The following is a 1,152,586-nucleotide window of genomic DNA, read 5'->3' on the forward strand; positions in this document are numbered from 1 at the left end:
GCAGGTAGGTAGAGATACCAGTATATGTTTTATTTGACACTAAGATTCAGTATGTACACTTTGTTTGTTCACCTTACCTTTTCTGGTTGAAAAATACAGTAAAAAAAATGTGAATCACATAGCAGATAGGTAGAGTTACCAGTATATGTTTTATTTGACACTAAGATTCAGTATGTACACTTTGTTTGTTCACCTTACTTTTTCTGGTTGAAAAATACAGTAAATAAGTTTTAAATGTTCTCTGTTGTTATGGTTTGTCCGTTACCTACATTGATATATTTGAATGTCGAAAATGAATGTTCAACACCACATGAGGTTACTGGACAAAATTTTATTATACAGTAGAACCTCTATTATCCATGGTAATGAAGGGGGTGAACTGAATGGTTAATCGAAAAAATCGGATAATCCGTACCATGAATGATTTTCATCAATTAAGTGTATCATACAGTTTCGTACGTAATTTAAAGTTCCTGTTGTGCTGCAACCACTGGTGTCTTCATAATAGACACTCTACTGTGCAATATTATGCTCGTAATAACAAACACAATGAAGTACAGGAATAAGTAGCACTTTATCATCATTTTCTATTAAATTGCGCATAGTTGTAACGCCAATCTCGTATTCTGTTGTGACATGCACCACAGTTTATCTTTTCCAAAGTCACTCAATTAGTCTATTTGCACATTTTTTCGATAATTAGCAAACAGTGCTGCTCATCGGAGTGACTACTACCGCAGAGGAATCGGAGATTACGAATAAAGCTCTCCACCGGTGATCTCCGGTACTACTGTAGGTGGAACAGGGGACATACGGAGGGATGCGGGGGTTCGGAGCGAAGCGACAGTTAGCTCAAGGACGACCGGCGCATACGGACTGACTGTAGTTGTGAGTGGAATAAAATGGCACCAAATCGGATATCAGTCACTTGGAAATTCTTTAATTTAGTTGAAGGTAATAATAAAGTCGGACACTGTAAACCTTGTGGGCGAATTTACTCTAAGGGTGGTGGAACTTCGAATTTGTTAGACCATTTGAAGCGATCGCACAATCGCGAACTTGATGAAAACAATTACACAAAACATTTGATACGATTTCTTTTTCAATTGTTTTAGTGCTGTTGTTCCCAAAGGCTCACAGTCTATGAAAAAGTCTTGAAATTTCTCTAAAACGTAACTTTCGAGGCAATAAAAAACATGAAATATTTACAAGACGACTTGAGTTATATTTTACTGTTTAGACAACTTGAGTTATATTTTACTGTTTGCATTAAAATATTTCTGAATGAAACTAAAGAAACATCTGGTAATAATATAATTACAATTATCCTTAAGTTGATATCCACTTATATTTTTATTACAGAGCAAGAGTGGCACGTTTTAGAAGAGGCAGTTCAAATACTGACACCCTTTAACACAATAATCACAATCCTGTCCGGTGAAGAATCTGAATAAATTATGTTGGAGAGTAAACTTTATCCCATTGATAGCCCACGTTTCTTTTGTTTCATTCTGAAGCTCCCTTAATATATTTTACGTTAACTAAACCGATTAGAATAATAATTGACAAATCCTGTTTGCGATTAAACGAGAGTTTCTAGAAGAATTAAAGTATAAATGTTTACATTAGCTACTGAAAAGCTTTACTTTTGCGTTAGTTTTGCAGTTAGATTGAATGTTATTAATTTGATCAATGACATAAAACTAATACGGCTTTCCACATATACTATGAATTTCAAAACTAGAAAAAAAAATCTGTCAGCTAACGTAGCACTTTAAGCAACACAAAAAAAAAAAGACCCGAAGAAAGAAGGAGAGATTAACATAAAAGAGAGATTAAACAACAAATTAGAACTTATTTTAAAAGATACGCAGACGTCAGCGGACTCGAATCACTACCTGATCCGATTAAAGGAATGCTCAGCGGAAAGTGTATGTCTGCGCCACAGCACATATACAACCTGCGTGGCGTCAAGCGGAGGTAAGCGGAGGTCTCCGATTGAAAGCGCGCAAACAACCGCTCTGGAGAAAACCTAATCATAAGCAGCACTATTAGCGAAACAAGTTTTCTTTTGATGCTCGTGGGAGACATTTGCATACAAGTAGTTAATACAATGTCCATCACTGTGAAGTAATGGTTAGCACGGCTGACAGTGAAACGAGCGGGTCCAGGTTCAAATCCTGGTTGGGACAAGTTACCTGGTTCAGGTTTTTTCGGGGTTTTCCCTCAACCCAATAAGAGCAAATGTTGGGTAACTTTCGGCGTTGAGCCCTGGACTCGTTTTGCTGGCATTATCATCTTCATCTCATTCAAATGCTATATAACCATAGCAATTGAAAAATCGTCGTAAAATAACCAATTAAAAAGTAATGCAGTACGGTGTCACTCAAACAGGAGAATACTGAATGGTGCACAGGTTTACAGTTGTGTGGAAGTTCTTGGGGACAGTTCTCTGAAAGCAGATTGCGACTATTTTACAAGTTGAAGTAACTCGTTATGTTGCTGACAATGGTAGAAGCATTCCTACTACATACTGTGTAATGCCAGTGGTAAATAATAATAATGATTTATTTAACCTGGCAGAGTCAAGGCCATACGGCCTTCTCTAACACTCAACCAGTAGTAAAACTGTGCTACAAAAAACACTACAAATTTACAAAGTACACTACAATTTTACACACAAAACTGAATAAGATAATAATAATAAAATGTAAACAACAAGTAAGTAGAAATCAGACATAATATATAACATACAGAAAGAAAGAAAAAAGCATAATAAAATGTGAAGAGCAGGTCAAAATAAATGAGACATACAAAGTATAAAGTATAAAAAAATAAGACAATTAATAATAATAATAATAATAATAATAATAATGATAAAAAATAAGAATAGTAGTAATAATAAAATAGTGCAGAACAAAGCATACAATGAGTACAATATTTTTAAGTACACACAGTAAGGAAAATTATGATTATACAGGGTGTATCAAAAATACGTGTACAAACTTCAGGCATGGGTTCCTTACACCAAAAGAAGGAAAAAAGTTCATATGAACATATGTCCCATAATCCTTTGTTTCCCCGTTATTCATTTATTACTAAAAGTTTGCGTTCAACGGCCTTCGAGGTCCAACCTCAAAACTTCATTTCTTTATGCACTCATTCATAGAAGGCTGTGACTTGTTGTATCAGAAATGGACTGCAGATGGCGAAGTGTTGCCATGGAGACTTGTTTACATGTATCATTTGTCATTAGTCTGCCTTCAACGTTGCAATTGTGAACGTGGAGTGAGTTAACGTGTTTCGTTCAACCATGGCAGGACGATATTCATTTCGTGAGCAGGCTGACATCATTTTTATGTATGGTCGCGCGAATGGTAATGGACGCGAGGCTGTACGGCTGTATCAGATGGCGTTTCCAGACCGAAGACAACCGAATCATCAAACCTTTGTTGCTGTGTATCGTCGCGTTGCTGAGACAGGAACCGTTGCACTACAGACTGGTGATCGAGGAAGATCAAGAGTTGTTCGTACGCCGAACCTCGAAGAAGACATTTTACACTGTACCGAAGACGATCCAGGTATCAGTACAAGACAATTGGCTGTGGCAACTGGTACATCACACAGTACAGCATGGAGGGTACTTCACGAGCAGCTCTTGTATCCGTATCATATGCAACGTGTGCAGGGCCTTTCGCCTGCCGATTATCCACCACGGGAGAACTTTTGCCGATGGTTTCTAGCACAAATAGCCAATCCATTGTTTGTCTCATCAGTTTTGTTTACAGACGAGGCAACGTTTGGGAGAGATGGAATTACCAGTTTCCACAATGAACACGTATGGGCAGATCGTAATCCTCGTGCTGTATTTCAGGCTAGACATCAGCAACAATTTAGGATTAATGTGTGGACTGGAATTGTAGGTGACTGTCTGGTAGGTCCATACGTTCTACCAGCACGTCTTACAGGTGCTATCTACAGGGACTTTATCCAAAACACTCTTCCAGAATTACTATACGAAGATGTGCCTCTGAACATAAGACAAAACATGTGGTTCATGCATGATGGGGCTCCAGCACATTTTAGTCGCCTTGTTCGAGATACACTGACTGGTGTCTACCATGACAGATGGATAGGCAGAGGAGGACCAGTTCAATGGCCAGCACGTTCTCCCGACCTCAGTCCTTTGGATTTTTATCTTTGGGGGCACCTTAAACAATTGGTTTATGGAGCAGACATCCCGGATCAAGAAACTCTTCATCGACGTGTCACGGAAGCCTGCGAAACCATTCAACATCATCCTGGAGTATTTGAAAGGGTGCGACAGTCCATGATTCGACGAGTGCATGCATGTCTAGAAGCAAGAGGAGGACATTTCGAGCATTGGTTATGAGTTTTGTGTGTTGGCATATTATGAGTGTACCAATGTGTTGAACAGTTCCTAACGGGGAAACAAAGGATTATGGGACATATGTTCATATGAACTTTTTTCCTTCTTTTGGTGTAAGGAACCCATGCCTGAAGTTTGTACACGTATTTTTGATACACCCTGTATATAGCCCAACTTATCACATTATAGATATACCATTATCGGAAAATATGAAAACAAAAATATAAAATAAGTTAAATATCACTAGAACATAAAAATATGTGAATACGTGGAAACATCCAATACAACACTTATCATAATAGTAAGTTAGTTTTGGGAACTTGTCATAAGATAATTTTCTAACTTGGATTTGAAAGATTTCAATGTTCGGCAGCCCTTGACTTCAGGTGGCAGAGAGTTCCAGTGACGAGAGGTAGCAACAGTGAAAGATGAGGAATGCATAGATGATGTGTGAAATGGAATTTCTAGCATGTTATTGCGTTGTGATCGAGTATTAATATTATGATAGCGAGAGAGAGTATGAAAACGAGCGAATAAATAATAGGGGGATGAAGTGTGCATAATTCGATATAAGAGATAAAAGGATTGTAATAAGTAGGGGGCGGATGTTGATGAAAAGTCATCATCTTATTTTTCACATTAGGATGATGCCTATTATATAGAAATCCTTTGTATGTTAATATCAACTAAAAAAGTAATCTCTTATATTGCATTTTTTGATGTTTTTGAACTAATAGGTCACTTTTATATTTTTTCGGCATTTCTTGGTCATTTTTAATACTTTGAAGAACTTTTAGTTCATTTAGAATGCATTTTACTTCCTTCTTTACCGATAGATATGTTAACTCATTTTCTAACCAACTAGGTCAGTAGTAATTACCTACTCAATAAGTGAATAACAGTAAAGTTTGAGTTTTATAATTTGGAACAGACTCTAAAGTCCGTCCCTCATCCCACTGAAGACTTCACTTCACACAACGGAAGTAATATAAAATGCTTGACAGCAGCTTAGTTTAAGTGAGGACTTTCACCATTACTGTTCTTTTGTTGGTACGAGGGTGTCTTTAGAATTTATGTTTGGAAGGGGGGGAAAATTTCACCATGTCCTGGACAGGACGTTATGTCCTCAACATGGTTCGGAAGGGATGTCTACTGTAATAGACAATATTTTTAACACAAAGATTACAAGAATGCACACTGCGCCCACAATTTGTCATTCGCACTCCTTCATCTGGAAGATTGGTAACAAAAGTGAAGCGCGGAAGGAGGAGGAGACTGAGAATGAAAGCACTGACATGGATCACCCCTGATTGAAACATATTGCAAACCCTCATTAAAATCTATAGTTTTCCCTTCAAACCTTCATTTTGTTGCATGTTCTTTTCCTTTATCTTAGCCAAATTCCAGGAAGTTGCCTCTTCTTTCCCAGATTTGCAGGACACAGTCATTGAAACAAGGTGACTAATTTTTAAGAAGTTGCGATGCGAGTACTGTGAATAATATTTAAATGTCATTTTCTTTTAATTTCATGTCATTTTTCCATTAGTTTAAGGGCATTTTAATTATCATTTTAAGTAGAATTTTAGGTAATTAACATCAGCCCCTAGTAATAAGACTAGCAAGAAAAAAATACGTAGAGTACTAGTACTAATGTAATATACAGAACTTCGTATTTTTTCTGCAGCAAAAAAAAAAAGTGGGAGGAAGACAGATAATCCGCCGATCGGTTAATAGAGTGACGGATAATCGGGGTCCTACTGTACAGAGTGTGAGTGTGTAATATTCAGGTTCAGTCAAGCCATACTTTATTGGCACAAGACCTTTGTTACTTTGAGCACAATCCTGTAACGAGGTTTTCTTGATAGCAGCATGTCTAGTTTTATCTTGACAGCCTCACCAATGGGCCTTTGTGCGGGGCAAAGTGTTCTGTTTGGGCGGCCATGTCAGTGAGTACTCGCTGTAGCAATTTGCTTGCTCTAGCCAATCCTTGCTCACATGTACAAGGGCCGCTTTCCCTCCCATGTCTGGAAGAGGGGCAGCAAGGGTGAGTATACATGTAGCTACTTATTATTGGAGAAAAATTCGTTCCGGCATCGGGAATCGAACCCAGGGCCTCTCAGCTTTGTGCACTGAGCGCTCTTTCCAGCTGAGCTGTGCCGAGAGTTTGGCCAGCACTGTGAATCGGGTCTCGGCATAGCTCAGATGGAAAGAAAGCTCAGCGCACAAAGCTGGTTCTGGGTTCGATTGCCCACTCCCATCACTGCTGTCATTGTTACTGGTGTTGGCATTGCCTACATTAATTTGATTATGAACTCTTCCATAAGTTTCTATATTATTGCGTCTTTCTCCCAGTAGCTTTTTTTAATTGGTTATTTTGCAACGCTTTATCGACTTCGATGGTTATGTAGTGTCTGAGTGAGATGAAGGTGATAATGCCAACAAAATGAGTCCAGGGTCCAGAATCTAAAGCTACGTAGCATTTGCTCTTAATGGGTTGAGGCCCTGATCACATGTAACAGATTGATCAGCCCAATGGTCTTTCAAGACAACCAATTTATCAATTTCGCTATACTGCCATCTAGTGACAGCAAAAGAAGTCACATTATAGCCTTTATGGAAATGCATGTAGCAACTGTATTTCCATCTAGCAGTCATTACACATCACAGCCATAACAAAATTACAAAACACTTCCACATATGCAGAACACATCACAAATGCTAACCACACATACAAAGACATCAACACAGACATGGAAATTCTACACATACAACCAAAAAGCCAGAAACTAAACACACTAGAACAATACGAAATATACAAACACACAAAAACACATCCAAATGAAATTCTCAACACACAACTCAATTTCAGAACACACACACTCTTTGACTCCACATTACACCACACAAACACATCCCCACAGGAAACAAAACAAGGCGCCAAGACCAGCAACAGCTAGTTCTGATGATGGCCGATAGCAGGCCGAAACATGTTAACAAGGTAATATAAAATTTATTACATGAAAGACATATAATACGTTTTCCAAAGTGATATAGTGTTAAAAGTTGTGTAGTCAAGATGTATAATAAATTGTCTTTTCGACCGTGGAGGCTCTGGTGTTTCTCATTTTATGTTGCCATTTCATAACATTGGAATGTGTATGTGATCAGGGGTTGAGGGAAAACTACAGAAAAAATCTGAAACAGGTAACTTGTCCCAAACAAGATTTGAACCTGGGCCCACTCTTTTCACAGTCAGGCATACTAACCGTTACTCCACAGTGGTGGAACTCCCAGTAGTTATTTTCAACTTAATCGCATGTCCAATCTTCTTTAGTTACAACCTTGAGTCCTTCTTGCACAAGTTCTTAAAGTCTTATCAATCAGTGACATATCACCTGTTCTTGACATTAATCCAGGCTAATTCAATGGGGCTTAGGTCACATTTTTAAGGCAGTAATTGTGGCCATGGTTTGTAAATATATCGACCTGATACACTGTATAACCCAGCACAAGGTTGTAGTATTTTTTTTTTTTTTATTGGTGGCACTTTATATGCCTGTTCCAATAAGTTCCAGGTCTCTTAGGGACCCTTGCCTTTCGCAGTCGTATGGAGGAATATGATTATGTTACATTGACGTTAAGGTTGTAGTATTAATCCCTTCAGAGTGCTGGGTCAGTGAACAGACGTGAGATGGCAGTTCAGACAGGGCTACTAAAGGGTAACTTAAGTATAAGGCCTGCCTGGATGGTGCTAACCGGCAGCAGGGCTAACATCTGTGATGGTGGCAGATGAACCAATTTTCCAACGGCAGTGCCTACAGTCCAATGAGTTGACTACTGCGATAGGACAGGAAGAGTTCTTTAGCCATGGTGAAGGCAACTTCCTAGGAGCCGGGATCTCCGAAATAAGTCCCCTGGCCCTCCAGGTTGGGGGTTGAATCGTGGGGCTGACAACCTCACATTCATAAAACAAATTATGTTGAGAAGCCTACACATAAGCCTCAGAAAGGAACGACTCTGGCAACGGTGGACGCCAGGGTATTTCTGAAAACTGGAACTTGGAGAAGGGTGGCATGTGACAGAGAAGAATGGAGGAAGATGCTGGAGAAGGCTAGAGCCCGACCTTGGGCTGTTACGCCATTGTAGTTGTAGTTGTAGTAGTAGTAGTAGTAGTACATTATATCCTTAGGACAGATTAGTTCTGTTAACTAAAAAAGAGTGAACTTCATCATATTTTCTCCACATGGCACTCCATGTTGTCATAAGTACAGACCGATTATTTAATCCTGACAGCTCAGCGATGCAAAAGAGGGGAAGTAATAGGAGGAGTGTCGAGATTTCTGGAGTAGAGATAAGGGCGAGCAGTCGGTAAAAGAATGCAGTACAGCTTAATTGCACTGGAAACATACTGCACACATGACATCCGATTGCTTCGAAGGCAAGAGAGTGAATAACCCAAACACCCCTTTGGCATAACTAAATGGACTCGCCTGACCAAGGTGCACATCGCCTGCGACTGTCAGGACTAAATAATTGTACTGTAGTCCAGCACTTGCGAAAAGTTAAATTGGTGTCTACCCATATTTGGTCAAGGTAGAAAATCGGTTTACTCTCTTCCCTAAGCTTTATTATTTTCTGTAGGTATCTCCATCTCCAATTTACAATGTTCTCTATTTCAATTAAACATTTCCTTCTTGATGCACACTTCTTCCACCTGAAAATCATTTCCTTCAGTATTCGTCTTGATGTTGTCGTCTTTTGAAATCATTTCTGTCTTATAACATGGGCAAAAGTTTCTTGCAACTTGGTACACTTTCTTGATCAAATAAAAATCCTCAATTATATCTTTTATCACTCTGTGGTCAGAGTCATCTACATTTGCCATTTCATAGTCTGAACAGTTCTTTTTTTTTTTCTGTTTCCAGATGTCGACAACATACTTTCTTCTGTGTAGTCTTTCATTTAATTTCTTTGGACCGTATTCATAGACATTCTTAGCCCGGGCTACTGGTGGATGATTAGCGAACTAACGCTTTTTGCATTCATAAACCAGTGTTAGCAATATGATATGATATAAATCCTGTACAAATAACCAGTCGATAGCCACGGCTAGTTTAGCATGCTCGTAGCGCGTGCTAGTGAAATGTCTATGAATAGCACCCTTATATGCTGTATTGTTCTTGTACATTCCAGTTTTCTGCCCTTGCTGTAGGTTTCGTAAGAGGAATGTTAAGATACTATTGTTCTTTTTCTTCACCACAGCATTTTATTACATTTGCAGTGTTTCCTTCTCCACTATGAATTATCAGTTTATTTTTATTTTTATTTTAGTTGGTTATTTAACGACGCTGTATCAACTACTAGGTTATTTAGCGTCGATGAGATTGGTGATAGCGAGATGATATTTGGCGAGATGAGGCCGAGGATTCGCCAGAGATTACCTTGTATTCACATTATGGTTGGGGAAAACCTCGGAAAAAACCCAACCAGGTAATCAGCCCAAGTGGGGATCGAACCCGCGCCCGAACGCAACTTCAGACCAGCAGGCAAGCGCCTTAACCAACTGAGCCACGCCGGTGGCTGTCAGTCCTTGTTTTGATAGTGTTTGGGTAAATAGAGATGTCATAAAAATGAGTTTTGAGATAAATGAAAAACTTCGGACCCTTGTTGCTAATAATTTTCTACATAAAACACATCGAATGCTAGTATTCTTTTATTTTTTGCACACCTGCTTGTAGAATTTAACTTTTGTGTTTACCTGGGGAACAAAACTCCATTTGCACAAAAAATTACTTAACCCCCTTTACCCATTTTCTCTTATCGACATCAGTCAACTCTGGATGTAGTGAACTTGGGTGTAGTGATTCGGCTATAGTGAAGCAAAATCGTACAAAGATATGGGAGGGAGGGTTGATAACTGTAATCCTTCTTGTACTTACTCTTTGGTCATCACTAGGGGGCGGATGTTGATGAAAAGTCATCTTCTTATTATCCACATTAGGACAATGCCTATTAATATAGAAATCCTTTCTATGTTAATAGCAACGTAAAAAATTATTTTCTTATATTGCATTTTTTGCATTTTTAGACGTTTTTGAACTAATAGGTCATTTTTATATTTTTTCGGTATTTTTTGGTTATTTTTAATACTTTGAAGAACTTTTAGATCATTTGGAATGCATTTTACTTTCTTCTTTACCGATAGGTCTGTTAAATCTTTTTCTAAGCAATTAGGTCATTAGTAATTACCTACTGAATAAGTAAATAACAGTGAAGTTTGTGTTTTATAATTAGAAACAAACTGTAAAGACCATCCCTCATTACACTTGAAGGCTTCACCTCACCCAACAGAAATAATATAAAATGCTTAACAACAACTTAGTTTAAGTGAGGGCTTTGACTGCTACTGTTCTTTTGTCGGTACGAGGGTGTCTTGAGAATTTTTGTTTGGAAGGGGAGAAACTTTCACCATGTCCTGGACAGGATGTTGTGTCCCCATGGAAGGAAAGGGACAGTATTTTTAACACAAAGATTGCAAGACTGCAAGCTGCACCCACAATTTGTTTTGTCATTCACACTCCCCCATCTGGAAAATCTGGTAACAAAAGTGAAGAACGGAAGTAGGAGGAGACAGAGAATGAAGGCATCATATGGACCACCACCGATTGAAACACATTGTAAACCCTCATTAAAATCTATAGTTTTCCCTTAAAGCCTTCATTTTGTTGCATGCCCTTTTCCTTTATTTTAGCCAAATTCCAGAAAGTTGCCTCCTCTCTCCGACATTTGCAGGGCAGTCATTGAAAAAGGTAACTAGTTTTTAAGAAGTTATGGTGTGAATACTTTGAATAATATTAAAATGCCATTTTCTTTAAATTTTATGTTATTTTTCCATTAGTTTAAGGGCATTTTAATGATCATTTTAAGTAGATTTTTAGGTCATCAACATCCGCCCCCTAGTCATCACTCTACTCCCTTTTACAAAAGAAAACAGTTTTATCTTCCTATTCTTCTAATTAACCTCTTTTAAAGGAGTCAGAACTGATCCTTCCTTTGTACACTGTTCTCTTTAATATGTTTGAAGTATGTAAAAGTCACTTTTCACGTGACCAATAATTTTGTGTCACCGAAGAGGATAAACTTGGAGTTCTCTTTGCATATTGTGATACTTTTATGGAAAAACAAACTGTTTGCATAAGTGGAAACATTTGGATACAGCACTGCAACGTGTGAATCAACATTTTCGATGCCCACATCAATTATAGTCGCAATGCTGTTATTTCCGGCATGACTCCTCCTCTTTGCTTATGTCTTAAGAAGTCAAGGCTCTATAAAGTCTAAGTAGGTAGTATCGTTCGCCATTTTTTGTTCTTTCGTTGCCGAGCTACCAGACGAGGGATCTATTTGCCACACCGTTAAACATTATCATGTCGTAGCTCCTATGATAACAAATCAAACACACTGTAATTCAGCAAATAATTGAGCAGCAAATAACGTCCTCGTGTGCTTTCTGCGAACGCCAACGATAGAGCCAAAATGGCGGGCGATTATACTGGGTGTTCAGTTCAAAGTGTGTCATGGCTTGCTGTATGCCGTCATGTGGCTAGCCGATGAGCCTAGAGAATTCAATCTTCCTACACTTCCGCAGAGGTGTATAACCTATGAGGCAGAGAAGTTGCCTAGCAAGTACGGCGTTCATTCTGAAGAGTACGTACCGATATGTACGGTAACGCCGGTACTGGCAGGAATGTGAACTGTTTGGAAATACGTACTGTCGGGATATGGGAAGAGGGTTAAGACGATTACTTACGTATAGTATTTGTTGACATTAACTTCGACGGTCAACATGGACACGGAGCATTTGATTTATGTTGTGGAATGTTACCGTACGCAACCGATGATAACAAATACCCTGCGTACGACTTGCCGGCGCAAAACACAGTTCGAAAGAGGTTATGGTAGCACACAGACCGTACAGACCGCCATCTGTTGCTACGACGTTCAAGTTATACCGTACACGTTCTCAAGTTCAGATTGAAGAACGCCTTACATAATAGGCAACTTCTCTGACATATAAGCTGAAACTCGCTTCAAATCAGTGACCCAACAACAGTGACGTCATGACACACTTTGAAATGAACACCCAGTATATTAAGTATTTAGCCAGCCTTAGGAAATGCTTTACATCTTCATCAGCGAATCACAAGACGCACACGTTTAAATGTAGCCGACCTGCAACGTGATTGGCTGCCGGAAATTAGAGTGACGGGACTATAATAGTGCCAGTGTGCAGAGACTTTCCATGTCACACTAATGAGTGGTTATCAGCACAGTGCACCCTCGGACTAGCATCCCCTATCTGTGAGCATGCTATTCCCTCTAGTGCATCTGTGGAGGGGGTTTTGTTTGTGGCAGAAGTTATGTCAGCAATAATAGTTTAATGATACACACAATGTTCACATATGCATTAAAATAAACATATTTTATATAATTAATAAATACTTAGCATGTTCGTTTATAATGTCAGTAATGTAAAAATATTCTGAAATTATTGAGGGGTCCAGTGGAAGAAGTGGACAAGCCACAAATCCTGATATGTAGAATATCTCATTATTTCACTGGGATTTTTACCTTTCATCTGAGCCCAAGACTAAATAATATGAATGATCAGAACTGGAGATAGATATATCTGAGGAATTGGTACAAACGACTTTTTAAAAATTTCGTAATTTAAAATCTTCCGAAATTAGATTACTAGAAAAAATGTACATGGATCAAATTTATTTTAGAGTTAAAAGTGCCTGAAAATTTGAAAGAAAAAAAATTGGAGATATCAATATGAAATCTTGATAGGTTTGAAGTGAAATGGCTCTTGTGCTAGAGCAGGAAAATGAAACAAGGCAACTTCAGTCCAAATAATAATAATGACGGTAATACCAATAATAAATATAAATACTGTTATGATATTCTTTTAATTTTTCTGAATTTCAAAGCATGTCATACTAGTGTTTAATCAGCATAAATGTTATTTATGTAATAGAACTATTTTTTTTAATTTCCAAACTCACGAGTAACTCGAAAACTTTAAGCAATGGAAATATTTCGAAAACAAATTTGAAATCACCACAATGATTTCTATGAGAATCCACTGTTCTAACAGAAAAAGTTTAGTCATGTTGCGTACGGAAGTCCGTCAGACGAAACTACTCCTTTGCTTAACTAGCCGTAACATGGAAACTAGTAAATATTTTGAATAGCAACTATTTTTAAAACTAATTTTCATTCTTTCTAAACATTTCTCTCGCCTTGATTCCCCATCTAAAGTAAAAATAAAAAAGTTTGCCACTTACTGACTTTTGAGGATGTCAATGTCTATTTTGAACAGGTCACTTCGAAGTTAGTATTTTTTCTCACTTTTAAAAAAAATTTGATTTCGAAATTTTTTCTACGCTTTTCTTAGACATTTATCTGTGAATCTTAAAAATTACAGCGCGATTGATTATCGTAGAAAGTACGACATGATAATGTTTAACGGTGCAGCAAATAGCATCCTGGTCTACAACCATTGATCGCCCGCACCGCTAAGGCTGCTTTCTTCCTCTCCCTTGCACCACTGTACATTTTCCGATACACTGCTTATCCGATACCCATTTCAGCGAGTGTTGACGACCACTGCACTAACGGATAGTAGACCTGTTTCTAGCATTTGAAAGACACGACACAAACTTTGAACGTGAAGAGAATTTGAAAGGCATTTGGTGATGAAAAGATAGGACGTTAACAGTTGTACAGAAGTGTGCGGAATATAGTGTTGCAAACATTTTCTTTTTAGGTAGGTACTTTGCATTTTACACCGTAAATAATAATTATGGCTTATGTAAAGTATAAAATAAGAATACAGATCAATAATAATAATCATAATAATAATAATAATAATAATAATAATAATAATAATAATCATAATAATAATAATAATACGCTTTTTTTATAATATAGGTAATAGTTTTGGTCTTACATGTGAGAGCATTGAAATGTTTGCCCCTCCTGCAAAATAGCTTCCACTTCCCCCCAGAGATTCGACTTGGCTACGGGCCTGCTACAGAGAAACATAATTGGCAGCGTTAATATCATTGATCAATAAAATTCCTCAATTAAACGTAACATATAAATTTAACAGTTCATTCTTTATAATGTATGTGGTATATTTAAAAACTGACATGCTATTCATATGGTCATTTAACATATTATCAAGATTGCAGAGTAAAGATAACAAATCTGAGAAAAAAATTTAAACATTCCATCACACTGTTTAGTGCGCGTCAATTTTTTTGTGACCAATTCATTGTGTTTCTGGATTTAAATTTTATATGCAGAGTCAGTTTGTGCAGCAATGTTAACAGTCCTAAATATTTTAAATTTACAACCTTATTCCACATCAAGCGCACTTTCTTCGTACATTTTTTTTAATTCGTTCACTTAAATAAGGGGTGTCCAAAGCAATAGGTAGCGCCGAATTACAGCTGAATGCAGCCCGCAACACTTCAGTTTATGTTTGAGGTTTGGGGATGGAGAGGTAGCTGATACAAATCACAGAGTGTGGCAGTAGTGGATTTCTTTATTTAGCTGTTACCAATAGCTATTTATTTTTTCAATTATCTACACAATTAATATAATATATTTACACAATCATTCCATGAAATATTTCTCTATAGTTACTTTGTAAAATATAACATAATCAGTATTTTTTTAAAATGAATGTAATGCATATTACTCACTTCAGTGAGCCAACGTATAATTTTTTAATAAAAAGCAATTAATTAGGGATCCCATTCGTCCCGTTTTACTCGGGACAATCCCGGTTTTTTTTTACAGAAAGTCCCGCCGTCCCAAAAACATTTTTCGGGACAGGAAAATGTCCCGCTTTTTCTCTATCTCAAAAAAGGCTTTATTTGTGAGTATCCTACCGAATGGATATATTGAAACTGTTGTAGCAAGTTTTAAACTCGACGAAGATGAATTATTTGGTGAGTTTCTATATGTGCAAAAATACTGAGACAATAAATCTGAAGATTGAAATACCAGAAATCAAACTGTAACTGAAAAGTAGTGTGAAATGTTTGCGCTTACACGCTTACATGAGTATTATGAATATTCCGATGTTAGTTTGTTCAGCATTACCAGATTCAAATGCAGCCATAGAGCGCATTGCTTCACTCAATAATGCAATGTGGACAGACGAAACTATTGAAACTGTAAGAGCATTAATAATGGTAAAAACCAATTTTAGTACAGTTAACGTGTGTTGAATTTTTCAATGTAATGTTGAAAGAGCCCAAAATTCTTGAACAAATACACAGTTCGTGTAAATATAATATTCACTGCGAATCTACTTCAGCAGAACGTTCAACATAATATCTGTATGTAAAAAAAAAAGCGCGTAAAAATTACAATGTTGTGATGAAAATAAAATACAAGTAGTTCAGTAGTAGGTACTTCAGTTTAATACTTTTAATTAGTTGATAATGTTGACCTTTTTTTTTTTTTTTTTTTTTTTCATTTTTTGTGTGTCCCCCCTATTTTTTTTTTTTACAAAATGTCCCATGTTTTAGTTAGGTATTTTTCAAATGCCCCGGTTTTCAAATAAAATAAAATGGGAACCCTACAATTTTATTAATGTACTAATGAACTGTTCTTAGCTAATTACAGTATGTCGTTCCTATATCAATTCAATCAATTCACCATAAAGAACTTGATTTACATATGTGTGCAATAATAAGAAATAATTGTGTTAGTGATGGCAGACAGTGAGTGAGTGCACAAAAAGACGCTCCTGACTTGGTGATTTAGAAATCCTTTCGAAGGATGTAAAAGTGAAGACGTTGAATCGATTTTTCAACGTGTGGCGAAAGAGTCGTTACTCGCCGTGTCGCAAGATACAATCACGCAACTCTATACGAGTAAAATATGACTATGTTGCGACTGTAGCGCTCAAGCGGCTACCAAGTTAAACGTTTGCAGAGTACACTGACATTCAAAGATATCTGACCCTACTAATCCATAGTAATTGATAATTTGTTGGTGTAAGTGTGGATTCTTTAGTTGTTACTTCTATGACTAGATGGCGAAGATAATAGTCAATATTACCAATCGTACATAAATATACTCGCATTATAAAATTCAATTTTTCACCCCACTCTACTGATTGTAAAACAACACCAGGTTTAGCTGGAAACCACTAATATGAGAATTATGAGAATAATTTATGCTTAATCTACATAATCATTTTTTCTGACACTTTTTCACCGCCTGAATAATGGTGCCACCTATTGAGAACTAGCGGAACTCTTTCGAAATTATCCCATGGTTGGAAAGTTCGCTTACACGATCATAAACTCGTAAGTCAGATATCTTTGAACGTAATAAAAAAATGTGTACGTACTTAAGAAGGAAAAAAAAGTCATGAATTAAAAAAACACAGCGTTAAGATTGTAATATCCTAGACAGACGATCTGGGAGATCTCCAAATAAACACAACTGCAACAATTGCTCAATATTTCGCACTGCAGCGCTGCAAACGTAGTCACACGTGCGACAGCGGCAAGTGACGATTTTTGAGTGATTTGTGATACGGTACCACAGTCTAATACTTAGTCACGCAACTCATACGTATAAAATATGCCAACATTTGACAGCTGGCGCGACAGTAGCCCTCTAGCGGCAGGCAAGTTAACAGTGTGCACACGACATATGACAACACATCAAAAAACGGGTTTTGCGTAATTTATTTTATATTTTTATGCTATACAGTAAGTGTATATGTTCTTATTAATTTTACTTTAGAATCCCAGAAGAATTTCACACGCAGTCAATCTACAAGTTTCAGAAGCTGGGAATAAACGTAATTCTTTCTGCTCCTTACAACTGAATCTTGGCCCTGATCACTTATCATGCTTTGAAATAATATAATTGTTCGTACGTGGACGGTTAATTCAATTCATTCCTAAATATATTTATGAATCATTGGAACTCTATATTTACTGTGAGAAGAGTCAAAATTAGTAGCTTCAAAATTGTAGGCCATATCTCGTAGGGTACATCGCATGGTGAACTTCTCTCCCTATTTCCTGAGAAATTAACTATTTTCCATACCACAAATTGGGGTAAACTCGGCCGCTGAGGTAAACTTGAAAATAAAAAAGGGGAGGATTTAAACCTTAATATGACATTGATTTATGAAGTTCATTATTTTTCCATTTCTTAAGAACCGGTATTTCCTTTATTATTTTGAGTCACAAATAGTGCTGATATTATGGTGTAAATTTTTATGGCAAGTTTACCGCATTTTACATTACATTTCCAGTTTTCACACATAAGCTTAATTTTAACTTATCCTACCTATATAATACGTAATTTACATGCACTTACTGTTAATATGACGTAGGTGAGAACAAATAAATGAACACATAATTTTGTTGAAAAAATTGTAACTTCAATATTAACTCCGAAAATGTAGGCCTAATTTTATTTTCAGAGCAGAAGTGGTGTAAGTCAAAAATGGGTAATGAGGGTTAAAGTAAACATTCTGTAAAATACAGCGCAAAGTAGCAGTTAATATTGAATTTATTTAAACTATTAGTAGTCAGTGAATAGCACGAAGGATATATTAATTGCTACTTTGCGCTGTATTTTACAGAATTTTTACTTTAACCCTCATTACCTAATTTTGACTTACACCACTTCTGCTCTGAACGGCTCAAATAATCACTGGGAATGTAAAATCAACACCAATAACAGTTAACAGTCATGCAAATTATTACAGACAAGATTGCTTTTTATATTAAATTTAAAAAGGCTCTTTTATTTCTGGAGAACTTAATACGTCTGCCACATGAATCTACACCAACACATCAGAAATTTTATCGACACATTCCGGATTTATTCAAGAAGTGAATATTTCGCAAAAGGATTACAATACTCCATGAATTCTTAAAAAATTAACACCATGATCCCTACTTGAATGCAATATAACGTTCAACTTCTGAAAAATATAAAGAAATATACACGAATACAAAAATTATGGAATTACTTGCATTAAAAACTCTAGATACATTATCCGAAATCGGAATGGTTACACATTTACACATATGATCTCTGCAAAAAAATAATATACTGTAACAGGTATCTACTTTGACATACAAAGAGGTAACTGATAACTAGTAAATGTTTTATAGAACACATTACGTAGGCTACCTACAACGTGGATTATTGGTTATGACTGATTTATGATTTTCTCTTGGTCTTTAGGGAATTTGAAGAACGACAAATTCGGAGATTTAAACTTGTTGTTACTGCAATTTTCGTCATTGCGCACATTGCCTTTGTTCCGACGCATGATTAAAACGTTTATAACATCTCGCATCCCTTTAAAGCACGTGCTGGCTGAACGAGATTGTATCAACCCTATTACCAGTGCCTTGCCTGCCGCTTGGGCGCTAGTGTCGCGAATGTTGGCAAAAAAAGTGTTGAAGTTGCGCGACTGTAAGTATTAGACTTTGACGGTACTTTTGAGAGACGTCATAGATGAATATATATTCATTCATGGAGACGTGTTGATTTAAATTTAGTGACATGTTGTAAGTGTTGGTGGCACTGCTGATTGGCACTTTCGTGTAAACATGTCGCAAATAATTTGTTCGGAAAGTGATGTATTTTACATACCACATTTACGCATGAAAGAACTTATTACTGGTTATATAGAGCAGGTGATTTGAAATATAAATGTTTATTAATATTATAAACAATGTTCTAAGATTGTGACATTTCCCTGGATAAATTTCAGAACACGGTTACCTTACGTTCATTTCTCTCTTCCTCCAAAATTCCAACCTTGTACACACAAAATTATTGGCACCGAGAAGTGCCTTTTCATAAGCATGATGACAAATACAAATCTGTCCATTTTAGTATTTTAAAATAATTGTCAGTGAGGTAACCGTGTACTGAAATATGAATCGGCTAAACTAGCGTTGACGTAGTTCTTTTCGTACTCTGCTTATACACCTTGCATATACGAATCTGTGACCGGTTATGTTTGGTTTGTTTAGGCTTTTGTTATGCCTTGCATATACGATCAACTGCATCTCCACAAAAAATTCTTTATAAATTCAACGATTTTCACTTCCGAAATAATCGAAAAGTACCTCAGCGCTAGTTTCACTTCAAGAAAATGATTTTTTTTTACCTGTTGTACTGCTATACCATAATCCTGCAAAATGTGCTTTATACCACTTAACGTGCTAACAATTATTCTGCCTAAACCAACATTCCTATGCACTTAAGTTTATCGATTATTTCTCAAAGTCAAATTTGCGTTGTAATGTCGCCTGCAGTAACAATATTAATTCCGATTATAATTTCAGTCACATAGTAACCCCTTGTCCTATTTCGTAGTAGTTATAATTAGTTACTGGTTTAACATCCTTTTGTTTCAGTATCAATCCTGGAGGTTAGTGTAAACCTGTAGCCCGTCATGGCGGTCTCTTTTTGATTTTTTCTTTCAAAAATTTTCACATGCGAAAATTACTGGAAAATGGCTGAAAACAGTTTAAATTTGTAAAACCTCTTGAAATATTACAAACTTCAAACTTAAAAAAATGCCTAAAAATTGATACTGTAATTTCTAAGAAAAAATGATACTAAACTTCCACAAACACAGCACAATTGAAGGGCTCCGAGAGATATAGTCATAAGCCACACTGATATAGTTTTGAGAAATGAGTAAAATAAAGTTTGATGAAAATCTGTAAATCACATTATCAAAGTACAAGATTTCTTGTATGTTATATCATACTTCCATATGTTATGAAACATATTCATGAATATTTAGCACAACATTTTTTATTCCCAACACAGTTTCATAGTGATTGTATTTAAGGAAGTAACTAAATGTGTCTTATGACTATTATATCTCACTGAGAAAGAAATACCTGATATTATATACCATTCATTTATTATGAAAAATAATATTTGAGTAAACTTAATTGATTTTCTTACATAGTGTTATAGAAACACTGAAAACTTTGTTCATCATTGTGTATTATGGGAGTTCTTACACTTCTTAACCATGCATATTATTGCCTTTAAGTGACTGGAAGCATTCTTGATTGGCTGCTAAAATGTATGCCATTAGAAACGGTACATCATATAATTTCTTTTGGTTGATGAAGAGTGGAGTTCTATATTTTACTGGAAGTTGAAATGGATCTGGTGCTACAGATCTTCCTTTCTTCTTAAGTCGTATATAAGCAATATTTAGAGGGAAAATGTGGATTAACAATGCTTTACACTTTACTCATAAGGAGTTTTGGAATTCAATTGGAATTGTGTGGTTTCATGTAAATGAATATCATTACTATTCTTGAACTTAGTGGTTTTGGATACCAATGACTTAAGATCATCCAAACTCTTGAATTCCTCCCTTTCCATTTTTGTTACAATAAAGCTGTTATTTCGACTTGCTGACTTCACATCGATCCATTCATGTGGTGTGTAGACTACTGAATGCCTGTTTCTTGCATATTTTTCTATGTGGCCAAAATCATGATTGTATGGAAGTCAAGTGTGACCCACCATGGGATAGGAATGCTGGACTATTTCAAATCTCTTGGTAGTCACGAGAGATCCCTCCAAAGCAATTAGAGCCCAATTCTTTGCCTTTGGCTCTATTTTCATCTTGGACATTAAATAAGTGTTTTTGGCATGTCCTAGAAAAAGTTAAAAATATTTTCTTGATCTCCAAGTAGCTTAGTATAGCATTTATTGGAACAAGTGAAAGGAGGTCCTAAAGAAGCTGCTTGAACTATCTTGTTTGTTTTACTAAACACATACTGTCGACCAACATTACATCTTAGTTTGGCCATCATTGGTGATGTTTTACTTTTTATACTAACATCAAGCTATAATTTTAAGAAAAATAAAAGTTGTAAGATTTCAATGAAACATAGTCACAAGCCACATACACAAATTTGCAGCTCCTGTTTTCATTTTAAGTTAAGAGCTTTTAAAAGAACTTACAATTGTTATGAAAAGTTACATTAATAAACTACACTTACTTACAAATGGCTTTTAAGGAACCCGCAGGTTCATTGCTGCCCTCACATAAGCCCGCCATCGGTCCCTATCCTGTGCAAGATTAATCCAGTCTCTATCATCATATCCCACCTCCCTCAAAGTCATTTTAATATTATTCTCCCATATAGTCATTAAATAAAATATAAAATGTTCATGCATAATAATAATAATAATAATAATAATAATAATAATAATGATAATGATAATGATAATAATAATAATAATACATTTATTTATTTATTTATTTATTTAATTATTTATTTATCTATTTATCTATTTATTAATATTTATGTGCTGGACAACAGACATTGGCCAATAAAAGTCCAGCACAGTGATACAATTAATACATTAAAATGAACGACTATGGTACAAATTAAATAATTGAGATAACAACAAAATGAAGAACATAGATTGCAATGATTAATTTACAAGAATTAATACTATAACATTTTAGGGAAAGGAATCGATTCTTACAAAAGTATTACCAATTTGTGTATAAGGATTATGCAAATAATATTAGCAAAGACATTGCCATATTCTAATACTTCTATACATTGAATGGATCGAAATTGCCTACATGTAAGTTAGCATTTTTAATACATCTGGAGACCAGCGAGGAAGATTTAGAATTTCTAATATAGAAGAGTTTGTGATGTCTCATGTCCTTCATAGGAATACAAAGGTTGACACTGTTTAAGAAAGATTGACAATGTCACCTTTAAGGACATTACTTAAGAATAAATAATCGAAATCATGATGTCTAGCATACAAGCTTCGACATTTAAAGTGCTCGCATTTTTTATCATAGTTATACCCAGAGTTATTAGGCAGAAATCTGTACGAACATAATGAAATAAATTTCCTTTGAATATTTTCTAGTTTTGCGGAATCAGAACTAGTAATAGAGTTCAAAACTACAAATGCATATTCGAGTTCCGATCTCACTAATGTATAGTATAGTATTAAGAGAGAGTCAGGTGTTGAAAAAGAATAAGTAATTGACTGAATTATTCCTAACATTCTTATTGCGTGGTTATAAATATGACCAATGTGGTTGTATAAATATAATTTAATGTCAATTAATACACCGAGGTCTCTAATACAATCTTTTCTGTTAATTAATACATAGTTTAGATGATAGTTATATTTTAGTGTAGAGGTTTTTCTTCAAAATGCTATTACGTAAGTTTTGGATTCATTAATCATCATCCTGTTATCAACTGACCAATAGGTAATTGAATTAATGTCATCCTGAAGAAATTGACAGTCAGCAACACTGTTGATTTTTCGAAAAATTTTTAAATCTTCAGCGAATAATAGATAGTCAGAACTTATTCTTTTGCAAATGTCGTCAATGAAGATTAAAAATAGAAGAGGTCCTAAAGTTGAGCCCTGAGGCACACCACAAATAATATTAAATGGATCAGAGAGAGTATTCAAAATTCATACACTTGATTGTCTATCGTGTAAATAATTTTCAAACCATCTTACGTAGCTTACCGATAGTCCTATATTATCTAATTTAGACAATAAAATAGAATGTTCAACTACAACAAACGCCTTCCTGAAATAAAAATATATTGCATCTGTTTGGCCCTGGGATTCAACAACTGGTACAATCTGATTCAAATAAGAGACTAAGTTAGTTGTAGTAGATTTGGATTTAGTAAATCCGTGTTGTGCAGAATTTAATTTGTTTTTATAATAATAATAATAATAATAATAACAATAATAATAATAATAATAATAATAATAATAATAATAATATGTAGAGCATGTAAAATTCTGGGAGAAACAGTCACAAGCCACACAGCTGATACATCAGTAATAAATAATGTATTAATACTTACTACAGTGTCATCTGAGCTATAAATGTTGGTAGATGAATGTCAAGATTCATCACTGTCGGTATCAAATGGGTCTGACTCTTCATTTTCACAATTATTGTTGTCAGAACTGTTTTGAATATAGCAAGAATTTTCACTTCGTCTTGAAGTGAATGCCGTTTTTATATGGTTTATGACTAGGGTACGGATTTTTAGGTCGTTAAAATGTAATTTTAGGTGCCTAAAGTAGGCTTATAAGTGTAGGAAATTGTTTCTAAAGAATTGAAAATAGGCTCTAAAAAAATAATATTTTGTTCAAAAACATGTTCCAAATCATCAGGAAATCACTTCTAGAATTTAATAATTTTAAATGCTTATACATCGTTACCACCACTACTACAAAAAGTACAAGAACAACAAGTATCTAACTAGTTATACATAAACTAAAGAATTAAATGTGAAAAATAAGTTTTAGACAAATTCAGTACACAAGCAAGTCAAGTATAATCAATTTTTACCAAGCCTTGTCTGTTAATGTCCATAATTAGCTTATATAAATTACTAATACTTTTTCTAAATTTTCAACCAAAAGGCAACACAAATTTGTATACTGAAAATGAACGCTCCATATTCACTGAATAACAGGATCATATTTCAATTTTGACATTAGTTGGACAGGAATGTTACATTGTAAATCCGTGTTCTTCCCTGCTAGGATATCTGAAGCAATATGCAGGTCTTTTAGTCTTACATTTCTCTGTAGAACTTGTTCCATTTTATCCCGTGCTTTATTTCCAACAGAACGAGGAACACATTTGGAATTTAAAATACAAATTTCTGAAATAAGAATTAGTGTTTTAACCTATTAGAGATAAAACATACATAATAGGTCAAAATAGGCATTTTAAGTGCTATTAAAATACCAAACTTAGGCATAGTTTTATATGAAACGTATACTTGCAAGTTTTTATGAACTTATCTTTTAAGGATTAAAATAGATTTTTACCTAAAATTCGAAGTCTACTTATGACTATGTATCATTTCAACTTCTCACAAGATGGCAAAATAAATAACTGTCACCTGTATTTTTCTGCACTCTACTGTAGAAACAAGCCACCGTCAAGGCTCAGTCAGTTAAGGTGCTTGTCTGTCGGTCTGAAGTTGTGCTCGGGCAGGGTTTCGATCCCTGTTTGGGCTGATTACCTGGTTGGGATTTTTCCGAGGTTTTCCCCAACTATAAGGTGAATGCCTGGTAATCTATGGTGAATCCTAGGTCTCGTCTCGCCAAATTTCATCTAGCTAGCACCAATCTCACCGATGCTAAATAACCTCGTAGTTGATACAGCGTCGTTAAATAACAAACTAAAAAAAAGACTGTAGAAACAAGAAATTTCTTCAGCTGTATTTAAAGAGGGAGGTTTAAATAATAAATTGAAATAGGAATCTTAAAAATGATAAAATTGTGTCATATGACTATATCTCCTGGAGCCCTTCTATTACACTTATATCTGTGTGCCAATGTACCAAAAAGCGTAGTATATACAAGGCATATTAAAAGCTGAATAAACAAAACTTAACCTTCACTGATCCTCGACCTTACAAAATCTCGCCTTCTGTCTACTGTATCTACCTATCTATCTAAAAACGTACATGATAGGCATATCAAAAGCCTGAACAAACCAAACCTAACCTATCACTGAACCTCGAGCTTACAAAAATTCACTTTCTATCTACTGTATCTACCTATCAAAAACCGCATCTGAAATATATACCAAAAGTCTGAACAAACCAAACCTAACCTGTCCCTGATCCTCGACCTTATAAAAAGTCGTTGCCTACTGTATCTATTCATCTACCAAAAAAAAAGTAGGCTACATGCAAGGCATACCAAAAGCCTGAACAAACCAAACCTAACCTATCACTGAACCTCGAGCTTACAAAAATTCACTTTCTATCTACTGTATCTACCTATCAAAAACCACATCTGAAATATATACCAAAAGTCTGAACAAACCAAACCTAACCTGTCACTGATCCTCGGCCTTATAAAAAGTCGTTGCCTACTGTGTCTATTCATCTTACTTACTTACAAATGGCTTTTAAGGAACCCGAAGGTTCATTGCCGCCCTCACATAAGCCCGCCAGCGGTCCCTATCCTGTGCAAGATTAATCCAGTCTCTATCATCATACCCCACCTCCCTCAAATCCATTTTAATATTATCCTCCCATCTACGTCTCGGCCTCCCTAAAGGTCTTTTTCCCTCCGGTCTCCCAACTAACACTCTATATGCATTTCTGGATTCGCCCATACGTGCTACATGCCCTGCCCATCTCAAACGTCTGGATTTAATGTTCCTAATTATGTCAGGTGAAGAATACAATGCGTGCAGTTCTGTGTTGTGTAACTTTCTCCATTCTCCTGTAACTTCATCCCGCTTAGCCCCAAATATTTTCCTTAGCACCTTATTCTCAAACACCCTGAACCTATGTTCCTCTCTCAGAGTGAGAGTCCAAGTTTCACAACCATACAGAAGAACCGGTAATATAACTGTTTTATAAATTCTAACTTTCAGATTTTTGGACAGCAGACTGGATGATAAGAGCTTCTCAACCGAATAATAACACGCATTTCCCATATTTATTCTGCGTTTAATTTCCTCCCGAGTATCATTTATATTTGTTACTGTTGCTCCAAGATATTTGAATTTTTCCACCTCTTCGAAGGATAAATCTCCAATTTTTATATTTCCATTTCGTACAATATTCTGGTCACGAGACATAATCATATACTTTGTCTTTTCGGGATTTACTTCCAAACCGATCACTCTACTTGCTTCAAGTAAAATTTCCGTGTTTTCCCTAATCGTTTGTGTATTTTCTCCTAACATATTCACGTCATCCGCATGTGTCTATTCATCTACCAAAAAAAAAAAGGTAGGCTACATGCAAGGCATACCAAAAGCCTAAACAAACCAAACCTAATGTCTCACTGATCCTCGACATTATGACTCGCTTATTCCAAAGTTTCACAATTTGCACTTATCAGACAATAAGCCGTGTCTTAACAGAAAAATATCGCAGTTTTTCAATATTAAAAAATGGCCCCTTTGTAAATCCCAAAACCATCCACTTTTTATTAAAATACTACATATTCATAAACCTGAAATTGAAACTGATGCCCATTGACCAATTGGACATCGAAAAATAGACTGAAAAGAAGCAGAACCATGCATAGACAACTGTTGCATAAACCATGGAAGATACTGTAACCACAGTCTAGTATATACAGTCACGAAGCTTGAGTTGTTGAGTTTGCTAGGAACAATAGACTGTGCAGGTACTATTTCGCATTGTCTGTAATGAGGTGATAGTAGCGATCCTAGTGGTTAGCAACTATCTATGGATGCATATTTATTACATATTGAGCTTCATGACTGTATATACTAGACTGTGCTGTAACTCTTATGCCTTCTGTGTTTTACCACGTAAAAGGTAAACACAAACAATACTTTTTATTGCTTGGCCGCCATTTCTTAACAAAATAAATGCTCTTAAACCGACATTAACTTCGAAAATGTGATTTTTATGTTTTATTGGTGTTGTCATGACAGGTAAAGTAATTACCGAGGTGAGGTAAGATTAGATGATGAGTTAGCGAATTATCCACGAAAATTATCTATACTATGTATGTTATAGAAGAGTCTAACTCTCAGATACAATGATTTCAACCAGTGGCGGCTCCTGCATATTTCTTAAGAGGAGGAAAGAAGTTAACAGCGCAAAATGACACCTTGAGAAAAACATGCTACAAATTAGCCTACATGCATACATGTAAGACCAGTTAGTGTTAGGGTTGGCCTTCCCTTTTGTATAGCAATAATCTGTTTTTGTAAACTGAGTTTCCTAAATTGTCCAAAATATAATATGTTTTCACTTCCATTCATTGTTGAATAATTGCACAAATTAACAATTACAAGGAAATTCACAACCTCGCAGCATTTTTCACGCACACTAGGCCTACAGCATCACTCGTGTTGGAAGAGACCAGCTACTAACACGTAACCGAAACCGTTTTACGGAAATGGGAATGAGATATAATCTGTTAGGAAAGCGAGAACATTGCACTCACCCACGTGGTCTGTGTTGCCACATGTACATTTTACAAGTTCAGTATCACATGCTTTTTAAGAATGTCAGTTCTTGTAAAGTCATACTACCGTTATTCAAAGCTACCGGTGGCTGATCAATTTTTTTATGTTAAAAATAATGTAGTTTGCAGTACTTTCAATTTCAAATATATTTGTAAAGAACTGACAACTTGGCTGTTGTCCTGTCTAATAGACAATGAATGGAAGTGAATTTCAGAGGCCAAAAAGATCTGCGATACCGGTACTAACTTAGAACTACTTCCTCTTTGTTTTATATAAATCCAACTTCAACTTTCAGATATCCTCGAAAGTTTTAAACCATGAATAGTAGCTTATATAAAGTGCAATGAATAATATATTTTGATTTATAATTTAAAAAAAAGTTTATATGATGTCTTTCATAGCTTTGCGTTAAAACTGTTTTTATTGTGTCTCCTCCTAGATGTGTTATAGTCTGGTTGAATGCAGCATCGTTAGATGACAGCGGTAGCAAGCTTGCTGCAAGACCAGTCGGTTTTTTTCCCGCCCATGCGCTGATTCAGAGGAGCATCTCCTCCCTCTTCGTTCATTTACTTGCTTTAAAACTCTGCTTCTTTCTCTGGCCGCTAGCGTGCTGTTGTCTGTGTGTGTTAACTGCAGTAAAGGAGGAATGGATTTACTTTCCTCCACACAATCAATCTCGCATCCTTCTCACAGTTTTCTAGCAGCACATGAGTACGCGTCGTTTAAAACTCGATCAACCGAGGTTTTCTTATAGCTGTGAACTTAAAAGTTATCGAATCTTCATCGAATTTCAAGGCATATATTTCATTTGATATTTACTTTCAAAAGAAGAAAAATGTGAGGAGGACGTTCCTCCCTTCCCTCCCCCGAGGAACCGCCACTGATTTAAACATTTATGAATTAATTTAGTAAAATAAAAACAAAAAAAAACTAATTCAGATTTTATTACTACAGTTAATAAAAGCTTAAATATATATTATGAAATATTTTTTTAGGCAAAGAAAACTGATTTCACAAACTTCGCAGCTGTAGAAGCTCTTCTCTGCACCCTTCGTAGTACATTTACAGAAGTAAAATATCATGAAGATATTGAAGAGACTGTCATAATTGGAAGACTCCAAACAAGACTGGAATCCCTATGCATAGATAAGCCAGAATTTTGTAATTGTCATTCAAACAGTCCAGTTGGCCAGGTGAGTGGAAACATGTTTTATTTTAATTTACGGTATCAATGGAAAATCGGTGTACTGTAGAGTACAATACAGAACCAATTTTTTGCATTGATATTATTTCGTTCAATGTTTATTACTTTTAATACTGTATGGCATCGAGAATCAGTGTCAGAACTATTTTATTTTCTGATATGTTTGTTTCTGAATAATTTTGTAATGTTAGCAGTTGTATGTATTATATGAAACTTTTTTTTAATATTCATAGTTTTAGTATTTACACAGAGAGTTCTGTAAAAAAACCAATAAGCTTTGTCAGCATATTTGGATGGTAATTCTAAGCAAGAATTCATAATAAACCAGGATTGATTCAGCTTCATTTAGTCAATTACACTGCAGGAAAAGTGTACTAGCAGACATTGCCAGTTTTTCACAATTTAAAAGTAAAGCGAACAAAATGCTCGTATAGCAACAAATGATAGTTCAAATGGAGGTAAAAATGTATTTGTTTTATGGGTTTTTATATCTATACATGCATTAAGAAGATTGATTGATTGATAACTTCAATAATACGACTGGTAGTAGAATTTAGAGTAAATTACTTTTTTTTCTTATATATCTCTCGGTCAGAATTCAACTCACTTTGATGGAGAACTTGAGGCAATAAATTCTACATTAAAGCAACTTTTCTATCGCATTAAACTCTTTAATAAAGCTATTATATTAATTTAGCGATTCTAAATCAGCTATGCAAGCCATTAATGCAAACACTTCTACAAGAAAAAGAATTGCTGAAATTCACCAAAGTATCAAACACTTTAATTCCCTTCACAAAACGTAATCATAAACATTTATTGCATTCACTGATGATATACATCACTTCTACAAGAAAAAGAATTGCTGAAATTCACCAAAGTATCAAACACTTTAATTCCCTTCACAAAACGTAATCATAAACATTTATTGCATTCACTGATGATATACATGATATGGGGCATGTCATATTTTCAAAACTAATAATTAAGTACTTAATACACATGAAAATAATAACTATCATCAAATGCAACACAAATACGAATATACAAAACTTGAAACTTCATTGTAGAAAACTACAGGTCAGGTTGATTTCGACTATAAGGCCCATTTGAAGGCAGGACCTGAAACAAAGGAATTCCAAGAATTCATCAACAATAGTTTTGCATTGGATTCCTTCATACTGTAGAATTGTTGGTAATGAGATAGAGAATTCCTTTGCAAAAAAGGGCACAATAATCCAACAAATTATAAATTTATGTTTATCATTTCAGTCCTCAAAACTAATAATTAAGAAAATCCAAAAATAGATACATGAAAAATTATTTAAACAATAAAAATTTAATTCCAGAATGTCCACGAATGAAAGCTGTTGCACTTTTCCGATTATATACGGAACAGGGTTGTTTGGCTGCCCTTCTTTACAGGGTGTTTCAGAAATAGAGGGCATAATTTCAGATATGTATTCCCCATAAGTAGACAATATAAAAAGTTCATTATAACATGTGTCCGGAAGTGCTTGGTTTCCAAGTTATGGCCTTCAAAACAGTGATATTCACCAGAACGTTTTTCTTCCTGCAGGTAGTTGCCTTTACAGCAGATATTCAAAATTTTCACCTCCTGCTTGAATACAGGCCTCACATTGATGTCTCATGGCCCGCGAACATGATCCCAAATTCTAGGAGTATTTCATATTTCCTCACAACCTGCCACAATTCGATTCCGAAGGGATTTCATGTCAGGCACCGAAGACGAATACACCAATGATTTTAAATTGCCCCACAAGTAGAAATCGATAGGGTTGAAATCAGGTGAGCGTGGAGGCCAAAAGCAATTGAGCCACCTCTATCCATCGATAAGAGTACCTCTTCTGGTACAAATGACGAGCCAGTGCAGCATTGCCATCCACCTTACCGTACATGAAGTGCACTTCTGCCAGCTCCTGATTTGAGTACATGTCGCACAGTACGTCAAACACAACACTCGAAGTACCCTTCACCTCGGAATTAACTGTCAGAGTGTCCTCTGTTAATATCGTATGTCATGGCACCTATCTGCGGGAAGAAAAACATTCCAGTGAATATCACTGTTTTGAAGGCCGTAACTCGGAAATCAAGCATTTCCGGACACATGTTGTAATGAACTTTTTGTACTGTCTACATATGGGGAATACATACCTGAAATTATGCCCTCTATTTTTGAAACACTCTGTATAAAATAAACATTTTTCCTACTCCTAATTATTGTTTACTTTGTAAAGAAGATAATACTATAATGGGTATGACATACCTTAAGAAGTTTAAAAATTTAACAGCTATGTCATTACGATACTGAGAAGCAAGAAGGTAAATGGAAGAATTCCAATATGCCGAGCATTAGCAACCAACCAACCAGCGTATGTTCTAAGAAAAATCGGTCCCTTAGAGGGATGGACTCTTAATAAGAGTGGTCTTTCAGGGAGGTTTCATGGTGTTGCGCACATATATTGCTGATTTTTCTTGTATTTAAGGTATCAATTGAATAAACATAGACTGAAGGTTTTTCCTTCTCCAATCATTTCTAGATGATCACATTGATTGATGATGGGTATTCTATGAAGAGTAAGTCATCTGAGGACTGTTTAGAGTTTGGACTACGTTTACAGAAGGCAGTAACTGAATTTCCAGAAACCTTCTATCCACATATGAGAGAAGAAGAAAAAATATTCCAGGTAAGAAATTGTACTACAGGCAGAAGAAATAGGCAGGTTTTTGGTTTTTTACGGAAGTGACTCAACCCACACTTCCTCCTTCAGTTTATGACCTGAAAAAAGAGATCTTTCTGTCACTGCATTTGAATGTTATGTTATTGACAACTCTTGTCTGTGACACTACTGTACTACAGCTGTTCGCAAGTATATCTTATTATAAATAGTGTTTTGAAATACTAATTATTCAAGACGTAATCAGTATCATGTCTCAGTCGAGTCCTGTTATCAAAAGTCATACTAAAGGCGTTATTTATAAATTTTACTTTTTCTTGAAAGAACTTAAAAACTGTGAGAACATTAAAAGTGTTCTATCATCAATGCAGATAGCCACTGCCAAGGCCTGTGGCATTGCTCTCCGATTGCTCCAGAGAATTTGTGTAGAAGGGAGAACAGCAGCAAAAAACAATGATGGGATAAATTATTACTTACTTACTTACTGGCTTTTAAGGAACCCAGAGGTTCATTGCCGCCCTCACATAAGCCCGCCATTGATCCCTATCCTGAGCAAGATTAATCCAGTCTCTACCATCATACCCCATCTCCCTCAAATCCATTTTAATATTATCTTCCCATCTATGTCTCGGCCTCCCCTAAGGTCTTTTTCCTGCCGGCCTCCCAACTAACACACATTATGCATTTCTGGATTTGCCCATACGTGCTACATGAACTGCCCATCTCAAACGTCTGGATTTAATGTTCCTAATTATGTCAGGTAAAGAATATAATGCGTGCAGCTCTGCATTGTGTAACTTTCTCCATTCTCCTGTAACTTCATCCCTCTTAGCCCCAAATATTTTCCTAAGAACCTTATTCTCAAACACCCTTAATCTCTGTTCGTCTCTCAAAGTGAGAGTCCAAGTTTCACAACCATACAGAACAACCGGTAATATAACTGTTTTATAAATTCTAACTTTCAGATTTTTTGACAGCAGACTAGATGACAAAAGCTTCTCAACTGAATAATAACGGGCATTTCCCATATTTATTCTGCGTTTAATTTCCTCCCGAATGTCATTTATATTTGTTACTGTTGCACTAAGATATTTGAATTTTTCCACCTCTTCGAAGGATAAATCTCCAATTTTTATAGTTCCATTTCGTACAATATTCTGGTCACGAGACATAATCATATACTTTGTCTTTTCGGGATTTACTTCCAACCCTATTGCTTTACTTGCTTCAAGTAGAATTTCCGTGTTTTCCCTAATTGTTTGTGGATTTTCTGCTAACATATTCACGTCATGGGGATAAATTATTAGGATCATAAAATGAAATATTACTTAACAACTTGTCAACAATACATTAACTTGTGTAGATATAACTGTGACTGGCGAATTTTTTCTAGTGACATTTTTTTTTTTTCGTTGAATATAGGCTATTTCGACACGAACTTGTAATCATATTTATAAGCTTAAAGTATTCTTCGTCTTTTGTGGCAGCTCACAAATGGTGAGGAGATTTCTAAAATAAAATATTCAGTTATTGATGGATTGCAATAATACAGACACATAAACAAATTTAATCTGAACGAAACTCACAGCACAAAATCAGAATAGTGTTCAGTGCCAATTTATAAAACTATTATTTTTTTGTGAGTCATACTTACCATATTATTTGTTTTGGTAAGTTAAGCCATTCGTTGAGTGTGCTTCTATTAAGTATTTTTTTATTATGAAACTCGTTCAGTGTGTACATTTCCTACACACAATAAAAATACATCAATTTCTTGCAGTTTAATTTTTAATTTTCTCATGATTCATAAAGTGCGTAAGTGTACAAACATTATTTAGTGTTTACTATTTCAATACAATATTCTGAAAATACATAAAGACAAAGTATTTGTCTAATTCTAAATATATTCCACTTATATTAGGTTTACATTACATTATATTACATTTGTGAAAGACTCAACTTGTGAATATAATCTTCAGCAAATCAGGTATTTGTAATTACTACAAATCACGTTATTATTTTATTTATTTATTTATTTATTTTTAAGTTCTTCTATAGTGCAAAACATGCGAATGGAGGGGAAAGTTGTTTGGGACAGGACCATACATCAAGCACGTTCTGTCTAAGTTCTTGATATTCTTCCTAAATAAGGTATGTTGTTATACCGTAATTAAAATAAAAAATAGGTGGAATAACATTAAAAAAGAAGAGATTTGGGTGACATATGAAAAATAATTCAATAGTTTTCCAAATGTAAATAGGAGAAGTGTACAGCAATTAAATGGTAACTTCAAAAGGAAATCTAAGAAGACTTTTGCGTAGGATAACGTGGACAGCTTCAGAACCTGATGCCACAATTATATACATAGCATTCTCAGCAGTTGTTCTTAGGCCTAACTTAAGGACGGGAAACCACCTCTTCCATAAATTGCATATTAGGTACTTTTACACTGTATTCCATGCAGATTTGTGTACCCTGTAACAATTTTGCCCTAATTCTGTGACAGGATTCAAGAGAGGTGTCATTAAATTGGATTTGAAGAGGTATCCATTGTCTCCTAAAAGTAATCCTTTTTGCACTCTTCCCATTTCAAAAGGCATCCTCCTCTTACATCTTTAGAATGTTGTGCTATTGTGTACTGACAGATACTGTCATTTGTTCAATTGAGTTGTGATTCTGTATTTACTGACAGAATAACCATGTATTGTTATATGTTGAAAAATATAGGTTGTTAGAGAGATATAATATATACTTACAACGTGTTATATTACAATTTCACTTCATATATTTATACCCATCATCTGACATCTTGGCTTCTAAACAATATAGAGATAAATAGGCAATCCTGCGCCAACTGCTTGACTTTTACAGAAATATCAGAGCGAAAGTGGCTGTCCTGCCAATTTACCTAAAGAGAATGACAACAGACAAACTATGACGATAGCAAGTAAATTTTTTCCTTCTACTGAAAACTACCTATTGTTTTTCCAAAACAATTTTTTTTCCTGTTAAAACCTTATGAGTCCATAATTATTCCATAAATGTTTCTTGTTATTTGAAGGTGTTGCAATATGAAAAAAAAATTGTAAATTTTCGCAATTAAATTTTACGTACAGAAATTGACTGCATAAACCACGAACTCAAATTAGCAAACTATATATATCTGATTCAGAAGATGGTCATTCTACAGTTTCATTTCAAAAGATCAAATATCTAGCTCAAAAACTGTAGAACGTACAGAACATTTCGAATTTTCAATCCTAAGTCTGTAACTTCCAATAGTCACTACTCTGCGACCAATCCGCAAAAATCCATTCAAATTGTAAGACTATCCATAGATATGCTTGTAGCACAATTCAACACGTTTTTATGAGAATCCCTGACATAGGGTGACAGTCTCAGAATTTTCTGGATGAATTGACATGGAATGACCCGAAGATATTTTTGGCAGACATGATTTTCTCCTCATATCCGAATCTTTGGTGTTTTGGGACCATTACATGGGGCTTCTACTTTATTTAGTTATGATGAATGTGAAAATTTGGTAACAAATTCTACACAGCTTTAAAATATCATTTGTACGAAGTAAATTACTATCATTTATGATGCAAGATGAGTGGAATGGAGAAAAATTGTCTCCGCCACGGGGATTTGAACCCGGGTTTTCTGCTCTATGTGCTGATGCTCTATCCACTAAGCTACACTGGATTCCCTCCCGATGTTGGATTGAATTCTCTCAGTTTAAGTTCCACCTCGTGGAACCCTACCCTCGTGTACTGCATCATAGATGTATGACAGTGGGACAGTGTCCACACATGTGCAGAGTTGCACTCGTTATGAGTGACTAAGTGGCCAGGATCCAATGGAATAAGCACTGTCTTAAATCAGTAAGTGATTATTTTTCGCATATCATATATTATTATGATGTACCGAAGTACATATGATATTTCCGTGCAGATATTCTGTGTCATAATATGATGAAAGATGAGTGGAACAGAGAAAATTTCTCTCTGGTACCGGGATTTGAACCCGGGTTTTCAGCTCTATGTGCTGATGCTCTATCCACTGAGCCACACCGGATTCCCATCCCGATGTCAGATCGAATCCTCTCAGTTTGTTCCACTTCTTGGGTTCCCTCTAGTGGCCTACCCTCATGCACTGCGACATCGGGATGGGTATCTGGTGTGGCTTAGTGGATAGAGCGTCAGCACGTAGAGCTGAAAACCCGGGTTCAAATTCCGGTGCTGGAGAGAATTTTTCTCCGTTCCACTCTTCTTTCATGATATGATGACGCAGAATATCTGCACGGAAATATATGTACTTCGGTACATCATAATAATATACTGTCATTTATGTTCACTGTCTTTGCTTCCTGTTTGTGACAGCTGTTCGAATTTCTGAAATTTTTGTCATTGTCTGTCTTCAGCAATTCAAGTCAAGGGGAGAATTTAGATTTTAAAATTATATTTTCATTGCATTGATATCTCATGCAATTTCGTGTTCTCAGCCGTTACTGGATAAATACTTCAATAGAGGTGAGCTCCAAGTGATTCGGAAGCTGGTTGCCGTGGAACACTATGCTGTCACCAGTAATCTTCTGTATGAGAGCATGATGCAGGACAGCATTCTGGACCTGCCTGATTTGGTCATGACCAAGATATTCTCATTCCTAACTCCTCCAGACCTGGGTCGTTGTGCACAGGTGTGTCAGCAGTGGAACAATCTGGTATACCAGCCTGCACTGTGGAAAAGAATTTGTCCCGTTCAGTGGGCACATGGTAAGTTCCTCATAGACTGCATCTTGGAGATCTTTATCATGTGAAGGCCGTAGTAACTGGTGATGTATCTTTCAGGTCAGTGGTCTTATGATGAAAACTGGTGTCCAGAACTGCACAAACTCCCAAAGCATATGATCGACATTGAGAAATTCCACAATTTTGGATTGGGTTTAATAGTGATAAAACAGTCAGAATGCGAAGTCGAGCCCAAGAAACACGCGGAACTATTTAAGAGATTGGCATCTGAATACAGAGTGATATCTGGGTGAGCACTGCTGCATATCTTATGATTTACTTACAAATAGGCTGACCAGATTTTTTATGGTCCAGCAGGGGACATCGGCAATTTCAAGAGAAACCACAAATGCTTCTCTAGTCACTCTCTGTTGAAATTTTGCAGAAAATACATGTAACAGTAGATACAATGATAGAAATTGCACACTAAATTTGTAGACTATCTTTAACTTTTTTAATTAAATGAATAAACACACGAAATTCCTATACATAATTATAGCCACTAAGAATTCAATTTCAGTACTGACGCATGCATGGAATTCTTTCACATAATATTGTAGGCCTACACAGTGAACTCTAACACACACACACATTTTACAAATACTTGTCTGAAGAATGTATCTTTTTAAGGATCTGTTCATTTCCATACAGTTCACACTAAGTTCTTCACATGATAAATGAAAGTTTGTTTTCACTTGTAACAAAGCTTAACTGTTTCAACTTTCATTCTTGACTTTGCATCAGTCCAAATTGAGTTCATTATGGAGAAAAGTCTTTCAACTAATGAAATACTGACTGGAAGACACATGATTAATGACACTATTTTGAGAAGATTTTCAAATGGAATGGAATTTTTTGTTTCAATGTTGAAAAAATCATACCATTTTTCACCTGTTAGTTTGTCACAAAATTCCTCATTCTAACGCTTACGCCCAAAGCGAATACTAAGATGACCAAAGACAAAGATGCTATGTTCTTCTCAAAGAGTGCAGAATATCTCATATTGTGTTCGCTGGTTCTTCTGTCTCATGTGCATCACAGCAGTTCCATCACGATACTTGAATATTTACGTGTAAAATATTATTGAAACAAAATCAAAGTTCCTGGGGACAAAATTAATTTCCGGGGACAGTAACGGGGACATTTGCTCTCTGGGGACAGCAACTCAAAACCAGGGACTGTCCCTGGAGATCAGGGACGTCTGGTCAGCCTACTTACAAATGGGTTTTAAGGAACCCGGAGGCTCATTGCCGCCCTCATATAAGCCCACCTTTGGTTCCTATCCTGAGCAAGATTAATCCACTCCCTACCATCATATTTCACCATAATAATAATAATAATAATAATAATAATATTAATAATAATAAATTATTATTATTAAATCTCTCGATGTATATCATATCTAGATTCTTACTATTTTTTCCTTTTTTTATAATAGAGTAAAACCTCATTTATATGCTTCCATTTATAATGCTATCCCATTCATTATGCTCTTTTTATACAGTCCTTGGACATTTCATATATAATCCTGCATAATTTTACTCTTTTGTAATGCTTCCAAATTCCGCTTGTAGCACTTTTTTGGATCGGAAATGAGTAAAAAAAATTCCGAAACTTGTGTTTTAAAAGCATGATGATGAAATATGTTGCTTTGACTGTACTGAGAGTCATTGCACCATGAGTGCAAGAAAGAAATTTCACACTCTACCTGAAAAATTCCTCCAGTCATCACTGTCGGAAGTTCATTTTCTGGTACTTTTCTTTGTATGAAAGGATTTTAACAATCACAGGTCTCCCTGACAATATGTTCCTGTCCTTTCTGTAAAATTTAGTCAACCTTTGAATTCTGTGAATTGTGAACTAAGTTTGATAGTGCAAAATGGCAAAGTGAAAATCTCTGTCTGAAAGTGAAAAATTACATTAGTGTTGCTCTTAGTGGTGTATCAAGTGAAGTCTGTAGTTTCTTGAACTGTATAAAAATGTTATCATTCACAATAGCAGTACAAACATACGGCAAACAATCAATTTTTTTTCTCGTATGAAATGAGCTCTTATTTGCATTTTGCACTGCAACTAATGCACAATATTATGTGTTTCCTATTAAGTGCTGTCTAAATTGTTTTCCCCATTTCATAAATCATTTCCTGTCGATAGCGCTGTCCCTTTTATAACATTTAAGGCCACAGTCCCTTGACAAGCATATTAACGGGATTATACTGTAAATGTTTGCTCATTGTCTCTGCTGAAGTAGATGTGAGGAGCATCATTTCAAATCGTATTATATCCACTGGTGGACAACATTGATTTTGATACATTTTCATATAGTTTCGGATGCGATCTTTGAAGCTGTGAAATCTGATTGTATCAAATCGTATTCGCTAACAGTGTAAATAACTACTTAAAAGTAGCGGTTGTTTCAAATCGTATTCAATCCTTTATAGTGTCTGTTTCATATCGTATTACGTCCAATATTCATGTTACAGAATTGGTATAAATAAAATTAATTTCTTTCTTTTGTTGTTTATACTGACAATCTGGTGCACTTTTCTCGACAGTGCTACATATTCAATACAGACAATACAGCCTTTATCTGATCCGTTATACAAAGAGAATGACAGTTTACCTGCCGTGAATTATAGACTTCATTGAGTGATAGTTTTGGAAGAGCCTGTATCTGTTGCATATCGAAACAGAGAGTAGTTGAATTAATGGGCTTCTCCCTCGTAAGATGAAAGAGTAATGGAACAGAGAAAAATTCCCTCTGGCGCCGGGATTTGAACCCGGGTTTTCAGCTCTACGTGCTGTTGCTTTATCCACTAAGCCACACCGGATACAACCCCGACGTCGGATAGAATCGTCTCAGATTAAGCTCCAACTCTTGGGTTCCCTCTAGTGGCCGCCCTCTGCACTACGTCATAGATGTCTATGAACGTAGGACCGAAGTCCACACATGTGCTGAGGTGCACTCGTTATGAGTGACTAGTTGGCCAGGATCCGACGGAATAAGCGCCGTCGTAAGTTCATGATAGTTCGACAACTTTTGGTTGCTTAGAAGAAGAAGTAGGATACCAAAAAATGTGAAAAAGTTTCAAACACCATGAATCCATCCGGATAGATGTTACGAACACCCTGTATACTTACATCTAAATTTCTTTAATATATAGATTTCTTTTTCGTATTAACAAAATAATGTTTTATTTAATAATAACAATTATAATTGTTTTTATGCATTAATAAAAAAAAACATTAAAACATTATGACAGCAGGAAGAAGTTATGAACACTCTATATATCAAAATGTTTAATGTTGATATTGTAATTTTATAGTAACAGATAATGTTTTTCTTTAATAATAACAATAATGATTGGTTATTTTATGTATTTACTTCATTAAGGGTTTTTGATTATGTACAACTGTGCAATTATTGTCTCGAAACGTATTATGTCCAACACATTTTCCTTGCATTTGAAGAATATGATTGAAAAGTGATTTCATTTTTTCATGTTCCTAAAAGTAAGCTTGAAACATAAGTTCACATTTTTCACTTTGTTAAAAGTTACCCAGATTAGGAGTAATCAGTTTTTCGTTCTTTCTGTAAAATTTTGTTTTTTGGACATAATATGATTTGAAACGATGCTCCTCATGTGAAAACCTTCTCTGCAGGCACTCATAGTTTCATTTGCAGCTGTGGCTGCTGTGTACAGAGTTCCATGGTTAGAATTTGCTTGGTATGCAGATAAGTGTTAAGAAATTATTTTATTTTTTAACACCTTTACAGACTTGTGAGATATGCCCTGTGCCGTGTGGGAGGAGGAGTGAAGGAGCTTAACCTTGGTGCATCGTGCGTCTTAAATGATGAATTGCTGAACGTGCTATTGCTCCAGTGCCCCAACGTGACAACTCTTGATGTCAGTCATACTGCTCTGTCGTCTGCTGCATTTCATGGGTAGGCAGAGAATTTTTAGAGAGATACAGACTTCAGTTTGTCCTAATAAAATTTGTGTATTCATTAAATTCAGAAAAAAAGAAACAAATATCTGTGTGATACGGTATGTTGTTTTCTGGTTGTAGCCATGACTACTTCGAAGGTCTACACACTGAAACTTGTATCAGATCGATAATTCTCTCACTACAGTGGGTGATCAAATTATTAGGGACACTTGGTAAAAGTAGGAATTTCGTCTTCAAATTCACATAAAACGCAAGTGATTTGGATTTTCTTAACTGGAAAAGCTTTATTACTCTAAATAGTGTTTTATAAACAATATTATTACATATTTAATTGTGTAATAATGAATATGGAATGAATTAAACAAGAAAACTAATAATTTGTCACACATCCCTTTGCAGCAATTACAGTTTTAACTCTCTTTGGCATACTAGAAATGCATTGAAGACAATTGTTTTTAATTTCTTGGCTGTGATGCCACATATTGATCACTTTTTCTATTAAAGATTGTTCATTTGTAATAATTTCTGAATGAATTTGCCTCTTCATTAGCTCCCAAATATTTTCAATTGGATTAAGATCCAGAGAGTTACCAGGCCAATCCAGAACCCTAATTGTGTTATCAGACAGGAATTTTGTCACCTTATTTGCCTTGTGACAGGGCGCAGAGGTGTGCATGAACACAAAATAACCATCTGGAAACCATTCATGGACTTGTGAAAGAAGCCGTTCCTTCAGAACCTTTATGTAATGATATTGTCTCATCATTCTTTGAACAAAATACAGGCGACCAGTTCCATGATCACTAATCACAGACCACACCATGACGCTTAGAGGATGTTTAACAGTTTTCTACATACAAAGACGCCAATGAGAGATGCTGGAATCAATATATCTTCTGTGACAACCCATCGGAGGATCAAAGAGTTAGGGTTTTCACGTCGCACTCCAACCAAGAAACCATTCCTGAAACCATACATGGTGAAGAAGCATCTCTCTTGGGCAAAGCAGCATCAATTTTGGACTGTGGATGATTGGAAAAAAGTGAGTTGTCATTCACATGATTTCTTTGTTAGTCACAATTTTACTTTGTGCAAATGTGTTTTATGTAGGCCTACTGTTTATTTCTTTTTTCAGGTGTGTTTTTCAGATGAATCTACCCTACAGATACTTGCTGACAAATCTGTGTTCGTTAGAAGGCGTAAAGGTGAAAAGTACAATAATGACTGTATTATGAAGACAGTTAAACATCCTCTAAGCCTCATGGTGTGGTCTGTGATTAGTGGTCATGGTTGTCTGTATTTTGTTCAAGGAATGATGAGACAATATCAATACATAAAGATTCTGAAGGAACGGCTTCTTCAACAAGTCCGTGAATGGTTTCCTGATGGTGATTTTGTGTTGATGCACGACTCTGCGCCCTGTCACAAGGCAAATAAGGTGACAAAATTCCTGTCTGACAACAAAATTAAGGTTCTGGATTGGCCTGGTAACTCTCTGGATCTTAATCCGATTGAAAATATTTGGGAGCTAATGAAGAGGCAAATTCATTCAGAAATTATTACAAATAAACAACCTTTAGTAGAAAAACTGATCAATGCGTGGTATCATGGACAAGAAATTAAAAACAATTGTATCCAATGCATTTCTAGTATGCCAAATAGAGTTAATGCTGTAATTGCTGCAAAGGGATGTGTGACAAAATATTAGCTTTCTTGTTTATTTCATTCCATATTCATTATTGCACAATTAAATATGTAATAATATTGTTTATAAAACACTATTTAGAGTAATAAAGCTTTTCCAGTTGAGAAAATCCAAATTACATGTGTTTTATGTGAATTTGAAGATGAAATTCCTACTTTTACCAAGTGTCCCTAATAATTTGATCACCCACTGTATGGCTACATGTGTCCCCACCTATTTGTTACTTTGCAGTTGCGATATAAATTTAATTTCAGTTTTTTTTTGTGTTATTACTTACATTTAATATTTTACCATCTTCATTGTTGGAGTGTTATTAATTTCAGGATCTTAGTGAAATAAATAAATATGATCAGATATTTTGTATTCGACAGATAATGGAGAAAAAATGGGAGTATAAGGGTACAGTGCATCAGTTATTCATTGATTTCAAAAAGGCATATGATGCTGTTAAGAGAAGGGTTTTATATGATATTCTTATTGACTTTGGTATTCCCAAGAAACTAGTTCAATTAATTAAAATCTGTCTCAGTGAAATGTACAGCAGAGTCCGTATAGGTCAGTTTCTGTCAGATGCGTTTCCAGTTCATTGTGGGCTAAAGCAAGGAGATGCATTATCACCTTTAATTTTTAACTTTGCTCTAGAGTATCCCATTAGGAAAGTCCAGGATAACAGAGAGGGTTTGGAATTGAATGGGTTACATCAGCTCCTTGTCTATGTGGATGACGTGAATATGTTAGGAGAAAGTGCACAAACGATTAGGGAAAATACGGGAATTTTACTTGAAAGAGATAAGTTTGGAAGTAAATCCCGAAAAGACAAAGTATATGATTGTCTCGTGACGAGAATATTGTACGAAATGGAAATATAAAAATTGGAAATTTATCCTTTGAAGAGGTGGAAAAATTCAAATACCTGGAAGCAACAGTAACAAATATAAATGATACTCGGGAGGAAATTAAACACAGAATAAATATGGGAAATGCGTGTTACTATTCGGTTGAGAAGCTTTTATCATCCAGTCTGCTGTCAAAAAATCTGAAAGTTAGGATTTATAAAACAGTTATATTATCGGTTGTTCTTTATGGTTGTGAAACTTGGACTCTCACTTTGAGAGAGGAACATAGGTTAAGGGTGTATGAGAATAAGGTGCTTAGGAAAATATTTGTGGCTAAGAGGGATGAAGTTACAGGAGAATGGAGAAAGTTACACGACACAGAACTGCACGCATTGTATTCTTCACCTGACATAATTAGGAACATTAAATTTAGACTTTTGAGATGGGCAGGGCATGTAGCACGTATGGGCAAATCCAGAAATGCATATAGAGTGTTTGTTGGGAGGCCGGAGGGAAAAAGACCTTTGGGGAGGCCGAGACATAGATGGGAAGATAATATTAAAATGGATCTGAGGGAGTTGGGATATGTTGATAGAGGCTGGATTAATCTTGCTCGGGATAGGGACCAATGGCGGGCTTATGTGAGGGCGGCAATGAACCTCCGGGTTTCTTAAAAGCCAGTAAGTAAGTAAGTAAGTAAGTAAGTAAGTAAGTCTTGTCTCTTGTCACAGTCTAAATGAAATATATATATAGAAGAGATTTACAATATAGTCTACTAGTACAACACAAAGTTTTAGTATCAAATTTCATGAAGCGTTATTGAATGTCATGAATTCACCTGCAGAATAGAAGGTGTGAGAAATTAGGTACTTCTTTAATTTGGTCCTCAATAATCTTATGTTTTGAATTTCAATTTTTATATCGATAGGAAGGCTATTAAACATTTTTACTGCCATATAACGCTCTCCTTTTTGATAGCACGATAGACTTGCCGTTGGAGTATGAAAATAATTTTTTGACGTGTATTTATGCTATGAACTGTTGAATTAGTTACAAAATTTTCACGATTACATACCAGGAAGATTATTAATGAAAAAATATACTGACAAGCCATGGACATTATTTGTAGTTTTTTTTTAAATAGTCCTACACGATTCCCTAGATTTGGCATCTACTATTATTCTAATTACTCTTTTTTGTAATAGGAATATACTATTACTATCTGTGGAATTTCCCCAGGATATTATTCCAAAACTCATTACCGAGTGGAAGTATGCAAAGTATATTGTTTTTAAGGTATTGATATTTACTATCTTTTGCAAAGATCTAATAGCAAAACATGCTGAATTTAGTTTTGGGGTAATTTATTTCATATGATTTTTCCAATTTAACACATTATCGATTTTTAAGCCAAGAAATTTGGTGGTTGTTTTTTCTAATAGGGATCTATTGTTAATTATTGCACTTGAAATTTGCGAGATTGAATTTGGACAGGATTTAAATTGAATTATGTTAGTTTTGTTACAATTTAATACTTGTATTGTATTATAATCATATGTATAGGGTTTCTTAAAGTCCTTTCAACATAAATCGATGCGTCTATGATAAGAGAACACATTTCAATAAAAAATTAATTATGAAAAAAAAAAAAATATGACTTCTGCCCTTGAAGAGTTCGCGGGAAAAACGATGAATGTCACAGTTTTGTTAAGGTTGATGTCATTATCTAATTCAATGGATCACTATGAAATTTAATGTTGTTCTTATGAAAAATGGTAAAAAGGAGAATTATCACCACGAATACAGTAATCCTTTCCTTTATTTTCTATAGAAACAGCACTACATCTTGCAGTTATAGACTCAATTAGATCATTAACTAATCCTTAACAGAAATGTGACATTCATCATTTTTCCTGCGAACTCTTCATATAGTGGTAATATGGTGCTGAAAGACATATAAGCAGTGACATTCCTTCCTTCTCCATATGAATTCATATGAGCAGTTATTTAATGTATTCCCAAAGCAGTGATGCAAATTTCAATGCATTCACTCTCGTATCTCAAATTGTAAAATAATCTAAAAATGACGTATTTTGACTTAATGTCTTACAGGTCCGACTGATTCATTTCTGTTGATTTCTGTCGTGTGTGGCATGTCTGTAATTATACTCCAATTGTCTGATGTTTGTTCTAGTATTCAAGAAAATGGCAGTTGCCGGCTGTTAACAAGTATAAGCTTTGCCGGCTGTGAGAAACTAGAAGATTCGGCCATCATGTCATTACTAAATTGTTGGAGAGATGAGAAACTGTGGAGTGATGAACTGATCGACTTCGATATGCAGCAAATTCCTTCTTCTGTGATGGTGACATCAACATCCATGTCAGAGCAAGACCTCCTTGACACAATCGCGTGCATCACAGAGCATGAGACAGTTCCGGAGCAAGAGCAGGAGCCACTGTGTGTGCTGTACATAAAGTGCAAGAGGAAGCCGGCCGTGCAGGGCTTGCGTGCCCTTGACTTGTCAGGCTGCTGCAAGCTAACCAATCGGAGCATCAAACAGTTGGCAAAGCTCAGTGTAGCCACACAGCATCTGAGTTTCCTGGACCTGAGTGGTTGCTTCCATCTCACTGCCCGTGTGCTCAATGACCTTGTGCAGTGCTGCCCCGCCCTTTGTCCAGAGCATCTGTCCTACTGTGACAATATTGTCGACGGACCCTACAGCAGAGAAGCTAATGGCTGCAATAACCTGCAGTGCACAGAGAGGATATGCTGCGTACCATATGAATAAAAACTGCCTTATCATTGGTTCATACTTCTGTCTCCAGATTCTATCTTTGTTCAACCTGTGTACATAGGCAAGACGTTCTTTTCTAACCATTGAATAATTTGCAGATTTAGCCATCTCCATTTACGAGTGAATATTCTGAAATGGGCAAATATGAATAACAAAACTGGAAAAAATATATTATATTAAATTTTTTCTCACATTGGTTACATTTGCTCCTATTATTGAAGATTCTGGTATCAGTCAGTGGCGTAGCGTCATTGTAAGCTAAAAAGCTAAGCTTCCCCAATTAACAATAATTTCATAATAAACCTGCAGTTTATGAACAAAATTATTTATTAATTTTAATAGAGTTTATATTTAATGCATTAAATATTGTGATGCGGCAGCTCAGGATTATTTGTGATGCAGCAATAAACAAGAAGCCTGCACACACCAGCTTCCAAGCAGACTGGTTTCTTTCACTCATTCTTCTGTGTAACCCACCCCGCAGATTTTTCTATCCCTTTCTAACTGAACTACCCTGGTCGCAAGGCTCTCAAGAAGCTAGCTTTTACATTGAAAATAAGTAGTTTCCGAGTTATCCCTTTCGTAAGTTGTGTTCAGTTGAAGTGTTAGTGTGCATTGTGGCTGATATAATAAATGAGTGAAATAACAGTTCCTGACACCAATTTACTTGAATGTTTAGGACAATTCTATTATCAAGACTGACTTACGAACAAAAGTGCGATTTAAAAAACAAATGACCGTGTCTATTTGTTAGAGATATGAAATCATATTTTACTACATACCATTTTAGGTCATGCCTTATTGGTGTTACTTACGAGGTTCCAACCAATCTTCGGACTGCTGACTTGACATTGACTACTATTTATTTTAAGACTATATTTTTGTAATACGTTTTCTCATATGTACAAGAAAAACAACTTGAGTTAGCTTCCCCTGCTCAAAATTTCATGCTACGCCACTGGTATCAGTTGAGCTTAAAAAAAAAATTTATGTGAGATTTTCTAGTTAAAAAAAAAACAAGGGATTGTTATCTTTCCCTTACAGCCCATTGTGTAAGGTATCTTCTAAACTTCTGTACTTCAGATTTCACTTGTCTTCGAACATTTCTTTTTTCACGATCAGTCATATCTGCTATTTTCTTTCTTTTTTTTTATATTCTTTGCCATAGTCCCTTTTTTTCTGCAACCCCTCTTCAGTCATATTTGCCCTCTGCCTACGTATCTTCTCCCTTTCATATTTCCTACTTTCATCATCAGACTTTTTTTCTTTCCTATAAACAATCACATGAAATAATATTCGAAGTTACTTTATCCACCAGTATTTAATAATTGTATGTTAAATGAAACCTTGGTCCTACAATAAAGGGACCAACATTACAGGTACTTTTGTTACAAATTAGTATAATTTCCGCAATAGTTCTGACAAAATAAATCGTTAAAAATATCATGGAGGTTAGATTTTTTAGTCGACAAACATTGTAATGTTTTGCATATACTACGAACGTTTAATATATACAAACTATATTTAATGCCACCTGGGACCGGTGTTACCAATAGAAAACATAACATTCAGTCATCAGTGATGATTTTTGTATTTTTCAATAAAATAAATTACGACAATGGACGAAAAGTTTTTTAACTGGCGCCATGTTGACCTCTCATCACTACGAACCGTTAAAATTTACCACATGAAGCAATATTGTCTTTTGTGTAGCTCTTTTATTTCGAGGGACCGGCATTACGAAATTTTGGGGACAAACTTTACGTCAAAGTTGTGTCCTTTCAGAATTAAACAAAGAACAATTCCTGTCTTTCATAAGTATTTTAACTATTTATTTTTATAATCTTGGCTGAGGAAATAAAATCAAATCGAAACATTCCGAGAAAAACTTAGTAAAACAGAGTAAAATGTAGTTGGGGACATAGGGACCGTAGTTACATTTTGACGTTTGGACGTTATTTTTTAATTATAAATTTTAAAATTAATCCTTTTTTTGTTTCCAACTAAAACATGTGAGAGTTAGTTAATTAAACGCAAAAGTAATCAGTTAACATTTCAAGAAACTCATTAAATCAGCCAGGACATACATTTACCCATTTCAGAATATTCACCCTTACATCAAAAGCCCCTCAAACGTTTTCCCTAGGACTGCATTTATATTTTAATTTTGATTTATTGTATTTTTGTCATTTAAATTGACATTACTCTAAAATATATATTTTGTTGCACAAAAAGTATTAATGTTTCTTGGTGTTGAAGTATGAAGACGATTAATGTTGTCAGGAAGGTTCGAGTATGATAACGTTCATCATTCTTATCACTAAACACTTTATATAAGGAAATGTGTATTAAATTTCATGTTGGTGAAGGTCGTGCAGTTTAAGCATTAGCTTTGATGCACTGGATTCCTAGTCAGTTGTGATTGTTTATCTTAAAACTCGAAATCATGTACATTTTACACCCGTACAAAATGTAGAGAGAAATCACAATAATGTAGAAATACAATTCTTAATGTTGTTGATATTATAATTGTATAAAGTATATTGATAAATTATTTTTTTGACATACCATTTGTTTTTGTCTTGGTGGATATCTGTCTGTGTGTGGATTATTTGTGCTTAATGTTGACTGGATTTTATATGTACGCTGTTTTTTAAACTTAAATTATTTGACTATGGCCCAGATTTATGTGCTTTATAAGCTAAAATTGACAACTACCGTATTTTCCAGAATACCCCATGCACTTTCTTTTTTTTTTTTTTTTCGAAATATACATGAAAAAAATACGGGTGCATTGCTTATTCGAAATGAAGTTGGCAACATTGCCCGATTTTTCTTCTGAGCAACTCCTAAGGTGGTAGCGCAACCCATTATCTTCCCTTGCTGGTATTTCAATTGTTAACATTGTTAAATGACATTCGGATTAGCAGAATCCAGTTCAAATGTGATAAGTGTATAATTTGTGCGTATTATATTTTCAATTCCGAAAACGAGTACTACTAAAGGTATGAGATTTCAATCCTTTACTTACACTGAAAAACTTACAATTTCCAATGATGCAGAGGAACATGAAAATTGTGACACATACTATTAATGTTGCAGTATATTATGTAAACGACTGATTAAACAAGACAACTGACATGTGCACAGTGTGTGCACATAGGATGGCTTTGAATTGAGTCCTGTTTCAGGATAAAATGTATTATTTATTATTGTTATTGGTAACTGAACTTTATTTGTGTTTAATTGTTTTTAATTTGTCGCGAATACGTATGTTGAAAATTTTATTTTTGTAATTTGTGTTTGTTTTAAAATGTTATTTTCTAATTTGTGTTTTATTTATTTATTTTGCCTTTCAGATGTGGGGTGCACAGCTTATTCGACTTTCTTCTGATAGGGGTAGGGGATAATTGGTCGTCAGGTCGTCTTGTCCCAGTATGGATGTTTGAGTCTTCCGATCTTACAAGGAGAGGACACGCTCTGTATATCACCGAATGGAATAAGATTGCGTGAGATGAAAGTACAAGACGTACTGTTGAAAGCATACCTGTAATAGGTGGCCAATGACTCCTCGTTTTGGAAATATTGGCTATTGTTTGTGACATACAGTAGCGTGCAAATTAATCCGAACACAACATATTTTTACATTTTCTGTCATTGTTGGCCTCACAGCTGCTCATACTGCTTTAATTGACATCTGTAGTACGTGTAATTCCATTGTTGAAGGTCTGTCGTTATAATTTTTTTTATAATATGTGACATTTTGCCTGTCGTTTTGTACTTATAAGCATTTCAGTTGTGTTGAAGACTTAATACTGCAATCCTGTGTACATTCTGTCGTCTTCACAAATGGATACAACTCCACGAAAACGGTCTAAAATTATAACATTAGCAGAGCATTCTTCTATGACACAGAGGCAAATTGCTGCAGAATGTCACATCGGTTTGGCTACTGTTAATTCGATCATAAAACGATACAGGGAGACTGGATCCATCACACCCCAGAAAAAAGGAAACTGTGGCCGGAAAAGGAAGACTTCACCTGCAGATGATCGTTTAATTGTCAGGAAAAGTAAATTAAAGCCTAGGCTAACTGCTGTCGACTTAACCCGCGAGTTAATGGCTACTACTGGGGCAAATATTCACGTCACAACAGTGTGGCATAGGCTTTTGGAAGCTGGACGAAGGGCTCGTAAGCCTATTAAGAAGCAACTACTAAACCCTGTTATGTGCAAAAAACGCTTAATGTGGGCAAAATTACATCAACACTGGACAGTGAATGACTGGAAGAATGTACTTTTTTCTGATGAGTCTCATTTCGAGGTCCACGGCCACCGTGTTTCTTACATACGGAAAGGATCCGAAAAAGTAACAGCAGCTCATCTCCAACAAGAACCCAAATACCCCCCTAAAGTAATGTTTTGCGGTTGTTTTACACATGAAGGGCCTGGAGCATTAATACCTATCAAGGGAATGATGAATTCTGACAAATATATTCACTTATTGGAAACCAGAATCGTACCCCAGCTGCAAAAATCATTTCCGGATGGCAGAGGTGTGTTCCAACAAGACCTGGCACCATGCCATACGTCTCGAAAAACTACAGAATTCTTCAACAAGAAGAATATTCAGGTACTCCCCTGGCCAGGCAACTCACCCGACATCAACCCCATTGAGAACTTGTGGTCAATTTGCAAAAGAAGAATGCAAAAAATGGATTGTTCTACAAAGGAGAAGATGATTTCTGCCCTCATTGGTGTATGGTTTCGCGATGAAGAAATGAATATTTGTGGGAAATTAGTGGAATCCATGCCAAATCGTCTCAGAGCTGTTATTAGGAACAAGGGAGGCCACATAGATTACTGAGGTATGTCTTAGATCCTTTTTTTTTTTTATCCCGTTTGAGTGTTTTTGGACAAGTAATTACGTTGTTCGGATTAATTTGCACGCTACTGTACTTGCGTTAGGTGCTCAATAGGGAAGCATGAGACAGTGTAACAGCGTAGCCCATATGGTTGGATGCTGAGTTGTTATCCAGGCAACGTAAGTTCGAATCTTAACTGGTCCTATTTTTTTTCTTTTAATAATGATTTATATTGTGATCACAGTAATCTATTTACATATATCATATTTCTCAATGTATTGAACGCTTCATCATGTTTTAAACAAATTATAATTAACTAACATTGTATTGTACAATTAAACAATGAAATATTGCTCATGTAGGCAGGTAAGATGTGTCACTGGTGTCTGTTCTGTTTCTGTAGCAGCTATTCCACTTCATTGTGTCCCGATTCATTATGATAAATGTCATAAAAACACACAAAACATTCATATTTCCTGCACCATGCACAGCAAATGAAAGAAGGTTGTCCACAGTCACACACATTTTTCCGCACTTCTGCTGCGAAACAGATATCATTCACATTCACAAACACTTCTCATTTGTTTATTAATTTTGATGCATACCACGCATACTTCAACATGGCTTTGGATATAGGAGCTGACAACTGAAAATGAATAAAAACAATTAAAAAAATTATTATTAATAATAATAATAATAATAATAATAATAATAATAATAATAATAATAATAATAATAATAATATCAAGCTTTAAAAAATGAGAAGACATTAGGATTCGAACACAAGTTGCCTGGATGACAACTCAGCATCCAACCATATGAGCTACGCCGTTTTACACAGTCTAATGTTTTCCTATTAGACACCTAATGGAAGTATGTCACAAACAATAGCCAATATTTTCAAAACGAGGGGTCATTGGCCACCCATACCAGGTATGACTTTAAACAGTACGTCTTGTACTTTCATGTCACAAAATCTTATTTAATTCTGTGATATACAGAGTGTGTCCTCTCCTTGTTAGTGAAGCTTGTGTTGGCATTCAACTTGGTGTATCACAATGCTGAGATTTTATAATTTAGAATGTCTGGACATGATTTTAATTTACGGAAGGACACAATGCAACTCGCGTGCTGCTCAACACTTGTGTGCAGAAAGGTTTTTAGTAAGATAGTACAGAGTGCAGAAATATTCATCGCTGTCTGCTAGCTTGTCCATGACATGAGCAGCATAATTCCAAGATTTCACAATCAGGGTAAAATATTTTTCCAGACATTGAGTGGACTCTCTGCTTTCTTTTTTAAATCCTGTGAAAGGACATAATTATGCATTGCATGAATTTGTGCAAAGAAAATTACCCACTGTAGCACCAGCCAGATGGAATTTTACATCAAGAATTTGTCACACTGTAAAAGAATACAGATCTGAACATTGTGAGTTACATTCTGGTAACTGTGATAGTGAGGCATTCATAAAATCACGTGATTTCCTAGCTTTCCTTCAAGAGTTTGAAACTATACAGTAGAGCGACGGTTGTCAGCTCACTTTGAGGTCTGTGGATATAGAGGGAAAAATTGGATCGGTGTCTGGTAGAGTTCCCGGGTAGCTCAGTTGGTGGAGCATTGGTATGTTTAACCAAAGGTCCCGGGTTCGATGCCCGGCCCCAGAACAATTTTTCCCTCGAAATTATTCAAATCAACTTTACAGGGAGTTATACCTGAAAGCTTGATTTGCATAATACACGTCACTGTTCATGAACAGAAAACCACAATTTAAGTCACACGGAGTTAGTGTGCACTCAGTGTTGGTTGCTTGACTGTTGTCAGCCCAGTTTGAGGTCTGTGGATATAGAGAGAAAAATTGGATCGGTGTCTGGTAGAGTTCCCGGGTAGCTCAGTTGGTGGAGCGTTGGTATGTTTAACCAAAGGTCCCGGGTTCGATGTCCAACCCCGGAACAATTTTTCCCTCGAAATTATTCAAATCAACTTCACAGGGAGTTATACCTGAAAGCTTGATTCGCATTATACATGTCACTGTTTATTAACAGAAAACTACAATTTAAGTCACACAGACTTAGTGTGCACTCAATGTTGGTTGCTTGACGGTTGTCAGCCCACTTTAAGGTCTGTGGATATAGAGGGAAAAATTGGATCGGTGTCTGGTAGAGTTCCCGGGTAGCTCAGTTGGTGGAGCGTTGGTATGTTTAACCAAAGGTCCCGGGTTCGATGTCCAACCCTGGAACAATTTTTCCCTCGAAATTATTCAAATCAACTTCACAGGGAGTTATACCTGAAAGCTTGATTCGCATTATACATGTCACTGTTTATTAACAGAAAACTACAATTTAAGTCACACAGACTTAGTGTGCACTCAATGTTGGTTGCTTGACGGTTGTCAGCCCACTTTAAGGTCTGTGGATATAGAGGGAAAAATTGGATCGGTGTCTGGTAGAGTTCCCAGGTAGCTCAGTTGGTGGAGCATTGGTATGTTTAACCAAAGGTCCTGGGTTTGATGCTCGGCCCCGGAACAATTTTTCCCTCAAAATTATTCAAATCAACTTTACAGGGAGTTATACCTGAAAGCTTGATTCGCATTATACACGTCACTGTTCATTAACAGAAAACCACAATTTAAGTTACACAGAGTTAGTGTGCACTTAATGTTGGTTGCTTGATGGTTGTCAGCCCAGTTTGAGGTCTGTGGATATAGAGGGAAAAATTGGATCGGTGTCTGGTAGAGTTCCCGGGTAGCTCAGTTGGTGGAGCATTGGTACATTTAACCAAAGGTTCCGGGTTCGATGCCAGCCCCGGAACAATTTTTCCCTCGAAATTATTCAAATTATTATACAGTAGAGCATCAATTATTCGAATACTGATCAATCGAAACATTGGTTAACCGAAAGTGTTCCAGTCACCAAATTTTACTTTAATGGCCATTTTGAACTTGTCAAACTAGGCTAGTCAGTTCTCTGTGTTATTTGTAAGACGTGATACAAAATACATATGTACAGTTTTGTGTTTAATATCTGTGTTTCTTTGTTTCATACTGCTCCTGTGACACCAGTACAATTTGTTTTCGTAAATGATCGGTTATCCGAAAAATCAGTTATCCAAACACCCCCTGTCCCCAATTGTTTCGGATAATCGATGCTCTACTGTATTTCTATTGGAAGTATTTTCGATGTTGCTACTTACACAGATATATTATACAGTCTTTTACAAATAAAACATTTTTATATTTTTTACGGTAGCAGGAAAATAATTCTGAGGTGTTCAGGTAAAGGGGGATGTCATTTTTTGTGTAGATGGAATTTTGTTCTCCAGATGAATACACAAGTTAAATTATACAAGTGAGTGTGCAAAAATAAAAGAATACTAGCAGATGATGTGTTTTATTTGTCAGAAAGTTATTTGCAATAAGGGCCCGAAGTTTTATTCTCATTTGTCTCTAAACTCATTTTTACGACTTATTTCCCTTTACCCAAACAACACAGAATTGACATCAAAGATAAGCTTTAATATGACAGAGAACGTTCTACAGCACAAGACATTACTGGAGAAAATTTGAAATATGATATAATCACAGTCTAGTATATACAGTCGCGAAGCTCAATACGTAGTAAATATGCAAACATTAAATAGTTGCTCACCACTAGGATCGCTAATATCGCCTCATTACAGGCAATGCAAAATAGTACCGTCACAGTCTATTGTTTCTAGCACCCTCAAAACTCAAGCTTCGTGACTGTATATAGTAGACTGTGGTATAATATTACTTACTGTGTCACCAAGTGAATAACAGCTTTGTGACGATAATAGTACATTTCATGTATGGCACATCACATTAAACCCATAATTCGTTTCAAGAACACTTTTCATTTTTTGCTTTAATGACTATTGGGACTTCTGTGGATTGGTATAATTATTTTTCCACATCTCACAGCGTCAGTCATTTCCATGTTTCTAGACTGCAGCAGAGTGATTGCTGCAAGCATTTGTTTGAAGGGATATTGAAACATACCAACATCATACATAGGTCGAGGAAGCAAAAAATTATGTCTATTTTAAGTCATATTTTGAGGTAGAATGTTTCTCTTAATTGCTATATTTCCCATGCAAAGAAAAGTATACCATATAAATATTCCGTAGCACAGCGTCCCTGAAATAATATTCCTTATTTACATTAGTATACACATTACATAACTTCCACGTAATATGTAGACCTATCTCCATTTACTGATAAGCTTGTATGATTGCCAGTAGATCTTGACGTTCTGCAGACAAAACGTCCGATTTATCGTCCACACACATCGTTTTGACTTATAAATAGTGATGAGAAATGTATGAAAATGCATATTTGTACGGAGTTTCATACTTTAATGCAACTTAGTAATTAGATGTTTAATGTTGAATTAAGCTAATTGACACATGGTTTTTCGTGCACATATGTTCATATTGTGGACGTTTGTGTATATTTTGACTTTAAGAGCATACCCCTTACACATTTTTAATATTCATAGAAAAAACTAATTTCTACTTTAGTTGGATTTGGTAATTCATGTAATTATTTATGTTATCTGACGGCACTTTTTCTCGATGAAATTTATTGAAAACTGCACGATTTGATTTGGGAAATACATATAACTACTGAAATTGATCGGAATGTGTAACTTTCATTTTATCTAGTTCTTACCATTATTTGGTAGACTACAGTGTACACTACTGGTATGTGGTATAGTTGACAGAGGGTGACTGAAGTTGCTATGTTGTTTTGAGGTTCCTTGTATAGAGGGCTTTGTAATGTATTAATGGCTTTTTATGCCATTTTACTTTGTGCAAATGAAAAAAAAACCGTATTTTCTGCTCAATTTCAGTAGTTTGCACGCACTCTGCAAATCAAATCACAGAATTCTGAATAATTTTTTCCAGAACACGCATCGTCAGCTAAAGTAAAGGAATATTGATCTGAGGAAGATGAGAGAAATTAACAAAGTGATTCAAGTATAAAATAGTAATGTCGACGTTAATCATATCGTGTTACCAGATTATATGTTTTGTCCCCTCACTTCATGTGATGTAGAAAAACTTTCTCAAGCACAAGTTTTTTCTTATGGACAGGGAAAATAAGTTGAATCCTGAAAACTGGAAACTAATATTCTGTCACAAAGTTTCATAGTCACAAAAGAAGATGAATTGCCCATATTAAATTGGTTTTAATTAAATTAGCAATAGATACTTAGTTAACGACGCTGTATCCATTATGAGGTTATGTAGCGTCAATGGAATTGGTGATAGATGATATTTGGCGAGATGAGGCCAAAGATTCGCCATAGATTACCTGACATTTGTCTTACGATTGGAGAAAACCTCGGAAAAAACCCAACCAGGTAATCAACCCAAGCGGGAATCGAACCTGTGCCTGAGTGCAACTCCGGCGGCAGGCAAGCACCTTAACTGTTAGAGCTATGCCAGTGGCTTTAGCAATAGGTAATAAAGCAATAACTGACAAATTAAAGTGATTGTTTTTTTCTACTCAGTAATGTGAATATTTTCCATTAGGCCTATATGGCTAGTATTTTGTTCTTCGTGTGTGCTACAATATGTTAAGTTTGCCGGCTTTTCAGCTTTTGCTGCATATGCAAGTGCATATTTGGACATTTTAAATGTATATCTGTATGCATATTTTAGGGTCTTCAGTGCATATAGTTCTCAATACTACTTGTAAGAATTGCCTGAGCAAATAAAAATATCAGGTAAGACATTAAATCTAGACAGGCTTAAGTTTCCAATATTGCTATAGATAAGTCATTGGCTTTGGTGCAGTGAAGTTCCAGCTACTTGTCTGGGGATAGAAACTTGTTCACAAGAAATGCTCACCAAGTGATAATGGATTTTCACAACAATTTTTCCCCCATACATTCCATTTGAAGTAAATCTCCCAATAAATCTCTACATCCGGAAATGACCTAATTTTCGAGATATGATTTTTTCAAATACTTCAATCCAGAGGTGTAACAGCTAATGCAAACAGTACTATGTGCTAGACATATCATGCAATAAATCTCATCTAGCTACATACCGTAAGTCAAAATCTCTTAAATAATTTAAGTTATGAAAATGACATCAGATATATAATATTCGTGAAATTCACTATAGAATAGTCCATGAAGAAATGATAAGGAAATGTAAGCATACCTAAAATTACTCACTGTACTAATCACAATAGTGGAAATGGTTGTAAAATTGCTCTAAATGCATTGGAATTTTGCACCACGAACATTTCAGAAAAGTAAGTTTCTCACAGTCACCTTTAGAGCAGTTCTGTACATCGACGTGAAAACAGAATTCTACAGGAGTGACGAATTTACCAGATTTGTTGCCAAGGTACCCGGCTTTATGCCAGCCATATTTGAACATATTCATATACCTAGGAGATAAAAAAAACTGATTATGCGTTAAAGACTGTAATTTTATCACATTATCTCTCTGATGCAATATAATATTCGTGCCAAGTAACAAAACGCTATCAGAGAACTTCCAAATGAAATTTTTCCAAGGCCTAAAGTCAAGAGGTTGAACAAACTGAGTTGTGTGCTTTGGAATTGTTAACATTTCCACAGTTTTACCTTCTGGAGTTATTCTTTCTATAGACCAGTGGTGGGCAAAATGAACGCAACCCACAAGACAGGATTTAAATGGCAACTACATACTATGGGAGAGGTTGCACTCTATAGTGCAGTGACGGATTTACAGACAGTTGCGCCACTACACTCCTACCTACCTTATGTAATTAGAATAGTCCATTCACGTGATATTTAATTAATCATTTTTCAAAGCAAATTCTTCGAAATTGGGATTTATCTGTGCATGCTATTTTCAGTTGCGCAAGGAGATGAGCATCGCTTAAGCGGGATCTGTGGCTGGACTTTATAAATTTCATTTTAGAAAACAGCTGTTCGCATTGGTAGGTTGATGAATACATGCCGTCATTTTCCATAACTATGGTCCTGGAACACAACTATGGTCCACAATACAACCATTCAAAGATCATTGTAGAAGTAACATAGACCGCTCATAGATAGCTGTAGTGACTTGAATTCAAACTACAGTACAGCAAGAATATAGATAAACGAGGTACTACGTTATGGAGTACAAAATTTGAATAGTTGTATCGTGGACAATAGTTATGTTCCAGGACGATATTTACGGGAAATGACGGTACCCGTACTCATTATTTTTGAAGCAAACTGTCTAAGCAGTGGATATGTAGTACTGGACATCTTTTAAAAAATTTTAGCCCCCAGTAGACCTTCACAGTCTGCTTTCAAGAAGCCATCATTCTGCAAATTCAGTACCTCTAACTGCAATTCTGGGATAACATTTTCAATTTAAACATGAAAAGGAGTGGCAAAAATATTGAAATCTTTCTCCATTCTTTGAAAATCACTGAATCTGTGTTCTTTGAACTCGTATAACAGGTGATCTATTTTAAGAATGTACATATTTAAGTTCGCGTCCTGAATATCTGTAATGAATCCTAAACTTGAGAAATGAAAGTACCGCCTTTCTTGTAAGTGTGATATCCTCTCGATTTATATGATTCTGCAAAAGACATACCGGTATCACTAATGAAGCTCTGAAGTTCAGCAGTCCAGTATAATCCGCCACATACACGCACAGTATTTTCATGGAATGGGGGAAGGGGAAGATAGGGGGTAAGTTTGATGCTTCGCTGAGATCTGACGTCACTGCGGCAATGCTGCAGAAATGCCCACCATTGCTATAGACTCTCTGCCTCAGTAACTAGTTCACGAGTCTACAAAAAGAATGCAATGATCACTGAAAGCTGGAAAGTATACTTCTTGAAACTACGAGTACTTGAAGAAGTGAGTTTTCATAAGCTGAATTTGAGGGCAATGCATCAACATTTGGGGCCTTAAACATTTTCTTCTTCACGATGACAGTGGAGATATGAAACCTATGAGTATCAAGCGATTATTTTGAAAATCATAGCTTGAAGGCTAGACCTTCTCCAGATGTAGAAATTTATTGGGAGATCTCTTATTTCAAATGGAATATATGGGGGAAAAATAGTTGTGAAAATTTATTATCACTTGGTGAGCCTTCCTTGTCAGTCATGGTTGAAGCAGGAAGACACACCTGACAGCATTGGATTGACGAATACCTTCTCGTCATCTTAGGGACTGCAATCAACATGACACATATGCCACACAATGTGCCAAAGCCACCCAGACCTATCCATCCTAGGACTTTTGTCAATTGTCGGTTTTGGAGTCATAATAACAATCTTGGTTGTATAACCGTTACTCTCTTCGACCTTATGTGTAGTGTACACTCTGGAGGATTAGCACAGTAATATCACAGTCTAGTATATTAAGTATATACAGTCACGAAGCTTGAGTTGATGAGGGTATTAGGAATAATAGACTGTGCAGGTACTGTTTCACATTGTATGTGATGAGGCGATAGTAGCGATCCTAGTGGTTAGCAACTATCTATGGATGCATATTTACTACGTATTGAGCTTCGTGACTGTGTATACTAGACTGTGGTAATATCACACAAATTATGATTACTCGTCTCCAAACAATACGACATACCTCATTCTTTGCATCACATATAACAACTGCCCAGTGTCATCCTTAATTTATTCATGCACTGTGCATCACTTCATTTGTTGTATTACACACATCTTACATCAACACTAGTATTAAGTTTTGCAATAAGTCAGAAGTTATACAAAAATATTAAATATATATTACCTATCCAAGACGAGTGAGGATCCGGCAGTTCTGTGAACTAAACTGTGTATCTGCTGTGGCTGTCAGTACATTCGTGTTCCCTCTCAGTCGGCCTATACACTGGGGCATATTGAAAAAAAATCCGAAATTCAAAACGTAAGGATGTAGAAAAGTTGTCTTGTAATCTCTACTATAACCAGTAAAAAAACTAGGTCTCTGATTACATTTTTTATTGAGCCACAGATCTAAAAATTATTGTGTAGGCTACCTAAAGTAAAATTTTTATTAATTTATTTTCATAATTCTTCGATGCATGGCGAATAGAGCTCAAGTCACCTTCTTTTCTACAAATTTTAGTGCCTGAAAAGCTATTAAAAAGGAAAACTTAAGTTTTCATGTGGTATTACAGACATGTGTTGGGTGGAATGTAAGTCATAATACAGTAAAATGATCATTTTCCCTTGTCTTATTTTATAACATTTTGTCGGTATTAACAGATTATGTCGACATATGCCCATAGTATCATCACCATATGATGTACTGGAGAAATATTATGTTGACCAATTTAAGATTTTTATGCGTCTGTACCTAAACTAACAGGTACCAACACTGTATTAATAAGGAAGTTTGTAAGATTTATATTTCCACTTGTTACATTCTAGAATATGAAAGAATAGCATTAACGAGTTACTGAAAGTGTTGTTAAGATGTTCTATAGTAGAAAGAAAATGGTTCTTCTTGTACAAAAGCAATAGGGTTAGGTAAATGTTTTTAATAAGAGTATTTTCTGTAAGTATTATTTTTAATATAAAATAGGCAAATTGACTCGCTCTTACAGATTAGAATCAAATTAAAATGATGCTTTTAGTGATTGATATTATTATTTACTACATACAATTGATGTCGGTCTCGGTATCGTACTTGGTATAGCACTGGCCTTCTATGCTCGAGGTTGCAGGTTCGATCCCGGCCTAGGTCAATGGCATTTAAGTGTGTTTAAATGCGACAGGCTCATGTCAGTAGATTTACTGGAATGTGAAAACTCCTATGGGACAAAATTCCTGCACACCGGCGACGCTGATATAACCTCTGCTGTTGCGGCATTAAATAAACCATAATTTAAATTTTTACAACTGATTCCATATGTATGGGTTATTATTTGTCTAATGCAATAACATTTTCTTCAATTTCTCTTCGTTCTGAGTGTGAAAGAAACTATTGTGACTATATAAAAACATTAGAACATCATTGCAGTGGATTATGTTCAAAGTGTAATTACTGTGTAATATTGATAATGATAGTTATACTCTTTTTGTGTTATGAGTATAAATGCATCGGTGCATGCTATATATTGTGTTTAATGAAATATATTATGTATAACAAGTAACTAGAATTATGTGTAACTAAGTACATCACTAATAATTATTAACTTTTTAAAGGTATTTATATGTGGAGGGAAGATGAAACATTCTCCTAGAATATTCTGTAATACTCAAGAGAAATAAACAACATGTTTTAAACATTTCGGTGCAAAATGGACTCAATGTTTTGTTAGTGTAGGTTGCATATACCGTTATTGCTCTAAAAGGTTATATTTGGTTCGATTAGCTCGGTATATAGGCTTACCTACAACTCAGAGTTCAAATACCTCCCTCCCCAGGACGACATGTGTAGACATATTGCCAACATAATATCTCAGAGTTCACTTCCACATTATTTCATAGGACAAAAGTTTTGCGAGCCAGTGTACAAAGCAACTGCACTGGAATTTGTCCATTCCTTTTCGTGTAATAAGTATTTGTTTTATTTTAGGTTTAAGCTGGACACACTGTATTTTGGTGTCCTACAATTTTCGTGAAATTTCTAATACTTGAAACATTGAAATATGAAATGAAATACCGGTACCCATTTTTGAAAATGTGTGGAATTGCTTAAAAAACGTATAATTGTTGTGTGTAGATAGTAATTCAGATGAAAACTCACTGCAGGGCAACAAAATGTATCACTAAGCTCATTAGGGACAACACGGGAATTCTAGTTGAAGCAAGTGAAGACATAGATTTGGAAGTAAATCCCGAAAAGGCAAAGTATATGATTATGTCTCATGACCAGAATGTTATACGAAATGGAAATCTAGAAATGCATATAAAGTGTTAGGTTGGAGGCCGGAGGGAAAAAGATCTTTGGGGAGACCGAGACATAGATATGAGGATAATATTAAAATGGATTTGAGGGAGGTGGGATATGATGGTAGAGACTGGGTTAATCTTGCTCAGGATAGGGACTGATGGCGGGATTTTGTGAGGGTGGCAATGAACCTACAGGTTCCTTAAAAGCCATAAGTAAGTAAGCTCGAAGACATTTTAAATGCATTCAAGGAATTAGATTCTTTTGCAGTCACACCACACCACACCACACCACAAAAAAACACACACACGCACGCACGCACGCACACACACACCACAAACAAACCCCACACACAAGCACTAAACACACACACCACAAAGCACACGCATACCACAAACACAATACACATATACCACACACACAACACACAAATTTTGAAAATTAAAAAATTCGAAATTCTCAAAATTCAAAATTCAAATTTGAAAATTTCAAGGAATGAATTTTTAAAATTCAAAATTTTAGAAATTCAGAATTCAAAAACTCAAAATTAAAAAAATTCAAATTAAAAAAAAATAAAAATTTTTAAAATTCAAAATTTATAAAATTCAACATTTCGAAATTAAAAGATTCGAAATTTGTAAAATTCAACATTTCAAAATTTTTAAAATTCGAAAATTCAAAATTTCCAAATTCAAAAATTCAAAATTTTCAAAAATTTAAAATTATTAAATTAAAAAATTCGAAATTTCAAAATTCAAAATTTCAAATTTCAATTTTTACATTTTTACATATTGAATTTTAATTCAAATTTATGAAAATTCCAATTCTAAATTACAAAAAATAAATTAACATTTTTTAAAATACAAATTTTACAGCTAAAAGATTTTAAAAATTCAAGAACGCAAAATTTAAAAAAATTACAAATTCAAAATTTCAAAACTGTAATAATAACTATAATAATTCGAAAGTTCAAAATTCCTAAATTTAAAAAAATTTAAAAAACTTTAAAATTGAAAAATAAAAAAAAATAAAAATTCGTTTAGAATCTAAATTATAAAAATTTTAAATTAAAAAATTCAAAATATTAAAAATTCAAAATTTTCAAAATTTAAAATTGTTTCGAAAATTTCAATTATAAAAATTCAAAGTTTCAAAATTCCAAGTGTTGAAAATTTTCAGAATTCAAAATTTCATAACATTCTAAATTCAAAATTTTTGGAAAATAAAAATTTCATAATTTAAAAAATCGAAAATTTCAGTATCAAAATCTCAAAATTTTAAAATTTCATAATTTTCTTAGTTCAAAACTCTAAAATTTACAAATTCAAAATTTCAAATTTTTAAAAATTCAAAATTTCAAAATTCAAGACTTTGAAAATTCAGAAATTCAAAATTTTGAAAATTCAACAATTAAAAAATTGAAAATGCAGTATTTTAAAAATTCAAAACTGTAAAAATTCAATATTTTAAAAATTTCAAAACTTCATAACATTCTAAATTCTAAATTATTATTTTATTACATTTCCATTTTGATATATTCTTCCTTGCGTTTTTCCATATTAACCATTTGTACTAAATGAGTTGCTTTCACTATATTCCAATGTATTTTACTTTCCTTTTTGTTCTATTATGGTATTATTATTATTATTATTATTATTATTATTATTATTATTATTATTATTATTATTAAATTCAAAATTTTGGAAAATTAAAAATTTCATAATTATAAAAATCGAAAATATCAGTACTCTAAAAATTTAAAAATTTCAAATTTCAATTTTTTTTAAATTCATAACTTTCTTAGTTCAAAATTGTAAAATATGCAAAATTCAAAATTTGAAAATTTAAAAAAATAAAAAAAATAAATTAATTAAAAATTTCAAAATTCAAAATCTTCAAAACTCAGAAATCCAAATTTTAAAAATTCAATAATTCAAAAATTGAAAATGCATTATTCAAAAATTCAAAACTAAAAATTCAATATTTTAAACATTCAGAAATTCGAAATTCTAAACATTCAGAAATTTAAAAATAAAAAATTGAGAAATTTCAAAATTCCAAAATTCCAAAATTCAAAATTTTAAATATTGAGGAATTTAAAAATTTCCATATTCGAAATTAAAATTTTCAAAATTGAATTTCTGAAATCAAAATTTTAATATTTCAAAATTTCAAAATTTGAAAGTTAAAAATTGTTTAAATTCAACATTTTTAAATTCAAATTTACAATAATTGAGTTTTTAAAAATTTTCAGTCAAAAATTAAAAATATTATTAAATTGAAAATTTCAAAATTTGGAAAATTAAAAATTTGGCATTTAAAAACTCGAAATTTTCTAAATTGAAAAATTCAAAATTTTAAGAATTTTGAAATGTTAATATTGAAATATTGGGCCTTCAAATTTTCAAAATTTTCAAATTCAAAAGTTCAAAATTTTTAAAATTTTATATTCAAAATTACAAAAATTAAAATATTCTAATTTAAAAAATGCTAATATTTTAAAATTTCATAATTTTGAAATTCAAGAATTGGAAAATTAAAAAATTTAAGAAATATTAAAATTGTTAAAACTCAAATTTTTTAAAGTTGAAAAAGCAAATTTTTAAAAATTCCAAATTTGAAAATTAGTGAATTTCGAAATTTCAGAAATTCAAAACTTAAAAATTTTACAATTTCAAATATTTCAAACTTCAAAAATTGGAAATTTGTAAAATTCAGAAATTTTAAAATTCAAAATTTCAAAATTCTAAAATAAAAAATTATTATATTCAAAAGTTCAAAATTTTTAATATTCAAAATTGAAAGATCTATAAAATTCAGAAATTAAAAATTATTGAAATTCACAATTTTGATTAGAATTCTTAATACTGAAAATTTGCATTTTATGTAACAATATTGCTCCATTTTTTATTGTAAGCCTACGTCTAAAAAATATACAATAATAGTTTTCTGCACAAAATCACACGAACTCTTTTCTAAAGGATAATTTTAATTTCTTTCGTTTCCGTAAAACAGTAGTATTTTAAAAGAAATTTCTGTTTGTGTGATTTTCTAAACCGGGTAAGAGACTCCTAGTTTCTAAAAGTCGTTGAGAGACTGCTACAAAAGTTCGCCGATTAAGTAACCTTCTTTGAGGAAAACGTTGACGCTACATCCTTCTTGCCTCACTTGAATTATGACGACTTTCTCCATAAATTAATAACATATGATATTCCTAAACTGTAAATGACATGGTATGTTGTTTATCGAATACCCTGTGCTTAACTGTCATCCGCTCTGCAGTAGACCTATGAACAGGGAGCTTGAACCCAGTTGACTCGTATTTACATCTGTGCAGAATACTGCCTGCTGAACACGTTGCCACGTCTGTCAAGCCAGAATATTAACTAATTTAAGCGTGCATTTTTATTTAATTTCACGAAAACATACTAGAACACACAAAAATTTATTTAAACTAATATTAACTATTTGCTAGACATATCTACTGATGTAATTGTTTTTGTAATTTTACTAACGATGTAGTCTAAGCAGTATAACGTAAATAAAACAAGAGAAGAAATATTTTTTTCTTGGAAAACTATCAAGTTTCGAGCCTATGTTGTGTGGACATTTTTTGATCCTGTAGACAGCCCCCGACGATTGCGAAAAGGACAGCACTTATATCCCTTACACACTGTATACTGTAGGTTCGGATAAAATATACTGTAACTAAATACATCTGCTCTAATGTGTACTGCATCTATTGTCAGTGAATTAATATTCCCGAGTGAGTGATGCGTGTAGCATTGGATACTAAGAATTCAATACGATAATTGTGCACTGCATGCAGCATGGGATAAAATTTATGGAATACATCTCCCCTAGTGTGCATTGCATATAGTGACGATTGGAAATGGAATTAATCTCTCGGATAGCATACTGAATAAACAAAAGAAATGATAATTTATATTAGAGTAGATTCTGCTCTTATATTAGAAGGAGAAGTAATTGAAGCTACAAATGAATTTACATATCTGGGAAGTATAATTTCTGTGAATGGTGGTTCAGATGAAGATGTAAATGCAAGAATAAAGAAAGCAAGACATGCCTTTATTCAATTGAAATCGATTTGAAGGTCGAAGCAAATCTCCTTAAAACTTAAATTAAGATTATTTAACTCAAATGTAAAGTCGATTTTACTATACGGGTGCGAAACTTGGAAGGCAACGTAACAAATTGGAAAGAAATTGCAAGTCTTTATAAATCGTTGCTTTGGTGACCAGAGATTATGCTGTAACTAATAAGGAACTCTGGAGAAGAGCAGATCAGCACGAAGTCAGCAAAGAAATCAAATTCAGAAAATGGAAGTGGATTGGGCATGTACTAAGGAGAGAAAATGATAACATCACTAAAATGGCTCTGGATTGGAACCCCAAGGACTGAACAGACGAAGAGGAAGACCTCAAATAACATGGAGCAACACAATTAGAGATGAGGCTAAACAGGCAGGGAAAAGCTGGAAAGAAATTAAAGCGTTGGCGAACAATAGAGTACGATGGCGCGCTTTCATCAAGGCCCTATGCTTCCCCCCGCGGAATCACGTAAGTAAAAACGCTTAGTGGATTCTACGTATCCGTTTATATTAATGTGCCCTCAGTCACCTGACGAGGTACAGGGACATTAATATTCCCTGTCCGTTTCTTTACATTGTTCGTTTCTCGTGTTTTAAGAATTGTATTATGAAATGTAATAATATTAATAGCATTGTATTGCAAGTCTTCTCTATTTACTTTAGTTCAGCAGCAATATGTTTAAAACGAAGGGGCGTAAGAATACTGATTCTTCGACAACGATAAGTAGCGAATACAGTATTATTATCATATCGTTAAATTGAAACAAAATTCTTCTGCTTGCTTGCGATTATCAACTGTGTGCAATCACTAACTAAGAATTTTTAATTTTGGATAGACACACAGAGAAACAAAGATACACAAACACAGATATAGTGTGTATAAACTACAGAGAAAGGAAAGTAGGGAAACGAAGATGTACGTAGCATAATGTAGATAGATATGTAGACAGGTACGTGGTGGATGAATGGTGTATGGTTGGATGAAAGAATGCATGGGCTCGAGAGAATGAATGACGTAGGTCTATGTTTGGACAAATGGATGAAAGGATGTTTGGATGGGCGGATGGATGGATGGATGGATATCGTGTACATCATGCCAGAAGTGCGCATCAACAATTTTGCGTTTAATGAAACCTATTTTTTTGTTTGAAAACAATCATTTGAAAATTACAATGGACATTATAAAGACCCGAAGAAAGAATTGTGTTATGTAGACAAAGATGGAATATCATGTGCATATTTATATGGCTCTAATGTAAACTTGCAGTTTTGTTGATACGTCCTTCTAGTATGATACCCTCAGTCTGTAATTTGTTGGATGGATGGGATGGAAATACTGACAGGTGATTTAATACATGGATGGATAGACGGGCAGAAGAGCAGACAGACAGACAAACAAACAGGTAGGTAGGCAGACAGAGAGATGGGCTGGTAGTTTATGTATGTAGTTAGGTAGAATGACAGACAGATGTGCAGATACAAATAGAAAGCTAGATAGATAGGTGGATGGCTAGATGGCTGAATAGATAGATGGATTGATGGATAGGAAGGCAGGAAGACAGACCGATAGTGTTAGCAGACAGACGGACGAACGGATGGATTAATATATGGTTAATGGATAAACGTACAGACGAATGGTTAATGAGATAGAGGCAGGTAGATGTATGTGATTAGGTAGGTAGCTGGATCAATCAATCAATCAATCAATCAATCAATCAATCAATCAATCAATCAATCAATCAATCACTCAATCAATCAATCGGTGGGTTGTTGGTTGGATGGATGTGTGAGTGGGTATATGGGTAGGTAGACAGATGGTTAAATTGGTAGATAGATTGATAGATACGTGAACAAATGGGTAGGTGGGTGGTTTGATGAATAGGTATATTGTTGGGTGGGAAGTTAGTTGGGTAGGTACAGTAGCTGGATTTGTTGATATGGGATTGAAATGTGGATGAACAGATGGACACTTAAGGCCATATTAATAGACATTCTCAGCGCGGGCTTCTGGTGGATGATCAGTGAACTAACGTTTTTCGTATTCATAAACCAGTGTTAGCGATATGATATGATATGAATCCTGCACAAGTAATCAGGCGATAGCCGGGGCTAGTTTAGCATGCTCGTAGCGCGGGCTAGCGAAATGTCTATGCATAGCACCCTTTGGGAGTTAATATGTAGGCTGTTAAACGAATAGATGACGGACAGATGAATTGTTTAACGGACGGATGGACGGACAGGTATGTAGTTCAGTAGTTTCGTGGGGTAAGTAAGTGTTTCGGTAGATAAATAGTTATTTAGATACTCAGTTAGCAGTAAAGTTAAGTAAATGGATACGAATCCATGGAAGGATATAAATATGGATTGATAAGTAGACAGTTGTATAGACAGGGAATGAGCTGTTATTAGACTGCCCACTGATTATATATTAATAATAATAATAATAATAATAATAATAATAATAATAATAATAATAATAAACAGTGGCCCTACTGTCCTTTAAGGGCCCAGACCGACTAAGCGACTATTGGGCATCAGTTCCACATGCCGAAGCAGAGGTGGATGATCATCCAACCAGAATGGAGGTAACGTGTGGTTAGGACTCTGATTTCGCCCCCCCCCCCAGCTGTTATAGCTGGCTTTAGTAACCGGAATTCGCTACCTATCATAGCATCCCAAGTGTTCACGATGCTGGGTGAGCACCGGTCCAATACACAGACCGAAATTTCATGAGAAAATTTCTTCCCCCACGAGGACTCGAACCAGCGCACATTCCGTAACGTGAGTCCTAGGCAGGATGCTTTAAACCACGACGCCACGGCGCGGGACTCATTGATCGATTGGCTGATTAATCGAATTATTTTAATTTAATTGTTAATTTACTGTTTCCAAAATATTTATAAAATAATATTTACATGTTTATAGTCCTAAATATTGAATGTTGACAAAATGAAAATGATTGATGTATTCATAATTTGTTTTTTTTTTATCAAACAAGTTTCAAATATATAATGTGATAAGACTAAAGAATATAAGAGAAGAGAAAGCAGAATAGATGGGAAAGGATATAAAGTCGAAAGGAGAGGGAAAAGGAATGTGCAGGATTTTACGAAATGGAGCTACAAAAAATGTAGAGATACAAGACTCAAGATTGGTAGCATTGTAGTGTGCAAGGCATTTAAAAGTTCCACTACACGAAGGAAGGGGAAGACTCTATAATACTATAATTTTCGGAAACTTACGAAATTATACAAACGCTTATGTTATGTATTACTGCTTCATATGTCATATTAATAACTGGTACTATTTCATTTGTCATTTTGTTGAATTTTATTTAGTTACGAAGAGGTCTAATTCGATTATCGATATTTGGTTCGAGGGTTCGCAAAATTATACATTGATTAACATTAAAATTCAGTTAACTGAAATAACAGTTAAATGAATTACAACTGGAAATGATTTAATTTACCAATAAATAATACAAAATCTATACCCGTAGGTCTATACAACAAAATTAGTTGTTAGTCTAATTATTAAAACCGTTGTTAATGCATCGAGTCACATCGATACATGAAGGGAGGGGGTAATATTTCTGACTGGGACTCCATCTACTAGGAGAGATTTAGGGTTCGAGCACTTGTGTCTTGAAGCAGGCATTCATTGCTGCTAGTGCTATCGCCCAGAGAAGACTATCTGCTTTGTCGACTTTGTTCGTAAGACAACTTTCGTTCGAAATGTTAACATTAAAATCTTTCTAAAATTAACATATTAAATATTTCGAAAATACTTAAGACTGAGTATCATTTCAAATATTTTAGTTTTGGAATGTTTCATTAGAAAAATACTAAGTAAAGAGTTTATTATGTATAAAAATGATAAATTTTGTTAAATACTTCCGTGTTTTATATCTCGTTAAGTTTTGTATATGTAATTTGTCTTCTAGATTACATTATCGACTCATCCTCAGTACAAAGACTTGACTTCATGCAATCTAGATCGTTATGCCATTTGACAACACACTAGAGACTTGACATTTTAGACTACATTATAGAAGCAACATGAAATTTGTACTTCAGAAACTTTCTCTGTATTGCGAGTAAGTAGTAAATTTATTGCGACTTTGAGCAACTATTTTAATGCTGGGTGTATTGTGTATGATCAATCATTTGCTAGAGTAATAGCTAGTCTCATTATGTATAGGCAGTATGTAATTACTGGAATTTAATATGTCCGAATATCTGCTTGCATCCTTTACAAAACTTGATTCCAATTGAATTGTTCTTGGCAATCCGACTATTCTCGGGGTTTCAAGGAATCAAATTTAAGCTTCAAAATTACTCATAAATATTGTGTATTCAATATTTGCGAAGGATTGTGCGTTAATACTAAATGTTTGTAGTTCTGTATAACCGTTCGTGGCATAGAATTGTGGATCTGTGGTAAACTCTCGGAAAAGAAAACATGAAGCGGTAGTTTTCCTCATACACTAAATTCCTCGGTTTTTCTGAATTTTCGTAAATATATACGAAAATTACGCTATTCATGAACGATTTAGAAATATAGTAAGACGGGAAGTATAATTTTTTGAGTAGATTATTTTACGACGCTTTATCAACAGCTTAGGTTATTTAGCGTCTGAGATGATGATAATGCCGGTGAAATGAGTCCGGGGTCCAACACCGAAAGTTACCCAGCATTTGCTCATATTGGGTTGAGGGAAAACCCCGGAAAAAACCTCAACCAAGTAATTTGCCCCGACCAGGAATCGAACCCGGGCCACCTGGTTTCACGGCCAGACTTGCTAACCGTTACTCCACAGGTGTGGACGGAGGGAAGCATAATGGCTAGTTCTTGGACAAACGTAATATGCTAAGCTACATGTTTTGAAAAGTAGATTTCGTATTGTAAATCAGGTTTTTTATTTTCTGACTTTTCCCCAGATTTCCTTGCTAAGTTCTGTGTAATTTCCGGATCAAGTTATCTACTTGATAGATGAATACTGTGACATTAATATTAAAATTGATAGCTATAAACTTTGTTAAACTTCCTCTCTCGAATTTTATAATCTGTTGGGTTATGTCCTCGAAAACGTGAAACGCACTACTTTTCGAAACAGGCTGTTAAAGTAAAATCAGTCGTCCGTTCTGGGACGGTTATGCTGGATTTGGGATAATGCAAACATACAGAATAACGTGGGAAAATACTGCTTTATTATTGCATTAGGCAAAGTTGTTGGGCTTCCTAGATTATACAGTAGAATAGTATATGCAGTTAAGATTTCCTCACCTGCTAGAACTACTCTAGAGTAGTTCTGCTGCTTTGCTTTGAATTTTAATAAACCTGTTTTAATCTCTGAACAATTTGACCAATTCTAAGGCATTGCCAACTTTTTCTCACACTGGTTTGCAACTCTCAAGTGAATTTATGGTGTCCCTAACATGCTAATTTTACGCACGCGCGTCTTGTATCTTCTTGCATTGCCGGCAATAATTGCTTTCTAACATTACTAACATATGCCGTACAATTCAGTTGAGAGAATGCAAATTTATTTCTTGTCACGCGAAAGAATTTATTAGCGCAAGTTATCAAAGAGCGCTTTAAATGTAACAAATGCTTCAAAATTGATTGTACAAATGGTAGCATTTGGAAGTTGTGTGGGGAAATCTCGCATACACAGGGTATTGAGGCTATATCAAATCTTTCACTAGAAATTTAGGAAAACGTCCGTTCAGGATGTAATGCATTAAATTTAACTTATGTGGAACAGGTTTCATTCTTACTCTTTTAACAAATGTTCTAAGACTGTTCCCTATAGATGTCTTTTCCTCAAATGTAAACATCCAGCTGTTCGTTCCGTACAAAACGTTCCTGTGTAAGGGAATCTCTCTAAATGTAATTCTAAAACTGTCGTAATTTTTAATTATGAAAGTCGAGCAATCCATGTTAATCTGATTTTATTGTTATGGCTAAATCTCTCCAGTTTCATGGAGGAGTAGGGTTTTCGATACCAGAGAAGTCGGCCATTTAGTGTTTTTCCAAGATTCTGTTGATTCTATGGCAAATTCGCGCAAAAAGTCTTAAGAATAATTGTACAATAACTTTTGCCTTAAGTCTGCCTTCAGTTTTCTGTATCTGAATTTATTTAGTGTTTATAAATATTAACTTTCCAGTATTCTTTCGCGTCACTCATTTGTTGTAGGCCGTAATATTGACTGAAATACAAACAGCAAAGTTCTGATTAAATAAAATTGAAAACGTGTAAGGTATAGAATTTGATAATGAAGCCTTGGAGATACTTCATTCTCAGATATGACTGAAATTTCACTTAAAATGCAGCGAAACTGATTATTGCAATTAATACTGAAAGTGCGTATGAAAAATTTCTGCACAAACTTATTGCTCATAATTTTTCAACAGACTTGACGAATTGCAACAGAATGAATAGACTTCATAACGTTGTGTAAACTAGTTTCACGTTTCTGCCTCTATTCACTGGTATTTAGTACGGGTTTAGTTGAATAATTTAGGATTACTAGCGATTCGATATTGTCAGGTCCTCTACGCTTTTTTCTATGAAAAATGAACTTTTTTTTATACTTTATTGGGTTATTGCGACGCTGTATCAACATCTAGGTTATTTAGCGTCTGAATGATATGAAGGTGATAATGCCGGTGAAATGAGTCCGGAGTCCAGCACCGAAAGTTACCCAGCATTTGCTCATATTGGGTTGAGGGAAAACCCCGGAAAAACCTCAACCAGGTAACTTGCCCCGACCGGGATTCGAACCCGGGCCACCTGGTGAAAAATGGGTGAATGTTACTTATGTCCCGCCCACTATAGGAGACAGGCCAGTTTTACACTAATCCTAAACACCTTGACGGGATAATAAAAACCTAAACTAACCTAACCTAACCGCGTCGGTGTCTATTCCAAAATCGGCGGAAGTCGCTCAACGCTCGTTTAACCAATATTCGTTGAGTGGGCGGTGGATACTCTACATTGACCGAAAAATGAATTTTCGTAATAAACGGAATTAATAATTTTGCCATTTCATAAATTAGCACAAGTAGGTCGAATTATATAGTTCTACAGAAGTTCATGTGAGCAACTGAATGATCTTCAATCACGGTTTTAGGTTTGAATTAGCCTCGAACGATAATAAGACTGCACATTTACATTTTGTCTGCAAATGGAGATATTACCACGGAATTTTTCATGGTTTGGTACTCTATAATCGAGTCTCGGAAGCCCTGAAATTTTAGGACGATTCGTTAAAGCCGGAAAAAGGCAGTTTTATTGCAGAACCTTTCTTTGACAAATATGCTTGAAATATTTCTACCTCGAACTTCGTGCAAGTTGTAGAATTTGGAATTTTGTATTGGTTGTCCTATATAAAAGTAAGATTTTATTACAAGAAAATCCAGATTTTAACAGCATAGTGTAACTTATTTTTGTAATTTTAAGAAAACCTTCGGTACGGTATGCTGATGGTTACATAGTAGTAAAATTTACCGTTAAGTTTTCATGAGCTTTCATTTCATTTTACACTTAAATCAGAGGCTACTCGTGAAAATTCTGACTGCAATATTTTCGAAAAGACGTGACTACCTCGTAACGACCAGACCACTTTACTACTTCCAGACGAACACTGGAAATTAAAATTGGTACTCGACATGTTGAGTTGTAACTCTTATTTTCATGGAGGGTCTCGTATGGAATATCTCGCAAGACTGGAGAAATGCTCGATTTTAAGTTATTAATACAATAAGTAACCTTTAATTACTGGATAATTTAAAATGTCAAATTTTACTTAGCACGAAAATCCCGATGATGTAGGCCTTGTTGTATGGTACATGTACGAAACACTGTAGGAATTGTTAAATTCGTCAAAAAAAGTCTCTAATCTTGTATTTTAATATTCAAGAGAAAAATCTCTAATTTTAATAGTTGAATTAGAATCTTTACACTTGCAAAGTGTGTGTTTTTGGTATATGGCGGGATCTAAATAAGTTTCCTTTCGTTGCATTATATATTACGCGATTATATTAATTACTCTAGAAGTCTGTTGCCATAGTAAATAAATCCTCGTAATGCAGGTATTGCACTAAGCAGCAATGGAACTTAATATTCACATGAATATTTTCTTAAGAATTGAGCTGATAAAAATTTCCCCATCAACTACTCAAACTACTAATGCCTCTGAGAGCTGACATGGATTCGCCACATCTTAACTGTTAACGGTGAGCAACGTTATTTGAAATGTTTGATATTGTAATTCCTTCAATATAAATATTATATAGCAAAGAAATGTGATGAAACTACCTGTTGTCTAAATGTGGCTTTAAATTTCAGGATGGAGGCAGAATCTCGCCCGTTAACTAAGGTCTGAAGACGACCCAATCGTCAAAGAGGTCCCCCCCACTAATGGAGTCTTCTGTAAACGGTGAGTAGCGTAATTAAATTTTTCAATACTCGTAGTGAATATTTAAGATATTTGGAAAAATATTGCGTGAAAGAAATGAGCAGTTATTGATCAATATGTACACACTGGCAATTGGAATTGTCCTATTAGCTCAAAATATTTTTCAAAAAATATTTTTTAATTTATTGTAAAATCCGTGCTCTGTTTCTTATACAAATATCAGAAATTAACGTCCGCATTGATTAAAATGATTGAGAACGTGGTTTCCTTTCCCAAATGTCATAATTTATAAACTGTTTCAGTATTCATTAACCTATAAACCACACAATTTTCCTAAGAAAATTTCCACAACATGTTAGTAGCCAATTGAATCTCTCGAGAATCCAGAAGGAATGACTGCGACGTTAAGAAATTGAAATGAGGTTAGGTGCCCGGAAACGAACTTCATAATAAAATATTGCCTTAACAGAAATTGATGCGCACCTCACATCAGATACTAATGAAGTGTGCTCAGTTTAGTCCTATCTGCCTAAACGACTCTGTGAGACCGTAAAAAGTACAAGAATTGTACCAATCGGCTATTAATTGTTACATTTACGCGATTCAATTTTTTGTTTCATGGAAGAATTCAACTATACTGGGAAGAGTATATACAAGAGGTCTGTAAATGACGTGAGGATGGAGTCGCCACATCTCAACTGTAGTGAGTAGTGTCATTTTCATTTTATTTCATCTGATATAGTAATCTAGATATAATAATCTATAGCATAGCGCAGACTCACTTGAGTAGCGCTGCTTCGATATGACTATATGTCCTTGGGATTAAATTGAAAGTGGAGGTAGCAGTAGGTGCGGTAACTAAACTGATGGACTAATACATTAAACATTATTGGAAAGTTATTGTATATTCTTTATCTACAAAATCAAAATTAGCTTAATCAGAAATAGTAGAGATGTTTGAGTAGCAAATTTATTGTAAATTATTAAATATTCAAAATAATGTAAAAGTAAATATGTATCATTGAGTTCCAAATTAACTTGAGGCATAGTAACTCAGATACAAAAATAAAGCTTTTTACGTCCACAAATTGAATTGTAATGAAACAAAAGCTGCTGTAATTAGTTTTGTTTCAGTACTTCCAAGTAACGTTGAAATGAAATGTCTAGTTATGTTTGCACATTGCCAAGTATAAGTGGTCACGATGTCTGTGGAAGATAAAATTGAAGAGATAGTGCCAATATTTTTTGTAAACTTATGAAAGGATGGGGTCTTTCTAGAAAGCCTATAAATATAATTTTGACCATATAATAATTTTCCTAGGACTGTGTAGGAATTCGAAAATTTTACAACTTCAAAATTATTGATTCCAAAACTAACCTAGGAAAATTATCTTGGTTAATAAATTTAATTTAGAATCCCAGACTTTGAGAAGTCATTCATATCCTTTCACTAGTTTGTGGGGGAAAAGTTGGCATATATTTTTTCAATTTTATTCCAAAATTTTCAGAAATATTTGCTTGACTTTTTTTGTACGTTCATTAGAACATTAAAATAGAGGATATGTTCATAGTTTCCGTTAAAACATCTGAATCCATTCCAAATGGGTAGTTTTAAAGTATTGATGGCATACATTTTGATTTTTCGTTCGTGATAACAGCTGCTCAGAGATAAGTTTCCAAACATGGCTTTCACAAAAGTGGCGAAAGATCGAACTATGCTTTACGGTGACGCAGAAGGCTGGAGGGGAAACTTATATTGCAGGCTGCATATCGACTAATGTGGATTTTAATTTCAGGGTACAGCGTCTCAACCTCGTCCGTTACCTAAGCTTGGAAGACCACCAAAATTCTCGAAGTCCCTCCCCCCTCCAACTAAGGGATGGAGTTGTCGGCAAACGGTGAGTAACACAATTTAATTTTCTTGTATGTCCTATTAACTCAGATACGAAAATCTACATCAAAGAAAGCTCATAACATTACTCGAGGTCTAAATGTGACTTTCAATTTCAGGATGGAGGCCCCTCAACCCTGATGTCGCCAGCAAACAGTGAGTTACCTCTAAGTGCGGCGGTTGGAGTTAGTGTTTGAGGGATTTACCGCGGCACCGTATCGGGGTATACACGCCATAGTACGGTTTCAAGTGTGAGCATCGAATCCGACCCTAGATTCGATGAGCGATTACTGTAACCACCGGTAGTACGACGTTGGTGCGGTGCCGGTAAATATCAGGATTCTAGGATTAAGAGTCACGGTGGAACCCTGTGATGTTCATTTTTTTATAGCTTGTAAGCTTTTAGTTCTAAGTTCCTCCGCCCCCTCCACGTTAGGCTCCCTTCTTCGTTGTCTTGGTGTCTGAAGTTTCTAGATTTGCATCCATTAGCCCTTTGCTGGCATAATATGGATTGTCCTTAGCCCATTGCTGGCACAATATGGACGTTCAATTAGGAGTGTTTAGCTTGTAAGATGCTTTTTTTTTTCATCACGGGGAGAAACCGTGGCGCTCTGCCGCATGCACGCCTAGTAACTTTTTTTTTCGTTAGTCTGGTTAGGCGACAGCCCTCACACTTCTAAATTCACTTTCGGCGGGTTGCCGTAGGACCTCAGTGATGGGGTAGGAAGAGCTCTGCCACTCAGGGCTCTAGGGAAGAGGTGTTCGCGTAAAAAAATAGCTAGCAGATAGAATGAGAATCAATTTACTGAAATTCATTTTCAGACCACATTGAAGTGGTCAGGTTTTTAGAGAATGAACACTGTATTATGGTTCCAGGTACATAGTGATCAATCTTCAAAGTTGAGTTGCAATACATGATTTTGATTACATTCTTCTATATGTAAAGAAATTAAAAAATAACATCGTGCTTAAAGAATGACTAGGAAAAACGAAAAATTGTGATGAAAATTTATGAAGGATTAAAACTTAAAAATACTGAATCTACATATATATAAATTCATTTTATTGCTTCGAATAAGGTTTTTATTGGAATGTTTTGAGACGTGCTTCTGTTTCCTCATAAACGATATTGAAACATCAGAGCAAATGTAATGGTAAAGATAATGCTCTAAGTAACAGGTTGATGCAGTGAATGTTGAGTATTATATTAAACATTAATATTTAAAGCGAAGTATTTACCTACACTTGAATTAAGAGATAAAGGGCAGTAATGCACTTGCATTGCGTAAAACTTTCATAGGCCTAAGCATATGTGTATCGTTTATGAGGATATATTTTTTCGCAGATACAATATTACATTCAAAAACGCTGAATTGAAGATTTCCAGCTTGATTTCCTCATATACCTTACTTTTATTAAGTCTAGTAAAGAAAATGGTTACAGACTTACTCTCTGTATCTAAAGTAATGAAGTGTAGACTAAATACACTATAAAATGCAGCTTACATTTTTCTCTGTATCTAACATTTTGAAACTATCAATTGAAAATTTTTGGGACAGATTAAGGAATCTTAGGAATGTGACTAAATGATATTCTAGTGAACGTGTAAAAAATTTTAAGCATTTTTTTTAATACTGTGGAAGAAAAAAATTGAAAACGGAGATGTTAATGCCAATTTTTTTCATAAACATCTGAAAGAACAGGAATCTTCTGAGCCTAAAAATATCATTTAATTTTAATGATTATAAATTCCTAGGGGAGTGTAGGAATTCGAAAATTTTACTACTTCAAAATTAGTGATTCCAAGGCTAACCTAGGAAAATTATCTTGGCTAATAAATTTAAATTGTGTTTTTAGGCTTAAAATCATTCAAATTATTTCACTAGGTTGTGGGGAAAACTTGGCACGTATTTTTCTTCTCAATTTTTTTCCATATTTTTAGAAATATTTGCCTGAAATTTTGTGCGTTCATTAGAACATTAAAATTATAGATATGTTCATGGGTTTCCTTAAAACAACTTATTCATTTCAGAAGGATAGTTTTAAGTATTGATGGCATACAGGGCAAAATGTGGGATAATGTATTTTTAATAGACTTGAGCTACCTGGTTACCTTGAACTTGACATATCTAATAACTTCAAATGTGGTATTGTGAGAATAAATGGTAACTTGAACAATATTAAAGGGTAATAAGATTTGCTTCATAATACACGAAGTAATTGAGCTCTGTAACGTCTATGAGGAAAATCGGCGATTTCACCGCATACAGCAGGCATGTCAAGCGCGAGCATTTCTAGCCTTTAAACGAGGCGAAAGTAACGTAGAATCCTTTTTATGGGAAGATTGATGAGAAATTACATGTCTAAAACTTCAGCATTTTAGAGCTAGGTACCTGAAATTCGGCATAAATTTAAAACGTGTGCTCTTTAGCTCAATTTTTCAGAATTTGATTACTATTTTTAATTTTCAAAATTTCTAATTTTCGTAGCAAGTATAATCACGTAGGCCTATTTCTCTAAAATCTCTTGCAAAATCCATGAAGATGTAACTTTCAATGTGACTTATTCATGTGTAAATTGACGCTTTTCTGCACCCAGATGTTTTAAATGGGGGTTATTTTATTTAGAAAGTGTTGGAAATGAGATCGAAAAAATCATACGTATTTTTTGAATTAAGGTAATCCTCAATTCAAATATCTGGCTTAGGCAAAACGTTATTTTAGGCATGTGCAAGGCATATGAAAATTTTGTTCATTGATTTTGTTGATTTTTTGAAAAAGTAGGCAATTATTTTAATTTATGAAAATTAAAAATTTTGAAATAAAAAGGCCGCTATCAAATTCTGAAAAAAAAAAATGCTGGGAAAGCGTGTTTAAATTGGTATTCCAAATGAAAACTTCCTAGTTCCAAAAATGTAGAAGTTGCAGGGAGTAAGACCTAAGTTCTCATCCGTCTGATTTTGGAGTATGCATGCATGAGATTCTGTAAATAGTTTTCAAGACTTGTCAGAGGGTACTATATGGCCGCGCTTGACATTCCTGGCACAGACTTCACTGAAGATTTCAACGTACACATTTACATCACTGAAGATTTCAACGTACACATCTACATCACCGGAGATTTCAACGTATGCAGCGACGTCACTGAAGATTTCAACGCATCCAGCATCATCGAGTACTTCACCGCTTGCAGCGATTTGATATACGTGAATTTTCGAAGAATATTTCAAACTTTTTCCTCGTATACCTTACTGATTGTTAGTGAAGATAATAGTAAAAAATATAATCACAAATTGATATGCATGTATTGAAACATGGCATATCTAATAATTGTAAATGTCTAAATGAGGAAGTAACTGATAATTTAAACTGAATATTTACTTAAAAGGGCAGTAAAACTTTATATACTATTACACAAAATAATTGGCCCTTTGTAGATGAATATAAGTAACGTCTATGAGGAAAGAAGTTATTTCACCGATCTGAAACTGCGTCTCTTGAAACTCAACAGAAGACGGATTTAAAATTGGAGACTTCGTTAGGATTGAATTTCCTCATATACCTTACTGGAGAATATTGACATAAGTTGCTAACTGAATATACATTTGCACACGACATATATGTAAGAAATATATACACAATTGTCTTAATTTAAAGTCCTGAATATAGGAGTGCAGTAACATAATCTCTAAGCTTGATTGAAATTATCTGTCCTAGTACAGATTATGTAACGTCTATGAGGAAATTCGCTTCTCGTGTTTTCAGTCCGTTGCTGAAATGTAAATTGCGTGAAAGTAAATTCGTATCACATTTTTGGTGAAGTTTCTTGTAATGAAAGAAGCTCTTAGAAGATGAAACCAGAAAATGAAGGTTAGTTTTGTTTCTATAGGCCTATGTTGAGAACCGAACGGTGTTAAATCCATGCTTGTCGACTTATTTTTCTTTCTCTTCCAGGTCCCCGCCCACTGTCCCGTGCCTCATCGTGGCGGGCGGGTGTAACGAGGAAGGATGCAAAAGCTCATCTGTGCTAACCGAAATGGAAGAGATAGCAGTTGCATCCTTCCTTGGCTAAACGGGACAAACTTTCAATTTCAGTGATTGTTTTATGGAAATGCTTGAGTACTGCAGGGAAACCAATGGTGTGTTGGAAACTTTATTTTTCATTGGAAAAGGTTAGGGGGTAGTAGACCGTTCATATTTAACGCTACGCGTACTTGTCTTCGTCTATCGTAAGTACATCGAAGATCAGAGGATTCCAGATGGACCAATTTTCAACGCATCACCACATACACGATGTTGCTTTCAGATTTATTAAGATTTAACGTAGCAATCCAGTGAAAATCTGATTTTTGCCTTAATAGGTTGCGACCTTTTGCTAAACGGGAGAACATTGTGATATTGGTATATTTCTTTACTGACGTTCTCTACATTGAGTAGAGAAATCTAAGCGTTGACTGTTTTAAAACTACTGTAGGTAGTAGACTTCATATGAATAAATTTTATTTGAAGTATTGCAACTTGTTTCAGGTGTTGGTGTTCGCATACAACTGGTCTAGACAAGACGGCATTTCGAAAAGCGGTCAGTTGCTATATGCGCCGTAGCATTTCTGGTATGTGACGTCACAAACTTGTACACTAGAACCAATCGAATCGGTCTATAGCAAGTAGTTCCTGAGTTCGTTTGTTCACGTGAGTGTTTCAATACATTGAATAAGTAAAATTAACATTTACTGTGTGTGCAAGTTAAATGGAATAAGAGACTGTAAAAAGACAAATATTGCACAGGCAGGCGCGGAAAATAGTGTTAAAGGTGTATAATTATTTTAAAAACTTTGAAGAGCAGAACGCTGCCGGCCATCTTGATGCTGGCTACAACGTTGCCAACGCGCAAGAAACGACTGCAGAAGCATGTTGTGTAGGATTGAGAACGTGGAAAGAATATTGTTAGTGAAGGAAAGAGGGTTTGTTTGGTGTCATGCTTACAGTAATCAACAGCTAAGGTCATTATTGCCTTTTGATAATTTAAATTATCTCCTGTGCTATTTGTATTACACGTGCGCGTGAAGTACGATGTGGCAATGTTGTACGTTGCCTTGCTGTCTCTCTCGACGCAAACGCTAGCAGACTACCGCCTTCCGAATTGCCGTCGACTAGTAGTTTCATATGTTGCGTTAAATAACTGGACGCAATTGACCTGTCTCGTAAGATAGGATCTGTACGCTACTAACGTTATAGTTTCTTAAGACAGAATCTACATCGGCAATATTTTTTCAATTACACTTCCTCCAAAATATAGATCTACTTTAGTGTGCTTGCGGACGAATTTCATGAAATAAAAATTTGATAGAAAATTGTATTACAATATTGTAATGTAGAAATGACGAGAAAATACAAATGCATAAATGTATTACTCGCTTACTGTTGACTGCCGATGGATTGTGGGCTATGATATTGTGCGCCATATAGGCTATGGGATGGATTTAGAACGCTTGATTCTACTTCAGTAAGGAGGGAGTTGTAAGGAATTGAGAAATATATTAAACTGATGCTTTGGTATTGAAAAACTGCAACATTTTCGATTTAAGGTCTTAAAACAGCCCGCTCAATAATTCTTGCTTTGTTCCAGATTTTCCGGTCACTGCTGTACACACGCCACTGATGGAGCTCTGGCGGAACCTGTTAGTAGTAGCCTACACCAGATGTTTTATCTTTCACCGGTATAAAATGTAGAAACTGTGAACCAACGATTATTGTACTTCTCAAGGTTCAATAAAAATATATATTCTTAATCTTATTATTGTATCAGTAGGCCTATATTAAAACCTGTATTTCAAGAGACCAAACTTCATATTTAAAGCAGAGCCGCTGAAGTCAAAATTCACTGAAAAAACGACTTTAAAACTTGAGATAATATCCATCAACATTGTATTATATTCTAGTATGTTGCGCTTTATCTAGATTTATTCGCCTTTCCGTGGATAGCCACTTCTTCGCGTTGGTCTAATAGCCAACAGACTTGGAACCTCTTACACAGAGGCTGCAACTCATTATTAGTAACTAAATTTCGTCCGTTATATTCTAATAATCTTAAACATGGAGTGCAGAATTTCCACAGGCTTAAATGTAAAAACAAATTTTATAGTGGTGAAATAAAGTTTGAGGAAATGAATTTTCTTCCATGTCGAAGCTGGAGAGGGACAAATTCCGAGTCTTTGGAGTCGCATGCTTTCGGGGATTTGGTACAGTTCAACCTGAACGACATTGTTACTAATATTTTAGGTTCGATTCCCCGAAGTAGCCTATGCTATAATATGAACTGGTGAAATTTAATAAAGAAGTCGTTTAAGAAAGGGCTCAGTGGCACCAATTCCAATTTTTCAGGACAAAGAAAAACCGATTATAAAAAAATGGCAATATTTAATACAAAGTTACACTTATCCTATAATAAATGGTTCTAGCATTAGCATGTATGAAAAACAGTTTTTTTCAAATAAGTTATATTGATTCAAAATTGTGGAATTGAAACCTTTCAAAAGAAAATTCCTATTTTGAGAATAACATGATGAAAAATGAATTCTATTTTGACTAATATTTTCATTTCACTGAAATCATTCTGATATAATCACAAACACAAACATTAACACATTGTGTTAAAATTCTGCAATGTTTGGGAAAAGTGGCATGTCGGTTTTCACAAACATTTTTATTAATTTATTGACAACTTGCAGAACATCTGCTCTCTTGGGAAAAGACATAAGATTTTCTTCCTTTATAATAATTCATACAGAAGAAAATCAAATCATTAGATTTACTGGCATGTAAAAGAACTCCTGCGTGACAAAATTCCGGCACATCCGGCGACGCTGATATAACTTCTGCAGTTGCGAGCGTCGTTAAATAAAACATCATTAGTAGTTGATACCAATTTTACAATAAATCTCCCTTTTGGAGCATTTGCAATGATTTCTACATATTCCACTTTTATAGTTTTGCTTATTACATATACCTTTCTTTTCTTCTCACTACAAATAACTGCATTCCCTCCAAGAGACGCCATGTTTATTTAAAACAGCTGCAACTGGTAAGGAACTGTTACCAGATTACTATTATGTTTGTCATTAGGTGTCGAGGCAAATTCACTTTATGAAGGCCTCAATTCCAAGAGTTGAGCCACTTCTAAAATGAATGCTATATTCAGTTATAGAGCCAATGTTATTGAATGGAAATGATCTCTCTTAATGCAGAATCATGTATCTACCCATTATGCACCAATATATGTGAAGAAACCATTTTCTTAAAAACATGCCATTGAGCCCTTAAATGACTGACTCAAAATTAACATGTGGTGGAGCATATTTTATTTAAAAATAGCACTGATGTCAATTTAATAGGCTGAAACGAAGCATTGAAATTAATGTAACTTGAGATTACTTACAAATGGCTTTTAAGGAACCGGAAGTTCATTGCCGCCCTCGCCATCGGTCCCTATCCTGAGCAACATTAATTCAGTCTCTACCATCATTTCCCATTTTCCTCACATACATTTTTATATTATCTTCCCATCTACGTCTCTTCCTGCGGACTTCCAACTAACATACTGTAAGCATTTCTGAATTCGCCCATGCGTGGTACATGTCCTGCCCATCTCAAACGTCTGGATTTAATAATTCCAATTAGGTCAGGTGAAGAATACAGTGCGTGGAATTCTGCGTAGTGTAAATTTCTGAATTCTCTTGTAACTTCATCCCTCTTATGCTACGTTTACACGGCGACAGTTTAGAGCTAGAGAAGGTCTAAAGCAGTGGTCGTCAGCACTCGCTGAAATGTGCAACGGGTACGCGTGCCGTCCCATGTGCACCGTCGTGCAGCAGGAAGAGGTAGAGATCATACCCGCTAGCAGCTACGCAGTGCATGGTGCACTGCGTTTTCCGCGGGTAAGGGATGCTAGCCCCAGCGTGTTCTGTGCTGACGACCCCTGGTCTAAAGTATCAGGAGAGCTATCTAACAGGATGTTTACACGGTGACAGAATATAGCTTCTCTAAACCCATTACAGAGCTCTCATGAGAATTACATAATTCTAAACTCTATTACTCTCCGGACTGTTTACATAGTGTAGACAGTTTAGAGTGAAAGAGTGTCGAGAGAGAGAGAGCATTTAGAGAAGAACAGTAAGATCGGGCGGACTCCCTACTTATACGATATTTCCCGCTCCATTAAATATAGGCCTATATCATGTCGTAGCTCAGGCATGTCAGAAATCAGACACTGAAAGTGCAGTGTATGTGCGCGGAACGACGGTCTGTGCAGATTGCGTCATTCACGTGTTGCTCTTTCCAGTTCTTAGCGGCAGGGATGTACAAGAATCTATTCTGCACTTCCAGTGTTCAATTAAATTAACATTTGGACATTATAAACATACTTAAGGAAAAAACACAATTATTGTCAGTGTCTATATTTGACAATAAGTGTAACACAAGAAACAATAGACTTACTCAGTCACAATTCACAAAGCAGTCGTTTGTAAATAATCATTTGTTTACATGATTTGTATACAGTATTTGAAGAAAATATAAATATTGCAGTAATTTTGAAGCAACAAAAAGGAACACAGTATTTCATTTTACGTAGTAGGTACTGGTTATTTCAAAGTAATACTCTTTCATTGTTCCTCAAGCATTATTGGGACCATTGGTGCACAAATGTTAAAGAAAATGTTTTACTCCCAATTACATGTAATAGGACATTGTGAGGCTTTTACACTGGAATCATTTCCTTGCTGTATATTAATATACATTCACATTATTATTAATACATTGGATAAATTAAGCTTGAATTTAAATTTGTATATAGTTAATTTGGAAAACGGTGAGAACAAATATCAGCAAGTTGGGAGCGTTACTGAATTGAGTTAAAAGAGTACTTCACAAGCTATGAAACGAGGACATTTTGTTTATGTTAGGTTTAAAGATTTATTAACGTAAGTAGTAACGTGAGATGGAAAATTCGCCACTATGTATTATTTTTCTAGAAAAATTTTCCGCCTTACAAATAGTTGCTTTCTTCCTTCCCTTACAACCTCAAGACTCTCACATGTATTCCTCACTATATTCTCATCACTTATCAGCTTATCAAATAAAAGTTGTAAGTCGTCTAACCATTGATGGCTGTGTTAGTACAGACTCCAAAACATCATTGTCATGTTTGTCTTGCCGTGAGAGTACTGATTAAGAAATAAGAGCTGGCGAATATCATATTTTGAGAACTTTACTAATCTGATTTAAATTCTCACATCACTATTAGGTCCACATGATGTGATGAACGCCTTTCATTTTAAAATAATTACTTTTGGCTGAGGAAAACATAACAGTTACGTTATATGATTCGTGATTTCTCTTCTTCGTTATATCTGTGGACTCCTCAATTTATTTTCCATAACGCATTCACAATCACAGCTCAATGAGCACACCCGTACTGATCTGTGTTACTGAAACCAAAGCTGTTCTGCTATTGTAGGTAATGTACAGCCCTGTCGCGTTCCCCTCCAAGCCGATTCACTCCCTCCAGGTAGGGGAATAGGAACTGCACATCGCATAGAGACAAGTGCACAATGTGCAGGGTTTTGACATGCCTGGTATACAGGAAAAACTGTTGGTCACATAACGTTTCCTAGCAACACGTTTGTATCCTAAACATATTACTTTATTGTTCTTAATGCAAGAAAGTTTGAATAACACGTACTTACATACACAATGTTCCGCCAAATGGTAGGTCTATTCTAAATTTTCGGAATTCACATTTTGAAAATTTTTGAATTTAAAAATTCAGAATTTACAAAATTCAAATTTCAAAATTTTCAAAATTCAAAATTTTTGAAATTTAAAAACTAAAATTTTTAAGATTTCAAAAAATCAAAATTAAAGAAATGCAAATTTTAAAATTTATAAGTTTTAAAGTCATAGTTTAAAAAATTCAAAATTTCAAAATACAAGTTTTTAAATTCGAAATATGTAAAATTCAAAATTAAAAAAATGCAATATTTAAAAAATTTCAGAATTAAAAATTTAAAAGTTTAAGGAATTTAAATTTGAAACATTTTTGAAATGAAAATTTAAAAAATTCAAAATTCTAAAACTTCAAAACTTCAACAGTTTTCGAATTTAACATTTTTAAAAGTAAGAACTGTAAAAAATTTGAAATTCAAAATAATCATAATTTTAATTATTAAAAAATTATAAAATTCAAAAATTGTACTTTCCGAAATAGTTTCCCTCTATTATGCACTTTAAATTATTTGTATTTTCAGCTCTAATTTCACTTTATTTTCCGCTGTTTTTCGCTCTAGTGTCTGCTCCAACTTCACTCTATTTTCCGCTCTAGTTGCTCTCCATTTCCGCTCTATTTTCGCTCTAATTTGTCTATTTTCCTCTATTTTTCGCTCTAGTTTCTGCTCCAACTTCACTCTATTTTCCGCTGTAGTCGCTCTCCATTTTCTGCTCTATTTTCGCTCTACTTTCTGCTCTATTTGCCGCCATAGTTTCGCTCTATTTTCCGCTCTAGTTTTGCTTTATTATCTGCTCTAGTTTCTCTCCATGCTCTAATTTTCCTCAAATTTACGCTCTAGGTTCTATATTCCCCCCCCCCCAATTCCCCTTTACGTTTCGCTTAGTTTTCCCTCAGTTTTCCGCTCAAACATCTATCAACTTTCTACTCTATTTTAGCTCTACTTACAGCACTAATTTCCCTCCATTTTCCGCTCTAATTTCCCTCTGTCTAAAGCTCAAATTTTCCCCTAGCTTCTCTCTATTTTCCGATCTAATTTCTCTCAATTATCCGCTGTGTTTTATCTGAAGTTTTCGCACATATTTCCCTCCTTATTTCTTCTATTTTCTAAACTAATTTCCCTCAAATTCGTGCTCTAGTTTCTCTCTATTTTCCAATTTAATTTCCGTCCATTTTCCACACTAATATCCCTTTATTTTACGTTCTAGTATCGCTATATTTTTCACGCCAGTATCTCTCCAATATCCGTTCTAGTTTCGCTATTTTGACAGATATAGTTTACCGCTAATTTCCCTCTATTATTCGCTCTAATTTCCCTCCATTTTCTGTTCTAATTTCCCTCTGCTTTCTGTTCTACTTTATTTTCAGCACACGTGTCCCCATATATTTCGTTCTAATTTCATAAAAATTTTAAAAAGTAAAAACTTCAAAAGTTTTAAAATTAAAAATTAAATATTTTGAAATACAAGAATTGAAAATTTTTGAAATTCCAAATTTCGAAAGTCTAAATATTCAAAATTTCGAAATTGTAAGTATTCAACATTTCGAAATTATAAACATTGGAAATTTTAAAGAATTAAACATTCAAAATATCAAATAATCAAAAATTCATAATTACAAGGTTGGTATTTTCAAACTTAAAAAAATTGAAGGTTACCAAAATTCAAAAATTGAAAATTAGGGAACTCAAGATTTTAAAAATAAAACTAAAATTTAAAAATTAAAAAAATTCACACTAAAAAAAGTTTTCAAAATTTTCAAAAATAAAAAAATTCAACATTTTTAAAAATCAAAATTTAAAAGTTCAAAATTTTCAACTCAAAATTGTCAAAATCCAAAAATTCAATTACCGGTATTCAAAATGTTAAAAATTCAAAATTTTCAAAAATATCAAAATATTAAAAACTGAAAATTATAAAAATTCAAAATTTTAAAAATTAAAAAATTTCGAAATGTAACAAATTCTAATATTACAAAAATTGAAAATTCATACTTCAATTCAAAATTTTTTAAATTAAAATATTCAAAATTCTTAAAATTCAAGATTTTCAATTAAATTCTTCAAAATTAAAAAATTGAAAAATTTTCAAAATTTTACATTTGTTAAATTAGAAATTTAAAAGTTCAAAAATTCAAAATAAGTTAAATTAAAAAATTTCAATATTCAACATTTAAAAAATTCGAAATTTCAAAATTTTAAAGACAAAATTTCAAAATTTTGAAAACTCAAATATTCAAACAGTAAAAATTCTAAACTTCAAAATTCACGTTTTCTCTAACCAAAAAAATCTAAATTAAAATAATTGCATATTTTGAAAATTTACTTTCAAGTGTGATGAATTAAAAAACTCGATATTTTAAAAATTAAGTAATCAAAATTCTAAAAAATGTAATATTTGAAAACTGAAAATTTCTGAAATTTAAAAATTCAAAATTCAAAATTTTGATAAACAAAAGTTCAAATTTGAAAATTTTGATAATTATGATTTTTCAAAAGTATCAAAATTTCTAAATCTCAAATTTAAATAATTAAACAATTCGTATTTTCACAATTTATAAAATTAAAAAATTTCATAATATTTGAAATTCAAAATAATTATAATTTTTTAGACTTCAAGAATTTCAGAATTCAAAAATTGTATTGTCAGTTATAGTTTCCCCTCTATTATGCGCTGTAAATTTTATTTTCCTCCCAATATTTCACCCTGTTTTCCGCTCTATTTGCCCTTTTTATTTCCCTCTATTTTCCTCTCTAGTTTCGCTCGACTTTCAGCTCTAGTTTCGCTCTACAATCTGTCCTAATTTTCCTCACATTTACGCTCTAGTTTCCCTCTATTTCCCGGTCTAATTCTCTTCTACTTTCTGCCAATTTTCCCTCAAATTTCCGCTCCATTTTAGCTCTATTTTCAGTAATAATTTCCCAATATTTTCCACTTTAATATCCCTCTAATTTTCGGTCCATTTTCCCTGAATTTTCAGCATAATGTTCAATGTTTTTTCCGCCCTACTTTCGCTCTATTTTCCGATCTAATTTCTTTCAATTTTCCGCTGTATTTTCTCTGACGTTTGCGCACATATTTACCTCTTCTATATTCCGCTCTAAACTCAGTTTATTTTCCGAACTAATTTTCCTGTAGTTTCTCTGTACTTTTTATGTAATTACCCTCCATTTTCCGCACTAATATTCCTCTAGTTTACGTTCTGGTATACCTATAATTTCCGCACAAGTATCTCTCAAATATCTACTCTAGTTTCGCTATTTTGTCAGTTACAGTTTCCCTCTAATTTCCATCTATTATCCGTTCTAATTTCTCTCTATTTTCATCTCTACTTTCCGTTCAAGTTTCCTCTTATTTGAATTCTAATTTCCATAAAAATTTTAATAAGCAAAAAATTTCATAATTATTAAAACTAAAAAAAAAAAAATAATATTTCTGAAATACAAAAATTAAAAATTTTTAAAATTCAAAACTTTGAAATTATAAATATTGAATATTTCGAAAATCTAAATATTCGGAATTGTAAAGATTAAAAAGTCAAAGCAAAATTCATTATTCGAATATTCGAAATTTAAAAATTAAAAGAATTGAAGATTTTCAAAATTCAAAATTTCATAAATTAAAGAATCCAAATTTAAAAAATCCAAGAATTCCAAAATTAAAAATTGCAAAAATACAAATCTCAAATTTTAAAAAATTTGAATTTTCAAAATTTTCAAAAATAAAAAATTCAAAATTTTTAAAATTCTGAATTTAGAAAGTTCAATATTTTCAATTCAAAATTTTCTAAATTCAAAAATTGAAATATTGAACATTTTCAAAATTCAAAACGTTGGGGGAATAGAGGTTAAAGACTTGGTATTTTTTCTCGAAAATCAGCTTGTGTTCGGGATTCCCGTCTTGATGCTTCCGTATTCGAAGTGAGTCAAGGGGGAAAACAACACCGCATTCCGTTCCTGGGTATCGCCATTATTTCTGCAGAATAGAGACAAACATTTTATGTAGGTTTATTAAAAAAAATAAGGCAGGAAAAAAGTGCAACGGATTTGATCGATATTGTTGGTGTTTATTAGAAACATGCGGGAATGCTACAGTAAAAAGGGCGGGTCTCTGAGCCCCTACGTTCCCCTTGTGTAGAGAAAAGTTTGTTTTATAAAGTCAAAATTACATTTTTTTTTTAATTTTCCGGTGTCTAGCGTCCATATGCCTGAGGGTAGAGGATTGCTCTTTACACTACAGATGGAGTTCGAGGAGTTGTATTCGCCCCTCTACTCAGCTTTCTTCTCACTACAAATACGGCGGAGTTATGGGGTTGAAAATGTTGGTATTTTTTTCTTGAAAATCAGCTTGTGTTCGGAATTCTCTTTTTGATGCTATTGTATTCGAAGTGAGTCAAGGGGGAATAGAACACCGCATCCCGTTCCTCGATATCGCCATTATTGCCGGAGAATAGAGAAAAACAGTTTAGGTAGGCAAAAAAATAAGTCTGGAGAAAGGTGCAACGGATTTGATCGATATTGTTTGTGTTTATTAGCAAACATGCGAGGACGCTACAGTAAAAAGGGCGGGTCTCTGAGGCCCTTCGTTGTGCTGGTGTAGAGAAAAGTCTGTTATTTACCCTGCATATTATCATCTATTTTCTCCTGTGTTTTCCCTATAATGTTTCCTCTGTTTTCCCTCTATGTTATCTTCCATTTCCCTCTATTTTCTTTTCCATTCTCTCCACTATTTTCCCTCCATTTTCTCCTGTATTTTTCCTCTATTTTGTCCCCCATTTTTCTTTGTTTTCTGTTACATTTCACCCACTATTTTGACCTTTATTTTGATCTCTTTACCCCTACTTTCCCCTTTATTTCCTTCTCTATTTTCTTTTTTATTATCCCTCTATTTTCCTTCATATTGTCCCTGTATTTTCTGCTTTCTTTTTCCTTTATTTTCTCCTCCATTTTTCTCCCACTTTCCGTATATTTTGTCCTCTATTTTCCCTATTCTTTCCTCTATTTTGCCTTAATTTACTCCTTCATTTTCCATATAAATTCTTCACCATTTTCTCCATTCTTTTCCCTCAATTTGCCTTCAAATATTTAGTCTTTACATCTATTTTTCCTTATTTTCCCCTTTAGTTTCCAGTTTTAAAAATTAAAAAATTTCAAAATTAAAAATGTCGAAATTCAAAAATTAAAAAATCTTCAAACTTTTCAAAAATCTAACTTTTTAAAATTTCAAAGCTGTCATTTAAAAAACACCAAATTATTAAAACTCAAATTATTAAAAATAAGATTTAAAAATTTCATAAATTCGCAATTTCAAAGATTTTTAAATTCAAAATTTAAAAAATTCGAAATTTTCAAAATTCAAAAATTCAAAATTCGAAGTTTCAAAATCATTGAAATTCAAAATTTAAAAATATTCTTAATTTTCAGAACACGAATTTTTCAAATCTTCTGAAATTGAAATATTAAAAAATTCAAAACATTAAAATTTCATAAGTTAACAATTATAAAACATTTCAAAATTATAATAGTTCTACATTTCAGAATTCTAAAAGGTCATGATTAAAAAAAAATCAAAATTTAAGAGACATAAATTTAAAATATTTAAAATTAAAAATATTTATAATAAAAAAATTGAAAATTTTTAAACTTTTGTACGGCCATTCGTACGCTAGTACTTTCATACGTTCATTCGTATTTTTGTACTTTCATTCTTAAGTACGTACATTCATTCGTACATTCGTACGATCATTAATATATTCATACGTTCAATCCTACATTTGTACGTTTAATAGTACGTTCGTACTGACATTCACACGCTTGTACGTTTATGCATTCATTCGTATGTTCGTACATTCATTCGCACTTTCGTTTTTTAATTAGTAGGCCTAAATTCGTACATAGATTCTTACGTTCTTAAGATCGTCTGAATGCTCGAAAATTACTACTTTGATTCGTCCTTTTGTACGGCCAATCGTACGCTACTACGTACGATCTTTCGTTGGTACATTCATTCGCACTTTACTGCGGTCATTTTTACGCTCGTCCGTTTTTTTACGGCCAATCGAACACTCGTACATTCATACGTACATGCTTATATTCGTACCGACATTCGTTCCTACGTCCATTCCTAGAAATGTACGTTCCCTCGTACGATTGAATGTACATTCGATACGTTCGAATGGTCATTCTTACGCAAGTAAGTTCGTACGTTCGTTCGTTTCTTAGTTCGATCATTCGTACGATCCTACGTTCATTCTTACGTTCGTAAGTTCATTCGTACATTCTTACGTTCAATCGTACGTTCGTACGGTAATTCGTACATTCCTACAGTCATTCACACGTTCCGTTCGTACGTTGTAAGGTCTTGCGTTTTCGTACATTCGTTCGTTCATTCGTTCGTACGTTCATTTCTATATTGGTACGGTCATTCGTAAGTTCGTATGTTCATTCAAATGTTTGTACGTTCACCTATAAATTTGTACCTTTATTCGTATGTTCGTAATGTCATTCGCACTGTCTTATATTCGTACGATCAATCGAACGTTCTTACTTTCATTCGTACCATCGTACGTTCACTTGTACGATAATACGTACATTCATATTTTCTTATCATAATTACTACTCTCCCTGGTTCGTTCGTACTTTTATACGTTTCTACGTTCGTACGGACTTTCGTGCACTCGTACGTTCGCACTGTCATTCGAATGTTCGTATGATCATTAGTAAATTCATTCGTTCATTCTTACGTTCTTACGTTCACTACTACGTTCCTACGATCGTTCTTAAGCTCGTACGTTCATACGACCAGTCCTATGTTCATACGATCATTCGTACATTCATACGTTCTTTAGTACACTACATTAATTAGTACAATCGTGCTGTCATTTGTACGCTCGCACTTTCGTACGGTCATTCGAACGCTCGTATGGTCTTACGTTCTATCATATGTTCGTGCTATCATTCGAACCTTCTTACGTTATTTCGTACGTTCATATTTTCATCGCACGTTCATACGCTCGATTGAACATTCATTCGTATGTTCATACGGTCATTCGTACGTTCATTTGTAAATTCATACTTCCCTCGTACATTCATTCGTATGTTCGAACCGTAATTCGTAGCTCGTACGTTCGTAAGGACATTGGTACGCTCGTACGTTTGCATGTTTATTCGTACGATCATGTGGTCAAGCGTATAATCGTACTTTCAGTCCTACATTCATACGTTCGTTTGTATGTTCGTAAGGTCATTCGTACGATTGTACCTTCGCACGGTCGATCGAACACAAGTACTTTCGTACGTACATATGTTTATTGGTACGGTAATTTGTATATACGTATGTAAACACGTAAATTTGTACGTTCATTCAAAAGTTCGTTTGATCATTCATTCGCTCGTACATCGATATGGAATTTTATATACTCGTGCGTTGATTCTTACTTTCGTACGTTTATTCGTACGTTCGTACTTTCACTCGTAACTTCGTACTTTCATTCGTATGTTCGTATATTCATTCGTAGGCTTATACATTCTTCACTACGTTCGTACTGTGGTTCATGTACCCGTACTTTCGTATGTTCATTCATATGTTAGTAAGATCACTTTTACTCTCTCACGATCCTTAGAATTTTCATACGTTCGGTCGGACGCACGGTGTTTCTTACGCTCCTACTTTCGTATTTACATTGATATTTCCGTGAGTTGATTCGTACGTTGGTACATTAATTCCTAATTTCGTACGATATAATATAAACTCGTACGTGCGTACGGTCATTAGTACATTTATTCCTACGTCCTATGTTCAGTCGTAAATTTGTATGTTCCTACGTTCGGTCTTACGTCTGTACAACCATTCCTACTTATGCACGGACATTTGTACGCACGTTTTTTTACGAGCATTTTTACCCTCTTACGATCCTACGGTCTTTTGTATTTTCTTTTGGTCATTGGTAATTTCGTACGTACATTTGTACTTTAATTCGTGCGTTCGTAGATTCACTTTGTTCCGTACAATTGTATCTTCGTAAATTCATTGGAAAGTCTATCGTAAATATGTAAGTTTATTCGTAAGTTGGTACATTTACTAGTACGTTCGTACTGTCATTCAAGCGCTTTTACGTTATTACGTTCAATCCCATTTTCTTGCGGTCATATGAACGTTCGTATGTTAATTGGTACGTTCGTTAGTACACTCGAATATCGGTAGGGTCAATCGAATACTGGTACTTTCGTATATTAATTTGTATATACGTACGGTCGTTGGTATATTCGTAGGTTCATTTGAACGTTCGTACGTACACTCGTAATTTTGGACATCCATTCGTACGTTCTTACGGTCATTCGTACTCAAGAAGTTTAGTATATTTTTTGGTATATTCGTAGATTCATTCGCACGTTCGTACGTTCACTCGTGCGTTCGTATGTTCATTCGTGCATTTATACGGTCTATCGTGCAATCACACGCTCATTCGTATCTTCTTACTGTTATTCGTAGATTAGAACGTACGTTCAAACTTTCGTGCATTCGTACCTTCGTATGTTCGTACATTCATATGTACGTTCGTACGTTCATTCGTATGTTCATACGCTCGTACGTACATTGGTAATTTCATTCGTTTCCGCTCAAATTCGTACGTTCAAACATCGCATCGCATCGCATCACATCACTTCACTTCACTTCACTTCACTTCACTTCACTTCACTTCACTTCACTTCACTTCACTTCACATCACACATCACGTCAAGTCACGTCGCATCACGTCACATCACATTACACATCACATCACATTACATAACATAACATCACATCAGATCACATCAGATCACATCACACATCGCTTCACATATCGGATCACACATCACAACACACATCACGTCACACGTCACACGTCACAAGTCACACGACACACGTCACACTTCACACTTCACAATTCACAATTCACACTTCACACTTTACACTTTACACTTTACACTTTACGCTACACGCTTCACACATTACACTTTACACTGAACAATGCACACTTCACACTTACCACCTTACACGTTACACTTCGCAATTCGCACTGCACACTTCATACTTCACACTATACACTTTACACTTTACACTTCGCACTTTGAACTTCTCACTGCACACTTCACAATTCACGATTCACACTTCACACTTCAAACTATACAATTCACACTAAACACATTACACTTTACAATTCACATTTCACGCTTCACACTTTACAATTTACACTTTACTCTTTACACTTCACAATTCACACTTTACACTTTACAACTTCACACTTCACACTGCACACATCACACTTCAAACTTTACAATCTACACTTTTCACTTTACACTGCAAACTTTACTCTTTACACTTAACACTTCACAATTTACACGTTACAATTTACACTTCACACTTTACACTTTACCGTTTACAATTTACAATTTAAACTTTACACTTCACACATCACACTTTACACTTTACATTTCACACTTGACAATTTACACAGTACAATTTACACTTTACACTTTACACTGCACGTTTCACGCCTCACGCTTCTTGCTTAACGCTTCACTCTTCACGCTTCAAACTATACACTATACACTTTACTCTTTACTATTAACACTTCACACATCCCGCTTCCAACTGCACGCATCACGCATCACGCTTCACACTTCACACTTTACACTTAACACTTCACACTTTACACTTTAGACATTACACTTTAAACTTCACACTTTACACTCTATAATTTAAAATTTACTATTTACACTTTACTTTACACTTCACACTTTACACTTTACACTGCACACTGCACACTTCACACTTACCACTTTTCACTTTTCATTTTACACTTTAAACTTTACACTTTACACTTCGCACTACACACTTCACACTTTACACTTTACATTTTACACTTTGCACTTTACAGTTTGCACTTTGCACTAGGCACTTCACACTTCACACTTAACACTTTACAATTTACACTTCGCACTTCGTACTTCGCAATGCACACTTCACACTTCACACTTTACACTATACACATTACATTTTGAAATTTAATCTACACTTCACACTTCACAATTAGCACTGCACACTACAAACTTCACACATTACACTTTACACTGCATACAGCACACATTACACTTTACACTTCACACTTCGCACTACACAATTCACACATTGCACTTTGCACTTTGGACTTCGCAATTTGCACTTCACACTTTACAATTTACATTTTACACTTCGCACTTCGCAATGCACACTTCACACATCACACTTTACACTATACACATTACACTTTGCATTTTACTTCACACTTCACACTTCACACTGCACACTGCACACTTCACAATTTACACTTTACACTACACTGCACAATGCATACTTCACACTTTACACTTTAAACTTTACACTTTACACTTCACACTTTACACTTTAAACTTCACCCTTTACAATTTACACTTTACACTTCACACTTTACACTTCACACTTCGCACATTACAGATTACACCCACAATTCACACTTTACACTTCACACTTCACACTTTAACTTGATACTGTACACTGCACAAATTATACTTTACACTTTTCACCTCACACTGCACGCTTCACGCTTCACGCATCATGTTTAATGCTTCACGCTTCACGCTTCATACTATACACTATACACTTTACTCCTTACTACTTACACTTCACGCTTCACGCTGTACACTGCACAACGTCACGCTTCACACTTCACACTTCTCACAGCTCACTTCACACATCATACTTCACACTTCATACTTCACACTTTACGCTGCACGCTGCACAGTGCACATTGCACACTTTACAATTTACACTTTACACTTCACACTTTACACTTCACACGTTACACCCACACTTCACATTTCACAATTTACACTTTACACTACACACTTGACACTTTACACTGTACAATTTACACTTTACAATTTTAACTTTACACTTTACAATTTACACTGCATTCTTCACGCTTCACGCTTAAAGCTTCACGATTCACACCATACACTATACACATTAATCTTTACTATTTACGCATCACACTTCGCGCTTCCCACTGCATACTTCATGCTTCACGATTCGAGCTTCAAGCTTCACGCTTCACGCTTTACACTTTACACTTCACACTTCACACTTTAACTTCCACACTTCACACTTTTCACTTGGTACTTCATATTTCACACTTTACACTTCACACTTAACAATTTACACTTTGCACTTTGCACTTCACACTTTACACTTTACACTTCGCTCTTCACACTGCACACTTTACACATTACACCCAAATGTCACACATCACACATAACATTTCACACTTGACACTTCACACTTCATACAGCAAAACTTTGACTTTGCACTTTGCACTTTACACTTCATATTGCACACTTCCCACTTCACACTTCACACTTTACACTTCCATTTCACATTTTACAATTTGCACTTTACACTTCACAATTTACACTTTACAATTTGAACTTCACACTTCACACTTTACACTTCGCACATCACACTTCACACTGTACACATTACACCACACTTCACATTTCACACTTTACACTTCACAATTCACACTTGGCACTTTACACTTTACACTTCACACTTTACACTTCACGCTTCACACTTCACTCTATACACTTCACACTTCGTCACTCCTGATTCCCTCTCAGAAATTTTTTTTTTCAACTTCATCTTTTCTTCAAAATTATTCTTCTTTTAAGTATCTTCGTTTTCAAAATTTTTTCGCCTTTTTAATTTTTTAAATTGTTTTTTCTATTTTTTTCATTTTTTTTTCAAAATATTTATTTCCAAAATTTTTTCAAGTTTTTGTCTGAAATTTTGTTTTCAATTTTTTTTGATTCTCTTTGAAATTTTTTTTGAATATTTCATTAAACATTTTTTTCAACAAATTAAATTTTTTTTTTCAAAATTTTTTTTTCAAGATATTTTTTTCCAATTTTTTTTCAATTTTTTTTCCGAAATTTTGTTTTCAAATTTTTTTTAATTCTTTTCGAATTTTTTTTTAAATTTTTCATTAAAAATTTTTTTCAACAAATTAAATTTTTTTTAAAGTTTCTTTCAATAATTTTTTTTTTAAATGTTGTTTTCACAACTAATTTTTTCCCAGGTTCTTGCAATTTTTTTAAATAAAATTATTTTTTTAATTCCTCTCTCATTTTTTTCCAATTTATTTTAAACTTTTAAAAAATTCTTTTCAATTTTTGTTTCATTTTTTTTAAATTAATTAATTTCAAAATTTCATTGCAATTTTTTCAAATTTTTTTGAAATTATTTTTTCCCAGATTTTTCAATTTTTTTCAATTTTTTCTAAAATTTCTTTAAAGAGTTTTTTTTCAATTCTTTTGTCAAATTTTTTTTAAATCAATTTTTTTTTTAATTCTAATAATTATTTTTCAACTATATTTCATATTATTTTTTCCAGTTTTTTCTTTCCTTTTCAAATTTTGTTTTCAAATTCTTTTCAAATATGTTTCTCACATTTATTTTCGAAAAATTTTATTTATTTTCATTTTTTACTTTTTATTGTATTTTTTCCAGTTTTTTTTTCAATTTTTTTAAAAAATTATTTTCAATTTTATTTCAAAAATATTTTCCCAAATTTTTTTCGAATTTATTAAAATTTTTCAAGTTTTTTTTTGCTTGCAGTGGGAAGTGGGAACTGTGAAGTGTAAACAGTAAAGAGTAAAATGTATAGTGTATAGTGTGAAGCGTGAACCGTTAAGCGTTAAGAGTGAAGCGTTAAGCGTTAAGCGTGAAGCGTGAAGCGTGGATCGTGCAGTGTGAAGTGTAGAGTGTAAAGTGTTGGTATAATGTGAAAAGTGTGAAGTGTAATGTGTGAAGTGTGAAGTGTAATGTGCGAAGTGTAGGTATAATGTGTCCAATGTAAAGTGTGAAGTGTGACGTAGGAAGTATAAATGGTAAAGGGTAAAGTATAAGGTGTAAGTTGTAAGGTGTGAGGTGTAAGGTGTGAAGTGTGAAGTTTAAATTGTGAAGTGTGGGTATTATGTGCAAACTGTGAAGTGTGAAGTTTGAAGTGTAAAGTGTAAAGTGTGAATTGTGAAGTTTGAAGTGTAAAGTGTAAATTGTAGAGGGTGAAGTGTAAAGTGTGAAGTGTAAAGTTTAAGGTGTAAAGTGTGAAGCGTAGAGTGTAAAGTGCAAAGTGCAAAGTGTGCATATTGAGGTGTGAAGTGTGGGTGTAATGTGTAAAGTGTGAAGTGTGAAGCGCGAATTGTAAAGTGTAAAGTGTGAAGTGTGAAGTGTGGGTGTAATGTGTAAAGTGTGAAGCGCGAAGTGTAAAGTGTAAGGTGTGAAGTGCGAAGTGTAAAGTGTGGGTGTAATGTGTAAAGGGTGAAGTGTGAAGTGCGAAGTGTAAAGTGTAAGATGTGAAGTGTTAAGTGCAATGTTTAAAGTGTAAATTGTGGAGTGTGAAGTGTAAAGTATAAAGTGTAAAGTGTGAAGTGTGAAATATGAAGTGGCAAATACAAAGTGTGAAATGTGAAGCGTAAAGCGTGAAGCGTGTAACGTGAAGCGTGAAGCGCGAAGCGTGTAATGTAAAATGTATAGTGTAAATTGTATATTGCACAGTGTAAAGTGTTAAGTGTGAAGTGTGAAATGTAAAGTGTAAAGTGGGAAGTGTGAAGTGTAAAGAGTAAATTGTAACGTGTAAAGTGTGAAGTGTGGGTATAATGTGTAAAGTGTGAATTGTGAACTGTAAAGTGTAATGAGTGAATTGTAAAAGGTGAAGTGTAAAGTGTAAAGTGTGTAGTGTAAAGTGTGTAGTGTAAAGTTTAACGTGTAAAGTGTAAAGTATAAAGTGTAAAGTGTAAAGTGTAACGTGTGCAGTGTGCAGTAAAATGTGTAAAGTGGAAATGTGGAAATGTTATGTTTTATTTAACGACGCTCGCAACTGCAGAGGTTATATCAGCGTCGCCGGATGTGTCGGAATTTTGTCCCGCAGGAGTTCTTTTACATGCCAGTAAATCTACTGACATGAGCGTGTCGCATTTAAGCACACTTAAATGCCATCGACCTGGCCCGGGATCGAACCCGCAACCTTGGGCATAGAAGGCCAGATGTGTAAAGTGTAAAGTGTAAATTGTGAAGTGTGAAGAGTGCAGTGTGCAGTGTGAAGTTTGAAGATTAAAGTAGAGTGTAAAGTATAATGCGTATATTGTAAAGTGTGAATTGTGAAGCGTTAAGTGTAAAGTGTAGCGAAGTGCAATTTGCAAAGTGCAAAGTGCGAAATGCGAAGTGTAAAGTGTAAAGTGTAAAGTGTAAAGTGTAAAGTGTAAAGTGTAAAGGTTAAAGTGAAAAGTGTAAAGTTTATAGTGTAAGGTGTAACGTGTAAAGTGCAAAGTATAAAGTGTAACGTGTGCAGTGTGCAGTGAAAAGTGTAAAGTGTAAAGTGTGAAGAGTACAGTATGCAGTGTGAAGTGTGAAGTTTAAATTAGAGTGTAAGGTATAATGCGTATATTGTAAAGTGTGAAGTGTGAATAGTGAAGTGTAAAGTGAAGCGAAGTGCAAATTGCAAAGTGCAAAGTGCGAACTGCGAAGTGCAAAGTGCAAAGTGCGAAGTGCAATCTGCAATGTGCAATGTGCAAAGTGTGGAGAGTGAAGTGTGCAGTGCAAATTGCGAAGTGTAAAGTGTAAAGTGTAATGAGTAAAGTGGTACTTGTAAAGTGTGAATGTGAAGTGTGCAGTGTTCAGTGCAAAGTATAAAGTGTGAAATGTAAAGTTAATTGTAAAGAGTAAAGTTTAAAGTGTATAGTGTGAAGTGTGCAGTGTAAAGTGTGGATAGTAAAGCGTAAAGAGTAGAGTGTGGAGTGTGCAGTGTAATATGTAAAGTGCAAATTGTGAATTTTGAAGTTTGAAGTGAGAAGCGTCAAGCGTGAAATGTGCATTGGGAAGCGGGAAGTGTAAATAGTAAAGAGTAAAGTGTTTGTTGTATAGCGTGAGGCGTGAAGCGTGAATCGTTAAGCGTGAAGCGTGAAACATTCAGTGTGTATTGTAAAGTGTAAAGTGTAAAATGTGAAGTGTGGGTATAATGTGTAAAGTATGAAGTGTGAAGTGCGAATTTTGAAGTGTAAAGTTTGAATTGTGAAGTGTGAAGTGTAAAGTGTAAAGTAAATATTATAAAGGGTGAAGTGTAAAGTGTAAAGTGGAAAGTGTAACGTGTAAAGTGTGAAGGGTAAAGTGTAAAATGTAAAGTGTAAAGAGTAAAGTGTAAAGTGTGCACTGTAAAGTGTAAAGTTTGAAGTGTGAAGCGTGCAGTGTGCAGTGTGAATTGTGAAGTGTAAAGTGTAATTCGTATAGTGCGGAGTGCGGAGTGCTGCGGAGTGCGGAGTGCGGAGAGCGGAGTGCGGAGTGCTGCGGAGTGCGGAGTGCTGCGGAGTGCGGAGTGAGGAGTGCCGAGTGCAGAGTGCAGAGTGCAGAGTGCAGAGTGCAGAGTGTGCAGAGTGTGCAGAGAGTGCAGAGTGTGCAGAGAGTGCAGAGTGCAGAGTGCAGAGTGCAGAGTGCAGAGTGCAGCAGAGTGCAGAGTGCAGCAGAGTGCAGAGTGCAGCAGAGTGCAGAGTGCAGAGTGCAGAGAAGTTCGATGTGCGACCTGCAAAGTGCAAAGTGCAAATTGCAAATTGCAAAGTGCAAATTGCAAATTGCAAATTGCAAAGTGTATAGTTTGAAGTGTGAAGTGTGCAGTGCGAATTGCGAAGTGTAAAGTTTAAAGTGTAAACTGAAAGTGGTAAGTGTAAAGGTGAAGTGTGAAGTGTGCGTGTAAAGTGTGAATTGTAAAGTTACGTGTAAAGAGTAAAGTTAAAAGTGCATAGTGTGAAGTGTGAAGGGTTAATTGTGCAGTGTAAAGCGTAAAGATTAAAGTGTGGAGTGTGGATCGTGCAGTGTACAGTGTGCAGTGTAAAGTGTAAAGTGCAAATTGTGATGTGTGAAGGGTGAAGTGTGATGGGTGAAGTGTGAAGGGTGAAGCGTGAAGTGTAAATAGTAAAGAGTAAAGTGTATTGTGTATAGTGTGAAGCGTGAAGATTGAAGAGTGAAATGTTAAGCGTGAAGCGTGATTTGTGTAGTGTAAAGTGTAAATTGTAAAGTGTAGTTTACAGTGTGAAGTGTGAAGTGTAAAGAGTAAGGTTTGAAGTGTGAAGTGTGGGTGTAATGTGTAAAATGTAAAGTGTAAATTGTAAATTGTGAAGTTTGAAGTATATGGTGTAAAGTGTAAATTGTAAAGTGTGAAGATTAAAGTGTAAAGTGTCAAATGTGTAGCGAATCTGTAAAATATAAATTGTGAAGTGTCAAATGTATAGTGTAAAATGTAAGTGTAAATTGTTTAGTGTGCCGTATGAAGTGTGAAGTGTAAAGTAAAGTGTAAAGCGTAAAGTGTAATGGTTATATTGTAAAATGTAAAGTGTGAAGTGTGAAATGTAAAGTGTAAAGTGTGCATTGCGAAGTGAGAAGTGTAAAGAGTAAAATGTTTAGTGTAAAGTGTTAAGTGTGTAGTGCGAAGTGTGAAGTGTTAAGTGTAAAGTATAATGTGTAAAGTGTAAAGTGTAATGCGTTTAGTGTAAAGGTGTTAAGTGTGAAGTGTGATGTGTAAAGTGTAAAGTATAAATTGTAAAGTGTAAAGTGTAGCGAAGTGCAAAGTGTAAAGTGAGAACTGCGAGGTGCAAAGTGCAAAGTGCAAATTGCAAAGTGCAAAGTGTATAGTGCGAAGTGTGAAGTGTGCAGTGCGAATTGCGAAGTGTAAAGTGTAAAGTGCAAAGTGAAAAGTGGTAAGTGGTAAGTGTAAAGTGTAAAGTGTGAAGTGTGAATTGTGAAGTGTACAGTGTAAAGTGTAAAGTGTGAAGTGTAAAGTTAAGTGTAAAGATAAAGTTTAATGTGTATAATGTGAAGTGTGCAGTGTAAGGTGTGCAGTGTAAAGCGTAAAGGGTATAGTGTGGAGTGTGGAGTGTGCGGTGTAAAGTGCAAATTGCAAAGTGTGAAGTGTGAAGCGTAAAGTGTGCAGTGGGAAGCGGAAAGCGTGAAGTGTATATAGTAAAGATAAAAGTGTATAGTGTATAGTGTGAAGCGTGAAGTGTGAAGTGTAAATTGTAAAGTGTAAAGTGTAAATTGTACAGTGTGAAGTGTGTAGTGTAAAGTGTAAAGTGTGAAGCGTGAAGTGTGAAGTGTAAAGTGTAAAGTGTTAAGTGTAATGTGTAAAGTGTAAATTGTGAAGTTTAAAGTGTTAGGTGTGAAGAGTAATGTGTAAATTTTGCAGTGTGCAGTGTGAAGTGTAAACTAAAATGTAAAATGTAAAGTGTAATATGTATAGTGTAGAATGTAAAGTATGAAGTGTGAGATGTGCATTGCGAAGTGCGAAGTGTAAAGTGTAAAGTGTTTAGTGTGAACTGTGAACTGTGAAGTGTGAAGTGCGTAGTTCAAAGTGAAAAGTTCAAAGTGCAAAATTTAAATTGTAAAGTGAATAGTGTAAAGTTTGGAGTGTGTAGTGCGAAGTGTGAAGTGTATAGTGTAAAGTGTAAAATGTGAAGTGGTAAGTGTGAATTGTGCAGTGTAAAGTGTAGTGTGAAGTGTAAAGAAAAGTGTAAAGAGTAAAATATAACGTGTAGAGTGTGAAGTGTAAAATGTAAATTGTAAAGTGTGAATTGTAAAGCGTAAAGCGTAAAGTGTTAAGTGTGAAGTATAAAGTGTGGGGTGTGAAGTATGAAGTGTGAAATGTGAAGAATGGAGTGTGAAGTGGGAAGCGTGAAGCGTGCAGTGGGAAGCGGGAGGTGTGAAGTGTAAATAGTAAAGAGTAAAGTATATAGTGTATTCTGTGAAGCATGAAGCTTGATGTGTGAAGCGTGCAGTTTGAAGTGTAAAGTGTAAATTGTAAATTGTACAGTGTAAATTGTCAAGTGTGAAGTGTGAGGTGTGAGTATAATGTGTAAAGTGTGAAGTGTAAAGTGTAAAGTGTAAATTGTAAATTGTGAAGTGTAAAGTGTAAAGTGTAACGTGTAAAGTGTGAAGTGTAAAGTGTAATGTGTAAAATGTATAAGTGTGCAGTGTGCAGTGTAAAGTGGAAAAATTAAAGTGTATAATTTTAATTGTGAAATGTGCAGTGTGCAGTGTGATATGTGAAGTATGATCTGTAAAGTAAAGTGTATAGTGTTATGCGTAAAGTGTAAAGTGTAAATTGTAAAGTGTTGCGAAGTCGAAAATGCAAAATTGCAAAGTGCAAAGAGCAAAGTGCAATTGCAAAGTGTAAAGTGCAAAGTGGAAAATATATAGTGTGAAGAGTGAAGTGTGCAGTGCGATTTGCGAAGTGCAAATTGTAAAGTGTAAAGTGTAAAGTGTAATGTGTAATGTGTAAAGAGTAAAGTGTAAATTCTAAAGTATAAAGTGTAGAGTGTAAATTGAAAAGTGGTAAGTGTAAAGTGTGAAGTGTGGTTTGTACAGTGTAAAGTGTAATGTGTGATGTTTAAAGTTAAGTGTAAACAATAAATTTTAAAGTGAGAAGTGTGAAGTGTGAGTGTGAAGTGTGAAGCGTGAAAAGTGAATTGTGTAAAGGGAAGCGGTAAGTGTGAAGTGTAAATAGTAAAGATTTAAACTGTATAGTGTATAGTGTGAAGCGTGAAGCCTGAAGCGTGCAGTATGAAGTGTAAAGTGTAAGGTGTAAATTGTACAGTGTAAAGTGTGAAGTGTCAAGTGTAAAGTGTGAAGTGTTAAGTGTAAATTTTAAAGTGTGAAGTGTGGGTTTAATGTGTAAAGTGTGAATTGTAAAGTGTAAAGTGTAAATTGTGAAATGTGAAGTGTAAAGTGTAATGTGTCAATTGTAAAGGGTGAAGTGTAAAGTGGAAAGTGTAAAGTGTGCAGTTTGAAGTGTGAAGTGTGAGGTGTGAGTTGTGAATTGTGAAGTGAGGGTGTAATGTGAGAAGTGTGAAGTGCGAAGTGTAAAGTGTAAAGTTAAAGTGTGAATTGTGAAGTGTGAGGTGTGAGGTGTGATGTGTGAAGTGTGTGTGTAATGTGTAAAATGTGAAGTGTAAAGTGTGAAGTGTGAAATATGAAGTGCAGAGTGCTAAGTGCAAGGTGTGAAGTGTGAATCGTAAAGCGTAAAGCGTGAAGCGTGCAGCGTGATGCGTGGAGCGCGAAGCGTGTAGTGTAAAGTGTATAGTGTAAAGTGTAAATTGTACAGTGTAAAATGTGAAGTGCAAAGTGTAAAGTGTAAAGTTTCAAGTGTCAAGTGGGAAGTGTGAAGTGTGGGTATAATGTGTAATGTGTGAAGTGTGAAGTTTGAAGTGTAAAGTTGCAAAGTGTGAATTGTGAAGTGTGAAGTATAAAGTGTAAAGTGTGAAGTGTAATGTGTAAAGTGTAAAGTGTAAAGGATGAAGTGTAAATTTAATTGTAAAATGTAAAGTTTAAAGTGTGAAGTGTGAAGTGTGAGTGTGAAGCTTGAAGCGTGAAACATGAAGAGTGAATTGTGAAGTGGGAAGTGGGAAGTATGAAGTGTAATTAGTAAAGATTAAACTGTATAGTGTATAGTGTGAAGTGTGAAGAGTTAAGCGTGAAGCGTGAAGCGTGAAGCGTGCAGTTTGAAGTGTAAATTGTAAAGTGTAAAGTGTCAAGTGTAAAGTTCAAAGTCTGAGGTGTGTGTTTAATATGCAATGTGTGAAATGTAAAGTGTAAAGTGTGAAGTGTAAAGTGTAAGGTGTAAATTGTAAAGGTTGAAGTGTAAAATGTAATGTGTAAAGAGTAAATTTGAAGCGTGAGGCATGAATTGTGAAGTGCGAAGCGGGAAGTGTGAAGGGTAAATAGTAAATATTAAACTGTATAGTGTATAGTGTGAAGCGTGAAGCGTGCATTGTTAAGTGTAAATTGTAATGTGTAAAGTTTAAAGTGTAAAGTGTCAAGTGTCAAGTGTCAAGTGTGAAGTGTGGGGGTATATTGTGTGAAGTGTGAAGTTTGAATTGTAAATTGTGAAGTGTGAAGTGTAACGTGTATTATGTAAATTTTAAAGGGTGAAGTGTAAAGTGTGAAGTGTGCAGTTTGAATTAGGAATTGTGAAGTGTGAGGTGTGAACTGTGAATTGTGGGTGTAATGAGTAAAGTGTGAAATGTGGATTGCGAAGTGTGAAGTGTGAAGTGTAAAGTGGGAAGTGTGAAGTGTAAAGTGTGAAGTGTGAAATATGAAGTGCGAAGTGTGAAGTGTGCAGCGAAAAGTGTAAATTTAAGTGTAAAGAATAAAGTTTAATGTGTGAAGTTTGAAGTGTGAGAGAGATGCGTGAAGCGTGAAACGTGAAGAGTGAATTCTGTAGTGGGAAGCAGGAAGTGTGAAGTGTATATAGTAAAGATTAAACTGTATAGTGTATAGTGTGAAGCGTGAAGCGAGCAGTGTGACGTGTAAATTGTAAAGTGTAATGTGTAAATTGTACAGCGTAAAGTGTGAAGTGTGAAGTGTAAAGTGTGAACTATAATGTTTAAAGTGTGAAGTGTCGGTTTAATGTGTAAAGTGTGAAGTGTAAATTGTAATGTGTGAAGTGTGAAGTGTAAATTGTAATGTGTAAATTGTGAAGGGTGAAGGGTGAAGTGTAAAGTGGAAAGTGGAAATTGTAAAGTGTAAAGTGTGAAGCGTGAAGCGTGAATTGTGTAGTGGGAAGCGGGAAGTGTGAAGCGTAAAGTGTAAACTTTTAAGTGTAAATTGTATATTTTACAGTGTGAAGTGTCAAGTGTGATGTGTGAAGTGCAAAGTGTGAAGTGTGATTTGTGAAGTGTAATGTGTAAATTGTGAAGTGTGAGAGTAATGTGTGAAGTGTGAAGTGTAAAATGTAAAGTGTAAAGTGTAAATTGTGAAGTGTAAAATGTAAAGTGCGGAGTGTAAAGTGTGCAGTGTGCAGTGTGCATTATAAAGTGTGAAGTGTGAAGTATGCAGTGTGCAGCGTGAAGTGTAAGATAAAGTGTAATGTGTATAGTGTGAAGTGTAAAGTGTAATGTGTAAAGTGTGAAGTGTAACATGTAAAGTGTAAAGTGTGAAGTGTGAATTGTAAAGTGTGAAGTGTGCAGTGTGCAGTGTAAAGTTTAAAGTGTGAAGTGTGAAGTGTGCAGTAAGCAGTGCGAAATGCGAAATGTAAAATGTAAAGTGTAAAGTGTGAATTGTAAAGTGCAAATTGTAATGTGTGAAGTGTGAAGTGTGCAGTGTGAAGTGTAAATTCTAAAGTGAAAATTGGTAAGTGTAAATTGTAAAGTTTGAAATGTGCAGTGTGCAGTGTAATGTGTAAAGTGTGAAGTGTTAACTCAAGTGTAAACAGTAAAGTTTTAAGTGTACAGTTTGAAGTGTAAATTGCAAAGTGTGAAGTTCGTAGTGCGAAGTGTTATGTGTAAAGTGTGAATTGTGAAGTGTGGAGTGTGAAGTGAAGATTGTAGAGTGTAGTGTAGAGTGTGCAGTGTGGAGTGTGAAGAGTGAAGTGTGTATTGTAATGTGTAACGTGTAAAATGTAATGTTTAATGTGTGAAATGTAAAGTATAAATTGTGTAGTGTGCAGTGTGCAGTGCTCAGTGTAAAGTGTGACGTGTGATGTATGCAGTGTGCAGTGTAAATTGTGAAGTGTGAAGTGTGGAGTGTGCAGTGTGCAGTGTAATATGTGATGTGTGAATTGTAAAGTGTAAATTGTAAAGTGTGAAGTGTAGAGAGTGAAGTGTGAAATCTGCAGTGTAAAGTGTGACGTGGGAAATGCGAATTGAGCTGTCTGAAGTGTGAAGAGTGTAATGTAAAGTGTAACGTGTAAAGTGTAAAGTGTAAGTGTAAATTGTGAAGTGTGAAGTGGACAGTGTAAACTGTACTGTAATAAGTGTAAAGTGTGCAGTGTGCAGTGTAAAGTGTAAAGTGTAGAGTGTGAATGTAAAGTCTGAAGAGTAAAGTTTAAAGTGTATAGTGTAAAATGTGAAGTGTGGAGTGTGTGTATAATGTGTAAAGTGTGAAGTGTGAAGTTTGAAATGTAAAGTTGTAAAGTGTAAAGTGTAAAGTGTGAAGTGTAAATTTAAGTGTAAAGAGTAAAGTTTAGAGTGTGAAGTGTGAGTGTGAAGCGTGAAACGTGAAGAGTGAATTGTGTAGTGGGAAGCGGGAAGTGCGAAGTGTGAATATTAAAGATTAAACTGTATTGTGTATAATGTGAAGCGTGAAGCGTGAAGTGTAATGTGTAAAGTGTAAAGTGTAAAGTGTAATGTGTATAGTGTAAAGTGTGAAGTGTAAATTTAAGTGTAAAGAGTAAAGTTTAAATTGTGAAGTGCGACGTGTGAGTGTGACGCGTGAAACGTGAAGAGTGAATTGTGTAGTGGGAACCGGGAAGTGTGAAGTGTAAATAGTAAAGATTAAACTGTATAGTGTGATGCGTGAAGCGTTAAGCGTGAAGCGTGCAGTGTGAAGTGTAAATTGTAAAGTGTAAAGTGTAAATTGTACAGCGTAAAGTGTGAAGAGTAAAGTGTGAAGTGTAATGTTTAATGTGTGAAGTGTGGGTTTAATGTGTAAAGTGTGAAGTGTAAAGTGTGAAGTGTAAAGTGTAAAGTGTGAAGTGTAAAGTGTGAAGTGTGAAATGTAAAGTGTAATGTGTGAATTGTAAAGGGTGAAGTGTAAAGTGGAAAGTGTAAATTGTAAAGTGTAAAGCTTCACGCGTGAATTGTGCAGTGGGAAGCGGGAAGTGTGAAGTGAAAATAGTAAAGAGTAAAGTGTATAGTGTATAGTGTGAAGCGTGAAGCGTTAAGCATGCAGCGTGATGCGTGCTGTGTGAAGTGTAAAGTGTAAAGTGTAAAGTGTTAGGTGTAAAGTGTAAAATTTAGTGTGAAGTGTCAAGTGTGATGTGAGAAGTGTAATGTGTGAAGTGTGAATTTCGAAGTGTGAAGTGTAATGTGTAAATTGTGAAGTGTGGGTGTAATGTGTAAAGTGTGAAGTGTGAAGTGTAAAGTGTGAAGTGAAAAGTGTAAATTGTAAAGGGTGAAGTGTAAAGTGTAAATTGTGAAGTGTATCTTGTGAAGTGTAAAGTTTAAAGTGTGAAGTGTGTGTTTAATGTGTAATGTGTGAAGTGTAAAGTGTGAAGATAGAAGTGTGAAATGTAAAGTGTAATGTGTAAATTTTAAAGGGCGAAGTGTAAAGTGTATAGTGTAAAGTGTAATGTGTAAAATGTAATGTGTAATGTGTAATGTGTAAAGTGTAAAGTGTAAATTGTTAAGTGTCCAGTGTGACGTGTGAAGTGTGAGTATAATGTGTAAAGTGTGAAGTGTGAAGTTTGAAGTGTAAAGTTGTAAAGTGTGATTTGTGAAGTGTAAAGTGTAAAGTGTAAGATGTAAAGTGTAGTGTGTAAAACTTAAAGTGTAAATTGTCAAGTTTAAAGTATGAAGTGTAGGTATAATGTGTAATGTGTGAAGTGTGAAGTTTGAAGTGTAAAGTTGTAAAGTGTGAAGTGTAAATTGTAAATTGTAAAGTGTAAAGTGTATAGTGTGAAGTGTGAAGTGCTCAGTGCGAAGTGAGATTTGTGATGTGTGATGTGATTTGATTGTTCCTACAGATGTTATTTAGCAATGGGTCGCGACCACATCTCTGTATTCGTGCTCCCCATCTCTTTCTAATTACAATAACACATACAAACTTTTATTGACATGTGCAGTCATCTTATTTTACCTTTGCTACCCCTATTAGTGATTATAGTACATTCCCTCAATTTGCTCTGTAACCTCTCACCTTAAAATGTTCCCTTCTATCAATGACACCTCACAACTTTTAATGTTTACTTCTATTGTACGACTTCATATCGTCTAAAATTTCCCTAATTTTAAATTAAATTTTACTAACACAGCTTAATCATAATCATTCACTTTCATCTTTAATTTACAATCATTTCTACCTCTCCTCACTTCTTTTATCACTCTGATCTCCTATTTCTCTATTTATCACTGAATCACATGATTATTTGTTCACTTTCACCCCGATAAATTTTCCGTTAGGACTATTTTTGTAAGTCAACTCAACGTTTACTAATAATGACCAAGAAAATCGAGGAAATCCGTTGCACTTTTTTCCAGCCTTATTGTTTTATGCACACCAAAAATTTTTTCGTGTATTTCCGGAAATAATGGCGACATCGAGGAACGGGATGCGGTGTTGTATTCACCCTTGACTTACTTCGGACAAGGTAGTATCAAAATGGGAATCCCGAACAGAAAATAATTTTCGAAAAAAAAAAAATATACCAATGTCTATTCCGCCAACATTCTCGTAGCCAAAACTCCGCCGCATGTGTAGTGAGTAGAAATCTGAGTAGTGCTTCGAATACAGCTCCTCGAACTCTATCTATAGTGTAAAAGTCAACTCTCTGCCCCCAGGTATATGGACGCTGGAAGGGGGGCAAATATTAAACATATGGTAATTTTGATTTTTCAAAACAGTCTTTTCTCTACACAAGGAGAACGAAGGGGCTCAGAGACCCGCCGTTTTTCCTGTAGCATTCTCGCATGTTTCCAAATAATCACCAACAATATCGATCAAATCCGTTGTTATTTTTTCCAGCCTGATTTTTTTGCTTACCTAAAATGTTTGTCTCTGTTGTGCGACCGTCAACTTAAGTCGGATGACTTGTTCAACGGATGACTACTGCGTTGGATTCCCACTCGCACTTATCAGGATTTCTAACACCACCATTATACTTATGATGGAAAAGAAACGATTTTACTGAAAGAGCTGGGGCTCTCAGGATAATATAGGAATCCTACATGGTTGCTGAACTTAGGTTCTAGACTGAATTAGTTGTGACTGAAACTATACATGATTTATTTAATATAAACAAAATATTATATACTGTACATAACGAATTACTTACATGGTATCTCTCTTGTTGGAGCTGACACCATTACGACTTGGTCCTCGATCCCTCCCCAATTGTGACACTATCCGTCTGTATCACTGTCTGCCGCCAATCTTCTCACCACCAAATTGTATATTCTCTTATCGGCTCCACGGCCAGGGTACCACTCTGGCTATTCAACAGGTGAGATGGGCTTTAAACCCCTTTCGAATATTCTTGCTTGAAGATGTCATCTCAATCAAACATCTGTTACAATCAATTCGATTTAGTGCAATACAGTGATAAGTTGCTTTAATGAGACTACGCGTAAGAAAAGAGTTCGAACAATGTGTGTTTTAATTTAGCCAATTAAAATGCATGCTTTATTCCACTGAACCAATGCGATTAGTCCAGCAGTGATTCGTGGCGTAAGAATACTTGCCGTAGGCACGCAGGACAAAACTCTGTAACGCCGGCTAAACATTTATCTACTTCACAATCTGGGATTGCATTGTGCGTCTTAAGACCATGTATTCCGCTGCCACTGTTCCTGGACTTTTTCAAATTTAACACCCCACATGCTACAGGGCGTACTTACTTAAACTCTGGGGCATAAAAATGCCCCTTCTTTCAAAAAGACGATGCCCTAATGGGATGTGCTTTTTCATTGAACTTGTTGTCTGGCCTAGTGATCATGGATTAGATTCTGGAATACATTCACACCCAAAAGCAACAGAGAGAGTTTACAGAGAGTTAATCTCGTGTCAGGGACTCTTTCTGCTCAGGCAGACTTACGGGGTATTTATTCCCTCGCCATTGGCCTTCAAATGCACACCATTTATACTATGAATTTGGTGGTCGCTGAATTAGAAGGCAGAGCGGAATCATTAATAATGCTTTTTTTAACTTGGTTTATGCATTCTAATTAGTTTTGGATTTTCTGTGTTAAATTTTGAGATATTCTATAATATTGTATTGGTTCTGTTCGCTGTATGGAGTCAGCTATTTTGGGTACTTTCTTTTCCTTCGTTACAATAAAATTTCACAATATAAGGTATTATTAAAATAACACAATATTTTTCTCTCTCTCATTCATCCCCTTTTCTTTCTGGGGCCCCGATATACATTCTATTCTCGTATGAACGTAACAAAATGCGATTGAATGTACGAACGTAAAAGCGTACGAATGTACTAGTGAATGTACCAACGTACGAATAAACTTACCTATTTACGATAGATTTTCCTATGAATGTACGAAATTATGATTGTACTGAAGAAAGTGCGAAGGTAGGAATGAATGTACGAACGTATGTATTAATTCACGAACGTACGAATGAAAGTACGAAGAAACATACGAATGAACGTACGAAAGTACGAATGACTGAAAGAAAATACGTAAGACCGTAGGATCATAAGAGCGTAGGAGCGTAAAATGTCCGTACGAAAGTACGAATGATTCTACAAACGTAGGACCGAACGTAAGAGCATACAAATTTACGACTGAACTTACGGACGTAGGAATAAATGTTCTAATGACGTATGTACGTACGAGTTTATGTAAGACCGTAAGAACTTAGAAATTAATGTACCAACGTACGAATCAACTCACGAAAATACGACTGTAAATACGAAAGTACTAGCTTACGAAACACCGTGTGACCGTACGAACGTACGAAAATACGAAGGTTCGTGCAAATGTACGAGTGGCAGTACGAACATATGAACATACGAACGTACGAGTGTACGAAACATAGTACGAACGTAGGAATGAAAGTATAGGCGTACGAATGAATGTACAATATACAAATGAAAGCACGATCTTTCGAGTGAACGTTCGAACATCCGAATGAATGTACGAACGTACGAATCATCGTACGAATTAACGACATATCGTACGAATGTATGAGCGTACGATTGACCAATCGAACATGTGAATTATAGTGCAAATTTACGAGTGAACATACAAATGTACAAATTACCGTATGAATAAACGTATGTACAGTTTCCCTGGAAAAGGATGAGACGATTGAATATTCTTAAGTCTCAGATGTAAGACAGTGCGCATGATCGGAGACCAGAGCACTGATACACAAGATAACGAATATTGAGTTACTTAAATTCAGGCTGTTTGGTGTGTTACTAGCATCGTTCCGAAATTCACTTCAAAAACTGCAAAAAATATGATAATATTACGTAAATAAAACATAAATATATACATAAATCGTGTAGTTAAATCGACAATGGACCTTCATGACTAGATCGACACCCGCATAGAAAGGAAAGCTTTCATGTCGTTTCAATAGCTCAGACGCTAAGACTTCTGCGTGTTGTGTAGAAGAGTGCGAGTTCGATTCTTAGTCTACACAACGATTTTTTTTTTGTCTAAATAACGTTGAAATAGCTAAGTAACGTTGAAATAGAGTTTTACAAAGTCCTGAGATTAAGTGTTAATGATCGCAAACGATACAAAATTACAAGTTATAATATTATAAACGTTAATCTAATAAATGCATTTATACACACACATATACAATGTAAATGCATATGTATATTAAAAACTAACAATTAAAATTAAATTAGAAAATATATATAATAATAGACAAACTTTTACAAAGGTTTAGAATCCTTAGGCTATGTCATTTGTTGAGTAATTATTACAATATTTTATTAATAGCTTTCCCATATGTGTAAGAAATGCACTCGCACAAAAGATTTTTTGTTAAAAGTATTGCTTTGGATTATTTCATTCTCACACCTTGAGTTAATTTTAACTATTTTATCTACGTGTTTGCAATAGTGTTTAATTTAATGTGCATTCAATTTTATTCATGTTATGATTGAATGAAAAAGCACTGTTGCAGTTATTGATTAATTACATATATTAATACTAATTATTAAATGCATCTGTTAAGTAACCAATTGCAGTATCTTTCGCAAAATCTTGAATGTTTCAGTTGTGAATAATATTTCTGTACTATATACTATAATACTTTAAACGAATTTGCAATAGATTTGGGATCCTCTACTTTATAATCACTGGTTTCAATGAAAAAATATTTTCTTTCTTAGGATATCTACAAGTTTAAAATCAATAATATTTCGAATGGGTTTAATTGCATTATCTAAATTTTGTACTTTTCTATTGAAATATATTCTATTTCCCTCTTTCATAATTTTTTATAAATTACACTGTACTTCTTGCAGTATTTAAGAACATGAGGATCATTACATTGCCACTCATTACATATAGATTCTTCTTTTTAATACATGAGATTTTGAAGTCCTGCGTTATCTACATGTTTCTACTTTTGAATTTTTTCACAACATTGAGTGGAGAACATCCACTGAAGTGATTATGAAATTAAGTGAAAAATTCAATGCATTTACTTTTAATATCAGTAGTACCAATATCATATATGTTTTTCCAAGATTCATTTTGTAGACATAAATGCAAATAATCACTAGATACAGCATTTATGATCCTTTCTTAGTTTTTAAATTCATATTTTGAAATTGTTCAGTGACATTGGAAACACTTAGGATTCGTTTATCATGTTCAGACAAGCCATTGATTATAGGTTCTGTCGAATAGGAATTCAGTCTAATTCTGTGTACAAAACATTTATCAATGGCTGTGCTATTTCAGCTTAGATTTAATTTGATTAGTTTCGCAACAATTGGACTTCCTATTATATCCTGTTATTTAGATATTTAATTTAGGGTTGATTTATTAACTCTTACTATGCCAGATGCCTCTTATTTCAATAATTCTATATCACGTTAAATAGTCATTGTCTACACTAAAGTATTATCGTCATCCCTCATTTCTCATCGTAATGGCGAACCGACGTGACATGAGACAGCGAGTTATAGCTCTAGTTGGGGCTGGATATGGGGCTAGATCTGCTGGCCGTTTGGTCGGTATTCCTGGAAGTACAGCCGCGAGGTGGGTTCATCGTTACCAAAATTTAGGGGAGGTCGAAAATCGCCCTATTCCTGGGCGTCCGCGGATTTCTTCATTGGAAGAGGATGCTCTCTTATTCGAGACAGTTCGACAGGACCCCTTTCTGACTGCTAACGAAATAAGAGCAACATCTAACTTTCCCGGCTCTTCACAGACTGTGATCAGCAGGTTGAGGAACCGCGGTATTGGGAGCTGGAGGGCTGCGCAAATGGAAATATTGGGGGAAGCACAAGCTGTCGACCGTCTTGCCTTCGCTACCAATCGAGTGGATTTCGATTGGAGAAATGTAATTTTCTCCGACGAAACAACCATCTCGAGTGATTACGAAGGTCCTGTCCGTGTCTATCGTGAGGATGGTCTCCGACATGACCAGCGCTATGTGCACCGACGTGAAAGATCGGGGCTCTTTAGCATATCGTGTTGGGGGTGGATGTCTTACGATGGACCTGGCGTTATAGAACGCATCGATGGCCGGTTTAATGCGGGAACTTACGAGCACATTCTGGAAAATATATTCCTTCCCTCCGCCCGAGAACGTTTTCCCGAAGGAACATTGCTGTTCCAGCAGGATAACCATCTCGTGCACTATGCTGCAAGCATTCAAAGATGGTTTCAAAGGAGATTCGAGATCGAAATCATTAATTGGCCTCCGAAGTCACCTGATTTGAATGTCATCGAAAATTTATGAGCGGAATTGAAAAAGAGAAGGATAGCCACCTATGCCCACCGACGCCCTCGAAATCGAGACGAATTGTGGGATCTAGTTGTTGACACCTGGGAAGATCTCGCCGGGGATCTGAACTTTTTCCACAATCTCGTGACATCCATGCCGTATCGACTTAGAGCTGTAATAGAAGCTGATGACATGTGGACAAGATTTTAAGTCAGCAGGTCTCTTTTTGTTTCTTATGATTTTTGTTTCAGGAAGAATACTTATAACTTCCAATTAAGATTTATTTTTTTTTACGAGGTTGAGCCCACTTGTAAGACCCAGAAATTGGGCATACATTATTCCATATTTTTCGACAAATTAGACAGTCGAGGAACTCTGAACAAATTAATTACACCTCCATAAAAAAATTACCCGGGATCGAACACGAGACGTTTCGGTTATACAGTGGAACCGACATGCTACTATATGAGCTACTGAGACAAGACAGTGACAGCAGCAGTCCAGAATGTAGATCCCTTAGCAGGAATTTGCCATTCGGTACAGTGAAGCAATGATATTTTGTGACTCGAGCTATGTTGTGAAATCCTGGCCTTAAATGGCAGTCTTCTTCGTGATCCTTATTCTGGTCCTTGTCCTTGTTGTGGTCCTTGTAACAATTCTTGTACTATTTGTCATGTTATGTATCGTTACGTCGATATCGAGTGAACAGCGCTGTAGAACTTTAACTTCCGACGACCAAGAATCGTCTCATTCTTTTTAAGGGTAACTGTACGTAAGAACGCACGTGTGTTTGATCGACCGTTGGAGGGTACAATCGTTCGAATGACCGTACGGACGTACAAATTTACGTATGAATGAAGGATTGAACGTACGAATATACGCAGGAGAGCAAGAACTTACGATTTAGCATACGAACGTACGAGCGTGCGAATGTCCTTACGAACGTGCGAGTGTACGAATGCCGGTTCGAACATACGAATGTATGTACGTTGGAAGTATGAAGTTACAAATGTACGTACTAACGTACGAATGACAGTACGAACATACGAATGAATGTAGGAATATACGATCTTATTAACATACGAATGAACGCAAGCAAGAACGTAATAAGTTTCGAATGACTGTACGAACATACAACAGATCGTACGACCATACGAGCGTACGATTGACCGCACGATCAATGTTCGCATGAGTATGAAAATAGAATTGATCGTACGAACGTACGAGATGAAGAAGAAACGTACGAATATACTAATGAACGTAAGAACGTACGAATGAAGGTAAGAACGTTCGATTGATCCTACTAATATAAGAGCGTACGAATGACCGTACGAACATACGAATAAAAGTAGAAATTCATGAGTGAACGTACAAACGTTAAAATTAACGTACCAACTTATGAATGAACACAGGAATATAGAAATGGACGTACGAACGAACGAATGAGCGTACGAAGGCAGGAATGAACGTACGAACGTAGGAAAGGCCGCACGATCCTACAACGTATTAACGAACTGTTTGAATGACTGTAGGAACGTACGAATTACTTTACGAAGTACGAGTTAAAGTAAAAAGCTAGGAATGAACGTACGATCATACGAATGAACATAGTAACGTACGCTTGATCGTTCGAATGATCGTACTCTCATGCGAACGAACGTACGAACTTATTTGAGTAGGAATGACCTTACGAACTTACGAATGAACGTAAAACTTACGAGAATCATACGAACGTACGATGAACGTACGAATAACTGTAGGATCGTGCCAGCATGTGAACGTACGAGTGAACATACGATCGTAAGAATGAACATACGATCGTACGAATGCAAGAAATTTCGAACGTACGTTTGAATCCACGAATAAAAGTAGGAATATACGAATGGGCGTAAGATCGTAAGACAGACCGTACGAATGCACGAATGAAGATACGAACGCACTAGTGAACGCACGAACGCACGAATGAATCTATGAATATACGAAAGAACGTACGCAAGTTCAGTGGTACGAATGACAGTACTAACGTACGAATGAATGTGCGAAATTACGAGTGTTCGTCCGAATGTAGAAATCATCCGAAGAACGTACCAACGACCGTACGAATATACGAATTAATGCACGAACGTACGATATTCGAATTTCTCTACGAATATACGAGCTTGCCAATGAACGTACGAATGAACATACGAACGTTCGTATGACCGCAAAAAATCGATTGAACATATGAACGTAAAAGCGTACGAATGTCTGTACGAACGTACTAGTGAATGTACCAACGCACAAATAAACTTACGTATTAACGACAGATTTTCCAATGAATGTACTTAGGTACAATTGTATGGAAGAAAGTTCGAAGATAGGAATGAATGTACGAACGTAAGAGTGAAAGTACGAAGGTAACGTACGAATGAACGTACGAAAGTACAAATGACCAAAAGAAAATATGACAAACCGTAGTATCGTAAGAGCGTACGAATGCTCATACGAACATGGAAGCGTACGAAATTCCGAACGAAATTACGAAAGAATGTACGAACGTATGACCAAACATGAACGTAGAAATTTAAGACAACATACGGACGTAGGAATAAATGAGCAAATAACCGTACTTGCGTACGATTTTCTGTAAGACAGTACGCATTTGGAATTAATGTACCAACTACGAATCAACTCACGAAAATACGAATGTAAATACGAAAGTAGGAGCGTAGGAAACAGCGTGAGACCGTTCGAAATTACGAAATTACGAAGGATCGTGCAATTGTACGAGTGACATTACGAACATATGAATGAACATACGAACGTACAACTGTACGAAACACAGTACGAACAAAGGAATGAATGTATAGTCGTACGAATGAAAATACGGACATAAGAATGAATGCACGATCTTACGAGTGAACGTACGAACATACGAACGAACGTACGAACGGAGGAATCAACGTACGAATAAACGAAATATCTTACGAATGTTCGAGCTTACGTTTGAAGGACCGAACATGCGAATGAACGTACAAATTTACGAGTGAACATAGGACTGTACAAATTACGGTTGAATAAACGTATGTACGTACGAACGTACGTGTGTTTGATCTACCGTTGGAAGGTACAATCGTACGAATGACCTTACGGACGTACAAATATACGTATGAAGGTAGGATTGAACGTGCGAATATCCGCAGGACCGCATGAACCTACGAATCAGCATGAAAATGCATGAACATACGGAAGTCCTTACGGACGTACGAGTGTACGAATGCCGGTTCGAACGTAAGAATGAAAATACGTGGGAAGTATTAAGTTACAAATGAACATACGAACGTACGAATGACAGTAAAAAGATACGAAGGAATGAAGAAAAATAAGAGCTTATTAACGTACGAATGAACATACGAACGTACGCCCGAACGTACGAACGTACGATAGAATGTAAGAAGGTTCGCATGACAGTGCGAACATACGACCAAACGTACGACCATACGAGCGTTCGAATGATCGTACGAAAGCACGAGCGTACGAAGGACCGCACGGTCGTACTAATGAATGTACTACTGTACTAAAGAACGTATGGCTGTTCGAATAATTGTATGAACACAGGATTGATCGTACGAACGTACGAGCTGAAGAAAAACCGTACGAAAAAACTAGTGAACGTAAGAACGTACGAATGAAAGTAGGAACGTTCGATTAACCGTACGAATATAAGAGCGTACGAATTACCTTACGTATATACGAATAAAGTTACAAATGTACGAGTGAACGTACGAACGCTTGAATGAATGTACCAACTTATGAATGAACAAACGAATATAGGAAAGGACGCAGGAATGAACGAATGAGCGTACGAAGATAGGAACGAACGTACGAATGTACGAAAGACGGCATGGGTCTACAACATATGAATGGACAGTTTCAATGACTGAAGGAAAGTACGAATTACCTTATGAATGTACGAGTGAACGTAGGAAGGTACGAATGAACGTACGATCATAGCGATTGTACATAGTAACGTACGAATGATAGTTCGAATGATCGTACCATCATGCGAACGAACGAACTTATTTGCGTAGGAATGATCTTACAAACTTACGTGTGAACGTAAAAACTTACGAGTGAAGCGTACAAACGTACGATGAACGTACGAATAACAGTAGAATGGTACCAGCAATGAACGTACAATGAACGTACGAACGTACGTACGATTTTACGAACATACGATCGTACGAATGAACAAACAATCATACAAATGTACAAAATTTCGAACGTACGTTCGAATCTACGAATAAAGGTACGAATATACGAATGAGCGTACGATCGTACGACAGACAGTACGACAGACCGTACGAATGTAGATACGAACTCCCTAGGGAACGCACGAATGAATCTACGAGTATAAGAAAGAACGTACGCAGAGTTCAGTAGTACGTATGACCGTACTAACGTACGAATGAATGTATGAAATTACGAGTGTACGTACGAATATAGATATCAACCGAAGAACGTACCAACGACCGTACGAATATGCGAATTAATGTACGAACGTACGAGTATTAGAATGACTGCGAATATACGAGCATGCCCATGAACGTACGAATGAACATACGAACGTTCGTATGACCGCAAAAAATAATATTGAATGAACGAACGGAAAAGCGTACGAATGACCGTAGAAACGTACTAGTGAATGTACTAACGTATGAATAAACTTACGTATTTACGATAGATTTTCCAATAAGTGTACGAAGGTACAATTGTAGGGAAGAATGTGGGAAGATAAGAATGAATGTAAGAACGTACGAATTAATTTACTAACGTACGTATGAAAGTATGGAGGAACGTACGAATGAACGTACGAAAACACGAATGACCGAAAGAAAATACGAAAGACCGTAGGATCGTAAGAGTCAGAATGCTCGTACGAACGTAGGAGCGTACGATTGTTCGTACGAAAGTGCGAATGAATCTACGAACGTATGACCAAACATGAGCGTACGAATTTAAGACTGAACATACAGACGTAGGAATAAATGTCCTAACAACCGTACGAACGTACGAGTTTCTGTAAGACCGTACGCACTTAGGAATTAATGTACCAACGTACGAATCAATTCATGAAATTACGACTGTAAATACGAAGATAGGAACGTACGAAACACCGTGCGACCGTTTGAAATTACGAAGATACGAAGAATCGTGCAAATCTACGAGTGACAATACTAATACATGAATGAACATACGAACGTACGTGTGTAGGAAACACAGTACGAACGAAGGAATGAATGTATAGGCGTACGAATGAATGTACGAACACACGAATGAAAGCACGATTTTACGAGTGAACGTACGAACATACGAATGAAGGTACGGACGTAAGAGTCAACGCACGAATAAACGAAATATTGTACGAATGCTAATGCGTACCATTGACCGATCGAACATGTGAATGAACGTACAAATTTACGAGTGAACATAAGAATGAACAAATTACGGTACAAATAAACGTATGTACGTACGAACGTAAGTGTGTTTGATCGACCGTTTGAAGGTACAATCGTGCGAATGAAAGTACGGACGTACAAATGTACGTATGTATGTAGGATTGAACTTACGGTTATACGCAGGAACGCATGAACGTACGAATCAGCATGCGAACGCACGAGAATACGAATGTCCTTACGAACGTACAAGCGCACGAATGGCAGTTCGAACGTAAGAATGAATGTACGTGGGAAGTATGAAGTTACAAACGAACATTGGGAAGTACGAATGACAGTACGAAGATACGAAGACATGAAGAAAAATACGAGCTTATTATAGTACGAATGAACGTACGAACGTAGATACAATGTAAGAAGGTTCGCATGACCGTACGAACATACGACAAAACGTACGACCACGAGCATTCGAATGATCGTACGAAAGGGGAAGCGTACGAATAACCGCACGATCGCACTAATGAATGTGCTACTGTGCTAAAGAACGTATGACTGTTCGAATGACTGTTTGAACATGGGATTGATCTTACGAACGTACGAGCTGAAGAAAACCGTACGAACATACTAGTCAACGTAAGAACGTTCGAATGAAGGTAAGAACGTTCAATTGAACGTACGAATATAAGAGCGTACGAATGACCGTACGAACATACAAATTAAGGTAAAAATTTATGAGTGATCGTGCGAATATTTGAATGAATGTACAAAATTATGAATGAACGAACGAATATGGGAAAGGACGTAAGATCGAAATAATGAACGGTTGAAGGTAGTAATTAACGTGCGAATGTACCAAAGACAGCATGAGCTATTTTTATAATTTGCAAATTATAAATTTTTAATTTTTTAAATTTATGAATATAGAATTTCGAAAAATTTGAAAATTTGAGTATTGAAAATTTTGAATGTTTTAAAATTTGGTTTTAAAATTTTGAATTTTGACTTATGATTTTGTGAATTTATGAAATTTTGAATTTGAATTTTTAATAATATGAGTTTTAATAATGTGGTATTTTTTAAATGTCTAAGTTTAAAAAATTTTGAAAATTTGAATTTTGAAAATTTTGGGTATTTGAATTTACATAATTTTGAAGATTTTGAATTTTTGAATTATGAAATTTTTGAACTTTGAAAATTTTGAATTTTTGAATTCTGAAAACTGGAAACTAAAGGGGAAAGTAGAGAAAAAAATACAGGTAAAGAGGAGATATGTGAGGAAAGATAGAGGAAAAAAGAATGGAGAAAATCAACAAGAATATGAATGAAATTGGAGTAAATGCTGGCAAAATAGTGGAAAGAATACCGAAAATAGAGGGAAAGTGGAGGAGACAATAAAGGGTAAATAAAGGAGAAATTATATACTGGAAATATGAAAGAAAATAGTGGGATGATGAAAAAGAAAATAGAGAAAAAATACAAAGGAAAGTAGGGGAAAATAAATCAAAATAAAGGGGAAAATAGAGGGTGAAATATAGGAGAAAATAAAGAAGAAATTGGGGACAAAATAGAGGAAAATTACGGGGGAAAAGAGAGAAAATTATGGAGAGGAAGTAAGAGAAAATAAAGGTAAATAGAAGTGAACATAGAGGGAAAATACGGTACGTATGTGTGAATAAAAGTATGAACGTATAAATGTAAGAAAGAACCTACGACGGTGCGATTGAACGTCCTATACGAGTGAGCGGCGGAATTACCGTATGAACATACGAATGATGGTACGAGCGTACCAAGGACCGTTTGAACGTACGAATGAATGTACGAGGGAACGAATGAAATTACGAATGTACGTACTGCCGCACGTACGAACGTACGAGTGAATGTAGGATGGTACGATCGTATGAACCTACGCATGAACGTACGAACTTACATAGGAATGTACGATCATATGAATGAACATACGATCGTACGAATGCAAGACAGTTCGAACGTATGTTCGAATTTACGATTAAAAGTACGAATATACGAATGAACTTACGATCGTACAACAGACCGTACGAATGCACGAATGAACACACTAACGCACGAGTGAACGCACAAATGTAGAATGAATCTACGAATATAGGGAAGAAAGTACGAAAGATCATGGGTACGAATGACCGTACGAACGTACAAACGAACGTACAAAATTACGGGTGTATGTACGATTGTAGAAATTGACCTACGTGCATACCAACGGCCGTACGATTATACAAATTAATGCACTAACTTACGAGTATACGAAGGACCCTACGATTATACGAGCCTGCTAATGAATCTACGAATGAACATACGAACGTTCGTACGACCATAACAAAGTGCGATTGAATGAACGAACGTAAAAGCGTACGAATGAGAATACGAACGTACTAGTGATTATACTAACTTGCGAATAAGCTTAAGTATTCACGATACATTTTCCAATGAATGTACGTAGGTACGATTGTACGATAGAAGGTGCGACGATAGGAATGAATGTACGAACGTACGAATTAATTTAGCAACGTACGAATGAAAGTACGAAGGAACGTATGAATGAACGTACGAAAGTACAAAAGACTGAAAGAAAATATGAAAGACCGTAAGATAGTAAGAACGTACGAATGCTCGTACGAACGTAGTACCGTACGAATGTCCGTACGAAAGTATGAATGATTGTACGTACGTAAGACCGAACGTAGGAGCGTACAAATTTACATCTGAACATACGGACATAGGAATAAATGTTCTAATAACAGTACGAACGTACGAGTTTATATAAGACCGTACGAACTTGGGAATTAATGTACCAACGTACGAATCAAACTGTAATACGACTGTAAATACGAAAGTAGGAGTTTACGAAACACAGTACGACCGAACGTACGTAGGAAAATACGAAGAATCGTGCAATTGTACGAGTGAGAGTTCAAACGTGCCAATGAATATACGAATGTACGAGTGTACGACACACAATACGAATGTAGGAATGAATGTATAGGCGTACGAATGAATGTACGAACATATCAATGATCATACGATCGTACGAATGAACAACCGATCGGACGAATGTACGAAATTTAAAGCAGTAATTAGGAGAGGGAGAGACCGATTTAATAGCGAAGTGATACCTCCATATTTTTGTGACATGTAATCGCGGGGATGTTCTGGCGACTTGGTTAGAATTAGCTTCCCACGCAGATGGTTCACACCCTCTCGTCACCTGTCAGCATTGGACAGATTTATGGCCACCTTGAGCGGGGTTTCATATATAGACACTCAGTGAAGCGTAAAAGCTAAAGTTGGACTGGACCCGTGGGAAAGATCCTGCCAAGCTTGGGTTTTCCAAAGAACGGGGTTCTCGAAAGATCTTCTAGCTAATTTGATGTCATGGGAAATCCAAAGTCTAAATTTAGAGATGACGTATTTCGCGCCCAATAAGAAGAGATCTTGGTCCAGCATATGAGGTCACTTTGGACCAATAGGGAATAGATTTTAGGCCGGTTATGTGACGTAGTTGTTAACCAATAGGATAGTTAGTTTTAGCGTAGGATAGGTTTTTATAAATAAGGGTGACGGGGAGCGGAGATGATCACAACTTCTTATCGTGTCGGCGGCCCTACATATAGGGCACAATAACTACTTCGTTTTGTGTCGACAGGACCACGACTTCTTTTCGTGTCGACGGCACGACACACTGAGTTTTTTTGGTGTCGGCGGCCCAACTTAATAGTCTTTCTTCCGGCGAAGACTCGATAGATAGAACGTTGTCATCGGTGAGACTACTCGTCAACGTTTAGGAGCTTCGATCATAGTGTACTGGGCAGAGTATTGAATTTATAGTATCGGATAGAGCTTATTCAGAGCTGCCATAGAGTCGATACAGAAGTGCGACCAACGATTGAATTATAAGTCAGCCGGAAATACATACTCTAGGGTTTACCAAGTGAATACGATAATAAACTTATAGTTTTGGAGTTTACACTGCCTTTTATATAAGTAGCCGGCTTGGTCTTATTCCCGACATCATCCTACACCACAACCGTACCTCGGCTACCCTGAGTGAATCTCACGCAACACCGAAACCACCCACCCTCAAATTTCGAACGCAGTTCGAATCTACATATAAAAGTACGAATATACGAATGAGCGTACGATCAAACGACAGACTATACGACAGACCGTACGAATGCACGAATGAAGATACGAACGCCCTAGGGAACGCACGAACGCATGAATGGATCTAGGAATATATGAAAGAACGAACACAAAGTTCAGTAGTACGAATGACCGTACTAATGTACAAATGAATGTACGAAATTACGATTGCACGTACGAATATAGAAATCAACCGAAGAACGTACCAACGACCTTATGAATATACGAATTAATGTACGAACATACGAGTATTCGAATGACTACGAATATACGAGCATGCCAATGAACGTACGAATGAACATACGAACATTCGTATGACAGCAAAAATGCGATTGAATGTACGAACGTAAAAGCATACGAGTGACTGTAAAACGTACTAGTGAATCTACTGGCGTACGAATAATCTTACATATTTACGACAGATTTTCCAATGAGTGTACGAAGGTACAATTGTACGGAAGAATGTGCGAAGATAAGAATGAATGTAAGAACGTACGAATTAATTTACAAACGTACGAATGAAAGTATGAAGGAACGTACGAATGAACGTACGAAAACATGAATGACCGAAAGAAAGTATGAAAGACCGTATGACTGTAAAAGAGTCAGAATGCTCGTACGAACGTAGGAGCGTACGAATGTACGAACGTATGGCCAAACATGACCGTACAAATTTAAGACTGAACATACGTACGTAGGAATAAATGTCCTAACAAAAGAACGAACGCACGAGTTTATTTAAAACCGTACGTACTTAGGAATTAATGTAGCAACGTACGAATTAACTCACTAAATTCGAGTGAAAATACGAAGATAGGAACGTACGAAACACCGTGTGACCGTTTGAAATTACGAAAATACGAGGAATAGTGCAAATGTACGAGTGACAGTACGAATATATGAATGAACATAAGAACGTACGAGTGTACGAAACACAGTACGAAGGAATGAATGTATAGGCGTATGAATGAATGTAAGAACATACGAATGAAAGCACGATCTTACGAGTGAACGTGCGAAGATACGAATGAAGGTACGAACGTAAAAATCAACGTACGAATGAACGAAATATTGTAGGAATGCTAGAGCGTACGATTGACCGATCGGTCATGTGAATGAAGGTGCAAATTTGCGAGTGAACATACGAATGAACAAATTACGGTACAAATAAACGTATGTACGTAAGAACGTATGTGTGTTTGATCGACCGTTTGAAGGTACAATCGTACGAATGACCGTGCGGACGTACAAATGAACGTACGAATCAGCATGCGAACGTACGAGAATACGAATGTCCTTACGGACGTACAAGCGTACGAATGCCGGTCCGAACGTAAGAATGAATGTACGTGGGAAGTATGAAGTTACAAATGAACATTGGAACGTACGAATGACAGTATTAGGATACGAAGGAATGGAGAAAAATACGAGATTACTAAGATATGAATGAACATAAGAACGTACGCCAGAAGGTACGAATGTACGATAGAATATAAAAAGTTTCGCATGACCGTACAAACATACGACAGAACGTACGTCCATACGAGCGTTCGAATATTCGTACGAAAACACGAGCGTACGAATTACCGGACGATAGTACAAATGAATGAACTACTGTACTAAAGAACGTATGAATGTTCGAATGATTGTATTAACACAGGAGTGATCGTACGAACGTACGAGCTGAAGAAAACCGTACGAACATACTAGTCAACGTAAGAACGTACGAATGAAGGTAAGAACGTTGGATTGACCGTACGAATGTAAGAGCGTACGAATGACCGTACGAACATACGAATAAAGGTAAGAATTTATGAGTGATCGTAAGAAAGTTAGACTGAATGTACAAACTTATGAATGACCGTGCGAATATAGGAAATGACGTAAGAACGAACTGATGAGCATACGTATGTAGGATTGAGCGTACAAATTTACGAATGACAGCACGAGCTGTTTTTATAATTTTCAAATTATGAATGTACAATATTTAGAAAATTTTGAATGTAGAATTTTGAAAAATTTTTAAATTTAATTTTTGAAAATTAAGAATGTTTTTAAATTTGGACTTAAAAATTTTTAAATTAGATTTTGAATTCTTTAATTTAAAAAATCTCGAATTTTTTAAATTTTTAATTTTTCAAACTTTGAATTTGTGAATTTATGAAATTTTTGAAGTTGAATTTTTTATAATTAGAATTTTAATAATTTGGTATTTTTAAATGTCTAAATTTTGGAAAATTTGAACATTTGAATTTTGAAAATTTGGGATACTTGAATTTACATAATTTTGAAGATTTTGAATTTTTGAATTTTAAAATATTTGAACTTTGAAAATTTTGAATTTTTGAATTCTGAAAACTTGAAACTAAAGGGGAAAATAGAGGAAAAAATAGAGGTAAAGAGGAGATATGTGAGGAAAAATAAGTGGGTAAAGAATGGAGAAAATCAACAAGAATCTGGATGCAAATAGAGTAAATGCTGGCAAAATAGTGGAAAGTATACGGAAAATAGAGAGAAATAGGAGGAGAAAATAAAGGAGAAAATATAGTGAAAATATGAAAGAAAATAGTGGGATAATGAAACAGAAAATAGAGAAGAAAATACGAGGGAAAGTAGGGGAAAATAAATCAAAATAAAGGGGAAAATAGAGGGTGAAATATAGGAGAAAATAAAGAAGAAATGGGGGACGAAATAGAGGCAAAATACAGGAAAAATAGAGGGAAAGTTATGGAGAGAAAGTAAGAGAAAATAAAGGTAATAGAAGACAACATAGAGGGAAAATACGGTACGTACCTATGAATAAAAGTATGAACGTACGAATTTAAGAATGACCGTACGACGGTGCGAATGAACGTACTATATTAAATGAGCGTCCGAAGGACTATATGAACATACGAATGATGGTACGAGTGCGTCAAGGACCGTTTGAACGTACGAATGAATGTACGAGGGAACGAATGAAATTACGAATGTACGTACTGCCGTACGTACGAACTTATGAGTGAATGTAGGATCGTACGATCGTATGAACGTACGAATGAACGTAAGAACTTACATACGAATGTACGAAAATGTGAATGAACATTCGATCGTACGAATGCAAGACAGTTCGAACGTATGTTCGAATTTACGAATAAAAGTACGAATATACGAATGAGCTTGCGATCGTACAACAGACCGTACGAGTGCACGAATGAACACACTAACGCACGAGTGAACGCACAAACGTACGAATGGAAGAACGTACGAAAAATCATGGGTACGAATGACCGTACGAACGTACAAATAAACGTACAAAATTACGAGTGTACGTACGATTGTAGAAATTGACCTACGTGCATACCAACGACCGTACGATTATACAAATTAATGCACGAACTTACGAGTATACGAAAGAACCTACGATTATACGAGCGTGTTAATTAATCTACGAATGAACATACGAACGTTCGTACGACCATAATAAAGTACGATTGAATGAACGAACGTAAAAGCGTACGAATGAGTGTACGAACGTACTAGAGAATGTACTAACATACGAATAAGCTTAAGTATTCACGATAGATTTTCCAATGAATGTACGAAGGTACGATTGTACGATAGAAAGTGCGAAGTTATGTATGAATGTACGAACATACGAATTAATTTACGAACGTGCGATTGAAAGTACGAAGGAACGTATGAATGAACTTACGAAAGTACAAAAGACTGAAAGAAAATATGAAAGACCGTAAGATAGTAAGAACGTACGAATGCTCGTACGAACGTAGTAGCGTACGAATGTCCGTACGAAAGTACGAATGATTGTACGTACGTAAGACCGAACGTATAAGCGTACAAATTTACATCTGAACATACGGACGTAGGAATAAATGTTCTAATGACAGTAAGAATGTACGAGTTTATATAAGACCGTACGAACTTAGGAATTTATGCACCAACGTACGAATCAAACTGTAATACGACTGTAAATACGAAAGTAGGAGTTTACGAAACACAGTACGACCGAACGAACGTAGGAAAATACGAAGAATCGTGCAATTGTACGAGTGAGAGTTCAAACGTACCAATGAATATACGAATGTACGAGTGTACGACACACAATACGAATGTAGGAATGAATGTATAGGCGTACGAATGAATGTACGAACATATAAATGAAAGCACGATCTTACGAGTGAACGTACGAACTTACGAATGATTGTACGAAATTACGAGTGTACGTACGAACGTAGAAATCAACTGAAGAACGTACCAACGAACGTACGAATATACGAATTAATGTACGCACGAACGAGTATTTGAATGACTACGAATATAGGAGCATGCCAATGAACGTACTAATGAACATACGAACGTTCGTATGACCGCAAAAAAAGCGATTGAATGTACGAACGTAAAAGCGTACGAATAACCGTGGGAAAGTACTAGTTGAATGTACTAACGTACGAATAAACTTACGTATTTACGATAGATTTTCCAATGAGTGTACGAAGGTACAATTGTACGGAAAAAAGTGCGAAGATAAGAATGAATGTAAGAACGTACGAATTAATTTACAAACGTACGAATGAAAGTACGAAGGAACGTTCGAATAAACGTACGAAAACACGAATGACCGAAAGAAAGTACGAAAAACTGTAGGGTCATAAGAGAGTCAAAATGCTTGTACGTACGTAGGAGCGTACAAATGTCCGTACGAAAGTACGAATGAATGTACGAACGTATGACCAAACATGAGCGTACAAATTTAAGACTGAAAATACGGACGTAGGAATAAATATCCTAACAGCAGTACGAACGTACGCGTTTATGTAAGACCGTAGGAACTTAGGAATTAATGCACCAACGTACGAATCAACTCACGAAAATACGAATGAAAATACGAAGATAGGAACGTACGAAACACCGTGCGACCGTTTGAAATTACGAAGATACGAAGAATCGTGTAAATGTAGGAGTGAGAGTACGAATGTATGAATGAACATACGAACGTACGAGTGTACGAAACACAGTACGAAAGAAGGAATGAATGTATAGACGTACGAATGAATGTACGCACATACGAATGAAAGCACGATCTTACGAGTGAACGTACGAATATACGAATGAATGTAAGAACGTAAAAGTAAATGTAGGAAGAAACGAAATATTGTACAAATGCTAGAGCGTACCATTGGCCGATCGAACATATGAATGAACGTACAAATTTACGAGTGAACATACGAATGAACAAATTACGGTACAAATAAACGTATGTACGTACGAACGTACGTGTGTATGATTCACCGTTTGAAGGTACAATCGTACGAATGACCGTACGGACGTACAAAGGTATGTATGTATTTAGAATTAAACGTAGGCATATACGCAGGAACGCATGAACGTACGAATCAACATGACAACTTACGAGAATACGAATGTCGTTACGAATTTACAAGCGTACGAATGCCGGTTCGAACGTAAGAATGAATGTACGTGGGAAGTATGAAGTTACAAATTAACATTGGAACGTACGAATGACAGTAAGGAGATACGAAGGAATGAAGAAAAATACGAGCTTATTAACGTACGAATGAAGGTACGAACGTACGACCGAACGCACGAACGTAGATGGAATGTAAAAAGGTTCGCATGACCGTACGAACATGCGACAGAACGTATGAACATACGAGCGTTCGAATAATCGTACGAAAGCACGACCGTACGAATGACAGCACTATCGCACTAATGAATGTACTACTATACTGAAGAACGTATGAATGTTCGAATGACTGTATGAACACAGGATTGATCGTACGAACGTACGAGCTGAAGAAAAACCGTACGAAAATACTAGTGAACGTAAGAACGTACGAATGAATGTAAGATCGTACGAATGACCGTACGAACATACGCATAAATGTAAAAATTTACTAGTGGTCGTACGAACGTTTGAATGAATGTAGAAACCTATGAATGATCGTACGAGTATAGGAAAGGACGTAAGAACGAACGAATGAGCGTACGAATGTAGGAATGAACGTACGAACGTACGAAAGACAGCACGAGCTGTTTTTATAATTTTAAAATTATGCATTTACAATATTTTGGAAATTTTGAATGTAGAATTTTGAAACATTTGAAAATTTGATTTTTGAAAATTAAGAATGTTTTTAAATTTGGATTTAAAAATTTTGAATTTGATTTTTAATTCTTTAATTTTGAAAATTTCGAATTTTTTAAATTTGGAATTTTTCAAATTTTGTGTTTGTGAATTTATGAAATTTTGAAGTCGAATTTTTTATAATTTGAATTTTAATAATTTGGTATTTTTAATTGTCTAAATTTTGAAAATTTTGAATATTTGGATTTTGAAAATTTTTGATACTTGAATTTACATAATTTTGAAGATTTTGAATTTTTGAATTTTGAAATATTTGAACTTTGAAAATGTTGAATTTTTGAATTCTGAAAACTGGAAACTAAAGGGGAAAATGGAGGAAAAAATAGAGGTAAAGAGGATATATTTGAGGAAAAATAGAAGAAAAAAGAGTAGAGAAAATCAACAAGAATCTGGATGAAAATGGAGTAAATGCTGGCAATATAGTGGAAAGTATACGGAAAATAGAGAGAAATAGGAGAAAATAAAGGAGAAAATATAGTGAAAATATGAACGAAAATAGTGGGATAATGAAACAGAAAATAGAGAAAAAAATACAAAGGAAAGTAGGGGAAAATAAATCAAAATAAAGGGGAAAATAAAGGGTGAAATATAGGAGAAAATAAAGAAGAAATGGGGAACAAAAAAGATGCAAAAACAGGAGAAAATAGAGGGAAAATTATGGAGAGAAAGAAAGAGAAATTAAAGGTAAATAGAAGACAACATAGAGGGAAAATTGAGGTGAAAATAGTGGAAATATTATCGGGAAAATACAGCAGAAAATAGAGGATTATATGGAGGGTAAATGACAGACTGTTCTCTACACCAACAGAACGAAGGGGCTCAGAGTCCCGGCTTTATTACTGTAGCAATTTCCAGCCTTACAATTTTGCTTACCTAAAATGTTTGTCTCTGTTGTGCGACCGTCTACTTAAGTCGGATGACTTGTTGAACGAGTGACAACTGCGTTGGATTCCCACTCACACTTATTTATAATGGAAAGGAAACGGTTTTGGTGTCCACACCTGTGGAGTAACGGTTAGCGAGTCTGGCCGCGAAACCAGGTGGCCCGGGTTCGATTCCCGGTTGGGGCAAGTTACCTGGTTGAGGTTTTTTCCGGGGTTTTCCCTCAACCCAATATGAGCAAATGCTGGGTAACTATCGGTGCTGGACCCCGGACTCATTTCACCGGCATTATCACCTTCATCTCATTCAGACGCTAAATAACCTAAGCTGTTGATAAAGCGTCGTAAAATAACCTACTAAAATAAAATAAAAGAAACGGTTTTGCTGAAAGAGCTGGGGCTCTCAGGATAATATAGGAAACCTACATGGTTACTGAAATTAGGTTCTAGACTGAACTAGTTGTGAATGAAACTATACTTGATTTATTAAATATAAACATTATACATACATGAGTTACTTACATGATATCTCTCTTGTGCGAGCTGACGCCATTACGACTTGGTCCTCGATCCCTGCCCAACCGTGTCACTATCCGTTTGTATCACTGTCTGCCGCCAATCTTCTCACCATCACTTTCTATATTCTCTTATCGGCTCCCCGGCCGGGGTACCACTCACGCTATCCAACAGGTGAGATGGGCTATAAATCCTTTTTGATTATTCGTGCTTGAAATTGTCGTCTCAGTCAAACATCTGTTACAATTAATTCGATCCAGTGCAATACAGTGATAAGTCGCTTTAATGAGACTATGTGTAAGAAAAGAGTTCGAACAATGCGTGATTTAATTTAGCCAATTAAAATGCATGCTTTATTCCATTGGACCAATGCGATTAGTCCAGCAGTGATTCGTGGCGTAATAATACTTTTACCTTAGGCAGTGATTTACCGAACGCGAGACAAAAAACTATAACGCTGGCTAAGCATCTATCTACTTCACAAGCTGGGATTGCATTGCGCGTCTTAAGACCGTGTATTCGCTGACACTGTTCCTGGACTTTTTCAAATTTAACACCTCACAGGAAATCATTCTACAGGGCGTACTTAAGCCCTGGGGCATAACAATGCCCTTTTCTGTTCAAATAGATAATGCGCTAATGGCACGTGCTTTATCATTGAACTTGTTGTCTAGCCTAGTGATCATGGATTAGATTCTGGAATACATTGACAAACAAGCAACAGAGAGTTAATCTCGTGTCAGAGACTCTTTCTGCTCAGGCAGGCTTACGGGATATTTATTCCCTCGCCATTGACCTTCAAATGCATACCATGCATACTATGAATTTGGTGGTCGCTGAATTAGAAGGCAGAGCGGAATCATTAATAATGTTTTTTTAACTTAGTTTATGTATTATAATTGGTTTTGGATTTTCTGTGTTAAATTTTGAGATATTCTATAATTTTATATTGGTTCGGTTCGATTCGTTCATGGCGTCAGCTATGACACTTATCAGCTCTAGGTACAATAATAGATTTTGGCTACTTTCTTTCCCTTCGTTACAATAAAATTTCACAATATAGGGTATTATTAAAATAACACATTATTTTTCTCTCTCTCACTCATCCCTTTTCTTTCCGGGGCCGCGATATACATTCTTTTCTCCACACGCATACATCACAAACACAGTTTTTAATGTAATTTACTTCATTCTTAAGCTAAATGTTTATCATAACAGAATTCAAGTCTTAACTCTGTGTTCTGTGTTGGACGCCTTTTCGTACGTACAGAATTCTCCTTATGCTGACAAATGCGGTCGAGTTCCATGCTGAGCGCTGATAGCGTTCCATCTCGCCAGTGACGTCACCTGTCCTTTGTGGCTATCGTTGCTTACGCTGTGTTTCATGTTAAACCACCGGCAGTACGTCTTACATTCTGGAAGCCTAGAACACATACATTCAGTAAGTTCGAGTAGCACAATGATAATCGTTTACGCACTCACGAAAGGGTTTTAGTTATGACATGTCCAGTTTCAACTTTCACATCCTTTGTATTTTTTTTCCCCGAAAATCAGCATGTGTTCGGGGTTTTCCATTTTGATGCTACCATATCCGAAGTGAGTCAAGGGGGAATAGTCCCGTCCCTCTATATCGCTATTATTTCTGGAGAATAGAGACAATAATTTCAGATAGGCAAAAAAATAAGGTTGGAAAAAAAAGCAAAGGATTTGATCGATATTTTTGGTGATTTTTAGGAAACGTGCGAGGATGCTACAGGAAAAAGGGCGGATCTCTGAGCCCCTTCGTTCCCCTTGTGTAGAGAAAAGACTGTATTGAAAAGTCAAAATTACTATTTTTCGAAAATTTGCCCGCCTCTAGCGTCCATATCCCTGCGGGAAAGGAGTTGTCCTTTGGACTACAGGTAGAGTTCGAGGTGCTGTATTCGCCGCACTATTCAGCTTTCTTCTCACGACATATACGTAGGAGTTATGGCGCCGAAGATGTTGGCGGGATAGAGGTTAAAAATTTTAACACAGGGATATAATAGCATTTAATATTGTGTTGAAGGTTAATCTGCCTAATGTACATGTGTAAATAGTCAAATTCAAAAGCAACTGAAGTGATGATTTAAAATTCTATTCCGCCAACATTTTCGGCGCCATAACTCCGCCGGATTTGTGGTGAGAAGAAAGCTGAGTAGTGCGGCGAATACAGCTCCTCGAACTGTATCTGTAGTGCAAAGGGCAGCTCTCTGCCCCTAGGAATATGGGCGCTAGAGGCCGGCAAATTTTCGAAAAATGGAAATTTTATTTTTCAAAACAGTCATATCTCTACACAAGGGGAAAAAAGGGGCTGAGAGACCAGCTCTTTATCCTGTAGCATCACCGCATGTTTCCTAATAATCACCAACATTATCGATCAAATCCGTTGCAATTTTTTCCAATCTCTTATTTTGCATAAGTAAAGTATTTGTCCCTATTCTCCGGAAATAATGGCGATATCGAGGAACGGGATGCGGTGTTGTATTCCCACTTGACTCACTTCGGATAAGGTAGCATCAAGATGGGAATCCCGAACACAAGATGATTGTTGAGAAAACAATAGCAACTTCTATTCCGCCTACAATTTCGGAGCCATAACTCCGCCGTATGTGTGGAGAGAAGAAGGCTTAATCATTTGGCGAATACAGCTCCTCGAACTCTATCTGTAGTGCAAAGGGTAATTCTCTGTCCCCAGACATATGGAGGCTAGAGGTCTGCAAATTTTCGAAAAACGATAATTTTGAATTTTTCAAAACAGACTTTTCTCTATACAAGGGGAACGAAGGGGAACATAGACCCTCCCTTTTTCCTGTAGCATTCGCGCATGTTTCCTAATCACCAACAATATCGATCAAGTCCGTTGTACATTTTCCTATCATTTTTTGCGTACCTAAAATGTTTGTCTTTATTCTCCGGAAATAATGGCGATATCGTGGAACGGGATGCGGTGTTGTATCCCCCTTGACTCTCTTAGGATACGGTAGGGTCAAAATGGGAATCCCGAATACAAGCTGATTTTCGAGAAAAAAAATACAAAGGCCAAAATTTTCGGCGCCATAACTCCGCCGTATATGTGGTGAGAAGAAAGCTGAATAGTGCGGTGAATACAGCTCCTCAAACTCTATCTGTAGTGCAAAGCGTAACTCTTTGCCCCCAGGCATATGGACGCTAGATGCCGGCAATTTTTAAAAAAAATGGTAATTTTGACTTTTCAAAACATTCTTTTCTCTACGCAAGGGGAACGGGGGCATAGAGACGCGCTCTTTTTGCTGTAGCATCCCCACATGTTTACTAATAATCACGATTAATATCGATCAAATCCGTTGCATATTTTTCCAGCCTTATTTCTTTTTACTTAGGCCTACCTGTAATTTTTGTCTCTATTCTCCGGATATAAAGACGATGTCGAGGAACGGGATGCAGTGTTGACGGATACGGATACGGTAGTATCAAATTGGGAATCCCGAACACAAGCTGTTTTTTCGAGAAGAAAAATACCAAGGCTTTAAAGCTGTATTCCGCCAAAATTTTTGCCCTCGTAACTCCGCCGTATGTATAGTGAGAACAAAGTGGAATAGTTAATTTCTGACTCTGAATACAAATCTGTATTTTATACTTTTTAAAGTCGAATGTATTTATTTATTTATTTATTCTGGTGTAATTAAGGTCATCAGGCCTTCTCTTCCACAACCAGGAATACAAATACAATAATATAAAAAACAGACAAAAAACACTATATACAAAATAAAGCTACACAAAAATAAAGAGGGAGGGAGGGAGAGAGAGAGAGAGAGAGAGAGAGAGAGAGAGAGAGAGAGAGAGAGAGAGAACACTGTATGTATATCTTTACGTTAATATGATTCCTGTGTTTTGAGTGTCAAAATTCGCTCTCTATTAATAAGGTACTACTTTCGTTTAGAGATGAAGTTGATAATCTCATTGATTTTTGAGTAAGTAATGTAACTGTTACCTGGAACAGAAATCTGTGGGACAAACAGTCAACACGGAACCGTTCCGTTGTTTGCGAGACCGCTCGTGGACACGGACATTTTCCGTTTTCATATCGATCGCTGTCTGTACTTTCCTGAAGTCGTTCACCTCTGTCCGACGCAGGTCGATATTTGAAATTAACATATGCAATTGTCGATTCAATTCTACACGGGCACAAGAATATGACAATACCCTGAATGTTGGTATCTTTGTTTGGTTGTCCTTGAACTGGTTTTTCTTAGCATGTTATTTTAGCACACAACCTCGAGACCTTGAATGCGTCAACATGGGCTGGGTGAGAACCGTTCCTTTGGGGGGGGGGGCGCAAAGCAAAACTATAGAATTCCCATATAACGGGGTTATGGGGGACATCATTTACCTCCTCCCGCGTTATAGCTTGACCGTGGTACAGTATATCTGAATATGATCATTTAATAAAGGAATTTTCGAGGGGCATGTTTCTTTCCGTGTTACATCCATATCCGCTATATTTCGAACCGAGTTGTAGCCTATAGAACTTGAACTGTAGGGCTACTAAAATTTATAATAGGGCATAACGTAAAATAATCTGCCTCCTTTTCTCTCTCCTACAGAAACACATGCATACATCAATAAAACTACGTAACAGTACTAACAGAAACTTTTTTATATGAAGCTTACCTTCCTGAAGATATTATATGAAATGTAAATTCTAATTATTTTATTTAATCTCGTCTTTAAGATTACACATTATACCGGGATCACTTTCCTTTTCTCTGCATTGTTGTGCAGTATGTTATTCAGACATCTCCAAGTGGCGGCCTGAACACCTGCAGATTCTAACACATGGGTACAGGCTGATACGAAAGAAAAATTACAGTACTTCCATTCCTCAAATGAGGTATAGAAATTTTTATACATTCAGAAATTTAAAATAAATATTATAGTCTAGACCAGCCGTGGCGAGAACGTGACTCGCGAGACATTGTGGCTCGCAGTGATAGCTGTGCATTTCGCTTGCTTCTAAAAATGTTATGTTTTACTTAACGACGCTCGCAACTGCAGAGGTTATATCAGCGTCGCCGGATGTGCCGGAATTTTGTCCCGCAGGAGTTGTTTTACATGCCAGTAAATCTACTGACATGAGCCTGTCGCATTTAAGCACACTTAAATGCCATCGACCTGGCCCGGGATCGAACCCGCAACCTCGGGCATAGAAGGCCAGCGCTATACCAACTCGCCAACCAGGTCCACGCTTGCTTCTAACCTCCGCCAACCCCCACCCTCTCACTCAGTGGAGTCAAACTCCGTTCCATTTGCATTTGTCTCTGACCTGCGTGTGGCATATGTCTCTCTCGAAAGCATGTACGAAAGTTCCAAGTAGGATGGGAGGACGCATTTTTTTGCTGTCAATATGATGAGAATATTAAATGTATGATTTGTTCACAAGTATTACGAGGAAAACGGTTGTATAACATAAAACGGCATTATACTACATGTTATTGATAAAACATTAAAAGGTTAAGTGTTATCATCATCATCATCATCATCATCATCATCATCATCTCTGTACGTCGACCCTTTTTCAGCAGATGTGCGAATAATGCGGTTATATCTTCAATTTGAACTCACTGATTTACTATGTGATGTTAAATGAAAGCTAGATGTAAGGACTAGACAAATGTTGAACTTTCAAATCTTTTCCAAAAAATTAATATCCGAAGCTTCCTTCTTTCGCTTGCACTGTTGAAGCCATGTTCGCTACAACTTACGTTTGTGAAAAATTATTTTCAGAATTTAAAATAGTAAAAACCAAATTTAGATCACGAAAGACAAACAAATACCTTCGTGATCAACTACGACTGGCAGTAGGCCTAAGTGACATAATTTCTGATTTTGAAAATTTGTCGCAGAGACATTCTGAAGACAGTTGATTTTAGGTTGTGATATTGCTCATTTATTGTTCATTTCTTTCTTCGTTACACGTACTAAACATTAGTTTGTAGCCTTGTACTGTATAAAATTATATTTAAGTGCTTGACGCAAGGAAAATGAAAATCCGTTAATAAGTCAGACAGTTGCTTTACTTCCCCTTCTTGTGTCCGCCTCCCTCCATAGGTGCTATGCACGTTGCAGGTTACACAGTGGCTCGGCGCACGATTACATTTTCGCCAACGCTGGTCTAGACACGTGATCTGAAGTCATTAATTCATCAATTTAAGCACAGAAACTTAATCATAAACAAAAGCAAAAAAGAAGTCAGACAAGTTTGGAGGAGCAGTGCCCACCATAACTACGCCTATATGCGTCAAGACGTCATTTTCATTGTCCAGCACGTAAATCTATACTGCACGCCGCACAGTTTCGTTTGTTACAAAGAGAGAGCATAGAAAATATCATAGACACGCCTTTCACATGTGGTTTATAGAATTATCTGTGGGGCTGGTGCTGTCAGAGATACAGATAAAGAAATCCAGTGACGAATTCAAGCGGTGGTCCGAGAGGAATCTGCCCCGAATTTCAGGTTGTCCCCCCCTCCCGGAGATTTCAGATTTCTTTAACTAAACATATAATTTATACACTACATTTCAATTTGGTAAGACTTTCCAGTAACTGAAAAAGACTGTTACGCAGACTTTCATGTAGGCTATTGTTTAGTTGAAGGTTAGAGGTCTGCAGGCCGATTTTGATTCGTTGACATTTAACCCGTCTGATTTTTCGGTCTTTAATAGAGTAGTTTTCAGTGTTACTTGTTTTAGAAAATGTAATAATTTTATTTTCAGTTCCTGTCAGATGCGTTTCCAATTCACTGTGGGCTAAAGCAAGGAGATGCACTATCATCTTTACTTTTTAACTTCGCTCTAGAGTATGCCATTAGGAAAGTCCAGGATAACAGAGAGGGTTTGGAATTGAACGGGTTACATCAGCTGCTTGTCTATGCGGATGACGTGAATATGTTAGGAGAAAATCCACAAATTATTAGGGAAAACACGGGAATTTTACTGGAAGCAAGTAAAGAGATAGGTTTGGAAGTAAATCCCGAAAAGACAAAGTATATGATTATGTCTCGTGACGAGAATATTGTACGAAAAGGAAATATAAAAATTGGAAATTTATCTTTTGAAGAGGTGGAGAAGTTCAAATATCTTGGAGCAACGGTAACAAATATAAATGATACTCAGGAGGAAATTAAACACAGAATAAATATGGGAAATGCCTGTCATTATTCGGTTGAGAAGCTTTTATCATCTAGTCTGCTGCCAAAAAATCTGAAAGTTAGAATTTATAAAACAGTTATATTACCGGTTGTTCTTTATGGTTGTGAAACTTGGACTCTCACTTTGAGAGCGGAACATAGGTTAAGGGTGTTTGAGAATAAGGTGCTTAGGAAAATATTTGGGGCTAAGAGGGATGAAGTTACAGGAGAATTGAGAAAGTTACAGAACACAGAACTGCACGCATTGTATTCTTCACCTGGCATAATTAGGAACATTAAATCCAGACGTTTGAGATGGGCAGGGCATGTAGCACGTATGGGCAAATCCAGAAATGCATATAGAGTGTTAGTTGGGAGGCCGGAGGGAAAAAGACCTTTGGGGAGGCCGAGACGTAGATGGGAAGATAATATTAAAATGGATTTGAAGGAGGTGGGATATGATGATAGAGACTGGATTAATCTTGCTCAGGATAGGGACCAATGGCGGGCTTATGTGAGGGCGGCAATAAACCTCCGGGTTCCTTAAAAGCCAGTAGGTAAGTGAGTAAGTAAGTAAGTAAATAAGTAATTAATTAAGTAAGTAGCTAAGTAAGTAAGTAAGTAATAATTTTATTTACTAAACATAAATATTTCAGTGTACGATAGCAAAACAAGAGAAATTCTTTACATTTCTTAACAGGAAAAGACGTATTAATAAAACAATGAAAAGTGAATTTGTTGCATTTAATGAACAACGTTTTTACTTGGCTTTAAGTGAAAGTGAAATCTGTGAACTGGTAATCCTATTATGTTACCTTTAACTGGTGCTATTAGGAGTGAGTCAATGAACAAAACGGTTGGACGTGAAATTAAACATAAAATAACGATGGGAAACCAAATATGGTTGGTTGTATTTCAATTGTACTTGTGGTGCTGCATTTTGTAAACTTGATGAAATGCATTAAAAATGATATAAGAAACAGATTATTCTACAATGTAAACTATCATCTCAACTTTTAAACTTATAGAGGAAGTGTTACAAATATGGAATACCATTTTGTTTTTTAGATCTGGAATATAAAGTTTTGAATACTGAACGTAAAGTATCGTTCTCTTTATTGGTGAATGTCCCTGTGAATGTTACGACGAACTTAGAAGTTCTTAAGATGCTATAAATTTATTGAAAAAAAAAATTACTCAAAATCTAAGATATTTCCTTCATAAAAATGGAGGTAAAATATGAAATACTATTAACAAGTTACAAGATTTACAAAAATTGCAAAATCAAAATGGTCTCTATTAAGAAAAGCACAGAACAAGCATTCAGCACCTTCATTACAAGTTGTTCTCCCAAACGTAATAATGAATCCAGATGAATCGTCTCTCACGTCTTTTCTCGAAATTGTGTTATGGTTTCTTGTATTGCCTTTTAATTCCACTGTTTTCTAAGTTTGTTGGAAAGTAAGGTTTACCCTCCTCCTACAGGTAACAAAATAGAAAACCAGAGTATAAAGATGGAATACTAATAATACTAGTATTTCGTATTTGTGAGACACTGATGTAAGTCATAACTTCAAAACATACAATAATTTAAAAACGACATCAATCAAACATAAGTTGCTATAAACAAAGTTATTTCTCTTTAAGAATAATATGTATCACTAATATTTCTAACAATGAGGAATAACAATATATATTCAAGAAAAGAACAGAACTTACCACCAAAATTTTCACCTTCCTTGAAAACGGAATAATGATAAACATTTCAATAGTTCAGCTTCTAACTGCACACTTAATACATTACCGCGGAAGAGAGCATCAGTGCGTAATATCTGAAGCGGTGAGATCAACAACCATTCAAGTCCACTTCTGATCACTCATTTTTTTTTGCAAATTTGAAATTAAATTTTGGGTATTTCCACAAATGTTACGACTTTAAAAGTTGGTATACTACTTTGTTTTGATCTCTAAAACAACCAGAAATATTACGTACAAAAAAAAAAATAAGTAAGAAATATAAAAAGTTTTTTGCATTTTTCTCGAAACTTGTGTAAATGGACTTGAATGGTTATTGATCTCACCGCTTCTATTTGGAAGGCTTCTGCTAAAATACATATCTTAGGTCATACACCACACTATCTCACATTTGTAATACTTCCTCTACCCGCAGTTTGCATTAAATAAAAATTTTAACTTTGTACTTCAAAATATAATAAAATAATATGGACATTAGTAACAGATATTTTATCAATTTTGAAAGATATGTCCATGATTTTAGTCGCCTTTTTGTTCTGCTTTATACAGAAAAAATACGCCAAATTTCAATCCTATAGACTTAATGGTTTATGACTTATCAGAAATACGTACTTGGAAAAGAATGACTTACGGAAAATTGAATTTAAAGTAAAATTTGAAATTCTCATTAACTAGAAATTTATTAATACATTCCAACAATATAATAATGATTAATCTATATAGAATACATATAATATATAGGTACATTGATTAATAATATAAATATTATATAACATAGGCCTATAGGTATAAATGATATTCAGAAAATGTAAACGAAATTTTAACACCATAAACAAAAAATCGATTCTTTTTATTCACATGCATATACTCTTAAATCACCGAATAAAAAATGTCGCGAGTATAGCAATGTCGCCTAAGATGTATGTTAAACGCAAAATTTTAAAACTTGTAGGTTTCTTCTACAAAATTTTATTACAATAACTTTCCAAATATTCAATTCACGGTACTACTCAATGTCATAATATTGCTGTATGGTTTAATGCTGTTGTAATTACGTAACTTAATGTTCTGCTCACGAGACATAAACATATACTCTTTTTTTTTAATTTACTTCCAAACTTATATCATTACTTGCTTCATGTAAAATTACCGTGTTTTCTCTAATAGTTTGTGAATTTTCTCCTAACATATTCACATCATTCACACAAAACAAGTAGCTGATGTAACCCATTCAATTCCAAACCCTCTCTATTTTCCTGGACCTTCCTAATGGCATTTTCTAGAGCAAAATTAAAAAGTAATGGTGATACTTAGCGCAGTGAATTGGAAAAGAGTCAGAGAGAATCTGGCCTGTAGGTTTCACTGAGACACATTTAATTTAACTACCTTCTTGGAAATATCATGTTCAATAAGAATATCATATAAAACTTCTTTCTTATCAGAGTCATCTGCCTTTTTAAAATCTATGAATAACTGATGTACAGTGCCCTTATACTTCCATTTTTTTTACAATATCTGTCGAATACAAAACAATCTGATCAATAATCGATATATTACGTCTGAAACCACATTGATAATCCTCAATAATTTCAGCTATAATGGGGTTAATCTTCTCAAAACAATATTAGATACAATTTTGTATGATGTCAATAAAAGTGATAGTCCTAGAAAATCACGACAGTTAGTCCTTCTTCCTCTTCGTAATGATAGGTACAATTATGGTCGCCTTCCATTGTTCTGGTACAAGCTTATAAATGTCACTAGATAATGTGTTTGGACCTTCTTGTATTAATTCTGCTGGAATTTGATCGATACCTGAAGACTTGTACTTTTTCAGCTTTTCTATCGGAATTCCGACTTCAGAAAGTGTGGGTTGATGAAATGCTTTCATGGTCATGATATCCTGTTTTATCAACGTTTTTCAACAGTAATCTCACTAGGGGTTTTGATTTATCTAGAGAAAATCAAGACTCGAGTGGGATTTAATTGACTATTACACGATTAGAAGAAAGTACTATATAAAAAGTACTCCAATACAATAAAATATTAATTGACTTACGAAAACAAAAGGTTCGTTCCAACAGCAGTCAGGAACCGTCCGTAACCATCGTGAGCATGCGCAGTACAGAAAAAGCGTTCCAACACAATCCGAACCAGTCCTGAACCGGAAACATGTACTGCAGTCGGGCGTTCCAACAAGCTTTTGACACGGGTTCGGAACGGTCAGAAATAGTCCGCGGATTGAGGCATGTACGTAAGACGCGCATGCGCATAAGCTCACCAACGTCTCCTGAATACTGAAGAAAGACATGATCGACTGTTCACATCAGTGAGGTTAAAGATGAAAAGTGACAATACAGACGAATAATAAAACTAGAGATTTAATTTAAATTTTCGCCAAAAAGAAAGGGAATGGAAACTATTTGGGTATTGAAATAGTTAATTACAATTTCAACATGCAGCTTTGTTTAAGAGTATAATAAATAACGTAAATACATTAATAATAAAAAAGAACTATTTTTAGATGAGAGTCCCCCAGTACATGACATTGAATTAACGGAATTCTTGCCTTCCATATTTTTTGTCATCTTTTTATAGAAAATGATCGAAATTCTGCAATTAGAATTAGCTGCAAAACGATAATAATAAGCATCCCGTTCTTAGCAAAGATGATCACAGTTATAGCATCTCTGGATTTAGTACATAACGATCCGCGAAAGCGTTCCAACAGCGTCCAGTCCAATTTCAATCCCATAGCAGATGCTCAACTAGCGCATGCGCAGAAGATGGTACAGGAACCGTACATGAACTGATCCATGAACCGCTTGTTGGAACGAACCTAAATTGTCTTCAAATGTATTATTGTACCATCTCAACATTACGCTAGATGGCAGTAGTGTGTTATGATTAGCTGTTTCCTTCTCAGTTGTGCCAACTATGGAATCTTCATTGAACTCTGTGGACGGTTACTAGTCAAGAAGGCTTTGTTGATTCAGTTTCATTTTTATTAAAAAATTTGCATTCAACTTCAATCATCCGGATCCCAGTAATCAACGTCACTTGACAGATGATTTTCAATAAATCTTAGTATTAAACAATCTCTGATATGTGACTATCCATAATATCATATAGCAGAAGCTATAACAAACATAACCTAAATAATATAAACGAGTGTTAGAAAAGTTTTAATTAGGGATGATGAAATAAACAAGAAACGTTTTAATTAACGATGATGAAATAAAAAATGAACATGAATAATTTTAAAAGAAACAATTATTGAAAATACAATTTTCAGTATAGTGGTTGGTAGTTCAGTTGATGTTATATTGGACATGTGCGTGAAAGAAGTGAACTCGTTGATGTACAGTATATCCCTCAACTTATTCAGAATTTCTGAATGGTGCTCTTCATTTATTTGTAAATAGGGTTTCAGGGAAGATGCACAGCTATGACCAGTGATCTTCATTAATTCTTGTTCTTGAATGCCAATGCGAGTCATATTTGAAAGTGCTGTGCATCGACTGGAGTGGTTTGTAATTTTCTGTTTTTTTTTTTTTTTGACGTCCAGACCAGTGCAGTTTGAAATGTTGGCAAACAAAGAAACAAATGCTAGGGTAGTGATAAAAATAAACAAATGCTAGGGACGCGATAAAATTAAACAAATGCTAGGGACACGATAAAATTGTGCGATAAGCAGCCATGATGGTTGAAAGACGTCCTTTCGTACCGTTTTATTGGTCAAAAGTAGTGTGACGTAGTAAAAGTGTAATAGTCACTATAAATTTCCATTTCTTGTCCTCCGTTACTTTTGATTATTTCAAAGTCTATGTTTATAAAATCCTAACACGTTAAAATACACACACTTATGTAAAACTCTAAAAGAGCATTTGTTTATAAAATATTAACACACTAATTTAAACTGCAGAGAGAAAAAAATTGCATTTCATGTTTACGCATTAGCATAATAAGTGACGCTTGGTGTGAATGAAAAACTCAACCTACAAGTTTTTCGAAATGTTTGAAACATGTGCCGTGAGAAAGAAGATAGGATAGCATGTAAAGACCGAATATGCTGGCTCTACATTCGCCTGGATTATCTGAGTTTTCTGTTTTAATGTTACGAGTTCCGTAACCTTGAGGTAACTGTTTTAAAGAGGTAGTGATCTTCACTGTTATAATTTGCCTTATATATGAAGTTTTTTTTAAAGAACCAAAGTCCAAAAAATGCAAATTTGAGATATTAAGCATGTGATGACTTTATTGTAGCGGCCATGTACTAAGTTATTTGTTAGTGAAAAAAAAATACCATAATTCTATGTTATAGGAGTGGAAATTTTCAGTGATTTTTATAAAACCATAGTCCAAAGACTATTTTTTTGTGAAAACAGCCATTGTCCAGGACATTTACAAATATCTTACTCATATCATCTTCAAACATAAATATCCATACAATTTTAAACTGCAGTAGATTGACAGTACTGCTTCTTATGTATGCAGCAAAGCCACCGCAGAGAAAAACACTTAGCACGTGAATTGTATTATTTATGGAGCCGTCTTTAGGTGCAAAAGTAACCCCATGGAAGAAACGTAAGCAACGAAAGAAGAAGAAACAGGGTATAATAAAGAAAAAGGGGAATAAAGGAGAGGCACAATTCAGCCACAACAGAGTATTTTTTCTTAAGACAACCATTGTCCACAGTTACCTACATTTACACATCTGTTTCTATGAGGAAATTTAAATTATAAATGTAGCCTACTTCAGTTTTCCCAAGTTTATACAACATTTTAAGAAACGGCATGATAAATTTCATACCTGAAGTGTCAACGAGACCCATGCCAGATAGTATTTGTTTCTCCTGAAAATTTATGTTTTTGGACTATGGTTGTTTAAAAAAAAAATAAAATAAAAAATAAAAATAAAAAAGGAATCTTCATATACCGTAGAAGAGGGTAAAGTCGATCAAAATTTTGCAATTTTTTTAATGATATTGAGGTTATGCAATGGAGCGAAGTTCCTCAGAAAATAGCATTTTGTCGTCATATCCTTCACTTATTAAGGCATGTTACAAGAATTGAATTACAATCTATGAAAACTGTGTTTTTTTTTTAATTTGACTTGTGATCGAAGATACATGCTTAAATAGGGTAAAGTCAATCACCATTGAATTTTTAGTTTAAGATCGATTTTAAAATATTGCGGAGTAAAGTCGATCACTGTTTATGTTTTTAAAAAACAAATTAAGTGTATTACATATATTTTATTTGTTATAAGGGGTGTAAAAAACAATAATAATTTTCAATATATGCCTGTAGCATTATATAGTGTATCTTTTGTTACTGTAATCATAGTATTCGATAGAATTAGGCCTATAGGTCTCCACTGTACAATCGTGACTATGATTGCCAACTTATAAGACATAAAAACACAATTTAATACTTCACATTCCGACAAACAAAGATTTAAGAATTCTAAATTTACATTGAAATATCACCTTTCAATTATAATCTAAAATGCAATTTAACATTGCTTAGGTTTATATTAGATGTCATTTGAAATCTTCCCCTCCTCATGTCACTTTAGAAACTACGTTGTTCCCATAATCAGGTACAGAGGGGTGTACAAAATATGTTCCTTTGGCAGTGCTTCTCTTATGCAAGAAATTAACCATAATTTCGTCTTCCTCTTTCCCCACTATCTCATCAATGTAACCTATACTATGACACTTTTCTGTTTATAAGCAATATTTGGAGGTATTTCGGTGAACAATTTATTCTTCCTGCTGCTCGTATCTGTTTCCAGTAGTTCGATGGCATGATCGACTTAACCCTACAAAGGTACAAGTTTTCTTAAAATAATAAGTTTCAATACTAACATTTACGAACTGCAAAACTATTATTTCGGAATACAATCTCAACGAAAATTATTTGCGTATAGGCCTACTTCCTGTCTCCTTTCACTGCTGACTATAATTTAGAGTTTGTAAGACTTTGTTTTCATTTAAGAGAAAAAGTTGAAAATAACAATTTTCACTTCAACGATAATTACACAGTGTTCCCATTGTTGGCATTCGCAGGCATTTTGTTGTCCCTCTCGCTTACATTTGCAATGTAAGGCAATGAAGTCAGCATAACAAAATTTTAACAAGTAACTGAGAAAATATATAATTTTCAATAAAAATCGCAAATGATCAATTTTACACCCACTGATTGACTTTACCCACTTCTACGGTATATCCCGTATCCCGCACCTGACCTTGACGATTATGGAACATATTAAAATGTAGCCTATCTAAAGTCACAAGACAAGTCATGTGGAGATAAAATGAATATTTATTATGTGTCAAAGCGAACAAAAATACGTACAATTCAAAATCGATTTTAAAAAGTTGTTAATTAGAAAGGAGAATAATTGCGTACAATTCATAATTAATTTCTATGTAATTAAATTAATTTTGCCGGAACCTGTGCATAATAAAATTACGTACAAATCAGAACTACTTATACCAAAGGTTCTACTACATTTATAAATTTTAACATTACATTGTGACAGACGACAGATTATTAATCACTATGCTGGGAAAATTAAACTAAACCCAGCAGAGATAACATTTCATACTTCATGAGCTGTACAAAATATTTACCAATCTACTGCACATTTCACACTACAACCGAGCTTTTCATGAACCATTAGGTGGCAGGATACACGATCACCCCGCAGACACCGGTTAACTGAGCTGCAGATGTACCTTACAAACGAAGACGAGAAGACAATTATTTGAAACGGAGTTTAAGGATATCGTAAAACGAGAATTACTTTATACACTGGAAAACAAAATGAGCCATACAAAAGTGATGAGGGAAGACCTTCAAGAAGTGTGATGCATATTTTAGTAACGCCAATAGACAGTTAACAACACGTTAATAATTTAACACACGTCTTGTGTGGCGTGCGACACAACTCAGTCGTTACGTGTCAGGAACCTTATTTGACGAAATGTCAGGTCAGTGCCAATGTACAGTATACAAGGTGAGTTAAAAGCCGCTTTCCCCAAACACTTCCTTACATTTAATTACATTCAATTTACATTTTGCTACACATTCCTTTACAGATTTTGTTCAAAATACAGGCCCTGTTTCTCGATAAACAATTCACGACGTTTAGACACTGATTTACAGATGGCGGAAAGTAATTCACGATTTTATATAGGCCCTTTTCTGTCTGACGCTATCGGCCTCCCCAAAGGTCTTTATCCCTCACGTCTTTCAAATAACAGTCTATATGCGTTCCACTTTAGTTTGGATGAAGGCGTTCTACTGTACTACAATGTACTCATAACAATGACATAATTACGCGTGAACTTTCCCCACTCTAAAACACTGAAAATCCACCCAGTAAACAGTCCTATTTCGATTAAATTTCATGTGAAGATTTCTGTCTTTGATAATTTTGAAATAACTCCATTTATTTACACCGCCAAGCTGAAGATACTGGTCAGAATACTAGGCAAGCGACAACTAAATATGTGTAGATTTATTGTGGATACAAGAGTTATTTTTAAGGCGTCTTCGAATGGTAACTGACAGTGATTACTTCCTGAAGTGGAGTATTAAAAGTCACGCGAGGCAGATGATGCGATATCACTTCACCCCACGCCTGCATGAAGCATTTTTGGCATAGAATACTTCTTTCCTCGCACCGAATATGAGCACGCGTTCCGAGTTCCGTGGTCAATAAAAATTTACAGAATTTCAAATCCTTTACTGTAACAACACTAAGAGCCATAGGAGAATGCTATTGATATTAGTAGTTATGTCACATGAACCGATATAAAGCTCTACGATGCCACCTCCACTCACTATGGGCATGAGAGCACCGAAGTTGCGCATAGAATTAGCCGTGACACGAGGTCTCTCTCAGTATTATCACAGTCTAGTATATACAGTCACGAAGCTCAATACGTGTGGAATGTGCATCCATAGATAGTTGCTAATCACTAGGATCGCTACTATCGCCTCATAACAGACAATGCAAAATAATACCGGCACACTCTATTGTTCCTAGTACCCTCACAACTCAAGCTTCGTGACTGTATATTATCTCGGCATCGGGAGCAACTACAGACCTGTGCAACCAGTAGTTTGATTTGTAGTCGTCAACAGTTATGGAATATTAAAGTGATAATATGTAGACACATACGATGCAGTTTGAGTGAACCATAGTGAAAATTTGTTGTGGAATGTCACTTCATATGAAGACAACATTATTGCAAGTCATTCATTAATTACTTCTCCTTTAATAGAGTCCACTTACAAACCGAAACAAAAATTGAGACAGTGAGATCAAAGACCCACTAAATCCAATTTTTGACAAAATTGAGTAATGGGCTGGATGGTGCTTGTTAGTTTGTCCCGAATGTGTGGAAGGCAAGAATACACTAATTTCGACATTCATCTGCATTCTGGGTGCTGTTTTAAAACTCGTGAAAGTCAAAACTCCACTTACTCCATGGAATAAGAGAGTTTTTGCATTCCAAATTCAATTTTTCGGTAGGTGGCAACACTATCGCTCAACCAGCTGAGTAAAGTGATACGGTATTCAGAATCTCACAAAAATCTATGAAATCCATGTAAGTAAGACTATGAAAGGAGTCGGTTTAACTTCCAGAAACCCAATACAGTTGCATCATTCCCCAGTCAACTAAAGTACAATTCAGCATTGCCACTGAAAGAAGAAAGCAAAAGGATTTGCAAAATTTAATGCAGTTTATTTCTGAGGAAAGTAGGATATATTACCAAACTCTGTTTGCGGACAGGAATAATTAGAGACGAGAATTCCATGCAAATGCATGTTTCTATAGGAACACAGGACATAGCTCAAACTTAGTACTTATCCATTTAATTATCTCCGGTTCCAAATGTGTGTACTTTTTCCGTGCATATTTGTATGTTTTGGCCTTTTTGGGGATAACATCATTCATAATGCATATTTAAGCAATTTGTAGTTCAATCATGCATATAATATACATTATATTCTGTTTAAATACATGTTTTTTTGAGTCGACACCTCAGTTTGTCGATTTTCATGTCCCTTATTTTATCTTCAGGAATCAGGATTGAAGAAGGAAAAGAAAAAAATACTAAATATCAGAAAAAGGTTTATTCAAGTTTGCACCCATAACTTCTTACGATGTAGAAATATCATTCTTTTTCTACAAAAACATATTGACTGACAAGCACAGAAACCTCACTGAAACCAATTTAGAAATGTTGTTAGTTGTAAACTGTGCAAAAAAACTGAAGTGAAATAAGAAATTTGTGACAAAAATGAAAGTGAATATTTTAATGTATTTTTCGCTTGATCGTGCATGTGTCATAGTTTGATAGTGTATGAATGCATGCACATTTTGGGATTTTAAAGTGCATGAAATTCTCGTCTCTAGTAGTAATCTAGGTGGAAGAACATGGAAGTGATAGAAAAAAAAAAGAATCTGTAACATGAATCAGATTGTGTTACCATTTTAATATTGTTTGTGGTTTTATTTCTTTACTTTGATGTGCTTTATAGTAATTTGTGATTTTCTGTCTGATATATTTGAAATTAATAAAAAAAATTAGGAATGTTAATCTTAATAATAAATTTCCATTTTTTCGTATATTTAAATGTTTCATAAAGGAATTATGATACACCTATCTTTTTTTCTTCACATGGCTCATATTTATTCACTTTTCTTAATTTATACACTGTGGAAATCAGAAAACCATTAACTCCAGCAGTGTTTATTTCAAATTGTAGCGTAAGATAATGTAAAAATTTAGGGTTTGAAGTATTTAATTGATAAAGAATGTAATTTTTGCACAATATTAATAGGTAAATGAATAATATTTAAAGTTAGTAAGACATGATAAGTTTATTCTCTCTCCTGTAAAATTTGGTTTATTGGAATTAGGGAGTTTTTTATTTCCCTGTATCAATTATATATTCAAACGATCACAACTGTAATTCCATTCTCGAAAGTGAGTGACGTATTTTACGTGTTGATGTAGCTATTCCTGATAGAGCGTAGAATTTGTATTGTATTTGGGAGGGGTACTACGACCCAGCACCACTGCCTAGAAGATCTATTACGTATACCATCGAGCTAAGCGCATTCTAAATACAAACTGGCTGACTACACAAAGGTTCGTTGCATATTCAAGTTTCGAGCAGGCAATCCCACTCGTTCTTAGGCCAGCTCCCTCCGTGAGTCGCCAGGCGGCGTTCGGGAAATGCTATGTATGTATGGGTATTGATAACGAAATGATATTGACACCTAACATAGGGAAATGGAAGAACCTTAAGAAAAACCCAATTGCAATCTCTTCTACCACATGTGTCACTATGCATATTTTTTACGAAAAATCACAGGCATGGCTGGGACTGGAAAAATTATGTTCATTTTTTTTAAATATTTGATTTTAAGTAATAATCTATACTAATAATAAATCTGTAGCCGAAATTTTTCTGGTAATTTTCGATTTTCCAAAAATAATTGGTCCTGACATATATAATTAACCGCCCTGAAACCGAAACACGTCACTGGCACAACACACTTCTTCACTGATACAACACTTCAAATAACAATAATATCAATTACACCCTTCAAATAGTGTGTATAATATACTACCGTCTATTAGTAAAGTTCATAAGCCTATTTTTAAATACATTTTTGGTTATTGGTAAAGCCTTTAGTAAGTCTGCAGGTAAAGCATTCCAGTCCCTGATAGTGCGATTGAGAAAACAAAACTTTCCAGTGTCCGTCCTCTGTCTTCTTTCCCTCAATTTATATGAGTGGTCGTTCCTTGAAGAGTAATTTGGCGGCTGCAACCTATTTTTTATTTCTCTCCAGGCAGGCTCACCTCTGTATGTTTTGAACATTGCGCATAATCGAATTCGCATTCTCCTGTCCGTGAGTGTGTCGCATTTTAATGGTGAATTTTTCCGACAACACTTGAGAGCCCGTTTTTTAATCTTTTCCAGTGTCTTAATATGTTCTAATCTATCTATCTATCTATCTATCTATCTATCTATCTATCTATCTATCTATCTATCTATCTATCTATCTATCTATCTATCTATCTATCTATCTATCTATCTATCTATCTATCTATCTATCTATCTATCTATCCATCTATCCATCCATCCATCCATCCATCCATCCATCCATCCATCCATCCATCCATCCATCCATCCATCCATCCATCCATCCATCCATCCATCCATCCATCCATCTATCTATCTATCTATCTATCTATCTATCTATCTATCTATCTATCTATCTATCTATCTATCTATCTATCTATCTATCTATCTATCTATCTATCTATCTATCTATCTATCTATCTATCTATCTATCTATCTCTATGATTTCTTTAGCCTGTCTTTAACTTTTAGAGCCTATTTCGTCCTTTCATTTAGCTTATTTTGAGCACCTAAAATCTAATTTTTAGGGTAAAAAATCCGAAGTGTAGTAATAACCCAAATATGGTGATTCCTATTTTCTTATCAGCCACATGGTGAGGAATAGGATATGTATTTAAATAGAACTTCCAGCTCTGACATCAGTATGAATTTTTCATGCTCCGTACCCATCACTCTGGCTGTCACACGGTCAATATGAGTGTCGTTTGAGTCCAGCTTTACAATTTGAAATTGTTTTGCATGGCAGCCATCTGTTACAAGTTACGTATTCAGATAATTATAGCCATATAAGAACTGCATAAGCGAGGGAGAGAAAGAGAGAGACAAACAGACAGACAGACAGGCAGAGCGCTCTCAAATTACGTCCTTACATTCAGGTAATGTGCCTAAGTCTAAATCTGATCCCAACAGTTTAACGTTTAACACGAAATTATATATTTGTTTTTATTTTAATTTTCCGTATCCTAGGCTGACAACAATGATCACGTCAATAAGTCTTGTACGCAGGCGCGGCCCGTGTTTGGCCTCGCGCAGTAACTAGGGTGGCCGCGGGCGTGGAACAACGTGCAGTCCTCTACCAGAGTGCGTGAACAGAGAAGATGGTGAGTGTTGATGCAGTGGTCGTGGGGCAGTCTTTCCTCTGTGCTTCGCCGCTACAGTTTTCGTAAAAAAAAAGTGTTCGACTCGCGACTTGTTTGGAGAGTTCATTACACAATTACTATAAAATATAATCTCACATCTATTACAAGTTCGAGTGGTTTTCGTTCTTATGAAGAAAAACCTAATTAATTCTTCCTTAAACGCAATTTAGTATTTTCTTGCTTCACATAACTGTGACAGTGACACTGATCCAGTGTATATTGTTCAGTTATAGTTTTTTTTAATTCTGAGGAAATCGCTTTATTGTCTGGCATACTAAAAAAAAAGACCAAATGTCTCTGTTAATTTTGATCCCGTCCTCCAGTGTCGCAAGGACATCCAACTTGCAAGTAGCGCACAAATGTTTCATTCTGTTGTTTTGAGTGAAGCACCCCATTTACACATGTACTAGAGAAAAAATATTCATTTCGCCATAACTTTTATACTTTGATATCGACGGAATTCACACCTTTGTGAGGACGAGACGGAAAGGAACGCTGAGATGAAGGTCAGTACTTAAGATTTTTTTATTCCAGATCTCAGTTGATGGAACGTTATGTAATGATCATGTTGAAGTGTCAACAAAGCGGTTGACTTCCAAGATATTTATCCTCGTTTAATCAGCCATATATAAGTATAATATTTACGAGTAGAAACAAAGGGCCGTATTCATAGACATTTTTAGCGTGGGGTTTCGGTGGATTATCAGCGTTTTTCGTATTCATAAACCAGTGTTAGCGATAGGATATGATTTGAATTCTGTACTAGTAACCAGTGGATAGCCGGGGCTAGCTTAGTACGCTCGTAGCACATGCTGCGAAATGTCTATGAATACGGCCCTCACGCACCGCCACGTTATTTAGGATAGAGTGAACTATAACGACGGAGTTACGCACTAAGAGACCAAGCGCCAAAAACCTGTTTCGAGATATTGACCATTGAAATAAACCGGTTTTTTATTAAACATTTCATGCAAGAAGTATTATAGCATTCATATTATTACAAGAAATAGCACAAATAATACCAAAAAAGGCTAACCGATTTTTAATAGGAGATCAGGGGTTGAATTAATATTTCAAAGCAAAATAAATAAATGCATTTTATGCAATAAACGAATTTTTGCTTATAAATAGCAGCAAAATTTAGATATCGCATTCTTGTTTTTTTTCCGAGTTAAATTAGCCTGCCATCAATAGATTTGTGCATATATCTAATTTTTTTTCAAATTGTCGGTTGGTCTATTATTGCGTAACTCCGCCCAATTAATTGTTGCACAAACACACGTTTTTGTAGGCACTTAAAAGTTAAGAATAGGCAGGCAAAAAAGCACTAAAACTTATAGGCCCCAATAACATTAAAATAGTTATATTCAGTAGAGCCTCTGTTATCCGTGGTAATGAAGGGATGGAGTGAACGGTTAATCGAAATAATAGGATAATCCGTGCCATAAAAGTTTTTCATAAATCAAGTGCATAATACAGTTTCGTAATTTTCTCGGTGATCTTTTGTTGAAACACGCTAGGTGGTGGATCAGAAGTTCACTAATTTAAGTCTGGCCAAGGAAACTCCTTATGTGGAAAGATAGGATAGGAATACTGTAGTAGAGGTCTCATGTTGTAGATTTACATACTTTATACTTGTTTATTTTGTTAAATCGCGCACAGTCGTAATTCAAAACTCGTATTCCGAGACGAGATGAATCACAGTTTCTCTTTTCCCAAATACTTGCACTTATTTTTCGTAGCACATGTTTTATTTTGATACCTGTGGAAGATATTTTGCAAAGAAGTTAGACATTACGGCCTCTCGAAGTGTAGACCATACCGTGTAAGGCTAAACGTTTATAAAAACACTGTGTAGAAAAAAATTCGTACTAATACAATGTACAGTTCTTCATAAGTTTTCTGCAGCAAAAAAAAAAAATAAATAAAATAAATAAATAAATAAAGACAGTCGGATAATCCATCAATCGGTTAATAGGGTGACGGATAATCGGGATTCTACTGTACATTATATTACATTATCACTTCCTTTGTTGTGCTGCATTTTTGACAAAAGCAGCTGTTTTTATGGTGTTTTAAATGTCACATCTTTCCACATATTACCTGTAAAAAATTTAAGACCAATCTATCGGTTCAAATACCGCTATAATTCTAAATAAAAAAAAAACAATAATTATTAAACCGATTTCCTTAAATACAACCACGTATGAAATAAAATGATTAAACTTCCTTGTTATATTTTACTTAACTGAATTTTTAAGCCATAAAGATATTAAAATCCTGGGTCTGGAATAAGCTCGTAAAATGTATAGTTCAATGTTTCTAACTTAATATTATATGAAAAATGAGAAAAAAATTCAGACTTGAATAAATTTTAAAATGCTGAGGAGAACAAATCTGCATTTATAAAATCCGCTATCTTCACATGATTTATGCATGCATGAACCGGTGGATTCGCTATTTTAAAATTCATAAACACGAATATGAAAACCGAAACATGTACAACTCTAGTCGTCTCTTTTTTGAAGTACTGACAAAAAATTATCCTTCAGTCCGTCATGAAACTTTCGTCTACACCAACCCATCCCTTCATTAAGGGGAGGCAGAGGTGAAATTTTCGAACAAAACTGAAGAAAGAATGAAAATTTGGTTTTTTCCAATTTTGTTATCTTTATTTTGATATTCCGATGTTAGTTTTTGATTTTGTGCCCTTAAAAGTATGAAATTAAAACCAATATAACTGTATTACTATATTATTCCCATAATAAACTAATACTTATCATTATTTATATACCTTCTCTGAACATATAAATAAAAAGAAATATTGAAAATTTCTTACAATATGGTGCATGGAGCATTTTATATCAAACGATATAAAGTTTTATAAAATTATTAATATTTACAGAACTATTGTACTTAGAAAGTTGGAACTTGGTATGTCCATTACTAATAACATACTTAGTATCCATGATCAGTTTCAAACAAATCGGATAAATTTTGTGGATTTTAAATATTCACTCTGCCTCCCCATAAAACACTTCTTGAAAGTTTTACTTTTGGCTTTATAAAGGTTATTAGTTTATTATACCGCATTGTCTGTGATGAGGCGATAGTAGCGATCCTAGTGGTTAGCAACTATCTATAGATGCATATTTACTACGTATTGAGCTTCGTGACTGCATATACTAGACTGTGCTATTATCCCTAAATAGGCATTTATATGTAGTATAGGACTTGTATAGGGGCTTTTAAATAATCTAATATGAATGTTGGATTACTTTTTAATACTTATGTACATAACAATAAAATAGACAAAACTGACGATGTTCGAGCGCTAATCATCATTTCCTCGCGGAACGGAAATTGACAATGTGAACGATCTCCGAGAAAACCATGGGAAACAATGCGATAGCGGTGAGCCAATTCATATTTTCTAGCAATTTTAAAGTTTAAAATTTTATTTTCTCGGTAAATACAAGTAAAACTCTGTGTCGCGAGGTCCCCGTTGAACACTAGTTGCGGTTGCGGATACTAGTGACGAGTCTTCACTTGCTTAATGTAACAATACAATGAAGTGAAATACTTAAAAATATCATGATGATAACAGATGCTCCTTGCAAAATTTCAAAGACTTGCGTCCCTTTGGACTCTTGCTTTGGTAGCCATTTTTAAAGGTGTGCGCGCTTTGAATCCCCTGATATCTGTGCTGCTTAACTCCGTTTTTAATGGGTTTTTAATTCTTACATTTACGCACATGTTCAATACCTACCCTTTCTACATATTTTAACCAATTGAAAGAATTTATTTCCACACATCTCTCAAACTATATGCCTATTGTATGAACGCTGGCATGAACATCTTAGAAGGTTTCAAAAGCATTAAAAAGTTGTAGTTGTGGGATTTTTTTTCGCACTTGAGCTACAGTAATGTAAATAATATTTTTAACAAAATAAATGCGTGCACTTAAAATTTCCATTGCATTTATTATTGACAGTATGCTGAACATAATAGTAAAATTTCAGTTAAAATATTTATTTATTTACTTATTTATTTATTTGTTCATTTCTTTACTCATTTATTTATTTATTAAGTTACATATTTATTTATTTATTTATTTATACTGGCAGAGTTAAGGCCATAGGGCCTTCTCTTACACTCTACTAGGTCACAAAGTATACAAGCAATAAAATTTAACAAAACGTTAAAGAACAGAATACTAACATATTAAAAAAATAATAGTATAACAAAATCGATACTAAATAGTATGAAAATAGTACCATAATGAAAAGAGAAAGTAAAATATAGATCTAGAGATTGGAATATAATAAAAGCAACTCAGTAAGAATGCAACATGGGAATGTAATAGAATAAAGAGAAAGAAAATATGAAATAAGGGTGTGATAATAAATTCATCTGCTGATCAAGAGAACAAAAAAAAAAAAAAAAAAAGGAAAATGAAATAAATAAATATATATATTTTTTTTACAAAAGAGCTTATAATTGAAAGGAATCTGAAATGAAAAAGTGAAATTTTAGTTTATTTTTGTACCTAGATAATGTCCGACAGTCTCTGACATGTTGTGGTAGAGAGTTCCAGAGATGTGCTGCAGAAACGGTGTGACATGATTAGTAGGAGGATGTTCTGTGTTTAGGAATGGAGAGTATGATAGGGTGTCGTGAGCGAAAATATATTTCGTGATATAAGGACAAATGTTGAAAAGAGAAGCTAAGTAGATAGAGTTGAGTTCTGAGGAATATTGAAGAGTAACGTGAGAGAGTGAATAGTTCTTCACTCTTTGAGAGCAGATGAAAAAAAAAATTTAAGAAACACGTTAAAATATAGGGGAGAGTCGGGTAGTATCGGACAGTGCGTTTCTTTCATCTACCACCATATGGTAGTACCTGAATGACATGGTTACGTTTCTCTATGCGACATCACAGAAACGTAACCATGTCAATCAGTTACTATCATTGTGTGGTAGATGAAAGGAACTCACTGTCCGATATTACCCGATGTCCGATACTACCCGACTCTTCCCTATAACATATTTACCAATTGGGCTGAAAATTCGTGTGTACAATAAGAATTTATTTATGTCGAATAATATGCCAACTAAAATGAAAACCCGTAGGTCAAATATTTTAAAATATTCAAATTTTAATTTTGGTGTACCCTTAACATGTCAACAAATGTTAACAAATTGTTCACATATATTGAAATATTAAATTATTATATAAATAGTAAACGTAGTGTGAGGGATAGGGACTTAGATCTAGATTTAAATAAGTTTTGAGCTATAAATACTGTCAGACGAATAAAGTACGAAATAGACGAAGTGATAAGAGAAAAGAAAGGGCATGGAAGGATATAGTGTAGAACAATGGAAAGTAAGTGCATGAGTCATTTAAAATATGTAAAGTGTAAGAATATAATGTAAAAATAATAAATCAATTCGTGAAGTGATGTAAATAGTAAAGTGAGCGAGGAGCATGAATTAACCATGTTACATGTCAGTAAGGACTAAGAATTAGGAAAGTAAGGAATATAGTATCAGGTGGGATAGAGAATACGAAAATATATATATGTATATATAATTTATATATATAATGTATAATTTATGTCATATGAGAATAACAAGTGAGAGATAGAAACGTTACTGAAAAGTACGTGTAGTGAAAATAGACTAAATAAATAGTAAACGAAATGGAAGGGATAGGAAAATTAGTTTTAGATTGGTTTTAGAACGATATATAGTATCAGATGAATAAAGTGCATAATAGATGAAGTGATAAGTAACAGAATGGACACGGAAGGACACAGCATTGAATAAAGAGATATAGTACGTACATGAGTCATCCACTAATTTTAAAATTGATGTAAATAGTGTAAGAATGGGAATTCTGGCCCGAATACAGGAATGTGAAGGGCCAGCACGATCAAACGGTTGAGTGATATTAAATGATATATCATATCATATCATATCATATCATATCATATCATATCATATCATATCATATCATATCATATCATATCATACCATATCATATCATATCATATCATATATCATACCATACCATACCATATCATATCATATCATATCATATCATATCATATCATATCATATCATATCATATCATATCATATCATATCATATCATATCATATCATATCATATCATATCATATCATATAATAACATATCATATCATATCACATCATATCATATCATATATCATATCCTATCCTATCACATCGTTTCATATATCATATCATGTCATGTCATATATCATATTAAATTATTATATTGGCCACATAACTATTACTATTATTATTATTATTATTATTATTATTATTATTATTATTATTATTAAAATGAATTCCTTATATTATGGGTTTCTATCACCACAGTATGGCGCGTCCTCAGGTTGCGAATAGAGGAGATGGCCTCCAGATATGAAGGGTAGCTGTGAATATATTGAATAAGCAGTCGCGGACAGTGGTCCTCCAATTTGGGGATTGCGCGAAGGACTAACAAGCCATCACCCTAAAGAAACAGCTTGTTACGAAACCTCAAAATAAGTCTCGAAATGGGACTGATTCTCTGGCACGACCACACCAAAGAAATCAGGTTATGAGATTTGGTACTTGGAATGTTACAAGTCTATATAGAATAGGAGGGGTAACATTAGTAGCAAAAGATGCATTATAGAGTGTTAGTTGGGGGGGACGGAGGGAATAAGACCTTTGGGGAGGCCGAGACGTAGATGGGAGGATAATATTAAAATGGATTTCAGGGAGGTGGGATATGATTGTAGAGACTTGATTAATCTTGCTCAGGATAGGGAGCGATGGCGGGCTTATGTGAGGGGGACAATGAATCTCCGGGTTCCTTAAAAGCATAAGTAAGTAAGTAAAAATGAATTTTGACTAATTGCATTTACTACAATTGTTCGCGATGAAGTAACTATTCAATATCAATAGAAAGATGTTGTTAGGTTTTATATTGCTGAAATAAATTTAAATGTAAAAGTACCCTTATTACAGACATGGAGGTGAAAGGGTAGATTAGATTATGGCTCCCAACTTGCTAGAAACTGGTATCAACAGGAGTAGGAAAGTCAGTGCTATCCGCTTTTATTTCCAAGGAAATACCCCTGGTGCTAATTTCTTTTAGAGACTAAGTATATTCATGAGGCACTAAGTTGCAATTTAAATATTTTCCCCCTTGCTTGACGACCTGACTGTTAGTTTAACCTCATTACTTCCAATACTTCCTCGAATACACACATGTTACAGATATCATGATAGTCATTTTGTAACTCTTAGGTTTGCACAACTTCAATTGCTAATAACGAAAGGCAAGTTACTGAACAACAAAATCACACAAGTTTTAATCAGATGCCATATTATGTGTAGCCTTTGAGGATGTAAAGAACCTAATAAAAATGCAAATAGTGCATTTGCCCAGTTGTACTCAACATGGAAATCTTATATTATATCTAGATCTACAAAAATTAAAACCTTTAACAGTAACGTGATATCAGTCTTATTATATGGCTGTGAGACATGGAAAACAAGTAAAATTATACAAAATAAGCTGCAAACATTTGCTAATAGAGGTTTACGAAGAATTTTAACAATTAGATGCCCAGATATAATCACAAACTCAAAACTATGGAAGATAACAAATCAGAAAGAAATCATGATAGAAATCAAAAGACGAAAGTGGAATTGGATAGGGCACACAATCAGGAAAGAAGATGGAGCAATAGAAAGAATGGCTTTGGATTGGAACCCCCAGGGTAGTACATAGAACAAGAGGAAGGCCAAAAAATACATGGAAGAGAACAGTTTTGGAGGAAATTGCTAGGGAGGGGAAAACATGGAGTAAAGTGAAGAAGTTGGCTACAAATAGGGTCCGATGGAGGCACTTTGTGAATGCCCTATGCTCCTCACGAGGAGATACAGGAGTTTGATTGATTGATATTATGTGTATATTTTATAGCCTAAGTGTAGCAAAAGCAATGAAAAATAGTAAATAATGATGACAATGAATTTAATGAATTTTAGGCTGGTTTTAGTAAGAATACTGTAATACAATTTTTTTAACCCATGAACTATTATTTAATAAAGTTAATGCTTTGGGTTTAAGGATGGTAGAATTGTAGTGCCAGCCATATTTGATTTCTTCTACCCACACTGTCGTGACGCTACACGCCGTGCCACGTCAATTTGAGACCTCTGCCTGCATCCCAGATCAAATATTTTATGCCATCGTGGATGTACAGTGAACCCGGAGGAAATGGAATTTAATATGGTGTTCATATTTGATTTCTAGTACCTCACCATATATTGTTTTTAGTACGTATAAACCCCAGCTAGAAGGACCAGATGAATGGAGAAAATCCATGATCCTATCGGGAGTCAATCCCGCGACCATCCGGTTTACAGCATAAATCCTTAATCGCGACACTAGTTAAGATTCGGACTAAAAAAAACTTACAGGAAATGCCTAACATAATGGCACCTGTTACCAAAGGCAATGGCAGTGTTTCCTGGAATGTTTTCAACTGCAACATTTATTCAGCATCGAAGTTCAACGAAGTTTAAGCAATGCCTGTCATATTTTGCCAGGAAGCAATAAAATTCATTACAAGTATCAATTTGATAAGATAAAAATATACTTTTTCTTTGTAATTATAGCTATGGTCCACCGGCGTAGCTAGGGTGGTAGCGAATTTGTCTACTGATACGGAGTTGCGTCCGGGCGTGGCTTCGATTCCCGCTTGGGCTGATTACCTGGTTGTTTTACCGAAGTTATCCCCAACCGTAAGGCGAATGTCAGGTAACCTATGGCGAATGCTCGGCTTTATCTCGCCAAATACCATCTCGCTATCACCAATTCCATCGACGATAAATAACCCAGTAGTTGATACAGCGTCGTTAAATAACCAAGTAAAAACAATGACGATAGTAACTAAAACTGAGTTCTTCATGTTTCCTGCCAGTTGGGGAAAATAAAAGAAATCGAAGTTAATTTTCTAGAAATTATTGGAGGCCTACTATCGTGAAATTTATATCGTACGCGAGCAGTGGTTATTACACCGTCAATAGGATGACGGGATAATGGACAGGTGAGGAAGCAATCATGGCAAGTCTGGGTAGTTTAAAGCGAAATACGCAGCCTGCTGAAATCCGGTTTTTTGTCATGGACATCGCATATCCGCAACAGTTTTGCAAGGTGCAGATATGCCTACATACGTAATACAGGGAAACGGTTAAAATTGACACTCGGCCTACAACTAAAAATGATGTTGATAATAATAATAATAATAATAATAATAATAATAATAATAATAATAATAATAATAGTGCAACTGCGACGACATTGCGCATTACATAGACAATTATTTATGTACTATGGTTCTCGTACACGCACATACATACATAATAAATATATATATATATATATATATATATAGGGGAGAGTCGGGTAGTATCGGACATCGGGTAATATCGGACAGTGCGTTTCTTTCATCTACCACCATATGGTAGTACCTGAATGACATGGTTACGTTTCTCTATGCGACATCACAGAAACGTAATCATGTCAATCAGGTACTATCATCGTGTGGTAGATGAAAGAAACTCACTGTCCGATATTACCCGATCTCCGATACTACCCGACTCTCCCCTATATAAACTAAATGAATTCGGTTCTTCGAACGAGAGCAAAAATACATATTTAAATAATAATAATAATAATAATAATAATAATAATAATAATAATAATTTTCACAACTTTATTAAGTAAATTTTCTTGGACTGCTTTTATGTTTGTAAGAAATTAATTCGAGTTTTGTGGGAGAAAGCATAAGAAATATCACTTCCGTAATACTGTAAGTCATGTTGGAAACTATTTAAAATTCATGTTTCATCATGTGCGATGTAAAATAACTAATTCCCTTTAATAGTAACAATCCAGTACAAAAATATTAAATTGTATCTTCCGAACACACAATAAAATCATTCTATTGAAATTTAAACTATTTTCGGGGCATTCTTTAACAATTTTATGAAGATCAGAAGGAAATCATTACCTGCCATACAACTCCTATTCACTACCTTAAAGAGCAAGATAAATGTGAAGCCAGTTGCTGCGATGTTGGGAGAAGTGTCTTTACATAAGTAAATAACTTCTGTTAGTTGCTTCAGCCAATTACAGATTTACAAAATTTTCTTGAGAGGATGAGATATCTGAAGTCCTTACCAATGCAAGTTTTGTGACAAGTGTTGCTTCTCCGCCAGAGGATATGGAAGATGGAATAACTTTAAACATAAAATTGAAAGTTGGTCTGTAAATAAGAAAGACCTTATGGAGTTATAATCAATTTAAATGTATTTGTTTATTTATATGATCAATATAATTATGTCTATGTTTTGAAAGTATTCATTTTTCAGTTAAAATAATTATCAATGTTAAATAAAGTACACCATTTATAATTAATGCAGTATTTTCATGTAGTATCGGACATCGGGTAATATCGGACAGTGCGTTTCTTTCATCTACCACCATATGGTAGTACCTGAATGACATGGTTACGTTTCTCTATGCGACATCACAGAAACGTAACCATGTCAATCAGGTACTATCATCGTGTGGTAGGTGAAAGAAACTCACTGTCCGATATTACCTGATGTCGGATACTACCCGACTCTCCCCTAATATATATATATATATATATATATATATATATATATATATATATATATATATATATAATCACACAGTGGGCCAAAAAAAGGCACAAAATTAGAAATACTCTATTTTCGGAAATACATAACATTAATTTATAATGAATACACTGTTGGAAAGAGTAGACTTTGAAGATGAGCAGGACTTTTTATTATGTTTTTTGAGGCTCAATTAAAATCTTATGAAGGTCAATACACAATGATGCGAAAAATGTGGTTTATGAAGACGACGTCCACACCTGTGGAGTAACGGTCAGCGCGTCTGGCTGCGAAACCAGGTAGGCAAGTCGGGGCAAGTTACCTGGCTGAGATTTTTTCCGGGGTTTTCCCTCAACCCAATATGAGCAAATGCTGGGTAAATTTCGGTGCTGGACCCCGGACTCATTTCACCGGCATTATCACCTTCATCTCATTCAGACGCTAAATAACCAAAGAGGTTGATAAAGCGTCGTAAAATAACCTACTAAAAATGAAGACAACTTAGTACTTCAAAATGCAGAAACTAAATGTTGGTAAAATTCATAATAATTAAAGATTTTTAAAATAATCAAAATTAAAAATGATGCTCTATGTGACCGCCATTTGCCCGCACAACCATTTCTATGCGTCTTCTTCATTGTCCAATAGCACTGGATATCTAAGTTTGATCAAGTCGGTCCCAACTTTCAAGACGGCCTTGTCTTAAAAATGTTTAATATTACGAATTTTGTTTTGTAGTAAATTGATTTTTGTAGTTGACTCCATACAAAACAGTCCATAGGATTAAGATCTCGTTTGAAACTCCAGCGGAAACCATAAGAGAATCTGACAAATGCGATCTTTCACGCAATAATCTCTCAGGAGGGATATCATGCCCGTATCTTGCTAATAAATCGTTGTACACTTGAAACAGACCAATTTCGCTGAACGTGGTTGCTTACAATTTGACGGGCAGATAAATCATCATATTGGTGCAAATGTTTAATGAAAATCTTCTTCGTTCGTTAAGCGACCCATTATTCATAAAATGAGAACTTAACACGGAAGAAAACAAATGATGATAGCACAATAAACGGCTTGACCTGCTGAACTCGTAGGACCATAATGCTTAGTTCGGCATAAACGATCGATTTTGCACTGCTTAAAAAATAAAAAAATAATGTTTAGTAAATGGTGAAACATTAAATATTACAGTACTTTTCCGGTCTACAAGGACTGTGAAATTTGCCTGTGAAATAAATTTTCAAGTGAAATCATTAGCTACTGGAATAGAACCATTTAAATTTTGTGCCTTTGTTTGGCCCACTGTGTATGTAATAATAATAATAATAATAATAATAATAATAATAATAATAATAATAATAATAATAATGATAATAATAATAATAATAACAATAATAATAATGTTTTATTTTCGCTGGCAGAGTTAAGGCCATAAGGCCTTCTCCTCCACTCAACCAGCCTTAATCAATACAATACATATTTAAATTACGAATATTTACACTACACTTAAAAGGTTCTCCAGCAATATTCTTCAGTTAAGTTTTAACGACTAGTAGACTACATATTCATTTAAATTTAGATAAACCTATAAGGTAAAGTAAAAACTTAATTTATGAGCTAATTTAATTCAATCAATTATAATTAAATTGAGATTTGAGATAGCTAGTAAAATGATGAAAATTAATTTAATATAACCTTACTAGAACTATGTTACAGGGAGGAAATATATATATAAATCTAAAATATATTTCTATCATGAGAATATTAATGTAACTGCCATTAGAGGTTTTGTAAATCTCTTTAGAGATATTAATGATAATAAGAATGGACAGATGTTAGTTTCATTATATGTAATAAATATTAATCAGAAATTCATTTGTTAAGTAAGAATTTATGTAATTTTGACCTAAATGAATTTATTGTCCAACAACCCCTTACATCACTCGGCAGCGAGTTCCAATTTGTAGCAACTGAAACTGTATAAGATGAAGAATATAAAGATGTCCTGGGGTAGGGTATAATGAGTCACACATTGTCATCTTTTCACTTTTTGAGTTAATTGTACTAACTTACGTATTTTATGCCGCTCTATCCACTGGTAATATCCGTTAAGTCCTACAAGGTCATCTTACTAGGTAAATTTAATTATTTTCATATTCACTAAGTATGAAGATAGGACATTTTAGCAGACATAGTGACTTAGTTTTCTATGACATAATGATTACTATCATCGCCATCCTTGATAACGCCAAAAAGAAGTAAAAAAGATCCAGTGTGAAGCTTTTCTGAACTATTGTTCTAATGCTGATGTTAATAAAAAGGTTGTCGGTGTTTTGTGGTGTTGTTTATTCAAGTGTGTAACTGCAAAGAAGAAAATGAAAAGAACAGGAAAACCTTCTATGTCATTAAAAAATCTGCCAATGCCATTATATGTTTTTATAGAAAACATGCGTAGAGTAATTTGTTGAAATGTAGAACATATTTACTCTAATTAGTACTCGAAATCATACAGTAAACCAGGAAAGCTTACTTCCTAACCTGTTAGGTTTTGTTTGAATTGCACTAGTGTAAAATTATGAAGTTCAATCATTGATTCAAATGAAAAGCATGCATAATTGAAGTATTCTCTGGAACAAGAACGTAACCACAAAAGCCTGAATTTGAGGTTCAGAGCATCAAACATTTTAGATCTGGTAATACAGCATTGCGCAGAGCGACATTCAAATGTTTCCAGAGGGAGCTACTGTATGCTTATTGGAGGAAAATAATGTTTTGTCAGGATAGAGATGCGTTATTTAGGATTCACTATATGCTGAAAACGGAAAAATGACCTAACGTACGTACGTTAAGTTGTTATTTCAGGGAACGCCTAAATCATTACGTTCACGTGCTGATGTCTTAGCAGCACAATGCACATATGTATATATATAATTATAAATAAATAAGTAAATTACTTTATAATACTACTACCTAGTGCTTCAACTGAGCTATAAGATCTCATCGTATGTGCTGTAAATGCTGTATGTAATGATCAATAAATAGGTGAAAGACATTAAGTAGAGTTACATTACTTGCTAGAATTACTTACGGCAGGTAAAATAAATTAAGTCATGTTTGTCAGATTAAGTACATTAAGTCAGTGATATCTGTTTATAAAATCGTTTTATTTTACTAAGTTAGTTTATAAAATAGTTTTATTATACTAAGTTAGTTTATAAAATATTTTTTCAGTACCACAGATCTATTACATGCTCAAATAAAGCAACTTCTTTCTTATGAAGATCAAAATCCCAAACCTTAGAACAGATTTTGGGGATTCAGTTTTGTCAAAAAATTCAAACGCCGTTTTCTCAAAAGTAACAATTTTGATATAACATATTTTGCTTGTAAACCGACGACTTCATAAAGTCGTTTAGGGACATCTCAACACGCTAAGGAAAAGTATTAAATTTGGGACCGATTTATGCAAATTATTTTCTAATTTTTTCCTTCGATATAAACGGATATATTTTCCATACATTTCACATATATGTTGACAATGTGATAATTTTATATCACTATATTTAAAAAAATACGAATTGAAGAGGCGGATTTCAAAATGTCCTAAGTCCTTTCTTTAAGATTTTAACTAGCTTTCTTTATTCAAGTTTTAATTTATCCTTTTGAAGCCTATATATAACTGTGTAAGTTTAACAGACTCTCCTAAGTCTTGACTTAGTGTCTGCATATATCTTTTCAAACGGATCTAAGGGTGTCAAATTTATTTTATCAGTCTTTGTTAGTTTTCTCATAACTTGCCACTTGGCATTAGGCCAGTTTGGAATCCACCTCTTGAATTGAGGTCGAACTGTCGACTTCTCCCATTATAGGGGAGATTTCGTCATAGTATGATAAACATAGGAAACACTTTAAAACCCAACATTTACAACAAAAATTTTATTCCTGAAATATAAATATTTATAGTGATGGGAGGCCGAGACGTAGATGGGAGGATAATATTAAAATGGATTTGAGGGAGGTGAGGTGTGATGATAGAGACTGGATTAATCTTGCACAGGATAGGGACCGATGGCGGGCTTATGTGAGGGCGGCAATGAACCTTCGGGTTCCTTAAAAGCCATTTGTAAGTAAGTAAGTAAGCAAACTGTTACTCGCGTTGGACACACGTGAAATTTCATCGGTGCAATTTTTCACACATCGCACGTGAAACCATTCTTTTTTGGCATTCTTCAACACACTGAACACAAAATTCTCTATTATTGTCATCGTAGTAACACCCACTACAGGCTGAAAAATTATTTGTTTTTTTTTTTTTTTGGATTGTCTAAATTATTTGATGAACTAAGTCCCTCCTCTACACGCCTAGCAACTGATGACTTCCTTCTGCGAAAATCCTAACTTCTTTTTCCTGTTTAGTTTCTTTAGGTATTTACTATAGTTTTCAGACGTTATTATGACTGGTTTGCAGTTTTCTTACTCTTTTACCACCAGATGTAAGTGTTAGCAGCGGAACTGGCGACAGTTCTTCAAAGGAAGTGTCAGTAAGTGAGGAATTAGACAAGTCTAAATGTCCTTGTGCAGATGGTGTCTGTGGTGTTCTTGAGGGAGTGGTAATTTCTTTAACGCGAATTTCACATCAATTTTCAGCTAGAACCAGATCGTACTGAAACATATTATCCTACAGTACGTCAGGATGTTAATTCTTTTACGACATTAATATTGTTAATCCATATAGCCTTTAGTGCCTCTGATTTAGGTTCTGATGGATATGTAGGTTGAAGGTGCCTAATTCCGTGATACTCCTAATGCCGTGATAAACTTTCAATTGACTGCCATGGAGTTGTGGTCTCTGACTTCTAAGTTTTTACCAGGAGATATCTTCTTTTCAATTCTATTGACTACCCGCCTTTTGAATAGAAGCAGTCGACTGCAGAAGCTTTTGTTCAGTGAAAGGTGGTTGACCAGTAAGTTTTTCTTTCTCTTGTGACCGCTCCTGAAGAAACATTTTATATTTGAGGCAAGAATTAATATAGCATTATAAAAGTGATATATTACTGTAGATTATAGTCAGCTGAATCAATGCGTATGATTATTTAAACATTGTAAGACAATAACAATGCTACAGGAGCTTTCCCATTTTCGGATTCATTTTCATATTTCTCCTTCCTGGCTCACTCGACCAGTGATGCCAACGCTAAATTGTTAAAATTAATGTCTATGAAAGAAAATAGTTCGTGGAAATAATAATAGAAATAAGTTATAGAAAACATAATTTATAATTATAATAACATAATAGGGCGTATATTTAACTTAATTACTGCTGTTGTTAGGAATATAAATAATGAGAAATAATTGTGTTATAATTCAATTTATTCAAATTTAATTTTGTATTGAATTTAACTTTCAGTTTTTGTTATTTATAATATATTAATATGCAATATGTATTCATGTAGTTACACAAGTATTTTCTATGAAATTTGTCACTTACGTCCTTTTTCTATGTTGTAATTTCTTGCTTAATCCACATTAAAACAATATACCATGACTTTTAAGTGTTTTTACAAATACACGTTTGTTTTCGGAGCAGTTAATGAGGATTGTTTTAGTATCACGGAATTAGGAAATCACATCACGGAATTTGGATCCCTGTCACGGATTTAGGAGCCACTGTATAACAATGAAAGATTCATATATGTATTATATATCAAACTTGTGAAACTGTTGACAGTGAATGTTGTAAAAACTGTATCTAAAGGTCGAAATAACGTCATTAGGTGTTATATGAAAATGTTTAGTACAATTTTGGCATAAATATAGAATTTATTAAATATGTCACGGAATTAGGCAACCTTACCCTACATCTATTATCAGGCAGTAAATCTCACTTGACGATGTGTCAGAGGAAGAACAATTGTTTGTATGCATCTGAAGTCTGATTTCTCTTTTATACCTAAAAATATCCAACACAGTAAAACTATGCACCTGTCGACAGGTGGTCGCATCTGCACGTAGTTCTACGTAAAGATACGCATCACATTAAAGCTATACACTCATCAATATTTTGTACTGATCGTCTTTTTGTACCTGGAGTAAAGGGTTTGGTGAATTTGCCATCTTTTGAACCTTTAAGATAAAGCCATATTTGATTTTTGGTCATGCTACTAAATTATAGACTGTTAATTCTATGTTTGGAGTAGGAGCAGGCAGCACGGTGACAATGTGAAAATATGGTAGGCAATCTCAAGCGACTTTATACTTGTTTTTTTGAAAGATGGGACATGACAGGAGCGTTGCGATTGGAAAAACAACTGAATGTCACATAGCGTGATAAGCCTGTTGCTACGGTAACAACGGTTGAGTTGCCAAACTTACAGTTTCCATATGGCGAGTGCTTAATAGCTCGCTCGGCTACATTTATTGTGCACACAATGTTAGCATTGGCACGTTTCGTCTTTGATTCTCTGTCGATTTTTGTATTGTTTTCTTACCTTCGCGTCAAGTGTCAATGTTTTAACGTCAGCCATTTTAACGACAATTGATAGCTACCATCAGCTGGCAGCATGTTCGTCCATATTGACAACATGGCACTGTAGTTCCAAGCTCGGCTGCTTAACTGTCATGTCCCATCTTAAAAAAAAAAAACAAGTATAGGTTACTGTTGTGCTACCTCAAAATTCCGAGAAACGACAGAAAAATTTCTTCTGCCTGGGATAGTCTTTTATGCAGTGGCATCTCGTGGCCTAGAATTTGTCCGGGACTATTTGATTACAGTTTGTCATGCGTGGTACTAAAACTAAAAAGTCATTTCATTATTGCTCATAAAACTTCATTACCTTTACTTGTATTACACTATTTTACCGCGACACGAACGCGACCGCGACAGAAATTAATGAGCCCCAACAGTCGTCCCTCTCCCGGCGCCTTCACTTGCAACATCTGTGTTATAGGATCTAGCATCTCCGTGCACTGAGCACTACGCCGAACCTGGAACTACGGCATACTCCCCTCATAAGTTCTGTACTGGGGATCTAGCATCTCCGGGCTAGAATTTACCTGTCGCTTCTACAACAGAAGACTGTAGCATCTCCTCCGCGTAGATGAAGTACAAACTTTGACTATAAAAAGAACGAGAATTCCTCTATATTTGAGAGTTGTTCGTAAATATCTGAAATAATATATTACGCAAATTTTCATGCGGGGCTGAGCCCCGAAAGGACGAGACGCCCCTGCATTTAGGTGTCATAGATCTACGACAAGCGATCAACAGCTTTAATTTCCTCTCTGAGTAACCCATGTAGATGTCACCGCCCCCTCAGAACATTGCCGTCTGCCATATTTGAACCCGCGAACTTGGCGCCTGTTATTTCATTGTACCGGACTTAGTACGGGTGGAGGTGCGGATGTTTGGGAGGCTGGGCACGGAAGATCGGAAGTGATGTGCGACACTGGAGGGCGGGAAGTTGCACTTCCTGCACTTGCACACATGACGCATTGTTCGACAGCCTTCGAATTGCGGGTGCGCAGCCATGCGCGTATAGCGGGGTTCGCTGAACTGATCACGTAAATCGAAATTTTAGAATTGTAATGGAGGCCCTCTACAGTTTCAAACCATGGGCTCGCATGACCTACATAAAATCTCAGTTTATACATTGTCCGACTTGGATAAACATAGCGTGACACCCTATGCACCAGCACTCTGTAGCGTTGTTTGTTTTCTTCTATCTTGCGGAGTCGATGTTGATCTTGATGCTAAACTGACCTACGTAACGCTTACAACAATACATTATTTATATTCAACATCCTAAATATATCGTAAGAGTAACTGTACGACGCGAGACCCTCTACTTCACCCTTGTAGGCGGTCCTCATAGGCGAAAAGAGAACCGTTTTTTAGGGGGGGGGACAAGCAAAACCATAGAATCCCGATATAACGAGATTATGGGAGACATCATTTATCTCACCCCTCCATTATAGCTTGACCTTGGCACAGTATATCGGAATATGATCATTAATAAAGTATTGTAAAATGAAGTAAAATTGTTACAAAATATACAGACAATTTTACTTTGTTTTTCCTCTTGTACAGAGGAGGGACACAAACCCTTACACTGCAGCCTGAGGTTTATTTTGCTTACCACTCCTATTCTGTGAATGATTGGGTAGCCAAACTGCCGCGCTCTTGTACAAGTACAGCACGCCTCACCGTGAACTTAACCCGAGCTATTCTATGGATGATATGTGAATTAATGATGAAGAAATGAGTCCGAGGTCCAACACCGAAAATTACCGAGCAATTATACTTCAATTGCTTGAGGAAAAACCCCTATCAAGTAATTTGTCCAACCAGGATTTGAATCTGGGGCCGCTCGTTTCATGGCCAGAAGTGCTAACCATTACTTCACAGCGGTGAACCAATTTTACATTTACTTTGCCTGTTTATCTAAAAAAGCAACGTATCATATGGAATGTAAATTTTATTATTATTCATATTTCTCCAAGTGGCAGCTTGAACACCTGCAGAGTTCTAACACATCAGTACAGGCTGTTACAGAAAGAAAAACACCTTACAATGCCTCCATTCATCAAATGAGGTATATATTAAAAAATTTAAAATACATATTACAGTCCAAACACAAGGTCTGAAGACATTAATTCGTCAATTTAAGCACAGAAACTTAATCATAAACAAAAGCAAGAAAAATCTTTTGAATTCAATACTTTCTAACGTTAATAGAAAAAAAAAAGGAGTTTGGCCAAGTCTGGGGGGGGGCAGTGCCCCATTCCGCCCTATAACTGCGCCTATGGCGATCCTCAACTTACTGGGATTCATTTTGTAATTATTGTAATGGTTTATTGAACTTTAAATTAATATAAACGAGTAATAATTGAGGTGCGCCTATTCGCTATATTGTAAAATTGTCTCATAACAAGTAAATAGGATCGTTTCAAACTGTCCATGAAGTATATGACTAAACTCGTAAACCTCTTGAGGAGAAGCGTTGATATCGACAACCCTCAAAGAAAACACCTATAAAAAGTGTCATCAAATTCTTGCATTGGTGGCGAAATGTTGGTCTAAACTCTGTCTCTCGCGCTGGCAGTTTTTAATGTGGGAATAGTAGTTTTCATTTACATGGTTATTTAGTGAAGTGGGTGTCGAAGTAAGGAACTTACGCCCGAGTGTAGCTCAGGATCATTACGTAAACGCACCTACGGCTGAGCTACGCCAGTGGATGGGAATAGTTTTTATCAATGTTGATTGCAGTATGTCTTTCACCGCTTCACGTTACATACACAAATGTTAATTAAATATATTGGTTTAAATGTCATATTGAGAGTTCATATAAGTTCGTGAATTATAATATCAAATAGTTTGTTTTATTTTCAGTCTATCACTTATCAAGCTATGGCAGCAGAAGTAGATTCTGTTACATGAATTACAATATATTAATATGCATAATATGCATCACGAATATTTTCGACTTTTTTATGTAAGTCATCTTCAGGTGATATAATTTACTAACAAATAATTACAATTGAACGTAGGTGAAAAGATATAAAGATAAAAACATATATTAAACACAAATAAAAATATTTTTTTTAACCTTGCTTGCTCATTTTAAAGAGGCTAAATGGCGTCAAACATAGTATTGAATTAAAACATTCAGATAAAAAACTTTCCAGTAAATATGATTGAAATTAGAAACAGTATATTTAAATGGCAAACAATGTGCCGAAGTTGAAGAATTAAAATGGTTTAAAATTATTTTAAACTGAAGGCTGAGGTTTGTTCATTTGTAATACAATGTTCAACATGTTGAAATTCTGTAGGAAGTAGATGTAAAAAAGTCTAAAATATTCGTGATGCATATTAATATATTGTAATTGATGTAACAATCTACTTCTCCTACCACAACTTGATAAGTGATAGACTGAAAATAAAACAAACTATTTCATATTAATATATTGAGTTAAACAGTTAACTTAGCAAGATCATTTTGAGATTCGGGATGATAAACGCATAAGTAAAAGATAAGTAAATCTATTAGATTAGAAACAATCTGTGTTATGGAGTGGTATTTTTGATTGATGGATTCGACTGTATCGGTGGTGCGGTTTTACTTCCGAACAATCTGTGCTATCGAGTGGCATTGTCGCTTTATGGAATCTATTGTTAGCGAGGCAGTTCTGGTCCCGAACAATCTGTGTTATCGAATGGCGTTGTCGATTGATGAAATCGATTATATTGTCGAGGAAGTTCTACTACCGATCAATCTGTTACCACATTGTTATCGATTGATAAAGTTTGAATGTGTTGTGTTGTCGAGACTGTCCTGCTCCCGAATAATCTTTGCTATCGAGTGGCAATTTTCATTGATGGAATCGACTGCGTTGGCGAAAGAGTCTGTCCTTCTCCCGAACGATCTGTGGACCTATTATCAAGTGACATTATTGATTTATGTAGTTGATTGTGTTGTCGAGGCAGTTCTTCTACTGAACAATATGTGTAATCGTTTGACAATTCCAACTGATGGAGTCGATTGAATTGCTGAAACAGTTCTGATCCCAAAGAATCTGTGTAATCGAGTGGCATTGTCGATTATTGAAGTCGATTATATTAACGAAACAGTTCTGCTCCTGAACAATCTGTGTCGAGTGGCACTGTCGATTGATGTTATCGATTGTGTTTGTGAGACAGTTGTGGTCTCGAGCAATGTGTTATCGAGTAGCATTGTCGATTGATGGAATCAATTATGTTGAAGACGGTTCTTCTCCCAAACGATCTCGCATTGTAGATTGATGGAATTGTGTTGATGAGACATTTCTGCGTTATGAAGTAGAAAAGTAATTAAACTGCGCAATGTCTGTGATTGTCTGATGTTTTATTCCTCAAAGAGGGACAAAGATCTCGTCAGAAAAGACGATGGTGTGTTGAAAAATGATGATCCTCGTAGGGAGATTATAATATCTACTGTGAGAAATAAGAGAACAATCAACATCAGGAGTTTTATGTATATGAGATGGAAGCCCTTGCAATCGGAGGTAGTTTTGAATTTGATCATTTCATTTACAGTGAGAAATAGCATTCATTCCTATTTACTACCATCGATAAGTCAGGCAATCACGCTTCGGTCACTAACATCTGAGGTCTTCTCTTCTCTTGCTTCGAACTACAGAATCGAAAGTCCAACGTGCTGGCAAGTGATTAATGAACTACTCACTCCATTTGGAATAAACTTCACGAAAATGCACCGCGCAAGACGATTGTAAAACCGCACAGGACTTCTGGAAGTTATGGAATGTGAAAAAATATATTACAACCATAGATAACAAGCAAGTTCTAATTCAAGTTTTTTAATAAACCTGACTAAAATTTTTAACTATAAGAAGAATTTCAATATTCTTCTGAAGGCATTTTGTTTTGAGAAGTTTTCTTCCATATGTGCAGACATTGGTATAGCGTATATGAATTTGGATGTAATCGTGGAATATTAAAACGGTCAGATTTCGTTCAGGACCGAAGGATGATTTCCTGTCAGTATCACATCCAGTTACATTTCGGACGTGTTCTCTTGATCTGAGGTTGCGCTTGAGCGTGAGTTCGATTCCCACTTGGGCTGATTACCTGATTGGTTTTATTCCGACATTTTCCACAACAGCAAGGATAATATCAAGTAGTCCATGGCGATTTCTCGGCCTCAGCTCGTGAAATTACCATTTCCTATCACCAATTCCGCCGAAGCTAAGTAACATCGAAGTTGGTACAGCGTCATTACATAACCGATTTAGTAAAAAAAGTAAATTACACTTTCCATATAGTGCGCATTGTCATTTTCTTGGAGATGAATCGTATTCCTTAAGGAAGGACTTAATGCAATCATTTCCGAGAACATCGCTAACAAATGAAGAGTCCACTGCAAGAATGATAGATGTCACTTTCTTGTCGAAAATGAACCAAGACAGTCAATGTATAGCTTAAGACATATAGAATGTACATAGCGAGTTATATGGCATTAACACTGATAGTCATTGTCCAGTAATGATCGGAAAATCACAGTTAAGCTTTGAGCGCTAAGCATTTCAAACTTTCAATTGGTTCACCTGCAAAATGTATTCCAAATGACGTCCATCATTCTTGTAGTGGACTCTTCAAATATCAATGACTGAATGAATAAATGAATGAATGAGTCAGTCAGTCAGTCAGTGTCAGTCAGTCAGTCAGTCAGTCAGTCAGTCAGTCAGTCAGTCAGTCAGTCAGTCAGTCAGTCAAAATAGTAGTGAATAGTGAAGTCAGTTTGAATATGTAATGTCAGCGTAATTATATCGTGCCTCCATATTGATTATAGACTCAATACACTCATTAGAACCAGATACCCATGCTGAAGTCGTTATCCCTGTGAACTAGCAGTTTCGCGAAGACAATGCCGGAAGAAGAGAGATTTCAAGGAAGGACGTGAAAGCCAATAATTTAGATAATATACTAATAAAAGTAGAAGGAAATCGGAGGGAAGGGATTAGGTCCTTGGTCCATTCCTGTTAGGTCTCATCCCGAAATTATTTGTCTTAGCGCTCGAAAGAAACCACGAAGAAACCAAGGGCAGGACGAGTTCTCTTGCTGACGAAAAACCAATTTGCTTACTGTGTGACTCTAATGAATCATAGGGGTAAAACCCTCAAATTGGCCCTTATTAGGCACTTCCCACTTCATTAACATAAAATTTAACAAATTTATAATTATCAGCGACGATGAAAATTAATATGATGAGAAATGTTGATGTAAGTACCACGTTTTGTAACTTGATTTCTTGCTAAACAATAATAATTCATGGAGATAATGCAAAGTTTGAAAATGCAGATAAATTTCTGGTATAATATTACGTCTTCACGTTTTTTTTAATTTTAGACAATTACCTAATGAACAAAACATACTACCCACCATCATATATTGCGTTTCACAAATAGCTTATTTTGGAGGGAAATGTTTATCTGTGTCGAGAGGGACTAAATGAAAATACTGCATTAATTATAAATGGTGTACTTTATTTAACATTGATAATTATTTTAACTGAAAAATGAATACTTTCAAAACATAGACATAATTATATTGATCATATAAATAAACAAATACATTTAAATTGATTATAACTCCATAAGGTCTTTCTTATTTACAGACGCAACTTTCAATTTTATGTTTAAAGTTATTCCATCTTCCATGTCCTCTGGCGGGGAAGCAACACTTGTCACAAAACTTGCATTGGTAAGGACTTCAGATATCTCATCATCTCAAGAAAATTTGTAAATTTGTAATTGGCTAAAGCAACTAACAGAAGTTGTTTACTTATGTAAAGACACTTCTCCCAACATCGCAGCAACTGGCTTCGCATTTATCTTGCTCTTTAAGGTACTGAATAGGAGTTGTATGGCAGGTAATGATTTCCTTCTGATCTTCATAAAATTGTTGAAAGAATGCCCCGAAAATAGTTTAAATTTCAATAGAATGATTTTATTGTGTGTTCGGAAGATAAAATTTAATATTTTTGTACTGGATTGTTACTATTAAAGGGAATTAATTATTTTACATCGCAAATGATGAAACATGAATTTTAAATAGTTTCCAACATGACTTACAGTATTACGGAATTGATATTTCTTATGCTTTCTCCCACAAAACTCGAATTAATTTCTTACAAACATAAAAGCAGTCCAAGAAAATTTACTTAATAAAGTTGTGAAAATTATTATTATTATTATTATTATTATTATTATTATTATTATTATTATTATTATTTAAATATGTATTTTTGCTCTCGTTCGAAGAACCGAATTCATTTAGTTTATATAGGGTAGAGTCGGGTAGTATCGGACATCGGGTAATATCGGACAGTGAGTTTCTTTCATCTACCACACGATGATAGTACCTGATTGACATGATTACGTTTCTGTGATGTCGCATAGAGAAACGTAACCATGTCATTCAGGTACTACCATATGGTGGTAGATGAAAGAAACGCACTGTCCGATACTACCCGATGTCCGATACTACCCGACTCTCCCCTAACATTCTATTACTATATTTTCTTTCTTAATCTGATGTAACACTCCCTTATTTTTTATAAAGTTCTTAGTGTAATGTAGCATTTCCTCGCTTTTCTTCTGTTCTTATTGTTAGTGTAGGTAATGTAGCAATTTATTAATTTCCTAACGTTCTTAATGTAGTGTAACAAGTCATGACATTTCTCCTATTCTTAAGGTAATGTGAAACTTTTTAATTTTCTTTCATTCCTAGTACAATGTAGCACTCCTCTCTTTTCTTTTATTTGTAATCTAATGTGACATTTATCCCTAGTCTACTATTCTTAATGTAATAGTATATTACGATACATGGTTGGGAAGTGCTTTTTACAAAATCGAGGTAAAGTTTGGAAAACGAGCAGAACACGATCATGTTTTCAAAAATTGCAAATAAAATATATTTTACATTGAAAATTTAGAGCAATATTAATTCAAAGTAATGGTAACTAAGTAACAATAAGTGCACTGTAATGCATGTATTTCAGTATAGTTTTATGTTATGAAGAATGGTTTCCCTAGCAACAAATTTCTGTGTGGGAATTCTAACTTTCAAGAAATAATACCAATAGCTATAAATACAACAAAAACACGATAGTGCAAAAAATAACATTTCTTGCTTTCATTCTATTCTTAATGTAATGTAAGCACTTGATTACTTTTTATTCGAAGTAACACTTGAATAATTTCTTTACTGTTCTTAATGTAATAATACTATACAGTAGTTCATTGCTTTTGTACTATTCTTAATGTAATAACTACCACACTTCATAATTTTTCTTCTATTCGTAATGTAATATAACACTTATTTACTATTCTAATAATCTTAGTGTCGACTAATGTAACACTTCAAAAAATTTCTATCAATATAAATGTAATATTACACTCCATTAGTTTTCTACTATAATAATACAATTCTCGTATGACATTCCATTCAATTTATACTAATTGTAATATAATACAACATTCATTACTTCCCTAACAAACTTAATGAAATGTAACACTTCATTAATTTTGTACAGTTCCGGGAAAAAATGGGCCGCCTAATTTTAGTAAGTTCCAGATACAAAGCACTGCGCAGTAAACAAGAGCGCCTAAATGTACGCTACTTGTTGAAAGTCTTGCGAAGCTTGATGCCTACATTTAGGAGGACTGCTATCAAGATTCGGCCCACATTTTATTTCCATATCTGTACTAAGGACCTGCAAAATGATTTTGACAATGCATTTCAATAAAATTATGAGGATCCTGAAGAAAATGGGTTTGAATTTGAAAGAGAGAAGGCTATTCTGTAACTTTTATTTGAAACAGCGAATCAAAGTCAGGATAAGAGAAGAAATGTGAAAAGGAAGTGGAAAACGGACAGGAGTACGACAAGGATGCCCTTTATCACTCTATTCAACATCTACTTAGAGAATTTTATGAAGAACTGTTTCCAGAACATGGGAGAGATTCAAGTGGAAGAAGAAGAATAAAGTGCATAAGATTTTCTGGTGATATGGCGTTGTTAGCAGAAGAGGAGACGATACTAAGGGACATGCTAAATGACATTTTACGCAATATGGGATGAAAATAAGTGGAAACAAAGCGAAGATCATGGTTATCGGAAGAAACCTAAAGAAGTTAAACTTCCAAATTCGAATGGAGGCAGTGGAATGAGTGGGCAGCTTAAAATATTTGGGATGTATATATAAGTAGTAATGTGAGCTGCTGCCAAGAAGCCAAAAGTAGGATAACAATAAAATTGCAAAGGAAGCTTTTAATATAAAAAGAAGCATCTTCTGCGAACCTCTAGAAAAACAACTTAGGAAAAGACGAGTGAAGTGCTTTGTGTGGAATATGACATTGTATCGGGGGCAAACATGGCCATTTCGACGAAGTGAAAAGAAACGACTTGAAGCATTTGAAATGTGGACATGGAGGAGAATGGAGCGTGTGAAATCGACAGACAGAATAAGAAATGAAGCTGTGCTAGAAAGAACGGGTGAAGAAAAAATAATGCTGAAACTGATCAGGAAGAGAAAAAAGAATTGGTTGGGTCACTGTCTGAGAAGAAACTGCCTACTGAAGAATGCATTGGAAGGAAAGGTGAACGGAAGAAAAATTCGGGACAGAAGAAGATATCAGATGCTAGACAACATTAAGATACATGGATCATATACGGAGACTAAGAGGAAGGCGGAAAATGGGAAAGAATGGAGAATGTTGAGTTTACAGTGAAAGACCTGCCCTTGGACAGAACACAATGAATGAAGAATGAATGAAATTTAACATAACACTTCATTATTTTTTTACTATTCTTTACAAAATACTAATTACTAATATTAATAAAATAAATATATCACTTTACTATTTTTTCTACTAAACTTAATGCAGCATGACACTTCATCACTTTCGGGCTGCTCTTGATGTAATATGACACTTCATTAAATTTGTACTTGAATAATATTAAATCAATATAACACTTCATTACTATTTTTGCTGGTTTAAATGTAATGTAATACTACTTTATTTTTCTAACATTTTAATGTAATATAGCAATTAATTTTCTTCTAATATTAATGCACTATTACAATTCCTTACTTTCCTACTAATATTAATGTAATTTAACTCTGGATTACTTTACTGATAATCTTAATGCACTTTGACACTTCATTACTTTTCTACCATTTCTAATGTAGTATAGTCACACTTCATTACTTTCCTACTAATATTAATGAAATGTAACAGTTCTGTGCTTTCACTTCACTGCTTTGGTACTATTCTTAGTGCAATATAACACTTAATTACTTTTCTACCATTTCTAATGTAGTATAGAGTCAAACTTCATTACTTTACTACTAATATTAATGAAATGTAACAGTTCTCTGCTTTCACTTCACTGTTTTTGCAGTAACCTTAATGTAATATAACACTTCATTACTTTTTAGACAATCTTAACTTAGTGGTACATTGTATGCTTTATTTGCTTACTATTTTATTAAATTGATTATTTTAAAGACGGTGTGTTAAATGCGTGGGAGAAATTGGTGATAGCGAGATTGAATTTGGGTACATGAGTCCGAGGATTCCCCATGGAATTACCTAACATTTGTCCTACAGTTGGAGAATTCCTCGGAATTAAACCCAAGCTGGAAATTAAAACGAGCATGACTTGTGCCCACGCCTGAGCTCAGTTTTGGACAACATTTCCTGTTAACTACTGTCTGGGAAATGAGACGGTGTCTTAGTTCTCAATCTTATATGGGACTCCCTTAATTTCTTTTAATTTTCTTTTGCAGCACTTCTTGCTTTGTTACAATTCGTAATGGATTATTGCACTTCTAAGCTATCCTACTGTTAACCTATTTTTGGCACATTTTCCTTTCATATTAATGTAGCACTTCAATACTTCCTCGCTCTTCTTCTATTCATAAAATATTGCGAGAGCTTTCTTTTTTTATACTATTTCAAATATAATATAACAATTAGTAGTTTTTAAATATTATTATTAATTAACTGTAACACTTCTTTACTAAATAATTAATTATAATGGCAGTGCAATGGCTTTAAGCCACATATTTAAAATAATTAGTTAAACTTTTTAATGTAGTTCAAACTTCCTTGATATTATAATACCCATTATGTAGGTACTTCATTGTTTTTGCTGTTCTTAATGTGATGTAACATCGCTATCTCTTTCCATTTTTCTTGAGGTAAAGCAAACCCTATTTTGTTCTTTTACTACTATAATGCATTGTAAGATTCGCATTTATGCTATTCCTGATTAAATGTAAAACTTCCCATTTCCTACTGTGTTTTATATAGGGTAAAATCTAAATATCGTCTTCGCAGACCAGAGCGTAATAGACTACGTCAAAACATACATAAATAAGATAGGAACCAATAATCTATCTTACAATTTTTCCCAATTGTCTAATGGGGCAAGTATTATTTCCGTGGGTAACGCTTCTGTCTGGGAGCAACAGTAACAAACATAAATGATACTCGAAAGGAAATTAAACACAGAATAAATATGGGAAAAGCCTGTTATTATTCGGTTGAGAAGGTTTTATCATCCAGTCTGTTGTCAAAAAATCTGAAAGTTAGAATTTATAAAACAATTATATTACCGGTTCTTCTTTATGGTTGTAAAACTTGGACGCTCACTTTGAGAGAGGAACATAGTTTAAGGGTGTCTGAGAATGAGGTGCTTAGGAAAATATTTGGAGCTAAGAGGGTTGAAGTTACAGGAGAATGGAGAAAGTTACACAACACAGAACCGCACGCATTGTATTCTTCACCTGACGTAATTAGGAACATTAAATCCAGACGTTTGAGATGGGCAGTGCATGTAGCACGTATGGGCAAATCCAGAAATTCATACAGAGTGTTAGTTATGAGGCCGGGGGAAAGAAGACCTTTGGGGAGGCCGAGACGTAGATGGGAAGATAATATTAAAATGGATTTGAGGGAGGTGAGATATGATGATAGAGATTGGATTAATCTTGCTCAGGATAGGGACGGATGGCGTTCTTATGCGAGGGCGGCAATGAACCTCCGGGTTCCTTAAAAGCCAGTAGATAAGTAAGTAACGCTTCTGTAGCACGTTTGGGCGAATCCAGAAATGTATATAGAGTGTTAGTTGGGAGGCCGAACGGAAAAAGACCTTTGGGGAGTCCAAGACGTAGATGGGAGGATAATATAAAATGGATTTGAGAGAGGTGGGATATGATGGTAGAGATTGGATTAATCTTGCTCAGAATAGAGACCGATGTCGGGCTTATATGAGGGTGGCAATGAACCTGCAGGTTCCTTAAAAGCCACAAGTAAGTACGTAACTCTTCTGTATGCACTGTTTTAAGCTCAGGCTGTAACTCCCACATATCCTCATCGAACATCTCGCACTTGCAAATTGCACTTTCGTCACTCCAAGCACCGCGTACACAGGTTTGCTAGGATTTAGTTCAACGCCGACAACGGGTGGGTCGCGCAGCACGCTTTGAAAACCGTGCTTGGCATACGCAATGTAACTATCACGTGCTTACCTTACTTCACAATACGAAACAGATATGTATTGTAATATCAATTTGTACTAGGACACTGCACAGAGAACTCACTGTACAGTACTTGAAGACAAACCTGCTACAGTTATTTTCTTCTCAGTTGTTGCGCTGAAGTCAAGAAACCCAACCATTTCAGGGACAGATACAAGTCGCATACATCACATCGTTATTGTATTCTTGACATTTAACTCCAATTACTACTTGCTATCCAATTTGACTTCTAGGCAGTGCTGTCATGGTAATTTTTTTCTTGGCCATACGCCCCATCCCTTATTTTCTCCCTTGAAATATATTTTACTCTCCTCTCTCTAACACTCCGATTGTCATTTAATGATTTTTTAATATTAAAGAAGTAAAGAAATTGTTTTTTCTTTACATTTTAATTGTACAGCAAGCTTGATTTAAAGAATACACCATGTAGCCCCACTTTAGATGCATACTTGTCTCGATGAATCTTGGAGTGTGTATTTGCAGCACTTTTTCTTTTTCAACCATTACTTTATATAATTCTGGATTCCTGTGCTGCAGAGGTGGACAATTTTTGTTTATGAATATCAAACAAAATACATTAGGAACAGCAAGAGATGATCTACTGTAAGGTCTGTACATGTCTCCCCGTAGAAAACTTAGGCACTCATATGCTGTTTGGCTCCATACAGACAAAATTTTCTTTTCCCCATACGATTAAGTAAACAAATTGTAGATTCCCATATGATGTATGGTCCATTGTGGCCTCCATGATAGCACTGCTTCTAAGTATTGTCTCTAATATCTCCATAACTGATCATCATAACATCACGGTTCCTATCTCGAATTTCATCGACATAGTATCCTCTATAAGGCCCATTCTTCAAAGATGGCATTTAGTATTCACTCTGTGCAATTATTACTTCATTTATTTTGTAATATTTGTATTGTAATGTAGCATTTTCTTGTTTCCATACTATTTTGATTGTAATGTAGGCCTAACAGAATTTTTATTTTATACGAGGTATTCTTAATGTAATGTAAAACTTCCTTGCTTTTATACTATTGTTAATGTAAAGCAGCACTACTTTTTTCTCTACTTTTCATTGCATATTGTAGCATGTGGTCCTTTTCTACAATTCGTACCCTGTAATATACTGCAACATTTCTTTGTTTCTCTATTGTTCATAATATATTATATTACTAGCTTGTTCTTGTATTGTTATTAATGTAGCTAAATTAAAACGTAATTACTTTTCTAGCATTCCGAATGTATTGTGTCATTTAACTGCTCTTCATTTTTCTTTCATAATAATGTACAACTTTCGTGGTTTTCTCTACTAGCCATAATGTACTGTATTACAGCACTTAGTTGTTTGCGTAGCAAATCGTTGCATTCTTAATATTCTGAACAGTATACCACAATACATTCAGAATATAAAGAAAGCAATGATTTACTACATTATGAAAGGCATTACAGACGAACAAGTGCCGTAATATATTATGGGTAGTAGAGAAAAAAACGGCTTATTACAATATAGAAGTGGAAAAAGAAGGAATTAATACGTGGCTAAGGTTTTGCGACAGAAAAGTCTTAACTTTTTCCTGAAAACTCATTTTAGCCATCAACTATAACGGCTTTGTGAGGCACCTGCTCTACTGCTTCATAGATTTTCTATTGCTCTCTTTTCTGTGGCGTACCGATCTCTCAAAACGCTTCGTTCTGGACTGGCAAATGGAAATTGCAACATAATGCTCTATATTCTCTTTAGACAGTACAGTCCCTATAATATAGCAGAAATTATTAGATTCAAGATAAAACCTCACGAAGATAACTTCAATGCATGCACAACACGCAAAACATTTTACAGGCGATTCAAAATGGTTAATATGTGTAATATTTACCGTCATATTTTAAGCTAGCTGCTATTGGATGTGAATCTTATTGTTTTGTTTCTTGTACCATATACAGTAGACGTAAAGCTATTTTCCTAATAAATAAATATCAAAGGAAGCCACTGTGTCCGTAGTGTTTGTCTTCTTCAACGCAATTCTATACTCTCGACCTCCGTCACCGCATTACACCTGTCTTGTGATTGGCTTCGTTTTTACGTGAATATAAATGTTTAGAGCTTTTAATTTTGCGGCAGTTTGTAGCATGTGAATATGTTGTGAATGGTTGCATTGCAATAGCATGGCTTCTAGCTTTCGTGTCAACGGTAAATCTACGTTAGAGATCGCATTTTGAATGGAGACTTATTGTAGTTGTAGTTGGCTGGAACCGGGGACAGGCAATTGCTGCCAGCGGCCAGTTTTATACGTCAGTTGCGTCCCTATATTTTTGGATCAAGCAGCAGTTGCGTCCTTTCCCATTTTACAAACTTAGGATTGGGTGTAACTTCACCAATTTAAACGTTACAGGTAAGTTAAAAATGTTGTTTGTGACATCTTGACCGTACAATATTGGTAGTGTCATTTTTCACCATAAAATGTATTAAAATTCATGAGTTGCATTTTCACCGTAAAATTACAATCGTATTGGTTGAAACCTAAATGATAGATTACGGATGAAATCTAATCTTGTTATATCATCTTGCTGCATATCAATCATGTTTTTTTTACGAATGAAAGCTTCTTTCTCCCTCCTTGGCTGTTTAAATGGCAGAGCTCTATCAGTACGTAGTTTTAAGTATGTTTCGCTTTGTATTTCTTTTAAAACTAGTATAAAATGGTTAATGTTTTGGGTGAGCAGTATAAAATAAAAGACTATTAAGTTTTGAATGAAATTACTCGCAGATATTAGTCATCATTTTTTTGCTGCAGATTCTGCCTATAATGTTGATTAACACTTGGTCTGATTTGTTATGGTTGTGTTCTTGATTACTTTCAATGATTTAATTTTTAACATTTAACTTTATGAAACATTTAAAAGATTTCATGCAGCATGCCCAACGTGAAATATTGTTATGTGGATCGTTGTGATGTCTAAATTTGAATCCATCGATCACAAATAAAGGTGCATAACTCTTAAGCCTTGGTTTTTCTGAACCGACGCATGCGAGTTGCGAGGTGTGAGGCCCACCTCTCACAAATCCGGACTATATGAGAGATAGTGAGTGGCTTCTATAGCTGCGAGGTACGCAGACCTCGCACCTCGCAGTTATAGAAACCACTCACTATTTTTCGTGTAGTCCGGATTTGTGGGAAGCGGGCCTTACACCTCGCAACTCGCATGCGTCGGTTCAGAAAAACCAAAGCTTTACGTGTTTTCAATTTAACCTTTACATTGTAGTAGGCCTAGAACGCGTTCTGTACAGTGCTTGGTTTTGTCTTGTCGTAGAACGCGTTCTATATAGTGCTTGGTTTTGTCTTATCTTGTCGCAGAACGCGTCCTTGGACTATATTAGTTTTAAGAAGGTAACATAACATCCTAAACCGGTAGGTAGTTGTGGACGCAACTGAAGTATGTATTTCAAAATCCCCGGACGCAACTGACGTACATATTTTTAAAACTCCGGACGCAACTGACGTAATAATTTTTCGTCAACATATTTACGAGGACGAGAATTTGAGGAAGAAGCGAGAAAGCTTGGTTTGGAAATAAATGAAAGAAAAACCAAGTATATGAAAACATCCAGAAGAGAGATACAAATGCAGGACAATGTGGTCTTTCATCACCATAATTTTGAAAATTGTACAGGTTTTAAATATTTAGGTACAATGATTACAAACAATAATGATATATCCTCAGAAATAAAGACAAGAATAATGACCGGTAATAGGTGCCTGTTTGGGCTTGGAAAACTATTTAAACTCAGTTCATTATCCAGATCTGCAAAGAAAATAATTTATAAAATTATTCTAAGACCAGTGGTTCCATATGCTAGCGAAGCTTGGGTTTTAACAATAAATAACGAAAATATGCTAGCAGTTTGGGAAAGAAAAGTTCTGAGAAAGATATATGGTCCCCATTTTGAAAATGATCAGTTTAGAAATAGAACAAATAAAGAACTAATGGAACTGTATGGAGAACCGAGTATAGTTTCCTTCATTAAGAAAGGCAGACTTAGATGGTTGGGACATCTTGAACGTATGCCAGAGGGCCGATTACCTAAACGGGCATTATATGGACACCCAGAAGGATTAAGGAAGAGAGGAAGACCAAGGCTGAAGTGGCTTCAGGATGTGGAGGATGATCTGCGGAGAGTTGGATGCAAGAGATGGAGACAACGGGCTCAAGATAGAGATGAATGGTTTCTACTGATTAAGGAAGCCAAGGCCCTTCATGGGCTGTAGTGTTAATAATGAATGAATGAATTTACGAGGACGCAACTGACACTTCCCCGCTGGGACACTGAAAAATGTGTTTGCCGTGTTCACAAATTCTTCGAACGTGGTGAATGGAGGATGAAACCATGTTATTAAAATGGCAACCCGCCTCTGTAGCTCAATTGGCAGAGCGCTTTTTTTACGACGACCACGTACCCCTAGTTCAAATTTCGGTGACGGCAAAGTTATTTGTGGTGAGCAAAGCCAAATTTGTGAGGTATTTTCTGAGGGCTCACCGTTTATCCCACGACATATCACAGTTCAGTACGGGAAGGAATTAATATGTGGCTAAGATTCTGCGACAAAAAAGTCTTGATTTTTTCCTGAAAACCCAAAACCATATCCGTCTCAAAAAATAGAGCACTACTTCTATTTGCATGACGCTGAATCGTTCGTCCGCCGTAGTGAATGTTCCTCACGGTTAGTCCAAGGATAAGCAGATGGCACTCACGGCGAATTCTAGTCCATTCTAAGATCTGCATAAGATGTTTCGGATCCCGCAGGATCGCACTTTCCTGATGGGAATGTGAAAACTCATGCAAATCTATGGGGTTTGGTATATTATCACCAAAGATACAGTATGCGGACTAATAACTAGAAAGGAACGCGTGTGCAGGGGGTGTTGAGGCTGGCTTAGCAGGGCAACACGGTCAATATGCAATCCATTTCATCACGGGTGCACAAAATGTTTAAGCTTAAGTGCTTAGAGATGCCCAATAAGCACCTGTACCTGTGTGAGTGAGAGCAGTTCCTGTCACCTAACCTAACCTACAATACAAATATTTTTTATTGTTAACCTCACGCGTTTTAGCATGAAGACATCTCCGCCTCTGTCCACATTAGGCGATTATGAAGAATCAGTACTGCCAATACAAAAGTCAAAATGTCGCTACGCCCCTGACGAAATTTCTCTACGGTCCGCTACACAAGTAAAAATGATGTGCAAAACAACCAAATCTTTTTTTTTCATTGTGAGATCTGCTGTCTTTTTTTTTTTTACTGGAAGTGGATCCTGAAAGTATACGTTACGATATTTTAACTCCATTCGTGACGTCGTCGTCGCTATTGTTGACTGTGTTTATTTATAGTAGGCCTCCTTGTTACGCAATAAATTGTATTAAAATTGGGCGGAATTGTTTAAATGGCTTCAGGTAAAAGTATAAAAGTATTGCAACGCAGTAACTGAAGAACGAAGCTTTTTTTCATCGGACGAAGTTAATTTAATCATGTTTATTTCTTTCAAACTGGTACAGACTCAAACAAATTTTGAGCTACTTGAATTTTCCAAGTTCCAGTTATAACATACTGTTTATGCTCGATGCTTACTGAGCATGCTTAGTATGTTATAATTGGTATTTGAAATATTCAGGTGATCCAAATTTTGTTTCAGGTTCTGTACATACTTCCACTAAATTATTGATACGATCATCAGTAATTGGGTAAGACAAGCAGCTATTGTTTTTGGTTGGTAAATCAAACTTCACTCTTAGGTCACTAAGGTTTCGGGATTTTAAGCAATTTCTCTTTCTTGTTATTTTTTATAACCCATCATAAAAATCTCTTTCTATTTCTGCGTTTGTATGAGACAATGCTAGCAACAGTTAGCTAACATTGTCAGGTCTGAAAAAAAAAACGTACTCACGTTTTTAACCCTTTTCCTACAGAAAATATAAAAAAGGGTTGAAATGTAAAAGTAGATACGTTTTCGCCGTGCCTTCTCACCAGGATCAAATTCAGCTCGGAATTCCGGTATAGTTGGCAGCACCGTGAAAAATTCTATTCTGTGATTGGGACATCCATTGGGTTGGATTCTGTTCACTTCTTACGAGAAGATGGCAAGTGTATGAAAATAGGCATGTTTATCCTACAAGTCATATATCTTTGAAAACTAGGACGTGAATATATTAGGAGCAAATCCACAAACGATTAGGGAAAACACAGGAATTTTACTTGAAGCAAGTAAAGAGATAGGTTTGGAAGTAAATCCCGAAAAGACAAAGTATATGATTATGTCTCGTGACGAGAATATTGTACGAAATGGAAATGTAAAAATTGGAAATTTATCTTTTGAAGAGGTGGAAAAATTCAAATACCTGGGAGTAGCAGTAACAAATATAAATGATACTCGGGAGGAAATTAAACACAGAATAAATATAGGAAATGCTTGTTATTATCCGGTTGAGAAGTTTTTATTATCCAGTCTGCTGTCAAAAAATCTGAAAGTTAGAATTTATAAAACAGTTATATTACCGGTTGTTCTTTATGGTTGTGAAACTTGCACTCTCACTTTGAGAGAGGAACATAGGTTAAGGGTGTTTGAGAATGAGGTGCTTAGGAAAATATTTGGGTCTAAGAGGGATGAAGTTACAGGAGAATGGAGAGTTACACAACACAGAACTGCACGCATTGTATTCTTCACCTGACATTATTAGGAACATTAAATCCAGACGTTTGAGATGGGCAGGGCATGTAGCACGTATGGGCGAATCCAGAAATGCATATAGAGTGTTATTTGGGAGGCCGGAGGGGAAAAAGACCTTTGGGGAGGCCGAGGCGTAGATGGGAAGATAATATAAAATGGATTTGAAGGAGGTGGGATATGATTATAGAGACTGGATTAATCTTGCACAGGACAGAGACCAATGGCAGGCTTATGTGAGGGCGGCAATGAACCTCCGGGTTCCTTAAAAGCCAGTAAGTAAGTAAGAATAAATGAGCTTCCAGACGAGGTAAAATATTATTTACCAAAATTTTGAAGAAATCTGATATTTGTAGAGACGATGTATACCTTAACTAAAAGTAGTATTTACATAAATATTGCATTTCAATTTGATATGTCTTTTCAGTAACTAAAATAAATTGTGTTATGTAGAATTTTAGGTAGCTGTTTCCTTGAAGCTGGTGTTTTATTTATTGTAAGTGGTTTTAGGAAAGGCTAGTTGGTGAGACAATTAGCATACCTGATTCAGCCTGCCGAACTAGATTGGTTGAAATTTAAACTATCTACATTTTCAGTCGTAATTATTACATTAAGCAGTTAGGTGTACTGTGTGTTTATTGGGGTAGTTTTCAGTGTTACTTTTGTTTAGCAAATGTAATAATCTTGTTTACTAAAATAGTTAAAGCATATCGAGTAAATATAAATATTTCAGTGTATGATGACAAAACAACAGACAAGGTTTACCCTTCTTAAATAGAAAAGGCGTAAGTATTGAGGAGTCAATGGAAAGTGCATCCGTTGCATTTAATGAAGAAAATTCTGAACCGCCTTTAAGTGAAAATGTTATCTGTGAACACTAATTCCACCTGTGTTACTTTCATGTAGTACTGTTAGTGGTGAGTCAATGAATAAAACGGTTGGACTTAAAATCAGACATAAAAAAGGTGGAAAATTAAATATGACTGGAAATTTAATGTACATGTATGTATTCATATCCATGTGTTATTTGTTAGGTGTTTTTAAGACGGTATGTTACGCCGAAAATGTTCAACACCTTGAAATAATGTTGAAAATATTCAAATATTTTGTAAAATACAGGGTGAGTCCGGAGAAAAGGTACATGATTTGAGGGGTGATAATATTGGTGATTGTGAATAAAAAAGTTTATATGAACATATGTCCTGTACTTAACGGTTTCAGAGAAAACTAATCGAAACAATGAGGAACAGGAAAAGTGCAGGTGATAGTAAATTAAAACATTTTTACCATATGTTCTGTTCATTTGTGTACTTTATTTACAGAACATGTTCAAAGAGTCCATCGTCAACTTCAATGCTGATCTGAGCACATTCGGACATTCCTTTATTTGAGCACAAGCATGTAAAATGTGAGCGAGAAGTTCCTCCTTTGTTTCCACTTTGCGCTTGTAGACTTCGCTCTTAAGCCAACCCGACACACGGTAATCCAATGGAGTAAGGTCAGTGACCTCGGTGGCCAAGAAATTACTACATCGCGACCGATCCAACGCCCTGGATACGTTTCACTGAGATACTGCGTCACTGGCCGTTCGAAATGTGCAGGAGCTCCATCGTGCTGAGAGTACATACGAGTGTTCTGGTAACACGTTCTGAAGGAAATGAAGATACTGTACTCTGTTAAGACGATTATCTAAAATAACTGGTCCGATGAGTTGGTCATGAAAGACACCGCATCACAATTTTCCCGTTCCTCATGGTTTCGATTAGTTTTCTCCGAAACCGTTAAGAACAGGACATATGTTCATAAAAACTTTTTTGTTCAGAATCACCAATACTATCACACCTCAAACCATGTACCTTTCCTCCAAACTCACTATGTATAACACTATAATATTATTGAGAAAATTGGCGGGCTTCTCCATTTTAATTAGTATAAATATGTTTGGTTATATTTCGTCTGTGCTTTGGGGTAGTGCATTTTGTAAACTTTGTGAAATATATTTTAAAATAATCTCGAAGCTCTTCAAAAACACCAAATAGTGTATCTGTATCATTGTTCTTTAAAAACTTTAGAAAAGCTACTGTAAGACGCATTTGTCTAATTTAATCGGTGAGCAATTACTGTCCAAATTTTAGGTTATGGAAAAAAAAAAAAACTTATCCAGGCGCTATGCAGCAATTTTACACAGAACGATAATTACCTATTCATATTCACTATGTTTTATGTAACAATATTAATAGTTTTAAGTGAATGCCTATATTAACATTTCATAGTATTTAAAAAAAATACAAACGAATGAAAGCTCTATTTATTTAATTGGCCCGATTTCTCTATGTTCCTTTTTACAAAGATTGCCTCTATTGTTCGTAGGTAAGATCTGAATTATTGTTTCTTTTTCTGTCGATCCCACCTCCGCCCGGTATAGCATAAATTTCCCCGGGGTAAATTGTTTGAATTCAACACTGCCTGTCACAGTCCTCGGCCTCCTGTTACATAGCTTTCGGGCTATGTGTCCATGTCGTGCAGGATAAGTAATAATAGAGACCAATCTTTCTAACATCTAGAACAAATTGAAGGATCACGCCATTGCGTTGATTCAGATATTTTGTATTATTACCACGTCTGCTTTGCACAATAAATTGGTATAGATGAGGAGGCAAGACCTGGCATTTGAGCTGTGCCAGAAGGGAAAGACTGAGCTATCAGAAAGTTTGTTTCATGATGGTTAGTATTATACGAATTTACAGACATGGAAGTTCATCTCAGTCTAAAACCTACCTTCTCCCTCCTTATCCATTAGTCATATGGCCACGACACATGATAAGGTCACAGGACAGGTTTTGCCTCCTGTTCTGTATCGCTCTTCATTCATGCCACTAACATGGCGGCATGTAAAATCTTGACTGCTGGACAATAGATAATCGACAGACCTTGGTGCGAGAGGTTCGCCCACATCGAGATAAAGGTTTTAAATAGAAGAGAAGCAAAGGTTGAAGGACCTTTCAGCTTTCCTCTGGGGGTGGGAGTCCGCAACACGACGAACACGCGACGGTCATTTACATCGCCCAATGTAAGGAGAGAAGAATGGGCTCCATATTACACGAGACAAGCAGATTGTACTCCATGACACGCGAACAAAGTACCGCCAACAGGTGCGGCGGAAAAATAGCACGAATATACAGAACACATCTAGATCTCATGCACCTAGTTTTATTAATTTTTTTCGTGATTTCCACGTGGCTTGACGAGTGTGGCATTGAAATTGCTACGTTAACGTAAAGGACACAACACTGGTCTTCAATTTATGACATTTTTTGGTAATATGAAACTTGGACTGTTGCAGGAGGTGCTGCCCAGGACCGTGTTCCTGCTGCTGTTGTGGCAGGCTCCCTCACGTAAGTAATCTTATAATGTGAAGGAAGAAAGGAAAGGATGGATGAAGTGGTGAATAAATGAAGCGAGTAAATGAATGAATTCAGGAATTAAAAGTGTAAGGTAAAGTGAACAAGTAATATACTGAAGCAAGGGAGAAAAATTGAGTATAATTTGTGCAGATTTCACTGCGCCACAATGACGTCAGTACTTGGGACTATCTGTACTGCAGATCAACCGAATACTCACCAGTTGGTCAGTGCACCCGTGAAGTGCGTGACTTTAAAACATAATATTAGGTGATGTACCTTTATTCACATTTGCAATATCGACCCGGTAGCCCCAACTAGCGGCAATGGCCAGTGCCCCCTTTGAGGGACATCTGTAGGCAGTATTCGAAGAAAACTCGCAGCACATTGAGGCAAAGTAGCCTCTTATGTTATTAATTTTACTTTCACATTAAGGGAAACCGGACGTTAAAAAATACCGTTAGTGCACATTTTCGTTTTGGATTTTTACTACATTATATTCTCTGATATTTCCTCTTTCCAACGGGACATGAAATATAGTAGTAGGTTTATTTTGCCTGGCAGAGTTAAGGCCATGAGGCCTTCTCTTCCACTCAACCAGGTTTCAATAATATACATGAAATACAAAATTAGATTACAAAACAACACAAAAGAAAATACCTTAGAAATTACTTAAAATATAGTAGAAAATTACAATGGTCAAGATCAGTTACATAATATAAAATTACAAATAGTCAAGATCGGTTACATAATATATAAAATAAAGTAGAAAATTACACATAATCAAAATCAGTTACAAAACATAAGGGGGAAAAAAATACACACACACTTTATAAGATCTAAAATGCCCGAGATAAATTCGACGATTAATTCACTTGATGTATATTATACAGTTAATATACTAACAGGAGAATACATGTGGGTTACAAGACATAAAATGTTGATTAGCAAAGTCGTACTAAATGGCATACAAACACAAATGATTAAGTAATATATCAAGATAAAAAAAAAAAGAAAAGAGAAAAAAAAGAAGAAGAGAGAGGAGAAAAAAGTAACAATTTGGTCATTTAAGACTATTTAGAAACTTCCGCAAGAGTCTAGTTCATTAGAAACATTTCTTAGTAGAGTGTACTTAAAAGATTTTAGACTCCGACTGCTCCTGATTTCCTGTGACAAGGAATTCCAGGAACGAGCTGTGTGTGTTGTGAAGGAAGCAGAGTAGAGAGATGTTTGTTGGAATGGAATTGATAGAACAAGGTTATGCTGTGAACGTGTATCACGGTTGTGGTGGGATGCTAAAAGTGTAAAGCGAGAAACTAGGTAAATAGGTGTGGAATTATTTAAAATCTGATACAGCAGAGTGAATGAACTGAACGTCTCTCCCGTAAACGAAGCCAAGATAATTGAAAGAAGTACTCGGAGACATGATCATAGCGACGGCTGTTAAAAATGAAACGGACACAAGCATTATGAACACGCTGAAGCCTCAATGACAATTCAGCACTAAGATCACTATACAAAACGTCGCAATAATCAAAGTAAGGCATCACCAGGGTCTGTATCAAGATCTGTAGTATACAGGGTGAGTCAGGAGGAAAGGTAGGGTAAAGTTGACTAATTCCGTGATACTCCTAATCCCGTGATACTTTTTTTAAATTGAATGTCTGTCAAAGCTTTGCCGTTCGACAATAGCGTCAGATATCTTTCTCGAAATAGTGCATCTTTCGCCTACTTTCGAGGCACCGGTGAACTTCCTAGCAACATACGCAATCCCGTGAAATTCAGTAAAGAAAACCTATCACGAAATTAGGGGTATCACGGAATTAGGTAACTTTAACCTACATGGTTTGAAGGGTGATAATATCGGTGATTCTGAACAAAAAAGTTTATATGAACATATGTCGTGTTCTCAACGTTTTCGGAGAAAACTAATGGAAACAAAGAACATTAAGGGCCGATTGTATAAATCATTTAATCTTAGATGAGAGGTTAAAATGGTCCTCGTTCTAGATGAACTTGGAATTTTGTGTTGTATAAAGTCTAATCTGAGATTAATTTGTCTTAAACTAAAGTCAACTTTGACTGAAGAAATTTCTCCGATTAAGTTAGATGATCCAAGTTCAGTTATTTCTTTTCTGTTTGAAGTATACGAGTGGCAGATTGTGCAAAAAGAATAACCATTATTATTAATATATATGGTAGATACATTTATGTATATATTTTTTTTCGATTTCTTGCCTTAATATACAAACATTATTATATTTTATAAGGCTTTATCGTGTTCAGCAGCATCAAATAACATAACCTATAATTATATTATGTTTATAACAACCATTAATTATTCATGGACATGGTAGGTACATTCATAAATTTTCAATTAACCGTATTACTAAACGAAAATTGTCGTTTTATAAAGCTTCAATATGTTTAGCAGTATCAAACACCATAACATAACAATTTGGAGAACGGTCAATCTTCTTCTTATTGTCCGCCATTATTTACAACACACAAAACAAACCAGTGTCTCCAACAGAGTGTGCGGAAAGTCGCCAAAAAGTAGTTGGAAAGTCGCTAGATGTCTTATTATCAACAAAGAAAGATTAAATTTTGTCACTATGAGGTGCTAAAAAGGTCGCTAAATCCCTATTTAAGCAATGTAAAGTTAAAAAAGAAATTGTCGTCGAAAAAGAGTTAAAGTCGCTAAATTGGCTACATTGAACAAACCTGTACAACATGGCCCGCGCATCACATACTTCACCTGTTATGCGATGTTGCCAAGTCCTTTTCACGTGAACTTAGATTGCATTTGAACCTAGGTAATTTGATCGCAGAAAAGTTTTATACAATAGAAGAAGTGTCTGAACTCGGTTCACTTTCCGATCTTCGATCAAAATTGATCTTTAGTCAGGGAGTTTTATACAATTGGACCTAAAAGTGCAGGTATAGTAAATTAAAACATTGTTACCTTATGTTCTGTTTAATTGTGTACTTTTCTTTACAGAACATGTTCAAAAAGTGTTACATCTCATTTGACGATATTCATATTCATACGGCTTTCAGGTAGTGGTTTCCCTCACATTTCTGCATACGATCCACCACTAACCTTGATTACATTCAATCACATATCCTAATATCTTTGACGATATGTCAGAGGAAGAACAAGTGTTTGTATGCATCTGAAGTCTGACTAGTGTAATATGTAGCTAGTCGGCGATGTATGCAATGGAGGGAGAAAGGAACTGACCACCCTACCCCATTATCTCCTGGCTTAGTTGTCTCATAAGTGGTGCCTTCTTGGTATCACTTTTGAGGTTCAGCCCTGTCTTCGGACGGTTGAATAAACAACAACTTAACGACGCTGTATCAACTACTAGGTTATTTAGTGTCGATACGATTGGTGATAGAGAAATGGTATTTGGCGAGTTGAGGTCGAGCATTCATCATGGATTACCTGAAATTCGCCTTACGGTTGGAGAAAACCTCGGAAAAACCTAACAAGGTGATCAACCCAAGAGGGGATCGAACCTGCGCCCGAGCGCAACTTCGGATCGGTAGGCAAGCGCCTTAACCGACCGAATTACGCAGGTGGCTGCTATTATTATTATTATTATTATTATTATTATTATTATTATTATTATTATTATTATTATTACTACTATAAAAGCTGACATCGTGTTTTCCTTATTGTTCGTAAAAAAGGCGTAGTTATGAAAAAGGACTACAATTTCACATGAAGTACTTTCACATTTTTTAACTTTATTTTTCTTTCGGAAGCTACGGCGACCCATCCCGAAAGGCACGGCGATCAATAGGTTAAGAAGTTAGGTACAGCTTACAGCAGTAAAATTTTGGAAATATTCAACATTTTTTTCCTCCAGTACTGTGTCTTGTAAAATAATGACAATTAGTATGTGCAAAACGCTGTTATTCTGCTATATGAAAAAAGAATTACTATTTAAAAAATTATTTACATTTTTGTTTTCAAAATTCACTTCACTGTGCAGTGATAATGCGTTTCCCACATAACTAAAAAACTATCCAACATTCTGTGTTGAACTTTTTTGTATGTTTTTATGCATGTCATATCTACAATATGATGCAACATCACTACTCTATCTTTGATAGATTGTCTGATAAAAATAGATTCATTTAAAAAAACCGTCAAATATCAGTATTTTCTATTTCACAAAATGAAAAAGAATATATCTATTAAGGACTGTAGTTGAAAGAGCATGATACTGTAAACATGAGTTTTAGCAATCAAATAAAAGAGAGAGAACATGAAAAAGTTAACAAATGTTTGAGTTATGAGGGAAATGCTTCATCACTGCACAGTAGACTGTCAACATTTTGAATTTTGAAAAAAAAAAAAAAAATTATTGTAAATCGTAAAAATATTTTTTTCATATAGTAGAAAGGCAGTGTTTTATACATAGACCTACCAATTTTCATTATTGTACAAGATACAGTAATGGAGGAAAAAAAAATGTTGAATATTTCCAAAAATGTTACTGCTGTAAGCTATACCTAACCCCTTAAGAGCCCCTGTATTAGAGGTTAAGAGAACCCCAGGGATATAGTGCGGTCGGAGAGATCAGATCAATGGGAAGAGTCCTTGACCCCATCGAGAATCGAACCCACTAACTTCAGACTTGCAGCGCAACGCTCTAACTGCGACACTGGCGAGAGTCTTGAGTAATCATTCTCTGAAGTTTAAATAGAATAATGCAGGTAATAATTACCGAATTTTACGACAGTAGAATACAATTCTGGAGAGATTCGTAACTGAGAAATATCACAGAATAAAACAAACAGTTTCACACTATAGTATAATCAGGCACAGTCTAGTATATACAGACACGAAGCTTGAGTTGTGAGGGTACTAGGAACAATAGACTGTGCCGGTACTATTTCGCATTGTCTGTAATGAGGCGATAATAGTGATCCTAGTGGTTAGCAACTATCTATGGATGCAAATTTACTACGTTTTGAGCTTCGTGACTGTATATACTAGACTGTAGTATAATTCTACAACACTGATCGGCAATACAAGCGTCCTGCGATGAAATTCCTCAAAAGATTCGTGCTATTTATTAATTTTTTAACACAATCGGCATCTAATACTATGAGCGAACGGAGAAAGGCAAATAAGCTTTAATTTTATTTCACAGTGACGGGAAGGCCTATACATCTGTTTTTATTCATCAAATATATCCGCGCTAGTATAAATTAATATCAAACACGGATATAATTTTTAAGGAAGGAGATATTGAAATTTGACATTCTTTCCTAATTGAGGCATAATTTCATTTTTTTATGTAGATTTTTTTTTCAAAAAAACTTAAATTGAAGATCAAGTTTTGAAAAAAAATTCAGGCTCGATTTAAAAAAATGCTAGGATACAGTAATCCACTAAGATGGATAAAATTAGGAGGAGCAATTGCCTTAGTAATACCTATCGCAATCCTATTCTTCAATGTAACTTTATATAATTCAAATTGTCGATATTTACAATTTTTATTCAATTAGTCAAATTATACACTTGAGACATTTTAAAATATAAAAACAAAATTTCTTTGACATTTTACTCCTAAAGCATGGTTTTTAAAATGTGTGGAACATAATTTTGAAATTGGATTTAATATTTTTAAGAGAAAGAATTACATTTCAGGAATTAATTTTGGAGGTAATTTTACATAAATATAGAGGCGTATTTTTCAAATGCAACAAAATAAATTTCTAGTCCAGAGAAAATTTTCCCGATGGCTTAAAGAATGTGTGTACCAAATATCATGTACAAAGCGTTAACAATTCCGAAGATAAATAACATTTTCTATTTAGTAATTAAAGTTACCTGAAATTGAAATCTAAATTTAATATCATTTAAAAGGCCTGTTAAGCAGAGCTTTCAAAATGGCACCGAAGCAGGTGGGAAGGACATAAATACGCATTACATTTTAAGTAATATATCTTTTACATATGAAAGAGTATTCTAAAGGGTAAACAAATTTAAAAAAGCACTTACAGAATTTGCTATCAAAGCAGTGTCATTTAAAAATCCTGTGCGCCAGAGCTTCAAAAATGGCGTTACGGCAGCTGACAAGACCATAAATACGCATTAAATTTTATAATATAATGTTTTTTTCTCATGTCAAAGTTTATTTTTAAGGGTTTCGCTTTTCCTTTTTTTTTTAATTTACTGGTATTTCATCATATTTGACTACCTTCGACCCTTAAGTCACCAAATTATACTGTATATTGACTGTAGAATTTCTATGAACACAATATAAAATTATTACTCTATCAACTGCACTGTTACAAAACATTTTAGGGGAGACTCCTCTGAAATCATGAAAATTTTCCAAAACCTTTTTTGGATATTTCACTTCTTTAGAATGCATACTTTCATACTCAAAATATATTTAGTTCAATTTCGATTACAAATATGATGATTTTTTAAAATTAAGGTTGTAAGGAAGTCTGGCATTTAAAGAGCTGTCAAAATTATTTTTTCATCAAAGAAGTTTTTTTTTTTACAAATTTCTGATTAAAAATCTAATATTTTTTTTTGTTCTAAAGTTGGTTCCCTGAAATTACTAGATGAATGTAGCGGAGGAGAATTTTAATAGGTTTGTGTTACATAAATATTCATTTCACTTTGGAATGCATTTTTCCGTAAGTTTATTTTTCTTGATTCAATACCAACTTTTTTATGCCAAATATTAATCAATCTGGATTAAATTTTTACTCCAAGTATTTATGAGATAGTTGCATGTTTCTATGCATCTATTTTGTAAGAAATGCTGCTAGTTAATTTTATTAATTTTTAAATGAATTATAGGAAAAATAACATTTTCAACATTTCAAGAAAAAAATATGAAAGTGAATAAATGAGATATTTAATAAAATAAACCCATAGAAATATTTCTCTATGGCTTCTGAATGTAACCGAAAAGAGGTGGCTTAAAAATTTAGATCATCTACTAAGATGCAGTCGCTCTTGATGCCTCGTTTTGATTACTGTGACACTCTCTACACTGACCTTAACATGAGACTGACAGACAGACTACAGCGTGTTCATAATGCATGCGTTCGATTTATTTGCAACGTCCGTAGATCTGACCGTATCACACTTTCAATAAATATGCTGTCCTGGGCCCGTCTCAAAGAGCGAAGAACTATTCACTCTCTCACTTTACTCTTCAATATTCTTCAAACCTCTAAACCCTAGCTACCTAGCTTCTCGTTTTCAACATTTGTCCTCATATCACGAAATAGATACTCGCTCACAACACCATATCACACTCTCCATTCCTAAACACAGAACATCCTTGTACTCTTCATCTTTCACCATCTCTGCAGCTCATCTCTGGAACTCTCTACCACAACATGTCAGAGACTGTCGGACATTGTCTAGTTTCAAAAATAAATTAAAATTGCACTTTTTGAATTAGATTCCTTTCAGTTATAAGCCCTTTCCTCTGCCATAGCTTTGTAAAAATATAGGCTAGATATTTCTTTTTCCTTCCTTTCCCCTTTTTGTTCTCCTTATCAGCCGATGAATTTATTATCATAGACTTTTTATCGTGAATTTTATTTAATTTTCGTATTTCTTTTCTTTTTTATTATTATTTTATTACATTCCATTTTGATATATTCTTCCTTACGTTTTTCCATATTAACCATTTGTACTAAATGAGTTGCTTTCACTATATTCCAATGTATTTTACTTTTTTTTCTATTATGGTATTATTTTCATGTTGTTTAGTGTCGATTTTATTATGCTATTATTATTATTATTATTATTATTATTATTATTATTATTATTATTATTATTATTATTATTATTACTTTTTTGTAATATGTTAGTATTCTGTTCTTTAACTTTTTGTTAAATTTTAACTGCTTGTATACTTTGTGACCTGGTAGAGTGTAAGAGAAGGCCCTATGGCCTTAACTCTGCCAGTATAAATAAAGAATTATTATTATTATTATTATTATTATTATTATTATTATTATTATTATTATTAAGAACTTGGGTTTGAAAGTTTTTCTAAAAAGAATAGAAAAAAATAAAAACCAAAAAGATTTTGGGAGGTCAAAATTTGAATTCTGTTAGTCCTTTACATAGTAAACATGCTCTGAAAATTTTGTTGAAAAAATGATTAGGAAAAAAGTTGTCATTTATAATGGAGTGTACCGTAACACCGTATTTTTCAATTGTTGTATTAACACTTGCCGATCATATTTTCCGTATTCATTGGCGTAACTTGCTAAATAATTACGCTGTAAATTGAAAGTTTTAACGCGCTTGAATACCTTACAATAAATTAATCTATGCAACTGCCCCCATTCTTCATAAATAAGAATTAATTTCCACAAGCTGTCACAAATGATGTTATTTAAAGTCTCTCACTGGTAGGGCATATATTTATTTATCTTCAAGAATATACAGGAAATTGCCACGTATAAATTATATCAGGACTTAATCATTTCTCCCGAACTACTACTATAAAAGACGCCAATGAACTTTTTCTAGCTTACCTTCACGCGATTGTTGCGCTCCTCTTCAAGTGCTCATCTATGCTGACCTTGCTCCGACGTCAAAAGTGCACAACCCGTCGACCGTTGTGCTACATGGATGAAAACTGAATCCACAACGCCCACACAAAGCCACATGTTTGGAATGGTAATTCATTCATGGTGTCTGTGTTCTCCTGCAGTAAATATTGAAGAATGAACTGTTAGTGATCTTTCTTGCTTTTAAAGAGGACGGTTTTAAGATGTGTGCTTGTTTGTTATTTAAAATCAATTAAAAAAGGAACGACCCTCACATAGATATCAATTAAGAGTACATTAATTTTCAAAAGTCACTGAATATTAAAGTAACACCTAACCTTGTACACTGACAAAATCCCTGCGTTCCCTGTACTACGTGTTTGCCCAGCAAAAAATGACAAAATCAGGTTGGATCTATCGGGATTTGAACCCGGGCCATCTGACTTATAAACCATCGCGGTGGCATTACACTATCGTGGAAGTTATATGTAACTGTTGTACCGATATTCTTGCTAGTGATACAGGTAAATTTCACCGTTTTATTTTGGTTATCAGTAGAACCCGGAAGTTTAGGCATTTATAACATTTAAAATAGGCAGGCAAAAAAAGGCAATAAAACGCAGAAAAAGGCACAATAATTTTTTAAAAAGGCATTAGAAATTTTAGAGAGGCATAATATATTTTGGTAATAAATTTAAATTATATCAACATAACTCACATATTTATTTCGTAGGTGACACATGTTGACTTATAAATGACTTTTTTTTCGTGATTAACTGCGTTTTCACAAACCTTACATAACAAAACTGTTCCATCGGTTGAAGACACATGGACACCAAATTCACTAACGTAAGCATGAAGTTTACTTTTCAATGGTTTACTGAAGTTAGGCATTCTAGCTAACCGATCTTGTAACTTCTGTCACCCGACAGTAACTGACTGTTCCTCACTCAAATTTCTTTCTCCTACAATAATAAACACGTGTAATACAAAATTGTAACAGTAAGATTTGAAAATATGAAAGCAAACAATTGGAAATACTACGTGATAACTTTTATGAGAACGAGCTTAATATTTAAAATTATAAAGCTGATTATTGGTACCGCGAAGATATGACAATATTATTTTTGCAACTGTGGATTGTCGGTCAATATTCATATTACACCAATAGTATTACTGCACGATTATTAGCAGATTAAGCACCAAAATAAATTATTTTTGTTTACTATTGTTAGTAAAGTTAGTCATTCTTTCAAATATTTAAATTTCATACACATTAAAATTAATTAGAAAATTGCAAATGAACAAGAAATATTGCTTTAAAATGACAAAAAAGGCATTATTAGTAAGAAACACCTTAAAAAGGCAAAATAGACAAAATAAAAATTGGCCTTATCACTTTGATTTACTCCAAATCACATTTATATCTATACAAATAATAATTTACTTCTATCAGTGTTGATCCCTGATTGAAAGAGATATAGGTCTAATATTTTGTAGTCGGTTATTAATTATGCTTTACTGAATTTCCGAGATATTTAGCTTGAATGTAATTTGTGATATCGATACAGTAGTTGGTGAGATGAAGGTCCGGATCCGCAGCGGAAATACCTGACATTCACATTAAAGTATGAGAAAACGACTAAAAAACCAAACCAGGTAATCAGCCCAAGTAGGAATCGAACTCACACCCGAGCGTAATGGGAAAACGCGCTACCGTCTGAGGTACAATGTTGCTACAACTTTCTTGAAGTGTTATTTTAAAACGCATGAAAAATCCAAACGAGGTAAGTCTAACTGTTCTAATAGATTTGTAACTCCTCACTCCCTAAATCTTTTAGTAAGGCAGTTTTCGCGCATCACATATAAAATACAAAAATTCGAACTCTAATTATTGTTACTTGGTTTGTACGAATGTCTTGTTCCATGACTTACATGCTCGTGTATGATCGTATCAGTAGAAAAGAGTTTTGAAAAAATGTGAACAGGAACAATATCTTAAGTTCTTATTACCAAATTACAGTAATTTACTAGTGTACGTTCCGCTCGAAAGGAAAGTGCGAGCAGTGGGATCGAAGACGTACAGTCAAAGCAGCAAGTCCAATAGGCAAACAATGCGTCTGATTTCATTCCCAGTTTGTATACCACAGTGTCTTACATATCAGGAACCATTACTGCATAACGTTATTAGAGCTAAGGAAGATAAGACCTAAGCCAAACACTGGTATGCGCAGTAGACCATGATGACATCATCTTCTTGTAGTGGCTGACGGAAGAGAGGAAGTCTCTACCTCCCGGCGCGTGTTTTGTTATGCCTTGAGCCAACATTAAGGTAAGCGTTCACTACATCGTATCGCCCTCCCCGTACGAATCGCACGCAAAGGATATTTTAAGTGCAGTGCGTTCACTGAAACGGCTCCATCTCATCGACTCATCGGATTCCCCTATCAGCTGTTTGAAACATGACGTCGTACGATATTGATATTGCTGAAAACAGAGGAGTTGAGGTTAGGTCTATTAATTATGACTGTTAGCGAATAAGAATTTTTAATTGCTTCATGCGTCTTAATTGAAGAGGAAGAAACGAAAGAAATATTGGTTACATAATATATATGTAAGAAATGACTTCATTACTGTAATAGGAACGCCTCAAATTATATAATTCTTCGCAATTTTCTACGAGCGAAATAAGTTTTCCGTCTGCCATTTTGGCGCGACACTGAACATGACACAACATAATAGTAACAGTTGAGCAATTGAAATTGACTTATTAAAGGAGGCCATGATCGCACGCATCGGAAAAGTTGCTCATCCGAGAAACGTGGACGGATTTGCCGAGAGGCGATGCGTGCGATACGATGTAGTGAACGCGGTTACATAAGAATTACAGCAAAGATTGTCCTTTTCCGATCCGTGCGATTCGTCCGATGAGTGCGATACGATGTAGTGAACGCTTACCTTTAATGTGCGTAGTAGACCATGATGACATCATCTCCTCGGTAGCGGCGGGCGCAATGGAGGAAGTGCCTTCCACTCTGCACATGTTTAGTAAAACCTGAGCCAAATACTGGTATTCACAGCAAGCCAGAGCCAAACACTGGTATGCGCAATAGAGACTATGATGATATCTTTTTATAGCCGTCGGTAGAGGGGAGAAGTGTCTTCCACTTTGCGGGTATTTGGCTCAGGTTTTATTTTCCCAGTTATACGAACATGAAAACTGAACAGATGTCTATGCCGCACAAGGTCCAGAAATGTCTTAGAGAAATTATCGTGAAGATTCGTGGTTCTCGGTTATAAAATTGAGGAATGCTGGAAGTGGATAATATTACCTGCAAATTGCTAGGGGTTTGGGTGTTGTATGTTCATTTTATTTATCTCTCTATCCATCCACCTATCCACCCACCCACCCACCCACACATCTGAAAAATATCTACCGATATCAACGATTCTAAATACATATGTTGTCTATCATTACCAGAAATAAGTAATATAGGAAACTTCTGCTATCGATTTAAATTATAAATTTCGCTCTTAAAAACATATTTTCAGACTTTTTAAAGTATTTTAAATTGTTTAACTACGAGTCACAAACGGGTGTTAATCTTGTTGGAAAGCTGATAAATTGAATCCCTTGAACAGATGTTCATGTGAGGGAAGTCCATTCCAAGTCAGTCAAGAAAATATATGTAAATATATACCATGTTATGGATAATGGAATTAACTTATATTTACAAAATTATTATTATTATTATTATTATTATTATTATTATTATTATTATTATTATTATTATTATTTCAATTATAATTTTTAACTTTCCACGCTATGAAATCTCCACTGCTGAATTGACAATAAAATACCATCTTATTATGTCTGCACAGATCTTTTAATTATAAATGTTTAACGTCTTCAATTCTTTTACTAATTTAACAAACTATCGAAGATTTGATTCTCCCAGTATGTTGTGCACTTGTGCTACTTCTTCCAACACTCTCTTAATTTTCTTTCATTTTGCAGAATTTACCACATATCCCATTCGTTTGAGCATTTTAATTTTTGCAACTATATTGGATCTCCTACAGTAACTGACTTCATTTGTTGATCTTCTCCATTTTAAACTGAGTAACATACTGCACCAACTATTTTCCTCAACATTTTACATTCAAACATTTTCAGTTCCTATTCATCTGTTTTAATGATTTTCCAGGTTTCATAAGCATAACTCGGTATAGGAGCACAGCAATTTATGTGTATGCAATTATCTGATCAGTTTCTTAAAATATTTAATAAATCGTAATATCGACTTGCATTCTGAATTTTAATGCCAATTATACCTATACATCATTAACTGAATTTACTTTTGCCGTGAGTGACAAAATTAGCCTAATTTTTGTAAATAATTTCTGAATATTTCATTAAAAATCTTGCATTGAAATTTATCACATTCGAGAGCTTATATAAGATACTCGACGCTTATATTCTAAGATGGAAGAACAGTTGGAAGAAAAGCAGTTTGGTTTCAGGAAGGGAAAAGGTACGAGAGGTACAATTGGACTGCTACGAACAATCGGCGAAAGAACCTGGAGAAGAATAAAGAAATGTATGTAGTATTTGTGGACATAGAAATGGCTTTTGACAGAGTGGATAGGAATAAACTGATGGTAATTCTAAAGAAAATAATTGTGGATTGAAAAGAAAGAAGGCTGGTCAGTAATCTTTATATGAAACGAGTCAAAGTCAGGATAGGAGAGGAAATAGAAGAAGGAAATGAAATTGGGTGAGAAGTACGTCAAGGATGTCCTTTATCAAATACCCTGTTCAACATCTTCTTGGAGGATTCAGTGAAGAACTGATTTCTGAACATGGGAGGAGTGATAGTAGGAGGAAGAAGAATAAATTGCATAAGATTTGCTGATATGGCGTTGCTAGCAGAAGAGGAGATGATACAAGGGAACATATCATACTCGTGGGTTTTAGTTCGAACGTAGATTTAAGATACAAATTAGATTTCTTTTAAATGTTATTTTAAGTGATCGTGCTTCATTTAATTTAGGATATTCCCTATTATTATTATTATTATTATTATTATTATTATTATTATTATTATTATTATTATTAATATAAATTATTGTTAGTATTAATTATTTGTATTAATTATTGGTATTATTATTAACTTTATTTTTAATTAATAAGTTTATTATTGTCATTATTGAGTGTAATTAGTTACCACTGCCACCGGGTATATACCCATTGCAGTGTGAATACATACATACATACATACATACATACATACATACATGATAATGGAGCTAAATGACAGCTGTGAGAAATATGAGATGAAGATAGATGCAAATAAGATCACGGTCATAGGAACAAAAATAAAGAAGGTAAACTTGCGAATTCTAAATGAAGCAATTTAGACCAAGTGGACAGCTTCAAATACTTGGGAGTGAGTCTGTGGTGTGCATTCAAAACTACGGTTTACTAATACTACCGGGAAAAATAAAAATGTTAGTTATTCTTTTCCGAACAAGGAAAAATTCCCAAGACAAGTGTATACAGGAAATGGATTCTGTGTGCAAAACGAAAAAAAAAAATTCATTCCCACATCACGTTCGGTAACCTGCGGCATACATTTCCGAAATGAAGATTTTAGTCAGTCAGACATGATGAAAAAAAGGCTTCTGCCCGATTGTAAATTTAAATATTCAGAAGTGAATGATGATGCTATTCCGTGAAAGTTTCTAGCTCCTGACCCAAAAAAAAAAAAATCACCGAAAAAATAGATTCTTTTCTCATAAGAAAACTGTTTCAGAACTATTGTTTATGTTTCTAAGTACAAAATAAATGTGCTATTAATAAAGCGTTTTTTTGTTTTATTTTGTAAACCATGACAAAGTATATGATTATGTCTCGTGACCAGAATATTGTACAAAATGGAAATACAAAAATTAGAAATTTATCCTTCGAAGAGGTGGAAAAATTCAAATACTTGGGAGCAACAGTAACAAATATAAATGATACTCGGGAGGAAATTAAAAACAGAATAAATATGGGAAATGCCTGTTATTATTATTATTCGGTTGAGAAGCTTTTATCATCCAGTCTGCTGTCAAAAAATCTGAAAGATAGAATTTATAAAACAATTATATTACCGGTTGTTCTATATGGTTGTGAAACTTGGACTCGCATATTGAGAGATGAACATAGGTTAAGGGTGTTTGAGAATAAGGTGCTTAGGAAAATATTTGGGGCTAAGAGGGATGAAGTTACAGGAGAATGGAGAAAGTTACACAACACAGAACTGCACGCATTGTATTCCTCACCTGACATGATTAGGAACATTAAATCGAGACGTTTGAGATGGATAGGGCATGTAGCGCTTATGGGCGAATCCAGAAATTCATATAGAGTGTTAGTTGGGAGGTCGAAGGGAAAAAGACCTTTAGGGAGGCCGAGACGTAGATGGGAAGATAATATTAAAATGGGTTTGAGGGAGGTGGGATATGATGGTAGAGACTGGATTAATCTTGCTCAGGATAGAGACCAATGGCGGGCTTATATGAGGGCGGCAATGAACCTCAGGGTTCCTTAAAAGCCAGTAAGTAAGTAAGCAAGCAAGCAAGTAAGTAAGTAATTAAGTAAGTAAGTAATTAAGTAAGTTAACCGAAGATGTTCATAAAGCGTCGTAATATAACCTACTAAAAAGTAAGTAAGTAAGTAAATCCAGACGTTTGAGATGGCCAGGGCAAGTAACACGTATGGGCGAATCCAGAAATTCATATAGAGTGTTAGTTGGGAGGTCGAAGGGAAAAAGACCTTTGGGGAGGCCGAGACGTAGATGGGAAGATAATATTAAAATGGATTTGAGGGAGGTGGGATATGATGGTAGAGACTGGATTAATCTTGCTTAGGATAGGTACCAATTGCGGGCTTATGTGAGGGCGGCAGTGAACCTCCGGGTTCCTTAAAAGCCAGTAGGGGAGAGTCGGGTAGTATCGGACATCGGGTAATATCGGACAGTGCGTTTCTTTCATCTACTACCATTGGTAGTACCTGAATGACATGGTTACGTTTCTCTATGCGACATCACAGAAACCATGTCAATCAGATACTATCATCGTGTGGTAGATGAAAGAAACTCACTGCTCGATATTACCCGATGTCCGATACTACCCGACTCTCCCCTAAGTAAGTAAGTTTTTTAAACCATGTCGCGACCCCCTCTGCTCTTCACACGGCCCCGCAAGGGGTCGCGACCCACACTTTCGGAGCCAATGCTTTAGAGGGAATACGTCATGATAGTCGATAGCACAATTACCTCACTATACGATGAAATGTGGGTTATCAGATTGTTATCAAATATCACTCAATTTCTTGTATGTTGCCACTCCATGCAAAACGCATACTTGCTACTTGCACTCAGTATGTTCGCAATGGTTTGTCCGTTTCTAAAATAGCCAGCTAGTTTCTTGAGATAACATCTCAAGACTGCTGCGCCTGCCGGTCGTCGCCCGGCAACCAGCCACGCACGCGAGCCCCGGACTATCGAACGAGGGCTCTGACACAGTTCGCGACCGACGCACAAGGCAATGGGAACGGAAACTTGAAGCTTTTTACATATCTGTGGTACCGTGCCGAGAAGTTGCTTAATGACACGCAGTTTTTCTTCTACTTCAATACTCGCGACTCAATTCTATAAATAAAGGTAGCTTTCTTGAAATTTTACGCACAATTTAGTATAAATTGATAATAGTGCATTCACTTTTAAACTCTTTGAAGCTCATTAATTGAACATAACCTAACTGAAAATCGAAATTACTTCGAGTTTTAAGGGGGTACTCCACTGAAAATGGCAACTTTTTTCCTAAGAATTTCTTCAATCAAATTTTGAGAGCATGTTTACTATTTAAAGGACTAATAAAATTCAAATGTTGAATTTACAAATGTTTTTGGCTTTTAATTTTTTTATTTTAAGTGTTTAATAGAAGATATTAGCTTCCTTTTTTTTTGGTTACATTCATAAGACAAAGAAACATTTCTATGCATTCATTTTATTAAGTATCTCATTTATTCACTTTCAATTTTTTTTTAACTTTTGAAAATGTTTTTTCTATAATTCATGAAGAAAAATAAACTAACATAATTTGTTACAAAGTTAATGCATAGAAACATCTAGCTACCTCGTAAGTACTTGCAATAAAAATGTCATCCAAATTGTTTACTATTTACAGGACTAACAAAATTCAAATTTTGAACTTCCAAATGTTTTTGGCTTTTAATTTTTTATTTTAAGTGTTTGGTAGAAGATATTAGCTTCCTTTTTTTGGTTACATTCATAAGACATAGAGAAACATTTCTATGCATTCATTTTATTAAGTATCTGATTTATTCACATTCAACTTTTTTTTGAAGTTTTGAAAATGTTATTTTTTCTATAATTCATGAAGAAAAATAAACTAACATCATTTCTTACAAAATAAATGCATAGAAACATCTAGCTACCTCATAAATACTTGCAGTAGAAATGTCATCCAGATTGTTTACTATTTAAAGGACTAACAAAATTCAAATTTTGAACTTCCAAATGTTTTTGGCTTTTAATTTTTTATTTTAAGTGTTTGGTAGAAGATATTAGCTTCCTTTTTCTGGTTACATTCATAAGACACAGAGAAACATTTCTATGCATTCATTTTACTAAATATCTCATTTAGTCACTTTCAATTTGTTTTTGAAGTTTTGAAAGTGCTATTTTCTCATGAAGAAATATAAACTAACATCATTTCTTACAAAATAAATGCATAGAAACATCTAGCTACCTCATAAATACCTGCAGTAAAAATTTCATCCAGATTGATAAATATTTGGCATAAATAGTTGGTGTTGAATCAAGAAAAATAAACTTACGGGAAAATGAATTTCAAAGAAAAATGAATATTCATGTAACACATGCCTATTAAAATTCTTCTCCGGTACATTAATCTAGTAACTTCAGACAGACATCTTTAGAACAAACAGTTACTAGATTTGTAATCAGAAATTTGTAAAAAAGATTGTTTTTATGAAAAAATAGTTTTGACAGCTCTTTAGATGCCACGCCCCATTACAGCCTTAACTTATAAAAATGTTTAAATATATTTGTAATCAGAATTGAACTTAATCCATTTCGAGTACGAAAATATAGGGGAGAGTCGGGTAGTATCGGACATCGGGTAATATCGGACAGTGAGTTTCTTTCATCTACCACACGATGACAGTACTTGATTGACATGGTTACATTTTTGTGATGTCGCATAGAGAAACGTAACCATGTCATTCAAGTACTACCATATGGTGGTAGATGAAAGAAACGCACTGTCCGATACTACCCGATGTCTGATACTACCCGACTCTCCCCTATATTCTAAAGAAGTGAAGTTGCCAGTAACATTTTTTTTTTCTCGAAAATGTTCATGATTTTCGGTGGAGTTTCCCCAAAATGAAATAAAAAAGGAAGATGAAAGGAGAAAGAAATATAAAAATTTGATCATTGTAAGCTCAGTAACTTCAATTAAATTGTTTCAAGTAGTTGTTACGTCACAAAAATAGTCTATGGTATATAGAGTGGAAGGGATACAAGCGCGTTAATTTCAAATGGTAATAGTAATAGATAACAATAATAGTACATTATGCAACGAGTCTATAATGGCAGTAATTAAGACGCGAATATGTTTGTTTATGAAACGACTTTTCATACGACTTTTTATGCTCGACCATATTTCTAACTTGAAATTATTCATAAGTATTCATGTTATGGTTATCTAAGTGAGGAGCGGAACTGACCTAAATTGTGAGATGTGCGCAGACGCGAAAGTATTGATTTTTTCCGTGGAACGAATGTCATTGACCTTGATATAATCTAGAGACTAACATGAACATTAACCTTGATATAACCTGGAAATTGATTTAGAATTGAAAAAACGAGATGACAAATTGAATTTATTTGAATATTATTTACAATTAACGCTAATTATTATAGTAACAGAACATAACCTTCTGCGACAGTATTGGATTTCCAGCCCCCGTGACGTTTCGCTAGTTGTCTTTCGATTGCATATACGAGAATAATCGATACTTGCGCTTTTATAATGCTACAATGGTGATTTCTGATTGGCTGAACAACTGAACTATAATGAATAGGTGTACTTTAATGAGGTGCATTAAAGGGCTACTACCAGGTGTATAATTACTACATTTCGGCATGGTCGAGCATAAAACTAATAAAACTTTCAAATAAACTTTTCTCTATTTAAAAGGATTGCTGAAATAAATTGTTTTAAAGGTTGGATTTGCAAATCTTTCAACGCCTACGTGCGCACTGTGGTTTGTTTACAACATTGAGGGGACAAGTACGTAGCCTATAACCACAGTCTAGTATAAACAGTCACGAAGCTTGAGTTGTGAGGGTGCTAGGAACAATTGACTGTGCCGGTACTATTCGCATTGTCTGTAATGAGGCGATATTAGCGATCCAAGTGGTTAACAACTATCTATGTACGCATATTTACTACGTATTGAGCTTCGTGACTGTATATACTAGACTGTGCTATAACCGCGTATCTGTACATCAGCTCGTGACATTTCACCGACGCATATCATTACGCCGTCTGAAGCAGTTCTCGTTTAAAAGACGGAATATTTTATATCCGTAAATATGAATGTAGATAACATAAGTTCCCCAATGACGCACGTTGTTACAAAGGTTAATTTATGGGTTGCGATATATTCTAATAGCATACAAACAAAACACTCCCTGTTTCTAAGACTCGCGTTTTCACAGCAATAAAAACGTTTCTACATTAGATATTATCTGTGAATTTCGAATTGGCGGATCGAGGTAACGTACAAACCACGCACGAGTCACTGAACTGAAAACTATGAACTGAAGCACTGGTAATTTTGGCTGTCCCAGCTGACTTTATTTGAGGAGATGGTCCAGGATTGCGGTAAGCACGCGTGGCAAATGCAGTCCAATGCTTGACCTTGAGCCGCCAGTTCGAAATGCACAGATAATACTGTAGCTATCTCGTAGGAAATTGGTCCTGACGCCCGGAGTCTTACAGGTTCACGGGAATTCTATCGTCATTGTCCATAAATGAAAAGCGAGCCCACATATGTGTCTAAACTGTGGAATCATCCTTGATTAATTCACGTGTTCTTCGAAAAGACTGACAATACTGACTTTGTTATTATTAGTCAGTTAATCACTTATCTTAAAATGAAATTACAATAAAATAGTATGATTCGTGAAAAAATTAAAAAGGAATATTTTGTTCGCCTTGCAATTATCTGATTTATATTCGTATGCTGATGATACTGTTTTACTTTTTAGTGGAAAAACTTGGACTGATGCTTATTATAATGTAAATTGCGGCTTAAAATTAATAAAATAGTTCGATTTAAATTCACTTGTAATTAATAAAGATAAAACAATAGCAATCCCGTTTTCTTTAAATAATAAAGGTAATAAAACAATTTCATCTATATTGCAAATTAAAATGCATAATTCTGATTGTTCCGATATAAATTGCAATTGTTCAGTTATTAATGAAGTTAATGAGGTTAAATACTTAGGTATAATTATTGATAATCATTCAAAATGGAATAATCATATTCATTATATTTGTAATAAATTACGTGAAATATTATGCTACTTTGTTATTCTGAGAAATATTTTGTCAGTTTACTGTTTACGTGTAATTTATTTAGCATTATTTCAATCTATATTTATCCGTTAATTTTACTACAGAAAAAAGTATTAAAAATTTGTTTAAAGAAGCAGAAAGATTACCCAACTGAATTGTTGTTTAAACATTTCAAAGTTTTCAACATTAAACAAATCTATTATTTTATTTTATTAAAATATTTTCATAGAAATTTTAATTACTTTGAAAGGTATATACATAAATATAGAACCAAAAATATGAATTCTCTGCGTTTGTCTGAACCAATGCAGCTTTTTATCATAGCATGAGTCAAGGTCCCAGATTATTAAACAAATTTTATTCCAATAATATTTCAATCACAAAACCTCTCCAAATTAATAAAAAAAATTCTATTGGATTTACAGTTTGGGTTTAAACATATTAAACATTATTTAATCCGTATTCACTCTCAATTTTAATTTTATATTTATATGTATTGGAATCCCCTCCTGAGCACGAGTCTTACTCATTCAGGAGAGGAGTAGTTTATCTTTCATTGTATTTATTAATTTGTATTCATTTCAAACTTACTAGCAATAATAAATAAATAAATAAGTAAATATAGGCAAATTTATGTTTTGTGAAAACGTATCGGTAGCCAAAATCTTGCCCATAAATAAGGCGAACTTATTAGACACAAATTATTTTCTCTAGGCCAATTCCTTCCTCGAAGACCAAAGTAGGACATTTTTGTTACCCATGCTCTGCTCTTAAAATTAATGTACTCATACTCCTTTTCCTCTTTGTAATTAAAATTTCTTCCATATAATTGAAGACTGGACATTTAAAAGGCTGTAATTGCCAAAGAGACAAACCGTAAAAATCAGAGCTTTCTTGTGTAACTAGTAGGCCCTAATCTAATGTCATACATTTTGCACATTTATGGGAAAAGGTAGGCTCTAAATAAATTACAATGGGACTTATCATTTTTTTTCAGTGAATTGAACAATGGATATAGACTCTTTGTTTAGAAAAAAAAACTAATTTTCAAAGATATTAGCACTTACAGCCTTTTTTTATGCCCAATCTTCAATTGTGTTACTTTGCCCTATTGATTTGAGATCAATTTGAACTATGTAGCCCTCGGAAGACTAATGGTAAAAAGAATCGGCATTATCTAAAAATGCAACCCCCTCTTACTGCTAGAAGACAAAGAGGAAATGAAAATACAAGAGCAAAAAACAGAAATACAAGGAAAACTAGAAAAAGAACAAGAGGAATACAAGGAGAACAAGAGGAAGACAAAGAGGAAATGGGAATACAAGAGCAAAAAACAGAAATACAAGGAAAACTATAAAAAAGAACAAGAGGAATACAAGGAGAACAAGAGGAAGACAAAGAGGAAATGGGAATACAAGAGCAAGAAACAGAAATACAAGGAAAATTAGAAAAAAGAACAAGAGGAAGACAAAGAGGAAATGGGAATACAAGAGCAAAAAACAGAAATACAAGGAAAACTAGAAAAAAGAACAAGAGGAAGACAAAGAGGAAATGGGAATACAAGAGCAAAAAACAGAAATACAAGGAAAACTAGAAAAAAGAACAAGAGGAATACAAGGCGAACAAGGGGAAACAAAGAGAAAATTAGAATACAAGAGCAAAAAACAGAAATGCAAGGAAAACTAGAAAAAAGAACAAGAGGAATACAAAGAGAACAAGGAGAAGACAAAAAGGAAATGAGAATACAAGAGCAAAAAACAGAAATACAAGGAAAACTAGAAAAAAGAACAAGAGGAATACAAGGCGAACAAGGGGAAACAAAGAGAAAATTAGAATACAAGAGTAAAAAACAGAAATGCAAGGAAAACTAGAAAAAAGAACAAGAGGAATACAAGGAGAATAAGGGGAAACAAAGAGAAAATTAGAATACAAGAGTAAAAAACAGAAATGCAAGGAAAACTAGAAAAAAGAACAAGAGGAGTACAAGGAGAACAAGGGGAAACAAAGAGAAAATAAGAATACAAGAGCAAAAAACAGAAATGCAAGGAAACTAGAAAAAACAAGAGGAATACAAGGAGAACAAGAGGAAGACAAAGAGGAAATGGGAATACAAGAGCAAAAACAGAAATACAAGGAAAACTAGAAAAAAGAACAAGAGGAATACAAGGGGAACAAGAGGAAGACAAAGAGGAAATGGGAATACAAGAGCAAAAAACAGAAATACAAGGAAAACTAGAAAAAAGAACAAGAGGAAGACAAAGAGGAAATTGGAATACAAGAGCAAAAAACAGAAATACAAGGAAAACTAGAAAAAAGAACAAGAGGAAGACAAAGAGGAAATGGGAATACAAGAGCAAAAAACAGAAATACAAGGAAAACTAGAAAAAAGAACAAGAGGAATACAAGGCGAACAAGGGGAAACAAAGAGAAAATTAGAATACAAGAGTAAAAAGCAGATATGTAAGGAAAACTAGAAAAAGAACAAGAGGAATACAAGGAGAACAAGGGGAAGACAAAGAGGAAATGAGAATACAAGAACAAAAAACAGTAATACAAGGAAAACTAGAAAAAAGAACAAGAGGAGTACAAGGAGAACAAGGGGAAACAAAGAGAAAATGAGAATACAAGAACAACAAACAGAAATACAATGAAAACTAGGAACAAGAGGAATACAAGGACAAGGGGAAGATATGGAAAATCAGAGGAATAAAAGGAGAACAAGGGGAATATGAGGAGAACAAGGTTAGTACAATGAGAAGAAGAAAAATACACGGAAAACAAGGGAAGGCAAGGAGAGTAAAAATTGAAAAGGAGAACATGGGGAAAGACGAGGAGAACAAGAGAAAGACAAATAGATCAAGAGGAATAAAATAAGAACGAAGGGAAGAAAAGGAGCATAAGTAAAATAAGGAAAACAAGGGAAAGGGATAGGAATAATGGGAAGAGTATAAGAACGAATGCTATGAGAATAAGACCACTGCATGGGGAAAGACAGGGAAAACAAGGAAAGAAAAGAAGGAAAAAGAGAAGACAAGGAGAATAAGGGGAATACAAGGATAAGGCGAAGATAAGAACTAGAGGAAGACAAGGAGAACAAGAAGATTACAAGGAGAACAAGTGGAAGTTAAAGAGAAATATAAGAATGAAAAGATAAGGAGAAAAATGGGAAGAAAAGGGTAACCGATAAGAAGGCAAGTACAAGAAGAGGACGACAAAGAAAATAGTAAGTAAGATGGATTTATTGAGTAATATTATACATACAGATGTTATATTATCATAATTATCTCATGAATCCAATGCACGGGTCCTCTGACCGTACGTGCTTTGTACCTAAAACAAGTCCTACTTTGTAGGTTCACCCCCTCACCCATAGTTAGATCCAACTACTCTCCAAACGAACACACAGATTAAAATAAAAATGACAGAAACAAAACACAATATATAATATATAATTAATTGATGAACTAGTGGACTTACTCGTGTTAAATATGAAATATTTGTCCGGCTTACAGCTGTTTCAGTGCTTCACGCACCATCATCAGAGCCTACTAGATAGCGGCGTCATCTCGGACTTCTCTGCCTGTTAGGAGGGTGTGTTTTATTGTTGGAAGGTGTTGAAGTGTGGAGTCGAATAGTGTGTGTGTACTGAAATTGATGTGTGTGTTGAGGATTTGATCGGTGTGTGTTTTAGTGTGTTTGTATATTTCGTATTGTTCTAGTGTGTTGAGTTTTTGGTTCTTGGGTTGTGTGTGTAGGATTTCCATGTCCGTATTTATGTTATTGTATGTATGGTTAGTATTGGTTATGTGATCGGCGTATGTAGATGTATTGTGTTCTCTGGTTATAGCTTTAATGTGTTCTTTGTAGTGTGTTTGGAATGATCTGCCTGTCTGTCCTATGTAGAACTTGTCGCAATATTACATTTGAGTTTGTATACACCTGTGTGGTCGTATTTATTTGTTTGTGTTTTTTGTGTGTTGAGAGGTCTTTGTAGTGTGTTTTCTGTTCTGTATGTTATGTTGTATTTCTGTTTTCTGAATGAAGATGCGATCTTATGTGTGCTTTTGTTTTCATATGTTAGTGTGATGTATTTCTTGTGTTCTTGTGTTTGTGTTGTGTTTTGTGTATTTTTGTGTTTGTTAAGTTTTTATTTTGTCTTCCTTATGATATTGTCTATTATATTTGGATTGTATCCGTTTTCTTGTGCTATGTATTTGATTGTGTTCACTTCTTCATTGTAGTGTTGTTGGTTCATGGGTATGTTGAGTAATCTGTGTACCATTGTCCTGAATGCAGCATGTTTGTGTTGTATGGGGTGGTTAGATGTGTTGTGTATGTGTGTGGTGTTGGTGGTGGTGGTTGGTTTTCTGTATATTTTGAAGGTGTGTTTGTTGTCGAATTTTGTTATGGTGATGTCTAGGAAATTTATGGAGTTGTTTTCAAGTTCTAGTGTTTACTGAAGTTTTGGGTGTAATTTGTTTATGTATTGGTGTAGTTTGTGTATTTGTCTTTTGTTTCCTTTGTATAGTATGAGTATATCGTCTACATATCTGTGCCAGTATATTATGTTGTCTGCATACTTGTTGTGTTCATTGTTGAGTATGTATGTTTGTTCTATGTTGTGTAAAAATATCTCTGCTAGTATGCTGGATATGGGTGATCCCATTGTCAATCTTTCTGTTTGGGTGTAGTATTTGTTGTTGTGTGTGAAATAGTTTTGCTTTGTTATGATGTCTGTGATTTCGATGATTTCTGCGATGTATTCTTGTGGTGTGTTGTTATCTGTGAGCATTTGTTTTAGTATCTGTAATGTGTCTTGTATTGGTATAACCTAAACAGGCATAAGAGTGTATAATTGAGTATCCCTTCGTCAGTTCGCATCACAAACTTCAACAGCTGTAGTTCTAATCTGTCTCGCCTTCAAGAGGAACAATCCAATCTTTTGTTCCCATTCTCTATTCCCCATGAGGTCAAGACATGCAAGCGAACTCCTATTCTGACTTAGCATCGAGGGTGGTAGATATATTTTTCGGATATGTTCCAATTCGACACACTGTAATAAAATATGTGTCGAGGAGTCCTTTTCTCCGCAATGTAAACAAAGGCGCTCTCCTTAAAATAAGAGGAATACAAGTAGAACAAAGGGAAAAGGAGAATTATGGATATACAAGGAGCCAAGAGAAACAGTGGGAATATAAGGAGAAAAGGAAAATAAACAAGGAACAAGGAGAATGAAAGAAAGCATGGTGAATGCACAGAGAACTAAGGCAATACACAGAATGCAAGGGGAATAAGTGGAATATGTGGAGAAAAAGGGGAAGACGGGATAAGAAGAGGGACATAAAGAGAACAAGGAAAATATATTGAGAACAAGGGGAATAGAAAGAAAGGAAAAAGACAAGGAGAAGGGGAATACATGAAGAAGAATTTGAGTATTTCGAGAACAGGGGGAAGACAAGAAAAACAATGGAAACACAAGGAGAACAAGGGAAAAAGGAGAATAATGGATATACAAGGACCCAAGAGAAACAGTGGGAATATAAGGAGAAAAGGGAAATAAAGAAGGAACAAGGAGAATGAAAGAAAGCAGGGTGAATGCACAGAGGACAAAGGCAATACACAGAATGCAAGGAGAATAATTGGAATATGTGGAGAAAAAGGAGAAGACAGGGATAAGAAGAGGGATATAAAGAGAACAAGGAAAATATATTGAGAACAAGGGGAATTGAAAGAAAGGAAAACGATAAGAAGAAAGGGAGTACATGAAGAAGAATTTGAGTATTTCGAGAACAGGGGGAAGTCAAGAAAAACAATGGAAACACAAGAAGGAAGTAGTAAAACAAGGATGACAAGGGAAATACAAAGAGAACTAGGGGAGGGCTAGGAAAGCAAGGGGAAGACAAGGTGTGGGCCGAGAAAGAGAATAGAAGGAGAATAAGCAGAATACAAGAAGAACACAGTTTTACCACAGTCTAGTATATACAGTCACGAAGCTTGAGTTGTGAGGGTGCTAGGAACAATAGGTAGTACTTCGCATTGTCTGTAATGAAGCGATATTAGCGATCTTAATGGTTAGCAACTATGTATGGATGCTATTTACTACGTATTGAGCTTCGTGACTGTATATAGTAAACTGTGGTTTTACGTAAAGATAAGGAGCATAGTAAAGCTATGAACCTGTCGGTCTCTCTTTTACTTGGAGTTACAATTTTCATTGTTGACAATCTAATCTCCAAATGCATAAAGAACTCTGTATGAACTGGAACGGAGAATGTCATTCCATAACAGGCAGGTAATTTATCTAGCGCGTGAGATTGTCATGCAAATGACCCTGGGTTAAATCCTCTTCACCGATCAACACGATATTCGTGGTGAACGATGCCAAGGTTTGGATAGTTTTTGTCCCCTTCACTACCACTTCCGGTTTGAAAATAAAGCGTTTATTGTGTTACCTGGTGCTGTCTCGTCCGCCTGCCGTAACACGGATTTTGTTTGCTAAAGGCAGGTGGATGGCAGTGGTGACAATTCTAGACGACTTGGAGGTCTTGTAGTATCGAAGAAAATCTGATGTGGGTCTTGGCGGGTGATGACACTTCAAGTACGGAAGAACAGCGCCTAGGAATGACACTGGAGGCTCGAGAAGATTTCACAATGATGCGAAAGAATCAGCTGATGAACTAAGTGCATATTACTGGCCCGAAACTCATTCCACAGAGGTGTACAATAAACCTACTTTGTCTGCACTACGTCCGCCTTGTGACGTCATAAGTCTGGTTAGCTATGTAGGTATGGTCTATGCAAGGAATCAGTAGAGTAGAAAGACGAAACAAAACCTCTGCGCAAATGGTATATGGGAGGGTTAGGACCAATGGTCGCCCCTTGTCAAGTATACCATATATTGAAATCTATTCCATAACACATATCTTGAAGTCGTAATTACTAACTAGATAAAATGAAAGTTATTATTGCTTTCCGCTCAAAATTAGTAGTTTCTACGTATTCCTCAAGTCAAATCAAGAAGTTTGGGTCAATATAGAGTATCCACCAGCCACTGAACGAATATTGCACACTTTTATCGCTGCCAATGTGGCGCTATAAACCAATTTTCAATACTTTTATCACAACCACAACACATTTGTATTCTTATTGTACTATATATAGAATTATTACTACATTAACTTACTTACTAGCTTTTAAGGAACCCGGAGGTTCATTGCCGCCCTCACTTATGCCCGCCATTGATCCCTATCCTGAGCAAGATTAATCCAGTCTCTACCATCATATCCCACCGCCCTCAAATACATTTTAATATTATCTTCCCATCTACGTCTCGGCCTCCCAAAGGTCTTTTTCCCGCCGGGCTCCCAACTAACACTCTATATGCATTTCTGGATTCGCCCATACGTGCTACATGCCCTGCCCATCTCAAACGTCTGATTACTACATTAACACATTTAATATATCACAAAATCTATACTGGACGGGCTAAATGTAATTATTATGAAAGTCGCCATATTTCCTTTCTCGAATTACGATCCACTTTCACTAGATGGCTACCGACACGAGAAGCAGCGCCAGCAATACATGCAAACGAAATTATACCATATGTGAGGAATGTTACTACAGATGTGTAGTATTATGTGACAGGTTAGGTTAGATTAGCTGTGTATTGTGTGACAAGTTAGGTTAGGTTTGATGAGGTGTGTAGTATTATAAGAGAGGTTAGGTTAGGTTAGATTAGGTATGTAGTATTATGAGAGGGGTTAGATTACGTTTGATTAGGTGTGTAGTATTATGAGAGGTTAGGTTAGGTTAGGTTAGATTAGGTGTATAGAGAGATTATGTTAGGTTAAATTAGGTATGTGGTATTATGAGAGAGGTTAGGTTAGGTTTGATTAGGTGTGCAGAATTATGAAATAGATTAGGTTAGGTTTGATTAGGAGTGTAATATTATTACTATGTTGACGACACTGAAACCCACTGTTACATTACAACCTTAGTTTTTCTGAACCGATGCATGCGTCGGTTCAGAAAAACCAAGGCTTAAAAAATATGACCGAATTCTTCATTCACTCGCGACGATTTTCGTATATAAGTAAGGTACGTATTTAGGGCGGGTTGGGTGGGCTTACAGTTCTCCCAGTGATCACATCAATTTCTACTAATCAATATTATAAATCCAGGGCATTTTCAACGTATTTTATTAAGTTCCTATAGTGGCCGGGACATAAGTAATATTTACCCTTATCTCAACTAGGATATGAACCCGGGGCCGCAGTTTCGCAGTCCAACATGCAGACCGCCGCTCCACGCGGTAGACCTATTAGGTTATATCAACCGGACAAATCTGCGATAGATGAGCATTGCGTCAATCATGAACACAGGGTTTTTTTTAACTAACATCCTAATTAGAAAGTTGGGCAATTGGAAAGGTATAAATAGAGAATCCACTGACATCAATTTATGTCACCAAGCACTAAACAGAAACTGCCTATCGTGCTGAGCAAGACATGGAAACCGATGTTACATGTTCTTAAAACACAGAATAAAAACAAATATATTCTAAACAATTACTTACCATTACGTGTAGTAACGCAATTTCACATTTCAGAAATCCTTATCTCAACCCTTATTGTTTTAGTGTCAATCTCCCTTCACCACCGTGTTTGTATTATCCGCCATATTGGTTTTACGACATCTCATTGCATCATGGGTACCACTACATGTTTCATAAAATTATTTATTTATTTATTTTTTCTTTAGATTCATTCATAAACATTTTCTCTTTGTTAATAATATTATTAATTACTTTTATAAATTCCGACCAAAAATTATTTACAATTTACGATCAAATAATTATTTAAAAATTGAGGATGATCTACAATATACACTATACCGCCTACACCAAATAAGTAGGAATTATAATAATAAAATATCAGAAAATAAAGCTAAGAGCATGGTTTTCAAAGGTAAATTCCCAGTAAGTTGCAAAATAGTATTAAATTAACAATTGAAGGGTTCAGAACCATAGTGGGCCAAGCGCCATTTAAAAAAACCCGTAGAAAACACGGGTTAAAATGAAGTTATTACTATAAGTCAATGGAAACATATAGAAAGTAATATAAAGTATACACATTAAAACTAAATGATATGTCAATCTTCATTAAACCACAGTCTACTATATACAATCGCGAAGCTCAATATGTAGTAAAAATGCAAACATGGGTAGTTGCCCACCACTAGGATCGCTACTATCGCCTCATCATCGCAGCTCTCTCACCTAGCAGCCGACAAAATATGTTACACTTTCGTTGTCGTGTTCTTTTGGAAAAATTAACACCTTCCTTCCATTATTGAATTATTAAATGCATAAAGTTAATTTATTATTTTAATGAAGTGTATTAAATTCCACCATAAACTCGAAGATACCTGCAAGAAATAAGTTAATATAATTTTTTTGTTCGTGCAAAACGAACTAAAAATTTACTATAATAACTTCACTCATTCAAGATTATAGCGATAATTAACTATGAAATCAATAAATATTAATTTGCATTTCTCTTTACAACAATAATAATGGAAATATGAATTAATGGAGTAACTTACGTGTACCGGTACTTGTAGTGTAAGCTTACGTAGTTAAAGTGGGATGAGGTTAAGCAATAATGATCACACCAGAATTGGAAATAAAACGTGATCAATAAATTTTATTGTAACAGACTTTTTCTACGTCTCTAGTAAAGCAACAAATAAAAATAACAACAAAATTAACAGCTATAATTAAAAACATATCCTTTGAAGAAAAAAGTAGGCCTAAGCAATAATAATCCCACAAGAATTGAAAATAAAACGTGATCAATAGATTTCATTAAAACAAACTTAATTTTTCTACGTCTTTAGTAAAATAACACATAAAAATAATAACAAAATTAATAGCTACAATTAAAAATATATCCTCTGAAAAAAAAAAGTAGACCTAACCTTTATTTCTCTGGAAATTTAGCAGCCTAAGTGACAGAACTTTAACCGGTATCTAATGTCCTTTCGGTTAGACTGAAACATTTCATTGTGAAATTTAAGGATATAATGTATTCTAACAGTCACAAAGAACTTCAAAATTAAGAGTTTTGTTTCTGCACAGCATTCTTGTGGAAACCCGGGAACCTCTCTGAATCTTTCGGAAATCGGAAAAAGGATAACTCTGGCCGCTTTCTCTTACTGTTGCTACAATTTATAGCACTACAAACGTCTCCTCCTTGTCCCATATTATTATTCCAATTATTATATTTTAGCCATTAACATTTTCATTATAACCAATAACGAACTTTTCACAAGCATCAATGTGAAATACGCAAGGAGCTAGCACTCGATAGAAATACGACAGAGTCCAAAGTCGACCATGGACAGTCTATTGTTTCTAGTTGCTAACCGCTTGGAGCACTTTATCACGAGATTTGCAAAAAAACACCTCAAGCTTCGCGACTGTATATAGTAGACTGTGATTAAACTATGGTATTCACTTAACTTTAACCCTTGCTTTTTCCGTTTTTAATAAATGGCGCTTGGCCCATTATGGCTCTGAACCCTTCAATTTAGCAAGTGTCACACTTCCTGTTTTTAGGGTGCGATGTCAGTTATGAATACGAAAATGACATCACTAACAAAATAAATAGATTCCAAATGACATGTGGTACACTGACGTGCAAAGGTATTGAACCTAAGATTTTATGATCGTGTAAGCGAAATTTCTAACAACGGGATAAGTAAGAACCGAAGATATGAAAAATTGACAAACTTTGAAACAGTTCCGCTAGTTCTCAATAGGTGGCACCATTATTGGGAAACGTTAAAACGTGTAAGGGAAAATGATTACGTAGATTAAGCATAAATTATTCTTCTAATAGACAATATGAGCGGTTTCCAGCCAAACTCAGTACTGTTTAGAATCAATAGAGTGGAATGAAAATTGAATTCTATAACACGGGTATATTTATCTACGATTGGCAACAGTGACTATTATCGCTAATATGTTTTCGCGGGATATCAGCCGAGTTAAGATTTTGGAATGCTCCAAGCTTTCGACTGCTATCTCTGCAGCCATCTTCAGGGAAGTGGAAGTGAAGATGGCTGCAGAGATAGCAGTCGAAAGCTTGGAGCATTCCAAAATCTTAACTCGGCTGATATCCCGCGAAAACATATTAGCGAACCAACGCCGAGAAAGCCTCAAATCATACAGTGACTATTATCTTCGCCATCTATTCATAGAAGTAATAACTAAAGAATCCACACTTACACTAACAAATTATCTATCACTATCGATTAGTAGTGTCAGATATCTTTGAATGTCAGTGTACAATACATAGGGCACTGAGTAATAAAATAAGGAAAGACACAAATATGAAATTTTATGAAGTGATGGCAGTGCCAATGTTGTTATATGGGAGTGAATCTTGGAGATTATCAAATGCTAATCAAACAAGCATACAGTCTGCGGAAATTCGATTTTTAAGAAGAGTAAAAGGATGCACCCTTAGAGATCAAATAAAGAATGAAGACATTAGAACAGAATTGGATGTATACTGCATGAATGAAAGAATACAGGAAGAAAAAAATAAGTTGAAAAGAAAAGACATTTAAAGAATGGCAGGAAACTGGAGAGTTAAACAAGTGATAAATTATACACCAAAGAGAAAGAGGGATATTGGAAAACCGAGGCAAGATGACTTCAGCGAAGACAGAACAGTCTTTAAGCTTACACCATGAAGTGAAGAAGAAAATTATTTACAGTTTCTTTTTACATTTAGTTGTATTGTATTATGGTCATGATATTCGGGAGTTTAATTTCGCTCCAGCAATTACCGGTACTGTATTTGTCGTGTATAAGCATTAGCGAAAAAATGTCCGTTACTATGGATAGAATGCATGTTCCTCCCCCATTAGCGTCGACCGGGCCATATTCCATTAGAATCATTCCTTGGCCAATTAGCTAGTCTTCTAAATTGTGACAACTCATCCTACTTCAGTTTTTCCGTAGTTTATCTAAGTTACTGACAAAAATGTAGGGATAAACCTATAAATGTGCCGCGAAGCTTTATATTCCCTCATAAATCTCGGCATTTTCCAAATTAATGCCTCAACAAATAATTGGAGCCGTGCATTTTACGTATTGCCTTGGGTATTTCCGGGCGAGCTTATTCGATTGTCACTCACCCATTGCAAGGGTTCCTATCTAGCGTGTACAGCGACGCCCCCACTCACAGTGAATATGCTCTGCTGCCGTTCGTCATGCTGCTGCTCGCGTTTACGACATTCCTCCCCCTTAGGGTACGTACACGTTGGAGCGACGATAAACGATAAAAGAAGCAGCGATGCTATATCAGAGAGAATTGAAGCATGCATTTTCATTGAGGTGTGCATATTGGAGTAAGGATAAAAGCGAAGATACACGATAAAAACGACGAAAAAGAAAAGTTCCATTTTCTTCGCTCTTGTCGTGCATATGATCTCTGATTAAGATAATACTGATGTGTACAATTACCGGTGGTTATCAATATACCCGAATATTAATCGATTTATTATTATTTCGGCATATTAAATTAATTATTGTAGATATTGGCAAATTGATCAGTTGTGTATTTATTCGTCATGTTATCTGGTCACACGAACCAATTACAACATAACGAATTTATACTATCTTTAGGATGAGAAACGGGTTTAATTTTGTACGTATTTAACTTATATTAACCTTGAACTTAGCAGCTGATATTTTGTATATATCTTCTTTCATTAAGTGAATGCATAGAATATCTTCTACTGATAAAATCAAAATGTTCGCTTCCCGCGTCCTCATTGTTCCGATATGAACACTTGATTCTTTGATAATACCAAAGCGTCGCTAGATCGTTTCTTTTATCGTTTATCGTTGCTCCAACGTGTACGTACCCTTATGTGGTAGGTATTAGCACAGTCTACTATATACAGTCACGAAGCTTGAGTTTTGAGGATGTTAGAAACAATAGACTGTGCCGGTACTATTTCGCATTGTCTGTAATGAGGCGATATTAGCGATCCTAGTGGTGAGTAACTATCTAATGTTTGCATATTTACTACGTATTGAGCTTCGTGACTGTATATACTAGACTGTGGTATTAGGTTACGTCTATTTTCGGCTTTTCCCCTTTGAAATTCTTTTAAGTTACGGAATAGTGATAATCAGAGTCACAGGCTTAGAACTCATATAAATACTAATACACGGTCCAAATTGTCTTGCAAGGATGCTCGATCGCGTACATTTTAATTGTTTTTCCTTCTATTTCCTCTTCTTTCTATGTTCTTACCTTCGGTCGCTCAGTTCTAGTATCCAGACATAACGAGCCCAACTCATTAGGCGACCTCTTTGTTCATACATATCTGTTCTGATCATGGAACCTTTATGTATTTCCGAAACGTTGAAAATGTTAAGTTCGAGGACACGGTGGAATAATCAGAAGAATATCTCTGATCATGCAAAGTAATGTTTTGCCGACATATATTATTCTTCAACATAATCTCCGTCAACTAGTATGGTCTCGCGTCAACGAGAAATAAGTGCATGTATACATTTTTGGTACCAGTTTTTGTACTGCTCACGAAGCCACGATCTCATGGAGGTCTTGAATATGCTGCGGAATAAACGAAATTTTGTGATGTCTTCTTGGGTTCTCAAGCTCGTGTTAGGGCGTGAATTGTTTTGCTTAAACTTAATCAGAATCTCAGCACAATATTTGAGAGGTCTAACTCGTAGATAACGGCTCTTTTGGAGTTTCAAAGTCTTAATATATGCTTCTGAGATTATAGTTGTCCCTTTTGGCGTCGCATAGATACAAATCACGCCTTCGCAGTCTCAAAATACAAAACTATGAGTTTCTCTGCGGAAAATTTGTTTTGATGTTTCCTTTCGAGGAGCCTGGTGATCATGTCTCAAGTTCAAATTGATGGAGAAAGTTTTATCAGCTGTAAAAATACGGGATGAGAGACCTCCTTATCACATTCAAAACTCTGTAACAGCTCAGCAGAAGTGTTTGTTGTTTGAACTTTTGTTGAACTACGAGGCTTCGGAAAACCCAACTTGCACACACTTTCGAATATCTAAGACAGAAAATTTTCACAAGTTCTTTTCTCATTGAAAGATTTAGCTCCAGTTGACGGCTTAAGTTATGTCGATGCTTCTATATGGCATTTTCAACACGCTGCAATATGTCTGATATCACAGCTGTGAAGGTATAAGAAGAGAGTGTCGAATCATCGAGGTTGATTTGTCCTGCCTCTCAAGTTTTCATTTTTCCTGCCTTCGGCTAATGGTGATTGTGTCTATTGCAGAGATACCATAGCCTTTATAGAGACGTTTGTGAATGTGTCCAATCGTTCCATTTTCAGCAATAATTAATATTATATCAAGGTGCGTTGTTTGTGACGAACAGCACTGAACAGACGTCAATTTCAGACACCACTATAGCAAAGCTATTTGATAGAATGAGATGTAATAGCGTTTATAAAACACAGAATGCCTTAAATTTGCTACGTCTAAAATTTCTTATTCTTAACATTGTTGCGAGATGGTAAAAATGCCGTGCATGACTCGTGCCAATACTCATATATCATTGCAAAATCGGCATGTTTCTCGATATTTTTTGAAGTTGTTTTTCCACAGTGCAATATTAAAAACTTAGTTTCGACATAAATTTTCAGTACTCACTACAGCATTTTCTTAAAAGGTTTGAGGTACGTGTCAAATTTGAAGATATCAATTAAATTTCAATGCTGTTTCCTGAAGTCTACTCATCAACGAAATGTTATAGTCTGTGTATTTTCTTACTTCGTAGAATATTTCTTTTTGTTGCCACGAACTTGAAGGTTTTGTCAGATTGTAAGTTTTCCACAATGGACCACAATTTACAGAAATTATTGAATATTTGAAAATTATTAGATTAAGCGAAACATTCAATCAATAATTATACAAGAACTGGCAGAAAAGGGAGGTAGGCAATTGGAGTCATAATCTTAATCAAATTAGTTACTTTAATTTATCTTTTTCATCCACCAGCGATAGGACTAACTAGTTTTTGTGAACAAAGAAAAACGCACGGTGTTATTTATTATAAATAAATTGTGGAATTACTTAATATATAAGGTAGGTTCGCTCGAAAGTAAAGACTATGCATTCTTACATATTACCGTTTAACATTTGAAAATTTGGACAAATTGAATTTAGAATCGGTGTGCCCATTTTATCGTTGACTACTACGTTTGTTGACCCCATTACTTAAGTTCGCCTGCTTGAATACTTCGAATCTAATTTTATGACGACACCAACAGATGGGATACTTAGAACACTTTTCTCACACTTTCGTTCACCTGAAGATGAAGGTAGATCCAAACTCTGTTTCAGTATACAACGGAAAAAGTTCAGAAGTCCAAGGTACAATACAAAATATCTCTTGCCAGTTATATAGTTTCAGTAACTTTCTGAACCAGCAATGACAACGAATTTCGACCCGTACTATACAGTACTTAGCACATCGATTAAGTACCTTTCTTTCGTGACAAAAAGACACGAATGCATAATTATTCAACATTATTTCACCTATATTTTTTAATGTTCATGCAGAAGTCTGCTAAAAGCAATTTTCTAACGCTAGGATTTATCTGTTATTAAATGGAAATTCACATTAAATTATACTGTGTTACTTGTCCTAAAAATCTTCAATTGAAAACATGAATTGACCTAGATCTTAAGTCAATTGAAGTAAATGAACTTTTCAGAAGAGTAAAAAAAAACATATTTACATGATTAAAGAACACAGGCTTAGAGTCCTATTTGGGATATCACTTTTTACAGGATGGTACCCTATGCAAAACATATTTCAGGTGAGAAGTCAAATTCTGTAAATTTGACTTGGGACATTTGTCAATTCAGGTCTTCAATTCTACACAATCCCCGTGCAAAATTTATTGATCTGCCTATCTCGAATATGTTACAGAATTGCAATACAATTTCAAAACGACTTCATTGACTATACTTTGTTTGTCGGAAAAATTTCAAATAGGTTCTTGAACGAAATTACTCAGAATCTTAACTTCAAATTAGAACCAAAAGTACAGCATTCTTTGTGGAAAGAGTATTGCAGAGTACTTTTTTTTTTTCAAATACTGAAATATGTTCCCTCATTACACTGTTTAGAAGTCACTACATAGCTAGGTGACTTCTGATTGCACATGCTTTCGTTTCCAGAGACGGCGAACTCGCAGACAGATGTAACGCGGTGTTCAAGTCAAGACTACGACATATGTGTGAAGATGGCAGATCCATTACTGAAGGATCCACGCCTCATATTTCCAGACAACAGAGCTGATATAGATCTCGTATGCAGGTAAAATACTTAAACACAGTTCCTTTAGAAATTCTGTACAAAAGAGACTTCACATGGACAGCGAGATACATTAACGGGCGGACAGATGCAAAAACGGGCAGATGGACAGACAAAGACGGAGAGATTGAAATGTAGGCTGGTAAATAGAGACGAGCATACAGATTGATATGTAGGTAGGTAAGTACAATTTTTCTTTTTCATTTCGTTTATTGTATTCAGTAACGTATTATTATATTAATTTTTCATTGGCATTGTAGCTTTGAGATGTGGAACAAGTCAAATGTTATACAAAAATATACAATATATAGCAAGCAAATTAATTAAATTTGAAATGAGTAGAAGGTATGATTATGCAGAAATTATGTTAATTCTATTCTGAATTTTTTTTCTTAGCCTTCGCTTTAAGAAAATTAGACAGTGCATTATAAGAGTACTGAATTCTTTATAGCATCTACGACTAGCAGGAGGTAGATAGAGATGTAATTTATGTCTCACATTACAATTATGAACTCTCACTTGTGTCTTACATTAAAATTATGATTATTTTCAGGCGATGGAGTCAGTTCGTCGATTGTGTCAAGAGATACACGGATCGTTGCTTCACAGAGTCCCGTAGACAGGAGTTCAACAAGGCCGTCGAGAGCCCTGTGGATTCTGTTCATCAAATGTGCACCGTCACACAGTACCAGACAGGCGAGTATAGCAAAACAGTACAATACAACTCTTAAATTTTCATGTAGTTCCATTTTATAAGAAAGGAGAGAAAACTAACACTATCTAAAATACTATGTCCAGGGTTTGAAAGTTACGCGTGAGAAATTAATTTCTGCATGACTTGTAAAATACTCACAAATTACGTAATTTATGTCATAAACGTAGTAAATTCAAAACTTGCTGTAATAAATTAAATAAATGTAGTCATAAATTGCTATTCGAATTCCCAGACTACCAGCATTCATTACTTGTGGTAATTCATTCGAGCTCTTCATTTTAAGTCTTCATTTCTTCTATTCTTTGAAACGATAAGCCGACACCACACAGTGTTTCCGCTGTTACTTAGTTACTCGCCGCGCCGACAAAGAACCCAAAGTTTACTATCGTCTGTCCCAGGAATCTGTGGAGTAGAAAGACGAAACAAGACCTCTGCGCAAGTGGTATGTGGAAGCGCTAGGGCCAATGACTACTCTGGGGCGAGGAATTGCTTGAACGAAGCGAGCAATCGCTTACAGGAGGGGATAATTTTTATCTCAACTCTACTCTACCTTCTACCACGAGCATTTTACCCCTTAGCGGACTCGAGCTGATGCTGCCCGCAATACACCCCGGCACAGATAGACTCCGTCCCCATATGCGCGAAGTTACTCCACAGATTTCTGGGACGGACTATAGTCATCGAAGGCTGCCGAGAGTTTTCATCATGTACATTTTGTCATTGTGATTCCCACGGTTCCCATCGGATTCTTTTTTCTTTAAATATTTTTCCGAACTCTTTATATCATCGTGATAATAGATAATGTTTTTGTGTGTAATGTCGAATTCGTTTATTTTCCTTCATCCGATGCTGACCGAAGAAGTCGTCCTGTTCACAGAGGTCAATATTAAAAGTTGAAACAAAATTTTTTATTCTTTTGAGAACTCCCTTTGGACACTTTCCCATAGGCGGCACTTCGACATTTATAGATTGTTTGTGATCAGATTAATCTCATACTCCAGGAATTTTAAAAGCGTGGAATGGCATAATCAACTTCATCTCATAACATAGTTTCGAAGAGTTCAAATAAAGTTTATAATCAGTGACTTTGAAGTCAGTGAGATCCTGTATTAAAAATAAAAACTGAAGACATTTCTATGGCAAGTACGAGTATGACGAATTTGGTTTTATTCCTATAAAAATTGAAAATAAACACTTCGCAAAATGCACATTTTATGGTTCGATAATCATAAAATCAGTGTCTTTAAGGACATAGGGGAATATATAATTTATTAATTCACTTTCACGAAAATAATTTATTACTTCGCGTAGAAAATCGTGTAAAGTTTCTCTTCGCGACAAATTTTAGTGTACTTTACGTAAAATGTTATCACATAATTTTTACAGCTAACCTCCGTCCAAATCTTTGCATGATTAACCTAATGAATATAACATTGGAAGCTAATGTCGTTTCTCAAATTGCAGAATACCTGAAACACGCGTCGTGCATAAAGTCCACGCTGACGAGAGAGGAGCACTGCGGCAGACACTACCAACACCTCGTGGACCAGGTGCACGGCGAAGCCAGTCGTGTCGGTCTCTGCTGGTATGACATCGTTTTCATGACTCATTTCGATGCCATAGTACTTACACGTTAACGTAGAACTACGTGTATCTCTTTCAAGTATAGGTTGTAACTTCGGAACTGGCTGTCTTATAAAAATGCAACACCCTGTAGCCGCTAGCTACTTACATTCCCTTTGCATTTCTTATATTCCAATTATTCTCCTTGTATTGGCATATTTATTCTAAATAAGTGATAGTATTTCATGGTCGATTTAAGCTTCTTAAATTATAGAATATTTTTCTTTGGTAGACGTAAGTCTGAATAATGGAAGTCTTTTTTTAATCGATACTGTATTAAGAGAAGCTTGAAGGCTAAAATGATCATTTTTCGCTTTTAATTTAATTAAATTTGCCGTTTTTCTGAATCAGAATACATGATCTTTTAAAGGTTTTAAATTACGCTCTTTAAATTGCATGGTTTGCGGCATGTTAGGCTACATAGAAAAAAATAACAACATTTATGTTTATCAATATGATTTTCAAAACGACGATTTGCAAACTTCAATGTACCCTTTCTCAGAAATTATAGGTAAGTCCAATTTGATTCAAATCTTGCACAAATTCTTATTATACCGTTTTACAACAAGTAAGGAACAATCATTCTGGTATGTCTTAAGACTCATTCATATGCCTGTTACATATTCTGAAAACGTACAATTTTTTGAATGGAAAAGTTGAACTATAAATAATTCTGTCTTTACAATTGTAATGAAGATATGAGAGTCATTGTTCCTCGAATTGTAACCAATGACTCCTTAACATGTATGAAAAATATCCACACTTCTGTCTACATTAGTTTTTGAGAAAAGGTACATTGAAAACCAATGTCTCGGTAAACGAAAACAAAGAAAAATTACTTTCAATATTTCGATGATTTCTCCTAGCCATTAATCAGGTTAAAAGTGAGGAAAGTGCAGCAGTGAAAGAAAAATTAAAAAGAATGTGTATCAGAAAAATTGAGAATTTTCTGTTATATGTAAAATTAGAGATGAACTTCAAGGATCAAGTAGAGCGCTAAATTTGGCTGCACTTGAAATAAGCAAACGTGATATTCTATTTTTAAAGATTGCTCCTATCACGTCTTATGACGTGGAAAGAACTTTTTCGGAATTGAAACCATGTCTCTCTGAAAATCGACGAAAATTTGGTTTAGAAATATGGAAAATGTTCATTCTGGTATATTGTAATAGGGTTCCACAATCATGTTTATCGTCAGGCAGCGTTATGCAGTAGAATTTAACCCCTTACTGCATAGACAGTTTTGCACAAACTGGTTTAATATTCAAATAACTTAAGTAGTTCTCTCTTTCTGAAATGATGTCACACATGGTCAAATCCAGTTATTGACAGTGTGCCATACCTGTCCCAGTATGCAGAAAGGGATTAGGCTATAATAGGCCTACATAGGCGTATATTTTTTAGTATAAGTACAGGGACATCATTTTATTTTTACTAACATTTTTAATATTAACCTGGCTATACCTTTAGAGAACGGGAAAACCCGTTCGCTACCCCCTTCCACAACTGGAGTTCGATGATACTGGCGTAAAACACAAATACATCACTTTACTAGGTATAGGAGGGAAGAAAAGTAGTTCATCCATTTACGTAAACTAGGAAATATCGCGATTTTGAGTTCGATAATTTTCATTAGGATTTTTATTTAATCAAAATGCAGTACTGTATTAAGAATGAGTGTTTTTACTCACGAACTGAGCTATCCATGCGAACGTGTTCATTATGTGGTGTATATTATTCTGTCTACAGCACATTAGCGTACAATATAGAGAATAATTAAGTTCAATTGAAAAATAATCATAAAATGGATATTTAAACACATTTTTGAAGATGGTAGCCATTCATTTCGATAGCCTACAGGCTTCAGTTCTTTTGTGCATATTATCGCACTATAGACTATTGCATCTAATTCCAATTACCAGTTTCGTCCTTCGTACTAGTAACTCATGTTGAAATAATTCTGTACCTACTCTATAAAAGAGTACCTTATGTAATGTAAATTCAATCTTCACTTCTGCCCGACCCGCATAGATAAAATTACTCGGACATGCTATCTACTGTCCGTCCAAGTGGTTATGTCGCAGGATCGTAGAAAGGAGGGAAATCACGTGACAGTTAATTACTTAACGAGGCCCTTTTATTTAAGTTATTTTAAACAGTTGTATAATATTACGTAAACGTCCAATTCCTAACAGAAATTAATGTTTTCAGAAAAGAGCTAAGACAGCCCTGCTTTTACAGAGGGCCGTGCAGAAGCAGGTGGGGGAAATCGGGATGTGACGTAGGCAAACGGACAGTACCTGTACGAAAATATGATTCAATATTAAAAGTTCGTTCGTCACTGGAAAACGCGAACATATTTCTGGAACGTACTATACTCAGTAACTCAGTGCTGTTTACTATAAGCGGCCTTGATTCTGTCTGGAAAACAGTTGAAACTTCATTAGTAGAAGGGGTGGGAGTGAAGTACATTAAAAAACTGAGGTACAATAAAAATTGAAGTAAAAATAAAATGATGTCCCTGTATATGTAGCCTATGTGTTTATTATAATGTAGAATTCACTGTGTGGATGACTTTAATGTATATACGTTTGTAAATATTTTAATATGTAGAATGAATTATGTAGTATATAGGCGTATATTTATTTTATTAATAAATCTATACAGAGTGGAAGAGAACATATTAATGGATTCACAGAGGTAATAGATCAAGTCAATTCGATCAAATTTCGTCAAATAAGTTTTTTGATACGTCTAATAGTTTTGAGAGTAGAAATGTAATATATTGTAACGCTGAAAAGAGTAATAGTGTTCCTAAAGATCATTGCTCCGCAATAGGGGTGGGAGTAACTCCAATCATCCACTCCGCAAAACTTGCGAGAGGAGAATGTAAACAAAAACGTCTCATCAGATACGTCTCGATCAAATTACTGTACATACGTACCACTTAACACAATATTTAACGTTGCTGTAAACTTAATTTCTTTTCTAAATTAATTTATTTTTAAGTACTTCAAAGATAATAACTTAAATGGAGATTGAGTTACAGAATGTGTATTCGTAATAATGTTATTTTTAGTTTACATAAAATATAAAGGAATTTTTAATGGAAATAGTTTTGTTTTATAAGGATGTGCATTCTTTACTATTTTGTAATTACTTAAAAGGTAAAGAAATGTACAGATATTGCGATAAAATGGTTAGAAAGAATAAAGCTTAAGTACTTTCTCAAGGTTTATATTTACGAGCATGAGCACTTCCTGTGATTATATACTCGTAACCACTAGAACATACTCATTTTCGTAAGAATAAAGACATTCTACCTAAAGCGAATATATACTCACCTCTACAGTCTTCTTGATCGTTTAAAAGTTAGTATATACTCGTGTTACACCACATTGCACCGTGATGCTCAGTTTTTTTTATAGACTTTCACACGCTATCGGCATGCTGTAGTGGTTTGTGTTTTGCTTTTTGTCAATTTTGATAATGAATAAATAAATAAATAAATGGATAAATAAATGGATAAATAAATAAATAGAATAAGTTAATTAAATAAATACATAATAAATAAACAAAATAAATAAATTGAATAAATAAAATAAATAAATTAATTAAATAATTAATAAATATATCAAGTAAATAAATGAATTAATTAAATAAATAAATGTATTAAATAAATAAATAATTAAATGAATGAATTAAATTAATTAATTAAGTAAATTAAATAAACTACTTAATTAATTAAATAAATATACTAAATGACTAAATAATTAAATAAATAAATAAATTAAATAAATAGATAAATAAATTAAATATATTAATTTAATTAATTAAATAAATTAAATAAATAAGTAAGTAAATAAATAAACATGAAAGAGAGAGTGAATCAGATAAGTGACGTTAATAAAACAGGAAACAAGAAAATAGTACTGGGAAATCGTCATTACGGATGTTGGATAGAGATTACAATCCATTTCTAGAATTCCAGTTATGCTAATTGTATTTTTTATTATGAAGCAGTTATATATATAATTTAAAGTTACAAGTAATTGCATTTTGGAATTCAAATTTTTCAAAATAAACTGTAATTGTTACTTATATTTAACAATACATTCTAACCTTATAATTTGATAGTCATTCATATTCTTATAGGTTATGTTTTTTATGAAGAACAAATACGTGTTTAACCAATTTCACATTCACTTTTGTGAAGCGTTAAAGTCTTCTGAAGTTCACGTCTTTTTCTATATTTTTCCATGAGGCACTACATCGTTCATAAGTTATGCCATTTTTAAAAATTTAACTTTAAACTAAACACAAATCAACAAATACTCAGAATTTAGCCTGCTACAAGTCATACTCAGAATAACATGAGAACGAACTTATAAATATAAGAATATACTAGCTTTTATTCTTATCAAGCACTTTCTTCCCGATAAATTAAAATTAATCCTTGTACAAACACTCGTGATGCCACACTTTGACTACTGCGATGTTATATTAAGTAACCTCAATGCAAATTTGAGCAGCAGGCTACAACGTGTGCATAATGCGTGTGACCGTTATATTTGCAATATTCGTAAGTATGATCATGTTTCCTCGTCTTTCCAAACTCTGTCTTGGCTAAGGCTAAGCGATCGACGAGCCCTGCATTCTCTTGTTCTCTTATTTCAAATTCTGCGCACCGCTACCCCAATCTATTTGGCTTCTCGTTTTCAAAATTTATCCGCATATCATCAGCTAAGTACAAGATCTCATCATAACAATTTACTCATTATACCCTACCACAAGACATCTTTATATTCTTCATCTTATACAGTTTCAGTTGCTAGAAATTGGAACTCGCTTCCGAGTGATGTAAGGGGTTGTTGGACAATAACTTCATTTACAGTAGGTCAAAATTACATAAATTCTTACTTAACAGATTAATTGCTGATTAATATGTGTTACTTATAATGAAACTAACATCTGTCCATTCTTATTATCATTATTAATTTCTCTAAATAGATTTACAAAACCTCTAATGGCAATTACATTAATATTCTCATTATATATATATATATATATATATATATATATTCTCCCTGTAACATAGTTCTAGTAAGCTTATATTAAATTAATTTTCATCACTTTACTAGCTATCCCAAATATTAAATTAATTATAACTGATTGAATTAAATTAGCTCATAAATTAAGTTAATACTTGACCTTATAGGTTTATCTAAATTTAAATAAATATGTAGTCTACTAGTCGTTAAAATTGAAGAATATTGCTGGAGAACCTTTTAAGTGTAGTTTGTAATTTAAATATGTATTGTATTGATTAAGGCTGGTTGAGTGGAAGAGAAGGCCTTATGGCCTTAACTCTGCCAGCGAAAATAAAGCAATATTATTATTATTATTATTATTATTATTATTATTATTATTATTATTATTGTATTCTGTACAAGATGGACGCTTGAGTATATTCTACTATGCTTCCATGTTATGAGTTTGTAATAAAAATGAGTAGGTACTCAAATGTTTTTATTCTTACTAACAAGAGTATTTACTAAAAAAGTCCAGTATATACTATATTCTCATGATTATTCTTACCAGTTTAGATTTTCTCCTTTAAGATTTTTAATTTCCACATATATCGGGCCTGTCACGTTTAATGTAACAGCTTCTGGTTTATCTTGCAGCTCCCACCTGCGCTTCCGTGAGTGCGTGCTGGAGGAGACGAGACGACAATGCGACGGCGGCGCTGGAGCGGGTTCTGCCGCGCGTTTCTCCAGGCAGATGTTGGATAAGGCCCTCAGCTTCCTGCGCGACCAGTGCTACAACTACATGTAAGTCGCTCTCATGGAAAAAGAATCCAGTCAAGTTGAAGCCTCCACCCTCTCACTAATTCTATTTCTTCTTTCTTGCTACATGCCACAGTGGACTTTGCCGACCGCGCATTTGGTAAGCTGACCTTTTGTCACTTTGCCTTCCTTGTACCCACATTTCACGAGGTTTCGCCTACTTTTCATCTCTAGAGTGGTTTGGGATTCTATTGTCTCAGACAGAATGCCCCCTCTGGAGACAGACATTATCGGTGAAACTTTGAATACTTTATTTTGAGCACCGGCAATTATACAGAAAGAGGCAGCGAAAAGTCACCACACAATGCAGGGGACGTGTTTGTTGAGCGCACGTTATTACGTAGTGTTGCATTACTACACTTCTTATTGAACATTATTCGTGTTATTTGTGACTCCACTCGTCAACTAAATATTCCGTACGCTTTCCGCTGTCCGCGCACTCCATCCCCACCACTCGGGAATTTTAGGCCTACCGTAATGAAACTGAACGTCGCCCGCGCTGCAAGAGCTTACCGGTGAGTCGAGCAATAGATTGCCGGCAATCTGTTCCCCGACATCCCCTGCATAGTGCGGTAACTTTTCGCTGCCTCTCTCTGTATAAGCCATGTGTTGATTCTACTAATCTTTTGTTTCAAGAGAGACGACCCGTTCTTATAACGGACAGTTACTTCTACAACGAGAACCCCTTCCTCGTTAATTAACGTGAGGTTGGGTTTGAGCGTTGTAACTACAAAAGAACACACCAAAGAGCATAGAATAATTAGAAAAATATTGCTGTAGTTTGTACTCTTTGAACAAAATATAGTGTGGTAATCGATCAGAGCCAGTTGTACTATCGACACTTAACACGGCACACTAGAGCGCTCTACCGGATGCAATAGAGAACCTCAGATATTCTATTACCTTTCGTAATGAAGTAATGACGAAACTATGACGTAGCTACACTGTTATACACGACGTATGTAGTGATTATTAGTAAGGAATTTACACACGACTTATAAACGAGCTACTCATTGTATACGTATAAGACAGTTAATCGTCTGTATATGGGGTTTTTATTAGCAAGACCGTTATAATATTAAAGTCTGTGTGATGTATCTTGTCTCACTGTGAAAAAAGAGATAAATGAGATATGTCTTACTTCGTCTGTATTGTTATGGCGATGGGGGAGTGGAGCGATGCCGTCCATCCATCCAGTGGCGGAAGGGACTAGTTGATACATTCTGTAGCACAAAATAAAATAACAAAATATCTCTCTTCGTACTGTGTAGTTCCGTCACTGAGCTTGTCTTTCAAGAAACTGAGTTCCGGTAGGCTGTACAATAACAAGGTTTTGAAAGGAATCCTGAAAATGTACACCCGTCCTATAATCTCCTCTTATTTGAAGGGACTTGGTTTTGTTGCTACTGAGACAAGATAAACCTTACCAGGTATAATTCGCAATTTTAGTCCTACTTTTAAGGTCCCAGTGCCTTTTTGCCTACCTATTTTTAATGTTCGAATTGCCTACATGTCCGAATTCTGCTTATGTCTTTTTCTTAAAATTGAATCGTCTTCGTAGTGATCATACGCTCAATGCCTTGCAATCAGATCACTGAGGATAACTTCTCCGCTCAGAAGTGTCTGGCAAGCTACGTAAGCGTGTACATTACTTTGTATTCCACTTCCTATATTTGTTATGACAGCACTCCTGATTAAGCGATTTCAATTTGATGCACACGCAAATGACATACAACAAAGTGAAGACCGTAAAACGTTCTGGGCTTTCGTTCTGTCGGCAGTCCCACCTCCGGAGAATGTCCTGGCCTGTCGGTGCTGCGGGTTGACGAGAGCACAGGCGCGTCAGATCAGACAGATGCGACCGATCAGCTTCACCGGCCCAGCAACCAGCAGCCCTGGACGCCGCAAGGAGTAGGCAAGTGTGTTAAGGGGTTAGGTACAGCTTACAGCAGTAACATTTTTGAAAATATTCAATATTTTTTCCTCCATTACTGTATCTTGTACAATAATGAAAATTGGTATGTGTAAAACACATATGCTATATGAAAAAAAATATTTACGATTAAAAAAATATTATATATATATATATATTTTTTTTTTCAAAATTCAAAATCGTGGCAGTTCACTGTGCAGTGATGAAGCTTTTCCCTCATAACTCATAAACTTGTTAACTTTTTCATGTTTTCTCTCTTTTATTTTATTGCTGAAACTCATGTTTACAATATCATGCTCTTTCAACTACATTCCTTAATAAATAATATTTTTGTTTTATTTTATGTTAGAAGAAAATACAGATATTTGACCATTTTTTAAAATGAATTTGTTTTTTATAAGACAATCTATCAAAGGTAGAGAAGTGATTTTGCATCGTATTGTAGGCATGACATGCATAAATACCACAAAAATTTCATCACAGAATGTTCTATAGTTTTTGAGCTATGAGTGTAACGCTTCACCACTGCACAGTGAACTGTCACCATTTTGAATTTTGAGAAAAAAGTATATAAATAATTTTTTTTTATAAATCGTAAAAATACTTTTTTCACATAGCAGAAGGACAGTGTTTTACACATATTAATTTTCATTATTGTACAAGATACAGTAATGGAGGAAAAATATTGACTATTTCCAAAATTTTATTCCTGTAAGCTGTACCTAACCCTTAAGAGAGAGATTTTAGATAAAATGGGTGAAATGTCTATTCTATATATTTGTTGAGCTAACTACATAATATTTTGTATACAACAATATCTTGTTATGTATTAGTATTTACGCCCCTCCCCCAAGTTTCATTAGTATCAGTTTAATAGTTCTTGAATTATTATTTTTCGTTTTTTTTTTCTTTTTCAAAATGTATCTATTCCCACAAAATATAAGTTACAGGCCTACAAAAATTTGTGCAGCATCTTTGACATTAATATAATTTAACAGCAGAACCATAATATAAATACTGAATAAATCAGTGCTTTGAAAAATATAGCCTGTATAAAAATTTTACTTTTTCATGTCCCGATATTATATTTTACTTTTAATTTTGAACATGAAAATTACACGGGAAAAACGATGAATGTCACAATTGAATCGTTGCAGAAACTCCACAAGTCACATTTTTCTAAAATTCAGTTTTTCATATGGTTGTAATATTCATACATAGGTCTTTCAAGTGGTGCAGAAATCTCACAAGTCCTGTGCTCGGTGTACATTTTACTGCGGCAATAAGTTACAGTGAATTGTAGGATCACAAGTCTAAGATATGTGGTATTTTTTAGAAACCAAAAAATGTCTGAGTTTACTTTCCTTTGTTTATTTTTATTAATTTAAAGAAAACTGAGGAATTAAATAATAAATTATATAATTTTCCATTTTCTTGTGTTTGTGTTCATTTTCAACTTCTTTGCTTAAACATACATTTAAAATAGTTTAGAAAATAAAATGTTGCCCTCCGTTTTCTTCACCTACAAGTTGTTTTGAAGAAATACCGTAAATGTTATCAGTCACGAATTGCAGAAACCCCACTTGTCCAGGAATTCAGATGTTTTTTTCCAGTAAATACTAAAAAAAAAATATTTTCAAGTTCATGTGTGTTAAACACTACAATTTATCTTAAGATTTAATTAAAAATAGTCATTTCAGAATATCAAACGCTTTTGAAGATAGTCAGTTTTTTGTGTCTACTGAAAAATTTACTCAAATGGACATGTGGATCTTCTGCAATTCAGGATTCAATTCTGTTAAGAGTGATGCCATCTTCTACTTCAATAGGTTGCTAAAAAATTTTGTATTGTTCTTATCAAAACTGGTGAAAAGAGAATAAAATTATTGCCACGGATACAGTTATACTTTCGTCCATATTTAATCAGGACAGCAAAAAATGTTTACAGCAATATACTGAATTATATCATTATCACACCTTTAAGAGAAATGTGAAATTCACCGTTTTTCTATGTACCCTTCAAATGTTTACTTTAACCAAAAATGGCTTTGTAGTTTTGTTAACAACACTTTTCAGAACATGCAGTAAAATTTTTATCTTCCTAGCATGTAACTTGTAGGAAACTATAGTATACGAAATTGAGTAAATGTAGTAAAAATAAAAGCGTGGAAAAATTATTTTAAAATATGGGTTTTCCGTCACGAAATCCTATTTGTAATTGTAAAATATAAATAAAGTATTACTTTGAGGACGATTATGTTTACTATTACACTTTTACTGCGTCATATTACTTTTGACCAATAAAACGGTACGGAACGAAGTGTTTCAATCAATCATGGCTGCTTATCCTACAATTTTTATAACGTCCCTAGCATTTGTTTCCTTGTTTGCCAAGATTGTACTTTCAATAATTGTACCTTTTAAAATGATTTATGTTTATTTCATTATACTCAATTAAAACTTTTCTATCATTTATCTTGTTTATATTATTTAGCTTATGTTCTAGCTTCTGCTCTATGAGATTATGGATAGTCATGTATCAGAGATTGTTTAATATACAGTATATTGCAATTGTTTTAATAAAAACGAAAGTGAATCAACAAAGCCTTCTTGACTAGTAATCATCCATACAATTCAAGGAAGATTGTATAGTTGGCACAATTGGTAACAAGTGAACAGCTCATCATAACACAATACTCCCATCTAGCGGAATATTGGTAATGATGAAGTGGTACAGTAATACATTTTCAAGATAGTTAAGTATTTTGGTAAGTCAACACTTTATTGTATTAGAGTACTTTATTTCTCATAATCTTTATACATAAGGTTATTCAAATGTAAGTTCGCATTTTGAAATGGTAATAAGTTTGTCAAATTTTTATATTCCACAAAAATAAGAACACCAATTTGTTCGTAAAGAAATGGGATTTTATTAAAAGACGAAAAATTAAATATGACCACCATCGTGTTGTTCAATAAGAAACAGTCTTTCTTCTATGCTATAAACGACATTAGTAAACACATTCCTAGGGATGTTTTCAATGACATCCGATATTGAGTGTTTCAGTTTCTCACGTTTATTCTATTAAGAAATACTTTTTTTTTCTAGATAACCCCATAACCAGTAGTCAGTTGGATTTATGTCTGGTGATCTAGAAGGCAAACTGTTCGGAAAATGCCTACTAATTACAGATCACCAAATGTGTTGCGCAATAATATTTTTACAAAGCCTATCTTGTTCTTTGAGTTCAAAACGCATTTTCATTTTCTAGGGATAGAAACGAAGCTGTCTTCTCAGAATTCGCCACAGTATTGAATAACTCATGTCCAGAAGCTTTGCAACTTTATTAACACTACAAACATTATAGTGAGAATTTTCACTAACTTCCATGGACTTCTCGTAAAACTAGACCTGCACTCACCTCGTTTTCTACTAATTTTGGTTTACCTGATCGCTTTCTATCGGAAACTGAACCAGTGTCCTCAAATTTGTTCATCAACTTACGAAATGATTTTACAGAACAGGGTCCAGTTCTCAATTCATGTACCGTTCGATATCTTCTCAATGCATATTGTCTCTTGCAGACGTCTCCAAAAGCGTAGGCTACTCGCGAGTAAGCCCCTGAACGGAACCGAAGCCAGTACGTAATGAGCGCCTTACCCATCTCCACGTGTACTGTACTCAATGTTTATGCGCAAACAAAGAGCAGTGGTGGGCTGCCATTATCATTGTGTTGGTCGGAGTGTTCCACCGTTTTACAATGTCTTCTAATTATGGACGTAGTACATTCAAGGATGGATAGAAAGAGAAATTTTTTTGTGTTAGTGGGAAGAATGTGAAATGCTTAATTTGTTCGAAAATTCTTAACATGCGACGACACTACTCGATTCTTCACAAAGAATATCATACAATTACAGGCATGTTGGACATGTGAAAATAATTTATTTTGGGGCTATCTGTATAACTATTGGTTATACATAATAATCAGTATATCACAATACGTTTACACTCAGTTCCGCTTGACAAATATATAGTTTTTAGTTTAATTTTAGCTGAAATGCGTAGTGCAACAAATATTTTAATAAATATAAAACAAGAAAATGCAAACACAAATCACACACGTGTCCTCAGTCTTAAACAGGAAAGCTTCTTGATAGCTATGTTCTAGCTTGGAATATTGGAAAATCAATAAAGCCCTTTACAGAAGCATCATTTGTAAAATCGTGCATATAGGACGTTACTAAAATAATGTGTCCAGAACAAAGTCAAAGTTTAAGAAAATTAAATTGTTTCCAATTACAGTTCAGAGAAGGAATTTCAAGATTGTAAATGTAATTGAATCTGAAGACGAAACCACAATTAACCAGTTTGTAGCTTACTCACTTGCATTGGACGAAAGCACAGATAGAAATGACAAAGCTCACCTAGCCATTTTCATCCGAGGAGTTAATGAACATTTTACTGTGTCTGAATATCTTCTAGATGTAATTACAAAATACAACTGGAGAAGATCTTTTCCAGGCAATGAAAGGCACCATAGAACAGAAGAGGTTGAATTTTCAATGGCTTGTGTCAATAGCAACAGACGGGGCTCCAGCTTAATAGTATGTCAAAATAATATACAAACGTATGATATTTGTTATTCTTTTGATGTTATTATTTGTAAACATAATCAGACCGTTGCCGCGATCCTCCACTGGTCGCTCCCATCTGTTGAGGTACGAGTTTCTTCCACTTCTCTAGCCTTACAGCACACTGTGTTCGGCGGGCAGCATCGAGAGCACGAATGACGATACGCTTTTTGTAGACCTCTGGTCTATTTCATTCGTAATAGCACTGAAGAAGGCCAATTCGAACTCGTAAAGGTAAAACCATTGTAAGAATTATTTAAATTATTCTCCTACAATTGCCGTCTGTATTCTGAACAACAATTATTGTTTATACAAGCGTGACACAGTTACCATAACAACGAAACACACTTCTATAAAGAACCCCAAACCTTCTAAACAGTAATGGTACCTATATGAAACCAAACTGCAGATATGTACAAAAGAGTCGACCTGGTTGGCGAGTTGGTATAGCACTGGCCTTCTATGCCCAAGGTTGCGGGTTCGATCCCGGGCCAGGTCGATGGCATTTAAGTGTGCTTAAATGCGCCAGGCTCATGTCAGTAGATTTACTGGCATGTAAAAGAACTCCTGCGGGACAAAATTCCGGCACATCCGGCGACGCTGATATAATCTCTGCAGTTGCGAGCGTCGTTAAATAAAACATAATATATATGTACAAAAGATACAGCTGTTTCGAAATGGGAACTTTCTTTTGAATAACCTTATACTTTCTTCTAATCGATTAATAATCAATTAAATCCCACTCGAGTTTTGATTTCCTCTAGATAAATCAAAACCTCTGGTGAGATTAATGTAGACAAAACTTGCCCAACATATAAATAAAAGTTGACTTTTTGGAGAAGAAAATGGAAATGGGGGTTTTTCTCGAAAAACGCCCAAAATGTCACCCCTTCCTTAAAGTAGCAAACTAAGGACAGAACATTCATACAGGTTTTGATGTTTGCAGGCCCGGAGAGGAGAGTAACGAGTACTCCTGAAATTGACAGTTCCACCCACTGGGTTCCAAGCAGGGCTTCTTCCAGGGACAACTGGACTCCAAGGGGAGGTAAATGACAACACATAATGAAACAGAATTGGAAAAGTATCCGTTGGCTTTGGAATTACAGTACGCTCCAATAGATCATCAATGCGATACGTTTTGAAACGATCGACGAACAATTCTATGAGCATATGAAGGGGTCTGGTTCAAAATCTGCTTAATGCAGTTTTTGATGAAATTGAATTACATACCAAATCACGTATTTTGTGATATACCGTAGAAGAGGTAAAGTCTATCAAAATTTTGCAATTTTTAATGATATTGAAGCTATGCAATGGAGCGAAGTTTCTCAGAAAATAGTATTTTGTCGTCATATCCTCCACTTATGAAATCACATTACAAGAAGTGAATTACAATTTACCAAAGTCGGTTTTTTTATTTTACTTGTGATCGAAGTTGCCTGTTTAAATAGGGTAAAGTCGATCACCATTGAATTTTTAGTTTAAGATCGATTTTAAAATATTGCGAAGTAAAGTCGATCACTGTTTATGTTTTTAAAAACAAATTTAGTGTATTACATGTATTTTATTTGTTATAAGGGGTGTAGAAAACAATAATAATCTATTATATAAGTCTATAGGATTATATAGTGTATATTTTGTTACTGTGATCATACAATTCGATACAAGTAGGCCTATAGGTCTCCACTGTACAAACGTGACTATGATCGCCAATATATTAATAGAGCATAAAAAATTAATACTTCACATATCAACCAGATTAAATAAATAAATATCAACAAACAAAGATTTAAGAATTCAAAATTTACATTGAAATACTACACTTCAATTATAATCTAAAATGCTATTCAACATTGCTTAGGTTTATGTCAGATGTTATTTGAAATCTTCCCCTCCTCATGTCACTTTAGAAACTACGTTGTTCCCATCGTCAGGTACAGAGGAGTACACAAAATACGTTCCTTTGGCAGTGCTTCTCTTACACAAGAAATTCACCATAAATTCGTCTTCCTCTTTCCCCACTATCCCATCAATATAAGCTATACTATGACACTTTTCTGTTTATAAGTGTTAGTTGGAGGTATTTCGGTGAGAAAATTTATTCTTCCTCCTGGTCCTATCTGCTTCGAGTAGGTCGATGGCATGATCGACTTAACCCTACAAAGGTACAAGTTTTTTGAAAATAATAAGTTTCAATACTAACATTTACGAACTGCAAAACTATTATTTCAGGATACAATCTCAACCCAAAGTACTTACGTATACTTCTTGTCTCCTTTCACTGCTGACGATAATTTAGAGTTTGTAAGACTTTGTTTTCGTTTAAGAGAAAAAGTTGCAAATAACCATTTTCACTTCAACGGTAATTACACAGTGTTCCCATTGTTGGCATTCGCAGGCTGTTTGTTGTCCCTCTCGCTTACATTTCCAATGACAGGCAATGAAGTCAGCATAACACAATTTTTACAAGTAACTGAGATAATATATAATTTTCAATAAAAATCGCAAATGATCGATTATGCACCCACTGACCGACTTTACCCATTTCTACGTTATTCTATTAAATTTAGTAACTATGGGCATCAAATTTTACCTCATTCTCATATAAAAAAGCGTATAAAAGTAAGGATCCGCTGCAAAACCTGCTTAATGCATGTAGGTAGTAGTGATACTCCGTATTACAATCTACCCAATACTACGACAAAATAATAAAAATGCATCTTTTAAGGTCGTTAGAGACGCACGTGTTTTCGCTTAGCAATGTAACAGCGTTAGCAGACTTCAGCAAGTCTACCACAGCGTTATTAATCGATAAAAAGAATGTTTTGCTCTAACTGAAGCAAACATGGTATGCAGGTACTTGTTTCAACATTGAATTATATTTATTTATGTATTTATGTATTTATTTATTTATTTATGTATTTATGAAACAGTTTACGCGTACTAATTTCAATATTGAGTTTATTTATTTAATTATTTTCGTATCTATTTATTCATCTATATACAAAGTAAAAGAAAGAAAAATTTAAGAAACTCATTACTGCATATTTCGACGTTACAACAACAATAGCTGCTACCGGTAAAAATGAACTGTGGCGGTTCTTTAGGATAAATACATTTTTAACTCTCTTCACATTCGTGTTAGAGATTTTATTTTTTTTCAAGCAAGTTTGATAATAAATTTTGGGATTATAAAGGCACTAACATAAGTCCCATGCAATTTTTGAAGTCTTTTAAACGCTTACCGATCAGAATGACCGATACAGCACTTTTAGTGTTAAAAATAATTTTGTTTTATGAAAAAGTGTATAACAACCACATTATGTCTTTCAGTAAAATATACTATTGTAAAATTTTATTTTTATAGATGCTCTTAAAAAGTCCCCTGCAAATAATGTACAATTAAAACGTCATTAACTGCTAAACTAATTGAAGGAATCAATACCATTGGTAATTCGTTCTTTAATTTCATCTTCTATCGAGTTACCTATATGACAGTGCTGCAATCTCTCGTGGAATTTGTGTAATTGGCTATAGCCGACGACGTTGTCTCGCTCGAAATAAAAAGTTACGGGGAATCTGTACAAAAAAATGAAACTTTGGTTTTTATTGTTTTTCGGTAGTTTAATATGTGTAAAATGATAATATGATTTTATTTGTTCTAATTGTCAGCTTTTTGCCTTATATTCAGCAAAAATATTGTAGTAATTCTTCGTACAAAAAATGTTATCAATTAATATTTTGCCAAACTCTCAGTAGAATTTTAAATTTATTTAGCCGATTCTATACATAAAAGTACGTTACATATGTTCTATTTTTCCTACATTTGTATCTTTTATTACTTCTGAGAAAAGTGCTCCCAAAATCGAAGAATTGAACTTTGCATGAGATGAAAACTGTACTCCCTTATTTTTGTGACATTGATGCACTTTTCTCAGAAAGTATTGTACCCAGAAGGATGAAATTAATATACAATATCAATGTGATGGCATTTTACACAGTAGGTTAAAAAAATTAAAGATAATTTCTATCTTCAGCAAAAATGAACAATAATTTGTAGTAATTCTTAACGCAAAAAAATTTATCAATGATTTTTTTTTGGCAACCGCTAAGTGGAATTCTAAATTTATTTAACTGGTTGTATACCGTACGTAACATTTTTTATACATTTGTATCTTTTATAACTTCTGAGAAAAGTGCACCCAAATTTGAGGAATTTAACATGGTAAGATATGGAAATACAGTCTCTTCTTAATGGCTAGTGGAGTCATTAAGTAAAACTCCGTTAAAAGCCACTTAAGAGAAGTTTTACAATTTAATGGCATACTAACTTTAAATATTACACAATTATGTGAATGCAAAATAACATGCATTTCTTCTTTTCTTGTAATGAAGCATTTTGTACTCACACAGTTCTGTAAAAAATGGCATTCATCATATTTTAAACTCATTTACTACGTTATCATTGGAATCTTTAGTGTTGTTGGCTACGTCATTAGATTTTTAAAATAGAAAATTAATGAAGTGATTTTAAATTTCACAACATTCTTCGCGGGGATATGCTGAAAAGTTCGTATTATTAGAAATTCATTGCAATTGAGACATGCTGCGGAGCTTTCATAGCAAAAGTACTGTAGAGTAGTTTTATATTGAGCAAGTCATGAAAACTGATTTTACGTACTCTTTAAAAACATTGACGGGACCCGAGTATAAATGCACGTTTATATTTTGAGACACGTACCTAACTCAGACAGCACCATTATAACGATTTAATTATACAGTAAATTGCTCTCGCGACAATGAGGTAAAAGTGTCATTTAGTCAATCCTTAAGGCCAAATAATGGAGTGGGAAAGGCAATGGCAAGGGTTATCAGCTTTTCATTAACTCTCCGCCTTCATTAAACTTGGGTAAAGTCCCTCAGGCCAAGAAAATAAACCTCGTACGGAATTAAAGCCACCATTCTAAGTGAATATAATGAAGCGCATATAATAAATGCAATTAACTGTAAGATATTCGTCGTTTCAGGCTGCGTAAAACGTTCGTCTACAGAATTTTTCTAATAGAAATTGTATGGTGCTCTGCTTGTAATGAGATAGCGCGCCATATCTAAAGAGATTTGGGATTCAACAAATAGAGAAGCAGCGCAACATTGAGAAATTACGAGTGTCTACTTCACGTAGCATTCTATTGGAATCGATATTTCGGTTTGACTTTTCAAGTAAAAGAACTATGAATATAAGAACAACCATTAGTCTAATACTACCGATGATGATGATGATGATTATGATGATGATGATGATGATAATAATAATAATAATAATAATAATAATAATAATAATAATAAAGGCATCAATTTCCTTTATACTCTTCCTAGTTCTCCTAAATATACAGGGTGATTCATGAAGATTATGCCATACTCTAGAACACTAATAAATATAGTTATTAAAGAAATTAGTAATATCCAGACATGTTTCGGAGATGCTTCTCCATCTTCAGTGACTATTTACCACGACGGCTGGTTCAGGTGATCGAACCGCGTTGTTGCTTGGCTTAAGGGAGACTGACTTTTTACGTTTCTTATCAAATCTATGAACACTGTATAATTGGCCTAACATGTGTGGTTTATCTTTGAATACAAATATCATATTTCTTAAATTGAGTGACTTACAACCTTATTAATGTTAAACATCCTGGCACACCAATCTATTATGCTACATCATAGATACTGGGAAGCAAGAGCATAATTCTGTTAACTGAGTTTTATTGTGTTTCTGATTTTATTTATGAGCAATAACAAATCTGTGAAATTCTACTGCATTTTAATAAATGACTAAATAACTAAATTCTATAAAAATTGTTACTAATAATTGTGTAGGACTAAATATTTAATTCTCTCCACAATACAAATACAGGGACATCACTTTATTTTACCAACATTTTTAACATTCACCTGGCTATACTCGGAAAACACTGTTGCCCCCTTCCATTACAGAAGTTTGATGTTACTAGTGCAATATGTAAACAAATCATTTTACTAGGTATAGGAGGAGAGAAAAGTAGTTTATCCATTTATGTTGTAGGGAAATACGATATTACGATTTTCAGTTTGATCATCACTTTTACGGAATTTATCAAAATACAGTAGAGTAGTAACATTTTTTTTTCAAAAGTCTCAACTTTTCAGGCGGCTATGTTCGTTATGTAATGTCTACTTTATTTAGCATATTAATTATTGATGTTATCATACAATATAGAGAGTGAATTTAAATTGAGGGGGTCATAAGTAAAGGGCTGTAAGTGCACTTAAGTTACTTTTGAGAAAATGGGGTTTAAATATTTAAGCTTTCGTAAAATCGGCGAAATTTTTTATTTAAATTTTAATGTGTGATGCGATTAAAATGTCCCTTTGCCACTAAAATTTTAGATACTTTAGCTTACACTGGATACACTTAACTCATGTTATTACAAATGTCACTAGCATTCCTTTGCTTCTAGCCACCTCAATTCAAAAAAAAGCTAATCTGAATTTTTAAACAAGTTGCTGAAAATGGTTGCCGTTCATTACAATGCAGGCTTCAATTCAGTACGCATATTATTAAAAACATTTTGAAGCATATTCTCTGAAATTGAATTTATCGTTTCTTGAATATAATTTTTTAGTACGATATTATTAATATAAGTTCTTTCTTCAATAGAAACCGCAATCGTATTTATGAAACACACTATACACTGCAGTGTTTACTTCACTGCTTGAAGACTTCGAATGCAACAGCTGCCGTAAGTTTGTGTGTCTGACGGGAGCAAGGACATTAGTGAAGGGGTGAGAGTGAAGTACATTCAGAAATGCAGGTACAATAAAAATGCAAGTAAAAATAAAATGATGTCCCTGTACATGCCAACATTGGTGACAATTACACTCACTGACTGCAAAGTATCAACATTTCCATTTCTAGTCATACTTCGAGTCACTCTTCTAGTAGCACAGTCCAACACCAAAGACCTGACATTTCCATTTGTGACATATATAACATTCTTTTCTTGTTCATATTCACTGCCTTCTAAGTTCCGAATATTGTCATCTTTCATTCTCCTACGTACAACATTCTCTTCCCCCATCAGCCTGAATGCGAAAAACAAAATACATCCACAGGTTTGGTTAGGTTAGGTTAGGTTAGGTTAGGTTGAGTGACTTACGACCTTCTTAATGTTAAACATAAACGTGGAAATTATGAAGGTTTAAGCATTTAAATTATTTAAGAGAATGGTACTGAGTGTATTATAAATTCGTTTAAGAACATTCACATTATTATTCATCTGAAAAATCTGTATTAAGGCCGGTTTTCAAATACTCCAACTTCTGAAGCAATACATGAAAACACCCAGTGTGAACTACGCGTGTCACATTCTCTAACTTCTTTTGTTCGCCACGAATCTCCTCCGATACTAGGTAGCTACGTTGTACCAACTATTGCGTGTTCATTCTCACGCTGTACAGAGTATCTTTAAACCATCCCAAAAACAATAGTCTAATGTCATCGCAGCACTGGGACTGAACCAGTATCCCTCAGTGACTGAAACTTACGAACGAAAATACCACGTGACGGCTTTCTACGATCTGGAAATCTCCTTTGGTATTTGTGCACAGCTTTTCTAGCATTTCCGTCACAAAAACATATACATTATTCATATCTGTGTTCGATATTGGAAAACTGAAATGACAATTTTTGCTACCACATACTCACTGAATGAGAGACAATGACTGACTACTACGGTGATCTTGCTTTGTGTTACCGGTGTTGCGTCGCTGCTGTCAGTTGTACTGTAAACACATAGCTCCAGACGTCCAGAGAGAGATAAAGAGATCAGTTCACAAAGATGCGTGTTATGGAAGAAAAACTATGATTTTATCGAAAAGTACTCAAAGTCGGACACATGTACAGTATATATCAACTTTTTTCTTCACAATGATGTTAGAAATCAGATGTTATAGAGTAGGGCGCAATCGTGAATCACCCTGTACACGTCCCTAGAATGTAAGATAGTGAAGATACACTCCATATATATGGAGGAAAAGAAACATGAATGTAAAATTGTCGTTGTTTAAGCCTATTAAATATAAGTTACAAAATCTATTTCTCTATTTTCAAATTTAGACTTAATATTCATACATAAAAGTCGAAATAATTTTGAATTGTATTCTCATAGTTATGAAACAAAAGATATGAATTCTTTAAGATTGTTTGAACCAAAATGCGACACTGCTACAGTATTTAATCAAAGTAGTAATTTAAGCTAACAGAGAGGGTTTGGAATTGAACGGGTTACAACAGCTGCTTGTCTATGCGGATTACATGGATATATTAGGAGAAAACCCACAAACGATTAGGGAAAACACGGGAATTTTACTTGAAGCAAGTAAAGAGATAGTTTGGAAGTAAATATCGAAAAGACAAAGTATATGATTATGTCTCGTGACGAGAATATTGTACGAAATGGAAATATAAAAATTGGAAATTTATCTTTTGAAGAGCTGGAAAAATTCAAATATCTGGGAGCAACAGTAACAAATATAAATGATACTCTGGAGAAAATTAAATACAGAATAAATATGGGAAATGCCTGTTATTATTACACGGTTGAGAAGATTTTATCATCCAGTCTGCTGTCAAAAAATCTGAAAGTTAGAATTGATAAAACAGTTATATTACCGGTTGTTCTTTATGGTTGTGAAACTTGGACTCTCACTTTGAGAGAGGAACATAGGTTAAGGGTGTTTGAGAATAAGGTGGTTAGGAAAATATTTGGGTCTAAGAGGGATGAAGTTACAGGAGAATGGAGAAAGTTACACAACACAGAACTGCACGCATTGTATTCTTCACCTGACATAATTAGGAACATTAAATCCAGACGTTTGAGATGGGCAGGACATGTAGCACGTATGGGCGAATCCAGAAATGCATATAGAGTGTTAGTTGGGAGGCCGGAGGGAAAAAGACCTTTGGGGAGGCCGAGACGTAGATGGGAAGATAATATTAAAATGGATTTGAGGGAGGTGGGATATGATGGTAGAGACTGGATTAATCTTGCTCAGGATAAGGACCAATGGCGGGCTTATGTGAGGGCGGCAATGAACCTCGGGGTTCCTTAACCCTGCTGTTCTGTTCGGGTCTATATGACCCGATGTGAATATTGTTTCCTTAATATTTTCTTGAAATAGTAAGGTATGCTTATGAGATTCAGTGACTTTGTCTAATAATGCAATATACGTTTGTGATTCAAAGATAATTTAAATTTTTCAAATAGATTTGTTGTAATTTGTAATTGTTACTTATGTAATGTTCGGGTCAATATGACCCAACATAAGATTTTATTACTTTCTAATGTGGTATTAATACTTTTCTAGAAATTATATCATACTTTTATTATAATTTGTAGAAATTCAATTATTGCCAACAATCAGATACATTCATTTACAACAATGGACTGGTTTCCTGTTATTTTTCTGAATGAATTCCTTCTAAGCTGTGACATTTTACCTGAATAAATATTTCAATGTCGTTTCTGAGTTTGAGTTCAGACATCATGACGGAAAAACAATTGAGTAATACTCAGTTAGTATCAATTGTGAATTCCTCCGATAGTGAAGAGTTTTAGAATTTGAAGATAATGTAAGTTGTGAATCTGAAAGTGAATGTGATGACGATTCTGACAGTCAATATTGTTCAGTCAATTCTTTCAAAAATCAAGCTATAGAATGGCAGTTGAATCCACCTCCACAACAGGGCAAACTTTCTTCCTCGAACATCATCAAGACTACACCGGGAGTTGCTAGAATAACTGATATAAAAAGTTGGTTTGAAGCAATACTCTCTACAAGAATTGAAAATGAAATAATATAGATGGCAAACATAGAAGGACGGCGAGTGTACGGTTAGCAATGGACAAATATCGACAATATTGTTTCCCAGGCTTATGTAGGACTCTTGCTTCTTCTAGTGTTATTCGATCTCATGGGGAGTCAACAAAAAGTTTATGGTATCAGAAAACGGACAGAAATATTTTTCGGGCAACTATGTCACTTGAAAGCTTTTGCAAAATATCACGTGTCTTGCGATTTGATAAGAATTCTATTAGAGAATAACGAAGACGCACTGATAAACTTGCTGCTATTCGTTGCATTTGGGAGAAATGGGTGGAGATCCTTCCTAAATTATTCAATCCTGGCAAAAGTATGACTGTCAAACAGTTACTAGAATTGTGAAGTTGCTGTCCCTTCAAGGTGTATATTCCCAGCAAACCATCGAAATATGGAATAAAAATATGACAGCAAAATTTCATATGCATGGGTAGCACAAGTTTATACAGAGAAAGAATATGGAGTACTAGAAAAAATCAGGGTATGAGGGTAGTTTGTGATCTTACCAGTGACCTAAGGGGTCAAAATGTAACTTGTGACAACTTTTTCTCTTCTTACAATTTGGAACAAATACTTGTGAAAAAATTGACGATGTTGGAGAAAATACGGAAAAATAAGTCAGAACTTCCACAGCAAATGAACAACAAGGAACTACATAGCTCTTCATTCTACTTCACACATGATATTACTGTGGTCAATTGTATTCCAAAGAAAAAAATGTTGTGCTAATGAGTATACTGCATCATGACAATGAAGTCAGCAACAGGAACGACAAGAAGCCTAAAATGATTTTAGATTATAACGCATCCAATGGCGCTGTAGATACATTTGATCAAGTAATATATACATATTATTTTGCAAACAAAAAACAAACAAATGGCCAGTGATACTTTTCTACAACATTCTTGATGTATCTGCTTACATGCGTATGTCTTGTGAACTTCGATAGACCCAAATTGGAATGCAAACAAATTGACTAGAAGGAGATTATTCTTAGAGGAACTTGAAAAATCACTGACAAAGGAACATATTTACTCAAGAAAGTACTTTTCGACATTAAAAAACCTGAAAATGTGACAGTATCGGTATCAGAGTCTACAACAGGAAAAACTGTGAAACGTGCACGCTGTAAGTTCTATCCATCAGGCAATGACAATAAAACGAAGCTACAGAAAACATATTTGTAAAGGTCATGTCACATACTTATGTCCAAATTGTATGCAATGAGAGAGAATTGTATTATAAATGTATATTATACAATCATGTGATGTCACATGAAAGAATTGTGTTATAAATGTATATCGTGTACTAGTTCCTAATGTTACGCAAAACATAAGACAGAATTTAATCATTGTAACATAGCACGAGCATTTAGTTCAATCTATAATTTTTCATGGCCTAGTGTTGTATTATAAGATAAACAGTTGAGTCAAATGTTTCTTCAATTTGTTGTTATTAATTTTAATAAGAATGTACAAAAATAAAATAACGAATAATATAGCAAAATAAAATAACAAAACTGAATAGTAAAAAAGCAAAATAATGTAAGATTATAATAAAATAATTAATAACATTAATGTTAACAATAACAATAATGATAAACTATGTTATTGTAGTCATACAAATGTTCACAAACATGATTTTGTAATTTTATATGCAATTTTAATAGGTCGGGTCATATTGACCCGAACAGTACATTCGTATAGTAAAATCTAACAGAACAGCAGGGTTAAAAGCCAGTAAGTAAATAGTAAGTAAGTAATTTAGGCCTAAGAATATATAACAAATTTATATTTAAATATCCTAACCTTGTAAATTCTAATATTTCTAGTATCAAATTAAAAAGTTATGTATGGATATTATAAATAATGAAAAATTTTAAATTTAAATATATATATATATTCTTATTGTGTAGTAGACATAAGACAAATTGTATTGTATACTTAATTTAAATTCAGGAATCCGACCCTGAGCACAAGTTCTACTCTTTCAGGGGTGAGCTAAATTTTTATCGGTTTATATTTTATTTCGTGTTACAATTATTAGCAAAATAAATACATAAATGTAACCCGACACAAAAAAGTCTAAAGTACTTAGATCGAGTAACCAAGCAAGCTATGGTACTGGACCACCACGCCCAAGCCAACTATTACGAAAAACAGTCAAGATATTTACGTACATTAACTCTAAAATGTGCTGCACTCTTTGGATAGTAGACTGAGTTGAGGTACGGTACAAGCGCACACGTTTTACAGGAAGTAATTTTGTTATCGGATTCTTACCCTGACAATTTCGAACCCTGTTGTTAAAAGAAAATAACGGTTTCCGAAATGCTGTTTACTACTTAAAAATCACTTTAATTATGTCTATCAGTCAACATAGTTTGCGGTTGAATTTAGATTCACTTTGTATTAGGGATGTTACTGTCTTATGCTGGGTTGCAAGAAAGCATTTATAGGTTCGTTAAACACTATTGGTCCTATAATTGTTCATTTAGCGTCAGTAAGCGTTGCAAGAACGACCTTTAAAGTTATTGATTCGTTAAAGCACTCTGTAAACTATGGGTCGAAAATCGGAGCTATAAATTGTTAACGAATCGTTAGCCGCCATATTGTACGTATATTTCTTGTTTTTGTATCTGACAGTATTAAGTAATTTCGTGGATATTTTAGCATCAGAAGTAAGTAAGTGAAATGTAATATACATATCACAGTGAACTCGAGATTCATGTGATTAGGAAAAGTTTTGTGAATAAAACAATTTTATTACTATTATAGAATCGTTTGACGTAGAGGTTATGTTTGATATGGTACAACATGTACCAAGACCAAGAATACTGAGAGACAGATCGAATCCTCTAGAAGAATAAGATAATATTGATTTTAAGGTTAGATTTAGATTATCGAAAGACACATTAATGGCTCTCCTGCATGAAATAAGGCATTTTATTGGAAAACAAATAGCAAGCAGTAAATTGCCTTGCGCTATTATGCAATAGGAGCGTTTCAGAATGTGAAGTGGATCATATTCATGTTTATAAATCTACAGTTTGTAGGATAATAAGATGTGTGACTGCATTGCAAGAATGAGAGAACAATACATTACTATGCCTCAAGGAAATTCTGTACAAACAGTAAAACAGGATTTCTTCTCAATTTGCAATTTTTCCAACACTATTGGTGCATAGACTGTAGCCATATGAAAATTCAAAGCTCTAGTGGACACTTGAATGAGATGTACCGAAACAGGAAGGGTTACTTCTCTATCAATCTGTACCAAGAATCGTTGCATGTTGGCCTTGGTCAGTAATTGATGCCTGTCTTGTGCAAAGTTCGAAAACAATGACTATCCAAAAACACAATATTACAGATGCCTCAAACTAGGAAGCTGCCTGGAGAGGGGAAGTAGTAGAGCTAACGGAGGGGGCCCACCTAGGCTCCTATACCTAGGTATAATCATATTATCTGAAAAGTTGACCTCTTGACAATGTATTCAAGATGTACCCTCCCTATGCAGCCTTTTCAACTGTTATTAGAACTGAGCTGTACCGTTCTAGTCCACAGTGCACAGCAGTAGGCGGACAGTGGTAGGGGAGAAGTGCTCTATGCGCCTGCGCGAACGAGGCAGCTTGCTAGTTTGAGGCATCTGTACCATAGCGACATGCACGTATAATAAGCGAATTATTTGCGCCGGCTACGATGGCTCTGTCGTTTTGAATCCTTTCCGTTTGAAGATGGAATAGCTAACAGATCGTTAAATATCACATTTGCAACGACCTATACTTTAAAGACTGGAATAGTTTAAAGGTCCGTTACTTAACGAGAGAATAGGAATTTATGGAACAGGTTTCTTGCAACTCAGCATTAGTGTGTTATAGGGTGTTTGGTATTAAATTTGAGAGTTTTGTCCGGGAATGTGGCAGGGATTAATCCTCGTGACTGATGGCATTATAGCAATTCTGTGATTGCAGACACGAGTAGCAACACGCCTGTATACGACAGCAGTAGCAGCAGTAGCAGCAGCAGCAGTAGTAGCAGCAGCAGCAGCAGCAGCAGTAGTAGTAGCAGCCACGCCACATCGGACACGCCGTCCAGCAGGTCCCCCAGCTACGGACGAGGAGTCACGTGGACACCTTCCACGAGTGACACGTGGCATGTCACGTCAGAGCCCTGGTATCCGGCCATCAGTAACTATGGGGGCAACGCCGTCGACGAACCTAACCAACAAGGCCTTTCCAGCAACAACCCGGCGGCCCGTGTGGACGTCTTGAGCGACGCGGTGCTGGTCGCCGTCGTCGTGGCGGCGCGCTTTGCCGCTTAGCCGATTGCGCGGGATTTCATACCGGCAATTTTTTTATTTTCAAAAACATTTTTTCACTTAGCTGAAGCTATAGGAAATTCATTTTTGTAGAAATGGATTTGTTTTATATTATTAAGATGATGATGTCAGTTTCACAAAGGCGTGCCACTGCAACTGCTTTACCCTTCGAAGCCGTGTTTAAGGGAGCGGGCTGATGAGCCATCGCCCTAATTAACACATCCTGTATATGACAGGTAGAAACTCCAAATGAAATTTATTTATTTATTTCTTTTTGAGTGAATGAAAAATATATTCGTCAACTTATAATCAATCATTTATATTACAGCAATTAAGGGTAGATGTCAATGAAAGTGTAATATAATGCTAAAAATTTCGTAACTGACTAACTTTGTGCCATAGAGTTATGGAAATTGGATGTGACGCATATATGTTAAACATAGGGTAAACTAGGATCTGTTGGACAGTCGGGCATGTTGGACACTCTGTACTTTAACGTGTTACCTCGCCACTTGTGGGCACCACATTCTGCTAGAAATCAATGGCGGAAGTATCCCCACTCGTGGCTACTTCCGTCATTGACTTCTAGCAGAATGTGGTGCCCACAAGTGGCGAGGTAACACGTTAAAGTACAGAGTGTCCAACATGCCCGACTGTCCAACAGACCCTAGTTTACCCTATATGACAATTTTCATAAAAATTGAACGAAGTATTTTTGGCAAGAATAGCTTACAGGAATTCAGTAATTTTCTTCTTGTCAATATACTAAAAAAGATAAAATAAAAATGTGTACATTCTTATTTGACATTATACTCATGTAATCGCTTGTAATTTTTTTCTATGACGCTTGATATATGATAATTTTAAAATAATTTTCCAAAATTCATTTTTATTTGTAAAAATATTGTTCTAACAGAAAAATATACAAGTTATGACGATTTTCCTGACACTGAAATAAAATATATACATCTCAAAGTTCAATAAGTGTGTAAAAGTCAATAAAAGTCACCACTAAGGTTCTCAGTTATGGGTATATTCTTTTAAACATGTAAATTACGGAAAATGAAGCTTAAACTTTAGTATTACAAAGCAAAGTGGCGTGTCATGGCATTCAATAATTATTTTTGAGCGCATCCTGATGGAATTTCAAAGTAAAATTTTGGCAGCCTGATCTTTAAATATCGGAGAATATAAATAAATAAACAAACTAAAAAAATAGTTTTCGACTATTTCCTTTTGACACCTCTCCTTAAGAAAAATTAGAATCTTAACTCTGAAGTTGCTTCTGGTAGAATAGGACTGCCGTGCTTTGGTTTACATTGTATTCAGTAGATATTTGATATCAACTGGTACGCTTGTCATTTCCTCACTTTCTTTTTGGAGCCGCGTCTTTAAAATGTACAAATATCCAATTCGAAGGGCAACTGCAGACATGGTTAGTTTTTGAAACACATCAATCGTAAATAAACCGCATTTTTGAAGCTAATAGTGTAAATAATATTCTTATGTTGAAGCACGTGTTTTATGAGTCTCATTCTATTCTGACATATCAGATTGTAAGAAACAAGAAATAAGGCAAATGACTTTTCATTGTTACTCTTGTATATTCTTATAGTAAATATATGGAAAATAAAGCTAAAAATATAGTAATAACAGAACATTTTCCTGAATACCCCGAGCAATAAACCAAGACCAAGATTGTAGAAGTGGAAATGATCTAAGGTGGGTGCTCCTGTTATGGCCATGTTCCTGATATGGCCACCCCCCCCCTATTGTGAGTTAGTTACCAAAAAATCCGCTAAATTGTAGCAGCATCCAGTGAAAGGGCATCCTGGTATGTCACTTGATCGTTTTCCATCCAGTCAGGTTGAGTTGCCTGTTTTGCGGTTTTCATGTGACCTCTTCTTATTTTTCTCTGGTAAGTCTCCTTTGTTTTATGCATGTTTTTCAAAGACTTGTTTCATGAAAACCATCGTACTCCATTCAGTTTTTAATGTTTTATTGATTGGTGTAGTAGTTGATGGCGTATCTTTTACGAGTTGTTCATAATAAAACGATTTTCGTGAAAGCTTACCTGCTCCTGATATGGCCATATCAAATGCACCATGGCCATATCAAGTTCATTTCACTTTTATTTTTTCACCTGACAAATTTACATGCCTTATAGCTGGGATGACGCAAAAATTTTGTATTTTAAGAAAAACAACTTAAATTTTTATGGAAAAACCTGTTTTGACTACACTTTTGAATTATAAAAAATATTATTAAGTGTCATTTTTATTCATTTTACACCAAAATTATTTAATTTTAGCACAACTGCGCTATCAAACTGAAAAAAATCACGATTTGTAGAACATGGAACAAGGGTGGCCATATCATGTGCACATGTTCCTGATATGACCACTAGGTAGACTTTTGGAATTTGGGACTTTTTGAAAAATTAAAGCTATTTTTATGGGGAAAGGAAATTGTTTTAAGAAAGTCCATTGGACTGAGAACGAGTAAGAAAAATGTGGTTTACATTTTTTTTCAAAATGGCGGCTAGAAAAATTCTCAAACCTTAGCATGGCCATAACAGGGACACCTACCTTATAAAGAACTCAAAGTGTGCTTATATAAATATTTGACAAAAAAACGTGATAGGCAGAATACAGTGCTTTACGATTTAAAATCTGACAAGCACTCATGAAGAAAAATGTTTGCTAATTTGTTAAATTAGCTACGAAAAGTCCGTGTATCTGCCACCAAAATTGATACAATCACAATAAAGTAAGTCTGTCCAGCCTTGGTTTTTCTGAACCGACGCATTCGAGGTGAGGCACCTCGAAGCCCGCCTAGCACATCACTATTTCTCGTGTAGTCCGGATTTGTAGGTCGGTTCAGAAAAGTCAAGACTCTAACACAGTGATGTCAAAGCAAGCGCATTTTTCTGACCTTGACGTCGTGCGCGGGCATCAAGCGCTAGATATGGAATGAGGAAGGGTTATGTATATGAATAAGCAGCCTGTTGGATTTAAAAAACAGTGGTGCTCAAACTTCAGACGGAACGTGAAATTTTATGTCGTTATTTTTATATGGCTTCTTTCTGTTCGATATTACGTATATTGTCTGAAAAAAGTACTAACACCAATTTCTTAATATTGCATTGTGTTTTAAACGTTAATAACATAATAAAGAGTTAAGAAGGAATATTCACATACATTCCATAGCAGTACAACTGTACTGTACTAAGTGAATGAAACACATCATTCATAAAGAAAGTTATATCCCAAAAAAAGAGATTGAGTATGACATGATAAGCTGGAATTTGTATTGATGATATCTTTAGCCTTACAAAAGTAATCAATAAACTAATCAAAACAATGTTATAGCACAAAGCAAAGTTACCTACGTATATGTTTTAACTGTAACTGATATTACATAACAAAACTCTTATCGCAGTACGCTTTTAAGGTGATATTGGTGCGCAACTTCCTATCATCAGAATACTAAATTATTTTCTCGAAATCTTCTGAAGCTATAGAGCTGACGTTTTTACAACACATGGGCACATATCTTTTGTTTATGATGTAACAGTTGTTGCTTTGTTTTATTCATTTCCTTACAAACATTTTCCATGCGAATATTTTCAAAATTTTCAATACACTATCTTCACGTATTTACGATACTTGTATTCGATTTACGAAAACATCGCTTCAGTACCTGTAAGGCTACTAAATAAACATATCAGAAAATTTCACTTTTCTATTAAAAGTAGTGGAAAAAATATTTCTTTTGGGTAAAAAACAAACTTGTGAAAAATGAGCATTAAAATTAAAAGTTACATTCCTATAATGGACTTATACTTCTCAGACAAATCTAAAAATTAATATGGATACAGTTTTAATAAGTTCTCTTCCCTTTATCTATTGATTCAGTGCTGGCCATCCCTGTACATAGCTCGACCAAGCGGTATATACCACCTCATTCGCCAGTCTCTTTCCTTTCCGCTGTAAAGCGCTCAGGCTCTCCTGAACTCTAGAACGCGCATTTGCGCCTATGGGCATCAATTGACATGACTGCCTAACAACTAAATAGATAGTGTGCGTGCTAATGTAGCTGCAGTATTTACACCACTTATACGGTCTTACTAATAAAAACTCTATATACAGACGTTTAACTGTCTTATAATTATACAATGAGTAGCTCATTTATAAGTCGTGTGTAAATTCCTTACTAGTAATCACTACATACGTAGTGTATAACAGTATGACTGTTACACATCTACGTCATAGTTTCGTCATTACTTCGTTACGAAAGGTAATAGAATATCTGAGGTTCTCTACTGCATCCGGTAGAGCGCTCTAGTGTGGCGTGTTAAATATCGATAGTACAACTGGCTTTAATCAATTACCACACTACATTTTGGTCAAAAAGTACAAGCTACAGCAATATTATTCCAATAATTCTATGATCTTTGGTTTGTTCTTCTGTGGTTACAAGGTAACCATCATCATAAAATGACAGTCGATATGAACAGCTGTTAGAGGGGCGGCTATATTTTTCGCTATATACAACGCTTAAACAAGGGGTTTCGTGTATATAACTACTGCAAAGCAATTCCTATTGTATAGTTACAGCCTGTTTATACGTCCATAGCTTATTCACGGTTTATTAGTAACGTTTTCTGTCTCAACTCTGCATAAATTTCATATAAAAACTATAGACGGTTTATTAGTAAGACTGGTATAGTTTAAAAGACTAACTTTAAATTGCCAAGTTATTAGTAAGCATTTTTTTTCTATTTAGCATACTTGCAGTTATAGCCGATTGCTTACTATCTACATTTTTTGAGAACAAAGATCCACAATACTGTATTTATCTTTACTTTTTATGCCACGAAGGTGACTTACATTTATTCATAGCTTGCAAGCACTTCTAAATCATTTAAGTTTCTTTATGTAGCAGGTTGTGAACCTGCCTATATTTTATTTTCTTTAACTATGGACCACAGCAGCTGCATCACGAATAAGAACAGAAGAGATTAAATTATACATAAAAATAATAGGTCACTCTTGGTTGGATCACAAAATTAATACAGAGATCGTAGAAGAATTTTAAAAAAGTGCCAGTACTAGAGACAATCAAAAATTATAAAAAAAAATGCTTCACTGCGTTCACAGAATGACACACGAAACAGACTACCAAAAATTTTGAAAAGTTATGTAGGCCTACCAAAAGCAAGAAGACAGGGAAGACCTAAAAAAAAGTGCTATTTGAAAAAAGTAAGGTCGAAACCGGTCAACAAGTGACCTTACTTCATGACAGCTACTACCGAGTACAAATAATAAGATAGCACTACATACATACATACATAGTCGGCCTCGGTAACGCAGTTGGTATAGCGCTGGCCTTCTGTGGTCGAGGTTGCGGGTACGATCCCGGCCCAGGTCGATGGCATTTAAGTGTGCTTAAATGCGACAGGCTCATGTCAGTATATTTACTGGCATATAAATTCCGGGATAAAATTCCGGCACACCGGGGACGCTGATATAACCTCGCCAGTTACGAGCATCGTTAAATAAACCATAATTTAATTTTTATACATACATAGCCTACACACATACATAGCCTACACACATACATAACCTACATTACATACATACATACATACATATATATATACACACACGTATACGACGACGAAACCTGCAAAACTGTATGGTTTGAAGTAATGACTCCCAAGGCTTATGGTAAATTAATTTATGCTTCAGAAACAAAGTAAAATAAGCAAATTAAACCATACTTTGACTCGCTTATTAATTTACCTAACTTATAGCCTATTACATTGCACATAAATGCTAAAAATTTAGTATTTGTCCACAAATTTGGTCACTTTCAGAACATTTTACTTTTATCTCAATTTTTTTTAATCCTTGGGAACTGATGTTAAAATCAGTAGTGATCTGAACCTAAAATTTCGTTGGTAGTATTGCGCATCTGTTTCTAGAGACCGTAAAGAAGCATATGCGGAAAAATTGACCCAATCCCCCTACAAGACGCCCTGATGATTTGTGGAAGCTCGTCCAGGATGCCTGGGATGCCGTGGTTGAGAACAGTCGGTATTTGAAAACACTAGTCGATTCTATGCCCACTCGACTGCAAGATGTGATCGAGATGGGAGGAAGATGGACTAAATATTGAATCGTGGCTTTTTGTTCTTTTTTTGAGCTTTTAATTGTTTTAATTTTTTAAGGCAGACGTCACGAAAGATATTTTTGTTGAGAATATAATCTTTCTTTCCATTTGCAGCTATAATGTCATAATAAATAATGACAAAGTCATGGCATAATACAGTCATGAACCTGATGTTAATTACTAAAACAGTCATAAAAGAAACAGGAGCAATTATATTTTCTCTCTCTCCTAAAAAAAACATAAAAAGCATTAGGTTGTGTTCGAACGGACGACTTTACGAACACTTGCCCGAAACGGTACCATTACGCTACAGATCAACACGCAAATACTTTCATTCTGACTGTAGATATCAGGCCACGTGGTCTAACAACATGTAACATTGCCTGTCTCCGAATTGTAGCTTAGAAACCTGAAGGGAACTTTGTGTCGAGAGAGCGGCCCCCCCTTTTTTTTTGACAACTGTAGGCTACATCTCGATCTACTAAACATGATGTATAGTCAAATTTTGTCTTTTCCTCTATTTTTGTTTTTAATTTCTAAAATATAATATTTTTAGGATTGATAGTAGTCTAATATTTACTGTTCGCGTAAATGTGAACGTCATTTCGAATGACCTTCCGTCCAACACACGCTAATACCACCATAAAGAGAAATAACAAGGATGTCACCACAGTTGCAGTGTACGGGGCGGACCGAGATAAATAATGACGATCTACTAACATTTCCAGAAACGTTAGACTCACATAACTTCTTTTTCTATGGAAACCACAAAAGTTACAGAAAAATTTTATTAGATTTTTGTGTTCAGTAATTTATGTCCTGTAACCATTATTTTTTTACGGTTTATAACGTTTACATCCTGTACTTTGGAAATGAAGTTACTTCGTAAAATTGCAGGAAAAACTTTGATTGGTAGAAAAAGGAGCAACACCATTAGAAAAACATGTAATGTGAACAAGATCAATGAATAGTGTATAGAAGGAAGCTGGAATGGAAAGAAATGAGACAGTTACAGTACATCACAACGGACAATGTACCAACAGGTCGAAGGAAACAAGGTCGACACAGAAGATGGCAAGACAACCTGAGCTGAATGGCAGAGAATCGAAGAAGAACAGGCTTCGTATCTATAACGGAAGAATAAAAAAGAGGAATAAAAATTTAATTTAATCGTGTTAAATTACGCTTACGAAAAGTTTTTAAAAATTTTCTGGAAGTTGTTGCATTTCAAGAAAACATTACGGTTTATAAATTTGGTTCGTTGAATAGAGGAAAATATTAGTTAATAATATTGTTCTTCACTGAATTACTTTCGGTGTCTACTCTTTAAATTTGTGTCTCTCTGTATGTCCAACGATTGATATCTAACGCTTTGAACATAAAAAATGTATTATATCAGAAAGTATTAAATATATGAAATTTATTGGTCAACAAAATTGAATCCGAAATTTGTGTCCATATTGTACTGTTGTCACAATCTGAAGAATTTTCGTACATTTTGTTTTCCCAGAATAATTTGCATAAATTACTTGAACGTTCTAAATTCCATTCATTCCTTCTATAACGTTATTTATAACATTCAGACAACGTAAAATAAATTGCAGTATACAATCGAAACGCAATCCGAAATGAAGTTATAATCTGTTACCTCAATATGTTGTACGGAACTATTAAGGAAAGCCATTACTCCGAAGCTTCGTCACATAGTGGACATTTTAAATAAAATGAAACACAGAATTCATCATTAATCGTTGGGCGTAAGGGAAATGTTAACAGTTTTCACATAATAACTCTGTCCATCATTGACGTGATGGAAAGTCACAATTGAAGGGTTCAGAGCCATAGTGGGCCAAGCGCCATTTATTAAAAACGGAGAAATGAAGTGTTTAAGTTAAGTGAATACCATAGTTTAATGACGATTGATCTATCATTTAGTTTGAATGTGTATACTTTATATTATTTGCTATATGTTTCCATTGAATTATGGTAATAACTTCATTTTAACCCTTGTTTTCTACGGTTTTAGTAAATGGCGCTTGGCCCACTAGGGTTCTGAACCCTTCAATTACTCTCTTCCTCTTAGTATACAGAGTGGATGGTAACCTCTGCACCAAAATGAAACTGGTGATAGATCATAAGGGGAGATTTTAAAAACCTAAATATGTCTTTTCTCTAACATTCATCGTTTTAGAGGAAATCGTTATGTTTCTACGAAGCATTTGGCAACATCACGACTGCTACAAAAATCTAAGCAAGCGCGGCCTGCACTCCTTACCTTCCCCTCCCCCTCTTCTCTACTTAGTCTGTAACACGCTATATGCGCTGCGTTGCAAGATTTATTTCAACGATTTTTGCTATTATCCAATTTAAATTCATGGCTAAACGGTTTAATTTGCAAAAAATGGTTCAAGGCATTAAGTGTTCAGATTATTTTCACCTATCTGCTTGTACATCAATCAGCCATTTCTCTCTGGCTATTACCGCAATAGAGCACTGCAAACATTGGGCAGGAACTATTTTTTTCCTGCTTAGCGGTGCATCATCGAAGTGTAATAAAAGTTTTGTTATATTTAACATGTAGAATCACCTCTTAAATTATGGTGCAGAGGTTACTATCCATTCTGTATATAATTCACTAATGTGCAATTGTTTACAGAACACTGTAAAAATTCTGGTAGGCAACAATAACAATCCGCACAGTTCTTGCCCGCTCACTAAGAAATTAAGGAAAAAATGGGTATGCGTACAACGAATAAATTTATTGTGGTTGATTTTAAAGAATTCTAAACCAGAAATTTCTAGTGATATGCTTATACTGTACTCTGCATAGCACTGCACATTTAGACATCTGGAGCTTCTTAAGAATGTGCAATATTTCCACAAATAAGTCCGTGTCCAGAAAGTTGTACACAAATACATACATAGCCATCATCTTTGGAATCAGATAATACAAGGAAATATTTGAAGAAAGCTGTGTTATCCAGTACCAAATTTTTACAACAATAGAGGGAAATAATGATTCATATCGCACTTCCAGTAAAATACTGTCGTATGTCGAAAATCACATATTACATTCGTACATTTTTTCCAACACTGTTTTACTGGTTGGAAACATGAAATTCTAATAATAAAATAGTAAATTATCAAAGCTTTTGATACCTATTTATTAACATATTTTTACAGCAGTATTTTACTAGGAAATACCATACCTTTACAAATTACAATTTTAGAGTTACAACACTATTTTACTGGGAGTGCGATATTAGGTTATATCTTGACAAAGGGAAGGTAAAATGCAAACACCTTTTGTTGAAAAGTCATCTAATTTTATTAAATTTTCAATGATTGACATCAGAGTTTTCTCTTTAGTTTCCAAATGATTCCTTAAGACCACAAGGAGAGCATTCTCCATGGTTGCCAACAGAACCAACACAGAAAACTGGCATTTGTTTCAAAACAGAATTCTTTCAGGTACACGGCACTCTGTGATATGAGACATGGTTCACACAAACCACAAAATATTGAATGCTGAATTAAATTTGGATGAATAACACACACACTGCAGTGCACTTTAGTAACAGTCTGAAGCAAGGTGAATCGAATGCAAAGAGAAGATGTCACTGCACAATCTATTCTAGCAATATGTTCCAACGTATAGAACATCGGTACACTCTCTAATATCTAGTTTCTACAATACGTATATCCCGATTCAATTCGTGCTTTGAAAACGACAGTAGCTTCATTTACAAGGGTATCTTTGACGGAGAATGAAACAGACAGAAAATACACGCAACTGACGATAGTTTCAATTCACAGGAACATTTAAGAGAATCACTCTGAATGGAAATTCAGAAGCAAACTTAGTACCTTTGATTAATTAATTAATAATTTGCATATTTTTGTAAGTTAAACACAGACTTGCTCCATGAAGTCTTTGCTTCAAACTGCAACAGCCGCGCTCTGTGCTTTTAATTTGAATAGTTATGACAGACACTACGGAACCTTCGAAATTTCTCACACTCTATTCCCAAAGACTGTGTTGGAAGTAAACCAAATTCTGTGTGCATTCTGTTGGCTTCCTCTACAGTTGCTCCATATTTGCAGCACCTGAAAAGTTTTCTATACCAAATTTGTACTCAATCTATAATCTAATAATTGTATTCACCATCAAAATCAGCATCAGCTGCTGGTGAATGACTTAACCTTTTTGTTTTACTTTCATGTTATGCAACAAATACATTACTCCATTTTCTTCATTCGTTTAGAATTTCACATCAAGTGCAACTCCTATTATTATGAACAATAGTAACAACTGACAATAAATTAAATTGTCCAGTAAGGAGACCAATAAAAAGAACATAAATTCTCCAACAATGAACAAAACATTCCAAGTGATAATCTCTCAGTTCTCTTATGTAACAACAAGAATTATTTAGAGAATCTCAATCATGTTCTTGTAACACTCGAAAAATTCAACACGCAACACAACACAACACACCCCCTTGTAGTGGTGGTGGTGGTGGTGGTGGCTGTGGTAGTGGAAGTGGTGGCGGCGGCGGCGGCGGAGGTGGTGGTGGTGGTTGTGGTGGAGGTGGTGGAAGTGGTGGTGGAGGTGGTGGTGATGGTGGTGAAAATATGAGCAAAATTGTCCTCCCTTTTGCAAAGCGATGCTACCTGCAGTCTTAAACCGATGCCCATACTTCAACTTTTCGTGTTGCTAATATCAATATTGTTTTACTCTACTTAGAGAACGGAAACAACTCGTGCACAGCTCAGTTTATTAGACGCCATGGGTCATGATTATATTCGACTGCAGGTCACATTTTAAGGGAAATTCCATTAATTGGGGCTGGGCTTGAATGGCGATTCAGTCTGATGAACACAAGGACACGTGAACAATCTGCTGCAGTTCATTTGCAACAGAGGAGAAGGCAATCAGGTGTGGATTAAACAGTCCATGTTTCAAATTAAGTCATCAAGATGAAATACTTTCGCTGTTGTTAAATATAATTTGAGAAGAGGTTACATATCATTGCCAGCAATTGGTTCAGTAAATGCCTTGCCTGATATTGTCGATGATGTGTCGCGTTAAATTTAAAAACTTATATTATCTGAAGATAATGGAGCTTCCTAAGATATGTGCAAGTTGCTTTTCTGTACATCGATTATTATTATTACTTCTAATTCATATCACTGGTTCTTTATTGTGCGTCTATGTTTGTTGTGGCGAATCACTGGACTACGTGATGAAACATTTTCTATTGTCCAGCTTCACCAGTCTTGCACGAGTTATATTCAAATATAGCAAAGGGTTGGTTAAACATATTTTCAGGAGAGTTTAGCTCATAATCATCTTTCCCATATGATAAAAAATTTGTTAACGTTTACTTAGAACCCAATTCAGTTAATATGAAATGTAAATGTTACTGTACGTTATATATATATACACACACACAGTAGAATCCCTCTTATCCGGCACCAAAGGGACCAGGCTAGTTCCAGATACGTGATTTTGCCGGATAATTGAATAAATACCGATATATACAAAAAAAGTTCATATTTCATAATGCCAAATGTTGAAACTGCAGCCATGTGAAGCTTATTTCTCTATTACTTGCTAATAACTGAATAAACATAAAAATTGTGTGAATTTTCCTTATTAAAACACATCACACAACACAAATAATACACTAATCCCAGGTTCGAATAATCACTGAAAACACTGGTCAAGAACGATTTTGTTAAATGTACAGTTTCCACTGTTTCTCATGTAATTTCATCTGCTGATTCCAAAAATGAAGTCAGAATTTTTCTACCACCCACCATGTTTTTATAATTTTAGAAAAAAAAAGATTTATTTGTATTGCTATATACCGTCTTTAACATGCTAATGGAAAGAAGATATATAAAATATTTCATTGTATTACATTAAGAATTGACGTATAACTTTAGATCATTGTTGCCGGTGAAGTCAAAATTCATAAAAATAAATTTTATTCCTCATAACACTGCGAGAGTTGGTATTAATTCTCAGTTGAGTTGGAACTTACATTCATGCAACAAGTTTCATAACCTGTTTTCTTTGTTCCAATTTTAAGTGTGGTAAAAGTATCTTATAAAGTGAAACATACCTCGAAATACTGTATAAATATCACATAAACAATTTTTGTTACATTTGTGTATAGTTAACTTTGAATTTCATTACACTAGTTAAAAGAACTTACGAGTGTTCTTTTGATTGTAAAATAGATGAGAACATGAACTGGGCCGCTGAAATCTGTTGTGTTCCATGTGATTCTATTAACTGGTAGGCTAAAAGGATCCCGTTATATGGCTTTTCCAGTTCCAATGATATGCCGGGAACCTACGGATCATTTAACAGACTCTTACTTTCTAGGAACCACAAATCAGAAGATTACAGAGAACTTGTCAGGGAGCTGATTGAGAACTATAACGTGATGGCGTGTCATATCCCTCAAAATAACTTCTTGAATTCTCATCTATTTTTTCTTTCCTAAAAATCTTCGGGTAGTGAGCGACGAACATGGGAAGCGTTTTCATCAGAATTTTTCTGAAATGGAAAGGTGCTACCAGGAAAAATGGAGCCCAAATATTCTGTCAGACTACTGCTGGACACTAAAAAGAGATGTTTCTCAAGCGAAATATAGCCTAAAATCTATTTCTCACACATTTTTGGTAAAAATACGATTTTAGGTAAAATGTTACTGGAAAGGTTTGAATTACATTTCATACATTTACTCAAACACCCTGGGTGATAGGAATATTTTGAAAACATTTGAAATCAGCACGAAAAATGCTATAAGAATCATCCATTCTTTATCATTTAACAAAAAAATGTGTTTAATTTTGTTGATCAGTGAAATTAAAGCTCGTGTGAATTTCTTAATGTGGCAACACTGGCGGACCGAACATAACTAAATGAACATAAAAACTGTGGATTTTTTTTATTAAAACACATCACACAACACAAATAATTCACTAAAAATTCTAAGTTAGAATATTCACTAAAAACGAAACTTCGTGCTAACCTCCTAATGTGGCAATACTGACGTACGGAACATAATTAAATAAACTTAAAAACTGTATGGATTTTCTTTATTAAAACACATCACACAACACAAATAATACACTAATTTTTGGTTCAAATATTCACTGAAAATGAAAGTTCGTGCGACTTTCCTAATTTGCAAAACTGACGTCTCAGGTTGTGGGAATATGACAGATTCAATATTTTTTTTTGGCCCAGCTAAAAGTGCCGTTATTTTGGTATTGCCGCTGATTTGGGTGCTGCTTACAAGGGATTTTACTGTACATAATTTTCACGGGTTCTGCTGTAATAACTCACGATTAATCACTAATATGATGAATTCTTGAGATTCTATATATAGTGAATAATATATCATACATGATGTATTTTCATAAAATAGGATTATTTTCTCAATAATTGGTTTCAAACTTGCTGTAATATGACGATATGACAACTGAATAAATAGGCCTACATCATATCTTCAATTTGAGTAGAGAGACCAGAGAAAATCAAGAAAGTCTCCGTTAGAACAGTCCAAACCAGTTGCTGGCAACAAAGTAACAAACATTTCATGCCTGCCAAGTTGTAAATATAGGTAATGTTAAATATGATTATTACGGAATACGAGAAATTTATTACAGGTAATTTATTTAATATCTAGTATATCCGCTATTTTGGAGAAGTTGCAAAAGTCACTGCACCGAACTAATATAGAAATTAGTCGATGTGACGAAAGACATATTTATACATTCTGGTATCCGGGAGGTTCATTGGGTACATATACTGCCTGAGGGTTTTGACATTTTGCAAGAAAGTGGGACACTTACTCTAAAATACGAGATGCTTGGACCGACGTCGAATTTCATTGAGCTCAGTTAAATGCCGGTCTACTGGTTGTAATCCAGTGCAGGTAAAGTAGCTCTCATCATTATTGCAAATTTTGGTTGGCAGGCATGACGACGAGTCAGTGATCACCATCGCAGATGAACTGCATAACTGGGGAGATCCCAACGGATGGATCTCTGTCCAGAATTATGTATTTCTTTTACGCATTATTGACATTCACTAGAACACCACTGAAGTTGAGTTCAGCACTGACACTGCTGGTGCTGTCTACTCGAATGTTTCAAAGATGATTTTACACTTTCGAACACCAAGGAGTAATATAAAATGTAGCAAATAAAACTGTTACACGAAGCTGACTTTTAAACAGCTCTCTGTAAAAGTAACGAAATCAGATGTGACAGTGTTAGAAACATACTGTGCGGTTCCAAACAATTTTGAAGAATATAAAACAACAACTAGACACTATTACGTAAACCGGCTGAAAGAATTATGGAATGCGATTCGAGATTTCAAGTCCACCATAAAAACTGTAATGTTTACAACAAAGCAGTGATGTCACAACCAACAATGAGAGCGAGGATCGGTGGCACTGCCTGGACATTACATCGAGTGCAGTATGATGCTAATTTTGTAACGACTGCGTCGGAGACCAAAGGCTGTTTCGATTCGCTGGCAAATGACACGGCAATAATATTCTACTGCAGTTTTTTCACTTCGAAATTGTGACAGATGGAAAACCAAACCATCTTATGTCCAACCTCCATTTATAAATATAAGGAATGTCACTTGTTTCCCACATACGGCATCAGGGTAGTAAAACAAGGAGCATATTCACTCATTAGATCAGTGCTATGTGTAACGACACTAATCATTAGAAACAAATAATAAATCTCTTTAATTTATTAATGTAATAACTCTATAACTTCGAACCACTTAATGAAGGAAGGGGACTAAATACTGCTTTGACAAGATCATAGTTACTCTTGCCAACGAACTCTTTGCCAAAACAAGGTTTCTGAAATTGGAAAACATGTTCACTTTATACAAAATTGGAAGCTATTCGACTCGTAACACTGTGTGTGTACGAGAAGATTTGCTCCTGATGATTTGTTGCACAATACAGTCGAAAATTAATCAAAAGTTTCCAGAAGTTACCGTGTTCTCAAAAAGAGAGCTGTCAACACATTTATGCTATAATATGGCACAGTCTCAATCTGAGCTCAATCAGAAACAAGTGGCGAAAAATGTCTCGGGCATGACGCATTTATGTGTCTATTCTTTGTTTATTCCTACAATTCTACACGTGAACAATCCTACTCATTACTTCTCACTTCAGGATAACAGAGTACAATCCCAATTAAAAGCAAAACAATTTTTGACTTGCAGCAGTTACAGATTCCTATTTCAAGAGCGTTCATGGAGGAGTAGTCCACTTATTCCGAGGAGCTCACAAAGATTTTCCTGCTTATCAACGTAAGAATAAACGGTCTGACATTCGTCGACTTTCCTATATTGAAACGCTTCTCATATATTTCTTAGAAATTTCAAAAACCCACAAAAATAAACAACAACCTGGAAAGTGGTTTATCTTTTCGCACCATAAAACTCACTACTGTTACTTCTTGCCCACATTGTTGTTCCGAATGTAGACTTAGACTATTAAATTTTAAATCTTAATTTATACCTACTTCCCATGAACTTTCTGTTACTCTACTGGAATTAGCCATAAAAATATGCACACGCCAACATACACGATCAGGAAATTATGAATAAGAAGTTGTTAATTTTCAAGTGCATCACTGCTCTAAGCAATTCTCTGACATGATGCGCCCAATTATCCGTTACGAAGATTTTCGGCCTCCGAAAGGTTCGAGCACAGGGGAAACGAAAAGTCTATTCTATTCCATTTCAAAAAGAGACGAATGGAGGTGGTGTCACTTACCTGCAGAGACGAAGTGAACGTCTGGACATAAGACAGACAAGGAAACACTAAGGAAACGTGCGCGCTATTCCTACAAGTATTCCACGATGTCGCACTTGATGGAGATGTTGGGGCAGGACGCGATGGAGGCGCCGTAGCCAGAGCGACTTTTGTGTCGCTCACTCAGAAGCTTCTGGAAGATGGGCAGGATGGCCAGGTCCAGCAGCTCGCCCTCCGACACCGCCGAGCACATGGCCGGCGCGTGGGGCGCGGTGGCGGGGTGGCGCGCGACGCTGCGCTGGGTCGACGCCACGTTCGGCGTGCTCTGAACGTGCGCGTGCAGCACGGACTTCTGCTGCTTCAGCTGCGGGATGTGGTGCGGCTGGTAACCGACCGGTGGTGGCGGCTGCACCGGCGGCCGGTGATGGTGGTGGTGATGGTGCGACAGGGCGGACCGCTCCCTGCTCTTCTCGGACACCGAACGCTGGATTATCGTCATGTCAGGCCCTGCACAGTCACAGGAGAGCACATTACCACACGCCTCTTGCACTCATTCTACCTCACTTCGATTATTGCGACGTTTTGTTCAGTGATCTCAGGATTGATTCCACTCAGAAACTACAGCGTGTTCATAACGCGTGGATCCGCTTCATTTGTAATGTTAGATACTATGATCATATCTCACCCTCTTTCGAGAAGTTATCATGGCTTAGGTTACATGAGAGGAGAAATCTGCACTCACTTTCTCTCTTATATAGATTTATGCACACTTCATCCCCCTATTATTTATTCGCTCGTTTTCATACTCTCTCTCGCTATCATAATATTAATACTCGATCACAACGCGATAACACGCTAGAAATTCCACTTCACACATCATCTCTGTATTCCTCATCTTTCACTGTTGCTACCTCTCGTCACTGGAACTCTCTGCCGCCTGAAGTCAAGGGCTGCCGAACATTGAAATCTTTCAAATCCAAGTTAGAAATTATCTTATGACGAGTTGCCAAACTAACTTACTATTATGACAAGTGTTGTATTGTATGTTTCCACGTATTCACATTTTTTTATGTTCTAGTGATATTTAACTTATATTATATTTTTGTTTTCATATTTTCCGATAATGGTATATCTATAACGTGATAAGTTGAGCTATATATAATCATAATTTTCCTTACTGTGTGTACTTAAAAATATTGTATTCATTGTATGCTTCGTACTGTACTATTTTATTACTACCGTTAGTATTATTATTATTATTATTATTATTATTATTATTACTATTCTCATTTATTATTATTATTATTATTATTATTATTATTATTATATTATTATTATCAATAATTGTCTTACTTTTTTATACTTTGTATGCCTCAATTATTTTGACCTGCTGATCACATTTTATTATGCTTTTTTCTTTCTTTCTGTATGTTATATCTTATGTTTGATTTCTACTTACATGTTGTTACATATTATTATTATTATCTTATTCAGTTTTGTGTGTAAAATTGTAGTGTACTTTGTAAATTTGTAGTGTTTTTTGTAACGCAGTTTTACTCCTGGTTGAGTGTTAGAGAAGGCCATATGACCTTAACTCTGTCAGGTTAAATAAATTATTATTATTATTATTATTATTATTATTATTATTATTATTATTAAACCAGGCATGTCAATTGATGCCCACAGGAGCAATCGCGAGCTTTAGAACCCAGGAGAGCCTGAGCGCTTTACAGCGGGAAGGAAAGAGACAGACGAAAGAGGTGGTATATGCCGCTTGGTCGAGCTATATTCAGGGATGGCCACCACTGATTCAATAGATAAAGGAAAGAGAACTTATTAAAATTGTATCCATGTTAATTTTTATATTTGCCTGAGAAGTGTAAGTGCATTATAAGAATGTAAGTTTTAATTTTAATGCTCATTTTTCACAAGTTTGATTCTTTTTATTCAAAAGAAATATTTTCTCAACTTTCGGTATAGAAAAGTGAAATTTTCAGATATAGGCCTATTTATTTAGTAGCCTTACAGAATATTTTCGTAAATCTAATATACCGTATATACGTATTACTGAAGATAGTGTACTGAAAATTTTGAAAATATTCGCATGAAAATTGTTTGTAAGGAAATGAATTAACAAAGCAACTACTCTTACATCATAAGCAAAAGATACGTGCCCATGTGTTGTAAAAATGTCAGCTCTATAGCTTCAGCAGATTTCGAGAAAATAATTTAATATTTTGATGATAGGAAGTTGCTCACAAATATCACCTTAAAAGCATAATGCGATAAGCGTTTTGTTATGTAATATTAGTTACACTTAAAACAGATACAGCAACTAGGTAACTTTGCTTTGTACTGTAATATTGTTTTGATTAGTTTATTGATTACTTTTGTAAGGCTAAAGATACCATCAATATAAATTTCAACTTATCTTGTCATACTCAATCTCATTCTTTGGAATATTACTTTATTTATGAATGATGTGTTTCATCCACTTAATACAGTATAATATTATACTACTATGGAATTTAAGTGAATAATCCTTCTTAACTCTATGGTATGTTATTAAGATTTAAAACACAAGTGCAATATTAAGAAATCACTGTTAGTACTTTTGTTTTACAGACAATATAGATAATATTAAACAGAAAGAAGCCATATAAAAATTGCGACATACAATTTCACGTTCCGTTTGAAGTTTGTGCACCACTGTTTTCTTAATCCAACAGATTGTTTATTCATATACACAACCCTTCCTCTTTCCTTACTTAGCGCTTGCTGCCCGCGCACGACGTCAAGGTCAGAAAAATGCGCTTGCTTTGACATCACTGCATTAAACTAATGTTATTTACAGGGGAATAAATTGTACAGTATCAGTTCAAAGCACCACTACTCTCTCTTCACGTGATGCACACTATTGTTTTATTATTGCGTTGTTAGTTGAAATGGGGATGAGAGCAATTTTTGTTAGTGTTCCATGTAGTGGTCTAGTTGTATCATACCGTTTTTTCACACTCTATTTGAATCATGGGCTGCAAAAACGTTCTAAGTCATTTTTTTGTGTAGGTTTTGACTTAGGAACTGAAATGTATAATAAGTTAAATAAAAGTTGTAATTAACTATTAGACTAATAAGTGTATAAGATTTTCTGAAGATATGTCGTTGTTAACAGAAGACGACATGATACTTAAGCTATGGTTTGTTTACGGCGATCATCGCCGGCAATTATAAACGCTGGCGATGATCGTCAGGAAGTGGTTTATTTATCAGCCTACATCGCTGTAAATTCTCATTTGTTTTGCAGTCATATCTCGATGCAATATTTCTACATGGCCTTCCTTAAAATATCGATTACTGAACATGTATGCGGCGATGTGCGTCCTGAATTTGCTTCAGAAGCAACCTCCAGCGATCTGCGTCGCGTCCAACGATTTATGTTGGCGATCATCGCTGTAAAGAAACCGTGCGTATTCATATTAACTGCTAGAAACTCCAGGCGACAATTGCCAGCTATGTGCGTCCGGCGATGATCGCCGTAAAGAAATCGCAGCTTGAGATACATACTGCTCGACTTAAATGACAGCTGTTTGCAATATGGGATGAAGATAAATGCAAACAAGACAAGACCATGGTTATGGCAAGAAAAAATAAAGAAGATAAACTTGGAAATTTGAAATGATGCAGTAGAACAAGTGCAGGGCTTGAAATATTCGAGAAGTAGTATAAGTAGTAATATGAGCTGGTGCCAGGAGGTCAAAAGGAGAATAGTAATGTCAGAGAAAGTTTGTAACAGAAAAATGAGTATCTTTTGTGGATCTCTGGAAAATGAACTAAGAAATAGACTAATGAAATAACAACATTACAACATTAGACAACATTAAGATATATGGTCAGTTTGCGGAGACTAAGAGGAAGGCGGAAATGTGAAAGCTATAGGCAATTCAGTAAAGTAATGTTATTTCTCGTCTGTCCCCCCTTAAGATTATGCATGGTATGCTTGCGAAAAGAGTGGGGATTGGGTGAAAATACGCTTAAGAGGCCAGATATCTTTCTGCATAGGGAGTAACTCAGCTCGCACACTTGCCTTGATCGCAGGGAGAAGTCTTCACCATAGCAGCCACGTTCGGTGACGAGGCGTTGCCCCCAGATGTCAGGAGGTCAGTGCCTCCTCCATTGAGCAAATAGGGGGGCGGCGATCCCTTACCCCCGCCACCGGCATTGAGCACGTCGCTGGAAACAGACATCTCGCCCGTACCCCTCGTCTGCAGACGCAGTCTTTCCACCGCGGATTGGTGGCTTCTCGTCGCAGCCATGTGTCCGGCGCTGTACGGCATCACTGGCACGCTCGTCCTTCTCGAACCCAGGACCTGCATGCCGGCCGCCGAGCTGTTCCCGCTAGACACGCTCTTGACGCTTGAGCGTCGCCGGAGAGCCGACAGCGGCGGTCTGACTTGCTGCTTCGGGTGAAACTGCTTCGGCGGCGGCAGAATCGTGTCCTCCACTGTCACGGGTGCAGGAGCTGGCATGGGTGCAGACGCGGGAGTGTTGGTCACGTCGCCGAAGCTCACCACCTTCGCGAGGGCGGGCGGTGGCGTGGGCAGACGCGGCCGATCCAGCGACTTCTCCTCATCGACGTGGCCGTCTTCCTCCTCCTCTTCCGGGCCCTCGGGCACAAAGTGCACATTACTCTCACCGCCCGACACAGTGAGCTTGGAGGCTGTGCTGCTCTCGATGAGAGGTTCCGAGTCCTCTGCCTCTTCGCGGCCCAGCAGCGATGTCCTCATCTGCAAAGTTTAAAGAAGGTGATGGATGGTGTCACTAAAACAGAGCAGAAACTGAATAATTCACACCTAAATTCTCTTGAATAGTTTCCAGGCATTGTGTACTTGTTTCTGTTCGTATGTAAATCATGAGGTGGATTCCATATTATTGTAGGCTGACCAGATTTTTTATGGTCTAGTAGGGGACATTGGCAATTTCAAGAAATACCACTATCCATTGAAATGTTACAGAAAATACATGTAACAGTAGATACAATGATAGAATTTTGTACACTAAATTTGTAGATTATCTCAACTTTTGAATTAAATGCATACACGCATGTAACTCCTAGACTGACGTATGCATGGAAATCTTTCACATAATATTGTACACACTGAACTCTAACATACACAATTTACAAGTACTTCTCTGAAGAATGTATCTTTTTAAGGATCTATTCATTCCCATACAGTTTCGCACTAGGTTCTTCACATGAGAAATGAAAATTTGTTTTCACTTGTAACAAAGCTTTAACTGTTTCAACTTTCATTCTCGACTTTTCATCATTCCAGATTGAGTTCATTGTGAAGGGGAGTCTTTCAATTGATGCATTACTGACTGAAAGACACATGATTAATGACACTACTTTGAAAAAAAAAAATGCAAATGAAATGAATTTTTTTAAATAAAATATGTAGATAAAACATGACACCACTTTTAACCATTTTGTTTGTCTCAAAATTCCTCATTTTTAACTACTTAAAAATGGACGCTGCGGCAGTTCTAACCAACGAGTTAGAAGAGAGATTAATGAAATGCTTCTGGGTAACGCTAATGCTAAGCTGTCCAAAGACAAAGATGCTAAATTCTTCTCAAAGAGTGCAGAATATCTCATACTGTGTTCGCTGGTTCTTCTGTCTCATATTGAGCCGTTCAGAAATGTGCATGGATCGCAGCAATTTCATCACGATACTTAAATATTCACGTGTAAATTGTTACTGAAACAAAATCAAAGCTTCTGGGGGCAAAATTAATTATGAAGAACAAAAAACAGTGATAACTCCTCTCGGGTTCTCAGCCAGGTGAGTTGGAGATTTGCTTCCAAGCTTTCGACGGCTAGCTCTGCCATCTTCTTCAGGGAATGAAGTGATGTGGGACCAAGTCCTAAGAGCTAGCCGTCGAAAGCTTGGAAGCAAATCTCCAACTCACCTGGCTGAGAACCCGAGAGGAGTTATTCTACATCAAACGCCGGGAAAGCCTCAAGTCATACAAAAACAGGGATATTTTCTACCCGGGGACAGCAACTCAAAACCCGGGACTGTCCCCAGAAATCGGGGACGTCTAGTCATCCTATATTGTTGGCTCTTTCACATAGCAAACCAAAAAGTGCAGGACTAGCTCATTTGACCACCACATCAAAACAGACTTAAACAGAAAATGGACAAAGTTATGTGACTATTACCTGTTACAACATCCGAATTTTTGGACGAATATGTGCGTCACGGTTTTGTACATGTCTAGAACGAATCTTCGCTTATTTTGATATCTGTGAAAGATCGTTTCTGACCTGGAAACGATTTGTGTTCGGCAAACATTCGTTATATTCGGCAAATACTGAATATTTGCAACAAACGACCCATTAACACTATTCTGTATTCGTCAAATAGTGAATATTCGTATCTCGGGATTTAGCAAACACTACATGTGTAGCTCCTGTTTCAGATAAAACATTGTAGGGAGCTGACGAGTTGGCTAAAGGGATCTGAAGAGGAGGGAGAGGAGCCGTTACTAACCGGTCTATTCCTTCCGCACGGTGATATCGAACTGTATTAGTAATTCACAAAACCTTCCTTGTGTTCAGGTAATTTTAAGCCTAATATTGTGTTTTAACTTCATCTAAGTGTTTATAAGTATTGTGTTTTAAACCACGTTGTTTATCATCGAATTTTGTATTAGTATTCACAAAACTTCATTCCTTGTAGTCGTGTTGTAAAATTATTCGTTGAGGTTAATAATTGTAGGCTTAATATTGTTTCAATAGGCCTATAGTAAAAGTGTTATGAATATTGTGTTTCAATAGTTAAAATTAAATTAAGTGTATTTCAGCTTTTATATACGAAACGGTGAATCCAAATATGAAGAAAGTAAAAAAAAAAAAAAAAAATCATATGGTGATACGTGCGTGAGATGGGGAAACGCGGCAAGGGGAACTTGTTAATATTATGAAACAATTTTATGTATATTTCATTATAGCTGTAGGCCTACGTTATTGTATATAATTTATTTCTCTACGTTATTCATTTTAGATAAATTATCCTAAAATATCACTTTCTTAAGTAATCTACCATAAGAAAATTAATTTAAAATATGCAGATCGTTTGAAAATAATATAATAATGATTCTCGCGCTGATAAAAATAAGTTACTTCAAAATTCTGAAGTTAAAAAATTTATTTCACTAAACCTACAGTGCATTAAATTAAGTGTGATTCATTTTTCACATATTATGAAACGATGGATTTAAAGAGGAAAAAAAAAAAGGAAACAAAAAAACAGCACATAGTGAAAACAGGGAAATAATTAGAAAGATGATACTTGCGTGAATTGGGCAAGCGCGACAAGAGAAAATTGCTCATGTTATAAAACAATCGATATGTAGATCTACATCTGTTATCAGGCAGCACATCTCACTTGACAATATGTGTAAGAGAAGGAATAATTGTTTGTATACTTCTGAAATCTTAATTAGGAATATTAAGTCCAGACGCTTGAGATGGGCATGGCATGTAGCACGTATGGATAAATCCAGAATTGCAAAGAGAGTGTTAGTTGGGAAACCGGAAAGAAAAATACCTTTTGGGGTGGCCGAGACGTAGATGGGAGGATAATATTAAAATGGATTTGAGGGAGGTGAAATTTGATGCTAGGGACTGGATTTAAGTTGCTCACGATAGGGACCGATGGTGGGCTTATATGAGGGCGACACTGAACCTCCGGGTTCTATAAAAGCCAATTGAAAGTAATTAAATACATCTGAAGTCTGACTAGTGTAATATATTACTAGTCAGTGATGTATAAAATGGAGGGGGGAAAGGAACCCTACCTTATTATCTCCCGGCTTATTTTCCTCTTGAGCGATGCCTTATTTTTGTCACTTATGAGGTTCTAATCTTCTTCGGACAGTTGACTAAACAACAAGTGACCCGACCAATATTTAAAGGATGAGTAGTACTCACAAGTGATAGTAACGTTTGGCTACTAGTGTTGCGTCACACATTCATACCACTAGTCATCTCCTCAGCTCTCTGATGTATCTCTTTTCTTCCAATGCGAATCGAAAATAAAAGATACACAAAATTTCTTGAAATCCACACGAAAATAAAGAGGGCCTTTTTAATCGAGCCCTTATTAAAACTGCTTGTGTCAGGTTGCAAAAAATCACTTTCAATCAGTTGAGATTTTTCGTATTACATTAGTTTCAATATACGTAAATGCAGACGAATTACATGTTCCAATGCTTTCTTCGCGGAATATGATTAAATAGACATGGTTCTTCATTGTTTTACAAATTAATTTCGATGTGATGTTATCTTAATAAGAGGAATTCAGAGTTACGATGAGTGAAAGTTAGATCAAGAATCATGCAGAAGTCACAAAGTTTGGGATCTGAATCTCCAAATCCCAAAGATTGAGACAACTGGCCTGGATAATTCAATCATTAATTTTATTGAACTCCTTAGTTTCAACTTGATTCGTTCGTTCCTTCGTTCTTTCGTTCGTTCGTTCGTTCGTTCGTTCATAAACTTGTATGAGCTCTGTAGTTATGTGGAAATGATGGAACAAACAGTATCACACACTTTTCTTTTTATGTAGTTACACCTCGTTTAAAACAAGTCTGTCGGGGGCTAAGAGTGAACATTTGAAGGTGTCGCCATAATGAATAGGCAGGACACATTTTGTCAGATCGGAGAGCTTCAGTTCAAAGAATTGTAAGGAAGTTGTAACAACGAACAAGCATCATTGGAGAAAATGAGACATGATAGAATCTATAAACGTACATATTGCAGAAGTAAGGTTACCATAGTTACGAGAGTATCAGAGGACATATATGTACCTCAGTGGTCACCAATCGCAAAAATAGAATGTAGCTAATATTTCTGTCTGCCAGTCGTCGCTTTATATTACTTTACAATCATAATTACCGTAAGTTATGTCATTAATTTCAGAGGATTAATTTTCTACATATTTCAAACAGCAAAGCTAAATACAATTTTTCTCGTTTTTTCTTACGTTTTTGAAAAAAAAACTTTTAAATGAAATATTTAGTCGTGTATTTTAGGAAAATTATTGCTCAATTTTCAAATTTCCTCAGTCAATTTAAGAGAACAGTGAATTATTATAATGCTTGATTGAACAAAGTTTAGTTTTGTCTTAAATTTACAGAAATTTGAACCGAATAATTGTTCCACAGAACAATTTTAAATGGTAAGGAACTGTGACAAGGGCGTAAAAGGTTACTACTTGGTGTTAACACTTGGTGTAGGCCTACTGTACTACAGCTCACTAGTACGTTAGAACATTGGAGGAGAAAACAAGAAATGAGGGGTCTAAAGCATGGCAATGACCTCCCACTCTCCTATTCAAAACTAGTCCGGTGAAGGGGTTATTTATCGGAACATAACATACGACAGTGAATCCGAACACTGAGTACACTGTTGCACGATGGTACATTTCAGGTGTTTAACCCTCCTACTACCAGGTTTCTTTTTTACACTCAGAACCGTTGGGGTCATATAGACCCCAATTAATTTACACGAGATATATCGGTAGTAATGAAATTGTTTTAATGAACTGGCATAAAAACATATATGTTTACCTTGAAAACAGAACAGCTATGTATATAAACATTTTTACATTTTACACTTTGCCATCCTTCCGCCTTCATCTTATACGTCCTTACATTTGAAACAAAACAAATCGGAATGCTGTTTACAGACGAAAGATGAACATTTTATGCACTTTTCTGGAGGCTTTCTGTCCACAGAACGTTCACATAAGTGGCATCGTCCACGTTTTGCCCCACTTTGCACTTGTGCTGAAATACGAGCAGGAGGATCTTTGGTGCGCCTACTTCTGTTCTTCTGTACTAAAGATGTTCCCAGCTCAAGAAGAAATTCTCTTCTTCTGTAGTTGGTTTTTTTCTTTCAGTCAGGATTTAACTCCAGCCAAATTATGAACGCATTGAGCGCACTATTATCCAAAATATTATAAAAAATAACCATGGGCCACCTCCTTGTCATACGTTTTGTAGTGCATGTCCTGACTAATTTGTCCATTGTGTCTACACCTGACTTCGTTGCGTTATAGTCTAGTACCATAATAGGTTTTTCTTTTTCATCTTCAGTTATTTCCTCTTTGAAATGCATAGTGCTCAGCAGAGTCACTACCTTACCCTTTTTTGGGCAATAGGAAACTATCTTAGCGGATTCCTGGAATCCGAAGAACCTTGAAGCTGCTTTCCTTCCCTTTGCTATAACAAATTCTGCGGGTAGTTCACGGTGATTCTTTCTTATTGTTCCTAACAGAGTCATCTGTTTTCTTTCTATAGTCCCGTCGCTCTAATTTCCGGCAGCCAATCGCGTTGCAGGTCGGCCACATTTAAACGTGTGCGTCTTGTGATTCGCTGATTCATTTCTTAAGGCTCGTTAAATACTTAATATAATCGCCCGCCATTTTAGCTCTTTAGTTGGCGTTCGCAGAAAGCACACGAAGACGTTATTTGCCGCTCAATTATTTGCTGAATTACATTGAGTTTGATTTATTATCATAGGAGTTACGACACGATAATGTTTAACGGTGTTGCAAATAGATTCCTCGTATGGTAGCTCGGCAACGTAAGAACAAAAATGGCGAATGATACTACCTACCTAGACTTTATAGAGCCTTCACTTTCTAAGACGTAAGCAAAGAGGCGGAGTCACGCCGGAAATAACAGCGTCGGGACTATAATTCCTTTGCCAGGTACAAACTTGTGAAGAAATTATCTGTTGTGATGTTTCTACCACTCAGGGATAAATTTTGAGTTAAGTCCAATACTACTCTTTTTCCCTGATTCGATTATCTAGGCTGGTGTTCGCCTCTTCCTGTGTACACTTGCAGGTTTGTGACATAGTAATTAATGCTGTCACAAGCAGCCCATACTTTGATGCCATATTTTCCGGGTTTTGAGGGGCATATACTGCCGAAAAGGACACCTGCCCTTGAAAGTTACCAGTTGTTCATCAACTGTAATATTCTCATGTGGTTCATACGCATCATGTAATGTGCTTATCCACTGCTCAAATACGTCCCTTATAGGAGCCAATTTATCAGGGCTACGATTCTGTTGCCGCTGTTGAGCGTCATCGAACCGAAGACAGCGTGATATTTCGGTAAACCGGTTCCTAGCCATAGAGCTATTGAAAATAGGTCGGCCATGCTCTGTGTTTCATAAATTCACTATGCCCTCATTGTGGCATTTGTACACTCGTGCGAGTATAAGCAGACCAAGAAAGCACTCAAATTCTTCTCTATCAAGATCTATCCATTTGTTACCGTAAGTAATGTTACCTTCTTTGTTGGTCCACTTCAAAATATTCTGCAAAATGCTGGGCTTCATAAATAATTCAAAAGCTGACTGCACAGTGTTTACATTCCTCAGACTATGCCGCGTTGGACCTGGAGCAGTCTTCATTACGTTTCGTGCTGGCTGCCTCCCTTAATGCAATCTAACAGGACTTTTATTCCATACTTCGTTTCCATTTCTGGACCTCAAAACAACAGTATTACTATTCCAGATTTTTACTTAGTGATTATCTATTATTATAAAAAGTAAAGTAAATCCGTGGCGCTACAGCCCATGAAGGGCCAAGACCGACTAGCCGGCTGCTAGCTTCACGTTCACATGCTGAAGCAGAGGTGGACGATCATCCAACCAGAATGGAGGTATCGTATGGTTAGCACGATGATCCCTCCAGCCGTTAGAGCTGGTTTGCGAAACCGGATTTTCGGTACATATCGTAGCTCCCAAAGTGCATCAAGATGCTGGTTGGGCACTGGTCCCATACACTGGACGAAATTTCATGAGAAAATTTCTTTCCCCATGAGGATTGGAACCAGCGCGCATTCCGTAACGCGAGTCCTAGGCAGAATGCCTTAGACCACGACGCTACGGCGCGGAACAGCTATTATTATTGCTGCTGTTTTTTGTTGTAATAAATAATTGGTTGGTGAAATATACTTAATTGAAAACATTCAAATTTGAGATTTTAGAAATTTCAGAAACAGTAGTTTCTAAATCTCCATCATCATCGTCATCATCATCAGAATTTTCAGCCGATTGACAGTCTTCTGTTATAATAGCATCAATCTCTCCATTGTCATCAGATTTTTTTCATTATATTCGTGGTTCCTCATTATATTCCTGTTCCTCATTATCTTCTTCATTCACAATTACGCCTATTTCTGAACCAGTCAAATATCTTGCACTCATCATGTAATTTTACATCACACTGCGGCAAACACTAATAAAAACTTAGGCAACAACCTGAACAATGGGTAAGAAATAATATTTCATTGTTGCACGTATTCCGTATAACAGATGTTCAAAGTAACGGTCAGCATTTTTACTTTCATAATGTTACATTCAAAGAAAAAAATCCAACGTTTAATGGGGTTATATAGATCCCAATGGCACTCAGTGAAGAAACAATGAATATTTTTTAATGTGTTGAAAATATAAAAATGAATGAAACATCATTTGATACAGTTGACACAAAGGGATAAAGTCATAAATTTTGAAAATTATAGTTTTAAAAATGGAGGAGATTTTTCTTTCAAAAGAGCTACTGGGGTCATATTGACCCCATTGGTACTAGGAGGGTTAAAATTGCACGTTTTTGTGAGAAACTACCCAAAACACAGCAAAATGGTGTTTGACTTTTTCGTTGACGTTTATTAAAGGAAATATCCACCGAAATTATTGACATGACTATCAGTTCATCCGGTGTACTCGATTGTAGTTGTATTGCGGCAGCCCCATGAACTCAAGTCCGTGATACTGGAAAAGAGGGATCACTATGTAGAAATAGGACAGTCAGTGGATTTCCACAAAATGGACAAGTTAATATTTTCCTTCATTTTTTGTTCTGGAATGCTTCGGTGCTGCAGCCAAGTTTCGACGTCTTCCTCGAACAATTAGGTGGAGGTTTGTCGTCTCATGTAATGGCATAAGGGACATTTTTCATCGCAATTACGCAGTAAGGCAGCACATTGTTTCAAAGTGTCTTAACACAATATTTGCTGAAGTTAACATCATTTATTTACATGGATTTGTGTTTAGATTTATGGATAAGCCCAGTTTCTTACATGAAAATGTCTCCCCCATCTGCATGAACAACTAAGTATCTTTGGTCAAAGATATGTTTGTTTCCATTCTGTTTTCTTCTTCGCTCAACAAACACTTGTCTAATTTGAGTCGTTTGACGATCAACTTTTAATAAGGATGAATTATAGTTTATTTTGTCGTCGATCTTGAGATTGATTTTCATATCCCTCAAATGGCAAGCTCATCTAACTGCAAAATCTTGCCATTTCATTAGGAATGCCTAATTACCATTGATTCTTATATATTTTAAAACTCAAACCTTCAATCTTTCACACATTTACAACGAAATTCATTCCTACCGTGGAACTCAAAAATCTCTTTTGCCTTTTTAAAAATAATTTGAGATTGGACATTTTCCTCCTGAACGCATGCAGGTAATTGTGTCACACAACTCATATATTTCATCTCCAAAATCCTCATCTGGGCAGTGAAATACGTGTTCCCTATTTTGTTCAAAAAGCTTAATAATGTAATATATTTTCCAATTTAATTGAATATTATTTTATTAAAGTGTCCAGGGAATAGGTAAATGAATCATTTGCTGCGCAGATATTCTTCGATAACTGTGCGATTACTAGTACTGCAGATGCTAATATTAAAGTCTCGTATTGTGAAGGTGTATGCTTTTCAGCGGTTCATATCTAAACTTTATTTTAATTCAGAGTACTTTGAGATGTCATTTATAATTATTCATTAATTCATAGTTTTCTATCCAAAAAGAAGGTTTTTTACTGCACAAAACCCAGCATTCTCGAATCTTCCCTATTTTTCGCCTTCCCTCCGCAAACTGTCCATATATCTTAATGTTGTCTATCCTTCGTTATCTTCTTCTGCCCCGAACTTTAATCCCGTTCTCCATTCCTTCCAGTGCATTCTTCAGTAGGCAGTTTCTTTTTGGTCAGTGACCCAGCCAATTCATTTTTCTCTTTCTGATCAGTTTCAGCATTATTCTTTCTTCACCCACTCTTCCTAGTACAGTTTCATTTCCTGTTCTGTCTATCCATTTCATATACACCATTCTTTCCATATCCACATTTGAAATGTCTCTAGGCGTTTCTCTTCACTTCTTAATAATGTCCATTTTCTGCCTCTCATAGTTATTTATTTCATTAGTCTATTTCTTAGTTCCTTTTCCAGAGATCTACAGAAGATACTCATTTTTCTATTAGAAACTTTCTCTGCCATTACTATACTCCTTTTGACTTCCTGGCAGCAGCTCATATTACTACTTATAGTACATCTCGAATATTTGAAGCTCTCCACTTGTTCTACTGCATCATTTCCAATTTCCACGTTTATCTTCTTTACTTTTCTTGCGATAACCATGGTCTTGGTCTTGTTTGCATTTATCTTCATCACATATTGCACACAACTGTCATTTAACTCGAGCGGTATATCTCTTAGTATCATATCTTCTTCTGCTAACAACGCCATGTCTTCAGAATATCTTATGCACTTATTAGTCTAATAGCTAATTAAAACTTTTAGTTCACTTCTAGAGATAAGGCTACTGTTTAGGTTGTCAAGGACGAGGAAAGAAATATCAGTTTAGATACTAGTTATATTGCAATAGATAAACTACTGACAATAATGACTAGACGGGAGAAATTAATTTAGAAATACTGTAGAGTGAATTATCATATCTGGGGTTCAAGGAAAATTTGTTGATGTGATGGACGGATGATTCGTAAGGCGGTTTAGACATATTACCCTACTATATGTTTAAAAATATGTTTACGTTCCTGTACTTCAGACTTATTTACATGGCAAGTGAACTTGGTCAAAAACGAGTTGGTAATTATCCTATTCACAGACTTGTTTTCAACGAGCTGTAGGCTACAATTCAGCGATCCCCTTAAAACATGAATCGACGAGTCAGTGACTTGAAGTTAAATGCTGGAAGAAAACTAGAGCCGTAGCCATGCTGATCAAAATCCTGCTTTACCGCAGACGCAGTCGGTAAGCGGTCCTGATTCTCAAGCGAAGACGACGACTTCTTGCGAAGACATGACGCAGCGGGAGCGCCCGTCAATCCACCAGGTTGTGGAGGTTCTCGTGTACCCATCACCGCTATGGAAGGCGGTTTAGTTGAGAACGAGGTCTTTTTCCTGCAATTATAAAGACAATTGTTATGAAGTTATTTAAAGTAAATTAGTACTATTTAATATGAAAAGAATTTAAAAAAAAAAAGTACTTTTCTTCATGTTAAGATGTACATCTTGATTACACAACTTTTAACACTATATCACTTTGGAAAACGTATTATATGTCTTTCACGTGTTAAATTTTATGTTACCTTGTTAACATGCTTCGGCCTGCTATTGGCCATCATCAGAACTGGTTGTTGCTGGTCTTGGCGCCTTTTGTTTTGTTTCCTGTGGGGGTGTGTTTGTGTAGTGTATTTATTGTAGGTTATTTTACGACGCTTTATCAACATCTTACAGTAGGTTATTTAGCGTCTGAATGAGATGAAGGTGATAATGCCGGTGAAATAAGTCAAGGATCCAACACCGAAAGTTACCCAGCATTTGCTCATATTGGGTTGAGGGAAAGCCCCGGAAAAAACCTCAACCAGGTAACTTGCCCCGACTGGGAATCGAACCCGGGCCACCTGGTTTCGCGGCTAGACGCGCTAACCGTTACTCCACAGATGTGGACTATGTAGTGTAATGTGGAGTCAAAGAGTGTGTTCTGAAATTGAGTTGCGTGTTGAGAATTTCGTTTGGATGTGTTTTTGTGTGTTTATATATTTCGTTTTGTTCTAGTGTGTTTAGTTTCTGGCTTTTTGGTTGGATGTGTAGAATTTCCATGTCTGTGTTGATGTTTCTGTATGTGTGGTTGGCATTTGTGATGTGTTCTGCATATGTTGAAGTATTTTGTAATTTTGTTATGGCTGTGATGTTTTCTTTGTAACGTGTTTCAAATGATCTGCCTGTCTGTCCTATGTAGAAGTTGTTGGAGGTGTTACGTTTGAGTTTGTATACGCCTGTGTGGCTGTATTTGTTTGTTTGTATTGTATGTGTGTTCAGATGTACGTAAGTGGCAAAATTACAACGATTCTAGTTGAGAAAATATCGCTCGCATGACGAATATCTAACGAAAAACCACATTGACTTAATGTCAATCAATTCTTTCCCGTTCCCTTTGTGCTTTGAATTATCATTACAAACAAAACAATAGAACAGTATTATACAAGTAACCGAATGCCAGAAATTTCATGGTATATTAATAACATTTCAATGTGCTTAATAGCATTGCAATGTGCTTTCCGACGACTTATTCAAAATTAGCGAGTTTTTTAAAAAGTAATTTAATTTAAATAATGATTTTGGAATTTTTAATTATTGTACAAAATCTTCTGAAACTGCTCAATTTTTAAACTGAACATTGGACCATTATATCTGCGGTACAATAGAGTAATTAAAAGAAGTTGTTATATTCAGTGCAATTATACTTACGGAACACATACTGTATGCTTCCTAAATGCTAGCAACCGAAAGCTCATGATGGAGGCTTCGCAGACTCGTTCTGACTGCCAGAGAAGAGTTGCTTCTTTTCAAGAAGACATATTATATTAACAGTAAAATGGAAGAATCTAGAAGTGACGTTACACATATCTATGCTGAAGTCAGCGCCCAATGCAAAAGTAGCATTACATTCGTAGCTGTATATTTGAACTGACGAAAATTATAACAATACAGACTCCAAATATCACGGACTTTAAAATTTAAATTTATGTACTATTTAGTTGGAAATTATCACCTTAGAGAGTACTGCTCTTTATATATAGGTCAAGGATGACAATTTCAAGATGTTTTGTATTAGGAAATTACTTATTACTATAATTAAATGTCATTATGGGTCAATCAAATGGAATGGAACTTTCTTAATATGTACTCCAAGACAGCAATTAAGCATATACAGTTTCCGTCTAAAGACAAATAATGATCTTCGGACGAAGTAAATACATTTGAGTATATTTTTCTGGTTCGCTTTGAAAGACAAGTTATATTCAAGGTAGCATGTAATGCATGTACCTACAATACAGTGCGACTAAAAGCTCGCACTTTTCTTTTTCCGATTGAAGCAACCTTACAAAATCGGTTGAATAGTGACACTCCTCGAACATCTTTACATATTAAACTGTAATCAAGTCTCCTTAATTAAAATTAGTTAACAAAAACCGAATGTGCACTTTCACTTTCAACGGAAATCGGGAGTTTCTTACTAAAAGCAATAATTTGTTGAAAAACGGTTATTTTGTCGAAATTTGTCTTTCAAAGAAGAAAGTATACGACAAATTATATTCACAAGTTCAGAGACATTGATGATTTGCTTAAGAAAGGGATTTCTGGACAAACTGTTGAGGAAAGCTTCAGTGAGTACAAAAGAATATTGATTACTGTTATATGTGAATTTGAAGCCATTATAAATAAACACATGCTGACTTGTAGATGTTCGTAACCCAGAGGATTTAAGGTCTATCACACGAGTCATACCTCTGCAAGGAGTCCACAACTTGGTGTGCATTGATGATAATTCTTTGAAAAGGAAGGCAACCTACTGTCTTCAGCTAAGGGTTGCTTTGAGTGAACGATTTCTTAACTGTATCTTGAAAGATATGATTAATTCCTTTGAAACATTCCTGCTTTAAAAGAAGATAAGGGAAATTAACATCAGCGGAAATGTTGAAGCAAGAGGGTAATAGTGTAACAGTCTCGCAAGGTTCTTCTAGACTTGCTAGAGATTATGTTTTACAATATACCACAAGACGTTGCAATTTTTAAAAGACAAAGCTACAAGGTGAGAGAGTGTCAGACGTTGGTTTTATTACAATGATATATTCAGATAATATATCTGTTGTTTCTCCATTTTTACCAATTATTTCACGAGGAATTTGGTATTATTGCAATGAGTGAAATCGCTGTGTTAAAAGAAACAGTGAATTGCGTTCAAATCTTAAATTAAAAATTTTCCGCAAAATGTGAAAATTTTCTCGAGAGTAATTGTATTTCGTAAGCAGTTACATATTAAAATGTTGCAAAATCCTTCATAAAGTGGTAAGAACTGGTAGAGTGATAAAGAAGAAGAAATATTGTGATAAGAGAATCATAACAAAAATTAAAAAAAAGGTTGAAGATATGCGTCTCAGTTTAGAACTAAGCGCAAATATATCAAGCCTTCGTCTAGTTCAGTAAATCAGAATTTCACAAAAATCTTTGGTTTAATGGTACTTTACAATTTAAAATTTTATCCATGTAAAGTTTTCGTTCACAATTTAAAATTTCCTTATTATTATGCAAAGGAGTATATATTTTTTGTAACTGGATACTTCAGTCTGAAAAACATCACATGTGATAAATACACTTTTGGAGTGGGGGATATGCTAGTATTTTATTTTTGAGTGTATTATTTTGTATTACATATTTTTAAATTTGGTGTATTTCTTTCTTATTTGAGCAATGTGCCCCATTTTCTACCTCATAAAATAAATCATCACTATCACACTGAGGATTCAATTGGGACCCCCAGCGTCGTTTAATATCATTCATGCTGAACAATATAACTGACTCACAAAAAGTCTGTAAACAGAGGGTTTAAAAAATAGTGTCGCAGTTTTTACAGAAGGTAGCCTTGGTCGAAAGTAGAAAAAAAGTTCCTATAAATACTGTATGTGTCCGGAAACAAATATCTGTTGAGATATGGGCCATGCTGTATTGTGGCCTACAATACCCATATGTCTATTACGTAGATACTACAGAAGGTGTTCTATGTGGTTACCACGCATTGTTACACATGCTTCAGCTCTTCTTCTCAATGAATCACGAATTCTTGCAACCACACCTGGTTGTTGTCGGACTTGCTGACATGCATTGGATACACCCTTCTGTAATGTTTGTACGTTGTCGATGGGTGTGACAGACACCGATGTCTTTAAATGTCCATATAGCCAGAAATCCAAAGGATTTAGGTCAGGTGATCGAGGAGGCCACGCTACTGGACCTTCTCGACCAATCCATCGCCCATTAAATCTCCGGATTAGGTACTGTCGCACGAGACGCAGAAAATGAGGTGGTGCTCCGTCGTGCATAAACAGAAAGACAACCTATAACACTGAATACTATACGTAAATGACATGTCATACAAGTTGAGAGGATCCGAAGGCATTTCTTTCCCCTTCTACTTGCCCTGAGTCAGTCAGCGACAGAGATGGGAGCTGTTACCTCTTATACCTGCACCCCAAGCTGTACACACGAGAAAACAAAATATTAAATAAAATACATAAGTAAATATAAAATACAGCCATACAAATGTTTTACAATTACATGTGTGGGTATATTTTAGTGTCACTCTTACAATATTTTCAACTAATAATTAATTAAATTAAGGAATGTTAGTTTGTTTTATGAAGTCGAGGGGAACGATACAGTGCAGATTATCCCATTCTGTATGCCGTAGAGTAGTAACTAGCGGTGGAGAAAACATTATTTTCTGCTGTCAGTAACTTTTTAATGTGTCAGTTGATTTGAACGGTAACAAAAATGAAATACAAACGCTTAGTATAGGCTTCCGAAATATAGATTACTGGTACAAATTTTAAATAATGAAATTTATCACTGTGTTGAAAGTCAATTAGTTGAACGTTTGTGAAATGGTCAATAGCATCTTCCCCTTCGCTGATGGTAGAGTGTGAGTAGAGGGGAAATACTTATCAACCAAACTGAAATGGGGATTAGGCTACTTACTAACACAAGTAAAATGATAGACTCCGTAATATCCTGGACATTTGTTTACTACTACATTCTCTGTTTACTTTTGTTGAGGCCACAATACAAAATGGCCCATATCTTAACAGATATTTGTTTCCGGACACATGTCTATAGGAACTTTTTTTCTAGTTTCGACCTATGCTACTTCCTGTAAAATATGTGACACTTTTTAAACACCCTGTATAAAACACTGACTGATTATAATCTTTTCGCTGTAAGAAAAATCCTAATATAAACAATAGCACGTGACTGAAGTGAGGTTTCGTTGGTCACTGTTTGGCGCCGTAGATGCTCAGTACATGTTCCCGCTTACTGTTGTACATTTTGTTTCATGATAAACATTTCCCGTTACTCGTCGAGTAGGCTTAACCTCACTACTATGCATTCGTTTGCTTAGGAAACATTTACTTTATAATTACTGTAATTAAAACTCACTTAACTTATTATATACATTCCAGACTATTTGTTTTTCTCCGCTTTTGAGAGGGTTTCCACTCTTATGTTTAATAACCACACACCGAGGATGCAGAAACCATACTACAGTACCACGAGCTCAAGTAACACCAGCTTGTTACAAGAACAGACTACCTCGGTATTACTGTTGGTATTCATGCGCGTTTATAGTACATAACAAAATATAAAAGTAGCTTTTTTTACATAGCGTTTTACATATGAGTGAACTTATATATTTCATTGTATTTAACAACTATAATTCAATTTGTTATTTTCAAATAATACAAGATTATGGTTTCCAAAATACGAACTATATCTTCCTGCGTCATGTGAGTGTTTCGACTGGGAGCAAATCACGGGTATGACAGCAACGTGCTTGTGTTTACATTAGGATTTTTCTTACAGCGAAAACAGTATACGTATTTTATTTTCCGTTTTAAATGTTGCAATCGATGTTTGTCGATTACTGACTAGCCATACAAGAAAGGCAACAGCGCTGGAGATAAGGCAAGGCAATCTTTACAAAAAAAAATGTAAACGAATAAACGCACGCTGTGCGGATGTACACGAATGCCCACCTCTCCATTATATTGAAACAATACAGAAGTCTTACCTCTGCTGCGAGGGCGTCTCTACGGTGAGGTTGACGTACTCGCCGTCCTGCGATGAGTTAAGGGAACAGAGCGAGCTGATCTCGGTTGTCTCTGTACCAGAAGGAGCTGAGAATTAGCAACAACAAACCGGGACTCAGTCCCATGCAGCAGCCACAGAAGCGCGACTCAAATTATCCGAATCCAAGACGACACTGAATGTGGACATCTTAAATTCCATTCTTACACAATATGAATTATTATTGTACATAGACTACTTCAAAATATGCTGAGAATTCACTCTTTAAAACAGAATTTACAAGCTATTGCAACTGTAGGTTTTACAACTCTTAATATCTGAGAATGTGTTGAAAGTAGTAGCGAAATGAGACAGTGTGCAATAATAGTTGAAATTAGGGAACTGGCTGTGAGTAGAAGGAAATAAATAAGCGTAAGTTGGCAGTACGGCTATTTGAACGAAGGTGCAACAATATCAATAAGTATTGACAAGTCAGGATTATGGAACCGAACGTCTTTTTGTCCTTGATAACAGTCATATAATATAAATGATTGTTTTTCGTTGTTTTCCATACACAGTTTTCTCGCCTCGAAGGGAAAGACAATTATTGTCGATCGTTAGTTCAGATACTAAAACCCTAAATTGAATGTGAAACAATTCAATAACCCCCTTAAAAATGAAAGAAGACTAAGGAGTAGAAAACCAACCAGCGGGTCGTCCATGAACTGCAATATAACTGGAAAAGAAATAAAATTGAAATTAAATGCAAACATGTAGGCATAAGCATGCTGAGAAATTCTAAAAATAATGGCTTTTAAACATGCAGTTCCGTTCCCGTTGGATGAGTTCCACTGAATTTATTATTTAATATTGCTATCTCATTCTTCTATTCTTTTCGTAGCTTTTTTTTTGCTAGTCTCTGTTGCAGTTTTATCTTTCGAGGTTCTCCACACTCCTTTTGCCAACATTATTCAATTTCTGGTCACGGCACTATTTCTACAGGCATGTATGTTAGAAAGATCTACATTCATGTAGACTCGTATATTTTATTATTTTTTCCCTATCCCCTCCTAATTCATTTTTTGTTCGCTTGTTTTTATCGATGAGGCAATTTAGTTAAATTTTGAAATTTGATTTAGTATACTAGATTAACATTTTTAACATTCGACGAGAGTTATTTAACTTTCTTATGGCGCAGAAATTATTTAGTGTACAAATATCAAGTGCATATGATCCACGAAATAAGGAAATATGATTTTAAGGAGCTTTTAAAAATATAAACATAACAAAATAACAAGCAACAAGAATTTTTTATAACTTTCTAACTAATAAATTTTAATAATAATGACAGAGAAGACAGGGATTCAAAGCTTAATATTTGAAGTGAGGAATTTACGAGATGAAGTCTGCTGAGTGACGTGGCAGACACACTCACCTGTATTAGCGGGGCAGAAACTCAGGATCCTGTCGGGACGGATGTCTTCAAAGATCCACTGGCGCTTGGCACTTTGGTTTCTCGACTCCCAATCTCAAAACACGAGAGGTTTAAAAGTCGTAAAACTTTACGGCATTTATGAATTGTTTCCAAAATTTGTTTAAGATAGACTTCAATTTTTCTATGGCAGACATCTAATATACTGTACATATACCAATAGATGAATATGTTCAATAAAGAAAATCTAATTAGAATCAAGATGTTTCTGACATTTTCAGCATCAAATATAAATTGCCAACTTCACATATACCAAATCCCGTTCCGAGTTCCTTTCTATTACAAGATATACAGATTTTTTTTTTAATTCAAGAAGTAGCTTAAATTGCTGACATCTTTTTAAATTTTCATTTATCTTGAAAATCCGAAAATCATATTTCTAAAAAAAGGGAATGAGATTTTTAAAAGAACCTAAGCATTAAATTGCCATAGTAACAAATAGAGTATTTTCTTGGATATAACGCAATTCAATCCGAATGTAACATTGTACAAAGTCGCCCGGAGGCCTTTCAAATGTTCTTGCATTCGTAATTGAACAAATTTCTTCAAATTTTGTTACAAGCTTCTGAAAAGTTACCCAATTTACTAGACCAGCTCTCAAACCATTGTGGATAATCAACTGGATCTTCACTTCAACAGAATTAAATGAATGCTAAACAAAAGAGTCGTTATTTTAAACAAATAAGTTCGTTAGTATGACAACTGCTTATCTTTGAAGAAAAAGTACTTATTCTGTAAAGAGAGAGTATCTGGATTTGAAAAACTGAATTGAAAATATTATGACATACGATATAGCTAGAAATTTGCACAATATTAACAATTATGGAGATTATACTGTAATTCCTGAAAACAAGTACACAATTCATTTATGACGCCTAAACTTTGACAAATAATAACAGTAACAACTACACTGTTCGATTTTTGTGCAAGAAAAATACGTCACGCAGTCTCTGATACATAGCCATCTAGTGCTATGCAAAACTGCAAAGTTTCCAGAAAGAACAGATCGCATTATCTAGCCAGTAATTCGGAGCATATCGTATACATAAATAAGCCGTAAGGCGACAGTCGTTGAAAACAGAATATAATATTAATATTTTTTAAAAGTTATTGTTCAGTTATTGTTACAAAATTCAGTGCCATTTTGGATTCTGGTAAAAAGAGTGCAAAAAGATAAATAAAATGTGAAAAGAAAGTAAAAGGGCGGACTCTGAGTGACAAACACATTGCAGAGAATGAAATGTCAAAGAACACATAGCCTACTTTGCTACTCATTTATTACTACACTACGTCGACAATGTGATGTCACTCAAATATTAGCGGCAGCTCTAACTACAGCAACGTAAATGGAAAGTTTACCTTCCCTCTTGAGCAAGGCATCATGGCGTGGCACTGCAAGTCGATCCATACCAATATCTGACTCGAGAATATCTCTACCTTCATCCCCTAACCTTCGTACCAACATCTGCAAAAAGATAATTAACACAAGCTTTTATATTCCGGAGTTAGTGAACTGAAATCAAGTGTTGAAGGCAGACTAGACCAGCTTTGTAGAATGTGTAGCACGTTATTCAAAACTATAGTTTGCAAATTAATATGAGCAGTATTGTTTCTAGGGACTTTCCATTTCTTCTAGATGGCAACAATTTCAAACCACTGATTTTTTCTTTCTAGTCATTCCAGCTTGTGATACGTTTCGAGGTTAGTTCTTTTCTTTTTGTGTGCTGGATATTTTATCTTACTGTCAGTGAGTTTGAATCATTTTAGTTCCTTTAGTTTGTTCCAGTACACATGACAATTACTAATATATTTGTCTCTGTACAACTATAAATATCACTGCGCCATTACAGAGTTTTTCATTTATCCTTCTATCAAGGTTGCGTCACTGCCAGCTTCCATAGGGCCAGAATGTTGACCTGAATTTCAATATGATGAGAATTTGGAAGGTAAATGTTGAGAATAGTGGAGCGAAGTAAGTGCCAACAACCACAGAAGACACAGAGTAGATAAAAGCAGCTTGGAGGTGAATCCGCGCTTGCGGACAGTCGCCATCGTGATGCTATCAGAATATTAGCTCCCGCTTAGCACGTGGACAGTTAATTGTTGTGTTACATCATCATTTTTTCATTGACAACTCAACGAATTTCAAGATGCTTACGTGTGCTGCGCATGGCTGCACAAACAAATTTTTAAAGAAAATTCCTGCAATAACTTTTAGAAAATTTCAATTTAAAACTTAGGAATTATATACTTGTAACTTATTCTTCAGATTTTATTTTAGTTATATCTGGGGTTCGATTCCGAGTGATGACGGGATTTTTTCTCGTTGCCAAACTTTCAGAACGGCCCTGAGGTTCACTCAGCCTCCTATAAAATTGAGTACCGGGTCTTTACCGGGGGTAAAAGGCGGTCAGAGCGTGGTGCCGACCACACCACCTCATTCTAGTGTCGAGCATGGGGCTCTATCTCCATGCCCCCCCAAGTGCCTTCATGGCAAGTGACGGGGGTGCCTTTTTACAGAGTGTATCAAAATATGTGGAAACTCTGAGGAATTGATAGAGGCTCTGAAAACTAGGAAAAAAGTTCATATAAACATAATTTTTTTCAGTTACAGTCATTGTTAGTGGTGCACACAATATCTGTGATGAAAAATAATAATGTCACTCACAAATTAGTAGCTATGCTGTGAGTTTGTTTCAGTGATTGTTTCAATATGATGAATCAATGCATATTACGTTCATATGAAGAATTGTGTTGGAATTCCCCTGGAAATATTTTTCAGATCGCTGAACCCCTCAGTAGACACACTGTTATTTCTATCCTTTTCTTTTTTTTCTTGTGACAGCAAAAACAAGACCAACAGAAAAGTTTATTTTGCACCATATTACCACTTAACCATTTATGTTTCCCATACCAGGATGCAATGGAAACTCCCGTTTTAAGATTATCTGCCAGAAAAATTGTATGTGATGGCGTAGGTATCTCGGTACCGGTATCTCTTTATTTAAAACTTCCTTTGTTTCAATATTACTTCTTCTAGAAAGAGAACAGTAACAATGGATTGAGGGGTTAGGTACAACTTACAGCAGTAACATTTTTGGAAATATTCAACATTTTTTTCCTCCATTACTGAATCTTGTACAACAATGAAAATTGGTATGTGGAAAACACTGTCCTGCAATATGAAAAAAATTACGATTAAAAGAATATTTACACTGCATATATTTTTTTCAAACTTCAAAATGGTGACAGTTCACTGTGCAGTGATGAAGCGTTTCCTTCATAATATGCACAAAATAACTGAAGCCTGTATCGAAATGAACGTCCACCATTTCCAACAATTTGTTTAAAATATCCAGATTTTGATTATTCTTCAATTTGAATGCACTCTCCTTATTGAATGCTAATGTGCTGTTTACAGTGTACTATCCATTGCAAATGAATACGTCCACCTGGATAGCTCAGTTAGCGAGTAAAAACACTTATCTATTATTAATACTTGATTAAATAAAATCCTAACGAAAATGATCAAACTCAAGAACATAATTGTTTCTAGTTTACGTAAATGGATGCACTACTTTTCTTCTCTCCTATACCTAGTAAATGATTTGTTTGTATTTTATGCTAGTATCATCAAACTTAGGTCTTGCAAGGAGCTATAGGCATCCAACAAGGAAAACTCGGTGCGCAGAAACCAGCGGGCGTGACTATCTCTCACAGATGACGTATGCTCCCGTTTCCAGCGTTCTCTCAAGCCTACTGCAGGGGAGTAAGAGGGGTATAGCATGCGCGCCGCGAGGAGTCCGAGCTGGGTTTTGTTTGTAGGATACCTATAACAAACAGTCTTTCTGGTTCTCAACCTTCAATCCAAAGGTATAGCCAGGTTAATATTAGAAATGTTAGTAGAAACAAAATTATGTTCCGGTACTTCTACAGCGTTATAATCTTCATTCAAATAACTGGTGTAATATATTATATAAAACCACAAAATTTGAGTTCAGTTAAGCCTCACTTGCCTCAGACTATCAGCAGCCACTGGTACGAACTCAGAATGAATGTGGGAAACACTGAGACTTGAAGTCATCAAAAGAAGTGAATGTTTTCTTTGAGTGAGAGCATAGGTATATCGTGAATAATTTCTCATCCCCATCCATGGCCGAGATTTACCTGCAACTCCGTCTCCCTTTCCAGCAACTGCTTGCGATATTTTTGATTGAAGGCCTTCGCGTCTTTCAGCTTTTCTTCCAATTCGGACGCCACAGAGTCCCGCCTCGTTTTGGACATGGGTCGCAATGTGGCTCGAATCATCCGCTTGTCGATCGACCCTTGAGGATTTCTCTTCAGTTCTATGAGCTGAAACAATCAATATCATTTCTATGTTAATATAATCTTTATTTACAAAATATTAAACTTGAATTCTGGGCTCAGTTTATTAAGATCGGGGCAGATTTTCGGATAGGTTTAATAAGCAGGGTCTGTACAGAAAGTACGCCAACTTTGATTATATTTTCGCGTCATTATTTAAAGAGAATTTATAACAATCACAGAAATTTCACATTTCAATTCAAATAATGCTCCAATTATATTTCCAGTCTTTTTTTTTCTGTGGGTTCGTATGATAAAATGTATTCACAGCAATTTAAGCTGTAATTAACTAAATTTTTTTCTGAGTAGGTAATTAATAACTTCACTCAAATCTGCTTAGTTTTGGAGCTGTGTTAATTTTTAAGGCCAGAAGTATGCTACTCTCCATACAGCCGCCTAATATGGGTAAGAGAAGAATCTTCCTGGTTGGAAGTAGCAGTAATCTAGTCTACTGAAATAAAGAAGTTTTTGCATAAAAAATAAAAAAAGTAAATATCTCCTATTTATTTGAAAGAAGCACTGTGAAGGCAGGAACATTTTTCGATAATTATCAGTTTCTCTCTTATGAAATAATTGTATTATAAAATATTAACATGAACAAATCTTATATTTTGGAGCACTTTCAATGTCATATGCGTAATCGGGTTGTTAAGATCGGGACGGAATTTCTGATAGACTTAATAAGCCACGTCAATACAAAGGTACGCCAACTTTGCTTTTATTTTCGTGACATTATTTAGGGAGAATTTACAATAATCACTGAAATTTTGGTGTTCAGAATTCAATTCAAATTATGTTTCGATTACATTCCCAGCCTTTGCTTTGTGTGTTTGTATGATAGGATTTACTCACAACAATTTAACTACTAACTAACCAAAATTACTCTGAGTGAGTATCCAAGAACCTCTCTGAATTTAATTAATTTAATGGGGCTATGTTCACTTTTAAGGCCAGAAATATGCTACTCTTCATGCTGCCGGCTAATATGGTGATAGAGGAATATTCCTCATTGGATGTAGTAATCATGTAGTCAATTGCATAAAAGTGTATTTACATAACAAATAGGAAAGGAAATGTCACATTTTTGTTTGAAAGAAGCATTTTGAAGGCAGGAACCTGGTTCAATACCTATCAGCTTCTTTCTTAAGAAATATATTATAAAACAACAAAATAAAGAAATCTTCTTTTGGAAAATGTTCTACGCCATATGCGTAATCAATATATATATATATATATATATATATATATATATATATATATATATATATATGTTATGTTATTTTACGACGCTGTGTCAACATCTTAAATTATTTAGCGTCTGAATGAGTTGAAAGTGTTAATACCGGTGAAATGAGTCCAGGGTCCAACACCGATAATTACCCATCATTTGCTCATATTTGGTTGAGGGAAAACCCCAGAAAAAATCTCAAAATCTCAACTTGGTAATTTTCCCCGACCAGGATTCGAACCCGGGCCACCTGGTTTCGCGGCCAGACGCGCTAACGTTACCCCGCAGGTGTGGACTTACATAAAACTTGCTTTACCCATGTAATTTAAACATTGCTCAAACAAAATTTCATAACTTAGAAATAGTAACTGAAATATTAGGAAAATGAAGGATGATACTTCACGGTGTTCATGAAGTTCCAGTACCGTTACAATTAATCATTGCTCAGAAACCACATGACAGACCAATATGGTTTTTTGCAACATGTTCTATAACTCTCAAAGTTTTGTTTTAAATGTTTTTGCAGATTTTAATTAAACGACAATGACGACACCAGTGGAGAAGGCCCAATTTGTGTGGTGGTATGGAGAGTGTAAATCACCAATAATCGTTCAGGCTTGATTCTGCGAACACTTTAGGCTATGGACCATTGAAATTTCTAACTTCTAAACTTTTACACTAATTAATCTAAACCTTTTACCACATAATTCTTACAATGTGGAAATGCAATACACAAATTTTCACTTTGCTATTCCAATTAGTTTACTTATAATTAATTTTTGTTGTTTTCTTTTTAATACCGAATTATAATTTTTTTACTTGGTTATTTAACGACGCTGTATCAACTACGAGGTTATTTAGCGTCGATGGGATTAGTGATCGCGAGATGATATTTGGCGAGATGAGGCTGAGGATTCGCCATAGATTACTTGACATTTGCCTTACGGTTGGGGAAAACCTCGGAAAACCCCAACCAGGTAAATCAGCCCAAGCGGGAATCGGACCCGCGCCCGAATGCAACTCCGGATCGGTAGGCAAGCGCCTTAGGCGACAGAGCTACGCCGGTGGCTTGAATTATAATTGTCCCAATTTTCAAAGTTTACATAATTTTTATTTGAATTTATATTTAACTTATTTCTGACAGATGTATGTACAATATGTCACATGCTTTTCATACTTTTCCAATTATTTTTTGAGAAAAGAAATATTTACCCCTTTAGTTATTAATTTTTTCAATTTTTTAAGACATCATATCCTGAACACATGGCGATTTGAATATTTTTAATAGCAGAAGAAAGCACATGTGTCAGTTTACTTCTAATGCTTTTGTGGACTTCTGTGCAAAATTTCACTGAGATTGGGGAAAAACAGCATTCATTAGAGCATTTTGAATGTTATAACATGTTTAAAATTGGAAAATCGAGGAAACGAGTATCAAAGTACAGCATGCATAAGATATATAGGGATAACCTTCCTTCCTATACAGGTCTACCACACACATTTTTCTACTACTTCAACAGCGCGAAATATGAACTGATTAGTTAGAATAAGGAACAAAGTCTGTCAGAATGACAGCTGAGTCAGTTGAAAGGGCTGCAGCTTCACGCAGGCCCTAGTTCCTTTAAATTTAAGCAGAGCGTTGTAGGGGGAAGGTTGATAATATTGTGATATGAGTAATACTGTGATAGTTATTTTTGAGAATTTATTACAATTTTACTGAACGAGAGGATGATCGGTTTTTATGTCACCGTATTAAGGGAATATTCATGTACAAGTTGCTCCACAAAACCGGTACTTGTCTCGCTCAGTAAAATTGTAATAAATTCTCAAAAAGAACTATCACAATATTACTCGTATCACAATGTTACCAACCTTCACCCTATATCAGGCCTGCAGAACTCGCAAGTAGGGGAACTATGACGTCAGCCTCATCCACTTCTATTGGGGATGATCAACTTCCGCAGCGAGAATGAATGTTGATGCAGCCGAGCGTAACAAGAACGCCGTGACCGCACAGGTAGAAAAGGTGGGTGGGGTAAGAAAGGGGAGGAAAGAAGTCGCTCTGAGGAGCTACAGTTCTGCAGGTCTGCTCTATATGTACAACACAACATCTATGTCAAAACCTTGCCGTGCCTATGAAACCGTGGCTACTTTATTTTTAAACTGAACTTTGGGTTCCTTTTGAATTTGACCCACACTTAACGTGTCAGAGAACCTTACATTGAGAAGTTCCTCGGCGTACAACTTTTAGAGTTGGATTTATAGTGCACTAAGTTGGTGGTAGAGATGATGATGATGATGATGATGATGAAGATGATGATGGTGGTGGTGGTTGGATTATGGAAGAGGGACGCAATTCTCCACCAGGAGGAAGGGGCGATTGTAAATTTCCCTAATCAGGAAATGATGAATTCCTCTAAATGGTAAATTCCCCTAATGTCAGAAAAGGTCTAAAGTTGGGCATATGTAAACTCCCCTAACTGCCCAGAACCATTTAGCGGTACCCAGAGGACACCACGAGGAGGCGGTTCTGACTGTCCTCCAAAAATTATTACAGTTTTCATTTTGTTATTTATATTTAAGTAAGCCTACTTCGTCTTTGTAAAATATCATTACTTATTCTTTAAAAAATTAAAATAGCAAACCGTCTTCAGAAAATCTGGCCGTGATATTTGACCATTGTTATATTTATCTATCAATGATTCCAGCAGGTTTTGTCGCTTTTTGTGTTGGCGTTTCGATATTTGTAGGTTATCAACTGATGTAAATCTCATTTTGAAAATGTTTTATTACATCAAAAAAACAAATATATTTGGGTGACTGTGATTGAAATTTCCATTAAAATGGGCACGGAACGACTCACACGCATTTCTTCTTTTGGTTAGGCAGTTCATTGGGAAGGAATGATGCTTCATTTACGTCCATGTAGGTATTCACAAGGTAATCGGAATATTGTTTAAGTCTATCATCTTCGGGTTTTGATTCATACAAGTCGAAGGCAAATGAAGTCCCAACGTCCTCTGTTTTTAGATACATTAGCCAAAAACTGTCCCGTAACCATTCTCCAATTCTCAAGTCACATCTTCATTATACTGAATCCAAACCAAACCTCTGAATGGCACGCCACCAAGCTTGTAAAAGATGAAACCTACAACTATACAGCTTTCTCGTAAGCCACTGAATTTTACAGGCATTTCGTTTCTCTTTTTCGAAGTCAGTGACAATAGTCTCTGGTCTGAGGTCAGAATGAAATGTAGTGCATTGTCTCATTATTTCTTCCAAATAGTTCTTGTGACTTAGTTCAGATTTATCTTTCAACAAACGAAACACAAGAGTAATATAATGTCCATTAAAGTTGTCTACTCATGAATTGTAATTAATTGCACAAAAACATTCGACAATAATTAAACATCCCATCCATATAGACCAGCGGTGACCAAAACTCGAGCTGCAGTGATCACATGCGACAGACAGCCTATGAAGTAAGGGGACGGAGGAAAGGTACTTGGCATGAAAATTACAACCAGTGGTGGTTCCTAGACTAACATCTTGATCAATCCCGCGGATAAAAATCTCAAGCTTTGCTGTATTAGTAATGTCACTGCTGTCATCAAGAGCAAGTAAATAACATACGATTTTTCTTGCTTCTTTTTTAACCTACCTCTTGCATATAATCATGAATTTTCTAAATTCTTCTCTCGATACTTGGTCGAGAAATTCGTAGTTTTTCAAAATTAAAAACCTCTTATGGACAAGTTATTTAAGCTATTTTATTCTTTTGAGAAATTCTGTTCTACTAAAAGGCTTTAGAGCATGAGATATTTCAAACCCCATTAGGTAGCTGACTTCCTTATATTTATTTATCTCATCTTTCTCTTCCTGGCTATGATTTAAGACATGTCAATTCCTGGCGTTTAACAGTTCGTTGCCACATAATATTGAATCCGTTTTTCTACAATATTATTATTAAATGAATAACTAATAAATAGTTACCCTCATCTAAAGATTCAAAAGATTAAAATTGAGATAAAACGCAATAATTTTATCCTTCTGGGGAGAAGATCTAAAAATATCAATATTCATGCACGTACAGAAGAATTATAGAAACGTATACTTAGTGGTCTGTAATAATAATCATAATAATGATAATAATAATAATAATAATAACAATAATAATAATAATAATTATAATAATAATACATTATTCAGCGTGGCAATTAATGTTTCCATATACTCCTAATTGAACTGTTGAGCAAAGTAAACATATTACATTTTGTCCGCCAGAACAACAACAAAAAAAAAAAACTCCTCATTCTTTACGAAATCACCTCTTACTTCTTGTAGACACAGAGTATGTAGAGCGACATGATACCACCACGGCTTGCCTTCAGTACGTGAATGAAAAGCACAGCAATGTACTGGAAACTCCTCGTATTCGTTTGAATGTCTGTGATTACACGATGTAATCACGACACCAACTTTGGTCACCGCTGATATAGACAATTCGGGCTTTGCACAAAGCAGTTAAATTGGAACACGAAAATATTATTAGATTGTCATGTACATTATTTGTTAACAGAAAATTCTCTATCCGGTTAGTTAAAATTTCCATTCCTTCAAGTATATTGTGAACACCTTTCGCTTCTGACGGTAATGAAGATATAATTTTCCGCCGCTCTTCTCTTTGTGTATTTGAGGCTGGTAACTTCCAATGCAGAAGTCGACTCATCTTGTAGGCTGCCATGTAGAATCTTGCAGAACTTCTTATGAGGATTATCAGTTACTTTTCGTTTCGCCGTTGCACTTGTTGACGCTGCAAGTTTTGAGCGCTGTATGGTTCGTGATTATGATCTTCATTGCATGAAACTAAATTTTTTCAGGTCATAAAACTTAAAAAAAAAAATGCAGGACATTTTTTTCTAGTGCACCGCCACTTTTCTTCACCAGTCACCAGACATCGTTCGAAATAAAATTTGTAATTTTTAAAAATGAAAATGAACGATCGCGCTCACTGACAGTCAATCGTATTTCTGATATGGTGCAAGCCTACTTGAGTGTTGCAAACAAACTAATTAGTGAACTGAAGTTTATCGAAGGCAGACGGGTATACTACGACAGACGTGGCGAAAACGCGATCGTGCGCCGAGCCACTGTGTAACCTGCAACGTGCAGAGCACCTATGGAGGGAGGCGGACACCCGAAGGGGAAGTGAAGCAACTGCCTGACTTATTAAAGGATTTTCGTTTTTCTTACGTCAAGCACTTAAATATAATTTTATACAGTATAAGGCTACAAACTAATGTTTAGTACGTGTAACGGAGAAAGAAATGAATAATAAAACATAGGACACATTATCACAACCTAAAATTAATTGTCTTCAGAATGTTTCTGCGACAGTTTCAAAATCAGGAATTATGTCACTTACTGCCGGTCGTAGTTGATCACGAAGACGAAGGTACAGTATTTGTCTGTCAGTCATGATCTAAATTTGGTTTTTACTATTTTCATTGTTGAAAATAATTTTTCACAAACGTAAGTTGTAGTGAACATGGCTTCAAAAGAGGAAACGAAAGAACGAAGCTTCGGATATTTATTTTTTGGCAAAGATTTGAAAGATTCAACATTTGTCAAGTCCTTACATCTAGCTTTCATTTAACATCACATTGTAAATCTGTGAGTTTCAATTGAAGATCTAACAGTATTATTCGTACATCTGCTGAAAAAGGATCGACGTACAGAGATGATGATGATGATGATGATGATGATGATGATGATAATAATAATAATAATAATAATAATAATAATAATAATAATGATAATACTTAACCTTTTAATGTTTCATCAGTAACATGTAGTAACTTATAATGCCGTTTTATGTAATACAACCGTTTTCCTCGTAATACTTGTGAACAAATCATACATTAAATATTCTCATCATATTTCCAGAAAAAAATGCGTCCTCCCATTCTACTTGAAACTTTCGTTTTTGTAAAGGTACATGATTTCGAGAGAGACATTGCGACGATAAGCCACTCGCAGGTCAGAGACAAATAGAAATGGAGCGGAGTTTGACTCCAGTGAGTGAGAAGGTTGGGGTTGTGGGAGGTAGGAAGCAAGGGAAATGCACAGCTATCATTGCGAGCCACAATGTGCTCGTGAGTCTCATTTTCGCCACGGCTGCACTACAATATATTATAAAACATAGTAGGATTTAGGGGGCGTTCGAAGTAGCCTATACATAATGTCAACAAAGTCACATCATCGCCATTCTTTCCGGTCTACAGTTTGCTCACTGTTAGATGTCGCACTCTTATTGACCCAATACCCTTATTCGAATTAGAGGAATTTACCACTATCAGATATGAAGGTTTGAAGGTACGTAGTGGAATTTACTATGTCTTGGGGAATTTACATGTGCTCCTAGGAAGGAACCCTGTCCTTATTGCCATATATTTCCACTGTAAATTCCAATTTCACCGGAAGACATTCAAATTATTTATTTTGTAATTAAAACAACAACCGATTTCTGACATTTGAGTTCATCCAAGTATATCCACTGCAACATCCCTTCTCCTTTCTTTGTGGCTTACGCTCCTTCTTCCCTTCAACATATGAGCCGCTCAGAGCAAAAGTGGTGTAAGTCAAAATTGGGTGATGAGGTTTAAAGTAAAAATTCTGTAAAATACAGCGCAAGGTAGCAATTAATATGTCCTTCATGCTATCCACTGACTCCTAATAGTTGAAATAAATTGAATATTAATAGCTACTTTGGGCTGTATTTTACAGAATGTTTACTTTAACCCTCATTACCCATTTTTGACTTACACCACTTCTGCTCTGAACGGCTCATATAATGCGTAGATATGTTCGCAAGGGAGGGATTTTATGGTTTAATTTGGGGCCAAAAATCGACAGACACTAAAATGTAAAAGGGCACTTCTACTTAAATGCAAAGTAAATTAAAAAAAAAAATCCCCAATTATTTTACTTAGAACATGAAAAACATTTCTTTTTGTGTCCGCTTCAATAGATAGCATTGAATAGGCCCGCCGAGAGCAGGAGAGAATCTCTCCCCTCGCCGACGGGCCTTCTCCGACCTTGGGCACGAATACGAGGCAGAGAGTGCCGGTGGTGCAGAAGATGATGAACACCGAGATGATGATGAAAGATGCATCCTGCTTGTCCGACAGCACGAAGCTGATGGCGGCCCCCATCACGCACATGATGACCACGTTGTAGACGCTCATGCCGACGTACTTGGAGTCGTTGAGGGCGGGGATGCTCACGTGGCGCGTCTCCCATGCCAGGAACGCGCCGAAGATCTGTAAACATTGAACACTCGTGTTATACACAGCTGTTTGCTACCCAAATGAGTTCTCACGGCACTGTTCAAACTTTGAACAATGCTCACGAATCGAACATAGAGCAATTTTTTCAGAAAATTACTAGTAGACGTCCACGACAGGAAATCGACCATCTTGGATTTGAAGCATTGGGAGACAAAACTCCTGTGTGAGGGGTTTTTTTACAATACTTTGGGTTTTCCTGAAATTGTTACTCTGTAGCAGCATTGTCATTTTTAAATAGCCTCCATAGTTCCAAAAGTAGAATAGGCTTGATTCAAAATAAGAAATACAAGGCATTCGTTGAAAATTCACTCCGTTAGCTATTTTCATTCGGTTTCACTTGTGCCATTTTTGCAATAAAACACACGAATCACGACATAGTGGGCGAAGTCCAGAGTGCTGCAGAACAGCGCTTACAACCGGTTTATATTCAACCGGTTGCAGATCAACCGGCGAGGTAGGACATTCGTTCAAATATCCGGTCTGAAGCGGTTGCGTCTGGCTAGACGGAACCACAAATATAGAGGACAGAATACCAAGCGCATTTCACCATACTGGAACTCTGATAACATTTTGTAACTATACAAATGGAGTAACAATTGAAGGAAATTTGCTTGTCCTAATTAAAAAAATGAGTTAGCTTGAAATTCTTAGGGAAATATTTGGGGCTAAGAGGGGTGAAGTTACAGGAGAATGGAGAAAGTTACACAACGCAGATGCACGCATTGTATTCTTCAGCTGACACAATTAGGAACATTAAATCCAGACGTTTGAGATGGGCAGGGCATGTAGCATGAACGGGTGAATACAGAAATGCATATAGAATGTTAGTTGGGAGGCCGGAGCGAAAAAGACCTTTGAGGAGGGCGAGACGTAGATGGGAGGGTAATATTAAAATGGATTTGAGGAAAGTGAAATATGATGATAGAGACTGGATTAATCTTGCACAGCATAGGGACCGATGGCAGGCTTATGTGAGGGCAGCAATGAACCCGCGGGTTTCTTGAAAGCCATTTGTAAGTTAGCTTGAAATAGGGTTATAATTGATTGGACAGTTTGGTACACTTATTTTCATAACTAATTTATAAATAAACTAATGGACACCGGTAACAACAAAGGAAATAAGCGTAATGCATAGATGAAATCTGACGTGTAAACAAATACAATAATGAAATAAATTACAATTACTTACAAAAGAGAAGAGCAAATATGTACACACTTACTATTGTAACGTTCATACTTTAAACTCAAAATTTATAGGCTACCTGTGAAAGAGCTCTTGTTAATATAGCCTATGTCTTTTAATTATTCTAAGTGGATGTATTATTATTTCTCTAACAAATCTTTTTTAGGGAGAAACAAGTTAATAACAAAAATAAAAGCACGCTCATGTCTAATGATTGTAGTTTCATGATGCGTGCTTCAATCAAAGAGGAGAGAGGAGGAAATGTCATTTGAAAGGTACACGATGATAATCGCGTCCTTGCAACGTTTCTTGGAAATCCTGGATGGCTCAATATTATCTATGTTTCATGATGCAGAGCCGTTCAACCGAGTGAGACTCGGACATTTGTTAAACCGCACATTGGACTACCCCGCGAGACGGAAGAGCTTCGCATACTGTCTATAGCGCCAGGTGTTCAGTAGAAATCTCTCTTTTCTATCTTCCGTAACTGGTTATGCAGGACTCTAGGGCAAACAGTAAGCCGGTATGGCATAGTTGAGCCCCGCGGTGAATTGGGAGGCCTAGGGATGGCATAGTTGCGCCCAGGAGAAATCAGGTAGCAGAATGGACATGGCACAATTGCGCCCCGAAGAAATCAGGTAGCAGAATGGACATGGCATAGTTGCGCCCCGATGGGCATAGTACACACGAAAGTGATTGTCATAAAATAAATAAATTAGGCATACTTAAAAATATTATAGTGGTAGCTGCACTGAAATCAGATAGCATATGATCAATTTTGCTGTTAAAAAAAACACTTTTTTTTTTCGATCACACACAATAAATGAACTACTTTTTCTGTTTGTACACCGATATCTTAACCCAACGGTAAAAGTTTTCGCAAATCGAAAGTTAGAACCATTGTGAATTATTAACTCTTTACCCTTTTCGCTAAACTTAACATTCATTTTAAATTAACCTCACTATACGCCACAGACGGTGTGAAAATCACTAATAAAATGTTAAGATTGCTAAGGCCCCATATCCCAACGGCTCACTCATATGAATATGTCAGCTAATAAAGTACTGCCAACTTCATGGTGTTCATTTTAACGGTAGGCTATCGATAATCACTTCATAAACAGTAGAAAAACAGTTAATAAAGTGCTGCAAACTTCATGGTGTTCATTTTAACGGTATCGATAATGAATATTAAATCGAATAAGAAATCAACAAGGATGGTTGATTACGAGTCTCCAATTCCCGTAATGTCTTTTTCTCTACCTATTTCATCGGGGCGCAACTATGCCATGCTCCTTTTCTCTACCTGAAGGGAACGGGGAGCAACTATGCCCACAAAACAGGGACCCTTTTTTATCTGCTGCATCTTACCTGATCGTGGGGCGCAACCATGCCCTGCCCCAATAAGCATTGGACCCACGCTCTCGAAGCATTTGAACAGTGCACATTTTTTGGCATCCAGTTCAAGGGAGTCGTGTTCTTCATGTCTTATGATGTTTAGACTCTTTATTGTTCTAGACCAAGCCTGTGGGATTTATGCGTTAGTTTGAGCGATTTTCAGATAACGGTCTCTTTCTACTCCCGAAATTATGTTCATCGTGGACATAAGGATCGATCATTGGCGTGCAATGTGTAAGCTACATTTAAATTTGTTATAAATAGAAAATTAAATATACACTGTATGATCAAAAGAATCTGGACACCCACCTCAAAATGAAGTACAAGTTTGGGCAGCCCTTCATTGGAAACACTCGCAGTCAGTACGGTTTTGGCCCAACCTTAGGCTTCATGACAGCCTTCACTCTCGCGGGCATACTCTCAATCAGGCAGCGAAACGAGAAGAGATATCGATGTGTGTATCGATATTATTATCGATTATTATTATTAATTATTATAATTATTTTATTATTATTATTATTATTATTATTATTATTATTATTATTATTATTATTAAGTAACAATTAAACTTTGCTCCCCTTTCCCTGCTCTGTATTTCTCCGCTGGCCACCACTCTTGTTCTTTTTTTGCGAGCCCTTTTTTAAATTATTGACAACACATGTATGCTTGTGACTTGCAAAATATTTTAAACTTTTGTATTTTTAACACTAGTAAATAAAGATAATTGAATGAAACTTTGTCACAATATGAATCAATTTAAGGTAAACCTAATGCACATAGTAGGCAATAATTTTTTCCTCAGATTTATTTATGAGAAAATGTTTTTCAGGGGCAAAATTCTGATTTTTTGTTTGCATTCAATTTCGCACATTTTTCCCCAGGAACTATTTCGCATACTTTAATTAAACTTTTACAGAACATTTTTAAGGTTAAATTCTAAGATTTATACCCAAATTATAACTGAATTCATTTTAGTTTTTTTTTTATTTTAAAATTATTACTATTATTACAAATATTTATTTCCGAAAAATAAATTTTTAAGTCATCTAATATATGTCTATTTGATCATATTTCATGTAGAAACTGTCGGAAATATTGTTTACCAAAGAACAAATATTTGACAGTCACAGATCAAACATTATTTGAGGAAAGCGTACCTAAGTGAGTGCAAAAAATAAAAAAAATAGAACGCAGCCTCTGGAAAAAAAAAATAGAATATGAAAGAAACATTTCTTTTCCACAAACACATGTTAAAAATTACTGTGCACTATGATTTATGCATTAAATGAGTTTTAAATTGGTTCATATTTTCGTAAAGTTTAGTTAAGTTTTTTAGTAGTATTAACTCCTTCAGGCCTGATGTATATTATAGTGTACAATGTTTCTTTTTTTCTTTTTTGAAATGTCTTCGATACTTTTAAATATTTTGAAAAATTCAATGTGATAGAAATGGAGAATATTATTTTTGAAACATTTCTATACCTGAATTAAAACTAAAATTTAACATTTTGGGGCCCCAGGAGTCAAAATTGTCTCCAAATTTTGATTTTCTGTGAAGACCTGTTTTTGGGAATTTTGCATCCCCAGTATGATTATGTGACCAGTTTTTTTTTTTCCAATTTTGTTTGACATAAATTCAGGTCTGAAGGCGTTAAAATATAAATGTTTAAATTATTTTATAATTTATAAACACTCGAAGCAGCTATCAAACTACCTTAAGCGATTACTGAACTCTTTAGGAAAGACCACGTGTTGCGACTAGAGTTCTGGATACGAAGGTAGAGCTTACCGCAAGTAGAAAGTAATTACTATCCATCTTCAAATTAAGGGTTTACCTATGACTCACCTGCACTCGACATTGCCGTGTCAGTGATTTTGCACTTTTGTGTAACTATTGATTTCTTCTCTTCCCCTCTTTTCGTGTCATACGCACCATGAGCAATCCTTTGTAGGCGTATATCGAACCGACGAAAATCGTCATCCGCTCGCTCTGGCAGTACTCGTTCTCCGGAACAATCAGGATATCGTCGCTCGATGGATGGGGCTGAAACACAAATTCACCAATTGTGGAGGTTGCGAAAAAAAAACCCATCATTTCCATCAAAAACAAAAAATGTGTTTTTTTTTTTTACGGTTTCGGTATATTTAGAAAGGTATTTTTCTGAATGTCTTACTGCCTTTATTCTAACTCAATCATTTCCATGAGAAACAGTAGGGGAGAGTTGTGTAGAATCGGACATCGGGTAATATCGGACAGTGAGTTTCTTTCATCTACCACAAGATGATAGTACCTGAATGACATGGTTACGTTTCTGTGATGTCGCATACAGAAACGTAACCATGTCATTCAGGTACTACCATGTGGTGGTAGATGAAAGAAACGCAGTCCGATATTACCCGATGTCCGATACTACCCAACTCTCTCCTGTGGTAAAATGAGTATTTTCAATCAAAACCGGATAATCTATATCACACTAATGTCAATATTTTCATTGCCATTTTTGTATCAAAGAGGGACATTTGCAACATTCTCTATGTGTTACAGTTAGCAATTCGTTCAAAATTGGTCATTTCCACTTCTATGTGCAAGAGTGATATTCTCTTCAAAATATATGACTGGTTCTCAGTCAATAAATTAGTATTAAATTGTAACAAAACTAACATAATTCAATTTAAATCCTGTCCAAATTCAACCTCGCAAATTTCTAGCGCAATAATTAACAATAGATCCCTATTAGAAACAACAACAACAACAACCAAATTTCGTGGCTTAAAAATCGATAATGTGTTAAATTGGAAAAATCATATTAAAGAAATTACCCCCAAACTAAATTCAGCTTGTTTTGCTATTAGATCTATGCAAAAGATAGTAAATATCAATACCTTAACAACAATATACTTTGCATACTTCCACTCGGTAATGAGTTTTGGAATAATATTCTGGGGAAATTCCACAGATAGTAACAATATATTTCTATTACAAAAAAGAGTAATTAGAATAATAGAAGGTGCCAAATCTAGGGAATCGTGTAGGACTATTTAAAAAAAACTACAAATAATGCCCATGGCTTGTCAGTATATCTATTCATTAATAATCTTCCTCGTATGTAATCGTGAAAACTTTGTAACTAGTTCAAAAAATGACTTTCATACTCAATCGGCAAGTCTATCATGCTATCAAAAAGGAGTGTGTTATATGGCAGTAAATTTTTTTAATAGCCTCCCTATCGATATAAAAAATCAAACTCAAAACATAAGATTATTTAGGGTCAAATTAAAGAAATACCTAATTTCTCACGCCTTCTATTCTGTAGGTGAATTCATGACATTCAATAACGCTTCATGAAATTGATACTAAAATTTTGTGTTGTACTAGTAGACTATATTGTAAATCTCTTCTGTATATATTTCATCTAGACTGTGACTATAAATTAAGACTTTATAATAGTATTAAGTTTTTTGACTTGTTCCATATTCTAGCCGTGAAGCAATGTATGAGTACCATGGAATGTTAATAAATACAATACAATCTTATTGCTAATTGAAATTATTGTAAAAGTGTTATATATTCATTTTTCCATGATACAGTACAATGAAAGTGAAGGATATCTAGGGAGATGTGTATGTTTTACTGTTATAAATGTCAAATAGCTTTTTTCGAACAAAAGTGAATATTTTCTTCATATTTTCAAACAAAGCCAGACATTTCCAAAATATTATTTTTTTTTTTCAGGAAGTAGACAAAACTGTATCGAGCCTTCACTTTAGTCCAACAACTGAGCCGTTCAGATCAAAAGTGGTGTAAGTCGAAATTGGGTAATGAGGTCTAAAGTAAAAATCCTGTAAAATATAGCGCAAAGCAGCAATTAATATGTCCTTATTGCTATCCACTGACTACTAATAGTTTAAATAAAGTGAATATTAATTGCTACTTTGCGCTGTATTTTACAGAATGTTTACTTCAACCCTCATTACCATTTTTGACTTACACCACTTCTGCTCTGAACGGCTCAACTGATACTTCTGTGCTACTAATTCGATTTACAATTGTACTGTTTTACTACCGATATTACTGTCACACTGATATAAATGTTTTCCCAATACACCTGAAAATTATTACTGATATTCATAGTATTATTACTGCTATTCAATAGGAGAAGTAATAACAATTAGCCACTGGTGTAGCTCAGGCTGCAGGCGCATTTGCCTGTTGTTTAGAAACTACGATCTTGTCTGGTTTCGATACTCGCTTGGACTGATTACCTAGTACAGATTTTCCGAGGTTTTACCCAACTTTAAGGCAAATATCAGGTAATCACATGGTGAATCCTCGCCCCCATTTCGCAAAATATCACCCCGTTACTACCAATTTGATAGAGGCTAAATAACCGACAAAAATGGTCCCTAGATATTAGCTGTACAGAAGTAATAAAATAATAGTGAAAGTTGCTAACAAAACCGGCCATTTCATGTGTTCTGCATTTTACGTCCGGTGTTCTAATGATGTCAATAATAATGATTTTATTCACTTTCTATGCAAGACATTACTGAGGCATACTTAAATGCTGCAAACTGCTCGAGAGTAAAATATATTTCACTGGGTTTAATGGAGCGTTTTCCGTTTAATATATCTCTAATTATGCACATTTATTCGTATCCAGGATTTTTTGATAGCATGTAACTTATTTTATTCTTAAGCTTCCCCCCCCCCCCTACACTACCAGGGACGGAATTTAGGCTGCATATCGTTTCTTCAAATTCTTGGAACGCCAAATTTAAAGATACGCTTACCCTATCCAAGGGCGTTATAACTTTAGCACACTCTGTGCCTTGAGATTCACTAGGCGTGCCGCGAAACTTCCAATACTTTTCTGGTAAAAATAATTATAATAACTTCGCTCAAAAAGAGTTTTCAAAAGTAGAATATTGTGCGTTTACTTAAAAGAATCCAAACTATGTATTTTTATGCAGCATAAAATCAGATTTAATTAGCTTTAACGCAAAAATTTGCTAATAATATGAATAACATAAAATATTATGCATTTTTTTTAAAAATATGCAAATATATGTAACATAAAACTTGGTTTGATAAGCTTAAATGTCAATGATTCGTGAAGATAACACTACCCAACATGAAATTTACTTCTGTGAAGACAATACATGTTTTCAGTCCATTTTCACGCGTAGATTCTGAAAACAATGCTTAAAATGTCACATCACGTCACAATTTTTGGATATTTTAGATATCCTATATCGAAAACGAGTTCGCATTCTACCTGGTAATACGCGTGTCGTATGTTGGCAACTCCTGTTCTACACGATTACTTACATATTTACAAAATGTTAAGATGAAAATGTATTATTTGTTCTACCATCTAACAACTATAGGACTCTCAGTAGTATTGCTAAAGCAGCAGTGTATGTAGCAGCAATGTGAAGTCCTACACCATCTGAAGTTTAAATTAGAAGGCTGAATTCGAGAATAACAAAACTGTGAAAAATGAAACGAAGCGATTTGACAAGAAAATGAATGCTATGTGAAGTAGGAAAACAACGGTGAAGAAATTAAGGTTTGAAAGAATTGATATCTTGAACTGCTTGAATGCAAATGTAGAAGGCAAGTTGAACAGAGTTACGGCGAGAGATGGGACGAGGCTGATAATATAAAAGCGAAGAAAATGAAAGAGTTATTGTTTCCCAAGTTACGCAACTACTCTTCCGTTACAAAAATAATTCTCTCAACAACTTCTCAAAGATAAACTTTTTGAATACTTGTCCAACTCAGACGAGAAGCAGTCCGGTTCAGCTTACAAAGAACAATTTAAAGGTGTGGCTTTTGATATTCGATACATCTAACAGTTGCGCCACGTTGATTGTGAACTGAAAAGACTACATTTTACAGTACAATGTAATTGTTTCTAAACTTAACTCTCAACATCGCTGTCAAGTTCTTGAAGTATCATATCTGATTACTAGACAGTGGATGCGGGATGACTTATCGTTGAATGTAGGTGCACATTTACTATATGTTACATTTTTTTTTCATTCAGACCATTGGCTCAACAGACGACGTCAACATGCTACTGTATCCCCGTACAGTCAGAAGGAAAAGAAAAATGAAGTACTGTAGCACATACCTCGTCATCATTGATGCAATTACCAGCGTTGCAGTCAACGATGATATATTCTCGTAAGTTGTCGAAGCTGAAGCAGCTTCGCCTATCGCTTAAACAGTTTTTGTATCGAGAGAATTTCTGAAGAAAACTTCTAAAATGGGGATCACTCAATTTCTTTAGAAGAATATTTGCAATGAGCATCATGTTGCACATGTCTTTGCAAAACATTTCCTTTAGACCCGCACAACTAAATGATGATGATGATGATGGTGTAGATGGTTTCTCAGATTTCATTTCAACGCATTTCCTGTGCGATGTACTGTTGCAATGTTTCTCTATAGCCTGAGTTGTTCTGGTTTTTATTTAAATTTTACATACATTACAAAAGATACTGTCTTCGTTAATACATAAAATGTCACTCCCATACTTCTTAATTATTGCATTTCGTATCTCTGAGCGAATTTAATGTTTTGCCTTCGACATTATGAATGGATCAGCACAGCACTATTCTACGCATACTAAATACTTGAGCAGGATAACACAACTGCACACATTGCGTTGCAATATTACTATAAACGGACCGGGGTACCTTCGTTCTGTACGTTGCTGTACTCGCCAGGTACACAAAAGACGGACGACGCGGCACGTGCCATATACTGTGATACGAAACAACTTCACTTTTCCTTAAGTCATCCCGCGTACACTGTCTACTGATTACAGATGCGAGCGCATAATTTATATATTGTCAGTTGACTTTTTGACAGAACTATTTGAACAAATCAAATGAATAGTCCAATACGAGATGGACAATCATCGTTTAATATTGTGAAAATACATTAATTTAATTCCACGTTTAATTTCTTTTGAGTAGGTTGTTTGTCTGTCAGAGATAAATGTATGACGAATTTCTTAATTATTTCTACAGAGACATTATGACGTGAGGCGAGAAAACGGAGGATGACTCGTGGCCCACTGCTAGCGTGGTTTCCGGTGGGCGCGTAAAGGCTGGTTCACAATAAACCGGAACGTAAACGACAACGAGAACGAGAACGGAAATAATGTTAAAATAAATGAACTATTGTGAATGCTCACATTTAAATACGTTTATTTTAACATTATTTCCGTTCTCGTCGTTTCTGTTCCCGGTTTATTGTGAACCAGCCTTAATCATTTCTCCGTCACTTCTACAATACATAAAAGTACTAACAATAAATATGAACAAGACTCTGAAGTACCACATCACTGATAGCCTCGATTTCTTCTCGTATATAGTCTCTTAGTTCATCTACAGAATGCGGATTTTTCCTATAAACCCTACCTTCAATGTTCCCCATAAATAAATATCACAGGGTGTGGATCTGGGGTTCGTGGAGCCCACAAATTATTACGTCTTGTTTTCGCACACGACCTTCTAACTTTCATGTACGTATTACACATATACACACGTTAATGCAATGAGAATTTGTTGGTAGGCACTACCTAAAAACACAATAATCACTAAACTTTATAGGATAAAGGTTCGTAATATTGTAATACTAATAATATGATAGTTCTTTTTTAGAATTTTTTACAATTCTACTGAGCGAAGGGAAGATCGGTTTTTTTGCGTCAACATAAGGGAATGCTCGTGGACAAGTTTCTGCACAAAACCGGTCCTTATCTCGCTCAGTAAAATTGTAAAAAAAATTCTCAAAAAGAACTATCATAATATTATTAGTATCACAATATTACCAACGTTTACCCTGCACTAGCTTTGTACACTTGAAGAATCAAGAATTTTGTAACACGACTTGTGACAACGGCGAACGTCATATGGCGACTGAGGATCTATTACCGCTCCTCTAACAGCCCGCGCATCGCAGACCGTGCAGAGAGCGATCCGCCAGTAAAGCCTTGGTTTTTCTGAACCTACACATGCGAGATGCGAGGCGCACAAATCCGGACTAGTGGAGAGACAGTGAGTAGTTTCTATAACTGCTAGATGCGAGGTATGCGCACGTATGTACATACATAAATAATAATAATAATAATAATAATAATAATAATAATAATAATAATAATAATAATAATAATAATTCTTTATTTATACTGGCAGAGTTAAGGCCATAGCGCCTTCTCTTACACTTTACCAGGTCACAAAGTATACAAGCAGTCAAAATTTAACGAAAAGTTAAAGAACAGAATACTAATATATAATAATAATAATAATAATAATAATAATAATAATAATAATAATAATAATAATAATATCATAATAAAATCGACAATAAACAACATGAAAATAATACCATAATAGAAAAAAAAGAAAGTAATATACTTTGGAATATAGTAAAAGCAACTCGTTCAGTATAAATGGTTAATATGGAAAACGTAAAGAAGAATATAACAAAATGGAATGTAATAAAATAATGAAAAAAAAGAAAAGAAATACGAAAATTAAATAAAATTCACTATAAAAAGGCTGTGATAATAAATTTATCGGCTGATAAAGAGAACAAAAAGGGGAAAGGAAGGAAAATAAATATATAGCCTATATTTTTACAAAACTATCGCAGAGAAAAGGGGATACATATATAGATACATTCATTCATACATACATCATGAAATTTCGGCCTGTGTATGGGACCGGTGCCCACCCAGTATCGTGGTGTACTTGGGAAGCTATGATAGGTAGCGAAAATCCGGTTTCGCAAACCAGCTATAATAATAACCACACGATAGCTCCATTCTGATTGGATGATCGTCCACCTCTGCTTCGGCATGGGGACTTGAGGCCAGTAACCGGCTTGTCGGTCTTGGCCCTTCATGGGCTGTAGCGCCATGGATTTACTTTATTAAACAGAGGCATTAATCCTAAATCTTATATTTTTGACAGCGAGGTTCAATTATATTATTTTATTCATAATGTAGAAGTTCACCTGTTTCCAGTATGCTAGTACGTTTCTACACTCGACATAAAGACAACTGCAAATAAGAATTCCCTTGAATTCAACTGAAGTGTGAAGAAATAAGCTGAAAGAGAATCTGATAACGTACGTCGATCCTTGAATTGGGAAAGATGGCTCAAGCTAAAACTAAATTGTTGTCATACACAATCCATGACACTTACATAGGGCTCCATTTGTTTGGTCTCCCTGTAGAATGGATCCGTGACCTGCCACGTAGTCATGATGGCGAGGTCTATGACGAGCAGGACGCCCACCACCATGAACAGCTGATAATCCTTGATCACCTGCGAACAGCACATTAACCGAGTTTATAGAAGAATGTAAGGCAAGTAAGAAAATTAATATTTGAGCAGAATAATAATAATAAAGTGAGAAAATACCTAGCTCCAAGTTACTTGTTTCATGTGAATGCTTAATTGCTTTATTTGTCTAGCGAGATAATGGGTACGAGTTATGTACTTTTGAAAACTAGAAGAAATGAACTTCCAGATGAGGCGAAAACATTATTTACCAAAATTTTGAAGAAATCTGACATTTCTAGATATAAGTTTAAATAATTAACACAGTACATAATTAAATGTTTTATAGTCCCATCGCTCTAATTTCCGGCAGCCAATCGCGTTGCAGGTCGGCTACATTTAAACGTGTGCGTCTTGTGATTCGCTGAGGAAGACGTTATTCCAGTGGCGGCCGGTGAGGCATTCTGGTGGTGCCAAAAGAATTGTTGCACGCAAATCACCGAAGTGAAAGATAATAATCATAGCTCAAGTTTGCATTATGTTATAAAACACATTAATTAAACCAGCTATTTTACCAGGTGTGCAGTTAATAATGCACCTAGTAATAGTTACAATAACATTTCCGAAACTAATAACGAAATTTACAGATACAGATAATGCGAAACTTTCTCAGTATTGTTAAGAAAAATACAAATAACTTTCATAACTAGTAAAATTACTGGCAAAAACACACGAGATGAACAATGATATAGATAATGAATGAACACGTTTACGCTTTATTTAAACAGGCCGATGAATCCAAGGCAGCAGCCTGAATAACACATGTTCATGTCCTGCGCAGATCTCGTGTATTGTTAATAAAAGCATTAACACTAGTAACAGTAGAGCGATATTTATTTGCCGCGAAATAAAACAAGTGTTACACAAAATTAACAAATAGTGTTACATAATATGGAAAAAAAATCTTTCTAAAAAGAACCATGACTAACTATCTCTGCATTCAGTATAGTTAAATAGATAACCATTTACACATTCAAATCCAAGTTGTGTGCATTAGTTTTGAATGGTAACTTTACATTAAGATTTGGCGCGGAACTTTGCGTGTTCGTGAAAGTCTGCGCTTTAACGTCTCCAACAACCCTGCCATCTAGCGAAATTTCTGCATTACTGCGTTCTAGCGGGCGAATTGTTAACTACCGAGTCAAATTGAATTCGGCTCGGTGTCTGCCATAAGAAACACATATAAACTAGAATCAGTAGCCTTTTGTACAGTGTTATATGGACGCAGACAGTGCCACACCGAACTGGCTCCAACGTTCGGAGAAACGCTGCAAGAGTGCGTACCGATCTGTGCGGGCGCTCGTTCTGATGAAATACGAATAAAATATGTAGAAATAAACAATTACAACGCCTTTTTAGGGTATTTTTTGTTTCTTTCATTGGTGGTGCCACGGCACACTGGCACTGCCCCAAAAGCCGCCCCTGCGTTATTAATCTCTTAAGGCTAGATAAATACTTAATATAATCGCCCGCCATTTTGGCTCTTTCGTTGGCGTTCGCAGAAAGCACACGAAGACGTTATTTGCCGCTCAATTATTTGCTGGATTACAGTGCGTTTGATATATTATCATAGGACAGATATGCTCATTCTCTGACTCCCGATTACGTTCTGTAATCACGACCTTCGAATGTAGAGCGAGCTGTTCCCCGTTCGAAGCTCGACGGATGGCTGCAGAAGGCAGTTCAAGTACTTAGTAAACGCACGAACAGTGCGGGACAATGACACATTGACTGTGTCATTCTGTAAGCAAACGATCATTCCGTACAGTGTGGGAGGAAGTCTATTTTTGTTGTACGTTCGGTGAAAATGGAAAGTGATTACTATATTGAAAGGTACTGTCAGAATACATTGAGCAACATAAAACTACATTATAGGCTCTGCTACCCAGAACATGCGGAAGTGACAGAGAAGCTGTTTTCTGTAATATAGCCTATTTTCATGTACCAACGTTATTATTTTTATTATTATTATTATTATTATTATTATTATTATTATTATTATTATTATTATTCAGAACTAAATGCAGAGAATATGACTTGACAAGCATAGAATTATTTTAAAAATGAACAAAACTAAATATTACAAGATGAGCTTATTCGTTGCCACTATGTTAGCTACCTTCGCCTCGACATATGTGTGCGAACAATTATTTTCGAGAATGGAGGTTACTAAATCCAAACATAGGTCCCGATTAACAGATGGTATCTTTAGCGCATTGCAGTAAATTCGTTGGAAATAGATTCCCGATTACTTGCAGAAAAGAATGCAGATGTTGAATAGACCGCAAAGTAGACTATATGGTGGAATATGAAAATGATATTATCCACGATATTATTATATCATAACTATATTAAATATAATAAATAATGTAATAACTGAATATTGCAGTGTATATTCTTTCCTTTTTCAAATTCAGTTTATTATCCGTATTTGAAAGAGTGTAAGAACTATGCTACGGGCGGTGCTGCAATGTAGTTGCAGAGCCCAGTCCGTACACAGTGTGTGTGTTATGCAGTGCAGCATCATCCGTGTAATCGGGGCTTTTACAATTTTGAGCATACCTGTCATAGGAGCTACGACATGATAATCTTTAACGGTGTGGCAAATAGATTCCTCGTATGGTAGCTCGGCAACGAAAGAACAAAAATGGCGAACGATACTACCTACCTAGACTTTATAGAGCCTTCACTTCCTAAGACGTAAGCAAAGAGGAGGAGTCACGCCGGGAATAACAGCGTGGCAAGTATAGTGTAATACGTTCTAACTTTTCTTTATTTTGATACATTAATTTTAATTATAGTCACCTTCTTGTTGAGCTTCACGTCCGTGAAGATGGAGTGCACACGCCAAGTCTTGGAAAACATGGAGCCGAAAGCGAGCGAAAACCCCGCCATGAGCAGCCAGGCGCGAGCTGTGCAGATGTAGGGGAAGGCCTCCACGCTCGTCAGCGTCGAGTCCAGCCCCAGGAAGATGACGCTGCTGTAGGTAAGCATGCAGCCGATAATGATCAGGTTGTTCAGGTATGGACTCGACATCTTGATGTACCTTCGCGCAAAAATACAATAAGTAATTTTATGTAGTGCAACCGACGGCGCAGTTAATCGGGATTAATACTGGTGATAGACTACAGTCGCTAATCGCGATTACCGAAAATGTGGTGACACACTAGTGCCCACGTGCATCAACGTCGGTTAGTGTAACCACAGGTTAAAATTGTCACCTAACCTCTGGTTAAGCATTTTTACAGTGGATCGACCTCGGTTACGACTTAAATAGGAGGTTAACCACAGTAATCTCTAACCGGCCATATTCGATCGGTTAAAAGAGATAACCAGTGATTAGTAGAGCAAGTAAAGCAAAATGGCGGCCAGAGCCACAGATGTTTATTTCGAAGACGATTATTATTGTACAGTACTTGAATTACTTGGATAGAGCGTGAGCGTGAAGGTTCTTTAGTGGAAAGAGAGAATTCTTACGAGGAATTAGGTGACAGAAAATTTCAGGAGGGATTTCGTTTATCAAAATCTACAAATGGATCACTTGAAATAACACAAAAAGTCATATTTCTCCTATGGGTCGGCTCCTTATATTACGATTCTATGTAACAGTTATTTTCTGTATTTTAAGAGGGAATACTCGAATGTCTCTTTCTCTATGTCACTGGCTGAACAAAGAGAGGTTATTTATGGATCTTAGGATAATGAACAGTTCCCTCGTGTAAATAAGGTCCTTGATCGTATACACATTCCTATTAATCTTCTGCATCCTTTTCCTTTATAGATATTCCATCTTTTTATATAATATATTTAAATTCTAGTAATTAAGTCTAGCGACACTTCAACCACACATTGGGATATAATCATTTTTGCATTCAATTTTCTATTTTGTACGCTTTTAACCTAACAGTAAAGAAATGCAACTCACAAATATAACAGCGCCCAAAGGCAAACAAATGCAAAGCGAAAATGTAGGACACGTTCATTTCGATGTAGAATGGAGTGAGCGCAGTCATTTTTAGACGTTGACTATTATCTTTACAGCGATATAGATGCTTTCCTTTAGTCATTTTGTAGAAACAGTACACCAGCATAGACTTTACTCTGGTTAAATGAGGTGTCAGCTAGCCATGTTTAAGTAATCTGTGATTATGAATGGTGCACACAAATTACATTTTAACCACTGTTACTGTTTAACCGTCGTTTCATAATCTACGATTACTGCGTTTTTAACCGATGTTGATACACTTCGCCATAGGTCGCGCTTGGTCCCACAGTCTACTATATACAGTCACGAAGCTTGAGCTTTGAGGGTGCTAGAAACAATAGACTGTGACGATACTATTTTGCATTGCCTGTAATGAGGCGATATTAGCGATCCTAGTGGTGAGCAACTATCTAATGTTTGCATATTGACTACGTATTGAGCTTCGCGACTGTATATACTAGACTGTGCTTGGTCCCGTCTGCTAAATTACCATAGAGGAAACAATTTTCTCTATGTAGATACGTATCGTATATCACAGTCTAGTATATACAGTCACGAAGCTTGAGTTTGGAGGGTACTAGGAACAATAGACTGTGCCGGTAGTATTTCGCATTGTCTGTAATGAGGCGATAGTAGCGATCCTAGTGGTCAGCAACTATGTATGCATGCATATTTACTACGTATTGAGCTTCGTGACTGTATATACTAGACTGTACGTATATGTTTGTTTCCCTCCTGGACAACATCTAAAGTTCATACTTCCTTTTGATGTTTTTCCATAGTTCTTTTTTTTTTCCTTTTTTGTTGTTTCTTGCAGTTTGATATGGAAATTTATTTGTTAAAATTGTTATATGCTTTACAATGTAAACTGATACAATTTATATAATTACTATTTATATTATTTTGAAAAAGAGATTTTATAACCTATAAAATTTATATCACCATGCCAAAAATTTATATTATTTTGTAATAAAACATTATTTTTAAAATCAACCCTAACCTCAACGATAGCATCGTAATGGAGACTGAAATTAAAAATCTGATAAATAAACGACTTCCAGTTTGTAATCCATTATTTATTGAAATGAAACATCTTTCAGCAGCCTTCTATTGCTCTCTATATATATGAAATATGAATAATTCGTTTGTCATTTGTTAATATATTTCTTTTTACTTTTCTCACAACTGTATTAAATTTCTCCACTACGTCTAACAGTAGCCAAATTCATTTTCTAGCCATTCATTTTCGCTTCTATTTCATATAATACAATGGAAGGGATTCCTTCCGAAGGGGTAACAATATTCCACAGCAGAAGCTATCACGATTTCCTAAATAATATAAATCAAGCTGATTCGAAACCAAATATTACTTAGATGTTACTTTCGTTCACTGGACCGTGCCTCAGCGCGATTATGTCGTTCTGGGAACAGGATTTAACGCCTGATCGCGATCAGGACGGTGACACACTACAAACCCGATCGCGATTAGGTCGATAATCGCAATTAGTGACTGTAGTCTGTCACAGTATAACGCAAGACATGTCTCACCTCTGGTTGCGATAAGTGATGTTTATTGCCAGAAACGAGATGGCCATCACTATGCCCACAGAAGCCGTGGCCGCCAGCAAGGAGTAAATCGTTATGTTGACGTGGGAGTGCTCGAAGATCTGCAGCGTGCGGTCCTTGGGAGGGGCACGACCGTGCCAGCGAATGGCGTGCCCCCTCGTCAGGTCTAACTGCTCCGTTACGCCGTTGAATTCTCCTATCTTCATTTCCGAACCGTCTGAAAACAACATGTCAGACATAAACCACCGTGAGATGGAAGACCGACGGGGTACATAGGTGAAAACTTCTTTGTTACTGTCAAAGGCGTTGTAGTTATACATGGTGTTAAAAAAAGTATCCAATATTTTAGGAGGTGCTAGTATGCATCAATACAAGAAAATATGGGTCCTATAACGCATATTTTCTGAGATCTGAACACTTGTTCATAGGAGGTGCTCAATGTCACGTCCATTCATAGCAATGCATTCCTCTACCCTTCGGCGTAAGGAATCACACACTCTTTGAAATTTGTTTTAATACGTTAATAAGAAAATCCTGATAAAGATCCCCAGTTAATCTCCGTGGTAGCACGTATGGCCCTATTAATCTATCACCAAGAACACCTGCTCATAAGTTGATTGAGAATATCGGTGCTGATGCCTTGTTTCTTCAACTGCATGGAGATTTTCATCAGCATACACATGCTGATTACCAAAACTCACATCATCATCTCTGCTGAACCCCGCTCATATCCGCAATCAGACATTTGTTTTCAGTATTCCTTGCGACGTAACATTATTCCATGCGAAGGGTGTCACCTACGGTATGGTTATGTGGTAGTCTGCTGTATTGTAGGGCAGAAAAATGCATTGCCGTGAATGGACGTCACATTGAGCACCTCCTATGAACAAGTGTTCAGATCTCAGAAAGTATAACCAGGTATTGAGACATTTATTGCATACCTATAAATAAACTACAACCTATGAAACTGTAACACCTCAACGTGATTGCATTTCATATACAAGTTACAGACAGTGGCGAGTGCTGACTAAGATAGCGAATTTGCAATACAGCCAGAAGAACGAAATGTATATGACATTTATTTTAAAACAAGTAACAATTCGTTCAAGACAAAAATATATAGGCCTATCCACAGTAAACTCTCGATTATCAGCGGGCGGATTAACCGCGGTTTTTCGTATCCGCTACTAATTTTTGGCCTCGACTGTACATCACAAGTGTCTCAGTAGTACCACAGTCTAATATCATACAGTCACGAATCTTGAGGTGATTTTTTGCATTTCTCGCGATACAGCGCTGCAAGCGGTTAGCAACTGAGAGTACTAGGAACAAGAGACTGTAATGTTTACAGACGACATCTGAATAAAATCATTATAGCAAAGTCACTGTAGAGCAGAAAATGATATGACTGCCGCACAAAAAATAATAGTTTCCAAAAATGCACTTTCAAGGAGGAAAACATAACTCTTCAGGCTGGTATGGTACTAATAATATTAAAGCTTCTATTCAGAGAGGGTAAATTTCTTTCTCCGGTTATAAAATGAACACACGAATGCAGGAATTTGGAAAAGAAATCAGAAGGGGTAAATTTCTCGGCTTCCGCCCTCGAATTGAATACTGCTTGTATGGGCACTAGTTGTAGGATGAATGCCATCACCCGCAGATGCACCAACACTTACACTGTTGTCCGTAGTATTAGAAAGTTTCTCATTATTAGTTCTACTAACACGTTTACTTCCACTTTGTTCTATACTTTAAAAAAAGGAACGGATATATCGCGAACTCATTTTAAGTGAAGTGAAACGAATGAACTCTCTCTAGAAAACATTCCAGGCTACTCCCAATTTTTTCTTACCCATACAGTGCTATAAAAGATAAATCGCGTAGTGAATGCCTATATTTAGATACATAACGTCCATTTGTATATTAATTTGCAAATAAACCTATTGTAACTCGTCAGAATTATGCTTTCTTCATACCTAAAGCAAGAGACAGACAGTAGCCTATATCACTTTGACCTGGAGTGAGATTGGCCCATATTACATCCCGAATCTCCACCAATGCACCTCAGTATTTATAGGAGTGGCGTACACTAACATACCCATGTCATCCCATAAGAAAAACTCCAGGCTGGCGAGGTCAGGAGATCTTGACAGCCAAACAACAAGTCCGCTACGGTCTATCCATCGGTCTGAAAAGACATTGTCTAGGAACGCATCAATATTATGACGTGAAATATGCTCTGTGACCATGACCCTGCAACCACATGCATTGCTTTACCACCAGGAGAACCTTCTCCAGTAAATGGAAAGCATTTCGTGGAGAAGGTGCAAGTAGGTTTCGCCGTTGATTTGGACTGAAAGTAAAGTGAAACCCGTACCAATTGAACAAACAACACTCTAGATTATAACGTTGTCTAGAGGGATAACAGTGCAACACAGATCCAAGTTATCACGACCTATGATACTACAGTCGAACAAGGCATTATGTGAAACAATTATAAACAGTAGTCTGGAAAAAGTATAAGTAGGCATACATTTGCAACAAAATTTTAACTCTTCGTTCCCCAAATCTGTTCTAAATATTTTAAAAATATTTTGAAAAAAAAAAGGTAATATTGTCTACGTATTTTATAACGCATCAAAGTACCAAATTTTAATTAGTTCTTGTTTCAAAATAGGCTTTGGACTATCGTTAGGAATGTTAACTTTTGTCACAGGATAACTACTTACTCTGAAACTGCTTCAGCAGAATGCTGGCCTTCCTCTCGTTGTCGTAGAACCTCACTGGTCCCTGCAAACAGAAACCAATCTTCTGTCGAGCACACTTCTCAGATGCACTCGATCATCAGAGGACCTGCATACCATTTGGACTCGACCGTGACTGACGGTGCAATTCTTCGAGAATCTGTTTTATACAAGATAATTAAATGGTCTGAAACCCTGGGGTCTTAGTATGCCGAGCTTATCACTTCAATTATTTCAATAATGAATACCTTTCATATACAACTTTTAGTTTACTTCATCTTCCGACTTCTTGAACACGTTAAATAGCTTAAAAGTGAAATGATATTTGAAGACATAGCTGAGAAAGAACATTTCTTCGGTAAAATGAGGCAGTTTTTTCTGGATATCGAGGTATAGTGGGTTTTAATTTTCTGTTGAATATTTCTTATACGAATCGCAAATTCTTTAAACTCGCGATTACATAGCAAGATGCATAATATTGAAGAAAAAAGTATAGCGATGTCTGTAGGCACACTACCTAATTTGGAATTAGTTTTCAGACTAGTTTACTGAATTGATTTCCTCTTAATATGTTAAACATTTATTACATTTAAATGTATAAAATATGTAATTATATTTTTCAAACATGGTAGTTGTAAGTAATTACATTTGCATTGCTGAAGTAATCAGATTAAATGGTTGCATAGATAAATTTCAATAATAGTCTTTCACAAGGTATCTAATATATTATTATTATTAGTATTATTATTATTATTATTATTATTATTATTACTAATTAATTTATATTAATTGTAGAATTGACTGTGTGGAAAAGAAAGTCTACAGGTCTTAACTCTGCCAGGTAAAATAAAATTTATTACTGTTATTAAAAAACTAAATTATGGTTTATTTAACGACGCTCGAAACTGCAGAGATTATATCAGCTTCGCCGGAATTTTGCCCGACAGTAAATGTACTGACATGAGCATGTCGCATTTAAACACACTTAAATGCCATCGACCTGGACCTGGATCGAACCCGCAACCTCGAGCATACAAGGCCAGCGCTATAGCAACTACGCTACCGAGGCCGACTTATTATTATTATTATTATTATTATTATTATTATTATTATTATTATTATTATGAGATACCACAAACTTTTCTATATTGGAAATTGTAAGTCTTTCTCTCCGGTCTCCGGAGGCATTAAGAATGCTAACTTGCATGTAGGCGATTTCAATCCATTCAATGTATAGAAGTATTAGAACATTATAATGTCATTTGCTTTTGTATTATTTGCACAATTTTTCTACACAAACCGTTATTACTTACTGTAAGATTTAATTTCTTTGTACAAAATTTAATACGATTCATTGTTTTAAATTAACCATTGTAATTCATGTTCTTCATTTTATTGCAATTGTCACAATTACATATTTAATTTTTACCATTGTTATTCATTTCATTGTATTAATTGTATCACTGTGCTGGTCATTTATTGCTGAATGGCTGTTGTCCAGCACATAAATATCAATAAATAAATAAATTATCCATTCAATTTATAGAACATTAGCTCATGGCAATATAAATTGCTTTTATATTATTTGCAAAAAATTTCTACACAAACCAGTAATATTTTCTGTAATATTTAACACTTTTCTGAAATTTAATTGTATTGTTTCTTGTAATTTAAACATTGCAAGACATGTTCTCCACTTGTTATTGTCACACTTATATACTGTAGTTAATTTGTATCACTGTTGTTCATTTTATTATTATATTAATTTATTGTATCACTGTGCTGGACTTTTATTGGCCAATGGCTGTTGTACAGCACATAAATATCAATAAACAAATAAATAAGTAAATAAATATATTATTATTATTATTATTATTATTATTATTATTATTATTTACAAAAAATGGAGTCGTTCGATCCAACAAACCAAGCATGTGATTACCACGTTCTCATACAATTGAAAGGAGATAGATGTAGAGACAGGCAAAATATGAAATTTCATATTCTAATCCAGTGATTCCCAAAATTTTTGTATGTGCGACCTGCTGTTGGATGAGACTTCTATATGCGACCCCCCCCTCTACAGAACTGTTAGGGTACTTAAACTCATTTGAAAAATATAAATCCCTGTAAAATCGAAAACAACGATATTTTACTGAAAATTAGAGGAAATCCCTCAAAGAACGATCAAAAACAGAAAAATATAGTGCAAGAATGACGTGAAATGTTACATAAGATCATTTTTTGTAGCCTACTTTGTTGATATATTCGAAAACTCTAACACTATTCACCCTGTAGAGCTAGCTATAGGCTATCGATTACGGAAATGAAAACATTCGTGAATAATACAGAAGGTCGTGGAATAGCACATAGTCTGCTCCTATAATGCTGTAAGTTTGTCATTATTAATGTTTTAAAATGAAAGTGTATGTATTAGCAGTGGTACGAATCCTATATTTTCTCGAATCCAAATCCTAAAAGTTTCTCGAATCCGTCTAATCTTCCGAAACTCGAATCTCTCGAATAATTGATGTAAGTTCCAGAAGATGCCTCTAGATGGCATACAGAAACAGTGTGGCATTCAGGATCGCCACAAGGTGATATTGGTAATCCGGATACCATCGAAAATGTAACCTCCGTTTTTTTGTGTCGTTATCAAGCAACGAGAGGAAAACCCGTTTATAATTATTACCCGGTATTCACTTTAGAACTTGATGTCGGCAAAGTTCAGAAAAAGTACTCATGCTTTCGGGTAGTTGGACATTCGGGAAATTTGATTTGGGGTAATTTATCCGGAAAATGGATTCGAGAAATTGTCCGTTCGGCAACACAACCATTTTGGGTACTGAATTCGGAAAAGAGTATTTGCGAAAATGATCGAGAATGGTTAATATTAAAGGTGAGCAAGCTATTTTGCGGAAAGAGGCGCACCTGAGACGGAAATTGCATTTTAATAAATCTATAAGAGGAAGAAGAACCTTCCAGCTCTAATAACGTAATAAGTAGAGCTGGGATTTACATGTAATGACAGTTATGAATGATACTGAGTGTAGTTGACTGATGTGGTGTCGGTTAAGAGGGTTTTTAAGCCTAGTTCACAAGACTACGAAATGCAACAAAAGAGAACTTAGTCACAAGGACTGGACAATGCATCTTGTAAACAGCGCGCTGTCTTGTAAGTAATGGTTAAGAGGATTAAAGACTCTTGACGGTACCGAATGGAAGTACTGAATGACAGGAATGACATCTAAAAGGAGTGGGGGGCGCATGGCTTGTATGTTTATAAACTATACCGACTAAAATATTATCTTAGCCGCCACGGTGGTCTAATGGCTAGAGCGCTGGACTGTGGACCCGGGTTCGATGCCCTGCGTACCCAAGATTTATAACTTGTGTTGGGTAAGCTCGTGGTCCATGTAACACAGAGGTTTTCTCCGGGAGCTCTGGTTCGCTTGTGGTATCTCAACAAAATCATCATCATCATCATTATTAATCATCATCAACGCGGGTGTAGCGTGGACTAGCAGCCTTTGACGCACCATGGGCAACGATTCTGTCGGTAAATTGGTCTACACTACTGGCTTTATATGGGTGAATGACCAGCAGTCAATTACCTTCCATTAGTAAAAAAAATAGTTTTTCCTACATATATATCCCAGCTCAGTAATAAGCAGGTGAAGAAAACAATTGAAGGGCTCCCTGCAAATTTGGGTGGCTCCATTTTCTGGTCAAATTAACGTTTTGCTTGCTTCATGCGTTAAATAACATGTCCGATCGTTTAGTGCAAGAACGGAGTGATTCCAAGCATTTGGTAATAAATTACAGTGGAAATGAAGCTGAGCTGCCAATTGTTTCGTTGCAAAAAGGAGGTAGCCTACATATATATACGGTCTTACTAATACAACTCTATATACAGACGTTTAACTGTCTTATACTTATGCACTGAGTAGCTCGTTTATACGTCGTGTGTAAATTCCTTACTAATCAGTACATATAACCTATATAATAGTATAACTGTTACACAGCTACGTCATAGTTTCGTCATTACTTAATTACGAAACGATGAAAGAGTAATGGAACGGAGAAAAACTCTCTCCGGCACCGGGATTTGAACCCGGGTTTTCAGCTCTACGTGCTGATGCTTTATCCACTAAGCCACACCGATACCCATCCCGGTGTCGGACAGAATCGTCTCAGTTTAAGTTCCAACTCTTGGGTTGGCCGCCCTCTGCACTACATCATAGATGTCTATGAACGTAGGACCTGAGTCCACACATGTGCTGAAGTGCACTCGTTATGAGTGACTAGTTAGCCGGGATCCGACGGAATAAGCGCAGTCTTCAACCACGAAGTGATTTGCGCATATCATAAATATTATTTTAATGTACCGAAGTACATATGATATTTCCATGCAGATATTCTGCGTCATCATACCTTGTATGACGTAGTGCAGAGGGCGGCCACTAGAGGGAACCCAAGAGTTGGAACTTAAACTGAGACGATTCTGTCCGACACCGGGATGGGTATCCGGTGTGGCTTAGTGGATAAAGCATCAGCACGTAGAGCTGAAAACCCGGGTTCAAATCCCGGTGCCGGAGTTCTTCTCCGTTCCATTACTCTTTCATCGTATGATGACGCAGAATATCTGCATGGAAATATCATATGTACTTCGGTACATTAAAATAATATATTAATTACGAAAGGTAATAGAATAACTGAGGTTCTCTATTGAATCCGGTAGAGCGCTCTAGTGTGCCGTGTTAAGTATCGATAGTACAACTGGCTCTGATCGATTACTACACTATATTTTGGTCAAAGAGTACAAGCTACAGCAATATTATTCTAATTATTCTATGCTCTTTGGTTTGTTCTTCTGTGGTTACAAGGCAACCATCATTATAAAATGACAGTCGATATGACAGGGAGGCTGGCGTTACTCCCAGGCTTTGGTAGCCACGACTCAACTCCATGAGACTCTTTGGATAGTGCAACCGCTTTAAAATGACCTTGTCTTAACTGGGCTAAACAAAATCCCTCCCTAACAATATCTACTTTGTTGATCGATGGAACTATCATAGAGCCAATTGGCTAGTATAGATCCATCGATTCATAGAGTCATTCAACCTAAGAGCCAACTGGCTAGTCTCTGATATTGAGACAACTCATCCTGCCTAAGGTTTTTCCGTGGTTTTCCTAAGGCGCTAAGACAAATGTCGGGATGAGCCCTAAAAGAAATGGGCCACGGACCTGCACTCATATCCCCATGAATCTCCCTAATTAACTCTAAATTAATTAACAATTACAGCTCTGCCCCTCTTCGTAATTGAGCCATCATATAGCCAAATGGCTGGTCTCGAAATTGAGACGTTTCAACAAGGCTCATGACAATCACCTCCTATATAATAGCCAAATTGGCTAGTCTCTTATATGAGACAACTCATCCTGCCAAAGGTATTCCGTGGTTTTCCTCAGGCGTAAGACAAATGTCGGGATGAGCCCTGTAAGAAATGGGCCACGGACCTATATGTCCTTCCCCATATATATTCTCCTTTATTATCAGAACCTATAAATTGTCTATTAAATATACGAGGTCACTCAATTAGTCGCAATTTGACAGGACAGGGACCTCTCAAATTGCAGATTTAGATTTCACGGCGCTTCTTCCGACGGCCTTCACATGCTTTTTTCATCGAACAACAGATGACAGCGTCTTGCCATCCTAACGGCAAACACCAGCCAGCTCTTCCTCTTCCCGTTCCGTGATCACTTGATCAAATCTCAGTCCCCCTCGCGTATGTGGTACCTAAGAGGTTACGTCCAATTTCGACTTCCCCTTCAAAATTTTCTAGAGTTCCTTCAGTGGAGCAGCGTAACCCGGAGTGAGACTAGTGGCCAACAGGCTTGGAGCTCACATATTTAGTTTTGTACAGCCCCCAACCGCTTGCAGGGACGTGTTTTGCGTACCTTTTAAATTTGTCCTCCCAGTTCTCTTTCGATTTTTCGAACAGCTGTTAGAGGAGCGGCCATTTTTCCTCTATATACAACGCTTAAACAAGGGGTTTCGTGTATATAACTACTGCAAAGCAATTCCCATTGCATAGTTACAGGCTGTTTATACATCCATCGCTTATGCATGGTTTATTAGTAACGTTTTCTGTCCCAACTCTGCATAAGTCTCGTATAAAAACTATACACGGTTTATTAGTAAGACCGATACAGTATATATAGAGTGAACCGTAAGTAATATCCTTAATTTCAGTGTGTTATTCTTTGAGATACTACAAACAAAAAAATTAAGAAAATTTTGCTCGGTTTTGCTTTCATTTCGAGCAAAAATTATTTTATATGAAACAATTGTGTGTTTAAGGAAAGCCATTGACTTAATTCCCAACATGTTCATTCAGTTTAAGAGAGGAGTACAGTAAAGCCTCGATTATCCGTCTGTCTTTCTCGCTCGCAGAAAAAAATATGACGTACTGTACATTATATTACTACGAATTTTTTCTACAGAGTGTTTTTATAGACCTTTACCCTTACGCATTATGGCCTACTCTTCGAGTGGACGTACTGTTTATCTTCTAGGCAGAATGTCTTCTACAAATGTCAAAAGAAAACATGTACTACAGAAAAAAATGCAAGTAATTGAGTGGTTTGGGAAAAGAGAAAATGTGGTTCATCTCACATCACAATACGAGATATGAATTACAACTCTAAGCGATTTAGGCTAATGAAAATTAAAATATAAACTGTATAAAATTTGTAAATCTACAACATGAGACCTCTACTATTCCTAGCTTTCCACAGACAGTCGTCATAAGTTTTCTTGGCCATTAAAAACTCCCGTCGTTGAAAACCAGACATAAGTACAATAAATAATATTTTAATAACTGACTTATCGAAAAATCAAACATGAATTGTAAAAAAAAAAAAAACATACTTAAATTAGTGAACTTCTGATCCACTACCTAGCGTATTAAAAGAAACGACCATGGAGGAAATTACGAAAATATTTTGTACTAAGTTTAAGAAAACTGTTTATGTTACGGATTATCCGATTTTTCGATTAACCGTTCACTCCACCCCCTTCATTACCACGGATAATAGAGGTTCTACTGTATATTACGATAATAATTGGTTGGTTTTGTTCTTTAAATGCGCAGAAATTTGATCCGAACAAATGTAACTTTTCGTCCTGCAAAATTTTCGAGCGATGTGCCCACGGATCTGATGATCGACTGCGGGCGGACACAACACAGACTACACGTGGTGTGCAGTGTGACCCCCTACCGTCACTCCCTCGAAGCTGGTGTTGCGGAGAGCCTCCAGGAACAGGTCCTCCCACAGCGGGTCCCGGTACCGGAAGTCCACGACTGTCTGGTTTTTTCGAAAGTGGCGGATGCGATGCGCCACGTGCTGGATGGCCAGCGCCACTGCCCAGATGCCGTCGTACGTGTAGCCGTGGAAGCGCGAATACTCGGAGCCACGCCTCGAGTCGTACTCCAGGCGGTACTCCTCCGCGGTCTGCAACAAGCGACCACCAAGTCATTCACAGACACACCTCCCTTTCGGCCTCTTTCTCTCTTTCCCAAATTCGTATCATCCTTTTATACCTGCAACCCTATTGCCTTCCTTCCTACTTCCATAGTAATGATCACATACTGTCGGTGACACAGATCATCTGCCCTGAACCTTGGAGAAGTTAGGGGTGATTGTTTTGACAGGTCACAGTATAAGAAGAATCTTGTCGGCACCTTTGATGGTGTTGGTACTAAATTCAAGCTCAGTAAGGTCTAATTCTCAATGAATCCAACTATGTCGCTAGTATCAAACCACTATCAAAATATTAGTAAAATATTTATTTATTTATTTTATGCTCGACCATGCCGAAATGTAGTAATTATACACCTGGTAGCAGTCCTTTAATGCATGTCATTAAAGTACACCTACTCATTAAAGTACAGGTGTTCAGCCAATGACAACTCAGCTTACAGGTGTTCAGCCAATGACAAGTCAGCTTTGTACCGTAATAAAACCGCAAGTATCGATTATTCTCGGATATGCAATCGAAAGAGAATTAGCGAAAAGTCACGGAGGCTGGAAATCCAATACTGTCGCAGAAGGTTATGTTCTGTTACTATAATAATTAGCGTTAATTGTAAATAATATTCAAATAAATTAAATTTGTCATCTCGTTTTTCAATGTCGAATTCAATAATCAAGGTTATATCAAGTTTAACGGGATTACATCAAGGTCAATGACATTATTGTTCCTCGGAAAAAATCAATACTTTCGCGTCTGCGCACATCTCACAATTCACGACCTAGAACAAGGTCAGATACAAATAAAATGTATACATCTGAATAATTTCAAGTTAGAAATATGGTCGAGCATAAAAAGTCGTATGAAACTCGCCTATAATGGTAATTAAGAAGCTCGTATGCAAATTATGAAACTCGCTTGCGCTCGTTTCATAAACATCCATACTCGCTTCTTAATTACATACTATCATTATAGGCTCGTTGCATAATGTACTATTATTGGTCAGTAATACGAATAATCTTGTATGTATATTACCTATCATTAATATTATGTCGTTAGGAAGTCAAAATACTTATATCCATTGTTGACGTTCATGTTCGCACTTCACCGCAACGGACGCCATGATGTAGGCCTATTATGTTGTACTTGGATCAATTTTACCAACATAAGCCTCAAACAGTGACTTGAACGTTAACGTTAATTAGTGAATATTTTCATGATGATTGCATACGGAAGTAATTATTATTATGGTTATATTGCCATTCCTTTGCCTCATGTCTTTAAAATTGTTAAAAGATGAGTAATGAATGTTTTCAGTTAATATTAAATTATGCCAGCCTGTCGTAGATGGAGATCCATCTGGTGGAAGTTCCAGATAATACACCCGTTTCCTGACATGCGCACTCAGAATTTGTTCCCACGAAATGGCTTAGGTGTCTTTACTGTATGTTCTCTATACTGTGGACAGGGGTGAGGCTAACCTTGGAGCAAGCGGCTTTAATACCCTTTCTATTTTCAAAAAAAAAAAAAAAAAAAAAAAAACATTTCTCTCCATTTATACGTGGAAGATGGAGGTGAACGTTTGCTTTCTCTAGTTAATATAATTGCTGATGTAAATATATATTTAAAGCTAAGACGTAGCAATACAGCTTTCGTTTGTAGTGTTTGTGTGTATATATAGAGGTATCTCTAAGCGTATCTGTATTATAGCAACGAAATTTATTAACTTAAACTTTAGTGTACTAATCATACCGCCTCGTAAGAAAATAATTCATTCCCAAGTACGTGAAATAATAGCAAAAGTAATAGAAAAGTGTGATAATGAAGCCAAGAATAAGAGTCTTATACATTTAGTTACTTAGGCCACTAAACGTTCAGAAAATTACACTGGTTTGTCTGAATTTACGGTAAAACAAATTATAAAAGAAAATTTGAAAAAAAAAAAATAAAACACCGGGATCGCCCCAAAGAGGACTGTGAGGGTTATTTTCAACATACATTAAAAGTGGAAAGCCAATATAGATTTCGACATAATACAGTGCCTGCAGTAGTGGATAATCAGATTATTTCTTTGGATAACGGAGACGATAGTGATAGTGATGATAGCAGCAGTGATGATGATTATGATGATGATAATGATGATGAAAGTGATTCAGAATTAGCCACTCCATTGTAATGCGGCGCAGAATTGTTCAGTCAATATTTTTATAATACATGCTACATTGTATTTCTATTTTCAAACTTTCTCTCTCTTTCCATCCGCTCCATCCATTACTAGTGCAAAACTAGCCCCAACTCCGCATTCCTTCCAGGGCAGATGAGCTGTGTCATCGACAGTGAGAGTAGTTCCTAAAAGTCGAATATGGCCGTCTCTTCATTGTTGCCAACTAATACCAGATATCACCAAAGAGGGTAAAATCACAATGCTACGTAATGAAATAACAATAATAATAATAATAATAATAATAATAATAATAATAATAATAATAATAATAATATAGTGTTAACAATCACAATGTCTTGCTTATTTACCACATCTCATCTTTATGTTGCGAGACGTTTCCCAAATGGTTCAATAACCTATTTATGAAATAGTGTATTTTCCTCCTGGACTTCTGGCATATTATGTCGATAATTAGAATTAGTATGACCTAATATTACAATTTATTTTGTCTTGCAACATGAAATTTATTGCTTTGCCTGAAGAGTTTACGATTCATGAGACCTACTCTAATTATTTACTTGTTTTACTGTAAACCGAAATCACTGCTGCCAACATAACAGTTAGTAAATAACTGCGAGTTGTATTTGTCAGTACCCGAAATTTGAAACGAAGTTGGTAAAAGAAAATTCAAACTGAGAGATAGAAAAGCACTATAGTCCACTAGCATATTTAGTAATAGTGGAAAAATGGTTAGGTTTCACTCTTAGGGTATTAAGTAAGCTGATCTGAACTATATTTACATACTATAAATAGTGTACGCCTTGGAAATAGGTTTCGCTTAGTACGGGTCGTTCATGGGCAAGATACAGCCAGCTAAAGCTTTGGTTTCTCTGAACTGTCGCATGTGAGATGCGAGGTACGAGGCCCGCCTCGCACAAATCCGGACTACAGAAGAGATAGTGAGTGGTTTCTATAACTGCGAGATGCTAGGTCTGCGCGCCTTGCATTTATGGAAACCACTCAATCTCTCTCGTGTAGTCCGGATTTGTGCGAGGCCTGCGTACCTCGCAGTTATAGAAACCACTAAATACATCTTCTGTAGTCCGGATTTGTGCGAGACGGGCCTCACATCTCGCATCTCGCATGCGTCGGTTTAGAAACACCAACGCCCGGTTTCTTCAACCTTTGTTAAATTATAACAGTGTGTTATTCCATTTTAACTGTAAACTTAACAGTTGAAGCATTTCTTCAACTACTGTTAGTACAAACCTATGTTAATTTAACTGCCCAATTTCATGCAGTTAAATCATTAACTCTCTGTTAGCATAGAAGTATCCAATATGGCTGGTGCGTTAGATGCTGAACTTATATATCTGGATTATTTAGAAAATGATATCCATGAATACACAAACAGAGGGAATGATTTCTTTGATTTGACAGACCAGAAGTACATATAAAGGTATAGGCTGTTTTCTGCCAAGCCTCACTTTTCGGTTTCAACTTAGATCCCTTTGTTTGTTTATTCTTATTAATTGGTTTATACTGCGAAAGAATTTCCAGCAGAAGGTTTCTTTCGAATGAAGAGAAATTAGTCCCACGATTTCTTTTTGTTCCAGTGTTTTCCACTTCATAACAGCAATACCAATACGCCGCTCCACGCTATTGTGATACAGACGAGGAAAGAAGCAGAAATCAAACCTGAGAGAATAGAGAGACTTCTATCCTCTCTGAATCAAACAACGGAAAAAGCGAGAATCGCAATTGTCAGAGTTCAGAAAACAGAAGTGAGCCTATACTTGGTTATAGGTTATGGTTAAACTCTAGAATCTCTGGTCCTAACAGAGAGTTAACAAACAGAATGTTAAAATGTGAAATGTAAAGTTGAAGAAACACAATATTTTAACAGCAATTCATACTTTTAACTTACATTTAATTAACGCTATGTTAGGTGCATTTTAACAAAGGTTGAAGAAACCGGGGCCAAGGTTTTAATGTGTACTGTATTGCCACGAACTAAACTTAACTGCACTAATGAATGCCAGCTTTATAGACCTACCATTGCCCAAAACTTGGCAGTCCTCTAGTCTATCTTATCTGTCCATAGTAAGCGACACAAAATCTTATTAAGCTCGATGCAGTGGAAATCTGCACGTGTACCTCTGCAGTCGCGTTCGGTCTACAATAGTAAAAGTTCGACTGCATTTGCCAGAGCGAAACTTGTGCTTTACAAACTATTGCTTTACAAGTACTTTATAGTGTGCATGTCTAATTAACACGGTTTATAACTGTATTACTAGTTATAAAATAAATATCGGTAACATGTTGAAACTAAAATATATTAATTAGTAAAACTAGGTTTACTAGCTTGTAAAGTACGAACTTTTACGTATATTTCTATTCATTTTATACATTACATTGAGGATCTCTATCTGTAACTTTTTATTTTGAAAAGGTTAGCGTTACATCAATTTACATTTAAAAACAATCTAGATATGAACTGCAACATCACTGTAACGAACACGCTTAATGAGAATATGGAACAAAACATCTGCACATTGTTATCTCTTTTTCCATCTGGCAAGTGAGAAGTGTGGCAATATATGCGTTTGTGAGCTCGTGTCCGTATTGGGTTGAATTCATAGAATTTCTATCGTCAAAGGCAATATCTATTTAACTAAAAAAATTTACAGACACATTTCCAAAGCTTGAGTACAGCGTATTGAGATACACTCTCCAGAATGGTGACAATGAATATCGCCTACATTCCTACAAACCATATTTCACATTAACTCGCCATCAGGGATCAATTATTTTGCAGATATTTTTGCCGGCCGAAAAATCAAGATCAATATGAGGGCAGGGAACTGCATTTTACATTGTATAGTTATACAAAATACGTCGCTGTTTCAAATATATGTTTGTCTTACACAAGGTCTGGCAGAGGAAAGAGCAATTTTAAGGAGCATATATCTCTCACAGCACACTTGAAGGGCGATAAACTTCGCGTACATTCTATTGCCAAAACAGTACCATTTAGTCATCAGTAGGGCCGTGACATCGGTATATTTGTATTAGTCTGAGATGAACATACGACGCCCCGACAGAATGTAGTCAAGTACAGGCACCGGAAGCGAATTTGACACACGTCTAAGCAAGCACGTTCCGTGTTTTGTATACGATTATTGCGTATTATAAAATCAAGACAATACAATTATTGTATAATAAGGGCTAATATCGTAAAGGTCTAAAATGCTGGTGAGGTTGTGAAATCATACTTAAATTGTCACAAATGTGGTAAAACATATGTCTGAAAAGATATTTTTTTTATACTTAGGGTTTTGCATTACAGTTTCAGAAAGCCGAAAAAGTTATGGCGTATAATTTTGCTTCCTCTATATTGAACTGTTACATTAATTTATTTATCACATCAATTTCGTACCTTACTTTTCTTTCATGTTGTATGCGGGAAAACTGCGTTCAACATCAGCTGAAACTAAGGGCGCATATGAAAAATATTTCATATTATCAATTTCATTTCTACATCACACAGTAAAACAAGAAAAAACACGTGGTTTCAATTCATTATGCAAAATTGCAAAAGTTTTTATCAGATGACAGTGCGATTGTTGTAAACTTGATGTAGAAATGAAATGGATGATGTGAAATATTTTACATATGCGCCCTTGGTTTCAGCCGATGTAGAACTCAGATTTTTCCGCATATAAGGTTATACTATCCGACACTCGGAGGTCATTTTCATTTCAAACTTTGAAAATGAATGTTGTTGTTCATTGCAGCAGCAACCGAAACTAAGCGAACAACATGCAAGAAAAGTAAGGTACAGAATAGATGTGATAAATAAATTAGTATAACAGTTAAATGTAGGGAAAGCAAAATTGTACGCCATATACGTTTTCGGCATTCTAAAACTGCAATGCTTAACTCTAAATAAAAAGAGAAACATCCTTTCAGACTTATGTTTTACCACAGTTGTGACAATTTAAGTATGATTTTTCAACCTCACCAGCATTTTAGACCTTTCCGATATTAATCCTTATTGTACAATAATTGTATTGGCTTGATTTTATAACACGCAGTAATCGCATACAAAACACGGAACGTGCTTACTTAGGCGTGTGTCAAATTCGCTTCCTCTGCCTGTACTTGAAACGCCGACTACATTCTGACCGGCGTCTTATGTTCAACTGAGACTAATACAAATAGGCCTATACCGATGTCACGGCCCTAGTCATCATGGAAAATGGTGCAGTGCACAATGTGCTTTTGCAAATAAAAGCTTAAAAAAAAACAAGGAAGATTTCATATTTCACAACACATTTTATCACCACAACGGACCTAAATTATTTATTTACACAAAATCTTAGTCCAGTCACTATTTGGATTACTTTTGTATATTATGCAAGTAATTTTATTTACACAAAATCTTAGTCCAGTCATTATTTGGATTACTTTTCTATATTATGCAAGTAATTTTATTTACACAAAATCTTAGTCCAGTCACTACTTGGAATACCTTTCTTTATTACGCAAGTAATTTTATTTACTCAAAATCTTAGTCCAGTCACTATTTGGATTACCTTTCTATATTATACAAGTAATTTTATTTAGGCTACACAAAATCTTAGTCCAGTCACTATTTGGATTACATTTCTACATTATGCAAGTAATTTTATTTACACAAAATTTTAGTCCAGTCACTATTTGGATTACCTTTCTATATTATACAAGTAATTTTATTTAGGCTACACAAAATCTTAGTCCAGCCACTATTTGGATTACTTTTCTACATTATGCAAGTAATTTTATTTACACAAAATTTTAGTCCAGTCACTATTTGGATTACCTTTCTATATTACGCAAGTAATTTTATTTACACAAAATCTTAGTCCAGTCACTACTTGGATTACCTTTCTTTATTACGCAAGTAATTTTATTTACACAAAATCTTAGTCCAGTGACTATTTGGATTACCTTTCTATATTATGCAAGTAATTTTATTTTCACAAAATCTTAGTCCAGTCACTACTTGGATTACCTTTCTTTATTACGCAAGTAATTTTATTTACACAAAATCTTAGCCCAGTCACTACTTGGATTACCTTTCTATATTACGCAAGTAATTTTATTTACACAAAATCTTAGTCCAGTCACTAATTGGATTACCTTTCTTTATTACGCAAGTAATTTTATTCACACAAAATCTTAGTCCAGTCACTACTTGGATTACCTTTCTATATTACGCAAGTAATTTTATTTACACAAAATCTTAGTCCAGTCACTACTTGGATTACCTTTCTTTATTACGCAAGTAATTTTATTTACACAAAATCTTAGTCCAGTCACTACTTGGATTACCTTTCTTTATTACGGAAGTAATTTTATTTACACAAAATCTTAGTCCAGTCACTACTTGGATTACCTTTTTTTATTACGCAAGTAATTTTATTTACACAAAATCTTAGTCCAGTCACTACTTGGATTACCTTTCTTTATTTCGCAAGTAATTTTATTTACACAAAATCTTAGTCCAGTCACTACTTGGATTACCTTTCTATATTACGCAAGTAATTTTATTTACACAAAATCTTAGGCTAGTCACTACTCGGATTACCTTTCTTTATTACGCAAGTAATTTTATTTACACAAAATCTTAGTCCAGTCACTATTTGGATTACCTTTCTATATTATGCAAGTAGTAATTTTAGAGTGGATTTATGAAAACGGGAATATTTTCCTTGGGCAGAACTACTCCACCTGAAAATTCCTATGCTGTATCTTGCGTCCATGTGTCTAAAGAGTACCTTACACATATGTAGGTGGCAGAAAAATTTGTTGCGGAGGAATCAAATCTCCAAACTATCCGCTCTCTTCGCAGGCGGGAAAGTTCTGCGCAACATGCATAGATCTTTGACGAACCTGAGATAATTTCAAATAGACGAACTATTGACAACTCTTCAGGGCATTCAAAGGAACGAAAAAGACAAAATAAGAGAAGACACCTTTCCTTGATGGGAGGAACAACCAAACATACTGTATACCAAGTAGACTATGTATTGACAAACATGGAACAAGAGTGGATTCAGTGTCTTCAACGTTCAAAGTGGTTTCACTTAGAATGAATGAGCAAACATGATTGTGTGTCTGATTTCCTGTTTTTTTTGCCTGAAGGGAGAAGAACGGCTGAAGCGGAATCTTTTTTAGGAGGTTTATCAATTACTTTAGTTAATATTCAACGGCATATCCGAATATCACACCTTTATCCATATTACTAACTTCCTGCACTATTGTGGGATTATCCAAGTTGTTCCTTTTCAACTCTAATGAATGGACGACTCATAGTACTGTACCGTATTTTTACTTTAATAAATCTCTTCATTTGATCTACTAAACTAAGATTATATATATATTTATATCCCTTACTACAGTGTAATTAACTAAGTTTCCCCTATATACAGTTCATACATTTTATCTTTGCACACTAGCGGAAGTAGAGAAAACGGCAGTGCACACCGAAGCTGTCCACACGTGTCCCGCTGAGCGCTCGGTTATGAGTCTAGAACACGCAAGATAAACCGTAGAAAGGGTCAGTCAGTTTTTACAATTTGAATTGTGTACTGGACTAGAGTCGATAGTAAGTACAGGGACATCATTTTATTTTTACTAACATTTTTAATATTAACTTGCCTATACCTCTGGATCAACGCCGTTTGCTACCCCCTTCCACGACTGGAGTTCGATGATATTGGCGTAATATACAAACAATTCACTTTACTAGGTATAGGAGGGAAGAAAAGTAGTTCATCCATTTACGTAAACTAGGAAATATTGCGCTTTTGAGTTTGATCATTTTCATTTGGTTTTTGTTTAATCAAAATACAGTACAGTATTAACAATGAGTGTTTTTACTCACGAAGTGAGCTATCCATGTGGACGTATTCATTATGCAGTGTATATTATACTGTCTACAGCACATTAGAGTACAATATAGAGAATGAAGTTAAATTAAAAGTAATCATAATATGGATATTTAAACACATTTTTTGTAAATGGTGGCCGTTCATTTCGATACAGGCTTCAGTTCTAATGTGCATATTATCTCACTATAGACTATTGTACCTAATCCCAATTACCAGTTTCGTCCTTCGTACTAGTAACTCATGTTGAAATAATTCTGTACCTACTCTATAAAAGAGTACCTTACGTACTGTAAATTCAATCTTCACTTCTGCCCGATCCGAAAAGATAAAATTACTCAGACATACTATCTACTGTCCATCCAAGTAGTTATGTCGTAGGGTCGTACAAAGGGAGGAAATCACGTGACAGTTAATTACTTAACGAGGCCCTTTTACTTAAGTTATTTTAAACAGTTGTATAATATTACGTAGACGTCCAATTCCTAACAGAAATTGTTTTCAGAAAAGAGCTAAGACAGCCCAGCCACTAGCTGGCGAATAAAAGCTGGTGGGGGAAACCAGGATACGACGTAGGCAAGTGGACGACAGTACCTGTGCGAAAATGATTCAATATTGAAAGCTCTTTCGTCACTGGAAAACGCGAACATATTTTTTGGAACGTACTGTTTACTATGGCCGCAAGGCTACTATGACTGTATATGCGGTCTTGGATCTGTGTGTAGGACGGTTGAACTTCAATAGTAGAAGGGGTGGGAGTGAAGTACATTCAAAAAGTCAGGTATAATAAAAATTGAAGTAAAAATAAAATAATGTCCCTGCAGTAGAGATGAACAAACCTAACTGTCGCTCTCGCTCGCTGTGTTCGTTGCACTTGTCTTTCGAGTCTCGTAACTCATGTGCGCTTCGAGTCCCGCTCAGCATTCTCGAAATAGCATTTGGTCGACTTGAAAAGATTTCTAACTTTGAATAACATACATAATTTAAGTATATAACATTAGAGATGTTTGTTACAAAAAGACAAAAGGAAACAGTATCACAGTTATCAAAATGTTCTGGTTCTACTATCAGATATTATCTGTGGTTACATAAATATAACAAAATTCTGAAATAAATTTGAATTTCTAAGAAACGTAAAACATAGCGTTAAATAAAGCGTTTTTTTTTACTTGAGATTATATACTTGATCTCAAACATACGAAAAAGATTTCCTAGTTTTTAATAAGGGCCTAGTAATTAAATAAAGATTTGGGTACGAATTACTACACTGAACGGTAGAGATGATATTTCAAATAGGTTACTTGATTGTTTATAATAACATTACAGTATCCCTAAGTAAAACTAAAGTGATGGCTTTCAAGGGAAAAGAGAGCAACCGAACAAAAATTGTAATTTAAGATAGTATTGTGGAACAAGTTACAGAATTTAAATACTTAGGATGCAATATATCATACCAAAAAGAGTCTGATCAAATTTAACAAAATGGAAGTATTTAATCAACTTAATGACACTATAAAAAAGTGTTTGAAAAATAAAGCAAGAAAAGACGCAATTTTAAAGTTTTATAAAGTAATGCCAGTGCCAAAACTATTGTATGGGAGCGAAACTTGGATAATGACAGAGAAAAATAAAAGCAAACTTGAAGCAAATGATATAAGATTTCTAAGAGCAGTTGCTGGCTATAAGAAAATAGACCATAAAAGAAGTGAAGATATAAGAAAGGAATTATATATATATAATCTGAACGATAAAACTAAAGAGTATAAAACCAAGTGGATAAACCATATAAATCATGTACAAAGAATGAACATAGACAGACTACCATTTCATTTTAAGAATTACAAACCGGTAGGGAAAAGAAATATAGGAATATCCAAAAAACGGTGGCATGAACAAGATATGTAGATTGCTACAGACAATAATGTCTAACGCGTGAAGGAAGAAGAAGAAAAAGATTGCTTATACATACAGAGTGTTGCAAAACTCCATACTCAAACTTCCAGGAATGGTAGAGAAGCCCAAAACAGAGATTTTTTGTTATATAACCATAAGTCGGAAAGCAATTGATACGTCAGTCGTACCTTCGAACACAGACATTGCTGACAGACATTGAGAGTGTGGTAAGCATTTAAAATTGTTTTGGTGACATTTTGTTTACAGGTATTGTTCAAACGTGCGGCCTCCTGCTTCAATAAATGATGTACAACGACGTGATAATGTGTCTCTCATACGTTGAAATATTCCATGTTGATGTTGTAAGTCAGCCGTGGCAAAAATGTGACTCGCGAGCACATTGTGGCTCGCAATGATAGCTATGCATTTCTCTTGATTCCTATCTCCCCAACCCCCCCTTTCACTCACTGGAGTCAAATTCGGTTCCATTTGTATTTGTCTCTGACCTGCGAGTGGAGTATCGTCGCAAAGTCTCTCTCGAAAACATGTACCTCTACAGAGGTGTGAAAATTATTAGAATAATCTTAATTTTAAAGGTTTTTAATAGTTCCTTCACAAATATTCATTGAATTGATGGATATTGGTATATAATATTACTATACTGATGTAGGATATATTTACTACTAACAATGCCGGAGAGCATTGTTCATTGAAGGTTCAAATGAACGTATACATCTGTTTTGTGCATATAATTTTTTATGTTTCCAATTCCGCCAACATAATATAATAATTTCTGAATTCCCATAACAATTGTAAAATAAGAAAAATACCAATGTGCAACAATGCTTTCCGGCATTGTTAGTAGTAAATATATCCTACATCAGTATAGTAATATATACCAATATTCATCAATTCAATTAATATTTGTGAAGGAACTATTAAAAAACCTTTAAAATTAAGATTATTCTAATAATTTTCACACCTCTGTACAAAAACGAAAGTTTCAAGTAGGATGGGAGGACGCATTTTTGTGCTGCCAATATGATGAGAATATTAAATGTATGATTTGTTCACACGTATTACGAGGAAAACGGTTATAGCCTATAACATAAAACGGCATTATACTACATGTCACTCATGAAACATAAGGTTAAGTATTATTATTATTATTATTATTATTATTATTATTATTATTATTATTATTTTTGTACTGTACGTCGTTCCTTTTTCAGCAGATGTAAGATCGGTTAGAGGTTAGATCTTCAATTTAAACTCACAGATTTACAATGTGATGTTAAATGAAAGCTAGATGTAAGGACTTGACAAATGTTGAACTTTTCAAATCTTTACCAAAAAATAAACATCCGAAGCTTCGTTCTTTCGCTTAAAGCCATGTTCGCTACAACTTACGTTTGTGAAAAATTATTTTCAACAATGAAAATAATAAAAACCAAATTTAGATCACGACTGACAGACAAATACCTTCGTGATCAACTACGACTGACAGTAAGTGACATAATTCCTAATTTTGAAATTCTGTCGCAGACACATTCTGAAGACAGTTAATTTTAGGTTGTGATAATGTGTCCTATGTTTTATTGTTCATTTCTTTCTTCGTTACACGTACTAAACATTAGTTTTTACCTTATACTGTATAAAATTATATTTAAGTGCTTGACGTAAGGAAAATGAAAATCCGTTAATAAGTCAGACAGTTGCTTCACTTCCCCTTCGGGTGTCTGCCCCCCTCCATAGGTGCTATGCACGTTGCAGGTTACACAGTGGCTCGGCGCACGATTATATTTTCGCCACGGCTGTTGTAAGTGATCGGCAGCTACAAGAATCCGAGCAACGAGGTCCTTCTCTGACACAATTGGCGTTTCATACACTAAACACTTTAAATGTTTCCACACAAAAAATCGAGTGGGGTAAGGTCAGGAGAACGAGCAGGCCATGCAATGGGCCCACCCCGGCCAATCCAATGTTCACCGAATGTGCCACGTAAAAGTTGTGTGCAGTCTGCTCATTATGACATGTGTGATGCGCAGTGATGCGTCCGAAGGTGACAACTGACGTAACTCTTGTCTGCGTTCGAAGGTGACGACTGACATAACTATTGGTTTCCGACCTATGGTTATTTAACGAAAATTTTTTGTTATGAGCTCCTCTACCATCCCTACAAGTTTGAGTATGGCGTTCTGCAACACTCTGTATATAACAGTTGCCAAAACAGATAAAAGTTCAGTCTGGTATAACCAACTGTGAAGATTCAAGGATTCTTCTGGTTTAATCATGTGAATCTTACTTGTAATTTAATACTAATATATATTCCAATGTGTTTATTTCTATTTTTATTGTGTACATTTTTATTGAATTATCGGCTTCTGATTTTGTGAGATTCGTATTTGATTCTAACAATATTATTAGGTATTCCACTGTGTTTATTTTTATTTTATGAGGTAAATTTTTATGTAATTACCTCTTTTGATCTCATTATGTACCTAAATCGTATAGAATGTTATTACTTAAATCCGATTCAGTTGTATGTTCAACTATGTAAATAAGTTTTAATTCTGGCTGTGTGTATGAGAAGGCCATACGGGCTTAACTCAGTCAGGTTCAATAAAGCCATTAATATTAATATTATTATTATTATTATTATTATTATTATTATTATTATTATTATTATTATTATTATTATTATCCAGTCTGCTGTCAAAAAATCTGAAAGTTAGAATTTATAAAACAGTTACATTACCAGTTGTTCTTTATGGTTGTGAAACTTTGACTCTCACTTTGAGAGAGGAACATAGGTTAAGGGTGTTTGAGAATAAGGTGCTTAGGAAAACATTTGGGGCTAAGAGGGATGAAGTTACAGGAGAATGGAGAAAGTTACACAACACAGAACTGCACGCATTGTATTCTTCACCTGACATTATTAGGAACATTAAATCCAGACGTTTGAGATGGGCAGGGCATGTAGCACGTATGGACGAATCCAGAAATGCATATAGATTGTTAGTTGGGAGGCCGGAGGGGAAAAGACCTTTGGGGAGGCCGAGACGTAGATGGGAAGATAATAAAATGGATTTGAGGGAGGTGGGATATGATGATAGAGAATGGATTAATCTTGCTCAGGATAGCACCAATGGCGGGCTTATGTGAGGGCGGCAATGAACCTTCGGGTTCCTGAAAAGCCAGTAAGTAAGTAAGTATTATTATTATTATTATTATTATTATTATTATTATTATTATTATTATTCAAATGAAAGACACGAACAATGAAGAAAAAAGTAGGCGAAAAAGAGGAAATTAAAATAGAAAGGAAGCAATAAATGAAGTATTGTAGAAACGAGATGAAGTCAAGACTTACAATCCCAGAAACGGTGATTTCTCCGTTCGTGGATAGGGGCAGCAGATCCGTGAGGATGCAACCTTCCAGGGCTGACGCCAACTCGGTCAACGAGCACGGTACAATTCCTTCCTCGTTCATCCACCATTCCTCGGTATATGTACCCATTATGATCCACTGGTACTTCCGCCCAAACATGCCAGCCCTGCAAACACCACAAAATTAGTGAACAAGATAACCTGTTACAATCAATTCAACAATTTATGCGTACTGCTGCTGTGGCATTCATTCTTATACTGGGTGAACAGTATAGAGCAGAACAGGTTTCACGGCCGGCTGACTGCGCGCGAAGGTGGGGAACTCAAGGCCGCGCGAGGCTGTAAAACCTGTTCTGCTCTATACTGTTCACCCAGTATATTCCACTTCATATTAAACCGCATTTCAATATTAATTGAATACCAATTGGCTGAAATCCATATTTTCTGTTTTTCATTATTTCAAATATCAGTAATGCAGTGTGTAAATTTTATTCTCAGTTCATTACTTCAAGAAGCATTTTTTTAAAACAAGAATACTTTTGAAATAATTTTCTTCCTGAGCCCCACTAGCTGAAACGTTTCGAAAGCAGAGGTCATAAAAATTGTTCTGAAGTCTAACAAGGCAAGATTTATTTAATCTAATGACAAAATAATTTTTAACTGACTGTCAGATCTGAGCAGTTACTACGCTAATCAAATCATCAAAATTTTTGTTCACCTTCATGGATCGTTCTGTATTTTCGTTGGAAAGTCTGCTGGAAGAACAGAAACGTTTCACTTTTAGCAATATGAACATTTACGGTCTTTACAATATTACAGGGACATGTTTCAATAAATAGTAATTATTATGAAATTAATAAGAAATGCGAGCCCTTCACCAGATACTTTTAAATAAATTCTTCATTATTGATTGTTCTCAAGTTCTTCACTTTCATTTTGTATGATCCCATTACGTGAGTTGAAACAACACTTTCAATTAACAAGCATTAATTTGAATTGTGTTATTACATCAGGAAAGGACTGAGGAAGATAAAAAGGAATTCGCCGGGTCACTGGCTGAGAAGAAATTTCCTATTGAAGGAATGGTGAAGGGGAAAAAATTTCGTTGCAGAGGAAGATATCAGGTGGTCGACAACATTAAGATATAGTCCAGGTCAGCTTACTTTATACCCTAAGGGTGAAACCTAACCCTTTTCCCCCCATTACTACATACGCTAGTGGATTGTGGTGATTTTCTAGTTTGCAGATTGAATTTTCTTTTGTCAACTTCGTTTCGAATTTCGACACTGACGAATATTACAAATGGTAGTGATTTTGTAACTGGTATGTTGGCAGCTAAAACAAATGTCGACAATAGAAGTAGATTCATTTTTCGGGCTGAGAGGCCGTGGTCTATTGGTTGGTTTTATACCACGGCCTCTCAGCCCGAAAAATGAATCTACTTCTATAGACTCCGGCCGTGAAAGCCTACACTGCAAAATGTCGACAATATTTGTCAGTACTGGAGTTCCATGAAATTAAAATTGTACTACATTTCTGAGCCGGTTACTGGAAGCTAGTGAAATTTGAACATACTATTAATTAATTAATATCAGTATTAATATTAATTCATAATAGTTATTTTATGTCTTGTGTTGTGGTTATAAGTCAAGACTATAGTCAGGTAAGTTTTCGGAGTTAGTACTAATAATTTCATGTGGTCAAACAAAATACATTTTTAGGTTAGATCTCTTGAGTCAATTGTCTAGTCAAACCGAAGAGTTTGTAATGCTTACTAGAGACACATACCCATGAGTGGCAGGCAAGAAAAATGTCACAAATTGAATCGGCTAGAATCCGCCATTAAAGGGAGTGTTTGCGGCGCGAAATTCGAAAACAGTACCACAATACATTGATGTAGCCTGGTGATAAACACTGTTTTAAACATCTTTTACAAAGGATGAGTCGTGATGAAATAAACATGAATGCAGAGGAGCGCTATATTTATTAAAGTATTATAATGATTCATCTTTGGCGATATTCTAAAAAATAAATTAAATCACCCATATACACTCGGGATAAGTATGTGAAATATTGAATAATGGCAATGTCAACATTAATTTTCAGTATTACTAGTATTGTTTTAAAGGACACAATAATGGATATTTACTGTAATATTTAAAATGATCTATATTTCAGTCCTTTCATGCAAAGAAATAGGAAGGTATATGATGCTTTGAAAATATTTAGTGGTGAAATATGAGATCATAAAAATTCTGGAAACTGATTTAAAATATAATGAGAATAAATTTTATCATAAAACAATCTATTCATTGTGTAGTTAATGACCACCAGGTTTGAGGTCAGTACAGACTTTTTAATACAATTAGTAGCTGTAATAGTAGGCCTAGTAGTAGTGGTAATAGTAGGCCTAGTAGTAGTGGTAATAATAGACCTAATAGTAGTGGTAATAATAGACCTAGTAGTAGTGGTAATAATAGGCCTAGTAGTAGTGGTAATAATAGGCCTAGTATTAATGGTAATAGGCCTAGTAGTAATGGTAATAGGAGGCCTAGTTTTGGTAATATTATTAGGCGTAGTAGTAGTGGTAATAGTAGGCCTAGTAGTATTGGTAATAATAGGCCTAGTAGTATTGGTAATAATAGGCCTAGTAATAGTGGTAATAATAGGCCTAGTAATAGTGGTAATAATAGACCTAGTAGTAGTGGTAATAATAGGCCTAGTAACTTAGTAGTGGTAATAGTAGGCGTAGTAGTAGTGGTAATAGGAGTAGTAGTAGTAGTAGTAGTAGTAGTGGTAATAGTAGGTGTAGTAGTGGTAGTAGTAGGTCTAGTTTTTGTGGTAATAGTAGGCCTAGTATTAGTGGTAATAATAGGCCTAGTAGTAGTGGTAATAGTAGGCCTTGTTTTGGTGGAATTAGTAGGCCTAGTAATAATGAGACCTAGTTAGTAGTAGTGGTAATAATAGACCTAGTAGTAGTGGTAATAATAGGCCTAAGTAGACCATCAGCTATATTTTCACTAATTTCTTTGCATATAATACAACCAAAAACTAGAAGTACACACTTTACAAAACGGAAATTACATGATTAATTCATTTATTGTGAAACAAAACAGTTTTAGACAGATATAGTCTGAAGATTTTCTTATGCACTCTGCTATTATAATCCACTGTAATGTGATGGCACCTAACCCTTACATACATTGTTGAAACCAACCTTATAAACCTGATTAATGTGTTTCTGGAAAAACTTTATCCAAGAAATATTCCGACAATCTGTAAACACATCAAAGGAGGAGCTGCATTTGGAACATTCTTTCAAATGTTAAGATATGTATGTTTTCCTGAGCATCCTACAATAGTAGCTATGTTCGAACAGTTATTTGCAACGCAGTATTTCACCATTTTCTTATTATTTCCCTTCAAGTGTACTTATATGTATTCGTATTCCTCAATAAACATGAACTGCTCGCACTCCCGGCGAAGCATCAACTCCCTTTAATGGCGGCCGAACAGCGGTTCAATTTTGTACGCGAAACTAGCGCCGTTGGTGTCTCTAGTTATATATTACAAACTCTTTGAGTCAAACCAATGAATTTCGTATTGCCAGACAAAATACTTGACATGTTGATTCCTTTCTCCTAAGAAAACATGTTACAAATTATTGAATTATTTAGAATAACCTTCCAAAATAAAGTACGGTAAGTCATTTAGTATGTATAATCGTGTGATATCTGGTAACAGTTGGCAACACTAACAAGACACCAATATTTGCTGTTTAGGAACTGTTCTTATGTGACCCTCCCTATTCGTGGTTCTTATGTGGAGACTAAGAGGAAGGCAGAAAATGGAAAAGATTGGAGAATGCTGGGTTTGCAGTGAATGATTTCCTATTGAGCAGAAAAATTTGAATGAATGAATGAATGAATGAATGAATGAATTGTTTTCGTGAAATATCCGTAGCCTGTAACTTGTACCTACAAGCTTATTTTCCTGTAAACGTAAGGTGAACTTTCGTGAAACAGGTTCCACGAGAGACTTCCTCGTTCCACAAAATCTGCGAGTTATCTAGACCCGACATCACTGCCATCTACCAACCTTTGGTTATACTACGAGGAGACTAGTGTCGCTGTAGGCGGATCATTCAAAACCACAGGAAATTGCCGTATTTTCAACTTCAGATGATGAGTGGAAATTATGGAGATTGTTGGTGGCATGATGAGAGGAATACGGGAAACCGTGATAGAAAGCCTCATAAGTTTAGCTTAGTCCAACACGAATATCACGTTCGCCGGAGCAGGCCTGGTCGCACTACAGTCTCACACGTTAGCCAGAAGACAAAACTTAAGTGGGGAGGTACATCATTAGCTTGAAAAAAATTAGTGAAATTAATTTTATTTATATCTCGGGTACTATAAAAGCTAACTTAACAAAATCTTTCATGCTCAATATACATACATTACACTTTATAAAACACTATTCAGAATATTAAAATGGCTAATAATTACCTGTAAAATAATATCTAATTTGCATAATTTTTTACAACCGTAAAGCATTTACATAATAGCATATACAATTAATTAAATATCTGCATGATTATTTTACTAGAATGTTTAAAGACCTACGTCAACAACATAGTGTAGGATTTTTTTTTTACCTATTCCTTCAAAATTTTTTTTTTCTTTATCGTTACCTTCAATATTGAATTTCCAAATAATTTTTATTAAGAAAAATATATTTCCTGAAGTAATACATAAAAGATCCTAGACTATGTTTTTGATGTAGGTCTTCAGAATATTTCTGTAAAAGAATTATTTACTTACTTACTTACTTACTTACTGGCTTTTAAGGAACCCGGAGGTTAATTGCCGCCCTCACATAAGCCTGCCATTGGTCCCTATCCTGAGCAAGATTAATCCATTCTCTATCATCATATCCCACCTCCCTCAAATCCATTTTAATATTATCTTCCCATCTACGTCCCGGCCTCCCTAAAGGTCTTTTTCCCTCTGGCCTCCCAACTAACACTCTATATGCATTTCAGGATTCGCCCATACGTGCTACATGCCCTGCCCATCTCAAACGTCTGGATTTAATGTTCCTAATTACATGTCAGGTGAAGAAAACAATGCGTGCAGTTCTGTGTTGTGTAACTTTCTCCATTCTCCTGTAGCTTCATCCCTCTTAGCCCCAAATATTTTCCTAAGCACCTTATCCTCAAACACCCTTAACCTATGTTCCTCTCTCAAAGTGAGAGTCCAAGTTTCACAACCATAAAGAACAACCGGTAATATAACTGTTTTATAAATTCTAACTTTCACATTTTTTAACAGCAGACTGGATGATAAAAGCTTATCAACCGAATAATAACAGGCATTTCCCATATTTATTCTGTGTTTAATTTCCTCCCGAGTATCATTTATATTTGTTACTGTTGCTCCAAGATATTTGAACTTCTCCACCTCTTCAAAAGATAAATTTCCAATTTTTATATTTCCATTTCGTACAATATTCTCGTCACGAGACATGATCATATACTTTGCCTTTTCGGGATATTTAATTAATTGTAGATTTTATTATGTAAATGCTTTAAGGTTGTAAAATATGCAAATTTGATATTTTTACAGGTAATTATTAGCGATTTTAATATTCTGAACTCTGTTTTATAAAGTGTAATGTATGTATATTGAGAATGAAAAGTTTTGTCCATTTAGCGTTTATAGTAGCTGATATATATATATATATATATATATATGTATATATATATATATATATATATATATATGAATTTCACTAAATTTTTGCAGGCCATTGGTGTACATCCCACCTCAACACAACATTTTCTCTAGACAAGCTTCACTGCAGAATTAAGACAGACAATTAGCGTGGTGAAATAATGGAGATAGGCCTATGTATTCGGGACCCAGTACTTTGTGGATTACACTACTAACTGTTGAGTGAGAGTGTAAACAGTATGACATCTAAAATAATTTTTATCGTTTAGTTTGTCCATGAAAGAAAACCAAAATTTTCCTCTGAAATGCAGATGGGATATGTTAAACCGGTCATTTAAATTTATTCGCAATTTTTACAGCTTATTATTCACCTTTTCATTTTAATATTAATTTCTACTTTCCACCTGGCTACAAAGTTCGCATTACCTGATGACCGAGATTTCCATTTACGAGACATTATTTAAAATATAAGAAACAGAAAATAAAATTATTTAGAGCGAACTAGTCCCTATTAAATACAGAGTTGTTATCAGTTTGGTTTACCTATGTACCTGCCTTCCTCGGAGAACACTGCAGTTGCTGCCTCTAGAATTATGGTCCGTCCCAGGATTCTGTGGAGTAAATTCACGCATATGATGGCGGAGTCTTTCTGTGCCGGAGTGTATTGCAGGCAGCATCAGATCGAGTCCGCTAAGGGGTAAGATGCTAGTGGTAGAAGGTAGAGTAGAGTTCGGATAGAAATTATCCCCTCCTACAAGCGATTGCTCCCTTCGTTCAATCAATGCCTCCCCCCAGAGCAGTCATTGGCCCTGTCCCTCCCACATACCGCTTGCGCAGATTTTCTACTCCACAGATTCCTGGGACGGCCCATAGTACTGTAACAGCGCAATTAACCTTCAACACACCTACCTTATAATAAATGCTAAAAATGTCAACCACTTTTCACACACAAGTGAAATATCGCGTATATATCGCAATCCTAGTAAAATAGTGTCGTAACTCGAAAATTGTTACTTGTAAGGATATGCTATTTCCTAGTTAAATACTGCTGTAAAAATAATTCAAATACATACCAAAACCTTGGATAATTTACTATTTCATTATTAGAATTTCATACCCCCAGCCAGTGAAACATAGTTGGAAATTACAGTAAAACCCTGATTATCCGTCATCGTATTAACCGATTGGTGGATTATCCGACTGTCTTTCTCTCTCGCTCTTTTAGTTTTGCAGAAAGAATATGAGTACTGTACATTACATTAGTACGATTTTTTTTTCTATACAAAGTGCTTTTACAAACCTTTACCTTTGTGCAGTATGATCTACTCTTCGAGTGCTCAAACTGTCTAACTTCTTTGCAAAATGTCTTCCACGGGTGTCAAAAGAAAATGTGTTTGATAGGAAAAAAGTTCAAATAATTGAGTGGTTTGGGAAATGAGAAACTGTCTCATCACAATACGAGACAGGAATTACACCTGTGTGCGTTTAATGAAAAACAAAAAATATAAAGTGCATCAAATTTGTAAATCTACAACATGAGACCTCTACTATTCCTATTTTTTCACTGACAGCTGTCATAAGGAGTTTCCTTGGCCATTAAAATCCCATAGTTACTACAACTTAAATTAGTGAACTTATGATCCACTACCTAGCGTGTTAAAAGAAAAGACCACGGGGGGAAGTGACGAAACTGTATTATGCACTTAGTTATGAACACCTTTCATAGTACGGATTATCCGATTTTTTCGATTAACCATTCACTCTTCCCCCTTCATTACCGCGGATAATAGAGGTTCTACTGTAATTACGAAAGTACAGACGTGGACAAATTATTAGACTAAAACGTTTTTCTTGGAAACATAACATAATTCTAGGGCTTGGTGCAAGAGGGAGGTAACTCTTAAAAAAAAAAGAAAAAAAAACATTTCCTTTGTCTATATATAGGGAAAACATAATGGTACGTTTGGTATACGAACGAGGTATGTCCGCTGGAAATTGAGCGTATCACAAGAGATTGAAACTTACACTTAATCGTCTCTCCTGAGAAATATAGTAAAATGGAGTTACCCCCTTCTTGCACCAGACCTTTCAATTCGTCATATCAACTATCAGTATAACTCACAGAGTCTCTATTGTTGTAAATACGATTGTTTACATCTTCTGGTATATTTTTCTAATGGTTAAGTATATTTTGTCTGGCTGTGTTGGTACTACTGGTGTTTTAATTATATACTGCAGAAGATATTAAATAGTCTGTTCTCCCATGGCCTGCAAGAAGACCGGACATGAACGAAATTGAAAATCTGTGATCTATACTGAAGAATAAAGTAAACAAAAAAAGGCTTACAAGAAAACATGGACTCATTCAAGCACTGTCTGATATCTGGCTAAATGATGCTGGTATTCAAAGAAAGTGTCAAACTTTGGTTTCCAGCATCCCTGACAAAATCAACGCGTCAATAAAGAATATGGGAATGTTCACAAATATTAGTAACCTCCAGACTCAATTTTCTGTTCATTATTTCTGTGCAACATACATTTTTGTTCATTATTTCTGTCGATAAATACAGCTTTGTTGCACACATAATTAATTTAGTCTAATAATTTGTCCACGTCTGCAATATGTGATTTTCAACGTACGACAGTATTTTACTGGGATGCGATATGTTCTCGTTCACTCATCCCGTTTTTCGTCCGGAATTCTTGTAATTTCTAGCTTAGTGTTTTCTTTCAGTTCCAGAAGTCTATGTATAACAAACTGATAGGACTACACAATGCGACTAAATGTAAAATATGGATCCTATTATTCTTCTAGCGTCTATGTATAACAAACTGATAGGACTACATAATGCGACTAAATGTAAAATATGGATCCTATTATTCTTCTAGCACTAATGACACATCAGACATTAATTTTGTTATCGTAGTGTGTAATATGATGCAGTATTAAACCTACGGATTTTTCTGAATAGCAGTATCTGTTATTGTGGTGGTTCACAAAAGTCGTTTAGATGAAACCACGACTATTTTTAGAAAAAGAACACAATATTTGGGTCAATTGCGCCACCTTCCATGGATTCTAAAAACCAATTGCAATAATTCACTCATAAACGTAGATTATCCTCTTTCAGAACATTCGCTGGAGTATAATGATAATGTTTAAGATGTTATAAATGTGCGGATGATAGAGACAGGCAAGTCTGTTGAAGTAACTTTTTATTTAACGAGTTTTGTGGCGAACGTCAGAGAATAATGTCGACGTTATCCAATCCAGCTTCTGTTAAAAGTGGTATGTTTGTAGGTTGATTTTGTTTAACATCGATCCCGTGTCGTGAAATTTATTCACTAACTTTTGTATTGCCTGTCTCGCCGGCGGTCGAATATTCGGAAATTTGGCAATAAACTCCATACAGATCCAGCTAGTCGATTCACACTTAATATGTCTTGTACACAAACAGTTTCTCTTCTATAATCAAGTAGCATGCTATTTTATGTGGTATCTCTTACGGAACTGCACTCAGCAATTGGAAAATTTCACAAGCATGCATGCGTCAAAACGTGAAGGGAAACGGGACGTAGAGTGGGTGGCAGACGATAGATTTGTGCCGGCCGGTACAGATGCCACAGTTCGGTAAACCAAAACAATAACAAGTCTATAGTACACGTTGATTAGAGGTGGGGAAAGTTGAAATTTTAAAATCGACTACCACATTTTCACCTATTGCGACTAGCAATGTAAAGGTATAGTACTCGTAAATTTGTGCATATTCTTATCCCATAAGATTCGCACTAGGATTTCTTTCATCTAAGGCCCACCTGTGCGCTTCGCAGAAGACTCTTCGTGCCCACGACTCGTTGAAGTTGCCCAGGATGATTCTCACGTCCTTCTCCTTCAGTTTGTTCATGGCTGACGCCACCTCGTTAGCAAAGCTTTGGGTCTCCTCCACTTGGAACCCCATCGTGTCCAGATCAGCCACAAGACGGTTGTGCGCCTGCACAGAGGGAGAGAAGTCACCGCCAATTACAATCATGGATTGCAATCATATCAAAATGGAAGAATTAAAATAAAAAATTGTATCACAAAAATGGCACATACATCTCGTCAAGCTGCATTTGATCAGGTTGCTTAAATGCAAACGAGCTACAAAATCTGGTTCAGAATGACGTTGTCTACTGTTTCAAGAGAGATCATGTTGAGACCTTACCTCAAACTACGCATATTCTTAGATCTCCAGAGCAGATATAAATGTACAAAATTTGAATACCTGCGTGAAAGAACGCCAGGTCCATTACTCAGCATGACTGAACTTCAGTTCAAGAAGTTTCGACTACGCTGTAAGGCTAATTTATTATCACTTTGTAAGTTTTCATATACAGTATCTCATACACGAAATAAAATACTCTTCTTTTCAACCTTCTAGCACAATTTTTGTGAAAGTTTTAGGATTTTTTGTAATATATAATCTTATATAAATGAAGTGTGGAAGATGACATTTTAAAGTTTTTATACACGAGGCATTTAAAGCGCAGCTATTTAAAAATGACTGATTTATGGACGGTTCCAGACGGCGTAAATACCTAAACTTTGGGAATACATTCTTTTAAGCATAAATATTTTTTTCTAAGAAAACTGAAAAATGTGATTTTTGGTTAGAAATGTTGAATTTTCACCTGTTTCCCCTCTTAAAATCACGCATACTATCACCTCTCAATGTATGGCGCTTTTCTCCCAAATCAGACTGTATTAAACATAGAGAATGGTGTAGAAGAAAATTACAAGAAAAATTATTTGCACAGGATCTCTTGACAGCTTAGAGTCAAAGAGACAGATCGAGATATGAAACCTCTGTTACAAAATGTGCAATAAAATTGAGGGATGTTTAGCAAAAAACGTCAGTTGTCCAAAATTATATTTTTGTGGGAATCTTGAAAAAATTTCACAGCATCAACAATTATTGGCATTTCACGTTGGTAATTTGTATGGACAAACTACTTAGTTATTGGATTATCTGCAATATGTTGTTTACACGTAACGCATAATATTTGGATAATTGTAGCAAAAATCCTTTGGACAAATGACATTTTTACTTGAAAAGTTCCACATTCACAAGGCAGAATGCAAAATGCAACAAAATACACTAGAGCCTGCAGCTACTACTCTGGTGCGATGGTGCTACAAACACTGTATATATCAATGAAACCTGAACAACTGACATTCTTACAATAAATATTGTGGACTACTGACGTTTTAACAGAAACGGAATTTTTAGAAGCCATTCGACAATGTACTATTGACGTTTTCAAAGAACTGAATATATGTGTTCATGCATATCCCAGAGGAGCATCAGATGGCAGCTCTAATTAAAATTATCAGATTTTGGACAACTGACATTTTTGCTAAACACCCCTCTATTATGGTTCACGCCGACAAAGTATTTTCCATTTTCATGATTAATGTGATTGGTCCGAATTCTCCTGCGTGGCAGAAAATTCTAAGATGTGATAAATACAGGATGAGTTTTAAGTCTACCGACAAACTTCGGAGGGGGGGGATTTCTGACTGAAAATGGAGCACAAAAGTTCATATCATCTTGTGTCCGGAAATGCATAGTTTCCACGGTAGATGGCACTGACGACACTCTCTCATAACTTGCACTGTGCGTTTTGTGTGTTGCAGATAATGTGATTTAAGCAACGTAGGAGCACAATGGTTCGGTATTCATTCCAGGAACAAGCCGAGATGGTGGAAACGGTCAAGAGGCAGCATGGATGTACAGAGCCACGTACCCTGGCTTGCTGTATATTTGTGCCTTTCTGAAGGAACAAGCATATTCTTTCCCTATCACATTGGATTAAATTTTCGTAACTCAGAGACTGAATGAATATATGAGTTAAGCAAGCAGTAGGCCCTAATAACCTGAAATAGAAGAGTTAAAATAAAATTGGGACAACAAATATGAGGTTAATAAAATTGTTCTAGTTGCGGTGTATATACTTCAGGACCTAAAAAGGTTCAGGTGTGACATGAATATGCAGAGCTTAATAGAATAGCAAAGCAAACAGAACGGTCGGCATATATTAAATAAATGGAAAAGACATACTGCAGAAAATAATGCTACTGTACCTTACAAATTAGAGACCTGCAAAACTGCGTACACAACCGGTTTAGATTCGACCGGTCGGAGCTCAACCGGCTACGATGAACATCGGGCCGAACAACTCGGTTGTCCAGCGGTTACGCCTGATGTATTGTAGAGTAGACAGAACATCAGCCGGATTTACATGAAACTGACGTTTTTCGAGTACACAACCGGAGTAACAAGGAAATTTACGTTGTCTTATTGAAAAAAAAGTGTTTGCAAGTATTCTTACAGTTCATTCGACATTATAACACATATATTTTCTTTATTATTCTGAACTTGCAGTAACTTTATAAGTATCGTTTATATTTTAAACTTTTAGAGTTTTACTAATGAAAGTTGCTTATAGATATGTTAAACAATGTTATAGTTTTTCACAGAACAAGACGTGCACAAGCCATGTATATTTTTCTTACCAATAAACGCTATATAGCTGGCGTTTTTCTATACCAGTGTTAAACAGTATACGTCATAACTTCATCATTTGATTACGTCGTAACTCTTTCTCGTCACATATTGAATGAATCAATTCGATTTGTATAACCCAATGATCGATATTACATAAGTTCGTGTAAGATCGCGAATTATTTAGAACACAAATCTCACACAGAAAGAAATGGTAAGGAGGAAGAAAATACGATCTCCAAATAACACCAGGTACATTTCATCATACAATAACTCTTTAACATTTTCTCAGTAGACTATACAAAGAGAGTAATAATATTGAAGGATATTTATTTTGTTTAATTACAAAAATATGTTTGCTTCAAAAAGGAATACAAATAATTTGACACTTTAATACATTTATTTTTGTATTTCGAACTTGCAGTAATTTGACTAGTAACAAATAAATGAACGATGGACACAGTGATATCGAAGGAAATAGACCTTAATGTATAATGTGAAATATCATAATGTAAACATATTCAAAAATATAATTACAATTCATTATAAAACAAAATAGGAAATAAGTACATAAGTCCATTATGACGTTTGTACTTTAAACTAAAAAAATGTATTGGTCTACCTCTAAAACAATAGTTGCATGCTTTTTAATTATTCTAATCAGCTGCAATATTATTTATTAAGAAATCAATTTAAAAAGATAAACAGTAATGTTATTTTCAACAATACGATTACTGTGGCTCCCAATGGTTGTTGTTCTGTACAAAATAAGTACAATTTACACATTTCTAAACTACGAATAACAAAGGAATAGCAAGGTTTAGAAACAAATCATTCTGTTTAGAAAATATCTACTTCAGAGAAAACAAGTGTCATTCAAAGAACTATTTTATTACACACGTGCTAATATAAACTATTTGATGTTCGCAATTATTATTAGGGACTATTGTCATAGACTACATGTTCAGAGTTGACTTCTTGTGTTTATGTATTAATAAATCTGTTTTACTAGTCTAAAGTTACGCTCGGTGGAAACATTTATTCATGGAATGGCCAATATTCGTTTCACAAGTGTTGCTAGAGAGGCTAGAGTTTTTTGGTGATCTTTCCATCAATTTAGTATTTAGAAAATGAAATGAGCATAATGCATAATGTGAGATATAATAAGTAAATAAATCCAAAATAGAATTAGAATTAATCACAAAACATAAAATTAAATAATTATTAACTCTAAATGCATTCCTCCAAAACAGTAGCTATTCATATACAGGGTACAAGTGAAATAACTCTGCAGATTGTACGGGGCGATAAGGTTCACTTAAATGAATGGAAAACCTGTATTACGTTTATGACTCTAGTCATAGTAAATATACTAAAAGCATTGGTTGTAGTAGGTTTCAGAAGATATAAAGTCATTTTTGTTTTAGTTTTACTATTGATCGAGTTTACTGCTTTTTAAGTGTATCATTATTGTAATATTATAATTCAGTTTTCTAGTGTAATAAAAAATTACAACCTTGGTAATTTGTGGATACCGAAAGTTTTTTCCTGCAATTTACGCTTTACAACGTCTGTAGTTCACGCTGCATGCTGTTTGTTTCTCTTGATGATCCGCAGCTATAATATCTGGATGGTTCACCGTGATCATTTTATACGCCAGAGCCGTCCACCCACAGAGAGATCGAATCAACTCGAATACTCCTTAAACCGAATACTGAGGCAGTACGCAAGCAGATGTACTTCGCATACTGCCTATAAAGCCAGGCGTTCAGTAGCGCTATGTAAGCTCCTTCGGTTTTCAACCGGTTTTGCAGGACTCTATTACAAATCCAAAAAACATTGCGACAGGAAAATCATACTCAACCACAGTTGGAACAACACAGCAAAGATACATATATGAAATGAAGATGACGATCAAGAAAAAATAACGAAAATAAGGAGGCAGTGATAATTGATCTAGCTCACTAAATATTAAACTTGATTTCAAGATTTTCTACCAGAAAAGATAACACAAAGTTCGTCAAAATAACCACTGAGAAAATCAGTCTAGCAGCCAGTCTGTCAAGTATTGACAGATTAGTAATTAAGTCACCGAGCCATCATTCAATCAGCAAATTAATCACATCATCGGTTAGTCAGGGAGCCATTCAGCCTTAAAGCCAGCCTGTGAAATAGTACACTGATCGATCAGACACAGAACAAGACAGATAGTCAAATACCCAGTTAGCAAGAAAATTGCCAATCTGTTTGTCTAGTCAGTAAATGAGCCAGCCAACCAACCAGACTCTTTATAGGTTTTGTTACGCAGGAGGGATCGAAGACTAGCACTGTAGTCTTTATTGGGTTTATTGTTCCTTTCGTCTCCCATCGTAGAATTTATGTGGAAGGCCTAATGGTTGCTCTCTTGTAGGTACTGTGACTCATTGTCAAGTATGTGGTGCCAATTATCGTTTCATCTTCCACTATTCACGATTCCGATAGAGTCCCATTACTACAGTTCAGTGCTCTCCAGTCCTCCCAAAGTATACTACGGCCTCTGCACGTCAGGCACAATTACAATTACAATCATAGAAAAATTCGTTAGAAGACCTCCAACTCAATGGATACGATCGAGAGACAATTAAAATTGTAAGTGAATATTATTTGCCACATATGGCAACAATATTATTAGTAGTATTTTTCATATTATTCTCCAAAGGTAGAGCTAGCAATAATTTGTTAACTTAAATTAAATATTTAACCACAATTTGCATTTCACTTGGTTTAACATGTGCATGTGATTATAATGGTTGAACATTAAACTGAAAACCATTGACAACACATTCTCCCCGATAGCCGATCTCTTCTCATTAACGGCCTGTGTCTTTAATATGCCAACATAACAGGATTTCTAACATCTAATCACTGGCCAGCTGAACAGAAATATCTAATAAGGCTACTTTGTCTTCGACAAAAATTCTATAGAAAAAGATGATTTTATACTTCAATGATAACAATACTAATAAGTAATAATATCAATGTCTTAAAACTGTAAAATTCTACATATAATGTGTATTCATAACATCTGATTAAAATTCCTATATTGGCAATACTTATAATCATTTACTGAATATTCTAATCGAAACACTGCTAGTAATACTTCGGCCAAAATACGGCATCATAAGAGTTAAACACAATAAGAGTCGCAATACCACTAAGTGATAAGTTAGTCAATGGAACACGTCTGCAAATGAACTACTCACCTGGTAGCTTACTCAGTGGAAGCGTCAGTCAGAGAAAGTCAACTTGTAGATCAGTCAGTGGACGAGTAAGTCAGTGAACTAATAATTTCAGAGGTTAGTAGATGGAAGAAACAGGCAGTGAAGAGCTAGCCACGAGACAGGTTATTCGGTGAAGGAGGCAATCAATGAACTGATTACCTGATAGTATTCTGTAGTTAGTGAATTAGCCAGCAAGTAAACTAATTACTTAATGGATCAGCCAGTTAACAATCCAGGCAGTGTAATTATCACCTAACATGTTATTCGGTCGACGAGACAGCCAGTGAATTAGCTGTTAGGCTATATGCTGGATTTTCCAGCCACAAAACAGGTCGTATGATGCCACATTCAGTGGATCACCCAGTGAACTAGTAGCATAGGTAAGTCAGTGGACGTGCCAGTCAGTGAACCAGTCTTCTGATCGGTTACTCACTTGACAAACCAGTCAGGCAAACGATTAGCAGGTACAAAGTGAGTCAGTTAGTGAGTGAAGTGGGTGTTGAGCGACTGTACGAGTAAGTAGTGAGGCAGACAGCTAAATTTGCACAATCAATGTTGTAGGTGTTGTGTTATATTACCTCCAATGTTTATTAATGAGTGGCTTCATTGAAACGCTCCACCTGCCGCGCTGAATCAAGAAGCAACTTGCTCTAATGCAATCAACTGGCTGAGTGCTAAAGCGATGCTAGTGTATATACCAGACATTTCAATCTGCATTATTATTTTGTTACGCTGATGTCTGTCCTCAGTGAGCTAGTTGGTGTCAGATCACATATGCAGACTGCATTTCAACATTGCGACCCAGAAATGAGATACACATATGACGAAATACGAAATGAACGCTGTAGTTCATGTTCCTTTGAGGTCTGGAAGAAACTGAAGGAAATAAAATCAGCACTGTAGAGTATCACCATGTGAGAAGTGGAGGACGTAATGCTGTAGTTTGCATGCTAATGAGGACTGAATGCCATTAATGCAGTATCTGACAAAAAGTGAGAGCATTTATTTATTTATTTTCCTACTTTCTGTACTGAACAATAAGCTATTTCTTGCGCACTATATGTAAGATTAAACATGGGGGTATGCAAAATATAGTGCGGGCAGAAATTAGCTCCTTAAGGAAATCGATAATAATTTTTCTTACATATCAATGTATTGTCATGAAGCTTAAAGAAAGTTTTCTTTACAATGGTAAGAAGTCACCCATAATGACTCATCGCATGGCATTGCAGGAAAGATCTCAGTTGACCGTTACAAAAACCTGGCGTTCCGTCGTACGGGTGCAGAAATGGTGAGGAAAATGCACTTCTTTCACTCTACAGTGGATCCCAAGGCCGTAAACAATTGCCATTATAAACTCATGAACACAGGTTCTGTGGTGGATACTGGCAGAAGTGCTCGTCCTTCGATATACAGATCAGAAAAAATGTGCAACTGGTAGGGGTATGTTCACCAGAAGCCTCAACATATTCCATCCGATGGTCACAGCCTTCCGTCGATAGTTATTGACAGCAATGTGCATTCTACGGACAAAACTTAAATGACCTTTTCAAACATATCGAATAGTGTATCGGATAAGACCGCTTTCACTAGCCGCCTGTCATGTTGAATTTTTGGGCTTCTGGTGCACATATTCCTTACTAATTGTACATTTTCATCTGATCTGCATATCGAAGGAGGATCACTTCTGCTAGTAACCACCACAGAACCTGTGTCCATGAGTTTGTAATGGCAATTCTTGACGATATTGGGAACCGCTGTAGTGGTAAGGCCGTGCACATAGCGCCTAAATACCTGTACCTGTGCGACGGAACGCCAAACTTTGTAACGGGCCAACTGAGATCTTCTTTCCTTAATTATCATGTGATGCATCATTATGGGTCACTATTACTGTAACGAAAACATCCAGTAAATTTCATGACAATACATTAATATATACAGAATTTATTAGCTATTTCCAACAGGGAGTTATTTTCCGCCCATCCTATGTCTCCTTCAATGCACTTTGTGGAGAATCATTGCAAATCACATATGAAGTATTATTTTAAATAAAATAAAACGCAAATTCGAAATCAGGTCATACAGCCTAAAGGATGACAGTGGAAAACTGTTCTACAGTAGCTCAGTTAGTTGACTCACCAGCGAGTAGCGGGGTTCGTTCTGGTAGATGGTGCCGACGCGCGTCCAGTTGAACTCCTGCAACAGCTTGAGGCGGGGCGCGTTGAAGGCGTTCTCACTGGGCACCACGCGGAAGAAATTGGGGAAGTGTTGCTTCGTGAACATGGGGTGCGTGTCCGCGTACGACAGCTGTAACAGAATTTCAAACTATAACTATTAGCTATTTTGTATTGAGTGGACCTAAGTCATAATTTGGGTGATAAAACAACCAAGATTTTTGGTAGTAATAAAGAGAAGTAGAAATCTCCGGAGGGAAAGTATTATCTCCCCTATTATTTAAGATTGCATAGTAGAATAATTTTGGAAACTTGTACGGTCATATTTCCGCCACTCGTGCTGGATAAAGCGATCTTTCAGTTTCAGGACCCTCAGAACCGACAGACATCACTCAAGAGTTACGAACAAAATTTTTCATTGGTTTAGGACTTGTTGTTCTGAAGGTATTACAGTTTTACAGCGTTCTGTTGATCACCAATATCTAGTTTCTAGTACTGTTATACTTTTATTTATATACATTATTCGTTCAGGGCTTAATGAATGACAATAGAACAGAAATTCCTACATTCCTGTACACAAATAATTCAGGAATTCTATCTCCTTTTGACAATATGTATTAGATTTGAGAACTTCATATCAATTCCTCCCACAGTCGTAGCTGACAACTATATTACTAGTAGTCTGTGACAGAGAAGAGCGCTGCCACATTCTTGAAGGAAATAACTCCTGGTTAATTATTAGTCATTCTCAGGCTCAAAGATATATTATGGCTTCATATTATTCAAGAAGCTAAGCAAGATGAGAGATTTAAAATGAAATATTTAGCATACAATTATTATATGCAATTACGTCAAAGCTGAGAAAGATTCAAATCCCCACTTTCGGGAGCTCCATTAACCAAACAGCAAGGACTGAAATCCAAGTTTGAATCCAAGAAGTCCGATTCCAGTATCATAAAGTGAAAATTTGATGTCACTGTGGTGTCCCCACGGATTTGATAATTGATTGCACACGTAGCAAATTTGTCATCCACTAGAAAACTTATAGACTCGGTTCAATTGGTCTAGATATACATAAGTTACACATTGTAGTACAAAACTTACTTCGGCATAGGACGTGGTCGTAGTATAAGGATATAGTTACAAAAAGGACTCGAGAAGCAGATTATATGAAACGCACTTTCGTAGAGAGCTACTGAAAGATAGGACTCCCATATTTCTGTAAATGAAAATAGTGACTATTATAAAAATTGAAATTGAAATTCAAAATATTGAACTAAGCTTCAGAGATGATCACAGGTACAACACGATTAACATCGCAGACTAAATCTGTTATGAAACAGAGTATTTCCGTCTTGGAGAGTTCTATTTAATGTGATAGTCTTTAACCGATTTATTAGAACATTAATACTAACACTGACGTAGAACACACAACTATTACGTTCAGGGAAATAAGAACTAACAACGAGGAAGACAGCTACAAGAATAAGCACTACAAGTTATTGAGAATTTCGAAAAGTATTGTATAAAAATGAAATTGAAAGTGTATAGCTCTTATTTCTCTTGTACTAAGAGACGGAATTGGGTATGATTTTACATCAACACGTAACGTGACGCAGTAAACTGTGTCCCCCAAAATATTACTCACGAGTGTGATGGAAGTTGGCTTAGATACATACGATTATACCTACTCGGTCAAGATTGGCTTATTCTTGAAAGACTCGAGCTCTCTGACAGGTCCCGCTTCCTCTTGCTCAGTCTATAACTCTATAGTATGTATATACCTACCTCATATTGTATGCATGCAGTGTGCCTTGTTCAAGCAGCGTCTGCTATGACGTCATTTCTTCTACCCAAATCCACCTCAACTAACCTTCGTAGTGAAGCAAAGCCTTCGAGAATAAATTAACTGAACAGAAACGAAAGAGATCATGAGAATATTAAAGAACTATTTGCTTCTATCGCCACTTAAATTTAATCAATATTTGATGGGTCATGCGTAACCTTCATTTGTAGAAGTGAATATAGGAGGCATAACATGGTGGAAGTATTATAATTGTGCCTACTGAAGGGGGCAATATAACAAATTAAAAGAAATTTAAAAGCTTCTTATGTGTTTTGCAATTAAGTACAGTACATGGTTAATCAGAAAATTAGGATGAAATTCTGCGTAGTTTGGCAAGAGTGCATCGCCAGCTTCCCTACAAATATACATAGAGAAACTCGGTCTCATTAGCAGCATTCCGTCCTCTTGTCACTGCAGTATAGTTGCCAGTATTCCTACTGACAGGAAATAACGATCCGTCCTAATCTTTTATTTAATTTGCAAGAAAAGATTTCATTTTATTTAAAAACTGTAAAAGGATCAATAATTTCTTATCAGTTTCTCTAATAAGACTAAAATTCGAAATCGTACAAATATCACTCATCAAGTAAAACAGTGTTAACATTTAGGGGGAAAATTATTTTTTTCTGAGATATTTATTCATTTGGGAATATTATGGCATTAGAAGTTTTATTGTACCCTATCCAAAGAATAAGCTGCAGAAATCTGAATAATTTCAAGGGAAAATTTTTCCGGACCCCTGTATCAAACCCGCGACTTTTGGCTGTAGAAATCTGTACAGTTATGTTACTTTCATCCTATGTACTCCTCTCTTTTTTGTTGCTTAGAAGAAAATGTTATTTAAAATAGTTTTGTACTTAAATATTTACTTGCTTTATAACCTTAGTTCAAAGAGTCAAATATCGGTATTTTAAATATATTAAATGTCAAAATATGTCAAATATCTGTATTTTAATTGTACCTGTATTTAAATTTTCACGAGATAACTATATACTAATTTTCCATGCACTTACGTGAAAAGCATTAAACAAAATACTAAAGAAGGGAACATACTTGGTTTCACAGTAGATTTAGTTCCCAGAAACATGAACTGAACTCTTTACTGGTTTCAAACTAATTCTTTATCATTAGTGGATTGGTAACGCAGATCTTTATCACGTTTCTTTCACCACTTTAGGAAGTTATTAAAATATAAGAATTTATTTCATGTGCTACAGAGAATCTTTACTCTTCCAGTCCTTGAAATAGCCTGTTTCAATGGTGAAAACATTGCCTTTGAAATACGACAAAAACCAAATGATACAAGAAAAGCATTTTATAATAAAGGTAAAGTGAAAACTCGCACCTAATACTGGATTAGAGCACGACAATTATACTCGATCATATTCGACCTTAGAGAGATCTGCTTGTAGCATATCTAGCTGGACTGGACTCGGCTTTGAAGGTCTTTTAGAAGCCACAACGAAGCAAACCTGTGATGTAGATGGGAAGGCGACTTTCTGTTCGAATGAATGCAAACACGCAATGAATGAAATGAATGAAGGCAGAAGACAAAGAAAATGTGGAATTACTACTACTGCTGCTAATATCACCACTACCTCTGCTGCTGCTGTAGCTGCCACTGCTACTACTACGCTTTCTTGGATCTGTTAAGCATGTCTAAGCGAAACAAAATATCAGAAATCGAAAAAAGAACTATTCCAATTCAGGATAACAGATTCTAATAGAGAAGAATAGGACTTGGAGTAACTAGACCTAATATAGGTGGTGACTATAACTCTTCAAATAAACGTTGTAATCACCAGAACTATATTGCACTTCGATACATTGCCACTTATTTGTGTCCTGCGCATCTTCAACCAGATTAAAATGATAATGACAATGAGGATACAAAAGTGGAAAAAAGAAGTAAAGGTCGATTTACTTTATACGCCACGTCCACGTCAAGTCAACTTGATTTAACGCACCGGCAAACTAATATCCAATGGATTTTAAATACGCATGTTCACGCTGAACAACATCGCGTCCCAGCAACGTTGCGGCCCGTCATGCTTCGAGAAGAATACTTTGATGTGTCGAAGACTATAGACACACGGTTTGTTCTAATAGTGTGAACTGCGAAGCGGCGCATATTTCAACGGCATAGATACCATAGGGAAAATGTTTTAACCATTATGACAAAACCTGGCAAAAATATTTCAACAAATTCAAGAGATATGCAACAGAATGCCCCAAGCTTAAAGAAATGGACAGGCTTCGACTTCTTCCGGAGTTGGTTTTGTAGCTTCTTTATCAGCAGTGCCAGCCCAGACTATGCCTGATCGTACGAGGTGGCTCATACGTTAAGCATGGGATTCGCATTCAGAAGGTTCGCGTTTCAAATCCCCCGACCGGCCAACCTCACTGTGGTTTTCCACAGTTACTTAGGCAAATTCCGGGTTGGAAATTTCATTGCCACGGTCTATTTCCCTTCCTCTTCCCTACAAAGAAAGAATTTAAATTCCATTCATCTTCAACATCTCATTCCATAGGCATTCAGGTCCTAACGCATGTCTTCGTCTGCTTGTAGGAGGGGCGTCCTCTCCGAAACCGTTTCTGGGTTCTGAGCCTCTCGCAATATCTCTGCCAGGATTCATTCCTTAAGAGCATTTCCGAGGGCGCTTCGATACTTTAGAAGGACTGTCGGAATGGACCCTGTGCTGCTTGGTCACCTTGGCGGTATGAACCCAAGTTGGGGATGAGCGGGTGAGGGGTCTCATGCGACCGGTGGGCTGGTACACCTCATTCTCATTCGTCCCATAATTCGGGGTGTACAACTGGCTATTGTCGAGCCGATGTGCTGAAGAGTCGTCCCTAACTCGCCGCCGCCGCCGCCACCACCACCACCACCACCACCACCACCACCACCATCACCACCACTATCAGATGTCTGAACACCATCAGGTAGTAGCATATACCGTACTTGTCGGACGACCTCAACTGCGTCATATGGTTTAACATGCAAAGACCATCACAGGTGTCAGAAATGTCATCGGTTCGAAGCTACTATGAGAATTCCAGGTTAAGAAAAATGTATTGGACATATGGGGGCTATTCCATCAAATAACCACTCACTATTTATAAATATTTAAAGTATTGGAACTTAATTAGCTACTTTTATTTCATTAAATACAATTTAACTGAGAATAAGTGCAATTTCATGTGCTAAATATTGTTACATCTCCAAAATTATCACTATTTAATTTGTGAATAACAGGGTCACAACTAAATCGGTGGAATGATCTTCCCTTTCTTGAAAAACAAATCTGCTGAGGAATTTAAAATACAAGTAGGGCTGGTACAGTTGCTGCTAAGATTTCACTGTTAAAACATGTACTATATAGTTTGAACTTATGTAATGAAGTACTTGGTCTCACTTCATTTCACCCCTTTGGTCTGATTACCTGGTTGGTTTTTTGCGAGGTTTTCCCCAACCGTAAGGCAAATGCCAGGTAATCTTTTGGCGAACCCTCGGGCCTTATCTCATCTCACTACATCTCGCCAAAATATTGTAAAAAATTGTAGAAATTTGTAAAATTGTAAAATATTGTAAAACGTGTAAAAATTTGTAAAAATTGTAATTGTAATCCTGTACAATTTTTACTTGTTCCACATCTTAATGCTTCATTGCTAATTTAAGATCTATGGAACATAATAACTGAAATGAAACAGAAATATCTATATAATGTATACATATAATATGTTAATTTATAATATAAAATGTACTTTTCTGCGGGAAGCATTATGGCATTAATGATTTTTTTTCTATTTGAGCTGACTCGACGTTATTGTGCGACAAACTTACCAGAACTCTGTTAGAAAGACAGTGGTGTCAGAGCTACTATATTTCATTCTTTTTTTAACCCGCATTTTGCGGCAACAGTGTACTAGGCAAGGCCCATAAAACCAATGCTTTTTTCTTAACCTTGAATTCTTTTATGTGAACAATTTTCTCCTGTAGATTTTCTTGTGAGAGTTACTTCTACACAAGGACTGAGGAAAGAAAATTGAAATGAAACTATTAGTTTTAACTGTCAGCATTGCTCTTCTATTTCGGTGCTTTTCTACAATTAAGAAAAACTTATCTTCAACAAACCATTAGCTTTTCTTTGGCTGGAATTGCCTCCATAAGTATCGTGTTTTCTTTTTCTATGAGCATTTTTATTTTTTGAAATAAAACATAAAGTTTATATACTGACAAACTAAAATATGTATTTATTGGAGCTACTGTCAATATCTTCCAACTGTCTGTATTTTGCATGATATTCATACATATTCTTCCTCTTTCCAAGCAATTGTTTCATGTATAGTCTTTTCGGTTTCCTTTTTTTTCGGACTTTTCTTCATCCGGCAAGATTTTGCTTGCTAAATTTCGGCATCGTTTGAGAGCAAACTTTGTTACCCTTTTGATGGAGCCAGCAAACTGACGTTCACTTTCCCTTAAATTTGAATTACGTTGCCATTGAACGCGACAGTGCCAGTCAATGACAACGTTGACGTGACACATAATGTGGATCGATCTTGAAATAGAGGAGAAAACAAATGCGCGTCCTTGGCTAGCGGATTTCGGGCTGCGGGTAAGAAACTATATGAGCTCTAAGCCGGTAGGCCACTTACCTCACTTCGTGTATCACCGTTCTACTGAAGGAACATAGAACAATTTTAATGGGGAAAAACCGAAAGATGAAACTCTCAGATTTGAAGGTTTTGCAGAGTGGTAGGTTGACCAAAGATGTTAAAGGTGACGTAACCTTAGAATTAAACGATGCCTACCTATATTTGTGCAATTAAATGTCTCTCGCCCCTATAACAATATTTATTGTTTTTTAAATTTCATTAACTTTTCTGGAACATACTTGCGATTAGGCATATTGTTAAAAATATGGACAAACGTATATTAACAAATATATATTCTAGGTTCACGAGTCAATAAGAAATTGTTTTTTCTTCCTTTACTATGTCTACTCCAATATGGAACTATATTTTCGGTATTAAAGTTTAGTCTACAAAAAAATTATTCTTTAAATTTTGCATACCAAATCCCTAAAATAAACCAGAAATGGGGTAAAAACTTACTCATATTGGAAACAGAATCCTTTCTATAATAGGTCCGCTTTATCTGTATTCCCGGTACCTATACGGAGATTGTAAGAATCAATATAATTATTTCCATAACATAATTGAGTGGCTCAGTACCAGAGTTGTCTAAACCACAATTACGCTGAAAAAAGTTATTGAAGTCTGAACTTAGACGTCTTTTCTTAAATTATATATTCTCAATTGGAAATTATTTCTCCTTACTATTTATTTATCTACCTACTTATTTATTTATTTATTTATTTATTTATCATAATTTATATATATACATTTACATAATAATATAGAACAGAACATATAATACAGAATAATATATCAGACTACATAATATAATTACAATAGAAATATAAATAAAATAATACAATCGATATAAAAAAGTATACAATAATATTAACAAAATTTGGTGACCGAATGAGCAGCGCTCGTGTTCGGTCGCAGTTCAGATATATTATTAATATATGAGAAATATCGAAAATAAAATAAAATATGAACTAAAATTAAAATTACAGCTACAATGAAATTATTTAATATAATTATATTATTAATATAAGAAAAATATAGAAAATAAAAAGAAATAAAATAGGAACTAAAATTAAAATTACAGCAACAATGAAATTATACAGAGTGTTCCCGGGCTAGTGTTACAAACTTTCAGGGATGATGGGGAAGGGCACATGTATCAATTTGAGATAAGGAACCCTGGTCCGGAAATGACTGAGTCGAAAGTTACAAGTAAGAATAGTCGTGTGGGGATGAAATAATTTTATTCCTCTGTACACCTTATTTACGTGTATTTATCTGTACATCTTACAATACTGTATTCATCTGACGTTGTTTACGTTGTCTACTTACAGTATTCCATTCAGCGCGCTGTCTGAGGGGTGGGGACAGGAAACTACACTAAAGCAATGCAGATAGCGTATGTGTAACGGACATGGTCGGTCCTGATATGCACGTCTGTAGACAGCAGTGTATGTGTACAAGTTGCAGTGTCCAGTTGATCAGTCCTAGTGAAATGGAGGAGTACACGAGAGCGGAATATGCAGACCTGATTTTCAAATACGGATGAGCCAATGGGAACAGTAGACAAGCTCACAGATTGTATCGGGACAAGTACCCACGTAAGAGACATCCGGCCCATACCATCTTTTCCACAGCTGTTCTACAGGTGAAGAGAAGGAGCGCACATGGTGCGAAATTACAAGTCCATTTCCACACAACTATTTTTGCTTATAAATTTCGACTCAGTCATTTCCGACCAGGGTTCCTTATCTCAAATTGATACATATGCCCTTCGTCATCATCCCTGAAAGTTTGTAACACCAGCCCGGATACACGTATAATATAATATGAACATAGAGAAGAAAAATATATTACGTGAATAAAGTAGGACAATATATGAAAAATATGTATTCCGAAATTATAGAATACAAATATAATATAATATAAGCTGATTAATTGATACACATGGGCTATAAATGTATTTAATAAAATTGAAGACATTAACATATTTCTAATTTTCTTGTTATATGTTAGACTATATGTTAGTGGGCTACTATAATCTAATATTTATCTAGTGCAACTACTTTAGCACACGTATAAATGATAATTTACAGTCATTCTTTGCAGAAATAAGAGGCTTAAAATTTGTGGGTTAGGCAACTCTGTCACTGAACCACTCAATTGATGAACCATGTAGTTTTTCGACCAATAATTATTTACATGCATTTCCAATTAAGGCGAGATATTTCATAACATGTAATGGCGCATTTAAATTTTCACTACAGTTTTCCTAATATAATGCAATTTTGCACATTGATTATTCAATATCCTAACTAAGAAAAAGAATATTAATTTATAATAATTCTTCTTGTTTTCCGAGACCTGTACCTTTCGCTGTAGAGGTTTGGCGGAGAGCTCGCCTTTCTTTCTGTCAACAGCTTTCGCCCAGGTTTCCCTCCATTCAATCCTTCGTTAAGTCAGCGCTTCTTTCAAATTGCCCCCACTTGATGCGGGAACGGTCTCGCTGTCGTTTCCCCTTCACTGAGCACTTAACACGTCAAACGTAGGTACAGATGTTCTGGCAATCTCGCCTTATGGCCAAACCAACGGAGTTACATCTCCTCCACCCTTGTGAATAGAGCTTTCATATCCAAGGTCACCTGATGGTCTGATTGAGTATTCTATCACGCCGTGGTTTGTTTTCTATTCATCTCCGCTTCTTGGAGTCTACTACTGTGTTGTGTTTTGAGTGTCCATGACTGAAGTAGGCCTATATATCAAGGTGGGTATGTACACCGTGCGGTAGACTCCCAACTTTGTCTTCTTGCTAATTTATTTTTTCCCGGTAAAACCCACTTTTTATAGCTTGGCTCTACCGTCCAGCTGTTCCCACTCTGTAGTTTATTTCATGGCTGTGTTTTCCATCGTGGCTATTGACTGCACCAAGGCACTTAAAGTGTGTGGCCTGTTCAAGCTGTTGTCATCTCAATCAGATGTTATGACTAAAGCCTGGATGTTTAGGCATTTATTTTGGTTAAATAGTCCGGTATAATAATAATAATAATAATAATAATAATAATAATAATAATAATAATAATGTTAATAATGTTTTATTTTCGCTGGCAGAATTAAGGCCATAAGGCCTTCTCTTCCACTCAACCAGCCTTAATCAATACAATACATATTTAAATTACGAATATTTACACTACACTTAAAAGGTTCTCCAGCAATATTCTTCAGTTAAGTTTTAACGACTAGTAGACTACATATTTATTTAAATTTAGATAAACCTATAAGGTAAAGTAGTAACTTAATTTATGAGCTAATTTAATTCAATCAATTATAATTAATTTGAGATTTGAGATAGCTAGTAAAATGATGAAAATTAATTTAATATAAGCTTACTAGAACTATGTTACAGGGAGAAAAAAAAATATATATATATACATCCAAAATATATTTCTATAATGAGAATATTAATGTAATTGCCATTAGAGGTTTTGTAAATCTATTTAGAGAAATTAATGATAGGCCTAATAATAAGAATGGACAGATGTTGGTTTCATTATATGTAATAAATATTAATCAGCAATTAATTTGTTAAGTAAGAATTTATGTAATTTGGGCCTAAATGAAATTATTGCCCAACAACCCCTTACATCACTCGGTAGCGAGTTCCAATTTATAGCAACTGAAACTGTATAAGATGAAGAATTTAAAGATGTCTTGTGGTAGGGTATAATGAGTAAATTGTTATGATGAGATCTTGTACTTAGCTGATGATATGCGGATAAATTTTGAAAACGAGAAGCCAAATAGATTGGGGTAGCTGTGCGCAGAATTTGAAATAAGAGAACAAGAGAATGCAGGGCTCGTCGATCGCTTAGCCTTAGCCAAGACAGAGTTTGGAAAGACGGGGAAATATGATCATACTTACGAATATTACAAATATAACGGATGCACGCATTACGCACACGTTGTAGCCTGCTGCTCAAATTTGCATTTAGGTTACTTAATATAATATCGCAGTAGTCGATGTGTGGCATCACGAGTGTTTGTACAAGGATTAATTTTAATTTATCAGGAAGAAAGTGCTTCAGTCGCTTTAATGAGTGAATAATAGAAAATATTTTTTTTGGAAGTGTGATTCACTTGTTCCTTCCATTCCAGGTGACAATCCATATAAATGCCAAGGTTCTTCACAGTCGAGCTGTATGGAATAGTATATAGGCACTAAAATAGTAAAAATTGGCATTTATTATTCATGGAAAGAGACAGAAAATAGACAAATACTTAACAAACTATCTCATACGGTAACTCACTTTCCTTGGTTACATGTCACAACAAGATGCTTTTTAAGTTGTCAACTGTCATAGTGAGCCGCCTGTCAGAAAGAACGGTTTTCATGGTGGAAAAAGATCTTTCTGCTTCTACTGAAGTGATTGGAGCAAACTTAAAACAACTTATTTCAGAAGGACTGTCTCTACTTTCTTTCAGAGATCGGGAAAGACCGACTGTGTATTGTCTGAAAAAGAGAGATGTGAGAAAGGATTAGAGACTTCAAAGTACGCGTGAATTGTGCGTGCAAGCGACAACAGTAAGGGGACCTGGAGACTTGCTTTTAATACTTCCCTCATCCCCTTTCTTTCGCTAGTAAACCCCGAACTGACCTGAGCACTGGGGATTATACTGCTCAAACATCTTTGTTAAGTGACATAAAAGATGGAGTCGATAGAGGAGAAAAGCTTACGACTTCTTGGAAACATATGTATTGCTGAAGAATAAGATTCTCAGAAAATATTTGTGTGAGGTGAATATATATTTTTTAATTTGTACAACCGTTCTTTTTTATTTTTTATATAATTTACGTGCGGTTTTAAAAATATAGAAACTGTACAACAACGACGTAAAGAGACTAAAAAAGACATTTAATCTTAAAATAGGCAACGGGAGCTAAAATAGGCAAAAAAAAGCAAAATAAAAATTGGGCCTATCGTCCCCAAATGTGTGGAAACGTCTTTATCTCTAATATGTCTTTCATACATACACTGAGTTTATAAAAGGTATTTTGTCTAATATCCGGGCTCTACTTATGACTAACCGGACTTCTTGCGATAACCATGATTTTCGTCTCCTCATTTATGATCATGCACTCATCTCCTCTTACCACAAATTAAATGTTGTGATGTAGATTTTTTATGTAATCGCCCCAGATTTGCGGAAGCCAGTTATGATATTTTCCAGTATCCAAGGATAATCGTTTTGTGAATCTCCTACAATATTTCATCACCGTCCATGGGGATAATAAACAGGAAGGAAGACAAAATGTTTCCTTGTCTTACACATTTATTTTTAATTGTATGAAATATAAATTAATTCTTTCAAATTTGTGTTTATTATTTTTTACTTACTAAACACATAGGTCTATTTTTCTGTCCTAGAGTATGAAATATATATTCTTAATTTTTTTTGTAAATTACTACTTATACAGAGTGTTTAAAAAGTATCCAATATTTTAGGAGATACTAGTAAGTATCAAAACAAGAAAATAATGTCCAATAAACATGAGTCCTACAACACATACTTACTAAGATCTGAACACTTGTTCATAGGAGGTGCTCAATGTGACGTCCATTCATGGCAATACAGTCCTTTGCCCCTTGGCGTAAGAAATCACGCACTCTTTGAAATTTGTTTTGATATATTAATAAGAAATGTCATAATAACCATCCCAATCTCTGTGGTAGCACGTATTATCCTATTAATCTATCACCAAGGACGTCTGCCCATAAGTTGATTGGGAATCAGTGCTAATGCCTTGTTTCTTCAACTGCATGGGGATTTTCATCAGCCCACACATGCTGATTACGAAAATTCACAACACTATCTCTGCTGAACCCCGCTCATATCCGCAACCAGACTTTTGTTTTCAGTATTCCTTGCGACGTATCAGTATTCCATGCCAAGGGTGTCAACTACGGTATGGTTATCTCCTAGTCTGTTGTATTGTAGGGCAGAGAAATGCATTGCCATGAATGGACGTCACAATGAGGACCTGGATTCTTTTTCAAACACCCTGTATATATTGGAAACTAACGAAGGATGATTAAAATTAACCTAAATCTTGTATTTGTATGGGCATTGAAATTTCTATTTATAGACAAAATATTTAAATTTATCGTATTTTCATAAAATTTTATTAGCAACTTCAAACTGTTGTGGCTCCGAAACCCTCTCACCCAATGATCAAAATCATGGTTTATTTTGATGCTGAAAAGTTAAACTTTATATTGACATGTAAACAGTTTCTCTTACTTTTTATGGAAATGGAGAAATTTATATTTTTCTTCATTAAGACGCCTTTGCCCACGAAAAAATATTTTAAAAATATATGGTTAGATTCCGCATTGAAAGTACAAATAAACACATATTTTTTACTGGTGCACCGTTGATAAGAAAGTATTGAAAATATCAAATAAAGAAAATAAATAGTATGCGCGTGAGCTAACCAGCTGACTGTGAGGAGGAATCTAGCCGAGGGAAGCAAGGCCAGGAGACAAACACGTGATGTTTCGTCTAGTAGCGCATAGCTGGGCTAGTTTTATCACAGGTTTTCATAAACACAGGAGTAAAATGACGCCCAACACTCGCTTATCTTCATCTCTCGGCCAGTGCGAGCAGTACTGCGCCGTTCAAGTCCAGGCGTATGAAAATAATTTATTTATTACCCTCGAAACTTATTGCCGTGACACTAAGCAAACAATGCCGAATCCCTCCAGAGTTCTGAACGCTGAAAGAGGCTTTTCTTTCTAAAATACGCTAAATTTATCGCTCAACAATACGAAAACCGTTTGACTTTCGATAGTATATTTTTGCAAATGCACTCTCCTCACCACCTTGTACTGTATAACTAGGAAAAAATTAGGGTATAAAAAGTGCGAGGTTTTTTACTGATCGATTTCATATCAAATAGCCCATATTATATATATATAAAATAGAAAACCTATTTTACGTTTTGTCATTAAATGCAGAGTTAATTAGAAAATTAAGTTGGAATTGTCAGGAGCCTGGCAACATCGCCGCTAACATCCCTTCTCTCTTCTCGTAATGCAGGTGTAAGAGATCAACAAACTCAGGTGTCTCCCTAGTTAAACTAATCCCACCTCCCTCTTTGGCAATGTTGCAATCTGGTTGCATCGTTCAGTGGCTTGAAATTTGTGGTTTTTTAAATGAAACTGACACGAAAACTCCATGTTATTGAAATACGCCGGAGGAATAAATAATTCTTTATTATATTTCCTATCGATATGGACAAAAATCATGATCCAATCGCAATATCTACCGAATAAGAAAAAAAAGAACTTTTTTGAGAAAATTATGAATATTTCCTTTACTACGACATAACACTTCTTTGTTACATGCAACATGAGCTATTTACTCTCAGAATCTTTAGGGTTATTTCACTTCCACTCTATATATACAGGATGGAAAGTAACAACTGCACCAAAATGAAACTGGTAATAGATCATGAGTAGAGATTTGAAAAATTTAAACGAGTTTTTGGGCAAATCGTAAGACAGCGAACGCTAAGCTCCGTCCACGACCCCTTTCCACTTTTCCCCTACAAGCTCACCACACACTCTATTGGGAAAGAGTGAAAATAGGGTTTAGGGTGGGGTGACATCTAGTGGAGGAAAGTGGAACAAAAAGAGTGAATGAGGCATCTACGAAGCAAAAAAGGAACTTCGTCCTGTTTCCCTCTCGAACTTCTCCTTTTCTCTTCCTTGCTTCATGTCTCTCTCTCTCTCTCTCTTTTTTTTCTTATGACTTTGCGGAGGGTAGTATTCGATCTGTTGATCTTCCTAACGAAACGCACGCACGCTTTTTGGTCACGCTTTAGACCTCTCGGCTATCGAGACGAGTTGGTGGTAGAAGGGAAAATGAATCTATTTATGTTCAAGGGAACTGCCATAACGTATTGCAGAAATGCAATGTGTGTCGGTGGATATGTTTTAGTACGTATGTGGTTGTTGTCTAATGCACATTAATTTTGTTGTATTGTTTTGTTTTGTGTTGTAAAATATGAAATACGTGCGAGGCGGTAGGCAGTGATCCACCGAAGCGGGGCAGATAGTAGAGAGAGACAGTGGAGAGAGCAGGCGAGCGAGGTGCCGAGCGGCGAGGGTGGGGATAACTTCCCCTACTGTCGTTCGCTGTTATATGATTTATCCGAGTTTTTTTCTAACATTCACCGTTTCACAGGAAATAGTTGTGTTTGTATAAAACATTTGGCAAATTCACGGATACTGCAATAACTCTAGCAAGTATGGCCTGCACTGTGTTAGACCCGAGTTAGTAGTTCAAGACGATGTAGATCGGTAGCGGAAGTAAACAGAAGCAACTCTTAGCATTTGTTTCTTAGGTCACGTACACGTTGGAGCAACGATAAGCGATAAAAGGAACGACCTAGCGACGCTTTGGTATTATCAAAGAATCAAGTGTTCATATCGGAGCAACGAGGACGCGGGAAGCGACATTTTGATTTATCAGTAGAAATTCTATACATCCACCTAATGAAAGAAGATATATACAAAATATCAGCTGCTAGGTTCAAGGTTAATATAAGTTATATACGTACAAAATTGAACCCATTTCTCATCCCAAAGCTAGTATAAATTCATTGTAATGTGGTTGGTTCTTGTGATCACATAACGTATCTCGAATAAATACACAACTGATCAATGTGTCAATATCCAAGATAATTAATTTAATATTTCGAAAAAATAATTAATCGTTTAATACTAGGGTATATTGATAACCACCGGTGAGTATACAGATTAATATTATTTTAATCAGAGATCATGTGAACGACAAGAGCGAAGAAAATGGAATTTTTCTTTTTCGTTGCTTTTATCGTGTATCTTCGCTTTTATCATTACTCCAGTATGCACACCTCAATGACAATGCATGCTTCAATTCTCTCTGATATAGGATCGCTGCTTCTTTTATCGTTTATCGTTGCTCCAACGTGTACGTACCCTAAGGTAGAAAATGAATGATGTAATGCTCTTGTGGCTAAGGGTAAGTACACGTTGGAGCAACGATAAACGATAAAAGAAGCAGCGATGCTATATCAGAGAGAATTGAAGCATGCATTGTCATTGAGGTGTGCATATTGGAGTAACAATAAAAGCTAAGATACACGATAAAAGCGACGAAAAAGAAAAGTTCCATTTTCTTCGCTCTTGTCGTTTATATGATCTCTGATTAAGATAATATTAATCTGTATAATAAGCGGTGGTTATCAATATATCCGAATATTAATCGATTTATTATTATTATTTCGGCATATTAAATTAATTTTTGTAGATATTGGCAAATTGATCAGTTGTGTATTTATTGGTCATATGTTATGTGATCACAAGAACCAATCACAACACAACGAATTTATACTATCTTTGGAATGAGAAACGGGTTTAATTTTATACGTATTTAAGTTATATTAACCTTGAACTTAGCAGCTGATATTTCCTATATATCTTCTGTCATTAAGTGCATGCATAGAATATCTTCTACTTATAAATCAAAATGTTCGCTTCCCGCGTCCTCATTGCTCCGATATGAACACTTGATTCTTTGATAATACCAAAGTGTCGCTAGATCGTTCCTTTTATCGTTTATCGTTGCTCCAACGTGTACTTACCCTTATTCTTCTCAATTTTAAACGGGAATACGCATCTTCTGATATCAGAAATAAATTGTAATAATTTTTACTGACATGATTTGTCTTACATTAAATAAACACTCCTGAAAATAAATAATTAAAGAATACGGTATTATTTACAAGTAATTTTAGAATGAAAACTCTTAAATCAACGTAAATGTTAACAAAACAAGGGAAGATCAGATTACGTAATTTCCCCATCCTGTACCTTACCCTCCCCTCTGATGTAGGCCTACTCACGTGACCTGCGCTACGTTGCAAGATTTATTTTAACGATTTTCGAAATTATTCAATTTAAATTCATGACTAAACAGTTCAATTTGCAAAAAATAACTCTTGACACGAACTATTTAGGTTATGCGAATCTGGCTTCCAGCTTCCTGTGAAGCTGATTTGATCAATATTAAAGGGAAAAAAGTGTTACGGGACCGGGTATCGAACCTGGGACTTTCGACTAAGCGAGCAAGCCAACGCTCTACTACTGAGCTATCCAGGAACGATATACAGTCACAGTTCAATTCTTCCCTTTATGTCCACATACCTGAAGTGGGTTGACAACTGTCAAAGACCCAACATAGAGTGCATACTATATTGTATGACTTTGAATTGTGGTTTCATGTTAGAACGGAAATGCGCGTTTATTGTGCGTTCAGATTATTTTTACCTACCTGCCATTTCGCTTGGGCCGTTACCGCAATATAGCGGTGCTAACATTGGACAAAGACATTTTTTCCCCTGCTTAACGGTGCTTTGTCGAAGGAAAAGTATAATAAAAGTTCAGTTATATTTAATGTAGAAAGACACCGGCGTAGCTTAGTCGACTAAAGTGCTTAGCTGCCAATCTGGAGTTGCGCTCAGGTGCGGTTTAGACTCTCGCTTAGGTTGATTACCTAGATGGGATTTTTCCGAGGTTTTCCCCAACCGTAAGGCAAATGTCAGGTAATCTATGGCGAATTCTCGGCTTTATCTCGCCAAATACCATCTCGGTATCACCAATTACATCGACGCTAAATAATCTTGCAGTTGATACAACGTTGTTAAATAACGAAGTAAAAAAACATGTAGAATCACCTCTTAAATTTTGGTGCATCAGTCCCCTTCCAATTGTATATATGGCCCTCTCACTATCACTTTACGCAAACATATAATATCTTGAAAATGTGTTTACAAGCTGCTAAATAAATAATCCATTCCAATATTAAAGGGATTTTTTGTGTGTATTTATGCATGTCATATCTATAATATGATGCAAGATCACTTCTCTACCTTTGATAGATTGTCTAATAAAAAACAAATTCATTTTAAAAATTGTCAAATATCAGTATTTTCTTATAAAACAAAATTAAAAAAAAATATATTTTATTTATTAAGGAATGTTCTTGAAAGAGCATGATATTGTAAACGTGAGTTTCAGCAATAAAACAAAAGAGACAGAACATGAAAAAGTTAACAATTTTTTTTAGTTATGTGCAGACAGTGTATGCGGGATGACTTACGGAAAAGTGAAGTTGTTTCGTATCGGAGTATATGGTACGTGCCGCGTCGTCCGTCTTTTGTGTACCTGGCGTGTATAGCAGCGTACAGAACGAAGGAACCCCGGTCCGCTAATAGTAACATTGCAACGCAATGTGTGCAGTTGTGTTATCCTGCTCAAGTATTTAGTACGAGTTGAATATGTTGTGCTGATCCATTCATAATGTCGAAGTCAAAACGTTAAATTCGCTCAGAGATACGAAATGCAATTAAGAAGTATGAGAGTGACATTTTATGTATTAACGAAGACAATATCATGTATAATGTATGTAAAATTGAAATAAAAACCAGAACTCAGGCTATAGAGAAACATTGCAACAGTACATAGCACAGGAAATACGTTGAAATGAAATCTAAGGAACCATCATCATCATCATAATCATCATCATCATTTAGTTGTGCGGGTCTAAACGACACGTGCAACATGATGCTCAATGCAAATATTCCTCTAAAGAAATTGAGTTTTAGAGTTTTTCTTCAGACATTCTCTCGATACAAAAACTGTTTAAGCGATAGGCGAAGACGATTCAGCTTCGACAACTTACGAGAATATATCGTCGTTTACTGCAACGCTGGTAATTGCATCAATGATGACGAGGACTGAACTTGCAAGGTATGTACTACAGGACGTTATTTTTCTTTTCATTCTGACTGTACGGAGATAGAGTAGCATGTTGACGTCGTCTGTTTACGTTTAAAACCTGTTGAGCCAATGGTCTGAATGAAAACAATGTAACATATAGTAAGTGTGCACTTACATTCAACGATAAGTCATCCCGCATCCACTGTCTAGTTATGAGGAAAACGCTTCATCGCTGCACAGTGAACCGCGACCATTTTTAATTTTGTAAAAAAAATATAAATATATTTTTAATCGTAAAATTATGTTTATGCTCGACCATGTCGAAATGTAGTAATTATATACTTGGTAGCAGCCCTTTAATGGACCTCATTAAAGTACACCTATTCATTTAAGTTCAGGTGTTCCACCAATCAGAAAATACCATTGTAGCAATATGAAAGCGCAAGTATCGATTATTCTCGGATATGCAATCGAAAGACAACTAGTTCTGTTACTATAATAATTAGTGTTAATTGTAAATAATATTCAAATAAATTGAATTTGTCATCTCGTTTTTCAATATCTATTTCAATTTCAAGGTTATATCAAGATTAATGTTTATTTTACTCTCTAGATTATATCAAGGTCAATGTCGACATTTGTTTCTCGGAAAAAAATCAATACTTTCGCGTCTGCGCACATCTCACAATTTACGAGGTATAATAATAATAATAATAATAATAATAATAATAATAATAATAATAATAATAATAATAATGTTTTATTTTCGCTGGCAGATTTAAGGCCATAAGGCCTTCTCTTCCACTCAACCATCCTTAATCAATACAATACATATTTAAATTACAAATATTTACACTACACTTAAAAAGTTCTCCAGGTGTATTCTTCAGTTAAGTTTTAAAGTTTTAAAGACTAGTAGACTACATATTTATTTAAATTTAGATAAACCTATAAGGTAAGGTAGTAACTTAATTTATGAGCTAATTTAATTCAATCAATTATAATTAATTTAAGATTTGAGTTAGCTAGTAAAATGATGAAAATTAATTTAATATAAGCTTACTAGGACTATGTTACAGGGAGAAAAAAATATATGTATATAAATCTAAAATATATTTCTATAATGAGAATATTAATGTAATTGCCATCAGAGGTTTTGTAAATCTATTTAGAGAAATTAATTATAATAATAAGAATGGGCAGATGTTAGTTTCATTATAGGTAACAAATATTAATCAGCAATTAATCTGTTAAGTAAGAATTTATGTAATTTTGACCTAAATGAAGTTATTGTCCAACAACCCCTTACATCACTCGGAAGCGAGTTCCAATTTCTAGCAACTGAAACTGTATAAAATGAAGAATATAAAGATGTCTTGTGGTAGGGTATAATGAGTAAATTGTTATGATGAGATCTTGTACTTAGCTGATGATATGCAGATAAATTTTGAAATCGAGAAGCCAAATAGATTGGGGTATTGCACAAGGTCAGTTCCACTCCTCAGTCAGATAAGAATAACATGAATACTTATGAATAATTTCAAGTTAGAAATATGGTCGAGCATAAAAAGCCTTATGAAACTTGACTATGATGGTAATTAAGAGGCTCGTATGAAAATGATGAAACTCGCTTGCGCTCGTTTCATAAACATACTCGCTTCTTAATTACTACCATTATAGACTCGTTGCATAATGTACTATTTTCATATAGAAGAAGGACAGTGCCTTAGACATACCAATTTTCATTATTGTACAGGATACAGTAATGGAGGAAAAACAAAGTTTAATATTTCCAAAAGTTTTACTGCTGTAAGCTGTACCTAACCCCTTAAGTACGGTTCTCTGCAAATAATCTCTCGAAAATATATTTGTAAAATACCAAAAGACACATTCCGTTAGTTTAAACATAGGAGACTAGTCGTTTACTAGATCGCTGCGACAATTCCTATATCAGAAAGAACAAGTGAGAAAAGATCTCTATTTCGCATACAGAAAGACTCGCGACATTGTAACATTACAAGATGACATCTGGCGGTCAATATCGCAACAACGGCACAATTTACTTCATTGGATGTCTAATAAGATGAAGAAGCAGAAATGCAATTTCCTGCGACTTGGCAAGATTTAATTCCGTTGGCAAGCGTGTGGAGGGAAATCAAAGGCCACGAAGGCTGCTCCCTCGCGGCCTGGAGCTCGGCGATCTCCTGTCCAAGCCCGATTTTCATTTTCGTCGAGTTTCCTGCAAGTCGTAGTTCATTACACTGATAAGGAACGGGGGGAGAGCCCCGGCTCCATGTACGACTTTCATTTCCTATCGTCGTGCGTCGTCTTCTTTTCTAAATGAGTATTCTTGGTCACGTGCCGGATTCATAAGCTTTAAATCTTTCCTGAAGTCACTTCCGTAATGGAAAAGAATCTGTTCGCATATAAAATTCTACGAAAAACATGCCACACGATACGGAGAAGCATCAAATTTCCTTATAAGCATGTGTATATACTAAGAAGCAGCAAATGCAATATTCTTTTGTGCGAGATCGTGCGCATTTGCTTGGTTTCCGCACAAAACCAATCCGCGGAAAGTCTAAAATTCCACATTCATTTTTCCCAACCTAACACACATAACAATTACCCTCTTCTTACCGCTTAAGTGAAATATTGATTTTACTGCTTTAGGCTTTTAACATATTATTTTTAGAGACGTTCAATATAGTAATAATTATAAATTGGAAACTTACCACTGCAATTTCACCTTAATTGCACTGTTAATTATTGTTTCATTAAGGAAGCCGTGAAAAAGTCAACAAGATTCCAGACTCATCATAGACTGGGGGGAAAAAAAGACAGACGCATATCACGGCCTGCTGGAGTATAGTAAACACAGAAAATATTTTAGAGCAACAATGTTGAAGTTAGATATATTTGTTTTGCAAATTTGCCGTCATTGAACAGAAACCAAGATGGCGATTTCATTGCAACGAATTATAAATTCCTCTTTCAGGTAAGTAATAAAAGATCTTCGCACAAAATAATGTACGATACACGAGCGGTATGTTTTCTTTCAATTCTCGGAAATTAAAAAAGCTCAACTACGTTTCGCTTTTTCAAACTTTTCCTCGAACATGAAAATTTCAACATACCGCTCCTGTAACGCATATTACTATTAATTCCATTCTCAGTTTTCAGACAGATCAATGTTATATCCAACTATTTCCATACGACACATAACTTCACGCTCGGACCTAAGCGATGTTGATGTTCCTTTACTTCTACTTAAAAAGAGGTAAGGTTATACAGAGTGATTCACGAGGATTTACCGCCACTTACTAAGCTTATTTCCGAAGACATTCTGAGCAAAAAGTGTCAATAAACATGTGTCCTAATTATTTCAATATTTTCAGAGTTACACTAATTTGAAGTTATTAGTGAAATACCTTTTTTCTTTAGTTTTAAGAGTAAACAAATATTACAAATAGAGAATGAACTATTCAGAAGTATATTTTATTTAATTTACTAGTGGTCAGAAGCTAAAAATGTATCGTTAAATATTTTGTACATATTTTATTACTGTGTGTCGAATTGGAGAAAATATCTACCACCCTCGATGCTAAGTCAGAGTAGGAGTTCGCTTGCATGTCTTGACCTCATGGGGAATAGAGAATGGGAACAAAAGACTGGATTGTTCCTCTTGAAGGCGAGAAAGATTAGAGCTGCAGCTGTCGAAGTTTGCGACGCGAACTGAGGAAGGGATATTATTATCCACCCAACTTACACTTTTAGGTCTTTTAGGTTAGGATAAATTATATGTGTTTTATTGTGCCATTTCCATTTTAATATGTGTGTTCTTTTAGAGAGTAGTTGGATGTAATCATATGTGTGGGAGGAACCTACAAAGGAAGACTTGTTTCGGGTACAAAGCACGTACGGTCAGAAGACCCGTGCATTGGATTTTAGACAAAATTATGATAATATAAAATTTGTATGTGTAATATTACTCGATAAATCTATCTATCCATCCGTCCATCCATCCATCCATCCATCCATCCATCCATCCATCCATCCATCCATCCATCCATCCATCTATCTACTTTGTACAGATTTTATTTTTAAATTTTTAAACTAAAAATACATTATTCTTACGCACTTATTATAAAAACTGTTGAAAATCACACAACTTTAGAAACTTGATTCTTTACAATTTAATAACGCATCCTAATGTACAGTCTTGAAGAATTTACATGAGTGGCGTGATTTGTAACAATTATTGTGATAAATGCGTAAGAAAAATGCAATTTTATACTTAGAAATCGAAAAAGAATTCTGTACGAAGCGACTATGGAATTAATAACACATTCTTAGTTTCAGAACACTAGCCAATTAAAGAAATTATACTTCTGAATAGTTCATCCATTTTCTGCAATATTCTTTTACTCTTAAAACTAAAGAATAAAGGTATTTTACAAACAACTTAAAATAAATATAACTCTGAAAATATTGATTTCGACATATGTTTATATACCTTTTTTGCTCAGAATGTCTTCCGAAATAAGCTCCGTAGGTGACGGTAAATCCTTGTGATTCACTCTGTATAAACAGGTGCACTGACTTTCAAAGATATCAGACCCTACTAATCGACAGTGATCGATAATTTGTTGGTGTAAGTGTGAATTTTTTGTTATTACTTCTATGAATAGATGGCGAAGATAGTAGTCACTGTTCTCAACCGTAGATAAATATACCTGTGTTAAAGAATTCATTTTTTATCCCACTCTGCTGACTGTAAAACAACATTGAGTTTGGCTGGAAACCACTGATATTGCCTATTAGAAGGATATTTATGCTTAATCTACATAATCATTTTCCCTGACAATTTTTAACGGCTCGCAATAATGGTGCCACCTATTGAGAACTAGCGGAACTCTTTTTCAAAATTTGTCAATTTTTCATATCTTTGGTTCTGATTTATCCCGTGGTTGGAAAGTTCGCTTACACGATCATAAAATCCTAGGTCGGATAACTTTGAAGATCAGTGTACACTGACGTTCAAAGATATCTAACCCTATTAATCCATAGTGATCGACAATTTGTTGGTGTAAATGTGGCTTCTTTAGTTACTATTTCTATGAACAGATGGCGAAAACAATAGTCACTGTTGCCAACCGCAGATAAAAAATATACACGTGTTAAAGAATTAAATTTTTCATCCCACTCTACTGGGTGTTAAACAACACTGGGTTTAGCTAGAAAACGCTGACATTGTCAATTATGAGAATAATTTACGCTTTATCAACAGTAATCTCACTAGACGTTTTGATTTATCTAGAGAAAATCAAAACTCGAGTGGGATTTAATTGACTATTACACGATTAGAAGAAAATATATAAAGATTAGAAGTAACGAAGTACTCCAATACAATAAAATATTAATTGACTTACGAAAATACAACTGTCTTCAAATGTATTATTGTACCATTTCAACATTACAAATATTACGCTAGATGCATGCTAGATGGCAGTAGTGTCTTTATACAGACACTGTAATGATTACTATTCAATAAATCTTAATACTAACAATCTCTGATATGTGACTATCCATAATATCATATAACAGAAGTTCTATTTATCCTCTCAGAGCAGAAGCTATAACATAACCTAACTAATATAAACAAGTGTTAGAAAAGTTTTAATTAACGACGATGACATAAAAAAATAAACAAGAATAATTTTAGAAGGAATAATTATTGAATGTACAATTTTCAAATTTGAATGTGGTTGGTGGTTCAATTGATGTTATATTGGACGTGTGCGTAATAGAAGTGGAACTCGTTGATTTAGGCCTACATGGTGTATTCACCTTATTCAGAATTTCCGAATCAATAATTTTAAAAGGAATAATTATTGAATGTACAATTTTCAAATTTGAATGTGGTTGGTGGTTCAACTGATGTTATATTGGACGTGTGCATAATAGAAGTGGAACTCGTTGATTTAGGCCTACATGGTGTATTCAACTTATTCAGGATTTCCAAATGGTGCTCTTCATTTATTTGTAAATCGGATTTCAGAAGATGCATAGGTATGATCAGTGATTTTTATTAATTCTTGTTCTTGAATGCCAATGCGAGTCATATTTGAAACTGCTGTGCATAGACTGGAGTGGTGTGTAATTTTATATATATTTTTGACGTCTAGACCAGCGCAGTTTCAAATGTTGGCAAACAAAGAAACACATGCTAGGGACGCGATAAAATTAAACAAATGCTAGGGACGCGATAAAATTAAACAAATGCTAGGGACGCGATAAAATTGTGCGATAAGCAGCCATGATTGGTTGAAATACGTCCTTTCGTACCGTTTTATTGGTCAAAAGTAGTATGACGTAGTAAGAGTGTAATAGTCTAAATAATCATTTTCCCCTGACTTTTTAACCGTCCCAGTAATGGTGCCACCTATTGAGAACTAGCGGTACTCTTTCAAAGTTTGTCAATGTTTTGTATCTTTGGTTCTGACTTATCCCGTGGTTGGAAAGTTCCCTTACACCAGTCATGTCATTTGATGCCCATAGGGGCAAGCGCGCACTTTAGAGCTCAAAAGAGCCTGAGCGCTTTACAGCGGAAAGGAAAGAGACAAACGAAAGAGGTAGTATATGCCGCTTGGTCGAGCTATATTCAGGTATGCTCAGCACTGACTCAATAGATAAAGGGAAGAGAATTTATTAAATCTCTATCCATTTCAATTTTTAGATTTACCTGAGAAGTTTAAGTGCCTTATAAGAATGTAAGTTTTAAGTTTAATGCTCAGTTTTCACAAGTTTGATTTTTTTATTTAAAAGAAATATTTTCTCAACTTTATTTATAAAAAAGTGAAATTTTCAGATATAGACCTATTTAATAGCCTTAAAGAATGTTTTCGTAAATCTAATATACCGTAAATACGTATTACTGAAGATAGTGTATTGAAAATTATGAAAATATTCGCATGGAAATTGTTTGTAAGGAAATTAATTAACAAAGCAACTACTGTTGCATCATAAGCAAGAGATATGTGCCCATGTGGTGTAAAACTGTCAGCTCTATAGCTTCAGCAGATTTCGAGAAAATAATTTAATATTCTGATGATAGGAAGTTGCTCACCAATATCACAATAAAAGCATAATGCGATAAGAGTTTTGTTATGGGGTAATAGTTATACTTAAAACATATACAGCACCTAGGCAACTTTGCTTTATACTGTAATATTGTTTTGATTAATTTATTGATTACTTTTATAAGGCTAAAGATACCACCAATATCAATTCCACTTATAATTTCATACTCGATCTCTTTTTTTGGGATATCACTTTCTTTATGAATGATGTGTTTCATCCATTTAGCACAGTATAGTTTTACTACTATGCAATTTATGTGAATATTCCTTCTTAATTCTTTATTATGTTATTGAAATTTAAAACACAACTGCAATATTAAGAAAAGGGTATTAGAATTTTTGTTTTACAGACAATGTGGATAATATCAAACAGAAAGAAGCCATACAAAAATAACGACATAAAATTTCACGTTCCGTTTGAAGTTTGAGCACCACTGTTTTCTTAATCCAACAGGCTGCTTATTCATATACACAACCCTTCCTTTTTCCATACTTAGCGCTTGATGCCCGCGCACGACGTCAAGGTCAGAAAAATGCGCTTGCTTTGACATCACCGCCTTACACTATCATAAAATCGTAGGTCAGATATCTTTGAACGCCAGTATACAATAGCTCGAAAAGCAGACAGGCACTTAGATGGATTACTATCAATGCAGATGCATATATATATATATATATATATATATATATATATATATATATATATTGCTCTGTAGTTAAAATATGGATAGAGAAGTATGGGAACAGGTAGTTGTACGTGCATAAAGAATTGTTAGGTAGCTAATTAAATAGGAAAAGGGCAATATGTAATTGGTACGTAGGTAGATAAATTGTTTCTAGGGAGCTAAGTAGACAAATAATTGACAGGTTGTGTAACGTATGGTTACGCCAAAATTCTGTTTCCTTTTCCGGTCCTTTTACCTTACTCTAATTTCGTTAAATTTATTTCATTTTATTTATTTTTTTATTTATTGCCCTTTCCTTGCTTGTTTCTTTCATTTTATTCCGAGAGGGCGCTTCTGGTGCAATACTAAATAACGGCTTTGATCTGGCGTGTGTCTGGTTACCCTTTCGTCTTTGTGTTAAATGACTGACACGTTTAGTGTTGTGTTATTTTTCCACTAGGTCTTGCTTGTATACATATATGTATTGCGGGATCGAGATTAAATGCATTAGTTGGGTTTAATAGCGTTTGGTAATAATCTGTGCGAATGGCCGGTTTGAATATTAACGGCCTTTTTTGTTTTCTTCTTACGGATTTTCTGTGCGTTCCTGAGTTAAGTCTCGGCCGTGAATGGAGCATCAACACAATTGAGGACTTCGATCGGATTCTTCATGAAGCCCAGATCTAACACCCTGTGATTTTTATTTATGGGGGACACTAAAAAGTAGGGTTTAAAGGAAAATTTCTCAAACTATACATGAACTAAAACACTATAGACGAGAAGAAATTGAGGATATCAATGATGTGGAACTTCAGAGTGTTGTTCATTTGTTTATCAGAAGATGTCACTTGTGTGTGGCGGCAAATGGGTGGGGGGCATTTTCTGCAATGACTGTGAGCATGGTAAATCCAAATTATTGAACATTTATTGTTAGTACTGTTATGTATTGTAGAAGTGCCGGAGAAATGAATACACGCTCGCCGGAAACAAGCTAGCAGTGGGCCACGAGTCACCCGCCGTTTTCTCGCCTCACGTCATAATAATTTCTCTGTATCTACTTATGAGTTCTTATTTCGCTGCATTGGTATGAAAATTAAAGTTCAGTAAAAGGTAAGCTATTCTCAGAGCTGTTCACAGTTTCATGATTGTTGACTCTCCAAGGAACAAGTAATAATAATAATAATAATAATAATAATAATAATAATAATAATAATAATAATAATATCAAATTTAAAAATGGACAATATTACAACATAACGTATGCGGTTTGTACAAATTATAAAAGTAATATTTATTTGTGTGTTTTATTGGCAAGAGAAACGTGCAGATATTTTGTTTTATTTAATAAAAGAAAGGAGAAAAATACTGTAATTCTGTAAAATTTATCATCTTTAGTTTCTGTCAATATTTTAATTTGAGATGTTATAGAAAACAAGCATCTTTCAAAATTCCATTCCTTGACTTCAGTAATTCTATCTAGTTAGTAGTGTTCGAGATTTTAAAATTACAATGGTGGCTACGCCAGACTCGATGAATGGGTAGGTAGAAAGTTAGAGACATATAGACATAAATATACTGCGTCTTCAGTTCAAAGTGTGTCACGGCTCGCCGTATGCCGTCATGAGGCTAGCCGATGAGCCTAGAGAATTGAATCTTCCTACACTTCCGCAAAGGCGTATTATCTATGAGCCAGAGAAGTTGCCTAGCAAGTACGGCGTTCATTCTGAAGAGTACGTACGGATACGTACGGTAACGCCGGTAGTGGCAGGAATGTGAACTGTTTGGAAACACGTACTGAGGTGAGTTTTTTCTTCTTACTGTCGGGATGTGGCGAGAGGGTTAAGACGATTATTTACGTATTTGGTGACCTTAACTTCGACGGTCAACATGGACACGGAGCATTTGAGTTATGTTGTGGAATGTTGCCGTACGCAACCAATGATAACAAATACCCTGCGCACGACTTGCCCGCGCAAAAGACAGTTCGAAAGAGGTTATGGTAGCACACAGACCGTACAGGCCGCCATCTGTTGCTACGACGTTCAAGTTAAACCGTACACGTTCTCAAGTTCAGATTGAACGCCTTGATTAATAGGCAACTTCTCTGACTAAAAGCTGAAACTCGCTTGAAATCGCTGACTGACAAGAGTGACGTCATGAAACGTTTTGAAATGAACACCCAGTATAAGGGCCTATTGTAGATTAGACTAGATTTGATTACGTTTGAATGGGCACATAAATAAATTAAATGCAAGTAAGGGAAATAGCTTGCAAGTTAGCGTGGAATATTGGATTAGAAAATAAATTACACAAGTAAATAAAGGTTAAAGAAGAAAGAAAGAAAGTAAGAGAAGATAGAGAAAGGAGGTGGACTGACCTGCGTAAGGTGCCAGCGTCGGGACGCTTTAGCGATGGGATCGGTGACCTGCGTGCAGGCCGCCCCGAACAGCATCACCTTGTGAGGTCCGATGTGCATCATGTCGAAGAATGCCTTCACGCCCACGGCGGCGTTGCACTGCAACAACAAAACATCCCTGTCATGGACATAGCTCGATACACACGCCTTTAGTTCTTTGTCATACGTACTACAAATGATGTTCTTTTTTTTTATTTTGGACTGTCAGTCGGAAGCAGTGACAGCTTTTAACCTTCGGACCAAATGGGAGATAAAAGAACATATTTTAAAAATTGTATTAGGAGATAAAAACTAACCTAAAACTTTTGGTTTTGGGTGCCTGACTTCTTTGTTAAAAGTCTGTCCACATAGCACTAAACTTTACTTTGTAAATGTCTACTTCATTTTTAACCACAACATTGTTCGATAATCTCTTTGAAACAAGATTTTCACTCATAACATAACTGGTTAAAACAAAACTACACATGTTGATCACTTGATTTATATATTAATTAAAACTAAATGTCACTTTGTTACCTAATAGTAAGACTCGACTTCACTCATATTAACTTATAAGATAAGAAAAGAAAAGAAAAGAAAAGAAAAGAAAAGAAAAGAAGGGAAAAAAAGGAAAAGAAAAGAAAACTAAGGTTAAATATATACGGTCTTACTAATAAACCGTGTACAATTTTTATACAAGACTTGTGCAGAGTTGAGACAGAAAACGTTACCGTATAGTGGGGATATTTCGGACGCATGGGGTAACATCGGACGGTAATTCAATTTATCATATTTTATGTTGGTAACACCAGTTCACCAATGGGTCTTTAAAAATGTGCAGAAACATACGAACATACTAAAAAGCGCGGAAAAGATGCTAAGAACTGGTGTTACCAACATAAAATATGATAAATTGAATTACCGTCTGATGTTACCCCTGCGTCCGAAATATCCCCACTTTACGGTACTAATAAACCATGTATAAGCGATGGATATATAAACAGTCTGTAACTATACAATGGGAATTGCTTTGCAACAGTTATATACACGAAACCGTTTGTTTAAGCGTTGTGTATAGAGAAAAAATGGCCGTCTCTCTATCAGCTGTACATATCGACTGTCATTTTATGATGACGGTTGCCTTGTAACCACAGAAGAACAAAGGAAAGAGCACAGAATAATTAGAATAATATTGCTGTAGCTTGTACTCTTTGACCAAAATATAGTGTGGTAATCGAACAGAGCCAGTTGTACTATCGATACTTAACACAAATATACTAAAATAATACATTAATTTTTTAATTAATCTTTAAGTTTCATTGGTCCAGCAACCGAAAATTCGATTCGTTCATGGGAAATTATAATACTATATAATTTCTATCAAATGTTATTACGTATAATAATAATAATAATAATAATAATAATAATAATAATAATAATAATAATAAACTTACCCACACTCTATCAACTAGGAGGATATTTAGCGTCCATGGGATTGGTGATAGCGAGATGAGGCCGAGGATTCGTCAGAGATCACCTGACATTTTTCTTATGATTGGAGAAAAGTTCGAAAAAACCCAACCAGGTAATTAGCCCAAGCGGGAGTCGAACCCGCGCCTGAACGCAACTCCCTGTCGGCAGCCAAGCGTCTTAGCCGACTGAACTACGCCGGTAGCTCTAATATTAATAATAATAATAATAATAATAATAATAATGGTTTTATTTAACATGGCAGAATTATGACATTCTTTCTTTACAATAATTGGTTTTATACATAAAATTAAGTGACAGATGAAACAGTACGAATAATTTGCCTGTAAAAACTAATAAGAACTAATTTTCATCTCTCTGAATTCGTGTGGCATAAGAAGGAATTTTACGCAATGTTAATATGAGTATAATATTTGTCGATCCGTTTTGTATAAAGTTGGCTTTAAAATATTTTATTAAATATTTGCAGACATTACTAAGCATGTCAGTGAAATTATAGTCGGAAAAATGCTATAACTTGCATTAAACTGCTTACACAAACATTCATCTTCGAAATTCACATTGAAGCTTTTTTCCTTCCTCTGCTTTCTTAAATGTCTACCATTTTGTTTTATTTTACGTAAAGATTACTTTGCACACACTGTTAGAACTTGATTTTGGTGGTCCACATGAAACTCATGCGATTCGCAATGCATTAGATTCCAATTGTACAGATTATGGAACGAGATATCAATATTCTAGTGCTCATTTTGAAACCTTTATGATGATGAAGAAAGTTGAAATTGACACTTAACCTACTATAAAGACGCCATAGTGGCCGAAATCTCCTTCACCCCTTTCTTTCTTCCACCCTTTACCGATATCGCCTGCATATTGCAGCAGTTCGAAGGGAGTTATCGACATTCCGTTGAAGTTCTCGAATCCGTGAAAAAGTGAAGACTGAAGGTTTATAGTAAAAACTTTGGCATCTGGTTGCAGGGATGAGATTTATCACATTTTCTACAAGTATTGGAGTTATAACAAATAAAAGCAATACAGTACACGTGCGGAGCTATGGAATACTCCATGAATGCTTGAAAGAAGGAGGAAATGGGAGGAGAAACGATTAAAATCTACGCAAATGTGCGTTCTTGCAGGGGAACTAGGGGCTGACATCAAAATCTATGTGAACTCCAAGCCTGTTGGACACTTTTTTCACTCCGACTTTCACCGTTTCGTTTGAAGGAAAACAAGAAAATTTTGAAGGAGTCAAGATGAAAATGACGCAACCTAATAGCTACTACATCAGGGGGAGAAATCTCGCAAGTAACGCTCCATGCACACTCGGATTAGAAATGAACAACGACCGAGAAAGCAAGACTAACAGCGCCCGCAAAGCCGAAAACCCGCAAGACAATGTTCTATATGTCGCGTCGTTGACGTAAAGACTGCTTGTGAGTCTTTCGAGACGACAAGATTGATCACTCCCGAAGTCCCGAACGTCAAGCAGCCTCGATTGAACGCCACAGTTGTTTATACCTGACTGACCTTTTATCTATTTTGGAAACTGTTATATAAATATGTACAAACAGTCAAGTAGCCTATTTGAAACATCATCTCTATATTTCAGTGTAAAATAATCCGTTCTCCAGCCTTTATTTAATTACTAGGCCCTTATTAAAAGACTAGGAATGTTCTTTTCATATGTTTGAGATCAAGTGTGCAATCTCAAGTAAAAAGATATTAACGTTATGTTTTATGTCTCTTATAAATGCAAATTTATTTGATTTTTTTCTATTTATATAACCATAAGTAATATCATATAAGAGAACCAGAACAGTTTGATAACTAAGATACTGTTCTGCTTTGTCTTTTTGTCTCATTTAAACATTTATAATGTTATTTCAATGATGTATGTCATTCAAAGTTACGAAATATTTCCACGCCGACCAAATGCTATTTCGAGAATGATGAGTGAGACTAGAAGCGCACGAGAATGACGAGACGAGACTCGAAAGATAAATGCAACTAACACCGCGAGCGAGAGCGGCAGTTAGTTTTGTTCATCTCTAACTCGGATCCATGTTATACGGATGCGATTCCCGCATGGAAATTCTTGAAACGTGCTTCTTATTCTTCCAAACTTGTTATATGACTTTCTATACATCTTTAAAAAATAAGGGTCACAATAAAAATGTTAAACAAGAGAGAGGTGATGAAACGCAGCTCTGTTCTAAACTATTTATCGGTTGTTCTAAAATTTATTGATGCCATCATTAGATGTTGGTGACTAAAAGTTCATGGGAATTTACATAGTAATAATAGACTACCATAGATACCCTCTTGTATGCAGATACCTAGTTCTTCTCAGTAAAACAGAAGATGAATTACAATACTCGAGTCATTATCTTAATACTATTGCAGAAAATTTTAACATAGAAATCTCAAAAACTAAAACAAAAGTCATGGCCTTTCAAGGAAAGTTACACATCCGAAGCTAAATTTGTGTTAACAATTGAGGCGTTGATACTGAAAAGGATTTAAGTGACAAAAAATCGAAAAATTCGTTTTTGCATCGAAATGAATCTATGAGAAAAGGCCAATAGCGTATAAAAAGAGTGAAGTGCATAGTTTCTTTTGAAAATAAAATGATTGCAGACTGAATAGCATGGTTTTAGCAGTTTTTTAAAATGACTCTCTATCTATCTTTTTTTTTTTGCTTCTCCTGTAAAATTTAGTTTTTTTTCATTTAACTCCTTTTCATTGTCAACGCCTCAATTAAATAAATACTGGAACAAGTTAACTCATTTAAATATTTAGGTTATACCTTAACATATCTCGGAGAATGCAATTTAATACTGAAAACTCTAAATTATAACAGATCCCTCAGAACAAGGTTTCAGAACAACGAAGCTAAAACATCACACAAGATTGAAGGCTTATAAAGCTTTGGCAAGACCCGCTCTCCGTTATGGTAGTAAGCATGAACCGTAAGAATCCAAGACCAAAGACGAATAACATCTGCTGAAATGAGATTTTTTAGAACAACCGCTGCTGGATACAGCCTTTCACATCACAAAAGAAATGAAGCAATAGTAAATGAAATCAAAACAGTTCCTACAGCTGAATATCTCTATGACTACAGGCAAAAGTAGTTACAATAGGTAAATAGAATGCAATGTTACAGGATACCAAAACATATGTTCCGGTACATCTCCAGAGGAAGAAAATCTACTGGTCGACAATTCCGAAGATGGCGGGAGACAGCAACAGACCACTAGGTCTATTAATTGACAGGCAGTTGATGATGATACATATGGATTTTTAATGTTCATATTCTGTTTTTGTTATAACTGCCATACCATCTGCAAATAAAATGAAACTTACAATGCTACTCTAAAGTCAAATTTTACAATTTCTTTATGCAAGTCTCTTACGACCTTGCCAAAACAAAAGTTAAAAAGACATCCTTGTCGTACCCCTGTTGTTACCTGTATCCATTACTTACTCGATTCCATACTTAAACTTCTAAGTTGATAATTTCCACTCTTCTGTTATGATTTCGTAATTTCTCATAGACAATATAGGCCCTAATAGTCTAAATGTTTAAAGGTAGACAGGCTACCTACGACTGGTATTTATATTATTGCTAACGGATGCCTACTTATGACTTATCATTTAGATGTTGAACTGCTATATTATATTTCTCGGAGAGAGGTCGGAGTTGGTACATAGAACGCAGTAAACCAATATCCAAATCCACAAGGAATACTACACCTTCCGCAAATAGCAGTATATCCAGTTTGAGGTTTCTATTAATGTAAGTGCTCCCATGGCACCTTTGTGTTCATTCTCTTGTTAAAATATTTATTTCAATTATAAATAAGAAGTGAAATAGAGAACATTCCACCTTCTTGATTTATTGATTTCCAATCATAATTCGTTTTAAAATCGAAATAACAATTTTAAATGAAGAGTCCACTGCAAGAACGATGGATGTAACTTTCTTGTCGAAAATGAAGCAAGACTGTCAATGCATAGCTTAAGCCATATAGAATGTACATACAGAGTTATATGGCATTAACACTGATAGTCATTGTCCAGTAATGATCGGAAAATCACAGTTAAGCTTTGAGCGCTAAGCATTTCAAACTTTCAATTGCTTCTCCTGCAAAATGTATTCCAAATGACATCCATCATTCTTGCAGTGAACTCTTCAAATGCATCTACTGATACGTAGAAAATGTTATTTTAGTTCATATAGCCCTTAAAAAAATTGTATAAATGTTTATTGAAGTGAAAAATGAAGAATTAGAATCCTAGCGAAGAAGTGTTTAGAAGCCACATCACCTTCGGTCTCAACTTCAACTTGGGCTAAAATAGCGTCTATCAATACTCATCTAGACAAACATCTCAACCGTTAAAACAGAATTACATGAACTTCATAAATTATTACGTTCTTTTAACATCCAAAACTTTCTACTAGAACTCAAGGGGGTTTGTAAGCAAATATCGTTATTAGTATGTTCAATACAGGAAGTCATGGCGACAATTCAGCCTTTCAATAAGCCAACGCAACATGGTCAATAAAACTACTCTACTCTGTCGATCATTAATTATATATTGAAATGTCAATTAGGCTGAAGTTTCAATTGTGAAAATTCTAGGTGAATCCAAACATTTTCTTTTCAGAAGATCATAATTCACCAGCCCATTAATCAAATCATTTCTGTTGTGTTTATAATATTTTTATTGTGATGATTTTCTATTATTGGAGGCTGGCCTCCTCATGTTTGTTCTGTAAACCCGACAAGGCAAACACCTCTTTTTGGTGTGATACTTGGAAAAAAATGCATAACTTAAGTTATGCGTCATATCACGTGATTGGTTGGTCAGTTGGTTGGTTGGTTGGTTGGTTGGTTGGTTGGTTGGAAGCCACTAAAATATGGATCTGGTGAGAAATGTTAAAAATCGGCTAGAGAAATAAAGTGTCAAGTACTGAAGTTCTAAAGAGGGTAAATGGAAAGGGATGATAAATGAAGATACAGTTTGTCATGAATCAGACGTAACATATATTATTTAATACATTGGGGAAGGAATATTTAGCAAAAAGAAAGAGGAAAACATGCTTAGTAGAATAAAGTTCACCAACTCTGAGGAATTTAAAAGAACAACAGAGGAAACAAACTTGGTTGAAGGGACAAGGCAAAGTCTTTAGAATTGATTAATTAATCATGAAATTTCGCGAAAAATCAAGAGAGACGTCAACAATGCTTGCATGTGCTGGTAGGTTGAGAATATTTTCCCTTTATTGCATTGCGAAAGTTTTAAAAACCTACGTAATAATGTGTAAGTTTTTTTATAACAAATGAATGAGGTCCACGAGGAATGGAAAAATTTGTATATTTTTTTCCAAATCCACTGCATAACTGAATGAAATGTCATGTGCTGTTAACAGGCAGCACAAAATACAGTGTGACCGGGCTAAAGTCATACAATGAGAGCGTATAATACGACAACTGTACATTATGATTTAGTAACGTAAACCGCAAACGACAGAAAATCTCTCGGAGATTTGTTCTGTTACAATTGCAAGGTCAGTGTTGCGTCACCTGCCTACCAAGTTCAGAAACGGAATGAGGACAGATTATGCGTCAGTTGTTTTCTTGTCAATCTAGATGTGGATGCTGCAGCGTAAAGTGCAGTGCACGCTATGGTTTGCACGTGTTCAGCCGCGTGCGCGAAAGGAATGAAGTACGGATCTTCCCACAAGCAAATCCATTTACTAGTAGGATAGACTCTACGAGCGACTGGAATCTTGATTTCAAAAACAGAGAAGCATTCTAGAAGTAGGCCTACAGGACCAGACTGTGGATCAGGTGCGTCAGTAATTCGCTAGAAGATCATGTAAATCAATTAGGCTAGTAGGGAATTGCAAGTTTCTTGTTCATAAGTTCACATTCTTGACAAGCGTCTCAGTTTGCGTGTTTACAAACTCAAATTCTTCATTATTTTAAATCAGACCAATGCCACAAAAGAGCTTATTTCGGTGATGAGATGATTCACTATATCAATGAATATCAAGACACAATCTATTTTAACAAAAAAATGTATAAAAAGTTCGGCGATCAGTGAAACAAAAAGGTTCGAAAGAAACAAAATGATTTATGAAGGTGTCAAGAATGGCTTCTGAAAGCCATGAAAGCAGTTTCAGGCAAGTTATTTCGAAAGTAGGATCTGATGATTTGTATGCACAGGGTCCGGCAAAAATATCTTTTTTTTTTAACGAGACAATACAGTTATTGTTTAATGTAAGTTGGTTTTCATTCTTTTATCGAAAATCGGCATTATTGCCATTCAGTGATGCAAAAGAACAAAATTAGTTTTTGAAAATAACAACCCCCAAATGACTTTCATTTTTTTCCTTGTGCACTTCTGGAGTCTTACCCTGAAATTCAGCACTGCCCTGTCTACCATGTCTTGTGGCATCGCGTATCTTGGCCTTCCTGTTGACTTACGTTTTGATGCTGAAGAGGTCGTTCTGAAATTATTTACCCACAATAAAATTGTATTACGGTTGGAAACTCGCCCATGTCGACATTGAAATGTTGTCGGAACCTATGCTGCGTAAGAACTACTGAATCATTTGTTTTGAAAAACATTCTCCATGGCAAGCGCCCGATGTGGTGCGTTCCACGCATCCATTGCAACTGAAATGGCATCAATAATGGCGTTCACTCCCTGTCCTCCCACCGCTGCGCGACTGATTTAGCCACAGTTACTGACAACCTAAAAACTTCAGATCTTTTTGCCGGACCCTGTATAATAAACCATAGCATTTGTGGTACACACTTTAAAACAGAAGAATTCAGGAATCCAAAACTAAGATCACAAACGTACGTAAGCTTGAGAATCTAATTATGACAGATTTACTACTTGAATGTTATGAGTACTAAGTCATGCAGCAGCAACGCTGCCATCTAGCGGAGGACCAGTTCGAATTTTCTTTCTATTTTGTGACTGAGATGAGTGATCGGTATTATTATTAAAGGTATTTGACCATATTTACTTCTCGTACTTTACTAAGAGCGAGTTCAGAAATTGAGCCGCATACATCTTAAGAATATTTATAGAGAGAACGCAATAATGAAAAACTAAGACTTCTAGTGCATTCAACGCACCTCGAAGAAACATATTAGGTCGCAGCTTCTAAATTTTGACTTGGAAATTCTATGAAATTACACCTTATATACCTGTGCAAGTCTGACGAAAAATTCGAAATATTTTTATGCTATCGTAATATGCATTCAAATGTGTTCACTTGTGTTTTAACAATAGTCTATGTAAAAGGCAGTTGAAATTCATGGCTTATTATTAGCCTTATATGCAAAGCGTGGCGTGTTTCCCCTGGAATCTATCACCCTCTACAGGTGGGAGATTATTGTTCGTCCTATTGAAATACACAAATAGAATTTAATTAAATTTGATTTCTCAGCAACGTGTTTAATTGAAACCTCTTTCCCAGTAACACGTTTGATGTCACAGCTTACACAATAGCATACAATGCGGTTATAGCCCATTGTAATGAAGGAATGTAAACTCTACTATGTCTGCATGTTCTGTGTATAATATAGGCCAATCCAGTTCATAATTTAGTCTCATATTCACGATCTACAATTAAGGGGGTCAGCGCAACAGTGGTCCAAGCCACTTTTTATGTAGAAAAAGCAAGTTAAATATATACAGGGACATCATTTTATTTTCACTTCAATTTTTATTGTACCTGAGTTTTTTAATGTACTTCATTCCCACCCCTTCTACTAAGGAAGTTCCAACTCCACACAGAACCAAGACCGCAGATAGTAAGCAGTACTGAGTTACTGAGTATAGTACGTTCCAGAAATATGTTCGCGTTTTCCAGTGACGAAAGAGCTTTCAATATTGAATCATATTTTCGCACAGGTACAGTCCGTTTGCCTACGTCGCATCCCGATTTCCTCCACCTGCTTCTGCTCGCCCCTCTGTAATAGCTGGGCTGTCTTAGCTCTTTTCTGAAACCATTAATTTCTCTTAGGAATTGGAAGTTTACGTAATATTATACAGCTGTTTAATTTAACTTAAATAAAAGGGCCTCGTTAAGTAATTAACTGTCACGTGATTTCCTCCCTTTCTACAATCCTGCGGCATAACCACTTGGACGGACAGTAGATAGCATGTCTGAGTAATTTTATATTTTCGGGTCGGGCAGAAGTGAAGATTGAATTTACAGTACGTAGAGTAGGTACAGAATTATTTCAACATGAGTTACTAGTACGAAGGACGAAACTGGCAATTGGAATTAGATGCAATAGTCCATAGTGCGATAATATGCACAAAAGAACTGAAGCCTGTATCGAAATGAACGGCCACCATTTTCAAAATTGTGTTTAAATATTCATATTATGATTATTTTTCAATTTAACTTCTTTCTCTATATTGTACGCTAATGTGCTGTAGACAGTATAATATACACTGCATAATGATTACGTTCGCATGGATAACTCACTTCGTGAGTAAAAACACTTATTCTTAATACAGTACTGTACTTTGATTAAAGAAAAACCTAATGAAAATTATCAAACTCAAAATCACGATATTTCCTAGTTTACGTAAATGGATGAACTACTTTTCTTCCTTCCTATACCTAGTAGAGTGATTTGTGTTTTACGCCAGTATCATCGAACTCCAGTCTTGGAGGGGGGAGCAAGCGGTGTTTCCGGTTCTCTAAAGGTATAGACAGGTTAATATTAAAAATGTTAGTAAAAATAAAATGATGTCCCTGTATATATATATATATATATATATATATATATATATATATATATATATATATAAGTGATATTTTTAGGGGAAAAGTTACATGCTTCCTAACAAGCTATATAACGGTGGATTGGTCTATTCTACTTCGTAGGAAGATATTCACATCAAAATCAACTGAAGGAAGATTTGTCTTAATCCATCTCATTGTTTAAAATGGTCATTTTCCTGACTTTTTTTTTATAGATTGTGAAAGTTAATGCGAAAGCTAACTCCGCACGGAGTTTCTGGATCCATATATCGTACGCACATTAGTGAATCACTCATGAAGAAGCTGCAGTTCGTATTTTATTGCAGAGTTGAAATGTTTTAAACGTAAGCTACACACTAATTATAGAGCTGGTACAGAGTCATTATTAGTTTGTTATAATATTCTTGTAAATTGGCATGTGCTGATAAATTTTAATTGCTTTAGCTATCATATTCCGTGAAACCTTTCCGTCTACCGCAGCAAAAAATTGAAATTCAACACACACTTTAAAACCTTTCTCACGAAAGGAAAAGTTAATTTAATTTTGACGTAGAACTACGTCTTTATACTCGGTGTGGTAGGTCGCGAACCGCTCGATAACGACGTCAAAGAAAAAGTGTTACATTAGAATCGCTTATAACTTTTGAATAAATATACATAGCGAAATAAAAATTATAACATCGTGTAGGCAAAGGAAATCCGTAACCGTAAACATTGCACGAAACTGCTCGGATTCTCAAAGCCGGTGACGTGGGTAGGCAAAGCATGTTTCGAAAACTACGTTACGGCGGCAATTTTCTGCGAAAAATTCCGTCAGACCTGAAATAATCTAAACGTCTGAAGTGTTAATCGATGAAGCGTGACGGACTAAATAAATGCGAAAAAATTTACTTGGAATAAATTGGGCCCTCAACTTTAAAATAGTAGTAGTGAGAAATTGTGAAATTTCAAAATACCTAAAAATTGCAACGTTGAGAGAATGCAAAAACGGAGACGAGCATAACAGGAGGAAAGGTCATCCCAAAACGAATCAAACAAGCCGAAGATCAATGCTGCCAACTGCAAAAGACACGAGCTCCGTGGATTTTAAGGCTATAGAAAGACCAGAGTTACCACCATGTTCTCCACGTCGCTCAAACAGTATAGTCCGGATCAGCTTACTTAATACCATAAGGGTGAAAACTAATAATTTTCCTATTACTACATATGCTAGTGGATTATAGTGATTTTCTAGATATCAGGTTGAATTTTCTTTTACCGATTTTATTTCGAATTTCGAGTACTGACAAATACGACAACTGGAGTTATTTTCTAATTATTATGTTGGCGGCAATAATTTTGGTTTGCAGTAAAGGAAACTGAAGAAATATAAGTATAACTAACCTTATGAAATTTGAATGTAATTAATAATTAATTAATAATACCGGTATGAATAATAATATCAGTACTTCATTCAGTTTTGCTGCGTTGTGATTTCAATTCAACACTACCCTTGGTATATTGAGAGAAGTGTAATTAATTAAGATATAATTTATAAATGTATTTGGTATGAAACATGCATGTGGTTAATGGACAGATTTTCATTAAAATGCCAAAGAGAGGAAATAGTATGGTAGCGACTCAGTACTATGCATTTTAACTTAAAATACATAATTAGAACTTTTAAATAGGTTATACATTTGAAAGTGTTATTCTGTTTTCGGAATTCGTACTAATCATTCCACGTGATCAAACAAAAATACATTTTTAGGTTAGGTCTCGTGATTCGTAAAATGTTTAGTCAAAGCAATGAATTTCACGTTGTCAGAAGAAAAAAAAAACATTTTGATAGTAGATCGTACGAGTCTGCTAATTACTAAAATAATGTGCAAGAGGTCCGGGAGGAAAATACACTCTCACAAATTAATGAACTATTTACAAAACACTTCCCAACATAAAAATGAGATGTAAATAAATAACCATGCAATACATTGTTGTTAATAATAATAATAATAATAATAATAATAATAATAATAATAATTCATTATTATTACGTACAGAGTTTTTCAAAATAACGCATAATTTCAATGATAACAATTAGAAAATTTCAAACAAAATCTCGGAGGTAATTTTATGAAAACAAAACGAATTTTTTATCAGTAAAATTGAGGAGCTTGCTGGAAAAACGAACTCGGTTCACTCGTGCTGTTCTTCCTTCGAACATTTATAACGATTTTACACTGTATGGAGCTCAGATGTCAACTGCACATTACTTGCTACAAACATCAGTCATATTCCTCGTGCTTTTTAAGTTATCAAGTAATGTATATTGCAAATTATAAAGAAATACTTAGTTAAAATCCACCGAATTAATATTGTTATTAATTAATTATTCACTTATGGGCGAATCCAGAAATGCATATAGAGTGTTAGTTGGGAGGCCGAAGGGAAAAAGACCTTTAGGGAGGCCGAGACGTAGATGGGAAGATAACATTAAAATGAATTTGAGGGAGGTGGGATATGATGATAGAGAATAGATTAATCTTGATCAGGATAGGGACCAGTGGCGGGCTTATGTGAGGGCGGCAATGAACCTCAGGGTTCCTTAAAAGCCAGTAAGTAAGTAAGTAATTAAGTAATCATTAAAATCACCGAATATTGAATTATTATTATTATTATTACTATTATTATTATTATTACTATTATTATTATTATTATTATTATTATTATTATTATTATTATTATTATTTGAGCATGACATTGTGACTTTACTCTCTTTGGTGATATCTGATATTTGTTGGCAAAACTGGAGAGACAGCCAAAGTAGCCTTTTAGGAACTACTCTTACGCGATCCTCACCATAAATCCGGGTACTGTACAATAATTGACGGGACGAGATGGTCACTAAGTCCCAGTGGTGCTTCGAGACTTCACAGAGACCACTTACATCAGTATTCGGCATTTTATACCTTTAGCCGTTCTAAGTGATCGTCATAAACATGCCTAGCTCACTCACCTCGTATGCTAGACGTCAACCCAACCTATCGGCACGGGTGAACTAGAGAGTGGGGGTTGAAAAGTCGCGATCTACAAGTACAGATACGGTCCGTCCCAGGATTCTGTAGAGCAGGCATGTCAACTGATGCCCATATGGGCAAGCGCGCGCTTTAGACCTTAGGAGAGCCTGAGCGCTTTATAGCGGAAAGGAAAGAGACAGACGAGAGAGGTAGTATATACCGCTTGGTCGAGCTATATGCAGGGATGGCCAGCACTGATTCAATGAATAAAGGGACGAGAACTTATTAAAACTGTATTCATGTTAATTTTTAGATTTGTCTGAGAAGTATAAGTGCATTAAAGAATTTAAGTTTCAATTTTAATACTCATTTTTCACGAGTTTCATTTTTATTCAAAAGCAGTATTTTCTCAACTTTTTACAGAAAGGTGAAATTTTCAGATAAGTATTTTTATTTAGTAGCCTTACAGGTACTGAAACAATGTTTTCGTAAATCTAATATATCGTAAATATTTATTACTGAAGATACGCAATGAAAATTTGGAAAATATTCCCTTGGAAAATGTTTGTAAGAAAATTAATTAATAAAGGAACTACTGTTACATCATAAAGAAAGATATGTTCCCATGTGTTGTGAAAACGTCATATCTATAGATTCAGCAGATTTCGAGAAAACAATTTAATATTCTGATGATAGGAAGTTGCGCACCAATATCACCTTAAAAACATAATGCGATGAGGTTTTTGTTATGTAATATTAGTTACAGTTGAAACACATTATCTAGGTAACTTTGCTTTGTACTATAATATTGTTTTGATTAGTTTAATGATTACTTTTATAGGGCTAAAAATACCATCAATATCAATTGCAACTTACTATGTCGTACTTAATCTCTTTCTTGGGATATCACTTTCTTTATAAATGATGTTTCATTCACTTAATATAGTATAGTTTTACTACTATGAAATTTATGTGAATATTCCTTCTTAACTCTTTATTATGTTATTAACTGCAATATTAAGGAACTGGTGTTAGTACTTTGTTTTACGGACAATATAGATAATGTCAAACAGCAAATAGCCATATAAAATAACGACATAAAATGTCACGTTTTGTTTGAAGTTTGTACACCACTGTTTTCTTAATCCAACAGGCTACTTATTTATATACACAATCCTTCCTCCTTCCATACCTAGCGCTTGATGCCCGCGCACGGCCTCAAAGTCAGAAAAATGCGCTTGCTTTGACATCACTGCTGTAGAGTGACTTGGCGCATATAGGGGCGGAGTCCATCTGTGCCAGAGTGTATTGCGGGCAGCATCAGCTCGAGGCCGCTAGGGAGTAATATCGTCGTGCAAAATATACAATTTTTCAGTAGGAGGAAAAAACACATTTATTTATCCTATTGCAGCCGTACATAGGGGATTGTGAATTCTTACATTTTCGAAAGAAATAAATACAATTACATATAGGAGATTTAATTATTTGCTGTATCACTATTTAAGTTATTTAATAGAGCAAAACTCTGAAAATCGATAAATATGTCACATGGGAGTTATTGCAGGAACAACGACGATATGCTCGTGGTAGAAAGTTCAGATAGAAATATCCCTTTCCTGCAAGCGATTGGTAGCTCCGTTCAACTAATGCCTCCTCCCAGAGCGGTCATTGGTCCTAGTCCTCCCACATACCACTTGCGCAGAGGTCTTATTTCGTCTTTATACTCTACCGATTCTTGGGGCGGATCATAGTTCATTTTACGAGGAATGCTGAGCCTAGCGGCAGCGCGCCGCACATTCATTGCGTGACAATAGCGTAACTGGCCGCGTGCTGTGTGACGTTACAGCCGTTAGATTTCAAATACGAAATATTGCGTTCTTGCCAATTACTTCAGATAATGCTGAAAATGGCCTTTGCAGTGAGACACGTCCTACATCTTTTAAATTATGTGACATATCCTGCAGTTCAGCTTGAGTAATTTTTGTTACTTCCTGACGTATTGTGTCCTTTAGTTGTTCTAAAGTAGGGTAGACCAGGGTAATTGTAAACACTTTTCACTGATCTCAAATATATTTCAACATTACACAACCCCCTGTAACGGTAAGCATGGCAAAGAAACAAGTGTTATTTTTTAGATCTTTCTTTTCCCTGAAATGGGTTTAAAATAATAAGGTTGACATTTCTTCATCTTTTAATTGCTAGTTTACTTTACCCCACCTGTTTACATTTACCCCTTTGAGAGGGAGTTATTGTAAACACCAATTTTCGCACGGGCTATCACACACTGAACATTTTTTGTTCTGTTTCAGAAGAAAGAGCTGTACTCCTTCCAACTCCAATTTTGGTCACTGGTACATTTCGTCCCTTTAACCTATGATATACGACGTTATAGGAACTCAGTACCTCTCCTGAGCTTCACGATAATTGTAATTATTTTTTCTTCACATCTGTGACAACCCTCTCTAAATCCTCTACAGTGTAGTTGGGTGGGAGTTTTTTCTAATATAATTTCTTGGCATTTTGATTACTGAAAAGTACGAAATATAACCATAGTAAAACTTGTTTACAATTACCCCCAAGCAATTAAAATATGGGTCAAATATAAACACGTCATAATTTAATGAACTGAGGTTACGGGAGATCTCAAAACCATTGTAATAAATGATAACTACTATACATTACTCATAAAAACAACATATTCTAAAAAAAATAGCACTGTACGTTTACTTACAATGCCAAAAATGAAGGTGAAGCACAATTCTTTCTCAACTTTTTTTTGTAGACTCTTACAAAACATTTGTTCACAACTAAGCAGTTACTCATATTTGGCGCCAAACTGCTTTGTAGGTTAGCCAACATGTTAATTTAAATATTACTCCGAATTAAAATTTTTATACTGACAGTTTTGTATTTCTCACAGCACTTGTTTACAATTACCCCTTGTTTAAAATTACCCTCATCTACCCTATGAGGATTATTTTTATACACTTTACGTTTTAAATTTCTCCAAAGATAAAAATCACAGTGTCTGAGATCAGGGGATGTATGGGGCCACAAACCTCTACTTATTTTCCGGTCTTCGAAAAGTTCTTTTGAACGTTCGGCAGTATGTGGGGTAGCACTGTCCTATTGAAAATGATCCTATTGTTTTTCGTCTGTAGGCTGGCTGAAAAGTGGAGGTAGTATTGTATTCACATACACGTCTGTATTTGCTGTTGTGTTATAAAATATTGACCCGATTAATTTGTTCGCGCTACCCGCACACCAAACCCCTACTTTATCACTGTGCAACAGGACTAGCTGCACAATATGCGGATTTTCATCACTCCAGTATCATATGACCATTGAGATAAAACCATGCCTCATCAGTCATAAATACTGTATTAGCTGTGGATCAAGGTGTCCATTGTAAACATTTCCACAAAAAAACAATTGCAGAACCGTATGAGGCAAAATCTGCTTGCTTTATCTCTTGCACAAACCTTACTTTATATGGTCGGAATTTAATTAACTTACAGTAGTTGCTTTGTGAGCTGACACGTAGGATATGTTTTTTTTTTAATTAGGCAACGCAGAGATTTCTTCGGATTTAATTCTATTCGCACTTTAATATCTTGAAGTTTTTCTGCACTTAAAACATGTCGTTTACGCTCCCTAGGCTTCTCACAAACTGAATCTGTTGTACGCCACTTTTTCATTAACTTCGAAACGCAAGACTGTATAGGAATTATTGTTGAATTGGGAAATTTGAGCGTAAATCTACGAAAGCATTTGTTATAATTATTTTTTCTTTACACAATACTCCTCCAGATAAATTCGTTCTTCTACAGATGTGGACAAATTATTAGACTAAAACTTTTTCTTGGAAACAAAATGTAATTCGTCATATCAACTATCAATATAGCTCACAGAGACTCTATTGTTGTAAATATGATTGTTTACATCTTCTGGTATATTTTTCTAATGGTTAAGTATACTTTTTTCTGACTATGTTGGTACTAACTGATGTTTTAATTATATACTGCAGAAGATATTTTCCCATGGCCTGCAAGAAGGCCGGACATGAACAAAATTGAAAATATGTGATCTATACTGAGGAAGAAAGTGATCAAAAAGAGGCTTTATAACAAAACATGGACTCATTTAAGCACTATCTGATATCTGGCTAAATGATGCTGATATTAAAAAAAAAAGTGTCAAACTTTGGTTTCCAGCATCCTTGACAAAATCAACGTGTTAATAAAGAATAAGAGAATGTTCAGAAAATTTTAGTAACCTCAAGACTCAATTTTCTGTTCATTATATCTGCGCAAAATACATTTTAATCATTATTTCTACCGATAAATACAGCTTCGTTGCACATATAATTAATTTAGTCTAATAATTTGTCCACATCTAGTACAATCCGTCATCTTCTCACAAAATACGTGTAGGCCTACATCACCAGCGAACTCCAAACTCAACTGAAGATACGTTGGAACCCGGGACTTTGCAAAGGACGCGTCACAGCCAGAACAATGACGATAGACATTATATGGTGTATAACTCCAGTTTGCAGCATATTTTGTAAACTATGTACCCGTCTTTACTCCGTAACCATATTCCATATTCTGTAAATAATTAATGTCCACCGCTGTGGAGTAACGGTTAGCATATCTGACTGTGAAACGACTGTGCCAAAATTCAAATCCTGTTTGGGACAAGTTACCTGGTTGAGTTTTTCCCCCCGAGGTTTTCCCTCAACCAAACAAAGCATAATTGCTGGGCAACTTTCAGCGTTGGACCTCGGACTCAATTCAACATCATTAATTCAAATGCCAGTGTCATCATTACCATAGTTCGGATTAATTTCACGGTACAGCGTGCTGTATTCGTACAAGAGCAAGGCTACAGCAGAAGTGGTAAGCACAATAAGCCTAAGGCTGCATTAGAAGACTTCCGGTTCCTTATTTGTAAAAAAATCCTTAATTTATTAATTCAACAAATGAAACAAATTAAAAACTGCCCTCGCTAACAAACGTACTTCAACGTCAGTGACCGGCAGGATCAGTGATCTGCGACTTCATTCCTCAGAGCATTCGCGCTCTCTTTTAAGAACATCGACATCCAGAGCTCTGAATGGCGAAGAGTAGCCAATAAGCTTCAACTGAATTATACAGTAACGTCATGGATAAATATATAATAGGATGCAAAACTTACTGAGTTTCCCGTAATACATACTAGAGGCGCTAATGTAGAAACTGATCTTGCTGCCATCTGTTGGACAGTGGAGAACTTATTACATCTAGGTGCGCATCAAGTAGCGAAAACACGAATTACTCTATGCATTTAGCAGCGCATCTGGTGACGAAAATGTTAAACTATGCAGGAAATCTTCCTTCCTTCACACCCTCACCGATATTCTCAACTAACCCAATTTAAAATAAAACGTTTATATTTTTATTTTTCACATCATCTTCCACTGAAAATTCTTACCGGAGCCAACAGGAAGATAAAAGAGACTATCTATTTTGCACTACCCAATTAAAATATAACCAAACAGAGACAAAAAATAAAGCAAAAAGTTACATAATTGGGATTGTATTCTTTGGGTATTTAGTGTACAGCGCAATGGAAAAGTCTGCAAAAACTACTTAGATAGTTCAATATATTACATTACTATTACTTTACAATACATTCTACAACACTATTTTTACAAGGTCCATAAGCATCACTGCTTAACATACACTGCTTATACACACACTTTGTGTCCACTCATTAGCAAGTTTCTGGCTGCCATCTTGTCTTATCGAACATCGTCTGTTCGTCTCGAATGAATGGATGATTAGAGAACTCTGGGTAATCTACCCAACACGTAGTTCTAATGTTCACCACCCACGACGTCGGGCGCTGGTCATCTTATTTGAACCCCTTTCCGTCAGATGGTGCTGACCGCAGTTTCGCATCCTATTATTCATTCATCCATGGTAACGTCCTTTACATCTGATTTCGTGCATGTCATACGTACATACATTTCAGATAGTACTGATAGCATGGTAAATTAAAAGAGATAGTTTAATTCTTCAAAATTATTACATATTAACAGTGGAATTCCTATGGACACAAAATGGAATTACTGTAGGAACTGCAATGCAAAGAAACACTTAACAGTTTTTCTTTCAATTGTTGTATTCCAATTGCCGATTATCTCGCTCACATTAATTGTCATATTCATCGCGATAACATTCTGAATAATGATGCAAAAATTAAACTTCTTTACATGCTGGAGTACCTTAAAATAAATTAAACAATTTGCCATTGCCCCCATACTGCAAAAATATAAATAAATCTTCCCACACTGTTAACAATGTTTATATGTTAATGGTCTGTCACTAATACTTTCTACCTCAAATGGTTTACATTCACTTCATATTAGACAAATTACCACGTATAAATAGAATCAGAACTTCAACAATTTTCCAGTACTACCTATTATACAACTCTGTATAAGAACGTAAAGAGCACTTCATCACAAATATTGAATTTTACAGGAGAGCTAAATGAAAGCGTTTTTTTACCTCGACACCATACGGCACATAGTACCCTTTCCAACAGGCTAAATCGCTTATTATTACGACGCGTAGAAGTTAATGCTTTGCATTACTGAAAAGAGCGCGAAAAATGAAATAAAAGTATGCTAACACCTCAATTTCGTAAAAAAAAAAAATTGACATATTGCCGTTTACCTCTGGTGTACAGAAATTTAGATCTACTGACTCGCCGCTGCGCGATTTCTGTACTCCTCTTCAGGTGCTCATCTGGCCTGACCTTACTCAGACATCACAAATGCACAACCTGCCGACCACTGTTCTACGTTCATAAACTCTCCGTCTCACTTCATTGGTGCGCGACTGCTTTTTAGACTCTATTGTAGAGCCAGCAGAAATGTAATATTTTTAGTGTCATTAAGAAATTTCTAATCAATTACTGTGTGAGATGTTTCTGATCAAGATGGACAGCTATAACATAATGTGACAAGCAATCTGATATGATCACGTAACTAATGTGCTTTGAAGTTTAGCTCTGCTATTCAAACAATTACAAATGAATAGATTGTAACTCGATCATAATTAAAGTAACAGTATTGAACTTCATCTTGTATAATGAACAAAATCGCTTCTTTAGAAACTTTTGCATAACCTTGATTAATTATAGAATTATGACAACATTAAAGTGTGTGCTGTTGTTGAGTGCAGAAATTCTTTACCATGTTTTCGCGTAGACTACATCGATTTCACTACAAATTATGTTCCAATAATAATAATAATAATAATAATAATAATAATAATAATAATAATAATAATAATAATAATAATAATAGTAATAATCATCATCATCATCATCATCATCATCATTGCGGAGCCTCCAAGGAGATCGGCCACAGATTGGTTCGTTCCGTTCTCATGTTTGAGATCGACAAGTCTCATGAGTGGTCTTCTTCCAGGTTTTCTTTTGCACCCCAAGGTGTAGTTTTTTAATAATCTAGAAAATCTGTTGCGGGGCATCATAATAACATGTATTCAATTTGACTTATAATTCAAAATTTGTTCTAAGAGTTGATGTCATTGTCAATTGTTCCAAAATTTATATTTTTGCTATGTAGTCGATCCATTTATGACCTGCTGTTTTTAAATATTTCATTTCATTTGAATTCATTTGGAATTCCAATTTCACACGAATAAACCTCACAACTTTACTACTTGCAGATAAGCAGGTTGAAATATATAATTCAGAATATAACTTGCAGGAACCAATATGTGCATTTACAAAAATAATACAAGAAGACATTTTAGCAATATCTATACAGAGAACAAAAACAATTGCAATTACAGATGTTATTGGAAACTTAATTGAATTAGTGATAACTTCTCTGAAACCATACCTAGCAGTGATTGAAATATCCAATTCAGAATACAACTTACAGAAAACAACATGTGCACTTACAGAAATAATACAAGAAAACAATTTAGCAATATCTATAAAGAAAACAAAAACAGTTGCAATTGCAGATGTTATTGAAAACTTAATTCAATTAGTGATAATTTCAATGAAACCATACCTGCCAGTGATTAAAACTTTCCTCTTCCAACTTGCCACAGGGCTTCTCAGTAATGAACATTAATGCCAATAAAACATTCTCTGAACTGATTATTTTATACTAGAACGCAAATAGAATCAAAACTAAGCGAGGCGCGTTCTTAGAATTTCTCTCTCGACACAACATAGCTGTAGCGTGTTACTGAGACTCATCTTATTCATCTAGAGAAGTTTACATTTCCTGGTTACAATACTTATAAAACTGATCATATTGCTCCCGAAGCCTCTGGTGGTGTGGCATTTATAATTAGGAAAGATATACAGCATCACTCAATAATTCTGGCAGAACTGAACTGTTTTGAAGCCTGTGCTATTAAGATAACTTCACAATTTTTCACAGTTTTCTATAATTTCAACATATAAACCAGCAAAAGTACGTCTGAGTTCTCAAGATGTTGCTAATCTTCTTTATAACACTACACCAACAATACTTTTAGGATATTTAAATAGTGGGCATCAAATATGGGGATGTCGTATAACCACTTCTAACGGAAGACGTTTACTAACTATCGCAGAGGAAAACTCTATTAATATCGATGCACCATTTGAACCCACATTCTATCGTCCTAACATATTACCTGATATGTTAGACATAGCTTTGCACAAATATATTCAGAACACTTCAAACATGCGTGTTTTACATGAATTGGACTCCGATCATTGTCCTGTTCTGATTTCATTTGACGACAACCCTATGATTCGCCCTCCTTCCAATCGACTTATCGAATGTACTATAAACTGGAACTACTTTCAACTAAAAACTAGATGATGTTTTGCAGTCCACTAATAACTTGAAAACAATCACCGATCCTGATGCAGCAGTTCGTATTTCCACTGATGCTATTACTTCATCTATTGGAGCAGCAACGGTTTCGTCAAGACGAATACATAGAAAATCTTATCACGGAATTCTCTCCTCAAAAATAAAACGGCTTATGAAGAAAAAACATCAAAGCAGTCGATTGTGACATAAAAAAATAGAGAACCATGGATCATCACCGTCTAAATCAAATAACCGTAGAAAAAAAATGTTGGACGAATAACGATTCATATCTTATCGTCATCTATCCACTTTATCTCCAGAAGATTCCTCCCTTTGGAAACAGTTTTGAAAAAGCCATGTATAATCCCACCTTTACAACACGACGATTGTATATATGCAAGTGACAATGAAAAGTGTGAAATTTTCGCAGACAACTTTCAAGCCTCTTTCATATCGAATCCAATCAAGAATAAAGAATTCAACGAAGAAATATAATTTTTTCGGAATAAATTATCCTTCAGCACCACTGTCCGTAAACTTCACCTCGCCAAATAAGAACCTCTCAATAATAATTCAGAAACTTCCAACAAAGAAATGTCCTGGATACGATGTCGTCCCAAACTTTGTATTGAAGTATCTGACGCGTAAAGCTCTAGCAAACTTAGCTTCATTATCGAATGCTATACTTCGTCTGGAATATTTCCCTGATACTTGGAAACATACAGTTATTATTGTAATTCATATACCTGGAAAACCTGCTTCAAATCCAACAAGTTACTGTCTCATAAGTCTTTTGTCAACAATATCCAAAGTCTATGAAATGGTTTTGCTGAAACGTTTGGATAAGTTTCTACTTCAAGCTTCCATTCTACTTCAATATCAGTTTGGTTTCGTCGAAATCATTCTACCAATCATCAAATGCTTCGTATCACTGAACAAGTTGCACAGGGCTTTGAAAAGAAAGAACACACAGCAGTCGCATTTCTTGACTTCACTTAAGCATTTGATCGAGTTTGGCATAAAGGTCTTCGGTGAAAATTACACAAGTCCGGCGTTCCAGACTACCTATGCAACATAATGACTAGTTTCTTGTCAAATCGCACATTCTCAGTCATAGTGGATTGTACTCACTCCTCTGTTAGACTCATTATTCCTGGCGATCCTCAATGCCCTAGGTATGATACTATTCAATATATATACTTCGGACATTCCTGCAACACCAAATGCAGAACTTGCTATGTATGGAAACGATACAACTATTTATGCAACCCAGCGCAATATTAACATAGCCTCAAATCATCTTCAGGAAGCCTTAAACATCATTTGCTCTTGACTTGAAAATTAGCGCATCGCATTGAACTACAATAAATGCTAAACAATTATATTTACTTTGTGTCGTCCTGCTAATCCTCCATGCATAAATCTTTCAACCAACGTGATACCGTGGAAACCAAAGAATGAAGCTGTAGAATACCTTCGAGTGCACTTAGATCGCCGTCTATCATAGGAACATCATATCAACAACAAACTTAAATTGGCTTACTAAAGACTCGCTAAATTACATCCGCTCCTCAACAAGAAATCATCTCTAAAGCTACAAAGTTGCATGCTACTTGATACATCTATGTTACGACCTCTACCGCTTTACGCCTGTCCTGTCTGGGGAGGAGTTGCAATAAGTGAAATTAAACACACCCAGTCATTTCAAAATACGGTCCTACGAATTTCACTCAATTCTCCTTGGTTTGTCCATATCAGCCAACTACACAGAGGAACTGCTATTGACACAATCAAACAGTTTATTCATTCACAAGCTATGAAGTTCTATAACAACCTAGAAAATGTCCCAGGCGCCGTCCACTACTCTCTCGGAAGAAAGTCCATATTTCCCACCAGAATCAAGAACCGACTTCCAATGGACCTCATATTATAATCAAAATTTACCACACCAACCACCAATCACACCAACCTATATATAATTATTTATTAACATTTTTTTTGTTCATGAGGAGCCTAATATAGGATGCCCTCAATTCTGTGTCATGTATTGTATTTATATTTTATTTAGAAATGATCTGTAATGCGCTGATCGATCAATAAATTAATTTAAAAAATTTCAATTAAAAGTCAGTTACTGATAAGAAGCAAAAATTGTTATAAATAACCAAATTATCAACAGGTAAAACATGAATAATTTCAAGGGAAAAATTGTTCCGGGATCGATACCCGGCCCCGGAACAATTTTTCCCTTGAAATTATTCAAATCTGCTTTACAGGGAGCTTCACCTGAAAGACTAGATTTGCAACAGGTAAAACAGTTTAAATATTTAGATAATATCGTTTCATATGAAACTCAATTTGATATTAATAATAAATGAAACAATTTCATAAAGGTTACTGGTGTCATTAACAATATGTTTAAATGAAAAAAAAACTATAGCTAAAAGCCAGATGATTTTGTATAACATATTGACTCTTCCGATTTTACAATATGGTTGTGAGAACTGGACATTCAACACAAAAGACATATCAAGAAAAACTGCTGCGGAAAAGAAATTATTAACGATAATAATAATAATAATAATAATAATAATAATAATAATGATAATAGTAGGCCTACAAATTTGCATAATCGTTTCGATTTTTATACATTCATTCTGATAACGCTAAATATACACAATTACTCTCATTCTAATTCCTATCTACTATCTAGCATTATTTGAAATATATTAATATTCTATATTATATTAGTTTAAATTTGCTACACAATTCATATTTCAGAGTTTAATTCACAATTCAACGTATTTTCACAGTCTAATATATAGTCACGAAGCTTGAGTTGTGAGGGTACTAGGAACAATAGACTATGAAGGTACTATTTCCCATTGTCTGTGATGAGGCGATAGTAGCGATCCTAATGGTTAGCAACTATCTATGGTTACATATTTACTACGTATTGAGCTTCGTGACTGTATATACTAGACTGTAGTATTTTACTGTTTAAATCATACGTAGAGTCCTGCTTTTGGCTACCTAAAACCTCCGAGCAACGCGCAACAGTGTAGTTATACAGGGACATCATTTTATTTCTACTTCAATTTTTATTGTACCTGAGTTTTTGAATGTACTTCACTCCCACCCCTTCTACTAAGGAAGTTCCAACTCCACACAGAACCAAGACCGCAGATAGTAAGCAGTACTGAGTTACTGAGTATAGTACGTTCCAGAAATATGTTCGCGTTTTCCAGTGATGAAAGAGCTTTCAATATTGAATCATATTTTCGCACAGGTACTGTCCGTTTGCCTACGTCGCATCCCGATTTCCCCCACCTGCTTCTGCTCGCCCCTCTGTAATAGCTGGGCTGCCTTAGCTCTTTTCTGAAAACATTAATTTCTCTTAGGAATTGGAAGTTTACGTAATACTATACAGCTGTTTAATTCAACTTAAATAAAAGGGCCTCGTTAAGTAATTAACTGTCACGTGATTTCCTCCCTTTCTACAATCCTGCGGCATAACCACTTGGACGGACAGTAGATAGCATGTCTGAGTAATTTTATATTTTCGGGTCGGGCAGAAGTGAAGATTGAATTTACAGTACGTAGAGTAGGTACAGAATTATTTCAACATGAGTTACTAGTACGAAGGACGAAAGTGGCAATTGGAATTGGATGCAATAGTCTATAGTGCGATAATATGCACAAAAGAACTGAAGCCTGTATCGAAATGAACGGCCACCATTTTCAAAATTGTGTTTAAATATTCATATTGTGATTATTTTTCAATTTAACTTCTTTCTCTATATTGTACGCTAATGTGCTGTAGACAGTATAATATACACTGCATAATGAATATGTTCGCATGGATAACTCACTTCGTGAGTAAAAACACTTATTCTTAATGCAGTACTGTACTTTGATTAAAGAAAAACCTAATGAAAATTATCAAACTCAAAATCGCGATATTTCCTAGTTTACGTAAATGGATGAACTACTTTTCTTCCTTCCTATACCTAGTAGAGTGATTTGTGTTTTACGCCAGTATCATCGAACTCCAGTCTTGGAGGGGGGAGCAAGCGGTGTTTCCGGTTCTCTAAAGGTATAGACAGGTTAATATTAAAAATGTTAGTAAAAATAAAATGATGTCCCTGTATATGGAATATAGCGCAGCGTACACACTACAAGCCTGATGTTCAGTGAACCGTGTAAAAAAATAAAACAAAGCTAAACGTTTGGAAATGAGCGGTCCAATAGAAGAATTTGATAGCGTGCACTTTGTTAGGAAAAAGAAAACGTATTTTATTAGAAAGGAGAAATTTTTCTTTTGAAACATTTAAAATGTTTACAGTCATTAGTTCTTATATGTAGAGGCTCGTAAAGCAAATAGTCAGTGTAAATAATTGTTACTGTGATTTATTGTGTTATTGTGATTTCAAACATTTATTTCCTTATATATATATGTATATATATTTATTTATTTACAGATAAGTACATACATAGGCTGTGTCCAGTTACAACGTTCAGGTGTGAAGCAAGAGGCCTATTCACATGGGTGGGCAACTCGTGCTCTCGAAGTGTCAACACAACCTCAGTGCAGGTAGAACGGACTCTGTACTAGCTGTACTGTCTGTGTGCGGTTCTTTGAAGGCACAAGTTCGATCGCGTCTGCAGTAAGTGGCGGCACGTTGTAAGTGAAAAACAATATAATTTCCAGATCATTTTCCTGTAGTTACGTGTAAAAAAGACAATTTTTTAATTAAGAAGAGAGGTAAAGCTTTTATTCTATTACGTTTTCTTACGCATGACATTTTATGTTACAAATATACAGTGAAGGTTTTAGTGAAGAAATACTGTCTGCATCTGCTTTAGAACAGCTAAAGGTAAACATGGGATATCAACAAGGTGTCGACCTGGTTGGCGAGTTGGTATAGCGCTGGCCTTCTATGCCCAAGGTTGCGGGTTCGATCCCGGGCCAGGTCGATGGCATTTAAGTGTGCTTAAATGCGACAGGCTCATGTCAGTAGATTTACTGGCATGTAAAAGAACTCCTGCGGGACAAAATTCCGGCACATCCGGCGACGCTGATATAACCTCTGCAGTTGCGAGCGTCGTTAAATAAAACATAACATTTTTTTTTCAACAAGGTGAGACTGATATCAAATATCATTAGCAAGTTGTGCGTGCGAGTTACATATACTTCATTTAGGTCAAAATTACATAAATTCTTACTTAACAGATGAATTGCCGATTAATATTTGTTACTTATAATGAAACTAACATCTGTCCATTCTTATTATTATTATCTTTAATTTCTCTAAATAGATTTACAAAACCTCTAATGGCAATTACATTAATATTCTCATTATAGAAACAGAAATATATATATATATATATATATATATATATATATATATATATTCTCCCTGTAACATAGTCCTAGTAAGCTTATATTAAATTAATTTTCATCATTTTACTAGCTATCTCAAATATTAAATTAATTATAATTCATTGAATTAAATTAGCTCATAAATTAAGTTACTACTTTACCTTATAGATTTATCTAAATTTAAATAAATGTGTAGTGAAGATTATTGCTGGAGAACCTTTTAAGTGTAATGAAAATATTTGTAATTTAAATTTATGTATTGTATTGATTAAGGCTGGTTGAGTGGAAGAGAAGGCCTTATGGCCTTAACTCTGCCAGCGAAAATAAACATTATTATTATTATTATTATTATTATTATTATTATTATTATTATTATTATTATTATAATCGACTAGCTAAGAACATTTATGGATAAATTTGAAATGTGGCAGTATCATGTAGAACATAGACAACTTCACTTTCTTTGATTATAAACTATCTTGAAGAGTGATAAGAAAAACTTCTTATCAAATATAAGACCCTACTTCAAGACCTACAGCAGAATTCACTGGTAAGTTTGGAGAAACATGACAATTGACAAGGAATCGAAATTTTTCTGAAATCTTATTGCCTTACGTCGATAGAAAATCCTTAAAATTTATAGTATGAATTAATAAATCTACAGAACAGCACGACACTCAGATTCCAGCAAAATCAGGAATCGAACTGTTCGTAATGTTGCCTAAGTCAGAATTTCCAAATATATTCTTTGCCTCCATATATACTGTATGTGCTTGAGACAGAGTTTAATACAAGAAAGAAGTATAAAAGCTCTCAAAGTAAAGAAAGAGCTCAGAAGTAAACTTATTTCATCTGCCGTGACATGTAAAAAATACTTCCTTGAATTTGTTATTGTCTGCGAATACAGACTATTACCTTTCTGAGAACAGAGGAATACTCTATAGTGTATAAAGACTTGTAAATTATAGGTTCTACGTTTCATATAAGACTTATAATAAAAAATATTAACAAATAGTGTAATAATAATTAAGTGTTGCAGCTATATTTGTTGTATCTTGAAAAGGTTGTATTCGTTTGTTTTTCCAGTACTAAACTAATTTACAAAGCTAGAAAATAATATGATTTTGTTATGTGTTCAGGTATAGTCTGTCTAAAATTACTATAATTATTGTACCATCCGTCATTCTGAAATTCAAATCATGGAATAGATATCACGATCACCTGCATGAGCCGCCAGAGCGCACCGTGGCTTTTGCAGCGAAACTACAAACAACTTGTAACTGCTGCGGCTAGCTCCGTCTGTCTTTCTCTCTTTCAAGGTTTTTTTAGCACTTTGGGAGCACGAGTTGCCCATCCATGCCTATTCATAATAAAATGTCTGTAATCTGAAATTATGGACGGTATTACGTGGAGACAAATACAACCTACAAACATTTCTAAATGAACGAAAGTAGAAACATCAGGGCTGAAATGTATTTTTTTAAATAATTGATTAAATGGCGATCTTACTCGTGTTAATTATGTAAGCATGTGTGGCTTACATAATTAACACTAGTAAGATCGCCATTTAATCAATTATTTATATTTAAGTGTTAAAAGTAGTGTACGAAAGATTCAACATGGAGTATTTTTTTTATATATTTCTATATTAGTTCATTTTTAATTGTGAATATCAAATTTCAATCATTTCAATAAATTATCATATTATTTATTTCTAAACTCATTTTCACGTTGATAAAATATAGCTATTTATTTTAAAAGGTACAATTTAAATATTCAAAACTCTGTAAATAGGAGAAAAATAATGGACATTTGTTTTTTCGTTTTGGGTGAAAAATATATTGTGAATAAAAAAGTAGGCCTATCTAGAATCTGGATACATTTTACTTAATGTAACAATAATCTTCTCTTGCCTATAAGATGGCTTAAAACAAATATTTTGTTTGTTATTAAATCCACGCGACATTATATTTAATACATGAGTAGTATTCCCATTGTTCTGTCCCTATAGAGACCTATACGAATAAACAGATGTAAATATACGAAATGGAGCGGGCAGACGAGTCAGAGCTCTCCGTTCCAAGCTACGTAGTATGATCCATGTGCAGCTAACTTGTACTCAAAGTAACCAAACTCATGGCTTAAATCATAAGTAATTCGTACCCACGTATTTTTTTATCGAGCTCAATTTTTTGTGTATATAAATACACACTTTTTGTTGTTTGGGTGGAACATTATTATTATTATTATTATTATTATTATTATTATTATTATTATTATTTAGGGGAGACTGTTGTACCTTTAGCATAGTGCACTTTTGAACATTTTTTGTTTTTTAATATTTTTTCTGCTGCCTACAGGACACAAACTGAAGTAGATCCATCGTACTACGTATTCCTCTTCAGCCTTCACATCCGTATACCATATCTTTGATGGTGATGTGCCTCTTTTACAAAATTATCAGTCGCCCAGAACCAACCACCACTGCCATCAATCAATTTTTGGATAAATCGCGAGGAAGAACATTTTGTGACAGACAGCCTATTCCGCATCACGCAAACACTATAGACGCCCTATTTTTCGAGATAGAGATAATAATGAAAGAGGGTTTGTGGCAGTGTTGGTGAAATGGGGAGGAAATTTTGCGAAAATCTCGCAAAAATCCTCACAAAATTGGTTTTTACCACCATAAATATAACACTGCCATCGCCGAGATTTCAACTCAGGTGCGCTCTTTTTACACTGAATCTTGTAGGTTATCATATCATAACCCAAAATATTTCTGACAATTTCATAGAATAGTCCTTGTACATCTATTATCAGGCAATACATCACACTTGACGATACGTGTCACAGGAAGAACAATTGTTTGTATGCATCACTTGTGACGTTCAGACCTGTCTTCGGACAGTTGACTAAACAACAAACAGTCCTCAAATATATTGCAAGCCCACTAAGTTTTCTTGATTGATATAAATTTTGCATAAATAAGAAACACAGATTTATAGTCGAACTTGGGATACTCTTTTAGCAGAATGTTATCCTATCCAAAACACGTCAGGTAAAAAATCAAATCATGTTTTTTTCTTTTTTTTTTTTTGGCTTGGAATGTTTGTCAATTCAGATGTTCAATTTCACTTGATCACACTTTCGTAACATTCGAGAAAAAAATACAGACCATATTTCACAAATGTTCGTCACGTCAAATTGCATTAAACATGTTTAACATAAGAAGATGTGTCCATATAACGAATTTCACAAAATACTGACTATGTCATACCAATGTGTAAAAGAAGTCGCTGTGTTTACGATGAGAGGCAGTCTCAACGAGGCACTTGAGATTTGCGCAAGCGGTACTTACTTTCTAAACACACCTCGTATAAAACATTAAATTACTGTTCACAGCTTTTTTACTTCGCCTTCAACACTAGCGTTATGCTGTCCCTGTGTCCCAAGTATGAGGATTTTAATGTTACGTAAATCCTAACTAGTTGTACTGTACATCGGGCTCTGCAGATACATGCTTCTCTCTTCACAGTGCCAGGACCTTCTGTCCTATCCTTGTGAAAAGAATGGAAATGGTAACAATAGACTTCATAATATAGTATTGGCTTACCTTTCTGTAATACAGTATATCTGCTATATTACACTAAGAACTTTAATTGTGAAATTCAATGCTACGTACTGTCACAGGAAATGCTGTTTCTGTTGTTACACAACAGCACCAGGAATGCTATTCCAACGCACACTATATCGACTAATGTGATTATTATTAGGACCTAAGAATATTTTCCAATCTTCATTCCATGGAAGAAGACTCCGCATATAAACAAATGCACATGTATGAATGCCTTCCTATTGCCGCAGGATAAAAAACATATTTATGGCGCCAGGAATGTGACATTAATTAGGTCCCTGTCTATAAGCACGCCTATTGTCTATTTTTCGAAGTGTTAATGCGAACTTGCTGTTTCAATAAATATCAGAAGGAAATACAATATATGAAAATGTGGGAAAAATAATTAAGGCTGTCATAACAAAAATGTGATTTGTGGGTGGGATCGATAGCAGACCGTTGCAACGAGGAGTGATAACATAACAGGGAGGTTGGGTAATAGTGCGTCACCACTCAAAACACTTAGGCCCGGTTTCTTCAACCTTTGTTAAAATGCACCTAACATAGCGTTAATTAACTGTAAGTTAAAAATATGAATTGCTGTTAAAAATATTGCGTTTCTTCAACTTTACATTTCACATTTGAACATTCTGTTTGTTAACTCTCTGTTAGGACCAGAGATACTAGAGTTTAACCATAACCTATAATAAAGTATAGACTCACTTCTGTTTTCTGAACTCTGACAATTGCGATTCTCGCTTGTTTCCGTTGTTCGATTCAGAGAGGATAGAAGTCTTTCTGTTCTCTCAGGTTTGATTTCTGCTTCTTTCCTCGTCTGTATCACAATAGCGTGGAGCGGCGTATTGATATTGCTGTTGTGAAATAGAAAACACTGGAACAAAAAGAAATCGTGGGACTAATTTCTCTTCGTTCGAAAGAAACCTTCTGCTGGAAATTATTTAGCAGTATAAACCAATTAATTAGAATAAACAAACAAATGGATCTAAGTTGAAAGCGAAAAGTGAGGCTTGGCAGAAAATAGCCTATACCTTTGTATGAACTTCTGGTCTATCAAATCACAGAAATCATCCCCTTTGTTTATGTATTCATGGATGTCATTTTCTAAATAATCCAGATATATAAGTTCAGCATCTAACTCACCAGCCATATTGGATACTTCTATGCTAACAGAGAGTTAAATGATTTAACTGCATGAAATTGGGCAGTTACATTAACATGGGTTTTAACAGCCTGTTAGTACTAACAGTAGTTGAAGAAATGCTTCAGCTGTTAAGTTTACAGTTAAAATGGAATAGCACACTGTTATAATTTAACAAAGGTTGAAGAAACCGAGCCTTACCCGAATAAAGAGATAAAAATGGCGATCAGTCAATCAGTTTCAGTGCTGTATTATAATACTATGTCGGTGCTGTGTTGTGTTAAATTGCGTGTTGTACACGTCCTGAGACGTATGTTGGCTGGTTGGCATTACGAGTGCTGAACACGGGAGGGGTCCGTACTCTTCGACACGCTTTTTCCCTTTGTGCGCCCTATTATATATGCGATGACTAAGTCCGACAGGTGGTCTGAGTGATATTCGTGAATCCGATGCTGACAGATGGCCCATCCTACCTCAGACTGATAGAGCCAGGTCCCGTCTGCATTCAAGTATCCTGATAAGTAGGCTTCGAGATTTGGGACCCGATACAATAAGTTTACTGTGCATGTACTATAGGTTGTTGACTCGCTGCAGGTAGTGAAAGGTAGAGATTGTTGAGGTAACAACGTTGCTGTTTAGGGTAGAGTAAGGTAGTATGGGGAAACACACACATATGTACATTCTGAAAGTAAATATACATTACACAATGACAATGTCAAAAGAACGTGAAAAATATTTATTCTCCGTCTTTTATAAGCATTTGTGTTTAATTATACACAGTGTTAATGGTGGATATAAACATGTAGCAATTTTAATTTCTCCATTTATCCTTTTGGCCGTCTTTAGGAAGTGCAGTTACAGTCCCGAATTGCAATGTACTACAAGATACATTCTCAGTGCCTCAAACGTAAATCTTTTCCGATTATCTGCCAAACAAAGTTTGTACTATGAAAAGCTGCGCTCTACGTCTCATGACGTGATAGGAGCAAAACGAAAAATACCTATCATTGCAGTCTCTAAGAGACAGTCCTTTACTCTTGGGTGACTCTATGTACACTAATTTTCTGTTTATGTTGCACAATGTTTCATATCCGTTATTTTACATAAAATTTATTCCTACTTCTGTTTTACACGTTCATTAACCGGTGTACTTGGTGTCTCATTAATTCTCTGTGTCATTTCCTCAACTAATTTGAGGGCTTCCGACTATGACTTTTCTAACCGTGTAATAGTTTCAGACACAGTTTGAAAATGGGTATGTATGGAATCCAAATTATTCGTCAGAACCTTCAAATCCAGAGCTTTCATTATTATGATTGCAGAACAGTCGTCACTCAATGTGTTGATTATCTGCATAATTGTACGGGAGTATTTGGCATAATAAATAGCTGCATTAAGCCATGTTCCCCATCTAGTAACAATGGGCTCTGGAGGTAGAGGAAGAGTGTGTGCTAGTTTCCTGAATTTCGCAAACCGCTTTGCGTATTTGTTAGCATTCATTCATTCTACAGTACCCTCATCCACTGTACGTTTCACCACTATACTCAGTATGCCGTTATGCGGATTTCCCATTGAACTGCTCTATTGGGTCCGAGTCTCGAAGCCTGCTGATAAGCCACAGAGGCCCGGACCTTCAAGCCCTTCCTACATTAGCAACGGAAAACCGTACTATCCCCAAGACTTCGTCCCAGGCTATTTTTACATAGATGATAGATGATATGAGGAGCAGGTGGAGAATTTGTTGATGCAATGATTGAGGGAAACGGGAGTAGCCTTGGAAAACCCACTGCAAGATCTGCTTTGTTTACCACAAATTCCATCACGACCTGGTCGGGGATTGAATACGAGCCGCCTGGAAAGAAGACCATCCCCTAAACAATCGCCATTAGGTCAAATGGCAAACCGTAAGAAACAGTCTCTTATCTGACGTGGAAGTTTCATAATGTAAGTACCCGTACATTCTTGTAAAAGTCTCGCATGCATTCAATGCTTTATGTTAGGATGTTAGCTTAAAATAATTGACTATTATGTCACGTCATCCGTCATTGCGCAACACGTATCAATGCATGCCTCATTTTTCGGTGTAAACATAAAACCAATCAGCCGTTTGTGCACGGAAGGATTTTGGAGTATGTTTGTTGACTTGCGAAGTCGTTCCCTTCAGAAATGCAGCCTGTTTCCGACATCTTAATCCCCAGGGAAAGCTCATTGTAATTAAAGGATAAGTTACTAGGCTCATACCCGAGTTGAAAGTCACTTCTCATTCGGCACCACGAGAAGAGCAATTCTTATGGATGCCTTGGGTAGTGTATCAAATGAAGAAATATAACTACATTTAGCGGAACAGTTTGTGTCGCAGTCGCACTTCCCTACGGGTAAGTATTACGGGCAGACATTACCTTCTATACGATATTACCGACATTTGGAATTGTAGGCAACGTACATACTGTATGTGTTGACACGAAGCGGTATTTCCAAAACCAAAGTTTCGGTCACAGGCTGAAGCGGTACATAAACAGCATAGTGCAGATTACAGTGAGAGGAAGCTTAGAGATGCAACCTATTCCCACAAAGAATATTGCGTTATGAAGTATGTCACACACTCCGAAAAATGTCCAAAATTGATGAGAAGAAAACATACAGAAACTACGAGTCAAAGAAATAAACAATTTGCGTAGGCGAAGAATGATATATCAACGGTAAAAGGAAAAATAAGGAACCTCTTCATGTCCACCAGTATTGAATAGAGCTACAGGGTTGTTTCCGATCTCTGCTAACGACTTGAATGACGTCATGTGCGTCAGGAACCACACCGACTGCTGAATTGCGGCGAGAGGTGACAGACCAGTAGTGAGTGATTTCATAATCAGAGTGCACGGTGTATCACAGTAGCAATGCCCAAGAAAATCAAGCCTTTTTGGAAGGGGTACATTAAAACTCTTTCCGATGCCAAGTAGTCTACATTACGTGAAAATCACAGGCGCCTGCAAAAACTTGGTTTCGTTATTTACAAGAAAAGCATCTTGTGTGTACCTAATAAGACTGGCAAAGCTCGGATGGGATTAATTCCAGAGTGGAAAAGGCGAGCAAATCCAAACCCCGTCAAAAGTCGCTGCACTCCAAAAGATGACACAAATTAATTCCATTCGAGCTTTACCAATCTTATCAAGTACACAGAAGATGCATTTCTTGGAAATAACGAAACCTCGTTTATTGCAGGCTTCTTTTATTTTCACTTAACTGTACTTGGCATCGGAAAGGGTTATTATGTACCTGTCCTAAAAGGCTCTATTTTCTTGGTAATTTCTGCTGTGAGTCGCCGTGCACTCTGACTATGAGATCACTCACTACTAGTCTGTCTCTCGCGCCACAGTTCAGCTGTCGTATGACTCCTGACGCACATGAGGTCATTCAAATTCGTTACGAGAGATCGGAAACAACCCTGTATTCAATAAGTTTATGCATTCACTATTCTCATTGAGAAGTAGGAGTTTCCATGTTTGATGAATGGGGAATGCAATGGGTTCCTTTGTTTTTTACTTTTCAGCTATTAACCCTCCAGTGGTCGCGTGGATCACAATAGTGATCCAGTACTTTATTTATGATTAGTGATCCGAGATGGCAGTACTTATTTTGTGTCATCTGGGTACATTTCGTTCGTATATCTATCTACCCTTTCAGCTATTTGCTGTAATTGAAAAAGTGTTAAGCTAGCGTTTACTTGGCGCGTAATTAAGTGGGTGGATTCCTGAATGGTACAGATGTTCTCATTCCCTGAATTTACGATTCTACAGCATTTATTATATTATGTAATTGGACAAAAAATTGTTTTCTTTTAATTTTGAAAAAAAAGAATATAATTAGACTGTTAATATGTAATCATTAATAATTAACCATAAATGTTATAAAATAACATTATATGTTAAAAAATAACGTGCAATATGGAACACAAGCACTAACGTTGCCTTTGAGCGCGCAACAATGTGAGGTTTAATTATACCAGAAACTTGTTTCTTTCATTCTACCTTGTTTTGCTTTTTCCTTCTATAGTCAGCCGCTATTGCATGCTGATCATTCAACTTCAGCCCTATTGTTCTCACTGCTTTTTTCACAAAATCCGCCTCTTGAGTCAGAATATTAATGTTTATCTATATAGAACGCAAAACCATTTCTCCTCTCCTATATACATCAATACTGTAATTATTTCTATGATTGTTGTTAGTTTCAAGTACTTAATTTCATTAAAAATTCCATCCCACCAACAGGGAACTTGCATAATACCTTTGGTGGCTTTGTAGACTCCTGAGTGAAAGAGGTAGTATTCCTTTCTCACTGCCTCTGAAAACAAATTCTGTGCCAAGTGCAGACCAGAGATCGTGTACAATTACGAAGCGCTCTTTAAAGAGGCCCAAAGCAATATAGTCACCCCTTTCTGACCCTTGGAAAAGCTCTATCGCTGCGATGTATTGCTGCTACATCAAGAAAACCACACAATAATCTACCACAAATCCCTTCAAAATGGTACAGTCATTGGAGTTTTCGATATAGAGTGGAGAGCAACGAGTGGTTATTCCGGCAGGTGGATCATAATGTTACCGCTCGCTTCTATTTCTCAGCTTTTCTTGAAAGGTGTGCTTGTGATCAGTTCGTAGAAATATCACAATGGTAGATACAGACAGAAAGAATTTGAAAGTATATTTTCCTTTCGGTTTACGGCGACAGGCTGATGACGATAGCTTCATATGTAGGGCAAATCAATCATATTCTCTGTTAGATACTTTCAAAACTACAACTTAAATTCATTACTGAAGAAAGAGGGACGTGAATGATGAAATGCTATTGGTCACTGAAAATCAAAATAGAAGTTCTCTTCACAGAGCTAAGACAGCATTACACCACAGAGAATACAATAAAAGTATTCATCGGCTCTAGAAATGTCAGATTTCTTCAAACTTTTGTAAGTAATGTTTTCTCTTCATCTGAAAGCTCATTTCTTATAGTTTTCAAAAATATATAACTTGTACCCATTATCTCAATAATTTCATAATTAGTTGGGCATTTATAATGTAAGTGCACTATACTTTCTACACCATACGCCATCTTAAGAGTGTCTGTTTTATCCTATTTCACATTTTCTAACATTTATTATCATTACGACGGACAAAAAGAAGACTTCCAGTTGGGCAAAAGACTTAATGGAGGTACCAAATTGAAGTTTAAACATGTGGCTCTGTTGTAAACCGAATTATTATTTTCAATTTATTATAATTATTTTATTCCATAAATATACAAGTATATGTATATATATGTATATATATTATTTTCTAAAGTGCTTATATATTGTGGCATATCTTTTGAATCGTTCAAGATAAATAATTTTGGTGTGCAACATTCTCCATATGTAGGAAATTATTCTCGCGAAAGAAGGTTTACTATGGGCCAATTTCTAATGGAGTTATATCGGTCCAAAATGTAATTAATTTGTTTCCAAAAATAAATTGTTTTGGCACCCATATTTGAATTATATAAATTGCTTAGTTTAAACCCAAGGGTGATGTTACCAAAGTCTGAAAGACATGAAGGAAAAAATGTGGATTTTTGTCCTAAGAGTCGATGGATATCTTAATATCTGTCTGCTTTCATCAAACGCGTTCTCGATATATCGATAGGTAAGTTCAAGAACGCAACGCGTCCCAGGAATTGCAGTCGCTTTGTTCAGATATTAACAAACGAAGAGCGACAGTATTGAACATCATACATTATCATGTTCCAAAGGCACTCTTCGATCAATAGTACAAGGAGAGTAATTGATAAAGGTGTTTCAGCTGAGTCGTGCTTCTTGGAATAGCAGATGCCATTCTAGATTTCGGATTCGGGGTTCGCGGGCTCAAATCAGACCAAGGACAATAAAATCCTCAGAATGGCTTTATTCGGGAGATAGTTAAAACTGGGAAGCCCGTGTATTACATTTACGCTAAGTAAAAGAAATCCTGTCCCTGACAGATTTCCAGACAAAATTTGCCAACCACTTCTCGCGCAAGTTTAATTTCAATGCTGAATAAACTCTACAGCAAACAAGTGTCATTAACCAAACAACTATAGGCAAGTACTACCAACACTACCACCGTCGCTACTACTGCTGTTGCTACAAACAACTACCACTGCCATTACAGCAAGCAAATACTATTACAAGGAACAACTACTACTGATGTTACCAGAATAAACTACTACTATTGCTACTACTGATATAAGCAACTATTATTCATGCAAGGAACTTCTGCTGCTGCTGCTACTGCTAATACTACTAAGTATTACTACTACAACAAGGTACTACTACTACTACTACTACTACTACTACTACAAGATACAACAACAACAACTACTACTACTACTACAATAAGCTGTTGCTACTGCTACTACTAGGTATTACTACAACAAAGTACAACTACTACAACTGCTGCTGCTGCTACTACTACTACTAATAAATATTACTACAACAAAACACAACTACTACAACTGTTGCTACTACTACTAAGTATTCCAACAACAAAGTACAACTACTACTGCTGCTGCTGCTGCTGCTGCTGTTGCTACTGCTACTACTACTACTACTACTACAAGTACAAAAATACTACAACTGCAAATAGAAGACTACAACGACATCTACAGCAACTACAAGTACAACTACAGTTCTACAAGGACAACCATAACTACAAGAAACACAACTACATCTCAAGTGCTAGAAGTAAGATAACTACTGCAACTAAAATAACTACAACTAAACAATTACAACTACTAGATTTACAATTACATCTGTTACAACTGCAACCACTACCTCTACCACTACTAAATTATAAAAGCCATCGTATTATAAAATTAACTAGGCTTAGCACTACATTCTCTCCAGAGGAATTATCGTTAAACGTAAAAACTACACTGCAGGTATCTCCTCCCCGCAGAATATTCTTGATCTTCGAAGTTATTTCTCTCCGGGAGTTCTTGACATTGTGCGAATCTCAAAGAGATTGTTCTACTTCCGTTGTCAATGATTAAGCAGAAAGGCTAAGTATGAAAATTGGTCTGTGTAAATTAAAGAGAGGAAGATCGTGAGAATGTCCATTTCTTCACGCGGAGCGCTGAAGCAATTGTAAAGAAAGAGCACTGATTAAACACGAAACAGTGCCTCAAATTCGCATAGAGGAACGTACAAGGGCTTCGAGTTATATTTTTCTCGTGGCTCGTAAAATATGATGATAAAAAATAATCTACGTAAGCATTGGTATTGAATAAATCAATTCAAGATGCTGTTGCAGCTACGCAGACATCGACTCTTGGAATAATATGTGGCAGGAAAATGGAAACTCAACCAAACGTATGTGGATATAAACATTCAAACGATAGAGTCGGATGAAAGAAGTGGCTTAGTATCAGGTCACATTATATTCCTGAAATTTTGATATAGAGACGTAGCCCGAAGACTTAAGGTTGAGAGGAATCCGATTTATCGAATTCTATATCGGAATAACAATCTCCTTTCCTATCCTCCTGAGCCCTGAGGCATTTGTTTTATTTTTAAAGTTCAATATAATTCTAAACTTAAAAAAAAAGTCATTGACATGAGGAAAATGCTGAAAAAATTCTGCAGGTTACAGTTAGGGCACAAATGTAGGTTTATTATACTATACTTCGGGGTCTCTGCACATACATATTATATCATAATCCTATATAAAGTATAGTATACTACACTCTACTCTTAGGACTCAGGAAGTTATAGAGAAAGCGTTGCTCATAAACTGCATTCCCTCAGCGGGAATGTAAATAATAAAATGAAGTTAACGAAAAAAAAATGAAAATATATTTCACGTTTACTCAAACTGATTTAATAGTTTCATTATCATGATATTATAATAAAGATACTTATAGTCTATACGCAGAACTATGACAGTTAAGGCTGGTCCACAATAAACCGGGAACGGGAACGACAAAGAGAACATGAATAGAAATATTGTTGAAATAAATGTATTTAAATGTGAGCATTCGCAAATAACGAGAAGCTTGCCGAAGCCCGGGAACGGGAACCTGAAAATTAATTGTGAATGCTCACATTTAAATACATTTATTTTGACAATATTTCTGTTCCGTTCTCGTTGTCGCTTCCGTTTCGCGGTTTATTGTGGTCCAGTCTTTACTCTAAATTGATAAACCTGTTATTATTTCCGTCCAGCACATACAATCTTGGAGTGAACATACCTTGATTTTCCGTGCGTATGCTCGAACATCCAACACGTCTCAGAGACAGTGGATTTGTGTTCCTCTTTCGAAACAATACTCATTCCTCTTTCAGCAATGTTGACACAATAGTCATGAATGCATAACCGTTAAACACGCATGAAACTATTCACTTTACAATTGCTTGTGTATACCTCGTCCCAAAATACCCTTGGCAGATAGTGAAATTTTGGGATTTTTATATAATTTTTCTCCATCAATTCTCCTACCGGAATATTTTAACGCATTTCTCTAGTTACGTCGAATTATGCCCAAAACTACTTCATACGATTACGTCTCCCAGTCATACATCTTGTGAAGTAATGTAATCAAGTTATTAAGAAGATCGGATGTGATGGGTTAGTGAATAACGACATTTAATGAATACGAGTATATAAAGGTAGATAAAACTTCAAACATTATGATGCGGACAGCGCAAATAAACATATCCAGTTCACCTTTCAGACCGATGACCATTACAATCACTTCGCATTATGATCTATGACTCCATAAACCTTAACACACACATGTACCACATCCAACATAAGAAAACTTCACTTTAGGGCTGTAAGTGCCTCTGTGTGTAATTTGTATACAGGGACATCATTTTATTTTTACTTCAATTTTTATTGTACCTGAGTTTTTGAATGTACTTCACTCCCACCCCTCCTACTAATGAAGTTTCAACTGTTCTCCAGACAGAATCAAGGCCGCATATAGTAAACAGCACTGAGTTATTGAGTATAGTACGTTCCAGAAATATGTTCGCGTTTTCCAGTGACGAAAGAACTTTCAATATTGAATCATATTTTCGCACAGGTACAGTCCGTTTGCCTACGTCGCATCCCGATTTCCCCCACCTGCTTCTGCACGCCCCTCTGTAAAAGCAGGGATGTCTTAGCTCTTTTCTGAAAACATTAATTTCTGTTAGGAATTGGACGTTTACGTAATATTATACAACTGTTTAAAATAACTTAAATAAAAGGGCCTCCTTAAGTAATTAACTGTCACGTGAGTTCCCCCTTTCTACGATCCTGCAGCATAACCACTTGGACGGACAGTAGATAGCATGTCTGAGTAATTTTATCTGTGCCGGTCGGTTCAGAAGTGAAGATGGAATTTACAGTACATAAGGTACTCTTTTATAGAGTAGGTACAGAATTATTTCAACATGAGTTACTAGTACGAAGGACGAAACTGGCAATTGGAATTAGATGCAATAGTCTATAGTGCGATATTATGCACAAAAGAACTGAAGCCTGTATCGAAATGAACGGCCACTATTTTCAAAAATGTGTTTAAATATCCATATTATGATTATTTTTCAATTTAACTTCATTCTCTATATTGTACGCTAATGTGCTGTAGACAGTATAATATACACTGCATAATTAATACGTTCGCATGTATAGCTCAGTTCGTGAGTAAAAACACTTATTCTTAATACAGTACTGTATTTTGATTAAACAAAAACCTAATGAAAATTATCGAACTCAAAATCGCGATATTTCCTAGTTTACGTAAATGGATGAACTACTTTTCTTCCCTCCTATACCTAGTAAAGTGATTTGTTTGTGTTTTACGCCGGTATCATCGAACTCCAGTCGTGGAAGGAGGTAGCGAACGGTGTTTCCGGTTCTTTAAAGGTATAGCCAGGTTAATATTAAAAATGTTAGTAAAAATAAAATGAGTCCCTGTACTAAGAACCCGTAGAGAGAGTACACTTGGTGAAAATGAAACTGGCTGGCGTCTGAGACTAAGTTCGAATCGGGTATTTCCGTTAGCGCTCGGGACAGTCGGGCTTTTTCAAAAGATTGCGTATATTCTTATACAGGGACATCATTTTATTTTTACTTCAATTTTTATTGTACTCGAGTTTTTTAATGTACTTCACTCCTACCCATTCTACTAATGTAGTTCAACCGTCCTGCACACAGATCCAAGAACGCATATTCAGTTATAGTAGTCTTACGGTCATAGTAAACAATACGTTCCAAAAATATGTTCGCGTTTTCCAGTGACGAAAGAGCTTTCAATATTGAATCATTTTCGCACAGGTACTGTCGTCCATTTGCCTACATCGTATCCCGGTTTCCCCCACCTGCTTTTATTCGCCAGCTAGTGGCTGGGTTGTCGTCTTAGCTTTTTTGTGAGAACATTAATTTCTGTTAGGAATTGGACGTCTACGTAATATTATACAACTGTTTAAAACAACTTAAATAAAAGTAATTAACTGTCACGAGATTTCCTCCCTTTCTACGACCCTACGACATAACCACTTGGACGGACAGTAGATAGTATGTCTGAGTAATTTTATCTTTTCGGATCGGGCAGAAGTAAAAATCGAATTTACAGCACGTAAGGTACTCTTTTATAGAGCAGGTACAGAATTATTTCAACATGAGTTACTAGTTACGAAGGACGAAACTAGTAATTGGGATTAGGTACAAGTGTCTATAGTGTGATGATATGCACATTAGAACTGAAGCCTGTATCGAAATGAACGGCCACCATTTTCAAAAATATGTTTAAATATCCATATTATGATTATTTTTCAATTTAACTTTATTCTCTATATTGTACGCTATTGTGCTGTAGACAGTATAATATACACTGCATAATGAATACGTCCACATGGACAGCTTAGTTCATGAGTAAAATCACTCATTGTTAATACTATACTGTATTTTGATTAAACAAAAACCTAATGAAAATTATCAAACTCAAAATCGCGATATTTCCTAGTTTACGTAAATGGATGAACTACTTTTCTTCCCTCCTATACCTAGTAAAGTGATTTGTTTGTATATTACGTCAGTATCATCGAACTCCAGTCGTGGAAGGGGGTAGCAAACGGCGTTGATACAAAGGTATAGCCAGGTTAATATTAGAAATGTTAGCAAAAATAAAATGATGTCCCTGTAGTAGTTATAATGGGGAACACAACTATTAACCACTAAAATCTTCCGAGAAAATAATTCATATACGAGATTTAAAACAGAGTGTTTAAACATTGAATATTATAATACAAACACTATATACTGCATAACAGGTTCTCAAATGGAGTATGACCATTTCTCGTTACAATGCCATTCTGACTGCAGTAAAACTCTTAGAGTAGTTTGTAGAGCGATAGCTAAGAGTTCGTGAGGTTATAAATTCAAATCGTCGTGCAGTTACTGAACATTTTTGTTGGCTTTTAAATGCATCAGTGAAAATATAACAGGTTTTCGTCATTTCATTTATCCTTAGAATACTTTTCGCTTTATTATTTTCTTTTCGTGTTAATGAAAACTTTTGACGCTAGATGGAAGTAACACTAAAGACGACAATTGAAGGGCTCAGAGGCAAAGGCGACCAACCCACAATTTTGTATTGTTCAGTATTAAGCCTTTTTTCAAAACTATACATCGTTTTTATAGATTCATGATATTTTTGTATTTATTCAATGTAGACCAATTAAAATAAATTGTGAAACCAATCATTTTTGTCAGGATCCTCTTAATATCAACTTTTATTTACTCATTTTGTAATTGTTGGTTAGTCGCCTTTGGCTCTGAGCCCTTCAATTAGGGGCTTTCATATTAAAATGCAGTGTTAATTATTTTATTAATCCCTGCTGCTTAGCACTTTATTGCCCAAGGAACATTCAGTAAATATGTTGACGGTTAAATAATTGGTAATAATTAATTTGCAAGTTGAGCTACAGGGAATATGATTTTATACTAATCTAAATCCGTGATCAACAGGGCCTAAACGTAGTAATTGTAAACAAGAAGAAAAACCACAATTCTTATGACAAAATGTATCCTGATTTCCTTGAATTAAAACTACAAATTTTCACCAATTTTGTAATTATCTGTAAGTAACATGAATTAACATATGGGAAATGCTTGTTATTATTCGGTTGAGAAGCTTTTATCATCCAGTCTGCTGTCAAAAAATGTGAAAGTTAGAATTTATAAAACAGTTATATTACCGGTTGTTCTTTATGGTTGTGAAACTTGGACTCTCACTTTGAGAGAGGAACATAGGTTAAGGGTGTTTGAGAATAAGGTGCTTAGGAAAATATTTGGGGCTAAGAGGGATGAAGTTACAAGAGAATGGAGAAAGTTACACAACACAGAACTGCACGCATTGTATTCTTCATCTGACATAATTAGGAACATTAAATCCAGACGTTTGAGATGGGCAGGGCATGTATACCTTATTTTATTTCAAGGAGTACAGTTCGGTGTTCAAAGGAGCCACCGAACTGCACTCCTTGAAATAAAATAAGGTATAGCACGTATGGGCGAATCCAGAAATGCATATATACAGTAGAGTGTTGGTTGGGAGGCCGGAGGGAAAAAGACCTTTGGGGAGGCTGAGACGTAGATGGGAAGATAATATTAAAATGGATTTGAGGGAGGTGGGGTATGATGATAAAGAATGGATTAATCTTGCTCATGATAGGGACCAATGGCGGGGTTATGTGAGGGCGGCAATGAACCTCTGGGTTCCTTAAAAGCCAGTAAGTAAGTAATATGAATTAACATAAGCAAAATTATTTGATTATATTACACTAAAAGGAGTTGTAAAAAATAAAAGAAAGGAGAAAACAAAAAATTCACTACGGAGATTCGAAGCATGCTGCGAAGGTAGGCCAAATCTGCGCCTTGTATTATGGAGTTAACTAAAGCGTCGCACGGAAGTTTACGGTAGTGAACTGCGCGTTCACCCGAAGGGACTTAGAAGATTTTTGCTGCTCAAGAGACCGGCCACTTTCATTTTGACCAAGTGTACAGTGGTATTATACTGTAAACTCAAAAACCAAGAACTTTTATAGCTTATAAAAGGATTAATATTGATAATAAATTAATAATAAAAATAACGATAAGAATAATAATAACCCACCTGGGCGAAATAATTGTCATTATTGGATATGTAGGCTATGTCACTAATAAGATTATCTGGGGAAAAAAAGTTCGTAAATGTTTGGGACAATGCAGTTCTATTATTCCGCGTATTTCAGATGGCGTAAATACAGCCGCCAATCCAGTTAAAACAAATGTAAGCTTTGTCCCAAATCCCAAATTGTTTAAGAATTAGAAACTGTGCAGAGGAAAGAGAACTGCTACACATTTATAAATAAAAACTCATTCTAATGCACAGTTCACAGAATAACTACATTTGGCACTACAGACGGCAACTGACACATTTCGAAACCCCGATAATATTCATAACCAAATGCTTCTAAATATATCGTAACCAGCTGGCAAGTCCTTCCTGGTAAAATTATGTAACAGAATCTGAACTGCTTCTTGTTCGGCGAAAATAGAAATCAATATCCCATTCTGAAAGTGAACAAAGTGATTCCAGGTTTCCGTGGAATTTATTCAGATTACACCTCCACACCAAAATAACCTCAAGTAATTTGTGTGAGGTACGTGCTATTATTGTTACTAATGGTTTCGTAAGGACGTATTATATTAATATTGCCAGACGGACAGAAATTTTTGATTAAACGCAATGCTAGCTCCAGGTTTAGATAATGTCCTAACTGTCTCGATATATACCTCCAACAGAAAATTCTTCGTAAAATTATATAATAGAAACTGGAATGCTTCTTATTCGGTGAAAATACAAATAAATATCTTCTTCTGAAAGTGAACAAAGTGATTCCAGGTTTTCGTGACAATTATTCACTTTACACTCTCTCCACACCAAAGCAATCTTGAGCAGTAACTTATATGGCAGGTACGTGTTATTGGAGTGAATGGTTTTCTGAAAACATACCAAAAAGGATCAAATTTTCCAAAAATCAGTACATGTCTTGCGTATGCCACACGAATTTCATACTGATTGATTTAAGGGGTTAGGTACAGCTTACAACTTACTCAACATTTTTTCTCCATTTCTCTATCGCGTGCAATAATGAAAATTAGTATGTATAAAGCACCGTCCTTCTGATATCATGCAAGATCACTTCTCTACCTTTGATAGATTGTCTGATAAAGTATAAATTCATTTTAAAAAAGGTCAAATATCAATTGGCTATTTTCTTCTAACACAAAATACAAAATATATTATTTATTAAGGAATGTAGTTGAAATAGCATGATATTTTAAACATAAGTTTCAGCAATAAAATAAAAGAGAGAGAACATGAAAAAGTTGAAAAGTTTATGAGTTATGAGGGAAACGCTTCATCGCTGCAAAGAGAACTGCCACCATTTTGAATTTTGAAAAAATAAAATAAAAATAATTTTTTAAATTGTAAAAATATATATATTTTTTTCATATAGCAGGACAGTGTTTTACACATACCAATTTTCATTATTGTACAAGATACAGTAATGGAGGAAAAAAATGTTGAATATTTCCAAACGTTTTACTGCTGTAAGCTGTACCTAACCCCTAACTCTTTAGTTATATTGATAAGTCCTTTGAAATCATGTTTTCGTTAATCGAACATTTGTTTTCATGTAGCTTACCTTTTCTCAAAAAACTATTATCTCGAGAAGTGTGAATATTTCTTCACACATGTTCGGAGCCATGTGTTAAAATCTGAGGAATAGAAAATCTCATATACCTATTAATTAATTACCATCATATTGAAATGTTTTTAATATTAAAACTTTCAATCGAAAGGAATTACGCTTTCAAAATTTTTAGCGTGCAACATGAATGAGTCTTAAGACATCGATATGATTGATCGTCCCCTGGTGTAAAGCAATAAAATAAATGTGTGTAAAAATCTGAATCAAATTCGACCTGTAGTTTCAGAGAAAAGGAACATTGAAAATTTCAAAACTTTGTTTTTTGAGAAAAAAGCGATAAGGAGATATTTTATTATTGTTGCTATGTAGTCTAACAGGCTTCAAAATAGGTCATTCAAAGGGCGTAAATAATAACTTTAATATTTTATAGATATTCTGATTTAGAAGAACGGCAAATTTAATTATATTAAAAGTGAAAATGTCATTATTGTTCGTTTCAGCCTTTAACCTTCTTTTAAACATAAAAATTAGTAACAGAGCTTCACGAAGAAGAGTTATGGCCGGTTTTTCCAAGTATTGTTAGAAAATTTAACGACTGTTAAACTCTAAACAGTTTGTTAATTGTATGTTTTCAACACCAGTTTGGTTGAACAGATTGTTAACAGTTTGTTAATTTTAAATGTAGGATTTCGGGCAGTTAACTCGTTTAACAGTTAGTTAAATATGGCCGATGTCTCCACAGCTGTTCGAACAGAAGTTGCGAAATTAATATTTTGTGTCTCTCTGTAGGGAATGTTTAGCATATGACTGGCAATATAACATTTAAAAAATACTTTGGACTGTTTAAATACATCAGTGTTATTTTATTTCTTTCGTATTTCGTATCCATAACAGCAATGAGGAAATATAACCTTACTTTGTAATTATTATTCAGCACGTCACCTACAACTTTCATTTGTCAACTGTTTGTTTATGGAGCGTGGCCTACTATAACAGGTTGTCATTTTATGCAAGTTTCATGACTCACTCTATAATATAGAATTTAAAGATTAATTTTAGCCAATAAAAATTGTCTTACATGTGTAGAATCATTACCAACTGCTGTTGAGTAGTTAAAATAGTGCTAACAGACGTTATAGTTAAGTGTTGGTTATCTCAAACAAAATTATGAACAAATGGAAAATACATTAACAAAGCGTTAAAAATAAACAGACTGTTAATTTAACATTCGTTAAGCAAAATTAAACATTACTTGGACAAACTGGCCATTAGACTATCATCTAGAATGGATTGTTTACATAATGTAATGCAAAAAATTCTAAATAAAATTCCAACGAATATACAGTTTAGCAAAATGCTCTTTTGAATCTGCTGCGTGTTTTGGTAGATATCAAAGAATAAATGGCTTTTATGTTCTTGGCTCAAATTTAATAAACGGTCTGCCAACGGCAAAGAGGACTACCGCATGAATCACATCAAATTACAATGTCACGACAATTTATTTGCGTGTTTACCTCTCTTAATTTATCGTCCTCAAAAGTATGGACCCTTTCATAAAATACAACTGAGCACATGTTGTTATTCATAAAAATTATTAAATAGAAATAAGTGACAGTTTATGGATTGATAATGAAGTACTCTGTTGTATTTTCTTAACAAAAAGGACTATAATCACCTTCATAATAAATTCCCTTACATATATTCAATTTTTTTTCAAGTTCCAATTGCAGAAATATCTAATGTAATAATTGCATTAATGACGTCAGTCAAAGGCGCAAGCAGGTCACAAGACGTCTATAAGTTCTGACTTGTGATATGTACAATAGAAGTGCATGTTCTTAGGTATGTTTGTATGTCGATGAGTTTATTGTGATCCCATTCAGTCACAGAGGAGGTGCATCAAGAGATAAATTCCCCCATCATTATCTACACTGCAGTTGTTTATTTCGGAATTTGGAAATGATTATTTTGTGTAAGGAATGGTAGTACATTCTTAGAATGTATATATTTTTTTGTCATTGTAATAGTAGTTATTTCAATAAATAGGTGTAACTTATTGTTTGTATTCATATATAAAACTTCTATTGTATATTTATTATCAGATTATTAATTTTGAAATTCGATTGTAATCAATGCGAGGTAAACATATTTGTTCAAATCGTTTCGATTGTGCAAAACATTAAAATTAAGTTACAGTGTTGTCATGATATGCTCCATTATATTTTATATTCACCGTAGGCCTATTGTATCGCCACTTATGCAGTGAGCGCCAGACATTTGAACTTCCTACGCACACTGACATTCAAAGGTATCCGACCTACGATTTTATGATCGTGTAAGCGAACTTTCCAGCCATGGGATAAGTCAGAACCAAAGATATGAAAAACTAACAAACTTTGAAAGAATTCCGCTAGTTCTCAATAGGTGGCACCATTATTGGGAGCCGTTTAAAAAATATCAAGGAAAATGATTATGTAGATTAAGCATAAATTATTCTTCTAATACACAATATCAGCGGTTTCCACCCAAACTCAGTGTTGTTTTACAATCAGTAGAGTGGGATGAAAAATTGAATTCTATAACACGGGTATATTTATCTACGATTGGCAATAGTGACTATTATCTTCGCCATCTATTCACAGAAGTAATAACTAAAGAATCCACACTTACAGCAACAAATTATCGATTAGTAGAGTCAGATATCTTTTAACGTCAGTGTGCAAGGCTATATTCCTCGATAAATTCGGCGTGACGAAAATGCGAAGCCTGTTTATCATATATGCCAATAAAGGTTTCAAGTATCAGTTATGTAATTGTAGCATAATTATCGTAATTGGTTATATGTTTAAATTTCGCATAATGCATTAATTTGCAGCACATGATCTACAACTTCAAGTAACAAATTATTGCCATCGGGTGTAAACATTTTTATTTCATGTTGGTGTTTACAGTGTTAAAGCGTGAGTTCCATTGCTTATTCCTTATTTCAAAGTGCATTTTCTGCTTCGTCTAAAGAGCAGAAAGCAAATTATTTCGACGTCAGATTCCGACCTTCTTGAAGAATTTTAAGCTAGCTAAATGTTCTCATTTCTCCAGTTGCTTGGGAGCTTCCTTATTATTCGACACAAATAGAAGAGATTTCATCCTGACAGCCTCGTACTAGGAAAATGTGAGCACTTTCTATGACAAGTTTCGGCTATAAGCAAAGTATTTTTCTTTATACCACTTTGCGGAGAAGACACTTTCAGTACAAAGAGAATGGAGACTATGTATTAAATATTTCATTCCCAGAAATGAAATTTCAGATTTTGGGATGCATTTGTTATTTTACTTCGTAAAGCCCCAGAGTGACAATTTTCAACGTTACACTCTATGCATAATTAATAATACTGGTCAATGAATTTGAAATTAAGAGAGTCCCAAATTGTTTTTCAATACACGAATTAGCGAAATGTGGGATGATGGATGAGGAAAAAAGGAACGACATCAATATCGTGTTATCATCGTGCAATTCAAGTTTATTGGCTGTTAATGGCAACTGACACGAACAAAATACAATTAAATACACTTGGATAACCACCCACCCAACCGCACACTCACACAGTCACTCAAATACCTTAATTTCATTAGCTGTCTCTTCAACATATCGATGTCATATGTTCCGTATACTTGCTTTAGAGATATTTTGATAAAATGAGATTCTGCAGACGCATAAGATTAAAAGCCGAGACTAGAGTGTATTGATAGTCAATTTTTTCAGAAAGAACTTATTTCATCAAAACCAATTTTGGGTTTAGCACCGTGTCATAACAGCATACACCTCCAATGTTTCGAAGCTCGATATCATTGTAATTAGTCAGATACGTCAAGGAAAGGAGGGGTCCATCTGTCAAATTTGTTACCAGGCGCTGCACAAGTCACGAATAATAATAATAATTCTTGATAACATATCCAAAATATAGATTCTACGTTTACCCTTACCTCTCTGTGAAAAAGCCGATGACAGCTTCAAAACAATATCATCGCATTTGTAATAAGATAAAAATCCCAAACCACTGAGCAATTTTGACTGTATTTCCTAAAGCACGTTTTAATTTGATACTCGTCTTTCAAATTTCACTTTATTAAATATTTATTTATAAATGGCAAGAAAATTAATGAAGAATGCCAAAGAACGAATCAAATATAAAGTGTCATAAATTACGAAAGTTACAAAAATTATGTGACAAGTGCCAAGTTAAACCTCCGATTATAGCAGGATATCTCCCGTTGCCAAAATTTCCAGAACGACCCTGGAGTCCATTTAGCAACCTACTTTCAAATTAAGCACTGGGTCTTTTCCAAGGGTAGAATGCGGTCGAAGCTTGGTGTGGTTTGTAATATTAAACGCTACGGATTGAGAGTGATAACCCCAAAATCATAATATAAGCATCATGAAGGCAATATCTGAATTAAAATACGAATTCTTAATAAGTGTGCCACCATCACAGCCTGTTCAACAAACCAGGTCGTGTCACGACGTTCCTCAGAATTCCTCACCAAACTTCCCTGTTTCTGGGGACACTGCGCATCAATTTATAATTTTTAAATAATATGTAGGTATAGATACGTAAAATGTTAAATGACCCCGACTAAAGAAATGAAAGTATGATCACAAAAGAACACAAATGGCACTGTAAAGGAATAAACATCTCTCACTCTAATTCGTCGAAATGCGCGAACTTGCGAAAGTGCACACTGAAGCATAAAAATTCAGTTCAGAAATGAAAAGGTGGATTCCAAAGTGTCCTAAGGTAGCTTCAGAATTATTGTTTCACTTTCAATCAAAGGGACATAAAGATATATTCTATAATGCTACAAATCATTCATTACATGCAGTGTGAAATATCAAATTTATTCCAAACTGTCTTCAGTCGGCATGCATGCGCTACACATAGTATGGACTATACAAAACTAATTGCCACTTTCACTGTTGGTTAGGACGTACATGATAGCCTAAAATATGAATTAAATTAATAATGAAGAATACAGTGATGCTGTTTTACATTCTCGAATAGGACGTAAGAGAATAAGAAATGAGTTTGACTGGTGTACAAATCGCCGTTGAGTATGCGTGAAATAGTTCAGTTTCAGGTGCGAAAGGGAGACCTATCATAACCTGTTCTCATAAATAAACAGATAGTTGTAATGCCAGTAAATTGACAAATGATGACGTGACATATTTTAAAAATAAATCTACAGTTAAAAAAACAGTGTCTGAAAAGACTTAGTTATTGCTGTCTGCGTCAAAACATTCTTACCGACCACCCAAGTTTGACGAAGAGAATTAATGCTTTTTGTAGGTATTTCATGAATCAAACTCATAGTATACCAGAAAGAAGAGGTGTTAGCAGGCAAACAACAAGGGATGTGCACGTCTCAAACTAGATCACTGCGTTTATTTCGAAACTTAAATGTGGGGATAAACATTATGGCAGGCAAAAATAGTGAAAGAAGCTACATATTTTCCCTCTCCGAGTTCAGTGTTAAGAAACTATGGCTTATGCGGAAATGTGAAAGAGGTGATTCAGGACATAAAATTTAATCGTTCTAAAAATATTTTAAATTGTTTTATTCACGTTTCAATTTATGCTTTGAAAGCCCATATATAGGCCTACCAGTGTAAGTTTATTTGCCAGGTTATCCTAAGTCTTGGCTTACAAGGAAACAATTTGACTTCGAACAAATATATCAGTACGAAATTTTAGTTATAGGATCATTACATATCTCCGAATGTGCTGTGAGTGTCATTTTTCTTATAAACTCCGCAAACGTTCACTAGATACTATCGCAGAAGACACTGTAGAACAAAAAAGCAAGCAGATATCTTGACTATAAAATATGCAAGTGAGGACATTCAATACAATGCTCAAAGCAATACGAATGACTACACAACGCACAGTGAACAAAAGCAAGTTGGTCACATGCCATAATTGCACATTCTGTAATATCAGTGCTGAACGCCGATGACACTTTTGAAGTTATCCACAGGTTCACCAATGTCGTAGCTAACGTTCAGCTATGTGTAAGGAAGCATGTGTCTTTATACTGACGCAGATAATTGATTGTAAATGACAGAATGCAATTTCATGATAAAGAATCTTCATGCAATTTTGGCTGCATGTTATTGGAATGTAGTTTAAAATAAAGTCTGTTATTCTCTTGGCATGTATTTTATATTGCTTGAAGTAATGCACGTGCAGAAGTTGTGTATATTTCATAGTTTTAGATGGGATAATTTTTAAATCTACATATTTTCTTCCAAAAGTTTCCAGTAGTATTTGTTCATCCGGGTCTGGTTCCATTGCCCGACACAACTTTGCTTGACAACTTGTTTACTAGACACTAATTGCTAGACATCACAATTGCTCGACAACAGAATTTCCCGACAACACCTTAAACCAAACAATAATGAACTTCAGGTGCGTCGTGTAATGTAACTACATTCATTATTAAAATAAATATGACTACTACTATTATTACACTACACATTATCAAAACTTGAAAACCGAAATGTTAAAACAAATTTACAACTAAAAATCCACAGAAAGAATGTAAAAGTACAGTTGAATGCTGTGAGGCATTCCTCGCAAGAAATCCAATATAGTTCTATTGCTTCTGTCACTGTAGATGTTAAGAATCCTCTTTTCCGATCGACACAACTTATTGCTTTTTCGGTGGCGTAGCAGGCATTCCGCAGGTCATGTTTTCGGTTCTCCTTTTCACCTGAATTTGATCTTTTCTAATTTCATTTACCATTGTGTATACGCCAACATGCGATTTAACAACCAGGGATTCGAGTCTCAGCTTATGTTTACCATCAGCGAGAATAGTGGATGCTTATCCATTGCAGTTGAAACTTTTCCTTTTTTTTTTTTTTGCAACAATAATAATATACATCACCGCGATTTTTATTTTTCGTCAACAAGTATTCGTCTACAACAAGCTTGGGATGTCCTCGGTTAGATGGATCTAAATAGCAGAATGCAACAGTAGAAGATATCTTGACTATTTGGAGTACAACAAATTCAACAAAAAACGCCCAATAAAGTTGTGCTGGAGAGAGTGGGTGAAGAATGAATGATGCTGAAACTGATCAGAAATAGAAAAAGGAATTGGTTGAGTCACTAGCTGAAAAGAAACTGCCTACAGAAGGATGCACTGGAAGGAATGGTGAACTGGAGAAGAGTTCGGGGCAGAAGAAGATATCAGATGATTGACGACATTAAGATATGTGGATAATATGCGGAGACTAAGAGGAAAGCAGAAAATAGGAAAGATTGGAGAATGCTGGGTTTGCAGTGAAAGACCTGTCCATGGGCAGAACATTTATGTATGTATAAACATCCAGCAGGCGAAATCAAAAACACAGCAGCACACTACATAAAACTGTATACGGCGAGTGAATGAGTGTCGGGCAAAACCGCCGTACGGCTTTCGTACTATCGGATAATCGATGTCGATCTGTCAAAACATCGATTGAATAAGTGTCAGGCAATCGAGTCATCCCCGTTCATCCTTATGTCCAGATCAGGAGTCACAAAGTACGAGTGACTTTGTCGACAAATGTGGATTCAAAACTGACAGAGAAACGTCTTCTGATGTTCTTTCGTCATTTTCCCGCTCACACTTGATATATCGGGTCCAAACTTTCCGTTTGGATCTTGGAAGCATATATAGAGTTTGTCTGCCAATTATTCATCCATTGATATAGCAACATCGATCATGTAGCTGTATGTTGCGCTGTTAATTGATTGCAACGTCGAGTCAGTGTTTCTCTCCCATTTCATGGATTATGTTCTTTCGGACTCTGATAATAGTTCCATGCAGAACCCATTTGGATGATCTCTGTCGTGATATGCTCAGTGACGTCAGCAACAAATGTTTGAACTCTTTGAATCATCTTTTCTTCTTCGTCCTTATCCTTTCGTGCTTGGGGCATAGATATACGGCGTGATGTTATCCTACACTCCCGTTTGAAATTAGTATTAAATCCCAGTGACGCTGTAAACTTTGGACACCCAATATTCCTGGTTACGTCCAACGTTCAATGTTGTAAATGCCAGTAATTAACGGAAGAACCGCATTCTCGCGCTTCATCGAACTTGGCCATTGTGCACTGCTTGATGATATTGAACTGCAGTGTATGATTTCCTTTGAAACCTGTATCGCCTTCTCTTTTCTTTGCCATACAGTCCAATACGCTTTCAATATTGCTTTTAGACTTCAGTTTGATGTATATTTTCAGAAGCTTTTAACATAAAGAAACATCTGACGTAATAATCATCGTATATGTTATCTAGTGTGTTGTCATCAAGCACTGTGATAACACTTTCGACTTTGAACTTCTTGTCAGGAGAAGGTTGGAATTCATTTTCACAGCTTCAATCGCCTCTTCTCGAACTTGCCGTGGCACTAACGTTTGCAGTGAGGTGTTCGTCATTATCATCACTAACGTCATAATTATGTGTTAGTGTTACGACAGTATCCGTTTCTAACCTGTGATCATACTTTGCACGACAAGAGAAACCAGAAAAAATGCGAGTGATTAATCTTTTACAACAATACCATCTTCACGAAGAAGAGTTCGTCGTAACTTCATCTCAACCAATCGCAATACATTAGCAGGGTTAATTACCAATCACTACACAAAGAACATCACACAATTCAACTTCACAAGCACACTGCATCTGGAATCCATCTCCTCAAATTCTGAATATACATGTTCCAAATTTTCATATTGCATCCAGAGTTCCGGAACGTTGCTGCAGTTCAACTGTCCACGATTCTGGAAATATGACCGAGAACGATTTATTTTAAAGGATGATCAAATCGTTGGCATGGCGTTCTCTCGAAAGGAAGTAAAACCGCAAATTCTCGCCCACGCTGAGTAACATCTGTAGTTTAAAACGTAGTTAAACAAAATTGTATTTCCATTTACGTTTACAGAATTTCTGATAATTTTATTTCAACATTTCTTACTTGTTCAATAAAACAAAATACAACAGTTTTGTTATGGGCACAATACTTCACAGAATAATTCGAGTGTTTTGCGCTGAATAAAGCATGAACCAAGCATTAGATTGTCGTATCATAAATTAGCGCAAGAGTTTCGCATTTTTATCTGTCATTGTGACGTGAACATATTAGAAGCGTTTTATTCAAATGTTTTATATTATTCCAGAGGCGAATTCAATGCAGGATAACGTCGCAGCAATAGAAAAGGTGAATATTCTTATGATTTACAGTGAGGATCCTTGCTTTTCTACAACTTCCTAGTTTTCGTTGGAATGATTATTAGGCAGGACTTCTACGAGGACCATCTGGAGCGTCTCAACTTATTCCAGAGGAATTGATTGACTGCGTAATAAAATCTGCAGCAATATTTTCTCCATCTACAAAGCTGTGATCTTACTCTTCGAGATCATTCGTAAATGTCATCGATGATGATTTTAACTTTTACTCGACTATTTCGAAATTTGCGCATTTCGAAACATAATGATTCGACCAATGCTTTCGGAAAAAATCAACAATTACTTGATCATTAATATATTTATAGAATGAAACGAAGGAAAATTAATGTTGAAATGATAATTATAAAATCTAGGCATACTGCATGTTTTATGTTTCGTTGAGAGTAATATACAGATTTCAAATACAAATAGGTGGCAAATCACTTTCCCACATAATGCTCTTTTTACTGTTCCTTTTTCCTGTTATCCTAGGTACATCTCTACAATTCCTCCATCGCGATGGGAAACTAAGGTTCTTTAAATTGCATGTGTAAGTATTTGTATTCCATCTGGTATTGGGATTTGTAAAACACAGGACAATAAATATATTGAAATGGAGCTTCTATTACAGTCTTTGACTGCCATAATTTCTATTATTCTCCGCTCGCTATTTAATACCATTAAATTCCATTATCTCGTACAATCTCGAGCGTTCAGTCACGCGCCCAAGTGTTTCGTAATGTTGTTAGTCACGCAGCTAGACGTGGACTTCGGGGATCCACAATCTTCACAATTGATTACTGAAGAGTTAAGTCGTAGCTATCAGTGAAGTTCGTTAACTGTTTACCGATAAAGTGATGTCTTTATTTTACGTAAAATGGCTCCAGAAGAAAGTTCTACGAGTGTGAAAAAGTTTTAAATCAGTTATTTAACGACGCTATATCAATTACTAGGTTATTTAGCGGTACTGGTGATAGCGAGATGATTTATTATGGTGAGATGAGGTCGAAGATTCTCCAGGAATCATGTGGCATTCAACTTATAGTTTGGGAAAACCTCAGAAAAACGCTACCTGACAATCAGCTCAAGCGGAAATCGAACCCACACCTGAGCACAGCTCCGGATCAGCAGGCAGTGTGTGCACTCGCGAACAAGAAAGAGCAACGTTGCCTTTGAAAGCAAGCCGTGTGCAATAAATTATTATAATCTAATCATTGAAGCTATAATGACTTTTGCGATAAGAGACGAAGAAGTCCATGTGTTATTGCTCGCACCCATGTAGCCAAAACATTTTGAGCAGGCAACTTGAGTTTCGTCCTTGTCGCAGCAACACGCGGGAGAAGGAATATACGAGGTCGGACAATAAAGTATAGAGACTGGTTTAAGAGAACACTTTTACTTAAATTTTTAACCAACTACATTGTGATAATCTTCAAAGTAGTCCCCTTGAGACTGCACACACTTACATATTCCAACATTGCTGCCACTCATCTTTTGAGACACTGTTTAATGCCGGTTTAATGCCTCGGTTATGATCTTTTGGACGTCTTCTGTTGTTTGAAAGTGGCCTCCTTTCACAACTGATTTCCCTTTTGGAAATAAGAAGTCGCATGGAGCAAGGCTGGGTGAATATGGAGACTGCGGCACTGTTGAAACAGATCAGCAATCACATTTTTTCGTTCATCTCGCTGTTGCCCGGAGGCATTTTCTGGAACGATTTTTGCACAAATTTTTCTCATCCTCAGACCTTCACTTACAGCAGAATGGGGCGAACAGTTTTCCTATTCATGTTCAATTCTTGAACTATCATTTTGGCTGTTAATCGCCTAACAGTTCGTACAACTGCACGTATCCTGGAAATATTATCATCTATCCGTGAAGATGTTGGTGTTTATCTTCAATGTTGCTTCTGCTCTCGGCAAATATTTTATTCCATCGGAAATCTCTTGACATCACTTCATTTCGAAAAGCCTGCTGAAGCTTTATATACGTTGTCTTTCCATTTTCACAGAGTTTCACACAAGCGCGATATTATGCTATTTCATTGCATTGACAAGGAGCAAACACATAACTCCACTAATCAATCGTTACTCCACACTTACGGCTTGCAGAGTGGTGCCAGTAGGTATTCGGGTGAAGAGAGGACCAAGTTCAAACATATTTCTGGTAGGAGGCTGCAAGGTTGCCTCATCAAGTGTAACAAAATCAGTCTCATTTTATTGTCCGACTTCGTAAATATGTATAGACAATATCCTGACCTATACTGATTAGCGCGGCTAGTAACAAACGAGTAACAACCACGCTGTGAGGGTGTAAACTTGAGTACCAAAGATCTACTGATGTTAGCAGTTTGAGTGGGACTATCTGCACTTGCATACTGCACACCATGTTGCACTTGTGCAGCGAACAGTCTTCTTGCACAAAGAGCACGAGTTAGTCATCACTGTAATAAAGGGATGTTAAGTTAAATACTTACGGGTTTCATTTGTTTGGATGATTATTTGTAAAAATTAAGCTACATAAAAATGAAAGTCTGATTATTTTTAAAAGTAGTTCCCCAGCTTAAGCATACACTTCTGCCAGAATTAAAGACATGTTCTACTAGGTGTATCCAATAACAAGAGAAGATATGAAACAAAGAATTAGAGAAGCCTTTATGTCTCTCAGCTGTCCTGAAGGTCTCCGTGCAATCACGGATGTTAGGAGGAGATCAGAACATTGTTTAGCACAGGGTGGCGGACATTTTGAACACTTACTATGAAGGGAGTACGTACATAAACAACATACATTTCTCAGAAAATACCATTTTTGTTGCTTTGTGAGTAAATAACAAAAGTTAGAAAAAAAGTTTCAGTAAAAGTTGTTTCTTTTTAAAAGTAGTTTCCAATGGCACCTTCAGTGAACCATGTTCTCATTTGAAATGTAGAAGTTGGGCACAGGTACCCCTACTTCCGGTTTGTTACGGGAAATGGTACTGCCACCAATCGATTCTTTACATAGGTTTCGGTTATCAAAATTTTTTATGAACAACCAGTATCATAGTTTTCGAGAAAAAAGGCTGATACGGGTGGTCTGAAACACCTGGTATATTTCTTTGTTTGTGCAGTAATTTACACTCCTATTTCATTATCAGGACTTTCGTTGTAAATATTTTATAACCTAAGTATCCTACAGCTGCCCGAACAGGTGATAATAGGACGGGAATTACCCCGGGAGAAAAGAAGAATATAACAATACTTCCCAGACAAGTTCAGCATTTAATTTGTGTACGTTCCTTAACTAAAGACAGTCATTTTCATAACTAGGCCTTGCATTGTTCGAACCGCTTTATTGATCGGCCACAATTGCTGTTGTGTGACATCTGGTGGGAAACAATTGACAACAGGCGCAGACACTTTGAAGTTTGTACTAAAAATACTTCTTGCACTAGTGTTAAAAGTACTTTTTGCACGCTGAGCTATTATAATGTCATTTTAAGACGCTTGCCTACAATTAAAAAACCAAATTTTAGAAAAATTTTCTTTGCTTCGTGCTTTGCTTTTTGCTTTTGCCTTTTGCCTTGCTTTCATTTGTTTTGGTTTGTTTTGTTTTAATCAATTTTATCTGGCAGAGTTAAGGCCATCTCTTCCACTCAATCAGGTCTACAATTAATACAAAAAGTAGGCTTCCACAAATTTTAATAGTAATAATAATAATAATAATAATAATAATAATAATAATAATAATAATAAATACTTACTGTTAGTCAAAGACTACTACTGAAACTTAAATATGTTACTAGTTAATCTTAGTTTATTACTTAGAACTATCATTTATAAAATAAAATTATTTTGATATTTAAATTTCATCACTTTTTAACAAAATGAGAGAAAATCAATTCATTATTTTCTCCTGCTATTTGCTGACAAAGGAAAGTGAGGAGTAATGGAAATATAAACGTTTACATAGTAGCCTAGCATAGGTAATAATAATAATAATAATAATAATAATAATATATTATTATTATTATTTCATTATTATTATGGTTAATCGTTATTTCAATCCAAGTAAAAAATGAAGTCCAAATTTGAACAATCCTCGTATTATTATTGGGACTTTAAAGAAGGTATAAAATTGGGGAGCCTAAGAGGAATACGGAAAATACGTGAAAATGCTAGGTTTGTAGTGAAGGTCCTACACTTGGGCAGAAAACTATGAATGAATGCATAACTACAATTATCAGTACTATCACCAATAAAAATAAATATGATAATTTGGAAAAATTATCAGTAGGCGTACGTGCAATTGTTAAAGTAATGAAGGTTCATGAATAAATCACACTGAAAATGGAGATTTACGTTAAAACACGAGATTAATGTTTACTGAATTTAAGAGCTCTTATTAAGCTTTTCTCTATGAACTACGAAGTCACCTTGCGTAGGTGTACTTGATCAAAGTGAGATGATGGTTTGCGAGTTAGTCTGAGAATTCGCAGTGAGATCACCTAACATTCGTCTTACAGCTGTTAAAAATCCAACAAGTAAATTAGAAGATCTCTCTTAAAGCCCTATAAGAAATATAACGTTATTTCTTGTAAAACATAATTTTATTCACATTTATAACATAAAAAGGAAAATATTTACACAGTGTAGTTCAGGTGGAATAGCAAAAACTTCAGATGGTGGCATGGACAAATTTTGGTAACAAAAAGTTCATATTTGTAGGTATCCAATTTTCAATGGGTGGACATACAGATTTTTGAACGCTACGCATAAGAAATTGGTAAAATTGGCAAGAAGAAAAGACGAATAACTTAATGATTACATTTATTGTTTATTTACATACTATCAATACATTTCACAAGTTCAACACACTTTTCCGCTCTTTTGACAACAGTAGTGAGTGTTGCTCTCCTGAGTTCGTCTTGTTCTTTTATGTGGACAGAACTATTCATAATGCGTGCAACCAGTTCGTCCCTTGTTTTATTTGCTTTTGTAGACTTCCCCGTCATCCCACAGAAAAAAATTCGACAAGAATAAGATATGGAGACCTTGATGGTCAATTCACCTGATCACCGTGGCCGATCCTTCGGTCGGGAAGTGTGAGATATAAATGATGTGTCGCTTGATGGTTAAAATTTACGGGGCTGGAAGAACATGCCTAGGCCTATCCCTGTAGACAAGGTAACTATGAACTGTTGTTCCTTTATGAACAGGCTGACTTCAGTGTCAGAAGAAAGACACGTATCATTCCTTCGTAGCTGGCTGAGAGTATGTAGTTATTTTTCATTCCTTCATACTATTAATATATAAGATTGGTATGCGTAGTATTCAAAAAGTTATATCTTCATACCCTTTGAAAAATGGATCTATGTTTATATTAACTTCTTATTCAGAATGGCCTTACTACCACGCCTTAAAATATTTACTACTATTCTGAATCACCCTGTACAGTACGAGGCTGTTTTACTTTCGGAATGAAATGTAACTGCAATATGAGTTTAAATGATTCGGTTATCGTCGTTTCGCAGTTTTATGGAATGATTTAACAACAGTAATCGAATCTCTAGTGTATCATTAAATAATAAAGTAAACTCGAAAGCCACCGCACGTACAGAGTAGCCAGATGACTGCAAAACTGGACTACAACGTGAAACGCAACGCAGAGAAAAATGTCTTTGTGATTATTTTAGAAAAAATCTACAAATTCTGTTACTTTTGCTTGTTGCATCTTTTGAACTAACGAAACAGCCTGAAGCTTCGATAGATATAAAAGTTGTTGTATCACAGATACCTACATTGAGATTTTTCTTTCAATAATATGAATTCTTCAATGTGAGTAGTTTACATTCCTGTGGGATAGATTGCAAGGAGAGAAAAAGTGGATATAAAATTGCGATTTGTAAATGTTGAACGTTTGATTGTTTGTAAAAAATGAAAACTTTTCAAATGAAAATAAACTAAATAAGAATCATAAGTAAAAAAAAAACCTTTAACAAAGTGTTATAAGCATTATTTTTTCAAGTATTCTAATACATCGAAACTTTATATTTTAACTAACAGTAGTGAAACTTGGACTCTCACTTTGAGAGAGGAACATAGGTTAAGGGTGTTTGAGAATAAGGTGCTTAGGAAAATATTTGGGGCTAAGAGGGATGAAGTTACAGGAGAATGGAGCAAGTTACACAACGCAGAACTGCACGCATTGTATTCTTCACCTGACATAATTGGGAACACTAAATCCCGACGTTTGAGATGGGCAGGGCATGTAGCACGTATGAGCGAATCCAGAAATGCATATAGAGTGTTAGTTGGCAGGCCGGAGGGAAAAAGACCTTTGGGGAGGCCGAGACGTAGATGGGAAGATAATATTAAAATGGATTTGAGGGAGGTGGGATATGTTGATAGAGACTGGATTAATCTTGCACAGGATAGAGACCGATGGCGGGCTTATGTGAGGGCGGCAATGAACCTCCGGGTTCCTGAAAAGCCAGTAAGTAAGTAACTAATTCTCCATTCCTAAACACAGAACATCCTTCTACTCTTCATCTTTCACCGTCTCTGCAGCTCATCTCTGGAACTCTCTACCACAACATATCAGACACGGTTGGACATTATCTAGTTTGCAAAATAAACTAAAACTGCACTTTTTCAATTCAGATTCTTTCAACTAAAAGCCCTCTCCTGTGCGATAGTTTTGTAATATATATATATATATATATATATATATATATATATATATATATTTCTTTTCCTTCCTTTCCCCTCTTTTGTTCTCTTGATCACCAGATGAATTCATTATCATACCCTTTTTATTGTGGATTTTATTCAATTTTCGTATTATTTCTTCTTTTTTATTATTATTTTATTACATCCCATATGTTATATTCTTCCTTACGTATTCCCTATAAACTATTTGCACTAACTGAGTTCCTTTTATTATATTCCAATCTTTAGATCTGTATTTTACTTTCTTTTTTCTATTATGGCATTATTTGCATGTTGTTTAGTGTCGATTTTGTTATGCTATTATCCTTTTTTGTAATATGTTAGTATTCAGTTCTTAAATTTTTTTGTTTAATTTTCACTGCTTGTATACTTTGTGACCTGGTAGAACGTAAGAGAAGACCCTATGCACTTAACTCTGCCAGTATAAATAAATATATTTATTATTATTATTATTATTATTATTATTATTATTATTATTATTATTATTAACATGTAGTATACTAATATTTCTATGCAAGAAGTGCAAGGAGGTTGCGAAACAAAGATTTTATCTATTTCTAACGCTTTAAATACCGAGTGTGTCCCGTTGTTTCTCTCGTTCGAATTATTTAAGCTGCATGTATACTATCAACTTTTCAACAAATTCAAAGCTTCACAAGACTTTTCAAGACTTCCTAATACTTTCAATGTTTTGTTCTCAAATCACTTATAGTAGCTTAATAGTACATTATGCAACGAGCCTATAATGGTAGTAATTAAGACGCGAGTATGTCTGTTTATGAAACGAGCGGAAGCGAGTTTCATAATTTTTATACGGGCGTCTTAATTACCATTATAAGCAAGTTTCATACGACTTTTTATGCTCAACTATATTTCTAACTTGAAATTATTCATAAGTATTCATGTTATGGTTATCTAAGTGAGGAGCGGAACTGACCTTCTAAATTGTGAGATGTGCGCAGACGCGAAAGTATTGATTTTTTTCCGAGGAACGAATGTCATTGTCCTTGATATAATCTAGAGAATAACATGAACATTAATCTTGATATAACCTGGAAATTGATTTAGAATTGAAAAACGAGATGACAAATTGAATTTATTTGAATATTATTTACAATGAACGCTAATTATTATAGTAACAGAACATAACCTTCTGCAACAGTATTGGATTTTCAGCCTCCGTGACGTTTCGCTAGTTGTCTTTCGATTGCATATTCGAGAATAATCGATACTTGCGGTTTTTAATGCTACAATGGTGATTTTTCATTAGCTGAAGAACTGAACTATAATGAATAGGTGTACTTTAATGAGGTGCATTAAAGGGCTACTACCAGGTGTATAATTACTACATTTCGGCATAGTCGAGCATAAAAGTCTTTTATTGACTTGAATTTAAATAAAAACATACTCTAACGAATACTATGACGCCAAGAGCCACAAAACGTGGCGTTCAGGCCGAGAGAAATTGTGAGTTAATTAAAACCCATACCTGTACGCCATGGATTCTGCGAAATACCATTATAGAATGAAGAAATATAATGATTATCAGAAAATTTCAAGACAGGTAGTCTATCTCGATTTTTAGTAATAATATATGTATTTTTCAATAAAGAACATTTTAAAGTAAAAAATTTGTGGGGAACCAATAAAAAAGGATGTGAATTGAGAGAAAGGAAGCTATTCAGTAATATTTTTATCAAGCGAGTCAAAGTCAAAGATCCTGCAACATTTCTATGGGAAGAAATGTCACAGGAAAATCGAAAATAGAGAGGAGTACGACAAGGATGCCCTTTATCACTCACTCTGTTCAAAATCTACTTGGAATAAGAACTATTTTCAGAACATAGGAGGGATGACAATAAGAGAAAGAAGAAAAAATGCAGATTTCCTGATGATATAACCTTGCTAGCAGAAGAGGAGATAATACTAAGGAATATGCTTACATACTTAAAAATGGCTTATAAACAACCCGAAGGTTCATTGTTGCCCCCAAATAAGCCTGCCATCGCTCCCTATCCTCAGCAAGATTAACCCAGTCCTCTAGCATCATATCCCACCTTCCTTAAATCCATTTTAATATTATCCTTCCATGTCCGTCTCGGCCCCCCCAAAAGTTCTTTTTCCTCAAGTCTCCCAACTAACACTCTATATGCATTTCTAGATTCACTTTACATGCCCCTGCAAGGAATGTGTTACTGCGAGTAAAGACAGGTGTGAATAGCATGGTATGAAGATAAATCCAAACAAAGCGAAGATCATGATTATCGAAAGAAAAATGAAGAAGGTAAACGTGCAAATACGAAATGCGACAGTAGAGCAAGTGTAGAGCGTCAGATATTTTAGGTTTACTATCACACAGTAGTAACATAAGCTCCTCCCAGGAAGTCAAAAAGAGAATAGCAATGACAGTGAAAGCTTTTAATAGAAGAAAAGTATCTTCCAAGGAAATCTGAAAAAAGAACTAAGGAAGAGACTAGTGAAATGCTTTGAGTGGAGTGTGGAATTATATGGGCCAGAAACATGGACATTACGACGAAGTGAAGCGAAAAGACTAGAAGCATTTGAAATGTGGTTATGGATAAGAATGGAGCGTGTGAAATGGACAAACAGGATAAAAAATTAGGCTGTGTTAGAAAGAGTGAATGAAGAAAGAACAGTGCTCAAACTGACAGAGAGAGAAAAAGAATTTGGCTGGGTCACTGGCTAAAAGAAACTGCCTATTGAAGACTGCACTAGAAGGAATAGAGAACGGAAGAAACTTTTGGGCAGAAGTAGATATCAGATGAGAGACAGCATTAATATATGATTCGTATGTGGGGACCATGAAGAAGGAGGAAAGTAGGAAAGATTGGAGAATGCTGGGTTTACAGTTAAAGACCTACCCTTGAGCAGAACACTGTGAATGAATGAATGAATTAATTAAATGTACCTAGGAGAATGCTAATCGTAAATATTTTGTTTTAAACCGATATGCAAACGTAATATTTTAAAATTTAATGTACCGTACAGTTAAATAACGGAAATATTGTTTGCATAATATAGTTAATCTCTAAAGGATTTACATATTTATATTTTAATATTTGTTAAGTAGGACTACATATTTTACAATGAACTTGAAGCTCATATTTTAAAAAACTTGTCGAGTATTTGGCAATATGGAACAGTCCTTGACTATTATTTTTCAATATTGATAAATCTATGAAAATCTTTTTCATGTTTTATTGTAGAGTGGATCGGGGGAAGATGCCTGACTTTTTCTTTGATTGAAAATTTAAGATACTGTTCATTTAGTTTTGAATTTCATATTGAAATATCAAAGTCTGGAGGGTATTTTGAAACAATATTTTTGGTACAAAACAGAAAACATTAATTACCTTGTTTATAGATACAGGTTTTCTTCTTGCCTGCACTGTAGGCATCTTTCCCCGATAGTCGGGTAAGATGGCAAATGCAATTAACACATTTACTGATATATGTATTTTACGTGAACTTGGTTTGATACATGTATATAACAAAATTGACTTAATCTAAAGCTCGTGAACATTTTTCCACTCGTTTATCTCTACTTAGCAATACAGTCATTGCACATATTTTATTGCCGTGTGCAAGACTCGTGAAATCACTTCTTGCACAAAATTCAATCCAGTACATTTTTTGTCATCAGTCTTTTTAGGCGGCGTTTAAGGGTACGGTAAGGAATCCCGTATGCTTGCGATGCTCTAAAACAGTTCATACCCTCTGCTATAACATGTTCCATCGCAAGTTGAAGACTGTCCTCAATCCACTGACTTCTATCAGAGACTCTTACTTAATGTTTACACATTCCATGCAATAAAATAAAAAATAAAACTCTTACAACAAGTTGTCATCTTACCCCGAAAAAAAGTGATCATCTTCCCCAATATCGGGGTAAGATGCTAGGTGCTGTGACGCAACTTAAGATGGCGGAACAAGGTCGTTGGTTGTTAACAATACAAACTTTAGAACCTTTACTACATATCCATTACAAAAGTTTGACAGTTATTACGAATTCAAGGATGTATTAAAATTTTAAGATACCTTTGCAATTATTTTATAGCAGAAAAATGAGTTGTTTTCTTGCTTTTCTTCTCCTCACAATAAGAACACGTGGAAAAATGAGTTAGCTTCCACTCTACAGACATTCAACTGTCTCAGTGATCATTAAGACATGCGCGTGGCATTCTCTCTTGGAAGAATGTGAAATTACAAAGGAATAAGCATCTTCCCCTATAGTCATCTCCCCCCGATTCACTTTAATGCTTTTAATTGGTAGAAAACTTTGATCTGTAAATCATCTTTAGCAAGCAACATCGCAAATTGTTCACGTAACATTTGTGCAATATTAGTTTTGATATACAATTTCATTAATTTTCTTACGTAACAGAGCAGAGTACATTTCATGCTGTAACCAAACAAACTTTACTCGAAGTCTTTTCTTTGCACATTCACAGTCATTTGAACTCGGAGTGTTAGTCACTTTCGCACAATTAGTATTGCGACCCGTCTTCTGGTACACCTCAGTTAACAGTTAGTTACGTAAATGCCCTCATATTGATTGCACTGATAACTTGCAAGAGTACCCAATAAATTAAATGTAGATTTATTACCGCCTACGAATAACAGTTCAGATAGCTTAAAGTTTAGTGTGTCTCATCGTCCATATATTTCTCTGGTAATATTCTGTTAGATATTTTTTCTTTATATCTTAGTTACTTTTGTTTTCAGAAATTTCCAGTAGTGGCTGATAGGTGCAAGGCTTTTTAACTGAAGAACCTTGCGATAATGGACACGTATACATCCATCTGAATAGTGATATGATTAAAAAAAAAAACAAGCCTATTATGTTTTTGTATTTGGCGTAATTATCGAGATATTACTGAACTGAAGTCTAGGTGCAACATTCGTTACAGCCTAGATCATATATGTAACATAACTCATCGCTATGTTAAAATCGGCAGCACTTTGAAGAGAACAACAGCCAGGACCGCCACGAGATGGCAGTACAGTCGCTAATGCAATTCAAATGGGAATTATGACATGACTCCTTATATAACAACTAGATGGCAGAGTAGTAAACCTGACAAAGGTTGTTAACCTAAAAGCCTATAAGGCCGACCTATCTGGGTATATATGATCTAGGGTTACAGAAACTGCAATCGGATTCAGCTGTGGCAGTCATATTTTTTAGACATTTAGAGTGCTATTTATAAACATTTCAGTAGCCCACGCTACGAGCTGCTAAACTAAATCCGGCTATCGACTGGTTACTTGTACAGGATTCATATATCATATCATATCATATCATATCATATCATATCATATCATATCATATCATATCATATCATATCATATCATATCATATCATATCATATCATATCATATATCATATCATATCGCTAACACTGGTTTATGAATACGAAAAACGTTAGTTCGCTGGATATCCACCGGCAGCCCGCACTAAGAATGTCTATGAATACGACCCTTAGAATCTACTCTATACTAATCCTTGTTAATGATTTGGACTTTTCGGAGCCCGAAAAATTCCTGGGACTGGTGGGGCCTAGACCACCCAAAAGAACAAAATATTCGTCTGACAACACAGAACCAAAAATTGACGAATACGAAGATGAAGATGATAATTTGAAATTGTGTTTACAAACGCAATTATTTTGATCAGGGGAGTTAACACATACTTACTTACTTACTTACTTACAAATGGCTTTTAAGAAACCCGAAGGTTCATTGCCGCCCTCAAATAAGCCCGCCAGCGGTCCCTATCCTGTGCAAGATTAATCCAGTCTCTATCATCATACCCCACCTCCCTCAAATCCATTTTAATATTATCCTCCCATCTACGTCTCGGCCTCCCTAAAGGTCTTTTTCCCTCCGGTCTCCCAACTAACACTCTATATGCATTTCTGGATTCGCCCATACGTGCTACATGCCCTGCCCATCTCAAACGTCTGGATTTAATGTTCCTAATTATGTCAGGTGAAGAATACAATGCGTGCAGTTCTGTGTTGTGTAACTTTCTCCATTCTCCTGTAACTTCATCCCGCTTAGCCCCAAATATTTTCCTTAGCACCTTATTCTCAAACACCCTGAACCTATGTTCCTCTCTCAGAGTGAGAGTCCAAGTTTCACAACCATACAGAAGAACCGGTAATATAACTGTTTTATAAATTCTAACTTTCAGATTTTTGGACAGCAGACTGGATGATAAGAGCTTCTCAACCGAATAATAACACGCATTTCCCATATTTATTCTGCGTTTAATTTCCTCCCGAGTGTCATTTATATTTGTTACTGTTGCTCCAAGATATTTGAATTTTTCCACCTCTTCGAAGGATAAATCTCCAATTTTTATATTTCCATTTCGTACAATATTCTGGTCACGAGACATAATCATATACTTTGTCTTTTCGGGATTTACTTCCAAACCGATCGCTCTACTTGCTTCAAGTAAAATTTCCGTGTTTTCGCTAATCGTTTGTGTATTTTCTCCTAACATATTCACGTCATCCGCATAGACAAGAAGCTGATGTAACCCGTTCAATTCCAAACCCTGCCTGTTATCCTGAACTTTCCTAATGGCATATTCTAGAGCGAAGTTAAAAAGTAAAGGTGATAGTGCATCTCCCTGCTTTAGCCCGCAGAGAATTGGAAAAGCATCAGATAGAAACTGACCTATACGGACTCTGCTGTATGTTTCACTGAGACACATTTTAATTAATCGAACTAGTTTCTTGGGAATACCAAATTCAATAAGAATATCATATAATACTTCCCTCTTAACCGAGTCATAAGCCTTTTTGAAATCTATGAATAACTGATGTACTGTACCCTTATGGAGTTAACACATATGATACAATAATATTATAACGGAAGTTCGTCAGTTTGCCGCAATTGGCGTTGGAGTATTGCTAGCAGTGTTCCTATGGGAATGATGAAAAACTGGTTGTCAGTGCTGTTAATCTGAAAATTTTAAACAAATTTTGAATACCCATAACTTAGAACATTTGCCAGTTTTATAACATTGATATTAATATTATTAAAGTATAAAATCATCTATTTAATAGCCGATTTAGAATTTTAATTTGGAGAAAAAGTAACCATATTAATCACTGTTGTTTAGCATGTCAGTGAATAGATGTTGGCAATCCTTTTATATTTTAATATATTAAATACACAGGCCTTTGATGTGAATAGATCGGGTAGCAAGGAGAATGTGTTGTCAATAGTTTTTAGTGTAATCTTCAACCATTACATTCATAGGCGCATGTTAAACTGAAAATCATATTGTGCTATGCATATTGTGATTAAACATTTCATTTATCTAATAATAATAATAATAATAATAATAATAATAATAATAATAATAATAGTAATAATAATAATAATAATAATAGTAACAATAGTAATAATAATAATAATAATAATAATAATAATAATAATAATAATAGCCCACACCTGTGGAGTAACGGTCAGCGCGTCTGGCCGCGAAACCAGGTGGCCCGGGTTCGATTCCCGGTCGGGGCAAGTTACCTGGTTGAGGTTTTTTCCGGGGTTTTCCCTCAACCCAATATGAGCAAATGCTGGGTAACGTTCGGTGTTGGACCCCGGATTCATTTCACCGGCATTATCACCTTCATCTCATTCAGACGCTAAATAACCGTAGATGTTGATAAAGCGTCGTAAAATAACCTAATAATAATAATAATAATAATAATAATAATAATAATAATAATAACAGATATGTGCAATACCTATCGGGCTGCATAATATTATGTATAGGGTAAAGGTTGGTAATATTGTGATACTAGTAATATTATGATAGTTATATTTGAGAATGTATTACAATTTTACTGAGCGAGAGAAGGACCGGTTTTGTACAGAAACTTCTTCACGAACATTCCCTTAATAAGTTGAAGCAAAAAACCGATATTCCTCTTGCTCAGTAAAATTGTAATAAATTATCAAAAAGAACTATCGTAATATTATTAGTATGGCAATATTACCAATTTTTACCTTCTCGTAGTTTTAATTTTGCCACCACTGGCAATAACATTCACTTATAATTTCAATAGTTTGTCGATCGCGTACATTGGGTTGGAAATCTTGTAATGTATTTGTCTACGATTGTTATTACACTTTAGGAAACAGTAATGCAGTGATGCAATAGATCGTTAATTCTTCAAAGAAGTGCTAAAAGTCAGTTTACTACAGAGCGAAGCACAGTTACCAGTAACTGTAAAGTTCACGATAACTTTTGATACTTCGAGAAAACATATTACCAGAGTCTAGTATATACAGTCACGAAGCTGAATACGTAGTAAATATGCGTCCATAGATAGTTGCTAACCACTAGGATCGCTACTATCGCCTTATTACAGACAATCCGAAATAGAACCTGCACAGTCTATTGTTCCTAGTACCCTCGTGACTGTACATACTAGACTGTGATATTACTTCCCGAGCTCAGTACGTTCAAAAGAATGATAGGAAACTAATCTTTAGAGTCAATTTTAAGAACATATTCATTCTGTGTTACATTTTCTCTCAAAATGTGTAGGCTAAATAAAGCCAGTGAAGCGGTTAAATTTCGTACGAATCTTTCCCGACAAATCACCTTCTAAATACTAAATAATACTAAATCCGTACCGAACAGTTTAGCAGAAAATTGCTGCAAACTGGCGGACATCAAAAACAAATCATGTTCCCAAGTGTGTCACGTTTAGATAAACACGCCAAATTGCATACCGCGATCTTCTGTGTCTTGTGCCACTCTCGCTCTTCGGCGCCCGGCGTAGATAAACAGTTGCAGCACAGCATCCGTCCGGCTCACGTCGAGCTGTGAGCTTTTGTTTCACTCTGTATCAGAATGGCGTCTCTCCCACTTATTGCTCTGCGAGTTCACTCTGGAAAATGGAATTATGAATAAGGATTGCAGGGAACTTGACTGTGCGTAACGTGACGCTGATAACGGCTGGCAAAAGGCGCATCCAGATCAGCTCTTCACTACCAGAAGACAATGAAACAGATAAGCAGATCGGGGTTCATCGAAAGGCATGATCAGAGTTTCAATTGCCATAGATTAGTGGGCGTCTCTTGAAATCCAGTCACGCTATAATGATTTCATATGTCCCTACAACTAATGTAAAAGAGATCCTGTAGATCAGTGATCTTAATATTTTCATCCATCTCCCACTTAATTTGAAATAAACTTTTCGCGACCAAAATCAGTAAAAGAACAATTGCAGCAGAATTATTTGACACACTGAGGGGCGAAACGCTGCACAGAAGTCCGAAAAAGGAACTCCTAAGATTTTTATACAAAATAATAGTCTGTTTTTCATACAATAAACATGGACAGGACTCAACCCAAGATAGTTGAAAACTACGACTCTTTTACACAAGCTTTTAATTTTCAACGAGTCGGTCACTCTACGTCAGGCATGTCAATTAATGCCCATAGGAGCAAGCGCGCGCTTTAGAGCTCAGGAGAGCCTGAGCGCTTTACAGCGGAAAGGAAAGAGAGATGAAAGAGGTAGTATATGCCGCTTGATCGAGCTATATTCAGGATGGCCAGCACTGATTCAATAGATAATGGGAAGAGAACTTATTAAAACTGTATTCATGTTATTAATTTTTAGATTTGCCTGAGAAGTATAAGTGCATTTATAAGAATGTAAGTTTTAATTTTAATGCTCATTTTTCACAAGTTTGATTTTTTTTAATCAAAAGAAATATTTTCTCAACTTTTCGTATATAAAAGTGAAATTTTCAGGTACAGGCCTATTTATTTAGTAGCCTTACGGAATGTTTTCGTGAATCTAATATATCGTATATACGTATTACTGAAGATAGTGTATTGAAGATTTTGAAAATATTTGCATGGAAATTGTTTGTAAGGAAATGAATTAACAAAGCAACTACTGTTACGTCATAAGCAAAAGATACGTGTCCATGTGTTGTAAAAATGTCAGCTCTATAACTTCAGCAGATTTCGAGAAAATAATTTAATATTCTGATGATAGGAAGTTGCTCACAAATATCACCTTAAAAGCATAATGCAATAAGAGTTTTGTTATGTAATATTAGTTACACTTAAAACAGATACAGTACCTAGGTAACTTTGCTTTGTACTGTAATATTGTTTTGATTAGTTTATTGATTACTTTTATAGGACTAAAGATACCATCAATATAAATTCCAACTTATCATGTCATACTCAATCTCTTTCTGTGGAATATCACTTTCTTTATGAATGATGTGATTAATATAGTATAATTATACTACTATGGAATTTAAGTGAATATTCCTCCTTAACTCTCTATTACGTTATTAACATTTAAAACACAAGTGCAATATTAAGAAATCAGTGTTAGTACTTTTGTTTTACAGACAATATAGATAATATTAAACAGAAAGAAGCCATATAAAATTAACGACATAAAATTTCACGTTCCGTTTGAAGTTTGTGTACCACTGTTTTCTTAATCCAACAGGTTGCTTATTCATATACACAACCCTTCCTCTTTCCATACTTAGCGCTTGCTGTCCGCGCACGACGTCAAGGTTAGAAAAATGCGCTTGCTTTGATATCACAGATCTACGTTGATCTGGCAGCGATGAACATGAGCTAGGCATATTAGATTCACTCCAACCCAATTTATCATTCTTTTCCCGTTTATTGTAGTTTTATTTTGGACGGTTTTGTTTATTAAGGATTATCCATTATCAATAGCTATATCGCAATCACTAATCACTACGGAACGAAGTTGGAACACCAAAGCATTGCCCAGAAACAGCTACAGGTTTGGTGACGTTAGCTGTTTACTTTACCGATGTATTACTCGACCGAAACCAGTGAAGTCCTACAGCTCGGAGCGCCACTTGTACTGCTTCTGCGTTCGTAATGCGCGATAGTTCACATTACGCCCGCGGCGTACTTTTACTTTAAGCCTCATTACCCAATTTAGACTTACACTACTGCTCTGAACGGCTCATATAGTTCTGCACATTGACAGGTAGTGCCGTAAATAAGAATCTGGCTCCTTAAGACTGTGTGCGTATCACTTCTGGAGGGAGTTACGCACGTACAACTGTTTTCTTGTTTATCAAAGTCACCGCTGGAGTAGGGTAAAGCATCTGGTTTGTGTGCAGGAGGATTTATCTGTACGAAGCTCACCGGAATTCCAATGTCAACCCATAAAATACAATGTTGCCTACATTCCGAAAAAGTAGGGGCAAGAGTTACACACGGTATAATCACCAATAAACTCAGAAACAATAAATCAACACCAACTTCTTCAGTATCAACTACACCTAATAAGTTTACTTTCAACGAATATCACTTTCATAGTAATTAACTAAATATTTAAATTAAATTTCTCATGTTTTAATAACACTGTGGTTTTTAAACGAACATTTTCATTATGCCGTTGTTTCTGGTATTGATTCTTAGTTAGATTAGTAAAACTGCTGAATTAATGGCTCAAGTAGCGTTTTATATGATATCCTTATTAAATTTGGTATTCCCAAGAAACTAGTTCGATTAATTAAAATGTGTCTCAGTGAAACGTACAACAGAGTCCGTATAGATCCGTTTCTTTCAGATGTGTTTCCATTTCACTGTGGGCTAAAGCAAGGAGATGCACTATCACCTTTACTTTATAACTTTGCTCTAGAGTATGCCATTAGGAAAGTCCAGGATAACAGAGGGGGTTTGGAATTGAACGGGTTACATCAGCTGCTTCTCTATGCGGATGACGTGAATATGTCAGGAGAAAATCCACAAACTATTAGGGAATACACGGGAATTTTACTGGAAGCAAGTAAAGAGATAGGTGTAGAAGTAAATCCCGAAAAGACAAAGTATATGATTATGTCTCGTGACGAGAATATTATACGAAATGCAAATATAAAAATTGGAAATTTATCTTTTGAAGAGGCGGAGAAGTTCAAATACTTGGAGCAACAGTAACAAATATAAATGATACTCGGGAGGAAATTAAACACAGAATAAATATGGGAAATGTGTGTTATTATTCGGTTGAGAAGCTTTTATCATCCAGTCTGCTGTCAAAAATTCTGAAAGTTAGAATTTATAAAACAGTTATACTACCAGTTGTTCTTTATGGTTGTGAAACTTCGACTCTCACTTTGAGAGAGGAACATAGGTTAAGGGTGTTTGAGAATAAGATGCTTAGGAAAATATTTGGGGCTAAGAGGGATGAAGATACAGGAGAATAGAGAAAGTTACACGACACAGAACTGCACGCATTGTATTCTTCACCTGAAATAATTAGGAACATTAAATCCAGAAGTTTGAGATGGGCAGGGCATGTAGCACGTATGGGCGAATCCAGAAATGCATATAGAGCGTTAGTTGGGAGGCCGGAGGGAAAAAGACCTTTAGGGAGGCTGAGACGTAAATGGGAGATAATATTAAAATGGATTTGAGGGAGGTGGGATATGATGATAGGGAATGGATTATTCTTGCTCAAGATAGGGGCCAATGGCGGGCTTATGTGAGGGCGGCAATGAACCTCCGGGTTCCTTAAAAGCCATTAAGTAAGTAAGTAAGTAAGAAAGTAAGTAAGTAATTAAGTAAGTAACACTCATAAAAAAGTATTTTCATACTTTATTACAAACGCGAATGAAATATCATACGATGTATAGTGCTACACCAGCAGTCATCAGAACACTGCACTCTCGGGCTAGCTTCTCTTACCCGCACGTCTCTTAGCACCAGCATGTATTCGTGGCTGCAGGCGGGTACGCTTCCTCCTGCACGTGGGTGCATGTCGCCATGCACTGCTTACCCTTAACCCATTTCAGCGAGTGCTGACGACCACTGTGCTACACGATATTAGCTTCTTGTGAACTATTTATTATTTATTATTGTGCTACCGAAATAGTCTGTGAAATATCCCATGAGATTTTCACTTCTTTTTGATAAATCGAAAAATTATAACATCTTGTGGTAACACCCATTATAATCCCACCTCGATAGACCTGACATAAAACCACGTTTGTCATCGTCCACTCGAAGTCAAATTTTTGATTTTATATTCATTTCACATTGTTAAGAATCTTCAGACAAGTAAGTTGTTGTTTAGTCAACTGTCCGAAGACAGATATGAACCTCACACGTGATACCAACAAGGCACCACTTGTGAGGCAACTACATAGGCGATAATGGGGTAGGGCAGCCATTTACTTTCCCCCTTCATTGCATAGATCGCCGATTAGCTACATATTACACTAAACAGACTTCCGATTCAATTTATTTTCGCATTTTATCGTTGATTAAAAACTACAGTAATATACTTAACATACTTTTAAACATCAAATTACTTACTTTGACAACAATTATTCGCATATATTCATGTCATAATTAATTATTGGCTTATTACGCCTAATATACATAATGTGATAAGCTAAGACCATTGTTGAATTGTTGTGAAGCTGTTCGTTTCTTGCTCTGCATGTTAAATTAATTTTGTCTTTAATGAAGGAAATATTTTGATTTTTTATTTTACATTAATTATACTAACTTTCGTAAATTTGCAGTGTCAGATTTCCGTCATAGTTTGATAAGATGATCCATATGCTCTTTATGGCTCGCAGGGAGAAAGAGCTTTCAGTTGCAGTCACTGATTTCTCATGAATATCTTTCCACAGATTCAAGTTTTCATAGGAATAGTTAAAATTTCAAATTTATTTATTTATTTACTTACATATTTACTTATTTATTTATTATTTACTTATATATTTATTTACTTATTTATTTATTTATTTATTTATTTATTTATTTATTTATTTATTTATTTATTTATTTATCTATTCATTTATTTATTCATTTATTTATTTATTCACTTATTTAATTATCTTTTCATTTATTTATTTATTCACTTATTTATTTATTTACTTATTTATTGATTCATTTACTAATTTATTTATTTACTTATTTATTTACTTATTTATTCATTTATTCACTTATTAATTAATTAATTAATTAATTAATTAATTTATTTATTTACTTATTCATGTACTGATTTATTTATTTATTTATTTATTTATTTATTTATTTATTTATTTAATACACAAGGTTTACACTACATTAGGCATTGCAGAAGCTCGATGCATACAAACAATTGTTCTTCCTCTGACACATATCAAGTGAGATGTAGTGTCTGATAATAGATATACAGCCTTAGACATAAAAAATAACCGATCTACTGTAGCTTGAACTTTTTCTAATTCCACTTCGGCCAGCGCCTGGTTCACACGACTAGCAAAAAGATTTTCATTTTGCACCTAATTTACTCCTTGAATATATCTTCGTTATAGATTATTCATAACACTTGACCTCTAAACAGACAGAAAAACAAACAAACAAACAAAACAAAGGAAAAGCAGAGTGGAGTCGTGCGTAAGAAATTCCTTCACGTGTAAACCTAAGCTTTTACGGAATTAACCGAAGTCTTCCGAAGGGAACTTACCGTATAATAGCCGGAATTTTATTTTGTCTAAGACTGTACATATCAGCTAGAATCTCAATCAGAGGCAACAAGCAAGTTGTCGAGATTATAAAGACATTTCATAAAATGAACTCAGTTCACAATTATTGCATATTATTTATGAAATATAAATTTAATTATGTTTTTTTCGAGAGATATTCCAAGCAAACTTTCTTTTAATCGGATGAAACTTGGATCGATTGCTCTTTCAGTTCAGTGACATGATTTAGACTTTCCACATTCACTCACGATATGCGTATGACTTGATTGATTTTTGGGGCAGTTCAAAGCACTCTTCCGCTACGTACATTTGCAGTTTCACCCAATGTAACTGAAGTATATTCCTCCAATAATTCACATAGACTTACATTCGTAAAAGCACTAAATAGTTTAATTTTTCATATCTGGGACCAAAAACAGAACTATTCTTAAAAGACACAATTCCCTTAGCGTGATAAAATTGAGAAGTGATCTTAATTTCTAACTTAAGAAATTTGCTATGGAGAGGTTTTACAGTTCAACATTTGAAACTCCTCAGAGCGCAGTTCCAAAATTAGATGGAGAATCTTCCTCTTGAAAGGCAGAGAATTTCGGAGTGCCAAGCTTCACACAAAAAAGTATTTTTTCGAACAAAATAATTAACAATTGAGAATTCAAAGCACTGAATTTCATAAAGTATATAATATTACTACTTGTGCAAGAACATCGCTAATTTTAACGGTATTTATGATATTTAAGAGCGGTGAAACCGAACGTAAGGTAATTGAAGGGTTCAGAGCCATAGTGAGCCAAGCGCCATTTATTAAAAACGGAGAAAGCAAGAGTTAAAGTTAAGTGAATACCATAGTTTAATGAAGATTGACATATCATTTAGTTTGAATGTGTATACTTGATATTACTTGCTATATGTTTCCATTGAATTATGGCAATAACTTCATTTTAACCATTGTTTTCTACGGTTTCAGTAAATGGCGCTTGGCCCACTATGGTTCTGAACACTTCAATTTTCTTATTTTCTGACAGCCAAAATTTGTATTGTTTATTCCTAGTTTTTCTTTTCTAATTCACTGCAGCCTAATGCAAGGAGATGCACTTTCACCTTTACTTTTTAACTTAGATTTAGAATATGCCATAAGGAAAATACAGGAAAACAGAGAGGGTTTGGAACCGAACGAGGTAGATGACATGAATATGTTAGGAGAAAATCCACAAATTATTAGAGAAAAACTGGAATTTTACTTGAAGCAAGTAATGAGATAGGTTTGGACGTAAATCCCGAAATAACAAAGTATATGATTATGCGTCGTGTCCAGAACATAGTATGAAATGCATAAATATAAAAATTGTAAATTCATGCTTTGAAAAGGTGGAAAAATTCAAATATCTTAGAGCAAGTCGACCTGGTTGGCGAGTTGGTATAGCGCTGGCCTTCTATGCCCAAGGTTGCGGGTTCGATCCCGGGCCAGGTCGATGGCATTTAAGTGTGCTTAAATGCGACAGACTTATGTCAGTAGATTTACTGGCATGTAAAAGAACTCCTGCGGGATAAAATTCCGGCACATCCGGCGACGCTGATATAACCTCTGCAGTTTCGAGCGTCGTTAAATAAAACATAACATTTCTTAGAGCAACAGTAAAAAATACAAATTACACTCAAGTGGAAATTAAACGCAGAATAAATATGGGATATGTCTGTTATTATTCGGTTGAGAAGTTTTGTCATTCAGTCCGGACTCTTGCTTTGAGAGAGGAACAGAGGTTAAGGATCTTCGAAAATAAGGTGCTCAGGAAAATATTTGGGGCTAAGAGGAATGTAATTACAGGAGAATGGAGAACTGTATGCATTGTATTTTTCATCTAACGTAATAACGAACACTAAATCCAGACGTTTGGAATGGGCAGGGCATGCAGCACATATAGGTGAATTCAGAAATGCGTATGGAGTGTTAGTTGGAAGACCAGAAGGAAAAAGACCATTGGAGAGGCCGAGACGTAGATGGGAGGATAATATTAAAACGGATTTGAAAGAGGTGGGATATGACGCTAGGGACTGAATTAATCTTGCTCGGGATAGGGACTGATGGCGGGCTTATACGAGGGCTGCAATGAACTTCCGGGTTCTTTAAAACCCATTTGAAAGTAAGTACTCATAGCTTGTTTAGGTAAAGTTAAAGTTAATGCATGCTCCGGTATTTTACGAATGATTTTATACGATTACAAATGTGTTGTTATTAATTCAAGTACGGTAAATGTAATGTTCTTACAAATGGACGAGTTCGTTATTGGAACGAAGACAAACTTATTAACTGTCGACTCGCTGACACCATTGATTTGGACTTCAATTTCAGAACTTAAAACACCATGACGTGTTATTACACGTACGAAAACGATCGTATTGAAACTTGTGGAACTAGTATCGGTACTGAAATTCGTTCAAATTAAATGCTGAGAACAGTCTTCAAGTAATTACCAGCGAACCTGTAGAGTAGTTAAGCATCAGATGCAGAAGACATTAAATTACGCAGAAGTTACATGCGGCGGCGTTAGGGTGTTCTTAAGTTCTGAAATTAAAGTCGAAATCAATTATATCAACGGTTCGGCAATAGCATTCACGAAAATACAGTGCGCCAGGAAAGTCTCTCCGCACTAGAGACGGCGGAATGTATACGCTAGCAACTGCAGTTACGTTGGCAGTAACTGGAACTTACGCTAGGAACAATACGTAAACTGTGTACTCACCACAGTCATAAAATTTGTTGGAAGTGTTTTCCTCGTTCTTGAAGGCACAGTTCGACTCTTTTACGCTAATTTGCAAACACTTTCACTGATTTTTCTTGCGTAATTGACTGCACATATAGTCGCGACGCTGTTATTCCCGGCGTGACTCCTCCTCTTTGCTTACGTCTTAGGAAGTGAAGGCTCCATAAAGTCTAGGTAGGTATTATCGTTCGCCATTTGTGTTCTTTCGTTGCCGAGCTACCATACGAGGAATCTATTTGCCACACCGTTAAACATTATCATGTCGTAGCTCCTATGATAATAAATCAAACGCACTGTAATTGAGCAAATAATTGAACGGCAAATAACGTCCTTTCTGCGAACGCAACGAAAGAGCCAAAATGGCGGGCGATTATATTAAGTATTTATCGAGCCTTAGAAAATGCATGACGTCTTCCTCAGCGAATCACAAGACGCACACGTTTAAATGTAGCCGACCTGCAACGTGATTGGCTGCCGGAAATTAGAGCGACGGGACTATAATTAATTATACTCGGCTTAAGTTCATTCATTGTTTTAGGATTATTACCATACACTGCAGATTTTGCTGCACCCCAATGGGTAATCTTTTCGTAATCACTGTCTTTTAATTCAAAAAAACTGTAGTTTTACTGGGGTGCAAATGAAGTTCGTTTCTTACAGCCTTATGTGCTGTCCACTTAGATATTACGGCCTCTTATGCTAATTTGCGAGTTGATTTTGTAGGACTCCGCAGCATTATATCCGAGATTTCATCATTCATTCGTTCATTCATTCATTCATTCATTCATTCATTCATTATATTCCATAGATCTTACATGAACAATGAAGCTTTAAGATGTGGAACAAGTCACAAATTTACAATATTACAATTACAATTTTTACAAATATTTACAATACTTTACAATTTTTAGTTTTACAATTTAGTAATTTTCTACAATGAGGTCCGAGGATTCGCCAAAAGATTACCCGGCATTTGCCTTTTGTAAGCCTGCCATTTCTTGGTGCATCAAGAACGACTCAGTTCCACGGAATTTATTGATCTAATCACGTACAGCTCGATTCAACGTTATTGGCCCTTGTTTTGGGTTGTTTGGCTAGTAAGTGAGCTGTGTTGCGTCATAAGAAAGAAATTTAATCGCAAACGTGCATAGGAGGGGAAGAGGGAAGAGGAAGAATGAAAATAATATCTATGCTCGTAGCTGAGGGACACTTATGTCAAGAAAATATAAGCCATCATGACATTGTTTGGACAACAGACGTAGTGGCTATAACGGGAAGTGTGGAAGAATATTGTGTTTTAAGGCGGAGTGTACCGCGACATAAGAAGGAAGTGTTATGTGTTATGACTGCGCAGCCTGACCTGTGTGACCCAGCTCGCCAGCAATGATGAGTAACTCGCTCTTGTATTGTACTGTATTGTACTTATTAACATTCCATGGTATACATACATTGCTTCACAGCTAGAATATGGAACAAGTCAAAAAACTTAATACTATTATAAAATCTTAATTTATAGTCATTGTCTAGATGAAATATAAACAGAAGAGATTTACAATATAGTCTACTAGTACAACACAAAGTTTTAGTATCAATTTCATGAAGCGTTATTGAATGTCATGAATTCACCTACAGAATAGAAGGTGTGAGAAATTAGGTACTTCTTTAATTTGGCCCTAAATAATCTTATGTTTTGAGTTTCATTTTTTATATCGATAGGGAGGCTATTAAAAATTTTTACTGCCATATAACGCACTCCTTTTTGATAGCACGATAGATTTGCCGATTGAGTATGAAAGTCATTTTTTGACGTGTATTTATGCTATGAACTGTTAGTTACAAAGTTTTCACGATTACATAAGAGGAAGATTATTAATGAAAAGATATAGTGACAAGCCATGGGCATTATTTGCAGTTTCTTAGTCTATCTACTTACTTTTTGCAGGGGCCAAAATCCCTGAATCAAACTGTACAGTATCATGATTTGAAATTAGGAAAACATGCGAAATTTCTGTTTCACATTTTCCGCGAAAAACTTATTCCACCAAAAGCGCTCTTTCTTCAATAGAAAGTGTCACAAGTAGTCTTTAGCCACCACTCACTCAAAATTAGACTGCAGTACATCCCGTCTGCTTTGAACTGACACCGTTAGCTAAACAACTCCCACTCAAGGATATGGCAATGACCTGGCCCGGCTGATACTACCAACATAATTGCAGTTGCAAGTGCATACGCTCCGCTGTCTCCAGTGCGGAGAGACTTTTCTGGCGCACTGCATATCTAATATAAACAAGAGACGCCAGTAATTTACTACTCTTGTCGACGGGTCCAGGTTTCTGATCGAATTTGAGATGAAAGCTATAACATGCTGATTTTCCTCCTTTGTTTTATATTGGTTTGCTATAAGCGGCTTTTCTGTAAGCCAGCTATATTTCTTCGAACTGGCGATGACCTTTGCAAGAAAGCGAAAGGATCGCCATGTTATCAAAAGTCTTGGAGGTGAGTTTTCTGTAAGGAAAGTTTTATTTGATAGAACTTGCGGTGATATCTGTAAGAAAATAAAAGGCATGTCGAGTTACCAAGTTGTCAATTTTTGTAATTGCTTAACGAGTGGCAGATACCTTAGTTAATAAGTGTGTTCTGTCTAGCCTCGCAATTTTTAAAGTAGATTATGTAACTTATTTGCCACTTTTATTGTATATGTATGCCTATTATTTACGTTCACATACTTCTGGGGACCTATGGGTTGAAACCCACTTCCGTAGACAATCCTGAGAATGTAATCTATAAGTTAATTGGACGGTGATTAGCAATAGTGGCCCAAGCGCCAAAAAACCTGTTTCGAGATATTGGCCATTGAAATAAATCTGTTTTTTTATAAAACATTTTATGCAAGAAGTATTATAACATTCATACTATTACAAAAATAGCAAAACAATATCAAAGAAGGCTAACCGATTTTTAATAAGAGACCAGCAATTGAATTAATATTTCAAAACAAACTAAATAAATGAATTTTATGCAATAAACGAATTTTTGCTTATAAATAGCAGCAAAATTCAGATATAGATTCTTGATTTTTTCCGAGTTAAATTATCCTGCCATCTCTCTTTTTCTTTCTTTTTTTTTTTAAATTGTCGGTTGGTCTATTATTGCGTAACTCCGTCCAATTAAAGTTCGATATACCGCGACGCGACAATATTTATAGGCCTCCACCGCTGCTCCGATACAGGTGAAGAGGCGAAACCTAGCATGTGAGCTGTGCGAGAAGGGAAAGAATGAGCTATCAGAAAAAGAGTTTCTTTCAGGATGGTTATTATTATACGAATCTACTGACACGGAAGTTCATCTCAGACTAAAACTTATCTTCCCCCTCCATACCCATTGGTTATATAGCCACGACACATGATAAAGTCACAGGACAGGTCTTGCCCCTCTACTGTACTCGGTTACAGAAAACACACTGCTTCGAAAATTTAAAGAAAAAAAAATGTTTTATATGGAATTTATAAAATATAAGCAGTTAAAATTGAGTGAGAATATACTGATAATGTCTGTCTTGGCTTCCAATACTTTTCTCCATTATTTTTCTCTAGTTGGTTATTTAACGACGTTCTATCAACTACTAGGTCATTGTTAAGGAGTCCGATTACTATGGTTTCCTCTAAAGTTAAATATTTAGACATAATTTTCGACAATCACATAAAACAGAACCAACATATTAATTACCTTTGTAATACATTATGTAAAATAATATATTATTTTGTTTTATTGAGGAATTACTTGTCAATAGATATATTACGCACAATATACTTAACTTTATTTCCATCGGTAATTATGTATGGAATTATAGGATGGGTTCGCTTATTTAAAACCAATTTTAATCCACTTTATTTATTACAGAAGAAAATAATTAAAATATGTATTCATAAGTTATTGATTTTCCATCTACAAAGTTGTTTTCAGACTTTAATGTTCTTAAAGTAAGACAAATTTATTATATTGTATTAATAAAATTCATACATAAAAATCGAAATAATTTTGAATTGCTTTCTTATGGTTATGGAACAAAAGGTATGAATTCTTTAAGATTGTTTGAACCAAAAAGGCAACAGTGTTAGTATTTAATCATAGTAGTAATTTAGGCCCAAGAATATATAAATAACAAATTTATACTTAAATATCCTAATCTTGTCAATTCTAATATTTCTGGTATTAAATGTAAAAACGTTATGTCTGGATTTTATAAATAATTAAAAATTGTAAATTTAAATTTATATATTCTTATTGTATAGTAGACATAAAAAATTGTATTATATACTTCTTAATTTAAATTCAGGAATCCGCCCCTGAGCACGAATTCTATTCTTTCAGGGGTGTGCTAAAATTTTATCTGTATATATTATATTACAATTATTACAAAAATAAATACATTTACATTTACATTTAGCGTCGATGGGATTGCTGGTAGTGAGATGGTATTTGCCGAGATGAGGCCGAGGATTCCCCATAGATTACCTGACATTCGACTTACGGTTGGGAAAAATCTCGGAAAATTTTCTATGTTCCTCGTTTAGATATGGAATAGAGGGTAACACGAAAATTATTTTCTATTAATTCTAGGGTATTTGGATACAATTTTAATCTTTTGCCTTTTAATGTTTAATAGGTACAAAAATCTCACTTAATTTTATTGAGATATGAAACAAGCCATATTTCCATATACCTCAAGCTTTGTTTGCATGGAAAGGTTAGCTGTGTGATGTTGCAAATTATGCATATCTATTAAAATTTGAGAGTATTTATTAAATTATATTTTAACGAATTATCACCTCATACAACACATCGTGTATCTAGAAATTTCGTCATCAAGTAATGGATTCTTTTGACATTTCGAACGTTGGCACTACGGACTCCATACGGCCCGGCTCTTTTGGAGTTCGCATTGCGGATAGATCCTCCATAACGAAAATGGAGTGATACAGACTGTTCTCCATGTGTTTTGTATTGTGAATAGTAGCATAGCTGAGTCTTGTTTGGGGGGAGTTACGCCTCTGATATTTACTGCATGTCCTCTACAAAAGTTACCACACGTAAAAATATTATCGTATTAATATTTTTGAAATTATACTCAGTCTTCTTCAAAGTAAATATTGACAACAATCTCTTTAAGCAATCATCAGCACACTTGCACAGTAGTTCTGTATCAAATGCAGAAGACATTAAAACGCGCAAAACTTACAAGTCACGGTTAGTTGATGTACTTTTTGACAGCTAAGCAACATATTGCTCAAAGAGGCAAAAATAAAAGATGAATTAAAACCATTCTACAGCTGCTGGAATCATTGTTTGAATATTACAGAAATTTTCAGTTAAATTCAGCATTTAAAGTTCGTAAAATTTTGGGAAGCCGAATTTTTTAACCGCGAAATACAAAATACCTCAAAAGGAAATGTTAAAATCTATATGGCTAAAATGAAGAAAGCATCTTGTCCCTATATTGATAGACGAGAAAAGAAATGCCGGTAGTGTTAAGCAAATGAGTTTTTGTGTCAACCACGTTCGCAATAATACTCGTAAGTATATAGTCTACTTTTTAAATAGAACATTGTAGTGCACAGGAATAATACTAATGATGGTCTCAGCCTCTGCAATGATGAATCATTAATGTAATTCAACGTTTAAGCAAGAAAGTTCATACATTAAACTTTGTTATGCGCAGTCTAAATTTGTAACTCTACACTTCCAGCTAAAGATTTGTAAAGGGACTTCATTTTATTTTTACAAATATTTCTAATAGTAACCTGGCTATACCTTTGAATTAACGGTTGAGGATCGAAAACACTGTTTGTTACCCCTTACACGATCAGGAGTTTGATGACACTAACGTAAAATAAAAACATATCACTTTACTAGGTATAGGAGGGAAGAAAAGTAGTACATCTATTTACATAAACTAGTAAATATTACGATTTTGATTTTTATAATTTTCGTTCGGTTCCTATTTACTCTAAATATAATACAGTATTAATAGTAAGCGTGTTTTTATTCATTAACTGAAATATCCAGTCGGACGTATTCATTACGAAATGTATAGTATACTGTGTACATCACATTAACATACAAAATGGAGAGTGCATTTAAATTGAAAAATAATCAAAATCTGGATATTTAAACAAACTGTTGAAAATGGTGACTGTTCATTTCGATACAGACTTCACTTCTTTGTGCGTATTATCGAAGACGTTTTTAAGCATATCTTCGGAAATAGAATGCATTGTTTCTTGAATGTACTGTAATTATTTAATTCTTCTGTTGTTGTAGGATGTTTAGCAAACATAACTGTTTTACAATAACCCGAAAAGAAATAATGCAAAGCACTCAAATCAGGCGATATGGGCAGCCATAACCCTCCTCATGTTGAAATAGTTCTCTATCTACTCTATAACAGAGTACCTTACGTACTGTAAATTCATTCTTCACTTCTGCCCGATCCGCACAGATAAATTTATTCAGATACGCTCTCTATTGTCCGTCCAAGTGGTTATGTCACAGGGTCGTAGAAAGGGGGAAAATCACGTGAGAGTTACTTAACGAGACCTTTTTATTTTAATTATTTTAAATACTTTTTGTGTAATATTACGTAGTCACTAGCCTAACAGAGAGGCCAGTAGAAATGGGTGAGGGAAACCGGTATGCGACGTAACCAAACGACGTAACAGTACCTGTGCGAAAATATCCATGATTCAATAATGAATGCTCTTTCTTCACTGGAAAATGCGACCATATTTCTGGAACGAACTGTACTCACTCACTCAGTACTGTTTAGACCTACTATGACCGAACGTGTCTGATTGCATATGCGGCCTTGGTTCTGTGTGAGGACGGGAGGAAGTTTACTAGTAGAGGGGGATGGGAGGGAAGTACATTCAAAAACTCAGGTACAATAAAAATTTAAGTAAAAATAAAATGATGTCCCTATATTAGTGAAAGGAACGCATGCAATTTTTTTTATCAACTGTAGCCCACAGGTACCTAGATGTAGATACAATTTAAACATAAAATAAACGTAGTTGAATGGCGTTAGCTATCCTTTACAGTTAAGGTCTCTAACATATTTAGCATAACTTATTAATAAAACTTCACAACCACGGTAGGGCCTAATGAAGTAAATCCATTCAAAGATGAGGCTAATTAGGGTACCTTTGTTGAATAAGAGACCATCAACTTATTTTAATTTCTAACATTTAAGTAGGTACTAGAGAAGAACAAAACTAACTGCCGCTCTCGCTCGCTGTGTTCGTTGCATTTGTCTTTCGAGTCTCGGCTCGTCATTCTCGTGTGCTTCGAGTCTCACTCGTCATTCTCAAAATAGAATTTGGCCGGCGTTGGAAGATTTCGTAACTTTGAATAACATACATCATTGAATTATAAATAACATTATAAATGTTTAAATGAGACAAAAAGACAGAACAGAACAGTATCTTAGTTATCAAAATTTTCTGGTTCTATTATATAATATTACCTATCTATGGTTATATAAATAAAAAAGAACAATTCTCAAATAAATTTGCATTTCTAAGGAACATAAAACATAACGTTAATATCATTTTACTTTAGCCTGCACTCTTGATCTCAAACATATAAAAAAAATCCTAGCCTTTTAATAAGGACTTAGTAATTAAATAAAGATTGGGGAACGGATTATTATACACTGAAAGGTAGAGATGATGTTTCAAATAGCCTACTTGATTGTTTATACATATATAACAGTTGCCAATGTAGATAAAATTCAGTCACGTATAAACAACTGTGGCGATTCAAGGCTGCTTGACGTTCGGGACTTCGGGAGTGATCAATCTCGGCTTCTCGAAACACTCACATGCAGTCTTTACGTCAACGACACGACGTATAGAACATTGTCGTGCGGGTTTTCGGCTTTGTGGGCGCTGTTAGTATTGCTTTCTCGATCGTTGTTCATCTCTAGTAGGTACCTAATTAGGAATATCGTCCTTTTCCATTTCTGTAACACTCTACGCACACCTTACTCCTTAGTGGAAGTTTTCCGATATTATCCGCAATATATCTTTGTTCCTTAGCGTAGAGGACCGATACAGCCAGCAACATATTATTGGAAATGATATGAAATTTGAATATCTCCTACAGAGTGTCTCAGGATGAAGGTAAAATACTTAAGAATAATATAGTTTGGGTTATTCTACATCGATTTAACATGATACATCTTTGTCTGAAATGTAACGTTTGGGAAGTTATTGATGAGCGAATTTTTAAATGGGGAGAGGCACTATACATGTGTTTCTACATTTTATAACTTTGTGATAGATAGGCCTACATTATTGAAAATGCTGCATCTTGTATTGCTCCAATAAGTTTATTTCATAATTAAGTAGAAACTCAGTAAGAAAATAAGTTAATTACACAAGACAAATTACTAACGTTGTCCTTCTTAAAGATTTCATCAATTGTAAATTCATATCAAATACCGATACCGGTTCTCTTTCTGACCTCAATGAAACACTTGATAGCTTGCCAGTTTCAGATAACATCCGGTAAACAAGAGGAAACAAACAGCTAGATGGAACCCTTCGATTGGGAATATGTCTTCTCTGTTTCTCAACAGCAGCCAATGTACTTTCATCATAAAATCTAAAAACGAAACGCATATATGTATATTCACTATATGAATACACTAATTAAATGTCAAATGAACGTGTATTCAGTTGTGTGTGTTGCGCTGGCGTTGCAGTGTTCAGTGCTGCCGTGTGCAAAAGATCTTGGTGTAACACTTCAAATATAGTATACGGAACCGTAAGATGTTCCAGTATTTCTCTCTTTAATTTCCCGCAACCGTTAGACTTCTGACATAAGTATATTATCACGTTAAATGGATGTGAGTTAACAAAAACTACATTATCCTGAATTATTTTACATTCCTCCTGAGACATTCTGTATGTGTTACTAGTGGTTTGAGCAGCAAATGCTGCGTTTAGTTTCTTGCTCTGTTTGCGATACTTATTAATAAAAGTTCAAGTTCTTTACTTTTTTGGCTATGCTAAGATGATTATCATCAACCAGTGTCCTAAAGATATTTGAAATTACACCAATACCAACGTTGCATGAAATTATAGGGAATCTACGAACCCCTTGTCGTCCTTTATTGAAGTTTAGGTAGTCATTCATGGGCTTTAGCAGGCTTGCAGAGCTGGGGGACAATTGTGGCGTTACGTCACTCAACAGAATACATCACCCATCCTTTCTTCCACCCCCGCGTCACTGACTTGATAGGGAAGGGGATTTGTTTTCAGTGTTTGTCTTATGTGATTGCGTACGGGCCACAGATACGTCATTCAATGCCAGTGGACTGTGGATGGGGAACCAACACTTTCCCCATGTTTTCAATCCCTCTCTCGCCAGATCTGTATCCCTGGGATAGATAAATACTTTGAATCTTCTTACAAGACCACGTAATATTTTATGATCCCAAATATGTAAAAGCGACTTCGCAATAGTTTCGAAGAGAAAATAATTTTAAATCTGTATATAAATATGCTAAAGAACCTATGGACAGTTTTAATTTCAAATTGTGATCATTGAAATAACTCGCCATGTTTTGAAATTAATCTTGACAACTCAGGCTTTCATAACATTAAGAATGAAGAATGTTGTTAGATCATAAAGCTAATAAATCCTCTGACTGAGGTTCTGGCTGATTTGTATATTGTCAGACAGTACATTTCGCTTGACGATATATCAGAGGAAGAATAATATTGTTGTTTATACATCTTAGTCTGATTAGTGTAATATGTTACTAGTCAGTGTTGTAAGCAATGAAGGAGGAGCTGGGATCAACAGGACCAAAATATAAGTGGTGAGTTGACGTGTTCTGCATTGGTAATTCACATTTCTGACATATTTTATATTTGAATCAGCTAAATTTTTTTTTTTTTTTAACAAGTTGACCTCGAAATTTCTGAAGCTGAAATGCATTTGTAAAATAAAGTGTTAGATAAATTGTGTAGGGAAATGGGAAGACAGAACATTACTTGACATCCACAGCTCGTTATTTCTGGCCATTGTTCCTGAAGTCAGTACGATACTTAAAATATCCCGTATCGCAGCATTCTGTCAAAAGAATATCCCACATATTAAATTAATTAAAATATCTTCCCCTTTGATGAGAGAAGCTTCCGTTTAAAAGTCAAAGTGAGAACGTATATATATCTGACAACTTTCCTTCTGAAGAGTGGATCTCAACCATCGCCTTTGACATAATTTTTAAATCGTTTGTTAAACGTTTTACGTTGAGAATTTCATTTTGAGAATATGTTGCTTTCATTCACAAGTGAAGATTTCCTTCTTTTTTAATTCCCAAAACAGAAAACACTGATGTCACCCCAGAAAGCGAGTGCCTATTTCGAGCTTTGTTTAAGTGTTTTTAATTATTATTGTAAAGCAAGGTGTGCATAAATATTACGATAGAGTTTCATAAAAGTGTGTTGTGGAGAATAGTATATGAAACGTACCAATATCCCCAGTCCAGTCTTGTAGTGTTGAGTGCAACAAGTGTGCTTCTACTATAGGTGAATTGCTCAGTGAATACGTGCGGGAAATGACTGTACTAGCGTGCGGGCTGAAAAGCCAAGAGAAAAGATGGGCGTGGCTTCTTATTACAGATCTTTGATAAGAAAGTAGTGTACCTTCTAAAATGTTGTACGCTAATCAAATAAAAATTAAAATACATATATACAGAAAAGAAATATAAAAGCTGAAAGGAGTACACTTTCTAAACTGTAACCACTGTTATCTAACATTTTCACAATTAAATTTACGTCTTGATGAAGTTCACTGTTACGTGTAGCTATCAACTGAATATATGGATCGGGCAGAGAATATTGTGCATTTTACCGGAGTACAAATTTTAATTATTTGCCGAGTAGCATTCAGTATGGACCAGAATTCCCAAAAGTTCTTTCTTTATTTTGTCGGATATCCTAAAATATTTTCCATAATTTAGGCAGGTAAACATCTTCTACTCGTTAAACATTTGAATCCTTAATAATTCGATAGAAATATTAATTCTTAAAAACATTAAATTATGGTTTATTTAACGACGCTCGCAACTGCCGAGGTTATATCATCGTCGCCGGTGTGCCGGAATTTTGTCCCGCAGGAGTTCTTTCACATGCCACTAAATCTAGGGACATGAGCCTGTCGCATTTAAGCACACTTAAATGCTACCGACCCGAGCCGGGATCGAGCCCGCAACCTCGGTCACAGAAGGCCAGCGCTATACCGATTGTGCCACCCAGGGCGACAATATTAATTCTTAGTTGTGACTTTTAGATATACTCGAAACACAAATAATTAAAAAAAACTTAAATAAAAGATTTTGCATGTAAACCATAGACCAGTTTTTCGGACTTATCATTCATTTGTTAACGGGATCACTGATATTGCCTTCCAGCTGTCAGTTTTGTTAAGTCTGGTTACATGTAAATACTCTTAAGTAGCAAATCTAGCTTAAATTTAAGTTTACTATGTTTGTTCTTCAATAACGACTAGAACAGAAAATGTGCACTCACATAAGGTGATACAAATGACATTAATTTTTGTATTGCAATTGGAAAAATATGGAGATATATGGGTCGTGCATGGGTCCAAAATTGTGGCAGACTCAGTGCAGTAAACAATAATTTTAATGTCTAATGAGAAGAGATTTCTAACAGCACTTCTATTCCTTTGATTGCCAAACCATTATGTCACAAAGAAAAGGTTTATAATCCAAAATAATGTTTACTTCAATGCAGAAAAGAAAATAGTCCATTAATTTTAAAGTCATTGAATTAAGATGCTCTACATTTCCACGACAGGGATGCAAAACTGTGCTACAATTGTGGCACACGACAAGCCGAAACACGCGACTATCCCTTCCTTTTACCCCACACGTCATTTTATATTAGGAGGAGAGAAGATACGTATTCAGTATGCTTGCGGAACATCACAGATAAGTAATTCAAGGCCGGGGGATTGTGGACGGGGAACAAACTCTTACACCATGCTTCCATCCCTCTCTTCTCCAGTTCTGCATCCCTGTCCTACGATATTGGAGGGGATATCAACATTTATTGATAGAAAGCCACTGAGAGTGGGAAATGAATCAAATTCTCTATTGTCATCTCGGCGAGACTGAAAGTTTAATTTCTTTATATTTGCTTCAATTCAAACCAGAATGGCGAGCACTGTTAAAGTTGAACACTGAAGACAAAAATGTAAAGAGATAAAAATGTCAGATATGTAGACAAGATATGTAATTTAAGAGAAGTACTTCAGGCGATCACATTTCTGTTAAACTCTTCTCTCAGGAGTCTGAGAAGAAACAACAAATATTTCAACAAGCTGAGAAAAATCAGAGAACATAATAAAGTTAAGCTTGAGGCGACGCGCTGCTGAGGTTTATAATCTCTGCAATTTTCATTATGTATTCTTGAAATGTTACGTCACATTTACTGCTCAAATATATGTGTACAAATTTCCTCTAATTTGCATGTTGAAAAACATGCCCAGAAATAAATTTATTATTTTCATCTAAAGATAATTTATATTTTTAGTAAACATTTATCTGGTCCTCACATTAATTTAAGTTTACAAACAATGAATATGAATAATGTAACTCATATTTTTCAATTTTCTGAATCACCAGTTTATTGAAATGTTGAAATTATTGTTATGTTTAATTAATTTGCCTACCGTCTCCCCTACATTACCAGAAATTAAAATATTCATTCTACGCTTCATGTCATTATATAAAAATTTGTGGTCTGTGCCTATCCCTCTCCAGCGCTGACCATGACTCTACTCACGCGCACGTAAACAAACTCGTACCTATTTATAGTAAATTAACAACAAACCTGTTTCATCGGGCAACAAATTTCGCTCTCTGATTATCAGGCCAGTACATGTCACTTAACGATATGCGTCAGAGGAAGAACAATTGTTCGTACGCATCTGAAGTCTGATTAGTGTAATATGTAGTTAATCGGCGATGTATGCAATGGAGGGGAATGGTACTGGCCACACTACCCCATTACCTCCTGGCCTAGTTGTCTCATAGGTGGTGTCTTGTTGATATCACTTGTGTCTCCGTACAGTTCACTAAACAACTATATATTTTCCACTTCATTGCCCTATATAAAAACGGCTCTCTTAAAAATCATATGTGTAAATGAATGCAGAATTTCAAGAACAGACCTATAATGAATACTATTATAATTGTAGACATTGACGAGATACCTTATTTTTAGTAAGTTAAAATGAAAAGCTCTGATTTGCTGTACAAATTTCATTTTAAGGTTTATAGTATGCATTCTGAATAGAGTAGTAACTTATGTGGAATAAAATAGAATATGGAACTCAGAATAAAGACATTGAGATGAAATCTTCACTAGCGGTATAGTATTCCTCAAGAAACAATAGGTTTTTGCCACCAAAATTTAAAAATGAAGAAAATGACCAAAATTGACCGAACAGTATCGCGCCCCCCTAACTAATATACCGTTTGAAGACAGTTTGGTTCCGCGGACAGCAGGTTTGCAACCGCCGAGTAGGGACTGTCACAGTCACGTGATTATAAGCACAGTCTAGTACAGGGACATCATTTTATTTTTACTAACATTTTTAATATTAACCTGGCTATACCTTTGGATCAACGCCGTTTGCTACCTCTTTCCACGACTGGAGTTCGATGATACTGGCGTAATATACAGTTAAATCACTTTACTAGGTATAGGAGGGAAGAAAAGTAGTTCATCAATTTACGTAAACTAGGAAATATCGCGATTTTGAGTTTGGTCATTTTCATGACGTTGTTTTTTAATCAAAATACAGTACTGTATTAAAAATAAGTGTTTTTACTCACGAACTGAGCTTTCCATTCGGACGTATTCATTATGCAGTGTATATTATACTGTCTACTGCACATTAGCGTACAATATAGAGAATGAAGTTAAATTGAAAAATAATCATAATGTGGATATTTAAACACATTTTTGAAAATGGTGGCCGTTCATTTCGATACAGGCTTCAGTTCTAATGTGCATATTATCGCACTATAGACAATTGTACCTAATCCCAATTACCAGTTTCGTACTTCGTACTAGTAACTCATGTTGAAATAATTCTGTACCTACTATATAAAAGAGTACCTTACGTACTGTAAATTCAATCTTCACTTCTACCCGATCCGAAAAGATAAAATTACTCTGACATACTATCTACTGTCCGTGCAAGTGGTTATGTCGTAGGGTCGTAGAAAGGAGGGAAATCACGTGACAATTAATTACTTAACGAGGCCCTTTTATTTAAGTTATTTGAAACAGTTGTATAATATTACTTAGACGTCCAATTCCTAACAGAAATTAATGTTCTCAGAAAAGAGTTAAGACAGCCCAGGCACTAGCTGGCGAATAAAAGCTGGTGGGGGAAATCGGGATACGACGTAGGCAAATGGACGACAGTATCTGTGCGAAAATGATTCGATATCGAAAGCTCTTTCGTCACTGGAAAACGCGAACATTTTTTTTGGAACGTACTGTTTACTATGACAGTAAAGCTACTATGTCTGTATATGCGGTCTTAGATCTGTATGGAGGAGGGTTGAATTTAATTAGTAGAAGGGGTGGGAGTGAAGTACATACAAAAACTCAGGTACAATAAAAATTGAAGTAAAAATAAAATGATGTCCCTGTATATACAGCCACGAAGCTTGAGTTTACGAGGATACTAGGAACAATAGACTGTGCAGGTACTATTTCGCATTGTCTGTAATGAGGCTATAGTAGTAATCCTAGTGGTTAGAAACTATCTATGGATGCATATTCCCTACGTATTGAGCTTCGTGACTGTATGTACTAGACTGTGTTATAAGTGTGTGTGACTGAATATGAGTACCGGTACGTCGAACATGTGCAATTTTCTTAATCTAGGTGGACAAAATTAAAGACTTTTCTCCTATTCAACAGATTGTCATGAAACTTTTTACGGAACTTTAAGGTAACGCATTTGATTTCAGTACAAACTCTGATTACGTTTATGTAAGGGGAACTACCCCTTTATAGAGGGTGAATTTAGGCAAAATTAATAACAACTTTCCTATCTAACATATTTTCATTAGAAAACTTTATGCAGAGATTGTATAGTAACAGTCGACCTGCTTGGCGAGTTGGTATAGCGCTGGCCTTCTTCGCCCAAGGTTGGGGGTTCGATCCCAGGCCAGGTCGATGGCATTTAAGTGTGCTTAAATGCGACAGACTCATGTCAGTAGATTTACTGGCATGTAAAAGAACTCCTGCGGGACAAAATTCCGGCACATCCGGCGACGCTGATATAACCTCTGCAGTTGCGAGCGTCGTTAAATAAAACATAACATTTTTTTGTATAATAACTTCATTTAAAAACATTCAAAATCAGCATCTTCCAATAATAAATTAATTAAAACAAGCACTTCAACTGATTTTAAATACTGATAAGTATTCTAATAATTATATATATATATATATATATATATATTCATTTTTTATATTTTTCATTTTTATATTTCTCTCTTACAAGACATTTTTGAAAAAAAAATGTATAATTTATTATGTTATTATTCTTTCAAAATTCAATAAATCAAAGAGAACTAAAATATAATCTATGTATATACCGTCGAGCGGGGTGACTTTGTGCCATGAGGGTGACTTTGTGCCATTCGCGCATTTCATAAAAAGACGTAAGGAAGTAGTCTTTAAAACCGTCACAAGGTTTTAAAGACTACTAAACGTAAGGAAGTAGACTTTAAAACCTTGTCACGGTCTTAAAGAATACTTCCATACGTTTTTCGCGAATGGCACAAAATCACCCTTATGGCACAAAGTCACCCCTCGCGACGGTAATATATTACTCCATTATATTATTGCATAATGTTTTGTATTTATTTTACAATTGTGTTACATTTTCATTTTATTTTATTATTGTTTGAAGAGCCCATCGCCCCTTGAACTTTCTATTTAACCAACTCTTCTGTGTTTTACCTGATATAATTTCATCGTATTTCTTATATTATTATTTCTTGAATCATTATTTTGATATTCATCACTTTACTTTTGCTTACATATATTTGATTACTTAAGTTAAACAATTAAATAATTATTTTAGTGTAGGCTTAAACTTGTAATATTACTTTTTAATTATCTAATGTAAACTCCACTCCCGGCCACAAGCTTTTGCTTCATCGGGAGTGCCAACCAAAAGTGTACCATTATTATCATTCAAATAAATTATTATTATTGTTATTATTATTAAAATATTATACTGTAAATTTATTTCAACTCAACAATGTAGTTTTATTATCTCAACAATAATTCCTTTCTACAATTCACCTTAAACGCTCTCGTCAACAATAGGATTTTCACTCAACACAGTATTCGTTATAGCACTCCACTGACGACAATGACAATTTACTTGGACTATTACGAACAACAATGAACTGTTAATTTTAACTAATGTTCACAAAGCACTATTTACAAATCAGAACTGTCAGTTCTCAGTTCACAGTTCTTCTAGCTCAGTCACTCGAGTTCACAGTATCTCGAACCACAGACCTTCAGAGACAGTCCATTGTACTCGAACTCAGGTCCCTCCAACTGCGGTCCACTGCACTCGAATTCAGGCCTTCGGATGCTGACACAGTTGCGGACGCACACTCAAGTCGAACTCCGGTACACAAGACTGGCTGGCTTGCTCTGTTCACTGGCTTACTCACTGAATGGCTGAATAAACTGAAAACTGCTCCAGTTCGCTCGCGTTTCTTCTTTTATAGCTAAACTATCGTTGCGAGAAAGTACGAGTTCTGGATAGTTCGCGATATTTCGACGCGTGTGTCCATTCTCGAATCATCTCGCACGCTGCTGCTCCCCTCCTTCACCGCGCGTAGCCATGCCCCAGGAGGCAGATGCGCGCGCAACCCGCCCAAAATACGGCCGACTTTGCACTTCCTTCTGCTGGTCGTGAGTTCGAATCTCACGTCGCTGTCACAATACTTAGAGGTAGCGTACTTGATCTGGGTACAAACTTTGATTGTGTTTGTGTATGGGAAACTACCCTTTATAGGGAGTGAATTTAAATAAAATTAACTTCTTTCCTATCCTACACACTTTTAAGAAACTTTGTGTAAAATTTAAAGGCAGCATATTCTATTGGAACACAAACTCTAATTACGTTTATATAAGAAAAAAATTTCCCCTTTTATAGGGGTGCATATAGACAAAATTAGTAAATGTCAATAGAATTGAATTTATTACAAATATGCTATAAAATATGTTCCTTATACTTGAAAATTTACTTTCAAAAAATAATTTTTATTTCATGGAATATGTTGTCAACTGTTCAAGTGCATCTACATTTATGTCATATGCACACGATAAAGATTGCAGAATCACACAGAATCGCTGAATGAGTTCTTCATTTATTCTTCTTATGTCAGGGCTTTAAAAAATCTTCCTGTCATGTTACCGTTATTTGTCGTCTCATATCTTGGTTTCATTCTATTAACCAGAAGACTAATTTCACTTTGGAATTTTGCTATAATAATTATTTTCCTGAATTCGCAATTCGACTTGCCAGTTTCAGCTCTGATCTGCCATTTTTAATCTCTAATCCGTAGGCAATATGTAGAAGACATTCGAAACAACGAATCCAGACGTGTGGAGAGGCCGAAGCCATAAGTTCTGGGTTAGCAACGTTTGTGTCCGTCGATGGGTCCTTATTCAAATATTTGGGAAGTGCACAACGAATATACGATTTCTGAGTCATATTATTATCCGCTAGAACAGTGATGTCAAAGCAAGCGCATTTTTCTGACCTTGACGTCGTGCGCGGGCGTCAAGCGCTAGGTATGGAAGGAGGAAGGATTATGTATATGAAGAAGTAGCCTGTTGGATTAAGAAAACAGTGGTGCACAAACTTCAAACGGAACGTGAAATTTTATGTCGTTATTTTTATATGGCCTCTTTCTGTTTGATATTATCTATTATCTATAAAACAACAGTACTAACAGCAATTTCTTAATATTGCTGTTTGTTTTAAACGTTAATAACATAATGAAGGGACAAGAAGCAATATTCACGTAAATTTCATAGTAGTGCAACTATACTGTACTAAGTGAATGAAACACATCATTCATAAAAAGAGTGATATCCCAAAAAAGAGAGAGAGAGAGAGAGAGACTGAGTATGACATGATAAGTTGGAATTGATATTGATGGTATCTTTAGCCTTATAAAAGTAATCAATAAACTAATCAAAACAATATTATAGTATTAAGCAAAGTTAGCTAGGTATATGTTTTAGAGTAACTAATATTCCATAACAAATCTCTTATCGCATTATGCTTTTAAGATGATAATGGTGCTCAAATTTCTATCATCAGAATATTACTCGTTAATTATTTTCTCGAAATCTTCTGAAGCTATGTGTTGACGTTTTTACAACACATAAGCACGTATCTTTTAATTATGATATAATAATAGTTGTTTTGTTAATTCATTTCCTTACAAACAATTTCTATGCTAATCTTTTCAAAATTTTCAATACACTATCTTCAGTAATACGTATTTACGATATATTAGATTTACGAAAACATTGTTTCAGTACCTGTAAGACTATTAAATAAACATATCTGAAAATTTCACTTTCCTGTAAAAAAAAAAAGCTGAGAAAATATTCCTTTTGAACAAAGGAGCAAACTTGTCAAAAATGAGCATTATAATTAAAACTTACATTCCTATAATGCACTTATACTTGTCAGACAAATCTAAAAATTAACATGAATACAGTTTTAATAAGTTCTCTTCCCTTTATCCACTGAATCAGTGCTGGCCATCCCTGTATGTAGCTCGACCAAGCGGCATATACTACCTCTTTCGTCTGTCTCTTTCCTTTTCGCTGTAAAGCGCTCAGGCTCTCTTGAGCTCTAAAGCGCGCGCTTGCGCCTATGGGCATCTTTTGACATGACTGCGCTAGAATATTACGAACTTTAACATCAACAATGGCCGTAAGTAGATGGTGGATCTTTGTGCTTTGTCCCTGAAGTTGAGTATGCATAGACTGTATTGCTACTGTTTGTATGGACTGTGTTGCTACTACTCGCGTCGGCAAGCGTCTAATCTGTTTCGTTTTCTAACCGCACACAGATCAGCCCTCTAGTCATAAGTGACTGTTGATGAACTTCTATTTGTTTGTCCCCAACAAGCACTTGGTAGGTTCCAGAACATTGATTTGCTGTTGAACTTCATCTGTCTCTTCTCTGGTTAATTGTGGCGTTTCTTTCTGGAAAAGGACTTTAATGGATCTGCAGAATCTCTAAGAGGATGCCCGAGGATTTTGCCACACGAAGCGGGTTTACAGTCTCAATGGTATGGATTTGAAGAGAAACTAATGAAATTATGAATAAATTTTCATCAAAACATTCCTGTCTGCTCAAATCTTTGCGTGTATTTTATACGCTCCAAACTGCCGTCGCTCCCCATTTCCAAATTACAATTGATTCAAGATTATGTTCCACCACAACTTGACTTAAAACGTCACATTGTACACTGACATTATGCTGAAAAGTATGATCCAGTAGGTTCTCGTAAAGTTGACTTTGCAGTAAAAGAAATTTCCTCCGAACAAAGGCCTCATAGTAAACTTTGAACTCTCCTTCTTTTCAATATTTAATCAGTCACCATTATATTTTTTAAATCTTTTCTAACTTCTATACCACTTTAATCAGTGGGACAGAATGTTCGATGAAAAATCACCCATTGCTGCCTCAATTTTATTTTCAACATCACTGGGAATATCTTTCATTCCTAATGGAGCTATAATATTATTTGAAAGTTAGTTATTCTCTAATTCAGCACTTCTCCAGTACCAATCTTTAAAGTAGCCTGCCACGCCATTGTAAATAATTAATATCAGTTAGGTTCGCAGATATATGCAACCTAGCAAACAATATATCATGCAAGTAATTATGTTGAAATATTAATATATAAAACTGTTTTGACATCAAACAATAGTTGGTATTTTATAACTCAAGTTAAAATCAGAGTTATTAGAAGAAAATATGTAAATGTACTTCATACGAAATAAAAGCCGTAATCGGGGCTCTAATCTATTAAGTTAGCTAAATTACACATTATGATTGAAGCACCTACCTGGATTTACAAATTCCATGTGAAAGAAGAAAAGAAAACAATTAACTAGTATTTAAGATACTCTTCAACAGAGCGCTCTCTGTTGCGACTGAGTGTGGATTCAACACTGTGCAGATAGCAATGTTCACGATACTCCAAAACAAATAAATATCTGGGAGAAATATCGCGCAGAGTCTTCACGAGGTGCCTCGTACATTCAGGAAAATATATTCATAAAATATAGGCTACAAGGTGTAGGGTGTATAAGTGCCGTCCTTTTCACAGTCGTCGGAGACGGTCTACAGGATCAAAAAATGTCCACACAACATAGGCTCGAAACTTGATAGTTTTCCAAGAAAAAATATGTCTTCTCTTATTTTATTCGCGTTATACTGCTTATATCGGTAGTAAAATTACGAAAATTATTATTACATCAGTAGGTATATCTAGAAAAGAGTTAATATTAGTTTAAACACATTATTTGTGTGTTCTATTACGTTTTCGTGAAATTAAATAAAATTGCATGCTTAAATTTGTTAATATTCTGGCGTGAGAGACGTGGCAACGCGTTGAGCAGGCAGTACTCTGCACAGACGTACGTACAAGTCAGCTGAGTTCAAGCTCCCTACCCATAGGTCTACTGCCGAGCGGATGACAGTTCGGTACCAGGTATTCGATAAACGACTTACAATGTAATTAACAGTTTAGGAATATATGTTATTAATTTATGGAGAAAGTCGTCGTAGTTCAAGTGAGACAAGAAGATGTACCGTCATTGTTTTCCGCAATGAAGGTTACCTAATCGGCGAACTTTTGTAGCGGTTTCTCAACGATTGTTAGAAACTAGGAGCCTCTTACCTCCTTTCAAAAATCACTCAAACATAACTTTCTTTAAAAATGCTACTGCTTTATGCAAGAAGGAGAGATTAAAATGTTGCATTTAAAAAGATAGTTGTGTGATTTTGTGCAGTAAACCATTAGGCCTATTGTTTATTTTTTAGAAGTACAATAAAATAATGGACCAATATTGCCAATATTGTTAAATAAAATGGAAATTTACCATAAAGTTCTATTAATCAGATTGAAAGTTTGTATTTGCTGTTCGTTTTATGGAAACAACTGTCCGTCCCTGCATTAGAACAGAGCGTCTGTTTTGTACCAGTATGTCTGTATCCGCTTGAGCTGTACTGTGTACTTGTAAACTCCCTCCTCCCCATCCAGCAACGTTGCCAAAAGCCTAATATTGTAAACTTCAATAATAATTAGTTAAATATTGCAATTAGAAAAAATTGTGAGGACTTTTTTCTTCCTCATGATATGAACTTCATCAGTTAAAATAATGACACTTATACCCCTTACACCCTGTATAGTGAAAACCAGAAGTCGAGAAATGAATTTTGTCCAGCTAGATTAAGAAAACTGCACACTGTACGTCGCTTGGAAAATGATAGAAACAGTGACAAGGAAGTATAAGATATTCTTCCTGGAAGAAGAGTGATATTGTAACAGTCTATAGTGGCAGAAATAAGAATGAAAACACTGGTAGCTGTCAGTAGAAAATCTGCACAAAGTACAAGTTGTCAATAAATTATCAAAAAAGGTTTGTGGAAACTGACTTATGTCACTTTTCCCAAGCACTGTAGATATAACCTCGCCACCAATCTTTTGAATTCAGTTTTAATGCAAGGAAAAAAAAATACCATAAATACATCAGTAATGTTTTGTATTGCACAGGATGTGTGACTTAAGCCGTTAATTTTTGTTCATGAAACCCTAATAGCAGGAATCAGGAGCGGGTTTAACATCCAGTGACACTGTCACGTCAATGTTACAAATTCTATTTCTTTTTATAAAATCATGTTAAACACATGTACTCAATTAGTTGTCTTATTTATTTTCTTTTGACTGTCCAACGTTTCTTCTATACATATTTATTGTTGGACCTATCTATCAGTCACCCTTGAGGGTAGGGACCACTTGGGTGAGTCAATAGTACTACACGGAATTAAATGGTGCGCATGCCCTAAGGCTCCCCATGCTACAGATTCCCCTGCAGGTCACCTCGGAACTCCCATACAGCCTACAAAATCCCTTTACCTTTCCACGTATGAATCATCGCGGTCCCTCAACTTCATGTCCCACGAGCTACCATGAACCTCAGGAGACTGCCCATTATACATAGCACTACCACCAGCAACTAATGACAACACACGACAGGATCCAAATTGCGTGGAGCCCACAGTCAACTCTACATCGGAGGAAGACTGAAATATGGGAAAGAAACGGAGATTATGATGAAAGAGGGGAATTGTAATTATGATGGCGAAATGAGTCAGAGGTCGAACACCGAAAGATACCCAGCAATTTTTTGAAGGAAATTCTCGGAAAGAACCTCAACCTGGTAACTTCTCTCGACCAGGATTTGAACCCAGGCGCGCTCGTTCCCACTATCAGACATGCTAACCGTTACTCCACAGCGGTGGACCTTATCGTTGAATAGTATCTTAAACAGTCATTTGTTCTTCTCGTAGTTACGATAACATCATACATCATATTTTAATACCTAAGTTATTTTACTTACTTTCAGGATTTTCCACTTATTAGCGGTTGCCTTGTAATTCACTTCTCCATTCTGATCTATCCTTCCACAAATTTGCATGTACTCCTCTGGATTCCATAACTTTCTTAATATTTCCTCTCCATGTAAATCTTGGACGTCCTTTTTTCTATGTCAAAGTGGAGACCAGTTTATTAACTTCTTGGCCCAACTCTTCTGTGACGTAAGTTATCCCCAGTTCCTCAAATTAATTAATTTGTTTTGTTTGGTTCGGAATAAGGAACGGACAAAATAAGAAAGTACTTTCGGAGAAAAGGACGGATGGATGGATGGATGGATGGATAGATGGATGGATGAGTGGGTGGTTGGGTGGGTGGGTGGACGGATGAGTGAATGAATGAATGAATGGAGGAACGAATGAATGAATGGAGGAACGAATGAATGAACGGAGGAATGAATGAATTAATTAATTAATGGAGGAACGAACGAACGAACGAATGAATGAATTAATGGAGGAACGAATGAATGAATGAATGGAGAAACGAATGAATGAATGACAATGAATGAATGGAGGAACGAATAAATGAGTGGAGAAACGAATGAATGAGTGAATAAATAAATAAATGAATGAACGGATGAATGAAGAGAGGAACGGATGAATGAACGAATGAATGGAGGAACGAATGAATGAATGGAGGAACGTATAAATGAATGCATGGAGGAACGAATGCATGAATGAATGAATGAATGAATGGAGGAAAGAATGAATGAATGAATGAATGAACGAATGAAGAAATGAACGAATGAAGGAATGAAGGAATGAACGAATGAAGAAATGAACGAATGAACAGACAACGCATGGTTTTAAATTCTATTAATTTATTTCAAGATATTTTGAATATGTCACTCCAAGCGACACGTCACAAACTGAGTAGACCATGAAAAAATTTGTATTCAAACTGTAACAGACTGTGTAAGACAAACGACATCGATTTCAACCCGCATGGAGTTGAACCATGTCGACGTATTTTGCTTGCTGGAATATATTTTATTCAATTAATCTGTCGTTACCATTCACTTTCTCTCTATGGAGTTTCAGAGATTCGAACCGTGAATGACTACCGATGTCAGGATTCGAGCTATTGTAGGCTACTGCTGTGGAACATTCTGGCTCATATGATGTTTCATTCGATGTGTATTTCCGTTTGAAATTAGTATTATCTAGAATCTTGTAGAATCAGCTAGAATAGAAGTTCGAAATCAAAAAGTACGAAAGGAAGAAACGGAACCGAACCCATGGCTGTAGCTAAGAGCCGTGGACTACCCTGAGAGATCTCCTTATAGGAAATGACAGTTTATTTACTCAAACGTATCTTATGCATCATTATGCTATCCATCTATGTTTGCTAATTATAAATCAACATATCAATATCTATGCCTGTTTATTATTATTATTATTATTATTATTATTATTATTATTATTATTATTATTATTATTATTATTATTATTATTATTATTATCTGTTTTCAATCGTTACTAAAACTAAAATATAATCGCTCTGAGTTAGAAAATTTTTAGACGAAATATATTTTGTCCATTCCTAGTCGTGTTGTACGTAATGCCTAAAATAACAATTAAAATCTTTATTCAGACATCGTATGTTACGTTTTAGTCTTCCACCAGTGCGATCTGTGTCCGATCCCAACCTCGTCCTAAAGGAATTTGTGGTAGACAGACAGGCGTCGTAAAGTACTACTTTCCATTCCTCCAACATTTTTCACCTTTCCCAGATTTCATCTTTCAGCTCGAGTGAAATCTCGAGGTCAGTAAAGATTTCCGATGTTGATATATAGAACTCGGATTTCATTACCCTGTTCACTCGTCTTAACTGTGCAGGAAACACTTAAACTTGAAAGAATTCTAAAAAGCAGAATCTGTTAGGGAAGACTGGAGAATAATGGGTTTGCAGGGAAAGACCTGCCCTTGGGCAGAGAACTATGAATGAATGAATGAATGAATGAATGAATAAATAAATAAATAAATAATAACAATAATAGTAAAATTAAGGCACTGAATCCTCTTCCAAAGAAACAGGTCTACAATTAAAATAAATATCTGTTATAATGATGATGATGATGATGATAACATTGTTAATAATAGCAGTGATAATAATAATAATAATAATAATAATAATAATAATAATAATATCTTAATAACGGACACGTGATAAAAGCCTTATTGAAATTTAACGACGCTCGCAACTGCAGAGGTTATATCAGCGTCGCCGGATGTGCCGGAATTTTGTCCCGCAGGAGTTCTTTGATATGCCAGTAAATCTACTGGCATCAGCCTGTCGCATTTAAGCACACTTAAATGTCATCGACCTGGCCCGGGATCGAACCCGCAAACTTGGGCATAGAAGGCCAGCGCTATACCAACTCGCCAACCAGGTCGACTTTATTAGCTAATGTATTACATTAGAAATATAAAAATACTTATAAATTTATCATTTACAAAGTAAACTTATTGTTACATTGAAATATAATCATTATTTAATATAATAAGAGAAAATTAATTCAGTATTCTAGTCTGAAAGCAAAGCTCAAATTATTTTACGCTCGACCATGCGAAATGTAGTAATTATACACCTGGTAGCAGCCCTTTAATGGACCTCATTAAAGTACACCTATTCATTAAAGTTCAGGTATTCCACCAATGAGAAAACACCATTGTAGCAATATGAAAGCACAAGTATCGATTATTCTCGGATATGCAATCGAAAGACAACTAGCGAAATGTCACGGAGGCTGGAAATCCAATACTGTCGCAGAAGGTTATGTTCTGTTACTATAATAATTAGCGTTAATTGTAAATAATATTCAAATAAATTCAATTTGTCATCTCCTTTTTCAATGTCTAAATCAATTTCAAGGTTATATCAAGATTAATGTTTATTTTACTCTCTAGATTATATCAAGGTCAATGACATTTATTTCTCGGAAAAAATCAATACTTTCGCGTCTGCGTATATCACACAATTTACGAGATATTGCACAAGGTCAGTTCCGCTCCCCAGTCAGATAAGAATAACATGAATACTTATGAATAATTTCAAGTTAGAAATATGGTCGAACATAAAAAGTCGTATGAAACTTGCCTATAATGGTAATTAAGACACTCATATGAAAATTATGAAACTCGCTTGCACTCGTTTCATAAACATACTCGCGTCTTAATTGCTACCTTTATAGGCTCGTTGCATAATGCACTAAAATGTTGCTTATCGGTTTTATGTTGATGTTCAAATGTAATTTACTATGCCCGTTTGATTGTATTGCGGATTTTAATTTTGAAAAAGACAGCATCCGACAAGTTCTAATTTGGCAGGAAGAAGATTCCAAATTCGAGACGTGTGAATTGTGAAAGATTAAAAGTAAAGAAATGTTCTGTGCTTAGGTGTAAAGAGAATAGTTTCTTATTGAGACTGGGTGTCAAAAGTTCTGAAGAGATGAGTGATTCTGAAACCGACATGACAGGTAACCTGGACAAGAAGTGTGCATGATTTGATACAGCAGAAAGAGCGCGTGTAGTTTTCTGCGGTTACCAGAAATAAGGTCCATGATTAAAATGTCCATGCTCCATAATGTCCATCAAAATATGTCCATATCCAAAATGATCGTACTAAAATGTCCTGAGTCATAATGTCCATGGTTCTGCAATGTCATGGTTGCTAAAATGTCCATCAAAATGTGAACAGAATATCCACGAGAAGCCTATAGCATAGTTGTGTTTATGAGATTAATCGTTGAACAATAAATTTCGTATTAATTTTTCATGGTAACTGTGGTAATTGTAAATTATAAGTGAAATTGAAAGTGGTCCTAAAGTGACAACTCCCCAAAAGGATAAACCCCTTTTTGATTTTAAAGAATTTCTATACCAGCATCATGACTATAATAAGAACAGAACTAAAATGTATTGTCTTTCTAAAGAACAGCGAATTTGTAACTTTGTAAAGTGTGGACACAAATATTACAAGCAATAGGAGGCCATACGAAAGCAAAAGAGCCAGTAAATAAAACATATGAAGAGTCCACTGCAAGAATGATGGATGTCACTTTCTTGTCGAAAATGAACCAAGACTGTCAATGCATAGCTTAAGACATATAGAATGTACATAGAGTTATATGGCATTAACACTGATAGTAATTGTCCAGTAATGATTGGAAAATCACAGTTAAGCTTTGAGCGCTAAGCATTTCAAACTTTCACTTGCTTCTCCTGAAAAATGTATTCCAAATGACATCCATCATTTTTGCAGTGAACTCTTCATACGTGACTGATCAGCGACAAATTCTCCGGATTGTCAGTACCAAACCTACAAGTACAATGATGAAATTCTCATATATCTGAGAGGGATTTGATATTTCCTGAAAAGTGGGGTTCCTGCTGTTCAAGTACCAGAGGAACAATAACGTAATGTACATAATAAATTTTAAGAAATAAAATTGTTTTTCTGCACATTTTGTCGTTTGGACATTTAGCTCATGGACATTTTAACGTCATGGCTATTTTAATTTTGTGGACATTTTGTCACATGGACATTTTAACATATGGACAATTTATGGTGGAAGCGTTTTCTGCGGTTTTGAAGTCAGAGCCACGACAGCTGTTCGAAGTATGAACCAATACAAAGAACGACGACGATAAGGTTTCTTTAGTTGGATAGTTTACGACACCTTATCAACTGCTCTGGTTATCTACCGTCTGAGTGAGATGGTAATAATGTTAGCGAGATAAGTTCAAGATCCAACGTAGAAAAGTACACAGCATTTGCTCTTAATAGGTTGAGAGAAAACCCCGGAAAAACCTCAACCAGGTAGCTTGCCCAAACCATGAATTCAATCCGGGCCCGCTCCTTCCACGGTCAGGCAGGCTAACCGTTACTCCACAGCGGTCGACACCACGATAAGGACTACGACAAGAACCCCAATAAGGATCACGATATGGACCACGACAAGCATCACGATAAGAACCGTTGAATGAACCACGATAAGCATCACGACAAATGTCACGATAAGGATCGCGACAAGGACCACGGTAAAGACAACGGTAAGAATCATGACAAGGATCACGACTAGGATCAACACAAGGATCACGAAATGGGCCATGGCACTTGTGGTCCACGTCGTGTACCTTGTATTTGTCATGGTCCTACATTTATAATTTCAAAATAATATTGCATTCCCTCTATGGAAAGTGATATTTTAGTAACGTTGTGCCTCCGATACGTTCATAAAAGATAAAAGAGCATCTATGTAATCACAGACCTATACCGGAAATGGACAACTCGCGATCTTTGAATGACAAATTTCTATCTGCCATTTCTATTATTTGAAGAAACTACGTTTGAATATTCAAACCACCATAATTCTTTTCCAGTTTTAACGAAAACCATAAAAAATTTTCTGAATTACCTGAGAGACTACATAGACACAAACGTATGATATCAGAACATCAATATCATTTCGATTATACCGTAACCTGAAAGTTTGAAAATGCAGTTGGAACCTTGTCTGTTCACGATAACGCAAAATCAAAAGTTGACATGGTTCTATGTGCTCTTAGAGTCTTGTCTTGTTACACTTAACACTATTAATACATGATAATGACTTGTTTTCCATTCTATGCAATGAAAGTATGCAGACATTATTTGCAACTTTGACATATTATTACATTTTTACGTTGAATATGTCAATTTTTCACAGGAATAAAATAATTAAAGGGAGAAAACGGGTTGAGAAAATGTCAGAAATTTCAGTTTCTTACACTTATTACAAAAGGCACACAGCATAGAATTCGCATACCCTCCTTAGTCCTGAGAGTATAGTATACTATACATGATTATGATATATGGTGTATGTGCAGAGACCCGAAGTATAGTATAATATACCTGCATTTGTGCCCTAACTGTAACCTGCAGATTTTTTCCAGCATTTTCCTCATATCAGTGACTTTTTTTAAGTGAAGAATCGTATTGAACTTTAAAAATAAAACAACAAATGTCTCAGGACTCAGGAGGTTATAAGATTTCGGAGAGTCAAGGCATCACAACCGAAGCACACAAAATAGAATTTGAAGAGCATTACTTGAATAAAATTGTATCTTGAGCTGAAAGAGCTAGCAAGAGACAAAATAACCAATACCCTTATGAAGTTTTTATTTACAGAATGTGATTGCCTGTCCTAGGGCAGACATAATTTTATTCTTTTATAGGAAAAGAAAACTGAACGCACATAATTTGATATCTATTTTGTCAACAATCAGACAAGTTTACTGTGCTCTCTGAACTGAGGTACATTCAGGAAGCGCAGTAAATGATATCACCAGTGCATTCAGGGCAATAGTAGATCAAGTAATAGAAGAGAACAAGTCTAAATGAACATGAGTTTGTTACCGTCGTAACGATCACTTTTTTGGTTTGTGAAGTCTCTAAATTGTATTCCGTAATAAGTATACTCCTAGATACATGCTCTGATTAGCTGTTGTGGAACTTTTAGATTTACACAAATCACAGTACAAATAAGAAATTTTTGCTATATTTAAATGTGAACACGTATGTAATTTAACAGCTATTTTGTCAACGACTTCAACGTATAATATATATTTAACCAGATACAGAAAAGGCCATCAGGCCTTCTCTTCCCCTCTACCAGGGGATTACAACTACAATATTGATAATGCAATTACAATTAATATTAAACTTACGATTACAATTACAATTACAATTAATATCAAATTTAAAATTACAATAAAAATCAAAGTACTAAAAGATTGCCTGATTAATAAAAGCTAGACAATTTATTATAGAAGTTAAGAACAAAGAAAGATTTTTTTACTAAAGTACAAATTAAACCTAGGATAATAAAATTATATACAGTAGTGATGGAATTACATGATATTGAAATATTTTGTGCTAGAATGAGATAACTATTTACAAGAGCCATGTCTGAACGAGTCTCAATTACTGACCAAGTGCCTAGTCGTATAGTAGTGGTAGTACATATAATAAAACCTGGAAGATATAAAATCATCAGACCTTCTCTTCCCCTCTACCAGTGAATTACAACTACAATATTAAGAATACAATTACAATTACAATTACAATTAATATTAAATTCACAAATACAAAGCAAGTTTGCGTTTGAATTCAATTTCATTTCTACAGTCCCTGATGCTAGCAGGTAGCGAATTCCAGAGTCTTGACAGGGCTATTGTGAAATAGGATGAGTATGAGGAGCTGCGATGAGATGGTATTGTTAGTATTGTTTCATGGCGAGAGCGTGTGTTCAGATTGTGGTGGGAAGAAAGGTAAGTGAAGCGAGACGACAGGTACGAAGGCATAGAAGAGTTCAATATTTCGAAGAGAAGGAGAAGTGAATGTAAATTTCTTTTCTTATCTACTTTAAGCCGACGTATTGCTTCCAGGGATGGGGTAGTTAATTTTTATTTGTAGAGGAACGACAGCTTAAAGAATAATAAGAACTAAAATGTGAATGTCTTTCAGAAGCAGAAAGTTTTGTGCTGCACTTGAATTTGGAAGTGTTCAAGCAGTCCTTAGTGTTATTTTCTTATCTGGTACATATTTTCCTCGTTTCCAGACATAAGCACGCCTTGCTTGGTGCCTTTCGTTCCGAACACTACATTGTAGTTTAATAATTCGATCTGAATTGTATTCAAATCTCATTTCTACCACAGTACAATATCTCTTCACAATGAATATTAACGTTTGGAATGTTGTTAGCTGCAATAGTGGTTGTGCAGATGTGATTGAATTAAAAAAGAGTAAACTATGTCTCTATTAGTCCTCTGGCTATGTACAGCCAGCGACTGTCGTCCTCTCACATGCAGCAAGGAAGTACCATGAAAGGGTGTATCTGCTTGGCGGGAATAGACATGAAGCAATACATTATTGATGATGATATATTACTAATTAAGTTGATATGTATTTAATTAAGATCATATGTAATTTAGTTGATATGTAAATAAATTAAGGTGATATGTAATTAATTAAGATGATATGTAATTAAGTTGGTATGTAATTAATTAAGGTGATATGTAATTACTTAAATTGGTAATAGTTGGGTGAAATAGAAGTACTTATAAGTTAGATTTACTTTTGCTTATCGTAGGCGTTATTATAGAATAGTTTTTTATTTATTGTCCTAGGTTTATTGCATCTACTATTTATAGAGTTACGTTTATTTTATTTTATTTCATTTACGTTTATTGTATTTTATTTCATGTAATTGTAATTATTGTATATTATATATCACTACCACCGGGTGTATACCCAATTGTAGTGTTAATAAATACATACATACAAGGTTCTATCTGCTCCACATTTGTAGGTAGAACCGTATCTTGTTAACGTGTGAATATAAGGTTTGCAGACAGTACTTTGTCAGTTTCGTAGTTCTCATATTTTCTCACGCATGACATTGTGATAAGCGCCCACTTACCTTAGGGACATAATTGGTATGCTTGTAATTAATGTTTAGAGTGACATTATTAATACTGTAAATCTAAAATGTCTTCCATCCTCATAATTCGTGCAGACTTGGCCTAAAATTTATAGTTTGAGTCGTGTATGTACTGAGGTTAACAGCTAAAGGATGATCTGTCAAAGTCCAAAGGCAGACCATCGCACTGGTCACGGCGTGGGTACGCCATCGAGTAAACGCGAATCACTCGGACTTCAAAGTTCACCGTGGCGTCACTGGCGCGAGCCCATAAAACGGAGCGGCGATTGTTGGAGAAGCATAATTATTATTATAATAGTTCTGCAGCCAGCAGACGTGCTGGGGAGGGCGACGAGTGGCCCATGTGGCAAAGAGTAATCATCATCATCTTCATTTGATCACTTGTACTACGCCTTGTTTTTCAAGATTGATTAATAAACATAAGTATTGGCAGCCCTTGGTTGTTTAAAGGACTTAGGTCTTTTACTAACCCACCTACAACGCACTTCAATAGAAGTTATTCCAACAAACTTCATCACAATATTAAGATGCTTATTTTTTAATAGAACTCGTCAAATATAACACTGCAGTGTAAATACGTGACTTTCACGAATTTTGTAAGATAGAACCTTGTCATTCTAAGGTAGAGAAATGGTAACATTTTGCAGTGGTGTGTACTTTGAAGTAAAGTTGCAACAAGAGTGTGATTTGCGTAAAAATGCGTACGCGCGACCAGACATCTTCTCCTGAATGGCTATTTAATATAGGTGGAATTGGTGATATCCAGATGGTATTTGCCTTAGAGTTGGGGAAATCCAGCTAGGTATAATGACTCCCATCGGTAATTTAGCGCAGATAAGCAAACACGCTTACCGTCTCTGACATTCCAACCAGAACGTAAGTTATTTTTGAGCGCATTTTTAAACAACTGCATCGCATCGTTTAAATGCCAGTATGAGGCAACGCCCCCTCCATTACGATGTACTATAAGCGTTGGCTAAGACAAACATCCTCCAGCTCTTGTTGAAAATGTAGATACCGAAGGAGGCATATTTGACCGACATCATGCCCATCAACCAGAGACTGATATTAAATCCCTTGTTGGAGAGATGTTTTTGGAAGAAAGGTAAACTGAAATTAGAATTTCCACCCGAACTGGCGTAAGTGTCCCAAGGAATGATTTGGCTCCAAAAGCCGTATTGTTATTGCTGCCAATCAAGCAGTTCGTAATTTTAATATAGGCATGGCAAAGTATTTGTTGAAACACAAAGAGAAACTTGAGTGTCAACTCATCAGGACACAAAACAAAATAACTGGGAATATCTAGGGACTGCAATATAATAAAAAGATGAAAATGCGAGTTGCAGTCTCCTATGAGAAGGTTCGTAATTCAATAAAACTGGGTAGAATTAGGCTGAATGAAGGTGCTAGGGTTAGAGAAGGCATATCCTTCAAGACCGAGAAGTTTAACAGCTGCAGATTCATATACAGGACAATTTTATCTTCAATTCCTTCTGAAACTTTCGATTCCATTTACTCATTTTCAATATTTTTACGTTTTTACTTCTCCATAATCTATCTACTTCTGCAAAAATAGTTCATATCCTCTGAAATGTGTGTGCATGTACGTAGATTATACACAGAAAATAATAATTGGCATTTGTTTTACAGTTAGTACAGGAATTGATATTTAAAAAATATATCAACATAATTCGATGGCTGAGAACCAGACTGTTCTAAGTTCAACTTTTTATAAGAAAGAAATCCGTGTTTCATTGTGTTCCAGTTCTTGTCTGCATATATGAATCGAACAAAATTATAAATATTCCTCTCCATAAGGTTGCTATGAAACTATTCCAAATTGTTTCATGAAGTTTTGAATGTCAGGAGTTTAAAATAGCTCTCCTGAAATAAAACAATAGTAAAATGGACTTGGAACAGTATGGTTCTGGGCCATCGATTATATAATATAAAGACTTAAAATATGTTATATAATTCATATTTCGGAAATTTATACGGATAAAATTGTCTCATTTTGTTGTAATATGATGACGTAAAGACTTCAGTTGCTTAGCAATGGCAATGAGATAAGCTGCATTATTCTCACGTCAGTTGCATTGCAATGAAAATGAGTTACGTTACACTATTCTGACGTCAGTTCCATAGCAATGGCAACGAGATACGTCGCACTATTCTGACGTCAGTTGCATAGCAATTGCAATGAGATACGTTGCACTATTCTGACGTCAGTTGCATAGCAATGGCAATGAGATACGTTGCATTATTCTCACGTCAGTTGCATAGCAATGGAAATGAATTACGTTGCACTATTCTGACGTCAGTTCCATAGCAATAGCAATGAGATACGTCGTACTGTTCTGACGTCAGTTGTATAGCAGTGACAATGAGATACGTCGTACTATTCTGACTTCAGTTGCATAGCAATGGCAATGAGATATTTCGTACCATTCTGACGTCAGTTGCATAGCAATGGCAATGAGATACGTCACACTATTCTGACGTCAGTTTCATAGCAATGGCAATGAGATGCGTTGCACTATTCTCACGTCAGTTGCACAGCAATGGCAATGAGATCCATTGCACTATTCTCACGTCAGTTGCATAGCAATGGCAATGAGATACGTCTCACTATTCTGGCGTCAGTTGCTTAGCAACGAATAATTCAGAGACTTAATAAGCGTATTTCTATTGTAAATATTTGCACAGATATGTGGTATATATTCTATAATAAATAAAGTAATACAACACACAAATTGAATTAAATTTATTTTACTCCCAATCATACTTTTTACTACGTTATTTAACGACACTGTATCAACTACTAGGTCATTTAGCGTCGATGGAATTGGTGGTAGCGAGATGGTATTTGGCAAGATGAGGCCGAGAATTCTCCATAGATTACCTGACATTCGCCTTACGGTTCGAGAAAACCTCGGAGGAAGAACAACCAGTTAATCACCCCAAGTGGAGATCGAACCTGCGCCCGAGAGTAACTTCAGATCGGTAGGCAAGCGACTTAGCTACGCCAGAGGCTTCCAATCATATTCATAATCCTTATAAATAAGAGATAATTCGTTAAAAATCTTAATATTGTGATAACATCCAACCGAGAGCACAATAGTTTCTCGAAATTACAGGGTCCAATAAATACACTGTTATTTTTTTATTTTTTATTTTTTTGGTTTTGTTTAAAGTCTACAGACTCTTTACGAAAACATTTTAATTATGTAAAACGTGTTGTACATATGAATGTTATTACTTACTTACTTACTTACTTACTGGCTTTTAAGGAACCCGCAGGTTCATTGCCGCCCTCACATAAGCCCGCCATTGCTCCTATCCTGAGCAAGATTCTCTATCATCATATCCCAGCTCCCTCAAATCCATTTTAATATTATCTTCCCATCTACGTCTCGGCCTCCCTAAAGGTCTTTTTCCCTCCGGCCTCCCAACTAACACTCTATATGTATTTCTCGATTCGCCCATACGTGCTACATGCCCTGCCCATCTCAAACGTTTGGATTTAATGTTCCTAATTATGTCAGGTGAAGGATACAATGCGTGCAGTTCTCTGTTGTGTAACTTTCTCATTTCTCCAGTAACTTCATCTCTCTTAGCCCCAAATACTTTCCTAAGCACCTTATTCTCAAGCACCCTTAACCTGTATTCCTCTCTCAAAGTGAAAGTCCAAGTTTCACAACCGTTAACTGTAAAATATTTACATATCTTTAGCATAAATATTAAATAATTAAGAAAATATTTAAACCAGCAATCTGAAAATTTGTATCCTTACATATGTTTGCTCCCAGAGACTGTTTATAAAAATTAATCCATTTATAATATAGTTTCAAAATTTGAAAATGCTTTTCATTATTCCCTTAACGTTTTGTCACGCCAATCGAGTTTTCGATTTATTTCCTTTGCTTACAGGAAAGGTGCTCGCATAATTAATGTTAAGGTAAGTTCCAAGAACCCTTGCAAGGACGTGAACTCGTGTACGTTCTAGATTCTAGCTGCTTCCTTTTCCTTTAATTGATTTATTGATTCATTGAGTCTACAGTGAGTAGACTGCAGCGCTGTAATTTTCAGGCTCCATCGACGAACTTCGTCTATCGTCACAGATATTTCTAACCTTCTGAGAATTCGTGCAATTGAATACCCACACTGTGCTATTACCATATAACAACATTACAAACGAAGGCGCTGTTTGAGTTCTCTTCTGTGACCAGGTGTCTGGCGCATTCCGTGCATTAATTTGTCTTTACTTACAGACCGTGGCTCCAGCTTTTGTCGGAATACCATTAATATTGCCTCGCAGGGACGTGTGCAACAGTTTCCACAGGTTCATTATGAGTCCTTAGAACTCAAAGAAGAAGAAGAAAAATATAAACAAGTGACATCTGGAACTATCTGACTTTCTCTTACAAGGGAATTCATTTGAGCTTTTTTCTTGGAGAGGCAAGAGTTTAGGGAAGACCTTACAGAGCAGTGGTTTTCAACCGCCGCACAGTGGTCTAAAATCCATATTTAGGAGGACAAATGCAGAAAAATGACATGTAAAAAAATGAAATTAAACCCTTAAATTATTTTTCCTATATAACTGAGTAATACTCAATTGATTATCTTAATCAGCGGAGGTGGCTGCATAGCGAGATAAGAGGCCGGTAACATGCCACATTTCGCCACCCAGCATTCTTACTCAGCAAGCGCCGCGAGTCTGCCGTTTTCTTTGTGCTGAAACTCTGTTGTAAGTGGTCGATTCCATTCATATTTGGTACCAACGTGTCAAGTAGTTCTTTAGGTATATAACACTGTTTGTTTTTGTTACATTGAATGTTATTATAGTATGTAAAATTAGCATGAATGGACACGGGACAAAATTAAATATAACCATTGAGTGCAGACTTTGTTAAGGTAGAGAAAAAAAAACCCTTTGGTTCGTCCAAAAATGTTTTTTTTTTTCACTTCCTCCACTATTTACCTCTATTTTAAATCTAGTCTTAAGTTGCGCAGATTTGCGGAAGTAATAATTTATGAGCACTATTCTTTCGAGGTGCAGTAGTGGCATTTTTCTCGGTTGCAGTTATTTCAATATCTGTGAACCGAATCTGCTTCCGCAGTATAATTCAGGGAATTCAAGATGACAGCTTGTTAATTATGTACCAAATAAGCTTCCCGAGTGTCCAAAAGGTGTCTAAAATGTTACATTCCCCCCCATAAGATTTTGTCTAAATGCATCCCCCTGTAAGGGGCACTTCTGCTTATACCAACGTAAACAGAGTTTGTACACAAAACAAATGTACTAAGTGCAACTACTGTATAAAATTTCATAAAAATCTGTTAGGACAAAAGTTACAAATTTTGTCTAATTGCGCCCCCCCCTATAAGGGGTAGTTACACTTAGACCAACGTAATGAGAGTTTGTATACAAAACATACATGCTACCTGTAACTACTTTGTAAAATTTCATACAAATCTGTTAAATAGGAGAAACGTTACTAATTTTTCTAGTTGTGCTCCCTATAAGGGGTAGTTCTCCCTATACCAACGTAATCAGAGTTTGTATACAAAACATATATGTTCCTTGTAACTGTTTTGTAAAATTTCATACAAATCTATCAAATAGGAGAAAAGTTACTAATTTTGTTTAATTGCGTCCCCCTATAAGGGGTAGTTCCCCTTATACCAACGTAACGAGAACTTGTATACAAAACATACATGCTACCTATAACTACTTTGTAAAATTTCATACAACTCTGTTAAATAGGAGAAAAGTTACTAATTTTGTCTAATTGCGCCCCCTATAAGGGGTAGTTCCCCTTATACGAACGTAATCAGAGCTTGTATACAAAACATATATGCTTCTTGTAACTGCTTTGTAAAATTTAAAAAAAAATCTGTTAAATAGGAGAAAAGTTACTAATTTTGTCTAATTTCGCCCCCCTATAAGGGGTAGTTCCCCTTATATCAACGTAACGAGAGCTTGTATACAAAACGTATATGCTACCTGTAACTGCTGTGTAAAAGTTCATAAAAATCTGTTAAATAGGGGAAATACTAATTTTGTCTAATTGCGCCCCCTATAAGGGGTAGTTCCCCTTATACCAACGTAATCAAAGCTTGTATACAGAACATATATGCTACTTGTAACTGTTTTGTAAAATTTCATAAAAATCTGTCAGATAGGAGAAAAGTTTCTAATTTTGTCTAAATGCGCCCCCCTATAAGGGGTAGTTCCCCTTATACCAACGTAACGAGAGCTTGCATACAAAACATATATGCTACCTGTAACTACTGTGTAAAATTTCATAAAAATCTGTTCGGTAGCTGAAAAGTTATTAATATGTCCCGCTAAATTTGCATTCTAGACCACTGTGCGCCGTTCCGAGAAATTATTTTGGTGGTCAGCGGCGAAAATTCGTAGACTTCAGTTTTAGTATTAGTTCCTTCCGTAATAATACAAAAAGTAGAGTTTCTACTGTGTTTAATACCATTTTACAACAAACAAATAAGAACAAATTGTAAACAAGCATGCTGCCATTTCTCTGAACAAATAAAAAACCGTCCGTTGACTTGATGCATTCATGAAGAAAATAGCTATTTGGAAACAACATCTGCAGGAAAATAACTTGGAAATGTTTCCCCTTCTCCAAGAATTTCTAACTGAGTCTGACATAAATTAAGGTAGTATATTTAATGCCATAAATCAGCATCTCAGCAACTTGATTGAAAGTTTCAATCACTATCCTAAGGGTCATGAAGATCCTCGGCAAGAAAATGTTTGAATAATTGATCCTTTCATGGAAGACGTGGACTGCCAGACTCATTCTTCAGGAGAAAACGCTTCCACATACACAGAACACATCACAAACGCCAACCACACCTACAACAACATAGACACAGACATGTAAATTCTGCATCTACAACCGAAAAAACAGAAACTAAACACAGTAGAACAATAGGAAATATACAGGCACACAAAACACACCCGCATAAAATCCGCAACACACAACTCAATTTCAGAACACACACACTATTTGATTCCACATTACACTACACTAACGCAACCCACAGAAAACTGAATGAGAAGGCGCGAAGGCCACCCAGTTCTGATGATAGTGCCTCGGCCGAAACTAGTCAACAAGTTAACCCTGTTACTTAAGAGGACACTCAACTTAAAAATAGCAGAATAAGTGTCATAGAAATGAAAAATTAAATTTCTACACTAATTTACGTGACAGAACTAAATCAATAAGCAGAATTCTTCCCCTATTCATTGAGTAGTCACAGTCAAACGCACAAAGTTAGAAATAAAAAATGATAATTAAAAGTGATATATCAATTAATGATTGATTAAAAATTGAAATATTTTTTTTATTTTGAAAAGTATTGGATCTAATGAGCTGAGATTTTGCATGTTACTTTCCATGTGTATACTAAACGTTTTCTCCAAATTTGAAAAAGATTAGTCAAATAGGAAAAAGTTCCAAAATATAGTTGAGTGTCCCCTTAACACGTGAAAGCATATACAGAGTGTTTCCGTGCCAGTGTTACAAATTATTTTTGCTTATAACTTTCGACTCAGTCATTTCCGGACCAGGGTTCTTTATCTCAAATTGATACATGTGCCCTTCCTTATCTCTGAAAGAAATAAAATTTAGCTGAACTTTCACCTGATGTAACTCTTATCTCCAGATTAAAAAAACAAGTCACTCAATTAGTTTTGGTTATAAGCATGTGAAGCATATCCAGATCTCAGCAGAAAAGCATTGAAATTACTAGTGACCTTTTCAACAACATATTTATGTGAAACAACTTTCTCTGCTGTCTGCGCAATTAAGACAAAATACAGGAACCGAATGGAGGTTGATTGTTGATGCCGCCCTCCGTCTTGCAGTATCCACTTTAGATCCAAGAATCGGCAAGATTTTGGCAAATAAACAGCAGCAAAAGTCTCAATGAACCCATAAGAATAACTTTCCAGAGAAACAGGATAAATGATTGTGTGAGTGTAAAATTTCACACTTAAAATTAGAATCCTGACGTGACTGTTTAATTTATCATTTTAAATATCTTTCTATTTGACGCAGGATCGAATCCCCCTCCTCTAGTGCGCTCCTTGTATAATAATAATAATAATAATAATAATAATAATAATAATAAATAATAATAATAATAATAATAATAATAATTTATTTATTTAATCTGGCAGAGCTAAGGCCAGTAGGCCTTCTCTTCCGCTCAGCCAGACTCTAATTCTAATTAAATGCATTTGCTTACATAGTTATTACATTAATATCTAGATCATAAACCAACATGAAAGTAAATAATGAAAATTGGATAACTAATGTTAGTGTGACAATAATAAACATTGGTAAGAAATAGTTATAATAATAATAATAATAATAATAATAATAATAATAATAATAATAGTAATAATAGTAATAATAATAGTAATAATAATGAGATAATTTAGATATTTATCTGTGATATATATAACAATTAAACATTGAGAAACCTGAAACAGCTATTATTGTTAACAAGAATTGTTAGAAAAATATCTAGTTAGCCTATTCTTAAATTGGTTTGATGTCTGACAGTCCCTGACATTACTCGGTAGGGAATTCCAAAGTCGAGGAACAGCCACAGTGAAAGAAGATGAATATGAGGATGTTCGGTGGGAGGGAATGGATAATATTGAAGAGTGTTGTGATCGTGTGTCTAGGTTATGATGGGTGGATAATGGCAGTTGACTTAATATATGTCAGCATATATGTCGAACTTGGACTCAGGCCACAAAGGAAAAAAAACACTAAGGAGGGGATTCGATCCGGTGTTATGGATTGAGCTTCGGCGTAGCTCAGTGGTCAGAGCACTTGGTACATATAACCAAGGACCCGGATTCGATCGCCGGCGCCGGGGCGAGTTTTTTTCCTCCAATAATCATTGTTACCATAACAGATATATTCTGTAGGACCAAAAATTAATCTTTACGCAAATTATACTAATTACTCGACATATCGTTGTATGTAAAAATTACATTACGTGCCACAAGGAAATGCTGCCAACTTTAAATCGTGTAATTGATTTCGCTGGACCTTGTGTAAACAAAGTATGTCCAATATTCCATGAGAAGTCAGTGTTGATTGATTGATTATTTATTCTATACATGGCCATATACATGGATGTACACGTCAATTACATAATAAATAAAAAACACAATAAAATTAAAAACACTACAAGTTAAAATACATTTAAAATAAATAATATAATCAAGTAGTATTGCATATATCACAACTTGTGATTTAAGAATTCTTTTACTGAATGAAAAGTTGGATCAGTTGAAATCTGTTTAACTTTCACTTTAAATTTTGCATAAGGTAAAGATTGTATCTCCAATGGTAATTTATTAAAAAACACAATGCCAGTATATGTAGGCGATTTTTCATATTTCACAAGTTTATGATTTTTTATTGAGAACAGATGTGCATTTCGTGTATTTTAATTATAATAATCTAAACTCTTATTGTATTTATTCTCATTCTGTTTCAAGAAAATTAGGCATTTGTAAATATAAATGGATGGAAATGTTAAAAAATGTTGTTTTATTTAACGACGCTCGCAACTGCAGAGGTTATATCAGCGTCGCCGGATGTGCCGGAATTTTGTCTCGCAGGAGTTCTTTTACATGCCAGTAAATCTACTGACATGAGCCTGTCGCATTTAAGCACACTTAAATGCCATCGACCTGGCCCGGGATCGAACCCGCAACCTTGGGCATAGAAGGCCAGCGCTATACCAACTTGCCAACGAGGTCGACTGGAAATGTTAAAATTTTGTATTGTTTAAAATAAGGTTTGCAGGAGTCAAAACTCTTTAATTTAAAAATGGATCGTATAATTCTTTTTTGTGCAATAAATATCCTATTAACAATATCAATCAATCAAACAATCAATCAGTGTTCTCAGAGAGACGGACAGAAAGACAAGACTTAAAAATAACATGACGAAATCACTTTTCTGACATCTTGCATTATAACGCGTGTTTATATGAAAATTTGGACGTTCAATATGAGAAAGTAAATCAAGGATGTAATTCTTAAAAGTTTCAAGGTAAGATGCAATACAATCTTTGTTTTTCGTGACGCTAAAAGCTCTAGAGATGGGAGGAGATACGAACCACAGGCCGGCAAGATAAGGCACAAGTTTGCTTAAAATCGCAAAGTCTGTTGACAGCTGTACCATTTCACAAGTTATTTCACCCTCAAGGATATCGATCACTTACTGATTCCCGAGTATATTCACGAGGTATGTGTGTAGAAGCCGAATATGAATGTGAGTATGTAGGTATGCAATGCAGTGCTCTTGACGATGAAATCATAGGCAATATTGCATGCCAGGCTTTGTGTACACGGCCACACATGTGTTCCATTTTTCCTCCACAGTCACACAAGATGCAGCCTGTGAAGGTGTCGGGTAAGGCAATAAATCTAGACCAAACGCTAATTTTCTAGGTGAACGGCAGTCGGTTTTAGATCTTCGTGGAGCGACTTCCACATTTTGCTTTCAGTCGCCTCTTGGATCCTCTTATCTCTATCTATCATGTTCTTGTTATTTACTTCTATCTTTCAAGGAACTGTTAAGACATGACTTTATTTCTGGTTCGACAAATGCAGGTTCCCTTCGCAAGGAAGTCTGCAGAAAATGTACCGACTGAAAGGAAATATTCAGAGTGAACCGTAGGTAATGTCATTACCTTCAGGGGGTTATTCTTTGAGATATTTCAAACAAAAAGGTTTAATACAATTTTGCTCGGTTTTGCTTCCTTTCTGAGATAAAATTTGTTTTATATGAAACATTTCATGGGAAAGCCATTGATTTAATTCCCAATATGCACAACCAATTTAAGAGAACAGGGTAGTATGATATTAAATTGTTCAAAAAATTTTAGTTTTGTCCCTTATATGCGCAGAAATTTGATCCAAACAAATGTAACATTTTAAAATTCCTTTCGTGAACGAAAAATTACATTTGTTCAGATCAAATTTCTGCACATTTAAACGATAAAACTAAAATTATTTCAATCACTTATCATAATACACTGCCCTCTTAAATTGACTGAGCATATTGGAAATTAATTCAGTAACTTTCCGAAAATGAGCTATGAAATATTTCATATAAAATAATTTTTTCTCGGAAAGGAAGCAAAGAGGAGCAAAACTGTGTTTAATTTACTGGAACGGTAAATGTTTAATGTAAAAAAACATACTTCTTGCTCTGCAGTTTTTTAAATTAAAGAGCTTAATACTTTTTATAACACTGCACTTCTCCATACAACCAGTCAATCTTCGTGCAAACATATCATACAAATTTTCCTGAGCACTCGAGGCAAATAGGCACTCCACATCGAAAGCATGGATATATTTTGTTTTTTCTATCTTCAAACGTGGAAACCACGTTGCCTAGAAAGTACTGTTTTTACTCATTGCTTACATGTAGACATGACAGTTATACCACACAACAATCCGAAAAATTAAAATAAATAACGAAAACATGTATATGAAATACACGCACGCAACTACTATAGTACGTCTGTGAGACCGCTTCAAATAAACTGAAATGAATATCACTTGAGAAAAAATTGAGTTATCTCGCGTAACCTTCTCGTGATGAAGATCTCGTTCGAACTGACAGGTAGACAAAGAAACGGAGGAATTGGTTTGAAGATAAGATAAAGAGAAAAGGGGGAAAACAGGGAGCGGTCTAGCAGGCGATCCATAGTACTTAAGGGTTAATGTATCTTTAAAGAACAGACAACGTAGAATTTCAACACAATCTATTAATTTATTTCAAGATTTTTTCAATATGACACTCGTAGCGACAGTTCTTTCAAATTGAATGCAGGTGTAAAACAAGGAAACGTATTATCTACAGTTTTATTTAACTGTCACTTGATGAGACAATGAAAATGGTTGATTCGAAAGGTACTATATTTGATTAATGTGCACAGGTATGCGTTTATACTGATAACATAACGATTGTGAGTAAAAGTGTAAGGGAATTGAAATTATTATATATATATATATATATATATATATATATATATATATATATATATATATATATATATATATATATGTAGACTACTGGACTATACCCGAGAACGAGCATATGCTCATTTCGGGTATCTATTCATATGTATTCAATTCAAATGTAAATTGTAAATAAATTTGAATTTGGATTTGAAAAAAAAAGAAACGGAAATGTATGTCAAGAAAACCGGCCTAATAGAGTGAAAGATAACCAAAATAATGTTCAAAGAGAGATTTCACGCAAGAAGAAAAGGCCGTCCTAGAACAAGATGGTTGGGATGTATGGAGATAGATCTTGTTGCAATGAGGATTAGGAAATGAAAACAGAGGTGGAGACACACCGGGCTGTAGAACCAGGGAAGAGGTGAAAGTACCATGAGAATATCACAATCTGAGTAGACCAAGAAAATCGTTAGATTCTTACTATCACAAACCATTCACTCATTAAAAAGATTGTACCACTATCCAACTAAATTAAAGCAGACGCTTGTACATACTCTTATTATGCCATATTTCGATTATTGTGACGCTTTATTCAGTGATCTCAGGGTGGATTTATCCCAGAAACTGCAACGCGTTCATAATGCGTGTGTTCGTTTAATTTGTAACGTCCGCTACTATGATCACATTTCGCCTTCATTCGATAAATTATTGTGGCTCGGGTTAAATGAGAGAAGAAAGTTACATTCCCTTTCTCTCTTATACCGAATTTTGCACACCTCTGTTCCCTCTTATTTTTCCGATTCCACTATCTCTCGCTATCATAACTTAAATACTCGGTCACAATGTGATAACACGCTAGAAATACCACTCCACACATCATCTCTTTATTCTTCATCTTTCACTGTTGCTACTTTTCGTCACTGGAATTCTCTGCCGCCTGAAGTCAAGGGCTGCCGAACTTTAATTTCTTTTAAATGTAAATTAGAAAAATAACTTATGATGAGTTGCCAGATCCAACGCGTTGCAAATATTTAATGCAATGTATTCCACTGTATTTATTTTTATTTCTTGTTTCTTATTTTTATTGTATAATCATGTAAATCGTGTTTATTTATCATTTATGTATCCCTCTGTGTTGCTTTTTAATTTTTATTATTAGTCTTAATTGTTTATTGTGTACATTTTATTCCATTGTCGGTTTCTGCTTTAATTATGTGAATCCTACTTACTTGTAATCTAATACTAATATGTATTCCAATGTGTTTACTTTTATTTTTACTGTGTAGATTTTTTTATTGAACTATCGGCTTCTGTTTTTGTGTGATTCGTATTTGACTCTAAGAACAATAACAAGTATTGCATTTTGTTTATTTTTATTTTATGATGTACATTTTTATGTAACTACCTCTTTTGATCTCATTATGTACCTAAATCGTATCAGTATGTAATTACTCAAATCCGATCCAGTTGTATGTTCAACTATGTAAGCAAGTTTTAATCCTGGTTGAGTGTAAGAGAAGGCCTTACGGCCTTAAATCTGACAGGTTAAATAAATCCATTATTATTATTATTATTATTATTATTATTATTGTCTAAAATATATGAGGTCGACTACAACCCGCATTTCAGCGTATTCTGCTTGTTGAAACATCTTATATTTAATTCTTCTGTCAACATCTTTCATCTTTGAATCACGAGTTTCAAGAGATTCGAACCGTGAATGATTACCAACGGCAGGGTTCGAGCTTTTATAGCTAATGCTATGGAACAATCTAGTTCAATATTTCAATCGATTACGTATTGAAATTATATTACCGGTAACTAGAATCTTGTTGAATCACCTGAAATAGCGCTTAGAAATTAAAAAGTAGCCTACGAAAGGAAAAACCGGGAATCGAACCCCTTCAAATCCACCACTCTAGCTAAGAACCATGGACTATTTCGAGAGATCTGTGCATTATAAATGACTGTTTCTTTACTCTACTGCATCTTATGAATGAATAAATAATTTGTAAGTAATATAACTGCAGATTTAAATAACTTATTCCTTGGATAGAGTATAATAAAATAATTGTAATAACATATTAGTACTTTTCTGAAAAAAAAATTCCTCTAAATATTAACAATGTTGTACTTGATTCTGAACTTTCTTCCTTATCATTATAGAAATTGAAAACGAATGAATTATTGCTTTGGAATTTTTAAATAAAATGGACGGTTTCTTCTCATATCAAATAAAAAGATTACCACGTATCGTTATTTCCTAGGATTAGGAAGTCTAGCAACCCTACTGCAGTGACAAAGGGACAGAATGCTGATATGTACAGGGACATCATTTTATTTTTACTGACATTTTTAATATTAACTTGGCTATACCTCTGGATCAACGCCGTTTGCTACCCCTTCCACGACTGAAGTTCGTTGATACTGGCGTAATATACAAACAAATCACTTTACTAGGTATAGGAGGGAAGAAATATAGTTAATCCATTTACGTAATCTAGGAAATATCGCGCTTTTGAGTTTGATAATTTTCATTAAGTTTTTGTTTAATCAGTACTGTATTAACAATGAGTGTTTTTACTCACGAACTGAGCTGTCCATGTGGACGTATTCATTATGCAGTATATATTATACTGTCTACACCACATTAGCGTACACTATAGAGAATGAAGTTAAATTGAAAAATAACCATAATATGGATATTTAAACACATTTTTTAAAATGGTGGCCGTTCATTTCGACACAGGCTTCAGTCCTAATGTGCATATTATCGCACTATAGATTATTGTACCTAATCCCAATTACCAGTTTCGTCCTTCTTGCTAGTAACTCATGTTGAAATAATTCTGTACCTACTCTACAAAAGAGTACCTTACGTACTGTAAATTCAATCTTCACTTCTGCCCGATCCGAAAAGATAAAATTATTCAGACATACTATCTACTGTCCTCCCGAGTGGTTATGTCGTAGGGTCGTAGAAAGGAGGGAAATCACGTAACAGTTAATTACTTAACGAGGCCCTTTTATTTAAGTTATTTTAAACAGTTGTGTAATATTACGTAGACGTCTAGTTACTAACAGAAATTAATGTTCTCAGAAAAGAGCTAAGACAGCCTAACCACTAGCTGGCGAATAAAAGCTGGTGGGGGAAACCGGGATACGACATAGGCAAATGGACGACAGTACCTGTGCGAAAATGATTCAATATTTAAAGCTCTTTCGTCACTGGAAAACGCGAACATATTCTTGGAACGTACTGTTTACTATAACTGTAAGCTTATATGCGGTCTTGGATCTGTGTGCAAGACGGTTGAACTTCATTAGTAGAAGGGGTGGGAGTGAAGTACATTCAAAAACTCAGATACAATAAAAATTGAAGTACAAATAAAATGATGTCCCTGTATATGTACAGTATCCTTCTCGAAAAGTGGACGCCTGAATGATGGTTGATCATCACAACTTTTAGAAAATTCATACGATTTTCATTATTAAGCGTTGCCAATTTCCAAGTTCGTAGTTTCGTTTACGATTTCACGTCAGGGAACCTATTCCTCAATAAGTGGACAGTTTTCAAATTAGGTAACTTTAAAGTTTAGAAGGGAGTTATAATTACTGATATAGTGATCCTTTCAAGCCACATTGGCTTTCCGCAGTGTGTAGGACGATCATATGTTTGGAATGGATCGATGGTGAGAAGTGAATCGCATGATAAATCAAAGTAGCCTATCCCAGTATGTCTGATGTACAGTCGTTCTTCTCACGTGAGTAAACCCGTCAGACTCAAAAATGCATGCCCCACTCGTGTGTGGCATTAAAAGACTGTTCATTTGCATGACGTGACACGGGAAGCTATTACACAATTTTTGTAAAAATGTTTGGTTCCATCGGTTATTCTATTATTATGTTAGTTATAATTAATTAATAGTAATATTAAACTGTCGGTAATGCTTCTGTAAACTCAAACCGCAAGCAATTACGTGCTCTTTTTAAAATTATACCCATTCATTTACTTATCAAGAGTAAAAGTTTGTAGTCGTAGTAGTAGTAGAAGTAGTAGTAGTAGTAGTAGTAGTAGTAGTAGTAGTAGTAGATGTAGTAGTAGTAGTAGTAGTAGTAGTAGTAGTAGTAGTAGTAAACGTAGTAGTAATAGCAGTAGGAGCAGAAAGAGTAGTAGTAGTTGTAGTAGTAATAGTAGAAGTAGACGTAATAGTAGTTAGCAGTAGTAGTAATAGCATTAATAGTAGTAGTAGCAGTAGCAGTAGAAATAGTAGTAGTAGCAGTAGTAGTAGTAGATTTAGTAGTTGTAGTAGTAATAGTAGTAGTAGTAGTCAGTAGTAGTTGTAGCAGTAGTAGACGTAGTAGTAGTAGTAGTAGTAGTAGTAGTAGATGTAGTAGTAGTAATAGTAGTAGATGTAGTAGTAATATTAGAAGTAGACGTTGTAGTAGTTAGCAGTAGTAGTAGATGTAGTAGTAATAGTAGATGTAGAAGTAGTAGTAGTTAGTAGTAATAGCAGTCAGTTGTAGTAGTAGTTGATGTAGTAGTAATAGTAGAAGTAGAAGTAGTAGTAATTAGTAGTAGTAGTCAGTTGTAGTAGTAGATGTAGTAGCAATAGTAGAAGTAGAAGTAGTAGTAATTAGTAGTAGTAGTCAGTTGTAGTAGTAGTAGTCAGTTGTATTAGTAGTAGTAGATGTAGTAGTAATAGTAGAAGTAGTAGTAGTTAGTAGTAGTAGTAGTAGCAGATGTAGTAGTAATAGTAGAAATAGTAGTAGTAGTATTAATAATAGTAGTAGTTATATTAGCAGAAATTGTAGTAATGATGTATCAGTATAAAATATGCAGGGATATTACCCATAAAAGATGACCCGGCATTTTAAAATGCAAATATTTTTCTATATATTTCACTTATATGATTGATGTCATAAAATTGAGAGTTTTTTTTGCATAACGTGTACCTTTAGCAACATATTGAACAATTAATGCTAGTAGAAAAAGTGGTGCGTACTGTCGTACAGTATGTGTTTTCTATGAAAACTTCTTATAAATATGGCAATAATGTCGTGTGTAAAGTGAATTTTAAGGTAACTTGAAGATATGCCCGAAAAAAGGGTTAACCCACACTTTTTTACATTTGAGAGAAATAGAGTTTTATGACTGAAGCTGAAGAAAATATTACAAATTATATTCATTGTTTTTGTGAACATGAGTTACAAGGACACAGTATAAATTCATATATTTTGTCAAATATTTTTTTTGTCCAAAATAAAACAAATTCAATAATAATATAAGAAGAAAATGTTTTATACCTCTTTGAACATTCACAAAACTATTTCCTGCATAAAAAAAACATATTTCTATCCACTACTAAGTCAAAAATAATAATCAATATCTTTCATTTAGCCAGTTTTCTGAAATACACTTCAGTTTTCAATAACGTCCACTAATTTCCACATTTTCGCCTATATTCCCTTCTTCTACTGCCGCCATTGCATCTGTTTATATCCTCGGTACAGTATACCAACATAAACACTGTTCAAGCACTACAATAAATGTGTTTATTAATCATTATATTCTTAAAATCCGTAGATTATAAGACTATTATCCTGGTAACATTTTACTCTTTGAAACTGAAATTATAAAACTTTATAACAGTTACTTATTTATATATTTTTCTTATTTTACAACATTTCACTCTGTGTTATCTTGCTTATTCACTAGTTCCGATATTTTCCACTGCAGTGCAGGTGCATTGCAGCAATTGGTTAGCCCGTTTTTTGAGATTATAGGAAAAGCAAATCTTAAACACAAGAATTTTTGCTCACTATATTTAACCTAATATGATCGCTGGAGGATATTCCAACATTAAAAAAAAGTAGATCACATAACCTACAACAGACTGCAACACTTAAGTCGACAATGTCAATTTTGAAGGTTAACCCGTTTTCCGGGATTGTATTCAATTTCAGAACAGGGTTCTGTCTTAAAACAAAATGGTTAATAAAAATTAGGGAACCTTGGTTGATGATTAGCAGTGAATACTGCTAAATATAATATTTTGTATAAGAACATCTTTTTTTGGCATTAAAATCAAACCTTTATTGAAACAATGTTATTTCCTTCGTTTGTGTACATCAACACTAGATTGGGAATTATTTTTCTATTCGCGTCTTCTTTTCCTATAAAGTCTCGTATGTTTTGCGCCACTGCTTCCTTTAGATATGTTCATCTGTGTGTGCTTATGGTTTAAAGGTTATTCAGTCATGCTGTAGGCAAAGCTGTTGCGTATGGCAAACAATCATTTTCCTAATTTCTATACGCTCAGAGATGGATGGAAACGGATTGTATTTTTTAATGTTTTAAATGTTTTTGAGTTATTGTTTGAACAATGTATAATTGAAGACCTAACTTTCCAAAGGTGCTAAGTGCCATTTTTTTTTTTCAAATTTAATATTATCCAATTAAAGGGATGTACATCCATATGTGCATATCAGACTAAACAAGATCCGTCGTAATTAAACTGTAAGTGGTTTTTTCTTGCCCCGAAAAACGGTGTTGGCGATATCTTAACATGTGTTTGACAGTGTGTTTATCATCAGTATCTCAGAAACTCTTGTGTTTTACACTTAGCCCCTTTAGAAAGTTAGTCTTCAATAATATTTTTGGAATAAAGTAATTATCTTTCTGGACTGACCAGTCTTTCTTCTTTTATTTGCATATAAAATTTCCCTATAAATATACCGTAAGTATTACGTAATAAGCACCCAAAGGCGGAGTTGCGTCTTTGCTACACGAAAATCTGTTCGTTTCACCGTAGTGACCCTCTAGCAATAAAGTTATTCAACGTTAAAAGGTGCAGTTGGCAGACCGAAGTTCATTACAACAACTGAGAACATATCACATATACAGTAAGCGCTAACTTGTAGCCCTGGGATATTTATGAAATGTCTGTGGTAGCAATTCGGTTTAAAACAATTATCCACTTTGTAATTCTGTTGGAAATTTGTAAACATTTCCATACGTTTAATTCAAGCAAGCTCTATAAGGTGCCATTACGATTTGAGAAATATTTGGTTCCTCATGCTATCAAGCAAGGACTGGCAGAATTTTTGAAATAATTTTATTCCTATGTACACATTATTTATGTGTATTTATGTGTACATCTTACACATACTGTATTCATCTGACGTTGTTTACATTGTCTACTTACAGTATTCCATTCAGTGCGCTGTCTGAGGGGTAGAGACAGGAAACTACACTAAAGCAATGCAGATAGCGTAATGTGTAACGGACATAGTCGGTCCTGATATGCACGTCTGTAGACAGCAGTGTATGTGTACAAGTTGCAGTGTCCAGTTGATCAGTCCTAGTGAAATGGAGGAGTACACGAGAGCGGAATATGCAGACATGATTTTCGAATACGGATGAGCCAATACAAACAGTAGACAAGCTCACAGATTGTATCGGGCTAAGTACCCACGTAGGAGACATCCGACCAGTGCTCTCATCGGAGTGACTACTACCGCGGAGGAATCGGAGATTACGAATAAAGCTCTCCACCGGTGATCTCCGGTACTACCGTAGGTGGAACAGGGGACATACGGCGGGATGCGGTGGTTCGGAGCGAAGCGACAGTTAGCTCAAAGACGACCGGCGCGTACGGACTGACGGTAGTTCAGTGGAATAAAATGGCACCAAATCGGATATCCGTCGCATGGAAATTCTTTGTAAACATTGTGGGCGAATTTACTCCAAGGGTGGTGGAACTTCGAATATGTTAGACCATTTGAAGCGATCGCACAATTGCGAACTTGATGAAAACAATTACGCAAAACATTTGATACGATTTCTTTTTAAATTGTTTTAGTGCTATTGTTTCCAAAGGCTCACAGTCTAGGAAAAAGTGTTGAAATTTCGTTAAAACGTAACTTTCGAGGCAATAAAAACATATGAAATATTTACAAGACGACTTGAGTTATATTTTGGTGTTTAGACAACTTGAGTTATATTTTACTGTTTGGATTAAAATATTTCTGAATGAAACTAAAGAAACATGTGGTAATAATATAATTACAATTATCCTTAAGTTGATATCCACTTATATTTTTATTACAGAGCAAGAGTGGCGCGTTTTAGAAGAGGCAGTTCAAATGCTGACACCTTTTAACACAATAATCACAATCCTGTCCGGTGAAGAATCTGAATAAATTATGTTGGACAGTAAACTTTATCCCATTGATAGCCCACGTTTCTTTTGTTCCATTCTGACGCTCCCTTAATATATTTTACATTAAACTAAACCGATTAGAATAATAATTGACAAACCCTGTTTGCGATTGAATGAGAGTTTCTAGGAGAATTAAAGTATAACTGTTTACATTAGCTACTGAAAAGTTTTACTTCAGCGACAGTTTTGCAGTTAGATTGAATGTTATTAATTTGATCAATGACATAAAACTAATACGTCTTTCCACATATACTATGAATTTCAAAACTAGAAAAAAAAATCTGTCAGCTAACGTAGCACTTCAAGCAAAACAAGATAAAAAAAGAGCCGAATAAAGAGAGAGAGATTAACATAAAAGAGAGAATAAACAACAACAAATTACAACTTATTTTAAAAGATACGCGGACGTCAGCGGACTCGAATCACTACCTGATCCGATTAAAGGAATGCTCAGCGGAAAGTGTATGTCTGCGCCACAGCACATATACAACCTGCGCGACATCAATCGGAGGTAATCCGGAGGTCTCCGATTGAAAGCGCGCAAACAACCGCTCCGGAGGAAACCTAATCATAAGCAGCACTACATCCGACCCATACCATCGATCTACGACTGTTAAGGGAAGGAAGGCACTTGTTGGAAAATTACAATTCCATTTCCACACAACTATTTTTGCTTATAACTTTCGACTCAGTCATTTCCGGACCAGGGTTCCTGATCTCAAATTGATACATGTGCCCTTCCTCATCACCCCTGAAAGTTTGTACCACTAGCCCGGAAACAATCTGTATGTATATATACTTTATATTCCGTGTTATAGCGTTAAAAGTTATGTAATCAATATGTATAAATTAAAATTTTTCATATTAATTTAACAAGTGTGCATACTTTAGTATCACGGACGATCAACCTAAAATTATCACGTGTGATAGGGGAAAGCAAATTATTATTTCTATTCTTGTTTCACTAATATTTGCTCTTCTAGCAGGCAAATCTCAGGTCTTGTATACCACTGTTTCTTACGAAAGTTAAACGCAACACGTAGAAAGAGAATCTAACCTATATCATTTATCCGCAGAGGGTTGTGTGTGTTTTCGAAATATCCATTGTGAGCAGTGCTTCTACGGTCCTTTCCTCAACTAAAATAGCATTCTATTTTCTTTTTTTTCATCTTGGACAGTCTACAGACAAATCCAGGCAGAGAGACTTCAACAAGCGTATAATGATCCAGATGACGGGGATGTTACAAACTTTACTCATATGAGTATTCTTGAATTCATTCCCACACAAGAGGTACAGGACACGTTTGACGACCTCAGAGAACAAGCACATGATAAAATGTTACTTCTTCCGGGTTATTTTGATATGTATTACATAAACGGACAAGCATCACGAGGAAGAAGGCGCGCCAAACCGGCGCGTTATGCACTACACCTATGAAATCAATATGATGCTACTTTAACTAATGCACATAGAAGGAATAATGTCAGCGAAGGATGGGACAACAGCTTCCAGCTAGCAATCGGGAAACACCATCCAAACTTCTATCTAGCTCTAGCACTAGCAAGAATAGGGATATCCTGAACTACCACCAACAGATATCGCGCGTGTACTTTGAGGGGTGCCTTTGCGTGTGCGTTTTCCAGTATATAAACATTAAGGGTGCTATTCATAGACATTTCGCTAATCATCGCTACGCGTGTGTTAAATTAGCCCCGGCTATCGACTGGTTACTTGTACGGGATTCATATCATATCATATCATATCATATCATATCATATCATATCATATCATATCATATCATATCATATCATATCATATCATATCGTATCGTATATCATATCATATCATATCATATCATATCATACCATACCATACCATACCATATCATATATCATATATCATATCACATCATATCATATATCATATCATATCATACCATACCATATCATATATCATACCATACCATATCATATACCATACCATACCATATCATATATCATATCATATCATATATCATATCGCTAACACTGGTTTATGAATACGAAAAACGTTAGTTCGCTGATCATCCACCGGAAGCCCGCGCTAAGAATGTCTATGAATACGGCCCTAAGGATTCACGTAGTGTATTAGTACAGTAAATACTCTTAAAAACAACTAAAAATGAAAAATTGTTGTTGTGTTCCTACATGTAAAAACCAGGGAAAGTTTTTCCTTTCAATTAGGTCCCAAAACATTCTGAATATATGGTTTCAACCATAAAAATATAACTAATTGAATTACGCTTCAATATTAAACAAAAGAACTACTTCAAGTAAGGATTTGCTGGCTACAGTTAAATTTTTGAAGAGGGCAAAGAAAATTTGTAATAAAAATATATGGAACTTCGACAGCAAGCAATGTTAGCTTACAAGCAAACGTTCTGATGGGGGCAGGTAAAAAGTTAAATTTTTTCTCCCACCATGTTAATAATGTCAAAAGAAGTGGTTATACAAATTTTGGCCACTCGACCGCGATTACGAGGCCGTCCAGAAAGTGATCTTCCCTGTGACCTTTGAAGAAAAAAGCACAATTGCATGGAAATATTTATTGAAACAGATACAGCAATTGTTGCGCAATTTGTCAACATATCCCCCACTGGAACTGAGACATTTGTCATACCATGGGATCAATTTTTGTGTCGTAGAATTCAGCCGCCTCAGATCGGAACCATCGTTTGACTGCCTCTGCACCTCTGTTAATCCCGTGATATGGGAAATGTCTCAATTCCGGTGGAAAATATGTTGAAAAAATAGCTGAACAATTGCTGTGTCTGTTCCAATAAATTTGTCTAATCAAATTTTGTTTTTTTCTGTTAACGGCCCCTGGCGAACTTATTTTTTACGGCCCTCGTAATTGCGGTCGAGTGGCCAAAATTTGTATAAGCACTTCTTTTGACATTATTAGCATGGTGAAAGAAAAAAAATAACTTTTTTTATCTGCCGCCATCAGAACGTTTGCTTGTTAGATTATATTCAGTACTTGTAAAAGTCTTCGAAGTTTACACCTGCATTTTACAATGGGACGTTACTAGGCCTACAGTATACTCTCGAATAACTGGGATGAATATTATTATCCAGGACGATCCGTAGTGAAAAAGTATATAGCCCTACGAATAATATAGTCTATGTATAAAATAAGAAATTAAGGGAACCTTGACTCCAAAAATACATTTCTTGAATAATGCCTTTAATGTAGACTATTATCATGTTTTAATTTCAAATTTTCAAACTTATTCTACATATTCAAAACTGCATGTTCTTAACCTACAAAACCCACGAATAATCGTGATACTATTTCGATCATATTTTATCTTCCTATTAAAAATTGCATTTGATCTCTCTGCAACTAGAGAAGAATTACGAGGAATTCAAGCCCCGTAGTCCCTTCCATATTTTATAACACATTGTTGGCTGCATATCCTATTTTCCGCGTACGGTACTTATACTGATGATTAAAGAGGCAATATTTACCTTCGATAAAGTTCCTATTTTTTTTATTCGTGCACCTCCTTCTCAAAGTTCACGTTTAGGTTCATAAACATTCAATTAATTTTCTCATATCTACAGTATATTCTGCATATTGCAGATTTCTCCATCCATCTCTTAAGGGGAATCGTTCAGTATTACACAAATTTACGCTATTATTTATTGTAAAATAAATTAAATTAAATTATGAGGTAAGAAAATACTGAATTATATTAAATTATACTAGACTATACAGAATAATACAAATATAATTTTGACACGGACAGAAAACCAACAAACGGGAGAACGTAATGAACTGTATCATATGACGTAATTATAGCCCTAGAACATGTGCCGCATGGAATGTCCCTGACATCTAACGGTAAAACTTCGCATAATATATCCCTATTCAGCGTGAGGAAACGGATACCGAGGTTATTGTGGAAGAGCTACGTCAGGGAAGAAAGGTTGGGGTGCAACCTAAGAAAAAATGGCTCTCGGTAGCGACCAAAATCAGGGGAATCGTCCAGGAAGTCCAAACATATGAGGAAGCAAATGACAGGTTGACATACTTAGTACGTCGCATCAACTATAGTTTTTCTCTACAGTATTAAAATTAATTAGAAAAAGTAATTAAAACATTGAACACAGTATAATTATGTAATAGGTGTATGTAATCATTGTTTCGTTTGTGTACTTTATTTTCCGACCATTCCTCTGAATAAACTGAACGTGGTGTCTCTCTCATTTAGATTAAAATTTCATTTACGGGATTTGGGACTATTAACATTCGAGGAAATAGCGTTCGGGGGAAGGGATTTAGGTTTATGGATTCCAGAAATTACATTTTCGAGAAAACGGTCATGTGTGCAACAAGTATTCATTTAATTTCTAGAATCTGGCATTAGAGACGGTAATTCACAGAGACAAAAAATAAGAAACCTACAAACCTATAAACATTTATAAATGAGCAAAAGTTGAAATAACGTTAAGTCATTCGTTATTCATCATCTTTTGCAGTATCCACCTCGCGACAATGAAATTCCTTTTCACAAAATATTAGGGGCTGCAAGACAATAACCATTTTTAAAAATAGCTTGAAGAATAACCTTATTAGCAATTCGTGTAAAGGGGGTTAAGTTTATTTGGCTAAACTGGAATAAGTACAGATTTGAACTATCCACAATTACTTTTCTCTTTTGTTAAAGGGGTTAAGTCATTCTTCCATCTATGATGTAGTTACAGTGCTCCGTATTTTGCGACAAAAGGGTTTTGTTCAGTACCAAAGGGGAGAAGTTTACATACCTTGCAATTTGACTTAACCCCCTTTACACGAGCACCAGCGAATTATACTGACTTAAACGGTCATTGAGTACATGGTAACTTTTTCTTTAGACATTAATACTGATAGCGCCGTATTTCAAATTATCTCATAATAATGTCTATTATCTAACATTATTTGTAATATATTAACATTCTAGTCGCCCTCGGTAGCGCAGTCGGTATAGTGCTGGCCTTCTATGCTCAAGGTTGTGGGTTCGATCTCGGCCGAGGTCGATGACATTTAAGTGTGTTTAAATGTGACAGGCTCAAGTCAGTAGATTTACAGGCATGTAAAAGAACTCCTGCGGAAAAAATTCCGGCATACCGGCAAAGCTGATATAACCTCTGCAGTTGCGAGCGTCGTTAAATAAACCATAATTTAATTTAATTTAACATTCTATGTATTTTAGTTTAATTCTGCTCACAGCTTGTATTTCATTGTTTAGTTAATAGTTCATAGTATTTTACAGTTTAATTCATGAGTAACTCTTGTATACACGTAAATTTTATCTAAATCAAATTGTTGTATTCTTTGTAGCTTTTAAGTTCATACATACGAGTATGTACGTATACTTTTTGCTGGTTGAGTGGAAGAGAAGACCTTACGACCTTAACACTGCCAGCTAAAATAAATTATTATTATGATTATGATTATGATTATTATTATTATTATTATTATTATTATTATTATTATTATTATTATTATTATTATTACTATTACTACTACTACAGAGGTTGAGAACTCCTACTGTACACTAATCTACATAATTATCTTCTATCGGAAATAAAATCATCAAATTCTCTAACCCTGAAAGCTTGTTCTATCCTTGTTAGCAAAATTCCTAATATTTAAACAAGCGTAGGTTGTTGTTGACTGTAGTGCAAATTGAAACGTACCTTTGTGATTTGTTTAAGAGGAAAATAATTTTATCGAGGCCAGGACCATCATATACGTAATGTATTTATACTAAATTAAGAAAATTTAACCTACAGACTTTGATGGAATTTACTAATCCTTCGAAAGGTTTTATAAAGAGAAACTCTTGTTTTATTAATTATAAATAAAGCTAAGCGTCATCATGATTACACAAATTGTATCACTGTAGTAAATTTTGCGCCTTCTGAAACAATTCAGTTTATTGTGATGCATCGAAGTACGTATGATATTTCCGTGCAAGAATTGAAGCGGTGAGATCAATAACCATTCAAGTCCACTTCTGGACATTCATTTTTTGCAAATTTGAAATTAAATTTTTTATATTTCCACAAGTGTCACGAATTTAAAAGTTGGTATACTACTTTGTCTTGATCGCTAAAACAATCAGACATTTTATGTGCAAAAATTAATAATTAGGTAAGAAATAAAAGAAGTTTTTTTTTTTGCATTTTTCTCGAAACTTGTGTAAACGGACTTGAATGGTTATTGACCTCACCGCTTCAATTCTGTATTACCATATGATGAAGGATGGGTGGAGCGGAGAAAAATTCTCTCCGGCACCGGGAATCGAACCCAGGTTTTCGATTCCATGTCACTTGGTATACAAAAATTGGCATATGGACATTTGACATACTCAATTTTAGCATACTTTATTTTTACCTACTATTCTTTCACCTACTCATGTTTAAACTATCTAAATTTTTTGTACGGAATTTAGCATACTCAATTTATATATTATTTTAATGTACCGAAGTACATATGATATTTCCATGCAGATATTCTGCGTCATCATACGATGAAAGAGTAATGGAACAGAGAAAAATTCTCTCCGGCACCGGGATTTGAACCCGGGTTTTCAGCTCTACGTGCTGATGCTTTATCCACTAAGCCACACCGGATACCCATCCCGGTGTCGGACAGAATCGTCTCAGTTAAAGTTCCAACTCTTGAGTTCCCTCTAGTGGCCGCCCTCTGCACTACGTCATAGATGTCTATGAACGTAGGACTGAAATCCACATATGTGCTGTGGTGCACTCGTTATGAGTGATTAGTTGGCCGGGATCCGACGGAATAAGCGCCGTCTTAAATCACGAAGTGATTTACGCATATCATATATATTATTTTAATGTACCGAAGTACATATGAGTGCACCTCAGCACATATGTGGATTTCAGTCCTACGTTCACAGACATCTATGACGTAGTGCAGAGGGCGGCCACTAGAGGGAACCCAAGAGTTGGAACTTAAACTGAGACGATTCTGTCCGACACCGGGGTGGGTATCTGGTGTGGCTTAGTGGATAAAGCATCAGCACATAGAGCTGAAAACCCGGGTTCAAATCCCGGTGCCGGGGAGAATTTTTCTCTGTTCCATTACTCTTTCATCGTATACTCAATTTAGCCTACTGCAGTTTTTATAAGAAAATACTTTCAGTAGTATATTATTAATTTTAAGAGAAACTTCCATATGGTACAGGGGCTCGAACCAGGGTCTCCTGATTGGTACTCATATCCATTGGTATTGTGGAAGAATTTCCATAGGATATTAATAATAACATTCTTCACTTTCAGTTTTGCAAGGAAGCCATCGTTAACTTAATTTAGTAAATTTTCCAGTATATTAGTTGTTTTCTACTAATCTTCATTAAAATGGTGTGTGAATTGATACGTACTTCTAGATCCGGTTTCCAGTTGTCTTATGCGGGAATTTATATTATAAACAAAGAACCAACAATAATAACGGACGCACATTGGATGCAGGGAGGAGGATAAAGGATTCACAAAGAAAGCATTACATCAGAGTAAATAGGCGGCTAAACAATATTTCACTGAATTACCAACAGTACAAGCAAAATAACAGAATTGTGGATTGTTTAAGTGCTTGTGGTCATAACTTTAATCTATAGTAATACACTACTACTGTGCCTGTATTAAATAATTCTACGTCTGTTTGTTAAGGTATACCAAATTTATTAAATTCATTCTATTTCTATGTGTTAAGGTATACTAAATTTATTGTATACCAAATTTTTGTGAATGAAAACGTAGTATGCCAAATAAACGTATTCCAAATACATGTCTCACAATTTTGAGTATGTCAAATGTCCGTATGCTAATTTTCGTATGGCGAATGACTTGAAATGCAGGTTATCATATCTACGTGCTGACGCTTTATCCACTAAGCCACTCCGGATTCCAGTTCCGATGGCGGATTGAATCCTCTCAGCTTAAGTTCCACCTCTTAGTTTTCCTTTAGTGGTCAACCCTCATGCACTATGTCTCAGATATGTGACAATGGTACAATGTCCAACACACTATGTGCAGAGTTGCACTCATTACGAGTGACTAAGTGGCCGGGGTCCGACGGAATGAGCGCCGTCTTGAATCACTAAGTGATTATTTACGCTTGTCATATTATTGTGATGTACCGAAGTGCGTATGATATTTCCGTGCAGGAATTCTGCATTACTTTATTACAGTGATGTCAATGAGAGCGCAAGCGTGCCTCATGGTCCGTATGCGCTGTTCAGAGCACGTACGGCACGCAGGTACAAGTCACTGATGAACTCAAGGGTTGTACATTACACATTGAGGAAGAAGTCGTTCAGTAAGTTTTAGGCTGACTGGACTCCTGACTTTTTATGAGTGAAAGAGACGAAAATGTTCATTGTCTGATATATTAAAGCATTTAGTTACGAAGAGGAGCAATGTGAAACACCTGAAATTATTAATTGATGTACATAATGATGTATTGAAACTTTGTTGTTTTATTCACATTAAATATTAATAAATATATGTTTATATGTACTGTAGAGGTTCTTCCTCGCTGCATTACATTTAAGTTTACAGAAAAAAGTATAAAATGTATGGATGCTAATAGCGTAGATTCGTTATGATGTGAAGATATGTCGTCTATAGATTTTCAGTTTGACAATGGTCCTTACCATTGTGATGTCCTTTGGTTAAGCCGAGGAAAAGTTTTCTCCAGGTTCTTTGAATTGCGTGAACAGAGTCAAGTTGGAAGCTCGCTTTGCCTGGTAATATATCCAGGAAACGAATATTTCCGGCGGAAATTATTTCTATACCCTATTTGGCAGTAAGCACGTATGTGAGAAATTTTCCTCACTTATGAATCTCACAAAACGAAGACTATAATACCAAGATTATCAGAAGATAATAAGCGTGCTGTGCTACGTCATGCTACAGGAAACATAATTTTACCGGACATAAGAAGGTTGGTGTCGGGAAAAACAAGAAGAAACACTTCTGTATTAGAAGAGAAGTCAGGAATTTAAATTTGTTTCTAGAAATGTGCTGTTCATATAATAAGAACATTATTAAATGTGTAACAGTTACATAGCATTTAATTAGGTAGGCCTCATTTTCTAAAACCTCTAAGATAAAAAATATACTACGTTTACTATTTGTTGCAATCCTATTATTTCATTTTTCCTTATGCACAATGTCCTGTAGTTTCTTTCACTTTTGTGTTGGTAAGTTTAAAACAGGAAAACAGTGTTTTATATTAGTTGAATTATTAGATAATTATATAAGTTAAGGATAAGCTATGTTTATTATTTATTGTAGCCTATCAGTTTATAATTCTTTGCATTTATGAGAGAGGTACACTCTACAAAACATGTTCTGATTTGTTGTCTTGTATGAATGTAACACGTAATCTATTATTTAAAAACAGTTTAATTCATCTTGAAGTGACAGGCCAATAGAGTTCACTTTGCTCACCCCTTCTTGATCTCTGTTGCTGCCTGCAGAATAGATTCATTGCAACCAGTGAGCGCTTGATCGCACGCAGAACCGTCCACGTGCTCTTGACCTTGACATCGCTGCCATATTATGAAGGATGGGTGGAGTGGAGAAAATTTCTCTCCGGCACCGGGACTCGAACCCGAGTTTTCAGGTCTACTGCTGACGCTTTATCCACTAAGCCACACCGGATTCCAGTTCCGATGACGGATTTAATTTTTTTCAGTTTAATTTAGTTTGTTATATGACTGGTTGCATTCATGTCTAATTTAGAAAAGACATTACGTATTACATTGTACATTTGGTCTCCATTACCTCGCTCGACAAGCACACACAAGGTGCTACACCAGATGGAACAACAGTTGTAACTGGGAGATTTATAGATCATGTTACCGCAGGAACATTGCCACCTAATAATATGGCTATGCAAATGTATCTGATATTCCACATTTTCATTTGATACCAGTTACTTCTTAGAGGTTGAATGAAGTTTCTCTAGATAAAAGCACTAGAGTGCTGCAGAATAGGGCTTACAACCGGTTCATATTCGACCAGTCAGAGAACATCCGACAAGACAGAGCGTCCGACCGAATTTCAACAGGTTATTCCTGATGTTATGCAGGCTAGACAGAACATCAGGCGCACTGCAACATACAAGAACACTGACATTATCTGAGTACATAAACGGAGTAACAATTGATGAAAATTTACTATGTGGATTTTTAAGATATAATATATTAGCTTGATATGGGCCTACAATTGATTGGATACTTTAATACACTTATCTTCATAACTAATATACAAATGAACAAATGGACACCGGTAACAAGAAAGGAAATAAATGTAATGCATAGTATGAAAGCTGGCGTGTAAAGAAATACAAGAACAGAATAAATTACAATTACTTACTAAATAGAATAGCAAATAAGTAAGCTTACATACATTCTATTGTAACGTTTACACTTTAAACTCAAAATGCATACCTCTAAAACAGTATTTGTTAATATATTATGCCTCTTAATTCCTCTAAGCAGATGCATTATTATTTCATTAATAAATCAATTTTAAGAATATAAAATGTTATAAACAAAAAGAAAAGCACTCTCAAGCTCTAATGCCTGTACTTTCACGATGATGTTGTTGCTCTTGACGATACCCAACTGTGATACCTATATGAATGAATCAATCATTGAATCAATGAATGAATGAAACACTGAATCATTGAATGAATGAAACAATCTATGAATCAGTCAATGAATCAATCAATAAATCCATGGATGACTGAGTGTAGTAAGAGGGAAAGAATTATCAATTAAATGGTAGGCCTACATGATGATAATCGCGTCCTTGCAAGAGCTCTTGGAACTCGTGCATGGCTCAATGTAGTCTGCCTTTGTCGTACACCTACAAAGAGTGAGAAACAACTCGAATATTCGTTAAACCGATACTCCGAGAGACGGAAGAGCTCTGCATACTGATTACATCGCCAGGCGTTCAATAGTAATATAAATTTCTATTTTTCGTAACCTGTTTTGCATGACTCTAATAAGCACTGTCCAACCGAAAGCATTCGAAAGATTGTACGTAGTAAAGTAGACTTAATATATTGCAATGCCTTACAACATGGTAGCTAAGTGTAAATTTACTTTTTATGCAACTTAAAACACAATACAAAAGTTTCGTTTTTGATTTAAATTTAATTTTAAGTTTTGGATTTGTTGTATAATTTCCTTGGAATTTTTTCCTTAAAATAATACCCTCTTGTATAGGCTACATCATAAATTATTTGGTATGGCAATCTCCTACTGTAAGCATTGTTTACAGTCATATATAATTTACTGTGTCAACCGACTGTACCTGAATAATGTGATACACAAGCGACACGAAAGTATCTAGATTCATCGTTCAAAGGTTTGGATGTACAGGGTGATTCGCGAGGATTTACCGTCACTTACGAAGCTTATTTCCGAAGACATTCTGAGCAGAAAATGTCATTAAACATGTGTCCTAATCTCAATATTTTCAGAATTACACTAATTTGAAGTTGTTTGTAAAATGCTATTATTGAGTTTCAAGGGTAAAAGAATATTACAGATAAAGAATGAACTATTCAGAAGTATCATTTCATTAATTATCTAATATTCTGAAGCTAGATGTATGTTGTGAATTGCATAGTTGATTCGTACAGTTTTTTTTTTCGATTTTTAACTACGAAATTACATTTTCTTATGCATTTATCATAACAATTGTTAGAAATGACGCCACGCTTGTAAATTCTTTAAGATTATACATTAGGATGCATTATTAAACTATTTAGAATCAAGTTCCTAAAGTCGTATGATTTGTAACAACTTTTGTGATAAGTGCGTAAGAATGATGTAATGATTAGTCTCGTGAATCGTAAACTGTTTAATCAAAGCAATGAATCTCAAGTTGTGAGACAAAACTCACTTTTAATATTAGATCATATTAATGTACTAACTACCGACATAATATGCGAGAAGTCCAGCAGGTTGAAAATTGAAAAACAATTGTTTTAGTTAAAAATTGGAGAAAACAAAATCTGTACAAAACAATTAACAACACATTTTTAGCTTCAGAACACTAGCCAATTAAAGGAATGACACTTCTCAATAGTTCATTCTCTGTTAGTGATATTTTCTTACCCTTAAAATTAAAGAAAAATGGTATTTTGCTAACAACTTCAAATTAGTGTAACTCTGAAAGTATTGAGAGTAGGACAAATGTTTATATGACATTTTTGCTCAGACTGTCTTCGGAAATAAACTCCTTAGTGCTGCTCATGATTAGGTTTTCTCCGGAGCGGTTGTTTGCGCGCTTTCAATCGGAGACCTCCGGATTACCTCCGATTGATGTCGCTCAGGTTGTATATGTGCTGTGGCCAGACATACACTTTCCGCTATCAACTTAAGGATAATTGTAATTATATTATTACCACATGTTTCTTTAGTTTCATTCAGAAATATTTTAATCCAAACAGTAAAATAATTATAACTCAAGTTGTCTAAACGCCAAAATATAACTCAAGTCGTCTTGTAAATATTTCATATGTTTTTATTGCCTCGAAAGTTACGTTTTAGCGAAATTTCAAGACTTTTTCCTAGACTGTGAACCTTTGGAAACAATAGCACTAAAACAATTTAAAAAGAAATCGTATCAAATGTTTTGCGTAATTGTTTTCATCAAGTTCGCGATTGTGCGATCGCTTCAAATGGTCTAACAAATTCAAAGTTCCACCACCCTTAGAGTAAATTCGCCAACAAAGTTTACAGTGTGCAACTTTATTATTACCTTCAACAAAATTAAAGAATTTCCATGCGACGGATATCCGATTTGGTGCCATTTTATTCCACTAACAGCTACCGTCAGTCCGTACGCGCCGGTCGTCCTTGAGCTAATTGTCGCTTCGCTCCGAACCACCGTGTCCCTCCGTATCTCCCCTGTTCCACCTACGGTAGTACCGGAGATCACCGGTGGAGAGCTTTATTCGTAATCTCCGATTCCTCCGCGGTAGTAGTCACTCTGATGAGCAGCACTAAAGCTCCTTAAGTATCGGTAAATCCTCGTGAATCACCCTGTATAATCACTGCTTACCTAACTTGTGTTAAATGTGACCAAATTCCGGGCTTTATTCATGTACAACATTTTGTGATAAACTGACGAGCAGATACTGAATATGAACAAAATCTGAGCAGAAGTTTAGAAGAAACTGCTGTACGCAAACAGAAAAAAGACGGCATCCAAAATCCAGTTTTTCGGTGTAAGGGATGTTTGAAACAAGCATTTATTGAAAAAAATTTTGGAGACGAATTTTTCCAGCATCACGGTCCTCTATTGAATATCTCACGTATCGCGAAAGTAATGAGAGAATTTTTACTGTCAGATGCGAGCGTTGGACGTTCAGCCAGAGTCCACGAACTTTGAACTTTGTGAGCATCCCGGCATTGTCGCACTAATGACTCAAAATGCATTAAGTCATGCGAATACGCAGTTATAGAAACGGGTGGAGCCGCGATGTGACGTCACGTTCCCTCGGGCGTTTTCGTGCAGGTTGCATAAGCTACAGTCGACAATGCGGCGCTTACAGAAACACTTGTAAAGGCTATGACCACAGCGCCTTGTGGTTGAAACGCGTACTAACGAAAGAAAGAGAAGGAAGAAAACAACAGAAACACAATGAGACTGGAAAGGAAATAAAGAAACTGTCACCGCGAAAGAGAAGGACAGAACTGCCGACCTAGCCTCGAGATAAGCGTGTTCGTTTTTAATGAGTGTCAACCAATTGTCTCTATTGCCGATATCTAAGTTCTCTTGTAACCAATAAAATAAAAACGAGAGAGAGAGCGTGATTGACAGAAACTGTTAATTATATGTTTTATGTTTTCGCAACAATTCAGTTGTTTTGTCATGGTGGCAACAACATTTCTCTTAACTGTAGCATCCCCGCACGTTCACTAATAATCACCTCTAAAATCCAGCAAATCCGTCGCACTTTTTTCTAGACTTATTTTTTTCGGTACCTAAAATATTTCAGTATCTAATCCCGGAAATAATGGCCATACCGAGGAACGGGATGCGGTCCTGTATTCTCCCTTGACTTACTTCTTACACGATAGCATCGAAATGGGAATCCCGAACACAAGTTGATTTTCGAGAAAATTTTCCGCCGACATTCTTGCCGCCATAACTCCGCAGTACGTGTAGTGAGAACAAAGCTGATAAGTGCGACGAATAGAGCTCCTCGAACTCTATCTTTAGTGTAAAGGACAACTCTCTGTCCCCGTGCGTTTGAACGGTAGAGGCTCGCAAAATTAAAAAAAATGGTCATTCTTACCTTCCAAAACAGAATTTTCTCTACACAAGGAGAACCAAGCGGCTCAGAGACCCGCCCTTTTAATAGTTCATTAGAATATAAAAGTAAAATATTTAGGCTGTGAAATCGAAATCCATAGCACTACAACCCATGAAGAGCCAAGACCGACCAGCCGGTTGCTGGCCTCATGTCCACATTCCGAAGCAGAGGTGGACGATCATCCAACCAGTATGGAGGTATCGTTTGGTGAGAATGATGATCCCCCCAGCAGTTATAGCTGGTTTACGAAACCGGATTTTCGCTAGTTATCGTAGCTCCCCAAATTCATCACGATGCTGGGTGGGCACCGGTCCCATACACTGGCCGAAATTTCGTGAGAAAATTTCTTCCCCCATGAGGACTCGAACCACCGTGCATTCCGTAACGTAAGACGACCTTTTCACGGGCCATACTGAGGCCTATTTTGCACCCCGAATTTATGGGATGAATGAGGGTGAGGGTTACCAGCCCACCGGCTGCATGTGACTCCTCACCCACACACCCAATGAGAGCCTCCTACACTCCCAGCTCCAATTTCATACCACCAAGGCGACCAAGCAGCACAGTATCCATTCCAACGACTCTTCCAAAGTGTCCAAGCGTTCTTGGAAGTGATGTTAAGGAATGAATCCTGGCAGAGATATTGCGGAGGGTTGGGAACCCAGGAACAGTTGCGGAGAGGACACGCCCTCCTGTAAGCGGACGAAGACCTGTGTCTTGACCTGAATATGTGTACTGAATGAGGTGAAGTAGATGAATGATATCTAAATTCTTTTTCTACAGTGGAGGGGAAGGGAAATGGACCGTGGCAATGAACACTGTGTGTATACAATGCCTACCCACTTCACTTGCGTGATTCGGGTTCCGCATATTGCGGATAGATGGCAGAACTGTGACCCATTTTCTAGTTGTACACCACTTCGGCAGGTCACACTGTACATGATGTGTATCTGTGGAGAGTTATGTCGTGTACTAGGATGAGTGTATGTGTAAGTGTTCGTGTAAGTGTAGTGTCTGGAATGAGTGATGATGATGAACGTGAGGAAGGGAGAAGGGGAAACCCGGTGCCGGCACGTAGCCAACTCCTGTCGAATAGCACCAAGGGGGCCGCCAGGATTAACGTCCCCATCCGACGGACGAATCACTATCAACAGTGATATATGCCTTCTCTTCATATGCACTGCGTAGAGATTTGAGATTTAACCCAGGAATATTGGTGCACAATCTAGTGATTAGAATCGACCTGGTTGGCGAGTTGGTACAGCGCTGGCCTTCTATGCCCAAGATTGCGGGTTCGATCCCGGGCCAAGTCGGTGGCATTTAAGTGTGCTTAAATGCGACAGGCTCATGTCAGTAGATTTACTGGCATGTAAAAGAACTCCTGTGGAACAAAATTCCGGCACATCCGGCGACGCTGATATGACCTCTGCAGTTGCGAGCGTCGTTACATAAAACATAACATTTGACATTCTAGTGATTAGAAGTTGTGCACCGCCATCTCTCCTAGTCCCGAGGTAGAAATTTTACATGAAAATTTCTGACGCCGCCGGGAATCGAACCCGGGCCGGCTACTCTGGAGGCAGACACACTACCACAGAGCTAATTCGGCGGGTGGCAATGAAAATTCCAACACGACATTTATTTATTTATTTATTTATTTATTTATTATTTTGCTAATAATTGTAACATAAAATATAATATATACAGAAACACTTTAGCTCGCCCCTGAAAGAGTAGAACTCGTGCTCAGGGGCGGATTCCTGAATTTAAATTAATAATTATACAATACAATTTGTCTTATGTTTGCTTTTTTTTTTGTTTTAGTAGGTTAATTTACGACGCTTTATCAACATCTAAGGTTATTTAGCGTCTGAATGTGATGAAGGTGATAATGCCGGTGAAATGAGTCCGGGATCCGACACCGAAAGTTACCCAGAATTTGCTCATATTAGGTTGAGGGAAACCCCGGGAAAAACCTCAACCAGGTAACTCGTCCCGACCGGGAATCGAACCCGGGCCACCTGGTTTCGCGGCTAGACGTGCTAACCGTTACTCCACAGGTGTGGACTAATTTGTCTTATGTCTATTGTGCAATTATAGTATATAAATTTAAATGTACAATTTTTCAATTTTTATAAAATCCATACATAACTTTTTAAATTTAATACTAGAACTATTAGAATTGACAAGATTAGGATATTTAAATATAAATTCGTTATATATTCTTGGACCTAAATTACTACTATGATTAAATACTGTAACAGTGTTGCACTTTGGTTCAAACAATCTTAAAGAATTCATACCTTTTTTATGTATGAATTTCATTAATACAATGTAATAAATTTGTCTTACGTTAAGTACATTAAAGCTAAGTAACTGGAAAATCACGGAAAAACCACAGTCAGGTTGGTCGGTCCGGGAATCGAACCACATACCTCTCGAGTGCGAGTCCCTCCCGGAACGCATGAGACAATTCGCTCGGTTTTATACATATGGTAGAAAATAATCAATGACAACCCTTTTAAGGGAAGAATCCTTAGCATATTAGGAATGTTAAAGTCTTCTACCGATTTGTTTCTTTGTGCTTAAATTCCCCAGAAATTAAAATTTTACATGATTATTTTACCCATGCTATCCAGTTTAAGAATTGATTTACTTTCAACCAATCACGCTCATCTATCACTGTGACATTTTTAAAATAATCCTGTCGCGCCTGATTCGCAATTTTCTGCATATCGTCGAACCTGATTGGCAATAACTGTTCCTGGTTATTACGGGCAATATTTACAAGGCAGTGGCAACTCATTTCCACTGAAACCCTATGTACAAATTAACGACGAATATCATAACATCATTACCAGGGCTCGGTCCAGGGCAGCGAAACGAATGATGTTACGAACGCACGGACGACTGTGTATGAGCTAGAGAGAGCTGTTACTCCATGCCTCAACATGTAAACATTCAGTCACAGTAGGACTCAAAATAAATTTTCACGTCTACAGATATAATATATAGAGTGCATTTCTGGTACAGAAAAGAACTGCCTAACACTACTTGTTGCACACCCAGTAAAATACATTCGTATGTCAAAAATCACATGTCTATTATTTTAGTAGATATTTTCCAACACTGTTTTACTGGTTACAGCAGTGATCGCCAAAAGCTGTGTCGCCACACATGTACCTGTCTCCACTCAGGCGTAACCATGACATCATATCCCCACCCTCTGTTTACAGCCATCACTTCGATATAAGTAAAGACATTTGAGCGAGATCGTGCGTATTTGCTTGGTTTCGGCACAAAACCAATCTGCGGAAAGTCTAAAATTCCACATTCAGTATTCCCAACCTAACACACATAACAATTTCCCTCTTCTTACCGCTTAAGTGACATATTGATTTTACTGCTTTAGGCTTTCAACATATTATTTTTAGAGACGTTCAATATAGTAATAATTATAAATTGGAAACTTACCACTGCAATTTCACCTAAATTGCACTGTTAATTATTCTTTTTAAATATTTGCAAAAATTAAGTAAACTCTACAACTCCACTAGAGTTACTGCATTCGTGATGCAAGTAACATTAAGGAAGCCGTGAAAAAATCAACAAGATTCCAGACTCATCATAGACGGGGGGAAAAAAAAGACAGACGTATATCACGGCGTGCTGGAGTATAGTAAACACAGAAAATATTTTAAAGCAACAATGTTCAAGATAGATATTTTTGTTTTGCAAATTTGCCGTCATTGAACAGAAACCAAGATGGAGATTTCATTGAAACTAATTAGAAATTCCTCTTTCAGGTATGTAATAAACGATCTTCACACAAAATAATGTACGATACACGAGCGGTATGTTTTCTTTCAATTCTCGTAAATTAAAAAAACTCAACTACGTTTCGCTTTTTCTAAATTTTCCTCGAACATGAAAACTTCAACATACCGCTCTTGTAACGCATATTACTATTATCAGCAGCGGACGTACGCATGTAATGTTACAAGTGTGTAGGATAATATGTTTCGATGTCTTTTCGAAAACAGATAGTAAGTAAAAACTTAATTTTAAGGAGCATGGAAGGAAAAGTACTTATTTTGTGCAGATGGCAAAAATATGAGATACTTAATTTGTTGTAAAATTTTAAATGAAGTATAAAAGAACAATGTACGTTGTCATTATTTCTCTTGTTATGAAGACTACCACGCCCTTACCTGTAACTTGAATAATAAACGAACAATAAAAAGTAACGGCTTCTATGTCTTAATCGGGGTAAAATACTTCGACGTTTTTTTTGGACGTATGTAGTGTAATTTGTATATTTCATTAATAAATAAACAATAAAAGTATTGGCTTCTATGTTTCAATCGGTGTAAAATACTTCCACGTTTTTTATACGTATGAGTGTAATTTGAATATTTCATTAATAAATAAACAATAAAACATATCGGCTTCTATGTCTTAATCGGAGTAAAATACTTCAACGTTTTTTTAAGTATGTAGTGTAATTTACATCTTCATGACCAGCCTGGTACGTTTTTCTAATTTCAAATTACTGCTGATGTAAAGTACACGCTCTTTCTATGTTAAATAAGAAAATATTTTATTTTATTTTGTTATTTTACGACGTTGTATCAACATCTAGGTTATTTAGCGTCTGAATGATATGAAGGTGATAATGCCGGTGAAATAAGTCCGGGGTCCAGCACCGAAAGTTACCCAGCATTTGCTCGTATTGGGTTGAGGGAAAACCCCGGAAAAAAACCTCAACCAGGTAACTTGCCCCGACCGGGATTCGAACCCGGGCTACCTGGTTTCGCAGCCAGACGCGCTGACCGTTACTCCACAGGTGTGGACAATAAGAAAATAAATTTATGTTATTTCATTAATAGTACAAAAATAATTAATAGGAGGATAAAAAATTAACATGGAAAAAAGTGTGTATAGTTAATAAGTAGAAGAATATTATATTGCTTTCGTTTTTTGGTCATAGTCCGTCTCTGCACTGTTATTCACTGCATTACCTGAGGAGATACCACTCCACCCCTCTCCTTGCGATAGTGGTGTGCGGGTTGCATTCTAAGTCACAATTTCGTGGTGTTTGGCAACCACCGGGTTACAGGAATGAGATTCTAATAATAAAACAGTTAATTATCAAACGTCTTGGTACCTACTTATTAAAATATTTTACAGTACAGCAGTATTTTATTACGAAAGCTAGTTCGATTAATTAAAATGTGTCTCAGTGAAACTTACAGCAGAGACCATATAGGCCAAATAATATCCTATGCTTTTCCAATTCGTTGCGGCCTAAAGCAAGGAGATGCACTATCACCTTTACTTTTTAACTTCGCTCTAGAATATGCCATTAGGAAAGTTCAGGATAACAGAAAGGTTTTGGAATTGAACGGGTTACATCAGCTTCTTGTCTATGCGGATGACGTAATATGTTAGGAGAAAATTCACAAACGATTAGTGAAAACACGGGAATTTTACTTGAAGCAAGTAAAGAGATAAGTTTGGAAGTAAATCGCGAAAAGACAAAGAATATGATTATGTCTCGTGATGAGAATATTGTACGAAATGTGAAAATAAAAATTGGAGATTTATCCTTCAAAGAGGTGGAAAAATTCAAATATCTTGGAGCAAAAGTAAAAAAATATAAATGACACTCGGGAGGAAATTAAACGCAGAATAAATATGGGAAATACCTGTTATTATTCGGTTGAGAAGTTTTTGTCATCCAGTCTACTGCCAAAAAAGCTGAAAGTTAGAATTTATAAAACAGTTATATTACCGGTTGCTCTGTATGGTTGTGAAACATGGACTCTCAATTTGAGAGATGAACAGAGATTAAGGATGTTTGAGAATTAGGTTCTTAGGAAAATATTTTGGGCTAAGAGGGATGAAGTTACAGGGGAATGGAGAAAGTTACACAACACAGAATTGCACGCATTGTATTCTTCACCTGACACAATTAGGAAAATTAAATCCTGACGTTTGAGATGGGCAGGGCATGTAGCACGTATAGGCGAATCCAGAAATGCATATAGACTGTTAGTTGGGAGGCCGGAGGGAAAAAGACCTTTGGGAAGTCCCAGACGTAAATGGGAGGATAAGATTAAAATGGATTTGAGGGAGGTGGGATGTGATGATAGAGACTGGATTAATTTTGCACAGGATAGAGACCGATGGCGGGCTTATGCGAGGGCGGCAATGAACCTGCGGGTTCCTTAAAAGTAAGTGTGTAAGTATTTTATTAGGAAAGAGCATATCTTTACAAATCAAAATTTTCTAGTTACGGCACTATTTTACTGGGAGTGTGATGTCTCAATTTACATTATATTTTACATGTTTAACAATATAAAATAATAATTTTCTCTGTGTGAGAAGAAAAGGTACAGTACGTAAAGTACATTACACCGAATTGCAAGGCACATTCACAATGTATTAAAAAAAGTATCTGTATCATTTATTTTATAAAGGCACAAGTCTCATTTTTTCAATTTTACAGGAGACACAAAAACTATTTAAATTAAAGAAACAATTTTTTTTTTCAATTCTTTGTATTGCATCTTGGGAAGGATACTAAAATACACTTTACACAAGAGTTTAATACTTTTTCTTACCGAAAGGGCGATTCTATGGATTTTTTTGTCTTGGACATTTGCCCTTTCTTAAATAAACACAGGAACAATGAGATTTCAAAAAAGTGGACATATTACAAATCACTGCTTTAATGAACAATAAGTGTACAAAATAGTGAAAATTGCCGATAACAACTTGGCCGAAATAAAATTTCCCAAAGATATATTTCGTAAAGGGCATTTTTCCCGATCTATTAAGCTCCCAACTACAAAGTGAGTGAGATTTAGAAAGACAATTTGCGGTCTATTGATTTGAATTATGTTAATATGTCAACATTCACCATGAATTCTTGGTATCTGGATACGATGTTGCAAATACTTCAGTATTCTGGACATCATTGTCTGGAGCATGCTGATAGTGTAACTGTTGTAGTCCTTTTAGTAAGATAATATTTTCGCCATTCGCTTTTGTTTTGGCTCTAGCACGACACTCAGTCTTCCTTCTACAGTTCTAATGTGTTTTTTCATTCTTTTCCTATTTTTCATAATAAAGATGCTCATTGATATGAAGTAACCGTCCTCTGCTGGGAGTATTAGTTATGTCACTGAGAAGAAACTACTATAAATTTCGCTTCTCTCCGCACTTTTGAAATTATGAACAAGATGAAACTCACAAGTGACATTACTTACGAAAGTTTTGATCTCATAATCTTTTAAAACACACTTTATAAACGTCTTTACATTAGAGTTCTCAGTTCTAACACACATTTTGTGTCACGTTTATTATTAAAGAGTATTTCAATACTTTAATTAATTATAAATTATTTTAATTAATGGATCTCCGGCAACACTCTTACCAAAATGTAGGTAGCGTGCTTCACACTAAGGTCTGAGATCAGTACAACGTAGTTCATAGAGCGTTTTGCACAGTGAAGCTTGCAGCAGGTAATGTTTGCAACATTCCTCCTCACTGCTCGAAGATGGGTTGCAGGTGTTACTTTATTTACGGCAATGTTGGAATATTTTTATAAAGTCAATTTCCTACTAAATAAAAATAAATCACCCTGTACACACAAATACACAGACACATATGACCGTAAGATTTAAAACAAGGAAAAACTCAATTCAAACAGTTCTATATAGAACGATGGTATTGCCTTACCTGATGTACGGTGTCAGCGAAGCTTAGCTTACTAGAATAACAGACTAAATGCGATTGAGTGCAGCAGAAATGAAGTTTTTGAGATAATGTAGCAGCGTGTACAATTTTATATCAGGCAAATTTTGAAATAAGAGAATGATTAAATATGAAGCAGCTGTAAGCACAATTAAAAAAAAAAAGGAAAGCTAAATTTGTTTCTAAATGTTCAAAGAATACCACAAGAAAATATCCACGAACTGATAATAAATAAATAGCACCTGGACGCGACAGCCCATAAAGGACCAAGACAGACCAGTCTGGTCCCATGTCCACACGCCTCAGAAGAGGTGAAAGATAATTCAACCAGTACAGTGATATCGTGTGGTTAGCAAGATGACCCACCTAATCGTAATAGCTGGTTTATAGAACTGGGTATAGCGTAGCTCAGGCGGTAGTGCGTTTGCCTGCTGAGCCGAAGCTGCGCTCGGCGCTCGGGCGTGGGTTCTATTCCCGCTTAGGCTGATTACGTAGTTGGTTTTTTCCCCGAGGTTTTCCCCAACCGAAAGGCGAATTTCAGGTAATCTATGGCGAATCACCGGCCTCATCTCGCCAAAAACATTCTCGCTATCACCAATTCCATCGACGCTAAATAACTCAACAGTGATACAGTTTTATTAAATAGCCAAGTAAAGAAAAGGAACAGAGTGTTCGCTACCAACCGTAGCTCCCCATATTCATATTTTGTGTGTTCGAGATAAATATAGGACGAAGTGAAAAAAAGCTTTCATTGTCTCTACCTCATACAGATGTTTACTCCATGAGCAGAATAAAAATTATAGTGAAAATGGGACTACCATCTCTGTTAGCTCGTCTACTGTGGACTTAGTTATCAGGTTATTAACAAGTACGAATATGAAAGAACAGGAACATTAGGATATTAGTCGAGATCTGAACGTCAGAAAACAAATCCGGAGCGACGAAGAATAATCAGCTTATCACAAAAAGCAACCTTTCAAATGTGCAAACCATTGGCTTTAGACCTCGTTTCAACATCAAATATAACGCTGTGTTCACGTTATAACGAAAGTTTTCCTGGGTGTAATGGTTTGGAAATGTCTACCACTTTATGAAATGGGAAATGTAGACTTTATTGAAGGTGCCATGGATAAAGAGACGTTTACAAACATTTCGCGGTGTGCAGAAACTGCGCTGAGATGGGGTCTTCCTCTTTAAGCATCACGGAATCGATTTCAGAAAGAATACAAGATTGAGTTCGCAGTATTTAGAGTGATCTCAGACGGAAGCTTGATTAAAACTGTTAACCTGCAGAAGTACAATGTACTCAGTTTGACCTTTGACTAAATTTTGAGTTAGTAGCTGCATTCTTGTAATCACTTCACATGCCTACAACTATTACAACACGTTTTGTGTGTTTGGTTGACATTTTCCAAACACTCCGTATATGTTGTCAGCTTCAGTAGAAGAGTTACTTAACGTAAAATAATTCGTGTGAAATATCCTCGGAAAAATCATATGAAATCCACGCACAAATCAAAGCAAGAAATGACGTGATATATATTATAAATGTTGTAGACCTTCATTCTCAACCTAACTACATTAATGACGCTATAACTAAAGTTAATGATGACTTGAATTCAATATCCATATAGTCGAAAACGCACGGACTTAATTTAAATGCAAGTAAATCGCAGGCTACCTTATTAGAACATCAAAAATCGAAGTGTGACAAACAAAATTTAGCACCGATAAATTGTAAATAATACTACTATTCCATACAGCTCGACTGTGAAGAACCTTGGCATTTATATGGATTGTCACCTGGAATGGAATGAACAAGTGAATCACACTTTTAAAAGAATATTTTCTACTATTCACTCATTAAAGCGACTGAAGCACTTTGTTCCTGACAAATTAAAATTATTGCTTGTACAAACACTTGTCATGCCACACTTCGACTACTGCGATATTATATTAAGTAACCTAAATGCAAATTTGAGCAGTAGACTACAACGTATGCATAATGCGTGTGTCCGTTATATTTTCAATATTCACAGGCAGTCAAAATATTCATAGAACTCATTACTCTAGCTCAGAGACATTAACTACCTTGAGAGATCCATCTATTAGAAATGAATGTTTCTTTCCTCAAATGCATCATATGAATGAATATATTAATGAGTCCATTCGTCTATGCTTATGTATTACTTTAGATATTTTCAATTATTATTAAAACTAAAATACAAGCGCTGGAATTAGATAATTTCTACAACAAAAAGTGTTCACCCCTAGTCATGCTATGGGTGATGCCTAAAAGCATTTATGAACGCTTTGAATAAAACACCCTGAATAGGTCTTGTATGCAGAAAAATTTCAAGCTCAAATTATTTAAATGACTAAAAAAAAACTACATTATTTCATATGAAATTTAGTTACATTAACGGAAAAAAAATGTTATATAACTAAATGTCCTTTCAATTGCCTAAAAAAAGCACTTGTAAATTTATGGACAAGCAAATATTTCAATTTCCTATTAATAATAATTTATATATATTCACACACGTTCTTATGCATACCGTTTGTTTCATTATGCTTGTAGATGTCTTGGCATTCTGCACATAATCTTTCAGTCGTTTCTGAGAACATTTCAATTCACTCGAGAAGAACACACTTTCAGAATTTTGTTTATTCATAGGGCGGTGTTTCTGTACTTGTGTATCTACATAAATCCACAGGTACTCAATAAGATTTCAATCTGAGCTCTGTGACGAAGGAGTAATCCATCCCTGGGCGTTTGAAATAACCGCATCCGGGCTTCCAAGACCGAACGTTTTGGGTCATTGTCTTCTTGGAAATGGAAGATCTCTTCTATCCCTAGTGACCGTAAACAGCATTATGTTGATATATTCTCTTTGTCCGTGGTATTTTCAATAAAGCCTTGATTTCCCACTTCAGAAGGTACCATCTATCCCAAACCATTACACTGTCAAGTTTCTTCACAGTTCTTATACTCATCGTTTTGCGAAGTCTAAAGCCAAATATATTGCACTCCTGAAAGTTTCCTTTCCGGATTAACTGATTATTCTTCGTCGCCCCACAATTGTAAATGGGTTCAGAAGTCAGTCTTATTCCCTCCTGTTCCTATTTAACTTGATGAGTGGTGAGAACAGTAGGTGAATTAACAGAGATTCGCCCCACTTCAGCGATAGCTTTTGCCAACCTTATGAAGTACAACTGTACCGCCTTCAATGACAGTTCTTTTCTCTTCGTCCCGTGTCCTTCATGGTCGCACACTACTACATCATACAGACAGCTAATCAGCACACAACCTTTTGTGAAAGTACAGATATGGAATTAAAATTTGGAGCGAGTCTTTATGGGAGTCCACCTGTATATAGGCAGCAATTTCACACGACTGTCCACAAGTAGCATACACACAGGGGTTCTTGTTTACTGAACATGTGTTGTGCGTTGTAATGAAACTTGTACAACAAGGGAGCTCCAAATTTTATTTCCGTATCTGCACATAAACACGAACTCTTGTTAGTAGAGCCCATTGTCGGGCACTTTTCCCAAAGAAATTGTTTCCAATAACAACTTGGCCAAAATGAAATTTTCCAAAAGACATATTTCGTAAACGGCATTTTTCCCAATCTACTGTATTAATCTTCCAACTACAAAGTGGATGTGACTTAGAAAGACAAAAATTGCAGTCTACTGATTTGAATCATGCTAATATATCATCATCGCCCTTGAATTCTTGGTATCTGGATATGATGTTGCAAATACTTCAGTATTCTGGATATCATTGTCTGGAGCATGTGGATGGTGTAACTTTTGTGGTCCTTTTAGTACGATATTATTTTCGCCGTTCGCTTTTGTTTTGGCTCTAACACAACACTCGGTCTTCCTTCTACACTTCATTCTTTTCCTATTTTTGATAATGAAGACGCTAACTGACATGATGTAACCGTCCTCTGCTGGGAGTATTAGTTAATTCTGCTCTTATGTCACTGAGAAGAAACTACTACAAATTTGAAATTATGTCAATGAGAAGAAACTACAGCAAATTTGCCGGGAACAGAAAACAGACACAAGTGTTACTACGGAAAGCTACATACACTGCAAACAGTATCATATTCGAGGAAAATAAAGAGTATCCCAAATTGATGTACACACTCTTTGAAATACTATTTCAAGCAAAGAAATGAGATAGAAATACGATTTTTGCGGTTTATGATTCAGAAGGCAGTGGGAAGCATGGAAACATGTTCATCTGTATGTAAACAAGCATAGCGGTGCAATTATCGTTCGATGAACGTAAGTGGATTCTGAAATGTTACTGGAAAGTGGAGAATGTTGTTGAAGTTCAACGACGTTAAAGGATTGCATTTCGAACACAACCACCAACAAGATTAACTAGCACAAGAATCCGAGACAAGTTTGAATTCGACGGAACAGTGCAAGATGTGTTGAAAGGACGGTGCGGAAAAAAGAGAAGTTTCACCGATAACAAGAGTGTTGCAGTCATGCAGGCTTTTACATAATCCCGAAAGAAGTCAATGAGGCAATGTTCTCGTGAGATTTGTATCAGCAAATCCATTGTTTATCACATTTTGCGAGCTCAAAAATGGAAACCTTACATTCAGAGACTTGTCCACGCACTAAATGAGGAGTCCCAGATGTGGATAGAACGAAGAGAAAGTGTTGCGGAGTTCCCGCCTCGATCTCTGGATTTCACCCCTCCAGACTTTTACCTATGGGGAGTTCTAATGGATACAGTGTACGCCACAAAACCACAAACATTGGAGCAACTGAGAGTTCAGTTTGAACATGCGTGTAATGATATTCCATTAGCAACAATCCAGTTGGTATATCGCTCTGTTGTACGTCGTTGTTGGAAGTGTACTGTGACGGAAGGGGGCCATTTTGAACATGTGCGAGCTTAATGAATACAAAACCGCAAAAAATCGTATTTCTGTCTCAGCTCATTGCTGAGAAATAGTGTTTCAAAATGTGTATACTTCTATTTGGGACACTCTTATAATATTGGAAATTAGGTTTTGGAAGCGGAGGGAGAAAGAAAAACAGAATGGGAAAGCATGAATTGGAAGTTGTGCATCTTATGGAGTATACCGGCACAATTTAAGAAAAATAGGAGTGGGAATATTGGATTGGGAAAGTGTCCTACAAAGAGACTGTATCTCTGTTGTGCTATTTATTCTTATGAAGTGATATTCACTTTTGTGTCATTTGTTTGTCTCTTCTAAACAAATCTTTCAATCCATACGCCTCAGAAATCCTCTTGTGAGAAAGATACCTATAATAATAAAGTTGGTGTAGGAATACCATATTTAATTAAGCCTACTCGCGCAATATTTTCCCTTTTCTAAAAATTCGGAGATGAAAAAAGGAGGAGGGGAAAATTACGCGAGGACTACAAAATATCGAGAATAAACTGGTTACAGATATCAAACAATTTATGTACATATAAAATCAATAATAAATAACAACAAAATAATTTATTCAAACAATGCGAGTAATTATGAATAATTTTGTGACCTTTCTTTGTAGCGCTTCATGTCAGTTCTAATGCAGGTGCAGATCTTCACTGATCTCAGATCATGGTATTAAATTTCGCGCGTAAAATATTTGTATCAAACTGAATTTGTTAATTACGAAAATAAAATAGGCGTACATGTATTTTTCACACTACATTCAACAGACAACAAATCTAGACCATCTTCCATGTGTCAGAGGATAGAATTTTTTAATTATAGGAGGTATGAATAATGACCTTGAGTTTTCCCATTCTAATTTCTTCGATATTTGGAATTTTCACGAAATATGCTCTTGATGACGAAAGGAGTTCCCAATTTTGTATAATGTAAGAGGGAAAATTATGCAAGGAAAATAGCATTATGAAAAACATGTCGTAAAATATTGAGGGTGGGAACTAAGCGAGTACAGCTCCTGCATTTTGTCAAGACAATCCCCCACTCTTCCTACAGAGCTGCGTACGAGATCGGATGTGTCTACTTACGAATTATAGGGGAATGGGTTACTCTTTGCCTTGAACTCGGTAGACACACGCCCGACCTTTCCTTCTATTCCTACCCCCTCTACAGAAACGTTGTTCCCTTACTGCACATCGCGAGTGTCTTGACAAAATGCATGAGCTGTATGTACGGTACTTTGTTGAGCCACTGAATATGGGTGGTTTTCTGATTTGAATTTCGCAACAAAACACAATTCTCAATTTGTTGAAGTGAAAATTCAGCTACGTAAATTACGTAAACAATGGTTTTGCCAGTTACTGCATAAAATACAAACTGAACAAATAAGGTGATCACAATGTTGCTCGTAGAGAGAGGATGTCTATATCCCTTTCAGAGTATTTATTCGTACGCGAGATTGTTAGCCACTATAGACTAAACCTCAAGACAAGTGGTACAAATTGTTATAGTCCATATAATAGTCTACATATGAATTGAATTTTTTTAAAAGGGCGTAAGTCATGATTTTTGACATTTTCATTTTTATCGTAGTTTCGAAAGTACATTGATAAACCCATCGTTTTTGCTTGAAAGGGCGCCAATAACATTGTTCATTGGCTTGTTAAAGGCAAGTTATAATCACAATTTGTTTTAAGTTGTCAGTAGTCAATGACATGCATCATTTTAAAACTATTCAATTGGCAGTGGCGACTTAATGCGAACAGCTGAAAACAGCAGAAACATTAAAAAAAAAGACTGCTGTTGCTGAAAAAAAGAAGAAACAAACAAAGAAATGAGATAATCAATTTTGAAATATACACCCTATTCCACTTTGAGTATACACATGACAGAGTTGGCTACATCAAAGTATCTAGTAGTATCAATGAATTAGTAAGCCACACATTCTTCATGGCACTTCTCCTAGAATCTGTTCCTTCACCAACAAGCCCAGTCTACCAGCAGGAAAGGTGCCAATAAAACAGAAAGAAGTGCAAACTTGAAAAAAGAAATACAACTACATTTCAAGTGTACGGCATTTTATGAAGAACTTTTCAGCTGGCCTACAAACAGTACTGCAACGTACGATAACTGGAAAACAGTAATTACATCCGAAGTGAAAAGACTGATTTCTCTTCATCATTCATGATATTTTCATAATATATTTTTTAATTTATAATTATTATACATTCTGTTTGTTGATTGTGTATGATTTCCAGTACAGTAATTCAAAAAAAGCACGAAAATATCTGTATCGTATTTGATTTTACTTGTTATAAAATTGATCTTTTTAAGAGCGGTTTTTTTTTTCATATTTTAAATCTGAATTAAATTTTAAGTATCTGCATAATGCGTATAATTACTTTAAAACCAACAACTGAAACCTAGACTATCAGTCCACATGTCCGGAATTATATATTTCCAAATAGTTTCCCTTTAACATAGTTTTATTTCAATTTTCCACAAATTTACTTTCCCTGACTTATGCCTTTAAAAAACTGATTCATATTTGTATGAAATATTATTTTGCATGCATGCCTTTAAAGCAGTCTGCATATTATTTGATTTGTATTTGTGATAATAAATTTTAATCCTATCTCTTTCCTTATTTTTACCAGTTGTTTAACGATGTTTTATTAACTACGCACTAATATAGCGTCGCGTCGGTGGCATTTGTTATAGGAAGATACAGTATTATTCTGGTAGATTAGATCAGGGATCTACTATAGGATAAATTTATATCCGCCTTAGAGTTTGGAGTAACTTGAAAGAAACGAAACCAAGCAATTAGCCCAAATGAGATTCTAACTGAAGTCCGAATGCCGTATTCAATCCATGAATCTAAATCGCTAACGTTGAACTGTACCGGTGGGTGGCTCGATTTCTTTGTTTCAGTTGAATTTAAGGAAATGCACGTTCAGGCTGCCTGAGCCCTGATCACATACGAAGATATCAGATTGACAATTTCTATGTTATAAAATTACAACATATGAGCCGTTCAGAGCAAAAGTCGTGTAAGTCAAAATTGGGTAATGAGGTTTAAAGTAAAAATTCTGTAAAGTACAGCGCAAAGTAGCAAGTAATATGCCCTTCTTGCTATCCACTGACTACTAACAGTTTAAATAAATTAAATATTATTTGTCACTTTGCGCTGTATTTTACAGAATATTTACTTTAACCCTCATTACCCATTTTTGACTTACACTACTTCTGCTCTGAACAGAAAACAGAAAAACTACTAGGATCTCCAATGAATTTTTGAGTAACGACCGCTAGATGGAAGTATAGCTGCAAGCCATTACTCCATGCAATTCCATCAGGGTTGTAACGTGACTTTTTCAGTCGCTAGAAGCATAGTGAAATTAATAAAAGTTGTTGTCTTGAAAGTGCATTAGGCTATTAATCTGTTATGTATGATCAGTGGTATAAGACAAAAGACGCTGGGTGACTTTCTGTGTTGGACCCCGGACTCATTTTACGGGCATTATCACCTTCATCTCATTAAGACGCTAAATAACCTAAGATGTTGATACAGCGTCGTAAAATAACCTACTTAAAAAAGACAAAAGTATGTGAGTATAATACAGTGAGATCCAACAAGTGGTAGAGTTTTCAACCGCGAACGCAAGATCACGGATGTTGTGGAAGCATGTGGCTGGGAATCCCGTAAGGAGTCCAGTTTGGTGGGGTGCGGATGTCGTTGGTCGCGTATTGTGTTCTTTGTGACAATTTGTGAGTGAGTTTCAGTTTCTGGCAAATAAAGAAAGCGAAATGGCTTTCACTATAGCACAGAGAATTTTAACTTTGGAAAACTGAGTGAGAAATAAAGTTTACAAGAAATTGAAGAGACGTTCTAGACGAGAGTACCCGGAAACACTATTAATTTACAATCCTACCCTTATAAATTTCTTCCTAAGTGGAGATCTACGAGATCTGTGCGTAAGGAGTGTTCCAAACAAATAAAGCTCATGGAAGAAAGCGTTAATAACATTCGAATACGATTTGAATCGAGTACCAAAGAATCTTTAAAACGTTTATGCCAAGAAACCGGGTTATTTTACGGTTCTGTTTAAAGGGCTACAAATAGACTATAGTAACGTTTCGTCCTAATTAGAGTTCCCATGAATCCATTGGATGCTCCAAAAAAAGTTGAATTTTGTAACCAGATCCGTAAGCCAACAATGTTTCTCGCAAGAGATGAGGCCTACTTTCATTTGAGTGGTTATGTGAACGCACAAAATTCGCATACTATATTGAGTGATGAAAATCCACATACCATCCATCAGGTTACATTAAAAAATGTCAAGGAGAGAGTTTGGTGTGTTGTGAGTGCATGACGCACAATTGCGTATACATTTAAATTTGGTAGCCTATGTAAGTTAGTGTCATGTTTAATTTATTATTATTATTATTATTATTATTATTATTATTATTATTATTTATTTATTTATTTATGTACTATTTATTAATTAAATTTTTAAGTTATTTATTTATTTAATAGATTATGCTATATATTACGTGGGACGAGGAATGACAAAAACCGAGGGACGGCTGACGGCAAACCACACTTTTCGTTCAATCTTCCAGGATATCCGGTAAAGTTCTGAAATAATGTCGCGTTCCAGAGTTATTTGGGAACTAATGCTGGCGTTTGTGTCGTTAAAGAGAAATATGACAGAGGAGCTTCGAAATCCCTACTCAATACCTTGTCATTTAGTCAATTTAGCAGGCCATGTGGTCACATCACCAGTGGTTTCTCAATTTATCAACTGTTACATTTTCATGGAGGTGATTATGAATTATTCAATTATTTTCAATTTATGTGAGGAAATACCCGAACGCCACCCGTGCGACCCTCGTCATTTTTAAATCAATTTTCGAAACTGCAGTTGTGGTTGGACACTGAGGGAGCAGCGACGTAATTTATGCAACGAAACAGAGAGCAATCACACGTTTTGAATATGTAAATATCACGCCACGGTTGGGAAGTTCTTCAGTTACTCGTCTGTATTCTTTTTGCCAGAGGGGTATACAGCACAGAAATATACTATTGTTTATTAGCAAAATACCTTCACACATACTAAAAGCAGTAGGCCTACTAAATATAAATATTTTTGTAATTAATTCATACCATATGCTCGGCTAAAGGGTTGCATATTTTCTTTGAATGTATAACAAGCCAGATATATGTGTTTTCTCCAATGTAAATAACGACATGAATGTACCATAGAGCATTTCACGTTAAGAAAAAAGCATTGAGCATATGGGGCTGTTCCATCAAATGATCAGTTGCCATAGAAACACCTACCTATCACATAACTTCTAAAATGTACTTGGCAAAACCCATAAAACCAATGCTTGTTTCTCAACGTGATATGCTCTATATTTGCAAATTTGCCCTTTATCTCTCCGAATGTTAAATAATTAGAAAACTAAACATTAAAATGTGGCAAAAATGTTGGAATATTCAAATACTGAAGGTGTTGCCTTCATTATCATAGTTCAGGAGTATTTTTCTATAGCTACGTCCAAATCAGGCTACAATCGTCGGAAAAGCAATATTGTCAATAATGCTGGTAAAATGTATCCGAGAAACTGGATACAAGTCACCTACATCGCTCATGTATCTGAAGGCATTACTTCAAACGATGTTGCTGAACCGATGCTTCCAATATTCATGTTTCCCATTTCAAAGGGAAACATCGTTCAACCTGAACGCTCATAGCAACGAAAGACTTGATGGTTTTGTTTTTATTTCAGCCAAGCTTAATAATATACGTATACAATGTTATGAATTATATTATTGCATTTATTGTTGCATATGAGTACATATATTCGACATTGTACTGTCAAAACACATAAAGCATTTTATATAGATTGTTTTGATATTTTTGAGTAAATATTTAAGACTTGCATGCGAATCTTCTGAAGCTGTGTATTGAAGAGTAACTGCTAACCGTATTGTGGGTGTAATTGGTTTACGACAGTTCATGTAATATCTAGTAACTTTCGGAGCTACCGTTTGAAGAATCTTCGAATATGATTCTGTGATTCTCTTCAAATATGATTCTGTGATTCTAACTACATTGCTAAAAGAACTCCCTTCGTTCAGCATTAATTCTCACATCAGGCTGTTGCAAACATTTATTTTTCCACAACCGCCATTTTCTCTTTCTTTCTACAAAAGCAGCGCAAACACCTGCGGCTGTCGGAAAATCCATTTCTATCAGACTGCTGGGTTTGAATGCGGAATATCGTTGGCAACATGTTTGCAAACACAAGTTATTGTATCTCACATACATATTGGAAATTATTTTGAAGTATGTCTCCAATTATTTCTGCCCGGTTGGACTACTTTTTCACGTGCCAATGTATACGTACACGTTCCACAACACGCAATGGCATCCAAACTTCCAGATGTACTAAACACGTACGACACTATTCAGTGACGTGGGAATGTGTATGAAGCATGTTCCACAGTATCCAGAGGTTTGCGAACATTCACGAGTACAAAAACGTTCAACACTAGATAGTGCCGTGCGAACTTGCACGTGTGCCGAACACGTTCCACACTACCCACTGACTTGCGAACATTAACGTGTACCAAACACATTTCATACTAATTAGTTGCGTGGGAAGTTTTGTATGTACGAAACATATTCCACCCTACTCAGGGGCATGCGAAATTCAGGTGTACCAAATAAACCTGCATTTTACACTATTCTGGAGTGCGCACATAGCCTATAACATGTACAAAACACACACAAAACTACTCAGCCACATGCGCAAGAACATGTGTACAAAACTTGTACCAAACTACTCAGTCATGTGCGCACGCACACGTGTATAAAATATGTACTTTCATGCTCTGAACTGGCCGGAAAATTAAACAGATAACTTGCACTTCAAGCCTACTATTTGAGACAACACGCCCGCGGTTATGCTCATAAGTAAACACGGAAGACCCAGTGGCGGACAGTAGGAAAGGAATTAGTCTTTCCGTTTTACCTCTTCTATACGACCATAAAATTTAAACCATGCACAAAGAAGAAATTAATCAAATTTCATTTTCGTATGTAGACATACTGCATACGACTACTATTAATGAAATCATGTTGTTATAATTGTGTTAAGTTAACAATGAAAATTTAACGATCACTAAAGATCAAAAATGAAATAACAAAATAGAGAGATTTTACTCCCGAAACTTCATTTTAATTTGATACTAAACAATAATTTAACTTCTCAACCCCCAACACACATAGGCTATTATTTAATAATTAATCCTGTCACTATTGCAGTCTGTCACGGCTTTAAAGCGACGTGGCACTGAATTAAATATTCGAAAAGTTCAGAATGACGCTGAAGTTCTTCGCAAACATGGAATATTGTTAAGAAGTCGTAATTTTTGCTTTGCAATTTTTTTTCCTTTGGTTTTCAACCCATCTTTGCCCTGTTCTTGCCATGCGTTAATCAATCAAAATACGGCTTCAATCTTGCAGGGTATACGCAAATCTATTTCTTTTATTTATTTTTGGGTTATTTTACGACGCTGTGTCAACATCTAGGTTATTTAGCGTTTGAATGAAATGAAGGTAATAATGCCGGTGAAATGAGTCCGGGGTCCAGCACCTAAAGTTACCCAGCATTTGCTCGTATTGGGTTGAGGGAAAACTCCGGAAAAAATCTCAACCAGGTAACTTGCCCCCACCGGGATTCGAACCCGGGCCACCTGGTTTCGCGGCCAGACGCGGTGACCATTACTCCAGAGGTGTGGACAATCTATTTCTTCGCGAGGAATATAAACCTCTCATATACTTATAATAGGTCCTCTATTAATCAATGAGATATTTGGAGCCAGTTTTACAATTAGGTCTAATATACTTCATCTCGTTAAAAATTTTACTCCAAATATGTATCCGCAACTGTACTGATTACTCCACGTCTCAATTTGTTTAATTTGTTTTTTTTTTGTATGGCTTTAATTAAATTTATTCTTCATTGTTCTATACACACTTTTAACACTTATATATCACTGATTAATTTATCAACTGTTTTTACTTTGTTAATTTTTAGGAAATGACCTGGCTGACTAGTTTCGAAGTGTTGTTCTTCATTGTCCAAAGCCTAGTCATTCAGGTAATTTCCTAAAAATTAACACAGTAAAGAAGTTGATAAGTTAATCACTGTTAAATTTGTCCTCCAGAAGAGGTAACGCGCAAAGACTATCTCCTTTCTTACTGTCCGCCACTGGGTCTGCAATGTTTACTTATCACTTTATCAGCTTAAAAACGGTCGTGTTCTGTCTCAAACAGCAAGTAGGCCCGGAGCGCAAGTGATCTGTTTACATTTTTCGGCCATTTCTAAGTATAGGGATACAAACTGCTCAGTCGCATTTGCAGGAGCGCGTACACGTGTACCAGTCATGAACGTAAAAACCGTGTACCAAACGGCTCAGCAACTTGCACACAAACACGTGTAGAAAACAAGTACCAAACTGGTTAGCCACGTGCGCAAGTACACATGTGCAACACGTACTAAATTTCTCAGTCGTTTTTGTACATACACGTGTACAAAATATATACTAATCTACTCAGTCACATGCGCACGTTCACGTGTACAAAACGCGTATAAAACGTGTCAGTCGCGTTCGCACATACATGTGTACAAAATATATTCCACTTTACTCAGACGCCCGTGTACTTAACCTGGGTTCTTTTTTAGTTGCAATTACCAGACAGCGGATTTTCCGTCCCGATGCTAAACGTTAGGTGTACGTCAGTTGTAGGGAAGTAATTGAACTGCGCTCTCTCCGTACGCCAAGTGACGTGGCGTCTTGTACTTGTGCAGGGACCGAAAATCCGCCGTCTGTAATTGGACTACTCTAACCCTTATCCAGTCTCTGAATGTAATTCTTCTCATATTTGGAATTATGTGTCACGTTACAAAGTATTATTATTATTATTATTATTATTATTATTATTATTATTATTATTAAAGAATATCAGCTTTTAAACAATATCAGCCTTCGTATTCCTACAAAAGGTTTAAGATTTCAAAAAAATTTTTATAACCGAAATTCAAAATCACTTTCTCCAGTCTGTAGATGCATAAAATATGCCAATTTGCATGGGCACAATTTAGATCCTTTTAAAGCTTAGTTTCGTTCTGATTATTAGTTTTTACTGTTTGTACTCAATTTTATTTATGTATGTTTTTGTTATTTAAGATATAATTTATTTTTGTTTTGCACCTTTGTATCTTCTGTTTGTGCATTGTGCTGAACTATAATTGGCCTCTGGCTGTTGTTCAGCACACAAATATTAATAATAAATAAATAAATAAATAAATAAATAAATAAATAAATAAATAAATAAATAAATAAATAATTAATTATTATTACAGTAGAACCCCGATTTTCCGTCACCCTATTAACCGATTGTTGGATTATCCGACTGTCTTTCTTTCTCGCTCTTTTTTTTCTGCAGAAAAAAATATGAAGTATTCTACATTATATTAAGAAAAATTTTTCTACAGTTTTTTTTTTATACAAACCTTTACCCTTACACAGTATGATCTAGTCTTCGAGTGGCCTTACCGTCTAACTTCTATGCAAAATGTCTTCCACAGGTGTTAAAAGAAAACGAGTTGTGCTACGAAAAAGTAATAGTGGTTTGTGAAAAAAAAAACTGTGGTTCACGTCGCATCAGAACATGAGATAGGAATTACAATTGTGCGCGATTTAATGAAAAACAAATACAGGGACATCATTTTATTTTTACTAACATTTTTAATATTAACTTGGCTATACATCTGGATCAACGCCGTTTGCTACCCACTTCCACGACTGGAGTTCGATGATACTGGCGTAGAACACAAACAAATCACTTTATTAGGTATAGGAGGGAAGAAAAGTAGTTAATGCATTTACGTAAACTAGGAAATATTGCGATTTTGAGTCTGATAATTTTCATTAGGTTTTTGTTTAATCAAAGTACAGTACAGTATTAACAATGAGTGTTTTACTCACGAACTGAGCTGTCCATGTGGACGTATTCATTAAGCAGTGTATATTATACTGTCTACAGAACACGTTTTTAAAATGGTGGCCGTTCATTTCGATACAGGCTTCAGTTCTTTTGTGCATATTATTGCACTATAGACTATTGTACCTAATCCCAATTACCAGTTTCGTCCTTCGTACTAGTAACTCATGTTGAAATAATTCTATACCTACTCTATAAAAGAGTATCTTACGTACTGTAAATTCAATCTTCACTTCTGCCCGATCCGAAAAGATAAAATTACTCAGACATACTATCTACTGTCCGTCCGAGTGGTTATGTCGTAGGGTCGTAGAAAGGGAGGAAATCACGTGACAATTACTTAACGAGGCCCTTTTATTTAAGTTATTTTAAACAGTTGTATAATATTACGTAGACGTCCAATTCCTGACAGAAATTAATGTTCTCAGAAAAGAGCTAAGACAGCCCAGCCACTAGCTGGCGAATAAAAGCTGGTGGGGGAAACCGGGATACGACGTGCAGGCAAATGGACGACAATACCTGTGCGAAAATGATTCAATATTGAAAGCTCTTTCGTCACTGGAAAACGCGAACATATTTTTGGAACGTATTGTTTACTATGACCGTAAGGCTACTATGACTGTATATGCGGTCTTGGATCTGTGTGCAGGACGGTTGAACTTCATTAGTAGAAGGGGTGGGAGTGAAGTACATTAAAAAACTCAGGTATAATAAAAATTGAAGTAAAAATAAAATGATGTCTCTGTATAAAGTGTATAAAGTATGTAATTCTACTACATGAGACCTACACTATTCTCTATCTTTCCACAGACAGCCGTCATAAGGAATTTCCTTGGCCATTAAAAACGGGTCGTTGAAAACCAGACTTAAATCAGTGAACTTCTGATCCACTACCTAGCGTATTAAAACAAAAGACCTCGGAGAAAATTACGAAACTGTATTATGTACTTAATTTATGAAAATCTTTTATGGTACGGTTTATCCGATTTTTTCGATTAACCGTTCACTCCACCCCCTTCATTACCACGGATAATAGAGTTTCTACTGTATTACTATTATTATTATTATTATTATTATTATTATTATTATTATTACTATTACTATTATACAGCGGAAAAGAAGTAATTCGGATGTGAAGTTAACTACAACGCGACTAGTTTGTCTCGTCAGAGGGTTGTTGTTTACGTAAGCACAGTAGGCTTACTAGAGGCGCGTGAGTTATAGGCCGGGGGAAATGTAAATTAACACACGGTATAATCACTGAATTTTGGTTGTACGTTGATATAATTATTGTAATGGCATATTTTGTGAACTTTTCTATAAATCCTTTAAAGTCAGGATTGTTCAATGTTTTGAAGTCCACACCTGTGAAGTAACGGTCAGCGCGTCTGGCCGCGAAACCAGGTGGCACGGGTTCGAATCCCGGTCGGGGTAAGTTACCTGGTTGAGGTTTTTTCCTGGGTTTTTCCTCCACCCAATACGAGCAAATGCTGGGTAACTTTCGGTGCTGGACCCCGGACTCATTTCACCGGCATTATCACCTTCATATCATTCAGACGCTCAATAACCTAGATGTTGATACAGCGTCGTAAAATAACCCAATAATATAAAAAAATGTTTTGAATGGAATATTGCAACTTATCATCATTCGACACAAATCCTGGCAAAAGTCATATTTTATACTTGAGAAGAAATTTGAACTTGAACCCTTATTTTCTTCTAACATAGAGCAACATTTTTCATGTGTTTGTGTATTACAGTGATGTTCTATCGTTTTTTTTTGTTATCTTTTTTAATACACACATACATAACCCACATTCAATTGTTTCACCAGTATCACTACTAAAAATGTCTACACCACATTCTTGTATTAAAGAATACACCCTATGTTTTTAACATCTGTCTTCGGCATTATGATCACTTCACCGAACACAAATGAAGAATATGTTTACGTATCTCAATATTCTCTGTTCACGTACGGACGAGGACTGACTGAGAACGCAGAGTGGCAATTGTTTTCGATGTTCGCGTGGTGCTCTCTGCGGACGGTACCGTGCGTTCACACCTCATGCCATAGTCTATGCGTACAATACTTGTAAACCGAAAACATGACATTTATTTGACTTTTTTCCGCTGTCTAATAATAATAATAATAATAATAATAATAATAATAATAATAATAATAATGATAATAATAAATGCCTTACTCTATGCCGATGATCAAGTCATAATTTCCAATTCAGAGGATAATTTACAAAGAGGATTGTATACATTAAATGAAATATTAAAAGATTTTGGGATGGAAATTTCAGCACAAAAATCAAAAGTAATGGCATTTTTAGGACAAGACCCAGTGAGAAGTAAGACAATACACAATAACCAATGCCTCGAACAAGTGCAAAATTTCAATTATCTGGGTTGTGAAATATCTTATCAAAATGAAAAAGATGTGAACAAGAAAATTACAAAATTTACACAAATTCTAGGAATAATAAACAATACATTAAAAGCTAAATTAGTACAAAAATCTACAAGAATAAAAATATATAATACACTAGCATTACCCACTCTTCTATACGGAAGCGAGATTTGGACATTAAAGAAAAAAGACATGAACAGAATAAAAGCAACGGAAATGAAATTTTTCAGGAGAACAGCAGGATATACTCTTTTAGACCGAAAAAGGAATGAAGAAATTTTAGAACAATTAGAAGTAGAGTCAGTAGAAGAAAAAATCACCAGATACAAATTAAATTGGCTAGATCATGTAAGAAGAATGGAAAATTCAAGAATCCCAAAAATTATGATGCAATATAAACCTAGAGGACATCGTCGACCAGGAAGACCGTTAAGAAGACTGCTAGATGGGGCCGAATCAGGTCTACAGAGGCCTAATTCGTGAAGGATGATGATGATGATGATAATAATAATAATAATAATAATAATAATAATGATAATAATAAATCATTATTATTATTATTATTATTATTATTATTATTATTATTATTATTATACTACAGAGAACTTCTTGTTACTCTTCAGTACTTTTCTATGGATACTGAGAGAAAACTGAGTCCGGATAAGAAGCCAATGACATACGTAGTGGTTGTTCTTTTACGCTCCAAGATTCTCTATTTTGTGATAGACCTGTTGATGTAGTAATTACACTGAACAACAAGAATTTTGCTCCTACTTAAAAGAATGTCACCCTTATAATTTTGTGTGCACTGAATCCGAAAATGCATCTCTTTTCTTCGTATCACGTAAGGTTTTTAAAATATACTATGATTTCACTTTTCGATAAGCGGTCTCCCAGGAAACATCTGGTGCAGATTGGAGGTTGTAAACAAAACAAAACAAAACAAAACAGAAGCTAATGTATTTTATGACTTTATGACCTATTTCCGTTTTCTTATAATTATTGGTATGTTCGTTGTACTTCTAATCAATAAATAGATAATCGTCCCTTCTATTCAGTAACTTGAATAACAGTTCAAAGTAAGGTCTGCGCAATGAACAAACAAGGATGTGGTTTTCAGTATTTAAAAGAAAAGTTTACCTGTTTCAGCGAGGGCAAATTAAAAGGGCATTTTCATAGGTCCACAAATCCGCAAAGGTATGGCCGGCTCTTTGTTTGAGGAAAAACTTTCCGTTACAGAAAAAGTGGCATGGCGCGCTTTCAAAAACATTTGCTCATATTTCCTAGGAAATTCTAGGGCAGACAACTACATTGAACTTGTGGAAACCATGTTAAGTGCATATGAGAAAATGGGGTGTACTATGTCTTTCAAAATACACTTTTTACATTCTCATTTGGATTTCTTTTCTCCTAACCTTAGAGTGGTAAGCGACGAGCATGGGGAAAGATTTCATCAAGAAATATCTGAAATGGGAAGGCGGTATAAAGGAAGATCATCATCCAGCATGCTTTCAGAATATTGTTGGTTCCTTGTAAAAGAGTCTCAGATCTAATTATAAACGGAAGTCATCCAGAAAATCCTTCTAAATGATAAGTTCAAATTCCGAATATTTTCTCATTATACACATGAAATATTTTTATTGTTATTGTGGTTTTTGTGTTTTAAACTATGTAACATCATTTTTGTATCCAGTACACATTTTCCAAGTATTATGAGGCATTTTGAATCCTTAGTCTGTTGTAATGTTATCAGTAGCAGTGAAAAATGAAAAAAGTGATTTTTTTCATTAAAAAAACTCAATTCACTTTCCCCGGAAAATCGTACGTGATGGAGAAATTTCGATTTTAAATTCAGATTTAGGGTACACAAATTAGCAATATTCACCTATTTTTATTTCGGAGCAAGACAAAACTTAAGGGGAGAGGATGGTATTTTTTGGTGAAAAATGAGCAAATTTTCAAAAAAAAAAAAAAATCTTTAAAATACTCTGTGATATGTGTGGAATGCATAGCATAACATTTTGTGGGTATTTGTGCCCTTATCGCATGTTGGGTCGCCATTTTTAAACTTCTGTGTTATGGATTTTTAATTCATTCGCCCACTTTTATTGTTGTTTCCGGTAAATTAAATTAAAAAAAAAATCTTCAAAATCCTCTTTATATGTTTGGAATGCATTGAATAACATTTTTTGGGTATTTGTACCCTTATCGGCTGTTGAGACGTCATTTTTAAACTTCCTGCGCTATGGATTTTTAAATCACACTCCCACTTATATCGGTTTCCAGTAACTTCATTTTTTTTGCTACATTGCCAGACAAAAATGGATATAATTTCTGAACTATTAAAGATACGTGCATGAAATTTAGAACACACATTTTTTAGACTGTTAGGAAACGTTCCTCTGTAACAGAATTTTGTTTATTGATTTCATTTAAAAAATACGTCCGTTTGTTTGCAAGAGAGGAAATCAGAAAATTGTTCTTAAATTTTAATTATTTTACAAACATAGGGACTAATATCAAAATTCTGTTACAGACAGTTTGTATAACATACTTTTGCAAATACATTCTAAGAAAAGTTTGAATCTATCTTTAAAAATGGTTTAGATATATCGGTTTGAGTACAATCCTCCATTGGGTTTTTTTTTTCAAATTTGGGCCCCCAAATAATTTTTTTTTTCAAAATATTTATATTTGGTTGAATTCCTACAGCTATGAGCTCTCTGCATACAAAAAAATTAATATTTTACACCAAACAGGAAAAAAGTTAAAAAAATACCATCCTCTCCCCTTAAAATTTTGTTGTTCAGTGTTATTTACTGTCGCCTACAACATTGCTACTACATTCCAACGTATCTGTGCCGTTCGTGTTTCTTACATAATTTTTCATTGCTTTGAGGGCAGTTGTCTCGAATTCATGTCGCTTCTCGGTCATGAAATAACGACCCGGCGCTCGCTGCTCGCCTTCATATTCTTTGGTACTGATGGGAACAACAAATTAGATCTGCTATGTACTAGTCGGCTCGACCCCAGATTTGCAGCGAACACCCGGATACCGACCGAGGATGCGTCGTTGAACATTACTCCCAGGCAGGCGCTATCGATCTTTGTGTTGCGACACAGCGCCTCTACCGGTCAAAACAAAGCTGTGCCACAAACTTAATAACGGGCGGCGCAAAACTTAAAATAATAAAAAAAATAAAACTTGTGCAACATAGTCTGAAAACAGATGCCGAGTTCTGGCAAACTGTCCAAGGAAGATTAAAATCTTCCCAAGCTTCTAAGGGAATAAAACAATTTTTAGACTGCCACTCTCGTCGTTTGAAGTTGAGAGAGAAGCTGCAAAGCTGCCGAGCCTCTTGACGTCATTAGAGAACTTGCGCCGGTTGCTCGTCTATTGTGAGAACTTCCGAGAAATGAAATGTTCTATTGTGTTGAGACTGTGCAGGAATATGGGCCTATTGAACTTTGATGGAACTCTGATCTGTCAATGGTTTAGCGAATGAAAGGATTCGCAGACACGTGGCGGCTAAGAAGTGTCAAAAGTTTTAGAGACCGAAAGACTGCGGACAACGCTTTACTTATCACTAGAGACTTCTTTCGTGATCTTGCGGCATAATGATGACCGTTACATCCGAAGTTCTTCGGTTCAAATCCGGAATAGAACAGAGGATTTTGAAGCATGTTGAAACTTTAACATAACTTCCTCCCGGAAGGAAGTAAAGCCGTGTCCCGTGTCGTAGATTTACAGCAAGTAAAAGAACTTTGTCCCTTATAAACAGCACCAGACAAAATTAGTCTGCCATTTCCCAAGCAAGTTGAATTCAGAACTTTGCAGAGAAAAGAGTCGTTAAATTAAAAACTACCAACGCTTACACGAGGGCGACACCCACACGTAGTAAAGCAGGTATGCTCAAAATTGTAAAAGCCCCGATTACACGGATGATGCTGCACTGCATAACACACACACGCAGTGTACGGACTGGGCTCCGCAACTACATTGCAGCACCGCCCGTAGCATAGTTCTTACACTCTTTCAAATACGGATAATAAACTGAATTTGAAAAAGGAAAGAGTATACACTGCAATATTCAGTTATTACATTATTTATTATATTTAATATAGTTATGATATAATAATATCGTGGATAATATCATTTTCATATTCCACCATATAGTCTACTTTGCGGTCTATTCAACATCTGCATTCTTTTCTGCAAGTAATCGGGAATCTATTTCCAACGAATTTACTGCAATGCGCTAAAGATGCTCATCTGTTAATCGGGACCTATGTTTGGATTTAGCAACCTTCATTCTCGAAAATAATTGTTCGCACACATATGTCGAGGCGAAGGTAGCTAACATAGTGGCAACGAATAAGCTCATCTTGTAATATTTAGTTTTGTTCATTTTTTAAATAATTCTATGCTTGTCAAGTCATATTCTCTGCATTTAGTTCTGAATAATAGTAATAAAAATAATAATAACGTTGGTACATGAAAATAGGCTATATTACAGAAAACAGCTTCTCTGTCACTTCCGCATGTTCTGGGTAGCAGAGCCTATAATGTAGTTTTATGTTGCTCAATAGTATTCTGACAGTACCTTTCAATATAGTAATCACTTTCCATTTTCACCGAACGTACAACAAAAATAGGCTTCCTCCCACACTGTACGGAATGATCGTTTGCTTGCAGAAGGTTTTGACTGTGTCATTGTCCCGCACTGTTCGTGCGTTTACTAAGTACTTGAACTGCCTTCTGCAGCCGTCCGTCGAGCTTCGAACGGGGAACAGCTCGCTCTACATTCGAAGGTCGTGATTACAGAACGTAATCGGGAGTCAGAGAATGAGCATACCTGACGTAAAGATAGGGTTTAAGCTGTAAAATAAATAATTGTCGCAAAAATGCACAAATGAAAAATTATATTTGTGCAAAATGCGAAAAGATTGAGCAATATTCTAAATAATTGTACAAAGAAGATAAAATTTAAAATGTTTGCAGAAACAAAAGGTTATGTAATTTGTTTCTTGAAGTTTTATTACTTTAAATCCATCTTACCAAACTCTAGATATGCTTATGTAAGTAAATCATTAGACTAGGTATGTTTAGAATCAATTACTGCCAAATTTACATTACATTATAATACGTTATTTTATGGGCACTCTAAACACTGAGGGTATTATGCATAGACATTTCGCTAGCCCGCGCTACAATCGTGCTAAACTAGCCCCGGCTATCGACTGGTTACTTGTACGGGATTCATATCATATTATATCGTTAACACTGGTTTATGAATACGAAAAACGTTAGTTCGCTGATCATCCACCGAAAGCCCGCGCTAAGAATGTCTATGGATATGGCCCTGAAATTCTTTACGAGTAGGCCCTTCAAGATTTATTGTTAGCAGAGTGCTAACTCTTTTTCCTGAAAGACAGCTTCTAATTGAGGACCGTTTTTGCAAAACTTACTAACTGCAAAATTTGCAAAATTGAGATTTTGATGGATTCGTTAACATAAGGCTGGCCTCTACATGATGTTCAAAGCGTCTTAGTAAAATTGGGTTATTTCTAGACATCGGATTTTTAGGCACTAAAAATTGCAGTTTTAGGCGCCTAAAATAAGCTCAAAATTTGTAAAATTAGGCTCTATTTTAATGAAAAAAGGCATTTTAGGCACATCAAGGTATCATACTTATTTCTTTCACTGAAATTTTTAGTTATACACTAAAATACGCACAAAAAAGTATGTTTAAACATTAAAAAAGAATACTATATTATATTTATAAACAGAGCTGCACAAATTTAATATATTGAAACTAATGAAATAATGATTATTGATATCAAGATTACTCATTTTAAGTTATTGAAATTCAGTTCCATGCTCAGACTTTATTATAATTATCTGCACAGTACACCACCAGAATTTTTTTCTAAATTCTCCACAGTTAACCTTTGCCTTTTGTCACTGAGAATCATTTTGAAAGCAGGCGCAAAAATACAAAGTTCCACTTATTGTTGCATTTCCTGGTAGTGTTAACACTAGGAGGGCCATTCTTTTAAATATTTTGTAATGGTTTACCCTACTAATTCGCAGTTTTACGACTTTTCATAAATATTTCAAAAACACTCTTTCTCCAAAAATTGTGATTTTATGACACTCTGAAGGGCAGTACAGCTAATCGGTTTCAGACCGAAAACAGTCATTTTTATAGTATAGTATATCTCTGAATCGGTAGCAGCACATGTTCTGATTGTTGCCTGCTTCAAAACTAAGGTTGGTTCTTTGTCGGCATTTATGCCTCCAAACATGTTAAATTCGGTGAAATCTATTGCGAGTGTCGTGAGATTCAAAACATTTTGTTTCCTTTATCAATGGTTTCATGGCCGGTGTGAAGCGAACTTTCCACTTTTTAAATGCCTTAAATTTCGCAGTGAATGCATGTATAAATTATAAAAAGTAAGAGTAAAATGCGAAACTTTACAGTGAGTTAGGCATTTTTAGGCGAATATTAACAAATTAGGCTCTAATAACCGTTTTAGGGCATTTTAGGGCACTATAAAACTCTTTGAATACCTTTCCATTTCCATGAAACACAAATATTAATAATTATTTTTACTTTTCTCCTAAAGAAACAAAATAGGCATTTGCCCTAGAATCCGATGTCTGGTTATTTCTCTTCATTGTAGTATGTCAAAGTGTGATCGTTTTTTCAAAACTTGCTTTCTCCTATAAGTGAGACATGCAGCAAAACTTGCTTACTATAGTGTTTTGTCTCTCCTGTAAAATTTAGTTTTTTCAGTTAGCAAGTTTTGCAAAAACGGTACTCAATTACAGTTTTTACAAGATTCATGCAACTAAATCGTAGCTCACAATTTACCGTATGCGATGGAATTGTACAAACAATTATAAGAAATTATTCACTTAAATTGTTAACTTACATGAATTGTGTCAACTCTTTGAATTCCACTCCTGAACATCTATTTGCTCAATATCTTCGTGAATATTGTCAATGTCATTAGCATTTCACTTAAATTCAGATTCTCCAGAACGGATTAGTTCATACACATCTATGATTTCATACTATGGAAGATAACAAATCAGAAAGAAATCACAATAGAAATCTACGGTGCTATGCATAGACATTTCGCTAGCCCGCGCTACGAGCGTGCTAAACTAGCCCCGGCTATCGACTGATTATTTGTACAGGATTCATGTCATATCATGTCGCTAACACTGGTTTATGAATACGAAAAACATTAGTTCGCTGATCATCCACCGGAAGCCCGCGCTAAGAATGTCTATGGCGAAAGTGGAATTGGATAGGGCACAGGAGCAATAGAAAAATGGCTTTGGATTGGAACCCCCAGGGTAGTAGAACAAGAGGAAGGCCAAAAAAAAAAAGGAAGAGAACAGTTTTCGAGGAAATTGCTAGGGAGGGGGAAACATGGAGCGAAGTGAAGAAGTTGGCTACAAATAGTGTCTGATGGAGGCACTTTGTGAATGTGAATCTCCTCATGAGGAGATACAGGAGTTTGATTGATTGATTATGATTTCATATTGTCCATTACCATCTTCGTTTCTGAAGTTCAATGTGGTTTCGCATTTTTGCACATTTACATTGAAAGTTTATTGCATTTTTAGAAGTCGAGTAGCAAAATGCGACAAATGCGACTGTGGCTTAAACCCTGCGTAAAGATATAGCACAATAAAACTATGCACCTGTCGACAGGGAATCGCACCCACACGTGGTTCTAAGCAAAAGTATGTAGCATAATTAAGCTATGCACCTATTCACAACTTATCCCACCCAAACGTAGTTCTACGTAAAGCTATGCATCTGCCGACAAGTCATTTCAGCCACACGTAAGTCCATGTAAAAATATGCAGCATAATAAAGCTGTGAACCTGTCGATATTTTTTTCACGTAAAGAAGAAGAGTCGATATTCTAAATGTTATGATTTCCTTTTTCATTACCAACAAAGAAAGAAGTCCAATCTACAGCTTTCCTGAACAATTCACAATTGTTTTCTCTCTCTTGTTAGATCAGTTACTCCTTTCCTGTGAATATTCATGACTGAGCTCCTAGCCGGCGGGGACGCGCTACGCTGGTTCCTGCTCCAAGGATCAGGGGTGTCCCTAACGCTGTCGGAGGACTCTTGAGTTGTGTCTTTGTAAGGGAGAAATTTTTTAGTTGGTTATTAACGACGCTGTAGCAAGTACTAGGTTATTTAGCGTAGATGGAACTGGTGTTAGCGAAATGGTACAGTAGCGTGCAAATTAATCCGAACACGACATATTTTTACATTTTCTGTCATTGTTGGCCTCACAGCTGCTCATACCGCTTTAATTGACATCTGTAGTACGTGTAATTCCATTGTTGAAGGTCTGTCATTATTTTTTTATAATATGTGACATTTTGCCTGTCGTTTTGTACTTATAAGCATTTCAGTTGTGTTGAAGACTTAATACTGCAATCCTGTGTACATTCTGTCGTCTTCACAAATGGATACAACTCCAGGAAAACGGTCTAAAATTATAACATTAGCAGAACATTCTTCTATGACACAGAGGCAAATTGCTGCAGAATGTCACATCGGTTTGGCTACTGTTAATTCGATCATAAAACGATACAGGGAGACTGGATCCATCACACCCCAGAAAAAAGGAAACTGTGGCCGGAAAAGGAAGACTTCACCTGCAGATGATCGTTTAATTGTCAGGAAAAGTAAATTAAATCCTAGACTAACTGCTGTCGACTTAACCCGCAAGTTAATGGCTACCACTGGGGCGAATATTCACGTCACAACAGTGCGGCGTAGGCTTTTGGAAGCTGGACGAAGGGCTCGTAAGCCTATTAAGAAGCAACTACTAACCCCTGTTATGTGCAAAAAACGCTTCATGTGGGCAAAATTACATCAACACTGGACAGTGAATGACTGGAAGAATGTACTTTTTTCCGATGAGTCTCATTTCGAGGTCCACGGCCACCGTGTTTCTTACGTACGGAAAGGATCCGAAAAAGTAACAGCAGCTCATCTCCAACAAGCACCCAAATACCCCCGTAAAGTAATGTTTTGGGGTTGTTTTACACACGAAGGGCCTGGAGCATTAATACCTATCAAGGGAATGGTGAATTCTGACAAATATATTCACTTATAGGAAACCAGAATCGTACCCCAGCTGCAAAAATAATTTCCGGATGGCAGAGGTGTGTCCCAACAAGACCTGGCACCATGCCATACGTTTCGAAAAACTACAGAATTCTTCAACAAGAAGAATATTCGGGTACTCCCCTGGCCAGGCAACTCACCCGACATCAACCCCATTGAGAACTTGTGGTCAATTTGCAAAAGAAGAATGGAAAAAATGGATTGTTCTACAAAGGAGAAGATGACTTCTGCCCTAATTGGTGTATGGTTTCGCGATGAAGAAATGAAGAATATTTGTGGGAATTAGTGGAATCCATGCCAAATCGTCTCAGAGCTGTTATTAGGAACAAGGGATGCCACATAGATTACTGAGGTATGTCTTAAATCCTTTTTTTTTATCCCGTTTGAGTGTTTTAGCATAAGTAATTACGTTGTTCGGATTAATTTGCACGCTACTGTATTTGGCGAGGTGAGGTCTAGGATCCTTTTCCGGTTAGGGAAAACCTTGGAAAAAACCCAACCAGGTAATCAGCCCAAGTGGGAAACGAACCCGTGTCCGAGTACAACTTCGGATCGGCAGGCAAGTGACTTCGCCGACTGAGGCCATGGAATATTTGTGTTGATGTGGCGTTTGCTGTAGTCTTAGAGTATTTGCACAGACTATAATAAAACTTAGAAAGAGAGCAGGACATGCTGAGAAAGTGCCAACGGAAAATGGAGAGGAAGATGCTGAACATTACACTCAGACATAGACTACGTAACGAAGACATAAGAAGACAAACACACCTCAAAGACGCAGCAGAGACGGCCGACAAGCTGAAGAAGAAATGGGCAGGACACGTGATGCGACTCAACGCGAACCGGTGGACACACATACTTACGACATGGGACCCAAGGATTGGCAAACGGAACGCTGAAAGGCAGAAGACAAGATGGGCAGACGAACTTAGAGCAAGATTCGGCCATCTATGATCAAGAACAGCGAAAGACCGACAACAATGGAAACTAATCACAAAGTGACGTGCAACCTAAACAGTGACTAGTGAACAGTGGACCCTTCAGATATGACATTACAAAAGTGACCATCATTCCCGGAGTGACTAACCGGGAACTGTTTGACAAGCCACCCTGCATAGTCAGGAGGCCTTTGCCCTTCATGGGATTTCGTGGCTAATTCTAATACTAAAACTTAAAAATACTTCGCAGTCTTTGTCCTAGATTTAATAAAACATGGGTTAAACACAATTACTATTGGCTAATGTAAATCACGCATTATTTTTAAGAATATGAAACGATTAATGTTTCAACTAAATTAAATTGAATTAAATTGTTTTATTTAATGACGCCCGCAACTGCTGAGATTATATTAGCGTCGCCGGTGTGGCGGAATCTTGTCTCACGGGAGTTCATTTACACACCAGTAAATCAACTGACATAAGCATGTCGCATTTAAGCACACTTAAGTGCCATCGACCTGGACCGGAATTGAACCCGCAACTTCGGGCACAGAAGGCCAGCACTCTACCGATTGCGCCACCCAGATCGAATTAATTTTTCAACAATTCGTACAGAATTCTTCTTCAGTGTATATGTTTCAAAGAGGAAAATGCGTTGCACTGTATATAAGCTTATATATACGGTTGAAAATAATTCCTTCTTAATACAGTTCAGAGAACTCCAAAACGGAGATTGATTTTGCAAAGTGCCAGTAGAATTGTGTCCCCGGCTTCGTGCAAACTGTTAACCAGGAAAACTCAAGCATTGTGTCCTAATCTGGGTTCAGAGGTAATAAATAACTACTCGGGAAAACCCAACATGCTTCCAATCAAAAGGCTATCCCGTGCCTCGGTAACAATACCGGTAACTTATGTATGACTCATTTTGCATTAATTTCAACTTTTGTATCATGTAACTGCTACTATTATTCATTGTTGTAAATAGTATTGTTGCTATAAATAAAACAGTTTTACGGGACTCAATAAATTTGTATTCTTCGAAAGTCAAATGTAAAAAGCACACAAGAAGCATATTTATATAGTATATAAGTGTACACGGCGTACGATACATTACAAAAATAAAATAAGTTTAATAATTATGAATCGACGTTTATATTCTAAGATGGAAGAACATTTTGAAGAAGAGCAATTTGGCTTCAGGAAAGGAAAAGTTACAAGGGATGCAACTGGACTACTACGAACAATCGGCGAAAGAGATCTAGAGAAGGATGAAGTGTATATAGTATTTGTGGACTAAGAAAAGACGTTTGACAGAGTGGATTGGAACAAACTGATAGACATCCTGAAGAAAATAAGTGTGGATTGGAAAGACAGGAGGCTGTCCAGTAACCTTTATATGAAACAACGAGTCAAAATCAGGATAGGAGAAGAAATGTCAGAAGGAAGTGAAATAGGGAGAGGAGTGCGACAAGGATGCCCTTTATCATCTACCCTGTTCAATATCTACTTGGAGAATTTGGTGAAGAACTGTTTTCAGAACATGAAAGGGGTAAAAGTAGGAGGAAGAAGAATAAAGTGCATAAGATTTGCTGATGATATGGTGTTGTTAGCAGAAGAGGAGAAGATACTGAAGGATAAGCTACTGGATCTAATGACAGCTGTGAGCAGCACGGGATGAAGATAAATGCAATCAAGACGAAGACCATGGTTGTCGGAAGAAAAATAAAGAAGGTAAACTTACGAATTCTAAATGAGGCAGTAGACCAAGTGGACAGCTTCAAATACTTGGGATGTACTATAAGCAGCAACATGAACTGCAGCCAGGAAGTCAAAAGGAGAATAGGATTGGCAAAGGAAGCTTTTAATAGAAAAAGGAGCATCTTCTGCGGATCTCTGGAAAAAGAACTAAGGAAGAGACTAGTGAAGTGCTTTGTGTGGATTGTGGCATTGTATGGGGCAGAAACATGGGCATTACGACGAAGTGAAGAGAAGCGAATAGAAGCATTTGAAATGTGGATATGGAGAAAAATGGAGCGTGTGAAATGGACAGACAGAATAAGAAACGAAGCTGTGTTGGAAAGAGTGGGTGAAGAAAGAATGATACTGAAACTAATCAGAAAGAGAAAAAGGAATTGGTCAGGAGAAACTGCCTACTGAAGAATGCACTGGAAGGAATGGCGAACGGGAGAAGAGTTCGGCGCAGAAGAAGATATCAAATGATATACGACGTTTAGATAAGTGGATCATATGCGACACTAAGAGAGAAGCAGAAAATAGGAAAGATTGGAGAATGCTGGGTTTGCAGTGAAAGACTTTCCCTTGGGCAGAACACTTATGTATGTAAAGGTCAGCTTACTTCATACCATACCTAGCCATTTTTCCCCATTACTACATATGCTAGTGAATTGTGGTGATTTTCTAGTATGCAGGTTGAATTTTCTTTTGCCAACTTCGTTTCGAATTTCGATACTAACAAATACTACAAATGGTAGTGTTTTTGTTATTAGTATGTTGGCAGCTGAGACAAATATCGACAATATTTGTCGGCACCGGAGTTCCATGAAATTGAAATTGTACTAGATTTCTGAGCCTGTTACTGGAAGCTAGTGAAATTTGAACGTACTAATAATAAAATAATATCAGTATTAATAGTAATACATAATAGTTATTTTATGTATTGCGTTGTGGTTGTAATTCAAGACTATAGTCAGGTAAGTTTTCGGAGTTAGTACTAATAATTTCATGTGGTCAAACAAAATACATTATTAGGTTAGGTTTCACGAGTCAATTGTTTAGTAAAACTAATGAATTTCGTAATGCCAGACAAAATACTTGACATATTGATCCCTTTCTCGTATAGTTTGCCTACGAAAACATGGTACAAATTATTGAATTATTTAGAATAACCTTCCAACATGAAGTACGGTAAGTAAATAAGTCATTTAGTACGAAGGATCGTGTGATATCTGGTAACAGTTGGCAACACTGACAAGACGTCAATATTTGCTGTTTGGGAACTGTTCTTATGTGACCCTCACTATAGATAATAGTTTCCAAAAATAATTTGTTCACTTCAATTTTAAAAACAAAATCATTCAGTAATCTTAAGTGAGTATAATTATTAAGTTAAGAAAAGAATTGTATAGTGTTGGGCCGAAATTAGTGCTATGCCTCAGACCAGATTCAGTATTACACTTAGGGCCAGTATTATAAACGCCGTTTAAACCTTACGTTCAGTTTAAACTGAAGTTTTACGTTCTGTTTCGTATTATAAACCTTAACTACCAGTTAATCTTGAGTTAACTTGAGTTTAATTTGATCGGCAGTAATAGAGTGCACCACTTTGAAATATAAATGAATATAAGTTTTAAAACAGATTGAGGCTTTCGAAGCAGACAGTTCTAACCTTCAAAATTGTTATAGTTCAAAATTAGGCTTTAAAGTCCTAACCTTGTTGCGAAAAATTGAAATTCGGTTACAACATGCAACAGAAAAACGAGAAAGTGCAAAAATGTGTTTTAGGGATTGAATTTAAAGATTGTTTGAAAATATAAATGATTTTTTTTATATTTATAAACATTCTGTTGAATCTCTGCATCAATTACTAGTTGCGCTGCGCTATTTTTCCTCTGGTAGTTCTAAGCATACTGAAAACGATGGAAAATTTCGGAGGTGTCCATAAATCTACTACTATAAACCAATTGAGCATTGTACTGTGTGTGTGGCAAACAGTCTCCTGGTAAGATTTGTTATAGGGCCTGATTTATAAACACACTAATAATATTACATAATTGAGGGCTTTGCCGGAAGAAGGGCGGATAGACCTATACGCCCTTCTTCGGGAAAACGGTTTAAAATGTAGTGAATAATTATAGTAGCGAAATTTTGTTTTGATTGTACTGTACATACCTGCAGGACAGGGCTGCGTGCGTGTATAACATTTTATTCAGGTGCTTTTTAAAATCTTAGATTGCATGTATCTCAATTCGCCATATTGACGTATACGCCCTTCTTCCGGCAAACCCCTAAATTTTACTAGACTCATAAAAATAATTGTATTGTTTGACTGAAATGTTTCGTAAACAATATAGACAACACACTAATATTATTACTTCATTACTCAGTTGATTCTGTATGGAGTTACGTCGCGGATGGTCATGCAAGGTTTACTTTGGTTGCATTGTGTTTAGGAGTATAACGTTGGTAGCCTGCGTTGAGAAGCTATTTGAGGTTAAGTCTGACAAGCATACTGAAGTACGCGATATTGGTCCGCTATAGGTTTTTTTTATGATACTCTCTCTGATATCGAAGAACGAAGATGTTTCTTAATGAAGATTCTCCACGAGCGTCGGTTATTTTAAATCAATAATGTAATTACGATCGTCTTCTTTTCTTTCCTAGCAGTAATGCCAATCGTATTCCACTACGGTTTAACTTAACCGAGACTCTGTAATACGGTACGTTGTGTTAAACTCGCGGTTAGGTTTAACTTAACCCAGATAAGCCCAAACATTTTTTTGATAAAAATACAGTATCACATTAGTTACTCTCAAAAATCGGTTAAATGATGTTGAAATAAACTGAAACAAGGAACGTGTATTTTCTAAAGCTAACAAATACTACCAACATTATCGCACAACTTATAAAATGTCCCTAACACCAACAATGACATAATATCCGAAGGCACTGTAACTGTCTTTAAAAAAGGACGGTGGGAAAATCTGGGTTAAGTTTAACATAATCTTTGGATTAACCGTATTTATCAAACCTGGCCTTAGAGAAATACCGCCTATACAGATTAGAAGTTTCCCATGCTACGCGCTGTGCTGTGTGCAGTCTGTACACACGACCGTACGGCAACGCATTTTACGTAACTACAACAATAAATTATTCTTTCATCAGAAACTGAGCACCACACACTTATTTTTTCGTCATTAAGGCAGCATGTTAGAGGTTAGGTTTCTCGTAGCTCCAGTATCGGTAATTTTTCGTGTTTAACATAATCGTGTAAGTGGAAACAAGTTTCATGAGAAAACGGAATGAGATTGAGATCAATAACTCCGTCATGCACGTTATTAATAATCCATTCACAGAATGTAATCGTACGTTGAGAATCACCAGGTTTAAGTTCTTGTACTACAGTAAATTTGTACCGTTTTAACTTACGTGACTTCGTGACCGTCCTAACAGAACCATAGAATTTCTCGTTTTCTTAGCAAGACGCCGAAGAAATTTTCTAGGGGAATTTTGTAGACGATGGCCGATGTCATCAAGAACTTCTTCACTGAGCAATGCGAGTCTTGGTCTTCGGTTCTGATATAGAATATTCATCATTTCCCGAAATTAGTTAACTAATTGTGAACTTTCTTTCCAAAACTCACTATGTCCAAAATTTGAAGTTTTCAACTAAGAGTGGATTCATATGTTTGAGGTTAGGTAATGGAAACACACACATGAACTAAATATAGATGGGCGGAAACTGATACCTCAGATTTGCAGATGACATAACTCTGATAGCAAGATCAGCAAAAATGCTAGAGGAAATGATCATTGAAGTGGACAAAGTAAGCAGCGCAGTAGGACTCACAATGAATCCCACAAAAACAAAAGTTATGACCAATGGAACACAAGACCCTATTCAAATTCAACAATCGCCACTTGAGTATGTGCAGCAGTACGTGTACCTCGGGCAAAGCATCTCCCTAAACAAGAACACAGAGAATGAAATCAAACGCAGAGTAGGACTGGCATGGAACAAATTTTGGTCGCTCAAATTCCTACTCATGGACAAACGGCAAAAAACAGGTACGCAAGCTGAAATCTTAGACAAATGTGTCATGCCGACATTACTATATGGCTGTCAAACGTGGTCCTTGACAGAAAAAAAAGAAAAAACAGCTACAGGTTTGTCAAAGGAGAATGGAAAGGAAGATCCTAAATGTTTCACTAAGAGACAGACTCAGAAACTAGGAAATAAGGACAAAAATTCGCGATGTGGGAGAAAGGGCAGAAAACCTAAAATGGAAATGGGGTGGCCACGTAGCACGTATAGATCACCAGAAATGGACGAATCGCATCACAATGTGGGACCCGAGAGAAGGACGACGGCACGTGGGACGATAAAAAACCAGATGGGCGGACTACTTCAGAACCAGAGCGGGAAGTCAATGGTCGAGAGTGGCACGAGACAGACAAGTATGGAGGCAGCTGGCACCAAATATGAATCAACAAGCACCAGATAGGACAGAAAGTCAACGAGTGAGTGTAATTCGTGTGAAGTGATATGAGGAAGTGTGGGAGACGAGTATGGTAGAAATGATCGACGAGGGAAGTCAGGAACAGTGAAACGAAGAAATATCAGTAATATGACCAAGCTCCCAAGGACTCGCTCACCTTAGGAGTCTACTTATGATCAATTCCCTGTGACAACAGGAGGCCCTTGCCCTTACGGGATATGTACGGGCTAAATTTATTATTATTATTATTATTATTATTATTATTATTATTCACTTGTGACATTATTTTATGCAAAATAATACTAAATCCCTGTGAATTCCCAATGAAAAGAATGCAATTGTTTCCATAATTAATTAAATCCAGAGCAAAACTGAGCCACTTTCTTTCCATGAAAAATTATATCCACAGGACAGCAAAATAAATTCTCTAAAGCCTTGGTTTTTCTGAACCGACGCATGCGACGAGCGAAATGCGAGGCCCGCCTCGCACAAATCCGGACTACACGAGAGATAGTGAGTGGTTTCTATAGCTGTGAGATGCGAGGTCTGCCTACCTCGCAGTTATAGAAACCACTCAATATCTCTCGTGTAGTCCGGATTTGTGTGAGGCGGGCCTCGCATTTCGCTCGTCGCATGCGTCGGTTGAGATAAACCAATGCTTTAGAGGAGCAAAATTACATGCAATATAATGTAACTATAAATTCCTATTTGACTTTTACTTGTAGCGATGACAGTAGAAATTTGCGTTTCCTCTAAAAACAGCTTTTTGGAGATAGTGAGTTTTGGAAAGCAAGCCCATAGTTATGAATGGCAGCACGACTTGTAACGCGATAATCAGGCAAATTTTCTTGGAATAATCTTCTGATATCACCAGTCGATTCCGTACACATAAACGAATCATAAATAAACACTCGTAGAATAGAATACTTTGGCCTATTATTAGCCATACCTTTCTTAGCAAACTACTGTACACGCGCGGTTTCAACAGCCGTTTAGCTCAGACTAATGACGCCTCTCCGCGATCCTTACCGCAGCCTTGGCCGGCATCACAGCCTGGGCTGACTGACCGCAAGCGGGCGGGAAAGTCATAAACTGTTCACCCAGTAGGACATCTTGCAGAATAAGCATAATAATTGGACAAATAGGCACTACTTAGTGTTGTTTTCGTGATAATATGTTAATAACATACAATCACATTTTTTATGTTTAAAATGTTGAATTCTTTATGAATTAGATTTGTAAGATAATCTAATGTTTATTTGAACAAATTTGTATTATTCTTTATGAAGTTGATTCAGGTAATTTCTCTTTAAGAATGTTTTAATTACTTAAAGCAAATACCCGCTTTATATTCCTAACACAGAAAATAGTTCCTTCATAAAATTGGTATGGGTAATAGAAATAATGATTTCGTTTAATGAGACTCGAAACTCGTAGACAGAAAATGGCTGACAATTTATTCTGGAACTCCCTATCAGAGACAGAATGCTTTTACGTCCCCTGAATCTACGATAAGAGCTTCTCAGTTTTACTCCCGTCTCGGAGGATGCTAAGGATTTTATTTCTCTTCAAAGATCATCGCACTCCATCGGGTTTCAACTCGTGACCCTCAGATTCAACAGCTAGAATGATAACCCGAGGATAATTAGTCCGTAGCGTGGGTCAGAAAAACCCCAGGTAGCCTGTATGTCATTTTAGAGCAGGTGGGTTGCGAGGGTTTAACGACGTTTATAGTCTAATTACTTTCGTACACGCAAACTTTATCGAGCTGGATGCTGCCCTGTGCTGTGCCTGGAGCCTTCCGAGCAGAGAAATAAAATCTAGTAGCCATGCACTGCGACAACAAATATTTTAAAGCGACTCATATAATAAGAAGTACATAAAACTTTTGAAATCTGGTGAACACTCAATGAAGTCTGGAATATATATGTCTCATTTAACAATAATTTCTATATGTCTCTAATACTCAAGAGGTTTTTTTTTTTTTACGTTAGCACGATGAAGTAATTTAGAATGAACTTCTCCTTGTTCAAAAACGGAATAAATTATGCATATTCAGTTCATATGCAACGTAAGAATATTGGTAAGTTTTCTATCAACTGAACATTCGCCATCGATATTAGAATTTAAGGGGGAAGGCGGGTGAAATTTTAGTTATTTCAGTAAAAAAATCGAGTTTTCGTTTTCTTGTTAAAAAGGATCAGCAGTTTTTTATTTATGTGTTGAAGTTTTAATCCTCCGCGGCGCTCGAAAGCATAAAAATTACGCACCCTTGAACTTCAATTTCATGATGATTTTACAAGCTGTTTTCTCACACTTTTTTTCAGCATATTTCGTCACGTTTGAAGTGTAAAGACTCTTATAATTTTGGTGCTAGGAACATGAAACTTTCACTGCATGTTCTATAGAGTATGGACGACAAATTAGAGTATCAAATTTTTATGGTCAATTATTTTTAATTAATAAATAAATATATATAACAATAGATATTATAAAATTTAAAAAAAAAAGTTTTGAAAACATATTTTTTCTCTATTATAAAGACATATTTCTAAAATATGGATACTTTGTGCTTTTCTGGGTACATCGAAAGTAATTTAATGTATACTTAAAATTTGTACGAGGAGATAGATTTTGAAAATATGCCCCATTTTATTTTTACAAAACGGGCATAACTCAGAAAATATGTGGGTGACATGCATGGACATTTGTAGCATGTACACAGGGTTGTTTGCGATCTCTGATAACGAATTTGAATGACATCATACGCGTCAGAAGACACACGACAGCTTAAATATGGCGCGAGGTGACAGACTGGTAATGAGTGATCTCATAGAGTGCACTGTGACTCACAGCAGAAATTCCCAAGAAAATCTAGCCTTTTTGGGAGTGGTACATAACAACCCTTTCCGATGCCAAATACAGTTAAGTGAAAATGAAAGAAGCCTGCAATAAACGAGGTTTCGTTATTTCCAAGAAAGGCATCTTCTGTGCACTTAATAAGACTGGTAAAGCTCGAATGGAATTAATTTGTATCATCTCCTGAGGTGCGGCGACTTGTGACGGGGGGGTGGATTTGCTTGCTTTTTCCACTCCGGAATTAATCCCATCCGAGCTTTGCCAGTCTTATTAGGTACACACAAGATGCCTTTCTTGGAAATAACGAAACCACGTTTTTCACGTAACTGTACTTGGCATCAGAAAGGGTTGTTATGTACCCCTATCAAAAGGGCTCGATTTTCTTGGGCATTGCTACTGTGTTTCACCGTGTACTCTGATTATGAAATCGCTCACTACTGGTCTGTCATCTCACGCCGCAATATACTGTCGGTGTGATTCCTGGCGCACATGACGTCATTCAAATTCGTTATCAGAGATCGGAAACAACCCTGTATGTAACATATGTGGAATATATGTGCCAAAAATGAACCAACTATCTCAAAAATTACAGAAGTTGAAAATTTCACCCATATCCTCCTTTAAGTTGGAAAAGTGTACTTAGTTGTCCATTCATCTTAATCGCCGAGATAGAATAGAATAGAATAGAATAGAATAGAATAGAATAGAATAGAATAGAATAGAATAGAATAGAATAGAATGTTTTATTTTCGCTGGCAGAGTTAAGGCCATGAATTCTTCTCTTCCACTCAACAAGCCTTAACAATACATTTTTAAATTAGGAATATTTACACTACACTTAAAAGATTCTCCAGCAATATTCTTCAGTTAAGTTTAACGACTAGTACATGTTTATTTAAATTTAGGTAAACCTATAAAATAAACTAATAACTTAATTTATGAGCTAATTTAATTCAATCAATTATAATTAAGTTGAGATAGCTAGTAAAATGATGGAAATTAATTTAATATAAGTTTACTAGAGCTATGTCATAGAAAGAAAAAATATAAATCTAAAATATATTTATATAATGAGTATATTAATGTAATTAAATTTTGCCTTAAGAGGTTTTCTATTCTATTTAGAGAAGAGATGGTGAAAACGATCAGTGTCAAAATTACAAAAGTCACTCCCATCATCGAGATAATGACGAAATTAACCCTAAATGTTTTTATATCTATAGGATGATTAAGTAAAAGCGTTCACAAATTGCACAGGGAGTAGGGGACGCTCTTCTGAATATTTTGAGGTAGGAAACTTAGGATCTGCGAGGTCAGATTAAGTAGATATGGGCTTAAAATATCTATCGCCATCTCTTACTGTTTCTATATTATTTAAATTTATAATTATTTAAATTTTGAAATTACTTTCTTATTATTTAGAAACATCGAACCTTTTATACCTCAGTTGTTCAAAATGACGATCACCAACATCAATGACATCAGCGTACGAGATTCTGCCGCAGCCTTTAAAATATCACTGACGTGTTTTCAATCACATCACAGGCGACTACAATCCTGGTAACTAATTCCATGTCCGTGTTCAAATAGATCTTCCAAATAAGTGATTTCAGTTAGGCTTACATCCATAGGAAATAATCGAGTGGATTCGAGACGAGAGATCTCACAGAGTTTAGAATAGGGCTTCCCCTTCCAATCCAATGACCAGAAAATTTACCATCCAGATAGTTGTGGACATTCACACTGAAGTGAGGCGTACACCGTTGTGCTGCAGTCACATCCGTATACGAACAGCAAACAACTGAGGCAAAACTCTGCACGAGCCGCCAAGTACATTGAGTACATGTGACCTTTCAGACGGGCAGGTAGGAAATGTGATCCAATGAGATGATCTTGTAGTCTGCAATTGCCACCCAAACTGACTGGCCTTAATCAGGCTTGTAGAACCCAAGTTGTCCATCTCAAAATGATCAGTAGATCACATTCTATTTCTTGTTTAATTTTTGCACGATTTTAATTAAACAACCGTTGTAATTTAAAGTCCATATGAATAGTGAATTTGAAAAACGACTTAAGTCCCTAGAAGTAGTTTTGAGAAAATTAAAGAAAATTGTTTTTGGCCTCGGTGAACCATATATTGTTATAATATAATTTTTTTATATATAAGAGAAATAGATTTAGTATAAAAATTCATACTTTTGTACTCTTCTTCAGGTCGTAAAACATTTAATTTTCTTCAGGAGTTAAGTTGTTCTCCAAATTAACTTCAATCCTGCATCATAATTGAAGAGTCCACTGCAAGAATGATGGATGTCACTTTCTTGTCGAAAACGAACCAAGACTGTCAATGCATAGCTTAAGACATATAGAATGTACATAGAGAGTTATATGGCTTTAACAGTTAAGCTTTGAGCGCTAAGCATTTCAAACTTTCAATTGCTTCTCCTGCAAAATGTATTCCAAATGACATCCATCATTCTTGCAGTGGACTCTTCAATTATTAGGTTTCTGACACATAAACATGTTTAACTAAACGTATTTATACGAAAATCATAAAATAACCTTATTGAAATTGTTGAACAACATTATTTTGAACAATTTGTTAATCACAAGTGCACAGACCTCTGATGGAGAAAATTATGATGTTGAAGAAATGTTTCTGAGCACTTATTGTCATTAAGAATTTGATTCGTGTGTTGTTCTTATTTTGTCCCTGACAACTGTCGCAAAACAAACACAGTTCTTTAATATACTGGATGGGGCTCAGTTATTGAAGTAGTGTGCAGGAGAAAATTACATACCTCATTAAGACTTTTTTTGGCCTGTCCCTCATGGTAGAACAAAAGGACGTTTCACTAGTTTTAATGTTGTGCACAGAGAAAGCTGGAATGGTAAGCTGGCGATAGTAGTACATATCCTGAACTGGTGTTTAGGCAAGAATACATTTTTCATGTAGTCACTTTTTACTTCAGTTACAAGTTTAGCACGATTACTGAGCATATTTATTTTCATTTTCATGCTCTGTTCTTCAAACGTAATAAATTTTCTTAACTAAAGAATTACCAATGATAACAGAAAGAAAACATTTTGTCAGCTGGTTGTATGATTAACATTATATATTATGTAAGTTTCTTGAGTACTTGACAGGCAAAGCAACTTAAGCCCAGCACTAAAGCCGTTTTACCCCTTAACCAAATATTCTGCTGCTAAGAAAAATAATGCAAGTCATGAATTAAAGTCATTCTGCTATTAAACGATGCCCCTTGCACACAGTAACATAATCATGCTCTCAACTCAGAACCCCCAAATTGTGGACTTAAGTCGTTTTGCAGATTCACCATTAATATGTATTCCAGGTCGTGTAAAATAGGCGAACGAAACAAATGTACAGTGACATCATTTTACTTTTACTTAAATTTTTTATTGTACCCGAGTTTTTAACGTACTTCACTCTCTTTCTACTAGTGAAATTCCTTCTATCCGTCCACCTCACAGAACCACATAAAGTCGTCTTACGATTATACACTAAACAGTACTGAGTGAGTGAATATAGTACGTTCGAGAAATATAGTCGTATTTCCAGTGAAGAAAGAGTATTCATTATTGAATTATATTTTTTCGCACAGATACTATGTCCGTTTGGTTACATCGCTTCCCGGTTTCCCTCACCCGTTTCTGCTAGCCCCTCTGTAAATGCTAGTGGCTGGACTGTCTTAGCTCCTTCCTGAAAATATTTGCTGTTAGGAATTAGACTTCTACGTAATATTATACAACTGTTTAAAATAATTTAAACAAAAGGGCCTTGTTAAGGAACTGTCACGTGATTACCCCCTTTCTACAACCCTGCGACATAACCACTTGGACGGACAGTAGATAGCATATCTGAGTAAATTAATCTGTACAGATCGGGCAGAAGTGAAAACTGAATTTACAGTACGTAAGGTAGTCTGTTATAAAGAAGGTACAACGTTATTTACAGAGGCGCAGGATTATGCCACCCCTCCACCCCAATGTCCCCTAATTTGCGTGCTTTGCATTATTTCTTTTGGAATTACTGTAAGACAGTTGTGTTAAACAACTTACAAGAATAGAATAATTAAATAATTACATTCAATAAACAATACATTCAATTTTTTTAAAATATTCTTAAAAACGCTTTCGATAATATACACGAAAGAACTAAAGCCTGTATCGAAATGAACCGTCACTATTTTTAAGAATTTGTTTAAATATCCTAATTTTGATTATTTTAAAATTTAAATATACTCTCCATTTTGGATGCTAATGTGTTGAAGACAATGTACTATAGAGTGCATAATGAATATATCCAAATATATCCACCTGGATAGTTTAGTTAGCGAGGAAAAATATTTATTTTTAATACTGTACTGTATTATGATTATATAAAAACCTGATGAGAATTATCAAACTCAAAATCGTAATATTTCCTAGTTTACGTAAATGGTTGCACTACTTTTCTTCCCTCCTATACCTAGTGAAGAGATTTGTTTTTATTTTAATCTAGTGTCATCAAACTCCGGTCGTGGAAGGGGGTAACAAACAGTGTTTTCGGTTCTCAACCGTTAATCCAAAGGTATAGCCAGGTTAATATTATAAATGTTAGTAAAACCAAAATGATGACCCGGTATAATCATTTGACTTTCAGTTTTAGACAGGCTAAGTCAAAAGAAAAGAACTCGTGAAACTAAATTAGTTTTTTTTTCATTAGGTACGAAGGAGGGAACTGTAGGCTAGGACTACAATCTGTAATGGGATTATTGTGCCTAACTGTTTCTATAGGCTACTGCGAATGACTTTTAAAGTCCGAACATTCGCGCGTTTTAGATATCTTCACTTAACTCTGGTGTCATCTATCGACTCAGCCTACATCTTTTAATCTTCCGAAGCAGCTCCCTGAGACCAGGGATACAAAACTGGCGAGAGAGGGGTGGAAAGCATGAGGAAAACGTTGATTACCCGTCCACAGTCCACCGGCGTTGTGTAAGCAATCACAGAAGACAGACACTGAATACAAATCTCCTCTCCTACCAAGTCATTGACGGGGGGGAAGGAAAGGGTGAGTGACGTATTCCGATGAGTGACGTAACGCTACAATTTGTGCCCAGTTCTGCAAGCCTGCCTTAGAGTACCCTTCCAAACCCATCTCCGGAAAGCGTACGGCTCCTTAGACTAATGCCATCTGTACGCGAATCTCAATACTACATCACTCCGTTCACACCTGTGTAGTAACGGTTAGCGCGCCTGGCCGCGAAACCAGGTGGCCTGGGGTCGATTCCCGGTCGGGACAAGTTACCTGGTTGAGGTTTTTTCCAGGGTTGTCCCTCAATCCAATATGAGCAAATGCTGGGTAACTTTTGGTGCTGGACTCCGGACTTATTTCACTGGCATTATCACCTTCATCTCATTCAGACACTAAATAACCTAAGTTGTTGTTAAAGCGTCGTAAAATAACCTAGTGAAAAAATGCATCACTCCTCACTATTTCAGTTGAATACAATTGAAATAATAGTAAATATTGAAATGGAGAGTAACAATGAAGTGATGGAGGTAAACGAAAGAACCCGGGGGAAAAACAAAGGAACCTTATCTCGGTCCACCAAAAATACGACTTCGCCGTCACCGGTTTTCGAACCCAAGTCTGCAGGCATTGCAAGCCAGTGCTCTGCTACATGGGCTACCAAGGCGATATTAATACGTCACATAGGAGACTTTCTTGTGATTATTGAAGATCATGGGGAAATCCATCTATTGCTCTCCTGTATTTGAAAATGCATTACACTTGTTACACTTGTTAACAATTTCTGACAATCATACTAATTACATGTGATGAGATGCAGCGTACTTCAATTTATTCAACAGTTGTGATGCATATATTCGACAGGTGACAGACATTTTCAGCAGTACTTGTAATCGCAAGTGTAGAGTTTAATTAAATCAATGTGCTCTGTGACCGGGAGCGCTCCATGACCCATTTCCTATAGGATAGCTGACCTTTCGCTTCGTGGCGTTACTGGTTATTTGTATTCTACCACAGAGATCGGAACATCACACACATAAATGTATATTTTCATGTAGAAATATGTCTTTCTCCTGATCAGGTATGAGAGTCTTTACTTAGGAATTTACTAACATATAAAAATGAAACCCCATCTCTTGTATTTCTTATCTCCCATCTTAATTCTTTTTCTTTTCTCCTAGATCTACCTTCAATCCCATTGTTTCGTTCGTCATTCCCTTGTTCTCCTTGTGTCGCCATATTCTCTCTGTTTTTCTCTTCTTCTCCTTGTGATCCCATTGTTCTCCTTGTACTCGCATTGTTCTTGTGTTCACCTTGTTATCCTTGTCTTCCCCTTGTTATGCATGTATTCTGTTTGTTATCCTTTTATATTCCTCGTTATCTTTATATTGCCTTTGTTATCTTTTGTGGTCTCCTTATGCACTTTTATTGTCATGTATTCCACTTGTCTTCCTCTTATTCCCCTCCAATTCTCCTTGTTTTCCTTCTTTTCATTTTCCTTCTTGTTTGACGCTTGATCTCTTTGTCTTCTCCTTATTCTCCTACTCGCCTTGTTCTCTTTGTTTTCTCTTCTTCGTCTTTTGTTTTCCGTTTGTTGTCTTTGTTCTCCCCTTCTTTCTCTCGTGTTACCCTTTTTCTCATGTACTATCTCTATGGTTTTGTATTTCCATTATTCTCCTTATTTCATCCTTTTCATCCTTTCCTTCTCCTTGCTTTTCCCTTGTTCTCCTTGTCTTCGCTTTGTTCTTTTATTCACCTTAATCTCATTTTAGCCCTTTTTTCATTTTTCGTACCACCCACAAGCAGTTATACATAAAGATATGCGGATCAGTAAGGCCATACTCCTGCCTGAAATGACAACACCCACCTTTTTTTAATCGAACTTGTAGGTCTACGTTCTTTTTTTTCGAACCACTGTAATTTTCACGGTCTAAATAGTCTTATATAAGCTAGGGGTTCCCAACAATTATTTTTCGCAGCTCCATGGAGTGTGAGGAGAAATTTTGGAATTGAAAAATAAATGTTATGCCATCCCGAAAATATCTTTACAATACTTATTTATTTGCAACGAAGTCTTTGATATGGTACATTTTATTTTGAGACAAATTTTACCAATGAAACGTGATCACCTGCAACGATGCTCAGTTCACTATTTCAACCATAAGGCCACTCTGTGCAACCAACCAAGCGCAGGCTTCACATTACTTTAAATATACGAGTTTTCAGAAACGATAATAAAAATATTTTATCGGACATCCAGCATAGATACATACGTTGGGATATTTTACACATAACTTTGTTTTCTTTTCTAATGACACTCAAGTTGCTGCTTGTTTTTTTTTTTTAGAATTTTCTATTACTTGTTAACATCAACCTATCTACAACACTGGATGTCCGACACTATATACAGGGTGTTTAAAAAATACGGGGCATCATTTCAGGTATGTATCTCCCACATGTAGACAATCAAAATAATACATTACAACATGTGTCCGGGAATGCTTCATTTCCGAGTTATGGCCTTCACAACATTGAAATTCACCGGAACGTTTTTCTTTCCGCAGGTCGTTGTCATTACAGAAGATGTTCAAAATGTCCACCTCCTGCTTGAATACAGACCTCACATCGATGTCTCATTGACCTGCGAACACTATCCCAAACTCCAGGAGTATTGCGTATGTCCTCAGAACATGCCACAATTCGATTCCGAAGGGATTCCAAATCAGGCACCGGAGACGAATAAACCAATGATTTTAAATGGCCCCACAAGTAGAAATCGAGAGGGTTCAGATCAGGTGAGCGTGGAGGCCAAGCAATTGGCCCACCTCTACCTATCCATCGATCAGGAAACCTTCAATCCAAGTACCGGCGAGCCGTACGACTGAAGTGTGCAGGAGCGCCATCATGCAAGAAGTGAATGTGTTGACGATTGATCAGTGGAGTGTCTTCTAAAACATGAGGTATGGTGTTTTCCAGGAAGTTTGTGTACGCCTGCCCCGTAAGTCTGTTTACAAGTACATGGGGTCCAACTAATCGATCACCAATGATACATGTTGAGGGAGAACCGCACCTGGTGGTGAGATGCACGTGGGTTGGTTTTCATACGCCCATACATGCTGATTGTGGAAATTTGTTATGCCATCTCGTGTGAACTGTGCTTCATCTGTAAACAATACTAAGGCAGGAAAGTTCGGATTTACACCACACTGCTGCAAGAACCACTGACAGAACCTAACTCGTGCAGGGTAATCTGCTGGTGACAGGGCCTGTACACGTTGCAAATGATAAGGATACAATTGATACTCTTTCAACAGTCTCCAGACAGTCGTATGAGGAACATTGACTTGCAACGCTACCCTTCGTGTGCTGATAGAAGGAGTCATGTTCACAGCCTCCAGAATCTCCTCCTGTACTTCTGGAGTTGTAGATCTTGGTCGTCCCCTTCCCCCAAAACCAGGAGAGTTAAATTTTCCATACTCGCACAGACGGTAATGGAGACGTACAAATGTCTTCCGATCTGGACATTGTCGCTGTGGGTACCTCTCCTGGTACAAACGACGAGCCAGCGCAGCATTGCCGTCCGCCTTACCGTACATGAAGTGTATCTCTGCCAGCTCTTGATTTGAATACATGTCGCACAGTGTAACGCCTACACAACACTGAATGTAACCTTCGCCTCGGAATGAACTGTCAGAGTGCCCTCTTAATGTCTCCTTTGACGGCAACGACCTGCGGAAAGAAAAACGTTCGGGTGAATTTCAATGTTGTGAAGGCCATAACTCAGAAATAAAGTATTTCCGGACACATGTTGTAATGAACTATTTTGATTGTCTACATGTGGGAAATACATACCTGAAATTATGCCCCGTATTTTTAAACACTCTGTAGAAGTTATCAGTGCTTTGTTTCTGGTGGAACGCGCTGGAACGGCGTTCCGGCACCTTTTTGCTGTATTTTTCATTGTGGAACCGAAATACATGTAAATAACGATGTTTTAATATAATTTTTCTTTGAATTCCGCTTAGATCTTGAAAGACTTAGTTGAACGAAAAGCAGGTCAAAAGCAACAAAATTCCCATGCAGTGAACAGTAATCATCTTCCCCTCCGCTAAAAATATTCTACACAGTGTTTCACCAACTTTTATTCAGAAGAAAAGTACTGGTTATTGTTGTTATTATTATTATCATTATTATTATCATTACTATTATTATTATTATTATTATTATTATTATTAAAAATCAAATAAGTGTGTCGCGATATCGTGGGCGTTCAGCAAAGTGTGTCGTCAGTCAAAAAATGTTGGGAACCACTAATATAAGGCATTATTAATTAAATAAAAACTGTTACTTGCAACATTTTGTACCTGCTAAACTTCAGTCGCCAATGTAACAAAAAACAGACTCAAATGTGTTTATTTTATGAAAGGAATTCTAATGTTTCATATTAATATACCAAAGAGATTCATAGATTTAAAAAGTAAGGAAAACGTCACAGGTTCTCCAAAATATTTTTGCTTACGGTAAAGAATACATCATAAAATATTTTCTTCGAAGCTATGGCAGTTTTCGATCATGGTTTTCTGCTCTGCCACTGTACACATCAAAGGCATTCTCATTTTCTTCATCCATATAAAAATGACTTGTGATAACATTTTATGTTTTGTCCATGCCACACACCTAAGTCTGTATTTTCGTCTACGCCTTTTCACGTCATTTGAGATAATTATGTCATTATTCTACCTGGAATTTAAAGTAATTGTTTATTTTGTTCTTTAAGCATTAATTTCCTTAAGCATCGTTAATAGTATTATACAGTGTGTACGAAAAATGCTGTCCAATAACAGTACTCTATAATAGAGTGCATTACACTGAGTAATTTAAGTATAGCAAGCAACATTCCACGATCCATACTTTCGAAGATATCGCAAAAAATCTGTCGTTCAAATGAGATACATTGCCAGAACTATTGAAATAAATGAAAGAGGTTTAATAGTAATTTTTATTTGTATGATACATACGGTAATACAGAATTAACAACGATCTCTACATCAAAAGATGCTCAAAATGCCCATATCCATCTCAAGGTGTCTCCTGTCTCGAAGCACAACACCCTGAGTTATCCTGCGCACCTCATCTCTTCTGATGGTAGTAACGGCCGCATACAGGCGAGCGATGGGATGTTCCTCGTCCTTCAGGATCACCTTGTAAACGAGCTCTTTGAGGTGACCTCCAAGGAAGTAGTCCAGTACAATCATGTATGGCGACCTCGGAGGCCAAAATACAAGCCCTCCACGACCTATCCATCATATTGGATATTGCTTATTCAACGTCTGGTTGGACTCATTATAGTAGTAGGGAGAAGCACGATCATACTGAAACCACATGTTACATCGTATCGCATAAGGGATGTCTTCCAGGAGGACAAGCAGATTTTTCCTCAGAAACAGGGCATAGCTTCTACCATTCAGATACATTGCATTTATTACCCCATTTGACCTGGGGTGAAAATTGCGAGTAGAGTGTTGGTTCCTATCCTTATTTTAATTGTCTTGATCTCCTTTACCACGGCCTCCGATTATTGGACGGAATTTTTCGTACACCCTGTATATCAATAATAAACATAAAACTTTCAGGATTCAAATACGCTGTGTTGTCTTCTATATTGGCTGTGATTAAGTGGAGTTGAAAAAATATAGGGATGCCTTGAGAGAAGTCATGAAGGAGTCGCCTACCCTTATACCAGGGCTGGGCACATTACGTGATTCTGAGAAATGAGCGCTGTGTGCTTTAAAGAGCAAGTCTTGCGAGCGCTGTGACGTATGCATACTGTACATCATTCAGTGTCGGTGCAGTGGTGACTCTGCATTATAATGGCGAACTTTGAAGACGGAGCTTCCGCTCATACACTAAACCGTGCCGCTATTCCCAATGCGTTTAATGTATCATGGGAGGAGGAGTTCTTTTTGGTAGAGTGCAGTGGATTAGCAAAGTGTTTAATTTGGCATAAAACACTCCAACTGATTAAGAGGTTCAATATCCAACAACGACATTATTCTTTACAACATGCTACTGAATATAACAAATATGTTGGTAATGAACGCCATAAATTAATACAACTTAAAGAAAATGTTTCTCAGGTACATTATATTAGAGTATCTATTTGATATTGATTCTTGATATTTGGCAGCTTGAACAAATGCCTAATGATTGGAATGTAGCCATTATATGTCCTATACACAAAAAAGGCAGTAAATTGGAATGTAATAACTATGGAGGAATCTCACTTTTAAATGTCACCTATAAAATTTTTACCAATATTTTATCTAAATATATTGAACCATACGCTGAATCAGCTCTTGGCGATTACCAATGTGGCTTTCGTAAAGGAAGATCCACGACTGATCAGGTTTTTTCCTTACGTATGATTTTAGAGAAATTTTATGAATTTAACTTACCGTTACACCAGTTGTATATTGATTTTAAACAAGCATTTGATACAATAAATAGGAATTATATATTTGATGCAATGGCAGAATTTGGAATCCCTAGAAAGTTAATTGCCTTAACCAAGATGACCTTAATGAATACACAAAATAAAGTTAAAATACAGAATAAATGATCAGAAAAGTTTATAACTCATAATGGAATTAGACAGGGTGACTCCTTATCAACACTCTTATTTAATATTGGTCTAGAGCGAGTTATTAGAAAGATTGCCATTAATCCAGGGGGAACCATATTTAATAGAATGTTTCAATACTTTGCTTTTGCTGATGATGTAGCTGTATTTGCACGGAATGTGTCATCCTTAGATGATGTCCTCAAACAGATACATAATGAGACAAATGCTTCAAATTTAAATATTAACAGAACAAAGACAAAGTATATGAATAACATAACCACGAGAGACAATACTGTAAAAACTGTTGTCTTAAATGAGGTTACTTTTGAGAAAGTGTCAAGGTTCCGATATCTCGGCTCGATAGTCACCGAGGATAACAACATATTAACTGAGATCAAGGATAAAATAGCCATTGGCAATCGAAGCCTCAGAGCATTAGATAAAATTATAAGAACCAGATATATCTCCAAAAAATGAAGGTGAGGATTTATAAAACAATTATTAAACCTACAGTGACTTTTGGAAGCGAAACCTGGACTCTACCTGAACGAGCAATAACCATCTTAAATACGTGGGAAAGGAAAATTTTAAGAAAAATTTATGGCCCTATTTATAATAAGGGAGAGTGGAGAATTAGGACCAATTCTGAACTACAAAAACTATATAAAGATTCAAGTATTGTCACTGATATAAAAATTAGACGGCTGGAGTGGCTGGGCCACATTATCAGAATGGACAATAATAAATTCCTAAAAGATTACTAGATGCCACGCTAAGTGGTAAAAGAAGAGCAGGAAGACCTAAACTACGATGGTTGGATTATGTTCAGGATGATCTAGTTAAAGCAGGAATTAAGAGATGGAGACGGAGAGCCCTAGAGAGGGAAGATTGGGCGGCAATTCTTAAGGAGGTCAAGGCTAAACTAAAAGGGCTGTATGACCACAGATGATGATGATGATCTATTTGATATTTACATTGCATTATAGGTTATTATACATTTAGTAATATATAATTTTAAATTATGCAGGTATTATGATATATCATAGTATAGTATATTACAGTTCATGATATATCATATATCATATTGTATATCATGAACTGTAATATACTATACTATGATATATCATAATATTTGTATAATTTAAAATTATATATTACTAAATGCATTATAATAACTTATAATGCAATATAAATATCGAATAAATACCCTAATTTAAGGCACCTGAGAAACATTTTCTTTAAGTTGTATTAATTTATGATCATATCATATCATATATCATATCTTATCACATCATATTATAGATCATATATTATATTATATTATATTATATTATATTATATTATATTATATTATATTATATTATATTATATTATATTATATTATATTATATTATATTATATTATATTATATTATATATTAACAGAATGACAATAATGCACTTAGTGAATCCCCTATGAGAATTAGCTACAAAATTTGCCACGAAATCGCAAAGGAATTGAAAACATTCTACGAAAGTAAATTCATCAAGCGATGTTTAATTATATTGGCAGATGAACTTTGTCCACAGCAAGTAGGGGAAATGGAAGCTAGAACCGTGGTGAGGAGATTGCAGTATGTGCGTATGGGTTACGTAAATAAGCCTAATGATTTGTGTGTGTGCATAGAGCGAAGTTTATTTCATTAAATTAATAAGAGTGTTATAAATTCTGTAATGTACAATGGATTGATGTAATATCCTTATAAACTATTATGTACTGCCAGACTGAATGACTAGAACAACCGTGGCTCGTGTTATATTAATGCAGGGAAGGTAGCTGTAATGCGAGTCCGCCACTGCGTGAGCGTTCTGCTCTGGCTTGGAATTGAAGTGCCTTGTGGAACGAGAGCAGCTCTGGCAGACTAAATGGAGCCGCTCTCATGCCCGGCCCTGCCTTATACGGTAGTGGCTTCTAGAATTCCCAGGGATTACTTTTGACGGAAAAATCATTTTCTGTCAGCATTTCAAGAAGCAGTTTGACAGTGAACAATTTGGGAATGATTATTGTTGTGTATTTAGAACCAAATTATGAAGGAAATTGTAGTAATGTTTATTGCTTAATATTTTTCTACGCAAATGCCAAGCAAACAAGGAAACAATCGGTAGCAGCATTCAACACAGCAACAGGCCACGACCTTCTAGCAGAGCATCTTTATCGACTGTTCATTTTTAGTGACCTTGTGCGAAGAATCTGGGCACTAAATTAAATAAAATTTAAAATAACATGAAAAATAGAACATTTTGAAGAACTCTTATACATTTAAAGGGCATATTTTATTATTATACGAGTTTTTTATGCTCTCAAACATATATTTATAGCGTCATAAAATGGCAGGTCTAGTCATAATCAAAAACAATAACCAGAGACTAATATCGGAAGAAAAAAGCTTTATTTCAGAAGCTTTTGTGCCTTGAGCTGAGATCGTACGATATTTAAAAGAAATAAGAACTTCGAGATAGGTTGGTGGATATGTATGGACTATATATGCGACCCGATGTATTGATCCCTTTCATCAGAAGAGTTCAAGTTTGCCTTCTAACGCTAGTGACAATGGAACACTTCTTTGCAACAAAAGATATCTCTAAAATTGATTTATTGTCTTTTAAATCACTAGTCCTATACCTTTGTGTCTTGTTTTGAGAACACAGGATATTAAATGATTTCTACGATCGAATATGGCGCGATTATATTAATGATGGGTGGCTTACTAAAAATTGTTTTGATAAACAAGCAACTTTTTTGGGACTGATGCTCGAAAAGGGATGATTCTATGTTTGAACAATATGAACATTATTTATTCATACGAATTTACTCTTGCGCCTACACACTGCGCCCACACTTGTAGATCATGAAGCAACTTGAAGGGTAGTGGGAGGCCGTGTCTCAAATTCTGTCCAGTACTCTCGTTAGAACCTTATGAATGGTGTCAAAGTCATCGCAATATTAGAATTTCAATAGCAGTTTGAGTTTTCTGACCAAATGATATCACTCGGTTCTAAGCAAGTCACAGACTTTCTTCCCGGCCAAAAACTCCCTAACAACGACAGCCCTGTGGTTTGGTATGTTGTCATGCAAAAGGAATCAACTGCAATCTTTTCAATACTAAGAACTTATGCAATGACTTCTCTGAAGCAAGCGTTTCAAAATGCCGTGTTAGTAGGCAGCGGTTACTGATTGGCGACTGGATACAGACGTATTGTGCACAATGTCGTTGCTATCATAGAAAATTATTAGCATTGTTTTAATTTCTTACTTTTCTTGGAGAACTTTCTTCGTTTGAGCAGAATTCTCTAAATTAAACTTCTCATTTTATCGCTTTTTTCGTGGGTTATTTTACGACACTGTATTAACATCTCAGGTTATTTAGCGTCTGAATGAAATTAAGGTGGTAATGTCGATGAAATGAGTTCGAGGTCCAGGATCGATAGTTACCCAGCATTTGCTCATATTGGGTTGAGGGAAAACTCTCGTAAAAACCTCAACCAGGTAACTTTCCCCAAACCGGGCCACCTGGTTTCGCGGTCAGACGTGGAAACCGTTACTCCACAGGTGTGGACTTCTCATTTTACCTCAAAGATTTTGCTGTACATTCCAACTCGGATATGTTGACTCTGTTGGTGAACATGGATGAAAACGCGCAAAGACCTTAATTTTCTTCAAATGCTGGTTGTTTTCCGAACGGTGCTGTGAAATAATTCGGAGGGTTGTATTTAACTAGTTGTTTGAACACATTTTCTATCAACTCTGGCGTTCGCATTGTTTTCACTGGGCCACAATATACACCATCTTCAACGATTCTCTTCCGTGACTGCAAAGGTTATGCCACTCAAAAGCACTCGTGAGAAACAGGTAATTATTTTTAAATAATTACTTCTACATTCGAAATTCTCTCACTGCACTTCCCAGCCGAATACAAAAGTAATATTTGTCCTTTATTTCATTCTTGTGCTCGGTTTATAATACGTTGTCAAATGGCGACAATGTACATGATGGGTTTTAATGCAGCACTCTGGGAATAATCCTACTATGGATTGACATCCACTTTCGATATATGGCAGGATCAGGTTATGACTCATAACACAAGTTTCGTTCTGTAACATTTGCACTAATATAATTAGAAATGTCTTATTCAGATTTTCACTTCATCCTATTAAATTAAGTTTGCATTTCTGAACATTTACGATGCATTTCATGATTATAGAAATACACAAGAAGTAACAACGTTTCTGATAAATTAGAATATTAAGTATCAGTACTCTACTTACTATCTCTCTTTCCTCCATAGAACTTTCGAATTTCACCTGTATATACTATACTGCGACTGACTTGAGAGTGCTGATCCTAGTGAGAGGAGTTTGGCGAAAATATTGTTACTCTGAAACCGTAAGTTCTCATTCTCCATTCGTGTTCTCTTCTCCTTTCCGTGAACGAAAATATCAGTTACGAAATCAATTCATTGTTGTAGGCATGAACTTTGCAGGCGGTAATTTCACCATCTACAAAAATGAATGAATTTTTTGACTTGAGAGATAAAAATCATTGTGAGGGGCCACTTTCGCTGCTTCATTAACTACAAAACAAAAATAATTCATATATATCGGTAACTTGTGTCACATAAGTTTACATGTATTCTATATCGACTCAGAAATATTTCGGTTACAAACAGACTTTTAATACAAATAGAAATGCTTATTGCTTACTATCTACAGCTACTTGTCTGTTTAATGATTAAATTAGGTTGTCATTCCTCCAATGAAAGAGAAGATACGTGTTAAAAGTAAGATTTGAAATAAATAGGAAATGATTTTGTGAAATTGGTAAAATATGGTATGTGTCTCCAATAACCGTCATGAAATCGAAAAATGGGGCGGGTGGAGTTGCATCGGAAGCAAAGAGGCCAGGATGACCAATTAAGTTACACCGCAATAAAAATGACAATTTTATTGTTTAAAGATGACATCAAAACAATGTTAAATTAATCGCTTTTATGCACCTTTATCTCAAAAAGTATCATAAAATTTTACTTCTAATGTATTTTTATTTTAGAAGTGCTGAGCTCTTGTTTGGGAAGTGTATTTTACAGAATTAATATATTTGGATCTTTTGCAACCGACTACTTTTGTAGGAAAAATGTCGCATTAATATTCATGCACAAAAAATTTTGTAACCCAATGACCTGAAACAAGAGCTCAGCAATAAATGAAATATTGTAAATGGGGTGTAAAAAATGTATGGTTCTAGTGGTCTTACTATAGCTTCTGAGAAAAGATACATATGGGAATTTTTTGCTTCCGAGGAAATTAGCGACAAAGGAAACATTAGAAAAACTTGTATTAAAAACACATAACACTAAATTTCTCTTTAAAATGCACAACATAGTCAGCCATTAAAGTAATAAGCAGGATCGCCAAATTATAAAACAAACATTCAGCCAAATTATAAACTTTTGTATAAAATATTTTCGGAGAGATACTGATATTTGTATGCAGTGATTCTGGGTAAGAAAAATGTAGTCTAACATAAACAACGTACTACGTAATTAAAACACTTGAAATTGGAATTTTTCAATAAATTATACACCAAGAGACGCAGAAAAGCCAAATTAAGTACTCGGCACAAAAAAAAAACAATTTTGAGATTTTTTTACAACTTTTGACTTCTAATCTCAACTTAAGGACGAAGTTTGTGTAGGCACACGCGCTGTGGTAAAAAGATTGAAGTTTTCCGGCAATTACGAAACTAAAAAAAAAAACCAATTCTCATAACAAGCAGGAGATATTGGCCATAGCAGGTGTGTGGCGGAGAACCTAATATGTCTCATATCAAATCAACATCAAATGAGAAGAACATTAAATTGTTTGTGATTTTCTTGAATACAGAATTTTTTGGGTATATTAGTTTTTCACAAATTATGTTACTGATTCAATTCCATCCCACTTCTAAAAGACAGAATTCACGAAGTCGTGCTGCACATTCATTGTGAGTTATTACCAAACAAATTCCAAATTTTTATGTAAAGATACAGTGGCTGGTTGTTGCTGAAAAACAAATCTCAAGATAATTAATGAGAATGAACTTTGAATTACAGATTTCATTTCACAAATATATTTTCAGTGTATGTAGACCGTGTGCAGGACGCCAGTAAGTTTCCAAAGAACTTTATCGTAGGTATTATGCAGGAATACGTCAAGTGTTCCACATCAAAATACTCATTAGATGTAATTAGGGTTAAGTGCTAGAGCGAGTGGATTGACTAGCCTGCAAATTCACCAGAATTGAGTTCTAACGAGCATATACAAGGAGCAGATTACAAGAAGCGAGCTTCAAGTCCCCAGACCAGGGAATCGAAATGTTTTTGGTGTGTGTGCAGGAAGAATATAACTTCGTAAGCCAGAAATAAATTATATATACAGAGTGTTAAAAAAGTATTCAATATTTTAGGAGGTGCTAGTATGCATCAAAACAAGAAAATAATGTCTAATAAACATGGATCCTACAACACATATTTTCTGAGATCTGAACACTTGTTCATAGGAGGTGTTCCATGTGATGTCCATTTATGGGAATGCATTTCTGTCCCCTTCAATACAGCAGACTACCAGATAATCTTACCGCAGTTGACACCCTTGGCATGGAATAATGATACGTCGTAAGGAATACTGAAAGCAAAGGTCTGGTTGCGGATATGAGCGAGGTTCAGCAGAGATGATGTGAATTTTCGTAATCAGCTTGTGTCGGCTGATGAAAACCACCATGCAGTTGAAGAAACAAGGCATCAGCACCGATTCTCAATCAACGTATGAGCAGGCGTTCTTGCTGATAGATTAATAGGGTCATACGTGCTACCACAGTGACTTTCAGGACTTTCTTATTAACGTATTGTCTGCCTTGCTGGAGAATGTGCCATGTTAGGATAGACTAAAGATATGGTTCATGCACGATGGCGCACATGTTCGTGAACATCTGACGCTGATATTTCAGGTCCACTGGATTGGTCGGGGAAGCCCCACACCTTGGCCTGCTCGTTCCCCAAATCTAAATCCCCTAGACTTTTGGTTATGGGGACACATGAAGGGACCAGCTCAATTTCAAAGAGTGCGTGAGTCTTTACGCCGAAGGGCAGAGGAATGCATTGCCATCAATGGACATCACATTGAGAATCTCCTATGAAATGTTCAGATCTCAGAAAGTATGTGTTGTAGGACCCATGATTATTGGACACTATTTTCTTGTTTTAATGCATACTAGCACCTCCTAAAATATTGGATCCTTTTAACCACTCTGTATATACAGTGAAACCTGTTCAAGACGGAAGTGACATGTTCCTAATTTTTTTTCCGTTGTGGACAGGTTTCCGTGTTATTCAGGTGTGAAGTTAAACTGGAATATTTTATCATTTGTATAACTTAAAAACAAAATGGCATGCCGCAAATTGTAAGAATTACAAAATATTCCGTTTAACACTACTGATATTAAATCAGCTTCCTGCCGCTTATTTAATTGGTGAATGATCTTGATGAAAATCTCATTTCCTGTATAAATTGTATCGTAACTCACTCATTAACACTATAAAGTTTATTAATTACACTAAATTTAATATCTAACACTATAATACTGTACTGTATATCACAGCACATTATTTAATTACGAGCCTACAAGCCTTGAATTCTGGATTATCTAATTTCTTTGCCAGTTCAAGGGTTTTCTTTGCAGAATAGGTCCAGAAATTTGCACGATCTTTGAAAGGGCAAGAACAATCCACTTCCACAACAGTTCATTCATTTCTATGTAACCAGTTGTTTTCTGTTTCCTTTCATGTCACCATTATTGACCGCAAGCCACTCACTCACTCACTCACTCATCATACGGCCTTTATTTTTGAAAGTGTTAAGTTACATCTGAGTTTTCCATTCATAAATTTCAACATTATTTACCATACTTTCGTTTCTCATTTTCCTCCATAACTTTTACTTGATCAATTAATGATAGTGCAGCATTTTTACGCAACTTTTTTTTATCACGAAATCACTATTTGCGTTCTACCCAGCTATGACAATATACAGGAGTGAAGAATTGAACATCGTTGAAGGGACTCGTCTGCCTAGTCAATAGGGTAATAGAATTTATGACCACCAGGCCAACACACTCTCGCACCCTCAAAAATTTTACAAAGAAAACTTGTTTTTATCTTACTGACCTACATATTTCGTACATTCCTTGAAAGCACATAATGTTTCAAAATATAGTTTACATTAAAGTAGTGTGTCCAAAATATTATTTCCGTTTTGAACAGTAGGAGACAGTTTCCGTTTCCGCGTTGGACAGTTTCCGTTTTATTCAGGAAAAATTACACATAATACATATGAATTTCGAAGGGACCAATAAATTGTTCCGAAATAGACAGGATTCCGGATTATTCAGGTTCCGATTTGAACAGGTTTCACTGTATAATGTATATACTTAAACTCATCCAAAGTTTTGTAAGACGTATAGAGCAATTTTTGAACGAAATGGAAAACACACTGAACGACCATTCAACCAAAGTGCAATTCAAGTAGAATATAAATGAAATGTTTGAATAAAAATTCAACTGTACCAGACATTTTTCCTACGTTCCACATTACTTTATAGCAAATAATTATTTCAATTTCATTACGATTATTATTTGTGAATACCGTATATAAAACAATTGATTATTACTAATAACGTTTTTGGATCTTAAAACAAAGCAAAATATAATCGGTGCTCAAAGTAGTAGAACTGAGCAACAATTGTTTGTTATCTATCGTATACTTTTTATGACTCTCCTGTGTATAGAGTGACAACTGTGATGAAGGAATCAAAATTAGACCTCTCATGAAATTGTAAGTACTATGTGCCAGGAAATTGTACGACAGGGATGATTATGAAAAATTACAATCATCACAGCTTCGACAGTTCATCCCTTAAATCGATCAGATTTTTTATACAAATTGTAAGCTCGTTGGGAACACATGGTTCCTGCTTTAATTTAGAATTACAATGTGAAGAGCGATAGATGTAATTTGCTGCTATGATCAAAAGGAATTTTGAGTACATTTTACAACCCCTAGCAATCCGAGTAGTTCAGTGATCTGTGATAATCACTGGTTAACAGCCATTTTGCATCTGGTGTGTAGGTTACTATTATAATATCCACTCTTCATTATCACGTTTCTTACTCAAATGACTGTGTTAACTCACAGCACTAATATTAATACTTACAAATGGCTTTTAAAGAACCCGGAATTTCATTGCAACCCTCACATAAGCCCGCCGTAGCTCCCTATCATGAGCGAAATTAATCCAGTCCCTAGCATCATATCCCACCTCCCTCAAATCCATTAACATATTATCCTTCCATCTATGTCTCGGCCTCCTCAATGATTTTTTCCCCTCAGGTCTTCCGACTAACTCTCTATATGCATTTATGGATTCCCCATGTGTGTTATATGCCCTGCCCATCTCACTCGTCTGGATTTAATGTTACTAATAATTATGTTAGCTGAAGAATACAATGCGTGGAATTCTACGTTGTGTAAATTTCTCCATTCTCCTGTAACCTCATCCCTCTTAGCCCAAAAAAAAATCCTTAACCTCTGTTAATCTCTCAAAGTGAGAGTCCAAGTTTAACAACCATAGAGAACAACCGGGAATATAACTATTTTATAAATTCTAGTTTTTTTTAAGCAGACTGGATGACAAAACCTTCTTAACCAAATAATAACATGCACTTTCCATATTTATTCTTTGTTTAATTTCCTCTCGAGTATTATTTATATTTGTTACTATTTCTCCAAGATATTTGAGTTTTTCTACCTTTTCCAAGTATAACTTTCCAATTTGTATATTTCCATTTCGTACTATGTTCTGGTAACAATTTATTACTGCAGATGTTCAGTTTTGAGAAAAAATGTCTGGGAGAAATGAATTGGATGGACATATTCAGCTTTGGTGCAAAAATCAATATTCACAATGCTGTTTCAATTGGATATATTCACTTTCTTTGTCAAATAAATTTACATATATTTAAATGTCAGATAGATCTACAGCAGCGGTGACCAAAACTCGAACGGCAGTGATTACACGCGAGAGGCACTCTAAGAAGTAAGGAGACGGGGGAGAGGTATATGGCATGAAAACTACAACCAGTGGTGGTTCGTGCACTAACATTGAGTTCTTCATCAACCCCGCGAATAAAAATCGCAAGCTTTGCTGTATCAGTAATGGCATTACTGTCATCAATAACCAATTAAAAATATATACAAATTCTCTTGCTTTTTTTAAATATTCCTCAATGAACACAATCAGAAATTTCCTGAATTATCTTATGGATATTTAGTCCAGAAATGCGCAATTTTTCAGAATTAATTAACAACTTTCATTGGACAAATTATTTGAGCCACCTTGATCATTACGCTTTTATAAAACTCTCCTTCGTTGGAAGGCTTAAAAGAACGAGCTATTTCGTTCGCCACTAAATAGCTGGCTTCCTTACATTTATGTCATCTTTCTCTTCATGACGATGATTTAAGGCTGATTTCAGTTCTTGGAGTTTAATAGCTCGTTTCATTACTACACTAGCACGTAATATTCAATCAGTTTCTCTATATTATTATTGTTATTATTATTATTATTATTATTATTATTATTATTATTATTATTATTAAATCAATAACTAGTAAATAACTGATAACAGTCATCAAAAGATTAAAAAAGAAATTAAACTGGAGATATGGCGTAGTAATTATTTTATCATTCAAAGGAAGCTGTAGGCCTTTATATTGAGGCACGTATATAAGAATTTTGGTAACACTTGCTGATAAATAATAATAATAATAATAATAATAATAATAATAATAATAATAAAAATATGCCATTACGAAAGTTCAGGATAATAGACAGGGTTTGGAGTTCAATGGGTTACATCAGCTTCTTGTCTATGCGGATGACGTGAATATGCTAGGAGAAAATCCACAAACGATTAGGGAAAACGCGGAAATTCTAGTTGAAGCAAGTAAAGCAATAGGGTTGGATGTAAATCCCGAAAAGACTAAGTATATGATTATGTCTCGTGACCAGAATATTGTACGAAATGGAACTATAAAAATTGGAGATTTATCTTTCGAAGAGGTGGAAAAATTCAAATACCTTGGAGCAACAGAACAAATATAAATGACACTCGGGAGGAAATTAAACGCAGAATAAATATGGGAAATGCGTGTTGTTATTCGGTTGAGAAGCTTTTGTCATCTACTTTGCTGTCAAAAAATCTGAAAGTTAGAATTTATAAAACAGTTATATTACCGGTTTTTCTGTATGGTTGTGAAATTTGGACTCTCACTTTGAGAGAGGAACAGAGATTAAGGGTGTTTCAGAATAAGGTTCTTAGGAAAATATTTGAGTCTAAGAGGGATCAAGAGGGTTGAAGTTACAGGAGAATGGATAAAGTTACACAACGCAGAGCTGCAAGCATTGTATTCTTCACCTGACATAATTAGGAACATAAAATCCAGACGTTTGAGATGGGCAGGACATGTAGCACGTATGGGCGAACCCAGAAATGCATATAGAGTGTTAGTTGGGAGGCCGGAGGGAAAAAGACCTTTGGGGAGGCCGAGACGTAGGTGGGAAGATAATATTAAAATGGATTTGAGGGAGGTGGGATATGATGGTAGAGACTGGATTAATCTTGCTCAGGATAGGGACCAATGGCGGGCTTATGTGAGGGTGGCAATGAACCTCCGTGTTCCTTGAAAGCCAGTAAGTAAGTAAATAATAATAATAATAATAATAATAATAATAATAATAATAATAATAATAATAATAATAATACCTGTTATATGCCTGTGTATTCAGCGTAATGCCCTGTAATGTCGCTTCTATATACTAAGTTACTATTAATTGAACCGTTGAGCATAGCAACATATTACATTTTCTCCGACAGTACAGCGAATAAATTCCTCTTCCCATTCTGTACGAAACCTTCTGTTTCTGGTCGTACAGACAGAGGGTTTGTAGAGCGAATGGTACCGACACTGCTTATCTGCAGTACGTGAGCGAGACAGAGAGCAATGCACAGCAGCCATGGCGAAAATGTGATCGTGCGCCGAGCCACTGTGTAATCTGCAACGTGCATAGCACCTATGGTGGGAGGGGAACACCCGAATGGGAAGTGAAGCAACTGTCTGACTTGTTAACGGATTTTCATTTTCCTTAAGTCAAGCACTTAAATATAATTTTATACAGTATAAGGTTACAAACTAATGTTTAATTCGTGTAACGAAGAAAGAAATGAGTAAGAAAACATAGGACACATCACAACCTAAAACTAACTTTCTTCAGAATGTCTCTGCGACAGAGTTTCATAATCAGGAATTATGCCACTTACTGCCGGTTATAGTTGATCACGGAGGTATTTGTCTGTCAGTCGTGAAGTAAATTTGGTTTTTACTATTTTCATTGTTGAAAATAATTTTTCACAAATGTAAGTTGTAGCGAACATGGCTTCAACAGAGAAAGCGAAAGAACGAAGCTTCGGATATTTATTTTTTGGCAAGGATTTGAAAAGTTCAACATTTCTCAAGTCCTTACATCTAGCTTTCATTCAAGATCACAGTGTAAATCTGTGAGTTTAAATTGAAGCTCTAACCGCATTATGATGATGATGATGATGATGATGATGATGTTGATAATGTTAATGTTTCATGAGTGATATGCCGTTTTATGTTATACAACCGTTTTCCTCGCAATACTTGTGAACAAATCATACATTTAATATTCTTATCATATTGGCAGCAAAAAAAAAAAAAAATGCGTGCTCCCACCCTACTTGAATCTTTCGTTTTGTAGAGGTACATGGTTTCGAGAGAGAATAAATTTGGCTGGTGTATTATTAAAGTTGGGAGGATATGACTTATTGCGTGTATTTGTAATTTTAATTAATTTCTCTGTATTTAATTATATTTGGATTTCCATTGCGACGATACGCCACTCGCAGGTCGGAGACAAATACAAATGGAACAGTTTTTGATTCCAGTGAGTGAGAGGGTGGAGATTGGGGGATGTAGGAAGCAAGAGAAATGATTAGCTTTCATTGCGAGCCACAATGTGATCGCGAGTCACATTTTCGCCACGGCCGATGTACAGGTATGTCTTTCATTACACGATGTAATCACGATACCAAGTTTGGTCACTAATGATCTACAGTAATAGATTTATAACACAATTTCCTAATTTTTGGACATGTTCAGTTTTGAAAAAATGCTACGACGGAAAAAACGACGTTATTGAATATCAGCATGAATTCAGTGAGTGTAGAATAATGCACTGGAGAAGATTCAACTCTTACCATGTGAAAATACATCAGAAGCTAATTGAGCCGGGTCATGGACTGTGATTAGAGTTTACTAGGTGGACTCTACGACAGGCAGAATCTTCATTTCTTGGCGGCTAGTATGCCCGATTCCACAACGTCAATCACCGCAACATGCATTACTGCATCGACGTGAACTCTCACTGGATGCGGAAGTCTGCATTCCAGGTCCAGTGGGATTCCAACGTGTGAGCTGCTATAATCTCTGAGCGCATGTTAGGACCGGTCTTTTATGACCACATACTCACTGGAGATCGATACGTCCACTTTCTGCAGCACGTGCTGCCGCTACTGAATGACGTACCGTTGCAGACGAGATTCACCATGTGGCATCAGCACGACCAAGTGTCATCTCTCTCAAATCGTCACGTGGGAAAGCACTTCAATGCCACTCCCCTGTACGGTGGATCAGACGGTATGAACTAATAGACTAACCATTACGGTCCTCAGAGTTAACCCTATTATGTCGTTAACCCTATTATGTCTATTTTTCTTGAGGACTAAGTGAAAATTTGTATACCATGAGCGAGAGATGAATTTCCAGCAGCTCAGGAATTATGCATACAGTACAAAGACGTTCCATTTAGGTCTGTCTTGCTGTGACCCTCAGAATTTCTTGTAACTGAGACATTGAAAACTGTCGACTCGTTACGGCACACCAGAACAAAGATGAGCTGCACGAATTACCGCTTGTACATTCTGAGCGACAGGTTCTTGAGAAACGTCAGTCAGGTCTCTGTTAGCTCGCTTTGTTCATTTCACACGATATGTTGGAGAACTTCTCGGACGTCATACACAATTTCATAATTAGGGCTATTCATGTGGCGTTCTTTAAAGTGAAGTCAGGTTCAGCTGAATGCTTCTATCATTTGTAAATTTGCGTCAATTTTAACACCCTTACCGTAAGTCGTAAGAAATCAGCGTTGAACTTGCATTAAGCTTAAAGTCGTAGGCCCAGTTACACCAAGCTTCTTTGAAATAACGTTAACATCATGTTAACTAACGTGTTGCTAAAAATTAAACATTCTGTTATTGTAATAGTGTTTCACAACCATTTGAGGTACTCTGGTTAGGTAATATGATGTTAAGAGTAAAGTAACAGGAATCAAAGAAGCAGTGATTGAATAAAAGTTTACTGAATGTGCCTTTAGCTGGTGTAGTCATTTGTTTTAGCGGGAAATTGTATTTTTTACATTATGGAAGTATTGGAGACTAACATAATTACAACGGAAATCGAGAAAAGAAACGTGTAAGGAAGAGTAATTTTACCTCATATGAGAAATATAGATCTAGCAAGTATATGAATGTAATTGAACTCAAACGTAGTGATGGAACTTTCATTAGGAAAAAGGAACAAGCATGGGTTTCTTTAACCCAAGATTTTTAATCGCCATTTGGATGTGAAAACGCAAACTATGAAACAAATCAATGTTATGAAAATATTAAAAGAAATGCTAAAACGGTTCATGCACAAGATACAGTGGAACATTTGAAAACTGACGGTGGTACTTCCACTCTCAAAGTTCATATTTGTGCGAAGATTCTTTCAATTATCCAGGATCAAATAGAACCAATAGAAAATGGAAATAATATTGTGATGCTGAATACTACAATGGTAAGCGTTAACATTATTTTCATATCTTATACATTTAACATATCTTCACACGTCATTACTTATGATTACATGTTAACTGTTAGGAATCAGTGAAGTAAAGAAATATCGTTTTGAAAATCTGCAATTATATCTGAGTATTAATAATCACATAAATGCTTACGTTAATACACACATAGGCTTACCTTCTCTTTACTGCGGATGCAGTGCTAATATTAATATCACCCATTTTAGTATTTATGAACATATCTATTCTGAATAATTAAAAATGCTGAAGCAGTGATTGCAGCTAATTGTTTTCACTGAAAATATATCTCGATATAATAATGTGGCGTGTAACATGTTCTCTGGCAGCTATGATTCACGTTGTAACAGGATATTAAGGATTTAACTGCGGGAGTATGCTATGTTAATTTAACAGTGAGTTTAACATGATGTTAGCAGTAACAACAGTTGATGAAACATTTCTTCCGTCATGTTTACTGTTAAACTGCCTTAACGACATGTTAAATATTTAACAAATGTTGGTGAAACTGGGCCGTAGTCTGCTTCAATCGGACCAGTTAAGTTCGCCAGCTGTGAGTATTGCAGTCTTACACACAAAGTGTAAACTAGATTGTTTTCAGTTGTTCCCTACAACACGGAGAAAATATAGGCCGAAAAGATGGAAAAAACTGGCTATTTTGATATACTCACGTCACCGAAGAGGGAGAAGACAACTTCACAGACAAGTAGCCCATTAGGCCGGGTTACACTAGTAGGGGCCATATTCATAGACATTCTTAGCGCGGGCTTCCGGTGGATGAATAGCGAACTACCGTGTTTCGTATTTATAAACCAGTGTTAGCGATATGTATGTATGTATGTATGTATGTATGTATGTATGTATGTATGTATGTATGTATGTATGTATGTATGTATGTATGTATGTTGTATGTATTTATTTATTTATTTATTCACACTGCAATTGGGTATATACCCGGTGGCAGTGGTAACTAATTACACTCAATAATAACAATTAATAATAAACACAACTAATAAAAACAATAATTAATAATAATAATAATAATAATAATAATAATAATAATAATAATAATAATAATAGTAATAATAATAATAAAATAATAATATTAATAATAATAAGGACCATCCTAAATTAAATGAATCATGGTCACTTAAAATAATATTTAAAGTAAATCTAATTTGTATCTTAACCCTAAGTTCGAACTAAGACCCACGAGTGCGACAGATTCATACTTGCACAAGTACCTTTCGGCACTAGACTTATTTCGCTGTCAACTCACTCACTGCACTGATTCTACCTGATTTTACTAACACTTCTAACCATTTCACTGTTCAAATACTTTGCACAGCCACTTCACGGACACCAACACACTTCACTTACACAATAGACTTCACTGACGCTACACACTTCACTGACACAACACACTTCCTCACTGATAGAACACTTCAAATAACAAGATATCAATTACACCCTTTAAATAGTGTGTATAATATACTACCGTCTATTAGTTAAATCCTTAAGCCTATTTTTAAACACATTTTTGGTTATTGGTAAAGCCTTTAATAAGTCTGCAGGTAAAGCATTCCAGTCCCTGATAGTACGATTGAGAAAAGAAAACTTTCCAGTGTCAGTCCTCTGTCTTCTTTCCCTCAATTTATATGAGTGGTCGTTCCTTGAAGAGTAATTTGACGGCTGCAACCTATTTATGATATGATATGAATCCTGTACAAGTAATCAGTCGTTAGCCGGGGCTAGTTTATTACGCTCGTAGCGCGGGCTAGCGAAATGTCTATGCATAGCACCCTAGATGTCGAACTCCGATCCTTACTGCGAGTTCCATGTAGACGTCGATGTAGGGTTTTTATTTATCTGCATACCGTGATAGCTCGCAATGTTCATCACACCGACTGACTTACAAGCTATATTAGGCAGAACTCGAGTTTCTAGCCTTTTCGTGAAATTGGAAGCGTTCATGTCGTTATTATAGTCGCCCATTTTTTGCTTTGATCAGAACATTAGCAAAGTACTTCTTTACAAAGCCATTTTCTCCTTCTGCATGAGCTCTAATCAGTCTTGGTTCTTTACCAATACATGTTGTAAACCCTGCTTTGTCATCAGATTGCCAACATGAACCAACAGTGTGGCGATCATTTACAAATGTCCCGTCTAAATGTGTAATGTCTCTCTTCTGTTGACGGTATTTTCGAATTGCTCGGAGATAATTAGCACGCCAGGAAACAATCTCCGATTTCTTTTTCAATAAGAAGTTTATCTTGATTCACATTTCTTCCATTTGAAGGAAAGTTAGAAAATGAATTTCCTCAGGTACTCCCTGCAGCATTTTAAACTTCCACTATTCTGTAAATCAGCATTCAGTGTCGCCAGAGTTTCCTTTAGTAGTAGTAGTAGGTTTACTTTGCCTGGCAGAGTTAAGGTCATGAGGCCTTCTCTTCCACTCAACCAGGTTTCAATAATATACATGAATGTACAAAATTAGATTACAAAACAACGCAAAAGAAAATACCTTAGAAATTACATATTATATAGTAGAAAATTACAATAGACAAGATCAGTTACATAATATAAAATTACAAATAGTCAAGATCGGTTACATAATATATAAATAAAGTAGAAAATTACACATAATCAAAATCAGTTACATAACATAAGGGGAATATACACACTCACACACACACAATTTATAAGACCTAAAATGCTCGAGATAAATTCGACGATTAATTCACTTCAGATATACTACACAGTTAATATACTAATAGGAGAATACATGTGGGTTACAAGACATAAAATGTTGATTAGCAAAGTCGTACTAAATGGCATGCAAATACAAATGATTAAGTCATATATCAAGATAATAAAAAAGAGATAAAAAAGAAGTGAGAGAGGAGAAAAAAATAACAACTTGGTCATTTAAGACTATTTAGAAACTTCCGCAAGAGTCTAGTTCTGTTCATTAAACACATTTCTAAGTAGAATGTACTTAAAAGATTTTAGACTCCGACTGTTCCTGATCCCCTGTGACAAGGAATTCCAGGAACGAGCTGTGTGTATTGTGAAGGAAGCAGAGTAGAGAGATGTTTGATGGAATGGAATTGATAGAACAAGGTTATGCTGTGAACGTGTATCACGGTTGTGATGGGATGCTAAATGTGTGAAGCGAGGAACTAGGTAATTAGGTGTGGAATTATTTAAAATCTGATACAGCAAACAGAGTGAATGAACTGAACGTCTCTCCCGTAAACGAAGCCAAGATAATTGAAAGAAATACTCGGAGACATGATCATAGCGACGGCTGTTAAAATTGTTTACAGTGTAATACTAGTGTCTAACAACCCCCTCAGCAAAGTAATCGATCTCCACTCTCTTCAGACTCTTTTTAGGCTTCCCCTTCGGTGTTAAAAACTTGACCTGACTAGTAGTTCCTTTAATATTCTCTTCACTACCCTGATACAAACCATCGGAGCTTTACTTGTCAATTGAATAATATATTTCAAATTGAAACCTTTTATTCTTGCAAATATTTCCCAACATTACAAATGGTCTGGCAGCAAAACTAGGCTTACGATTTAGTCTCACATCTTAATTGAGATTTAATTACAAATAAGGAAGTATTAAGTTCTATTTAAAAAGAAATAACAAATTTTCGGAACTTTGGCTTCAAAAGGTCTTAAAAAGAAAATTTTAAACAAATAGAATGAAATTAATTACTACAAAAAATATTAATATTTTTTTTTAGTAGGTTTAATTTATGGCTTTTTATCAACACCTTAAGTTATTTAGCGTCTGAATGAGATGGTGATAATGCCGGTGAAATGAGTCCGGGGTCCAGAACCGAAAGTTACCCAGCATTTGCTCATTTTGGGTTGAGGGAAAACCCCGGAAAAACCTCAACCAAGTAACTTGCCCCGACCGGGAATCGAACCCGGGCCACATGGTTTCGTGCCAGACGCGCTAACCGTTACTCCACAGTTGTGGACGAATATTAATATCAAGACACCCAAAGGAAATAGGCAATTGAAAATAATAAAAAGGTACGAAGATAGATAAAGGGGTAGATTAATAGGAAATTAAAAACTCAGCTTAAACTTAGAATCACAAAACACAGTACTGTCACAGTCTAGTATATACATTCGCGAAGCTCAATACGTAGTAAATATGCTAACATTAGATAGTTGGTCACCACTAGGATCGCTAATATCGCCTCATTACAGGCAATGCAAAATAGTACCGTCACAGTCTATTGTTTCTAGCACCCTCAAAACTCAGGCTTCGTGACTGTATATAGTAGACTGTGGTACTGTGTAAAACGTACTTAATACGAGACGATCTTTCACGGAGCGGCTGTGGAACACAACTGACCCCATGACTATATTCTGCGCAGAATTGATAAATGGTTTGTGATGCAGGTTTTTTCTATCTTGTATACCTCTAGTACGGTAAGTGTTTAAAACGTAGAAGTACTGTACCCAATACGTTAACAAATATGAGTAAATTTTCACTGTAATTCATAACCAGAGCTAGGATGTTGGTACTAAAACTGTTAAGTTGTGTAAACTTTAACTACAGGGTGTTTTCGGGCTGGTGTTACAAACTTTCAGGGATGATGGGGAAGGGCACATGTATCAATTTGAGATAGGAACCCTGGTCCGGAAATTACCGAGTCGAAAGTTATAAGCAAAAATATTTGTGTGGAAATGAAATAATTTTATTCGTCTGTACACCTTATTTATGTGTATTTATCTGTACATCTTACACATACTGTATTCATCTGACGTTTCCATTGTCTACTTACAGTATTCCTTCAGTGCGCTCTCTGAGGGGTGGGGACAGGAAACTACACTAAAGCAATGCAGATGGCGTAATGTGTAACGGACATGGTTGGTCCTGATATGCACGTCTATAGACAGCAGTGTATGTGTACAAGTTGCAGTGTCCAATCGATCAGTCCTAGTGAAATGGAGGAGTACACGAGAGCGGAATATGCAGACATGATTTTCGAATACGGATGAGCCAATGGGAACAGTAGACAAGCTCACAGATTGTATCCGGCCTAGTACCCACGTAGGAGACATCCGGCCCATACCATCTTTCCACGACTGTTCCAAAAGTTAAGGGAAGGAGGGCGCGTGGTGCTAAATTACAATTTCATTTCCACACAACTATTTTTGCTTATAACTTTCGAATCAGTCATTTCCGGACCAGGGTTTCTTATCTCAAATTGATACATATGCCCTTCCCCATCATCCCTGAAAGTTAGTAACCCCAGCCTGGAAACATCCTGTATATCTCTACCGAATGAAAAATAATAGCACATCTCTCAATGTCAGTCAACCAGGACAACAAACATGTACAGCCGGATGATAACCAAACATGTGTTCCAATCGTCCACAGTCTTAGAACAAGAAAATAATAAACGAATAATATAAAAAAACATTAATTTGTAATTATAAACTTCGTAACTCCAAATCTAAAATAATTTACCCATACATATAAAAACAACATAAAATATACAATTTTGATTCTAGCCTCATTATAACAAATAATAATGATTATTTCCTTTTTATCAAAAAATAAGTACTCCTTTTAGGTTCAGAAAAAAAAACTTATTTGTACTCAGAAAATATTCGTTCTACGTCACAAGACTTTAATGGAGCAAATCTCAAATATTCAAATTCAAATTTATTCATAATTTACATTTCAATAGATACTCGAAATGAGCATTTGCTCGTGCTCGGGTACAGTCCAGTAGAGTCTACATAAATTTTACAGACATCAATAATAATGTTGATAATAGAAATAATAATAATAATAATTTTTGTAGGTTATTTTACGACGCTTTTATCAACATCTCAGGTTATTTAGCGTCTGAATGAGATGAAGGTGATAATGATGGTGAAATGAGTCCGAGGTCCAGCACCGAAAGTTACCCAGCATTTGCTCATATTGGGTTGAGGGAAAACCCCAGAAAAAACCTCAACCAGGTAACTTGCCCCGACCGGGAATCGAACCCGGGCCACCTGGTTTCGCGTCCAAGACGCGCTGACCGTTAGTCCACAGATGTGGACAATAATAATAATAATAATGATAATAATAATAATAATAATACTAATAATAATAATAATAATAATAATTGAATAAGCGTGACGGAGATAATAAAAAAGAGTAATATAAATTAATTAATAATAATAATAAAACAAAAATATTAACAATAATAAAATAATAACTAAGACTGATAAAATGAAATATAAAACCACTTAGCGAGAGTTAACACAACTTACATAAGCATATAATAAATAGAAAAGAAATAATGATCTCGAAATCAAAAAAAAAAAGTTAGTTGCATCGCAGACGACAGCAACCACCGCATTTATATTGTGTTATGCGATATTAGTAGGAGGGGGGAGCCGAAGGTCTACATCCTCAGGTGAACAACTACTTTGAGAGTCTGATAGTGTATCTCGATATGTCATATAATATTAAACCGATGTCTGTTTTCAACAAAATTTTTCATTTTATTATGACAGCTAGGAAGTTCGTATCCTAATTCAGATGAGTTTACTTTTTTTGGAATCATGCATAATATTAATATTACGTAAATAATACAATAATGACAGAATAGCTCACTTTGTTCAGAACCTAAAATATTAATATAAATTAACAATATTCTTCAAACTTTTCTTCACAACTCCACAGAATGCCACCATGCGTTGTTTATGTGAATATTCTGTGTATCGTCTGTAGCGAGTGGGAACAGGGCGAGGCGTGGATGACATCTATACTCCTCGCTGACTCAACTGAAATCTACTATTTTCGTACGAACTTCCTACTTATGTTCATAACTACGTTAATTCAGGAATCAATCATGAAAGCTTAGATTTTTTTTCTCAATAAATAACTTGAGAGCTTTCCATTATCCCAGCATTCTTATCACAATGGTTCGACCACAAGATACTCCGAACACACTTTTAGATTTTACGTGTCTTTTTAAGGAATTATGCATGTCTTGGAGAAGGTCTTCTCTAGCTCTTAGAGCCGGTTGTACGTTCGTCTCTTGAAAAATATTCAATTTTTAAGAATCACGTGGAACATTTCTGGAAGCGACTGGGAACAGACTTGTTTAATGCGTCCAACAAGGGAGAATAAAATTTCATTTTTATCCGTGAAAGAATTCATATTCTCTTTGTGCTTTTCCGGAGTCGAAATATTGTTTAGCTTTTTGAATTTACTTTCAACATTCCTACAAATCCGACGGAAACATCTGGCAGCTATGCAGGCCGTCAAGATATGAGCCTAGCTGACAAAATAATCCCTCACATTTATTCAATCTAATGCAAATGAATGCAGAAGACACTTGGTTTGTCTTCTATTCAGACGTAATTTGCAATATTTGAATCAGAATGTCGCAGTAGCGAGACGCGAAAAAAAGTCACTGAAAATATTTATCTAATATGTTAGCGAGGATATATTTGTTTTTTTTTTTATTGGCTTATTTTACGACGCTGTATCAACATCTAGGTTATTTAGCGTCTGAATGAAATGAAGGTGATAATGCCGATGAACTGAGTCCGGGGTCCAGCACCGAAAGTTACCCAGCATTTGCTCGTATTGGGTTGAGGGAAAACCCCGTATAAAACCTCAACCAGGCAACTTGCCCCGACCGGGATTCGAACCATGCGTCCTGGTTTCGCAACCAGACGCGCTGACCGTTACTGCAAAGGTGTGGACGATATATTTGTTCTCAAATGTTTTATTGGTGCTGTGATTTAACAAATCTAGAGCAATATCTTCGCTGGCAAGGACCTGAACTTCGTTGCTCTCATTGGTAAACATTGCATCACGTCGAATTTAAATTTATAAAACAGAACGGTATCATGGAGTTAAATACAAGATATCTCGTTATATGAACAAATCAGGTACTTAACCATGTTACGAATTACATTATTGTTTACGGATTATTTGTATTACCTGAAACTAATGTTTGTAAGATATACATAAATGTAATCTATGCGGACTGAAATGAAAATGTGGACAGTACTTCCATACTCTGAATCCCACAAAAAGGCATTCTTCATAAACTCTAAAAGACATTTGGCTTCATTTGTATATTGCACGGAATATGCAGATTCATTTAATCAGTTAGGGAAAATTTCACATGAAACAACTTATTGTATGTACAGTGGACTCTACTAAGTTCGACAAAACAGAATTGAAAGTTCAGCCCAATAAGGGTAGTGGGTGTGGCAGGTGAAATGAATACAAATTCTTATTGGTTAGCCATGAACGAATACAGTACTGTAGGCTACCTTCATTTTCTGCCCGCCCCGAGACTTGTGTGTGCACTTCTAGTATCACGGTGGGTTTCGACAGTTCCGTTTCACAAACGGCACAATTCTCAAATAGAAAAAAGAGATCATTAATTTAAAATCAGTGAGTAAACATGGATGTCCTATCATTAAAATATTCTGTTTTCCTTTAACAAGAGTATCACTACAAGACACAGAACCAATTCCCATTCAAATGGCAAACCCATTTCTTAGTGCCCGTATAGGGGCGTGTCTATTTCTCCTACGTAAGTAGTCAAACTATAGGATGGTCGAACTTGATTTCTGTCGAACGTAAGAGCTTCCACTGTATGCTATAATGTAATAATTTCTGATTTCCGAAATTAGCCTACATTACAGCGGCATTTAAAATTTCTACGTCTACATGGCAATTCTAATGAAAAAAGCAAATTTACGTATTTAGTAGGCCTATAAAGAAACTATTTAAGTTATAATAGAGACGTGTAAAACTTCAATGGGTAGCAAAACTCTCAAAGTTGTATCTGCATCACAAACATTCAATGTGGGAATTACGTCCTCGCAATATTACGTCCAAACGATAGCTGAGTTCTTGCCATACACTGATTAGTATGTCCACATCTATGGTTTCGATGCAGCAGAAAAACAGTCATAACTCTGTTAGATATTGTGGCTGTGGCACATAAACAGCGTCTTTCATTTACCCCCACAGGAAGAAATCACAGGGAGAAAGTTAGGTGATCTGAGTGGTCAATTACGAAATGAGAAACAATTGTAAGCAACAAGACCAATCCAGTTGTGAGGCACATGTTCTTTCAGGTAACTCTGGTGTTAATTGTGTTATTTGAAGGGTGAACCATTATTTTAGAACAGGTATTCTTTGGAGTCCTTTAATTGCGAGACGAAGAACTACTGCAGTATGTCAAGATAGTTTATCTCAAATTTGGTGTCTTCAGCGAAGAAAAATGGGTCATAGATTTTGTGCATTCTGACTGCAAAGCACGAAAAAAAAACTTCTGTGATCGAACGTAAGGACGCAGCGCATGTGCATCAAGTAGAAATGTAGAATTTGAGAGTTTTCTATCCATTGATGTCCACCTCGTTCTTCTATCGCAAAGAGTTTATTCATACTAAATAAGCAAATTTGTTTCATTCATCTAGAACTTCCTTGTATAATGATAATTTTAGTTGCTTATTTTACGCTTTATCAACATCTTAGGTAATTTAGCGTCTGAATGAGATGAAGGTGATAATGTCGGTGAAAAGAGTCCGGGGTCCAACACCGAAAGTTACGCGTGTTTGCTCATATTGGGTTGAGGGAAAACCCCGGAAAAAATCTCAACCAGGTAACTTGCCCCGATCGGGAATCGAACCCGGTGCACCTGGTTTCGCGGCCAGACGCGCTAACCGTTACTCCACAGGTGTGGACCTAATGATAATTAAATTAGAGTTCAAATCGGTAGTTAACTCGCTGGTAATAAATATGCATAAGCTTACTAGACGAGCTAAGCAATGAACAGTGAAACTTCCTGCTTTTCTTCTTGTAACCGGCCTATTTTGATGTACTTCCTTTTTGAGACGAACCAAAAAGTAGGACTATGCTGCTCGCGGAATATCTCCAGCGATAGCGACCGTTGGATTGGTAGTGGTTGATATATTCTGAGCATGAGTTGCATTGATATCTACATTCTAGCTACAACACATCAGTTGTGTGAAATGAAGTAACTGATCAATGTTTGTAGTTTGTCGTATGGAACTCCCGTTCTTACTTAATTCCAACATCTAAAGATGTCACCCAGCGTTCAAGATATATTGTGACATATGTAAAATGCACTTTTTACATGGTTCATTTCTCTGTAACGTAGGGCTCAGAGGTAAACAACTTATCTCATTTCACTTATCTTTCCGTCTTAGGTAAGAAAAATTCGTTTGAGCAGATTTAGAATAAACCACCAATTTTGTACATGCAATTCCAAATATATACCCATTCATATTCACCGAGCATTTTTATTTGACTTCCATCATTTTCGGATAAATTTTCTCCTATATTGAACGTCAACATTATCAACAGCGTTCAAATTAATTAGGGGATCACATTGAAAATGTCTGTTCATTTATAATCTTTATGAAATATTTAGCAATAATAATAACACTCTGAGATATATAACGGAATTAATACATTTTATGTTGATTGTAGTACTGTACATTATGAACATATACTCTGGATATTATTTTTAAGATCTCTCCTGAAATTAATTACTTTACTAGGTTTTAAACTCTTTCACATGTTGTTTCTTTTTTATATCGACACTGAACTTGGTACAAAAATAACAAATTCCCACGATGTCACAGCATTCTGCTCTACTAATTCGTCAAAGAAGACAATATATTACAAGATTTCCGTATTTACAAAAGTTTTCAATAACAGTTTCATTATCTCGTTTTCGTGAAATATATTTCCTACTTCAAAGAAGGAAAACATTACAAAAACGCCGTCTGTTTTAAAGTTTTAGTGATAACAATAATGCTACTGTTTCAGTGATGCGGATTACGGTGTAGTCATTTTCCTTTCATTTTAATCCTCTCTTGGCACAGTAACATCATCTGCCGGCCCAGCCACAGCGAAAGCTGTGTATTCGTGATGACTGAAAATCAATGGAAATGTCAAATATTGTATTTTTGTTGTGCTTTAAACATCTGTAACATAGCCTGTTCTCTCTATAATTCATGCAATTAGATATTTCTGTCAGTCGTTAATTTTAAAACAAATGTTCAGTATATAGAAATGGGAAGAATTGGTTACTTCCTTCACATCAATGATAGACAATATTGTTAGGTTACGAAGTTCTTAATTAACTTTTATGCTCGACCATGCCGAAATGTAGTAATTATACACCTGGTAGCAGCCCTTTAATGGACCTTATTAAAGTACAGCTATTCATTAAAGTTCAGGTGTTCCACCAATCAGAAAATACCATTGTAGCAATATGAAAGCGCAAGTATCGATTATTCTCGGAAATGCAATCGAAAGACAACTAGCGCGAGATTAGACATAGTTACTATAATAATTAGCGTTAATTGTAAATAATATTCAAATAAATTCAATTTTTCATCTCGTTTTTCAATGTCTAATTCAATTTCAAGGTTATATCAAGATTAATGTTTATTTTACTCTCTAGATTATATCAAGGTCAATGTCCACATTTGTTTCTCGAAAAAAATCAATACTTTCGCGTCTGCTCACATCTCACAATTTACGAGGTATTGCACAAGGTCAGTTCCGCTCCTCAGTCAGATAAGAATAACATGAATACTTATTAATAATTTCAAGTTAGAAATATGGTCGAGCATAAAAAGTCGTATGAAACTTGACTATAATGGTAATCAAGACGCTCGTATGAAAATTATGAAACTCGCTTGCGCTCGTTTCATAAACATGCTCGCGTCTTAATTACTACCATTATAGGCTCGTTGCATAATGTACTATTTCTGTACATGTATTAATGATATAGGCCTATTTTTATTTTTTTCGTAAAAATAATAATATGCAAATTATGGCAGCACTGTGAACCAATGCCTTCCTTTCACAACTTTTGAGGATATCTCTGCTTTTTGCTACTCTTTCATTTTAAAAACCAGTACAGAATCAAGCAGGAAGATGATATCAAACAAAGTACAACTTTCTTCCGAATGTCGTCGTGTTCTAAGATGATGTCACTGGGTTTATTGTGAATTCTATAAATAACAATGTTACATGAGAGAACATATATATATATATATATATATATATATATATATATATATATATATGTGCTGACGTAACTCATGCCAAGTTATTAACCCGAGAAAATAGAATCTACTAAAAGTCTTTCAGATTTGGCAAACTTTGAAAATTCGAGGGTTTAATTTACATTTCTCTATTTGTTTATACAATTGGTTTAAATTTAATTTTTATTATAAATAACACATTCATATTTCCTAAAATGTTTCACACAAAACACATACGAATTTAAAATAGCTGAAACTATAGGTGGGTAATTCAAATTAAACTGTTTTCATTTTACTCAAGCTAAAGCAGCTCTTTCACTAATGTACTTCACAAATTATCATCATTGCAATGACTCGCAAACCATGCCTTTTATAGAGAAATGACTACCATATACCTTGCAAATTGAATTAGTCTATTACTTTCTAAATCCTGTATAAATTGACGTAACTTGTAATTGCTGCCTCTTAATGCACAAGGAAATAATTCAACATTAATTGTATGATATTTTAAAGAAAATTATGCAAGAAAGCACATGTTATAGGACTTGTATAGGCTAAGTCTTTCATTTCACCTGTTCTTACATCAGAAGGTTTTTTTTTTATTTAACTCTACGGACATATCCAACTGAATTTAAAAACTAAGGGTGTTATTCATAGAAATTTCGCAGCACGCTCTACGAGCGTACTAAGCTAGCCCCGGCTATCCACTGGTTACTAGTACAGAATTCAAATCGTATCCTATCGCTAACACTGGTTTATGAATACGAAAAACGCTGATCATCCACCGGAAGCCCGCGTTAAAATTTTGTCTATGAATACGGCCCTAAAACTATAGACGTCAATGATATTAAAATTCGTGTCCGAAATGGTTTTAATCCGAATTGAGAATCGTTTTCATTCTCGTAAGAAATATGAAAGCTAGATTTTCAAAATAGGCTATATACGTTATTGTAGGTATGTTAACAGAAAGCCATAATTTCAAGTCACAAAGAGTTTGTGTGCACTCGATGTGGGTTTCTGGCGTCTTGTCAGCCCACTCGAGTTATGTGGATATAAAGGGAAAAATTGAGACGGTGTCGGGTGAAGTTCCTTGGTAGCTCAGCCGGTAGAGCGTTTGTGCGTTCAGCCACAGTTCCCGGGATCGATAGCCGGCCCCGGAACAATTTTTCTTTCGAAATCATTCAAATCTGCTTCACAGGGAGCTTACCTCAAAGCTAGATTTGTATAATATGTTTACCGTCAAGGAAAGTAATAAGAATCACGAACAGTACGATTATTTCTGTAGTGTTCGGGAAAAGTGGCACAAGTCAAAAATGTTAATTTTACAGGAGAAGGAAAAAAAACTCTCTTCACACTGGTTTATGTCGATTTGATTTTCTTCTGTACGAATTATTGTAATGGGAGAAATACTTATGTCTCTTTTCCCAAGCGAGCAGATGTTCCGTAAGTTGTCAATCAATTAATGAAACATGTTTGTGGAAACTGACTTATGCCACTTTTCCCAAAAATTGCAGATTTAGTCCTGACAGTCGCCGAAAATGTGCGCCTGGATCAGGCGATTCCATTAAGTTACGCCAAGGGATGTTCAGGTTAGTATTTCGCCTGGAGTCAGAGCGATCGGATGTCAAGCATGCGGTATAGCCTTGTTTTTCCAGTACAGTTAAGCTGTACTGCATTCCGTTACCGACAGCTCGCCCTTATATCTACTCCGGAACTCTCCCCACTACTCCAACTACTTCCCCTCTTTCGCGTCGCTGAGCTGTCAGGACTAAATAATCGGTCTGTATTTGTGCGTCGATACGTACAATTTTTGCAACGTCACAATGTACACTTCTTCGCCTACCCAGATTTTCAATTTGCCCCTAGAACTGATTTTAAAAAATTTCCGACGCGCTTTCTCAATTCTAAATTGGTGTTCAATACACAGTGGATTTAACAAGGCTCCAAAAATAAGAATCAGATCCAGGAATGTGGACACCAATTTATTTGGTAACTTGCTTTCCGAAAACTAAATGTACACCCTAGTAACTAGACTACAATACAGGAGAGACGGATTTTCATTATGGATAAACCACACCTAACCAGTTATATCAAGTAGCACTTAATAAAAAAAATCGTTTGGATTCTCTTTCGGGAAGTGTAGATGGATTCCTTTATCAATCTTCCAGGTAAAACAGACCAATTATATTTATACCAGAGTGCTGCATTGGAGTTAAATCGCTCGCTTGAACTCGGTCGAGTGTCGCACTCTCGAGTGAGATACGATCGGTCTTGATACGCTCGTAATAAATAGAAGCACAGTACAAGGTCATCTCACCGACATGGCTTATCTTGTATGGAAGGCGACAGATAAGATACACATATGGTTTGCTCACACGGTAAAAATAAGGCTTTATTTTCTGCGTTTATGACAAACGTTTAATGGAAAAGTCAATGGAACGTACCAAAACAGTAACATGAAGTTATATATAAAATAGTATGAAAAATTTCGATATATAGTTATTATTGCTAATTAATAATTATTCAATATTTGATTTACCACATATATAATATGATAGGTCCATACACAGTGTTCCGCCTATATACTGCGACAATGTAGAAACGTTTTACAAAATATTGTTGATATAGTAGTAGATTAATAACAATATTAGTACAGAGATAACGTCACAGAAAATATAATAAAACGAATAATCATGCTGCACAACTGTTACAGACGCAAAAATTGATACACCATTAGATATTATTACTATTATTATTATTATTATTATTATTATTATACAGAGATAACGTCACAGAAAATATAATAAAACGAATGATCATGCTGCACAACTGTTACAAACTCAAAGATTGATACACCATTAAAGATTATTATTATTATTATTATTATTATTATTATTATTATTAGAAAACTTGATACGGTTCTTGCATTATCGTGATTGTGTTCTCCGTTTATAATAATTACATTTACATCCAATAACATCTATCAGACATGGCAAAATCAAAATCACTCCTGTGGAGGGGAGGAAATTACCTACAACATTTATATTACATTTTAAAGCAAGTTTTGTAGTTGTACTATGGAGAGGTTAGTTAAACACTGTAAAGTTTTGAAATGATAAACATCTATGATGTTACTACACAGTTCATCACTGCAACAAGAACGAATGTCTAACGCTCGGCTTATACCGTTCGAGGATTTATCGCTCGTGACAATTTTACCCATCATGCATGTGCGCTACCTATCGGATTATGCTATGAACTACTTGGCGCTCGAGCGAAAACGTCCGATGCAGACCTCTGATTTATACATATAGTTAACACTGAATTGTCTTGATTAAACAATATTGTGGGTATTTTCTTAGTGCTATGAAGTGTGCAGTGAAAATTGAATACAATATTCCTAGTGAATACCACTTCATTTCTAATTAATGTAGTGAGCAAGAAAAGCTGATAAAGAACATATCCCTTTACAAACAAAGCAAATGGAAATGAGAAGTTTTATCGGTTTTATTGATAAACAGGCAGCTCACCCTGAACGCTTGAATTAAATATAAGCATAATTATGTATTTACTTTTTTCAGAACCAAACCATTTGAAGAGCAAAGGAGAAAAACTTGGTAAGTCCTAAATTATCGAGTTTCTGTTTTATATGCCATGTAATAGCTCAGATAGAGTAGATTTGTGTAGTTTATCTGTACAGAATAACAACCTCGAGTCCGAATGTAGGAAAAACAAGGAAAATTATGTCAAGTAGATAGACTTACTCAAATCGCTGTTTTCAACCAAATATTACACTCTCCTTGTCGCACCTGAAGCTCGCTATTACGTTTCAAATAGAATCGGAGAACTGCTATGCGGACACTCGCTTAGTAGCAAATGCAATTTTACTGTTTCTAGAGAGCGAAATTAATTGCTTAATAAATTAAAGGTAATTCAGAGTAGAATTTCATTACTGGGTCTTAGTAATACTGTTTTCATATATTATAGAGCGGAAAAAATTCGTATATCATAAAGAAGTATACTTTAAATTCTTCGGTGAGGTTCGGAAAATCCCAAAACTTATATTCTAAACAGCGCTTAATTTTTAATTCCAGCAGGGTAATAAAATTAAACGTGTGTGAAATGTTTCATATTACGTGGAGATACACTTCTGGCAATGATTCAGAAATTTCATAATACTAATAATAATAATAATAATAATAATAATAATAATAATAATAATAATTCTTTATTTATGCTGGCAGAGTTAAGGCCATAGGGCCTTCTCTTACACTCTACCAGGTCACAAAGTATACAGGCAGTTAAAATTTAACAAAAAGTTACAGAAGAGAATACTAACATATTACAAAAAAAAAATAATAATATCATAGACTTGTTCTCAAACGAAGAGTGCAGGACAAACACTTGGTAAGTCACGTTTCACTGTTTTTACAGGAGAACAAGTAAAGAGTTTCAAGATCCATTACATTGTATTCTCTTTGGGTTATCATTCTTCAGATTTCTTTCCATCTACGTCTCGGCCTCCCCAAAGGTCCCATTCCCTCCAACCTTCCAACTAACATTCTATATCCATTTCTGGATTCCCCATACGTGCTGCATACTCTGCCAATCTCAAACGTCTGGATTTAATATTCATAATTATGTCAGGTGAGAAATATAATGTCTGCAGTTTTACGTTGTGCAGCTTTCTCCGGTCTCCTGTAACTTCACCCCTCTTTGCCCCAAATATTTTCGTAAGAACCTTATTCTCAAACACCCTTAATCTCTGTTCCTCTCTCAAAGTGAGAGTCCAAGTTTCAGAACCATACAGAACAAGGGGTAATATAACTGTTTTATACATTCTAACTTTCAAGTTTTTGAGAGCAGACTGAATGACAAATGGTTCTCAACCGAATAATAACAGGCATTTCGCATATTTATTCTGCGTCCAAATTCCTCCCGAGTATAATTTATATTTGTTACTGTTGCTCCAAGATATTTTTTGAACTTTTCCATTGTACTTATGTACAGTAGTGGCAAAAAAAACCGGACCGACCCTTGTAGCTGATTTCAGAGCCTTGTTCACTCCAGAGCACCATAGACTGGTAACTAAGACTTTCGTGGTTCGAATCCTCCCTGGGAAGGAAACTTTTTTTGTTCCTTACACAAATTTATTCCCAATACTTTTCGTTTGCTGGTAAAATTCATGTTCTGGGAATAATAAGTTAATTAAGTAGTAAAATATCGCTGCAATCGAAAAGTAGCTTCACAGCTAGAATATGGTAATACTATAGGTTCTTCGAGATTGGATTAAGTGACGTCAGCGCTATTCAGTCTTCTATAGCACTATTTTTTTTAAGTGAAGACAAGATTCATTCTGGAGGTTATGCTTTTTTTCCTTTTTCACCACAGCCAATAAACTTAGTTTCAGTCATTTTGACACAGATTCGAATAATCCTTGACAATTTAATTCGTTCTTTATCTCACCTTATAGCTCTACGTCGGATCCTACACTTGGACAGGTGTCATCAAGACTTTCTAATGCGTGACACTATTTCATATCATGTACACTATTTCTTGAAGTATTTGCGCATATTAGTGTTGTTACTTATTTCCAAGAGGGCAAAAATATGAGTTTAATATTTGCAGCAGTAAATCGTTTTTGTATTCATCTTATTTATTTAATATAAATCTATCTCCCGATATGACGAGTATGTGACACACAGGGTGGAAGGTAAGGTAGTACATTAATTGACAGGAGCCATAGATCTCATTATTTACAGTAAGTTTAGTCAAATAAAACAAATTATAAGACTTACGGATAGTGAGATAATTACAAGTGTTTCGAAAACGCTGACGGCAATTGCAAGATGTCTCAACACTGTATAAGTAGTACCCCACACCCCATGCGGTCAGCTATTTGAAGGGGGTGGGGGTTTCACCGTGTACCTTGCAAAAATGGCCTATGTAAACTCTGGATAGGGACGTAAGTGTTATTTGTTTAGTTCGTGTAATTTAATGTCAGAAAATGTAAATTAATAACCCGAATGAACAAAATAGCTCGTGTCTGGGCGCAGTTCAACGATGAATATAGAATTATCAACTTACAATGCAATACACTAACAATTCAATACTAAGTATGGCGTAATAATTGTAATGTAAGCAAGAAATAAGTACAGTAATAGCAAGAAATAACGTGAAAATCAGGGAATTATGTCCAAATTAGTGAAAACACTTGGGATTGAAGTGTCAGTTACAATCAATGAAGAAAGAAAACTGTTGTAACTTTGTGAACAAGATGTAATTAACATTACAGTTTCGTTTTTTATGAATCACTAATTCTGGGCGTTAATAATGAAATAAAGAGTAATAAATTCTGTAAACTACATTCCACTCACATCTTACAGGTACTGTTCAAGCCATCAGCGTGCGTGCAGCTTTCACATCTTCTAGTCCAATTATGACGAACTCTGGCCAGTAGTTCTTCACTGTTCCAAATTTCTTCCGCGGCCAGGATCATGTCTACGTACTGACGATTTGTGAACTCTGGCATTTCGTAGTTTTGAAATAAAGTAAACTGTATCGCTTTACGTCCAACTGCACACCATTGCAATGTAAACATCACAACAGCTGATCAGTTGCGAGTACTACATAAACCGTCTGCCGTCTTGACAGCGATGCCAGATTTTTAGGCCTTCTGTACGTGACTCAACACTCAGTGTTTCCCATCTTTCTTCAATCGATTAATTCGAAATATCGTCGGCTTAGAGTGTAAACCTGCGAATCGCCAAAAAGAAAATTTTACAAGTTAAGCAAAAAACTGAGTTTAAATTAACTCTGAAACTTTAGGACCAAATCCAAAGTACAAGTACAAATGCCACCTGTGCTTTGGATTTGGTCCTCAAGTTTCAGAGTTAATTTAAACCTAGATTTTTGCTTCCCTTGTAAAATTTTCTTTTTGGCGGTTATCAGGTTTGCACTCTAAGCCGACGATATGTGAATTTTCTAATTAAAATACTGCTGCAACGTGAACGTAACAAACATTCTCTTTGTTGTTATACAAGAAATTAAAACGTATTTTAAATAGTAGGCCTATTCGTAAAACTCGCGATCGAAATGTGGCATAAAAGTATTATTTCTTCATAAACCTCGCAAAAACGAGCAAAATGGTGTTCGATTTTTTTGTTCGTTTTATTTTAAGGAATCACATATTACAATTAATGTACTACCTTACCTTCCACCCTGTATATCAATCACCTATATGTAATGACGTCATTTGAAACTCATTTCTCATTGGAGCGGGTTCTTCAGTACGATAAATCTCTCATGTGTTCTAAACGTATAAAGAATATAGCCGTCATTGTTTCGATGGCTGCACGACGAGAAGAATCTCGCCTCTCGCTCCTCAATCTGATTGATCTCCGATATTCCGCAAGTGGGGCAGCTGTGCTGCTGTACGGCGAGGGGATGGGGAATTTGAAGTGTCGATTGGGGAGACTGACAGATTACTCAGTTCAGACAGGCTCAGTTTTTTTAGTCGAATACAAGATAGCGCTATAAAGGATGCTGAGGCAGGATGTCCGTTTCTGTCGGCTGCTGCCCCGAAAGTCAAGATTGCTTTCCCGGGTTCCTAACACACTGTAAGAGATTGCAAGTCCTTTGGCCTTAAGAATAGGAAATCGTTTTTAAGCAGCACTTTTCTGAACAGAGTACCGTCGAACGCCTAGCCTTTGCAATTATAATTTTGACCGCATCTGGAGGAGATCGGAGATCTGCGTCGGTCGGGTTTAGTTTTGTTTGATTTCGTGTACTACCAAAAGAATGACGCAAAGCTGCACGAGAGTACAGACTCGCTTTGACATCAAGTATTGTTAATGTTGCAGTAGGGCAGTACTTTCAGAGTTGTAAGCTCCAAAACTGGTTGTGGAGCTGGAGACTGAAGTCGGAGCGTGGATGGTGGCTCAATAGATAGAGCGTCAGCACGTAGAGCTGAAAACCCGGGTTAAAATCCCGGTGCCGGAAGAATTTTTCTCCGTTCCACTCATCCTTCATCATATAATAACGCAGAATTTCTGCACGGAAATATTATATGTACTTCGGTACATCGTAATAATATATGATACGCGAAAAATAATCACTTAGTGATTTAAGACGGCGCTTATTCCGTCGGATCCCGGCCACTTAGTCACTCATAATGAATGCACCTCTGAACATGTGTGGACATTATGCCACTGTCATACATCTATGACGCAGTGCACGAGTGTTGGCCACCAGAGTTGGAACTTAAACTGAGAGGATTAAATCCGGCATCGGGATGGGAATCCGGTGTGGCTTAATGGATAGAGCGTCAGCACGTAGAGCTAAAATCCGGGTTCAAATCCCGGTGCCAGAGACAATTTTTCTCCGTTCCACTCATTCTTCATCATTTGTAACGATAGTTTTGACCATGTGTGGAGGAGAACTGCCTTCTCAGGTGGGGCAACGATATTACAACTTCCTATGGGGAACACGTATCTGTGTACAATCCAGATGGCCGAAGACATACGACCCACATTAGAACTCGAGATCTCTCGGGGCGAAACTCTGTCATCATTTTGGGGTGGATTTCACTGGATGGCGTTGTTATCCTTGAATATGTCGAGAGTAAGCTCAATTAGGCGTTGTGGAGAGACATACTGGAATGAGTTATGACCCCATTTGTCCGTCAAACATATTCCAAATGAAGGATTTACTTCCAACTACAAAATCATGCAATTCAGAGATGGCTCATAGTTTAGGATTGGACTGATTAAAGGCTAGTTACTTTAAGAGATTTTGGTATCTAAAATCAAGAGATTTTACATGGATTAAGAACATCTGAGCAGAATTGAGGACATGGACAGCAGATTAACTATGACATAACGGTAATTAGTGTAAAACTACAATAAAAGAAGCGAAGTATAATAATCTGATAGGGGAACTGCAGACAATCTGGAAATTAAAGAGTTTATCTCGTTTCTGTAATCGTAATAGTTTCCGGGGAAATAAAAACTGCATGAAGACAATGAATGCAGCGCAACAGATTCCAACAAGTGGATGAACCTTACTCTCAACTGGGCAACCGTTTTGTAAGTGTGAGTCAAATACCGGATTATAATCCTGGCAAACTGTAAATGTCACAATATAATTATAATAATTTTCTTAATCTGTAGTTCCCTTTCATTCTACTTTATCGTCCCGCAAAATTATTGAGATGTACAGGGACATCATTTTATTTTTACTAACATTTCTAATATTAACCTGGTTATACCTTTGGTTCGGCTGAGAACCGGAAACAACGTTTGCTACCCTCTTCCACGACTGGAGTTCGATGATACTGGCGTAAAATACAGGAGGGAAGAAAAGTAGTTCATCCATTTACATAAACTAGGAAATATCGCGATTTTGAATTTGATAATTATTTTCATTAGGTTTTTGTTTAATCAAAATACAGTATTAACAATGAGTGTTTTTACTCACGAACTGAGCTGTCCATGTAGACGTATTCATTATGCAGTATATATTGTACTGTCTACAGCACATTAGCGTACAATATAGAGAATGAATTTAAATTGAAAAATAATGATAATATGGATAGTTAAACACATTTTTGAAAATGGTGGCCGTTCATTTCGATACAGGCTTCAGTTCTAATGTGCATATTATCGCACTATAGACGGTTGTACCTAATTCCAATTACCAGTTTCGTCCTTCGTACTAGTAACTCATGTTGAAATAATTCTGTACCTACTCTATAAAAGAGTACCTTACGTACTGTAAATTCAATCTTCACTTCTGCCCGATCCGAAAAGATAAAATTACTCAGACATGCTAACTACTGTCCGTCCAAGTGATCACGTCGCAGGGTAGTAAAAAGGGGGGAAATCACGTGTCAGTTAATTACTTAACGAGGCGCTTTTATTTAAGTTATTTTAAATAGTTGTATAATATTGCGTAGACGTCCAATTCCTAACAGAAATTAATGTTCTCAGAAAAGAGCTAAGACAGCCCAGCCACTAGCCTTTACAGAGAGGCGAAGAGAATCAGGTAGGCAAATGGACGACAGTACCTGTGCGAAAATGATCCAATAATGAAAGCTCTTTCGTCACTGGAGAACGTGAACATATTTTTGGAACGTACTGTTTATTATGACCGTAAAGGTACTACGACTGTATATGCGGTCTTGGGTCTGTGTGGAGGACGGTTGAACTTCATTAGTAGAAGGGGTGGGAATGAAGTACATTCAACAACTCAGGTACAATAAAAATTGAAGTAAAATTAAAATGATGTCCCTGTATATATTTCAAAACAATATTATATTTCCTCCTTATACGATGGGAAAGGTTCCCATAAAGTAGCCGTATCAGGATAGACATCCTTGGTCCTTGCGTTTTGTTTACAAACACTAACTAGTTGTCGCGTGTCCCCCATCCGACAGTAGTGATGACGTATATTGAGTTCCTATCGGCTGTTCTGTCCATTCACTGTTCTTTTAGCTAGGGGGTTGGGGGGCTCTCTTCCCAGCAGGTAGAGTTTTAGTTAGTGGAAGGGGGTAGTGTTTACTTAGTCTGAAGCAAGTCAAGGCCCTATTCTTTACAGCGAGACAGCCTATCCTGATACAGCTACTTTATCCGACCTTAGTGATGAACATCCAACTAGAACAAAAGATAAGTCTGAAAAAGCCGAAATAATATCCGAATATTGATATGAATATTAGTTTTGCCTGAATTTATGTTCTTAAGACACGAGGTTCTTTCATGTGCGAAACATAAACCTGTTTGTTTCCTTTTCGAAGGAAATTCAAGCTAAACCTTCTTACTGTCTTACGGAATTAATTTTCGTCGGTTGGGTTTGCAATTGTAGTTCTCGAATTTATTGCAACATGTGCAACTTGACCAGGTTTGCCTCTGTGATTTTTTGTTTACCAAACTATCGGTTGTATCCGAGGTACACAGGTTCAAATCTGGCCGTGTGTGATGGGTTTCAAGGACAATGAAATTATTAGAATGTTTTCCTCCATGGAGGAAGTGAAGGTGGTTTTCTCGTTTCATAAATTTACTTTATGAAAAAGAACCTTGTGTTCGATAGAGGCGTCCAAAGAAAGTTTTTCAGCTATTTTTCGTTCACGTTGAATTTTGACTTGAGTAATATCTCTAATTGAAGGTGTCGTTAACTGAAGTGTTACTACTCCAAAATTTCCTCTCCTTCCCATTTAAAAGCTATAAAATGGTTTACCACACAGTATATTGTAATGTCGATGATAATTAAGCAACTTTAAGGAGGGAATGTTCAGTGAGAGGACTAAAAATCTACTGTTTTATTTTGAACAATTCTGAATATTTGTCCTTTTTTGTACTTTATTTATAAATTCTAGACTATAAACTGCACTATAAACGGGTACGAAGTCTGTAAATATACACTGTAGCATCAAAGTGCCACGCCTTCCTTTTAGCAGCATCAGCTTTTCTTCTATCATTTAGTAACAAAAAGAAAAACAAAATCGTAATCAGTGTCCAGTATGAAGAAAGAATCCAAAAAAATAGAAGAGGTCAGGAAAAAATCATGAGAAAGGCGGGAAAGAATGTCAGACTTATGAATATGGAGAACATTAGGAAATGCCAGTGTAAATAGTGTGTGAATCTTGAATTGCAGATTATTCCATTATTTATTTTTCAATATGAAGGTATACAGTACGCTGACACTACACTTGTGTAAAAGATTAAATTTTCATAAAATGTTTAGAAGACTGTATTGAATAATTTAACGAAGAAATACTGGGACAGTGCAAGTTTTAATCATTATATGGATAGAAATGGTTATTTTGTATTATTTATACAATATTTCGAATGTTCATATAACCTATATATAATTTTTGTCTCAATTGCAATCATCCTTTTTTTGTTTCCGGCAGATATAAGTACTAATTCAGAGAAATTTTTTTTTTCCCCTTAGGAAAGCTGTTCAAGAATCACTATGCCAGATTATATTAAAGGGGGAGGAGGGATACTACTTTGGATAGTCTAATTTTATCAATTTTCAACATTTTTCTCATAATTTAAAAGTACATTGGAAATAAAATCTGACATGTTTAATATAACCAACTAGCTATCTCAACTTAATTATAATTCTTTACATATTGGATATAGACTGACTTGAATTACATTAGCTCATAAATTAAGTTATTTAGTCGTTAAAACTTAACTGAAGAATATTTCAGGAGAATCTTTTAAGTGTATTGTAAATATTCATAATTTAAATATGTATGTCACTATTGTATTGATTAAGGCTGGTTGAGTGGAAGACAAGGCTTTATGACCTTAACTCTCCTAGAGAAAATAAAATATTCTATTCTATTCTATCATTAATAATACGAAAAAGAAAAAAATAAAAAGGAAGTCTAAACGTGTGAATACGAAATGAGGCAATGGAACAATTGGACACCTTCAAATAAGCCTATGTCAGGAACATTATGAGTAGCAACGTAAGCTGCTGCCAGGAAGTTCAAAGGAAGGTAGGAGTGACAAAAGAAGTTTTTAATAAAAAAGTAGCACCAACTGCGGATCTCTGGAAAAATGGCTAAGGAAAAGATCAGTGAACTGCTTTGTGTGGGGCGTGGCACTGTATGGGACAGAAACATGGACATTGCGAAAGTGAATAGAAACGACTAGAAGAGTTTGAAATATGAATATGGAGAAGATTTTTTTTATTTTATTGGGTTATTTTACGACGCTGTATCAACATCTAGGTTATTTAGCGTCTGAATGAAATGAAGGTGATAATGCCGGTGAAATGAGTCCGGGGTCCAGCACCGAAAGTTACCCAGCATTTGCTCGTATTGGGTTGAGGGAAAACCCCGGAAAAAACCTCAACCAGGTAACTTGCCCCGACCGGGATTCGAACCCGGGCCACCTGGTTTCGCGACCAGACGCGCTGACCGTTACTCCACAGATGTGGACTGGAGAAGAATGGATAGTGTGAAATGGACAAAGTAAGAAATGAAACTGTGTTAGAAAGAGTGAGTGAAGAAATAATAATTCTCAAACTGAACCAGGAAGAGAAAAGGAAATTGGCTGGGTCACTGCCTGAGAAGGTTTTCCCCAGCCGTGGGACTGAAGCCGGATGGTCTATGGCGAGTCCTCGGCATCAACCCCTTTGATTTGATTACCTGGTTGGATTTTTCCGAGGTTTTACCCAACCAAAAGGCAAATGCGGGTAATCATTTGGCGAATACTCGGACATCTCACTACATCTCGCCAAAATATTGTAAAAAATTGCACAAAATTGTAAAAATTGTAGAAAATTACTAAATTGTAAAACTGTAAAAATTTGTAAAAATTGTAATTGTAATATTGTAAAATTTTGACTTGTTCCACATCTTAAACCTTCATTGCTCATGTAAGATCTATGGAATAAAATGAATGAATATATTAATTAATTAATGATGAACTGGAAGGAATGGTGAACGGAAGATAAGTTCGGGGAAAAAGAAGATATCAGATGATAGATAGCATTAATATTTATGGATCGTTTGCGGAGACTAAGAGGAAGGTGGAAAATAGGAATGATTGGAGAATGTCGGGTTTACAGTGAAAGACATGTCCTTGGACAGAACAAACGAATGTAGGACTGAAGGAAGGTGTACTACCCTCTTGAAGTTATTTCGAAAACTGTCGCATTAGTGAATTTTTAAACGAGATATTACATTTTATGAGGCATCGTCCTCTTAACAGAAATAAACTCGTTTTTCGGCGTATAGCGTGCACGAGCAAGGAACAGAAACGATTAAAATGTCTACAATGTACGATCTATATAAATTGTTCATTTCTATTTCAATATAATTTACATACATTTCATTACCAATCTATATTTTATATTTAGGGTATTTTTTTTGGTAGTTACTTAATCAATAACAATCTGCATAGGAGAACATGCAAGATTACAGAATTGCTACAAATCGTCCGAAAATGCATTCGATTTCATGCTGGAATGGGTTATCAAGAATATTCCTTCGCATGTTTCTGTGTTCGAGCGACTTCTAATTTTCGTCACCCTCTTTCACCCTCTTCATGCTGCTGTGAACTACAACTCCTTTAGTAAAAATGGCCGGCACGGGTCGATGAGTGGTCGGTGTCCCGGGCCGACCCCCGGACCTCTGCAAGTATTGATAATTCATGAGATTGCTGATTACTTTGCGAAACTCTAGACGTGCGTCTTTGCAGTTGCAACACAGCATTAATACGGAATGTATTAGGTACGTAGGTAAGACAAGTGACACAATAAAGCATGCTACGGGAGTCCGTCCTTACTAACTAATCGTAGCCCTCAGAGAAATTCAGGTATCCACTACATTATACAGGGGCATCATTTTATTTTTACTTCAATTTTTATTGTACCTGAGTTTTTGAATGTACTTCACTCCCAGCCCTTCTACTAAGGAAGTTCCAACTCCACACAGAACCAAGACCGCATATAGTAAGCAGTACTGAGTTACTGAGTATAGTACGTTCCAGAAATATGTTCGCGTTTTCCAGTGACGAAAGAGCTTTCAATATTGAATCATATTTTCGCACATGTACTGTCCGTTTGCCTACGTCGCATCCCGATTTACCCCACCTGCTTCTGCTCGCCCCTCTGTAATAGCTGGGCTGTCTTAGCTCTTTTCTGAAAACATTAATTTCTCTTAGGAATTGGAAGTTTACGTAATATTATACAGGTGTTTAATTTAACTTAAATAAAAGGGCCTCGTTAAGTAATTAACTGTCACGTGATTTCCTCCCTTTCTACAATCCTGCGGCATAACCACTTGGACGGACAGTAGATAGCATGTCTGAGTAATTTTATATTTTCGGGTCGGGCAGAAGTGAAGATTGAATTTACAGTACGTAGAGTGGGTACAGAATTCTTTCAACATGAGTTACTAGTATGAAGGACGAAACTGGCAATTGGAATTAGATGCAATAGTCTATAGTGCGATAATATGCACAAAAGAACTGAAGCCTGTATCGAAATGAACGGCCACCATTTTCAAAATTGTGTTTAAATATCCATTTTATGATTATTTTTCAATTTAACTTCTTTCTCTATATTGTACGCTAATGTGCTGTAGACAGTATAATATACACTGCATAATGAATACGTTCGCATGGATAACTCACTTCGTGAGTAAAAACACTTATTCTTAATACAGTACTGTACTTTGATTAAAGAAAAACCTAATGAAAATTATCAAACTCAAAATCGCGATATTTCCTAGTTTACGTAAATGGATGAACTAATTTTCTTCCTTCCTATACCTAGTAGAGTGATTTGTGTTTTACGCCAGTATCATCGAACTCCAGTCTTGGAGGGGGGAGCAAGCGGTGTTTCCGGTTCTCTAAAGGTATAGACAGTTTAATATTAAAAATGTTAGTAAAAATAAAATGATGTCCCTGTATAAGTGACCACGACGTGCAAGGTAGACTTAAGAAGTCTGGAATTAGTTTTTAAGGACGGATTCCCTTAGCATATTTTATTATTTGAAGGTCATATCGAGGTTTGATTTCAGATAACTTCGAATTTATATTAAAATAATGTGAATTCGAGAAGAATTAAATAGCTTAGGCCAGCGTTTCTCAAACTTTTTGAAGCGGCGACCACTTTTTAAAGTCAGAACAGTTCCGCGGACCACCTTACTCTTGTTCCCTTCGAAAACAAATTGGTAATTTTCGTAGCATATTTTAATACCAGTATATCTATATTTTAAAATAGAATGAATTAATTAAAATTAATTTAATCAATTAATTTTATATTAGTATTAACTAATTAAGTTAATTTTAATAGAAGAAAATTCGTTTTCGTGTTTTTAATAATTCAAGGTATTAGAGTTTGGATAATCTTTAACTAATTAACTCAAGAAATAAATAAATGTTGGTACTCACATTAACGAGATGGATGAGCCTGCCGATTCTTGCACACTTGTTCTACACTTGGATATATGCTGGTAAGCTTAAGTTGGAGATCGTCACATACATCGAGTAGATTACATTTCGGTATTTTGTTTTTACTAGAGTTAGTGATGAAAACCCTTTCTCACACAGATACGTAGAAGCAAACTGGATTATAATCTCTAAAGCACCATTGTATAGTTCACTATAACCTCTTTTCACTTATGATGAGATCCAGAAATTAACCATACCTTCCGCTTCGAATTTCATTTTAAGTCCGGTCTCATTCGAGAGTTCAATTAACTGTTCTCTTTCACTCAACGAAAGATTGTTATTTTCAATATAGCAATGAAAGGGATCATGAACTCATGAAAATTCGTCATATTTACTTGGAAAATAAGTTTCAAATTGTGACCTCAGAGTTGTATTATTGGTGTACGACGTACAGTACGTGACCATTTCAATGTGCAGACTGAGTGTCGGCAAAACTATTAAGAAAGTCATAAATACATGAAAAGTTCGGTACTTTGGTCCTCTGTTATGAATTCGCCAGCCCTGGCTGGGTTACAGGCGCCAGATGTGCAGGGAAAAGATGTCGACAAACACCACGTTCATAGTGCTTTAAACCCCTCTTTTGTTGTTGAGAGTAGAGTGGGAAGTCGGTAGATGAGTAAGGTAATAAATTTCATTAAATGTCAGTACTGGGAGAAAAAGTGAAAGGCGATTGTAATGTGTCATTTCCAAACTCAGACTTTCAGCTATGGTGTGATAAGCAATTCATTTGAATTTTATTTTTTCTTCTGTCATTTTTGAAGGACCACAGGGGCAGACCTCGAGGATCACAGGTGGTCCGCGGACCATTGTTTGAGAAGCGCTGGCTTAGGGGAATGAAGGTCAGTGCAGAGATGGGATGTGAAAGTGTTTTTGTGAGTGCAACGGATGAAATGTAGAGAGAAGAAGGCGAGTTTATAACAGTTACGGGTGAAGATGATTCTGGTCCAGCAAAGGTTAAGGAAATAGATGATTTTGTAAGTATAATAAATTAATAAATTAGGAGATTGTAGTAGCAGGGGCGACCCGTCCTTATGTGCTACAGTACAATGATAATTTTTGTTCAAATAATGTATTTGTAATACCTTAATATTTGATCTGTCATTTGATCATTTCTCGTTGTTTATGTTCATGACGCGTTATAGAGCGTTTAGTCTTCTCTCTTCGCTCTTTGGTGCCTCAGGGTGTTCGTTGTGCTAATCAGAACTCCACATGAAAATGTAGACAATTATGCGCATGTGCGAAGCTGAAATCACTGCTCTGATTGTCTATTTTTACGTTGGAAAGTATTGTAATCAACTTCAGCACGACACAGCTGGGAGATTGCAAAAGTAAAGCGTAACGAAAGAATGCTTGTTTGTGGAAGAACTCGGAACTATTTACTGCCAAATTTCACGAGATGATACCTGGGAGGAAGGTATGGTTCTTGCGGGGTGAAAGGAGAGCGTCAACTAGTAACTCAGATCCTCTGAAGGAGCAGGTGGCTGGGGATGGTCTCATTGGCCGGCTGTGACAAACAAGGCTTAGTCATTGGCTGGTCGGTTCTGCGTTGGGGTTAGTTGTAAGAGTGGGGGAAAAATTCACATTCCTTGTTTGGACCTTTTCCTAAAGTGCGGGCATTACAATATATTTGGTAATTCAAGTATCCGACTGCTACTCCCATCTATCTTTTTGAGGTTCCTCCTAAATCGGCCAGCAAGCGACGGAAAATGGTATCCCAGAAAATTGAAGCCAAAGAAGTATGTGAGCGTATAAGTCAGGAAGTTACTCGCCGTTTTCAGTCTTTAAGTTACCTAGGCGCAACAAAATTGTTAAATAGCAACTTTTTTTGACAAGTTTTCGCATAATTTTTCTGAACGCGAACTTGAAGTTGTTGATGTGTTAAATACTCAACTCAACTTGGAGTTGTGTACGGATGACCCGATTTCCGAAATACAGATGGCTATTCAATTGTTACAATACATAGTCTCCAACAATTTACAGGATCCATTCTGTGAATTAACGAAGTTGTTAAATATTTTGGTTACAACACCAATGACCACTGCTGAGCCGAAAAGATGTTTTTCTTGCTTGAAACGCATAAAAACGTTTTTAAGGAACACTATGTCCCAGGATCGTCTCACTGCTCTTGCAATACTGTCAATAGAAAAGAGTATCATGTCTCAAGGATGGAGGGGTTTAACACCAGGGTAGTTGACAAGTTCTACAGTGAGAAGGAACGTCGTATAAACTTCATTTTTCGTCACTAGGCGAGTCTCAAATTAAGATAAATACATATAAGTGTATACATTAGGCCGATATAGAGATTGTAGCACACTCATTTCTTGATCACCAGCCGCTACTGTGTAGTAGATAGTTAAGTGAGGTGAAAATAGACGAGGGGTATGGTGGAGGAAGCTAGCAGGGATAGCGAAGCATAATTACTTACTTACTTACTGGCTTTTAAGTAACCCGACGGTTCATTGCCGTCCTCACATAAGCCCGCCATTGGTCCCTATCCTGAGCAAGATTAATCCATTCTCTATCATCATATCCCACCTCCCTCAAATCCATTTTAATATTATCTTCTCATCTACGTCTCGGCCTCCCTAAAGGTCTTTTACCCTCCGATCTCCCAACTAACACTCTATATGCATTTCTGGATTCGTCCATACGTTCTACATGTCCTGCCCATCTCAAACGTCTGGATTTAATGTTCCTAATACTGAAGAATACAATGCGTGCAGTTCTGTGTTGTGTAACTTCCTCCATTCTCCTGTAACGTCATTCCTCTTAGCCCCAAATATTTTCCTAAGCACCTTATTCTCAAACACCCTTAACCTATGTTCCTCTCTCAAAGTGAAAGTCCAAGTTTCACAATCATAAAGAACAATCGGTAATATAACTGTTTTATAAATTCTAACTTTCAGATTTTTTGACAGCAGACTGGATGATAAAATCTTCTCAACCGAATAACAACAGGCATTTCCCATATTTATTCTGTGTTTAATTTCCTCCCGTCCACACCTGTGGAGTAACGGTCAGCGCGTCTGTCTGCGAAACCAGGTGGCCCGGGTTCGAATCCCGGTTGGGGAAAGTTACCAGGTTGAGGTTTTTTTCCGGGGTTTTCCCTCAACCCAATACGAGCAAATGCTGGGTAACTTTCGGTGCTGGACCCCAGACTCATTTCACCGGCATTATCACCTTCATTTCATTCAGACGCTAAATAACCTAGATGTTGATAAAGCGTCGTAAAATAACCCAATAAAAAAAAATTTCTCCCTAGTATCATTTATATTTGTCACTTTTGCTCCAAGGTATTTGAACTTCTCCACTTCTTCAAAAGATAAATTTCCAATTTTTATATTTCCATTTCGTACAATATTCTCGTCACGAGACATAATCATATACTTTGTCTTTTCGGGATTTACTTCCAGGAGACGGCCTCCAGATATGGATGGTAGCTGTAAATATATTCAATAAGCAGTCGCGGACAGCCGATGAGAGGTGGTCCTCCAGCTTGGGGGTTGGGCGAAGGGCTAACAACCCATCACCGTAAAAAAACAGCTTGTTACGAATTCTTCCTTCAATAGCGAAGCATAGCATGGAGAAAATAAGTGAGATAAAATGTAATGCACGTAAGAAACTGACATAATAACGATGCGTTTGGATAATGGCGTAGTAACGATTAGCAACAAGTATTATTAGAAATAAAGTGTGTTCCATATAAGTGAACTGTAAATCAAGAAAGGAGTTGTAAAAGTGTCAATTTTGAATGAACTAAATTAAGTCGTTAGGTTTTAAAGGTGGGAATACAGATCAAATTTAGATGGAGACAGAAGTAAGAGATTGTAGTAAATAGTGAATGAATGTGAGGGAAAGAGGATGGTACAATAATGAGGGAATGTAAGTAAAGCCTGGTTTAGACGGTGCAAGTTTCTGTGATGGATTCCAAGGTGGCTACGCTGATGGCTGCCCTGCGTGGTCACTTGCTGGCTCCCGTGTTGGCTACGGTGACGGTAGTTGTTTACACGGAGCTGGTTCTTTTCACAGTTCAAAATGGAAAATCATCTGCTCTTTCATCTGTTGCCAACACTCAAGGTCAAAAAGAAACTAAACCGTGAGTGGAAAACAACTAAAGTCCTACATTAACAGTAGTAAATGTCTTAATAAAGTAATTAAGCCATTAGTGCAAAATAGCTAAAGTCCAATATAGTTTAGAAACTAAAGAATATAGAAAAAAAACAGGTTTAGTTGGAAAACAACGAACATGGCGACATGGTTTCAGTCAGCGGCGGTTCCTCTATATGAGCACAGGAGCACGTGAACACCTTAAAAACCAACAATAATCATACATATTACTGTATTAATATTATTACAGGTACATCTATTACTTTCCAATGTGCAATGACGTTCCTACATTTTCTTTGTCTCGAGAGAATGTCCCGTTCGTGTGACGTGTGTCTTTAAATCTCCATTGGACAGGTTGACAGCAGCTCGCACAATTTTTCTCTAGCAGGGTGAAATAGCCTGAGGCGAGAATATTTTCTGGTTTGTTACAATGGTTACAATAGCTCTGGCTCGCACAAGTCTTAACGTGCTAGTGATAGAGAAAGAGAGATGCTCCATCTTTCTTGAGTCTGGCATCGTGTTCCTTTCTCCCTCTTTCCTCGTTTTCTCCCTTTACTCTTTCTTTTCAAAATACCGTTATGCACGGGGGCTGATTCTGTTTTCTTTTGTTCAGAAAAGTAAGGAAAATACAAGCTCCATTGGTGCATATTGAAAGTTGAAACAGTAATACAGTACTTGAAGTTTGTAGACGGACGTGTGTGAAATTGTGAGTGTATTAAATGAAAAGAGAATTAAAACATTCCTCCGTAACACCATGACAGAAAACCGATTAAGTACATTGACTATGTTGGCAGCGGAAAAAAAAAACTTGTTAACAACATTAGAAACTTCAGTAATAGTTATTGATAAGTTTGCATCGCTCAAAACTAGGCGAATGGAGTTTCTCTACAAATAAATGCAGATCTTCAATACCATCTACAACAGCAGTTAAGGTAAGTCCTATGAATTAGTTTTACTCTACCCTTGTTTAATGGTTTTAATTGGTTTTATATGCGTAGATTTGGTGCATACATATTAGAACTCAAATATGTATCAAATATGAATGAGGTCTCGCCCACCTCTCGTACTTAATGGTATATTAGAACTCGTTTATCTCTGTCTGTGACTCAGCTATACGAGAATATATGTGTGTTCATTATTCATAATTTTTTGTGAACACCCATCCAAGAAAGGCACGAGCCGCCACTGGTTTCAGTGTTGATATTATATGATCATCTTTGGTCTCCAGCCTGCAAACCATCACGAAAAATAGCAAGGAACCTACCCTCGAAATCCAGCAAGCTAGCCATCCACGGAGCCACCAGAGCGCATTACTTCCGGCAAGTGACCACGCAGGCGACCCATCCACGCAGCCACCTTGGAATCCATCACAGAAACACGCACCGTCTGAACCGGGCTTCAGAGGTATGAATCTAAATTATAAGAGCGTCTACAAAAGGTATGTCTGTAATGAATGTAATTGTGACACCGGAAACAAAATTGTGAGGTCCATATTAGATTAATAAATGTGGCCATGAAATATATAGGATATGTCAAAATTAATAGCGAAAACTGAAACGGTTGAAGGTATACAATAAAAGAAGCAAAAAGTTTCAGTTAACATAGGTCCGCAAGCGAGCCGTTTGCGAGATAATTGCTAATACTTGGTTACAAGCCGCCACTGACTTAATTATGAAATATCTTCCTAGTTAGTATAAATTTATTTGAAATGTAGACTTTTCTTTTAACTCCACATTTCATTTGACTCAAATTTCACTCATGGCTTACATTAGCACAGACTACAATACTGCTTCAGCACATTACATGTTACAATTTACTGTACAATTATCTGTTAAAGGAGGTGTTCCACCTCTCGGCATTGTTCAGTTTTGTAAACAAGAGCACATCGCGGACTGCTTCTTTTGCGCGACGAGTACAGCATATAATGTTTACAACGAATGAAATCAGTGGCGGCTTGGAACGAAATATTCGCAATTATCTTGTAAACGGCTCATTTGCGGACCCATGTTTACTGGAACTTTTTTTTGCTTCTATTATCGTATATTTTCAACTGTTTCAGTTTTCGCTATTAATTGTGATACTCCCTGTATATCATATCATAATGCTAAAAAATTTTAACTGCACAATTTTAATGTTTCTGTCTTTGGATAAGTATAAAAAATGTTTCACTTGATTATCAAAATCACTGTAATTATAATCTATAATTTCTTTAAAAATAATTGAAATTGTTATATCAATGTCTTCAGATAAGTCTACTTTTAATGTACCCGATTTCCGAAAGTCTATACAAAAATTTAGCTTTCTAATATAATATGTTTTTCAGATGTGTGTACTACATCGAAATTTAATTTTTTTTTCCACATAGTACGTAAGAGGGAGTGAAGGAAATACTATTTGCACTTAAAATTATGTCTCGATCCTTAGAATATTCCTAAATGGTGCATAATGACGCTGTGAAATGAATACCAAATTATGATTGCAGTATTTTCTGCTGGTTTAGTTTATATATAAGGAAATTTATAACGATGTTTCATGTTTTTACGTGTACAACCTCCCTAAGTTAAAGCATGAAAGTAATTTAAGAAGAGTTGGTTGTTAGGTTATGCGAAATTTGACAAAAAATAACTATACTTTATTTTGGCATAGCTTAGTTTCTAATACTCACAACAAAGTGATTTCATTTGTTTATTACACCTTCTTCCCACTCTTTGAATATGATTAGAAGTTCTGATACCTTGCTTTATTTGTAGGAAAAACATAATAGCTTAATTAAGTTTGTATTAATAATTACTCCGACAAGGGACAAATTTTACTTTCGTTACGTAACAGAAACTGAAATAATAACAAAACTAAAACGAATCACAACTAAAGCTGAAGGAATAGATGAAATAAGCATTAAATTACTGCAGAAAATTCTAGAGAAAATACTGTCACCAGTGACCCATATATTTAACGTCAAACCCAGGACTTCCACTTACCCATCCCTATGAAAAAAGGCCTTTATCTGTCCACTTCCCAAGATTAAGACCCCTTTATGTCCGAATGATTACAGACTTATCAGCATCCTTACAGCTTTATCGAAAGGTCTGGAACGTATTGTTCACAAACAACTCATCAGCTATATAAACGAGCAGACTTACTTGATGATTATCAATCAGGATTTAGAACTGGACACAGTACTGTACAGCAGTGTTAAAGGTCAATGAGAATATTCTCGAGGCCTCTATGCAAACAAAATGACTTTATTGAAACTAATTTACTTCACTAAGGTTTTTAACGCAGTTAATACAGACCTACAAATATATAAATTAAGATTTCTTAACCTCTCTGAAAATTCTCTCTCTTGGTTTGACTCCTATCTTCGCAATCGTCAACAATGTGTTCTAGCAGGCAGTTCTTCTTAATGGCTAGTTGTGAAGTCTGGAGTCCCGCAGGGATCTTGTCTAGGGACTTTACTATTTATGATTTACATCAATGTCGTTACGGAAACAAAAAATACACCGTAAATATCACATGTATGCTGACGAGTTACAGAGTTACATCCACTTCCACCCTGACGAAACGAATGATGTAATAAGTAGAATGAATAACGATTTGAACTCTATCTCCATATGGGTTCATAAGTTTGGATTAAGGCTAAACTCAGAAAAATCTCAGTCTACTGTAATGGGACATCAACGTCTGCTTGGAACACTTAACGGCGATAAGCTACCACACATAAAGCTAAATGGTAAATCAATAGAATATTCTGAAACCGTAAAGTATCCTCGTTCCTTTATGGACAGTGACCTAAATTGGAATAGTGAGGTAACATACATATATAAGGAAATATTCTCGTTACACCATTCTTTAAATCACGTGAGGAAATTTCTGTTATTTACCCTAAAAAAAGATTCTTAGTCAAACACTTGTGCCATTTTGATTATTGCTGACAAATGTAACCCATAACCTATCTGAGGGATTGTAGCGTGCTCATAACACCACCTCTCGAGCTTCTATCATATCTATGAATGAATGAAGAATCATGCATTCACTGACACTATCATTTAAACTCTTGGATACCTCTACTCCTACTTACCTAGCAGCACGTTTTCAGTTTCTCAAAAGAGTACGGAATCAGGATCAAGCGTTTTTTTTCCATCCCTCATCATAGAACGTCATTATATCCATCCTCCTATACAGTATCCATACCTTGTCTTGGAATTCTCTACCAAGTGGCATTAGGGATTGCAGGACACTTTTGAAATTCAAAATTAAGTTAGAAACGCACTTTTTGTCTAACAAAATTTATTACTAACAAGTTACTAGCTGTGTTGATTACAGCCTTTGTATAATAATTTATTGTTTTATTTCTTGTTTATATTATTAATTGCCCTTTCTCGTTTAGTTATTTACATTAAGAGTATTAATATAGATCTTAATCAAAAAGGCATATGACTAGGTTAAGACAGAAGTTTTATATGATATTCTTATTGAATTTGGTATTCCCAAAAACACTAGTTCGATTAATTAAAATGTGTTTCAGTGAAACGTACAGCAGACTCCATACAGAACAGTTTCTGTCGGATGCTTTTCCAATTCACTGCGGACTAAAGCAAGAACATCCACTACCACCTTCACTTTTTAACTTTGTTCTAGAGTATGCCATTAGGAAAGTACAGAATAACAAAAAGAGTTTGGAATTGATTGGGTTACATCAGCTGCATGTCTATGCGGACAACGTGAGTATGTTAGGAGTAAATCCACAAACGATTAGGGAAAATACGGGAATTTTACTTGAAGGAAGTAAAGAGATAGGTTTGGAAGTAAATTACGAAAAGACAAAATACATGATTATGTCTCATGATCAGAATATATTATACGAAAAGGAAATATAAAAATTGGTAATTTATCCTTTGAAGAGGTGGAAAAATTCAAATATTTTGGAGCAACAACTATAAATGATACTCAAGAAGAAATTAAACTTAGAATAAATATGGGAAATGCCTATTATTATTCGGTTGAGAACTTTTGTCATCCAGTCTGCTGTCAAAAAAAAGCTGAAATCCACACCTGTAGAGTAACAGCACGTCTGGCCGTGAAACCAGGTGGCCCGGGTTCGATTCCCGGTCGGGGCAAGTTACCTGGTTGAGGTTTTTCCGGGGTTTTCCTCAACCCAATATGAGCAAATGCTGGGTAACTGTCGGCGATGGACCCCGGACTCATTTCACCGGAATTATCACCATCTCATTCAGACGCTATATAAACTAAGATGTTGATAAAGCGTCGTAAAATAACCTACTAAAAGAAGCTGAAAGTTAGAATTTATAAAACAGTTATATTACTGGTTGTTCTGTATGGTTTTCAAACTTGGACTCTCAATTTGATAGAGGAACAGAGATTAAGGGTGTTTGAGAATAAGGTGCTTAGGAAAATATTTGGGGCTAAGAGGGATGAAGTTACAGGAGAATGGAGAAAGCTACACACCGCAGAACTGCACGAATTGTATTCTTCACCTGACATAATTAGGAACATTAAATTGAGACGTTTGAGATGGGCAGGGCATGTACCACGTATAGGCGAATCCAGAAATACATATAGAGTGTTAGTTGAGAACCTGGAGGGAAAAAGACCTTTGGGGAGACCGAGACGTAGATGGGAGGATTGTATTAAAATTGATTTGAGGGAGGTGGGATATGATTGTAGAGACTGGATTAATCTTGCTCAGGATAGGGACCGATGGCGGGCTTATGTGAGGGCGGCAATGAACCTCCAGGTTCTTTAAAGGCCATAAGTAAGTAAGTCATATGTTATAGACCTTAAGTTTTGTTTAATAGTAAACAATTTTTAAATGTTTAATATTTTTGCATTATCCGTTTTGTTTTGTGTTACTGTCATTGTAAACGTTCTTGTTTTGTTTGAATAAACAAATTTGTTTCTTCGCTATATGTATACATATTTCTGGTAGCGTGGAAGAGACCTGATGGTCTTAACATCACCGAATAAATTTATTATTATTATTATTATTATTATTATTATTATTATTATTATTACTATACATGCACATACACTGATACAACTTTCTCTTTTTCTACACTTCACATTTGGAAGAAAGTTTTGATCACATAGATTTAGAAATAGTAGAAGCCAGTCTTGCCAGAATGAGTAAGGTTTCTTTAATGTTATGGTCTTGGGGCATATATTATTTTTTTATTATTATTTGAAAGTGTTTTTCTTTCATTTAATGAAATGTATTTGAGAATAATCTCAATATATTTTAACGAATTTAGTAAGATACTATTATTACATATCTGATAACGTAACCTGAAAATGTTATAAGAATAAGTCAAATAGTTTTTCTACAAAGTGTACTTATGACGTGGAAAGTGTAGGTTTCGTGAAACAGTGTTTAAAGCTAAATTATTTTATCATTGATCATTATGGCGTCACGATTTCATTCAGCATATTATCCTATACAAATATTCCCAGAATATAAGTTATATAAGTCACATATAAATGTATCCAAAAAAAGAACGCTCTTTAATATAATCGTATAAACATAAGTACTTATAAATTTCCTATTTCAGTTCTTTGCGTGTTTGTAGATTCTTTATAACTTTAATATTTATATAAGCTTGTATTTATTTCGCGTCTCCCGAAGTTGGTCACATCTACTGTAATGACAATTACAAAATAGAGTACCATGTGACACAGGACAGTGCTGCAGTTTCTATGAAGGCGGTCGATACGGAGTGGACTGAAGGAGTACCTAACCTACCTCAAATATAGAAAATCAATGCTCGTAAATAATTCGTTATCTGTCCCGCTGTCCCTTATTGATCAGCAACACGCAGTTCGGCATGCTGCCACACCTGCGTCTCTGAAGAAGGCGTTCTGAACATACGATTTTAAAAAATCGTGTTCGTTCCTCCACGCATGCGTTCCAAACGTATCAAGACGGTGATGGGAGGTCAGTCGAGTCTATCCCTGTACCGTCAGTCTGCAATCGTTCCCTCTGTTGCCTGCGTAACTAGAATTCCGAAGACTTCGTGGAGGGTTCTGTCTGGTATGAAATCGAATACCATTACGTTGGCACTTGAGACACGTTGCCCGGATTTTCAATAGCCTCGTTCGCTTGGTGTAACCTGTTTAAGAGAAGATAAACATCCCCCTTTTGTGACGCAATTCAGCTCTCGTTGAGTCGTTATTGTCCAACCAAGTCGTGACGATAGAATTTGTGGTGGACAACAGTGGCGACTCGTGATATTTTTTGTATGTAAGATACGAGAATGACTGATAACCAAAACAGAAACTAATAATAATAATAATAATAATAATAATAATAATAATAATAATATATTAGTAATAATAATATATTAGTAATAATAATAATAATAATAATAATAATAATAATAATATATTAGTAATAATAATATATTAGTAATAATAATAATAATAATAATAATAATAATAATAATAATACAGGGTGTTTAAAAAATACGGGGCATAATTTCAGGTATGTATTTCCCACATGTAGACAATCAAAATAGTTCATTACAACATGTGTCCGGAAATCCTTTATTTCCGAGTTATGGCCTTCACAACATTGAAATTCACCGGAACGTTTTTCTTTCCGCAGGTCGTTGCCGTCAAAGGAGACATTAAGAGGGCACTCTGACAGTTCATTCCGAGGCGAAGGTTACATTCAGTGTTGTACTTGGTACTTGGATCGAAGGTTTCCTGATCGATGGATAGGTAGAGGTGGCCCAATTGCTTGGCCTCCACGCTCACCTGATCTGAACCCTCTCGATTTCTACTTGTGAGGCCATTTAAAATCATTGGTTTATTCATCTCCGGTGCCTGATTTGGAATCCCTTCGGAATCGAATTCTGGCATATTCTGAGGACATACGCAATACACCTGGAGTTTGGGATCGTGTTCGCAGGTCAATGAGACATCGATGTGAGGTCTGTATTCAAGCAGGAGGTGGACATTTTGAACATCTTCTGCAATGACAACGACCTGCGGAAAGAAAACGTTCCGGTGAATTTCAGTGTTGTGAAGGACATAACTCGGAAATGAAGCATTTCCGGACGCATGTTGTAATGAACTATTTTGATTGTCTACATGTGGGAAACACATACCTGAAATTATGCCCCGTATTTTTGAAACAGCCTGTATATTAGTAATAGTAGTAATAATAATAATAATAATAATAATAATAATAATAATAATAATAATAGAGCGTGCAAAATCAATAAAAGTAGGCCTATGTTAGTCTTTGACTCACCCTTCTGGAACTGGCAATTTATTTGATGTGAAATTCTATTTTCCTCCCCCTTTTTAGTTGCGAAGTGACACCTAAGCCATTGTACTGTCCGATATTTACCGATACTCCGTCGTACGTTTGCCGAATTAATTTCTTGCTACAGTTAAATTCTTCTAAATGATCAAATACAACTTCAGATCAGTGGCGACTCGTGATATTTTTTGTATGTAAGATATGAGATTGACGACTGATGACAAAGACAGAAATTAATAATAATAATAATAATAATAATAATAATAATAATAACAACAACAATAACAGAGCGTGCAAAATCAATAAATGTAGGCCTATGTTAGTCTTTGACTCACCCTTCTGGAACTGGCAATTTATTTTTTGTGAAGTTCGATTCTCCTCCCCTTTTTAGTTGCGAAATGGCACCTAAGCCATCGTACTGCCCGATATTTACCGATACTCCGTCGTAAGTATGCGCAATTAATTTCTTGCTACAGTTAAATTCTTCTAAATCAGTGGTTGCCAAACACCACGAAATTGTGACGTAATAGAAATGCAACCCGCACATCACTATCGCAGAGAGAGTGGTGAAGTGGGCATCTCCTCAGGTAATGCAGTGAATAACAGTGCAAAGACGGACTGTGGCCAAAAAATAAAAGCAATATAATATTCTTCTACTTATTAACTATAGTCCTATACACTTTTCTTCATGTTGATTTTTTATCCTCCTATTCATTATTTTTCTATTATTAATAAAATAAAATAAATTTATTTTCTTATTTACCATGTAAAGGACGTGTACTTTACATCAGCAGATATTTGAAGTTAGAAAAGCGTACCAGGCTGGGTACGAAGTTGTAAATTCCACTACATACTTAAAAAAACGTGAAAGTATTTTACTCCGATTAAGACATAGAAGCCGATACTTTTTATTGTTCGTTTATTAATGAAATATTCAATTTACAGGTAAGGGCGTGGTAGTCTTTATATCGAGAAGAATAATGACAACGTACATTGTTCTTTTATACTTCATTTAAAATTTTACAACAAATTAAGTATCTCATATTTTTGTTATCTGCACAAAATGAATACTTTTCCTCCCATGCGCCCTAAAATTAAGTTTTTACTTATTATCTGTTTTCGAAAAGATGAATGCTTTAGAATTTCTAGAATTGGGTTTTTAATCGCTTTTTGGAACTTATCGAGAAACACGTTACACGATGGCCTTTGGATCCAAGGTTCCCAGGTTAAATCCCGGTCGAGGCGATGGACTTTAAAGAGCGATACATTTCTCAGTACGGTTTTATCCGAGAGGAAAATTAAAATAGGAGGCTACTGTCGTACATTTATGAAATTTGAAAGTATCCTGTACTTTAAAATAGGGCTGCAGGCAAAATTTATCGGTAATTTTTCGCCGAAATAGAAATTTCTAGTTAGCAGAGTAGGTGAATTCCCAGTAGGTCAAGTGCATGTGGATATGTCGCACCCACCATCCCTAATTAATAGACTCTACCACACGGCGACGCATTTGATTACATTGATTTGGTGCGAGTAACCTGGAAACCGCTCGTAAAAAATTGCGAAAAAAAATACAAGAGTTATTTTACCATGGATTCCTGCTGCGTTTCATCGCAATGCAGGTATGCAACATCCTTTCAATTAAAAAGTTTTGTCGAAGGTATTATGGATATTTATACAAGCTACCGGCATCAGTTCTCGGAATCACAGTTAGCGGGAATGTTGCGTCTCTGGGTCTTGTTTGCTGTATCAGACTTTTTAATGAAGTTAGCTAAAAAAAGTGTTCGAATCACATTCCTATTCGTTAAGTTAGCAATGTACAGTACGACTGAAAGATATGTATACACAATCTGTTCGTATTTGTATAACTAGCCGTACCCGTGCGCTCCGCTGCACCCGTTAGAAATAAATATAAAGTAATTACATAATTAAAATAGGAGGTTTGATCCAGGGAACATTCGTGTTTGATAGAAGGATAAATCGTTTAATATGTTACTTAATTTAAATTGTATTTAAATAATTACAATGCGGTCATTTTGGTCCAGAGAGCAATCATTTGTTGCAATGACAATTCCTTTAACATATTTCTTAATTGTTATTAGATGCAACCATAGTTTAATGAAGATTTACATATCATTTAGTTTTAATGTGTATACTTTATATTACTTGCTATATGTTTCCATTGAATTATGGTAATAACTTAATTTTAACCCTAGTTTTCTACGTCTTCAGTAAATGGCGCTTGGCCCGCCATGGTTCTGAACCCTTCAAATAACTTAAATAGTTATAAAGCATAAACAGTGATATGTAATTATATTTCTTTCTTTCAAAAATGTAAGAATTCACGATCTCCTATGTACCATTGCCATGGAATGAATAAGTGTGTTTTTTATTCCTACGGTACTCAAAAATTTTATATTTCGCACATACGAGTTACTGCAGGAACAACAACACTATAATCTGAGGCGGCGGTAAAAATGTATTGTATTATTATTTTAAAAGTCTTGTATATCCTTAAATATCAGTCCTATCAAAATTTTGCGTAGAGTAAAACTTATCGGAAATCATTTTTAAAGAAACATTTGTTATGTAACATGTTTAGTTAAAATTAATAATAAGGGATATATTTCGATTTATTTAATTCAGGCCTCCTTATAACCCCCCTTTTAAATCAAGTATTTTCAACGCCATATAGCTTAAAATCTAAGTTACAACGAACTTAATTTATATTCCAATTTTCATATAAATCGGTTCAACCATTATCACGTGAAAAGGTAACAAACATCCAGACAGACAGACATACAAACAAAAATTAAAAAAAAGTGATTTTTGGTTTCAGCAGGATTAATTATACATTTTGACACCAATTATTTTTGGAAAATCGAAAATTACCAGAAAAATTTCGGTTACAGATTTATTATTAGTATAGATGTATCAAATCTGGAGATAAAGAAACACAAAGAAAAAAAAACAAAAACTTTTGGTACAGAATCTAAATTCAATCTCAATGCATTTCAGCGTATTCTTCCTGAAGATAGATATACTGAACAAATACAGATAATAAACATAAATTTAAAATGTATAGGAAACCCAAAACCACAATAACGCACATAGGCTACACAATGCATCCAGTCACTCAACATAACACCAAATTACATTTTACACCAATTACCTTTCACACCAAATTACCTTTCGTCTCGTTTCTCTTATCTATACTCTAACCACGACGTAAATACCAGATCACTTATCTGTGGCGCGTTAAGTATACGTCTTCATAGAACACCTCGTTATTCATCATCTTTTACAGTATTCACCTCGCGACAATGGAATTCCCTGTCACAAAGTATTAGGGGTTGCAAGACAATAAACACTTCTAAAAACAGCTTAAAAGATAACCTTCTTAGCATTTCACTTCAATCATACTGATTTAAACTATAACGGTACTATTCATAGACATTTCGCTAGCGTCGCTACGAGCGTGCTAAACTAGCCCCGACTTTGCCAGAGGAGGGGCGAATTCATATCGCTAACATTGGTTTATGAATATGAAAAACGTTAGTTTCGCTGATCATCCACCGGAAGCCCGCGCTAAGAATGTCTATGAATACGGGCGGCCCTTACTGTCTACACTGTTACTCCTTCCTTCAGACATGTATTCTGATAGTGCTGTATTTTCAAAATTGTCTCATAATAATCTCTTTCTATTATCTAACATTATTTGAAATATATTAACATTCTATGTATTTTTACTTAATTCTGCTATATAGTTTGTATTTCAGTGTTTAATTAATAGTTCATAGTATTTTGTTGTTTAATTCGCAAATAACTCTTGTATATATGTAATTCTTATCTAAATCAAATTGTTGAATTCTTTGTAAGTTCATACATATGCATGTATACGTTTTGCTGGTTGAGTGGAAGAGAAGGCCTTTCGGCCTTAACTCTGCCAGCTAAAATAATTCATTATTATTATTATTATTATTATTATTATTATTATTATAACACAAGTAGGGTAAAGGTTGGTAATATTGTGATACGAGTAGGGGAGAATAGCCACCGATGAACCATTGCTTTCAATGGACCGTTGCCATATTCTTGGTCATATTGACTGCGTATGTGCGAAACGTCACCTCAGGGCTTCTCCCTCGTGTAGGCCTATGTCACTCCTGAGTTGTCTTTGGTGGCGGCAGCAAACACGTAGGCTGAACAAGAAGCTCAGATACGTTTTTGTTATTTTTACTATAATTTTAAAGTAACTTTAAGTACAGAACACATTGGCTTAATTACATTAAGTTATGAAATAACATATATAGCTGTAAGCAGTGTTCTGTCTGCTCCCTTTTTAGATGTATATTCAGAAATTTTGTAAAACCTCTTCAGCGCTCTTGAAGTGTGATTACAAAATAGCGAAGTCGCTATGGATGGACCAGCTGGAGTTCCCATGAATGGACTGCATTTTAAAATGGATCATTCATGGAAACCAATTCCCTTCAGAAAGCAATGAAAATCAAGACTCCTGGTTTTATTTCAAGTATGAAGAAACCATCGAAGAAAATTGAATTCAGTGTATATCTCGTAGAGCGATAGCTTATATCAGTGATGTCAACTCATGTCCATACGGGCAAGCGCGCGCTTTAGAGCTCAGGAGAGCCTGAGCGCTTTACAGAGGAAAGGAAAGAGACAGACGAGAGAGGTAGTATATACCGCTTGGTCGAGCTGTATTCATGGATGGCCAGCACTGATTCAATGGATAAAGTGAAGAGAACTTACTAAAACTGTATTCATGTTAAATTTTAGATTTGTCTGGGAAGTATAAGTGCATTATAAGAATATAAGTTTTATTATTAATGCTCATTTTTCACAAGCGTGCTTTTTTTCTTCAAAAGAAATATTTTCTCAACTTTTTGACAGAAAACTGGAATTTTAAAATATATTTAATTAGTAGCCTTACAGGTACTGAAACAATGTTTTCGTAAATTTAATACATTGTAAACACGTACAGTATTACTGAAGATAGTGTATTACAAATTTTTTAAAATATTCGCATGGAAATAAATTAACAAAGCAACTACTGTTACATCATAGACAAGAGATAGGTGTCCATGTGTTATAAAAACGTCAGCTTTATAGCCTCAGCAGGTTTCGAGAAAATAATTTAATATTCTGATGCTAGGAAGTTGCGCAGCAATATCACCTTAAAAGCATAATGCTATAATAGTTTTGTTATGTAATATTAGTTACAGTTGAAAAATATACCTAGGTAACTTTGCTTTGTACTATAATATTGTTTTGATTAGTTTATTGATTACTTTTATAAGATACCATCAATATCAATTCCAACTTATATCATACTCAATCCCTTTCTTTGGGATATCACTTTCTTTACTAATGATGTCTTTCATTCACTTAGTACAATTTAGTTGTACTACTATGGAATTTATGTGAATATTCCTTCTTCACTCTTTATTACGTTATTGATGTTTAAAACACAACTGCAATATTAAGAAATTGGTGTTAGTACTTTTGTTTTACAGACAATATAGATAATACCAAACAGAAAGAAGTCATCAAAAATAACGACATAAAAATTTCACGTTCCGTCTGAAGTTTGTACACCACTGCATTCTTAATCCAACAGGCTGCTTATTCATATGCATAATCATTCCTCCTTCCATACCAGCGCTTGATGCCCGCGCACGAAGTCAAGGTCAGAAAAATGCGCTTGCTTTGACATTACTGCTTTATATAAAACACAACTTGTTAGGTAAAAAGTCTATAGCACCAGGCGTTCAGTAGCAATCTGTCTTTTCTCTCTTCCGTAACCGGTTATGCATGACTCTATAATCGTTTCGCTGTAAGAAAAATCCTAATGTAAACAATAGCACGTGACTGAAGTGAGGCTTCATTGGCCACTTTTTGGCGCCATAGATTCTCAGTACGTGTTCCCGCCTACTGTTGTACATTCTGTTAATGTTAAACATTTCCCGTTACTCATCATATAGACCTAACCTCACTACTATGCATTCGTTTGCTTAGGAAACATTTACTTTATAATTACTGCAATTAAATTGTTTTTAAGTCTTATGTCTTCACAATGGACAGCTGAGGATAAAGAAGCCATACTTCAGTACCACGTGCTTACGTGAACAACTACGAACTCAAGTGACGCCAGCTTGTTACAAGAATAGACTACCTCGATATTACTGTTGGTATTCATCTGCGTTCATAGTACATAACAAAATATAAAAGTAGCTTTTCTTTTACATAGCGTTTTACACATGAGTGAAATTAAATATTTCATCGTATTTAACAACTAGAATTCAATTTTTTATTTCCAAATAATACAAGATTGTGGTTTCCAAATACGAACTATATTTTCCTGCGTCATGTGAGTGTTTCGACTGGGAGCCAATCACGGGTATGACAGCAACGGGCTTATGTTTACATTAGGATTTTTCTTATAGCGAAAACAGTATAGTAGGTAAGTCGTGGTCAAGGGTAGAATGGTTTAAAACACTGACAGAGGGGAGGGAACTCAATGAGGCACTTTTCCCCATGACTGGAATAAAATCTCCTCGAAAAGTTGATAATTCGCGTACTAACAAGATATTATGAACTGTCGTAAAAGAACACAAGAACAAACTTGCACATCAACGCCAGGAATCGTACTAGTCTCCGTGGAATTACCACACAGAGACTGCTGTGTTGTGCTGATATTTGCTTAGGTGTTAGAAACATGCATCGTTCGTACTTCGAAGCACTTTGTGACAGGAATCTACCTTCTGTCTCCTTTTATCTCGGAATGCATAAAGATACGATATAGATTTCCCATCCACGATTTCTAGGATGAATTATATCTTTATGCGAAGAAGCATAACGTTACCTGTACCAATCATACGAGTATGTCTGTTCTACTAACAGTATAATTGATTTCGTTCAGTTTTTACTGATATCATTAAAATTCTTCACTTCCCTTTTAATATAGGCTACAAATTTCGTCATCTTTTCTAGATCTCGTCATGTTACTATGCTTACCTGCTCTTTCAACTATGAGTGCCTGACTATTCAAACTTGGCGAAAAAAGAAGAAGCGCAAGAATTCACTTGGAAGTCAACGCGAGGAATCTTGTATAGTCCTTAAAACGATCATCGTAGAGCAGTGATGTCAACGAGAGCGCAAACGTGCTCATAGCCCGTATGCGCTGATCAGAGCACGTAAGGCACGCAGGTACAAGTCGCTGGTGAACACAAGGGTTGTACATTACACATCGATGAAGAAGTTGTTCTGGAAGTTTCAGGCTGACTAGACTCTTAAATTCTTAGATAAGTGAAAGATGAGGTGATGCTCTTTGTTGGTTTGTGGAAATTATTCAGTTGCAAAGACATGCAGTGTCGAACGCCTAAACTTATTAGTTCATGTACAGAATGATATAATATTCAAATTAGTTTGTATTTATTGACATTGAATAGTAGTGAATGTATGTGAAGATGTGTTGTAGAGCCTCTTCCTCACAGCATTGTATTTATGTTTACAGAATGAAGTACAAACAAAAGTGTGTGCTGCTAATTGCGTAGACTCATTACATGTCAGTTACGAGTTGTCTATAAATTGTCCAGGTTTTCGTACATAAATTTTCAGTTTGACGACGTTTCTTACCATTACGATATTATTCTGTCCTGGTATTTTGAATTGCGTGAATTTTTATCAGAATTCATAACAGAAAAATTAAAAAGAAAAATCCAGAACTTGTTGACTCTATATGAATCGAGGAACGTAACTTTCTCAAGGATATATTAGAGCATCTGAACGTTTTGAATTTGAGATCGCAAGGACAGAATCAATTAATTTGTGTCGACATATATTGTTACAAGCTTTCAGGTGAAGATTTCATTGTGGATGTCACAAATCTCTCAGCACAATGTTTTACAATTTTAACGCCTTCAGTCACTGAATTCCTGCTCAACAGTATAAAATATTGCAATGTTTTAAAAAAATCTCTGGAAAGAGTTCCATAGACGATTTAAAGACATTGACCTGCTCCAGTCCAAGTTGGATTTGTTTTGTGATCCTTACTCATCAAACCCAGAAAATATACTAACACAGTTACAATTGAAGAACAGAATTGACAAACATTCCAAGTCCAAAATTTACGGAATTCGACTTTTTACCTAACAATTTGTGTTTTACATAGGCTATCACTCTGTAAAAATGAATATTCCACGTCCGACTATAAGCCTGTGTTTTTGGATCATACAAATATTTATTTCAATACTCATAATGCAACCCTGTATAGTTTCTTTGCAGTCCTGAAAAATTTACTTCAATGGACATGGAATGTTATCCAATTCAGTCTTCCATTAGAAATTATTTTTCTGCAGGAAACAACATTTCACCGGACATAAGAAGGCTGGTGTCGGCAAAAATCAGAAAAAGCACTTCTGAATTATGCGAGAAGTCAGGAATTTAAATTTGTTTCTAGAAGTGTGATGATGCTCATACTGGGTGTTCAGTTCAAAGTATGTCATGGCTCGCTGTATGCCGTCATATGGCTAGTCGATGAGCCTAGAGAATTCAATCTTCCTGCACTTCCGCAGAGGTTTATAACCTATGTGTCAGAGAAGTTGCCTAGCAATTACGGCGTTCATTCTGAAGAGTACTTACCGATATGTACGGTAACGCCGGTAGTGGCAGGAATGTGAACTGTTTGGAAATATGTACTGAGGTGGGTTTTTTCCTTATTGTCGGGATATGGGGAGAGGGTTAAGATGATTACTTACGTATTTGTTGACATTAACTTCGACGGACAACATGGACACGGAGCATTTTATTTGTACTGTGGAATGTTGCCGTACGCAACCGATGATAACAAATACCCTGCGTACGACTTGGCCGCGCAAAACACAGTTCGAAAGAGGTTATGGTAGCACACAGACAGTACAGACCGCCATCTGTTGCTACGACGTTCAAGTTATACCGTACACGTTCTCAAGTTCAGATTGAACGCCTTGAATAATAGGCAACTTCTCTGCCATAAAAGCTGAAACTCGCTTCAAATCGCTGACTCACAACAGTGACGTCATGACACTTTGAAATGAACACCCAGTATAAGTTGTTCATGATTATGTAACAGTTAATAACAATAGATGGGCTAATTATAAGCCTCGATAAGTAAAACTGCTTAAGTTAAACAGAAGCCATTTTGTATTATTTGTTATATCCTACTATTTTATAATTAGCCTAATTGCATTTATTAGAGAGGTATATGCTGTGAAACATGCTTTTATTTCTTGTTTTCTTGTATGAGCGCAACACATCTATTACTGAAGAGCAGTTTAATTCATCTTGCAGTGGTAGGCCAATAGAGTTCATTTTGCTCACCCCTTCTTTTTCACCGCTACTGCCAGCAGAATAGATTCTTTAGAACTCGTGAGCGCTTGGGAGCACGTAGAGTCTTTCACGTGCTCTGACCTTGACATCCCTATCGTAGAGCCTGCTGTATTGTGTTTTGTTTTTGATGTTTGCTTTTTCGTCAAAGAACGTTCACTGTCCATGCTTTCGAACTCTCCGAAATCTACTTATAGCCTCGTAAAATTTCCTTATATCTTCGAACGCGTAATGATATGATACAAAATCCTCAGCTATGATCTCTGGAATGAACTAAAATATTTGCGAAGACGCATAACATTGCTTGCTTCAAACTCAAATTCTGATTTTGTTGATTGTTCACCGAATTCATGATATTTTTTTATTTTTATTTTAACATAAACTTACAAATTTTGTCATTTATACTAGATCTCGTCATAAATTACAATGCTGAAATACTTTCTGAGCTGTGGGTGTCTGAATGTACAAACCGGCGTTAAAAAGAACAAATGGCGCAAGAATACACTTGGACGTCAACGTCAGAAGTCGCACTGGCGTCCGTTGAATTATCATCACAGATCCTGCTGTGTTAAGTTGTTGGTGTCTACTTAGTTACCAGAGAACATGCGCCGTCTGTCCTTTGAAACTCTATGACCCGGAATTTACCTTCAGCCTCGTAAAGTTTTCCTTTTATCTTGCAATTGATAAAGACACGACAGGAAATCTACATCTATGACCTTTGGGATGAAATAAGTCTTGTGCAAAAACGCGTAACATTACCTGCAGCAATCAAACTTGTCTATTCTACTAACAGTTTAATTAAGTTCGTTGAGTTTTTTTTTTTTTTACATTATTCATAAACTTCTTTCATTTTCCTTGTAGCATTCAGGTTGCAAACTTTTTCAAACTCCTCATAAGTTACAATGTTCAACTGTGAGTGCATGACTGCACAAACCGACCATAAAAAGAACAAGTGGCGCAAAAATATAATTGGCGGTTAACGCCAGGAATCGTAGTAGAGTGATCATCACACAGTCTGCTTTGTTGTGTTGTGTGTTGTGTTATTGATGTTTGCTTAGATGTCAGAGAATATACACTGCCCACACTTCAGAAATCTTTGTGATCTGGAATCTACCTTCAGAGTCTCGTAAGATTTCCTTTCGTCTCAGAATGGATCCAGATAAATGAATTGTTGAATAAAAAAGTGTTAACAATTGTAAGAAGATTGTACATGCATTGAAATACAGAAATTAAAGACTTTTTTTTCAATCTTAGCTTGTTATTCCAGTTCTTTTCTATTCTCCTTAAGACTGTCATTTAACAAGCAACTGATTCATGATTATTTATAGGGTAGCTTATCTTCTGTTTTTATTGAAAACTGCTCGATTCTTTGATAGAAACTTAACGAAAAATTGATATCGTGCATTCGACGAAGAACGCACACAATATCGAGTATAGTCAAGCGAGAAATTGAGAACAATATAATGTTGTTTATAATTGTATTGGTCTTTCCCTATTGATCCAGATTTGCGTTCGAGCGTGACAGGACACTAAGATGTTATTCTCACTGTAAATATGCAAAAACCTATTTCGGCAGCGATTTTTAGCGTATTATTTACAGAAAAAATTGATAATTAGTTGAAGTGTTTGCAATGCTAGTTGACAGGATAAAACAAATACTTTAAATGATTATCATTATCGTGGTCATCATAATCATCACCATAATTTTATAGTAGACCTAAATGGAATACTGTAACGTTTTGTACGAAACAGGGAATTTTTAAAACTATTATCTTAGATAATTTTAATTTTTATTTTGTAATCTAAACTCCCGAATGCCACCCAGAAATCACTGCCTTGGGAAGTGGAGTGAGTGGCACCCTTGTTCCCCTTAACCCCGTGAAGTGGGTGCCTGTGATGAGAACAGGATAAAGTAAAGTGGTCGAGAATTAATATTGCAGAACCCTCGATTACAAAATGAACGGAGTGAACGTACAGATCTGTAGCTGTACCTGATGCCGAGATGTTACTGAGAGAGTCCACTAGGCACGGCTAACTTTATATGCAAATTCGGCTTTAGCGTCATTAGCTTCGGTCACACAAGTTACATTGTTTCGTGATCTAACTACTAATAATATTATCATAGTGTTGCCAAAGTTAGTTTTGAAATTGTCATTTATTTGTTTTGATGCAGATGCCGAACTCGTGCTCATACTCGGGGCGAAGAAAGACTTATTCCACGTCGAAACAAAGTCTTTTAGAAAATGTTTTGTCACATCACGAGTCTGATAGAAGCAGCCAGTTGATTAGCATACAATACACAGTGAAATAGTGGCCAAGATCCCTCTAGCACGCATAAAACTCCTGGGTAACATTTTTAAATATAGAGACAAGTAAAGACGAAATGAAACAACCGAAACTCTTTTCATGTATATGTTCATGGCTGTATGCTTAAAGGAAATTCATACAGCAAATGTAATCTATTTTCTTCACTTTTTTCTCCTTGTAATCCTATTTCTATCCAAGTATTTCCATTATTATCCAAGTATTCTCATTCTCCACGTACTCCAATTATTCTCCACGTATTCCCATTATTCCCCACGTAATCCCATGATTCCTACGTGTTCCCATTATTCTCCACGTATGCCCATTATTCTTCACGTATTCCCATTATTATCCATATATTCACGTTATTTTTACATATTCCCATTATTCCATTATCCTCATTTTTCTCTACGTATTTCCATTATTATTATTATTATTATTAACGTATTCCCATTATTCTGCACTTATTCCAATTATTTTTACGTATTCCCATTATTCTCACGTATTCCCATTATTCTTCATGTATTCCCATTATTCTCCACGTGTCTCCATTATTATTAACGTATTCCCATTATTCTTCACGTATTCCTATTTTTCTTACGTATTTCCATTATTCTTCACATATTCCCAATATTCTAGATGTATTTCCGTTTTTATTAACGTATATCCATTATTATTAATGTATTCCCATTATTCTCCACGTATTTTCATTATTCTTTACGTATTCCTATTGTACTTACGTATTCCCATTATTCTCCACGTATTCACATAATTCTTCACGTATTCCCATTATTCTTCCCGTATTTCCATTATTATTAACGTGTGTCAATTATTATTAACGTATTCCCATTATTATGCACGTATTCCCATTATTCTCAAAGTATTTCCATTATTATTAACATATATCCATTATTCTTCACGCATTTCCAATATTCTGCACATATTACCGTTATTCTTACTTATTCCCATTATTCTTCACGTATTCCCATTATTCTCCAAGTATTTCCATTATTATTAACGTATATCCACATTAACGTATTCCCATTATTCTCCAAGTATTTCCATTATTATTAACGTATATCCATATTAACGTATTCCCATTATTCTCCACGTATTTCCATTACTTTCCACGTATTTGTATTATTATTAACGTATATGCATTACTATTAACGTATTCCCATTATTCTCCATGTATTGCAATTATTTTTCACGCATTCCCATTATTCTGCATGTATTCCTGTTATTCTTACTTATTCCCATAATTCTTCACGTATTCCCGTTATTCTCCACTATTTTCATTATTATTAACGTATATCTATTATTATTATTATTATTATTATTATTATTATTATTATTATTATTAACGTATTCCCATTAGTCTACACGTATTTCCGTTATTCTTACGTATTCCCATTATTCTTCACGTATTCCCATTATTCTGCACGTAATCCCGTTATTCTTACGTATTTCCATTATTCTTCACGTATTCCCCTTTATTCTGCACGTATTCCTATTATTCTTAACTATTCCCATTATTCTTCACGTATTCCCATTATTCTGCACGTAATCCCGTTATTCTTACGTACTGTCATTATTCTTCACGTATTCCTCTTTATTCTGCACGTATTCCTATTATTCTTAACTATTCCCATTATTCTTCACGTATTCCCATTATTATCCACGTATTTCCGTTATAATTAACGTATATCCAATATTATTAACTTATTCTCATTATTCTCCACGTATTCCTAATTTTCTTACGTATTCCCATTACTCTTCACGTATTCGCATTTTTCTCAACGGATATCCATTATTATTAATGTATATCCATTATTATTAACGTATTCCCATTATTATTCACGTATTCCCATTATTCTCCACGTACTCCCGTTATTCTTACGTATTCTCATTATTCTGCACGTATTCGCATTATTCTCCACATATTTCCATTATTCTCCACGTATTCCCATTACTCTTCATGCATTACCATTTTCTCCACGTATTCTCATTATATTCCACGCATTCCCATTATTCTCCACGGATTACCATTTTTCCCCCACGTATTTTCATTATTCTGTACGTATTCCCTTTATTCTCCAGGCATTCCCATTAATCTTCACGTATTCCCATTATTCCTCATATATTTGCATTATTCTGTGCGCATTCCCATTATTCTGCAAGCATTCCCATTATTTCCCATGTATTCCCAGTCTTCCCTACGTATTTACATTATTGTCTTCGTATTGTCATTATTCTGCACGTATTCCCACCATTCTCCTTGTATTCGTAGCATTCTGTTTATATTGCGACTATTCCCCATGTATTCCCTGCATTGTACTTGAATTCCCACTATTCTACTTGTATTCACATTACTCTACTTTCATTCGACCTGTTTTCGTTGTATTTCCCTTGTTCTTCTTGTATTCCACTTATTCTACTTGATTTCCCCTCTTTCTCCTCTTATTCTATTATTCTACTGTATTCTCCTTTTTATCAATATATTTCCCTCTTTTCCCTTTGCATTTCCCTTTTTCTGCATGTACTCCAGTTGTATTCATCTCTTTTCTTGTAAGTATTCCCTTGTTCTGCTCGTAATCCCCGTACTCCTAAAATTGACCTTGTTCTACTTTTATTCCCCTTGTTTTCCTTGTCTCGTGCACTTTCTATGAACATATCTACATAAAGATATGCAGCATAGTAAAGCTATTCCTTGTCGACAGGTGATCGCACCCACACGCAGTTCTACGTAAAATATGGAGCATAGTAAATCTATGCACCTGTCGACAGGTGATCGCAGCCACACGTAGTTCTATGTAAAGATATGCAGCATATTAGCATAAAGCTAAACACTTACCATTTTTTTTTTCGTACATGTTTAACATTTCACATGGGGAGATGAAGAATTGGTGGAAACTATCTCTGTTCAAATTACACGTCAGAGACATTGAGATTATGTTTTTTTTTTTTAATTTTATTTTAACAATAATTTTTGAAAGAATTAAAACACGGTATGTCATCGCTAAAGCGTGAACCTTACTATCTCACGTAAGCAGTTGACGTAGTGTCTCTCTCCTGAGATTTCTTAATGATGGCCTAGTTTTGGCTTGTATAAATCAGTATGCGAATCATCTGTTGCATTTAATAATAAATGTTAAATTCTCCAACAGCAGAATCCATGGAATCCCTTGGATATAATAACTTTGCAATCAAATTGGATGATTTCGAAGATGAAATGCATTCCCTATCTTAGTAGGCCTATATCCAGCTTTAAAAAGAGAACGGCAATGGGAAGAGAATTAATTATACTGATGGATCGGAGTCAACCTTCACTTTAACTCGGAATCTTTTTCCTTATTTTTTTATTTCTACGGAATGCAACCGTATTTCATCGACTCTTTCTAGATATTAAGTTGTAAGGAAAGGCTAGGAATAATGGGTCTCTGAAGGGCCTGCCATAAACGAAAAAATAATTGCAATCATCTGTTCATAGGCTCAGAGCAAAGTTCATTCATGCTGAGAATTTCCTCTCTATTTTGCATACTGATCCCCTTAGATGAGACAAGTTAGGTTCTACGGAGACAGTTTTCTAACACGCATGAGTTTGAAAGACCTATTCCTGTTAAGGAATATGGTCTCGCCCTAGGCGTCTAGGAAGAAAGTCATATCTGGCTGTCTCCATTAGTGAAGCTGGTGAGGAACTTTGCGTCAAGTTGGGAGGTAGGGAGCGTTGAATTGCAGAACCCTCACTCTGCGCAAGCACAGTATCACTATTGTAAACGTCGCGTTCGCGGTATAACCTCGCGTCCCAGCACTCGGTGCCGGAGGAGCCTGTTGCTACCTCATTAAGAGCTTCCATAATACAAGAAAGAATAATAGCGGTGCTTAGATCTTTTTGTTAGAAGCCACTGCACCCAAGTGTTATTGATGAATATGATAACTTGGAAACTTCCTCGGTCTTCTTAGTTTGATATAAAAAAGCGGCGATCTTTTTGAAAGAAAAGTGAAAGAAGCCAAAATTGAAAGTGGGCACATCCATCGATACAAAATGAAATCTTAAATATCCTTGCAAATGCTAACTTACATGTGAGAAACAAAAAACTTATAATATGCTATAGTCAGGATCAGCTTACTTAATACCCCAAGGGTGAAACCTTATCATGTTTTCCCTACTACTACATATGCTAATGAATTATACTGATTTTCTAGCTCTCAGGTTGAATTTTCTTATACCAACTTCGTTTCGAATCTCGGGTACTGACAAATACTACAACTGGTAGTCTAGTTATTTTCTAACTGTTATGTTGGCAGCAGTAATTTAAGTTTGCAGTATAGGAAACTTATGAAAATGCAAGTAAGGAAATACATTTTTAGGTTAGGTCTCATGAATCATAAACACTTTAGTGAAAGTAATAAATTTCATGTCAGACAATTGTACATTATGCAACGAGCCTATAGTGGTAGTAATTAAGACGCGAGGATGTTTATGAAACGAGCGCAAGCGAGTTTCATAATTTTCATACGAGCGTCTTAATTACCATTATGGGCAAGTTTCATACGACTTTTTATTCTCGACCATATTTCTATCTTGAAATTATTCATAAGTATTCATGTTATTGTTATGTGAGTGCAATAGCCTACCTCATAAATTGTGAGATGTGCGCAGACGCGAAAGTATTGATTTTTTCCGGGAAAAGAATGTCGACGACCTTGATATAATCTAGAGAGTAAGATAAACGTTAATCTTGATATAACCTTGAAATTGAATTCGACATTGAAAAACGAGATGACATAGTGAATTTATGTGAATATTATTTACAATTAACGCTACTTATTATAGTAACAGAACATAACCTTCTGCAACAGTATTGGATTTCCAGCCTGCGTGACGTTTCGCTAGTTGTCTTTCGATTGCATATCCGAGAATAATCGAAAACCTGAACTTTAATGAATAGGTGTACTTTAATGACATGCATTAAAGGACTGCTACCAGGTGTATAATTACTACATTTCGGCATGGTCGAGCATAAAATATATTTTAATATTAGATCATACTAATCTTAATGACTAACATAATATGCGAGAAGTCCAGGAGGAAAACGTTTTATTTAATAAATTATTGAATCATTTAGGAAACACCTCGCAACATAAAGACGAGATGTGGTAAATATAAGCAAGTCATTGTTATCGTTAATATATTATTATTATTATTATTATTACGATTATTATTATTATTATTATTATTATTATTATTATTATTTCAGTACGCAACATTGTGATTTTACTCTCTTTGGCGATATCTGATATTAGTTGGCAACACTGAAGAGACGGTCATATTAGACTTTTAGGAACGACACTTACGTGATCTCACTATATCTATTTATCTTTGGCGGCGGACGAAGTCAAAGACCTCTATTGTCAGTTGTCGGTCGTTTATATTTAGATGAAAAAATCTATAGACAAACTGTAAAAACGGCTATTGGAAAGACCAATTATTATTTCTAACGTGGAGCGCTTATGGGCTTGACTTGCAAGGAATCCTGTCACAAATTATGTTAATACGCTAGCGTAATCCAAGTACGTTACGTCGCGAAAGCGGTAAGATCGGCTCTGTTTCGCTGAGGCTGAAAATGTGTAACGTAAATGCGAAAGCATAACGAAATATTTAACTTAATTTTAATTATAAAGGAAGTTATTATTTGTCTACGCAAATGGGAGTGATTAATAAATGTGGAAAGTGTAAATACGTAAACTGTTAATTTAATATAGTATAATTGTAAAGTACTTAACTGTAGTATTAATTTCAAAATGAATCCAATAATCTGTAATGACATCATTCATAACAATAAAATTTAAAATAGCCCATGGCGTTATATTGATGTGTGAATCGTTTCGACTGCCAATTATTGCATTGTTTCGAGACTAGACCTCATAAAACGAGGAAGTAATTATAAAGCAATTAACGAGAAGACTCCACCTTGTTAAGGGGGATCTGTACACCGTATTTTGACGAAAAAATGAAATTTTGGTTTTGATCGTTTTTCGGTAGTTTAATATGTGTAAAATTATAATATGTTTTTATTTATTATAATTGTCAGCTTTTACCCCTATGTTCAGCAAAAATATTGTAGTAATTCTTAATGCAAAAAATATTATCTATAGTAATGTCACAAGAGGTCTGAGATTTGCCGATAAATCCACGAGCGAGTGACATTTGTTAGGACTATTTCGCGAATAAAATAAAAATGTAAATAATATATCCCTAAAATTCGCTCACAAAATGTTAATTATTATATATTTATGAATACTTAACCTATTCAGACATTGTGAAGTCGAAACAGATGAATAACGACTACTGCAATAAAGAAATTAAATGTTATTGAGTAATGCCAATTGTGAAAAGCGAAATACAGGTTTAAATATGTTAATTACATGTACTGCACTTTTCTCCTGTTATTATAACAGAAATACGTTTTCATTATTTGCTGAAATCATAATTTAATTTAAACATTTTATAGTATAATTATAAATAACCTGATTAATACATTAATTAAATGAACAATTGTTATGTAGGAGTGTCATTTTCTTTAGATACAATGGACATGGTATTAGAAGATGAAGATGTAGCTGTGGAAGTAGGATTTCGCACTTTATTTAGTACAATGGATTCATGCTCATCGATTTATGTGGAAACAGTTGACGACATTGACTAAACAAAAGAACGACCATGCGATAAATCAATAGTGATAAATCGAGCTGCAGAAATTATCGCGATATATGAGTGTGATTGGTTGGAAATCAAAATTTCATTACACTTCATTGGCCGAAAATGGAATGACGACATATAAACGAAACAGTCAATGAAAAATCTTTTCTTGCCAACCGCTCAGTGGGATTTTAAATTTATTCAGCTGGTTGTATACATAAAAGTATGTCACATATGTCCTCTTTGTTCTACATTTGTATCTTTCAGAACTTGTAAGAAAAGTGTACCCAAAATTGAGGAATTTAACATTGTAAGATATGCAAGTACAGACTGTCCTTAAGTTTGAATGTCGAGAGTATAAAGACAGAAATAAAAAGAAATGTCAAAATTTTATTTTAAGTCCCAAACATCTTACAATTTCAACCACGCTCACAATAACAATCAAGAACAGCATAAATGTTTCACACAATTATAGGGATTTGATTAATCCCATGTCACTTTTTATAAAATTTCTACATGTATATTTACTGCAACACTTCAGCCCAAAAAGGCTTTCCGTGCATCCGTGATGGAATGAGATACGTGCAGGCCGTGCTGTCTGGATAAGCCGACCACACTACGCATTCCTCTCGAGCGCACTAATATAGTTCGCTATAGCCATTTTTATACGACTTGTATCATTAATGGATGGTTCAAACCCTCATGTATCTGAACATTTCTGACAAGGAAAGTACTCGAGTTGTCAGAAATAAATATTGGACATTTCTATACCATTATAAAGATCTAATTATATAGTTATCGAATCTAAAAAGAAACATATGATTTTCCAGTGCATTAAGCAGAGGCGACCTGTCATGTAATATATACGGGAGAGTTGGGTAGTATCGGACATCGGGTAATATCGGACAGTGCGTTTCTTTCATCTACCAGAGATGCTAGTACCTAAATGACGTGGTTACGTAATTGTATGCAACATCACAGAAACGTAACCATGTCATTCAGGTACTATCATCTGGTTGTAGATGAAAGAAACTGACTGTTCGATATTACTCGATGTCCGATACTACCCAACTCTCCCCTAACGCATTCCCATTTGTTTAGGTTCAAGCGTTCGACATAGGACTCCAAACAACACAAACGTTGCGATAAAGCACATTTACATATATATTTTTTTTTACTAATGGAGGGTACCTATCTGTTCGTGATTCACCAATATGAAGCCAGTTCACTACTCCAATTGAAGGGTTCAGAGCCATAGTGGGCCAAGCGCCATTTATTAAAAACGGAGAAAACAAGGGTTAAAGTCAAGTGAATACCATAGTTTAATGAAGATTGACATATCATTTAGTTTTAATGTGTATAGGCCTACTTTATATTACTTCCTATATGTTTTCATTCAATTATGTTAATAACTTAATTTTAACCCTTGTTTTCAACGGTTTTAGTAAATGGCACTTGGCCCACTATAGTTCTGAACCCTTCAATTTATCGACAGAGTCTTGCCCAAAGAGAGTCATAGGAGACTGGTCTACGCTACACCCGTTCTCTGGCTCAGATTTGAATATCGGACTCGTGAATCGGATAACCAAGGTTTACTGCATATTTGAAGTCCGAAAATAACAAATAGCGCAACCTGTTCAACAAATTGCTTTCCCCAGTAATGGATATATCGCAAGCTACTTACGTATTTGAATCGAGCTTGAATTCTTGTCACCTTTAAGGCCTTCCATCTTTTTTCTGATGAAAGCAACAACCCTTATTTCACTTGATCGAGCTTTCTTTTCCGACGAAGGCACATGTTCTGATTGGGACGATTCGACTTCGTTTTCAACAAACTTGGATGATTGTTAAGATTTGCCTTCTGCAAGAGACTTGGCTGATTGTGAAGTTGGTCTTGTATCTGTTGCTTTTTCCGTTGTCTTCGTTGAATAACTTTCCAATCGGCAGTATTCGTTTTTTAAACCAGGCATGAGGTCAGAGGACTATATTGCGTTCGAATCGCAAAACAAATTCGACTTTCCATTCGGTTTGCGAGAATGTGTTCATTGCGAATCACCGGTATGAATTTGATGTTCGTTGTTATTTGGAGCATTTTCTGGACGATGATCTTCGATTGGCTCAACGTCTCACTATTGTAACAATTACATAACATAATTGTGGCTCTTACTAATGATGTATATATGTATTTATTCACACTGGAAATGGGTATATACCCGGTGGCAGTGGTAACTAATTATATTCAATAATGACAATTAATAATAAATGCAACGAATAAAAAATACCATTAATGATAAATTAATTATAATAATAATAATAATAATAATAATAATAATAATAATAATAATAATAAGGAGCATCCTAAATTAAATGAAGCACAATCACTTAAAATAACATTTAAGGTAAATCTAATTTGTATCTTAACCCTAAGTTCGAACTAAAACCCACGAGTATGATATGTTCATACCTCTACAAGTTCCTTTCAGCACTACACTTATTTCCCTGTCAACTCACTCACTGCACTGGAACTACGACACATTTCACTGATTCTATCCTGATTTCACTAACACTTCAAAAACATTGCACTGTTCAAATACTTTGCACTGCCACTATAAACTATAAAACTTCATTGACACAAACACATTTCATTTACACAACACACTTCTTCACTGATACAACACTTGAAATAACAAAATATCAATTACACCCTTTAAATAATGTGTATACTATACTACCATCTATTAATAAAGTCTTTAAGCCTATTTTTAAATAAATATTTGGTTATTGGTAAAACCTTTAGTAAGTCTGCAGGTAAAGCATTCCAGTCCCTGATAGCACGACTGAGAAAAGAAAACTTTCCAATGTCCGTCCTCTGTCTTCTTTCCCTCAATTTATATGAATGGTCGTTCCTTGAGTAATTTGGCGGCTGCAACCAATTTTTTTATTTCTCTCCAGGCAGGCTCACCTCTGTATGATATAGAAATCTCCAAAATTTCTTTTTTCTTTTAGTTGGTTATTTAACGACGCTGTATCAACTACTAGGTTATTTAGCGTCGATGAGATTGGTGATGGCTTGGTGATAGCGAGATGATATTTGGCGAGATGAGGCCGAGGATTCGCCATACATTACCTTGCATTCACATTACTGTTGGAGAAAATCTCGGAAAAAACCCAACCAGGCAACCAGCCCAAGCGGGGATCGAACCCGCGCCCGAACGCAACTTCAGCCCGGCAGGAAAGCGCTCAAAATTTCTTTCTGACAACTCGAGGACTTCCCTTGTGAGTGTAGTCACCACTCTATATAACAGGAAACACATTTTGTAGAAACTGAAGTTTCATCACATTGGTTCTAGCGGCAAATCCCCAGGCTGGGTTTCCGTATAGCAGATGTGGTTTATAATCAATTTATGGAGTTATTTACAAGAGTTGAACCTAATGATCATATTAGTCAAGGAAAAGGGATCTCAAAGTGCTCTACTTTCTATAATGATATTCTTAACTCGGAAAGAAAATAAATGCTATGTTAATATAAATCTACCACTATATTCTTCTTTAGGAATTTTTTACGGCTATTCTGAAATATTTTGTATAGAAGCTTTATATCATTGTTCTCATATCTACATGGAAATATTGGCAATTACACACGTTACAATACTATGACGAGTACAACAAATCAGGGTTTAGACTGTAAAGCGTGTCTATCTGTTCGGAGATTAGATATGAAATGTCAGACAATTTAAAAAGAACAAAAAGTAAATGGAGACGAGTAATGTCATTGTTGATCATTTTAACCGATATTAAATGTATCGTTTAATAAACAATACGTATACAAAAGCAAAACGTCACTATTATATTGCATTCGAAACATACAAAAATATTCTTTACTTATCTTAAGAGAAAAAGAAGTCTGTGACAAGTCCAAAATGGGATTCTCAATTCAGATATAATTATTTATGCAAAAAATGTGTTACCTTATCCTATTCTATGCGAATACTTTCTATGAATTTCAATAAGTGTACAGTAATTTCTTTTTATGGTTATTGTCAGCATGATATTTGAAGTACATAGTCTGTTACTTCTATTTTGGTATTTAACAGATCCACATAAAATGCCTCTAAACATGGTCTTTAATAATAATAATAATAATAAAAATAATAATAATAAAAATAATAATAATAAAAATAATAATAATAATAATAATAATAATAATTTATTTATTTATTTATAATATTAATGTGCGAAACAACAGCACAAGGCCAATTACAGATGATAATAATAATAATAATAATAATAATAATAATAATTTATTTATTTACTAAGTTATTTATTTATTTACTAAATTATTTATTTATTTGCTAAGTTATTTATTTATTTGCTAAGTTATTTATTTATTTATTTGCTAAGTTATTTATTTATTTGCTAAGTTATTTACTTATTTGCTAAGTTATTTACTTATTTGCTAAGTTATTTATTTATATACTAAGTTATTTATTTATATACTAAGTTATTTATTTATTTACTACGTTATTTATTTATTTACTACGTTATTTATTTATTTACTAAGTTATTTATTTATTTACTAAGTTATTTATTTATTTACTACGTTATTTATTTATTTACTAAGTTATTTATATATTTACTAAGTTATTTATTTATTTATTTATTTACTAAGTTATTTATTTATTTATTTACTTATTTATTACTTATTTATTTATTTATTTATTTATTTATTTATTTATTTATTTATTTATTTATTTATTCATTTATTTTTTCATTCTGCCTGAGTTAAGGCCATAGGGCTTTCTCTCACACTCTACCAAGTCACAAAGCATACAAGCAGTGAAATTTAACAAGAAGTCTTGTTGGGCCTTTAAATTATTTGAGGCGAACGAAGAGGATTAAGAATTAGAAGGGAAAGGATAACATTAGAAGCGCTATTCCTGCCCGAGCTCTAAAATTCTATTATTCTTTCAACTCAAAAGTGAAACCTGAAGTCAACAAATGCACGTGCTGTATTGGCTCACGACTGACCGTCTACCACAGTACAGCTCTAGGCGTAAAGCAACAGAGGTCGATATATTTTATATTCTATTTTGTACTTCTTTTCTGTTAAAGTGCACGTTAAATAGTTATATTTTAATTTTAAATTTACTCTGCGATTCTTACTATTGTTCACGTCTTTGCCGCACGCTGGCTCCAGGCAAGCAATAGCTTAAGTTCCGAGACTATACCATTCATTCACGCAGAAGTAGTTCCGACTACACAATTTGCACGCACGGAACAAAAGAACAGTTATTATTAATAAATGAGATAAAAATAATCTGGCTTAACGGTGCTCAAAATGTTCATTAGAAAACAATATTAATTGAAGATCTAATGGAAGAAGATGATGTAATTTGAAATTGCTTTCCTAATTGATACATTTTTTTTATTTTTTCTTTCGTATAAATATCGTTGTTGCATCAACTTAATTAGAGATTATTTTTTTAAGAAAATGATGCCGAAATCGTTTAAATAAGTACCAGAATGCAGTAACTCCATAACATGGATGCATCTCAGCCATTTTTCAAGATTAATTAAAAATATCTTTGCTAAAAGCACAGTCTTTAAAATGTCTCGAGCATAATTTTCATACTGGCCCTCAAAATTTTAAGATAAATGATTGCATTTTAAAAACGAATTTTGATGTATTTTTATAGAAATATGGAGGGATATTCAACAAAATAATAATTTTCTGCTACAGAGAAAATTTCCTAATATCCTTAAAAAATGTGTGGTCAAAATACGCATGAATCATTAATAGTTTCAAAGATATATAATTTGTATGTGAGAATAAAGCAATAAATTAAAGTTACGGAAAATTGCAGTCAGGTTAGGTCATTAAAAAACTCTGTGCACCAAAGGTTTTAAAACGTCCTCACTGCAGTTAACAAAGTCATAAATGCGCATTAAATTTTATGTAATATATATTTCTTACATTTTAATTTATATTCATTGGCAGTAAAGAAAGTCGCTTGACATTATCTCATAAACAGGCACCGCATTTTCGTTCCCAAACAAGTTAGGAATTTATCGGTTAGTATATCCTGGAGTTCCAGGATTCAAACTCTAACCCTAAACGCTTACTTCAGGACGCTACGAAAGGTAAAACCTAGTTCGGTATATAATAAAAATGGAGCATGACAACTGTAAGTGGGATTGCCACTAATTTGAAATGGTCTGGCCAGCTACTTTTTAATCACATAAACGCACTAACACTGCGAAACTAGCGCTCTACAAAATATTTAGTGCTACATATGAAGGAAAAATAATTACATCGATAATGACGCTGAACTAGTATATGTAATATATATTAAAGACCATAACAGTAAACATGATGCACATTAACTGTATATACTCTATAAATACAATATCTGTAGTGCTCGGGAAAAGTGACAAGAGTCAGTTTCCACAAACCTTTTTTGATAATTTATTGACAACTGACGGAACATCTGTTCGCTTAGAAAAAAATACATAGGTATTCCTCCCATTACAATAATTCATACAGAAAAAAAATCAAATCGACATAAACCAGTGTAAGTTGTCAATAAATTATCAAAAAAGGTTTGTGAAAACTGACTTATGCCACTTTTCCCAAGCACTGCAGATATATACATTTAATTCATTTCACAAAATCAGCTCGTTACGGTAAACAAAAGCATATATTCTGATATTATGAAATTCATTACCTTTTACCGTAACTGTCCGTAAAAATTTGTTTAAGCTAAGAAAAAGTTCTTCCTACGCCACACAGTGGTCTAGAATGCAAATTTAGCGGGACATATTAATAACTTTTCAGCTACCTAACAGATTTTTATGACATTTTACACAGTAGTTACAGGTAGCATATATGTTTTGTATGCAAGCTCTCGTTACGTTGGTATAAGGGGAACTACCCCTTATAGGGGGACGCATTTAGACAAAATTAGAAACTTTTCTCCTATCTGACAGATTTTTATGAAATTTTACAAAGCAGTTACAAGTAGTATATATGTTTTGTATACAAGCTCTGATTACGTTCGTAAAAGGGGAACTACCCCTTATAGGGGGCGCAATTAGACAAAATTAGTAACTTTTCTCTTATTTAACAGATTTTTATGAAATTTTACACAGCAGTTACAGGTAGCATATATGTTTTGTATACAAGCTCTAGTTACGTTGGTATAAGGGGAACCACCCCTTATAGTGGGGGCGCAATTAGACAAAATTAGTAACTTTTCTCCTATTTAACAGATTTTTATGAAATTTTACAAAGCAGTTACAAGAAGCATATATGTTTTGTATACAAGCTCTGATTACGTTCGTATAAGGGGAACTACCCCTTATAGGGCGCGCAATTAGACAAAATTAGTAACTTTTCTCCTATTTAACAGATTTTTATGAAATTTTATACAGTAGTTACAGGTAGCATGTATGTTTTGTATACAAGCTCTCGTTACGTTGGTATAAGGGGAACTACCCCTTATAGGAGGGCGCAATTAAACAACATTAGTAACTTTTCTCCTATTTGATAGATTTGTATGAAATTTTACAAAACAGTTACAAGGAACATATATGTTTTGTATACAAGCTCTGATTACGTTGGTATAAGGAGAACTACACCTTTTAGGGGGCACAATTAGACAATATTAGTAACTTTTCTCCTATTTAACAGATATTTATGAAATTTTAGAAAGTAGTTACAGGTAGCATGTATGTTTTGTATACAAGCTCTCATTACGTTGGTCTAAGTGTAACTACCCCTTATAGGGGGGCGCAATTAGACAAAATTAGTAACTTTTGTCCTATTTAACAGATTTTTATGAAATTTTATACAGTAGTTACACTTAGTACATTTGTTTTGTGTACAAACTCTGTTTACGTTGGTATGAGCAGAAGTGCACCTTACAGAGGGATGAATTTAGACAAAATCTTATGGGGGGGGGAATGTAACATTTTAAGTACTATTGCACCTTTTGGACACTCGGGAAGCTTATTTGGTACATAATTAACAAGCTGTCATCTTGAATTCCCTGAATTATACTGCGGAAGCAGATTCGGTTCACAGATATTGAAATAATTGCAACCGAGAAAAATTGCACTACTGCACCTCAAAAGAAAAGTGCTCATAAATTATTACTTCCGCAAATCTGCGCACCTTAAGACTATATTTAAAATAGAGATAAATAATGGAGGAAGTGAAAAAAAAATCATTTTTGGACGAACCAAAGGGGTTTTTTTTTCTCTGCCTTAGCAAAATCTGCACTCAATGGTTATATTTATATTTTGTCCTGTGTCCATTCATGCTAATTTTACATACTATAATAACATTAAATGTAACAAAAACAAACAGTGTTACATACCTAAAGAACTACTTGACATGTTGGTACCAAATATGAATTGAATCGACTACTTACAACATAGTTACAGCACAAGGAAAACGGCAGACTCGCGGCGCTTGCTGAGTAAGAATGCTGGGTGGCGAAATGTGGCATGTTACCGGCTTCTTATGTCGCTATGCAGCCACCGCCGCTGATTAAGATTATCAATTCAGTGTTACTCAGTTATATAGGAAAAATAATTTAAGGGTTTAATTTCATTTTTTTACATGTAATTTTTCTGCATTTGTCCTCCTAAATATGGATTTTAGACCACTGTGCGCCACAAGAATTTACAGGGACACAATTATAATAACAAAAAACATACATACACACATACATACACACACATACATACATACATACATACATACATACATACATACATACATACATACATACATACATACATACATACATACATACATACATACATACATACATACATACATACATACATACATACATACAGTCCGCATTTCACGAGAAGATCTGAGCAAGGAATGCGAGTTTTTCCAACACTCTTATAACCTATCCCCCACACTGAACCGGCAGGCCATTGACTGAGTCTTGTTTGTCCAAGCCAGCCAATGATACCACTCCCATCCACCTGCTTCTTCAAGAACGCTGAGTTATTGGCTTACTTTTTCCTCTTACCCCGCAAGGATCATACTCCCCTCGCAGGGATCCTCTCGTGAAATTTGGACAGTACATACATAAGCAACCATTCCGTAACCTATACATTTAATAGCATCCTCTGAAATGACGTCATTGGACAGGTACACAAGTGAGTACTATTCATTCATGGAAAGTATCACACATTTGACATTATGACACAGATCAAAGTGTTGTAGTCAAACTTGACAGAAGCAAAACTCTACTGGGGAGAAAATGATTATTTTGAATATTTTCAATATTTTGCTTAAACGTTTCCCTTGTGTCTAACCTGTGCGAGTTAACTAAAATGAGGCATTTTGAATAACACTGACTTTCTCTATCAACCTGTAATACTGTACGAGCATTGTTAAGGTAAGAATGCGTGGAATTCAGCTAAACGGAATTCGCTACAGGTAGATAGATGCCACGAACCAATTACGTTCCTTAAGCTTGGAGAGATGCTAACTGCATTGTTTGTGTGTGTTATCTTTCTTCAGCTGGATGGCTAAGTTAATCTCCTTGTTTACTTAAGCCTGATTTTCGTAGCTCTATTTCCCCATCGGATAAGGCTCGGGGAACGCTGAAATTTAATTCTTATAGATATCCTATTTTCTGAAAGTTTAGTCAACAGGTTCTAAACTGGAGGATTAACTATAAGCATTAATCAGTGTATCACAGGAAACTGAAGTACAATTCTTACACTATTTTCAACACATAGAGCTACGTAAATTTTGAAAAGCAATTTGGTCATATAACTTTGAGACCCAAATATTTCATCTGAATAATTTTGACGTACAACTACGTCTTTGTATTCGAGACGATAGGTCGCCAACCGCTCGATAACGATGTCTAACAAAAAGTATTACAATAGAATCGGTTATGGCTTTCAAGAAAGGTAAATATAACGAAACAAAAAGTTATCACCGTGTATATTTTTATAATCTGAATGTGAAAAAAATCTTAACAATACTTTAGAAGCAATTGTTCTACAGATACACAGACAGACAGACAGACAGACGGCATACTCTAAATCAGTCATGTTAACTGACGCCCATAGGCGCATGTGCGCGCTTTAGAGCTTAGGAGAGCCTGAGCGCTTTACAGTGGAAAGTAAAGAGACAGACGAGTGAGGTAGTATATGCCGCTTGGTCGAGCTATATACAGGGATGACCAGAACTGATCCATTGAATAAAGGGAAGATAACTTATTAAAAACTGAATCCATGTTAATTTTTAGATTTTTCTTAGAAGTATAAGTGCATTATAAGGATGTAAGTTTTAATTTTAATGCTCATTTTTCACAAGTTTGCTCTTTTATTCAAAAGGAATATTTTCTCAACTTCGTATACAGAAAAGTGAAATTTTCAGGTATGTTTATTTAGTAGCTTTATAGGTACTGAAGCAATGTTTTCGTAAATCTAATATATCGTAAATACGTATTACTGAAGATAGTATATTGAAAATTTCGAAAATATTCGCATGGAAATTGTATATAAAGAAATGAATAAAATTAAGAAAGCAACTACTGTTGCATCATGAACAAAAGATATGTGCCCATGTGTTGCAAAAACGTCAACTCTATAGCTTCAGAAGATTTCGAGAAAATAATTTAATATTCTGATCATAGGAAGTTGCGCACCAATATCACCTTAAAAGCATAATGCGATAAAAGTTTTGTTGTATAATATTAATTACAGTTAAACCTTTTACCTAGGTAACTTTGCTTTGTACTATAATATTGTTTTGATTAGTTTATTGATTATTTTTATAAGACTAAAGATATCATCAATATCAATTCCAGCTTAACATGTCATACTCAATCTCTTTCTTTGGAATATCACTTTCTTTATGAATGATATGTCTCATACAATTAGCATAGTATATTGTACTACTATGGAATTTATGTGAATATTCCTTCTTAACTATTTATTATGTTATTGATGTTTAAAACACAACTGCAGTATTAAGAAACTGGTGTTAGTACTTTTGTTTTACAGACAATATACTGGTTGTTCAGTTCAAAGTGTGTCATGGTTCGCTGTACGCCGTCATATGGCTAGTCGATGAGTCTAGAGAATTCAATCTTCCTACACTTCCGCAGAGGTGTACTATCTATGTGTCAGAGACGTTGCATAGCAAGTACGGCGTTCATTCAGAAGAGTAGCCTACTTACTGTTATGTACGGTAACTCCGGTAGTGGCAGGAATGTGAACTGTTTGGAAACATGTACTGAGGTGGGTTTTTTTCTTACTGTTGGGATATGGGGAGAGGGTTAAGACGATTTTTTACGTATTTGTTGACATTAACTTCGACGGTCAACATGGACACGGAGCATTTGATTTGTATTGTGGAATGTTGCCGTACGCAACCGATGATAACAAATACCCTGCGTACGACTTGGCCGCGCAAAACACAGTTCGAAAGAGTTTATGGTAGCACACAGACAGTACAGACCGCCATCTGCTGCTACGACGTTCAAGTTATACCGTACACGTTCTCAAGTTCAGATTGAACGCCTTGATTAATAGGCAACTTCTCTGATATAAAAGCTGAAACTCGCTTTAAATCGCTGACTCACAACAGTGACGTCATAACACACTTTGAAATGAACACCCAGTAGATAATATCAAACAGAAAGAAGACATAAAAGTAACGACATAAAATTTCACGTTCCGTTTGAAGTTTGTGCACCACTGTTTTCTTAATTCAATAGGCTGCTTATTCATATACACAATCCTTTCTCCTTCCATATCTAGCGCTTGGTGCCCGCGTACGACGTCAAGGTCAGAAAAATGTGCTTGCTTTTGCATCACTCCTCTAAATTAATTATTATGAAGCATTATAAAAAGTGTATTCTCTTGAAAGTCTCGAAAAATATCCTTTTATTAATTTCTTTACAACAGCAATACAATGAGAAAACTGTAGTTTTAAGTTTCATTTTACATTTCAGTTATTCTGGATTACTTAAGTGCATTGTTAAAACTTTCTTAAATTCGATCCAAAACTATAATCATGTCTGTTTCAATCTGTTCTTTTTTTCCTTCTATCTTATGTTTATTATGCCTTTGCTGCTCTCAGAAAAAAAAAGGAAAACGAAACTCACGTTCTCCGTCGAATCTCCGTAGTGCAGTTTCAGCCCTTAAATCCACTGCATCATATACTCATTATACCCCCACACAGAGTTTACTATTACACCCAGGTAGATCGAACGCGTCTGCTGAGGAAATAGTGTGTATATTTCCACTGGATGGTGCGTGGGAAGGTTTTGTGTTGCACAGTATGGAAGATAACAAGCTGTAGAGACGTCAGTGCTATAGCGTCAGTACATAGCTGACTTCCATTCAGTGCAGTTCAATTTAGTTCGTTGCAATGCAGTACATATTAGAAAAGCGAATCCATATTTATACGTTATTACTAGGGCTGAAGAAATATATTGATATCAGGGTAGTAAATAAGTTCTATATACATTGTTTACAAAATGCGTCGCGTTGTCGGGTGTCTCTACTGTCTGTAAGGAGCAGAGAGAGTGAACATCCGACTCTCCTCAATAGGGATATCCTGAACTAGCACCAACAGATAGCGCGCGTGTATTTGAGGGATGCGCTTTGCGTGTGCATTTGTATTCCAATATACTGTATAAACATTGAGGATTTACGTCAGGGTTGAAACGATATTAGCTTCCAATCATGGTAGAAGAGCTCGACCTTGATCACGAGCGCATAGCGCATCCACTACATAGCTTCGTAACGTACATATCAGGGATGTACATGCACATGCAGCGAATAAAGGCAGCAATTATTACAATAACTTGCGTTACTAAATTTCTGGCTATGTAATATGGCTAATTATTCAGTTATTTAATATACATGTACATATATAAACAAATCGCAAAGGAAAGGGTTTTTAGGAACAAAAAGAGAAATAGGAAAAGTTAATTGTATGTAAACCATTTTCTTGTTAAAAGCAATTACTGTATTTATTATGTAAATACTTCACTTCATTGGTTAGGAGAAACTAAAAGGATCTACTTGCTCGACGTGTTTGGTCTCTAAGTACTTTTGAGTATTTGTTGAAAAAATAATAATCACAATATTGATTGAAATAGATTGTGTTATTGTAAAATGTAGTCCTTACTGTCCAGTCGTGATTATGTAATGAGTTGTTTTCTTAGAGCGATTTGTGAGATGCGCTTAACACGAAAAATCAAATTGATTAAATTAAGACATTGAGAGCCATTGTAATTTTTGGGGTCAATCATTTAAGGGGATATGTATGATTTTTAAAACTTCCACAATTTTCGACCAAAATTTGTGAAATTTAAACTATATAAACAGATCTATAATAATATCATCTGTACAAAATTTGGTGCAATTAGGTCTAATAGTTTTGAAATTATATTTTTAAGTATATTTTATATTGACGTTACTAAAAAAGCTCCTTGCATCAAAATTTTCAAAATGTTTAGTTCATATTTGCTCAAAATCCTGAAAATAGTTATTGGAATAAAAGTGAATTAGCTTTTTGAGCTTAGTAATACTATAAGTTAAAGTGAAATCAAAGATAAAATATTATTTATAAATTAAAAAAACATGGAGTCTAATGAAAGGAAAATATCCAGGAACAAGCAACAAATAAAACATCAACAATACGTTAAAAATAAAGAAATAAAAGGAATCTAGATACAATCTACTGACCCAAATGTAAATTAATTTACCTTCGATGTCAATTCCGAAATTAATTCATTTCTCTCTTCTCCTGAATAATGCCAATTTTTTTTCATGTAGCGTCTCATAATGCCGTTTTACGTTGCTTTTTTGCAAATGATATATTTTTACACAACAAACACTGAACTTCATCACCATGTTCGAAGCATAAATATTGTATCTTCCACTCTTCCGTGAAATCTTTAAGCGCTTCCGTTCCGTCATGATGCGCTGTTCTAAGATCTGTACATCCTTTAGCAATGTTTACAGGTAAAAGAGCTCCGCGCGCGCAGCGGGTATAAAAGAGCTCTTGCTCGAAAGTACTACTCACCATCGCAAGACTGATTTACGTAGTGTATTAGTATATTACATATTCTTAAAAACCACTAAAAATGCCCAATTTTTTGTGTTCCTATATATAAAAAGCAGGGGAAGCTTTCTGCCTTCAATCAGGTCCCGAAAGATTCTGAATATATGCTTCCAACCTTAAAAAATATAACTAATTAAATTGCGTCTATTAAACGAAAAGAACTATTTCAAATAAGGAATTGCTGGCTACAGTTTCATTTTCAAAGAAGGCAAAGAAAAAAAATGTTAATAAAATCATATGCAACCTCGACAGCAAGCTATGTTAGCTTGGATTGTATGCAGTATTTGTAGAAGTCCCCGAAATTTACGACTGCAATTTACAATGGAACGATACTTGGCCTACAGTAAACTCTCGATGAACTGGGATGTTTATTATCTAGGACCATCCATAGTGACAAAATTATATAGTCCTATAAATGATACAGTCTATGTAACTTACTGAAACCACGTTTTAACTTCAAATTTTCGAAATTATCATACATAGTATTGAAAACTGCATGTCCTTAACCTATACGCACGAATAATCGTGATAATACTGCGATCATATTGTTTCATCCTATTAAAAATTGCATTTGTTCTTTCTGCAATTGGAGAAAAAAAAAGTACGAGGAATTCAATCCCCATAGTCCCTTCCCTCTAAAAGAAAAAGACATTGGTGGCTGCATATCCTGTTTATAGAGTACGGTACCTACTTACAATGCTTATGGTTAAAGAGCCAATATTGACCTACGACAAAGATCTTTATTTTTTTTTTATTCATGCACCTCGTTCTCAAAATTCTCGTTTAGGTTCGTGAACATTCAATTTACTCGTATCTATATTCTGTACACTGCAGATTTCCCATCCATCTCTTAATGGGAATATCTCAGTAATACACAAGTTTACGCTTTTATTTATTGAAAATTAAATTAGATTATGAGGTAAGAAGGTACTGAATTTTATTAAATTATATTAGGTTATACAAAATAATTACAAATAACATTTTGACATCCACAGAAAACCAACAAGCGGGAGAACGTAATGAACATAATATAGCCCTGTGCCGCATGGAATGCTCCTGCCATCTAACGGTAAAACTTTGCATAAGATATCCCTTCTGCCTGAGTCACGTGGGTTTGTATCAGATTGCCCTAACAAAAATAAAAAAAAAGAACAGCTAATAAAGAGGACTGAATTCAGAAAATGGGGAAATTGTGTTTGACTTAATTGATATTGATATTATTTGTAAATTTAATATTTGTTCCAAGTTAATTAATTTGAAACACAAGTATTCCTGTAAATGTAAATTCTATTATGAGTTCATTCATACTGAGCGGATTGTAAAACTAGTCGCTACCGTAACGCTTCGCGCGTGCACACAAGAATTTCGAAAACACAGAGCTCTACGTACGATGCAGCGTAGCCTATATTCAATATTTTTCAGCCCTAGTTATTATGAAGAAATCGTATAAAAATTGCGGTGCTATATCTCCAGCAGTCGACAGATAAGCCAATAAATTACATCTATAAAGTAAAATTCGCGATATTTTATTGCCGACAACTGACGCGCTGAATTACATATAAAGGTTGATTCACAATAAACCGGGAACGGAGACGACAACGAGAACGGAAATAATGTTAAAATAAATGCAATTAAATGTGAGCATTCACAATAGTTAATTGTGAATGCTCACATTTAAATATAATTATTTTAACAATATTTCCGTTCCCGTTCTCGTTGCCGTTTCCGTTCCAGGTTTATTGTGAACAAGCCTTAAGTGTGCTGTTACTTGCCCATGTCACTTTTCGATCTACGCCATATTAATCGAAACCTGTTTCCAAGCGTAGGCTGATCACGTAACACCATCCCTCGAAATGTTGTCTTGGCTCCGTCTAGAAGATCGTAGGAAAATCCACTGTCTTTCCCTTCTCTTTCACATATTGAATTTCTCCACTCATGTCTATCTTGCGTCTCGTTTTCAAAATTTATCCACCCATCATAACCTAGACACACGATCACAACACTTCTCAATATTATCCATTCCCTCCCACCGAACATCCTCATATTCATCTTCCTTCACTGTGGCTGTTCCTCGGCTTTGGAATTCCCTACCGAGTAATATCAGGGAGTCAGACATTAAACCAATTTAAGAATAGACTAACGAAATATTTTTCTAACAATTCTTGTTAACAATAATAGCTGTTTCAGGTTTCTCAATGTTTAATGGTTATATATATATATATATATATATATATATATATATATATATATATATATATATATATATAACAGATAAATATCTAAATTATTTCATTATTATTATTATTATTATTATTATAACTATTTCTTACCAATGTTTATTATTGTCACACTAACATTACTTATCCAACTTTCATTATTTACTTTCATGTTGTTTTATGGTCTAGATATTAATGTAATAACTATGTAAGCAATTGTCTTCAATTAGAATTAGAGTCTGGCTGGACGGAAGAGAAGGCCTACTGGCCTTAGCTCTGCCTGATCAAATAAATAAATTATTATTATTATTATTATTATACCCGCCATGTTGATTATAACGCCTACCATACTACATTATAAAGAGAATAATGATCGTACGCATCAACATTAGCAACATCTTTCAGCACAGACCGATTATTTAGTCCTGACAGCTCAGCGACGCGAAAGAGGGGAAGTAATAGGAGTAATACGGAGAGCTTCGGAGTAGAGATAAGGGCGAGAGGTCAGTAAAGAAATGCAGCACAGCTTAACTGTACTGGAAACACACCGCTCTACCGCATGCGTCACATCCGATCGCTCTGAATGCAAGCGACTGACTAACCCGAACACCCCTTGGCGTAACGTAATGGACTAGCCTGACTCAGGCGCACATTGTCGGCGACTGTCAGGACTAAATAATCGTACTGTACACGGCATGAATATTGCGTTTTAGAACACAACTGATACTGGAGTCTTATGACAAAATTGATGCTTGGGTTTTAGAACACAATTGACACTGAGGTTGAGCTTCAGTTAATGCTTTGTGTGTGCCCAATTTGCGGTCTCCATCACACCTACAACATGGTTATTAAATTTTAATACGAGCCCAGTAAATCCTCCACCACCAATGTGATGACATGAACCACAAAGAGGCTTTCCATTATATAGTGTCTTAACTATGAAGTCACGTTTCAATTTTGTGAGTCTGGACCCTAATTATTTGCGTGTATGACCTGCACACGCCAATTTCGCAACTGATGTATCCTCACCATAAAACATGGCGTCACATAGAGCCTTATTGGATATTGATTTTCGTTCCTGAAGTAATTAACACATCTCACACTTGGATCAATTTCTGGATGTTTAAAGGCATTTTTATTGTCTCAGGTGTAAATTTCATAACTATTAACATATTTATGTCTTGCTGCATTAAACTTACATTCTACACGGTGTTAGGGGTTTGAGTGCACAAATTTTAACAGGAGGTTCTTTGTATGAAATAGAATCAATACTTCTAATGAAATATTTTTCTACAACGCATACTTCATCCCCAGATCACATATATAGATTGCTCATTCCTATGTTAAAATCGGTTGCACTTTAAAGAGAACAACCGCAAGGATCGCCACCCGTCCGCCGTAAACTAACACGAGATGGCAGTACAATCGCTAATGCAATTCAAATGGGAGTTATGACGTGACTCCTTATGTAACAACTACATAGCAGCATAGTAAACCTGACAAAAGTTGTTAGCGTCAAAGCTTATAACGCCGAGCAATCTGGAGATATATATATATATATATATATATATATATATATATATATATATATATATATATGATATAGGCTTCAACCAATAAAAAATAAATTATGTGGAAAGTTTCGTTGCCGATTTTTTCATATCTCTTTAAAATTTTAAGGTTTACTACGAATGTCGCGATGAATATTAAAAACATGAACAATTTATTATGTATTTGTCAATAAACTGTTCACTTTATGCAAAAAAGACAAAGAGATTTATTGTTCATCGTTTTAATATCTATCGCGACATTCAAGTAAACATTAACATTTTAAAGAGGTATGAAAACACCCGCAACGAAACTTTCCACACATTTTATTTTTTATTGGTTGAACTATGCGTTGTAGAAAAACATTTCATTAGGAGCATTGGTTCCATCTCACACAAAGAACCTCCTGTTAAAATTTGTGCACTCAAATCCCTAACACTCTGTATATAGTAATCTGTATGTATACTCACATCTATCACATTCTTAATTTTACAAGATGTATCAACACCCAATTCACGAGAGTGTAATGGAAGCGTGACATTCTTGACAGTTCCAAAGCGCACACATTTTTTAAATGATATTTAATAATGAGCTAAATGTAATATCAACAGTTATCTCACTAGAGGTTTTGATTTATCTAGAGAAAATCAAAACTCGAGTGGGATTTAATTGACTATTACACGATTAGAACAAAGTGTATAAAGATTAGACGAAATAAAGTACTCTAATACAATAAAATATTAATTAATTTACTGAAAATCTATTTCACTAATGTTAGCTTCACCAAAACGTTTGAACGGAGCTACCATTTTCAGTTGACTGTGTATGCGCTAAACAAATGACGATTGCAAAGCATGTTTTATAGTACCGTAAAGAATTTGCAGTTTGAAATGTTGGCAAACAAAGAAACAAATGGTAGGAAGGTAATAAAAACAGGAGAAAGTATATAAACATTAGAAGAAATAAAGTACTCTAATACAATAAAATAGATATTGACTTACTACAATTATATTTCGCTAATGTTAAAAATCCATGGCGCAACAGCCCATGAAGGCCCAAGACCGACCAGGCGGACGATCACCCAACCAGAATGGAAGTATCGTGTGTTTAGCACGATGATCCTCCCAGCCGTTATAGCTGGTTTTCGAAACCGGAGTTTCGCTACCTATCGTAAGTCCCCAAGTGAATCACGATGCTGGATGGACACCGGTCCCATATACTGGCCGAAATTTCATGACAAAATGTCTTCCCCCATGAGGATTCGAACCAGCGCGCATTCCGTAACGCGAGTCCTAGGCGGCATGCCTTAGACCACGACGCCGGACTTCACTAATGTTGCCTTCACCAAAATGTTTGGACGGAGCCGCCATTTTCAGTCCACTATCTATGCGGAAAACAAATTACGATCGCAAAGCACGTTTTATAGTACGGTAAAGAATTTTTAGTTTGAATTGACAAATGAAGAAACAAATGCTAGGGTAATGATAAAAAGAAATCAATGCTAGAGAAGCGATAAAATTAAACAAATGCTAGGGGAGTGATAAAATTGTGCGATGAATAGCCATGATTGGTTGAAAGACGTCCTTTCGTACCGTTTTATTGGTTAAAAGTAGTATGACGTAGTAAAAGTATAATAGTCACTATAAATAGTCTCTTATTCAGGAATATTCTGAAAATTTACATTCATTACAAATAGAAAAATGTTCTTTTTTAACGTTTACACGGAGCTTGCATCGCAGTTATCGCGCTGATTTCTATAATCGAACTTTAAAAACTCTGTGCTATGAGAGACTCAGTCAGCAGAGAGAATTTTATTAATAATTCTTGGAAATTTAATCATACTCACGGCGTGGGGAAAGTTTAGAAATTCTTCCGCCAGAGATGCGAGTGTTCGATCCTTGTAACACCGCACATTAGAAAATGCTTTGTTACGTTGTATACGTACTAATTACAGCAGAGATAAATTCAAAGAGTCTTCTGTGTGTGCCACTGTAGGCTGTACGTGGGTTGATTAACAAGTAAAGTTCCCTCGGTAATAGTTCCTTGCATGCTAGAGAAAATTAATTATTTTCTGTGTGTTCACACTACTTGTACTTCACCTTCAGTTTATGGGGACTGGAAAAACAACCACAGCTGACAAGTACTGTGTAACATTACAACGATTAAATGCGGAAAATTCACAGGAAGAAACCTTGTTTTCTATCTAGAAGTGTTTAGTTTCTTCACGACAATTTCAGATCTCGCACTGAACAGCGAACAAAAAAAAAAAACTTTTGTGCGAGATCGTGCGTATTTGCTTGGTTTCCGCACAAAACCAATCCGCGAAAAATGTAAAATTCCACATTCAGTATTCCCAACCTAACACACATAAGAATTTCCCTCTTCTTACCGCTTAAGTGACGTATTGATTTTACTGCTTTAGGCTTTTAACATATTATTTTTAGAGACGTTCAATATAGTAATATAAATTGGAAACTTACCACTGAAATTTCACCTAAATTGCACTGTTTATTATTGTTTTTAAATATTTGCAAAAATTAAGTATACTCTGCAACTCCACTAAAGTTACTGCATTCGTGATGCAAGTAACATTATGGAAGCCGTGAAAAAATCAACAAGATTCCAGATGCCGATGTTATTACTGCAATATGTTATATAAATAATATTGTTAAAATATTAAAATGAAAAATAAATCATTACATAACCTTACCGTTTGTTTTAAGTTCGCATTTATAGACTGGGGAAAAAAGACAGACGTATACCACGGCCTGCTGGAGTATAGTAAACACAGAAAACATTTTAAAGCAACAATGTTGAAGATAGATATTTTTGTTTTGCAAATTTGCCGTCATTGAACAGAAACCAAGATGGAGATTTCATTGCAACTAATTAGAAATTCCTCTTTCAGGTATGTAATAAACGATCTTCGTACAAAATAATGTACGATACACGAGCGGTATGTTTTCTTTCAATTCTCGGAAATAAAAAAAGCTCAATTACGTTTCGATTTTTCAAACTTTTCCTCGAACATGAAAACTTCAACATACCGCTCTTGTAACGCATATTACTATTACAGTCTTGTGAGTGGAACATTATAAAGCAAGTTCCATACAGCCCGGACTTAGCACCATCACATTTTGATTTGCTTGGTTCACTGAAGATATATCTTAGAAGATGATTTCTGCGTGATGAAATTGTACAGGATAGAAATGTACTAAAGCTGGTGATTCTAAACTATTAGCCGAGTTCAAAGAAATATTTATTGAATTTGTGTTCTAAGATATGCAACTATATAATTCCTGGACAATATTTTACAAGTCACATTCTGTAATATATATATATATATATATATATATATATATATATATATATATATATATTAACACTAACAAACTATACAGGGTGGAAGTGATATTACCCTGCAGAATGAAAGGGACGATAGGGTACACCCAAAGGAATAGGAAACCTAGCTAAATTACGTTTCGTGATTAAATGCACGATTAATTAGAAAACTATGTACGAAATTTCAGCAGTCTGGCAATAACGCCGCTAACACAGTAGTCTTTCTTCTCGTAATGAAGATGTAAGAGGTCAACAAAATCAGGTCTGGTGTGTACGCGAGCCTGCCTCTCTTACTACTACGTTGCAATGTGCTCGAATCGTTCAGGGACTTGAAATAGTGGTTTTAAAATTTAATTTACACGAAAACCGTCCACGCTATTTAAATACGCCAGAGGGGTAAAATATGCTTTATTAGATTTTTTATCGATATGGACAAAAATCACGAATCTACTCACAATAGTTACCGAATAAGAGGGTCTTAAACTTTGGAAATAAAAACAAATCTGAAAAAACTATGAATTTTTCAACAATATGGTACTACACCTTTTTTTTTTGTTACATACGTGAGCTATTCGTCCTGAATATCTGCAGGTACATTTCACTTCCAACCTGTATAAGATATGAAAATTAAAATTTTTTATTACTCCGCTTTATTAATTTTACATGTGAGGTAATGTTTAAGAAAGTATTTTCGTTAAGTGTGTGTCATTACGATATTTATTAATTACGCTGGCGTTCTAGTACATTTCATGCCACGCATAGTCCATCACGCTCAATATCCTTTGTTCAAAAGACTTCTTAATAGAAAGAGTAAGTATTCAAGAATTGAAGAGTCCACTGCAAGAATGATGGATGTCATTTGGAATGCATTTTGCAGGAGAAGAAGTTTGAAATGCTTAGCGCTCAAAGCTTAACTGTGATTTTCCGATCATTACTGGACAATGACTATCAGTGTTAATGCCATATAACTCTCTATGTACATTCTATATGTCTTAAGCTATGCATTGACAGTCTTAGTTCATTTTCGATAAGAAAGTGACATCCATAATTCTTGCAGTGGACTCTTCAATTTCGAAATTGGACCACACAACACAGTTCACCTGTACTATAACTTGCAAGTTTGGTCTCCAGACATCAGTATGCGTCAAGAAAGCTAGTTTAGCTTCAAGTCTTTTCTATTTCCATGATCTTTGTCTCGAGAAAGGAACAGGTTATCACCTTTAATCCTTACTTATACAGGATCAAAATCAATTAAACCGACAAACTCCGGGAGGTTGTATGAGACACCAAAACAAACGATTTTCTATAATATCATATTTTCTTCAGAGGCTTTATTAAACGGACAAAGGACGTATACGTTCTTCAGTTCATTATTATTCTACAAATTCACGTTTTGTTCTACGTCTTGACACAGTGCAATGTTTTATTAAACCGCCAGAGGGTACAAGCGTTCTTAAGTTCATGACAACTCTACAAATTAACATCGTGTGCGTGACTACTTGAACAATTTCCAGGGAAGTGGATTGGCATAGGCGGTCCTGTACCTTGGACTCCCCGATCTCCTGATTTGATCCCTTTGGTTTTTTTGTGTGGGAACAGATGTGTAATCTTTACGCAACCCCAATTGAATCAGAAGATGATCTGGTAGTCCGGATATTTGCTGCAGCAGAGAAAATAAACGACAATCTTGACGTCTTTCACCGTGTTACACAATCCATGTCCCGCCGATGTAACCTTTGTGTACAGGTCAATGGAAGTATTTTTGAACATCTTTTGCAGCAATTTTGGTGTTTAAATGTTTTTGAACGTTTCATGAAGTAATTTTGGTGTATAAAAATGTTATAAGAGACTCAAGCAATAAAGCATGGCTATGGTTTATGGTACATTAAGATCTGGTGTCCTCTAGAAATAGTGCCTCACAGCAAAATATGACATTAGAGAAAACTGTTTGTTTTGGTGCCCCATACAATCTCCGGGAGTTTGCCGGTTTAATAATTTTTCACTCTATATGTGGAGAAGATATTCTTTGTATTTAACGGTTTCTGATGGAGTTTTGGAAACCTTTTATTACTTCTTTTTTTTAACGTCCCTTGCTAGATTGTCCAAGTGGTTCTAACCGTGTCTGAAAGAGTAAAAGTGGCAGATTTTCATTATAAGTATTGAAATTGAGTTAACGTGAAAGTTTTTCTTAAGGTAATTAATTCAGATTTTCGTTGTAAGTAGTTGACAGGATTGATTACGTTGATTGGCACTCTCTAGAGGAGGAAGTAGGATATCGTAATCCACTTCGATCCCAACGTGTAAACAGCGTCTACAGTAATTACACGAGTGAAGACTCAGAATCAAATAACTACTTCCTGATCATTACAGATAAAACTGCAAATCGATTTCGACCCCATATAGTACTTCAGGAACGTCTCCAACCTGTAGGATTATAATTTATCATTGGCAGAGAGATTCTTTTATTGTTCATTTGATAAACATGTAACCAATTATTTTTGTAATCCTGAATTCATTCTTCAGATGATATGTCGTTTAATTCCTTTGACATATCTTGTTTTTTATTTTCGAAAAGTGTATAACCTCATGTTCTTTGAAAAAATTTCACCTCATCTGTATGTAAACTATTTTGCATTACCAGTAGGCTGTAATGTTGGGGAACGATTGGGTGCGTCACGATGATTTCAAGTTGACTATCTGTTCACCAGTCAGTACTTTAGCTCTAGCATGCATAAAAAGTGTACCTGCTGAATACTCCGTTCGCCAGTCACTACAGTAGCATGCATAAACAGTATATACCTGCTGAATAATTGCTACTTTGCGCTGTATTTTACTTTAACCCTAATTACCCATTTTTGACTTACACCACTTCTGATCTGAACTGCTCATTTACTTTTAGAGCTGTCCAGATTTGTGTATGTGCATCTGATATGCAGCTGATTTCAGAGCTTTGTTCACTCCAAAGCACGATAGACTAGTAACTAAGACTTCCTGCCTGGGAAGGAAACCTTTTTTTGTTCCTTATTCAAATTCATTCCCAATGCTTTTCGATTGCTGGTAAAATTCTTGTTGTGGGAATAATAAGTTAATTAAGTAGTAAAATATCGCTGCGCCATCTTAAATCACGAAGTGATTTACGCATATTATATATATTATTTTAATCTACCGAAGTACATATGATATTTCCATGCAGATATTCTGCGTCATCATACGATGAAATAGTAATGGAACGGAGAAAAATTCTCTCCGGCGCTTATTCTGTCGGATCCCGGCCAACTAGTCACTCATAACGAGTGCACCTCAGCACATGTGTGGACTTCAGTCCTACGTTCATAGACATCTATGACGTAGTGCAGAGAGCGGCCACTAGAGGGAACCCAAGAGTTGGAACTTAAACTGAGACGATTCTGTCCGACACCGGGATGGGTATCCGGTGTGGCTTAGTGGATAAAGCATCAGCACGTAGAGCTGAAAACCAGGGTTCAAATCCCGGTGCCGGAGAGAATTTTTCTCCGTTCCATTACTCTTTCATCGTATGATGACGCAGAATATCTGCATGGAAATATCATATGTACTTCAGTACATTAAAATTATATATATATATATATATATATATATATATATATATATATATATAGAGAGAGAGAGAGAGAGAGAGAGAGAGAGAGAGAGTGGATATCACCATGTGGAAAGTAAATTCCTATCGGGAGCGTTTAATAGAAGAAGCAAAAATGTACGAAAATCAAAGATTAAATGAATACTCAGAATATACTTGAACGATTATTTGGGATGCCTATTTTGTCCATAGAAATCGACAGGACGTCAGGAATGGATTACTGAAAAGTGCTGAATAAATTCAGCTCTAGAAAAAGCATATGAGTTTATTATATGTAGGATGAGTGACATTATTAAAACCATACTTATCAGTGATGTAATTTATTAGTCCATTTATTGTAATCATAATAATATTATTATTATTATCATTATTAGCTATCCGCACCAATTATACTACTATTGCTAGTATTAAACCGTGTCCATTAACATTTAATTACACTGATTCCGAATTAAGTCTGAATGTCAACTAACCTCAAGAATTCAAAGGTGAGGGCCTGACATTCCTATTTCTCTCAAGGCCTCGCTGAATGTTACGGCTCCACTGATTACATCCCATATTTGCCTTGTGGTACAGTACCCTACAATAAATTAACATACTATGTTACACAGTCCACTGGAGCGGACAAGAGTGAAAGTTTAATTAATTTGCAGCAAGGTTCTTAACGCCCACTGTTCTGTAAACTTGCACTGCATGTTCTTTACATGTCTGCCCCGCAGGCGATCCAGGTTCGAGTACCGGTCAGGCATGCGATTCTTCATTGAGAAATCCATTGTTATACTTGTGGCGTACAACAGACCATTCCAAGTGGGCAGCTACCGTGATGCCCCGTTGCTGCCCTGGGTTCGTAGAAGCCGTTCCAAGCCCAAGAGAGAGACGAGTGAGTGGGAAAGAGACGGAATACCGATCGCTGAGAGGATTGTACGCTTGCAAGGTGTGGAGTGAGTCAGTGAAGTAGATATATGGATGGCACATTTTATGACACAGAAAGAATTCAAGAATTACAACAGTTGGCCATTACAAAAAAAATGCAACAAAATAAAATTGTCCTTTTCTTTCTGTCGTTAGGAAGATAAACGACATTTCTTTGATTTCACCAACTTAGCTATATAGTAATAATACTTTCATTTTCCCTGGCAGAGTTAAGCCCATCAGGCCTTCTCTTCCACTCAACCAGGATCAAATCACATACAGAAAAATACATACCGGTATACAAATAATAATAAACTTAACTAAGTAAAAAAAAGAGATTGAATACATATACACAATAATAATAATAATAATAATAATAATAATAATAATAATGTTTTATTTTCGCTGGCAGAGTTAAGGCCATGAGGCCTTCTCTTCCACTCAACCAGCCTTAATCAATACAATACATATTTAAATTATAAATATTTACACTACACTTAAAAGGATCTCCAGCTATATTCTTCAGTTAAGTTTTAAAGACTAGTAGACTACATATTTATTTAAATTTAGATAAACCTATAAGGTAAAGTAGTAACCTAATTTATGAGCTAATTTAATTCAATCAATTATAATTAATTTGAGATTTGAGATAGCTAGTAAAATGATGAAAATTAATTTTAGTATAAGCTTACTAGGACTATGTTACAGGGAGAAAAAGAAATATACTTATATAAATATAAAATATACTTCTATAATGAGAAAATTAATGTAATTGCCATTAGAGGTTTTGTAAATCTATTTAGAGAAATTAATGATAATAATAGGAATGGACAGATGTTAGTTTCATTATAAGTAACAAATATTAATCAGCAATTAATCTGCTAAGTAATCAGTATTAACAGTAATCAGTATTAACAACCAGTATTAATTTTAAAATAACAATAATAAAAAAATATATGTAATAAAAAAGAAATTGAATACATAATCACAAACAGGAAAATACATTCTAGTATACAAGTATTAACTTAAAAAAAAGAATTAATACATAACAATATAATCTCACAACTAAAGGAATAGTAGAAGTAGTATGATCAGCACAGGACGTGTTATATCAGGGAAAATTGTTTGAGCAGAATGAATGCGTAACACGGACAACCCAACATCGGACAAACATCGCCTAGTTTTACTCTTTTTCAGGTTCATGACTGAGAATATGTGTTCGCAACGTTATGTAGAGTCACACATAACAATTAACTTGCATGCCAATGCGTGAATAAGTGGAAATTCTTTTTGTTTCAAGTTCTTATAAAACGCAACGAGGCCGCCTGGAATATTGTAATATCACATTCTACTATATACAGTCACGAAGCTTGAGTTTTGAGGATGCTAGAAACAATAGACTGTGACGGTTCTATTTTGCATTGCCTGTAATGAGGCGATATTAGCGATCCTAGTGGTGAGCAACAATCTAATGTTTGCATATTTACTACGTATTGAGCTTCGCGATTGTATATACTAGACTGTGGTATTATCTATCTTTCAAAATTGTGTAACACTGAAGCTTTATCAATTCTCTTTGAAATTTGACTGGAGTCTGCTCAACATTTACACAAAAGGACGCCATAAAAATGTTCATAAAGTTCCTACATGCGGCGACAGATTGTTTGTGGAGAGAAACTAAGTGACTCACATAACGTCACCAGGAAAGGACACAATATCTCTGTAGTTGAAATCATGCGCTCCTTTACAAACATTCCTTCCGTAAAAGGCCGGCTACTTTTGGCAATATTTAGGACAACAGTATAGCTTGCATGGGCAGCTCTTTCGGAACTTTGCTCAATGTGCTGCGAAAGAAAGGGAAAAATGAATTTTTAATGACATTGTCACTATACAAAAAATACGTATAGGCTATAGTTAAACGGACAGGAAATTCTTTAACAGTTTAACAAACGTTTTTATAATAATTCCCGTACATCGTTGACAACTGTTCAAAATAAACTTACTATAAGCTAACCATTAATTTAATTATATAAGGACATCATTTTATTTTTACTAACATTTTTAATATTAACCTGTCTATACCTTTAGAGAACCGGAAACACCGCTTGCTCCCCCCTCCAAAACTGGAGTTCGATGATACTGGCGTAAAACACAAATCACTCTACTAGGTATAGGAAGGAAGAAAAGTAGTTCATCCATTTACGTAAACTAGGAAATATCGCGATTTTGAATTTGATAATTTTCATTAGGTTTTTCTTTAATCAAAGTATAGTACTGTATTAAGAATAAGTGTTTTTACTCACGAAGTGAGTTATCCATGCGAACGTATTCATTATGCAGTGTATATTATACTGTCTACAGCACATTAGCGTACAATATAGAGAAAGAACTTAAATTGAAAAATAATCATAATATGAATATTTAAACACAATTTTGAAAATGGTGGCCGTTCATTTCGATACAGGCTTCAGTTCTTTTGTGCATATTATCGCACAATAGACTATTGCATCTAATTACCAGTTTCGTCCTTCGTACTAGTAACTCATGTTGAAATAATTCTGTACCTACTCCACGTACTGTAAATTCAATCTTCACTTCTGCCCGACCCGAAAATATAAAATTACTCAGACATGCTATCTACTATCCGTCCAAGTGGTTATGCCGTAGGATTGTAGAAAGGGAGGAAATCACGTGACAGTTAATTACTTAACGAGGCCCTTTTATTTAAGTTAAATTAAACAGCTGTATAATATTACGTAAACTTCCAATTGCTAAGAGAAATTAATGTTTTCAGAAAAGAGCTAAGACAGCCCAGCTTTTACAGCGGGGCGAACAGAAGCAGGTGGGGTAAATCGGGATGCGACGTAGGCAAACGGACAGTACCTATGCGAAAATATGATTCAATATTGAAAGCTCCTTCGTCACTGGAAAATGTGAACATATTTGTGGAACGTACTATACTCAGTAACTCAGTACTGCTTACTATCTGCGGTCTTGGTTCTGTGTGGAGTTGGAACTTCCTTAGTAGAAGGGGTGGGAGTGAAGTACATTCAAAAACTCAGGTACAATAAAAATTGAAGTAAAAATAAAATGATGTCCCTGTATTATACTACTTAATTAGTTGAAATGATATTTACCTCGTCGTAAGAAGAATGCATTTCAAACTTTAGTTTCGTTATTAATGCCTTCCTCTCTTCGCTGATAATATGAGAGTGGATATCAAAATGTTTAACTTCAAAGTGACGCTTAATGTTGCATGTTTTTGCCCTTACATTGATATTGCATATTAAACATTGAACATTGTTATCGTCAGATTAGACAAGATATAAGCCCTCCCAAGAGGGGTTAAATCCTGAACCGACTGTCGACCCACTTCTGTTCATTCTTATTAAAAACAGTTAAGCACAAACGATAGTACACCATATGGATGAATGAATGACTGATGGAACGCATAATTCAGCATTGCCTGCAGAATATCATCGAACAGACGAGAAGTTTTGATGATCGTATGCATTCGTACACCACTCAGCCGCAGGGACAGAGAGGAGTGAGGATCCGCCCAGGGCAGACACAGGGCAGCTTCAGGGCGCCCCAGCCCTCAAACGCTGTGTTGGAATGGTCTGGCGTACAAGGTCGCAATTGGGGTTATCCTAGGGGTTTTGCCGTTTCCTCATATTAGGCATCTCATCATTCCTACAACATTTCTCCATTTCGTCATCATTCCATAGCATTCCCCGAATGCCGGCTGACGACGTACGGAGGGGGCTGACCTAGAAACGAGCGGGCTTGCCTGCAAGAAACCTAGATACGCAGCGAACCTTAGTGAAGTCAGCAGTTGCAGGTTTCGTAATGCGCCTAGCTTGAGGGTTAGAGCAATAGATCTTGTAAGTTCGCAGTGCTGGGTCGTAGTGCCCCCTCCCGAAATTCCATTCCATTCTCTTTCATGTCTTCCCTTTTTTAATTCTTAGATCTGGATCATAATATATTCGGTGGCATCCACTTCCGGCCCAGCTATGTCATCAATCCATTCACAATCACTCTAACTATGTAAGTGTGTACAATGTAGAGTGAATCGGAGGGAGATGACTGTCGGGGGAAGATGCTTATTTCTTTGTAGTTTCACATTCTTCCAAAAGAGAACGCCACGCGCATGTCTTCATGATCATCGAGACAGTTGAATATCTGTAGAGTTGAAGCTAACTAATTTTTCCAAGTGTTCTTGTGAGGTGAAGAAAAAGAAGAAAACAGCTCATTTTTCTGCTATAAAATAATTGCAAAGGTATGTTAAAATTTTAATACATCCTTGAATTCGTAATAACTGTCAAACTTTTTTAATAGATATTGTAGTAAATGTTCTAAAGTTTGTATTGTTAACAACCAACGACCTTGTTTCGCCATCTTAGGTTATGTCACAGCATTAGGCATCTTACCCCCATGCTTGCAGGGATTGCTTAAACATTACGTAAGATGCTATGATAGAGGTCAGTGAATTGAGGACAGTCTTCAACATGTGATGGAACATGTTATAACAGAGGGTATGAACTGTTTTAGAGCATCGCAAGCATAAGGGACTTCTTACCGTACCCAGAAACGCCTCCTGAACAAAAATGATGACAAAAATGTACTGGACTGAATTCGTTGTGTGCAAGAAGTGATTTCACGAGTCTTGCACAAGACAATAAAATATGTGCAATGACTGTGTTCCTAAACAGTGATAAACGAGTGAGAAAATATCCATGACCTTTAGATTAAGTCAATTTTGTTATATACATATATCAAACCAAGTTCTGGTAAAATTCGTATGTCAGTAAATATGCTAATAGTATTTGCCATCTTACCCGACTATCGGGGAAAGATGCCTACAGTGCAGGTAAGAAGAAAACCTGTATCTATAAACAAGGCAATTAATGTTTTCTGTTTTGTGCCGAAAATATAGTTTCAAAATACCTCCAGACTTTGATATTTCAATATGAAATTCAAAACTAAATGAACAGTATCTTAATTTTCAAACAAAGAAACAGTCAGGCATCTTTCCCCCATCCACTCTAACTCAATTTCACACTAATAAGGGAACTGTTACTGAGCTTATGTCGAAACGGTCCCTAACTGCGCACATAGATCTTCGTAGCAAGCACTTACATAGCTTTTATAGAACCCGGAGATTCATTGCCGCCCTAACATAAGCCCGCCATCGGTCCCTATCCTAAGCAAGATTAATCCAGTTCCAACAATCGTAACACACCTCATCAAATCCTTTTTAATATTATCCTCCCATTTACGTCTCGACCTCCCCAAAAGGTCTTTTCCCTCCGACCGTCCAACTTACACTCTATGTGCATTTCTGGATTCCAACATACGTGCTATATGCCCTGCCCATCTCAAACGCCTGCTCTTAATTATGTCAGGTGAAGAATACAATGCATGCAGTTCTGCGTTGTGTGACTTTCTCCATTCCCCTGTAACTTCATCCCTCTTCGCTCCAAATATTTTCCTAACCACCTTATTCTCAAACACTCTTAACCTCACCCAAGCATTTCACTAACTCAATAGCGATTCCATGTTTGCAGTTTTTTGGGAAAAGGTAAATGCGGTAGATCTCCGTTGCTTTCCGCACACCGCTCTCTCTCTTTAACATCTTAAAAGATCCCAGGGGGCCCCAGTGTGGAGTTGAGGAGAGTGGATTTGAATAATTAGGCCCCCCGGACTTCTCCGAAATTCACATTTCTGACATAAGTGATGGTAATAGTAGTTCAGTAGTAGTAATAGAAGTAGTAGTAATAGAAGTAGTAGCTAGGGTTTCCAACCCTCCCGTGTTACCCAGGATCTCCCTAATTGACCCTAATTTCTAACAGACTCCCGGCTCCCGTATTATTCTTCTCTCCGAGCATTTTTCTCCCTTATTTTTGCATAATATAAAAATGTTTATTCTAAATATTTGACTTTGCCGTGAATGATAATTTATATGACGAATTTTGTTCTTCAAGAGAAGCATTAAAATGTGCAATCTTGCCAGAAATGAATTTTAGTGCTCACCCGTTTAAAGTCAGTGTTAATGTTATGAATTTGAAAAAACTGGCGAGTTTTGTTCTAAGCTTACCAATTAGTAATGCTCACACAAAGAGGATGTTTTATTTCACGAACAATAGCCTAATTGGGCGGATGTTCGAAACAGGAGTACGACACACCTAATCAAATCAGAGCTGCAAACTGTTGTCTAATTCAACTATTACGCGAGACAAAAGTCTCAAAATACTCTTAATTTAAGCCTAGCTGGCGAAGTGTAGAATAAAGTTGATTTATAGTAACTGAACCCAATAATTTGTAAATTTTCTATTTGAAATTATGTCGATTCCATAGTCTTCCGTATGTTCTTTAAAAAGTTGGCGTAGTAGTAGTAGTAGTAGTGGGACTATTGGTAGTAGTAGTAGTAGCGGTAGTAGTAGTAGTAGTGGTAGTAGTAGTAGCGGTAGTAGTAGTAGTAGTAGTAGTAGTAGTAGTAGCGGTAGTAATAGTAGTAGTAGTAGCGGTGGTAGTAGTAGTAGTAGTAGTAGCGGTAGTAGTAGTAGTAGTAGTAGTAGTAGTAGTGGTAGTAGTAGCGGTAGTAGTAGTAGCGGTAGTAGTGGTAGTAGTAGCGGTAGTAATAGTAGTAGTAGCGGTAGTAATAGTAGTAGTAGTGGCGGTAGTAATAGTAGTAGTAGTAGTAGTGGTGGTAGTAGTAGTAGTAGTAGCGGTAGTAATAGTAGTAGTGGTGGTAGTAGTAGCGGTAGTAGTAGTAGTAGTAGCGGTAGTAATAGTAGTAGCGGTAGTAATAGTAGTAGTAGTAGCTGTAGTAATAGTAGTAGTAGTGGTGGTAGTAGTAGCGGTAGTAGTGGTAGTAATAGTAGTAGTAGGGGTAGTAGTAGTAGTAGTGGTGGTAGTAGTAGTAGTAGCGGTAGTAGTAGTAGTAGTAGTAGCGGTAGTAGTAGTAGTAGTAGTAGCGGTAGTAGTAGTAGTAGTAGTAGTGGTGGTGGTAGTAGTGGTGGTAGTAGTAGTAGTAGCGGTAGTAGTAGTAGTAGTGGTGGTAGTAGTAGCGGTAGTAGTAGTAGTAGTAGTAGCGGTAGTAATAGTAGTAGCGGTAGTAATAGTAGTAGTAGTAGCTGTAGTAATAGTAGTAGTAGTGGTGGTAGTAGTAGCGGTAGTAGTAGTAGTGGTAGTAATAGTAGTAGTAGGGGTAGTAGTAGTAGTGGTGGTAGTAGTAGTAGTAGCGGTAGTAGTAGTGGTAGTAGTAGTAGTAGTAGCGGTAGTAGTAGCGGCAGTAGTAGTAGTAGCGGTAGTAATAGTAGTAGTAGTGTAGTAGTAGTAGTAGTAGCAGTAGTAATAGTAGTAGTAGTAGCGGTAGTAATAGTAGTAGTAGTAGTAGCGGTAGTAGTAGTAGTAGTAGTAGCGGTCGTAATAGTAGTAGTAATAGTGGTATTAGTAGTAGTAGTAGTAGTAGTAGCAGTAGTAATAGTAGTAGTAGTAGCGGTAGTAATAATAGTAGTAGTAGTAGTAGTAGTAGTAGTAGTAGCAGTGGTAGTAGTAGTGGTAGTAGTAGTAGCGGTAGTAGTAGCGGTAGTAGTAATAGTAGTAGTAGTAGTAGCGGTATTAATAGTAGTAGTAGTAGTGGTAGTTGTTGCAGTAGTTTAGAGTTTCAGCGGATGTTGACGTAATGCACATAGTCCGACCAGAGTAGGAATCCCACGCTACTGCCACTGTATGCCTCCGGGAACACTCGGCGTAATTGCGTCCTGGATACAATGGCAGTTGAGCTGCGGCGTTATCCTACTGAAAATACACCGTGAAACTTTTGCATATGTTAATTGTATGGCGTGCGATAAGAATGGCTTGTTAGAAATTAATTATTTGAGTTATGACCTCTATGTGATTAAAAAAATTTACTTCTTCAGATGGTATAAAGCATATGTCTATCCTCCTACATAATAATGCAGTGCAGCCCATCATAATGCTATTCGTCCTCATTTCAAACTTTGCTTTTGCTCTACTGGAAACTTGCAATTTATGACTTGTTCCCTTTATACCGCGCAACATAGAATTCACTACATAGCGGGTCTAAAATTTGACTTGTATTCTTCGATTGTGTACTGTTGAATTTTAAATTGATGATTAAATAATTGAGAAGCTTGGTATCAAACTTATAGAACTCCACTTTTGTCTTTTTTACAGGAGAGGCGAAAAACTAGATCCTTGGAGACCAATGTCACCGTTATACGTGCATTTCTCTTAACATTCTCATGGGTCATAGAAATATTTTTTCAGTCTCAAAATGTGATTAAAATTAATATTCAGGTCGCAATTTAAGTATTTTATGTTGTAAGGCTATGGACGATTGGAGCACAGGTTATGGTTACCACCTGGGTGTACATGTTTGTCGTTTTTGTTCACTGACATTGAGAGAAGCGCTATTACTTTTCATTCGGTAGAGATATAGTTCAAGCTCACACAACTTAACAATTCTGGTACCAACTTCCTAGCTCTGCTTATAAGTGTGTTGTATCCAACAAAGTAACAATGGATGAAAACTTACGTGATGATCCTGACACTTTTATGCAAACTGAACAACAAGAATTTTGCTCCGATTTAAAACAATGTATCGGTTATGGTTTGATGTGCGCTGAATTCAAAAATACATCTCTTTTCTTCGTATCACGTAAGGTTTTTAAGACATATTATGATTTCACTTTTAGTTAAGCGCTCCCCCAGGAAACATCTGGCACGGGTTGGGGGTTGTAAACCAAAATAGAAGCTAATGCATTTTATGAGTTTACGATATATTTCCGGTGTCTTATGATTGTTGGCATATTCTTTTGTACTTGTAAATTAAGCTTTCAGGAATAACTCCCTGTAAAGTTAATTTGAATAATTTCGAGGGAAAAATTATTCCGGGGCCGGGTATCGAACCCGGGACATTTGGTTCAACGTACCAACGCTCTCCCACTGAGCTACCCGGGAACTCTACCCGACACCGATCCAATTTTTCCCTCTATATCCACAGACCTCAAAGTGGGCTGACAAGTCAAGCAACCAACATTTGAGTGCACACTAACTCTGTGTGACTTTAAATTGTGGTTTTCTGTTACGTACAGTGACGTGTATAATGCAAATTAAGCTTTCAGGAATAACTCCCTGTAAAGTTAATTTTAATAATTTCGAGGGAAAAATTGTTCCGGGGCCGGGTATCGAACCCGGGACCTTTGGTTAAACGTACCAACGCTCTCCCACTGAGCTACCCGGGAACTCTACCCGACACCGATCCAATTTTTCCCTCTATATCCACAGACCTCAAAGTGGGCTGACAACAGTCAAGCAACCAACATTTGAGTGCACACTAACTCTGTGTGACTTTAAATTGTGGTTTTCTGTTACGTACAGTGACGTGTATAATGCAAATTAAGCTTTCAGGAATAACTCCCTGTAAAGTTAATTTTAATAATTTCGAGGGAAAAATTGTTCCGGGGCCGGGTATCGAACCCGGGACCTTTGGTTAAACGTACCAACGCTCTCCCACTGAGCTACCCGGGAACTCTACCCGACACCGATCCAATTTTTCCCTCTATATCCACAGACCTCAAAGTGGGCTGACAACAGTCAAGCAACCAACATTTGAGTGCACACTAACTCTGTGTGTCTTTAAATTGTGGTTTTCTGTTACGTACAGTGACGTGTATAATGCAAATTAAGCTTTCAGGAATAACTCCCTGTAAAGTTAATTTGAATAATTTCGAGGGAAAAATTGTTCCGGGGCCTGGTATCGAACCCGGGACCTTTGGTTAAACGTACCAACGCTCTCCCACTGAGCTACCCGGGAACTCTACCCGACACCGATCCAATTTTTTTCCCTCTATATCCACAGACCTCAAAGTGGGCTGACAACAGTCAAGCAACCAACATTTGAGTGCACACTAACTCTGTGTGACTTTAAATTGTGGTTTTCTGTTACGTACAGTGACGTGTATTATGCAAATTAAGCTTTCAGGAATAATTCCCTGCAAAGTTAATTTTAATAATTTCGAGGGAAAAATTGTTCCGGGGCCGAGTATCGAACCTGGGAGAGCGTTGGTACGTTTAACCAAAGGTCCCGGGTTCGATACCCGGCCCCGGAACAACTACATCGAACTAGTGGAAACCATGTTAAGTGCATATGAGAAAATGGGATGTAATATGTCTCTCAAAATAAACTTCTTACATTTTCATTTGGATTTATTTTCTTCTAGCCTTGGAGCGGTAAGCGACAAGCATAGGGGAAGATTTCCTCAAGAAATATCTGAAATGGAAAGGCGATATAAAGGAAGATCATCATCCAGCATGCTTGCAGACTATTGTTGGTTCCTTGTGAAAGACAGTCCCAGGTCTAGTTATAAATGGAAGTTATCCAGAAAACCCTTTTAAATGGTAAGTTCAAATTCCGAGGTTTTTCTCGTTATACACTTGAAATATTTTTATTGTTAAGTATTTTGTGTTTTAAACTATGTAACATCATTTTAGTATCGAGTACACATTTTTCAAGTCTTATTAGGCATTTTGAATCCGTAGTGTGTTGTAATTTTATCAGTAGTAGTGAAAAATAAGAAAAAAAAAAGAATTTTTTTACAAAAAAAATCAATTCACTTTCCCCGGAAAATGGTACGTGATGCGGCAATTTGGATTTCAAATTCAGATTTAGGACACACATATTAGTAATATTCACCTATTTTTATTTCGGAGTAAGACAAAAAGTAAAAGTTTGTTGTTCAGTGATATATAAAGTTCAGATGACGGTGCTGAAGGCAATGTAGAGTTTTATGATGAAGTTTGTGACAGTGACAAGGATCCAGAAGTGTACGAAATTCAACCAAAATACTTCCAGTTGAAGCTGAAGAGAATACCTATGCTGAAACCCCTGTAATAAAACTCAGAATTTTTAAGCCAAATTTCCCAGACATTTCTTATGGGAGAAAGGTTTTCTTCCTCCCTTCACTGCTCTCGCTTATCTTTATCATCAAATCAAATCTAGTTGATTAGTTAGACATTAACGGCCACGATAACGTTCATTACAATATGTTGTATCAAACATGTTCGTGGACATATGGGTGCATTCTTGGACTGCCGCTAGTACCAAAATTCATAACAATCCGTTGATTTTCATGTAAATAAAACTTACAGTAAACATTTTAATGTAGGAGACTCGAAGAGTAAAGTTTAGATAAAAAACAATTACTAAAAACATACTATATGTAAAGATACTGCAGAAAAAATTACAAGATGCAGTAATATTCTAAATTTACACAAATTCGGCAAAAAAACAAATCAATTAAATAAAACTGAAGAAAGCAATAAAATTGTATTCTAAAATATTTTTTGTAATTTTTATTTTGTTTCCTGTAAATTTAGTTCGATAGAAATAAAAATTATAAACAAAAATAAATAAAACTAAAGAAAATAAATAAAAATTATTTTCGGAATTATTTTCTTATAATTAGGTCTATATGATTTTAAATTTCCTGTAAGTTTAGTTTCATGGAAATAAAGGTTAGAAAGAAAAAAAGAGACCTAAACAAATATACATATAAATAAAGAAATAAAAAGCACATTCCGAAACGAATATAGAGCTCAAGAACACTTCTTTCGCCTATTGCGCCACTTTTACATTATCAATAGCAATACAGTACTACTCAATGAAGATATCATTCTAGGGTTAAATGTAAACAAATACTAGAAACAAAACAATGTATAAATAAAGAACAAGAATATGACAAGAAAGAGATACCAACTTATAAAATGTGACGATCCTACAATAAAAACTGTTTAATTTAAGAGACTCAAAGAGTAAAGTTTAGATAAAAGAACAATTACTTAAAACAATCTACATGTAAAGATATTTCAGAAAAAATTACAAGAGGCAGTAATATTCTAAATTCATACAAATTCGTCAAAACCTGTATTTGATAAAGAAAAACTAAAACTACGGAAACACAAAATCGTTTCCAAGAGCGCAACATAGCGTCGACGATAGTATTGTATGCTGATGTCGGGCCCAGTTATATTTTAGACAATGTAATAAAATATGCACCACCGTAAATTGAATGTGACACGTATAGAACTCCTTTAAAGAAGATGGCCGCAGTGGCCAATCCTTAACCGTGTATGTAAAGCTTCATCACGTCATAACGTTCTTGTGGACGAATTCCATTCTCGGAGAATATTCTTATGATACATAATTTATTTCCCGCTTGCGCAGACCGTCCTTCCTCCCATTTAATTAAACACAATAGTGTGCTATTCAGAGCAACGTCTCTAGCTGCAACATCCGGCGACTCGTTATCAAGAACCACAATATGACCCGGAATCCACACTACTTCAACTTCAGACTCAGATGTCTGAAGTGTGGAAAAGGGCCTGAATCCCTTGCACGAGCGAGTCATGTACTGCTCGTGAAAAGTCTGGCGAGACTGAATGACGCTTAAAGAATCGCAGCAGACGAGAATTCTGCCCCAGGGTTATCGAATTAAAAGAGCAACGCTCTGTAAAAGCGCAACTTTCCGCAGTAAAACATGGCAGGCGAGTTCATTTTAAATTTACATCTCTGCGTTTTCAATGAAGGAACAAACCGCACAATTATTCCTTCCGTGTACGTCAGTAGAAATAAAGAATCATTTTATTATTAAGAAATAGTGGCAAAAAATCTATAAATAAATCCTAGTGTAACATTTTAAAACATTGGCTCACGTCAGAATTTGATCGAAAAGGGGACACCGCAAACATCACGATGGAGTACGAAGTATTCTAATGTCTTAATAGCAATAACTGAAGCGTTGGGCCGAATAACGCTTTATATTACAATCTGCTATCTTTGCAGGAGGAACAAAAATGTTACATCGTAATCGCGCTCATAAATTTTTCTATGGGACGGGCAACATAGACCGTTATTCCATCAATATGTTTTGTACACTGAGCGAAGCATACGATTGTATATTATTGAAATTCATAGAACTTTCTAATATTTTTAACTCCAGAGAAATGCTACTGGGAAATACAGACAATTTTAAATAGTTTAATACTGACCTGCAGAACTGTAGCTCCTCAGAACGACTGTTTTACTACCCTTTCTTATCCCACCCACCTTTTCTACCAGTGCGGTCATGGCGTTCTAGTTACGATCGGCTGCATCAACATTCATTCTCGCGGCGGCAGGTATACAATACGCTATCAAGAATTACAAATGAACAGATAATAAAATTCTTACGAATATACCTTTAGAAAGTAAGAGAAAAATGAACGAGGGAAATAAATAAGTTAAAAGACATATAAAATAAATTTTAAAATGTATGTGTGCATATAATGTAAGAAGGTCTACCTATGTATATATCGTCCTATTACTATTAAAGCCGATTAAATCCACTTTTCGTGTAAAATAAGTTAAGTACAGTCCCCTACTTATCTTTCCGTGCTTTATATTCTACTAAAATGAAATAAGTCCGAAATGTTGCATGCAGGCAACAAACCAATTACTTTATTTGAAGAATTTATTATGATTTTTCGTGTATTAATAAAGTTTTAATTTCTGTTTTTACAAAACTTGCATTACTGGTCTTAACTGGTTTTACTACTAATAGGACGGTAAATAAATTGTACGTTGATAAGTGAGCGATAACTATATGACCGGATGTCAATGCTGTCATTCAACATTGTAACGCACTCCAGCCAAATAAATAAATAAGTAAATATATAAATAATAAATAAATAAATAAATAAATACACAATACGCGTACTGTAGTTTAAAGAGAACTGGAACTTGGCAAAATCTAAACCCGTGAAGAAATACTACTTGCAAAGGAAATGGGAATATGATTATTTTGTTGTTGAAGACGAAAGAATTGCTTGTTTACTGTATCTCACCCAATTTATTTCTACTCGTCATTTCAATATTAAAGCACATTTCAACAAAGCCTATATTAATAATTATGGAATGCACAAACGTTCGGATAACTTCATTATTACGAACTGTATATTGATTATTTATTTATTTATATACTGTTAAATTAAGGACGTCATTCATGTTCATTTTGAATTGAAATTAATAGAGACTTACTAGGTGCATTACTTAAATACTATGAATTTATGTTTTTATGTTTCCGTAGGTGATTATAGGAGGAAAGTTTTCGAAAATCTAAAGCAGGTTAGGTGCAAAGAAATCTCAAAGAAACTACCGACAGGAAATCTAGCATAATTGCAAACCTTGAAACGAGATAACGCATTATAAATACAATGAATTTGAAGAGTCCACTGTAAGAATGATGGATGTCACTTTCTTGTCGAAAATGAACCAAGATTGTCAATGCATAGCTTAAGACATATAGAATGTACATACAGAGTTATATGGCATTAACACTGATAGTCATTGTCCAGTAATGATCGGAAAATCACAGTTAAGCTTTGAGCGCTAACCATTTCAAACTTTCAATTGCTTCTCCTGCAAAATCTATTCCAAATGACATTCATCATTCTTGCATTGGACTCTTCATTTATTACAATTCTTTTTGAAAATCACATGCCGCCACTGATGGACCTTTGCAGGGCAGAGAATGTAAACAACTCTACGCGGAAGTCGATCATTCCCAACAGAACTGGAGTGAGGCCGACGTCATATTTCCCCTACTTACGGGTTCTGCAGGCCTGAGCAAAAGGTTAGGATCGCGGAAGATGTACCAAGTCTAGGCAGCGTGTGGGATATAGTAACCATTTGATACGTATTTACACCAAGGACATTTCAATTATGGTTTCTGTTATTTAAATATCAAATTTTGAGCAGCAACAGTCAAACTCCAACCTATCAAATAATTAGAACACAACGAAGCGCATTATGTACAGAATGGAGTGACTCGGATCGCATACAAAACTACGAGACACTTGTAATATTATACATAAATCTTACGTCAGGAAATTACATATATTGGCGACCTGGAATATAGCACTGAGAACGACCTGAGAAACATTAGGCCTAATCACCTGGTGCCTATTGGAGTCTATACGTTTGTAATATTACTCTCATTTTTCTTGGAACCAACCAATGTGGGGAAGTATGACATTATATTATTGGTATTGAAGAAAGTGTATCCCAAGAGATTTATAATCATTCAATACATGGCAATCGGAGCTTTACAATTTACTATATTTGATATCCATTTTATCAAGCCTTTATTAGGCCACATCTCCATAATACGAGCTATTTTACTGCAGTCCCGAGTTCGTGGTTGCGGGCTGTTGACGAAATAAAGCACGAAATTGTGACGTACTGTTGACTAGATAAATTTTCTCCAGTTTTTTCGAATGTATAATGCTCTATATTTTTTGCTGTTCTGATATATCACCAAACTGCCACCCTAGAATGCTATCACGTAGTTTTGACGTATATTGAGTGAACAATTGATCTTCACTACTTTTCTCGCCAAGCGAGACCCTCTTTCGTCTAGCTTTTTCCTCCAACCAGTGTTGCCAACCGTATGATATGGATAGTACAAATACGATACTTTGGTATCACGTATAGTCCAGGTCAGCTTACTTCATACCCTAAGCAGTGGCATATACTGGTTTAAGGGTCTGGGCTACCACTGACTATTATTACACAAAATATATTTTAAAATCCCTATAATAAAATTCCTTACCTATTTATATGTGAATTCCAGACGTCTTAATTGGGACGAAAATACTTTGATGACTTCGTCATTGAAATTACAGTTGGGCCGCTTGCGAAGTTTCTGTAGAAATGACTTTTCAATGGACATCAGTGCCAAGCCGGATAAACGTTCTTGTGTATGAGTTGATCTACAGAAGGATTTTATTCTCTTCAACGCAGAAAATGTTCTTTCTACCGATGCTGACGTAGCTGGTATTGCCACAATTAATGTTGCCAATTTAAGGACTTCAGGAATAACTTGGTTCAGCTGGTTTTCATATATGGCAGATAATATTTCATGGATAGGTTTGTTCGAAAAACCAAAGACTTCTGCTGAATATATTACACTTAATTCATTTTTCAAACGTACTTGATTAAAGTGACTGTTATAGGACTGAAATAATTTGTTTAGTGCCTCATTCGGGAAGTTTTCTCTATAATCAGAAAATTTTTGAGAATCTAGAAGATGTGTGAACTGAAGCTTTCCATAATCAGAAAATCTGTCAGTAATTTCCATGTGCATACGATCTAGTATGCTGTAGTACAGCTGCCTGTATTTCAATTCATCATCTCTTTTTCTTCGCTTTAATGGTGGTTCCATTGTATTGGCTGAAGAATTTTCATTTTCCATATTACTCCATATGGACGGAAACCCACTACGTCTGAACTCGGATATAGTATTTTTTAACTTTGATACCTCTTGCAAGCAGTATGCTATGTCTAGATTTTTTGTCTGAAGAATATTGTAGAGCACATCTGTACGTGGGAACATTCTAGCATAGACTTCAAGAAGAAATATATTCTGAAACTGTGTGAAAAAATACAAATATCCTTGAGCCTGCACAATTACATCATCATCCCAGTTTTCTTCAGAGTCATTACAAATGATATTTTCAAAGAAAGCAGTCAGTTGTTCTCTGTATTTCTTTGCTGTATTTACAAGCCGAGATGTAAAATTCAATCTAGTTGGTGCTACTTTTGGGAGTTTCTTGTTCATAAATTCCTTGAGTTTTTCTTATCTTTTAGGAGATGATGAGAAAAATGCAGCTAAACCCGACAGTGTTTGAAAAAAAAAATGCGGCATTCTGGAATGGTTGAAGTAGTTTGTTGCAAAACTAAATTGAGAACATGGCTGTAACAATGGACAAATAGTGCTTGAGGATACTTTTCTTGAACTTTTGTTTTTAAGCCATTACTATTTCCCGCCATAACTGAAGCACCATCGTATGTCTGTGCAATTAACTTATTGCCGACATTGTATTCTGCTGTAACACCTTCCACATGCTGAAACAAAGCAGCAGCAGTTTTGTCCGAACTGACATTTGTGAATCCTATAAACCGTTCTTGAACATTGGCAGTACTGTCGACGTATCTTAAAACAGTGGACAGTTGACTCTGATTAGAGCAGTCAGTTGTTTCATCAACAACAATGGCCACAAAAGGTGCTTCTTCTATTTCAGATTTTATGTTCTTTATCATAACCCCACTTATAGCAAATATTAAGTCATTCTGAATTGCGGGAGAAGTACCACGGAATACTGTTGAACTCTCAAGATGATTGGCCAGTAAATGGTCAAATTCACTTAAGGAACTTAAATATTCAATATAATTTCCTCTATTGTCTGATTCCACACTCTCATTATGGCCCCAAAAAGCCAATTCTTGTTTTCCTAGAAAGCAGACTGCGTTAATAAGACGCAGTAAAATCTCCCGATTTTTTTTCTCAAGAGCATTGTGTTGGTTGATGTGTAGAGCTTTTTGCTTATCTAGCTGTAAATCAATTCTTGTCTTCCCAAAGTTTGCAAAGTTCATGCTACTATAAATATGAGCTTTTGATTTGTCGTGTTTTAGGACTGCCGTTCGAAGGGAGTTCATATTAGAAAACCCCTCTTTTGACCACACATTAGTTTCGCGGCTAAATAACAAACATGGCCAGCAAAATAGTTTAGATAGTTTAGAACTACCACACAACCAATTCCACTTACCATATGATGTTGAAGTGAAATGGCGTGTGTACTCACGCTGTTTTTCTTTTACGTCCATGGACAAATTTAACTCAGGAGTTGGTCTTTCCATTTTCACAATTTCAACTTTCTCGTTGTATGTACGACGGTTAAAAGGCACTTTTAATAAACCTTCTATTACACAGTCATTTTCAACACAAACCTCTCCAGAAACTTGTTCTGCCATATTTTTCACAATACCACTTAATTGGAAAATTAAAAACTTAATAATTCACAATTAATATAACTCTTAGACACTCGAACAAATCACAAATTTAAAATACTGCACTGCAAGAACACAATCACATTCATGAGCCAGCGTACTAAGCGTAATGTTGCTACCCGCCTGCGAAGAAACCGATCACGAGAGCGGCAACTCACCCGGCCTACAGTGCACGATGGAAACAGAGGGGAGCGGGGGATGGGCAGTTGTGCGACAGTTGTGCGTGAGCGGAACGGTCACAGGCTACCCCTCGTAGCAGCGGTTTCTCCAGTGATGCCGCCTTGACAACTTGTTTCTTTTCGAGAGCAGAGAGCGCATATAAATCTAACAATTACTTTAATTTTAATTACTGTTTAAAACTAATACGGTAATACAAAATTATTACATTATGTTATATTATAAACTTTTTCTTTTGTAATTTCCTTGGGCTACCGCCGGTAGCCCCGGTAGTCCGAAAAATACGCCCCTGACCCTAAGGGTAAAACCTAACCATTTTCCCCCCATTACTACATATGCTAGTGGATTGTGGTGATTTTATAGTTTGCAGGTTGAATTTTCTTGTGCCAACTTCGTTTCGAATTTCGATACTGACAAATACTACAAATGGTAGTGATTTTGTAACTTGTATGTTGGCACCTGAGACAAATATCGACAATATTTGTCGGTACTGGAGTTCCATGAAATTAAAATTGTACTATATTTCTGAACTGGTTACTGGAATCTAGTAAAATTTGAACCTACTAATATTTATTTAATATCTGTATTAATATTAATACATAATAGTTATTTTATGTGTTCCGTTGCGGTTATAATTCAAGACTATAGTCAGGTACGTTTTCGGAGTTAGTACTAATAATTTCATGTGGTCAAACAAAATACATTTTTAGGTTAGGTCTCGTGAGTCAATTGTTTAGTGAAACCAATGAATTTCGTATTGCCAGACAAAATACTTGGCATATTGATCCCTTTCCCCTATAGTTTGCCTACGAAAATATTTTACAAATTATTGAATTATTTAGAAAAACCTTCCAACATAAAGTACGATAAGTAAATAAGTCATTTAGTACGTAGGATCGTCGATATCTGGTAACGGTTGGCAACACTGACAAGACGGAAATATTTGCTGTTTAGGAACTGTTCTTATGTGAGCCTCACTATACGATCGTACCATCCAATCCGCGGATAGTGCGCAAAATGTACGATCCTGTCGACAAACAAGGTAAAACGTGTCAAAAAGAGAGGATTTTAAACATTTATTACAAGTTACGACATTTGAAATGTCATATACACATTTCTGCAGTATTACGGGTATATTTCACTTATACATTTTAGTAGTTTCTGCATGTAGGACTTCTTCGTTACAAGTACTGTACAGTCGACTGTCGCAAAACGTATTTCTACAAACATTGTCTCCAAGTCCAGGCGACATGACAACTTGATTTTGGCGAATATTATTATAGCGACAAGAAATCACGTAGTGTCCATTACTTATGGCTATTCAAAAATTATGCTGACAAACATTCCTTTGTTTATTTTCAAATATTTTAGAAAAATGATCTCTCCAATCCTCTCAATAGTCTAAACCAGCGTTTCTCAAACTTCTTTGAAGTGCGGACCACTTTTTTAAGTCAGAGCTGTTCTGCGGACCACCTTACTCTTGTTCCCTTCGAAAGCAAATTTATAATTTTTGTAGCATATTTTAATACCGTATACTTATATTTTAAAAAATAATTAATTGATTAAAAGTAATTTAATTCAATTAATTTTATATTAGTATTAACTAATTAAGTTAATGTTAATAGAAGAAAATTCATTTTGATTTCTTATAATTCAAGGTATTAGAGTTTGGACAATTTTTAACTAATTAACTAAAAAAATAAATAAATATTGGTACTCGCATTAATGAGATGGATGAGCCTTCCGATTCTTGCACAGTTCTATGTTTGGATGTATGCTGGTAAGCTTAAGTCGGAGATCGTCACATACTCGAGTCGATTTCGGTAGCCTACTTTGTTTTTATTAGAATTAGTGATGAAAACCCTTTCTCACACAGATACGTAGAAGCAAACTAAATTATAACCTCTAAAGCACCATTGTACAGTTCATTATATTCTCTTTTCACTTGTGATGCAGTCCAGAAATTAACCATACCTTCCGCTTCGAATTTCATTCTAAGTCCGGTGTCATTCGAGAGTTCAATCAACTGTTCTCTTTCACTCAATGAAAGTTTGTTATTTTCAATATCGCAATGAAAGTGATCAGGAAACCATGAAAATTCATCATATTTACTTCGAAAATAAGTTTAAATTGTGACTTCAGAGCTGTATTATTGGTGTACGACATATAGTACGGTACGTGACCATTTCAATGTGCAGACTGAGTGTCGGCAAAACTATTAAGAAAGTCATAAATACATGAAAAGATTCGGTACTTTTGTCCTCTGTTATGAATTCGGGTGGTCCCTGGCTGGGTTACAGGCGCCAGATGAGCTATAGTGTGATGCGCAATTCGTTTGAATTTTTTTTTCTTCTGTCTTTTTTGAAGAACCACAAGAGCAGACTTCGAGGACCACAGGTGGTCCGCGGACCATAGTTTGAGAAACGCTGTCTAAACATAATTACTGTGGCCACGTAAGCATGTAATAATTAGTAAGTTGGATACAATGTTTTGAGAATCCCACAACAGAAAAAGGAAATAAACATATTCAAAATATCGGCCTATTTTGTACATACAAAGGAACAAGGAACAGCCTCTTATAGTATTTGCTTGTGCCAGTCGTGTTTCGTGGTTGTGCACGGACAGTAAGAAATCAGGTGTCATTGTGATAGGTTCTGACGTGAAATAGTGGCCATGGAATCAGAAGATAGTGATAATGGTCCCAGTAGGTCCTACTCCCAAAAAATCTACATTCGGTGTACTTAAATATACAGGACGAAAACAAAATTGTAGAAAACTATGGTAAACAATTCCAAAATTTAAAACTTGGTTTTGCTTTGATTAAATAAACTGTAAAAGTGTTAGTAGGTTCTGGCTCTTCTGTTTCTGCTATTGTTGATCCTTCTGAGGAGTCTCCGAAGTTAAGGAGACAACATAGTGTTTAAAAGTAATTTTATACACTGATATTTAATTTTTAACAATTATTTCCTTGTAAGAATTTAGAAAAATTGTTTATATAAAACACTATGGAGGGAGTTTAGGTAAAATAATCAAAATAGACGTATTTTATATGTAGTGTACGTTCCTCAGATCAAAAGTACGATAATTTGGAACCAATTGTGCGATCCAGTCGAGCCTCAGGGTTGGCAACGCTGCCTCCAACTGTCAGTTGCTGACTAGCAGTCGTGACAGCAGGTTGAAACTTACACGCTTAGCCAAGTTATTACAAGATATACTTGGAACTGTACGTCAGATTTACGTACAAATAGCATTAATAGACCATTTTTTGTCAGTGCAGTTTATTTCCTTATAAGTGTGTTTTATCTAACAAAGTAACACTGGATGAAAACTTACGTGATGATCCTGATACTGCTCTGCAAACTATAGACGAAAGTTCAGACGATAGTGCTGAAGGCAATGTAGAAGCTTGTGACAGTGACAAGGATTCAAAATACATACCGAAATGAAGTTGCAGCTTAAGGAGAAAAAATAATGGAAGATACAATAGGAAAGATTGTGAATAATTACAGAAAATAAGCGAAGGGAAAGAAGTAAGAATACAGGAAATGGAAACTCGCCATGTATTCCGTTACCGAAGAAAAGAAAGGACAAAATATTGTATTCTGTAATATTTTCTTGTAGTTAGATGTATATGATTTTTTTGTTTCCTGTAAATTTATTTTGATATAAGCAGAAATTATAAACAAAAACAAATAAAACTAAAGCAACAAAATAAAAATTAAATTCATACATATTTTCTTCCAGTTAGGTCTATATGATTTTATATTTTATGTAAGTTTATTTACATGAAAATAAAAATTACAAACAGAAAAGAATCCTAAACAAATGAGACTACAAAGAAAGTAACATAAATTACATTCAGAAACTAATATGGAGCCCAATAACACTATTACGTCATTTTTAAGTGTCAATAGCAATACAGTACTACTCAATAACGATAGCATTCTAGGGTTAAGCTAAATGTTTTATGCACCCATGTCTTGTTGCCCTGTTACTTCGTGTTACTTTGTACTGCGATGCAATGTGCGTTCTAAGTGACTTTTCTTTCTTCGTTATTGTCATGTTTTGCAACGATTTAAATATCTGAGTATGTTCAGAAGAGGATTTGCCTTTATATTATACGTACGTACTAGTCTAGGATATCTAAGGGCCATATTCATAGACATTCTTAGCGCGGGCTTCCGGTGGATGATCAGCGAACTAACGTCTTTCGTATTCTTAAACCAGTGTTAGCGATATGATATATGATATGATATGATATGATATGATATGATATGATATGATATGATATGATATGATATGATATGATATGAGATATGATATATGATATGATATATGATATGATATATGATATGATACGATACGATACGATACGATACGATATATGATATGATATGATATATGATATATGATACATGATATGACATGATATATGATATGATATGATATGATATGATATGATATGATATGATATGATATGATATATGATATGAATCCTGTACAAGTAATCAGTCGATATCCGGGACTAGTTTAGCACGCTCGTAGCGCGGGCTAGCGAAATGTCTATGAATAACACCCTTAAAAGTTTTGCCAGTGCATTAGGTTGGCTTGGCGTGTGAATTCTTTTACCGTGCTGCATATATTTTAAGCATATGAAAGACAGGTTTAAAATACAGGGTACAAACAGTATGAACAATATAACTAGGACGAGTGCTAATGTGAATTTGTCGGGAAATACAGTTAAAACAATGCTGAAGGAGAAACGGGTTATCTCTTTGATAACCAAGCGGAGAGCAAATACATCCGAACTTTTGTTTCTTAAAAAGTTACACTGTCAATTGAAAAAGGAATTACCCACACTTCATTAATGTGCCTTATTCTTCCCACATGACGCTATAAATGTGCAACTCATTCATTCTAAATCTCATTTTCTAGTAAGAAGTTTTTAGTGCGATGTGTGTCTGCATCCCTGTTTGTTATCAGTCTATGTATTATTTGCTTTAAGTTTATTTTTCTATTGTTGACTTCGAACTAACAAATAATGGCTTCTCAGTATTGTTGAGACAATACTGTAGACTTCAAACTAACAATTCATTGTTGTAACAAACTTATTACATTATTCATTTTCAGTTGCTTCGCAGTCGTAGTATCGAGACAAACATAGTCTATTGTACTTCTTATAAAGTTTAGTAAATACGCCTAAAAGGAAAGGGAACAAAGACAAAGACAACTTTGTAGATGAACCGTGTTTGTCAAAGCCCCTTAAAAGTGACGAAGAGATTGTAGCAAAACTAGACGATATCCTGGACAACTACGATTCAGATATAACAGAAGAAATAATGAAAGAAGAAGAATCACAGGTATGTGATGAAGACAGTGCTGTAGTTGGAAACAAATTTTAGGGGGTACTGTTGAAATCTTCTTGGTCAGACTAGGCGACTAGGCTATATGGACTCATACTGCACTTCTTTTCTAAGGGCACTTACAAGACGAAGCCTGGTTAGTTACCTAATTGGTCGCTCGTAACTTAGTTGGTCGTTGGGCAAAAAAGTCGCGGTGTACACGACGGAGCCTGGCTGGTTACGTGTTGGTCACTCGTAAGCTAGTTGTTGGCTAGGCTGAAGATCCGGGTGATGGGAACGAAATTTGTTTGCGCCTGCCAGTAAGTGTAGCTCAATTTACTCTGCTTTGTCAAAATTGTATTTAAAAAACAGTAACAATTTATAAAAGTGCCAGGATGGATTATATTGGTCATCAAGTTCTCCTAAACGTACCTTAGATATTTGGGTATTTTCAGTACGGAAAATAACCACGTAAATAATTCCACTTTACTGGAAATCGTCATAATAAAATTATTTCATTAAATCCCATATAGTTCATTCTGATACACATAGAGTATTGATAGAATAATATGTATTAATTATCTAAAGGTCAGTACCGATAATTATATTGTTTCTAAAATCGTCACTTTCTGTAAAATATAAATTATTCATTTACAAAGTTATTTATTATTGGTATCCATTTCACATCACCTCATTCTAGTGCCGAGATCAACAAAGCATGGGGCTCTATCCCCATGCTCCCGAAGCGCTTTTATGGCATGTGAAGGAGATACCTTTATCTTTATTAGTATACATTTCAACTCCTCTTTCATCTCACAATTCCACAATAAGATATGGGCTTCGGTGGTCGTGTTAAACCTGATTTCAAAATTTGTAAACATTGATTATCCTACCAAACAATTTTTTTAAGATTTAAAATCTTGAAAATACATCAAATTTATATCAATGCATTATTAAATTTTATATATATAAAATCACAAATATTTCAGATCATATACTCACAAACAAAACCAAAAGCATGAATATAATACGTTTCTTGGAACCCAAGTGTTTAACGAGCATTGCTTTCAACCAAAGTACTAACATCTGCCCTAAAATTTATAACAAATTAATAAGTAAAGAAATACGCAAATTTATTTATCTCCAACAGTTCGAAATTTAAAAATGTATGTAAGCAATTTGTTATGAGTAATGATTAAGTTTTAGATGTTGTTATGTTGTAATTTATGCGTCTACATTATGAAGACAAGGACAAAAATTGCGTGCGCTCCGTAGTGTATTTTAAACGATGTGCACACGTTGAAATCTGAGCGTCAAGTGAACTCTGTGGCAACTGTGTTTTGCCTCTACATTCCATCCCGATATCCCCACTCGCAGACTTGACCTGGACAAGCTGTAAGGCAAGAAATTTATTAAATTCTGACAATGGTGGCCAAACACATTTTAGAAAAAGAGCCTAGGAACTCTTTTACCAGAATATTAGGGGAAACTGGTGTAAAACGGCCAACTTAAAATAAAATGTTACTTTACACAACTTTCGGTGTGCTCAAGGGTCTAAATTTAAAGGTGTGAGTTGTATAACATCCAAGGACAGTGATACGGCCTATTTTAAATTTTGAAAAAAAAAAAAATATATATATATATTGTCGAAATTAAAATGTTTCAGAAATGTAATATAATGGCCGTTTTACACTGGCATCTGTGTAAAACGGCCCAGTGTATATTATGGTAGGAAAAATATGACAGGAAACATATTCAGTTGAAAAATACATATAGTTATAGATTGACAAATCGAACTGAAACCCTGACCGAGTTACTACGTGAGCGCTGGCTGTCTTGGGGAGGAGCAAGTGAGAAAGCAGGCGGCAAGGGAGAGAGCACTATGTACTATGTACTTGCAGGTCCACTCACAGTTTGTCAAACCTGCTAACAAAAGCATTAAAAGATTGACTAGTTGCCTGCAATGCTAGCATAATGGAAACTTCCTAGCCGACAGTCGAGCCAAAAATGAAGAATCCGTTATTGTGGTAATACTGGAGAGTGGTTCTTCTATTGGTCGCGATGCCCACACACACCCTCTCAGATATTTACGTGGTTCTTGGTGACTGAATGACAAGGAGCGAGGGAGAGAGAAGAAAGAAAGAGAGAGAGAGATTCCAGAAGTTGGCGTGTTTTACGGGGTTTCACTTGAAGTTGTCAAACTATACAAGATATTATTTATTATAGTGAAAGTGGAACATGTTAACCTAATTAACTAAGATAATATAATTGAAAACAAATCATTAATATGGTATCAATTATAACATGAATTAGAACATTTAAATTTAATAGTCTAGCACCACAAATCGCAGGTGAAATCATTGTCTGCTACAGGATGAAGTCCAGCAAACTCTTCATGAGCCCATTTCATGTGCGACATACAGCGAGCCCATCCTTCACCACTAGCTGAAATGGAGTAGATATTTTCTTGACAAAATATGCATTCAGCATTTTCCTCACCGTCTAAATTCTCTTCGCTACTTGTAATTTCAATGTTCTTAGTATTCTTCTTTTCCAAAATTATTTTATTATACATGTATCTTTTTATATTTTCTTGAACTCGGCTGCTTCAGCTTTCTCTTTTAGTTTTTCAGCACACGGCATCTATATTCTTTTCTTAGACTCGCCATCACATATTGGTTTTAGACACATCATACATTTTGCTTGCGTTTGCAGTTCCCATTTTATTTTCCTGAACAGCTTTAATGGCTTCCCTCATATTTTCCTCTACTCCAAGAAATTCTGTAAGTGTTCTTAATACGTCTACTTATAGTTGAAACTAGAAAGGAAACCGATTTACTTCTAAAAATTCTAGCGTTTCAATATATTTCATCAGAGAATGGATATATCAGAGTAAAACCATCAAGCACGGTGTAAAACGGCCAAGCACTGTGTAAAACGGCGAAGTACTGTGTAAAACGGCCATCGTGCATGGCCATTTTACACCGAACACATGCGTCTAAACAAACAAACTTATAGCATAACACCGCCATCTTGAAGTAGTTTTGAACACATGCATGTTGAACTTTATAATCTCTATTATATCAAGCAGTAGATAAACATTTCACGTTATGTATGTTATCTATTAAAGTATACCAAATAATAGTTGATACCTTAGATCAGAACCTCCAAAAATATTGACTGACACTCCTCCAATATGGAACCACAGTCTACTATATACAGTCGCGAAGCTTGAGGTGATTTTTTGCAAATCTCGTGATAAAGCGCTCCAAGCGGTTAGCAACTAGAAACAATAGACTGTCCACGGTCGACTTTGGACTGTGTCGTATTTCCATCGAGTGCTAGCTCGTTGCGTATTTCACATTGATGCTTGTGAAATGTTCGTTATTGGTTGTAATGAAAATGTTAATGGCTAAAATACAATAATTGGAATAATAATATTTTACTAGAGACGTAGAAAAATCAAGTTTGTTTTAATGAAATTTATTGATCACTTTTTATTTTCAATTCTGGTGGGATTATTATTGCTTAGGCCTACTTTTTTTTCAGAGGATATGTTTTTAATTATAGCTGTTAATTTTGTTATTTTTATTTGTTACTTTATTAGAGACGTAGAAAAAGTCTGTTACAATAAAATTTATTAATCACGTTTTATTTTCAATTCTGGTATGATTATTATTGCTTAACCTCATCCCACTTTGTTAACTACGTAAGCCTACACTACAAGTACCGGTACACGTAAGTTACTCCATTAATTCATATTTCCATTATTATTGTTGTAAAGGGAAATGCAAATTAATATTTATTGGTTTCATAGTTAATTATCGCTATAATCTTGAATGAGTGAAGCGATTATAGTAAATTTCAGTTCGTTTTGCACAAACAAAAATAATATTAACCTATTTCTTGCAGGTATCATCGAGTTTAAGGTGGAATTTAATATACTTCATTAAAATAATAAATTAACTTTATGCATTTAACATTTCAATAATGGAAGGAAGGTGTTAATTTTTCCAAAAGAACACAACGAAAATGTAACATATTTTGTCGTGTACTAGAAGAGAGATCTGCGATGATGAGGAGATAGTAGCGATCCTAGTGGTGGGCAACTACCCATGTTTGCATTTTTACTACATATTGAGCTTCGCAGACTGTATATAGTAGACTGTGATGGAACCACATATCGCCACTTACCGCCACTGATTTTGGGAGAAATGGTTAAAGTGAACACACATTCAGGAAAAATTTCCGTAACTCTTTCTGTAATAGGCTGCTCTACGAGCATCTATACTGCATTCCATAATGTTGGTCGGGAATAGAATGCTTCAAGCCGCCAAACTACAGGATAAGTGTGGGCTGTGACCTCTGCCATTGGCTGTTAAGCAATTATCCGCCTCCCAACCTTTGCCGACAATGTTCAGTCTCCTATCACAGACCATTCCAGGTGGGCAGCCCCCGTGATGCCGCGTGGCTGCCCTGGGTTTGGAGGACCTGTGCCGAGCCCCAGAGAGAGACAGCAAGTGAGTGGGAAAGAGACGGAAAACCATCGCTGAGAGGGTTGCACGCGTGCAAGGGGTAGAGTGTGTCAGTGAGGTATTGTTCTCGTCAAGCTTAGACGACCTCACTCACACTACTCCGCTGTCTGAGCTGGGGAAGTCTAAATTGACGAGTACATTACATATATGGACGGCACAATTTATGACACATACAAAGAATTGAAAAATTACAAAAATTGGCCATTACAAAATAATACAACAAAATAAAATTGTCCTTTTTTCTGTAGTTAGGAAGACAATAATGACATTTCTTTGATCTTTCCCTTTCAGTTATATCAGGGAAAATTGTTTGAGCAGAATGAATGTGTAACACTGCTTCCAACGCAACATCGAACAAACATGACCTAGTTTTACTCTTATTCAGGTTCATGACTGAGAATATGTGTCTGCAAAGGTATGTACAGCCAAACATAACAATTAACTTGCATGTCAAAGCGTGGATAAGCGGAAACTCTTTTTGTTCCAAGTTCTTATAAAACGCAACGAGGCCGCCTGGAATATTGTAATATCTATCTTTCAAAATTGTGTGACACTGAAGCCTTATCAATTCTCTTTGAAATTTGACTGGAGTCTGCTCAGCATTTACACAAAAGGACGTCATAAAAATGTTTACAAAGTTCCTACATGCGGCGACAGATTGTTTGTGGAGAGAATCTAATTGACTCACATAATGTTACCAGGAAAGGACACAATATCTCTGTGGTTGAAATCATGCAATCCTTTACAAACATTCCTTCCGTAAAAGGCCGGCTACTTTTGGCAATATTTAGGACAACAGTATAGCTTGCATGGGCAGCTCTTTCGGAACTTGGCTCAATGTGCTGCGAAAGAAAGGCAAAAATGAATTTTTAATGACATTGTCACTAAACTTATACAAAAAATACATATAGGCTATAGTTAAAAGGACAGAAAATCCTTTAACAGTTTAACAAACGTTTTTATAATAATTCCCATATATTGTTGACAACTGTTCAAAATAAACTTACTATAACCTAATCATTAATTTAATTGTATTGCCCTTCTCTCTCTCTCTCTCTCTCTGTACCGTTGATTAACCTCTCCCTTTTAGGTTCATTTACACGACCCATGCCACACGGGCCTTACAGGGCCGCGACCTGTCGGGAGAGGAATTAAGCTATTGGATCACATACATACTTTTTTTGACCATACAAGGACATGGAGGGCCTCCCCGGATGAGGGATCAGCTCAATGCCAGGGCCACCTCCGATACAACACAAACATTTAAGACAGTACACAGCATTCGCTCAAACATATGAAAGGATTAAGGGAAGGATCGCCGTCCATGGCCCGACTTTCAAGAGGAACAATTCCGGCATTTGCCTGGAAATAACTGAGGAAACCATGAAAAACCTCAGTTATGATTGCTGGCCCCTGGAATCGAACCCCGGACCTCCCGAATGCAAGGCCAGCCCTCTACCACGCCGCTAGCCCGCTCGGTTTATATTGCCCTTAGAGTACTTAATTAGTTGAAATGATATTTACCTCATCCTAAGAAGACTGCATTTCGACCTTTAGTTTTGTTATTAATGCCTTCCTCTATTCGCCGATAATATGAGCGTGGGTATCAGAATGATTAACTTCAAAGTGACGCTTAATGTTGTACGTTTTGGCCCTACATTGACATGACATATTAAACAATGAACATTGTTGTCGTTAGATTAGATAAGATACAAGTCTTCCCAAGAGGGGTTAAATCCTGAACCGACTGTCGACGCACTTCTCTTCATTCTTATTCAAAACAGTTAAGCACAAACAATAATACAGCATATGGATAAATGAATGACTGATAGAACGCATAATCTAGCAATGCCTGCAGAATATCATCGAAAAGACAAGAAGAGTTGATGATCGTATGTATTCATACACCACTCAGCCGCAACGACAGAGAGGAGTGGGGATCCGCCCTAGGCAGACACAGGGCAGCGTCCGGGTGCCCTAGCCCTCAAACGCTGTGTTGGAATGGTCTGTCCTGTCAGACATTATGAAACGCAGTAGGCCCATAGGTTGCTAGTGAGAGCCGATGTAACCCGCAACATATCATTGCTCCTTAGCGGCAGCAGGCTGATTAAACCAACAATATATAATTATTCAAAAATACCGTATTTTATCTCATAAAACATCCCTTGTGTGATTTTCTCTCCAGCATGTTATGAAAAATACAGAAATTACTTTAAATATCGCATACTTCCATCCCCTCAAATGACGTTTGAATTATTTGTGCTTTAAAGTCTTCTACCGCATTTGTTTCATATCCTGTAAATTTTCAAGTGTGAAGACCTAGGGTCAATGAGCCCCTAACAATAGACTTCTACCTCATCCGTATAAATTGTGCTATCTCTTTCTATTTTTGTCTCTCTAACTCCATTACAAGTGACGTTAGAAGACTTCTACACCGACAATGTGCGAGTGGCAATGCAAGCATGGGGGGCTCATTATCGAGGAAGTTTTTAAGACCAGATATAATAAATGTATTTTCCTGTGATTTTCATAGGCCCAAGGCAGGATTTAAGCTAGAAAATAAATAATTGTCGCAAAAATGCACAAATGAAAAATGACATTTATGCAAATTGCGAAATGCTTGTGCAATATTATAAATAATTGTGAAGAACGATAAAATTAATGAAGTATGCAGAAACAAAGAGTTATGTAATTTGTTTCTTGGTGTTTTATCACTTTCAATCCATCTTATCACATTCTATATATACTTATGTAAGTAAATCATTAGACGTAGGTATGCTTAGAATCAATTACTGCTAAACTTACAACACATTAAAATATGTTATTTTATTGGCACTCTAAACATTGAAATTCCTTATTAGTAGGCCCTTCAAGATATATTGTTAGCAGAGTGCCACCTCTTTTACTGAAAGGCGGTTTCTAATTTCAGCTTTTACAACATACAAGCAACTAAATCCTCGCTCGCAATTTAGAGTATGCGATGGAATTGTATAAATAAATTAGAAGAAACTGTTCACTTAACTTACATGAATTGCACCAACTCTTTGAAATCAATTCCTGAACATCTATTGCTCAATACCATTTTGAATACTGCCCATGCCATTAGCATGAATTCAGATTATTTCAAACACATCTCTGATTTCATTTTTTCCATTACCATCTTCGTTTCTGAAGTCTAATGTGGTTGTCGCATTTTTTACACATTTACACTCAAAGTTTGTTGCATTTTTAGAAGTCGAGTAGCAAAATACGACAAATACGAATGTGACTTAAACCCTGGTCCGAGGAATGACGTGTTGTGGAATAGTGAAAATGTACAAGATGGTATGGTATCTGAATCAGAGGGTTTTGAAGTAACAGAGTGTACGGAGGGGGGGGGGAGAAAACTTGAAAGGTGATTCAGGTGATTGTGATTCAGCAGCGTTCGTTCAACTCATTTAAAGGAACTTAAGTATGTAACAGGTTTTTATTTCAAATATGTATATTTTTTAAGTTACCCGTAGCAATTTGATAGGGTAAACTAGGGTCTGTTGGACAGTCGGGCATGTTGGACACTCCGTACTTTAACGTGTTACCACGCCACTTGTGGGCACCACATTCAGCTAGAAGTCAATGACGGAAGTAGTCCCACTCGTGGCTACTTCCGTCATTGACTTCTAGCTGAATGTGGTGCCCACTCGTGGCTACTTCCGTCATTGACTTCTAGCTGAATGTGGTGCCCACTCGTGGCTACTTCCGTCATTGACTTCTAGCTGAATGTGGTGCCCACTCGTGGCTACATCCGTCATTGACTTCTAGCTGAATGTGGTGCCCACTCGTGGCTACTTCCGTCATTGACTTCTAGCTGAATGTGGTGCCCACTCGTGGCTACTTCCGTCATTGACTTCTAGCTGAATGTGGTGCCCACAAGTGGCGTGGTAACACGTTAAAGTACGGAGTGTCCAACATGCCCGACTGTCCAACAGACCCTAGTTTACCCTATATTCTTTTTGTCTTGTATATTTATTTATTTATGCGTGTCTTCATTAGCATTACTTTTCCCGCCAAATGAAAGAATACCAACCATTTAAATGTTACACGGAATTATAAATTACGTTGTATCAAAATAACACCAAATACGTTATTGGTATTGCTTTTAAAACAATAAAAATACAAAATAGGAAAGTAATTCTTTCATATGCAGGCTCATTCTCATTCGCTTACATTTGTGATATTCTTATTTTTCTTGGAACCAACTAATGTGGAGAAGTATGAAATTATAGGGATTCTATGACTCACTTCCATCTTTTTACCTGAAAGGCCTATATTGTGTTAAAAATCTAAAAAAAAAAAAAACATGGCCTGATCATCTGCATGTTTATTCTCATCCGCTTTAAGCTTGTAATATTACTGTCATTTTTCTTGGAACCAACTAATGTTGGAGAAGTATGAAATTATAGGGATTCTACGACTCCATTTCCATCTTTTTACCTGGAAGACCTATATTATATTAAAAATCTAAATAAAACCAATACCTGATCATCTGCGTGCTTATTCTCATCCTCTTAAGTTTGTAATATTTCTGTCATTTTTCTTGGAACCAAGTAATGTGGGAAAGTATGAAATTATAGGGATTCTACGACTACTTCCATCTTTTTACTTGGAAGACCTATATTGTATTTCAAATCTAAATAAAACCAATACCTGATCGTCTGAATGCTTATTCTCATCCTATTAAGTTTGTAATATTTCTCTCGTTTTTCTTGGAACCAACTAATGCGGGGAAGTATGAAATTATATGGATTCTACGACTCGACTTCCATCTTTTTTACCTGGAAGACTTACATTGTCTGAAAAATATAAAGAAAACCATGGCTGATCGTCTGTATCCAGAGCTAGCTGTTACTAAAACGAGAGAGAATGGATAGAAAAGAAAGACAGAGATATGCTACCAGAACCTCTGCAATTCTGCAATAAATAAATACGAAAGATAGTATGACTTCCCAGAACTGCTAGAAGAAAATATAATATTGTGGATAACATGATTAGTTACTATGGGCTCCTTTATCTACCTTCTGACTTTTATGAGGAAATTCGACCTCTGTGTTACTGTTGGAGCTGGCTCAGTTGCTTGACATATTCGGAAACTAAATGAACTATTTTCCTCCTAAGGATCAAAAAACTCAATTGCCTTGCCAACAAGTGTCTTCCTTCATAATGCAATAGGAAATAAAAAAACAAAAACAATTATATTCAAACTTGAGCCTGAAGTATTGTAGACTCTATTACTAACGCATAGTCTAGTATATACAGTCACGAAGCTTGAGTTTATGAGGATACTAGGAAGGATAGACTGTGCAGGTACTATTTCGCATTGTCTGTAATGAGGCGATAGTAGCGATCCTAGTGGTTAGAAACTATCTATGGATGCATATTTATTACGTATTGAGCTTCGTGACTGTATATACTAGACTGTGACTAAAGTCTATCGAAGATAACCTGATAGGGACTCCTTCCCTTTGCTGCCAGCAGAGGGGAGGACACTACGGTCTACTTTAAAAACATTACCCATATGAATTCATTACTCTGTAGTCTGTATCTTATACTGTAAGAAAAATCATACTAAAATAGAAAAATAAGGGTGTGAGAAGTACGTCATATGTTCCATGTACGAAAGTTGAATTAATCTAACCAAAATAAAAATATAGCCTACAGGTGAAAAATCAGCATTTAAAGAAATTACGTCAGAAAATAATATAGAGGGGTAATTTATATTTAATAACTAGGCCTACGTACCTTTTCAATCACTAATATCAATAGAGTCTGGATCCATTGTCTTCACTTTCGTCACCGACGTTAATTTATCCAACGTCGGTAACTCATTCGAAAGAAAAAGTTATGAACTTTGGACCGAATCGCCGATTTCGTGAATTCGTCGTATTTGTCCTCAAATTTAGTCGTTTTGCGAGCCTTTTCGGGCTATTTAGTTTATTTTCATTAAGTCTAGCCTCTCGTCTGATTTTATAAACGGTTGCCTGTCTCAATCCGGTCTGTTTTCCCGTCATTCCAGCCAGTTCTTCAAGAGTCATAGTAGGATATTGTTCCTTCAATGAATTAAACACATTTAAAATGCATCTCTTCTCTCCATTTCTTAACGCTTTACCGTGCTTATGTTTTATGATCGAGTTTTCTACTATTACAAATCTCACTCACTAGGCCTATATAGGCCTACTAACTCATACTGTTTAAACTACACTACTAACACTACAATTCGGTAATCTATTTACATTACTTGTAGATCTACAGGGTGTTTCCGAGGCGGTGTTACAACTTTCAGGGATGATGGCGAAGGGCACTTGTATCAATTTGAGATAAGGAACCATGGTCCGGAAATGACTGAGTCGAAATTTATAGCCAAAAATAGTTGTGTGTAAATGGAATTGTAATTTGGCACCACGTGCCCTCCTTCCCTTAACTTTGGAACAGTCGTGGAAAAATGGTATGAGCCGGATTTCTCCTACGTGGGTACTTGACCCGATACAATCTGTGAGCTTGTCTACTGTTCCCATTGGCTCATCCGTATTCGAAAATCAGATCTGCTTATTCCGCTCTCGTGTACTCCTCCATTTCACTAGGACTGATCGAATGAACACTGTAACTTGTACACATACACTGCTGTCTACAGACATGAATATCAGGACCGACCATGTCCGTTACAAATTACGCTATCTGCATTGCTTTAGTGTAGTTTCCTGTCCCCTTCCTTCAGAAAGCACACTGAATGGTAGACAACGTAAACAACGTCAGATGATTACAGTATGTGTAAGATGTACAGATAAATACACATAAATAATGTGTACAGAGGAATAAAATTATTTCATTCCCACAGAACTATTTTTGCTTGTAACTTTCGACTCGGTCATTTCCGGACCAGGGTTCCTTATCTCAAATTGATACATATGCCTTTCGCCATCATCCCTGAAAGTTTGTAACACCACCTCGGAAACATCCTGTATACATACTATATACGGTACACTATTTACACATGCACACACAAACACGAACCAATCTACATATACAATTTATTATTATATAACTTACGCAAACAGTGGGGAAAAATTACTTCGCTAACACGTTCGACTGCAGAAACACAATGTTTTCTTCAAGCATAGTTACCATTATAACTCTACGGGAGCTACCGCATTCCTAAGTTTTCTCACATCCCCCAAAGTTTAAATAAAGAAAACATCGTTAAATAAAATTAAGGTCTTTATTGCACTTATGTGATTGGATATAGAACATCTAAGCACTTTTATCCATATTATCAATATCCATATTATGATGATTGCAGTTCAAAATCTGTACTTTTTAAAAGTAAGTGAATTATAGCGAAGCAAGGTTGTAGAACGCGATAAGAGAAACAGCAATGCTCGCACTGAAGACACGAAGAGACTACAAAGGAGGGGGCAAAAGTTGTTTTGTTTCCGTATCAGTTTACCCGAGACTTTTTTTTAGGTATAATGTGGAATAGGAATTAAAAAATGGAATATCTATAAATCATAAGAATAAAAGAGTCCAGCAGGAGACTAATAGCAATGTGTGTAAAATCCAAGATAAAAATTATACCAGGAAACTGTGCAACATCCTACAATCCATTAATAACCTGTCCTCGTTCAGCCTGTGACGTAATAAAGCGATCCTCCTACACCCAGAGGCAAGTGATGGTATTAGATTACTTACATCGTGAACGATACGTACTGCAGTTGTTCAATACATCTATGTAACGTAACCGCTTAATGTTGAAAACGTAAATTGCATAAAATCATAATGTTCAAAGCATCCGGCTCATAGGATAAATATATTCTACTTGTGGGATATTCCAAACGAATAATCTGTTACAGCAGAAATGACACGGTAGATTTCAATAAACGAAATGCCTCCTAAAATTTTCTGTAGCCTCGTAAGAATTCTCCCTTTCAACTAACACAACTTCAAATATCTTTTCTCAAAAAGTAATTTGAAAAATATGAAAAGCATGTGTCATATTTTACATAAATCTATCAGGAATAAATTCAATATAAATTTGAAGAAAAATTATGTGAACTTTGAAAATTGGATAATTATAATTCAGTATTCAAAAGAAAACAACAAAAATTAATTATAATTAAACTAACTGGAATATCAAAGTCGAAAATTTGTGTACTGCATGTCAACACTAAAAAAAATGGTAAACGTTTCAGATTAATTGGTGTAAACATGTACTGTAGAAATTAGAAATTTCACATATCTATAGCCTTAAGGGTTTTCGGGAGTAAAGCGCTTAGGGAACTATTTGGGGCTAAGAGGGATGAAGTTATAGGAGAATGAAGTTACACAATGCAGAACTGCACGCAATGTATTCTTCACCTAACATAACCCGCAACAATAAATTCAGACTTTTGAGATGGACAGGGTATGTAGCACGTATGGGTGAATCCAGAAATGCTTATAGAGTGTTAGTTTGAAGACCTGAGGGAAAAATACTTCAGGAGAGGCCGAGACGTTGATGGGAAGATAATATTAAAATGGATCTGAGGGAGGTGGGATATGATGCTTGGAACTGGATTAATCTTGCTCAGGATAGGGACCGATAGCAGGCTTATGTGAGGGCGGCAAAGAACCTCCAGGTTCCTTTGAAGCCATTTGTAAGTAAGTTTATCGAATATAAGCAAATTATACTTTCAGATAGTTCAGGAAGTTTATAATCGCACGTAAGAAACAGATATGTCTACTTATTTTGCAATTACCCTCATCGACTTTTATCAAAGGCATGGTAATAAACAGATAAGCAAAGTTATCCTGATTTTACCATCTTTGACATTCACTTACGTATAGTAATAAATAGGTAAATCAATTTAACTTGTTTTGCCACTTCTTTTGCTACAGGTCATAATGAATTTTACGTAGTTTTCTCATTAGTGCATCAGTGATTTAATTATTCATTAATAATTCAATATCAATTTTTTCCTTTGAAAATGCCATAATATTATTAAATTATTCTATCACTTTTAGTTTTCACAATGTCTGCTTACTAATAATGTATCTGCCTTAATAATGGTCGGTCTTCATTTGGAATGCAGTAATCCACTTCCTTGTATCAGTTTGTTTATACCTTTTTGTTTATAAACATGTTTTACAGGGTTCTGTAAATACTTCAGATTTTAGGAATCAGTGAAGAATTACAACATTCATCCAATGAAGGTTCGTGGAAATCTTATAACATAAAATGTAGTATGACTTAGAAACCATAATGTATCATTTAAAGACGCAAAAAAATTTTATGTAAAAAAAAATTAATTCCAAAATAACAATAAGTAAATAGTATGTTATAAAGGTGAAGGTAGTCCATTCACATGCCATGAAAACATTTGGGGAGCATGGATGTAGGGTCCCATGCTTTCTTTACCTTGGCACTAGAATGAGGTGGTGCGGTCAACACCACGCTCCAACCGTCTTTAACCCCCGTGGAAAGGCCAGGTACTAAATTGATAGGAGGCTGAGGAACATCTTACTGTTCTTCAAGGTTGGCAACGAGAAAATTTCATCACCACCTTGGATAGAATTCGGAACTTTCCAGTTCGTAGTCACCTGCTCTATTAACTGAGCTACACTACCACTATGTATGTTATACATTTGGCGTTAAAAATAAGTAAATTTAATAGTTTCTAGAAACAGTTAAGTAATGAATACCCCTGATATTAAGTGAATACAGTAAGTCAATTTTGATAGCGGTCAGAAACAGGTGAGTCAAGAATAGCCCTAGTTTTAAGAGAATAAGACAATTTTGATATAACGGCCAGAAACAGGTGTATTTTTTTCGTTATTTTACGACGTAATGTTATAATATCACCTGAATAAGATGAAGGTTAAAATGCCAGCGAAGTGAGTCCCAGGGTCTAGCAGCGAAAGTTACCCAGCATTTGCTCTTATTGGGTTTGGGGAAACCCCTGGAAAAAACCTGAACCAGGTAACTTGTCCCAATCAGGGGAACAAGTAAGTCATGAATATCAGAAAATAGTTTTAAAAAAATGTCACTTTGTTTACTTATTTAATGTTTACCTGGGATGAGTGAATTGCACTTTGCATGTTTTTGCGTATCTCTCGTTTTATTAGGCATATTTCAGACTTTGTTTGTGCATATAAATCCTGGATCTATAATCAAATTTGTAATAAAATTTTAATCGATATGTTCCACTGTTACAAATTTTAAGGTACGGAACAACTGGACAATGCACGTGGTAGAGCAGCGCCGACTATGCTCGCATACTACTGTTCGGACAGTAAGCAAGATGTAAGGTTTAGCGAGTATAGTGAGTATTTTTAAAGCACTGAAGACAATACAGATTTTAAAGACATTATAACACGTTAGCTGAGCGAAAAAAAATATTCGCTCCATAGTAATTTATTAAGAACAAATATGCTGTGCAGGGGATATCGTTGAAATCGATTATTACTGCCTATAACTTGGATAATTATTCCCTCTTCTTTCTGTCTAACCTGCCTTTAATGCATTAGGACGTCAATACTAAATGTATACCTTTCTTAGAACAGATGTGAAATTTCACTACAACAACGCTTAGCTGAAGCTATTCATCTGTAAATAACTTTGTATTGTGTCATTATTGCTCTCCAAAATATTCTAATGTACAATGTTAAACTTTTAATATTTCAAGTACCAGAACTCTCCATTTTTGTGGGGGTGTACAGATGGAAATTGGGGTCAGGCCTTTATAATAGACTGAAGGCTACTGTTTAAAATTTCAAGGGAACGGTATTGATATGCAGCTTTATGGCAGATGAAATGTCAATTAACGGGAAGCTCTAAATTGGACACAAGATACGAGACATTCTCAGAGATCGATGAGGTCACACCAACGAAAGACGAGCCTATTTAGCTAATTTGTTGTCTCAGAATGTAACACAAACTGTTTCTAACATGTTTTTTTTTTATAAAGAAATTTTCCGCCTCCAGTATCACACCGCTACGAAGCAACTTATCAATAAACCAGAGAAGTGCGCCTGACACCCTTCATATTGTCACCGATATAATCACATGACAAGTGATGAGAAATAGATGCAAATGCATATTCGGACAGTCCAGTTCAAAATGGAAACAACTCAAAATTTAAATTTTTGCGAAAGCTGCTCTTTAAGATCCAAGTTTCACACTAATTTGAAACTTATAGCATACATAAACATCATTAACAGAATTTGGAGCAATTTCAATTATCCTTGGATTTTTCGCGGCAACGTCAAGCTTTAAAATGCAGGTTTATCAAAACTTTAAATTTTATCAGTGAAGACCTGCAAACATATTTGTACAAGTATTGTAATCACACGTGTGCTTTTTAATCATTTGACAGTAGGGTGTAGTCACACAAGAAAGACATATTTATGTCCTAATTATGTTGGTTTTTATCATGTTTTTATCATATTGTATGCTTATTAATATATATTGTATTTTGGTTGTAGAGACATATGTACCTGTTAGTGATGATATTGCTATATAGAATGTTGTATCTGATGATGTTGGTATGAAACCGACGAAAACGTTCATACGATATTAAATCATGTAATGTAAGGACTCGCACCTTACATATATTGAAAGTAAAGTCATTGAATGAAAATAAATATTCGTGTTATTTAAATTTTGAGTTGTTTCCCTCTGGAACTTGCCCGTCGATTTATATCGAAGCTGCATAGCTTAATAAAATTTAGTTATTACATAGTTCATGCAGGATTGACGGATGATTTTCTTGCATATATTATTGTGTTCATATTTTGGATGATTTGGATATTTCGACGTGAAGAACATATTTTTCATGTTTATATTTAACTATTTTTGTAACGTAAACTCTTTTTCTATTTTTTGGACTTCAGTAAAAAATTGACATCGGATTGAGGCTCTGGCTGATACATTTATTTTCAGGCAGTAAGCCTACATCTTACTTGACGATATGTGTCAGAAGAAGAACATCTATTGTTCCATACATATTAAGTCAGATTAGGGAAATATATTGCTAGCCAGCGATGTATATACTGGAGGGAGAAAGGAACTGGCCACCATTTCCCATTATGTCCTGGCTTAGTTTTTACATGAGTGATATAATATATTGGTGTCACTTATGAGCACGGATCTGATTTTTAGGACTTTAAGGACAAATTTAGCGCTTCTATATTAAGAAAATAAGCTTTTTCTTAGGTTTTTATAGTCTGCCTCGGTAGCGTAGTCGGTATAGCGTTGACATTCTGTGCTCGAGGTTGTGGGTTCGATCCCGGCCCAGATCGATGGCATTTAAGTATGCTTAAATGCGACAGGCTCATGTCAATAGTTTTACTGGCATGTAAAAGAACTCCTGCGGGACAAAATTCCGGCACACCGGCGATGCTGATATAAATTCTGCAGTTGCGAGCGTCGTTAAATAAACGGTAATTTAAAAAAATTTAAGGTTTTTATAAAAGTTATAACACGCAATCCTTTATTACACAAACAATGAAGTAATTAATAATGAAAATAAAGGAAATAATGAAATTATGAATAATGGAAAACAGGCCAACTTCTTTTTCACTGAAAGTTATCACTTTTTAAAAATAATTATGTTGGTTACAATACATGACAAGCCATATTTCTAAATTTTCTGGTGCAAATCTTATTTCCCTGTCAACAATGCTTGTCCTTTGCACAGCACAGAACGTCACGGGAGCAAATTTCAACATTGCCACGACTGCCGGACTTCAATATTAAACTCTCAATTTAAACAAAAAATAAAATAGGAAAAGAAATTAAACCACTTCGACAATATGCCGAACTCGAAAATAATTGTACGAGTAGATATTAGTAAAATCCGATGAGCAGTATAAATACTGAATAACTGGAAGCGGAAAGTTCTATATTGGATCCAGACTTTATTCCGGGTTTGTCAGGTTTAGGTGCTGGTGTCCTAACTCTTGAACCATATAAATATAACCCACCGTTCATGATAAGATTTTCTCTTCGAATTATTCAAACTGGCCGACAGGCGGCCTGGTCTGAAAGCTAATATTTACTCAACTGTTTATTACACAGCCTACTTACTTTTTTAACAAACTTGACAAAGACTTTTTCATAATTTGTTGTGAAATTAAAATCGTCACCTATTAATTTCCGAAGTAAATTTGCGTGCGATGCTCCAGATTTCCGCATATAAACTACACTATCTACCAAAAAGTAATTGGGCACTGTTTTTGTCCGTTTAGAACCTCGTGGTACCACCTCTTGTTGCTATAACAGCAGCCACCCTGTCAAGCATGCTCTCCACTAGTTTGTGTAGGATATCCACTAGAATGCTCGCCATTCCTCTTGCAACATGGCACTCAGTTGGACAATGAAGTTGGCCCCATGTTTCGGCGGCTACTATGCTGTGGTATGCAGACAATAATGTTCACCGGTTGGACTGGCCTGCACGGAGTCCTGATCTCAATCCCATTGAGCACCTTTGTAAAGAATTGGACCGGCGATTGAGGTCTCGGGAGATGCGGCCAACTTTCACTGTCCAACTGAGTGCCACATTGCAAGAGGAATAGCGACGCTTTCCAGTGGATATCCTATACAAACTAGTGGAGAGCATGCCTGACAGGGTGGCTGCTGTTAAAGTAACAAGAGGTGGTACCACGAGGTTCTAAGGGGGCAAAAACAATGCCCAATTACTTTTTGGTAGATAGTGTATAACAGGCCCGCGAGGTGTCATCTCCTCAAATAAAAACGAATCAAGAATAGAGGAGCTTGTGAAACCACACCAAACAATAATGTAAAGTAAAGACTTGAACATTGAAAACTTTAAAGTATGTTCAGGTTGGTTTACTGAGTTTAAAGAATGATAAGGCATTTCTAAAACACACACACACGCGCGCGTGTGGTTAAACTGCTTCTGTTGATGTAGAAAAATCTAACGAGTGGTTTCAGGATTTCTCTGAGCTCATCGAGAGTTATGATGAACCGAAAGATATATTTAGTATAGATGAAAAAGGGTTATTTTTCAAGAGTATGCAGAATAAAAGTTCACACTTAAAGGGAAAAGGAATTGTTTTCAGCTTGCACTATATGACCATGCAACAAACACGGCAGGTTTTAAGATAAGCTCCACTGCATATTAATTATTTTTATACATATACATTAATTTAATGATTTTCATTAATAATACATGGTTTTGGTTAATTCGATCTTTTTTCGTACCTCTTTGGAGTTCGAATTATAAAGAGTTCACTGTATATTAATCTCAAATGTTTTCTTGCTTTCTTTTTTTTTTTTTTTTTGTAAGAATGCCGAAGTCTTTACTTTTTCAATTAATTATTTATCAAAAAAGTGCCTATTCGTGAAGGCTTAAGTATGCAGCTACAAACCTCTGCTTTCACATAAAGTAATGTAATGCATTCATGCAATAAAATTTATTTTTCGCGTAGGAATTACCTAGCCGAATACCATTAATGGTGATAATTTTCTGTGATAATTTCATTTTGCTTTGAACTCTCGTCTCTTGTCATGAGGTAATTATTTCTCTACCTTAGATATCGAAATAATGATCATGACAAGAAACATTTATTGAACTCAATGAAATTATCAGAAAACTCTCAGCATATGTGCTATTACTGTTGATAATTTCATGTATCTCTTAAATCTTAAACAAGCAATGAAATTAAAAATAAATCTTCTACATACTGTATCCATTTCGAGTTCATTAGCAATTTGTGTTGCTGTTATCGGATGAGGTCACTATATTAGCAGAAAATACAAAAACTATTAGGGAAAACACGGGAATTTTATTTGAAGCAAGTAAAGAGATAGGTTTGGAAGTAAATCCCGAAAAGACAAAGTATAGGATTATGTCTCGTGACGAAAATATTGTACCAAATGGAAATATAAAAATAGAAAATTTATGCTGTGAAGAGATGGATAAATTCAAATATCTCGGAGCAACAGTAACAAATATAAATTACACTCGGGAGGAAATTGAACTCAGAATAAATATGGAAAATGCCTGTTATTATTCGGTTGAGAAGCTTTTGTCTCCAGTCTGCTCTCAAAAAAGCTGAAAGTTAGAATTTATAAAACAGTTATATTACCGTTTGTTCTTTATGGTTGTGAAACTTGGTCTCTCACATTGAGAGAGGAACAGACGTTAACCCTTAAGCAGTCACGCTTAACCACCCCATCCACTTAAACCATTATTATCTCGAGTATATGAATTACGATTTCAAAAATGTTTACGGTTATTGTTGCCTTACCAATTCCAATAAAGGTACTGGAAGTTTCAGAAGTTACGAGCTCAGTAATATCTGACTGGTGTGTTTACAATACCCTGCATTACTACTTAAGGGTTAAGGGTCTTTGAGATTAAGGTGCTCAAGAAAATATTTGGGGCTAAGAGCGATGAAGTTACAGGACAATAGAGAAAGTTACACAACACAGAACTGCACGCATTGTATTCGTCACCTAACATAATTAGGAACATTAAATCCAGATGTCTGAGATGGCCAGGGCATGTAGCACGTATGGACGAATCCAGAAATGCATATAGAGTGTTAGCTGGGAGTCCGGAGGAAAAAAGGCCTTTGGGGAGGCCGAGACGTAGATGGGATGATAATATTAAAATGGATTTGAGGGAGGTGGGATGTAGAGACTACGTAGATTAATCTTTATCAGGATAGGGATCGATGGCGGGCTTATGTGAGGGCGGCAATGAACTTGCGGTTCCTTAAAAGCCATAAGTAAGTAAGTTCTAATCTAACCATTTTTTTATTAGATGCATACCATTGTTTGCTTTATGATAAGTTTCATTTCATGTTAAACCATTGAAAATAGCTACGGTATCATCTGCGTAAGAATACATAAGTTATTGCCGTTATTTTTTAAGTGGTGTTCGAAAGCAGATTTCACTGCTGAATGGGCACTGGTCCCATACATTGACCGAAATATCATGAGGAAACTTCTTCCCCATAAGGTTCGAACCAGTGCCCATTCCATAGCGCGAGTCCAGGCATGATTTCTCACGTCACAACGTTGCGGTAAGGGACTACTTTCTGTTTGAACGTTTTCATAATGAAGCACTAATATAATTGCTAGACTTCTCGATGTGAAGGAAGTTGTAAAAGTTTCGATGAGGTACATAAATATCACCGCATGCTTCGCATTGAAGCATTCACTCGTGTAAAACGTTCATTATAAACACGTGTCTTTGTGTGAGTGAGAGGAAAGTAGAATTTCGTATGTAACAGTTACATGTTTGAGCAATAATATATAAGCGTACCGACTGTTCTTAACTCAGTAAATTTCCGCACCCCATCACTGCTTAATTACGATCATTGAAATCTTTGGTCTAAGTAAAATCCCAGCGGACTCAAATGTAACATTAAATCTTGCCACTCTGTTTCTAGATTTAAATGGAATTTCAACAGATCCAGCCCCTTTAAATCTATTAGAGGTACTGACATCACAATCTGTTACTGTCTACTCAAGGCTGGAATAACGAGAGAAGTATTCATTCCTAAGCCAATATCAGTCTCTCCTTCTGTCTACTTAAATCGATTAAATGCTTGCAGCAAGAGAGAGATTTCCACTGAAGTCAACATCTCTACCAAACCGGAAAACCATATATTTCTGTCATATTATACCAATTTGTAAGAGTTCAGCATTCTGTGGCCTGTTAACAGATTACAGTAAATGTCTTCTTACATAATAAAGATGCTTTTGATAGGAGTTCACTTATACAGCTATCAAAAGAAAAAGTGGCCGCTCTCTAGAAACTAAGTTCCCTTCGTGTATCTCCGCTACAATTCGGAGACAGACGATGTTACATGTTTTTTGGACCACGTTGCCTGATATCTACAGTTATAATTAAAATGTTCTCCGTGTTACCACTATCTAGTATATACAGTCACGAAGCTTGAGTTGTTGAGGTTGCTAGGAACAATAGACTGTGCAGGTACTATTTCGCATTGTTTGTAATGAGACGATAGTAGCGATCCTAGTTGTTAGCAACTATCTATGGATGCATATTTATTATATATTGAGCTTCGTGACTGTATATATAAGACTGTGGTGTTACTGTGACAGCGTAATGGTAGCGTTTCGGGCTGGTATTCGTGAGGTCGTGCATTCAAACACAATCTAGTGCTTTTTGTGTTTTTCTTTGTTTTTAAGAAAAATAGAAAATATAATTGCTCCTGTCTCTTTTTATGACTGTTTTAGTAATTAACATCAGGTTCATGAATGTATTATGCCGTAACTTTATCATTATTTATTGTAACGTTAAGGCTGTAAATGGAAAGAAAAAGAAAAGAAAGATTATGTTCTCAACAAAAATATATTTCGTGGTATAAACGAAACAAACTTACTAACGTCTTAGATGATGAGAGAGAGATGGAACGGAGAAAAATTCTCTCCGGCGCCGGGATTTGAACCCGGGTTTTCAGCTCTCCGTGCTGATGCTTTAACCACTAAGCCACGCCGGGTACAATCCCGACACCGTTGAGAATCGTCTCAGATTAAGCTCCATCTCTTGGGTTCCCCTCTAGTGGCCGCCCTCTGCACTACGTCATAGATGTCTATGCACGCAGGACCGAAGTCCATACATGTGTAGAGGTGCACTCAAATGAGTGACTGGTTGGCCGGGGTCCGACGGTATGGGCGCCGTCTTTAAATCACAAAGTGATTTATTACGCATATCATATTTATTTTGATGTACCGAAGTACATATGATATTTTCATGCAGATATTCTGCTTTCTCAGATGATGAGAGAGAGATGGAACGGAGAAAAATTCTCTCCGGCGCCGGGATTTGAACCCGGGTTTTCAGCTCTCCGTGCTGATGCTTTAACCACTAAGCCACGCCGGGTACAATCCCGACACCGTTGAGAATCGTCTCAGATTAAGCTCCATCTCTTGGGTTCCCCTCTAGTGGCCGCCCTCTGCACTACGTCATAGATGTCTATGCACGCAGGACCGAAGTCCATACATGTGTAGAGGTGCACTCAAATGAGTGACTGGTTGGCCGGGGTCCGACGGTATGGGCGCCGTCTTTAAATCACAAAGTGATTTATTACGCATATCATATTTATTTTGATGTACCGAAGTACATATGATATTTTCATGCAGATATTCTGCTTTCTCAGATGATGAGAGAGAGATGGAACGGAGAAAAATTCTCTCCGGCGCCGGGATTTGAACCCGGGTTTTCAGCTCTCCGTGCTGATGCTTTAATGCTTCAAATCCCGGCGCCGGAGAGAATTTTTCTCCGTTCCATCTCTCTCTCATCATCTGAGAAAGCAGAATATCTGCATGAAAATATCATATGTACTTCGGTACATCAAAATAAATATGATATGCGTAATAAATCACTTTGTGATTTAAAGACGGCGCCCATACCGTCGGACCCCGGCCAACCAGTCACTCATTTGAGTGCACCTCTACACATGTATGGACTTCGGTCCTGCGTGCATAGACATCTATGACGTAGTGCAGAGGGCGGCCACTAGAGGGGAACCCAAGAGATGGAGCTTAATCTGAGACGATTCTCAACGGTGTCGGGATTGTACCCGGCGTGGCTTAGTGGTTAAAGCATCAGCACGGAGAGCTGAAAACCCGGGTTCAAATCCCGGCGCCGGAGAGAATTTTTCTCCGTTCCATCTCTCTCTCATCATCTGAGAAAGCAGAATATCTGCATGAAAATATCATATGTACTTCGGTACATCAAAATAAATTACTAACGTCTGCTTTAGAAAATTCAAACAATTAAAAGTTAAAAACAAAAAAACAAAACGAAAAGTCACGATTCAATATTTAGTCTATCTTCTTCCCATCTCGATCACATCTTACAGTCGAGTGTAGGCCTACATGAAATTGACTAGTCTTTTCAAGTAGCAACTATTCTCAATCACGACATCACAGACATCCTGGACGTGCTTCCACAGATCATCAGAATGTCTTGGAGGGAGATTGGGTCAATTTTTCCACATATTATGTCCAATAACTCAGTGGGAATAACGTCCGAAATTAGATGTAAACGTCTTAGGTTTAAATCCTGGTCACTCCTTTTCACGTTATTGTGTTACAGGACAGTATAATGTAATAATACAATAGAATTCAAAATTTCATTCGCCTCTGCTGATTGTAAAACAGCACTGAGTTTAGCAATAAATCGCAGATATCGTTAATTAAGAGAATAAAAATATGTTTAAACTACATCATCATTTTCCCCGGCAGTTTTTTAATCGCCCCAAATAATGCTGTCCCCTATTGAGAACTAGCGGAACTATTTTAAAGTTCGTCAATTTGTTAAATCTTTGGTTCTGAGTTATCCCGTAGTTAGAAAGTTCGCTTACACGATCATAAAATCGTAAATCAGATATCTTTGAACGTCAGTGTACGGAATGTCACGTCGTATCGGAAGCATTGTACCTCCCTGTTTCACGCAAAAACTCGGTTTTTAGACCATACCATGTTCTTCCAACCATCCATTCACTTACATAATAATAATAATAATAATAATAATAATAATAATAATAATAATAATAATAATAATAATAAGCCTACGTAGCAGGCGAACAATTTTTCGATAGCTTCCCAAGCACATTTTCTCACATTACTGTGATAAACTTGATGCTTTGAGTTAAACAATTTCTTGTCCCTGTATACAATATCGACATCGATTAGTTTAATAATAGCTTCTTGTCTCCACTTTAATTTCAACATTTTGATAGTCAGGTGAAAGACATCTATCGCTCTAGAGCTGCTGCTCATACCGAACAACGATGAAGTGAAAACGTCCTGTCGAGAAAGAAAGGGAATAGTCTTTGATGTAGCTACAAGTGATGGATTACTACCAAATTGGTCCAGCAAACGCATTCGCACTAGGTTCGTTGTTCGTTCGCTAAGTGTTTACTAGAGATGAACAAAACTAACTGCCGCTCTTGCTCGCTGTGTTAGTTGAATTTGTTTTTCGAGTCTCGTCTCGTTATTCTCGTAAGCTTCGAGTCCCGCTCATCATTCTCGAAATAGCATTTGGTCGGCGTGGAAAGATTTCGTAACTTTGAATAACATACATCACTGAAATAAATAATATCATAAATGTTTAAATGAGACAAAAGGAGAAAACAGAACAGTATCTTAGTTATCAAAAAGTTCTGGTTCCATTATATAATATTACCTATGGTTATATGGATAGAAAAAAAACAATTCTCAAATAAATTTGCATTTCTAAGAAACAAAACATAAAGTACAACATTCCCCCATCAGGATATACATAAATATACGTGGACTTCTCCAGATGGATTGACACACAACCAAATAGATCACATCTTGATAGATAAACGGAGACACACTAGCATAGTAGACATTCGAACTTTCAGGGGTGCAGACTGTAATTCTGACCATTATTTGGTAATTGGATAATTAAGAGAAAGACTATCAGTTGCCAAGCGAGTAGAGCAACAAGTTAATACTACTAAATTCAATATTTTGAAATGAAAGGACGAGGAAACTAAGCAAAATTATCAGGTCGAAATTTCGAATAGGTTTGCCACTTTAGATAGTTCCGACGAAGTTGAGAAAGAATTAGATGTTAACAGCGTGTGGGAAAATATCAGAGATAGTATCAAAATTGCAGCTGAGCAGAGCAAGGGTTATTATGAAACCAAGAAAAAGAAACCGTGGTTTGATGAAGATTGTTGCATGGTAGTAGAAAGAAGGAAACAGGCAAAATTGAAATTCTTACAGGATCCAGTTGAGGAGAAGAGAGATAATTATTTCAATGAAAGACGGGAAGCAAGTCGTACACTTAGGAATAAAAAGAGAGACTACTTGAAGGAAAAACTGAATGAGGTAGAAACAAATAGTAAGAATAAAAACATTCGAGATTTATATAAGGGTATAAAGGAATTTAAGAACGGATATCAGCCAAGGGTAAATGTGATCAAGGATGAGAATGGTGACTTGCTTGCAGACTCTCCATCAATCCTAAACAGATGGAAAAACTATTTTGCGCAACTATTAAATGTACATAGGCCAAATAGAAATGATCGGGACGAAATTGAAATACAAACTGCTGAGCCATTTATACCTGCACCCACGCTTTCAGTAGTCGAAATTGCGATAGAAAATCTGAAAAAGTACAAGTCTCCAGGTATCGATCAAATTCCAGCAGAATTAATACAAGAGGGTGGAAGTGCATTATATAGCGAAATTTATAAACTTTTACTTGCTATTTGGGAAAAGGAAATTGTACCAGAACAATGGAAGGAGTCCATAATTGTACCTATTTTTAAGAAGGGGGACAAAACCAACTGTGGTAACTTTCGAGGAATATCACTTTTGTTGACGTCGTACAAAATTTTGTCCAATATTCTTTTGAGAAGATTAACTCCGTACGTAGATGAAATTATTGGGGATCATCAATTCGGTTTTCGGCGTAATAGATCGACTATTGATCAGATTTTTTTGTATTCGACAGATAATGGAGAAAAAATGGGAGTATAAGGGTACAGTACATCAGTTATTCATAGATTTAAAAAAAGGCTTATGACTCGGTTAAGAGGGAAGTATTATATGATATTCTTATTAAATTTGGTATTCCCAAGAAACTAGTTCGATTAATTAAAATGTGTCTCAGTGAAACATACAGCAGAGTCCGTATAGGTCAGTTTCCATCTGATGCTTTTCCAATTCACTGCGGGCTAAAGCAGGGAGATGCACTATCACCTTTACTTTTTAACTTCGCTTTAGAATATTCCATTAGGAAAGTTCAGAATAACAGGCAGGGTTTGGAATTGCACGAGTTACATCAGCTTCTTGTCTATGCGGATGACGTGAATATGTTAGGAGAAAATCCACAAATGATTAGGGAAAACACGGAAATTTTACTTGAAGCAAGTAAAGCGATCGGTTTGGAAGTAAATTCCGAAAAGACGAAGTATATGATTATGTCTCGTGACCAAAATATTGTACGAAATGGAAATATAAAAATTGGAGATTTATCCTTCGAAGGGGTGGAAAAATTCAAATATCTTGGAGCAACAGTAACAAATATAAATGACACTCGGGAGGAAAATAAACACAGAATAAATATGGGAAATGCGTGTTATTATTCGCTTGAGAAGCTTTTATCATCTAGTCTGCTGTCAAAAAATCTGAAAGTTAGAATTTATAAAACAGTTATATTACCGGTCGTTCTGTATGGTTGTGAAACTTGGACTCTCACTCTGAGAGAGGAACATAGGTTAAGGGTGTTTGAGAATAAGGCGCTTAGGAAAATATTTGGGGCTAAGAGGGATGAAGTTACAGGAGAATGGAGAAAGTTACACAACGCAGAACTGCACGCATTGTATTCTTCACCTGACATAATTAGGAACATTAAATCCAGACGTTTGCGATGGGCAGGGCATGTAGCACGTATGTGCGAATCCAGGAATGCATATAGATTGTTAGTCGGGAGACCGGAGGGAAAAAGACCTTTGGGGAGGCCGAGACGTAGATGGGAGGATAATATTAAAATGGATTTGAGGGAGGTGGGATATGATGATAGGGACTGGATTAATCTTGCACAGGATAGGGACCGATGGCGGGCTTATGTGAGGGCGGCAATGAACCTTCGGGTTCCTTAAAAGCCATTTGTAAGTAAGTCTTTTGATAAGGGTCTAGTAATTAAATAAAGACTGGGAAAAGGATTATTATACACTGAAAGGAAGAGATGATGTTTCAAATAGGCTACTTGATTGTTTATACATATATAACAGTTGCCAAAGTAGATAAAAGTTCAGTCAGGTATGAACAACTGTGGCGATTCAAGGCTGCTAGACTTCGGGACTTCGGAAGTGATCAATCACACTCACAAGCAGTCTTTACGTCAACGACGCGACGTAATACATTGTCAGGGATTCGGCTTTGCAAGTGCTGTTATTCTTGCTTTCTCGACCGCTGTTCATCTCTAGTGTTCACCTACCTTGAAACAAGCGTCCCGTCAGGTGTGGAATATGATTTCTTATCAGTTGTTTGATTCATTATCACTTTCGAGCAGGAGAGAATATTACACTACATTTTATATTTTTTTTCAGCGTTTCAGTTAGGCAATCTACACCTGTGTTCCAGTGATTATGTGAAAAGTTTTTCTAATTATGTAATTGAGGTGTCAGTGCCAACTAGAGAGATTTCCTAAATGCGTGCTTATCCAGTCTTATGGATGTAATTGAGATGGTTGTCTGTGAAAATATGGTTCAATAGTAGGAGAAAAAAAAAAGTTAACTACTGTTGAGGACGTAGGCCAGTGATGTCAAATCAAGCGCATTTTTCTGACCTTGACGTCGTGCGCGGGCAGCAAGCGCTAAGTATGGAAAGAGGAAGGGTTTTGTATATGAATAAGCAACCTGTTGGATTAAGAAAACAGTGGTGCACAAACTTCAAACGGAACGTGAAATTTTATGTCGTTATTTTTATATGGCTTCTTTCTGTTTAATATTATCTATATTGTCTGTAAAAGAAAGGTACTAACACTGATTTCTTAATATTGCAGTTGTGTTTTAAATGATAATAACATAATAGAGAGTTAAGAAGGAATATTCACTTAAATTCTACAGTAGTATAATTATAGTGTATTAAGTAAATGAAACACATCATTCATAAAGAAAGTGATATTCCAAAGAAAGAGCTTCAGTATGACTTGATAAGTTGGAATTTATATTGATGGTCTCTTTAGCCTTACAAAAGTAATCAATAAACTAATCAAAACAATATTACAGTACAAAGAAAAGTTACCTAGGTACTGTATCTGTTTTAAATGTAACTAATATTACATAACAAAACTCTTATCGCATTATACTTTTAAGGTGATATTTGTGAGCAACTTCCTATCATCAGAATATTAAATTATTTTCTCGAAATCTGCTGAAGCTATAGAGCTGACATTTTTATAACACATGGGCACGTATCTTTTGCTCATGATGGAACAGTAGTTACTTTGTTAATTAATTTCCTTACAAATAATTTTCATGCAAATATTTTCAAAATTTTCAATACACTATCTTCAGTAATACGTATATACGGTATATTAGATTTACGAAAACATTCTGTAAGGCTACTAAATAAATAGGCCTATATCTGAAAATTTCAGTTTCCTATATGAAAAGTTCAGAAGATATTTCTTTTGAATAAAAAAATCTAACTTGTGAAAAATGAGCATTAAAATTAAAACTTATATTCTTATAATGCATTTATACATCTCAAGCAAATCTAAAAATTAACATGGATACAGTTTTAATAAGTTCTCTTCCCTTTATCTATTGAATCAGTGCTGGCCATCCCTAAATATAGCTCGACCAAGCGGCATATACTACGTCTTTCGTCTGTCTCTTTCCTTTCAGCTGTAAAGCGCTCAAGCTCTCCTGAGCTCTAAAGTGCGCGCTTGCTCCTATGGGCATCAATTGACATGCCTGACGTAGGCTAACATTGCTGCGACGACAGTGGATACTTCTCCCCAGTGTATAAGTTTGGTCGTTTTCCACGTTAACATGAGGCTAACTGTGTGTACATACGAGCCGTGAGAGTATAAAGTTTCAAAAGCTAGGGCGAAAATACCTGTAGGCTAGGTGCTATTCAGATTTTTATAAATGAAAGTATTTAGACAAATGCGACATTAAAGTCACGTATTGTTGAGGTCATGAATCTGCTGCGACGACAATGCTGCTAGTGCATTCTAATTTCATAGATACAAAACTGAATGTATTTAAACACCTGCGATAATGAAGTCACTTGTCACATTATGTGATGTCGAAAGATCTGTCTTAATTCTGATAGATAAGAGAAGAAGTTTCACAGTATAGAGCCTGGAGAAATCGTTGGTTGTTCACTGCCATAATACTTGCATGGAAAGCAAAGAAAGTTTGAAAAAAGGTAGAAAGTTAAAAATGTAGCAATTAAAATATGTATGTAAAATGAATATGCCCTAATTTTCTGGGGAAATGGAACCAAAATTGGAAGCGTCTTGATTTTACAAAAGAAAGCCATTAGAATTTTATGTAAATCAAACTATATGGAACATTGTCGGCCACTTTTCAGACAATCACGGATTTTAACAATAATAAATTTGTATATATGATCTAGTACTTTACACTCGACAAAATATCGACAATTACTCATTAGTGGCCAATATACATGATCATGAAATTAGAAATAGTGAAAAAATTAATAATCCATATTTTAGATTACACAAGAGCAACACAAACTTTTTAATTATGGGGATGAAATTATATAATAAGCTCCCAAGTCAATATTATAAATTACCAATCAATAGCTTCAAAACTAGATTTTACAATTGGTTATTAAATAATCCTTTTTATTCTGTTGCTGAGTTTTTCAACACAAATTTGTATCAAATTGTGTTTTAATAAATAAGTTTAATTGCAATTTAGTTAGTTTTCTTTAATTTAAGTTTCAAATTATTTCATGTTTTCATTGCATTATCTTAAATTTTACTGTTTCTTTTATTAGTGTTTTTTAAATGTATTTGTATGTTTTTCAATGTATTCTGACGAAGCCTAAAACTGTATGTCTAATGGCCAAATAAATTGAATTGAATTGAATTGAATTGAATAATTAATACATTTATAGAAAAAAGACTTACTAAAGTGTTTACTTTAAATTACTTTCATTTACATCATATTATTAAACCAAATAAACCTGTAAAGTGCATTTTTACTGCGTATATTTCAACAGTTTTTACTGCATAGTTGCATGCATATTTTCAAGTTTTTAGTGGATAAAGTTATGTGGTCGTATTATTATTATTATTATTATTATTATTATTATTATTATTATTACTGTATTGTTTCTGTATTATTGTTTTACTGTTAATTTTGTATTTTCTGTGTTCTTATACTGGTTGACTGGAATAGAAGGCCTTATGCCTTAACTATGTCAATAAAAATAAATGTATTTTAACAGTAGTAGCAGCAGTAGCAGCAGTAGCAGCATCGTCAATAAAATAATACTAGTGCTATTTCATTTGATGAACCCAATATTCTGTAAGGAAGGACATTAAACGGCAATACTTCGAAATGTGTCTCTCAGATGGGTTTACACTTATGAAGATATCGATGCTGACATCAACTGATCGTCACTGTGATATACGTTTGTTTACACAGCCAAGTAGAAGCTACGGAGTACAAGCATCTCGAAAACAGAATCAAGATAAAAATAAACTTTCTTGTCTTCCATCACGCCTACGCCGTATGCGCGAGAAGGTAATAGATATTGCATACTCGTACTCCTTGTCGGCTACATCTTATTTCTCATGTGCACCAATGTCTGTCTGAGAGATTTTCAGACTTAATCTCTATTATTATTTTTTATGTTTATCAGTTTATACTTTCCAAAACATGTCGTTGTTCTTACTATCAGTGTTTGGGCATGAATGTGGTACGACATTCGAAATACTTTGTGAAAGTGTCGTAAATCCAAGCTTCGAACAAAAAAACCTTCCAATTTGTTTGAATTTAGCACAGCCTCCGAATTGTTCAGTTCTTCAAATCCGTATCTGAAACTATAATTACTGCTGAAAGTAAATTCTAAATGCAATAGATAATTTATCAAGACATTATCTTAAAGCAGCCGTGGCGAAAATGTAATCGTGCGCCGAGGCACTGTGTAACCTGCAAGGTGCATAGCACCTATGGAAGGAGGCGGACACCCGAAGGGGAAGAGAAGCAACTATCTGACTTGTTAACGGATTTCCGTTTTCCTTACGTCAAGCACTTAAACATAATTTTATAGAGTAAGGTTACAAACTAATGTTTAGTACGTGTAACGAAAAAAGAAATGAACAAGAAAACATAGGACACATTATTATAATCTAAAGTTAACTGTCTTCAGAATGTCTCTGCGACTGAGTTTCAAAATCAGGAATTATGTCAGTTACTGCTAGTCGTAGTTGATCACGAAGGTATTTGTCTGTCAGTCGTAGACTTAATCTAAATTAGGTTTTTACTATTTTCATTGTTGAAAATAATTTTTCACAAACGTAAGTTGTAGCGAACATGGCTTCAACTGAGCAAGCGAAAGAACAAAGCTTCGGATATTTAGTTTTTGGCAAAGATTTGAAAAGTTTAACATTTGTCAAGTCAATACATCTAGCTTTCATTGCAACATTACATTGTAAATTTGTAAGTTTAAATTGAAGACCTAACCACATTATTCGTACATCTGCTGAAAAAGGCTCGAAATAATAATAATAATAATAATAATAATAATAATAATAATAATAATAACATTTAACCTTTTAATGTTTCATGAGTAACATGTAGTAGGCTTATAATGCTGTTTTATGTTATAGAATCGTTTTCCTCGTAATACTTGTGAACAAGATATTCATTTAATATTGGCAGCAAAAAAATGCGTCCTCCCATCGTACTTAACACTTTCGATTTTGTAGAGGTACATGGTTTCGAGAGAGACATTGCGACGATACGCCACTCGCAGGTCAGAGACAAATACAAATGGAACGGAGTTTGACTCCAGTGAGTGAGAGGGTGGGGGTTGGGGGAGCAAGAGACATGCACAGCTATCATTGCGAGACACAATGTGCTCGTGAGTTACATTTTCGCCACGGCTCTCTTAAAGGATTACCCTGATAAGCAATAGAAATAATAATCGATACTGTTCGAGTTCTTATTCGAGTAACTGAAGATTGTGGGCTGTTTTTAGTCAAAGTTTTACCTTTCCCACATCACAGTTCGAAATTTCGTCTGCCATGTAATATTTCTAAACAACCATGAAAAGAATACTACTATCATTGTGTGTTCATATTTTCCCACAATAACTCTACACAACAAACCAGTTATGGTTGAAATAATTACGAGGGTATGCTGAAAAGTAATGTCTCCTATTTTTGTCGCTGTGAATAATTATAGTTAAAAATATTAGTGACAGTAAATTGTATTCAGTGAACTTTCTACTTTTAGTGACGCAAGTTTCGTATCTCTGGCCATTAGAGAGCTCTGAGTTATAGACTGCAACATGGCGGCGTGTACCAGCACTATATCGGTGCGTCTGAAGCAGCGTGGTGTGATCGAGTTTTTAATTGCAGAAAATGTGCCCCCGATAGACATTCATCGGAGATTGAAGGCTGTTCATCGTGATCAATATGTCGACATCAGTACTGTGCGACTTGGTCTACTCGTGCTCTTAACAAACCTGGTGCAACTCTCAACTTGTGTGACAAAGGACGGAGTGGAAGACCACGTAGTGCAACTGATGACGCTCATTGGAATCGCGTCAATGAACGCATTGCAGCAAATCGTCGCATAACGCAGGAACACCTGTTAATCCAGTGTGGCATATCAAGGGAGCGTGTGCAGGCGATAATTGTAGAACTGGGATTCCGGAAAATTTGCGCATGATGGATGTCTCGAAGAGATTGGACATTTACCAACAATTGTTTCTGCGCTACGAACGGGAAGGCGATGAATTCTTAAAGAACATTGTCACAGGTGACGAAAGCTGGGTACACCACTTCGATCCCAAAAACAAGAGGTCATCAAGCAGTTCCGTCACAAAAAGGATCACCTGCAACCAAAAACTTCAAAGCTGTGGATCAGCAGGCAAACTCATCCTTACAGTCGTTTTGGATATTCAAGGTGTGGCGCATATGAAATTCATACCTAAAGTCACTATCAGAAAGTATGTGTCGTAGGACCCATGTTTATTAGACATTATTTTCTTGTTTTGATGCATACTATCACCTCCTAAAATATTGTATACTTTTAACACCCTGTATTTGCGGTTTGCTTGAATCGTGCCTTGCAATTTGGTAGAGTACGTTGAGCTTAAACGTTCAATTTATAATGAACTTATTTTCATGCCAATACCTTATCATAAAATAAACTTTCGAAGCTACTGACTTTATCTAATTGTCGTTTTTCAATAAAGTATCGTCGATGAACAGCGCAAAAAATTTATTTCCAAGTATTTTATGACCAGAAATGGGCCACTCGATTGCCCACCTTCTATCTTGATGGTAACTGCAAAATAAATGTCGAAGTTTCAATTTGTGAGCAAAATTTATTACTTTATCCACCTTAAATTGCGATTATGGAGGTTTCATTGGCTTCAGTCCAGAAGTAAGGAAATTTCCTCATTACAGCGTCCTCCTGGTATTCATCAAGAATCATTTAAAACTGGCACTGAAAGTCACTGAAGGAAAATTCTTCAATTTACATGAAATTCATGCCTGTCTCCGTCCGTGTGATGGCGCCACCCACAGACGGAAAGGAGTTGGACGGACTAGTATGCAACACAATCCGCCGCAACTGCCTTCCCGACTCGGAGCGACGCTGTTCTGAAGCACCGGGGTTCAATTCTGTCTAACTACATGAGACTATGATTTTTTAAATAAATTGTTTTAGGTTATCTTTGTTCGTAATTATTACATCATTTTCAACTTGAACAACATAAGGCCATGTAAGGGACTAATTTCTAAGTGAAACATTACTACGTCATAAGGGAAAACAGGACGATAATAATAGTTTCCATTACAGTGCCATAGGGCCGAGAATGAAAACAATATCAGAGTTGAGCCGAGCCCTGCCTAGCTGTGTAGACTACAACAGCTTTCTCCGATGTTGGATATGTAATAGAGACTGACTATCATGTTCGAACCCAGTGATCGTTGCGAGTTCGTTTTATTATTCGACCGAGGCGAGTGGAGCCGCGGGCGTAATGTGAACTATCGGGATGACGTAATACGAACGCAGAAGCAGTAACAAGTGGCGCTCCGGGTTGCAGGACTCCACTGGCCTCCGTCGAGTAATACGATAGTCTAGTATATACAGTCACGAAGCTTGAGTTTACGAGGGTACTAGGAACAATAGACTGTACAGGTACTATTTCGCGTTGTCTGTAATGAGGCGACAGTAGCGATCCTAGTGGTTAGCAACTATCTATGGATGCATATTTACTACGTATTGAGCTTCGTGACTGTATATGCTAGACTGTGGTAATACCTTACCTTAATTTTAAAATCAACATTTTGTATCATCTGGCTTTTGACTTCATTATTTTCAAATATCGCTACCCAAGAAGAGAGACCACTTAAGTAATAGATCCTCTGTAGTAGATGAAATAGATTTTTATACTGTAATTACCAGAGTTAGAAACTTCGTACCGATCTCGTTATTCAGGGTACGAGCAACCAGGAAATGAGCATACAAAACGGGCGAACTGAGCGATCAACGGCCGCCTTAGAGTGCATTATACTCATGTTAAGAATCCATACTGCATGCAACAGGGTCACATCGGCAGTATGGAAGACGTTTGAGTAACAGCATATTGTTCTGCTGCAAATGTGAGCGAGATTCATTCCCTGTTTAAACACAGTAAGTTTCCTAGCATTTTATGTATGTATGCATGTATGTATGTATGTATGTATGTATGTATGTATGTATGTATGTATGTATGTATGTATGTACAGTTTGTTTCCATCTTTGGTTTTTAATTAGTAAACATTTCAAGATATTTACGAAATGTGTTATTCTATTATTAACCTCTCGTTTTGCATAATTTCTGTAAATGTTACGCCCTGTGTTATATTTTATAGGTATAAATAATGTAAATATGTAGAAAGCAATTGTGTGAATGTCAATCTATATGTATGTAACAATTTGTATAGTTGTAAATAAACATAATTATGAAACTAGCTGTGCATTTACGAATGCCCCATAAGTCTTTCTTTTCCGGAAACGGGAATATTGCCTTGACGAGGAGTTTGTTTTCCTTTCCACTGTACGTTCCTATTATATGAGTAGCTATAGCTGAGTTTTGATGACGTCGCATCTGGCTGGACGTACTCTGCATTGGGCGATAGTGATTGGTACGAAGTTCCTAGACTATACGGCATTTCGTAAGGCGGTCAGCTACTACATGCGCCGCAGCATTTCTGGCATGTGACGTCACAAACTTGTACACTAGACCAATCAGAATCAGTCTATAACAAGTACTTCCAGAGTTCGTTTGTTCACGTGTGAGTGTTTCAATACATTGAATAAGTAAAACTAACATTTACTGTGTATGTGTAATGTAAATAAATGGAAGAAGAGACTGTAAAAAACAAGTATTGCACAAGCAGGCGCGGAAAATAGTGTTTAAAGTGTATAATTATTTTAAAAACTTTGACGAGCAGAACGCTGCCTGACATCATGATGCTGACTGCAACGTTGCCAACGCGCAAGTACGACTGTAGAAGCATGTGGTGTGGGATTGAGAAACGTGCAAAGAATATTGTTAGTGAAGGAAAGAGGGTTTGTTTGGCGTCACGCTTACAGTAATCAACGGCTAAGGTCGTTACTGTCTTTTAGTAATTTCAATTCTCTCCTGCGCGTGAAGTACGATGTGGCAATGTTGTACGCTGCCTTGCTCTCTCTTCTGTCTCTCTCGACGCAAACGCTAGCAGACTACCGCCTTCCGAATTGCCGTCGACTCTAGCTCTGGTAATTACCTCCTAGAGTTGTGGGAAGATCCGTAGCGCTATTGTAATTTGCAGGTCATATTTTGTGTATTCCAGCAACAAGCGTGTTTTGTGAACTTGTTTGAGTAAAGCTGGTGTGTTATTAAACAAACCACCGTTGCCAGATAGTTCCTGACCGCGTTAGAGATTTACTAATGTTCAGTAATAACTACCGGTGTATAACTATCAGTTTCAAATCAGCGAATAGTATTGATCATTTGGAGGAGACTAAAAAATCCATTGAAATCTTGAATGTTTTGTTTAATGTAATTGTCTCTAACCAAGTCATTAGAACATTAACATTACCATTTATTTCTTCAATTATTTTATGCCTTGGTTACAAGTTCATGGGAAACTAGTCTAGTTGCATAGCGATAAATTAAAATACGGTTACACATCTTTTCATAATAAGGTTATAAAGTAAGTGAGCATATAAATGTAAGAAGTTTTTATTAACAATTTCTACTAAACAAAGAGAGAGGAATGTAATTAGGCTATATTTAATTCTTCAAAAAGTAAAGTTACAGATGCCTGAAATAGGTGTACTGATGAACATTCAAGTGGCGAAATATGCAAATAATTATTTCATATTTCATCGGTTTCTTGGTAAAAGTGACCAAGTCCAAAATGCAAAATTGTTGGGAAAAGGCATTTAAAGGTTTAATGATCCATCCAAAGATAAATGTACTTCTTTAGATGTTAGTAATTAGTTATTTTAAGGTAAATGTGCTATATTATTAGTTTTTAATACAAAATTATGCCTTAAATTTTCATAATGCTTGGAAGTTTTCAATGTGACTTGGTCACTTTTATCTAGAAATCGGCGATTTGTAAAATGCCTTTCATGTCGGTTCAGTTAATTCATTCAAGAAGTCCTTACATGGGTTTGTGTTACGAGAAATGAAAACATGACAGACGCTACTTGAGCAGGGAAAGCCCATACACATTACATCAGCCCTGGGCACAACGGGGAAGTGGAACAGAACTCTGAAACCCCTTCGCATGTCCTTTCCGCTACACTGCCTTATAAACAAACACACAGTAGGCAATGTGAATCCGTGGTGGATTTCAGGCGACCAGTGAGAGCGAAAGTTCGTAAAAGCTATAATGCAATCCGTCACTGAGACGTGCTTAACTGCGGGTATAGTCGTCTCAGCCGGAGAAGGTGCAGTGAGGAGTTAAGGGGAAATATGTTTGACTCAATTGAGTTAATAGCGCCCAGGACTGCACTACATATTCGGACAGACCGAGCACGAGGTTTCTGAACCGGTTAGAGGGCTCGAGCCTTTATAAGGATAAGTTAATCTTGATAGAGCTCAAACACTGTTTTGCACGACCATAGTTCCCATTATCTCCAGTGATATTCTGTATATACTGCAGAAACCTAACCGTGTTTGCGAAATATACGTTCGCAATAAAAGAAAGAAAATAAGTTAAAGAAAAACAGAATCTCTAGTCTATACACCTCATGGAGTGGTTTGGTTTCCTACAAATGACGGAGACCTTCACAACGAAACTAGAAAATAAAAAAAAACTTCGAATAAGCTATACCTTGATCAAAACTAGTTCAGAATTGATAGCTTACAGAGAAGGGGAGCAGTGTTGTCACGTTGCCCATCTTTCGTGTAAGCAAGCGCGCTGCCGATAGAGTGCAGTAATGAACAGCTGACATGAACACATATATTTCTAACCAATTTGTTGAACATTAGGCATTAAAATTTGTGTACATTATTATTTTTATTAGTCTAGTAGTAGTGGCAGTAGTAGTAGTGGTGGTAGTATTGGTGGTAGTAGGTAGTAGCAGTAGCAGTAGCAGTAGCAGTAGTAGTAGTAGTAGTAGTAGTAGTAGTAGTAGTAGTATTCTTCAATGTAATACCATCAGAAAAGCGTCGAAAGAACTGTAAACTGTAGAAAGAGGTTTAAATTTAATACGAAGTCTTTACTTTTATGAGTGCCGGTATTCTTCAATGTAATATTGTTAGAAAGGCGTTGAAAAAATTATAAACTGTAAAAATATTTATGATTAAAAATCTACACGGTCTTTTTCTTTTCCAATATCGATAACAGTGCTCTTATTAATTTTAACACAAGCAGCAGTTCTCATTACGACTTGCACCAAATGTAAAAGAGGCCCGCCATTATCTTTTTCCCTCTCAAAGTAATCTCTTACATAACACACCATCCCTCGCGCTTGACTCTTTAACGGGACACCTTGTACAATATCCTTTGTTCACCGTCTGTCTTTTCTTCCTTCCGACATTGCACAAGTCACCTGTTTAGAAAATCTCGCAGAAACTATAAAACTCACACTAGAGTCGACGGCAATTCGGAAGGCGGTAGTCTGCTAGCGTTTGCGTCGAGAGAGACATAGAGAGGGCAAGGCAGCATACAACATTGCCACATCGTACTTCACGAGCACGTGCAATACAAATAGTGCAGGAGAGAATTGAAATTATCAAAAGACAATAATGACTTAGCCGTTGATTACTGTACGCATGACACCAAACAAACCCTCTTTCCTTCACTAACAATATTCTTTGCACGTTTCTCAATCCCACACCACATGCTTCTGCAGTCGTACTTGCGAGTTGGCAACGTTGCAGTCAACATCAAGATGGCCGGCAGCGTTCTGCTTGTCAGCATTTTAAAAATAATTATACACCTTAAACACTATTTTCTGCGCCTGCCTGTGCAATGCTTATCTTTTTACATCTCTTCTTCCATTTATTTATCTTACACATACACAGTAAATGTTAGTTTTACTTATTCAATGTATTGAAACACTCACACGTGAACAAACGAACTCTGGAAGTACTTGTTATATACTGATTTTGATTGGTTTTACTATGCAAGTTTGTGATGTCACATACCAGAAATGCTACGGCGCATGTAGCAGCTGACCGCCTTCCGAAATGCCGTCTAGTCTAGCCACACTCTCCACCAATAACAACGAAGTTAATACATCTAATATAATTTAAACACAATAATTATCGATACACTAAAATAATAATACAACTAAATAATATTTTTAATTCACACAAAGCACGCGCTAACCAGCCAACTCAAAATCATTCCGGGCACTTTATTCACCACTAGGCCGTGGTATTAACGTACAACTTGTAAACAGAAATGGCAACACCGTCCCGTTAGCGTGATTACGCGTCTCTCGTGATTGGTTGATCTGAATGGTTGCCATGGTAACATGCTAAAGGCACCATTTGTCAGGTCGGAAGTAGTTTTGGACAGACCATAGTTACACCCTACCAATGACATTAAAACCTCATAATAAAAAGAATAATATATAAATTACCTTGATACTGCTGTGATACAATTGCATTATGGCTATAAGAACGCAGGAAAAATACTCATAATTTAAATGGCAGCAAATGTGTTAAAGAATAATTGTACCCTATTACGTACAGAATTTTAATTCGAACTTCCACGTGTTAATGAGAGAGCTATTAATTGAATGGAAGGCACTGTTTGATAAAAGCCTGAAGACTGTTGGTATTTTTGCATATACACTGACGTTCGCCAATTGTACATCGTGTTCAACCTTCTGCTAGCTATTAATTATAGCATCTAGAACATAACACTTTTAGAATGTGCTAGTCCTTTGGTCGCAATTGAAAACCCAATCGAGACATTGATTATAGTGCAACAGTCAACGGTCAGATACATCCCTTCCCAGGCTTTGGAAAAGTTAAATGGTTCAAAGCTTTTGTGAACTACTGACGTCACCACGCCATTTTTACACATTCCAATTACAGAGGAGCTGTCAAAGGTTCTCACAGTAAACATACACGAGGTTCTGTACAGTAAACCACTTACTCTGTAGAATAGACTCTACACCTGTCATTGGCACAAATACGTCGAGACCATGGAAACTGAAGTAAATAGAGTATATGATCACTTGATGACATCAACTTCTGAGCAAGAAAAGGAAAACTTCAACTGAGAGTAGCGTACTTCGAGACTGCGATGCGGCATGATTTCGAATTTCTGTTGGGCTGATTGCCTGGTTGGTTTTATTCGAGGTTTCTCCTAACTGTAATTTAAAAAGAGTTAATCTCATAGATTTACTCTCCACAATATCACCTCGTTAACACCTAACCAATCGCAGTTACATAACCAAGTAGCACATACAACGTTATCAAATAACGAATTCAAAATAATTGAATCGGTTGGAGCTGAAAGTATTAAGTCAAAATTGGACATTTTGAATTCAGTTTGGGGATAATTTCTTTAATATGATTTTTCCAGTTTAGCACTTTATCGATTTAAGCCAAGAATTTTCATTGTTGTTGTTTCTATTAGGAACTTGTTAATTATTGCGCTTGAAATTTGCAAGGTTGAATTTGGACAGGATTTAAATTGAATTATGTTAGTTTTGTTACAATTTAATACTAATTTATTGACTGAGAACCAGTCACATATTTTGAGAATTTTCTCTATTGAAGATTGGAATGTGTTGGAGTTACTGGCTGTAATTACTATACTTGTGTCATCTGCAAATAACATGGGATTACCTAGATCTTGTATTAGAGGGGCAAGATCATTTATAAATATTAGAAAAAGTAGGGTACCTAATATTGATCTTTGAGGAATTCCATTATTTATAATTCCCCATGCCAAAGTAGATTTCATAGTTGTGTTGACTTCGACTTTCTGTTTCCTATCTATGAGATATGAGTGAAACCTTTAATCCCATAATAATCTAATTTGTCTGGCAGCATTTTATGACTTATACATCACAGACAATAAAATAAATCACAGAAAATCCCTCCAAATTGTAATTTTTTTGTGAACTGCCTCCAGAATTTTGTCAGATAATCTAAATGTTGCTTTTGCCATGCATTTATTTTTTCTAAATCCAAAGTGTTCTGGAAGTAAAATGTTGTATCTTTCTAGATTATGATATAATGTTTTATACATTACTTCTTCAAAGATTTTGGAGAAGACTGGTAGAAGTGATATGGGTCTGTAATTTTCTGGAGACGTTGTTTCTCTGTTTTTGAAGATAGGAATAACCTCTGAATATTTTAATATCTCGGGAAATACAAACTTCGGCGGCTACCTATAAAGTGTGAACTCGCTTTTAATATTTTGCTTGTTATTTCATCATATCCTGAGGAGTTTTTTTTTTACTTTAGGTTTTTAATAATTACAATTATTTTTTGCTTGTTTGTTTGTTGGAAATACTTGGATATTTGTGAATTTTGTAGGAAAATATTGTGTTAAAGAGTTTAAATTGTTAGTAACATTATCTTGGGAGATGTTGAAATTATGAAATTACCAGTTATTGCAAGAAAGTACTTGTTAAATATATTTGCAATTTCATTTGGATCTGACGTTTTTGCATTGTTAAATATAAGGATATAGTTTGTTACTTTACTTTTTGATCGTCCACTTTCCTTTTTAAGAAGATTCTTGCTGTGCATTTACTTGAGCTTTCAGTTTATTTATTATGCACGGTGCATCGAATCTTGAATTGGAGACGATTTTGGTGGCTAGATGAATCCGTTGAATACATCTCGTGACTTTTACAAACTAGTGCGTGATAATTTCGGAAATTTTGTAGTGTTCGAGTTCCCCAAGAGACAACGCTATTGTCGAATATTTGCATAAGGACTTATTACACTTAATAATTAATAGTACAAATGTTTCAAGTGTGACCCTCTGGCATTTATCTGTTTTAACATATGTGACAATATGTGTTATTTTAATGATTTGTTCGGTAATGAAACCTTTCACTGTCATTCATTGCAGAATTAAATTGTTTTGTTCTCAAGAAAATGAGTAAGGAACACTTTTATTCTAACGGTTTAGAGCAGACCTGCAGAACTGTAGCTCCTCAGAGCGACTACCTTACTGCCCCTTCTTATGCCACCTACCTTTTCTACCAGTGCGGCCATAGCATTCTAGTTTCGCTCGGCTGCATCAACATGTATTCTCGCGGCGGCAGGTATACAATACGCTATCAATAATTACAAATGAACAGATAATAAAATCCTTAGGATCATACTTTTAGAAAGTAAGAGAAAAATGAATGAGGGAAATAAATAAGTTAAAAGACATGTAAAATAAATTTTAAAATGTATGTGTGCATCTAATGGAAGAAGGTCTACATATATCGTCCTATTACTAGTAAAGCCGAATAATGGCATAAGACATTCATGAACCTGATGTTAATTACTAAAACAGTCATAAAAGAGACAGGAACACTTATATTTTCTCTCTCTCTTAAAAATAAAAAAAAAACATAAAAAATCACTAGCTTTTTCGAACGCACGACCTGATGAATACCACTCTGGAACACTACCATTATCCTAGAACAGTAATATGCAAAACACTTCAATTATAACTGTAGTTATCAGGGCACGTGTTCTAACAACATGTATCATCGCCTGTCTCGGAATTGTAGCGGAGAACTAGCTTCTAGAGAGCGGTCACTTTTTCTTTAAATAAATCAGAAACCTTATGTGGAATGTCTAGGCCTATATTCGGTAAAAGCTTAGACATAACCACAAAGTGTGCAACCATTTTAATAAAATAGAAGCAAATACATAGTAAATATTTATTTCTGATTCACTTTCCACGAATAGGAAATACGTCTCTAAATTATTAAGCATATTTACCGCACAACAACAAAATATAATTATTTCCCTTTGAAAGTATACAAATCCTCTTTTTTGTCTCCGGTGAAAGATCACATTGTGAAAATGACGAAATGAGGAACGGAGTGCTTTATACAGATATCATTATTAATAAAGAAAAAAATGTATATTGCTTCACTTCCCATCAAGCTTGATAATTGCAGTGTCGTCCTCGTGGTAATTTCCAAAAAGCCAATATAGTAAAGACAAATCTATTAGTTTTCCTTTACCGATACTCATTAACGACTTCAATAAAAAAAAAGAGCAGGAGAACATTGGATGTTTTTCTCTACACATGACGTGATGTTTTTTTTATTTTAATTTTTATTTTATTTTAACTAGCTAGCTAGTGAGTACAAATTACATTTATAAATTAAAAATGTTTCTAGCCACTATCGTAAGAGCCAGGCTCGTGTACGGTGTGGTCTTAGTCAATAATATAACATAAAATTTACAAGGACAGTTTACTAAATGCAGTAAGTAACTTAATTCAAACCAATAAATAACACAAGAGCAAGAATAAAGAAGAAAAAGAGAGAAAAATACACATTTAATATAAATTAACAATCCGACAGAAGCCAGTGATATTCAATAAAAACATGAATATAGTCGACAGAAATAAAAGGTAAAAAAAAAAATTGTTAATATTATATATCACGGATAATTTTACAAATTTCTATTTTAAAAGCTTCAATTTTAAAATATTTCAAATTTGGAAAATGGTTTGTAATTTTATTATGAAGTCTTGGGCCGAAACTAGCACCAAGTTTAAGAGCTGCACTTATATGACATTTAGGCTCAATTAATGGGAAAGTAGGCTTTTGTTTACGAGTACGATATTCATGCCGATTAGATTTATGTTTTATTTGATTTCTGTGGTAGTAAGTTAGTAAACTATGTTTATAAATCTCTTCAATAGGCAATACATTAAAATTGTTGGGTAATACATATTTTTGGTCAGATTTTGATTCTGATCAGATCAGATTTTGGTTGATTCTTTTGACCTGAACAGGTAGACCGAAGCGCAGACTTACTCGGGATGACAGAACTGAAGAGTACGAGTTCTGTAAATATGTACTTATTCTCTGAAGGAGTTATTTTTAATACATGCTACAGTACTTCATTTGTCATTTTTGTCCATGCAATAAAGCAGCCGTGGCGAAAAGGCTATGGTGCGCCGAGCCACTGTGTAAGCTGCAACGTGCATAGCACCTATGGAGGGAGGCGGACAACCGAAGGGGAAGTTAATGTTTAGGACGTGTAACGAAGAAAGAAATGAACAAGAAAACATAGGACACATTATCACAACCTAAAATTAACTGTCTTCAGAATGTCTCTGCGACAAAGTTTCAAAATCAGGAATTATGTCACTTACTGCCAATCGTAGTTGATCACGAAGGTATTTGTCTGTCAGTCGTGATCTAAATTTGATTTTAACTATTTTCATTGTTGAAAATAATTTTTCACAAACGTAAGTTACAGCGAACATGGCTTCAACAGAGCAAGCGAAAGAACGAAGCTTCAAATATTTATTTTTTTCCAAAGATTTGAAAAGTTCAATATCTGTCAAGTCCTTACATCTAGCTTTCATTTAACGTCACATTGTAAATCTGTGAGTTTAAATTGAAAATCTAACCGCATTATTCGTACATCTACTGTAAAAGAATCGACGTACAGAGATGATAACGATGATAATAATAATAATAATAATAATAATAGTAATAATAATAATAATAATGATAACACTTAACCTTTTAATGTTTCATCAGTAACATGTAGTAACTTATAATGCCGTTTTATGTTATACAACCGTTTTCCTAGTAATATTTGTGAACAAATCATACATTTAATATTTTCATCATATTGTAAGCAAAAGAATGCATCCTCCCATCCTACTTCAAACTTTCGTTTTTTATAGAGGTACATGGTTTCGAGAGGGACATTGCGACGATACGCCACTCGCAGTTCCGAGACAAATACAAATAGAACGGAGTTTGACTCCAGTGAGTAAGAGGGTGGGGGTTGTAGGTAGGAAGCGAGAGAAAAGCACTGCGAGCCACAATGTGCTCGTGAGTCGCATTTTCGCCACGGCTGCAATAAAGAATTCGCGAAGGAAATCGAGCGGTATATTTTGAAACAAATGGTCTGCAATATGTGTTTATTAAATGTAAATGTAGGCCTATTTATTTTTGCTAATAATTGTAACATAAAATATAATATAAAGAGATAAAACTTTAGCTCACCCTTGAAAGAGTAGAACTCGTGCTCAAGGGTGGATTCTTGAATTTAAATTAAGAAGTATATAATACAATTTGTCATATATCTACTACACAATAAGAATAATATAAATTTAAATTTACAATTTTTCATTATTTATAAAATCCATACAGAACTTTTTAAATTTAATATTATATATATTAGAATTGACAAGATTAGTACATTTAAATACAAATTTGTTATATATTCTTGTTCCTAAATTACTGCTATGATTAAATACTGTAGCAGTGTTGCATTTTGGTTCAAACAATTTTAAAGCTAAATAATTGATTAAATGGCGATCTTACTCGTGTTAATTATGTAAGCATGTGCGACTTACAGCTGTTTCGGTGCTATTTGACACCATCCACAGAGCCTACTAGATCTCGACGCTATCTCAACTTCGCAGCCTGATGTGTGGGTGTGTTCGTTCGATGAAGAGTTGTGTCAAATAGTGTGTGTTCTGAAATTGATCTGTGTGTTGAGAATTTGATTGGGGTGTGTTTTAGTGTGTCTGTATATTTCATATTGTTCTAGTGTGTTGAGTTTTTGGTTTTTGGGTTGTATGTGTAACACGAGTAAGATCGCCATTTAATCAATTATTTATATTCAAGTTTAAAAGTAGTGTACGAAAGATTCAATATGAATCTTAAAGAAACCATACCTTTTGTTTCGTAATTATGAGAATAAAATTAAAAAGTATTTCGATTTTTATATATGAATTTTATTAATAATATATAATAACTTTGTCTTATTTTAAGAACATTAATATCTAAAAACAATTTTAGAGATGGAAAATCAATAGGTTTATGAATACATATTTTAATTACTTTCTTCTGTAATAAATAAAGTGGATTAAAATTGGTTTAAATAAGCTACCCCATCCTACAAATCCATACATAATTAATGATTGAAATAAAGTTAAATTGTGCGCAATACACTTATTGACAAGTAATTCCTCAATAAAACAAAATAATATATTATTTTATGTACTTTATTACAAAGGTAATTAATGTGTTGGTTCCATTTTATATGATTGTCGAAAATTGTCTAAATATTTAACTTCAGAGGACTCCTTAATAATTTAATGTGAATCATTCCCTGGTGAATTCATTGTGAGTAATGAACATGAACAAAATCCTTATAATAATTCAGAATAAATCGTTATGAAGGAAAAAGAATGGGGACACGTCGGGAATCAATTCACTCTTACTAGCAGATGTCATCCACTCGTTGCACCACGGTGCACGGCTTATTCGCCCGACCCATCGTTCAAGCGTTCTGTGCAAACGCAGGAACACTGGTCGTGCTCATTTCAAGTGCACAGTTGAAAACAAATAACTTGAATTTTCTATGCACAAATATATTCTTTTAGCAGAAATTAATTTCTACACATACCGTACCGTACAAGAGGGTAAAGTCGATCAAAATTTTGCAATTTTTTATGATGTTGAGGTTATGCAATAGAGCGAAGTTCCTAAGAAAATAGCATTTTGTCGTCACATCCTTCACTTATGAAGGCACGTTACAAGAATTGAATTACAATCTATCAAAAACTGATTTTTTTTATTTTACTTGTGATCGAAGTTATCTACTTAAATAGGGTAAATTCGATCATCATTGAATTTTTAGTTCAAGAACGATTTTAAAATATTTCGGAGTAAAGTCGATCATCGTTTATGTTTTAAAAAAAAAACAAATTAAGTGTATTACATATATTTTACTTGTTATAAGGTGTGTAAAAAAGAATAATCATCTCCAATATATGCCTATAGCATTATATAGTGTATCTTTTCTTACTGTGATCATACTATTCAATACAATTAGGCCTATAGGTCTCCACTGTACAAACGTGACTATAATTGCTAACTTATAAAACATAAAAACACATTTTAATATTTCACATACCAACAAACAAAGATTTAAGAATTCAAAATTTACATTGAAATACCACACTTTAATTATAATCTAAAATGCAATTCAACATTGCTTAGGTTTATATCAGATGTTATTTGAAATCTTCCTCTCCTCATGTCACTTTAGAAACTACGTTGTTCCAATCGTCAGGTACAGAGGGGTGTACAAAATATGTTCCTTTGGCAGTGTTTCTCTTACGCAAGAAATTCACCATAATTTCGTCTTCCTCTTTCCCGACTATCCCATCAATATAAGCTATACTAGGACACTTTTCTGTTTATAAGTGTTAGTTGGAGGTATTTCTGTGAACAATTTATTCTTCCTGCTGGTCTTATCTGCTTCGAGTAGGCCGATGGCTTGATCGACTTAACCCTATAAAGGTACAAATTTTCTTAAAATAATAACTTTCAATACTAACATTTACGAACTGCAAAACTATTATCTCAGGATACAATCTCAACGAAAAGTACTTGCGTATACTTTCTGTCTCCTTTCACTGCTGACCATAATTTAGAGTTTGTAAGACTTTGTTTTCGTTTAAGAGAAAAAGTTGAGAATAACAGTTTTCACTTCAACGGTAATTACACAGTGTTCCCTTTGTTGGCATTCGCAGGCTTTTTGTTGTCCCTCTCGCTTACATTTGCAATGTCAGGCAATGAAGTGAGCATAACAAAATTTTAACAAGTAACTGAGAAAATATTTGGTGATTGGAGAATTAAGAGAAAGATTATCAGTAGCCAAGCGAGTAGAGCAACAAGTTAATATTACTAAATTCAATATTTTGAAATTAAAGGATGAGGAAGCTAAGCAAAATTATCAGGTCGAAATTTCGAATAGGTTTGCCACTTTAGAAAGTTCTGACGAAGTTGAGAAAGAATTAGATGTTAATAGCGTGTGGGAAAATATCAGAGATAGTATCAAAATTGCAGCTGAGCAGAGCATAGGTTATTATGAAACTAAGAAAAAGAAACCGTGGTTTGATGAAGATTGTTGCATGGTAGTAGAAAGAAGGAAACAGGCAAAATTGAAATTCTTACAGGATCCAGTTGAGGAGAAGAGAGATAATTATTTCAATGAAAGACGGGAAGCAAGTCGTACACTTAGGAATAAAGAGAGAGGTTACTTGAAGGAAAAACTGAATGAGGTAGAAACAAATAGTAAGAATAAAAACATTCGAGATTTATATAAGGGTATAAAGGAATTTAAGAACGGATATCAGCCAAGGGTAAACGTGATCAAGGATGAGAATGGTGACTTGCTTGCAGACTCTCCATCAATCCTAAACAGATGGAAAAACTATTTTGCGCAACTACTTAATGTACATAGGCCAAATAGAAATGATCGGGACGAAATTGAAATACAAACTGCTGAGCCATTTATACCCGAACCCACGCTTTCAGAAGTCGAAATTGCGATAGAAAATCTGAAAAAGTACAAGTCTCCAGGTATCGATCAAATTCCAGCAGAATTAATACAAGAGGGTGGGAGTGCATTATATAGCGAAATTTATAAACTTGTACTTGCTATTTGGGAAAAGGAAATTGTACCAGAACAATGGAAGGAGTCCATAATTATACCTATTTTTAAAAAGGGGGACAAAACCAACTGTGGTAACTTTCGAGGAATATCACTTTTGTTGACGTCGTACAAAATTTTGTCCAATATTCTTTTGAGAAGATTAACTCCGTACGTAGATGAAATTATTGGGGATCATCAGTGCGGTTTTCGGCGTAATAGATCGACTATTGACCAGATTTTTTGTATTCGACAGATAATGGAGAAAAAATGGGAGTATAAGGGTACAGTACATCAGTTATTCATAGATTTAAAAAAGGCGTATGACTCGGTTAAGAGGGAAGTATTATATGATATTCTTATTAAATTTGGTATTCCCAAGAAACTAGTTCGATTAATTAAAATGTGTCTCAGTGAAACATACAGCAGAGTCCGTATAGGTCAGTTTCTATCTGATGCTTTTCCAATTCACTGCGGGCTAAAGCAGGGAGATGCACTATCACCTTTACTTTTTAACTTCGCTCTAGAATATGCCATTAGGAAAGTTCAGGATAACAGGCAGGGTTTGGAATTGAACGGGTTACATCAGCTTCTTGTCTATGCGGATGACGTGAATATGTTAGGAGAAAATACACAAACGATTAGGGAAAACACGGAAATTTTACTTGAAGCAAGTAGAGCGATCGGTTTGGAAGTAAATCCCGAAAAGACAAAGTATATGATTATGTCTCGTGACCAGAATATTGTACGAAATGGAAATATAAAAATTGGAGATTTATCCTTCGAAGAGGTGGAAAAATTCAAATATCTTGGAGCAACAGTAACAAACATAAATGACACTCGGGAGGAAATTAAACGCAGAATAAATATGTGAAATGCGTGTTATTATTCGGTTGAGAAGCTCTTATCATCCAGTCTGCTGTCGAAAAATCTGAAAGTTAGAATTTATAAAACAGTTATATTACCGGTTCTTCTGTATGGTTGTGAAACTTGGACTCTCACTCTGAGAGAGGAACATAGGTTCAGGGTGTTTGAGAATAAGGTGCTTAGGAAAATATTTGGGGCTAAGCGGGATGAAGTTACAGGAGAATGGAGAAAGTTACACAACACAGAACTGCACGCATTGTATTCTTCACTTGACATAATTAGGAACATAAAATCGAGACGTTTGAGATGGGCAGGGCATGTAGCACGTATGGGCGAATCCAGAAATGCATATAGAGTGTTAGTTGGGAGACCGGAGGTAAAAAGACCTTTGGGGAGGCCGAGACGTGATGGGAGGATAATATTAAAATGGATTTGAGGGAGGTGGGGTATGATGATAGAGACTGGATTAATCTTGCACAGGATAGGGACCACTGGCGGGCTTATGTGAGGGCGGCAATGAACCTTCGGGTTTCTTAAAAGCCATTTGTAAGTAAGTAAGTAAGTAAGTAACTGAGAAAATATATAATTTTCAATAAAAATCGCAAATGATCGATTATACACCCACTGATTGACTTTACCCACTTCTACGGTATTTCCTAACGTTTGTTTGTAATAGAATAACCAGAATGGAACTATGTATAATGTGCAAGTTTAGACTGTACCCTTGCAATACATTTAACACATATTAACATTTTATTCAATAGTTAAACAATTCTGTAGGCTTTGAAATCAAAATAATAACAATAATAATAATAATAATAATAATAATAATAATAATAATAATAATAATAATAATAATAATGACATATAATGCTTTAAATATCCTTACTGTCCATTTTACACTGTGTCGTTTTGTATTATTATTACTAGGATTAAAAATAAATTTTTAAAAGACATTCTATGTGGGATGCGCTGGAAATACAAGAGATTTGGTTTTGTAAGATGGAATAGGCATCATCAAAGGGTGCAATGAATTTGAATATTTAGGAGTCAAAATTAATAAAAATGCTAGACAGGAGATGATATTAAACATAAGCTAAATAAAGGAAGATCAGCAACAGCAATGCTAAAATGGAATATTATGGAACGAGAATGTTTTTCAGGAAACAAAAATAAATGTTTATCTGTCTATAGTCCAAAGTTTGACAACATTTTGAGAGGAAAATGGAAGTTAAATCAAAATCTGCCGTCAAAATTATTAGCATCATAAATGGATTTTTACGACGTTCGGCCAGAAATTCTAAACTTGAAAAAAAAAAATGAAGTGATTAGACAAGATATGAATAAAGAAAATCCAATTTTAGGTTTCGTAAAATATAGACAGAATGGTATGGACATGTAAAGCGAATGGATGATGGAAGGCTACCAAGAAGAGTTTTAGATTGAATTCCAGAGGGAAGGAGATCCAAAGGTAAACCGAAAAACACCCGCTTGCAAGACACAATAAATATAGCGTTGGCAGAGAAAGAACTGCAAGAATGGATTTGTAAAGATAAAGAGAATTGAAGGAAAAGAATAAGAACGTAGGGCATTGGTCACAGGAAGATGTGATATTACATTCCAAACCTGTTTGTAATAGTAGTAGTAATAATAATAATAATAATAATAATAATAATAATATGTTATTATTATTACTATTATTATTATTACTTACTTACTTACAAATGGCTTTTAAGGAACCCGAAGGTTCATTGCCGCCCTCACATAAGCCCGCCAGCGGTCCCTATCCTGTGCAAGATTAATCCAGTCTCTATCATCATACCCCACCTCCCTCAAATCCATTTTAATATTATCCTCCCATCTACGTCTCGGCCTCCCTAAAGGTCTTTTTCCCTCCGGTCTCCCAACTAACACTCTATATGCATTTCTGGATTCGCCCATACGTGCTACATGCCCTGCCCATCTCAAACGTCTGGATTTCAAGTTCCTAATTATGTCAGGTGAAGAATACAATGCGTGCAGTTCTGTGTTGTGTAACTTTCTCCATTCTCCTGTAACTTCATCCCGCTTAGCCCCAAATATTTTCCTAAGCACCTTATTCTCAAACACCCTTAACCTATGTTCCTCTCTCAGAGTGAGAGTCCAAGTTTCACAGCATTATTATTATTATTATTATTATTATTATTATTATTATTATTATTATGCAATAGGAAGTGCACAGTAAGAGTATTTTCAATTTACTGGAATGTGAATGTAGCCAATTGTAACAGTACTCACTGTCATCAGCGTCTTTGTGAGATTTCCCGCTATTTTTCTCCCCTCTTCTGTATACTTTTCGAATTGTTCTGCATTACAGGAAGAGTAGTTTCGTCGCAAAATAAAACTTTTTACAAAGTTTAGGACTTTGTGCCATATTAAGCGTAAGCATTTTGCCACATTGTTAAATTTTGTAAAAAGGAATTTTCCTTCCCACTTTACATTGAATGTTCGAGTCCAAGGTCTCCTACGTTTTGAAGAGTCGGACGAGCCCTCCATTCTGCAGCAGCTAACTTGTCATACGCCACTACACTATAGGTTCGTTCGAACAATAGTCAGGAGCCGTCCGTAACTATCGTGAGCATGCGCAGTACAGAAAAGGCGTTCCAAGACAATCCGAACCAGTCCTGGACCGGAAACATGTGCGCAGTCGGGCGTTCCAACAAACTTCGGGTTCGGAACGGTCAGAAGTAGTCAGCGGATTGAGGCATGTACGGAAGGGTACGCGAGACGCCCATGCGCATTAGCTCACCAACGTCTCCTGGATACCGAAGAAAGACATGATCATGGATGGGCAACTAGTGCTCTCAAAGTGTCAACACAACCTCAGTCAGGTGGAACGAACTCTGTACTAACTGTAGTGTCTGTATGCAAGACAAGTTTCCTCGCGTCTGCAGTAAGTGGCAGCTCGTTTTAAGTGAAACACAAAATAATCTCCAGATCATTTTCCTTTAGTGATGAGTCGAAAGAGAAAGATTTATTTTATTAAGAAGGGAAGTAAAGCTTGTATTAAGTTCTATTACACTTTCTTACGCCTGACATTTTATGTTACAAATAAACATAGTGAAGGTTTTAGCTAAGAAATGCTGTCTAAATCTGCTTTAGAACAGCTAAAGGTAAAAATGGGATATCAAAAAGGTGAATCTAATATCAAATATTGTTAGCACGTTGTGGGTGCGAGTTACAGAATTGCACGATGTAATGATCGACTAGTTAAAAGCGTTTATGGATAAATTTGAAATGTGGCAGAATCAAGTAGAACATTGACAACTTCACTTTCTTTGACTATAAACTATCTTGAAGAGTGATAAAATATCTTCTTGTCAAATACAAGGACCTACTTCAAGACCTACAGCAGAATTCACTGGTAAGTTTGGAGAAACAGTGACAATTGACAAGGAATCGAGATTTTTCAGAAATCCTTTTTGCTTACAGGCGATAGAAAATCCTGACAGTTTATAGCTTGAATTGATAAATCTACAAAACAGCACGCCACTCAGATTCCAGCAAAATTAGGAATCGAACTGTTCGTAATGCTGCCTAAGTCAGAATTTCCAAATATACTCTTTGCTTCCACATTATGTGTTTGAGGCAGAGTTTAATACAAGAAAGAAGTGTAAAAGCTCTCAATATACAGAAAGAGCTCAGAAGTAAGTTTATGTCATTTGCCGTGACATATAAACAATTACTTCCTTGAATTTGTGATTGTTTGCGAATACAGACTATTATCTTTCTGAGAACAGATCAATACTCTTTAATGAATAAATACTTGTCAATTCTCGCGTTATATGTTTAAAATGAGACATATAATAAGGAATATTAACAGATAGTGTAACAATAAATAAATGTTGCAGCTACTGTATATTTATTGTAACTTTAAAAGGTTGTATTCAGTTTGTATTTCCAGTACTAAAGTAATTTACAAAGCTAGGAAATAATATAATTTTGTTACGTGTGTTTAGGTACAATCTGTCTAAAATTACTATAATTGTTGTACCATGCTTCATTCTGAAATTCAAAACATGGAGTAATATCACGACCACCTGCATGAGCCGCCAGAGCACATCTGGCAATGAACTGCTTTTGCAGCGAAACTACAAACAACTTGTAACTGCTACGGCTGGCTCCGTCTGTCTTTCTACCTTTCAAGGTTTTTTCAACACTTTGTGAGCACGAGTTGCCCATCCATGGACATGATCGACTATTCACATCAATGAGGTTATGATGAAAATTGACACTGCAGACGAATAATAAAACTAGAGATTTAATTTAAATTTTCGCCAAAAGGAAAGAGAATGGAAATTATTTGGGTATTGAAATAGTTAATTACAATTTCAAAATGCAGTTTTCATTAAAATTATAATAAATAACGTACATAAATTAAAAATTAAAAAAAGAACTATTTTTAGATGAGAATCCCCCAGTACACGACATTGAATTAGCGGAATTTTTGCCTTCTTGTCATCTTTTTATAGAAAATGATCCAAATTCTATTTTATGCAATTAGAATTAAGCCCGGTTCAGACGGTGAATGTTTCTGTAATGGATTCCAAGGTGGCTTCACTGATGGCTATCCTGCGTGCTCACTTGCTGGAAGTAATGCGCTCTGGTGGCACATTTGATGGCTAGCTTGCTGGATTTCGAGGGTAGGTTCCTTGCTATTTTTCGTGATGGTTTGCAGGCTGGTATCAAAGATAATGATATACTATCACCACTGAAACCATGTGCCATGTTCGTTGTTTTCCAACTAACCTGTTTTTTTTTTCTATATTCTTTAGTTTCTAAGAAACAGCAATTAAATATCGGACTTGGCTGTTTTTCACTTATGGCTTAAGTACCTTATTACGACATTTACTACTGTTAATGTAGGACTTTAGTTGTTTTCCACTCACGGTTCAGTTTCTTTTTGACCATGAGTGTTGGCAACAGATGAAACAGCAGATGATTTTCCAACAGGGATATCTTATGCGAACTTTTACCGTTAGATGGCAGGGGCGTTCCATGCGGCATAACATGTTGTAGGGCTATATTACGTCATATGCTACAGCTCATTACGTTCTCCCGTTTGTTGATTTTCTGTGCGTGTCAAAATTATATTTATATTATTTTGTATAATCTAGTATAATTTAATTTAATTCAGTATTTTCTTACCTCATAATTTAATTTAATTTACAATAAATAATAATGTAAATTTGTCTTAATACTGAGCGATTTCCCTTAAGAGATGGATGGAGATATCTGCAGTATGCGGAATATACTGTAGATACGAATAAATTGAATGTTTATGAACCTAAACGAGAACTTTGAGAACGAAGTGCACGAATAAAAAAATAGAAACTTTGTCGAAGGTGAACATTATCACTTTAATCATTAGTATCGTAAGTACGTACGCGAAAAATAGGATATGCAGCCATCAATATGTTTTATTATAGGGAAGGGACAATCGGGCTTGAATTCCTCGTATTTTTTATCTAGTTGCAGAGAGATGTAATGCAATTTTTAATAGGATGATAAAATATGATCGAGTTAGTATCACGATTATTCGTGGGTTTTGTAGGTTAAGGACATGCAGTTTTGAATACTATGTAGCATAATTTTGAAAATTTGAAATTAAAACATGATTTTTAATAGATAGTCTACATTAAAAGCATTATTCACGAAATGGATTTTTGGAGTCAAGGTTCCCTTAATTTCTTATTTTATACGTAGACTATATTATTTATAGGCCTATATATTTTCTTCATTACAGTCCGCCCTGGATAATAATCATCCCAGTTAATCGAGAGTATACTGTAGGCCTAGTATCGTCCCATTGTAAAATGCAGGTGTAAACTTCGGAGACTCCTACAAGTACTGAATATAATCTAAGCTAGCATAGCTTGCTGTCGAGGCCCCATATGTTTTTATTACTGTTTTTCTTTGCCCTCTTCCAAAATTAAACTGTAGCCAGCAATTCCTTAATTGAAGTAGTTCTTTTTTTTTGTAGCTAGTACTTTTTAGGCGCAATTTAATTAGTTATATCTTTTTAAGGTTGAAAGCATATATTCAGAATCTTTCGGGTCGTGATTGAAGGCAAAAAGCTTTCCCTGGTTTTTTCATATAGGAACACAACAAAAATTTTTCAGTTTTAGTTGTTTTTAAGAGTATTTAAAATAATAATAATACGCTACGTAAATCGTCAATGTTTCTATACTGGAAAACAAATGCACATGCAAACCGCATCCCTCAAAGTACACGCGCCCCATCTGTTGGTGCTAGTTCAGGATATCCATATTCGAACTGTGAAAGGAGAACAACCATCACCGTAGCCACCACGGCACCCAGCTTGCTAGCCACCTTGTAATCCATCACGGAATCAAGCACCGTTTGAACCGGGCTTTAGTTGCGAAACGATAATAATTAAGCATCACGTTCTTAGCAAAAATGATCAGTTATAGCATCTCTGGATTTAGTACATAACGATCCGCGAAAGCGTTCCAACAGCGTCTAGTCCAGTTTCAATTCCATAACAGATGCTCAACTAGCGCATGCGCATAAGATGGTACAGGAACCGATGTCATTCAGCACTGTACGTTGCACCGAACCTTGCTCAACAGCGCGCAGCACGGAAAAACCTGAGTTGACTAGAGCCTGATTCACACGGGGATAGTTTACAGGAGTCAAGTGCTTGAAGCCTCTAAACTTGACGCCATATTTGTGATCACACGGAGACACTAAACTTGAAACCATGTTCCACACGTAAAAAATGTGCGCTGAATGTTGTATGCTTAAAGGTACAATGTTTTAAGTTTTTTTTTCTTTTTCTGCCTTTTTGCGAACCACTTCTACATTAATGTGTTGGACACCTTGTTCCTTAAGTTTCGTAACAATTTTCTGAAGTAATTGCCTCTTTTTAAATTATTATTATCATTATTATTACTATTATTATTATTATTATTATTATTATTATTATTATTATTATTATTATTATTATTACTAGACTTCGTGGAATTGCCACGAGAATCGTAAGGTTTACTACGCATGCGGTATAGACTGTATGACAAGGGGACGTGCAACGGATGCAGTATGCCTCTGATGTAAACACTGAGCAGTATACTGCGGTTACAATAAAATCTGTATCCTGCATTCAAGAAATATAATGAATCATCATTGAAGTAGGAAATGTCTAAACATGTAAATACACAATTATTTTGTAGTGAGATATATTAACTCTTAAAATTTAATGTAATATACTCACATCATCCTTGAATATGTGCATTGTAGTGAAGAGTTACGTACAATTTGAGCAATCGCAAAGTGAACCTCCTTCGATGGTCACTCAAACAGTTTTATATTGGATAAATGTACGTAAGTTCAACAACACACGATGTAATAGGTGCATATTTGAAGAACGGAAAGTCACTACTTTTTAGTACACCAACTTCAGACGTCTTGTCGTGACCTGATAGTACATCATTTATAATACGAAGTTGTGAATAGGCAGAATGTTTAGCAATAATGTTTCTCAACTTACATTTCACTTTTTCTGAAATTAGTGAATTGTTATTTTGGATAACGGTTTGTGATACTTTATACACTATATTAAGGGCTTCTGAGAGTTGTAGTTTAGACAATTCTAACAGGATCATGCTTTTGGACACGATTTTAAAATCAGATTCAAAGAACAGAATATCTTCCAATAGCTGTTCAGAAGGCAATAATTTTACAGCTGCAACAGCGGAACTGTCTGTGCTATCCAATGCATCAGTTATCGCCTTTATCTTGCCGTAATATTTTGCATAATAATTAACAGCATCCAACCACGTTTTCCAACGGATCAAAACTGGCTGCGGGGGTAAGGGTATTTCAGGGGCAATTATTTGGAACAGCAACACTTTCATTGTAGTATGTTTGATTGAATTCTTGTCTGCACTGAACAAATGTTAAGCTTTGACTATTCCAACCACAGTAATGCAAAAACAAGTGCTTACATAGGTATACATTAGCTGTAGCTGCTCTATCTATTTGGACCGGTCACAACTCTTAACAAGAACTGCTTATACTACGAATACGGGCGGTCGCTCCCCTCCTCTATACTACCGTACATCGGCAATCTGATGGCATGCTGCGTGTGGCAATTCAACGAAGTCTAATTATTACTATCATTGAAGTTTTCTCGTGCCGTATATTCCACGGAAATTCGTACATCTCATACACTTCTAAAATAGGGTATATGTATTTATTTTTATTTATTTATTATGACCAGGCTTCGGTCCTGGGCACAGAAAGGTATGAAGTTCACAACGCACGGTCGATAGTGTTGTGTTGGTCGAGTGGAGAGGGAGATAGAGCGCGCCGTTACTTCTTGTCTCAACATGTAAACAGTCCGTCACAGAACGGCACAAAATATATTTCACCCTGTACATATGCAGTATATATATAGTACATTCTTAGTGTAGACAATAAATATCTACCATTAAATTATTAACGTGAGTTGTAACCATCAATCTGGTGTCCCTTTGCCGAAGCCTGTTACACGTACCGCAGCCAAGCAGCATTAGGCCTACACTCAACGGTAATGCACATTACGGACCCATGACGTCATTTATACTTCGTGTACTTTAAACCTCATACTGGTTACTCTGTGTCCTTAGGCCGAAGCCTGATTATGACTTACGGGATAGTAGGTACACAGGCTAGATGCCCATCAAAGCACCTTCTTCACACAAATTTAATTTATAATTATTGATAATGATTCACATGGACAGCAGTTATAAAATAGGTACTAATATATGCAACTCATTAGCAATACAAATAAAAGAAATGAGAACATGAAAGAGATGTTGCTTATTATGATTAAAAAATCAGAAATTTAATAAATCGATAATAAATTGCAGGACCAAAGGAAAAAGTTTTGATATTTGTCTCGATCTAGAGATATTAAAGACCAAATTTCTTCTATATTGTTCAAAAATTTTTCTGAGAAATACCGAATAAGTCGTTCTTGTCTCATTGAGCGTATGGGAACCAAAATTCATCCCAATAATCTAGTTGGGAACTGGAATGGACAAGGTATATTGAATATCTTATAATATAGGAATTTATTCGATAGAATGAACGTTTTTGCAACGAGGATTCCAAATAATTATAGTAACACATTCCACTTTATTTTAAACAGGTGTAGGCCTAATCTAAAAACAGATGTTTGCTTGAATAATTTCGAATTACAAATCCAAGTGATTTGCAAGAAGAATTAATAATTGTTAAAATGTGGGGTGTGAAAGTTAAATTAATCTCAAATTCTATATCTAAATTAATTAGCTATTAATTTAAACAAACAATACACGCACACTATTCACAATATCTGCTTGCAAGTTGCTACAATTTAGCATTCACACGAGGAAAGTGGTGGAATCAAGTTGATCACGTGATGGGAAAGTGGACACAAACGTTCACGAGTCGTCAACTCAAATTCTGCTTGACCACCAAGTCACAACTTGACTGTCTCGACCATATCACATGGAGAAAGTCGAGTTGCTTCAAGAACTTGACTCCCGTAAATTATTGCCGTGTGAATTGGCGTTAAGGCTGTTACTAGTAATGATGTATTTTTATGAAAATCTAGAAATCAGTCTTTACTGTATCACAACCAGTCTCCGGTCCTGGGCACAGAAACGCATGAAGTTCAGCACGTACGGACGATCGTGTTGTGTTGGTCGAGTGGACTGGAAGATGGAGTGCGCCCTTACTTCGTGTCTCATCATGTAAACAGTCCGTCATAGTACGGCACAAATATATTTCACCTTGTACAGATGCAGTATATACAGTACAATCCTATGTAGACAATAAATGTCTACCATTAAAGTATTAACGTGAGTTGTAACCTTCAATGAGGTCTCCCTACGCCGAAACTTGTTACACGTACCGCAGCCAAGCAGCAATATACACAACGTTAATGCACATTACGGACCCACCTGTGCTGTTGCAGGATCCCACACGGGTCATGACGTCATTTATACTGCGTGTACTCTAAACCTCGTACTGGTTACTCTGTGTCCCTAGGCCGAAGCCTGATCACAACACTTTCTTTTTGTACTCAGTACAATAGAAAGTGAAACGAACATAAGTTTTTTTCTTATATAAATGGCCGACTTAGCTGCGCGCACGGTACAAAGAGACTACATTACAAGCCAGAAGGTCGCAGGTTTGAAACCCGATGGTCAGATTTACTCCATTTATCTCAACATTCCGGAAACACTACAGCCCTACTGTACCCCTGAGGTTCACTGTCTCTATCAGAAATGAACACCAGAGGCATTTCCTTTGGAGCAAAGTGTAAACACGTAGGACTGACATCCCTACTGTTACTAACGTCGATTTTCTATATAGCTCACATCTTTGGCTTCCCGATACCCTGTGGGCCACCATGGTCTGCAAAAGTTACAACTTTACTTTACCTTTAGGCCCTACTTGTATTGCTGCATAATTGTATGCTCCCAGTTATTGCTTGACTCTGTGTATCGAACTATGAGGGTGGAAATGTGACACATATGATATTTTATGAACGAATGTATGTAATAAATTGCTGTCAACAGTTTAATCGCCCCCAAACTTAATGCGCTACGCACGATTGGAACAGATGCTACGTATTTGTTACAACGGTTTGATAGTAAACACATACTATTGTTGATTCAAAAAACATGACTGAATACAAAATAAATAAATAAATTATACATAAAACATTCTTTAATTCGTAACGTTATAAACGTTTTATTTCGTAGCAACTTACCGTACTTCACGTGTATTTCCACAAGAGTCCTACTCAACCGCTTAGGAAGAAAATAAATTTTATTACAGAGCTAGTAAAGCGACATAAATGAATAAATAGACAACTATAACGTCTAGCATAAGACTACAGGTAAGGAAGTTAAAGGGGAGTTAAAGCTTGAACGCGTGCTACTGCTGGAACGAAATTGAAACAAAGCACGGGATGACATCGCTGGACTATACAGAAGAAATGAAACGACCTGATACCACAGTCTAGTATATATAGTCACGAAGCTTGAGGTGATGAGGGTACTAGAAACAATAGACTTGCAGGTACTATTTCGCAATGTCTGTAATGAGGCGATAGTAGCGATCCTAGTGGTTAGCAACTATTAATGGATGTATATTTACTACGTATTGAGCTTCGTGACTGTATATACTAGACTTGCAGGTACTATTTCGCAATGTCTGTAATGAGGCGATAGTAGCGATCCTAGTGGTTAGCAACTATTAATGGATGCATATTTACTACGTATTGAGCTTCGTGACTGTATATACTAGACTGTGCTGATACTGTTCATGTACGAGAGAGGAGAAGGCGACTGATAGGCCTATTTGAAGTAAACGCTTTATTTCAATTGAATCAGTGGTTTTGAAAAGTGCATCAATCACACTTTTTGTGAAAATGACACAATGCTGTTTTTGCATTCTATAAGCCTAGACCTATCATTTTATATGCAAAAGTCACCAATCCAAGGTTCACTATGGTTTAGTATGTGGTTGAATATTGCGTTTGTTTTTAAATAGACATCAGTCTCAGATTCATGCCCTCTTTAAAACAAATAGCTGGCGGTCGTATAGTAAATCACTGCCAGTCCCACAGTAGTAGGTTATTTTACGATGCTTTATCAACATCTTAGGTTATTTAGCGTCTGAATGAGGTGAAGGTGATAATGCCGGTGGAATGAGTCCGGGGTCCACCACCGAAAGTTACCCAGCATTTGCTCATATTGGGTTGTGGTAAAACCCTGGAAAAAACCTCAACGATGTAACTTGCCCCGAACGGGAATCGAACCCGTGCCACTTGGTTTCGCGGCCAGACGCGCTAGCCGTTACTCCACAGGTGTGGACAGTCCCACAGTTCCATGTGACAAATTTACTGATGTATTACATGAAGAAAGCTTTAATGTTGATTAAAAAGCTTGGTGGGACAATTTTCACAAGAAGAAAGTTTTATCCACAGTATCCTTATAAGGATAAAGTAGAGTTTCAGATTTCGAAGTACTCTGTGTTTGAATACGAGAAAGGTAATGAAGGTTTATTGAAGGTCTATGAATTCATTGACGGACTGACGTTCCATCACTTTAAACTAGGTAAACAGGACGTCATACATTTATTATCTGAAAAGGCATACAATGATAAGTGTCCAATAAACAAAAAGAAAATTGAGGACATCGTTCAACTGAAAAAGTAGGCCTACATCCCAAATGAGCACTTACCCTTCTATTTTGTGATATGCGATTGGTCAACGAAGGACTGGGAAGACATTGAATGAACTTTTTGTTGAAACAAAATTAATTAACTTTTCATTTTTTTTTTTATATTCTATTTTGAAGTAATTACATTTCAAACACAAGATGCTACATGTTCTGTTAATTTAGTGTTCAATATTCTTTTATGAAAAAGTAAACACAGTATTTATGCTTTCATTTTGAAAGTTTTGAAAAAGGCACCAGTCCACTCATTTCAAACTTTTTACGGGCTTACCTTAGGAGTTAAAAAGTTAAAACTTTAGCATAAAATACAGATTTATAATAGACAATAGCCAAAAAATTTTCCTTACACTAAAGCTGAAACCTCGTTCGTATGACAGTTTTTTTTTTTTAATTTACCAACATTTTGGTCTTGCGGACTTACGCCATTTTCAAAACCACTGATTCAATTGGAAAAAATTAATTTCCTTCATTTCTTACTCAGTTTTTTACTCAGAAAATGTTAGTATTCGTGTATGATGAAGACCGCCTGGCGTTCTGCCTAGTGAACTAACATTAGTAACTAACGCTTGAAGGTCGAACATTCAGTTTGATTCTCGATCTTGACGAGTGTTCTCTGACTGGTCGAATATAATCCGGTTCCAGGCCTACGGTCTATATTGCAACTCTCTAATTTCTATCTAATCCGTGATTTTCTGTGAAGACTAATTTGAAATCGATAATAAACAGAAATTGAGCCAACGTGTTCGCACTGGACTCGCAACAAAGACAGGATATTAGTGCGGATGACGTCACTAATGGGTCCATCCTCAGGTAGTTGAAATCTAATTTTGGTGTTTTGCTCTAGAAAACATCCGGCAATGTGATGCTAAAAAAATTTGTTTAGTAACTACTCCGTTAATGAGGCGAAGTAGAGCGGAGCACAAACCGAAGCAGCGCACGGCGTAGCTGAAAGCTATACGTCTACATCTATTTCATGCTACCTTAGCGTCAATTTCCCAATGGATATTGTGAAACGAAGTCAAATATCTCACTCAGAAACTGATGTGCTTACATTGGAACAGAAATCTTTACGAACTTGAATCGCTTACGAGTGGCCGTTACTGCTTTGCTGGTAGAGAAGTTATATATTCGTCTATCAAAAGAGTTCGAAATAATATTTTCTTAAACATTATGATTTCTTTGTATATTTTTCGTGATTCAAAAACGAGTCCCTCAAAAATATCTCACAAAATGACATTTCATTAGGCTGCAGTAATTTACGCAAATGCATACTTTTGCTGATTACGCAAATCTCTTAACATTTACGTAGTCGCGTGGAGGTCATATTGACCCCAGTGTTATATGTTGGTTTGTATTATTTTACGCTGTTACTTACATTGTCCAGCTTATCAGTACCTTCCTGAAAGGGTGTCGGTATTACGACTAACACTGTAACTTCCAGTTTATCACTGTCATTTGTTGCGTTAATTTAAATTTTCTAGGCTGGGGGTTCTGTTGACCCCCACGCGGCTACTAATTTCATAAATTAGTCCACAAGTAGTATAGTATTATTTTTATGATTCTGTATGTGAAATCCCTTGCTCTAAAGGATTATGGCAACTAATGATGCATCTGAGCTAGAAAAGTTACAGACAACCAGGATATTTCATATTTTAATTCGTGCTTTTATTTGGGGTCACTCTAACCCCTACGCGACTACTAATGTTACAAATCAGTCCACAAGTATTAAAGTGTTACTTTTGTGGTGTATCTACATGCAAATTATTAGGATACTTAAGAACATTCAGGCAAGTAATGACCCATATGAGCTAGAACGTTTACGTGGAACACTGAATTTTATATTTTAATTTGTATTTTTGCTTGGGGGTCATTTTGACCCCCACGCGAGTACTAATGTCACAAAATAGTTCGCGAGTACTTAAGTGTTAAATCTTTGTTGATCATGTGATATAGGTTCAAATAAAGTCAGATTTGGCTTGCATATTTAGCATATATCTTACTTAGTTTGTCATAAATTCGTATTTTATCTAATTCTGCACATTTAAGAGCATGTGTTATCCATTTTTGTCGTATTCTCAATTTTTACCTTCTGCAAAACGTTTGTTATGAGGATGAATTATTTCATTATTCTTAACAATTTATAACAATACAATACTATGTGGACGCCGAGTGCGTTTTTAACTTATCAGTTACTCTAATTAACTTAATTGTTTGTTAGCTTCTTGTCAACAGTAAAGTAATAAATGTGCAGAAGTCTGTAAATACAAAGAATTTAATTTTAGTATTGCTTTGACAGTCCATTATTAAATTCATTTTGACTGCTGCGATAACAATAATGGTAGGTACGATTAATATGTTTGTATAGTATGGCTTATATTTCATTTTGTTTATTAAACATGTTAAAGTGGGTATTGGAATGTATTCGGTAAAGAAAGCTTCAACAAAACGAAAGAAAAATGGGTCATTCCATGTAAAAAAATATGAAGACATGGGGGGAATAATGATGAAGGTCCATTTTTTTTATTTTTTTTATTTTTTAGATTATGATGTCAGTTATTAGAGAAACTCATGTAGTTTCATTATGTATATTCATTTGTGTCAAAAACTGTAAGGGTCCCGTGATATTCTTGATTTAATATAAATTGGAAGATGGAAGAGTAATGAGAGTCCTAGTATTTGACGAAAAAATTATGAATGTCCATTCCAATCTTTCTTTAAAATTGAATACTTTAGTTGTTTTTAGTTCGCAATTCTTATTATTATTTATGTGATTGGTGTTACATTTTTGGAATTGAAGTCATGTTTTATTTATATTGTCGTTAGTGAAGCTAAATATCAGTTAGTATTGAGTTAAATGTGCTGAAAGATTGCTGTTGTGATGGATCTACATACAAACCCAGAATTGAGTCAAAGTACGAAGAAGAAACGAAAGCTTGGCCGTATATCGATGTTACAAAGAAAACTGAAACCCAAATACATGAAACAGGAGAGGACTGTAAATGCACTAGATTGAAGTGTTTTCAAAACTTTAGTGAACTAAATAGGAATGGTATCATCAAACATGTTAATAGTCTGCCGGATCGTGATGCCTAGAGATTTTATTTGTTTGAAACTGTTTCAGATTTCAAATGTTTCAAATTTATTCATAATTTACATTTGAAATGGTATATTTGAATAGGTACCCGAAATGAGCATAAAATTTTATTTGAGTGGTTTAATTGAAATAACACTCTTAAAATGGCTCTCCATGGGATATGTGCAAGAACATTACAGACCATTCAAGAGCAGTTGAAAGAATGTGGAAAGGTGTACGATGGAAGCATAAAAATCGACTATTTGCTATAATTGATGAAACTAAGAATGCAATTCATGACCATATTCAATATCAATATCACCAACTGCAGTAACAAAAGTATCTAAAGACTGGTATGAAATTATACGGCACAACAGACTTAAGCCAAGCCCATTCCAAGTTGTTGAGTAAACGTGGAAATGGAACAGCCACGTATTATGTCATTAAGATCTGGGAGCTACAACACATCATGGGCTACAGAGGTTATATCACAGATACAAGGAAAACACCTTCAAGGCTGCAAGAGGGGGAATTTACTCTACCAGGCTCTGCTTACCCCGAGATCCTACCAATACCTTTGTTAAAGTGGAAAGATTTGAAGGTATTTTTTTTATAATTAATATTTAGTCACTAGTTTACATCTGTAGTACTATACATTATTTTACTTATTTAATTTTTTACTTCCAGGAATTGTCAAAGCTTCTCACGAAAGAAGAATGAAAGCTATTCTATGGCAATATACCACACTGTGAATGATTTCAGAAGATATGTAAATACATTCTCTTGCTTCATTATTTTATATAATTATAGTGTTAAATGCATTTATGGTTTTACACACGTCCAAGTTTGAGTTAAATCAAGTAAAGTAGGATATTAACAGTGTTATACAATTAAGGGTTTAGACATTCACCTTTATTTCCGCTTTTATTTGTTCATTACAACGTTATTGTTGCTCATTCTCCATTGTTGGTAAACAAAACTTCACGAAACTTTGTGAATCCATTGTTATAATATGTATGTGTAATTTAATTGCAAGTATTGTATCTATTTAGAGTTTCGAACTTTAAAATTGTAATATCTCAGAATAATAAAAATGTGACATTCATCATTATTCCCCCATGTCTTCATATGTTTTTGAAACATGATGTTTCATAAGTTAAAAATATTATAGCTGGTTATTTTGCATGATCTAAATATGAATTTCGCGCAATATTATATTTATATTCTTCGTAGTTTGGCAGCAATTAGCATTCAAAATAATTCTCTAGCAAAGAACACGGCTTCATTCATTGAAGTTTTCTTACTATGTAAAAGAATATGGAAAAGAAATTTCAATGCAATTCGAAAAAAGAGAGCCTAGCTTATAAATTCCCTCAGAATGAAAAAAATACATTTGATTTTTTAAATAGTTACCCGCCGTAAAATAATTTTAAAAAGTACACATAAAATGCAATTCATTTTTACAGACGAAAAAACATGTGTTTAATTCTTTATGGTATATTCATTCCACAATTACCATTTCAGAATGGTGACTTAAATACCATACCAGTTTTTAATAATAATAATAATAATAATAATAATAATAATAATAATAATAATAGTAATAATAATAATAGTATTAATAGTAACTCATCGGAACAAAAGATTGCAGTAGGTAGGCTCTCCCGTCGTACAGAATGTCGCCATTGCTGCACGATCAAGGTCAGGGAGAAAGACACATACTGTTTGTTTGAGATTACTTATCGTCACGTCTCGAAAGCGCTGCAACCGCCACACATAGCAAGCGATTTACAACCGTCACAAAAAAAAACAGTTTTATTCATTTTTCGTAGGTTTATGATACACCGACATAAAACTTGAGAAATGTATTAAGAATAAGATCTTCTTCAATTCCAATGAAATTCGCATGAATTTAAATTGCTGTATTCGAACATAAAACGATTTATTTATTTATTTATTTATTTATTTATTTATTTATTTATTTATTTATTTATTTATCCATTCTTTTACTTATTTCTTTATTTCTTCATATATTTCTTTATTTCTTTATATATTTCTTTATTTCTTTATATATTTCTTTATGTCTTTATATATTTCTTTGTTTCTTTATATATTTCTTTGTTTCTTTATATATTTCTTTGTTTCTTTATATATTTCTTAGTTTCTTTATATATTTCTTAGTTTCTTTATATATTTCTTTGTTTCTTTATATATTTCTTTGTTTCTTTATATATTTCTTTGTTTGTTTATATATTTCTTTGTTTCTTTATATATTTCTTTGTTTCTTTATATATTTCTTTATTTCTTTATATATTTCTTTATTTATCTATATATTTCTTTATTTCTTTATATATTTTTTATTTATTTCTTTATATATTTCTTTATTTCTTTATATATTTCTTTATTTTTTATATATTTCTTTATTTCTTTATATACTTCTTTATTTCTTTATATACTTCTTTATTTCTTTATATATTTCTTTATTTCTTTATATATTTCTTTGTTTCATTATATATTTCCTTATTTCTTTATATATTTCTTTATTTCTTTATATATTTCTTTATGTCTTTCTTTCTTTATTTCTTTATTTCTTTCTTTATTTCCTTCCTTCCTTCCTCCCTTCCTTCCTCCCTCCCTCGCTCCCTCCCTCCCTCCCTCCCTCCCTCCCTTCCTTATTTCTTTCTTTATTTATTTATTTATTTATTTATTTATTTATTTATTTATTTATTTACTTATTTACTTATTTATTTATTTATTTATTACAATTAGGTGGTTTTATGAGCATCCCTTAATATTATTCGAATTATTAGTCTTTAAGGTATTAAATACGATTGTTAGGTTCAAAATGGCGTCTTTTTAGTTTCGATGACACTTCATATAGGATGCCTAGAATATTTTAAATTATCGATAACAAGTAAATGTTATCCCTTTTTCAGTTATCCATATTACTAAAATATTAATGATATGGTGGTCATGGTTGGCAGTTTAATTTATTTTTTATAATGACATCATATTAAAAGCCAAAAAAAAAAATCTATGACATCACGGGCATATTCTTAAAATTTTGTATGGAATGACCCAAATGCATTGAAGTACGTTCATATTATTACTCGCCAGAAAAATTGGTATTAAAGCTTGTTTTCTAAGACCGCACCTTTTACACCAGCAATGCACCAATTTGTCCGAAGTGAACTGCGCGTATGTTGCATGTACAGTAGTGGCAAAAAAAAAACCGGACAGATCCTTGTAACTGATTTCAGAGCCTTGTTCACTCCAGAGCACGATAGACAGGTAACTAAGACTTTCGTGGTTCGAATCCTGCCTGGGAAGGAAACTTTTTTTTTGTTCCTTATTCAAATTTATTCCCAATACTTTATGATTGCAGCGATGTTTTACTACTTAATAAACTTATTATTCCCAAAACATGAATTTTACCAGCAATCGAAAAGCATTGGGAATAAATTTGAATATGGAACAAAAAAAAGTTTCCTTCCCAGGCAGGATTCGAACCACGAAAATCTTAGTTACCAGTTTATCGTGCTTTGGAGTGAACAAGGCTCTGAAATCAGCTACAAGGGTCGGTCCGGTTTTTTTGCCACTACTGTGCGTAGGCTATGTTGTATGTTTAGCCAACAGTCCGAATACTAATTGGAACCTCATAAGTGATATAAATAAGCCATCATTCATGAGGCAACCTAGCCAGGATACAATGGGATAGGGTGGCCAGTTCCTTTCACCTCCATTGCATACTTCGCTGACTAGTTACACAGTTCACTAATCAAACTCTTAGTACATATAGGCCTACTAGTAATATATCAAACAAAATTGTCAACAATTCGGAGTCCGTTGTGAATGTTTATGAAATACTACAGTAGGTTCATTGTTTCAATCAGTGTGAGCAGTGCAGTACAGTATAATTCTAAATGTTCGAGCGAAGTTCACAGGAATCTGTGTTACCAAACCAAGAACCGTGATTATTTTCAAAAGTATTCAAAATCGCAAATCTAGTCTTTCAGGTAAAGCTTCCTGTAAAGCAGATTTGAATAATTTCAAGGGAAAAATTGTTCAGGGGCCGGGTATCGATCCCGGGACCTCTGGTTGAACGTACCAGCGCTCTGTCAACCAGAGGTCCCGGGATCGATACCCGGCCCCGGAACAATTTTTCCCTTGAAATTATTCAAATCTGCTTTACAGGAAGCTTTACCTGAAAGACTAGATTTGCATAATATATACGTCACTGTGTACGTTAACAGAAAACCACAATTCCAAGTCACACAGAGATTGTGTGCACTCGATGTGGATCTCTGGCGTTTCGTCAGCCCACGCGAGTTGTGTGGATATAAAGGGAAAAGTTGAGACGGTGTCGGGTGGAGTTCCCGGGTAGCTCAATTGGCAGAGCGCTGGTACGTTCAACCAGAGGTCCCGGGATCGATACCCGGCCCCGAAACAATTTTTCCCTTGAAATTATTCAAATATGCTTTACAGGAAGCTTTACTTGAAAGACTAAATTTGCATAATATATACGTCACTGTGTACGTTAACAGAAAACCACATTTCCAAGTCACACAGAGATTATGTGCACTCGATGTGGGTCTCTGGCGTTTCGTCAGCCCACGCGAGTTGTGTGGATATAAAGGGAAAAGTTGAGACGGTGTCGGGTGGAGTTCCCGGGTAGCTCAGTTGAGAGAGCGCTGGTACGTTCAACCAGAGGTCCCGGGATCGATACCCGGCCCCGGAACAATTTTTCCCTTGAAATTATTCAAAATCGGATATACATGAGCTTTTTTCTTCACAGTGATATCAGGAAAATTTTCGTGGAATACTGCACGATCTTTGTGTATCCGATGATTATCAAAGTTCGAGAGGTTCCATTAATGGATCCAATGCTGACTGGTGGGTCATCCTGCCCTCAGCCTTGACAGGGCTAGGGCTCGGATTCAAAGCCCTTTCTGTACTAGCATCGGAAACCCGTACTGCCCGAAGACTTCACCCGAAATTATTTTAAGTATTGCAGATGAAACATGAAATGAAAGATGGATGGAGTATGTTTGTGGAATGATAGTGGGAAACGGGTATACCCCGAGAGAAAACCCTCTGCAAAGCGCGTTTTGTCCACTACAAATTCCACGACGAGCTAGTTTGGGATAGAACCCGCGCCGCCTGGATCAAGACCAACGCGCTGCCACTTGGACCACAACCTCGGCATGCGGTAGGACCATTTGCTTGCTGATTCGGAGCTGCGCTCTGCCGTGGGTTCGGCTGATTAATTGGTCGAACTTCTTGGGGATTTCCTCAATTTTAAAGGAAATATGAGGTAATGAAATGACGAACTCTCAACCTCAGCTCGTCAAACGCAATTTCGCTTTCATCAATTCTATCGATGAATATCCTAATAGCTGATGTAGCGTTGTTAAATAAGTGGCTGAAAAAGAACTATCGAAAACCACAACAACACGTGTGCCGCTCTTGCACCTTGACAAGAAAGTAAATCAATATTTCGTTATGCACAGTGCAGCCTGTTCTGCGTGTTGCATACACACAGGGGGTAATTACATCAACATGTGGCAAACATCGCGGAAATAAGCTAGAGGGGCGTCACCGCTACCACGCGACCCGGCTCTGGCAACTTGTTCTGCAAAACTGGAGCCATATTGCACAAGGAATGTATTTGAAAATAAAAGTAAACGACTAATACCTTCACTAAGAATCAAATTCTGCTTAAACATTTCAATCACAAAACCCGTCAGTTTGAAATCATTTTAAAAACGAACATAAAGTATGTAACGGGTATACCTGAATAGTAATATACGTTACAAGAGCGGTATGTTGACGTTTTCATGGTCGAGGAAAAGATTGAAAAAGCGAAACGTAGTTAAGCTTTTTTAATTTCCGAGAACATGAAAACAAACATACCGCTCTGTATCGTACATTATTTTGTGCGAAGATCGATTATTACATACCTGAAAGGCGAATTTCTAATTCGTTGCAATGAAATCTCCATGTTGGTTTCTGTTTAATGACGGCAACTTCGGAAAACCAAAATATCTTTCTTCAATATTGTTCCTATAAAATGTTTTCTGTGTTTACTATACTCCAGCAGGCCATGATATACGTCTGTCTCCCCCCCCCCCAGTCTATAAATGCGAACTTAAAACAAACGGTAAGGTTATGTAATGATTTATTTTTCATTTTAATATTTTAACAATATTATTTATATAACATATTGCAGTAATAACATCGGCATCTGGAATCTTGTTGATTTTTTCACGGCTTCCTTAATGTTACTTGTATCAGGAATTCAATAAGTTTCGTGGAGTAGTAGACTTCACTTAATTTTTGCAAATATTTAAAAACAATAATTAACATTGCAATTTAGGTGAAATTGCAGTGGTAAGTTTCCAATTTATAATTATTACTATGTTAAACGTCTCTAAAAATAATATGTTAAAAGCCTAAAGCAGTAAAATGAATGTCGCGCTTAAGCGGTAAGAAGAGGGAAATTGTTATGTGTGTTACGTTGGGAATACTGAATGTGGTATTTCACACTTACCGCGTATTGGTTCTGTGCGGAAAACAAGCAAATACGCACGATCTCGCACAAAATATTTTTATACCTATGAGAAATGCATGCCCTATTTACTTTTTTCCTTACGCTAATAGTTTTTCCATATACAGGGGGTGTCTAAATTGGTGTCAAATATTTGGGGGGACGTGTTCTTAACATCAAAACAATTTAAAAAGTTAATAAGAACATGGGTCTGAAAACCATTCGTTAGGGAGTTATTAAAGGATTTGTCACTTCATTGACCGCTGATTGTTTGATGGCTTTTTGTTTGTTTGTATTTTGTTGAGCAAAGAAATTAGAAGAAAATGTATTCTGTGAGTGAACAGAACGAAATGATTTGCATCATTTAATTGATGATGTGCTTCTGGACGTCATCCAACGAATGTGTTTTAACACGATGCTGCTCCAGCTCATTTCAGTCTGATAGTTCGTAATTTTTTTTTAATGATCGATTTCCTCAAAGACGTATTGGTCGAAGGGGATTCATCGCATGGCCTGCTCGATCGCCTGATTTGAATCCAGTGGATATCTTTGTCTGGGGATATTAAAGTCCCTGGTTTTTGCTACTCCAGTACTGAGAGCGTATCCAAACTGGATTTCACGAAATACGAAACACTCCAGGAATTTTTAACAGAGCACGCCAGAGTATGTAACGCAGGTTTAGGGGACACATCGAAGCAGGAGGAAGCCACTCCGAGCAATTTTTGTAACATTAAATTTTGTCTTGTAACTCTGAAATAAATTATTTTGAGACCAATGTTCATATGAACTTTTTGTAATGTTTTGGTATTATGAACATGTCCCCGAAATATTTGACACCAATTTAGATACACTTTGTATATTGCGTCAGAAGGCAAAATGAAGTAAGTTCCAAAACATGGATTTTTAGGTTATGTTCGATTCATGTATAGGGATTCATGCTTGATTTGATGTTGGTACTCCCGAATTGCACGGATAGATATTTTAATATATATATTTTTTTCGATATTCGAAGGCAGTAAGTCATAAAGCTGTGTGTAAAGTTGGAACATTCATCTCGCCACATATCAAAATTAGGATTTTAGACTTTCTTCCTTCTGGCTTCCGGCTTCTGAGGTAAGAAAGGTCTTAGTATTTTACTGTCTGATGTTTTATGGATGTTCGTACTATGAAACGCCTTTCAGTTTAGACTATAGACTATAACTTTTATTGGTTTATTTTACGACTCTATTAACTGCTATGTTTTCTAGTGTCTGAATAAGATGAAGGTGGTAATGCCAGAGAAATAAGTCCAGAGTCCAGCGCCGAAAGTTACCTATAATTTGCTTTTAATGCGTTCAGGGAAACCCCCGGAAATAATCTCAACCAGGTAACTTGTACCAATCAGGAGTTGAACCGGGCCCGCTCATATCACAGTCAGACATGGTAAACTTTACTCGACAGTGGTGGACTTTAGACTATACGTACATTTCCCCAAAGAAGGAATGAGACGATGGAATATTCTTAAATCTCAGATGTAAGACACTGCGCATGATCAGAGACCAGAGCACTGATACACAAGGTAACGAATATTCGAGTTACTTAAATTCAGGCTATTTGGTTTGTTGTTAGCATCGTTCCGAAATTCACTTCAAAAACTGCAAAAAATATGGTAATATGACGTAAATAATAGATAAATATATACATAGATCGTGTAGTTAAATCGACATTTGAATCTTCATGACTAGATCGACACCCCGCGCAGAAATGAAAACTTTCGTGTCATCTAAAAAGCTCAGACGTTAAGTCTTCTGCGCAATGTGTAGAAGAGAACGGGTTCAATTCTCAGTCTATATCAGTGATGTCAAAGCAAGCGCATTTTTCTGACCTTGACGTTGTGCGCGGGCAGCAAGAGCTAAGTATGGAAAGAGGAAGGGTTGTGTATATGAATAAGCAACCTGTTGGATTAAGAAAACAGTGGTGCACAAACTTCAAACGGAACGTGAAATTTTATGTCGTTATTTTTATATGGCTTCTTTCTGTTTAATATTATCTATATTGTCTGTAAAACAAAAGTACTAACACTGATTTCTTAATATTGCACTTGTGTTTTAAATCTTAATTTACATAATAGAGAGTTAAGAAGGAATATTCACTTAAATTCCATAGTAGTATAATATTATACTGTATTAAGTGGATGAAACACATCATTCATAAAGAAAGTGATATTCCAAAGAAAGAGATTGAGTATAACATGATAAGTTGGAATTTATATTGATGGTATCTTCAGCCTTACCTAGGTACTGTATCTGTTTTAAATGTAACTAATATTACATGACAAAACTCTTATCGCATTATGCTTTTAAGGTGATATTTGTGAGCAACTTCCTATCATCAGAATATTAAATTATTTTCTCGAAATCGGTTGAAGCTATAGAGCTGACATTTCTACAACACATGGGCACGTATCTTTTGCTTATGATGTAACAGTAGTTGCTTTGTTAATTCATTTCCTTACAAACAATCTCCATGTGAATATTTTCAAAAATTTCAATACACTATCTTCAGTAATACGTATATACGGTATATTAGATTTATGAAAACATTCTGTAAGGCTAATAAATAAATAGGCCTATACCTGAGAATTTCACTTTTCTATACGAAAAGTTAAGAACATATTTCTTTTGAATAAAAAAATCAAACTTGTGAAAAATGAGCATTAAAATAAAAACTTACATTCTTATAATGCAGTTGAGTAGCCCAGATGCAAAACCAGCTAACTGCCAAAAAAATGAAAAATGAGATAATGGTAACCATGGTTTCAGTTCGTCATTAGCTACGTAATAAGCCATACATTCGGTTACAAATCCAACTCTAAACCCTTTAAATCTAGTAAATAAAATTTCATACGGTTGCAAAACCTGCTACGTATGGAGAGCGTAAGGATGCAATACCTGCTAACTGCACAATGCCTTGTTTACTTTTGCAAAACCTGCTAAATGTCACTGAGACAACATGGCCATATTGAGAGTTACGGATGCAAAAGCTGCTATTTCGATCTCCATAAGGATTACATTGAGCATACTAAAATAACGAATAAGATATTATTAGACGTTGATAATAAAGCTACTTTTTGCTCGTATAGTTAAATTGACTATACTGCTGCATTTAAGACATCAGCTGAGAGTTTCTGCCCGCGCTTTATCGGGGACTTCTAACCTTTTATGTTAAGTGTGTTGAAGTCTTGAAGTGGTTACTGTGATTATCTTGCAGTTTTTTCGACTTTTGCCGAAATGAGTGTGGATGGATATGGTGTATCCTGTTTCAATAACCCTGTTAGTGTTGAGGGAGAAGATACAGATGATGAAGAGAATGGTACCAGTGAAAAGGCGAATCCAAAAGTTTAAACAATAAAGGTAAACATTTCCAAAAGGACTACATTCCAATGGGTGTCATCCTTAAAGAAGCAAACATCAGGGACATTGAAAGACTTCTGGAATTGCACTTCGGGTAGGAATGGTTTCAGAATGCAAACCTGACCTTCTACACCGAAATGTTCAACCAGCAGCAAGACCTTGCTGTTGCAGACCTGAATGAAGATGAGCATGAACATACGGATGTAGTGGACTTCGAACTCATGGATGAGGAAGAACCGAACATTATGTAAAGTGTTATATTACATTGATGTTTGTAGAAATTGCAACATCAAGAAGGTTACATGCGACTGAAATGAAATTGATATCACAGTTTAGATACATGACAATACACAAGGATTAGAATTACAGAACTGTACCTGATCTGTGACCGTGAGATTTCAGTATGGAGTGAAGCCTCCATGCGCTGCAATCAGAGCTTCTAAGCGTCGTGGTATGGAATCAAAGAGTTCCTGGATATGTTCCAGGGGAATCTCCCTCCACGCAGTTTGTATGCGAGTCCACAAAGCGTCAAGAGTGTGTGCTGGAGGACCATGACGAACAAGTTGCCGACCAACCATATCCCAGACATGTTCGATGGGCGAAATGTCTGGCGAACGTGCAGGCCAGGAAAGCAGTGATACTCATCGTTCTTCGAAGAAGACTTGCACAATCCTCGCCACGTGTGACCGGACATTGTCCTGCTCAAATATGGCATGTGGATTTGCCTGAGGGAGGGGCAGTACCTCGGACTCTAAGACCTCTCTAATGTAGCGGTTGAAGTTCAGATTGTCCTGAATACGTAGGAAGCGAGATCGCATATTGTATCACACTAGGAACTTGTCCGCAATGCCGCTTAACAATGCAGGCTCTCAGACTGCTTTCACAACGGTAGCGCTTAACACGTATGTGACCATCACTGTAGGACAATTTGAAGCGGGACTCGTACGAACACACTACATTTGGTACTCTGTTTTACACATCTCCCGAGTTTGGGGTCGTTCGGGCCATTTTTTCTGGGTGTTGCACTTTTCACAAACAGTAGTACATAAGGAAACCTTCAAACTATAACATTAGTATTCTGTTCTCCTTTTTTACTTTTTTATAGTACAATATTAGTGTGTTTTTAATAATATTTAGGTATGTAACGAAAATAAGAATGTTCTCTTCTACCGTCAGTTTGTTTCCAAGTTAGTCTTGTCAGATAAACTGCTGACATTGATCAAATACCAGGTTTTGCAAACTAATATATCGTTAATATGGCTACCTATAGAGTTGCAAATCCTGCTAACTGCTCTGTTCGGCTGCAAAACCTGCTATTTGCAAATTAATACACAATATAACTAATTACCTATTAATCATATATTTCTGAGCTGTAGGAAGACAAACTAAATATTTTTTCCCCATTATTTAAACTAGAAATCATGCCTCTAGCATCTGCGGTTAAGTTTTTACACAATTTTCCTCATTTGCCAAAATTCGTCTAACTTGCAAATAGCTGGTTTTGCAAATTGGCTACTCAGTTATACTTCTCAGGAAAATCTAAAAATTAACATGGATACAGTTTTAATAAGTTCTCTTCCCTTTATTTATTGCATCAGTGCTGGCCATCCCTGAATATAGCTCGACCAAGCGGCATATACCACCTCTTTCGTCTGTCTCTTTCCTTTCCACTGTAAAGCGCTCAGGCTCTCCTGGGCTCTAAAGCGCGCGCTTGCTCCTGTGGGCATCAATTGACATGCCTGGTCTATATCAACGATTTTTGTTTGTCTGAATAACGTTGAAATAAAGTTTTACAGAGTCCTGAGATTAAGTGTTAATTATCACAGACAATACAAAATTAAAAATTATAATATTATAAACATTAATATAATGAATGCAATCACACCATTTATATATTATACACATATACATACATATACCGTAAATATACAGTGTAAAAGCATATATATTAAAAACTAACAATTACAATGACATTTAAAAGTGTAGAAAGCTCTAACAACAAGCATTAAGAAATTGTTTTTAGATAACTACATTTAAATATTAACGTATCATCCACCGAGACAAGATGAAGAGGCAAACTTTTATCCAGCGTGTTAGTCTCACCTCAGGCAGGTTGACATTCAAAATACTTATCGTGGTTCATATATGTATTTATCATAATCTTTGTCGTGGTGTTTGTCATGTTTCTTGTAATGTGTTATCATGGTCCTGATCTTTGTCATTGTCGAAGTCCTTGTTGTCTTTGTCGTGGTCCTTACAATGTTCCTTGCTGTCTTTGCCGTGGGTCTACATTTGTCATTTCAAAATTAATATTATTCTCTCACTTTGGCGAATGACTTCCGTGATACACAGTATATTTCAAACTTTCATAAAAGTTAAACGATCGAGGACGTAAAAAGAGACCTGTACCATAAATAGATAGACAAATGATAACGTTTTACACTGGTGTGTACTTTGGAGTAGGATGAAAATAGGCATAGGTATGCACGGCCAGATGTCTTCCTGGCTACTTCGTTATGGCGTGAACCGCGCTGTAGAATTTTAACTTTCGACGACCAAGAGTCGTCTCATTCCTTTTTGGGGGAACTGTATGTCTTTTGATCAAATGTACTCTATCATAAATCACACCTTCTCAGTCAGCTAAGAATCAGTAATCTTGCAGGAAGCTCATTTACCAACATTTAACGTAATGGAAGGATTCACTGATGTTGAATTAGCCAATATTCCTTTAATGCAGGAGTACCGAATTGAGGCTTTTTCGGTGCTCGAGGCTACGGCAATCAGATTCGAGGCTCTCCTGGGAGCCGCGTGCCGAAAGGTGAGGTGTCTTCGGTTATTGTAGAAAAAAGAGCTCGGGCCATGTAAATGCGAGATATTGGCGAGATTTGCAGACTTAAGAGAAGAAATTGAAATGTTTTAAAGAAGAAAAAATTCGACGTACAGTTTCCCTGAAAAAGGATGAGACGATTGAATATTCCCAAGTCTCAGATGTGAGACACTGCGCATGATCGGAGACCAGAGCACTGATACACAAGATAACGAATATTGAGTTACTTAAATTCAGGCTATTTGGCTTGTTACTAGCATCGTTCCGAAATTCACTTCAAAAACTGCAAAAAATATGATAATATTACGTAAATGAAAGATAAATATATACATAAATCGTGTAGTTAAATCGACAATGGACCTTCATGACTAGATCGACACTCCACACAGAAAGGAAAGCTTTCATGTCGTTTCAATAGCTCAGACGGTAGGACTTCTGCGTGTTGTGCAGAAGAGTGCGAGTTCGATTCTTTGTCTATACAACGATTTTTTTGTCTAAATAACGTTGAAATAGCTAAGTAACGTTGAAATAGAGTTTTACAAAGTCCTGAGATTAAGTGTTAATGATCACAAACAATACAAAATTACAAGTTATAATATTATAAACGTTAATCTAATGAATGCATTTATACATACACATATACAATGTAAATGCATATATATTAAAAACTAACAATTAAAATGAAATTATAAAAATATATATAATAATAGACAAACTTTTACAAAGGTTTAGAGTCCTTAGGCTATGTAATTTGTTGAGTAATTATTACAATATTTTATTAATAGCTTTCCCATATGTGTAAGAAATGCACTCGCACAAAACAATTTTTGTTAAAAGTATGGCTTTAGATTATTTCATTCTCACACCTTCAGTTAATTTTAACTATTTTATCTACGTGTTTGCAATAGTGTTTAATTTAGTATGCATTCAACTTTATTCATGTTATGATTGAATGGAAAAGCACTGTTGCAGTTATTGACTAATTACATATATTAATACTAATTATTAAATGCATCTGTTAAGTAACCAATTGCAGTATCTTTTGCAAAATCTTGAATGTTTAAGTTATCAATAATATTTCTGTACTATATACTATAATACGTTAAAATAATTTGCAATAGATTTGGGATCCTCTACTTTATAATCATTGGTTTTAGTGAAAAAAAATATATTTTCTTTCTTAGGATATCTACAAGTTTAAATTTAATAATATTCCGAATAGATTTAATTGCATTATCTGAATTTTGTACTTTTCTATTCAAATATATTCTATTTCCCTCTTTCATAATTTTTGATAAATTACACTGTACTCCTTGCAGTATTTAAGAACATGAGGATCATTACATTGCAACTCATTACATATAGATTCTTCTTTTTAATACATGAGATTTTGAAGTCCCTGCGTTATTTACATGTTTTTACTTTTGAATTTTTTCACAACATTGAGTGGAGAAAATCCACTGAAGTGATTATGAAATTAAGTGAAAAATTCAATACATTAACTCTTAATATCAGTAGTACCAGTATCATATACGTTTTTCCAAGATTCATTTTGTAGACATAAATGTAAATAATCATTAGATACAACATTTACGATCCTTTCTTAGTTTTTAAATTAATATTTTGAAATTGTTCAGTGACATTGGAAACACTTAGGATTTGTTTATCATGTTCAGACAAGCCATTGATTATAGGTTCTGTCGAATAGGAATTCAGTCTAATTCTGTGTACAAAATATTTATCAATGGCTGTGCTACTTCAGCTTAGATTTAATTTGATTAGTTTCGCAACAGTTGGACTTCCTGTTATATCCTGTTATTTAGATATTTAATTTAGGGTTGATTTATTAACTCTTACTATGCAAGATGCCTCTTATTTCAATAATTCTATATCACGTTAAATAGTCATTGTCTACACTAAAGTATTATCGTCATCCCTCATTTCTCATCGTAATGGCGAACCGACGTGACATGAGACAGCGAGTTATAGCTCTAGTTGAGGCTGGATATGGTGCTAGATCTGCTGGCAGTTTGGTCGGTGTTCCTGGAAGTATAGCCGCGAGGTGGGTTATCGTTACCAAAATTTAGGGGAGGTCGAAAATCGCCCTATTCCTGGGCGTCCGCGGATTTCTTCATTGGAAGAGGATGCTCTCTTATTCGAGACAGTTCGACAGGACCCCTTTCTGACTGCTAACGAAATAAGAGCAGTATCTAACTTTCCCGGCTCTTCACAGACTGTGATCAGCAGGTTGAGGAACCGCGGTATTAGGAGCCGGAGGGCTGCGCAAATGGAAATATTGGGGGAAGCACAAGCTGTCGGCCGTCTTGCCTTCGCTACCAATCGAGTGGATTTCGATTGGAGAAATGTAATTTTCTCCGACGAAACAACCATCTCGAGTGATTACGAAGGTCCTGTCCGTGTCTATCGTGAGGATGGTCTCCGACATGACCAGCGCTATGTGCACCGACGTGAAAGATCGGGGCGCTTTAGCATATCGTGTTGGGGGTGGATGTCTTACGATGGACCTGGTGTTATAGAAGCATCTATGGCCGGTTTAATGCGGGAACTTACGAGCACATTCTGGAAAATATATTCCTTCCCTCCGCCCGAGAACGTTTTTCCGAAGGAACATTGCTCTTCCAGCAGGATAGTCATCCCGTGCACTATGCTGCAAGCATTCAAAGATGGTTTCAAAGGAGACCCGAGATCGAAATCATTAATTGGCCTCCGAAGTCACCTGATTTGAATGTCATCGAAAATTTATGGGTGGAATTGAAAAAGAGAAGGATAGTCCCTATGCCCACCGACGCCCTCGAAATCGAGACGAATTGTGGGATTAAGTTGTTGACACCTGGGAAGATCTCGCCGGGGATCAGAACTTATTTCACAATCTCGTGACATCCATGCCGGATCGACTTAGATCTGTAATAGAAGCTGATGGCATGTGGACAAGATTTTAAGTTAACAGGTCTCTTTTTGTTTCTTATGATTTTTGTTTGAGGAAGAATACTTTTAACTTCCAAGTAAGTTTTATTTTTTTTTTTTTGACGAGGTTCAGCCAACTTGTAAAACCCAGAAATTGGGCATAAATTATTCCATATTTTTCGACAAATTAGACAGTCGAGGAACTCTGAACAAATTAATTACACCTCAATAAAAAAAAGTTTTACCCGGGATCGAACACGAGACGTTTCGGTTATACAGCGGAACCAACACGCTACTATATGAGCTACCGAGACAAGACAGTGACAGCAGCAGTCCAGAATGTAGATCCCTTAGCAGGCATTTGCCATTCGGTACAGTGAAGCAATGATATTTTGTGACTAGAGCTATGTTGTGAAATCCTGGCCTTAAATGGCAGTCTTCTTCGTGATCCTTATTCTGGTCCTTGTCCTTGTTGTGGTCCTTGTAACAATTCTTGTACTATTTGTCATGTTATGTATCGTTACGTCGATATCGAGTGAACCGCGCTGTAGAACTTTAACTTCCGACGACCAAGAATCGTCTCATTCTTTTTAAGGGTAACTGTACCTGAATTGAAAGATGACATTTGGTGGCAAGACCTTGGATTCCTGTCCGACATGTCTACTACATTAAATTGAATCGCACTTTTTAGAAAGGAACTAAGTCAAATTTGTCATTTTTATTTCTTCTGATGAAATGATTAATACTTCCAAGACGCAAAGATAAACAAAGGAAGGAACTTAAACAAACCTTTCCCTGTATCTCTAACGTCGAGTTGATGTTTATATTACGGCACTGGTACACTGGTATTTATTCATGAAAGTAAGTTATTTTCCTCTCCTGAAAAATAGAACATTTTGACTTAGTTCCTTTCTAAAAAGTACGATTCAATTACATTAACGTAAGTATTCATGGAAACGTTTCGCTGATACCACATTTACGTGGGAGTCAAAATGTCTTTGTACCGTATGCAGTTGAATGCAAATAATTTCGAGAATTCTCCGACACTTTGATTATTTTGTTCGTCTTTGGTTCCAGTCAGAAAGAAAAATTTTATTAGTAATTTGCACAGCTGTCTGAGGAATTCAAGCAACATTTCTCTGACTTTGATCAAATGACTAAGAAGTTTTTACTGTTCACTTCCCCTTATAGACCAGATCCAATTTCCCAGGATTATTCGGGTGATTTTGCTTCCGAACTTATCGAACTACAGTGCGTCTCTGCCTTGGAAGACAAATAAAAGACATCGACGATTGACAAATTTTGAAGAGCAGCTGGAAGAATGCGACGATTTCCTACGTTAGGTGCTTTTGTTGCAAATATGTTTTCATTATTCGCAACGACTTATGGTTTTGAAGCTGCATTTTCACTACCTAATGAAATTAACAATGCCACATATTCGTTGCAGACTATCGGATAAACGCTTATCTAATTATCTTCGGTTAATGACGGCTAACAAAATTAACGCAAACATTTATGAACTGGTTGTGAAGAGAACGCGTTGTCAGCTTTCTTTGAAACCAGTTTGTTCCTCCAAAATGTAAGATGTAAATAAATCTATTTGACGCAAAGAAGTAGGACTTACGTTTATTATTTTAATAAGCATTTTTCCCTTAACGGGATATACTCATTGCATTTCTCTCACATCAATTCATTCCTGAACAAAAAGAGCACTTGCTCATACAGAGCTGACTAGTCTTTCAATATCGAGAGTTCGCAGGCTTCCCTACCCTCACGCTGAGCTGGTGAGAATCATTCGGCTACCTTCGGTCAAAGCGGCTACGTCCTTGACAGTAACTACAACATTAGATTAGACGGCATTTCGGAAGACGGTCGGTTGCTATATGTGCCGAAGCATTTCTGATATGTGACGTCACAAGCTTGTACAGTAGAACCAATCGGACAGTCTATAATAAGTACATCATGAGTTCTTTTGTTCACGTGTGAGTGTTTCAATACATTGAATAAGTAAAACTAACATTTATTGTGTGTGTGCGTGCGTGTGTGCGTGTAAGATAAATAAATGGAATAGGAGACTGTAAAAAGACAAGTATTGCACAGGCAGGCGCGGAAAATAGTGTTTGAGGTGTATAATTATTTTAAACGTTGTAACGCGCAAGAAACGACTGCAGAAGCATGTGGTGTGGGATTGAGAACAGTACAAAGAATATTGTTAGTAAAGGAAAGAGGGTTTGTTTGGTATCATGCTTACACTAATCAACGGCAAAGGTCATTATTGTCTTTTGATAACCTAAATTCTCTCCTGCGCTATTTGTAAAACGTGCGCGTGAAGTACGATGTGACAATGTTGTACGCCGCCTTGCTGTCTCTATCTGTCTCTCACGACGCAAACTCTAGGGGTGCTATGCATAGACATTTCGCTAGCCCGCTGATCATCCACCGGAAGCCCGCGCTAAGTATGTCTATGAATATGGCCCTAGCAGACTACCGCCTTCCGAATTGCCGTCGACTCTAGCGGCACTCCTGCTTTAATGTACGAAACAGCAACAGAGCTTGGCAAGACAGACCTATTGCCTACGATTTCCCAGTCGTGTGGTTCCAAATATACTAACGTTCATCGCTGTGTACCGAACACTCGGGATACAGGAACTCTTCGTCCTTGGATCGAGAATCGTGGATAGCAATCGTGGATAGATGTTTCCTTTCATACGATGGCACAACTTTTCTAAGAAGTACGTATGTGTACTAGTTACGGAAATATTAACTTATGTTAACAACTGAGAAATTAGGCATTTCGTATGTTTCTTTTATTTCAGTAACAGCAGTTTTAAATGACAATTTCTTTTAATTCTATTGTGATAGTTTAGAAGTGAATGCTGGATCGCATCGGTCGGCAAATGTAGTGCATTTCGTACAAGTATAACACGACTTCTCAACCATGCCGACATAGTTGTTGACGTTTAACATACGAGGTGAATGAGCTAGGTAGGTTTGCTGCTGCTGAATGTATAAAGTACTCGTACCTACCACTGCCATATTGTTTATAAATCTTTCTTTTTTATTTTGACAAATTAGATTACATTATTCCAATGCTTTTGTTTAGTTGCAGTCTACCGTCCTTATAAAAATAAAAATGTAGGCCGTCTTCGAAATTTGAAAGTATTACAATACAAAATAAATAGTGAATATAATTCCATGTGTTAATATGAAAAGATACCACAAAACGTGCTCGACCATGCCGAAATGTAGTAATTATACACCTGATAGCAGCCCTTTAATGGACCTCATTAAAGTACAACTATTCATTAAAGTTCAAGTGTTCCACCAATCAGAAGACACCATTGTAGCAATATGAAAGCGCAAGTATCCATTATTCTCGGATATGCAATCGAAAGACAACTAGCGAAACGTCACGGAAGCTGGAAATCCAATACTGTCGCAGAAGGTTATGTTCTGTTACTATAATAATTAGCGTTAATTGTAAATAATATTCAAATAAATTCAATTTGTCATCTCGTTTTTCAATGTCTAAATCAATTTCAAGGTTATATCAAGATTAATCTTTATTTCTCTCTCTAGATTATATCAAGGTCAATGATATTTGTTTCTAGGAAAAAAATCAATACTTTCGCGTCTGCGCACATCTCACAATTTACGAGATATTGCACAAGGTCAGTTCCGCTCCCCAGTCAGATAAGAATAACATGAATACTTATGAATAATTTTAAGTTAGAAATATGGTCGATCATAAAAAGTCGTATTAAACTTGCCTATAATGGTAATTAAGACGCTCGTATGAAAATTATGAAACGAGCGCAAGCGAGTTTCATAAACATACTCGCGTCTTAATTACTATAATTATAGGCTCATTGCATAATGTACTATTGTGTTTGGATAACCGTTAAATCATTTGCTTACTTGTTACAGTACAAAGATCTTCATGACAAGCCTGGATGATAGAAAACACATACACGCCTGGACCTCCGCGTAACTAGCCAGACGTTAGTATAAAAAAACAAATTGCCTCGAGTATTAACGAACCTAAAAACATATCATTATTTTGTGTCTAAAAATATGATTGAGATATTCATTACATAATGTGGTTCATTATAATAATCATATTCCATTACATCTAAAAATATTTCCACTTATACTCCTAACATCCTGTATAATCCAAGCTTATATTCGAGTTGAGCACAACGATGTGTATGCAATATATCCAAAGCAACTTTACGCCACATGAATCTTGTATGGATGTAAAACTCCAGGACACCTTCGATAAGGCGTGTAAAAAAATTTACCTACACTTGATGTAATACGAAATGAGCTTACGCGACTGGAATGCAGCTCACAGATCCATTAAAATTCAGAGTGTCACGGAACGACAGAACTGAAGGAGAATAGAGAAAGAATTTTTCTTGCTTCCCATGGGATAGCTTCCTTAAAAGTTTTATGTTATGCAGATGAAGCTGTTTTGTTTGCTGAGAATGAAAATGACCTATAACGATCACATTACCATTTTAACGTAACCGCACAAGAATTTAACATGTTAGTATCTCAAATAAAGCTATAATAATCTTCCGATCACTATAAGCTGTAAATCAGTTGTGAATTATAATTTTTTGAAGAAATACCAAAATTCAAAATGTGCACATAAATATTACTACGTGTGAAAATTTAACAGCTGAAGCATTTTACCAACGAAATAAAGACATCAGAATCCAGGCTGTTTAAGAGAGACAATTGAAGAGGTGGATTCCAAACTGGCCTAAGTCCAAATGACAAGTTATGAGAAAAATGACTAAAAACTGATAAAATAAATTTGACGCCCTTAGATCAGTTTGAAAAAAAAACTTATGCAACACTAAGGCCTAATTGTATAAAACTCCCTGACTAAAGATCAACTTTGATCGAAGATCGAAAAGTGAACCGAGTTCAGACACTTCTTCTAATGTATAAAAGTTTTCTGCGATCAAATTACCTTGGTTCTAATGCAATCTAAGTTCACGTGAAAAGGATTTGGCAACATCGCATAAACAGGTGAAACATGCACGGACCATGTTCTACAGGTTTGTTCAGTGTTGCCAATTTAGCGACTTTAACTCTTTTTCAACACCAATTTCTTTTAACTTTTATATTGCTTAAATAGGGATTTAGCGCCCTTTTTAGCACCCCATAGTGACAAAATTGAATCTTTCTTTGTTGATAATGAGAAATCAAGCGACTTTACAACTACTTTTTGGCGACTTGCCGTACACTCTGTTGGAGACACTGGTTTGTTTTGTGCAATGTAAATAATGGCGGACAATAAGAAGAAGGTTGACTGTTTTCCAAATTGTTATCATGTTATGGTGTTTGATACTGCTAAACATAATAAAGCATTATAAAACGACAATTTTCATTTAGCAATACAGTTAATTGAAAATTTATGAATGTACCTATCATATCCATTAATAATTAATGGTTGTTATAAACATAATATAATTATAGATTATGTTATTTGATACTGCTGAACACGATAAAGTCTTATAAAATATAATATTGTTTGTGTATTAAGGCAAGAAATTGAATATATATATATATATATATATATATATATATATATATATATATATATATACATATATATATATATATATATACCATACCTATTAATAATAATAATAATAATAATAATAATAATAATAATAATAATGGATATTTTATTTGCGCAACCTGTCACTCGTGTATTTCAAACAGAAAAGGAATAACTGAACTTGGATCATCTAACTTAATCGGAGAAATTTCTTCAGTCAAAGTTGACTTTAGTTTGAGACAAATTAATCTCAGATTAGACTTTATACAACACAAAATTCCAAGTTCAGCTAGAACAAGGATCAATTTAACCTCTGATCTAAGATTAAATGGTTTATACAATCGGCCCTAAGTCTGTTAAATAAACAGAGAGTCTGTTAAATAAACTTTACACAGTTACATATCGTCGTTGTTCCTGCAATAACACCTATGTGACATATTTATCGATTTTCAGATTTTTGCTCTATTAACTTAAATAGTGATACAGCAAATAATAAAATCTCCTATATATAATTATATTTCTTTCTTTCGAAAATTTAAGAATTCACAGTCTCCTATGTACTACTGCCATAGAATGAATAAATGTGTTTTCCTTCCTACTGAACAATTTTATATTTTGCACATAGGAGTTATTGCAGAAACAACGACGATATAACCTTGAAAAATATAAATTAAAACGTAAATCAAATTAAATCTTAGGAAAAGAAGTTAGGACACTTTGGAATTCACCTCTTCAATTTGGAATAGTAAATATGTAAGGTTTGATGCAAAAATTAGTAAATACAAATTATGCAGATCACATTATCGACAATAATCATGACTACAATAATATAGAAACAGATATGGAAATTTTACACATCACACCAAAAAGTTTACAGTTAAATATCCTAGAACAATACGAAATATATAAGAACACAATAGCACACCCACATTACATACTTAATACGCAACTACAGTTCAATACGCACACATTGTTTGACATCATAATACGTCATAACATACAGACAGCCAACCCCCACCATAGGAACAACACACCCCCACCCCTACCATCGACAACTGCACATCGCAGAGCCAAAATCAGCAGTGGTTCAAGAGACACTGAAGACGACGACAAATAGCGTCGAAACGGGCCGTCTGTCGAAGGTAAATACCTTTTTAAACAATTTTAACACTTTTAACGTGTGACAGAATAAATTTTATGTTTTTAACAAAGTGTTAACGTGAACTTTAATCAATGATTTTTATTGTAATTGTAATTGTAAATTTAATATTAATTGTAATTTTATTATTCATATTATAGTTGTAATTCCCTGGTAGAGGGGCAGAGAAGGCCTGACGGTCTTATCTCTGCAAGGTTAAATAAATAAATACTAATAGTAACATATATCAAGCCAGACACAAATGAAACAAGTTGAATTTTTAAAACATACCAAATGATTTTTAAGAGCAATATAAAATGAAACATTAAGATATCAAGACAGAATTAAAAAAAAAAGCTAGGATTTGCAAATATTCCAAATATTATATGCCATTTAAATACAGTAGAAGTACAATAATGTAATGTGATATAATGATCGTATTGTAAAGACATCACTGTATAAGTTTTCAATTAAAGAAGCATAGGTCGGCCAAAAGGAAGAGGAAATATGCTATAGAAGGGGAGAGCTGAAGAGGGATAGGTATGTCTACATTGGAAAAGAAAATATAGAAAGGGAGAATGTGAAAACGGCCCACAAATTTGAAGCACAAAATAAAAAAGGACTATTGGTTTTTGTAGAATATTAAAAAGATATTTGTCATCAACATTTATATTAGTTATGGTGTACCCCAAAACTTATGTATACGGGTTTCACCATAACTTTCTATTAATATAACTACAATTAGCATGCAATCCCGACAGCCTGTTAAACTAATAACTCATCTACTCTCGCTGTTAACCCAACTCCAAACAGTCAATTTCTTCTTAATGATCTTAAATGTCCACCAACTGTTCGTTACACACTTACGTTTCTTTCAGCATTCTAATCTTGCTAACTAAATGTATACATAATTCCGTCTTTCTACATTACATCTAACTCGTAACACTCCACCCGGTTATACTCATTGGAATCTTTTTTCTACCTAATACACGTCATTATAATCTTATTAAATCTTGACATGAGTATCTAGTTCACTTTAGTTTGATCATTCATTTCTTAACCACAATCAAAACTCAGAAGAAAAGCAACATAGAAAATTGTAAATACTATCACTAAGATCATCTTTCATAACTTTACTACATCACTTTCGAAGATTTACTTCTTTACAGTAAACTTCAATCGGTAACTACATTTATTAACTAAACCCTTTTTAATTTCCCAACTTTTTTCTTTCAATTTTATAATTTCCTACCTTATCTTTATATCTATGATCCCCTAAACACATTTTCATCACAGTAAAACACGATTTACGACACTAAATCACCAAACTTCCTGTTGTAATTTCATTCAGACCTTTTATTTATTTTTTACCGCTCATGCACCAACTTCTAAGATTATAACTTTTTTGGCCCTTAAATGTACCCCTCAACGATAAAATACTGCCTTGAGGTGACAAAATCACAATCTCTTCACCCCTCACACTTTTCACATCCTGACGTCTTCTCTGAACACTAACCGCGCCTTCTCTTGATCTCCCGTAAAGCACACCTGATTCCGCTTTGTAAAATATTACGTTAAGAACATTCCTTGTTCAACTTGCTGAAAATCGCTTTATGTTGAAAATTTGTGACTGAAAAATAATTACAGATACATTAGCTACTTCAAAAACAAAGTTTTCTGTCTTCTTGAGGAAGTGAAATATAATTCTTCTGAATTAAAAAAAAATATATATTCTCCAATCAAAACGTCCTTAATTACAGGCCTGCATTATCCTAGTTGACACAATTTCTTAGGGAAATATTAGAAACAAAATTCTTACAGCCGATTGCGAGTTCAGAATTATATTCTTCTTCTGACCTAACACCAATGCGATACCTAATACACAATACACCAACAAATGTATTCATAATTAAACGAAAAGTATTCTGCCCAAGAGTTACCGGTACAAGGAAAGGAGCAATTACACGAGACAGTCTGATAGAAAAGATTTCCATCAGATCCTGGAAATCATTTTCTTCAGAATCCCACTACATTCGAACTGACAGCAGACAACAATAGCGCGATGAGGCATCGATGAAACCCATGTGCGTTTTCTCATTCATGTTGGAATTTTCAGAGATACTACGATAATGACAATATAAATTACTCGATTAAATTTACATGTTGAGTCATCCATGAAACGCGTGCGATTCTTTCTAATTGATGTTGGTGTTTTGCATGAAGAGCACGTACGGATTTCAGGCATATTGCAATAATGACGGTATAAAATTCTGGACGAAATTTACACTTTGAGGTATCCATAAAACCCACGTGTTTCCTTTTTATTGATGGTAGATTGTGCATGAAGTGCACGCACCGATTTTAGGCGAATTGCCACACTGTGTGTACAAAATTATACGACGACATTTACACGTTGGGGCATATAGGAAACCCATGTGGTTCTTCCTCATTTATAGCAGAGATTGCTTGAAATGCACTCAACGATTTTGGGCATACTGCGACATTGAGAGCACAAATTGTTTCAGGAAATTTAAGCGTTGAGGCATCCATGAAATCCTCGTTGTTTTTCTAATTGATTTTAAACTTTGCATGAATTGTACTATTTCAGGTCACTGCAACAATATGTGTTTAAATTGCCCGACAAAAGTTAGAAAAAATACATGAGATATATTTGCAAACAATGCAGTCCTATTTTTTTTTCAGTCTAAAAACATATCACGACTCAAAAGAAATAAACTATGATGTGAATTACACTTCATTTTAAGAAGTATAGGAGGACGAAGAACAAAGTGCATTAGATTTGCTGATAATCTGGCGTTGTTAGCAGAAGAGACTATACTAAGAGATATGCTACTGGAGCTAAATGACAGCTATGAACAGTATGGAATGAAGATAAATGCAAACAAGACGAAAACCATGGTTGTAGCAAGAAAAATAAAGAAGGTAAACTTTTGAATTCCAAATGGGATAGTAGAGCAAGTGAACAGCTTCAAATACTTGGGGTGTACTATAAACAGTAACACGAGCTGCAGCCAGGAAGTCAAAAGGAGGATAGTATTAGCAAAGGAACCTTTTAATAGAAAAAGAAGCATCTTCTGCAGACCTTTGGAAAAAGAACTTTGAGTGGAGTGTGGCATTATACGAAGCAGAAACATGGACATTACGACGAAGTGAAGAGAAACGAATATAAGCATTTGAAATGTGGTTATAGAGAAGAATGGAGTGTGTGAAGTGGACAGACAAAATAAGAAATGAAATTGTGTTGGAAAGAGTGGGTGAAAAAGAATGATGCTGAAACTGATCACAAAGAGAAAAAGGAATTGGTTGGATCACTGACTGAGAAGAAACTACTTACTAAAGGATGCACTGGAAGGAATGGTGAACGGGAAAAGAGTTCGGGGCAGAAGAAGATATCTGATGATAGACGACATTAAGATATGTGGATCATATGCGGAGACTTGAGGAAGGCAGAATATAGGAAATATTGGAGATTTCTGGTTTTGCAGTGAAAGACCTGCCCATGGACAAAACATTTATGTATGTGTGTATTAAGAAGTAGTGAAGATTAGCACGCTATAAATAAGCGCAATGTATGTTCCCGTGCTCAAACAATTTTCATTGTGGGAAATTATATACTCAAATCAAGAACCGTAATCATTATATTTCAATTAAAGTTATCCAAAATTGGTGGAATGCAGTGAGTACTTAAAACTTCTTTTTTGTCGTGTTATTAAAACGAGTTGTCTAGACAATTATATTTTAGTGTTGAACATAACGCAAGAAACTCGACTCCGAAGCAGTAACACTTACTTTAAAATTATTTAACAATTTAAAATTAATTACGAACATATCAGACTATATAATAACAGTGATCTAACACATATTAGAGCAATTATATTAAATTACTGTCAGAGAAACAAATTTGGGGCGCGTGACAGCTTGAACTACTAAAATATTAAGCAGCATGACAGCACCGACACCTGTGCACGCTATTATAAAACCGAGAGTCTTGCGCGATAATATTGCGGGCACATTTGCACGTTGGGAAATCAACACACTACATGTTCTGGGCAACATCGACACTTCTGCACGGTGTGAGAACATCAACAGCTTTGCACGGAGAAATTGCACAAACACATGGTGCGACAGCAGGAACACGCTTACATGCTATTGGTAACATCGACACTTCTGCACGTGTGAGTGCATCAACAGACTCGTGTGATTAAATTTCAGATATTTTTGCAGCTACGACAGCACCAGCACACTTGTATGCATTGGCGACATCGACATCTTTGCACGATATGAGAAACGATCAGTCTTGCACAGTAACATTGGGGATAATTTTGAATGGTTGTTCAGTGACCTGTCCAAAGACAGGTCTGAAACTCACAAGTGATGCCAACAAGGCACCATTTGAGGCAATTAGGTCAGGAGATAATGGGGTAGAGTGGACAGTTCCTTTCTCCCTCCACTGCATACATCGCCGATTGGCTACATATTACACTAATCAGACTTCAGATGCATACAAAAAATTGTTCTTCCTCTGACACATATCGTCAAGTGAGATGTACTACCTCATAATACACGGTATGACAAAAGTTTCTGTTACAGTAGCGCATTAAAACGCTCTACTTTTTTATTTTCTTACGCGGAGTCTTTGAATTTTAGCATTTCATGCTACCACATGATTGATTAGAGTGTGCTGCTTTCTACTAAAAGAAATTTTGTGGGAACTGCTGTTTCTGGAAAACAATAAGCTCCCATTTGCTATTTGAGTTCATTTTTTTCTTATCAGAAACAACAGAGCCAGTTTCGAGGTCAAGCCATTGTTGTAAGCTCGGATCTTGAAACTGGTAAGTAGCTTCTCTAGCCACAAAAATGGCTGAATTATTTTACCAAGCTTACAAAAATAATTTTCAAAGACCAGTTATTCAGCCTTATTGATGAGAAACATGTAACAAAAATTTCTAGTACGTAACAGAAACTTTTGTTACACAGGTGTTCGATATGGACACGCACAAACAATTGTGCTTCCATCTAGCTTTTAATACCCATAACATTGTGCACTGCTTATTATCGGAGTTAATTGTGTGTTTAATGGTTTAGGTTGCCATGCTCCAACGAAACGAGAACATACACGATCATAAATAAAACTTTGTTCAGGATTGTAAAAGTAGTGCATGAAATTGCTCAAATTTTGAAACTGTCTTTAACAACCGTCATGATATGTAAAAACAAGGAGGATGGACTCGTTTCGGACGCAGAGATAGCAGGACGACCAAGCAAGGTAATACCGCAACAAAAAGTAGTGGATTAAGGACAAAATTGGTATAGACACACGAACAGTAGCTAAGAGACTTAATTTTTCTGAAATTTACGAATCGCAGAACAACACTATTTCGCGTATGATGATCCGTAGAAATTGCAGACAGCAGAAGTTGGGCCGAAGAGCTTTCAACTTCAAAATTCTCACTAAACTAAATCAAGAAACGTACAAATTTGTGTGGCATCACTGGCCTGGAAATTCACCTGACTTCAATCTTGTGGAGCATATATGGTGCAGGTTACAGAACAGCGTGTTTCGAGCCACCAGATCGAGAAACAGTGTTGAGTTGGAGACCCATGTGCAGGGAAGGTGGAACTCCGTAAATCAGGAGGACACATTCAAACTCAACGAGAGTTTTGAGAGCCATGTGAAACAATGTCTTGAGCGAAATTCAAAACACACTGATTATTAGGACCGATCAGCCTAAGTACAATTTAAATTTAGTGTTGTTTCAAATTACTATACGCGTATGTAAAGAAAATACATAAACAATTACAAATTTACCTGTAACAAACTTTTGTTACACTGTGCAGATGTACATAATATCAGCCATAACCTCAAGCAGAGGTATTTTGCATGGTACGACTGCAATATCCGACATCTGTGCTCGATATGGAGAGCATCAACAGCCTCACACAGTGAAAATGAAGACATTTTTGCACAGTACGATCGCAACAACATACTGGTATGCTTTGGTAATAGACATCTGTGCATAATATGAGAGCATGAACAGCCTAGAATTATGAAATTTAAGGCATTTTACTTGGTAGATATTAATGTCATGGTATGTTTTAGGCAACTTTGACACCTCTACTGGTATTATGGCATCATTAACGTTAAGCTGTGAAAATTGAGACACTTTTGCACGGAGATAAAGCACCAACATACTAGTTTGCTTTGGCAACATAGACATCTATAAATATATGAGAGCATTAACAGCTTCGAACGGTGAAGCAGACGGCACATTTACGTTGTGGGCAGCACAAACTGGTACGTTTTGGCAACTTCGACGCCTATACTGAATGTCAAAGCACCAATAGCCATGCATGGTAAAAATGAAAACACATTTACATGGTATAAAATCAGAAACACATGGTATGCTTTGTAAATATCGACATTCTTGCATGATATGAGAACATTAACAGTATTGCAAGGTGAAATTGCAGATACCTTTACATGGCATGACGGCACTGAAATTATGGTATGTTTTGGCAACCCTGACTCCTGGCACAATTTGAGAGCACTAACACTGCTGTTAACTTTACACTGTATAGGAGCACAACCATGCATAATAATTTTACCCTCGTAAGGGACAAACATAATTCCAGCGCAGTGGTAAAACATCATCAATTGCAACCAAAAGCAGCACTTTAGGAGGGTGAAAATATTCTCTAAGTTTTGTAAGTTACATTTACATGTTCTTTTTCTAAACTTTACTTTAGTCATAGACAACACAGTCATATCGAATCTTGCCACTATGGTTTCATCAATAATTACACATCACGAAGTTTGACGTCTTTCATATTGAAATAACTGAATTGTACATTTAATTTACACTAAACTTATTATGCACACATCTATCATCCGACAGGGGGAGTGTTGTTACCATTTCAATGTGATACTTTCGGGACAGATGACTAGTCCGTTGAGTAAGCTGACTGAAGACATGTCGAATCGTCGTGAATAAAGGTTATAAGACGGTATAGAAATCTTATCGTGACTCCATTGTATTTGGTAGGTTCAACACAAACATTTTTCTGGAGAGACTTGGAAAAACATGAAAACCCTAGTTAGGTTAGCCAGCTCTTGAGAGCGAATTCCGAACCTTCAGAATACAAGGTAAGCATGCTAAAACCGACACCACCCTGCTTCATGGTGATATTATTTTTATTAATAGTTTTATGAAATAGAATTCATAATTACATCAAAGCGAGCCACTCATATATAAGATTAACGCAAAAAAGGAAGCCAACAAAAACTAGACACGTCTACAGAGTGCAGCGATTAACGAAACTTTATCTTTTTTTTTCCTTGGTGATTTAACGACGCTGTACTAGCAACTAGGTTATTTAGCATCGATGGGATTGACGATTGCAAGATGGTATTTGGCAAGATGAGACCACGGATTCGCCACAGATTACCTGACATTCGCATTACGGTCGGGGAGGACCCAAGTAGGTTATCGAACCCGCGCCTGAGCTCAACTCCGGATCGGCAGGCAAGTACCTTAGCCGACTGAGCTACGCTGGTAGCACGAAACTTTATCAGATGAGTGAAGTTATCTTCACAAGATCAATGAGAAATCCCTATGATCTCGGCCTAGTGAACCTGTCTTCACTTTGCGAATTGAGTTCTCAAGAAAATCTCACACTATCCCGAGATTTAATTCGAAATGGTGTCATCAAATGGAGAAATGAAAAATACTTTCCCCATTACAGATTTCAAATTCCCACAAAATTCCGCGGAAAAATTATCTTAATGTAGAATGTAAACACAGGCTATTAACAAATAATCAAAATTCTAACATGCCACTGCTGGACACCGCGGTGGATATTTGAGACAATAATGTGCATATGAAGAAATATTTCACGTACTTGAGAAAAAAATCAATACCTTGTGTTCGTCACATCATACATATTACTCCGCATTTGCCTACACATACATCCGAGACTACGCTAAGACGTGGGTTCGACTTTCGTTTGTGCTGATTAACTGGTTAGATTTTTCAGATGTTTTCCCCAACTGTAAGACGAATCCCAGGTAATCCCATAACGAATCACCATTTAACGACTCTCGTAATTGCCGAGGTTATATCAGTGTCGCCGGTGTGACGGAATTTTGTCCCACAGGGGTTATTTTACATGCCAGTATGGGAATGAGATTGGGTACGGTAATATTGTGTTCTGATAGGCAGTCAAGGATTGCTGTCTTTCGCCGTGACATGGTAGACTTGCGATTAAGACGGTTGTCTGTTACCTAAGATCATAACCATTTCCTTTTCTAAATATTTTAAGAAACGATTTTCGAGACCAATTCTCAAATATATCACCTGTTGTTGGTCCATAATACTCCTCTACAACAACAGCCATCTTCTGACATATGTGACAGGAAGTTCGTCGTCTATATAACCGAAAAATCTGCCAAAATTAGTTACCAAATTTTTTTGTGAGAAGTGGGCACTACAGAATTGTTGGAATCCTCAGAACAAATTAAATGCTTCAAGAGTTACTGTCGTACCATTTCACTATAACCTTGCAGTCTGTACTATGTAATACTGTCCAGATAACGACACCGCCATGAAACAACTTCCTGCGACTCAAACCTGCATGATTTCCTATTTTCCGCACGATACGAAAGTCCTGTGTTGTGCAGGAATTTATGTCCAGTTCTCTTACTGCAAGGAAACTCATAGTGTCTTTCACTGTGGACGTCACAGTTTCACCGGTGAACAGTACTCCTTCTATGGTACATCTGAGCAACAACCCGCAGAAATATTAGTCTGATATATATTTTTATTTAGTTTATTTATTACGACGTTCTACCAACTGCGACATTTATCTATTTCAGAGTGAAACGAAGGATATAATTCCGGCAAAATGAGTCCAGGGTCCAGCGTCGAAAGTTACCCAGTTTTTACTATTAATATATTGAGGGAAAATTCCTGAAAAATCCCAAACAGGTAACTTGTCCCGATCAGAATTTGAACATGGGTCCGCTCGTTTCACGGTCAGACATGCTAACCGTTATTTCACAGCGGTGCACTTTCTGTTTAAGATAGGTCCTTTTTCTTTCAATGTAGAAGTCTGCAATTTAGGAATATTTTTATTCAGGTAATACTTATACTATTTGCTTCAGCATATAATTTATTGATATTTATTTTTACCACGCAAGATCGTTGGATTGTTCTACAGGGACATCACTTTATTTTTACCAACATTTTTAACATTAACCTGGCTATACTCGGAAACACTCTTACCCCCTTCTATTACAGGAGTTTGGTGTTGCTAGTGCAATATGTAAACAAATCATTTTACTAGCTATAAGGAGGAGAGTAAATTAGTGCATCCACTTATGTTACAGGGAAATGCGATATTACGATTTTCAGTTTGTTTATTACTTTTACGGTATTTTATCAAAATACAGTAGAGTAGTAACAGTTTTTTTTCACAGACTCAACTCTTCAGGCGATTGTATTTATTATATAATGGCTACTTTATTCAGCATATTACCGTACTTTCGGTAACTCTAATTTCACTTCTGCTCAGTCCGCACAGATAAAGTTATTCAGTCATACTACACACCGTACCTGTGCGAAATAAGCAGGGCAGGTGTTTATGGAGATCGCGAAAATCACGACATTATAATATATTTTTACTAATCTTTACGAATTAAGAGATTCTGATTAATAATATGCTGTTAAAATAATCACGACAAATCGCGAAATGGAGTTCTTATAGCGAAATATGAACACATTCGCGAATTATTATTATAGCGAATTTGATATTCTGAGTTCTTTTTTCGGACTATTTTTCTTTTGAATTTGTTATAATATCGAAGTAGGCTACATTACATGGTATTCCAGGTGTTCTGATTACATTAGTGAACAAAAAAGACGGAGAATTCAACATTTCACTAATAATTTGAAAGTGTTAATTTGAGGGCTGCAAGTTTTTTTTTTTTTCGTGTTTAATGCATTTGTGTTAAATACAGTCTCAATCCAACAAATATTGTCTATTGGCCATACCGCACCTTTACCAGAATCCAGCGAACCTTTAATATTAATTATTTGGAAATTAATATTCATACTGAGTTAATACTCCAAATTGAAAATAATTGTATTTTTCAAAATTTCCATTAATACCCCCAAGATTACAAATCAATCTCCAACAATCTCCGCCGACACCAGTATTAAAAAACACAAATGATAAAGTTAATCTCCATAAATACCTGCCCCTGGAAATAAGCTTCAATAATATAGCCTCTTTCTTCTATAGAAAACGCAACCATATTTCTGAAACACACTATACTATGGACTGTTTACTTCACTGCTAGCAGACTTCGAATGTAACAGCGGCAGTAAGTTTCTGTGGCTGACGGGAGCAGGAACATTAGTAAAAAGGGGTGGGAGTCAAGTACATTCAGAAAAGCAGGTACAATAAAAATGCAAATAAAAATAAAGTGATGTCCCTGTACAACAGGAATGTAAAAATTTCGAACGTTGTGTGCAATTTTCACTACCTGCGTTGGCATCATCCTTCCACCCTCTAACACCATATGATGTTTCTTAACTGCATTTGTTTGAAAGTGATGGGTATTGATTCATTTTCAAAATGATATTTCGCTTATCCAATATCGTCTCACGTTTCGAAATGAATATGCAGATTTTACATAAATGTATAATAATTAAACCTTGTTTCTTGCATATTGCATAGAAGACTGATGTGCGATAATGCCTAATGGAAAGTGGTGACATATACAGGGTGATTCAGGAAGAATAGTAAGTATTTGAGGGGTGGTAGTACAGACTATTCTGAGTGATAAGTTCATATAAACTTGTGTTCAGTTTTCAATGCGTCTAGGGATACAGCAGTTTGAAAATTACGCATGACAAGCCTTAAAATTGCTATGAAGGAACGAAAAATGATTACATACTATTATGTTCAAAGGAATAGTACGTATCTCTCATCTGAGATTGTCTGCGGGCAGCATTGCTCATAACGAGTGTAGAACAGGCCTGGGCGCTATTTGCTCAATTGAGTCAAATAGATTTTCACTAAACTCACTCCACCTTCCCCGGCTAAGACGAGTAGACAAATAGTTAAGCGCTCCTCAGTGACGGATTGTATCATAGCTTTTACGAACTTTCGCTCTCGATAGTCGCCTGAAATCCATCACTGATGCACAGTGCCCACTGTACGTTCGTTTATAAGACAGTGCTGACCTTCTGTGCCCGAGATTGCGGGTTCGATTAAGGCCCAGTTCGATGACATTTAAGTGTGCTTAAATGCGACAGGCTCATGTCAGTAGATTTACTGGCATGTAAAAGAACTCCTGTGGGACAAAATTCCGGCACACCGGCGATGCCGGGTGGATTTGCTTGCTTTTTCCACTCTGGTATTAATCCCATCCGAGCTTTGCCAGTCTTGCAAATCAAGCTTTCAGGTATAATTCCCTGTAAAGTTGATTTGAATAATTTCGAGGGAAAAATTGTTCCGGGGCCGGGCATCGAACCCGGGACCTTTGGTTAAAGTACCAACGCTCTCCCAACTGAGCTACCCGAGAAATCTACCAGACACCGATCCAATTTTTCCCTCTATATCCACAGACCTCAAAGTGGGCTGACAACCGTCAAGCAACCAACATTGAGTGCACACTAACTCTGTGTGACTTAAATTGTGATTTTCTGTTAACGAACAGTGACGTGTATTATGCAAATCAAGTACGTTTAACCAAAGGTCCCGGATTCGATGCCCGGCCCCGGAACAATTTTTCCCTCGAAATTATTCAAATCAGCTTTACAGGGAGTTATAGCTGAAAGCTTGATTTGCATAATACACGTCACTGTTCGTTAACAGAAAACCACAATTTAAGTCACATAGAGTTAGTGTGCACTCAATGTTGGTTGCTTGACGGTTGTCAGCCCACTTTGAGGTCTGTGGATATAGAGGGAAAAATTGGATCAGTGTCTGGTAGAGTTCCCGGGTAGCTCAGTTGGGAGAGCGTTGGTACGTTTAACCAAAGGTCCCGGGTTCGATGCCCGGCCCCGAAACAATTTTTCCCTCGAAATTATTTTGCCAGTCTTATTCGGTACACACAAGATGCCTTTCTTGGAAATAACGAAACCACGTTTTATGCAGGCTCCTATGATTTTCACGTAAGTGTACTTGGCATCGGAAAGGGTTGTTATGTACACTTCCCAAAAAGGCTCGATTTTCTTGGGCATTGCTACTGTGATACACCGTGCACTCTGATTATGAAATCACTCACTACTGGTCTGTCACCTCTCGCCGCAATTCAGCTGTAGGTGTGATTCCTGACGCACATGACGTCATTCAAATTCGTTATCATAGATCGGAAACAATCCTGTAGTATAGTAGCAGATACATAGAAGTAGGAAAATCATTGTTTCAATACGGTAGACTCACAATAGTATGTTGGCAGTGGTAGTATGCAGTATACTAGGCACATTGTAGAGTTATAGCGGTGTACCATGTAATATTTCAAATGGGATGCAGTTTGACATTGACGAGTCTCTGAGCAACGTCCAAACTAGAGCTTGCAACGTTGTCATTTGTATTCCCATTGTGAATGCGTGTTTGGGAGACGAGTCCCCAAAGTATAAATGTCACTTTCGGTGAGTCGAAATATTCGTATTTCATATGATTTACCCCATAATGTATGTAGACATCAAAATTCCCAACACGTGTGTCAAAACCACATATATTTCAGCTTGAGCAGTTTTCATCCCACAGGCTCTTCTTAATTAACAGATAACTGATTATACAGGTATCATCATACGCTTCGTGTTCACATAAACATGTTGACTCAGAAATCGTAGTAAAATATCTTCCTTTAAAATAAGCACTTATGTAGTTCAGTCTGCTCAGTAAAGGCTGGTTCACAATAAACCGGGAACGTGAACCAGAATGAAAACGAGAAGCAGGGGACGTGAATATGAAAAATTTTTATTCACAATAAACCGAGAACGTAGGCGACTATGCATATCGATATGCATGTCAATAACGATATGTAAAGTCGATATTACGCATTCTGATGTTATTTGTGTATAATTGATCAATGGCGTTCTTTCATGAGTACAAGGCAGCCAACATAAACACAGGTTAACCAACTTCAAAATTTCAACTGAAACATTTCATTAGGTACGGTACTATAAATATGCCCATGCATCTTTATTATCACAACCTATTTTAAGTCTACCATGACGTAAAATAATTAGAGAAGAAACATTTGTAATAGAACAAAAATGAACACAATAGTAGTTATTGAATTGAAGCATGAATATGTAGTGTGTAATACAACCAATACAGTAATAAAATATGATTCACTTACGATCGGTGTTCAAAGATGCAGCTATTTCTCATCTTTCTACGAGGCGCGCCGCTTATCGTAAACGTGAGGATTTTCCCCAACACTCAATATTAGAATCTCATCAAATAAAACTTGCTCCATGATGCAAAGCACAGAACAAAACAATGCATAGGTTATGTCACGGTCTTCTTGCTACAAAATATACGACGACAAAATAGCTTTGAGATGGCAATAGAATGAATCTAGTGGGCTGTGATCGGAAACGTGAACGCCAAAGTTGAAACTTGGCCAACTCTCCGTTCCCGATCCCGGGCTCCGGGAAGCTTTTCGTTAATTGTGAATGCTCACATTTTAATGTACACATTTTAACAATTTTACCGTTATTGTGAACCAGCCTTAAGTCAGTCACCCAGCTGCCTTGGCAAGCTAACAAACGTAATGGAGTGAAGAGTGCAAGAGAAAAACAATCAAAGTCACAACTCTCTTAAGGATGAGATCATCTTCTAATTGAGTATGTTACTGCAACATTTATTGCTGTTCCTAATGATAAAGTAGGAAAACATGACTGTATCTGTGGTGATAATTTTCCTTTACCAGTTTTGATAAGAAAAGCACTCAAGTTAGAAGTAATACACTGAATTACATGACGACATAACCCTTTTCTGAACTGTGACTTTGATTATTTTTCCCGTGTACTCTTCAAGTATTTACATTATTTTGTTTTTTTTAGCGTGAAATGCTTATGCCTTTAACATTAGAGAAATCCAGCCACACTTCCTGTTAATACTATGACGTCATCCAATTGCGCTATATCACGCAAGCGATAAGAGTCACGCTGTACTCCTGAGGCTGAAAATATGTACAGTAAATATAAAGATAAACGAAATGTTCAAATTAAGGTTACTCCAAGATGAAATTATGTCATTTATGACCAAAAATTACGATTTTTTCCATTTTTATCATAAAAAAATGGCATAAGGTCTATTATTGCCCTTCATCAATTTTCGTGCCCTAGAGCCGTCCAATAACATGTTAAGATCAGAAGAAACTGGTTATGCACATATAAGGTGGAAAGTAAACTTTTACAATCCTTCACACACAACAGATCATGTCATTTGGGAATGTTTTGTCAAAATATTATTTGTTTCATACGACCAATAGTTTCTGTAATATTTCGAGAAAACGAATGTTGCAACGTTGTAGACAGTAGCAGTGTTTACTTCGCGAGATCATTGCATCCCAGCATAATGAATGCCACTCCAATCATCTACCTCACAGGGGACAGTAGTGGCAAAAAAAACCGGACCGACCCTTGTAGCTGATTTCAGAGCCTTGTTCACAGTGACAGCACGATAGACTGGTAACTAAGTCAAACCTCTGTCTGTTCGGCTAGCGATGTGCCTGTATTATTTTATGAATGTGTGAATTTTTCAACCGTAACTTTAAGTAAGCTAAAACAAAGTCATTGTAATGATGCTATCCGCATTTCGAAAATAGAAACAATGTGTAGTCAGGCCCGATACAGTATTTTAAAAGTTATACTAAATATGAAAAAATGAGTAAAAGCTTGATTTTTATTAGTAATATTGCGGCGTTTGCGCCACGTAGACAACATATCAGATCCTGTAGGGTATAAACAACAAAAATGACTTTGATGAAAATGTTGCAAAGAAGATAGTTTTGACTTCTATAAATAATGTAACTTTCCAAACCCACAAAAATGCTCTTGGTTTAGTAACGGCAATTTAACACGTATTTATAATATTATAATGTCTTAAAAATTCTGCAGATATGAAAATATGAACGTTTAACGCAATAGATAGGAGAAACATGGCGGCAAGATTGAAATTTCTACTTACGCAATGAATCAAATTCGAATTCCTCGACACACAAATTCGAAATTTTACTTTGAATAAAACTGAATAACTCAAAATCACAAATTAAAATCAATGTGGTGGTGGTGATGGTGATGGTGATGGTGATGGTGGTGGTGGTGGTGGTGGTGGTGGTGATGGTAATGATCGTAGTAGTAGTAGTAGTAGTAGTAGTACTAGTAGTAGTAATATCAGTGGTAGTACTAGTAGTATTATCAGCAATAGTAGCAATGACAGTAGCGATAAGAGCAATATTATTATTATTATTATTATTATTATTATTATTATTATTACTATTATAATTATTATTATTATTATTATTATTATTATTATTAGTAGTAGTAGTAGTAGTAGTAGTAGTAGTAGTAGTAGTAGTAGTAGTAGAAGTAGCAGCCATAGTACTAGTAGCATCAGTAGAATTATCAGCAGTAGCAATAGCAGCAGGCAGTAGTACAGAAGTTTCAGTTTAATAGTGAATTCGCCATGGACAGACAGCTACATCATATGTTAATAATGATGTCTCTATTGTCAATGCATTTGTCCGCAAAAATTGATTGTAGCTTGGTTACTACTAAATATTAAAACGTGTGTGTGTGTGCGTGTGTGTATGTATATATATATATATATATTACTACTACTAATAAAATACACACAACGGTAGATCTGTCATGTATTCTTCAATGTGCGGCCCTCTATTAAACTGAACGCATTGTACTAGTAGTAGTAGTAGTAGTAGTAGTAGTAGTAGTAGTAGTAGTAGTAGTAAATAGTAGCAGTAGCAGTAGCAGTAGTAGTAGTAGTAGTAGTAGAACCAGAATTTGTAGCAGCAGCAGTAGTAATAGTAGAAATTAGTATCAGCAGTATTAATAGTAGTAATTAGTATCAGCAGTAGTAATAGTAGTAATTAGTATCAGCAGTAGTAATCGTAGTAATTAGTATCAGCAATAATAATAGTATTAATTAGTATCAACAGCAGTAATAGTAGAAATTAGTATCAGCAGTAGTAATAATAGTAATTAGTATCAGCAGTAGTAATTAGTATCAGCAGTAGTAATAGTAGTAATTAGTATCAGCAGTAATAATAGTAGTAATTAGTATCAGCAGTAGTAATAGTAGTAATTAGTATCAGCAGTAGTAATAGTAGTACTTAGTATCAGCAGTAGCCTAGTAATAGTAGTAATTAGTAACAGCAGTAGTAATAGTAGTAATTAGTATCAGCAGTAGTAATAGTAGTAATTAGTATCAGCAGTAGCCTAGTAATAGTAGTAATTAGTAACAGCAGTAGTAATAGTAGTACTTAGTATCAGCAGTAGCCTAGTAATAGTAGTAATTAGTAACAGCAGTAGTAATAGTAGTAATTAGTATCAGCAGTAGTAATAGTATTAATTAGTATCAACAGCAGTAATAGTAGAAATTAGTATTAGCAGTAGTACTAGTAGTAATTAGTATCAGCAGTAGTAATAGTAGTAATTAGTATCAGCAGTAGTAATAGTAGTAATTAGTATCAGCAGTAGTACTAGTAGTAATTAGTATCAGCAGTAATAATAGTAGTAATTAGTATCAACAGCAGTAATAGTAGTAATTAGTATCAGCAGTAGTACTAGTAGTAATTAGTATCAGCAGTAGTAATAGTAGTAATTAGTATCAGCAGTAGTAATAGTAGTAATTAGTATCAGCAGTAGTAACAGTAGTAATTATTATCAGCAGTAGTAATAGTAGTAATTAGTATCAGCAGTAGTAGTAACAGTAATTAGTATCAGCAGTAGTAATAGTAGTAATTATTATCAGCAGTAATAATAGTAGTAATTAGTATCAGCAGTAATAATAGTATTAATTAGTATCAACAGCAGTAATAGTAGAAATTAGTATCAGCAGTAGTAATAATAGTAATTAGTATCAGCAGTAGTAATTAGTATCAGCAGTAGTAATAGTAGTAATTAGTATCAGCAGTAATAATAGTAGTAATTAGTATCAGCAGTAGTAATAGTAGTAATTAGTATCAGCAGTAGTAATAGTAGTACTTAGTATCAGCAGTGGCCTAGTAATAGTAGTAATTAGTAACAACAGTAGTAATAGTAGTAATTAGTATCAGCAGTAGTAATAGTATTAATTAATATCAACAGCAGTAATAGTAGAAATTAGTATCAGCAGTAGTACTAGTAGTAATTAATATCAGCAGTAGTACTAGTAGTAATTAGTATCAGCAGTAGTAATAGTAGTAATTAGTATCAGCAGTAGTAATAGTAGTAATTAGTATCAGAAGTAGTAACAGTAGTAATTATCAGCAGTAGTAATAGTAGTAATTAGTATCAGCAGTAGTAGTAATAGTAATTAGTATCAGCAGTAGTAATAGCAGTAATTAGCATCAGCAGTAGTAATAGTAGTAATTAGTATCAGAGGCAGTAATAGTAGTAATTGGTATCAGCAGTACTAAAGTAGTAATTAGTAACAGCAGTAGTAATAGTAGTAATTAGTATCAGTAGTAATAGTAATAATTAGTAGCAGCAGTAGTAATAGTAGTAAAGGCTGGTCCACAATAAACCAGGAACGAAAACGAGAACGAGAACGGAAATATTGTTAAAATATATGAGGGTGTCAGAAGGAAAGGGGTATAATATTGTACTTAACTTGTTTTTATAAAATGCTCTTGAAAGTACTTAAGCTTTCGTGAATTTCGTGTAATTTTTAATTTCAGTTTTAGTGTTTGATGTGGTTAAAAGATATGTTCCTTTGCCACTAAAATTTTTAATGCTTTAACTTGCTCTCGATACACTTAACTCACGTTTTTAGAAATGTCACTTGTACGCCTTTGCTTCCGACCCCATCATATGTATTTAAAGTCCACACCTGTGGAGTAACGGTCAGCGCGTCTGGCTGCGAAACCAGCTGGCCCGGGTTCGAATCCCGGTCTGGGCAAGTTACCAGGTTGAGGTTTTTCCGGGTTTTCCCTCAACCCAATACGAGCAAATGCTGGGTAACTTTGGGTGCTGGACCCCGGACTTATTTCACCGGCATTATCATCTTCATATCATTCAGACGCTAAATAACCTAGATGTTGATACAGCGTCGTAAAATAACCCAATAAAATAAAATAAAAATATATTTAAATGTGAGCATTCACAATTAACTTTCACGTTCCCATTCCCGAGCTCCGGCAAGCTTCTTGTTAATTGTGAATGCTCACATGTCAATATTTCCGTTCTCGTTCTCGTAGTTTCCGTTCCCGGTTATAGCGTTAATAGCCAAATAGTGTTTTCTGCAGGCCTCTATCAGGAACAAGATTCTATTACGTGCCGTAAATCTACGACACAGAACTCCAAACTTTACTTCCTTCCCAGAGGAAGCCACGCTAATGATTTTATCGCCCACGACAGCGATGTGAACCGCAAACCTCAGATATCACCGTCAGCATTACAGGAAGAGCTTCGGAAATCTACTTGTGTTGCCAACGTAATTCATATTGTATATTGTTTTCTGCAATTTATTCTCGATGGGAAGTAAATTTCTGCTAAAAGTGCATCATAATGAACTGAATGATTCACTCGAGAAAAGGTTCATCGATCACATCGCGGCCACAGGGATGTCTATCATAACGTTGGTGGAGAAAGGAGTTACATTTGCAACCAACCAAAGAGTCGGAACAAAAAGCAGCATCCAATTTCCTCTCCTTCTCTCCGCTTGTCTTCGAATCCTTTTCTATCACATGAAATATCACTTTTCTCCGGCAGAGGATATCATTAGAAATTATTGATATTAATAAACCGTTCCTTCTTCTGTGAAAGTAATAACACAGTGTATCTGGATGAAAGGTATACAAAATAGAAATAAATGTACGGTAAATCGGAAAGAATTCATTATACTCATTTTCGATTTGCGCTATCATAAAGGAAATCTCTCAGATTTTATGCATACCTCGCCCTAGTGCATGTCAAAGCTGATTCACAATAAACCAGGAACGGAAACGACAACGAGAACGGAAATGTTAAAATAAATGTATTTATGCTCGACCATGCCGAAATGTACTAATTATACACCTGGTAGCAGTCCTTTAATGCACGCCATTAAAGTACACCTACTCATTAAAGTACAGGTCTTCAGCCAATGATAACTCAGTTTACATGTGTTCAACCAATGACAAGTCAGCTTTGTACCGTTATAAAACCGCAAGTATCGATTATTCTCGGATATGCAATCGAAAGAGAATTAGCGAAAAGTCACGGAGGCTGGAAATCCGATACTGTCGCAGAAGGTTATGTTCTGTTACTATAATAATTAGCGTTAATTGTAAATAATATTTAAATAAATTCAATTTGTGATCTCGTTTTTCAATGTCGAATTCAATAATCAAGGTTATAATATTATAATATTATCAAGTTTAACGGGATTACATCAAGGTCAATGACATTGTCCCTCGGAAAAAATCAATACTTTCGCGTCTGCGTAAATCTCACAATTCACGACCTAGAACAAGGTCACTTCCGATCTTGTCAGATACAAATAAAATGTATACATCTGAATACCGGTAATTTCAAGTTAGAAATATGGTCGAGCATAAAAAGTCGTATGAAACTCGCCTATAATGGTAATTAAGAAGCTCGTTGCATAATGTACTATTAAATGTGAGCATTCACAATTAACTATTGTGAATCCTCACATTTAAATACACTTATTTTAACATTATTTCCGTTCTCGTTCTTGTTGTCGTTTCCGTTTCCGGTTTATTGTGAACCAGCATTCTGCTGGAGACATTGACACAGCTACATGAACCGCACTGCCACCGACATAACTGAGGCGGTAGAGCGTTTACCTGCCGATCCGAGCAGCGATCGGGCGTGGGTTCGAGTCTCGCTTAGGCTGATTCTTTGTATGGGTTTGTCCGAGGTTTTCCCCAACTGTGAAGCGAAAACAAAGTGACTGCGTGATGAAAACTCGGTCTTATCTCGCCTAATATCATCTCGCAAACACCAAGTCCATCGATGCTAAAGAACCTAGTAGTTGATACAGCATTGTTAAATGACTGCAGCACAGGATCGCTTTCTTAATTTATTTTATTTTAATTTGTTATTTAACGACACTGTATCAACGCTACGAGGTTATTTAGCGTCGATGGAAATGATGATAGCGAGATGAGGCCGAGGATTCGCTAGACTACTTGACATTTGACTTATAGTTGGGGAAAACCTCAGAAAAAAACCAACCAGGCATCAGCTCAAGTGGGAATCGAACCCGCGCCCGAGCGCAACTCCGGATCGGTAGGCAAGCGCCTTAGCCGCCTAAGCTACACCGGTGGCTCGGCTTTCTCAATATCGTGCATTTTTTCTACATGACTATAGGCGCAACAAGCTACAATTCTTGAACTTGTAACTTTTCGAGACTGAGGACGAGATTAGCATTTCATTATTATTATTATTATCATTATCATTATTATCATTATTATTATTATTATTTATATTATTATTATTATTATATTGGTTATGATATCTATATTAATCTATTTTCTTATTTTTTTATTTTTCATTTACATTTATATCTGTCTTTTTTATTTACGTATGTATTTGTCTGTTTCATTCACTTGTATCTGTTTTATTTATTTCTTCATGTTATCTCAATGTTTTATGTTGTACGCAAATATTTATACTCTCTATTGTAACTGGGGCTTTGTCTTGTTATATATACAGGGTGTTTCGAAATTGAATTAAATTGAATTCACGGGAGGGGGCACTATGGCCCAGCACTGCGATCTGTTAAGGTCTATTGCGCTAACCCTCAAGTTAGGCGCACTCCCAAACCCACACCGGCTGACTACACTAAGGTTCGCTGTGTACCTAAGTGTCGAGCAGGCAACCCCTCTCGTCCCTAGACCAACCCCCTCCGTGCGTCGTCAGCCAGCGATCGGAGAATGCTATGGAATGAAATGGAGAAATGGTGACGGAATGATATAAATGTCTAATATGGGTAAAAACGGCAGAACCCCGAGAAAAACCCCAAATGCGACCTTGTCTGCCACAAGTGTCACTATGAAATTTTCAATGAAAAAAACCCAGATCTGACCGGGACTCCAACCCGGGCCGGCTGCGTGACAGGTCAGAGATCTGACCACTCAACTACCGCAGGGGTCTCGTGTTTCTAAATTAGACCAACAAACTTTGGGATCGGATAGATAACTTTCTTTCAAACAGTTTTCGTTAAGGAACCCATGGGCTGCGACACTTCCTTTCAAAGCAAGAGGAGCTTATGTCGTTACATGGTTCGATCGTACAGAAAGGGATTGAAGTAATTAGTTACGTGAAAAGTGATTCAACAAATCATTAATGTTACAGGCACAATTTATTGAACCGAACATAAAAAACACAAACAAAACAAATCGAATGAAAAAGAAAAACACTCACTTCAGTGTTAAATTAGCAGTATGGACCCATTGCTTTACTGTCTCATCATTACAAGTGCTGGAACACGTCCATTGACTTCCGAACAAGCATTGCATCGGCGTGCGATACTTTATTGTACTCTTTCAAAGACTCGAGGCATTTCCTGATTTCAGCTACTGCGCAGAGAGTACGTGTTGCAAGATCTTCATAATCAACAGGGATTTCATAAACCACAGGTGATCAAATTTGTTTAGTCCATGATACCGAGCTCAGGAAATAAACAAACTGAGTCGAAGAATGATATTCCGCTGATGGAGTAAACAAATTGAGTCGTAGCATTTAACCCCTCTTACACTGAAACGAAGCGTCATAGTCCATGTGTTCCTTAACGAAAAATGTTTGAAAGAAGGTTATCTATCCGACTGGAAATTTTGTCGGTCTAATTTAGAAACATCCTGTATAGCATTACTGTCATCATTATTTTTTATTATTATTATTATTATTATTATTATTATTATTATTATTATTACTATTATTTATTTATTTATTACATCAGAAGTCTACAAACAAATGCAGTTGAAATGTATGAACCGAAAACTCGCTCAGTCCATGTGGTCATTTCTACATTTATACATCGATGATGTTTTGTAAAAAGGATGCTATCAACAAAATGAGAAGACCTAAAAATGTTGAAAAATTAATTGTATAAAATATGTTACCTAATTTCTTAACCTCAATGTTTACAGTAATTTTATATGTCCAAATTTTTTTACATAAAGAAAATGAGTCGACGAAGGAATGATTTACAAACATTTATTAACGTAAAACTACAAAATTGTTGGTAATGCCCTTTTTACAAAACACCATCGACATATATGATTATTTTTGAGACCTCTACCATTATATTTTAAGCTTGTTTCCTTCCAAAACAACGCCAATCCTTCTCTAGAAGCTTATGTTATTTTGCATGTTACTTGAAAATTCGCTCAGTCCGTAGACGAGTGGCTAAAAACCTAATAAAGTCCTTTCATAAAAATGGACTGAACGCGTTTTTGAATCACACTCTTCAATTCTTTTAATTTCTGCCCGCTTTGTAAGAATGCACATTGTATCGTCTGCACAGTTAGGCCTACATGGAATTCTGATTGCACCAAAGACTTCTTAAATGCTGGAAAAAAAAACTATATTGCAGAACGTAAGAAACATCAAATCTGACGCATGCTGGACAGTTAAATGCACGAAAGACCTCACAACTGCTGGAGTAGACTACATTCCAGATCGTGTGAAATACTGAAACGGTCTGCAAGATTTCATGCACACCTGGTGGTACCATAGACACAGGAACTGTTCAAAAGAGTACGTTATACTAGAACAGTGGTGATCAACTCAGCTGCTCTTACGATGCGCTGTGTGCATTCACGTGCAAATACGAACAAAAAAGATCAAAGTTATTGGAACGATCTATCTCGCATACTGCTTGTTTGCAGCAATGAGCTCTTGTACAAAGAGCACGAGCTGGTTATCACTGTTGTAGAACATACGAAATACTCAAACTCCACTCAGGCTGTACAGTTACAGGCACTCTTGATGAAACCGTAAACCTCGCAACTTCTGGAATAGACTATATTGCAGAACGTGAATACTCAAACTTGACACAGGGTACACAGTTGCATGCACTCCTGTTGAAACTAAAACCTACAACCTACTAGAATATACTACATTGCAGAACGTGTGAAAAACTCAAACTTGAAACTGAGCTGCACAGACTAATATAGGCCTGGTGAAACAGAAACTGCACATCTGCTGGAATAGGTTGCATTGCAGAACGTATGAAATAGTCAAACTTAACATATGGTGTACAGAAGCATGCATTTATGGTGGCACTGAAGACAGCAACTGCAATATTGATCAATATACCTATGTTTAGTATACATTCGTAGCAGCTGGTTGCCTTACTTGAAAACTCTTGTAAGAACAAGTTACATTGCACGTCGTCACTTGCGATATGAGCAATGGAGACTTTCTTCTTCACTGTTTACGACAGTATGGTTGTCCTAAGTTTGTAGTTTTGAATATACAATTCCACGAGACGAACACGTTAATTGCTGTGGAACATGGGATTTCGCTAGCCTCTTTACTATATATATCTGCCTACACATGTTACTTCTGAAAATTTACAGAAGCCATTTCTGCAGCTTTGTGTCGTTTTACTGTACTTTTCACGACAATATTACACTTAATTCACGACCCTTTTTCAATAATCTATCTTCGCGATTTTCGCAATAATTTTACATGCCGTTTCAGCAGTTTTGTGACATTTCAAGTCTTCTTGACAATACAATTCTTTACCTTAGAAGCTCTTTGAATACCTTCATAAAATTTTAGCCTTCCTAACATGTTTTTACTTCACACACTGTTTCAGGAGACGTAAGATTTGTCTCCTTGATAACATAATTCTTCCTTTTACTGACAATTTTTGTATCTTCGTATAATTTCCCATTAGTTGACAACGTAATTCTTCACATTAGAGACCGTTTCTGTAGTTATCTTTATTGAAGTTTGGCAATATCAATCTTAATTTTATATGCCGTTTCTGCAAGTTTTATAATTATAATCGTCTTGAAATTATAACTTTTCACCGTAGAGACAGACTGGCAGTGTTTATTGGTAGAGGTGGAAACACCTTATAATTGCTTGGAAATGTGTAGTAAAAGTAAACTTCTAACCGTTTTAGTGTTTGTTCAACGTAGGTAACGCACTGTCATTGGCCGATCAATCGATACTCTTTTCCTCACTGTTATTGTTCCCACACTGTTACCGTCCACTCTTTAGACTGGTTACATCACCTTTTACATTATCAAAACACGCTTCTTTTAATAAACAATTATTTCCAAATTCTTCACATGTTTTCCAGTGTTCTGAACTCATGCTTTGAAATTGCCTCCTCAAAGCCATTTCACATCCTTCACATTATGGACACATTCCCTGACACAACCCGACTCTCCAATTTGTCCCAGATATTTTCTGTAAAGTTCAGGCCGGAATAATAGCATAGCAAACAGAGTGCTATATGCCCACTTTTTTCAAAGAGTTTACCAGTATCAGAAGCTTGCACTGCTTCGCCATTTGGTGCAGAGTGAGATATAGGCCTATTATTCCACCTGCAGAGATTCTATTGCATTGTACATTTAACCACTATTGCTTTTCCTGTTCATGGATGTAATTTGAACTTGGAATTTTATTCATCCTTATGTTATATGATATGGTGCACTTCCAATCTTTATGCTATATATTTATTACAGAGATAATTGCCTATTATTGAATAAGATTTCCATACGATAGAAGCAAAATCATTCCAATCTCCTACGGTTATAAGAGGGAAACTATATTTTTAACACAGTTTTTAGTGATGCTTAAACGAATTCTAACACCATCACTTTGGTTGTAAATGAAGAAATAAAATACGGTATTCGCCGAAGTGTATTAGAGTACAGTTTCCAAACCCTAAATTTCCTAACAGATCTTAAATGCGCAATTCTCGCTTGACGGATATTGGATCTTTCAGTTAACGCAAGTGGGTGTAACTTGAGTCTCTTCCTCCTCAAATCTAGTTCCTCCAAATTATTCTCAACGTTATTACCCAGCCTTGAATGTTAATTTCGCCTTCCAGCTTCTGGCAAAAATCTTCCATAGTCGGAAAACTACTTTCGATAACATAAAAGCATGTAGTATTTTTTTTCGACAACAGATTTATATTTCGAGCTTATGTATCTATTATCAGGTTCTTTCCAGAAGTTTTGTTTTTCAATCTTTTCTTAGTGTTCTGCACTTTGACATTACTAACGCCTAGTGAACTGAATACTTCATTTATTTTTCAGTTCTCGTATAAATTACATCTTACATATAAGAGTATAATAGTTTAATCCGTTTTCTTTCTTTCTGAATTTTATGGCACAGATATTCCACCAAGGAATCACCTCTTCAGTATACATACAGGTGCCATTTATATTTTGAAATTGTGTGCAGAGTTAAAATGTTGAAAAAAATTGATCGAAGCTTTGATATGATCCATGAAATGAAAAACATAAAAAATTAATTTGTGCTACAAAAGGTTAAATCTTAAGTTTTTCGCAATTAAAAAGATTTCATACCTATTAAACAACTATTACATGACCAAAATTGGTTTCTAAGTATAAAATACTCTTCCTACGTGTACTCGAAACGCAAACATATCTGATCTCCAAATTTTATTTGTGTGTACTAGATATACGTATTTTCTATGACGAATTCAATGAATGTTGGGAACAGTTAACACTCTATTTGGCATTCCTAAAATCCAACCGTTACCTGTTCGTTCCAAATTTTAGCCATACTCGCAATATTCTGCAACAGTTAAAGATAAAATTGCAATTGGAAATCACCTAGCTGATGGATATCAGGGCTCAAATGATTCCAGGAATAAAGCTGTCTTTTCGAAACTCAGAGAAAAACCTTGTCTCTTTGTAAAATATAATCGCTTCTGTTCCAGTGCTAAATTCATAATTCTCTCCTTTTCCTTCCTCGGTTCTATTTCCTCCACCCTCTATTCCCTTTCAACTATAACTGTGCATACAATAAAATATCTCTACCAACGTCGTATTTGACTATTTTCATGTACATTGGTTTACTTAAAGTCTTACTGCGACCACAGTCTAGTACACACAGTCACGAAGCTTGAGTTTATGAGAGTACTAGGAACAGTAGACTGTGCAGGTACTATTTCGCATTGTCTGTAATGAGGCGATAGTAGCGATCCTAGTAGTTAGCAACTATCTATGGATGCATATTTACTACGTATTGAGCTTCGTGACTGTATATACTAGACTGTGCTGCGACTATAATAAAATTAATGTTTATGTAAATGTTAAGCCTTGGTTTTTCTGAACCGACACAAGCGAGATGCTAGGCCCGCTTCGCACAAATCCGGACTACACAAAAGATAGCGAATGGTTTCTACAACTGCGAGGTGCAAGGTCTGCGTACCTCGCAGTTATAGAAACCACTCACTATCTCTCATATTCCGAATTTGTGCGAGGCGGGCCTCACAACTCGCATACGTCGGTTCAGAAAAACCAAGGTTTAAGGTTACCTTAAAGCAACCCGCAACAGTGCAGGAATGTATGGAGGATAGATCGGCGGCACTCGGCCCTACTACACAGTTCAGTGAACATGCGAAAACAAAACAAAGCTGTGCGCTTGGAGATCAGTGCTATAATAGAAGAATTCAATGAATGTTGGGAACAGTTAACACTCTATTTGGTTCTTTTTTTTTCATTTGTTAATTCCAACCTTTAATCAAATCTAAAGAATCTTAGTGTGTTTTACTTATTGTAAACATCAAGGGTAGACAAATTCCGGGTAGTATGTAGTCATGACGACTAAAAGTTATTCCGTGATGAATTAATTGTTTATTGAGTTGAAAATTGTTTAAAACTACGATTTCTTTTGTCACTACGACTAATACATAATGTTAACAAAAGCGGCTGTAGGAACAAATTCGAATGTCCTTCTTAGATTAATATTGTTAGCATACATTTGTTGCGCATCTCAACATATTGCCACTATATAGCTTCAGTGGAAATCACAGAGCGTCTCTGAGAGAGTATGTTTGCATTGTATAGATATTTAATATTGCTTAATATATTTCAGTTAATGTATCATCATAACTCAATGGTTTTCTCATTGCATATGTGGGGAAAATGTGATGGCTTCAGAAAATAAAGGTAATGGCTCCGAAAAATGTTAATTTTGTCTAATAGTGGTGAAAAATGTTAGTTTATTGCATATAAACTGGCTTTAAATACGAGGCGTGTTCTTAAAGTAAGTTCCAAAAGGGTGTAGAAAGTAAACGGGAAAATATTTACAAACTATTTTTGTAGCATTGTATTCCCCACACTTCAATTACTTCTCGCCATAATCTCCACCATTATTGAGGCATTTATCGAGTCGTGGCACAAGTCTTTCTATCCCCTCATTGTAGAATTCACCCGCCTGCGAACCACTCCGCAACATTTGTGGAAAATTCAAGGAAAGCGAAGAAATTGTGAACCTCCTGTCCTCATGAATTTTTTCATCGACAGCACGCACCAAATCGTCATTGATCAAAGATGGCCGACCGGTATGCTGCTCGTCATGCACAGAGATGCGGCCCTCGTTGAACTTCCTAACCCATCTCCTGACCATTCCATCACTAATGGCATCATCACCATACACCTCACAAAGTTGATGATGAATGTCAGCTGGTTTGATGTTTCTCGCTTCAAAAAACGGATAACAGACCGCATCTCACAGTCGGCGGGGTGCTCGATCACTTTAAACATTTCAACTGATCACAACTAAACACACACGGACTGAAGCTCTGAAACTGCATGCACAGTTTGCCTGAGGACTGAAGAAGAAAACACGTATGCGTAAGATAACGACTGCAGCAATGCGACAGCTATAATTGAAAATGGAACTTACTTTAAGAACACCCCTTGTACATACTTCCTTATTACTGTTATTAAATCTAAGTGGCATTTTGTACATGACTACTATCCCTGCTGTACACCGACTTACAGACACAGGTATAGGAATATATGTAAACACACAGTACCGGAGCCTGCGAAGAGAGACCGCAGCGTGAAGCTAGTATAATCGAGGTACACCTAACTTGTATTCAAAGTAAACAAACGCAGGAATATAGTCATCAGCCAGTCTTGTAAGCACCAGATGACGAGACTTGGAGGCAGTATACTACAAACATCTCCCAAAAGAGTAAGAGTGTAGAAACTATATTTCAAAATCACGATATGACATTAACAATTTAATGTTAATTAATTTTCTTTTATGTAACAGTTTAAGGGAATTATAACTGTACTAGTGACTAAGCCTAAACACTAGCAACACTTTCAACCACAGCACCTATTTTCACTAGTATTTAATTGTATCATGTTTAATCTTCTACCTGGAAGTCGTAAATCTGCAAAGTACTGAAGAAAATATTGCTTCTTATCATGGCAAATTGTTCATTAACATAGTTCCCATCTCAAATTATCATGTTACTTCTACGTTGAATTCATATTAGACTGCAAGTTATAAAGCTTCAGTTAACAAAAACATACTTTTTCCTAAAGTGAAAGATCGAATGAAATGAAAAGTATACGCTCCAAGCTTTGTTAGTACGCGTTTCATATCAGAACATGGCAAATTTGGAGATTATTTTGAACGATTTGCAATTAAGACTGCAGAAGAGTTCTAGTGCTTGTGTGGGGATATCCGGTGTGTTGAACATTTATTGTTTGGGTGTACTGTACTTCATATGCAAAGACAATACCTCACGGCGCATGTTGTAAATTACATCATCAACCATGAACAACCTGTAAGTTATGTATTCTTTTCCAAAAGAACTCCTGCTACAAATCATTAAGTCCATTCACCTCATTTAATCAAGACACTTAATTACTGTATATAACTCTTAAATTGTTGTGATTATATAACCCTAATATTCATACTTAATGTAAAATAAAGATTTATACATTTGGAATAAATACAGTGCGTCTTAACCAAGATTGGCACGAAAATTGACCGACCGTATACCGAGCAGGAAGCACGCGTCTGCCGCTAAGACACTTTTTCTTCCGTATTTTAGCGCCTACCTCTTAATCTGAAGAGTATTTTGTGCAATAGGTCATATTATTTATTAGACAGTGTTCTTCGGCGACAATTGAAAAGCGTGATCCCAAAACGCGTTCAGTCCATTTTTATAAAAGGACTGCTCTAGTTTTTTATCCACCGGTTTACGGACTGAGCCCGTTTCAAGTGCCATGCACAATAGCACAAACTTTCAGACAATGATTGACGTTGTTTTTGTAGAAAAGAAGCTTAAAATATGACAGATGTCTAAAAAAAATCATATGAATTATATGTATAAAGCACGAAAATTGTCAAATGAACTGAGCGAGTTTTCGGATTATTCTCTTCAAATTCTTCCAAATTTCTATTTCTTAATTAGGGATTTAGCAACTATTTCAGCATCCTCTAGCGATAAAAGTTCCTCTAATGATAAAAAGCAAACTAACTACTTTTGAAACAGTTTGGCGATTTTCCATCCAAAGCAGCATAAGATTCAATACAGAATAGTTTTATAGAGAAGGAATCGTCCCGCAAGTAATTTAAACAGGTCGGATTAACAGGCAAAAGACATTTAGGGGTTGCAGGTAGTAGTAGGAAGGACATAAGCAACCCCTAAATATGTACCATTGGCCTGCTAAACCGACCGGTTTAAAACTCTTCGCGGGACGATTCCTTCTGCATAAAATATAACCTATAGGGTAAAGTTGCCTAATTCCGTAACATATTTAATAAAGTCTGTATTTATGCCAAAATTCTAATAAATATTTTCAAATGACACCTAAATGACGTTATTTGGACCTTTAGCTACAGTGTTTACAACATACAGTGTCAACAGTTTCACAAGTTTAGTATATAGGCCTACAGTCTTACTAATAAACCGTGTATAGTTTTTATACGAGACTTATGCAGAGTTGATACAGAAAACGTTACTAATAAACCGTGAATAAGCTATGGACGTATAAACATGTTGTAAATATACAATGGGAATTGCTTTGCAGTAGTTATATACACGAAACCCCTTGTTTAAGCGTTGTGTATAGGGAAAAAATGGCCGCCCCTCTAACAGCTGTTCGTATCGACTGTCATTTTATGATGATGGTTACCTTGTAACCACAGAAGAACAAACCAAAGATCATAGAATTATTAGAATAATATTGCTGTAGCTTGTACTCTTTGTAGTGTGGTAATCGATTAGAGCCAGTTGTACTATCGATATTTAACACGCTACACTAGAGCGCTCCACCGGATGCAGTAGAGAACCTCAGATATTCTATTACCTTTCGTAACGAAGTAATGACGAAACTATGACGTAGCTGTGCAACAGTTATACTGTTATACACGACGTATGTAGTGATTATTAGTGAGGAATTTAACCACGACTTATAAACGAGCTACTCATTGTATAAGACAGTTAAACGTCTGTATATAGAGTTTTTATTAGTAAGACCGCTAATATATTATTCTTCATTGTTATACAGTGCCTCCGAAATCCGTGACAGGGATCCAAATTCCGTGATAGTGGGTTTCTAATTCCGTGAGTGATATCATAATTCCGTGATACAAAAATAATCCTCATTAACTGCTCAGAAAACAAACGTGTATTTGAAAAACACATTAAAGCCATGGCATATTGTTTTAATATGGATTAAGAAAAATTAGAGCATAGAAAAAGGACCGAAGTGACAAATTTCATAGAAAATGCTTGCGTAACTACAGGAATACATATTACATATTAATATATTATAAATAAAATAAACTGAAAGTTAAATTCAATACAAAATTAAATTTGAATAAATTGAATTATAACACAATTATTTCTCATTATTTATATTCCTAACAACAGCAGTAATGAAGTTAAACATATGCCCCATTATTTGATTATAATTATAATTTAGGTTTTCTATAACTTATTTCTATTATTATTTACACGAACTATTTTCTGTCATAGACATTATTTTTCACAATTTAGCGTTGGCATCACTGGTCGAGTGAGCCAGGAAGGAGAAATATGAAAATAAATCCGAAAATGGGAAAGCTCCTGTAGCATTGTTATTGTCTCACAATGTTTAAATAATCATACATATTGATTCAGCTGACTTTAATCTACAGTAATATATCATTTTTAAATTTCTATATTAATTCTTACCTCAAATATAAAATGTTTCTTCAGGAGCGGTCACAAGAGAAATAAAAACTTACTGGTCAACCACCTTTCACTGAACAAAAGCTTCTGCAGTCGACTGTTTCTATTCAAAAGGCGGGTAGTCAATAGAATTGAAAAGAAGATATCTCCTAGCATCTGTTAGGTATTTCAAAAACTTAAAAGTCAGAGACCACAACTCCATGGCAGTCAATTGAAATTTTATCACGGGATTAGTGGTTTCACGAAATTAGGCAAATTTACCCTACTCTAGGAATGATGTGTCCTAAGCTTCATTTTTTCTTTCTTTGGCTCGCATCCAGTTAGTTTCTGTCGTTATGGACACACTGCAGGCTTATTCTTTCTTCGTGTATTCAGGGTGATATTACAGGATTAATAATGGCACCAAAACGTAAAAGTAATGATTATGGCAGTTCGAATCCTAAGATGAAATATGAAGTGTTTCTACAGGGATATCTTTTTTCTTTTTACTAACATTTTTAATATTAACCTGGCTATTCCTTTGGATCAACGCTGTTTGCTACCCCATTGCACGACTGGAGTTCGATGATACTGGCATAATGTACAAACAAATCACTTTACTAGGTATAGGAGGGAAGAAAAGTAGTTCATCCATTTACGTAAACTAGGAAATATCGCGATTTTGAGTTTGATAATTTTCATTAGGTTTTGTTTAATCAAAATACAGTACAGTATTAACAATGAGTGTTTTTACTCAAGAACTGAGTTGTCCATGCGAACGTATTCATTATGCAGTGTATATTATACTGTCTACAACACATTAGCGTACAATATAGAGAATGAAGTTAAATTGAAAAATAATCATAATATGGATATTTAAAAACATTTTTTTAAATGGTGGCCGTTCATTTCGATATAGGCTTCAGTTCAAATGTGTGTAATTCCAATTACCAGTTTCGTCCTTCGTACTAGTAACTCATGTTGAAATAATTCTGTACCTACTCTATAAAAGAGTACCTTACGCACTGTAAATTCAATCTTCACTTCCGCCCGATCCGAAAAGATAAAATTACTCAGACATACTATCTACTGTTCGTCCAAGTAGTTATGTCGTAGGGTCGTAGAAAGGGAGCCAATCACGTGATAGTTAATTACTTAACGAGGCCCTTTTATTTAAGTTATTTTAAACAGTTGTATAATATTACGTAGACGTCCAATTCCTAACAGAAATTAATGTTATCAGAAAAGAGCTGAGACAGCCCAGCCACTAGCTGGCGAATAAAAGCTGGTGAGGGAAACCGGGATACGACGTAGGCAAATGGACGACAGTACCTGTGCGAAAATGATTCAATATTGAAAGTCCTTTCGTCACTGGAAAACGCGAACATATTTTTGGAACGTACTGTTTACTATGACCGTAAGGCTACTATGACTGTATATGCGGTCTTGGATCTTTCATTCATTCATTCATTCATTCATTCATTCATTCATTCATTCATCCATTCATCCATTCATTCATTTTATTCCATAGATCTTACATGAGCAATGAAGCTTTAAGATGTGGAACAAGTCAAAATTTTACAATATTACAATTACAATTTTTACAAATTTTTACAGTTTTACAATTTAGTAATTTTCTACAATTTTTACAATTTTGTGCAATTTTTTACAATATTTTGGCGAGATGTAGTGAGATGAGGTGAGGTCCAAGGATTCGCCAAAATATTATCTGTGTGGAGGACGGTTGAGCTTCATTAGTAGAAGGGGTGGGAGTGAATTACATTCAGAAACTCAGGTACAATAAAAATAGAAGTAAAAATAAAATGATGTCCCTGTATTTTTAAAATATTTTTTTCGTGGGTAAAGGCGTCTTAATGAAGAAAAGTCTAAATTTTTCCATTTCCATAAAAAGTAAGAAAAACTGTTTACATGTCAATAGCCTATAAACTTTAATTTCTTAGCATCAAAATAAACCATGATTTTGATCATTGGGTGGAAGCGTTTCGGAGCCACAACAGTTTAAAGTTGCTAATTTTATGAAAATACGATAAATTTAAATATTATTAATTTAAACATTATTAAGTTCTGATGCCTCAAACGTTGCACAAAGCATTATACAGGGACATCATTTTATTTTTACTTCAATTTTTATTGTACCTGAGTTTTTGAATGTACTTCGCTCCCACCCCTTCTACTAGTGAAGTTCCACACAGAACCAAGGCCGCATATAGTAAACAACACTGAGTGAGTGAGTATAGTACGTTCCAGAAATATGTTCGCGTTTTCCAGTGACGAAAGAGCTATCAATATTGAATTATATTTTCGCACAGGTACTGTCCGTTTGCCTACATCGCATCCCGATTTCCCCCACCTGCTTCAGCTCGCCCCTCTGTAAGAGCTGGGCTGTCTTAGCTCTTTTCTGAAAACATTAATTTCTGTTAGGAATCGGACGTTTACGTAATATTAATACAACTGTTTAAAATAACTTAAATGAAAGAGCTTCGTTAAGTATTTAACTGTCACGTAATTTCCCCCCTTTCTACGATCCTGCGGCATAACCACTTGGACGGACAGTAGATAGCATGTCTGAGTAATTTTATCTATGCGGGTCGGGCAGAAGTGAAGATTGAATTTACACTACGTAAGTTACTCTTTTATAGAGTAGGTGCAGAATTATTTCAACATGAGTTACTAGTACGAAGGACGAAACTGGCAATTGGAATTAGATGCAATAGTCTATAGTGCGATAATATGCACAAAAGAACTGAAGCATGTATCGAAATGAACGGCCACCATTTTCAAAAATGTGTTTAAATATCCATATTATGATTATTTTTCAATTTAACTTCATTCTCTATATTGTACGCTAATGTGCTGTAGACAGTATAATATACACTGCATAATGAATAAATTCTCATGGATAACTCAGTTCGTGAGTAAAAACAGTTATTCTTAATACAGTACTGTATTTTGATTAACAAAAACCTAATGAAAATTATCGAACTCAAAATCGCGATGTTTCCTAGTTTACGTAAATGGATGAACTACTTTTCTTCCCTCCTATACCTAGTAAAGTGATTTGTTTGTTTTACGCCAGTATCATCGAACTACAGTCATTGAAAGGGGTAGGAAACTGTGTTTCCGGTTCTCTAAAGGTATAGCCAGGTTAATATTAAAAATGTTAGTAAAAATAAAATGATGTCCCTGTATCACAGTTGTCTACGGACAGAAAAAGTTTCATAGTATTTAAAAATTGCAAGGTCAATTTTCTCTATATTTCGGTCGATTTCAGATGGAATAGCCTATATGTATGTTAACGAAAAAAAATGCTTATATATATGGTTCGCTATTATCCGCGGTTTAATGAAGCCGCGGTAGGTTTCGGAAAGTATCCCCTGGGGATAGAGAGAGATTATTGTAGTAGGCCTATGCAAAAGAATGCTGAAAGAAAGACACGTACCTCGGTGTCGTTCCAGTACATGTGCAGCATGTAGTTGCGGAGCACCGACGGGTTCTCGTTGATGTGGTCCACGGCCAGCATCACGGAGGGCATAACGCCACGTCCCACGCGCGACTCGGGGATGTGACGTCCGTACGGGAAGAAGCCCGCGATGTACACGTCGCGACGCTTGTTGCCGGCCAGGTTGGGCTTCTGGCACGACGCGAAGCACAGCAGCGCGAGCAGGCACGCGCCGAGCAGCGCCATCTTGCTGTGCCACTAACTCTTGAGCTCGTAGTAGTCCGTCCACACCATGGCCAAGTCCGCCGTCGTCACGACGACGCGGCGGCGTTCGGGCCTTCTCCCGCTCACTGCGAAAAGGCAGCAAATATGGAATGGAAGCGTCGGCACAATGATCACGGCGGAACAGAGTGGTGTGGTGGAGGAAACACGACGCACACAACCTTCCAACTCCTCTCGTTTGAGCTACAAGGGAAACTACTTATACTGGGAAACTTTGTTACAAATTTTAAGGGAGATTAACTACCCTACACCGAAAATGTTACATTTGCTTACTTGATGACCAATTCTCTTAAGGAACTAGTGAAGCTATCGTACTGAAATGTTTAAAGAACAAGGATAGAAGACTTCTAAGCAAATGGACGCAGATTTGACGAGAAATAAAAGTTACAGAAAAAGATTTCATTTTTTGAAATAATGTTGATATTATTTCTATGGCTGGGAGGAAAAAGGTCTTAAGTCAATTTTTTGTGAAAATGAGAATTTTATATATTCTGAAAGCGGAAACAATTCTCTACAATCTAGTAAAACGGTTAAAGTCAAATAAAACTCCTGACTGGATTTATAGAGCGTTACCAAATGTCTAAGTACTTTTTGAACCGAATAAAGGATTTAAGAACATTTATTTCAATACTTTATTCCTTTTTATATTATAAAAATCTCATTTTCACAAAAAATTGACTTAAGACCTTTTTTCCTCCAGGCCACAGATTTAGTCCTTTTTTATCTAAAATATATTTTTCAGATCAAACTATTAAATCTACACTACTTAACGTGCCTCCATTTCATTATTATATTTTTACTAATATGTCTTAAAAATTTCACTCATATCTTTGATAGTTCCTGATAAAATGGAGCATTTGCATAAAAAATAACATAATATCAAAATTATTTTAAAATTTTGAAATATTCTAGAGCTTATATTCATTGATAAATCTGCGTCAGTTTGCTGAGAAAACTTCTACCTTTATCCTTCAAAAACTTCAGGATGATCTCTTCAATAGTTCCCGAGATAAAGGGATAACTTACTTACTGGCTTTTAAGGAACCCGGAGGTTCATTGCCGCTATCACATAAGCCCGCCATTGGTCCCTATACTGAGAAAGATTAATCCAGTCTCTACCATAATATCCCACATTCCTCAAATCCATTTTAAAATTATCTTTCCATCTACGTCTCGGCCTCTCCAAAGGTCTTTTTCCTCCGGCCTCCCAACTAACACTATATATGCATTTCTGGATTCGCCCATACGTGCTACATGCCCTGCCCATCTCTAAGGTCTGGATTTAATGTTCCTAATTATGTCAGGTGAAGAATACAATGCGTGCAGTTCTGTGTTGTGTAACTTTCACCATTCTCCTGTAACTTCATCCCTCCTGGCACCAAATATTTTCCTAAGCACCTTATTCTCAAACACATTTAACCTATGTTCCAACTTTCAGATTTTTTGACAGCAGACTGGAAGATAAAAGCTTCTCATCCGAATAATAAGAGGCATTTCCTATATTTATTCTGTGCTTAATTTCCTCCCGAGTGTCATTTACATTTGTTACTGTTGCTCCAAGATATTTGAATTTTTCCACCTCTTCGAAGGATAAATCTCCAATTTTTATATTTCCATTTCGTACAATATTCTGGTCACGAGACATAATCATATACTTTACCTTTTCGGGATTTACTTCTAAACCTATCGCTTTACTTGCTTCAAGTAAAATTTCCGTTTTTTCCCTAATCATTTGTGGATTTTCTCCTAACATATTCACGTCATCCGCATAGACAAAAAGCTGATGTAACCCTTTCAATACCAAACCCTCTCTGTTATCCTGAACTTTCCTAATGGCATATCCTGGAGCGAAATTAAAAAGTAAAGGTGATAGTGCATCTCCTTGTTTTAGCCCACAGTGAATTGGAAACGCATCTGACAGGAACTGACCTATACGGACTCTGCTGTACGTTTCACTTAGACACATTTTAATTAATCGAATTAATTTCTTGGGAATACAAAATTCAGTAAGAATATCATATAAACTTCTCCCTTAACCGAGTCATATACATTTTTTAAATTTATGAATAACTGATGCATTGTACCCTCATACTCCCATTTTTCTCCATTATTTGTCGAACACAAAATATCTGTTGATAGTTGATCTATTACGTCTAAAACCTCACTGATGATCCCCAATAATTTCATCTACATATGGAGTTCATCTTCTGAAAAGAATATTGGACAAAATTTTTTACGACGTCAACAAAAGTGATATTCCTCGAAAGTTACTACAGTTAGTCTTGTCCCCCTTCTTAAAGATATGTACGATTATGTACACCTTCCATTGTTATGGTACAATTTCCTTTTCCCAAATAGTAAGTACAAGCTTATAAATTTTGTTAGATAATGCGCTTCCACCCTATTGTATTAATTCTGCTGGAATTTGATCGATACCTGAAGACTCATGATTTTTCAGATTTTCTATCGCAATTTCGACTTCAGACAGTGTGAGATAAAAAGATGAAGGGTCATTAAATAAGAAAAATTAATAATGGCACATTGGCGGTATAGGGTATTTAAATCTCCCATTAATTTACTAGTTTCTTCACTTCAAGTGATGTGTCCAAGCTCCGTCCGTGTTAATGGGGGAGACGGGTGAAGTGTTGCTCACTTTCAGCCAAAAATTGCTTTTTATTTATTTTTTGTCCTTTTTTTTGTGAAATATGAATCAGCAATCCTTCAGTTAAACATAAAAATTACGCCATATTTAAATGGCAGCCAATTTTACAAGTTGCTTTCTAACACATTTTAGCACATTTCATCATGTTCAAAGTTTAAATGCTCTTACCATTCTGATGCTAGAAGCATGAAATTTCTACCGCATGTTTTATGTACTGTGTTTAACGAAATACAATATAATTTTTAGTAAAATAAATAATTTCGAAATTAAAACTAAACTTATTAATGAACACTAAATAATTAAATTTTGAACTTGTATATTTAAAAATCTCTCCCATTTATAGACGTAAATTAAAATTTCTGAATGCTTAGTTCTTATACAGTGTGATTCACGAGGATTTACCGTCCTTTACGGAGCTTATTTCTGAACATATTTTGAGCCAAAAATGTCATATAAACATACTGTAATTCCTATTCTCAATATTTTCAGAGTCACACTAATTTAAAGTTGTTTGTAAAATACGACTTTTATTTAGTTTGAAGGTAAAAGAATAATACAAACAGAGAATGAACCATTCAGAAGTATCACTTCTTTAACTGGCAAACATTATGAAGCTAAAAATGTGCTGTGAGGTCCTTAGTTGCTTCGTACATACATCTTTTTCTATTTTTAACTAGAAAATTACATTGTTATTACGCACTTATCACAACAATTATTACAAATCACACCACTTCCACCGACTTAATTATTTGCAGTTCAATTTTGCATCCTAATTTACAGTCTTGGAGAGTTTACAACACATTTAAAAAAATGTCGCCGTCCGCTTAAGTACATTTGGTCGTACGCTTGTGAACGGCACTCGTCGCTCTACGTAACTGCATACGGCTATCTTTGATTTCCGTAGCGCTCGCGCTGGCTGCTGACTGCAAGCTGACCAAGATCACGCGTTCACAGCAATGCGTTCCAATAACGAAACGTAACTCTGTAAATATTGAGAATAGGATCAATGTTTATATGACATGTTTTGCTCAAAATGTCTTCGGAAATAAGCTCCGTGAAAGACGGTAAATCCTCGTGAATCACCCTGTATATCAGAAATACCGTACAAAAGTCAAGTATGAAACTTAGATTTTGATAAAAAAAATATGGTCTGTGTTTTTTTTTAATTTCAGCATTTCAAAAACCATTCATTTGAGCATGTTGAACTTATAAGCATGAATACCCATTATAAGGGAACGAATTTTACAAAATATGAAGTCGCTACCTTAAGATTTGTATAGAATGTAAAATTCACCCATCACCCTCTTAAAACATGTGCATTTAAATAATTGAATGGAGTTTAATAGAACTCAATGCATGGAAAAACCTTCAATGCGCAAGAATTCTGGCATCTCACTGGAGATATTTGATAGTTGAACGGAAAAGTTAACTTGTTTTAATCACAGATAAAGACTACATATTCCATTCCCGTAATGTCCCCATTACGGTTAATAATTTTTTTATAAAACATCTCTCAAGTCCACAAATTTTAGAGCCAAAATCTAATGCTATGTCCAGGAACTACTTTGCAAATACCGGTAAAATATAAACTGTAACTAGTTTGCGTTTCAGTAATGAATAATTTAATTGAGAGTGCAATGCAAACGACATTTCAACGTATTTTATTTTCTGCTCAATAAAAGAGTTACTCTATTAGTGCCTGAAGGAACAGCTAAATATTAATTAAAACAGCGCTACTAAAAAGTTATTTCTACGAACTGTGTGCACTAAAAAAAATAAAAAAGTTCTTTCCTGAAACAAAAGCCGGCAAGCCCCAGTGGACACGACAGAAAATCTGCATCACATTCTCAATAATGTGTCAACCTACGCGCCGAATGAAACCAAACATGTTATTGAGGGATATTTTTTCAATCCCATATTTCTAACCCTGCCAACTCGGCGAGCATTTGAAGTTCTGAGGGCGATTCAATTATCAAACACATTTTTTGTACGAGCCACGCTGTTCAATTAGGACTACGATCATACAAGACCTAATAAGTATGTAACTGACGTGTACTAAATGGCTATTAATTAACGATCCTTTGAAACGAGTCGGCTGTTCAGAGTCACCGAGACGATAACAAAAATGCTAGAGTGAGTCTAAGTACTGAGAAGAATCTACCCCGTTGCGAATTCCAATTCTCCTTTTGAGAAGTCTCCCCTACAATCGATCAAGAAAAATGACGATGGCTATATATTCTTTAAGTACTCATAACACTTAAGGAAGACAAGGCATGTAGATACCGACTGGAATGTACTTTTGACAAATGTGAAACCTGTTGATATATAAATTTGTAAGTTATTTCCAAGATATTAAAATGTTTTTCAAGTATTAAAAGTGGCGTTGAAAGTTAAAGAAAGTATTTTCCGTTTTCCGTCCATTTTGAGTTTCTTCACTTCTGCACAAAAGCAATTATCCCTCGTGGTAGAAATTACCTTCCTTCCTGTTTTCCTGTTCAATTACTTTCTTCGAAAATAAGCCTGTCTTCGAAGCATCTCATAAAGAGCATCAAGCTCGGAACTATTTGTCGAATGTAACCATGAATGGTGCGCATTAAGGTACTGTCGGACCTTAACCTACAGAAGCATAATATCGTGTATGACTTCGAAGAGCCAGATTGCCGAAACGATATCAATGTCCTGATGTTCCTGCTAGAGTTGATTTTGGTTTTTCTAAATATTGTTGTAGTCGAAGAGAGGAACGAAGAACATGAATTTTCCCTTCCGATGATGCATTTTAAATTTTTCTTTCTTTATGATTACTCACAATGCCGTTATTTAAATTATCGCTTGGATTAGTCTTCAAACTCATGAACCGTTGTCAGAGCATCCGAGAGAAGTATTTCCTTTCACCACATTATGGCTTAGGAGATCAGAAGATATTACTTTACTTTGGACTTTTGGGTTCAAGGGGTCCGTTGCGCACAGACTTAGAAATAAGTTAGATTTTCAATAATGGTCATCACGCTGATTCTGCAATTAATATACATGGAGCATGATTACTTTGTTGACCATCATGGGTAACTTAAACCCGGTGACTGTGAGACAAGACCGGCATACAGATTTTTTTGTTGTTCAAATTTAGCACAGCGATTCAACTATTGTGAAACAGTGCTGAATTTTCCAAACACATTGTTTAATCTTCAATTAATTTGATGTAGTTACAAATTCCATAACAGCTCGTTCTTTATCTTCACTTCGATATCAGCCATTTTGAGACTACTGTGCTACCATCTGTTCAATAATATGTAGCGAAGAAAAGATCAGTAATATTTGATCAATTTCAAAAGTCTCAATTTTTTAACACCAGAAGATAAAATGAAGGGAGAAAGAATATTTGCCATCTGCAGGATATTTTCGTACTATACAGAATGTTAAAAAGTATCCAATATTTTAGGATGTGTTAGTATGGATCGAAACAAGAAAAAAATTCTAATAAACATGGGTCCTACAACACATACTTTCTGAGATCTGTACACTTTTTCATAAGGGGTGCTCAATGTGACGTCCATTCATGGCAGTGCATTCCTCTGCCCTTCGGCGTAAGGAATCACGCACTCTTTGAAACTGACCTGGTTGTTCTTGATAACCAAAAGTCTAGAGGATTTAGATTTGAGGAAGGAGCAGGCCAAGGTGTGGGACCTCTCCAATCAATCCAGCGGTCCTGAAATGTCAGCGTCAGGTGTTCACGCTCATTGCGGAAAAAATGTGCTGGTATGTCATCATGCATGAACCACATCTGTAGTCTTTGCTAACATGGTACATAATCCAGCAAGGTAGGCAATACGTTAATAAGAAAGTCCTGATAACGAGCCCCAGTTAACCTCTGTGGTAGCACGTATGGACCTTAATCTATCACCAAGAAGGCCTGCCCATACGTTGATTGAGAATCGGTGCTGATGCCTTATTTCTTCAACTGCATGGGAAGTTTCATCAGCCCACGCATGCTGATTACGAAAATTCACAACACCTTCTCTGCTGAACCCTGCCCATATCCGCAACCAAACTTTTATTTTCAGTATTTCTTGCGACGTATCAATATTCCATGCTAGAGGTGTCAACTACGATATGATTATCTGGTAGCCTGCTGTATTGTAGGGCAGAAAAATGCATTACCATAAACGGACGTCACACTGAGCATCTATGAACAAGCGTTCAGATCTCAGAAGGTATGTGTTGTAGGGCCCATAATTATCAGATATATTTTCTTGTTTTGATGCATATTACAACCTCCTAAAATATTGGATTTTTTTAACGTACTGTATATACAACAGAAATTTAGTACCATTAAATAACACGACGAATCTATGAGAATATCAACAACTTGATGGCTCAGAACGTGTGTGTTCTGTGAAAAGTAAGCATTAACCTTATGTTCTTTAGGACAGCTGAAATCGCCATGCTATTTTAAACTTAGGATGCAAAAGTTTACCTAACTTCCAGAAACGGCGGCTGTCTCAAAGACAATTTGCATTGCGAATGAGTAAAGAACTTGCCCAATTGATCATTCATGGCACGGTATACTCTCTACACTTCAATCATATTATTTGCTTGATTAGAGGTGTGTTAGGCTAACCTAATTGTAACTCAATCGCAGCTTATTTAAATTCTAACAATGAAAACTGGTTCAAAGAGAAAACAAATTCGGCCTGCAGCATGCTTCCCATTGGGCATATGAATGAACACGAAACAAGAATTGCTCGTCGTACACTTCTACTTATTCCTTTCAAAGTTACCATTTTACACAGAGTTCGTTGTGTTCCCACGCCGATACGATTTTATCCTATTGGTACTTTGCGGTTACACTGTAAAATATCAAAGAGTTTCGATCGAAGCTCACGGGAGACTAGCACCGCGCGATTTGAGTGCACATAACTCGTACTGTCGGACGAAGCTGCTCTGAACGGTCGTTCTGATTGAAGCAGACTGTGTTTTGATCCTTCGTCGTGAAGAAAATATAATTCACTGGCCGCATTTGGGGTTAAGACTTAAGCACTGAAATATTTTATGATTTCATGCAGCGTAACGTTTAGCGTCTTGTAAATGTCAGTTAATAAATCCACTTCAAACTGAACGATGTAAAAAAAATATGAATCTGTGTCCTTTGAATGTAATTACTAGAGCCCGGATGTTAGACAAAATGTCTTTTCTAAACCGAGTGTATGTATGAGATACCTATTACAGATAAACACGTTTACACACATTTGACGACGATAGGCCCAATTTTTATTTTGCCTTTTCTGCCTATTTTAGCTCCCGTTGCCTATTTAAAGTTAAATGCCTTTTAGCCACCGGCGTGGCTCAATCGGTTAAGGCGCTTGCCTGCCGGTCTAAAGTTACGCTTGGGCGCGGGTTCGATCCCCGCTTGGGCTGATTACCTGGTTGGGTTTTTTCAGAGGTTTTCCCCAACCGTAAGGTGAATGCCAGGTAATCTATGGCGAATCCTCGGCCTTATCTCGCAAAATACCATCTCACTATCACCAATCTCATCGACGCTAAATAACTTCGTAGCTGATACAGCGTCGTTAAATAACTAACTAAAAAATAAATGTCTCTTTTACCCTTTTTACGTCATTATTGTACATTTTCTATATTTTCATGCATTTAAAATAAACCGCACATAAATTATATCAAAAAACAAAAAAAGAACGGTTGTACAAAGTAAAAATCTATATTCACCTAACACAAATATTGCTGAGAATCTTATTCTTCAGTAATACACAAGTTTCCAAGAAGTCGTAAACTTTTCTTCCCTACCGATTCCATCTTTTATGTCCCTTAACAAAGATGTTTGAACAGTATACTCTCACTGCTCAGGTCACTTCAGGATTTTCCAGCGAAAGAAAGGGGATGAGGGAAGTATTAAAAGCAAGTCTCCAGGTCCCCTTACTGTTGTCGCTTGCACGCACAAGTCACGCGTACTTTGAAGTCTCTAATCCCTTCTCACACTCCTATTTTTGAGACAATATACAGTCGGTTTTTCCCGATCTCTGACAGAAAGTAGACACAGTCCTTCTGAAATAAGTTGTTTTAAGTTTGCTCCAATCACTTTAGTAGAAGTAGAAAGATATTTTTCCTCCATGAAAAACGTTCTCTCTGACAGGCGGCTCATTATGACACTTGACAACTTATAAAGCATTTTGTTGTGACATGTAACCAAGGAAAGTGAGCATCGTATGGGATAGTTTATTAAGTATTTGTCTATTTTTTGTCCGTTTCCATGAATAAAAAATGCCTATTTCACTGCCTATTTTTACTGTTATAGTGTCTATATGACTCCCTATTGTAACCAAAATAAATGCCTAAACATCCGGGCTCTAGTAATAACTGTCTTCTAATCACTTCAGTCAGGGTTGTCGATCTCTGACAACTTAATCTGAAAAAGAAATTATTTTTATTAAGGCGAATTGTTGGACAAAATTTTAAATCCAGCCTTATTCTGGGATGGGAAGCGTGACTGAGTTCATTCTTCTAATTAACATAATAATGAAACAGAGTTTATGTTCGTGAGACTAATTTACTTCAGCATTTTGTTCAAAATTGCAATCAATCGGAATCCAGATATTCCAGATATATAGCAAATGTTTTAGCAGTTTCTGTAAGAACGTAACTATGACTGTTAAAGCTTTTGATTCAAATAAATTACTAATCGGTAATTCTAGGACTTTGATTTTATTTGTGTAAGGAAAGACTTTCGAAAAAAATACTTATACGTACACTTCTGTAAGAATAAATAGACCCACGCATTACATTATTCTCTTGCTTCTCTCAAATTACTCGTAGAGAAACAGTCACGCTGGAATACCAACAACACCAGAAATTAATTGCGCTTGCAACAGGGTGTGAGGAAGAGAACAAGTGTAATGCGCTGTGTTCATGCAAGGGAGGAAGGAAACGGTTGTAAGGTGCTAGAGGTTTTTGAAAAAAAAAAAGTAGCTGAATCTGACAGAAATATGGGTTTTCACTCAACGAATTTGTAAGCTCTGCATCGCGTCCCATGTGAAAGTGCAAACTGAAATTATGCTCAAAATCGAACCCAAAATACATTTGCATAAATTAAAAGAAATAAAAACCGTCTAACAATATTGTATAGACTGTGCTTCCAAGAATAATTACAACAGTAAGTAAAGTAAGGCGCTATAGCCCATGAAGAGCCAAGACCGACCAAACGGCTTCTGGCCTCACGTCCACATTCCGAAGCAGAGGTAGACGATCATCCAACCAGAATGGAGGTATCGTGTGGTTAGCACGATGTTCTCCCCAGTCATTATAGCTTGTTTGCGAAACCGGATTTTCGTTACTTATCGTAGCTCCCCAAATGCATCACGATGCTGGGTGGGCACCGGTCCCATACACTGGCCGAAATTTCACGAGAAAAATTTCTTCCCTCTTGAGGACTCGAACCAGCGCGCATTCCGTAACGCGAGTCCTGGGCAGGATGCCTTACAATTACAATATAGCTGTAAATAAGCAGAGAAGCAGGAATTTGGTTATTATGGAGTTCTCATGAGCACCAATTTTATGGAAGAAAATAAAAAATATATATTTAAGTAGGTTATTTTACGACGCTGTATCAATATCTTAGGTTATTTAGCGCCTGAATGATGTGAAGGTGATAATACCGGTGAAATGAGTGCGGGGTCCAGCGCCGATAGTTACTTAGCATGTGCTCATATTGGGTTGAGGGAAAACCCCGGAGAAAACCTCAATCAGGTAACTTGCTCCGATCGGGATTCGAACCCGGGCCACCTGGTTTCGCGGCCAGACAAGCTAACCGTTACTCCACAGGTGTTGAAAACATGTTTCCTTACAAAATATTGGTTGGACGAAGGCTTTCAGGATAAAAATTGTAGCTTCCATGTGAACCAGAAAGTCCATCAAATCAAAATTTGCAGAAGCAAAAAGTTTGGAGTTTTGTCAGAAGTTATTTGGAAAATACTGCATGTTTTCTTAGTTGTCTAGAAAGTTAGTTAAAGTTACATTTTTAATCAGTGCTATATTCGAATTACGAGTGAAAATATCGAGGGCCTCCGATCGGAGTCTGAAGGGACTAGGGGTGAGACAGGAGCTACAAGAGGATAAAAACAAATAATGAAAGTTATAGGAGGCATTTCATGCTCAATGTCTTCGGTATCAGAATAAAATACACAAAGATTTGCTAAAAATATTTGCAAGCGGGTAGGGGAGTCCCTTGTAAGCGACGGACACCATGCTGGCAACAGTTATTGGATTCACCCACCATCGCGTAATCGATTTTAGTAGGAAATTAAGATTTCGTTTTCACTTATATACAATACGGTAATCAACATTTGAGCGTATATAGTAGTATTTGTTATGTGTAACAGAGAGTTGCTGAAAATGTGTGCCAAATGTTACTTTCAAATAAACCTTGAAACTTTTGTCTCAACACTAAATCTTCCTCGACTATTATGGCATCTGTATCCAAACATACGCCTATTTGATTTGCAAATTATCACCGGTATAGCTAAGGCGATAAACGCGTTCTAATCCAAAACTGACCTCGGACATGAGTTCGATTCCCGCTTGTGCGGATTACCTGTTTTGGTCTCTTCACAAGTTTCCGTTAACTGTAAGGCAAATATCAAATAATCTTCCGCCCCATCTCGCGAAATAATATCTCGCTTTCACAAATCCCATCGACGCTAAATAACTACTACTTATTAAATAGCAGACTCAGAAAATAAATTGATATAGCTAATGTAAATTTCTTGTCAAAATTTCTAGGTAGTTCTGGAATAGAGCACACGGAATAACACTCCCGAGATAACAGTTCTTCTCTTTTCAACTTTTTGCTACATATAATAACACAGACACTAACCGAGTGAAAGGTTCATACGTATACTTCTTAAAAATTGTCATCGTGATTACGGGAATTATGTGAAATACTTATGTTTTCTGCATCAGAGAACCGAAAGCGTGTAGCCAAAATATTTAAATCAACATCACGTTTCGCATGGATAGTAGGTCTCGTAAAAATGACCGTGTATGTTTTGGAGCTATGTGATTTCATTAAAACGTGGCAAGTTCCAAGAACGGTATAAATTTCTAGCTTACGTTCAGTCGTAACACCTGAGGAGTTCTCTTGTCCGTAAGAAATCCGTGCCGATGCCCGTCTCTTGCAGGACCAGACGCAGGGTCTGCGGTGAACAAAGTTACTTCGGGGCAGGTTCCCTCCAAGTATCTATTGTGGGGACTATTTAACACTTGTTATCGTCACATAGTTTTCTCTGAATAGCCTCTTCAGATCGAGTTGAAGCTCACGATAGAAATTATGTTGCGGTACTTCATTTAATTGATACGATTTTTGTTCCAAAAACGTTTCCTACTCAAAGGATATTCCAGCCGACAGACAGACGGACAAAGAGGACATGCATTTCCTTTATGAAAGACAGATTTTCGTCACTCTCGTGTTCGCAGATACTTAGAGACCGGAACAACATGAAGAAAATTTTAGCTAAATATAAAATTTATTTTGGCAAAATATGAAATACATATTTCAATGCTAAAATATCATTCCTAAACAATTTGGAGGAGGTTTGCATCATCATTTGCAAAATAAGTATTTAGAGATTAATAGTTTAATCTATAATAAATGATCTACCAAATAAAATACAACAAGACAGCAAGAACTAGATAAATTAATTAATTTTATTAATTTGGATGCTTAATGACGCTGTATCAACTACTAGATAAATAGTTCTAACACTGGCTGGACTCAACACTGGTTACAATACAACATAAATAGAGTAACTACTTTCCTATATTTTACGGCAAAAGATTATACCACAATGTCAGTTAATATTGTTTTATACGATGAAAATATTATGAAATTGTAAAAAGATAAAAAATTAAGTAGACAGTAAAACTTGTGTGTGAAACCCGCTCAAATTATTTACACGTATAAAAGTAGGCAAGGCAACATTGAAGACTTTAACTGGGTTTGAAAGAATGAGCAAAGGTGTAATAGGAACCACTTATTTTATATTGACTTCTCGGATTTACTGAAGATACGAGTACAACTGTAAAGGGGAATTTGGACACTTCACTTGCTTCTGGAAATCCCGGAATGTTGATGGAATGACCGGCTTGGGTTTCTCAAGTGTTTTATGATATCTGGAAAGTCCGATTTAGTAGTGGTTATAGAAAGATTAACGGAGGGAAAAATCGCCAAATTATGTAAAAACTGTAAAGATTTTTTATGAAATATCACAATTTTACCAAACTATTGTGGGTTATGAAATTTTTGGGGCTTTAAATGAATTTTACAAAAAGTGAATCGTGAATATCTTTCTTCCTAAACCGCTAGCAGGAATGGTTTAGATTAGAATATGAAATTTCATATTTTGCCTTTATCTAGTAATGAGAAGATAGAAATGCACACCACACCTACATGATAGGATACAGTGTCCTGTACACAACACGATCAATTCAACGTCGCATCCTGCAACACGTGATCAGAGGCTGAGGCAGAGAATTTTGGGAGCAGAACAGAGCAGAACAGAACACAGCACACACACTGGCACTCGGCGGGCGGGCGACGCGGCATTGCAACTCTCTGGCGGCGCTCCGTATCGATTCGGTCGGACGGGCCTCGGACACAGAGCTCATTATCCGAGGCAGGCGCGCGGGCGACTGCGGCCACGGGCTACAGCCTCAATATCCGTGGTTTTCGTCAGTCACCCGTCGTCTGCACGACAGCACACACTCAGGCCCATGCAAGCAGCACACACAGGGGGCAGGCAGAGAGCTGCAATACCAACCTTGAGCATGGTCCACAGAGCGAAGAACCCGGCACAAACGAACACAACAACGGGTGGGAGAGGGCGACGCGAGCTCGCGGGAGGCTGCTCAGACACTGAGAGGCCTCGACTGGCCCGGCCAAGGGCTGCGTGCGCACGGGGCAATCAATAGGGAGCCCCGTGCACACTGGCCCGCCCCAGCCGCGACGGCGCGACCTGGTTCACACGAGTCCGGCCCACACTACTTCGAAACAAGCCCGGTTCACACTAGAGCAGTGTCGTACAAGGAGGTTTTTACAATTTACATTATCGGTATTTTACATTTTATAATAATAATAATAATAATAATAATAATAATAATAATAATAATAATAATAATAATAATAAAGCGCACAAATTGTGCATAATTGAGAATCACTTAGATTCAACAGTCAATCACTGATAGCTCCGGATTTCCACAGATTAGGATATGGTATCTATCACATGTCTTGTTGCATAAGACACACACACAGTTGTCATCCGGTTCGTGGAAAGACTGAATTCTGCATATCCTGTGGTGGTATCCGTGAACCGCCAGCGATATCACGAAGTGGCGGAGCTTCTGGTTCGTGTCTGTCCAGGTCCGGTTTATCATGGCCTTCGCTATATAGAAATCCTCCCAGATGTCTTCCCTCTTCCTTATCCTCTCGTCTAGTGCTTTCTTCCAGTTGGAAGTGGAGGGCAGATCGAGTTTTGTTCTGATTTCTTCCATCAAGAAGGTCTCTTGGGCAAGCACGTACATCAGATTTTAAATTTTATGTACCGATATTATTATTATTTTACAATGTTACGTATGTTTATTAATATTATATTCATGAATATCCTTATGAAATATTTGAAACGTAATAGTCGATCTGGTTGGCGAGTTGGTACAGCGCTGGCCATCTATGCCCAAGGTTGCGGGTTCGATGGCATTTAAGTGTGCTTAAATGCGACAGGCTCACGTCAGTAGATTTACTGGCATGTAAAAGAACTCCTGCGGGACAAAATTCCGGCACATCCGGCGGCGCTGATATAACCTCTGCAGTTGCGAGCGTCGTTAAATAAAACATACCATTAAGAAACGTAATATTTTCACCGCCATTCAATTATTTTAATATATTTTAACTTCTATTTAATTTTGTATAATAAAAAATATTTGTTTCATTATTACATTTACACAATAATCATGCATATACAGGGTGTCTCTAAATTAGACCGATAAAATTAGGGAGCAGATAGATAACCTTCGTGGAAGCATATTTTGTTAAGGAACCCATGGGCTGCGACGCTTCGTTTCATTGCAAGAAGGCGGGAACGGATAATCGATTACAGCACGTTTGTTTACTTCCATTGGTACGACCTCTTGTTATCCGTGTTATTCGTCTACGTACTGTCTGTTACTCAGGAGAAGACGAGCGGAAAGAACGTGACCTTCTTGACTATCGCTGTTGATTATTATAAACATCGCTCAGATAAGCATCCCAGTAGTCAGGTTATTACTGGTGTAGGAAACATGAGTAACAATGCGTATGGAAATTAAAGCTCAGAAGGAGACCTAATGTTTTCGCTTACTGCAGTACAAATATTAGACATATTGTCGTACGTTATCTGTTCACATCCCTTCCTCCTCAGTCCGCTCTCGTCTTCTCCTGAGTCACCGACAGTAGTTTAGTACTTGTACTGCGTGAAGATGCGTTTAATTGATATCGAGAGGCAAGAGATTGAGCTCCAATGTTCGGAAAAGTCCTCACTACATTTACAATCAGATCTCATGCTTAACTGGGGGAGGTGTGACTACATAAATTCTTGTAACAAAGACAGCAGACCAGGTTTAGCGTGGCTAAGATTGGGGGCATGGAAGGGTAATAAAATTGTCAACGAAGAAGGGTAGCGTCTTTTGCGCTTTGCAGAGAAAATGACTTCTATAAACATATTTTATTACAGTGTGTCGAATTGGAACATATATGTACGAAGAAAATATCTACCACCCTCGATGCAAAGTCAGAATAGGGGTTCGCTTGCATGTCTTGACCTCATGGGGAATAGAGAATGGGAACAAAAGACTGGATTGTTCCTCTTGAAGCCGAGAAAGATTAGAACATCAGCTGTTGAAGTTTGTGACGCCAACTGAGGAAGGGACACTTTTATGTCTTTTAGGTTAGGATATATTATATAATGTGTTTTATTTTGCCATTTTCATTTTAATATGTGTGTTCTTTTAGAGAGTAGTTGGATATAGTCATAGGTGGGGGGGAACCTACAAAGGAGAACTTGTTTTGGGTAAAAATCACGTACGGTCAGAAGACCCGTGCATTGGATTTTAGACAAAATTATGATAATATAAAATCTGCATGTATAATATTACTCAATAAATCCATCTACCGTCTACACCTGTGGAGTAACGGTCAGCGCGTCTGGCCGCGAAAGCAGGTGGCCCGGGTTCGAATCCCGGTCGGGGCAAGTTACCTGGTTGAGGTTTTTTCCGGGGTTTTCCTTCAACCCAATACGAGCAAATGCTGGGTAACTTTCGGTGCTGGACCCCGGACTCATTTCACCGGCATTATCACCTTCATTTCATTCATACGCTAAATAACCTGGATGTTGATAAAACGTCGTAAAAATAACCCAATAAAAAATCTATCTATCTATCTATCTATCTATCTATCTATCTATCTATCTATCTATCTATCTATCTATCTATCTATCTATCTATCTATCTATCTATCTATCTATCTATCTATCTATCTATCTATCTACTTGTACTGCACTCATTCTGTTGTAGTGTTCAGTACAGTTTAATGCGTCTTTGGTTTCGTTTATCTGTACGTATTCTTTCTTTGTTTGGATTAACACACAGAATCACTGTGATACAGAATCGCTTCTTATTTGCTCATACATACTTACTTTATTCCGACCTGTAATTCCTTCTTGCACTGAAACGAGGCGTCGCAGCCCATGGGTTCCTTAACAAAATATACTTCCACGAAGGTTACCTATCTGCTCTCTAATTTTGTCGGTCTAATTTAGAGACACCCTGTATATTAGTCAACAGTTATTTGTATATGAGAGGTAAGACACTATACTTTACATAACAAGAAAATACGTGGAAACAAATATATTGAAATAAGTATAATTAAACACAATAATGGTACATGAAACTCACCAAGGATGATGAATGAAACTGGCATGATGAATATATTGAAGGAGGGGTAGGAGGACTATACCTTATGTCGATGTAGATTTTGTTACTCTGACAGTGAAAAATTAGAGAAGGGAAAAGAATTGTGGGTAAAAAAATTGAAATCTAAATATGTCAATTTTTGTTTTAAGTTCAAGGCGGGTTCTAACTATAGTAATTTCACGTAAGATTATTTACTAAAAAGTTAATATGACCGTCTTTCAATGCCTTACTGTTACCAAATATAATCGAATCCTGATACAAAAATCTGCTGGGAAGTAAGAGAAAAATTGTATCATTATATCAGGGTTATTGTTGTATTTAGGGGTTATAAAATTTTACCTATGTTTATGTTCTGAAAGAGAATATAATACAGTATATTTCTTCGCGTAATTTGCGAACTTTTTTTATTCTTTTCGAACATTGAAATGTTGACGGGCGTAAAATACGCGGTTTTTTTTGAAGATTTTTTGTTCTGATGTAAAAATAGAGTATCGGTATGTTGCCACAATATTTATTCCAATTCTGTAACAATTAAGTATTCATAATATTGATTTCGTAACAAATGTATCGAAATTACAGTGTACCGTATGACTATACCGTATTCTTACATAACATATTATTTTCTATTTTAGTACATAGTCTACAAATGAGGTTACGCTACAAGTACAGGGACATCATTTTATTTCTACTAACATTTTTAATATTAACTTGCCTATACCTCTGGATCAACGCCGTTTGCTACCCCCTTCCACGACTGAAGTTCGATGATACTGGCGTAATATACAAACAAATCACTTTATTAGGTATAGGAGGGAAGAAAAGTAGTTCATCCATTTACGTAAACCAGGAAATATTGCGCTTTTGAGTTTAATTATTTTCATTAGGTTTTTGTTTAATCAAAATACAGTACAGTATTAACAATGAGTGTTTTTACTCACGAACTGAGTTGTCCATGTAGACGTATTCATTATGCAGTGTATATTATACTGTCTACAGCACATTAGCGTACAATATAGACAATGAAGTTAAATTGAAAAATAATCATAATATGGATATTTAAACACATTTTTTAAAATGGTGGCCGTTCATTTCGATACAGGCTTCAGTTCTAATGTGCATATTATCGCACTACAGACTATTGCACCTAATTCCAATTACTAGTTTCGTTCTTCGTACTAGTAACTCATGTTGAAATAATTCTGTACCTACTCTATAAAAGAGTACCTTACGTACTGTAAATTCAATCTTCACTTCTGCCCGATCCGAAAAGATAAAATTACTCAGACATACTATCTACTGTCCGTCCAAGTAGTTATGTCGTAGGGTCGTAGAAAGGGAGGAAATCACGTGACAGTTAATTACTTAACGAAGCCCTTTTCTTTAAGTTATTTTAAACAGTTGTATAATATTACGTAGACGTCCAATTCCTAACAGAAATTAATGTTCTCAGAAAAGAGCTAAGAGAACCCAGCCACTAGCTGGCGAATAAAAGCTGGTGGGGGAAACCGAGATACGACGTAGGCAAATGGACGACAGTACCTGTGCGAAAATGATTCAATATTGAAAGCTCTTTCGTCACTGGAAAACGTGAACATATTTTTGGAACATACTGTTTACTATGAGCATAAGGCTACTATGACTGTATATGCGGTCTTGGATCTGTGTGGAGGACGGTTGAACTTCGTTAGTAGAAGGGGTGGGAGTGAAGTACATTCAAAAACTCAGGTACAATAAAAATTGAAGTAAAAATAAAATGATGTCCCTGTATTTAAAAGGGACTGGACGAGGTAACTACGGCACTTCTAAAACCACCTGTCTTCAAGGACAGATAACAGAATTAAACTGAATTGAGAATTAATCGTAAGCCTGCAAAATGATCCTGCGGTGCCCGGGTTTGAGTCCCGATCAGGTCTGACACTTGTGGCGGACAAGTTCGCAGTTGCAGTTTTTCTCGGGGTACTTCAGTTTTTTTCCTATATTAGGCATCTACATCATTCCGTCATAATTCCATAGTATTCCCCGAACTCCAGCTGACAACGCACAGAAGGGGCTGGCCTCCGGAAGAGTGGAGCTGTCTACCAGAGACCTGGGTATGCAACGAACCTTAGTATAGTGAGCCGGTGTGGGTTTGGGAAGGCGCCTAGCTTTAGGCTTAGCGCAATACATCTCTAAAGGTGGTAGTGCTGGGTCGTAGTGCCCTCTCCCAAAATTCCTTTCCATTCAAAACACTCCTTGCACAGAATAACAAGATCGGTCAACAAAAGTAAGAAACAAGATCGATTAAATAACGGAATACATCTTTACAAAGATGATACCAAGTAAAAAGTGAAACATTGAACATGCAAACCAAGTTAATTAATATACACACAGGGTGTTTAGAAAAATTATCCAATATTTTAGGAGAACATAGTATGCATCAAAACAAGAAAACAATGTCTAATAAACATGGGTCCTACGACACATACTTTCTGAGATCTCAACACTTATTCATAGGAGGTGCTCAATGTGACGTCCATTTATGGCAATGCATTTCTCTGCCCTATAATACAACAGATTACCAGATAATCATACCGTAGTTGACACCTGGAACGGAATACTGATACATCGCAAGGAATACTGAAAACGAAAGATTAGTTGCGGATATGAGCGAAGTTCAGCAGAGATGATGTTGTGAATTTTCGTAATCAGCATGTGTGAGCTGATGAGAATCCCCATGCAGTTGAAGAAACAAGGCATCAGCATCGATTCTCAATCAACGTACGGGCAGGCGTTCTTGGTGATAGATTAATAGGACCATACGTGCTACCACAGAGATTAACTGGGGCTCGTTATCAGGATATTTTTATTAATGTATTAACAACAAATTTGAAAGAGTGCGTGATTCCTTACACCAAAGGGCAGAGAAATGCATTGCCATGAATGGACGTGGCATTGAGCACCTCTTACGAACAAGTATTCAGATCCCAGAATCTATGTGTTGTAGGTCCCATGTTTATTAGACATTATTTTCTTGTTTCGATGCATATTAGCAACTCTTAAAATATTGGATACTTTTTAACACCCTGTATACACTGTATATATTTTATTGGGTTATTTTATGACGCTGTATCAACATCTAGGTTATTTAGCGTCTGAATGAGATGAAGGTGATAATGCCAGTGAAATGAGTCCGGGGTCCAGCACCGAAAGTTACCCAGCATTTGTTCGTATTGGGTTGAGGGAAACCCCCGGAAAAACCTCAACCAGGTAGCTTGTCCCGACCGGGATTCGAACCCAGGCCACCTGGTTTCGCGGCCAGACTCTCCTGCACCTCGCAGTTATAGAAACCACTGACTATCTCTCGTGTAGTCCGCATTTGTGCGAGGTGGGCCTCACACCTCGCAAAGCAGATGCGTCGGTTCAGAAAAACCAAGGCTTTAAATCCATTTTAATATTATCTTCCCATCTACCTCTCGGCTCGCCAAAGGTCTTTTTCCCTCAGGTCTCCCAACTGACATTCTCTATGCATTTCTGGATTGATCCATACGTGCTACATGCCCTGCCCATTTCAAACGTCTGGATTAAATGTTCCTAATTATGTTAGATGAAGAATACAATGCGATCAGTTCTATGTTCTATAACTTTCTCCATTCCCCGTATCTTCATCTAGTAATAATGAACACAGTAATAATACATTTATTTACTGTGTCGACACAGCGAACATACACATTGGCGAATTTCGAGATCATTCTGTGTGACGTCGCCCTCGGTAGTGTAGTTGGTATAGCGCTGGCCTTCTATGCTCGAGGTTGCGGGTTCGATCCCGGCCCAGATCGATGCCATTTAAGTGTGTTTAAATGCGACAGGCTCATGTCAGTAGATTTATTGGCATGTAAAAGAAATCCTGCGGTACAAAATTCTAGCACACCGGCGACGCTGATATAACCACTGCAGTTGCGAGCGTCGTTAAATAAACCATAATCTTTAATCTTTACTGTACGGAGTCATACGTCTTGACATACAACTCGCTGCTACCCGATGTTATCAACACTGGAGGGAATAGCCAAATATAATACACTTGTAAATCATGATAGGTGGAGGTTTGTTGCAACAACTATTTTTTAACCCCAGCACAATATGTTTATTTTATAATTGTGTGGCTACCAGCTACACAGTAAACGGATTCTTACTTGGTTTAAAGGAAATGCTGCTTTACCTTTCTCTTTTTTCCATGTCACAATATAGAGTGGACCCCTCGATCTTCCCTGATTTTAACTTACTTTTAAAAGTTGTCTGTTGCAGATACGAGTATATTGTGTTCCAGCTGGATGTAAAAGAGACAGGAAATAATCAAGTTTCAGTAGTAATTTTCTGATTTCTAACTCATCACTGGGGACGCGGTGTAAATGAACAAAACTAACTGCCGCTCTCGCTCGTTACGTTCGTTGCACTTGTCTTTCGAGTCTCGTCTCTTAGCTCTTGTGCGCTTCGAGCCTTGCTCATCATTCTCGAAATAGTATTTGGTCGGCGTGAAAAGATTTCGTAACTTTGAATAACATACATAATTGAAATAAATAACATTAGAGATGTTTAAGTGATACAAAAAGGCAAAAAAAAACAGTATCATAGTTAGGCTATCAAAATGTTCTGGTTCTATAATCATATGCTACCTATGGTTAAATGTAAATAAAAAAAATCTCAAATAAATTTGCATTTCTATGACACAAAACATAACGTTAAATAAAGCGTTAATACGTTTTTACTTGAGATTGTACATTTGATCTCAAACATACGAAAAAAAATCTTAGCCTTTAGTAAGGGCCTAGTAATTAATTAAAAGTTTGGGGAACAGATTATTATACACTGAAAGGTAGAGATGTTTCAAATAGGCTACTTGATTGTTTATACACCGACATCATTTTATTTTTATTTCAAATTTTATTGTACCTGATTTTTTTAATGTAGGCCTACTTCACTCCCACCCATTCTACTAATGAAGTTTCAACTGTCCTCCACACAGAACCAAGGCCGCATATAGTAAACAGTACTGAATTAGTGTGTATAGTACATTCCAGAAATATGTTCGCGTTTTCCAGTGACGAAAGTGCTTTCAATATTGAATCATATTTTCGCACAGGTACTGTGGTCCGTTTGCCTACGTCGCATCCCAATTTCTCCCACCTGCTTCTGCTCGTCCCTCTGTAAAAGCTAGTGGCTGGGCTGTCTTAGCTTTTTTCTAAAAACATTAATTTCTGTTAGGAATTGGACGTCTACGTAATATTATACAACTGTTTAAAATAAATTAAATAAAGGGGCCTCGTTAAGTAATTAACTGTCACGTGATTTCCCCTTTTTCTACGATCCTGCGACATAACCACTTGGACGCACAGTAGATAACATGTCTGAGTAATTTTATCTGTGCGAGTCGGACGGAAGTGAAGATTGAATTTACAGTACGTAAGGTACTCTTTTATGGAGTAAGTTAGGTACAGAATTATTTCAACACGAGTTACTAGTATGAAGGACGAAACTGGTAATTGGAATTAGATGCAATAGTCAATAGTGCGATAATATGCACAAAACAACGGAAGCCTGTATTGAAATGAACGGTCACCAGTTTCAAAAATGTGTTTAAATATCCATATTATGATTATTTTTCAATTTAACTTCATTCTCTATATTGTACGCTAATGTGCTGTAGACAGTATAATATACATGCATAGTGAATACGTTCGCATGGATAACTAAGTTCGTGAGTAAAAACACTTACTGTTAATACTGTACTTATTTTGATTAAACAAAAACTCAATGGAAATAATCAAACTCAAAATTGCGATATTTCCTAGTTTACGTAAATGGATGAACTACTTTTCTTCACTCCTATACTCAGTAAAGTGTTTTGTTCGTATTTTACGCCAGTATCATCGAACTCCAGTCATAGAATGGAGTGGCAACGGTGTTTCCGCTTCTCAACCGTTAATCCAAAGGTATAGCCAGGTTAATATTAAAAATGTTAGTAAAAATAAAATGATGTCCCTGTACATATATAACAGTTGCCAAACAGATAAAAGTTCAGTCTGGCATAAACAACTGTAACGATTCAAGACTGCTTGACGTTCGAGAGTTGACCAATCCCGAAGTCTTGATCGCTTGATCACAAACAGTCAACGACGTCGTAGGCAATATTGTCGTGAGGGTTTTCGGCTTTTCGGGTGCTTTTAGTCTTCATTTCTCGATCGTTGTTCAATTATTGTGTTACATGTCCAACAAAAGAAGTTAAACTAATTATGTAGGAAAATGGATAGGTCTGTAATTTAAATATGAACTGATGACTAAGGGGCGGATGTTGATGATCTAAAGTAGATGAAAAATGACTAATAAAATGTCTTTACGTTTACATAAAAATGTCCTAGAGGTACAGGGACATAATTATAGTTTTACTAACATTTCTAATATTAACCTGGCTATACCTTTGGATCGAGCTTGAGAACCGGAAACACCGTTTGCTACCCCCTTCCACGACTGGAGTTCGATGATACTGGCGTAATATACAAACAAATTACTTTACTAGGTATAGGAGGGTAGAAAAGTAGTTCATCTTTTTACGTAAATTAGGAAATATCACGGTTTTGAGTTTGATCATTTCCATTAGGTTTTTGTTTAATCAAAATACAGTACAGTATTAACAATGAGTGTTTTTACTCACGAACTGAACTGTCCACGCGGACGTACTCATTATTCAGTGTATATTATACTGTCTATAGCACATTAGCGTACACTATAGAGAATGAAGTTAAATTGAAAAATAATCATAATATGGATAATTAAATACATTTTTCAAAATGGTGGTCGTTCATTTCGATACAGGCTTCAGTTCTAATGTGTGTAATTCCAATTACCAGTTTCGTCCTTCGTACTAGTAACTCATGTTGAAATAATTCTGTACCTACTCTGTAAAAGAGTACCTTACGTACTTTAAATTCAATCTTCACTTCTGCTCGATCCGAAAAGATAAAATTACTCAGACATGCTATCTACTGTCCGTCCAAGTGGTTATGTCGCAGGATCATAGAAAGGGGGGAAATCACGTGACATTTAATTACTTAACGAGGCCCTTTTATTTATGTTATTTTAAATAGTTATATGGGTATAATATTACGTAGACGTCCAATTCCTAACAGAAATTAATGTTCTCAGAAAAGAGCTAAGACAGCCCAGCCACTAGCCTTTACAGAAAGGCGAATAGAAGCAGGTGGGGAAAACCGGAATGCGACGTAGGCAAATGGACGACAGTACCTTTGCGAAAATTATTCAATATTGAAAGCTCTTTCGTCACTGGAAAACGCAACATATTTTTGGAACGTACTGTTTACTATGACCGTAAAGCTACTATGACTGTATATGCGGCCTTGGTTCTGTGTGGAGGACGGTTGAACTTCATTAGTAGAAGGGGTGAGAGTGAAGTATATTCAAAAACTCAGGTACAATAAAAATTGAAGTAAAAATAAAATGATGTCCCTGTATAAAAAAGACCTTAAAAGTTAATGAATTGAAGTCGGGGGGACTGTATATGGACAGATTACAAACACAAAACAGCAGATAGTTTTAGAAAAAATCAAAATTACTTTCTTCGCTATGTTTTTCTTCTATTAAAAATAATTAAGGACTAATGCAAATTCACAAAATAATAAGAACGAATAATTTTAAAAGTATATACTGTATTAATTATTTATCTCAACAATTGAAAATGCCCAACATAAAAATTTAAGTAATTGAAACATTAATGCATTACATGTGTGGCAATAATATGTCATACCAGCATTTATGCAATAAGTCCTGTAATCAAATGAAAATAATTCATTACGGAAACTCTCAATGAAGATATATAATATCCAACTGCAAACAATGATAATATGATTTTCAGATTTTCCTAAAGCAGGACTTTTTTACATATCACTATTGATCACAAGTTACATTTTTAAAACATTTTTTTCCCATTATTCTCTCCTCCTCACCCAACCTCTTCCTCACCCCTGACATAAAAGAAATTTTAAACAACTTTCCACGGTAGGATTTTTAAAGCGCTTGCGGGCCGAAAGCCGAATGACAGTAGTAGGCTGCAGTGAAACCTATTTCCAGGTAAAATCTATCCTCGCCACATTCTTCATCAACTTATCGGATCACTATGCCCACTGACTGAAAGTCAGTTTTCTTAGCAAAGTAAAATATTAATCATATGAAAAGCAGTAAGTGATCTCTATGTAAAATTGCTGAAAAATAAAACGATTTTTAAAAGGAGTGAGAGTTATCCGAGCTAATAAAAGAAATAAAAAAAACTCACTGAATGAGGCTCGAACCCACTCCCTTCCGTATAACAGCAGAGCAGTCAGAGCCACCGAAACTAGACGATAGTCCAGACGTCTCCAAAAGCGTACTCGTGAGTAAGCCCCTGAACGGAACCGAAGCCAGTACTTAATGAGCGCGCTTCGCCTCACCCATCTCCACCTGCATTGTACTCAATGTTTATGCGCAAACAAAGAACAGTGGCGGACTGCCATTATCATTGTGTTGGTCGGCGTGTTCCACCGTTTCACAATGTCTTCTAATCATGGACGTAGTACATTCAAGGATGAATAGGAAGATAATTTTTTGTGTTAGTGGGGAGAATGTGAAATGTTTAATTCGTTCGAAAATTATTAAGGGTGTGTTAAAATTCAAAATGCGACAATACTCGACTCTTCACAAAGAATATCATACAATTACAGTCATGTTGGACATGTGAAAATAATTTATTTTGGGGCTATCTGTATAATTATTGGTTATGCATAATAATCAGTATATTACAATACGTTTACACTCAGTTCCGCTTGACAAACATATAGTTTATCGTTTAATTTTAGGTGAAATGCATAGGCCTACAAATATTTTGATAAATATAAAACAAGAAAATACAAACACAAATCACACACGTCATCAGTCTTAAACAAAAAAAAAAAAAAAAAAAAAAAAGCTTCTTGCTAGCTATGTTCTAACTTGGAATATTGGAAAATCAATGAAGCCCTTTACAGAAGCATCATTTATAAAATCGTGCATACAGAACGTTACTAAAATACTATGTCCAGAACAAAGTCAAAGTTTAAGAAAATGAAATTGTTTCCAATTACAGTTCAGAGAAGAAATTTCAAGATTGTAAATGTAATTGAATCTGAAGTCGAAACCACAATTAACCAGTTTGTAGCTTACTCACTTCCATTGGACGAAAGCACAGATAGAAATGACAAAGCTCACCTAGCCATTTTCATCCGAGGAGTTAATGAACATTTTACTGTGTATGAATGTCTTCTAGATGTAATTACAAAATACAACTGGAGAAGTTCTTTTCCAGGCACTGAAAGGCACCATAGAACAGAAGAGGTTGAAGCAACAGAAGGGGCTCCAGCTTCATAGTATGTCAAAATAATATGCAAACGTATAATATTTCTTATTCTTTTGATGTCATTATTCGTAAACTTAAGCAGACCGTTGCCGCGATCCCCCACTGATCGCTTCTATATTTAAGGTACCAGTCTCTTCCCCTTCTCTAGCCTTACAGCACACTGTGTTCGGTGGGCAGCATCGAGAGCACGAATGACGATACGCTTTTTGGAGACCTCTGGTCTATGCTCTGAGCGGCGTCTGGATATCCTTACGAACGTCGTTGTGTGAATCGCGCTATGAAAACCCAAAAAGTATGATCGCGGTTAAACTCTGTACATTAGAATTTATCTGACGATATAATACCAAATGAAACATGTCAAGACATTTGTTCCTATATGAAAATTTTTCATATTGACGACTTCTGCTACCCCGTAAAGTTTGTAATAAAGACACCGTTAGATCCTGTATATTGGACTACTTCTTGCGATATAATGCCAAACGAAACATTTTCAGATTTTTTTCCTACATGACAATTGTACACACTGATCACTCCTACGACCCCTAAAAGTGTAATCAATTCAGTGTTACATCCTGTAAAATATTAGAATACATCTAACAACATAATATTGTATTTAAAAAAAAAACTATTCTTGTATCTCATTACTAGGGACCGGAATTGTAGATTTTTACCTATTTTTTTCCTTCCTTCTCTTTCTTCAATACATTTCCGAATCATGATCGTAGGGATGGTATATGTGAATTCTGTTGAACCTAAAAAATCTAAATTGGACCTCAGTACCTAAAAAAACTAAATCATTGTTGGTAAGCGTTATCCTGTATTTACTGCGTTATATATATATATATATATATATATATATATATATTAGAGAAATATCAATACATTTCGATAGAGATAGAGAGATAGAGATATATAGAGAGATAGAGAGAGATATAGAGATATAGAGATATATATAGAGATAGATATAGAGATAGATAGAGAGATATATAGAGATATAGAGAGAGATAGAGAGAGATATATAGAGATATATATAGAGAGAGGGATATAGAGAGATAGAGAGAGATATAGAGATATGGAGATATATATAGAGAGAGATAGAGATATAGATAGATATAGATAGAGAGATATAGAGACATAGAGACAGAGAGAGACAGACACAGAGACAGAGACAGAGATAGAGATAGAGAGAGAGCGAGATAGAGAGAGAAAAGAACACACTCAACGTGGAGGAGGCTGCTTCAATCCCTAAGGCAAAATCTGTACTTAGGAGCGTCAACATCTATGGCTCCTTTGCTTTTCTCAAGGCACAGTTCAGTGACCTTCCAAAATATATTGAGTACTTGGAATCTTCGTCGCTACAACTGAAAGATGCAATTGTTGTCATTGACTCGCCTCTACAGGAACAATTACCAGGACCCGTGAGTAAAGCCGTCACATTAAAACAGGAGAAAGTATTCCAGAGGAATCCAGGGTTTGAAAAAATGAAAAATGTGTGCTCCATTCTTCGGGGGGAAAGCTTCAATTGTCAGTTACCATGGGTACCTGCTGCAGTGGCAGCGATTAAATTTGCACCTATTACGTAATGTGCTGTCAATTTTATATCATTCCTCTTTAACATTATTTGTAGTGTGGATAAATTATTGTAAAAATTAACATTGTATTTAATTTTGTATATAATTTGCCTTGATATAATTGGGCCTACATAAATTTCAATTTTCAACAGATAAAAGGTACAGTACACACACAACTTTTGGATTAAATTTGTTTAAACTTGATCAAGAATGATTTTAAAAAGTAACGAACAAAGAAACAAACAAACAAAACAACATTATTTATTGGTACCGTTCCTGGTTACAATATATGACCAAATATTTTTCAAGAGAAATATTTCTATTGTCTCTCAAAATACAGGTATAAAATTTCGAATCTTATAAATTTTAGTAAATAGTTTGGTCCTTCAAAAAGCCAATTTCGTGGTCCATGTTGCTTTAACAATTATATATTTATTTTTAAGAATAATTGTAAGGATACATTTTCAACAATCGGGCAGATTTTCCGATCCCTTTCACATGCTGGACATAAAACCTAAAAAAAAAAAACTATTTCACCTGTTCCAAAAACCTAAAATGGTCTTTTTAAAAATCTAAATATCCGACCCCTACTCATTACAAAACCATTAACACACTTTATTGTTCCAGTCACTTTTAAATATATTAAAAAATTAAAACATGTCAATACTTTGGGCGGCGAGGTAGAGTCACGGTTAAAGAGTATCGCTACAAGCCGGAAGACTGCATGTTCGATTCCCGACGGAATCATTGATTTCCTTCATTAATCTCATCCTTTCGTCCGCATTATGTCTCAGTTTGTAGCAGAAGTGAACGTCATGCGGCACAACGCGAAACTAAAAGCTTGATGAGTACAGTAGTGGCAAAAAAACCGGACCGACCCTTGTAGCTGATTTCAGAGCCTTGTTCAATCCAGAGCACGATAGACTGGTAACTAAGATTTTTGTGGTTCGAATCCTACTTGGGAAGGAAACTTTTTTCGTTCCTTACTCAAATTTATCCCCAATACTTCTCGATTGCTGGTAAAATTCATGTTCTGGGAAAAATAAGTTAATTAAGTAGTAAAATATCGCTGCAATCGAAAAGTATTGGGAATAAATTTGAATAAGGAACAAAAAAAAAGTTTCCTTACCAGGCAGGATTCGAACCATGAAAGTCTCAGTTACCAGTCTATCGTGCTCTGGAGTGAACAAGGCTCTGAAATAGCTACAAGGGTCGGTCCGGTTTTTTTGCCACTGCTGTACATGGCGCGCTCTGTCGTGGTTTTTAACAGATCATCATTCTGCGCATCTCCCTAGGAGTATCATGGAATTCGCATATTAACTAGCCTAATGGACCCACTTGTTACCTTGTTGGCTGTTGCTATAAGAGGAGGAGGAGGATGATATTAATGATTTAAGATTAGGCCTGCTGATTTACTGTGCAACTAAGTGTGTCTTGAACTTGGGCGGAGATAGAACGCTTCAAGGTAAGCGTGGGATGAGAGCTCTGCCATTGGTTCAATAGCAATTATTCTTCTCTCTCTTTTTTATTTATTTTTATTTTAGTGGGTTATTTTACGACGCTTTATCAACAGCTTAGGTTATTTAGCGTCTGAATGAGATGAAGGTGATAATGCCGGTGAAATGAGTCCGGGGTCCAGCACCGAAAGTTACCCAGCATTTGCTCATATTGGGTTGACGGAAAACCCCGGAAAAAACCTCAACCAAGTAACTTGCCCCGACCGGGAATCGAACCCGGGCCACCTGCTTTCGCAGCCAGACCCGCTGACCGTTACTCCACAGGTGTGGACTTCTCTCTCTTTCTGCCGCCAATATTTACTTCCCCTGTCAGACATTATAGAACTAAGCATAGGTTCAACAACAAAACCACATAGAGTTACTTTAAATAATTAAAATACATGTCACCTGCATTGTTTAATTTTTATATCGACGAAGTTGTGAGAAAATGGGAAGCATAACTGAATGTTAATTTTATCGGAAAAACACCTCTAAATGTTATGCTTTTTGCTGATGATTTATTGATCCTCTCAGATAATGAACACAATCTACAAAAAGCAGTATTCAGCGTGTATAAAATAGCCTTCGATTACAATTTGAAGGTATCTACAAAGAAAACAAAAATTTTCGGATTCATAGGATCTCAACCCAAACGAACCAAAATTTCAATCAATGATATCAATTTAGAACAGGTTTCAAATGAAGAGTCCACTGCAAGAATGATGGATGTCATTTGGAATACAGTTTGCAGGAGAAGCAATTGAAAGTTTGAAATGCTTAGCGCTCAAAGCTTAACTGTGATTTTCCGATCATTACTGGACAATGACTATTAGTGTTAATGCCATATAACTCTGTATGTACATTCTATATGGCTAAAGCTATGCATTGACAGTCTTTGTTCAATTTCGACATGAAGTGACATCCATCATTCTTGAAGTGGACTCTTCAAATTTTAATTACCTAGGGTGTAATGTTACATATGTTCAACCAAGCGATCAAGAAACTAAACTCTCCAGATTTCTACAGCTCCTGGGAACAATGAAACGAACTCTAATGAAAAGAGTCCGGAAAGAAACGATATTGAAATTTTATAAGACAATGGCAATACCATTGTTAATATATGGAGCCGAAAATTGGTTACTGACCAAACAACAGCGTAGAAGAATAGAAGAGGCGGAGATACAGTACAAAAAAATGGTAGATATATATTTAAAAGTACAAATATAAATATATAAATAGATTTTTACATATTTTCGTAACTTTACAATGTAATTGAGATTTATGAAATACCACATTTCACTTTCAGTCTCAAACTGCAAAGAAATTCATAAAATATCTACAGTCTAAACGGTAACCAAGCTACTCAACTATACAAATCAAGGGACTAGAGTATTAAACGTTCAATGAATAAGGGGCGCTTTGTCACTTCCGTCAGGTGCATAATCCTCTGCATCTTCGTCTTCCAACTGTATGTGATCAGCCAACTTCTTCAGTTTGCTCTCTTGTATCACACTTCCTTCCAGTTGCTTCAATGCTTCAGCATTGTCGAACGGGTTTGTGTACTGATGCTGTCCAGGAACTAGAACTTGTGGTAAAACTAGAACTTGATGAGATTATTAAGACCTCTTGCTGGTTGCACATTGAAAGATCAGAAGAGAAACAGTGAAATTCGTGAAGAGTTACAAATACAAAGTCTTCTTGACGTCATAGGCTCTTCTAGACAGCAGTGGTACCAACATCTGATGAGAATGTATTTAAACCGCACCCCTCTACGGAAGTTTCTGTATCAACCAGTTGGTAGAAGGGATCTTGGCAGGCCCAGAAAGAGATGGAAAGAACAGTTCTGATTTCCTGGAAATGGAACAGGCCTAAGATCCCAAACCATGTTGTATTTGATGATGAAATACGCGTTACCTTATGTACCAGTGATCTCGGTCTCCGAGCATGCGCAGTGTCTTGTATCTGGGGACTGGAACTAGTTAGAATATTCCATCGTTAAATTTAATTAAAAATTAAATTATGTTTTATTTAACGACGCTTGCAACTACCGAGGTTATATTAGCCGCCGATGTGCCAGAATTTTGTTCCGCAGTCTTTTACATGCCAGTAAATCTACTGACATGATCCTGTCGCATTTAAGCACACTTACATGCCATTGACCTGGGCCGGGATCGAACCCGCAACCTCGGGCAAAGAAGGAAAGCACTCTACCGACTATGCCACACAGGCCGACTACCCCATCGTCCCATTCTTTCTTTGGGGAACTGCAGAAAATTCAAAACATTTAATATTTCAAGGATCGCATCACTGAAGCTTGTGCAAATGTCAATTTTGAAATCCATAAGCGTGTTGTGATTGGAAAAACGTCTACGAATGAACAATGCAGAAAATAGACACCACATTAAGGGTATTATGTAAGTGTTGGTTTTATGCTATATTACTAGTTAGGCTAGTTAATAATTTCATCATTATCGTCGCAGTCATCATCACAATCATCATCATGATCTTTGTCCGGGTTGGATCTTTTAAGACTAGTTCTGTTGTAGCTCTTGGAGATGTTCCGGATATTGATTTAATATTTCCTTTTTAGTAGGTTATTTTACGACGCTGTATCAACATCTCAGGTTATTTAGCGTCTGAATGGAATGAAGGTGACAATGCCGGTGAAATGAGTCCGGGGTCCAGCACCGATAGTTACCCAGCATTTTCTTATGTTGGGTTGAGGGCAAACCCCGGAAAAAAACCTCAACCAGGTAACTTGCCCCGACAGCGATTCAAACTTTTCCAACTTTTCAAAGGATAAATGTCAAATTTTTATATTTTATACAAATTAAACTTTCAGGAATAACTCCCTGTAAAGTTAATTTGAATAATTTCGAGGGAAAAATTGTTCCGTGGCCGGGTATCGAACCCGGGATCTTTGGTTAAACGTACCAACGCTCTCCCACCGAGCTACCCGGGAACTCTACTCGACATCGATCCAATTTTTCCCTCTATCCACAGACTTCAAAGTGGGCTGATAACAGTCAAGCAACCAACATTTGAGTGCACACTGACTCTGTGTGACTTTAAATTGTGGTTTTCTGTTACGTACAGTGACGTGTATTATACAAATTAAGTTTTCAGGAATAACTCCCTGTAAAGTTAATTTGAATATTTTAATTTCGTACTAGCCCTTTCATTTACATATGAAAAATTTCGAACTGCGCCCGCATTCTCACAAAAGAAACAGTTGCCTTGACTTATGCACCAGCCCTCGTATTTCGAACTGAAGATGCCATAAAAGGCGAAAACGTTTGTCATTTTAATGTGAATTATGTAATGGTATTTGATATTGAATTATAAAAATAACACATACGTGTCAAGAAAATTATACATTGTAACTTATCGGGAAAACAACGAAAATGAATATTATCATTATAACAATAGTCTATACCAGTGGTCGTCAGCACTCGCTGAAATGTGCAATGGGTACGCGGTGCCGTCCCGTGTGCACTGTCGTGCAACAGGGAGAGATAGAGAGCATACCCGCTAGCAGCTACGAGAGCACTATAGTGCACTGCGTTTTCCGCGGGCAAGAGAGGCTAGCCCCAGCGTGCTCTGTGCTGACGACCCCTGGTCTACACGCTACATTCCTGTACGCTACGTATCTTTGTTCCTGCAATAACTCCTATGTGACATATTTATCGATTTTCAGATTTTTGCTCTATTAAATAACTTAAATATTAACAGTCTTACTAATAAACCGTGTATAGTTTTTATACGAGACTTATGCAGAGTTGAGACAGAAAACGTTACTAATAAACCGTGAATAAGCTATGGACGTATAAACAGGCTGTAACTATACAATGGGAATTGCTTTGCAGTAGTTATATACACGAAACCCCTTGTTTAAGCGTTGTATATAGCGAAAAAATGGCCGCACCTCTAACAGCTGTTCGTATCGACTGTCATTTTATGATGATGGTTACCTTGTAACCACAGAAGAACAAACCAAAGATCATAGAATTATTAGAATAATATTGCTGTAGCTTGTACTCTTTGACCAAAATGTAGTGTGGTAATCGATTAGAGCCAGTTGTACTATCGATATTTAACACGCCACACTAGAGCGCTCTACCGAATGCAGTAGAGAACCTCAGATATTCTATTACCTTTCGTAACGAAGTAATGACGAAACTATGACGTAGCTGTGTAACAGTTATACTGTTATACACGACGTATGTAGTGATTATTAGTAAGGAATTTACACACGACTTATAAACGAGCTACTCATTGTATAAGTATAAGGCAGTTAAACGTCTGTATATAGAGTTTTTATTAGTAAGACCGTGATACAGCAAATAATAAAATCTCCTATATGTAATTATATTTCTTTGTTTCAAAAATGTGAGGATTCACAGTCTCTTATGTACGCGAGCTATAGGATGAATAAAATGTGTTTTTTCCTACTACTGAAAGATTTTATATTCTGCACATAGCAGTTATTGCAGGAACAACGAAGATATTCGTAATTCAGAATATAACAGTACTAAAAATAAGATGTCCAGTGATCATGTGAACGTCGTGATCACAAATGAATTCCAGCAGCTTTAGTTTTATTTTTAACGCGTAGTAATAGACAATTATATCGTTATAATCTATAATCCTTTTAACTACGATTTACGATAGAGTAAATTCTAAGTTAATGCAACCAAACTTTGTTCTTACTCAGTTCTTATCTGGACATGGCAAGTTTGGTAGCTATTTCGAAAGGTTCAAGATTGAAACAGAAGGTGGAAATATTTGTGCATGTAATGACTCCCTGCAAATAGTCCAAAATTTGTTATTTGAGTGTCACAAATTTGAACTGCAACGTCTTGAACTAGTTTGTCGATTAGAGAAGTGCGACACCAAGTACTCCCCACCAATACAAGTTTTCCGAAATAAATGCTGTTATCAAGATTTTATGAGATATGTAAATTACGTTCACAAAAGTTGTAATCTGAACACATGATAAAATTTGTATATATCTACTGAATTATTATTATTTTCTTTCTATAGCTTTTACATATTTTGATATAAATATTTAAGTTAACAGTTGATAGAAATAAATTAGGATAGTAATTTAAAATAGATTCACGATAAATGTGTTGTATAAAATTTAGAAACTGCTTGTAACAACATTGTTTAACGGAAAACTGTGTAACGTCTTCAAAGATTTCAACCCAGAGAAATTTAAACTACATTCTAGTGAATATTAGGATTAGTTATTTGCTTACAGTCTTACTAATAAACAGTGTATAGTTTTTATACGAGGCTTTTGCAGAGTTGAGACAGAAAACGTTACTAATAAACCGTGAATACGCTATGGACGCATAAACAGTCTGTAACTATATAATGGGAATTCCTTTGAAGTAGTTATATACACGAAACCCCTTGTTTAAGCGTTGTATATAGCGAAAAAAATGGCCGCACCTCTAACAGCTGTTCGTATCGACTGTCATTTTATGATGATGGTTACCTTGTAACCACAGAAGAACAAACCAAAGATCATAGAATTATTAGAATAATATTGCTGTAGCCTGTACTCTTTGACCAAAATGTAGTGTGGTAATCGATTAGAGCCAGTTCTACTATCGATATTTAACACGCCACACTAGAGCGCTCTACTGGATGCAATAGAGAACCTCAGATATTCTATTACCTTTCGTAACGAAGTAATGACGAAACTATGACGTAGCTGTGTAACAGTTATACTGTTATACACGACGTATGTAGTGATTATTTGTAAGGAATTTACACACGGCTTATAAACGAGCTACTCAGTGTATAAGTATAAGACAGTTAAACGTCTGTATATAGAGTTTTTATTAGTAAGACCGTTAGGTTATAATATAGTATATATTTCATGAAACTTGTTAATTGAAATATAAGATTGTATTTTAGTATTTAATTTCATCTCATTTCATTTCATTCATTCATGTATATAAATTATAAAACTTTGTAGAGATTTTCTGAATTCATAGATTTGTAAAATTGTATTAATTTCATAATTGAAACGTAAGATTAATTCAATAAGAGACTTTATTAATCAATATGATATTATTATTATTATTATTATTATTATTATTATTATTATTATTATTATATTATGTATTTATAACCCTAACATACCTAACTCAGGTAAAATAGGGTTCTCTGTAAAATTGGAGTATAGTAATCTGTAATCCTTGATTGCGAGTGAAAATCCAACATTCATTAGAGATATAAGATGACATAAGTATGACGTTCACCACATTGAAATAAGTAGATTCATTTAATATATCAGAGACAATTTTCTGTTAAGTGATTCTGCACAGTAAGAAATAGCTACTTTTCCGGTGTATCCTGTATCATCCTTTCCCTTTCAACGATTTTCTACCCGATAGAATTCATGTTAGAACATTAAGTCACTGGGAATTAAATAGGTGACTGTAGAAAGGTCATGAGTCAACTTTCTTTTTACGAAAGTTAATTTTATATTGAAAATGGTTAAGTCAGGATAGGCCGAGCAGCCCATAGGGACAGGCCCGGTTACCTCAACAAACGAAGTTTGTACTACGCTTCGGAATCAGGAGTTTCTGTAGAAAGGTCACGGGTCTTTGGCTTATGGAGCCCTTCCTGGAGGGAATGTCAATATCATAAACATCAGAATATCGAAAAGGAGAGTGATACATCCCGTCCCTAGTTATATATATTCCCGGTTATTTCAGAATACTCCATTGTTGTATTCTTCCGACGTAAAGTCACGTTGGATTCAGATTTTTCTAGCTTGGAAGGCACGGAGAAGGAAAGTAATATTGTCGAGAAATATAGCAGATCTATTATACCAAATTCTAAAAGCCGAAGGCCTGGAACATAAAAATATTGGAGATGTGATCTATTCATTCTGGGAAAACGGGAAATTATTATATCGCCGTTGTTCCTGCAATAACTCCTATGTGACATATTTATTGATTTTCAGATTTTTGCTCTATTAAATAACTTAAATAGTGATACATCAAATAATAAAATCTTCTATATGTAATTATATTTCTTTCTTGCGAAAATTTAAGAATTCACAGTGTCCCATGTACTACTGCCATAGGCTAATGAATAAATGTGTTTTTCTTCCTACTGAACAACGACGATATGCTAATTTTGTTCTTAACCAGGCACTGACTTCTATGTGAGCATCTAGGTAAGTATCAAGTTCAAATGACAAAAATAACAAAATGGAAGCGATTGCAAGTTTGTCCCTCTTTCTACCTTAATTTATAAATAATGTTGGCTATTTTCTGGCAGAAGAAATTACTTCGAACAATACACGGCACTCTGTAGAGAAAATATTTTCTGACCAGTAGCTCAGTTTCATTCATTCATAGTGGTCTGCCAAAGGGCAGGTATTTCACTGCAAACTCAGCATTCTTCAGTCTTTCCTATTTTCTGCTTCCTTTTAGTCACCGCATATGATCCATATATCTTAATTCCGTCAATTATAGGTATCCTAAAAGCAAAACTCAGCTCAGACTCCTCGCGGCGCGCATGCCATACCCCTCTTACCCCCCTGCAGTGGGTGGGTTCTTTGATAAGCGGCTACTGTATAGCTATAACGGCTACGGTTGCATACATGTGCACTCAAAGAGCAGCTGTAACAATAATCAATTAAGTGAATATAACATTACAAGATGTCAACATCGTCTCTAAGTCACAATCGGTATCTATTACAGACCGGCAAATCACACAAGACTCACGCCCGTACCTGCTTGCCGTCAGGCTTGGGTTCCGGTGACGATACAAAGCAAGTTAACTTTTAGCCTCAACCCATTGATCCCGGGTTTTATAGGTTCAGTCCAGGCGGGACCCAAGAAAGCCTGCCTGTTTGCTCGCATTATAAGGTAGAGTCACTTGCGTTCACGGAAGCCAGTCTGCTCTGGTTAAGATGAAACAGTACTAATTTGAAATCTAAGTTCGTTGGCTATTTAGTCACTTCAAAAAATCTTTATCTTATGGTCCAACACGGCAGATATTTCTTGATTAAAGAAACACAGTTTTACGATTTATTGCGCTACAGAATTCATAAAGTAATAAGACAATATTATACATTTCATATTCCTGCAAAGTGCATCTGACTCAACAAAATAGTAACATTTTGTAACTTGTGACTAGTCGATCCTGCAAAGTGCATCTGACTCAACAAAATAGTAACATTTTGTAACTTGTGACTAGTCGAGGAGAGAAGAGAAGAGAAGAGAAGAGAAGAGAAGAGAAGAGAAGAGAAGAGAAGAGAAGAGAAGAGAGAAGAGAAGAGAAGAGAAGAGAAGAGAAGAGAAGAGAAGAGAAGAAGAAGAGAAGAGAAGAGAAGAGAAGAGAAGAGAAGAGAAGAGAAGAGAAGAGAAGAGAAGAGAAGAGAAGAGAAGAGAAGAGAAGAGAATATTTCATTTTAACTTTTTCCTTATCAACAATTAAAAAACCTCATGAATACCTGTAAAATGTATAAAAGATTTTTCGTTCTTCAGAATATTGATTTGCTATTTAACTTCTGAGAGACAGATTTCTTTTTTATTTATGAAGCTGAAAGTTTGAATGGTTTGCATTAAATTTATATTAATACGATGAAAAGGAAAGTAATTTATAATAACTATTGGCATTTAATGGATATTATGTTGACGAGAAAGAGGAGAGGAGAAGAGAAGAGAAGAGAAGAGAAGAGAAGAGAAGAGAAGAGAAGAGAAGAGAAGAGAAGAGAAGAGAAGAGAAGAGAAGAGAAGAGAAGAGAAGAGAAGAGAAGAGAAGAGAAGAGAAGAGAAGAGAAGAGAAGAGAAGAGAAGAGAAGAGAAGAGAAGAGAAGAGAAGAGAAGAGGAAATATGTTGAAAAGATATTGGTAACAATTATTATGAATATCAACAACTATTATAGAAAAATATTTCATTTTAACTTTTTCCTTATCAACAATTAAAAGCTTCATGAATACCTGTAAAGTGTATAAAAGTTTTTCGTTCTTCAGAATATTGATTTGCTATTTAAATTCTGAGGGACAGATTTATTTTTATTTATGAAGCTGAAAATCTGAATGGTTTGCATTAAATTTATATTACTACGATGAAAAGGAAAGTGCAAGTAATTTATAGTAACTGTTGGCATTTAATGGGTATTATGTTGACGAGAAATAGTTTTCTTTCTTTTTTATTAACGGTACGTTTCAGAAGACAACAAATTAAGTTCTCAGTAGTTCGTCTATATCTATAGGCTTCTTGTCAGGTTTGAATGACTTGGTTCATATTTATCATGCATCTGAAAGCAGCAGTCTGGCGCAGGTCGGCGGAACCCAACAGTCCTTTCGGGTCACTCGCAGGACTGTTTGGGAGTCACGTGCAACCACACTACCTGCCTGCTTGAGAGGGAAGATTGCAGGCGGGCGAACGATACGAAGCGTAAGCCCGCTCACGGACGTAAACAGTCATGGGCAAGCCTGATCGACAGTTTTCCTGCCTCTGGTATCTATCTTCACTGGAACTTTCCTCATATTTGAATTTTAAATATTTAAATTAAATGAAATTAATATTTAATATAAAACGCTATGTGACACCCTGACTCTGTAGCATAAACACGTGTTCAGTATAGCACAAGAAGATAATACGTGCGCATGCGCATAGTGTCGGTGGTGTGATTGGACACGGGGAGTATGCTGGGAAAGGGAGCATACGTCATCTGCACGAGACAATCACGCCCGCTGGTTTCTGCGCACTGAGTTTTGTTTGTTGGATGCCTATATGTGACATCTTCTTCTGCCCCGAACGTTTCTCCGGTTCACCATTCCTTCCAGTGCAGCCTTCAGTAAGCAGTTTCTTCTCAGGCAGTGACCCAACCAATTCCTTTTTCTCTTCCTCATCAGTTCCAGCATTATTCTTTCTTCACCCACTCTTTCCAACACAGCTTCGTTTTTTATTCTGCCTGTCCATTTCACACGCTCCATTCTTCTCCATATTCACACTTCCATGCAGCCGCTTCTCTTCACTTCGTCGTAATGTCCATGTTTCTGCCCCATACAATGCTACACTCCAGACAAAACACTTCACTAGTCTCTTCCTTAGTCCGTAAAATATGCTCCTTTTTCTATTGCGACTGCTAACCTCCTTTTGACTTCCTGTCAGCAGCTCACGTTACTGCTTATAGTAGGATCTACACCCAAAGTATTTGAAGCTGTCCACTTGCTCCACTGCCTCATTTAGAATTCTCAAGTTTACCTTCTTTACTTTTCTTTATATGACCATGTTCTTCGTATTGTTTGCATTTATCTTCATCCCATACTGCTCACAGCTATCATATAGTAGCTCAATTATGATGAAATAATTACTGCCATGACTTTCTTACGGTCAGTGGACTTCGAATCCTATTCGGATTTATTATTTCCCGTTAAAAGTTTCTAAACCTTTCCTTGGATGTGCATGCAGGTATTTCGAAGAACCACTTTACTTTTCTAAAATAAAATAAAAACATGTGCTTTGCCGTACAAAAAGTACTGACAGACCTGATTTCGTTGATTTCTTACATCCGTATTACGAGAAGAAAGACGACATGTTAGCGGCGATGTTGCCAGGTTGCTGAAACTTCAAACTTAATTTTCTAATTTAATCACGAAACGTAATATGTTTTCTATTCCATTAAGTGAACCCTATCTTTCCTTTCAATTTGCAGGATTATTTAACTTTCACCCTGTATAATAGAGTATTTATTTGAGTGAAGTGGAGCTCTTGAACACCGGGTAAAGCGCCATGACTCTCTGGAAGGCTCTTATCACGGACGGAAGTTATTTGTTGTTAGTACGTTAGTCTTCTATCTAGAATGCCAAGGTACTTTGTTTTAGTAACAAAGGGCTATCTTTTTCTTGGATGTAGGGAGTGATGTTTAAATGAGGAACAGCTATGGTAATGACAACGCCCTGATATTTGTTTCTGTTTATTCTGAGGCGCCACTTTGTCGATAATTGATTAGTGTCACAGCCATATAGTCCTTGTTGGCAGTTAAATGTGCAGGTATGTCTTGAATAAACACGGAATAACGTCGGACTTAAAACTCCGTTCTGAGACACTCCTGCTTTGGTGAGTTACAGATTTGAAGCCTATCACATACTTCGAATTTTATGACTTGCAGATAACTGTAAGTTTGATGTGGGGCAACAGGATTTTAGACGATCGAATCTGTATAACAGACAATAGTGTCAGACAGTAGACCTATCGAAGGCCTATTGTATAACGAAGAATGTTGTTATCGTATTCAGTTTACGCTGAGAACAATTTTGGATGGGTGAAATTGCCCAGGATAACAGAGAAGGTTTTGAATTGAACGGGTTACATCAGCTGCTTGTGTATGTGAATGACGTGAATATGTATACTATTGTTATTGTTACTTTTATTTATCATTATTATTATTATTATTATTATTATTATTATTATTAATTGTATTTATTATTAACGTCATTATTGAGCGTAAACATACATACATACATGTTAGGAGAAAATCCAGAAACTATTAGAGAAAACACAGGAATTTTACTTGAAGCAAGTTAAGAGACAGGTTTGGAAGTAAATCCCTAAAAGACAAAGTATATGTTTATGTCTCGTGACCAGAATATTGTAAGAAATGGAAATATAAAGATTTCAAATTTAACCTTTGAAGAGATGGAAAAATGGCCCGTCCTCAGGTTGCGGATCGAGGTGACGGCCTCCAGATATGGAGGGTAGCTGTGAATATATTGAATAAGCAGTCGCGGACAGCCGATGAGGGGTGGTCCTCCAGCTTGGAGGTCGGGCGAAGGGCTAACAACCCATCACCGTAAAAAAAAAACAGCTTATTGCGAAAATTGGAAATTTATCCTCTGAAGAGGTGGAAAAATTCAAATACCTGGGAGCAACAGTAACAAATAGGCTATAAACGATACTCGGGAGGAAATTAAACACAGAATAAATATGGGAAATGCCTATTATTATTCGGTTGAGAAGCTTTTATCATCCAGTCTGTTGTCAAAAAATCTTAAAGTTAGAATTTATAAAACAGTTATATTACCGGTTCTTCTTTATGGTTGTGGAACTTGGACTCCCACTTTGAGAGAGGAACAGAGATTAAGGGTGTTTGAGAATAAGATGCTTAGGAAAATATTTGGGGGGCTAAGAGAGATGAAGTTACAGGAGAATGGAGAAAGTTACACAACGCAGAACTAAACGCATTGTATTCTTCACCTGACATAATTAGGAACATTAAATCCAGATGGGCAGGGCATGTAACACGTATGGGCGAATTCAGAAATTAATATAGAGTGTTAGTTGAAAGGCCGGAGGAAATAATATCTTTGCGGAGGCCGAGACATAGATGGGAAAATAATATTAAAATGGATTTGAGGCAGGTGGGATACGATTGTAGAGACTGGATGAACTTTGCTCAGGATAGGGACCGATGGCGGGCTTATGTGAGGACGGCAGTGAATCTGCAGGTTTCTTAAAAGCCGTAAGTAAGAAGTGAGTAGAAATATGTAAGAATCTTTTAAAACTAGCAGTTCCCAAGTTGGCCGCTTACCGGCGCAATCCCCTGCCTTTCACCGTCATCTCCTTCCGTGAATACGCGGAGCCGTAAAACCTCTCTTTTAAAACACAGGTAATAATAATAATAATAATAATAATAATAATAATAATAATAATAATAATAATAATAATAATAATAATAATAACAATAACAATAATAATAATAATTTATTTAACCTGGCAGAGTTAAGGCCATACGGCCTTCTCTAACACTCAACCAGAAGCCTACTACATATTAAATTAATTAATTTATTAACTAATTTGGTAGTGAAAGTGTCACAATTTTATGTAATGCACAATCTACATCTTCTTAAGAAATCATCATTCACACGCGTCATATTCTCTGCATTAATGCTCCTATATCAAGATTTCTTCTGTTAGCACATGAGTCTTCGTTCATTTTTAAGATCACTCACAGAACCTATTTCGTCAAACGTATTCACTAAAATGTTTATATATTTTATGCTCGACCATGCCGAAATGTAGTAATTATACACCTGGTGGCATCCCTTTAATGGACCTCATTAAAGTACACCTATTCATTAAAGTTCAGTTGTTCCACCAATCAGAAAATATCATTGAAGCAATGTGAAAGAGCAAGTATCGATTATTCTCGGATATGCAATCGAAAGACAACAACAAATCAATAAATCACTTATATTTGAAATAAAGTCAGTTCTGTTACTACAATAATTAGCTTTAATTGTAAATAAATTCAATTTGTCATCTCGTTTTTCAATGTCAAGGTCAATGTCAACATCTGTTTCTCGGAAAAAAATCAATACTTTCGCGTCTGCGCACATCTCACAATTTACGAGGTATTGCACAAGGTCAGTTCCGCTCCTCAGTCAGATAAGAATAACATGAATACTTATGAATAATTTCAAGTTAGAAATATGGTCGAGCATAAAAAGTCGTATGAAACTTGACTATAATGGTAATTATGACGCTCGTATGAAAATTATGAAACTCGCTTGCACTCGTTTCATAAACATACTCGCGTCTTAATTACTACCATTACAGGCTCGTTCATTATGTACTATTATCGTGATGCGATTACGACACGTCAATAAATTTATGTCTAAATGTTTCCGTTGTTCTACCACCCGATTTCTTGAAAATGTATGTACACTTCGCGGCGAAAAGAATGGACCGCCGACAATATAAGTCCCAGATACATAATATTGCGCATGCCCGTCTCCTTTATATCTGGTTATTTAACGACACTCTATCAAGCACTGGGTAATTTTGCGTTAATGGAATTGGTGATAGCGAGATTGTATTTAACGAAATGACACCGAGAATTCTCTATAAATTACCAGACATTCGCCTTACGGGTGATGGAAACCTTGGCGAAAACCCAACAAAGTAATTAGTCAAAGCGGGAATCGAACCCAACACGAACGCAGCTCTGAACCAGAAATGCTCTTTTCGTGAAAGCCGTATTTCACCAGGTGACACAATAAAAACCATTTAAATTTGTTGTACTTTGTTTAAGAGCCTGAAATATGTTATAACCAGGCTTCGGCCTAGGGACACATAGTAACCAGTATGAGGTTTAGAGTACACGGAGTATAAATGACGTCATGACCCGTGTGGGGTGACTGCAGGAGCACAGGTGGGGCCGTAATGTGCATTACCGTTGTGTGTATTGCTGCTTGGCTGCGTTACGTGTAACAGGTTCGGTGTAGGGACACCTGATTGAAGGTAACAACTCACGTTAATATTTTAATGGTAGACATTCTGTAGCGTAGTGGCAAAAAAAAACCGGACCGACCCTTGTAGCTGATTTCAGAGCCTTGTTCACTCCAGAGCACGATAGATTGGTAACTAAGATTTTCGTGGTTCGAATACTGCCTGGGAAGGAAACTTTTTCTTGTTCCTTATTCAAATTTATTCCCAATACTTTTCGATTGATGGTAAAATTAATGTTCTGGGAATAATAAGTTAATTAAGTGGTAAAATATCTCTGCAATCGAAAAGTATTGGGAATAAATTTGAATAAGAAACAAAAAAAGTTTCCTTCCCAGGCAGGATTCGAACCTCGAAAGTCTTAGTTACCAGTCTATCGTGCTCTGAAGCGAACAAGGCTCTGAAATCAGCTACAAGGGTCGGTCCGATATTTTTTGCCACTACTGTACTGTATACACTGCATCTGTACAGGATGAAATATATTTTGTGCCGTACTATGACGGACTGTTTACATGTTGAGACACGAAGTAACGACGCGCTCCATCTCCAAGTCCACCCGACCAACACAACACTTTCGTCCATGCGTTCTGAACTTCATGCGTTTCTGTGCCCAGGACCGAAGCTTGGTTATAACATTGGAATAGATACATCAGAGTCTCTGAAGATTAAAATAATAATAAAATTGATAAATGTAAAATCAAACGAAGTGAACATGAACATGAAAACCACGTGTTATGCCGAACTACAACTATCAGTTTCAGTAGCGTATTTCGTTATGGCACGGGTTTCCAACACGAGTGAAATTTACTTAAATTATGATTTTTTATTTAACAACGCTCGCAACTGCAGAGGTTATATCAGCGTCGCCGGAATTTTGTCCCGCAGGAGTTCTTTTACATGCCAGTAAATCTACTGACATGAGCCTTTAAGCACACTTAAATGCCATCGACCTGGGCTGGGATCAAACCCGCAACCTCGAGCACAGAAGGCCAGCGATTTACCGACTAAACTATCGAGGCCGACACACAACTAAACGAGTGAATAGTACTGGGTCAAAGTTAGAGTCTCCGACAATCTCCATTGTTTCTCCGTTCTTGATTACACTCTTTTAACACATATATCAGTGAATAATTGTTTGTTTAGTCAACTGTTCGAAGACAGGTGTGAACCTCACAAGTGATACTTGTCATGAAAATAAACAACTACTTCACGTAATAATATTAAATTACGTTGGTATTTATCTTAACTGACTAGTTTTGATGTGGTGTGTATCATCTTCTGAATTCTAGTGAGGTCCCGCGCTTTCATCTGGTTTCTGGTCTCATGGATTCCTGCGCAGAATGAAGGCAGTTGTTGAAGAGATACCAGTCTCTACCATAGACTTTTTCTGTTTATATATTTCAATCAATCATTCCGGTGTCAAAACAGCTGTCGCCGTCTTCCGGAAACCAAACGCCGCCACTCTGTTCATCCTTTGGCCTGGCTCTAATCCTCGAGCATCCATAGCTGCTAGTACGCCCTCCATCGAAGTCTTCTTTGGTCGTCTTTTTTCTTTCTTTCTGGTGGGATCCATTCCATAATTATTATTGGTAATCGTAGTTCTGGCAATTTTCTGATGTGCCCATACCACTGTAAGCTTTTTCTTTCTATTATATCTATACTGTTTGGCTCGTCTTGCACTTTCATAATTTCTTTTATTCGTCTATTTCTTATTTTTCCATTTTAGATTTCCCACCCGATCTTCTTAGGACATCCATTCTTGTAAGGTAGGTATCCCTGATATGACCATGCTAGGGTTTGAGAATTTTTATAGCCGCTATTTTGAAAAAAATGTAAACCACTTTTTTCTTACTCGTTCTCAGTCTAATAGACTTTCTTACAACAATTTCCTTTCCCCATAAAAATAGCTTTAATTGTCCAAAAAGTCCCAAATTCCAAAAGTCTACCTAGTGGCCATATCAGGAACACGTGCACATGATGTGGCCACCCTTGTTCCATGTCTATAAATCGTGATTGTTTTCAGTTTGATAGCGCAGTTGTGCTAAAATTAAATAATTTTGGTGTAAAATGAATAAACATGACACTTAATAATCTTTTTTTATAATTCAAAAGTGTAGTCAAAACAGGTTTATCCATCAAAAATTAAGTTGTTTTTCTTAAAATACAAAATTTTTGCGTAATCCCAGCTATAAGGCATGTAAATTTGTCAGGTGAAAAAATAAAAGTGAAATAAACTTAATATGGCCATGGTGCATTTAATATGGCCATGGTGCATTTGATATGGCCGTATCAGGAGCAGGTAAGCTTTCACGAAAATCGTTTGATTATGAACAACTCGTAAAAGATACGCCATCAACGACAACACCAATCAACAGAACATTAAAAACTGAATGGCGTACGATGGTTTTCATGAACAAGTCTTTGAAAAACATGCATAAAACAAAGGAGACTCACCAGAGAAAAATAAGAAGAGGTCACATGAAAACCACAAAACAGGCAATTGACGCCATATTGCTCAACCTGACTGGATGGAAAACGATCAAGTGACATACCAGGATGCCCTTTTACTGGATGCTGCTGCAATTTAGCAGATATTTTTGGTTAACTAACTCACAATAGCGGGGTGGCCATATCAGGAACACGGCCATAACAGGAGCACCCACCTTACTTAAAATCCTTTTTGTTTCCCTAGTTGGAATTTGCCAAACTTTAGCTCCATATGTTAGGATACTTTGGACTATGGTTTTATATATTTGTAATTTTCTATTTTTTTTTTTGTAATATTTTTGCTCCACCAGAGAGAATTTAGAGCATTTATTGCTTGTTTTATTTGTGTAATTCTGTTTTTAATTTTCACTGTATTATCTCCTGAATAGTCTATCTTTGTACCTAAATAAGTGCATTCAATAGATGATTCTAATTCTTCTCCATTATCAAACTTTAAATTTCCTTTTTCTTCTACTATACATAACTATTTAGTTTTCCCTATATTTATGTAGATCCCCATTTTTCATATTCTTCTTTTAGTTTTCTTCGCACATATTTCATTAATTAAATATCTGCATGATTCTTTTACTGGAAAGATTTAAAGACTTACATTAACAACATAGTCCAGGATCTTTTAACTATTCCTTCAAGGAATATTTTTCTTAATTGTTATCTTCAATATTAAATGGCCATATATATACCGTATTTGCTCGCGTAATTTGCGTACTTTTTAATTAACTTTGGCCACTGAAAAATTGGGGTGCGTAAAATATGCGGATTTTTCAAATAAGAGGTCCTGTTCTGAGTTCTGAGCTGCACGATTGCCGAACTGTTCCGCGAAACTTATCAGTTTCAATTTATATGACGCGGTGTAATTGTTATTTTTCTTTCCCATCTTGAAATACTGTATAAATACAAGTGCACATTAGAAGTGTTGAAAGTCAACTGAAATACAAGTATTTACGGTAGGGCTAATTTTCTATACCGGTAACTTGTCTCTACCAAGGACAAGCATAGTTAAAGTAGTAGGACTTTGGGATTTCTTTCTGAAGCAGGTACTTCAGTTGCTGGTGAATGACCTACGATGGACTGTAGGGAAGGAAAATCCCTACTACAATGAAAAAAATATGTACGTAATCCCTACTACACTGAAAAAATATGTACGTAAAATGTGTGCGCAAAATACACGGAGCAAAAATAAAGTTCAAAATAATCCCTTAAAAATTAGGGTGCGCAAAATACGCGGGGGCGCAAATTACGCGAGCAAATACGGTAACTTGTTTTGTTCCAATATAATTTATAATAATATTCTCCACTTTCATTGTTGTGTTATAATATTATTGGGTACATGATCTGATTTAATAAGTTCTACAGAGCGACGCCAAAATTCCATTTTCAGTATAAGTAATTTTAGTTTCTTATTTTGTTCGGATACCTGCCATTCTCCATAGCACCTGTGCTCCTGCAGTCACCCCACACGGGTCATGACGACATTTATACTCCGTGTACTGTAAACCTCAAGCTGGTTACTCTGTGTTCCTAGGCCGAAGCCTGGTTATAACATATTTCAGACTCTTAAGCAAAGTACAACAAATTTACAAGACATAGAAGTTGTCATTTTCAAATCTCACTATTACAATTTTGTGCTACACGTGTTTATTATTGTAGGAGAAAGGAATTTGAATGAGGAACAGTCAGTTATTTTCGGGTGACAGAAGGTATAACATCGGTTAGCTAGAATGCCAATTCAGTAAACCATTGAAAAGTAAACTTCATGGTTACGTTAGTGAATTTGGTATCCATGTGTTTTCAACAGATCGAACAGTTTTGTTATGTAAAGTTTGTGAAAAGACAGTTAATCGCGAAAAAAAGAAGTATTTCATAAGTCAACATGTGTCAACTACGAAGTAAAAATGTGAGTTATGTTGATATAATTTAAATTTATTGCTCAAATCCCAGATCACATATAGATTGCTCATTCCTACGTTAAAATTGGTTGCACTTTGAAGATAACAACCGCCAGGATCGCCACCCGTTCGCCGTAAACGAACACGAAATGGTAGTACAGTCGCTAATGCAATTCAAATGGGAGTTATGACGTGACTCCTTATGTGAGCCGATCAGAGCAGAAGTGGTGTAAGTCAAAAATGGGTAATGAGGGTTAAAGTAAACATTCTGTAAAATACAGCGCAAAGTAGCAATTAATATTCAATTTATTTAAACTATTAGTAGTCAGTGGATAGCACGAGGGACATATTAACTGCTACTTTGCGCTGTATTTTACAGAATTTTTACTTAAAACCTCATTGTCCAATTTTGACTTACACCACTTCTGCTCTGAACGGCTCATGTAACAACTAGATGGCAGCATAGTAAACCATATAAAATTTGTTACCGTCAAAGCCTATAACGCAGAGGAATTGGGTGTATATGATCTAGGATCAAATATATTATGCATTTTTTTTAAATTTATAGTGTCTTTTTCAAAATTTGTTTTTATACGTTTTTATTGCCTTTTTTGTCTGCCTATTTTAACTGTTATAAATGCCTAACACCCGGGCTCTAGATATGACATTTAAAGTAACAAAGAGAATAAAACGGCTACTACTTTATAAGAAAGCAGCGAGGGCGAAACGTCGTTTTGCTAAAATAGTGTACGAAGATAAACTGAAAGTGATAGGAAAATGGTATGATCTGGAATTTTGCTTAAGGAATGAAGATCATTCAGAATTTGAACTAGAAGAACGTAAAAGAACAGCAGACATATTACGGTTTTGCAGATGGAAGCAATAATAAGACAACCGACAGTTGATGATAGCTACGTTAACCGAGTGAAGAAAGAGAAATGGTGTATTGATTAAATAATTTGATTATACCTGTTACTGTTGCTCCAATAGCTCCTGTTAAAGGTCATGGTTAGGCTTCGAAACTTCGGACCCAACAGAGCAGTTCAGTGGGAAATCCGCATAACGACGTACTGAGTATAGTGGTAAAGCGTACAGTGGATGGGGGTACTGTAGAATGAATGCCAACAAATACGCAAAGGAAAACGCCCTGAATTTGAAGGTTCTGACGAATAATTTAGTTTTCATACAAACCCATTTTCAAACTGTGTCTGAAACTATTACACGGTTAGAAAAGTCAGAGCAAGAGGTGCCGGAAGGCCTCAATTTAATTGAAAAAATGACACAGAAAATTAATGAGACACCATGTACACCGGTTATTGAACGTGTAAAACAAGTGGAAATCAATTTTATGTAAAAATAACGGATATGGAGCATTGTGTACTATAAAGAGCAAATTAGTGGACATAGAGTCGCCCGAGAATAAAGGACTGTCTCTTAGGGCCGTATTCATAGACATTCTTAGCGCGGGCTTTCGGTGGATGATCAGCGAACTAACGTTTTTCGTATTCATAAAGCAGTGTCAGCGATATGATATGATATGATATGATATGATATGATATGATATGATATGATATGATATGATATGATATGATATGATATGATATGATATGATATGATATGATATGATATGAATCCTGTTTAGCACGCTCGTAGCTCGGGCTAGCGAAATGTCCAATGATGTTAGGTTTTTTCGTTTTGCTCCTATCACGTTATGCGACGTAGAGCGCAGCTTTTCACAGTACAAACTGTGTTTGGCTGATAACCGAAAAAGATTTACGTTTGAGATACTGAGAATGTACCTTGTAGTACATTGCAATTGGGTACTGTCACTGCACTTCCTAAAGACGACCAATAGGTTAAATTAAAAAAATAAAATTGCTACATGTTTATTTCCACCATTAACACTGTGTATAATTAAACACAAATGCTTATAAAAGAGAGGAGAATAAATGCTTTTCACATTCTTTTGACATTGCCATTGTGTAATGTATATTTACTTTCAGAATGTACATATGTGTGTTTGCCCATACTACCGTACTATACTCTAAATAGTAACGTTGTTACCTCAACACATCTCTACCTACCTGCAGCGAGTCAACAACTTATAGTACATGCACAGTAAACTTATTGTATCGGGTCCAAAGTCTCGAAGGCTCATGATCTTTGAGCAACTAGGAAAAAAACCATCCGAACTGCAAGGACAGAACAACTGATAGTCGCAGACCACCATACGGTAACAGGAGAGAAGAGTAGCCAGGTCAAGAACCCACATACTGATGCAAGATGAAGTGTACAGATGATGATAAGGTCGCTCGACTTTTAATTTATAAATAGCTATTATAATTTTAGAACATTTAAGCCATTTTACAATGTCACCACTGGCACAAAAAATGCTATTCCTCCCATTTTTCCTTAAACACACGTTTAGTTTCTTTTACTTAGTCCAAGAAGTATTTACGTTTTTTTCAGCCTGGAAGGTATTGTAAAGTGTATCGTAATCTCTACGGCAAGCAGTGTGACACTTAATCCCTTCGGAGGAGTAGCTTATTTTCATTGTTCGTGTGACGATGACTGAAGCTTTATATTTTAATCTTCGATCACGCTACTCGTCACACACGGGACTGGCGTCTGTTTTGTGTTGCGTTATTTCATGACAAAGTGACAAAATAGTTTAAGCGAGTTTTCGTAAGGTCGAGAATCAGTAACAGGTTAGGTTTTGGTTTATTTAGACTTTTGTTATAGCTTGCATATACTCTTTTTGATAGATAGGTAGATAGAAGGCGAGTTTTCGTAAGCTTTAGGATCAGTGATAGGTTAGGTTTGGTTTGTTCAGGCTTTTGTTATGCCTTGCATGTACGCTTTTTGGTACATTACAAAAATATGTTCACCCTGGACCGAGAAAAGGAGTGCTCTCCTGTGTAGTGCAACATAATCGTGGTATAGGTCAGCGGTTCCCAACCTGTCACTTTTCAAGTGTTTGCGGAACCAAGATGCGTTTTCAAACTGTATTTCAATTAAGCTTAACTTGATCAAATTCTCTGATTTTTATCAGCCTGCTGGAATACTTTCTGTTTATCTCATACTTTCGGAACACAATAGGAAGGAGTTCGATTGAGGGACGAATTTGGCTTGCAAAGACTTGTGTACCTATCCGATATTTGTGTTTCTTTAATTCTGGACCTCAGAGTCCAACTGTAACTGTGTTCACCGTCCAGGAGAAGACGGAAGCAACGATGAAGAAATTAAACTTGTAGTGTTGCTGAGTTATTAATCGAGAATCCGATTAATTTCCCACTACAAGTGACTTTCTAGCAACACATTGTGAATAACTTTCGTCCGTTATCTTTGGACGTATAAAAACACCTTCATTAATTGACATTGAATTAAACACATTACACTTTCAGTCACTGGAAAAAAATTGTATGAAAAGTCTTCCTTGAGGGAAATAACAATTTACTCGTCAAAAAAGGAGAGAAACTGTTAGAATTATTATAATTAAATTCTGATTAGAGCTCAAAAATTGTGTTTCCTACAGTGTAGCTGTTGCAACCTTTGTGCATTCACCACTCATATAAGAAGGGCTCACAACCAGAGTGGACCAAGTCCACCAATGATCAGTTTGTGGATTAACTCGTACAATCGCGGATGAAGAAAACTTAGATTTATTCATTCCCATAACAAACAAAGTCCATAACTTATTTGTTACTCCACAGAGGGCAGCATTTCCTATGGAAGGTGAAGGTTGCTAAGCGTGAGCCAAGAACTTTAAGACTCAATATCTCAGAACTATTCCAGATGTACTTGGTCCACTTTGGTTGTGAACCCCTCATATCCTGATGTTTTCCGATTTACAATACAACACCAAATGTCATTCGCATCAGCATATTTGTGAAAGATAACATTTTCTGCTCTGGTTTACTTGAAAAATAAATATGAAATAAATTAATGTTCAGTATACTTACTTACTTACTTACTTACTTACTTACTTACTTACTGGCTTTTAAGGAACCCGGAGCTTTATTGTCGCCCTCATATAAGCCCGCCATTGGTCCCTATCCTGAGCAAGATTAATCCAGTCTCTATCATCATATCCCACCTCCCTCAAATCCATATTAATATTATCTTCCCATCTACGTCTCGGCCTCCCCAAAGGTCTTTTACCCTCCGGTCTCCCAACTAACACTCTATATGCTTTTCTGGATTCGCCCATACGAGCTACATGCCCTGCCAATCTCAAACGTCTGAATTTAATGTTCCTAATTATGTCACGTGAATAATACAATGCGTGCAATTCTGTGTTGTGTAACTTTCTCCATTCTCCTGTAACTTCATCCCGCTTAGCCCCAAATATTTTCCTAAGCACCTTATTCTCAAACACTTTAACCTTTGTTCCTCTCTCAAAGTGAGAGTCCAAGTTTCACAACCATATAGAACAACCGGTAATATAACTGCTTTATAAATTTTAACTTTCAGAATTTTTTACAGCAGACTGGATGATAAAAGCTTCTCAACCGAATAATAACAGGCATTTCCTATATTTATTCTGTGTTTAATTTCCTCCCGAGTATCATTTATATTTGTTACTGTTGCTCCCAGATATTTGAATTTTTCCAACTCTTCAAAGGATAAATTTTCAATTTTTACATTTCCATTTCGTACAATATTCTCGTCACGAGACATAATCATATACTTTGTCTTTTCGGGATTTACTTCCAAACCTATCGCTTTACTTGCTTCAAGTAAAATTTCCGTATTTTCCCTAATCGTTTGTGGATTTTCTCCTAACATATTCACGTCATCCGCATATACAAGCAGCTGATGTAACCCGTTCAATTCCAAACTCTCTTTCTGTTATCCTGGACTTTCCTAATGGCATACTCTAGAGCAAAGTTATACATGCAAAAACTGAGCCAGGCTTCACAAACATCAACCCTACCACTGATAACCTCAAGGGAAGTGTAAAAAAACTGGTTTTGTTTTTCACAGCAAATACATCATTTAACTTAAAATAACGCTGTATTTATGTATTTTCTAATTATATTCAAATGGTAAAACTGAAATTAATATCACTATCAATTTATGAAGGATGTTTAATTCATTACATTGTGTAACTGTTTATTGAGTAGAACATGATTGCGGTACCAATCTAATTTATAGAAAATATTTCGGGGGTTCGCCAAAATGAAATATCTTCAAGGTGTCCGCCACACTTAAAAGGTTGGGAACCACTGGTATAGGTCATTCATTATCTCGTGAAACCAAATACATTCGTAGCTCATACCAAGAAACTTATAATGGGGGTAAGCGAGCTTGGGGGCAGCTTGCAAGTCGAAGCTTAACGAGGGAAGGAAGTTTCTCAGTTCACTTTTTCGTTCCCCTCACCCGCAGGTAGATTTCAAGAGACCCCTTTATCACACGTGGCCTATATCACACAGTTACGTCATGATTTCGTGTGGAAATATCTGAGGTCGAGTTTGTGTATAATAAACGAAGGTATTTTGGACTGATTAGCTGGATTTATAGCTTACAAAGCAAGCGCATTTTTCTGACCTTGACGTCTGCGCGGGCATCAAGCACTAGGTATGAAAGGATTATGTATATGAATAAGCAGCCTGTTGGATTAAGAAAACAGTGGTGCATAAACTTCAAACGGAACGTGAAATTTTATGTCGTTATTTTTATATAGCTTCTTCCTGTTTGATATTATCATTGTCTGTAAAACAAAAGTACTAACACCAATTTCTTAATATTGCAGTTGTGTTTTAAATGTTAATAACATAATAAACAGTTAAGAAGGAATATTCACATAAATTCCATAGTAGTACAACTATACCGTATCAAATGAATGAAACACATTACTTATAAAGAAAGTGATATACCCCACCAAAAATGAGATTGAGTATAACATGATAAGTTGGAATTGATATTGATGGTATCTTTAGCCTTATAAAAGTAATCCATGAACTAATCAAAACAATATTATAGTACAAAGCAAAGTTACGTAGGTACTGTATATGTTTTAACCGTAACAATATTACATAACAAAACTCTTACCGCAGTATGATTTTAAGGTGATATTGGCGCGCAGCATCCTATCATCAGAATATTAAATTATTTTCTCGAAATCTGCTGAAGCTATAGAGCAGACATTTTTACAACACATGGGCATATACCTTTTGTATACAGTATAATGTAACAGAAGTTGCTTTGTTAATTCATGTTAATTCATTTCCTTACAAGCATTTTCCATGCAAATATTTTAAAAATTTTCAATACACTCTCTTCAGTAATACGTATTTACGATATATTAGATTTACGAAAATATTGTTTCAGTACCTGTAAGGCTGCTAAATGAACATATCTGAAAATTTCACTTTTATGTAAAAAGTTGAAAAAATATTCCTTTCGAATGAAAAGCAAATTTGTGGAAAATCAGCATTAAAATTAAAATTTACGTTCTTATAATGCAGGTATACTTCTCAGACAAATCTAAAAATTAACATGGATACAGTTTTTATAAGTTCTCTTTCCGTTATCCATTGAATCAATGCTGGCCATACCTTTATACAGTAGATCTCGACCATGCGGCATATATTACCTCTTTCGTCTGTCTCTTTCCTTTCCGAAGCGCTCAGGCTCTCCTGAGCTCTGAAGCGTGCGCTTGCGCCTATGGGTATCAGTTGACATGACTGGCTTACGCAGTGACTACATCGTGTTTTACAGTGGCGGGCCACAACCTTGAGGCTATTTTCAATAATTATTTAATTAGTCTTCTTTTTCTCCCGTGTGTGCTGCGTCATGTGATAAAAGCTTTACCGAAGCTTTTTGTTGTAAGCTAAAAAATTTCCCTACCAAACCAATCTCAGGTAAAGGGCCGCGCTCCACAGTTTTAAAACTATTGCCGCTGAGAGACAGGGACGGAGAGCATAGTTGCGACAACGCGTCGCTTTCGCACGTTACTGGCGCTTCGAGAAACATCAGGAGGTTTGAGCGCGACTGTAGTGCTTAGACTATCGTTACGTCACGAATGAAGCCAGAGGTATGGCCAGGTTACAACTGAAATGTGTTTTGTATCGCAGCAATTGAATGGAGATGTTCCTCGTGCGTACAACGAACACTATGCACACCTAACCTTGTAGTCTCTTTAATAATCATTAATCATTTTCATCCTATCATCTTCCGCGACGTTCTTGTGTTCATGGGAATTATGTACCGATATATCGTAATGTCTCTGTACATTACATTTCTTACAGATAATGTGTTTTTGCACACATTATAGGCGTACATTGTGCCTGATTGTGGCTTCAAAACTAGAATAATCAATCTTCATGATAAAGTTGAATAACGTCTACTGCTGATTCTAGAATTAGTAGTGATATTTAAGTGCCAATTATTAGTATTCGTAATTACACTGATATTTCTAATGTAATTTAATCTTATAATGAACAAAATTAGATCAGCTTCCCATAAATAAACGTAAAGATATAAAAAAGAGTTAAGGCCCATTCACAATGAAAATTAAACATAAACATAACGTAAGCATAAAACCTTGTGTCCATGTTATTTAATGAAAGCATTCACAATGAATTACATAAGCATAAACTTAATCTTAATCACAAGACGTTAACATGAAAGTTTGCAAACTCCAAACTTTCATGCTTATGTTTATGCGATTTGGAAACAGTACACAAGCGGAAAGCGTGCTTTCACTTTTTGTTTAACATCTCATGGGCTTTGCCTACAGGCAATATTTTGATCTAATGGCCGTGATGATAGCTAGGCGCGCAACATGGAATCATATGACGAAAAGTTGATTATTTTACATCTCCGTTTCTTTGATTTCAAGTATTGAAAGCCATATACTGATGCCATTGTAGTTATTAGAAACATAAATTGAATAGCTACATCGTCAGTCATTGTGCAATTCTCCATTTTTATGTAATATATTCTGTAGTTTTGTTGATTCGGTATGTTTGTTTCCACACACGTGTTATGTTTACTTTATGTTTAATTTTCATTGTGAATGAGCCTTTACTGTAATTCTTTCCAGCACCCCAACATAATAAATTATACATTTTAAAATATAATAATAAAATAAACATAATACATAAATATGTAAAACTCTGTACGGTCTAACACGTGCCATCGTGTTATATTGAGTAGGACTCTCGTAGCGTATGGTCAACAAACAAGGTAAATGTTACTTATGTCCCGGCCACTACAGGAACTTGATAAAATACCTTTAAATTGCCTTGGATTTAAAGTATTGAGTAGTGGATAATTGATGTGATCACTGGAAGAGCTGTAAGCCCAACCAGCCCGCCCTAAATACATACCTTACTTATATACGAAAATCGTCGTGCGTGAATGAAGGATACCGCCATATTTCTTTAATGTAACAGTGGGTTTCAGTGTTGCCAACATAGTAAAAATATACACACTTAATCAAACCTTACCTAACCTTTCTCATAATACTACACACCTAATCAAACCTAACCTAACCTGTCACATAATACACACCTAATCAAACCTAACCTAACCTGTCACATAATACTACACACCTGTAGTAACATTCCTTACACTTAGTATCATTTCGTTTTCATGTATTGCCAATCGTGTTGGTTTCCTTTTAGTGGAAGTGGATCGTACTAATACTACTAATTTGAACAAGAAGCAATGGAGACTTTCATAATAATTACATTTTACATGTTTCGTGATATACGAAATGTGTTAATGTAGTAATAATTCTCTACATGGTACAGTAAGATTTTAAATGTGTTGTGGTTGTGATAAAAGTATTGAAAATTGATTTATAGCGCCACATTGGCAATGACAAAAGTGTGCAAAATTCGTTCATTGGCCGGTGGATGCTCTACATTGATCCCGATTCCTCAGGGGGTCACAATGAGGACAGATAATACTATCAGGTACAATGCTAAGATGAGACACTGGCGAAAAACAAAGTTGAAGCTGTAAGAGCAAGATTAAGTGTACCTAACTGAAGGTTGTCAACGTTCATGTTATGTATTGAATTTTTGGCTTGCTATATAGGCCTACCTACATTATGTAATAAACACACTTGAAATTAAAAAAAATAGGTACTGCAAATCAAGAAATCGTATGTTTCTTATTACAGTGTACTTATTCACCCCTGCCACCCCTCTTGCGGCGAAAGAGGGGAAGAGTACAGACGCCTGCAAGCTTTGCTGTTTTTACTGTTCTCGAAGTACACATGGCGAACTCATCCTGACATGACTGTTGCAGAGAGATCTGTGTTGAGTTAATTAAATGGGGTTTATGTTTCGATTCCACTATGTTTTTGCTGACATTCGTAATAATTTTCTCTAACTAGATAATTATATTATGAAAACAGTTTAATTACCTGAAACATACGGTATCAGTTGCAAACTATCGTCCCAGATGGATGACATCTTAGTATTGGATGTTGAAATTGTTTCCCGAAGCAGTTGAAGGCGGTAGAGACCTTCTGGCAAAAAAAATAATCTTCTGGCTGTGGTGAAACGTAGAACAGAAGCTATCTATGCTCACGAAGCGGTAGTCTGGTTTACGTTTAGACAGAGACGTGGAATAATTTGCAGTGTTGTAAAAGCACGATAATTATTTACTAATATTGAAAACAATGTTTTTTATGATTTTAAATTTACAAATGCACTAGTAAGAACTAATAGTATGTTTTGAAAAGCACAGCTACCGTGTTTATCCTACGGTCGTCGAAGCACGTCCTATCAGGAAGGTAGACGTACAGGAAATCAAGTTCCTCTAGAAGTTCTTCGTATGCCCGGGTAGGTGGCAGCAGGAGTTCAACTATCAACTAATCTACTAATGTTTCGGATTTCGATGCAACGAGAGCTACTTTTAAAAATCTTGCCTTCACAATTTTCGATAATGATAGGTTGATTTTTGCTCGATTTCCGCAGGTCAATTGTATGTCGTAAATTAAGATCGATCTTATATTTGTCTTAATACGGATAATACTGTGTGTAGGAAGAGAGAAGCTTTGATAAGCTTCTTATTGTAGATGCTGCTGTGGTTCTCTTCCATTATGTGCTACGTAGTCACATGCAATTTCAATTGTAAAATAATTCAGACATCCGATCGCTGTTCTGCGCCCACATTTGCAACTAAAGCGTTGTGCAATCGAAATGTGCGTCCATATGCAACGAGTCTGGTGAAAGAATTGGAAGGAACAGACGATGTGTGCTACCTTGAGAAAAAATAAATTATTACGAAATAGTTCTGCATCGACTTAATCGCAAGCATGCTCATAAAGAGAGAATTTTTCCACAAATTCTTTGGACTTAAGATGACATTTTATGGCTGTCAACAGTTCCGGCATTTGCTCCTCTCGTGGCAAGATTTTTCCATTACCTGCTCATTACTTTTTCTATTTTTGGTAGGTTATTTTACGACGCTTTATCAACTTCTCAGGTTATTTAGCGTCTGAATGAGATGAAATTGATAATGCCGGTGAAATGAGTCCGAGGTCCAACACCGAAAATTACCCAGCATTTGCTCAAGTTGGGTAGAGGGAAAACCCCGGAACAAACCTCAACCAGGTAACTTTCCCCGACCGGGAATCGAGCCCGGGCCACCTGGTTTCGCGCTAATCGTTACTCCACATGTGTGGACTACTTTTTCTATTGAAACATAGCTTTAAATTAGACCTACGCAATAGATGTTGAATTTTTTTGCCTGAAATAAATAAAAGGACCATTATACAGAGTGATTCAAAATCTCTCCATCAAACTCGGAGGGAAGTAGGTCTCTCGTATGGAGGAACATTTTTTGTCAGAGAAAGTATTTTCTCCTACGTGTCGTTTAGAAGGTGTGTACCCCTATTTAAGACGCATCGCTATGCACATTTGTTTGAGTGGATTTATTATTTTATTTTACTAAGCTATTTTACGACGCTTTATCGACAGCTTAGGTTATTTAAGTCTGAATGAGATGAAGGTGATAATGCCGGTGAAATGATTCCGGGATCCAGTACCGAAAGTTACCCAGCATTTGCTCATATTGGGTTGAGGGAAAACCCCGGAAAAAATCTCAACCAGGTAACTTGCCCCGACCGGGAATCGAACCCGGGCCAGACGCGCTAACCGTTACTCCACAGGTGTGGACCGTGTTTGAGTGGAAATGTTTACAATGTTCTACCGAGCCATTCCCCCTTTTCCTCGCCCTTACTTGTACGCCTATGTACACTAAGCATTCAAGTTGGCAAAGCTGTAATTTGTTTGTTACATTCGCATCAGCAATCACCCTCAACGTGCCTTCGTGCCTAATGTGTCTTTTTTTTCAATGTCACATTCTGTATTTGAGCTTAGTGCACAGTATTAGAATAGTACATTATGCAACGAGCCTATAATGATAGTAATTAAGAAGCGAGTATGGATGTTTATGAAACGAGCGCAAGCGAGTATCATAATTTTCATACGAGCTTCTTAATTGCCATTATAGGCGAGTTCCATACGACTTTTTATGCTCGACCATATTTCTAACTTGAAATTATTCAGATGTATATATTTTATTTGTATCTGACAAGATCGGAAGTGACCTTGTTCTATGTCGTGTATTGTGAGATATGCGCAGACGCGAAAGTATTGATATTTTCCGAGGAACAATAATGCCATTGACCTTGATGTAATCCCGTTAAACTTGATATAACCTTGATTATTGAATTCGACATTGAAAAACGAGATGACAAATTGAATTTATTTGAATATTATTTACAATTAACGCTAATTATTACAGTAACAGAACAAGTAGAAATATATATATTCTCCCTGTAACATAGTCCTAGTAAGCTTATATTAAATTAATTTTCATCATTTTACTAGCTATCTCAAATATTAAATTAATTATAATTGATTGAATTAAATTAGCTCATAAATTAAGTTACTACTTTACCTTTTAGATTTACCTAAATTTAAATAAATGTGTAGTGAAGAATATTGCTGGAGAACCTTTTAAGTGTAGTGTAAATATTTGTAATTTCAATTTATGTATTGTATTGATTAAGGCTGGTTGAGTGGAAGAGAAGGCCTTATGACCTTAACTCTGCCAGCGAAAATAAAACATTATTATTATTATTATTATTATTATTATTATTATTATTATTATTATTATTATTATTATTATTAACCTTCTGCGACAGTATTGGATATCCAGCCTCCGTGACTTTTCGCTAATTCTCTTTCGATTGCATATCCGAGAATAATCGATACTTGCGGTTTTATAACGGTACAAAGCTGACTTGTCATTGGCTGAACACCTGTAAGCTGAGTTGTCATTGGCTGAACACGTGTACTTTAATGAGTAGGTGCACTTTAATGACATGCATTAAAGAACTGCTACCAGGTGTATAATTACTACACTTCGGCATGGTCGAGCATAAAAACGTTTTATTGCACAGATACTGTGTAAGTCCCAGGAAGTGCGCATGATCAGAGGACGAGCGCCTGGTTCACAAGAGAAGAAATAGTTGAGGTAATAAAATTAGTTTTGTTTCGTTGTATGACTCTTCATGCACACTAACTCATTTCTGGGACATAAAATATCTGTGGGACAAAACTTTTTTCTAAGACTGTACGTAGGCTTACAGTGGATTACCTGAGCACCTGAACGGTCAGCAGATCCTTCGGAACCAAAGACGTTGTAGTTCGCAACACTGCTCATGGAAAATGTACGCCTCGCGACGAGTAGAGACATGTCGTTTCAGCAAGATGGAGCCCCGCCGCACTTCACTTTGTTGTTCGAGCACATCTCAACGACTATGGGGAGCGGTGGATAGGGTGAATGGGACCTGTTGCGTGGCCAGCGTGATCGCCCGAATTAAAGGCGCTTTTTTTCCTTTTTACGTGTTTAAGTCCCGTAACACACTTGCAGAGTTTTCGCCAGCGAGAAATGTGTTGCGAGAAAATTAAAAAATTGATAACATGGATTCAAATGGACGTCCACACACTGGAAGAGATTCTCGCTCGAGGCAAAAACCTCGCGCGAGTTTCTCGCTGGAATCGGTAGCTCAGCGAATTGTCTTGACACATTTATCAAAGATGTTTGACATTTATACTCTTTATGACGATTGAATGTAGAAAAAGTTATCACAGGTGGCGATGAATTGTATTGTTTTTATTTGAAAATGAGGAAAGATGGCTGATAATTGAAGTCAGAAACTTATCGAACTTGTACGATGTCATTCGTAGGCCTATTTATATGATACACGGGATGAAAACAATAAAAAAACACGAAACGTAAAGAAGAAATCTGGAGACAAATATCAGATTATCTGAAAATAAATAGGGCTATATTTTATTTTGATGAGATTTAATAGTATTAATTAAATATTTGAAATAATGTATCTATATGTCTTAATAGTTTACATAATTTTAATCACAACATAGCAAAGAATCCTCTCATCATATCATGAATGGCAAAAAAAAACTGAGGTCCATTCAACCTGAAATAACGCCTAAACGTGTCATCATTCAAATCGAAACCAGTGTCCAAAACTCGCCCTTATTTTCGTTAGATACAATGTAATTTTCAGATATTTCTGGCTTTAATTTTAGGCCTACTTTTTCTTTTCATTACACTAGTCTACAGCATTTTTTGTGCCGACAAACAGAATGCTGATTATTACCAAGTCTGATACGCTGATTACGAATATGTAATCAGATTTTTTCCATCACGTCACGTTTCTGAGCACTGCAACAATATTACATTTTATAAATAACCATAAATACAATGCGGGCGGGAAGTAACTAGGTATTATTAATTGGCTGCAGCATTTTTAATATCGAAGGAACCATAATGAAAATAGTGTGTACATATAGGTCATTAAATAGAGTTTGAACTTTTACGCGTCTGTAGTACAAATAGTGGCGTGAGAGGCGGTTCGCGCAACAATAGCAAAGATGGTCAATCACTTGTTTGTTCGCGAGCGAGTGCAGATTGGTACACACTATTAAGTGTGGAATTCCGTTGTTCTCGTTCAGAGACAGTGGCATACAGTTAAAGGAAGGACTGTCACAATCCGTCCAGAGACAATAAAGAATATTGGAGGCACGGATTAAGAGCGCTATCACCAATGCCCCACTCGACTTCCTCCAGAAGACTGTGGATTCCATTACCGGCCGCTTGAAGAAACTAGTGGAAGCCACAGGTGCCTACGTTTAATTTTGAGGTATTCATACGTATTCCCACTTAACAAGGTACATATGAAATAAATTTAAATAATTATCATTATAAATATAGAATTTATGCGCAGTTCTCAATACCTAGTATATATGTAGCACTTCTTTGGTTTCGTCCATTATACAAAGACCTTCTTAACTTGACATATCTGAATTATGGTTTGCTGATACTTGAAAGATAAGACAGACTTAGAGGGTGCCTGGTAATGAAAACAAAGACAGTCAGTCTGTACTTTGTTCAGTTCGGGTGTAGAAGTTTTGTTAGCAGAGTGAGTTGTTCTGTGTGAAATGAAATGAAGAAGCAAAGGCGTAGTTGTAAAAACTCTCCGAATATATATTGTTACATATGTGGTGAGTTTACTCCGAAATCTCAGAGGCGCGAAATTACTAATCTTGTTAAGACAGGATATAAATTTTATTTTAATTGCGGCCTTGGGGATCAGGATCGTGCCTGGGCACCCCATGTGAGTTGTAAAACATGTAATGCAAGACTGACTCATTGGTTAAAGGGCAGGAAAGAGCATTTACCTTTCGGTGTACCAATGGTATGGCTGAACAAAACAACCACGAAGATGACTGTTATTTCTGCTTAACCAATGTTACTGGATTTTCTTAAAAAAAATAAGAGACTCATTCAGTATCCTAATCTTCCATCAGCTATAAGACCAATACCTCATGGAGAAAATTTACCTGTTCCCATTCCACCTTCTACATGGCAAGAAGAATCGGAATCTGACATATTGTCATCTGATGATGTGCAGCCCTCTACATCAAGGGATGACGTCTACATTCCAGATGAAGAGAAAGAAGAAAAGCCACATTTAATAACGCAAGTAGAACTCAACGATCTGGTACGTGATTTGTACTTACCTAAACAGCTGGCTGAGCTTCTAGGATCTCGTCTTCAGGAATGGAAGGTGCTGGATAAAGATACTAATGTTTCAGTATTTAGAAACAGAAATAAGGACCTATTACCATTTTTCATAGTTACAGATTCTGGAGTTTGTGCATGCAGCGATGTAAATGGGCTGATGTTAAAACTAGGTATTGGATATAATGCTGAAGAGTGGCGCTTATTTATAGATGCTTCTAAAATTAGTCTGAAAGCCGTTTTGTTACACAATAGCAATAAACTTCCCTCTATACCTGTAGCATACAGTGCGGCAATTAAAGAAACATATGAAAACATGTGTCATATTCTTCAAGCCATTAAATATGAAAACCATTGTTGGAATATTTGAGGGGATCTTAAAGTTATCGGTCTTCTACTTGGAATGCAGAGTGGATTCACTAAATATCCTTGTTTTCTATGTTTCTGGGACAGCCGGGATACTCAACATCACTATGTAGTCAAGGAATGGCCAAGAAGAGAAGATTTCACTCCCGGAGAACATAATGTAAAATTTAAACCTTTAGTTGACCCACAAAAAATATATCTCCCTCCTTTACACATTAAATTAGGACTCATTAAGAACTTTGTGAAAGGTATGAACACAACAGGCGAAGGTTTCAAATATCTACGAAGAATTTTCCCTGGCTTGAGTGATGCAAAATTAAAAGATGGAATATTCATTGGACCTCACATTTAAAAAGTGATTGGTGACCAATCTTTTTTAGAAAAATTAACTCCAAACGAACTTGCAGCATGGGAGTCATTTAAAAGTGTTGTGAATGGGTTCCTGGGCAAGAAGAAGGAAGAAAATAGTGACGAACTAGTTCGGAGTCTCCTTCAAAATTATAAGAATTTGGGATGCAGGATGTCTCTCAAAATTCATTTCCTGCATTCTCATTTAAATTTTTTTTCCTAAAAACTTGGGTGGAGTGAGTGACGAACAAGGGGAACGCTTTCACCAAGACATTTTACAGATTGAGCAGCGCTATAAGGGGAGATGGGATCCATGGGTGAGTGATTACTGCTGGTTCCTACAAAGAGAGGATACTACAACACACAAAAAGAAAAGTGTTTTAAAGCGACGCCTGCCTTCTACTACGTAAATGTAAGTAGCCATTTACATCATTATAACACGAAGGATACTTCATTTCTACTACTAACACTACTATAATAGTGGAATATTATGTTTATGCATTCTGCATTATACATTAAAAGTGTGAACTGCTTAATTAGTATCGAACTTTTCAGAAGTGTAATAAGGGTAATAACTGAAAATCTGAGGGTGCTGTTGAAAAATGGGTTCCATTTTTGGATTCAGCATAGCAAATATGTGGATAATAACAATATTTCATTTCGGCACAATTTTCAAAGTTAAAATTTGTAGACTAGTGTTATCAAAATATATTCATGTAACTCCATTCCCTCATCATCTGAATATTCAGATTCAACATAGCGTTCGTACGTAATTTGTATAGTACGACAATATACTTACAGGTTATATATTTAAGTACGACAACATACGTAAATACATAACCTATAATATTTCCCCCAACGAGTCATTACTATAATCAGAAAAATATTTTCTGCATGAAGGCAGTGCATAGATGAATATAGCGAGGTGTGATCTATGATAACGAGAACTCGCCAAGTGTGTGGAGGAAAGCTCTTCGCCTCTTTCTCGCAACACATTTCTCGCTAGCGAAAACTCTTCAAGTGTGTTACGGACCTAAGTGTGGTCTACCAGTGTTCCGCAACCGGTGTGCCTCCATAAGGTGAAAGGTGTGACGCGAAATTTTACCTATTATTGTAAGAAATTAATAAAATTAATTAAAATTAAATTCCTCTCTTTGCTGACGCAATTAACCGCCGAGTTAGTGACATGACCAATGACATCCAAGACATTATGAAGGATAAAATAAAGATCAATCAGAAATTCTCACTTCAGATCGACGAGTCCACCGATATTAGCGGTCAAGCACAACTTCTTTCCTACATTCAATACATTGATGGGGATGTAATTGCATTTTTTTTTGTGCAAACTGCCGGGCGAACAACCGGTGAAGAAATGTTTCATACAACTAAAGAATATGTGGTCCGTAATGAATTAACACGGGAGGATTGCATTAGTGTTTTAGAGATGGAGCCGTTTCTATGACAGGCCAAGTGAAAGAATTCATGGCTGAAGTACGTGAAGTAGGCCTATGTCCTAACATACGGGCGACCATTGTCTCATTCACCGCGAAGCCATTGTTTTGCCATCTGCTCTGAACATTGTGATGGACGAAGTAGTAAAAGTCGTGAACTTCACCAAATCGCGGTTCCTAAATATGCTGCCTTTTTTCTGTTTTGTGTCAGGAAATGGAATCAGAGTACACTACACTCCTCCTACATAAGAACATTGAAATTAGAACTTCTCGAAGTGCCTTTGGAAACATTTTGATTGTCAATAAGGAGTGAATACCCGGCTATCTCTGAGATGACAGTTAATATGCTATTGTCATTTTCAACTACATAATATATGTGTGAACTGGGCTTCTCAACGTTAACCGAAATTAAAACATTAAAGAGGGAGAGACTCAAAACCATCGATGAAGAAATTAGGCTTGCACTGTCAACGATTCTACCGCGGATCAGCCACCTGTGTGCAGCTAAGCAGACCCAAGTAGGCATATCACATTGAAAGTATGAGTAGAATTATTTACTTTAATATTAGTAACAGAAATGTGTATTTTCTACAGTTAATTAAAGTTCATAAATTGTTAATAAATTCAAGAGTCGATTCTTGTTTCATAATAATAATAATAATAATAATAATAATAATAATAATAATAATAATAATAATAATAATAATATAATAGTAATAATAATAATAATAATAATAACAGTGGCGGCTTCTCAAGGGGGTTGCAGGTTTGTACACCCCCAGTAATGTTCCTAATCTCCCGGCTTTGTTACTATTAAATATATATATATATATATATATATATATATATATATATTACAATTTCATTCATGATTATCTGCAGCTGGCGTCTTGTTTTGTACGTCTGCAGGAGCCTTCGAGCCTCTTGGTTTGCAAAGATGTTGAAAACCTATGAAAGGTAGTTTATAGAGGTGTTCGGATAATGGGGGGACAGGGGGTTAGAGGCGTGGTCTACTGCTTTCCTCATTGAGAACGGTTTGTCGCACTCCCTGACATGGACACCAACGTCAGTGCAGAAGAAACTAAATTCACTGGGAAAGTATCTGTTTCAACTAGACATTTATCAGAAGTAATAAGCATGAAAAATGTATTCATTCGGCTTGTGCAATGAACAGTCGCATATTTCGCACATTACTTTCTCAATCTGCTTGCACACAAACGGCACAATACATAAAGGACCTTGTATTTTGCTTTAAAGTTTTAAGAGTTGTCGTTCTGACAATAAGTGCTGCTATCTCCCGACAGCCTACGAAAGCTGCATTTGAATTTTATGAACGAAAATGTTGCACTTGGTACTTGGTAGCATTCTGATGACGATTCTGTGCTTAAATGTTTTTCATGAAGGTAAATCGCAATGTAGAAGGCTCCGCCCACGACCCCTTCCACTTTTGGACTTTCTATATAAATAGGTATGCTTGTATTTAGTCATTTTATTTATTAATTGCATATAAATAAGCCTTATATGTATACACCCTCAGGTATACACGGTTTTAAACTTTAAAGTAAAGTATGTTTAACTCCTCTTCGATATCCATTGTGCACAAACATATTTTCAAACCATCAGCCGCCACTGAATAATAATAATAATAATAATAATAATAATAATAATAATAATAATAATAGTAGTAGTAGTAGTAGTAGTAGTAGTAGTAGTAGTAGTAAATTTGATTACATTACGTAATTATATTAGGACAGTAACATCATATATATTTGAGGGGATTAACATTTTGGTGTTCCGTGTTGAGTCTAGGGTGTGCCGTGAGTAGAAAAAGGTTACGGAACACTGGCCTACACCAATCCAGTTGACACCAGAGAGAAACGGATTGTGAATACATGTTCCCTATGATCATCTTCACCAGAGACCTATATGATGGACATACAGTATTTCGACGGTTAATGTTACTACAGTGTCACAAATGCAATGTAGTTCAAGATGGACACTTTGAACACCTGCTGTAAATGGCATGTAGAATTACAAACTGTACATTAACACCTGTTTTAAACTAGCTATATGGCATAATCACAGTCTAGTACAGACGTCTCCAAAAGCGTACTCGCGAGTAAGCCCCTGAACGGAACCGAAGCCAGTACGTATGAGCGCGCTCCGCCTCACCCATCTCCACCTGTACTGTACTCAATGTTTATGCGTAAACGAAGAACATTGGCGGACTGCCATTATCATTGTGTTGGTCGGAGTGTTCCATTGTTCCACAATGTCTTTTAATCATGGACGTAGTACATTCAAAGATGAATAGGAAGAGACACATTTTTGTGTTAGTGGGGAGAATGTGAAAAGCTTAATTTTTTCGAAAATTATTAAGGGTGTGTTAAAATTCAACATGCGACGACAATACTCGACTCTTCACAAAGGATATCATACAATTACAGTCATGTTGGACATGTGAAAATAATTTATTTTGGGGCTATCTGTATAATTGGTTATACATAATAATCAGTATATTACAATACGCTTACACTCAGTTCCGCTTGACAAACATATAGTTTTTCGTTTAATTTTAGGTGAAATGCATAGGCCTACAAATATTTTGATAAATATAAAACAAGAAAATACAAACACAAATCACACACGTGTTCGTAGTCTTAAACAAAAAAAAGCTTCTTGCTAGCTATGTTCTAACTTGGAATATTGGAAAATCAATGAAGCCCTTTACAGAAGCATCATTTATAAAATCGTGCATACAGGACGTTACTAAAATACTATGTCCAGACAAAGTCAAAGTTTAAGAAAATGAAATTGTTTCCAATTACAGTTCAGAGAAGGAATTTCGAGATTGTAAATGTAATTAAATCTGAAGTCGAAACCACAATTAACCAGTTTGTAGCATACTCACTTGCATTGGACGAAAGCACAGATAGAAATGACAAAGCTCACCTAGCCATATTCATCCGAACATTTTACTGTGTCTGAATGTCTTCTAGATGTAATTACAAAATACAACTGGAGAAGATCTTTTCCAGGCACTGAAAGGCACCATAGAACAGAAGAGGTTGAATTGCAATGGCTTGTGTCAATAGCAACAGACGGGGCTCCAGCTTCATAGTATGTCGAAATAATATACAAACGTATGATATTTCTTATTCTTTTGATGTTGTTATTTGTAAACATAAGCAGACCGTTGCCGCGATCGCCCGCTGATCGCTTCCATCTGTTCAGGTACGAGTCCCTTCCCCTTCTCTAGCCATACAGCACCCTGTGTTCGGCGGGCAGTATCGAGAGCACGAATGACGATACGCTTTTTGGAGACCTCTGGTCTAGTATATACAGTCACGAAGGTCAATACGTAGGGAATATGCATCCATAGATAGTTGTTAACCACTAGGATCGCTACTATCGCCTCATCACAGACAATACGAAATAGTACCGACACAGTCTATTGTTCCAAGTACCCTCAACAACTCAATCTTCGTGACTGCATATATTAGACTGCCGGATAACTGTATGGAAGTAAATTAAGCACGAATGGAATATATACAGGGTGATTCACGAGGATTTACCGTCACTTACGGAGCTTATTTCCGAAGACATTCTGAGTAAAAAATGTCTTAGAAACATGTGTTCTAATCTCAATATTTTCAGAGTTGCACTAATTTGAAGATGTTAGTAAATTACCATTTTTCTGTAGTTTTAATGGTAAAATAATATTACAAATAGAGATTTACCTATTCAGAAGTATTATTTCTTTATTTGGCTAGTGTTCTGAAGCTAAAATTGTGTTGTTAATTGCTTTTTACAGATTTTATTTTTTAATTTTTAGTTAAAAATTACATTATTCTTAGCCTACGCACTTAACACAAAAATTATTACAAATCATACGACTTAAGGAACTTGATTCTTTACAGTTCAATTATGCATCATAATGTACAGTCTTGAAGAATTTACAAGAGTGACGTGATTTGTAACAATTGTTGTGATACATCGTAAGAAAGATGTAATTGTGTACTTAAAAATCGAAAAAAAAAATCTGTACGAAGCAACTATGGAATTCACAACACATTTTTAGCTTCAAAATACTAGCTAATTAAAAAATGATACTCCTGAATAGTCAAATATTTATCTGTAATATTTTTTACCCTTAAAACTAAAGAATAATGGTATTTTACAAAACAAATTCAAATTAGTGTAACTCTGAAAATATTGAGATTGGGACACATGCTTATATGATATTTCGGAAATAAACTCCGTAAGTGACGGTAAATCCTTCTGAATCACCATATATATATATATATATATATATATATATATATAGGGTGTTTCAAAAATACGGGGCATAATTTCAGGTATGTATTTCCCACATGTAGACAATCAAAATAGTTCATTACAACATGTGTCCGGAAATGCTTCATTTCCGAGTTATGGCCTTCACAACATTGAAATTCACCGGAACGTTTTTCTTTCCGCAGGTCGTTGTCATTACAGAAGATGTTCAAAATGTCCACCTCCTGCTTGAATACAGACCTCACATCGATGTCTCATTGACCTGCGAACACGATCCCAAACTCCAGGAGTATTCCGTATGTCCTCAGAACATACCACAATTCGAATAATTTCGAGGGAAAAATTGTTCCGGAGCCGGGTATCGAACCCGGGACCTTTGGTTTAACGTACCAACGCTCTACCACTGAGCTACCCGGGAACTCTAACCGACACCGATCCAATTTTTCCCTTTATATCCACAGACCTCAAAGTGGGCTGACAACCGTCAAGCAACCAACTTCGAGTGCACACTAACTCCGTGTGACTTAAATTGTGGTTTTCTGTTAACGAACAGTGACGTGTATTATGCAAATCAAGATTTCAGGTATAACTCCCTGTAAAATTGATTTGAATAATTTCGAGGGAAAAATTGTTCCGGAGTCGGGTATCGAACCCGGGACCTTATTCAAATCGGTGTCGGTTAGAGTTCCCGGGTAGCTCAGTGGTAGAGCGTTGGTACGTTAAACCAAAGGTCCCGGGTTCGATACCCGGCTCCGGAACAATTTTTCCCTCGAAATTATTCAAATCAACTTTACAGGGAGTTATACCTGAAATCTTGATTTGCATGCCACAATTCGATTCCGAAGGGATTCCAAATCAGGCACCGGAGACGAATAAACCAATGATTTTAAATGGCCCCACAAGTAGAAATCGAGAGGGTTCAGATCAGGTGAGCGTGGAGGCCAAGCAATTGGGCCACCTCTACCTATCCATCGATCAGGAAACCTTCGATCCAAGTACCGGCGAGCCGTACGACTGAAGTGTGCAGGAGAGCCATCATGCAACAAGTGAATGTGTTGACGATTGATCAGTGGAGTGTCTTCAAAAACATAAGGTATGGTGTTTTCCAGGAAGTTTGTGTACGCCTGCCCCGTAAGTCTGTTTACAAGTACATGGGTACAACTAATCGATCACCAATGATACCGGCCCACATGTTGAGGGAGAACCGCACCTGGTGATGAGATGGAACAGTTGCACGTGGGTTTTCATACGCCCGCCCATACATGCTGATTGTGGAAATTTGTTATGCCATCTCGTGTGAACTGTGCTTCATCTGTAAATAATACTAAGGCAGGAAAGTTCGGATTTACATCACACTGCTGCACGAACCACTGACAGAACCTAACTCGTGCAGGGTAATCTGCTGGTGACAGGACCTGTACACGTTGCAAATGATAAGGATACAATTGATAGGCTACTCTTTCAACAGTCTCCAGACAGTCGTATGAGGAACATTGACTTGCAACGCTACCCTTCGTGTGCTGATAGAAGGAGTCATGTTCACAGCCTCCAGAATCTCCTCCTGTACTTCTAGAGTTGTAGATCTTGGTCGTCCCCTTCCCAAACCAGGAGAGTTAAATTTTCCATACTCGCACAGACGGTAATGGAGACGTACAAATGTCTTCCGATCTGGACACTGTCGCTGTGGGTACCTCTCCTGGTACAAACGACGAGCCAGCGCAGCATTGCCGTCCGCCTTACCGTACATGAAGTGTATCTCTGCCAGCTCTTGATTTGAATACATATCGCGCAGTCTAACGCCTACACAACACTGAATGTAACCTTCGCCTCGGAATGAACTGTCAGAGTGCCCTCTTAATGTCTCCTTTGACGGCAACGACCTGCGGAAAGAAAAACGTTCCGGTGAATTTCAATGTTGTGAAGGCCATAACTCGGAAATAAAGCATTCCCGGACACATGTTGTAATGAACTATTTTGATTGTCTACATGTGGGAAATACATACCTGAAATTATGCCCCGTATTTTAAACACCCTGTATATATATATATATATATATATATATATATATATATTACTTTCACGTGGTAATTTAAATGTCTTCGCCCCCGGTGGGTGTGCGTTTGTGTTGTGTAGTGTAGAATCAAATAGTGTGTGTTCAACTGAATTTCAGAACACACCACTATTTGACTCCACACTACACAACACAAACGCACACCTACTGGGACGAAGACACCGGAAGACGCAAGGACCACGCAGTTCTGAAGATGGCTCCCTAGCTGAAACTAGTCAACTAGGTATTTTTAAACTTAGTTCAAATTAACAAGTGTAAGCTATATATATATATATATATATATATATATATATATATATATATATTGTGACAGCGACGTGAGATTCGAACTCACGACCAGCGTCCCGCAAGAGAGCAGGTCGCGCGTGAGTCGACACGGGCTCCACGGAGCACTGGGGGACGGCAACGCAGCGAGGGGAGGTTGCGCGCGCAACTGCTACGTGCGGAGTGAAGGGGGGACGAACCCCCCCGAATCGTCCCGAAGTCCGTCGAAGTGGAGATATCCAGACAATTCGAGACAGCTATCTCTGGACACTCGTAGAAATTTCTCGTAACTATGGTTTAGTTATAAAAGAAGAACTTGAGCAGTTCAGTCAGTCAGTCAGTAAGGCAGTGTTGTTAAAGTCAGTGGAGAGCAAGCCAGACAGTCTTGTGTAGCAGTGAAGCCAGCTTCGAGACCAAAGCGCGACTTGAGTTGTGTCCGTAACTGTGGAGCCTGAAGCCCGGAGTTCGAGTGCAGTGGACCGCGGTTGGGGGACCTGAGTTCGAAGTGCAGCGGATCGTCTCTAAAGGTCTGGGGTTCGAGATTCTGTGAACGCGAGTGACTGAGCTAGAAGAACTAGCCAAGACAAACGAGCTGTGAACTGAGAACTGACAGTTCTGTGTTTTAAATAGTGCTTTGTGAATATTAGTTAAGATTAACAGTTCATTGTTGTTCGTAATAGTCCAAGTAAATTGTCATTGTCGTTTGTGAAGTGCAATAACGAACGCTGTGTTGCTGTGCGGAGAGCAAATCCCATTGTTGACGGGAGTGAAATTAAATTGTAGAAGGAGAAGAGTTATTGTTGAAATAATAAAATTACAGTGTTGTTCAGTATAAAAAATTTACTATATATAATTCCCGAGTGATATAGCATTAAATGTTGTGTAATCAATATGTATAGGCCTAAATTAAGTAATTCATTATGTCATAACCTAAGATTCTAAACGACGCTTCGGAGAATATGAGTTGTCTGACAAAAATGGTCCTCCATGCGAGACCTATCATCTGAGTTCGTTGCAGAGGTCCTGAATTAATCAGTGTAATAAATTAATCACCAATTAGGAACAGGATTCTTTGATCATAAAAGAATAAAATCAGCAGTAAAAAGGTCGAATTTATCAGTGACAGGTTATCATATTTAGCACTTAAAAGTTGATGGTGCGATATCGTAGTTATAAATGATCATGCCCCTACAGAATAGAAAGACGACCATATAAAGAATAGCTTTTATGAGGAATTGGAAAATACTTTTGATCAGATATCTAGATATCACATGAAAATTTTATTGGGGAATTTCATCTCTAAAGTAGGACGGGAGGATACTTTTAAACCAACTATTGGAAAAGAGAGCCTACACCTAACTAGTAATAAAAAAATGGGAGTATAAGGATAGAGTACATCAAGTTATTTATAGATTTCAAAGAGGCATATGACTTTGTTAAGAGAGAAGTATTATATGATTATCTTATTCAATTTGGTATTCCCAAGAAACTAGTTCGATTAATCAAAATATGTCTCAGTGAAACGTACAGCAGAGTCCGTATAGGCCAGTCTCTATCTGATGCTTTTCCAATTCACTGCGGGCTAAAACAAGGAGATGCACTATCACCTTTACTTTTTAAGTTCGCTCTAGAATATGCCATTAGGAAAGTTCAGGATAACAGACACGGATTGGTATTCAACGGGTTACATCAGCTTTTTGTCTATGCGGATGACGTGAATATGTTAGGAGAAAATCCACACACGATTAGGGAAAACACGGAAATTTTACTTGAAGCAAGTAAAGCAATAGGTTGGGAAGTAAATCCCGAAAAGACATACACACGTGGACAAATTATTAGACTAAATTAATTATATGTACAACGAAGCTATATTTATCGGTAGAAATAATGAACAAAACTGTATTTTGTACAGATATAATGAACAGAAAATTGAGTCTTGAGGTTACTAATATTTTGTGAACATTCCCTTATTCTTTATTAACACGTTGATATTGTCAGGGATGCTGGAAACCAAAGTTTGACACTTTCTTTGAATATCAGTATCATTTAGCCAGATTTCATACAGTGCTTAAATGAGTCCATATTTTGTTGTAACCTCTTTTTGTTCACTTTCTTCTTCAGTATAGATCACAGATTTTCAATTTCGTTCATGTCCGGTCTTCTTGCAGGCCATAGGAGAATATCTCCCGCAGTAGCCTTTATAATTAAAACACCAATAGTACCAACATAGCCAGAAACAATATACTTAACCATTGGAAAAATATACCACAAGATGTAAACAATCATATTTACAACTACAGAGACTCTGTGAATTATACTGATACTTGATATGACGAATTATATTGTTTCCAAGAAAAACGTTTTAGTCTAATAATTTGTCCACGTCTGTAGTATATGATTACGTCTCGTGACCAGAATATTGTACGAAATAGAAATATAAAAATTAGAGATTTATCCTTCGAAGAGGTGGAAAAATTCAGATATCTTGGAGCAACAGTAACAAATATAAATGACACTCGGGAGGAAATGAAACGCAGAATAAATATGGGAAATGTCTGTTATTATTCGGTTGAGAAGCTTTTGTCTCCAGTCTGCTGTCAAAAAATCTGAAAGTTAAGATTTATAAAACAGTTATATTACCGGTTGTTCTGTATGGTTGTGAAACTTGGACTATCACTTTGAGAGGGGAACAGAGATTAAAGATGTTTGAGAATAAAGTTCTTAGGAAAATATTTGGGGCTAAGAGGGATGAAGTTACAGGAGAATGGAGAAAGATACACAACGCAGAACTGCATGTATTGTATTCTTCACCTGACAATTAGGAACATTAAATCCAGACTTTTGAGATGGGTAGGGCATGTAGCACGTATGGACGAATCCAGAAGTGCATACAGAGTGTTAGTTGGGAGACCGGAGGGAAATATACCTTTGGGGAGGCCGAGACGTAGATGGGAGGATAATATTAAAATGGATTTGAGGGAGGTGCGATATGATGGTAGGGAATGGATTTATCTTGCACAGTATAGAGACCGATGGCGGGCTTATGTGAGGGCGGCAATGAACCTTCGGGTTCCTTAAAAGCCATTTGTAAGTAAGTAAATGAATTAATCAATTAAAGTTACTTGGAAACACATTCTCATTTTCGCAGATATTTGACAGCAAGGAATTTTTTTAATTCCTTTTCTTTTGAATAGCTAGTGAGTACCGGTATTACAAGTAGGCTATGCGCAGATATGTCAGAGACTCATGTGATAAACTGTGGCTGTTTAAAACCTATATATTTTCCTGAAGTGAATGACGTCAAATAGTTTATCAGGTTGCTCTGATACACCGACGTAGCTCAGGAAGTAGTGCGTTAGCCTACTGATCCGCAGCTGCCCTCGGTTCCTGTTTGGGCTGATAATCTGCTTTTGTTTTTTCCCCAAATGTAAGGCGAACGTCACGTAAACTTATGGCAGAACCTCGGCCTCATCTAACCAAATATCATATCGATATTAGTAATTCAAAACACGTTAAATAACCTAGCAGTTGATACACCGTCTGTAAGTAACAAACAAAATATTCCTTCGGTTTGTGTCTTAGAAAGCAATACGCCTGTCGGTTTGCTCCATTCCACGTACAACTACGTCTTTGTCCTAACTAATTATAGCGGAGTAACTTGAGAACTGACCCTGACGTAAAAATGCTACCCCTTCGCGTCGCTACTGTTTGTATTGCCTTTGTCCTCATCATATTGATCTTGTTCTTTTTGTCGTCCCATTGTTCTCCATGTATTCCCTTTCTTCTCCTAGTACAATCGTTGTTCTTCTAATATTCCCCTTCTTCTAGTTATATTTCCCTTCTTCTCCCTGTATTGCCCTTGTCCAAATTATACTCTCATAATTGTCCTTGTATTCCCATTGTTCTTCTTGTCCTTCATTTCTCAATTTTTTTAATTGCGTTGTTTCCATTATCGTCACTTTATTCTCCTTGTATTCTCTTTGTTCTCCTTTTATTCCCACTTTTTCTCCTTATTGTTCCCTTATTATCACTTTATTCCCTTTCTTCTTCTCGTATTTATATTTTTATTGTTGTAGTCTCCTTATTTTCCTAGGTTTTCAGTTTCTCTTATTGCTGTCACATTGTTCTCCTTGTATTCCTCCTCTTCTTGTATTCTCCTTGTTCTTCTTCCATTCCCCTTGTTCTCTTGTATTACCCATCTTCTTTTTATTTCATTGTTTTCCTTGTATTTTCCTTCCCTGCCTTGCATTCCCCTTCTCCTCATTCCATTACGCTTGTTCTTATGTATGTATGTATGTATGTATGTATGTATGTATGTATTAACACTACAATTGGGTATACACCCGGTGGCAGTGATATATAATTTACAATAATTACAGTTACAATAATACAGTAAGTACAGCAATAATAAAAAAATGAAATATAATAAAATAAACGTAGTAAATAAGTAGATACAATAAGCCTAGGACTATAAATAAAAACTATTCTATAATAAAGCCTACAATAAGCAAAAGTAAATCTAACTTATAAGTACTTCTATTTCACCCAACTATTACCAATTTAAGTAATTACATATCACCTTAATTAATTACATACCAACTTAATTACATATCATCTTAATTAATTACATATCACCTTAATTTATTTACATATCAACTAAATTATGTATCATCTTAATTAATTACATATCAACTTAATTAATTACATGACACAACTTAATAATTACACTGCATCTCCAATTACATTTTCAGTCTAATCTTCTCAACCTTTCCTTAAATGTATTGATTTTAAGAGGACCACCCTGAAAGATTTCCGCAGGTAAGCTGTTCCAGTCTACTATTGTGCGGTTAACAAAGGAAAATTTTGCTACGTCCGTTCTTTGTTTTCCACATTTAAACTTCCTAATATAATCAGCCCTTCCTAAGTATGATGGTGTTGCTAATCTAACAATGATATCGGTCCATACTTTGTGTTCCATTTGTGCCTTAAACAATGCGGTGAGTCTGGATTTTCGTCGCCTTGATTTGAGAAGTTCCCACCCTAAGTCTTTTATTATCTCTTCACCATGTCCCTTCCCCATTTTGACATATTTTGCTGCCTTGCGTTGGACCTTTTCTATTTCATCCCCTTGTTTTCCTTGTATTCCCCTTGTTCTCTTTGTATTCTCATTTTTTTCTTTTTGTCGACCTGGTTGGCGAGTTGGTATAGTTCTGGCCTTCTATGCCCAAGGTTGCGGGTTCGATCCCGGGCCAGGTCGATGGCATTTAAGTGTGCTTAAATGCGACAGGCTCATGTCAGTAGATTTACTGGCATGTAAAAGAACTCCTCCGAGACAAAATTCCGGCACATCCGGCGACGCTGATATAACCTCTCCAGTTGCGAGCGTCGTTAAAAGAAAACATAACATTTAAACATTTTTCTCTTTGTATTATCCTTGTTCTTCTTATCATCCCCTTCTTCTCTTTGTATTCCCCTTGTTATCCTTGTATCCCATTGCCTTCATTCCCATTGTTATTCTTGTATTACCCATCTTCTTTTTATTTCATTGTTTTCCTTGTATTTTCCTTCCCAGCATTGCATTCCCCTTCTCCTCATTCCATTACCCTTGTTATTCTTATCATCCCCTTGTTTTCCTTATATTCCTCTTGTTCTCTTTGCATTCTCTTTTTTTTCTCTTTTTGTCGACCTGGTTGGCGAGTTGGTACAGCGCTGGCCTTCTATGCCCAAGGTTGCGGATTTGATCCCGGGTCAGGTCGATGGCATTTAAGTGTGCTTAAATGCGACAGGCTCATGTCAGTAGATTTACTGGCATGTAAAAGAACTCCTGCGGGACAAAATTCCGGCACATCCGGCGACGCTGATATAACCTCTGCAGTTGCGAGCGTCGTTAAATAAAACATAACATTTAAACATTTTTTCTCTTTGTATTCCCCTTGTACTCCTTATCGTCCACATGTTCGCCTTATATTCCCTTTATTCTCCTTATATTCCCCTTATTTTGTTTGTAGTCCCCTGTCCTCCCGGTATTCCCTTATACTCCTTGTGATTTCATTATTCTTCTTGTATTCCTCTTCTTCTATTCTCCTTGTTCTCTTTGTATTTCCCTTGTATCCTTGTATCCTATTGCTCTTATTCCCCATGTTATTCTTGTATTACCCTTGTTCTTTTTATTTCACTTCTTTTTCATGTATTTTCCTTCTCCTCCTTGCATTCCCCCCTCTCCTTATTCTATTACCCTTGTTTTCTTTATCATCCCCTTGTTTTCCTTGTATTCCCTTGTTCTCTTTGTATTCTCATTTTTCTCCTTGTATTCCCCTTGTCCTCCTTATCGTCCACTTGTTCGCCTTATATTCCCTTTGTTCTCCTTGTATTCCCCTTAATTTGTTTGTAGCTCCCTGTCCTCCTGGTATTCCCATATTCTCCTTGTGATCTCATTGTTCTTGTATTTCTCTTCTTTTCTTATTCCCCTTGTTCTCATTGCATTCTAATTTATATCCTTATATTCTCCTTGTTTCTCTTTTTCTCATCGTCCTCTTGTATTCACTATCTTCTCCTTTCACTCCCTTGTTCTTTTTGCAGTCCACTTGTTATTCTTAGATCCGCATTATTCTTTATTCGCCTTGTTATTGTATTCCACTTGTTCTTCTTTTAGTGCCTTGGTCCTCCTTGTATTCACTTCTTCTCGTTGTATTCCCCTTATTCTTTTATCATTCCATTGCTTTCCCTGTACAGTGGACTCTCCTAATTTTGACTGAACAGAATTGAAAGTTAAGTCCAATAAGGGTGGTGGGTGTGACAGATGAAATGAATACTAATTCTTATTGGTTATCCATCAACGAATACAGTACTGCCCGCCCCAAGGCTTGTGTATGCGCTTCTAGTACCACAGTGGGTTTCGACAGTTCCGTCTCACAAACGGCACAATTCTTAAATAGAAAAAGAATTCATTAATTTAAAATCAGTGATTAAATATAGATGTCCTAATCAATAAAATATTCTCTTTTCCTCTAACAAAAGTGTCACTATAAGACACAGAACCAATTCCCATTCAAATGGCAAACCTATTTCCTAGTGTCTAATTCTCCTACGTAAGCAGTCGAACTATAGGATGTTGAACTTGTTTTCTGTCGAACTTAAGAGCTTCCACTGTAGTTCCCATGTTCTCCTTGTGTTACCATTTCTGCTTTTATTTTCGTTTTCGTCCCTTTCTTCTCCTTGCATTCCCTTTGTTTTCCTTTCAATCCCTTTATTCTCCTTGCAGTCCCCCTGTTTTCCTGGTATTCCCTTTGTTCTAGTGGTGATTCAATTATTTTCCTTATATTCCTCATTTCTTCTTGTAATCTCCTTGTTCTTCTGCTATTCTCCTTGTTCTCCAGGCATTCTCATTTTCTCGTATTTTCCTTGTTTCCTTTGTAATTTCATGCATTCCAACCTATATCCGTTAATTTTACTACAGAAAGAAGTATTAAAATTTCTTTAAAAAAGCAAAAATCTTACTCAACTGAATTGTTGTTTAAACATTTCAAAGTTTTCAACATTAAACAAATTTATTATTTTATTTTATTAAAATATTTTTACAGAAATCTTAATAACTTTGAAATGTATACACATAAATATAGAACTATAAATACGAATTCTCTGCGTTTGTCTGAACCTACATGTAAAACAAGTGCAACTTTTTATCATAGCATGAGTCAAGGTCCCAGATTATTAAACAAATTTTATTCTAATATTATTTTAACCATGAATCCTTTCCAAATCAATAAAAAAATGTATTGGATTTATAGTTTCGATTTAAACATATTAAACAATTGATTAAATGGCAATCTTACTCGTGTTAATTGTGTAAGCATGTGCGGCTTACAGCTGTTTCGGTGCTTCTTTACACCGTCCTCAGAGCCTACTAGATCTCGGTGTCATCTCGAACTTTGCCTGTTGTGTGGGTGCGTTCGATTGTTGAAAAGTGTTGAAATGTGGTCTCAAATAATGTATGTGTTCTGAAATTGATCTGTGTGTTGAGAATTTGATCAGGGTGTGTTTTAGTGTGTCTATATTTCATATTGTTCTAGTGTGTTGAGTTTTTGGTTTTTGGGTTGTATGTGTAGGATTTCCATGTCTGTATTTATGTTACTGTATGTGTGATTAGCATTAGTTATGTGTTCGGCATATTTAGATGTATTGTGTCCTCTGGTTATTGCTTTAATGTGTTCTTTGTATCGAGTTTGGAATGATCTGCCTGTCTGTCCAATGTAGAAACTGTCGCTGTAAGCCGCACATGCTTACACAATAACACGAGTAAGATCGCCATTAAATCAATTATTTATATTCAAGTGTTAAAAGTAATGTACGAAAGATTCAACATGGAATATTAAACACTTTTTAATCTGTATTCATTCTCAATTTTAATTTTATTTTTGTCTGTATTGGAATCCCTTCCTGAGCACGAGTCGTACTCATTCAGGAGTGGGATAGTTTATCTTACATTGTATTAACTTGTATTCATTTCAAACTTACTAGCAATAAAATAAATAAATAAATCAATTCCCCTTTTATCCTTTGTATTCCCCTTGTTATCCTTATCATCCCCTTGTTCTGCTTATCATATTCCATTTGTTCTCCTTATCATCCCTTTCTTTCATCACCTCCTTGTTCTCATTTTCATCCCCTAGTCTTCCTTGTATTCCACCATTGCTCTCCTTCTACCCCTTTTGTGTTCGTCTCTTGTTCTCTTTGTCGTCTGCTTGCACAAGTATAAAGGAACACACTAATTATTATGTTTCGCAGTAAGGTAAGACTTGATTTATAAATATCTTTATCAGATGAGGCTTTCCCTTAACTGTGTTCATTTGCAAGACGTTTAGTTTGCATGTTAAGTTTAACCTATTCATGCGAGCAATAATTATTTTCTACAGTGATCAGTATCAAGAGCGTGTCGCGTGCTAGAACAACAGATTTACACTTTCTTGGCGCTTGGAGACTTACTTCATATGGTCTTCAACTGGACATTGACAAACTGGTGAAGAGGAAGAGATATCAGGGACCTTCAGCACGCCATGGAAATTATAATTTCTTATTTGTATGTACGTTTATGAATGTATTTTTGCTTGTGTATAAATGGATAAGAAAACCGTTTTCCTTATTTTTAACAACAGTATCTCAAACAATATGCTCACAAGAGAGGACAGCGACTGCCACAGGCATATAAAAGAGAACGGTGCGTGTGATAAAACAAGAACTATCCGTTCGTTTACAACACCAGATAAAAATCGCGAACGTTTTAAGACTGTTACGAACTTGGAGGAAGAGCAAGACGTGATGGTGTGGATGGAGGTGAACATTAATTGCAATAATCCTGAAAGGAGACGTACATGCATGCTTCACAACAATTTATTTATTTAGTAGGCCTACAATGAGTAATTTTCATATTGTGGAAACCATAATAATGCTTCATAACATTGAGCTCTTACGAGTATATACAGAGTTGGGCAGATAAAACCAGCCCCTCTCATCTCATTTGATTTGAAACAAACTTTTTTCAAAGAAATGGAATAAAATGAATAAATGAATGTGTCCTGTCATAATAGATGTTGAAAGTGCCCTCCACCAACATCTAGACACTTATGTGCACGACTTAACAGGTTCATATAGACACGTGCTAATACCTCAGGGGTGTTTGTGGATGCTATTCCTGGTGTTATCCTTCAGTTCATCAATAGTATGGGGATTGTACTCGAACACTTTCCCATTCAAGTACCCCCTTAAATAAAAGTCAAATGTCGACAAATCTGGTGACCGCGGTGGTCACAAGCCTTTGCTCACAGTCCGCTCTTCAGTGAACATCTGGTGAATACGCGTAAGTGACCTTCAGATGTGTGAGATGTAGCTCCATCTTGTTGAAAGAAGCAGTAATTACGCTCCTCTTCTATTAGTTGGGGATAAAATTCACCCAAAAAAGTAAAGTATACATCCATGTTGGCTGTGGTATCAAATAATATTGGACCGATAATGCGTTTCGCAGTCATAGCGCACTACACACCGATCTTCAGATGTTCACTGAAGAGCGGACTGTGAGCAAAGGCTTGTGGTCACCGCGTCACCAGATTTGTCGATATGTGACTTTTATTTATGAGGGCACTTGAAGGGGAACGTGAACGAGCAGAATCCCCATACTATTGATGAACTGAAGGATAACATCAGGAATATCACCCGTGAGGAATTGGAACGTTTCTGTACGAACCTGTTAAGATGTGCAAAGAAGTGTCTAGATGTTGGTGGAAGGCATTTTCAACATCTATTATGAAGGTTAGTACAGGACACATTCACTTATTCATTGTATTCCACTTCTTTTAAAAAAAGTTTGTTTCAAATCAAATGAGATGAGACAGGCCGGTTTTATCTGCCCAACCCTGTAGTTAATGTTAAAATAATTGTAAAAATACTTAGATACTCAGGGTTAAGCATTTGGGCGAACTTTTTTTTTCACAGATTAGTACAATCGCTCTTTTCCTTCTTCCTCTCTACCGCAAACTATGACGTCGCCCACCGGCAGAGATAAAATCCGAGATCTGTAGTTATACTAAAAATCAGCTAGTAAATATCATTAATGTAGTGGAATCTGGAATGAAAATAAGGCCAGCCTGTAGGCAGTTCGGCATTACTGAGTCTACTGTTCGTTTGCGGATGAAAACTAGAAATGTGGAACCTGCAACACTCGGGTAAAGAGCGACATTTTCGCAGAACAAGAACAGGAATTAGCTGACTACGTATGTTCTAAAGATTGCTAATATGGTTTATGGCCTCACACCTGCAAACTTCGCAAACTCGCTTATGAATTTGCAGAGGCAAATCACATTGTTCATAATAAAATTTCACCCAAACAACCGAAATGGCTGTGAAAGATTGGTTAGCGGGGTTTAGGAAAACAAATGCTCGTATAAGCCTAAAGAAACCCGAAGAGACTAGCACAAACAGCATGCATGTTTTCAGCAAAGAATCGGTCAGCATTTTTTTTCCCTAATTTAAAACAAGTGATGGAAAAACATAACTTTCCTCAAAATAATATTATTTATATATATATATATATATATATATATACACGGACATTATTTTATTTCTACTAACATTTTTAATATTAACCTGGCTATACCTTTCTATTAACGACTGAAACAGGAAACACCGTTTGCTACCCCTTCCACGACGGAGTTCGATGATACTGGCGTAAAATATAAAATCACTTTACTAGGTATAGGAAGGAAGAAAAGTAGTTCATCCATTTATGTAAACTAGGAAATATCGCAATTTTGAGTTTGATAATTTTCATTAGGTTTTTGTTTAATCAAAATACAGTACTGTATTAACACTTAGTGTTTTTACACACGAATTCAGCTATCCATTCGGAAGTATTAATTATACAGTGTACTGTTACAGCAAATTAGCGTACAATATAGAGAATGAAGTTAAATTGAAAAATAATCATAATACGGATATTTAAACACATTTTAGAAAATGGTGGCCGTTCATTTCGATACAGGCTTCAGTTCTTTTGTGCATATTATCGCACTATAGACTATTGTATCTAATTCCAATTACCAGTTTCGTCCTTCGTACGAGTAACTCATGTTGAAATAATTCTGTACCTACTCTATAAAAGAGTATCTTACGTACTGTAAATTCAATCTTCACATCTGCCCGATCCGAAAAGATAAAATTACTCAGAAATGCTATCTACTGTCCGTTCAAGTGGTTTTGTCGCAGGTTTGTAGAAAGGGGGGGAGGGAATCACGTGACAGTTAATTACTTAAGGAGGCCCTTTTATTCAAGTTATTTTAAACACTTGTATAATATTACGTAGACGTCCAATTCCTAACAGAAATTAATGTTTTCAGAAAAGAGCTAAGATAGCCCAGCTACTAGACTTAACAGAGGGGCGAACAGAAGCAGGTGGGGGAAACCGGGATGCGACATAGGGAAACGGACGACAGTACCCGTACGAAAATATAATTCAATATTGAAAGCTCTTTCGTCACTGGAAAACGCGAACATATTTCTGAAACGTACTATACTCAGTAACTCAGTACTGCTTACGCGCCCTCGGCTCTGTGTCGTGAACGGTTGGAAGTTTACTAGTAGAAGGGGTGGGAGTGAAGTACATTCCAAAACTCAGGTACAATAAAAATTGAAATAAAAATAAAATGATGTCCCTGTATATAAGGTAAACAGGGGTAAGCGGAACTCACAAATTTAATAGTTCAACTTTGAAATTTAATAATTTGCTGAATTGAAATTAAAATTTTTCTAAAATTTGAACTGGTGACCATCAATACCTCACCGAACTATGATGAAAAGGAAGAAAATGTACGTTATTAAATTGATATCCACGAACGCAAAACATATCTGTCGGCTCTTAGGTTATACTTGCCCCTAGTGCTGGGGCTATTGTAACCTAATATCTTTCTGCAGCAAAGATCAGAATATGTCTTGGGCAAGTAGATATGAAAGAACATTACATTCTTTATAGAATGGGAATTTTATATTTTGGGCATTTCATACACTGCAGATGGTCTCTTGAAAAGCCTTCTTTTAAGTAAAGCTAAAAAAATTAAAAAATAAACCATTTTTTGTTATAGAAATACCACTTCTTTCAAACTTCAGCATTTTCTGATATTTCCAACACAGAGAAAACCAAAAAGGTGAAATTTGTCGCCTGGAGATTAGTTTTTTTACTTGGTTATATAGTAACGCTGCATCAACTACTAGGTTATTTAGCGTCGATGGAATTTGTGGTAACGAGATTGTATTTGGCAAGATGAGGCCTAGAATTCGCCATAGATTCCTTTACTTACTGTCAGACATCAAATCAATTTAAGAATAGGTTAACGAGATATTTTTCTAACAATTATTGTCAACAATAATAGCTGTTTCAGGTTTCTCAGTGTTTAATGGTTATATATATCACAGATAAATATATAATTTATCTCATTATTATTATTATTATTATTACTATTATAATTACCATTATTATTATTATTATTATTATTGTTATTATTATTATCATTATTATAACTATTTCTTACCAGTGTTTATTATTGTCACACTAACATTAGTTATCCAATTTTCATCATTTACTTTCATGTTGTTTTATGATCTAGATATTAATGTAATAACTATGTAAGCAAATGTATTTAATTAGAATTAGAGTCTGGCTGGGCGGAAGAGAAGGCCTACTGGCCTTAGCTCTGCCAGATTAAATAAATAAATTATTAATTATTATTATGGTTGGGAAAAACCTTGGAAAAAATTGAAGTAGGTAATCAATGCATGCGGAAATCGAACCCACGCCCTAGCGTTACCGCCTGAGCTACGCCGGTGGCTAGATTAATTTTTCTAAGCAACCTCATATACAGGGTAATTCAGGAGGAATATTTAAATACATTAAGGGGTGGTAGTATGGATTATTTTGAGTCAAAAATTTCATGTGTCCAATTCTCAATGGGTATGGGGATACAGATGTTTGAATGTTACGCTTAACAAGCCCTACAATTGGTATGACAGAAGACAAATCACTACATACTATTGACTACGTACAAAGAAATATTACATGTAACTCTTCTGAAATTATCTGAGGACAATACCTTACATAATAGGTCTAGAGAAATAGCTCTCTGTAGTTCCCTTGGCTACAACAATGGACAGAACTCTTGTACATTTTACCCTTGAGGTGGCACATCATTTAAGTTACATATACTCCGAACTATAGATGGGCCGCTGTGGTCACATGCACTGGCCACCAATGTCCCCATACCTTACTCCTGTCAATTTTTGTCTATGGGGATGAATAAAAGGCGAAGTGTGCATAAAAAAGTAAACACAAGAAACAAATTGGTCGCTCACATCATGAATAGTGTTTCCCCTCATAAAAAGAACAAATTATACAGCCTGTTTATTAAGGAATGGAATGTTCAAGGCAAGGCCGTTCGACTACAAGTAACTTATCATTCACACAACAGGAGTGGTAAGCACAATAATCCTCCGGCTGCAGCGTAAGCCTTCGGGTCTCTCTTCTCTGCGTAATCTACTGATCACGACAAGAATGCATTTCATCAGGTTCCCCGCTTGTTCTATGGAAGAGGTAATCCTTTTCGAGAAATGACTGATAAACAGTTTAAATTGATATTTTGTATGGAAGGAAATACAGTGCAACAGTTAAAAGAAATTTTTGGAGAATTCCTGATGAAACCTACCAGGAGAAACAAACTATTGACTCCAATGTGTATGTTGTTACTAATCTTTACGTACAGTAGTGGCAAAAAAACCGGACCGACGGAATAATCAAAGTCCCCGAAATGAGCCACTGCGCATACCACGCCCGCATTCACAAGATAGCGAGTAATCTATTGAAATTGTTGTAGTTTCGACTGCTGACGTAGCCCATTTCGAAAGCGATTAGAAAATAAGCTGGTAAAATTCATGTTCTGGGAATAATAAGTTAATTAATTACTAAAATATCGCTGCAATCGAAAAGTATTGTTAATAAATTTGAATAAGGAACAAAAAATGTTTCCTTTCCAGGCAGAATTCGAACCACAAAGTCTTAGTTACCAGTCTATCGTGCTGTCACTGTGAACAAGGCTCTGAAATCAGCTACAAGGGTCGGTCCGGTTTTTTGCCACTACTGTACATGTCACTGGGAGCTTTCAGATGATTGTTGGCGATTTATTTAAAATAGATTTCGAAGAGTTGGAAAAATTCAAATATCTTGAAGCAACAGTAACAAATATAAATGACACTCGGAAGGAAATTAAACGTAGAATAAATATGGGAAATGCGTGTTATTATTCGGTTGAGAAGCTTTTTTCATCTAGTCTGCTGTCAAAAAATCTGAAAGTTAGAATTTATAAAACAGTTATATTACCGGTTGTTCTGTATGGTTGTGAAACTTAGACTCTGACTTTGAGAGAGGAACAGAGATTAAGGATGTTTGAGAATAAGGTTCTTAGGAAAATATTTGGGGCTAAGAGGGATGAAATTACGGGAGAATGGAGAAAGTTACACAACGCAGAGCTGCACGCATTGTATACTTCACCTGACATAATTAGGGACATAAAATCCAGACGTTTGAGATGGGCAGGGTATTTAGCACGTATGGGCGAATCCAGAAATGCATATGGAGTGTTAGTTGGGAGGCCGGAGGGAAAAAGACCTTTGGGAGGCCAAAACGTAGATGGAAGATAATATTAAAATGGATTTGAGGGAGTTGGGATATGATGGTAGAGACTGGATTAATCTTGCTCAGGATAGGGACCAATGGCGGGCTTATGTGAGGGCGGCCATGAACCTTCGGGTTCCTTAAAAGCCATTTGTAAGTAAGTAAGTAAGTAACAAAGGCTTGCAGAACTATTCACAAAGTATCGAATCGAATTGTTACATTGAAACCTTAGTTCATTAAAATATTCAGCAAACAAAATGAAGTCTGGAAAAACATAAGATACTTCTTTCGTGCAATGCCACTTTCAGCAACAGTTGGCGTTAGGACTTTTCCACCTTCTGTTTTATGAAGTTCTACCTGAAATAACGGTATTATTGTGGCATTTGTTTTTCGTTAACGACACACTTATTTCCATAAAGGTTCCTGCATTATACTTTAAAACTTACCTTGTCATGCGCAAATACTATTTCTGATCTTTCCTTTATGTTCTTTTAATATAATTTCAAACTTTTCTATTATTCTCGATTCGTGCTTAGGTCTACATTATGCCTTGAATTGAAATCTGCGGCAAATCTTTCCAAGCTTTCTCTTTGTTTGAAGTTGCCACCGCATATGTTTTCTTGCTTTCGATTATGCTTTCATATGAGTAGCTTAATATCAAAGGCGGACATCTGACCTTCAGATGAAATTTAGATAATGTGGATTCTTATACATGTTTTCATACTTTTTTTCAGTTATGGTGAAACTATATAAAAACTCTAACATTACATTTATAAAAATAAATTGTTTTAAAATACTACACTGTGAAACAAAAAATTGCCTCTAGATCAAAACTATGGAGACGACAGATGTCCGTCTTTGATATTAAACTACTCATATTTCCTCAAAACGATTTCAATAAATGCATTCTATTCCCGTTTTGAAAAAATCGAGGCACTCTCCTTTTCACGTTTATTTTCATCCATTCCTTTACAATGAAACAAATGCCGGCTTGAACATGAAACTGTAATCCCAGCTGGCTGACAGTGTTACCAAACACATTTCTATTGAAATTAGATTAGCTTTGAACTCATACCACTTGATCCAAGTTTAGTATTACACAACATAAAGTATGTTTGAACTGGGTCCATTTTCCGATTTTGGTTCAAAGTTGACCTCTAGTCAGCCAGTTTTATACAATCGGACCCGAAAGGTTATATGAACAGTTGATTCTAAAAATTCATTAATACTTTAAAAAGGATTCATAATTAGCTAGCTGTGAAGGACAGATTTTAATAAGATTTCATGTGTAAAAAAAACACGCCAACCGGTTTTATTTTGTTTCCACTACTGTTACATAACAACCTCAATTACACGCTTCCTGAACGGTGGATACAAAATCAACACAATGTGTTGAGTATGTGCTTATGCTTGCCGTTTTCTAAGTATAGAATCAGTTTCCTAATAATAAAAATCCTAAGTATATACTCCCCTGAGAATATACTTTAAAAGTGGGAGAGGTCCCACTGAACAGGGGCGGATGCAGGATTTTTTTTTCGGGGAGGGATTTGAGGAGATAGTAAAAATGAAATAATGAGAAATAAATTTATTTACTCTCAATTTGTTTCCGAGTCACAAACATTTACAAGTTGGCCTGAGTAGCGTAGTCGATATAGCCTTTTATGCTCGAAGTTGCGGGTTCTACCCCAACTCAGCTCGATGGCATTTAAGTGCGTTTAAATGCGACAGGCCTCATATCAGTCGATTTACTGGCATGTAAAAGAAGTCCTGAGGGAAAAAATTCCGGCACACCGGCGACGCTGATATAACCTCGGCAAATGCGAGCGTTGTTAAATAAACCATAAGTTTTTAATTTTAACATTTACAGTGACTGCAATACAAAAACAATGACAGAATGACATTTATAGAAGAAGGCGACGAGGCTTCTTAGACATTTCATCCAGTACTTCATGAGCTTTTACTTCTACATTTTTATGTATATAAGTTACATCAAGGCCAGTCCATTTAATCTGTCTGCTCCCATCGTGCTCCTCAAGTAATTCTTCAAACACCGCAATGTTGAGAACGACCATTCTGGTGTTGCTGTAGTTACAGGCAACGTGCAGGAAAAATTATTTAATTGCACCTGTTCAAAGATGATATAAAATCAGTAGATATTAGGTGAAGATTTTTCTGATCAAGGAAATTTCTTCTCCACATCTTCAATTCATTGAAGAAAGACTCTGGTGATGGGCCACTGATTTACTATAGCCTCAACAGCAGTTTCTAAATCTTCATCTGATGCTCGCACTGTGTTTTTAGGTAGAAAAGTTTGTATGGACTTTAGGATTCCCTTATGATTTAAAAACCTGTCCTTGAACTGACAAATGAAATAGTCTAAGAAGAGTAGGAAAATTAAAAGCCTAAAATACTCTTCATGACTCTCTGTCTTGAAGTAAGAACGCTGTGTTTGCCTTCCTACAGTTCTTGGAATTTAACACTTTAGCAAAGAGAATTTACGTAGAAACTCTCTAATTCTTATGTACATTCACGAATTAAAATTAATATTATTTTTGTTTCTTGTTTCGCATTTTTCTCAAAATTTCGGGAGGGGATATATCCCCTTAATCCCCCCTTGCATCCGCCCCTGCCACTGAACACCCTACTTTCTCATTCCAATCCATAACAATAACGTGAAGTATATACTTTTATGCTCGACCATGCCGAAATGTAGTAATTATACACCTGGTAGCAGTCCTTTAATTCATTAAAGTACACCTATTCATTAAAGTTCAGGTTTTCGATTATTCTCGGATATGCAATCGAAAGACGAGGGAAACGTCACGGAGTCTGGAAATCCAATACTGTCGCAGAAGGTTATGTTCTGTTACTATAATAATTAGTGCTAATTGTAAATAATATTCAAATAAATTCAATTTGTCATATCGTTTTTCAATTCTAAATCTATTTCCAGGTTATACATTCTCTGTATTACATCAAGGTCAATTACATTATTGTTCCTCGGAAAAAAATCAATATTTTCGCGTCTGCGCACATCTCACAATTCAAGAGCTATGAACAAGGTCACTTCCGACCTTCTGTCAGATACAAATAAAATGTATACTTCTGAATAATTTAAAGTTAGAAATATGGTCGAGCATAAAAAGTCGTATGAAACTTGCCTACAATGGTAATTAAGACGCTTGCGCTCGTTTCATAAACAAACATACTTGCGTCTTAATTACTATCATTATAGGCTCGTTGCATAATGTACTATTGTGGTATAGTTGATGCTGAAGTTTCTCTGAGTCTGATCAGAAGTAGACTCAACTTGAATATCGTGAGATTTATGTGAAAATTTGTTCAACATGGTGGAATTGATTCATGCTGTCAAACCGAGACCAAGGAAATGATATAAGACAGCCACCGCGAGCTGGCACTCAAAGTATTTCCCCTCCGTTACCCCTTCTACCACTCTCTCAAACTCTTCTCGCTACGCGCACTGTTTACGTAACGTTACACAGTTCTGAAGCAATCAGTGATGTATTACCACAGTCTACTATATACAGTCGCGAAGCTTGAGGTGATGTTTTGCAAATCTCGCGATAAAGCGCTCCAAGCGGTTAGCAACTAGAAACAATAGACTGTCCACGGTCGACTTTGGATTTAGAGTGGACTGAGTCGTATTTCCATCGAGTGCTAGGTCGTTGCGTATTTCGCATTGATGCTCGCGAAGAAAAATCCTAACATCTATTTCTTATTTTACTTCTAGATGCAAAAAGTGGTTAATAAACAGCAGGAGGGAAGATCTAATGACAAAGAATGAAGCATATCTTTATAATAATATAAAGTTTTGCTCTCTTCATTTCGAAAACACACAATTTATGAATGAAAACAAAAATAAATTAATCTGGAATGCAGTTCGAACTTTATTTGATGTTTCAAATAAACCTGTTCTGTTATTACCTGCAGCTGAGAAACAAAAGCTTTGCACTAATTCTACGTCTGTATCAGCTGATTCCTTGAATAATTGTACATTTTCAGACAACTTAGGCCTACTTTTTTTTCAAAGGTTATGTATAGCTGTTAATTTTGTTGTTATTTTTATTTGTTACTTTACTAGAGACGTAGAAAAAGTAATTCTGTTACAATAAAATTTATTGATCACGTTTTATTTCCAATTCTGGTGTGATTATTATTGCTTAACCTCATCCCACTTTGTTAACTGCGTAAGCCTACACCACAAGTACCGGTACACGTAAGTTACACCTATTAATTCATATTTCCATTATTATTGTTATTATATTATTGTTGTGAAGGGAAATGCAAATTAATATTTATTGGTTTCATAGTTCATTATCGCTATAATATTGAATGAGTGAAACGATTATAGTAAATTTCAGTTCGTTTTGCACAAAAATAATAATATTAACCTATTTCTTGCAGGTATCTTCGAGTTTATGGTGGAATTTAATATACTTCATTAAGATAATAAATGAACTTTATCCATTTAATATTTCAATAATGGAAGGAAGGTGTTTAATTTTTCCAAAAGAACACGACAACGAAAGTGTAACATATTTTGTCATCTCCTAGGAGAGATCTGTGATGATGAGGCGATAGTAGCGATCCTAGTGGTGGGCAACTACCCATGTTTGCATTTTTACTACATATTGAGCTTCGCGACTGTATATAGTAGACTGTGGTAATACCACAGTCTAGTATATACAGTCACGAAGCTTGAGTTGTGAGGGTACTAGGAACAACAGACTGTGCAGGTACTATTTCGCATTGTCTGTGATAAGACGATAGTAGCGATCCTAGTGGTTTGCAATTATTTATGGATGCATCTATGGATGCATATTTAGTACGTAATGAGCTTCGTGACTACTAAGTGTTCAGTTCAAAGTGTGTCATGGCTCGCTGTATGCCGTCATCTGGCTAGTCGATGAGCCTAGAGAATTCAATCTTCCTACACTTTCGCAGAGGTGTATTACCTATCTGCCAGAGAAGTTGCCTCGCAAGTACGGCATTCATTCTGAAGAGTACTTACCTATACGTACGGTGACGCCGGTAGTGGCAAGAGTGTGAACTGTTTCGAAACATGTACTGAGATGAGTTTTTTTCTTACTGTCGAGATATGTGGAGAGGGTTAAGACGATTACTTACGTATTTGTTAACATTAATTTCGGTGGTCAACATGGACACGGAGCATTTGATTTGTGTTGTGGAATGTTGCCGTACGCAAACGATGATAACAAATACCCTGCGTACGACTTGGCCTCGCAAAACACAGTTCGAAAGAGGTTATGGTAGCACACAAACCCTACAGACCGCCATCTGTTGCTACGACGTTCAAGTTATACCGTACACGTTCTCAAGTTCAGATTGAAAGCCTTGATTAATAGGCAACTTCTCTGACATAAAAGCTGAAACTCGCTTCAAATCGCTGACTCATCAACAGTGACGTCATGACACACTTTGAAATGAACACCCAGTAGACTGTGATATTACGTTACCCAAGGAGTATGGCACAGCCAAACAGAAAATATTCTTTCCGTAAGGAATGGGAATTAGGTTATTTTTGTGTTGAACAAAATGAAAAAGCGTTTTGTTTCATATGTTGTGTACTAATTCCCTTTATTGCACATTTTAACATCAGATGACACTTCAATACGAAGCATCCCAAGAAGTATGGAAAAAGTGTAATTTCAGGTATTATTTAGGAAATGTCATTTCTGTAGAACTATTGTAACTCTAATAAAATAAACATGTAATAAATTACGGAATTAACTTATCAGTTAATACTTAGCTGTGTCAAATGATTGTTTACTAATAAATTTAACGACTAGCGTAATGTAATTCTATACGATTTTGTATCAACATAAGAATTTGTTATCTATTATAGGGGACGAAAGAAAGTAGTTGTTAGAAAGTCTAAAAAGGCAACACACTGAAAAAATCTAATAAGATAGTGAACAAACCACAGCACAAAAATTGGTTCGTGCCAGCTACCGCATTTCAAAATATATTGCGGATAGAACGAAACCATTCGCAATGGGGGGAAAATGTCAGAGACAGTTTAGTTTTAGTTGCGGAAGATGTTTGCCCTAACATAGTCGAACAATTCAAATACATCAGTCTATCACCTCACATGATTGCGAGCAGAATAGTGATGTAGAGGCACAATTAATGAATAAAATACGAAAAATTGAAGTGGTACTCCTTGGCTATTAGATGAAAGTACAGATAATAAAGATATTGCTCAATTAGCCATATTTAATGTCATTAACTTTTCAGATGATAATGCTACGCTACTGATGCAGACTGCGACTGTACTGAAGTCGAGCGGCCGTTCATTGACTGTGTACACCCTCGATCATATATACCCAGATAGGTCGGCATTATAGGCTTTGAGGTTAACAATTTTGTCAGGTTTACTACGCCGCCATCTAGTTGTTACATAAGGAGTCACGTCATAATTCCCATTTGAATTGTATTAACGACTGTACTGCCATCTCGTGTTCGTTTACGGCGGACGGGTGGCGATCCTGGCGGTTGTTCTCTTCAAAGTGCTGCCGATTTTAACATAGCGATGATTTATCTGTTACATACATGATATAGGTGTACACGAACAAAAAGTGGAGTGAGGTTGCTACCGTGTTTCCCCTTCAGTATGAGCTCCCGATCACTGATATAAGGTTAGAAGAACTGCTAGACATGAAGACTGTAAAAGGCTATATATATTTGATCAGGATAATATAATCTGGCTGTCTAATCATTTTCTGGAGCCTAATGAGGAACCAAGAGGAGTTTCTTATCAAATGAACAGAAAATGAATATTTTGCGTTATCTGGCTGACCCAGGATTTCAGTCTGGAGAAGCAGAGGACTAAGGTGTTCACCAGACAACTGTTTCTAAAGTAGTAATTGGAAATGTAGCAGTGAAGGTAGTTGAGAAATCACACCAATGCGCAATGGATTAAATTTCCTGTCACACCAAAAGACTTCGACAGACCTAAAACAGAATGACGGGTTCAGTATAAATTTCCATGTGCATTTGGGGCGATGGATTGTACGCATATCTCCATCAAAAAGCCGTCCTTACATGGGGATGAGTACATAAATAGAAAATAATTTTCGAGCATCGACATACAAGCCACATGTTATATGAAACAGCTGTTCACAAGCGCTGATGTTTCATGGCCGGATTCCAGAATTTGATGGAACTCGGAATAACTCGGAATCATATGCAATGATAATGGAAAACACATCACATGCAATATTGTTAGCTGATGAAGGGTATGGATTAGCCCCTTGGTTGATGACTCCACTCAGGAACCCAATAACTCCTCAGGAGCAGGCATATAGAAAATTGCATAGCTGTGAACGGGGAACAATCGAACATTGTTTTGGGCAATTGAAACGATTCCCAGTTCTCCAAAATAAAAAGAGATGTTCATTGGAGAAAATACCATATATAATATCGTCCTGCTTCATTTAGCACGTCGAAAAATATCTACATGACGAAGATTTCAACCTCCAGAAGCTAAATACATACAACATTGTTAGAGTCGACGGAAATTCGGAAGGCTGTAGTCTGCTAGCGTTTGCGTCGAGAGAGACAGATAGAGAGGGCAAGGCAGCGTACAGCATTGCCACATCGTACTTCACGCGCATGTGAGATGCAAATAGCGCGGGAGAGAATTTAAATTATCAAAAGACAATAATGGCCTTAGCCGTTGATTACTGTAAGCATGACACCAAACAAACCCTGTTTCTTACACTAACAATATTCTTTGCACGGTTCTCAAATCCCACACCACATGCTTCTGCAGACGTTTCTTGCACGTTGGCAAGCATCAAGATGGCCCGCAGCGTTCTCCTCGTCAACGTTTTTAAAATAATTATACACCTTAAACAATATTTTCCGCACCTGCCTGTGCAATACTTGTTTTTTCACAGTCTCTTCTTCCATTTATTTAACTTACACACACACAGTAAATGTTAGTTTTACTTATTCAATGTATTGAAACACTCGCACGTGAACAAAAGAACTTGGGAAGTACTTGTTACAGACTGATTCCTACTGGTTCTGTTGTACAAGCTTGTGACGTCACATGCCAGAAATGCTACGGCGCATATAGCAGCCAACCGCCTTCCGAACTGCCGTCTAGTCTAGCAATATTGCAGAGGGAGAAGTGGATGTAAGAGGACGTGGTGCAGTGGTAAGATTAGAAATTGCCATTGCGATTTACAATATGCTTTTACATGACTGAAATATCACTTCATATCCACCGGTATCTTCTCATTACTACCAGCAAGGTTGTCTGAGAGATGGAAGAGGGGGTGCAGGAAGGTGTATAAAATAGCTGATAAAGTAAAACATTTCAATTACTATTCTTATGTATTTATTATTTAAGTCGGCCTGATTGGTGCAGTTGGTATAGCGCTGGCCTTCTAGGCTCGAGGTTGTGGGTTCGATCCCGGGCCAGGTCGATGGCATTTAATTGTGTTTAAATGCGACAGTCTCATGTCAGTAGATTTACTGTCTTGTGTGTGTTCTGTAGTTATCGTGAGATTTATTAATTTTGTTTGTAAATTAAAGTCAAAGAAAATATTAGTAAACGAGGATGAACTAAACCGTTTATATATAACGCAAACTGATGAGGAATAGGGCAAATGAACAGGAGGATATTGTAAGAAAGAAAGCAAATTGTTCCAGCTCGAATTTAGGAAAATTGAAGTGTCATTAATAATGTAAAAATTGCGGCGATTGCAGAAAATAGGGGCGCTTATGTCTTAGTTGAATATAGTATTTCATGTACTGAAATCAATTATAATAACGGGGAATAAATCATTTCAGTTCATCCTCATTAGATAAGTAGAGTGAAAGACGTTAATAAAATTTCTGATTGTCCTGCAAATTGGGTAAAAATAATCCTTACGCGATCATATCAATAAAGGTGTTAGTGTGTAAAATACAGGTAGGTAATTTTAAAAACTCATGCTGTCAATACAGTGATTTTCCATTATATTTTAACAAAGCTTTGTTTTATCGAACACGACGGAACATTGAGAAACAACAAGGACAATTTAGCGTGCTTTGAAAGCAAGTGTAGCGTATTTTGTGCCCCATGTTTATTGTTCGATGAAAAAATCTCCTTTGTAAAACCTAGTTATGAGTTTAATGATTGGATAAACGAAAGCTCAGTTGAATATAGCAAACGATTGATAACTTCAAATGAACTTATGTCTCAGATTGGAACAGAAATTTAATTTTGGCGAAAAGTATTAAAACGAATAGTTGCTGCAGTAAAAATGACCATGCAAAATTTCAGTGTTAAAATTTATTACGAGTTTGGCTTAACATATATTTTTAAAAACTTCGTGATCACTTCAGAGCTAATCGCGTACTTTGATGCCTTTCTAGCTAAAACATGCTCAACTTCATGGAAACAAAGAAACTGAAACACATCACATCATTCGTTTCAAACATATGAAGTTCATATCTGAGGTGGGTGCTCCTGTTATGGCCATGTTCCTGATATGGCCACCCCCTATTGTGAGTTAGTTAACCAAAAAATCCGCTAAATTGCAGCAGCATCCAGTGAAAGGGCATCCTGGTATGTCACTTGATCGTTTTCCATCCAGTCAGGTTGAGCAATATGACGTCAGTTGCCTCTTTTGCGGTTTTCATGTGACCTCTTCTTATTTTTCTCTGGTCAGTCTCCTTTGTTTTATGCATGTTTTTCAAAGACTTGTTCATGAAAACCATCGTACGCCATTCAGTTTTTAATGTTCTGTTGATTGGTGTTGTCGTTGATGGCGTATCTTTTACGAGTTGTTCATAATCAAACGATTTTCGTGAAAGCTTACCTGCTCCTGATATGGCCATATCAAATGCACCATGGCCATATCAAATGCACCATGGACATATCAAGTTCATTTCACTTTTATTTTTTCACCTGACAAATTTACATGCGTTATAGCTGGGATTACGCAAAAATTTTGTATTTTAAGAAAAACAACTTAATTTTTATGGAAAAACCTGTTTTGACTACACTTTTGAGTTATAAAAAAGATTATTAAGTGTCATTTTTATTCATTTTACACCAAAATTATTTCATTTTAACACAACTGCGCTATCAAACTGAAAACAATCACGATTTCTAGAACATGGAACAAGGGTGGCCATATCGTGTGCACATGTCCCTGATATGGCCACTAGGTAGACTTTTGGAATTTGGGACTTCTGGACTATTAAAGCTATTTTTATGGGGAAAGGAAATTGTTTTAAGAAAGTCCATTAGACTGAGAACGAGTAAGAAAAAAGTGGTTCACATTTTTTTTCAAAATGGCGGCTAGAAAAATTCTCAAACCTTAGCATGGCCATATCAGGGACACCTACCTTATTATGGCGAAAGAGTGGTGAAGTATTTAACAGAATTGCAGAACGCTAAATATTTTTCCAAAATATTAGACCCCATTTCCTGTATATTACACGCCTACAGAGCAACCGTTTTCAATTGTAAAGCACCGGTATCCATCAAAATGTGGACATCCTGTTGAAAGATTTATCTATTTTCTCTTAAACCCAGAGCACAAAAGAACAGAATTAATTAGTGCAATAAGTTTACTAAATAAATACTATTGGGACATTGAAATATGCAGGGACTAGTCTTACGAAAACGATAACAATACGCCAGTTATGTATGCCGTTTGCAAGTTAGAATTAACCAATTCATTCCACTCGATGTGTATTTCTTATATATTTCGTACCAAGCACAATAGTTTAACTTACTGTTAGCACGTTCTTGTCAGTCAATGAGATAGAGGTGGAGGCAAGTGAACTCTAAAGGCAAACATAGTAATTTTCTCATGCCTCCATGTTAATTATGGAATCAGTGAACTTATTAGCTTGATATTTATGGTAGTGATCCAAAATATCATACTGTACATATAAATTTGCTTGATATTCAAAACATTAAATTCTTTATATATGATAATTTTATTTATATATATGATATAATATATTTGCATATGATGATATTCTTGTTCAATAACTAAAGCTGGGGTGTGATCACACCCCTCATAGGGATACGAAAGTAAAAAATTATTTATGATCATCTATTCTACGCCATAAAGTCGAGTCAACAGCTTTGCTCTCTCCTTCATGAATTCTGACAGGCCTAATACCCAAGAAATGGACTACGAATATGTGATTGATTATTTTGTTACAAATATTTGCATTTATTGGTTTCATTATGTATTATTATTATTATTATTATTATTATTATTATTATTATTATTATCGTCATCATCATCCTTCACGAATTAGGCCTCTGTAGACCTGTTTCGGCCCCATCTAGCAGTCTTCTAATAGATCTTCCTGGTCGACGATGTCCTCTAGGTTTATATTGCATCATAATTTTTGGGATTCTTGAATTTTCCATTCTTCTTACATGATCTAGCCAATTTAATTTGTATCTGTTGATTTTTTCTTCTACTGACTCTAATTCTAATTTTTCTAAAATTTCTTCATTCCTTTTTCGGTCTAAAAGAGTATATCCTGCTGTCCTGAAAAATTTCATTTCCGTTGCTTTGATTCTGTTCATGTCTTTTTACTTTAATGTCCAAATCTCGCTTCCGTATAAAAGGGAGGGTAATGCTAGTGTATTATATATTTTTATTCTTGTAGATTTTTGTACTAATTTAGCTTTTAATGTATTGTTTATTATTCCTAGAATTTGTGTAAATTTGGTAATTTTCTTGTTCACATCTTTTTCATTTTGATAAGATATTTCACAACCCAGATAATTGAAATTTTGTACTTGTTCGAGGCATTGGTTATTGTGTATTATCTTACTTCTGACTGGGTCTTGTCCTAAAAATGCCATTACTTTCGATTTTTGTGTTGAAATTTGCATCCAAAAATCTTTTAATATTTTATTTAATGTATATAATCTTCTTTGTAAATTATCTTCTGAATTGGAAATTATGACTTGATCATCGGCATAGAGTAAGGTATTTAATGTTAGAGCACTGGTTATTTTGATTCCTAATGTGTAGATTTGGTTCCATTTTCAAATAATTTCATTTATATTAATTTTAAATAAAGTTGGTGATAGTGGACAACCTTGTCGAACTCCATTATTAACTAATTTTCTTTCGGGTATACAGTTATTTATTTTGACACTTATTTTGCTGTCTGTGTAGATTTCTATTATATTTTGTAATAGCAAATTTGGAATATTTTTATCTTGTAATATGTCGAATAAAAGGTCTCTTCGGACTTTATCAAAAGCTTTCACAAATTCAATAAAAACTATATGGGTTTCTAAATTAAATTCTCTTCTTTTTCTAACAATAGTTTGATACTAAATAATGGATCTACACATGATCTTCCTTTTCTAAAGCCATTTTGACACTCCAGAAGGAAGGTTTCAGCATGTTTGTTTTTTTTTTTTTTAATTTTTCATTTAAAATCCTACTAAATATCTTATAACATGTGTTGAGGATACTAATCCCTCTATAGTTTTCAACATTTTGTTTATCTCCTGTTTTATATATGGGAATAATTACACTATTTTTCCATTCTTCCGGTAAAGTGGCAGTCAGATATATTCTGTTCAGAAATCTTAGTAATCTTTCTTGAAATAGATCTCCTGCATATTTAAACAATTCTGAATTTAGGTTATCTTCTCCAGGTGATTTACTATTTTTCATTTTATGTAATGCTTCTTATAGTTCTTCTTTTGTAATGCATTGTTCATCTGCGTTTTTGTGTCCCAGAATTTTGATTATTATTATTATTATTATTATTATTATTATTATTATTACTACTACTACTACTACTACTACTACTACTACTACCACCACTAGTAATAATAGAGGAAGTGGTGGTAATATGGAACCCCATTTTGTTTTTCTGTATTTGCAGTTTGCCTTTGAAAGCTTTTTGAATTATTTTAATGTCACTTGAAAGCTGATTTACATAGTTCTTATATACAGTTCTGCTACTTACCAAAAAAAAAGTACTTCGAGAAAATTGTATTTTATTTAAGTTTGTCAACTAACGAGGTATTGAATTTGTGTGGGTAATATGGAACCCCTCTAGCAAAATGCAAACAATCTTACAACAAAATGCAAACAATCTTACAACACTACCTGATACAATACACAAACAACATAACTGCAGTAAACACAAATTAAGAAAACAAAATGCACACTTTGAGTCATTATATAATAGCAAACTCTGCAACAATGTATAAACCTTTTGAGTTTCTTTCACTTACAATAGTCACAAACATAATTTACCCCCTTACAACCCGCACACTCTGTGTGGTACCACATTTCACACATCTGACACTGAACCCACAGTTCACCCCAGTGTCCTGTGAAAATTTAACTCCACAGAAGGAACATTCAGCATCTGCTTATAGTGGGGATGGTTCTCCAGGTGCGATGGTAAGTTCTGAAGTATCAGAAGTAACTGACAACTTCTGAGTCACCAGATTCATTTTTTCTGGATCTTGCTGCAAGTGAATTTTTACCACCGCGAGTTTTAAATTGGATTGAATTTCTGCCTCGTTTAGATTGTCCTCTTTTGTTGATGACTGTTCTGCTCTTCTTCAGACTTGGCCCTGAAGTGGAAGGCTTATTTAACTGTTGTTGTAAGGACTCCGAAAGTCCATTCTTATAAGGCGAGCCTGTAATATGTGTTCCAGTTGAGGCTTTACGCCCTCAACCAGATGTTTTTTTCTTCGGTGCCGGTGCAGGACTGATGTCTTCCGGTGTCACAAATGTAGAACTTTGGTCAATTTTCTCTGGAGTGCTAGGCAAATTTACATGATCTAAATCAGAAACTCCCTCAAATTTGTTTTCTGTGGCATCAGAACCATGTTCAGGGAATGCAGATTCCCTACTCCCATTTCCAGAAGCAATGAAGTCCACATCATTGAAAATGCCTCTGTTTAAAGGGTGGATTCCGGTAGCACGAAATCCATTCAGAGCTATCTCACCAGTCTGAACCTTAAGATAAGCTCGGCCAAAAACTTCAGCTATGTCGTAGCGAGGGTTTCATAATAACGACACTGTCATATTGAAATTTTTGTCAGGTTATGTAACGGCCATTGCAATGCGAAGCAAAACATATTATAGTAGATAAAAGAACAATCCCTCGCCTATGAAATACAGCAATTATTAAGGTAAAAGGATGCATATATAACCTGTAAAGTTACACAGTACACATACCTGCAAAAGTTTTAAAATGCACTGTAATTGAAAAAATATTCTCACAAACACACTGCTTCACTCACGCTGCTGGGAACGCTACTGAGCTGTAGGTGCATAGTATACAAGCAATAGAAATGTCAACCACCAGATGTTTACACTTTGCAGAGACAGCAGCTACGGATTCCATAATAAATACAGGTTCCATATTACCACCACTTCCTCTAATAATAATAATAATAATAATAATAATAATAATAATAATAATAATAATAATAATAATAATAATAATACAACTTTAGGTTCTTTTTGCGCATTGGTTTCGAAATAAGGGGTGGAAAAAATTCCCTCTACCTAGGGGCGCCAAACAGCTAAAATTCGCCCCAGCTGATATCATGAGGTGACCCTGTATATACTCAGCAGTGATCTCTGGATTTACACTTCGCTCTTATAACCTTGCTATTTGATTTGCAGCTCTGAGTCTCCCGGTGACAGCTGCAGTTCCCTTCTGTATCCTCCTGGGTGTTGATCTGGCTCTTATTTCTTTTTCTACTTCTTGCGCTTTGCATTGGATGACTGACGATCTCTCTCAGAAACGAGCTCGGCACATACCAATGTTCCTTCCAGCCCGATGTTAATGTAATCGAATGTCTTAGGTTTGACTGATTATTTTCCTCTGATAATTTTTAGATTTGTCAAATACATTCTTGGCTGGAGTTTATTACTTCTTAATTATATTAAGACGTCAGTAAATGTCTTTGATCGGCGATGGACATTATTATTCTCTTGAGTGACAGACTTCATGATGCAAGTGAACGATCTAGTTTTTGTAATAGTTCGGTGCAATATAGTATCATTTCTTGAGTTTGGCCAGTTCCAGTCTTGTCACGTCTCAATTTTCCAGTTTTCTATCTCGATTTCCTCTAATGTCGCCTCAATATCGTGGAGTCATTATTTCTTATATTTTTCACAATTTTGTGGCGGCCAGCACAAAGCAACAAAAGGCTGGAATTTTGTGTTTTGACTTAGAACCACAGTCTAGTATATACAGTCAAGAAGCTTGGGATGATTTTTTGCATTTCTCGCGACAGTTGCTAGCCGCTTGGAGCGCTGTGAGTACTAGGAACAATAGACTGTGCCATTGCCAACGTGATCTAATACAGGCCGTAAGGCAGACCATGTGACTCTCTTAACCCAATCAAGAAGGGAGGCGTTTCAATCATATACATTAGTTTGGAATGCATAAAGAGTAACATACACATCTCTAAAATGAAGTGTAATTGCATTAATAAAATTTAAAACAATGATTATGAGACACTTCAGACATAATTCACTTCCGAGTTAAGGTGTAATAATATTTTTGGTGTGAAAATTACGTTGCTCGCATGTGTAATACCTGCCTTCATTTCGATTAAATGTTGCGAAATTCTTGTAGCGTACATTCATTTATGCACTATTCAATAATTTTAAGTTGCACCGCACGGATATTTAGATATGTTGAAATTATAGGTTATATTTACTGTACCAGTTGCCCTTTCTGTCTAATTTTAGTGGTCTCCATTGCCCTGCCATTATATATGTATGTTATGTCATAAGGAAATTATAGGTTATGTTTACTATATTTAACTTATATTCTTTTTTATTAAACCTCAAAATAGCTTCCATTCTAAACTTAAAATGTTGATGCGAACAGATTATGTTAACATTTAAAATTCTCTTCACATTAAAATAACATAGTTCTGTAATTATTTCTGCAACATATTATGCAACAAGAAGTAAATGGAACTTATGGACACATTACACTAAATAAAACTTAGCAATGATACGAAATAAAGTTATAATATAATATTTCACTGAGCTCCATACACTCAAATAGAAAACCCGAACATACATTACGGCCTGGTCTAGATCGAAAAGGCATTCACTGTGCCGTATTTCGCACAGTTGTGAAAAGTTGTGTAAACTGTAAAATGTTCGTTATCGGTTGTAATAACTGTGATTGACTAAAATACAATAATTTGTATAATAATATGGGACAAGGAGACGTTTGTAGTACTATAAATTGTAAGAAAAAGAGTTCAGAGTTATCCTTCTTCCGAAAGATCCAGGAAGGTGAGTTTATAAAATATAATATATACTTTATGAGAATAATATATAAACCTTATGTATTTCATATTTCAATTGTGGAAGGAAGATGTTAATTTTTTCCAAAGAACACGATATGGAAAGTACAATATATTTTATCGTCTGCTAGGGAAAGTTTCCGTGATGAAGCGATAGTAGCGATCCTGGGGGTTAGCAACTATCTATGGATGCATATTTATTAAGTACTGGGCTTCGTGACTGCATATACTATACTGTGGTAGAACCATGTCTTTCTTCTCATTAGATGTAGGGGGTATCTTGGGAATTGACCCTCACATAAAAATACAAACCCTTTTCCATTGTTCTCCTTGTATTCCCTTCAGGGGAGGGCAGGGACTGGGATTATCGTCGCACGCAGGTTACAAGGCGAACAAAAGAAAATGATTCGAATAAACTCTTTTTCGATAAATTCCCGCATCGCGTGAATGGACCTTTAAATTTCATTATGCACGGTAAAAATCGAACCACGTGTACTACCTTTTTGTGCCTCGAGCTCTTATGGAACTACGTGCCTCAATTATTTTCAAGTATCTAATAAAACACCTGCAAGCAGAGTCAAACACGTCCTGACTAATAGGTAAAATTTTTCTGTTTCCGGATCAAAAGATTTTGCCTGTATACACTGCAAGCATAGACCAAGTAGAGTATCTATTTTATGAGCGCGATCTTTGTCCCAATTAGTAGCGAAATACAGGGACATCATTTTATTTTTACTAACATTTTTAGTATTAACCTGGCTATACCTTTCTATTAACGATTGAAACAGGAAACACCGTTTGCTACCCTTTCCACGACGGAGTTCGATGATACTGGCGTAAAATACAAATCACTTTACTAGGTATAGGAGGGAAGAAAAGTAGTTCATCCATTTATGTAAACTAGGAAATATCGCAATTTTGAGTTTGATAATTTTCATTAGGTTTTTGTTTAATCAAAATACAGTACTGTATTAACACTTAGTGTTTTACACACGAATTGAGCTATCCATTCGGAAGTATTACTTATGCAGTGTATATTGTACTGTTACAGCACATTAGCGTACTATATAGAGAATGAAGTTAAATTGAAAAATAATCATAATATGGATATTTCAACACATTTTAGAAAATGGTGGCCGTTCATTTCGATACAGGCTTCAGTTCTTTTGTGCATATTATCGCACTATAGAATATTGTACCTAATTCCAATTACCAGTTTCGTCCTTCGTACGAGTAACTCATGTTGAAATAATTCTGTACCTACTCTATAAAAGAGTACCTTAAGTACTGTAAATTCAATCTTCACTTCTGCCCGATCCGAAAAGATAAAATCACTCAGAAATGCTATCTATTGTCCGTTCAAGTGGTTTTGTCGCAGGGTTGTAGAAAGGGGGGATCACGTGACAGTTAATTACTTAAGGAGATCCTTTTATTTTAGTTATTTTAAACACTTGAATAATATTACGTAGAAGTCCAATTCCTAACAGAAATTATTGTTTTCAGAAAAGAGCTAAGATAGCCCAGCTACTAGACTTTACAAAGGGGCGAACAGAAGCAGGTGGGGGAAACCGGGATGCGACATAGGGAAACGGACGACAGTACCCGTACGAAAATATAATTCAATATTGAAATCTCTTTCGTCACTGGAAAACGCGAACATATTTCTGAAACGTACTATACTCAGTAACTCAGTACTGCTTACGCGCCCTCGGCTCTGTGTCGTGAACGGTTGGAAGTTTACTAGTAGAAGGGGTGGGAGTGAAGTACATTCCAAAACTCAGGTACAATAAAAATTGAAGTAAAAATAAAATGATGTCCCTGTATATTCATAGTCGAGTCGAGTACAAGTATTTTGGCGATCAAGAGTGAATATTAATGTGGAAAAAGGTATTTTGAGTGACTAATACAAGATAAATTTAATTAAAGTATTTAACAATAGAACACTGTGTATGAACAGTTCAGATATCTATGTTAACTTCATCAAAATTTAGCCATAACCTGCAGAAATTTATGACAATGTATGTATGTATGTATTCACACTGCAAATGGGTATAAAAAATCCTTCCCCTTAACCCCACCCATCACACAGCTACTACTGAAACTCTAATAGATCTAATTATTACAAACAATCCTGACAGAATTGTAACATCAGGGCAGTTGCCTGGTCCTGGAATTTCCGCACACGACTTAATATTCGCATAGTATTCTCTCCAGTGCCCGAAAGCTGCAGCGAAATTCATTACATACAGAGATCTAAAACATGTCGACGACGATCAATTAATTTCCGACGCTATGGAATTGCCATGGCATATAATATTTAACTTAGTCACTGTTGATGAAAAATTGACAGCTTTTAATAACATGGTGATACAATTGTTTGATAAACATGCACCATTAAGTCCACACCTGTGGAGTAACGGTCAGCGCGTCTGGCTGCGAAACCAGGTGACCCGGGTTCGATTCCCGGTCGGGGCAAGTTACTTGGTTGAGGTTTTTTCCGGGGTTTTCCCTCAACCCAATATGAGCAAATGCTGGGTAACTTTCGGTGCTGGACCCCGGACTCATTTCACCGGCATTATCACCTTCATCTCATTCAGACGCTAAATAACCTAAGCTGTTGATAAAGCGTCGTAAAATAACCTACTAAAGAAATGCACCATTAAGGAAAAGACGTGCCACTCATCGTCCTGCTCCATGGATTACTGATAACATACGTAACCTCATGGCGTCACGTGACGCTGCCTACAGGAAGTATAGACACGATAAATCTGAGGAAAATCTTTATAACTATACAAAAAAATTAGGAATAGAACAACGCAAAACATTAGAAATGCCAAACGCCGTCATGCTCTCAGTCTTGTCGACTCCTTCATTTCCCCACGGTATCTTTGGAAGCATTTACGTGACATGGGAATAGGAAGTAAAACTACAGAAACTGAAATCTCAAACATATCACTTGATAAACTTAATCAGTACTTTACTTCACCACCCACCTCACAACCTGATAAACAACAAAAACTTAACACCATGAATACTCTCTTAACCAATCCTCTTCCTATTTGCGAAAAGTTTTTCTTGTCTAGTATAACAGACACTGAAGTTAGGCAGGCTCTTAAAAACACTAGGTCTACAGCGCAAGGCTTTGACAACATAAACATTGTTTTTATTAATAAATTAATCGATATCGTGCTTCCTGTGATAACACATACTTTTAATTCTTCCATCATTACTTCTACCTACCCAAATCTTTGGAAAACGGCTTTAGTGTGTCCAATACCTGAAGTAAACACACCTACATCTCCTAAAGACTATCGGCCAATCTGCATTCTTCCCGTTCTATCAAAGGCTCTTGAACGTATTCTCCATAAGCAATTAAGCAAATATCTGATTGAATTTAATATTATCGATCCCTTCCAATCTGGATTCAGAAGCGGGCATAGCACTTCCACTGCTTTATTGAATTTAACTGAAGATATACGAGACGTTATGGATAAACGACTAGCAACAATATTAATTTTATTGGATTATAGCAAAGCATTTGACTCTGTTGACATGGATCTACTATTAACTAAACTTCGAGTGTTAAATTTTTCTGACTGCGTTATCACCTGGATGCACTCTTACCTCACTGGCCGCCAGCAGCGTGTTGTCTTTAATAATCGGTTCTCCTCCTGGCAGACAGCAGAGTCAGGATTTCCCCCAGGGTTCGGTATTGGGTCCATTGCTTTTCTGTCTCCATATTAACGATATCGCCAAGTCATTTAAATATTGCAGATATATTTATGCAGATGACGTTCAATTATACATTTCCGCCAGTCCTAATAGACTAAGTGACTGTATTAATAGACTCAATGAAGATCTCGAATTCGTTTCATCTTGGTCTCAACAATTCGGACTTAACTTAAATACAGATAAATCACAGGCTATCTTATTTTCGAATAAAAGATTAATCCCAGATATTAATAAGCTGAATCTTCCTCCTGTGACTCTGAATAAAGCGATCATTCATTCAGTTCAACTATAAAAAACCTGGGAGTTCATTTTCAATCTAACCTTACCTGGGACACGCATATCAAACACACATACAAGAAAGTATTTTCCACTCTTCACTCATTAAAAAGATTGTACCACTATCCAGCTGAATTAAAGCAGACGCTTGTACAGACTCTTATTATGCCTCATTTCGATTATTATGACGCTTTATTCAGTGATCTCAGGGTGGATTTATCCCAGAAACTGCAACGTGTTCATAATGCGTGTGTTCGTTTCATTCGTAATGTCCGCTGCTACGATCACATTTCGCCTTCTTTCGATAAATTATTGTGGCTCAGGTTAAATGAGAGGAGAAAGTTACATTCCCTTTCTCTCTTATATCGAATTTTGCACACCTCTACTCCCTCTTACTTATCTGTCCGATTCCACAGTCTTTCTCGGTATCATAACTTAAATACTCGGTCACAATATAACACGCTCGAAATACCACTGCACACATCATCTCTTTATTCTTCATCTTTCACTGTTGCTACTTCTCGTCACTGGAATTCTCTACCGCCTGAAGTCAAGGGCTGCCGAACTTTAATTTCCTTTAAATGTAAATTAGAAAAATATCTTATTATGGGTTGCCAGACCTAACGCGTTGTAAATGTTTAATGGAATGTGTTCCACTGTATTTTTTTTGTTTCTTATTTTTATTATCTAAGTCGTGTTTATTTATCACTTAACGCCAATATATCCCACTGTGTTGTTGTTTTTATTATTAATCTATTTTTTGTGTACATTTTATTCAATTGTCGGTTTCTGGTTTAATTATGTAAATCCTACTTAATTGTAATCTAATACTAATATGTATACTAATGTGTTTATTTTTATGCTTACTGTGTACATTTTTCTTTTATTGAATTATCGGCTTCTGTTTTTATGTGATTCGTATTTGATTCTAACAACATTAATATGTATTTCACTATGTTTATTTTTATTTTATGAGGTAAATTTTATGTAACTACCTCTTTTGATCGCATTATGTACCTAAATTGTATCAGTATGTAATTACTTAATTCCCATCCAGTTTTATGTTCAACTGTGTAAGCAAGTTTTAATTCTGGTGCCAGGTTAAATAAAGCCATTATTATTATTATTATTATTATTATTATTATTATTATTATTATTATTATTATTATATACCCGGTGGCAGTGGTAACTAATTACACTCAATAATGACAATTAATAATAAACACAATTAATAAAAAATGCAATTAATAAGAAATTAATAATAATAATAATAATAATAATACAGGGAGCATCCTAAATTAAATGAAGCACGATCACTTGAAATAACATTTAAAGTAAATCCAATTTGTATCTTAACTCTGAGTTCGAACTAAAACCCGTGAATATGATATGTTCATACCTGTACAAGTAGCGTACCTTTTAGCACTACACTCATTTCCCCGACAACTCACTCACTGCACTGGAACTACGACACATTTCACTGATTCTATCCTGATTTCACTAAAACTTCAAAAACATTCCACTGTTCAAATACTTTGCACTGCCACTATAAAATATAAAACTTCACTGACAGAAACACACTTCACTTACACAACACACTTCACTGACACAAAACACTTCTTCACTGATACAACATTTCAAATAAGAAAATATCAATTACACCTTTTAAACAGTATGTATAATATACTACCGTCTATTAGTAAAGTCCTTAAGCCTATTTTAAATACATTTTTGGTTACTGGTAAAGCCTTTAGTAAGTATCCAGGTAAAGCATTCCAGTCCCTATAGTACGATTGAGAAAAAAACTTTCCAGTGTCCGTCCTGCTGTCTTCTTTTCCTCAATTTATATGAGTGGTCGTTCCTTGAAGAGTAATTTGGCGGCTGCTTCAAAGCAAGAAGCTTTAAAAGAATCGACAAGTGCATAGCTTTGCCGTGCCGCATAACTTTACGTAGAAGTACACTTAGCGGCAAAAAGAATGGGCCGACTCTTGGTCGATAGAAATGCTAAGTTCTATCGCGCGGTTCACTCGGGTAAACGTAAGCCAGTGCAAGGCATTGCTGTGGTGTCTCTTCATTGAAAGTCGTCCGTCTATAATGTAATAAACCTTACGAGCAATGTGTGGCCCAGTGGTAAGAAGTCTGACATCCGTGCCATAGGTTGTGAGTTCGCCTCCTAGTACGGTAAAATTATTATTATTATTATTTTTTAACTTTTACTTAATTTATTAGTTTAAATGTGAAATGGCATTTGTTAACAAACTTCGTTATGCCTGCCTTGTACAAATATTATTGCCCATCATCTGTGGGCTATTAATAGGTGAGACCTGGTCTGTATAAACAAAAAAACTTGTTTCACATCCTAAAAAAACGAACGCATATGAAACACAAATAAATAATTAAATTAACAAAAACAAACAATTTGTTAATATATTAACAAAACAAGGCTGTGGTGGGGACTAATATCTCGTCCACAAACCACCTGAGTCAACATCTGCCCTCATTATGCGCGGCATGGAGTCCACAAGAATATGAAACAGGTCTAAATTCTTGGCCATCTTCTCCCTTGCATCTAGAACTCTGTCCCACAATTCCTCAGGTGTCCGAACGGGTGGTTATTCTGCCCAATTAGAGCGTAGGATCCTTTTGACTGCAGCCCACAAATTTTGAAACGGATTCATATCTGGTGAATTTGGAGGCCAGTCGACTGAGTCGACATCACGCCTCCTCGTAAACCATCTCTGAATCCGGTTGGCGGTGTGTAGTCTATCGGATGATTATCCTGCTGGAAGAAAAGTGTTCCTTCTGGATATCGTTTTCGGGCGGAAGGGATCATTACATTTGCCAAAATGTGTTCGTAGACTTCTGCCGCAAACAGACCGTGGATGCGTTCCAGAAGTCCTGCCCCATCGTATGACATCCACCCTCCAACACGCGACCCTCACGCGAAGCGTATCGGTGGTCATTCATACAATAAACTAGGGCAGTACTATCATTGCTATTGGAGACAATTACCTCGTCGGAGAAAATGACATTTCTCCAATCGAAGTCCTGTCGGAACCAGGGCAATGAGTTATTGTTTCTGTGCCATCTTCAAGCGTAATGACGAGACAGAACGTTATATTAACAGAAATCAGTATTGCTTGAAAGAGAGAGGGAGGTTTATTATTTATTAGAGTTTGGGCATATTCTAAGACATATCGCCACATAATTATAGCTTTGCGAGACACATATGATGGCAAATTTGTAATAAAAAAAAAGAAGATTGGGGGAAATTCGAACCTTGAGCTACTAGTACTAACGTGTTCAATAAACCAATGCCGTAACAACTTACGCTACTGCAACTGTTTATACCAATTCGGCATAATACATGGTTTTCCTGTTCATATTCGCTCCGGTCGATTTTGTATTTATCAATTTTATTATTATTTCACTCTTCAAGGGCCCTGATGTATCTAGAATCAACCCGTCATTTGATTTTATTACATATTTTAGCCTCTTAAACAAAATACAGCAAATTTAAATGGTTTAATTATGTGTTACCTAGTGAACTATGGCGTTGACGAGACGAGCATGCGCAATGTATATCTCTGGAACTTAGAAATTGTCGGCCGGCCCATTCTTTTTGCCGCTAAGTGTACATGTGAGTGTCGACAGGTGCATAGCTTTACTATGCTGCATATCTTTACGTAGAGGTACATGTGAGTGTCGACAGGTGCATAGCTTTACTATGCTGCATATCTTTACGTAAAACTACGTGTGTGTGGAACGAGAAATAAAACAATGAAAATAAAAGAATAAGAGGAAGGAAAGAATGAAAAGGGGAACAAAATGAAAACAATGGAAATGCAAAGAGGCAAAAAGGATTATAAGGAGAACAAAGCAAAGCCAAGAAGAACAGAGTAAAGATAAGAGGAACGAAGAGAAGACAGGGAGAATAAGGGGAATACAAAGAAAATAGGAGATCACAAGAAGAACAAGAGGAACTCAAGGAGAAGTGGAAGGAAGATTGGGAGAACAATGGGAACACAAAGAGAACAGGGGGAATACATGGAGGACAAAGAGAAGACGAGGTGAACAAGGGTAAGGAAAGGAAAACAACGAGAAGATAAGGAAAATATAAGAAGGAAAGGGAACATTGTGTTTTTATGTGATGGCCAATTCCCAATATAACCCCAATTTTTAGAGAGAAGAAAGAATTACTTCTACGTCATAAATTACATTCATCAGAGATACTTGTCTAAGAGTGCCGAAAAAATACGTACAGAATTTAGTGCAAGAAGGTAGCACAAAACTAAGTATTTTAACAATAGGAAAAAGTGGTTTGAGACGATCCAAAGCCGCAATTTTTAATGTGTTTGTGGATTGTTAACTGAAAAATAAATTCACTCACATTAGGAAATTATAGCATGTTGGTGGCTAGCTATGAAACAGACTTTCCCACTGCATTTGACAAAAATGCATTTAATACAAAAAACATATAACATGTTTTGGTTAGTTCAATCATTACAGTAGGCAGCTTAAACCATGTATTTTATAAAGTGATGTAAGTTTATTGCACTACATAACTAAGGAAATGTTAAAAATAAGCCCCATTAACATTTAAGCAACCAACAAAAACACGCAACGAGTATAGAAAGATTTCAAGAATGGTCCGGATCACTTCTGCTGCTGCCATAATGTGCTGTAGTACGGTTTGCTCATCTACGATACGTGTGCTGTAAACCATGACCTTCATCGTACCACAAATTAAAAAGTTGCATGGTGTCAAGTCAGGGGAACGTGGAGGCCATACTTTTTTCCCAACACGTGTGACCAACCTCTCGTCAAATATTGCAGTTAAGTGATTTCTGGCTGCACGAGCAAAATGTGGATTGCGCCGTCATGTTGAAATCAAAGATTTTGTTTAACTGCAAGTAGCAAATCATGTAATAACTCAGTTAAAACGTCCCGTAAAAACTCACGGTGCATTTGCGCATCCAATCTTAGAAGTAACATGAAGAGACCGAAGAGGCAGTCGTCCACAACATCATCCCACATGTTTATAGCGAACCAATCTTGTATGAAAGCCTGTACACCAATTGACTGTGCAGGGATTGGGGTGAGGTTGATGTGCAGTTTGATTGTGACAGCGCCTGCGCCAATGGGTTTTGTTTACATATCAAAATAAATAAACAAATTTACAAAAATTGCAGCTAAGTTTCAACGTTAATACATATTAATACATGCCGCTCCAGCTCCATACTGATGCGTGTGAAACCGCTTGTTCCTATTCTTAAAATACTTATATTTATGACCCCTTCCCACTCTCAAATTTTTTGTAGGCTCTACATATTTTTTCCACATCCTGCATGTGTAACCTTGTGTATTAGAACTATTATTCCTCTCTTTAGCTGTATTACTAGCAGTGGCGGCTGATTGACTGAGGCAAGTGAGGCCGGGCCTCAGTCACTTGGTTTAACTGAAATCAAATTTTGTGTTTTATGTAATATATTAGTTATTTGAATGAAACACATATCGCTGTAGAAGTATTTGAACACTTTGTAGTGTATATAGACCTGTTTTACAGTAAAATTTGTTCCTGAGGCCAGGATCGCTCGTGCCGGGTCTGGCTTGTGTTGTATATAGAGCTGTTTTGCAGTACAATTTGTTCCTGAGGCAGGATCGCTCGTGCCGGGTCTGGTTCTTGCATTCCGTGTGTCTTCGCGGACTTTGATGTTGGACTTGAAAAGCTGTAGCTGAGGCACAATTCGTCTGGCCTCGTGGCCTAGTCAGGTTTCACTCCTCCTATTCATGGGCCGGTCTTATGGATAGAAGGGTGGGAATAGCGATTGTGACTTGTCTTCCTAAATAGGCCATAAATAACATAAAAATTCCCGTTCTTTGGCAGGCAAAGACCCACACTGTTCTCTCTCCATATGTCTCAGTTTATGACTTAAGCGAGGGTGTTGTACTTTTGTAGTACAGTAGTGAGTGCGGTTCAATCTTGTTATGCGTTTCGGGAAAATATAAACACAAATGCGAGAAATAATGATGATATAGTTAATCCATTGTTAGAGAGTCCTTTTCGAGAATAAATAATATTGAAAGAAAGGAAGTTTTAAATAAAGAGGTAGCTTACCGAGATACCTATGACATGGCTGACAATTTTTCTGACAGATAATCTTAACCGCGAGTTTCTACTGCATCTTGGTTTGGGCAACAAAAACGGTTAAGTGGTAATGTGGTGCAAAATAAACTTTTCTGTTGGCCTTGTTTGTTGCTGCCAAAGGAAAAAAAAAATAAATAAAAAGAAAGAAGAAAGGGGAATTTCAACACATACTTTTCAGCTTAGCATAATGTGTGTTGCTTCATCACACTCAAACAATCACTGAAACAAACTCACAACATAACTTATTTGATGAGTGACATTATTGTGTTTCATTAATAATAATAATAATAATAATAATAATAATAATAATAATAATGATAATAATAATAATAATAATAATATTAACAACAATAATAATAGTAATAATAATACAGTAATAATAATAATGATAATATAACAATAATAATTAATATCATGAATAAACATTTCCAATCGGAGGCACTTAAACTATGTAGTTTCATCTGGCCTCACCGAGAATTTCGATCACCGGCCGCTACTGATTACTAGTAGTACAGGGACATCATTTTATTTTTACTAACATTTTTAATATTAACCTGTCTATACCTTTAGAGAACCGGAAACACCGCTTGCTCCCCCCTCCAAGACTGGAGTTCGATGATATTGGCGTAAAACACAAATCACTGTACTAGGTATAGGAAGGAAGAAAAGTAGTTCATCCATTTACGTAAACTAGGAAATATCGCGATTTTGAGTTTGATAATTTTCATTAGGTTTTTCTTTAATCAAAGTATAGTACTGTATTAAGAATAAGTGTTTTTACTCACGAACTGAGTTATCCATGCGAACGTATTCATTATGCAGTGTATATTATACTGTCTACAGCACATTAGCGTACAATATAGAGAAAGAAGTTAAATTGAAAAATAATCATAATATGAATATTTAAACACAATTTTGAAAATGGTGGCCGTTCATTTCGATACAGGCTTCAGTTCTTTTGTGCATATTATCGCACTATAGACTATTGCATCTAATTCCAATTGCCAGTTTCATCCTTCATACTAGTAACTCATGTTGAAATAATTCTGTACCTACTCTACGTACTGTAAATTCAATCTTCACTTCTGCCCGACCCGAAAATATAAAATTACTCAGACATGCTATCTACTGTCCGTCCAAGTGGTTATGCCGCAGGATTGTAGAAAGGGAGGAAATCACGTGACAGTTAATTACTTAACGAGGCCCTTTTATTTAAGTTAAATTAAACAGCTGTATAATATTACGTAAACCTCCAATTCCTAAGAGAAATTAATGTTTTCAGAAAAGAGCTAAGACAGCCCAGCTATTACAGAGGGGCGAGCAGAAGCAGGTGGGGGAAATCGGGATGCGACGTAGACAAACGGACAGTACCTGTGCGAAAATATGATTCAATATTGAAAGCTCTTTCGTCACTGGAAAACGCGAACATATTTCTGGAACGTACTATACTCAGTAACTCAGTACTGCTTACTATCTGCGGTCTTGGTTCTGTGTGGAGTTGGAACTTCCTTAGTAGAAGGGGTGGAGTGAAGTACTTTCAAAATCTCAGGTACAATAAAAATCGAAGTAAAAATAAAATGATGTCCCTGTAGTAGTGGTAGCAGTTGTATCATATTCCTAGTATTAGTGGTAATATTGGTTGAAGTAATAATAAATAATAACACTGTGCAGAAAAGAGCTGTCCCGTATTTAAGGTAAATGACCCGATAATCTAAAATATGAACTGACCTAAGTGACTGTGCAGTTTTAGGGTGAGAGTTGCGTAGCGTAACCACTAACTGATCGATATGACTGCAGTTATCGGATGAGAGTCACGCAATGGAACTGAGAATTCATGGAAATAACTAACTACGATCGGATCGAAGTGGTAGTTCAGTACTCGGATGGAAGCAATGGACTGTTAACTCCGAACTGATGTACAACTGACTGCAGTTTTCGGGTGAGATTCGCGCAATGTAAACACGAACTGATCGCTATGACTGCGGTTTTCGGGCGAGAGACACATACCGTAACTTCGAAACGATCGGGTTAAATATTCCGTTCTCAGACGAGTACCAAGAACTCATTTTCTAAGTCAGGAATGTCAAGGTAAATATTACGGAATCATTCATAGTAGGCCTACAGTACTGGGTGTTCATTCCAAAGTGTGTCATGACGTCACTGTAGTGAGTCAGCCATTTGAAGCGAGTTTCAGCTTTTATGTCAGAGAAATTGCCTATTAATCAAGGCGTTCAATCTGAACTTGAGAACGTGTGCGGTATAACTTGAACGTCGTAGCAACAGATGGCGGTATGTACGGTCTGTGTGCTACCATAACCTCTTTCGAACTGTGTTTTGCGCGGACAAGTCGTCGCAGGGTATTTGTTATCATCGATTGCGTACGGCAACATTCCACAATACAAATCAAATGCTCCGTGTCCATGTTGACCGTCGAAGTTAATGTCAACAAATACGTAAGTAATCGTCTTAACCCTCTCCCCAAATCCCAACAGTAAGAAAACTCACCTCAGTACATGTTTCCAAACAGTTCACATTCCTACCACTACCAGCGTTACCGTACGTATCGGTAAGTACTCTTCAGAATGAACGCCGTACTTGCTAGGTAACTTCTCTGGCATATAGGTAATACGCCTCTGCGGAAGTGTAGGAAGATTGAATTTTCTAGGCTCATCGGCTAGCCACATGACGGCATACAGTGAGCCATGACACATTTTGAACTGAACACCCAGTATAAATTGAGGGAACAACGAGGTTGTGCGTGAAAACAATAGCGATCACAGTCCAAGTCTTCGCTTTGTACAAATGTTATTAATTCAGCTTGAAAACCATAGTTCCAAGAAAAAATATAATCACCAGGGAGCGAAACCTGTTGCCCGATGGGTGAGAGGCAAGTGGTTTCAGGTTAACTGTGTTCTAGAGTACCTCTACTATGTACAGTAGTGGCAGAAAAACCGGATCGACCCTTGTAGCTGATTTCAGAGTCTTGTTCACTCCAGAGCACGATAGACTGGTAACTAAGACTTTCGTGGTTCGAATCCTGCCTGGGAAGGAAACTTTTTTTGTTCCTTATTCAAATTTATTCCCAATACTCTTCGATTGCTGGTAAAATTCATGATCTGGGAATAATAATTAAGTAGTAAAATATCGCTGCAATCGAAAAGTATTGGGAATAAATTTGAATAAGGAACAAAAAAAAGTTTCCTTCCCAGGCAGGATTCGAACCACGAAAGTCTTAGTTACCAGTCTATCGTGCTCTGGAGTGAACAAGGCTCTGAAATCAGCTACAAGAGTCGGTCCGGTTTTTTTTTGCCACTACTTATAATAAGTCCCGCGCCGTGGCGTCGCGGTCTAAGGCATCCTGCCTAGGACTCGCGTTACGGAATACGCGCTGGTTCGAGTCCTCATGGGGGAAGAAATTTTCTCATGCAATTTCGGCCAGTGTATGGGACCGGTGCCCACCCAGCATCGTGATGCACTTGGGGACCTACGATAGGTAGCGAAAATCCGGTTCAGCAAACCAGCTATAACGGCTGGGGGGGATCATCGTGCTAACCACACGATACCTCCATTCTGGTTGGATGATCGTCCACCTCTGCTTAGGCATGTGAACGTGAGGCCAACAGCCGGCTGGTCGGACTTGGCCCTTAAGGGCTGTAGCGCCATGGATTTACTGTATAATAGAAGGCGGCGTGGGCGTGCTCCGTTGAACTACTGTGCCTCAGTTCGCTATTTACTTGCTTTGTGTTGCAGTCGACGAGTAACTTTTTTAATTTGTTATTTTTCGACGCTTTATCAGCTGCGACGAGTAACTTGCATCATGGGCTAGAGACCACAGAATTTCGAATTACGTCTGAAAAAATCGCGATAACAGTTTTATATTTCGCTTTTTATCGCTAATTAGTTGTAAGATAATCGCAATAATTTCGTATAAATTAGAAAGAGATTTTACGTGAAAAAATAACCCTATATTACGTATTAGGCGTCAAAATAATGATAAAAAATGTTTCAAAAATCAATTTATTCAACAGATGCAAAAGGAACCAAGACACATTTCAACATAGCAGGGGTAACTTCAGGGTAATTCAACATGAGAGCTCGCAATGCCTCAATCACCTCAGATTTAACATTGAAAGTGTTGATAATTGTTTCAGAACTATTTCTTTCAAATTAAAAAATGCTACACTGCAACCAGAACTTTAATATCTTTGAAGTAACTTCTTATTTTAACCCTTTCTGTGAGTGCATTAACATTATCAACATTTATCTGTATAATATTTGCTGGGTTGAATAAGTCATTTCGTCGTTTTTCCTGCAATAACTCCTATGTGCAAAATATAAAATCTTTCAGTAGGAAGAAAAAACACATTTATTCATCCTATGGCAGCCGTACATAGGAGACTGTGAATTCTTACATTTTCGAAACAAAGAAATATAATTACATATAGGAGATTTTATTATTTGCTGTATCACTATTTAAGTTATTTAATAGAGCAAAAATCTGAAAATCGATAAATATGTCACATAGGAGTTATTGCAGGAACAACGACGATTTAAATAATTTACAAACAATTTGAATCCTGTAACCCGTATTTTCCAATGTTATGAATCACTAGTTTACTGACATGCTTAAATAATTCTTATATTTCAGTCTTTAAGTCCAAACTGAAAAGGTTAATTAATATGGCTACCGACCCCCCCCCTCCATTATTAGAAATTACTATATTCATTCATTCATTATTATTATTATTATTATTATTATTATTATTATTATTATTATTAATGAATTAATTTGTATTACTATCTTTGTATCATCTCCGTCACGGATATTCTATTATTGTTATTATTATTATTATTATTATTATTATTATTATTATTATTATTATTTCTAACATAAACTTTATTATTGATCTCTTTCAAATTTATGTAGACTACTGGACTGTACCCGAGCACGAGCATATGCTCATTTCGGGTTATATATCCATATGTATCATTTCAAATGTAAATTGTGAATAAATTTGAATTTGAATTTTGAATTTGAATTCTACGCTTCACGTTATTACGCGGAAATTTGTGGTCTGCCTATCCTTCTCCACCGCTGACCATGACTACTCACGCGCAAGTAAACAAATCCTTACCTATAATCAAGAAACAACAAACCTGTTCCGTCGTGCAGCAAGTTTCGCTCCCTGATAATCACATATTTAAGAAAATATTTTTTTTTCTTATCGGAATGCAATAAAACAACTGAGAGGTGTTTATATTCTATTCAACGAACATCATCATATTCTATATTAAAAACGTATTAGTATTACCACCATATATTATTACACATTTTCAGAATATATGAACCTCAAATAATAAACAGCTTATTTTCAATCACTGAGTCAATATTTTACAAATAACGATTAGTTCCATAATATAACATAAGATTAAACATAACATTCTTATTGAACTAAATATTTTTCTTGCTTTCTATTTCTACGGCTGTGAACAGAAACGAGTAGTTATCGTATAGCTAACTTAATAAATCTTGGTTTTTCATATCTTCAAACCTACAGGTGTAAGGAGTATAAGTGCAGTCCTTTTCACAGTCGTCTGAGGCGGTCTACAGGATCAAATAATATTCATACACCATAGGGTCAAAACTTTATAGTTTTCCCAGAAAAAAAAATATTTCTTTCTTTATTTTACTTGCCGTATACTGCATATATTGTTAGAAAAATTATGAAAACAGTTACATCAATAGTATATCTAGCAAAAGAGTAAATAAATGTTTGTGTGTTCTATTATGTTTTCGTGAAATTAAATAAAAATGCATGCTTAAATTTGTTAATATTCTGACGTGAGAGACGTGGCAACGTGTTCAGCAGCTGACGTACTCTGCACAGACGTACAGCTCAGCTGAGTTCAAGCTCCCTGTCCATAGGTCTCCTGCCGAGCAGATGACAGTTCAGTACAGGTATTCGATAAACAACTTGCAATTCCATTCACAGTTCAGGAATATCATATGTTATTAATTTATGGAAAAAGTCGTCGTAATTCAAGTGCGGCAAGAAGGATGTACCACCAACGTTTTCAGCAAAGAAGGTTACCTAATCGGTGAACTTTTGTAGCAGTTTCGCAACGGTTATTAGAAACTGGGAGTCACTTACCTCGTTTCGAAAATCGCACAATCAGAAATTTCTTTAAAAATGATACTGCTTTATGGAAGCGGGAGAGATTAAAATTTTGCATTAGAAAAAAGTTCGTGTGATTTTGTGCAGTAAACCATTATTGTTTCTTTTTTAGACATACAATAAAAAATGAAGCAATATTGTTAAATAAAATGGAAGTTTACCATTATCTTATATTAATGAGAGTGAAAGTTTGTATTTGCTGCTCGTTTTATGTAAACAACAGTTGTCCTGGTCCGTCCCTGCATTAGAACAAAGGATCTGTTTTGTATCGGTATGTCTGTACCCGCTTGAGCTGTAGTGCGTACTTGTAAATCCTCTCCCCTCTGACCGTGGGGCGCATAGTTGCGCCCCACGGTCAGATAAAATGCAGCACATAAAAAAGGGTCCCTATTTTGTGGGCATAGTTGCGCCCCGTTCCCATCAGGTAGAGAAAACGGGATGGCATAGTTGCGCCCCGATGAAATAGGTAGAGAAAAAGACACTACGGAAACTGAAGCCTCGTAATCAACCAGCCTTATTGATTCCTTATGCGATTTAATATTCATTATCGATACCGTTAAAATGAACACCACGAAGTTGGCAATATTTTATTAACTGTTTTTCTACTGTTTATGCAGTGATTATCAATAGCCTACCGTTAAAATGAACACCATGAAGTTGGCAGGACTTTATTAACTGACATATTCAAATGAGTGAGCCGTTGGAATATGGGGGCTTAGCAGTCTTTGATATTTTATTAATGATTTTCACACCGTCTGTGGCGTATAGTGAGGTTAATTTAAAATGAATGTTAAGTTTAGTGAAAAGGGTAAAGAGTTAATAATTCACAATGGTTCTAAGTTTCAATTTTCGAAACCCTGTACCGTAGGGTTAAGATATCGATGTAAAAACAAAAAATGCACTTCATTTATTCTGTGTGATCGAAAAAAAAGTGTTATTTTAAATAGTAAAATTGATCATATGCTAGGCCTACTTAATTTCAATGCAGCTATCACTGTAATGTTTGTAAGTAATTTGTCTATACTATGACAATCACTTTCGTGTGTACTATGCCCATCGGGGCGCAACTATGCCATTTCCATTCTGCTACCTGATTTCTTCGAGGCGCAACTATGCCATGTCCCTTCTGCTACCTGGTTTCTTCGGGGCGCAATTATGCCATGTCCCTTCTGCTACCTGGTTTCTTCGGGGCGCAACTATGCCATGTCCCTTCTGCTACCTGGTTTCTTCGGGGCGCAACTATGCCATGTCCATTCTGCTACCTGATTTCTTCGGGGCGCAACTATGCCATGTCCCTTCTGCTACCTGGTTTCTTCGGGGCGCAATTATGCCATGTCCCTTCTGCTACCTGGTTTCTTCGGGGCGCAACTATGCCATGTCCCTTCTGCTACCTGGTTTCTTCGGGGCGCAACTATGCCATGTCCATTCTGCTACCTGATTTCTTCGGGGCGCAACTATGCCATGTCCCTTCTGCTACCTGGTTTCTTCGAGGCGCTATTATGCCATGCCTAGACCTCCCAATTGACCGCGGGGCGCAACTATGCCGTACCGCAGCCAGCAACGTTGTCAAACGCCTAATATTGCAATTAGAAAAGAATTATAAGGACATTTTTCTTCCTTATGACAAAAATAATCATCAGTTAAAATAATGAACTTATATCCCTTACATTCTGTATATTATTCTAAACAACATGCATTTCATTATACACACAATGGCGCAAACTAGTTCTTTCTTTGACTGATGATTTCCTATAAACGTGGATACTGGTGATGCGTGTGGCGTCATACTGCCACGTTGCACAGCAGAGTTCATTCTTACTTTAGTTAATCACGTTACATTCACTATAATTCACATCCAAATCACGAAAAATACGTTCTTATTTCTTTATTTCTACAATGATCTCAATTGTCATAAAATAATTTGTAACTGTTATGTCACATTGTAACTGCTCAGTTTTAAATATTTAATAAAAATGAAAACATAAATCAGAAAAAATGAACTTAAGAAATAAGTAAATTTTTGAACGATGAAAGAGTAATGGAGATGTCTATGACGTAGTGCAGAGGGCGGCCACTAGAGGGAACCCAAGAGTTGGAACTTAAATTGAGACGATTCTGTCCGACGCCGGGGTGGGTATCCGGTGTGGCTTAGTGAATAAAGCATCAGCACGTAGAGCTGAAAACCCGGGTTCAAATCCCGGCGCCGGAGAAAATTTTTCTCCGTTCCATTACTCTTTCATCGTATGATGACGCAGAATATCTGCATGGAAATATCATATGTACTTCGGTACATTAAAATAATATATATGATACGCGTAAATCACTTCGTGATTTAAGACGGCGCTTATTCCGTCGGATCCCGGCCAACTAATCACTCATAACGAGTGCACCTCAGCACATGTGTGGACTTCAGTCCTAAGTTCATAGACATCTATGACGTAGTGCAGAGGGCGGCCACTAGAGGGAACCCAAGAGTTGGAACTTAAATTGAGACGATTCTATCCGACGCCGGGGTGGGTATCCGGTGTGGCTTAGTGAATAAAGCATCAGCACGTAGAGCTGAAAACCCGGGTTCAAATCCCGGCGCCGGAGAAAATTTTTCTCCGTTCCTTTACTGTTTCATCGTATGATGACCCAGAATATCTGCATGGAAATATCATATGTACTTCGGTACATTAAAATAATATATATGATACGCGTAAATCACTTCGTGATTTAAGACGGCGCTTATTCCGTCGGATCCCGGCCAACTAATCACTCATAACGAGTGCACCTCAGCACATGTGTGGACTTCAGTCCTAAGTTCATAGACATCTATGACGTAGTGCAGAGGGCGGCCACTAGAGGGAACCCAAGAGTTGGAACTTAAATTGAGACGATTCTGTCCGACGCCGGGGTGGGTATCCGGTGTGGCTTAGTGAATAAAGCATCAGCACGTAGAGCTGAAAATCCGGGTTCAAATCCCGGCGCCGGAGAGAATTTTTCTCCTTTCTATTACTCTTTCATCGTATGATGACGCAGAATATCTGCATGGAAATATCATATGTACTTCGGTACATTAAAATAATATATATGATATGCGTATATCACTTCGTGATTTAAGACGGCGCTTATTCCGTCGGATCCCGGCCAACTAATCACTCATAACGAGTGCACCTCAGCACATGTGTGGACTTCAGTCCCAAGTTCATAGACATCTATGACGTAGTGCAGAGGGCGGCCACTAGAGGGAACCCAAGAGTTGGAACTTAAATTGAGACGATTCTGTCCGACGCCGGGGTCGGTATCCGGTATGGCTTAGTGAATAAAGCATCAGCACGTAGAGCTGAAAACCCGGGTTCAAATCCCGGCGCCGGAGAAAATTTTTCTCCGTTCCATTACTCTTTCATCGTATGATGACGCAGAATATCTGCATGGAAATATCATATGTACTTCGGTACATTAAAATAATATATAAATTGTTGAAACCAAATAAGTCAAATATCTATTAAAACCTTTAAAATTGAAATTATGTAATTTGAAACTGTTGCGTCACATTGTAACTGCTCAGTTTTAAATGTTTAATTATTAATAATAATAATAATAATAATAATAATAATAATAATAATAATAATAATAATAATAATAATACTGTAAACGGCTGTTCAAAGAAAACACAGTGGACACCCGAATGATTTCTGCAGCCAGAAATAATGAATAATTCTTACAGAGAAGCCGGGTCTCTGTGAGTAGCCTATATACGAGAACAGGTCTGCCAATATTGAATGGTATTGCATACACAGAGTTTCCGCGCGAATATTAGGAAAGAGTGTTGAACTGAAATAAGTCAGTGACATATTTGGTTTCTTTCCATAACAGAGCGTTAGCCAGCTGCGAGCTTACACAACGCAAGCCAACAAACAAAGAGAATCCCTCCTCTGTTTCCACCATATGCAGGACCTTGACTTGGTTCATTTTAACACCAATCGATCGGCTATAGACTGATATGTAATATTCAGCGAAAAAAAGAAAATCGAACATTTTGACTTATTTGGTTTTAACAACTGACGATTCAATTATGGGTTTAACATTATGTGCCAAATACGAGATACACTATTAGATTCACACATTACTAAACTCTTCACCTGATTATTGTAATAAATACTGTCTCATATTTCAGATTTGCTCCAATAACGTCTTGTGACGTAGAACGAATATTTTCAGAGTACAAATATTTTTTTTTCTGATCATAAAAGGAGTATTTCTTTTGATAAAATGAAAATGTTAATTGTTATTTGTTATAAAGAGGCTAGATCAGTGGCGGTGCGTCAATAAGAGCACAAGAGCACGTGAACACCTTGTTTCCATTAATGAACGACTAATTTTATTATTTGATACCGTATTGACGTAGTGGGGATGTATAATATCAGAATCGAGTATTTTAAACTTCCCGCATCTTGCATAAACTTCTTATGTAAACTTGGCAACATCCGTTCACGTACAAGCCGTGCTCTTTTCGAGATGGTTACAGGAATTTCACGCATGCGCAGGAGAAAATTGTTTTTAGCTGGCCGCTTATGACTCGTCAAGAGCACAAAGCGTTAAGTGAACCTGATGAGTACCTATCCTACAGATGTCAGGTGCATCGGTGCCTATCGTTCACGTGCTATATCTCGAGGAGGAAATTTAAAAGCCTGTAGATGTCAGCATCTGACTGTAGGAACGTTTACTTTACGTAGATGTGTGTACAGTGCTGCTACGAGAGTGTAGTTTGTGAATTACTATACTTCAGTGTCGGCATAATAGCATAGTTTGGCTTTCAAACACGTGCTGGCTGACTGTGGTGGTGGTATGAATTTAAGTATCTGTATGGTAGTGTATAATATTTAAGAATAATATTTACTGGCATGTATTTATAGCAATCAATCTATGCGAATGGGATTACAGTACTGGTATAGGCTATAGTGTATCAGTGTGTTGTGAATCAAAATATATTACTGAACACACGCGTTTGTAAATAACGGGACTGTGGTATGTATTCATTATTAACAAACGTAAATAATGAACTCTGTTCAATGAAATTTGGAACAGTAAAGAACTGGGTAAACTGGCTTACCAGGAAAAATTGGAAATAGAAAGACCGAGTTTCATTATTATTATTATTATTATTATTATTATTATTATATGTCGTTTTGTATTTATATACGGTATTTTTCGATAGTGAAACATTGGAATCATGACATTTCATATTAGACTAAACGTACAATTTCAAATTCTTTTCGATTTTTGAACCACAAAATTGTGAACACACATAATATTTTATCACGAGCCGCCACTGGGCTAGATTCTAGCCTGCAGAACTGTAGCTCCTGAAAGCACTGCTATACTCCCCTTTCTTAACCCACCCACCTTTTCTACCAGCGCAGTCATGACGTTCTAGTTACGCTCGGCTGCATTAACATTCATTCGCGGCGGCAGGTAAACAATACGCTATCAAGAATTTACAAATGAACAGATAATAAAATCCTTAGAAACATACCTTTAGAAAGTAAGAGAAAAATGAATGAGGGAAATAAATAAATTAAAAGCATGTAAAATAAATTTTAAAATATATGTGTGCTTAATAATTGGCGGCCGGGTAGCTCAGTTGGTAGAGCAGCTGGCTACGGACTAGAAGGTCCGGGGTTCAATCCCACGTGGTGACAGGATTTTTTCTCGTTGCCAAACTTTCAGAAGGGCCCCGAGGTTCACTCAGCCTCCTATAAAAATTGAGTACCGGGTCTTTCTCGGGGGTAAAAGGCGGTCAGAGCGTGGTGCCGACCACACCACCTCATTCTAGTGCCGAGTTCATGGAAAGCATGAGGCTCTACCTCCATGCCCCCCAAGTGCCTTCGTGGCATGTTACGGGGATACCTTTACCTTTTTATGTGTGCTAATAATGTAAGAAAGTCTACGTATATGTATCGTCCTATTACTAGCAAAGCCGATTAAATCCACTTTTTGTGTAAAATAAGTTAAGTACAGTCCCTGACATGTCTTTCCGTGCTATGTGTTCTATTAAAATGAAATAAGTGCGAAATGTTGCATGCAGGCAACAAACCAATTACTTTATTTGAAGAATTTATTATGACTTTTCGTGCATTAACAAAGTTTTAATTCCTGTTTTTCACAAAACTTGTATTACTGGTCTTAACTGGTTTTACTAATAATAGGACGATAAATAAATTGTACGTTGATAAGTAAGTGATAGCTATATGACCGGATGTCAATGCTGTCATTCAACATTGTAACGCAATCCAGACAAATAAATATATAAATAAATAAATAAATAAATAAGTAAATACATAAGTAAATAAATAAGTAAGAAAGTAAGAAATTAAGTAAATAAATAAATACGTAAATAAATAAATAAATAAATAAGTAAAGAAGTAAATAAATACATAAGTAAACAAATAAGTAAATAAATATATAAATAAATAAGCAATTAAGTAAATGAGTAGGCCTAAATAAGTAAATAAATAAGTAAATAAGAAAATAAGTAAATACGTAAGTAAGTAAATAAGTAAACAAACAAACAAACAAATAATACGCGTACTGCAGTTTAAAGAGAACTGGAACATGGAAAAATCTAAACCCGTGAAGGAATACTACTTCCAAATAAAATAGTAATATGATTATTTTGTTGTTGAAGACGAATGAATTGCTTGTTTACTGTGTCCCATCCAATTTATTTCCACTCGTCATTTCAATATTAAACTACATTTCAACAAAGTCAATATTAAGAATTATGGAATTCACAAACTTTCGGGTAAGTTCATTATTACGAACTGTATATTGATTATTTATTTATATACTGTAAAATTAAGGACGTCACTCATTGTGTTCATTTTGAATTGAAATTAATAGTGACTTTCAAGGTTCATTACTTAGTTGCTATAAATTTATGTTTCCGTAGGTGATGATAGGAGGAAAGTTTTCGAAAATCTAAAACAGGTTAGGTGCAAATAAATCTCAAAGAAACTACCGACAGGAAATCTAGCATAATTGTAAAACTTAAAACGAGATAACGCATTATAAAAACAATGAATTTATTACAATCCTTTTTGAAAATTACATGCCACCACTGATGGACCTTTGACGACACGAGAAGGTAAATAACTCTACGCGGAAGTCGATCATCCCCAATAGAAGTGGAGTGAGGCTGACGTCATATTTCACCTTCTTACGAGTTCTGCAGCCCTGGGCTAGAATCATAATTGTATAACCTACTTTATATGTTATTTTTATATGTATGGGTAAATAAAATTAGACTGAGATTTACGAACTTTATAATTACACATTATTGTTTTTTATATTATTTTTTTTCTAAGGCTGTGGGCGATTGGAGTACAGGTTTGGTTACCACCCGGCTATACATGTTAGTCATTCTGCTTCACTGACACCAAAAGACGTTACATTACTCTTCACTCGATAGAGATATAGTCCAGGCTCACACAACCTAACAGTTTAGGTCCCAACTTCCTAGCTCTAGTGATGACCATTCAACGTCAATCGATATCCTAAACTTACACCAGCTCCAGTCCATCTACGTACCAATAAAAGTGTAGGCCCTACTGTCATCGAAAGCAAATTGTGAAGATATAATTGATATTTTTTTTATTTTTTTTTTATTTTAGTAAGTTATTTTACGACGCTTTATTAACAGCTTAGGTTATTTAGCGTCTGAATGAGATGAAGGTGATAATGCCGGTGAAGTGAGTCCGGGGTCCAACACCGAAAGTTACCCAGCATTTGCTCATATTGGGTTGAGGGAAAACCCCGGAAAAAACCTCAACCAAGTAACTTGTCCCTACCGGGAATCGAACCCGGGCCACCTGGTTTCGCGGCTAGACGCGCTAACCGTTACTCCACAGGTGTGGACTACAATTGATAATAAGGTGACGTCATTGACGCAGCAAATCCGAAAGATGGCACGCATTAATGTTGAGAAAATTAGGAACATTAAGTCCACACCTGTGGAGTAACGGTCAGCGCGTTTGGCCGCGAAACCAGGTGGCCCGGGTTCGATTCCCGGTCGGGGCAAGTTACCTGGTTGAGGTTTTTTCCGGGGTTTTCCCTCAACACAATATGAGCAAATGCTAGGTAACTTTCGGTGTTTGATCCCGGACTCATTTCACCGGCATTATCACCTTCAACTCATTCAGACGCTAAATAACCTTAGATGTTGATAAAGCGTCGTAAAATAACCTACTAAAAAAAAGGAACATTAAGGTGTATATCCAGAAACAAATCAGAGAAAAAATTTCACTGACAGATTGGACCTGAGTTGAAGCCTTTGGATCTGTCATTTGATAACAGTGCAACGAGGTCAGCCAGCAATACTGTTTATTATTTGTGTGGGTAACTACTTCACACAGCAGAGAAAAGATTTTTACAATGTAAGGAATGTTTGAAGTCTTTGCAGAGAGAAGAGGCTGAAATTAGTTTCGACTTACAGCATCTTAATACAATAGGGGACTTTGAAGAAACGACAATTTTTTTTTTAAATATCCTTCTCTGGCTTTTTATGATATAATAAAAAGAATCGATACAACTCTTGAAAATAAGTTAAATAAAGACAACGCATTGTGGAATGATGTATTTTCAGATTGATGATGTATGAACTCCCTGTTTTCCGGTCGTGTTGTTCAGAGGAGCACTTATTTGTATATTTACCTCAACTGGTAATTCTCTATATTAAGTGTCGGTTCATTTTCCGCGCTAAAGAAATATCAAGAAAAAAGAAATCTAAGACAAGTGCAAAATCCACGCGGAAACTCGCAAAGCTTTCTTCTACTTAGAGGTAAGATTTTTTTCCACTCAGTTTCGTAATTTGTTTAGTTTAGTTTCATAGAAATAATTGTTCTCTTTTTGGAAAATAAAACGCATGCCTCTTCCCATACAATGACGATGTAGTGTGAGTGGAGAAAATATTCTCTCTCCCTTTAAACATGGTCGAACCAGGGCGGTTAAATCACAGCTTTACACGGAGCGTCACACCAAACATAGCTAGCACCATCACGTGGTGGAAACGGTGAACTACAACAGTTCCCTCACAAGGTAACCGTCCCAGGTCGTGCTGCTTGAATTGAATTAAAAATGTATATTTAAGCTAATTTTCGTTCATTTTTTTATTTATTTTATTTTATTGCGTTATTTTACGACGCTGTATCAACATCTAGGTTATTTAGCGTCTGAATGAAATGAAAGTGATAATGCTGGTGAAATGAGTCCGGGGTCCAGCACCGAAAGTTACCCAGCTTTTCGTTTGTTAAGAAACGTGATGATAGTCGTTCGTTACGCATTTTCCTGGTTTACGAAATATGACTTGAAAATCGATGCTACTTATGCCGCTTCTTGCGTGCACTTGGATCCTCATAGTTCCGCGACACCGTAACACAGCTCTCTCATTAATGCTCTAGTCTATTTTTTTCTCTTATCTTACATTAGTATAGTAATCTTGCTGAAATACAAATTCAATTTGCATTTAAAATAAATGTATTAACTTCGTGACTCACCTTAAATTTGAATCAGAGACCGGAACTGTAGGACAATGCCTTTTTAAATGTGTTAAATCTATCTTCATTTTGAAAGTAAATATGTACGAATTGTGATTGGAACGTACAGTTTTATATTCAAAGATAAAACACACATGTTAGGCCAATTATGCAGTGTTCATAGATTTGATAAGAAACATAAAAGATTATATATTACAGTTATATGAACACTAATAAATTTAATATAATTATTAAAGAAATTAGTAATAGACATGTTTCGGAGATGCTTCTCCATCTTCAGTGACTATTTACCACGACGGATGGTTCAGGTGATCGAACCGCGTTATTGCTTGGCTTAAAGGAGTCTGACTGTCTATTACTAATTTCTTTAATAATTATATTAAATTTATTAGTGTTCATATAATTGTAATATATAATCTTTTATGTTTCGTACAGTTTTATGTTGCCTTTTTCAGCCTTTTTAAATATAAATGCCTAATTTACAAAATAAATGCTTTTTTTCCTTTTTTTGATTATTTATATATTATTTATTTATTTATTATTAAAAATTGCCTACAGGTATATTTTAATTTATTTCTATAACCGCTACAATGAAAGTGACTTCACCGAATGTATATTGTTTTTCAGTCAATTCATATTCTCTTTGTAACTATGAGTGCTGCCGTGCAAAAATGTATAACAGTAAGCGGTTTAATAATCGCTTGTGTTTATATGACAAGGCAACAATGAGTGACGGTCTAATGTTATTTTTAACGGTTGTCTTTCAGTTTTCATTGCGACGTTGTTGTAGATAGCTAAATATTTCATATCGCAACATATCAGTACAACCAAACACAAAAATGCACTTTCCAAGGCTACTGGGAAGAAGATTTTCTTTCCTTCCAACAGTAATTGCAACATTAAGTCGAAAATCTCAATTTGCATTCGACTTATGTAAAGCTTTTCTTGCTGCCGAAATCTCTTCGTGGAAAGTGAAAGGTTGTGGGTCTAGTGCAAGGTTTTTGTAATTGCCTTTTATTGCGTATTTTAGCTATTAATAATGCCTTTTTGCCTGCCTATTTTAGCTATTTATGATGTCTTTTTGCCTACCTATTTTAATGATTCATAATGCCTAAAACTTCGGTCTCTGAATATGATAGTGTGGATTCGAAATGAAGTGGTCGGGACAAAGAGCCAATAAACAGTGCAAATATTTTATACAGGCTCGTCTTTCACACTTTTCTGTAACACATACACATACTCTTTCCAACATGCAACATTGTTGCAAGGACATTATCAAACTTTCAATCCACACTTCTGCCACGCGTATATTAACATGCCTTTGAGAACAGGTGAATGAAACGGTGATACACCTTAGAATGTAATGTCATTATGAAGCCCCTATCGTGGAATGTGTCTGGAATGTTTTTACAGATAATTTTATGTCTGAAATACTCTTCTAGCCTTCGAATTACATTGCCTGAAAGACTACACATTCAAGGGATTGCACAAATCTTTTAGTTTTTGGAGGAATAATTTGTGTTTTAATTTTCTTACTATGTAAAGTATTGATTATTTCTTCATCAGTAAATATAGTGTCATCTATCTGACCACTCCAGGAATCCAGAAGTAGTAGCATGCCTTTCTTAAGATCAGGGAAAAATACATCTCTTAACCATATTCTCACGTGATTTTTGTCACTTTACCGGAACTTCTTGCATCGACCACGACATTAAATGGCTTATCTTTGTCTACACATTGTTTTACTTTAGGTCAAAATTCCCCTTTCGGTTCTTGAAAGCATACCTAAGAGTCGTATTCCTAGACTTCCAGCAGCACCCCTATGAATTTGGACTGTGTATGAATGAGTGACAGATGTCATGGATTGCACTACTACTGTATTAATGTGAGTTTAGAGAAAAAATTGACTAGAGCATTAATGCGAGAGCTCTGATACGGTGTTGCGGAACCATGAGGATCTGAGTGCGTGCAAGAAACGGCATAGGTAGCAACGATATTCAAATCAATGTATTTCGTAAAAGAGGAAAAAGCGAAACGAACGACTATCGACATTTCTTAACGAAAGAAAATTAGCTTGAATATGCATTTTTATTCAATTCAAACTATACGACCTGGGACAGTTCCCTTGTTAGTGATTTACCCGCCAGTCTATCGTGCTCTGTAGTGAACAAGGTTCTGAAATTAGCTACAAGGGTCGGCCCAGTTTTAATGTTAAATGTTATGTTTTATTTAACGACGCTTGCAACTGCAGAGGTTATATCAGCATCGCCGGATGTGCCGGAATTTTATCCCGCAGGAGTTCTTTTACATGACAGTAAATCTACTGACATGAGTCTGTCGCATTTAAGTACACTTAAATGTCATCGACCTGGCCCGGGATCGAACCCGCAACCTTGGGCATAGAAGGCCAGCGCTATACCAACTCGCCAACCTTGTCGACGGTCCGGTTTTTTTTTTTGGCACTACTGTACCTATATTGATCAAAAAACTGAAATTAAGAAAGATTCATAAGCTTTGTAGATGTTAGTGATAGTATAGCTGAGAGAATATCCAATGTCAACTTCAATTATTTAGAGGAATTTGATTGTAATAATAAATTAATAGCACAAACTTACGACAGGGTTTCTGTTAATACTGACTTGGCAGCCAGAGTTAAATCTAAGTGTCCTCAAGCAATCCTTAGTGTTTATTATGCCCATTAACTAAATCTGGTATTATAAGACTATAAAATGTAGCAATAAATGTAAAATCTTTTTTTCTTCATCTTCTAAAAGATTCAACATTCTCAATGAAGTTGTAGACAGTTGTTCCCTTCTGTTGCTCTAATTAGATGGCTTGTTGAAATTATCCAAAGTAAAAATGAAGGATGGGTAGAATGGTGAAAAATTCTCTCCAGCACCGGAACTCGAACCCGGGTTTTCAGCTCTACATGCTGATGCTTTATCCACTAAGCCGCACCGGATTCTAGTTCCGTTGCTGGATTGAATCCCTCTCAGTTTAAGTTCTACCTCTCTGTTCCTCTTTGATGGCCTACCCTTATATACTGTGTCACAGAATATGTGACAGTGGCACAATGTCCAACATACTATATACAGAGATGCATTCATTACGAGTGACTAAGTGGCCAGGATCCGACGGAATGAGCACAGTTTTGAATCTCAAAGTGATTATTTACGTGCACCACATTATTATGATGTACCGAAGTACATGGTATATACATATCATATGTACTTTGGTACATCATAATAACAAAATAATAGAGACAAATTAATGGAGTTGTTTGATCACATTATTTTTATATGAGTGCTACTGTATTTGACCATGAAACACGGTATTATGCAGCACGTTTAAAAACATTCTTACTAATTCTGACTCAGGAACTGGATCAAGAGTCTATGGCATCAGACCAACAGTCAGCTTAAGTTTTCCTTTGGGCAAACATGCCACTGTTTTTCAAACAGAAATTTACGCCATTATTCACTGTGTTCATGAAAATATAAGAGCTTATACAGGGAAGCAGATTCATATATTCTCGAACAGCCTGGCTGCCCTTATGGCTTTAAATTGCCATATTGTTACTTCAGGACTCGTTCTTAACTGCCTCAATATACTTTCGACCCTGGCAGAACAGAATGAGGTTAAACTCATCTGGGTCCCAGGCAGTGAGGGAAGTGTGAAAAAACCAGAAGGAATATGCTACCCAAAGATTTTCCTCTGGCATACCTCGATTTAAAAAAAAGGCCTACCCCCTCCCTTACAACATAGCCATAAAAGATGTATACAATAAATTGTTTCGTGCAGTCAGTAATGCGAATCTTTGAAGCTTAAACAACATATTACATTTCTTAGTAAAATAATTTCAAGTTACTTCAATTATTTACTAGATCATTTTACAATGTCCTTTGAGACTTATTTAAAATAATGTTAAAGCTTCAAAGTGCCTTACTTAATTATTAATAAAAAGTGCAACAAAAAAAAGACACAATCGCTAAATTGGCAACAATGGCCACAGCCTTCTATACTTGAGATACTACCATTGTAAGCATTCCAGGGGTTGAGCTTATCAAATAAACGTGTCCAAATACACATTGAATACAGTTCTAGAAGGCTGTGGTTTAGATTTACGAAGCAAACAGATAGTACTCTTTGCTGTGAAGAAATGTATAAACAAATTTTTACGATCACATTTTTTCAGTGACGGTATGTCATTTTTCACTAACGGTATGTTTTCTGGCCATAGAAACCAGTGGCGGTATTCCATACCGTCGCATACCGTTTCACTTCCCTCACTGGTCTCAGGGCATTGTGGTATTGAGGGAAACGAAAAAGCTGACGAACTTGCAAGACAAGTTGCGGTTACAAAATATATTGGACCAGAGCCAGCTCTTAGAATACCTAGGTGCTCTGTCAGAGAGGCAATTAAAAAGTGGTCCAAGGTTCAACACTACAAAACCTGGATCAAGACACCAGGTATCAACCATGGGAAACAATTTATTATTAGACCATGCAACAAAAGAGCTGAAATATTACATCAATGTAATAGATTTCAGCTGAGAGCAATTACAGCTTTTCTTGCGGGTCATGCTCCTTTGAAAAAGCATCTTAATATAAAATGTATACTTCAAGGTACCAGTAACCTTGACTGTAGATGCTACGGGAAGGAGATTGAAACAGCCCAGCACATCATTTGCTCCTGCTATGCATTGGCTCACAGAAGATACTTTATCTTTGGGAAACAATCTCTAAGAACCAAAAGATTTTGAACTGAGTTCTATATCTGGACTGTACGCCTTAATCAAGGTAACAGGCCTGATGAATCGGTATTAAATCATAAACAAAGGTAGCACACTAAGCCTAAAGCTGCCGTGCATCCAGAGTAATGACGGGCCTACAGAGGTGTGAAAATTATTAGAATAATCTTAATTTTAAAGGTTTTTTAATAGTTCCTTCACAAATATTCATTGAATTGATGAATATTGGTATATAATATTACTATACTGATGTAGGATATATTTACTATTAACAATGCCGGAAAGCATTGTTGTACATTGGTTTTTTTCTTATTTTACAATTTTTATGAGAATTCAGAAATTATTATATTATGTTGGAGGAATTGGAAACATAAAAAATTAATTAAGAAATGCTTTAAACAAATTGTTCTTTGCGTTTACATTGTTGTGAAGGTTCAAATGAACGTATGCATCTGTTTTGTGCATATAATTTTTTATGTTTCCAATTCCACCAACATAATATAATAATTTCTGAATTCCCATAACAAATGGAAAATAAGAAAAATACCAATGTACAACAATGCTTTCCGGCATTGTTAGTAGTAAATATATCCTACATCAGTATAGTAATATATACCAATATTCATCAATTCAATTAATATTTGTGAAGGAACTATTAAAAAACCTTTAAAATTAAGATTATTCTAATAATTTTCACACCTCTGTAATTGTGGGAGGGGGGAAATTCTGAATTCAATTTTCTGATGGAGTGTTTTCATATTGCATTATAAAAGCAGACATTTTTTTTTTTTCAAAATTCTGCTTTCCCCCGAAAAAAAAAAAGAGAACGATTGAATAACTTTATGATATCTTACTGTGTTAACTTTGGAATCTACCTGGCTGACTAGTTTCGAAGTGGTATCATTCATCGTCCAAAGCCTAGTGAAGATCCTGGTCTTCTGGTTTCCTGTTGTGTTGGGGTGTGTTCATGACTGTATTGAACAATGAATAAGAACTTTTGACATTGAATAATTTCAAGGGCAAAATTGTTCCGGGACCAGGTATTAATCCAAGCTAGATTTGTATAGCTTTCGGCATTGTTCATTTCCAAAAAAGGATGAAGATTTAAAAAAATGTTTAAATAGGCTTTGTAATGATTTTGATTCTTTGTGAGAAAGAAAATCTGCATCTGACTGGTACAATAAGAAGCAGCAGATAAGTGATGGGAAAAATAGAATGCCATAGACCAGTGGTCGTTAGCACTCGCTGAAATGGGTAATGGGTAAGCAGTGTATCGCAATATGCACCATCATGCAGAAGGGAGAGAGAGAGAGGAAGCATACCCACCAGCAGCCACGGATGCACACTAGCGCAATGTCTTATCTGTGGGTAAGAGATGCTAGCCCGAGGGTGCACTGTGCTGATGACCACTGCCATAGACCCTACTTGGAAATAATTAGCAACTTCTTAGTCCAAATTCATGACAGATTTTCTGATCTAAATCACATGCACTTTTTTGGATTTTAGATTTCAATAAATTTGCAGACTACTCCATTACTTTCCCACTTTGTTTCCTCCAAAACAATACCCCTTATATAATCAACATTTTACTCACTAGGGCCATCTGTCTGAACTTTCTTATATTTCCGGTACAGAATCTTTAAAATTAGAATCTGCGTCATATTAAAAGTGAAGAGAGAAAAGCGAAGAGACCCATTCGTATCAATCTGAAGAAGCACAACTTGGATTCCAAGGAAGAGAAGAACAGACATCAGTTACAAGCTCTGAGTTTTCACCTTCGTACCACTCGGAACAGCAGTAAAGCAGTGTGGATTCTGACTTCAAATCGAAGCCTTCTGCTGCTCAAACTCACTTGCCTCTACCAAAATTATCTTCAGCAGCTTTCAGGACAGCCACCTCGAGGAGAGACGTGGCTCTAATTGTGACAGCTATGCTACAAGACGCGAGAATAGTAAAGGTCTTATAATAGATGGTCACGAGAGAAATGAAGATTGGAGATAAAATTCAAAAAGAAGAAACACCTAATAATAAGTTCATTCGAACAGTATATCTTGCCCATTTTGAATCTTGCGTACACTACTCATGTCCAGGACATGAGAGAGCTAGAGTGATACTGATATTGAAGATAATGAGAATAAAATATGACTACAATGATGAAGAGAAATATTCACTACCATGAGTAACAACTTAAGGGGTTAGGTACAGCTTAAAGCAGTAACATTTTTGGAAATATTCAACATTTTCTTCCTCCATTATTGCATCTTGTACAATAATGAAAATTGGTACGTGTAAAATACTGTCCTTCTGCTATATGAAAAAAATATTTTTACGATTTAAAAAGAACTACTTATATATATTTTTTTAAATTAAAAATGGTGGCAGTTCACTGTGCAGTGATGAAGCATTTCCCTCATAACTCATAAACTTGTTAACTTTTTCATGTTCTCTCTCTTTTATTTTATTGCTGAAACTCATGTTTAAAATATCATGCTCTTTCAACTACATTCCTTTATAAATATTTTTTTTTTATTTTGTGTTAGAAGAAAATACTGATATTTGACCATTTTTAAACATGAATTTATTTTTTATCACACAATCTATCAAAGGCAGAGAAGTGATCTTGCATCATATCGTCCCTCCTCTGGCAAACTAGCGAAAGTGACAAATAAGCGCCCCTGCTCTTAAGGTCTATATTGTACTTAGTACTTAGTACAATATAGACCTTAAGTGCAGGGGCGCTTATTTGTCACTTTCGCTAGTTTGCCAGAGGAGGGACGATATTGTATATATGACATACATAAATACATACAAAAAATTTCATCACAGAATGTGGGACAGTTTTTTTTAGTTATGTGGGAAATGCTTCATCACTGCACAGTGAAATGAATTTAAAAAAAAAAAAAATTTAATTGTAAAAATATATATATATATATATTTTTTTTTTCATATAGCAGAAGGACAATGTTTTACACATACTAATTTTCATTATTGTACAAGATACAGTAATGGAGGAAAAAAATGTTGAATATTTCCAAAATTTTACTACTGTAAGCTGTACCTAACCCCTTAACCACAATTTTCTGTCCACAGATACGTCCACACCACATTAAGGCCTACATCCATTTTATTAGCTGTCTAATGTCTGTAAGTAATAAAATACCTCCTCAATTTTTGCCAGCTAAACAAACATAGTCAACGCAATTGTATTTGAGCAAATTTTCTCAGTTATACAGTACCGGTACATGTACTTTCTGTTAGAAAAGATGAAAGTACGTAAAGAAGTATATTCCAACATTTGAAAACTGCAGCACACTGTATAAACTCGGATTTAAATCTACAATTCATCTTAGTTGAATTCAAAATTAAAGCAATAAATGCCGCTCAAATTTCGTTCCAAAATGGTATGTTAAAGGGATGTCTATTTCTTTCTCATTAAAATATTTGGTGTCACGTAGTAAATCTTGGACTTCAAGAACCTTTCTTAAAAGATGTTATTCGTATTAGCATTCCTCTTGTTCCATTGGAAGCCGTAAAAAATAATTTGGACCACAAAGCTGGCAGTTTTCACGATGATGTTCAAGGTCTTTTTGCATACATCGAGACAATATATGCAAGAGGCTGTCTAGCAAGTGGCAGAAGAGAGTTACCTCCAAAATTTCCACCTGCACTTTGAAATATCTATGGCTAAGAGATAAACAGAGCGCAGAGTACTAATAATTATGTGGAAGGGTAGCACTTCTGTTTTCAAAAAATCATTAGCACACATCATTCAAATATTCGGAAGTTTTTGGAGCACAATGAAAAAAATCATTCGTAGATCCAAAAGGCAACTCTATCCGCAGGACATGTAAACACCCTGAAGCAACAGTAACTAGAATAAATTGTGGGAAGATATCATATATACAGCAGCGTGCAAATTAATCCGAACACGACATATTTTTACATTTTCTGTCATTGTTGGCCTCACAGCTGCTCATACCGCTTTAATTGACATCTGTAGTACGTGTAATTCCATTGTTGAAGGTATGTCGTTATTATTTTTTTTATAATATGTGACATTTTGCCTGTCGTTTTGTACTTATAAGCATTTCAGTTGTGTTCAAGACTTAATACTGCAATCCTGTGTACATTCTGTCGCCTTCACAAATGGATACAACTCCACGAAAACGGCCTAAAATTATAACATTACCAGGGCATTCTTCTATGACATAGAGGCAAATTGCTGCAGAATGTCACATTGGTTTGGCTACTGTTAATTCGATCATAAAACGATACAGGGAGACTGGATCCATCACACCCCAGAAAAAAGGAAACTGTGGCCGGAAAAGGAAGACTTCACCTGCAGATGATCGTTTAATTGTCAGGAAAAGTAAATTAAATCCTAGACTAACTGCTGTCCACTTAACCCGCGAGTTAATGGCTACCACTGGGGCGAATATTCACGTCACAACAGTGCAGCGTAGGCTTTTGGAAGTTGGACGAAGGGCTCGTAAGCCTATTAAGAAGCAACTGCTAACCCCTGTTATGTGCAAAACACGCTTAATGTGGGCAAAATTACATCAACACTGGAAGTGAATGACTAGAAGAATGTACTTTTTTCCGATGAGTCTCATTTCGAGGTCCACAGCCACCATGTTTCTTACGTACAGAAAGGATCCGAAAAAGTAACAGCAGCTCATCTCCAACAAGCACCCAAATACCCCCCTAAAGTAATGTTTTGGGGTTGTTTTACACATGAAGGGTCTGGAGCATTAATACCTATCAAGGGAATGATGAATTCTGACAAATATATTCACTTATTGGAAACCAGAATCGTACCCCAGCTGCAAAAATCATTTCCGGATTGCAGAGGTGTGTTCCAACAAGACCTGGCACCATGCCATACGTCTCGAAAAACTACAGAATTCTTCAACAAGAAGAATATTCAGGTACTCCCCTGGCCAGGCAACTCAGCCAACATGAACCCCATTGAGAACTTGTGGTCAATTTGCAAAAGAAGAATGCAAAAAATGGATTGTTCCACAAAGGAGAAGATGATTTCTGCCCTCATTGGTGTATGGTTTCGCAATGAAGAAATGAAGAATATTTGTGGGAAATTAGTGGAATCCATGCCAAATCGTCTCAGAGCTGTTATTAGGAACAAGGGAGGCCACATAGATTACTGAGGTATGTCTTAGATCCTTTTTTTTAATCCCGTTTGAATGCTTTTGCATAAGTAATTACATTGTTCGGATTAATTTGCACGCTACTGTATTGTAAACATAACAACATTAATCTGTATTTGAGAATCACAAGTTACAAACTTAAATTGTATTCGGTAGAACTGCAAGACAAAAGAGAACATTAATAACAATAAGTAAATCTTTTGACCAAGAGAAGAATGTACTTAACAAAAAATAATAATAAAATGATCATTATCATCAACATTATTATTAGCTATGACCGTGATAACATATGGACGAAAAATCCTTGTCGAACAATATAGGTGAATGAAAAGGGAATGGAGAAAGATATACTTACAATGCAGGAAAGATTAGTGTAGAACGAAAAATAAGAGTAGACGAAAAGTTAATGGAACTCATGTGGACGAAACATGTAGAAAACATGAATATGTTATTATCCAATAAATAATTCGATTTAGACATTGCATCGTATGAATGGTGTAGTGACAGAATATTGCCATTTTATTCGTTAACTCTGTATTGTCTAATGAATGTAATGTTGTATAAAATAAGTGTCTTTTTTCTTTATTTTACTTTTCATATTTGAAAATGAACACTTTTGTGAGGTAATAATAATAATAATAATAATAATAATAATAATAATAATAATAATAATGGATAAGATTATTATAGAAATGTTATATTATGCATAAAGTAAAGAAATATTGTGTTGTAATGCATTATTTGGAGAAAAAATGGCTAAGTTATACAAGCGAATCTTTTGATATAATAGATCACTTGATGAAAGAGGAAGGCTATATCATCTTTCGAGACAGGCTCAGAGTTCACTGCCTCGAGTTCGAAGTTTCAAGAAATTATTGTGGTCCACAGGCATGGGCTCTGCGGACTGGCTGTCTTGGGCTCAGTTGGGCTACTGTTCATTGCCTCAAGCTCGAACTCTGAAGAAGGAGACCATAAGACTGCAGGAAGACTTAGTGGGCTTACTGCTGTACAGGTAGTCAACTGGAAGTCTGAGGTTCGCCGGTGCACATCTCTAGTAAAAACCTCTTTTAATGAAACGAATAATTTATTTTCCAATAAACGTATTAAATATACAACTACTATTTAAACTTAAATACATGCACTTTTTTAAAGTCCAAATTCACAGTTCAAAATTTATATCTAGACCAATACTCGTGGCTAGTTGTCCACCATTGGCTGCTCGAAGCCTCGCAAGTTGTTCGGGGTTTAATATTACCTTATTTCCATTGGGGAATGCCAGGGCATAGTTGCTCGAGGTCCCACCATGTATCACAATCAACCTGGCAGTAGTTTTTCCAGTCTGATGCTGACCATCTGACTGTCTTGGAGAGCCTGCAGGCATCCTTACTTGAGCTTGAGGTGACTGTAATCTTGGACTCCTTGCCTGTGCAGCTTGTCTCGGTGTGTTCACGGTAGTTGCTTGGACATCTGTTCTTATTTGAGATGCTGAATTTCTCGGACTCATTAAGTGTGTCACTGGAGTTCCAGGACTCCGCAACTGTGCCACTGGGGTGCCAGGATTCCGTGACTGTGCCAGTGTGATGCCAGGACTTCGCAACTGTGCCACTGGGGTGCCAGGACTTCGCAACTGTGCCACCGGGGTGCCAGGACTTCGCAACTGTGCCACTAGGGTGCCAGGACTTCGTAACTGTGCCACTGCAGTGCCAGGCCTCTGTAACTGTGCCAATGGAGAACCAGAACCCCTTGATTGTGACACAGGGGTGCCAGGACTCCTAAACTGTGAAACTGTGGTGCCAGTACCCCGTAACTGTGACATTGGAATGCCAGGACTCCGTAAATGTGACACTGGGATGCCAGGACTCCGTAACTGCGTCATGCCAGGACTCCGTAACTGTGACAATGGAGTGCCAGAATTCCGTACCTGTAATATTGGGGTTCTAGGACTCCGTAATTGTGACGTTAGAGTTCCAGGACTCTGTGACTGTAATGTTGAAGTTCCAGGACTCCGTAATTGCGACATCGGAGTTCTGAGACTGTGTAACTGTAGTACTGGGTTTGCAGGACTCCGTAATTGTGATACTGGGGTTCCAGGACTCTGTGTCCGTACCACAGGTGTTCCAGGACACCTTACCTGTGGCAATGGATTGCTCGGACTCCGTACCTGTGGCACTGGGACACCAGGACTCTGTACCTGTGGCATTCCTGTACTTCTGGACTGAGCTACCAACATGGAAGTGGTAGTTGATGTGACACTTGGGCCCTTTGTTACAGAGTTCACACTGTTCTCTTCTGTTAACGTCAGTTGTGAGGATGTCGAAGATAGACTTCTGTGTGTTATGTTACGAGAGTTCTTTGGTTTACAATTGCGATCCAGCTTTGGATTATACACAATATCTAGAAATTCCACTTCACTACCATCACTGTCATCACTGATACAAACAATTTCTCCTGTTTTTATCGGTCTTGTTGGTGGAACCACTTGTACTTGGGGGTGTATTGTTGAACTCTGTAGTTGAGTAACTAGTTGTTGGGGAGCCTGTGTTTGTGGTACTGATTGTGTCAAAGTACATCCTTGTGGTACTTTCTGTGTTGGAGTACGTTCTTGTGAGATCAGCTGTTGTTTTGGAATTTGCGTTGATGGTCCGTTTATTTGTGAATTGTGGTTGGTGGAATTCGTGTTTCGTTTCGTATTTTCCAAAATTTTTTTCGCTTTTTCACCGACCACTTTTTCATATAGTACTGTGTGTCCCTTATTACTGACTGACGGCACCAACACAACAGGCTGCTGGTCACCACTTGTGCTTTTATCACTTTCCTTGAACACATGAACAATGTTTTTTAGTAATCTTTCTTGTTCTGTAGTGCCACAGTGTTTCCCAACACCTCTAACAGAAGTGAAAGAGTTAAGAAACCTATCTGCTGTGTTTTTCCTGTCGTGATTTTGTCCAGTTACTGAGCCTGACTGAATGCTTTCCATTTCTACACTTATAACGCCAGTCAGTAAACCCTTATTTTTAACAACTTTAGCTTCTTTCACAACGTCACCTATCTTTCGACCTTGAAGTTTTGGCAAGGCCTTACTGTTCGTAATCACACCATTGTCATCAAGAATTATTTTGCTATTACTGTCAATAATTATTCTGGTTGGTGTACTGTGTGAGTTAGTCTTTGAAGTTACTGGTTTGTTTGAAACAGAATTGACAAATTTTTTAGAATTCTCGTCCAATTTAAATTGGTTGGCTTCAGTGCTGGAAATCTCCTGCTCCTGGAAAAGACGTTTCTTGACACGCAGTGCAGGCATTTCCAAAGGACGTTTCGAAATCTCCAAAATCTCAATCTCTGGTTCAGAATCTGCCGTAACTGTGGATTGTTTGCATTCATCTTGCTTGCGAGACTGTACCTGCAAACAGGACATTATGCGATATATATTAATCACACTTGTTTGTATATTACTTTAATACTTCTTTCAAGTATAACATACAACATTCATGTAACTTCACAATAAAATTAATTAGTCATATTTTAAATGTATGTACAAAATCTGTACATATGAGTAGCTTAATATCAAAGGCAGACATCTGACCTCAGATCGAAATTTAGATAATGTGAATTCTTATACATTTTTTAATACTCTTTTCAGTTATGGTGAACTATATGCAAACTCTAACACTACATCTATAAAAATAAATTGTGTTAAAATATTACAAAGAACACTGTGAATCAAAAAGTGCCTCTAGATCAAAATTATGGAGACAACAGATGTCCGTCTTTGATATTAAACTACTCATATATTCATGATATTTAAAAATACAGGTGCACAGTTTAAAGTTTGTAATTAAAGTACATTAATTTGGATTAACTTGGCTGGATTTGTGTCAATTTCTTATTTGTTTCATATTCACCAACTAATTACATTATTTCTCAGTAATTCAAAATAGACCCTTATAAAAACTGTTTACAATTTGGTTAGCCTACTTGTTATTACCAAACAATCTTATGTATTCTACTGTGTATGAAGTCTGAAAATTTGACACTGAGAACTCACTACATATGACAAGATATACAGTACATCAGTGACATAATTCTGTAACATATTGTGATGGCAGGCCGAATAATCTCGGCGCTTTGGGGAACTTCGTGCGCGTCTGGCAGAGGAGAGGGGGCGCGAGGAGGTGACACACTGTTCCGCGGCAGAGAGGGGGAAGTAATACGCCTGCGACTGAGGGAAGAAATCCAGAGAATTCGAGAGGCGCCATCTTCTCGACATCTGTAGATTGATCGCGAAATCGTACTCTCTGGAAACTATGGTTTGGTTATAAAGAGGAGACGCAAGTGAGCTGCAGCAGTTAGTTGTTGCAGTCGTCAGTTTTTGGTCAGCCAGTCAGTGTAGCAGTGAAGCCAGCTTCGAGACTGGAGTTCGACTTGTGTGAGTGTGTCCCCAGCTGTGTTAGTGCAGTGGACCGCAGTTGGAGGACCTGAGTTCGAAGTTCAGTGGACTGTCTCTGAAGGTCTGGGGTTCGAGATACTGTGAACACGAGTGACTGAGCTAGAAGAACTACCCAAGGCAAACGAACTGTGAACTGAGAACTGACAGTTTTGTGTTGTAAATAGTGCTTTGTGAACATTAGTTAAGATTAGCAGTACATTGTTGTTCTCAATAATCCAAGTAAATTGTCATTGTCGTCTGTGGAGTGCAATAACGAATCCTGTGTTGCTGTGTGGAGTGGAAATCCCATTGTTGACGGGAGTGTTTACATTCAATTATAGAAAGTGATTATTGTTCTTTTGAATAAAAGTTACAGTCTTGTTTTGTATAAAAGTGACAATATCGTACACTTAAGAGATCCACATACATGTGCATGCAAGAACAGAATATGTTTTCAGAAATAAGTTATGTAAAAACAATAATTTTGCATATGATGAAGGATGGATAGAATAGAGAAAAATTATCTCCAGCACTGGGACCTGAACCTGGGTCTTCAGCTCTATGTGCTGACTCTTTATCCGCTAAGCCACACCAGATTCCAGTTCCAATGCCGGATCCAATCCCCTCAGTTTAAGTTCTACCTCTCAGTTTTCTCTTTAGTGGCCTACCGTCATATACTGTATCACACTAAAGATCACTATCACATTTAGGAAAAGAATTAATTAGACTGTGGTTCTTGTTAATGTAGAAGTGGGTGTAGCACTGAATCACAATTTGATCTATATAATAGAATTATTTGTCTCATTAAGGTATGGAAAACTGTTCTGTGTAGAAACAGAAGCTAACGAAGGATGGTATTTCTGATTGAAGAACTACGTTTTATAAAATCCCTTCAATGTCATGATGATTACACACTGGTATTATTCATATGTTCATATTTCTCTTTGCTTTTGTCTTCTGTATCTTCATGCAAACATATCTGGCACTGAGAGAGCATTATTTTCTGTTCGAGGGGGTTTGAATTCGACCACTTCACTAATGATGAAATACCACATTTCTAAAGGTGAACCCAACTTTCTCTTCAGGTAGAAATGTAAGAAGGAAGGCATTCTACAGAGAGAGAAGCGAGAGAGAGAGAGAGAGAGAGAGAGAGAGCGAAAAATTACGGCACTATGCAGGAGACTTCGGGGAACAGACTACCCAGATTATTTTTAATTATGATAAATGATTTGTCTAAAAATATTTATAGTATCTCGATTGTATTTGCTGAAGATACTACTTTGTATCATACTAATGATGACATAATTGATATAAAGTTTGTGCAAATCTAGTCTTTCAGGTAAAGCGCCCTGTAAAGCAGATATGAATAATTTCAAGGGAAAAATTGTTCCGAGGCCGGGTATCGATCCCGGGACCTCTGGTTGAACGTACCAGTGCTCTACCAACTGAGCTACCCAGGAACTCCACCCGACACCGTCTCAACTTTTCCCTTTATATCCACACAACTCGCGTGGGCTGACGAAATGCCAGAGACCCACATCAAGTGCACACAATCTCTGTGTGACTTGGAATTGTGGTTTTCTGTTAACGTACACAGTGACGTATATATTATGCAAATCTAGTCTTTCAGGTAAAGCTCCCTGCAAAGCAGATTTGAATAATTTCAAGGGAAAAATTGTTCCGGGGCCGAGTATCGATCCCGAGACCTCTGGTTGAATGTACCAGTGCTCTACTAACTGAGCTACCCAGGAACTCCACCCGACACTGTCTCAACTTTTCCCTTTATATCCACACAACTCGCGTGGGCTGACAAAACGCCAGAGACCCACATCGAGTGCACATAATCTCTGTGTGACTTGGAATTGTGGTTTTCTGTTAACATACACAGTGACATATATTATGCAACTCTAGTCTTTCAGGTAAAGCTCCCTGTAAAGCAGATTTGAATAATTTCAAGGGAAAAATTGTTCCGGGGTCGGGTATCGATCCCGGGACCTCTGGTTGAACATACCAGCGCTCTACCAACTGAGCTACCCGGGAACTCCACCCGACACCATCTCAATTATTCAAATCTGCTTTACAGGGAGCTTTACCTGAAAGACTAGATTTGCATAATATATACGTCACTGTGTACGTTAACAGAAAACCACAATTCCAAGTCACAAAGAGATTGTGTGCACTCGATGTGGGTCTCTGGCGTTTCGTCAGCCCACGCGAGTTGTGTGGATATAAAGGGAAAAGTTGAGACGGTGTCGGGTGGAGTTCCCGGGTAGCTCAGTTGGTAGAGTGCTGGTATGTTCAACCAGAGGTCCCGGGATCGATACCCGGCCTCGGAACAATTTTTCCCTTGAAATTATTTGATATAAAGTTTGTTATGAACAATTCCTTTAACGAAGCAGTTGCCTGGTTTGAGGCCAATGGATTTTGTTTAAATCAGACTAAGACACAACATGTGTTGTTTACGTTAAGTGATTCCACAATTTACAACTCTCAGCCAACTGCTAAACTTTTAGGAATTGTACTGGATCCCAAATTTTCTTGCGCCCCACATATTGATTATGTTTGTACTAAACTCTCAAGGGTTATTAGTTTATTGAGCAAATTGAAATCACTGGTGCCTAAAACATATGTAAGAAGTGCTTATTTTGCATTCTTCAATAGTATAATAACCTATGGTATTTCTGTATGGGGAAATAGTTCTAGTGTATCTAATGTTCTTCTGCCAAAAAAAAAAAAAAATAAAGCCTTACGTATTTTAACTGGTTCTGCTTATGATGCGCACTGTAAGCCATTATTCATAAATGAGGCTATTCTTATTGTTATTAATCTTTACATCTTCACTTCTTTGCTGAAGGTAAAGACAAATTTAGCAAATTATTATCATAGATCTGATCATCATAATTATAATACAAGATACAATTTTCACTTGACTGAATCTAATGTTAGACTGGAAACAACTAAAACACAATTTATGTCCATGGCAGTATCTATGTTTAATAGATTACATAAGTCTGCACACACTGTTAACTATAACACATTTAAGAATGTTTTAAAACGCTGGATGATTAATTATCCCTTTTATAATATTAATGAATACTTTGAGTCTTCTGTTAATAACTTATGTTTTTAATATAATTTTATTCACTGTTTTATTTTATTATGACTATATCCATAGTATACGTATAATATTCATGACTTTAATAAAATCTAATCTAATTTAATCTAATCTAATCTAGTATTGCACAACGGATATCTATAGTTGAGACATTTATCCTAAAAAAGAAATCGTATTGACAGAAGCGTTCGTAAGTTTATACATCAGTTCCGTGATGTTGCAATGCCTTCGAGACAATACATAACCAAGTTATTCAGAAAATGCCGAGAAACAGGGTCTGTTTTAAACAAAAAGAGAGGACCACAGAAGAGGGTATTAACAGAAGAGAAGCTTGCAGATATTCAAGCAGAAAGTGTACAAGAACAATCCATATATTCTTGAAGCCCTGGGAAATAAAATCAGACGAGTGACGTCTGAAATTTCAGAGGTGGAGATACAAGTGTTTCGGAATTTTTTTTAACATGATGCAACATTTGTATCGAGAATGCTGGACATCATTTTCAACAGCTTCTTTAATGAAAGGTAAGATCTACATCAGTTTCCAACTTCATTCATTCTTTAGGGAACTTTTAACTAATAATTTACGCCTACTGTAACGAAACTGATTGGCTGCCCGCACTGCTACAGCGTACCAGTGAATCGAGCAATGGATTGCAGGCAATCCTCAACATCCTCTGCATAGTGCAGTAACTTTTCGCTGCCTCCTTCTGTACTTGCAGGCAATACCAATGGCTAAATTAGTTTGTGAAGTGAACCTAGCCATCCTCAACAAATAGCATATTTTCACTTCTAACGTTTTCTTAACCTGATGATTAAAATGGATCTAACCTTTGGAGTTCAGTAACACATTAAAACAGCCGTGGCGAAAAGGCCATGGTGCGCCGAGCCACTGTGTAAGCTGCAACGTGCATAGCACCTATGGAGGGAGGCGGACAACCGAAGGGGAAGTTGTTTAGGAAGTGTAATGAAGAAAGAAATGAACAAGAAAACATAGGCCACATTATCACATGCGATGAAAGAGTAATGGAACGGAGAAAAATTCTCTCCGGCACCGGGATTTGAACCCGGGTTTTCAGCTCTACATGCTGATGCTTTATCCACTAAGCCACACCAGATACAACTCCGACGCTGGTTAGAATCGTCTCAGATTAAGCTCCAACTCTTGGGTTCCCTCTAGTGGCCGCCCTCTGCACTACGTCATAGATGTCTATGAACGCAGGACCGAAGTCCATACATGTGCTGAGGTGCACTCGATGTGAGTGACTAGTTGGCCGGGATCCGACGGAATAAGCGCCGTCTTAAATCACGAAGTGATTTACGCATACCATATATATTATTTTAATGTACCGAAGTACATATGATATTTCCATGCAGATATTCTGCGTCATCATGCGATGAAAGAGTAATGGAACAGAGAAAAATTCTCTCCGGCGCCGGGATTTGAACCCGGGTTTTCAGCTCTACGTGCTGATGCTTTATCCACTAAGCCACACCAGATACAACTCCGACGCCAGTTAGAATCGTCTCAGATTAAGCTCCAACTCTTGGGTTCCCTCTAGTGGCCGCCCTCTGCACTACGTCATAGATGTCTATGAACGCAGGACCGAAGTCCATACATGTGCTGAGGTGCAACTAGTCACTCACATCGAGTGCACCTCAGCACATGTATGGACTTCGGTCCTGCGTTCATAGACATCTATGACGTAGTGCAGAGGGCGGCCACTAGAGGGAACCCAAGAGTTGGAGCTTAATCTGAGACGATTCTAACCGGCGTCAGAGTTGTATCCGGTGTGGCTTAGTGGATAAAGCATCAGCACGTAGAGCTGAAAACCCGGGTTCAAATCCCGGCGCCGGAGAGAATTTTTCTCCGTTCCATTACTCTTTCATCGCATGATGACGCAGAATATCTGCATGGAAATATCATATGCACTTCGGTACATTAAAATAATATATATGATATGCGTAAATCACTTCGTGATTTAAGACGGCGCTTATTCCGTCGGATCCCGGCCAACTAGTCACTCACATCGAGTGCACCTCAGCACATGTATGGACTTCGGTCCTGCGTTCATAGACATCTATGACGTAGTGCAGAGGGCGGCCACTAGAGGGAACCCAAGAGTTGGAGCTTAATCTGAGACGATTCTAACCGGCGTCGGAGTTGTATCCGATGTGGCTTAGTGGATAAAGCATCAGCACGTAGAGCTGAAAACCCGGGTTCAAATCCCGGCGCCGGAGAGAATTTTTCTCCGTTCCATTACTCTTTCATCGCATGATGACGGAGAATATCTGCATGGAAATATCATATGTACTTCGGTACATTAAAATAATATACTCATTATCACAACCTAAAATTAACTGTCTTCAGAATGTCTCTGCGACAAAGTTTCAAAATCAGGAATTATGTCACTTACTGCCAATTGTAGTTGATCACGAAGGTATTTGTCTGTCAGTCGCGATCTAAATTTGATTTTTACTATTTTCATTGTTGAAAATAATTTTTCACAAACGTAATTTACAGCGAACATGGCTTCAACAGAGCAAGCGAAAGAACGAAGCTTCAAATATTTATTTTTTTTTCCAGAGATTTGAAAAGTTCAATATCTGTCAAGTCCTTACATCTAGCTTTCATTTAACATCACATTGTAAATCTGTGAGTTTAAATTGAACATCTAACCGCATTATTCGTACATCTGCTGTAAAAGAATCGACGTACAGAGATGATGATGATGATGATGATGATGATGATGATAATAATAATAATAATAATAATAATAGTAATAATAATAATATTTAACCTTTTAATGTTTCATCAGTAACATGTAGTAACTTATAATGTCGTTTTATGTTATACAACTGTTTCCCTAGTAATATTTGTGAACAAATCATACATTTAATATTTTCATCATATTGTAAGCAAAAGAATGCATCCTCCCATCCTACTTGAAACTTTCGTTTTTTATAGAGGTACATGGTATCGAGAGAGATATTGCGACGATACGCCACTCGCAGGTCCGAGACAAAACAAATAGAACGGAGTTTTGACTCCAGTGAGTAAGAGAATGGGGGTTGTAGGTAGGAAGCGAAAGAAAAGCACTGCGAGCCACAATGTGGTCGTGAGTCGCATTTTCGCCGCGGCTGCATTAAAAGAAATGTCCTCTTACCTCAATCATGACAGCTCTCTTCTTGCAGGGCTGCAGTGGGGAGCCAATCATTTTTAAGGTTTTGCTCCTCTTCCTCTTTCGATGTCTGGGCATGACCCAATTGTCACTTTCGTCTGAATCTTGCTCTGTACTATCCTCAGAGCTTTCTATATTTAGTAGTCTGTCCTCCTGATTGCGGTGTCGAAGCTTCATACCTCCTGAAATGAACTCTGGCACATGTAGTAAACAAATATTTATTAAATATCAATTATTACGAATCACTCACTTTTAGACTACAAACTTCTACAGCTTCTCTCAAAATGTTTTTGAATTAATCTACATAATAATAATAGTTTTATTTTCCCTGGCAGAGTTAAGGCCAACAGGCCTTCTCTTCCACTCAACCAGGATCAAATCACATACAGAAAAATACATACCGGTATACAAATATTAACTTAAAAATAATAATAAACATAATTAAGTAAAAAGAGAGATTGAATACATATACACAATCAGTATTAACTTTAAAATAACAATAATAAAAAAATATATAATAAAAAAAGAGACTGAATACATAATCACAAACAGGAAAATACATTCTAGTATACAGTATTAACTTAAAAAAAAAAAGAATTAATACATATGAATATAATCTCACAACTAAAGGAATAGTAGAATTAGTATGATCAGAACAGCACGTGTTACATTGAGACAATGACAATTACCTAGATATAAGTGTTAATGGAAAAATAAAGTAATGACTGTGTAAAATAATAATAATAATAATAATAATAATAATAATAATAATAATAATAATAATAATAATAATAATAGTAATAATAATAATAAATAAAATTATACCTAAAAAAACTAATTCTGTGCGTTTAAAATATTTCTAAACAACCTAATTTTAAGCAACTGAAGACTAAGACTACCCCTGATTTCCAGCGGCAGCGAATTCCATGAGCAGGCCATGACTATTGAGAAAGAACTTGAGTACAGAGATGTCTGATGGTGTGGTATTGATAGCAACAGATTGTGCTATGAACGTGTATTACGATTATGATTTAAGCTAGGAGAGTAAACCGAGAGGCAAGGTAGTTGGGTGTGGAATCATGTATAATTCGATATAGCAGGCAAAGATAATGTACTACACGTCGATCTTGCAAGCAGAGCCAGGAGAGTCGTAGAAAATATTCCGATATATGATCATGTCGGCGGATATTGAAAATACATAGAACATAATTATATAGTAATTATAATTCATGGCTATATTTGTGGCAGGAACCTGTCACCTCAATTATAATATGGGTGAAGAGTATTACATACTAGGCAGTACAACTTCTAACACCGATATGGAATTGCTGGTCATTCAAATAGCTTCAGGTTTCAGCAGAAGTTTTAATTCCCTCATTCAGGCAACTGCAGTTCTTGCTATGTTTGCTCAAAATTACTAGTCAGATGGCGCACCTTTTAAGTGACTGTGCTCTTTTCCATCATCTCTTTCAGTATTTCAGTACTGAATAGCGGACCCAATTATTTTATTATAATTATAGTCAGTCATCAAAAATTATTGATGCCCTCTGCTAACAAGTGACAACAAGAAATTCGAAACCTTCAAACCAACCAGTGGCGGTGCATCAATAAGAGCACAAGAGCACGTGAACACCTTGTTTCCATTAATGAACGACTAGTTTTATTATTTGATACCGTATTGACGTAGTGGGGATGTATAATATCAGAATCGAGTATTTTAAACTTCCCACATCTTGCATAAACTTCTTATGTAAACTTGGCAACATCCGTTCACGTACAAGCTGTGCTCTTTTCGAGATGGTTACAGGAATTTCACGCATGCGCAGGAGAAAATTGTTTTTAGCTGGCCGCTTATGACTCATCAAGAGCACAAAGCGTTAAGTGAACATGATGAGTACCTATCCTACAGATGTCAGGTGCATCGGTGCCTATCGTTCACATGCTATATCTCGAGGAGGAAATTTAAAAGCCTGTAGATGTCTGCATCTGACTGTAGGAACGTTTACTTTATGTAGATGTGTGTGTACAGTGCTGCTACGAGAGTGTAGTTTGTGAATTACTATACTTCAGTGTCGGCATAATAGCATAGTTTGGCTTTCAGACACGTGCTGGCTGACTGTGGTGGTGGTGATGGTGGTGGTATGAATTTAAGTATCTGTATGGTAGTGTATAATATTTAAGAATAATATTTACTGGCATGTATTTATAGTAATCAATCTATGCGAATGGGATTACAGTACTGGTATAGGCTATAGTGTATCAGTGTGTTGTGAATCAAAATATATTACTGAACACACGTGTTTGTAAATAACGGGACTGTGGTATGTATTCATTATTAACAAACGTAAACAATGAACTCTGTTCAATGAAATTTGGAACAGTAAAGAACTGGGTAAACTGGCTTACCAGGAAAAATTGGAAATAGAAAGACCGAGTTTCATTAATATTATTATTATTATTATTATTATTATTATTAATACTATTGTTATTATATGTCGTTTTGAATTTATATACGGTTTTTTCGATAGTGAAACATTGGAATCCTGACATTTCATATTAGACTAAACGTACAATTTCAAATTCTTTTCGATTTTTGAACCACAAAATTGTGAACACACATAATATTTTATCACGAGCTGTCACTGAAACCAACTGTAAACCATGATTTAATATTGTGTATAAATGATAGCACTCACATCGTCAACTATTAACTTATCAATTAGTACTAATAATAGGGCTTTTGATACCAGTTATACCTGGTAAAAATTACTTCTCTTGACAGCTGCACTGTCACTCATACAGTATACAAGGGGATACAGTTACTGCAATAGACAACATATTTATTGGAAAAGAAAGAATAGATATATCTCAAACACCCCAATAATTAATGGTCTTTTGGATCGTGATACTCAACTCCTAAATATAAATATTAACACATCATAAGAAAAAAAAAACCAACTAAAGTGAGAGATTCAGAAATATAAACCCGGAATTATTAAATAATTTCGAAATAAATCTTAAAAATGAAACATGAGAATCAGTATATAGTCAAAGTGATATGAACAGTAAATTCAACGAGTTCCATAAAACATTTCTAAATATTTTTGGATCCAGTTTTCTTGGTAAAGTATAAAAATGCAAAAATATGCAACAATAGATGGATTACAAAAGGTATTAAAATCTCATACAAAACCAAGAGATCGTTATATATATACAGAGCAAAAATAACAATGATACAAACTTGAAACAACACTATAAAAATTATTTTAAAATATCACACAAAGTGATCCAAAAAAGCTAAAGAATTACGCTATAAAACAACAATACAAAACTCTGATAATAAACTCAAAACAACTGAACCATAATTAAAAAGGAAAGTGGACGAACAAAAAGTAAAGTAAAAAATTATACCCTTATATCTAACAATACAAAAAAAGTCAGACTCAAGTTAAATTGCAAATATATTTAACAAACATTTTCTTAAAATAACTGATAACCTCAACATCCCCCAAGATAATGTTACTAACACTTTAGACTTTTTAACACAATATTTTCGAACAGAATTCCAAAATATTCAAATATTTCCAACAAACAAACAAGAAATAATTGCAATTATTAAAAATCTAAAGTCAAAAAACTCCTCAGGGTATGAAGAAATAACAAGCAAAATATTAAAAGCGAGTTCATATATTATAGCTGGGCTACTAAGTTATTTATGTAACTATTCAATGTTCAATTAAAATATTAAGTGGTTATTCCTATCTTCCAAAAGGAAGAAACAATGTCTCCAGAAAATTACAAACCCATATCACTTCTACCAGTCTCCTCCAAAGTCTTTGAAAAAGTAATGTATAAAAGATTATAGCATCATCTAGAAAGATACAACATTTTAGTCCCAGAACAGTTTTGATTTAGGAAAAATAAATGCACGTAAAATGCAACATTCAGTTTAATTGACAAAATTCTGGAGGCAGTTAATACAATATTACAAGTTGGAGGGATATTTTGTGATTTATCCAAAGCATTTGACTGTATAAATCATAAAATGCTGCTAGACAAAATATATTATTATGGAATTAAAGGCATTGCACAACAATGGTTTCACTCATATCTCATAGATAGGAAACAGAAAGTGGAAATCAATGCAACTATGAAATCTACCTCGACATGGGGAACTATTAATAATGGAATTTCTCAAGTATCAATATTAGGTCCCCTACTTTTTCTAGTATTCATAAATGATCTTGGCCTTCTAATAAAAGATGTAGGTCATCCCATATTATTTGCAAATGACACAAGTATAGTAATTACAGCCAATAACTCCAAAAAATTCCAATCTTCAATAGAGGAAATTCTCCTCAAAATATGTGACTAGTTCTCAGTCAATAAATTAGTATTCAATTGTAACAAAACTAACGTAATTCAATTTAAATCCTGTCCAAATTCAACCTCACAAATATTCAACCCAATAATTAATAACAGGTCCCTAATACACACAACAACAACCAAATTTCTTGGCATACAAATCGATAATGTATTAAATTGGAAAAATAATATTAAAATAAATTACCACCCCCATTAGATTTATGCAAAAGATAGTAAATCTCAATACCTTAAAAACAATATACTTTGCATACTTCCACTCGGTAATGAGTTTTGGAATAATATTCTGGGGAAATTTCATAGATAGTAATAGTATATTCCTACTACAAAAAAGAGTAATTAGAATAATAGTAGGTGCCAAATCTAGGGAATTGTGTAAGACTATTTTCAAAAATCTACAAATAATGCCCATGGCTTGTCAGTATATTTTTCACTAATAATGTTCCTGGTATGTAATTGTGAAAACTTTGTAACTAATTCAACAGTTCATAGCAGAAATATGCGTCAAAAAATTACTTTCATACTCCATCGGCATGTCTACCGTGCTATCCAAATGAGTGTGTTATATAGCAGTAAAAATTTTTAATAGCCTTCCTATGGATATAAAAAATGAAACTCAAAACATAAGAATATTTAGGGCCAAACTAAAGAAGTACCTAATTTCTCACACCTTCTATTCTGTAGGTGAATTCATGACATTCAACAATGCTTCATTGTGGGCGTTAATGCATAGGATGAAAGTAAATGGTTCTAAAAGTAAATCTATAACATTTTGTAAAACCCGAGAGGAAACTAGTCTTAATTATGAATTCAGTGGTGTTGTAATTCCGCAAGAACAATGTTGTAAATACCTAGGAGTGTATTTAAACTCCAAACTTTCTTGGGGAGAGCATGTTGATAATGTTACGGGTAAAGCATGGAGGGCACTTCACTTTATTATGAGAATCTTGAGAAAGGCTAGCCCCAAATCGAGGGAAATAGCATATCTAACAATAGTGCGACCGTTAATGGAATACGGAACTACATGTTGGGATCCCTATAGAATATATCAGATAAACTCCTTAGAAAGAATCCAGTATAGGGCAGCTAAATTTGTTAAAGGTAAAAGAGAAGATGGGAACGATACGATAAAAGAACTTAAATGGGAAACTTTGGAAAACAGACGTAGGAAAACTAGAATAACATCATTGTATAGAGCACATCTAGGTCAGAAAGCATGGGTAGACATAATGGCTCGGTTAGAAAAGCCAACGTACTATGGTAGGAACGATCATGATTTTAAAATCAAATGTAGGAAACAGAAAACGGATGTAGGTAAATTCTCATTTTTAAATAGAACTATAAATGATTGGAATGACCTACCTGCAGCGGTCTTTGAGGGCTGTCCTTCCTTAAGGAGATTCAAGAATAATTTAAAAAGTTGTGTATAAAGTGCAAATTAAAATTAAGGCGACATTTAACATTTAATTTTTTAAGGTGACATGTATTTAATTAGCCTGACGAGTTACTTCCTTGGTTTGAATTGTAAATTATTTAAAAAGAGCGTGTAAGTGGGTCTTAGACTAGAAATGTTTAGTTTAAATGTAGTTCTGTTTATAAGTACAGTATGCATAAGGGTGTAATTATTTGACTTATTTGAACTGTTGTATCAGTGAAGCGTGGTGAGTCAGTGAAGTTACGGTTTTACAGTGCAGTGAATAGTTCCGATCAGTGATAATTTATAGCGTCAATGAAATGTGTTCTATAGTGTCAGTGAAATGTGTGCTAAAGTGTCAGTGAAATGCGTCATAGTGCCACTACAGTGACTGAGATGAGAATAAAGTGAAAGACTGTACCAAATCAATTCTTTCAGCTTTTCATAGTGCATGGGATTGTTGAAAGTTTTGTATAGTAGTTTGTAAGACTTTCCAGGTTATAAGGTCCATAACAAAATGTCCACAAGTACAAAAGATCCACAAAAAAATGTCCACAAACTAAATAGTCCAACATTTCAAGTCCTACATACAATTTGTCCATGGAGTTAAAAAGCCCAACATCTATGTAGTCCACCGTATTACAAAGCCCATCATATGAAAAGGTCCATACAAAAAGGTCAAACACACAAAGTTGTTCAACAGAGATGAGTCAATAAGAAAAAAAGTTTGTAGTTTTAGTATATTACCTAACTGCAAATAACACTGAAAATACTTACCGCACTATATATGAGATAAAAAATTATTCAGCACATTTAAATCTCACTTGCAATCCTATCTATACAATGTGTGATTTTTAAATCGCCAATATGAATGCTTGTCGACTGACATTCCCTCAGCCAGTAGTGAGTGGGTGTCTTTTCCACTTTAATCAAGCAATATAGAGAAATGTAGTCAACAGGGGTCTGAGGGCACAATATTTGGATATTGAGAACCCTGATGTAAGAAACCAAATCCAGGAAATTATGGAACTGCCGTTTATTCCGCTAAATGACTTGCAATTTGTTTGGGATTTATTAAATGAAATATTTGTGGACGATGTCTTGGATTTAGCATCTTACATTAAAATTACATATATTACTGGTCATCCGGCAAGAGGGTGAAGGCAAGCAGTTCCCCCTAGATTTTTTTCTGCAACATGGAACGTCTATGAATTAGTAATTAATGGCAGACAGCGTACGAATAATGTAGTTGAAAGATTCCACTCTCAATTCCAACGACTAGTGGTGGCACATCACGTGAACATTTGGCGATTCACTAGCCATTTGCAACAACAGCAATTGGAAACAGAACATTTAGTAACTCAGGTCCTTGGTGGGCATACAAATATTAAGCGGCCAGTAAATAAATGGTATATCAATAATGAATTTTCAACATTGTCGGTAGTTACCAAGATTACAAAGATAGGAATGAAATTTTTCGATATCTTAGAGTGATATCATACCACAGGAAATTAAAATGAACAATAGATGTATCTTTTGTATTACATATGTAATATGTATAACATAATTGAAATGACAAATTTCTCAGCACTTTCCTTGCACTTTTCCTTGTCGGACATTTTAGGGAAATGGACGAATTTATTTGTGGACATTTTTAAACGTAGAAGAGGACTTGTTGACAGTGAACTTTTCATGTAAGGTCATTTTTATAGCATGGACGAATTTTCTATGTGGACATTTGTAAACGTTGAACATTTTCGTAGGAAGGACCTGTTGCAAACTGGACCATATCTCACTTAACCTACTATTAAGATTTTTTTTCTTTCGTTTGACATGTTCCATATTCTAGCTGTGAAGCAATGTACGAAAATCATGAAATGTAAATAAATACAATACAATACAATTATTGACTTCAGAATTGCTGAAATCTAATGCTGTTTTTTTGCACGAAATTGGAACTACTCGATATTTAATGAGGAAATTCTATGAAAACTTTATTTGAAACTAATGAAATGATTAAATAATTAACCTATTTCCCCTGACTGTATAGTTAGGTACAGAAACCCAGCATGTGAAACACATCTGACATACTTATTAATGTCACTAACCTTCAGTCAAATGTTCATCCTCTGTTTTAACTTCAGATAGTTCGAAGTCTTCTACTGCATCTAAATTTTGAGGACATGGGGCTTCAGGAGTGAAACACTCAGGGACATCTACTGGCTCCTTTTCATCTAGCCAGAATGCTTCGTCTGGATCCTCGTAATCAGCAGGTCTGAAACAACCAAATTAAACTTACCAATTCCAAAACCAATATTATTCAAAGAGAAAGTATAGGCCTAGTCTTTGTGCTACAGTTTTCATTACCGGTTCAAATGGCTCTTCCATTCTGAGAACAACTTCTCACGAGTCATCCTGATGCCCATGATCATTTTTAGCTCCACAGATTCTAGGTCACTCAGGAGTGCTGTTAGGCGCCGAACAAGTCTTGCTTCACATGCAGGATATTTCCCACGCCTTGCCTGCAAGGTATTATATAGTTTTAAATTACATTGTTAAAATTATAAGGTGCTCCACAATTCATAGATGATGAATAAACAAAAGTGGTGAATCATTTGCCCACATGAATACTCAGGGCCACTGAGAAGGGGGGGCAAAGGGGGCGAGTGCATATGGGCCCGTGAGCAATAAGGGCCCGTCAGATTAAGTGAGTCTGATTACTTTTTAATATCATGAATAATTATTTGTAGATATATACGGGTACTATAAAATTTTGTAAGAACATTTGTTACATAAATTTGACATATTAACTCAACAATACTTACTTACTTACTTATTTACTTACTTACTGGCTTTTAAGGAACACGGAGGTTCATTGCCACCCTCACATAAGCCCGCCATTGGTCCCTATCCTGAGCAAGATTAATCCAGTCTCTATCATCATATCCCACCTCCCTCAAATCCATTTTAATATTATCTTCCCATCTACGTCTCGGCCTCCCTAAAGGTCTTTTTCCCTCTGGCCTCCCAACTAACACTCTATATGCATTTCTGGATTCGCCCATACGTGCTACATGCTCTGCCCATCTCAAACGTCTGGATTTTATGTTCCTAATTATGTCAGGTGAAGAATACAATGCATGCAGCTCTGTGTTGTGTAACTTTCTCCATTCTCCTGTAACTTCATCCCTCTTAGCCCCAAATATTTTCCTAAGAACCTTATTCTCAAACACCCTTAATCTCTGTTCCTCTCTCGAAGTGAGAGTCCAAGTTTCACAACCATAAAGAACAACTGGTAATATAACTGTTTTATAAATTCTAACTTCCAGATTTTTTGACAGCAGACTAGAAGACAAAAGCTTCTCAACCAAATAACAGGCATTTCCCATATTTATTCTGCGTTTAATTTCCTCCTGAGTGTCTAATAGTAGAATTAATACAAATTACCACTTCATATGTAAATATTTGACTTTTATATAATAGAATATTGGTTTCCCGCATTAACGTTCACCGACACGACAATTGAGGGCCCCGGCATTTGCCTGAACTATGTTCCCGTCATGTACCGAAGACGTTCAATTATTTATTGGCTTGTCCTTTTTAACTACCAACCCCCACTGCAATATGCTAGTGGACCCTCCCAAACTGAAGTCGCAGGATACGTTTCTTTTTCAGTACATTGTATGTTTCGTGTCAAAACTTTCGTCTTTTCATTGTCGTTTGTCTAGTAAATTCTGTTTATTAATATTACCAGTTATAGTTAAACTGCACAATGGACAAGTACAGGCATAAGTCAGGAGCTGAGAAGCACAAGGAGAGACAGAAAAAATTGGAAGATATTAATATGGGTACTAGACTGCGTGAAAAATATTATGGAGACAATAACAAAGAGATCAGTGATGAGCCGAAATATTTAAAATCAATTCATGCCTCTAATTTAGGGCCAACCCACTGAAACCCATGAATCTCCTAAATAGTCTGAGGGAATTAAAACTGGACAGTTTATTTCCAAATATTTGTATAACTATTACAATATTCTATACAATTCCTGTGACAGTTGCTGATGCTGAAAGATCCTTCAGCAAATGAAGAAAATAAAAAATGTGTTCAGATAAACAATGTGTTGAGAACGACTGAGTAACCTTGGCCTCCTTAGTCTGGAGAGCGATCTTGCTAGGTCTTTATATTTTGATGATATAATTGATGATTTTGCATCAGTGAAGTCAAGGAGAGTTGTTTGTTGATGTTGGACTGCAAGTTAGAAATTACAGGTGTTTAGAAATAATGTTTTATGAATATAATGTATTGTGCTAATGTGAAGTTTTGCTAAAAGTTTTCAATGTAGTAAAAGTGTATATTTTTAAGTTCGTATCTGTGTATGGGGTTATCTTTTATTTATTTTGCAAATAATTATTATGATTAGAATAACTGGTAACTTGTAATTGTTACTTTTTTCAACAGGGGTCCGAGTACAATACTGCATAGGGACCCATAAATTCTGTTGGCAGCCCTGTGAATACTGATGTAATGCATTATCACATTTACGATATCGGTATCAGCATTGTCATTAATCCTACTATAGCCCTCGACATTTCCGTATTCAGTATCACATGACCATCAATAGAAACAGCCCATATATCATACGAATAATCCCATATAACAAATTACCTAGACATCTAAAAACTGTACTTTTCATATGAAACTAAAAAAATACTTGATAGAAAAATGCTTTTTGCTTTTGGAAGTCGGATATGCTGCTTATCGATGTTGGTTTTAAAGTATCTACTTTTGAGCAATCTAACTCTATTCCATGCCTGATCTCCATGACATGTCTTATAGTAAATGCTGAAGGGCTCATCTGCAAGAAATTGAAGCAGACACACCTTCACGTATGGCACATTACTGTAATTAAACATTTTACTTTGAGTATGGTAGTCGTGGAAATCAGATACTGTCATCTGAATAACTGTATAGGCACCGTGCATGGGTCTCAAAATCGTACTGGTGGCGCCGCACAGTGTCTCAATTCCTAATTAACTACAGGCTCGCAGTCATTCAATAGTCATGTGCGATATATAAATTAAATGCGGCTTTCTGCCGATAAAAAGTTGTAATATTAGTAAGAATGGGTTCATTGATTCATAGTGTTCTGCCCAAGGGCAGGTCTTTCACTGCAAACCCAGCAATCTCCAGTCTTTAATTATTTTATAGACTCAGTGGAAGGTTCACTACTGCTAGAGGAGTGTAAAATGTTAACTACAGAGTTCCTGAAATATTAGTGAAGTTGTTTGGCATTTAAATCAGATTTCAGACCATTGAATGAGGGTGAACAGTCATATTACGAAAACATTGATATAATTATATATTTTGATGTCATGACGTGTGTAATATTTGTGTGTATAATGTCCCCATAAATTACGTATTTTAATGTGATTTAATTCTAAAAGTAGTCTTAATTACACTTCCTGAATAATGGGCGACTGCAAATTCTCTAAAACACAACACATAATGAACAATACCATCAACATACTACCTCTGATTGAGGTTCTGGCTGATATGTACATCTGTTATCAGGCTGTACATCTCACTTGACGATATGTGTCAGAGGAAGAACAATATTGTTTGTATGCATCTCAAGTCTGACTAGTGTAATATGTAGCTAGTAGGCGATATATGCAATGGAAGGGAAAAGCAATTGCCACCCTACCCCATGATATTCTGGCCTAGTTGCCTCATAAGTGGTGCCTTGTTGGTATCTCTTGTGATGTTCAGACTTCTCTTTGGACAGTTGAATAAACAACAAGATGATCAACATGCGGAAGCAGTTCAATTGACAGTTTGTGTAAAATGTTATACTGTATATTTTAATTCGCTGAATGAACCTTTCAACATGAATTCGAACACTGGCAACGCTGTAAGTAGTTTCGACTTCTTCAGCTGTTAATTTACCATCGTGCAAATACGGTGGATCCCTTTATCGGAGAGGTTTGTTATTATTCTGGAAAAACCTGACTTCATCACCACCTTCTAATAAAGTCAATAATCTGCAATCAGTTGTTATGAATGTGTCACTAGATCTGCCTCGGTAGCATTTAGATTTGAAGACCACCATCTGATCCACATTGGGTGGCTGTTCCACTTCTTAACAATTAATTGTCACTCTACATTTTTCAATATTGCAGGCATTGTTTCCTGAATACTTTCTCTGCTAGACCAAAACCCAAAATTACAGTAACCATTGTGGATGTCAACAACATTAAAGTGGCGGTAAAACTACATTATAATTATAATTGTACGATTAACTCCGAACATCACCCTCATAGCAGAATACAACAATCCAGTTTTCATTTTAATTGGAAAATATGAGTAACGATTTTCTTTACTAATCGTACTCTTGGGCAGAATTTTTCGAAAGCTTTTGATATGAAATTCACTAACAAAAATGGCAAAAATAATATGTATGGTCTACATCTTGGGGCGTTTCAACTATCTATGGTAGCTATTTTTGGTTTAAATGATAGAATTGTAAATATTTCTTATTATGATTCCACGGGTATGATTGTTTCAATTGGCAGCAATTTTAACAATATATTCGAAACCACAAATGTCACTCCCATTAAGTCTGGTAGTTCTGTCCCATCTGCACTTGAAATCAAGAATTAAATATCGATATGAATACATTTAAAAATAAGTATATTATTATTTATTGTTGCTAATATTATACATAATATATATGTAAAGAACTCAGTAATTATGTACTTTTTGAAATTTAAATGATAAATTCCTGTCGTCGTTAACTTAATGGTTATTTATAAACATAATACTATATACATTCTATTTTTTATACCAGGCCTATTATATAATAATACTATGATTACAAGCAGTGTAGCCTTATTTACTTTCGTCTGCATATTGCATGGATCCACAATTAGCGTCGTTGTGCTTCAGTTTTCTCTTTTGGGAATGAATAAAAATAATATCGGTTGGTGTGTTCCTATAAGCATTACTACACTCAAGAACACAGCAATTTGCATTACCTTTCCGCTTTTTAGGATCATCCATATTTCTAATCATTTAACCTGAGATGTTAAGTATATTCATACGCTTCAAGCACAACTCTATCGCTGCTGTCCCGCAGTTAGTAACAACAGTCGCCATCAGAGGAGCTTGCACAATCTCCTGTTGCAAGGGAGATGAAGTCTAATTAGAGAAATTGGAGACCAAATTTTAACAACGGCACTAGCAATGTCGTTTCCAGATTTATCACACATTACTTCATGCCATATAGTGCAAATATATCATAGAAATTTGTTTTACCAGTTAATGATTGACATACACCACTCCAAATAAAACTGCTATTTATTAAATAGCCTACAGAAATATTTAAATTAGACATTAAATGTAAGTTATAAATAGAATAACGTTATTTAAGAGGTCTACACTTCTACATGTTTTTCTCTTAACTTCTATTATTTCCCTTCGTGGAATATATTCTGATCCACTAGTAGCATATTCTTCAGATGATATTTCACTTTCCATGTTATACAATCAAATTATGTTAAAAATCGAACAAAGAAAATATGCGAGGGAGACAAAACAATAGCTTTGTTACAGATAGAAGCCTCTGGTTCTCAGTTTTACCAACAAATGAACAAAGAACGAAATTCAACTGCATAATACTGAGAGATTATAAACATTTTGGACAAAATAGTCAATGATAATGATAAACATTACTCTTAGAACCATTTAACACAAAAAACAAAAGGAGTACAAGTGTAGATAGAACCTTCTGGTTCTAACCTCACGATATAACTGAGTAACACGTCAACTCATTAAGAGGTTAGGTACAGCTTACAGCAGTAAAATTTTTGGAAATATTCAACATTTTTTTCCTCCATTACTGTATCTTGTACAGTAATGAAAATTGATATGTGTAAAACAATGTCCTTCTGCTATATGAAAAAAATATTTTTACGATTTAAAAAAATTACTTATATTTATTTATTTTTTTTTTTTCCAAAATTAAAAATGGTGGCAGTTCACTGTGCTGTGATGAAGCGTTTCCCTCACAACTCATAAACTTGTTAACTTTTTCATATTTTCTCTCTTTTATTTTATTGCCGAAACTCATATTTACAATATCATGCTCTTTCAACTACATTCCTTAATAAATATTTTTTTTATTTTGTCTTAGAAGAAAATACTGATATTTGACCATTTTTTTAAAACGAATTTATTTTTTATCAGGCAATTTATCAAAGGTAGAGGAGTGATCCTGCATCATATTATTGATATGACATGTATAAATACACACAAAAAATTTCATCACAGAATGTTGGATAGTTTTTAAGTTATGTGGGAAATGCTTCATCACTGCACAGTGACCTGAATTTTGAAGAAGAAGAAAAAAAAAAAGTAAATATTTTTTTTTATCGTATATTTTTTTTTATATAGCAGAAGGACAGTGTTTTTAAATATACCAATTTTCATTATTGTACAAGATACAGTAATGGAAAAAAAATGTTGAATATTTCCAAAATTTTACTGCTCTAAGCTGTACCTAACCCCTTAACAAACCGACTTGAGTCAGCCCCTCTTGGTATCTATTTCACTCGGTGATTACACCTAAATCCAGAGAAATCGCAAGCAATCGTAATGGGACATAATCGTCTACGAAGAACTCTTGATAGTAGTACTTTACCACATATAATATTGAATGGGATTATTGTTAAATACAGTGAAACAGTTAAAAATCTTGGCATTTTCATGGATAGCGATCTAAATTGGAACACTCAAGTAACACACACTTGCAAAAAAAATATTTTCTCAACTTCACTCCTTGTTTCATATGAAAGAATTTCTACCACTTAGTCTAAAAAAGAATCTTATTCAGATGCTTGTAATGCCCCATTTTGATTATTGAGATTCCTTGCTAACTAATATAAGTTCACTCTTAGCTGAGAGACTACGTGTTCACAATGTGTGCATACGATTCATCTGCAATATTCGTAAATTTGACCATATAACACCTTCCCTCCAGTTACTTTCATGGGTGCATCTGAAGGAATGAAGAACAATACATTCACTGTCTCTTCTATTTAGAATCATACATACTTCTACTCCGAATTATCTCTTATCGCGCTTTCAATTTCTTACAACTCTTCGAAACTGGTATCAAGCACTTCTTTCTATCCCTCATCATAGAACGTCTCTATACTCATCCTCCTACACTGTAGAAATACCTCGTCTCTGGAATTCGTTACCTAATGACGTCAGGGACTGCCGGACTTTATCACAATTCAAAATTAAATTAGAACATTTTGTCTTATTTAATGCTTTTTAGATATTGCTAGAAGTGTTGATTTGTGTTTTTTACTCTAGATTAAAATCGCAAGTTTCTTGTTTATGTTAGTTAATTAGTTAGGATACAATTAATTATACTTTATCACTCATTTAAAGTTTGTGTGACTGCAATCTGTGTATATATTTGTGTGACTTTACTTTGTTTATAGTGTTTTTTTTTTTCCTTTTTATTTCTGTTACTGTATTTGTATTTCTGGTGGTGTGGAAGAGAAGGCCTGATGGCCTTAACTACACCAGAATAAATAGATAAATAAATAAATAAATAAATAAAAAATAAACTCTCACAATAAGAAGCAATGCTCTGACGGCCCCAAATGCTACTCATTACTCTGTTTAATCCCTGTGCCTTAGGTGCACCAATAGACCAAAGTTTTAGGCCTCAGTTCTTTTAGGATGATTGGAGTTGAACTTAATACAGCAGAAGAAGAAGAGGAGGAAGAGGAAGAAGAAGAAGAAGAAGAAGGAGGAGGAGGAGGAGGAGGAGGAGGAAAAGAAGCAAATACTGATCTGTCTCGAATTTCACAACATTTCCAACCCTACCTCTAATGACAAAACATGACATTCCACAGAAGCTATCTTCTTAAAAATCAAAAGCAAGAATAAATATGATGAAAGAGTAATGGAACGGAGAAAAATTCTCTCCGGTGCCGGGATTTGAACCCGGGTTTTCAGCTCTACGTGCTGACGCTTTATCTACTAAGCCACTCTTTCATCGTATGATGATGCAGAATATCTGCATGGAAATATCATATGTACTTCGGTACATTAAAATAATATATATGATACGCGTAAATCACTTCGTGATTTAAGACGGTGCTTATTCCGTCGGATCCCGGCCAACTAGTCACTCATTACGAGTGCACTTCAGCACATGTGTGGACTTCGGTTATAGGTTCATAGATATCTATGACATAGTGCAGAGGGCGGCCACTAGAGGGAACCCAAGAGTTGGAACTTAAAACTGAGACGATTCTTCCGACGCCGGGGTGGAATCCGGTGTGGCTTAGTGGATAAAGCGTCAGCACGTAGAGCTGAAAACCCGGGTTCAAATCCCGACGCCGGAGAGAATTTTTCTCCGTTCCATTACTCTTTCATCGTATGATGACACAGAATATCTGCATGGAAATATCATATGTACTTCGGTACATTAAAATAATATATATGATATGCGTAAATCACTTCGTGATTTAAGATGGTGCTTATTCCGTCGGATCCCGGCCAACTAGTCACTCATTACGAGTGCACTTCAGCACATGTGTGGACTTCGGTCCTAGGTTCATAGATATCTATGACGTAGTGCAGAGGGCGGCCACTAGAGGGAACCCAAGAGTTGGAACTTAAAACTGAGACGATTCTTCCAACGCCGGGGTGGAATCCGGTGTGGCTTAGTGGATAAAGCATCAGCACGTAGAGCTGAAAACCTGGGTTCAAATCCCGATGCCGGAGAGAATTTTTCTCCGTTCCATTACTCTTTCATCGTATGATGACGCAGAATATCTGCATGGAAATATCATATGTACTTCGGTACATTAAAATAATATATATATAATAAAATAACAAAATAATATATAAAAATAAATATGTTCACAACTTCTTACCTTGACATTGTCTAAACGTTCGCTGAGCGGCAAGTCATCACTATTGCTGTATTTTCCCAGTAGCTGTCTGACTCCTTCCACCGAGTCGGCAACCAGAGTGAAGTCATCTGGATCTGGGGCAAGCCAGTAAGGGTTGTGAAGAGGTCTCCTGGCAGTTGTAGCGCTCTCTGAAGGTAACGGGACATCTTTCACCACAAAATCGTTTTTGTCCCTAACAACAATTATAGGCTCCACCTTCTTTTCGTGTTCATGTTCTATGGGACCTGCACTTACTTCTTTGTCTGGTGACCTAGCCTTTGACGTTCTTAATGAATTGTCTTCATTTATTGCACCATTTATGTAATTTTCATGTAAAGTATCTATTAGTCCACTCTTGATCTCAGGCTCATCAGATGTTTTATTATTGTGGCTGGAATTTATTGTAGTCTCCGATTTTAGAGCACCTAAATTTTCACATGTGTCATTTATAAGCAAAGCACTTTCCTGTATCCTCTGAGAAAGCTTGTTTCCTTCCTTAAAGATTGTTTCATTCATTACCTCTCCTTTCTGAGACTTCTCTCTTTCAACTGTTGGTACTGATTTTGAGGCCACAGAAATTACACATTTTATTGAGGACTTACATGATGTATCTTTGGAATGCAATCGATTCACAGATTTGGAAACCTTACGAGCCTTCACAATGTTCCCTTTCTTCCACCCCATTCTTCTCTTTCTTCTCTTTTTTGCAGACATGAGAGACTGTAAGAATGAGAACAAAGAATTATGATAATACCGAATACTGAGTGCTATGTTCATAATTCACAAATTCATATTTATATATGATGATTTAATGCTACCCATAATTCGTAAATGGAGATTTTACTGTAATTCTCTTTCCAGAAACATTTACAATAAAATTTCACACAGCCAGTCACCAAGAATTAAGAGTTCCTTGTCAATCATATATCAGTAAAGCAAAAATGACATTGGCAAACATGCAAATATTCTAGACTGGGAGCTCTATTAACTACACGTCTACAACAGTAGTGGCCAGTTATCGAAATTCTCAGCGAGGCCAGATGCAACTACATAGTTTAAGTGCCTCCGATAGGAAATGTTTATTCATGATATTAATTATAATTGTTATATTATTAATATTATTACTGTATTATTATTATTATTATTATTATTATTATTATTATTATTATTATTATTATTATTATTATTAACGAAAAATAATGTCACTCACCAAATAACTTATGATGTGAGATTGTTTCAGTGATTGTTTGAGCGTGATGAAGCAACACATATTATGCTCACAAGGAAAGTATCACATCCTGCATGCCGAAACTTGCCTAAAAACTTTAGTGACATAACCGATGTGCTATGAGAAGACCACGTGCAAAATATTAGCTGCCTGTTTTCACTGCAAGGCCCCAAAATCGAAGCTGGAATCCTTATGTGGTCAGATGATAACACAGAGCAGCTGGACATCCCTGTCTCATTGGCGACCAGAGTGGAGTACGTGTGTGAAATGAAGTAAACTGTCTCTCCTCCCATGCTGGCAATGAAGCAGAAATAAGAGACAGAAGTGACTGGTATTGATTGAATGTTGAAAACATAATTCTTTTGGGCACCATGCCCAACGAAAAAACACTTCATAGTGACACTGTTCTTGACATTGTTTTTTTATCGTTTCAAGACAATATTTGACGGGTACTACAAATTCAGGAGGTTGTTCTGTGGCGTATCTGCTTGGAAACCAACAATACCATATCATATCCCGACGAAACAATATTCTTACGGAAATAACTCTTGGCAAACTCAAGTATATTAATCGTATTTACGTCTTGCTCCGTGAAACTCATTGCAACAGTCTTACACAACCCTCAACTTCGTACTGGATACATTACCCCTGTAGTTGTCCACTTATATTACTGACCTTGATTCACGTGCTTCTGTTTGCTGTTGGTTTCCACCGCTCCACTGGCTTGCACACAGCAAGGGTTGTCCATTCTAACCTGTAGCGACTAGTATTCACTTCCCTATTGCTTATATGCATAATTCCGAGATTTATTTCGGGGCCTTGCAGTGAAAACAGGCAGCTAAGATTTTGCATGTGGTCTTCTCGTTGCACATCGGTTATGTCACCAAAGTTTCGAGGCAAGTTTTGGCATGCAGGATGTGAGCTGAAGAAGTATGTCTTGAAATTCCCCTGTCTTCTTTTTTTTTTTAATTTTTTTTTTTTCCTTTGACAACAACAAACAAGGCCAACAGAAAAGTTTATTTTGCACCACATTACCACTTAACCATTTATGTTGCCCACACCAAGATGCAATAGAAAGTCACGTGTAAGATTATCTGTCAGAAAAATTGTCAGCGATGTTGTAGGTATCTCTGTAGGCTATCTCTTTATTTAAAACTTCCTTTCTTTCAATATTATTTCTTCTCGAAAAAGGACACACTAACAATGGATTAACTAGGAGTACATCATCATTATTTCTCGCACCTATTTCTGTTTATATTTTCCGGAAACATATAACAACACTGAAACACACTCACTACTGTACTACGAAGTACAATAGTACAACACCCTCGCTGAAGTCATAAACTGAGACATAAGGGGAGAGAACAGTGTGGATCTCTGCCTGCTAAACAGCAGAAATGTTTATGTTATTTATGGCCTATTTAGGAAGAGAAGTCACCACTGCTATTCTCACTCCACTTTACCCTTGAGACCAGTCCATGGATGGGAGGAGTGAAAGCTTACCAGGCCACGAGGCCTGACGAATTGTGCCTCAGCTACAGTGTTTCAAGCGCAACCTCAAAGCCCGCAAAAACATACGAAATGCAGAAGCCAGACCCGGCATGAGCGATCTTGGCCTCAGGAACAAATTTTACTGCAAAACAGGTCTATATACACTACAAAGTTTTCAAATACTTCTACAGCGATATATACTTCATTCAAATAACTAATATATTACCTATATAAAAACACAAAATTTGATTTCAGTTAAGCCAAGTGACTGAAGCCTGGCCTCACTTGCGTCAATCAGCCGCCCCTGGTCTACAAACCCTTCAACTTACTTTAGAAAACTTGAGACTAGCTTGATGTTCAAGTTCTGCTATGTGTTCTAAGTCCCGGTCAATCCAACTCTTCACTTCCTTGTTCTGTTTGTAAATTCGTACATCTTGGTCCAAAAATTGTGGAAAATATAGGAATTTAGTGCCTGACCGATCTTCTCCCAAACAGCTACCGTATTCTTCAACTTTCTCTGATATGTTGTCTCTGAGGGATCTGTGGTTTTGCTGTAAAAAAAAAAAAAATCAAAAAATATATTACAACTAAATAAATTTTTTATTTATTTATTTATTTTTGGCAGATCAGTATACTAAATATAGAGGTCAATATATGTGTAAAGTATGTCACCTCAAGCAATTATTTCATGACTACAAATCACTTGCTTTCCATGGAACAGTAAGCATACAGCATTTCCAATAAGTTACACAACAAAGCTACAGCTCTGCAGCCAAAAAGTGGTGTTATGGCACTCTACAAATGTCCTGTTTCATGTGTTGTTAGTGGAAACACATGAAGCATGAAGAATGCATTGACTTGTTTCGGAATTGATCACTATGTGACTGTATTTCTAGGAGGGGAATACATATACAGTGAAACCTCTCCTTACGGACACTCCTCATATACAGACAGATTTTTATGTCCCAACTAAAATAATATAGAAATAATGATAAATTTAATTCTGGTTTACGGACACTCTCAGACATGGACATGAACAGCTGTTTCACAGTCCTAAAGCTTGCTTTACCTCTTGACTGCGGACAGAACTTGGATTGCAAGACTAATGTGTTACAAAAATGGAAAATTTAGTACAAAAATTCCTTAACATGAAAGAAGACAAGAGGCCTAAGGGTCTCATAGGCTACCACTAGCCCTGCCGGCTACCTCTTGTTAGCTGAAAATGAGTGGATAAACAAAGTCATAAAATTTAACCTGTCTGATAGGTTCAAGATTTCTGCGATCGTGAAATTGCATTCGACACATGATAGGGTTAGTAGGATTATTCTCTTCACTTCAATCAGTTCTGTTTGGAGAGACATGACACCTGAACGTAAAGGTTAAGTTGAAAACTGTAAATTACAGTACTGCATAACTGAAGACCTAGAATAAAATTGCATGGCACAGTACTGTATTTTCCTTTCTCGGTCTTATCTACTGTAGTTGAAAGTTGCAAAGAATTTACTGGAGTACACTGTACTTAGAATTAAACTACAGTAATACATTTCATTTAAATTGTGAAGGGATACATAATGCATATTATAAATTTACTGTTAGATTGGGGAGCCTCCCTCCCAATAAAGGACACCTCCCAGATGCGGACAGATTGTTATGTCCCTTCGATGTCCATAAATGAGAGGTTTCACTGTATATATTACTTTACTGAATACAAAATAATTTACTGTTGTTGTCCACACCTGTGAAGTAACAATTAGCACGTCTGGCCGCGAAACCAGGTGGCCTGGGTTCGATTCCTACTCGGGGCAAATTACCTGGTTGAGATTTTTTCCAGGGGTTTCCCTCAACCCAATATGAGCAAATGCTGGGTAACTTTCGGTGTTGGACCCCGGACTCATTTCACTGGCATTATCACCTTCATTTCATTCAGACGCTAAATAACCTAAGATGTTGATAAAGTGTAATAAAATAACTTAGTAAAAAAAAAATTACTGTTTCTCTTATTCCCTGGGCAACAAGTAATCATGCTTCTTACGTTAGATCAAAATACAAAAATCAATCTTCCAGCCTGTTCCTACCCATTACCTCATTGAAAATATGGGACTGACAGGTGGCCTAAGTGACGTGAATTCGACACTAACAGGTGGGCCATCCTGTCTCAGTCCCCTATACAACTAGGTCCTGTTTCTCTGACGAGTAGCCTGATAAGACCCAGGGTTCCTGAGCACCAAGCACTTCCTATATCAGCATTGGAAACCCATACTAACCCCAAGACATTACCACGGCCTATTTTTATTATTGATGATGACAGATGAAATAAGGAGGAGATGGAGAGTGTTGGTAGAATGGTAAAGAGAAATGGAAGTACTCTGATAAAAACCCTCTGGAACGTCTTTGTCCTAAACAAATTCCCTAACGAGCTGGACAAGGATCGAAACTGGGCCATCTGGATGGAAACCCAATGCTCTAGCACTTGAGCCACAGATGCATCAAGGTTGGAATTATTACTAGATCCAGGTTCAGGTTCAACGACTCTGTTACCTTCGTTGTCCGAACTGATTTCCTCCAAATCATCTTTAGGATGGTAATTTTCATCTAAGTAATTATCACTATTTTCTATGAGCTCTCCTATATCTGGATTATCTTCCACGTCTGATTTATCCTCGGGAAGGATTGGATGTTGAATCAAATGTAATACATAGTAAATTGAAATTAAATATAATGTTAATTCCAGTAAAAATAGTTAATTGGATGAAGTTATACAACAGACCAACCAGCAATTTTGTAAAAATGAGATGTTGGTGTCATCTACAGACAGAGTTGAAACTATCTCTAAAAAAAATACCTGAACACATTGTCTCTTATTTTCCACTCTCAAAACTGAGCAGTTCTTGCTCACTTGTGTTTCCTCTATTTTGTATTCTGCAACAGCAGACCAACACAGTTTGTTATTGCAAAATTTACATCGTATTTATTATAATTGTAAAAAAATATCCTATTTGGTATTCAAATTATTTTCTTCCATGCTCAGAATACTGTTTTCAAAACATGGGAAGAGTGATAGTACGAGGAAGAAGAACAAAGTGCATAAGATTTCCTGATATGGCGTTGTAAGCAGAAGAGGAGATGATACTAAGAGATATGCTACTGAAGCTAAATGACAGCTGTGAGCAATATGGAATGAAGATAAATGCCAACAAGACGAAGACCATGGTCTTAGGAACAAAAGTAAAGAAGGTAAACTTGAGAATTCTAAATGAGGCAGTAGAGCAAGTGAACAGCTTCATATACTTTGAATGTACTGTAAGCAGTAACATGAGCTGCTGCCAAGAAGTCAAAAGGAGAATAGCAATGGCAAAGGAAGCTTTTAATAGAAGAAAGAGCATCTTCTGTGGACCTTTGGAGGAAGAACTAAGGAAGAGATTAATGAAGTGCTTTGTGTGGAGTGTAGCATTGCATAGGGCAGAAACATGACATTGCAACGAAGTGAAGAGAAGCGACTAGAAGCATTTGAAATGTGGATATGAAGAAGAATGGAGTGTGTGAAATGGACAGACAGAATAAGAAACGAAGCTGTGTTGGAAAAAGTAGGTAAAGAAAGAATGATCCTGAAACTGATCAGGAAGAGAAAAAGGGATTGGCTGGGTCACTGGTTGAGAAAAAGCTGCCTTCTGAAGGATGCACTGGAAGGAATGGTGAATGGGAGAAGAGTCTAGGGAAGAAGAAAACATCAGATGATAGACGACATTAAGATATATGGATCATAAGCATAGACTAAGAGGAAGGCAGAAAATAGAAAAGACTGGAGAATGCTGGGTTTGCAGTGAAAGACCTGCCCTTGGGCACAACATTAAGAATGAATGAATGAATGAATGAATGCTCAAAATCAGTAGGATTTCAACAAAACTAATAGTACAGTGCGTTTATAGCTCAGCCAGACCGTTCTGTGGTGGCCTTACAATTTTACTCACAACACGCGCACAGACGTCTTTTCCTCACGACAGATCCAACTTGACTGACTGGCTCGTCAACGGTACCTACAGTGCTACTCTAGTGGCAGGCGCACCAATCTTCACCCAGTCCAAGGCCACCACAGAACGGTCCGGCCGAGCTACGAACGCACTGTATATATTTATAATGAAATTCAACTAAATACCTCATTATCTCTAAAAAGTGATTTGACTGGTTGGTCTGTTGTTGGATAACTCTGTCCATTTCAGTAAATGTGTGTACAAGTAGCAACAATCTTTCAAAATTGTAGTATGCTTTATGATGAGTTAGTGTAATAAGGCTTTATGACAATGCAGTATAATAACAGATTGCTAATGATTACATTAAGCATCATTAAAAATGCCGGATTTTGTTTTTGATGCAATACCTCTCTTATTCTTATTCACAATTTCTGAGTAGCACTGGATTATAGCTCCTTTAGCTTTAATCAAAGATGGCAATGGTATTATGTACTGAATTTCTTCTTCTAATCGAATATCCAGACAATGATAAAACTAGTCAGGACATCTGTATTTGCTATGGATGTATTTATTCCCACCTTTGCAAGATATGAGTAAACCAAAGCCACCTTTCATGAGCAGATGCACTTAAATATCTATCACGTCTATTTCGTTTTGTAACGACTGTACTTTCTTCAAATTGATTTACAGACGTGCTTTAACATGCAAACTTACAAAAATGTAATCACAGAGAGCTTTGACAAGATGAACTCGCTGATGAAATGTCAACTCGTGAAACTCGTATTGTTCTAGTGGATTCCAGTCACCCATGATCTTCCAGAACTGAGGTTCAATTCCCGTCTTTTCAAAAACCTGCAAAATAAACACAGTTCCTCAATGAAAAGAAGGCCTTTCCTAATTTACTAATTGCTTAAATTGCCTAATCCTTGAGATGTCTACATTTAACTCATTAAGTGTACACTTCACATACTGAATAATATTCTGGGCTAATTCATCTGAAGGTAAACATATTTTTGTTTTAAAGACGAGAACCATGAAAATAATGAAAGGTGTGTACAGGACATTCTATAAAGAAATTTTCCATACATTAAAAATCTTCATTTAACCTCGTGAGCACATATTTTCTATGATGATGTTTATGTTCAAAATAAAGATACTTTTAGTAATAATCAGAAAATTAATAATTTAATACAAGAAACAAATTAAATCTCCTTCAACCCTTAGTCTTAGCTTCTACAAAAAAATGATTCAGTGTTCATCCCTCCAAAGTATTCCCTAACACACACTATCTACCAAAAAGTAATTGGGCACCCATGATTTTAGCTAATTTAGTATGTAATTTGACTCTTGTGGCCGGTATGTGTTGCAGTGAGCAAGAGAACCAGTTGAGAAAAAGATGGTGCATGGTGCAGAGCTATCAGACTTTCATAAAGGCATAATTGTGAGCAGCCACCCCAGAGGACTGTCTAGCAGGGCAATAACCGCTAAGGTAAACAGACCCAAATCAACAGTAGCATTCGTCCTATGTAAGTGGAAGGCCGATGGACATTGTGACAATGGTGAACATTCAAGGTGACCGAAAATTCTGACCAACAGAGATCACAGAACCCTAAAACATGAGATTATAAAGAACAGGACACAACCAATGGCTACCATCAGACAGGAGTTTCAAGCAGCGACAAATGTGTCTGTTTCCATTGGAACATTGCGAACAGAGGCCCACCAACTCGGATATTCCGGAAGAGCAGCGGCACATAAGCCGCATATCACGAAGACGAATAAAGCTCAGAGACTCAGGTGGTGTTTGGACCATCGCAACTGGACACTGGAGCAGTGGAAATCGGTTCTGTGGAGTGACAAATCGAGATTTACATTATTTCGGTCTGATGGACATGTATGGCTGTGGTGCCTACTCAGGGAACGGCTTCTACCAGAGTATATAGTACCTACCAGGAAATTTGGTGGTGGTGGAATGATGGTGTGGGGGTGTTTCTCGTACTATGGTGTGGGACCACTGGTGGTTGTTCGTGGCACATTGAACTCACATGCATACTAAACAATTCTGGATAATGAAATGTTCCCAACACTGTGCCGTTTCTATGGAATGGACCCTTGTTACTTCCAGGATGATAATGCTAGGTGCCATGTTTTGGCGGCTACTATGCAGTGGTATGCAGACAATAATGTTCACCAGTTGGACTGGCCTGCACAGAGTTCTGATCTCAATCCCATTGAGCACTTTGGGATGAATTGGACCGGCAATTGAGGTCTTGGGAGATGCGGCCAACTTCCATTGTCCAACTGAGTGCCATGTTGCAAGAGGAATGGCAGCGCATTCCAGTGGATATCCTACACAAACTAGTGGAGAGCATGCCTGACAGGGTGGCTGCTGTTATAGCAACAAGAGGTGGTACCACGAGGTTCTAAAGGGGCAAAAACCAGTGCCCAATTACTTTTTGGTAGATAGTGTATATACAGGATGAACCGTAAATAATGTCATTAATTTCATAGTTTTACCTGTATGCTTTGGGATATTTCAAACAAAAAAGAGGTATAATACAATTTTGCTAGTTTTTGCTCATTTTCGAGATAAAAATTGTGTTATATTACATATTTCATAGCGTGTTTTCAGAAAGCCATTGATTTCATTCTCTATATGCTCAGTCAATTAAGATAACAGTGAATTATGATAATAAATAATGAAAGAATTTTAGTTTTGTTCTTTAAAGTGTGCAAAAATTTGATTCCAACAAGTTTAACTTTTCGTTCTGCAAAGGAATTTTACAGTGTTACTATGTGCACTTTTAATACAACACGATATTTCCATATTAAATATAAATATGTGTGTGTGTGTGTCTAATGCCTACCCACTTCACTTGCGTGATTCGGGTTCTGCATACTGCGGATAGATGGGAGGACTGTGACCCATTTTGCAAGTTGCACACCACTTCGGCGGGTCACGTTATGCATATGTGTACCTGTGCAGAGTTATGTCATGTACTAGGGTGAGTGTATGCGTAAGTGTTCATGTAAGTGTAGTGTAGGGAATGGGTGAAGGTGAAGATGAAGATGATGATGATGAAGATGAGGAAAGAAAAAGGGAAAACCCGGAGCCGGCACATAGCCTACTCCTGTTGAATAGCAATTAGGGAGCAGCCAGACTTAACGTCCCCATCCGACGGATGAATCACTATCAACAGTGACATATGCTTTCTCTTCATATTTGGGGAGAGATTTGGGATTTAACCTAGACATATTGGTGCACAATTTAGTGATTAGAAGTTGTGCACTGCCATCTCTCCTAGCTCCGCGGTAGAAATTTTACATGAAAATTTCTGATCCCAATGGGAATCGAACCTGGGCCGGCTAGTCTGGAGGCAGACGCGCTACCACAAGCTAATTTGGTGGACCGAATATAAATATTGAAACATCAATATCAAAGTTAAGATTTGCTCTGCAAGTATTAAATCTTTCATCTCGAATCTAGGGTATCTATTGATTATAGTGAACATTTGTCAGAATAAATGCCTTTGTGTGCTAAGCAGTCAATTCTTAACATGTCAGTAGGGCCTGGATTTACACGTTTTAATTTATTTTTTCTTAGTATTTAACTCATTAATTTTAGGATATGTATGTAATTCACACTTCCTGAAGCAAAATGTGTGAATTTCATTGAACCTAAAATGTCTAAATGAGGTGTAGCGACCTGAACTGCCTATATCGCCATTTTGAATTTTTCTTGTACCCACTAAGATGTAATTTTTTAGTTATGCTACAAATATTTTGGATATCTATTGCGTCGTGATCCCTGGGCAATGCAGTTATCTGTAGCAGATGGGAGAGGGTGTCTGGCACTTAAAACTAGACCTACTCGGCAAGCATGTCCAGAGGCTTCAAGGTTGCAGCCCCACTGCACTCAGGGCACATTCTTATCACTAGCAAGTCTCATAGAAAGAAGCTTGAAGGATCTTCCTATTTTAATGAGGTTCATTTATTTACTTATTTTACAAAAGCATTCCTTGTCAGAAAACTATACATCAGAAAACACACACAGAATACATTTCATTGCTTTTGTTATTTGGAATTGCAGTAAACAACTACACACACGTTCAAATTTTCTGGTGTGAAATTTTCTATTATCTCATAACACATTTTTGAATGAAGAAAAATTCTCTCAACGTAACATGACACTATTGGAACATATTTAATAAAACCTAATGCTGCAGGTTTGGAGTCAATTTTCCTGCAAACTTGTTTTTCTGTAGTACTGAACTAAATGTCCTTCATGTTCTCAAAGTCAGGACTGCATTCAATAATTCTCTGCAGCTTCGATGCACATGCAAATTCCACTGGTCTGGGTACTTCCATTCTCTAAACATTGCCTATGATATCTAGAGGATCTTTCAGTGACAGATATGCACTTTCGAATTGGAGGACAGTTTCTGGTAATAACCAAAATTTGCTTCAGTATATGCAAGGAAAGCAACAATAGATGGAGCCTCGAGCGATTTCTTGGCTTTGGTGATGCATGAAGCTTCTATAGTTAGAGAAATATGATGCAGGAGCAGTGGCGGTGCGTCAATAAGAGCACAAGAGCACGTGAACACCTTGTTTCCATTAAAGCACAACTAGTTTTATTATTTAATACCGTATTGGCGTAGTGGGAATGTATAATATCAGGATCGAGTATTTTAAACTTCCCGCATCTTGCATAAACTTCTTATGTAAACCTCCATTCACATACAAGCCGTGCTCTTTTCAAGAAGGTTACAGAAATTTCACGCATGCGCGGGAGGAAATTGTCTTTCGCAGGCCGCTTATGACTTGTCAAGAGCACAAAGCATTAAGTGAACAGTGAATCTATCCTACAGATGACAGGTGGATCGATGCCTATCGTTTACGTGCTATATCTCAAGGAGAAAATTTAATAAGTCTGCATTTTAGCCTGCAGGTGTCAGCATCTCACTGTCGGAATGTTTGCTTTATGTGGATGTGTGTACAGTGCTGCTACGAGAGTGTAGTTCGTGAATTACTATACTTCAGTGTCGGCATGTAGCAAAGTTTGGCTTTCAAAGACTGCTGGCTGAATGTGATGGTGGTATGAATTTAAATATCTGTATGGTGGTGTATATTATTTAAGAATAATATTTACTGGCATGTATTTATAGCAATCAATCTATGCGAATGGGATTACCGTACTGGTATAGGCTATAGTGTATCAGTGTGTTGTGAATCAAAATACAGTATATTACTGAACACATGCTTTTGTAAATTGTTTTATGTATTAATTTTTAACAAACATAAACAATGAACTCTGTTCAAGTAATTTTGAAGAGTAAAGAACTGGGTAAACTGGCTTTCCAGGAAAAATTGGAAATAAAAAGACTAGGTTTCATCATCATCATCATCCTCATCATGATTATTGTTATTGTTGCTGTTATTATTATTATTATTATTATTATTATTATTATTATTATTATTATTATTATATGTTGTTTTGAATTTATACACGGTTTTTTCGACAGTGAAACATTGGAATCATGACATTTCATATTAAGCTAAAAACGTACGATTTCAAATTCTCTTCGATTTTGGAACACAAAATTGTGAACACACATAATATTTTATCACGAGCCGCCACTGTGCAGGAGGGGGGAAAATCTTACAAAATATGAAAAGAAATGTGAAGATTTTATGAAATATGAAAACGTTATAAGTTATTACTGAGCCAATATAAACTTAATTGCAAGGATTCATTTCAGATCCAGCATCGAAAAGCCAGGCCAAGCCAAGACCGCACAGCTGTCTTTTACCTCATCAAATCTAACAGAGACAGGACCCATCCATAGATGAGTACCTGTAAAGGCCCAGAGCTTGGACCATCAAGCTTTTCCTGTATCAATATCAGAAACAAGTACAACCTCAAAGACTTCCAAGACTTCAACCCAAAGACTTGTCAAATTCATTGATACTACTAGCTCAATGATTCTAAGAGGGAATTTGGAGATTTCACTTGTCCTTGGGAATTCAACAACCATACTTAACTTCTTGCCACTGAGTGCTTCCCTGAGAAGCCCAACTATCACTGAACCGAGCTTTCCATATATTATAAGGCAACAATAGAGATGTTTTCCAGAAAACACTTGAAAAATCCAAGGATAAAATCGTAATACAGTGAACGCTAAGCTCTGCCCACGACCCCTTTCCACTTTTCCCCTACAAGTTCCCAACACACTCTAGTGGGAAAGAGTGGAAATAGGGGTTTAGGGTGGGGGTGACATCTAGCGAAGGAAAGTGGAATAAAAAGAATGATTGCGGCATCTAAGAAGTAAAACAGGAACTTCGTCCTGCCACCCTCTGTCCCTCTCTCTCCAGCCTCTCCTTCTCTGTTCCTTGCTTCATGTCTCTCTCTCTTTTTTTTTTCTTATGACTTTGCAGTGGGTAGGATTCGATCTGGGTATGTTCCTAACGAAACGCTCGCACGCTTTATGGTCATGCTTTAGACCTCTCGGCTACCGAGGCTAGTTGATAGTAGAAGGGAAAATGAATCTATTTATGTTCAAGAGAACTGCCGTAACGTACTGCAGAAATACCATTGGTGCAAGGATTCATAGCGGGAGACAATGATGGAATGGCGCAGGGGACAATGACCGAATAGCGTGGGTAGAAAGTGGCGGGCTTGTGAATTTAGCTTGGTAGAGGTTGACTGCGGGAGTGGCATAAGTTTTAACGTGCGCTGGTAAAGCTTCATTGTGTCTGTGTCCAGCTTCGTGTACAGACAGAACCACATGTCGTGATGAGCCGTACCGAAGAAGTGTACTTCTTCCTCAAATTGTGCAGGGAGAATTTGAAGGCGGATACTATATGGTACTGTGAGGAGCATGGATTACAGCAGACGAGGCTCTGGTGACTATTGTGTTACTTCGAAGACAGTGCAAAGTTAACAGGTGAGTGTTGTTTTATGAAAAACCCACATTACATGTGGCTGTTATCTAATGCACCCTAATTTGTGCCCATTTGGTTGTGATGTGTTGTTGTCTAATGCATAATTTCATTGTATTGTGTATTAGTAAGTGTTAGTTAGAGGAAAAAACGTATTGTGTTGTAAAATATTAAATACATGCGAGGCGGTAAGCAGTGATCCACTGAAGCGGGACAGGTAGTAGAGAGAGAGAGAGAGAGAGAGAGAGAGAGCAGGCAAGCGAGGTGCCGAGCGGCGAGGGTGGGGATAACTTCCCCTACTGGCATTCGCTGTTTCACGATTTATCCAATCCAAGCCACCCATTCCACCAACATTCTGAAATTCCTAAGGACAAGTGAAATCTCCAAATTCCCTCTTAGAATCATTGAGCTAGTAGTGTCAATGAATTTGACAAGTCAGAAGAAAATAAGAGTTTCCTATTCCACCTTTGCTCATGCTTTCGAATCCAGTGAAAGCCTTTTCAGTGCAATCATGTCTACTTATATACTTACATGTACAAGTAGATTGATGTTTCAAAACGGTTTCAATCATAAATTTTGCTGTCTAATTAATTCTTCTCCATGGGTTTTTCATCCTACAAAACAATATTAATTGACAGAAGGCAGAAGGTGTAATCTTTTGTCAGAAAATATAGAAAGGTTACTGGTATTCTATTGTAACCAGTATTGAATCCAACCAATGTAAGAATTTTTTTTTTCTCTTCGGTGTAAAAAATTGAGTTATCTAGATCTTGTTTTCAGGTACGGATTTGATGATTCTGAAAAACTATTTACTTATTCAACTTTACCGGTATTTTATTTTATTTGGTAGCATATTAAATGCATACAAAAATATTAACCTTGAAAAGCTTAATGTTCAATGATGGCGAAAGTCTGCTTCAAATGGTCTATGAACGAAGATATTTTAGCACTCAAATATTCTTTATATATTTTCATACTTCGTCAATTTTTTTTTTTTTTCATATTCTTCCAATCTCTAATAATAGTGTTACACAAACTCACTGTGTAAGTTGACTGAAACGGGCTGCATCAGTCACAGTTGACATTCCACATTTAAATTTCCTATGCAATTTATAAAACTGCTGAAGCAACAGAGATGCATCCCATATAGCCTCTTATTCCTCTGATGAACGTTTGTTGGTTACTCATCCTCACAACTGTATATCCAAGGGGAAGGCCATCTGGTTGTCGATTGTCAACATCGTATTTTCCATCAGGCAGTCATGAAGTGGTGCCTCAAACAAGAGTGTATAATGTGATATGTGTGTGTACGTGCGTGCGAGTGCTTGTGTGAATGTGGCTGCATGCATGTGTTGTGTGTGTATGTATGGGGGGGGGGGGGTTATGTGTGCGTGCATGCGCTCGCATGTGTATATATATCTGTAATGCAACTGTCTAAAAACTGATTTTGATCTGTTTGATAAGTTCAGTTTTTCATTCAGCCTCGTAAAATATATATTTATTATAGTAAAGGTTTCTAATGGAGAGGCATTCGACCATGTAACCTCAGGGTAGAACCTTGCCTCGCTATTTAGATAGATAGATAGATTTATTTGTTCCATAATATTCTTACATTTGCTTTATAGCATAGAATAAAGAACATGTCCAATTCTTACGTTTAAATATAAATGCAATACAAATAAAATGTAAATATGAAATATATACAGAATTAATACCTTTATTTTATACAACGTAATATGTTTACCATTTAATAGTATTAAAATATTTACACAGTACTGTGAAATGTCAAGAATTCATCTACAGAATAGAAAGTGTGAGATATTAAGTAATTTTTTAGTTTTACCTTAAATAATGGAGGGATTTGGCTATGATTCTTAATGTCTTCAGGAAGACTATTGAACATTTTTATCGCCATGTAACATACTCCCCTTTGATAGCATGATAAATTTGATGATGGCATATGGAAATCATTCTTCCTGCGGGTATTTATACTATGCATGGCTGAATTAGTTGGAAAATTTTCTTTATTACATAAGAGGAAATTTATTATAGAGTATATGTATTGATTTGTTAAGGTTAGAATCTCTAATTTTTTTTTAAATAATCTACATGATTCTCTAGCCTTTGCTCCAACTATTATTCTAATGGCCCTTTTTTGTAATAAGAATATATTTTTACTATCTGCAGAATTTCACCAAAATATTATTCCGTAGGACATAATGGAATGAAAATAGGCAAAATATATTGTCCTTAAGATACTGCTGTTTAGAAATTGTTGTTATGACCTAATTGCGAAGCATGCTGAGCTAAGTTTGGGGGTTACTTCTTTGATATGATTTTTCCAATTTATTGTATTATTAATATGCAAACCAAGAAATTTGGTTGTTGATGTTTCTAGTAGAGGTATATTGTTGATAGTTGTGTCCAATGTTTCAGAGATTAAATCTGAAGTGGTTTTAAATTGAATTATCTTAGTTTTATTAAGCAACATATTGCAATGTGGAAGTAAATTACAAATTTAAAAATAATACTTACGCTTTGAGCATCATTATTGGATTTGGCATACACTTTGTACCAACCAGACACTTTGTGCAATAATTTTCTCGTCCATATTTTATATGGCATGGGTGGTTTCATGTGGAGTTTCATCCTTGTTAATGGAGTGCTGCAACACAATATTTCTATTAAACTTCAATTAAATGACAAATTACCGGTCACAAAAGAAGGTACTTTTTCTGTCCAGAAAATTCAATTTAAATGTCACACAAAAATATAATAATGTTATTATTTCAGTATCATTCTACACTTTAGTCTTCATGAAGCCTTTCAATTTTACGCTTAATTATAGTATGAATGGATGAATGAATGTATATATTTGTCTTTAAGCAATATACCTTTCGGTGAGGCATCACTTCACATTATTAGTATACAGTGTCGTCTCACCATTTTACATGCCTCTCGTACAAGTCAATTGGGACATTACTTATTTTTAATTTATTATTGCAATTCTTCCACTAGTCTTTTCTCGTCTTTCATCAATTCTTCCTCTACTTTACTCCTAACCCATCATTATACCAAAAGTACTGTAAACCCCCCCTCCCTCTACATCTCTAATTATTTGCACTTTTCACTACTCCCTTTTCCACATTGCTACTTTTTAGGTCTTAGTTTCCTTTTCTCACGATTTATTTACCCTCCACACCATTTCCCTAAATCATACTGTTTTTTCACCTTGTTTTCCCCTCTTCCTTCATCACTGCTCCCTGAACTATCTCCTACTTGCGTTACTCTACTTCTAGTCAGCCTTGATTTAGATCTTAGTTCCTTCACCCGCTTCAGAATTGCTCCCATCTGATGTCCACTATTTCCATTCGCTTGCATTGCGGTCTTGTTCTGCTGAGCTTGCTGAACTTGCTGAATACCAGTTTGCATCACTCTTGTTTCTTCTTCAGTTGACGTCACTGCTTACTTTCCAGAAATTTTCGCTGAGTTTGATATGTTTACATTTGACTCGCGTACACTCACCACACTTGTGTTACTAACCTCGCCTTTAGATACAATATTCTTGATTTTTTCTTTCAAAATTTTTCTGTTCCTTTCGCTTAATTATAGTAAATTTTCAGACTGCAGCCTAACTTACCTCAGCAGTGATGTCATCAGTATAGAGAGATTCTTTGATGCTTGTGGTATGACGAACATGCGCTCCAACTCAAACATTGAGATCTTGTTTATGTTGAGATGCTCCAATGACAATGCGATAAAGTGTCCTATCACTGGCAACTGTGGAGACAAAAGCAATTCTGTAGTCTACTAATGAAATTTGATACAATAATAGTGCTGCCAAGAAACACTATTCAGCACCACATGTGACTGCTGGGAATATTATACTGCCTAGTCTTATAACTAACATCTCAAAATTCTTCAAGGCATGACTTCCTCCAGGAGGGAAATAAAGCTGTGGGTCCCTTTTCGTAGATTTATATTGCACATAAAAGAACTCCGTCTCCGATAGGGGGCTCCAAGTAAAAATTGTTGGACTTATCTCAATTTCAATTAATTTTTCAGATAGCACAATTTGCTCATACCAATGGCCTAGGTGGACATGAGATTGTCCCATCCTCCACAATCTAATCCGTACAATAGCAAAAACAATTCACTGTATGTACCATGGAATAAAAGCGAGATGAAACTGCTAATATGCAATCTACAGGGTGATCCAAAGGTATTTCGTAAAATGCAGGATAATGGAAGATAACGTTATTTGCAATAAATAATGTAAATAAATAAAGCCACTGTTTTAATAGTTTCCGAAATACATTTGAAATATTCTAACATAGGATGTCAATTATCGTGTATAGCAGTCTTCCTTTACCTGTCCACATGTCATAACTCTGGGGAGTGTTATATTTTGCAAACAAATGCCTTCCTTTGATGGTCTAATCTACAAGAAGACATGTTACGTTACTGATCATAAGAATGCAAGTAGCTCTTCTGAATAGTGAATAAACCTGATTTAAACATTTTATTATTAAACTTGCACTCCATATAACGGAGAATTCATGCTGCAAAATATCCGAGATGCCTCAGAAACATACGAAAATGTCAATTGTATGAATTTTTGTGTCACTGTAAATGGAGGACACTTTCAATAGATCTGCACTATACTAAATGTTAATATAATGCTGCAGGTACAAACAGGCATTTTGTAACTAAAAATAACAGTCAGTAATGATATTTTGACGATATGTGACCTTATTACAATTCTAACTAAGTAATAGCAACTCCATGTAATAGAAGTCGCATCATACTACTGTGTTTTAAATTACACTTCAAAATTTTGTATCTCTAAAATGATGCCAAATTTAAAAAAGATATATTATTTATATTTTCTGTTTCAAACAGCCCTTCTTTCTCCACCTAGCACAGGGTTGCAGAACTGGGGAAGAAAGGAGTGGAAGCATGGGGAAAGAGTTGGTTCTCCCATCCACAAGGCTGGAGCCTTCAATGACGTTTCTGTGATGTTTGGCAAATACACTGTTCTCTCTTCTCCTCTCCTCCTACCACGCAATGACGCGAGGGTTGAAGGGAAGGAATGAGTTACGTGTTCCAGTTTATGACGTGTACTTCAATTGTAGTACAGTTCTCCATTCCTGACCTAGCAATTAATAAAAACATTTTGAATCACCCTGTATATTGTTTCAATGGAGAAGTTGAGCTTCATATTCTTCATTAGTAAAATTATTTTAATTGCAGACTATTTATTCTGTATCTCTGTTTTTATTCTTTATAAGAGAACACTTTCACTTTTCTTGAAATAAAACACAAAAAGAAAATTGTTATTGCATCAAGTGTTAATAATTATGTTTAGACAATTAATTAATTAATTAATTTAGTCTCATTCTCATGACCCGCTGCAGTAGAAAGAACAAGAACCGAATTTTGCAAATACAAATAATTACTCTTGAACCTGCAACATTTTATCCATAACCTACATGTCAGTTTATCCTGTTCCATTAATTCACTTTTCAAAGTATATGTTCACTTTGCTTGCAACAAAACAAATAAGAAAATAAATCTAACTACAAAATAAAGACATCTTCTACGAGGTTGCGGTTCGATCCCGGCCCAAATCGATGGCATTTAAGTGTACTTAAACATGAAAAAAATCAGTATATAATTATGAAATAATAATTTTAATTGTAAAGGAAACTAAAATAACCAAGGACAGCATATCTAGGTTACTGGAACGTTTCGGAATATATGGATGTAAACATTAACAATAAAATATGGTATGGGGTCAGAAAAGGCCCCAGGTAAGTATGAGAGTTAAATGTGGATTTTGTGAGCGAGATCACAATAAGAAGTTCACATATATGTAATTTATTAAGTACCTTGAATGTGTTTTCTCAATAATGTTGCTTTCAACTGTGAGTACTAAAAAGTTATAAAAGAATTTGTATTTACATAACTGATCAATTAGTGAATTTTACTTCAATTTACCTAAATGCCAGCAATAAACTTCAATTATCAGTAAAATGTTAAATGTTATGGTTTATTTAACGACGCTCGCAACTGCAGAGGTTATATCAGCGTTGCCGGATGTGCCGGAATTTTGTCCCGCAGGAGTTCTTTTACATGCCAGTAAATCTACTGACATGAGCCTGTCGCATTTAAGCACACTTAAATGCCATCGACCTGGCCCGGGATCGAACCCGCAACCTTGGGCATAGAAGGCCAGCGCTATACCAACTCGCCAACCAGGTTACTTATCAGTAAATGACACCCGACAACTCACAAAATAATGCCATTTCTGGCCTGTTTGGTTAACCCTTTGATGCACGCATTTGGGAGGGAAATCAAAAATTGTGTTTGCAATGAAATTAATCTTTTATTTGTCTAAGCGAAGTACCTCAAATTTAAAAAATTTGAAAAACTTCAATTTTTGACACAGAAAATGGGTGGTTTCATAGTAAAACCACTATGCAATACTGCAGAACACAATGCCTTCAGTGCTACAATAAACTCAGCGTCTTGAAGATCCACGCACAGGCGTATGTACCATCTTGTCGAATCTTTTCTCATATGGGACCGTTGGCTTGAAGTGGTGCGCAGATTTTAGTACTGTCTTTCTCTCTCTAGGTTTTGGAATATTAGCTGCGACCAAACCATCAACAACTGCCAACCTGAAATTCTTCAGAGTCAGTTCTCCACCTTCATCTCTCAATGAATATACCAAGAAGGCATTAGTCACAGTGACATCAACAAAATGCCAAAAAATACGGTGCCGCTATCTTCTGCATTTTCTATCAATCTCGTACAAAGATTTCAACATATCAGCTTTGTCAACATAACTCAATGTTTGTTGTAGTCGTTCACGATTTGTGGACTAGCAATTTCAGTTGTTCCATTCTTCTCTTTCCTTGAAACAGTGGCGACAATAGATGGATCGTGGTAATTACAATGGATAAGAATGGATCTTCTATTCTTCCACTTGAGCCAGGACACTCCAGCATATGACGTACGGCTATCACTCTCACCACGTTTCATGTCGCGGTCTCTTCTTTCGTTGTGTGGTAAACCAATATGCCCATGTCTAACTGTACCACATCCACAGATATTTTGCTGCCTTAGAGATCATCAGATTCAAACTTGTGAAAAAGTTGTCAAAAACACTTTGTGATTGTCACCAACCATCTCTTCCTTGTAGCCATGATGACACGAAAATGGAACATTTTGTTGGATATGGTAAGCATAACTATCCTGTTTGCATGGTGGTTACGTTTTGAAACCACCACATTATTTCTATATTGATGCCACATGTGTCGAAGAAATTACAATCTTGTTACTGAAATATGTTCTAAAAGACCGAAAGACAAATAATACTAAATAGAAACTTACGTAACTGTGATATTTTAGCATACAACTGAAATAAAAACACGTAGCGAGTCTTCCACATCCCAACTATACACAACAACATCAGTCATCTTAATGAACAGGCTCAGCAACACAAATATAGGGAAAATAAAATTCTTCTACAGTTACTAAGGATCAGTGAACGCAGTGAAGTAGTTTTGAAATAAAAACCACTCTGTAAGTAGGCGGGAAACTCAAATTTAAAAGGTGGTTATGTACTGTAACCACTGCGCTTCAAAGGGTTAAGAAGTAACATCATAGTTGTGAAATAAATTGTCTTCTTGTTTTAAAACATTCTAAAGTTCTACTCTTTTTTCAAGACTGTTTCAAATGTAGAATCCACAGACCTGCATGAGACAAGAGCTAAGGAGCAATTAAAGAAAACTTGAATGAGTTCATTTCACTCAATTACCGTCAAATGATTATAAATTAAAAAACATAATTTGGAAGAATGTGATTGTGGACAGTCAATACACACATCTCTACATAATACTGGATCAAAGATAGCCTTCATTTATTTTTCTACGATGTAAAACACAGTTTTTAAAGATAGATCAGTATATAGTCCTTTCCTTTTCAAACTCGGTCCTTCAGCTATATCCTCTTTTTTTCTCACTCACCTCCCACATACTCGGTATGTGTTCTGAGACTGAGTCAGCAGCTAGCAGTTCTTTCTCCCATAAAAATATTTCCTTATTTTCTCCCTCTCCCTGCTTTCTGTACTCTTCTGACAACTGTCGTTTTCTTTCAGATTCTCTATGCTCCCTCTCCTCTCTGACACTATGCAGTAAATGAGATTCACAATCCTCTGTGCCTGTAAAGACAAATATATCCCAGTAGTGAGATTTAGTTAAACATAATGTACATACAGTGAATAAAATAAACTATGCCTACCAACCACAAATCAAACCGTCAACTCTGACATATGTGGCACATATGTGCAATGAGAAATCTCCATTCTTTTAAGATTGTTGTGGGATTATTACTAGGGCAAGGATTTTGATGCAGTTGCACCTTTTTTTTTTTTTTTTTGTGAGCGCTATACATTGCTCAGTTAGTTATAAATGCATTTTAATGGAAAATGATATCCATGCAACTTTGTTGTTGCATTTTTTTTTTTTGCATTTTTGTCGATTTTGTGGGATATTGCATTTTTTGTGGATTTTATAGCATATTAGTGCTTATTTCAGCAATTGTTACATACCATTTGGCATTTTTATATGTTTTCGCGAGGAAATGTGCATTTTTGAAAGGCAATTTACTATTCTTGTTTTTACCAGTAAGAAAATTAACTTATACCTCCATTTTATGAAACCAGGTAAGAGGTTCTGCATTCCCCACTTTGCAACTGCATAGGATCATTATGTTTCATAGTATGGGGGAAAAGTGTTCAGCACGGATAGTGAAATACTGTATTGCAGAATATGTGATGTCAGAGTTGAAGCTGAAAGAAAGTTTTCTGTGGATCAACACGTATATAGGGAGAAGTACAAAAGAGATCTACAACTAATTCAAGACGAAAAATAAGTGTTTTAACAAATGCCACTTGGCGAAGCACGTTCTTCGGGCTCGCCTTTTTTCACAGAACTCTGCTGATATTCCACTGATGAAAGTGAATAATCTCAAGTTCTGTGAGTGCCTAGAAAAACGTACTCAAAATGCTACACCCAACTGTTCAACACTAAGAAAAATTACAGTAGCATGCAAATTAATCCAAACACGACATATTTTTACATTTTCTGTCACTGTTGGCCTCACAGCTGCTCATACCGCTTTAATTGACATCTGTAGTACGTGTAATTCCATTGTTAGAGGTCTGTCATTATTTTTTTTATAATATGTGACATTTTGCCTGTCGTTTCGTACTTATAAGCATTTCAGTTGTGTTGAAGACTTAATACTGCAATCCTGTGTACATTCTGTCGTCTTCACAAATGGATACAACTCCACGAAAACGGCCTAAAATTATAACATTAGCAGAGCATTCTTCTATGACACAAAGGTAAATTGCTGCAGAATGTCACATCGGTTTGGCTACTGTTAATTCGATCATAAAACGATATAGGGAGACTGGATCCATCACACCCCAGAAAAAAGGAAACTGTGGCCGGAAAAGGAAGACTTCACCTGCAGATGATCGTTTAATTGTCAGGAAAAGTAAATTAAATCCTAGACTAACTGCTGTCGACTTAACCCGCGAGTTAATGGCTACCACTGACTGGGGCGAATATTCACGTCACAACAGTGTGGCATAGGCTTTTGGAAGCTGGACAAAGGGCTTGTAAGCCTATTAAGAAACAACTGCTAACCCCTGTTATGTGCAAAAAACCCTTAATGTGGGCAAAATTACATCAACACTGGACAGTGAATGACTGGAAGAATGTACTTTTTTACGACGAGTCTCATTTCGAGATCCACGGCCACCGTGTTTCTTACGTACGGAAAGGATCCAAAAAAGTAACAGCAGCTCATCTCCAACAAGCACCCAAATACCCCCCTAAAGTAATGTTTTGGGGTTGTTTTACACATGAAGGGCCTGGAGCATTAATACCTATCAAGGGAATGATGAATTCTGACAAATATATTCACTTATTGGAAACCAGAATTGTACCCCAGCTGCAAAAATCATTTCTGGATGGCAGAGGTGTGTTCCAACAAGACCTGGCACCATGCCATACGTCTCGAAAAGCTACAGAATTCTTCAAAAAGAAGAATATTCAGGTACTCCCCTGGCCAGGCAACTCACCCGACATCAACCCCATTGAGAACTTGTGGTCAATTTGCAAAAGAAGAATGCAAAAAATGGATTGTTCTACAAAGGAGAAGATGATTTCTGCCCTCATTGGTGTATGGTTTCGCGATGAAGAAATGAAGAATATTTGTGGGAAATTAGTGGAATCCATGCCAAATCGTCTCAGAGCTGTTATTAGGAGCAATGGAGGCCACATAGATTACTGAGGTATGTCTTAGATCCTTTTTTTATCCCGTTTGAGTGTTTTTGCATAAGTAATTACGTTGTTCGGATTAATTTGCATGCTACTGTATGTGGGAAAATGCTACGAAAAACAATACAGGAGATTAGGGAAAAAATGAATGGGAAACAATTTCGGTATGTATGGACAAAACTAGAGATTCACAAGGATGACACTATGTGGCTAACATTATGGTAGGCAGAACGGGAAAAAAAAATGTTTCAGGTGAAATTTCCTTAATAAATTGTTAACAGCTAGAAAAAGTGAATTTTTCAACAATTAGTAAAGTGTTTGATAGGTCTTTGAGTTTATTATACACCAGTGGAATTCAACATGACAACGTACTACTGTTCTTGACCGATGCTGCACCATACATGATGAAAGCTGCTACTTCTCTGCGAGCTCTTTACTAAAAAATGGCGCATGTAATATGTCTAGCGCACGCTTTACATAGAGTGGCAGAGGAAGTTCGGAATCAGTCCCCTGAAGTTGATCAGCTTATAGGATGTGTGAAGATCTTCTCGAGTGGCACATTTCAAGTCTGTAGCTCCTGAAGTTCCTTTGCCATCTTCTACAGTTTTAACTAAGTGAGGGACTTGGCTAGAATTATGCAAATACTACAGCAAGCACATAAGTGTGGTGAAAAACATCATTGACATGTTTAATAGCAGCGATGCATCATCCATCAAACTTGTATCGGAACTTCTCCCTAACAACGAATTGTATATAAAGTCAAATTTTGGAATACTATCTGGTGGTACAACTCGTTTAGAGAAAAGTTATGTGGGGAAATGCTGCGAAGAACAATACAAGAGATTAGGGAACTAATAAATGGGAAACAATTTCGGTATGTATGGACAAAACTACAGATTCACAAGGATGACGCTATGTGGCTAATGTTATGATAGGCACAATGGAAAAAAAAATGTTTCAGGTGAAATTTTCTTAATAAATTGTTAACAACAAGAAAATAGTACATTATGCAACGAGCCAATAATGGTAGTAATTAAGACGCGAGTATGTTTATGAAACGAGCGCGAGTTTCATAATTTTCATACAAGCGTCTTAATTACCATTATAGGCACGTTTCATACGACTTTTTATGCTCGACCATACTTCTAACTTGAAATTATTCATAAGTATTCATGTTATTCTTATCTGACTGGGGAGCAGAAATGACCTTGTGCAATATCTCGTAAATTGTGAGATGTGCACAGACGCGAAAGTATTGATTTTTTCCGAGAAACAAATGTCATTGACCTTGATATAATCTAGAGAGTAAAATAAACATTAATCTTGATATAACCTTGAAATTGATTTAGACATTGAAAAACGAGATGACAAATTGAATTTATTTGAATATTATTTACAATTAACGCTAATTATTATAGTAAAAGAACATAACCTTCTGCGACAGTATTGGATTTCCAGCCTCAGTGACGTTTTGCTAGTTGTCTTTCGATTGCATATCCGAGAATAAATAATTGATACTTGCGCTTTCATATTGCTACAATGGTGTTTTCTGATTAGTGGAACACCTGAACTTTAATGAATAGGTATACTTTAATGAGGTTCATTAAAGGGCTGCTACCAGGTGTATAATTACTACATTTCGGCATGGTCAGGCATAAAGTGAATTTTTTAACAATTAGTAAAGTGTTTGATAGGTCTTTGAGTTTATTACACGCCAGTGGAATTCAACATTAAGAGACAATCGACAATCTTTCTCCTTTGACAATCTACAGCAGTTGTTTGTTGTGCATTGCAATGCAGGACTAAAAAAAGTGAACATTTGGTATTCATTGTATCTGCAAAATGTAAATTTTCTAAATATCATATTGCATTTTTTAAATTTTAGGGCTTTTTTTTTATTTTTAGTGCATTATTGCATTGTTTATAATGCATTTTCTTGTATTTTATTATGCGTTAAAATCCTTGCCCTAGTAATCAGTGTTGCTCTTCCCCAGGTCCCAAACTAACCGAACTAAACTATAGTGGATGAACAACCATCACTTTCATTTGGAATTAAGTTATAATACGATATGTATACTTCCTCATTTCAACATGCAAGTATGCATTTCACCAGTGCATATGATTTTTAAACAAGTCCGCACTTCATCCATAAAGAAAATGGGGCATCCTACAATAAAACTTAATGTTGTAAATACTTTAAAAAACATATGCTTTCCAAACGTAGCTATAATGTTTACAGGAACACAAATGGGCAGAGACAAGAGTCGTGTTATTTATAAATGAGAAACACGTACCATTTTTCAAATCCGGATGTGTACTTTCTAAGGAGCACTCTCTGGCCAGTTTCCTGTACAAAGAAAGCATGAGATTTTTATTAAACTGTAGATTAAAACCAATGTTGAAGTTTATCAGTGGAGATATAAAGAGAAAAGCATCAATATATTACATTTAAAGAAAACTCACATATGTCACAAATGGAGGTTAAAGCATTATTCGAGGGAAGAATTCAATTAGGAACGTCACTGTATGCACATGATATGCACAAGACTTCAGGTCTCTTGAAAATCAAATCTAGACTAATATTTAATTAGTACGGACCGGAAGTATATGCTTCATAAAGTAGTACTGCTACTTGAGACATATATATATATATATATATATATATATATATATAAAACATACACTTCCAACATATGTTTTATATAAAATGACATCAACTATATTTGTGTAGGCTGGTCTACAATACGACTGAGAAAGCGTGGTTTACAAAGTTACGAAGTTTAAATCTTTCATCATCATCATCATCATCATCATCATCATCATCATCATCGTCCTTGCAGTATTAGGCCTAGTCGCCTGTTACAGTCTCCGTCCATATTTTCAGGGGGCATCCCAAAAATCGTCTTCCATGTGGTATATAGCGGAGAATTTGTCTTGGGAGTCTGGAACGGTCCATTCTATTGACATGGTTAAGCCATTTTTGTCTATAGTGGTTGAAATGTTCATAAATAGGTGTAATTTTCAATTCTTTTGTAATTAGTTCATTCCTTTTGTGGTCAAGCAAGCTGTAGCCGGCAGTCCTCCTTAGAAATCTCATTTCCACAGTTGTTAGGCATTGAACATCTGAGTTTCGGACAGTGCAGGCCTCACTACCATACATAAGGACAGGTCTTGCTAGAATTTTATATCTTTTAACCTGGTATGTTTTTGGGTTTTCGTGGTTGTGAAAACCTGGTTGATGGTTGTTAAGGTTCCATTAAAATGTTGAATATTTTCAGATATATCAGTAACAGGTAAATATGTCAAATTACAACCTAAATATTTAAACGAGTTTACCTGTTCTAACATATGGGTTCCAATGCAAATTTTACTCCTAACTGGCTGTTTACCTTGGAACGCCATAATTTTTGTTTTGTTTGGCGAAATTTTCATATTGAAATTTTGTGCTATTATATTCAGGTGATGTATTGAGTATTGCAGCTCGTCTTCATACCCAAAGGTGGCAAGTAGTCACTTACTGAACCATGCACCGAGCATAATACCCGTGCAAGCTACCATTAGTCTGGTATTAAGAGACATTGCATTTAAATTTGTTTAGACTTCTTTAAAGCCTTCTCTGACTGGACATAATATTCATTGTTTTCCACTTCACAGCTAAGTATCCAGAAATATCTGATATCCGATATGTATCAGGACATGTTAAATATATGTGAACTAGCAATATTGTTTTTAGTGCATATACTACCAACCCATTTTAATTAGCGAGTAGAAAAGTAATAGGTGTGGTAACGGCATATTTTATAGAGAGAACCTGCTCCTTTCTTAGAAAGACTACATAAATAACATGCAAAACTCCATGACAGTTTGTTTTGGATGCACTACTCTCAGTTCCAAATTCATGTTAAAACAAAGATGTCTGGATATCCTCTGCTCTGATTCATATACCAGTACTCGTATTTTCACTATACTTCATCCCAGGGCTAGGTTGTATTCTTTTTTTTTACTCACTCAGGTAGATTGGAAAGTTTCTCCTCCAGAACACGTTCCACATGAAGAGCTCTCTTGGTGTGGATGTCATCGGGTCCAAAGTAACGATAACAGTTCAGGAGCAGAAGCCGAACATCACTCACGAACTCCGATATTTTGGAGTACTCATTGTCAACAAACTTTCTTTCTACTGTAATGCAAGATGATATGGTTATATCTTTCTGATTAACATATTATTTTTATTTCTTAATTTTCTGTCGAAAATTTTTAATATACTTATTAACACTCCTTAAGACACTAGTTCATTATGATTAACAAAACACTTACTTTCCAAAAAACACATTGGTTTTGATATGACGTCATAATAGTCCAAAAGACCTTTCTGACTGTTGTTTGGCTCCTCAAGAAAGAACTTGCTGATTCCCATTATATCTTGTAATATTCTGCAAGAAAAAAATAATTCATTAAACATGTTCTATAGCTGATAAATGAAATGTAAGGTAATAGATCTAATTAAAAAATGCTCTTGAAATTATCTAGCTCATATATTTTAATATAATAGAATTTTAAACTACCGGTACTACAAGTTCAAATGTTTTATAGACTCCTTTTTTATAAAACTAACACATATAATGTATTCATGTAGATGAAGTTATTGGGGATCATCAGTGTGGTTTCAGGCGTAATAGATCGACTATTGATCAGATTTTTTGTATTCGACAGATATTGGAGAAAAATGGGAGTATAAGGGTACAGTACATCAGTTATTCATAGATTTCAAAAAGGTGTATGACTCGGTTAAGAGAGAAGTTTTATATAATGTTCTTATTGAATTTGGTATTCCCAAGAAACTAGTTCGATTAATTAAAATGTGTCTTAGTGAAACTTACAGCAGAGTCTGTATAGGCCAGTTTCTATCTGATGCTTTTCCAATTCACTGCGGCTAAAGCAGGGAGATGCACTATCACCTTTACTTTTTAACTTCGCTCTAGAATATGCCATTAGGAAATTTCAGGATAACATAGAGGGTTTGGAATTGAACAGGATACATCAGCTTCTTGTCTATGCGGATGACGTGAATATGTTAGGAGAAAATCCACGAACGATTAGGGAAAACGCGGAAATTCTACTTGAAGCAAGTAAAGAGATAGGGTTGGAAGTAAATCCCGAAAAGACTAAGTATTTGATTATGTCGCGTGATCAGAATATTGCACGAAATGGAATAATAAAAGAAAAGATTTATTCTTCAAAGAGGTGGAAAAATTCAAATACCTTGGAGCAACAGTAACAAACATAAATGACACTCGGGAGGAAATTAAACGCAGAATAAATATGGGAAATGCCTGTTATTATTCGGTTAAGAAGCTTTTGTCATCTAGTCTGCTGTCAAAAAATCTGAAAGTTAGAATTTATAAAACAGTTATATTACCAGTTGTTCTGTATGGTTGTGAAACTTGGACTCTCACTTTGAGAGAGGAACAGAGATTAAGGATGTTTGAGAATAAGGTTCTTAGGAAAATATTTGGGGCTAAGAGGGATGAAGTTACAGGAGAATGGAGAAAGTTACACAAAGCAGAGCTGCACGCATTGTATTCTTCACCTGACATAATTAGGAACATTAAATCCAGATGTTTGAGACAGGCAGGGCATGTAGCATGTATGGGCGAATCCAGAAATGCATATAGAGTGTTAGTTGGGAGGCCAGAGGGAAAAATATCTTTGGGGAGGCCGAGACGTAGATGGGAGGATAATATTAAAATGGATTTGAGGGAGGTGGGATATGGTGATAGGGACTGGATTAATCTTGCACAGGATAGGGACCAATGGCGAGCTTATGTGAATGGCAATGAACCTCCGGGTTCCTTAAATGCCGTTTGTAAGTACCTAAGTAAGTATTGACATGTAGCAACCAGAAATGTTGACATAACATTTCTAGTAATCTTTGTTATAATTTCCAACAGCTCATGTAGAGCAACGATAAACTTACCAGTGACAGTTTTATAATATTTTAAAATATATAATATACTACTACCAGTTAAAATCTGTCAAATGTGCTCAAAATAAAAGAAAATAAAACAACAGTAAAGTAAGAGAAAGTTCTTCATCTGATGAGATAGCTTTTCCTTAGTATTGTGTCCATTCCTGTGATTTCTAGCAGTGAATATCTGTGTAATAAACGTTTTGTCTTCATCCTCCTCCTGTTCTATAGCAGTAACGACAAAACATCCTAACTCGAATCCATTTTACTAATTAATCACAAATTGTTTTATCAGAAGCTACTAACTAATCAGTTGGCAATACTAGCTGTGTTCGACACCAGTGACCCATGAGTGTTCATTGCAAACACCGGTGACCATCACCCGTGACCTTCACCGGTGTCCCAGTGTGAAAAGGGCCTAGTTGCTTTCGAGACGTCATAGTATGGCTGCTTACTGTGAGAGTCCAAGTGTAATCACGGAGTGAAATAGACACCAAGCAGTGCTGAGTCGTGCCAGTCAGTTTGGTTTAGAGTCTTTTTAGTGAGTTGGCGTCTTACTCAATTGTGAGTTAAAACTGTTATCATTGTTCATTTGGTTTAGAATTTGTTGGTGAGTAGATGTGTTACTTAGTTCTGTGTTGTTATTATTATTATTATTATTATTATTATTATTATTATTATTATTATTATTACTATACATAAGTTATATCATTCATTATTAGTTAAGCCACGACATAAGTATAGTCTACTGTAGAACAAAGAGTTTTATGTACGATACATACAAGATTCATCCCAAAAGTAAGTTTACAAGATGTTTATCCTATGTAAACTACTTGATGCTAGACTGAATGCAACTGTAGCAGAATTTACACATGACTTTGGACTGTCACGTGGAACAGTCGCATTATTGAGGAGTCAGGATTTGACAAAATGTATGTACAATGGGTCCAGTGAAATCTTTCTGAAGATCAAAAATGCTAAGAGAATAGCTTATGCCTCGTCATTCTTGCAACAATATGCCATTGGCGGTTAAGACTTTGTTGAATGCATTGCCACTGGTGACGAGACATGGGTTCATCATCACACCCAAGAAACAAAAAGGGCAAGCATGGAAACAAAGCATTCAGGTTCCCTGCAAACCAAGAAATTCAAGATCGTGAGATCGACTGGCAAAGTGATGGCTACCATTTTCTGGATTCAGAAAGGTGTGTTGCTTGTTGATTCTTGGGGAAGTGAGCAACAATTAATGCAGTTGTATATGGTGATTCAGCAGTGAAATGCTGGCCCAATGATCAGTACACCACATTTTACGAGAGTGGCACGGAAAAACTTGTCTCACAGTTAGAAAAATGACTCAATCGTCATGAAAGCTATGTGTAAAAATAAAGTATTATGTGAAGAATACAGTGCACAGTGAGTTATGTAAAAAAACTATTACATAATACTCAGAAATATACATCATATACGGTACTGACTTTTGGGATGACTCTCTTTTATAAAAGTGAACTTTGCAACACCTATGGAATTCTTGGTCTACAAATTATCTCTCCGAGCTCCAGCAGACACATAAGTGGTCCCAAACTCTACCAAACGTGCTAGTGAGATCTGTAGTGATAATCAAAGAAGAAAGGTGTGATTACAGAGGTACATCCTAGCAGAGATGGACTTGTATGAGTGGTTACAGTAAAAACTGCCAAGGGATTTGTCAAACAGCCTATAACTAAACTTTGCTTACTTCCAAACAGTGAATAAGTAAAAACAATTTTAAAGTGTTTATTATGTAGGCCTATATCTTATATTTTTCTTACACTACAGACATTGAACTGCAAGATTATGAATATGATCATTTATGTAAATGTAAACTATGTTTTTTCTCACAGATTTGAAGACTTAAAGTGCAGCAATGTGAATGTTTCAAACTCTGAAGTGAAAGTTTCCACAGACTAAGATTTCATTGTTCAATATATTGTATTATAATTAATTGCATTAATTAGCTGGGTGATATGTTCATGCATGAGTAGTTTTGTTTCACACTATGTATTAGCTATACTGTTATGTCCAAACTCAACTAACTTATTAGCTATACTGTCATTCAAACGTATGTATTGTTACGTTGGCGTCAGTAGTATGGGCATGAATAAACATGGCGTCAGCTAAAGTGATATTGTGAATCAGAAGAAAATATTCTAGCAATCTTGTTCCATGTAGGGAAACTGCTCATCAACTTGTTAAAAAGTTACGACAAACAGGGTTTCTTAACACCAAAAGACTGTTAGCAGATGCAGAATACCTACAGAAGAGATGAAATAGAAGAATGACTTAAACATATGACAAAAAATCTCTCGACTGGGTTGCTGATAGGAGAGTGAATCCAAAATTAATCATATTTTCGGACGTAGCACAGTTCGAATTACATGGTCACGTCATTTACTTTACTGGAGTGTAGAAAACACCTGATTCATGAACGAAATGATGAATATTACTTATGCCCCAGCGACTATAGAAACTTGATAAAATACCTTGAAAATGCCTTGAATTTATAGTATTGATTAGTAGAAATTGATGTGATCACTGGGAGAGCTGTAAGCTCACCCAACCCACCCTAAATACGTACCTTACTTATATACGAAAATCGTCGTGCATGAATGATGAATACGGCCATATTTTGTTAATATAACAGTGGGTTTCAGTGTCGCCAACATAGTAATAATACTACACACCTAATCAAACCTAACCTAACCTCTCTCATAATAACTACACACCTAACCAAACCTAACCGGTCACATAATACACACCTAACCTAACCTGTCACAATAATACACACCTGTAGTAACATTCCTCACATTTAGTATAATTTCGTTTGCATGTATTGCTGGTCCTGCTGCTGGTGTCAGTAGCCATCTAGTGGAAGTGGATCGTAATTCCATGAAGAAAATATGGCGACTTTCATAATAATTAGCCTACATTAAATTCGTTCATTTTATATCTTGTAATATATTAAATGTGTTAATGTAGTAATAATTATATATATATATATATATATATATATATATATTAGTACAATAAGAATTGAAATGTATTGTGGTTGTGATAAAAGTATTGAAAATTAGTTTAAAAACGTCACATTAGCAGTGATAAAAGTGTTCAATATTCGTTCAGTGGCTGGTGGATACTCTATATTGACCCACATAACAGTAATCAAACTTCAGATTTACACAAATTGTCCGTCCTATGACACATAACGTCAAGTGAGCTATACTGCCTGATAATAGTAGTACATATCAGCCAGAGCCTCGATCAGAGGACTGTAAACTTACCTGTATCCATCAGAAATTTCCAGTGTAGGATTCTCAAGAAGAGGCACCTCTCTCTTTGGTCTCCCTTTTCTAAGCTTAGCAGCTCCACTTGGTGTGTAGGAAGGATCATTGCTTTCATCCATGGCAGTGAATTTGTTCTGTAAAGAATAAAAATTACATTTAATTCAATAGCAGAGCAGGAGAGCCGCAACATAATCAAATTTGGATCAAAACTTGTTCATTAAACCAGTTTAAATTATGTGCTAATAGCAGGAAATGTATTTAACTTGATACAAATTGAGCAAGAAACACGGCGAGTACCTTCGAACAATACAGAAATCAAATCTACAGGTATTCTTATAAGTGCTTACTTATGTATGCCACAATACTGTTTGATAATAGACTGTACATTTAGATTAAGTTACGCAAGATAGTACCACAGTCTAGTATATACAGTCACGAAGCTCAATACATAGTAAATATGCAGCCATAGATAGTTGCTAAGCACTAGGATCGCTAATATCGCCTCATTACAGACAATGAGAAATAGTACCGGCACAGTCTATTGTTTCTAGCACCTTCACAACTCAAGCTTCGTGACTGTATATACTAGACTGTGATAGTACTGTATGGTAAATATTAATAATTAGGTTAAAATTGTTTTCCATTTCAAATGCTCCAATATCCATACATTTATATAAGCCCATCAGAGAAGTCAGCGATTAAGATAGACGATAGGCACAGATTATTGGCAGTTAAATCTCAGTCGAATCTAATTTCGCCACCTACAGATAAATGACGTAAAACAGTAACACACAAACCATCTCGGAATGTCTCACGAGACAATTGGTTTACAGGGCTGATTACATTGGGTAAAAATAAACAGAAATGATGTTCGACTGACATTTGACTTAAACAATCGGTTATTTTTTCCCATCTCTACCCACAATCACTGAAGTTCTCATGTAGGATGATCAGCAGTGGCGACCTCACTCTGAACGGTAAACTCAGCTCTAATTGGTAGTAGTGTATAATACAATAAATAAAAATACAGATAATCATAAAATTGGAGTGGAAGTAAATATATCGCAGCTGAATTACTTTATAATCCTATACTGATTACTTGTGTGACAAAAAAGCAATTACGCGTACAATCGTTTGTAATAGGAATAAAGGAACAGTCACATCCTCGCGATTTTTAAACATGCGGTTCTCAAGAAGATCTGGGTGTCGAGCAATACCGTACGAAAGTGGGGAATCAAATTCAGAAATGTTACGAGAGCATTTGGGGAGTCGAAGTGACTGAGCTCAGAGAAGGAGCCTTTCATTTCAATTCATTTTTTGCATTCCCGATATCTTTCATCAACACTGACTCTTTGTAAGATGTGGAACAAGTTAAAAATTACGCTTTTTTCTTTCCTTTGCGAGGTGAGGTGATCAGGTAATCACCCTAAACGAGAATCGAATCCACGCAATAGCACAGCTTCACATCAGCAGATTGTGGGAAATGAATCAGTTTCAAATTATTTTTCAAAGTTACACGCACGCATACGCGCATACATACATACATACATACATACATACATACATACATACATACATACAGAAGCGTGCAAATTAATCCGAACAACGTAATTACTTATGCAAAAACACTCAAACGGGATAAAAAAAAAAAGGATCTAAGACATACCTCAGTAATCTATGTGGCCTCCCTTGTTCCTAATAACAGCTCTGAGACGATTTGGCATGGATTCCACTAATTTCCCACAAATATTCTTCATTTCTTCATCGCGAAACCATACACCAATGAGGGCAGAAATCATCTTCTCCTTTGTAGAACAATCCATTTTTTGCATTCTTCTTTTGCAAATTGACCACAAGTTCTCAATGGGGTGATGTCGGGTGAATTGCCTGGCCAGGGGAGTACCTGAATATTCTTCTTTTTGAAGAATTCTGTAGTTTTTCGAGACGTATGGCATGGTGCCAGGTTTTGTTGGAACACACCCCTGCCATCCGGAAATGATTTTTGCAGCTGGGGTATGATTCTGGTTTCCAATAAGTGAATATATTTGTCAGAATTCATCATTCCCTTGATAGGTATTAATGCTCCAGGCCCTTCATGTGTAAAACAACCCCAAAACATTACTTTAGGGGGGTATTTGGGTGCTTGTTGGAGATGAGCTGCTGTTACTTTTTCGGATCCTTTCCGTACGTAAGAAACACGGTGGCCGTGGACCTCGAAATGAGACTCATCGGAAAAAAGTACATTCTTCCAGTCATTCAATGTCCAGTGTTGATGTAATTTTGCCCACATTAAGCGTTTTTTGCACATAATAGGGGTTAGCAGTTGCTTCTTAATAGGCTTACGAGCCCTTCGTCCAGCTTCCAAAAGCCTACGCCGCACTGTTGTGACGTGAATATTCGCCCCAGTCAGTGGTAGCCATTAACTCGCGGGTTAAGTCGACAGCAGTTAGTCTAGGATTTAATTTACTTTTCCTGACAATTAAACGATCGTCTGCAGCTGAAGTCTTCCTTTTCCGGCCACAGTTTCCTTTTTTCTGGGGTGTGATGGATCCAGTCTCCCTGTATCGTTTTATGATCGAATTAACAGTAGCCAAACCGATGTGACATTCTGCAGCAATTTGCCTCTGTGTCATAGAAGAATGCTCTGCTAATGTTATAATTTTAGGCCGTTTTCGTGGAGTTGTATCCATTTGTGAAGACGACAGAATGTACACAGGATTGCAGTATTAAGTCTTCAACACAACTGAAATGCTTATAAGTACAAAACGACAGGCAAAATGTCACATATTATAAAAAAAATAATGACAGACCTTCAACAATTGAATTACACGTACTACAGATGTCAATTAAAGCGGTATGAGCAGCTGTGAGGCCAACAATGACAGAAAATGTAAAAATATGTCGTGTTTGGATTAATTTGCACGCTACTGTACATACATACACGCATACATACATACATACATACATACATACATACATACATACATACATACATACATACATACATACATACATACATACATACATACATACATACATACATACATACATTTTTATTTTACGACGCTTCATCAACAGCTTTGGTTATTTTGCGTCTGAATGAGATGAAGGTGATAATGCCAGTGAAATGAGTCCGGGGTCCAACACCGAAAATTACCCAGCATTTGCTCATATTGGGTTGAGGAAAAACCTCGGAAAAAAACCTCAACCAGGTAACCTGCCCCGACCGGGAATCGAACCCAGGCCACCTGGTTTCGCGGCTAGACAGGCGTGGACTACATACATACATACATACATACATACATTACATTGCATTACATTACATACATGCATACGCACACACACATAACATTACATGAGATTACATTAGGCATTTCACATCAAATCGAACAGGCTTGTGACTTTGATGTTTCGAAACAGTTAGAAAATAGTTGTTTGTGTTTAGTGGGTTAAAAAAGAAACTCCTTATACTATTTCAGCTAAAAAAAATATTTTTGGAATATCAATCAGAATTGAAAAAATTAAAAATGAATCCGCATTGATAGGCTTTTAACTTTGGTTCTGTGTGTCGCACATAACTCATCTTAGGCTCAATTGAAAGTTTAAAAATTGTAGCTTTATTTCTCGTCACTAATGTTTTTGGAATAATTTATTGTAAATACAATACTAATTAATACATTTTTAAAGTTGAATTTTCAACATGTTGCGAGAAAGAAATAATAAATTTATTCCCCGTTTAATTTTCTCAATGTGTGCGTAATTTGCGGATGGAACTGCGGAAACTAAATTGTAAATAAATATTTTAGAAAGTGCGTGCGCTACCTGTACTAGTAGGATGCATAGCTCCCCTCAGCCATAATGATCTGACGGAAGATATATTTGAATGTCATAAAATAATTCATCAATGCTGTTGAGTAAATACATCCTTGCGGAAAATTACACTAATCCTCATTCCATATGTACATAAAGACTCCGCATATCAACAAACATACCGCAAAATCATTTCGCGCTCCAACCGATTGGTTCTGTGGCAAAATGAGGCATGGATCGACACGTGTGGAGCAAAGACCAATATCGTTATATAACAGACAATAATTATTTTAAACTGACAACCTAACATAAAACATCGGATATTTACAAGAATGTACTTACATTATGAAGTGACCACGTCAGGAACAAACTGTAGCTAAATGGTTTCTCCTTGTGATCCTACGATGTTTTAAGCCTGAAGTACCGGTAACTGGTTAGCCATTATAGCTTGCACTATTACTGATTTCCGCTGGCCGTTAACAACACGCAATTTAACACTGCACATCACCGACAAAGTACACGTATTATATTGTAGAACGAACAGCAAATAATAATGGAAACTGACTGACCGACCATCGTTCCCACACCTCTTTGGGTTAGTGTTTTGAGTGGTGACGCACCATCACACAACCTCCTTGCTAGGTTATCACGCCTCATTGCAAAGGTTCGCTATGGACTCAGCCTACAAATCACATTATTTCGTGACAACCTTAATTAGTTTTCCAGCTGCTTCAAATATCGTATTGCTACCGCATGTTTAGAAAAACAGCAAGTCTGCCATTAATATTTCGAAAATGTATAACAAATGTGCTTCCAGAAAGGAGTTTCATTTAACAACTTGCAAGATTTTTATGGAGAAGACATTATTGAGAAAATTACGTACCCTTAATGGATGTCAGTTGAAAGAAGAAATTTAGAAATTATAGCCACAAGATGAGGATTTTTTTTAGAAAAGTTGTCCACAAAATTAGAAGCCCTTGCACCCCATGCAATTATTTAACAGCTGCAAGATAAATTTCTCAGAGAACGAAAATGTACAGGAAGGAGAATGTTTAGTCATATGTAATTTTTCGGAAATAAAAATATGTCTACAGCGGTGCTGTTCGCCATATTATTACACTCTGATGTATCTGGATTCGAAGTGGGAAAAGCTGGCTGTGTTTGTTTTTTTAAATAGCACATCTATTTTTGCACTCCTTCTCACAATTTCCTCTCTTTTTATTGCCTTGCTTTTCGCGAGTTTCCGGTATTATTGTTTAGTCAAGTGTCCGAAGACAGGTCTGGACCCTACAAGTGACACCATCAAGGCATCATTCGTAAGGCAGCTCTGCCGGGAAATAATGGTGTGGGGTGACCAGTTCCTTTCCCCCTCCATTGCATACATCGCTGAATAGCTACATATTACACTAATCACATTTCAGATGCAGTTCTTCCTCTGACACATATTGTCAAGTGAGATGTACCGGTACTGCCTGATAATAGATTTACATATCAGCCAGAACCTCAATCAGAGGTGTTTCCGGTACTGAGAACCACTTACCCTTTTCCGACTGTCACTCATTATAATGAATATTAAAATATAAATCACCTAGGTACAAAACAACTGAACTCTTTACAGTTTCACATTAAACTGAACTGCCAAGCGTCCGGTTGATACAATGGCTGGCGGTATTTTCTTTGAATGTATGTCTGAATGGGCATTATTGAGTGTTGATACTGGCTACTCTTATGACAGAGTTAGCGGCGTCTCTCATCACAAAGCTTATGATTGCGAGCAACGAGATTTGCCTTCCTAGCGTATCGTAATATAATACCAGTAAAGTTCTTTAATGTTATCACGTGAGACTCTCACGCTGAGAGGGCATAACATGGGAAAAAAAGTGATATGATTGCATTGTGACACTACTATTGAAAAACTCTCCTTTTTCCGTTGGCAGACCGTTGATTAAATTTGAACTGATTGTTGCCAATGTTATTCATATCATTTTCATTGTGCGTTTAAGTTTATGTACTCTTTTAAGAGTTATGAATTAAATTTTAAAAATATAAAAAAAAATAACAGTAATAGCACAGTCTGGTATATACAGTCACGAAGCTCAATACGTAGTAAATATGCATCCATAGATAGTTGCTAACCACTAGGATCGCTACTATCGCCTCATGCGAAATAGTACCAGCACAGTCTATTGTTCCTACTGTCTGGCCAGCAGCTCGACACCTCTGAGAGCTGGGGAAGTGAGGGGTAGATTATCAGTCCCGTTAGCTGGGGTAGGGGTGACTGTAGTATTCGTGCAAAATACACTTGTCTCAACAAGTAGGCCAACGTGCTATATAGCGATAGTGTGGTTCTTAGTATTTACATTTTCATTTTCTCTTTTCTCTTGTATTTATGTGTGATTGTGACTGATTATAAATGCATAGTAAGCTATATTGAAAGGGTGTAATGTTAAAATGCCGCCAAAAAAGAAGAGTAAATTGATCCATTCGGAAGGCCGCGAAATTGTCAGTTCCGTTATTACGCAGTGTGATGATACTGTAAGCTAGGAATAATGCACTTTCATTTCCTATAAATCAGGCAGCAAAAATAGCAGCATTATATTGCAATAAATCGGAAACTACTTAAAAATATACGTAAAGAGAATAAATTACAGGAAATAAATTCTCCTAATGAACCTCTGTCTACTCCAGGAAAGAAACTCAAAACTAGACCACCTCATACGACAATGTAAGTAGATGACTTCGATCAATGTGTCATTCGCAGGACTGTACACGACATCTACTTAAAAGAGAAGAAAGTTCCAACCGTGCCGAAACTGCTGCCCATTATTCGACAGAAAATACACTTTCCATGGGGTAAATCATCTCTCCAAACTCTTATGAAGAGGATGGGATTTAAGTGGAAAAAATGTCGAAGTCAACGGAAAGTGTTATTAGAGAGACCTGATATTCTGAGTTGGCGGCACGGATATTTAGTTCAAATTCGGCGCTATAGGGAAATTGGTCGTGAGCTGGTTTACTCGGACGAAAGTTGGATCGATAGTAACTTGACTTTCAGGAAATGTTGGCAAGATGATAGTGATATAGGCATTCATATGGACGTAAATGCCAAAAACAGATTGATCGTTGTTCATGCGGGCAGTCGCAACGGTTTCATTCAAAATGCTGAGTTGATCTATAAGGCAGGTACGTCTACTGGTGACTACCATGGTCAAATGAACCATGTTAATTTCGAGAAGTGGGTTACGGAAAAACTAATTCCAAATCTCCCATCCCAAGCTGTAGTGATTATGGATAACGCCCCATATCACAGTATGCAAATTGACAAAGTTCTCTCACGGTGTGCTGTGAAATAGGATATAACATGGCTGTACACTGAGACTTAACCATGCTTGCTTCACATGGTCATACCGTATTGCGACTACCCCCTTACATGTGTGAACTTAGTGCAGTTCAACTCATTTGGGCACAAATGAAGTGCATAGTGCTAGAAAGTAATGTTACAGGCGACCTGTCATTACAGGCGCTGAATAATATTGCAAAATATGCAATAGCGTCCATAACGAAAGACGACTGGAAACGCTGCTGTGACCACGTGAAGAAACTGGAGGACTCATATTGGGAAACAGATGGACGACTACCTGATGTTATCGACAGCATTATCATTTCTGGAGACGGTTTCAGCACTGATAGTGATAGTGAGAATAACAGTGATCGTGATGACAGTCATAACTGTGATACAAGTGACGATCAGACTTCTTCATTTCTGCGCATGTCAGACATATCGGATCTAGCAACACCACTTTCGCCATGAGGAATACAATGTGAGTAATATTTTCTATTTAGGTAGTAGCATGCCTGTTACACATCAACATAGCTCTGTTCTTGTCTTACTAGCAGGCAGTCGCCGCATTCCAGCCAGGGACGCTGAGCTGATGGTTACACAGTAGCACCCTCACAACTCAAGCTTCGTGATTGTATATACTAAACTGTGGTAATAGCTTAAAAACCGCCCCCTAAAATCTGCCGCCCTAGGCAACTGGCTAGTGTGCCTAGGCCTAAATACGTCCCTGAGTGTGGGTAACGTTTGCCTGGGGAGGGGAACATGAACTGCAACCTTCCATAAATTCGTCTTCCAAGGACTGGACTTTATAGGAGTGATATTTAATGCTGTGCAATAGTCTCGAGTGAGTTATTTCGAGTTATCCAACGTAGATTGTATTTCATGGAGATGAGAGACTATTACCAAACATCAAGTTTCAATTCGTTTTTATTTCTCGGACATGTCCATGTTATCTGAATTTCGCTCCTATTCTACTCACCGATGGCCGATTTGGAATAGTTCATTTAAAAGCGTGTATTTATCTCTTGTATACGTTTTCTGATCATCATCCGGGTACCAATTGTGTCAGATTCTGTTCATACCTTATGTTGATTTCAGCTAACCATGTGTAAGTAACCAGCGATTATAATATATCGTGCGCTGAAACTACTTTTCAACCACGGTTGCTACGTTCTTAAGCGCTAGATTTTGTTCTTTATTTATATTAAATACTGTTACAATCCCAACATTTTAGGGCAAAGTGTCCCTTAAATTCGGCTATACACACCAAGGAAACACTTGACATCCATATTACGAAATTCTCAACCTATACCTACGAGTATTTCTTTACCGAACCCACCTTCCCATTTCCTTATAAAAGATTAAGAATAAATCTTGGCGCATTACAAAAACAATCATAATCATAATATACTAAGTGTGTGCCTTGTGTTATATTGAGCGGAGTTTTGAATCGCTGAATTACTCCGTATTAAGTTGAAGTCCACGTCTCGTCTGCACTTACAGATCGAAAGCAACGCAATCCTGTCACTACGCAATATGCCCGAGTGCAATCAAATATTAAAGTACATCGAACGCGAGATGGCTCCTGAATACAACCTGTGCCACTAAACAATTTTTGAGCCACAAATGGACAGGTGTCTCAGGTCCGATTGATCTTCCCAACTGGAAAAAGCTCATTAAAACTAGAATGCCATAATTTTGTAAGTATACTAGCTGCCAGGAAAATTCAATCTCTTTGTAACACACGAATTAGAACCAATAAACTTCAATTTATATAGGGAATTATTTCATCGCGGTAGTTTTACGAGTAGGCCACGGAACTTTAGGCACTAAAAAACCTAAAATACGCATGCAACTATGAAATAAAGACTGTTGCGCTAAAAATTTAAGTTTATGCAGTAAAAATAAAAATAGATTAGAGGTTTATTTGGTTCAATAATAAGATGTGAATGAAAATAATTTAAATTATTCGTCATTTTTATTAAACCTTTTTTTCCTATAAATGTATTAATAATTCATTTCACATTTATATTTTAATTGGCACACTTTTAACTAAGGGTGCTATTCATAGACATTTTGCTAGCCCGCGCTACGAGCGTCCTAAACTAGCCCCGGCTATCCACTGGTTACTTGTACAGGATTCATATCATATCGCTAACACTGGTTTATGAATACGAAAAACGTTAGTTCGCTGATTATCCACCGGAAGCCCGCGCTAAGAATGTCTATGAATACGGCCCTAAGTCAACATATCACCTTATGCAGTGCAAGAAGTTTAATTTAATTTAATTTATTGGGTTATTTTACGACGCTGTATCAACATCTAGGTTATTTAGTGTCTGAATGATATGAAGGTGATAATGCCGGTGAAATGAGTCCGGGGTCCAGCACCGAAAGTTACCCAGCATTTGCCCGTATTGGGTTGAGGGAAAACCCTGGAAAAACCTCAACCAGGTAACTTGCCCCGACCGGGATTCGAACCCGGGCCACCTGGTTTCGCAGCCAGACGCGCTGACCGTTACTCCACAGGTGTGGACTGCAAGAAGTTGATTGCAAATAATTACATATATGTTGCTCTGGATAATCTTTTGACTTCACATCCCACTAGCAACTATTTTGCCTATATAATTATATAAATTCATCCAAAAACTTTTTTTTTTGAGTCCCCGACGAATATGTCATTATATTAAAAAAGACAATCACAGCACTTGGCATAAGATATGTGAAATTGTACTACAAATATTATTATCGATCTTTACAACCTCTATAGTCTATACTTTGCATCCTATCGTTCGATATACTGTAAACTGATAGTACGATTTTATGGAAGCTCCGTACTGCCACCCAATTCGATCGCGACGTACTGCAGGTTGTACTATAAGGCCACACACGTTGCAATTATCGTTCAAATCATCGAACTAAGTGCAATTTTATTGTACGACGGATTTTAGAACTGATCGTTGCGTCTGTGGCCGTTTTAAGGAGGCGGTGTTATATGAAAGTACCGGGAGTTCAGTTGTTTGGTGCATACAGCGGAAACAATATGCTCCAATCATTAAGTATTAAGTAAAATTGTGAAGAAATTGAACAGTAGGTAAAAGTTAGTTTCATACAATGTTCGAACATGAGAGGGGATATCAAGATACTACAAACTTCGCCCTACTCCATAGGCATCCCAACAGTACGTGGAAGTGAAGCATGTAAACCAAAATAACCGAGACAATTGAAAACCGGTAAGAGGCCTATGTTTGGTTCATGTTTGCCGAGTTTCTGTAGAACTGAAGCTTCTTTTGCGTTTGTTCAATATTTCCCTTTCCTTACAAATGTTCGGTGCCATTCTCTTTAGTTCCTACTCTCCTTGGGCCTTTATGCTTCACCTGCATAAGGATATCAGGCACATATCTTGCGAAGTTACGCATAATAATGAGTATAGGTAATTTTTCTTGTTATTAACATGACTAAACATTCACACAGATATACGTATAGATAAACCAAACAAAATATATTTAAGAAAACATATGTTCAAAGTACCGACTAGTACGTGTAATGTTCAAACATGAGAGAGGAAACCAAAGACTTGCAAACTTAGTCTTATTCCATATGATGCAGAATGAGTGGAACGGAGAAAAATTCTCTCCGCCACAGGGATTTGAACCCGGGTTTTCAGCTCTACGTCCTGACGTTCTATCCACTAAGCCACACCGATTCCCATCCCGATGCTGGACAGAATCCTCTCAGTTTAAGTTCCACTTCTTAGGTTCCCTCTAGTGGCCAACCCTCATGCTCTGCGTCACAGATGTGTGACAGTGGTACAATGTACACGCAGTGTGCAGAGGTGCACTCTTACGAGTGACTATTCCGTCGGATCCCGGCAGCTTAGTTAAATCTCACTTTTATGTTCATTAATTCCTGGTCTGTGGCTTTAAAGATGCATTTGTTCACTTTTCTTTGTCTACTTAACACACTTATAACAACATTATTCTTATTTCATAAACGGTACTGGTATAAATAGAGTATGTTTACAATATGCGAAACTGAAAATTGATTATTTTTTTTTGTATGGCTTTCAATTCATTGTCGTACAGACGAGGTATCAGATAAAGACTAACTTCTTTCCTACAATCCGCCACTGAGTGTCTGTATACATTTTCCGGTCAATTCTGAGCACGAGGGTACATTCATGACACAGCACTGGCTCACTTTCATTTGAAAGTTCGAGAGTTCTTACTCATAAACTTTCACACCAGGTGTATCGGCCGTGGCCTCCCAAGTCTCGGACTTGAAACCTCTGGATTTCTTTTGGGATATTTGAAATTGTTTGTGTATTTCAGCGCTATTGACAATGCTAACGAACTCCAGGAAAACACAGTCAATTGTTGCCAACGCATTACAGACAAGCCAGTGATATTCGATCGTTTACGATCGTCGATGAAGATAAGTGCTGATGCGTACCTTGTTATGAACGGTGGTCATATTGAGCACATGTTAAATCCTCTCTTCCTCCTATACATGTATGTGTATGTATTTATTCACACTGCAAATGGGTAAATACCCGGTGGCAGTGGTAATTAATTACACTCAATAATGACAATTAATAATAAACACAAAAATCCAAATAATAAATTAATAATAATACTAATAATAATAATAATAATAATAATAATAATAATAATAATAATAATAATAATAATAATAATTAATACTAGGTAATAATAATTAATAGTAATGGTAATAATAATAATAATAATAATAATAATAATAATAATAATAAATGAGCATCCTAAATTAAATGAAGCACTATCACTTAAAATAACATTTAAAGTAAATCTAATTTGTATCTTAACCCTAAGTTCGAACTAAAACCCACGAGTATATGTTCATACCTGCACAAGTACCTTTCAGCAATACACTCATTTCGCTGTCAACTCACTCATTGCACACTGGAACTACGACATATTTCACTGATTCTATCCTTATTTCACTAACACTTCAAAAATATTTCACTGTTCAAATACTTTGCACTGCCACTATAAACTATAAAACTTCACTTACACAACAAACTTCACACTACACCGACACAACACACTTCACACTTCACTGACATAACACACTCCTTCACTGATACAACACTTCAAATAACAAAATATCAATTACACCCTTTAAATAGTGCGTAGGCTATAATATACTACCGTCTATTCGTAAAGTCCTTAAGCCTATATTTAAATACATTTTTGGTTATTGGTAAAGCCTTTAGTAAGTCTGCAGGTAAAGCATTCCTGTCCCTGATAATACGATTGAGAAAAGAAAACTTTCCAGTGTCCGTCCTCTGGCTTCTTTCCCTAAATTTATATGAGTGGTCGTTCCTTGAAGAGTAATTTGTCGGCTGCAACCTATTTTTTTAATTCTGTCCAGGCAGGCTCACCTCTGTATGCTTTGAAGATTGCGCATAATCGAATTCGCGTTCTCCTGTCCGTGAGTGTGTCCCATTTTAATGGTGGATTATTACAACGCTTGAGAGCGAATGTTATGTTACCCCAGAGCACCTGTACTCACGAGACATAATAAAACTCCAAAAATTTTAGAAACGGCCCGTTTCCGAACCTATGTTTATTAGGACTTTTATCTTGTTACATTGCCACTTACTCGCTCCTGCAGTTTTCACCTATAATTATGAAACATTATGTATAAGCCAATCGAATAAACCTCTGAGTTGGATGGCGTCCTTTCGTGTCGAAACTAGTTTCAATTCACTTTACGCAATTCCTGTAGAATACACGCGCGACGACGGCGCATCACGACTCCCCACACGTCAGTCAGCATGTTGAGGCAGTGCGTGGAAGTACTGGGCGGCCGCCCGTCCTCGGTCGTCGCCGTCGTCACCAAGCGAAACCCGAGCGTCGTCGAAAGGTGGGTACAGGACGCAGGGCACCAGGCATCGGTAAGGACCGCTGACATATTCTGCATTCGATGCTTTCCTACAGGGCCTGCCTCATACTCCACCTGGTGGCCTTCTGTTGCGCCTGTATAGTCGTCGTGGCATTCCTAGTCAGGCACGGCGAGTATAACTCCACCCAGTACAGGCTGGAGACGGACTACCTGCACTGGAAGACGAGCATTCCTGCCGTGTCAGTGTGCGAGAACCCCAACGATGTCACCCTTCGCCAAGTTGCCGAGAGGTGCGTACGGCGTCGGCAGCCACAAGAGTAACAATTTTTTAAGGGCACAACCAGACTAAGGTTGTCAGTTTGTATGTTTTTCCAGTATTCTGCATTTTTACCTTAAAATATGTCTTCCGTAATTTGATGTTTACTTGCGTTTTTTTTTTCTCTGCAATAGCCTATACTTTCAATATGAAGTCTATCCTACGGTCCCAGAAAAAAATAGCTCGAATCTTGAATATACTTACACAGCACGATTCACACAATGATTTAACAACGGTTTTCAATCCAGTATTATTTGAGTACTGTTAAAGGAAGGCATTTCACAACTAATATAAAAAGCACGAAAAATCTTAAAATAAGATGAAATTAATGCCAAAGAGTCGTTAGAAAGTTTTCGCACCCCACTTGTAAGCTATGCTGACGTCATTGATGAAAGGGCCAATCAGAGCCATTCACCTCACGTTATTTCAATAGCGGACGCGCCATCTCTAGACGGATAACGTGCACGTAGACGTAAACGAAGTTTACCGTAGGCATAATTCAGTTTTAAAAAATGGCATCCGTTTGAGATTTACCATTGTGGACGATATTCATCTAATTAGAGCAGCTCAAGATGGATAAATTATTCAGGCCGAAGTACAATAAGGCTCAATAAATAATTTTTCGTTGAGATTCCAAAAGACAAAAGGTTGAGTCGTGAATACTCCGCCAAGTGAAAACGCTCCTTGTTTAACTCGCCGTAAATCGGAAACCAGTTAAAAAACCAGTAAAGATTTTGAGTAGCGACCACTTTCGAAAGTATTTCTATTCTTTCACAACATTTATTTCGCTTTGATCCTCGTTCAAAGTGAAAATTAAAAACGTTTGCCGCTTACCAGTTTTTGATGGTGTAAATGTCTATTCTTAACAGTTTATATCAAAGTTAGTATTTTTTTCCTCACTTTTCAAAAAGGATTTTCATTTCGAATATTTTTTCTATGCTTTCCTTAGATATTGAACTATCAATTTAAAAACTTACAGTGCTATTGATTATCATAGCAGCTACGACATGATACATTTTTAACGAAGCGGGAAATATCGTAAAAATTAGGCCTTACGTTAAAGGAAAACGTGCACCTATTCCTTACGATTCTTTGCGAAGTTTTACAAACGTGAACATGCGTCACGAAAACGTCACTACCGAATCAACATAGCGTTAACTGTTTAACGGACCAAGAGAGTGCGAAAACTCTCTATTATGTAACAAACACGACTATGACAATTTATCGCAAGCATTCCGATAGCTCGAAAAGAAAACACCAAAATAACGTTTTCTTTCAAAATTTGTGAAAGACGAGAAAAAAAATTAAATACAACAGAATGACGAAGAGAACTTTCGATAGTACGGACGTACCGTTAGTAATCCGGGTTCGATTCCCGGCGAGCTCAAGTGAAATTCGTGGTGAATTAACTCGAGTTAATTTTATTATCCCTCTTGCCACCAAGGTTTTTTTAGATATAGTGGAAACGCTTACATCAATGGATAGAGTATCTCTCCAAATTTCGTATATACCTCAGCATCGAGGTACTCACGGACGTTATCATGAAAATGAGGTGGAGCCCCATCTTGCTGATAAATAAAGTCCTGGCTATCTGCCTCTAATTGTGGCATCAGCCACTGGTCAAGCATGTCCAGGTACACTGGACCAGTAACAGTTTGCTTCATAAAAAATTGGCCAAAAACTTTTGTAGAAGAAACAGCACAAAACACTGCTAGAATTCCACATCGTTGGATTGGATGTGCTTCTCGAGATGACTCTCCTCTTCTTCCATGGCCTCCAGGGTCACCTGACCTAATTCCATGTGATTACTTTTTATGGGGTTATGTCAAAGATCATGTGTTTGTCCCCCTGTGGAACATGATTTAGCACAGCTGCGAGAGAGAATCATGCATGCAGTTGCTGATATCGACCATGAGATGATGGGACACGTATGGCAGGAACTGGACTATAGGATTGATGTGTGCCGCATCACCAACAGTGAACATATGGAATACCTGGAATGTATGAGAAACTTGGAAAGATACTCCATTTATATAAGCATTTCCACTATATATGTCATAGTTACCATTCTATAGGCCCCAGAAACCCCGGAAAGACTTTAGACTCGCCCTGTACTTTTGTAAGATTATATTATACTTTCTTACACTGTATGTTTTACATTCATACAATTTGACATAATATGTTATCTCTTAGATCTGATGATGCCATATACAGCGAAAGTGCTAGTCGTATTTACTTATAATCACGACCTAATGTTTTATTTGTATAGCCATTAGGCCTAATAAATTGTGACAGTTATTGAAGGATTTACATTTGATTATAATACATTTAACTTGTCGGATCAAAAATATCTCTTAAAATTTAATTTTACTTATTTCTAAAAAAAAAAAAAACAAAAAAAACAAAAAAAAAAAAATCGTATGTACCAGCACAGTTCTTACCTCTCATGTGCAGACCCAGAAACAAAATTCAGGTGGCCCAAATTTTGTTTCTGGGTCTGTATATTAAAATGTAAAAAAGAAATCGCTTTCACACAATATATTTACATATTCAATTTGGCATTCAACCTAACTAAATAACAATGTAGTACACAGACTTGAGTTCGTTGAACGCTTACATCTGTATTATGAGAAGTGCACAGCAGTGTGTGTTAGCGGCGATGTTGTCAGACTGCTGAAACTTCCAACTTAATTTTATAATTAACCGTGGATTTAATCACAAAATGTAATATAGGTTTTTTATTAATTTAATTGTACCCTATCGTCCCTTTCAATCTGCAGGATTACTTCACTTACCCCTTTTTTGCCCATATACCAATTCAATGATGGAGTATAAGTGTTCGTTAAATAAATTTGAATCTATCACAGAAATAATTGCAAAAAAATTCATACGCATATGACAGAGAATATAGTTCAAATCACGAACTTGATAATTTGATAATTATTATTAACCAATTGCAGAGGTAGAACACTTCAGACCGTCCAGCAGTAGCAGTGCAATGTTGCCAAATGCATTTAAAAAATTTGGTTCCAACTTCTTAAAATTATAATTATTCTATTTCAGAATAAATAATAATAATCAAATTAATCATTAAAAAAATAAAAAGTTAGGAATGTCCTGTCCCGACAGACCAAACAGGATTCGGGACTTCTCTGAAAATAGAACTCTCCCAACAAAATTGGAATAGGTGGCAACCCTACTGCAGATTTATTGTCTCCGATATTTTGGAACTTCTTACAGGTTCCATCATTAAGGGCACTACTCCCAAAAGCCTATTACCTGCCCACCCGAAACTCTTATGTTAAAACCTGCAAGTAGTTAAACATTTTCTTCATAACGTGCACCTAGTATCAAATCTCATAATTGAACATAAAATCTGTTCCACCTCAAAAGAAGGAAAAAAGAAAGATAAGACAGCCTGAAGACGAGTGACTCTGTAAAAGGTAGAAATTAATATTCTTACCATATATGACTAGCCAGATTATTTTAGGGAAAGTGATCTGAAAGATGTATTGAGTAATTAATTTCTATATTAGAAGCACTGAATACTTAAAGTGTAATCCAATTTATTTTAGGGAAAGTAATCTGAGAGATGTATTGAGTAATTAATTGCTATATATGAAGCACCAAATATGGAGAGATGTATTGAGTAATTAATTTCTATATTAGAAGCACCGAATACTTAAAGTGTAATCCAATTTATTTTAGAAAAAGTGATCTGAGAGATGTAATGAGTAATTAATTTCTTACAAGCACCGATTACTTAAAGTGTAATCCAATTTCTTTAAGTTCTGATCACGATATTCTTTACTTGTGGCTAACAAAAGAGTAACTACATAGATAAATTCATTCATTTCTTTATTCTCCAACAGTATATCTGCAAAGGCTGTAGCTGAACAAATTCGAGTGGCCAACTTCTACAAATCCTTGTTGAGACCTACGTATGAAGGATATTGTGCAAACTGTGACAATTGCAGGAAATGTCCTAAAGATGGCTACAGGGAGCTGTTGGACATGGTGAGACACAACAAGGTCTAAGTCAGAACAAAGGCATCAAAATTTCCACATTATCATATTAAATTTCCGAAGATGCAGACTATAAGTTTGTAAAAACTATTTGGAAAATTGCCAAGCGTAACCCATAAACACAAGATAAATGCAAGTTTTATAGAGGTGGCAGTCCATAGACTTCAAGTTCGGACATTCTTTCATATCTGGGGCAATTATTGAACCATGTAATACTTTAAGATCGAAGCATCAACTCTCCAAATTTCTGTACTGGGAGTCCGAGTTATGTAACAGAAACTGATTTATATCGCTCAGTCATGCATATTTCACGTTCAAGACAACTAGTTTTTAATAGGTCTTTGCAAAAGCTGTACTCAACTATATATGTATAAATTCTCTTTGATATAAAACGAAGGGTTCAGAGTCATAGTGGGCCAAGCGCCATTTATTAAAAACAGAGAAAGCAAGAGTTAAAGTTAAGTGAATACCATAGTTTAATGAAGATTGGCATATCATTTAGTTTTAATGTGTATACTTTATAGCCTATTACTTGCTATATGTTTCCATTGAATTATGGTAATTAACTTCATTTTAATCCTTGTTTTCTACGGTTTTAATAAATGGCGTTTGGCCCACTATGGTTCTGAACCCTTCAAATAATATAACTGATTTAAGAAGAAGTTCATATATATGAGGGGCTCACAACCAGAGTGGACCAAGTCTACCAGTGATCAGTTTGTGTGGTCGACCTGGTTGGCAAGTTGGTATAGCACTGGCCTTCTATGCCCAAGGTTGCGGGTTTGATCCCGGGTCAGGCCGATGGCACTTAAGTGTGCTTAAATGCGACAGGCTCATGTCAGTAGATTTACTGGCATGTAAAAGAACTCCTGCGGGACAAAATTCTGGCACATCTGGCGACGCTGATATAACCTCTGCAGTTGCGAGAGTCGTTAAATAAAACATAACATTAACATCAGTTTGTGGATTAATACAATCTCGGATGAAGAAAACTTAGATTTATTCATTGCCATAACAAACAAAGTCCAAAACTCATTTGTTACTCCACAGAGGGCAGCATTTCCTATGGAAGGTGAAGGTTGCTAAGCATGAGCCAGGAACTTTAAGACTCAATATCTCAGAACTATTCCACATGGACTTGATCTACTCTGGTTGTGAACCCCTCATATATAAAATTATAACATTACTTTTCAAATGATCGAGTTGTATATTTTAAATTCCCTGCTTGCACTCAGATTAGAAAATAAGTGTCCAATGCATGAAACACTGAAGTAGCTCATACAGGCAGACTCAAATCATATTACAGGTTATGTGAGAACTAAAAAAAATGGTAATACATCTTAGACTTCTGCAGTAATACAAACAAAATGGTAATACATCTCAGACCTCTGCTGTAATATAAAATGGTTGTAAGCTGGAAGAAGTGATGAGAGTTGATGCATAGTCATTAAAAACTAAGGGTCATATTCATAGACATTCTTAGTACGGGCTTCTGGTGGATGATCAGCGAACTAACGTTTTTCGTATTCATAAACCAGTGTTAGCGATATATGATATATGAATCCTGTAGAAGTAACCAGTCGATAGCTGGGGCTAGTTTAGCATGCTCATAGTGCGGGCTAGCGAAATGTCTATGAATAGCACCCTAAATCACTAGTATAATTAGCAACTGACTTAGGTCTCAGTTGTACTACAATAAGCTCAATCATTATTAAGAAAGATACCAATTTTAAGAGAACCTTTAGTATAGAGTTAAAAATTCGCAGTTTCCAACAAGAGAAAATCGGCAATTAAAGAGTGTAAACAACAAAAGTTGTAAGAGCCATTTTTGTAATTTTAAAATGGTTGTCAAAACAGGTTGTATGTGTGAAGCTCAATAACCTACAAGAGTTGTATGTTGAAATTCAAAGTGAAAGTTGTTAATATATGCTATCACAATGTCACAAGTAGCAAACTTCAAAATCATTTTGTAAGTTTTATGTACAGGTATCTATAATAATCATGTTCATTGCAGTTTCAACCTTTAGACCTGTATCAGTGTGTTTGATTTGTGGAAGAAGACTACCGAATTTCTTTTGAGTTGTGATCTTTTTTAAGCACCAGCTGCATATTGTAGCAACACTTGGAGCTAGTACAGAGTCTTAACAGCATTTAAATTAAATAACTTCAGATGAACAAAACGAAATAAAATGAGGAGCTCCACACAACCTAGCTGGGGTCTTTTGTGACCCCAAGTCCAAATATTCGAAATTCAATTACAAATAAATAGACAGTGGATGCGGAATGACTTAAGAAAAAGTGAAGTTGTTTCATATCAGAGTATATGGCACATGCCGCGCCATCCATCTTTTGTGTACCTGGCGAGTACAGCAGCGTACAAAATGAAGGAACCTCGATCCGTTCATAATAACATTGCAATGCAATGTGTGCAGTTGTGTTATCCTGCTCAAGTACGTATTCAGTACGCGTTGAATATGTTGTGCTGATCCATTCATAATGGCAAAACGTTAAATTCGCTCGGAGATACGAAATGCAATTAAGAAGTATGAGAGTGACATTTTATATATTAACGAAGACAATATCGTGTGTAATGCATGTAAAATTGAAATAAAAACCAGAACATTTCAGGCTATAGAGAAACACTGCAACAGTACATCGCACAGGAAATGCGTTGAAATGAAATCTGAGGAACCATCTATATCATCATCATCATCATCATCATCATCATCATCATCATCATCATCATCATCATCTAGTTGTGCGGGTCTAACGACACGTGCAACATGATGCTCAGTACAAATATTCCTCTAAAGAAATTGAGTGATCCCCATTTTAGAGGTTTTCTTCAGAAATTCTCTCGATACAAAAACTGTTTAAGCAATAGGAGAAGACGATTCAGCTTCGACAACTTACGAGAATATATCGTCGTTTGCTGCAACGCTGGTAATTGCATCAATGATGACGAGGACTGAACCTTGCAAGGTATGTACTACAGTACGTTATTTTTCTTTTCTTTCTGACTGTACGGAGATATAGTACCATGTTGACATCGTCTGTTTACGTTTAAAACCTGTTCAGCGAATGGTCTGAATGAAAAAAATATAACATATAGTAAATGTGCACCTATATTCAATGATAAGTCATCCCACATCCACTGTCTACAAATAAATATTTGTGTAATAGAAGCATATCTAGAATACTGAATGAATTGAACTACATTCTGCCAACTTACAAGCATATTATGTAAAAAGTATGGGGTCAGAAAAGATCCCAGGTACATTGTGAGTGTTAATGCAGTGGATGTACAACAAATGTCTGATTTCAGTGTATAAAAGCTGACTAAATAATAATTTAGTCTCTCGATGTTCATTCACTGAGTTTTATTTGTTGAATAATGAATATTTTCTTTAATATTTTCTGAGTATATAAATTAATGTACACATTGAAACGAAAATACGTTTTTCAAAGACACTAAAAGTAACATATACTCTGCTACAGAACCCAATGACACATTGAAAAATATACGAAATGCAGATACTAATTACGAGTTTTTTAATTTTCAGCTAGGAAATGTTAACTCAAAATCTGAATTATACTTAATTCTTAGTTATACAGGGTGTAACAGGACCTCAGCGACAAACTTTGAGGAATGATAGGTCACACAGAGGATCATTTTTTGTTGAGGAACATATGCTTTATGACACGTCCTTTAGGAACTATGTATCCAAAAGTTAGATGTCCAGTATTTTTTTTTTTACAGAAATGTAATGTAATTTTCCATGCATGTTCTGGCAATTTACACCAGCTGTTAAAATTACATACCCTGTTACAGTACCTCATTACATTTTTGACACTTTAGCAGCATTCATCATACAACTCTGTTAAGCATGCAGTGTTGTGTTGGATTGTTGGATGGTAAGACGGATTGAAGAGGCTCCAGACAGACCAATAACAAACTACAGCAGTGTAACAGAGATGATAAGGACTTAAGGCGCACACTTATGCAATATATGTGATGTGGAATGCGCTTCTAAAAAGGATGCATAACTCATGAAGGATGTGTCATCGAGAATATGTTCTTTAACAAAAAAAATCACCCTCTCTGTGTGATCTATCATTCCTCAAAGTTTGCTGGTGAGGTCCTGTTACATCCTGTATATAACTCAAGTCATTCCCTTTCAGTTTTATGTTAATTAGATTCTATTGCATCCATTTATTTTTAATTTTGGAGAGAAACATTTAACCTTTTAATCCATTCATCTTCAGATTCTGACCAAAAAGTGCCACGGGTTGTTCAAGAGATGCAGATGGAATGGGGAACAGTTCAACTGCTGTGAAAATTTTCATTTGCTGATGACACGACATTCCAAATGCTACACCCTCAACTCACGTCACACGTATGTATATTAACCACTATTACAGGCGAATTTTATTACAGTTTCACAACATGGCACTTCTAAAGACACTCGAGGAATAGCCTACATTCCATGTCAAATCACACAACTCTCAACCTGACTGCTTTCAATTTTCATGAAACTTTAAAAATGGAACTCGTATGTTGAAAGAAATGAAGATAAGTGCGATCACATGCATATGACCTGTATATAATGTAATAGCAGAAAAAGAAATTATCGAGAGTTCTACAAAAAAAATTGTTACAAAGCATGTAAAAGTCAGTGAGGTCAGCAATATAGAAATTTTTCTCAAAATTTTCTCTGTGTAATTTTTAGTTTCAGGGTCAAAATTTACAAATCACGACTATGTTATATTCTTCAAAATTGAAAATTTGTTACCCTAAATCAGTGTTATTCAGCCAGTTGGTACCAGTTTGTCCGAATTGCTTGTTAAATTTCTACCAGTTTTCAGAACCTGTTGTTAAAATTGTTAAGTTTAAAAAAAGCTTTCTACAGAATGAAAGAACATTAATTTAAAACAAAATTCTCCAGTTATTTAATATCGCAGTAAATGTAGTTCAAAAATAAATAATGCAGCTCGAAGTAATTTTATTACTATTACTACAGCCCAGATTTATGGCAAACTGCCTTTTTTTTTTACTCATGACTGTCAAAAAATATGATATTCCTGATCTATCAGACATTAAGGGAAGGGTTTACTTTTGCTCTTTTTGTACTTTGCTGCCTATTTCCTATATCCTGCCTTTCTCTGTATTTTTTTTTTGTAATTATTTTCTTATTTTTGAAATTTTTCTGTTATTTCAGTTTAGTGTTGTTTGGTAGGAATTAGATGTTACTGTTTGTTCCAATGCAGCTATTGTAAAGAATGTTTTTTTTTTCTTTTAGTACATTATTTTATGGCGCTGTATCAACATCGTAGGTTATTTAGCGTCTGAATGAGATTAAGATGATAATGCCGGTGAAATGAGTCCAGGGTCCAGCACTGACAATTACCCAGCATTTGCTCATATTGGGTTGAGGGAAAACCCCGCAAAAAACCTCAACCAGGTAACTTGCCCTGACCGGGATTTAAACCCAGGCCACCTGGTAAGAATATCTTGCATCAGATTTCACTTTATGAAGGAAATGCGCTAAGATTGTGTTCAAATTCGTATACTTGAGGATCGTAAATTTTCACTGAAAAATTTATGCCTGCATCCTTTGTTAGACTTGACAAGGGATAGGCTCTCCTTTCACAATATGCTAATTGTTAGTATAAAAACATTGAAAAGAAAATTCAGTTGTTTAATCAACATCTTGCAGTTAGTCTTCAGTTCACAATTTTACACCATGCCAAGACAAGAGAGCATTTAAGTACCAAACTGATCAAATTTGTTAAAGACTTTGGAAGTCATTTTTCAACAGATGGAAAAATTTTACTTTGTAAAGTGTGTCAAATTCTGTAAACCACGAGAAGTTTCTTGTGACACAACATTTTGCAACAGCTAAACCTGTTTCTGCTGTAGCAAAGATGGCCAACCGGATGAAAGTTTGTACTCTATCATTGGTTTTAATGAAGACGCAGTCAGTTTGTGTAAATCATTCCTAGAAGCAGGGATTCCTTTACGGAAATTGTAAAACAAATATTTGAAGATATTTTTGGAGAAATGCACTAAACAGTCCATATCAAGTGAATCCACAGTTAGAATAATTATGTACATGACTGTTATGAAGACAGAATGAAAAACATTCAACCACCAATGAGACAATGGATATAGTTGGTAGGCATATCGCCAACAAAATCATCAGAACCATGGACGTTCAGATGATGAAGAGGGGTGTATCCCATTCACTCAAACTTCTGAAGAACTGAAAAACGCCAATAACATAACAATTTCTCAGTTATTTACTATAGCTTTAAATGTGCTGTGGCCTGAGGAAATTCAGTATCATAATGTTCTCTTATTTCTCACAGATGATGCACCATACATGAAAAAGGCTGTTAGAAATTAAAAAAAAAAAACAATTTTCAACACCATGCCATATAATTTGTCTTGCACATTGTATTCGTGTTGCTCAGGAGGTGCGCAGTTTCTTTCCCCAATGTCGATAGTTTGATCTCCAGTACCAAGATTTTCCTTAAAGCTCCATCTAATCTTGCCTTACATCTACTATCAATCCTAAAGGAATGGGGAACGTGTATTACTGCTGTTTCATATTATGCAACAAACTTAAAGATAATGGGCGAAGTCAACAATTCATTTTCTGAAGAAGATGCTGTTTTTATTTGTGATGCCTAAAAACTTCTCAGATATTCAGAACAGCCTCACCTTCTTCACTGCCTATTATGTGAAGTTACCTTCAATCATTACCAGTCTTGAAGAAAGAAAACTACCAATGGTTACATATTTCAAGATTGTGGAAGAGAAAATAGAGTTAATCCAGGCAGTGACATTTTCAAAAGGTTTTACGGAACAGGTCTTGGAGCACCTAAGTCAGATTGGAGGAGGAGGATGATGATGATGATGATGATGAACAGTGATATGAATTCTGCACTTAAAGCTATGGATCGGTGAAATTTCTAAATTGTACATTTTTACACCAATTAATCTGAAACCTTTACAACATATTTCTTACAATGTGGACATGCAATACACAAATTTTCATTTTGATATTCCAATTAGTTTACTTACAATTAATTTTTTTTTTTGTTTTTTTTAATAATGAATTACAATTGTCCTAATTTTCAAAGTTTACATATATATATATATATTAATTTATGTTTAATTTATTCCTGACATGTATGTAAAATATGACACATGATTTTCATATTTTTGCAATTATTTTTTGTGAAAAAAAAAATTACCCTGTTGGTTGTTAATTTTTAGATTTTTTTAAAAGTATCACATTCTCAAGACTTTCAATAGCAGAAGAAAACACATGTGTCACTTCACATGCTTTTGTGGACTTTTGTGCAAAATTTCACTGATATTGGAGAAAAACTGCATTCATTAGAGCATTTTGAATGTTACAAAATGTTAAAAATTGGAAAATCGAGAAAATGAGTGTCAAAATACAACATGTATATGATATATACTATGGATATCCTTCCTTCCTATCCAGGTCTACCACATAAATTTTCCTCCTACATAACAGCATGACATATGAACTGACTGAGAAGTAAAATTAGTTAGAATTAAGAGCAAAGTCTGTTAGATTTACAGCTGAGTGTCCGTTTAAAGGATTGCAGGCCACGCACACTTTGGTCTCTTTAAATTCATCCTGAGGGACTTTAAATTGCCATAGGGGCAAAATAAATACAGATTTAGAAAACTGAAACATTATTTTATTTTTTAGAGTTAAAGACAAAATTTACATTTTTTTAATGTTTCTTCTTTTCATTATTTTCACCGATCCATGGCCTTAAGTAATCATTGTGCCTGGAAAATATTGTTAATGAAAACCAAACCTGGAATCTGAGCTACACTCTTGAATTTGATCTATTTTGTCAAACACAGAAACAGGAGAGCCTGAATCGAAAAAAAATGGACATTGCAATGCAGGCTATGGAAACTATAGAACAAAAGAAGTTATATTAAAATTTTTGGGTTTATTGAAAGCATCCTATTTATACTACCATCTAAAGTAAAGTGAGTCCCTTTTCAGTAAAGGTAATGACTAACATGCTTAGCCTGGAGGCTACAGCCAATATTTGCAACAAAAAGTAGAAATAATTCTGAATTTATTCATTAACTTCTACGAGACAAGAATCTGGCGACATAATGCATTACTTATTATTTCATTTACCTCTGTTGCATCCACCATATTCATTACACTTAACACATTGTTCCAAACACTCAAAACACTATGGAAATGCTGTTATTTTGGTAGCATGGATATCAATGAGAAGGCTGTAACGAAATAAATGAATGGAATGTCAAAACACCATTCCTTCCAGTTGCTTTATTATCATATGCAGTGTGTAGTTGCAGGAGGAGGCTATTCTGGACAAATAATGCATTCCAATTATTTACAAGTGGAGTGAAATCATATTTTTCCAGCAACAGCCTGGTTTTGCAGTTCCTGCACTATATAAATTAAATTACTAATCTGAGAAGTCTATCACATAGATAATAATTTCACTTGACCATCCATTATCATCATCGACATGCAGGTATTGGATCTCACTGGCCCATTATGGTCTCTAGCCATCTCCTTTTAGGTTTTCCAGAAAGTCGACGACCTCTTGGTGTACAGTGAAACCTCTCATTTACGGACATCGAAGGAACGTAACAATCTGTCCACATCTGGGAGGTGTCTGTAATTGGGAGGGAGGCTCCCCAATCTAACAGTAAATTTATAATATTCATTATGTATCCCTTCGCGCTTTAAATGAAGTGTATTACTGTAGTTTAATTCTAAATACAGTCTACTGTCCTACAGTAAATTCTTTGCAACTTTGAACTACAGTAGATAAGACCGAAAAGGGAAAATACAGTACTGTGCAAGGCAATTTTTTTCTAGGTCCACAGTTATGCAGTACTGTAATTTACAGTTTTCAAATTAACCTTTACGTTCAAGGTGCCATGTCTCTCGAAACAGTACCACTGATTGAAGTGAAGAGAATAGTCCTATTAACCCTATCATGTGTCGAATATAATTTCACGACCGCGGAAACCTTAGACCCATCAGACAGGTTAAATTTTATGATTTTGTTTATCCACCCACTTCCAGCTAACAAGGAGTAGCTGACTGGGCTAGTGGTAGCCTACGAGACCCTTATTGTCTTCTTTCATGTTAAAGAATTTCTGTACAGTTCTCAAAACAAAAATTTTCCATTTTTGTAACACATTATGTCTTGAAATCCAAGTTCTGTCCATAGTCAGGAGGTAAAGCAAGCTTTGGGACTGTGAAATAGCGGTCCGTGTCCATATCTGAACATGTCTGTAAACGAGAGTTAAATTTATCATTATTTCTATATTATTTCAGTTGGGACATAAAAATCTGTTTGTACATGAGGAGTGTCCGTATCTTGGGGGTGTCCGTAAGGAGAGGTTTCACTGTATATGATAAGATTAATTTCTCGTGGTGCAACCCATTCAGGAACAAACGAGGCTCTGGGACTGAGTCACAGTGGTATAACTGTCTATATAGGCCTGTCTAGAAGGCCTAGAGGTAGCAGCCCTACCATTAGACTACTCGGCATGGTCCTCGTAAGCCCATCTAAGGAAAATCTCACTATGGTCTAATCTCATAACTAATACAGCCGGAATAATCAATTATATTAAACAAAATTATAACCTCCTGCAATGGCTGAATGGTCATTCATTGAAAAAATCCATAGTGACACTTATGGCGGAGAAGGTTGGGGTTTTTCCCGGGGTTCTCCTGTTTTTCCCCAAATTAGGCATTTACATCATTTCGTCACCATTTCTCCATTTCGTTATCATTCCGTAGTATTCCCTGAACGCCAGCTGGCGATGCATGGAGGATGCTGGTCTAGTGACAAGTGGGGTGGCTTGCTTGAAACCTGGGCACATAGAGAACCTTAGTGTGGTCAGCCGGTGTGGGTTTGGGAATGCGTCACCAGAGAGTCAGCGCAATATATCTTAGCAGGTCGCAGTGCTGGGTCATAGTGCCCTCCTCCATTAAATTAAATTCAATTCAATTCAAACAAAATTATAAGACAATTCTATTCAGGAGAGAAAGATAAGTGGTATACAATGCCTTGGTGAATATTATATGTAGTGAGAAATTTTGAAGCAAGAGTTACTTGTGCATTTTGATTTATGTGAAGACAATACTTACTATTTTCCCGTCTATCCAATTGTCTTCATTAAGTAATAATCTGAAATCAAAAATATTTAATTTCATTATTAGGGCCCCGATTTTTATGTGCTACAAATTGCTTCATGAAACTGATACTAAAACTCTGTGTTTGATACTAAAACTTTGTGTTGTACTAGTAGACTATATTGTAAACCTCTTCTGTATATATTTCAACTAGACTGTAACTATAGATTAAGACTTTATAGTATTAAGATTTTTTTTCCTTCATTTGACTCGTTCCATATTCTTGCTGTGAAGTAGTCACAGAGGTTATGGGAGTCAATGGAAATGGAGGCAATGGCAGTAAACATGGTGACAGATGGTTTTTGTGATAGTAATGGCAGGGATGACAGTGACAATGGTCATGGTGAATTGGTGTATTTTATAATGATGATGGAACAGGTGTTTGTGTTGGTGTAGTAGTTGATGGCAGGAGTGCTAATGAGTAGTGGCAGTGGTGGTGTTAATGGAAATGGATGGTCACGGTCACAGTGGTGGTTAGGGTGGTGTTGGTGTTGATGACAGAGGTACGAGTGGCATTGGTGGTTGAATTGGCATTAGCGTTGATGGTAGGAATGGCAGTGTTAGTTGTCACATTTACTGTGGTAATTGTGGTAGTTTTGGTGTTGATCGCAAAGTTGGTAGTTGCAGTGATCATGACAACACTGGTCGTTGAAGTGGCAGTGGTGATTGTAATCAAGTATCTTGTTCTGATCTGATTACAGAGGTGTAATTGTTTCCTTAAGATTTATTTTCTCTTCTTTATAACATTTAAAATTATCACCAATATTTTCTTAGACTGTATATCACTACCACTTTTTGTACATTATGACGTGTTAATTGCCTAATCTTTTGCAGGCCACAAAGCAAAGATTCTCACATGTTTGTTGTAAGTGAGGAAGTGAAGCAAGGCCATCTGGAAATGGTTTTCAACTCTCCAGTACAGGTATAATCGAACTTTGCTGCATGAAATAGTAAATTGAAAATAATATTTATTAATTATTCAACTGTGACATATCAACCATCCCAATAATCTCTAACATCTTCCCAACAATTTTTACTTTTGATATTTGTGTGAGGACATTTCACTTACAAGCCTCAATTTATTCCATTTTTTGTAAGTTTTATAGTAAATATTTATTTTCTATTAATACTACATTATGGAGGGGGGAAAGGAACAGGTCACCCTACCCCATTATCTCCTAACTTAGTTTTCTCACGAAGTCATGAATATTGGTGTCACTTTTGAGGATCATATCTGTCTTGAGACAGTTGACTAAACAACAGTCTTACTAATAAAAACTCTATTTACAGACGTTTAACTCTCTTATACTTATACAATGAGTAGCTCGTTTATAAGTCGTGTGTAAATTCCTTACTAATAATCACCACATACGTCGTGTATAACAGTATAACTGTTACACAGCTACGTCATAGTTTCGTCATTGCTTCATTACGAAAGGTAATAGAATATCTGAGATTCTCTATTGCATCCGGTAGAGCGCTCTAGTGTGCCGTGTTAAGAATCGATAGTACAACTGGCTCTGATCGATTACCACATTATATTTTGGTCAAAGAGTACGGTAATATTCTACTTATTCTGTGCTCTTTGGTGTGTTCTTCTGTGGTTACAAGGCATCCATCATCATAAAATGACAGTCGATACAAACAGCTGTTAGAGGGGCGGCCATTTTTTCTCTATATACAACGCTTAAACAAGGGGTTTCATATATATAACTAATGCAAAGCAATTTCCATTGTATAGTTACAGATTGTTTATACATCCATCGCTTATGCATGGTTTATTAGTAACGTTTTCTGTCTCAACGCTGCATAAGTCTCGTATAAAAACTATACACGGTTTATTAGTAAGACCAAAACAGTATTATATTTTACATGCTTTCACTATGTGACGCTGCACAGTTACCATCAATTTTGTGAAATGAAATTGTAACACAGAATGCTTGCTCCTCACCTGTAGCCATTTCTCTAAATGCAGTTCCTCTAGTGGCAAATGGCGAACTATCCCATTCCGTAAATTTCAAATGAAACTTCGTGAATTGCTTCTGCTACATGATTCCTTGTGGTCAGAGCATATTTTATGGTTCGCCCGGAGAAACATTCAAAATCACGGAATTCATTTAAATACACAAGGTCTTTTAAAGGAGAGAAATACTTTTAAATTTCATGTCTGCCTGACTTACAAGCCACAGCAACAGTTTTCAACTGTCTTGGGAGGTGTTTGAACAGCCTGGACAACCCCTCGTTATATGCCTGCTGATACTACAATTTAAAAACAAGTACAGCAGTGACAATTTCTCATAATATGTTTAATCACTACTCATTGAGCAGAACATTGAAAATCATCCCCCTTATTAGAATATTTAAATCCTGCCTGAAAATATTACACGAATTTAAACGCATATTCACAGAAGAAAATTAATATTTTTCAAACAAATTACATATCTTGTTATTTGAAACAGTATTTACACACAAAAAATTTTCTGAATTTGTTTCTGGGTCAAACAGGTCATCAGATATGATATACATACTTTGTGTCTGTGAATACACAATTTAAAAAAAGAAAAAAAGAAAGAAAGAAAAAGAAACATGTCTTAACTAGAAATTTTGGAGAGCATTATCCCACAGTATTACTGAGGACTCTTTTTAACAGCTAATATAATTTTGTTGCAGAGTATTATGTTGAACTCTCAGTCCCCAAATAACAGAAGCATAGCAATAATAGTCCCATACTGCTTGTGTATACTTTTCTTTCTGTTTTAATATTCTACGATAAAAATTAAATTATAGATATTTCAGTAGATACTTCAAGTTAGGGGTGCAGAAATCCCAGGTTCCAGATCCCCACAGTGACCGTGTTTTTGCTACTGAGGCTTAAGTTTCGGCCCAAAAAAATATGTTTTATGTGTTTTTCTTCTTCTCCTATTCGTAAATCTATTGCAAAAAAACCGTGACATCTAACATGACATCACTGAAGAAGCTTAAAACCATGCCACGATCTTCTCCAAAAGAATTAGCATTGTGTGAGCAAGGATTTAGTCAGACGAACCTTATAAAAGACATATTGAGATCGTCATTAGAAACAAACATTTTATGTGAATTATGTGATTTGATGATGTGTAATATGAATGAACCTACAGTAAAAAAATTTGATCCTACAAGGGCTGTGGACCAATGACTTTTAGTAGCAAGATCACAAGACACATCCGTGGTCACAAACGATAATGCAAGAATTCGATCATTATTATATAAGATTGTAAGTCCATGTTGAATATTTTTTTTTCACTTTGTAAATTTCTGCCAATACTAGTGTTTATCACCTTCGGGGAGACCAAGACATAGAAATTAAATTATGGTTTATTTAATGACGCTTGCAACTGCAGAGGTTCTATCAGCATCACCAGTGTGCCAGAATTTTGTCCCACAGGAGTTCTTTTACATGCCAGTAAGTCTACTGACAATGAGCCTGTCACATTTAAACACACTTAAATGCCATCGACCATAGAAGGCCAGCGCTATACCAACTATGCTACCGAGGCCAACACCAAGATGTAGATGGGAGAATAATATTGAAGTAGATTTGAGAAAAGTGGGATATGATGCTAGAGACTGGATTAATCTTGCTCATGATAGGGATTAATGGCGGGCTTATGTGATGACGGTAATGAACCTCCAGGTTCCTTAAAACTTAAAAGTCATTTGTTAGTATGTACTAACGTTTACCATTTATATAGCTTTAAATCTAATACATCTCATTAACATCTTAGTTAGTTTAAAGGTTTAGAAAAAGTAATATCGATAAAATATTTATTTTGTTGGTCTATTTAGTTTTTCGGATGTGTTTGTACATTGAAATAAAGTATATAGTTGTTTTCATAGCTGATCAAAAACCTTTGACAGGTAGTGTATGTATGAGTTAAAAAGTGCCTGTAATTTAGAAATCAAATTAAATTGATTACATATTTACATAACATTGCTTTTGATCTATCCATTACCCAAAAGTTTCCCACATATTAGATAATATCCAGTATAATATAGTCTTCAATAAAATTAGGAATGTGACCTAACTCGAGTTACTAGTGAAAGGGAGCCACGCTATAAAATGAAAAGGCTGTGAGGGGTTGTGGGGTCCAGTCACATTCCTAAATGAAGACCCTGTATATCACTACTATTCGCTGTAACATACATAATTAAATAAATTCAGAAAAGATTATCTACACAACGCTCCTTTTCAATTATAGTAATATGATGAGAGAATAAAAATGCAACAAATTTTTGACTAGGAATACAAAAGTATTCGCAATGAAGCTGCTCCAGTCTTTTGTCATCGGATCTTCTAGGAATTGAACAATTGTCCTTTTGATTAGAAGGCAGTCTATGTCAGAAAACTATAATAAATCATAGAGAAATGAAAATGCTACTAGTGTAACATGTGAGATCGGTAGTGACTAAAGATGAATTTGACATCACCCACTTTTTAATCAATGCCATTCACCTGTCTCTATTCAGAAACAAACCACAAAATCCAAACTACTATTTCTCCCTTAGCAGTTTGACAGAATATCTAACTCTTACTAGCCAAATACTCTGTTATTTTGTTAATTCAAGTCAATTTTAGAACAGCTTTCAGCTCCTAATTCCATTTTGTTTTCTTTATATATATATAGGTTTTCGTCCATGACAAAGGGGATGTATCCTTCATGAAGAACCAATTGGCACTAAGAAATCCATCACTTGAGCAGTTGCCTAGAAGGGTTGACATAGGACAGAAGGCTAACATCGAATACACTCTTCGAGAAGTGCATTCAGACTCAACAGCATGGCTGCTTTCGTTATCTCAAAGAAACTGCACACTTCCAGAAGAGCAGAAACTCAACTATTATCACAAGTTGGTTGTCGGGAAACATAGCAAAATAATTCTAGAAACAAATAAATACCGCCTTAACATGAATATTTTAATTTTTTTAATAAATTAAGCTACAGTAAAACCCCGATAAGATGCTGTTCAAGGGACCAGGTGTAAACCACATATTAACCGGGACCGCGTATTAGGTGGGGATACTAATTTTGACTTATATACAGTATCTATTAGCATTTTTCTTTATTGAAATACATGATCCATGAAAGGTAATATAGTATTACTCCATTATGTAATTACTGTACTGAACGTCAAAGACATTTACAATATGTAAGCTGTACTTAATTCTTTCAGAAAAAAAGTCATTTATAGTTGTCTGCCATGTGCGTGTTCTCTAAGTCTTCATGTTTACCACACTTCAGTTTCCTGCGATTATATCCTCCCGACAACGTCGCAACTGCAGTGATTGAGTCGCGATTTTTTTATTATCATTCTTAATATCGATAATGGGATTCCTAATGAATCAGAGAGTTCTTTCTGAGTAAGAGTACTGTTCTCATTGTACTTTCGTAAGATTTCCAATTTTTCCAACAAAGAAAGCACTTTTCGTTTAACACTCATTGTAATGACATTCACAGACCTTCAATACAATACAGGACAACAAACTGCACAGCAAAAATTTCCAGAATTTTATTATGGCCGAGTGAGGAATGTTGTTTGAGAGAGAGAGGGTTAGCAAGAGGGTGAGGTATTGTAACTGTATGTAGACTTTAAGCGCGCAGGTAAAGAGTCGAATAAGAGAGCGTAACAAGAGGGTGGGGTATACTAAGGTATGAAGTATGAAGGTTTAATACCAATACTTTTCGGGTTAATGGAATCAGTGAGTTCAGTGACCAAGATGTTTCATTGCTGTTACAGTACATTGCTGAAAATTACATCGAAAATATTCCACAAAAACAGCGTATTATGCGGGACTTGAGCGCAACAAACGGGATATTTTATAATGGCGTTATATATGAAATGTGCAGGGACCGGACAAAAAAAGCGTATTACACAGGATAGCGTAATAAACGGGCGCGTCTTATCGAGGTTTTACTGTACTTAATTCACAATTTCACTTAAATTATAATAGGCCTAAACATGTAACACAACAACATTTTACAAATATCATGACAGGTATGATCATCATTTACTGCAGCCATACCTTAACACTACAACTGCATCACAATTCATTTATAAGTTTTAATTTTATTTGTATAGGTACAGCTTCACAGCATGTAGAACGGAATGCAAGATTGCCAACCAGATGAAATTTTGTAATTGCACACACCATCTAATCAGCCAGCCAGGTACTGGTATGACAAAAGTTAAAATTACAAAATTATTCTCAAATTCATAAAGAATTATAATATTCATCCCTTTCCAGGTTTACCAATCTGCAATTATGATGGTCTTCGATGTCTCAAACATTTTCTGTGTAAGTAAACTTTCAAGTATACTATTTCACAGTATTACACTTACTGATGATGCCTAGCTTACTGATATGTTCTAAAAAATAAGCAATAAAAATTGCTGTTAATTACAATTTTCTTGTATATACCTAGTAAAACATTTAAAGTATGCAAATAGTATATTAGTAATTGATGCTAATATGAAGCAGAAAACTGTAAAATATGATTAAACATATATATTACAGTTGTATTTTATTATTCCTATGGAAGTTTGCACTTAGTTAAAAGTTCTCTTCAGTGTGCAAGACTAGGTTTCTATGTAACTGAAGAAAAAAAATCAGAGATCAATTTATTGTGATTTTTACTTCTCACTTTCAATTTCATGTTTTAAAATTGCTGAAACAATTTCAGGGAAACCTACAAACGAGACTAAAAAATCCGTAAAGCAGATGAAAATTAAATGCAACTGCATACCAGAGTGTGAGTTTACAGAGATCAACTTTGTACGCAACACAATTCACAAGTAAGTAACTGACAAATGTTCATAAAAACTTGAGATTTGAAATATATTATACTTTTATAAATTCTAAATGAGGTGGTAGAGCAAGTGGACTGCTTCAAGTACTTGGGGTGTACTGTAAGTAGTAACATGAGCTACTGCCAAGAAGTCAAAAGGAGACTAGCAATTGCAAAGGAAGCTCTTAATAGAAAAAGGAGCATCTTCTGCAGACCTCTGGAGAAAAAACTAACACGAAGATATTAGTGAAGTGCTTTGTGTGGAGTGTAGCATTGTATGAGGCAGGAGGCAGAAACATGGACATTATGACGAATGTGAAGAAAAGTGACTAGAAGAATTTGAAATATAGGTATGGAGAAGAATGGAGCATGTGAAATGGACGGACAGGATAAGAAACAAAGCTGTGTTGGAAAGAGTGGGTGAAGAAAGACTGATGCTGAATCTGATCAGGAAGAGGAAAAGGAATTGGCTGGGTCACTGGTTGAGAAGAAACTGCCTACTGAAGGGTGCTCTGGAAGGAATGGTGAAAGGGAGAAGAGTTCGTGGTAGAAGACGATATCGGATGGTGACGACACTAAGATATATGGATTACATGCGGAGTCATAGAGGAAGGCAGAAAATAGGAAAGACTGGAGAATGCTGGGTTTGCAGTGAAAGACATGTCCTTGGGCAGAACACTATGAACGAATGAATGAATACTTTTATATTCAGCATCAGCAGCAACAGCATTTACATTGACATTAGCAGTAGCAGCAACACCTACTGCTACATATCTCCATACAAACATTTTGGCACTTTCCAAATCTTTCATAAATCAGAGCCTTTGTTTCAGCATATCGACTTTACTTCTAGATATCATCATCATCATCATCATCATCATCATCATCATCATCATCATCATCGTCGTCGTCATCATCATCGTTATTAGACAGCTGTAATAAGTAATATGAAAATAGGATGTAACATTCCTTTACAATATTCCCACTTACAACTCGAATGCCCAAAAGATTTACTTGCATCAGATCACCCAGCTCCCTACAAATACTATACAACGAACACAAACTGCACAAAAGCACATCATTACTTTATATATACAGGTGGCTCCTGATTTGAAGAAGGCCCACACAGAAAGTGAGAGTTGGTTGTGCTTTTGTTGTATATAATGAATATACGGAAATCTATTTGGCACAATTCAAACTGGCACCACAATGTTCAGTGTGCCAAGCGAAATTATATGCGATAAGAGTAGCTATAGAATGGAGCACTCAAAACAACTGCAGTGTATGCTTGTTCAGTGAGTCACAATCTGCCTTGCAATCAGTAAATGATAAGTACAACACCAACCCTATCTCTGACAGTCAGGCAGCTACTTGACAATTTTTCCAAGCACATATGTCTATCCTGGGTTCGAGGACATGTTGGTGTCCTGGAAAACGAAAGAACTGACGAGTTGGCCAAATCAGCAGCAAAATCAGATGTACCCAGCCATTTTACAATCTGTGCCCTCTCGCTTTTGTTAAAATTAAACTGAAAGATTATGTTGTTGAAGAGTGGGACAAACAATGGAGGAATAGCACAACAGGTTCTTAACTAAGGACTTATATTTCCCGACCGTGCTCGACAGATTAAAGTGTAAAATATTGGTTCCTAACTTTGTTTTAACACAATTTCTGTCGGATCATGGTAAATTCGGAGAATATCTTGCAAGATTCAAGTACAGAGAGAAGGAAAGAGTAAGTGCGACGAGAAGATCCAAACAGTGAGACATAACCTATTTGAGTGCCCATTATTCTGGCGATAGAGACATAAATTGAAGTCAAATCTGGACTTCCAGGGATATACATTCTCCAGCCCTTTGCAGAGTCTAGTTTATGATAAAGTGTTATTTAAAGATTTTCTAATGTATATTAATTCTGTATATTATAAAGAACTTAGTGGACAAAATCAGTGTACACGTATATAGAATTTTAGTGTATCAGATCTGTATATATAGAACTCCAAGGGACCTTCTGGTAAAATATGGTTCCCATGTTGGATGCGCAATTTATTATTATTATTATTATTATTATTATTATTATTATTATTATTATTATTAATTTATTCGTTTATTAATTCATAACAAAAGCCCTTAGGATGCAGTAAGGCACACTTTTCTTCGTTGCAGTGACACAAGCGACCAAATATCTGCATCAGTGAAGCTAATTGCTCCACCCTGTGAGCGGCTCATATTGCATTCCAGAGTCAACACCATTGAGATGATAGGTATGAATGAACACGCAGTTAAAACACAATTTCACTATCATGAATTCTAAAAAATATTTACAGCAAACATTGCTACCGAATGCAATGCTGAACTGAAGGAATGTACTCGTAGTATGTAATCAAAATCATGTTTTCACCCCCTCTCAAAATCAGAGGAAAATGTAAATATACTGTATTTACTTAGATTTCTTAAGACATTTTTATATTAACCACGAAGAGAAATTTTACTTTATAACTAACAAGAACTGGAATTCTATTACTTCTACTGATTCGGTTAAATTGGTTATCATTCAAAGAAAATTTATGTGTCTATGTGCTTTTAGGTTTTTGTCAAACTCATCTGTTTTCAATTATGAGCGTACTTGTAAATATTTTAACTTTTCTAGCCTTTATGCTAGACGTCTTGAACTTGACTACTTATTCTTTTGTAAGGTCGTAACTGTACTTGGCATACAAAATGAATTGAAAGTCCGCCAATTTGCACTACCAATATGGTCTTAATTGCAAGAGTTAAATATGCAAAAATGCCACTGCACAAACTTATCTTCTTTTTCTAATGAAGTGAAGATGACAAGAGACTGAATTAAAAGCTCGCAATCATTCTGCTTAATTGGAAACTGCCACTTTTTTAGCGTCTTCTATACATGTAATATAAGAATTATCTTTAATTTTAAGTTGGAAGAATACTTAATTACTTTTCTTAAAACACACAAAGTGTGTGGACAAGGATTGTATATTTCTTCCTGTCGGGAAAACCAACTCTAGAGAAGACAATTTTGTCTTGTTTAGTGAGGAAAACTGAAAACAGATAACTGTTTTGTAGTAAAAGAAAACATTTGGAGTTAAGTCCTGATAACCCATGGCTCCACTACTGCATTATTCTATAAACACAGCTTCTAAAATGACTACAGTTTAATGTAAAATGTATAAAAGTACTCCCTACAATCATAACATACCAGTTCCTGTTCTACTCACAAATTTACCAATACTCCTTTCCATTTTTATTTATCCCATTTGGGTAGTAAATGATACTCTTTCAACTGTATGTATTCCAAAAGTGGAAATTTCATGAATTCAGATACAACTTTCATTTGATTAAATTGGGTATCTTTGAAATAGAGTACTGGCCCTTTATTTTATTCGTGAAGCCCATACTGTGATAACTGTGATAAGAAACTTCGAATTTCCCAGTTGACCATCACCTTGGTATCCCAGTCTAAGCAAATTCACAAAACTTATAGGATTTTGTGAAAAAGAAATCCAGTACTATTTTTCACAATATACCAAGGAGATACAAAATGAAGTAGAATTCCAATTGAATGCTAATCAATATTACATTTATGACGCACATATGTTAAATATGAAGTGTCCAAAAAGTCTATATAAATTAATATGAAATACTTTAACCCTTAAGCAGTCGTACCTAACTTTGTAACATTAAGAGTTGCACGGGATGTTGCTGACGATCCAAATATGGGTTCTTATGGGCTATTTTTTTAGTGAACAATTAAAATATCGTTCCTTTTTATTTATACAACTATATGAAATACTTTAATAGGCCTATCTATCACAATTTTATACCTAATTAATGTATACAGTAATGGTAATAATTCAATATTGGTTCACATGTAATATTCGAATGTCTATTCACTCCTAACCATAATTTATTTTTTGTCTTCCTTTCCAAACCACTTTCTTGATTTTTCTGTACGCACATTCATTACTTAACATCCATTGTTATTATTTGTTATACAAGTATGGTCAGTTTAGTCACTGTCACTATTTACAATAGGAGCTTTGTTGTAATAATTCGTCACCCCACACCACTTAGACCGTTATTATCTAGAGTATGTGGATTCCGATTTCAAACATGTTTATGATTATTGTTGCCTTACCAATTCTAAGAAAGGTACTGAAAGTTTCAGAAGTACAGGCTTACTCAACATGTAGTTAACAGCTCCGTATATGTGACTGGGGTGTCGACAACACTATGTGCGACTGCTTAAGGGTTAAAAACAGGAAAAGAGCAGCATATGTGTCTCAAGAAATATTATACAGGCTGTTCTCAAGTCTCAAACTGTGGCCATCTTCTTCTGCTGCCTTTTAGAGCATTGGGGGTTCTTCAGTAAAGATTTTCCACTTCCTTCTACCTAATGTCAACCATTTAAGTTCTACTCTAATCTTTTATCCCTTTCTCCCAAGTTCTTGTATAGAATCTTCATAAATAATGCTTGGATGCCCTCGTGTTTCTGTTCCTTGCAGTGTTGCTTTCATGAAATTGGTTTGGATTTTGGTCCTGTATTCGAATAACATGACCAAACCACCGAAATTGGGGGTTATTGGAGATTGTCTCTTATTCTCTGGTTACAGAATAGATTGTGACTCGCTTTTCAAGCAATGTGGTAGAGACACTTCATTTCAGCTGATTTCACTCTACTAACATCCTTTCCTCTGGCTGACCAGATTTCACTTCCATGAGGCCAAGGTTTCTGGTTAATATTCATAATGATATAGAACAGAGTTTTTCAGATGGTTGCACTTTAATGACATGACAATTACGTCTATTACTCATAAAATCGATGACTGTTAGTAATCTAATTCTAAAATGCAGCTACAAATCTTTACACAGTTAGAGCCCAAAAAAACAAATATCAAGTCCCTAAAGTCACAGCAATACTGGACATGAGGTTTAGGACATTGAAGAAAATTGGTCTGTTTGTAAATGTCACAATGATGAATCTGGATTACAATTTCTGAATATGACTCAGTTGAGTCGAAAATATTAAATATTCATTAAACAAAATGTGTACAAATAACTTCTTCCAAACAGATAAGCATAGACGGACATTGTGTTTAACTTAATAAAGCAGCTTATCGAATTTCTAATACGGCTCCTAAACTTGACGCTTGTGCCAATTTTTTATAATTTCTAGATAGCTGTCTTTAGGTCAATTTGTTTCGAGAAATTCATCAAGGCTACTTTAAATCTTACAACTTTGTTATTTGTAGAGTGGAGTGAGGAACAAGTAGAACTTCAGGCCCACAATCTTGTGTCCTGTGGTAGCTTATAGGAGCAAGTTCGCTCTTGGTGTTCCTGTTGCTTATTCCAACATTTCTCCTTAATTTACAAATGCCCACTAAGGAAACTAATGCTCTGCAACCTGTCACTTAACAGTTGGTTTTGCTTGCATATCCCGGCTATTCACATCAAGCTCATGGGCACAAATAGCTCATACAATGTACTGCATCACAAAATACCTTTATCTGCGAGCAAGAACAAGGCTGCTGCTACAGTCCCAGACTGTACTCGCTCAAAGGAGAGCACCTGACGTCGAGATATGCAGCTCTTCATCAGAAAAAAACGACTAAATTTTAAGCACAACAACCAAGATTTCTATAAAGATCGAAGCACGCAGATCAAGTATCAACACACAGAACCACCACTGCTGTCGCCAACACCATCAATGCCATTATAAACATACTACCAAATATATATAAACTCCATATGAATGTAATGAACAAAGGACAACTTATCCATCTTACCACACATTGATTTCAAACATACCAAGTCCAAATCCATCACAAGTTTAAAATTTTGAATTAAATGGGAAGATTATTTAATGAAATCAGTAGTACAGTTGAACTTCGTTACAGCACCATCTAAAGGACTAAAGAAATTATGTCACAATAAATGGGTGTAGCTATAAAAAAATATAAATAAATACTGTAAATAAAATTCAAATCAAAAATACATACACAATATCACCTATTTTGTGCACTACTATAATTTAATTCGTAATTTCATACAGACCTAGAGTATTGCAAATTTTTTAAGTACTTCACACAATTATTGTTGTTTATTATTATTATTGAAAAATAAAAATACAAGTAATTGATTAACTAGCGGACTTACTCGTATTAATTATGTGACATAATTAACATGAGTAAGTCCGCTAGTTAATCAATTACTTATATTCAAGTGTTAAAACTAGTGTACGCAAGATTCAAAATGAATGAAAATATTTTACTGAATTGTAGAAAATAGTGAAATATAGAGAAAATATTAAAATGACAGGAATAAAAAATAGGTACACATTAAGAACATGGGTTGAAGAAATATGTAATTTTTTTGCTTCCATTTTGCAAAATACTGCACAAGTAATTCACTTCCATTTTTGCTTAAACAAACCAAATTCACAGCACACATCAGCCTTCTTTTTACCACATTCGACTTGTTTTATAACATTAACTTTATCTTCCACACTTAAAATTTTCTTTGCCCACTGTTCCATTGTACTATATGTAACACCTCTTTACAAACTGAATTTCTGAAGTTATAGTCTGAACTGAATATTTGGATTACAGTATGGTATATAACTTCACAGGCTTCATTACTCACTGCACTGTGATTTCAGTTATTGTTCAAAAAGTACCTAACTCTCGTTTCATCAATAGTGACAATGATGAAGGATCGGTGGAGCCGAGAAAAATTCTCTCCAGCATCAGCACCGGGATTCGAGCCCGGGTTTTCAGTTCTACGTGCTGATGCTCTATCCATTAAGCCACGCCGGATTCCAATTCCGATGCCAGATTGAATCCTCTCAGTTTAAGCTCCACCTCTTAGTTTCCCTTCCCTCCACTGATTCATCATATGATAATGCACATTTCCTGCATGGAAATATCGTATGTACTTTGGTACATCGCTATAAAATGTACCTTCGCTCTATTCCTCTGCACAGAACATCCTTCTACTCATCATCTTTCAGCATATCTATTCCACACCTCTGGAACTCTCTCCCTGACCATGTCAGAGACTGTCGGACAATACCAAAATTCAAATTTAAATTTAAAAAATCACATTCTAGTTCATGGAATTGCTTGTTGAACACCTGTCAGGTTCCGCAACTTCGGCTTAACCCATGACATATAGTAAATATTGCAACTATGCTGTTGTAAAATTGACAATTAATATGTAATGCATTTATTATTATTATTATTATTATTATTATTATTATTATTATTATTATTATTATTATTATTAATTAGTTATCCGTATCATCATTGCTATCTCTGTTTTTCTTTCTTTTTTTTTTCTTGTATTAGCTCGATGAGAGCTCTATAGTGTTCTTTTGACCCTGTTGACCCTCTACAGGGCTTTAATATAATTTGTACTATTTTCATCAGCGTCTGTATTTCTTTTTTGTATTTATATGTGCTATCTGGTAGGATGGAAGAGAAGGCCTTATGGCATTAATCCTGTCAGATTAAATAAATAAATAAATAAATAAACAAACAAACAAACAAATAAAATAAATAAATAAATAATTTATAACAGTGACAATGTCACACAAAAAACCTTCCATTTCAACATGAATTCTGTTCAAAAGCATTCACAAGAAGACCATGCCAATCAATGTTCCACAGTCAGATGTCAGATTGCAATATGTGCTGAGTGACATGATGGGCAGTTCTGTCATGATGTGTGCTTACACTTTCTGCTGAGTGAGATACAGTGCTTCAATGGCCTTCTGTTCACCAAATAATGAATTGTAATAATGCATATATAAAATATGTGTTGGATTTTTACCACCGTCTTGTTGTAACAATAGTTATTTTCACGAGTCATGGTGATGCAAAGAAGGACCAGTATCTGCACAAATACTAATGTTACAATTGGTGAAAGGCTCGCGATTATTTCATTATTCACATAACAAATGAAGGGTACACGGGAAAAACGATCAAGGTCCATCAAAAATCGAAATTAAGTTAATAATGCTATCTTACAGTGGAAAGGAAGTACTATTATGTGGTCTAGCTAGTAATAAGAAATCATCGTTCTTGACATTCCACTACGTCAATTTCTATTAAACACACACATAACAAAGTATTAAGTGCTTAAACTTTAAAATTCGTTTTTCTCGAAACTTTCTAAAATGGACCTTGATCGTTATTCCCGTGTACCCTTCAAATGTGCCAGCTAGTGTATTTCTTTTGAAAATATCTTCGTAATAGCAAACAAGACTGTACCTGTGTTTTAGATAAGTGTCTCTAATTCACGTTACACTAAAGTTCATTATGTTGTTAAAATGTAGTTTACTAATGCTGGAAAGTATGCACATGAATGTTAATGTAAGGTTATACATAAATAAACAATTGAATCATCATTCTCTCTACAATTAAAAGTGAAATTTGTAATTGTACATATTATCTTCATTCAGGAACTATTAACTGCTTTATGAGAACTATGCACTCAGCAATAACTGAGTCTTCTTTCATTTAGTTTAATTATTTCATTCTGTGTGAACAATGAAAGCCAGTTTGTAACGCAAATTTCACCTTGTGAATTTTAAATCTTATTGTATTATTACACAAGAATTACATTTATATGTACTCAGTGCTGTAGTTGGAAACAAGTTCTAGAGGGTACTGTTGAAATCTCCTTGGTCAGACTAGACTCTATATGGGCTTGTACTGCACTTCTTTTCCAAAGTTACTTCTTCGTCATGCATCCGCCTCTGCAGACCTCCTTCCAGATCGCAGAATTGCATATAAGGCAAGAAATTAAACACTGACACTGGTGACCCAACACTTTTTAGGAACGAAGCATAAGAACTCTTTTACTGGAAGAGCATTTCATTTCTTGGTGCAGATATTGTTCATTAAAGTACCTAATGCTCATTCACATTCTTTAGTTTAAATTGAAATAGAATCTATAACATGTAACTGGACTCAAGATTCACGAACGCACGAAAAGTATCAATATTTCCCTCCTCTAGCAAACTGTTAGCATTACGCCTGAGCGAGTTTCAAAATTAGCGAATCATTGCAGCAGATTTCTTGAGGTGCCATGCCATAAAGTTAGTGTTAATTACTTATAGAAATACCACTGCGTTATGCAAGCTTGAAACTAACAAATCACAACTACTCCTGAAGTGCCAGACCTTGGTTTTCGATAAAACAATGAATGAACAAGCGTTTGAGCAAAGGATATGAGATGCCAACTGCTACTTTATGCCAGATATTAAAATTTCAAAGTATATTAAGACTATTTAAACATCGTTAATATATTTTTGAGTCTAGGCCTTTTATTTTTTTCTGGTACAGTAACAGCGAGTTTTTATTTTAGACGGTATGGTGTATCGGCCCAACTACAGCACTGTATGTACTAGTGTATTCAAGTCCTTGTAAATGTACGATGCAATTAGTGGTAAAATAAAATATGATTTGTGTGTTGAGATAAAAACAATGGTTTAATAATTAAATTAATTTATTAAGTTGAGTATGATTATGTGAGGGGCATTCGGAAAGTTGGGACAGTTAAGTATTAATGATGATAGAGAATTCCAAAGGTTCACACATGCTCAGTTTAAAGGTAGGCGCTCACTTACCAGAAAAATATTCATTTGGCATGTTCGGATTTTTATTATAGTAATGCTCGCTTATCAGAATTTCCGAATTGATCATCAAATGGTGGTGTTATTTACCACTCTCTAGTGGCATTATTTCATTGTGTTCTGGACTGAATCTGGAAATGAAATAAATAGCTTTGTAACTTAAAAAAACTACGAAGAATATACCTGGTTTATTCATTATTTTCCCAATCCCATCCCATAATTATATTCCTTTTGCATGTTACACTGCTAAAATCCCAATTTGATAAACTATAAAACTCTTCATACTATTGGACTAACAAAAAAAGCTTTGCGTCATCCATTAATTCATTTATATCTTCAATATTACCGCGATTGAATGCCTCACAATCGATATAATTGTCGTGACATTACTTACTTTCATAAAGGTCCATATGGAAATCCGTTTAGAATTCTCTGACCAGAATTCTGGACCAATCTGATCATGCGAGCAGAGACAATATGGCCAAGTGGATGATGTTCCATTTAAAACGGTGCAAAGAATAAAAATCGGAACACGGTGAACAAATCCATTCTGGTAAGTGGGCACCTACCATAAGAGTGAAACATTGGAAAGACTGTGTCATTTTGTGAGCTCATGTGATTATTTGTCGTAAAATTAATATTGGTTGCAAATGAGCAAATAATTGCCAATTACACCAGGTACAGGTGTGAAGTTCACATTGTGATTCTCTTTCTTCATCAATATATTCTAACTATCCCATATATATAACTCATCTTCGCCACTTCCTTTCCTCCCCCCATCATCCTTTCCTCATCATCCCATTTCTGGTTTTCAGCTCACTCTACAGGCGGCCTCCTGAAGCTACTGACTCTCTCAACTGGCCTCCGTGGAATGTAGTTAAGTGACATTGGATGGATTCTGCAACGAGCACCCGAGGCGAACCTACTTGAGGGAGGAGTTTCGCCTCGGACTGACAGGGGGGCCTTGGGGGAAGTAGCCGAAGCAGGAATGGTATATGGATTTCTGTCGGCTATAAGGACCGGTCGTTAAGGGAGTCATGTGGTTAGGTCGGTGCACGTAGGGGATCTGTGGCATGCAATTCATTCCATATCGAGGGTTAGCGCAATAGATCTCAATAAGTCGCAGTGCTGGGCCATCCGTACCCCCCTCAGTTAAATTCCATTCCATTCCACCTCATATATCAATGCCAGTTATGAGAGATTAACAAACCTAATGCTGTGAGTGAAGTTAGACTGCAACTTAGGCAGTTCACAAATGGGTGAACAAAGATGTACTATGAGGAAAGAAGCAGCCAGTCCTCAGTTATCAGTAATTAGATTGTGTAAAGTTTAAACATAATGAAAATTTACACTTGCAGAAATTACAATATATCTTTCACAAATTTCACGTTAAATACTCTATGAAACTGTCACAGATAGACTACAATATCTTTAAGGAATCTCATACAGTACCAGTTGCATTTTTTACCAGTTATTAAATAACTTGACTACCACTTCATGAATTCTCTTCAAATTTTTCACACTTATTCTGTATGTTTTAGCTTCAATTTGATATATAATACAGCTAGTAACCATGAATATGTTTGAAAGTTTGAAATTTTCAAGAAAAAAAATTGTCTTACAAAAAACATGCTTTATCCTAAACTAAGAAAATAATAGCCATTTACTATTTTATTCCTTAAATCTGAGATCATAATCTAAAGATTGGTCCTCAAAAAGGATCACAGCTGACTTCATACTACATTTATAGATTTTTAAATTTGCATTTAAAATGTTTTTTTTTTCCAATGTCTTTTTACTAGGAAATTGCTCATTTTTCATTCAAATTTAACCATTATGATCCAACCGCTAAAGATTATTACAAAGGACAAGTGTACAAAATTTGAATGAAATCAGAAATCGGGCATCGAACCCGAGTCCACAGGATTATAAGTCCAGCCAATAACAATTTCAAACTTCAAATAATTTAACTTGTTATATTAATTTTAAGACAGAATGCGTTTAAACGCAATTCATACACTTTCGTAGGTTTTCTGAACCTTAAAGGAGTCCCCTTTTATAGCTGGTTATTTAACGACGCTGTATCAAGTATTAGGTTATTTACTGTCTATAGAAGTGGTGACGGAGAGGTAGTATTTGAGATGAGGTCGAGGATTCGCCTTACAGTTGAGTAAAACCTCGGAAATAACAGAACCAACTATTCACTTCAAACAGAGCACAGCTCCAGATCGGCAGACACACATCCCTACATCTGAGCTAAGCAGATGGTTCTCATATTTCCTCAGTGCATTATGTAAATAGGTCTTCTAGAGATTCAAGCAATCGCGATCATTTTTTCAACAGTAATCTCACTAGAGGTTTTGATTTATCTAGAGAAAATCAAAACTCGAGTGGGATTTAATTGAGTATTACACGATTACAAGAAAGTATATAAATATTAGAAGAAATAAAATACTCTAATACAATAAAATATTAATTGGCTTAATAAAATTCTATTTCACTAATGTTAGCTTCACCAAAACGTTTGAACGGAGCCGCCATTTTAAGTTGAATGTCTATGCTGTAAACAAATGATGATCGCAAAGCATGTTTTATAGAACCGTAAACAATTTTCAGTTTGAAATGTTGGCAAACAAGAAACAAATGGTAAGAAGGTGATAAAAACAGGAGAAAGTATATCAGGATTGGAAGAAATGAAGTACTCTAATACAATATTAATTGACTTACTAAAATTCTGTTTCACTAATGTTACCGTCACCAAAATGTTTGAACGGAGCCGCCAATTTCAGTCGACTATCTATGCGGGAAACAAATTACGATCGTAAAACTTGTTTTATATTTTCTTCATTTTATTGGGTTATTTTACGACGCTGTATCAACTTCTCAGGTTATTTAGCGTCTGAATGAAATGAAGGTGATAATGCCGGTGAAATGAGTCAGGGGTCCAGTATTGGGTTGAGGGAAAACCCCGGAAAAAACCTCAACCAGGTAACTTGCCCCGACCGGGATTCGAACCCGGGCCACCTGGTTTCGCGGCCAGACGCGCTGACAGTTACTCCACAGGTGTGGACTTGTTTTATAGTACCATAAAGAATTTGCAGTTTGAAATGTTGGCAAACAAAGAAACAAATGCTAGGGTAGTGATAAAAAACAAACAAATACTAGAGAAGCGATAAAATTAAACAAATGCTAGGAAAGCGATAAAATTGTGCGATAAGCAACCATGATTGGTTGAAAGACGTCCTTTCGTACCGTTTTATTGGTCAAAAGTAGTATTATGTAGTAAAAGTGTAATAGTCAGTATTATTTCACTTCCTCTCTGTCCCTGGTGTCCAATTGCATGTCATCTAATAGTTATAAATGTGTCGCATTCGCAAAATAAACAGTACTTTCCTGGTGAAGTTGTGATCAACATTTATTTTATGACGTACTAAAGAAATAAAAATGTTCTTCAAATGTAACACATGAGAGGAGTAACTATTCAATCTGATATCGTATTTCTATTTCCAATCTTATGCTTCTTGGAATTCATCTAATTTATGTTCAAACTCTACGCTAAACCAAGCAAAAGAACTATACCAACATTATAACGAAAATTATTTCTATTTCTGGCAAACAATTACACTGATATCACGTATACTCGAGACTCAGTGTTTACTAATAAAATGAACTGAAACTTATATAGTTTGACTTCATCTGTAGTTACCGGCATAAATTCAATCTGGATAAGTCACAATAATAAAATTAAAAGTAACCCCGATTGTATGGTATACAAGAACATGCACAGTAAACAAGATTTAGAATGCTGAGAAGCTATATTTTATGTGTAAATGCTCTTGATCGAAAAATAGATATTAGAGATAATATTAGTACCATGCCAATCAACTTCAAAGTTATGCGCGTGCATTCCGTATTTTCCTTACAGCCATGGGTGGACAACTCCTGCTCTGAAACTGTAAACATAACCTCAGTCAGGTAGAACGAACGCTGTTCTAGCTGTCGTGTCTATACGCGGTTCTTGCAAGAAGTAAGTTCGCTCGAGTCTGCAGTAAGGGGCGACTCGTTATGAATGAAACACAGTATAATCCGATCAGATCGTTACTCTTTTATTGACGACTGGGAAAAAAGTACTTATTTATTAAGAAGGAAAGTAAAGCTATGTATCTTTTATTGTGCTCTACTACACTTTCTTACGCATAACATTTTAATATCAGAAGACATTTTACAAATAGACATGACGAAATTTTGGTAAAGTAATACTGTATGGACCTGCAAAGAGAGAAAGCTTTAGAAGAGCTAAAGGGAAAAATGGGATACCAACAAGGTGAGACAGACATCACATGTCGTCAGCATGTTATGCGTGAGAGTTACAGAATTGCGCCACATATAATCGACCAGCTAAGATTATTTGTAGATATATTTAAAATGTGGCAGAAACAAGCCGAACACAGAAAAACTTTCCCACTTTCCTTCACTAGAAAGTGTCGTGAAGAGTAATGAAGAAAATCTTGTGAAATATAAGACTCTTCTTAGAGACCTTACAATAGAATTCACTTCAAGAAAAAAGTTCAAACTTCTAAACGTACAAAAAGATCTCAGGAGTAAGTTTATTTCATTTTCCGTGACATGTAAAACAATTACTTTCTTGAATTTGTGATTGTTTAGAAATGTAGGATAATATCTTCTAAAAATAGAGGAATACTCTTTAATGTATAAACACTTGTAAAATCTCACATTCTATTTTTAAAACAAGACAAATATTAGCAAATAGTATAATAATAAATAAGTGCTGCAGTTACCGGTGTATTTGTTGTAGCTCGAAAAAGTTGAGTTCAATTTATGTTCTCAGTACTACAAAATATCGTATTCTAATCACGAAAGCTTGGCAACAATAGAATTTTAGTATGTGTGTTTAACTTTAGTTTGTATAAAGCTACTATAATGATTGTACCATGCGTCATTCTGAAATACAAATCATAGAGTAGATGATATAATGATCACCTGCATGAGCCGCCACAGCGCACAGTGGCAGTGGACTGCTTCTGCAGCATAAATAGATACAACTTGTAACTGCTGCGGCTAGCTCTGTCTGTCTTTCTTTGCGTCAAAGTTTTTAGCACTTCGTGAGCACGAGTTGCCCATCCATGCTCATAGCTGAATGGATATCAACGTTAGCCTGTTGAGAAAATATTTCATGTTCGGTTTCCGGTCGTGAACGTTTTTATTAGAGCTATTATTACATCTTTGCAATTTGAACGTGTGTTACTCAGAATTATTTTTAGTAGGTTATTTTACGACGCTGTATCAACATCTCAGGTTAGTTAGCATCTGAATGAAATGAAGGTGATAATGCCGATGAAATGAGTCCGGGGTCCAGCACCGATAGTTACTCAGCATTTGCTCATTTTGGGTCGAGGGAAAACCCCGGAAAAAACCTCAACCAGGTAACTTGCCCCGACCGGGAATCGAACCCGAGCCACCTGGTTTCGCGGAGAGAATGGGCTAGCAGTTACTCCACAGGTGTCAGAATTATTATATGTTTCTTTAATACATTTTGGGAAAATTATGTAGCCCTAAAAATGATCACCAATAATTTCTGTCGTCATCGACTTCTTTAAGTCAAGTGGGAAGAGATACACTAATTAATACTCGTGGAAGCTTCTAATAAGATTGAAATAGATATACAAACCAGAACAGTAATTTTATTCATACTTTCCAACTACTGTATAATATATGGCTAACGTTATCCAATCACTATGCATTCCACTCTTAAATGAATGTAGGACGGGAATATGAGCAAAATATTAACGTTTGAGTTAAATAAAATCGCAATAAATTCAATTTTAATTTACAGCCTAGTTAATATTTATATTTCTTTCAAATGAAACTCACTGTCTTTTCTATATTTTTTTACAACTGGAATTATTGCATAACGTTAATATTATAAACAAAAACTTGAACGATGGAATATTAGGTAAAATAAATAAGAATGAAATGAGTATAAAAGGGTTACGTAGATTTAATTACTGAATTTTTAAAATAATATTTGTAACTTTATGAACGAAAGACAAAATAGAGCGCAATAACATGTTTCATCCTCATGGAGTTTTAACATGGAAAACGCGTAACATAGCCGTGAAGTGCAAACAGAATCATTCAATAAGGAAAGCCCTGTCAACGATATTGGTTAAAGTAAAATCGGCATTGTCACTTTGAAGTAATTTATCGTCTTTATTTGATTATATTATCATTTAAGAGTATATTTTTCTTCTAGAGCAAGATGTTACGACAGAAATAGTGGAATAAAATTGACATTACGTGAAAATACAAAATAAAAAAAAAGTCAAGCAATAAGCGGGGATCGAACACGGTAGCTTTTGTTCCGTAGACACAGTAACTTCTGCTCCGTAAGTACAAACGAGGAGGCGAGACCTGGCATGTTAGCTGTGCGAGAAAGGAAAGAATGAGCTATCAGAAAAAGTTTGTTTCATTATAGTTGATATTGTACGAATCTACCAACACGGATGTTCATCTCAGACTAAATTCTAAAGCCTATCTTCCTCCTCCATACGCATTGGTGATACAGCCACGGTACATGATAAGGTCACAGAGCAGGTCTTGCCTCCTCTAGTACTGCGTGTTCAGTTCAAAGTGTGTTATGACTCGCTGCATGCCGTCATGTGGCTAGCCGATGAGCCTAGAGAACTCAATCTTCCTACACTTCCGAAAAGGCGTATTACCTACGTGCCAGAGAAGTCGCCTGGCAAGTACAGCGTTCATTCTGAAGAGTACTTACCGATACGTACGGTATTGCCGGTAGTGGCAGGAATGTGAACTGTTTGGAAACACGTACTGAGGTGAGTTTTTTAATTTATGAGGAGAGGGTTAAGACGATTACTTAGGTATTTGTTGACATTAACTTCGACGCTCAACATGGACACGGAGCATTTTATTTGTGCTGTGGAATGTTGCCGTTACCGATGATAACAAATACCCTGCGTACGATTTTCCCGCGCAAAATACAGTTAGAAAGAGGTTATGGTAGCACACAGACCGTACAGACCGCCATCTGTTGCTACAACGTTCAAGTTATACCGTACACTTTCTCAAGTTCAGATTGAACGCCTTCAATAATAGGCAACTTCTCTGACATAAAAGCTGAAACTCGCTTCAAATTGCTGACTCACAACAGTGACGTCATGACACACTTTGAAATGAACACCCAGTATAGTTGAGCATTATGCCAATGAGCAACCGCAACACTTCAATTCAAGCCTTTGTCAATATCCTTTCCACGGTATGCGCGGTGAAAATTGCGGGCACCTAAAAACTCATTTGTTGTTAAATTCGTGTATTTGGAAGTTTTGTGAGTTATATTATCATCTAAATTAGAAACATAACGACAGAATATTGTTAGATTCGTTCTAAAAGCGTGTGATGGAATCCTAAAGCTAGAACGCTGGAACATTTCCGTACAGCTGTACTGCATGGGCGCTATGAAGACGTTTCTAAGCAGGTCAGTTTTTCTTACCATGAGTGGCGATTCCTCCATGAAGGATATGAGGATGATCCTACAGTTTAATTTCGTGCCTCTGAGGATAGAAAATATAGCCTATGTTAACTCCTGCGAAAAACATTTTAATTATAGATTCTGTCTTAGCTTCTACTTCCTGTCGTGAGTTGTCGCCACTGTACAGCTCAGAAATAATTTCCGAGGAACCTACCAAATATCTTACAGCAAACGGTATTTCTAACAGTGAAGTTATGGACAGGAGAGTGTGCGGAGAGCGGGGTATGGCTTGAGTTTAACCGCGTTTGAGGATATGACCGTGTATCCTAACACTACGACCCTCCTTTCTGGATGTTGGAGACCCTATCAGAGATTACAATAAGAATTTTCAAGTACCCTTATAGCCTCCTTAAATGCATTTCATTGGTCATTTTAAAAGAATAGAATAATAATTTAAAATGATATAATGTAAAAAATAAAATGAATAAAAAACAAAATTACGGAAAAATAAATAAAATAAGCTATAATAAATACAAGAATTAACAGGACTTTCAGATGACAGGACAGCCGAAAGAATATCTGAAGTCGTATTTGATAATTTAGAAGAATTTAACTGTAGCAAGAAATTAATTGTGCAAACGTACGACGGACCATCGGTAAATATCAGGCAGTAGACTACAATTGCTTAGAAGCCATCTTCGCAACTAAAATGGGGAGAAGAATCGAACTCCACTATTAATAAATTGCCAGTTTCAGAATGGTGAGTCAACGACTAACATAGGTCTACTTGTATTTATTATTATTATTATTATTATTATTATTATTATTATTATTATTATTATTATTATTATTATTATTATTATTATTATTAGTTTCTGTCTTAGTCATCAGTCGTCAATCTCATATCCTACATATAAAAAATATCACGAGTCGCCACTGCTTTCCAAGAGTATATGTCAGTACTGTGGAGCTGCTTACCATTACAGAAAAATATGGCCACGTTTAGCCTGAATGCAAACCTGCAGTCGCTCCGCCGTGTCGTAGACTGCCGGTATTCTTTAGCCCTTTGCAGCAGAAATTAATTTTTTGTTTTTCATTTCATGGATCATAACAAAGCTTCAATCAATTTTTTTCAACATTTTAACTCTATACACAATTTCAAAACATAGATGTCACCTCTATGTATACTCAAGAAGTGGTTCCTTGGTGGAATATCTGTGCCATAAAATTTATAAAGAAAGAAAAGGGTAATTCTTCTGAACAATCACTATGCTGTAAAGGGTTAAAAGATACCAGGCGTTTATCGGAAATGTTCATAGCCGTCTTGGATACGCTTACGAAGTATTTCAATGTTGAGAATGAATGTTAATCGTCTTCAAGTGGCCCCATAAATAAAAGTCCAGATGATTTCGGTCTGGAGAACGCACGGGACAGTCACAGCATACCTAGTAAAGAAGTCGAAAGAGAGTGCGTAAGTACAGTTCGGTTAGGTTTAACTAGGCAATAAGGACACATGGAAAAATAGGTATGTGAAATTTTCTCTATGTTCTTATGTCTGCTGTCCACCGATCCAGTGGATCTCACATATTACAAAAGACCCCTGTATTAGAAAGTATGCGTCACATTCGTGATTTTATCATCTGAATGATAAAAAACAGGTATATGCGTGAAAATGTGGGACTTAATTATGTAGCATCACAATACTTTCCTTTGCAATTTTTTTAAGATAGGTAATATGTGGCTCATAAATTGCGCTTGCAGTGTGGGGTTAACGATTAACAGTAGAGACACTCGCGGTGTTCTTATTGGTATTCCTTGTCACTCTTTATTCGTCTTTAAATGGGCATGCGGACAAAAGAGCCGTGCTCGCCAACTAGCAATTTTACTGAAACAGCTCCCATCAACTGGAATGTGTGATTCGTGTCGATGCTGTAAATGAACTTTAACGTGCAAAAGTCGACTCGAAACGAATGGAAGTTACAGGTGCGCTTTTGATTATAATTACATCATCTAAAACACGCAAACCGTAATCGTTTCGACGATACTTAATGAAGGTGCGTGAGGGCCGGCGTTAAGATCAGCAAACAGCGCATCTGCGCCCGCAGTTCGTGTGACAACTGCAAGGGGACGGACGCGCAGTAAGTAGAATTCAGTGTTAAATGGTTTTATTAAAATTCGGCAGCTTACTGGAAGGCACACCTATAGCACACTTAAGTAACAGCAAAATTGTAAATACCGGTATTAACTTTATGCTAATTTTTCTATTGAACTCTTTACGTCCCGAAACCAACTTGTCTGAAGAAGCCTTCCACACGTGGTTTGTTACAGAATTTAACGCAGACCCACACGATTTATTTATATAAATATATTAATTATCACATTGATATTTAGTGCTATTTGTATGTACGGGTTTCACACAAAGACATGGAACATCACAAAATATATCAATAACTAAGAAGTGTTACCTCATATCTACAAAAATGGTTATTTAGTTTAACAATATATTTATTTTTTTAGTTGTTATTTAACGACGCTTTATCAACTACTCGTTATTTAGCGTCGATGGGATTGGTGATAGCGAGATGGTATTTGACGAAATGAGGCCCAGGATTCGCCATATATTACCTAACATTCGCTTTAAGGTTGGGGAAAACCTCGGAAAAAACCAAACCAGGTAATCAGCCCAAGCGGGAATCGAACACACGCCCGAACGCAACTGTACATCGGCAGGCAAGCGCTTCAACCATCTGAGCTACGCCGGCGGTCGTTGTACATTATTATTATTATTATTATTATTATTATTATTATTATTATTATTATTATGTTCACAAAATTGTAAATTTAACTAATATTTTGTCCTCGAGTAAAAAATCTTGCAGTTTTTTATTCACCTGCAAATTTGCAGATACAGTACGAGGTATCTTCTTCTTAGCCACTGATATATTTTACGGAGATAATGCCTCGTAAATAATATTCGTGCGACACTGTAGTTCACCGCTATACAGCATACCAAGAACCAGGAATAATATATTATTTAAAAATGCTTTAAACCGCAGACACGATACCTCCATGCTGGTTGGATGATCGTCAACCTCTGCTTCGGCATTCGGACGTGAGACCAGCAGCCGGTTGGTCGGTCTGGGTCTTTCATGGGCTGTAGCGCCACTGATTATTATTATTATTATTATTATTATTATTATTATTATTATTATTATTATTATTATTATTATTATTATTAAACCGCAGAGGCTATTCAGCGTTGAAATTTAACATGAACGGGCTATTCTGTATGTAATCGAACATCAAAAAGCTAGACATTTTTTGTACTTCAATTTTTTCCTATACATAAAGAGTATCGAGCAAAAATAAATCTACAAAATTTCACTATCGAAAGTCCAACAGTATTAGCGTTATCCAGTAACAAGTTTAGCGTGTTCAGTCACTTTCAATGCTCGGAACTCGGGACTACTTTATTGCAGAACATTGAATCGAAGATCATTTTGAACTTACATTTGGTGGTTTATATTAAGGTATAATTATTTTTATGTTATACAGCGGAACTAATGTCCCTATTTTACTTACTTTCAGCGTCTTTGACAATTTAAACAAATAAAAAAATTATTAAAAGGGATTAGAAATTATTTTCTTAGTGGCACGGTAATAATATTGGAGGGTAGAGAATACAATATTTTCAAACGCCGGAGATTTGAAGTGCTCAAAGAAAATCGTTTCTTATGGATTCAATAAGAACATGTCTGTGATAAGCTTGGTTGTTTCACATGCAAGCCGGCAGCCTCAAACGTGTTCATAACGCGGGTTTTAGATACACCTAACTGAAGAGACGCATTAATTTACATTACCTAATTGTGCCGCTGACGACAAAGTTCAACATGCAGTATTCTACGTTATCTACTAGAATTTAACTCTATTTTTCCCTTAATGTGTGATCACTGTCGCATGTGAGAGCGTAATGAACACATGAAACAATTTAGTGGCGTTCAAATACACAAGCTATCCAATGTTAATTTCTTCCTTTCATCCATTTTCTTTCTTTCGTTTTCTTCTTTCATTCTCTCTTTGTCCTATCCCCTTTTAATGCCGTTTTACAAGTCACTGCGGCGTAGGTTGGGCAATTTCATTTGATCAGGATTAGAAATAACCAGTGGCGTAGCATGAAATTTTGAGCAGGGGAAGCTAACTCCATTTGTCTTGCATGCAATATGAGAAAACGTATTACAAAAATACAGTCTTAAAATAAATAGTAGTCAATTTCAAGTCAGCAGTCGAAGATTGGTTGGAACATCGTAAGTAACACCAATAAGGCATGACCTCAAATGATACGTAGTAAAATATGATTTCACGGTTTACACATATCTCTTAACAGACACGTATACATATAACATTAGCTCACTCCCTGTCATACTTAGAGAAATCACAATATTAGTATCATTACGTAAGTATGCGTCTGTCTTTTGGTTGTGTCCTTCATTGACAGCAAGGGAGTCGGTCATTTGTTTTTTAAATCACACTTTTGTTCGTAAGTCAGTCTTCATAATACAATTGTCCTAAAAAAAATTCAAGTAAATTAGTGTCAGGAACTGTTATTTCGCTCATTATTTATTATATCAACCACAATGCACACTAACACTTCAAGTGAACACAACTGACGAAAAGGGATAACTCGGAAACTACTTATTTTAAATGTTAAAGCTAGCTTCTTGCGAGCCTTGCGACTAGGGTAGTTTAGTTAGAAAGGGATGGAAAATCTCCGGGGTGGATTACACAGAAGAAACCAGTCTGCTTGGAAGCTGGTGTGTGCAGGCTTCTTGTTTACTGCTGCATCACAAATCATCCTGAGCTGCCGCATCACAATATTTAACGCGTAAATATAAATTCTATTAAAATTAATAAATCATTTTCTCCATAAACTGCAGGTTTATTATGAAATTATTATTAACTGGGGAAGCTAAGCTTTTTAGCTTACATTGACGCTACGCCACTGGAAATGACATTCACAGTGTGTGATCGTCACGAAGCAGGACTGTCCGAAAACATTACAGGTAAACCACAAGTCAAGGGAACAACACTCAGTCCGTTGGAACGAAGATCAATATTTGTCAAAGTCGGGAATCAAACCACGAAAAACTGAATTGCAATTCAGAACCACAGCTACGCACCCCACGATAATAACGTACATATAAACTAAATCTGAACAACGATCGAGAAAGCAAGACTAATAGCGACCGCAAAGCCAAAAACCCGCACGACAATGTTGCCTACGTCGCGTCGTTGATGTAAAGACTGCTTGTGAGTGTTTCAAGACATCGGGAGTGATCAACTCACGAACGTCAAGCAGCTTTGAATCGTCACACTGGTTTATACCAGATTGAACTTTTATCTGTTTTGGCAACTGTTATATAGGCCTATGTATAAATAATCAAGTGGCCTATTTGATACATCATCTCTACCTTTCAGTGTATAATAATCCGTTCCCCAATCTTTATTTAATTACTAGGCCGTTATTAAAAGGCTAGGAATTTTTTCGCATATTTGAGATCAATTGTACGCTTTATTTAACGTTATGTTATATGTTTCTTAGAAATGCAAATTTATTCGAGAATTTTTTTTCTATGTATGTAACCATAGGTAATATCCGATAATAGAACCAGAATATTTTGATAACTAAGATACTGTTTTGTTTTGTCTTTTTGTCTCAAACATCTCTAATATTATTTATTTCAATGATGTATGTTATTCAAAGTTACGATATCTTTCCACGCCGACCAAATGCTATTTCGAGAATGATGAGCAAGACTCGTAGCGCACGAGAGTTAGATACGAGACTCGAAAGACAAGTGGAACGAACACAGCGAGCGACAGCGGCAATTAGTTTTGTTCATCACTAATATACATATATTTTTCCGGAGTTTTCCTCCACCTAGCAGAACATGTTAAAAACAGTTCCTATTTTAAGGGTAGGACTTTATGGAAAACCATCCAAATGCCATTGATTACATCAAGGCATGCCTTCCCATATAATGTACTGCATTCTTATAATGTTTATTATTATTATTATTATTATTATTATTATTATTATTATTATTATTAATTTTAACATTACTACTACCACTACAACTACCACCACCACCACCACTCAGTAAAACCTCCGCCGTCACAACCATAATAAATCATTTTCACACATTTCTAGGCTAGAAAAATAAGAATAATCATGAATTTAACATATTATTGAGTTACAATTATAAAGATTGTGACGCTAGTCAAGCGTTTCGAGTGAATAACACCTATTATTATTATTATTATTATTATTATTATTATTATTATTATTATTATTATGAGCAGTAGTTAACACGTTCAACTTGTGCTCCGCGGGTCCGGGATTCGAGCCAAGGACTTGCGTTTTTTGTGGTATACCAAGTCTCTCCGAACGAATGCCGGGATAGTAGGCCTACCAATTAAAAGAGCCAATAACCGTTTCCTTCCCAATCCCAAAATACTTAATAATATAATTACACATGTCTTCTCACCTTCCGCGACAGGCCGGCCACCTATCCGAGACGTATCCCAACTGGCTGAGTGTGCTCCCCTCTGTGGAAAGAAAAGAGTATTAGAGACAACTGCTGGAAAGGAGAGAGGCCTAATAAATATTACCACCACCCTTATTATTATTATTATTATTATTATTATTATTATTATTATTATTATTATTATTATTATTATTATTATTATTTCTCCGCTTAGAATTTTGTACACATTTTATGGTAATGATGGCAAGAATATTAATTACAATGATGTGTAAAAGAAAAGCATATTCATACAAATATAATTACTTAATAATTATAAACGCATTATGATCAATTGTTGCTTAATTGAGCAAGATAATAAATTTGTTTGTGGGAGAAATGTAATAAATATACGAAATATCGTAGGCTAGTTTGTTGACGCCAGTCAGCTTATTGTGGTGAGCATCATGAGTGCAGTTGAATAAGTTGCGCAATCTATAGGAAGCCGATGGCATACTTAGTACCATGAGTATAGCTGGCATGTCATTAGAACTTGAGTAAAACTATGACATATTTTAATCATTAAAAAATAATTACATCATTTTTTGTATCAGAAGGAATGTAAAATAATTCACAACAATGTAGTTTGGGTTAACCTATATCGATTTAACCTGGTATACCTATGTCCGAAGTATAACGGTTGGGGAGAAATTAAGGGGAAAAGTACTGGAACGTCTTGCGGTTCCGTGTACTATACTTGAAGTGTTACGCCAGATCTTTTGCACACCATTTGAGTACCGCAATGCTTGCGCAACAAACACAACTGAATACACGTTCACTTGACACTTAATTCGTGTATTCGCATAGTGAATACGCAGACATGTTTTTTTATGGATTTTGTGATTACAATGCATTCCAGGCTGTTGAGGTATGCATACGACGTTTTCCCAATGGAAGGTTTCCATCTAGCTGTGTATTTCCCCGTGTTTACAGGGTGCTATCTGAAACTGGCAAGCTACCAAGAGGTTCATTGATGTCGAAAAGAGAATCGGTACCATCGTCTGATATGAATTTATAATTCATGGAATCCTTAAGGGCAAACTTAGTAATATATTGTGTAATTATTTTTTATTACTAAGTTTGTACTTAATTATGAAATAAACTTATTGGAACAACACAAGATGCAGTATTTTCAATAATATAACATATCACAATGTTCTAAAACGTAGAAATACATCTAGAATGTCTCTCTCCATTTAAAAGTTCGCCCATCAATAACTTCCCAACCGTTACATTTCGGATATAGGATTCAGGTTAAATCGATAGAGTTAATATTTGAGAAAAATTCGCTCCGGCGCCGGGGATCGAACCCGGGTCCTTGCTTCTACGTACCAAGCGCTCTGACCACTGAGCTACGCCGAATTCAATCCACAGCACCGGATCGAATCTTCCTCCTTCAGTGTTTCCCTTTGTGGCCTGACTCCAAGTTAGGCATATATGTTGACGTATATGTATTTAAATAACTAACTATTCATTTCAGTTGAAAACAGTTTAAGTCGCGTAGAATAGTAGTAGTGTGTCAAAAATAACGTAAAATGTAATATATATATCTGTACCTTCCTGCCTATATCTCATTTCAGAAAGGGCAGGTTCTGTCTGACGCTTTTCCAATTCACTGCGGCGGGCTAAAGCAAGGAGATGCACTATCACCTTTACTTTTTAATTTTGCTCCAGAATATGTATGTATTTATTTACACTGCAAGTGGGCAAGCACCCGGTGGCAGTGGTATATACAATATTAACAATACACAGTTAAAGTGATAAGCAATACACAATAAAATTTACAATACATAATACAATTTACAACACATATACAATTTTATACACAATACAATAAGAATACACAATACAATTTAACACAATAATAATAAAACATAAAATAAAACACCTGATTTTACAACACAACCTACATAATTATGTATAGGTCCTACATAAGTTTCAATAGTCTTTCACTTTACTCTCATCTCATTCCCTGTAGTGGCACTATGACGCATTTCACTGACACTTTAGCACACATCTCACTGACACTCTGTAACACATTTCACTGACACTATAGAACACATTTCATTGACGTTATAAATTATCACTGATCGGAACTGTTCACTGCACTGTAAAACCATAACTTCACTGACTCACCTCGCTTCACTGATACAACAGTTCAAATAAGTCAAATAATTGCATTCTTATGCATACTTATAAACAGAACTACATTTAAACTAAACGTTTCTAGTCTAAGGCCCTCTTACACGCTATTTTTAAATAATTTACAATTCAAACCAAGGAAGTAAACTCGTAAGGCTAGATAAATACATGTCACCTTAAAAAATTAAATGTTAAATGTCGCCTTAATTTTAATTTTCACTTTATACACAACTCTTTAAATTATTCTTGAATCTCCTTAAGGAAGGACAGCCCTCAAAGACCGCTGCAGGTAGGTCATTTCAATCATTTATAGTTCTATTTAAAAATGAGAATTTACCTACATCCGTTTTCTGTTTCCTACATTTGATTTTAAAATCATGATCGTTCCTACCATAGTACGTTGGCTTTTCTAACCGAGCCGTTATGTCTACCCATGCTTTCTGACCTAGATGTGCTCTATACAATGATGTTATTCTAGTTTTCCTACGTCTGTTTTCCAAAGTTTCCCATTTAAGTTCTTTTATCGTATCGTTCCCATCTTCTCTTTTACCTTTAACAAATTTAGCTGCCCTATACTAGATTCTTTCTAAGGAATTTATCTGATATATTCTATAGGGATCCCAACACGTAGTTCCGTATTCCATTAACGGTCGCACTAATGTTAGATATGCTATTTCCCTCGATTTGGGGCTAGCCTTTCTCAAGATTCTCATAATAAAGTGAAGTGCCCTCCATGCTTTGCCTGTAACATTATCAACATGCTCTCCCCAAGAAAGTTTGGAGTTTAAATACACTCCTAGGTATTTACAACATTGTTCTTGCGGAATTACAACACCACTGAATTCGTAATTAAGACTAGTTTCCTCTCGGGTTTTACAAAATGTTATAGATTTACTTTTAGAACCATTTATTTTCATCCTATGCTTTAACGCCCAGTTGTAAATGTTATTCAAGTGTAAATGTTATTCAAGGGTAAATGTTATTCAAGGGTAAATGTTATTCAAGCGTAAATGTTATTATATGACATTAGGAAAGTCCAAGAAAACAGAGCGGCTTTGGAATTGAAAGGGTTATATCAGCTGCTTGTTTATGCGAATGACCTGTATACATGTTTGGAGAAAATCCACAAAATGTTAGGGAAAACACGGGAATTTTACTTGAAGCAAGAAATGAATCCCGAGAAAACAAGGTATATGATTATGTCTCGTGACCAGAATTATGCACGAAATGAAAATATAAAAACTGGAAATTTATCCTTTAAAGAGGTGGGAAAATTCAAATATCTTCGAGCAACGATAACAAATATAAATGACACTCGGGAGGAAATTAAACACAGAATAAATGAGAAATGCCTGTTATTATTCGGTTGAGAAGCTTTTGTCATCCAGTCTGCTCTCGAAAAAACTGAAAGTTAGAATTTATAAAATAGCTATATTACCTGTTGTTCTGTATGGTTGTGAAACTTGGACTCTCACTTTGAGAGAGGAACAGAGGTTAAGAGTGTTAGAGAATAAGGTGCTTAGGAAAATATTTGGGGCTAAGAGAGATGAAGTTACAGGAGAATAGAGAAAGTTATACAGCGTAGTACTGCATGCATTGTATTTTTGACCTAACATAATGAGAAACATTAAATCCAGTCGTTTGAGATGGGCAGGACATGAAGCACGAACGGGTGAATCCAGAAAGGCGTATAGAGTTTTAGATGGAAGACCCGAGGGAAGAATATGAACTGTGTTGTTTCTTTTTTACATTTCTGTGTACATACTGATGTACACTATAAAGGACAATTTTTTTATTGGGTATGAAATATTAATCTTGATTAACTATATCCATAATGTGGTAGTAGGCTACACTAAATATTGATTTGATGTATTTAGTTGCTTATACACATCTGGCGTCACATAATTAAGCGGATTACTCTTACATCGTATAATTAATAAAGGAGCAAATAAGTTATATAGAGTGAGGCAGAAACTGATGACATATTGAACTATAATTTATAACACAGGAGACAGAATGATGTATGCGTTTAGATTGCAGCCAGTTAATTGACGTTTTACATAGTCGAACTAGAACGCTAGTCAGTGCAGCATCCCTTTGCGGCATTAGGGATGTTTATAATATCAAATTCAGTAAACACAACTCAACGAAAAAGCAAATTTATGTTTACTGCACCTTCGTGAAAAAAAATATTCCTGGGTTACAAAGTGAATGCTTATCGGTACTGTACAGACACTGCGTTCCGTATAACTGTATCGTCATAACAACACATAATGGTGTACGAGTGTATAATACATTAGAGAAAGACTCTGAAAAATAATGGGAACGTTATTCTGTGGGACTGAACATCTATCGTCGAAGTGCGTAGAAACTGTTGGATGAGGAGGAAAACCTCCTTCCACGCAATGCCTGTGTGGTGCAGGAAGTCTGAACGTGAGAAGGGAAACTGACTGGAGCCTAGAAGGCACTTTTGCGAAATTGATGTAGAGATTAGAGATGCCAAACTTAAGAGACAAATAATTACGTCAAACGAAACAAAATTTCACTTCTCGGGTTTGCTAGTAAGCGTAACTTACTATCGTTGTCGGGATTATGAGAACCCATAAATGCGTATCCAACTACACTACTGTCTGTAAAAAGTGCAACACCATGAAGGAACCTAGATAGGCATGTGAAAATTATACTAAATATAACGCAGGGTATGACAAGCAAGTGATTAGAATTTCAAAACGATTCTGCATCCTGAACTCAGCAGTGCCCTCTGAACTGTCGTGGTAAGCGCATAAACAGAGGGCTGTTGTGGAGCTAGACGAGCAGTGTATTAGAGTCAACAGGTAGTAAATCTTTCTCTAAAGGTGCGTACACACTTAGTGAACGAACAACGAACGAATAATGAAGCGAAACTTCGTTGTTCGTTCGCTGTTTGGAGCAACGTACAAATCATCAGCAAATGGTCAGAAAATATTCACGTTCGCTGATTATCCGCAATAAAGGCAGACGAAAATATAATTATAGCAAATGCAGCCGTTATTATAGGCAGTTTAACAAAAAGAACGTTAAAAACCAAGGGTGGTATTCATAGACATTTCGCAGCACGCGCTACGAGCGTACTAAGCTAGCCCCGGCTATCCACTGATTACTAGTACAGAATTCAAATCATATCCTATCGCTAACATTGGTTTATGAATGCGAAAAACGCTGATAATCCACCGAAAACCCGCGCTAAAAATGTCTATGAATACGGCCCCGAAAGGCGATGGTGGCAGACGCCACTCTACGAAAGTCGCAATCAATATAGAGGCACTGACTTGCTTCATAATTTACGTCGAACGGAATCGGGACAGTTTCACAACTTCTGTCGCATTTCAGAAACATACTTCGAAATGTTACTGTGCAAAATAGGGCCCAAAATTTCCAAGAAAGACAGTGAATGATGTCAGTAGGGACTCAATTTAATTTTGACTTCTGCTCCCTACAATAAACAACAAACATATATCCACTGAAAATAAATAAACAAAAATAATTTTCAAATTTTGCACGTGTTTGACTCGCCTATCTTGCAGCTGAACATCTTTCCAATACCTTCCCAAACATCATGTTTTCTTACTTTATTGTAGTAAGTAGGATGCTTGGGATTCCATAAAGTTTCCTGCTCCCTATATGCATTAATAAGATTTTTAACAGCGTCTTTCGTCCACTCCAGTTTCGACATCCTGTTGGTGAAATTGAACTAAGCACTGCGTTCTGCTACGAACTACAAACTAGTGGCAAATCCCGTCCACAACGAATACCAACTTTCTTTAATGTACCGACAAGCGACGGATCACTTCCGAAGGCAAACCAAACAATGGGTTTGCCTTTGCTGCGTCGTACACACGTTCCGATTTCAATAAGCGAATGCATTCGTTTGTCGTTCGTTGTTCGTTCGCTAAGTGTGTACGCACCTTAAGAGTCACTATGCCTCGTCATGCTAAAAGGGCGCAGTATAAACAAACAACAGAGTTTCAACGGGACGAATGATTGGTTTGCGTGAAGGTGGATTTTCGTATCGCGATATTGCTGCTCGCGTGGGATACCATGCCACTATAGTGATGCTAGTGTGGAAGCAGTGGTCCGAAGAGAATCGGATACATCGAAAATCCGGCAGTGGATCACGATCTGTAACGACACTACGGGATGACAGACATCTCGTCCGCATGGTAGTTCAGCTTCGTCACAAGTGTTGGCACAACGGTGGAGCACTGTAACATGTGTAGCATTGTCTGCTTCCACTGTTCGACGACGTCTGCTTCCCAGAGGGCTGTTGCACGTACTTCTTTGCGGTGGATTCCCTTGACCCTAGATCATCGACATCTCAGGCTACAATAGGCTCATGAACATAGAGTGGCGTGCACATTGGCAACACGTGGTGTTTTCGGACGAATCCCGTTTCAACTTGGACTACAATGATGGTCGTATACGCATTAGACGATATCGTGGTCAGCGATATCATCCAGACTGCATTTTCCAGCGTCATACTGGCCGATCGCCAGGCGTGATGGTGTGGGGAGCCATTGGGAATCATTCACGATCTCGGTTGCTATGTATTGAGAGTAGACTCAACACCAACCGGTACATCGACGACGTTGTAGAGGCAGAAGTCATACCCTTCCTTCCGCACACTTCTGACGCTATATTCCAGCAAGACAATGCCCGACCACATGTTGCCAGAAATGTTCCCGCTCTCTTCAACGCACGGCACATTCAGCTTCTTCAGTGGCCTGCCCGTTCGCCAGACACGTCGCCTATTGAACATGTATGGGAAATGGTTGGTCGACAAGTAGTCCATCAACAACCTACAGCAGCCAGGTGCAATGAACTGTAGGCACGTATACAAGCAGCCTGGAAGGCCATTGCCCAGGAAGAAATCCAAGGCCTCTTTGATTCAAAGCCACGACGTATAGCAGCTCTGATTGCAGCTCGTGGAGGTTTCACAAAATACTGATGTACTCATGCGTATTCGTGTGTTTTGGTCTGAAACGTTAATTATTTGTGTCCATAAATATTAGTAATATGTAAAATAAATTTGATTCAGTTCTCATGATTCCTTCATGGTGTTGCAATTTTCACATACATTAGTGTACTTCACTGTTTATTCAAGGTAACAGTAGACTTTGTCACGGCGCAAGTTTGGATATGTTTAGGACATACTTTCAATTCTTGGTAAATTTCTACTCCCAACATTAAAATTATTTTGAACGCCGATATTTGAATAGCCCGCCCAGAGCAAGGTTGTAATCAGCAAATAAGAAATTGTAAGAAAGAAATGGGACGAAACACATTGTACCGTACATAATTTTAATTCTCAGAACAAGGTTGATAATCAGATATGTGTGCTGATTTTAATACGAGCATTACACAGAGTGCATTATTAACAACCATTATTCACGAAAAAGTATATTCATGATATATGAGGGTTATAACTTTGTTTTTTATTGGGTTATTTTACGACGCTGTATCAACATCTAGGTTATTAAGCGTCTGAATGATATGAAGGTGATAATGCCGGTGAAATGAGTCCGGGGTCCAGCACCGAAAGTTACCCAGCATTTGCTCGTATTGGGTTGAGGGAAAACCCCGCAAAAAACCTGAACCAGGTAACTTTCCCCGACCGGGATTCGAACCCGGGCCACCTGGTTTCGCAGCCAGACACGCAGACCGTTACTCCACAGGTGTGGACTACAACTTTGTTCTGGGCGGCTATTCAATTAGGGAAACTTAGTTTCCGCAAACCACGAATTCGCAAAATACAGTTTTCGCCCGATGAAAATACAATTTTATGTTTCAAGCTCATTCAGATCAAAATATCTTAAGTTTCAACACGTGAAGTAACGCGAAATTTTGTTCAAAAGCGAAATTTCTGGTTTAGTACAAATTTATACGAAATTGGTGTTTTCGAAATTTTTATTTTTACGCAATTTTATTTTAAAGTGCCCAAAATTGATATTTATACACAAAATCTTGAACTGAAAATTCAAAACCTATTTAACAATAGAATTACTTTGAATCTAATATTCAAACTGCATTTTGAGTGGCTTAATTTTTAAATATAACGTAGAAATAACCAGAATGTTACACAACTCTCCCAACCCAACATGTACGTGTCGATAGAATATTGAAAGTATTGTTAAAATACACGAAGAACCTCGAGATTCCCTTGATGATGATGATGATGATGATGATGATGATGATGATGATGATGATGATGATGATGATGATGATGATGATGATACCTCTAGTCGTAGGAATACGGCTATACAATAATGTAATTTGCATGAGTGGGAAAGTTGCATTTTTAAAATGTCAAATAAGAACGAATTTATGATTTTTATGCGAAACACCATCGAAATTAATCAAATTTTAATACCAAAAAATTAAGATTTGTATTTAATGTAAAACAGAAACCCTACCAACAATTAATTATTGTTATAGCAGTATGCTTTTTCTCGGATTCTCATCTCTTGGTTCAGGCACGTCACTTGGCCATCGTGATCACTGGACTTTTTATTGTGGGACTTTTGAAACGATTCGTGTTTATGCGATATATTCGGACAATAGAAGTACTGAAGGAACAAATGATGACTGAAACTGTAACAATTTCTGAAGAAAATTCGCACAAAATGATGACTAGTATGCACATTCTATGCTTGCAATGTTGCTCAATACAGCAATTATTAAGAAAACAACATGTTAATGAAGGGTGGGATTATTATTCTCAACATTGGCTTTATGCACATACTTACTTACAAATGGCTTTTAAGGAACCCGAAGGTTCATTGCCGCCCTCACATAAGCCCGCCAGCGGTCCCTATCCTGTGCAAGATTAATCCAGTCTCTATCATCATATCCCACCTCCCTCAAATCCATTTTAATATTATTCTCCCATCTACGTCTCGGCCTCCCTAAAGGTCTTTTTCCCTCCGGTCTCCCAACTAACACTCTATATGCATTTCTGGATTCGCCCATACGTGCTACATCCCTGCCCATCTCAAACGTCTGGATTTAATGTTCCTAATTATGTCAGGTGAAGAATACAATGCGTGCAGTTCTGTGTTGTGTAACTTTCTCCATTCTCCTGTAACTTCATCCCGCTTAGCCCCAAATATTTTCCTAAGCACCTTAATCTCAAACACCCTTAACCTATGTTCCTCTCTCAGAGTGAGAGTCCAAGTTTCACAACCATACAGAAGAACCGGTAATATAACTGTTTTATTAATTCTAACTTTCAGATTTTTGGACAGCAGACTGGATGATAAGAGCTTCTCAACCGAATAACACGACTTTACGCACATAGTGTTTCAAAATTATGGTAATATTTTCATATGATTATTATTAAGTATTAGTAATACAATAATTTTGTGCTTATAATTCGTTTAAGAAACTGTCAGGACAAATTGTAGCCTATAAACAACTTCAGATTAAAACATCAAAATTAATTTTCAATTATACTTAAACTGAAACGTTTTGCTTGTGTAAATACCAACTTTAGGCTTTTTCGTCTTAACTTAAAGTTAAATGTAACTGACGAATCATGTTAATCATATTAACTAGTGCTGTCGATCGATCCTAATATTTAATCGATTAATTACTTCAATTTAATCGATTAATCGAGTTTTGATAGAGTTGAAAAAATGTTTTAATATACTGTAATGCACAGTTATTGTTAAATTTAACTTGTATTCGGTGATAAGCATAAGTATTAAATGTTGTATATTTGTATATATTGTATCGTTATATTACAAAACAACTATTTTAATTACTTACTAACATATTTATTATGAGTCTTATAATTTATTGTATCAATTTCTCCGGGAAATTTTCAGACAAACATAAATAACAAAAAGTATGAAGACTCACCTAGTTAATGCTGATTCATCCATGATTTTAAACATGTGAGTGCATTCACATGCTCCGAATTAAGTGTCGCTCTACGTTTAGTAACAATGTTTCCTGCATCACTAAACACGACAAAAAAAAACTTTTTTTTGTCAAGCACTTCTCCACGATCGTTCAATTTAAATCCAAAAGTTTCACCGAGTTTACCTCTTAAATTCTCATATGACATAATGGAGTTTACACTTTTCACAGACCACAGAAAACTGATTATTTTTTCTTTATCAAACTAAACACACAACCGTCATATAGAAACACAGTACAGAAACTGCAAGCACCTGCAAAAGTACAGCGGTCGAAACAAAAGTCTAGCCCCTATTGTAATCCGAATTACCAGATTTTAGAAAAAGAAGAAGATAGTTACGCTCTCACTTGCACACAGTGTAGACATGGCTATTTTATAAGGAATGAGGGGGACGAATCCCCTCATTTACAATAAAAAAATGAAATCATACTCTGAATACAATGTTCATGATCCTTCTCATACGTATTGTGACTCGTATTAAGGAGGCGGTGATGATTGTTCTCTCTCTCGTTGAAGAAACTGTTGAAAATCAACTGGTTTTACACACAGACTTTATTCATGTTCCACGATGTTGCCATGTATTTAACTGCAAATATTATCTAGTACTGAACCTAGTTTACATGATTTTAAGTTAATTTTATACAACCTTTTGTAGTTACTGATGTTCAGTTAAAAGATAACCTGTAGTTAGTGACTTTTATACAACTGGGCCTCAAACTTTTTACTGGCACTTCATCAACACTCAATGTAAGAATCCCTTGTTGCAAGGCATACATCAACACTATAGTCAAATTCGTATCAAATTATTACTCACTCTCTCTAATAGAGGGATGTCAAAACGCCTGAATTACGTGCTCATACTACAAGCAATACAAATCCAAAAAAGGTTCACTTATCAGCAAGATGAAGTACAATATTCGCTCTTAAGGAAATGTTGTGCGGGTTCTTGAGAGCAAGCAGTTCAGGCGTTTTGACATCAATATATCTCTGTTTATGGATGCTATCGTAGCAATGATCCACTATCTTACTTTTTCAAGGTCTTGGGGTAGAGGTGGTACATAAACTGCAATTCTTTACATACCCCAAACAAATAAGTCACATGGTATCAAGTTTGGTGACATGGAAGGCCAAGGGTAATAGACCAGATCAGCGGCGGTAGCACTCCAATCAAATAATGTGATATATGATTAATTGGGAAATTTCTACGAAACAACTTTTGTAGCATTGTTACTGAATTTGTTTTCACAAGCCGCAGAACGCAAAACGATTCATGTCGTAGGGTTTCCATTTTTCAACAATGTTACCCATGGGAACAGAAATAATACGTTTTCTGGAACTCTCAACTTGAAACTTTGAGAGTTTAACAATGAAATGACGTGTATTATGTTAATTTCTCATTAATATTTAAAATTATCATATGAAAGTGTTACCATAATTCTGAAACACGGTGTATAATTCAAAGGGATAAAGTATCGACACTTTCTGGAAACACCGACTTCAGGATTTTTATGGAATCGGGATTTCCCGGGTCAAAAACCCTGATAGAACTAATATTTAACCCTCGCGGTGAATTTCGGTGAAGTCCAAAGGGCCTAATTATTCAAATTCACTCTTCTCACCTCCACGCTGGGGCTTCTTGGAACCTTTTAAAATGCGAAGGAAAGAGTGGTGTGCGGAAAGCAACCGCATTTGTCTTTCTCAAGAAAAACTGACGGAGACTAGGAAGAAGGCAGAAAATAGGAAATACTGGAGAATTCTTGGTTTGCAGTGAAACACCTGTCCTTGAGCAGAAAACTATGAGTGAATGAATTCTTCACGACATGAAATGCGTTGAATAAAACTTCATTGTAATATTTATCCACGTAACTGTGCTTCAAATGGAAAATACCTTCATGAACTGCTCGAGACGAATGCTTGTAAACTTAATTACGAGACATAGCTGAAGTAGCAGTTTGATTTAATCGGCTTCTGCATGCACTACATACTCATATAATAGTGCCACTTGCCACTTATGACTGTAATTCTTTCCAGCTATTTACACGTTTGAAACTGATTCCTATCAAATTATTTATTTTGGAGAAAACAGTAGCAGAAAGGGTCTTAATTTTATCACAGATTGCACCGCATCACTTACCATCCTCGTGGTAAGAATTTTCAAAGCGAAATTGTTCCGAAGGAAGGAGATCGGAAGAATTCTTTTCACACCAATAGTTTTAATAGGTTTGGTGGTGCAAAATTTTCTTGTAAGAGAAAACATAAAACGTCTCGCAACTACGCATCGTCAGTCTCAAACGAGGAAGAAAAGAAAATAAGAATTTGTCTACTGAACCCCTACAGAGAACACTGCAAGATAACTCGTGGTAACGGACACATTGGATATCCCTTCAAGAGCGATTAATGTTTCTGCATAAATAACACGATGAAAAACCTAAAAATTTCGCTCTACCATGAATAGAGCGACAATCTTTCAACAATTCATTTTTTACTGAATAAAATGCTTACATTATGCCAAACGTATAGAGCAGTGGTCGTCGGCATTCGCTGAAATGGGTTACCGATAAGCAGTGCATCGCAATATGCACCGTCGTGCAGGAGGAAGCATTCCCTCCAGCAGCCACGGTTGCAGGCTGGTACTGTAAGAGACGTGCGAGTAAGTGACGTTAGCCCGAGAGTGCACTGTGCTGATGACACCGGTATAGAGAGTTGTTAATACACTGTAATGCAAATATAAGCTTGTCCATTCTCAGAATTTGATACCTGTCTTGGTGGCTAATGACTAGAAACCCTACTTTGTCCCACGAGGCTACAAGTTAAGTACTACTGGAGTTTTTAAGTGGACGAGGCAATGAATTGAATTTACAGGAAGGGGCAATGCGACCTTTTACGATCTATTGCGCTAACCATCAAGCTAGGCGCATTTCAAAACTTACATCGACTGACTACACTCAGGTTCGCTGCGTACCCAAGTTTCGAACAGGCAATCCCCTCTCGTCCCTAGGCCAGCCCCCTCCGTGCGTCTCCAGCCGGAGATCGGGGAATGCTATGGAATGATGACGAAATGCAGAAATGGTGACGGAATGATACATATGCCTAATATGGGGAAAACGGAAGAACCCCGAGAAAAATCCCAACTGCAACTTGTCCGTCACAAGTGTCACTATGGATTATTCAATGACAAATCCCACACCTGACCGGAACTCGAACCTGCGTGATAGGCCAGAGGTCTGACCACTCAGCCACCGCAGGGATATATGCAAGCAAAGTACCTGACTGGTTGTTCACGCGACTTCTATTTGGTCAAGTTGGGCAGAACAAAACATGGCCCACTTTAACAATTTTTACACTAATATTTACAATTTAAATTATTTACATTATGTTCACTAGAATACGCCATTTACACTATTTAAACTATCATAAAGAATGTAGGCCTACATCGATCACGCAATATTTACACTTTTATGTACAGTGTTGTGTATTGTAATGCAAGGTATTTTATTTCATAATATTAAATATGTTCGATCAATTCCCGCTTAGGCTAATTTGGTTGCTTTTCACCCAATGATTTAATCAGGCATATGACGCAAAATGTCAGGTAATCGCTGGTAAGCAAGTACATGGAGCTAGATAATCGCGCAGTACAGGCATTTTCATTATGTGCTTACAAAGTAAGTGAATAATGAATATTATTACAAAACACAAATATACAGGGTGAACAGTAAGTAATGTCATTAATTTCAGGGGTTATTCTTTGAGATATTTCAAGCAAAAGTTTAATATAATTTTGTTCGTTTTTCTTCCTTTTCGAGAAAAAAAATTGTTTTATATGAAACATTTCATGGCGTGTTTTGAGAAACCCATTGATTTAATTTCCAAAATGCTCCATCAATTTAGAAGAGTAGTGTATTATGATAATAAATTATTGAAAGAATTTTAGTTTTGTCCCTTAAATATGCTGAAATTTGATCCGAACAAAATGTAATTTTTCGTTCTGCAAAAGAATTTTTACAATGTTACATTTGTTCGGATGAAATTTGAACACATCTAAAGGGCAAAACTAAAACTCCTTCAATAATCTATTATCATAATATACGGCTCTCTTAAATTTACGGAGTGTATTGGAAATTAAATCAATCGTTTTCACAAAAGGCGCTATGAAATGTTTTATATAAAACCATTTTTATCTCGAAAAGGAAACAAAAACGAACAAAATTGTATTAAACTTTTTTATTTGAAACATCTGAAAAACAACCCACTCAAATTAATGGCATTACTTACGGTTCACCCAGTACATTTTTAATATTTATATAGCCTACATTCGAAATACCATTTGTTCCACACAGAGAGACAATATTGAAGTTAATTTTATGCTCGACCATGCCGAAATGTAGTAATTATACACCTGGTAGCAGTCCTTTAATGCATGTCATTAAAGTACACCTATTCATTAAAGTTCAGTTTTTCGATTATTCTCGGATATGCAATCGAAAGACGAGGGAAACGTCACGGAGGATGGAAATCCAATACTATCGCTGTTATTATAATAATTAGCGTTAATTGTAAATAATATTCAAATAAATTCAATTTATCATCTCGTTTTTCAATTCTAAATCAATTTCCAGCTTACACATTCTCTGCATTACATCAAGGTCAATGACATTATTGTTCCTCGGAAAAAATAAATACTTTCGCGTCTGCGCACATCTCACAATTTCGAGTTATGAACAAGGTCACTTCCGATCTTCTGTCAGATACAAATAAAATGAATATTTCTGAATAATTTCAAGTTAGAAATATGGTCGAGCATAAAAAGTCGTATGAAACTTGCCTATAATGGTAATTAAGACGCTCGTATGAAAATTATGAAACTCGCTTGCGCTCGTTTCATAAACAAACATACTTGCGTCTTAATTACTATCATTATAGGCTCGTTGCATAATGTACTATTAAAATGCGAATAGCAATATTATGTGTATTGGTTCAAAGTTAATTACACAGATACACAAAAACTTTATGTTTTTAAATTTGTGTTTAATTTACGAGTTTATAAAAGTACACGTATTTTTACAACACGAAAAATGAAAGTTTCTCTTGCATGCACAGCAAGTAGCCTAATTATTAGGGAGCGGATTCTTAGGCAACCAGGCTCTTAAGGGCAAAGAGTTATGAACGCGTACAAAAATTATGGCAAAACATGCAGTAACACTTTTGACAATATCTACCACAAGATTTATGATAGTCATACATAAATTTTACCACTGAATCTTGAAAGAATGATAAATTGAATGGCTTATATGTCACTTAATTTATATTATTAATTTGTCCTTTACTATTTGTGTAATTGTTGCAACAAATAGAAATATATTTAAACATAAGATCACATAGGTACTAATAGGAAAACTAATGATGCCATTGGTCCCAAATTTTTACCAGATCTTATATATTACCTTGTGATAGTGAAACTCAATTTTTATTTTTATAACCTGAAAATTAAGTTAGTTTCATAATTTCATACATGTTGTAAAAATTATTTTTTCCAAACTCAAAAGTTTTAAAATATCACAAAACCAACAAATCTATCTCAAATTAAGTAAAAAGTGAGCTGCATGGATATGTAAGTTCTGATAAAAAAATTTAGGACCAATGAGATCATTTACCAAGAATTTGTACCTATGTAATCTTATGTTTCAGTATACAGGATTGTTTCCGATCTCTGACAATGAATTTAAATGACACCATGTGCGTCAGGAGTCACACGACAGCTGAACTGTGGCGCGAGGTGACAGACCAGTAGTGAGTGATCTCATAGTCAGAGTGCACGGCGACTCACAGCAGAAATTCCCAAGAAAATCGAGTCTTTTTGGGAGGGGTACATTACGACCCTTTCCAATGCCAACCTGCAATAAACGAGGTTTCGTTATTTCCAAGAAAGGCATCTTCTGTTTACTTAATAAGTTTGGAAAAGTTCGAATGGAATTAATTTGTATCATCTCGTGGGGTGCGGTGACTTGTGACGGGGGTGGATTTGCTTGCTTTTTCCATTCTGAAATTAATCCCATCCGAGTTTTTCCAGCTTTATTAGGTACACACAAGATGACTTTCTTGGAAATAATGAAACCACGTGTTTGCAGCTCCTATGATTTTCACGTAACTGTACTTGGCATCGGAGAGAACTGTTATGTACCTCTCCCAAAAAGGCTCGATTTTCTTGGGCATTGCTACTGTGATACACCGTGCACTCTGATTATGAAATCACTCACTACTGGTCTATCATATCTTGCCGCAATTCAGCTGTCCGTGTGATTCCTGAAGCATATGACGTCATTCAAATTCGTTATCAGAGATCGGAAACAACCCTGTATTTTCGACTTGTTGCAATAATTAAACAAATCATTTAGTACAGATGAATTATCTAATTAAGTGAACTGTATGTCATTCAATTCAGCTTTCTTTCGAGATTAAGTGATAAGATCTATATGTGGCTATCATAAATATTGTGGTAGATATTGTCAAAAGTGTTAGTGCATGTTTTGCCGTAATTATAGCATGCATTCATAAGCTGCTGCCCTTAAAGGAAAAAAAAAGCAAACGTACAATAAGCAATATAACATGATTTCATTTCACTGAAAGCTATTACCTACAACCTACAGAAAGTTTACACTAAATACTTTCCTACACGCTCAGTACTGAAATTAGTTCCATTAACAGAACGATTTTATTATATATGAATTTATTGGAATAACAAATTAGGCTACATATACGTATTAAAAAGTAATATAGATTACATCCAAAAAGGGCAAATACTCGTGCTTGGGGTACTTCCACTTACATAATAATACTGTAATACAAATTTAAAAAAATACTTTGTATTGTATTTTCGTTCAAGCATCCATTGTCTAGTCCACACCTGTGGAGTAACGGTCAGCGCGTCTGGCCGCGAAACCAGGTGGCCCGGGTTCGAATCCCGGTCGGGGCAAGTTACCTGGTTGAGGTTTTTTCCGGGGTTTTCCCTCAACCCAATACGAGCAAATGCTGGGTAACTTTCGGTGCTGGACCCCGGACTCATTTCACCGGCATTATCACCTTAATTTCATTCAGACGCTAAATAACCTATATGTTGATATAGCGTCGTAAAATAACCCAATAAAAAATCCATTGTCTAAACCAGTGGTCGTCAGCACTCGCAGAAATGGGTAGAGTGCATGGAGGGTAAAGAAAATTGCTCCAACGTGCACAAGGTATAGAGAGACAGTATACCCGCCGGCAGCCACGAATGCACGCTAGGGCAGTGTCTTATCCGCAGGTAAGAGACGCTAGCCCGAGAGTGCAGAGTTTTGATGACCGCTGGTCTAAACAAAGTGCTTTTGCTTTCTTTTCCCTTGGACATTTTAAATGGAGTTGATACAAGAAAGTATTATAAAAATTTACAGCAACAACAACTATCAAAAATCAAGTTGATTCTTACAGACACAAATATCATTTGTGCATATCCATTGTCGTTTTTAGCAACTAACTGTTTTCTGGTTTCCCTTTTACACTCAATGAAGGCGCTTCGAGGGCATGAAATTAAAGCTCTTTGCTTTCATGGCCTTGGCAATAAAATGTTTTTAATGTTATGTTTTATTTAACGACGCTCGCAACTGCAGAGGTTATATCAGCGTCGCCGGATGTGCCGGAATTTTGTCCCGCAGGAGTTCTTTTACATGCCAGTAAATCTACTGACATGAGCCTGTCGCATTTAAGCACACTTAAATGCCATCGACCTGGCCCGGGATCGAACCCGCAACCTTGGGCATAGAAGACCAGCGCTATACCAACTCGCCAACCAGGTCGACTTGGCAATACAATGAGGTGTGGTCGGCACCAGGTTTTTACCTGAAGGAAAGACTCGGTACTCATTTAGACAGAAGACTGAGTTAACCTCGAGGCCAGGCGCGGCTCCTTAAGGTTGTAGCAAGTTTGCGCTACACCTAAAAAAATTTACGGACAGTCTGGTTTAAAATACAAGTTAAATTATTGTGGTCTAAGTCAAGTACACGGTTGGTATGATCAGCTGTAGTAAGTTTCTCATCCAAATATAATCGTTTGTAGGAGCCGTACTTCTTATGGAGACTGGCTTGGTCTTGGGCATGGATGGGCAACTCGTGCTCACAAAGTGCTAAAAAAAACCTTTAAAGAGATAAAGACAGACGGGGCCAGCAACAGCAATTACAAGTAGTTTGTAGTTTCGCTGCAAAAACCACGGTGCCCTCTGGCGGCTCATGCAGGTGATAGTGATATCTATTCCATGATTCGAATTTCAGAATAACATATGGTACAATAATTATAGTAATTTTAGACAGACTGTACCTAAACACACATAACAAAATTATATTATTTCCTAGCTTTGTAAATCAATTTAGTACTGGAAACACAACCTGAATACACCTTTTCAAGAGACAACAAACATAGATTGCAACACTTATTTATTATTACACTATTTGTTAATATTTCTTGTTGTAAGTTTTATTTGAAACAGAACGCGAGAATTTACAAGTCTTTATACATTAAAGAGTATATATTTATTCTCAGAAATGTAATAGTCTATATTCGCAAACAATCATAAATTCCAGGAAGTATTTTTTCAATGTCACGGCAGATGAAATAAACTTACTTCTAAGCTCTTTCTGTACATTGAGACCTTTTACACTTCTTTCTTGTATTAAAATCTGACTCAAGCACATACAGTATAAATGGAAGTAAAGAGTATATTTGAAAATTCTGACTCAGGTACCATTGCGAATTGTTCGATTCCTGAGTTCGCTGGAATCTGAGTGGCGTGCTGTCGTGTAGATTTATCAATTCAAACTATAAACTTTCAGGATCTTCTACAGGCTGTAAGCCAAAAGAATTTGAGAGAAATCTCGATTCCTTGTCAATTGTCACGGTTTCCCCAAACTTACCAGTGAATTCTGCTGTAGGTCTTGAAATAGGGCCCTGTATTTGATAAGAAGATTTTCTTATCACTCTTCAAGATAGTTTATAATCAAAGAAAGTAAAGTTGTCTATGTTCTACATGATACTGCCACATTTCAAATTTATCCATAAATGCTCTTAGCTAGTCGATCATATTTTGTGCAATTCTGTAACTCGCACGCACAACGTGCTAACGATATTTGATATCAATCTGAACTTGTTGAGATCCCATGTTTACCTTTAGCTATTCTAAAGCAGATCTAGACAGTATTTCTTTACTAAAACCTTCACTGTGTTTATTTGTAACATAAAATGTCATGCGTAAAAAAATTAATAGAACATAATACAAGTTTTACCTCCCTTATTAATAAAAAAAAATCTTTCTAAAGGGAAATGATCTGGGGATTAAAGGCCTATTGTTTTTCATTTAAAACGAGCCGCCACTTACTGCACACGCGAGCAAACTTGTTTACAGACAGTACAGTACAGAGTTCGTTCTACCTACACTGAGGTTGTGTTCACACTTCGAGAGCCATGGTCTTGGGTATCGCTTCGGGGCGAGGGGATGAGAGGGGTGTTGTCCAGTGTGAATTTTAAGTTGTTGATAAACGAACAGGGAGGTAAACGAGCTTTGAAAATGGAGAGCTACTGATGAGTGACAATGAATGAGTCGGAGACAGAACATGCCCGCCCTGCGACTGCAGTTAGGCGCGAAAACAAGTTTTTTTTTTTTTAGGGTAGAGGTTGAGCTTGTATTTTATTGGTGTTTTTGCTTTCCGTTTCACCGCAGTTATTTGAGTCGAGTTGATTGAGAGCACGTGGTGGCGCCGTAAGAAGCTGTTTTAATAAACTGTGTCCTTTGTGTTATTCTACTATATTAAATAGACCCTAGTTAAGATGAATACAATTCAATCTTTAATAGAACAATCTTTTCTTTAAGTCCGTAATAAACTTATCTTATATAATAATGTGATATTTCCGTCATAAACGTATCTTATATAATAATGTGATATTTCACATTATTATATGTATAAGATAAGTTATATAATAATGTGATATTTCACATTATTATAAGATAAGTTTATGAGGGACTTAAAGAAAATATTGTTAAATTAACAAAGCTTATCGGAACAAAAATGGGTATAAAATTTAATAGAACATCCATTTTTATCGCGCAGCTTAGAAGAGAAGTGTGAGATTGGTAGACCGACTCCGAACCTTGAAATTTCGCAAAGTGTGAAAACCAAAACCAGGTCGTTTAACAGAAAATTCAATTCTGACGCGTACGAGAAGTTTCAGTGGTTATGTGGCTGTGAAATAAGAAAATCTTTGTCCTGTTTTCCTTGTGTTTTGTTCGGAGGAGAGTAGGAAAACACCTTTCAGCCTCTGAAGTCGTCATAGGGATTGTTAGTAAAATTTCTAGTAATTTTGTACACTCGCCGAAAGTTGAACATAAATTGTCTCTGAAAAATTCCATTAGAGACACACAGCCTGAAATGTTTCTGAACTCGTCAGTGCCATAAATAACTGAAAGTTCAGTGCAAATATTCCTTTCATTTATGAACGGATACGCTCTAATGACACTACGAAGAAATTCTTCTGGGAAAACATTGTGGAAATGAATAAGTGAGTTTTTGCAAATTTTTACAACTGTAGCATGATAGGTAGGTCTGATATTTTGTAGTAAGAAAGTAAACGAACAAAATTTTGAAGCACCAGTCGCCACTGCTCGAGGCTGTTCCAGATCTTTTGACGAATGAAAAAAGTCCGGTACTACCTGGTACTGAAACCGAGACCTTTCAGTCCATAAGTCATAGACAATCATTATCAAAACATTATCAATTAATTTTAAATCTAAACGTGAAAATGATATTCATTGTTGGATCAATACTGCTGAATCGCTTTATACAGGCAGTTAAAGGGAAAATAATAAGTTTATCTCGTCAATCATTTTCTGGAACTCATAACGACTAGACTTCTCTATCAGCGTAACATCCGTAGGGGAAAAAGGTAATTCCGAATTAGGCATTTCAAGTCTTTTGTTCATAAAACAGTCAAAAGAACAACAGCATAGGCCAGTCATGTCAATTGATGCCCATAGGAGCAAGCGCGCGCTTTAGAGCTCAGGAGAGCCTGAGCGCTTTACAGCGGAAACGAAAGAGACAGACGAAAGAGGTAGTATATGCCGCTTCGTCGAGCTATATTCAGGGATGACCAGCACTGATTCAATGGATAAAGGGAAGAGAACTTATTAAAACTGTATCCATGTTAATTTTTAGATTTGTCTGAGAAGTATAAGTGCAGTATAAGAATGTAAGTTTTAATTTTAATGCTCATTTTTCACAAGATTGATTTTTTTATTCACAAGAAATATTTTCTCAACCTTTTTTTTATAGAAAAACGAAATTTTCAGATATAGGCCTATTCATTTAGTAGCCTTACAGAATGTTTTCGTAAATCTATTATACCGTAAATACGTATTACTGAAGATAGTGTATTTAAAATTTTGAAAATATTCGCATGGAAATTGTTTGTAAGGAAATTAATTAACAAAGCAACTGCTGTTACATCATAAGCAAAAGATACGTGCCCATGTGTTGTAAAAATGTCAGCTCTATAGCTTCAGCACATTTCGAGAAAATAATTTAATATTCTGATGATAGGAATTTGCTCACCAATATCACCTTAAAAGCATAATGCGATAAGAGTTTTGTTATGGAATATTAGTTACACTTAAAACATATACAGTACCTAGGTAACTTTCCTTTGTACCGTAATGTTGTTTTGATTGGTTTATTGATTACTTTTATAAAACTATCAATACCAACTTGTCATGTCATACTCAATCTCTTTTTTTTGGGATATCACTTTCTTTATGAATGATGTGTTTCATCCATTTAGTACAGTATAGTTGTACTACTATGGAATTTATGTGAATATTCCTTCTTAACTCTTTATTATGTTATTAACATTTAAAAAAACTGCAATATTAAGAAATTGATATTAGCACTTTTGTTTTACAGACAATATAGATAATAACAAACAGAAAGAAGCCATATAAAAATAACGACATAAAATTTCACTTTCCGTCTGAAGTTTGTGCACCACTGTTTTCTTAATCCAACAGGCTGCTTATTCATATACACAACCCTTCCTCTTTCCATACTTAGCGCTTGATGCCCGCGCACGACTTCAAGGTCAGAAAAATGTGCTTGCTTTGACATCACTGGCATAGGCAATTATAGGCACTGTAAAATTCGTACATTTTAGTCGTAATAATATGAAATGCAAACATATCTCAACTGAATATGTTTCACAATCAAGTTAAAGGACAGGCAAATAGGCAAAATCTGCTCCCTAGTAATTTACATTCTCATTTGTCTCTTGTACGTATTTTCAGAAATATATAAAAGGAATTTCACTGGTAAAAAGACAAAGAAATTGTTACAAAATGCGTAATAGGAATGAGAAATTGTGTCATCTTCACATCGCGTTTTTGCTCCACCTACTCCGCGTCTCTATTGACAGGTGAGCAACTGACACGCAAGATTTAACAATGGCGAAATGAGGAAGAATCAACACGCGGTGCCACTAAATATGAATCGAAAAAAATTAAGTAATATGGATCAAAGAGGGTCAGAATCAACGCAGTTCCGTCTCACAAATAGCCACCATAACAATATTTACAAGTAGGCCAGTTCAAAGCCTCTTTCGATGCAATTAGAGTAATTATTTATACAACTAGTGCCTAACAAGCAAACATTATCATGTGATCAGATAAAATTATTTTTTTTCCATCATGTTAATAATGTCAAAACAAGTGGTTCTACAAATTTTGGCCACTCGAGCGCAATTATGAGCGCCGTAAAAAATAAGTTTCCTGGGGCCGTTTACAGAAAGAAGACACAATTTCATTGGGAAAATTTATTGGAACAGATACAACAACTGTTGAGTTTTTTCAACATATTCCTCACTGGAACTGAGACGTTTGTCATACCATGGGATCGACAGAGAGTTGCAGACGGCTGTCACGGTTCCGATCCCAGGTGGCAGGCTTCTACGACACGGGGATACAAAAGTTGATCCCACGGTATGACGAATGTCTCATTTCTGGTGGGGAACATGTTAAAAAATAGCTCAACAATTGCTGTAAGAGTTCCAATAAATCTTTCGAAGAAATTGTATTTTCTTTCTCTAAACGACGCCAGGGAAACTTATTTTACGGCCCTCGTAATTGCGCTTGAGAGTGGCCAAAATTTGTATAAGCACTTGTTTTCACATTACTAATATGGTGGAAGAAAAAATACCTTTTTAACCTACCTCCGTGAGAATGTTTGCTTGCAAGTTGGCTAAGTAAACATTTATATCACACGTGGTTCAGCAAAAGCCATAAGAATCACGAGTGAAGTAAAGTTGCTTTAGCCTCTAGTCGTATACATGATTTTTACAACACCTTCATATAAAGTCTAAATAAATAATATTTTTAAAATAATAATTTAAATATTAGGACCAGCACCTGACAGCTGAATGGCTTCTATTCCGTTCCTTCAACTACGGATCGTCGAATGTATTGCATTGCGTTTCTAGGACTGCAATAAATTACGGAGACATGCTAATTAATGGGCAGTTAATGGGATGTAAAAAGGGCACGTCAGCTATAATGGTTATTTGCACTCTTATCTAAAATTCTTCAAAAACAAAAGCACTAATACCATAAACTGAATAAGAACAAAAACTAAAAACATTGTCACATTAAAAAGAACTATACAAAACATGTTAATTAAAACCAGATTATTCTTGTAAGTAAAAGTATGAGTGAATGTATTGAAGATGACGGTTTGCCTGAAGAAATTCAAGCGGGTGATGTTGCAACTGCAAGTCTTCTGCAAGACAAGTCTAAGTTGCTCTATAATAGAGATTATTTTAAGATATGGATACTTTCATTAATACTAACGGCTTTTAAGGAACCCGGAGGTTCATTGCCGCTCTTACATAAGCCAGCCATCAGTCCCAATCCTGAGCAAGATTAATCCAGTCTCTATCATCATATCCCACCTCCTTCAAATCCATTTTAATATTATTCTCCCATCTACGTCTCGGCCTCCCCAAAGGTCTTTTTCCCTCCGGCCTCCCAACTAACACTCTATATGCCTTTCTGGATTCGCCCATACGAGCTACATGCCCTACCCATCTCAAACGTTTGGATTTAATGTTCCTAATTATATAGATGAAGAATACAATGCATGCAGTTGTGTTTTGTGTAACTTTCTCCATTCTCCTGTAACTTCATCCCTCTTAGCCCCAAATATTTTCCTAAGCAACTCATTCTCAAACACCCTTAACCTCTGTTCCTCTCTCAGGGTGAGAGTCCAAGTTTCACAACCATACAGAACAACCGATAATATAACTGTTTTATAAATTTTAATTTCCAATTTTTTTTAGAGCAGACTGGATGACAAAAGCTTGTCAACCGAATAATAACAGGCATTTCCCATATTTATTCTGCGTTTAATTTTCTCCCGAGTGTCACTTATAATTGTTATTATTGCTCCAAGATATTTGAATTCTTCCACCACTTCAAAGGATAAATTTCCAATTTTTGTATTTCCATTTCGTACAATATTCTGGTCACGAGACATAATCATATACTTTGTCTTTTCAGGATTTACTTCCAAACGTATCTCTTTACTTGCTTCAGGTAAAATTTCCGTCTTTTCCCTAATCGTTTGTGGATTTTCTCCTAACATATTCACGTTATTCGCATTGACAAGCAGCTGATATAACCCGTTCAATTCCAAACCCTGTTGTCCCGGACTTTCCTAATGACATACTCTAGATTCTAGAGCAAAGTTAAAATGTAAATGTGATAGTGCATCTCCTTGTTTTAGCCCGCAGTGAATTGGAAAAGCATCCGACAGGAACTGACCTATACGGACTCTGCTGTACGTTTCACTGAGACACATTTTAATTCATCGAACTAGTTTCTTGGGAATACCAAATTCAATAAGAATATCATATAAAACTTCTCTCTTAACCCAGTCATATGCCTTTTTGAAATCTATGATTAACTGATGTACATGCCCTTATACTTCCATTATTTCTCGAATATCTGAAGAATACAAAAAATCTTATCAATAGCCTATCTATTACGCCTAAAACTTCACTGGTGTCGGAATAAAATTGTTTAATAAAGTCTCAGAAGCAACTGTTTTCAACATGGCCCCCCTTAAATAAAGATATAAATAGGCTAACTAAAATAAAAAATAATCTAAATACATCATTCATGCATTCATTCATATGTCATCGTTATTATTGGAATTTCTACTATCAACAATATACCTCTACTAGAAACATCAACAACCAAATTTCTTGGTTTGCATATTAATAATATAATAAATTGGAAAAATCATATCAAAGAAATAACCCCCAAACTTAGCTCAGCATGCTTCATATTTAGGTCGTTACAACAATTTCTAAACAGCAATATCTTAAAGACAATATATTTTGCCTATTTTCATTCCATTATGTCCTACGGAATAATATTTTGGGGAAATTCTGCAGATAGTAAAAATATATTCTTATTACAAAAAAGAGCCATTAGAATAATAGTTGGAGCAAAGGCTAGAGAATCATGTAGATTATTTTTTTTAAATTAGAGATTCTAACCTTAACAAATCGATACATATACTCTACAATAAATTTCCTCTTATGTAATAAAGAACATTTTCCAACTCAGCCATTCATAGTATAAATACCCGCAGAAGGAATGATTTTCATACGGCATCATCAAATTTATCATGCTTTCAAAGAGGAGTACGTTACATGGCGATAAAAATGTTCAATAGTCTTCCTGAAGACATTAAGAATCATAGCCAAAACCCTGCATTATTTAAGGTAAAACTAAAAAATTACTTAATATCTCATACTTTCTATTCTGTAGATGAATTCTTGACATTTCACAGTACTGTGTAAATATTTTAATACTATTAAATGGTAAACATATTACATTGTATAAAATATTACTGTTATTAAGGTATTAATTCTGTACATATTTCATATTTGCATTTTATATGTATTGCATTTTATTGTTAAACGTAACAATTGGACATGTTCTTTATTCTATGCTATAAAGCAAATGTAAGAATATTATGGAACGAATAAATCTATCTATCTATCTATAAAGAGACGACATCCCGGATAGCAGAATAGTTTCTTTTAGGAAATGTTGTGATGAACATAACTTCTTAAAAAGAAAAAAAAACAATCTGGGAAGGATTCGTCAACATAATAAGCACAGGTTGAGCACTTTATTACTACTAATATTACCAATAGTACTAGTTCCTTTAACTCATATCACAAAATAAATGCTTATTTCACAGATTTAGGCCAAAATCTCTTCATGACTATCGTTACTATAACAGAGAAATTACTTTATTTCTCTGAAAACAGTGAAACAAAGTAATTTATTTTATTTTATTGGGTTATTTTACGACGCTGTATCAACATCTAGGTTATTTAGCGTCTGAATGAAATGAAGGTGATAATGCCGGTGAAATGAGTCCGGGGTCCAGGACCGAAAGTTACCCAGCATTTGCTCGTATTGGGTTGAGGGAAAACCTCAACCAGGTAACTTGCCTCGACCGGGATTCGAACCCGGGCCACCTGGTTTCGCGGCCAGACGCGCTGACCTTTAAGGCTGGTTCACAATAAACCGGGAACGGAAACGACAACGAGAACGAGAACGGAAATAATGTTAAAATAAATGTATTTAAATGTGAGTATTCACAATTAACTATTGTGAATGCTCACATTTAAATACATTTATTTTAACATTATTTCCGTCCTCGTTCTCGTTGTCGTTTCCGTTCCCGGTTTGTGAACCAGCCTTTACTCCAGAAGTGTGGACCAAAGTACTTTAATTCACTGTCAAAAAGGAAGGAGTCCTTTAGACACTATAATCAATAATGAAAAGACCTACTTTATATGAAGGTGTATGAGAAGATTTTATCCCGCATATTGATGGGAAATTCACCGGAAGGCTCTGTATGCATAAAATACTGACTTCAACCGGTTGCATGCATCAGTACTGACTGACATACGCCAATGTAAAGTTCAATTTGCGACCATGTCACAAAAAACGACACATCACAACGGGTCATTCGGTCCAGGCTGATTGATTAACACACGACTGATAGCCAACAAAAACAAACATCGATAGCAGTAGTCTCCTTGATGAAGTCACGAACCCATAGACACGCGAACCGATTAAAACTCGACAGAAAGCAGGTGCCACCTAGACAGAAATTACTGTGATGCTGTAAAAAAATCAATTTTGAGAGTTCCACGGAAACAAAGACCTATGTTAGCGGTATCCCTGGTACCGAGAAAATATCTATATGCGCTCACCGATCATTCTGGAATACTGGACGGATTCCGTTCATACTCAGCTATACTATTCAATTCATCCGGAATATAACATAATCATACTGAACATTAAATTTCGAAGTGTCATTACGTCACTGAAAGAAGAACCACTATTAATATATCATATGAGTTAGAAACAGAAGCTATTAATATGAACTAGAGCAGGCAATATGCAAAACAAGGAAAAAAGGAAGTCCGGAATTAGACACTACACCATTTGAGCTTTATATATATATGGGAATAAAATTATAAGAAAAATGATTGCATCTATTTCAGAATACTGTAACTTACAGTAGAGCAAACTCAGGTAATTTCGCAACACGTACAATTTCGCAGTAGTTTTTATATTTAACATTGCGTAGTTGGCCGAGTAAATTTGGTGCTGTAAAAAATCTCAGTACATGACAGCATTAACTAGATCCGTCTGCACTAGAAGTAGTGGCTCTGTCGAGCTTCAACAGGACTGAAAGCTGATTTTACCATTCTGTTGTCAGATTCTGTGAGAGGAGGGTGCTTGTGAAACGTTGCGGAAGTTTTTTATGAATTATTTTCACAATGGAAGACATTTAAATATATCATTACAGTAATTATATTCTTTAAAGTGTGGAGATTTTTTTGAGTGGTAAGTGAAAAATATCCAACAAGTGGTTGCTGAGAAATGTGCTTTGCCGGTGAAGCTTTTCTTATTCAGTTCTGGCTGTTAAAATGGCGGTAGACTCTCGAACACCTTTTCAGATAAATTCCAATCGAAGACGCAAATGCACTATCATAAATTGTACATCGCCACAATCAATTCTAATAACCGAACAGAATTTCAAAACATTCCGACGTCGCTGCATGTAAAAAGGATTAGGCCTGGCTAATTTTTACAAGCAGCCAGTTAGTTTAAAATATACTACCTTTCACACCCAGGTGACATGCTCTCACAGTTCTGTTTCGAAGGGTACGTAATATAGCTATTATAAATTTTAGTCACATTTCTGTCGTATTTAATACCGAATTTCGTAAATAGCAAAGTATTACCAAAAGCTATTACAATATACTGATTACTATTCCATGTGAAGGGCGCGTGCTATTGTCGCGAATAAGACGTAACCTTGCAAGCCGGAAGGTCGCGGCTTCGATTTCCAATGGGATCATGAATTTTGTCCAATGATCGGCCGCACTGCGCCCTTGGGATTTACTCAGCCTCCCACAAAAATGAGTGCCAGGGACATTTCTTTCGGGGTAAAGGCGACGGACACGTAAAAATTACATTCATACTGCCATTAATGCCGATTGTCTATACAGGCGGGAGCCTAACTCTCGTTATCCTGTGGGCCTTCATAGCCTACAATGGGGATGATTTTTTAATTTATACGAATTTGCGCATAATTAAGTACTTGCAACTAGGGCTGGGGACGGAGCGGTTCGGTTCGGAGCAGTTACTGTGACGTCATTACTCGGTTGAACCGAGTACAAATTTGTGGCGGCAGATTTAAAATTTAGATAGATAGAGTCGATTATAGAACGTACTTTGAAAGTGAAACCAAGCGTGTTTTAAAAGCGTTGTAGTAAAGCGCTTTCGCTTTGCCAATTGACAAGAAAAAAAAGTTCTTCTCTTCATTGCAAAATGGCGGTTGCAAATTTCATTAGCGTGATTACAACTATTTGCGGAGTTATTTTGTATGACAGGCCTATTTAACTTTCAATGTTGTTATATATGACAGACGAAATAAAATTGATAAAATAATTTATAATACTAACAGCTAATAAATTAACATGTGAGGTAAACGTTAAACGCTGCAGCTAAGTAAAAAGGAAAACAGAAAGAAACGGGCTCCATGAAGCGCTGCCTAAAACACTTAAAAATAATACACAGAATTATTTACTATTACGGAAAGTGGATAAAATAATCAATAAAATGTGGAATCTTAAACTGAAGAACATAATGTTTATTTATTTTATAACATTACTAGCCTTCAATACAACCGTGTTCTCTTTGGTGAAGAGTAATGTTATTGATAAATCAAAGTAATTAGGTAACATAATTCGTAGGAATAAATGTAAATAAAATGATGACTGATGAGGTAACACAAATTTAATAAACACAAATAGAAGAAAAATATAATCCACTTCCTTTTTAACATATTTTAATATTAATCACTCTAATATGATGATGATATGGTGGTGATGATGATGATATGGTGGTGATGATGGTGATGATGATGATTATAACTGTACAGTAATATGTTCAGACTGTCAGTGTTCATTAGGCCCAGTGTTCATTAGGTCATATAATAGGCTGATCTCCTCTTCAATACTAGAGGCCTTTCAGCCCTCCTTGGGGATAAGGAAATAATTTGTCCTGCAGCAGAAAATATTTAAATACAACAGTACTACATTGTTGTCTGCTAGAATTAAGTAAAACACGTGAACTCTGTTAGAACGTTTGAACTGACCGGTAACGGTTACGGTTAACCGAGTTAACTTCGGTGCTCCGCTGCCAAGCACATAAACAGATAGAACCGAGTAACTGAACAGTTCTACTCGCTCCGTCCCCAGCTCTACTTGCAACTAATTAAATCTTGCAAATTATGATTGAACAAACAACCTACTTCTTGCGACTATAAAAGTTCATTCTGTTACAGTGTAGAAAATGCAAATCTGTAGTATAATTTTGATATACAGTAAATAATTTATTTATGTATGTCATTTGAATGATAGTTCGGATAGCTGTTATTAACGGGATTGTTATTAGTAACATGGTAATGTATCGAGTTGTTTGCAAAACGTTATATCTGTAAGATATTGTGATACGAGTAGTCACCATGTTCATAAAATTAGGATTCAGACCCCCAAAATATGCTAAGACCTTAAAGTAGGATAATAAGCCTTAGTTCTAATGGAATCCTTCGGAAGTGAAGTATATACATGGGAGTCTTGTAACGTAGCAGCATTCGTTTAGTCCTAGATAATATATACCACAGATAGGTCGGCCTTATAGGTTTTGAAGTTAACAACTTTTGTCAGGTTTACTACGCTGCCATCTAGTTGTTACATAAGGAGTCACGTCATAATTCCCATTTGAATTGCATTAACGACTGTACTGCCATCTCGTGTTCGTTTACGGCGAACGGGTGGCGATCCTGGCGGTTGTTCTCTTCAAAGTGCAAACGATTTTAACATAGCGATGACCTATCTGTTACATATATGATCTAGAGTTTAGTCTATTATTATCCATGAATTTCCCTTCTTAGAAAACAGAGGTTTCCTCAGCCCGTCTTGCAAGAATGAAGAGGCTTCTTTGAACGTAAAAAGAACATAAGCGTAACTCACTAAGCCAATAGGTTGCAGTTATTGGATCTGTCGTAACAACACTAGTGGATAAAACATAGGTACAGATCTCGGATTATATCTCTGCCTCTGTGCAACGTCACGTTTGCGGTGGGAAAGAGATAAGTTCGCAATGCTTTTAAATGCTCTGTCGCCAACGAGTAAGATAAGCCGTTTGAAATTTACCGGTCACTCACCCGCAGAGATATTATCCGAGATCTGTACTTAAATGGTTGTTAATGGACGCACGGACGGGTGGATAATACAGAGAGGTCCATCTACAATTTGAAACTGTGAGATTCTGGACATAGGATGAAACGTACGAATGACTTTTTAATGCGTTTAGAAAATGTTTATTCTGCAAATAAGTTTCAACTAGAAAATTTGTATGACCAATACTGTACTGATTACCTCCGACTGAGGTTCTGGCCGATATGTACCTCTACTCTCAGGCAGTAAACCTCACTTGACGGTAAGTGTCAGAGGAAGAACAATTGTTTGTACTTTGTATGCATCTGAAGTCTGATTAGTATAATAATGTAGCTAGTCAGCGATGTATGCAATGGAGGGGTAAAGGAACTGGTCACCCTACCTCCAATATCTCCTGGATTAGTTGCCTCATGAGTGGTGCCTCGTTGGTGTCACTTGTGAGGTTCAGTCCTGCCTTCGGACAGTTGACTAAACAACTGTACTAAACCACTGCCTCAAAATGGCAGACACTACTGTACGGTCACGCGCAGCTTTGCGGCAAAGATGACTCTGTTTATGCGGGTTCAGATGTCGTAAGTGCCGGTAACTTATTGCACCGATGTGCGGTGTGCCCACTCTCAAATTATAAATGAACCTCTCTGTAGATGGGTGGGAGATAGGTGAATTGTTAGATGGAAACACACAGGGATAGAGAGAGACAGACATAAGATAAGACAGGCAAATGCACAGGAGAAAAGTAAAGAAAAGTGAAATGCATAAAGAAGAAGTTATCTCCTCAGGTGAAAAATTGTATTATACATATTTCGAAGCAATCAAAGAAAAATTACAATCAATTAACTTTTGTCACATCACATGCGGTTAGTCCATAATCTTAAATAACCTTTTCAGAAAATTCAAATATCCAATACCGATTTCTCTACCTCCTTCAACTCTCACAAAACATAAAAATAAACCTTTACATGAACACAGAACACACGGCATACCAAATCACTTTTTTTTTCAGTATCAGAAGTGTTTAAAATGTGCATTTTCTATTTTTTCAAGCATCATTGCTTTTCAACTTCTTTTATATAAAACCAGCAAACAAAACGTAAGTAAAATAAATATTCGCTTGTTAATATTGCAATGCTAACACGAAGACAGCAATTGATTCCGGCTCAGTAAGGTTTCTTGCGTGCTGCTAACTTGCAACAAAGCTGTGATAGCACCTGAGTGCATTTTGCTGTTCTCTTGGCGATAAAAAGATTCGGTACGTACGTTGATGCATCATACTGCAAGCAATTTATATTACATTCAGAATAACAACATTGCGTCCTCGCGATATCGCCAAGCGAACACAAGTTTACCTCTGTAAATGGAGTTCTGTACATGTTCTTGATTAAAAGACAATTTGGCAGGCGAGACGCTCCACGGAGTGGGCCAGAACGCAAATCTAGTGGGACAAAATTAATAACTTCCCTCGTATGCAATAGATTTTTATGAAACTTTGTACAGTAGCTAGAGGTAGCGTATGTTTTTGTGCACAAATTCTGGTTACGTTCGTAGAAGAGGAATTACTAGTGTTGTGGGATTTAATCGATTAATCGATCAATTTCTGTTGTAAGATTAATCGATCAAAAATATTTAATCGAATATTTGAGTCGATTAAAATTAATCGGTTGTAGTTGATATTATTATTTTGTTAATGCAAATTCATACTAAGAATTCCGACAATATTTCTCTCTCGGAAATTACTTACTTAAAAGCACAATAGTACTGTTATTATCTAACTGCAAAGTAGGTAGCGTAAGGAAAATCTTTGCACAAACACTTCAGAAAGACATGGAGATATGAGGACAGTGACCTAGTCTACCTCTATTGAAAGTTGAAACACAATGCAAAACTCTTATTACGTTTTATGGTTTTCCAAGAAAACTTCCACCTTGCTGTCAACTCATCTTCTTAGCATATGAAATACGTACTTTTCTGGGATTCGTCTCCCTCATCCCTTATAAAATAGCCATGTCTACAATATGTGCAAGTGAGAACGCAACTATCTTCTTCTCTTTCTAAAATCTGGTAATTCGATTACAATAGGGGCCAGTCTTCTGTTTCGACCGCTGTACTTTTGCTGTTGCAGTTTCTGTATTGAGTTTGTATATGAAGGTTGTGTGTTTGGTTTGATAAAGGAAAAAAATCAGTTTTATGTGGTCTGTGAAAAGTGTAAACTCCATTATGTCGTATGAGAGTTTGAGAGGTAAACTCGGTAAAAAGTTTGAATTTAAATTGAACGATCGCAGAGAAGTGCTTGACAGAAAAAGAGTTTTTTTCATATTTAGTGATGCAGGAAACATTGTTACTAAACGTAGAGCGGCACATAATTCAGAGCATGTGAATGCACTCACATGTTTAAAATCATGGATGAAGCAGTATTAACTAGGTGAGTCTTCATACTTTTTATTATTTATGTTTGTCTCAAAAATTCCCGGAGAAACTAACACAATAAATTACAAGCCTCATAATAAATATGTTAGTAAATAATTAAAATAGTTGTTTTGTAATATAACGATACAATAATGCAGATATACAACATTTAATACTTATGCTTATCACCGAATACACGTTAAATTTAACAATAATTGTGTATTACAGTATATTAAAACATTTTTTCAAATCGATCAAAACTCGATTAATCTATCGATTAAATTTAAATAGTTAATCGATTATATATTTTGATCGGCCAACAGCACTAGGAATTACCCATTTACAGGTAGTAGCCTAAATTTATTTAAAAATTAATAACTTCTCTCGTATCCAACAGATTTTTATGAAACTGCACAATAGTGCAAAGTCTGGTTACATTTGTACAGTACAAGAAGAACTATTCCTTCACAGACGGTGTATTTATACAAAATTGGTTTTCCGTCTGGTTGGGATTTTCATTGCCACGGTTCATTTTCCCTTCCCCTCCCGTGTAGAAAAAGAATTTAGATTTCAAATCATATCATTCATCTTCCTCATCTCATTCAATAGCCATATTCAGGTCAAGACGCTTGTCTTCTTCCGCTTACGAGAGGGGGCGTTCTCTCCTCAACCGTTCCTGTGTTCCAAGCCTTCCGCAATATCTCTGCCAGGATTCATTCCTTAAGAGCACTTCTAAGGGAGCATCGACACCTTGGAAGGGCCGATCGAATGGATCCTGTGCTGCTTGGTCACCTTGGTGGTATGAACTTAGAGCGGAGGAGGGTAGGAGGCCCCCATTGGGTGAGCGGGTGAGGAGTCAAATGCGGCCGGTGGGCTGTTACACCCATCCTCATTCATACCAGACAATTCGGGGCGTACAACAGGCCTCAGTATGGCCGACGTGCGACCGCTGCGGTGGGTGAATGATCAGACCTTCAGACTGTCACGCAGACGGCCCGGGTTCGATTCCCGGTCAGGTCTGGGATTTTTCATTGAAAAAATCCATAGTGACACTTGCGACGGACAAGGTCGCAGTTGGGTGTTTCTCCCGGGGTTCTCCCGTTTTTCCCCAAATTAGAAATTTACATCATTCCGTCACTATTTCTCCATTTCATTATCATTCTGTAGCATTCTCCGAACGACGGCCGGCGACGCATGGAGGGGGTTGGCCTAGGGACGAGTAGGGGTTGCCTGCTCGAAACCTGGACCAGAGAATCTTAGTGTGGTCGGCCGGTGTGGGTTTAGGAATGCGCAATAGATCTGAACAAGGTCGCAGTGCTGGGCCATAGTGCCCCCCTCCATTAAATTAAATTCAATTCAATTCAATTCAATTCAATGGCCGACGTGCAAAGGGTCGTCCTAACCCGCCCGTAGCCACAGTGACCTAACCCTAACCCTAACCCTAACCCTAACCTATACAAAATTAATAACTTCTCTCCTATGAAACAGAATTTTATGAAACTCTGTATAGAAGTTAGAGATAGACTATATTTTTTGTGTGAAATCTCTGGTTACGTGTGCGATACGAACTACCCCTTTACTAGGGGTGTATTAAGACAAAATTAATACTTCTCTCATAACCAACGGATTTTTATGAAACATTGTACAGAAATTACAGACAGCATTTTTTTTTTGTTTACAAACACTGGTTACGTTTGTATAAGCGAAACTACCCCTTTACTGGAAGTGCATTTATACAGAATTAATAACTTCTCTCGTATCAAACAGATTTTTATGAAACTTTGAACAGAATTCACAGATAAAACATTTTATGTACAAAATTTGATTACGATTGTATAAGAGAAACTACCCGTTCATGGGGGTGTATGTAACAAATTTATAACTTGTCTCCTATCCAAAAGATTTTTACGAAGTTGCTGATAGCATATATTTTTCGTGTACAAACTCTTGATTACGTTTGTATAAGAGGAACAACCCCTTTACGAGAGATGTATTTAGACAGAATTAATGGCTTCTAACAGATATTTATGAAATTTGAACAGAAGTTAAAGGTAGCATAATTTTTTTTCTCAAAACCGACTTGCAAAACACAATTCTTCTTTCGAAGTTTCCATAACAAGGGGTTTTATCAGTTTGCGCTTAATATTGACACTACAAGGCTTTCCTACTCTTGAATAATACCCTCAGTGGCATAAAGTGGTTTCTATAACTTTGTGGTAGGAGATTGTACTTCACAATTTAACCAAACCTGGTGTTTCAGTAAAAACATATCGTCGTTGTTCCTGCTAGCTTGAGGTGGTTCTGGTTGTATCGCGATACAATGTTCCAAGCGGTTAGCAATTGGGAGTACTAGCACATTCTAGTATATACAGTTACGAAGCTCAATACGTAGGGAATATGCATCCATAGATAGTTGCTAACCACTAGGATCGCTACTATCGCCTCACTACAGACAATGCGAAATTGTACCGGCACAGTCTATTGTTCCTAGTACCCTTAACAACTCAAGCTTCGTGACTGTATATACTAGACTGTGGTACTAGAAACAATAGATTGTGCGATAGTAGCGATCCTAGCAGCTAGCAACTAAAGTCCAACTGTCATTGGATGCATATTCCCTACTTATTGAGTTTCGTGACTGTATGTACTAGACTGTGATATTACTATGTAAAACGTGTTTTAAAAATAGAAAATGCATTTAGGGTACATACAGTGGATACATTTATTATTATTATTATTATTATTATTATTATTATTATTATTATTATTATTATTATTATGAAATATTGAAATATTGAAATATTGAATAAAAAGCAGATTAAAATAGCAGCAATAACAGAAACAAAAAAGAAACTAAAAGGTACAACTGAAACAAAAAACTACATAATCATATATAATGGTGTTAATAAGAAGACAAGAGCACAGGCCGGAGTAATGATTTGGATTCATAAATCAATAAAAAACAAAATAAACAATTATACATACTGGAATGAAAGAATATTAGAAGTACAACTCCAGATAGGAAGAGGCAAACTAACTTTCTTTAGTCTTTATGCTCCAGAGGAAGGAAGAGTTGAAGAAACTGAATTGTTTTATGCCCAGTTGCAAGAAATTTTGAATAAAGTAAATAAAAATAATTACATATTATTAGCCGGAGATTTAAACGGTAGAATAGGCAACATCGAAATAAAAAATACCATAGGAAAATTTGGAGAACCTACCATAAACAATAATGGAGAAAAAGTAAGAGATTTTGTATTATACAATGAAATGAAAATCATGAATTCATTTTACAACCATAAAGATATTCATATGTATACATGGTCAGCACGTGGCTCAAAATCTATCATAGATTATTTTATAGCAAATAGAAAATTATCCGAATTATTTTTAGATGTCAAGGTCTTCAGAGGAAGTGACATTGGATCAGATCATTACCTTGTATTAGCAAAAGTGAGATATACACCAAGATGGCTACATTTAACAAAGATAAATGCCCCCAAAAAAGAATTAATGCGTTACAAAATTAGATTAATCCATGACGACAGTGTACGCTGGCTTTATCAAAAAAGACTTGAACAAAAAATGTTAGAAATACCTGAAGATGAAGACATTCACAAAGAATGGGAAAATATTAAAACTCAAATATCACAGGCAGCCACGGAGAGCATCGGAAAATATAAGGCTTTCACACAAAAGAAAAAATTAAGATCTTGGGATGATGAAATTAAGGAGATCATAAAAAATAAAAATATAGCTTATAGAAAATACCTTCAAACAAAATCCGTTAATGATGAAATAGATTATAAACATAAAAGGGCGATAGCTAACAGAGAAATTAGAAAACGACACAGGCAATCATGGAAAGAGTTTATATCTTTTTTAGAAACTGACATTTATAAAATGAAACCCAATACATATAAAATTTTAAAATACATGAACAGAGACATAAAGGAATCCGCCAAGATAAACCCTTGCCCCAAAATAGAAACATTCCTAGACTTTTACAAAAACTTATGGAACAATCCTACTTTTGATTCAAAATTCTGGGACACAAAAAACCCAGATGAACAATGCATTACAAAAGAAGAACTACAAGAAGCATTAAAGAAGACGAAAAATAGTAAATCACCTGGAGAAGATAACCTAAATTCAGAATTGTATAAATATGCAGGAGATCTATTTCAAGAAAGATTACTAAGATTTCTAAACAGAATATATCTGACTGCCACTTTACCGGAAGAATGGAAAAATAGTGTAATTATTCCCATATATAAAACAGGAGATAAACAGAATGTTGAAAACTATAGAGGGATTAGTATCCTCAACACATGTTATAAGATATTTAGTAGGATTTTAAATGAAAAATTAAAAAAACATGCTGAAACTTTCCTTCTGGAGTGTCAAAATGGCTTTAGAAAAGGAAGATCATGTGTAGATCCATTATTTAGTATCAAACTATTGCTGGAAAAAAGAAGAGAATTTAATTTAGAAACCCATATAGCTTTTATTGATTTTGTGAAAGCTTTTGATAAAGTCCGAAGAGACCTTTTATTCGACATATTACAAGAAAAAAATATTCCAAATTTGCTATTCCAAAATATAATAGAAATCTACACGGACAGCAAAATAAGTGTCAAAATAAATAACTGTATATCCGAAAGAAAATTAGTTAATAATGGAGTTCGACAAGGTTGTCCACTATCACCAACTTTATTTAATATTTATATAAATGAAATTATTTTAAAATGGAACCAAATCTACACATCAGGAATCAAAATAACCAGTGCTCTAACATTAAATACCTTACTCTATGCCGATGATCAAGTCATAATTTCCAATTCAGAGGATAATTTACAAAGAGGATTGTATACATTAAATGAAATATTAAAAGATTTTGGGATGGAAATTTCAGCACAAAAATCAAAAGTAATGGCATTTTTAGGACAAGACCCAGTGAGAAGTAAGATAATACACAATAACCAATGCCTCGAACAAGTGCAAAATTTCAATTATCTGGGTTGTGAAATATCTTATCAAAATGAAAAAGATGTGAACAAGAAAATTACCAAATTTACACAAATTCTAGGAATAATAAACAATACATTAAAAGCTAAATTAGTACAAAAATCTACAAGAATAAAAATATATAATACACTAGCATTACCCACCCTTCTATACAGAAGCGAGATTTGGACATTAAAGAAAAAAGACATGAACAGAATCAAAGCAACGGAAATGAAATTTTTCAGGAGAACAGCAGGATATACTCTTTTAGACCGAAAAAGGAATGAAGAAATTTTAGAACAATTAGAAGTAGAGTCAGTAGAACAAAAAATCACCAGATACAAATTCAATTGGCTAGATCATGTAAGAAGAATGGAAAATTCAAGAATCCCAAAAATTATGATGCAATATAAACCTAGAGGACATCGTCGACCAGGAAGACCGTTAAGAAGACTGCTAGATGGGGCCGAAACAGGTCTACAGAGGCCTAATTCGTGAAGGATGATGATGATGATGATGATTATTATTATTATTATTATTATTATTATTATTATTATTATTATTATTTCCTCTATATCTGCCTCATGTTCTAACAAACAAGTAACTGACAGATCCATGTTGTCAACCATCTAACCCAGCGTTTCTCAAACTTTTTTGAAGTGGGGACCACTTTTTAAAGTCAGAACAGTTCCGCGGACCACCTTACTCTTGTTCCCTTCGAAAGCAAATTTATCATTTTCGTAGCATATTTTAATGTCAGTATACTTATATTTTAAAATTGAATTAAGGTTCGGTACTTTGGTCCTCTGTTATGAATTTGGGTGGTCACTGGCTGGGTTACAGGCGCGGCGCCAGATGTGCAGGGAAAAGATATCGAGAAACACCACGTATATAGTGCTTTAAATCCATCTTTTGCTGCTGAGAGTAGAATGGGAAGTCGATAGACGGGTAGGGTAATAAATTTCATAAAATGCAGTACTGGGAGAAAAAGTGAAATTCGATTGTCATATGTCATTTCCAAACTCTGAGATTTTAAGCTATAGTGTGATACGCAATTCGTTTAAATTTTATTTTTTTCTTCTGTCTTTTTTGAAGGACCACAAAGGCAGACCTCGAGGACCACAGATGGTCCGCTGACCATAGTTTGAGAAACGCTGATCTAACCTAAAACGACGCATGACAAGCTGTTATAAAAACCAGTAGAGGCTAAATACCGCAAGCGTCAACAGAATTTCACGCACGGCGCATCGGATCTGTGGCTGTTGGAAACCACCGCCTTAGCATGCCTGACCATGAAACGAGCGTGCCCGGATTCAAATCCTGGTTGAAACAAGTTACCTGGTTGATGTTTCTCCGGGGTTTTCCCCTCAACCCAAAAAAAGCAAATGCTGGGTAACTTTCGGCGTTGGATCCTGGATTCATTTCGCTGGCATCATCATCTTCATCTCATTCTGACGCTATATAACCATAGCAGTTGAAAAAGTGCCATAAAATAACCAATTAAAAAAATCTTGCATATATGAAAAGTAAGTAAATTGCCGACATTTTGCGTATGAATGTTTCAGTCACTCTGACATCCGAAGTTTTTCTGGTGCAAAACCACAGAATCCGTATAAAGACCTATGTTCATTCTAAACATGTTTCCAAAAGAATTACAACCGTCCGAGTGAGCCCTGTCAAAATGTTGCTTTCAGTAACAAGTTCAAACGTGACAGTTATTTTGTTTGGACACTTACAAAGAAGCACTCTCCCGACCCTCCCTCTATTAAGGCTGGTTCACAATACACCGGGAACGGAAACGACAGCGAGAACGAGAACGGAAATATTGTTAAAATAAATATATTTAAATGTGAGCATTCACAATTAACTATTGTGAATGCTCACATTTAAATGCATTTAATATTATTTCCGTTCTCGTTCTCGTCGTTTCCGTTCCCGGTTTATTGTGAACCAGCCTTCACGTTATAAAACCCAATGACTTTCTCGGCTCCACCGAGATATTTTAAGTAAAAATATTTTGTTTCGTCTACCTAAATTAATGCACAAATTTGACCAGTCTACGACACTTCGACTATTTACAGTGGTCTCATAGACCAGCGTTTCTCAAACTATAGTCCGCAGGCCGCCTGTGGTCCTCGAGGTCTGCCCTTGTGGTCCTTCAAAAAAGACAGAAGAAAAAATAAAATTAAAACGAATTGCGTATCACACTATAGCTGAAAATTTCAGAGTTTGGAAATGACACATGGCAATCGCCTTTCACTTTTTCTCCCAATACTGACATTTTATTAAATTTTTTACCCTACTCGTCTACCGAATTCCCACTTTACTCTCAACAACAAAAGAGGGATTTAAAGCACTATGAACGTGTTTCTCGCCATCTTTTCCCTGCACATCCCGCGCCTGTAACCCAGCCAGGGACCACCCGAATTCATAACAGAGGACCAAAGTACCTAAGCTTTTCATGTATTTATGACTTTCTTAATAGTTTTGCCGACACCCAGTCTGCACACTCAAATGGTCACGTACTGTACGTTGTACACCAATACAGAACGTGCCAAATTGCATATTTACTTGTTGAAAATCGGGCATGTTTCTGCATTAATTCTTTTTATTTCTCTTTTTCCAGATGACGATAAGAAATTTTAGACTCCGCCTATTTTAAAATCCGGGTGAATCAGATCCAAAAATTCAAATTACAATACTTTTCTAATTATATTTTTTGTAGCTAATCACAAGTAACTTATAACAAATTCTGCGCATTGTTCATTCGTCGCTTGCCTGTTAGCAGTTACTTGCTTGAAATCCTTATGTGGTACACACTAGTAGTTGTCTATGTCTCTGTTAAATAGTGTCCATTATACATAATGGAAAACTGGCTTCGATCCGGATCTTTGAAAAGAAAGGAACGTGATGATATGCTTATTTTATGCAGTGCTCATAGTTCAGAAGCTGTGTGTGATGATATTAATATCACTGATTCTAGTACCATTAAAGAAATATCTAGTCCTGTTCAAAGAAAAAATACTTTTGTAAATATGACAAGAGTTATTTGGAACTTGGATTTACTTGGTGTGGCAATGAGAGTGAATCAAAACCTCGGTGCGTTGTTACGAAGTGCTTTCAAACGAGTGTATGAAACCCGCGAAATTGAAATGGTACTTAGAGTCGAAACACGCAAGTGTAAAAAGTAAACCTGTATAATTATTCATGTGAGTACTAACATTTATTTTGTTAATTAATCAATTAAAGATTATACAAACTCTAACAGTCTTGAATTATTAAAAAAAACGAAAATGAGTTTTCTTCTATTAACATTAACTTAATTAGTTAATACTAATATAAAATTAATTGAAATAAATTAATTAATTGTAATTTTTTTCATTTTAAAATATAGGTATACTGGTATTAAAATATGCTACAAAAATGACACATTTTCTTTCGAAGGGAACAAGAGTAAGGTGGTCCGCGGAACTGTTCTGACTTAAAAAGGTGGTCCCCACTTCAAAAAAAAGTTTGAGAAACGCTGTCATAGACAATATCATTCAGTGCAAAGGATGTGGCCAACAGGGGGAGACAGCTTCAGGAAAAACGAGCGAAATATCCTGCACGGACTCGAGTGACGGAGATTTCAGAAACGTCTGGTTTCCGGACCTATGTTTCTTAGGACTTTCTGCTTGTTTCTTTGTTCTCTACTCACCCCCGCATTTTATATCAATAAATATGAAACACCTTGTAAAGGCGTTTTCTTAGTGGACATCCCTCTCTTTACAATATGACTAAAATGTCATTTTCGTATTTCCCAACGTGTGTAAAATAACAGAATAGATCTAAATACTGTAACTAAGCACTGCTTCAAATATAAACGCTTTCTATGCTTTCTATACAGTACGTATGTATTAGTTTATGTTGTATTTCCAATAACCAAATAAATGGAATATACTAGTGGCTTGTGCAGCAAATGCTGCAAACTAAGTTCATTAGACGTTCAAATAAAAATTTGTTCAGATTTATTTTCAATGAAAAATACCAAATATTCTGAAAGTTATTTGCTTCCATAATAATGAAACATACTCTCTCTGAATGGATTTTTATGCCAAATACTTATTCTTGAACCTATCCACCTTCAGTTTTTTAGTTTCAACGCGAAAACGCAAGTAAAAATGTCAGGATGATCAGTGGGTTTTTCATGTGGGAGTAAAGCAATAGCTATTTCAGGTCATTGTGGATTGTAGGTGAAAGTTAAAGAAAGTCAGGTTTGCTATGCTTTCGAAAAATAGACATACTGTAGCATCTTGGTATAGCTGCTGCATGTAGAGCTTGAAATGTAGAGGGTAAAATCATTCTATCCTGCTAAGAGATCTTGCTGAAATGATCGGGAGACTACAAATTTTTCTAGGTCTCTTATTTTAACAGTAAGTAATACCGTCTTTCCTCAGGAACTGTAATTTTTGCCCTCTCGAGTCAATACTGAATCTACACCACACCGCCATTAAATATAAGAAAAATACCCAACCCCACTTGATTAATAACTATAAAAATATTTGATTTTTAATAACAATATTATCTTACGCAAGTTTTGTAGTTTATATATTAACATCATGGCATTAACTATAATAATAATTAATTTCTAATGGTAATAATGTCATCAAAGCACCTCAAGTTTTGTAGATTTTAATATACAATACACAGCTGTACTCAGAAAATTACACACCACAGAATCAGACCTGTAAATTATTTCTAATAAGTCTTGAAGCTTTTAATAACCAATTGAATTTGAACTCTAAATATGTCAGCAATCCTCCAGGTCATGGCCTTCGTGTAATAGCCTATTGTTTATTGTAGTGTGTGTTTTGTTTCATTCTGAAATGCAAGTAATTCTCAAAACTGACGAAAGATGGATTTTGGAAAATAGGAAAATTATGTAGGAAAACTGACAATTCACTAAAAACTACTATTTTTCCGAAAAATTTTGGATTCCAAGCTTCAAAATGAGGTGTCATTTATTAAAATCCATTCAGCCGTTGTCCCGTAATTTCTATTACCAGTTCAAATTATATATGTAGATTTACTTCTGTTGCTTTATATGCATTAGAAAATCCGTAAATAATTACTTCAGACTTATTTTGATTATATCACAAAGAGGGAGATGTACATTAAGAAGACGTCTATATACCCAATGTTATTTTCTGAACTCCGAAAGCCCTATAGATACCCAATTACAAATTTCGGATTTCACTGCTCCTCCATCAACTCCCAAGAATCTGCATGAATATTATTCGGGACAAATACGAACACTGCTGCTCTCCGAGGGCACCACTATCATGTTTATATGCGTGCGGGAATGGGGAGTGGATGGGAAGAGAGAGTCAGAGCATGTACAGTAGTTGCAAAAAAAAAAAAAAAAAAAAAAAGAACCGAACCTTGTAGCTTATTTCAGAGCCTTGTTCACTCCAGAGCACGACAGACTGGTAACTAAGACTTTCGTGGTTCGAATCCTGCCTGGGAAGGAAACTTTTTTTTTGTTCCTTATTCAAATTTATTCCCTATACTTTTCGATTGCTGGTAAAATTCATGCTCTGGGAATAATAAGTTAATTAAGTAGTAAAATATCGCTGCAATCGATTGCAGGAGCTGAGTCACCACATGTTAAAACAGTCACACTGCAGGTTGAGGACTCACTACCAGTGTATAAATAAAAGATATACTTTTCAGCAGTCTGGCTCATCTCTATGTGAATATAAATTGCAATTCTGTCTGCAATATTGTGCCTTCTCCATTTACTATTTTGCGAATTTAATATATGTCTCGTAGTTAGACATCAATTCATTGAAGAAAGGTCGCTATAGAAAATATTTATTTTGTAAATATTAGTGCAATTTTATTCTATAACACGGATAAGCATCTGAAAATTTTATTCTTACAGGTAGGCCTAATGTAAATGGATACTCCCAAAATCTTCGGGTTAAATAATTTGGACATATCTGCATCTATGATGGGAGAGACAGTGAGGCCAAGGAGATCTAGTGGATGGGCGACATACAATAGACATCAGATGAAAATAAGTAATATTGGTATGATGCACCTACACTTGTTTTTGCTGAAAAATTTAACACTTATTAGCAATGAAGTTTCGTTTGAAACCATGTTTCCTACCGCAATATTCCACAACTTCGATCCAATTCCTATAGACTGACCAAATCTTCTACACCCCAAAATCAATTTATCGCAAACTTTGACCAACAGACACTATTTGCATTCAAGCAATAGTCCAATGTTTTAAAGCAAGTTCTATAACAGGGGTTTTATTGTGAACAAATTGATTTTCAATGGTAAAAGATGTTTCAAAAAACGGATGTTTTTGTTTCCTGTGAGAAAATTTTCATTTGTTTAATAAATTTACGCCATTTGTAGAATGATGGATTGTGGAGTGGATCGCAAGTTGCAGTTTCTATTGAAGCATTTTATAAACATAGTGATTGTGATGATGCTGCCAGAAGAGAATATCAGCATCATTTTTATATATGGAAGGAATGTCCCAGTCTCACCAGAAAATACTTAATATTTTGGTTGTGAAAGGATTGAGACAAGGGTGAAACATGTTTCCCATTTTATCCAATATATATTTACAGAAATCACTAGAAATGTAAAAATAAATGTTCTAAAATGGTGCGAGTGATCAACTTGATGTTAGAGATATAGGGTAAGGTTTGACCGAGTTCCTTTCTTTGCAAATCAATAGTTCATGGAAGTATTACCTATTGAAGAAGAAAGTGTATAGCAAGCAGTAATAGCACAAGAATGTGAAGAGACAGAGCAGAATATATGATTAGAAAATTTACAGAAGAATATAGCAAATGAGGATTAAAAATAAATTTAGAGAAAATATTTTATATGGAATATTGCGAAAATTGTAGAGATTTAGTTTTTCCAAGATGGAAAAGGTTTCATTAAAGGATTTAATAGATTTGAATATTTAAGTGTCAAAATTAATAAAAAACAGTTAGTCAAGATGATATTAAACATAGGCTAAATGAAGGAATATTAGCAATAGCGACATTAAAAGGGATATTATGGGACAAAAATATATTTTAAAACACCAAAATTCAAATATGTAAGCCAATTGCTCGAAGTACAGTGACATTAGGAGCGGAAACTTGGAAATTGAATCAAAATTTACGGTCAAAATTTACAGACAAAATTATTATCAATGGAAATTTACTTTTTTTAGATGTTCAGTCAGACATTCTAGACATGAAAGAAGAATACTGTGGAGATTAGATGAAAAATGAAAATGGAAAATTAAATTCTGGATTATGTACAATACAGAAAATCACACTGGTATGGACACGTGAAACATGGGAGATCAGAGGTTGTCAAAGTGAGTATTAGAAAGGATTCACTATGGAAGAAGTGGAAGAGGTAGACCTCGAAATACATGAATGAAGGAAGTCAAGAAAGCAATGTATGAAAAATGTTACAAGAATGGGAATGGGAACATGGAGAAGGTTGAAGAAAGATGAAAAGAGTGTAGATTTTGGGCACAGGAAAATGCTGATAATTCACTATAAACCACTATAATAACAATAATTTTTCTTTGAAAAGTTCTTGATTAGTGGTATAATTATGTACCTATATAATTAATTCCTGAGCTGACATGAAAATATTGACAAATACATTATCAACTATAAATTCATCGTAAGACTTCATTCATGCTGTGGATCCATCATCAAAAGTTTCACAAATCAAGATTTTCTCCAGAGAAGCGAATGTGTATTACCACAGAATTGTAAATTTTTTTCCCAACATTGCAAAAATTTATACATCACCTAGAAATATGTAATGATGAAACTGTTGGATACAGTACTACAGAAGCAAAGTTCAAGAAAGATAGAAAAACAACACGAAAAAGCTCAGATTGAAGTAGATGATTAGGTATGTAGTAGTACCACAGTGTAGTATATATAGTCACGAAGCTTGAGGTCATGAGAGTACTAGGAACAATAGACCGTGTCGGTACTATTTTGCATTGTCTGTGATGAGGCGACAGTAGCGATCCTAGTGGTTAGCAACTATCTATGGATGCATATTCCCTATGTATTAAGCTTCATGACTGTATGTATTAGATTATGGTAGTACATAGATTGACAAAGTAATGCAAGTTATTTACACATAATTTTCTACAATTTTTTTGCATTCAGCAATAATTTGTATAGTATAATAGTCCTACATGTTTTAAGTACACTGTCTAAAATTATGAAGCAGAGGAGAGTTTCCCATGTTTTCTGTAGTCTGTTATATCTTTGTTTGAATTTGTAATGAACATTACCAATGGTTTTTTAATTTATTTTTTATTATATAACAAAATTGCGAATGTTCTTGTGTGTTTCTGTTCTCTAAGGATTAATAATATTAAGTAATAAAAAAATGAAATATTGCACTCACTAAACTTCTTTGGTTTTTTTTTTTTTTGTTAACATTTAAATGAAAATGTCACTTTGTATGACAGCTGAAGAGTTCACTGCAAGAATGATGGATGTCACTTTCTTGTCGAAAATGAACCAAGACTGTCAATGCATAGGTTAAGACATATAGAATGTACATAGAGAGTTATATGACATTAACACCGATAGTCACTGTCCAGTAATGATCGGAAAATCACAGTTAAGCTTTGAGCGCTAAGTATTTCAAACTTTCAATTGCTTCTCCTGCAAAATGTATTCCAAATGACATCCATCATTCTTGCAGTGGACTCTTCAGTTATCATGGACTGACCCCTCTGACATGAAAATTTTAACAAACGCACAGACTAACTTATCAGTTCATATTATTTTAATTTTTCAAATAAAACACCCGTACTTTTAGTAAAAATTATTATTTTTCACATGCATCACCCCCTCTTGAACTGACCTTTATTTAAAAAATAAATATGAAGAAATCCTATCCCATACTTGAGAAGAAATATGCTGTACACAGGTAGACAAATGGATGAACAGACAGACATGTAGACAGCACACCAAAAACAACTATTTTGTTGGTCTGTGATGATGAAAATATTTCCCTGATAATCTTCAAGTCTTATTTTTTACAGCATCAGAATATGTTCACTATTTACTTAGTATACTACTGAGAAATAAAATTGCATCTATCTACCACCACAGATTAAAATATTTCTTCCAGAGTACATCAACAGCAAATTGAGAAGACCCATAACAGAGGAACCCCAAGAGACATACAACACAGGAACAACAGATAAACAAAAGATTTCAGGGTGCAACACAATTAACTGGAAAAAGACATTTACGGATTACTGTGAGAAGTGTTCCCTGCATGGTTTGAAGTATGTTGGTGACTTACAATTACATCCTTTGGAAAGGTAAGACTTCATTAGAAAGCCTAACTTATGTGAAGATTACAAAGTCTGTTCTGTTCAGCTAAGGAATCTTCGGAATGCTTGGAGGTAACAATATACTTTCTTTTTGGAAAACATATTATGTGTCTTTCAAGTGTTAAATTTCATGTTACCTTGTTAACATGTTTTGGCCTGCTATTGGCCATCATCAGAACTGGTTGTTGCTGGTCTTGGCGCCTTTTGTTTCGTTTCCTGTGGGAGTGTCTTTGTGTAGTGTAATGTGGAAACAGGAAACAAAACAAAATGTGTAATGTTTCAGGAGCCAGGGCAAAAATACACATCGCCTAGATGTCATTGAGACTTTTACTCTGATTTCACATAACCAGAAATGAATGTATTTAGACACCTGTGACAAAAGATTCACGTATTGTTGAGATCATGAAATTGCTGCGACAACAATTCAGCTAGTGTGCTCTGATTCTATACAAACTGAAGTGAATGTATTTAAACACCTGCGAGAATGAAGTCGCGTGGTGTGTAAATTTTCAATTCCACAAGTTTTACTACACAACCTAGCAAAGAACCA

At 35.7% G+C, this 1,152,586-nt stretch overlaps 4 protein-coding genes, 1 long non-coding RNA gene and 3 other non-coding genes across 16 annotated transcripts; 4 read left to right on the plus strand and 4 right to left on the minus strand.

Annotated features, from left to right (window-relative positions):
• Positions 1–19,003: 19,003 nt before the first annotated feature.
• Positions 19,004–45,681, plus strand: LOC138708075 (F-box/LRR-repeat protein 5-like). The gene is made up of 7 exons (XM_069838222.1): positions 19,004–19,152; positions 28,493–28,690; positions 31,263–31,409; positions 35,909–36,179; positions 36,255–36,444; positions 39,973–40,140; positions 44,881–45,681. Exons 1-7 carry the CDS (start codon positions 19,066–19,068, stop codon positions 45,473–45,475), a joined length of 1,656 nt encoding a protein of 551 aa, XP_069694323.1. The 5' UTR covers positions 19,004–19,065; the 3' UTR covers positions 45,476–45,681.
• Positions 45,682–152,963: 107,282 nt separating this feature from the next.
• LOC138708076 (uncharacterized) lies at positions 152,964–260,363 on the plus strand. 4 transcript variants are annotated; one of them, XM_069838224.1, is made up of 10 exons: positions 152,964–153,073; positions 193,022–193,073; positions 229,594–229,732; positions 230,283–230,425; positions 231,909–232,029; positions 237,755–237,901; positions 237,993–238,016; positions 239,698–239,831; positions 245,428–245,526; positions 258,370–260,363. In XM_069838224.1, exons 1-10 carry the CDS (start codon positions 153,071–153,073, stop codon positions 258,717–258,719), a joined length of 1,212 nt encoding a protein of 403 aa, XP_069694325.1. In that variant the 5' UTR covers positions 152,964–153,070; the 3' UTR covers positions 258,720–260,363. The 4 variants fall into 4 exon arrangements, with proteins under 4 accessions (XP_069694325.1, XP_069694324.1, XP_069694327.1 ...); XM_069838223.1 differs by lacking the exon at positions 152,964–153,073 and adding an exon at positions 153,080–153,618; XM_069838226.1 differs by lacking the exon at positions 152,964–153,073 and adding an exon at positions 153,080–153,618 and having other exon boundaries at positions 258,353–258,492.
• Positions 260,364–268,206: 7,843 nt separating this feature from the next.
• GABA-B-R2 (gamma-aminobutyric acid type B receptor subunit 2) lies at positions 268,207–859,835 on the minus strand. 6 transcript variants are annotated; one of them, XR_011334566.1, is made up of 21 exons: positions 859,746–859,835; positions 845,982–846,331; positions 398,546–398,683; positions 370,003–370,170; positions 361,875–362,050; positions 352,307–352,490; positions 337,689–337,922; positions 330,387–330,447; positions 327,637–327,871; positions 324,909–325,149; positions 321,966–322,088; positions 314,674–314,784; positions 309,908–310,132; positions 301,385–301,570; positions 298,577–298,682; positions 297,161–297,253; positions 295,730–295,820; positions 289,839–290,001; positions 278,793–279,492; positions 274,730–275,215; positions 268,207–273,158 (listed from the first exon to the last, which is right to left on the minus strand). XR_011334566.1 is itself a non-coding variant. In XM_069838227.1 (20 exons), exons 2-20 carry the CDS (start codon positions 846,225–846,227, stop codon positions 274,800–274,802), a joined length of 3,897 nt encoding a protein of 1,298 aa, XP_069694328.1. In that variant the 5' UTR covers positions 846,228–846,331; positions 859,746–859,835; the 3' UTR covers positions 268,207–274,799. The 6 variants fall into 6 exon arrangements, 5 of the variants coding, with proteins under 5 accessions (XP_069694328.1, XP_069694329.1, XP_069694330.1 ...); XM_069838227.1 differs by having other exon boundaries at positions 268,207–275,215; XM_069838228.1 differs by lacking the exon at positions 859,746–859,835 and adding an exon at positions 859,376–859,697 and having other exon boundaries at positions 268,207–275,215.
• TRNAS-GGA (transfer RNA serine (anticodon GGA)) lies at positions 746,062–746,133 on the minus strand. The gene has a single exon. It is a non-coding gene; the product is annotated as a tRNA-Ser (tRNA).
• On the minus strand, positions 746,445–746,516 carry TRNAS-GGA (transfer RNA serine (anticodon GGA)). The gene has a single exon. It is a non-coding gene; the product is annotated as a tRNA-Ser (tRNA).
• Positions 747,216–747,287, plus strand: TRNAS-GGA (transfer RNA serine (anticodon GGA)). The gene has a single exon. It is a non-coding gene; the product is annotated as a tRNA-Ser (tRNA).
• A 126,508-nt stretch (positions 859,836–986,343) lies between the features above and the next one.
• LOC138708079 (uncharacterized bromodomain-containing protein 10-like) lies at positions 986,344–1,050,217 on the minus strand. Its single transcript, XM_069838232.1, has 15 exons — positions 1,050,199–1,050,217; positions 1,046,044–1,046,180; positions 1,041,076–1,041,191; positions 1,040,770–1,040,938; positions 1,039,056–1,039,108; positions 1,034,437–1,034,630; positions 1,030,044–1,030,183; positions 1,028,939–1,029,068; positions 1,020,176–1,020,313; positions 1,015,823–1,016,044; positions 1,012,757–1,013,494; positions 1,004,163–1,004,317; positions 1,003,904–1,004,070; positions 995,984–996,180; positions 986,344–988,678 (listed from the first exon to the last, which is right to left on the minus strand). Exons 2-15 carry the CDS (start codon positions 1,046,163–1,046,165, stop codon positions 986,438–986,440), a joined length of 4,782 nt encoding a protein of 1,593 aa, XP_069694333.1. The 5' UTR covers positions 1,046,166–1,046,180; positions 1,050,199–1,050,217; the 3' UTR covers positions 986,344–986,437.
• A 29,507-nt stretch (positions 1,050,218–1,079,724) lies between these two features.
• LOC138707343 (uncharacterized) lies at positions 1,079,725–1,080,596 on the plus strand. Its single transcript, XR_011334187.1, has 3 exons — positions 1,079,725–1,079,875; positions 1,079,953–1,080,003; positions 1,080,389–1,080,596. It is a non-coding gene; the product is annotated as an uncharacterized lncRNA (long non-coding RNA).
• Positions 1,080,597–1,152,586: the final 71,990 nt, after the last annotated feature.

The sequence above is a fragment of the Periplaneta americana genome, chromosome 10 (genome assembly GCF_040183065.1).
Source record: "Periplaneta americana isolate PAMFEO1 chromosome 10, P.americana_PAMFEO1_priV1, whole genome shotgun sequence".
Lineage (NCBI taxonomy): Eukaryota > Metazoa > Arthropoda > Insecta > Blattodea > Blattidae > Periplaneta > Periplaneta americana.

Excerpts from the sequence above, each read along its gene's own strand:
- LOC138708075 (XM_069838222.1), top strand. The coding sequence starts at position 19,066 with ATGTCGCAAATAATTTGTTCGGAAAGTGATGTATTTTACATACCACAT. Across the intron at positions 19,153-28,492 it reads TTACTGGTTATATAGAGCAG|GCAAAGAAAACTGATTTCAC; the intron begins GTGATTTGAAAT and ends ATATTTTTTTAG. Across the intron at positions 36,445-39,972 it reads GAATACAGAGTGATATCTGG|ACTTGTGAGATATGCCCTGT; the intron begins GTGAGCACTGCT and ends ACACCTTTACAG.
- LOC138708076 (XM_069838223.1), top strand. Across the intron at positions 238,017-239,697 it reads CTTTGCCGACCGCGCATTTG|TCCCACCTCCGGAGAATGTC; the intron begins GTAAGCTGACCT and ends TTCTGTCGGCAG. Across the intron at positions 245,527-258,369 it reads CAACTGGACTCCAAGGGGAG|ACACGAGTAGCAACACGCCT; the intron begins GTAAATGACAAC and ends CTGTGATTGCAG.
- GABA-B-R2 (XM_069838227.1), bottom strand. The coding sequence starts at position 846,227 with ATGGCGCTGCTCGGCGCGTGCCTGCTCGCGCTGCTGTGCTTCGCGTCG. Across the intron at positions 322,089-324,908 it reads ACGTGAAGCTCAACAAGAAG|GTGATCAAGGATTATCAGCT; the intron begins GTGACTATAATT and ends TGCTGTTCGCAG. Across the intron at positions 298,683-301,384 it reads AAAGGGAGACGGAGTTGCAG|ATGTTGGTACGAAGGTTAGG; the intron begins GTAAATCTCGGC and ends ATCTTTTTGCAG.
- LOC138708079 (XM_069838232.1), bottom strand. The coding sequence starts at position 1,046,165 with ATGGATGAAAGCAATGATCCTTCCTACACACCAAGTGGAGCTGCTAAG. Across the intron at positions 1,041,192-1,046,043 it reads GAAATTTCTGATGGATACAG|AATATTACAAGATATAATGG; the intron begins GTAAGTTTACAG and ends TTTTTCTTGCAG. Across the intron at positions 1,030,184-1,034,436 it reads ACATACCGAGTATGTGGGAG|TTGCCAGTGATAGGACACTT; the intron begins GTGAGTGAGAAA and ends TTGTCTCCACAG.